This window comes from Lycorma delicatula, chromosome 1 (genome assembly GCF_047948215.1).
Source record: "Lycorma delicatula isolate Av1 chromosome 1, ASM4794821v1, whole genome shotgun sequence".
NCBI lineage: Eukaryota > Metazoa > Arthropoda > Insecta > Hemiptera > Fulgoridae > Lycorma > Lycorma delicatula.
This window is the reverse complement of record NC_134455.1, coordinates 353889209-355042641: the sequence shown is the minus strand read 5'-3', so window position 1 is coordinate 355042641 and position 1153433 is coordinate 353889209. Positions and strand designations below refer to the sequence as shown.

At 31.9% G+C, this 1153433-nt stretch overlaps 4 protein-coding genes across 10 annotated transcripts; 1 reads left to right on the top strand and 3 right to left on the bottom strand.

Annotated features, from left to right (window-relative positions):
• Positions 1-76845: 76845 nt before the first annotated feature.
• Alg10 (alpha-1,2-glucosyltransferase Alg10) lies at positions 76846-113133 on the bottom strand. 2 transcript variants are annotated; one of them, XM_075382533.1, is made up of 5 exons: positions 112614-113133; positions 107897-108079; positions 97878-98046; positions 88991-89139; positions 76846-81459 (listed from the first exon to the last, which is right to left on the bottom strand). In XM_075382533.1, the coding sequence occupies exons 1-5, from the start codon at positions 112788-112790 to the stop codon at positions 80737-80739; spliced, it is 1401 nt and encodes a 466-aa protein (XP_075238648.1). In that variant the 5' UTR covers positions 112791-113133; the 3' UTR covers positions 76846-80736. The 2 variants fall into 2 exon arrangements, with proteins under 2 accessions (XP_075238648.1, XP_075238649.1); XM_075382534.1 differs by lacking the exon at positions 112614-113133 and adding an exon at positions 111685-111823.
• A 14791-nt stretch (positions 113134-127924) lies between these two features.
• Positions 127925-278752, top strand: enok (histone acetyltransferase enoki mushroom). Of its 5 annotated transcripts, none has more exons than XM_075382531.1 (20): positions 127925-128185; positions 136008-136907; positions 151377-151598; positions 155046-155365; positions 180077-181242; positions 187119-187219; positions 188844-189067; positions 192842-192983; positions 205416-205547; positions 209391-209679; positions 213536-213756; positions 214267-214622; positions 216142-216391; positions 225754-225898; positions 232954-233107; positions 235822-236149; positions 242436-242879; positions 252620-254486; positions 270705-271033; positions 277403-278752. In XM_075382531.1, the coding sequence occupies exons 2-19, from the start codon at positions 136185-136187 to the stop codon at positions 270989-270991; spliced, it is 7371 nt and encodes a 2456-aa protein (XP_075238646.1). In that variant the 5' UTR covers positions 127925-128185; positions 136008-136184; the 3' UTR covers positions 270992-271033; positions 277403-278752. The 5 variants fall into 5 exon arrangements, with proteins under 5 accessions (XP_075238646.1, XP_075238645.1, XP_075238642.1 ...); XM_075382530.1 differs by lacking the exon at positions 277403-278752 and adding an exon at positions 276257-277268 and having other exon boundaries at positions 127925-128154; XM_075382527.1 differs by lacking the exon at positions 277403-278752 and adding an exon at positions 276257-277268.
• Positions 278753-290819: 12067 nt separating this feature from the next.
• LOC142334470 (uncharacterized) lies at positions 290820-1002999 on the bottom strand. Its single transcript, XM_075382526.1, has 113 exons — positions 1002866-1002999; positions 988365-988568; positions 979020-979190; positions 973697-973867; positions 968491-968676; positions 963884-964054; positions 950814-950984; positions 947872-948042; positions 943927-944100; positions 937495-937665; positions 935239-935412; positions 930110-930280; positions 925812-925985; positions 921702-921872; positions 912771-912944; positions 907876-908046; positions 899667-899837; positions 895962-896129; positions 883689-883859; positions 874325-874495; positions 872398-872568; positions 866427-866594; positions 864867-865043; positions 849261-849428; positions 835744-835914; positions 826767-826937; positions 819327-819497; positions 814149-814337; positions 807236-807406; positions 804416-804586; positions 803877-804050; positions 800033-800203; positions 793445-793618; positions 791657-791827; positions 790372-790542; positions 780478-780648; positions 769644-769820; positions 766544-766714; positions 760135-760305; positions 752688-752858; positions 746161-746331; positions 741790-741960; positions 738919-739089; positions 734604-734774; positions 729214-729381; positions 720582-720752; positions 717789-717968; positions 707636-707803; positions 703764-703934; positions 700036-700242; positions 696423-696596; positions 685878-686048; positions 676505-676672; positions 671696-671866; positions 665547-665723; positions 661228-661398; positions 654685-654855; positions 637594-637773; positions 633482-633652; positions 630933-631103; positions 627199-627369; positions 617775-617945; positions 615763-615939; positions 613035-613205; positions 604277-604444; positions 602671-602850; positions 587112-587288; positions 584246-584416; positions 572590-572778; positions 566954-567124; positions 561483-561650; positions 556454-556621; positions 555131-555301; positions 554090-554266; positions 548479-548565; positions 547050-547124; positions 538192-538374; positions 532440-532622; positions 529466-529633; positions 522328-522495; positions 518602-518772; positions 513397-513576; positions 510426-510593; positions 504465-504635; positions 497459-497629; positions 496006-496191; positions 491264-491434; positions 484365-484535; positions 478419-478589; positions 466964-467134; positions 456317-456490; positions 447800-447976; positions 436870-437037; positions 432631-432801; positions 427849-428019; positions 422642-422815; positions 420354-420524; positions 416994-417164; positions 414696-414869; positions 404097-404273; positions 399252-399419; positions 392605-392790; positions 390502-390681; positions 381947-382117; positions 374729-374896; positions 369905-370075; positions 359475-359642; positions 335270-335434; positions 317713-317883; positions 313035-313384; positions 306633-307332; positions 300866-301291; positions 290820-291550 (listed from the first exon to the last, which is right to left on the bottom strand). Exons 1-113 carry the CDS (start codon positions 1002881-1002883, stop codon positions 290927-290929), a joined length of 20649 nt encoding a protein of 6882 aa, XP_075238641.1. The 5' UTR covers positions 1002884-1002999; the 3' UTR covers positions 290820-290926.
• A 30162-nt stretch (positions 1003000-1033161) lies between these two features.
• Positions 1033162-1152161, bottom strand: p115 (General vesicular transport factor p115). 2 transcript variants are annotated; one of them, XM_075382525.1, is made up of 17 exons: positions 1151814-1152161; positions 1146990-1147218; positions 1143506-1143674; positions 1139371-1139467; positions 1130510-1130711; positions 1127484-1127590; positions 1124526-1124755; positions 1118496-1118650; positions 1102638-1102846; positions 1096172-1096294; positions 1094474-1094584; positions 1089518-1089698; positions 1071645-1071898; positions 1054720-1054836; positions 1046657-1046740; positions 1043793-1043981; positions 1033162-1035614 (listed from the first exon to the last, which is right to left on the bottom strand). In XM_075382525.1, exons 1-17 carry the CDS (start codon positions 1151889-1151891, stop codon positions 1035546-1035548), a joined length of 2604 nt encoding a protein of 867 aa, XP_075238640.1. In that variant the 5' UTR covers positions 1151892-1152161; the 3' UTR covers positions 1033162-1035545. The 2 variants fall into 2 exon arrangements, with proteins under 2 accessions (XP_075238640.1, XP_075238639.1); XM_075382524.1 differs by having other exon boundaries at positions 1033163-1035614; positions 1043793-1043984.
• Between the last annotated feature and the right edge of the window lie 1272 nt (positions 1152162-1153433).

The window sequence follows — 1153433 nt, the reverse complement described above, 5'->3', positions numbered from 1 at the left end:
GGGATCCAGAGAAAATTATTATTTTTCTTTCTCTAATAATATTTCTTATTGAAGTCGTGATAATTACAGATTGAGAGACTTTTTAGAAGAAGAAAATTTAGGATATCAGTTGGGGAGAGAAGTTGAAAGTAATAAGTTTTTTTTTACGTATAAAAAGAAGATAAATTTGAAAAATATCTCGTATTTAGAGAAAATGTTTGCAATTTTTATAGTATCCTCTAAGAATACTGAAACCAGCTCCATTTTCATACTAGATTAATTTTATTGTTTTAGGCCTAAGTATATTTTCACGAAGTAACATTACTTAATTTTATAAATTTTTTTTAACTTACAAAAATTTAATGTAGAGATCATAATTAAAATTATTTTTACTCTAAAATATTCCATCTGATTAATTTTTTTGAAATACAGATGTAACGGGATTAAGTAAATTCCTTATGTATTTTTACGTAGAATATATTCAGAAACGAACTACAAAATGTCTTTCCATAAATATTATTCAAGGAATCACAAAATATAATTATTAAAATAAAGATTTATATTAATATCCCTCCCACCTTTCAGTAAACGGCAATAATTAATAATTTATATTAATTTATGAAAAAGTATAGATTTATACTTATATTTGTATAGATATAAATTTAAAAAACTTTCATAGTAAAATTTTATAAAAAATGCTTTTTAACACACCACAGAGAGGACTTCCAATAGCACACTTCGGTTAACTTCTCAAAAATTACAGTAGATAGCACCATATTTCAACGATCACGGTATAACTGGAATTCCGCGAAATCATTCTTTTTTTTTTTAACAACCAATTTAAATTACAACAAAATTTAAATAAAATTTTACCCTTTACCAATAAATTTTAATCTATAATGTAGATCTATAAACTCAACATAAAAAATATAACATTTATAAATTGCAAATACTACATATTAATTAGTTCAGTCTATTAAATCCTCAACCTTCAAAAAATACATTGTCCTTAAAAAGGTACAATACAACAAAATAACAAAGTTCTTTCCAGAAATTTACTAAATATCTGGAAAAATCCCGACATAATGAATCTGATTTGATTGACTGAACAGCTTTCAGTATTTTTTCTAATTACAAAAAACTAAAAAGAAAAAAATGTAATTATTAAATAATATCAATCATTTTAGACTGTTGGTTAATTTGAATAAATTACATTTGATATTTCGGAATTTATAGTAGAATTTATCGAAACTTGTGCGCTTAAATACACCAGATAAAAGTTTTATACTCGGATGCAGATTAAGAAAATAAACTAACAAAACGTAATTCCATGATATATCTTTGTTAACTGGTTCAAATAAATGGATGGCCTGACACGAGATCACTCTCGAAAATTATAAAAACTTTCTCAAGAATAACAACATTCATGTTACGCTAACAAAGGAAAGTAAAGGTCAAGGTGATTTTGCATTATCTTCTACACTAAGCCATACAAACTGCCGCTTTTCAAAGCGCGACATACCCAAATTAATTAAGGTGATATTCAGCCCTACAAATGAAACCTTCCTCTGTTTAGAAATTTATTCATTGATTTATTATAAACATCATTACTTTCAGAGAAAAATAATGCGAATAATACCGCCTTTGTCCCGTTCTTTAAGTATTTCACAACCGTAAGAAGACTAGGAAAATCTACACCTATACTAGTCTTATACTTTAAGCAGAAATAAATGTAAAATGTAAATGGGAAATAATTCATTTATTGACAATAAATTCTCGTTCAGTAAGGGATAAAGATAACCCAAAGAAATTTAAAAATCTTATTGACGTGAAATTTTTTTAAAATCACACCGAAACATACGGGTACCAGAACAGAAATTTGTAGCTTAACAAAAAGATCTATATCGTCCTACCTTAATAACTCGCTAACTATTAGTCTCAAAGACGTAAATGCGGTGTCATTTTATAACTAAAATGATTTTAGTTATAAAATGACACTCGGCGATAAGACTTTGAGTTTGCGTCACTCTGGAGCGGGTTGGCGGGAGGAGATACAGCGCAGATCGCCCAAAACTGGCTCTCTCGCAAATTTCAATTCAGTGTAGATCACAACTTAGACGTGATAGCGCGTTGTTTTTGACCAGAATTTATTGAGATAAATCGATTTATGTAATAATAACTGTATTTTTGACAATATTTATGAGTAAAAAATGAAAATAAACGTGTAAAAAAGAATAAAAATTCAATATGTCAACCTCAGCCCGCGCAAAAGCCAACCGGGAAAATAAACTACGCATATCGTTGAAAAGGGGAGGTAATGAACCACGCACAAGTAACCCAATATCCGATGCCGAGCGAGCGAGACTGTTTCAGGAGCATCGCAAAGCTGGCACGGCGCGCTCAATGATCGACGCCGACGAAGTAAGCACCTCTACCGCTGCTTACTATGCCTTATGTCTTTTACGTCTCATATCACAGACCGATGTTGAACAAAATTGTCGTCGAATATTAGTCGAAGTAAATATCACGTACCATTTAGTATCTATTTTATGTTCAAATTAAATTTAGTACGCAGTCAATATCTCGTTTTTATTTCGATCCAGTACATTAAAAGTGACTCGCTGATATATAGATCGACCTGTTTACCTGTAGAGTTGGTCAAATGAAGGAACTAAAATTTTCCATTGGAGCCTTTTAGTTTTTTCAAAGAAAATATGATGGTGGCTCTCCCAGTTAACTCTAAAGGTCTGTCTGTAGCTCGGAGGAACTTTATCCAAGGTCTGTAACGTTTCACGTTAAACCAACGGCTGTGCGCCCCGACACAGCCCCACCCGATTTTTTAAATAACTTTTAATACGATTCGATATATTTTTAACCGACTTCAAGCAGGAGGAGGATTCTTTTTTTAGTCTGGGACTGGACAAAAAATTCCGGTCAAGAAATAAAATTTATTTACTGCTTTTCGAAAAGCTTCTGTATCAAATATTTGCCTAAGATTACTTTATACTTTACGTATTCTCTGTAAACGAGTATATCTTTCATCGGATCTTTCGTTTCGCAATTTTTCACATTGATGCTCTCTCAATCAGGCATTCCATTACAAATATGTTTATGAATCGGCAAAAAACTATGTGTTCTTATTTCTTGAGTCTTATTTGAAAAGCACATTATAATTAAATCATATAGGCGTTGCCTTTCAGACTGCTTTTTGACCCTTTCATTTCATGTAATACCGCATTTTAGACAGCCTCTACTCATGAACAATATCAGACTCTTGAGCGAAATCCTACGCATTCTTTCTCTTCAATCATTAAGAAGCTTGTTTTATTTCAAGACAGCATCCTTTTTTCTTACGAGCATTGCCTTTGTATACGTTTTATCATATTTCCGCTTCGATATATTTAGAAAACTAAAAATAAGAAAATATTTTTTTTTTAACTGAACCCGACTTCAAAAAGAAATATTAAAAATAACAGCAGCGATTTTTATTAAATTTTATAATTGTAAATATTATATTTTCATAAATTTTATAATTTTCTTTAAATATATTTTTATATTTATTATTTTTAAATATTAAAAATAATTATTTCATTGAAAAGAAAAAAGCTTTTTCCAAATTTAAAACTAACAAGTCTTAATTCAAATAAATTTTGGAATTAGTAAACTATTGCACACGTAATCAATTTAAAATTTGGTACCAACTTCAAAAAATATCTTTCAAAAGTTCTATGAGGTCGTAGTGGAAAAAGTTTTTTTCCTTTTCACTCTATTTTAGGTAGATTTCATAAGAAAGCTGCCTATTGGAATTGGTACCATGATTCGACTTCCGGAAAATTTCGACATATATTCGCGTTTCACATACCCCAGACCCCAAAACCACTGTCAACTCAAAAGTTCATATTTATATATATATATATATATATATATATATATATATATATATATATATATATATATTGCAATTTCTTGTGTACACGATAACTACCGTAATTTTCCGCCAATCAATATCAAATTGTTCATTAAAAAAACCCGTCCCATAATCTCGGTCGAGTTCGTTAACAGCCAAAATGGGATCATGGGGTTTGAAATGGGGGGCTTTTTTGAAAATACAAAGTATCGCTATAACTTTCTTATGAAATAAAATATTGAATTCCTTTAAAGCTCCTACTATCCTTTGGATAAGAACCTAAAGCTAAGTAAAGCTTTTATATAACACCAATCATTGGCCCAGGGTGTGGAAAAATGGGGTTTCGATGAAAAAAAAAATTATATCTCCCTTAATAGGCACAGTATCGAATCGGTTTAAAGTGGTTATTAGTCCTCTAAACATCACCTGTCTGAAACAATTTTTGATATGACCAACCGTTACGGCAAAGGATGACCAAAATTTTGCTGAAATTGTAAGAAGATGGGGCTTGTCGTATGCTAAGCATGTGAAACTTTATATCATATGCACCCATTGTCGTATTGAGTAAATTTAAAATTTTTCTTAATTTTAAGGCGGAAATGTTTTTTATCCTCTGCTTAGCACCGGTTAAATCTACCTCCGCCTTCCGGCGTGCCGAAAAGGATTTTTTTTTACGTTAAAAATTTAATTTTGAATGTTAATTACGGAATTGTAAATACGAATAATTTTTTATATAAGTAAAAAACTCTTTATAATTATCGTACTTACCACAATTATAAAGCAAAATAAGAAAGAAAGAGAATATCTGTAGAGAAATGGTAAGAAAATATACTGCATTGATTTACAATTGTACTTAAGAACAAAATTTTACTTTTATTTAGGTATCAAGAAAAGCTTTAATCGTCTGGCTTGATGGTTTTATTAGAAAAAAATCAAACACTAATTAACTTTGCCCGGTAGTTGTTGAAGTTAAATCTCTCATTATTTACAGCAATTTGATAGATTAGTATAATATTTCGGAAGTCTCCAAAAATCTAATGTGGCTATCTCAGCTCGGGAATCATAGGGACAGAGTCTCTTGTTCCTTGGATCGTTATGGCAGTGATCTATTGTTAATTAGAATCGAGCGATAAATTGGTAGCCGTGAAACATTTTTATTAAATTTTAACAGATTCCAATTTTCAGCAAAGGCAGACTAGCGCTAAATCTGCGCTACTCCAAATCACCAATTTGATCGAAGAAATGGTTGCCAGATAGAAACGGAAAGTTTCTGATGGTGTTTTTAACTCTATATTTTTCATATCATGTCGAATCCAAATTACGATCGCTTCTTTGACTAATTTTTTAAAACAAAATAATTATTATTTTTAATAATTTTACTCTTATTTCAAAGCTGTGACCTCGGTAAATTTTCTCTAGCAATGAATTTCTTCCCTTTCAAATTTATTCTACGAATTAATAATAGTAATAAGACGCAATCGTAAGTATACAACTGAATACTCATAAGATTATTTGTTGCTGAAAAAATATTTATTAAAAGCAAATAACATTAAAGAATTTTGGTCGTTTTTCTCTCATTAATATACCACCTTGTTTTAAATATATGAAATAATTTATTTACCAGATCGGTTCAATCGTAAAAATTATTATGAGAAAATGCTTTTAGAACTCCTAAAATAGAACTTTCATATGTATGTGGAAAATTATTAATACGCTGGAAAATTACCTTGTTTAAATGCTGCTTTCATGTAAAATAGAACTTTACTCCTTTTTTACTTATTTATTTTTTTTTGTTCATGAGAGTGTGTTAGTCAAAAACGTATTACATGAAAAAGAGGTTAGCCTTCAAAACTTATCTGAATAAAAATTTATTAAGCAGCCTATTTATACCTTAGCCAATTTTTCAGTTAAGAATCGTTAAAAAATAAAGAAAAACAAAAAAAAGTTGAAAACTGATATTGGAAAATATTACGCAATTATCTCGGTTATTGTACTCGTTAAAAATGCTAACTTGATTTTTCATCACAGCAAATGCTTGGATTTGGCGTCCTCTAAATTTAATCAAAAATATTTAAAATTTAAATTCTAATTAAATATATCTCAAATGTGGAAAAGTGTAATTGTTTTTGTATCTAGTAGGTATTTAGGTATAAATGTAATTATTATAAAAAATTTTTATTTTACACTAGCTTCTCCCGACGTGCCTACGGCATGCCCTCTGCAGCTAGGCTCTCCGGGCGGTTTGCCCTGGCGAGCGGCGTCTCGAAATGGGAGTATTAGATGTCCGAAATTGACTGCCTCCAAATGTTTATTCTATAAAAAAATTGAAGAAAACTAATAAAAAAAATCAAACTTTTGACTGATTATTATGCAGAGTTCAAATTTTTTCGTTCTCGATTAGCTTAAAGTATATTTCTATCTTCATCCCAAGAACTAAGATACACTTTACTGGTTTTTATTGCCTAGTGGACAATTTATATCATCGATTTTCGGTTATTGATCATTTTTCAAGCTACTGAATCTTCTGGTTAATTTCGGAGACAATAATAATTAGTATTTCTGATTTCATGCACTTAGTAAAAAAACCGTTCTGTAACTAAACCTGGCCTTTTTCTTGTTTATTTGTTATTGACGGTTATACTTATCTTTGATATGTACATCGAAGATGATATTTAACGATATTATAATAAAATTCCCTTAAAAGAAAAACTATACGTAGTTCAGTCACAGTACTCTGTGATAGGCCCTAAATAGAACTGTAAAAATATATTTAAAACTAGCTCTACCCGCCACGCTTCGCTGTGGCACATTGTGGTTGCGCGGATGAGAAATGAGAAACAAAACAAAGCATACGTTTCATAGAAGTTTAATTTTGCAATACTTTTGGATATACAATATTTTTTGTTTTTTCACTGTCTGCGTAGATAAAAGGCTATCTGGTTTGCCGACTCGGGAATACGCAACATACAGTTGCCCATGTGAGAAGCAATCCGCATCTAAATCTAAACCACACAATTCTAAAGATTGACCTTGAGCTTTATTGATTGTGATTGCAAATGCCAATCGAATTGGGAATTGCAATCTTTTAAATTAAAATGGTCTGTCGGTCGGGATTATGGGTATTCGAGGAATGAGGACATCTTCACCTTTGAAAGGCCCCCGTTAAAATCGTTGCTTCCACTACGTTATTCATCAATTCGTATAATATTAATATTAATATTCAATCTTAACTGCAAGTCGCGTGCCGTTGCAGAGTTTTGGCTAATTAATATTCCGTAACAGGATAATTGTCATTTTTTGATCGAACCGTTGCTAGAATCAATCTAATGAGGAATGTTTTCCCAGTTCCTCCTGGCGCATCCAAGAAGAAGGTCCCCCCAACTCCGTCATTTATCATTTGCATTATGCGATCATAAATGCCTTTCTGTTCACGCGTTAATTTGGAAATGTTTGATTGGACATATGACTGAAGATCACCGATGTTGTAACTCTGTTCACGGCGTAAATCCACATCAAATGAAGCAATCGCAGCTCGGGTGGGTGTTGGCATCCCAATTGACTAAGAACTTTATTTGCAATAGCTAAGCACTTGTCCTCAATATTTATCAATGCTTCGTTGTAAATGCCTTCTGTAAATTCCATGGTCATATTGGTATTTTCTAGGCGTACTCTATGCATAATATCCTCAGCCATATGCGATCGATATCTTTCCCATAACTCTGTGGGAGATGAAGGGAAGCAAGCGGTCAATATAATTGCGAATAATGCGCGAATTTGGTTTGGATGTGCAGTGTTGCACGCGTCATTAATACATATATCCCACTGTTGGTCGTTTTCTAATAAATTCAGAGCTTGGTGAAAGGCGCAGCTCAATCACGACACGATCGCACAAAAGTACCTCGATTAAAGTGAATATTTAATTCAGATTGTATAATAATCTGAATCAGATGCAAGTGGATATGTTTTGTTTTTTTTGTTAATATACAATGTAATTGGGAACAGGTATTGTTTCACATGTGACTGCGGTTGTCGTTAGCTAGTATGGCGAGTGTTCCCCTCGCTTCCGGCAGATGGCGCGGTCACTGGTACACAGCTGACCGTTAAAAAAACTGTTTTCTCGCGGTCGCGGGTATGTGACTGATACGAAAAATAGATAAAAACAATTTTTGATGCGGGTTATATATCGTGCTAAAATTTGAGCTCAATCGCTGCAGAACAATTTGAGTTTTTGAAGCGTACACAAACGAACTTAACATTTTTATATATAAAGATTTGTGGGCTGAAAAAAAAAGCTCTTAAGTCGTGCGAAAAAACACATCATTTTAAATGCTTACAAAAACAGAGTAATGCTTACAAATTATAGAATAATCAAACGGCGTTGATTTCAGATGTTAATAAACTGCTAACGTAAGTAGAAGTTGTGCTGCTTCAGTGTACAACGTGATTCTCGAGTATGAATCTACTAATGAATTACGGTCTCCAAAGAAAACAAAACCCAGCAGGTCAATTGAGAAAAAGGTGAGATTTTGATAAAAACGCGATTCGTAAAAAAATTACACGAATTTGAATTATTTAGAAATAGTTTAGCGGTGTATTATGTCCTTTGGAAGAGAATTCGGTTATTGTCTTCGACAACGCTTCTTAACATTAAACGAAAAGAATTCCAGCCGTTTTATAGAAAAACAATGATATCAAAATGTAGCTTAGTTCAAAAGGAATAATTTTTGAAGAGGTTTAAGTTAATGTTCAATCATTGCAAAGGGTTTCGCGTATTAAAAGTAATTATAGTCCGTAAAAAATTGGTTTGACACACAACGCCATATTGGTAAGTCGTGTTTTTATTCGGCTCCTAATGAATATATTTGCCGGCCTCCGTGGTGCGAGTGGTAACGTCTCGGACTATAATCCGGTGGTTCCGAGTTGGAATCTCGGTCAGGCATGGCATTTTCATACGCTATAAATCATTCATATCATCATCTGAAGCAATGCATAACGGTGGTTTCGGAGGTTAGAAAAACCAAAAAAAAAACGAATACTTAGTTGTGTGGTTTCAGTGTTACTATTTGTGAATTTTGTTCTTTGCTTTTACATAGCAAAGAACGCTAAATGACCAAAAAACGATTGTTTGGTCATATATATGTAAAAAAAATAACCTAACAAAGGCCATCTTGCATTAATCTGATTGGTTTTCCTTTGTTTACATTTCCATCTGATTTATTAGCCTCTTATTTATTAAAAACTGTACAAATTAAAAATAGATAGATAGATTTATTAAAAATAGATAAAAACAATCTTTGATGCGGGTTATATATCGTGCTAATTTTTTTTTATCGTGTTTTTTTTTAATAATAAAATACAGATGTTTTAGCTGTTAAATATAATTCAAAGAAATTTGGTCGTTGTGTTTGACAGCGGCCATCTTGCATTGATCTGATTGGTTTTCCTTTGTTTACATTTCCAAATTAAAAATAGATAGACAGATTTATTAAAAATAGATGAAAACAATCTTTGATGCGAGTTATATATCTTGCTAAAATTTGAGCTCAATCGGTGCAGAACATTGAGTTTTTGAAGCCGTACACAAACGAACTTAACATTTTTATATATATATAGATTAATAAAAATTCAGTATTAAATAATAATAAAAAACATGAATTTATAAAGTCAATTAAAACATCAGTATCAATAATAAAATAAGTGTTAACCGTTTCTTTTTTTAAATTAAAATGAATATTCAATGAAAAATGAATTGAAAATTAAATGAAATCAGAGAAGGATGATGAAGGATGGTCTGAAGAAAAAGTTTTGCGGTTGTATTATGGTTAATTTGAGTAATTACATTTTGGTTATAGTTCATTATTTTATGAAAAATAAACAATCACATAAATAAAAAAATATATTATTAATATATATATTTCCCATATATAAATATCGATTAAAGAAATAACTATATATTACAAATATAAATATTAACAAGTACAAGTAATAAATATATAATAATGACCACCACAAGAAATGTACTAACGAATCGGGATTTTCCGCTAGTGATCGGTACATTCCGGTGCCTGTTACCTAAGTGCTAAGGGGGATGGACATACACACAGACAATCAGACACACATACAAATATCTTTTAGTAAGATAGTATAAGTGTGTTAAATAAATACACTCATTAAAAAAGTGATTTAAAGCATTTAAAATTTATCCAATTTGAATAAAATGTCATCACATTGATAAGACGATCTGCACTTTAAAAAGATTTTGAACTTCTCAGCTTAACGAACTGAGAAGTGAAGTTTAAACTTCTAATTATTAACTTCTTTCTTCAGATTAACTTTGTTAACTTTGATTATCATCTTTTAGTACTTTCTGTACATTCAAGTCTAAATAGACTTTTTTTATTAGGTTTAACAATAAATTGATGGTTTATCTGATTGTAGGTATAAAAGTTTTCATATATAGACGAAAATTTCCCTAATTTCTTCTGGAAATTCCCTTTAAACAACTTTGTTTTTCCTTGAATTTTTTAAACGATAAAATGTATGTAGATTTACCAACAAAACCGGTTATTTTATGAATAATGTAGATTATCAGCTGCCATCTTAAGTTAAATTAACTGTATGCAAATTTTATATGTTGAGAAATTATAAAATTAAGTGAGGTAAAAATTAATTTATTCCGGTACATAATAATTATGTTCGAAAGCGGTTTGTTTTAAAATTTTGAGCAAAGTCATTTTCTGACCCAAGAATAAAATAAACTATTCTGAAAATCTTGGGATCCAAATTAAGGATAAAATTTCATACTTGATATGATTTTCACCCAATTGAATAAAACATGTTCCAGAACTACCGTATCTTTAATAATTTTTGAAACAATTGTTGTAAAGTATTGATAATTGGAGTCGATAAAAACAACTTTTTTTTGGATTACCGTAAATAAATTTGTTTCATTATCAATAAATAAATAAAAATTCCAATAATATTTTTTAAGAAATTATTTTAGAGAAAATTGATGTAAATCAAGTCAATGGTTACTAGTGAACTGTCCTTTACAAAAAATTAAATTCCCCGTTTTTGTAACACCCACACTTGGGCAAAGGAAAACCCCGCAAAAGACTCCTATAATATATTTTCTGCCAACTTAAAACTGGTTTTCTGACCAATTTAAAAACTTATTAAACCACCCAATTTTCCTCTTAATTTGGATCTCAAGAATTTTATTATGGTTTCATTTTACCCTTGAAGCAGAAGTCAGGAGAAACAAACATTTTGCTGCCAGAAAAAACAAATTTAATTTTTCGAATATATTGTTGTACAGAAACCTGTTTGCTTATACAGAACGCTCGAAAAATAACTATACACCTGTATAAACACAATTGTATGTTAAGAGATTCTATTTCCTAAATTGCGAGTAATCGTTTTTGCATAGTTTAATCCTGCGTCGTGTGCTTCCGCGAACCAGTCAGGTCGATGACCTTAAGACGATAAGGTCTATAGTTTTTTGTTGTGAATTTTGTGTTCGTCGCTTTTGAACGATTGAGCTCGTCTTCTTGCGTGGTCTGGGAATGGTGTTCATTTTAGAACAGCGTATATTTGTTGTTGAGTGCGTCTTCTGTGAGCATGATGAGTACACATAGACATTGAAAGATTAGTTTTCCATTCCAGGTACGTTAGATTTTAGGTTCACAAGTTCCTTAACGACATATTGTAAAAGCGCTAATTAAAAAATTTAGGGAGACAGGATCAGTAAAGGACTATGAGCAAAATGGTAGACCATCTGTACTCGATGAAGAAAGATTGTAAGACATAAACAGGTCCATGCGAACGTTGGCTCGACGGAAAAATATCGGTGTTGAATTGCACACAAAGCAGTTTGTAGTAAGCTTACTCTTAAGGATAAGACTAAAACATTTATAAGATTAAAAAGTGAAATCAGTTCAAAAGTTATTTTTTACAGACTCCGGAAAGCGAATTCAATAATGTGAATAATTTCAAAAGTTTCTAGCGGGCAATTCTAACGATATTTTGGATTATGTTTTCTATACCTTCAAGAAGTGGTTCCGTTTATCAGGTTATATAGAGCCACAGAACTCTCGTTTATGTTTTGCCAATAACCAACAAGCCGTACATGAAATTCCTCTATATGAAGAAAAAATTGGTGTGTGATTTGCAATATTCTGGAGTCGAATAATCGGCCCAATATTCTTCACAGAGACAATAAATTCAGATCGTCATTGTGAAATCATTCACCAGTTCATGAGAGGATGAAATTAATAATGCTTAGATTCAACAAGACGGCTTAACTAGTTGGACATACAGTTAGGCAGTTCATAAAGCTACTGAAAAATGTTTTCTTTATAGAATCATTTCTAATGGTTTGTGAACTTAAGTTCACCGGATTTTTAGTTCTGAGGATATGAAAATGCAAAAAGTAATGTTTATTGAGGAATCCCCGTATGTTCAGGAACTTCATACTGCTACTCATGATTTCACAAAGAACATTTCACATGAACAACTTGTGAGAGTTTCGAGAAAAAGAAAAGGCCCGTGGTGATTAATCCGGATATTCATGATGAACATTTTCAATAACTAATGTAAGGTAAGTTGATGTTACTTATTTTTGTATTAGTGCATAAGAGGTGTATAGTTACTTTTCGAAAGCACTGTATTAATTTCCCATGTGACTCCAAAGTATCATGCAATTTCTATTACCTGGAGGTATAAAATTTTATGTATAGGACATATTAGACAATATACATTCTATACATTCTTAATAATTCATAATAAAATTTTCCCTTGAAATCTTTTGAATTTCAATTTAGCACAATGATTTGAGGGTAAATCCTTTTACTTAAATGTTTTAAATGGCTAATACGACTGAAGCGTGTGGTAATTTTAAATCATCTCAACAAGTTAAAGACATCGACGCAAAGAATCTTTGTAATAATAATCTTGTCTGAAATGATGATCATTCATCCAAAAGGCCTACCAATGACGGTAGGCCTGTCAAGGGTCTCTCTTGAAAATGACATAGCAGCCTTTAAGAATAACAAACATCTCTGACATGCTTACTAGGAAAAATGATGAGTGAAGTGGTTTCACGTTGGCTTCTTCATTGAATAAAATATACGGCTGGATATCAGTATGCTAAGCCTACCGAAATTCGGGTGATATTCTGCTTTATAAGTGACATTACGTTATTTATTACAACTACTGGTTGTATACCGTATATCATTAAGACGCTTAGAGAAGCATCTCTGATTGATGCCACTCGTATGTCAACTACTTCACGTGTTTCTCAGTCGTAAAAAAATGGAATTGATATATAAAAAAGAAAAAATCAAATAATGTAAGCCTCTATGATATGGATGAATGCATTATATGTATAGGTTTCAATTCAACAAGGGAATTATTTCATTTAACAGTGTCTTAAAGACGATCAATGCTTACTCAGAATAAAAGGTTTAATCAGAATATGCTTACTCAGATCAATTCACGTTCAGAATAAAATATAAGCAAGCGTGAAGGTTAGAGATAAGATTTTGTTTTTAATCAAAGCTTAAATAACAAAGCTATTCTGATTGGTTAATATGTGCAGAGTGGCTGAAAAGTCTGGAAACGGCTTAATTATAGAAAACTAAGTGTGACTACGCTACCAGAATAAATTTAGTTGATTACTGTGTAAAAGAAACTACTCTGAGTTGTGTTTGAAATTATCGGCCATCTCGGATCCGTCATATTGAATTAAACTTTATTTTTTTAAACGGCATGATTGTCATATGACACATAATTTCAATGTAGGAACGGAAAAAACTTTAGCGAAAATCCTGCGTCGATAACTTCATCCGTGTTTTAGATACTAACCGTTAAAGTGTTCAGATCGGAGTAAAACGGCCGTTCCCAACCACCATTTAAGAAAAATATTTTCGGTAGAAAGGGGGTAATTACACATCATGTAACATTGTAATTTCATGATGGAAACGATTCTACAAACCGTTTTCCAAAATTTCTTTTCGTAATTTATTATCAAAATTTATCATTAGGATATTAGATAACAATGAGTCAGCTGTTTCTATTTTTGTTAAAAATCTCGTTTTAGCCAAACTTGGCATATCGATATGCCAGCCAAGCTCTTCAATATTAAGATCATATTCACAAAATGGTGAAACTGATAAATGACAATCATGATCGATTCATCGATCATTGAATTTTTTTGGATTTTACGTAGGAGGAGGCTAAAAAATCTACTCACAGATACAACGCACCCATATGTGGTTATATCGGGTTCCAGTCAAACGAACCCGGGTCGATCAAGCCAGGACCGACTAAAAACTCCTCCTATCAACGACATGCATGATACCAACCATTCGGCATCACTCGGAACATCCCGCGTCCTCAGACGCCAGGAGAAGGGAAGCCAAACCGCACAAAAGGGAAACTACAATGATCCCCAACCCCAGCGACTAGGCAACCCACTAGCCAGACGCAGCACAAGATAAGATAAGATGTGTAGATGCCTTAACAGCTAGATTTGAACAAACCTCTTCCTACACAGACAGAACTTAAGTAATCCAAAGCCACACTAGCTTACTATAGGCTTAAAAGCCTGTTTTCCAAAAGAGTAACGACCAGTAAGACTTAACCGTAGTTGAACCTTACTTGCTCCACTCACACTGGCACATCCGTACACTCATCCACATCGTGGTTGTCTTTTGTCTTCTGCCCCGAGTTCAGTGAAGTCCCGACAGCCTCTTCAACAGAGGCGACTCTAAAGGACCCCCCATGCTAAATTGCTGAGCCGCCCACTTCCCTCAAGCGGTCCGACGAATCCTCCTCGTGCAGAGATATGTCCATACCGGTCTTCTTCAGACATTTTCACTTTTAGAATATTGTAACACATCTTGGATACAGCATTCCAACCGGACTCTGAGAAGAGCATCCGCTCCACAATGCATCCCTCGTCGAGTGGTCCGGTGATGTTGCAGCAGAGCCGTCTTTCCTCCTCCCATCGGATGCAGTGAAATATCAGGCGTGTCTATTGCTCCGCAATATTGATATGCACCGCTATCAAATCTTCTAATTTTCGCCCGATAGGAATTAAACAACCCATGTCCGGTTAAGAACTGGGTTGTCCAAAAATCCACCTCACCGTGTTTCCTATTGATCCACTTCTTGATATCAGGAATCAATGTGTAGGTTCAGCGGCCACCTGCCGCTCGATTCTACCTTTCCTCCCACCTGTCCAACAAGTCGCACAGTGCAACCATCTTTGGAGTACCTCTACTTCTCTCCAAGAGTTCACCTATCTTTAAGCCTAAAGGAGGGATGCCGGATATCACAAATATGGCCTCAGACGACATAGTTCTGTAGCCTGCTGCTACACATGCAATGCGATATTCTACTGAACTTTATTGAATATCTACAGCCAGAGCATCACACCACACCGGGCATGAATAAGAAGTTATGTAGGTTATCACTCCCGCAAGCAGCACTCTTTTCTTTTGTCGAGGATTTACAGTATTCGCCATTACTCTAGAGAGGGTTATGGCGGTTCTTTCAGTTTTCTCACTGGTGTTCCTTATGTATAGACCGAAGCACATACTCTGATCCAACCAGACCTCTAAATAATTTATCATCTTATTAGACACCACATAATACTCTTCTCGACACGTATATTCATCGGGCTCAGTCTTATTCCGCCACTCGCTACCATAGTCTCAGTTTTTTCATCCGCCAGCTCCAGGACTTTGGTTGAAAGCCAGTCTTTAATCAGCAGTACAACATCTCTTGCTTTGGCGGACAGTCCATCTACTGTCCTGTCAAATAACCTATTGACGTCAAAACGAAAGCAGGAGATTGAAGACCGGGGCCTTGCGTCTTGGCAGGTCAGGTGGGACGAATCCCCGACAGGTCACTACACGCATGGTATATTTCCTATAGTGTCTGATTTAGATGCGATTAGATGGTTTTACCCCGACCGGTATATCACGCATTTTTTCTCCTGACATGGTGCCTTTCGGGCGAGTTTGGCTAGGTTTCGTTTGGTGAATTCAAGTCAATGCCGGGATTGTAGGACTGATTATACAGTGGACCATGTCCTCTACGTCTGTCTCCGATTTGAGGTCGAATTTTCACGATCTGTTAGGGAACTTTGGAGAATACATTCCTTTCTGGATCTTCGTATTAACTGGATGATCCGCGAGGAGTGGTCTATAGTGGCTAGTTTTCTTTGCCCCCTTGCGGAGTGTAGGTCTACAGAGAGAATTTAATGGAGGGACTTGATCGTGGTAGGATCCCGAGTGGCTAGGGTTCCGGCCTAGACATTGGATTGGTTAGAGGTTGGAGGCATTGGCATCGTGCCAGGTTATATTAGTATCGTTTGTGATTCGATTTTGGGCTCCCACTGGCGAGGCTGGCCACGCTGCCGGGGTGTGGTAGCCTGTGCCACCGAGGGTGTGCTCTCCGCCGATAGCGCCTCCCTGATTGTGACTTGGTAATGCCGCGGAAACTTCATGTCTCGGGACCGGGTGGGAGTGGAGTGCGGGGTTTGTCCGTGGCTCCTGCGCGGACGGAATGAGGTTACGTTCCCCTTGTTAGGTGACCTAATTTGTTCGACTTATTGGGTGTAGGTCTGAATTTCTATGTTGCGAAAAACATAATTTTGATTGGTATGAGTGTAGCACTGATTCAGTCCATCTACTGTCTTGTCAGTACTGCTCCCAAATCGTCCGATCATTGAATTGATAAATCACAAAGTTATATTCTACAAGTTACTTCTTCATTCACTCTACTCTCGAGATGGACTTGCGTAAATACTTTTAGTTTTAGAGCAAACAGTGATGGTTAGTGTCGCTTGTACAATCCGTCCCACAGGAAAGATGACTCATATTAAATAAAATACAAGAGTTGTTTATTTTTAGTTTATACGATTTTTTATTCAAAATAGGCTCCTCTTGAGTGAATACACAGCCGAAAACATTGGAAAAATTGTTCGAAACAATTCTGATTTTCTACCTTTCAAATGTCCTACAGTACTATGGTCGTAGCCCTTTGGATAGCTGAAATCATGTTGAAACGATGAAAACACTCGAAATACCACCTGAAATACACACCGCGAAATAAAACATTGGAAACACCATGTTTCATCACCTGTTACGATGCAAGACATGAAGTCTGGGTCCCTAGCGGCCGATCTTATTATGTCTCTGCAGTGTTCCACTCTGTAATCTTTTTGATCGTCAGCGAGTGAGTGGGGCACAAAGCGACAACAGACCCCAGACAACAGAAAATTTTTGCTCAAATTTTCTGCCAACTATGCGATGCATAGTTGTATTAGGAATTCCAGTGATGCCCTCAATTAACCTGGTAAATCCCCAACGATCATTTCGAAGAATTTCAGCCACTTTTCGAGCATTTTCTTTTACTTTAACTGTCGATGATGCTTCTGGACGTGAATCATCTTCAATGCTCTGTCTACCATCACGAAACCTTGCATACCACTTGAAAACGTTTTTACGACTCATTAACAGTAACAGACTCATAAACAGTTTGTATCATTTTAATAGTGTATGTGGCACTTTTACAAAATTTAAAACAAAAGTTTATGTTTGCACGTTGCTCCATTGCACTTTTCACGACCGAAGTTCAAAACATACTGTTAAAGTTTTGATTATTAAGAACAGTCTGTGATGCCAGCGCTGTTAACTCTAAAACGGAAGGTAGTAGGAATACCACGCTAGTTAATTCATGAATCGGTTAATTGATCGCATTAGTAGTTATGCGAATATAAAATCTTCAATCAGGATCCCGTCCCACAGTAAAAGTCACCTTTCCACAGGAAAGGTGACGAATTGTGTACATCGAATGTTTACATGTATCTCAACTTTAAGAAACATTAAGGTAGATAGCATTAAGTAACAAATTAACGTACTCTTTAGTGTGGAAAACAATACATTATTTTTTATGATACGTCATCTGAGTAGGAGAGTTATATTCACTTCAGCGATAAAATAATTTATTATTAATTTAAAATAAAATGTATAAATTCTATTGGAAATTTACGCATCACTTATCAAATGAAATGGATTTTTCATCTTTCTTGAAAAGTTAATTTTGAAATACAGAAGTTATCTTAAGAATTTAGTATCATGAAATATTCTTTGAAATTTTTTTTTTTGTCTTCCGTCATTTGACTGGTTTGATGCAGCTCTCCAAGATTCCTTATCTAGTGATAGTCGTTTCATTTCGGTATACCCCCTACATCCTACATCCCTAACAATTTGTTTTACATATTCCAAACGTGGCCTGCCTACACAAGTTTTTCCTACTACCTGTCCTTCCAATACTAAAGCGACTATTCCAGGATGCCTTACTATGTGGCCCATAAGTCTGTCTGTCTCTTCTTTTAGCTATATTTTTCCAAATACTTCTTTCTTCATCTATTTGCCGCAACACCTCTTCATTTGTCACTTTATCCACCCATCTGATTTTTAACATTCTCCTGTAGCACCACATTTCAAAAGGTTCTAATCTTTTCTTCTCAGATACTCCGATTGTCCAAGTTTCACTTCCATATAAAGCGACACTCCAAACATATACTTTCAAAAATCTTTTCCTAATATTTAAATTAATTTTTGATGTAAACAAATTATATTTCTGACTGAGGGTTCGTTTAGCTTGTGCTATTCAGTATTTTATATCGCTCCTGCTTCCTCCATCTTTAGTAATTCTACTTCCCAAATAACAAAATTCTTCTACCTCCATAATCTTTTCTTCTCCTATTTTCACATTCAGTGGTACATCTTTGTTATTTCTACTATATTTCATTACTTTTGTTTTGTTCTTGTTTATTTTCATGCGATAGTTCTTGCGTAGGACTTCATCTATGCCATTCATTGTTTCTTCTAAATCCTTTTTACTCTCAGCTAAAATTACTATTCAGCAAATCGTAGCATCTTTATCTTTTCACCTTGTACTGCTACTCCGAATCTAAATTGTTCTTTAACATCATTAACTGCTAGTTCCAAGTAAAGATTAAAAAGCAACGGGGATAGGGAACATCATCGTCGGACTCCCTTTCTTATTACGGCTTCTTTCTTATGTTCTTCAATTATTATTGTTGCTGTTTGGTTCCTGTAAATGTTAGCAATTGTTCTTCTATCTCTGTATTTAAACCCTAATTTTTTTAAATGTTGAACATTTTATTCCAGTCTACGTTATCGAATGCCTTTTCTAGATCTATAAATTCCAAGTATGTCGTTGTTTTTCTTTAATCTTCCTTCCACTATTAATCTGAGGCCTAAAATTGCTTCCCTTGTCCCTATACTTTTCCTGAAACCAAATTGGTCTTCTCCTAACACTTCTTCCACTCTCCTCTCAATTCTTCTGTATAGAATTCTAGTTAAGATTTTTGATGCATGACTAGTTAAACTAATTGTTCTGTATTCTTCACATTTATCTGCCCCTGCTTTCTTTGGTATCATGACTATAACAGTTTTTTTGAAGTCTGACGGAACTTCCCCTTTTTCATAAATATTACACACCTGTATAATCTATCAATCGCTTCCTCACCTGCACTGCGCAGAAATTCTACAGGTATTCCGTCTATTGCAGGAGCCTTTCTGCCATTCAAATCTTTTAATGCTCTCTTAAATTCAGATCTCAGTATTGTTTCTCCCATTTCATCCTCTTCAACTTCCTCTTCTTCCTTTATAACACCATTTTCTAATTAATGTATGTATAATATTTCAAAATTATACAATCTGTATAATATATCAAAAAAATTTGAAATATTATACAGATGATTTACGAAGAATATAACAAACGTTCAGGATTGTTCTAATGGTAAATTTTCTAATAAAACTTCTCCGTTTCATCGAGTGTTTAGCGGTCAACACGCAATGACTCCTTGTCCGTAAAGTTCCTCAACAATTTCATCCTCCGTGCACCGTGCAGTTAAGCAAATTTCTGCATATAACAACTCCTTTATAGATATTTAGAGTACCGTGTGATACACAGTATTATTTTTTTGAGGATGACAACGGTCTTGCGATTACAGTGACGTCGGCTCGTTACGTAGCCATGCTTGAAACCTTTGTTGTGGAACAACAAAAGAAATTTCCACCAATTCTTAACACAGCCTGATTTCAACAAGACGGAGCAACGTCACATACTGCACGAATATCGATGGCAGCTGTACGCCGATTGTTTGGACAACGTGTCATTTCACGAAATGGTGACATTAGATGGCCTCCCAGAACGCCTGATCTCTCAGCTTGCGATTACTTTTTGTGGGGTCACCTTAAAAGCAAAGTGTTCCACAGTAGACCTGCTACAACGGAAGAACTGAAGGCCAAGATCCGAGAAGTAATTGCGGAAATTCCAGTTGAGATGTTACATCAAACCACGAACAATTTAACGAAGAGACTTCGTGAGTGTTTACGTAGAAGAGGAGGTCACCTGGAAGATGTCATCTTTAAAAAATAAACTAAAATGTATGTATCCTAAAATGGCAACATTTGTACAATTACATGAAATAAAATTCGTTTTCTTAAAAAAATTTTTTCATAAAACGTTATTTAATTTTTAAAATTTGCCGTTTCTTTGAATCAGTCTGTATCTTTAACCGGTCCTCCAGCTGCTTCGGTGATACCACGAGCAATCACGAAGGGGCTGATCTCAGAAAAATTACCATCATCCTTTTTCTTTATTATTAAATACTTAGGAATGGATCCTCCATTCTTAAGTCGAAGTACGGTTCTATGCCTTCTTTCTAGTTCTATGAACTCTTCCTTATCACTAAACTCAACGATCTTCGTCCTCTTCACTACCGAAGAAAGAGGTTCTCCAGAACGAGGGTTTTTACGTGACCCTCTGCCACGGAATTTGTAGAAGCTGTTGTTTCCATAATCCTATAAGTCATCAGTCAATATGTCACAAGGTGCGGGCGGATAGACGGTTGGGCGTGCCCCGGATTAATGATCCTGCCTTGGTTCTCCCAGTCAGCCGCCTCCCACAAATTTAACCTGGACCGGGGAGTCAGGTATTGCCTGATCCACGACATCCCAGGGCACGACATCCACGATATCGACATCCCAGGGCTCGCACGTAGCAATAAGGGCTTCGACACCCTTACCCATGGGACAATCCCTGCCAAAGGCTGAAGTGACTGACTCACACTCGACGGCGCAAGACTTCGGCAGAGAAAGCTCACAGCAGCCCACCCTCAACCCCCGGCTCCACAACCGAGAAGAGGGGTGGATACTCTCCGTCCGCACTCCCCCCAGCGTCGGCGTCGGTAAACAGATCACGGTCATGCCTCCAACCCTCACTGCAAACAGCGAAACCGGGAAGCACAACAGCAACCAACTCGGGACCGCCAATCCCGTACTCTAAAAGGAGTTCCTGAGCAAGACCATCTCCCCGTTAGCCGACATAAGTAGAGGTACCGAAGTACCATGTCGTTGCCCGCTCCGGCGTGTGCATAGATGTTGTTGCACGGTCGTAGGGTTGGATTTATCCGGGGCATTATTATTATTATTATTATACATTGGCATGTCTTTTTCTTGATATCTCTAGTCTGGATACACCGATCTAGATGAAACTTGGCTCAATAATTGCTGTACATGTGATATTGATATCATTTAATTTTGTTTATAATCGGTCAAAAGAGTAAGAAAACCGGATCTTATGGGAAACGATCTCAAAATTTTGCTCAAAGGGTCGGTAGGTATATTATTTGTTCGTTTATTTTAAGCAGCTGAGATACTTCCTGTTGTTAAACATGTTGTAATTTTTTCTTTGCTTGCTACGTAGTAAATACACGTCTTAAAATATGGACGTAATGTCTTTAAATTTACAAGTTAGAGGTCTTTTCTTTATAGGTTTTTCATATACGATTTAAACAATATATTATTGTACTAATAGTTATTTTAATTATGATAATTCGCTTAAAAACGAGTTTATTAAAATCAAACCAATGACATTAAGTTCAGATGGGGAAATACTTCCTGATAATGTTTGATGTTATTCAAACTTCATAACATGGAGGAAGGTAAAAATCCTATTTTTATCGTTTTTGAACTCAAAGTCATATTCTTGTAGATGATTTAATTTCATTAATATATCATTCTGGTTATGTATCTGAACAATTTCATTCACGGATGCAGGATAATAAACAGAATTATTTTGCTTTTTTCAGCAGTTTTAATTTTGCTTGATACCTATAGGTTGGATCAACCGAATTTTATGAATTTTTTTAGAATAACTTCTGATCACGGGTCATTAATGCCATTTTTTACAATTCATCAAGGTGGTGGGGATGATAGACCACCATTGATGCCTTATCTCAACATTATATTCAAAAAGTAAAATAATTTTTTTTTTACATAATTCTTTACTTGCATACTTACACACTTAAATTTTCAATTTAATTTATTTCTCAAGTTTCCCTCTCTGCAACACAAAGTTTAGCAGCTCTTTGTCCGATTTTAAAAATATTTTGTAATTTTTTTACATTTTTTTGATTGCTAATAAATACACGTCTTAAAATACGGACGTAATCAATTTACTTTTACAAGTTTTAGAGGTTTTTTTCTTTTACAAGTTTTTCATACACATTTTTAAACAAAATATTATTGTATTAATTGTTATTTTAATTATGATAATTCGTTTAAAAACGAGTTTATTACAATAACATTAATTCAGACAATATACGAGTAATACAATTTATCTTAAATAATTAGAGTCGGTTTTAAGTCTTTTGAAGATTACAAAGTAGTATTCAAGTAACTGATTTCTTATATAGTACGTAACGTGAATAACAATTTTTATTGCTAAAACAACATTGTAAAAACGAGATTCTGGATTGGATGCCTAGTTTTTAGGCTCATTTTACATTAATTTATACGTTATGCTTTGCGCAAATACATTGAAATTTACATTTAAATTTGCAATTATTGCACAGTAAAAATTATGTCGGTTTATGAACAAGATTGAGTTTAAAATAAAAAGTGATTGTTCGATTATAAAACTCGATTTTAAAAAGAAATCGACTGGTTGTTGGAGATATCCTTTTTCATTCACTACAGGTATATATGTTTTATACGTTTAATAAAAAAACGTTTTATCCTTTACAGCAATTTAATTCAACAAATCATCGACGTATAGAAAAATGTTGTATTAAAAATATAATGAAATTTCAATAAATATTAATGTTTCATTTATGAATTAATTAATTTTTTTCATTTACTGCAGTGTACCTCATTGTTTTATATAAAATAAAGTCAATTGGTATAATATTTTTAGGGTAAATAAAACAACTAATACATTTTGTTTATGAATTATTCTATTTTAAAAATTTTCTTAAAAAATCCATTTATAGTTAGTGATTATTATGTTTTCAAGCGGCTTTCTTTGTATTTAAAAAGAAAAAATTATTTGAATTAAACATACGATAAGCTGTATATATATATATATATATATATATATATATATATATATATATATATATATACACACACACACACACACACACACACATAATATATATTCAAACAACGATTTTTTTTTAACAAAAAATAAATTTTACTCATTATTAATTCTGAGAAATGTAAAAATTTCAAACAATATACATTGCGTATTTATATGTGTATAGATTACTGCATACTTGTATAATATTATCTTACACAGAATCCGATTAGCGGTTGGACTTCGGTCGCAACCACTTTTAATGGTGGACACTGCTTCGTCCAAAAACATTACTAAAAATATTCAACACCATTGTTTATTAATAGAGAAATACTATACGAAAAAATCATTTGCTCATCCTTTACAAACATGAAACCATATTCTTTCAAAAAAAAAAGCTGACAACACAGCTGTAGGAATTTCCCATCAAGCAGCTTTTTTCTGATGCATGGGGCTTTTTTTTCTTAATCTCCGGGACCACCGTTAGGTTTACCGTTAGGATGGGATGAATGACAAGTAGCGTGTGAAAATGCCATGTGTGACCGGGATTCGAATCCGTGACTCCGGATGATAGGCCGAGACCCTACCACTCGCACCACGGAAGCCGGCTCTGCTGCATGGCTTACACACACATACAAACACAACTTAATTTAAAATACTTATAATTTTATTTAAATACTAACTACAGAGGTTTGCCGTAGGCACGCCCTCCGTATGTAGGCCTTCCGGGCGGGTTGCCCTGGCGGTCGGCGTCTCTGAATGGAATTATTAGGTTTACAAAACAAAATTGATTACCTCTTGTGTAAAAATATTTTTTTTTTTGAATGATGGAAATTGATATAACGAAAGTTAAATTAGAAATTTAACTCTAAAAAATGATACTAACGAATCGATATTTTCCGCTACTGATCGGTGCATTCCGGCGCCTACTTTTTGGTTATAGTTCATTATTTTATGAAGAAAAACAATCATATAAATAAAAAAATATATTATTATTATTTCACATATATATCTATATATAATAATATAACAAGTATACACCTGACCTGTACTACTGAATCGGGATTACATTCCGGTGCTAAGTTAAAGGGGACGGACCCACACACAGACAGACACACATATGCCCTTTAGTAGGGTAGGACAATATTTTTTTATTTATTTAATTCAATGATTCTAAGTAAAGAGCGCGCGCACTTACCAAATTTCATTTGCGTAGGTGTGGCGGTACTAGCGACCACTTTAAATACTTTTTTTACACTTCAGATATTATTAATTTATTTAATTCTACCTCTCACCTCTGATGTTACAACATACTAGATGAAACAAAAGGCAGTTACTTTTATATGGATTTGAATACTAGATCGTGGATACCGGCGTTCTTTGGCGGTTGAGTTTCAATTAACCACACATCTCAGGAATGGTCGACCTGAGACTGTATAAGACTAAACTTCATTTTCATTCATACATATCATCCTCATTCATTCTTTGAAGCCTCCGGAACCACCGGTTCCAGAGGCTTCAAAGAGTCTAAACAGAAAAAAGAGATGCACAGTTGTACATCAGTGTTACACTAGCGCTCCTTGTGGTGAGAGGGACTATTAATGACGCATTATACTCTTTTAGCCACTAGTTTATTTAGAGAATTTTTTGAGGTTGGTGTGCAATTTAACAAAAATGATTTTTTTTAGATATTGTTATTTTTTAATTGTTAACAAATGTGCCTAAGAAAAATATGACCTTAATTAGGCGGAATCTCCAGACGTTACAGGTAACGTTTTTCAACAGCCTCTCCCTTTTAAGTTGAAAATTTAATGCCATCAACACCCCATATATAGAAGTTATTTGACCAAGTAAGGTCAAAATCGGTTCAGTAGTGCTGGATATATAAGCTGTGAAGCACCAAACACACACATGAACATGCAAACATTTCCATCCAGCTTTGTGTTTTTTGTTCCTTAGGTGTCAAAACCTAAAGATCCGATGAAAACTGCATATGTTCAAATTGGACCGATTACAATACTTTCCTTTCTAAAGCTCTGGTCTTCTATAGTGTGCTAGGAAGGAAAGTCAAAAGAGAGAGTTTGTAAATTCAAAAGTAATAGAGAAATAATGTAGATAAATATTGTTACAATTTTAGGGTATCAAGAAATAGCCTTATATATTAAAATAAATCTTTTATTCTGAATAGACAAAATACATTGTATAGATCACATCAACAATGGTGTAAGATAATATTTCATAGGTAGAAAAAGGAGCTGTCCCAGCATTGTTTATTGATTAACAGAAACTGTGATTAAATACTGATCAGAGCAGAATCCCAAAACAAAAAAATATATGTGTAATTAAAGTCCATATCAACTTAAAAAATTAACACATGAAAGAGTATTAATGAGTTTCATGTGTAAAGGAAGGTACTAAAATATATAAAATAATTACAAAATAAATCACTAAAACATTAATTAAATTTATTTAAAGAGACATATTTTTTATCCAAATAAAAATTGTAAGGGATGCAGAAAATACTAGCTTTTAAAGTTGTATTATTTAAAAACAATAGAGTGGTATTGTCTATGTGAAAGAAAATCTGTAAAATTTAATGTCATATAAATTAGTGGTTTTTATTAACAAATGTCATATAAATAAATAGTGTCATATAAATATTTTATATGACAATTTTTTTTATTAAAAATTTTTATTAAAAATGTAAAGAGAACCCCTAATACAGACTTTTCTAGTAAACCAAAGTATAGTGTTGAGTTACATGTAAACTGTTTGGAAAAATAGAGGACGATGTTATCACTTTTTAAGAATAAGTGAATATTCTTTTCAGTAAAGTATGCAGATTCATTAATATAATATAGCAAATTGATGAATTAGCATCTTAACCCACAAGGTTGGTCTAGTAGTGAATTCATAATCGTAAATCAGCTGATTTCAAAGTTGAGATTGCTAATGTTCAAATCTTAGTAGTTGCTTTGCTTTTAGATTAATTTCAATACTAGATTGTGGATACCAATGTTCTTTGGTGATTGAGTTTTAATTAACCACACATCTCAGGAATGGCGGCCAGAGTCTCTTCAAAACCAAACATTTACTGATACATTCACACAAATATTGATGAATTGCTTATGACTGAAATTGTAGATACGAATATAAATAAAAATATTTTAAAAAATCATTAATTTATTTAACAAATATATAATGTATTATAAAAACAAACCTTTTTTTGCGGTTTAGAGGTACAGAAAATATCCTGTAAAATGGCAAATATAAACAATGAGTTTAATAACATTAAAATCAATTAGTTATTCGACTATAAAGAATTAATTCGTATTTATTTTTAGAAAGACTTTTAGTTTTTAAGAAAAGAATGATGAATGATTAAAAAAGGATTAATCATACCTTTTTATAAACTGTTCAGCAGTTAAGTCGCCCATCAGAAAGGTCATGTAATCTGTTTTGGTTTCTTCTGTTTGAGTTATCCCTTCAATAGAATTTCTTTAGGAACCTTATAAAATTGAAATTTCATATCGATGCATATTTTCCACTATTTTACTGTAAGGCTTCATAGAAACTGAGTTTCTTGAGAAAAATATTTGTATCTACATAACTGATATTTCATCTATTATGTAGGCACCCTTTACACTTTATGTTGTGGTACGTTGTTCCATCTACATCAATTTTCATGTTAGGTCAATCAAATGGTGTGCAAAAGGTTAAAATTATTTAAAACAGTTTCAATTTAAAAATTGATTAAAATGGTAAAAATTGTAAAAAACTGTTTAAAGGAAAATTGTTTAAAAATTGATATCGCTAAGCAATATCTTTTACATAACCTCATACACAAAGGTAGTAGTCATAAACCAGTTAGTTATGTATTATTTTCCTCACTGAAAATACAAGTACCATTGCGATACAAGAACACAAAAAATACAATTGCTAGTAGCACTGCAAATTAGATTTGACTACTATTAGTGTGTATGAACAGGCTACAAATGTAAAATTTGTCCAGGAGGTGGAAATACATCCCTGCTTATACAATTATGAGTAATGAGTTACATCTAGTAGTATGTAGATTACTAGATAAAGGAAAAGTATAACAGAAGTTATTTGGAATTAAGTTGGGAAAATAATAAATATGATATACTAATCGTTCCTTAACGTTCAAACATTCCCTCTTATTTGTATTATTTTCTATGGATCTCTGACTTTATAATTGCCACAAGTTCAAGATAACTCTCCTTATGCATTTGATAGAACATTGTTCATTTCTCAAAGTTTAGGCTGTGGCGACAAATTCTACCCTCAATATATTCTTCTATTACTTGAAGATACTATTCTTCTTTTGCTTCAATTCCTTCAATCTGATAATAATAGTAAAAAATAACCACGTCCTTCCCATTGTTTGAGGCCTTTTAAACCTATGAACAAAGAAGCAATGGTATTCATTTATATTCACTTTCTGGTAGCTTTGGGTATAAGAATGCCGTTTCTAACTAGTTAGTATTATATGTTATAGGGGATGGATGGATTCCTGGACCAGCAGAGAGGCATGAGGAGTATCGACATAAATATATGCATGAATACCTTACCTTGTGAATAATAGTTTAAAACAATTGTGCTATAATCAAGAAAAAATTATAGGCCAACTGCCTAAGAAATTTCTGAAGAAGTAAAAATTTCAAAACTCTCCCCGACCGGATATCCAATTAAGTATACTCAGTCGGGGAGAGTGTCCTTTTACTCTCAAAGGAGGCGTCCCCCACCCGCCGGCTATACGTCCGGCACGGCAGGTTGGCCTCCCCGGTCTCGGATCTTTTGTTTTATATTGCCTGCCTCTAATCCCCCGCTTTAGAGCCAAGGTCCGGCTATGCCGTCCCCCAGCGCCTCAGCAGGGAACCGGGACTCGGTCTTTACGCCTTTGGCCTCTAATCGACAGCGCCGACCCCACAAAGAGCCTAGGCTCCCGCAGGGACGACCCCGCCGACCGGGACTTGGTCTTTTATTTTAACCCAAACTCAAACTCCCCTGGAGTTCACCCCCTTCTCAGGTACCCGCACACCAAGCCGTACAGGCCCTCCATGGAGTGACTGTCCGCCCTACCCTACTGTTCATACTCCCATTCTTCTGTCTTCATCCTCTTTGGCCCGCAGGACCTCCCCGGCGAACCTGCGGAACCATTCCCAGTTCTCATTGTTGTACCCCAACCAGTTTATGAGATTTTCTGGTGTAAGACCATTAATTACTATTTGACCTCTGTTAACGGCTCATCTTGGACATATGAACAACGTATGTTCGGCATCGTCGTTCTCTGGACAATAGATGCACTGCGGGGTGGCTCTCTTCCCGATCCTATACAGATACTGACCGAAAGAGCCGTGCCCCGACAGTAATTGTGTCATGTAAAAATTGACATCTCCGAGTCTATTGTTATTCCAGGTTTTAATATTAGGGATTAGGCATCTGGTCCATTCTCCCACTCTGGACTCTGCCCACTCTTCTTGCCATTCTTGTTCTATAATCCCTTCCATCTCTTCTTTCGACATACCGCTGTGTCTGAGGGTTCTGGCTTTTATCTGAAGGTCTATGGGTAGGACCCCGGTCAGTACGCACAGCGCGTAATACGATACCGTACAGTAACTAGCAGCTACACGCAGCAATGCCAGTCTATGGACACTTCTTAACTTCTTTTTATTTCGCTGTATGTTCATTGTCTCCCCCATATGGGAGCCGCATACAGTACCGCCGAAGTGATAGCCGCGGTTATCAATCTTCGAATAACCATTTTAGGTGTGCCGTGGTTTTGAAATAATCCCTTTACAGCAGGAGTAACTCTCCCACAAATCATATCAATATGCTTGCTGAACCTTAAACTTTTGTCCAGAAGTACCCCCAAGTATTTTGTTTCTTTTACTTCATCAATTCTCTGTCCTCTGATATTTAGATTTTCACTTCTTAATGGTATTCTACCCGAGAGGACCAGGCAACAGGATTTATTAGGAGCTATTTCTAATTTGTTATCCTCCATCCATTCATCTATTGTTCTAAGCGCTTGGTTTGCCTTGTTCTCCAGTTCATTAATATCTCTGTCTTCTACTAATATTGCGATATCATCCGCGTATCCTACTATCGATACCCCTTCGGGGTAGTTCAGCCTGAAGATTTTATCATTGAAAACATTCCATAAGGTTGGGCCAAGGACAGATCCCTGCGGCACCCCTCCGAATACCTGAAATATGGCTTTCCTTTCTAGGGTTTTGACCTCTATGAACCTATTTTGCAGATATTGATCTATCTGATTTACTAAGTATTTACTTATTTGCATGGCTTGAAGCGCTTCAATGATGGCTGTCCAGGGGTCCGTACCAAATGCGTTTCTAACATCAAGCATTATGATCATGGGGATTTTTCTAGTCCTCCATGTACCGCTTCTGCAATTTAATGCCCAGTTTTTTACCTTCTCGACTGCGGTCACCGTGGACCGTCCCTTTCTAAATCCGTATTATTCCGGATGTAGACATTGTTTTTCCTCTATTTCCTCTCTAAGTCTATTTTCTAACAACCTTTCAACTACTTTTCCCATATTATTTATGAGCGTAATCGGTCTATATGCTGTGTTCTCTTGAATTTGTCCTGCCTTTGGGAGGAAGACTGTTCTTGCTTCCTTCCAGCATTCAGGGAAGCTTCTATTTTGTAGGCCGTAGCTGGCTACATCGACTATTTCCCAAGGTACGATCCTAGCTATTATCTTAATGATGGCCGCTGGGATGCCATCTGGGCCGGGGCTTTTCTTATTTTTTAATTTATTTATAGCTTCCATGACCTCTTTTTGTGTAAATCTTCCTCCCTGGCATTCTATCACCTCTCTATTATATTGCTCCTCCGTTCTGGGGAATAACTTTCTGATCTGCAACGCAGCCGTTTCTTCATTCAGTGTCGGAGCTTGTCTCCCAAGCCGTTTGGTTACTATTTTGAAAGCCTTTCCCCACGGATCGGCATTCAACTCCTCGCATAGTTCTAACCATTTCCTTCTTTTGGCCTGCTTTATGAGGAAGTTAAGCGTCTTTCTCGCTTGCCTATATTGCTCTGTCGCAATGTTACATCCTATTTCCGAACCAACTCTAGAATCAACCTCTGGGCCGTCCTCTTGTGTCTTTGCATAATTCTACGCTGTTCCTCTATCTCCCTGGACCACCAGTAGACCATATTATGTTTAATATTATTTCTCCTCGGTATGTTCGCCATCTCTTCTTTAACTATATTTTGGAATATTTCAGGTGTTATCTGAGTACTATTTCTAATTCTATTTGCCGCATTATTAGCCACTCTATATATCTGTTGATCAGACAGTCTGATATTGTTATTTATCTGTCTTATTTCTGGCCGTTGCTCTCTGAAGTTAACAAAGATGACTCTGTGATCGCTGGCTGTTTCGTCATTAAGAACCATGAAATCAGCTGCATCAGTGCGCATCCTTCCATCAATTATAACTAAATCCAGGACCGATTGATGCCCTCTTGCTTGGTAGGTGGCTGTCCGGTCATTAATACATGTCATTCCTGTTGCTGCCAGCAATTTCTCCAGGAGTTTTCCTCTAGCGTTCGAGGAGACCGCTCCAGCTAGAACAGTCCTGCAGTTAAAGTCTCCAAGGACTACTATTCTCTTCCGAGCTCGTATAATGACTTGTTGGAGGTCAAGGAGTGTGTTCTTAAGAGATTCCCTGCTGCAGTTAGGGCTGATATATACACCTATTATAATCTTATTGCTTACCTCAACAGCAATGAGTCCGTCACCTCTACCATACAGATCATAATCCACATTTCCAACGATCTTTCTAATTGCCACATCACCATTCCCATCGGTCAGCCACTGTTCTCTGGCCGCCGAATACACATTAGGTTCGGTGGCCACCAGGAAGTCCGCTTCGTATCTACGAAGCGGACTAGCAGCGGAATAGCAGCTAGATAGCTGCTATTTCTATGCTCAAATCACTAGAGAGTAGGCTCTTGTTATTATTAACTAGTATTACTTTAGTCATGACCTTTGTTACAGCACGGGTTCCCGGTCCTATGTGAAGTGGCTCCACAGTCCAGGCATATGGTCGCCTCCTTGCAATCTTTAATTGCATGGCCGGGTTTACCACAGTTGAAGCAGAGGTTTGAACGGTCCTGGCCTCTGGACTCTCTTCTGCTGTGACCGACATCCCAACATTGATAACATTTCTCTATATCCGTCCGGATGTAGGCCCTGCAACTCACCCACCCTACTCTCAGCCTTGCTGCAATTAATTTCGTTGCATTCCTTTGACTTGTGACCACCGTGGCATTTTTTGTGTTTCCAAATGCCTCCCTTAGTGATGTGACCTGAAAGTTTTCTCCTTGTTCTAGTACCTTCTCTACCGCTTCCCTGACCTCTCGCTCAGTAGTGTCGCCCAGCATGTCTTTTACATGAACGCCTGTTCTGCGGTCTCCTCTTGTTCTTATATCCACCTGGAGATCCTCTGCTCTGTTCTTCAGCAGGGAGGAAAACTCTCCCGCCTTCTGCGCCCCACTAATTCGGACCTCTAGTTGTTGATCCCTTCCCTGTTTAATTGACAGTATTTCGCCGGCCTCCTCAACCTTAACCTTTTCTTTCATGGTTTTCAACAAATCAGCATAAAAACATTCAAAACTTTGCATCACTTGATGTTAACCTTAACTTAAGATGTATCATATTATCCCAAAATTTATGCTACTGCTTCTAAAAAAAAGCAAAAACACAAATCCCGTGTCAGGAAATCTGGATAAGTAAAGTAAGAACAAAAATCTTTTCTGATTATCATAATAGGTATTGAGATGGCTGTATATTTACGATGTAGAAATTAGAACACAATGACTGCAGAAATGGTGGAAATAATCTTGATTAAAAAAATATTGCACCTAAGTCATTTCAAAGCCAAAGTTATATTGCCTTCATATTCCTGTTGTTCATCAATTCAAGAAGAAAATAAAGAATCTTATTTGACAGAAATGCAAAGTTTGTGATAGGCAATGAGCTGGAGATGACCAGCAATTGGTAGATGCTTTACTTACTTGTGTGCTGTTCCTTATTAATGAGTTTTTGGTAAAAATAATCCACAACTATCACTGATGAATAAGAGTTAAGAATCTCTTTTATTTTCCAAAAATTACTTCTGCAGATTTTTTTTTTAAATAAAAATCAACCTTCAATAGCTGACAATTTAAAAATAAAGAGATTAAAGAAAATTATTACGAGACCTATACTCTGTAGCACAAAGAGATTCTGGGAAGCTGAACAACAGTAAAAAAAAAAAATGCTGGGAGAAGTTGGTTAATAGTGTAGGGAAATAACTTAAGGGAGCTAAGCCAGAAAAACAAATTGCCAAATAATTTTTTTTTAAATAAAAATTGTTTTTTTTTATGGGTAGTCTGCTTGAAAAACAATAAAGATAAACAAAGACTAAAATATGTGTAAGGGAGAAAACAGAAAACATGTTGTGTATTTATATATGTTGAGATTAAATAATTAGTACAGAACAGAGAGGCTAATAGTATTAAAAAACATTAAATGATAGGTCACCTAAAGATGTTAAATGTTGCTGAAAAAATCTTGTGAATTAATGAAACAAAATAAATAATTTTATATAAATTCACTTGTTTTATATCTAAAAACAATATATTATTAACACTGTAAATAAGGTAAAGAATATAACAGAACCATAAAGCATCTCAACTTACAGTTTATTTTTCTTAAGCAATTTTTCAGCTAGTACCGGATCTGGTGTGTTTGTACAGATTAGCCCTCTGTAATCACTGCTACCTGCTTGCCAGGCCTGAAGTAGCTGCAGTTGTAGTGTACTGTACCAGTAAATGTGACGTTTTGAACAGACTCAGGTTGACCATTCCTAAGATGTGTGGCTAATTAAAACTCAACCACCAAAGGATACTGTTATCCACATTCTAGCATTTAAATCCATGTAAAAGCCTTTACAAGGACTTGAACTTTTGAAATTTTGACTCAGAAAATCAGCTAATTTTATGGGAGGTGCTTAACCCTGATTTTAAGTAAATTCAATCATGTACTTACAGTGCACCTTTTCAAAAATAAATTCAATCATGTACTTACAGTGCATGAAAATAAAACAATAACATTAATGGGTAAACAATAACAATAAAATATATTAAGAGCATATGCTGCATGCTGCACAGTTTAGAATTAGTGAGCTCTTTTTTTTTTTAATTAGATAAGAGTACCTATCCGGGATGACTATCCCAAATAATTTTACAAGGAATTGGACATTTAAATCAACAGAGATTAATCAGATAGACGTTTTTATGGCATTAGATACTGCAGTGTATGCCATTAAAAATGACTAGAATTTGTTTATTTAAAAAAAAAAAAATTGAGTCTTTTTGTTTTTCCTACACATTGGTTTTTTTTAGAAATGAGATACTAATATGTATTAGTATTAGAATTTCATTTCTAAATGTCAAGTAATGTAATCCTAAAGCTCTGAGGCACAAATTATTGGATAATTTTTCAGTAACTGGCAGCCACTTTTTTCAATTTTTTCTTCCAAATCAGTGGGTATTTGGAGCTATTTGCAGAGAAATTATAAATATAATCTTTTTTTTTCTTTTTTTCTGTATAGCCTTCGGAAATCACTGTCAGGTATTACTTCAGGGGGATGAATGAGGATGATATGTATGAGTGTAAGTGAAGTTTAGTCTTGTACAGACTCAGGTCAACTATTTCTGAAATGTGTGGTTAATTGAAACCCAACCGCCAAAGACCACCGATATCGACGATGTAGTATTCAAATCCATGATAAAATAACTAACTTTACTAGGACTTGAACGCTGGATCTCTCGACTTCCAAATCAGCTGTTTTGGGAAGATGCAAGGCTGAATCACCTGGTACTGGATTGTATCACCTTGTATCGAAAACCTTCGAAATGCTCGAAAGGCATTTTAATCGCTCCAGGCCAATTTCTCGTAATCTATGCACAATACAAAAAAATTACCTAAAGAAATGTTACTCAGATTGGAGAGGAACATCTCACGGTGACCTTGAACTTGATCTTGACAGTTATTTCACGGTTAACACGATTTTTTTAAATGGAATAACCTATTTCTGACCCCACCAATGAAAAGTCCAGTAAATTTTATATTGAAATAACTGGACACACAAATGATCCTGGTCTTTTTTTAAGGTCATACAGCTAATCATCAGAGATATAGTTGATATAGAGATCAGAGATATAGCTAATATAGAGATATAGTTGATTGTGTTATAAGAGTTACACATTTTTGAAGGTCATACAATATTCCTGGAATATTTATTTATATACTAGGCCATTTATCTCGCAAACTATGGAAAATTTCATAAAAATGAATTTACACTATCGTTTAACACTGTATCAGATGGTTATCCTATGACGTTCAAGAAAGACCCAAGGTTATATGTGTGACCACACATTTCAATGTAAAATTTTCTGCTCTTTTCATAGGTGGGAGTCAAAAATAGGTCATTCCATTTGAAAAAATCGTGTTAACCTTTAAATAAGGTCAAGTTTAAGATCAAATCTAAGATCACCATAAGATGTTCCTCTCCAATCTAAATAACTTTTTTTAGGTATTTTTTTGTATTGTGCGTAGTTTATGAGAAAATCACCTGCGGCAATTAAAATGAAATACCCTATAAATACATATATTTCCGATCTCCGTGGCGGAGTGACAGAGTTTTGGCCTTTCATCCATTTATACAACATATATATACTAACTAGCCTTCCCTTTTCGCGGCTTCATCCACAACTTTTTTTTTTTTAATAGTAAACCTATTTGTTTATAAATAAAAATTATTTAATCAAGAATATTGTTTTTAGATTTTCATTAAATGTTAATAAAACGGTAAATAAACATTTTTATTAAAAATATAGTACGAATATACGATAAAGAATGAAAACTGTTGCCCAACGCTTAAATAAAGAAAAACAAAAAAAGAAAATAAGAAAATTGCCCAATAAAAATAAATAAAATATGTATTACAACCCCCCCCCCCCCCAATCTAGCACTCCCTTCGCGGCTTCGCCCGTGCTATATGGTTATTTGCGTTTTCCGTTGTGATTAGTGATATTTAGCCGGTCATGACTCGTTTCGCTCGCCCTTCTCGTTTAGCCAGAGCGCTCTGCTCCTTGGATCCCCCTGTCTTCATTAAACGAAAATATTAAAAAAAAATTACAAAAATGTATTTGATTACATATAAAAAATTATTTTTTTAAAAAAGCTTTTATTTAACTAACATTAATATTAACATTAATAAAAAAGGAAACAAATTAGAAAACCCCTCTAAAAACTAAAAAAATTCTTATTTTTTAAGATAATTTTTTATATGTAATCAAATATATTTTTATAATTTTTTTTAAGACTAAAAAAAAGTTAAAATAATTATTTTTACACATCGTAGTTACATACGTGTACCAAATTTCAATCATTTTCATACGATAGTTCATGAGAAATGAAAATTTTCAACTAAATGCATGAATTTAGCGTAGGGGTAGTGCGTGGGAGCATGGGGGTGGGTCATATCAAATTCCGACACCGTAGTGCTGAATTTTCATCGAAGTTACATACGTGTACCAAATTTCATTGATTTTCATACGATAGATCAAAAGATATAGCAGTTGCAAGATTTGATTATTCCTAAAGCGAGTTAAATAAAAGCTTTTAATAATAATAATGATAAATAAAGATTAAAGCCTGTTCAGTTTATAAAAAATATCACTTTATTTTAATTTCTGCAGAGCAACAATTTGGTCAGTACAGAACTTGAAACTTTGAGTAATCTAAGAATATGAGTTTTAAAACAGTCGGCCTTCATCTTAAAAATATCATTTATAACTTGCTACCCGTATTTCGTACGTGTAAAAATGTAATTTGCTCGGTTCTTAGCGTCAAACAACAATAGGAAGGGACTGTATTTCATTTCTCTTTTTTTTAATTTTTTAATTATGTTTATGTTTATTAGTCATGTAACCAGAGGCAGGTGCAACCAACAAAAATCAAGTTCATATCTTAATTTGGTATCAAGAAATTGGAAAAAATAACCGGGTTTCCAAAAAAAATTCAAAATCTATTTTAACTTTTTAAAGTAAGAATTTCAAAGAATCTAGCAACTAGTTTTTAGATATATTCACATGAAAATTATACACCCCAAAAACTATATATTTCTGTATGACTCATAAAAATAATGGAAAAAGTTTATATAAACATATAAAATGCTTCGTTTGCGAGTTACGGCTAGTGAAATATTTCGTTCAGATTTCAACTACTCCGGTGAAATGAGGTGGTACTGAAATTTTTAGGACATTCTATACTACTTTTGTTGCTCTTTTTAGTAATATTACTTGGCTAGCTTACTTCTCTTCACATCTTGCACTGGCGACTGCGGGTTTATTTATTGTTAGTTACCCGAGGGGATAGGGTTCGCCTGGACAGTTTAATTGGCCGGAGCTAGGCGTGCTTGGCACCAAGCCACGGTTAGAGTAGTTCAAGTATCAATGAGGGTCGTGCTCGAGAGCGTGATCTTCACTCTCCCGGGTACAATTTACTAACTTTAGCATGGCGATTTGTTGAATTGGAGTGCACACTTATTAAGAGGCAAATAAGTAAATGTTAGTTGCGATCAACCTAGTTGTAAATCGAAACAGTCCTGAAAGTTGGAACTGAAGTGGGAGACTAAAGGTTATACTCAGCTCCGGAACGGACCAGACCTGATGTCCTCTGGGAAATTATTCTCGCTGGTTAGCAGTTCTAAATCTATTTATGCTGTCGTGGCATGTTTGACTGAATTTATTAATATGCTGTCGTGGCATGAAATTACTGAAATAATCGTTTTGTAATGCGGGTACATACGGTTTAGGTGGTGGTAGAATTTAATAGAGTTAGACGCCCGGGGTCTTTGATCTTCCGCAGGTAGGCTGTTAGTTTAGCAGTTCCTGAGGGCTACGTGATAGAGTTAGGTGTCTGATGTCTTCTTAGAAGGCAAAACTTTACTAGGGCGGAATTTACTAATGTGAATGTCTTTCGAGGCATTTGCATCGATGGCATCACATGAGGCCGACTGATGACTGTAGAATATGATCAGTTGAGGGCAAGAAAATATTCTTCGATTAAGCCACTATGGCTGAGAATGGAGGGAGTTTTGTAGCGACCAGACACGTCACGAAACGGGTGTTCTTCTCCCTCGGGAGGGAATTGAGATGCTCTTTTTAGTTCTTCAGGGCGGTAATTAAATTTCTCAGCCGCATCCTTATGAGGACAATTAATTTATCACGAGAATGTAGTTTTGTTTTGTATACAATATTTTTCATCCATTCCCAGACATAAAAATCTAAAGGTGTAACCAATACTTTGCGTCTTAGCGCTAAAGGAACATTTTCAAGCAGCTGCGGCAATTCTTCTTGAAAGAAAGTACAACTAGACCTCAGTATTTAAGCGGCCAGGTAATATGAACGGTCTAAACAGCTGTGAAAAACATCGCACCATACATTGACGCTAAATCAGTATTGAAAACTACCTTCCACCGTTTCATGAGAATTTACTTCTACCCATATGTGCTCATTGCGATGAAAATTGTTGACGACATCTCGAGTGAAATTTGCCTGGTCGGTAAATAAAATATATTTTTAGAGTTGTCAGTTGTATTCCATCAGTTTCAGATTTCTAAGCGAAGCGAACCGTCTGCTGGATATAGATGTTGAACCAGCTGTTTTTAAGGACAAAACTTGTTTTGTTTAAGTATCATCCAAACCATCGAATGCGTAACTACAAGCCGCTTAGAAAGACGACGTGTGCTAATGCGTGGACTGCACTGAACTTCATCAATAATAATTTCAATTGTTTGAATTTGGGCCTAATTTCACTTTTTTGTAAGTACAACGTCTTATACTTCCGTGTAATTTATTGAAACGTCGAAATCTGTAAAACAACACAATGCCCAAAATTTTGATCGATCACCATATTTTCCCTTATTATTACAGCTGCTAAAGCAACCAAGTAGCTTATGCAAGAATATAAAAATATATAAATAATCCCAGAAATGTAATACTTCTAAATACTCTATGAATTACACTAATTCGCCGTGTCTAATTTGAAAATATTTATTTATAACTATAAAAAGACTTGTTAAACAGAAAATTCACTATTAATAGCAATATAACCTTAAATATATACGTACTAGTTGTCGATCTTTATAAACAATAATATATATAATAACGTTTAATTTAATTCTTTTATCTTATTGATTAATATACGTATTATTTTAAATAATCAGAGTTAAGTGTACTTGACCTAATTTTATTTAAAAATAACGTTATGAATTTATTTTTATATTAGAACAGTAGCTTTTAATTAACTTTACAGTACAATCAACAAACATCAAACTATCAACTGAAATTACCGTTCCAATTTACTATTATTATAAAGAAATATTATTGTTTTCAATTTACTGAAGAGATTACAAAAATAAGTTATTCTCACTGAATCACATAAAACAACGAATCAATGATTGCGATAATTTTTGTCTGTTAATATTTTATTATATGATTATAAAAAAAGCCGGCAATGAATTTCTTCATGGCAACTTCGAAAAATCAATAGCCTGGCTCAAAATTCGACTTTTTAAAAATTTGGGGCTCATACATCAGTGGGTTTTTTTTAATGATTAAAATATTCACTAAAGTTGATTTTAAATAAATTAAAATCGAAATTTTAAAACCTATTTTGATCTTTTTACTTCCTTGTACGAAGTAAAGGAAATAATACTGTGATCGTGAAAAATTTCGGTTTTCAGATTTGAACGAAAATATCAATTTTTGACAATCCCTAAGTCCATTTTGACAATTTTCGGCGTGACGTCTATACGTACGTAAAATAATTAACCAAATATTGAAATTTTGGATTTAGGACTGTTGTACATCTAGTTGTGCATCTTCCCTTTTAACTGCAATTGACATGACCAATACTGTCCAAAAAAGCCCAAAATCCAAAAACATTTGGTTTTTGAACTTTTTCTTAATTGCAGTCAGTAATAATCCCTCAACTTTTTCAAGCTTTTCAACTATGGTGGTACTTATTTTCGTTGGTTCTAGAGTTATAGCCAAATAAAATTTTAATTAATGAAATATTTGGATCAAGAGGAAGGCACATCGGTTGAACTTCATCCGATCAGACTTCACCTCCTTTTTTTTAACTTTTTTTTTAATTTAAATATATTGATTTATTAATAATTTCGGTAACATCTGAACCCTCCTCTATGAATCATGAGACCTTGCCGTTGGTGAGGGGGCTTGAGTGCTCAGGGATACAGAGTAGCTGGACCAAAGGTGCAACCATATCGGAGAGGTATCTATTGAGAGCCAGACTAAGGAATGATTCCTGAAAGAGGGCAGCAGCTCTTTCAGTAGTTGTTAGGGGCGTGAGTCAGGACGACTTAAACGGCCGTATCAACATCACTCAGTCCTCTGAGTACTACGCAGCTGAAAGCAATGGAAAACTACAGCTGCTTTTTTTTTCCAAGAAAATGTGGCTCTGCATTTTCACATAACAATAATGGAGGCGCCTTCCTTGGTAAAATATTCCGGAGGTAAAATAGTCCCCCGTTCGGATCTCCGGGTGGGGACTACTAAGGAAGGGGTCACCAGAAAATTAAAAAATAACATTCTACGAGTCGGAGCGTGGAATGTTAGAAGCTTAAAAAAGGTTGGTAGGCTAGAAAATTTAAAAAGGGAAATGGATAGGGTGAATGTGGATATAGTAGGAATTAGTGAGGTTCGGTGGGAAGAGGAAGGCGACTTTTGGTCAGGTGATTTTAGAGTAATTAACTCAGCGTCAAATAATGGGCAGGCAGGAGTAGGTTTCGTGATGAACAAGAAGATAGGGAGGAGAGTGGAGTATTTCAAAACGCATAGCGATAGAATCATTGTAATAAGGATAAAATCAAAACCTAAACCGACAACGATTGTTAACGTCTATATGCCTACAAGCGCCCATGATGATGATGAGGTAGAGTGTGTATACGAAGAGATTGATGAAGCAATTAAACACGTAAAAGGAGATGAAAATTTAATAATAGTTGGAGATTGGAATGCAAGCATTGGAAAAGGCAAGGAAGGAAATATAGTGGGTGAATACGGGCTGGGCAAAAGGAATGAAAGAGGGGACCGACTTATAGAATTTTGCACGAAGTATAATTTAGTAATTGCCAACACCCAATTTAAAAATCATAATAGAAGAATATACACTTGGAAAAAGCCAGGCGATACTGGAAGGTATCAGATAGATTATATCATGGTTAAGTAAAGATTTAGAAATCAACTCGTTGACTGCAAAACTTACCCTGGAGCAGACATTGATAGCGACCATAATTTGGTGATAATGAAATGTAGATTGGGGTTTAAAAACCTGAAGAAAAGGTGTCAGATGAATCGGTGGAATTTAGAGAAGCTTGAGGAAGAGGAGGTAAAGAAGATTTTTGAGGAGGACATCGCAAGAGGTCTGAGTAAAAAAGATAAGGTAGAAAATGTAGAAGAAGAATGGGAGAATGTTAAAAAGGAAATTCTTAAATCAGCAGAAGCAAACTTAGGTGGAATAAAGAGAACTGGTAGAAAACCTTGGGTTTCAGACGATATATTGCAGCTGATGGATGAACGTAGAAAATATAAGAATGCTAGTGATGAAGAAAGTAAAAGGAACTATCGGCAATTAAGAAATGCTATAAACAGGAAGTCCAAACTGGTGAAAGAAGAGTGGATTAAAGAAAAGTGTTCAGAAGTGGAAAGAGAAATGAACATTGGTAAAATAGACGGAGCATACAGGAAAGTTAAGGAAAATTTTGGGGTACATAAATTAAAATCTAATAATGTGTTAAACAAAGATGGTACATCAATATATAATACGAAAGGTAAAGTCGATAGATGGGTGGAATATATTGAAGAGTTATATGGAGGAAATGCATTAGAAAATGGTGTTATAGAGGAAGAAGAGGAAGTTGAGGAGGATGAAATGGGAGAAACAATACTGAGATCTGAATTTAAGAGAGCATTAAAAGATTTAAATGGCAGAAAGGCTCCTGGAATAGACGGAATACCTGTAGAATTACTGCGCAGTGCAGGTGAGGAAGCGATTGATAGATTATACAAACTGGTGTGTAATATTTATGAAAATGGGGAATTTCCATCAGACTTCAAAAAAAGTGTTATAGTTATGATACCAAAGAAAGCAGGGGCAGATAAATGTGAAGAATACAGAACAATTTGTTTAACTAGTCATGCATAAAAAATCTTAACTAGAATTTTATACAGAAGAATTGAGAGGAGAGTGGAAGAAGTGTTAGGAGAAGACCAATTTGGGTTCAGGAAAAGTATAGGGACAAGGGAAGCAATTTTAGGCCTCAGATTAATAGTAGAAGGAAGATTAAAGAAAAACAAACCAACATACTTGGCGTTTATAGACCTAGAAAAGGCTTTCGATAACGTAGACTGGAATAAAATGTTCAGCATTTTAAAAAAATTAGGGTTCAAATACAGAGATAGAAGAACAATTGCTAACATGTACAGGAACCAAACAGCAACAATAACAATTGAAGAACATAAGAAAGAAGCCCTAATAAGAAAGGGAGTCCGACAAGGATGTTCCCTATCGCCGTTACTTTTTAATCTTTACATGGAACTAGCAGTTAATGATGTTAAAGAACAACTTAGATTCGGAGTAACAGTACAAGGTGAAAAGATAAAGATGCTACGATTTGCTGATGATATAGTAATTCTAGCCGAGAGTAAAAAGGATTTAGAAGAAACAATGAACGGCATAGATGAAGTCCTACGCAAAAACTATCGCATGAAAATAAACAAGAACAAAACAAAAGTAATGAAATGTAGTAGAAATAACAAAGATGGACCACTGAATGTGAAAATAGGAGGAGAAAAGATTATGGAGGTAGAAGAATTTTGTTATTTGGGAAGTAAAATTACTAGCAGGAGCGATATAAAATGCCGAATAGCACAAGCTAAACGAGCCTTCAGTAAGAAATATAATTTGTTTACATCAAAAATGAATTTAAATGTCAGGAAAAGATTTTTGAAAGTGTATGTTTGGAGTGTCGCTTTATATGGAAGTGAAACTTGGACAATCGGAGTATCTGAGAAGAAAAGGTTAGAAGCTTTTGAAATGTGGTGCTATAGGAGAATGTTAAAAATCAGATGGGTGGATAAAGTGACAAATGAAGAGGTATTGCGGCAAATAGATGAAGAAAGTAGCATTTGGAAAAATATAGTTAAAAGAAGAAACAGACTTATAGGCCACATACTAAGGCATCGTGGAATAGTCGCTTTAATATTGGAAGGACAGGTAGAAGGGAAAAATTGTGTAGGCAGGCCACGTTTGGAGTATGTAAAACAAATTGTTGGGGATGTAGGATGTAGAGGCTATACTGAAATGAAACGACTAGCACTAGATAGGGAATCTTGGAGAGCTGCATCAAACCAGTCAAATGACTGAAGACAAAAAAAAAAAAAACATCTGAACATCTGATTGTAAGAAAAGTTTTACGATAAATAATAATCCAATAAAAACAATAAAAAATAAAATATGAAAAAAAATCAGAAGTTATTAATGAAATAAAATGTTCTGTACTTTTCATATAAAAAAAAAATGTGTATATGTAATTTAATAGGCGTAAAGGCAGTGATGTGGTGCACACTCCATTTTTTTTTATTAATTTAGGAGCTATTAATAATGCCAATAACCTTTATTCCACAAAATATAAACAGATTACAAGTGAAAAGAAAATTATTAACAGTTATAAATTATTAAAACATAAGCTTAATAGACATATAACCAAACAGTAATAGAAAATAGAAGTAATTAACAAAAATAAACATTTATTAAATAATCTTGTGGAACTAGGTACCCCCTATAGTGATAACTCTATTGGAGATTACCAACCATAATATCTCAATGAGTAAATAATAATAAACTAATCATTTATTGAAAAATTGTCAAGTGTAGATTTTCAAGTGAATAATTTCAAAATTAATTACAAGATGAAATTAATCCTAGATAAAATTGAAAGAAAAATAATGATAATAAAAATTAATAAAAATATGAAACTTTCAGTCATAGATTCCAAAAGTCAAGGTTCAGGCTTTATATTAAAAAATAACTCTTTACATCTTCCATTAACAACAACCAACCATAGATTAATAGTGAAAACCTTTTACGAGGTCTAAAAAATAAAGTAATGCGACTGGTTCAAAACGTTTTATTTACAATCCAATTATACATGGACTCTGTCACCTTCAAAATAGTTCCCTTTGGAAGCCGTGAAACGCTTCAAACGGTTTTTCCACTCTTCATAGCAGTGCTGGAACTCAGAAACCGGAATATCCTTCAGATGGTCGGTTATATATAAATATATATATATTTTTTTTAAATATTTTCTACCGATCCGAAATAGTATCCTTAGAGTTGTTTTTTAAAGTCGGAAACAAGAAAAAAATCGCAGGGACTTAAATCATATGAATAAGGTAGTTGAAGAACTACAGGAATGGTTTTCTTTGTCAAAAACTTATAAATTGCGAGTGCAGTATGACAAGGTGCATTGTCATGATTCAGCTTCCAGTTATGTTTGGTGACTGGTCTCACGCGGGTAAATCCTTTCCACAGTCTTTCAAGAATTTCTCGGTAAATATGTTAATTTACAGGCTGTCCTGTAGGCAAAAACTCCTTATGGACAATACCATTACTACCGAAAAAACAAATTAGTATAGTTTTGATTTTTCATTTGCACCTGTTTGTTTTTTTTTTTTTTTGGACGTGGTGAGTTTGAAGTGTGCCACTCCTTGCTCTGGCGTTTTTCTTTCTGGGTCGTACTCAAATATCCAAGATTCATCACCAATAATAAAATGTTTTTAGAAAATTAGGATCACTTTCAATTCATTCTAGAAGATCGCGGCACACTTCCACCCTGTTGTTTTTCTGTTCAGCAGTGAGGTTTGTTAGGACCAATTTTACACAAATTCTTTCATGTCCAATTCATTTGATGGACTGTGAACGGTTCAAATTCAATTGTTCTGCAATCATTCTGACAGTTAATCGCCGGTCATACCGTATCAAGTCTCTGATTCGCTCAACATTGTCTTCACGTTTTGTCGTTAACGGTCTTCCAGAGCGTGGATCGTCCGCAACTAATTCCCGGCCATCTGAAAATGCTTTAAACCATCTTGGGCTCCTGACAGAGCGTCATCTCCATACGCCCTTTTTAATTCTGAAAAATGTTTAGTAACATTCTCACCGAGTTTAACGCAAAACTTGATTGAACAATGTTGCTCATAATTAGTATCACTCATTTTTGTAACGCACAAAAAAAATTCTTTTCACGAAAAGTTTGTTTACGTTTCACATGGTAACAATATATTAAAAATATTAATACCAACTATAAATCAGCTGTTCATATAACCATATGTTTACTAGTAACTTTGCAGTGTTGCCACTTTGGCTGCCAAAAAAAAACTAGTCTCATTACTTTACTTTCAGACCTCGTAGAGTCTTCTATGAATTTAGATTCCCTCGGTAAACGATTAAATATTTTTGGACCTAAATATGAATAAAAACGTTTAAATAACTCAATTCTTGGCCTAGGAGAAAATTACTGTATCCGCTTTCCGCAAATTAATTAAAGGGGAAAATCAGAGGAGGGGTATTACGTTATTTTAGTGACTATTTTTTTTTTAAAAATCCGTTTTGAGAATTAAAAATTTTAAATTGCAAAAAAATTTGTTTTCATTTTGGGACTCCTATTCTCAAAGGGAAACATTTGGGTATAATTAATCTTTAAGAAAATAATCCTTAAGTAAAGATAGTAAATTTAAAGAAACATTTTTTTTAAATTGTTTAAAAAATATAAATATATAACTATTAATATAAATAAACAAAATTAAACATCCATAATTCTGAATAAACGAAGTTGTAATTTTCTACTAATAGTATAGTAAAAAGGTACAAGTACCAGTGGTGTCCCATATAAAACGCAACCCAACCTTATATTGGTAGGTATTGAAATAATAAAAAGGCATGTGTAATGTAAATGTAATTTTTATTATTACCATCCATTACCTTACATTTAAAGTAAATGTTGGAAGTGGCCGCCATCTTCTTGAATACAAGCCTCAATTCTTTTTACAGCGTTTCTTGCAACTTTTTTCAAAGTTTGTGGCTGGATATTTAATACAGCTTGTTCAATATTGACTTTCAATTGTTCAAGTGTTCGTGGTTTGTTGCTATAGGCTTTTTCTTTGAGGTAACCCCGTAGAAAAAAATCCGCCGCAGCCAAATCTGGAGATCTTGGTGGCCACAAGCCTCGACCGATAACACGATTACCAAAGAATTTCTCGACGAAATCAAAAGTTGAACCTGCGTAGTGTGATGTCGCACCGTCATATTGTAGCCAGCAGTGTCTGTCTTCCTCTTCCAAGAGTGCAATGAACTGAAATAAAATATCCTGATATCGTTCTGCATTAATGGTGTACTCGAAAAAAATAGAACCGATTATTTTCTTCCGCGATATCGCGCACCATACGCCCAACTTCTGCGGGTGTAATTGTTTTTCGTGATAAACGTGTGAATTTTCAGCACTCCAAATTTTACTGTTTTGGCTGCTTACGTAGCCATCCAAATGAAACCGTGCTTCATCTGTGAAAAATAACGAATCCATAACATTAATTCCCTCACGCAGAACTCGACGGAACCGTTGACAATATTGTAGCCATTTTTCTTTGTCAGGCTCAAGAAGTAGATGAACCGTTTGAATGCGATAAGGTCGTAATTGTAATCGTTTGGTCGCCCGATGATCAGTCGATTTAAACAAATTAATTTCAGCAGACAAACGTCTGATCGATTTATTTGGCAAGGCGAGTAATCGGTCTTTGATTTCAGTGACTGTATCTGTATTCAACACTGACGCAGATCTTTTGTGTTCCTTGTTATTAACAGAACCGGTCTCTCTAAATTTTGCAACTAACCTTAATACTGATGTTTTGTTAGGAGCTAGTTTATCTGGGTACTTATGGCGAAACAAATGTTGCACTGCAACCACTGATTTCGTACTGAAGTACGACTCGACAATGAAAACACGTTCATCTAGCGAAAACACCATTTTGTCTCTAGCAATACACTGAACGTTATGATTGCATTGTTGTTACTATCGGTAGTGTTCTACTGCGTCGCCGCGATGTTCAGATGTTGGACGAGTCCATTTCAGTAACGAATAGGGGAGTAAGCTTGACTTTTGAAATTTCATGGATGAGTGATTGATGGGTTGCGTTTTATATGGAACACCCTGCGTATAATACTAAATAGTAAGGGCTATTAGAAAATTATGGTTTTACATTTTAAATGCAATGGGTAACTTATGAAATGGATTTTAATTTAAAATAATTTTTTTTTTTAATTACAAAAAAAATGTTTTTCTTTATCCTTTAATTTTCTTTTAGTCCCATGAAAAGACCCTATTTGCAAAAATCCCGATATCCAAAATTTTGGACATCATCGTATTAATGATGATCATAGTGTGATTCAGAATATTCAGTGTAGCCCATGCTCTAGTACATACGAATTTCATGTTGTCGCACTGATTTGTCAAAAACCAAATTATGGCGCATCCTATGGAACGAAGATCTTTACCCTTTCCACCTGCAGAAGATTCAAAATTTGCGGCCAACAGATTATCCCCAGTGGTTAAACATGTGTCATTGCCTTCTAGACAACGCTGAAAAGCTAAATTCAATTTTATTTACTGATTTTTCCGTTTCTCATTTTTATGAGAAATGGAGTCTTCAATTCTAAAAATAGTCATTTATGGAACGAAAACAATCCACATGGTACTGTGGAAACTAGTCTCCAACATATATTTCACATTAATGTTTGGTATGGCATTATTTATGACAAAATTCTGAGACATTTGTTTTCAATGAAAACCTTACGGTAAATGTTCATTTCTTGAAAAATAATTTGTCGGCTATTTTAGAGCATTTATAAACTAGATTGCAAATGATTTTCCAACATGATGATGGAACGCCACATATTTCTTTAGTAGCTAGAAATCACTTGAATGCTAATTTCTTAAACTGGATTGGACATGTTGGACAAATCGATTGTCCACCACGATCGCCTGACTTAACGCCACTAGATTACTTCATATGGGGCTATATGAAAACGATAGTTTACCGACAAAAGGTCAATACTGAAGAAGAGTGTTCATTAAAATACAAAGGACTATTGAATTTATACGAAATGATCCTGAGATGATACGGAAAGTCACCGGAAATATAGTGCGGTGTACATTCTGAAGGAGGAAAATTCGAACAATTACTGTAACTGAGATTTGTTATTCTCTTACTATTTATTATTTCATGTATTTTATTTTGTTATATTAAGAATTATTTTTATTAGGTACAGAAGGAATGACACGATATTCTCTCTATTTTTCGTCTGTTTTACTTTAGTAAAAAACTAATTTTTAAAAGTTTTTATTTAATTTTTATTGGCTGTATTTTCATTAATTTTCTCATAATTAAATTCTCTGCAAGTTTTGTCACTAAATCTTTCACATTTATTAGTCATTTAGCAAAACTACTGCTAACCAAAAAAAACTTGTTTTTCGTCACCGAATTTTGTGTTTTAAGTCTGAGTTCTTAAAAACTACTGGAGTTACAGTTCTGGAACCTATATTATCCTATTTCATTTCTGTTTCATATCTCTATTTCTGTTGTATCTTATTTCCCAGCTAAGAAACTACCAACTTAATTTGGGTCCCAAAAATTTCAGTAAGGCTTCTTTTTATTAGGTTGACTGAAATCCGGGCGAAATCTTTCGCTACCCGTAACTCAAAAACAAAGCATTTCCAGACCTATATTTATGTGATCTTTTTTCATTACTTTTATTGGTAGAACGTGTCCTGAAAGTTTCTCCGTTTCTTCGTGGAACACTTTGTGTTTCTAAAATGGTGGGCTGGTTGGATTCTACTTGTAAAACAAAACAAAAAATATCTTTAGAAAAAATGACAATTTCTCCTTCGTTCTCTCCCTGTCCACCATTTTATTATTTTTATATAAAAATTTATATCTCAAGTTCGAAGAGAGGAATCACATTAATATTTAGTAAGCGTCTTGGTAATAAATTTTTAAAATTAGCAAAAGATCAGGCCGTAATACCTTCGAAAATAAAAAAATGGCGGCCATATTTATTTTATATCCATTATATCTCCATAAATTTAAGTTTTATCAAAATGAATGTTTTGCTAAAATATTTAGGCCTTTTATTTTGAACAAAGTGACATTTTATTATTTTAAATCGGTTAAGAAATAGCCGAGTTATGGCAGAAAATTGATGAATTTTGTGTCAGTTTTCATGTCCTCTACTTTACGTTCAATTCCATAAAATATTAATTGTTTTTATTTATTGTTAATTATGAATTGTAAATTAGTATCAAATTAAGTAATAATTTTCTCACAATAATAGACCTAATAAATGAATCAGACATCTTTCGTATGCATCTGCAACATAGCGATTAATTTTTAAAATATTAGAACCACAAAAATCAACTATATTGTAACAAGACCGGTATAACGGACCTAAGTAACGGATTCCTATCAATTAAGAAGAAAATAGTAGAAAATATAATAATGGGAGAAATTCAGAAAGAAGCTAAAATAAATCCTTTCAGTAAAGGTAACAGGTCCGTTTAACAATCGTCCTTTGTAATACTGCCCACTGATACACCTAAACAGATGTTGTTCCGTGAGAAGAGTTATCGGACCAGGATAGGAATTTCATGGGAAAATTGAGGGCGAACGATCATTCTCACGCTTCGAGTTGGGTCCGATCCTACAGCTAAAGAGGATAGGAGTATAAATACTCCGCGGAAGACCAGTTGACAATCAGTTTGCGAGATCAGTCTGCGAGGAGAGTTCTAAGCGAGGATTGTTATGCGAGTTTGAAGCGAGAGTATTCTTCAAGGAGGTCAGTGAAGGAACGAATTTCTAGTACGTACGACGCGATTAAGGTGACGTCACAAGTAATTCCAATGTGGACAGTACATGAAAATAAGAAATAGTTCAGTGAGTAGGTATGTAATCACTGTTTTTTTATTATTATTATTATTATTATTGACATTTATTATTATTATTGTGGTTGTGATTACTCTGATTATTATTCTTACTATTATTGTAATTATTGATTTGTCTTATTTTATTTATGTTCTTAAACTAATAAATTTTAATTATATAAACATTTTCAATTGTCAATCTCTCAATATCCTGATCGAGCCGCGAACACGTGACAATATATTCCAAAAAATAAATCATTTATCGTCTTATAACAAACGTTATAGAGACACTACTTTCTGTCTGTCTCTGTCACTCTCTCTCACTCTCATTCACTCACTCACTCTCTCTCTCTCTCTCTCTCTCTCGCTCTCTCTCTCGCTCTCTCTCTCTTCCATTCTTTCTTTCTTTTTTTCTTTCTCTCTCTTTCTATTTAATTGAAGAATTAAATTTAGCCTTTTCTCCTTTTCTAATTATTTATTTTCACCAGGTTAGAATATAAGTAATAACTGAATGAAGACTGACCTTGATTAAATTGTATCCTGTTTTAATTGATTACAGATTACAGATGACTACTTTATTGAATTCATTATAGAAAATAAGACTACAGCCCCAGATTTAATTATAATATTACTATGATAATCCTGTGATATTACACTAGATATACAAATATGTAACCTATTTCAATGAAATTGTGTATCTATATACATTCATAAACGCAGTTGAACTGAGTTTAAAAATAAAACTCATAAATCAAAATTATTTAAAAATTAAATTCCTAGTAAATAAATTTCATTCAAAGTATTGATAAAACGACAGCCTCATTCATAAAGTAACTATTAATAATTCAGTTATGACGTAGTTCATTTAAATACAATGATAGAAAAAAAAGTTTATTTTTTGTATTAATTTACCGCAAACTCTTCTTTTATGACGTATGTTTTAAATAACATTCATTCAGTAAATTCAATTAAAATTTATTTTTGTAGTCGATGAAAATAACTGAAATAGCCTTAATTAACGCATAATACTAGCAGTTCATATGTCATTGAAGAGTACGGGAGAATGGGTTACCCAGAAACATATTCACTTAATAATGTAAATAGATATGAGAATTATGATTCGCCAATAACCGATTACAAAATCAGAAGTATTATTATTATTATTATTATTATTATTATTATTATTATTATTATTATTATTATTATTATTATTATTATTATTATTATTATTATTATCATTGTGTTATATAATTTTAACTCTTTCACAAATTTTTTTTACTTCATATATATTTATTACGAACAAAATAGAATTGAAACAATGACGTGTTTAATTATTCATTTTTTGCATTTTATGGAAATCGATTTCCAAGGTAATTACCAAGCTATCGTCACGTTGTTAAAAAAAAAAAAAATTAGATCACCAGAAGGATTGTCAGATCTAAGGGTGTACAGGCCCTTACATTTTAATAAATCACAAAAATAAACGTAATGAGACATTTAAACAAAACGCACACATATAACACTTACAGGGTGTAAAGGGCTCTGATACTTATAAAATACAAAAATAAAACTAAAAGATTAAATACACTGAAAAATAGAATACACAAAAAATGTTATACAAGATCATGAAAATTTGAAAACTCCATGTTCGAATGTAAGTTGCTTTCACATAGAGGATTCTCGTCGAATATTACTCACACTGTCTTCGTCGAGAGCTTGCTATAAACTCGTTAGTAATCCGCAGGCGTGTAAGAAAACTACTATTTTATTTTATTTGCCATTTTCTGTAACAGTAGTAATTATTTCTTAGTCCGTAACCTCTTTCTGAGCTTTTCATATATTGTCCACTCTCAGTAGGTGCTTAACAGTAAGTGGTTTATCACATACACTGCACATTGGTCTTTCGTCGTCGGCTAATAAATATGAATTTGTTATTCGCGTGTAACTAATTCTAAGTATGGTCATCGCCACTTGTTCCCAGTATATCAATTTCGCTTTGCTCTTCCATTTGAATGGAGTAATTTAACTGCGCTTAGTTTCGTATTTAGTCTCCATTCATTACTCCACCTGATTGTTATAGTCACTTTTAAACGGTTTTTAACGTCTGCCACTTGAAGAGGAATCATGTACATATTCTCACAAACTGTTACCAGTCTGGCAGTTTCGTTTACGTTTCCATTTCCTGAGTTACTAGCGTACCCTAGAGTCCATATAAATACACACTGTTGTCCCATTCGGTTTAATACATATAAAATGGACAGGATATTTGTTATGACATCCTCAATGTTCTTGTTCAGAATAGCATTTTTGCGCTTAAAGAATCGGAACATAAAAGCATTCACACTTCGCAGAAATGACCTGTGTAGTGAAGAGCTTGCTGTATAGCAATGAGTTTTGTCATGTAAACACTTGTCATATCTGGTAGTGTCCACGAATTAGCTTCTCCTTTCAACACCGAGTTCAGTTTTAGAACCGTTAGTTAAACTTTTCATGTACGGATCCCTCATAGTTACTGATAATTATCGTAAATTCCTGCTGGATGATCACTGCTGATTTCCATGTGTTTATTTTTCCATATGAGAGATCTATCTTACTCTTATAAATGACAAAAGCCAACGTAGTATTTCTCTCGTAGAAATTGCTAATGTATTTAGTAAAATTTTGTGTTTAATTGCTAACTCGCGGTACCGTATACTGGCCGGTCTGGAATAGGAAGAATAAGTTTTCATGTAAAATAGCCAAAGGATTATTATTAAAACTTTTAAAATTTATAGGATAGAAAAGGCCCATATATTTGTTTCTTATCTTACTAGTAATCTAATAATCTAGGAGAAAAGATTATGGAAGTAGAAGAATTTTGTTATTTGGGAAGTAGAATTACTAAAGATGGACGAAGCAGGAGCAATATAAAATGCCGAATAGCACAAGCTAAACGAGCCTTCAGTAAGAAATATAATTTGTTTACATCAAAAATTAATTTAAATGTCAGGAAAAGATTTTTGAAAGTGTATGTTTGGAGTGTCGCTTTATATGGAAGTGAAACTTGAACGATCGGAGTATCTGAGAAGAAAAGATTAGAAGCTTTTGAAATGTGGTGCTATAGGAGAATGTTAAAAATCAGATGGGTGGATGAAGTGACAAATGAAGAGGTATTGCGGCAAATAGAAGAAGAAAGAAGCATTTGGAAAAATATAGTTAAAAGAAGAGACAGACTTATAGGCCACATACTAAGGCATCCTGCAATAGTCGCTTTAATATTGGAAGGACAGGTAGAAGGAAAAAATTGTGTAGGCAGGCCACGTTTGGAATATGTAAAACAAATTGTTAGGGATGTAGGATGTAGAGGGTATACTGAAATGAAACGACTAGCACTAGATAGGGAATCTTGGAGAGCTGCATCAAACCAGTCAAATGACTGAAGACAAAAAAAAATCTTAATAGTGAGATCTCTCTTCTATAATGTAATGGCATTATGCCGGTTTCAGATATTAAATTATTCACTGGATTTGTACGGAAAGCGCATGTAGCATTTCTGATCCCGTTGTTACGTATAACGTCTAACTTTCTTAGATGCGACCTTCTACCCGGATGAATATATATAATAAACCCGTAAACGAGCTTCGATTGAACCAATTCAATAATGTATAATCGCAATAATGTCTTTTTACGAGCCCCAATTGTTGTTCGAAAACATTAAATAATGTTTAGGGATTCCTTTCATCAAACACTCAAATCCTACGTATATGTGTAGTCTCCAAGTAAGGGATTTATCTAATAATAGACCTAAAAAGCGTACATTATCTTTGTATTAAAAAGGATGGTCATCGATGGTCAAACCAGGATTACGGTGAGGAGTTCTCTTCCTACAGAATTGTACAGGCACGTTTTCTCTGGAGAAACTTCGACTCCGTTATTCGTTGTACATTAGTTCATAGCATTTATCGCTAGCTGTACTTTATACTTCACCATAACTGTATTATTATTGGCATATACGATTGCCAGATCATCGACGTAGACGCTTCTGCTAAGTTCTCCTGGAATTTTTAATATCAGTTTATTGGTGGCGATCGTAAACAATTTACCGCTCTATTTTTCTGTATTAAAGAGTTAATGCATATAATAATTGTTTCCCACAGAAAGGTATTCATTAATTTGTTACTTTACACCACCTTTCCAATTTATTTGGCAGTAAAGCAAATAAAGCACCAATAAGGTATAAGCGAATCCAATTAGAATGCTACTTTCTATCAGATAATACAATTCATTATAAATTTTACTTTTTTTAATTTATTCTTTTTTAGGTAGAAGGCTTACGCCCAATTAAAGTTTTTTCTTCTGCAAAAAAGGTTAACTTAGAACCACGCAAATATTACTTCTTTTCTGTCTAGCTTCTTTTCTCTTTTCTAAATGGACAGATAACCCAAAACGAAGCTTCGTTTTTTGGTTAACTGTCCATTTTCTTTCTGCCCTTTTTTTCTGCCACAAGAAATTTTATATTATAAATTATTCTTTACTTTTGAAGTTATCTCTATCGCATAGTTCTCTTCTTTTAAGCCTATCCTTTGGAGATTCTCTTCCATCTTTTCAGGTAATTTTATTTGCTTTTCATGTTCCACAACTTGCCACAGTTAATAATCTTTTTGCCAGAGTTATAATCTTTTTGGGTTTATCCTCATCATATGCCCCAAGAAATTTAACATTTTTTTCCTTATGGTTGTTTCTAGGTCTTCTTGATCTTGGTAGATCTCCTTGTTAGATTTCAGTCTGTATCCTTCCTCTGTTACATTTTTACCATGGAAGCCTTAGTAAGCTTCTTTCGATCTGGAGCAATTTTTCGAGGTCGGTTAGATGCAATGTTTCAGTGCCATATAAGATTACCGGTCTTGTAACAGTTGTTTAATGTCTTAATGTCATCATCTCGGAGATATTCTTCTTATTGTACGAGGTGTGTGAGAACAGTAATGAGATTGGTAACACTGCGAGCAATCTGGTAACGCTGTGTCTACCGGTTTGTGCTAGACCGGTTCATCCCTTCCACATGCTCAGTACGAGTTACAACTCCGTTCAGGCAACACATTATTTTTGACAGCGCCATCAGTGAAGTTGTGTTTTTGTTGTGTGTTACGAAAATGGAGCATCGGAATTTAGAGCAACATTGTGCAATTAAGTTTTATGTTAACCTTGGTGAATCCGCGAATATGACCTTTGAAAAGTTGAAACAGGCCTATGGGGAACATTGCTTATCGAGAGCACAAGTTTTCCGCTGGCACAAATCATTTTTGGAAGGCCGAGAACATGTTAAAGATCAACCTCGCTCAGGGAGACCTTCAACTTCAAAATCTGACGAAAACGTTGGGCGTGTGAGGGTTCTTGTGAGATCAGACCGCCGTTTAACAATAAGGATGATGAGTGAACAGTTAAATTTAAACACTTTCACCGTACATCAAATTTTGACAGACGATTTGGACATGCGAAAACTTTGTGCGAAATTGGTGCCGAAAAATCTCACAAAGGAACAGAAGGGCAATCGAAGAAACCTCTGCATTGATCTTCTTGAGAGGATTGACAATGACCAAGAATTCTTCAATCGTGTGACCACGTGTGATGAATACTGGATATTTGAGTACGATCCTGAAACAAAGCGGCAAAGCGAAGAGTGGTACACTCCGTCATCTTCTCGACCGAAAAAATGTCGAATGAGCAAATCAAAGATCAAAACCATGCTGATTAGCAGTAATAATATCGTGCATAAAGAATTTGTTCCTCCAGGACAAACTGTCATCCAAGTGTTTTACAAAGGTGTCCTTGAAAGGCTCAAGAAAATAGTGATTCGCGTGAGACCAGACATTGCAGACAAGTGGATGCTTCATCTTCACAATGGCCCGTGTCACACGGCCATTTCCAACAGAGAATTTTTGACCTCAAAACGCATTCCTACCGTTCCTCAACCCCACTATTCACCTGATTTGAGTCCTTGTGACTTTTTCCTTTTCCAAAATTGAAACATGTCTTAAAAGGACGTCATTTTGGAACTCTGGAGAACATTCAAAAGACTGTGACCGACCAGTTAAAAGCCCTACAAGTTGAAGCCTTCCAGCGCTGCTAACAGGAGTGGGAACAACGACTCCGCCGGTGTATAGCTGCCCAAGGGAACTACTTTGATGGGGATAATATTGTTGTTTGAAAGAAATAAAAACTTTGGTAAGTAAAAAGTCAGTCTCATTACTTTTTTCACACACCTAGTAGATGTCTAATGATAAATCTAAGCTTTTCCAGTTATAGTAATCTATTTTTAATTAATACTTTACCTACTACTACTGTTCTGCTTATAATTTCTCCTATGTACTTATAGTAGTTGGTGATATTTATCTTTCTGCAGTTCCTGTTGACTTTTGTGTAAATGATTTGATGTTCATCATGATTTCCGTCTAGGCAGATGATACCTATTAGTCTGCTCTTTGGGCTACTCCTGTTAACCCTTCTATTTGTGCTACTATGTCTCCCTTCAGTTCAGCTAAAAAAGTAAGGTCGCCAGCAAAGTATAAGCAACTTATTTTGACGTTCTGGGTTTAGATCCGACCTTCGCAACAGTAACATTCGTGTGGTAAAGGGTTTTTTTATTATTATTATTTATTATTATTATTATTATTATTATTATTATTATTATTATTATTATTATTATTATTATTATTACTAGTGGACCAGATAATACATTGTCGGGTTCACTCTATAGTTAAATTTCCGTCTAGGTAGATGATACCTATTAGTCTGCTCTTTGGGCTACTCCTGTTAACCCTTCTATTTGTGCTACTATGTCTCCCTTCAGTTCAGCTAAAAAAGTAAGGTCGCCAGCAAAGTATAAGCAACTTATTTTGACGTTCTGGGTTTAGATCCGACCTTCGCAACAGTAACATTCGTGTGGTAAAGGGTTTTTTTATTATTATTATTATTATTATTATTATTATTATTATTATTATTATTATTATTATTATTATTATTATTACTAGTGGACCAGATAATACATTGTCGGGTTCACTCTATAGTTAAATTTCCGTCTAGGTAGATGATACCTATTAGTCTGCTCTTTGGGCTACTCCTGTTAACCCTTCTATTTGTGCTACTATGTCTCCCTTCAGTTCAGCTAAAAAAGTAAGGTCGCCAGCAAAGTATAAGCAACTTATTTTGACGTTCTGGGTTTAGATCCGACCTTCGCAACAGTAACATTCGTGTGGTAAAGGGTTTTTATTATTATTATTATTATTATTATTATTATTATTATTATTATTATTATTATTATTATTATTATTATTATTATTATTATTACTAGTGGACCAGATAATACATTGTCGGGTTCACTCTATAGTTAAATTTCCGTCTAGGTAGATGATACCTATTAGTCTGCTCTTTGGGCTACTCCTGTTAACCCTTCTATTTGTGCTACTATGTCTCCCTTCAGTTCAGCTAAAAAAGTAAGGTCGCCAGCAAAGTATAAGCAACTTATTTTGACGTTCTGGGTTTAGATCCGACCTTCGCAACAGTAACATTCGTGTGGTAAAGGGTTTTTTTATTATTATTATTATTATTATTATTACTAGTGGACCAGATAATACATTGTCGGGTTCACTCTATAGTTAAATTTGACTTTATGAATTAAATAGATTTTGTATTTGACAGATTATATTACGAAAATAATAAAATGTACGATATTAATTGAATTTCAGTTAAATAAATCAAAATCATTGCAATGCTCTGGAATATACTATGTTTTTGGTGATTCAGTTTGACACATATAAGCAAATCGCTAGGTTTTTCTACACGGGAGGATGCAGCGTATAATTGACCAAGAGAAAAACATGGATTTTCCAAATTCAGTCCACATACTAGCAATGATTGATGTTGTGATTTGTTTATTGTTATTGCAAAAACCAGTTTAACTGGAGATTGTTTTGTGCCGTTTCATTTCTTCCTCAGAGAAATATATTTATTTTATTTTTATACAAAAAAGATCTTTTGTAAAAATTTTGTAGGAAATTTGTTTTCACAAAAGAAGTATGGTTAGTAATAAATATTATTAATAATAAATTTTTTCAATCGATTTATTGTTAAACTTGTAAACAAGAATCGATGGCACTAATAGAAAAAAACTAATCAAAAAAATTAATAAGGAATAAAAAATGAAATTTTAAAAACTCACCTCAATGAAACCTTAATAAACGTGTAATAATTAAATAACTGTATTTTTACCTTATAGAAATACAGTTATTTAATTATTTCACGTTTTTTAAATGTGAAATAATTAACCCGTGGGTTTTTTAAATTTTTAATTATATTTTTTTTATTTATTACTTTTTAAAGATTAGTAGGCCGGCGCCCAACACTGGACGTTTATAGACTGATGTAGAAATTTTTGACAAGCGCAAATTATTTAATAATCCACACAATAATGTAGCCTTGCTGAAGTTAAAAACATTCAAACACCGTTTTGAAGAAACACATCTACTGCAACGCCTCCTAGTGGCCTATAACCGTAAAACATGTTTAAGGACCTGGTCTGAATTGATACCTATGTAATGCAAAAAGCCGCATCGAATTCGGTCCAGTAGTTTTTGAGGAAAATCGTAACAGACATACACACACAACCTCTTACCCCAAACGCATGAACCGTCTCCGTTCCGTCGTGAACAAAAATAGACACATATCGGGAAAAAACATGAAAAAAATAATTTGTTTTACTTAATTTAAATTTTCAACTTTTGGGAGATATTTGTAATACCAAAAATGACGTGCCAGACTACTGACTACATTAGATCAACTATCACGTTATTTTTTATTGCATTTCGACATATTATCTCTGATTAGAGAAAGATTAATGTTGGAAACAGTAACCAGTTTTAAATTAAATAGGTCTATCTACAAAAATAAACGAGAAATTAATTAGATGAATGCCTAAAATATAAAGATTTGTTCATAGATGAAAATATTGCTTTCTAAAACCAGGGAAAACAATGTCGGAAAATTTTCTCCTCCTAATTTACAAAAGCTGGCAATTTTATAAATATATACTTTAACAAAATATAAAGATAAAATTTTATAGTGCAAACCAAAACCCAAGAGTGAATTTAAAAAATAAATAAGCAAGGTATATGGACCCGCATTAAATTTAAAGGTGAACTTTTTTTCAACTGCACTTTTTAGTAAAATATGACTGTCGCTCCCCCATCTTGAAAGTACAGGACCTTCATTTTAATAGTGAAGTTTGATGCTCCGTTAATCTTGAAAACTAGGTTGGATGTACTTAACTATTAGTAGAACCTCTAAAATAGTACAAAATTAGAAGATAAACATAGAAGTGTCTGTTCTTTATGTAAAGAAAGACTTGTAAACAGCGTCTGTTCCCTACATTATGGAAGACTTATTTATAGGTAAAAGTTGACTTTATATTTGGACTGTACTTCTTTGTAGACGTGAAACTTGAAAACTAAGAAAAAGGAAAAGAATATGTGCATGAAAAGAATATGTAGGCATTGAGGAAGTTAGAGAATATTAAATAGAAGACAAAATAAAACAGTAACAAGAATAGAAGCTTAATCAGAACAGTTGAGAATAAGACAGCTAACTTGTTGGAACGTACCATGAGAGGAGAAGAATTGATTAAATTAGTGCTAGTAAAATCTGTAGCGGGTGCAAAGAGAAGGAGGCGTAGGAGGTGCTTCTACGGATTGAAAAATAGAAAAAATTGTAGATGATCTAAAAGGAAATGGTAGCTCTCAGGATATAGAGATTTAGCTGAGAATAGAGAAGAATGGAACGGACATGGTGCAAGGGACTTCCCTAAGGGCAGGCAGCAATATAATGACGAATACTGTAAACGGACTGATCAGCCTGACTAATCACAAAAAATTGTGATTAAACTTTGTTTCGTGTCAACAGTATAGCAATTCTCCACATCGAGATAATCTACAGGCCTAACTGATGTTCCTTAGCTATTTTTCAGGGTACTTACACGGTTATTATATTTTTTTCGTTTTTATTTACACGTTCAATTTTTTATCATTAATTGTATTTTATGTTTACATTATTACAGAATTAATCAAGTTTTTGAAAATACCCAACAATATCATAAATGTTGTCACTTTTTACTCAAAACCAGATGAATGCGTATTTGTCTCAAACATTGCTGTTTTATTTTTGTTGTGCATAACAGTTACAATCACATCTTCCCCTAATAAACTTTTCTCCTTAATTTTTTCTACTAGAACATTTAACATTAATATTCATACATGATAATATCGCCATAAGCTTGAAGCTTGTGCGTTGGATTAGGAAATGGAATTTTGTAGCTTTGAAAAATGCCACGCCTGACCGATATTCGAACCCGGGACCTCCGGATGAAAGGTCGAGTCGCTACCACTCTGCCCCGGAGATCGGCATTTATGCTAATATTTCGAATATAAAAATAATATTTAAAAAATCGAGGTCGACTTAAACTGAAGAAAATAACAAGTACATAATTCAAAATTTTGACAGATAAAGAAATAAATTTATGCGCATTATTCTTTCTTGATATTATTAAAAAGAATTAAACAAATGTTCGGTTTTATAATTTAATGTTCTTTAAACGTGATCTTTTGCAAACGAATATTTCATTAAAATTGAATGCGAGGTTGGAGCATTGCCAAATACAGATAAATTCATGACACGTCTTAATTACAATTTCAAATGGACTGTCCTTCTTTTTTTTACAGTTAGTTTAATTTTGCACATACTTAAGTTTGAAATCAGAATATTTAAAGTTAGAATAGAAGGTAAGTGATCAATATTTTAGTACACAGCAAAATTAAAATCGATTTATATAAATTTAATTTTTCAACCATATTTTTCATAATCGTTAAACATATTATCCTCTTTTAATAATAATTTTATTACGTTATAGATTACCTTTATTATTATTAATATTACTTTTTTTTTTTTTGTCTTCAGTCATTTGACTGGTTTGATGCAGCTCTCCAAGATTCCCTATCCAGTGCTAGTCGATTCATTTCAGTATACCCTCTACATCCTACATCCCTAACAATTTGATTTACATATTCCAAACGTGGCCTGCCTACACAATTTTTTCCATCTACCTGTCCTTCCAATAATAAAGCTATCAAATATTAAACCGTCCAAGTTTCACTTCCATATTAAGCGATACTCCAAACATATACTTTCAAAAATCTTTTCCTGACATTTAAATTAATTTTTGATGTAAACAAATTATATTTCTTACTGAAGGCTCGTTTCGCTTGTGCTATTCGGCATTTTATATCGCTCCTGCTTCGTCCATCTTTAGTAATTCTACTTCCCAAATAACAAAATTCTTCTACCTCCATAATCTTTTCTCTTCCTATTTTTACATTCAGTGGTCCATCTTTGTTATTTCTACTACATTTCATTACTTTTGTTTTGTTATTGTTTATTTTCATGCGATAGTTCTTGCGTAGGACTTCATCTATGCCGTTCATCGTTTCTTCTAAATCCTTTTTACTCTCGGCTAGAATTACTATATCATCAGAATATCGTAGCCTTTATCTTTTCACCTTGTACTGTTACTCCGAATCTAAATTTTTCTTTAACATCATTAACTGCTAGTTCCATGTAAAGATTAAAAAGTAACGGAGATAGGGAGTATCCTTGTCGGACTCCCTTTCTTATTACGGCTTCTTTCTTATGTTCTTCAATTATTACTGTTGTTGTTTGGTTCCTGTACATGTTAGCAATTGTTCTATCTCTGTATTTGAACCCTAATTTTTTTAAAATGCTGAACATTTTATTCCAGTCTACGTTATCGAATGCCTTTTCTAGGTCTATAAACACCAAGTATGTTGGTTTTTGTTTCTTTAATCTTCCTTCTACTATTAATCTGAGGCCTAAAATTGCTTCCCTTGTCCCTATACTTTCCCTGAAACCAAATTGGTCTTCTCCTAACACTTCTTCCTCTCTCCTCTCAATTCTTCTGTACAGAATTCTAGTTAAGATTTTTTATGCATGACTAGTTAAACAAATTGTTCTGTATTCTTCACATTTATCTGCCCCTGCTTTCTTTGGTATCATGACTATAACACTTTTTTTGAAGTCTGACGGAAATTCCCCTTTTTCATAAATATTACACACCAGTTTGTATAATCTATCAATCGCTTCCTCACCTGCACTGCGCAGTAATTCTACAGGTATTCCGTCTATTCCAGGAGCCTTTCTGCCATTTAAATCTTTTAATGATCTCTTAAATTCAGATCTCAGTATTGTTTCTCCCCTTTCATTCTCTTTGACATCCTCTTCTTCCTCTATAATACTATTTTCTAATTCATTTCCTCCGTATAACTCTTCAATATATTCCACCCATCTATCAACTTTACCTTTCGTATATTGGTGTACCATCTTTGTGTAACACATTATTAGATTTTAATTTATATACCCCAAAATTTTCCTTAACTTTCCTGTATGCTCCGTCTATTTTACCAATATTTATTTCTCTTTCCACTTCTGAACACTTTTCTTTAATCCACTCTTCTTTCGCCAGTTTGCACTTCCTGTTTATAGCATTTCTTAATTGCCTATAGTTCCTTTTACTTTCTTCATGACTAGCATTCTTATATTTTCTACGTTCTTCCATCAGCTGCAATATATCGTCTGAAACCCAAGGTTTTCTGCCAGTTCTCTTTATTCCGCCTAAGTTTGCTTCTGCTGATTTAAGAATTTCCTTTTTAACATTCTCCCATTTTTCTTCTACATTTTTTACCTTATCTTTTTTACTCATACCTCCTGCGATGATCTCCTCAAAAATCTTCTTTACCTCCTCTTCCTCAAGCTTCTCTAAATTCCACCGATTCATCTGACACCTTTTCTTCAGGCTTTTAAACCCCAATCTACATTTCATTATCACCAAATTATGGTCGCTATCAATGTCTGCTCCAGGGTAAGTTTTGCAGTCAACGAGTTGATTTCTAAATCTTTGCTTAACCATGATATAATCTATCTGATACCTTGCAGTATCGCCTGGCTTTTTCCAAGTGTATATTCTTCTTCTTTTTTTTTTGTTATTTTATGTATTTCACTAGAGTATCCCGTCGCGACTTCGCCCACAATATAGATGAAGCTTCACTCGCAATGCTTTTTTAATAGCAAACTTATTTTTTTAGGAATAAAAAATATTTAATCAACAATATTATATTTAGATTTTCATTAAATCCTGATAAAACAGTAAATAAAAATGTTTATGAAAAATACTGAAGAAATATACGATAAACAATGAATTGCTGACCAAAACTTAAATAAAGGAAAACAAAAAAAAGGAAAATAAGAAAACTGAACAATATTTGTTAGACCGATCCATTTTATGAATGAATTAAAATAGTTCAATATAAAAATCCAATAAAGATAAACAAAAAATTTATTACAATCCCAAATCTAGCATCCCTTGCCGTAAGGGTTGATCATATCAAAAATTGTTCAGACAGAAGTTTTAGATAATGTTTAGAGGACTAACGACCACTTTAAACCGATTCAGTACTATGCCTATTAAAGGAGGTATGATTTTATTTGTCTTTGAAACCCCATTTTTTCCATCCCCTGGGCCAACGATTGGTGATATCAAATCTTTACTTGCATAATTTTTAGGCCCTTATCTAAAGAATAGTAGGAACTTTAAACAAATTCGATATTTTATTTAATAAGAAAGTTATAGTCAGCGTCCGTGGCGCGAGTGGTAGCGTCTCGGCCTCTCATCCTGAGGTCTAGGATTCGAATCCCGGTCAGGCATGGTATTTTCATACTTGCTACAAATTATTCATCTCATCCTCTGAAGAATGACTAACGGTGGAAACGGAGGTTAAAGAAATTTTTTTTAAAATAAGACAGTTAAAGCGATATTTTGGTTTTTCGCCCCCCCCCCCCCATTTCCACCCCCATGTCCGATTTTTGTCGTTTTCGAACTCGACCGAGATTTTGGGCCGAGTAATTTTTAAGGGCCAATTTGAAAGTGATTGGCGCAAAATTACGGCAGTTATATCGTGTCCACAAGAAAGTAAAATATATATCTAAATTTTTGAGCTGACGGTGGTTTTGGGGTCTGAGGGATGTGAAACGCAAAGATAAGTTGAAATTTTTTGGAAGTTGAATCATGGTATCCATTACAATAGATAGCTTTCTTATGAAATCTACCTAAAAGTGTGAATGAATGTTAGAAAGAAGTGAAATATTTTACAAAATTTTTCGGTTGGAAGACTTCGAAATGAGATAATCCTTTTTTAAATATCTGAATTCCTATCATTTTAATCTGAACATATTAGGCTTATTGGTACATCATGTAGAAATTATACAACGAGATCAATTGCAAACATTAGTGGGTTTACTACTCGAATAAGTGATCACATGAACAATTCAGATTCTGTATTGTAAAGTGAATTATTATATATTTTTACTTCCTTGAACGAAGTAAAGGAAGTGTTGTGATCGCGAAAAATTTCAGTTTTAAAATTTCAACGAAAATATGCATTTTGACAATTCCTGAAACTATTTTGACAAGTTTCGGCGTGACGTCTGAACGAACGTACGTATGTGCCTATGTATCTCGCATAACTAAAAAACGTTTAACCGCAGAATGTTGAAATTTTGAACTTAGAATTGTTGCAACATCTAGTTATACACCTTATTTTGACTGCAAAAGTGTCCAAATAAGCCCAAAATCAAAAACTAAATTAAATGTTGGGCTTATTCTTAACTGCAATAATAAGCCCTCATTGAGAGCTTTTCAACTATATATCATAAGTGGTACTTATTTTCATTGGTTCCAGAGTTATAGCCAAATAAACTTTTAATTAATGAAATATTTGGATCTTACGAGAAGTTATATCCGACTTTATCTGTTTTTTTTAATTTTTTATTTAAATATAATGATTTTGTAATAATTATTAACCACTGATTGTACAAAAATGTTTACGATAAATAATATTTCAATTATAATAATAAAAAAACAAACTTAGAAAAAATGTCAGTCATTAATGAAATAAAATTTTATGTACTTTTCATTTAAAAAAAATGTGTATGTGTAATTTATAAGTCGTACAAGGAAGTCGTTTGATCTCCATATCAGATTTTTTTGTTTCAAATGTTCACGTCGGACAAATTAACTTTTCAATGTAGGATCCGATATCAGTTTGGCGCCTCTTTAATATATCCTTTTTTATTTCTGTTCACACACAAGAGTATTTTAATTTTATCTTATAACAAATCCTATTTATATACAGCTAATCCTATTTATATATATCCTATTTATCTCTATTTACTCGTGGTTTGTTAAGAATACGCTAGAAATAAATTTGTATAGCTATTCCTCCAAAAGTGTACGCCGAATTCTTTTTTTGTTTCGACCCATCAGTATATATCACCGCGTTAGGGTTCGTCTTGATGAGAATATACTTAAACATTTGCCGGAAAACAGTAGGTGGTGTTGATTGTTTATCGTCATGTTGTAAGGTCAAATGTAAAATTTACGAGGTTTATTCTCCACGGATGATATGAGCACGGTCATGATGGAAAGAACGAGCGAGTGTCAACATTTATATGCTGCAGCAGGCGTCTGGTACGGACAACCACAGGCGCAGTACAGCGTGGACGGTCCTCGTACTTCCTTAAATTAGGATTCCTAAGAACTGAGTCAAAAGCCTGGTGATTTGGCTGTCATTTGAGACGGGCAAAATAAGATAACAAAAGCTGGTCTCGTCTATCCCAAAGTGATGGCTCACCACAGTCTACAAGTAAGCTTGCGATAGGGCTTGATCTAAACGTACCTGTGGCAAGCCGAAGAAAATAAAGCATTTTAAGCACGGTTTGACGAGCCGAAGAGTAGGCCACACAACCATAATCTAAACGGGAACGAACAAGAGAATAGTAAAAACTTAACATACATGACCGATAGGCTCCCCAATTGGTGTTACTAAGGACCCGCATCATATCTAAAAGTTTGGAACATTTTGTCCTTAATTCCTTTATAGGTTTGACCCAAGTAAGACAGCTATCAAAAAGCAACATAGAAACTTGACGCAAGGAGAGATAGCAATAAGCTCTCTGTTCAGAAATACCCGCGGAATAGAAGGGTTTCGTAGCTAAGAAAAGACTACACATTTCGTTTTGTCGGATGAAAATCTGAAACCAGTAATTCTGGTTTCATTCAAATTAAATGGTACATGTACCAATAAACATGTATAGTCATTCATAGATGTCAATAAAGTGTAAAGCAATCAAAAATAAAAATTAGAACACTATTCTGACAGAAATAAATAACACAGCTATTATTTTTCATTCCAAAAGTTTATGAAGGTAAAAGGTAAGAAAAAAGTTAATCAATACATATTTAATAATTTAAAAATGTTTATTAAAACAATATTTAAATGAACACTCCAACAATGAACACTAAAAAATTCCTGAATTAAATTATTACATTATGAATGCACAATTGAATCAAACAAAATATAATTCATACCCAATTTCATTATTATAATACTTAATTTTAGACAATTAAAACTAAACTATATTTTAAAACAAAACTTAATATTATTAGGAAAGATAAAAATGAGAATTAATAACTGTTAAAATACCCACAGTTTTAGATGAATGTACTACTTATTATACCTTCAGACATTCATGCCTGAAGGTATATGTGTAAAGTGTAATTTTTTTAGCAACAAAACAGAATTGTATTTTAAAAAAATTCAGCTACAACACTGGAAGGTACAAAAACATGATAATGTATAACATGTAGTTATAACAATTATAATAGCCTAATGGTCATTATAATTTTAGACAACTGATCAAATTATTACAGCAATAGGAGAAATAACAGTTACAGGCAAGTTAGATTTGTGTAATAAGAAATTTTCTAAATTATTAATAATATTTAAAGTACGCTAAACAAGTAGACATTGTTTTTTTGAGATGAACACGGCTCCATAACAGTCTATACAAGATCATTAAATATTAACAATAATTATAACCTGCCTGCATTAATCGATAATAATTATATCAAATCATACCTTCAGATATGAGTTATTTTAGTAAGTAAAGATTGTTTGAAAACTATTAGTTCTGCAGATACAATATTCGCATATCTCAACTATGATATGCAACTCAATAAGTCACATATCTTAAATATATCTGTGTACATTATGTTATTAAAATTAACACTATTCACACAAGATCCCACTGACTATGAAATATACGTTAATCAATTCTTAAATGTTCATAAAGTACCAATTAAGTAGGTATAGTGGGGTACAATAATAAGCAGAATATGAAAAATTGGTGTGAAATTTTAACAAGTACATTTTGTTGTAGACAATTTGACTACAACAAAAATCCACCACGACACCCATCACTTGTTATGGAAGTGAGCAGTTCAATAATCAAGTCGCACATTTTTTCCCATGTCTCCCATTCTTTGCTTAGTGAAATTGTATCATATGCGGGTATAATAAAATTTATACATGATGAGTTACATGACAGCCGACTTGCCAATACAAATTCTGCAGAGGATCACCAGCATAATATCACACAAATAGAAATGATTTTCTCTATCAAATATGTACTGTAATGAGACCTAGTTACCTCGTTTAAATTCACGATGCAAATGTCAGTCACTTTTTTTTAATTTTTATTTTATTTCAACCCTGCTTCTAAGAGTCAGACCCCGAATTAAGCATGAACACGGTTCCAGGAGGTGCCTTCACCTCAGCCACCAGATGAGAGAAACACCAGGCCCGGCTATGCTGTTCCCAGCCTCCATCAACCAGGACTCGGTCCTTTGTACTTCACCTCTAACAGGAACATCCCCTGAAGGGATGGCCCCACCAGGACTAGTCTTTTATTACAAAAACTTTTAATTGTTATATGACAAAGAAAAAATGACATCTTATTTATTCAAATTTGTTGATAAATAATAAAGTTATGGCAAAAATTCTTGGCAATATTTTATTTTATTGTATTATGTTCAATATTATTAAATTATAATTTTTTACATAACATTAATAAAATTGTTCCAGTTGAGTTCATGTCAAGTTATTGAATTTTATTCAGGAGAAAATGAAAACTGGTTTTTAAATCTAGTGATGCCTTAAAGAATTTTTGCTATAACAAGTTGAATAAATAAGATGTAAATTTCTTTGTCATAGAATGCTTATGAACATTTTTTGTAACAACATAACATTTAAATAAGCAGTGGTTGCAAAGATTAGTTTACGACAAATTTACTTGTTCACCATTTTGAACGATTTCAAAATTTAAATCAGGTTCATTATTTTTATACAAGTAAACTTCTAGGTACCCTGGCAGTATATGAAATGTCAGCTTTATATGATTAATAATGCCTGAGAAATAAAGTTTTATGTTAAACATTTAAAATGATGATATCTGGTAAACTAAATTTTTCAGGGCATATGTTGATTTTTAAGTTTTTTCTTCATTTCAATGAGGGGGATCAACCCCTGAATTCTTGAAATGGTTTTTATAAATACCTTATACATATATTTCCCTGAAAATAATCATTTTACGATTGATATTATTACTTTTTACTGTAAAATTATATTTAAATTCTATTAAATAAACCATCTGCACAGAATATTAAGATAAGACATATCTTACCTCAACTTTTCAAGAAAATACTTTGTGGGATCTCACATTCTTAGTCATGATTGAAATAACTCCATTACTGTTTAACAGAAATTTTAAAATAAAAATGCTCATGATAAAGCTTCAGATTTGAAGTGAAGCATCATATTGTTTGTTGTGTTTTTTATTTTATGTAATGTTTGTAATGTCGTAAAAAAGGTTTTTATAATGGTTGGTTTACACGAAGATTTATGAAAATAGAATGTTTGTTATCTAAAAATTCTATCTCTACATTTGTATTTATTATTTTCATCATCTACAAATCGATTTATTTCTGATCTGAATATTTTGTGTTCCTGTTTTTTTACACACAGGCGTGCGCACATGAGCACACACTTCTAAAAGTGAATAATGCTTAAAAAGTAGTTATTTAATACTAAATTCATTTTTTATCTCCATTTTTCTCTTTTCTTCAATTGAAAAATCATATAATCAGAAAACAGATTATTCATTACCTTTATTTTAATAAAGTTATGAAAAATGAGTCTTAGCAAAGTATTATTTAACTATAACTTACCAGGACAATCGTGTTGTCAATCTACACAAAACAATTTCTTAAATTCTTTTTTTATCATAAAAGAATATATAAGTAGAATCTAAATTCTCATAAGATATGACACTATGTAAAATTTAAAAAAGTATTTTACATCTTATAACTAATTCACTAATTGTATATTTATAAAAAGTAAATCGTTAAGAAGGGAATACTAATTTTACTACAGGTGAATAGTATTACTTCTGATTACAATCTATAACTACAGTCCATCACAAACAACAATCCAACAAAAAATATACTTAATAGTGATTACAAAACTTGCTACATTCAAATGTAACAAATAAATATAAATAAAACACGGTTTTTCTAGAAAATAACAATTAAAAAATTGCATCTGCGCTAAATCATAACTTAAATAATACACTAGCATATATTATTCTGAAACGTTTTTATTCCAAAAGGCAGGCCCACTAGTTTGGCTAAAATACAAAGGGATCAGTATCTTTTCTATAATTTTATTAAAAACAACCTGCTGCAATTCATCCACAATACAATTCCAATTAAATATAAATCTAGTATACATGATGCCACGAACAAATGAAATCCAGATGTTCCTTTCCACCTGAAGAGGAGGAAAGAGAATTCTGAACACTCAACAGCCAATATCACAAAAGAAAAAAATATTTTTTATTTTACAGATAAAAACATTAACGATGATTACGTATCAGATAGTTGAATAAATGTAGCAACCGGTTTTACTGATTCCTCAATAAATAGAAAGTATTTCCTTATACATAAAATGTAGACATTATTATCACTTTTAAATTCATGGCAACCCATAATAAATGAGCATGGAAAAACATATTAGAAATTATATTATCACTTTGTATAAACACATGATACATCATAGTATAGATGCCAATTTCCTTTTCAAAAAAAAACTTCAAACCGATGTTAAGAATTACTAAAACAAAAAATTCCTTAAATTATAATTAAAACTGTCTATAATTTAAAATGAATAAATTTAACTTTTTTTAAAGATTTTCATTCAATATATTACATTATATGTTTAAATTCTTCAAAATCGGTGACCCTATTTACAATATAAAAGATAATAAATTCTAACAATAAGACAATTAAATCATATACTTCCTGAGAAAAAAAAGTATCAGTATATCCTAAATCATTAACATACCCGATATAAGATATCTTAAAGACAGTAGTAGTTAATGAAAATAAATTTAATTAGAAACTAGCACTACAATATCTGCTGTGGCGAGAGGGGGGCAGGCAACCATTGACGACATATCTAGGAGTTAGAAGCTTTCAATTTAAAAAATATTTGGAGAAATCAGTCCAGTGGTTGGGGCTAGGAGCCTCTGTCAATGTTTTATATTGAAATGTACAGTGAAGTTATGTTTTTATGATATCTCTCAAAATTGGGAGGGCAGGCAACTATTGATGATATACCTAGGGTGGTCATAAGCTTTAATTTAAAAAATATTTGGCAAAACAGATCCAGTGGTTGGAGCTAGAGACTGTGAAAAGGTTTTTGTCAATTAGTTTAAATAAGACAGACTTATAGGCCACATCGTAAGGCAAACTGGAATAGTCGTTTTGATATTGGAGAGACAGGTAGATGGGAAAAATTGTGCAGGCAGGCATTTGGAATAAGTAAGAAAAATTGTTAAGAATATAGGATGTAGGGGGTATACCAAAATAAAACGACTGGCACTAGATAGGAAATCTTGGACAGCTGCATCGAAACCAATCAAATTACTGAAGACAAAAACAAACAAACAACATTTTAAATATAAAAGATAAATCTTATTCCACAACTGTAAAACAATAAAAGATTTAATTGATCGTAGAATTAAAGAACTTGGTACAATATCTTATGCCACACTTTTAAAGAAAATGAAATTTCTGAATTTTGTACGATTTAATGCTCAAGCTATTTATGGAATTTTTTTACTAATATTCAGATAGATGACAGTGAAATATATCTTATCATGTTATTACCCCCACGTTAAAATAATGTTTGGTCAAGAATATAATACAAGACAAGCCATTTACAAAAATAATGTACATGAATAGCAGCTTTTTGTTTTCAAGGAAAATCTATTTAATTTTAATACTTCATTTACAGTTCAAGTGATACTTCCAGTTCAGATATTAGAATACTGATGAAGGGATTATTAAGCTTTCAACTGATATATCTTTTACATACCAAGCAACCCGAATGTAATAAAAAGCTATACAATAATTACACCTTGTAACATTTTCATTACTATTACAGTTCTTCAGGGGCAAAACTATTTACATAAAATGATATTGTTTAATAATAATCAGTAAATGCAAACTGGTAATGTTGCTAGAAGTAAAGGCTAACCTTAAAATTTTTAAATCTTACAATTCAAAAATTAGAATTTAACATTAATTTTAATGGGGTATACCATATTATAAATATGACAAATTTATATTTGTTATTTCTTGCGTAACATTTTTTCTTTATTTTATTTAAAAAATAAAGATTTTTAAATATTAAACTATAACTTACAATAAGCATCATACCATTAGAATTATATAATTATCCATCACAATGAAGAACAATTACTACTTTTTTCCTTTTTCAGGTCTCACAAATTTTTTTGTAATCAATTGAGCGCGAGTATCTCTATAAAAATTTTAATAATTGATTAATTTTATATTAGTTCACCTGATGAAGTAGTGTATACTGCGAAAAGATTTGTGAAACTTAAAAAAGAAAAAAAGCAGTAAATGTTCTTGGAGAGGACATGAAGCATGCAATCAATCGAATTGCAAAGAAAAACATTTCAGAAGAGTAGGCCAACAAGCTGATATCACTGGACAAATTTAAGAGTATCTGAACCCTCTGAAGATCAGTAGAAAGAAACTAAAATATGTGTAACTCTCTTCTCAAGGGCCCATCAATTATAAATTACTATCATCTATCAACAAAAAGATTATCAACCTACCTACTAGACTTTTGGCATATGACATTAAATAAAAACATTACCCCCTTCACTACTACCCACTGATAAACAAACAAAATCACAAAGAATCTCTTTATAAGCAAAATGATTTGTATAACATAATAGCTTTACAAGAAAATGTAATTTATACACTACAGTAAAATTAAAATAATATAGCAAATTATATAAAAAGTTTTCATCACAGCATAATTGTTTTAGTACTATTGCCATAACTATAAGTATTTGTAACATTATTATGCTTGAACAGTAAGTACAATTCCAACATGATGACTTATTTAAAAAAAAAATATATATATATATATATATATATATATATATTCTGGGAAAGAATTGCACGACACTCCCAGCTAGGCCAGTCAAGTCATGAAAAATAATATTTAATCATCAAAATCCCCAAATTTCTAATAATCTTTTTTTTTATTTTGGGGGCTTACTTATACTGTGGGGAAAATTTAGCCATCACTTATTTATAAAGAAGTGATCCCTCACAGAAATTTAAACTAAAGGAGAATTAATTAAAAATATTGAAAACGTGAAGCATAACTTTTATAAAAGTAATGAAAAAGTTTGCTTCTCATTTGGTTCCAGGGTATATTTTAGGGCCAAAACTACTTGAATTTTAATTGCCTTTTATGTGGTAAACAAAAATAAAACAATTTTTTTATAATAAAAATTAAGAATTAAGAGTCAAAAAACAGAATATTATATTTTTTAGAGAAAATATTCATACAAATATTCATAAGCTTAACACATTTGCTTCAGTAAAGTTTTCTCTAAATCTAACACCCCCTCCAATAAAGGCTAAATCAAAATAACCAAGTAAAAATTTTCAAAATAAATTTTCGATATTTAAAGTATGGGAGTTTATAATTTTGGAAAATTGTAGAAATTTTGTATAGTCTTATACAAAATACCAAAAAAATGTTAATATTAAAACCAAAGTAAAATAGAGCAAAAATACAAAAATTTCAGTTTTAGGAGGTGGAGGTTCAATTTTTAAAAAAACATTTTTTGGTATATTTATTTATGCATAATTTGTAACAAATCTGCCCCAGAAGAACATGCTATCTCTCTTTATCAAGCTATCTCCCCATCCCTTAAAGAATTTTGAAAAAAATTTTGATCAATGCTTAATATATAAAAATATTTTAGCCAAATTTGAAAAAAATTTGGTCAATCTTGGAAAATAAGGCCAAAATCACTGCAAACATGCTCATATGACTACATATGATAGTTATGTGTAACTAGATAACCCTAAAAAGTAGACATTTGCAAATAAAATACCCAATACCCCATTTTTGACATGATCACTAAAAACTTTTCCCTTTAATAGAGCAATTCAAGCTGTATTCACCAGGAAACTTACTTACGGTCAAGCCTCTCTAATTCAAATCTCAAGGGACCAATATTTTCTTTTTAATTTAGGGAGTTTTCTATTTAGAGAAGTAAAATAATGAAGCTCAAATATTGTACGGGAAAATTTCATAATTTAATAAAAATTTATGTTAATCTATAATAATGTACTACAGTACTAAATTACATTATAAAAGACAAAATTTGTATAGTATTATGTAAAAATTAAAAAAAAAAAGAATGAAATACAGTAAAATACCTTGAATTACTTCTTAAAAAAAAAAAGTCTAATTTCTTTTTTTGTTTTCTTCTGGCAAATTTGAAAATCAACGCCATTATTAATCTTCATTAATGCACAAAAAAATGACTTCACTTGTACTTTTGAAGAATGTTCAAAGGTTATTATTGCCAATTTCACTTCTTTTGCTGTAATTGTAATTTCTACTTGTTCCATTTCATCTTCTTCATCGAAATCCTTATCAGTGGTTGAATGTGACACAGATGTGATGATATCATCATCAGTTGGAGTGGCACTAACTGCAATATCATCATCAAAATGTGAGAACAAGTCAAATGAAATTTCATCATATTAATGTTAAAGATTTTACAAATTACACTCCAATATTCTTTTGAAAGGATCGAATTTTCATTTTTTTTAAATTGTCGATAAGTGCTTGACGAAATTCCAAATTCGTGAGCAATGTCTTTCTTTTTTTTGTTACTTTTTTTACCTCTTTTATAATTTTTATTTTATCACTGATAGATAATCCTTTGTTTCCATTATACTCAAAACACAACTATTAAAAATGTACAGTAGGCCTACACAACAAAGTTTAAACAGAAAGGAGCAAGAAGACACAGAAATGTACATAATGAAATCATAAATTTTAAAATGAAATAAAACTTGGATTCCGCAAAAAAACTAGTGTGTAAATGCAAATTGTAAAACACAATTAGTAACGACAATTTTAATGTTAATTACATAAAATTAAAACGCATACTGTAGTAATATCTGACTCTTTATGTTATGCATAGCCTGCTATCAGGAATAAGACGGAATTATTACTCATCAAACAGTGGCACCATGCATGTAGTTATGTTATGGACTACTCTGGTGACCGGCGATGGAAATAAACAACTCTGAAATTGATTAACATTAGGCAGTACCAGATAAAATTCACAGTCCACACTAACGATCACTGTACACTATTAAACTGAATTTACTGCTATCTATGACTCTTTGGAAATCATGTACAATATGTAAATCCTTTATTGAAAACATTTAAAAAACGTTTTTCATCAAAAAAATAATATGTAAACCAAATCCTCAAAATTTTTGAATAAAGGAGGTGATTTAATTCGATTAAGAGGATAAAGTAAATATTCGCTTTAGGGAGTTACTCAAATTAAAGAGGCTCGATTTGGGGAGGTTTGACTGTATAATAATTTTAAAAATAATTAATTTTGGAAAAACTACTGTACTTTTTTTAACAGTCTGATTCTCTCACTTATGAAAAACAAAACATAGCAATCTGGAGATTGCTATTACATTTATTTATTACAAATACCAAGCCCATTTGTTAAATTTATATTAATTATTTTCATAAAATATACATTGATGTGATAGATGACATATGTGAATCAACTGAAATTTTTTTTATTTTAGACCATATTACATTTCTATTAAAATTATTCAAAAATATACAATAATTACATAAAATCAATAGCAGAATTTCTATTCTAAACATTATAAAATACTGTATACAGGTATTTTGATAGAAAGCAAATGGGAAATTGCATTTTTCACACACGCTAAAAAACACTCATCCTCTGCAGAAAGAATTGCTTGACTGCGGACCCGGAGATTAAACAAACAAAAAAAAAAAAAGGTAAATAATCTTACACTTGGGTTCAAAAAATATTTTTAAGACATGGTTTTCTCTACTACAGCAAAACTATAGAAAATTATAACCAACATTTAGTAATTATAAAAGATTCTTAATAGAAAGAGAAACAGTGAAAGTGCAACATCAGTAACTCTACATTTCATTCCTCGCTACATATTTCCATAGCTTGTAAAAACTATTAACTCTTACAGTAGTTCCAGTACTTTATTAATTAACAAACTCTGCTGATCTCTATGGCAGAGCGGTAGTATCTCAGCCTTTCACCAAAGTCCGGGGTCCAGAGCTCATGTCCCAGTCAAGACATGGATGGCATTATTTTTACTTTATTTTTTTTTTACTTTTTATTTTTCTTTCTTTCTTTAATTATGATAAATTGTGTAATGTACTTGTTAAGTTACATGTTAACTGTGTATGTTAATTAGTTCATGTAAATTGTGTAAAAACCATGTTAAAGTTGCATTTCAATTTAATGGATGAATTTATTAATTGCACTGTACTGATCAAACAAAATTTTAAGTATACTGAATTTTGTCAAAAATAGTAATATTTCAAAATAAAAATTCAGAAATTAAACAGAAAAGTGTTTGCTGATATTATTTGAAACATCAGCAAGCTATATGTTTTCCTCATAAACAAATATACAACGCTTCTACTATAATCAACGTAAGCATTCCATTATTTTTTTGTTTAATATTAAGCATTAACAAAGTTTAGAAACTTAATCTAATGAATATGGAATAACATAACAAATACATTCATAACCTCAATACTCTCTAGTCAAATTTTTTATAAAGTTTCTCTCACTACTAATCATGCTAGTGGACTCATAGAAACTTAGGGTTATTTTATAACAAGCCACTTTTAATCAATTATAAATTACAAATACTGAGGTGATACAATACAATAATTCAGTAATTAAGAACCAATTATCTTCCCGTGGATAATAATAAACAGTATTTCCATTACACATTAATTTTTTTCTCATACAGAACTTAAACTAATTCTTACAATACATAAGTAACTTAATACAATTTTTTTTTATTGAAAATGAATCAGGTAACCATAAAATGCAGATAATACTAGCAATCTAAAGAAATAATAATAATAAAATTGCTAATGAATCTTTTACTTTAATTTCAGGCATTATAGTTTTCTAATTAACAACTTATATAACTTAGTTCACACAGGTACTAAATTTGTAAAAAGAATATTTGAGATTTATCAATAAGTAATATCAGCAAATAGGAGATCCAGAAATAAATAACATTTTATTTACACAACCAGCTTTAGCAACATAGTAGTGCAACATACACTATACTATTTTTAAACAATTCAAAGATATCTGAAGTAATATCTGAAAGTATAAACTAAACTAGGGTACACACAAAATATTAAAATAATAATAAATTGCCAAATATGAATGAACATTCAAAAAAGCTTCCATAATAAATAAACAAAAAATTTATATATACAAACTAAGAATGAAATATATAATATTAAACACATCGCATTAAATAATGGTTACAATGCAAACTTAATATATAAATTATATACCAAAATAAAAAATAAAATACAAATAAGGAAAAATAAAATGAACAAATAATAATACTATAGAAAAATACACTAAAATAAAATATAATATTAAACCACGTTAATAATAATTAAGTTATTATTAATATTATAAGTTTAAATATTAAACTTATAATTTAAGTTTAATAAAATATTTAAAACATTTAAATTAAAAACAGCATATACAATTAATAATAAATTACATAAATAATAAAGATCTTTCTAAAACAATAAAATATCATAAAATCAAATATGATCCAAAAAAACAAGGAGTATATTGGTATGACAAATTGTTCACTATCAATTAGATTTAAAGAACATATCAATTGCATAAATAAAAATAATAAAGATCAATCTAACTTTATTAAACACATTATAGAAAATGGACAAAAATATATATATATATATTTTTTTTTCTAAATATATATATATATATATATATGAATAATAATAACCTTATAAATGAACAAATCATATTTGATAATGATATTTTATTCAAGTAAATCATACAATAATTATTAATTATTAGGTTGGCTAACTGATTTAATTTATACTGCATAACAGTTGTAAACATTATACAGACAAGACGTTTTTCTTTTAACGTTAACTTATTTTAACTACTGACAATCATCAGTAATTCCTGATGATGGAGGAACAATCTGAAAGCACTTCACAATTAATACACACTTATATTGGTAAGTGGATACTCTATAAAAATATATATATATATATAATATATATACATTATATAAATTAAATATCATTGTACCAAAGGATAAATAACATTACATAGGCACACTGTAAATATCTGCACAATAATATATAAATATAAAAGAGGTCTGGAGCTGAAACCAGTTTTGATGTTTACAAGATTATTCTGTTTCTACTTAAATTTTGTAGAAAAATGTAAGAAAAAGTCAAATGCAGATTTAATAAATAAAATATAAAGAATGATTTTATTTATCTATTTGTTATTCTCCCTGAAAAGTTGGATTAAAAACGGTACTATTTACACTAGCATTCCACAAAATGAGGATAACAAACATATGTAGCCAAACCAAAAGGGTAATTTTATTTATTTCTCAGTTCTTTTCCCTGAAAATCCAAAATAAATAATATTGACATGTTTAATGGTGGGACCACCAATTTGTGTCCTTTTGAATTCTCCTGGGTGACTTTAGACACCCCAATTCTCCTACCTTATTTCAATAGATTTTACCAAGATTCAACCAATTCAGATATGTATTGTTGTACTATGCAGTAATTGTAACTCATAAACATTTTTCCAACCTAGTGGTGAAGGTTGTTCTTAAACAAGATTTTTTTTAATTTTTTAAAGTTAGATTTTGATGCAATTTTTTTTAATGTGTTTTTAAATAACAGTTAATAATTTTACCAAAAATTGAATTTTAATAATTGTTTGTATTTCTGGGACTTCATTTTTATTATAGAACTAATACATTACTTTAAATATGTTTGATTATATTGAGTAAATATGGTTCTTAGTAATAATCAAAAAGTGGTTTTCTGTTGTATTTTTTTACAACAAAAAAATAATATATAAATAGAGTACACATTTTTTCTGTAAAAAACGTAAACAGCTCACGAGATTTAGTAATCTAGTCTAAAAATTAAATTTCAAGCTTTCATAAAATACAAATAAATAACAGTTAAAATAACATTTAAACACAATTAACATTAACATTTAAAATTACATTCTTCATAAATGTAAAATTTATGAACAACCATAAAATATTAAGTACTTAACATTTATAGATAAAATTAAATTGAGATAACTCAAATTTAATTATATATATAGGTTTTTTAAACAAATATCTTCATTAGATTTGCAATACAATCTGTAGTCCCTAAGAAATCATTTGGTTAAAACCGGAGGCAATGTTAGATACAATGAAGAGATAAGTGGAATAGAACATTTTGATTAGACATTGGTTTACTACTGTATAAAAAGTTGGCAATCCATATTTCCCATCTTTCACTTGTAAACAAATATTTCTTATACCAAAAGAATTAATCCAAATTCAAATTTTATTATAAAATTTCTGTTTAATCATATAAAATCAGCAATTCTCCAATAGAAAGACAAAAATAAAGACTGGAAAACATTGTCAGATGTATGCTGAACAAGAAAAATATATATATTTTATTGTCCAGTGTTTTCAGATCAGTTTATTCTGCGCTTAATCCCATGCTTTAATAAATTCAAAAAGGTTTGAGTGGCTTTTGAAATTATTATGAACTAGCATTCTGCTGTTATTACTTTTAATAAAATGATACTTCTACTTCTAATTAAACAGTACTGGTAATTTTTCAAAACAATTTTATTTTTAAATTACATTTTACTATTATTTTTTTTTTTATTGGATTAATGCAAAAATGCCAACAAACATTTTTTTCAACATAAAACAATTTACAATTTAAAAAATTTATTTAAGCAGCTAAAGAAAAAATACTAATATCAGAGTTTATTCTCTATGACTGTGGATGCCAATTGACATTAAATTTAAGCCATTTAAATCATTAAATTTAAGCCTGCAACAAAATGGCTAAATATGCAAGGTTTTAAGTACTGTAAATACTTCCACTCTCATAAGGCAAGGATGAAAAATATAGCCAAAGCAAAGGGTAAGTTTATTTATTCCACTTCATTGTTTTCTTTTCCCTGAAAGTTGGAACGACAACATATTTTACATACTAGCATTATAAGGTGACATACTATTATGCGACACAGTAAAATCTGTAAAGAATACATCTGAAATAGCGATAAATTATCATATAATTTATCATATGAATTTTTTCCACCCTCTTATCACACATAAAAGATTGAATTTATAACACCACTTCACTCACAGAAATGGTATTATCAATAATACAATTCTTTAAATACCACTCAAAATAAAGGAGGGAAATTGAAGATTTCCATACCAGGAGTAATGACCATGTAAGTACACAAAATTAGATTAAAACAAGCTAACTGTTAAATACCATCCAAACACAGGTTAAGCATTCTTCATAAACAATGGAATTCTAATACAAGATTGGATTATCACTTGAAATGTCAAATAAAAACAAATTATTATATACTGAATTGAAAATAGTTATTTCTTTTAGATAATAAATTATATATACATAGCAAATTCAAAATACAATAACACATACAATTCCACTAAATTAACATTTTATTCACAAATCAAAAAGTGAACTTAATTCACAGTTGGTAAAAAAAAAAAGGTGTCTACTACATGAGATCATTCGTGTTGTACTTAAGATTCTATTGAAATATAAATATTTCAATAACTTATTACTTAAACTGTAATTAGTAAACTATCAATTAAGAAAGATTTATAAAAGAGGTAAACATATTCCATAAAATTAAAAAAGTATGACTTACTTCCTTCCTTCTTATTTGTCATTGACCATGCAAAAATATTTAAAAAATAATTATATTTCAATAACTCATAATTGTTTGAAGTTAGCTAACAATGGCACATCCGGTAGTAAAATTACAACACATAAAATGGCAGTACATGAAAGTTCTGTCTATATATCTAAATGTTGAAATTATAGATCCATTTCTCGTAAGACTATTCACTAACATTACTACCATTCATTATTATATAAAAAAGATTCAACAGTAAGCTTGAGCGCATGTGCCCCCCCCCACACACACACACACACACACACACACACACACAACGAGAGGGGGGTGAAGAGAGTTTTCCCACAGCTACAATTACCTTAAAAAAAGTTTATAAAAATCCAATCAAAATATTCTGATGTAGGCTGAGAAAAAACCACCTATGTTTTTTCTGGTTTTCTTTTTTTTAAATAATAGCTACTTAAAATCAAGGTTTTAACATAGTTAAGATCAGTTTGTAAATGTTACATATATGCAACAATATTTGCAATAACAATTATTGCTGTCTTATTTAAAATCTTATTTCTTATTTCTTATTTGACCTCTCCTTGAATGGCAATAAAGATTTTCAAAACAATTTAAAATTACCATCCATTTTTTTTTTTTTAATATGAAAGGCCACTGTGGTGACAAAATTTAGTTGCCAACTAATACAGATACTTTAATGCTAATAACAAAATTAATAAGCTACCTGCCAGTCATTTTCACCCAAAAATTATCAGAATTATTAAACCTTTTATTCTTACCACATTATTCTTTGTGGTTCATTAAAATCAGACCAATAAAATGTTTTTGTAATAAAAATGTATATCGTTAAAATATTTATAAAAATATTAAGGAAAAATTCAATTAATAATTGCCACCAATGGCTATGTTTAATCTGTAACCTCAGCAACAAATAAGGAAAAATAAAATAACGCACATCAACTAATTTTTGAGGGACCAAACACATGGCAGCACTGATAAAAAATCCTAATTGGTTAACAAAATTCAAATGATTGATATTATCATAAATACAAAATAAACCGTAAATGTAAACTGGAATAAAAATATATCGTGCCACTTCATACTTTCCGTACACTCTATTCCATATATAAAATGTGTAGTGTCTATTATCTGCCAGTAGGTACGGATGAACAAGTGTATTGAAATAAACAATTACACTACATAAAAGCAGGCTAAAAATAGTTAGTTTCCAATTCTTTTTTAAAAATTTATAAAATGGATACAATTTTACAACACTGAATGATGAGGTAAAGAAAAGATAATATAGTGTAAAGTAAAAAAATTGTGGAAAGTGAATGGCAGCTACATGTTGTTGTTTATCTCCAATAACAATCCCTTTGTTGATAATAAGAAATGCACAAAATGTAGCAAGTACAAACGCATATCCAGCAACAACCTTTAAAACATCGATGAATAATCGTAACTTGTTCTTTTCATTATAAACCATAAGGAAGACTGCCTGAAACAACAAAATATCAATAAACAAAAAAAAATAAAATATTTTTTGTTAAATTTAAATTTATAACTGACAAATATTTTTAAACACCTTCCAAGACAACATTTTTGGTTTGTGCAACTAACGATTAAAAAAAGACTACACTGTTAAACAAAAATATATTTTTTATAAATTATCTTATACCTTAACGTAATAACACTACAAAATAAAAACACCATAAAAAATTGTTCGAGAAATCTTTAATACAACATATTCAAACACTTATATCAAAGGGCTATATCATTAATTTTTACTTTCACAAGAAAAATTACTTTTACATTAACAAATACACAAAAACTGGATTAGTGAGTGTAACATACAGACAATTATTAAATATATATTTATAGAATTAAAAAAATTACAGATTGAGAGAGCAAAAACTTCAGTAACAAAACTCATGGAAAACAAAACCATCCCCACAACTCATGGAAAGTAGTCCCCAGGAAACAGCAATGGAAGGGAGACAGCTTTGTAACTAAAAACATATTCGCCAACATTTTGTAATATCTTCTGAACAGAGTAATATATTTACATAGTATTAATTGCAATTTGTTGACGTAACAAAGAGCAGCAGTCCTACAATTATAATGTATACTGTTAACACTTCTACAGTGGCTTGTGTACAATAGAAAATGACCTACTGAATACAGAACATTACGAGAAGCAATGTAGTAAATGAGAGTTTGAATCAATCTTGTCATTTTAGCAGTTCATATCCAAAAATCTTGAAAAAAATATAGTGCATTTATAAAGATCTATAACCATTATATTGTGTACACAATTTTTGAGTGAACAGTTATGTATTCAGTCTAAATAGATTAATCAAAACAGTAAAGGAATTTATCATATATTGTAATGTAATGTAAACAATACCCTTTGATTTATTTTTTAAATACTTAAGTACCAAACTAATGATCACATTTCAGTGAATAAATCAATGAGACTGAAACATAATTTTGATGTATATTAGCAAAGTTATAAGAAGAAACTAAACAATAAACAGCATATAATTTGATTTTCTGCTTAAACGACATGTGCATTTAGCATTAATGGATTACTATTATTGCTACTATTCAATTTAAAACAACTACTCTACTTTACTCTGTTTTTAATCCTCTAAAAGTAATATTGGTAATAAAATATATATATATATATAGGAATCTAATTTCATAGCCGATGATAATTCTTTAATATTCTCAGGTAGTACCTGGACTGCTTAATCTAGCTAATGATCCTCATCTTCTAAAGAGTACACATGGCTAAATAATAACATTTTCAGTTAATTAACATAAGCAATGTTAATAACATAAAACACTTCAGAAAGCTTTATAATCAGATTTCCAGTCACAACCTCCACTAAAAATATTTACATTGCCTTACAACTAAATTTAATCATTTAACAATAATCAATGTCTCAGTGCAAAATTTTTTTAAAATCTACATTAAATATTTCAGTTATTGTGAATAATACATTAAACTGGGCTGCCCTGCACAATATATCACTAATATATTAAATAAATATTTACAGGCTGAAATTTATATTATAAGTTATAAATACATTAAAGATTTTTGACTCCTAATTCAGCGTTTAATAATATAGCAACGGTAGGATGGAATGGATTTTTTTTGTATAAAAAACTTAAACCGGCTCAAAAACACACCCTGAACATTATTCTTAAAAAATAAACCCACAGATAATCTACACACTTAACTTAAAAGACTTATAGTGAACAGAGTGAAGGAGGGCTGAGAGTGTGAGAGCTGAATATATTATCTGCATTGCAGAGGAGTTGGCATAGTGAATTACTATAGCAGTTCATCTTAGAGAAAAAAACAACTTTAGTACAAGCTATTCCTAATAAGACAATTCTTGAAAAAGGTTAGGCCACATTCTGGAATGATTTGTATAGGTAAGCCAATTAGAATAATTTGGTTTAAGTACCTAAGACAATATTATTTTTAACTTGGATTTGTTATAAAATTTTCCAATAGCTCAAATTTATGGAGTTCTTTAATCACACAAAGTACAATCAGTTACGTAATTTGTATTTTTTACTCGTCTGTTTTAAATTGTAACCACCCTAGCCCCATAAGGGAAGACACCAGCCTTGGTGACGATCCTGGCCACCAAGCCATACTCTCCAATCCTAGCCCTAATGAGCTTTACTGAAGGTCATTTTTTACACCCACTAAACCTGATAACATATTACAGTCATCAGTTTGGCCTCTCCTCAGAAGCTACGATGCAAATGTCTCAACAAACATTTCTATCAGTGTATTTATTTACACAACTTATTACCACTTTCGTACGGCTTCTTCAAACTACAACTACCTACCATAACTTACAACCCTCAACCATCAATTAACAGATTCGTGAAAGTCCCCTTACCTTCCACTATCACCGAAGGTTTCACACAAAATCTCTTCCTGTATCTAACTTCAATTAGACTATATACTCAGATCATTACTTGACCCTGAATAAACACCAAAAATACTAGTCTCAAATCAGCAAAACAAGTGTTGATTGCAACGAAAAGTTTGCCCTACAATTCAGTTTACTCTTGATTTACTCAAAAATCAAGAAACAAATTCACAAATTTAATAAGCTTCTAATGAAATCATACCCTATCTCTCTCTGCTCTAGTCCGCTTTTGGGAGTGACGTCAATGCCTACACCCTCCCACACCAAAGCTGCATCACAGAATTCTCAAAACACCCATTCTCATCTTAATAGCAAATATCTAAGCTAACTGGGGCTTGATGCCAAAACACCTATATTGGCGAAAAAAGCACTCAGGTGGGTCCCTAACCACCCAGGCTGCTATTCTATTAATACATCCATAACAGCATCAGATCCCCTGAGCCATCTTCAGCAGGGCTAAGAATTTCAGGAAGCCAGCAATTAAGTTACATTCCCTTTAAAAAATAACTTGCCAATCAAAACCAGAATTCAAACTTTTGAATTACTTTGGTACGTTCAGCTTCGTACTTGGGACAGACATATAAAACATGGCACACATCATCAATGACCCTACACTCTGGACACAAACCTGAATTAATCAAACCAAATTTGGTCAACCTATCTTGAAAAGCACCATGTTCAGAAAGAAACTGTGTAATATGCCGATTGGGGAAGATCCACCTAACAACCTGCACTTCTCACATCAGGAAAAATACCATGCGTGTAACAACCATCAGATGATTCAGTCCACCTTACCTGCCATAAATGGAAACCTTGACCCAAAGAAAAGTTGCCCTACTTTCTTGGCATCATTGGTGCTCAGCTGCAAGGATATCAATGGCTTTAATACCTGAAATAACAAGGACCACCTCTCGAAAAACAGTCCTACAGGCATCAATCACATATAACAATAGGAGACGACACTGGGCTCTCAAAAAAATATTCCTATAAAATTTGTACCTCATTTAATGAGCCCAGACAGATACACCGTACAGCATTATAGTTTCACAAACCCTTATACAGAACATGTATGGTTCTGAAATTAAGCCCCCAATCAGGGTGAACTACTCTCTGAACATTCAAGAAAGCATTAGCATTACAAGCCTTTTTGGCAGTGTATTGAATGTGCTTCTTGAACTGGAGATTCTTATCAAAGATAACATCTAGATACTTCTGCAACGGGACATAACTAATTTGAAGACTTGCCATTGACACATGAGGTTGTCATGTAAGAGTCAGTCTGCCCTTAAGCAACATTATCATTGTTTTCTCTGGGCATACACAATTTTATGTTGCTAACTTTTCTCTTTTTTATTTTTGGGTGTAGAGAGCAATTAAGGAAAAATTTTAAGTGAATTATAATGTACTGGTGATGATATTAAATTTGCATTACAGGCATAATTATTGTTTTTCTGTGAAAAATTTCAAAATATCTAGAAATTTTCAGTTTCAAAAGTGAGGTTAGATGAAACTTTTACAATAAAGTGGATTAGATTTCTACTGAAACTGATGAAATTTCACTTAAATTAAATAAACCTGCTACTCTTGAAAGTAAGTAAGAAATATAATAATATAATAAAAAATAAAATGGCAATTAACATTAACAAATTACAAAAACAGACAGACTATTATTATTTGTTACTATTAACAATTACAATGAAGCAGACAGGAGTTATTAATGATCCGAATACAAAAATAATATAAAAAATTATTATAATAGATTTAGTTTGTGCTAAAAAAGAAAAACTAAAAGGAAAAATTAGTTGATTTAATAACATCAAAATTAGGAGTGGATTTTTCCACAGAAGATAGTTAACTAGTATTAAGGCAGGCTAGTAGTCATTTGAGCTACAGCTTTGATATCTTAAAAGAAAAAAAGAAAAAATAATGTTAAATACAAAGAAATTGATAAGCTGTACCAATAAAAGGTATAAATAATGTTAGGAATAAATAATGGTCCTTCCATACCCAACTCATAAAGCATAAAAACATAAGCATAGGTTTATTTCTGTTTTCTGCTAAGAAGTTGGTTCTGAAGAATTAAGGTAATATAAGAAAGACCCTTTCATCAGGTGATAGCCCTACTATAATTCTGAAGCAGACAAAAACAAATATCATTCATGAAATTAAATTCAATAAGAGTAGTGTAGTTGAAAATGAAAACCAATCAGCAAATTAATAAATTTTAAAAAAAACAAAGCAATTACCAATTTTAAAAGACTAGATAGCTCTTCATCAACATCTTCAATCCGAAATGTAAGGTTTGTAATAAATTTAGTACCAATAAATATTTACGTTTTAGAACTCTGAATACACATTACATTATGAATACATTATTACGTAAAAGCAGATTTATTGAATTAGACCATGGTTTGCAAGATGACTAATGAGATTATAAGTGGCTGAGATATATCTAGGTAAAAAAAAATAAGCCTCTTATTTATTATTCATTCAAAATCAGAGCACGAATTATTTGGTTTAGGATTTTTAATTAAATAGAAACATAAAAATAATATTTTAGAATTTAAAAATCAAATACAGGTCCAAAACTGAGGATCTAGAATTTATTTTTCTTCATAGTTCAAGTACATTTCCAAACAAGGGATAACGATGAGTAAATTTTATAAACAACTAAAAGTATTTATAAGAAACAGCAAACACGATACCAATTTCAGTTGAATTAATAGTGATTCTAATCCAAGCATTGATCTGGTCAGAGGAAAACGACATCTTGATGGGCACAAAATGTATAGTTTTAGTAAAGAGAAATGATCCTGAGAAAGTGTTTTTAATATGAGATTAATAATACTCAGTCAAAATTATATAGGGGAAAATTGTTTGAAATCTTTATCAATCCTACACAAGATATAATCCTATACATATATAATATATAATTATATCCTATATAATTATATCTGATATATATATATATATATATATATATCCTATATAATCCTGGTGTATGGCTTATAGTCCGATTTCATTAGCAATACGCTTCCATGCATGGTGATCCATGGCTATTGTCCTGACTACATTAAGGTTTAGCCTGTGATTTTTTATACCATCATCAATCTGCTTGATACATGTTTACTTTGGAGCTGTTCATTGGATGACTTTCATGAAAACTTTTTCAACAATTGATAGAAGACTTATGCCGCAGTAGTTCTTGCAGCCTCGATTATCACCCTTCTTGTGAATTGGAATGATGACAGCCTTTTCCCAGGCAGCTGGTACCTTTTCCATGCACCAGATGGTTTGAAGGAGCACATGAAGTCACGGAAGCAGAATAGCACCTCCAGGCTTGATGGACTCAGTCCCATCAGTGGTGATCTCGTCTCCTTCAGAGGCACTTTCCATTTTTCACGGCATGGATGGCTGTTTTCACCATTTCAATAGTTTGTTCAGCATCAGACATTTGGAACTAAGGTGGTTCAACACACACTGACTTTACTGATGGTCATTGTGATAGGCTGCGATTATCCTTTCAAAAAACTGCCTCCAGCACTGAAGGCGTTCAGTTGTTGATCTTACAAAAGTTCCATCATCCTCTCAGATTTTGTTATTTGTTAACTTGACCTTTCCAGTCAATTTTCAGAGAGTTTGGTAGAATGTGTGATACTCATGTTTCAAGGCTGCTTCTTCCAAGTCAGTCGCCACTTGGTTCCAGTATGTCTCCTATTCTTGTTTCAGGTGACAGCAGATTTCCTTATTGAGTTGATATTGTTCAAAGTTTACCAGCTTAACTCATTTCCGTTCATCTTCCATATTGAGACACTGTGGATAACTATCCACAGTTGCACTTGATGTCTGATGGTTGGGTACACAGCTTTTGTACACAACATGAGAGTACTGAGATTTTCCTTTCTTCAATGTCATCTTCAGTTTGGGCCAATGCTGAACTGGATGCTAGAACTGGCTGTTTCCAACAACCAGGTTATTGGTGTTAGCAAAGAACAGGAGAGGCAGTCCATTGTCATCACTCCAATCCAAAGTGACCCATTGTTCATTCCCAACCAGTTCAATCAGCACCAGTATGGCCATTGATTCACCAGCCAGGAGGATCACATCAGTCTGTGGGATGGAACCCAATAAACGTTGGAGCTGAGCATAGAAATCATCCTTGGCCAAGTCCGAGCTGGACTAAATATAGTTCAGTCTTGTTGAATGAAAATACTAATAAAAATAAATTCTTTATTTTATTTTACTAAATGCTTTTAAGTAGGAAAATCTTTAATTAAAATGTATACTTTGATTAAGTTATTACAAGTTAATAATGATGATCATTGTGTTTTATATTTTATAAAAGATAAGATCAATACTTTAATATAAATTACAATTAACTAATCAGTGTTAATTACAATTCGTTATTGTTATAAATGTAACTATTATAAGAGATATTGTTTTCTGTTTAATCTGAAGCTAAAATAATCATTAATTTTATAATAGTCATTAATTTGTGATTTATGCTAATAAATTGTGTACTATTATTATTATTTCTATTACGATTCTATTATTCCAATTATTATTATTATTAATTTACAAGATAATAGAATGTTATTAAATTTATATTATATTGTATTATATAAATGTAGTATTTATATGTTTATTTGTAAAGATGTATTGCTATAAAGAGAACAATTTTTACATAGTGTTATTTTTGATTAACATATTTTCAGCCTGCATTTACTTGCTTTGTAATATCACTTCTTCAACATACACTATTAATTAATTACATATGAAATTTTGTGTATTTTATTTAGTTTTTGTTTAGTGTTTGTAATATGAGTCAAGATTTATGCTTTAATTCCTTGTGCATAACATCTATGAAAATATTACACACAAATGCTTCTGTGTCTCTCTCTTTTTATATGAACCCACTGAAGGTAGCAGTGAAATTAGAGAAAAATGAGAGTCAAGTGGTGGGGTGGATAAATCTATACCTTATCTGACAGAAATATTAGCTTTCTAGCATTAAAAGCAATAAACATAAATTAAATGAATTCCTTTATAATTCAGCTAAATTAACAAACTTACTTTAATATATTTTGGAGCAGACTGTGTTCGAAGGACATTCTTATTTCCTCGAAGTCTAGCATGATAATTTAAGACATAAATCACACCATCCAGTCCGAGTAAGGAAACCCATACAATATTAGTCTGACGTGTAATAACACTTACTAAACCTGGAATCAAAAACTTTATAATAAAAAACTGAAAAATAAATGTAAAAACAAAATGAATAAATGATACTTTAAGTTCAATACATATTACCAGTCACACTTACACAGAATTCCACAATTTCACAATTGTTCAATCTTAATTGCTAACTGTAATGAAAAACTGATAACTCCCCGCTGATTAAAAATAGAATATTGGTAATTCTCAAAAAGTGAAGGGATGTGGTACCTTATCCCTTTACTTTCTGAGTTTACATAGTTAGTACAAAAGTTACAGTACAAAAAGTACAAAAGTTAGTACAAAACAAACATGCAATCAATTCCATACTGTAATCTGACTGGAATGTTTTTTTAAAAAGGTATAATATGTATTTAGTGAACAATTTCTTCAGATCTCGACACATTTATTTTTTATTCTTTCTATCAATCTTGTTTTGAACTTTTATGAAAATTATTATGTATTACATACTCATTTTGTTGTGATTATTTCAAAGTGTATCAAGAGTACTGTTTGTTTTCTAATTTTACAAATACGTTCTGAAATATAGTACATTTTAAAACAAAATTTTTAACATAAATGTATTGTTTTTCAGTCAAGATTTAAGAATTTTTAAATATTTTTTTTTATACAGACAAACTTATTTGGTGAAATATTTATTATAATATACTTTCATTTAGAAAAAGTATTTCTGTTACAGTGATTCTGAGTTGTGTTGAATAATGTAACATTATTACTCTACACTTTTACAATACATTAAATACATCTTACTAACTTTTGTCAAATAAATTAATGTCATAATTAGGAAAATGAATAATTCCTTTTCGGCATACAAGTCACTAATAATAACAGTAAAAAGAAATCAAACATTTTTTTTTTAAAATTCACTTCATAAAAAAATAAAATTTTTAAATTAAAAACTTGACGTCTGATAATAAACATAATTACTATCACATCATAGTGAAGCTGTTTATGAAATCAGCAAGTAGGCTAGAAATTGTTTGACCCTTCTTTGGTTTTTATATTATTACGTTCACATTCATCTCATGTTATACTTAATGATCATTCACAGAAAAAATGTATTGACTTTTTTTTTATTTACAGTGGTAAGGTATTCTTAACATAGTGGCTAGTTCAAATTTCACTTTTTAATAAAATGCTTCAACACCTTCATTTACATAACATCAGTACCTGTGTAATATCGCTCTTGATACAGTTTGTCCACATCACTTACAGCTACTCTAGAATGACACAGATTGATACAAGAGCTCAATGCTAACAAAAACATCATAAATAATATAGAAATGGATAAAAACAAAACACAAGCGTACAACTTGAAAAGTATATATGATTTACCTCAGATTACATTAAAAAAAATTTCAGTAAATAAAATTATAATATGCGTGTTTTAATAAATAAGAATAATATTCTCATTGTTTGACTATATAAAGTGAATGCAATTTTGAAATAATTTAAAGAAAGCAGTTCCTTTTCAGCTCAAAGGAAAGGCAAATGTAGCCATAAAAGAAAAACTACTCCAACACAGGTTTGGTTATTAGTGAGAAAAAGTAAATTTAACCCAAAATTATCTGCTGTGAACTTAAATCTATAATTAGCAGCCAGTGGAACAGATTTACATGTGATAACTATTAGTCACAGACTTCTTGCAGCTGGATGGAAAGTTGTCAGCCGCAAACCACCTAAAAAGTAGATTTTGATACCTGCAATAAGTGTGAAGAAAAAAGGCTCTTGCAGGCCAAAATACATAAATTATGCTAACTGGACCAAATACTGGAAAAATGTTATTTTTTCCGACAAGTTACATTCTTATGGTCAGTGGGAAAGGGTTCTATGCGTTAGAAAAGTTTCAGATGAAAATACATCACTGGCTCATACATAACAATCAGCTAAACAACCCCAGAAAAAAAAGTTTTGTTTCACATTTGTAGGTTCTTGTTCATTAGCCCACCGGGTTGGTCTAGTGGTGAACGCCTCTTCCCAAATCAGCAGTCGAGAGTTCCAGCTGGCTAGTAAAGCCAGTTATTTTTACACGGATTTGAATACTAGATCGTGGATACCGGTGTTCTTTGGTGGTTGGGTTTCAATTAACCACACATCTCAGGAATGGTCGAACTGAGAATGTACAAGACTACACTTCATTTACACTCATACATATCATCCTCATTCATCCTCTGAAGAATTATCTAAACGGTAGTTACCGGAGAAACAGGAAAAAGAAAGAAAGGTTCTTGTTCATTAGATGGTATATTGAAATGTGATGTAATCAAGATTCTGAAGGAAAGGATTGTAATACTACTTCAAAACACATTCCCACAAGGCACGAAGTGTTCCAACAAGATTTAGCGCCATGCCATACTGCCAAAAAAATGGAAAAATTTTTCAAAGAACAAAACATTACAGAGCTCCCTTAGTCAGGCATCTGAATAAATGAACTATTTACTTATTTTCAGTTTTAAGACTTAAAAATAAATATTATATAGAACTATGTGAAATATAATACTGCAAAGAAGTATTCTGTGCACAGGAATGAATTACTGTACATTTAATTACATATACAAGGGATATCTCTAAGTAAAGACTGCTGGGAAATTTCTCTCCTTAAGGTTGGTGAACCTGTGTATTCATGGCCACAATAGTAATGTACATACTGCGTTGATGTCTGTAAGTTATCACGTTGTAGTATCTTTGATTATGTGTGAGTTATTACGTTATAAAATGAATGGGAAAATCGATGTTGTCGCTGAATATGAAATACGTATTCACAAATTTTTAAGCCATGAAAACGTTAAGCCGACTGAAATTCATAGGCAGTTGGTTGCTGTGTTTGGGTGAATGTAATGAATGAAAGAAACATTCAAAAATGGTGTGAGGTTCAGAAATAATAGAGTTGTTGCACATGATGAAGAACGTTCAGGGAGGCCCTTGATAATCACTGAGGACTTGTTGAAATGCGTCAATGATAAAATCAGAAAAAATCCCACTCAAAAATTACCGACCCAGCCCTTCTTTTTCCTGATGTTTGAAGAGCTGTTATTGGTCGCACTGTTCATGACCATTTAGGCTTCAGAAAGATTTCTGCACATTTGGTGCCGCACGTCTTAATGGAACGTCACAAAAAATCCAAATGGGATCTGCTTTGGAATTTTTGATGTGCTACACAGAAAAAGGTGATGAGTTCCTTAATTTAATTGTTACAACAATGAAACATGGACTTCATATAACACACGAGAGAGAAAACAGCAGTCACGTGAACGGTGTCATCCTCAATCAACAACCTTACAACAAAGGTCAAGCCACTGCCATTTGGACGCAAACTGATGGGCACAGTCTTTTGGAATCGGTTTGGCATACTGCTGATTGATTTCATGCCACTAGGAACGACTATAAATGCAGAAGCCTACTGCGAAACTCTACGTCAGTTACAGTGGGCCATTCAAAATCGATGACGTGGGCAGCTGACCGATGGCCTCGTCCTGCTGCACAATAATGATGTCCACATGTTGCGGGTCTGACACATGATTTACTGAGAACATTTGGATAGGAAATTTATGATCACCCACCATATAGTCTGGACTTAGCTCCTTCTGATTAACATTTGTTTGGGAAATTGAAAAAATGTTTGAGTGGTAAGCAATTCGGGGCTGACGATAAACTTAAAAATTGGAAGTCCCAACATCAATAATCTCCATTACGCAGATTACACAATGCTTCTAGCTAAATCAGAACATGATCAGAAGACACTGATAGAAAGATTGAAGGATGAAAGTGAAAAAATGGGCTTACACCTCAATGTCAAAAAGAACAAAATCATGACAACTCTTGGCAAAAACATCAAAGTCACGATTAATAATGAAGACATCAAGTGCATTAATGATTTCAACTTTCTTGGATCCATGGTCACTTGAAATGGTGGGTACAGCCAAGAAATCAGACAGCGAATAACACTGGGCTGGAAGGTAATGTTAAGCATTAACTGAATGTGGAAAAATAAAGTCTTGGCAAAGTGCCGGCTAGTCCATGCCATCACCTTCCTCATAACATTCGATGGATGTGAAAGTTGGACCCTGAAGAGGGACGATAGAAGAATTGATGCTTTCGAACTATGGTGCTGGAGAAGAATGCTCTGTAGCATGGTACAGTCAGCAGTAAAAGGAGACCTGGCCATCAAAGGGCCAGTTGGCTGGATACATCAAAGCTGACACAGGCATGGCCATGAAACAGCTGAAAGAAGCAGTCAATGGCAGAAACGAATGAAGAAAACTTGTCCACAAAATCGCAAAGGGTCGGACACAACTGAACAGATAACAACAAATACAGCATTGTGTATTGTTGATCAGCTGTTGTTATTTAATTGCCAACTTTAAACAATAATTTTCAAATAATTTATTGTATTTTTGTCATTAATAAAAAAATTATTGTCAAAGTAATTTTTATTTTACAATTTTCAGTTTAATTTTCTGTTAATGAATTTTGTTAATGAATTTTCACAATTCATTGGTTTTCATCCCAGATTTCTCAAAAACCACTGAAGATACAGATCTGCAGTATTTTATTTGATTGTTCAGGTCACATTTATATGAACTTTTTCCATTATTTTCATGATTGGAATAAGTTATGAAAGTCCCAGGAGAAATACATGATGCAACCTGTATATCAACCTGCCTGAAGATTCTGCACTCACTTCCTCTGCTAAGGATTAGTACACATTCTGTATCAATTTTCTCAATATTTCAAAGTTAATTTTCTTTGCAATTTTATTCATTTCCTGATTATACTAAGCATATCAATGTTTGAAGTATTTCAATAGAACTCAAAATTTAAACATACTTTGTTTTGAAGTGCTCTATCACCTGCTGAATCCCCAGCACAAGAAAGTTGAAAATTTGTCAGTTTCCACTATGACCTTAATTACAATCCTTACAAATTACCAAGAATAAGTAAATTTATTGATATTTGGCAACACTCCATTGAAATTTATATTTCGATTTGCTGCATTGACGAAACTAGAATCGATACCTCTCTATTGTTCTTCGTCTTACATCCAATTTATTGGACATTCTTGTGGCTTCACGAGAAGTTCCAATTAGTTTTGAACATTCTGGAACACCTGCACGACCGTCTAAGCAAACCTGTATAAATGCTGCACTTCGTTCAATTCCAGCCAGTCTCAATCGAGTCAATCCTTCTATCGCTATCGAACTATTGTGAAACAACATATGATTTAATTTGCGTGTTAACTGCAATTCATGGTATTAAATATTCATGGCAGTAGATTTATATAGAATCATGAAACTTTTAAGTGGGCATAAGCAAGCGTTAAACAATAGTGAAGCATCAAGTGCACAGACGAGCATGGGTCCAAAAATAAAATCAAGAAAATATTCTCAAGAATACTTATTTTGGGTTTACCATACTGAAGTAAATGAAGAAGAAAGGCTCCTGTGTGTCACTTGCTCAAAAATTTTGGCAGCAGACAGCATGAAATCTAATAAACTAACGACATTTGGAAATGCTTCACAGTGAGTACCTTAAAAATTCTTCAAATTAAAATTAAAATCATATGAAAAGCAAATATATTTTTAAAAAAAACTTTGTGAATGAAAAAGCTTTACTTGCCTCTTGCAAAGTTCAATATAAAATAACCAGATGTAAAAAGCCTCACACCATTTGTGAAGAGCTTATTTTGTCAGCTGCAACTGAGATTGTAGGAACTATGTTTGGAGATAATTTTGCCAAATAATTGCAGTCCATAGCTCTATCAAATGATACTGCTGCCCGTGGAATTGGTGATATAGCTGAAGATGTACGGCATCAGCTTTTCAGGAAGTTGTGTGGCAAATTGTTAATTGTTAATTCAACTTGATGAGGCAACAGATAGCAATAAAGATGCTCATTTCATTGCCTATGTTTGATTTTGTGGAACTCAAAGCACTAGCATTATTTTATATCTTAAATGATTTTATAAACGAGGCAAACACAGAGTAGAAAATTGCATCAGAATATGCAACGATGGTGCTCGTTCAATGTCTACAAGATTCCAAAGTATAAAAGTACTTGTGAAACAAAAATCTTCAGTGTGTCTGGACACATTCCATGATCCACACAGAAGGGAACAAATACACATATGTTGGATACAAGTAATAAAGTTGTTGTAGAAAATTGGAATTGTGGAGAAGAAATTTAAAATAAAAAAAAAAACCTAGAAATGTCTAAAATGTGGATGAATATGTTAAAAATTACAAGGCTGAAGAACAACATGGGAAAGTTGTTTTTGTAACCATTGTAAATCATTTAGCCATGCTGGCAAAGAATTTTAAAAAGTATTTTCTTGCTGACAACTTTGTAGCAAGTTACGAGTTGGTTAGGGATCCATTTCAAAATACTCCCGAAGGGCTCTCAACTCCCGAAGAATAAATCTTCATAGACTTCATGGCAAGTGGTGAAATCAAAAGACAATTTAGTAATAAATCATGCTTTGAATTTTGGGTAGGGATGGATGAGTTTTCTGCACTGAAAACATGAGCATTTTGTATACTATTACCATTTTCAATATCCTACCTTTGCGAAACCGGATTTTCTGCAGTGGCTGCTTTGAAGATAAAATATAGAGATCTCAGCTAAATATAGAAAAAGAATTCAGTGTCTATTTCTAATATTAAACCTTCCTTCAAAAAACTGCTTCACAAGACAAGCCCAAGGGAGTTGCTAATAATTATTAAACTTGTTTTTAATTTAGTATTGGTAAGTTAATTATTAAATCCAAAAAAATTACAATGAAATTGTAAACCACACAGTAACAGTAGTCTCACAGATAACAAAATGATACTGATCAAAAAAGGTAAGAGACTACCACTTCAATTAAAATCTATTAATTTAGAATTTTGTTTAAAAAAAAATACATGTTAAATGTATAAACAATAGATATAAAATAATAGATAATAAAAAACATTTATGTATTCCATATAATAAGCAAAAAATATAAAAATTCTTACAAAACTCTTATCAGCCCGATTTCATTTAGTAAACAAACTCATATAATTAGCAGAGATATTATACTATCCCTGCAGAATTGTGGTAATGACTTTATGTCGTTACCACAATTCGGTGGTAATTATTGTTTACCACAATTATGAATTTGCTATTTATCATCTATTAGCATTTATATTGCACGTTGACTTAGTGATTCAACATCTTTTCTTCAATTACATATTTGTTTTGAAAGTAATATTCACCTCATATTTCACTGTGACTCGTATTGTCTTTATTTTAAATATTCAATATTATTTCAGGTTTTTAACTTTTAAACATGATAAAAATTCAGTTTTTTCACTGAATGTATGTTTTAACACAATATTTTTATTAAAGGATATAAAAGAAAAAAAATCAAGTAAATGAGTTTTGCATTACTTTCTTTCATATTCTAACCTGTTTTTTAACAATAGATGTATTGAATATCTATTTACCTAGTCTTCCTTCGTTAATTGCCGTATTTTTTATATATAAAAATATAATTTAGTGTAGTTCTTTGATATGCTGAATGTGTTATGTGATATGTAATACATATCACATTTACAGAAATAATACAATTCTTATGATTATTTGTTGTTTAATATATGAAATCGGGCTGGTAAGAGTTTTGTAACAAATATTTCTATTTTTGCATGTTATATGGAATGCTTTTTTATATACATTTTTAATTATCATCTATTATTGTATATCTATTGTCTATATATTTTAATGTATTTTTTTTTAATAAAATTCTAAATTAATAACAAATTTTAATAACAGAAATCTAGTCTCTCACATTTTTTTAAAATCAGTATCAATTTTTTTATCTCCAAGACTCTTACTGTACGGTTTACATTTCATTGTAATTTTTTGGATGTGACTGCGTTTTGATAGATTATTCTTTTATTTTTTTTATGAATTACCGATTGTTATCTTATGGATTTATTAATAAAATTTATTGCCTTTCTAGAAAAAACAAATATACATTTTTTTAATTTCTCAACCAACTGTTTTTGATGATAGTCCTATCATTCACTTCATACCATATTTTCCTTTTTCAATAAAACTACTTTGTAAATATAACCCTAGATTTTTATTGTATCCATGGACATACTTTTTATATTATTATTAAATGAACTTTTTTTTATTTCTCCATCAATTAGTTCAAATAGTTTTAATTGTAGAGTAAACATTTTTTGTACACTACTTAGTATTATCAAGTACTGCTACCTTGTGACATGATTCATACCAAATTTTTGCAACACTTTTCTACATTTTGTGTTTTTTTGTTTTATTAGTAAATTTAGTGGCTATAACCTCTTGTAAATTAATACATTTATTCTTTTTTAATGAAGTGATTGGAATTAAAAAAATTGCTTCATCTTAGTACTTTCATTCACATAAGATTTACTATTAAAACAAGCTGTAGTATATTTTCTTTTAAATTTTATTATTTCAATAATGAATATTATTATTCAAGTTTTTGTATGCTACCTAGTACTATCAAGTACTGCTATCTAGAGGTGCACTTCATAAAGCCACCTTTTTGAGGAAAAAGTGATATATTCGAGTCCCGCAGTTCATTAAATGGAAAAAAAAAGTCTAACAAAATCTGAGGTATTTTTTGAAAGTATTTTTATTACAAACCTAACTATACTGAAATATAATGTTTTCATGCTTATTTTTTAATTCTTTTTCCAATTTTCAATTCACTTACCAATAAGAGAAGAAATAATGAAATAATCTTGAAGATGTAAAAGAATTGCAAGTAAAAGTAGCATTGTAGATACTGGTTCTGTGTAGTAAAAAAATGAAAAGAAGTACAATGGAGGAAATATTGCCATATTCAATGCAGAAAACAAAATTTTTTGTTCTGTAAACTGTACCTAGATAGAAACAAATTAATATCATTGATGATTAAAAATAGTACAGATATACAGTAATACACAAAACAAAAATATTCTATTACACGTTATAATGTTTATAATTAATTACATTTAAACAGGAACTTCTTATAGCTTGATAACCAAGAATTTCTTCCATGAAATAAGTGTTTTCATACTTTTTTTAACCCTTTGCAGGCAGATACCCATATACGGGCTACCTGTACTGGAGGACAGAAATGCATATGAGTCTCTGAATGTGACCAGCTATTTGTCTTCAGATAGTTACATATAAATTCCAAGAGATGGCAGGAGGTGTTCTTACAATCACTTTGAGGCGGAATTCCTGATACTACGTGATTGGGAACCATTTTACTTCAGTTAGCAGATGAGTTCAATGACCGTGCATTTGTAACACGATGCGTGCATTATTTTTTCATGTTTTTCACTCTTTTCAAATAATTTGTTTACAAACTGTTACTCCCAAAACTTCAACACTTACTTCCAAAACTTATCTTGTTTCGTTTGAATTCAAACAAAATTTTCAAGACAAATTCAGAAGAAAACTAATAAAAATATTTATATTATTATTATAATAAAACCATATTATATTATTCCCTGCCTAGGTGCACTACTTCTTCAAAATTGCTCTGTTATTATATTACCATCAATGTTACTATTATTATTCAGTGTCTTTTACTTGAAAAGAACTCAATGTAAAACATAACCAAAATCATCACCTATAGTTTGCAAATTCTTATGGGCTCAGTAAGACTTGTGCCATTTTCACGTAAGCTTTGTCTCGCGATATAATTAAACAGTGTTCCTTAACCAGATTAGTGACAGAATTCATCAAAAACACAAGTTATATGTTGTTTTTATGAGTGAATGCATTTTTAAGTTATTTTAAATGGTTTTTTCATTAACCATTTTTTTTTGTGTAAAAGTCTTCTGTCCACAGCCATAAAACATTGCCGCCCACTAAGGGTTAATATCAAAAGCTTAACATGTTTTCAAAGTTAGAAACAGATGTACAAAACTTCCTCCATCAACTAATCTACAGTAACTATGATCGCTAACTGTTCAATAATAGATGAGATAAAAAACTATGCAATATTTCTCACAAACATAAAAAACGTATATGACGTCAAACAAATTCTGCATTTCTGACTATGTGGAGTTATAACTACTTACAATCTAATAACAAAAAAATTATTATGATAAACTGACACAAAATTCAACTGGTTGAAAATAAATTCACAACAATGGAAAAGTTCAATGCTGCATATAGTAATGAACTCATATTAATATGTTGTATCTTAATATTAAAATGAGTTACAGTAACTGATAAACAAAGACACACTAAAATAGAATTTTCTATATAAAATTTAAAAGAGAATAAAGTAAACATGCTGAGTGGGTAATAAGCAGAACTGTTTGACTAGCAACTCCTGCAATAACAAACAATAAATATGTTAATCCCAGAAAATCAATTTATTACCTAAATATAAATAACAATATTACTCGTATTTATTCATCTTAAAGATGATTAAAGATTATCTTAGGCTTGTCAAAATTGTCATTAGATTCAAATAAAAACTCAAGGAAATACACGACACAAATGTAATATAATAATATTTAAAATTCATTTGGATTTTTTCCATCAACAGACACCATTTTCCATCTCTGAGAATGTAATCACGTTTAGTAAGAATTCTTGGAATTAGTGTCATATAAAGTTAAACACTGAATCAACAGTTGAGTTCCTAATCTTTCTTTTTAATTTCATTTATCACTTTTTTTTAATTTACTAAAATTAATTTTTTTTTTAATTTTATTAACTTCCATGTTATTTCATTAGCATTAATTTCAGATTTATTTAAATCATCTTTAGTTTTATCTTTTTAATTTAAAAAATGTTTTATGCCTAATTTAAAAATATAAACTTCACATTACTGAATAATAATCAATTAAAAAACAAACTGAATAAAATATTATCAAAAAACGTTTTTTTAAAAATGCAATTCAAAATATTTCCAATTTTTACCAACCATAACTGAGACTTTTATAATTCTCACACTGGGAGCAGCTGATGTTATTGCTGTGAATTATTACTTTTTTTTTTTTAATTAGCCAGACATGTACATAGAATGCAGTCAAAGTTTCATAGAATGCAGTTCTAGTGAGTTTCTGTCTGTTTATATATTTTATATGTTCAGTTGTGAAATGTGTCCTCTTTCTTTATGTGTCTAGAATAGGTTGTCAGGTTCTTTATGTGTCAAGGTTGTTGTCAGTGTTGGTGGATATGTGATTTGTGTCTAAGAGGTTGGCAAATGTTGACTATATCGATGTCAAGGGTTTTTGTCTTCAGGTGACATGAGTATATTAAATAAATAGTATGTAGATAATTTTTTTAGAAGCAAATAGTTTACATAGTCAGTAGTTTGAGATGACGTAAATGAGACTGTCTGTCAGCGTTGGTTTTCCATAATTTCAATTTAATGTTTTTATTGGTTGTTTTAGGTAATAGTGAAGTTAAAAAAATGTGTCTACTGTATTCATATTTGGCTTTAAAGTTTAATTTGTGATGTATTTTGTTTATGTACTATATATTAATGTACAAGGTTTACATTATCTTGTGGTGCCTTGATATAAAAAGATAGCGTCATCATGCATCAGTCCAGGTACATTATTTTGAGAACATCTTTATTGTTGGTAAATGGAGAGTAATGTATGTGTATCTGTTCTAAATATTTAATAAAGATTTCAGTTAGGATGCCGAAAACAGGGGTAGCCAAAGGAAGGCCATCAGGTTGCGTGCAACATTCATTTAGGAACATGAAATAATTTTTTTTACTAATGTTTAGTATGTTTGTGATTTCTGAGACATACTTTTAATGAAGAATTCTTTAAAATAAAAAATATCACTTAAGATGGGCTTAAGCCCGAAAACATTTTGATGAACATAAAAAAGTAAAAGTAAGAATGTTCTCTAATTCTATACCTTATACGATACAGTATACAGTATTCTATTCTATACCATACAGTATGGAGTAACAGAAAAAATGTCTGACCACACAACATCAGGAAAACTATGATTATAAGAGTTTGAGTACCAATCACCTAGAAGAAACACTTTTTCAGTATTTCCAACAATAATGAAATTCACACTTTCCTGTAAATAATTTGATTTTGAAAAGTAAAGTGGAATTTTTTGCTAAAAAGCTGGCTATAATACAAAAACCTACCTAAAATATCTAAGAATTATAACAAAGAAAAAGGGACTATTTTTAATGCTGATGAATTAGGTCTTCATTCTTTAAAATGCTCCTTTCAACTTTAGTTTCTTAACTAAAGTTGAAAGGTGAAAAGTGTATAAGTGGAAAATTGTGAAAAGAAAGAATTATTGGTCTAGTTTCTGCCAATATGATTGGAACTGAGAGAGCAGTTATTAACATAAGCCAAATATAGAAAGACTAATTTTTTAATAATCTTATGTCATTACCTGTGAAGTATCAAAATAATAAAACATGGTAAGCGTATCCAATTTTTGAAAAAAGATATATGAGAATAGGATAATGAATTTAAAAAATTCTTTCATTGGTGGATAAATAAACAGCACATTCCAGACATCCAAGGACTTGCAGAAAGTAAAATTGTCTTTTAACTTGTCAACACAACAAATGTACTGCAACCGGTGGACCAGAGTTATCAAATCTCTTAAGGGCCATTGCAGAAGAAAAATATTGCTTTTTCTTACTAAAGAAAAAGAAATTATGCAGCCTGGGACCTGATTACAGGTGAAACATTTAACTTCATGAAAGCTTTTATAATTTCACTGAAAAACCTGGATGTGAAATATATGAAACTAATTATGAAATCTGGCCCTCTGCTACTTTTTTTTTGAGATTTATTTTAAATTATTACATTATTACTTCATTTTTGTAGTTTATTACTATCAAACACCGGCCTGATGTATGAAAAAATGTACTAAATTTGTTAATGAAACTTTTAGTATCCAAATATTATTTAAAGTGAAAAAAGATGATTTATAGCAATCAGATATTTTTACAATTTCTATCATTTTTTTATAAGAATTTCAACTTTAAAACATATCACCATGTTGGAATTATTTCAAACCAAATACGAAGGTCTATTATAAACCCACCACCGTAACATTAAGCATATTAAAATGTTTATTCACACCATTACATCTTAAGTAGTAATAATACAATAAGTAATAATACAAAATGGCATGCAGCCAATCTAATTATAATTTTTACCCTTAGTTTTTTTGCATACTAAGAAATTACATTCAGAAAAATTATCAACAAGAAGAACAAATATGTGCAAGAAGAGATAATGTATCAGAAAAATCATTATCAAAAAATTGTTCTACGACTGTACTTTTTCGAAACATGTTTTTCTTACAAATCCTCAATAAAGGAAAACAGCTGTAATTTTGATACATGCTGAGAGATTAACTGCTGATGTATATATAGATTTACAGATCTTTCTTGAATAATTCATATAATTTTCACCCTATATATTTTTTAAACAAACAATCACAGGGTTTTCAAGAATATGGAAGAAACACAATCAGTAATCAATAATTTTTAATCGATCATCTTCATATTTTATCTTTAACTTATTAAACTAAATATCAATTTGTAAATAGTATTAAAAAAAAATTAAAAAATATATTTATGAATATTTTAAAGAACAGATCTAACATCAAGTATCATGACAATAACGTTCCAGGATGAACACCATTACAGCCATATTATTTATATCTAGTGGAAATCAATAGCATCCACTCAATTTTTATTTTATATTTAGACGTAATATAGTATAGAGGCACTTTAATTGATAAAACAAAAAATAAAAAATTAAGAAAGAAAATTAAGAAAAGAATTTGTTTCAAATATGTTGATAATTTTACCCAGATATAAAATAAATGTTTTCCTTGCATAACTAAAATAAAATTTAATATAATTTTTAATAAAATCTGAATTTCCTATTTGTACGGTCTCCAAATATGAATAGATGTGGCCTACAGAATCATGGGATAACAAATAATTGCTTTCAGATTATTAAAATCTTAATTGTAATTGTGTCAAACAAGAGAATTTCAGTGAAAATAACTTATTATGCAACCGATCAATTTTTATCCAAAGTTGATTTCTTCAATAAAACCCAAAATAAGGTCACAAAACTTATTTCCATAAGATTTCTGACATTTCTTACAGTACTGTGAATAGTTGAAATAAAATTACAATTTAAATTTGCACAGTTCAGTGTAATAAGTTCATCTTCAAGGATTTTGTAACTAATGCAAAATTAGATCTTACTTCAAATTTCTCAAAACATTAACAGTACATAGTCCCTGAAATTTAGTTGTTTTTTTTTTTGGAGAGAAGATAATTTTTTTTTTACCAACAACAATCTAAGTTGTGAGAATTTCAGGAGGATGTGGATTAACAGAAACTTTTTTTATGATTATTCAGTACTGGATTGGAAAACACAGAATACTGAGTTCACAGGGTGTTACCTCTAAGAATGTCAAAAATACCAAACAGATATTCTACCACATATTTATCCAAATCATAACTCCCCATGGCATCAATAAAATTTAATATTGCATAATTGGCAACTGAAATTTGGAGTAAAATATTTATCTCCATCTTCTAAGTGGGGTATTTATTTAACAGTTGTTTATTTTATAAAATATTCAAATTTAAACACATTAATACTTTATTCCAAAAATTTTAGGTAACAAGACAATACTACTGGTTGACTATTATTGTATCATAACAGAAATTCATTAGTCAAAATGTTTTCAACTTGTGTTAGGGGTTTACAAAAAGAGGAGAAAATAAAACTTCTGAACATCAGATGCTGGGATGTATTTTTGAGTTAAAATAATAATACATTTGTAATATTAATATTTTGTCAGTGTTCAGCAAAACATCAGTAACTGCATTGTCAGTTATAATTGAGTTAAATCATTATGTAGCTGTAAATAGGTAATATTTTTCCAGGAAAAATTCATTATATGCATTAAATGTACTATATCATACAAATAGAATTCCAAGTCATTAACTTTAATTTGTTTAGGGTAAGGTGGCAGGAATTTACTATGTTACTTAATAAGTTTTTGAATAACAGCAGTCATGATTCATTAGCTGCACAATACAACGCATATGATTTAGACTAGTATTTATATAATTTAATACTTGCAATGCGTTTGTAACTTTAAGTTTTAATAATAATATAACCAAATATCTAACAAAGAGTTTAGTGTTGTTAAAAATAGTGATTTAGCTGATATTGTCTATACTTTTTGATAAAAATTACTCTGTTTTATCTTTTTCTGACAACATAAGGTTTACTGTTTTCTATGAAATGAACTGCAGGGAAGAAAGGGAAGCTTGGAAATTTTGCCAAAAGTATTGACATGGACATCTACTGTAAGTTACTGAAGAAATCACATAAATCTTTATGCTTTCTGACACATGTGTTGGCCAAGACAGGACCAGAAATTTGGCTGCTGCATTACTATATGCATTCCAACAAACAAAATTTTCAGTTATTGAACAAAAATTTCTGAAATCCAAACATAATTTCATGGAATATGATTCAATGATTCTGCCATTGAGCATGAGAGTAAAAATAGAATGTATCTGGAATAGGATGCTGGGTTGACATTTGCAAGAAGAATACTCAACATTTCACTGCTAAAAAAAGGGGTAGAACCATACAGTCTTCCAGCTAAATATTTTCAGGCTTTTACGATTAACAGGCACTTTCTGATAAAACTAATTAAAAACAAAACCAAAATTAAGGAAGGAAAATCTATTTATTGGTTAAAAATTAAATGTTTATGTTTTCTGAGAGAATCTCCAAACTCCATACTTTAAATATTGCACTAGTACATATAATAAAATACTTGTTAACAAAGCTCAAGGGAGATCCCCAATAAAATATATAGTTGACACAAGATTACAAATCATTGCTATCTACAGCAACTTTGAAGAAAAAGGACTTGTTAAAGTTATGTTAAAAGAAATCATTCCAGAAGATTGTTGGTACTCTAAATGGCCTACGGGTAAGCACAACTACGATGCTTACTTTTTAAATTAGTGAAAAATGAATAATTGTAAGTACAGTATCTGGCTAGTACAGTGCAATAAAATATTACAGTAGAATCAGAATGGAATGTATACCAGCTACAAGTAACAAGTTAAAATTAGAAATAACACATTAACAATTATATGAATATCTTAATAATATACGAATATCACATGGTTCAAATTGTGCTTCCACAATTCATTAATAAGATAAGAGAATTAAAAGATTACTTATATATAGTGCAAATATAAAAGAAGTCAGAGACAGTTACAACTGCGTGGGAAACATATTTTATGAATAACTGTAAATAAACAATGGTTGACAGATATCTGTACTTTTGAACTTGTAAAAATGTATTAAGTACCAGAGCCACACACGTGTCCAGATGATAAGGATGAAGAAAGATCAGATGAGTATAATGAATATTTTTGGACAATTCAGTTATTTGCCCGCCACATATAAGCGTTGTTTACTCAATCTACCGCTAGTCAACTACTATAATCCATTGAAACTTACCTCACATGTTTTTTGCAGGCAACCAAGTGTCCTTAATCGCCTCAATTTTAGCATCAAACACATCTTTTTCGCGAACTTCTTGCCACAACATGACCTTATCCTATTTATAAAATAAAATTGTAAATATAATCTAACCAAACTTAACCTACGCTCACTAACCCTGACTAGCAAACAAAGTGGGCATAGGTTAAGTTTGGTTAGATTATAATTATAATTTTATTTATTTTCTTATTTCAATATAGCATTTCAGTGGTGCCATCTAAGAACCAACTAACAGTTTGAACCCGCTGGAAAGGAAAAATTTGTGGTGGGCAGATAACCGATAAGTACCAATTTTTGTTTATGCAATTAACTGGCATGTTTTTCCTTTACTTATGTTAAGTGAAAAAAATAAAAAGCATTAAGACAATTTAGTATATGATTTATGAAGTTCGTTTTAAAACTAAATAACCTTTTTTTATAAATAAGTACATTAAACCATCAAATTTGTAATGCTAGTGACAGTAAAGGGAATAATTTTGCAAATTTTTAGGCTTATTAATTTTTAGTTAGATAGTTCTTAAAAAGTAGTCAGCTTTTACTGTGGTAATTTTTTTTAAATAAAAAAAAATTAAGTTTATAAGGAATCATCACATTGGTTTTCTGTTTCTGTTTTTTTTTCTATTTTATTAATAGTCCTTAGTAAAAGTAATCAAAAAAATTGGTCTGAGTAACAAAATACCATTACTGAAATATTTCCTCGCCCACATTTCATCACAGGTAACGATTCGACTCAAAAATGCATCACGTTCTTTTGCAAACCTTGCTATAAGACTCCAAATGTCTCAACTTCTGATCTGCGGTCAAAAGGTGAGGGACCCATCTGGCATACATTTTACAGAACTGTAGGTTGTTTGTGATAATCGCTTGACAGCTCCCATAAGTTATTCCGACCTCTTCTGCAATTATGGATACTCTCACCCGTCGATCGTCTTCAAGAATGACTCAAACTGCACGAATGTTTTCATCTGTAATGCTGGTCTGAGGACAGCGATCATGTTCCTTATTTTCCACTCGTTCTCATCCTTCCTTGAACTCTTTATGCCAGGCAAACACACGAGTCCTTGACAATGTTTGGCCCCCTTACCGTGCAGTCAATCTCCACAAAATTTCCATTGCTTGAACTCCTTTAAGACCAAGAAATTTTATAATTATGTGTGGCACAGCAGAGGGGTGCACCTGTTGCTCTGACATCGTAAGAATTACTGATGAATTGATTGGGAGTCTCCCCACTCCTAATGACCTCACCCAAGCATACTAAAAGCGCGGGCCCAGTCCTACTAACTGTAGATGCTAAGGAACAAAAAATCCCGTTTATATTTCATTTTCCCTTGTATTATTATTTATTTTTTTTATTTAACTTTGTAGTTTAATTACAATAACAAAACACTACAGCATAAACAATGATATTTATAAAGTTCCAAGTTAAAATTATAAATAATGCATAAACAATAGAATATATGAATATCTTACATTAATGTCACATGGTTCAAATGTGCTTCCAAAATTCAATAATAATATGGTAAGAGAATTGAAAAATTACTTTTATGCAATACAAATATAAAACTAGTTTGAGGCAGTTAAACTTGAGTGGGAAACATATTTTATGAATAACTGTAAATAAACAATGGCTGACAAAAGAAAGGTACAAATCGCACAGTAGTTTAAAGGTTTGTATACTTCCAAAAAGATCCAGATATCAAACTCTCCCCCCCAGATAGTCAACATTAGTTGTATAACTAACATGAGTAAACTGAATTCAGCACAACCCTGGTATCCACACATTAATTAACACAGAGAATTTCTAAATGGGAAATTTTGGTAACTTGATGAATATTTATTGTTAAAATTATTTTAAAAAATTTAATTGCCAAATGATCTCACTCTCTCTCTCTCTCTCTCTCTCTCTCTCTCTCTCTCTCTCTCTCCATCTCTATCTTTTTTTTTATCAATTATCACTTACTTTTTATCACTGTTTATTAGTTATAATTTATTTATAACTGTTAATTTGATCACTTAAAGTGGAATTTCTTTCTTGTATTTCTATTTGAGACTTCATACAATCTACCTAACTCAGTTACACAGAAATAAGCCTAATGAGAATTTTTAATAAGATCAGCTACTTATTACATTCTAACTAATAATTAAAATAAACAATAACACTTACTTTTGAATATATTTTTTTGAGCAAAAGGTAAAATAGAAGAAAATTAAATGCATTAGCGACAAGATTTGTAACACGCAAAGCATATGTTGAGCATAAATTGAGATCAAGCACAAACGCTAGAGGTTTTATGACTCCAACTGATAGCAAATACACTCCAGGTAATGTTGTAATCTTTGGATCCCACTAAAAACAAACAATAAGGTATTTAATTTTAAATTATAATTCAGTTTATATTTAACAAGATATCAGAGACCAAAAATACCTTTTATTTGCTGGAATGAGCTAAAGCCTATGAGAATGAGATAAAAAGAATACCTCATAATTACCTATAAAGCAAACAAACCACCTGTTTTAACCAATATGCATTTTATAAACTAACTTTTTAAGAAATACAGGTCATAACAGAAAATATCTATTAATTTAATAAGCACCAACTTAAACAATAACAATACTGAATGTATTTCTAGAATAAATCTAATTTTTTACATTTTTCCTTGTTTTATGCAATTTTCAAAAGTCCACAAATTTGATAGTATACACAAGCATATTAATCTTCACTGAAATAATGGAAAAAAGTACCTCTATAAAACTACAAAATTAAATGCTGTCAGAAAAACCATGTATTCCGTTGATTCATTACAGAAAACTTACTTCACCCACCCGCAATTGATTAAAGTAATATTTTAGTTTAAATAACATTATAAAGATACCTCTTTTATTTTTGTTTTAATAATAAAATTAGGTTACACAATACATCAGAAGATTTATTTATTAATGAATAGATGCAAACACCTCAAAATCCCTCTAAAGTATTCATTAAATTCCAGATCATTTCAAACATTATTTCAGTGATTATTTCACTGACAAAAACTGAAAGCACCCATTTTTTTTTTGTATTTTTTTTTTAAATTATAACAGTTCCAATCAAGATTTTCTTTCAAATAAAAAAAAGTTATGTGAAAAAAATAGACTGATAGTTATTACTATTTAACCGTACCAGTTACAACTTCTTTGTAAACAAAAGTATGGTGAAACAGAAAACAAGCATAACATAAGATATATGATCAATCCTCCTTGAGGAGAATCAATCATATGTTTTATGTTACGTTTACACACATTATCATGTGTTAATTCACAACTCTTCAAGTTGTGAATTAACTCTTCAAACTCACCAACTGCGGGTTATTAACACTTCATGGCTCATCATTAAAATTTTTAAGTATACTTTAAAAATAAGCATAGAGTTAAAAACAACATAAAAACATGTAATTCGTGAATACAAATTGAAGATCAAGATACAGTGATCATTAACAGAAAACAATATATTTGTGCTGATCAAACTGTCAAGTAATATCCCAAATTTTATTTTCCATTATTATTGAACTTCTGGGTTATGGCTAAGATGTAGTAGAATGCATTTCAGTTATATGTGTAACTAATCAATACTTTATAGAAGAATGTTCATAGGCAAACCATATTTTGTTTATTTCACATTAATAACAACAAAACAAAATGTATATTTATCAGAATAAGAGTAATAGCTTTTCAGTATAAGAGTTTCCTTTATCTAACTGCTAAAATTCTAAATCTTACATTTATACAAAAAAAAAAAACACAACTAATTATGTTTAAAAACTGATAAATTAAGTTCCAAAACTTTTATGGGAAAAATATTTCCTCAAAGAAAAAAAACCTGTGGCTGCAATGAGTTTGATGGAGATGGAGCATTTTCCCTCCAGAAATAAATAATATAAGAAACATAAAAAGTTAAGTATTTTTGTATAATGTAACACTTTGTCAAAAAACAAAAACCAAACGCTACTTAACAAACACAAGTGTTTTATAAATTACATAAATTTTCTACGATTAGTTTTCGTCAATATCAAATACCATTATACATAAACATTATTAATGTTTATTAGTTAAGTAACCATGCTGGTACCAAATGACATCACCCTACACAGACTGAAATAAGAGGTAACCCAAATTAGACAACCTTTCAGTCTGAATAATCTTGGCTAACAATAAATCATACAATCCTCATATTCATTAACTTTCATACAACTGTTGGTAGTTTTCAGAAACACACCCGCAGCCGATCTGTAGTTAGTCAGTTGTCGTTGAAGTTAGTCAGTTAGTTATTAGATGGCGCCACTGAAAGGAAAATATAAATAAATAAGTAGTACATTTTTTTTTCTTTTTAAATACATACACTGTACTGTAATATCATTAAAATAATACAATGATACTGTAATAATAAAATAGTAAAATAAATTACAGTATTTTTTTGAGTATCGTAATTTACTGTATAACTTAAAAGAACCTAACCTATATTTCTGCATTAAAATAATACAATAAATATCATTAAAAATAATACAATGATACTGTAGTAATAAGATAGTAAAATAAAGTACAGTATTTTTTTGAGTAAAGTAATTTACATACATCATTTAATGTACAACTTAACAAGAACCTAACCTGTATTTTTTCATTAAATGCGAGACTCAATTTATGCATTTTCATTATATGCGAAAATTTTCCAGAACATAATACTTGTGTAAATTGACGGTGCACTCTATAGTAAATATATATATATATATATATATATACATATAATAAATAAATCAAAAAGTATAAATATAATTGAACCAAACTTAACCTATGTTCACTAGTCAAGGTTAGCGAGCGAAGCAAGCATAGGTTAAGTTTGGTTAGTTATATTTATTTATTATATAAAGTTAGATAATAATTTTAATTTACTTATTTTCTCCTTTCAGTGATGCCATCTAACAACTAACTAACTACTACAACAACAACTGAGTAACTACAGATCGTCTGCAGCCGTCTTCTTGAAAAGTACCACAACTGTTTACTGCGAAAATAAAAAACAAACAAAAATCAATACTTTATACACTTTCCTATGTATAAAGTAAACCAAAGGAACGCTTAAGAAATGTAGAAAACCCATAACTGACAGACTTTCTCTAACACATAACAAATCACTTAAAAGGACACAAACATTGATGTAACTTCACTTATGCTGTATCACTCATCACAAATGATGTTAATAAATGAATATTTTATTCAGACTGGTGTGTAATAATACATCACATCAGATATGGGTAGATATGCTACTCTAAATATAAAAAAGGTACTACCCCAGCATTGCCTGAATGGATCAAGAGAAACCATGGTAAAACCTTGATCACAGCAGTGTAAATAAAAACTTATTACAACATACATATACCTGGTTTAAGTTCAAATTAATAATTTAAAATATAAATACATGAAATAGCATACACTATTTATTTATATTTTAAATAAATTAGTAGAAAGATTTATTTAGATGGTAAATAGTTTATTATAAATGACAACACAGAAAAATAGCAAGGTTCTTTCTTATGAAGTCAAAATATTGTTTGACAAGAAAACAGTTCTGTTCGATAGTTTAGTTTAATAAAAGTACATACTGTAATATTTTAAGAATAAGCAACTACTTTTTGGGAATGGTTGCACATTTATAAGTGTAAGCACATGTATAAATTTTGTTAGTAAATACTGGTGTACAATACTAATATTTATGGACACCAAAAAATGATCTAAAAAGCATATTTTTGTTTCTTGAAAACCAATTCTGACTTTTTGTGGGAGTCCCAAGAGATGATATTTTTATACTTCAGATGGGAAATCAGTAGAGGTCAATACATTCAAACACATAGCAAGTGTTAATGGCTAAATATCAACACAAAAATATTTTACAGAATCAACACTATATCTAGAAAAATTACATAAATTAACATAACCAATCAACATTCATGTAAAACTGCAGAAATTTTCAGAAGAAATTATTTATTTAACTATAAACAAGACATACAATATCACAATTATAAGAAACCTTCCATATCTACACTGATAACACAAACTAAGCATAAATAAACTAAAATGCAATGACACGATGCATATGATTATTTTTGTTACACTGTAACAAAGACAATGGGAGGACTGACACACATACACACACACACATATGTGTATATATATATATATATATATACCCAACACCCATTCACAAAAACTAGCATTACGTAACTAAGCCATTATTTACAAATCTTTGATAGAAACAGAGAACAAACATTAATACCACAAGGAAACGGAACTGCAAATTAGCTTAAAAATAGCTAATGTAACATATGAAACTGGCCGAATTGTTTTTTTAACACTTTTTATGAAATTGATCAACAAAACGCTTTCTACAGAATAATATCCCTAAGCCTTCAATTATAGTAGATATTTGTTGATCAGCAGGTGAATAAATGAGAAAAAATATTCAGACTGACAAAGATATACAATGTCAAATTATGCTACATCCTATAAGACACCTCGAACACAATCAAATAATATCTTTTTATTGGGTATAAATTTACATTACAGCACAAAAAATAAATGCCTTAACATAAGTGACAAAACTAAAAAAAGTGGAAATACTATTTTCTGTACCATACGCGACTGGTAGAAAACCTTTGCAATAAAAAATGAACCATTCATTAAAATTTCTGAAATTATTAAGGAACCAAGACCATAATAATTGTTTAACAGATATAAATTTAATTAAAACTATTTATAAAATTGCTTTTAATCTGCAAAATAGTACAATTTGCATTACTATAATTCTGTAACAAGAAAACAGATATTTGAATTTTAACTTAATATAGCGTACCTCGTCAAAAGTTCCATTACAGAATTTTTTAGCTTGTGGGATGTGAAACAATTCGTCAATAAAAGGGGTTGGTTGCACGTAATAGATAGTATTAAATAAGTAATATGTAATGCTTGTGTAGAGTCCAAATATTAACAAAAAAACGGACCAATTCGCCAAATCGTTTTTCTGCCCCATAACGAAATCCTCAAACGTTATATCATAAACACATAACCTGACTAAAAGTACAGCGTAGTCTAATCCCAACTTAATCTTTTTTTTTAAAACTCAACTCTCGAATGAGAAAGATTGGATTAGATATTACAACAAACTTTCACAGAAATACCGAAACACCATTCCTAACTACCACATGGTTAAGTTCGTACCCACGCAGGACGCTATAACATTGAACAACAATCGACTGAATCGCCAAACTTATCGATAGAAAAATCCCCAAATGTACTGAACTGCCTAACGACGAACCGGGGATTGAGGTTTCCCTTAAAATTGGATATTTGAACTTATCATTATTATCAAATTAATAATTAAATCACTAGCATAGATAATTCAAAAATAGAGGTTATTTTTCTCTAATTCATTTTTTTGTCTATCAGTATGTTCTTAAGTAACGCACACCACAAATATCTATTTTAGAAAATGTAGGTCGTTGACCTCGTAAGATATTCAAAAACGTATTACTAATTTTATCAACGACATTCATGAATACAATCCATTCATAATAGTTCAGTGTAATCTAACATAAAAATTGTTATTTACAGACACACTTTTGGGTAATGCACTATCAGAATTTTTGCCCCATTTTACCTTGTAACATCAGCAGAATCTTGGCTTCATTGTACACAATTTTGATTTTTAGGCCGTAAAAATAAGACCACATTAATTTAATTCAGCTTTCTTGCAAGTTTTAATGTAAAAAAACCAAAAAATTATTTTTAATTATTAACTTAAAGAAATATTCATTAATTTATTATCTAAAATCTTCTCAAAACTACAGTTTTCAAATACATATTCTGAAACTGGTGTTAATTTTTAACTATGCCACTACATATTATACACAAAACCTTTTGTGATCAATATCTATTAATGATGTAATTGTTTATTCTTTATAAACCAATATCCCAGAATCATACCATTTTATATAACTCGCCACCAAAAGTTTAAGTGAACATTAGTTGTACATCAATAGCTTTAGTGTTCAGTAGGAATCAACTAAATTAATTGTGTTCCACTTTTATATTGGTGAGTGTAATTTTTATAAAAAATCATGTTTAATTTGAAAGGGTGATTTTTTTTTTTTTTGTCTTCAGTCATTTGACTGGTTTGATGCAGCTCTCCAAGATTCCCTATCTAGTGCTAGTCGTTTCATTTCAGTATACCCTCTACATCCTACATCCCCAACAATTTGTTTTACATACTCCAAACGTGGCCTGCCTACACAATTTTTCCCTTCTACCTGTCCTTCCAATATTAAAGCGACTATTCCAGGATGCCTTAGTATGTGGCCTATAAGTCTGTCTCTTCTTTTAACTATATTCTTCCAAATGCTTCTTTCTTCATCTATTTGCCGCAATACCTCTTCATTTGTCACTTTATCCACCCATCTGATTTTTAACATTCTCCTATAGCACCACATTTCAAAAGCTTCTAATCTTTTCTTCTCAGATACTCCGATTGTCCAAGTTTCACTTCCATATAAAGCGACACTCCAAACATACACTTTCAAAAATCTTTTCCTGAGATTTAAATTAATTTTTGATGTAAACAAATTATATTTCTTACTGAAGGCTCGTTTAGCTTGTGCTATTCGGCATTTTATATCGCTCCTGCTTCGTCCATCTTTAGTAATTTTACTTCCCAAATAACAAAATTCTTCTACCTCCATAATCTTTTCTCCTCCTATTTTCACATTCAGTGGTCCATCTTTGTTATTTCTACTACATTTCATTACTTTTGTTTTGTTCTTGTTTATTTTCATGCGATAGTTCTTGCGTAGGACTTCATCTATGCCGTTCATTGTTTCTTCTAAATCCTTTTTACTCTCGGCTAGAATTACTATATCATCAGCAAATCGTAGCATCTTTATCTTTTCACCTTGTACTGTTACTCCGAATCTAAATTGTTCTTTAACATCATTAACTGCTAGTTCCATGTAAAGATTAAAAAGTAACGGAGATAGGGAACATCCTTGTCGGACTCCCTTTCTTATTAGGGCTTCTTTCTTATGTTCTTCAATTGTTATTGTTGCTGTTTGGTTCCTGTACATGTTAGCAATTGTTCTTCTATCTCTGTATTTGAACCCTAATTTTTTTAAAATGCTGAACATTTTATTCCAATCTACGTTATCGAAAGCCTTTTCTAGGTCTATAAACGCCAAGTATGTTGGTTTGTTTTTCTTTAATCTACCTTCTACTATTAATCTGAGGCCTAAAATTGCTTCCCTTGTCCCTATACTTTTCCTGAAACCAAATTGGTCTTCTCCTAACACTTCTTCCACTCTCCTCTCAATTCTTCTGTATAAAATTCTAGTTAAGATTTTTGATGCATGACTAGTTAAACTAATTGTTCTGTATTCTTCACATTTATCTGCCCCTGCTTTCTTTGGTATCATAACTATAACACTTTTTTTGAAGTCTGACGGAAATTCCCCTTTTTCATAAATATTACACACCAGTTTGTATAATCTATCAATCGCTTCCTCACCTGCACTGCGCAGTAATTCTACAGGTATTCCGTCTATTCCAGGAGCCTTTCTGCCATTTAAATCTTTTAATGCTCTCTTAAATTCAGATCTCAGTATTGTTTTTCCCATTTCATCCTCCTCAACTTCCTCTTCTTCCTCTATAACACCATTTTCTAATTCATTTCCTCCGTATAACTCTTCAATATATTCCACCCATCTATCGACTTTACCTTTCGTATTATATATTGGTGTACCATCTTTGTTTAACACATTATTAGATTTTAATTTATTTACCCCAAAATTTTCCTTAACTTTCCTGTATGCTCCGTCAATTTTACCAATGTTCATTTCTCTTTCCACTTCTGAACACTTTTCTTTAATCCACTCTTCTTTCGCCAGTTTGCATTTCCTATTTATAGCATTTCTTAATTGCCGATAGTTCCTTTTACTTTCTTCATCATTAGCATTCTTATATTTTCTACGTTCATCCATCAGCTGCAATATATCGTCTGAAACCCAAGGTTTTCTACCAGTTCTCTTTATTCCGCCTAAGTTTGCTTCTGCTGATTTAAGAATTTCCTTTTTAACATTCTCCCATTCTTCTTCTACATTTTCTACCATATCTTTTTTACTCAGACCTCTTGCGATGTCCTCCTCAAAAATCTTCTTTACCTCCTCTTCCTCAAGCTTCTCTAAATTCCACCGATTCATCTGACAACTTTTCTTCAGGTTTTTAAACCCCAATCTACATTTCATTATCACCAAATTATGGTCGCTATCAATGTCTGCTCCAGGGTAAGTTTTGCAGTCAACGAGTTGATTTCTAAATCTTTGCTTAACCATGATATAATCTATCTGATACCGTCCAGTATCGCCTGGCTTTTTCCAAGTGTATATTCTTCTATTATGATTTTTAAATTGGGTGTTGGCAATTACTAAATTATACTTCGTGCAAAACTCTATAAGTCGGTCCCCTCTTTCATTCCTTTTGCCCAGCCCGTATTCACCCACTATATTTCCTTCCTTGCCTTTTCCAATGCTTGCATTCCAATCTCCAACTATTATTAAATTTTCATCTCCCTTTACGTGTTTAATTGCTTCATCAATCTCTTCGTATACACACTCTACCTCATCATCATCATGGGCGCTTGTAGGCATATAAACGTTAACAATCGTTGTCGGTTTAGGTTTTGATTTTATCCTTATTACAATGATTCTATCGCTATGCGTTTTGAAATACTCCACTCTCCTCCCTATCTTCTTGTTCATCACGAAACCTACTCCTGCCTGCCCATTATTTGACGCTGAGTTAATTACTCTAAAATCACCTGACCAAAAGTCGCCTTCCTCTTCCCACCGAACCTCACTAATTCCTACTATATCCACATTCACCCTATCCATTTCCCTTTTTAAATTTTCTAGCCTACCAACCTTTTTTAAGCTTCTAACATTCCACGCTCCGACTCGTAGAATGTTATTTTTTAATTTTCTGAAAGGGTGATTAACTGTGAGAAACTACTTGTTCACAAAATGCAATAGAGAGGTAGACTGAGAAAGCAGTAAAAAAATAGAATCAACAACTTATTGATGTTCATGTATTTTGTACTGCATTAATGTGTTCTTACATTATACTAATTGCAGAGAAAAAGTCTTGACATGAATTGATATGAAAGAATTATGAACTGTTACTCTTTCACATAGTAGTACTGGTAATGGCCACTTAAATTATTACCATGTAAATATCTTGAAAACACCCATATTCAAAAACAGAGACAAACTAACACCTCCAACAACATCAGTTACAGAACTTATCTTGTATGGTGAATGAAAATTGTTTTTTTTGGGCTGTATAGAGTAGCAGTAAAGTTAATCCAAAAATGAGTAATTTTAACATATATGTTTTTATTTAACTTAAGTAATATAAAAATACAATAAGATACTTTTAACACTGAATACATCCTACTTTTTTATGTGTTCATTCTCTCATTTTGCTATGGATTGAATCAATGGACTTTTAATTTCTTTATGAAACCAAGACTTGGTAGTGTAGCAATCTACACTACCAATCTTTATTTTACTATTACTCACAAATTCAATATTGGGTCTATATCAAGGGAGTTACTCAGTCACTGAAGCACGTTTTTAAGAATGCCATAAATTTTCAAATTGACATAAGGAACAAAGTGTTGTCAAAAAATTAGATTTTAATAATTTTGTATTTATGAAAATAATGCCTTAACATCTGCAAATAATTATTACTTTTCAATGTTCCTTTAACATATATCAGATGATTCCTTCATATGTGAAACTACCCCAAAACACTTTCTTGGCTGGAAAGTAAGGGATTGGTACACAACCAATCCAGGGGATTGGTAAGTAATCCAATTCCCTGGCTTGTTCTTAACTATTATGAACAGGAAATAATTTTCATACATAATGAATTCTGGATCACTATACAGAAGATTGGCTCTCATCTGAAAAATGATCACCCTCTTCAACTTATTTACAGTCCAATTCATGTACTTTTTTGTCCTTTTTTTCATCATGGCTGGTAATAAATTTACTTGTCTGCTAGTCAGTGTCACCTTATTCTAGCTTTTAGCAGTCTGTTTAGAGCTGTCTGATATGAACATTAACAAAATTGACCTATAAGTCATATTTCAAATTTATATCCTTGAATTTATTATACTTTTAGAATCAATAAAAATTCAGTGGTAAACATTTATTTACAATAAAAAATAATTTTATAAAGTCGCCTTTGTTGAGATTTTCTTTTTTGATTAGAAGAAAATGATCTTGTCAATCCAAATTCTGTAAAACTATTTTAACAGTATCAAACCCTACATCACATTCTTCACTGATTGTCTTTTAGTCACATTTGTACACCGTAACAAACATTTGTAAAGTAACAATCTTAAGACTGTTTTCTTAGAGTTATACTCAGTTTTATTGCAATAAAAAAACAAAAAAATAAGAAGTTACTTAGAATATTTTCAACCAACAGGAGGTTCACTAACAACAGTTCACTGTTTCAGTCGCACATGATAGAAACAATAAACTGTATCTAATAACCATTAATATTTATATAAAGTAAGTTTCAGTAAGATGGAGAAGAAAAAAATACCTCTCTGTTGGAATGATTCTTTCTATATCTCACTACTTAATAAGCTTTGAATTTTTAAGATACATATAAAAATACATATCCTAGCATATTAAACAAACAGATAAAATTTAAATCCAGTACACTTTTGACCGCTTTCTATATATGTCTCTGTCCAGTTCAGGAAAAGTTGCTAGCTATAACACAACTGAGATCAGGGTGAGAACATCACACGAGTAACTGAATACATAAAATAAGTTTTACAAATCTCTTTATTAAAAAAAATTGGTAATTAAATTAAAGAAATTTAGATTTTCTGCTATTAAACTAATTTAATGACAGATTTCATTGGGGGTCTTAAAACACTCATTATATCAGGACACAGATAATCAGCATGCACCGACTATCCTCACTCAATTATGAGAGGAGTTTTAAGAGAACATAGCTTTTCTCTTATTCAAAGCCTTACCTCAATGGCATTCAAATCAAGATATCTCAGCAGTTAATTAAGATACAGAATTTGTTTGGGTCTTAATACAGTCACCACATCAAGTGCCATCAAATGAGACTGATAGTCAGAAAATTGTATGACAACAGTTTAGACATGGAAATAATAAAGGTGTGAATCTTGGACAATGGTTCTTCTGCCTTGGATTGATTTAATGCTGTCTGACACTACTGTCCCATTTTCTTTTAAACAAAGACAATTTCCCGTGCAGTTAGCATTTTACACGACCATGAACAAGGCGCAAGAAAAAATTGTGGGCCGAGTAGGAATCTACGTACCTGAACCAGTTTTTAGCTATGGACAATTGTACATTGCCTTACCATGCGCAAAAGTTTTTAAAAATGTGAAATTGAAGATGAAAACTAAGGGTAAATGTACAGCTAATGTTGCCTGAAGGAAGTGTTATGAACCACAAAGTAAATTATCTGTTATAACTTAATTTAATTATTGATGCTGATAAGCAGCATGGGTTCCCTAGTGGATTATTAATTAAATTTGGTTATGTGCTTAATGCCAAAATACAAACAAACCAAAAACCACATACAAACAAAAATCATAATTCTTTGACTCCCCCTCAAAAGTGTTTGGTGTCAACATTAATGAACTTTTATAAAATTTGTGTAGTGGTTTAAGCCCTCATAATATAAACTCAAAACTTTATGACCTTACATATTTATTTACTTATATAATTATCTATAAAATATAATTGTAAAATTTCTAGGTTAATTAGTTATTAAAAAAAAATAGGTTAAATATTACAAAAAAAATCTGCTTAACACAAAACCTTGTGGTAAGTCACTTTGTTGTAAAATTTTGATAAAATCAGTAAATATGACATGTTTTTAAAAATTTGTCAAAAAATATGCTTGAAAAAGACATTTAACAATTTATTTTTATCTTCTATAATAATGTTAAAAACACTACAAATAATTTATTTTGAAAAAACTGATGAAAGTTTTAAAAAATAAGTTCGCAAAATTTGTAGAACTCCTGTGGTTAGCAATGAATTACTTTAATAACTGCTACTTTTGTAATAAAGATTAAAATCTGTTCTCAGCAGATAGTGCCCATCTAGAAAAAAATAAATTTTTCATATTAATAGGTTAAAATATAAAAAAATTAGAAAAACTTAGAAAATTAAATTTTAAATTTACCATACATACAACTCTAGGGATGAGGAGGATTTTCCTTAAAGGATTTCTTAATATGCTCTTGGGTTCACTTTTATATCTGGAAGAAAATTTTTTTTTTCGGCTTGTACTTAAGGTGAATGCAAAATTATAGATCAGTTATCTGCTGTTCTAATCCTGGGTAAAGACACCTCCAGTCTATTGAGGATTTGTAGGTAGAATGTTCCTTAAATCACCCATTTAAATTAGTTTTTCTTAATTTTGTATTCCATCTGCGGGTAAATTTTTTCTTTTTCACATTGAATTCTTTCTATATTTTAGAGTCCTTCTTTCTCAGAATGCTCTGTGGATGCCTGCTGGATTCATACAAAGGATGTAGAGACCTGTTGAGATATTGCTTTCTTCATATTTGTTTTTGTGGGAAGGAGAACAACTTTGCCAATAAAATATTCAGAGACTGTTTCCTGTCTGGGGAAATGGAAGGAAATTCTAAGGTTTCTTGATAGTCGACTACACATCTACACAGAAAACCATTACAGTTTCATCAGAAAAGTTGACCATCATAAATTCTCTTTAACATAAATGTAAAATACAAAAATCAAAAGCACACAAAAAGAATACGCTACACTAACATACATCAATCAACATTCATACAAATTTTCCATCATTTTTAAGAAAAAAGGTTACTGTGATATTCTAAAAATCATAAACACAATACACAAGACTAGATGAATTTTAAGAGAATATTCTCTCATAAACACACTAGCTAAAGAGGGTATAAATAAAATTGCTGTGTTGCATCAAGTATGGCTAAGGACAGACCAAATCACATTCAACCACAGGTAAAAATAGTGTTTATAAGCAATAATATCAACAAAAGAATACTGCTTACAAATTACCTCATGGAACAGAGAGATAATAAAAAACCCGTAACTGAATTCAGATAATAGGAAAAATTTATAAACACCCTAAAATAGTATTAAATAAATAGAATAAAGATTAAATGTTTCACTATAGAACTTCTCCTCTACTTAAAGACAGTTGCTGAGTAACAGTCCGCCTGCAATTCCTACATGAATAACAAAATATTTTCCAAAACCATTTTATGAAAGTACATTTCTATATATAAGAAATTAAATGTTTTATAATTTTTTTTTTCATACATTTTATTATGAATTGTGCTTGTTTGATAAATTATGAGAAAATGTGAAAAATAAATTTATAGATTAGAAATTTACAGAAGTTCTTATAGATTATCTGAGCTTTGTTAATTCATATTTTTACTTCCTTGTACGAAGTAAAGGAATTTTGGTTTTTAGATTTCTACAGAAATATTCATTTTGACCATCACTGAATCCATTTTGACTAGTTTCAGCGTAATGTCTGTATGTACACATGTATCTCGCATAACTCAAAAACAATTAGCCGTAGGATGTTGAAATTTTGGATTTAGTTCTATTGTAACATCCAATTGTGCACCTCCCCTTTTGATTGCAATCGACTAAACCAAAAGTGTCCCAAAAATCCCAAAGTCCAAAGAATTTGGATTTTAGACTTTTTCTTAACTGCAGTAATAAGCCCCCACTGAAAGCTTTTCAACAATATATCATAAGTGGTACTTATTTTCATTGGTTTCAGAGTTATAGCCAAATAAAATTTTAATTAATGAAATATTTGAATCTTGCAAGGGGGTGGTGGAAGGCAGAAGGCACATCGGTTTGAATCTGATTTCATCTCCGTTTTTTTAATTATTTTTTAACTTAAATTATTGATTTATTAATAATTATTAACTTCTGATTGTAAAAAAATTACAATAAATAATAATTAAATAGTAACAAAAAAAATATGAAAAAATATCAGAAGTTATTAATGAAATAAAATTTTATGTATTTTTCATTTAAAAAAAAATGTGTATATGTAATTTAATAGGTGTACAAGGAAGTCATATGGTGTCCACATCAGATTTTTTTAAACATTGCTCAAGACAAACAACCACTTTCAACATTTATTGTTTTAAAAATATTTTTTATTTATTTTTGTAATGATGAAATGGCAAATATTTATTGCTGTAATTAGAAACAGTAGAAAGAATAATAAATATTACATTTTTAAGATGTTAAAAAAAAATTTGTTAATGCTGACTTTAACCAGGATTCACAGACTGTGTAACTTACATTTCCATAAAGTAATAGAAGTCTCCACTCATCTCCCAAATAAAAGGAACTATGTTTCCTTAGAGCTTTTAAGTAAAACCATGCAATATTTTCCTTACTAGTACTGTAGATAGTGCTCTTCTTAAATGAATCTATGTATTATTTTTTCTAAGTACTTTGTTTCAATCAAATTTAATGTGTTAGTAAATTTGTATTATTTGAATCTGTGGGTTCATGATGTATATTCATATACAAAAAAATTTCAGTTTGTCTTTGCATAGTTGACTCATTACTATGAGTGATTTGCAATGGTTGATCCTGGTGTGTGTGGTAGTCATTGTATCTGTATATTTGTGAATGGTTGTGGATCTGGTTTGTTCAATAAAATATTTTTAGTACAATCATTTTCATTTTTATTTTCTTGGGTTTCAGCTTTTTAACAATATACTTTGTTATTAGTCTGTGTTAAAAGGTAAATAATCATAATGTAAATTATTATTATTATTATGGGTATAATAATGTAAATTTTGTACATATTTAATATCATGAGTTAAACACACTCTAACAATATGAAATTTGCAGATTCTAAATTTGACAAAATATTCTGTTGCATTTGAAAAAAAAATAGAAAATCAAATCAAAATATGTATTTAACTATCCTGAGTCATGATACTTATTATTTTACAAAATTTTAACCAGAAATGAAATAGGTAAACATCTATTACTTTGAATAGTTTAAATTTTTAATATTTTAATATATTACCTACATTTTTTCTGAAAATTTCTGTTTATTAGTACATTTTTCTGGTTCTACTTTTAAAAACATAAACAAATATAAAAAGAGATGTGTTAAGCAGACATGTTGAAATAAATCATAAACAGAAAATTAAAATCATTAATAGAAAATCTTTTACAAAAAATAAAAATAAAAAAAATTAATCAATAAGTACAGAGGAATTAGAAAAGAAGATTACCATAAAAAATATATATAGATAACATTTTAAATAAAGAATATAAAAAATAATAAAAATCATAAATAGATAACCAATAATTAAACACCCTTAAAGGAGAATTTCTACCTGTGTTTACAAAATACAATACAATATTGTTTGACAGTCTCAGTCAGTAGCAGAAATTTATCTTAAAAGTAGTCTAAACCAATTAAAGTTCTCCTCAGACTGGTCCAATTGTATATAAAACAATTTTTTCTGAATATAGAACACATTTTGAAAATGAATGGTTCAATTACCACAATTATTCAATTTTTTTTTAATTGAGAATGGCTAGGAAGCTAGAGACCCTGGGAAGAAAGGAAGGACAAATTCTTTAAGACACCATTTTTTCTGGAGGTAAAACTAATTTAAAAAAAGTTCTGATATTGCAGTAGTTCGTTTCTGTTAATTAAGGAGTCTATAGAGGTAAGAAGACATGAATCTCTTCTGCTCCCGTTAGGTGTTTAAATGTTTCTTGAGTGAACAGATTTTTAAAATCACAATATGTAATCATAACAGGTTTGAATATCATAATACATACATTTTTTAGGGGGTTAGAGACCTGAAACTACCTTCTTCAACATGGTAATTTTTTTTCTAAAGGTAAAATGCATTTTGAAAAAGAAAAATTTGAATTTCACAACTTTTAAAAGTTTTTCAGATTCAGAGGGAGGGAAGGGTTTCAGAGTTTCCAAGAAAGTTTAAAATCTTTTCAGACCTAGCTATGGTGTGGTTCTTTTTGGTCCTGAAGATTACATTCCACAGTTTGGTGATTGTGTGATAAACGGTTTTCTCACAATCAAGATTTTAGTTTTTATCTATATATTATTAATCATGTTATCATGAAGAAGTACAAAAATAGTGAAAATGAGAAGGAGATATGGAGGTTATGCATTTATTGCATAGCCTATGAAAACCAGGAAGGAAAAAAAATGTAAGAATTGTTCATATTGGTTTTATAGTTTTTGGGATTACCCCAGATATATAATCAAACAGACAAAACAATATGTCTACAAATTATAATAGTACTGCATAGCACTTTATTAGTACTGCATCTACAGATGGTGATTTTTTTTTTCCGTTATGGTCTCTTTGGACCGCGTTGAACTTTTTGCACAACAGATGTCTTCCGTCTGTTTTTCCAGTACAATTTCATTTTGTCTCATTTAACTTGTTTTTGTTCATCAGATGGTGATTTATTAACAATTAAAATGCACTTTTATTTTAAAATTTTTATTTTATAAATTATTATTTTTTGTTTATATATTTTTATAAGTAAATATTTTGAGAATTTTCTGTTAAGTTTATATAACAAATATATTTTTATTTTTCATTTATTCTAAATAATAATTAATCATTTTTCTAGTCCATTTGTGATTTGTTGATTGCTGCCAAAATTTTGGATTGCTAGTCTCAGATCTGTCATGTTTTCTTAAATCCCCCGAATATAGAAGTAACTACTGGGCTGCCATTATAAATAAAGAATAATTGGTTTGCTTGGCATTTCTCCTGCCACCACCCCATTCGGTCACCCTAAAGCATAAGACTGAATGTCTGTGTGCCACAAACGGCTACTGAGCCATGAAACACTTTAGTGACCGGTGTCCTAACTAGCTCCTAGAACTAACCTAAAAGCGTGAGTGGAATAAGTGTGGAACCATACACCACTTGCTTGCGTGTCCCACCATCCACCTGTCATATATAACTAACATGGGTAGGCGCACCCTGTCAACTACTAAAACATACATGACTATCAATAATTAATTTATCTTGTCAAAGACAGCATTTTGCTGCCATGCCTAGGCCGCTGAATGCTAGCAAGTATCTGTCCACCATTAAAGCGCTTGGAGCCTTAATCTGGCTGATAGCAACCCATATCTCTCGGTTAGCTTCTTACAGCAGCGCGGTAGGAGTTTTTTCCCTTAGGTAAACTACTGATGTCAGTTGAACAAAGCAACCACATCAAGGAACTTCCATATGGTTTGACAATGCGGCTCTTGCCACATTGACTTGCCGCTTGCATGTAGCCAATTTACCCCTTGAACACTAAGTTCCAGGGTGGTCTGAGTTCTGACCACCTCAAGAGCTGGGCAATTGAACATCATGTGTTCGTTCGATTGGACCTCCCTGCAGATGCACAGCTCATCAGCTGCCAGGTGGAACCGAAACAAATATTGGTTTAAATTTACATGGTTGGAGAGCACTCGGACTCCTGTTTCACTTAAAAACGAAGGAGAGGCATACCATCCCCCCCAGATCCTGTATAAATTTATACAAGGACCTTCTCTTAGTCATGGCGTGACATTCTTGCTGCCATGCTTCCATCGCGAGGCTGTAAAGCCTTCTCTACAGGCGGGAGATGGGCAACTGTTCGAAATTTAGAACCGGTGCATTGAGATCACCGTTCTGCTCCGATATAGGCCCAGCTTCCAGCCTCTTCCTGCTAGGAAGAGGCTGACCCCTTCTAGGAATGTCAGTCCCAAAAAACCATCAAATACCAGGTTCCACAGCAAGGGACCGAGAATGGAGCCCTGCAGGCTTCCCCTGGCGACAGATTTTTCCAAAACTAGGTGCACATCCTTAAACAGAGCTATGCAATCCAATAAGTAGTCACATACTATGGCATACAGAGCTATGGGAACACTGCGGTATTCCAACTCATAGAGAATAAATAAAGAATGAGGAAAAGGGGAGAGAAAAGGGGAAAACAACTAACAAAGGAGCTATCTCCAATAGAAGTTTATTGTGTTGTTCAGATCCATAAAGGCAGCTAATATAATCTCTATAGATGTGGATTTTTCCTTGTAGAAAAATTTTCAGAACATAATTTATAGTAATACTTAGATGGTAGTAACTGGTATTATATATAAAAAATATTTTTTGACAAAATTCATAGGGTTAGTTGTTTTAAGAACGTGTTAAATACCTCTATTGTAAAAAATAATGTTTTACTTAACAGAATTTATAAAGTTATTCAATAAATTTTAATCTATTTTTGAAGCAGACTGAAAAATTTTCTATATACAGTATTTAGATGAACCTTTTTTCTGTTTAGGCTTCAGAACCACCATAAGATATTACTCTTCAGAGGATGAATGAGGATATGATATGTATGAATGTAAATGAAGTGTAGTCTAGTACAGTCTTAGGTCAACCATTCCTGAGATGTGTGGTTAATTGAAACTCAACCACCAAAGAACACTGGTATCCATGATCTAGAATTCAAATCTGTGTAACAGTAATTGTCTTTACTGGGATTTGAACCTTAGAACTCTTGACTTCAAAATCAGCTGATTTGTAATGACAAGTTCACCACTAGACCAACCCGGTGGGTTATTTTTAGATGAATCTAGAGTATATTTAAATAAAGATGTGTTACAGCAAATTAACTGAAATGCTAGTCTTGCCATATAAATTTAGTAAAGACATCAGGAACAGATTGTTAGCTAGGAATCAATATTGAATCCTTATTACGCCAACCTATTACTTTCTGAAAATATATCTTTATATAATTCCTTCAAAAATCAAAATAAATTTTCAGGATAAAAAAATGGGCTGTCAGATTGGTGCCCAATAAATATACATTTTGTAGACTGCTATTTGGTAAATTAAAATCTCTAACTTTCTGATTGTTAAATTCACAAATCAGCTACCTTAGCTAAAGAAAATTGTCATCGTTTATTCTTAACAAATATCCAACTATGAAGTCAGACAGCAGAACTATTTTAATGCAATGCAGTTCTATATTTTACTGTATAAGATAGAGCCTTATTTTAGTTTTATGGCCACTTTTAAAATACTATTAATTATTTAAAAAAATTTTACATTTTTTTACATTTATAAATAATAAGTACTCTTCAGTTCCATTTAATGTCTTCTAAATTTTTATTCTATTTTGTAATAATTTTATTTATTATGTTCTATAGAAAGTGAATTAATTATGGTCCAATTTCAATACAATATTTGTGTAACATGTAGTAATGATCCCAAAACTAAAAAAATTGTCTTTGTCATATTAATTACTTAAAAAAGGTCAATTGATTTAGTTCAATTTTTATTAGGTTTGAGTTAATTAATTAAGCCACTAATTAAACTTAAGTAGACAAAGATTCAGTATTATTAGATTTAATTATTTATTTATTACTGTATTGATTATTATGCTAAAGAAAAATAGCTTTTAATTTGAAAAACAAATTATAATAAAATAAGTGGAGGAAGTTCTTTTAAAATAACATATAACAGAAACTTTTGTTTGATATCCTTTGGCTGCAGGGCAGAGGTAAGTGGAAGACATTATTTGTATTTTACTAGTTAATTAATGCTTTATTATTTGGAAATTGAATGTTCTGCAAGAATTTTGTGGTTTATTTTATTCTAATAATTTTTAATTTTTAAAAGAATTTGTTTTAACACCAATGTAATTCATATTATATTACTATCTGTTTTCATATATTGGACAACAGAATAAAATTCAACATCAATAAGCTCTACGTAGTGAATACGCTAAATCATACGGTTGTGTTATTTGGAGATGTTTCAAAGAATAAACAATAAGATTAAATTGGTGAATTTTTTTGACGATTTAAACGGATGAAACAATTTCTTGTAGTATCAGGTTTAACGGCGGGAAATAGGGCATTTTTTTTAACCAATAACAACTGTCGGTTTCTAAAGAACCAATGATAAATTAAAGGATTGGTGTGCTTACCGTCAATTATGTTTTATTATATAATATTGATTTTGACACTGTAATTTTCTCATTTGCAGTGAGATTTTAAGTTTGTCGTATTCATTGTTGAGAATTTCTTTGAACAGAGGCTACTTCTGCACGAATTTCATTGTTTGTCCAAGGTGTGCGTAACCCTTTGTGATCAATTTGATATTCTCCTAAAGCAACATTACTGTCGGATGCGCGGCAGGCCTGTGATCGGCCATCTTGTCAATTGAATGTTTTGAAACAAAAGTGCTTATGAAAAAGGTGATTAAGAAAACAACTTGCTTACGAATATGTAAGTTAAGATTTTATGTTGAAAACAAAGTGTTATTTAGTGAAATGTGTACTTAGTTAAAACTCATGTTCTTTGTAGTAGTTGCGTTAGTCGGATGGTTGCAATGATTTATGCTTCTCTAATCGAACAGTAGCTAGTCCGTTAGATGAGAATTAACTAATTACTAATTTTGTGAATTCTTTGTTTCTTATTTGGAATACTTTCTACCGTATTCTTAAGTTGTGTGTTATCATTTAAATCGTATTGTTCTTGATAGATATTTATTTATAGCTTTATTATTGTGTTTCTTTGGGTTCGAGGAATAGTCTTAACAAAGAAAATGGCGACATTGAGAAGCTTCGTACACATTAAATCGGCCTGTTTTCTCCAACCTGCTTTAGTCAGTGATCGTCCTAGAACCCATTTATTGTGCTCACGATGCGTTTGCAGATCATCTGTTTCTTTTACTACCGTTTGAAGACAAGTATTTTTGTTCTATAAAATGTCAATTACGTCAGTTAGAGTAATGTTGGGGCGGATGCATGCTGTATGATGTATTTACAAAGCCTTAGATTCCCGGGCTTGTTGTAGATTTCTTGTTATAATTGTTTAGTGCGTTTTTGTGTTGATATATTACTTTATGATAATTTCAGTGTAAATTGTTGAATTTAGTGACAACAGTTTATTTTTCTTGTTTAGTGTTTTTATAAAACTCTAAAATATAACCTTAGTTGGCTGTTCAGAATTCTTTTCAAGGTATGTTACAAACAGATACGATAATTATTTGTATTGTAATGTTTTTATTCTTGAACATTTTGTTGTAAACCAGTACTTTTTTTATAGTTATGCATTAAAAAATGTTTTTTTCAGCTGTGATTTCATATTGATAATTAATTATCTGAATGTGAATTTCTTAAATTTGTTGTAGTTTAGTAAAATTACCAAGAAAGGGGCATTTTTATGGATTTTATTTAAACATTGCTATCAATATTTAGTAATTTGTACTTAAATTATCTACAGATGAGAAATAGCTCTACTACAAAGGAGTTTTATATATTGCAAGTGTGCTAACATCCATGTGTTAGAGCCTAATGTTTTAACTAGCCAGAAATCTATTACTGTGTAACTGAGAACATTTTTTGTTTAATCGTGAATATTTATAAAATTTACATTGTATAATTAACAAAGTAAAAGTTATTGAATTATTTAGCTTGTCTGTATTCACAATTTCATATTAACATTCTCAGTGTAACTTTTAATAGAAATAAGGTTAGAAAAGGTTCTATTTTAAAACAACTATTATGTATTTTTTAAAAGTAGTTGGTGATAAAGTAGATTGATTTTTGTGTCAAATTGATAAACCAAACTTAGTGGGATGTTCACTTGGGTAGTGTTTATTACCTTATCCTTAATTTTGCTTAAGGTGACTGATTATCCTACATATCTTTAGATCTAACATATTTTTAAGAAAGTACTTTTACTTATCTTTTCAAAGGATTTCCTAAAGGAAATAAGCAATTATTTTAAATATTGCAATTTAATTATCTCCTTGCTCTTTGATGATCTAGGAAATAGATAGTATTTGAATCAAGTGACTAATTAACGGTATCTCTTGGAATTTAACAACACTTCTCAGTTCTTCTAAGCATGATACTTTACAAGACTACCTCATTATTGTAGGGCTTGCAGCAGCAGCCTGTGTAAAGTTTTTTAATAATAATTGGTAACACTTTCCTTATGGGTTATTTATATTTGCTGAAGTTATTTCTAACAATTGTTATTCTAATTCTTATTCAGAATTTATAGTTGTAACTGATTCTGGTGTAGGTACTTGCATCTAATTAATTGTAATTGCCACATGTGGTTATTTATTTCCTAGGGGAAAATATTACCAGTTACTGAAGTTTTTATTTTGTATATACCTAATAGTAATTATTATAAATAAAAAGAGTAATGTAATGCTTGCTTCCAAGGGTATATAACCAGTACTAATGTAATAATACTGCAAGATAAATATAAATGTACTACTTTCAGAGCTGTTTGTGTTCAGTGCTGTTTGTTCTTGAGTCTGTGTAATTACATTATTTAGTGTAGTTTTATGTAATTGTATACAGAAAAAGTATTGTAATTTTTATAACAGATAAATAACATGTAACAGATAGTGAAGCCTTATTAAAATATATTTTATTTGAATTCCATACTACTAACAGATATTTATTTATTGAATAGATTAGTTACTAGAATTTTGCCACAAAGTTAGTTTGTTTCAATTTGTAGAACTACTGATAATATTTACAATTATTAACATCTTAAAGATAATGATGCTTCTAAGAGATAAGGTATTATTATTATCATCACCCGAAGAGATGTGGTTGAGGATTATTTTAATTCAGTTTAATTGTTGGATTTGATGGTCTAGTAATTCAAATTAGTAGCCAATGTGTAAATATTCAATTTTCTAATATTCAGATCAGAACTACATATGGCTTTAAATCACATGTAATTGATTAAAGGTATGAAGTTTAAAAAAACGTTATCTGAATGATTGAGGAGCATTTACATAGGCTCTCTTCCAATCTGGATACATAATTGAGGCACTTGACCATTATGTGCGGATTATGAGTTCTTGCCCCATTGTACACATTCCTAAACATTACTTTAAAACTGATGAGAGTACAATCTCAGAGCAGTTTTTTTTTAAAGTAGTTTTATTTCAGAGTAATTTTATTTTGTTTGTCAGTTTTGCGCCTGATTTTCCTCACGTTCATATAGAAAATTTATTTTAAGAGTACTTTTGTTACAAAATTTTAATAGGTCCATGAAGGTGAATTTTGGATTTTATTTGTTTATCTCATTCATAATAAACTGAATGATGTGTCTTATCATTAGAAAGAATTTTTATTGTAACTAAGTTACAAATTTCAAGTAAGCTTTATTTAAAGATCTTTAAATAGTGTTTTAGATTTTGTACTTTTTGAAGGTAATATATTGATACAAAATAAACTATATCTCCCAAACTAGCATTTTAGCAATCTTTTAAGTTCTCTTTATACCATCTGGTAATTATATACAGTTATTGGCTCAGCTGTAATGTTTCTCATGTTAAGATATGTTACTAAGAATAGTATTTTTATTTTAAATAATAAATAATTAACAATAAGAAATATGAAAAAAAAAACCATTTAATTTTTCTTCAAAAGAGTAGCCTTTGTAAGTGTCACTATCTTGGAGTTAAGGATCAGATGAAGAGGTTTTGGTCGTTTGTATAGTTCACGAATAATTTTAAATAAAGCACATGAATGTTAAATGTATATTCAGGATGCAACCTGCAAAAGATGAATTCAGTAATATGATCACTTGAATGGTGTTTTCTGTTACAATATTTTGGTATGATTCTGCATACCTTGTGTCATGTCCTTTCAGTAGTTTGTGTGTCCCTGAATTAGAGTCAATGAAGCTCATCAAATGGTTGATTGGTTAAATGATAATATCCTTTGTGCAGTAAACAATTATAGGATTTCCAACAATCACTAATTGTGTCAGGTAAAATGCACTTAACGGTCAGTGTTGTTTCATCACCTAAAAATGAAGTGGACCTCAATATAAAGTTATTAATATTTGAAAGCATAGTCTTAATATTGGGAACAAGATCAAATTCAATACTTTGAACTTGTATGTAGTAGATCTTAACTGAATCATAAAAAATATCTAAACATACAAACAATTCAAACTTAAGATGTAGAAAAATTTAATTATTACTGCTATATTAAATATGTTCTACTTTCACAACTGTGTTGTGAGGAGTGAAGAAAATGGTTCAGACAAGTACTAAACAGATTATCTTATACAATTCTTTGTTTGAAACTATAAATAATTAAGAATTGGCACGAAGATGTAGGAAATAAAATTTTATTTAAATCTTAAATTTTAAAAATCAAGCAGTTAACAGCATTTCTTAAAGTTGTATATCTCCAGATAAAGTATGCTGCAATATGTAAATTTCCTTATAAATAATTGTATATTTTTAAAATGTAAAGAATTTTATAAATGAACTGTAAATTTTGTTTGTGTAGAATACCTTTTTAAATTATATCTTTTAGTTCTGAAAAATTGAATTTGCATAGCTGATTATTTTAATTTTGGCTGTTTGTGGTATATCAAAAAAATGGCTAAACAAATGTCAACTAAATGTCAATTTCATCACTTTTGGTTGACTTTGGGTAGGTATTTTGTTGTATTTTTCATATTCTATTTTTCCCTATCAAAACATTTGTTTTATTGTGTACTACAAAAAATTCTAAATATAACAGATATAATACATTTGTATTTATTGTCTCCCTAAAATAATTCAAATCATATGCATAAATTCTTATTTACTTAAGTGCATGAGTATAATTAAATAAAATATTGTAAATTACACCAGAATCATATTAAGTAGTAGTGTGTATTAAAGAACATAACTTTCTGAATATTACTTGAATCATTTAATTACAGACATCTTCATATCTTAATGTCATCTATATTTAAGAATAATCAAAATATTCTTTTCATTGAAAACCTTGTAGATTGTATGACGAAAAATTGTTTTGATATAAAACTTATGGTGTAACTAAACTGTACCCTTTAAATTGAAATGTAGTAAAAGCGAATTAATAAAAAATGTTCTCAGATCCATATGATCTGTGAAGCAATGTTATTCATCACCTGTATGTTAATGCAATTCACATTGAAGTATTTGATTAAAGAAGGTATTAAATAGAACCTGAATAATTAACTTGATTATTAAGTTATAGAAGTTTATATTTTAGAACCTGAATAATTAACCTGATTATTAAGTTATAGAAGTTTATGTTTCTGTAAGTTTCCCTGTATAGATGTCATATCTGTGATGATATTGCTGCATGCATTACATTCACAAGATTTTTATAGAAATTTGAAGAATGAGTTTAATGAAATCCTATGGAAAACTGCACTTATTTACAATTTGATGGTTTCACAACACTTGGAACAACAAAGGTTGTTATGTAAGGACAAAATGTCAATGACAGAGTCAGTTTAACTATGTTTAAACCAGTTAAATTCATAGTGTCTCATATGTCAATGAATTATAACAATGCTGAGTGTATATCACTGTATGATATTGACAATCGTTATGACTTTTCTCCATAAAATTACTTAAGAAAATACTTTAAAAAAAGTTATACATTTTTATTTATTATTTTGAGATTACAATGTCTTAAAAATTCAGTAAGCACAGTTACAATTAACCAGTAGGCTTGTATGATTTGAAACAATTCCAGAATCAGTGAGCTTAACTGAATTCTAATTATCATTGTTTATCAGTAGTGCAGTGTAATGAAGACTGTATTGATGAAGTTGTTTCATAATTTATTTTTTTACATTTACATGTTTTTTTCTTTTTATATATAGCCGGCTCTAATATTTTACTATTTATTTACTGTTGTGGCTATGCACCCTTAGCCAATTCTTAGATTTTAGATGAGCCTTGCCCATGCTTGAGGTATATATGAGCTAACTGTTCTGGTTCTAAATAATTCAAGTTCTTGGATTATATGCATATCCTGATCTTGGTTTTTCCTAGTAGTGGTCTTCTCTTTTTTTATACTACTTCTTTCTCTTCTTTCATGACAGTAGTCTCTCTATTCCATATCGTACTGAATGTGGTCTTTCATTTACATGGTGGCAATAATATCTGGTTCTTTGTGAAATATTCTTACCCCTTTTTTTCTTATTTTTCAATTTCCTTCCAACCTTTCAGAATACATTCTGTAGGTTTTTATTCTTGAAAAACATTTCTCATACACTTTGTGATAAAACAGAGTTTTACTTGTGTTTACTTGATGAGATACTATATCATTTGCAAGTGCTAGAATATTTAAAAATACTGTTACATTGACTTTCTCTGACCTCCTTGCTTTCCATAACACTTCTTCTAATGCAATCTCTATTAAGGAGCAAAGATAAGATACCATCTTCCTGTCACACCCAATTGTTTGTCAAAATATTTGCAATTTCTCCCCTCTATTCTAAATTTTGCAAATTTTGCTGAAGACATTTTTGCTTAGTGCTGCCAGTTTATTAGTTTTCCTGGAATGCCATGTTTTTGTGTGATTTTTCATTATTTCTTTCTATTTTAAACTCATACTAATTATATTCTTAATAATTTGAAGTTGATACTTTCAGGATGCATATCAGCTGTTTGGTGGATCATTCCTTCATGAAACCTGCTTGGTATTCAGTAGAATCAAAATCCAGTCATTATATTATCAATATGGTCCAGTTATCTTTGATATTATTTTATTGAAGAGGGGATATGCTTCTAAAACTAGAATAATTTTCTTCCTCCTGCTTTTTTTTGTGCCTTGAGACAATAATGCTTCCTTCTATAATTCTGACATGTTTTCTTTGTCCCAAATTTCTAGTGTCAACATAAGTAGATACTTTCTCCTCTTCAGATTACTTCCACTGTGATATCAAGACCTTCAGGGTTACATTTTGTCTTTCATTGCTGAAATTATTATTTTCAGTGCCCAGGTTTGCATCAGCAGTTGCACTTTGTAACAGTTACTCTCTTTTATTTCATTCACTTTGCATCTCTCTGGTGTCTAATTATTCAGGATTCTTCCAAAATAACCTTTCCATACCTCTTTGTGATGCCTTTTTTGTTATTATGTTGCTATTCATATTGTACGTTATATATTATGGTTATAAATACTGTTCTGAAAAGTCTCATTCTGTATAAATCTGTGGAGTTAATTACCATTTGGTTTTACGCTTTTCTCATTTAATCTACTCCTTAGAATTGATTTTGTTGGTGATTGCTTCAATGTGTAATTCTATTATATATCTACTTGTCTACAGAGGTTGGTGAAGTGGTGTTACTATAGTGGATCTTCAATTTTCTCTCATTAAAATTTGTTGATTCTGGTCTTTTTAATGGGTTTTTTCTGCCTTGACTTCATTATCACTTGGTGGTGTTCCACAGTTTATACTTCTATTGGCAGGCAGATAGCATGCTTCCTATTTGTCAGAACATAGTTTGGTTTAAGTTATCTGGTATTCCTGTGTTTTTGTGCATTTATCTTTTCTGAGGAATACTACTATTATTTTAAAGTTCTCTGTGTTCACATTACGTAGCAATCTTAATCCATTATTTTTGGTATTCCATACAGACTTAGTTTTCTCTTCCATAATTTTTCTGTCAATTATCACATCCTGTAGTGACAACATTATTTTTATTTTATTTAGTGTTTCTTCCAACAGTATGAAGTTGCCAATTTCATTATTCTCTTTTTCATTGGGAACGTAGGATGTTCTTGAAAGTACCTCACAATCTGAAATTGTTCATTCTTGCATTTACTGCCTTGAAATTCTTTCGAGGATGTCTCAAACATTCTTGTTGGGATGTACTATCCCAGTATATTTCACATTATTGTTTACTGCGTAAACTTTTCTGTAATCTTCTGCTGCTATTTCCATTATATTTTGTGTTTAGTTAACTGTCATCTGGACATTTGGTTTCTTGCAATTGTTCAATGTCTATTCTGTGTCTCTAGTTAATTTATTATTTTAATAAAATGTTTTCAGTGGTCATTTCATAAATTTGCTTAACTGAACGTCCTTTTTTTCTTGGTTTAAACATCATTCCTCAAAATTTGATGATAAACATCTTTAATTTTAAAATTTATTTTCCTTAAATATTATAATTCATGTTCTTTACAGTATAATACTTAAAATATACTAATCTGGATTGAATTAACTTACAGTTTTAATAGTTTAAGGAGGATTTTGTAAATAACATTGTTTTTATTTTTTGTTCTAGGTATTTTGTGGAAATAACATCAGATGTTTATTAAAGCATACATAATGTAATTAGTACAATAAAGAAGGTACAGCAGGTGTTGGTAGCGATGCTGCCCCCTTGGACACATGTACTACAACTCCCATCCCTTTATTCTCTCTTTGTTACGTAGACAGTTTCCCAAATATTAAATACAAAATGAGAGAACAAGATTCAGTGAGTTCATCTGTGTGGCAGAAATGGATTTTAGATGCTATTAGAAAAATTCGTTCACAGAAACAGAGGCCATCTGTAGATAGAATTTGCCATGCAGTGCGTCAGCATCATACTTATTCTAATGAGGTGATAACAGAACATTTAGAGCGTCTTGTCTCTGAAGGTAGTGTTCTTAAAGTTTTTAACAAAGGTCAAAGCACTTATAAAGATCCTGGTGGTCTTTTAAGACGTCAGATTTTAATAAACAAGAAAAGTGATCTTTCAAAAGTAGTAATTAAAGCTATTAAAGAATTAGGTGAAAAGGATGGTTCAACTTTTAAAAATATTGAAAAATACATTCAACAATCTCATACATTAGAAATAGAATCTGATGTTTCAGATTGGAGCACTGTGTTAAGGTTATCTGTTAAAAGAGTTGTAGAAAAAGGACTTGTTAAACAAGAAGGCAAGTTGTATCGCATTCCGAATTCTTCTTCATCAGAAAAAAATTGTTCTGTTAAGACTGGTGCTGTTTCTTCGGTTATTACCACTACTACTGCTTCAACAATTATTACTTCAGCTACAGTAAGTGCTGGTGTTGAAGGTACTGCAGTTGAAAAAGCAGAAAAATCAGCTAGAACACCTAAAGTGAGCAGTGAATCTGGCTCTACACAGAAGAAAAGATCTCGTCTGAGTAGAAAAGAAAAGAAACATGAGTCACCGAAGGTAAGTTTCCTTTAATTTTTATTTTAGTCAAAAGTAGCTCTTCTGTTTATCTAATCTAATTATACAAATCTTTACTTAAAAGGAATCATGGTTGACAGTAGGGCTTCATAATTATGCCATTTACTATTGAGTTTTTAATTTTTGGGATTACTTATTTAATTTTTAGATTATTTTAAATTAAAAGTTATTATACTTTAGTATTTATTGTAACTATAGTATATGGTTTAACATTTATTGGAAAACTGTTACTTATTAAGACAAATTGAATCATGTTAATTGCAAATTGTATTCAATTAATGTTAGGATGTGTTAATTTTACAACCAAAAATTGCTTTGACACTAGATACATGTCACTCCAGTTATTTCAGAATGAGAATCATTTGTTCTTATCTGCTTTCCAGAATCATTAAGCTGTAACCTTCTCACTGGAAATACCAGTGAGCATTTGTAGTTTTGTCAAGTCTTAAAAACGTTAACTTTAATTTGCCCTAAAGGTAATATTAACTAACATAGCAACCATTTTAAAACCAAAATATTTTTCTTGGCTGTATTTATTAATGAAAATACAGTTTACATTTGCCAGATGAGATTATGATGAATTTTGTAGTGTATGAAAAATGCCAAGCCTGACCTGAATTTGAATTGAGAACCTTCTGCAAGAAGGCAGACACTGTAATTTTGCCATGGAAGTCGACTATACCTAAATCTATACTACTTCTGCTTATTTCTTCTTTTGATAAGATTGTTTACTGTTTATTAATATTGTATATTTGAATTATGGAACTAAATATCAGAAAAAGAGTGAATAAATGTTGCTCCACAAAATTTCACATTAACTTTACAAGTATAATATATATGTACTGTTTATTCATGAGTATGTAAATGTTTGCATAATTGTTTGTTATTTGTTATTTTATTAAAAAACAAAACATAAAGAAAAACTTTTGTTTTTAAAAAAAAAATGTTTAATTATACAAAAAAATATTGTTGCAACAGTTTTATCTTAATTGAACTTACACTAATTTACACTTACACTTAATTTAAACTTTAATTGAGCTTTAAAACTGATTAATTTATGTTATTACTTTTAATGTTTATACTGTCTGTTTATGTTATAAGTTATCATGCTTATTTTAATCAAAATAGCATAAAAAGAAACCTGGAGGTTTCTTTTTCATTGGCAAACCAGTTTCCTCAAAATTAGATATCCATGTTTTAATTGCATGTGCTGATGGAACACGGTCGTGCCGTCCCAGATTAAAATGATGGCGAAATTCTCTACGCGCTCCCTCCACACTGTCATTGTTTTTGTAAAACGCTTTGATAGCAAATGCACATTGTGCACCACTCCAAGGATCCATGACAACTAAATGGCAGGTTAGGTTAGAGAGGCTGGCGCCACTTACCATGTGGTACTAATTGCCCACGGCTACAAACACAACTTTCAAAATTTCCCGTTTCTTTGAATCATCCTGTATATATTTTGTATAATTAGGGTTTGACAAAAAACATTTTTGTAGTAGATCAGAATTGCTTTACTGAACATCAAAGCTGAAGCACCTGCAATTGGAGAATCTTTTGATTGTTATTATTATTAATGTTATAGTAATTGTGAGCTCAAATGTATGCATCTCTGTTATTAACATAAATTGGTTGGTGTGGTAATTGAGAAGCTTTCATTCATTTTAAAAGTGAAAAAATGGTTTTGCAATGACAAGTTAAAACATTACTTCTTGCCAATTTTTTCTCTTTTGTTGCAATATTTATTGTCATTGCCCTGTTGTCATTTTCTTTGAAATAGTGATTTCAAATATTATGTGATGGCATCAGTGAGCTGTTTGCTAAAAGGTTTTTTGTATTGGAAGAGAAGGTTGTAAAGACAAATGTTGCATATTAGGATTACTGATCCTTTTACTCCGCCTTCGTTTTGTATTGTCCAGCTCATTTTTGTGTAATTTAGGTTTTTTTTTTGTGGCAAATCATCTTGCATGGGTTGCTGGACTATTCCATATGTATATTTTTATCAAACTTTTTAGCATCCTTCAGAGACTGAAACCATAAAGAAAAGGATCTCTCTGTTACTATTTTGGATCTAGGTTGTATTTTTAAATACAGAAACAGATGAAAGTTAATGTTTACAAGGGTTTTTGGTAAATGTACCAGCTCTACTACAATGCTTAATATATTTAAATTAGGTTTATTTTTATTAAAAGAAGACATTTCAAGCTTTCAGTAAACATTTTAAAGTTAGAACAGTACAGTACACAGAGGCAAAATAGGCTTGAATTTAGCTATTTTAATTAAAAAAATTGCATTACCTTTAAGAGCTTAAAAGCACAAGCCAATTTTTTTTCCAGAAACTGGTTAGGAAACTTTCAAGAAGAAAAAAATCATTTCAACTCCTTCCCATTTATTGTCAATTTATTATCAATAAAGTTGATACGTATTCAGTAACAGTTGACTTCAAGGTCAAATAACAAAGATAAAATTTCAATTTTTTAAATAAATTTCAGCAAATTTTTATTTTATTAGTGTTTTAAGTTTCATTTTTTGGTTGGTAGTGGTTTAACAAATTAATAAAAATTGGATCTTTGTGAAAATTTTCCCCCAAAAAAATCATAGGTACTGATTAAAATAGTAAAAACCAATCTTTTTTTGTCATTATAAAGGCCTAATTTACATTAATCAGCGCCAAACAGTTAAAAAAAAATCAGTTTTAATATATAAAATTTAAAGTTATAAAGATTAATTATTATGTTGTTAGTCTAGGCTGTGAATTACCCAGTTTCTTGCAAAAGTTGTGACGGAATGAGAATAACACATTACAGTTATTACTCAACAATTAACCTAGTGGAAATTGCAACATGCAAGATTGATTGATTTTATATGTTGCTTTTATTGTGAAAGGATTGTTGTCAGAAAATCGTTTCCTTCTGGATTTTCAGCAAATCAGCATTTCTAACATGGATGTACACAGATTGCGCATGTCGGTTTGAAATGAAAATGCCAAGAATATTTGAGAACAGTTTCTGTATCATAACACTATTACATCCTTGCCGAATCCCCTTTCATTACCAGTAGTTTGTGAAAAACTATCATTGCCCCCATCCTCCTTATTCATGTTGGGGCAAATGCATCCAGTCATATGGAAAGTACTTTAAAGTAGCTGAATGTTTCAGTTAGTAAAGCTTAGTGAAGTCTATATTTACAGTTGTGGTTATTTTGGGATAGCCCTTATATGTGAATGTTAAGAAGTGATTTCTAAAACTATGTACAATATAGGGAAAGTTATATTTTGAAACTGTAAAAGTAATGTGGTACAAAAATCCTGAGAAATGAATTTATTTGAAAGGCCTGATTCTGGATTTCTTTCTACTTGTGATAAGTTTTTAATTGGTTCAAGAAGAATTTACCATTAAATTTACTATCAATTAAGATCATGTAATTTACAGATTAAAGTTTAAGAAATGAAGGTAGTTGGTTTGTTCCTACTCCCTAATGTGACAGCCCTTGAACAATTGATAGATCAATATTATTTAAGACATAAAATAAATAATTTTGTAGTGTATGCATCATCAATTGATGTTCAAATAGCAATAAAGAACATAAACTCTGATAAAAATGCTAAATATTATACAGGTACCAATATCATGAATTGTTTGATTGTATGATTAGGGAATTGATATCTAAAATTCAAGTAAATCCTTGGAATTCAATAAATGAAACTGATTTGTACCATGAAAATGTAACTTGCAGAAATTGTAATGGGATGTCAGATGAAAATAATAATACAGGCTAGTAAAGGCAAATTTAGTGGCTCACAATTCAGTGCAAAAATACAAGTGTTAAACCTGTGATCAAAGTGATCTTTCATTAGAGAATCTATTCCTTTATTGTTTAAGGTAAAGTAGTTTTGATTATTAGTGCTTGTAGTGTTATAGTATATAATAGAAAAGTATGTGATAAACATTTTTCATTATGATTGGTAAATTTTTGTATTTTATATAAATCAGAATAGCTTGATACTCAAATGTCAGCACATCTGACATTTTGCATATTTAAATTATTTCTAGATTGATTTAATACATTTAAATTATCCAGATTTATTTTAATCGAGTCTTACGTAATCTGAGTAAACAAGGTTTTATGATTAGGATCTATTGCATAAGTGTTTATTATCTATATAATATTTCTTACCTTTCTATTGTGATTTATTGTCTCGACTAAAAATTATATCTTTTCACCTTACATTACTCATTTCTGTTACTATGTTTTTATCCTTATAAATCTCTCTTTACATTATCTGATATGAAAATCATATGTGAAGTATATAGTATATTTTTGTCTTCATGGCCAGTATATGAACATTCGTGTTCTCACACCAAAGGTTACAAAAAAATATTGACAAGGGATATGTGGTGAGAGGATGGACAATCCAGCCACCTCAGTATTCTCATCTCTTGAGACGAATCATCATGTCAGCAAGAGTACCTTTGTCATTTGTTAACATACTATTATGAAGTTTCTCATGAATGAGAGTATCAAAACCTCAGAAATTTTGATTAGACTGTGTGCGCCATTTGGGATAAGTCTACAACTGGGCCAGCAAGTTTAAAGGAGAGCATGAAAGTGTATAAAATGAGTCTTACTAGGCTTTCAAGGGCAAGTGTGATGGATGACAACATTTGATCAATTTGTGACCTTGAAAATGATCAGTACCTGAAGGTTGATGAATTGCTTTGGAAGTGGGTAACAGTCATGTAAGTGATTGATCCATTATCTCAGATTCTACAAAGCCTACGCAAGGTGAATTTCAAGAATTTTGTTCCAAAATCAGAAACAGGTCCAAAAGAAAATTTGTCAAAGGCTTCTGAATCAATTTTGACAAGGGAAATTATGTTTTGTATCGAATAGTCACATGTGATGAAACATGGACTATCACTACACTCACGAGTTAAAATCTGTGAGTAAGGAGGGGTGTAGGAATGAGAGCCTTGCCCTGTAAATGTGAAAACATGTCCAACAGCTGGAAAAGTTCTCACAAGTGCCTTTTGGGACTGGAAAAGTGTATTGCTTGTTTTCTCCATGAACATTGTATTGTGAATATTACATACTACTACCAGCTTTTGGGCAAACTGAAAGCCGCCTACTGAAAGAAAAGGTGCCATCAACCAATCTGACATGTGATTCTCCATCACAACAATCCATCTCACACAGCTGTTAGCACTTGGGATAAACTGGATGAAATTTACTGGAAACCTTAGAACATCTCGCATATAGTTTCTAGATTTATCCTTCTGCTATTTCTTTTTGTTTGAACATGACACTGGGAGTACATTAATCCTAAATCGACAAAGAAGTAGAGGAGTCTATGCACAATTGGCTTGTGACATGTCTTTGAACCTTTTATGAAGAAGGGCTCCACAAACTCCTGTGTATGCCATTCCTGCCTCTTGAAAAAAATTACCAAAAGTGAAATTTCACAGTTTTTCATATTCAACTTTACTGGTATTTTTTCATAGAAAGAAGAGGGAGGCAAATAACCACTGGACCAATTTTTTACCTTCAGAGAATATAAATAAGAGAATAAATTTCTTTTTCTTTCATTCTTCCAGAACCAATAGTTTTTTATTTATGATTTTTTCCATAAAACTTACCATCATAAAAATAGGTTTATTCACCGTAACAAAAATGGCCGCCACAGGTAAACTCATTTAATAGAAAATTAAAACAAAAAAATAGTTTTAAGGTCCTGAGACATGCACAAAACACGTGGGTAAGTTTCTGTTTTTTTTGAATTGGTCAAGCAATCACCTGTGGGTCACTTAAAATGGATTGACCCAAAAATATTTCTCTTCACGTACTTAATATATTTTCTGAATATGAGCCAAGTCGGACCATAAATACAGTTTCTCAAAATATCTTCACCCCAGCACTACCTAGTGGGTCCAAACTAATTCAGAAACCTTTGCAGGCGTGCTCACACTACTCACCAAAGTTTCATCGCAGTTGGGTGAATGGTATAGGAACGCATAAGGGATAAACAGACAGACAAAACATTCATTTATATATATAAGATTACTTAAACAAAATGTTCAGCATTAGTCCCAAAACTGCTAAGATAATTTTTCACAACTGGGGTACCAATTTTGAAATTGGTATGTTCTCAAGTCTTTATGCAAATACTTTTTATTTGACCGATATTTGGATGCAAGGATGTTGATGGATTTTAATAGATACTTTACGTGACAACTCCATCTGTATCTATTTCATTAGTGTGATCAGCAGCAACAGCAGTAGACATACTCAAAATTTGTTCTTGATTTTGATTCTCAATCACATTTTGCTGTAAAACATTCATGTTAACTTGTATATTGTCGTATTTTCACAGCGGCATGTTGTCTAAGTAGTTTAACCATGCCTTTATTACTGATTTTCTCACAAAACCATGCAAGTAAACTGACTTGTGATTCAAATTCTTGTTCATTACGCTGAAACTAATATCATCATTCCATTGTCTCTGCAATTTATTTACAATGTGCATATCTATTGGGTTATTAATAACTTGACTAACTATATCATACTCCTATGATTTAGTCATCTTATTTCTATGATTGGCAATCCTGTGGTTATGGTGAATATTCAAATCATTTGTTTTGACCATTGTGGGATTTTCTTATAAATCTATGCCTGCAAGTTGATTATACTTTAAAATAGGTTACATCTTGATTTTAAAATACTTTTGCTAAAACCAGTGAAGATGAATTTGTTATTGGTTTTACATCTTTACGTGGCAAACCATCTCAAATATTGCATGCCTGACAGAGTTAACTTTTTAAGAACACATTTTGAAGTGTTCATTACTATGAGACCACTTAATATTAAATCACGTTCTTTTTTCAATTATTTTCCTGTGCCTGTTTCCCTGATTTTTGATTGTATATTGTATATTGACATTCTAGACTTTTTTTTTTTTTTTTACAAAACTAGACAAATCTTTCTAAATTTATTTTATTTGTCATTAATGTCGACTTTTATAGTATTTGCTAATCATTTGACACTAAACTTAGTGGTTATTGTACTATGACAAAAAGTTTATTTAAAAGTAGCTATAAAAAAACTGTGTGTAAAAAAAAAACAATGTGTTTGTGGATAACAAAAAGTTTCTTTAAAGGGCCCAAAAGACAACACTGTTGAAGAAACAAAACTTAATCAGATTATGCCAAAAGTAACAAACATGTAAAAAATTTTAGAACAACATTGTTTATCATGTATGATTGTAAATGGTAAAATATATAACTATGCAAGGATCCACAGCTATCATTACGACTTAACATACTCTCTCATCAACCTCCATGCTTCAAAAATTTGAAATTGAATGGCTACTTCAGTGGTAAAACCAAATACTTCTTTTTTTTTTGAGCGAGAATATGACCTCCAGAAAAGTACTCTTGAAAGTTGGGAGTGATAATCTTCCAACCTCCAAAACAACTGAAGGTTGTCATTTATCATCACAATTAAAAAAAAAAATCATTTTTTCACAGAGTAGTGTATTATGAGTATGTATTAGTAATAATAATTTCAGATCTATGAATTGTTATACACGCATAGTTATACACTTGTATACTAGTAGAAAATCTATTTAAACTTTACATTGAGAACTTGTCTAATAAATTATCTCAGACTTGTGTTTTAGGCAATTTATAACTTACTAATTGGGAAATCTGTAAAGCCAAGTGGTGTACAACTACATTCATGACCAATTATTTATAGGGCAAAAGAATTATTTGCATCTTTATTTTAATTTCTGTTTAAAGACAATGCTAATACTAAGGGGACATATACTGGATTTGTGTTTCTTCATCAAAAACTCAGACATCCCAAGTCTAAGATGCATGCATTTTTTAATTCTGGAAGCATTTGTTCCAATGCTTTCAAGAGTAATGAATTTGTGTTGATTCATTGACTTCTAAAGTTCGTATAAGAACCCCCTTAAATAATTTTTTTTTTTTTTTAATAAGTAAGATTTTGATTGAATCATTAGCCATTGGATCAGCACTTACTTATTAACATGTTAGCATCTAATGCATTAAATAGGTAGTGTGTGTTAATGTTGTATAACACTAAAATTAATAATTTATTTACTATACTTAACACGAATTAATAGGTAAACCAGATGAAATGAATGATTATTATTTATATCAGAATTATTAGTTATTAAATATATTAATATGAGTTATTAATTATGTGAAAATTAGATACAAACTTGCAACATTTATTGATACTTTTAATACAGTAGGCTTTATGCAGCTATCAATATGATTTTAAGATTGATATACGATTTCAATAGATCGTTTCTGAAAAGGAATGAAGAGTGAAATGTTTTGCTGTTGCGATGTAGCTGTAATATTGTCTTTTAACAATTTACAAATTATGAGTTAAATATTGCATTAGTTATTTTATGATGAAGATATCTTTTGATGAAACCGTTTAGATTTGTTACAAAAATGAATTTTTAAATTTCTCAGATTTCTTCAGAATTTGATTTCATCATTTTAATTTCATAAAATGTTACATTCTACAACACTAAATTTTACATTTAGTGTTAAAAAACAATATCACATAACCTCTTCCACATTGTGCAAAAGTGTCTAAAGTCTAATTCAAAAGTCTAAATCATATGAAACGAATAAATTTTATTAATCTTGTTGTGTGCCGAGGGTGTTGTATTGCTTCACCTGTTACAAGAACCTTTTTTTCAGGAATGAAAAAGCACTTTTTTTCTTATAATTTTTTTGTAGTTTTATAAAAATTTTTTTTTGTTTTCAGTCATTTGACTGGTTTGATGCAGCTCTCCAAGATTCCCCATCTAGTGCCAGTCATTTCATTTTGGTATACTCCCTACAACCCTAACAATTGTTTTATCTATTCCAAATGTTGTCTGCCTGCACAGTTTTTCCCATCTACCTGTCTCTTCTTTTAACTTTTAACTACATGTATTTTTTTTTTTTTTTTTTATAAAAATAGGAAATAAATTGACTTTTGAAATATTGTACGTACAATAATATTTAGTTATTATTGATCAGCAATGTTGTTTAACCTTAAACTAAATATGTGGATTTGTGGTTTGAGAAAAACCTTTACTTAATGCAGTTCATTTTGTACTTTATTCTACTTTTGCAAGGGAAGGAACAGGTTGTCTGTTTGGAAAGATTTTTTAGAAGTATTTTTGTGTGTATTTAGAATTGGAAATTTTTTTATTGGTTTTTTTTTTTTTTAGAGTATCATAAGTTTAGAACCTTTCTCCATTTAATGATTTATAAATATGATTTCCAGAGAATCATTGTTTAAGAGCATATTTAAAACAGTTTTTGAGCTAACATTACTTTTGACGAGGCATTTTTATATTTTATTGTAAAGTTTATTATTTAATTTCTTTACTTCTTGACTTGCCCATTTTACCTTTTCACTAGTTTGAACTAACTTATCAGCGACAGTAAAAGCATTTTATATCTGTTATATAAACTGTACATAAATTGCTGGTTAAGTTTTACATAGGAAACGCTTGTTGGTAGTTCGTTGTGTTGCAACAGGTGGAATTTTATTTACTCGGGATTTATATTTTAAGGGGTTTTACATTTCTGTATTGTTTTTTAAAAATAATTTTTTGTTGATAGATTGAAGTTTATAATAAAATTGTTTAGGTTAGATGAATGGATGGTTAATTATTAAATGCTTAACAAAACAAGGTTGTCATTTGCCCAGGTATATAAACCGGACGGTTGTACGGCTCAGTCAGACAAGTAAGTTGCACCTGTTGTCGGTGTGCTACACGCGCAGATAGATCGATTACTGTAGCTAGTTAGGGGAATGGTGTCGGTTTGGCTTGGTGGGAGTGTTATTGATTCTTGACTGTCCGCTCTTTACTGGCCGTTGTTCTCTTAGATGAACGAAGAAATCTGTTAATTTTATTGCCCTGTCTTTGTACAGGAAGCTTGTTATTCTGTGAACGGAGTAACAGGCAGTACTCTTTTTAAAGATGCTTTGTTACTGTTATTGTGATCTTTTTGTTTATTTATTTTTTGAAGATAATATAAATTTCTATTAGTTGACCTAAATCATGAAAAGTTGTAAATAATAAAGAACTCGTGCTTTGATAGAGACGTATCACGCAAGCGCGTCACTTGTCTGCCTAGCGCGATTGGATTGTCGCATTGGAACTTTCCCGCTTTTGTTGGAAAGCGGTCACGAGGGCAATCCGATGATGAACTTATTTAACCCATTCCTTATATTTTCCTCTATACCTTTTCGATCATTCTTTTTTCTCATTTCATTTGTCTTCCATTTTCTTTTCTGCAGTGATGTTTTCGTTTGGGCTTCTTATATTCGTTTTTGGCTTCTATTCATTTGCAGTTTTATAACTAGGAATCCTATTATCCAATTTTTTTTTATATAGAAATAGGTACTTAGTATTTGTATTTTTCCAGTTTTTGCATATGTGCAGTAAATTCCGTTGTAGTTTAATCTTGTTGAGTTTATTTCCTCTAGTTAATAATGACGGTCAAGTATTATGATTTAAGCAAGGGGTCAACCTAACAGGTTAACGTTAACCTAATTTAAGATTATAAATTCAGTAAAGTTGTTGCAAACAATAGACATCACAGTTGTATTTACCGTCACCGTAAACTTAGTTAATGGTAAACTTAGCGGGTGGCTAGGTTTATTTTCCGTAAGTTAACTAGGCTAAGAAGATGTCTAGACATTGAGTTTTTCCACTTCGGTTAAAGAAAAGGCTGTCTCTATTTTGCCCGGGTTACCGATTTTCTTTTCTCATTTTAATTCTATTACATCCGCGCACATTTCGCGTATGTAGTTGTACAAGTCGGTCGGTTTTTTCTAGTTCAGTTCCCGATTGTACCATGTTACAAGTACGGAAATCAGACGGCGTTTACAAATAGAATTCTCGTCGCAAAACCGTTTGCCAGTCCGTATTCCTTCATTACTGCAACACGTTCATTTCACACGTTGCATTTCGAAAAATATATGACATGTGAAGCGTCATTTCATAGCCGTTTGCGCATCATACACACGTTGGGATGAAATCGCGTCTGGAAGAATTAATAATTACTGCTTTCAGTTGCCGATTGGATCCAGATTCTCATTTCGAAAAATAATATTAAAAATACAGGGTACATGAACTTAGCAAACCAACAGACAAACAATAAATGCGTTTAAAAATCGAACCAATACAAACAAACAAATTACAACGATCATTGCATACCGATGAAATATAAAAAAATAAATATAATTAAATAAACATAATCGAAGTAGGCCGAGTTATGTTTTTATTGATTAAATTTATTGGTAATAAAAAATAAAATATAAAAATGACATCGGGTGGTATCTATATAAAGGAAAAATACTGTAAATAAATATATTTTATTTGAGTGGAGGAGTTTTGAAGTTCAAAATAATTTATATAGCTAAATGATCTGGAAAAATTAACTAAATTGTAATGGGAGATGTATCCACACTAAGTTTTTTTAATGATAAATATTTTTAAAACTGTTAGATTTTAAACATAATTAATTTTTCTTCTTTACAGTCTTTGTACTATTTGCAGGTTGGTATTTCGCTAGAGACGTTTAAGTGTTCAACTATATGTTGTTTTACCAAACAGTGCAGCATACCAAACAAATAGTGTGATGATTCTAATAATTTAATTTAGCACAATCCATCCCATGAAAACACTTCTCTTTACTTGTAACATAAAATGAAGTAAAAATAATTAGTAATATAAAGAATTAGAAAATTGTGATGAAATGATGATATATTTACCTTAAAAATAAAAATTTTAGGAAAGTATATTACCGCTATTTTAAAAATTCATAACTAAAACAGAAAAAAATATTTGTTACCTCAGTTCTTTAGTTCCCGATAAGCTGCTGTATTGAAATTTTATCATCGTTTCCCAAATTGATCACAATATCTTCAGTAATATTTTCCTACAAACAGTCTGCTTTTTTTCTTAATTACATGTTTCCTAATGTTGTGTTTATTATGTCTAATGTAGCCTTTAATTTGCACCCATATCAATTCTATCTGGTTAAAATAGCAATAGTATGGAGAAAGACACAATACAACACAGTTATTTGATTTGTGATTTCATCTATTTCATAATGAATATATTTTTGTGAAACTGATTTTATTATTTTTATAGGTAATATTTTTAACATGTCCAGTGTACGTGATTTTCTTCGATTTTAACCATTTGGCAATTTCCAACTCGGGTCAAAGCATTTATAAACTTCAGTTTTCAGGCAATGGTACGGTGTATTATTCAATACTATGACAGATCCTTCAACAAAATTTTTGACAATTTTTTTAAACAATTGCATAAAATTGTCATCATTCATTTCATCATGATACCGTTCGGGAAGATCAGGGTTCAAATACTAATAGACCATTGTTCAAAAATCAATTTTCACTTTCTATATATATGTTACTATTTATGTTTACCTTTCCTTTTTACCCCAGTTGACAAATCTTTCATAAAAGCATCTTTTGCTCCCTTTAATTCTTTAACAACCCATACCTTTTCCTGCACATGTCTTGTCTATATTCTTGGCATTTAATATTTTCTTCAAGTAAGAAACCTCATTATTGAAATAAAATGAACTTTTTTCTGATAGTGGTTTTATTAAAATCATCCAACTTTTCTGTAGTTTCATGCACTTTTGAGTCGTTTTTAGGCCAACTTGTTTACCATCAATTTTATGTTTCTTTACTGTATTAAAAATTGCTCTTTTACTAACGCCTGTTACACCACTTGCTTCCGAGCAATGTCTCTGACTTAAGTTTCAGGATTATCATACTTTAAGGTTATATACAGGTTGCTGATTTATTTTTATGTTTATTTTTCACATAAACGTAATTAGTTTATGTTTCATGACAGAATCACTCATTGTTAAAACCTGATTGGCACAAAAATACAGGATAAATTGTATTGAATGTAAATAACACAGAAAAAACGTATAAAAATGAACTATAAAACTGTATTGCACTGTACAGAGTAACACGATAACATAGACTGTTATACTTTCTTTCACTGAACTGAATAATGGTGCTAAGCATTACAAATGCTATTATCATTATTAAATATAAAAAACAGATTCAGCAAAATTTTTATTAGCTTATCATTGGCATGGCACAGCGATAGACATGTGATAGCTTAAGTACATTATTGTATACATAAAGGAATAATTGGATAACTCAGCTTATACTACTGAGATGTTACTTGTATATGCTGAATTCATATTTATATCTGCTGCACGGTTTCGTGAGACAAGATATAATAACAGTTAGTTCACTCATGTCTATGGTTTTTTAAATTTTGCCATAAAAATAGGCCTAGCTGTGTATAAACATTAAAAGGAATATTAAAACTGATAATCTTGATAAAATGTTCATAAGAAAATTAAGATTTGTTCTGAATTTACTTTTATTGATATTTTTTGTTTACTATTTATACATGAGGGCAAGTCAAAAAGTAAAGGGAAATTTTGATTTCCTTCCCAATCATGTATGGCAGCAATGATTGTTTGCTATATCTCATAACCTCTATCAGCTGTTCATTGAAAGTGTTGTTTCATTGTTAGCTATTTATGATTGTGTTTAAAAGTCTGTTTAAAATGAGTGCTCCTTTGTCTGATTGCACCAAGGAAGAAATGCGAGCAGTGATATGTTTCCTCAGTTCAGAAGGAGTGAAACCAGCAGAGATTATTTATCAAATGCAGCAGCAATATGGAGAGAGTTGTTTTAGTGGAAGCAAGATTTATGAATGGATTGATCGCTTTAAAAATGGTAGGATTTCTTTCTGTGAACAGCGGCAAGTTAGGCCTTCCACTTTAAACACTAATGGCAATATTGAAGTGGTTAAACAAATGATTCTCTGTAATCTATGAATTATAGTTGATGATGTTGCAAGTGAGTTGAATATAAGCCATGGCTCAGCATCCTTAATCATCCATTAGTCTTTAAACTTTCGAAAAATCTGTGCTTGTTGGGTTCCATGTCAGTTGACCAGCATCCATAAAGAGAATCTTTGAAAATTTCCCAGAAGCTTTTGAAACGTTAATTTTTTCAAAACTACTTTGTAATGGTTACAGAAACATATTTTTGTTTACACTAGTTAAGTTCAATGATCAAACACTTACTACAAAGAAAATATCCTTGTTTTATTTCTTCTTTTTTAAATTGAAGTTGATTTAAATTATTAGTTAATTTTGTAACTTTGTGGATAGAATAATCACATTGACATAATTAAGATTTTTAAGTTTGATTCAAGGCTTTGACTTACCTTGCTGTCATGAACTGTTTTTTCATTAATTTGTTTAAATGATGATCTCTTTTGTTAGCTTCATCCTTTAAGAGATTATCAGCAATTCAGCGCTTTTTTGTTTTTAACAGAAATCTGTTCTACCAATCTGCATCGAATGCTTGGGTACAGCTGAGAAAAACCAGCATGGGGAAGCAGAAGAGCTTAGTGCATGTGTTGGTTGTGGTACCTCTGTTCACCTATCGTGTGTCACCAATGCAGAGTTAGTGACACTTCTTAGATTAGGTAAAGGTGGGCGCTGGTTTTGTGAGGAGTGTCGCACTTGTGCTGGTTGCAATACTGCTAAAGACCAGGTAAATGATGCATCAGTCAGTATAGGCCAGTTGGGCATGTTTGAATGTATATTGTATAGTTTTTGTGTCTGTAATTTCATTTATTGTTTTGTTACAATTGTGTTAATGGTGTGTGTGTGTTTGTGTTTTTTTTTTTTTTTTTTACTTACGGTGCATTAGCATAAACAGCTATTTTAATATTCTTGGAGATTTTGTTGTAAACTTAAGATAGACTTATTGCTCTCAACTCGTATGTTTGCTACTCTAATTCAGAAAAGCAAACACATCAGTATATCAGTTATTTTTGTTAAGTAAATTAAAATAATCTTACAGTGTTAAATAAATAATAGTTTAAAACTAAATTTTCCTGTTACATTTCCTAAGTTAAAAATACAAAAAAGCAGAGTACCAAGTAAAGCCTGAAGAGTCTTAGGAACACATTAAAATTGTTGCATACAGTTTTTAAATTAAATTAAGGAAAATTTATTTTAAAAGATTCAAACTTTATTTTTAAAATAATAAAGGTTAATTTTCACATGATTTGAGAATTTTTTAAACAAAAAAGCTGAACGCTATGAAATCATTTTTTTTTTATGAGCTAATAAAAAAAATTAAAACATATCTACAGTTTACAACTAAACACAATAGCGTATAGGTTAGGCTGCGCAGTACTAAAGTGTATCTGTCTTATTAGATAAATATACAAATGTGTATTATTATTTTAAAATAATTAAATAAAATATCTTCATTGAAATCGGATGAACCCAATAATAAATACATACAAAACAATACATAAAAGGTGTTCAACATAGCAAATTTATAACCTTACCTTACATGATGCAGTTTTAAATACTGTGTTCATTACTTATTAGAATAGATATTAACATATCGATGATTGCGGTGTTACTGTGATCTTTATTGTTTTATTGTCAACAAGAAGTGTACATAAGTTGATTTTGTAGTTTAACAGCAGCAAATTGGGTCACTAAATGGGGACCGTATTTTGTTATCATGACAATCTGTGAAAACATGAGAGTAACAATTTATTGTTAACTTGAAATTCAAGGGGTTAAAAGGTATTGTAAAAAATTGTAATTGATTAATTATAACAGGAGAACCATCACTGTGAATAAATAATTAATTTTACTATGTCTATTGCATTATACTTATGTACTGAAGAAAGTAAAGTTAAATAAATTCAGATTTGTAGTACTGACCCACCGGGTTGGTCTAGTGGTGAACGCGTCTTCCCAAATCAGCTGATTTGGAAGTCGAGAGTTCCAGCGTTCAAGTCCTAGTAAAGCCAGCTATTTTTACACGGACTTTAATACTAGATTGTGGATACCGGTGTTCTTTGGTGGTTGGGTTTCAATTAACCACACATCTCAGGTATGGTCGAACTGAGAATGTACAAGACTACACTTCATTCACACTCATACATATCATCCTCATTCATCCTCTGAAGTATTATCTAAAATGGTAGTTACCGGAGGCTAAACAGGAAAAGAAAGAAAAGAAAGATTTGTAGTACTGTACGTAGTGATTTTCATATGTTAAATAAAAACATTTAGCAATGAATAAATTTTCAGAATCAAATGACAAGCCATGTTTTGGTTTGTTAATTGTGTGGGGAATCTTGGGTAAGATTATAAACAGCATCCTTTTATAAGGTGATTGTCCCACAACAGTTGGAAGACCTGAAATAGTAACTTTGTGAAATATTGATGAAAGGTATGAAGTTTAGATAAATACTACTGAATTCTATGTATCATGTAAGTTTGCTGGTTGTAGTTTTCATTTATTCTGTTGCTATATAGTCATGGTTAGCAACCATAGTAGCTATAGCAGTCAGTACCTCAGTGCCAGTTAAAACAATTTAGGACTATTTATTGTAAATTATAGTACGTATTTACTTTTAGGTGTAGTTTCTGATTTTCTTCTTTTTTTTGTTGACTGAAATAAAAAAATTCCTAATTTTAAATCTGCATTTTACTTGTGGTGGTTACCAGAAAATTATGTTTACTGACTTTTACCAATGTGATTGTCCTTTCAGTTAAAATGAGTGCTTTTCAAAAGTAAGAGCTGATTAGTTACAAATAGTGATTGTCAACACTGATTGGTTCACGCACGTGCAATAAATTTAAGTGCTCTGTTGGGCATGTAACTGCCACATTGCTATCAGTTCAGTGTTGTTTGCTTTTGCAAGACAGTTTGTTAAATTGCGTAAAGTAATAACAAATCCCACCAGTTGTGAAATTCTATCAGTGATTAGATTTTGAAAGATAAGAGGACATAATGCTGCTGAAATTCATTCACATTCAATTTTGTGAAACATATGGGCTTACTGCAGTGAGTGAAAGAAAAGTGAGGCAAGTGTTGTGAGTGATGAACAGAGAAGTGGCAGGCCTGGTGTCCAGACTGACAGTCTCGAGCAAAAGTAAAAGAATAGATTGCTTTACTATTGCTACCTTACTGTAGGATTTCCAGTAGTTTCAAATACAACATTGTTGAGAATCGTGACTTGACATTAGGCTTTCGTATAAATTGTGTGCATGATAAGTGCCAAAAATTTTACAAATATTCACAAAGATCACAAAATGACATGTGCATGTGGTTTTCTCGACTGCTTTAACCACAAGGAAGACAAATTTTTCCCCATATTGTGAGTGATGATGAAATTTGGATTTCATATGTTAATGCTGAATGATGAAACAACAATGTATGCAGTGGCATCATTCCGGCTCACATACACCGAAAAAATTCAAACAAGCTCAGTCTGAAAGGAAAATCAAAGCAGTTGTATTCTGGGACCAAAAGGGTGTGCTTTTGTTTGATTTCATGGAATCTGGAACATCCATCACATCACAAGTCTGTGGTAAAACACATTCTAAACTGCATTGTGCCATTGAAAACAGACAGGAAATGCTGAGGAATTGCTCATTTTTACAACAATAAACTTCCACACACAGGGTTGCATGCACAACAGAAACAATTAAAAGTTTGGATGGGAAATTTTTTATCATCCCTTTACAATCTTGATCTCACGTCCAGTAATTACAATCTCTTCCCATACCTCAAAAACTGGATTACTTCTCAATGATTTGAGGAAAGTGTAGAGCTGAATACCTCAGTATAAAAGTGGCTAAAATCCCATAAAGAATTTTATGTAGTGGGTTTGAAGAAGTTTGTTTCACAATATAAAAAGTGTTTGCAATGAAATGGTGATTATATGAAAAATAAAGGAAATATTTGAAACCATTAATTAATTTTTCATTTTTTCAACTGTTCTTGTTTTGTTATCAATCATCCATACTTTTGAATCACGGCTTGTAATATGTTAAGATAAGTTGAACTTGTCTCTTGGATTCTAAAATACATGAAAAATTAATTTTCTCAAAAGTCTGGTATGGTATTATAAACCTTTGGGCCTTAAATCTTTTAATCGTGTGGGGTTTTATGTTTTTCCAGACATGTCTTTTGAACTGTCATACATGTGATAGGGGTTATCATATCGGATGCTTGGAGCCTCCTGCAGACAGGCGTCCTAAGGCTCCTTGGCGTTGCTCACACTGTTTGGAACATCATGTTACAACCGCAACAGTGCCTCAGACACCAGGAGCTATATGTACAGCAACAACAACAATAACGACGATGACTGCTACTACAACAGTTGCTACTCCTGTTACTACTACTACAACAACTACTACTACAACTACTATCACTACTCCTGCTACCCTGAAACCTGTTAGCCTGCGGACATCCAACAGTAAGGAGCTCAAAAAGCAAAGGTAAAGGTATTATTTTACATCATTACTTTAATATTATTCATGATAACGAATTGTTTGTTGAATAGTTGTGCAGTTTTTGTTTTTGAAGTGTATGAATTACATTTTTAAATATTGGCTCTTGCTCATTAGTTAAAGAATATGATTATTACTACTCAGTAATGGTAAAAAGTTGTAAATATTCTTGTAAATTAAATGTTTTCATTAGCTATACTGCTGTGCCTTTAAAAAAATATATATATATTCCTTTTCATTGTGTATTTTTAATGATACTCAGAGTAAGCTTTATTGCATAATAACATTTCTACTGCCTAAATTATCTATTCTTGAAATATAACTTTCTAGTGCAGTGTTATTTATTTATTTTTGCTACAAGGTAGTAGATTAATATATGATGAGCTTTATGTTACTATATGAATGAATTTTATTGTGCTTTATTTTTAGTTTTTATTTTCATAACATGTTTGGTTTATACGAGGTCTGTAAATAAAGTAATGAGACTGGTTCAGAAAAACTTTTTATCACCTTTGAAATAGTTCCATTGGGAAGCCACGCAGCGCTTAAACGATTTTCCCACTCCTCATAGCAATGTTGGAACTCAGAAACTGGAATATCCTTCAGATGGTCGATTGCATTTTTTTATGTTTTCTATTGTTCCAAAATGGTATCCTTTGAGGTGTTTTTAAAGTTGGGAACAGGAAAAAGTTGCAGGGACTCAAGTCAGGTGAGTAAGGTGGTTGAGGAACTACAGGAATGTTTTTCTTTGCCAAAAACTCATTAATTGAGATTGCACTGTAACAAGGTGGTGCATTGTTATGAGTCAGCATCCAGTTGTCTTTGATGGCTGGTCTCATGTGGGCAACTTGTTTCCACAGTCTTTCAAGAATTTCTCGGTAAACATTGTAAGCAAAAACTCCTTATGGAAAATGCCATTACTATTGAAGAAACAAATTAGCATGGTTTTATTTTGCTCATTTTCGCTTTTTTGGGACACGATGAGTTTGAAGTATAGTACTCCTTGTTCTGGCATTTTGTTTCTGGTTCATACTCTCAAATATCCAAGATTCATCAGCAGTAATAACATTTTTTAGAAAATCAGGATCAGTTTCAATTCATCCTAGAAGATTGTAGCACACTTCCATCCTGTTGTTTTTCTCTTCAACAGTGAGGTTTTTTTGGGACCTATTTTATACAATCTTTTTTCATTTCCAGTTTGTTTGTCAAAATTTGATGTACTGTGGTATGGTTCAAATTCAATTGTTCTGCAAACATTCTGACAGCTAATGACCGGTCATACCGTATCAAGCCCTAGATTTGTTCAACATTGTCATCACTTTTTGATGTTAACGGTCTTCCAGAGCGTAGATTCTCCGCAACTGATACCTGGCCATCTTCTTTTTTTTTACCACCGTTATGTATTGCTTTAGAAGATGAGATGAATGACAAATGTCACGTGTGAAAATGCCATGCCTGACTGGGATTTAAACCCAGTACCTCCTGTTGGATTCCTGGCCATCTGAAAATGCTTTAAACCACCTGAAAGAGCTCGTGAGAGCGTCATCTCCATATGCCCTTTTCAATTTTGGAAAAGTTTCAGTAGCATTCTCACCGAGTTTAACATAAAACTTAACTGCACAACGTTGCTCATAATTAGCGTCGCTCATTTTTGTAATGCACAACAAAAACTCGTTTCATGAAAAGTTTGTATACTTCTCACCTGGCAACAATGGATTAAAAATATTAATACCTAATATAAATCAGTTATTTATATAACTATATGTTTGATAGTAACTTTACAGTGTTGTCACTTTGGCTGCCAAAAAAAAAAAACTAGTCTCATTACTTTATTTACAGACCTCGTATGTATCTCTTGATTACTTAGGTCAAAACTTTATCACCATTACTAGTGTTCTCTTTTGCTCTTACAGCCTGTATTTAGGCAGTTTAAAAGAATGTGTTATTTTAGTGATTTCAAGTAAATGAATCTACTCTGAAGGTTTAGTACCAAATAAAAAAAAATTGTAAGTTATATGAAATCACTATATTTTATAAGTTTTTTTCTATTTTACAAGTTTTTATGGTCGTATATTTTCTTTTAAGGGTATGTTGTTTACTCTGAAGGGATTAAAATTGTTTGTGGAAACTTTTAAATAAATTCAAAAAATTAAATATATGTTAAATACAGTACACTATCCTTTTTCATAGAAATTAACATCCAAGTGCTGATTCATCCATTTTTGTTATTAAAGTGTAGAGAATGCAGTTAATAAATGTGAAAGCAAAGCTGTTCAAATAATTTTATTTGATTCTTTAAATTAATTTTTTCTTCAACAATTAATATTTTTACAGTTGTCTTGAAAAGCTTGAGCTTCAATTATTGGTCTTGAAATAATAATTCCTTTCATCTGTTTACTTATGAACCGTATTGAATTTTATTATTATTATTACTCGCTAATTTTTACTATTTTTCCATTTAGTTATTAATTTATTGCAGTTTTATTTCTTACGCTCTGTTTATTCAAATGCTATCTTAAAGCTGAATAAGATTGAGTATATATTATAATCCTCTCTATTAGTTATTCAGTATTTTAATATGAAGTTTATGTTTTATATTTAACTCCAGGGATTTTATCAAATATGATAAACCAAATATTAATAAATATTATTTAAAACTTAAAAATAACAATTTAAACTCCTGTATTTGGTAAATTGCTTAAAATTTGTTTCATTAATCACAAGCAATGAAATGTTTAAGTAGAAAATACAGAGTATAGTAAAATATTGTCACAACATTTCTCATTATATCAATAAGCTCGTAATAGTAGAACTTATTAACACAAAACTATAGTACAGGAACAACTGGACAAAAGATGAACAGCAACATTACAATCAGTTTCACTATAATTTATTAAGAGTTATCTGCATCAAAGAATTCTACCACCTACCACATTATTTCCTTTCAAGACAACATTTCAGTATCAGATTAAAGGATAAAAAGAATTTATTTTATGTTGAATTGAGCAGACTCATGTTTTAGTAACATATTATTACTAGAAAAAATTTGAATCCCCACTAACATGACTGAAGTTTTATGTGTTTAAACTCCCCTCAATTCTGTGACAAAATATTTTTTATTTTTACATAAAACAGGGAAATGTTCCGAAAGGCATTCTGTTTTATAGTTTTCAATTTTATTAAGATACATAGTGAAGTACATAGTCATTTTAATACATAGTGAAGTAACAGAGAATTTTTTTCTGCTCTCATAGCTTTTCATTTTATCGAGAATCTACTTTAACCTTTTCAGATCATGTAGCCTTGGAACTGGTTATGTACGGCGTCATTTTTAAAACGCTGTTACAAAATCATTTTATATGGCATCTAAGTCGGTTATTTTTTTATATTCACAAAGGAATCAGTTTTATTACAAAATTTGAACGACGTTTATACAATGTTAAATGTTTTATTTTGACTAGAAAGAATATGACCATTTTTCTCAGAAGTGTGTGTGTGTGTGTGTGTGTGTGTGTGTGTGTGTGTGTGTGTGTGTGTGTGTGTGTGTGTGTGTGTGTGCGTGTGTGTGTGTGTGTGCGCGCGTGCGTGAGTGCGTGCATGCATATTATAATTGCTATGAGGATTACGGATTTATTTATTATTTACAAAATAGCTTTTCTTACTAGCAACATATCGATATATTGAAACGCATAATAAATTATGATATACGGCACACAAAAAAAAAGAGGAATTTGTAGTCATAAATACATCCTTTTTACTTGATGTCTATAAATATCTTTTCAGACAAATGATATCAGTAAACATGTAACACATATCGATTCGTAATGAATAACAGTATACAGTAAAAATGGTTTTTTGTCAATCTGAATAGCCTTTTGAGTGGTGGGGATTTTTATTAAATGTAGTTTTCTGAATCTATTTTCACTTATACTAACATTTGTTACTAATCTGTGATTTATGACACGGGTTTTTCATCATATTTTACCCAATTTTCAACCGATTTACTTGAAAGTATTATTTTTTTAATCAGCAAACTATGTTTCATAAACACAAATAAAAAAAAAAAAAAATTTCGCTAATAAAATGCGGTAGAAATGCGCAAAAAAAATTCTGCAATTAAATTATCGTAATTTTTGTACTGTTTCAATTTTTTTTTGTTACAGGCATAAAAAATATCCAATCGTAACGGTTTTTTTTGTCAGAATCTGTTAAACCTCTTTAATATACTGTAATTTTTTGAAATTTTTTCACAAGAGGGTAGCATAAGACTATGAAGGGAGGCAATCAGATACCTACATATTTTTGCGGAGCGCTAATCAACCGCGGATCATTGTGATAGGAAAAGGTTAAGAAGGGATTGTTGTATATTGGTGTAGGAAAATAAAAAACCTAAGTACAGTTGGAAAAGAAAAATTGTGTCAAACATTTGTATTCTAAAATTTCAGTGTATTAACTTTTTAAAAAGCTTTTGTTGAGAAAAATTATAACTTCTTTTATGCAAATATAGAAATATCATGTTGGAGATGTGTAGTTGAAAGTTTTCAGTTTGTCATTGAGTTTACATGTGATTGCAATAGTACTAGAAATTAAGTCTTAACTTCTTTTTTTTTTCCTGTTTAGCCTCCGGTAACTACCGTTTAGATAATTCTTCAGAGGATGAATGAGGATGATATGTATGAGTGTAAATGAAGTGTTAGTCTTGTACATTCTCAGTTCGACCACTCCTGAGATGTGTGGTTAATTGAAACCCAACCACCAAAGAACACCGGTATCCACGATCTAGTATTCAAATCCATGTAAAAATATCTGGCTTTACTAGGACTTGAACGCTGTAACTTTCGACTTCCAAATCAGCTGATTTGGGAAGACGCGTTAACCACTAGATCAACCCGGTGGGTTAAGTCTTAACTTATTTATTAAAACGCTAACCAAATTAACAACACAGGTCAAAAAAAAAAATTTGGAACTGAGAAGTAGATGTAGAACGTATTTTTTATGCTGAATCTTAAAATGAAATCACTTTTTTCTTTATCACCCTCAGATTTTTAGTTATGACCCTTTAAAATATTGAGAAACTTCTTAAATAATAGAACACAAAAATAATAATAATTATAATTAAAATTCCTACTTTTATTGTGCAGACGTTTACATTTATCCTAATTTTTTTTTCTTATTTTACTTTTGTATTCAGTGAGGTCTTTATTTTTATCATCCAGCAGTAGTCACTCACCGTAGATTCATCCCACCCGTCTTCCATCTGCAATATATCTAGGTGAAATTTTTCTCTTTGTTCATCACTCATGTCATCCAGGTATAAAGGGAAAAGTCCAAATGAAAATGTAAAAAAAAATTTTCATTGCCATTCTGCAGCTAAATTTTTGTAGTTCACTAAGAGTTCATTTATAAGCTGATCATGGTTATCAGCTTTTTTTGTTTCCAAGAAAACCAGTAACAACATCTTTGAATGACTTCGATGTTGCTAGTACTTAAGGATTCAGTTTGCTGTCAAATATATATTCACAAATTAATTTTCTTATTTGTTGCCCAGTGAATATTCTCTCTTTAATTTGGCATCATTTAATTGTGAATTTTTTAAACCTCAGCTAAATATTTAAAGCCGTCTCCATCTTTATCTAATGCTTTTACAAAATTCGTCATCTAGTTTTATCTGTAGAGGTGGTAAAATAATAGGATCTATTTTGACAAGGGTGTTTCCTCTCCTGGCGTAAACTGATTTCTTTTTGGCCAGTTTTTAACTGTGTAGTGTTAATGTGCAGCCCAACCATCCTACAAATGCAAGAAACACATATATTTTGTAAAACCACTCTGGAGGCCGAGAAGAAGCCCTATCACTTTCAGGTCAGTAATGATTTGCTATGTATATTCATCATACTTAATTTTTTTTTGTCTTGAGCCATTTGACTGGTTTGATGCAGCTCTTCAAGATTCCCCATCCAGTGGTAGTCATTTCATTTCAGTATACCCTCTACATCCTACATCTCTAACAATTTGTTTTACGTATTCCAAATGTTGCCTGCTTGCATAATTTTTTCCTTCTAACTGTCCCTCCAATATTAGAGCGACTATTTCAGGATGCCGTAATATGTGGCCTACAACTCTGTCTCTTCTGTTAGCTATATTTATCCAAATGTTTCTTTCTTAATCAATTTTCCATAACACCTCTTCATTTGTTATTTTATCCACCCATCTGATTTAACATTATCCTGTAGCACTGCATTTCCAAAGCTTCTTTCTTCTCAGGTACTTTTTCTTACTTCTCAGGTATCTTTTCTTCTCAGTTACTTCAATTGCCCAAGTTTCACTTCCATATAAAGCTATACTCCAAACATGTACTTCCAAACTTCTTTTCTTTATGTTTAAATTAATTTTTGATCTAAGCAAATTATGTTTTTGACTGCAAGCTCGTTTCACCTGTGCTTATTATATCACTCCTGCTTCGTCCATTTTTAGTAATTCTACTTCCCAAATAACAAAATTCTTCTATCTCCATAATCCTTTCTCTTCCTACTTTTATATTCAGTGGGCCATCTACATTATTTGTACTATATTTCATTACTTTTGGTGTTTGTTCTTGTTTATTTTCATGCAATAGTTCTTGCGTAGGACTTCTTCCATGCCATTCATTGTTTCTTCTAAATGTTTTTTACTCTCAGCTAGAATTACTATATCATCAGCAAATCATAGCATCTTTAACTTTTCACCTTGTACTGTTACTCCAGATCTAAATTGTTCTTAGCATCATTAACTGCTAGTTCTATGTAAAGATTAAAAAGTAACGGGGATAGTGAACATCCTTGTTGGACTCTCTTTTTTATTACGGCTTGTTTCCTATGTTCTTCAATTACTACTGTTGCTGTTTGGTTCCTGTAAATGTTAGCAATTTTTCTTCTATCTCTGTATTTGAACCCTAATTTTTTTAAAATTCTGAACATTTTATTCCAGTCTACATTATCGTAACGCCTTTTTCAGGCCTATAAATGCCAAGCATGTTGGTTTATTTTTTTTAATCTTCCTTCAAGTAATCTGAGGCCTAAAATTGCTTCCCTTGTCCCTGTATTTTTCTTGAAACTAAATTGGTCTTCTCCTAACAATTCTTCCACTCTTCTCTCAATTCTTCTGTACACAATTCTAGTTAAGATTTTTGATGCATGACTAGTTAAGCATTTGTTCCGTATTCTTCACATTTATCTGCTCCTGCTTTTTTTGGTATCATGACTATAACACTCTTTCTGAAGTCTGATCGAACTTCCCCTTTTTCGTAAATATTACACACCAGCTTGTATAATCTATCAATCGTTTCCTCATCTGCACTGAGCAGTAATTCTACAGGTTTTCCATCTATTCCAGGAGCCTTTCTGCCATTCAAGTCTTTTAATGCTCTCTTCAGTTCAGATGACAGTATTGTTTCTTCCTTTCATCCTCTTCGACTTCCTCTTCTTCCTCTATAACACCATTTTTTAATCAATTTCCTGTGTATAACTCTTCAGTATATTCCACCCATTTATCGACTTTTTTTTGTACTATAAATCGGTGTACCATCTTTGTTTAACACATTATCAGATTTTAATTTATGTAACCCAAAATTTTCCTTAACTTTCCTGTACTATTTTATGTCTTTACTTTTGTGTCTGTTTTACCAATTTTCATTTCTCTTTCCACTTCTGAATACTTTTCTTTAATCGACTCTTCTTTCGCTAGTTTGCACTTCCTGTTTATAGTATTTCTTAATTGTCTATAGTTCCTTTTACTTTCTTTATCACTAGCATTCTTATATTTTCTATGTTCATCCATCAGCTGCAATACATCGTCTGATATCCAAGGTTTTCTACCAGTTCTCCTTGTTCCGCCTATGTTTGCTTCTGCTGATTTAAGAATTTCCTTTTTAACATTCTCCCATTCTTCTATATTTTCTACCTTATCTTTTTTACTCAGACCTCTTGCAAAATCCTCCTCAAAAATTTTCTTTACCTCTTCCTCAAGCTTCTTAAATTCCACTGATTCATGTGACACCTTTTCTTCAGGATTTTAAACCCCACTCTACATTTCATTATCACTAAATTATGGTTGCTATCAGTGCCTGCTCCAGGGTAAGCTTTGCAGTTGACGAGTTGATTTCTGAATCTTTGCTTAACCATGATATAATTTATCTGAAACCTTGCAATATCACCTCTTTTTCCTTGTGTATATTCTTCTATTATGATTTTTAAACCGGGTGTTGGCAATTAATAACGTGCAAAACTATAAGTCGCTCCCCTCTTTCATTTCTCTTGCCCAGCCTGTATTCACCCACTATATTTTCTTCCTTGCCTTTTCCAATGTTTGCATTGCAATCTCCAATTATTATTAAATTTTCATCCCCTTTTATGTGTTAGTTTCATCAATGTTTTTGTATACACACTACCTTATCATCATCATCATGGGTGCTTGTAGGCATATGTATATTAATAATCGTTGTTGGTTTAAATTTTTATTTTATTCCTATTACAATGCTTTTTGAAATATTATACTCTCTTCCCTGTCTTGTTCATTATGAAACCTACTCCTGCCTGCCATTATTTGAAGCTGAGTTAATTATTCTAAAATCACCTGACCAAAAGTCGTTTTCCTCTTCCCACCAAACCTCGCTAATTCCTACCATATCTATATTTATCCTATCCATTTCCCTCTTTAAATTTTCTAACCTACCAACCTTTTTTAGACTTCTAACATTCCATGCTCCGACTCTTAGAATGTTATTTTTTAATTTTCTGGTGACCCTTCCTTAGTCCACCCGAAGATCTGAACAGGGGACTAGTTTACCCCTGGAATATTTTACCAAGGAAGGCGTCTCCATCTTTGCTTTATGAAAATGCAGAGCTTCATTTTCTTGGAAAAAAGCAGTTGTAGTTTTCCATTGCTTTCAGCTATGCAGTATTCAGAAGATTGAGTGATGTTGATATGGCTGTTTAAGTTGTTCAGACGTATGCACTTAACAACTACAGAAAGAGCTGCTGCCCTCTTTCAGGAATCATTCCTTAGTCTGGCTCTAAACAGATATCTGATATCTGTTTAGATACCATATCCCATATGGTGCATTATATTTAGTGCATATTTAGTGCAACCATATCCCTGCTATGGTTGCACCTTTGGTCCAGCTACTCTGTATCACTGAGAACTCAAGCCCCCCCCTCACATCGGCAAGGTCTCATGATTCATAGAGGGAGCATACTTATTAGCATTTAAAATTTTTGACACACTTTTATATGTTACTTTCATTCCTACAGCATGTGCTACTGGTATATAAGAAAACATATTCGAGTTTGGCAGCAACACTGCTTTTAAGCTTCTTTTTGATGAGTATAAATAAATGCTGATCGTGAATAACATATTCAGTGCTCAGTTCAGACATTAGTCCCTTAACATTATGGCAGGAACAAATTAAACCATCTCTTTTAAAGTATTTCAGTAAATTTTCGTTTCAATTTCTATATACTGAAATTTTAATATCCTTATTTAATAAATTCTGTTCTTTAGATGTGAACCTAGGAGTTCTGCCTGTTGTTTTGACAAATACAAGTCATGAATTAGGTCACTCATTTCTGCTCGAGTGATGAGGTGAGGTTCAATATTTGGTTCTTCTGGAATGTAATTAATATCTGTTGAAGTTGAGGATTTATCGGTTAAGCTTTCTGGGGAATCAGAAATTTCTTTCCAAGAAGGTGGAGCAGTCAGAATCGGTAAATCAACACCAAGAAGTACTGGTCTCAGCTGAACAAACATTTGGATATACAATACTGTTTTTAATGTTTGACTTGAAACCAGTAACATTTGTTAAGGAGAAATAGCAGTCATCATAATGGCTAGTAGGCTATCGCCAAATCATAGGTACTCCAAAACACCAGTTGCCCTTCCTTTCCTTTAAATCACTGGGTTAGTTTAACATAGCACTTGATGTGTGCTGCACGTGTAGTCTATGATTTATCTTGACTCCCAAGGGACAGTCAAAATAATTTGTAAGCAGTTTTCAGCAGATTCGATACTGGTTTTCGTTGACTTCGCTGTGATGAATTCAATCAAATCAACAAGATATTTTTAGAATTTTTACAAGTCTGATTTTTATTCATTGTAAAATTCAGAATGTTTTAATCAATGAAAGTAAACTTAAGTATTACAGAAATACTTAGTTACAAAAGTCTGATGTGGATATCACATGACTTCCTTGTATGCCTGTTAAATTACATATTTTTTTAAAATGAAAAGTACATAAAATTTTATTTCATAAATGACTGATATTTTTTCATATTTTTTTTTTAATTATTGAATTATTATTTATCATAAAGATTTTTTTACAATCAGAGGTCAATAATTATTAATAAATCAATATATTAAATTAAAAAAAGTTAAAAAAAAGCAGTGAAGTCCGATTTGAATTAATGTGTCTTTTCCTTGTGAGATCCAAATATTTCAGTAATTAAAATTTTATTTGACTATAACTTTGGAACCAATGAAAATAAGTACCACTTATGATATATTATTGAAAAGCTCTCAATGAGGGGTTATTACTGCATTAAAAAATAGTCCAAAATCAAAATTTTTATGGAGTATGTGTGTACATACATATGTACAGACATGTCGAGTAAAAATGGATATTTCTGTTGAAATCTAAAAATATAATATTTCCTTTACTTCGTTTAAGGAAGTAAAAATAATTAAATTTAATTTAATTACTTAAAATACTTCATAAAAATGTCTCACCATGTGGAGTGCAATAAAACAGTGTGAAACACACACACACACACTGAGAGTTAGTGAGTGAGAGAGGGTGTGAGAGAGAGAAAGTGTGAGAGAGACACCACCTTCACCTTCACTTAAAAAATCTTAATGTTGATTAAAATAATACCAAAAGTTGTTCTGTCATAAAATTTTTAGTAAAAATTTATGGGTTCACTTATGAAATGATCCTTATAATATGTGCATGATAAAACCTCTACTACAACTAAAGAAAACAGCAAGTCATACCAAGAGCTGAACTCGTACTGAAGAAAATTTAATGATGTTGAATTACTCATTTCTTGACCTACTGACATGTCTATACATGTCTGGGTTGACATGAAATGGCATCATTTGATTATTATGTATCAAGTACAGGTCTACAGCATGCATCACAATATAAATCAGATTTGAATAAGCAACCATACAGACTTACTAACTTCCTTATCCCTATAAATCAGATGTGAATAAGCAAACATATAGACGCACTAACTCCCTATTCAGTTACAAATTTTACGTTGATCAGTGCAATTACTCGGTTGTATCCCATAAAAAGTTATTATTTATATATCTTAAATACTAACCAAACTTATCAGTTACAAGTTTCTCTGTTAAAAAAAGTTAATATTTATGTATTTTATTTAAAAGAATAATTTTTTTTTTAAATGAATTTATTTATTTTATTTTTGATTGGTCACTTTTGAATTACTTTTATTTAAAAGAATTCATGCAACAAGAGTAACTTACAAAAAACAATAACTTTTACAATACACATTAACAAACAATAAACAGTAACTTACAATAAACGTAGTTTGGAAATGTATTAATTTAGATAATAACATAATGCACATATATTATTATTAATGATTATAACAAAAACTAGCTGTGTGAGTAAGATTTCATAATCAGATAATTTGTATTAACAAAATCACAAATTAGAAATATGGTTTTATTAAATATTGTTTATATTATATCTATAGCGGATGCGTCTGGGTGTGTGTATGTTCAATATATTAGACATAAAATATGCATTATATTTTCTCCTTTTTATGAATATTTTAATATATGAGCTCAGGTTATGCCTGAGAATATGGAGTGGTAATTTTGTAGCGCTTGAAAAATATCTCACTTGACTGTGATTTAAACCCCTTTAAGGCTGAAACAATTGCCACTCTGCCATGGAGATTGGTATATGTATTTTTTATGTAAATTTAAATATATGAATAAGTCACAAAGGTAGTGATACTATTCCTTTTCAGGCTTGCCAACAAAAATTTAAAAAAAAAAAACATTTTTCTTGTAGTATTTTAGTAATTTACTTTTCAACAGTTTTGAAATAGCCTTATGTAGTTGTGTAACATATGAAAATGTGAATAGAGCAAAATGATTGTAAAAATTCAGAAAGCAAACTCATTTTATGAAGTTTGAAGTTGTATTCAGCTTAGCCTTATTTGAAAAGAAAATACTGCAGTAGTGAGTGGTGCTAACAATTTAATTTTTTTATGCTGGAAAAAACTGAGACCCTATTTGAAAATAATTTATTTTAAATTTTATGAACGGTAAGTAAAACAATTTATAGAAAATATTGAAGTTTTTAATGAGTGATGGAACCTGTTTTTTAATATAGACTAACAGATTTATCTAAAAATAGCTGGTAAACTAAATTCCGGGTTATGAGAAAGCATTGATAGAAAATTACTAATTCATATAAGTAACTCAATTGAGAAAGCATAATTCTCTTCTTTGTTTGATTAAAAGGAAGAAAAACATGAATTATTTTTCCTGTAATTCATCTATACAAAAACAGAACAAATGCAAATCATGTAAACGAGATAGAATTTCATTTCCTTTGTTGTGCTCATATTTTGATATGTTTTACATTCCAATTTTATAATTTCTTTTTGTTTTGTTTTAAAAATATGTATAGGATAAAAAAATAAAATAATCTTAACTTAAATTATCAATTAGTATTAAGGTAGTGTAAAAGGACCAGTATAATAGACCAGGGTAATGGATTTCTTCCAATTAAGAAGAGAGAGAGAGAGAGAGAAAGTAGTAATGAAAAGAAGAATTAAAAAAAAGGAAGGAATAAAAGTGATATTTTTTCAGCGTAACAGGTTTGGTTAACAATTTTTTCTTTTTAATACAGACGGGCACCTCAAAATATTTTTTGACTACAAGGGTTACCAGACGAATGAGAATTTATAGAAAAGCATAATGGCATGGACAATGAAAATTATTGTTCTTTAAGAATTAAAGGGATCAGATGGGTGCTGGTTCTGCAGGGCAGAGGGTATAAATATAGTCAGGGACTAGTGGAGAGAGTCGGTAATTCAGTGAGGCTGTGTTTGGCACATTTGTGATAACAAATGGTAACAGTGACCAGTTTTGCAAGCCTGAGTTCAATGTGATATGGTGACAGCGATAACAGTAAGCATTTTTGGTAACAGCAAGTGAAGAGTAAATTGCAAGCATTCCTTTCTGGACAGTGGGTGAATGCAGGAAGTTGGTCGGTGAGTTATTGGTAAACAGTAGAGAAAGTGATGACAGTATTCTAATCATTCATTAGTGCATAGTAATTCTGTTGTAAACACTAAAAGTAATAATATTTGCAGAAAGTGAATTGTATTAACTTTAGACCGTTCTATTATCTTGTTAATGCAATTTTAGGTATTAATATTAGTGGTCACTATAACATTTTTAGATTTTTAGTAAATTAGAGCGTATTCTGGTTTTTAACTATCATTTAAACAAATCTTGTCTTGTTTTGTGTGTTATATATCTTTCCTTTTTTTTGTTGTTATTTATTTTATTTTCTATGTTTTTAAGGTAATAAATTGTATTCGTAAGAAATATTTACATTTGTTAGTCTCTTAGTGAACTGTAAACTGTTGAACTGCAAACACATGACAGTGTATAAATGTTTATTATAGACAGCCTGTTAATGTTATTATATGATAGATAGTCAAATACTTATTTTGTTATTATTATTAGGTGTTGAGTAACTGGACTCTCTAAAATTGCCCACTCTATGTTGATTGATTAGGGTTGTATTATAATTTTAGAATATAATCCTAATTTCTAGGGTTGGGATATAAAATATTAAGGAGAATATAAAATATTAATAGAATATTAAGGATTAATATAAAATATTAATCTTTTTTTAAAGATTTTTTAAATCGTTGAAAAAAGATTTATTGAACATTATAATGCATAGAGAAACAGAAAGAGAGGTGTGTCTAATATGGTCAACTGTTTGTTGCAGTTTAAGTATATTATTACAGATTATAAAAATAATTTAGAAATTTGTAACAATAAAAAATTGAGTTATTTGAAAAATATTATATTAATAAATTTGAACAAGTATGAAATGATAAATCAACAAATTGTTTTTGAAGATCCTGTGAAAGTTGACTTTTGGTGTTAGTTTTTTAAGGTTTTCTGTTACTGTGTTGGTGGTCAATTTGTTGTTTGATATTTATATATATATATATTTTTTTCTAAGTCAATTCTTATAAGACCATTCCTGTGTACCAATATATTGTATTTTTTTGTAATCAGAAAACCAACTTGAACAATCCAAGTACAGAACTACAAAGTAAACGAGATGACACGTACCTTGTTTTTTATTCCAAAAGCACTTTCACAGGATCTCACATCATCAGTTGTATATAATATACTTTTGTAAAATTACGTATTAAAATAAAATAAAATAAGATTAAAATAAAAACAAAAATTAAAATTAAAAGATTACAATTACAAAAAACATATGAAATCAATTAAATAAAATAACCACATATATACAAATACGACATCATAATAAACATTTAAAGATAAAATTAAATTTAAAAAATAAGTAAAGAACAAATTTTAAATTAAATTATTAAATTTATTTTATAAAATTATTTATTTGTTATTAAATTTATTTAAATTATTTATAATTAAATAAAATTAAAAAAAAAATTAAATTAATTAAATAGTTTAATTAAAAATTAATTACATTTCTTCTTTTCCGCTATTTCCAAATACTGTGTGTCCGAATATCAGATACAGTATGTTTTGTTAATAAGGTGGTCAGCAACATTAGATAAACCCAATTTACCATTTTTATAATGTCTAATGTGTTCTAAAAATCTAGTTTTAAAAAATCTATTAATATTGACATTTTTCTTTTTCCTGTTTAGCTTCTGGTAATTACCATTCAGATAATACTTCAGTGGATGATATGTATGAGTGTAAATGAAGTGTAGTCTTGTACAGTTTCAGTTTGACCATTCCTGAGATGTGTGGTTAATTAAAACCCAACCACCAAAGAACACCAGTATCCAAGATCTAGTATTGAAATTCGTGTAAAAATAACTGACTTTACTAGGATTTGAATAATGCTGGAACCCTCGACTTCCAGATCAGCTGATTTGGGAAGACGCATGGGAAGATTCATGACTAGACCAACCTGTGGGTTTATTAGTTTTACCTATATATATATATAGGTAAAACTATAAATATACATAAAACTCATGTGGAATTTATAAAATAAAATGTAATGATTGTGATCATATATATATTGATTGGTCACAATCATTACATTTAATTTATAAATTCCACATAAATTATATATATTTGATTATAATATCTGAAAATTTATTTTTCTATTTATGTCAATTTTAAACGTAAATTTCAAACTATTATAATGTGAATTAATTTTATTAAAAATTATTAAATGTTCAAATGGCATCATGTACGAAATTTTTTTTAAAGGATTTTGAAAGTAAACTTTACGACTACTCAAACTCATGATATCCTATTATGGACACTGTATGTTATAGATATTTTTGTGGTTTATAATCTCATTATACACTATGAACATTTAATAATTTTAAATAAAATTAATTCATATTATAATAGTTTGAAATTTACTCTTGAAATTGAATAAATAAAAAAATTAATTCTCTAGATGATTAATTTTCTAAACTAAATTAACAAAAATATTCAATTTATAATGTTAATATATATATATATATATATATAGGAAACACGTTACCAAACCAATAAAACTACAATACATAGAAATTCAAATCATCCGTGGTCACACAGAATTAATGCATATACAAATATGGTTAATAGAGAAATTAATTACTCATAATATAATAAAAGTAAGTTAAACTAAGAAATAGATATTATAAAACAAATTTCAAACAAAATTAATAATACAACTCTTCTACATACATATCAATGATGCTAAAATATTTATACACTGATAATGTTGAAAATAACTAATATTTATGATTATTTATGATTAAAGTAAATTTAAATTGGCTTACAAGACAGACAATCATATAATAAAATATTTAAAAATAACAATCACACTGATATATATATATATATATATATATATATATATTAGATCATGTGAAATTTATAAAATAAAATGTTAATGATTGTGACCATATATAGGTAAAGCTAATAGGTCTCTTAAAACTAGATTTTTAGAACACATTAGACATTATAAAAATGTAAATTGCGTTTATCTAAGATGACCACCTTATTAATTACAAACATTCTGTATCTGATGTTCGGACAAATTTGCAAATAGTGAAAATCAAGAAATTTAATTTAAATAATAATAAAAATTTGGACATTTTGAAAAGATTTTATATATATAAATACAAAAGAAACTCGAATTTGATCAACTTTTAGACAGAATATGAAGCTGACACTCTTATAAAAGCGGCAACAGATGTAAGCACGTTCTTAGATAAAAATAATGTATATAATAATGTATATAATAATGTAGAAATAAGTTAAATGTATATAAATAAATTCAAATCCACTCATTAATGTAACATTGGCTAGTCAGGTTACATAGTATAAAATTATATTAATTTTATTTTTTAAATATAATTTTAACTTTAGATTTTTAATTATGACATTATATTTATTTATATGTAGTTATTAATTGACTTAATATGGTATTGTACGAAGGCTGTTAAAAAAGTAATGATAATAGTGACCCTGAGGGAACATGCATTGTGAAGGGTGGTAATACTGCATACCAACATGCAGAGCCCATTCCTATAGCCATCTATAACGGTCAGTTTCAAGTCGATTGGTGCAGTGAGTGGACATATGTGATAATTCACGTAACGTGTGTTAGCCATTTGCCTACCATGTCCAGCATGGATAAAGAGTTAGAGCATGTTGTAATGTGAAACTTTTAGTGAAACTGGAAGAACTGAAAAGTTGCATATGCATTAACTACAGTGTATGGTGAAGATGTTATGAACCAGGTGACCTTCTTCGCTGGGCTCTGTGTCATGAGTAGTAGTATCTGGGCCTGGGCCTTTCATGTGGATGTCCTTGGTTCGAATCCCATCAGGCATGGCCTGATCGGGAAAAAAAAAAGGGTGACCTCCTAAGTGATATGATGCGTTTGAGGAGGGTAGATAGAGCATTGCCGATGAGCTGCACGAGGAGCGCCTTTCAACTTCTCACACTGCGGTTGTAAAGAATACAGCTGCCAATTGTCTAAACATTTCAGGTGGCAACGCATTTTCGATTTTGCACGTTGATTTGGCCATGTGACGTGAGTCTTGCGGTTGGGTGCCATGCCTGCTCACAGCAGAGCAAATATAATATTGTGTCTCCATGAATCAAGACCTATCACGGCTTGGTGGGGAAGCAAACGAAGAAATGTGATTGAATGATGACCGTAGATGAATATTGGATGTTTCACTATGATCCAGAACTGAACAAAGTTCTCAATGGAAAAGGGTGCAGTCGCCACCTCTGAAAAAGCAAAGAGAGTCGCAGTGCCAGTAAAGTTATGATGATAATCTTCTTCAATTCCGAGGAGTGTTTGTTCCAACATGCTGTTCCTCAAGGGCAGACGGTCATGGCAGATTATTACAAATTGTTTTTGATCACGATGTTGCATCATTTTAAGAAAAAAAGGCCGTACAAAAACATTAACAAAATTTTACTGCATCATGACAATGCGACAATGCATGCCCCATGTCGCTCACACTGTAGTTGATTTCTTGAATGCTTGCGGCATTGCAACTGTATCTCACCCACTGTGCAGTTCAGATTTGGACCTTTATGACTTTTGGTTGTTCCTCGAAGTCAAGTTTCTGTTCAGGGGATGGAAGTCAAGACCAATTACAAGGTCATCAAAGCTGTGGAGGCGCGCTCTAAAGAGTTCAAGAAAGATGGTCTGGCGTTCATGTTTAAAAAGTGGCAGGAACGTGGGAAAAGTGTATTAGAATTTAGCGAGGGTTACTTTGATTCAGAGCATGTAGATTTGGAAGACTGAATAAATATTTTTTTCTGTAGAGCGTTTTTATCATTACTTTTTGAACATTCTTTGTATACGTGATTGTAATTTTAATCTTTTAATTTTTGTTATGTTTGATTTACAATTTTATATGAATATATTGTATATATAACTGATGATGTCAAAAATAGTGGAATAAAAAAGTATTATTTCAGTTACTTTGTAATTCTGTTCTCGGGTTGTTCAAGTTGGTTTTCTGATTATAAAAATACAAAATAAATAAATATATATATATATATATATATATATATATATATATATATACACAGGGTGTCACATATAAAACGCAACTCATCAATCACTCATCCATGAAATTTCAAAAGTCAAGCTTACTCCCCTACTCATTACTGAAATGGACTTGTCCAACATCTGAACATCGCGGCGACGCAGTAGAACACTACTGATAGTAACAACAATGCAATCATAACGTTCAATGTATTGCTAGAGACAAGATAGTGTTTTCTCTAGATGAACATGTTTTCATTGTTGAATCGTACTTCAGTACGAAATCAGTGGTTGCAGTGCAAGATTTGTTTTGCCATAAGTACCCAGATAAACCAGCTCCTAACAAAACATCAGTATTAAGGTTAGTTGCAAAATTTAGAGAGACCGGTTCTGTTAATAACAAGGAACAGAAAAGATCTGCGTCAGTGTTGAATACAGATACACTCACTGAAATCAAAGACCGATTACTCGCCTCGCCAAATAAATCGATCAGACATTTGTCTGCTGAAATTAATTTGTCTAAATCGACTATTCATCGGGCGACCAAACGATTACAATTACGACCTTATCGCATTCAAACAGTTCATCAACTTCTTGAGCCCGACAAAGAAAACGGCTACAATATTGTCAATGGTTCCGTCGATTTCTGCGTGAGGGAATTAATGTTATGGATTCGTTATTGTTCACAGATGAAGCACGCTTTCATTTGGATGGCTACGTAAACAGCCAAAACAGTAGAATTTGGAGTGCTGAAAATCCCCACGTTTATCACTAACAACAATTACACCCACAGAAGTTGGGCGTGTGGTGCGCGATATCGCGGAAGAAAATAATCGGTCCTATTTTTTTTCGAATACACCATTAATGCAGATCAATAACAGGATATTTTATTTCAGTTCATTGCACTCTTGGAAGAGGAAGACAGACACTGCTGGCTACAACATGACGGTGCGACATCGCTCTACGCGGGTTCAACTTCTGATTTCGTTGAGGAATTCTTTGGTAATTGTGTTATCGGTCGAGCCTTGTGGCCACCAAGATCTCCAGATTTGACTGTGGTGGATTTTTTTCTATGGGGTTACCTCAAAGAAAAAGCCTACAGCAACAAACCACGAACACTTGCACAATTGAAAGTCAATATTGAACAAGCTGTATTAAATATCCAGCCACAAACTTTGAAAAAAGTTTCAAGAAACGCTGTAAAAAGAATTTGTAAAAAAGAATTTTTTGTAAAAAAAGCTTGTATTCAAGAAGATGGCGGCCACTTCCAACAACATTTACTCTAAATGTAAGGTAATGGATGGTAATAATAAAAATTACATTTACATTTACACATGCCTTTTTATTATTTCAATACCTACCAATATAAGGTTGGGTTGCATTTTATATGGGACACTCTGTATATATATATATATATATATATATATATATATATATATATATACACATACAAAGTGCTGTATATATAAAAACAGCACTGTATTGTATACAGGTGTGTATGTATATTTACATACACACCTGGTATGTATAAATATATATATACATACCAGGTGTGTAAATATGAAACCGCAATTTTTGTGAATAAACACGTTTATTGTATGAAAATTATTAAAAATATTTCATTCAAAATATTGTCCATCGCTAGCTATACATTTTCCCACCTCTCTGACAATTTATGATTGCCACGCCAAAAAACTGTTGCTGTTCTGAAGCAAACCAGTCATCGAGCCACTTTTGTACATTTTCATAAGAAGTGAAATACTGCTCAGCAAGTGCATATCCCATTAGTGCAAATAAATAGTAGTTGGACAGAGCCAAGCCTTGTGAGTAAGCTGGACGCGAAAGTATCTCCCAACTGAATGCCTCAGTCGTTTCCATGATCAGTTTTGCTATGTGTGATGGTGCATTATCATGAAGTAAAATCTTGAAGTCAATCTTTGTGTTGCCTTTTTTGATATTCTGGTAGTTTTTCATGCAATGGTTGATTCAAATTGACATTTGTTGTCGGTAGCGTTTAGTCAGTTTTTAGCAGCTCATAATAGATCACATCCTTCTGATACCACCAAACACAGCATTAACCCACCGGGTTGGTCTAGTGCTGAACACGTCTTCCCAAATCAGCTGATTTGGAAGTTGAGAGTTCCAGCGTTCAAGTCCTAGTAAAGCCAGTTACTTTTACTCGGATTTGAATACTAGATCATGGATACCGGTGTCCTTTGGTGGTTGGGTTTCAATTAATCACACATCTCAGGAATGGTCGAACTGAGAATGTACAAGACTCACTTCTTTTACACTCATACATATCATCCTCATTCATCCTCTGAAGTATTATCTAAACGGTAGTTATCGGAGGCTAAACAGGAAAAAATAAAACAAAAAAAAAACACAGCATTGTTGTTTTCCTTCCATAGCTATTTGGCCTCAGAATCGATGTTGATGGTTCGCAATCGATGTAGATGTTTCGCCTGGAGTTACCCATGATCTTTTAAACTTTGGATTCTCAAAATAGATCACTTTTCGTCACCTGTCTCAATTTGATGGAAAAATGACTTTCTTTTATGCAGGCGAGCAGCATTTCGCAAGTGGTTTTTCAGTTTTCTTGTTGTCTTTCATTCAGTTCATAAGGAACCCATTTTCCCAACATCTGGATCTTTCCCATGGCTTTAAAAAGTAAGAAGATAGATGGCTTCTTGTGTTACATTTAATTGATCTGCAAGTTGTTGCTTGTTGCATTTGAGCGTCATCCTCATCCAATAATGCTTGTAATTTCCTGTCTTCAAACCTTTTTGGTGGTCTTCCACGTTCTTCATTTCTCACGTCAGAATCACCACTTCTGAATTTTTTAAATCACTCAGAGCACTGTGATTTACCAAGAGCATGCTTAGTGTAAGCTTCAACAAACATTCAATGCGATTCTGCAGCAGTTTTATTTAAATCGTAACAGAAAAACAATGCTGTCGGCAAAAGCGTAGTTTGTAGGAACAAAACTCGACTTGTCCAACACTAATTAATACTATGGTGTTATATAAAACTTATATAGTTGTGAGTTGAAAATCCTTTTCAGCTATCAAAGAAAGAAAATGGCGCCAATGATGCTTTTTGATGGTAACTGCATTGACAGCTAGGGCCATCTATGGGCAAATGCTGGTTTCATATTTACACACTTCATATATATATAGAGTGTTTGTCTAGGTTCAGCATAGCATTGAGCCTATAGTGTTTCAAACTAATTTTTTCAAGAAAGGATTATAAAATAATATTTGCAAGAAAGGAATTTCTTACATGTGTAAGCAACAGTGTTGTCTGATTGTATGAGGCACGGATCAAAAGCAAGGGCTGATCGGTAACAAAGTGAGAACAGTTGAAAAATTTATTAATGGTTTCAAATATTCCTTTATTTTTTCATATAATCACCATTTTGTTCCAAACAATTTTGATATTGTGAAACAAACTTCTTCAAAGCCACTACATAAAATTTTACATGGGATTTTACCCACTTTTACACTGAGGTATTCAACTCTTCACTTTCCTCAAATTGTTGAGATGTAATCCAGTTTTTGAGGTATGGGAAGAGATGGTAGTCACTGGACGCGAGATCAAGACTGTAAAGGGATGATAAAAAATTTCCCTTCCAAATTTTTTAATGGTTTCTGTTGTGCATGCAACCCTGTGTGTGGAAGTGTGTTATTGTAAAAAAGAGCAGTTCATCAGCATTTCCTGTTTGTTTTGAATGACAGAGCAGTTTAGAATGTGTTTCACAATAGATTTGTGATGTGATGGATGTTCCATATTCCATGAAATCAATCAAAAGCACACCCTTTTGGTCCCAGAATTCAATTGCCTTCATTTTCCTTCGAGACTGGGCTTGTTTGAATTTTTCGGTGTATGTGAGCCGGAATGATGCCACTGCATCCATTGTTTCATCATTCAGCATTTACATACGAATCCAAGTTTCATCATCCCTGACAATATGGGGAAAAATTTGTCTTCCTTGTGGTTAGAGCAGTCTAGAAAAGCACATGCACATGTCATTGTGTGATCTCTTATCATGCACAGATAAATCTGATCACATCATTGTGATCTCTTATCACTTATCATGCATACAATTTACGAAAGCCTAATGTCAAGTGAAGCTGTGTTTCAAATACAACATTTTTGATTCTCAACAATGTTGTATTTGAAACTTCTGGAAATTCTAGAAAAGTTGCTAGTAGTAAAGCAATCTATTTTCTTTCACTTTTTGCATTCACACATTCAATGAGATCATCAGTCAGGACACTAGGCCTGCCACTTCTCTGTTTGTCATGAACATTTTAGCAGACTTTCCTAAACTCACAACACTTTTCCTTCACTCATTGCAGTAGGCCATTTCACACAATTGATTCTGAATTTCAGCAGGATTATGTCCTCTTACCTTTCAAAACCTTTCATAAATCACTGATTGTACTTCACTACTGGTTGGATTTGTTATTACTGGATGTATTTTAACACTAACAAAGACAAACAACAGTGAACTGACACTAATGTAGCAGTTACAAGCCCAACAGTCCACTTAAAGCTATTGCGCATGTATCAGCCCAATCAGATAATTTTGTTGCCACTTTCTATTTACAACTCATCGGCCCTTATTTTTTTCTATTAAAAGCCTTGTAAATTTGTTTTTTTGTTTATTTTCTTTTTTTACCCTGTTGTAGCATTTATTTATTATTTTTATTTTACTTGATGAATTAAATCACCACAGCAGCGTACAAAGAAGCTTGTACATGGAATGTGGGAATGGAATTTTGTAGCATATGAAAATGCCTTGCCTGATTGGGATTTGAACCCAGTACCCCTGGATGAAAGGGTGAGATGCTATCACTTCGCTGTAGAGTTCCGTATTTTTATCAATAAATATTTCTGTATTTATTTTTATATTAAACTGTTTTAATGACTGGATATATTCTTCCATTTTTCATTTGACTCCTTTAGTTATATTAGCGTTTCTTCTTTATTTCTTTTTATTACTGGTTTCAAATTATTCTGTCAATGTGGGCCTGATTTGATAAATTTGTATTTGTTCAGTATTTTTTTAGTATGTATTTATTTAGTACAATTTTTCTGGTTGCCAAAAAAAAAAGTTTGCTCAATTCATGCATTGAATAGTTTAACATTCTACAATAATGTTCAGTTTACTTAAATGATATTGTTAGTTTAAAGAAATAAATTATAAAATTTAGTTTAATAAATTAATTGTTCAATTAATTAAGTTTATTTAAATAATTTTGTTTACTTATATGTTTAGCTTCCTACTAAAATTAATATAAATTTATCAGTAAAATTAGTATTAGTTACTATGTTAGTTACCATTTTAGTAAAAGTAATGTTATTTACTGTGTTTAAGCATTATTTTTTTTTACATGAAATGTTACTGTACACATAACATATATTTCTTCATATTTTTATATTTACAATGTAGAGTTAGATAAGTACTAGATAGGAAACATGAAAATATTATTATCTGATTAAATATTTTGATTACCTGTTTGATGTTAAGTTCATTAGAAATACACTGTAAGGATTTTCATGGTAGACATAAAAATTTAGCTTGTTGAGTTTTGTTTTGTATTTGTGTTAATTTTTTTAAATGTTCGATATGAGAGATCCTGTTTTTTTTTTTTTTTGTAAATGTAAAAACCAAACTATTCTTTGAGTTATGATTCTGAATGCCTTTCTTTACCTCTTTGCCTTTTACCTATTTTGCCTTTCTTTAGATATTTTGAACAATAATCAGATTGTTTCAAATTTCAAAGTGTAATTTTTTTCTCTTAAATGCTAATGAATGTTAGATTATTATACTATTCCAGTGTTTATTTTATTGTGATATCTAGCAACTTAAACTTTTAAAGTAGTGGCTTTTTATATTACAAATGAAATATTAAATTGAAGTTAATGACAATATTTTTTATTTTAATTTTTTATAAATTTATATCATGTTGATGGGGGAGTGGTACAAGAGTGTCACATTTTCTTTGGTTGTAAAAATTTTATAAACTACGCTTTGTCTGCTAAAAACTTATTCATGTAAGAAAATTGCATTGTTACTGCGTTTTGTTTTTGTTTATTATCTGCTATGGATTATGAAGCTGTTCTGACTTTTCTTTAATTTTACGATTGTATTTGTTTCAACTACATAATCTAAATGTAAACTTTGCTTTTCCACTCGGTTTATAATGTATATATTGTTTTTTTTAGTGTTTAGGATTTTAATTTTCAGCTTCAGGATTTATTTTATATTTGGTGACTGCTTAAAATAATTTTTCTAACTTTTCAGGTAAAGTATCGGTTAGTTTTCCTGGTGTTATGAGTTTGTGTTTTATGTTCTTTTTTAGGTTGGCAGCAAGGGGCTTGACAGGACGCAAGGGAAAGCGAGTGAGCGTGGGTGTTGCAGAGAGCAGCTCAGAGGATGGTAATGACTCCCCCCCTGAAACCCCTCTCCCTTGTTCCGGTGGGGGTCCGGGCGCGGTTCGTGAAGAAACAAGTGATCGCATATCCAAAGAAAAACAAAAATTCTTTCGATACAGTGCATTCTATGCTCGTCACGGTGGGAGGGGATTACATAAAGCTAGTGCCAGTCCTAGTAGCAGCACAAGTAGTGATGAGGACCAAGTTAAGTCTGCGCTGACCAAAGATGGTGCTTCTTCATCCCATTCCTCTTCGACCTCTTCCTCTTCTTCATCAACATCCTCTTCCTCATCTTCATCTTCCTCTTCTTCTGCATCTTCTAGTGATCGGGAAGATTCTCATCAGGGTGATAGTTCATTTAAGCTAAAAGAAAATAAATTAGCATTTAGTTTTCTGACTCAAAATGAGCCAAAACCATTGGAAGTCTGTGATATTAAGTGTAGGAACTCAAAAGTAGATGTTAAGAAAATTGCTGAAATCGATAAAACTGGCTGCAGTCAAAAAGTTCCTAAGGACAATCAATTATCTCCAGTTATTTGTAAGCCCTGTAGTGCAATTTCTCAAACTTCAACTGTTATGAGTAAATCAAATTCTTTTTCTTTAGGGCAGTCATTTTTGAATTCATCTTCAGATGAAAAACCTTGGGGGTTTGCCGCAGCCGCTGCCCGCAAGGAGACTGAACCAATTACTAGTTTTGATAAGGCTGGCATTTTACCTGCTTACAAACGCACTAATGTCATAATTCCTAATGCATTTGAAAAGTTTCAACCCGGATTCGGTCAGTCAAAAGGCCTCTTCAATGGGCTGAGTCACCTGTTGTCTCCGCCTCGTTTGGTGGTTCCCCAGTCATCGGTAGAACCTAAATCTTTAAGTCCATCATTCCTTGTCAAGACTGCAGTCGGATCTAAAATTCATGAACAGGAGAGGCATAATTTCCTGTTAGAAAGCCCTTCTCTCTTTGGGTCTAATTTATGGAAGAATTTTGCGAAAGCGGAGACTGCAACCCAGACCCTCCACCACACTCTGTCTCCGTGCCATTCTCTGCCTTCTCATCCGCCCACCACCCACCACGTGCGGCCGACCGACCGATCTGGTAAGAGAATTTACCGGCCCCCACCTCTCCTGTCCACTTAACCCCATGTTCTGCTTTTATTAATATTTTGTTATATTCTTTTTACCATTTCATTTGTTCCGCATAATTGTTAGCACACATTGGGAGGTTTGGTACTTTTCAGTGGGTTGTTGTTGAGGTGCACTCATTTCGTAGATAATTATAAATTTTTTCTTAATTTTTTCTTTTTTTCATTTGCTTGATATGTCTTATGCTTGAACAATACTTTGTTAAGTAAAGGTAGTAGTTGCTAATAAAAAAGGTTTGTGAAGTTTGATAACTGTTAAGATTATTCTTTTCTGACAAGTGATATTAGTTTTTCCTTACTGCTCATATTATTTGCATTGTGTATCACTCAAGTTAATTTCTATTTTGTGTAAGAATAAATATCTTCAAAAGCGTATAGGTATTTATAATTGTTAGATTTGTCCAATCATAATGAACATTTGATTCGACAGTCTGATTGTACACATATTCTTGAAAGTTAAGCTTGCTTATAATTATTTATTATGAATGAGAGTTTAATAAGTTTGTTTGCTGTTTACCTAGATTCTTGAATAATTATACTGATACTAATCCTTTTGTTATATATTTAGCCATCGGTTAATTCATGTAGTATCTGATTTATAATTAAGTTAAGTCAGTGTCAGTTTTATAAATTCTTGTTATGAGTAATAGTATTTTAATTCATTTACCAGTAGAATCATAAGCTGTATATATATATATATATATATATATATATATATATATATATATATATAAAGAAAGATGTAATTGTTTTTTTTTTTATTTCTAATTTGTTCTTTTATTACTTATTTTAGAACCTTATATCTCATCCCAGAATTTCAAAAGTATCAAGTAAAATTCCCCCTCCAAAAAAAAAGTTAAAAAAGCATTACATGTGCTTTATCAGAAATGACTAATTAAATATTGGTGCATGATTGTATGTGCTTTTTAAATGAGACTTCAGTTTTTTTTTTGTAATCATTTGTAGTAATTAAAAAAATCTTTTAATATTTATTTTTTTTTAAATCGGCATGCTGTTTAATTTTAGATATCTACTATTTCCTGCATTTTCAAAGTATACTTAGTAAAAGTTAAATTTAAGGATGTAGTTAAAATTCACTTTTTTCTAATTAAGGTACATTATTGATTTTGATAGAAAATATTTATTTTGTTATAACTTAGTCTGCTGAACTTAAAAATTTTATTTCACAAACTACTAGGTGTTTCTGAATTTTGAAATTTGAATCTGAAATTATGTAACGTATTTTGATTCTATAATAAACAATAAAATTTTGATGTTAAGTGGATTATTTTTAATGTGTGAGAAGGAAATTGATGTTTTTCATCTATAATTTGGAAATGACTTTAGAGCTTTCAATATGTTAGCTTTTTCTTTTTTACCCTTTTCATCCTCAATTTTAGAATGATCGATAGAAAAAAGAATGCTTGTTAGAGATAAGAGAAATCCTATTATCTTGTACTAATGTTGAGTACTGTGAGTATAAGCTAATGTGATGATAGTGTAAATTTACATGTTTATGTAAATAGAAGTACTAAATTTCAGTAATCGCTTTTAAACACATGCCTTGTTAATAACTGTTTTTTCTTTTTGTGATTTTTTACTCAATTTTTTTTTAATAACGTATTTGTGCATAGTTATTTAGTTTTGTGATGTCACTAAATTTTTATGCATAATATATATATATATATATATTATAAACCAAATTGATCCACCTAAATACAGAAATATACATTAAATATGATGACACTTACCTTATTTCATATTTTACGAAAACGTTTTTGTAGAAACCCACATCTTCAGTTATGATTATTTTATTTTAAACTGTTTGTATCAAACTACATTCCACATTTAAATACATTCAAATTTATCAAAAATATAAAATTTTCTATTTAAAAAAATTAAAAACTTTTTCTTAAATATAAATATAGAAGTTAAAATATTAAAAAATTAAAAGTTAAAAATTAAAAACTACATATATAAAATATGACATCAAATTTAGTAAAAATTTAATAAATGAGTTAAAAGCAACATGTAACTTGGCCAGCCAGTGTTACAGTACAATGTGGATTTGAATTACATTAAATTGAACTAAACATTATCATTTGAAAAAGTGCTGCCATCTGTTGCAGTCTTTACAAGTGTGTCATCTTCATACTCGGTTTGTAGATTGATCAATTTGAATTTCCTTTTATATTTATTTGTATGGAATTTCTCCAATATATATATATATATATATGTGTGTGTGTGTGTGTGTGTGTGTGTGTGTGTGTGTGTGTGTATATATATATATATATATATAAACTTAGCAAAACAAATTATTGTTTTATTGTATTTGCCCATATTTCACTCTGTACACTAATTATGCCAAAGACAAAAGTATAAAAACAGTTTACCACCAAGAGTACAGAATTCAGTAATGCTTATCTTATGCTTATTCTTTTTTTGAAATAGCGCTTTTGTGGGTTTCTCCATCATCAGTTAAACTTTTTATTTTAAAAAATCACACATTAAGTTATAAAAATTTATTTAAAAAAAATAATAAGTATAAGGTAAGAAGTATTAATGAACTTTGTACTCTTGGTGGTGAACTGTTTTTATACTTTTGTAATTTATGCATATATTTATATAAATTTTAATCGGCCTTCATAATATGTTTGCTTTAACTTCCATATATCCTTAAGATCATTCCTAATTTATAAGTTGTCTACACAGATGCTTGAATATTTATAAAATATACAGGTTATGTAGACTATACAGGGTGAATTGATGGTATTAGTTCATTTTCTGTGAGATCAGGTACTGTTGCTCAGATTAAATTTATATGCCTATAAATATAAACCCGATGTTTAATTAACTGCTTTAAAAATTTTTAGTAAAGTTGGCCAGCAAAGTTATTTTAATGAGCTTTTGTAATGCAACTGTAAAGTATAGTTTGAACATGCTTTTGATTATGAACATGCTTTTATCTGCCTACCAGATACAATGGGATATTTGCAGTTAACACACTAACTGAACTGTGGTTGTTTGTTAATGATGTTCTTCATTTTGCATCTCATAAATGTGCATGCATACCACTTTCATTCATTTAACAGTTTTCACTTCAGTTGTAATCAGTAATTAGGTTATTTCCTCTGGCCATTTTTTCATTAAAAAATTCTGATATTGATAATTTGCTAGGTTTTGATCATTTGTAAGTTGTCTGTTAAATATTAGTTTTTAATATTCAATATTTAAAATGTTGAAATGTTTATTGATGAAGAAAATATAACATTTTTGGGTAAACTTATAAAAAAATCTCTTAACCTACTGTGCTGCTACTAATCCTGGGTTATAATGTATGTGTATATTTTCTACTTATAATATCATATTGGTGCTGCAGGTTTTATCATATAGATAATAAAATCTTTATAATATTAAATTGTTCTGATGGAACTGTGAGAATATGTTTCATTATTTTATAAAGAAAAATATGCTGTTTCTTACTGATAAAATTTTTAAAAGTTGCTTTTACTCTTAAAAATAACAGTTATTTCCAATCTAGCTCTGAAATCTGAACTGTGTCGATTATTTTATGCCTTAAAATAACATTTTTTTTGAGTCATAATTATTTCCAGTATTTCAGATATTGTAACTTTTGTATGATTAGATTCCAATAGTTTAGGCTTCAATATTTTTTTTTTTTGTTAAATCTGTTGCTAAAATTTTATTTGATTAAATAATATCTCTTGTTTGGTTAGGTTTTTATGTAAACAAAAGTGAAAAATGTTTACTTAAAATTGATAAATGTTTTCATAAAATTGATCGGGTGAGTAATTAATAATTGTTGATCAGCTATTAGTAAAATTACTATGTATTTCTGTATATCTACATTCAAATTCAGTTTTTAGGCATAGGAGAAAGTAGTTGGAAACCCCACATTAGTGTACTTTGGTTTTAATTAATAAGTTTGTGAACTGGTTTATCTGAGTTTAGACTGTACCAATCATTGATTCTTAATTGGGTTTTTAGATTTTTAAGACAATATTATGCTTTTTTTATAAAATAGAAAAACTATTTTTAACATGTTTTTTGGGAAACGTACACACCTTGTTGAGACTGAGGTCATTCTTCAAATGTTGCTTCATTTTCTGCGATTGTCTTTTTTCCTATCTTGTGAGGATTGGTTTTCACATGTAAAACCTAAATAAACTAAATAAAAATTATTTAGTTTATTTATTAAATAAACTAGATAAAGATTATTTAGTTTATTTAGGTTTTTAAAGACATATTTGATTCAGTATCTTTCTAAATTCAACAAAAACAGTTACAGAAATCACAATTCACTGTATTTTGTTGCTAATACAAAATGCTTATCAGTTTTAATGTCATTTGTCTCTGGTATAGAGTCTGTCTATAAATGTTTACAAATGCTTAGATTACATCAGAAGAAAAATATTATTTTACCGTAAATAGTTTTATTTTGTAATCTAATAAAAATCTAAAATGTTCAAAATTCCTGTAGATGTGGAATAATGTAAACTGAACCATGACTATATTCATTAATAATATATGACCCAATAACACTGAAACAGATTTATAGATTAGCATGTTTGCTCTGTTATTCCTAATTCATAGATTGTTAAAAATATTTAGATTGTTTTTTTTTGTAAATTTTTTTTGACACTCATTACTTGGTGAGTCTTTATAAAATTGAATTTGTTTTTAATGTTAATTCATTTTTTATTTATTTATAAATATGAAAAAGTCTAATTAAATTTTTAATCCCTATATACAGTATTTGTGTTCATTAAATTGTCTTCACTTCATTTTCATAGGATGGATAATATGTTTCACTTTTAATCTGTTTTCTTGCAATTTTTTATTTTCTCTTATTAAGCATGTTCATTTATAAAATATGTATTGCCAACTGTATTTGAATGCATGTTTTTTTATTATTGCTTATCTTATAATTATATTAATTTTTAATAATGGATTAATCTGGGGATATTAATTTTTAATTGATTGATTGGATATTATCCATTAGGATTTTTATGGGTAGTGCAGAAGAGTATTCTATGCTGATCAAATTTTGCATTTCTATTATTTTTTGTCATTATGTTGCTGTAATACAAGTGCTGCTCATACTATAGCACATATAATTATTTTCCGATGTAGAATAATAAAAAAAAAACTAAGAGGAGAAACTGCAGTGCCATACTGCATAAAGTAGTTTGCTGCTTGTAGCATTGCTGCAGCAATGATAGAATAATTTGTCAATACAATTTAATATAAGCATTGCTTGTTTAATGCAATTGAAAATTTTTTTATATGAAAGTTACATTTTTAATGTAGATGAACTTAGCTGAAAGTGCAAATTATTGAAATGAATTAATATTTTGTTGCTTTTTAATTTATTTTTTTTAAAGCTTTGAGCTTATAAATTATACAAAAAGTATGTGAAATGTTGAAGTAAAATATTTCTGTTTGTAAATTGGAACATTACTTAGCAGACTAAAATCTTATTTCAGTTAACATGGAGATTATTAGCAAAATTAAAACTTTATATCAAGCTCACAATTTTTTATTTTTATTAAAGTTAACTACAAAAAAACCACATTTCAGATTGTGCATTACTTTTATCTAAAAAAAGACTTTAGATACATTCTTAGTTGATAATTCTGTTTTTAATTATGTAAATTAATTTACATAATTTAAAATTGCCTATGAATTGGTTTCCATTCTGGTTACTGAAAAAAAATAAAAATGTTAAATAAAACTTTACATAATTTTATAGATTTAATTTGAAAAGAAATTTAGAATTTGGTTTATAATAGTTCTGTTTTTGTTGCAGTAATCCAACATATGAACAGTTTAATGGCCTCGGAGTTACCTCCTGGTGTGACCCAGAAAGATATTGAACTATTCAAGGAAACTCGTGAAAGATCAGTTTCGGTAAGAATTAATTTTGTTTAAATAATGCTAAAACAATTGGAAAAAAGTTCTGTTTCATTTTTGTGATTAGTTTAAAATTCAAATTTTCTTTACTTTTTTTCAACAAGTAAGAGAACAAGTGAATATTGCAAAAAAAATATTTTTTTTCTTGACCGAATAGTTGAGGAGTATTTTCATTATATTTTATGGTGACTGCAGAAGTCCTATTCTTTCCAACTAGTTAGCTGGTTAAAAATATTTAGAAGTAATTAAAAAAGGATTTGTAGAAGCAAGAACTGGTGAAATTACATGTTTGGGTAGCAGATAGTCAGCTATACTATTACTATGTTATGATTTTACAATTTATTGTAATTTTCGTGTATATAGAAATTTCAAATATGTGAGCTCCTAATTCATGATGAATTAACTGATCTAAATGGAAACATTTTTTTTTGTAATGAGAAATAAAATGTGATGTATACCTTTAAATTTAATAATATTCTACAGTAGTGTAGTGAATAATTCAATGTATATTATTATCTTTGAGTTATAGCTAACTAGGGTCTATTTGTAGTAGTCTGCAGCCATAAATGTTTTGCCTAGTTCTAAAAAAAAAAACCATCGTTGTACAATAGGCATAGTGTCTATGCCTAACTGCAAAACTGCCAATATTGAGTTAAGAATGTCTGTCCTTTCACCTTGAAGAGCTCAACACAAGAAACATACTGGTATATCTACATCTCTTACTGTTTTGTAGATATTGCATATTTGAGCTTGGTCGTAGCTAAAATTTTCCGTAGTATTAAAAGAAACTTAATGATTTATCTTTACTTACGTCACTATGTCTGTTAATATTTTAAGTTAGTTTTTTCTTGCAGTACAAGGGATATAGTGACATTCTGATAATGCAAACATTGTTGTTCATTATGTTCAATAATACAGAATTTTATAGCTGTGATTATTGTTTAAACTCATGAAATTACATGTTACCCAATTGCTTTAAACAGTTTGCACACTTATTATACCGATTGTACTTTGTATTATTTTTTGCCATATGTTGGCAAAATACCAACAGATGCTGAATGGAAAAGAGGTTAGCTGACAGATTTGGATTAGAAAATAAACAAACAACCTAACTTTGTTGTTGTGCTTGCAGTAGTACTGTTGTGACAGTTTATATTTTAAAAGTGTTTTGTTTTAAATAGAACAGTTTTAATTACTACTGGACTTGTGATAAAATATCGTAAATTAGTAGTTATAGGTAGGCAATTAGCCAGAGTATTTAACTCTCATGCATATGAGTTTTAATACAGACAGTGAAGATGATTTGTTCTTAGTTAATTTGATAACAAAAAAATAATATGAGGTAAATTATCCTTATATCTAATTTTTTTCTTAGGAACTGGTGTCTGCTTTCAGACAGTTGTTACTAAGTCATAAAATGATGTTTATACTTTAACAAAAAAAAAAAATTGTGTTACAACTTTATAAATACTTGTAATAAAAAAACTCGATCAAGTAATGCATGCTTAAATTTCTGCTTTATCATTATGTATTTTTTATATTTGTTGATGAACATGCTATTAGTTTTAATGTAAAATTCACTTGGAATGGCTGTATAATGATAACTGTTTTTGTTGTGCAGTCTGTACAGTTGCTGCCAGCTGTAGTGAGTGTTGAAAACGCATCACTTATGACATCGGGTTCAATAACATCTACTAGTTGTACAACTACAACGGTCACTACTTCAACAACTGCTACAGTAACAACATCTTTTCAAGTACAACCACGATGTCCGGCTGCAATAGAGTTCGGGAAGTATGAAATACAGACCTGGTACTCATCTCCCTTTCCACAGGAATATGCAAGGTAGTAAAATCTGAATATGCAAGGTCAATGAAGAGTTTTCTTTTCTTACATTAATAGAAAGTGTGTGTTTGTTCTACCCGGTAGTTGTGTTCATTAAAATATATATCTTTTTATATGATTTCATGTAAAATAAATTGTTAGCTGGTCATAATAAAATTTTCAATGGTCAATGCATTTCTTCATTGTAATCTCTGAATTCATTAGAATATGTGTAAATATTAAATTCTTACTTTTGCACTTAAAATGATTGTCACATACTTTAGCAGAAACGATAGGATAAATCAAATTATGTGCATACATTTCTGAAGAACTGAAACAGAGTTCACAGTTGAGTTTTTAAGTCGGTGCAGCCACCAGTTTGATATATTGATATTGTTTTGTTTTATCATTAATTCTTACCACTTGACTGTCTGCTGTCAGCAGACAATAATTGGGAAATGGTTGGCCATACCACAAGTAGGTCTGCCATCAGCAGACATCTTTTTTCCATTTCATATTTACTGGTTTTTTCTTGAATACAATGTGTCTAGCAACAGCTGCTATCTGTTGGTTTATTTTTGAAATATTACATACTTGTAGAGATAAATAAATTATTGTGATACTATCGTTTGTAATCGGCTTAAATATTTAATCCTATCCGATTCATTGTCAAACTGAGTCCGTCACGCTAAAAACAGTCCTATTTTTTTTTTTTTTACTGTAACTTGCTTTACTGGCCTGTTCATGCAGTTACAATGTTTGTCAATAGATTGCAACTCATTTACTTCTTTCCATTTATTAAGAATTTTTAGATTTTATATGGTGATGAAATACAATTGCCAATGTCATGACTGCAAACAAACATGGCTTCAACCTCACGTGTGTGTGGTGGCAAGAGATTTTAGTGATGAATCTGACTTTTTTGAAATTAAATATTGACTAAAGTGATACTGATAGTGTTATTAGTGATCATATCTATAGTGAATGAATGAAATTAAATTGTGGATGGAAATGATGAAACTTAAAGTAACATCTAGAGGTTATTTGAGGTAAATGATCCAGACCTAAAGCAGTTTCCTTTCATAGAAAATTCATTCGGTTTTTAAATACCTATTAACCAAACACTCGTTAATGAATTAGGGTATTTCCAGTTATATTTCACACGTGAATTACGCACGCAAATAGTTAACACTACTAATGAGTACACAAAAATAAAAATCCAAAAACAGACACCTCCTCCCCAGTATTCTATTTGAAATATATGGAATGGTATGTCTTAGATGAAATAAAAGCTTTGATTGGTTTTTTTTTTGAATATGGGGGCCTCAATCCAAAAGCAGAATTAGTCGAGTGTTTTTCTGAAGATTGGCTAAATCGGTTTCCATTTTTCAAAAACGTTTTTAGTAAAGTAAGATTTCTGCAATTATTTTGGAATCTTAACTGTTTCTCGCTCAGTTTCCTAAGGTATACAATCCAGACAAAATAAAATTAGAAATAAAAATATTTCTAATTAATTAATTAATTAGTTAAAATATTTAGAAAAAATAAAACAGGGAATTATATAAAGCACAGCATGAAATTTCAATTTATGAAAGCACTGTAGGTTTCAAAGGAAGGGTTTTTTGGAAATGTTATAACCCAAATAAGCCGACAAAATGGGGATTATTAGTTTATTCTTTGTGTGAAGCTGTTAATGGTTGGTTGTTGTCATTTGCCCATATTATGGTAAAACAACTGATAGTTTGATATGCCCAGAATTTCCATTTACAACCCGCATTGTCCTTCATTTGCTGCAAACATTGTTTCAAACTACCGAAAATACTGGCTACCACATTTTTATTGACAGATTTTATACTGGACCAGATGTTGCTATGGAGCTCAGGAAACTGAAATTGCGCACTATGAGAATAGTAATGACAAACACACAAGGCCTCCCATGTGAAATAAATAAACCAAAACTTCAGGTACACAGTACAATTTCTTTTCAAAAGAACAGAGAACTAATGACATTAGCTTTTCCCGTAAAAAGGATTGTCATAATGTTATCAACATTTTATGGTCCCCAAACTACAGAAGTTCAACAAATTGTGAAAGTAAGTATTGTAAGAAATTACAATATGCCTGATTTTATAATTATACTAAATCTATTGGTGGTGTTGATAGGGTTGACCAGTACTGTGGAACATACCCACCGGACTGGTCTAGTGGTTAAGTCATCAACACAAATCAGCTGATTTTGAAGTCGAGAGTTCTGGGGTTCAAAACCTAGTATAGGTAGTTACTTATATAGGGATTTGAATACTAGATCGTGGATACCGGTGTTCTTTGGTGGTTGGGTTTCAATTAACCACACTTCTCAGGAATAGTCAATCTGAGACTGTACAAGACTACACTTCATTCACATTCATACATATCATCCTCATTCATCCTCTGAAGTAATACCTTACAGTGGTTCCGGAGGCTAAACAGAAAAAGAGTACTGTAGAACAAGTCCTACAAATGGTGGCAGAAACGTTTTTTTTAGCTGTTGGAATTGGCAATAGTCAACAGCTTCATACTGTACAAACAAAACTTAATTGAAAATAACTTAAAAATAATTACAAATAAAACTAATAGAAAAAGAATAATAAGACATGAGTGGAGATTTACTCACCAGATTTCAAGGAAACAAGGTCGTCCCTCATCAGGTGATAGTGAGAAAAGATTACATGTTAAGCCCCACTTCATAATGCAAAATGGAAAAACGTTGACTAAAGATTGTACAATCTGCAGCAATAGAGCGAAGAAAGGAGGAAGGAAGGAGACAGTTTCTATTACAAAATGTGTGAAAGAAAACAAGGACTACATTCAGGACTGTGTTTCAAAAAGTATCACACAAAAAAAGTATAAGTAAATTTGTTGTATGATAATAAAAAACGACCTTTTAAATAGTGTAAATATAACATAAGTGAGAAACAGTGTTAAATAAGTTTTTAAGAGGAAGTAAGTGATAAGGTAAGTAGGTACAACTGTTATATGTGCAATATTATGCATAAAAATTAAGAGTTACTGTGAATGTATACGAATAACAATTAAATTGGAAAGGGTTAAGAAAAGATAAAAGTCTCATGCATGCAGAAAAAATTGAAATATTTCAAAAGTTAATTACAAGTAATGGGTTTTCTATTTAAAAAAAGATTGTTAGTGGAAAGGGTGAATAAAAAATTTGGCACGTGAAACTTCAGCCAGTAAACTTCTTGAAGCTTGTTTATTTAAATTTCACTTGCAAAACAATATTCTTCAACTTTATGAACTCATATGTTTGGGTGCAGGGAAAAAAAACGTTTACAATCTTCCTAAAATGAGGAGATTCTCAGTTTGACCTATATAAATTTTTGTTATGTCCGTATTTCAAAGTCTTATTCACTTTGATCCATTTTTTTATTTCATATAGAGAAGTTTCATATGGTGGTACTTCTGTGTTTTTTCATCTAATTTAAATTGAAATATCTGAATTATGTGCAATACTTGCAAATGTTTTAAAGATATTTTTTTTATATAATTTTGTATTGTTATAATATAAAACACAGTTTGATGTTATTCTGAAATTCAAACTATTTTTACCTGAAAATTAAAAAAAATTAGTTGGAAATTTCAGTGCTGAAAATTATGCATATTGTATTCCAGAGAGCCTTTTTTTTCATGTTTAGAGCAGTCTATATTATTTCTGTACGTTTTTTCTTATTTTTGTGAAGGCTAAGGCTGCTTGTCTTTGCCTTTGTTATAAACAGCTTTTTTTATTTATCTGTATTTCAGATTGCCAAAGCTGTTTTTATGTGAATTTTGTTTAAAATATACAAAAAGTAAGGCTGTGTTAGAACGACACCAAGAGAAATGCACTTGGAGACATCCACCAGCCACTGAAATCTATAGACATAATGATTTATCTGTATTCGAGGTAAGTAGGCTTAGTATTTGTTACTTTTTTCAACTGACTTTGAAAATAACTTTTTTAATTAGTAGAATGTTACAGTCACATTCACCATTACTGGCTGGCTTGAGCCAGAGGTCACTGCCACCAAATTTCCATGCCCTGACTTTGGTACAGGCTCATTGAATTCCTTTTGGTAGTTTTATGGTTCCTTTTTGAAAAATACTAAAGTTAAGGAAATTTTAAAAAAATGTTTGTTTTAAGTTGATTTTTTCATTTTGCAGTATAGATGTAGTTAAACATTGCCGTTTCCTTGATTACAAAATATATCACTAACCACATTTCTACCAGAAGTTGTTTTTTTATACTATAAGCTTAGAATGATTTTTGTATGAATTGGTTTTAATGCTTAAAAAATTCCCTAGTCACTTTATAAATCAGCTATTTCTTTCTGGCTATTTTTAATATATTTCCAACATCTATATTTTATTTAGAATGAAGGTAAAAGTGTATAGTAATATAAGAATAGTACTTTAATAAGTAAAATTTAAAAAAAAATTAAAATATTGACATTACTCTTTATTATCTAACCATTATGTCAACACCTTACGTTAAGGTTTTGACATATTGCCTAACTTTATAAAAAATTAATGAATATTTAAAAGAATTTATTTTGAAGTCTGGATAGTTTTTTTTACACAGGAAGCTGTTTATGTTTCACAGAAAAGCTTAGAATTTTGTTAATTTAATATGAACTGTTAATACATACTTTACAAAAAATAAAATTTATTACATCAAAGAAAATAACTCATTGCACTTGTGTAGGGATTGATATAGTATTTTCAATTTCATCAGATTTTCAGTTCGATTTTTGGCAATATTTAATATTTTTACTATTAGTAAAAATATATTTTCATTGTTAACCTCTTATCATGCTTTGCCGTACTGAGCATGTCATGCATAAACTATATGTCATATGCATTTTGCCGTACTCTGTTCATATTTTCATATGCTGCTCTCTTACAGCTTTTTTTTTTTTAATTTTCTGTATTCAGCTAAATGCAACAGGGAAAAATTTCTCCTTTATATTTAACATTTCTAAATGTAGAAACTCTCTTAAAATATCCCTTTTTTAGCATTTCCTAGTCAGTCAGCTGTTCCAATGTTTACTTTCTGTAAAATGGTTGTGCTAAAGAAATCTTTCTAATTGATTAAGAAAAATAAAATTATTTTTTGGAATTATTTTGCTTTTTATTTTTAGTTTTTGTATTCTTTCATGAGTTTAGTGATTGTAACCATTTTTAATTTATTCGACGTGTGGAACATTTTTGCGTAGAGGTTATGTTACTTGTAAGTAACATGTTGTTTATTGACATTATATAGGCCTAAGTTTTTGTGTACATTTTTTTATGTAGTTTCTAAAGAAATTTAATTTTTTAATTTAAATAAATTTAAAAAATTAATCTATAATATGGCAGGCCCTAGTGGAACTTTATGACAGGGAAGTAGAACAATTATTAGATGATTTATGATCATCTTTTTCATAAAGCTCAGATTTATTTCAGTTAGGTAGTGATCATGAGTAAGAATGTATTGAACCAGAGATTGATTTGGGTGGAGGTGATACAAATGCAGTTCAAGGGTTAGATGATAATTTTTATTTGGGGGAGAATGTGGATAATTATTTGGGTAATATTGAGGAGTTTGTGATCCTGGACCACAAATAAACTGAAACAGTGTTTCAGATACATTTAAATTCTTTATTGATGATTCCTTAGTTGATCTAATTGTGGAACAAACTAACATACGAGGTGTGTGAGAAAAGTAATGAGACTGACTTTTTACTTACCAAAGTTTTATTTTTTCAAACAACAATATTATCCCCTTCAAAGTAGTTCCCTTGTGCAGCTATACACCGGCAGAGTCATTCCCACTCCTGGTAGCAGCGCTGGAAGGCTTCAACTGGTAGGGCTTTTATCTGGTCGGTCACAGTCTTTTGAATGTTCTCCAGAGTTTCAAAGTGACGTCCTTTTAAGACATGTTTCAATTTCGGAAAAAGGAAAAAGTCACAAGGACTCAAATCAGGTGAATAGTGGGGTTGAGGCACCGTAGGAATGCGTTTTGAGGTAAAAAATTCTCTGATGGCAATGGCCATGTGACTCAGGACATTGTCATAATGAAGCATCCACTTGTCCGCAATGTCTTATCTCATGCGAGTCACTCCTTTCCTGAGCCTTTCAAGGACACCTTTGTAAAACACTTGGTTGACAGGTTGTCCTGGAGGAACAAATTCTTTATGCGCGATACCCCTACTGTCAAAAAAGCTTTTCGGTCGAGGTGATGACAGAGTGTGCCACTCTTCGCTTTGCCGCTTTGTTTCAGGATTGTACTCAAATATCCAGTATTCATCACATGTGGTCACATGATTGAAGAATTCTTGGTCATTGTCAATCCTCTCAAGAAGATCAACGCAGAGGTTTCTTCGATTGCCCTTCTGTTCCATTGTGAGGTTTTTCGGCACCAATTTCGCACAAACTATTCACATCTCCAAATCGTCTGTCAAAATTTGATGTAAGGTGAAAGTGTTTAAATTTAACTGTTACTCATCATCCTTATTGTTAAACGACAGTCTGTTCTCACAAGAACCCTCTCACGCTCAACGTTTTCATCAGATTTTGAAGTTCAAGGTCTCCCTGAGCGAGGTTGATCTTTAATGTGTTCTCGGCCTTCCAAAAATGATTTGTGCCAGCGGAAAACTTGTGCTCTTGATAAGCAATGTTCCCCATAGGTCTGTTTCAACTTTTCAAAGGTCACACTCGTGGTTTCTCCAAGATTAACACAAAACTTGATTGCACAACATTGCTCTAAATTCCAATGCTCCATTTCCGTAACAACAAAAACACAACTTCACTGATGGTGCTATAAAAAATAATGTGTTAGCTGAACGGAGTTGAAACTCATACTGAGCATGTGGAAGGGATGAACAAACCAGTCTAGCACAGACCGGTAGACACAGCGTTGCCAGATTGCTCGCAGTGTTACCCATCTCATTATTTTTCTCACACACCTCGTATATGCTTTTCAACAGATGTCAAAACAGAATAGTTTTTATAGTGCTTTCACGACAGTGGAAGCTGACTGATTTGTGTACTGATGATGTTTATTTATAAACATGCAGTGCTTGTCTTAAGGGGATATCTGTGAGGCCAACTACCCAATCCTACTTTTCAGAAATTCCTTTGTTGGAAAGTAAAATATTTTCTTTGATAATGTCTTGTAACAGGTTTGAGTTCCTCTCTAAATTTTTCATTTTATCAGATAACACCAAAGCAGATGTATTTACTGGACGTAAAAAACTTTTCAAAACAGCGTACACTTTGTTTAAAAATATTTCTATAGATGAATCTGTGCTTTTGTTGAAAGATATGTTATTTAGACAATACTTACCATTGAAAGCCGCATAGTTTGGCATAAAAGTTTTGACTTATATTAGTCTTCTTCAGGCTATACATGGTCTTTTATTGTTTATACTGGCAAAGGTATACAGTTTGATAGTAATCTTATAACGCCTAAATAAAACAAATTGCAATCGTTAGTTCTTTTTCTTCTTAAACCCCTGCTTGGGAAAGGTTTTACTTTCCCAAGCAGGGATGGATAATTGGATGGATAAGGTTTTACATGGATGGATAATTGGTATAATAGCTCTATGTTAGCTAAATTATTAAAATCCTATAAAACTGATTGTGTTGGGACACTGAAAGTCAACAGGAAACATGTTCCAAAACAATCCAGAAATACATAATTATCAAAAGTAGAAAAAAATACTGTCTTACATTCTGGGGATGTATCAATATTCAGGTGGCGACATAAGCACGTGATTTCTTTTATTTCTACTTATTACAATCTTCAGACGACTAAAAAAACTAATAAATATAATAAAACTGAAATAAAACCATCAATTTTGTTAGACTAAATAAATTTATGGGTGGTGTAGATGTTAGAGACCAGATGTTGCAAAGTTATGTAGTTGAACATAAATGCAAAAAAAAATGGTACATGAAACTGTCTAAAAGACTAATTAACGAAACAATTCTTAATTCATACATCATTTGGAAAAAATGTAATCCAAAAGCATACTTCCTTGCCTTTAATTTAACTCTAATTAGTGAATTGGTTCAACAACACTTGAAACAGGGAAACAAACCATTACCTGGTCGACCATCAATCAGTCCTTCTTCTGCAAGATTGGCTTATCACCATTGTATTGGTGTTCAAAAGTGAAAACAATGTTGATGCATTCTTCGCCTCAAAGGGCGTGATTCATCATGAAATTGTCCCAACTGGTCAAACCATGAAGAATTCTAAATTCTATTTAGAAGTAATGAAATGCCTAATGCATTGCATTCGTTGAATCCGGTTTGAGTACCGGGGTCCAGGCAGTTAGACTCTCTTGTACGACAATGCCCTCGCATGAATGGCAGCAGTTTTATACTGCAAATCAAATCAGCATCTTATCCTACCGCCCTATTCACCCTACTTGGCTCCAGCAGACTATTTTCTGTCCCCAAAACTCAAGTTGAAGATGAAAGGCCACTTTTTCAAAAACATTCTGGTCATCCAAAGGGCTTGCACCGAGCAGTTGAAGGCGATCCCACAAAGTGATTTCTCCAGAGCGTTTGACGGGCTCTACTGGTGCTGCAACAAGTGTATAACTAAAGAAGGGTTTTATGTAAGAGGGCTGATGTGAATAAATTCATTTATCTTTAAATCTGTATTTTTATTTAATTTAGTTTGGTAACTTTTCAGACATACTGTGTAGCAATTCATAAAAAAATCAAATCACCCTTGGTCTCATAAAATTAACACTTATACAAATATGATTAATAATGCAGTCAAATACACACATAATAACAAAGAAAATTTATAATGATATAGTTAAAACATATAGCAGTTGAAAATGGACACTACTTTAATTAATAATATTTGTAAAAACAACTATCAAACCAAAATAACTTCCTTAGAAATTAGTTCATAATAAAGTCACAAAAAATGAATAAATATATATAATTATTTATATATTAATAATAATATCATTTAAAACATTACTAAAACTTACAATAGGGAAATATTTAAACCAGCATACAAATGTAATAAAAAAGTAATAAAATGAACAATCTTAGTGGAATTCATAAAATTAGATGTAATGATTGTGATTGTATTTATATAGCAAAAACAAATAGATACTTGAGAACTAGATTTCTTGAACTTTATTAAAATTACAAAAAAATAATTAAATTTTTTTAATGTGGCAGACATCTAATAAACAATAAACATTCTATATCTGATTAATACAAATTTATAAATATTAGAAATTAATAAAGATGGCATAAAATTAAATATTTTAGAAGAATATTAAATATTAACAGGTAGACTTATAAAAACTGAAAGATAGCAGCACTTGTGTAAATTAATTCACAATTCTCATTATTTTATACTGTATTCAGTTAGCTTGTAGAGTGAAGAATAAATGTTGTATTTGTGTTTCACAATGTGGCCGTATCTATATACAACACTATAATCATTACTCATATATAGTTGCTGTATAATTAATTTATCATATAGCAATCAATGTAATCAAAACTTTACGTAATGTTATGTCTTCTCAGTTCTATTAAAATTCTTGATCTTTTCATATTATTACTCTTTTGTTTTCATGTTCCAATTTTTTTGTTTCTGTTACTTATTTATTTACTCTAATGTTATTTAAAGTTAATATAATGCAATGTCATTTAGTTTACTGGAATGTGAGTGTAGTGCATTCCTAGATTTGTGTCTGTATGACTTAAACCAACAAATTGTGACCTTAAATTTGTATCTGTATAAATTATACCATTATTTTGACACTGTCAAAATAATGGTAAAATAACTGATTCAACTGATTATGTATGATTACTGATATTCTCTCTGAAAAAAAGGCTGCGAAAAAAACCTTTAAGTCTTGCAGAAAAACACAAAAGCAAATTACGATGTAATCCAATGGCGTTGATTTCAGATGTTGTTAATAAACTGCTATCATAAGTGGAAGTGGTGCTGCTTCCGTGTACAATGTGATTTGCAAGTTGAATCATTTGATGAATTACGGTTTCCTAAAAAAACATAACCCCACAGATCAAAATTTAATTCATAAAAAGTACACAAATCTTAGTTATTGAGAAATGGTTTAGCGATGTATTATTTCCTCTGTAAGAGAATTCGGTTATTGACGTAGACAATGTTCGTTATCATTCATGTAAAGAGGAAAGAATTCCAGCCATGTCTTTGAAAAAGAATGATACCAAAATATGTAGCTTAGTTCAAAAGGAGTGATTTTTGAAGAGGATGAACTTAAGGTCCAATTACTGCAAAGGATTTTGAGTGTTAAAAGTAATTTTATTGTGTATAAAATTGATGAGGTAACAAGATCCAGTGGCAAAAGGCAAAATTGTGCTTCGGTTACATCCCTACTATTGTGTACTCAACCCAGTTGAGTTAATTTGGGGACAAATCAAAAATTACATATTGTAAGAAAATACTACTTTTAAAATATCTGATGTTAAAAATTTATGCTTAAAAGCTGTCAATGAAACAGGCCAGCATATGTAGAAAAACTGTATAAAACATAACGGATACTGTTAAACCTAATTATTGGGAATGGATAATATATTAGAAAACAAAATTGAGCCTCTTGTTTTATCTCTTAATACTGACAGCACTACGGATTTCTTGCAATCAGATGACGAAAACTATTAAATTTATTATTTGTTTATTATCATAGAAATTTAATCTAAGATATTAATGAAATTTTACTGTTGGTGGACAATTGACATTTTCATAACTATAAATTCCATAATTTATTTAAATTAAAAATATATATAATAATTTAAAATTAATTGCGTGTGGTTACTGAACATTAACGTCACATAGTTTTATTTTATATGCATCAGGATTTACAGGAGATGTTTGTGAATTGGCCACCTGAACACTTGTACCTGCAGTTTGTTTACTTGAACTCTATAAGCTAACTGAATAAGATACAGTATTGTTATTTTTAAATTTTTATTTTGCAATAACGGAATTATTTCATTCATACTATGGATTCTGTGAAAGTAATTTTGTGAAAAATTAAGGTAAGATATTTCTTATCTCAATATTTTGTACTAGGTTGTTTAATGGAATTTAAATGCACATGCGCACATACACACACACACACACACACACACACACACACACACACACACACACACACACACACACACACACACACACACACACACACACACACACACACATATATATATATATATATATATATATATATATATATATATATATATATATATATATATATATACACATACACACATACATACACAAATGCCCTTTAGTAGGATAGGATTTTGTTGTTTGAATACAGTAGTACAGTATTATTATTTTTATTCATATTTGAACATAAAGGAGGACAGTGTTTTATTTTCAGAAAAAACAATAAAAAAACTTGAAAATTTTTACAAACTTCATTTTAATTAGTTACCAATTTTTTTTTTTTTTTCAATTTTAATTTAAATGAAATAAATATGCATGCTGTTGTTCTTTTCAAAACTTTTTCCCTCCACAATAGCTGAACATAATACTGTTTTCTCATTTTTCTGAATAGCAGACACCTGTAAGTAATGGACAGATTGTTGTTCCTGAGCCATGTCTGATATAGGGAAATTTTACTATATATATAATTTAAAGAATTATAATGTTATAACCACCAGATACAGTCAAAATAAAAAAGTAAGAACACTTAATTAACTGTGGTGCTTGTGATGTGTCACCCCCTTCTTCAGCAGTTAAAAGTATAAATTTCACATTAATATGAATAACATTTTTTAAATAAATTTTATCTTATATATACTTGTGTCAATAAAATTAAAACCTATTATATCTGTCATGGTGGTAGTTTATGTTAAGTCACTTAGATATTATATCTGGCCAACCAATTTAAATGTTCTACCATATTCAGTTGGTTAAATTATAAGATTATAAAAAAACTTTTCCTTTCAGATAAAAACACTAGTGGCTTAGTCAGAAGACAGATCATTAGTCTTGTTAAACAGATCATCCAGAAAAAGACTTGTCAAAGAATATTGAAATTTCAGATGAAAACACAAGATTGTAACTGTTAAAGGCTCTTGCTTTTAAAAAAACAAACCATTTTTAATAAGGTGTTGTCAGAATTATCAAAACTGCTAAGATTCTCATTCTTATATTCTTATCACATAGGTTTATCCTTAGGCCATCCTTGCTTCTTTTTTTTTTTCATCTTTTGATCTCCACAATAAATATGGAGGATACCTTGCTACCTGCATTAGATACTGACTCCAATGTTGCAGTCACTAATGTATCAGAATTGAGACTACGCACCCCCACCAATACATGTAGGGCAGCTAAGTGGTTACCCTTTCATTTAAAGACTTATGTGCTTTTGGTGGCTCCATTGTTGACGTCCTAAATCTTCTTTTTCTAGTAGTTTTATGATAGTCTTCTCTGGTTGGAAGATTTCCAAGTTTCTAATTAACAATATGTTTAATTGTAATCACTAACGCCGATACCAGCTATGCAGTTTTATCTTTCACTTTGAATTAAGTTGCAGGATCTGAAGCAACCAGAGCATATGACATTACCTTAGACGATTATTACCTTTGACAATGTTCTTTGCTTTGAAGTAGCCCACCTTTTGAATTGTTTTAACATTTTAGATTGGCACTTCCTCTTAATATTTTAGACATAGTTTATCGATCCTGCAGAATGATTGGCGGATCCCTCTACTGTTCATCAGGATGCAATTGCTCACTATATACACAGATCTGTTTCCTTGTACAACGTGCTATTGTGTGTCTAAATCTGACATTCAAAGCTTCGTAATGGAGTCGAGATGAATGAATGGACGTCTATGAAATGTCTGTGTCCAGTCTTTATTGTTCTGGACACTTTGGCTTGTTGAATGTGCAACATGCAACGTGGAGGGTATAATTTCTCAGTTTTGTCAAGTGTTCAATCAACATTCTACAACTTTTTTTATTAATTTCCTTGAATTCCTTTTTTTGTGCAGTTCAGCAAATCTCTGCACACAACTACCCTGTTTGAGGTATTTAGATTACCATGTGGTAAAACCTCAATGTCTTAACAGTTCAATTTTCTTCGCTCTCAGCAACTGCAGTGGTTGTAAATTATTGACGTTTTCAATAAACAAACTGTTTACTGTCTAGCAACTGCTAGTCCTACAGCAGTTTACCTAACCTACTTCACCAGTCCTGCAACAGCATTTATACTTCATAACATTTATACTGTTATTGGCATATGTAATTGCCAGATTGTTAATGTAAGTGCTTTTGCTGATTTCTGCTGGAATTGCTAATATCAGTTTCTTGATGGCGATCCTAAATAAGGTACCACTCAATGGCGGCAAGCCTTGTGGTATGTCATTTTCCAGTCTTTTTTTTTTAGAGTACTCAAAAACACGAACTTGAAAAGTACAGTTGTTTATGTAGTTGCCAAGTAATATTGGTATATGATCACAAATGCTCCATTCATTTAGCTGAAGCATTATTCCATGATGCCAGGTAATATCAAAAGCCTTCTGCAGATCAACGACAGTGTTTCCTAGTGATGTAACTGATGTATATAATAGTTTTAGAATTGATCATTTGATCAGTAGTTGAATGGTGCTGTTGAAATCCTGTTTAATGTGAGGATAAAGACCTTCTCTTCCCAAAATCCAAATGAGTTTATTTATAATTTTTTTAATAGCTAGTGGAAAATGGGGACTATTTTAAGGAATAGAACAGTAAGCATTGGAATCGGTCAGATTTTTATCTTTTTTTTTAGGATTGGAACAATGCTTTTTTTCACTGCTTCAGGTACATTCCATACTGCCGTATTTGATAATATAATTCTGCAATTTAAGTTTGGGAGTGGTGTTTAGTTGTCTGATCATGGTTTAATGTATTTCATGTAGATCAAATTCTGTATTGCTGCTGGTTTTCTTCTAACGCTTTCACAAGTTTGTCTATTTTGAAAGGTACATTGTAAGAAAAATTCGTGTCTTATGATTTTTGAAGAAATCATCATAATTATCCAATTTACTGGCTTCTTCGAATTGATAGGCTAATATTTCAGCAATTTCTTTTGAAGTATCTATAAGTTAATCATCATATTGAAGGCAAGTTTTGGGTGTAAAGTTTATACACTCATGGACAGCCTTCACTTTCTTCCAAATATTTGATACAGTTGTACTTCTGCTAATAGATGACATGTATTGTTGCCAAGATTGTTTTTTAGAATCTGTCATCATTATTTTGGCATACGTGTCCTTTTTTTCAAAGAAATCAGATTTTTCAATGTAGGACATTTCTTGAAAGTGTTCTATGCTTTTTCTTCTTTTTTATTGCTTTACTTATTTCATTATTCCACGATGGAAAACAGGTGGCTTCTTGAGTATCTGTATGTTCCGGGAATATATCTTGATGCTAAATCAAATATAATATTGGTTATAGCATCAGTTTCACTTTCAATAACTCCAGTTGTTTTCGGAAGTATCATATTAGCAGTGAAGTTTTTTCCAACTGCCTTATCAAATCTTTTGGAGATCGGATATTATTTTCTTGTAGTATCAGTTGTAATTTCCAGTGGAAAATGATCACTTGATCTTGTAAAACTTTGAAAGAATATTTTGGTGCAATCAAAGTACTAATAAAAGTTAAATTTATACAGGATGTCAATCCATCTCTGGCATTAAAATAAGGCCATCATTTAAAATATTTAAGTTAGAATTTAAAAGGAACTTTTTCAATTCTCTTTCCCAGGGATCTACTCGACCCCAAATAGGGTTTGTGTAGAAGTCGCCCATTAGTAGTATAGGTGGGGAAAGCTGAGAAATTAACTTATTATGTCATCTTCCTTCCAATCAAATTTTGTTAAATATATGCTGCAGAAAGCAATCTGCAGCAGGTAGTTTATTCTGATTGCGACCATTTGCAGATTTGTGTTTGTTTCAGCTGCTTCAGTGGTAACTCTAGTCGACATTAATATTGCTACTCCATCTCTAACTCTTATATTTGGCAACTGGTCTCACCGATCAACCGCCAAATCTTGATTATATCTTATTAAGTTAAAATTTTCATCTTTGTAGAAATGGTGTTTCTTGCAGACATTTACAAATAGGGTCTAAATCATATGTGAAGCATTGGAGCTCAGTCGTGTTTGACAAACATCCATTGATGTTCCAACGCTGAATTGTCTCATTTATATTAGGCATTTAATCTGGGGTTTGCTGTATAGCCATCCCTTTTCGCTCTTCTTTTCCATTCTTCAGCCAGCTTCATGTTATTAATATGTCATCACCTATGCAGCTCACAGCCTTCGAGTCAGCGACCAAAGAAGCAGCGGGTGACAAAGGAGCAAGGCTGCTTGGTGCTTGGTTTTGGCATGATTGAGACATGGAAACCAGGAATCACCCATGAAAGGAGTTGCACCAGCTGCTGCCTTTGCCAGGAGTTGTTTTGGTGTGACCACTTCAGAAGTACATAGTAAAGTACATAGCAATCACTTTCTTCACAGGCTCACTTGACAGATTATATAGTTGAACTTGAACCTCAGGTTTATTATCTTTCTCAGATGCGCATTTGTTCTTACTCAATGTATTATCTAGTGGCTGTATCTTGTTCCTTTTGAGAGAGAGAGATTACATTTTGTTGTCATTTACTCTCTATCATTATAGCTAACACTAGAGTGAGGTTTCTGAGGAGTTGGTCTGAATAAAAAAAACCATCGGGTTGGTCTAGTGGTGAACGCATCTTCCCAAATCAGCTGATTTGGAAGTTGAGAGTTCCAGCGTTCAAGTCCTAGTAAAGTCAGTTATTTTTACACGGATTTGAATACTAGATCGTGCATACCGGGGTTCTTTGGTGGTTGGGTTTCAATTAACCACACATCTCAGGAGTGGTTGAACTGAGACTGTACAAGACTACACTTCATTGTAAAGTAAGTTTTAAAAATTTATTTTTTGTCCAATTGAGATTATAAATTTATTTTGAGGACATTACAGCTTCTTTGAGTAATGGTAGTACTGTGGTAATACTAATCACCACCACCTGGGTGTAAGCAGATACAACTACGTGTGTGTGTGCACGTACATGCGTGCGTGCGTTTATATTTCATTTACTAACCATTAAATATTGCAGATTTATTTAATTACAATCTTAATTTTAATACATTAGCTAATCTAACTTTTTTTGTACTTATAAGCTTGTATAACAAGTTTACAAGAATAAAAATATAAAATAAAACAAGCTTGTATAACAATTTCATTGATATCATCCAGAAAAACTAATTGTAGTTGCGCTGAAGTGTGAAGTTCATTACATAATGTTTCAGGTGGATGGAAATGTTAATAAAATTTACTGTCAAAACCTCTGTCTACTTGCAAAGTTGTTCCTCGATCACAAGACACTGTATTATGATGTTGAACCTTTTCTTTTTTATGTTCTAACAAAAAATGATATTAAGGTAAGTCATTCTGCTATTAAGTTTTTATGTACAGAAATATAAAATTATGAATAAAATAATCATAAAGTGTCATTATTTTGTAAAATTAATTCTATTTGTTCCTGTAATGGGAACACTTTTTCCCCCAGCTATTCTCAATCTTATAAAAAGTGTCTTTTTGGTCAGTGTTAGGTTTTTTGGTCAGAGCCAATATATACATTTTCCAGTAGCTTGTGCTACTCTGTAGGATCTTTTTGTCCTATAAATTTATCTTCTTTTTTTTTGTTTAATCACATAGTTAAGTGCATGGTATTGCTTCTACATCTATAATCATCCATTCTTCTCTCGTTATTTGTAGATTTCAGTGTGCAACTAATTGAGTTTGCTGAATAGTTACAAAGTTTTCTATACTAAGATTGAATGGCTTGTAGCATCTGACAGACAACTGAGGATGACATGTTAATGATAAAAATTAAGAGTAATCTAACCATTACACTATGGATCCACATACCTTACTTTTATTTGCATAGATAACCACTGCAAATAACGAACTTTACAAATTGTATGTTGAATTGTTTTCAGAAGTTACATTGCTAATTTTTAAAACAGTTGTCTGTTGGCAAAAACATATATTATATGTACAGAAGTAGTTTTTTTTTGTACTTAAATGGTAGGGTATCTAAAATCACTAGAATTTAAAAAAAAAATGGATATCCAAAATTTTGACCCATTGCTTTTTCTTTTTGATGTTTAATTTTTCCTGTAATGTAATTTCCTGTCTTTTAGTTAAGATCTGTTTTTTTAATATAAATAAAACTAGTAAAGATATTGTCAAAAACATTTCTTTTATTTCACTCTTATGCTGTTTTTTTGCATAGTTACCTTGTTTGTTTAAACATGTTTCTAACTATTTTACTAAATTGTTTTTGTCCATGTCATAGAAGTTGTGAAGGCAACCTGTCTTCAACCATTGTTTTTACTTCATCTGTGTTAAACTGCTAACTGCTGAGAAACTCCTTCCAGTAGCGGAACAAGTGGTAATTGCTTGGTGCAAGATCTGGGCTGTATGCTGGTGGTCCATTTGCTGTTATCCAAAAAATCTGATTAACTCTAGAGTTTGAGCAACAAAATGAGGTCTTGCATTGTTATGCAGCAACAAAACTCCAGATGATAGTAAGCCACATTGCTTATGTTGTGTGGCACACCGAAGCTTTGTCAAGGTCTCGCAGTACGCAGCTCAGTTTATTGTTATTTTTGGCATAAAATAAGTAACAGGTCATCATGTCTATCATATTTCTTAATCAGCAGACTACTCAGATATTTGAAACATTTCAACTGCACAGTATGAACTGTACTTAGTAACGCTATGACTGCAAATTGCGTCTGCATTTGTGCAAGCCATGCTGGGAGCCAGGGTGCATGCACATTTTGACAGCACGCAAAATTTACATAGATTGGAATTTACTTAAAAAAAATAGCCCTCATATTTGTTGTTTTTTATTTTATTTCTTTAAAACTGTATCCTGATTAAACAAAATGCTTAAAAAAAAATTATCAAAAAGTGATTGTGGGTATAACTGCTGTTAAACATTAAGATTATGAAAGAAGTACTGCAGTTCATGCAGTGTGTTTTACCCAGGCCATTAGTGGATGTGGCAGCAATTCTGTAGTGTACTCTAATTTACAATCACAGAATTGCTAACATTTTTGTGTCTCACTTCTGCATTAATACAAAAACCATGTAACATATTTACAACCGTCTTTAAATAACCCATACTGATGTTTTGAGATAACAGTTTCATTATCATTTTATCCATCAAGGCTTTCAATCAAGGTTTTCTATCTCCTTTGGTATTATTTGTGGTAATCATTGGGACACTGATGTTGAAGATGATCAGATTCACATAAAAAGAAAGTTGTTTTTATATAAATTTTGAATTGCAGTGGTCATATTCGTATCGTAAATCAAGCAATTTTAGTTTTCAGCATGAAATAATTTTAGGCAGTTTTTTTTACAGTGGTGAACAAATTAATCTGAACACTGTATTTTTAACAGAAAATTTTATTTTTAAAAGAAAAAATGTTTAATAGTCAAACTTACTCAAATTTAATAGTTCTTGTCCTCAATTGGTTTTGATTATCCTCTAATCCTATTAATCCTCTTTGGCATTGATTCCAATAAGGTACAAGAATGATTTTTGATTTCTTCACCTCGAAACCAAACCTGTATCACTGAAATAATGAGGTCAGTTTTTTTGTGCTGCAGTTTATTTTGTTTTTAGTATGGCCTATAAATTTTCAATAGGATTCAGGCAGGGGTAGTTCCATGGCCACAATAGCATTCAATTTTTTGGCTTTTGAAGGACTCCTTTGCTTTCGTTGACGTGTGACATGGTGCAAGGTCGTGTTGGAAAATGAATTTTGGGTTCTTCTGCATAAGCGGGGCTATTTTTCTTTGGCATATGTTAATGTATTGGTCCGATTTCATCACCCATGTACAGGCATCATCTACATGAAGGGCCATACTCCTGGCCCTTCATGTGTAAAACATCCCCAAAACATCTTTTTGGCTGAGTGTTTGGGAGCTTATTGCAGGTGTGCTGGTAAGTAGTCTTCTCATTTAATGACTTACGAATGTTGGCTACTCTTTCCTCTTGGACAAAGAAATGAGTCTTGTCTGAAAAAATAACTTATTTCCACATTTCAATAGTCCATTCTTTATGCTCCTTTTCCCATTGAAGTCTTTTTGACTTCATAACCTGGGTCAGTAACTGCTTTTTTTTAGGTTTCCAAGTAGTCCTTCCCACTGCCAACAATCTTCTATGAACTTTCATATCAGAAACATTAGTCCCACTGGCTCCCATGTCCTTATTAAGGTCAACAGTCAACAGCTGACAATCGTGGATTAATTTTGCTTTTTCTTATTAGTAATTGATCCTGTGTAGGCGTGATTTTATTTCTCCATCCACATTTTCTTCCTCTTTGGAGAGACAGAACCAATTTTCCTAAACTTTTTCAAGATTTCATTTATAGTACCTAACCCCACACTGCATTCACTAGCAATTTGTCTTTGAGTCATTTGTGTATGTTGGGACAGAGCAATCATTTTTTATTGCTTTGTGGGGTTTTATCCATTGTGCCAACTAGAAACTAATAACAAACTTATAACAGAAACTCACAAAAACTAATGGACAGTGAATTATAAAAGCACAAAAACCACTAATTCTGTTTGTATATGAACTAACAACATAACCTGAAACACTAAACAGCAAGCAGTCTGCCTCGGAATGAGAATTCCCTACAGCAGAACAAATATTCCCTTCGTTTGGATTAATTTGTTCAGTAATGTAATTTATTTTATCACATTTATTATACAATTCGTTTTGAGGATACAACTATATTTTTTATCATGATTTTTTCATGTATTATAATTTTTTTTTTTAATTTAATGAACTTAATGTGATTATCTTTAACTATCTAAATTGATTTTATTTATGTGAAAATCCCTCTTTCATTGCTACTTATGTAGCAGTGACTACCATGGACATCAGTTAAGGAGGACATTAGGTTTAAGCTACTGCATCACAACCAAGCACAAGTTAATAATTGTGATCTTTGAAAATGCTGATTTGATGCATGAAAATGTTGCAAGGAGATGTCAATTGTCACATGAAATGGGTAAAAGTAGATGAATGAATGATTCTGCCATTAGACGATGAATTATTTATTTAGCAGCAGCTCTATCGTGATGGTTGTCATTATATTTGTTACAAATATAAAATATTTTTATGAAAAAAAAAAATAGATTTGTATTTTGCATAATTAGGATTGGAATGGTTGACTATCATTTTTTTCCTGTTGCAGGGAAACCATCTTATTGGCTATTTTTCTAAAGAAAAGCACTGTCAACAAAAGTATAATGTTTCATGTATTATGACAATGCCTCAGTATCAACGCCACGGGTATGGTAGGTTTCTCATTCACTTCAGTTACTTATTATCCAAGAAGGAAGGCCAACCTGGTACGCCAGAAAAACCACTGTCAGACTTGGGAAGAGTATCATATCATGCATATTGGAAATCTATTATCTTGGAGTATCTTCACAATCACCGTGATGAGGAATTTTCAATTGAAGCTCTCAGTCATGAAACTGGTAAATATGTACATCAACGTTGTATAAAAATGGGTTTTATTGATTGTACAAAGATTATCTTTTTTGTAATTTTAAAATTATATTCATATAGCAATTTGATCTGAAGTCCAGTTTGGGATTTTTTTTTGTAACCCGGAGAATCTTAAAAAATATTTTCTTTTTATGTCATTTATTACTCCTACATTCCAGTTAAAAACAATTTCATTTTTTTCTTGTATTAAATTGTGATCATCTTAAAAGTTATAATAAAATTGTTAATACCATAAAAATGTTCATACCTAACAATGTACATTACCTCAGAATTGAGATAAAAGAAATAAAAAAAGGATTGGAATAAAAAACATGGTTCTCTATAAAACACGAACTAATGTTCTAGGATTAATTGCTAATTATACTTCTAAATAATGAAAGTAGATGTTTATAATTAAAAGATACAGTAGTTATGTTAGAAAAACAGCACATTAGGGTCAGAGTTCATTGTTTTCATAGAAGTACATACATACTAATGATTTGTTAATTGAAACAAACTTGAGTGTAAAATTTATGTCTTTTATTAAATTGTGCAACCCCTTTAATTCCTAATGAAAATTTTGTGGCAAAGTTGAAAAAATAATAAAATGCCCGATGTATACTGAGGCTTATTGTTTTAGGTTGACTTTGTTATAAAGCTACCTATTGTAATGGGTACCATGATTCGACTCCTGGAAAATTTTGACATGGAATTGTGGGAGCTTTTTCGAAAAAACAAATAACATTCATATTAAGTAAAATACCAAATTCATTTAAAGTTCCTACTATTCTTTGGATAAGGGTCTAAAACTTATCTAAATAAAGTTTTTGATATCACCAACCATTGGCTTAGGGGATGGAAAAAAATGGGGTTTCGAAGACAAAAAATTACTTCCCTTAATAGGCTTAGTATCAAATCGGTTTAATGTGGTCGTTAGTCCTGTAAACATTACCTAAAATTTTTGTCTATAACAATTTTTGATATGACCAGCCCTTATGCCTAGGGAGACCAAAATGTTGCTGAAATTGTAAGAAGATGGGGCTTGTCATATGCTAAACATGTAAAACTTTTTCCATATGCAACCATTGTTGTACTGAGTAAATTTGAAGTTTTTCTTAACTTTGAGGTGGAAATGGAAATCTTTTTTATCCCCTACTTAGCAGCGGTGAAATCTATCTCCGCCTTCCCGTGTGCTGAAAGGGATTTTTTTACTTTAGAAATTGAGTAAATTTTATTGATACAGCATTGATTTTTTCAGTTTGAAAATGATTATCCAGTTTAATTTTGTACAGGGTGATTCAAAGAAACGGGAAATTTTGAAAGTTGTGTTGGTAGCTGTAGGCGATCGGTACCACTTGATAAGTGGCGCCAGCCTCTCTAACCTAACCTGCCATTTAGTTGTCATGGATCCTTGGAGTGTTGCGCAATGTGGATTTGCTATCAAAGAAAATTACAAAAACAATGACAGTGTGGAGGGAGCGTGTAGAGAATTACACCGTCATTTTAATCTGGGACGGCACGACCGTGTTCCTTCAGCACATGCAGTTAAAACATGGATATCTAATTTTGAGGAAACTGGTTCAGCAATGAAAAAGAAACGTCCAGGCCGTGAGCGAACCGTACATACACCACACAATGTTCAAGCTTTACAAGATGCTTTCACACGAAGTCCACATCGGTCAATCCATTGTTTCTCAGCATCTTTACAATTGCATAGTTCAAGTGTTCGAAGAATGTTAGTGAAGGACTTGCAATACCATCCATACAAGTTGCAGATCGTCCAGGAACTGAAACCGAACAATGCAGTTGTGCGAGCACAATTCTGTAATGTAATGCTTCAGAACATAAATGATAAAGAAGAGTTTATTCACGAACTGTGGATGTCAGACGAATCGCATTTCCACATCAGTAGATCTGTTAACAAGCAAAATTTCAGATACTGGGCACAAGAAAATCCTACGCAGCTACACCAGAGTCCATTGCACAGCCAGAAAGTGACAGTGTGGTGTGCTATGTCATCTTACGGTGTTATAGGCCCTTATTTTTTTGAGGATGACAACGGTCTTGCAATTACAGTGACGTCGGCTCGTTACGTTGCCATGCGTGAAACCTTTGGAACAACAAAAGAGATTTCCACCAATTCTTAACACAACCTGGTTTCAACAAGATGGAGCAACGTCACATACTGCACGAATATCGATGGCAGCTGTACGCCGATTGTTTGGACAACGTGTCATTTCACGAAATGGTGACATTAGATGGCCTCCCAGATCGCCTGATCTTTCAGTTTGCGATTACTTTTTGTGTAGTCACCTTAAAAGCAAAGTGTTCCACAGTAGACCTGCTACAACGGAAGAACTGAAAGCAAAGATCCGAGAAGCAATTGCGGAAATTCCAGTTGAGATGTTACGTCAAACCATGAACAATTTAACAAAGAGACTTCGTGAGTGTTTACGTAGAAGAGGAGGTCACCTGCAACATGTCATCTTTACAAAATAAACTAAAATGTATGTATCCTAAAATGGCAACATTTGTACAATTACATGAATTAAAATTAATTTTCTAAAAAAATTTTTCATTAACGTTATTTAATTTTTTAAATTTCCCGTTTCTTTGACATGTTGAATGAAGAAAATAATTTTTCACACAAATTTAATTCAGATTGAACTTCCATTTTTACTAATTTAGAGTGAAGTTATGCTGTAAATACATGTGACAGATAAAAAGTAGCACACACACCCTTTTCAATTACTATGATTTTTATCGAAAGCCTCTACCACCTGTTAATCCTCAGACACTTATCAGCATCTAAGCCAAGTTGGTACATTATTTAATTTAAAGTTGTATGTCAGTTCAGCAAATTTACTGTTGTTAATAACTACTGGGAAAAAGAAATATTAATTTTTGAAGATTTTTACACAAGAAGAAAAGTTTTTCATGTTTCATGCATATGTGATGATTGCTTAAAGCCAGTAATAATAATATTAATAATTTTATAAATGTGAAGTACAAGTAGTTAAAACAAGCATGTTTTTCTTAATAAGTTAACAATAAAGATTAAATGTGCCAAATAGGTTTAAAAAAAAAATCAATGAATAATTTTACTAGCCAGTTTTAACAAATGGCATATTTAATAGAGTAACATACAAATTAATTTAACATTACAACTCTTGAGATTTTAGATTTAGGACTAAGTAAGAGAAAACAGTCTGTTGTGTTTTTTCTTTTATAATGTACCTAGCTTAACATATCTTTCTAGGTTGTTGTTTCGTAAAGAAAAAAAAAGCATTAAAGAGGATTTTGTATAAGTTCCTGGTATTTGTTAAAATTTCTCAGGAATTATTCCATTTATATTAATGACCTTAATTCATCAGGTTGGGTTACTACTTTAACCCAATAACAACCTTCTAAAATAAATAGATTTTCAGAGAAAAGTAATTTGCTAGTCAGTAATTATCAGTTATTGATGTTATTTATTTATCAAATATTATTAATAAAGTTTATCATGTGTTTTTTTTCTAAAATATATTAAAATATGAAGTAATTTATTCCAATTATTTATTACTATCATAATTTTGTATTAAATTTTTAAAGATTTTTTTGAGATGCTGATAAGAAAGAAATGACGAAGTTTTGAAATTTTCTGATGTTTTGTAATTTCTTAGGCTATTTTTTTACCCCTGGTCTAAGTTATTGCTTAATCAGGAGATTTTCAAAGCAAAAATCTTTTACTTAGAAGAGCATCTTTAATGATGAAGGGTTGCTAACAGAGTATTTTTAATCCATTACTATTTTACTCTCAGTATGAATAATCTGAAAAATGCTTGAAAAATATTTTTCTTGCAGGTTTGTTCAGTCACGATATATCATCAACACTAGAAATGCTTGGAATGGTTTGTGAGGGTCCTAATGGAGAAGTTCAGTTAACAGTAGATTGGGATGTTGTGGATGCTCATATGAAACGTATTGCCAAAAGTAAGACTCGCATTGAAATTGATCCAGAATGTCTACGGTGGACACCTCTCATTTCATCCATAGCTAATCCATTCCGCGAACAGTTAAACACAGTAAGAAAACTAGAAAATCATATTTCTTCATTTTACCTATAACTATTATTAACTAACTCTGAATTGTTAACTAGAAAATCATATTTCTTCATTTTACCTATAACTATTATTAACTAACTCTGAATTGTTAACTAGAAAATCATATTTCTTCATTTTTCCTATAACTATTATTAACTAACTCTGAATTATTGTCTTTATTCTTTTAAGTTTCATTTATTTGTAAACCTAGGAATAAGTTTGACCGAATTGTTGGGGAAAATAAAAGTATCTAAAATTCATTTACGTATAAATTGTATGTTTTTTACAGTATTACAGTTATGTCATATGAAATATGTTACAGTACACAAAGTTGAATATTCAGAATGTTATAAAGAAATGTTCATATTGCTAATCATAATTTAATTTATAACAAATTTCAATTATCGCTTTACTTTGAATTGAGAAAGTTATGTAATTTAAATATGAAACATTTTGTAACTTGCCTTTAATGTTTCTGTGGTTTTCGTTTAGAATGAAGAAGAATCGGAAGAAAAAGAAGATAATAAAGAAAATGAAATGGAAGGAAAGAAATTTATTGAAGATCATACAGAAATAAAATTTGATACAGTTTCTCAGAGAATTATTGGTAGACCTAATGCTATGGTCGATAATGTTCTATTAAACAAGAGGAAAGGTTTTGTTGGTGTAAAGAGAGGCAAACGAAGAGGTCGTGGTCGATGGCGTGGTACAGTCGGCAGACCACCTCGGTCAGATGTCTCTCGAATATCATCTGTTAATAATGTGCAGAAGGTCAGCATGGTAAATGAATTTGATTCTGATGATGCTTCAGTTCCTGCTGTTCAGAAAAAACGAACAGCCAAACAAAGGTAATTATTAAAGTTCACCCAGTCATTGTACTTATTATTTAATTTTAGTGGTTTAAACCTTTCGTTTTAATCAGATTGGTTATAACTTTATTCTTGTAACATATCCATGCACTGCTTGCAATAAAAATCCTGGTTTCCCCCTATAAATAAACATGATTTAAAGTTTTGAAGTGTATATTTTTGCCTTGAAAATCATTAAAAACTTTTTTTTAAAAACATACGTATTTCATTTAGCAGTTTGCCATTATTGATTATTTATTATTTGATGGAATTCTTTTTCTCAAGCAATGCTTTTTATTAGTAGGTGTATAATTATTAATAATCGTTTTCGTGATTTATGTTGAATAAACTGTACATATTTGATCTTTAAAGAAACTTTGCAACTATTAATAAGCATTTCCTATCATGATTAATAAAAATGCAAACAAAAGAAGTTAAAATGCTTTTTGTTTGGAACTTTTATTTGAAAACATTTTTAATATCTAATAATAATTAAAAAAATGTTTTGTATGATGTCTTCTTCATTTAAAAAAAAATATTGTTGATGGTCTGTAGTATTCAACAATACATGCTTTCTAAGCAAAAATTCAACCTTCTACTTTTAATTGAACTCAGTTTTCTTGTAACATTCCTTTTGAATTATTAACTATTCCATTTGAATTTTAATATTCCTTACAATTATATTTCAATCATATCAAACTATTCATCATGTTCTTTTCACACTTACATTAAAACCTTAAAAATAAATGAAAGTGAATTGCTTAAGCTGTAAGATATATTAAGTACTAATTGTGAATTATAATGTAAAGTAAAACTTCCAGTGTTTTGGTTAAGCGGTATTAATTTTAAAAAAAAGAAGAAAAAGTTATCTGTTCTCTGCAAATTGTTGCATAAATTGTAAGATCCTTGTACACACAATGCACGCAACATTTTTTGAGATGAAAACAGTTGGAGAGACATTGGTTGAACAATCTCATCTAAATCTATTGAGTAATGCTCAGGTGCTGGGTGGCATTTTCTGTTCCTGAAATGTGCCTGTTTCAAAAGTGTATGTGGAACAGCTAAATAATGCATTAATGAAAGAAAAAGAAGTTAGTAATGTAATATTTTTATTTTAGTGTAATGTAAGAAAGTTCATTATTTCTACAGAATGAGAATTTCATTTGCTGCTGATGTAATTGAATTGTGAATTTTGAGAAAATAATATTATTGACTACATATAATTGTTAATACTTTCTTTATTTTCAGTGTAATTGGTATTAAAAAATAATTTGGATATCTTCAGTAATTTTTAAATTATGTTTCAACAAATAACAGAGAACCATATATTTTTCTTCTGTGTTGATTTTAGACTTGTCTTAATTTAAATTCAGAAAGATCTTTTTGTTATTACTTATTTCATAATTTGCTATCCTATTGGTCACTCTGTTCCCTTCTTCAGTTAAATCTTTGATATCATATTGAAACTGCTACATTTGTGTCTTAATAATTTATTGAATTTTTTCCATTTTTTTTTCAGAATGTTATCCGAATTTTTTTGTAAGAGACGTGAAAATAAGTCGATTGGTGGTTTACAGTCTAAAGATGAAGTATCATGTGGTGTAGAGAGATTAGCCAAGAAAAGAAAAGGTGAACCAGTAACAGCTGTTGAATTAAAGAGAGCCAGAATGAGTAATATTAAGCGTAATAATCTCTTACTAAAGCCGAGTCGACTAACATCTGTGCTAACAGCCCCTCGAATTGGGAAGAATCAAATGGCTGTTAAAATGGTTAGTAAATACTTTATTGTTATTTTCTTGCTGAGAATAAATTAAAGATACCTTAAACACAGCTCTTTTTTAGAACAGCTAAAAATTGCCCTTGAATGAATAAAAAGTCAGTATTTTTGGTTTTATTCTTTAATAAATTAAATTTTGAAAAAGGTCGAAATTAAGTTATGGTTAAATTTTTATTTGAGATTCAGTGCTGGTTTAAGGACAGATTCGTCATCTGTGATATGTATAGTTTTTACCTAAAAACTATAGGTACATGGTGGTACTTGTGCATCTGCCCATTAGATTTTATTAGTGTTATGATTTTTAAACTGCGAATTTCTGTGTGGGTATTGCTGTAACTTATTGATTGAAAATATTTATTTTATTAAATAATTACACTGATAAACATAATTTTGTTTCCTAACATGCGATACGTGATTTTAATTTGTTTTGTGATGCTGAAAACTAATATGCACTCGGAATATTTCTATCACTCGCCATTTTTGAAAAATTTTTAATTTTAACGTAAGGATTTTTTCATTTTTCAATGTTAAGTTAACATTTTAGGTTCCTATATTGTATTTTGTTAGATCATTTTTTATTGTTTAACTTTGTTAACATAATTTGTAAGCTATAGATAAACAATTCTAGACAAATAATTAAATCATATCATAGTCACATATTATGACATCATATCTAATACTGAAGAGTGAGCCTTCATGGACAAGATTAATCATGTCTGGGCAGCTCAAAACATGTAGCTGAAAATATAGCTCTGTTGTTTGTATTAAGCACTGGATTTAGGAATGAATTAATTTTGTTCAGTCTTTGTTCAATCTTAAGTTTTTTAATAGTGCAGTATCATAATGCCTCAAAATTATATAAATGATGTGGGTGCCTTTTGTTATGTATGTGGTGAGTTTACCGTAAAATCAAATAGAAAAAACATTACACCTTTAATTAAAAAAGCATATCATTTGTAATTTCAGTATAAAATTTGTGATCAGGCTAAGACGTGGGCTCCTCATATAGTGTGTACAAATTGTTCTGTATATTTAAGAAAATGGCTGAAAGGTACACGGAAAGCATTGCCATTTGGTGTACCTATGGTTTGGCGTGAACCAAAGGATCATGTAACTGATTGCTACTTTTGTTTAATAAGTGTGTCTGGGATTTCTAAAAAATCTAAACATACTGTAAAATATCGTTCATTGCAATTTGCAATCTGGTCTGTACCTCACAGTGAAATTATTCCAGTTCCTGAGCCACTTGTGAATATATGTTTTGAAAGCAGTGATGAAGAATCAGGCAGTACTGAAGAAGACAACAGTGATTTTGATTTTGAATTATCTTTCAATAAGGCACACCTTATATCACAAGGTGAATTAAATGACTTGGTTAGGGATTTATATTTATCAAAGAATCAAGCAGAACTGTTAGGAGAAAGACTGCAAGGTTGGAATTTACTTCAAAAAATACAAAACTTTCGGGCTTTCGAAGCCGACAAAAAGAACTTTCTCAGCAATTTATTAATGAAAATAATTTGATTTATTGCATAAGTATTGATGAACTTATGTTGCACTTAGGACAAGTTTATAAACCTAAGGACTGGCCGTTTTATATATTCATCCAAGTATAGTTTAAAAGTGGTTCTACTACTCAACGGTAACAAATTTCCTTTGATACCAATCGCTTATGGTATTAATTTGAAAGAGACATATACAATGTGATGAAAGACGTTCTTGAAAAAATAAATTATAAAAAACGTAGCTGGAGCTTATGTGGTGATTTGAAAGTTATAACAATTTGTTAAGCATGCAGTTAGGCTATACTAAGTACATGTGTTTTCTTTGCGAATGGGACAGCCGAGCTAGGGATAAACATTCTGTTATCAAAGAGTGGAAAAACGAAACAATTTAACTTCAAATGGGAAAAATATTATTCATGACCCCTTAGTTAAACCTAAAAAAATATTTTTACCCCCTCTCAAAGTCTTAATAACGCCGCTTAATAAAAGTCTTTGTGTGGCCGGAGATGTTTGTTGTAAAAGCAGTGAAGAAGGATAGTTCCAGATTTTTGTTAGTTAGGCAGAAATTTCCAAATGTAAGTGAAGGAAAATTAAAGAAGGAATATTTGTTGGTCCTTAAATAAAAGAGTTGGTCAAAGATAATGTATTTAACTCGGTGTTAAATAATGTAGAAGTGCAGGCCGTGGGCTTCATTTAAAGACGTTTGCAAAACTTTTCTCAGAAAACAAAAATCCTACGATTACCTTGATATTGTTAATCAACTTCTTACTTCATACAGAGCTATGGGATGTCATATGTCTTTGAAAATCCATTTCCTCTAGTCACATCTGGATTTTTCCCCGTACAGCCTCGGAGATGTAAGTGATAAACACGGTGAACGTTTCCATCAAGACATTTCGGTAATGTATAGCCATTGTAAAGGGGAATGGAATACTAACATGCTAGCTGATTACTGATGGATATTATTTGGGATGTACCTGAGGCTATTTATAAAAGAAAATTCATGGAAAATTATTTTACAGATTTTAACTATATTTTCAAAAAAAATTTATTTACTGTAATGAATGCATAAAAGCAATTCAAGATATCGTATCACACTTAGAGAAACATTACTAAATTTTTTTGTCTATCAGTGTTGTGAATTTTTGTGACAGTGTTAAAAGATCTACGTGCATGTTATAATTCAGCTTTCCTTGAATTTTTTGTGACCAAATTATTAGCAACTAAGTTTTTATTTTATAATTTTCTCCCTTATATTTTTTGTTTCTTTTTCCAAACATTCATCTGATTTTTGTAGATAGTTGACATAATTACTTCACTATGTAATTAAACTTTATTTTGAATACTGTGCTAATAAATGCATTATGTTTTCGAGGTCTGTAAATAAAGTAATGAGACTGTTTCAGAAAAACTTTTTATTTACAATCCAGTTATACATGAACTGTCACTTTCAAAATAGTTCCCTTGGGAAGCCACGCAATGCTTCCAATGGTTTTCCCACTCTTCATAGCAGTGTTGGGAACTCAGAAACTGAAGTATCCTTCAGATGGTCGGTTACATTTTTAAAAATGTTTTCTACACTTCCAAAAGGGTGTCCGTTGAGGTTTTTTTTTTTAGTCTGGAATTAGAAAAAGTCGCAGGGATTCAAGTCAGATGAATAAGGTGTTTGAGGAACTACAGGAATGTTTTTCTTTGCCAAAAACTCATTGATAGTACAGTGTGACAAGGTGCATTGTCATGATGTGCAGCATCCAGTTGTGTTTGATGGCTGGTCTCACATGGGCAGCTCTTTTCCGTAGTCTTTCAAGAATTTCTTGGTAAACATATTGACTTACAGTCTGTCCTGTAGGCAAAAACTCCTTATGGACAATGCCAATACTATCGAAGAAAGAAATTTGCATAGTTATGATTTTTGATTTGCTCATTTTTGCTTTTTTGGGACAATGGTGAGTTTGAAGTGTGCCACTCCCTGTTGTGGCGTTTTGTTTCTGGGTCATACTCAAATATCCAAGATTCATCACCAGTAATAACATTTTTTTGAAATCAGGATCAGTTTCAATTCACCCTAGAAGATTGCGGCACACTTCCACCCTATTGTTTTTCTATTCAACAGTAAGGTTTCTTGGTACCAATTTTACTCAAACATTTTTCATGTCCAATTGTTTGTCATAATTTGATGGACTGTGGTATGGTTCAAATTCAATTCTGCAATCATTCTTACAGCTAATCACCAGTTGTACCATATCAAGTCTCTGATTCGCTCATTATTGTCATCACTTCCTGATGTTAACAGTCTTCCAGAGCATGGATCGTTCACAACTGATTCCCGGCCATCTGAAAATGCTTTAAACCGCCTAAAAACTTGGGCTTGTGACAGAGCATCATCTCTATATGCCCTTTTCAAGTTTGAAAAAGTTTCAGTCGTATTCTCACCGCGTTTAACACAAAACTTGATTGCACAATATTGTTCATAATTAGTATCGCTCATTTTTGTAACACACCCAACAAAAAACTCATTTCACAAAAAGTTTGTTTACGTCTCACAATTAGACTAAAAATATTAATACCTAATATAAATCAACTGTTCATATAACCATATGTTTACTAGTAACCTTACAGTGTTGCCACTTTGGCTGTTAAAAAAAAACTAGTCTCATTACTTTATTTACAGACCTCATATAATCAGGAAGCAATGTTTCCATCCATATCATTACTTTCTTTTGTAGTGATATTTAGTCTAAGAGTCACTAAATTTATATATACTTATAATAGGCTTATATTAAAAGTTCATCACAACTTCTTTAATTATTCCTCTTAGAGGTACTTCTCGTTTAGTTCTTTATTGCTTCATGGAATTCATCTATTAATGGGCTTAGTATTTATAGGAAGCTTTGCTTGATTTTCTCTGCGCTAGCTTATCTCTTATTAATGAAGAGATCATGTCAATTTCAATTTTGTCTGAAAATAGGAAAGATTTATAGTTTCCAGACCTAGTGAAATGAGGGGGGGGGGAGGTCAACCACTGTGATGACCAAAGATGCTGCAGTGTGGCCAGTGCTAATCCATGCTTTTGCAAAAGTAAAGTGATCACCTGCTGTCCCAATATTTCTCTGATCACTTGATTCCTCCATTTGGTTTGTATCTTAATTGTTGAAGTTTGTGCCTGATTGTCTGCCTTGACAGGAGCTAATTTCTCGTGGATGGATTTTGTGAACTTTGCTTTACTGTTACTTTTTTCTAATGTCTTCTTTAAACACAGTAAATTGATATTTTTTCTCTGAGTATTTGCTGCTTCTTTCTGGATCATACTTATATATAATTCTAGCTTTAAACGCTGATTGCAGTTGTTCTAAGGATATCCAATTCATTTTAGAGAGGATTGCAGGCATTCATTTCTTCTATCATTTTGATTGACCTAGGAAGTTGTGCTGATAAGCCCTTGTGTTGTTATGGGCATAACATGATGTACATATCTGTAGTCCAGAGATAAAGGGCACCATTTCCATTTTTGTTGAAAATGGGTTTATGAGTGAATCGAAGTATTTTTTGTGCTCTTTACAGTGGCATACAACACTATCTTCAATTGTGGATAATAAATAAGATAGCTCTTTTTAAAATGACTAAAAGTAACAATTTTTATTTAGGTAAACAACACCAAGTGCAGATAACATTGTATACCTCTTTAGAACAATTTGACTTGGAATATCATTTCCACATGGTGTTATATACCTGTAACTCGTATCTATAATTTTTTTTCTGACTCATGTGAGATGAGTCACAAGGTAACATAATATGTCAGAAGAATGAATTTCATAACATACAATATTATTGTATTTTAAGGTACTTTTAAGTCATATTAAGTAATAATTTTTAGTTAACTATAATTGTATTCATTTCGTATTGTGCCCACTCAAAGATTATGAAAATCCTAGTGCCATTTTATTTAGGGCAAAGAATTAGCTGCAAAAGAAATTAAGCCTCCTTGTATGTGTAAAATGAAGTGTTATCAAAAAAATGACTTAACACAGAATGAAATTTTTAAGGTTTACTGGTATTTAAGAAAGGGTTACAATTTAAAAAGACAGTTTGTTGCATCCTGTACTGAAGTAAGATGAAAAGAAAGATGTAGAGATATACATATGGTAGAAAATCAAAAGAAAATGCTTTTCATTATAGTTTAAAAGTAAATGATGTAAAAATAAGTGTGTGGAAAGTTTAAAAAACCCATTTAGTATAGTCTTAGTTAATGCAATTAAAAAACAAGAACCTGGAGGGACTTTAGAAATAAAAAGAAGAGGATGGCATATAAGTATCATGGAAACACCTTAAGAAATTATTCAGTGTTATTCAACACGTAAATGTTATATAAAATGTGAGAGCCTGTTAAGTTCTGATTTAAATTTAGAGAAATTGTATTCATCGTATCAAGAATTCTGTACTGAAAATAAAATATGTAAAGAAAAAGTAGCAAAAAAGTGGTTTTACATAGGTATATTCAACAGAAAATTCAACTTGTCATTTATGCAGCATAAACAGATACCTGTTATTCGTATCTAGCAAAATTAAAGGGTAATTAACATCAGATAGTAAAAAAAATCTATTCAAAATAATTATGAATTGTACTTTAAGAAATCACAGAAGCAATAAGAAACAAAAAGTAAAGATACTCAAGATGCAAAGAACAGTAAAAATGTTGACAGCTGATTCACAAAAATGTTTACAAACACCATTGTGAAACAAAGACTGAAAATTTCTACTGCAGGAAGTTGTGGACATTTAATTTCACACTATGATTCCAATGATATGACTTCATTCTGTATGATGTGGGATGAAACTAAGGCAGGACGTGGTGGGAATGAAGTAGTTTCGTGCAATTTAAAATGCGCTGAACAGAACAGTTCTGAAATGGAAGAACTAATATTATGGTCAGACAATTTCTATGGCCAGATCAAAATTTTGGCTATGTGTTTTTTTTCTATATTTTACACTGATATCCACAGATAATACATATTAGTCATAAATTGTTGTTAAAAGGCTTATTGCTCTTACCTGCTCTATTATGTTTGCAATATGGAATTACATGATTTTAAAAATTTTAAATCACTGTATCGTAAGAGATCTTTGTTTATTTATAGAAAAGTTTTTAATAGGCACCAAAAAACTTGTGACAATTTGTTCACATTAAAGTTCAGCAAGAAAATTTTGGTGAATTATTTTATAAATATGAAACTGATGTTGTTAAAGAATTTCTTTCATTTAATTTATGAAGAAATTTGAGAAAGAATAACGTTAAGTTTCCATTTGTACTGGATGACATTAGTCGATCCAAAACTGATATCTCTTAAAATATAAAGATCTGTTAACTCTATTTAATTATTTACCATTAGAGTATCATCTTTTTTATCATAACATGTAACTGTAGTGAGGTATATGATTTCCCTGAAGAAGAAAGTGATGAAGAGAAGTAAATAATTATTTTTAATTAAAGATTTAGTTTAGAAATCAGTTTTATTAATAAATTGTATTTGAATATGTTATAGATTTTCTGCTATTTAATCATTTTTTGTTATTAATTTTGAATATTTTTGTGAATTTTTATCATACAGTAGACAGTATTACTATGAAGGAATGATTGGTTTTTAATTCTTTGTAAACTTTTTTTTGAGTGTCCATAACAATATATTAATTTATATTACAGTTTTTTGTATGAGCAAAAATTTTTATAATAATTTAGTTTTTTAGTTCATTTTTTCTTTTCGTTGTAACAGTGTTACAATATTGTACAATCTTTATATTGCACAATTTTTTTGTTTCTTGGATGAGACAATCAGGAGCACTTATATTATCTTTTATGAATGGTATTTTTTATAAAATTTTTTTGCAAAATAAAATGTAATTTTCATCAGACTTACTGCTTTATTTCACAAATAAATGGACATGATGTCCATTTTCTTTAGATGTAAAACAAAAATTAACAAATATGCAATAGCATCTATTAAAGTAGACCTAAATAAGGTATTTTAGTAAAAAAAGTTATGATGGAAGGATGGTGATTGCAAAGGAAATGGGAAATAGTGAATTTCAAAACTTCAAACTGCTTTACTATAAAATTCTAAAAATGATTTTTACTTCCGGGCTACAGATATGTTATAAAGTGAAATGGTATTGTAAAATAATTCTCACAATATTTTGTATTTTACCTTTTATGTTTCAAAAGATTGCTTATTGAACTATGGATACATTTTCAAATGTCAAACAAGTTAAAACATGTATGAAACAGCTGATATGATGTTACTTTTAAGTTGCTTCAACATCGCAACAGTAAGAGCTACTTTAGATAAAATTCTAATGCGATCGGTTTGTTAGCATTCGCAAGCCCGTAACATATCGGACAGAAGTGAGCGATGGATGTTACATCTGGATATTAAGTTTCATCCATACAAGATGCAGTGATGCAAGAGTAAATCGCCCAGAGATCTAGAGGCAAGTCAAAATTTTGTTCTGGAGATGTTAAACTCGCTTCATAGCACAAACATTACTGTGGTGTGTGAATTGTCTTCAGAGTATTATTGGTTCCTATTTTTTTTTTTGAGAATGATGCAGGTTACATTGTCACAGTCACAGCAGATCGTTATGATGTTTTGTTGCCAGCAGTTTGTAACTGCAAATGTGCTATAAGAATATCAATATATAATCATGGTTCCGAAAGGATGGTCCAAACATTCACACAGCAAGAATGTCCGTGACAACCTTATGAAGAATGTTTTTTGAGCACCTGTTTTACAATTTGGTTATGTCAACTGGCCATTCCATTAGTCTAATTCATCGGTATGTGAATTTTTTTTTGGGGATTCTTGAAATCCAAAGTGTATGCTAACAGGCCAGTAAGTATACAGGAATTGACTAATAAAATTCACACCAAAATTGAAACCGTACAAGAGACGTTCTGCGTAAGGTGAATGTGTGTGCTCATGCTGAACATTGTATTCACAACAGTGGTGTCACCTGAAGGACATAATTTACAAAAAGAGACATGTGTAAAACAGTTATACTAATATGTAGTTCTAATTCTTCATGCTTAAATGCAGTATTTAAAATCGGTCACTGATTCTCCTGCATCGGGTGTATTCTGTAATCGGAACATACATTTTTCTTTATGTATCTAGCAGTGATATACTGTGGTCCATTTCTTCTAGTAATCTGATATTGTTCCGCTTCATATTGTACTTCAGCTGCTTTTCATTGTTTTATTAGTTTTGGACACATCATATCTTTCTGTGTCTCAGTGTCTACCTCTGTAAAGGTTATGATTTCCCCTTTCTGCTAACTAATTGTTACCGACATTCTTTAATTAGGAGATTATGCGAGATATTAGTCAAAGGATGATGAAGTGTGTGTTTAAGAAAATAACTTAGTGTGAACTTGAATTGTCTTCTTGGAATAAAACAGGAAGTAAATTTTAAATAAAATATTTGACTTGTTTTCTGCATAGTTACGTTATGTTTTGCAAAATGCTGTGCATTTTGAAAATTCAATTCTAGAGGGCAGTATTTAACAGAGCAGTTAAAATTATATTTTTAGTACATTTGACACTGTAATTGAATTATGCAGTAAAATGAAGGTTTATTTAAGAGCTTGGACAAAGGTTGAATTTTGTGTTCAAGCAATGAATGGACCCTTATCATGATATGAAGAATCATTTGAGAATCATTTAAAACCTGCAATTTTTTTTATTAAAAAAAAAATTGCAGGTTTTATTAAAAAAAAAATTCATTGGTTGCAGTACAATTAAAATTTATTAATATAATAAATTGCGAATTAAGATATTACTTAAATTTTGTTCATACAGAGTATAGCTAGAGGTGCTGGTCGAATTGGAAGGGGTCGTGGTAGAGGTCGTGGAAGATGGAGAGGTAGAGGAAGAGGGAGGCCCCCTGGTATACCTAGGAAACCTGCTCTTGAAATCTGTGAAGTTTTACCTGAAACTGTACCAGGTAATATATCTATATATAGTGATAACTTTTAAGTATATAGTGCATGTGGATTTCTGACACTAATTTCTGATGGATTTTTGGAATTCAAAGTGTGCTTTCATGTTAAACATTTACTGCTCATTTTCTATAATAATTTTATACAGCCGTGATGCACAATTTATATAGTGATGATTTCTGCTTACATTAGTAAAACTAATTTTTTGTTATGGTTATTTTAAAATTGCTTAAATTGGATTTAACAATTCTTTATTTATTTTTGTAAAATCTTTATTTTTTGAAACTTTATAATTAAAAATATTTATCAATGGATGCAGTAATAATCATCCTGAGCTGTAAAAAATTTAAGAATATATTTTAAGGTGGGTAAACATGTGCAAAAATAAGTTCAGTACGTGAGACTTTTTAAAAAACTTATGGTTATTTTTCAATCTCAAAAAAGATATGGCAACAACACTCATTTTTTCCAGAAGATAGCTGAACTGGTCAAATAAAATGGCCAGTGAGATCATCCAACTTGTCACCATCGGATTACTTTCTTTGAGGCCACTTAAAAAGTATTGTTTATCATAATAAGCCCCAAGATATTGATGATTTAGAAAATAGAATTCAAGAATCAGCACAAAATGTCATTAGGAAATCATTGAATAATGCAGTATCACAGTTTTACAACAGACTGACACATTGTCAGACGATGGGACATTTTGAACATTTATTAAAATGAAATATAAGTAAATAAGCAAATGTTTTGATTAATAAATAATTTTTTTTTTATAAATTTATTCAATAATATCCATTTAATCAAATTTTTGTAAATTTATTTATTTGTGATAATAGTTCCTTAAATTATCAATGTAACTTTTTTCAAAAATCAAATGTTTTTTGGATACAGACATCATACCAACTTTTTATGTACAATATTTGAGTTACAACCCGGGAGAAGTTACCCATCTAGGAGGGGCTACCTCCTAGAAGAGGTTGAAATTTTATTAATCGTCAAAAGGTAAAGTAGTTGACCGATTGTCCTGAAAGTTACAGTGTTCTTTCTGAAACTGTATTAACCCATTCATCATGAAAGACGGACATAGTTCATTTTCATGTTGTAATTATGAAAGACAGATCACCATCCCCCCAGCAGCATCCATCACTATATTTGAGTATGTATATCAAAATTCTACTGCAAGATAGAGTTATGGGTTTCATTTTATAAGGAAGTATGTACAGATGTTTTATATTGATAGTGATCGTTTTTGTAACTGTGATGAAGTTTTCGTTGAATTTAACAAGTTTAGAGAGTTTGTTCATTATATATGAAATCAGCATTTCTCAACCTTTTCAGTATTTGTGACCCAGTTTTCAGTCATAATTTTCATAAAATAACGGTTTATATAATAATAATGTATTTTAGTATTTGACGCTAAATCTACATTACGACCTTAATTACAAACCTTACAAATTACGAAGAATAAGTAAATTTATTGATATTTGGCATCACCAATCCGCTGCATTGACAAAACCAGAATCGATGCCTTTCTATTGCTCTCTGTCTTATGTCCATCATATCGAACATTCTCGCAGCTTCACAAGAAGTTCCGATTTGTCTTTAACATTCTGGAATGTCTGCGCAGACGTGTGTAAGTGCTGCACCTTGTTCAATTGCAGCGAGCCTCAGTCTAGTCAGTCCTTCTATTGCTATCATATCAATATCATAGATGTGTATGTTGTAATTTGCATGCTAATTGCAATTCATGGTATTAAATATACATGGCAGTAGATTTATACAGAATCATAGCTAAATTTTTAAGTGGATGTAAGCTAGCATTGGATGATAGTGAAGCATAATCAAATGCAGAGATGAGCGTGGTTCTGAAAATAAAATCAATAAGATATTCTCAAGAATATTTCAATTTGGGTTTACCAGTACTGAAATAAATGAAGAAGAAAGGCCAGGCCTATGTGTGTCATTTGCTCAAAAATTTTGGCAGCAGACACATGAAACCTAAATAAACTTATTTTGTGTACATTAACAAATCCTGAGAATTTTTTGATTTAAAATTAAAATCATGTGAAAAGCAAACATCATTTTTAAAAAATCTTTGTGAATGAAAATGCGATACTTTCTATTACAAAGTTTTATATAAAAAGCCTCACACCATTAATGAAGAGCCTATTTTGCAAGCTGCAATTGAGATTGTAGTAACTATTTTGTTAGAGATAATTTTTCCAAACAATTGCAGTCCATACTGCAAATGATACTGTTTGTCGAATTGGGGATATAGCTGAAGATTTCATCATCAGTTTTTCTGGAAGTTGTGTGACATTGTTTTCAATTCAGCTTGATGAGGTAACATATAGCAATAAAGATGCTCAGTTCATTGCCTATGTTCGATTTTGTGTGGTATATCAGCAGTAGAACTACTTTTCTGCAAACCAATAAAACTTAAAGCAAACAGCACTGGCATTATTTGCTATATTAAATGATTTTTTAAACAAGGCAAATGGAGTGGAAAAATTGTGTCCGAATATGCATCGATGGTGCTCATTCAATGTTTGGAAGATTTCAAAGTATACAAGCACTTGTGAAACAAAACTCTCCACAGTGTGTCTGGATAATTGCATGATCCACAGAGAAGCTCTGGCTTCCAAAGAAATGCGTCTTGGTCTGAATATTGTGCTAATGATGGTTGTAACCATAGTAAATTATAGAAAAATGAGACTCCTAAAATCCAAGAATTTTCTCTGAACTTTCTAAAGACATGGGTGCAGTATATTCAGCGTTTACTATTTTATTGTGAGGCTTGATGGTTATGATGTGGAAAATTTTTGCAACGTGTTTATTTATTAAGAAATGAAATCGTCATTTTTCTGGCAGAGGAAATCCGACTGGAAGCTGAGAAGTTTCAATATGGTTTAGCTACTATATCAAAACTTGTGATGGAATTGAGCTGAATTGACATGGTCGACATATTTGAGAAATTAAATACAGTAGAAGTCCATTAGTCTGGCATCCAACAGTCCGGAATGCCCGATAGTCCGGCATCGCTCCGGAAAATTGTAAAAATTTTGGTTTTCTCCAAAAGTGTGCCTTTAAAGCAAATAAAAATGCTCGAGAGCTATTCGGAAGTTTTCGGGGTAGTTCGGGATCATCCGGAAGCGCTCGGTATTGTTCGGAAACAATTAGCGGCCGGCTAGTCTCAGCTGTCACAACAAATTCAGGTGCAGTGCAGCTCTGTTAATCAATCACGAAGCGTCTTCGCCATTTTTTTGTGCGTTGTTTTGTGTCCTTTCACATCGCAGTAAACGTAACTTTTGAAACTGTTTATAAAAAAGTGATTTTCATTCTAACTGTACAGTGACCATGTTTTCAAAACCTAAGCCTTCGAGTTCAAAAGGAGAGAAATGAAAACACGTAACACTGACTCTCAATCAGAAACTAGAAAATCATCAAACGGCTAGAAAAAGGCGAGAATAGAAATGTGTTAATGAATGAGTTTAATATTGGCTCATCAACTATTTATGACATTAAAAAACAAAAAGATGAACTAATGAAGTTTGCTTCTCAATCGGTAACAACTGAAAAATTGGCTTTTAGACAAACATTAAAAAAACCAAAACTGGAACAGCTAGATAGTGTATTGTTCAAATGGTTTAGTGCAGTACGTTCTGAAGGAAAACCGGTAACAGGGCCAATGATTATTGAAAAGGCAAAGAAATTCGGCCAAGATTTAGGAGTTGCTGAAAGTGAATGTAATTATTCTGATGGTTGGCTCAGAAACTTTAAGTTTCGGCATGGAATTCGACTTGATGTAATTGGAGAAACACTTTCAGCAAACCAAAACTCTGCAGAAAAATACAAAGACGAGTTTGAGAAAATCGTGGCTGATAATGATTTAACACCTGAACAGATTTACAATGCTGATGAAACAGGGCTATTGTGGCGATGTTTACCAACATCTACACTAGCTGGGGGAGGAAAAAAAGCAGCCAAGGGTTTTAAAAAAAACAAAGACAGATTAACTGTTTTGCTATGTGCTAATGCGTCTGGAAACCACTGAGTGACCCCTTTTGTGATAGGTAAATCTGCAAAACCCAGGGCTTTTAAGAATGTGTTACACACTTGCCTGTCCAATACGATGCTCAATCAAATGCGTGGATGACTGCCGCCCTCTTTAAAGACTGGTTTTTTCACCACTTTGTGCCTGAGGTCAAGGAATCCTTCAAAAGCCTTGGTCTACCAGAAGATACTAAGCCATCCTTCTTTTGGACAATTGCAAAGCCCACCCGCCAGTAGATGAGTTAGTTTCTGGAAATATTGTTGCTACTCTGCTCCCACCTAACGTAACATCTTTGATTCAACCCATGGACCAAGGGGTTATTCAAAATTTTAAATGCTTTTATAGAAGGTCTTTTATTCAAGGCCTGTTAAATGCCGACTGTGATGTGACTGATTTTCAAAAAACGTTTACAGTAAAAGATGCCGTCTGTGCTATTGGACTGTCTTGGAACCAGGTAAAAAATACAACACTCCAAAAATGCTGGAGAAAACTTTGGCCAGCTGCAAACCCTGCATCTGACCTTACTCTACAGACTGATAAGGAAGAAAACCATCAAGACGCCCTGACAAAAGTTTTGGATGTCGTTAGAAGGGCTGACAATCCCTTGAAAAACCTGCCTGAAGATGAGATAGAGGAGTGGCTTCTAATCGATGAGAATGAGCCTGTTGAACAAGAACTAACCGATGAGGACATTATCAACATTGTAGTAAACCCTCAGCCTACTCAAAATCTTGAAGAAAGTGACTCAGATGCCGAAACGGAAGAAAAGGAAAAAATCAGCTGGGCAGAAGCTGCAGAATCACTAAATAATTTTATCTCTTTTGCTGAGGCTAGTACTAGCTACAGTGCTTCAGAAATTATTGATTTCCATATCATTAGAAATAAATTTTATACTGAACGCCAAAAGTCAAGAAAACAAAAAGACACTCGTGACTTTTTTAAATCTAAGTGAAATATGTTTTACAGTACGTGTACATACATTATATGAAATGTAAAATAAACTTTGTTGTATGTATTTGCATACTGTATTTGTAGTTTAATTATTAACCTAATTGTTCTTATAATTACCGCCCGATAGACCGGAATTTTCGGTAGTCCGGCACCGGTAGGTGCCGAACGTGCCGGATTATCAGACTTCCACTGTACCTTGAATCTTCAACTCCAAGGAGCAAATACACATATGTTGGATATGAGTGATAAAGTTAATGTTTTTGTAGAAAATTAGAATTGTGGAGCAGAAATTTAAAGCAATAAAAAACCTAGGAATGTGAAATTGAATGAATGTGTTAAAAATTAGAAGGCTGAAGAACAACTTGAGAAAGTTGTTTTTGTAACCATTGAAAATCATTTAGCCATGCTGGCAAAGAATTTAAAAAAAGTATTTTCTTGCTGACAACAATTTGGTAGCAGGTTTCAAGTGGGTTAGAGATCCATTTCAAAATACTTATGAAAGGCTCTCAACTGCCAAAGAAGAAATATGCATAGACTTTACTGAAAGTGGTGAAATTAAAAGACAATTTAATAATAATTCAATCTTTGAATTTTGGGCAGGGGTGGATGATGAGTTTTCTGTACTGAAAACAAGAGCATTTCATATACTACTACTACTTTCAACATCCTACCTTTGCAAAACTAAATTTTCTGAGGTGGCTGCTTTGAAGACAAAATATAGATCTCGGCTAAATATAGAAAAAGAACTAAGAGTGTCTATTCTAATATTAAACTTTCCTTTGAAAAACTTTGCTCCGCAAGACAGCCCCAAGGGAGTCACTAATAATTATTAAACTTGTTTTTAATTTAGTATTGATAAGTTAATACATAAGTTAAATACATTGTGCTGTACTGATATAATCCTACATATAAGTGTAAATGTGTATTTTATTATTTATTATGTCAGAATGTATTTCGTTTTGCTTTCCTTTCAGTAAATTAATACATTTTTTAACAATATTTTCTCTTTGGTATGCTTGCGCCCTCCATTTAGTGTTAGCACGCTTCCCTTGGGGAGTGTGCCCCATAGGTTTAGAAACACTGCTGTAAGTTACAATGTTAAACAGCTAAATCTGTGCTTTTGTGCTGAATTACTCATGAAGGGTACATCCAATGTTAGTTTTCCTCATCCAATTTTTGGATATTACTTAAACATTTCTGAACTCCCCTTTTAGTCCAAACCTCTATCCCCATATAATGTTAAAAATCATACAGTTAAACAATTAAATTCTGGAGCAATGTTTAATTTTACATGTACGTATGGCCTTAATTTTTAACAACTAGCATCGTAAGTATATGTATCAGTAAACCACTTACAGAATTGCTTACATTCAGAGTTTCTTCCCAGGTTGGAACCATTATATTATTCAAATTATAATTGTAATGGTTATGTGGTGTTGTGGCAGTCATTTTTATGCCTGGAAACATAAATTTAACTTTTTATTTGAAGAAATTAATTTGAAAACTAATTATTAATGTTAAAGCTTTATTATTAGTCCGAATATTAATTTTAGTCTTTGAACTGGAAAAGTGTTAATCCCCTTTCCTTCCCACCATTAATAATTATTAATTTTAGATTTTTTATTTCATGTAAAAAGTAGTAGCGCTAACAATTCTAGAACAGGTAGTGATTATATAAAAAAGAATTTTACATTTCTAAATTTTAGAAATATATCCATCTCGAAAGTAGTCTTTTTAGTTCTGTTATCGACACATTTTGGCTCTATTTATCAAAAATTTCCTTTTTTAACAATTTAACTAATGTTTAATTATTTTTATCTTCTTCTCATACATATTAATTTTATTTTTAAAATTCTGTGAAGTAAGCTTGATCTCTTTAATGTTGGGAATTTTTTAAATATTTTTATAGTTAAATGTTAGACCATTTATAGTAATTTTTACAGATGTGTAAAAGAATTACTAATTTCAAAAAATTTTTAATTTTAGTTCTGAGAAAATAGAACATATGTTGTTGGATTGTTTTAATTTTTATTTATTTGCAATTATTTTTAGACACCACTAATGTACCTGTAAAAGTTACAACTGCAGACACTACTACAGTAGTAACATCTCCAGTCAGGAGTAAGGCGTCTGAGGCAGCAAGAAAGCGATGGCAACAAAGAAAAGAAAAAGAACGTCTGCAGCAAATTGAACTTGAAAACTCAAAGTATGTACCTTTTTTCTATTAATTTTAATAACTAAAAAAACAGTGGTAACATTATTATTGTAGTTTATAAACAACTTAACCAAGCTGTATGAATATATATGCTTTTTTTTATACTTTTATGTAACCTTATTGGTTATCTTAGTTGAAGAAAACAAGTAGTTTGAAATTATACAGCTTATCAGTTCATTATTAGGTAGTAGGTTGCTCAACATTTTATAAACTTAATAAATGTTTTTTGATGGCAAATTGAAATTTTATTTTATATATTTTTTTAAATATTAGTTCAGTACAAGTTTTTTTAATCTAAATTAAGTTTTATTGTATTGTAGGTAATTGATTGCTTTTAATTGGCATCTAAAAAGACTTGTTTAATTACAAGTGGTTTGATTTAAACTACACCCAGAATTCAGTTGGTTGAGAAGAGGTAGAGATGTTAGTAAGTAATGATATGTATATCATGCTTTTTGTGTGCTGGGCAATGTGGGCTAAAAGGCAGTAACTTTGCACAATAAAGGAAAGCAGCATAATGGAATAATTAAGATAAGGGAGCCTCAGCCTTTACTGAAAACTTTTATTTTCCAGTACTTCAACTCAGCAGACTAAAACGATCAACGGTTATGAAATCAGTGGTTATGATACAACTGTGTGTTCGTTGTCTGGATCTTCTTGTCAGAGTAATAGCATTTTAGCAGCAGATGTTACATTTGAATCTTTAACTTCATTTATGCGAAATGGCAACACAACTACTTCGTTGTTTTATAAAGATGATTTTTCTTAGGTGGAGATTATGTGGATTCTCAATGTTGTACAAAATAAGTTATCCTTAAATTCATGTGAAGATATTGATGCAACTTTTAAAATTATGTTTCCTGACACTTGTACAATGTCAAAATTCCAGCTTGGAGCTACTAAATGTTCTTATATCATCAATAATAGCCTTACACCATACTTTGATGACACTGCAAAATCAGCAGCTACGTTCTTGTATAAATTATGAGATATGTTTTGATGAACCATTAAATAAAATTATACAGAGGGGTCAAATGGACTTATGTGATTTTTTGATACAGAAACAAATAAAGTACGAACAAGGTATTGTAGCAGTATATTTTTGGCAAAGTCCCCTGCTCAACATCTTCTCAGTGGTTTCATAGAAAGTATCTCCCCTCTAGATAAAAACAAAATATTACCAATATCTGTGGATGGACCAAATGTGTAAATTTAAGCTTTTTAAAAATGTTCATTGATCAGCTGATAGAGGAATGCCCTGAAGGAGAGCGTCAATTTTGAAAATAAGAGTGTCAATTAAAAAAAAAGAATTACATCTAGCATATCTAGCCATTTAGTAAAATACAAACATAGCATTACTGATTGCAAAAATAATTTAGAGATTTTAGAATTGTGTAAGTAATAATGATAAAAAGAGAAAATACTACATTTATAAATATAAACAAAAATATGAAATATAAACCACCAATCTACATTCAAAGATGAGGGTGGTTTAATTAAAAACATAATAGAAATACAATCTTAACGGTTGGCAATAATGACAATAGAATAAAGGAAAAGTTTTAAACATTGCATAATTCCAGTACTGGACAGTAGAATTTGCGTATTTGCCTGTAATAAATTTCAATATTTTTAAAAAAGAAATCAATTTTGACTAATTAACAAAATAATAAATAAATGTGTTTTAATATAATTGTAGAATTTAGTAGTAAAAACTGAAGATGCAAGATCATTTGAAAATTGATTCTTGGAATTAATATGGTAAGTTTAATGACATTTAATTTAATATTAAATTGTTATTAGCACAATGGTCAGTATGTTAATTAATATATATATATATCAAAGACAAAAGTATAAAAACCATTACCACCAAGTGTACAGAATTCAATAATAATTCTTACCTTATGTTTATTATTATTTTCTAATAGCGCTTTTGAGGTTTTCCCTCAATATCAGTTAAACCTTTTCTTCCAAATCACACATTAAATTCAAACCATTAAAATTATAACATATAAAAATATGTAGTCATAAATATTAAAAAATATAAAATTAGAAATTAAAAATTTGTTTATTATGTGGCTAGCCACACGTACAGTACTGTACTGAAGTTATTTGGATTTATTTAAATTATATAAATGTGGTCCTAGACAAAAGTTTAATTTGATTAATGTATAGACAGAATTAGATAATGACTTCCTTATCAAAGCTGTCTTAGATAGCAGCACATTTATATAATTTAAATAAATTCAAATAACTTCAGTACAGTACTGTATGTGGGCTAGCCACATAATAAAAAAATTTTTAATTTTATGTTTTCTAATATCTATGACTACATATTTTTATATGTTATAATTTAATTTTATTAATGGTTTGAATTTATTGTATGATTAGGTAGAAAAATTTTAACTGATGATGAGGGAAAACCTTAAAAGCGCTATTAGAAAAAATAAGAAGCATTATTGAATTCTGTACTGTTGGTAATAAACGGTTTTTATACTATTGTCTTTGAAATATTAGTACAGAGAGGAATATGGACAAATATAATAACAAAAGAATTGTTTTTTCTAAGTAAATAACATGCACGTGCGCACCCACACAGATACAAAGAGTACATCTAAGGATTTGTTTGCTGCTGAAACTCATTAATAAGTATTGTTGAATGGTAATTAAGTTTTCACTTATTGCTAATCATTTAATTTTTTTAGGTTAAAGTCAAAGGAGGATCATGAGCTTGATGATATGCCGTTGTTATCACCTGAGATACAGAGATCAATGGCAGAGGAACCACAAATAGCACCACCTCTCTCACCTCCATCATTACCACAACAAGTGAAACAACGGAGTGGTTTGCGTGGAAGACCACGAAGGAGTCATAATTTGCTAAGGAAGAAGGCACAAGTTGTTGAAGAGGCTGATGCTAATGTTTCCTCGCTGTCATGTTTACAACAGCAGCCTCAGTCACCAAATCAGGCACAGGAGGACCAACAAACATCATCACCTTCAAGTGCAGTGGTTGATAAACAAGAAAAATTAGTAAGTTAACTTCTAAATATCACTGAATTGCTAAAATAATAGACGTTTGATGGTGGTTGAAAAAAACGAGTCACATAGGTATACTATAGACACAGTGTCATAACTGCAAAATGGCAACTTTTCAGGAGTTATCTAAAGCAAAGCGTATATTTCAGGTTGTAACTTTATATATAAGCAACCTAATTTAATGAAAGTTTAGCCTAAGATAATTAAATGATATGATGAGTTATTGTAATTTGGTTCGAAGTTAAAATTATCTTTTTTCTTCTTCCTAGCATATTAAAGCAGATACATGTCTCAAAAAAGGAAATTAATCTGACAGTCGTTGAAGAATTTTATTAATTTTTACTGATGGCACAAGAATTTTTTTTCTAGAAATTTACATTTTCCTTCTCCCCGATACTGCACCTGTATAGAGTACCATCAAGTGATCATATTTTTCTTTGCTTAATTTAGGTCGGTTTTCTTTGTAAAGTCAATTTGGCTTCACACTGGGAGCGTGTCAGTTCTTGGAATGGTCAAACTTTTGTATTGGCCACTTAAAGGGCTTGATTTAAAAATAATTTTGTTAGAATTTTTTATTAAAATCATGTATTTTACCATGGTAGGCCAGTTAAGCTTCTCACCTTCGTCATCGTGCTTTTCTGGCTTGCCCCATAAAGTCGAAGAAATCTGTATTTTTCTTGTTTTGGACAGTAAATGGTTTTTTCTATGTGCAAGGCGAATAATTGATTAAGTTCAGATGAAACGAATATGGTACCAGCAGTACTCCATGCTGAATGAATAACACTGTGCTGAGTCTCCCTCATGCTGTCCATGGTATGGTTAAAAAAATTTTTAAAGATGTGAAAGTTATATTTTTAGATGTGCTTACAGCATGAAACAACATTGTGGCAATGGCTGAATTCTTGTTCTGACCCACAGCAACTGGCAGAGAACAAAAATACTTCCTTTACAATATTCCTACAATCTAGATGACAAAGGAACTTGTAAAGGCTTGTGGCAATCTCTGAAGATCCTTATTGGCCTAAACTCTCATGCTATACAAAACAAGCACAATATTTTGTCTAAGTGTCATAAACTGAAAGGTTGTAATTAGTAAGACTTCTGTGATAGAAAAGCTTTTGATTTAAAGCAATATAACTTGCTTTAAATCAAAAGTGGTGCATATGCAAGTTTCATCCTCCAGATTTTGTGTAATATAATTTTTCTGCAACATGGCCTTGATATTGATTTTCAAGCTCTTTTTTCCCATCGCCATGTGTATACACATTACAAAGTGTACACTGGTCCTTAGTGGTGGAATGCAAGGTTCATCTTCTCATTGAACTCATTACTGTAGGTATAGTAACTGGTAGTGATTCCTGTTGAATTACGTTCGCTGTTTAACTTATCCACCATTTATACAGACTTATATCTGGATGAAGTGGATGAAATATTCTTCTGAAATCAATGAACGTCATTAATGTGACTCCATGTGTGAAAATCTGTAGATATGCACTTTTATTGCTTCACGCAAAGCTTTGTCCTGTTTTTTTAACTCTGTTGGGCGACCACCCCTTTTTTTCCTGTTCTACAGTCCCAGGTTCTGTTATCTCCAGTGCAGTTCTGTCAGAAACATCCAATCTGTCTAAAAACAGTTTTTTACTTACAGAAATTTCATCGTTTTCTTTCGGCAAAAAATATGAATTATATCTTCATCTAGAATCTTCTTTATCACTTGTTTTTCTCTTTGTTTTTTTTTTATGTTTTGCATACTTTGCCATATATTCTCTTGGAAGCTGTAGGCTTCCAGTTCCAAAAAATGCCTCTACATTTTTTTTCCTTTCTTCATCAGATATCTTAAACACTTATGACCGGATTTTTCACAACACCATTGTACCTTTTAAGTTTATTTCTAGCAGGAACAGTTTTATTTGTAATAACTAACATATTCTTCACCTTTATTTTTCTGCTCTTTTGCTGCTTTTTTTTTATTGTCTCTCCTTTGTTAAGTTTCTGTAGTGTAATACTCTCAGTGGTGCCCTCCTTTCTGTTTCCATCAACTGTTTCTGTTTATTAGGCAGCATACCGACTTAATTATTGATTGGTCAAGGTCAGCATTTCTCAACCTGGGGGTTGCGAAATTAGCCTACAACTTCACTTGTAAACAATAATAAATTCATTTTATGAAAAAAAAATTAATTATAAACATCTTACATACATTTTAAGTACATGTGTAAAGAAAATAAATTAATGAAATGGTTGCGTTAGTTTTTCATTTAAAATTTTCTCCGTACATGAATCTATAATAGAATACCCAAAAATAGATTGTTTTTCAAGTAATAAAAGATGTCCTAAATTTAGTTTTTAGCAAAACTGTAGATGAAAAGCTTTTTCATAGAAGTAAGATGTGGCAAAAGGGATTAATATTTTCAATCCTTCTGTGACTAAATTTCCCTATTTATCCTTAGGACTGTTAGCATTATTGTTAGGCATAGAGGGAAGTTTTTTCAGTGTCGTTTTATATTTGTAGTTGAAATGTAACGTCTTTGATATATTTTTTAATTGCTATAACTTCTTCAGGGTTAGATTTAAAAAAAATCCAATTTATGGCATCTTCATAAGAATCTTTAGTTCTGTGATCTTTGCAAGGAACACAGCTGCAGATATCACAATGGGAGTAAACATCTTTCTTGCAAACACAATAACACAAGATGCATAAGAGTTAATTACTCTCGTGCATAAAGAGACATAGTGACGTAAGTGAAGATACATCAGTAAGTTTCTATTAATACTACAGAAAATGTTAGTTATGACCAAGCTCAAATATACAATATCTAGAAAACAGTAAGAGATACAGATTTGCCGGTTTGTTTCTGTGTAGAACTGTTCAAGGTGAGTGGACTGATGGTCTTAACTCAAAATTAGCAATTTTGCAGTTGTAAAAATATGCCTATTGAATGACGATGTCATTAGTTCTAACCATTCTCTGTCCTATAACTGCATGCATAATGTGATTAATAATAATTGTTTTTATGTAGATTTAAGTGTTAATAAACAAGATATGATTTGATATTTTTATTTGAAATTAATGGTAGTGTTTTAAATGTTATGTGAGACATGTCTTTAAAGTTAGTTCATTAAATAATTAGAATGAGTGAGCTTCCAGAATTATCAGAGCGACAACCATCGGAGAGAATTATTTTTTTTAATATCCAAAAAATAACAGCTTTTTAAAAAAAAATGTATATAGCCTTTTTCAAACTTTGCATTAATAAAATTTCCTTGAATTTGGTTGCTATTGAGAAAAATTGTGATTCGTTATAAAATTTCTACTTTCTGAAAAGTTTTTTGCAATTCACTGGAAAACATAAGTTTCATATCTATGAATTGATTATAAAAATTTTATTGAAAGTTTTGTTAATTGTTATAAGTATTTAAACTGATTAAGATGTATTTATTTTTGATATATTAGTTTTCACTTATTATCTTGCAAAATAAGTGAGTGGATGATAAAATGTTCAGTTAAATCATGTAAATGCTGGCATACTTTAATACTTAGGTATGCTAAGAACGCTTGATCGGATAGATTTTAATAAATAATCCATTTTTAAATTTAGAGTAATCAAAACGTCAAGTTGTAATTATCATTCTTACATAACTTAAGTTGTGAACTGACGCATTTCACTTATATTTATATTGTCAGTGTTTTTGACTTTTTCCCCAATATATGCGCATGCGTCATATTATTTTTTGTCGTTTCCTGACAGTAAAGTCATTATGAACATACATTATTTAACCAGATTCACCCGAGTTTTTTATACAGTATCTGTTGTGACTTGTGAACATTACAGCTGTTAGTTTCTGCCTGATTAAATCCAGATAGTTGCAGTAATAGCAGTAACCCCTATCTCTAATGTCTCGTGTCATAGCAGACATGTGCAGATTAACTTTGACATAAGCTCACCATTAGAAATCTATTGGTGTATTTATAAGCTTTATGTGCACTTTATAAAATATTCAACATATCTTCATAAGAGCTGTGATTAGGAAGTACATCTTAGCAGCTAAATAATTGTAATACATTTGATGGCATTAATCTTTTTGTGCTGGTTTTTATTTTTGTCACGAGTATTTTCATAGTGCACAGTGAAAAAGTTTATCTTAGATCCTTTTTAATATACGTGAACATTTTTAAGTATAATTATAACATTTTATATTTCAAAGACAATTTAAATGAGTATGTGACTGTTTTAAGTGTCTCAGTTATCTGTTATTTTGGTTATATTTGTTACACATAATTGTTATTCAAATTGACAAGCTAGATGGTTGATTTATTACATTATTTTGGTTCAGTTTTTTCTCTTTTTTATTTAATTTTCAGTGTGGTTGTGCATGTGTTTAATTTAGGCTATAATTGATAATTTACAGAACAATTTACAATTTACTATATATAGCTACAAAAGGGCAATATTATAATCAAGAGATAAAATCATGTGCCAAATGAAGTTTTGCATTATTTATTGTTTAAAATAACATGACGATCTGTGAGAAATTATCAGTACTGGTTGCCTGATGAATTGATTTGGTTTCTTCTACATGAAAGAAACTATGCAAATGTACCTGGAAGCAAATTATTAGTGTAGCCGCTACGATTTTGGAATTTGATTGTACTTGAAATATTGTTAATCGGTTTAATTCAGTATATTGTATTTGTTTAAAAATAAACCCAGCTTTATAGTAATAATTTTTTGACTAATCTGGAGATTAATCATAATTAGCTTTGTTTCTTTGGAATACATTTTTCTGTTTATGATACAGCTCTACCGATGTTTCTACAGTATCTCCAGTATTCTTTGAGTTAGTCTCCTTTATATGAAACATACTTTTAATATAGATTTGGATATTAAGAAGTCTAATAAGATGAGTCCCAGTGAAGCATTATCAAATAAAACCGAGTGATCAAGACATTTTTATGGTTAAAAACTGTTTCTTCTTGATTAATGCTGTGCTCATTATACATTCTATTGTTTCTGTAAAACTCTCTGACACATTGGCAGTTCATCCTTTGTAGGGAAAAAGCTCATAATTGTCAGTGCGTTCAACACCTTTACATTTGTATTGTTTTTAAAAGCTTGTACTATTAACAAATTTGAAATAAAAACTTTCCAACAAACTGCAGCACCATTCAGTGATTTTATAGATAATTGTTCAGCCGTTTTTTAAACTAAATGACAAGAATAAATAAGGATTATTTATATAATTATTTATATATCTTTGAACATGTTAATACTATAAAAATCGAGTACAAGTATTTATTTGTCTTGAAGTGTATTAGATAAAACTATAGTTCTCTGTGATATAGCAACGTAAGTAATAATTTGTCAAAAGGATTTTCTGTGTTATATTTTTCAGTTATTTTAGTTAAGTATCATGCACTTGGGGAAAAAATATCTTGCTCTCCACTAGACTTGCTTAACTTTCCTCTTGTATCAGGAGAAATTGTCTTAATTAAGAGTTTTGAGAAATAAGTTAAACATACTGCTTACTTTATCAGGAAATATTATTTCAGTTTCCATAAATGTAGTTTTATAATACTTACTTTTTTTTTTATCTTCAGCCATTTAACTAGTTTGATACAGCTCTCCAAGATTCCCTACCTAATGCGTCGTTTCATTTTGGTATACTCCCTACTCCCTACATCCTACATTCCTAACAATTTGTTTTACATATTCCAAACGGTGCCTGCCTGCATAATTTTTCCATCTATCTGTCCGTACAATATCAAAGCGACTATTCCAGGATGCCTTAATATGTAGCCTATAAGTCTGTCTCTTCTTTTAACTATATTTTTCTAAATGCTTCTTTTTTCGTTGGTTTGCCGCAACACCTCTTCATTGGTCACTTTATTCATCCATCTGATTTTTAACATTCTCCTATAGTACCACATTTCAAAAGCTTCTCATTTTGTCTTCTCACGTACTCTGTCCAAGTTTCACTTCCATATAAAGCTACACTCCAGACATATACTTTCAAAAACGTTTTCCTGATGTTTGAATTAATTTTTGATGTAAGCAAATTATATTTCTGACTGAAAGCTCTTTTCACCTGTGCTATTCGGCATTTTATATCGCTCCTGCTTCATCCGTCTTTAGTAATTCTACTTCCAAATAATAAAATTCATCTACCTCCATAGTCTTTACTCTTCCTATTTTTATATTCAGTGGTCCATCTACATTATTTCTATTACATTTCTACATGCAGTAGACATAATACTTTTATATTATTTTATTTTTTCATACAGATTAAAGATACTGAAGAACCAACTACACACATTGAGGAAAAAATTCAACCTGAGGAAATAAACCAACATTTTGAGAGTGATAAGAAAATCGATGATATTGATGTAGGAAAAAAAGATAATGATGACTATAATGAAATGGGGAAAGATGAAAATCTAGTTAGAAACAATGAAGTCACATCAAGATCTTCAACTCCGTCCCGACCACCGACTCCAGTTCTATTACATTCACCACAGCAAACTGATAAACCTGCTTCTTCACCTCAGCAAAAACAACCAACTCCATCACAATCACCAGCTGTACAGAAGGTACAAGAGCCGGAAAAAGAAACTGAGAAAATGGAAGTGGTAGAAGATGAAGAGGATGATGGTGATGACCACAACAAAGTAGAAAAACTACCTACAAAAGTTGAAGAAATGCAAGAAGAATCAGAAGACAGAGATGAGGTGAGCATGCGTAATATTTATATTGAGTGAATAAATTACCATAGAATTAGGAACCATCATGTAATTTTGTATTTAAATCTGTTATGTCTCCCCCGTATGTAATTAACTATAACAGTTTCAATGAACTTGATTGTTTTCCATGGTAGAATGGTCAAAATTATAAAAGAGGATCAGTTCTCTAGCTACAGCTAGATGTACTGAGTTAGTTTATGTATGCATATTTGAATTGCATTATTTTATTAAGAAACACCCTTCTGAGTTATTGTGAGGGAAGAGCGAGTTTCTTTAATGGTCTGGCCAAGGTAATAGTGAAATTGCCGGTTGTAAATTCATGGTTTTTTTCAGCATTTTTATTTTCTGTGCATTTAGAACAGTAGTGCACCTTGAACCTTTTCTAAGTAAGTAAGAATAACACTTATTTTTATCTTAGACAAGACAGTTTACCACTTTCTTGCAGCTTTCCAATGTAATAAAATTAAACGGGCCTTGGAGATAGAAACTTCTAATTTTTTTTTTTGCAGTCTTAAAGAAATTCTCTGTTATTCATTTTCTCTCTATGAATTAAAAGAATTGTATGTTCTATCCATTTTCATTATGTAGGTTATAAAATACAGATAATTTAGCCAAAATGATGGGATTTTTAAAATAATATAAAATTACTTCACCTCAAAATGTACATTTTATCAAAACATGGCATGAGTTCGAAAGCTTAGGAATAAAATCTTTAATTTCATTTTTCATAGTTGCTGTGAGATTGAAATTGACTTGGGTAATTACACCCGCTGGGCTGTGGTCTAGTGTTTAACTCGTCCAATTTTTTTTTTTTTTTGTTGTTTCAGAGAAATACTATTTATACCTCCCACAAGTGGGGGGTGTTGAACTCACATGGGTTTGAACTAGATGTTTTTTTATAAGAGCCTATGTGTACCCGCACCCTACTGACTAAAATTCCTAATTCACCATTCTTCCCCACCCAGGGTCGGATAAGCAGTTAAGCATAGCTCAGCCCTGGGTTGCCTTTGAACTCAGGGAGTCAAGAGGTCCCTGTGCTTCATCACCATCGCCCATACACTCAAGCGCAGATGAACGATGGTTCCACAGAGGGCTGTCTTTCTCCCTTTGCTCTCCGGCCAATTCTTCACAAATTGTCTCAGGTCTTTTGTTACATTAAATTGTGTCTTCTAGTAGTGCCTGTCTCGGGTCTCTTGTCTTTTACTTTATCACCGTTATCTTCTTTTATTTGCACTCAATGTGGTCTACTTTATTATTACCTTTCTTTATTATCTCTAATAATACCTGTCTCGTTCACAATCTTCTATTTTGACGCATATATACCGACCTAACAGACCCCTGTAGTCCCCAGCTGCTCATTGAAACCGGCACGCCTAAGCATGCCGGTCCTCATGACTGGGGCTATCCTCCCTACTCTATTCCTTTTATTTCAAAACCCCGGTAATGAATTTGGACACATCTGAAAATTTATACGCATCAGTTAACATTATCTGGATCAATCGGATCTGTCATTGCAGTACACTGTCTTCTCTCATTCTCTCATCTATAACATTCAAAGAAAACATGTTCTGCTGTTTTACACAATATAGACAAATTGGGCTATTTGCCCTATTCCTTCCAAACAAATATGCCTGGAATGAATCGTGGCCGGTCAGGAACTGGGTGAGCCAGAAACTGAGCTCACCAAATCCCCTCCCAAGCCATGGTCTGATCTCTCCTATAAGCCAACGAGTCCATTCCCCTTTCCTGGAGGTCCTCCACCTCTTTTGCCTTTCTTCTATAAGTTCTCAATTAGCTTCTTCTCTACTCATCCCCTTGGAAACTTTTATTCTTGCTCTTGCCATCTGTTGTACTGGGCTGGACCCCAGCAACCATTAGGAAAGCCTCGGTAGATGCCGAGGAGTATGCTGATCCTATCTTCAAGGCAATTTTCCATTCAACTCTTTCCAAATGCCACCAATTTCTATCAATTTTCAGTGCTCTATGCCATACTGTTATACCATTTAGTAATATTGAATTTGTTACATGTGAGTATAGTCGTCTGATTGATGCTGTCGGCCCCGTTGTTGCTTTTTAATAACACACTCAAGCTTTTGGTATTTTTTTTCCGCCTTTGTGCGAGTCTCCTTAACATGGTAAGTAAATGATCTTTGGTAGTCTAACCACATTCCAAGCTACTTAACATTTTTTACAGATTGAATGAGGTCTTCTTCACCTCTAATAGAAATTTCCTCGATTCTTCTCCTTCCTGTCATCATTATCATAACTGTTTTGCTATAAGATATACTAAGACCTTTTATTTTCATCCATTCGCATACCATATTCAGTGCCGCATTTGCAGCTGATGTCACATCCAACTCTTTCCTCGCAGTAACCACTAATGCCAGGTCGTTCGCAAATCCTATGAATTTTACCCCATTTGGATAAGCCAACCGTAGAACCTCGTCAAAGATGAGGTTCCAGAGATTCAGGACCAAAACCGAACCTTGAGGGACACCACTTGAGATTGTGAACTTCAGTTCACCACAGCCCATATAGTAAACCAATTCCCTCCCTTAGAGGTACCTGTGAATCATTCTTCTTATATAATGAGGTATTTTTTTCTCTTTCAATACTTCAAAAATAGCTCCCCAACCGAGGGAATTAATGCGCTTTTAACATCTATTAATATAACCACAGGAATGTTGCGCGTTCTCCAAGTACCTGCTGTGGTGGTATCTACGATACGCAACACCTCTTTGACTGTGTCTGTCGTAGACTTCCCAGGTGAAAAGCCATATTGGCTAGGGCTAAAGTGCTCTGTATCTTCGATATATCCTCATAACCTTGTCTCAAGTAACCTCTACAACAACTTGCACAGACTGTTTGTTAAACAAATCGGCCTTTATGAAAACGGCACATTCACAAACTCCTGTTTTTTTTTGTTTTTTTTATTAAAACTAACCGCGATAGTTTCCACGACTTTGGAGTACATTCACCTGTCAATATGTTCATAACTCCGAGGAAGGTAACTGGAGCTTTCTCCACCAATACTCTGACTATCTCTACAGGTATGTTTTCTGGTCCGGGACTCTTTTTAGCTTAATTTTTTTACCCACCACATGTAATTCAGACATTGTAAACAGGGGTGTATCCTCAGCAATAATCTCTTCTCTGATCGGATCTTTGTGCTTGGGGAATACCGTCTCCATAGATTCTCGTACTTGTTTTCAGTAATCACTGGTAGCTGTCATCCCAATTTGCTTGTTATCAATTGACAACCCTGACCCCATGGATCCTTGTCAGTATCCTGGATCAGATCTTTCCAACACTTTGGCTGGCTTTATCGTGGCATTATAGGCAGCTCTAGCTCTGACATATTTTTGTCTAGCATTGTCTTTAGTTACTTGGTAGTCTCTTCTGTTTGCCTGTTGTAGTGTTCTTTTTGCCAACAATGTTTTTTTAAGTAAAGTATCTAAACAAGGGTTTCACCAGTAAGCATGTCGCTTCTCTGGTAACTTTTGCCTTTTCACATACCTCAATTACGACTGCAACTAAATCTTCCAGGTCAGTAATATGCGCAATTCTTCTACCAGTAACTTCAGCGAAACGAGAACATCCCCTTCTGGAAGTCATTGTTCTCATAGTTCGAACTAAGCATGATTGTTCTATAATCTCGTAGGCGATAAGAAAATGCGTCAGAATGTTCTGATGGATGGTCTGTCTTTTATCCATCCTGGGCTTTTTATTACCGATATATTAGGTTCAGCAATTATAACAATTTCTACCTGCATTCGTATCTCACATGTGAGTATAGTCTCGTTCACAATCTTCAATCTTCTATTTTGACACATTATATATCCAACCTAACAGACTAAGCATGGTAGTTCTATAATCTCGTAGGTGATAAGAAAATGGTCAGATAAGCTTTCATCTTCATCTCCAGTTATTTAGTCCTGCAGCATGTTCTGATATAAAAGTTAGGTCTATTGCCGAGCATGCGTTAACTACGCCAGAAGGTTGGTTCGTCAGCATTCATACACGTAAGGCCCAGAGCATTGATTTTTTTTTCTTCTAAATATTGAACTTTAATATTACGGAAAGACCCTGCAAACTCAGAAGATTTGGCATTAAAATCTCCTGCGAGGAGTACCTTTTTTCTACCGAATTTAACAATCTCCATTCCCAATTCTTCAAGAAAAATCAAAAAATGTTCTACTTGTGTTTGGAGAGTGCTATACGGAAAAGATCACTATATCTCCTAGATCGGTCCATATGAAACCAGCACCTGTACCACATTTCCTGACCGGAGTCTCCATTGTTGGGAAGCCTATTGCAGTGACAGATGTTCTGTCTTTTATCCATCCTGGGCCTTTTTTATTACTGATATATTAGGTTCAGCAATTATAACCATTTCTTCTTGTATTCGTATCTCTATCTCCCATCATATATCATGCGCCTGTCTACTACAGTTAGTATTCAGTTGTAATATTCTAATTTTGGATGCCGTATTAGTCCAGTGGTCCTCCTCACTGCAAGTTGCCCACGCCCTAGTTCCTGTGCATTGGGCACTCTTATGATCAGGCTTAGCACAGTTGAAACACAGGTGACGCCTGTCCTCTCCCTTGCAGTTTGCAATCACATGGCTGACACTCCAACATCTATAACATTTATCCTCAGGCTCCTGAATATACGATCTGCAGTGCACCCACCCGATCCAGATGTGAGGCTCCAGTAGTTATCGCAGTGTGGTAACTGGTTATCACTGTTGTATTTTATGTCTCGCCGTATGCCGGTGTAATTGAAGAGATCTTAAAATCATCAGCATAACTATGGCATGTTTAATCTCCTGTTCATCAGTGTCATAGTCTATAACTTGTAGGTGAACTACCATCCTACATCCACCCCTTGCTCTCATGTCCACCTTCCTATCCGCAGTTTTGTTGTGTAGTATTGTAGTAAAATCTTCAGCCTTTGCATACCTTTCACACGGATACATAATTCATTATTAACTCCATTCCTCATGGAAAGGACCTCTCCTGCCTCCTCGCGAGATTTGAATGTGTTTCATATAAGCGTGTGGGTTTGCAGTTCCCCAAACTCGCACGTTATGACGGTTTACTTTGCCACTAATATGGAAAGTAGCTTCATTGCTGAAAATTATCTTGTTTAGAAAACCTTCATCTAACAACATATTTTCCTGTAACTGTAAACAAAAATTGAGCCTTCATGTTTTATCTCCATCATAAAGACGCTGGATTAATTGAAGATGGTACGTTTTGCATAATAAACGTTTACGGAGAACTCTCCACACTGTTGTTTTCGGAATTCGTAATTCTCTGCCTGCAGCCACAGTCGATTTTGACAGGCTGTGAATGAAACTTGCATGCAAACGTTCGACATTGACTTCTGAGGTTGATGGACGATCAGTTGATTTTCGCTTGCACAAGCAACCAGTTTCACTGAATTGTTTATACCAGGCACGAATTGAATTGTCACTTGGGTGGCTCCTTATGAAATTTCAACTGAAACGCATGTTGCACAGAAATTACTGAATTTGAGAAGTGAAATTCAAACACACAAAACGACATCTCGCTTCCCGTGGCAGCCATTTTCTCTACTATCAACGTCTAGCGAGCAAATGGTTTACTAACTGCCTAGTATATGTAGAAAAAAACTATTTGAGGTACTCTTTCGAACAGTACTTGTTTTATTCTTATGAGTGAAATAGTTTTTTGTTAATGAATTCTCAAAACTCTGAAGAACATTATGAAACGCCCTGTATTTACTTGTATAAATAGAAAGCTTTTAATAATAGAAATAACATTTAGGAAAAGAGCGATAAATAACTTCTGTTATTTATTAAGATTTACTTGCCAGATCTCAGGGGAGTTTAGTGAACAGAATCATTAAACTGAAGAATAAAATCATTATTCAGTATCACCAAAACATAAAAGAAACTGGAAGGAAAGGCTACCATTTCATGAAATATTGAATTTTTATAAGAAAAAGTAAGATATAACCTCAAAATAACATCTTTGAGCTTCTACAAAATGGTCTGGAGGTTGAGTCAAAATTTACGAGTCCATCAGGCTTGCAGACTAGTGAAAAAAAATTTTTATTATCTGCAGTGATGAAAAAATTACTTGATTGTGCTAGAAAATATAGTTTGGACTCAGAAGACCACAGAAAAGTTTTGTTTTCCAACAATTTTATGTTGAAGGAATAAGAGTGCAGCATGTAAAAGAAGATTATGAAAGGTTAACTATAAAACATTTCTATCAAACTTTTAAGGATCTTTTTAAAACCAAGTTTTTTGGTTTATATTTAATGGGTTATGAATACTTATGCCCTGTGAAGGTATTATGAATAGTAAAAAAAGTATTTATCATTACTGGAGTAATGAATGTTACTATAGTTAACAAAACTTCATTCTGATGATCTGCCATATTTCAGCAACCTTGTGCAGTCACATTTCAAAAAGTTAAATCAGATTTTTTTCAGTACAAAGGTATAAAAATACTTGACTGCCTAGGATTTCACCAGATATGAATGCCGTTGAAAACTGGTAGACCATCTATTTGTAAGGGCAAGCTCTGAAAATTGGATTGCACAACTAAAGAAAAGATGATTTCATCACTTACACTGGTGTGATTTCATGACACAGATTCGCAAAAAAGTTAAAACTTTTAAAAAGTTAAAGCTAAAGGAAGACATACTAACTTCTAAAAATCATTTTAAGAATGGTATTATATTTGTTTTGTCCCATTAAGAAATAAAATTGTTTATAACAAAAATAATTCAATTAATTTACACAAATATGTATTTGGGGATTTCATGTGTGTATTTCTCAGGAAATGTGTATTACAAATGTGGGTGCACTTTATGTAGATAAGCCAAATTAATCACCTTTAATTTGGTTCCTTGTATTATGAAAATTAATGGAATTATGACTAAAAACATTTAATTGTGAAACATAAATGTTGCTAAATAAAAATAGTAATTGAAACAAAATTACCAGGTGTGTAAATATGAAACCGGAATTGCCCATAGATGGCCCTAACTGTCAATGTAATTACCATCAAACCGCATTATTGGCGCCATTTTTTGTCTTTGACAGCTGACAAAACTTTTCAACTCACAACAATACAAGTTTTGTACCTACAAACTAAGATTTGCTGACAGCATTGATTTTCTGTTACCATTTGAAGAAAACTGTTGAAGAATCGCATCAAATGCTTTTTAAAGCTTACGGTAAGCATGCTGTTGGTAAATCACAGTCCTTTGAGTGGTTTAAAAAAAAATTCAAAAGTGGTGATTTTGACATGAGAAACTGAGAACGTGGAAGACCACAGAAAAAGTTTGAAGACAGCGAATTGTAAATGTTGCTGGATGAGGATGATGCTCAAGCGCAACAACTTGTGAATCAATTAAATGTAACACAAGAAGCTACCTCCATACGTTGAAAGCCATGGGAAAGATCCAGAAGATGGGAAAATGGGTTCCACATGAACTGAATAAAAGACGGCAAGAAAACCAAAAGATTCATTTACGAAATGCTGCTTGCTAGGTACAAAAGAAAGTCATTTCTCCATCGAATTGTGACAGGTGATGAAAAGTACTTATATTTCAAGAATCCCAGGCGTGAAAGATCATGGGTAACTCCAGGCAAACCATTGACATCGACTTCAAGGCCAAATCGCTATGGAAAGAAGACATTACTCTGTGTTTGGTGGGATCAGAAGGGTGTGATTTATTATAAGCTGCTAAAACCTGACAAAACCGTTAATACTGAATGCTACCAACAGCAAATGATCGATTTGAATTGAGCATTGTGTGAAAAACAACCAGAACATCAAAAACGGCAACACAAAGTTGCATGGAGCAAAGTGATTCTGCTTCATGATAATGCACCATCACGTTCAGCAAAACCCGTCAAGGAAACAATTGAGGTGTTCAGTTGGGAAATACGTTCGTATGTGGCTTACTCAACAGACTTGGCTCCATCCAACTACTATTTATTTACATCGATGGAATGTGCACTTACTGAACAGCGCTTCACTTCTTATGAAAATGGCTCGATGACTGGTCTACCTTAAAAGAGCAACAGTTTTTTGGCGTGGCATTCATAAATTGTCAGAGAGATGGGGAAAATGTATAACTAGCGATGGACAGTATTTCGAATAAAATACTTCTAATCATTTTCATACAATAAATGAGTATTTTCTATACAAAAATTCCAGTTTCATATTTACACACCTGGTAAATCTCACAAAACAATAATTAATAATTTGGTAATTCATTTTCCTGTTAATTAGCTTTTTACTCAGTTCATTGTGACCATTGTGTTTCTCACAGATGTTTTGATTTTACCCAATGTAAAATGATACAATTTTATGACTAGAAAATGACATTTTTTTTATTTTCCTGGTGTGTAAATTGCAATCTGTTCAACTAGTGAACAGTAAGAACCCTGTATGACCCAATGAGATGAGAATATACATGTCATATAATGAGGTGTTGTCTTGTACACACTCGGGCCGACCATTCTTGACATGTGTGGTTATTTGAATCCAAAGTGCACTGATATCCACTGTCTAGTTATTGAAATTTGTATAAAAGTAATTAATTTTTACTATGATTCGAACCTCAGAATCTTTGACTTTGAAAATTAATTAAATTAACTTTTTAGCTTTTCAAGCTGTTAGCTCGAAAAACAGCCGATTTGCCACAGGTTAACCACTAAACCAGCTCAGTGGGCTAAAATGACATTTGAAAAATAATTTTAATATGTGACTCAGAAAATTTGTAATGTGTTTCTTAAGTTATAGGAAATCGATCATTTTTCCTATAAAATGATGTTTTTTAAACCTTCCACATGGTTTCTTATAATTCTGTTGAAAGTTGACCTTTTTTCTTTAATAAACCAATATGTTGTAGTTTTTGTTCATTATTTCAGAAAATAAAATGTTAAGAAAACTTCCATATGACATCATCTATGTTATAGATGCATTTTCCAGTGATAATCTAATTTATTTTAAATTAGGATTTTAGAGTTACATGTTTCCAAAATTTATTTAAAAAGAATTGAGATATTTTTTATTTATTATTGCTATTAGAACAGTTTTAATTTTTGTTAAAAAGGTTTTTTGTGAATCTTGAACATAAATTTTCCTTAAAAAACCTTTAAGCCAGTTTAATTTTATATTATCTTAAAACTTGGTGAATACAATGAAATGGTATTCAATGTTATAAAAAGGTTTCACTCTTCATCAGGTAAAACATTTTTTTTTTAATGATTTACTGCCTGAGGATGCATTTTAGTGACAAGTATCAAATTAAATGAATTAATGGAAGTAGTTTTTGACTATTGTAGACTCTTGAATGAAGTATCTAGCAAAGTTTGTTTTACAGAAAGTTTTTTTTGATTTACATGTTGAGTATCCAATTTAGCAAAAGATTTCTGTAGGGGAGGGAAGAAATAAAATTGAAAACATTTTTATGCAAAAATGTTGAATTATGATCAAAAAGGTAAAAATCTAGATGTATATATTAAAAAAAAAAAAAAAAAAAATTAAGTGGTAATTTGCATTTCAGGTTTTATGCTATCAGTTTACACTGCCATTTGTTTGTACTTTTATGCAATTAAAAAATTACACTTAATACAATAAAAATATTAGTTGTGGATAACACTTTTTTATTTTATAACTGCTTTACTACTTGTTATTTCTGTGATTTTTTTTATTCAGACGCTGCCTGAGAAGAAAACAGGATTAGTTTTGGTTGAAAGTATGGAACTTGAATCTGAAATTAGGTCGCAGGAGTCTGAAAAGAGCAGTATTATGGAAAAAGTAGACTTGAAGCTGCCTTCCAATCAATCCTCTGAAATGCAAACTAAACATGATACGAAAACTGAAGAAAGTGGTCAGCAGACCTGTGTAGAAAAACAATTGGATGTAGCTGTCAATGGTTATAATGCTAATGAGGAAAATACAGAAGATAGAAAACATAAAGAGAGTATTATGCAGGATCAGTCTGTGTTAGACAAGAAAGAAAATGAAAAGGAGAAACCAGTAGAAATGGATTTGACAGCTGTAAGTGAAGATAGAACTACGCCCAAAGCATTTATAAAATTGAAACCAGGTGAACAAGGTTCAGAAAAAGGTGAAGAAAATATTCATATTGAAGAATCTGAGTCACCATTTAAAAAATTTGGTGATACTGAAAAAGACAAAGAAACTGACCAAAAAAAGACTGATTTAAAAACTTTAGATTCTAAACACAAAGAAGTAGGTCGAAAGAATGATAGTTGTAATAAAGAATGTGGCATGATAAAAAAGAGAGAAGCTGATGATAGCGGGGATGATAGCAGACCTCCTCAATCTCCTACTAGATTAAAACAAAAAGAACAGAAACATAGCTCTTCACCTCCTTTAGTTGTATTGGATGAAGGAGAAAAGGAGAAACAAACAGAAGCAGTCGATGCAGATCATAGTACTGACAGCACATCGGTAAAACAGACTCCTCCTCAACCAGAAATTCCAAGCATGGGTGTATATACTCCAGATTCTACCACCAATTCAGTGCATTCCATCCATGGATATGGACAGTGTGATCTGGATGTTAACCAGTTGGGCTTAGAATCACCAACATCAATATCTTCAAATGATATGACTCCTTCTGTCCCTGAACCTCCAAGACCTCCTTCTGTTTTGCCACCTTATCCAGACTGTGCCCAACAAACAAATATCCTTCCTCTGCATCACCATCACCACCATCATCATCACCTGAGTTCTTCTCCTTTGCACCAATATCAGCCTTCACCTGCACCAGTTCCCATACCTGTACCATTACCATCTGTTCCTGCACCGGTGTCTACAAAACATACAAGTAATAGCACCAATAGCCCTAGTAATGCTGGCTCAAACAGCAGCAGCACTAATAATAATGGAGGCAGCAGTAATAGTAGTAGTATAACTGGTGGCAGTAGTAATACAAGCAGTAGTAGCAGCGGTAATAGTGGTGGCAGTAGCAGTAGCAGCCGGAAGAGTCAAAGTAGTCAGCATCACTCAAGAAGTAGAGCCACACCTCCAGCCCCGACACCACCTCCTCCAGCCCCACAACCTTCAAGACATCTGCAGCAGTCTACATATTCTCACCATCATTCGCATCAGGGAAGTTACATTAGTATGCCACAGACTGGAACTTACGTCAGTGTACCGATGACTACAGTCATCCAGCATAGAATGGCTCAACAAGGTTCAAATAGGAACAGTTTGGGATCATCATCCTGTTCAGTTTCAACACCTACAAACTTCTACATTCACCCGCATTCACATACACCATCTGCTTCACCAGCAACATGTTCTCAGGCAACACAGCCTGGAACGCCTTCATGCAGTTTGGCCAAATTGCAGCAGTTGACGAATGGTTTGGATATGATCACTCCAGGACATTGTTCTGCCACCATGACTCCACCTCCTCCAATGAATCTGACACCGCCGCCACCCTCTAACATGACGCCACCGCCTCCAAACCTAGCCAATTATCACAAATTCTACCCTAGCAACATGCCACCCAGCAGAAGCTCATCACGTCCTCAGATGACCACTGCAGGTGAGAAAATAATTTTTTGTTTACTTATAGTTATCATTTGTTTGCTTCGTATTACTCTTTGTGTTTATAATTCTTTCAATGGTTGTCTTTTACACAACAATTAAAGATTTCTTTGAACTTGTAGAAATTTTAATTTTAAATGTTTGTTATTATTTAATTACATTTTAAATATGACCACTTGCATATATTTAATTAACAAGAAGCAATATATTGGAAGATGCACTTTGTATTTCAATGTATTTTTAAGGCATTTTGTTGCTTTTTTTTTTGTTTTGTTATTGTCATTTATTAATAATTACTTTTTTTGTAAGATAACAGTTATATTTAGAAAATTATTCAATAAAATTTTGCCTCCAATTGTTAAAAATTTTATCTTTACTTTTATCTGAAAATTATTTACAAAATTTTCAATATCTATTCCATGGATTATGAAGTATATTAGAGGACACATTCTATAAAAAGATTGTGACTGCTAGTAAATTTATTTCTGCAAATACTAATCATATTAAAATTTAGCATATACCTCTGATGTTATTTACATGTAGTATTTTGGCGTATCAATTTGTTAAATAATTAAAATACAGTATTTATTATATGATTGATTATCAGTATAAATAAATGAACCACCATACTCATCAACTGAATAGAATGTACTTGTTGTGGGGCATCTTTTGATCATCTTCAGTTTTCATATTTTATTAAATATTTAATTTATGTAATTGTGTACACATTTATTACCCCTCCAACTGAATACTGATAGTTTTTGTAATAAAATGTTTTCTATTATAATGGACTATATTAATTTCTTGTTCTATCTTGCCTGTTGTGGCCATTCTTATTTTACATGTAAACCACCTAAGGTACTGCTAGTTCAGAGTTGCTGTCTCTGAGAATGATATTTATAATACAGCTAGACTTGGCAGTTAATCAAGTGAAGTGCCACGTACAGGTTGATATCTCTTGCATTTTGGTGAGCTTGGGACACTTGTGTAACAGTATATTTGGCTCTGTGAAGAAGGCAGTGAGAAAGCACTTCTTAACTCCTTTTTTTAAAAAAAGAAAGCCTGGTATGAGATGCTTGTTATTCTTGTCTTTGTGGCATGCTTTGTTTTTGTCTTAAGCCTCTTGTCAGATCATCTGCAACTTTTAAATGTTATAGTGTCTTAACATAAATTATTGTTGTAATCATTATTACTTTTGAATTGCAATAAAAACTGATAAAATCACTTTCAGATGCAGAAGAGTTTAAATAAAAAAAAGCTTTTTTTCATGCTACAATAATGTATAAGATAAATATGTAATGAAAAATCGAGACTGAAGATGATCGTGAATTGAAGTGTGCCTGTTAATAGTTAATTGTGCATAATTAGTATTTTTTGGTTCATTTATTAAAATTGATCTTGACATAATTTTCATGTTAGCTTATTTAGAAATAATTATGTTGTTAGCATAGAATTATTGTATTCTTAGATGTTGATGACTATACAGTGAAATCTTTTGAAATTATTATTTAAGACTACCCAAAAAATTGGATGAAATTTTATATTTTGCAAGATATTTTGCCATACACAGAGACTCATAAGGTTTTGTTGATCAACAGGTATGTCTGGGAAGTATAATTATTATATTCAGTGTAATAAAAGCCTGAAAGAGCTTTCTTTATTGTGGTGAGACCCTGGACGATCAGCTTAAAGACTTAAGAGCATTTTTTGTGTACAAGTTGTAAATATTTAAAACATAAAATTATAACTTAGTAAATACTAAAATTTTATTTAAAAAAAAGTTACTGCTCTTTCTTTATCACTCAGTCAAGCTGGTTTGTTGCAGTACTGTTCTGTTAATTCCTTTCTACTTCTATTTTGTCTGATCTTCCAAGTAAGTAAGTGTGACCAAATTTAAAGAGGAAGTTTTGAATAGTCCACAAGAAGGAAATAAAAAAGCAGTCATTATTAGGATTTTAATTATTTCTTTCTAATACTTATTCAGTGATAATATTGAATTATACTGAATTTAACAGATACTATTTATACACCTCATTTTATGAGGGCAAGCCAGAAAGTGAAGTGAAATTCAAAAAATCAATATATTCATTTGTACTTAAATAAATCGTACATGCATTATTTTTTTACATAGTTTCCCACTACTTCCATTCACTTAGTCCATCTTTTAATGAGCTTTTGAATTCCTTTCTGGAAGAAAGTTATCAGACTGGTATGCAAAAACGTTTTTACTGCTTCTATGGTCTCTTCATTAGATCAATAATGATTCCCTTCAACTCTTCTTTAATGGGCTAAAAAGATGAAAATTGCTCTTGAACAAATCTTACGTATGAATGTTATTGGGTCAGAGATTAAAATGTTGCAATTATTGTTTATTGGAACAACATGAGGATTAGTGCATGTGGACAGTTCAAGACTAGGTCAAACTAGTTATAACTTTTAATAACAATGGCCTCTTGATACATTCTTTCAGCCAGCATTGTTTTGTTGAATTCTAATAATCAGTACACCCTGATGATCTGATTGAGAACTAACAATCTGCGGATAGATATAGACGTTATGAAAAATAGATGCAGTTGTTTATGGACCTAGAATCAACACTGAGCTTGTGGATATTATACAAAATAGTGAATCAATCATTTAATTATTGTACTTTAGTGCACAGTAGATGATTACTATAGAGTCCAGTTGACAGTACGCTGGACAGTGATAATTTATAAATAGGTGTATAGTTTGAAAATTCCTGAAGGAATATAACCTTCCATACTGAAGAATTTAGCATGATTTTCAAGAGGTTTCACTGTATATTAATTGGCTGGGGTTTGGTCAGTAAGTTTATGGTAATAATTATTTACATATACATGTTTATTATATGAACTTTGCGAGTCAAAAGTTATGCAACTCTTAATTTGAATATTGAATCCGTGAGAAATTTACTTAAGTTTGTGCATGTTGGCATCACTTGATGTTGTATTTATATAATATACAATGATAAAGTAATTCCTAGTATCTTCACTATCTTTAAAAAGTGAGCTGCAAGTTGGCCAACAAATATGGATTTTATGTTTGGCGTTTTTGGACTTAATGTGTGTTTAATTTTGAGAGTTATTTTAAATCGCAGTCATTCATGAAATATATGATAAACTTTCATATTTTTTTGTGAATTGTAAGTACCTGATAGCTTGACTTTCAAAAATTGGTAGTATGTACAAACAGAAACAACCCACAATTTAAAAGTCTAATCTACAATTTTAAATGATGAATCCTTAGAAAATTTTATTGTATTCTTAAAATATTCGCTACAAAAATGAACATTAAATTGTCAACAAGATTGTCATGTGAAGTCTCAGCAAAGTGACAAGGAAATTAAAAATTCTGTCAGTGTGATATTTATTTTGTGCACAAAATTTTAACAACTTGACAGGGAAAAGTTTAATTATGCCATCGATTCATTCGGGTTGTTCATAACACTGTTTAAGCCTTGGATTATATTTTCTTTCAAGATGAAGGATGATATTTTTACTCAAGTGGCTATGAAAACATATAGAACAATAACTATTGAAAAATATTAAGTCTTCTGTGAATAATTCCTTCAAACTTTTGTTCGAAGTGCATTTTCACAAAAGAGAATAGTGAAACCATCTTTTTCACTGAAACAATAACAGCTGAATGTTATTTGCAGATTATAATCTGTTCATACCATTTCTAGAAGATGAAAATGACTGCTGGCTACAAAAGATTGTGCAGCACCATGGATAATATTCATTACAGTTTTTTATTGCATGAATTCTATGGGAAGAAAATAATTTGCTATGGTTTATTTGTATCTACATTGCTAGGTTTATTTTCCCTTAATTTTCTCTTTAAGGTTACTTAGAAGAAAGTATATAGAAATAATCATCATAAATTATTCAAACAGAATGTGTAAGACTAAAAAATGTCTTGTTGGTGTGAGACCAATAATGTTTTGCAAACAATTTGTTAGGATTTAGTCAATAAAAAAGAAAAAAAAAGGTAATTATGTATATTTTATTAAAGATGAAATATTACTTAAAAAAACGATTATGGGTCGCATAACTTTTGGCTCTCCTGTATGTGCAAGAAGGAAATTAAAGTATTATTAAAATTATACCATGGAAGTATATGAAATAAATCATAAAATAAGATCACAGATAATCATAAAACTTTTTCGTAGTCTGTTAAAATTAATGTTAACTGAATTGTAAAATTTAATTTGACTGGAATAATATCACTTGTGGTGAAAGTTTCTGTGCTATGCTCAAGTAAATCAGATATTACTTATCCAAAAGTGAAAAACTACTTCTGGTATCTCAAGAATGATACTGTTATTTTTGCTGCTGTTGAAGCAGCAGGGTGAGATACTAGGATGTAGTTCATTGTAATGCTAGTAAAATACTTCTAAAAGCCACCTTCAAAATACTTTTAAAAATTACTAGTTTTTCATTTAGGAAGAAACAATTTTCTCATCTGTCTATGAGTTGGGTATATAATACTTAGACTTACTGTAAAATAAATAGCCTTTTTTGTTCTTTTAATGTAAAATGTTTTAAACTATTAATTTGAAAAGTTCAGTTTATAGCTGATTTTAGAAACATAAATCTCTGAGTGCATTGCTTTATCATGCATTCAGTTTTATAGGTGTTATTGTATGCAACAACAAATTTGTTAAAATGGTGGCCATAAAATAATAGTCATGTAATTTTTTTATGCTTTGCGTAGTGGCTTTGTTATTTAGTTTTAATGTTTAGTTTTCATGGTGGTCAGACTGTGCCCTTCAATTTTTTGGTTCTAATGGGTTCAGGTCTGGCCACTTCACTTTTACTGAGGAAGTACTGAACTACTCAACGTGAGCTAATGGACTTGTTAGGTAACTGTCCTGTTTTGTATCAACAAATTGAAAATTATTTTATTATTTTGTGCTGTATTGTCATTAAAATAGTTGAGTTATTCAATTTTTTAATGCAGTCTGATTTTTATAATAAATAAAAAGCTCTGAGAAATACAGGTATTTTATTTTTTTTATGCATGCAACGGAATAAATGATTTGAAACTATTGTATTTTTGGAATATATTGAGTGTTGCAATTTTTGTGAATTTTTTTTGTGTGGTTACTTAGAAAAGTGAATTGTATGATCAAATTTTGAAAATAGTTATGAAAAAATAAGCTATTTTATAATGTATATTCATTGCAGAAGTTGAACTGCTAATTTTGAATCTTAGTTATTTGATCAATTATCTAATAATTTTTTGTTAATGAAAGGACGTGTCATGGGGATTCGCATTAGTTCTACATAAATTTAATATAAGTCATAGAGGTTTGGGTACACTTTTGAGCATATCTATAGGTGAAGCCCATTTAAGAACTACTAACCTTGAAGAAATAACACTTTGTACAAGTGAATATTATATATTCACTTATTTTATATATATATATATACATTTTTTTTCTAACATCATAATTTCTATATTGAGTACAATTATCAAACTTTTAGCTTTATCATGTGTTGATGCATATGTAATACGGCTAGTTTTGAAAATTGAGTATATCAGAAATGTTTAAACATATCCATAAATAATTTAATTATGATGAAGCTAAGAAAGATAGATAAAATTGTACTCTATAAAAATTAGTCGATTTATAATTTATACTCATGTTTTCATAAATTTTTGGTTTTAAAAATTGCTATCCTTTTTATAGCATTTAAGTATGTAACTTTGTGAACATCTTTTGTGTAAAAATGTGACCTTTTGGAAATTGTGTATTTTCTATGAGGGTATTGTTGCAAAGTGACCATACATATGTAACGGGGAGAGTGGTATTCGTGTTTCAGTGTACTGTTTGAACTTCCACTTATTTGCATTATAGGCCAAGAGAGAGAGAGATTAATGTAAGTGGAGGTATTTTTAATTAATTTAGTATCATTATACATGCATTAAGCATACAGCTACATCTGTTTCGCATTAAAGTTCTCATTGAATACTTTTTCTGATAACTAAACCCATAACAATGTAAAGACTACAAAAATATATATACTTCCAATGGCACTAGGCTTGTTAGCAACCACTATAAGCAATTATTTAATACTAAGAAAAAAATATTTTTGACCCTGTAAAGCAGCAATAGGTATCAGATTTAAAACTTGATTCCTAACAATTAGTTAAACTCATGTTTTTGTGTTAAGTGAACAGTCTGTCTATTGTATAGCTCAGTTTTTCTGTTTTAATATTTTAAGTATTACATTAATAATCTAAAAATATAATTTCATAAAATTATTTTAATTTTATGCCATTTTGACACATCAGCTTACACAACAGATATTATACTTTATAATATTTTTATTACAAATTTTACATTTTTTTACTTTATCTTTATATTTTTGTTTATTCAAAGTTAATGGTTCAACCTTGCAATACCAAATTTAAAAAGGTTAACAAAATTAGTTGGTACGGCCCGGTCTATGTTGACATTAATGTAACATCATGTTGACATTTTATCTATTATATAACCAAATATCAAAATATATGTTAAATTTAAAATACTTTAAATAATAAATTGGAATACAATCTAAAAAACTATATAGTTAACAAACTTATTTGTTTATTGTTTGTATAATTTTATTAGTAGTGTTTATGAAAGTATCTTCCTCATATAAGTTAAAAAAGTCGATATTATGAGAGCAATTAATCAGATTACCATCTTACAATTTTGATATTGGGGAATTATTGTTCATGTTAGTTTTGTAGCTAGTATGGAAAAACAGGACATCTGAACATCCTACTAGCAACATAGAAGCAATATCACTTAGTTACAAGCACAAACAACTGTTTGAAAAGATTCAGTAAAAAACAACATAGAAAAATTTAGTAAAAACAAGCAAAATATAACACTTTTAAAAAAGAAGATTTTACAATTTTAATGTTTTTGTTAAAATAGTCCCTTTAATAGAATAGTAGGATTACTTATGAACATCCTAACTCCGTAGGGGAAAACAACCTACATGTGATAGTTATGGTCGCCATGCCATTTCCTCTGTACCTAGCCCTTATGGACTTCACCAGAGGTCATCTTCAATACCTCAGTTGACATCTTGCAGTCTTAACCTCAGTCAGGATGCCACCAGTGTGAATGCCACAAGCAACATTCACATCAGCGTATTACTAAGAACTCTTGATGAACAAAACACATCTCAATTCTTAAATGAGACTGAAAAACTAACGAGTGAAGGAACTGAAACTATGTATCCGGAATAGGTTAATTGAGTTCTACACACAACAGAAAAGAGATAACAATAAATAACGTAACACTAATGAAACAAGAATATAAAATAAATAACAATAAAATAAAGCAAAACAGTAAGATAACTAACACAAAAATAACAACTAACAACCAACAAACCAATCATAATAAAAACAAACAAAGCAGGAAAAACCCAGGCAGACCCCTAAATCCCTTCGGCAATTTTCTCTTTTGCCAAGTAAATGATAAAAGTTTGCCGATCCGATAATATTCCGCCGACAAATGGTCTCTGTGCACTTCAATTTGTACTTTGAGGACTGATAAAAGACGTGTACCCATCATCCAGTTGTCCACACTGTGGACACATGCTTGAGTCTGCCAGGCCAAACCTTTGAAGTCTGTCCCAAAAAGCACCATTGCCAGAAAGAAACTGTGGTGTTGCATGTTGATTAGGGTGTACCGAAGAGGCGTCCTGCAAACTAAAAAATTTGGAATAAGTTCATGTGTGTAGCGCCCATCCTCTGTTTCATCCCATCTGGCCTGTTATAAGGCGTTACCATGTTCTATCTGTTGTATTTTTTCAGAAGTTTGCTCTCCTGACTGGCAACATAACACTGCTGCCTCTTGGACACAGTCAGATCTGTCAGTTTCACGTCTGTGATCACCAAGCCGCCTCCTGTGAAATTGTATTGTAACCACCCATTCATTACTTACGAACACCATGTATAAATGTCACAACCCTAAAGCTTGTAGGGAACCTCACATGAGCGAAAACATGAATCGCATGCAAAACTGAAACAGCTCTCCTTAAGTAGCATTCCATGCCAGACTTAATAATGAAAGTGAGAAGGAATGTGATTTGTTTCCTTCTTCAATAAAACACATTGCATATCAGCATATTGAGATCACCGCTATGCAGGTGATATTCAGCCATAACAATTAACATCTAAGTAAGAATTAGCTGTCATCATTAGGCTACCAGTAGCTTTGGTCAGCATCCCCTCTACCTTAGGTGATTTATAAGCATCCATTTAATTTAATACTCAACCCTACAAGGAACATTTATTTTGCAACTTAATCAGTTTCACGTGTCATATAAAATATGAGTCGTAAAGTAAGATGGCTGAAAGTATGTTTTTAAAGTAAGATCCATTTTGAATATACTACTGTATTTGCGAAGTAAACAGATGGTATTTGCACAGCTCAGTTATTTTAATTAATAGTCAGCTGTTAACAACAATAGTTTTAATTATTTTGTTGTTTATGTTCATCCATTTATAGTGAATGCTACAGTTTGTAATTTTGAATTGTGAAGTACCTGAAGTAAACTGATTTTTTTATGGAAAAAACAATCCTGCAGCTGAAATTCTTAGACAAATTTGTAACGTTTATAGGCTGAATGTTGTGAATGATTCTAAAGACGGTAATGCTCTTCATTTCGAGAAAGGCAAATGAACATTCATGATGAAAAATGTAGTGTCCAACTGTCTGTAATAATAGATGATTGAAAAAATTGACATAAAAATTTCCAGTTAATATGTACAATTACGTATAATGTTTCACAATCATTGATGTATGAAGTTTGACTGAAAATTTGGTAATATGTTAATTGACACATAAAGAAAAATGTCTTGCTGCATTGTATGAATTTTGTGCGGCATTATGAAAATGAAGGTGATGGATGAATTGTTGATCACATTGATACTAAAGATGAAACCTGGATTTCTTTTTGGATGTCAAAACAAAGCAGCAGTTAATGCGATGGCGGCATTCATAATCTCCTAGACCGTAGAAGTTCACTCCAGTAAAGAAACTTGTGTTACTATTTTTTGGTACAAGAAGGTTTGTCTTGTTGAATTTAGTGATTGGAGATCTGTAGTGAATGTCAATACATATTGCAAAACATTAAAAAATCATAAAAGAGCTATAAAAAACAGTGTGGTATGCTATCCCAAAGGATTTTGCATCATAATGCCTGGCCACACTGGCAAATCAGAGTGGAATCAGAAAGCAGCTACGTAAAAAAAATTAGTAAATGTTTTTATACATAGGTAATAAAATTTCATATTTTCCAGTTTTATTTTTATTCCAAAATGTATTAAAACATACATAAAAAAAAATTGAAAAGATAAATTCTATTAACTATTGATTGCACTGTTCATTTACACTGTTTGAACACTTTTTCACATAATCACAGGAATTTAGATAATTCATGTTATGTGTTTCTATAATTATTTAATCTTTTCCACTTTATCTAAACGTGGGTATAATGTGAGCTACATTTTTTACTTCAAGTGATTCACTAGCAGTTTGACGGCAGAGCTTATTGCTAAATCAAGAGTGCAAAAAATATTTATCACTTATTAGACAAATAAATTTATATGGTTAATTCTGCTCCTTGGTTTGAAATCTAATAACTGTGCACACAACAACCAAGGGTATATGTTCATTGAAAGACTTTATACTGCAAAGAATGTTACATTCATTAAGTTCATGTACAACTTGTTTTCTGATTAGTAAATGGTTGTCTTGATTTCACACTATTTTTTTAAGTGTATACTCAGTAGTTTGTGCGTGAGAACAAATATCATATGCACTTGTACTGCGGACAAAATTATACATTTTATGATAGATTTAGCAGTTCAATGTTCACTCTATTGCATAGTGAATAAAAGCGATTGCTTTTGTTTCCATACTATCAAGCTTGTGCTATAAAATCAAGCTCGTATTCTCAGGTGTAATTTTATTTGACATTGTTATACATACTATAAAAGTTACTAAACACTGCGTTCATTTTGGCTCTGCTGGTTGAAAGATGAAACCACTTTTACACTGTTTGCTATGAGTATATTTTTAAAAAAATGAAAATTAAATATTTTCTAATTAAAAAAGGAAGGCTGTAACAGAAAATGGATGAAATTTGATCTGAACATATACTCACAAACACAGTTTTGTACTAGAATTTATGCTCATAAGTGTAGCCAAACTTTAGTACATACACCAAATTCTAGAGGGTAAATTGTAAGACTAATTTTATGATATATATCTGCTGTAATGTGATAAATGTTGCTTCATATTCTTTAATGTTTTTTAAATGTTTTTATTTGTTAACAAACATAATTCATTAGAAGATAAACTTATCTTCTTTAAGAAGAAATTTTGTTTTATAGTTAATTCTTAATATTTTTATATTACATCTAATTCAATAGTACTATTTTCAGAGCATTAAATACATTATTATTCTTAATACTGCATGATTGTCTAGAAACAATTTTTATAGGTTTCTTTTATTTTATTTTTTATATTATAGTTGTTTCAGTCGTATCTTTGTGAAGGTGCTATGGGAAAAATATGACAAAATTATAAATGTAGGAACAATTTTTTTAATGTTCTTTTAGTGTGGTTGACAACTTTGTTTTAAATTGGCTATATCGAAAAAAAAACTCATAATATATGTTGTTTTTAGAATTTAATTCATCTTTTATTTTATAAAAATTATATAAACACACATGAGAATATGGTAAAACATTGTGTAGAACAACAAAATTGAGAACAGACAAGCAAGTGGACATCATTATTGTCATAATCACAGTAGAACCTTACCTTACTCAGTATAATACCACACTCCAAGCTATGTAGTGTACATGTCCTAATTTTAATTTATACCATACAGCTGTATTCATTTTTTTAAAACTGTTTGGTTATTATTGTTAAATGAGGTGTTATTAATTTTATTTGCCTGAGTAGTTTATGAAATACACCTACATCCAGACTTTTTTGTCTAAACAAAATTTGTATATATTAGCTTACCCCGTTATGTTAGAAATGCATTTTCATAAATTATGAGTAAAAGTGTTTTTATATTTTTTAAATATTTCTTTTGTTTCATCTTTTGATTAAAATAAAAAAAAAATCTATGGTATCTTATTATTTTTTTTTTGTAGATGTAAAAAAAGTTAATAAAGCCATATTGTGTTACTGGAACTGTCACAGTTGGATATAGATTTATTGGGAAACAAAAGGAATGCCACTTATAATAGGCTGTGTAGGTTTTGTTTGTTGTATAATGTTAGCTGTTGTACAATGAAAAATTAGCAATAACAGTTATTGTTGTTCTGCTTGTCATGAAATAACATTAGCCTTTCTGGTCCCAGAGAACACTTGCAAACTTTTTAAGCGTGCTTCAGTGTGTTTTCGACTTAATTCAGTTTCAGATTTCCTAAAAGATAGTATACCATTATTTGCATTTAAGTTTTAATAGTTTTACAACAAATCCATGTTTCATCACCAGTAACAATATGATATGAGGAAATCATTCAATTTTATGGATTGAAAAATGGCAAGCCTGCGTTCATTTATTTTTTCCAGTGTTCTGCAGATTGTAGTAAAGGAACCTATCTGACAAATTTAATAATTTTGTGCCAGATAAATGTTAGAAGCTACTTTATTCATCAATAAAATCTTTGTGTTTTTCTTCAGATGCTATCTAGACCAATCTTTTTTATGAATGTTCAATTTTTCTTGCATTAAACACGATTGATATTTAATTTCTTCACACTCTACTCATTTATACTTCATCACCTTGCACTCACTTCCTTATCTGCCTGTAAATTTCTTCTTTTTTTTAATAGAAATTGGTAATATTTCTCTTTGGTTGGATTTTCTATTTTTCACATATTTCAAATGCTTAAGAAAACAGTTACAGCGTATATAAGTTCAAAAACTTGTTCAGGATTAGCAAATTCAATAGGGAACTGAATTATCCAATTGCAAACATTGACAGCTGTGTTATCGATTTCGCTGTGAAAGGCCGTGTCATTAGAAAGCAGACTTTTTTTCAGTTTTTTTTGCTTCTTCCATACATATTAAAACACTGACCATATCAATTGCAGCATGAGGTTTTCTGCGATTGTATGGCATTTGGACATCTTAGCTAGTATTAATACTATGAGATAAGATGCTTTAAGTGTATTTTTATCAGTATAGTTTGATCTACAAGTAGAAGCTTGTTGATTTCTCAAAGTAGATAATTTTCTTTCAAAAAATTCCAAATGTTTGCTTTTATGATCTGGATGTTTAGTTTCCAATAGAATTAATTTTGATGGCTTTATATTTTCATCAGAGAGGACTTGAAAGCAAACAAAGTACTATGGCTTTCCATGTAGTGAGGTAACACCATAATCCAAATAACTGGTCATTGTACAATCTTATCTCGTTTTACCAGTTGATTGGTTGGATGTAGGTGGCTCACTTTGCTTTTCCATAAATTTATCCACTTTGCATAAGAATTAAATTAAAGAAAAAAAACAGTTACACCATTTGACCGCACACTAAAAAATTAAATAAAGGCACCAGATGTACACTTCGCATTCAAAACTAGACTGACTTCTGCAATCCCTTATTCCTCTTTTATTCTGCTGAGAGCGTGACATGTTCAAATATATTTGCAAGTTCAAACATGATGCTCCTACAGCGAATATTATGCAATCCAACGAAATTACAAGGAACATGTAAACATCAAGTTGGAACCTGTAAATTGTTCATTTTTGTACACTTTATATATACATGTTCATACCCATCGCTAACAGTGCAGCTAAATAGTTTTAACTAGGTTTCATTGGGTTGGAGTTGAGTGGTCATGAAATATTCATTTATGTTTTTACTTTTTTGGATCATAGAGCCAAAAATGTTGAGAATCACTGTACTAGATGTCTTTTTGGTCACAGAACAGGGCTAGAATTTCCATTTTCAGTTGTTTTTTTGAATGGTTTTAACTTTGATGATATCACTGCGTGGATTGTTGTTTTGACTTAATAATCTATATGTGGGGGAAAAGCATCTCTCTTACCTGTACAGAAATAAAAATATACTTGCAGATACCATCCTTTGGTTTACATACATCAGTTAACATTTACAGAATCTACCTTGCACACTGTTGGAAAATTCTGTGATGTATTCCATGAAATATTTAATATTTCAGTTTGGTTTTTCAAAAACTTTTCCATTCACTGTTCAGCGAGCTCATTTGTCTAAACAATTGTCTCTTAAAATATTTTGATCACTCATCTCAATTCTCATGTCTTGATCTTAAACATTTCTGTGAATCTTGAATAAATTGATGATGGCACTCCCACTTTCCTTCAACCATTATTTGCAAGACTGAAAAATGTTAATTATTAGCAACTCATGAGAAAACAAGCATCAGACATAACTAAAAAGTTAGCATTAACTATCCAATAAACCAGTTTCACTTTTTACCAATATGTGATCTAATTCACCGTCTCCAATGACATTTCCATTTCTCCTAACAAGCCAACAAATAAGGTCATTCCACTACATCCAAGCAACAAGAAAAAAAAAATGGAATAGGGGTTATCAAACCGAAAAATTATTTTTGGGGTTTGTAGGAAATTTTGCTGATAGAATTCATTAAACCTGGGAGAATAATTTATCAGTTTATTATAATAATTAAGCTCAGTTCTTTAACTAAACAATACAGGATGCCTACTAAAGGTGTTCCTCTATACAACAACTTCATTCTGTTGGTCACATAGAGGTTTACTTGAACAATTAAAGTGGGAAATTTTCAACTATTTTTGACAGCCTGAACTCTGTGCTAGTGACTACCATCTCTTCACCAAAGTAAAGTTCATCTCTTCACCTGGTTGTCTACTCAGCATTTGAATGCAGTGAGGAGTTCACAAAGGTTATAAAAATGGAGTCATACAAAAGTCTGTAAAAGTTGAAGTTGCACTACAGTAAGTGCTTGAATTCACTTTTGTGTTTATGTGAAGAACTATCTCATTATTATATTTATCTCATAGGTAACTCATCTTGTAGTAAAATATTTTTTCTTAATTTTTATTTTATTTTTCTTAGCAGTGAATTGGAAATCAGTTTTAGAAACAATAGTCCTTTAAAATTTGTTATGATGAAGAAAGTTAATTCAAACTAAAAGTTTTTGATTGCTGTAATGAGAAACCATTATCTTTTTTATCAATTGTTGCCTGAACTTTACTCTTTATATTAAATACTTCACTTCTTTCCCAGTTCTAGTCAGCAAAAGTTGTTTTAGTAGTATTTTCTTTTTCTTTTAGCATTTTGTATATTATCCATTTTAAATATATTTATGAGTATTTTGAACATATTTCATTTTTTAATAGATAAAACAAGTTTACCATAATTTCATATTTTAAAGAACCTATCTTCTTATTTACTTGAGAAAGTCTAATTTTGTTCATCATACTATGATAATTTTGATATCATCAAATGATTTTTGACATTCACTAGATGGTAGAAACTAGTTATAGTTGTCTCCCAAACTTTGAGGATTCCTTTGTCTCCCACCTAATTTTTGAAAAAAATGTTTTTCCTGTGGCTTTTTAACAATCAATTTTAATGGAGTTTCATCCCAAACAATTTTCAACTGTAAAAATATGTTGTATTTCTTCTGTAAATATGTTAAGAGTGGTTACTGGTTTATTGCCATTTTAACTAAGTAAGTGAACAAAGTTGAACATGATATCTAGTTTAGGAAGGCAGTCAATTTAATTTAGGTTATTTATAATTTACTTTTTAAAATATGTTGGCGAAGTAATTGTTTAATTATTTACAAGATGACAGCAGATAATTGATTTTATTTTAATGACTAAGATAGTAAACAACTGTCTATAAGGTTTTAAAATTTGGCCAAGTTTTTATAGATTTGTCGTATTAAAAAAAATCTTTTTTGAAGAAAAGAGATTTGTGAAAGCCTTTGTTTGGAGGAAAAGAAAAAAGCAATAAGTGATTTTTTTAAAAAGAAATTAAGCTGTTGAAATTCAGTCTGTTAAATTATTTGTTAGTTGAGGCTTTTTATCTAAGGTATGTTTTTTCATCATTAAGATCTGTTTGTTGGCTTTTAGCAGCACTACAGTATACAATATATACAAATTGTTAAATGTTTACGTAATCCAAATGTTAAGCTGTAGGTCTACTACTTTTTTTTTAGCCTGTGGGACCACCGTTAGGTATTGCTTCAGAGAATGAGATGAAATGCAATTTTGCAGTGTGAAAATGCCATGCCTGATAGAGATTCAAACCTGGGATCTCTGGATGAAAGACTGAGATGCTACCACTCGCGCCATGAAGGCCAGCTGTAGGTCTACTTACAGACTCTGCTCTGTTCCTAGATCAAATGAATTATACAAAATTACTCTACTGTGGTTTTATTAAAAGAAAAAGAAGCTTTCTCTCGGTGATTTATCAACCTATTTAGGATTTCCCTCTTCCATTGCTTTCTTAATGTGTGACAAAAAATTATTGTGCATTATTTTATGTTATCCAACTGTACATGTACATATTTCTACTCTTGTCTGCATGTTATTGTTTATGGTCAATACATTCATATTCAGTAATTTAATTTGTGTTAAATTGTTTAACATTTTATGATCTGAAAACGTGTATCATTTTTCTTATCTACTTTTTATATATTTCCTGAACAGTTATTAATTTAAAAGGAAGCATACAACTTAAATTATTTAAAAAAAGTAAAATACACATTTCATCCCTTTTCAAAATCTTAAATTGAACATTTGGTTCTTTTTCTTTGAGAGTTCACAGAAAAGTTTATTATTTCTTTTGAAAGTTAATCAGTTAATTCATTGGCATTCCTGTAAAAATGAGTTAATAGGTAATCTTTTTCATATTTTAGCCGGATTAAAATTTAAATCAGACTGTATGTAATTGAAGTTTTATAAAGTGAATGATGTAGTTATAAAGTATAATTTTTATGCTGTTCATAGAACTTATGTGCTCTAGTTATTTTGCATGTGAGTATAGGTGTGTTTGTATTCGTGCGTGTGAGAGTGTGTGCATGCATGCCTATATATGTGAGCATTCATATGTAATATTAAACTGTGTTTGGTTCTTAAATAATGAGATTTGTTTATATTAAAGTTTCTTTTTTGTATTTTGTCACAGGTAGCCCACGCAATCCAAATGTCAGCATTAGCCCAAACATAATGGCACAGTACAGCAGTACATTCAATGGTTATCGTGGTGTTGGTGTTGTTGGTGCTGGTGTAGGTGTCGTTGGTCAACAAAGTGGTGCAACAGTCACTGGTTACATCACAAATACTGGTTTTATAAATCAGAGCCAAATACCTGTACAGAATCTTTACCAGGACCAACAAAACACTATGTACACTACATATGGTTATATCAACAGTATACCCATGCAACCTCTGAATTCAACTATGCGTCGGTAGATTAAAAAATTTTTTTTTCATCAAAACATTATTTATTTTCAGGTAACTTTTACTCTTACATTAATATATTGAATTAATTTTATTTTTTTTCTTATTAAAATTATTTGCTGTAAATTGTTTTATATGAAATTATAGTTAACACGGGTAGTAGCTGTACCTGAAGTGTTATTCATATAACAGAACCATCTAGTAGGATAGTAGAAGTGTAAAAATAAACTTATCCAAATTTCAAGAATAAGTGAACATTTGATTGTTATTTTATCTACCACTTACATACAGCCATTGCTCACTGATCACAGATTTTTACATGGATGCGCAGCCACAGGTTTTTCATTGGAAAAGTTAAATTGGTCTTTATTTTTCTGGTTTACAATAAAATATTACTAACATTACATTATATTGAAATCTGTCTTTAGTAAACAACATAGTTAATACTCGGAAGAACATTGAAAAGTGAAGTCTAGAAAATTGTTCAGTTTGAATGATTATTTACATACGCACACGCTTGTTTATTTCAGTACTTTAATGATACTATCTCGTATGCAGGACTGTTTGCACTACTGCAAGTTAGTCATGACAGTTAATACATGAGATAAAGGAATAGATTAGCTAATTATCAGGATATATGAAGTAATTAAAGTGCTGTTATTTAAGCTATGCAGCAAACTCATAATTCTAAAAACAAATAGAATAAATTGCTGTTTAATCTATTGATAGTTATGTTGGTTAGATCTTTGTCAAGATATGTACAATTTAATACGTTAAATTGGTAGTATTTCTTTTAAAAAATCCATTATCATTAGTATAAAAAAAAATATTTATATAAATTCATTTCATTTGAAGTAGTACCTAATGAGAGACTAGAAATGTATTTGTTGGATTTTAAACTCATTTTCTTGCCTGTGTTTCTTGGAATGTCTTTTTTCGAGATTATCTGTAAATGTTTCCAAGTATAAATTATTAACAAAGAATGCCATTATTATCACTGCATTGGATGAAGAATGACGTTTTGAGAGATTCCTGTTAAATGCTAATTTCATTTAAAATTGATTTTACTGTTTATTGACTGTAAGTCAACTAGTTAAACAAAAATTGTGAATAAAGAGATTTCAGTGAAAGGAAACAGTTATAAAAACCTATTTTCTGTAAATTTGCTTTATGTTTGCAAGACTGCCATTTTTAAAGAATTTTAAACTTTTAAAAAAATTTGTATTGTTTCATATTATTAGTGTTGCAGATAAATTGATTTTGTGAAATTGATTTAATATTGAAATTTTAACTGTTCCTTACCTCACACAAAGATCTATTTAAAAATCTTTAGTAGAATTATAGGATTTTTTTATGAGTCCATTTTTTCATGATTAAATATTGAGAAAAAAATGTTGCCTTTAAAATCAAGTATATAGAATTTGTTTATAACACAGTGCTATTACTGCATGAATTTATTTATTGATATTTCTTTTAATCCAAGAACTGTGAATCAATTAAGAATTTTCAAATATAAGAATAGCCTTTTTAATGGCCAAGGATTATTAATAAAACTAACAGTTTAAGTACAGAATTTAGTCTTCAAAAAAACAAGTGAAATTTTTTGTGTATTTAGGTGTAGTAAATCTATTCTATTAATTTAAAGTAATTAAAATTAAACATTTATCAGTTAAAATGTTGCACTTACGTATTTACTACTTTATCTGCTTAAATGGCTTTTATTTCCAAGCAATTTTCATTTTGTATTACATCACTTTGATCACAACTTAAAAAATCTGATTACAGTTGCAATGCTTCATCTTATATAAAATGGGATTTGTAGCTCTGGTAACTTTAACAGCAGTACTTACATTGTTGTATTAATTGCTAATTTCTATGATATGATCTTAATTGAATTTTTAATCTACCTGTCTATCAGAATATATATCATGATTATCTACCAATAAAATAGTGTAGTGTTTGATACACTTGTTAAATTCATTAACGTTTCTAGCTTTTACCCACTCTGATAATGGAATGCTATTTTTGATTTGCTTCAGTTTAAGTTAAAAGTGACAGTGTGTCCCCTTTTAAAGCAGTTTTGTATGGTGCCTGAGATTACCATGCCGCCATTATTAGACAGATTGTTTCAGTCATGTCAACCGACATGAATATTATGATTGAATGCTAATTTTTTTCAAAGGCTAATGAGTTACACTGTTAGCAAATTACAGAAATAAGATTTAATTGTTGATTACACCTTGTATTTGTTTGTAATATGGAAAACGTATTTGAAAAGAAACAACTTTTATGACTTAAGTTGTTGTTTATGAAATCTTTGTATCAATTATCAAATTATACCAATTTTATCCTGTGCTTATTAAATTGGTCTTCCAATAGGCAAAACAGTAAGCAGTTTAATTTTAATTAAGTTCTGACAGCCTTATATTCCTTTTTTCATTGTAATGTCTCTAAGTATTCAATGTGATTGTATATCAGTTACTACTAAATTACATTATACTGTATTGGGAATTTTCCTATATCTTAATGACAGTTTTTAAAGTAATAATGACTAATCGGTAAATTTTCCTGCAGACAGATATATTTATGTAACTCAATACAGAGCATGTAAATTTTTATAAGCAGTTTTGGAGCATTTATGAGTACATGATTTGGGACGTTGTAATAAATTATAAATTACATTAACAATTGTAAAAAGTTTATTTATTATAAATGCACCATTAAAACATTTTAAACTGTTGAAAACTAAGGTTTTTTTGTCATTAGGGTGGATTCTAATGGTTGCAACATTGTAACGCATCATAAATTATGCTTCAGAATATGGAATAATGCTTATTTTACATATTTAAATGATTTTGAGCTACAAAACACGTACATCTATAATTTTAACAATTTTTTCATAAGGGGTGAGTATTAAGGGTTGAAATGTTGCAATGAATCATAAATTTTATTATAAACAGTAAAGGGATTTAAATTCATTATAAATGTGCCATTAAAACATTTCAGATTGTTGAAAACGAATTTTTTTAAAATTTCATCATAAGGGGTGGTTTCTAAGGGATGAACTGTAGTAAAACTCATAGACTGTATTCCACAACATAAAAGAATGTTTATTCTATATATTTAAACATTATTTCAATCTATGAAATGTTTAAATCTATGATTTTTGAATTTTTTAATAAGGGGTAGTTTTCACCCCCAAAAAACAAAAAGCACACATCAGGAACATATAACTTTTGAACCAGTGTTCAGGTAAGCTTAATTAAAATTTTTTTATGAAAATGATGTCTGAAAGAATTCTGAGGAAATACTCTATTTTTACCGTCAAACACTGGACTAAGTTCTTTAACCCTGTTAAAGCTGATGTCAAGCTGTTGATGAAGGGCAATTTTTGTTGGTCTTCCTGCATGTTTCCAGATGTCTACAAAGATCTCATCTTCTCCCATTGTTTTGTAATTCTTCATCTTGCCCATTGCTTGGTAGATTTCTTTTATTATGGGAGGGTTGGTGTTTTCCAGTGGTGTTATTGGGATGCTGATGTTGGAAGTTTAGGAGTTATGGTTGGTTCTTCACAATTTAGTTGTTTGTTGAAATATTTAGCATGGATTTTTGTGATGTCATTATTGTTAATGGTCCAAATTACGGTTTTCATCCTTCATTAGTAGGGTTGGGGGTATATATTTTTGGAGTTGTTTTTTGAAGGTTTTGAGGTAGTCTTTCAACTGCATTTTGTTGAATTCTTCTATTGATTTCAGTGTGTCTTTTTATTTTCTGTAGGTTTTGGGTGGTTTCTTTTCTTTGTTTTACTAGATTTTGGAGGGATGTTTCTGATTTTTGGGGTTTGTATAATAGCCATGCTTGATGTTTCTTCACTGTTCTGTTGCATTTGTTGTTCCACCATTGATGCTTTTTATGGAGTTTCATTGGGGCCAATTCTTCAATTTGTTTAAGGTTTTTACTAGGTCTTTGAATTATCCGTGATTGTTAGTTTTTTTATGGCTTTTTGATAATTTTCATTTATGATTACTTGGCTATTTTTCTTTTAGTTTTAGGGAAATCCCTACAAACCACTTTTGGTTTTGTAGCTTTCTTTAGAGAGTGAATTTAAATTTAATTATGTAGTGATCTGAGCCTGCATCTACTCCTTGGAGGACTTTTGCATTGTAGATCTGTTTGTGGTGGTGTGTGATATGAAGACATATCTATTGTTGTTATCCTTTAGTGTAGTCAGGATGTTTCTAGGTTTTGAGTTTTTCTCTTGAAGTATGTGGATTTCAAAATTAGGTTTGGTTTTTGCAGGGATCAATGAGTCACCATCCATTTTCAATTATTCTCTTTTGGGTGAACATTTTCCGATGATGTTGCATATCGTCTCTCTCTGCCTAGTTGAGCATTGAAGTCTCCAATTTGTAATTAAACATGATTTTGTGGGATGTTATTTATGGTTTGGTTGAGTAGGTCTCAGAATGTTTGTTTCTTTACAGTCTTTTGGAGATTTGTTTTTCTTATTAGTAGGGGTGTGGGTGTTTATTATGGTATAGGTTTTATTATCTGCTTTTAGGATGAGTATTAAGATTTTTGGGGATTGTGATTTGAATTCTTGTATGGAGTTTATTATTTTGAGGCTAACAAAAAAGCCTGTTCTAAACTGTAGGACACTTTTCATTACTCTCTTCCCAGATATACCTTTGTAGATCCTATATCCTTGAGATTCCATGGCATCCTGGTCAGTGTTTATTATTTCCTGCAGACCTATGATAAGAATTTTATTTGATCCATTAGGTCAGTTAGTTTTAAGTTTACCGGTCTGGACGAGTGAGTTTACATTATGTGTGGAAATGTAGGTGATTTGCTTCAGTCTGATTTTGGATTTTGTGTTCTTGTTCATGTGTGCAATGTTAGGACATTCCAACCTATGCTTCCAATCACTTGTTATCTTCTAAGTAGCAGCCCATTATGTCTGAGTGCTGCGTTCTCTGATCTCCGGTGTTGATTGTTTCAGCTGGTAGAGTATTCCTTAAAAGACTTTTCATGGTTGACTATCAAGGGATCACCTGTGTTGGGACTAGGTCCCGAGTTCTTTAGATGTGATCTAGTGAGATGAGAATGGGGTATGATATTTATGTAAAAAAAGTTAAACAGTCCGATGCTAAACAGTACGCTCGTATGGGTATATTATGAGTAACAAACAAACACTAGATTCAAAATCATTTTCTTTTTTATAATTTTATGTAAAATTATCTTAAATTATCAATGTATTAAAACTTTTTTTTTCAGGTAGTTATCAATAATGTTTCTGCAAAGAGAGAGACCACACTTTTTTTATGTTATTCTGGAGACAACTCACAGAATATTACAATATCTGGTTCTATAAAAACCATCAGTATTTTTTTTTTTAAATGAGCCATCATAAATTAACTTTTACCATAAATGGTCAAGAAGTTTGCTTTGTTAAGCTCAGTTAATCATAATTATAATTTGTTAAAGAATATTCCATTTTAATACTGTTATTTAGAGTAAAAAAAAATTGCTTTACCAAAGAAATAAAATTCTTTCATCCATTTGATTATCATAGCATTTTAGAAGTCATCATCGATTAGTACAGATTTAGCACTTTCAAGTGGCAGATTTGTAGGAATAAAGTTCTAAAAATAAAACTTGTTGAACTACAAATGGGCTTTGTAAAATTATTTTACTATTGTAAAAATCATGATTGTGGGAATTTGAAAGAATATCAAGAGTTCAGAGCATGGAGATATGTTAGGATAAGTATGGAATTTTAGAAGAAAAATGAATCTAGTTATTTATTTTTCTGAGACAGAAAAAGTGCGGTTTCTTAGAACGCCAAAAGACATTTTGCTGTTGAACAATCATGAAGACCAAAAAACATCAAATAATGGTATTTATAATTTTATGCTACTCTGCCTTTTCTTTTATTTTGTTCAGTCAGCTTTAGTATAAATTAATGAACTTTTTAATGTATTGATTTCATTGCAATAGTTTTTCTGTTGTAATTCTTCTTAAGAGCTCTTTTTTTGTGGTAGGTGCCAACATATTTCTTAGTATTCTTGTTCGATAATGATTCACATAAGTTGTGTGAAAAGCGGACTAATTTTAATGAATAAAAAAGAATCTACTATGGTGCTGTTGTAAAAATGTTAAATATTGTACAGTTAATATGACAGTTCTATTATAAAATTTTGAGGTTTATTTTTTAATTATTTTTTAAACCTTAATCTCATACATCCACACACACACACACACACACACATTATATATATATATATATATATATATATATATATATATATATATATATATACACACACAACTCACACACACACATATTTGTGTATATGTGTGTGAAAGGAGCTATGCAATTGTTAGTCACTTTTTTGTATTTTTTATTTTGCTGTTTATCAGATCTGAATAGTGATACAAGAGGGTGCAGATTTATTTAACAAGTCTAGAAAGTTAATGAAGCAGTTTAATTTTTCAGCAAAGTTCTTTTTCATTAGGATGTAACATCACATATTGTAATGTTTATACATATTTGCATGCAATAACATCTTAGCAGTAGTTTAATTTAAAATGTGTACATATATATAAAATCACATTTTTGTACATGAATTGTAAAGTAAATGAATGTGTTGTAAAAAAAAGTGTATATTTTTGACACAATTGTTATTATTAAAAGGTAGTTGTAACTAACATTTAACTTTATGTATTTTATTAAACTTTATGTACATTTAAATTTGTTGTAAAATTAATAGGTCTTTAGGTATAATTTTTCATTGTTATTTTTACTATTATTTTTATTATTCTTTGATTAAATGTAATTACATGCATTTTGTTTGTTGCATATTAATTGTCAGTGAGAATTTACATCTGAAAGTATTAATGTAATAAACCTGATTCGTTTTTCTGAGATTTTGAGTTGCCGAATTTAACCGACAGATTATTTTATGAACTGTGTTTTCATGATTGTATTTTATTAATTCAGTTAATTATATTTTTAAAACAGAACAGGTATATATTCTATTTTTGTACAGAAGAAATTGTAGTAGTCTTTCTCATATTTAAAATTAAATATAAATTTTTTTTTACAGTTATTGGTTTTTGTATTTAATAAAGTTTTGTGCATTATTCACATATTCAACATTTTGTTGTTATATTATTGTTTGATAATTCAGGCTACAAGACAATATTTACTGTCACTTTATTCTGCAGTTTTTATATCTTTACTTTTTATTACTCAGCATTATGTATATTAATATTATTATTATTATTATTTTAGATGTGATTAATTTACACTTTTTTAATTGTTGAATCGGTTAAAAAATAAAATCTACAGAAACAGTGTTATATTAATATTTGTTTGTATAGTGATAAAAAAAGATTATTGTCAATATTATTTATTTATAAATTTTGTTGGCATTGTAAGAAATCAAATCTGTTATTAGTTTTAATTGCATGTAAAGTATATTATTAGTTAACTCTATTTGTTAATTTGATTTTTATATGAAGTATTATAATTTAGATATTTGTAATTAGTGATTAATTGTGCTAAATTTAGTATACACAATTTGCTGTAAATATACATTAGCTAAAATGTAACATGTTATATACTTAATACATTGGTTTGTTTATATACTGTCTTTTTTCATTTTACTTTGTTTATTGGTAGTTAAAGAAAAATACAAATAAATTTGCACAGTTATAAAAATTTATGTAAGACATTGTTTGTTAATAAAACACATTTAATATTTATTAATAACTTAGCTCCAATTCTTTTTTGAACTTATTAACTAACTATAAAAACACCTTTCCTTCAGATTTAACATTAAAAAAAAAATTGCCCCAAATATCCTGTTCCTGAATTGTGTAAGTTTGTTAATTGATTTATGTTGTAAAACTGAATTTAAGTTATAAAATATTTTCAGACAGTAATCCTGGATAAATAATAGGAGTATCCTGCTTGATTGTCCTGTTTTCATAAAAATTAACAGTGATGGCCCTTCTTCATATGCGTAAGTTATATGAAATTTCATGGTTATACGTTCACCTTGTTATAAGCAAGATAGATGCTAATGCAACACATTGATAATACACTAATTTTTTTTTTAATTTTTGACTGCAGATAACACAAAAAATGTAAAATACAAAGTGCCCAAACTTTTGACCCAATAAAATTGCTTTCCTTTATATAATTTCAGCTAGGAAAATAAATAAAAAAATATGAAATATATACTATGCTAGTATTTGAAGTTCTTTTATAACGTAAATTTTGTTATTAGTAAAATTTTGTCCGAAAATATTTAAACAGTAAGTTAACATTATTGGATTGAACAATAATTTTTCAATAACAAATAAAAATAAAAAAATTAATGAAAGTTTTGAAGAAAAACAAATGACTACAAAAACAAAGAGTTAAAAGAGCATGTTAACCGAATGAACAATGAGAGTAGATTCAATACAATGTGTATCAAAAACACTAGCCTCAGACTCAAAATAGCAACATTAATAATAGATTAGAACATGATCATTTATATCACTCACAAGTAAAAGGAACTGAAATGTCAACAGTGAAAAAGAAGATTGTAATGTGACAATTTGAATTTGTATTGCTCAAAAATAAGATTAGCAGAAACATCAGAACAATGCCAAGCTAGATTGGAATGCAGTTGTTTACATCATTTGAAATTAACTGAATGTTCTGTAAAATTCAACAAAAAAAGAGAACTTTTCATATGTTCTGAAATATGAACTATTAATATTTATACTTAATATTATACTATAATATTATTTATATTTCATATGTTTATTATTGGGGATTCATATGTTATTTATGGAAGCCTGCCAGAATCCGTTCTTTGTAGGTGACCATACCAATACAATTGTTCTTGTTCAATGGCTTCTATAATCCCTGAGTCGAGTTTCATTTCTTTTCGTATGGCCTCATTTCTTACTTTTTCTTTACAAGTCATTTTGCAGTAGTGCCTTCAAAAATTCATTTCTGTTGCCTGAAGAATTTGTTTTGTTGTGTCCTTTGGTTTGTCACCCATTCTTCAGCTTCGTATGCAACATAACTCTATCATACTTCTAAATAGCTGTTTCTTTGCTCTCTTTGAGAGTCCAAATTCCATAACAAGGAGTGCAACATTCTTGTTATAACTTTCCCCTTGTTTATTCTGCTCCTAAACCTTTTTTCATCTTGACCATCATTTACAAAAAGTACTCCCAAATAGTGGCATTCTTTAACTCTCTTATTTTTGAACCATCTGAATACAAATTATCTCAATCAGCTCCAACAATGAAGCACTGATTTTTTATTACTAACCTCTAAACCCCACTTCTTGTATTCCAGTAAGTTCCTGGTCATGTCTTCTTCATCTTCTGCTAGAAGTATCTGATCATCAGCTAAGAGCAGGGTATAAACATTTTTGTCGTGTACATTTACTCCCATGCATTTACACTTCCTTGACCACTCTCTCAATACTTCACTAATATATACCTTAATTAGTGTGGGAGATTGCAAAATCCTTGCTGCAGATCTTTGTTTACCAAAAACATTGATTACAAACAATTTCTTTGTTTTGTCCTGCTGCAGCTATTATTATGTAGTGTTTTTATTACATTTATAAGCACTGGGATTATCCCTTCTTTATTGAGCACTTCCCATACCTTGTTTACTGGCACACTATCATAGGCTTTTTTTATATCCAAAAAAGCAAATGTAGCTCTCGTCCTCTTTGTATTTTTTTTCCATCAGCTAAAGCTGATATAAAGCTGTAAAGTATTCTAACAACTCTGTTGGAGCAAATTTCAGGAACTCGATGGTTATACCTCTGGGACCAGTAGATTTGTTGGTCTTCATCTTTCTCAGAGCTTGTCTGACTTCCTCTGTTTTAATTTCTTTTATTGGATCCTCTTCCCATTTCCTGTCATATCTAACTTCTTTAAAATTTGTTTTTTTTTTGTCAGTAAATCATGATAGTAATAGTAGTTTTTCCACTCGCCACTCTTGTCAAATCAGTGTCACTGAATTAAACTCTTATCATTTTTATTTTCCTTTAGATTGTTTACCACTTTCCACGCCTCCCGAGATTTTGAGCTGCTTATCAGTGCATCTATTTCTCTATATTTCTTTCCCCAATACATGATTTTCACCTCATTTTATGCAATGTATTTTTGCCTAATATAGGCTCTCCTATCCATTTGTAGTTAGCCATTTCTGGTATAGGTCTTTCTTTTCTTTTACCGAAGCATATAATTTCTCATTCCATCAACACTTGCCTTTCTCTCACTTTACACTTTCCCTACTGCCTCCATATGTACCTGATGGAATACCATCTTTGCTGTTGAATACATACTGATTTGTCCTATTGAACAGGACCCGATTTCATATTACTGTTTGTTTTGCCGGTCTCTGCTTGTATAGGAATACAGTTGAGTCGCAAGTAAAACTGCCCAAATTATATTTTGGTGTGTCAACTTCCTCATCAGATTTTGCATCACTGCTGTTCCTCTTCTGCCAAGCTGCCATTACCTTTATTTGGGCTTTAACCAAAGAAATGGTCTGATCCACAAGTAACTCCCCTCTGAACTTGAACATCTTTAACCATCAAATGGTAAAAGATTATGACAATTATAATAGATCAGGAACTCAATGGTTATATTTCTCGGACCAGTAGCTTTGTTGGTCTTCATCTTTCTCAAAGCTATGACAATCTATTATAGATGTATCAAACCCTTTTTTGCATAAAACCATGTGTATTTATTAATATCCTTGTGCTTGAAGAAGCCATTCAAAATATTTTCTCCGTGGTGTCCCAACAATTTCATTTCCAAATTTATATACAACTTGTCCATTGAAATCTGGCATAATCACTTCCACTTCTGTCCCTTTTGTTTAGTTCTCCAACACTGAAGCCAAATCATTATAAAACTTTTCCTTTAAAACAGCATCTGTGTTATCATTTGGACCATACACACCAATTATCATATGTCTCCCAGCATATTTCATGTCAAGGGTAATTAGTCTCATTTACAGATTCATATATAATTATTTTTCCACATGCTTCTTAAGTATTGCAGTTGATACATCCGCTTTAGCTCTATGACTTATAGCCGCTGTGGAAATGAATATAATTTCCTTTTACTTCACTTCAACTTCCCTTCTTTTTTGTTTCCGCGAGGACAACCGCATCCATCTTCATTTTATTTGTAAAACTTTTTGCTTCCTTTAGATGTATTCCTTGAACATTCCAGCATCCAAAATTCATAAAACGTTTTTGTCCATTTTATGTGATTCTTTTTACCATTCGAACTCTGAGGCTGTTGTGTAGAATTTTTTGCACTTTACCTTTTTACAAAGAATGAGTTAGTAGCACATAGCTTCAATTCCCAACCCGTAGGACCAGGAAATTTTCTTTCAGGGTTTCCTTAGCTCAGCCAAATTAGTAATTTATTACTATTAATAGTTCATTGCCACTATGTAATTCATTACTAATTAATTCTAATTACCTCCATACATAGAATTAATCAAATATAATCCTGACATTTATTAGTACTCAATAAAAATGCAAAGTAAATTTACTACTTTTTACATAGTCTTCCTGAAATTTTACACATTTTCCCAACATTTGGGATGGTTGTGATTTTCTTCTTCATAAAAATGTTTGGGCATCATGAACCAATTGTGCATTTTATTTCATTGATGCTCTGGAATTGATGTCCTCTTAGTGCCTCCGGCAATGGCCCAAACAAAAAGAAATCATTGGGCAATAAATCTGGACTGTTCAGGGCTCTTCTAAGGTTTCCCAGTAAATTTTGTTCAGTTTATCCCAATTGCTAATGGATGTGTGAGGCCTGGCATTGTAGTGATGGAGAATATCTGATCAGCTGATGCGCCTTTTGTTCTTGCAGGCAGTTTTCATTTTGTCCATAAGTTTGGCAGTAGTATGCTTTCACAGAAAGACATTCATGGAGAAAATTGATTAGCAATATACCTTTCCAGTTTCAACAGATGGTTGCGAAGAATTTTCCAGTGAAGATCCATTTTTGCCTGTACAGGGCAAGGCTCCTCTAATCCTTTCCCACTATATACATGCAGATTTTGACTTGGGAGTGTAGTGATGGATCCATGTCTCATCACATATTATTTGGTGCAGAAAATTATGTCTCTTGTCTGAATCAATGCAGGAGCCTTTGATAATTTCCTGACAGACCTGTTTCTGATTTTGGGGTAGTAGTCTTAAAAACCACCTTGCATAGACTTTATAGAACCAAGCTAATTTGTAATATTGGAATGGGCTCTTCTGAAGCAATTTCATTAGACTTGAATCTATCCTGACTAATATAATTCTCATTGTACTGTTTGACCTGTTTTCTTATTAAATAATATTCTACTTCTGCATCATCCAACAGTTCCCTGACCAAAAATCTGTTTATATCTACTTCCCTCGCCAGTTCTTACTATATCTAGCTCTAACCTATCCATTTATTTTTTAATATTTAGCCTACCTCTCTTATTTAAATACCAGAAATTCCAAGTTCTATTCTTAAAATGCCTTAGTGTGGTATGGTTTTTATGCCTTGGTGTGGTTATTATTGTAATTCTTAAAAACCTGCTCTTCAACAGTCTCCCCTGTGACTATTGATAAGGAGGTGACTATCTTAACTTACTGAATATGTTATCCAAATGATAACATATAATGTAAAATACAGTTGTATTTTACATTAATTTAAGCCACACAGTAATTATATTTTATATTCAAGTGTGTAGTTCAGTCACATCAAACACCAATCAGTTGGTGTCCTCAACAGTAGCTAAAAGCTATGTCTGCCCTTTCCACAGGTATTTTGAATTTTATATTTTTTAAATTGGTAAATTGGTCATGGATCAAGAAAAGATCATTATTATGATGACATGAATACAGAGCAATCCAAATTGTAGGGACATACAAAAAGCAGCAGTGTCTGATATGAGTATTGCCTGAGGAGGGTAATAATTGGTAATCATGTAAGGAGGTGATGACAGCTAAAAAATTTGATAAGTACACTCTGCAATGATTGAGTACCAATTACTTATAAGTAATCCAATATATATCTTACATAGGAAAAACATGCCTTTAAGAAGCAGTCTTAAAATATCTGTGGAAAGGGCAGCATATCCATGACCCAGGGATGAGCACTGCTGTCAACAGTTAGCCTCTCAGTCCACCAGCAGAGATAAGCAGAAGGGATATATTTTTAAAGGATATATTTTCATATCAGAATAAATTTGTTGAAAATTATATTAACTTTTTGTTAATGGTAAATCATCTCCATTCAAACTACAATCTCTGCTTTGGGAGACCTAGTATTCTTCATCCTGTTGTAAAATTATAACTCTAATGTCCCATTTATCATAAAAGATGTGTTGTGGTCCTAATATATTGCTCTTTCTAGATATCTGTAAAGATTTGTATGTACACTAAGATACTAATTAATGTTTATGATTATAAAAATAGTTAGATATGGTTTCTTCTGGGATTCAAACCCAGGACCTCCGGGTGAAAGACCAAGACGCTACCACTTGCGCCATGGAGACCGGCATGTAGATACTACTTTAAGTTTTTTGATATTGTATGTTCATGTGTTAAAAGAGTAAAGAATTTAGATCTAAGACATATTATTAAGTTTAGAAAACTTTGGTTACTTCAGAGATTATAAAAGTACGATATTAGGTTATAGAAGCCTAATATCTGAAATTAGAAAAGTGAAAAAACTATTGTTTTTGAAGCTAATGCTGGTAATGGTAAAAAATCAAAGGTGTTTGATACTGACTGTATTAGGCCCGATGAATAACTTTATAAAACTGGTGATAATCAAAAAATTGCTAATAAAATCAAATCTGGACTCAGAAAGAATTCAGAATATAACAACGAATTCTGTAGGATTAAATTTCCTAAGAGAAAAACTGTTATGGTTAACAGAAAAACCTGTTTTATTTTTATGGTTAATAACTGTTCTGCAACCGACCGATAATATTGAAATAGGAAACATTATTAGATACATAAAGAAAAAAAAGATTCATCTGTGTTGGACTATCTAAGTGCTTTCCTTCTAAGAGAATATCTGACATAGGATTATACATTTTTGTTTATCTTTGAAATTTAAGTTTAAAGTTAGTAAATTTCCCGTAAAATTGAAACTAGCAATCGTGTGGTATCAGTATTTAATAAAGAGAACAGGGAGTATGAAGTATACAGACCTATAGCCTTATTTTTATAATTTATTTTTTTAATAGTAAAAATTGAGTACGAAGAAAGTAATGCTGATCTTTCTGTTTTGTTTGATGAGAGTTAATAACAATGGAAAAAAGGTATCTGCTCATTTTGTTGTGTACAAAAACCTTTTGATGTGATTGACCACACTGTCATGATGGATAAACTCTTGGCAGCAATCAGCAATAAGGGTATTAACCTTTAATTGTTTAAACCTTATTTAGAGGGATGTATTCAGAAAGCCAAGTATATGACATTTTAAATGAAGGTGGATTGTTGAGACTGGGGTTTCCACAAATTATGTAGTGGGGCCAATATTACTTTTAATAAAATAAACAATGTTCTGATAGATTATTGCACTATCGGTGTTTCAAAATGCATGTGTTGAGTCTAGATTTAAATACAGTATTATTGAATGTTCGGGTGGAGCTTATTTTAATAAAATTTGCCCAATTTCGTTGCCAACGCATTGAGGAATAAGGAAGGACAATTTAATTGTCAAGTTACCTCTAAAGCAGGACATTTCAACTCTTGGCGAATCCAAATCAGTAGCTCTTCAACACTTAGAAAATATTGAACGTTGACTTGCCTCAGAACGAATCTGAGTAATGAGTATCGTAGATTTCTTAACGAATATCTTAGACTGGGACATATGCAACTTGCTTCATCAACTAATCAACCACGTTGTTTTTTACCACATCATGCAGTCTTCAAATTGTGATAGTTCTACCACAAAAATGAGAATTGTCTTCGATGCATATTCTAAAACATTTAACATGTCCCTAAATAATATTTTAAGAGTTGGTGTACAACAAGATTTGTGTTTAGTTGTTTTACGTTTCCGCACTCGATAAATTGTATTTATTGCAGACCTTAACAAAATGTATCGACAGGTGAAAATTCATCCAGATGATTATGATTGCCAATGAATACTGTGGCGAAATTTCACCAAGTGAACCTGTACAAGAATATCAATTTATTACAGTAACTTATGGAACATCATCAGCTCCATACCTCGCTACTCAATGTTTACAGAAACTCGCAGATGATGAACAGGCTAATTACTCCAAGCAGGCCATCAAAGTGTTGAAAAACGATTTTTATGATGATAACTGCAGATCAACTGGATAAGGCAATTAAAATAGTCTCAGAACTACAATTACTTCTCAAAGGTGGTGGTTTTGAACTCCACAAATGGGTGTCAAACAATAGTCAGCTCTTAGAAACAATTCCTCACGAACTTCAAGAGACTCACCTCAGTCTTCAGCTAGATGGAATAGAAAAAGTCTTAGGACTAAGATGGCAACCATCACAAAATCATTTTCAAATCATTAGTGGAGCTAATTCAACAGATCAACAATTTCGCCCAATGACTTTTACGAAAAGAATGTTCTTTTTCATCCGCAATTGGTATGTTTTTTAGTAACCCACACGCTTCACCGCGAAGTGCAGATAATGGGTAATGGAATCTTTGAATGTCAGATGAACTTTCATTTTTTACAACTAATGATTCGAAGGTGTCTCTAAAATGAACCCAGTCTTTGAAATCACCTTGAAATGACAGAATGATTATAGTAGGTGATTTTATTGATCTAATTTTCCTGTCTGAACTGGATCTAGAACTAGAGGAATTAGAACAAGGACTGTTTTTTTTTAGCAATCCAACTTAATAGTTTTAACGGACGACTGATCAACTGTATTTTCAAATTCTTCTCAATAATCGAGCTCTATATCAGTGGGTTGAGAAACTACTTCTATTTTATTTTGAACTTCTTCAAATTCTTGGGAAATTGTGAGCAATCTATTTTGTAGCAAATCAACATTTGTTTCAGCTTCTAAAGCATCTACACTTTTATTAAGTTTAGTCAACCTTAATTTTAAAATTCCCCTTTGATGAATGAGAGTTCTTAATTCTAAATCTTTATCTTCCTTATCCTTATCTTCACCGGCCATTATAAATTAGGTAAATTCACTTGAATTTTAATTAAATAATAGGAGATGTACAGAATAAATGATATTTCACAATGATATGTATTTTACAATCTAGGTTATAGAATGAGGTACAAATAGTCAATGTAAACATTAATATAGGATATGGATATACCAATTAGGCATTGATAACAATAAAAATAAATAGAAAAATTATGAATAAACGAAAATATTGAATAATGAGAATAAAATATATTAATGGAATACTGAGAATAATATTGGTGATAAGGAATATTATTATGCGATAACAACACTGAGCCATAGCTGCTAATAAATGAGTATGAAATGTGTTTACATCGCAATCACAGATGTCTGAAGGTTATGTAATTATTGTGAAGCATTGGTAGATGATGATTCATGCTTTCTGCACCCTGCCCGCCACTATCGAAAGACTGTTGAATTGTAACAAGACGACGGTACGTAATTTGCGTACGCACATATATTAAACGAATGAAACTAAAAAAAAAATATTGTTTCATCAAAAAACAGTACTTAGAAACATCTCACACACATTTTATATTGTAGAAACACAATGAATATTCATGCATCCCGCATGCGAAAAGGACCAGAATGAACGGTCATAACAAAGTTCTAAATGGACAGTATAGGTAGTGGTAAAGAATCACTGGATGCATGAATCACTGTTTTATTTAAAACAAAAATACGCTATTAAACAGAAAACATACTAATGAAAACAGAGAACTAATTAATTATAAGAATGAATTATGTCTGTTTTCATATGACGTGTAACGGGAAAGGGGCTAAGCCATCTGTCTCTGTCCACACCACAAACACTACTGGTCTAGTAAATTAATACTAGTTGCCAAAACACCTGCTTGCGCCTACTGACAGTGACAATACCAAACATTTAGATGTGATTACCTGGCAATGATATTCAGCAACCAGTTGTTGAATATCAATAGGATGGTATACATAACATTTAGAAGTTATGTGTTAGTGCCCTAAAAACACTGTTGTCAAAATTAAAGGTCATGTGCTTAAAAGAGATGAAAAATGTAAATACTTTGGATCCATTTTTGGCTATAATTTTAGATGGAAAGAGCACATTTTATACTTAACTGGCAAAAACAAACACTTATTGTTTGTTCTATATAACTGGTTTTTTTTAATGAATGCAAATTAGCATGACAGACGGGGCTCTGCCCATTTGACACCCCATAGTATCGGACCCCTTGTTCTATATATCTGTCTATATTATGCCAACTATGACATTATTATTGAGCTATTATATTTCTTTAGAGTATTATAAAATATGGGATAATTGCTTGGGGCGGTGCTTTTAGAAATGATTTTGGTCTCCTACAAAGATTGCGGAATTGAATATTAAAAATAAATTTGAATTGATTATTATTTGGTGAATCTAGTAGAGCTGTTCAGTTTAAAAGCTTTATTTCATTGATCTCACAAGACATAAATAAAAAAGTTCTAATGGCATGACTAGAAGCAAGAATATGTCAGAGATTACTAAAACAATTAATTTCCACTAATAATTTTACTAAATATAAATAGTTTTATTGTGGCTCTTTAATAGTCTGCCAGATAATTTGAAAATACTGTCTAAAAAGTTGCTATCAAACAAAAATTGAAAACGTGGGTTAATATGAATATTCAGTAAAAATAATCCCTACAATAAATGTTTTTATATATGCACCATTGTTTTTCGGAAATGATGTAATTACTATGTTTTAAAAATTGTATTGTTATATTTACTCAGTAAGTTTTCTATTGTACAACTACCATGGGGTTACTTGTTAACCTCGGTGGATTACATGTAATATTTGGTTAAAATAAAAAAAATATTATTTATACATTGCACCTAAAATTTTCTATTACTTTCCAAAAATATGAAAGAGTGTAATAATTAAATTTCATTTTTAAAAAAAATTTAAATGATTGATTATTTCAGCATGAAGAACTGGAGAAATTTTTTTTTTAATATTGTTGGATTTAGTTTTTTGAGGATTAATATTGTTTTACCTATTTCACTGGTGTTTATTATTCAGTCCTTTTGTATTAAATTAAATTGTAAATAAATACTCTTTTTCTTGTATCTTTTAATGAAGCTGTAATAGTTTTTATTATATTTTTCTCTTGGATATAATATCTAAATTAAAAATTAACATTCGGTAAGCTTTTTTTCAGTTTGTAATATATATATATTAATTACAGCCACAACTTGTAAATTAATATTCTTATTCATATTATTTTTAATGTATAAGAAAAGTAAACCCTAAATACAGGTTTTCCTCAGGAATACTTATATTTTCCACAATTTTTGTTGTATATGTAAGTTTTAATTTCATTATAGTAGTGAATGTTTTTTTAAATTATACAAAACTTGAATTTGGAATATAAATATCTTTTTATTTTCTTTAAAATAATATCCAAAGTTACATATTTATCAAAATTTTGTCTTAGTTATTTTCTGTTAAAAGTTAACTATTTTTTTTATTGTTTATGACATGTTTTCTAGCATATATTTTGAATTTACTATTTATTAAAAAGAGAGTAATGAGCTTTTATCCATTATCTTGTTATATGATTACTGTTTCTAATCTAATGTGATTTATGTTCCAACAAATTATTAAAAATAAATACAATTTGCTACATCAAAGGTTGTTGACAGTATGAGAAAGTGTTAAAACTATCATGTGTTGCTAATTTAAAAATAATATAACAATAATTTTTTTTGTAATTTCACATTCACATTATATGAAATATTTCAAAAACAAATCTTTGTACCCAAAACCTGCTGTAAATAATATTTCTTTAAAAATGATCAGCACTTTTATTTTTGTAACATCAGGTATTTTAATCATACGTCTATAAATATGCAGTAATTTTTAGAAAATTTTTATGAGAGATGATTTAGAGTGGGTGAGAACAATAAACAACTGAAACAACTGAAAGTGCAGATTAACTTTAATTGCGTTCATATGTTATGGAATCTTTCTTGTTTTATACCTCCCACATGCTGGGAATTAATTTATTAAAAGATAAAAAGTGTTTGTAGGAAATTAACTAATAATTTAATGCAATTTCATTCATATAAATAATAAAACTGGGGTCTTTTCATTTATGATCTGACATTTCAAAAAGATTCCATATAGCTCTCATATTGTGAGAAATATAACAGAAAAGATCTGAAAATATCTTACATAAGTGAATGATGTATTGAATCATCAATTACCAATCTTTTTGTTTTTTGTAAAATTTCTCTGGATGACAGTATTGTTAATATCACCACATCCGTGGCTTCACCACGGATGTCGCCGTAATTATTTTCTTCTAAAAAAATTATTTTACTTTGATAGAGAGAATAAAATATATAAAATAATTTCAGAGTTATGATTAAAAATGAGTTCAGATTAAAAAAAAAAAAAAACATACAAAAAAACAAATATTAAAAAAAAAGTAATGTAAGTGATATGATGCTATATCATAGCATTTTTGAGAAAAATGAGTACAGATTTAATAAAAAAAAAAGTAATGCAAGTAATATGATGTATCACAGCATTTTTGAGAAAAAAAATCAAAGAAAAATTTAGATAAAAATCGAATATGATTAATTAATTTACTTTATTTGCAACAACTATAACAGAATATTACATAGCACCATTGTAAGGAGAAATAAAGTACATTGATATTTAACAATAAAAAATCTCTTTTATTTATAAATCTCTGGTACATATTTTCTTGAAAACTGCTGTTCCCAATTTGTAAAAGATGAGTCATTTATTTTTTCCTTGACTATATTTAATTTCATTGGTTTAAAGTTTTCAGAATCAAAATATTTTTTTCTCTCAGCAGGTGATGAGTTCATAAGTTCTTTAATTACAAGATTCAAAGGATATCCTTCCGATGAAGTCTGTGCAAGCAGTTGTTTACCCCAACCTTCAACATCATTTAACTTCATAATATATAACCAGTCAGCTACCTCTTCTGGGGTAGCTTTCTTATAATTTAATTGTGCGATAGCTAGATCTATTTGCGTCAACTTTTGAAAAGGTAATCCAAGTAATTCAAAATAGTTATTGCACTTAGAATGGTCATTACACTCAGGAAATTTTTTGATCCACTGCATGGTGGTATCTTTACTTTTTCTATCTCTGTAAATGATGTCCACACTTTGGAGAGGAATTCTTTTATTAAGACCCTCACTGACTAAAGATGACACTACATCTGTCGGGTTGCTTTCTTTTGATAGACAAACTGCTTCGATTAAAGAAAATAATCCTTCAAAGTTGTATGATTCAATTTCTTGTATTTTTTTTGCAGTCCTAATCTGAAACTGAACAAAAATATGTTTTTTAGCATTCTGATAACCAATTCAAGTCGTAAATTGGATTATAAGTAGCCCAAGTGGTACTTAGTTAACAGATAAGCGAGCTGGCTTTTCATTCAACTGTCCTAATTTTAATTTTCAAAAAAGGATATAATATTCATCCTTCATCAGAAAAGAAAGTAGATTTGTGTAACAGACTGCCTGTTGACTAAGTTACAGCAAATTTAAAAGTAATAAAAGTATTAAAAATAATAAAGGGATTAATACCACTAATTACTTTTCAGTTAAACAAAATCACTCCTGCACCACCAAAATAATACTTATAAGTGATTTTTATCAATGTTCTGATACTAGGCCAGAACTGCAAGTACTTAAAAGAAAATGTAATAAAGACAATCGACCTCATTTTTAATTCCAAATTTAAATTCATGTAAAAATTGTTTTTCATTTAAAGTATTAAATTGGACAAAATTAGCTGTGATACAATTACTATAATAGACATAATTTTATAAACAAATATACAATCACAACACAAATTCTTCCAAAAAAAAAAATTACAAATGAAGGTTTTTGAACAACAGTAGTGATATTGTATAATGAGCTATCTGTTAAACATTTTTCTTCCCAATTGACCAACTAAAGTTTTAAAATTTGAAATAATTATGTGAAAAACATAATTCTGATTAAGGGTTCCTTCTAGTTAATAGGTAAGAAATAGTACTTAGAGATATACTGCGTAATTAAACTACAGTATTCATTAACATTTTTTAAACAAAACCTGTAAGAATTAAATTATATTCTAAAACTACTCTTTTCTCCTGCTTTCACAGTAGAGGAACTTCAACACTCCATTAACACTCAACTGGTACAACACTCAGGATCAATGGACACTGATGCTAAGAGTTGTACTAGCGGCAATTTATTTTACTGGCAAGAGCCGAACAGTTGAAGGTTAAGAGCAAAACTATCATGTACTCTACAGAAACATTTGTTTTCAAAGTTAAGGGTGGTTTCAGAGGAGTATCTATTTTCTATGTTAATAGTGGATGAGAATGGTGTTTTTTCTCCACATTGGGGTCATCTCATGTGTAGTTGGATAACAATGAGTATCACCATCCAATGAATCTAGAATTTAGCATTATGGCACAATCTTCTGCTGTTAAATGTTTTGAAGATAGATTTGCATCCCAACTGGATCTCCAAAGTAAACAAAAGGAAAAGTTAAAGTGATCAGCTTGAAATAAGAAGTTACTGAAGATGAAAAGAAGATACATGGATGTAACTAGATAATGTGAAGTAAGGTGGGAAGTGATGGGTAACAGAGATTTTATATACACTGCTCTGGAAATAAAAAGGGAAGAAATGATGTGGGAATAAATATAAAAAGAAAAAACTTTTACTAATTCCAGTATAAGAGTTGTAACTATACGAGTCGTATTATTACTGTAGTATAACTAATATTACAATAGTATTATAATAATACTAATGTAATGCAAATATTATAATAGTATAATTATAATAGTAATAAACCCAAAAAAATTGTTCTTAATAGCAAGTGTACATATTAAAAGAAGGAAGATGTGACTGAAGTAATATTATTTAAAACGATAAAGGAGATATGGATGAGGGAAGCTGAACTGTTACTGTTGTATAATTATTCATTAGGGGATGGAATGCTATGGTAAGGCAAAAAAAGGAACATCAACTAATGGTAAAATATGAACTGGACATATGGAATGAAAGAGAAGAAGGGCATATTTAGTCTTTAAGAATAGTAAAATGTTTGTAAAGACTACTCTGTTTAAAAACTACAAAAGAATACTCTACCCAGAAATCAAGAGGAGAGATCACATATCAAACATACTAACTGATTTCTAATTCAAAAACATAATTAAATATTTATATAAATTGCCAGGAGTTGAAATAAATGGTCTATATGTCATAAACTTCTAGTAGTAGAAATAAAAGTTGTACTGAAAAGAGTAATTTAAGAACTAAATGGAATTTTGGAAAAAAATAATTGGAATATAGATTGCAGAGAGATGTTACCCAAATATTGAAGAAAAGAAATACAGAGGTCCAAATAAATCTTGGGCGAGTATAACAGAAGCTATAAAAAGCAATAGTATGTACAATAGAATTCATTAAGGAAAGAAGAATAATGAAGCCATGGGTTACCATACAGATGATGACTGAAAAAAATGAAGTCAAGAAAGTACAAGACGGATTAAGAAGGAATAGGTTTTACAGAAAATTGAAAACTAATTAAAAATAGTTACACAATAAGCAAAGTAGAAATAGCCTACAGATACTTGACTAAGAAGAAATGTCAAAGAGGAAGAATGCTTAAATGCAAGTAATATGTAAAATGGAAGAGCATGAAGTAGGAGCAACAATCATAAAGTGAGACATTTTACAACCAATAAAAAATGAGAAGAATGGAAAAACTATTGGGGTAGATGAGTTGCCAACATACATGATTAAGTTTTTTAATGATGAATTTCAAAAGGTGGTAAAATTGTGTAATGTGATTTTACAGTAATGGGTTATGGCTGGAGGTTTTTAAAAACAATCATTATTCCACTTTAATCTATTAAGTGTATTTAAAATGTTTTTATTATTGGCCACATTACAAAAATTGCTATCGCTCTTGGTAAAGATAGAATATTTATTTGTAGTAAATTCTTTATTTTAACATATTTGTTTTTGGTAAAGAAAGAGTAGCGTCATCATCAAAAAGGTAAATAGATTTGATATGCAAGTAAGTTATTGCTTAATTTTACACACATACTATTATTTAAAAATAAATTTATTATTACAAAAAAATAAAGTGAAGTTGCAAGGGGATTTAAGAAAAATATTTAATTATTTAATTAAATTATCAAAGTATAAGCATGCACAGAACACACATTTATCATTTGCCAACAACTCTCTTACCATAGATGAAATTCCATCTGCATGACCAGACGATTGGGGTGTAGTTTTGTAATATCCAGGAAAAGAATAGTAAGCCCAATATTCTTTGCAGAAACAATAAATTCAACTCATTATTATGAAATTAATCACCACTTTATGGGGCTAACTAAGAACAAAATTAATAATGCTTGGATTCAATAAGACTGCGCATACAGTCAGGCAGTTCATAAGTTACTGGATGAGGGTTTTATAGATCGAATCATTTCTAAGGGCTCCTTCATCAAAGAAATCCTCACAGCCTCTAGGAACTCCATCCACATGAACAACTTGTGAATGTTTGAGAAGATATGTGTGCAAATATGTCTGGATGTTTATGGAAACCATTTCCAAAAGCTACTGTAAGGTAAATTGATGTTACTTATTTTTGTACTAGTGCGTGACAGGTGTACAGTTTCTTTTCTAATGCACTGTACAAACATACAATGTGGAAAAACCACAAAAGGACTAGCAATTTATACCATAACTATAAAGTAGAATGTAACCAGCAAGTACACAAAGAATTATCATTTACATGAGATAATGAATGCTGATTAAACAAACAATGATTGACAAAAAATAGTTCATAGAAGACTAAATATGCCAATGTGCCTTAAATAAACAAATCTATTAATGATGCTCATACCATCACCAAGCACTACTCATGAGGTAGTAAGGTAATTTAAGTTGCTCCCTTGCAGAGATTTGTTTGTGTGATTAAAAAAGCAAATATTGAATTACATGCCAATTACATGATAAAATATCCAGGTGGTCTTTTGTGTCCAATTAGGAATCCATAGCTCAACAGAACCTGGCTATTCTGAACCTAGTTACAACAACTTTCTCACACCTATCAGTTCAGACTGATGATTGCTAGAGTAACATCAAATCTTTAATTAATAGTGTATTTTCCAACCATGGCCTACCACTCAACCTCCCAGATTTCATTGACAGGGGCTTTTACTTTAGATTCATGAAGTGATACAAAACACTTTAGGAAAGATGGTAAAACTAAGGCGACTAATTACTACTGAATCAGCCTGAATCTAGCAAAAAAAAAAAAAAAATCACACTTGAACATACATATCTTTACATTTTAAGAGTAAGTAAAAAATTTTGTGATTGAAATACAAACCAGGCAGAAACTTAAAGAGAAACCAAAGAGATATATCGATGCACAAACAACAGAATCTTCATATGTAGACTTATCATCAAGAATAATATCTTGTATAATGTTGCCATCAATTCATCGAAAAGTTGTTCACATAAGACAGGTGAAGGAGATTTTTTTATAAATAGAAAAAGTTAGGAATGAAACCCTTATTAGTTATCAATGAAAGGAGTTAAATACTAGATAAAAAGAATGAGTACAAGTAACTGAAGATCAATAGAATCCCAAACAAGGTAAGTGCTAACACTAGTTGTAGGTGATAATCGTTTTGTGGTCATGCTGTTCTAGCATGTTGACCAAAAACAGCATCAAGCATGTTCATTTTCAAAGCATTAGTATATATGAACCCAAACCAAATATTAAGAGGTTTATAAAGGTGGAAAGAAGTCAAGGACTTCTTTCCACCATTTATTGAGGAGAAAGAAGTCAATAAAAGTGGGTGTAAACTATGTATCGCTAAAATCATACAACAAAAAAAAAGCATAAAATAGAACATTAACTGAAAAATTCAAGGGAGTGTCAAAAGTATTCTCTTTATTAAAAAAAAAAAAAAAAAAAAAAAAAAAAATTATATAAGTAAGCTAAAATACTGTCAGGAGTCAAATGCCTTTACAAATTTAAAAGACTAGTTAGTTACTTAGCAACTAAGGTCACCTGGTTTAACAATAGATAACAAAGTGTTTATATGACGCTACCTATTGCATCATATATAACAAATTATTAATACAAGAGAAGAGTTGAGATGAGAATTGACAATACCACTAAAGCTACACAAAGTAAAAATAAACAACCTACAAAAACATATTAAATCTAGAAAATAATATCATTTACTATTTATTAGTACAATAATATTATTATTGTACTAGTTTTGTTTATTGTTTTAAAAGTATATTTAAATTATCTCTTAAAATAGTAGGTTCTAGTTTTACTTTGTAAGTTTGTTGTCGTTAGCTTGTTAAAAATGTAATTTTGTTTTTCAATAAAACAATTTTCCATTAATCTGTATTAGTATTATTGTCTTAATTCAATTATATGTCAATTTTATAGTTGGTTCTTTTATACTGTTTTTTTAAGAATTAAAAATTTTTTTTAACCTTGGAGGACAGCATTTTTTGAGTAGATGTAATTCTGGGTTCCACTTAGATATCTTTTTCTGGTAAAAAAATAAATAAAATCATTAATTAAGACAAATTTTCAGTTTAGGTTCATTTTAATATTTGAGCAAAGATCAGGGTGAAAAATTTTACTAATCATAACTCAAAAAGAAAGCATTTCTGGGTTTGTACTTATAAAAAAATCTCTATTTTCACCTGCAGCTTATTCATATATCCTGAAATTTTTTTCAGTTCCTTTATGAGATACTTTGTACATTGAAAGTACATGTGATCACAAACAACTACTCTTACTAAAATATTGCCAGTTACTAATAACACCTGTGTAGCAGAAAAAATTAATGATGCAATGCTACTTATTGTATAGCAAGCGGCATATTGTTATGCACTGGGCTGATGGCTGGTTTACCCACTATTAACTATCCTGAAAATAGTTGTAACAACTCTGACAATGTACTGCATACTATGTAAGTATATGGAACTATATAAGATGTTTTTCGTAAAGGAATGACTATATAACTATTCCACCCATCCTGTCTATTTATCTCTCTCACACGCAATGTGCACAGCTATATGCCGCCCGCTATACACAGTTGAGGAGCAAACCATTACGATCTGTTTTTATAATGTTTGAACAATCAAAAGATATAATCATCATTGTCTAATAATCAAACAGAAAAGGAGAAAAAAAATGATTACACAATTAAGAAATTTGTCTCTTCAAAAAAAATAAATAAAATGTAAGTCATCACTTAATTTTGATCATAAGTCATACTAATCATATGTTAATTAATTTAAAACCAAATCTGTTAGTAATGAAAATCAAAAATGAAGTGGATATTTGGGGATCTTATGAAAAGGGGAATAAGGAAGCTCATATGTGTAAAATAAAGATAGAAAATAAGTAATTAAGGTGGATGTGTACAGGGTTCCTAGCCAAATATAAGCGATTGATAAAGAATACAGAATAACATGAAGAATCCCATGTCCTGGGCAGTGTCCAGCGAACATTTTGTCTTAAGTGTAATTCTCATGATCCAGTATAAAATTCAGAGTACTTAATTATTTTTTAGTCAGTGTTATTTAATTTCATTGCATAATTTGTACCTCTGAAAGTCTGTATTTTAGATGTCTTATGATGCGCAGTTGTGAGAGATACAGTTACTGGCATGAAGATGAATCTTAGTTTTCTACACAAAAGGGGAAATCAGTGTAGTTCGAAGGAGATTTGACACTGTTCCTTCAAGAAAAACATTTTAATTCTCGGAATGTTCACCACAAACTGCTTTTACATTAAGGAAACGTGACTGCTTTGTGTAGCAGATGCTAATAATTGGATATAGAGAAAAATCTCTTCACAGAGACTGAATCAAACCGATATTGTCCATAGCCTAATCAGATATACCTTCCTTTGGAAGGCATAATTGGAGGTGATCATGATAGGTTTGTTGTCACTTACACCCAGACCTGTGTTTCTCAACCGCTGAAGGTATGGACTGCAATCTGAGATGTTAATATTAGTCTGTATATCAGAAAAAGAAATATAGACTGACCAACATCAAAAAGTCATAAACCCTACCTAAATTGTCAATAATATATTCCAGGGAGAACCCTCAAGGCATGAGGGCTGTTAAAATCACATTTATTATTCTAAATTTGGATATAGAACTTTAGAAGGAAATGAATCCCGAATAGTCAGGAAGTTATTGGAAATTTTAGTGGCAAATGAACAATTTTTTAAATGAAAAACTGAATGGTCTATAAGCCATATAAACAACAAAAAACCATACCAAACGAAAAACTTTAACAAACCTAATTTTATATAAAATTTCAAAAATATGTAGAAAAAGTTGATGTAGAATATTACAAATAATTTTATAAGTATGGCACAAAACAATGATAAATAATAATACTGGGTTGTAAAAGGACATCACAGCAAAAAAAAATAATAATAAATCCAACCAAGTTAGTAAGTGTTCCATCTGTAAGAAAAAATTAAAACTAAAACAGATAAATATACTGATCCAGACATATATATATATATATATATTTTTTTTTTTCTAAAGTTGATCTTTTCAAGACCCATATCATCTCTGTACTAATAATTATTGTATATATAAAACATATTCAACTTGATCCAGCCAAGTACAGAATTGAATAAAATAAAATGATACTCACCTTATTTATTCATACAATCTCTACAAATGCATTTTCACGGCAACCTGCATCTACAGTTGTAGACTTTTTTTTTGTAAAATATTATGTGTTAAATTGCATATTAAACTCAAAGTATAATAAAGTTAAAATTATTAAAACTAGAAATTAAAAATTATATATTAAAATATGACATAATAAAAATATGGCCAACTAATGGCGGCTGGCCAAACACACGTAGTATATTATATTTTATTTTATTTAATTTTATAATACTTGACGTCATATTTTTATATGTAATTTTTAATATTAATATTTTTTATTTATTTTATTTTTTTATTTTTTATATATCTTAAATTATTATACTTTAATTTTCAATTTTGAGTTTCGTATTAAGTTGAGTCTATTTTGTATATACAATATGTATATGTATACTGAATCTTCACTGATATATTAAAATGTACATGAAAGTATATATTACAAATGACCAAGAAAAGAGGTTTTTTTTGGGAGAAGCAAATAATTGGACAGGTCATTCATTACTGCTTGAACATAGAAATGTCGCACTACAGATCAACTGCGATCAAACTATAATAACAGATTTTGTGACAGTGTAAGGAACAAATAAATAACTTGAATTAAGACATCATCACCAAATACAGCTAATCCAGAGTGAGTGCTAGCTTACATCTTGAAACAATACTTCACAATGAACACAATCATATAAAATCAATCAACAGTTACTTGGTGGTTATTCATGAGGAACATTGGAAAATCATAACAGATGATATGAGGAATCCAAGTGTTAATTTGGTATACTCCAACTGCAAACACTTACAAGACAATAAAGCAACAAAGAACCATTTCTTCATGTCAACTTTCTCATATAGATCATACTTACTTACTTTGATGACAATACATTATTACCCTTAATGAGATTTATATTATTACCTACAACATTCAACCATTCATTCTGTTAAGCTACTTGTGAATACCTCAAGTGAATAAAAATGGAATGGAAACATGAATAGCTACTGAAAAGATATGAAAAATAATTGGTACTTAAGATAGTAGTATAGGTTATTTTTTTAAGAACAACTGAAAAAAAGCTGATTCAAATTTTTCTACCTTTTCTTTGTTTTATTCAACTTATCTTACATCATTTGGTTCAGAATTAAATTCTCTACAAGCTTTGTTTAAAAGTTTTATTTATTTATTACCCATTTAACACAGTTATTGTATGCCAAACATAAAAAACAGCATTTTCACCCCAATTTATTGGTTTTCACTTCAGATTTTTCTAAAACTACTGCAGATATGGTTCTGAGACCTATGTTTTTGATTTTTCAGGTCAAAATCCATAAGAAATCACTAATTCTGTCCCTTAATTAAAATGATAAAAATTTTAGTAAGACCTCATTTCACTGGGGTAATTGAAATCTGAGCAAAATCTTTCACTAGCTGCAACTTGCAAATGAAGCGTTTTAGGACATATGTTTACATAAATTTTTTCCATTATTTTCACAAGTAGAATAGGTTATGAAAGTTCAAGAGAACTTCATGATACACTCTGTATTATGTTTAACCAAAAAATTGAGAAAATAAAAATGACAATATTTAAAATAAATACGCGATACATGAAATAATAAACATAGAGTGGAATGGAGAAATTATTTTGCAAAGAGCTAAGGAGTTTTGAATTTTGTTATAGTCCTGACAAGTAGCTGGGATAGAAAGTTTAAGCTCAGTTAGTATTTTCAACAGCAATTTCTATTCTAAATATCGTGGACACTTTCAGTAGAGCAACCTATATCATTCAATAAATGTGTTAAAATATATATAACCCAATCAAAATTACAAAATAAGAATTTTGCACGATCATATGAATTTCTTCACAGAATATAGTAAAACATTTATGTAGACACAACATACCTCTGTATTGCATTGCCTTGTCCAAATTCCAGATTTATTGCGCTTCAAATGAATAGCCACATTCATAAAGCCTTCAGCTTTTACTACATCTAACGCATCAGTTAACATTTCAATGAAGTCTTTAAGAGCTAATTTTGATTCAAAAGCTGAATCACAAAGTGCATCTAAAAGTAACATAGAATGCTTTGCATGCAGCAATGAATTAAGTCGTACTGCTGTGACTGCCTCAATTGTTTTTATATCACAAAATCTATTATCAAGTGGTATTAAGTTAAAATATTCATTCAACACAGTTACTGTTGCTGGATTTGTTTTGGCAATTTCCATAAATCTTGTATGATTTAGGTTTCTAGAATTCATTATGTTTAACTTTTCCCAAATATTTTCAACATTAATTTCAATAAAGAACTTTGCCATTGGTAAAAACTGTAAAAAAAATACACATCTTATTTTAGAGATCATAAAAACTTTTTTCATACGCAACAAAATTTCCATTCCATATTATCACATTTTTTGTAACATTTGGTTTATAAACCATAAAAAGTGACTGCATATATGGAAAAGAATTCAAATGAAATAGTACAATTATGATCTTTTAAATTATTATGCCTAATAAAAAAAAAAAAATATATATATATATATATATATATAAGTAATGGAATTATTTAAATTATGACTGAAGAAGCGGGTTCCTGTGAAAGTACTTTCATGAAAAATTAAGGTAATATATGTCTTATCTTAATATTCTGTGCATTATTCTCAATATTATATATTATATATATATATATGAGTCATTCGAAACTGCAAGGGAATCTCTGGGGAGATTTCTATAACCAAAAATAAGAAAAAAGTTTATATAAGCATAAGTCAGAAAATGGTTCGTCAGCAAGTTTCAGCTCATGAAACATTTAGCCCTGCTTTTTATATCCTCTGTAAAATTATCCGTACTAAAATTCTTGGGGTACAAATTGAAAGGTAAATTTGTTGTTTCTTGATTTTTTTTATCTAAGAAATTGAATAAAGTGGTCCCAAACCTCTATCTTGCTTATTTGAAGAAAAGCAGGGGAAAATGTGAAAAAGTTTTGTCGGAAAATATAGTGTTTTAGATCTTAAATAAGATAATTTTGTTGATCTACCAATAAACAAATAAAAATTTTTAGTTAACTTTGTAGAGAATTTAATTCTGAGAAAATTGATGCAAATAACATTTATTAAAATTTAACACAAATTTGAGAAGTTCAACTTTATTCAGAGGCAAAATGCACAAACTTGTTCAGAAAATGATTCGATTTTAAGCAGAACACTTTTCAAACATAATGTAAATGAAAACAAATAGAAAAATTATCACTAACAGAAAACTTATCTGATCATTATCAGTAATAGATATAAAAGATATCAGAAAAGTATAAAAATAACATACTTTTGTCTTCTTCTGAAAATTATTAAATATCAAAATGGTTATTTAATAAAGCTGCAAACATTTCTTCAAAGCAGTTGCTCAATGAGGCTGCCATTGTGTTCAATGCTTAGTTGTACGTTCGCCAAAAACACTTGATTGCAAAACATCAAACCAATATGACAACCTTCTGGTGCTTGAGGTGGGAGATACTTTTACCATATTCAATATTGCTTCTTCAGTGCTGGCATTTCTCACAAAACGATCATAACCAGCATTGAATCATTGTGGTTAAGGTACACATCTTTCTTGAACTCGCCTTTCCAAAGCCTCAAATGCTTTACGATCTGATATGCTTCCATCTGGATAATTTTCCCGGTATTCACACACAGCAGCCAATCCATTTTTATTTACTTTATCATTAATTGACAACATGTCTGTCAGTTCTCCTAATGAAAACAAATTTGTGGTGTCACCCGCTGTGAATTACTGACCGAAGAATAACAGCACAAACACCAGTCAAATGAATATTCAAATGCTAGACACTAAAGTTAATTGTTGATCAGCTGTTATTGCCAACCTATGAAAAAATAACAATTTTTAATATGTTTTAGAAGGATGTCTTTCAAATTTATTTTATAATTTTTAGGATTTGTATGTAAATTTTTCCGTTTAAAATCGTATCACATTTCTGATGATCCTCTTTGTCTGTTTTGTTTCTAACTAAAGTTGAGCTTCTCAAATTTGTGTTTAATTTTAATAGACGTTATTTAAATCGATTTTCTCAGAATTAAATTCTCTACAAAGTTAACTAGAAATTTTTATTTGTTTATTGGTAAATTAACATTATTTTATTCCAAACCTAAAAAAGTGTATTTTCTGACATAACTTTTTTTGCGTTTTTCTTAAAATTTAAGTGAGATAGAGGTTTCAGACCACTTTTATTAAATTTCTTGGATCAAAATCATAGGGAAACAACAAATTTACCTCTTGATTTGTTTCCCAAAAATCTTTGTACGGATAAATTTCACAGAGGGAGCAGGAAGCAGGGCTAAATGTTTCAAGAGCCTTAACTCTCTAATGAACCGTTTTCTGATCTATGTTATATGAACTTCTTTTCTCATTTTTTACTTGGAAACTCCTGGGAGTTTCCAGTGCAATTTGGAATCATTCTGTATATAAAATTATATTACGTTATTAATAAATAATTAGTCTAGCAAATATTCTCACAAAACATAATTAATAAAAAATAATCATCATTTACTTGCTACTTAGTTTTTTATCTTTTCTTTATGTTAAGTGTTTATGCAGAGATTAGTGCTTCTTCTGAACCTATTAAAGTATAAATATTGTGTTATAAAGAAAAGAGAAGAAAAAATGTATCAAAGCAATAAATAAATAATTAATTTTTTAAAATAATTTATTACATGGTATTTCATTTTTTATATATATAATGTTATAAATCTACTTATACAGAGTGTACTAAAAAAGAGTACCAGGCTATTCACTTTTATATTCTATGTTTCAAAATAAACAAAAATATTTATATGGGAAAAAATGAGCGATTTCCCCTTAGTTTTCCTTCTATCAGTAATTTCGTGGTTTTTAAAGAAACATTTATACCTCAAGATCATATTGAGACCTCAAGATCATCCCTTACACCTAGGTGGGTTATAAGGTACGGGAAGTGTCTCAAACAGCCTCTCTCATACAAATGTCACCTCACCTTCACACATGGTAGTACGGATGGCTGTTCATTTGCGAAAACAAGGTGCACAACCTGTTTTCACAGATGAGGCTGTGGTGACCGTTAGAACACCGGTACAAGTGTTCAATCGGATCTCTGGGAGCAAGGTACTTAGGGTTTCATGCATATGAGGAAGTTCTAGGTTAGGAAGACAGACAAAGAAAATTTATAGAGGAAAGATAAAAACATCAAGAAGAAAAAACTTTAAGAACCGTAAAAATGAATTGTCAGATGTCTTAACAATGCTATAAAGTGGAAAACTTGAGAATGCAAAGAATGAGATAGTCAAAAGTAACTTAGACATACTCTGTATGAGTAAAGTGAGATGGAAAGAAAGTAAGGAGATATGAAGCAGGGATTTCTAGTTTTACTTTTCAGCAGAAAGGTGTGGTAGTAATGGAGTAGGTATACTGATAAATAACAAACTAGTAGGAAAAGTATTAAATGAGCGATGAAAAGGTAATAATGATGAGGATAATTGGAGAAGATAATTGTAATAATTCAAGTGTACATGCCAACCACTTAGCAAACAGATGAGGAAGTAGAACAGTGTTACGAAAGGATAAAAGCATTAAATGGGAAAGAAAAGAAGGAGGCATGTGCAGTCATACTAGGTGATTGGAATGCTGTGGATGGAGAAGGAAAGGAAAACAAGACAGAGGGAAAATATGGTCTATGAATTAGAAATGAAAAAGGAGAAAGACTGGTTAGATTCTGGATGGAGAAGGAATTAGTGTTGGGAAACACCATTTGAAAATCTAAAAGATGACATACTTATACTTGGGTTATCACAAATTAACAGAGAAAAATATTAAATTGATTATATTATGTTATCATGAAGATTTAGAAATTGTTTACAGAATGCAAAGGCTATCCAGGTATAAATTCAGATCACAATCTAGTTGTGCAGAAGTGAACATTATTAGGCTCAAGAAAATTGGGAGTGGCAAGAGAAGAGATTATTATGATTTGGAGAAGCCAAATCAAAAAAAAAAAAGGAACAGGAAATGGAAAGAGTGATGCTGAAAAAAATAAGAATGGGAGATAAACCAAGTAATGCAGTTGATAAGTGGATAAAAAGGTGAGTTTAAAGGGAACAGCAAAAGAGAAAGTAGGGTTTAAAAACAGGAACAGAATACAGAAAAGAGTGGGTTACAAGTGAAATGTTAGACAAGATGAATGAAAGGAGAAAGTGGAAAAATTTATAAACAGAAGGCAGAGGAAAATATAGAAGGTTGAATAATGAACTAAGAAGGGAAATTGAGAAAGCTAAAAATTACAATGTTAGAAAATTTGGAAAAAGAAGGGAGGGAATATATGAACTAATATAAGAGATATTCCCCTATTGTGGAATATAGTGTATGATGGGGTACTCAGGCTTGTGTTCCCTGAAGTAGTTGTTCCTGTTACCTTTGATAATGATTTGGTCCTGGATGTGTTGGCCAGGACCGAACAGTTTCTGAAGGACAGGGACTCAGTGTCTCTGTCCTTGATGGCTTCAGTAGCCAACAAGGTAGTCAGTTGTTGGCTACTCGATAAAGGGCTGAACTTGGCCCGCGAGAAGACCAAGCTGCTGGTAGTGGCCAGAAAACGGAGATTGTGGCTTATCGCCTTTCAAATGAAGGGTGTGTCAGTGCTTCCCGTTACTATGAGGTGAAGTACCTCATAGTGTTCCTTTCAGAGACATTGCCGAAGCCGCGATGACAACAGAGATGAATCTCTGTTGTCATCTCTGTTGTCTCGTGCTGTGCAGGTTCCTCAGCAATGTTCTTGGTCCTAGAACCTTCTGCAAAATGTTTTTTTTTGCAGATATTATTTTTTAATAGTTAACAAATGTGCCTAAGAAATATAAAATCTTAATTAGGTGAAATCTCAAGCTAGTGAGGGTGACCTTGCTGTACAGTCTCACCCCCTTGACCTTTTACATTGAACATTTAATGACATCAATGCCCTATTTTATATAGAAGTAATCTGACAAGTTTGGTCAAAATCAGTCCAGTAGTTCTGGAGATATAGGGAGTGCAAGACCAAACACACACACGTACATATGAAAATTAACAAGTGGAAAATTTCCATCTGGCTTTTTGGGTTCCTTAGGTGTGAAAATGTCAAGATCCGGTGAAAGCATTTGGGCGCATGTGCCCAAATTGGACTGATTACAATTTTTTCCTTTCTAAAGCTATGGCTCTGATGTAGCACTACATGGGAAAGTAATAAAGTGAATTAATAAATATTGGAAATATTAATTTAAACTGTCATCTTAATTCTCTAAGTGTAAATTAAATTGTTTTTTTAGTTTTATAATTTATGATTTCTTTTACTTAACAGCTTATATATATATATATATATATATATATATATATATATATATATATATATATAAATAAGGCTGTGTAATACATTTTCTCACAGTACATTGTATGCTTAAGTCTACAATCATTTTTTTAAATAATGGCATAATTTAACTCTTTCTAATGATTATTATTATGTGTTTTAACATGATTATTTTAGTCCTTAACATTGTCACAAATAGCACTTTGTTGAAAATAATTATTTATAAAATAAAAACTTTTAACTGATTTTAATTAATATACACTATTAGAAAGAATTAATGTTTATTTTACCTTTTCATAATCATTAGTAGCAGAGTTTACTCTTTCACGCATTGATAACAATGAATCCAGATTAGTTTGGAGATATACAGAAAATGTAACAAAGTCATCACAGTTTGAGGAAACTGACTCATCTATTTCAATAACAGGTTTAACATTACTTTTGAGCTCTTTAAGCTCAGTGTAATTAAACAATATCAGATAAAAAGAAAGAAATATTTCATGACTTTTCCAGCAACTTTTTAATTTCATATACTTAAAAGTGTAGTCAAGAAATGTTTTCACAAGCCACAATCTGTTTTTTCCAATAAATTTTTTGTCTAAAATTGGTTCTAATTGTTTTGGAGAATAAGGTGTTTTCACTGCAATATTGGCAGCTTCCAAAACTGAAATACTACATAAAAGAGGATCTGCCAAATTTGCATTTTCATCATCTGTAATAATTTCAACTGGTTGGTCATCATTACATAAATTCAGTAAATCAAATACATTTTTAAATCCCCATCCATTATTTTCTAAAGTATTTGTATAAAATAAATCTTTTAAATCATTAGAACCATATAAAAGAAACGTAAACAGGTTTTGGTTTTTTGAATTACTCTTTACAAATCCTTCTAACAAATCATTGAATTCTGATGGTTTCCATTTTTTGCTGCTAAAAAAAATTAAGCCAATCAAAGGTTTAAATTTTTCGGGGGTTATTGGATACTTCCTGAAAAAAAAAGTAAATAAAACAATTGTGTACATGGTTTATTTTAGTATATCTAATTTTTAACATTTTTAGTATCTTTATTTAATATGCAGTTTAATTAAATGAATTCAATCAAAATTAAGGTAAGATATGTCTTACCTCAATATTCTGTCATAGGTGGTTTATATTAATAGAATTTAAAATATATGATATATATATATATACACAAAAGTTCTGTTTAGAACTTTGTAGTGAACCTGCTTAAGAAATAATGCTGCTCTAGATGATCATATAACATAAGGTCGTGTGTGACGTAAATATTATTAATTTGGCAGGAACTCTGATGAGGCTCAGCTTTGATATACACTTTTTATATTCAGAAGAGTCAAAAGTATGGAAATTCCTCAACAACTTTAAAACCTTTCCAGATAGAATACTGTAACTTTCAGAATAAGGGTTTGTCAACTACCTTTTGATGAAAAGTAGAATTGCAACCCCTTTTTAGGGGGATGGCCCAGGCGTTATAACTTAAATATTTTACATGGAACACTCTTTGTGATATGTGATATATCATTTTAAAGGTGTATTTAAGAAATTAAAAATGGTATGCATAAAAAGTTGATATGATGTCTATCCAAAATGGCAGCAGGATATAGTGTGAATTTTGAAAATTACTAAATTTGGTAAGTTCAAGTAATAAGACTAAATAAAAAGAAATTAAACTGAATTAAATTAAAACTTAATTTAATTAAAATTTATGTTACAAGTTAAACATAAATTCAAAAAATTGAAAAGTCTTATTTTTTAATAAAGAATTTGTTTTTGTTCCACTTTAATGAGTAAATAAATAAAAATATTGTCACGCAATAATTCTGATCAGATTGTATTTGATGGTCTCTTACCATTGTTGCAAAGTTAAATTAATTTCATTATTGCATAATATTTCATTTAGTAGAATATTTCATCACTACACTGTTTCTTATGAGAATTTATTGTGATAAGTTGGCTAACTGATTTTGTCTACCTTTACTACACTTGTCAGCCATTTTTGTTATTTACCTTTTTTTTAACTGAATTAATTTTTCTGTGCTATCTGCTAACACTGTTAGTATCAAAATGCCACTTAGTGAACAGGAAAGGATCATCACACTTTTAATGACGAGGGGCTTTGGTGATAGTTAGGTCATATAATGAAGTTTGTTAACTGTTCAATGGAACTTTAATAACTGTAACCCTATTTCAAAACCATCTAAAGATTTGAAGGAACAGGCAGCATTAATAATAGGGGAAAATGTGGGAGAGGTCTAATTCTGCAACAAATAATAACAGATCATTAGAGATTATGTAAGAATTTATTAAGAATCTCATTCCTTGACTCGAACAACAGCATAAGAACATAACATTAGCCAAAGTTCAATGATATGAACATTAAAAAATGAAAATTACAAATCCTTCCAAATCCGTTCAGTGCTGTGCAAGATCTTAATGAAAATGATTACGATTGAAGACTGAGTTCTGTGAAATTATGATGAACAATATTTGTGCAGATCCTAATTTATTAAACATAGTTTTTAGTAAAGAAGCCACATTTTTTTAAAAATAGCAATGTAAATCACTATAATTGTCAATACTGGACTGATGTGCACAATGGTATTGTGATGCACATTCACAGTATCCAGTCAAAGTAAATGTATGGGCAGGTATTGTTGGTGGACGATTGATAGGGCCTATATTTAATAATGAAAATTTAAATGCAATGAAATATGAGGCTTTGAGTCGCGACCATATCTTTCCAAACATTCAAAACATTGTTGGCCTCAATTTCCAAAACATTTGGTTTCAACAAGATGGTGCCCACTTCATTCAGATCTTCAGGTACATGAAATCTTAAACGCATATTTTCCTGGAAGGAGGATTGGTCGGAGGAGTCAAATAGAATAGCCAGTGTGATTACCCAACTTATCTCCATCAGATTATTTTCTATGGGGCCGCTTCAAAAGAATTGTTTATGTCCCAAGATATCATTGATTTACAAAATAGAATTTGAGAATCAGCACAAAATATCACTAGGGAATCATTGAATAATGCAGTATCATCCTTTTACAACAACAAGTTGTTTGACTAGCAGACTGTCAAACAACAGCAGAACATTTTGAAGATTTATTAAAATGAAAGGTAAGTAAATAAGCAAACATTGTGCTTGATAAATAATCTTTTTTGTTAAATAAATTTATATGGTAACATCCACTTAATCAAATTTGTATAAATTTATTTATTTCAGATAGTTTCTTAAATTATCAAGGTATTTTTGTTAAAAATCCAAAATTTTTCTCACCACCATTTTGGGTAAAGACATTGCACTAACTTTTTATGAATACCATTTTTCTTGTCTTAAAGGTGCCTTTAAAATAAAGATCATACAAAGGGTGTTACCATTAAACATATTTGAGTTACAACCCTTGGGCCATCTTCCAAGAAGGGGTTGAAATTCTACTTCTCATCAAAAGGTAAAGCAGTTGACACTTTATCCTGAAAGTTACAGTATTCTATCTAAAACAATTTTAAAGTTGTTGGGGGCTTTTTGTACAACTCTACTGTTTCTAATTCTCACACTAATTTATTCACTTGTCGGAAGAGTCTGAAGTTAAGTACTAGTAGTTCATTTGTTCTTTATGTTCTATAGAAGTATTCTTTTTTATTTCTTATAATGTTATTTTACATTCACTCTAGCAAAACAATTCAGTTTAGTCAGTGTTTGAAAACTGTTGTCAGATACTAATAATTTGAACGACAAATGGCAGTAAACTGAAAAATAATTAATTAGCCAGAACATAAACTTAGTCATATTCATTATAAAATAATACTAATTATTATATTAATTTCAACTTTGCAATGACTAATTTTGTCACCTTGATGATTCAATTTGTAGAATCACTAACTAGTACATAAACATTTGCAAGTTCAAATATTAACAAGTATTTTCACCGTATTATTATAATTTCATATTTAAAATCAACAAGTATAAACTTATGGTTTGAATTATAATTTAAAATGAATAATGATTATGATAAAACCAAAATAAATATATTCTATCAGGTCAAATTTTGGATTTAATATTTTATTAGTGTAATTTTTGTAGCTGATTGAATTATTTCAGACTAATGTTCTGTAATATACTTGGAAAAAACCACTTTTTTCCTCTTACACCTATTCTGTATAATGTTATTTTTTCATACATGAAGTTGGCACCACAATATTCTTATTATACTGGTTTATAAGTTGAAACAATACACCTGAATATGTACAGAGGAATGTCTTTTTTACATTATTTGTGGGGATTTATTCTATCCTAGTAGTATAAAATATTTATTCTGTCCTAGAGTCAGAATATTAAACTAAAAAATTATTTTTGAGAGATTTAAGTTATCAAATTTTTATATTGGCTATCGTTTTTTACTATTACAATTAATATTATATTATTTTACTATTACTTTTTATTAAATTTTTTTACTATTATTATTAGCACAAAACATTATATTATATTCATATCAGTAAAAGAATCCCATTTTTTCCCTGGTAGGTAGTTATTAACACTTAATAGACAACTAAAATAAAGCATTTTTATTTCATTGATTGAAATTTTCTGATTTTTACAGTTTAAAAAGCATATCTTTTTGTTTCTGTAATAAATATTTTGACAAAACATTAACTAAAGAGTTCTGTAGAAAAAAAAATTAAAAACAAAAAATAATTGAAGGAAGAAAATTGTTTTGAGTGTTGTTAGAAATTTTTTAATCATACATAGTTTGCTGATGTAGACATGGTTTTCCATTTTTTTTGCAGTGTTTTCTCTTTCTACAATCTCTCGACTAGGAAAAAGGCAGGCCTACAGCCCCTTGTGAAAATGTAACATGGTTTATGTTTCATTACATATGTTTTTGCTAATTGCAGCTAAATAACGTTCATGAATTTAATATACTAACAACAAAAAATTTTACAATGAAAAGCTTCAAAATTCTGAACATTTTTAGCTGTTTCTTGAGTTGTGATTTTTTAACACAGCTCTAACTCTAATGGTTTTCTTTTGTATCCCCAAAACACAAATATAATTTTAGATTACATATCTGATAATTGTTCATATCAGGAAGTATAAATTGTTTGAGAAATATGAATTGTTTGTATGCTGCGTGCAGCCACCTGGTGCACCACCATTGGTCTGCTCTGTTCCAATTGCAGCTAAAATAACAATTTTAGCACATACAACAAACCCACGCACCATCCTTTTTTTATGGAAAGTGATAAGGAAGTAGTACTTTCAGGTAGGATAATAAATTGGCATTGACATCCATTCAGATTGTCTACTAACTCTTCACTACCATTAACACTCAGTACATTTACTTCTGGGAGTTCTCCTAAAAATATGTTGAAAATTATATTTCCTTCTTTATCTTCCTCTTTTAAAATGATAAGAAAATCTTTCATTGACAGTCCTATCTTCGAGATGTAAAACTGTAACATCAGAATTCTATGTTGTTAGTTGATATAAGAGTGTGATCAAATGGTTATATCAAGTAAAAGCTGTCAGAATAAATATAGTAAAGGAAGGTGATAAAGGTCATGACAAAGGGTAAATAAGGTAACATCTTAACTATTTGTGAAGTGTTTCTCTTCCAGACTTTCAGATGTGTAGTAAATGGACAATGTACCTTAAGCATTTAAATATTTTTAATCCTTTGTGGGTGACAGCAGATAAATTTGCATACAAAAATTTTTATTTAGGGTGGCTTGCAGATTTATCTGCATTTGATTCTAGATTTTACGGGTCTTTAGATTTTAGGTCTTACGTATTACTGAAGTTTTTATATCAGTTACTGTTACATATTTAGTAGTGTCACACCATTTTTGTCATTAATGCAATCATGTTTATTTTCAATTTTTTTTAGTTTATACTTGTAACTGTTTTCTACCATCTTATACATGTATCAACATTTTTTCTTGAACTCTTTTTATATTTAAAAAAAACTGTGTTTTAATTTTTTATTTTTCTTATAATAATGATAATTTTTAATGTTTTTATAATTTTATTTGTATTTTTTTTCTTCAACATTTTTATATCTTCTTGCTGTTTGTTTTTAACATCAGTTTATAACATTAACATGTATAAAAAACTCTATAAATGTATAATTACAAAAATATATTGTTCATACTAACCAAAATAAATTACACCATTAAGATCTCTTTTTTATTTCAAAGGCTAATTGCGGATAAATCCGCAATGCTGTGGTCTTATCTTGACCCATAAGAGCTTAATGCAGATATATTCAACTACATTTTTTACGTTACAAACTCAACAAAAAAATTATCACCAACTTCAAAATTGTCATAGTTTTTATTTATATGTTAAGCAAGAAAATATCACAAAAACAAAAAAATATTTTTGCACCAACTGCAAAAAAAATACGCTCCAGTGCAGCCGCATAGATATTGGCTGGAATATTAAGCCTGCCTGCGAAGGGTTAAATATTACTGACCCAAAAAAATTCATACTATAATATAGGTTGTTATAGACACACTAATTTATAATGGTTTTATTTCCATAATACTACTGTATCTTTAGATATCTGTTGGCAAATAAATTCATTATGTTTCTGGAATAAAGAAAGTTTATCTTAACTGTAATCAGTACAACTTAAAATAAATTGATTCAAAGAGAATTTTCTTACACCAATTCACAAGCAAATTTAAGAATAAGTCTCAGTACTTCATAATCTTCAGAAGATCTTATTACATTAAGAGAAATATTATAATCTATCGCTTCTAGTAAATGAGTTTTGTAACATGAACTAGTTTCTCCATTGAAATATTCCATGACAGTATTTACATTGAGACCTCTTCCATAGACTTTTTCCCAAAAATCTCCATCACCTCTTTTTAAAAGTTTATCTATTTTATCAGTAGTATTTAATTTGTAACTCTTTACTATATCAGTAAATAAATTTGATTTCCACTTATCCTTGGCCAGTGTGATTACTTGTTCAAGGTTAGCTCCATAATTAACACCTACTGACACCAGCTGAAAATATTAACAAAAAAGAATTATACATCAGTTTAAAATAAAAACAAAATACCAATTTTAGAAAGGTAAATACTTTCAACTGATAATATAAACACATGCAAATCAAAAATTTGTGGTAAATTAAAAACTGTTTGGTATAAATTAGTTGTTAGTTGAATATGAATCAGCTTTTTTAAAAGGTTTTTTGCAGTGATACTGACCACTATGATCAATACATGCGAGTAGTATGTAATTGACCAATGGAGAGAAATCTACAACTACTCGAACAACATCTACAACTACTTAAATTAAGTGATCTAAAAAAAATGTATTAAACAGATTTTTACTTTGGGCATTCTTCCATTAAACCACATCGTTTAATAATCTGAGATACTTGATTTGAGTGTTATTTTCTACCCTTCCTAGCATTGCCACTCTAACATTATAGTTGAAATGTTTCGGAGTATCTTCATTCTCAAAATTACTTTTAACATTCCTGATTTGGGATTGTTGAATAACTAGCAATGTTAAGCTCCTCCCACTCCCATCCCAACTGACATAGCCTCTTCTCCTCTCCCCCTTCCGCTCTAACAATTATACAATTTCTTGAAACTAATCTTTCTGATTCTTCAGTTTAACAATTTTAAATATTTTAGAATTATTTCAGATAGAGTGTTTATTTCTTCATTAATTATCTTTTGCCCTTTTAATTTTAGTTTGAATATTTCCATGTTTTCTAGAATATCCAAACATTTTCCCTTTTCTGCAAAATGTAATATTTTCTTGGATATATTTTTTGCCCTTCAAGAAGGACAGAAAATAACATTCAAATCAATTATGATAATCATAATAGAAATATGAACAATTGTGGAAATCTGAGATACTACTAAGCTTATAATACAATACTTAATTTTACGTAATCCTACCCTTTTATTTGGTAAAAAAGAAATCACAAAATAAACAATGAAACGATGTAATTAAAGTGTTTCCATCTTAAAATCTTCATTATTCACATGAACTATGAAAGAAATGGATTTAAAATAATTGTTAATAAAATAGTTATTTTTAAGAGATCTGTGAAAAATGAAAAATATAATGTTTCACTATTCACTGGTTAGGGTAATATGAAAAAACATATTATCAATTAATATTAATCTAAGTAGAGAGTGTTGTATTGATGTTTAATATGTATGGATATTATACATATACTTTACACATGTTAATTCTTCATTTTATAAAGTGTACATAAGCTATCTAAAAAATATTTATTATTTGTGTGTAGAAATTTTCTGACTCAGACAGTTGTGTCATTAAGAGTTATACTGCAGTGGCATAACATTTCTAGAGTAGAGAGAGCATACTCAACAGAGCTATAAGCCAACTTTTCTATTTGACAGTCCTAGTCTTCATCAGCATGTGAAGAAATTAAGTTAGAAGTTATAGTGTGGGACTAATTAAGTGAACAGTAATAATCATGGAAATTCCAATATCATCCTTAATTTTTTTTCTTGATTTTTCTGTAAAGGAAGTCCTTTACAATAACCAGAGAAGTTATTGTTGTTTGAGAAATATGAGTGACAATATCCAAAATTAAAAAAGGTTTTAAAGACACTAAAACCTTTAATAACATTATGAAAAAGAGCTATAAAATACTGTATAAAAAACACAGTATTTAAATTTATAATCAGAATGGATAAAATAGATTTAAAAATCATCATATAAATGGTCTGGATTGCAAGTTAGTAATGTAGGAGTTGTCAAGAGACTAATGACAAAATATTTGAAAGCTACATCAACATGAAATCCATACATTAAAAAAATAACCCATTTGTTAAGTTTACATAGTAGTATATAGTTGAAAAAAAATAAACTAAAGTGAAGATATCTCTATGAATCACCAATATAAATGGAGGAAATCCATAGGGCTCTACTAAAAATGAAAAAGAATGAAAAATAAGTTAAAATTCAATAAATGACTTTAAGAACTGGAAAGTTTTTTAATTCTGACCCCCTCATCACTCAAAATAATGACAATTCTGTGCACTAATTTAAACTGACAACACAGTGCCGCATAATGTACTATGTACGGACCAGACTCTCTGGTCCATAGTAACTAAGATATACAATGGAAAATTATCACATATCAGCTGATGCATGGATACCTTATGGATGTATGAATACCAAGCGTAACCAAAATATAGATAACAAAGACAGCTTCCTTGTGGCGACTGTCTGCAAGTAATAGTATAGAATTTATCATGACAAAAGTTTATTGTCAACAGGTGTTTATATCAAACTGTGAGACAATGTATACTGGAATATAATTTATTATAAGTATATTGGTTGGCATTGCCCTATAACATTCAGCATCTCCAGTGACCAGGCGGCAGGATCCCGCCATACCCGAGGGTGTGGAGGCCCACAATAAGGCAGACAAAGAGGATTGTTGAGGTGGTTGTTGCTGCTAAATTACTTTAGGGGAAGCAAGGCCCAAGGCCTTGAAGACACCCCTTAGTGAGGCATGTGCTCAGGGAAGACCGTATGGAGGGGCCACCAGGAGAAGTGTTTACTGGTGGTCGGCGAAGGGCAGAGGCGCTTGCAAGCAGGAGGAGACTCCAGAGGGCTGAAGGACGCGGAAATCGCAGATATACTGAGGAAGAAGGAAGAAGAAGCCAGGATCTGAGGCTCCGATTAGGAAGAGTTGGTGGGGGACTATCTGTGATTTCTTCACAGACAGTCCCCCACAAAAAGAAGGTACAGATGCTTGGTAAAAGACCTTTACAAAAGCTGAAGAACACGATTGGTAAGCAAGGGGGGAATGGACAGCCCTCTGCAGAGCCACTGTTCAACCTCACTTGCGTGGTTGGGTGACGGTGATGATGCACAGGAACTCTTGAACCTCTGAGTTCAAAGGCACCTCCCGAGGCTGTGAGATGCTTGATTGCTGGCCTGGCCCCAGGCAGGGAGGATTGGTGAGACATGAGGTTTAGTCGCTAGGGTGCAGGCACACATACGGTCTCTTAATAGACTGTATGTGTGCCTGTGGAACCTATCTAGTGGAACCTGTTAGCGAATCCAACACACTGCCTGGGGTTTCTAAGACCCATCAGTAAAAAAAATAAAATTAGCTCCATCGATATGAACAGCAATATCTAAAACTTAACTGATAAAGAAGGTGTTATAAAACTCCTGTCGATGTATCAGATGATTGATGTTTTCTTTCTTTAAAAAAGTTAATTATAGTTAAACATGCAATGGTGCAAATTTCACATTAGGAGTGCACACTGATTAACAGAATATATCCAGTAAGTGAAGAAAATATATGATGTAAATAAACACCACAGAAGATGTACAACAGAGACACTCAGTAAAATGTACTTGGCTATTGAGAGTGTGTCTTTGTACAACCTACACAACTATTATTATTTAATTCTGCCGCTGCAGAAAGTATATTATGCCAAAATGATTACCATAGGGCAAGATTGACAACAAACTATAGCAAATTGAAGAAATTATTTTGGAGTGCAACTGTTATTACTCAGAACTGTTCATTAGAGATAATATATAAACTAAATTCCAACAAAGATCTCAGCAAAGCTCTATAAGCAGACATGTTTGATCTTTTTTTTCCTCTACTTCTCTAGGTCAGTTCAGACTGTTTGGTATAACTCCACCCAGAGGAGTATCTGGTTACTCTAACAAGTCTTCCCACCAACTGGCTGTTTTGCCAGCATGGTAGGCCGGCTCGCCGGTCAGCTCTTTTGAGGAGTCTTTATTGTGCCCTTTCTTGATGCCTTGTTTGGACATATCTGCCCAAAACACAGCACCGGGTCTTTTCTCTTTTACTGTGTCTACCATCCCCTGGAGTTCTCAGAGGATCATAGGCACTGGCACACCTGGGCATGCCAGCCCTCACCTCTGGGATTGTCCTCCTGTTCCTATACTAATAGCCCTGGCACCGCTTCTCTTGATTTTTACTCCTGATTCCTGATTACCTCTGTGGTATATGTGTTGATTCTCCTCCAATGTTCCTCGCTTTGTAACATGCAGTTAACAAGGGTATCTGGTGTGCACTGTGCGATACCCGCCCTATTCCGTTGTATGTCCCACTTTCGGCATTTGAAGACTGTATGTTCAACAGTCATCTTCTTTGCAAAACATAAAACGTATTTGATCTGCACCTCAACTAGTGTAACTTATCATCAGTTACAGGTATATTATTGAGCCAGCATTTGATGATACCAGTAGTTTATGAGATACTTTAGATGAGAGAAAAAATATTTAACAGTTATTGTAAATATATTATATTTAGCCATAAGTAACCAAATTCAGTTCAGTGAACTTACCTCTTTTAATTTACTTTGGTCTTCAGGATTTTTGTTAATACAAATTAGATGCAGTGTTTTAAGGCAGTCACCATTATCAGCGGCTTTTAAGATTTCACAGCACACTTTAGCTACATCAGATGCAGTAAATATTTGTTTAGAAGCATCCCTCCAGTTATTTGATGCACTAGTCTGAAAAAATTAAAATAGCTGATAGCAAAACAACATATATGTAACTGTAATCCACAGTTTATTTGTAGTTGAAAATAAACAAATTAAATTAAAATGACCTCAGTTATTATGACAATTTAAACAACAATTATAAATTATTTTGAAAGAAATGTGTATATTGTATATGTGTATATTGTGATCTGTTTAATAATTGATTTATTTAAGACTTTTATTATTACAGACATTTTTTTTTCCTAATTTTTAAATCAAGTGAGAACACAAGTTGTATTAAGGTAGTTTTTATAATTTATAATTTTATTTTGGATATATTATGGCCAATTCTACATCCACTCCTTATATATAAATGTGTGTTTGTATATAATAGAATTGCATATGCATGATCATGATAATTTATTCATTTATTTATTCTTTTAATTCTATTACCAGTATTTATTTTATATCAAAGATTTGACTTGTTTTTGGTTTGTTATACTTTCTACTAATCTGAATGTAGTTTTCTCTAACATTATTTAGTTATTCTCTTATCACTCAAGGTATCATCTATCACAAATATTTGTCTGGTAATATAGCAATCATATCAAAAAAATATATTTATTTATATTAATTTTGAAGCAGACTTTTCCTTGTTAATGAATAACAAAAGCCAACTTATATTTCAATTCTAACAGACAAGTTTAGTTATGTACTTAGAATTTTGTTTATTTTGTCAACTTTAGCGATGCTGCTACAGCTATAATGAATGAGAAAGTACCCAGATCAGTAAAAAAAATCTAAAAAATTGATCCTTCTTTAAGTTTTGTGCCTTAAGGAGATATTTAAAAAAAAATAGATTTAAATAAATTGTACATAATCTGTGAAAAAAAATTTTATTCCAGTGTTCCCAAGTCCAAAAAATCTATTTTTGCCAGACAGACATTTGTGCATGTAAGTATATATGTTGGCTAGTAATGGTCTTATAACTTTGGACCCGGTGACCGATTTTCTTCAAACTTGGTAGACAAATACTACTTTTGGGGCAAAGAATGAATTAAATTTTTATAAAAATTGGAAAAATGCTGGGTTTGTTTTGGCCAAAATAAAATTTTAAATCTTTACTGGGGCACTGATTAAAACTTTTGAAAGAAACTTTTTTGCCCAAGGATTATTATTTAATATTCATCCACTGCCCTAAGGAGTAGTCAACGCTGACGAGAGCTATCTCTGCCATAATAAGAGGGCGCCTGGTAGCCAAAAGTCAAAAGTACTGGGCTCTCAGTTAAGGCTGTAGCTAAGCAGCGAAAGTGAATTCAGGGAAGTGCAGAGTTTTCTGCATTCCAAGGGAGTCGCCTTTCACTCCTTTCAGCTCCCAAAAGATAGGGAGATCAAAGTGTTCATCCGGGGCATCCCTTATGGGGCCACCCTGGGAGAGGTGAAAGAAGAGTTGACCTCGCTCGGATACGAGGCAGTTTTTTAGCCCCCAGCCACAGGTAGTTTTACCAGCGGCAACGGTGACGGTGGACAAAGGGGAATCACCTACCACCACACCACCCAAGCCCAAACCGGCGCTCGCTACAAAAAAGGTGGAGGCAATACAGCCAAACATGCCTGTGGTGAAGCCTGCTCCGCAAGAAAAGAAAGCAGCCGATCAATCGGCTAAGTCAAAGAGAGCTGGTGCTAAACCCACGACCTCGGGCAAATCAACCAAGGTCCAGGAAGCCCCACGCCCCATAAAAAAAGGGTCAACTACCCTTGGCACCTCCAGCGGCAAGAAAAATATGGCCGCACTCCCGAAGGAAAATTCCGGAACGGACTTATTGTCGCAAATGACAATTAATGATGTCCTACCGGAAATTCTTGCAACATTGTCCCGCCTGCTCCAAGCAAAATCTCTGAAGAACTTTATTCAGTCCATAACAGAGTGCCTTATGAACCTAATAACTAGGTATGATTAGGTAAACACTCAAGACTGCTACAGTGGAACGCCAATTCAGTAGTAGGCAAGACGGCAGAACTTTGCCGTTTGGCCGAGGATCTACTAATAGACATGATACTGTTGTCCAAGACGTGTTTGAACGCGAAAAAACCACTGACCATTCGAAACTACTTTACTATAGGACGGATAGGTCAATAAGACCCGGACGCCCTGCCACCGGCGGAAACGCAATTTTAGTCCACAGACGCCACATACACTCGCGGAACGACCTCTAAACTAACGTGATGGAGCAGACTTGTGTACATGTGGAGCATCTAGGCATGGTGTATCGGCTGGTTTCGGCTTGTAATAAACCAAACTCAGCGGTACCCGGCGCAGATCTAGATGCCGTGCTAGGAAATTGGGATGGGCCCATGATACTCATGGGCGACTTCAACGCCTAAGCACTCGTCTTGGAATAGCAATCTGACAAGTGCAAATGGCAGGTTACTATACGAAAGGGCACGAGCACGCCGTTTAGTCGTCATAGGCCCCGAGGTGCCCACCTTCGTTCATCGAACGGGCAGATCGAGACCTGATGTACTCGACATCGCAATCATGAAGGCGGTAACAACCCCGTTCATAATTGAAACGATAGAAGACTTAAGCTCGGACCATTCTCCTGGAGTTGGGCTTAACAGGGGGCGGCCGAGATCCTCCGACTATACCCCGAAGGTCAGTGAATTGGAAAAGGTTCTATGAAACTCTCCAACAGGATTACAGGCCAGTGGATCCTGAAATCCTAACTACACCGGAGGAAATCGACGACACGGTCGAATGCGTTACGTCCTCAATGACAGAAGCACTGTCAAACAACTCTACGGAAAAGACCACGAGGACTATCCGTAATAATCTCCCACCTCACATCTCTGACACTATCGCAGGGAAGCGCCGATTGAGGAGGAGATACCGAATCACCCTGTTCCCGACGATGAAAGGGCTTTTTATATTCAAACGGACAGATTGAAACAGCTGCTGGAAAAAGATCGAGAGGATTCATGGAACGAATACCTCGCGTCGGTCTCAGACAACCACTCCTCGGTGTTCAGGCTGAACAAAAAACTACAAGAAGGAAAGAAGCCCCGCCACCCGGTTGTGGGGCAACGAGGCGTTATGGCATATTCGGAGGCGGACAGGGCGGAGGTTTTCGCCGACACTCTGGAGAACCAATTTACTCCAAACACCCCTCCCGCCTCGAACGACGACCACACAACCGAGGTAGAGTCCTTCCTCGTAGACTATTTAGCACAGGTGGAATGGGCCCCACCAGAAATAGACCAAGTCACTGAGGCGGAAGTTTCCGCAGCAATCAAAGCCACAAGCCCCGACAAGGTTCCAGGTGTCGACGGGATCGGTGCCCGCGCATTCCAGAATATTCCACCTGCTCTTATAGCGAACATAACACAATATTAACGCAATTTTGTACGTTGGATATTTTCCAAATTCCTGGAAAATTGCAAAGGTGATATGCCTACCCAAACCTAGGAAAAGTTTACTCTTTCCCAGAATTACTGGCCGATTTCCTTATTACTAGCTATTCGAAAGGATCTTCCTGGTGAGAGTTAGTTGACACTTGGGTAAAGAGGTACGGGCTGAGCGAATTGGGTTCAGGGAGGGCCACTCGACGACCCTCCAACTGGTTAAAATAATCGACAGTCTGTCGGAGGCCTGAATAGAAAAGCGGTAACTGCAGCCGTTTTTATAGGTGTGGCTAAAGCCTTTGACAAAGTTTGGCTTAGCGGCTTGCTATATAAACTCGCGCATACAACGATTCCCTGTCGCTATGTCAAACTGGTAGCGGTCTTATTTACTAGACCGACAATTTGTTGTACGCGTAGGGGCTCCGAAGTACGGGTCGAGAGAGAATAGCTGGTTGGTGGTCTCGGGACTTGACTGCGGTAAAACAGGCCGTGGGCCGACTCAGGAGAGCCGCACAGCGTGGGCGTGATCCTGACCGGCGCGAGGCCTTGTTTGCGGAATACCGTCAGAAAAGGAACGAGTATTTTCATAGAATTAGGACTTCTAAACGAGATTCCTGGCGCTCTTTTGTCCAAGAGCAAGGGAATAAAGACCCTTGGGGAGTTGTTTATCGTGTTCTTGGTCATAAACGTAGAAAGGACAATCTTCTGTCGGCTCTCTCGACTCAGGACGGCGTTGTTGTTGAGAAAGATCGGGTTCTATCTCTTCTGATGGACGATCTGCTCCCCGATGATACCGAGGTTGGTGAGACCTCGTATCACCGGAGAGTTCGAGCGGCGGTTGTAAGTTTCACTACGGACTCTGTGTCTTTGGAGATTACTGAGGCGGAAGTCCGCCAGGTAATCTGTAGCCTTGCTAGGAACAAAGCCCCCGGATATGATGGTATCACGGTGGAGCTCCTTGTTCGTACCCTGCCCGTAATTCTTGGCCCGTTGACTAGGGTATTCAATAGGTGTTTGTTTGCCGGGTATTTCATTTCCCGGCTTGTTGGAAGCGAGGAATTCTGAAGCTGTTGTTTAAGGGTGGCGACAAGGACCCCACCGTTAGTTCTTCTTACCGTCCTCTGACGCTCTTACCAGTTGTTGGAAAACTTTTCGAAAAGGTTCTTTACCTCCGCATTAATAGTAGGCTCACTTTAAATCACATGCTGATGGACGACCAGTATGGCTTTAGACCCGGTAAGAGCACAGAGGATGCGATTATTAGGGTCCTGAATCTGGCTTCGGGCAGCGAGTGCAAGTATGTACTCGGTGTCTTTTTGGACATATCCGGGGCATTTAATAACTTGTGGTGGCCCTCTGCCTTGTTCCAATTGCAGAAGCGTGGTTGCACGCAGGAAGAAATTAGGACTCTCTCGAGTTATTTCAGCGACAGAACTGTCGTCCTTCGTGACGGCAGTTCGCAAGTAGGAAAGACCCTGTCTAAAGGATGTCCGCAGGGCAGTGTATTAGGTCCACTCGTCTGGACCAACGAGTTTGACTCTCTCATGCGGTTGCGCTTGCCTGGTGGCTGTCGCGTCGTGGCTTATGCCGACGATGGGCTGCTGCTGGTTGAGGGTAATTCGCGTGCTGAGATCGAGCTTAGAGCGGCACAGGCATGTAGGGTGTTGCGGTTGTGGAGTCTTCAGCATAAGATGGTTTTCAGTGCGGAGAAAACCACTATGATGTTTTTGAAGGGCCGTTTAGCTGCAACTCGCCATCTGCGGGTTGTGGATGGGTGGTCGGTCTATTAGGTATGTCACTTTTCAGAAATATCTGGGTGTTATCCTTGACGAGAGGCTTCTCTTCAAGGAGCACCTTCAGTATGTGGCGAAGAAGGCAATTGATGCTTTCTTCGGCGTCCGTAGAGTGGTCCATCCCGATTGGGGGTTGAATTTCCGTACCATGCGGATTCTTTATAAAGGCGTCTGTGAGGCCATTATGTTGTACGCTGCGCCCGTCTGGGCTCATCGTTTACAACACCAAAGCTATAGGGACATTATTTTACGAGCCCAGCGTCTTCTTCTGTTAGCGGTTGTCGGTGGTTACAGGACTGTCTCGCGAGAGGCAGTAACTGTGATTGCAGCCATCAAACCTGCGGATATTTCGGCTACGGAACGTAGCCAGCGGTATATTGCAAGGAAGGCTGGTCTTCTTACTACTGGGCGTATGCGTGAGATCGAAGACCAAGGTTTTGACTCTTGGCAAGATAGGTGGAACACTTCTTTGACAGGTCGTTATACGCATGGTATATTTCCCGATGTCAGAGAGTTGCGAGCGATTAGCTGGGTATCCCCCAATCGGCATACCACTCAGTTCCTTTCAGGACATGGTGCATTTAGGGACAAATTGGCTAAGTTTAGGTTGGTTGATTCCGGCTTCTGTCCGGACTGTAGGGTCGATGAAACTGTGGATCATGTCCTCTACATATATCCCCGGTACAAAGCTGAACGTACCAGAGTTACTAGGGAACTCGAGAGAGTAAACTCTGTTTTGGATCTACGAGTCAACTGGAGGACTCGTAGTGAGTGGAAAATAGTTGCTGGCTTCCTTCGCTTCCTCGCCCTGAGCAGGACCGCCGAAGGAATTTAGTAGGTGATAGGAACCTGGGTGGCTAGGGACCGCCTGGGCAGTTGACTGGCCGAAGGTAGGCGCTTAGGCAGCGTGCCTCGGTTGGATGTATTGGTGGTATGCATTGAATCAGGCTGTCGGCGGATTAGCGGCCGTTGTCGGCGGGCGGGATTATTCTTGCCCGGCGGGTGCGGTCGCGCTCCGACGAGGGCATTTTGAGCTAAAGTCACTGTCGGCGGGGTTTCTCTGGGTGCTGCTTAGGTGGTACGTAGGGGAGTCTCGGCGGCAATTGCGAAAGATGGTGAATGTCACGTGGGACTCCGCGATGGCGCTGTACGGGAGTAGGCGTTTATTCTCCTCTCCCGGGCAGACCGGAACGGAGTCAGATAGAAACTCATTAGAGTATTAAGCGGGGTTCTTAAGGGAACTAGGTCTAAATTTCGATGTTAAACTTTAGTGGGAAGTTTATTGTTGAGGTTGTTAGTGCGGATCTGAGAGATTCAGAAAGTGGCTCTTTATAGTAGGATCTAGGCGCGGGGTCTTCTTTCCGCGGTTAGGTTTCTAGCTTAGTTCTTGAGGGCGACGTGGTAGCTGCAGGTGTCCGTTGTCTTCATTCTGAAGGCATAAACATGTAAATCTATCTCGGGGTGAATTTTTACCGATGTAGATGTCCCTTGGGACATCTGCATCGGTGGCATCTCTGCGGGGCCTAAACTGTAAGCTGTGGTGTGCATCAGTTTGAGGGCGAGAAGAAGTCCTCCGTTAAAGCCACTGCTGGCTAGGAACGGAGGGGGTGGTGTAGCGACCGGACACGCTACGAGGTGGGTTCTTCTCCCCTCGGGGGGGGGGGGGGGATCGAGATGTACGCGTAGGGGGAACAATCTCTTCCACTAGAGACATAGCCGCTGGAGTACCCCAAGGAGAAGTTCTTTCGCCGTTCTTGTACACGGCCTACGTCAACGATATGCCGCTGTCGGTAGGAGTCAAAACAGCTCTATACGCAGATGACGCGGCGTATTATTATAAATCCAGAAGTGTAGATTTCGCGATCGAGAGACTCTAAAGACAAATGGATCTAGTGGAGCCGTGGCTCGAATCAAGTGGCTGGAGAATCAAGGTCAACGGTGAAAAATTGGTGGCCGTAATGTTCACATACAAGGACAAAGATCCGAGGACTTAACCAACTCAAAACTGAAGAAGGAACCCCGTCTCAAATCGGGCCCATTTTGTGGCCAGTGTGTAATCGCGTATATTTACTTACTTTTGTCCCATAAGTGACCCAAACAGCGGACGAACGCCGTTTCTGGCGTATTAAAACGCGTTTTTTTTTTAAAGCGATGCTCGGTGTTACAATCCCAGTAGGTACCCCAAAGAAAAAATAATTATATACACCGGGCTACATACAACTCCACTCAAAGGATAGTTTGTTGTAACCCCCAAGCCAAGGGAAACTATGGCCTTTTCCCTTCCTATCGTACCAAACAAAATGAAATAAAACCCTTTTTTTCTGTGTGTTTCTGTTTCTTATGTTTCTACAATCAACACAACATAGGCGGTCAATTGACGGCGGTCATGAGGTACTCCAAATTCCTTCCCGAACACACGTGTGTCTGGATGATTTATTAATTACGTTTAAGTAAGATGTCACTTCTTACTACTTCAAAAATCAAGGCGATCGCCGCTGCCAAATCGCGACCGCGAAATTGAACCCCATTGTAAGTTCCTTACTTCCTTTTACCTTTCAAGAAAGAAGAACGAGCAGAGGGAACGAGCCAAGCAGCCACCAGCCGTAGACCGAAGAAGAAACCTGCACTCTCCCCGTTCCGCCATTCCGGGCCATGGGACTTTCTACGGTTAGTGGCTTGTAATTCGATTGTTGCCAACTCTAGGAAAGTTCAGGCCAAAGAAGAAAGAAGACCCACAACGTGACTCACCACCACGGACTGGAGTCCGGTAGAACAGTCCAGCAGAGAAACAGCATGAAGGGAAGCCACAAAAGAAGAAGAAGAAGATCTACAATCCTCCTTTCTACCCACCATCCTCAAAACTTACAATTTAATTCAGTCAGCACATGCGACTCCCTTCGGAGAAGGGGGCGCATTTCTTCCCGCATAAATAACTAGGACCCCAATAGGCGTATTCCTGCTAGTCCGAAAGGGGTTAGCACCGAAAGGACTTCAGCAGATGGACAAGGGGAACCACGCCGGGAGTCAGGGGAGGAGTACGAGGCTCAAAAGCTGTCTCCCACGGTCAGACCCAATAATTAAATTTCACATTGGTCCATGCAGATAGGAACGCAAATCAACAAATCCGTCCATAAATAAAACATAAAATTAATAACCGCCACTAAATAATACCCAGTAATCCGCCCGATAATAGAAAGATACAGCAGCAAGAGACATTGAAATTCTTGAAATATTAAAAAGGATGGGAGGCATTTAGCATCCCTGACTAATTTCTCTTCCCACCTTCATTGTTTCTGTTTTTTCTCCTTCTATTCGAACCTATACCTTTTGCCCTATGTACAATTCCTTAATAAATCTTCTATCGCTCTGATCCAATCCTACTTGCCTCAAAATTTCATTAGTTTATCCCCATTTAACCATATTGAAAGTTTTCTCCCAGTCAATGAAACTTATGTACAAAACTTTATTTAAATCTATCATTCTTTTCATCAAAACTCTAAAACACCTTATTCCATCCTTAGTTCCCTTTCCTTTCATAAAGCCAAAATGCTTATCATCCAACATTCTCTCTATCTTTCCTTCTATCCTGTTCAGTATTATTCTTGTCAATGCTTTTGCAGTATATATTAGACTTATAACACTATAAACCTTGAAATATTTGGCATTGTTCTTCTTTGGTATGGGAATCTTTTAAGGAAATCTTCTGGCCATTAACCAGTCTTATAGATTTTATTTCCAAGTTTTGTTTATCTATTGCATCTACCCCTAAGACCTTTAACACCTCTGCTGGTAACTTGTCACAACCTGTAGCTTTCTTCTATCTTAACTTGTAGATTGATTTTTTAGTTTTCTTTTTTAAAATGATCAGGCCTTTCATTTCTTCATCACTGATGTGTAGGTTTTCATAGTTATTTGACAAATTATACAGTTCTCCTATTTAGTCCTTCCAAATAATTTACCTGACTTTTATGTTTGATACTATTTGTCTTTGCTCATTCATTATTCTTCTTACTTATTTTCTTTATCTCTACTTTTATCAATTCTCTTGCTCTATTACACATTTCTTCACCTTTTTCTTGTTTTTCCAAAATCTCTTCATATAGTCCATTTATCCATTATTCCTTGGCCTTTTGTGATTCTCTCCTTACTTCACTGTTTAATCTCTAGTACATTTTTCTTTCTTCATTGTTAGTAGCACTTTTAAATTCACTTCTTTCATCTATTTTGTCTAGAATTTTTTGTTATCCATTCTATCCTTTTCGGTTTACTTCTACATTTTCCTATTTCTTCATCAAGGCTTTCTTTTACACATTGTTTTATAGAATTCCATTCTTCATTGACTTCCTGTTTAGGTGGGGTTGAGAAGATATTTTCTTCTTTCTACGTTAGTTCTGAAGTCACATTTTTCATCTTTTAGTTTATCAGCATTCCACTTTGTGTTTATGTTCCGTATCTGTTTTATGTGTTTTAGTTTTGTTTGTAAGTCTGCAATCAGCAGATTATGATTTGTATATGTATAGATTCCAGGTAAGATTTTACAATTCTTCACAATATTTGCAAATCACAGATTTACTAAAATAAAGTCGATTTGGTATATCTTTTTAGATCTCCTGGACTTTTCCAAGTATAAAACCTTCTTTTATAATTTTCAAACCATCCAATATCTATTCCTATCTGATTCTCTTCAGAAAATTCAATCAGTTTCTCTCTTGTTTCATTCCTTGCCCCCCCCAGTCCATATTTGCCCATCGCATTTCCCCTACTTTCTTATCCCACTATGCTATTCCAGAATCTCATCATGCACTTGATTTATCTGGTTATACACACTAGCAAACTTTTCTTCATTAGCTTCTCATGTCAGTAAGTAAATCTGGATGATAATTGTGTCCACTATCTTTCCTCTAAGTCTTACAACTATTACTCTATCACTGATTGTTGAATCTTGAGATGTACTGTTCTATATTCCTTCATACAATTCTCATAGTATTTCTACTTTTCTCTCCTATGTTTATCATTTTATATTTAACTAAAGTGAACTCATCTCCTTCTCGTCTAACTTCATATAAACCGAGTATATCTGTATTGTTTCATTCCATTTTGTTCTTTATGTTTTCCAATTTGCTAGCAACATTCATCATTCTTACATTTCATGTACCTATCCATATCTTATGTTGGTTGATCTTGATCTTGTACAAACTCTTGAAACAGTCTCCACCCGGATATCTGATTGTAGAGATTTTAACTCTGGATTTTTCTTTTCAGGATTACCAATCTTGGTTTTGCAATATCTGGAACTAAGGATATCCAGTCTTGACCCTTAAATGGAGTGGTTTCCTGTTGCCTTCTCCATTCTATGCTGTTGACCCTATGGTTTGTCTGCCTTTAGGGACGATTTCTCACCCCCAAGGGCAAGAGAGTTGCCCTAAACCTATACCTGCTCTTCCGCCCTTCAAAGAGACCATTGGCATTTGACTGCCATTACATGAAGACAAAATTTGGTTCTCAGGAAATCTTCTGTTGAGGCCAGCACATTACAATATAAAGCTACTCCTTCAAATAATCAAAATACTATAATATAGTATTGTATGTATATAGGGCGCTATACATTCTATATAATACACCTACATTATACACCTATAAAATACACCTTCTGAAAATAAAAATTGAAGCAACATGCACGTAAAGAAAAAAGCACTTTACACAATTGTTTTGAGGCCAATTACATAAACAGTAGATTTGCCTTATTTAATTCTGTTTAAACACTTAAGCGTGTTTTCAAAATACCACACTGATCTGTGATTGGAAGGCTCTCAATTTGTTAGAGAGAGAGAGCCAACAATTGTCCAGTTGTTGGTAAGGTTGAATTTTAATTTATTTTATTTACACATAAATAATGTTATATACAAACGGTGCCATGATTGAAAAATTAAATATAATGCTATTGTCCAATCACTCTTGTAATGACAATTCAACAACCACAGTTGTTGAGGAATCTGTGATTAAATTCTAATACATTGTCATGCATATTGTTTTTTTTTAAAGTGTAGACCTCTTCAGCAAGCCATGTCAGTTTATATTGTGGCTTTGAGGGCAATTTTAGTTTTGATATTCTATTTTACAAGAATGTTTTATTTTTAATTTTTTGAAACATTCAAAGAACTTAAAAATTTTCTAATTGACACATGAATTAATTCATCAAGCAATCTGTATCTCTGAAATTTTGCATAACTTCATATTTTCATATAAACAGTTTTTCCAGTTTATTATTAGGAGTAGATTTCATAAGAAAGCTACCTATTGTAATGGGTACCATGATTCGACTTCCAGAAAATTCTGGAAAATCCAGAAAATCAGTTGAAAGGTTTTATATACATTTATGGCCAAAATCGAACCATGGGGGTGGAAATGGGATGGCTTTTTTGAAAAAAACAACAAAATACTGCTATAACTTTCTTATTAGGTAAAATATTGTATTCATTTAAAGTTCCTTTTATTCTTTGGAAAAGGGCCTAAAACTTATGTAAGTAAAGATTTTTGATATCGCCAACCATTGGTCCAGGGGTGAAAAAAATGGGGTTTCAAAGACAAAAAAAAATCATACTTATCTTAATAGGCACAGTATCGAATCAGTTTAAGGTGGTCGTTAGTCCTCTAAAAACTTATGTTTGAAACAATTTTTGATTTTTACTGGGTTATCCTTGCTTAATGAGAAAGTTGGAAAAAGTGGGAAAGAAGGACCTCTGTTTTCCAGAAATACCAATAAAAAACTATGGCATTGACTGAACTAGAAGAAAGATTCATATGCCCTCGAATATCATTCATGTTCATAAGGGCAGTAGTGAGTGAAGAGTACTTAATCAAGGGCCGACCAGTGAATGTGCCAATTGAGGTCCCCGGATCTGTAAATATTTTATCTAGAGCGATTAGTGAGACAAAAGTTGTATCCATTTGCTTTAAAAAAAAAAAGCTGCAAGGCCTGAAAACATTTGGCCACAAGTGATAAAAAAGGCAATGCTACTCCTTCAAAATTCACCAATTTACTAGTATTTCAACATATTTCTTGACATGCAGCACATAAGTGATGTCACCAAATTTCATGCAGCGACACCTCTCAGTGATGATTAGATCAGACGACAAGATAAAGAACAAGATTACGATGGTGATGTTAATGATAATGAAGAACCAATTAACATTGCTGATGTTGAAACAATGTTGATGGATGCTATAATATTTGCACCTGGTGAAGGGTGCAAGCCCGAGTCATTATTTGCAGAATATATGGAAGCCCAAAGTTTCATATAAAAATATATGGGGGCAAGCTTATCCAACAACCTAAAGGCATGAGCTTACAAAACTGGGTTAAGTCAGAAATAATGTGTGAGGATTGTCACTGAGCCTATGTTACTTAGCTCTTCTCTCATTGAAATTAAGAACCACAAAAATTTCTTCAAGTATTTCCTTTTGTCTAAGGAAAAAGAAATCAAAGAAGAATGACTTAACTGTAAAGTATATTTTCAATGAAGACATGATGAAGGACCTTGAAATACACCACAGTGAATTCCGCGTGTTCAGTGCAGACCGCGAAGCACCTCCCTATTGGGAGTTAAAGAAGAAAGAGCTTTACACCATGATGAGGCAGTTGGATCCACAAACAATCTTTCTAATGCTGTCCCTAGTTGAAACTTGATGGCCAGAGTAATGGTTATTTTAAAAATCATTTTGGGCAATGAAATCATAACAGGAGACACAGTCTCGTCATGAGCTACCAAGAGAAGGTGTGTCTTGTTAAAAATGATCCAGTTACAGTGGCATGCTACTTTGAATACTGAATGTGAAGACTCTTCAATGTCCTCAAGCAAGACTACAATATCTTCAGGGAACATAAAGTTATTGACTATTACATCAGGATAAAGTCTCAGCAGTGTGGTAGCCCTCATTTGCACTGCTTGCTATGGCTGAAGGATATGTTGATATATCTTGAGGACGCTCCAAACGAGAACTTTATCCAGTTCATCGACAAGTTAATCATGTGCTCCAGTTTGATTTCATTGGGTACTTTAGAAGTTCAGACACACAAGCACACATTCACCTGCAAGGTGGTAAAGAAAAAAAGCAGAAAGAGCCAATTTGATATCCCTTTCTTCCCAGTCTTGAAGACTGTCATTTTGTCCCTCCTATCTGAAGAGGTGAACAAGGAGAAGCAGGAGAAAATGAGAACATTAAAGAACGATATTGAGGAAAGGCTTTTGGAGCTGCTAAAACATCAAGTACCAAAGACAACAGATGAACTTATCAGTGATTTTGGTCTGACTTACAGTGAGGACATAACCATAATTCAAAGTGGATTAAAAGGCATAACTGTTTTGTTGAAATGTTCACCTCATGAGTGCACAATTAACTTCTATAACCTCAATCTGCTGCTACTTCATCAAGCCAACATGGACATCAAATTCATTACTGACATGTACTCCTGCACCACCTACATCCTAAATTACCTAAACAAAGCAAATAGTGGCATGTTGACACTACTGAGGGAGGCAGCAGGTGAAATCCGCAACGGTAACTGCTCCATGAAGGAACAGCTTAGGGCGCTAGCAAACTCTTTCTCAATGGAAGTGAGTTCAGTGCTCAGGAAGCTGTTTATTACATCTTAGCTTTACTATTATCATTCTGTTCACGGGAGTATATGTTCGTCAACACCAACTCTCGTGAAAAGAGGGTTGTAGTGGTCAAGAGAAAGAGCGATTTGGAGAATTTGCCACAGGATTCAAAGTACATCTTTACAAAGGACATCTTGGATCATTCTGATCAGTGCCCAACAGCTCTTGAAAATTATTGCTTAGCAGATTTTGTGGCATGGTATAATTTTTCAAACCAATCAAACAAGGATAATGGGCGCAATGTAAAGGATGTGGATTTTGAGGATACCACCAGAGAATGCTCAGTAGATGGCTCATGTTTTCCAATAAGAGACAAGTTTGACTACTTACAAAAAAGAGTATGGGCAAAAGTCATAAGATTTGTAAATTATAGTGAACACAACAAAGAATATCTTAGAAAAAATGTCATGTTGTTCTGGCTATGGAGATATGGGGAAGCAATAGTAAAAGGCGCTGCTAACATACATCAAACTCCCTCAAATAAAAGAAAAGCGACCAAAATATATTTTCAATGAGCACTTACTAAATACTCTTGAAAATGCTTAAAACATGTAAAATAATTTGGACTATTCGGACTGTGATGGTGGTGAGACTGAAACTCTACAATATTTGAGATTCTTGCATGCCAGTACTCAAATATTGGCTGAAATGGACAAAGACATTGACAAGGTGACACCAGTGGATGAGCAAGAATGTGGTCAAGATGTGTACTCCCGATTCCCTGCATGGTTTCTCTCAATGAGTATTCAGAAATAGTAAGCACCTTAAACTGCAAGCAGTGTGAGTTGCTTGTGCACATCTTGCATCTGTTCAAAGAAAGCAAGCTACTCCTGTATCATTGTGTGCTTGGAGAAGCAGTGGTGGGGAAATCATGCCTCATCAATGCCTTGCAACAGTATGTACTTTGATGGTTGAACAGAGAAGCAGAATTAGACACGCTGAAAGTGTTACTGTGCAGGGAAAGCAGCATTTGGCATCAAGGGTGCAACTCTACACATGGCGTTTGTTTTACCCCTCAGCCAATGTGCTGTAGATCTCATACCACTAAGTAGCACAAACCAGAATACTCTTTATTCAAAGCTGAGAGATGTCAGGTTTATCATCATAGATGATATCAGCATGGTGGGATCCAGAATGATCCATCAAGTGGATCATTCTGAATCCACTTCTGCCTCAAGGAAATTTTCAGTTCATTGCTGCCCTTTGCAAATACAACATTGGTGGTTTTCGACAACTTCAATCAATTGGCTCCTATTGGAGACAAACACATATTTGAAGCTCATCCATGCAACACTTTGGCATGATAACACAAAATTCTTTGTGGGACCTTTTCACCAGCTACACACTGACTGAAATAATGCGCCTATGAGATGACGCTCAATTCGCCGCCCTGGCATTAAACAGTTTGGCTCAGGGGAAACTTGATGAAGTCCAAGTAAAACTTTTGGAGAGCCGAATGTTAGACCCTACAGTTACCCAGAGAAGCCAGAAGAAAAAGATGGCAAGAACTACTACAGTTCTGAGGCAGAATGGATGGCTGTAGAAAGAACTGTGAAAACTATTAAGCCATGCAGAAGTCCACATTCAATACTCAGAAAGCAGTTCCCTCTAGTTCCTGGGGAAGTCATAACCATTTACAATTGTCAAGGAGGCACTTATGACCATGTTGCTGTACAACTTACTAGAGGACTGAGGCACAATGAGATTTACATTGCTCTCAGCAGGTGCACCAAGTTTGGCAGACTCTACCTGATGGTCCGCTTTACCGCTCCAGCAGCACCTACAGAAAACGACAAGGTAACATCTCACATGGAAAGGCTCTTTAACAAACTGCCAGTGATGTCATGCCTCTTTCCATTAATGTTCTGGACTGACTTGACAATTTTATACCACAATGCCATAAGCCTGAGAAACAAAACGCACTTTGCGAACTTCAAAAATTTCATGAAAACAAATCAGCCAACTGTTTTCATTGTGGCAGAGACATAGACCCTATCGGATGACGACATAAGCACTGATGGGTACACGGTCAAACTTCATTTTGATGGCAGGTGTTGTCGACATGCTTATGGTCTAATAGTCTACGTGAAAGAGGGTGCTGTTGCTAGTGTGGTGTACACACATGCCAGAAAAACAAAAGAAGAAACCTGCTGCTTAACTGGGTTCATCTGTGGTGGAGTGGCTGTATGCACAGGGTACAAGCCTCCCTCCACACCATTTGCCGATGTGCAGGACTTGTTTCAAGCGACCATGAATGCTGCAGTACTGAATCGTTGAAAGTTATGTTAGGGATTTCAAATCTGAATCTCAATAGTGAACCCACACTTTACTTCTACAGAGGATTGAGGATTTTAGGATTCAGCAGTCATATACAAAAGGGAACATCAACAACCAATGCACGCATGGCTGTAGATTGCATCTGGCTCAAATTTTCAACACGTCTCTGGAGTCATCGAAACCATCTACAGCCCCCAACAAAGCTTTAATTTGCATTCCGCACTGCATACTGTACCTCTGACAACACTTCCGGCACCCCCACCTACAAAGCCCTCGACTGTTGTGCCATCTGTGCTTATGATTTCTCTCCAGGAAGCTATCGTCAATGGGAAACATCTTTTTCAGACATCTCAAGACATTACAAAAATTAGAAATCTGCTCTCTCATGGGAAACAACCAAGAAACATAGTGCTACCTCCATACATTACTGGTTTTTTCATGCCCATGCAGACAACTGGATGGGCATGAAAATTCCATCGATTCCTGTGATCTCTTTGTTGGTGTGCAGAAAGATAAGTCTTGCGCCTGGTTTGAGAGCCATTGTAGCTCATCGCACATGGAGAACAACAATAAATTCATCAACAACTCACCACTGGACGTAGACATTTACACTTCTATACAAAATGTTTTAACAGACCATAACTTGAGACCAAACTTCACAAAATTTGTGAGTGTTGCTGAACCAGACAAAGACAAGTTGGCACCAATGGATGAGCAAGTATATAAGAACACTAACTTTGATATTTGCTCAGTTTAGGGAAATCATATTTGTGAATTAATTGAATTCTATTCTATAATTCAATTCATCTTCTCAACATCACTGTTGTTATATTTATACATATTTTTAAATAAAATATTTTGAAAACATTGTCATTTTTTTATCAATACAAAGACAAACCTAGCATCTCTCACTAATCCTCAAATATCTGTGTAGTTGAGGAAAAATCATAATGAGGTCTTAATTAATTTCATAACAGTTTGTAGTCTAATGACAAAATGTAATGTCTGTAAAACATGGAAACTAATGTTTAATACGAGCTTGTAAAATCAGAGTTCGCCTACCCTATTTTGCCCCGGTGAAATTTACTTCTGCCTTCTGGTATGCCGAAAGTGATTTTTGTTATATAGTATTTTTTTATATAGCATATTTATTATTTATTTTATACAATATCAAAAACTTGAAATTATACCTAGCCATGTGAAAGAAATATTAATAAAATATATATAATATTCTATAAAAATCATTAACAAGAAACATTTTATAGAAAATAATACAATCTTTACCTGTTTCAGTACATCATCATCCAAATTATATCTTATAATAACTTTTTGCATCTCTGTAATACATGAAGAATCATTCTTTGCATTACGATGTTCACAGAAGTTCTTAGCTTTTGAACGAGCTTTAGAAACAGTTTCATTAAATGTGGCTAAGTTTGAGGTATTAATCTAAAAACAAAGTACTATTAATTAAATCAGAAATAGCTGAGGTAAAAGGAAAACAAATAATTAAAAATCTGGTACCTACATTAATACAAATGCAGAACCTCTAAATTAAATAAAGGTAATCCTGTTAGTTGTGAACAACCTTAGATTGGTGAAATTTATAGTTTGAAATAATTAAAAGATTTGTTTAAAATTGTAACATTCCATGAAAAAATGCAATTAAAAATTCATGATAAACTTTTGATACTACATTAAATACTGATGGATACTTCTGAAAATATTTTCAATAAAAATAAAATAAAACAATTTTTACACAAAAAGCACTGTGAGCTGATAGAACAACAAAATTTTCATATTCATACAAATATATATAAAATAAATATATAAGTATAAATATAGTAAAAATATAAATATACAGTATAAATATAGTATAGTAAATATATAAGTATATATATATATATATATATATTAATATTCAAATAATTCATTAACATATTGACCACTGTGTTAATAAAATTTAATATTATATGAGATATAAACCACCAAAACACAGTACGTATTAAAGTTAACCTTACTATTAATTTCCAATAGCTATATAAAGATGTGGAATACCGCAAAAAGTAGTTATTGAAAATTAATATGATAAGTTTCATTTATCTAATTATTGTGTTTTGGTGGTTTATATTCCATATAATACACATACTTAAGTTCGATAAAAGTGAATTCTTCATTTTTATAGATAAACAACCAAAGAGGTTACTGCACCCTAAACTCAGTCAAGTAAAGCTGAATTTCACTTATTGTGAGAGAAAATTCCTAATTTTAAAGTGACTTAAATAGTGATTAGAACTTTCTTTATCATTTTTGTTACAAGGTAGATTATAAATAGCCAGATTAATTATAATATCAAAAGCAGCCTTTTAAGAAATCTCTCTAACCTAGCAACTCATCTTTCAAAATGTACATCTACTGAAACCTCACATGATTTTTTTTTAACTATTGACTTCATAGGAAAAAAACAATGACTGTTGTATACATGTACGAAGATTGAAATTCACCTTCAAACTTCTGTTCTGAGAATTGGATGTAAAATTATCAGATTAATTCAACAAATATTGATCAGATACATAAGCGAACTTTTCATTAGTTCTGTTCAATATGCCAGTCTTCTAGTCTTGAAATGAATTTATTATCCATTTCTGCCAATAATTCTACATGGTATCCCGAAAGTCTAGTCAAGGTGTCTAGTTGCAGGACTGAAAGATGTTGACCGCTGAAGAGCAGGCAGAGATTATCCTCCTTTGTGGAAGAGAAGGATTCTATCATACACAAATTGCAGATGAATTTAATGTAAGGCATCCTCAACGAGAGCCAGTTTCGTACACAATGGTTTGTAGATTGCTAGCAAAGTTCAAGGCTACAGGTAGTATTACCGATGCTAAAAGATGTGGATGTTTAAGCACTTCAGAATAGAGAGTAGAAGGGATTTTGGCAAAGGTATCTGCAAATCTGAAAAAATCAATTTGCTGAACAATCATGGAAGTGGACGTTTCTCAGTCAAGAGTATGGAGGATCTTGCAAAAAAACAAGTATCTTCCATACAAGTTACAAGTGTTACACCACATGTCAAATCACAATCCTGATAGCTGTTTGGAAATGTGCAATTGGTTTTTGACCCAGATGGAGGAGGACCCAGAGTTTTTGTCTAAAGTTCTGTTCTCAGACGAAGCCAACTTTAATGTAAATGGTGAGGTAACCATCATAGCTTATGGTATTGGTCCTACAGTAACCCTCACAGGTTTATTGACAGTAAGGAGCAGGAGCTGATCACGTCATGGTTTGGTGTAGTTTATGGAAAGACCAGATCATTGGTTCCTACTTCTTTGATGGAACAGTTAAGAGCTAAACTTACTTGGCAATATAAGGAAACGAATTACTGCCGGATTTAGATTTGCTGGGTTTTGGAAAACCAGAATGGTTCAAGCAGGACAGTGCACTCCCACGCTATGGTACACAAGTTCGTGATTGGCTAGATGAATAATTTCCCCAGTGGATTGGTTGTACGGACAACTGGAATGGGCTCCACGATCCCCAGAAATAGACCCAATGGATAGAACCGTGTGGGGTTATGTAAAATCCCAAGTTTACATAGTCTAGTTCAGGGACAAAAACCATCTGCGAGAGCGCATCACAACTGTGTGCCAATCTGTAATGCCTGACTTTGTGATCTACATTCTGCGGAACACAGGAGACTGTTTTCAATAATGTTTCAACTTATATGGAAAGCACATTGAACAGATATTGCAAATATATTGCATATATCCCTATGGTGAGGGATGTTTGAGACACTTGTACATTTTTATTAAAAAAAGTATATAAATAAAATAAAACTTTTCTGATGTGTACAAGTGAAGGGAGGTCTGGGCAATAATATCTTCAACTACTTGATGACAACTTACCTCTCAATAGATATGTTCAAAACAGTATACTTTGGTTTGAATGTAATTTGGAATACGGAATCAATATTGGAGGATCTGTCACTAAAATTTGCATGATTACTACTTGTGATGCAAAAATAAGCTATTAGATATATGCTTTAGTTGATAAGGTCGTCATGTAAAATTCATGTCAGATTACAGATTATGTTAATTTATTCTCTTTATGTTTATAAATCGGATATTAAAAAAAGTAGCTCAGGTGTCATGAACAATGTTATCAATCACAGTTCCATATTTGAAAGAGACATAATGTTTATTTTGATTACCATAGCTGCACCATAACTAAGAATTTTTTCAAGGTGTCAATATCAATAAATTAGCAAATGATAAACAGTAATTATAGTTCTTAAAACATAAAAAACTAATCAGTATCTTTTTTCCATTATTTTGTGAATATATTTTATGAGTTAATATGACATAAACTCTAATTTAATTGAAAAGTTATGATTTTTGTTTTATTAATGAGATATATATTTTGCAATTTTATAATTTAAGTATAAATATGTATTTAAGTATTTATGACAATCAGTATTTGTATTAAAAGAGTCAAATTTTCTAATATATATAGAAACTAATAAATATTAATGAAACTGATAATTTATTATTGTTTATTTATTATAACATATATATATATGTTATGGTATATATATATGTTATATATATGGTATATATGGTATATATATATATATGTTATGTTATGGTATATATATATGTTATAATAAGACTAAAGTAATTGGATGTAAATGCAGATATATTTATTTTAAACCATATTGCTTTTACCAATTCAAATTTGAAACACAAAACTAGATTAATAAATAAATACTACTGTTAACTACTGTTACATCATTTTTGGTTATGAAATTTCAAATATTTGAAAGCAAGCATAATTTTACTCTTCAATGTTTTCAAACTAGTTTTCTGACAGAAATATTTTTTTATTGTGAACAATGAATCTATCGGGTTTTTTAATTCCTTGTAGATTTAGAGCACTGAATTCTGAAAATATTTCAGATAAATATGTGGGTTTCCAAAAACATTTTTCAGCATGTAATGACTAAGCTTAGCAGTAGCTTTTCTTAAACTATGTTGTGAATGTTGCAAATGTAATTTTTAATAACATTTTTTATTTACTCTGTATGCATATATTTTTTAATTTGACAGTAGTATGAGAAAACCTCGGGTTCTAGCCCCACTTTGACCTTTGACCCTTGAGTACAAATTTGTGGCAGAACCTGAGCGTATGTTTCCAAGAGTTGAAAGAGTGGATTTGCTGCAAAATACATAGCAAAACAGCGGTTTGAGATGTCTCCAAAATTACAACAAAAAACCAACAGTCAAAGTGGGACTAGAACCTGAGGTCTCTTTTCACGGGTTTATTCGAATACATTAAAGAACGGCTACTTTCAATGATGAATGTATGTTCACGTTAAATTTACATGTTGAAACAGTTGATTTAGTGAAAAATTCATAGTAAAACATATGCTTGAGGTGCTCTATGAGGTTCTACCTTATTCATCTTAGTTCGTTATTAATTTATGTTATTATAAACATTTACTATAGACTGCTGATGACGTCATGGAGAATCCCGTCTTTTAAACATGACGGCAGCTATCAATCATTGCTTAAATGAAATAATAATTATTTGTTATAGTGGTTTAGATATTATAATAGCACTGTTCTTTGATCTCTACTTAATGTCAATCATTAGCTTTATATCATTAAAAGTTAAAAAAAATGAAATTATTATATATGAAATTATTATTATATTATTTATATGAAAAATAAAATAATCAGCAACCTTTAATCTATTACTGTTGCTTTATCACAGTGCCCGTCAAGAGAGGGTATATAATTATATTATCGTAAATTAATAAACAATACGAGACTGTATTAGGCTTAAAATTATCTTCTGCTTCAATTTTAATTTTTAAGTCAATTACATCCGTCTTTAAGGATTCATTTTGTCGCAAGCAATCAATTACATATAAACAATATTTACTTTTGTAATCGGAAAATGTATACGGTGAATTTATATTTTAATAATATGATTTTTGAAAATTAATAAACATCCTAAACATTAACGTTTGATTCCCTTGAAAATCTTCGTAGGGGTATTTATTTGAATTTATCATTACGTTCATATTTTTCACGAGAATGAAATTCTGACGCGTCCTTCATAGCGTTATCTTTCCTGTCGGTTTGAAACCCTACAATAACATAGCGCGGTTTATCTATTTGCGACAAAGTTGTCACATTCCACATAAAAGAATTCGCGGGTTTCATAAAAGAAACCACTGTGTTTTCATGAAGATCTCACGCTCTTAACGCCACACGCACATATTTATTTTGATCTCTCATCTTAGCTAATTCCAGTTCATATTCAGGCGTGACCTTTAAATAAGGAACAACCCACACAATGTCTGTTAATTCTGTTTTAGATTTATGGCCGGGAACCGTAGCGCGTATCGCGTTTACATCGCTATCAAAATGTCTCACCGATAAGTTCTTGTCTGTTGTTTACGATTATTTTTTTTATTATCTTCAGCGAAACCCAACAACTTCGATAATAGTATGCATAAATTAAAAGTACCATTTTCATCTAAATCGACTTTATTCTTCCCACTGATCCACCCGGCTGTTTCGGCCGATGGTAGTAGAAAGTTTGTCATTGAAAGAGGGTTTATGACAACCGTCGTTATGCCTACATTTCTTATCGCGGCTACTTCTTGCGCGTTGATAAGATATCATATATCCTGGAAGAAAAAGGCGACGGCAAAATTAACTAATTCCGAAGTAGCAGATTTTTCCCGTTTGCTCCGACGAGTTTTCCAAAAACAATCAAATAACTTTCACCCGAAACAGTATACATATCTGGTTGATTTATACGGATTTTAATCTCCTTTTAAATTTTATTGAATGAGTATTGAATATTACTCATATGAATAATGATTTTGGAGTAGATTATATGTTAGGGATTCATCTGAACGCGATACTTTATTGACTGTTAAATAATTCATCTTATACATTCTATAATACGGAAATTTAATTTTTCATTTCAATAACATATTGGTGCTTTTAAGTTTCTCACCAACGATTTTAAATCCTAGAGATTTTAATTTCTCTACGCTTTCTTTTGTCAATCTGAAACTTTTTTTTGGTGATGAAACCAGTTTAAATTTCTTCTTCACTTTCGAATTCGAGCGGCATATATATATTTAAAAAAATAAAAATTCAATTACAATAGTTTATTTAGATTCTTTCAATACCAACAACATAGTAGGTCGTTAGTTCCGCACTACTCAGTCGGGTTGTAAGATGTTCCTGTGTGTTTAGCTATTTTAGTCGTATTTCTTGTGATTTTTATTGTTAAGTATGTGGATTTGTTTGTTTCAGTGTGTACAATCGTATGAGTTCAAGTCGCGAGATTTTAAGTATAAGTTTAGTTATAGTGTTTTTGTGTTATTAGCCTAAGACCACGTGGTGGCAGCGAAACTGAGAGTACATTTAGGCAAGTAAATTTACAACTAACGGTGTTTTCAACTATATTTATATATTAACTATATACGGTGGTTTTATATTGATTTCAAGAACAAAAACTGTGTATGTCTTAGTATTTTAAGTGAAACTTTAAGTTTTATTAAATTTTGTTTGCAACGTGGTCTGAACGAAACCCGCCATTGCTGCGGTCTTCCAACCACTTGTTCAAAGAGGGTGTACATCTACTTTGCTTCTCTTGGCAGCGAGTCCAGTGACTCGTATCTTTTGAACGGTGTGGACTTAAAAAATATTTTCTAAGTCCCTAATTGTGCTTAGTGTGGGTCCGAAAGACTTATTTCCCGAAAAATATGAGGAAAGGACGTAAAACGAAGGCTGGGACCAGCTCCGAGGCGGAGGCTGATCCTCTCTGATAGAAGAACATGAAGTGGCCATGCAGAACGAGAACGTTGCCGGGACTACGCTGGATAAACTTCGGAATCGGAGGATACCAGTAGTAGTTCGAACGGGTAGACATCATGACGATTCTAGAAGACGTAGAGGACCTGGACGACTTTATTAATTCCATTAAAGGGTGACGACATGACTTGAAACACAAGATGTCGCGAGTACGCAGCTGGATGGAGGGAATGGCCCCTATACTGGAAATGAGAGAAAGAGGTCCTCTTTCTCTCACGCTCAACCGACGGTCCGTCGGTTGAGCGTGGTGCTCAGACAATCCCTCCGGGACAGGCGGAAATTAAGGGGATGCTGCAGTTAGACACGGTGGAGGAGCTTAAATCCATGGTAGAGCGGCGGTGGGCTGCTCAGAGTTTTGAAACAACTACTGTTCTGACGGATCTCCGGACGAGGAGGATAAGAGCAAGGTGTTTGTATACAACATTCATGACAAACCAGGTCATCGGTACGATGAAAAGGTGAAGACGGCGGCGCCTGCGGCTTTCACACGTCTGATAAAAGAACCGCGGACTCCGGGAAACGTAGCCAGAGTAATGAAAATGGCAGTCACTGTTCTAGGATATTTGGAGGACCTCCAACAAATAGAGGACAATTATGTGCTCCTGGTCAAAACTAAAGGAACGGAGGCGGTGGGGCACCTATTCCTAGGACTGGATCGGGTTCTCAAACATGCCGACGACCCGTTTATATTGGTGACCCCTGAGGGTACTCTAGGAGACATGATGAGAAAGATAGCCGAGTACTGGGCTAGACGGAACACGCAAACTTTTATGGAGACGGTCCGGCTCCAAGGCAAGTGCAACAACCCATGACCAAGACCAAGATGGTGGTGCTCAGCCAGCCAGGGGTCTCTTACGCGAGCCTCTTGAAAACTGTTAAAAACTCGGTAGGTGTCGAAATGGCTGCGGTCATTTTGTCCGTAAGACAAAGTCGTGGAGACAATATCGAGTTGAAGGTCAGAGGGATCAGAGGCTGTCCAAAACATCAAGCAGAAGGTGACAGTGACGGCACCGACGGTTGTTGTGGCTGAACCGGACTTGCAGAATAGAATGACGATAGTGCATGTTCGCGACCTGGACAGCGAGGCTACCAAGGAGGAAATTCTGTGTGATATCGTGGGGCTAGTTGGAGAGCAAACCCAGGTATGGGTGACCTCCCTACGCCCAGCATACGCGGCCACGCAGAAGGCGACAGTGGTCTTGCCGCAGAGCGAGTTAACAAAACTGACCTCTGCGGGAAGGTTGCTGGTCGGTTGACAGTCCTGTCGGGTCACGATAAGGTAGCCGGACACCACCTGCTACAGATGCTGGGGTAGCGTTCACGTTGCCTCGTCATGCACTGGGCTGGACGGTAGAAGGTGCTGCTATTACTGTAGCAAATCGGAACATTGGAGGGCGACCTGTAACTCTGAATTGAAATACCTCAACTGCAACAAACCTGGACATCGGACCGTAGGACGAGAATGTACCACTCGGAAATGAAATGCCTCCTGAATAACAGCAGGAGTGTAACCGCCCATGACCTTCTATGGGCGGCGGCACAGACTAATGATGTAGACCTTATTGTTACTGAGCCTAATCCTCGGATATTGGCTGCTGGCGGCTGGTACGAGGACGAGAGAGGAGGTACGGCAATCAAGGAAGTTGCTGGATGTCAAGCCGTCTTAAGGTCGGAGCAGGGGGACGGCTTCGTCATCGTGAAGTTCGCGGGCTTTGTGATTGTGGCGGCGTACATAGCCCCGAATCGCACCCAGGATCACTTCCTGAATGTTCTTCGGGGCTTGGAGCGTCGCATCCTGATGATCAGTAAACCGGTTTTTGTGGCAGGGGATCTGAACTCTGAATGTGTGGAGTTAGGGGGACTCAGATCCACTGCCAGGGGATATGTGCTAGCGAACATGTTTGCATCTTTGGATTTAGTGACAATGAACGAGCCAGGAGTCCCTACATTTGTGGGGAGAAGTAGTGGATCTATTATAGACATTACATCTGTAACGGACAACGCTTCCTCCAGAATCGTGAATTGGAGGGTGCTTGATGATGAGCTGGGAAGTGATCACCGAGCCATAACTTTTGATATACTTTTGGCTATAGGGAACGACAATCACACACCCAAAAGGTGGAAAACCACGGATAGGCAGGTGGTCAGGATAGTAGATGCCACTGCGACAGATGTGGCCCTAATAGGGCGTCAGAGTCCAAATAAGATGGAAGAAATCCTGAGTCATGTGTCGCATGTAAGCAGATGCGATACCTAGGAAGAGACGGCCAGTATACTGGTGGAACGATGGCATTACTGCAATGAAAAGAGAAGCCTGTCGACTCAGAGGAGCCTTTTACGACTCAGAAGGAGGCAACGGGATGGACAGGCAGAAGCTGAAGAGGCCTTTCGACAAGCGAAACGCCGGCTTCGGGACGAGATCAGGAAGACTAAACGGGAGGCCTGGGACCGCCTGACTGACGGACTTGAACAACTACCTGTGGGGGAGGGATTACCAGATCGAAATTAAGAGATTTGGTAAATAATTCCCTCTCCTGTCTAGAAATCAGACTATGAGGGCAGTGAGGAGTCTCTTCCCAACTATGGATCTGGATTGGGAGATTCCGGGCGCAGCACCTAGGCCTTTCACGGAAGATGAAGTTCGACGGGCAGCCCTGAGGATTAGTCTAGGACCAGACGCAGTCCCTGGATTTATTATTAAGAATCTTGTGAGCCATCATCCCTGGGACATTTCAGATGCGTTAAACGAGACCCTGGCGAAAAGTTTCCCACGATGTTTGAAAGAGGCTAGACTGGTTCCGATTCCGAAACCACGAAGAGACCAACCGGAAGCAAAGTACAAACCAGTCTGCCTCCTTAATGAGTTGGCCAAACTTTATGACCACTTGATTGTAGAACGACTGTGGACTGAAATTGGGGACGATGGAGGGCTCTCCTCGACCCAATTCGGTTTCGTAAAAGGGAAATCAACAGTTGACGCCATCAAGTATGTGGTAAACTGGGCCAGTGAACGGGCGGCCGGCACCTGGCGCCGAAGACAGATCCCCCTTGTACTCTTGGACGTGGAGAACGCGTTCAATAGTGTCCCATGGAGGGTTATCGTACAGGCACTGTGGGCACGGGGACTGAGCGATTACCTGGTTGCAACGATTAATCTTCATGATACAAGAGTCGTTGCAAATACGGAAGACGGCGACGTGAATTTTCATATGACGTGTGGAGTACCACAAGGATCGGTGCTAGGGCCGCTTTTATGGAATCTGGTGTACGACGGCCTCCTGAGGATGGAACTCCCGGAGAGAGCAGAAGTGGTTGCGTATACCAATGACCTGGGCTTACTTATTACCGGTGGCTCAGAAGGGAATGCGAAAGACATTGCCAATGTCGCAATAGCAAGGATTAGTGGCTGGATGCGGGAGAAGGAAATGAAGCTTGCTCCCACCAAAACGGCAGCGGTCGCTATTGTAGGGAGGCAACGGTTGAGGCCTTTGCGAATAGACGTCGACGGAGTTAGGGTGGTGGAACAGCACCGAGCAAAATACCTTGTTGTGTGGATTGATCGTTCGGGGCTATTTACCGCCCATTTGCAAGAGGCGACTAAGGGGTGTGAGCAGGTGATCGCGACATTGGGAAGGACGATAACGACGCAAAAAGGACCGAAGGCGAGCAAACGAAAGATGATCACGACCGCCGCGTTATCTTCCTTAATGTACGCGGTCCAAGTTTGAATTGAGGCCTTGAACAGGAAGCGGAATGTGGAACGGCTGTCCTTGAGACGGAGCGGCAATCAAGGTGATTGCTGCACATAGAACGGTGTCGGGAGTAGCGCTCGAGGTCATTGCGGGGATACCCCTGGTTAAACTTCGTGCTGAAGAACTCATTAAAATGCAGGAGAGAGCACCTAGAGGAGATGCACGCAGCTACTGGAAGAGGAGTGGCAGAGGATTTGGGATGCCTCTGATAAGGGTGAGTGGATCCGCCGTCTGATACCACGCTTCGCCCCGTGGCTACAGAGGAAGCATAGAGGTGACGTACTGTGTTACACAATTCCTCTCGGGTCACGGGGAGTTCGGCACATATCTTTACAAATTTAGGCGACGGGATACACCACATTGTGTTTACTGTAGCTCATTGGACACTCCGGTACACACTTTTTTTGAATGTGCCAGATGGGCAGGCCGTCTGAGGCTGTCAAGCCTGGAGTGGCTGACGCCGGACAACGCGGTAGAGCACATTCTACAGGGGCGGCTACAATGGGAAAAAGTATCTAACCTTGTCACAGGCATCCTGAAAATCAAGATGGAGGCGTATGCTGAATGGGGTCCCGAATGACAGGACTGGCGACATTGGCAACGTTACTCGCAAGCTTCGTTATTTGGCGAATGGCGTACAGTATAAAATTAGATGTTTTTCTATGGTTTCCTTACTTTTGATTGTTATGATGTATTTTATGAAAGGATGTATGTATGAAGGAAGCCTTGGGCTGGTTGCCCCGGTTTTTGGACAACGAAACGTGGGACCGTATAGGGTCAGGGGACAGCCCTATTGGTGAGGGCGTCTTGGCTTTAATCACACGCAGGAGTGGATAAAGTCGAGGTTTGATTAAGCATTAGGGACCTCAAGGTATGCGGGAAGGGTGCGTTGGACGGAGGGGGGTATGCGTGGGGAGCATACCCGGACCTTGTGAAGAAGTAGGATTGGAAGGGTAGTCCCTCTTACGGAGGAATTTTCCAGAAGCGGAAGGTCAGAACGTTCCGGTGATGCAAGGGAGACAGGCCCCCCGATGGGGGGCCTGCAAGGGCCCCAAGCTAGGGTGGGTTTTAGTCACCGCCATGACTCATAGAGCGGCTGAGGTAATGCCTTCCAGGCGAAAGCCGGCCGTCCCGTGAGTTTAAAAAAATACTAACATGTCTACTCGTTCGCCACGCAGATTTAATAAACTATCATTTTCATCGGTCAACGATATAACTAAATCGTTAATTTCTTTCATAGCTACCGGTAGAAATTCAATATAAAATGGATATTCTTTAATCATCTTACCGGGGTCTGCACTCAACGGAAACTCATGTAAAATACGGTCTTGATCTTTGCTTCTAAAATTACCCTTAATAATATTACATTTTACACGTATTACGTTTACAGGAGTTACATTCATCATTCGATTTAAAATATGTGTTATTTGGTTTGAGAATCTCGGACCATAACCCAACAGACGCCGATGCTGCAAACTGTATCCGGAAAATCTATCCACGCAGGGCTTTTCGTTTCGCTTGTAACGTATTGATATGTGATCGCAAGGAAATGATTTTTTTAAATTTTTTCATTCCATTCTATATATATATATATATATATATGTATTCACTGATATTGTCAATTTCATAACTAGCCATCGATATTGTTACATAATTTTTCTTTGTAAATACATTATTATTTTCATCTTTTTTAACATCCTTATCGAAGGCGTAACACAATTTATTTATTTTTTTCTCTTCCACATTCGGAATAGTGCTGGCGGTCATCAGCCATTTTAAGCCCAATTCGTATTGGCGGTCTTTTGAAAGGCTGATTGGCGGAAAAAACGATTTCTTAATAGTTGAACTGTTACCGTCAATCGATAATAGACACGACATTTCTATATAGAAAAAATAAAAATCAAAAACATATAATTTATTCACATAAAAACTCTAAATATAATCGACGGCAAATTACACCGTCGCCGCCTTGACGTCTACTGTAATTGTACGTTACATTAGATTTTCCGAAATAATTCATCAATTCTGGCGAGGAAGTGTATCACTTGGCTATCAAAATAATCTACATTTTTATTGATTTTCCGAAAACAAACCCAATGAGTACCGCGAAGTTTTTGGTAAACTGTCCAATAAAAACACCATGGAAGTGTGGAATTTTCAACTGTTTTGCGTACTCAATCAATTCGTGATCGTATAAAGCGCGTTTTGGTATTGAATCAATTTTTTTTTCTTAGCAGTACCGCTTCCACCTTTCTTTAATTTTAATCTATCGCCCCTTTTCAGTTTCAGTGTACCGCCAAATTTAGATTTAAGTTTCATCGCGTTAGTTACTGCATAGGCGGCTGCTTTTTCAGTTAAACTGCTATCTGGCGCGATTACACGTTCCCAAGCTCGTTCAGCAAGTGCTTTGTCGGCTTGATATCTGCTTTTGTCATCTGAATATTTCGAATAAGCTAATATCATGCAGTTTACACGCATCATCCAATTTATTAACGCCTTTATCACCAGATTTCAATCGCTTATCTAATTTCGTCCCCGGTCCGTAATAATTACAACCCGGCAAATGCACCTCAAATGGTAATAAATCTACAGCCTTATTCACCACAGAAACGATAATACGGCCTCCTTTCTTCGTATTTTTCTTTATCTTCATATCAATATAAAAAAAAAATTATTTTTATTCAAATACATTTTTGATATTAAAAAACAAATGATTCTTTAATGTATCCATTCCATTTCATCAGTCCGAATTCGGACCGATGGAATTATAAAAAAACGGATTATTTCGCGTTTATACTAAACCGATTGAACTATAAATACACTATGTTTTATAAAGTACTTTTAGTTTTATTTTTTTCATTTTAGTAAGTATAGATTTAATCTCATTTTCTAAACTTCTCTCGATGTTAGCGGTCACGAAATGTTCTGTAATGCGACCATTTAATTCAGGCATCTATATACTGATCAATTTTTCTTTTAAGCGGCTCGATCGCATCTGCCGCATTTAAAAATCTTTACATTTGCGTCTGCAAGCCTCTTTTCTTCATCCTTTATATACTTTTTAATCTTTTCATCATACTCTATTATCGCTTGCTTTATACTTTTTGTTGAGATTTCAAACATATGTTGAGCTTGTTTAAAATTAATCGCATCCCTACCATCAATCGGATCAGATACATTACACAATTTATGATTTTGCATATCATAAGCTCCTTTTTTGTTTGGGGGAAACCAATCCCTGGAAAACCAGGAATGCCTTTTCCACCGGTTTCCTCCTCGCATTTTACAATCTAATCTTATTCTTGTTTTTGACCTTTCTATATATAAAAAAATAATAATTAAAAACTAATAATCTATTAAAATTCAACATCTTTCAATTCTTTAATTAGGGGTATGATTTCATCGGAAACATTCTTGATTCCAGCATCATATTCACCCACAAGAGTGTACAATCTAGAGCTACCAATTCGTTTGAATCATCCCAATATAAATAAACTGGATTGTAATTAAATTATGCATGCAGTAGTTCGCTGCCTGAGAAAGACGTGGACGGTGTTTTATATGGGGATATTGATTTAACGGTTTTTTTTTAAGGGAAAAACTCTCTAATCACTTCAGTTTATTTAAAAGGTTTATTCACTTTTACTGTATCTGCATCATGTCGCATCATCAAGTGGGCACCAGTACGTTTCAACATTTCACCATAAGTTTGCATATCTGCTGTGTGAAATTTTTTTAGATCTGGATTTTTTAAAATTAACAATTCTAAAACGTCCGGTGTGGCTGAATAAATGAAATCTCCCATATGAGTTTTATCGTCCACAAATTCAATTTTATTATCACCTAATGTGGTCGTTCGCTTCGTTTTTACACCATATACACGAGCTAAATCAGATTTTGGACCTCTTTTTAACATTTATAAACATGGCTTTATAGTTTCACTTGTAGTTGTGTCAGAAGTTTGTGTAAAAGTAGTGTCTTCTAATATAGGTATATATCTTGTATAATAGGTTCTTCTCATTCATATACACTTTGAGTTTGTTCTGATGGTATAGTTGTTTCTTCAGATAACATGGTTGAATGACCTACACCTACTTCTTCATCATCATCATCTGAACGTTCTAAATCTTGCTCCAACAAACTGTGATATTCATACCTATCTTGATGTTTTAGTAAGTGACCTGTCAATCTATCACCCAATTCGCGTCCTACTCTATCTATATCAATTTTTCCAGCAATTGGAGGGGAAAGAGGTGGTTTTGGTATATGTAATTTAATTTCTTTATGGGATCTATTATCGTTCGGAAGCGTTTTTGAAATAAAGCATCTTCTTCGGCTAAACCCATCATGAAAGCCCCATGTTTATGTTTAAAATCGTTATTATCAATTTCAACCATTTGTTTCTCCTTCTTATAAATTGTCCTAGAATGAAAAAAATTCAAACTAATGGTCTATTCGCGAAAACGTCAACGCAGCGTTTGTTCAGCGTTCAATCGACAATTAAAAATTTATCGATACCGTTTCTACTGCGAACTTTATTTTTTATCACTCTCTATATCGATAATTAGAAAATCGTAACGGTTCGCCTTCCAAACATAATCGCATAATGATTTAAAATCATCAAACGACATGTCAACCTTTACGTGTTCATCGTAAATGTGTTGTAAATTTAAACCGTCTTGTAAGAATAATATTAGAAAATTACAATTGTCTAGTATCAGTTTTGGTGTTTTAGAATACGTTTGCGCTGAATAAAAATAATCAATTTTATTTTGACGACCTCTTGCAAAATAATCACCGATATTGCCTTTTTTTCTTTGAGTATATCATCGAAAATCATTATTGAATTGGGTTCAATCGCTTTCGGTTTTGGAACATGATAGTTTTCAGAATGTTCATAGCAACCGAGTTCTGGATTTAACGTCATCAAGTATGATAACATTCTATATAGAGGTTGGTGAAGGGATTTTGAAAAAATGTACAAGTTCTGAAAACGTACTCCGTTTGGTTGAACTAAACGATTAAAGACGATATTTGTTTTGCCACAATTTGTTGGGCCGTACACAATACATCTAATAGTGTTTGGTAAAGAGCCATGCTTACTTCGTTTTTTGAATCCATAACCCATCATTGCGTTCACGATGGGGAACTTTGTTTTCTGTTGTACTTCCTTCATCATACATCTTTTATGAAATTTTTCACATTGAAAATCAATAAAATATGTTTATAGATAAAAAAACACACTACTGATATATCTATTCTACAGGTATACTAATTACACAGGTAATACAAATTAGTGTGAAATAACATATTAATACAACTGAAACAATCAATTCACACTATGTGTGAATCTATATAGAAATAAATAAAGTGATTATCAATAAACTATTGATCTAATGTGGCTGATATGCTTAATTTAATTGAACCAATTGAAAGTAAATGATAAGGACATTTTGCCAAATCATTTCCAAATTCCTCATAAAAATCATTTTGATAATATTCATGTAATGCTATGTATTCAAGAGTACAGTCACTATGAAGAGTTTATTTTTATGCGTAATTCATCCCATTTATACAGAGCAGAAAACTCAATAAAATTATCAATAAATTCAGTTTTTATTGGTTTATTCATTACCTTAAAGGGATAATTAATATTAAATCTATGTGTGCTTGTGGACATGTTGTTATCTATTTTATAAATGATTAAAAATCTAAATCAATAAACTATTGATCTTTTCCCGATATGATATGATTACATCAACTTTACTAACTGTAAGTAAATGATAAGAATGTTTTGACAAATCAGCATAAAATTCATCAGGTTTAGTATAAAATTCATCTATGACAAGAAAATCGCAAAAACCATCACCATGAATAATAATTTTTATATGCATTGTATCACAATAAAAATATTTTTCAATATAATTCGCAAAGTTTTCAATACAATCTTTAATTTTCCGTTTCATTGGTTTGTTAGATGGGCAAAATTAATATTCATATTTCTTCGAGGCTTAAATTCAGTTTCTATACTGCTATCAAAAAGCTCCACATTATTATCATCTAGATATGTACAGAAAAGATGTATTATCAATAATGTATTTGTTTTCACAATAAAAAAATTGGTGTTAAATAATATCGCTCAAATCTATCCATGAATTGTAACTTTTATCAAATCCTAACCATTTTACATACGCCTTGTTGCCTTTTCGTTTGAGTATTTTCTCAATTTGATATATCTTTGTGTTATTAGATTTTTGTAGTTCGTGTTGATAAAATTGTCCTTTTATGAGTTCATTTCTACTATCAATCAGTTCATATGTAACCGGTCGAGATTCAGCGTGCACCGAATGTACAGAGTGTTCCATATAAAACGCAACCCATCAATCACTCATCCATGAAATTTAAAAAATCAAGCTTACTCCACTACTCGTTACTGAAATGGACTCGTCCAACATCTGAACATCGCGACGACGCAGTAGAACACTACCGATAGTAACAACAATGCAATCATAACGTTCAGTGTATTGCTAGAGACAAGATGGTGTTTTCGTGTTTTCATTGTTGAGTCGTACTTCAGTACGAAATCAGTGGTTGCAGTGCAAGATTTGTTTCGCCATAAGTACCCAAATAAACCAGCTCCTAACAAAACATCAGTATTAAGGTTAGTTGCAAAATTTAGAGAGACCGGTTCTGTTAATAACAAGGAACAGAAAAGATCTGCGTCAGTGTTGAATACAGATACAGTCACTGAAATCAAAGACCGATTACTCGCCTCGCCAAATAAATCGATCAGACGTTTGTCTGCTGAAATTAATTTGTCTAAATCAACTGATCATCGGGCGACCAAACGATTACAATTACGACCTTATCGCATTCAAACGGTTCATCAACTTCTTGAGCCTGACAAAGAAAAACGGCTACAATATTGTCAACGGTTCCGTCGAGTTCTGCGTGAGGGAATTAATGTTATGGATTCGTTATTTTTCACAGATGAAGCACGGTTTCATTTGGATGGCTACGTAAACAGCCAAAACAGTAGAATTTGGAGTGCTGAAAATCCCCACGTTTATCACGAAAAACAATTACACCCGCAGAAGTTGGGCGTGTGGTGCGCGATATCGCGGAAGAAAATAATCGGTCCTATTTTTTTCGAGTACACCATTAATGCAGAACGATATCAGGATATTTCATTTCAGTTCATTGCACTCTTGGAAGAGGAAGACTGCTGGCTACAACAAGACGGTGGGACATCGCATTACGCAGGTTCAACTTCTGATTTCGTTGAGGAATTCTTTGGTAATCGTGTAATCAGTCGAGGCTTGTGGCCACCAAGATCTCCAGATTTGACTGCGGCGGATTTTTTTCTACGGGGTTACCTCAAAGAAAAAGCCTACAGCAACAAACCACGAACACTTGAACAATTGAAAGTCAATATTGAACAAGCTGCATTAAATATCCAGCCACAAACTGTTAAAAAAGTTGCACGAAACGCTGTAAAAAGAATTGAAGCTTGTATTCAAGAAGATGGCGGCCACTTCCAACATTTACTCTAAATGTTGGAAGTGACCATGTGTAAATGGTAAATTACATTTACACATGCCTTTTTATTATTTCAATACCTACCAATATAAGGTTGGGTTGCGTTTTATATGGGAACTGTATTTTGAATATTTCATTCTTCCAATTCGGTAAATAACCCTTTTCGAACTTTTATATGTTTGCTTATGCGAACGTAATTTTTACACCACCATTTTTTTCCATCGTATTTTTTGTTTAGATTAGCAAGCACTTGCGATTCGTTCGTCTTATTTACATGTTTTGGTTTAAATTTTGTAACTGAATTCACGGTATTGTTGTACTCATCAACTAGGGCTTGCAGCATATCAATCCACTTGCAGCTTCCCTGTTCTGTAAATTTAGACCACATTTTCGTTTTTAGGGTTCTATTAAAGCGTTCAACTATGGCAGCTTTTTTATCTGAATATGCAAAATAATGATTTATGTTGAATTGTTTCAATAGGCCTTTCACTTTGGATTATAAATTCCTTTCCGTGATCCGTTTGAAAATGTTTCATCTTATGTTTTCCAAATATTGGTTGCAAAGCGGATTCGATCTCTTTACCCGTCTTATTCTTTAACGGTATAGCGTAGGCGAAGAAAACAATAAAACAATCAATAACAGTCAACAAATATTTATAACCCTTATTGATTCGAGAATAAGGAATCATTTCGACTATATCTGCTTGGACAAGGTCGTTTAGACCCTTTAATTCAGTCTTTTTAGTAGGAAAATTACGTCTAGCCGGTTTGGTTAATTCTTTCACTAAATCCGCTTTAATGGACATCTCCGTTCTATGGAAGTTAAAAAAAATAACATAAATAATAATGTTTTAAAAAAATAATATGTATTACATTAATCCGACTCGTCTTCACGCCTTCTTTTGCTGTTGCCGCGATTTGCAACTTATTAAAAAATTTTTTCATATAACATATCTAACTTTGGTATAAAATCATAAAATTTCATATCTATATTAAAATGATTACGTTTTCTTTTAAATTTAAGATCTTTAAAAGCAAGATTAAAAAGTCATACGCTATTCGGATCTTTTAATTTTTGATAAACAATTATAGAATTGGGATATCTTTTTTTAGTTTATTCAATGCATCATCTAAATTTCTATATTGAACGCGAATAACATAATATTTATATTCATTATCTTTATTTTTATCCAAAATTATAATGCCTTTATCACTTTCGTCGAGTGGAAAAGTGCAGATAAATATGGTGTGGCCATGGTTTAATTTTTTTTACATTACCGTTTAATTCGTTAATTTGTAACTTATGTTTTAAATTCTCATCTACAATTGTATTAATTTATTTTTGCAATTCTTCTTGCTTATTTTCTATACATCGCAACTTCGAATGCAGCTGAATATTATCGTTTTGATACGTCTTATAATCTTTGATGAAATATTATTTTATAATTTTATTACATTTATCGTAAAAATGTTTTGATATCCAACACGCTAAATTCAAAATTAACTCTTCTCTTAAATATGTACCAGAAATTAGTAAATCTAATTCATTTTTATTACCTTTTGGACTAACTACATATACAGTGTTTGGCTCATGGGAATTTTGAGTAGCCAAAGTTTCTGAATAATAATTGATTAATTCTTTAGATTGTTTATTTTCACGCCAATGAAAAAAAATGTTTCCAACCATCTTTAGATAATTTCTTCGCGTTAAAAAAACCCGTATTCGTATCGATAATCAGCTTAAAATTATCAAAGATACCACATGAATAGTCTGTTCATAACACACATTTATTAAACTCATTTATAAATCTATAATAAAACGATAATTTTGATCAACAATAAATTGTTATTTTAAATATTATTACTTTTATATATACAGAATCATAAAAATGTCTAATATCTTCGATAAATTGAATAGTTTAAATTATACAAATAATATTAGTGAAATGGTCCCCAATAGGCGAAATAGAATTGAAAAAGTGGAATTACAAAGACAAAAAATGGTGAATCAATTATTGCATCAATTGAAGGTTTCGTAAAAATATTTTGTCCACAAAGATTTAATGATCTTACTGAATCAGATTTGAATGAAATTAATCAATTAACAGATCTATATATAATTTATAAGGATTTGAAAAAACTGTCTAATGGACATAGTTATCATGATACAGAGTTTAAACATGGTATTGATGTTACATATTAAGTCCTATACACTTTAGAGATGTAATGTATTTGTCATTTTGTTATAAATACAGCTTATGAACTCCATCGGGTAATTACGTCGAAGTTGAAAAAAATAAAATACGATCTAGTTGTAGTATTTGTAAGAAAACTAAACTAAGCTATATAAAAAAACTAGTCTTATTAAAGAAATCGATCGCTTTAATAGAGTGGATGAAGAATATTATTGTCTTTTTTTCACCATATATTCACCGATTTCTTTATGACCATATGGAAGTGTATCAATGAAGTTTTCTAACGCGAATCTTATTACCATAAGGAGCTATCTTACATTCATCAATCGAGTAAATTTGATGATTAAAACTACGTAATGATTTTCATGTGAAATATGAAACGTTTCTATTGAAAAAAACAATCTTGATACATTTCGTGATTCAAAACATTCAAATTATAATCTTTATCAAATATACGAGAACCTTTTTTAATCCCCATGGCTATCTTTTTTTGTTCTAAACGATGTTTGCTGGCTCCCCAAACTAAAGAATACATTTTAGCTCTTAACCAACAAATTCATAGATTTTTTGACCCTTTATTTCATCTTTTAAACGACCTACATCGTATTTACTTCGTGAGTAAACATTTCGATTATTTACAATCAAAAATTTCATATTCATAACGATTGGGAATCACTGACACACCACCGCAAACGCCTTTTTCAAAAACAGCTACATATCCGGGTCTGTAACTAGTTCTAATTACACCTTCAAAGCCTCGAGGGCGGCGAACCATGATAAATGTGGGGCAGATATATAATGGCCACGGATCTAATGTGCTTACTTCAATAATTTTATAAGGAAAACTCTCAAATACATCAGCCAACACAGCATGACATCCAATTTCATATAGAAATCGTGGTATTAACCTAGCGTTTTAATTTTAAATCGACTCAAAACGTTTTGCGCGTGAGTATAATCCGATTCGGAGACGTGTAGTTGCTTTAAATCATCATAAAACGCTCCGATGGGCGGCAGTTATTTCATCGAAAACAGACGCCGATTTAATATATATATATATATATAAGGATAAATACCTTTACGTTGAATTAACAACTTTAACAAATCTATTTTTTTTATTTTGTTATCGCCATAATTATTTTTATATTGCTTTGAAACCGTGAATAAGTTGTTTTAAAGAATGCATATGCTATGTGACCGCCTGACAATTTACGACAGCTATGAAATAAACTTTGCACTAGTTCATCAAGGCTATAAAATAGAAATTGATATGAATCTATAAGTCGATACGATATTTTATTCTTGAGTGTTATAGATATAAGCTTTTCACTATTGTTTTCTAAACAAGAAATTTTTAATTTATCTTTCAACGCATCCATCGCCAATACGATGTGATGTGAATTGTAATCGCGTAAATTATGAAATACTACTGTAATTAATGTTATGAGTTTACAATCTAAATTGCCATTTTCATGAAAAAATAAATAAACCACCACTAAATATGAAATTTACCACTAGTATGAGAATGATGTCTTACACGATTCTCGTCACTATCAAACTCATCGCCACATATTAGTGGTTTTTTGAAATCTTTCATTGTCTTCTGCGGTCATAATTAAGGATATTCCGGCTAATAATTTCTTTGTAAAATACTCACATTTTTCACATAAATCATGGAAAAATCTTTCAATCACATTATCATTACTTGCTTGGACTCTATACAATGTTGTTTCAACAACACATCTATTTTAATCTATTATAACATAACAAATCCAGACGGTTTATGAGCGTCTGGTTTTTGTTGTATAACTAGCAGGTTCAGGATTCGTGATATGATTTGGAATGATAAACGATTTGAAAGCTGCATATATAACAAAAGGTGCGCATTAGGTTGAAGAATAATCTCTATATGATAAAATATTACCACGTCTACATTTCTCTCCCTTACCATTCATTTGGCATTCTAATTATCTAACCTTTCCTTGCTTACAATCTTCAATATGTATTTCAAGTCTTTTTTTCGCGTCCACTTCACTAGTCCATGATTTAAAACAGCACAAACAATAGGGACAATATTCACATTTTCTATCGCTTTTATTCAAACCACCCATCAGTCTTGATAAACTTCATTTCCCATATGTATTAGTGTATGACTTCAATTTAGTTCAACATCAGTTAATAACAACCAAATCACAATTTTTCGATTATTATTATTATTACTTGCACGCTTTAATACAAATTAGAATTAAATGATTCTTCATCGCGTTCAATATAATAACACAACACATTTACACCAATATCTGTGTTTTGAGCCACAAATATATCAATATTTTTCACGCAAACTGGATACTTTATTCCTTTTATGTTTAAATGATTTTCAAATTTTTTATAAAACGAAACTCGATAACGATATCCACTTTGAGGATGTAGATGGTGTAGAATACAAAAGAAACATTCTTATCGTCATTTTTTATATTTATTACAGGATGTTTCTTTCTCAAGGCTTTCGGTAATGGTAAATATGTACTGTTTCTACCGTAAAGTGGATTGAATTCTGATACATAAAGAACCAATCTCAATATTTTATTAATTACCTAACCGCTTCTCATTTGAATAAACCTTTCGAAAGATTCGTTATTTTTTCATAAGCTTCTAAATACTGTTCGTTTAAATTGGCTTGATTTTCACAAACATTTAACGCATATCGAGTACTACTATGTAAATTGACTTTACAGGAATTGTAATGATTATCTACACATTTCTTCACCTCAACAACAACAATATAATATTTAATATTGTTTCCTTTATATTTTTCTGCTTGGGATTTTATAGCACTAACTTCGCTTTTATAGACATTAAAAATTCATAAATATTAAATGATTTTTATCGCTAACATTCCACGATTGTTTTAATAAGAACCACCTAATGCTTGTTTTTCATTTGGAATTTCAATCCACATCAACAAATCAGAAACAGAAATATATTTTTTTAGTTTGTGTTTCAATTCAAAATACTGTTCAGTTAAATCATTAAAAGCACTATCAATACACGATATATTTTCAACAAAAATTGTATTTTTTCCGACTTGAAGTCTGTTAAAATCCCTGTTGGGGAAGAAATAAAAATAATTTTTTTTTTATATATTCTCAATTTAATATTAATTTCATTGGGAGGGTACTTCTTATGTAAACGTTCAATATCCTTTTGTATGTTATCTAAAAATGTAATTAAATCGTATTCGTTAAGATAAATTTTTATAATAGAATACTATATAAGGGGCAGATGGGTTAGAATCGTTTGATAACTTAACTCCTTCGAATTGCATGTTTTTTGCTGTCTGATTAATAATGTTTATTTTTGGAAATTAATACAGTATTGCTGTTACATTCACTATATATTTACATATAGATATCAGAGATCAACGATATAAAGAATGATTGACAGCTGACGTCATGTATACTGGACGGGTTCCCCATAATGTAATCAGCAGTCTATAGTAAGTTTTTATAATAAAATGCATTAATAACAAACTAAGAAGAATAAGTAATAGTAGCTAATGGAGCATCTCAAGCATGTGTTTTACTATGAATTTTTCACTAAATCAACTGTTTCAACATGTAAATTTAACGTGAACACGCATTCATCACTGAAAGTAGCCATTCTTTAATGTATTCGAATAAACCCGTAAAAAGAGACCCTCAGGTTCTAGCCCCACATTGATTGTTGGTTCTTCGTTGTAATTTTGGAGGCATTTCAAACCCGTGTTTTTCTATGTATTTTGCAGTAAATTCACTCTTTCAGCGTATAAATTTAACTACAAACAGGGGGTAATCTTGGAAAACTACCCTGAAGTTCTGCCTGAATCATGAATTCAAGGGTCAAAGGTCAAATTGGAGCTAGAACCCGAGATTTTTATACTACTTTTGATATAAATAAGCACATTAAAAATCTCTGCATACAATTTAAAGAAATATGCAAAAGTAACTGTACGAAAAAAATATTACAAATGCATCAAATACACAAATTATAATTTTCAAATTTGAAATCAATATGAATTTTAAATACATATACATGACATGAAGTAAATAATTATAGAAAATGTTACCTTGCGCACAATATCATCATCTATTTGATTAGTTAAAAGAAATTCCTCCAAATCAGAAACACATTTGTATTGATTTCCTCTTAACTTTTTACACCAATCACAAACTTTTGAATAATTACTTTTAACGTCTGATATTATGCTATCCCAAGGTTCATTCTTTTCTTCCAGCTATAGTAACAATAACAAAAAATAAAATAAAATAAATGCAGACCAATTATAAACAAAGAATAGGAAATATAATGTATGAGCAATAAGTCCTTACCAATTCTAAAAATATTTTGAATTTTATCAAATCCAAACAATCTCTGAAATTTCAACAAAGCATATATATATATATATATATATATATATATATATATATATATATATATACACATGAGTATACTTATATACTTAAGTATACTAAGTATATAATATATATATTTATACCCTTATAAATACACTTTGTTACCATATTTATGTCTAGCGTATATCAAAGATTTATTTTGTAGTCAATTCAATTTATATGTTTTGGTTTCAAATTTATTGAAAACATTTGGTATAACTGAACATACTTTTTTCTATTTTATGTTGGCAGTAAAATATTAATCATATTTAAAATTGTGCGCTGTTGTGTTACAATAATGTTGGTCCTGAAAACTAAATAGATATTTTATGAATTGAATGCTGAGAAATATAATTTTTCAGGAAATTTGTTATAATATTAGTCTAAACATAAAATCAATTGTTATGTCTTTGAAAATTCTCACTTACTTAGTGTACAATATGTATTTTTTGTAAGCATTTTATCATTGATAATAATACAACAAATTTTGCACAAAAAAATATTCACTTACTCTACTGAATAATATACAGAAATAGTTTGCTTGTAATTTCTCAATAGGAAAATTACTGCAAGGTTGCAGACTTATTTCATGAAAACCTCAGCCATTGGACCTCAGCCATTAAAAAGATCATGCAAAAATGCGATTGAAATTTCTTTGGAAGCGGGAATAGAACATTGTGGCACCAAGAAGTATCAGTAGTTAAAAAAATGAAGTGTTAAAATTATAGAAGTATATATTAAGTTATCTTAATATATATTTCTATATACGATATTCAAAGAGAAATCTCCAAAAGCAAAGCTTCACAGGACATTAATAAATGAAAAAGATTAGTATTCATAAATATAAGGCAAAATTTGTGGAGAAATTTCTCTCAAGAGATCTACAATATAAAGTGGAGTTTTACTGATGGGTCTGAGGCAGTTTATGGAAAAACCAGAATACTGGTAAAAAAATTAGAATTTTCTGATGAGTAAACTTTTTATGGTAACGAGTCAGAATTTGAATTTTTTATTATCATGATATGATAATAAAAAATGGTAAATAATTGAAAAATCTGAAAGACTAAAACAGAATTTTATTTTTTCAAACTATTATTCTATTATTTGTAGTAACAAATTTAAAACTAAAGTATAAATTAGTTAAAACTCATTTTTTTTCAAATAAAATTAAAAAAATTCTTAGGTATATTAGGTAGATTTCATAGAGAGAGTAAGTAGGTCTTGTTGCAGGAGGGCATAGTCTATATCGCTCTGTGTTTTCGTTTGTATTTTGGATTGGTTTTTCGGTTTTTTTTTGTACTGGACTGGACGTTTGGCAAGTGCGGTGATTTTTTATTGGTTGTGTTCTGTATATTTCAAGATTTTTGGACAACAGACAGCCTTTTATTTTATTTTTTTTTTTTTTTTAATTTTTATAGCTTTATTGCCGATAGGCAATAAGATTTGAATTTGCTTGTTGTTCGTATACAGGTCTGTGTGTGTTGCAGTGGACAGCTGGGGATCTACTTTTTATTGAGTGGTAAAGGATTAGACGTCGTTATCGTGTTGATAACATTAAGTATTTTAAAGGTAATTTAATTTCAGTTTAATTTTAGCTTTATTCGCTGATAAAGAAAGGACAGGTGGTTATATTAATTTGATAACGGAGATTATCATAGCTTTGTTTGTTAAGCTATTGTTATCGGGGATATTACTAATTGTAATTATATTGAAGTTGCCCATACTGAATTTATTCTGATTGTTTTATTTGCTATATATAGAATGTCGATCATATCGTGTGGAACCTCAAATTACGCGTTTTTTGGCTCCAAGCACGTCTATCGGGCTAGTCTCACGCTAAACCTTACCGTACAGCGGCATAGACCCCGGGAACCCTTTTAGGGCCTCCAAGGTTCTGAAACATTCTCCTGTATGGGCTTCAACCAGTGGGGAACCGATCCCAGCGACGACAGACAATGAGAAAGTCATGGAAGTTGAAGTTACGCTGGTCGGGGTGGTTAAAGGAGGTAAAGGAGAGACCAAGAAGAAGAATGACCGCAAACGAAAGCGGTTTTCCAGTGAAGACGAGCGGGAAATGGACCATGAACTGATTTCTCTTATTGGGAATCTTGTGTAGATTAGTGGGGTCTTCCAAAAAGTCATAGATAAGAATACCAAGCGAGAAATCAAACAGTTACAGGTGGATATAGCTCATTCGGTTGAGCAGATTTCTGTTTATAAAGATGTTCTCTCGAATAGGGCAGTGAGGGGTCCAACCCGGGAGTCGGCCACCCAGACCGTGGATGGTCTGGACCTGGAGAAGTTTCTCCTCCAACTTGAAAAAGGGGTGGAAAACAAGGAGATATTCGGTCTTATTATAAAGCGGTGGCCGAGGGAGGCTTTTAAACTCGTCAAGGACAGACGGAGTCCTGTTTCGCCGAAAAGGAGGCGGATGTGGCTGTATTGTTAGACTTGACCGCTGGCAGGAACCCATTAACCTCAGAGATTTACAAGAGGGCGCCTAATCTGAGGTGCATGGCGGAGAATAAGAAACTGAAGGTGGGACAATTATCTTGTAGTCTCTTCCGGCCAAAGTACTTATTGGTGAGGTGGCTTCGAAGAGATGTGACAGGTACCGGGGCCTGGATAGAAGCGAGGCTAAGCAGATGTTGAGGTGCTGGCAGAGAGGTGGGATGCCACCCGTAAAGGCCACTGGACCAGGCGGCTAAAACCAAATGTGGAAGGCTGGGTGGATAGGGGGATGGCAGAACTTGATTACTTCCTCATCGGTCACGATTGTTTCAACTCCTACCTGTTTGACAGGGGGAGGAGGACAACGCGTGAGTGTTTCTACTGTGAAGAGAAGGTGGAGTCGGTAGAACACGTAGTGTTCGAATGCCCCTGGTGGGAGCCAAGTAAGGCTGTTGTGCTGAGTAGTAATTATACCAATAGATGAGCCGAGATCTTGGCCGACCTGTTACTTTCAAAGGGATTGTACTGCGTTAATAATGCTACCCCTACCTATGTGGCCGGGTCACTCTTCGATGCTAGATCTAACGGTTGCTAGAATGCTAGATCGAACGTTTCCCGGAGGATAGCCAATGATGATAGACTTACCCCGAACTCGCTACAAGAGATCATTTGTCGGGAGGTAGCAACAATTCCGGAGTCTGGCAGGAGGTTTAGACCTGCATATTGATGGTCTACAAAAATCGCGGACTTCCGCCGTGTTCTTCAGGGTAGTAGAAGTAAGATACAAAGACTTAGACCAAATGGAGGGGCCGCATACTAGGAGGCTGCGCAGTGTTATCTAGTAAATCGAAGAGCATTGAACTACGAGATAAAGTAAGCTAAGAAGGAATGCTTGAGAAAGTAATCGAAGATTTGGATAATGATCCGTGGGGGCGGGCATTTCAAATAGTGACTAAACACTTGAGCAGGCATCTTCCCATCCTCACGGAGGAGCAGGCGATTGGGCAGATTAATAGGCTGTTTCCATATCCGGAACATGAGGTTCAGAAGATAATAGAATGTGAAAGAAAGCGATTTACAATTGATGAGGTTACGGCGTCAATTGATGTAGTTAAAAGATAAGAAAAGCCCAGGCCCGGATGGGATTTCTTAAGAGCTTGCTCGGAAAGGTACTTGGGAGATTACGGACGTTGTTAATTATGGCTTTGAGAACAGAACCTTTCCAAGGTGTTGGAAGGAAGCTCGCCTGGTTTTTCTTCCAAAAATCAGGAGCGAGAATGTGCTTCTGGAGTTTAGACCAATATGTCTTATTAATAACTTGGGCAAGGCAGTTAGGAGGATGCTCTCATCCCGACTGATGGAGGAATTGGAGGAAGGTGCCGGCATTTACGACAGCCATTTTGGGTTTTGGCAAGGCAGGTCTACAGTACAGTCAGTTATGAAGGTGGTTAATTGGGCATCGACAGTCCGTGGAGGAACATGCAGAACAACGTATTCCTGAATTTATACTTTCAGACGTAAAAAACGCATTTGGATCCCTATCATGGGACGTAGTGACGACGGCTCTACGGGATAAAGGGATTAGTCAGTATCTGCTGCGACAAATTCGAGAATACCTCTATGAAGGTGGATATCGGTTAAAACACAGACTGAGCAGTACAGGTTTCAAAGTTTTGGTGGCATACCGCAGGGGTCAGTTTTGGCGCTCTTGCTATGGGTGATAGCATTTGACGAGATATTACGGCTTCAGTTACCTGTAGGTTCCGAGACTATAGCATATGTGGATGACCTCGCAGTACTTGTTAATTACAAAACAGAAGAAGAGCTTGAAGAGAGGGGTAACGCCGCTTCAGATATGATAAATGACTGGATGATTAATCATGGTTTGCAGCTCGTGCCTGAGAAGTGTGAATTCTTGGTTTTGACAGGAAAACGGCATATAAGGCCTCTAAACTTTAAATTGAGCGGGCAGTTGCTACTAGGAAAGAATACTATCAAATATCTAGGTGTTCGAATAGATCAAGCCTGTCACTTTAGCGACCATGTTACAGACTGCAGCGAAAAGGTTGAAAAGACGTACAAGACTAAGTCTGTTAATGACTTCACAGACGGCTCCGAGGATGTCTAAAAGAAAACTGATAATGTCGGCTGTTATTTCGACAATACTGTATGCTGCACCTGTTTGGGCCCCAGCAATCAATGTCCAGAGATACCTCAATAGGCTTAGACAGGTGCACCGAATGACGTTGCTAGGAGTTATTCCTGCTTACAGAACAGTATCCTATAATTCTTCCTGTGTTATAGCAGCAATTCCACCAGTGGATTTACTTGTTTATGAACGTAGACATGTGTATGAGAGAATAAATAAAGCTGAGACTAAGCAGATAACTTCCGACAATTGGAGACGAAGATGGCGGAAAGGGGTCAGCTCGGTCTGGTCGAGAAGATTGATTTCAGACCTAGACCGTGGTACAATAGAGGGCACGGGGAGGTTAATCATCAATTAACACAAATGTTAACAGCGCATGGTAATTTTGAGGCGTATTTATACCATATTGGACGATGTGGTTCTCCCCAATGCATGTATTGCGAACTCGATGATACGGCAGAGCATACATTATTTTATTGTCCGGAGTGGAATGAACAGCACAGGTAGGCAGGCATTGTAGTGGTACTGCCGGAATATCTTTTGGAGTTCATGCTTTCCTTGACTGATAATTGCGAGACATGTGTGAGAATTCGCGGTTACCGTTCTACACAGTATTGGCACCGAGGGGAGGTACAGGGTTTTTAAATAGAGGGTCATCGGCGAGGTTCTTAGTGATCAGGGAAGGGTGGATAGTCCCGCTCGTGAGGGCCGGTATGCCTGTGTGTGTCGGTTCAAATGAGCGGCCAGGGACTCCATGGGTCTGTTACGAGACTGAGGCAGGTACTATCAAAGTCATAAACTGATGTAATTTAAAGTCTTGAGAACAGGTGAACAGCTGACCGGAGAGCGAAGGATTGATGATGGACAGCTCTCTGCGAAGCCATCGTCGTTCGTCTGCGCTCGTGTGGATGGTCGATGGTGATGAGGCACGGACTCTTTACCTCCTGAGCTCAAAGGCATCCTCGGGGTTGAGCTATACTTAATTGCTGACCCGACCTCGGATGGGGAGGAACGGTGAATTAGGAGTTTTAGTCGGTAGGGTGCCGGCACACATAGGCTCTTAATTATAACATTTAGCCGAACCCGTGCGTGTCTGACACTCCCCCACTTGTGCGGGAGTACGTAAATGGTATTTCTCCACATTACCAATACAAAGTGGGGGCCAAGTAGGAGGAGCCTGGTCTCAGAGGTTGGTCTGATTACGCCAGATAACCTCGTCCGTTTAATGACGAGCGGTGAACGGTCGTGGGGGCATATCTCATAATCTATTGGGAAGATAATAAAAGGAAAGCTTAAGGAAGAAGATCTTGTGTAGTGGTTGTGACCTAGTTTTTTTGTTTTTTGCGGCGTTAGTGTGTGTGTGTGTGGTCGGACTGTTGGTCAGGGTTGCTTGTTGCTTATCGCCTGTCCCCATCGTCTTCCCGTAATCGGGCCTCGGGTTGCGTCCGCACGGGGTGTGTTGCACGTTATGCGGCACGATGCCGTGCACTATACCATGGCGCGGGCATGCGATGCTCGTGGGGCGTGGCTGTGCGGCGGATGTTCGGTGCACTCTCCGTGTGAGTTGGTGTATTAGTTGTTTGTTGCGAGTATTATTTTGTTGAGTGAGTTTGTTCTGTCGTGTTTGGGCACTTGCACCTCTGATGTAACAAGCGCGGTGGAGGGGGGGGGGTTTAGTTGATATGAATCCGACACGTCTGGCCACATGGGTCTCCGGATGTCTTATGCAAGACATTACAGGCATTAACATAAATGCCTGTATATATATTTCAGTTATATAACCAGTTATAAACAATGATCATGAAGTTATTTTAATAAAAATTAAATTTGTATCATAAAATATTAAAATAAATAAAAACTATCAAATAATAACTGTAAATGAAATCATTTTAAACAAGAATTCTAATCATCCTTATTCCAAAAAAATTAATAGTTTTAAAAACATGATAAATAAAGCAATAAAATACATAAACGACAAACAGGAATTGTATAATGAAATAAATAATATAGTTATAAAAATGGACATCATGCGTCATTGATTGATAATATATATAAAAAATATAATCTAGAATTTTTCAGTAACACAAACATTACTACAATAATACCTATAAATAAAAATCGTGAAAATATTTATATAAAGTACTCGTATACAAATAAGTGCTGTAATTCTGCACCAATCACTTTCAAATTTATATATAAAATATAACTACCCAAAATCTCAGTCGAGTTTGTTAATGGGCAAAATCGAACGATGGGGGTGGAATGGGGGCTTTTTTGAAAAAAACAAAATATGCTATAACTTTCTTATTATGTAAAATATCAAATTCGTTTAAAGTTCCTACTATTCTTTGGATAAGGGCCTAAAACTTATATAAATAAAATTTTTTGATATTACCAAGCAATGGCCTAGGGAGTGAAAAAAATAGGGTTTTGAAGACAAAAAAAAAATATAACTTTCTTAATAGGCACAGTATCGAATCGGTTTAAAATTGTTGTTAGTTCTCTAAACATTAGCTAAACCCTTTGTCTGAAACAATTTTTGATATGACCAACCATTACGGCAAGGGATGACCAAAATATTGCTGGAATTATTAAGATGGGGCTTGTCATATGCTAAACATATGAAATGTTTTATTACATGCAATCATTGTCGTATTGAATAAATTTGAGGTTTTTCTTAACTTTAAGGTGGAAATCTTTTTTATCCCCTACTTAGCACTGGTGAAATCTACCTCTGCCTTCCGACATTCTGACAGGGATTTTTTTTCTACATATTATCATACATAGATCAATTTGGCAATTGTGTCTATTAAAAAAATTTTCATTTTTCTAAATCACATTTTTCTATTTATTTTTATACAGAGTACATAAAAATGAAAGGTTTAACATTTTCATAATATTACAATGTAAGGAAATTTGAAATGACTGTTGGTATTAACAATTAATAGAGTAATTATTATTTGCACATTAATATGAGTACTTAAGCTTTAACAAGGCAATTCATAAAAGTATAACTCACAAATAGTTTTATTTTAATGAGTCACCTCCTTTAAGGGGATAATGTCCCCTGCTTTCAATAGTATAAATATATGCCCCAACATTTATGACTGCTGTTGAAATTTAAAAAAAATTACAAAAATAATTTTTTTTAAAACTCTGCATTCATAGTTAAGATTTAACAATTTAAAAATATGGTAGGTAAACATATGAGTAAAAAAATAAAGAATACAAAAATGCAACAAATATACAAATTATGATTTTCAAATTTGAAATAAATATGAATTTTTTAAATCCATATTAAAATTCTTGTAGAATAATTTCAACTGAAATGTTTTCATTTCCAGAGCAGTTTCCTATCAGTGACTTTTAGCATATTATATTTATTTTGCTGTCATGACTGGAATAATCAAAGGACAATAATTGCTTAGTTTAATGCACAAATTGCATCTTTGAAATTCTGCACTGCGGGAATTAGAGTGGGAAAGTGAATAAAAATTTTCATACACTGTTGTTTGGTTATAACATATATATATATATATTGTTTAGCAGTTCTAAGATAGGTGCTGTAACATCTTAAGATGGGAAAGTTGGACCTTTATAAAACACACACAAATCATTATTAGTTGATTTCTCATAAATTTTGATTTCTCATAAATATTTAATCCATGTTGTGTGCTTAAAATGGAATCCTAAAAATGTAAAAAGTAACACTTAAATCTCTTAAAAGCAATTTAGAAGCATCATAAGTTCTTAAACATGAAAAACAGGCATACATAGCTTTTTCAACTAGAAATCTGAAACCTTAGGGTAGCCCAAACTTCTAAAGAAAAAACTAAATTTTGAAGTAACTGGTTGGTAGTTACTTATGGTGTAACGAAACATAAATTCCTAAATCATTGTCACTACAATCACATGATGGATTTAATGCAGTTTACAATTTGGTTAATTGCCACAGCAAATAATATTTTATATACGATGATTATTTTTATTCAAGGTCCGATCGGTCACGAAATTAAAACCACAGTGAAAAAAAAAAATTTTTATTTGTAACAAGTACTTATATAGTTACGCTATTTCTCTACATAGTTGCCACTCCAATTTAGACATTTGTCGTAGCATGGTCAACTTTCCAATACCCTCGTCATAGAATGGAGCCGCCTGTGTTTTCAGCCATGTTTCTACGCTGGTCTGCAGCTCTTGGTGGAATTCATGGAATGTGGCACGACCATCACTGCAGCCTCATATTGCGTGACTCTTCAACGTCTACGAAGGGCAATTCAGAATAAGCAGAGAGGAATGTTGTCATTAGGCATTGTCTTTTTCCATGACAATGCTCGGCTGCACACTGCAGCTGTAACAAAGAAGCTCCTGCAGCGTTTTCATTGGGAAGTGTTTGATCACCCACCATACAGCCCAGACTTGGCTCCATTGGATTTTCACCTCTTTGCTCAAACGAAACGCCAGCTAGGAGGACAATATTTTGGCACATTTTGACATCGAGCTGCAGACTAGTGCAGAAACATGGCTGAAAAGACAGGCGGCTCCGTTCTATGATGAGGGTATTGGAAAGTCGGTACCACACTACGACAAATGTCTAAATTGGAGTGGCGACTATGTAATTACTTGTTACAAATAAAAAGTTTTTTATTTTCACTGTGGTTTTAATTTTGTGACCGATCGGACCTTGAAAAAAAATAACCCTCATACTACCAGTAAGGTACACCATTTTCTAATCTCCTGGAAAATGCTATATTAACCAAGTAATAATTTATCTGCTTAGTAATCATTGAATAAAGCCCAACTAATCATCTACACCTCACTACAGATGTTGAGCATCTTCAAGATGTCTTCACTTAGACATGAGATGTGGCTTCTTTAAAATGAAGACAACAAGGCACTGGCATGTTTCTTATATACTAATATGTTTTAAAACATTAAACAAACTTACAGATTACAAGAACACCAAATTCTTATTACCCACACTAATAGGCAGAAAAATCTGCAAATGAGATACTGTCAGTAACAACATGAACGTCCATGCCATAAATGATTTTTTAGATAATATTAAACAGTGATCTGTACATACTTAAATTACATTTTTAGATTCTAAACATATACTGAATGTTTAACATTTAGATGAGGGCACCTCAAATAGATTTTTCTGTACTTTAATCCAGAATATTCAAATCAACTATGGATATATACACACCTGTATGTTTTGACAAAGACAGAAAGGTTTTTTCAATCAGCCTAAAAATGTTCAGTATCAGTATGTGACTTGGAAATTATTTTAAAGCATGAAAAACAGTAATGTATAACAAAATCTTTCAATAAGTTATTGCAGAGAAATATTCCCAAACTTCTATATGGAATAGTACCTTTACCTTTCCATTTAAAACCAATATTACATAATTATAAAAAAAAGAAAATGGAAAGGTATGAAATCTTTAAAATTTAATTAACTTCTTGGCACAAAAAACAAACAATAAAAACTTGATAACTTACATATGTAATAGTGCTGCTTTTTATAAGTCCAACCAATGAAAACTTTGTAAACTCTTTTATACAATTTTTGTTTTGCTCTTGTTTAAGTAATTGACACCAATTTTTAGCAATATGTTTAGCTTCTTTCAGCTCTGGCTTGATTTTATCCCATTTACATTCCCTTAATGCTAACTACAATCACAAATATAAAAGTAAAAATAAATTAACTAACATAAAATTAAAAGTAATAAAACATTAAGTATGGAAAGTCAATTCTGAAGTATAATTGTTACATGCTTATTAGATATCTTGCACATATGTTCAAAGGTATAGATAGAATAAATGACCATTGATTCGTCTCATACTAAAAATAATACGAATTAAAAAGTTAATGGTAATAGTTTGTAATTACTACCAATGAAATTAGTTCCTAAAAAACTACATAACCTAAAATAGATTTAATTTAAAAATGTACAATTTGTGTATATTTAGACTGAATTTTTCAAATTAAAAATAAGCATGCATAGAGAAAGTGGATAACAACAAAATTTTTTATGGAAAGTTCTTTGAAATATATGTAAAATATTGTAATTATTATCTTTAGTAAGAGTTAATGTTAAACTAGTATATCAAATTTTTGAGATCAACTAAATTATTTTTGGAGCATTTCCTCATTTTGTTTTTATTTCAATAACTGAAAAAATTTCACATTATTTGTACATAGAAGTTTAATACTTCTAACTTGAGACTGGATGTATGAACTACATTTTACATAACTGTCATTAATATTAAATTATCCACTCTCTCTCTCTGTTGTAAACTCCTTATCGATTTAAAGTAGTCAAGGAATGAATCCTCAACACTCGCATTCTTAGATCAGGAAAGATTTTTTAAGTGGGTATTTTACATTTTAAAACTTAAGAAAGTTATTTTTTCTTTCTGTTAGAATTCATAATCCAAGGTATGTTTGTAACATTCAAACTCATCAACGCTACCCGAGTGGTAGAATCTCGGCCTTTCATCCGGAAGTCCCAGGTTCAAATTCCGGTCAGCCATGGCATGTTCTCACACTACAAAATTATCAATTCATCTCATCCTCTGAAGCAATACTTAATGGTAGTCCTAGAAAAAATCAAACCAAAATCATTGAGAGAGAGAGAGAGAGAGAGAGAGAGAGAGAGAGAGAGAGAGATTGGTGGGGATATGGCTGTTCGACTAGTCACAAGAGTCTGATTAAGAAGACTTGGGATTGGTAATCACTTTTTTTCGGTGGTAATAAAAGAGCTGTCCTTCAGACACAGCACTAATCTTTGAAACCAGAATTAAGTGAATGATGAACTTTTCTTACTTTAGATTTAATTCAGAAAGATTGCATTCCCAACAATTGTAGAACCTCAAACTAAAAACTATTAACTATAAAGCCTTAAGCTTTTTTTTTTTTTTTTTTTGTTCTTAAACACCCCCAACATCCCCGGCCTCCGCCGTTAGGCTATACGCAGGAATGTCAGAGTGTCGTGGCAGTCAACTGCCCCCCTGTCTTGCCTTTTCTTTGGCGTCCCATCGGGGTCCTCTCAGTTTCATCAAGATGCAGCAGCCCTCCCTTCTGGACGACCACTACATCCCTCCACCTAGAGGCTACCCTTCCCGTCCCTACACTAGGTTGCTGGCTATGCATTGCGCGAAGCCGGCAAACCGCCGCGTCCCCCTCTCACACCTGAGGGTCCCAAATGCATCATCGGAGCACCCCAACTGACCTTCATTCTTGCATATGAAGGAGCCAAAGCGTCCTCTGCATCCAGGCTGCCTCCCTGGCCTTGCACCACGATTCGCCCCCTGTATTTTATTTTATTTATTTTTTTTTTTTCACCCATCTGCAGGACACAACACAAGTAATAAAACACACTCACACCACCACTTAGCCGCCATCAGGAAAACGCAGTTAAGCCTAGTAACACACCCATACAGAATACATAATTAATAAAAGTCTATTCTTCCCATCGGTCTCATTCTTCGGCTTCGTCACCGCTGGTCGTGGCCTTCCTACACACGGTCGCAGTGATCGTGTATGCCATCCCGCCAGCAATATAAACACAAAAACATAAACAAAAGAAATGAAATACACACTACAATAAAATAAAATTCAGTAAACACAGTAACTTCCCGCTGCTGCGGCAGCTCTCGTCGCAGTCAGCCACCACTATCACGTTGGCTGCGATTGCACTCCTCAAGCAGCAGCAAAACACAAAACAACTCAATAAAATGACATAAAATAAGATAAATAAAACACAATCAGGACAATAGCGAAGAACCCTCCCTTCAGTTGCAGCCCATCACGTTGGCATAAAGCCTTAAGCTAATTGCATCAAAAACAGCTGCTTCTGAGCGTTGTTGTCACAACTACCTCTATAAAGCTGATGAGTGGCTTTTCTGGAGAAAATACTTTCTTACAATCTTTGTGAGCATCCTGACCCCAGTAGGAGAAGACACTCACCTTGTGATGATTCTGGTCACCATACCACCCCTTCTATTCCAAGCCCTGATGGGCTTTATCAGAGGTCATCTTTTAGACCATCTAAACCTGATAACACATTGCAGTCATCAGTTTGGTCTCTGTCAGGATACCACCAATGCAAATGTCTCGGCAGACATTTCCATCAGTGTATTTACACAACTTACGATCACCTTCATATGACTTCTTCCAACCATGACCACCATAACTTACAACCCTCAACTATCAAATGAACTGATTCACAGAAGCACAATTCCTGTGCCTTCCTCTAACATCAAAAGTTTTATATAAAAACTTTTCTCACATGTAACATCAATTAGACAATGCACTCAGATCATTAGCTGGCTGAGTCTTTTAAAGACCAAAAATACTACTATCATACCAACAAAACAAGTGTTGATTGCAACAACAACAATATTGTCCTACACTTCAATTTACTCAAAAATCAAGAAATAAATTCACAAATTTAGTAAGCTTCTAATGAAAACAAACCCTATCTCTCTCTGCTGTGGCTTGCTTTCAGGAGCAAGGTCAATGCCTACACCCTCCCACACTGCAACTTCACAGTTCCCAACACATCCATTCTCACCCTAACAACGAATATCTTAGCTAATCAGGGCTTGATGTCAAGATCCTATCTTGGCGAAGTAAGTACCAGGCAGGCTCCTAGCCACCCGGGTTGTTATTCTATTTATATTCATCCATAACAGCATCAGACCTCCTCAGCCATCCTCTGCAGAGCTAAGAATCTCAGAAACCAACAAAATATGTTCCATTTCCTTTCAGTTTTCAATTAACTTGCAGGTCAAAACCAAAAATGATTTTTGAAAGCTCTGTAACTACTTTGGTACATTCAGCTTCGTACCAAGGGTAGATATATAAGACATGACACACATCATCAATGGCCCTATACTTTGGATACAAGCCTGAATTAATCAAACCAAATCTGGTCAACCTCTCTTGAAAAGCATCATGTCCAGAAAGAAACTGTGTAATATGTCGATTGGGGTAAATCCACCTAACAGACTGCATACTTCTCACCATTCTCACCAGGGACAATATCATGAATTAATGACCATCAGACGATTAAGTCCACCAGACCTGCCATAAATGGAGACCATGGCTATCTTTTTCTTTTATGTGTCCAAAGGTAAGTTGACCTACCTTCTTGGCACCATAATTTAATTGACGCTCAGTCGCAAGGATATCAATGGGCTTCTGATCAAAAGTAACAAGGACCAACTCTAAAGAGACAATACCAATCTCAGATAACAATAGGAGTTGCTGAGCTCTCAACAAAATATCGGTATAATATTTGTACTTCATTCGATGAGCCCAGGTAGGTGCAGCATACACATTATAGCTTCACATATACTCTTATATAGAATATGCATGGTTCTGAAATGTAGCTCCCAATTATGGTGAACTGCTTTCCAAACACCACAGAAAGTATTACAAGCCATTTTGGCAGCACACGGAAAGTGCTCCTTGAATCAAAGATTCTCAAGGGTAAAAACTAGATACTTCTGCAGTGGGACATACTTAATTTGTTGACCTGCCATTGATACATGAGGCCATTGTGTAACAACCAGTCTGCCTTGAGTAACATCATTGTTGTTTTCTCTGGGCTAAACACCATCTTATGTTGGAAAATCCACAACTGGAGTATCTTGCAAGCATGGGCTGTCCTGAACTCAATCTCATTTTTCGAATCTCCTTTAATTAGTAAAAGCCTATTATCTGCATAAGGAACAATATGGCATCCACTGTGTAACCTCAACTGCATCGAAGAATTGAATTCAACAACCCAGAGCAGGGATTCTAAAACACTACCCTTTGGATAACCTTTAGACAGCATCTTTCCAACTTCTGAGATTCTGTCTCAAAGAATTATATCTTGACTGCTGAAATAGCTATAAACACATTCAGCTTATTCTGTGTACAATCTCGCTTCCACAGCTGAAACAGGACAGAGGGCCACCACAAATTATTAAAAGTTCCTGATTTGTCCAAAAAGATAACTAAGACATACTCAGACTCACTAGAGGAAACAATATTCATAACCTTGAATGCAGACCAGACATGGAAATCTGTAGAATGAATACCTCTGAATCTAGAGAACTGTTTCAGAATCATGCCCCAATCTGCTGTGCTGTGTACATTACTTTCTCTTTCATGTGATTAATTTTGTTTGCTTACTCTACTACAACTGTAATATACAGTTGTAACAGAGCTCTTATTTGCTGATAACAAATTAAGAAGTTCTTTTTATTAACAAAAACGCAGAGTCACTATCCAAAGCATGAAAAAGTGAGTGGACTGCAATTTAAACTCACCCTTTCTATTGTAATATCATCAATTTCTTCACTAATGTGGAAGTCAATCAGTTCCAATGGACATTCTTCACTTCTGAAATTCAATTCAATGCACCAATCAAAAGCTTTTTGGAATGATTCCAAATATATTTTCATAATGTCTGACCATGGTACTTGTTTTCCAATTATCTATTGAAAAAAAAGGAATAAAATTGGTTTTTGTCACAAATGTAATTATTAGCAAACAAGTAAATAACAAATAAATTGTTAAAATTTGTTAAATGGTTAATAGTCTATTCTATTTTCACATCTACCACTCTGCTGTGGTGGAGTGGTAGTGTCTCTGCCTTTAATCAGGAAGTTTTTAAGTTTGAATCCCAGTTAACCTTGGCATTTTTTATACACTGTGAAATTAATTTTTCATAAGTAACTATAATTAATTTTAATCTGTTAAAAGTTAAAATTACTAAAATTATCAGTCATTTAATTCAATTTAAAAACTAAATAAATGTAAATTTTTTATTTTATTATGAGCATTAATGAAAATATATAAATATATTTACATATTTATTTATAAAATATAATTATATGCAATAGAAAATTTTTAAGTGTATACAAATTCACATCTCACAACTTTCTTAAAATTGATAATAGATAAAATAAATCTATCCAGTGGTGTTTGATTAACAATATTACAACATCTTCCTCTAATTATTGAAAAAAACTTATTGATCTCTCTAATTTAAATATATCAAAATTATCAAATATACATTTGTTGGAAATCTACTGAGCTAAGAATATCAATGACAATAGTCAGTATAGGAAATCTATTTTGAGATTTATTATGTTTACTTCTACTTACAGATACAGTTTATTTGTGTATTTGGATGAGATAATCTCAAGAATTATAATACCGATATGAAAAATTCCTATACTGTTTTAAAGGTTACTCCTTTCCTAATTTCATAGGCTATGTAGTAATTATATAACTCCCATGTATAAACCACAATTTTCTCCCTATGAAGGCATATGCTTCATGATAATTAGATTAATGGTATACATTCAAAATTGGATATCACAATATTTTAATTTTTTAAGAAGTGAATTGGGATGAGATCCAAGAGAATTTAAGACCTTTTGAATCCCCTTAAAAGTACACTTCAGGTCCAATAGAACTGGATTTTTAAGGTCGTTGGATCTATGATAAAAGGCTATCTTTACAATCAAATTTCTTTCCATCTACTATTATTAATCTCATCCTCATGAAGCCATATGAATGTGGCAAAATTATGGTTTATACATGGGAGTTGCATAATTACTATACAGACTATTAAACTTGATTTCCTTTTTCAAAATATATTTGTCCTACCAAAATGGTTATGCAAGTGAATGATCAAAGGGATTATTATAATCTAAGAAACATTATAAGTAGGATGTCAAACTATTTCAAAGTTATATTTATTAGACAGAAAACAGGAAAAACTTCTTATAATTTATATATGAAACAGCATATCAAAATAGAGCAAAATCGTTTAAGTACGGGGGTTGTCTGAAAAGTTTTGAGTCTCAACATGAAGATGGCAGCACTCGTCAACAAAAGTTAGGGAATGTATTCGCGCATGCGTTGAAAAGTACTGACTAAAATTTCTGCTATTTTGAATGCTCAGTTGCTGTTTGATAATCGTTTGAGTAAGTCAATGTGAGTGTTTTTGTGAAAATGTAAAAAATTGAATATCGTGCTGTAACTAAATACTTGCATTTGAAAGGCAATACGCTACACAAATTAAAACCGAGTTGGATGCTGTTTATGAGGACCCTGTCCCATCATTTGCCACTGTGAACAGATGGGCAGCAGAATTTAAACATGGTCATATCAGCTTGGTTGATGATGAGTGTTTGGGATGGCCAAAAACTGCAACTACCACCAACATCATCGTAAAAGAACACCAAGTGGTACTGGACAACTGATGAATTACGTTAGAGATATAGCAGAGGCTATGGGCATGTTGAAAGAATGTCTTTGTCATATATTAACTGAATAGTTGGATATAAGTTATCTGCATGTTGGGTGCTGCGTTTGCTCACTTTGGACCAAAAACACATTCGAATGAACATTTCCAAGGCCTGCTGGAGCAGTTATAACAAAATGAGTCAATTTTTTTGTGTTGATTCATAACTGCAGAAAAAATGTGGATCCATCCCTACACTCCTGAGATGAAACAATTTCAAAACAGTAGGCTGCAAAGGGTGAACCTGCTCTGAAAAAGGTGAAGATGGTTCCATTAGCCAGGAAGGAGATGGGTGACTGTTTTTTTTGGGATTGTAATGGAATTTTGTTTATCAATTATCTTCAAAAAGGTAAAACAATAACAGTACAGTATTATGCATCATTACTTGACAAGCTGAATGCAGAAATTGCAAAAAATGACCACATTTGAAGAAGAAGAAGAAGAAAGTGCTTTTCTATCAGCACAATGCACCTGCTCACACTTTGTTGGTTGCCATGGTTAAAATTCATGAATTGCACTTTGAATTAGTTGGCCACTCACCGTATTCACCAGATCTGGCCTCAAGTGACTGTTTCTTGTTTTCTAACCTTAAAGTTTCTCTTAGAGGAAAGAGATTTTCATCGGATGAGGAGATTATCGCATATGTAAACGCCCATTTTGCAGAGAAAGATGCCACCTACTATTTTGAAGAGTTAAAGAGGTTAGAGTATCGCTGGAAAAAGCGTATCGACTTGAAAGGAGCCTGTTGAAAAATAAAATTATATTTGACATAAAAAATATGTCATTCTACATTAGGCTCAAAAGTTTTCAGAGAACCTTTATACCTTTGTACACTGTAATTTAAGGACAAAACTGGAAATTAATAACATAATAAGTATGACCACTAATGAAAAAAGTTTGAAACCAATTTGAAAATTCATTCTACAGAAAAGAAATCCAGGTAGAACATAGCCAGAAAAAATTAAATCAATAAAAAAAAAAAGATAAACTGCGTATATTTATTGATATTACAAAAGGAAGAAATTAATGAGCTTCCTGCAGAAATGGAAAATAATAATAGATAATATATTAAAAATCAGACAAAAGTTCAATTAATTTTAAAGTTTTTCAATTCTGGCAACTTCACTCAATGCAATGTCAAGTCTATTTATTAGTTTAAACTGATTGTTTAATGTCCAATAATATACGCTATCAAGTAGAGTGTGATGCTTAGTTACAGAAAAATTATCCAAAGCTCATGCTGAAGCATTACCAGATGATATGAGGTAAATATGTATCAAATCCCCAAATCAGTGCACTAAATGCAAATGACACATTTCCTCACATCATCATGATTGCCTTGGACTGAAAACTATCAAGGAAATTAAAATTTTATGTTCAAACTTTCCTTTTAAAAAAATGTAATTTCAGAAGACAGAAGAAAATCAGACTTCTTGCCCATAATTCTTTTTTGGGATGATTAATCAAATATGTTTTCCTTCAAATAACAAGAACTATAAAATGCATGGAATTTGACTATTTGTTCAATCCCATTTGTTGGTTCATGCTAAACCATAGAATAACCAAAAAGCAAATTCTACTTTTCCCTTGTAAACCACTCCATGTGCTTAAAATAACACTAAAACATGTTATATATAGTTACCATTGTTTATTTTGATCCCCCAGCGGACAACTGATGTTAAGCCCATAAACAGTTTTCATCTGTTTTTGAAACTGGCTGATGCTGAATCTTTGTAGTGAACTTATCACAAATATAACAAAATACATATGGAGAATTTTCATATGAACATGTTTACTGGCTCATTATGTAAATATAAGATGACAAAAACACAAAAAAACCTATTTCGACACGTGATTACTTTATAAATATAAACTAAAATTGATTAACTGGAAAAACTAATGGACAATAACTAACTCAACTTGCATAATTTGACACGTACTACTGTACACAAGTTTAACCACTACTGGATTTAGCTGCACTGAGATACTGAGTGTTTTCAAAGACATATATTGCTCTAGGACACCTCATTAATTAAATTTTGGTTGGGGGATGATTCATATATTTGATGCAGCTTTTGTTTATTTTTCAGTTAGTCAAATTCTTCTTAGTCATATCAATCATGTTCATAACATAATGCACAAGACAACAGATAGCTTCTATTACACATAAAAAATTACATACAGGAATCTTTAAACTAAAGTAACTTAAAAAAATTACATTACATGAAATTATTGATTTCATTTTCTATTTCAGCATAAAAAATACTTTTTAATATATCTCTTCCAAAAATCATGTAGACCAGTGTTATCATTAACTGACATAATCAAAATATTATAAAAATAAAATTAACAACAAGTATTTATTACACAAACATCACTGCAGATGAATGAGGAAGTAGTATAAAGGCATTCCATTAAAAAAAAAAAAAAAAACAGATAGGAAACTTACTAAAACTTAAATACTATAGTATTGGAACTGTTCTTTAAAAAAGTGTTGTATTTTATCAAAAAATAAAAATTCAAAATGTTTTCAAAGAAATTCAGTGCTCAATGCTTTCCAAGGATATCCAAAATCAAGGATTAATTGAAAACCAAAAGCTGGGATATTCAATCCCTTTTCTTTAAAGTACCTCATTCTTGAAAGTCAATAGAACTTCATAATATAGAAACATTCAGCTGTGTTGCCTGATAAGGTAATCTTAAGTTCCTTAAATCCTTCATTTAAAAAAAGTAATTTTATAATATTCAAATTTTATTTTTAATTAATATATTTTCAAGGAAAAATTCTCAATGATGTCAAAGAGGTCAGACATCCGTATTAACCTAAGCCTTTAGTAAATTAAAATTGAAAATTTAATTAAATGAATTAATTTTGATTGAACATTTTCTATATTCAGCATGTGAAAATTATGCTGAAAGGATCCTACTTCTGAAGCAGAATCCTCTTCCCGTGAACCTTATTTAACAACTCAAGGAGAATTAAACAAACTTGTTCAATATTTGAACTCATCAAAGAAACAAACTTTTGGGATTCAGACTGAAAGCATAATGTTCATAGTGTCACAAAAGTGTTTCTTCTGTAATCATGAGGAACACTTTCAAGATTTATATTCTGAAGAAAACATTTAGTGTTATTTAACAATATTTATGATGTCATGGATGTACTTCATCATAATCATTGTATTTAATTTTTTATTATTTGTTCTTGCTGCTATTTTGCAGGATGAAAGTTATTTTTTAATTATACTGTATATAGTTTTACTATATGTTATAGGTATGTAGTGCGAATCATTTTTTGCTTATTCAATTTAGTAATTTTATCATTTATGTCTTTGTTTAAATGTAATTTTTTTAATCAGGTCATGATTACTTTTTAATTGCAGCCATTACTAAAAGCAATATATTTTAATATATTTTATTTTTAAAAGCAATATTTTTAAACTAAATTGTTTAAATACTTTAAAGCTCTGTGAATCATAACCGTATAAGGTGAAATTTTTTGGTGATGTGGATGTACGGATCTATTGGTTTTTATGGGCATGATGGTTTTTTTATATATTCCTTAATATGATTTATTTTTATTCTTTTTTATATTTACATCTAGAAAATTTATGGTGTTATTATTTTCTGTTTCTAGTGTATGTGTAATACTTCTATGGAACCCATTTAATTTTTTCAGAATTATATTGAATTTGTAATCAGTTTGATGTAGATTACTAAAATATCATCCACTCATCATATCCGTAATTTTATTTTGTGTGTTTTATGTTTTTAATTAGTATATCTTCCTTATTTTGAATAAATACTTCAGCCATTGCGCTAATTAATGTGAACTCATGTAGCGAAACCTTTTTCTTGTATATAGTAATTATTAAAAGAAAAGTAGTTTTGTTTTATTATAAGTTATAACAGAATAATTATTTGTTTAATAAGCATCTCATTTATTTTATTTTTATGCAATAATTTTGCTATTGTTTTTATAGTTTCTTTAATTAGAATATTATTGTACATATCTTTGATGTCATATGATCAACGTCATTGTTGTCAATATTTATTTGTTTTAATTTTTCAGCTGCCATTTACTTTGTTATACAAGGAATGCTTTTATTTTATTATTGTATTCATCTTTTTTTTATGTTGAAAAATACAATGATTAATAGGAAAATCAGTTACAAAAAACATTTATAATAAAGCAGGTATACATAAAATAAAATGTAGCTCTGATAATTGTGATAAATTTTACACAGGTATGACTGACTTATAGAACATTTAAAGTGATTTCCAGAACATATATAAGCATTTGGAAAACAAAAGTCTAATTATGCAGATCACATAGACATTTTCAAAATTAGAAGAATATCAATACTAAAAGTAAATAATAATAAATCAATAATCCAAACTTAAAATCAATAATCCAAAATCAATCAAAAATACATACAATAAAAATAATATTACACAGTAAATGAACAAGTAAATTTTGATAATGATGAATGGATCAGACATATTAAAATTTATTTATATATATATTTCATAATTTAAATGAAATATAAGATTACTATTATCAAACATAACCTGAATAATTTTGAAAATATTTGTTCTATATTTAACAAGCAGAGTAATATGTTTAAATTCTGTAAAATGGTTTCTTTAAAATTTAATCATCACTCATTTTATTTGCATCAATTGCATTAAAAATAATAAAACCCTTATACTTTTAGTACCCTTTAATTTATAACCAACAAATTTTTACTTATAGAATCTTCTTTGTTTTTGTTTCTGCTGGTCTTTGTTACTGTTGGTATTAATAATTTCTTGAAAATTTCCTAAGAAAACTGTAAATGTACTATATGTTGAGCACTTCTGTCTATAAGTGTTTTGATGTCATCCATTTGTTCTTGGAAAACTCATAAATTTTGGGTTCAATTTAATCCATAAAAATAACTTATTACTTAAATTATTTATCGTCTCAGGAAACTACTTTAAAGTGGAACATCAAGTCTTACATACCTGTAATTTTTTTAAAGCAGTAGCTATCATATATTCAGTGAGAACTGGAATTGTCTGCAGTTACCACGAACTGGTGGAAGTAGATCTCTATGAAGTTGACTTTCTAATAGCAAGGGAAATGCAAGAGATATTTTTTCTTAATAAATCTTAATGTTGTTTGGGAAAAATTTGATTGAACTGAATTTACACTTAAAAAATGAATTAAGTTGTTTAAAATTATTACCTTTTTCATAGTGGAATCTTTAATTTGCATAGTTAAAATAAACTTCTGTAAATTTAAAGTGCACTCATTGTTGTTAATGACGCTCAATTGTTTACACCAACTGTCTGCTTTATTGGCAGCTGCAGTAACTTGAGTTTGTAATTCATTCCAGGATCTTACTTTTGTTAAAAGCTTAAAAATAAATAAAAAGTGATACATACTTTTAATAAAAATGCATGTAAATGTGTCTCAAAACAAACTATTTATTAATAAAGTAACAAGTAAAAATACTAGGGTACTTATAGTTAAAAAATTATTTATAACCGTAAGGAACAAGTTAAATAATCATTTAGCAGTCCTTTATAAAACATTCAGTAACTAATATCTAAGTACTTTCCATCTTTGTTGAAAGAATGGAAGTAGTTTGTTCAAATGGAAAAAGTAAGCAGCTACCTGTTTCTCCCCTAACTTTTGTGATCTGATAGGAGTTCTTTACACAAGATATCATTCTCTGGTTCATCATTCTCTCAATTAGCTAGTATGGTAAGTATTGAATGGCAACAGGAAGTGTATGATTTTGTCTTTTTCAAACTTTAATTCAGGAATGACCTCATTGTATCAAGAGAGTGTACAATTCATAATATTACATTATATAAAAGTAACAGCTGTAATTTATAACACTGAAGACGTGGTAGTGTAGACAGAAGAATATTGTTGTTTCCAGGGACAGTGCATAAGAGTATTTTATTATGTATTGTTACCCTTTTAAAGAAAATGAAACTTTCAGCTTTTTATTAAGAGCTTCCCCAGCAGCAAAGTAATGTATTCATTACATAATTTATATCTCTGAAATTCTGAATTGTAGAAGATACTCTGAGAAACTAGACTAAAACTATTAGCCATCATGTTTTCAGAATCATCTGCACAAAGTACTGTTATCTGTTGGTATTAAAATAGAGTGTGTTGAAATGATTTGTACATACATCTTAATTTTCTCCAAATAATCAATGCTCTGTAGATAGACTCATCATAATGTTCCAAGATTCACATTTATAATTCTCGAAAATTAACCTGCTTTAGTGTTATATTAGATTTTGAGATATTGACAGATGAGTTTGTGATTAAGATCTGTAGAGCCTGATCATCTCAAAGTGCCTTCTTATAGTCATTATTTAACCAAAGCACATCTGGGAACTTAAATTTTATTTGAAATCAGAGTAGATCAGCAGTGTTTAGTATTAAAATAGTAATGTATATCATATGAGTTCCTATTTAACCATTCTCATTATTACACTTCTGGTGTTTCCGAAATTTTAAAATATACCCTTTCTGTATTTATACTAGCTCATTTTCCCGCATCCTTCACCATTTTTTATATTCCCTTTACATGACCTGTATGTGACTAACAAAGGTTTGTGATTACTTTAATACTAGTGAATACTAAAAAAAAACTATTGAGCATGGATAGAGAGTAGGACTGTAAAAGGAGATATAAATGTTTTTCTTCATACTGATAAAAGAGGAAAGAGACTGCATTATTACTGAGAAAACAGAGATTTAAATCTTGCTTTTATCTCACTCCTTCAATTTTATATCCTGAATATTACAGGATATGTGAACGCTATTAAAAGTCAATCGCTGTTGGACATATAGCTGGAAATTAGGTTAAAAAAGGACAAAGATCTAATTCTGAAATATCAGAATTTAGCAGAGAAATAAAAATTAAATATATATGCTTACATGAAGAAGATTATTTATTAATAAAAATAATAAAATTTAATTATTAATTTTATTAATAAAAAAAAAAAATATATATATATATATAAATATAATAAAAAGTTGTCTTTTATTTTGGGGGGATGGATGGGTAAAAATAACATCTGATAAATATTATACTACATATACTAAATATATACTACAGTAACAATCTTGTACAACATGGTACAGATTTCCAGAAAAAACCTAAAAGAGGAACTGAATAAATGCAGTGAAAGTGCATATAAATTTTTTAATATGACATGCAAAAAATGCAAATATTATTCAAGGTTTCAAAAGAGATCGCCAGAAATAAGAGTATTAATCAATCCGAGTGTTATCCATCATCACTAAGCATAAATAAATAAATAAAAAATAATATGAAAATATATGTAGTATTAAAAACAAGGAAAATAAAATTGATAATATATACTTCAGACAATATATATATATATATATATATATATATATATATATATATATATATATATATATATATATATATATATATATATTTAAATCAATTCTTTTAATAACCACACTCCTCTGAACCAATACAAATTAATTTATATTTAGATCAACCCAAGTACAGAATAACTGAAATAGGATGACTTACCTTATTTCATTACATAAGTAGAAGTGCTTTCGTGAACCTAATTCTCATCATCAGCTTTACTTTACTTAAGTTTTTGATTTTATTAAAAGTTTTAATTTTTTTAATTTATTTGTTTATATTGACGTCATATTGTTTACATATGTAAAAATTTTTACATTTTAATTTTTTAATTTAATTTTAATTAATTAATCTTTATAATTTTTAAACAATTTTTTTTAATTTTACATCTTGTTTTGATTATAATTTTAAATTTTAATTTAAATAAAGATTTTTTAAATTTTTGCACAAGATTTTAAAGTATGATAAAGTAAATTTAAACTTATTTAAATTTTTTTAATAAAATTTAATTAGTTAAAAAATGTTTAACATAAAATATAAATAAATAAGTGATATAGTATTATGTATTGTGAGTTTACGATATTTTTTGATATATATATATATATATATATAGCAGCTGATGATGCAAATTAAGTTCGCAAAAGTTCTTCTGCTTATATAATGAAATGAGGTAAAGTCATCCTGTTTCAACTATTCGGTACTTGGGTCAATCTATTAAATATAAATTAATATATATATATATATATGTGTGTGTGTGTGTGTGTTAGACAAAGTATTACAGATATTCCTACACATTCAAAGTACAGACCTAAAAACATATCCTAACACATTTGTGTAAATTACATCTGACTGAGATAGGAATATAAACTATTCACATCAAAATTAGAGATATATAGAGATAGTAAAATTCAGACAAAACTGTAAATATTTCAGGAATTTAAACTTTTTTAAACTTTTAGCTCATCATAATCTAAAATCTCATCAATTCTATGTGCTGGTTTAAATTTATAGCAAAAAGCTGCTATATATTTTGAGACTTTTATTTCTCTAATCATTTCTAAGTTAGCTTATTTTTATATAATTCATGCATTTTTTAATTAGCTTACCCAGGAGTTCAATATCATTAGTGAAATAATTTTGTTGTCAGGCTATTGTTTTATTTTATGTTGACTTGCATTGTCCAGAATTTTGTTTTTCATTTTTTTTTTACTATACTTTACTTTTATCTTCACACTTTGATTAGAAACATGAGGGATAACTTCCTTAATTTATCTTACAGGTCAGCTCTTGTAGTGGTTTTCATGAAGATTTACCACACTTATTAGTTTCTCTTCCTACTTCTTATTCCCTTTTATTTTCTGGACTATTTCCTAGGTTGAAGTTTTCTTTTGCATTCATTCCTCTCCTTTCTTCTTAGGTACTTCTATTCATTCTGTCATGAGCTCTTACTCAAAAAGTTTAAGTTGCATATTGTCAGAGAAAAAAATTTTTAATTGAAATCTTTTTGTACAAGTTGGTATCAGAATGTTTCTGAGCTGTATACTGTTACAATATTGTAAAGGACACTGAAGGTCATTACTCTCTACTCTATTCTATCGGTTTACAAAGTGGTGTTGTATTGTGTACAAGTACCCATTTTATTTTTGTACACTTATATTATAACGCATGGTGACTGATAAATTTGAAAAATAAGCCTTTACAAAATTTTGTGAGAAAATTGCTAAATTGGATAGTATGAATTTTGGAATGCTATGTGAGACTTATAAAGGATATTTGTATGATTGATCACAGGTTTTTGAATGGCATGCTAGTTTCAAGGCCCCAGGATGTCACTTGAAAACAATGATCATTCTTGGCTTGCTTTCTCAAGCAAAACACCAAAAAATGTGGAAAATATTCATGAACTCTTCCATGTGAATCACTAATGAACAATCCATGAACTGTATGGTGTAGATGGAATTTGATCTACATAGAAATTTTAACTGAAAATTTGAATATGCATTGTGATGCTGCAAAGTTCGGCCTTTGGTTCTTACCTCAGCAACATCATGATGATTAGTGTGAGCTTCATGACATATTTAACAATGATCCTACTTTCATCCCTAGGGTTATAATCAGAGATGAATGTTGGTGTAAATCTATGAACCAGACACAAAATAACAGTCATCACAATGAAGAGACTGAAAAAGGCATGGAAGGTCAGAAGTAGAACAAAATGCATGCTCATCATGTTCTTTGAAATCAAAGGTACTATACACTAAGAATTTGTCCTGCTGATGTCATGGTGAATTCTGGTTCATACTGTTGTTTTTAAACACTTTAGAAATGTATGCCAAAAAATATCAGAGCTGTTAGAAAAACAAAATAACTGCTGTTGACCATGACAATTTAACTGCTCACAATTTTAGCAAAATTTTGAAATTTTTTGATGAAGAACAACAAAGTATGGTCATCCCTCACCATCCATACTCTCTGGATCTAGTCTCCTATAACTTTGTTTTGTTTTCCAAACTAAAGTAGAAACCAAAAAATCACTTCCTTTTACTGTAGAAGACATCAAAAAAGGCAGTGCTGGATGACCACTAAGAAAGGAATTTCACTGATAACACTTTTGAGGATTAGGAGCGATGCTGGAATCTCCCAAAATGACTTTGAAGAGGATGGTGGGAATTTGTAAAAAAGGTAAATGAATTAATTTTTTTAAGCTTGGTCCAGGAATGTTTTGTCATCCCTGCACCTATTTATGAGGTCAATTTTTCTTATTACATTACTATATTATATTTATAAACTAAGTATCATGAGAATAATTAATAAGTTAAATTTCAGTATACTATTACTTGGTTTATAATTATATTTTCCCTAATTTCTTCCATGAATTAGTAACTGAAAGTCTAGATTTTAACTTCAGAATATCTAGCAATTATTATCTCTTGTTTATTAGTTTGCTATTTTTTTCTTTATAGCTTACTGGTGGTATTGAATCTATTTATCATCTTAATTAATCATGTCTTCTTTTCTTTCTTTTTTTGGTAAGTGGTTTCTAACTATTAAGGACTTCTTATTTAATTTTTTTATTTTGTACTGTAGGGAAAAATTTATTTCATTTTTTTTCTATAGCATAGAACTAATAATTTTTAATCTTGACTACAGGGACAGAAAATATTATTTTAAAAATGGAAATTGTATACTGGATTGAAATTAATTTGTTAACAAAAGTATCATGATGGTAAAATAATTTAAAATGATGAGCTCAAAAATAACTTCTTATCTAACATTAAATTTAACTTCTCTTCTTATCACTTCAAATATAACACTTCTTATCAAATTTAATTATTTGTTTAAATTATTATGTTTTCTGGAAGACTATGTCTTCTAAACATTTTTATTGTATTTTTTTGTAATGGGACCTTTCCACATAAAAAAATTTAAATCTCAAATTTTTGTCAGTTAAATTTGTAAAACCTGAGAGTCTATTTTTAAAATCAATAATTTTATTTGTTTTCTTAATTAAACTAATTTTGTGATATTAAAACTACGCACTCAGTTGAATTTATATATATATATATATATATATATATAAATTTTTTAAAATCTGACTTCAAAACCAATTATGTTAGCTAGGCTTAAATAATTGAATTTGTAACAACCTTTCATTTGCTTTATTATAAAGTCATAACAGATAGTACTTCAAGAGCATTTATTGGATAACAGTACTACTGAAAATGGTGGAAACCAAATGTGATGTGATGATTGGTAATAAGCATGATGTACAAATCAACAGTAAATGTACTGAATGGATGGACTGACTACATTTAGTTCTCCAGCAAACTACAAAGGAACATCTATCAATTTCACTCTGCTTAGAATTACCAGTGTTATCATTGTTGTTACATATTGTAATTAGTTGGTTTATTGTAGCTCTGAAGTTGATAATTAGTTGCTGAACCAAAGTTGTTGTTGCATTTTGACAGTTAAATGGGAAGTTCGTGAAATAGTCATTAAGCCTACTTTTGAAAATTATATTGTGAATATAACAATATGGAAAAGAAACAAACAGAATCTTTTTTTGTTGGTGAGGGGAGGGGGTGAAAAACGCTTTTGCACTATCATCGCCTGGGTTAAAATAATGACAAGAGGTTTCTTCTCGGATATTAAAATATTATAATAAAATAGCAAAAATAGATATTAAAACATCAAAATAGGGTTAAAAAAATGATGAAAACTAATATAATAATAGGAATAAAATTGAAAAAGAAATATAACAATTAGGATAATACATGAAACATGAATAACAAAATAATACAACAATTTTGACGGGTTAAATCTTATTAAGTACATTAATTCTTTTTGGAAGTAATAACACCTGGTTTAGTATATTCTTGTCATTTCCTAGGATGTGCCATATGTCTCTTGTCAATTTAAATTTGTGACACAAGGCCACATAGCATATGCAGTCCACAAGGATGTGGTGCACAGTCAAGCAGCATTTGCATCGGACGCACAGTGGTGTGCTCTCCGCTGACATCAGGTGTGTGTGTGTGTGTGTGTGTGTGAGTAGCTTTGGTATCTCCTAATCGCAATTGATACAAACCACTTCTTCCTGGTGAATTTTCCTGCATGAAGAGTCTCATGGTAATATATCCTTTTATGTGTTGGAGTTTATAATTAAAGTGTTTGTTTAATGGAATTAATGATATCAGTAGTTGTAACTAGAGTGGAGAAAGACAGATGACTACAAGCATCTTTAGCAGTGGAATCCCACATGGCTATGGGATCCAGTAGAAATTCACCTGTGTATTGTGACGATTTAATTCAGTGAGTAATATGTATTTTGGCGACCATAAGATATCTGGAATACAAATCCTCTAAAGCTTGGAGAGCATTATATGAATCGCTACAGATAAAGATGTGAAAATTTTGATCTAATGATATTCAAGGCCATTTTGATGGTGTACAGTTCAGTATTGTAGATACTTGTAATACCAGATAGACCAAACACATAAGTTCTGTCATTTACAACAAAAGTGCATCCTACAGTATCATTCTGCTTCGACCCATCTGCATATACTACTGCATCTGAGTTTGTCTCTAATAGAAAATGGTAAAATGTTTGTTGAAAGATGAGAGGAGTTGTTAATATTTTATTATATATGGTGAGGTCGCAATTAAAATTAATGGGGTCAAGTCTCCACGAAGGATATGTACAGGGGTTCAGGTTGGTTTGGGAAAACCTGTACAGGTTTTCCCAACCTGTACAGGTTGGGAAAATAGATAGTGGGTCAAATTGTAGAAGATACATTAATTGAGAGACACCTATTGGTGCTGTACTACGTTGATGGTTTTCATCCTGTTGGTAATGAGAGTTTACGAAGACTGCTGTAAGAACTGGGTGATCTGGTTGTCCTTTAATATGGGCAGAATAAGATGCTAATAACTGGTGCCACTTATCCCAAAGTGATGGCTCAGTGCAAACAAATATGTGACAGGGAATTCCATGAAATAGACATTAAGCCTACTTGTGCAAATTATATTGTGAATATAACAGTATGGAAAAGAAACAAACAGAATTATCTTAAAATAAGCAGGTATGAATATAGAAAACACTGACCGGCCATTAAAGAGGATGCTTGAATTTAGTACCATATTTAGACTAAGAGAGCAGAATGGCAAAATATTTCCATCATAGTCATTTCATGACCAGGTTTATTGAATTTCCAGATTTTGATTAAAATTCTTCAGAAAAATTAAATACAATAACAAGAAAAACTGTTCCCTTAATAAATAAGAAAAGAAAGAAAGAAAGGATACACATTAATCCAAAACTTTACACAGTCAAAATAATGCCCAAACATTTTCTGATATGGTTTTTTGTATTATAATGCCAATATGCTTTATATGCCAATGTGCAATTGCACTAGATTAGTCTGAGTAGAAGAAATTTGGTACGTTTGATAAGTAGGACTTATACATAGTACTGATGTCTGTTAGATGCCAAAACTAGACTACTTAGGTACCTGATTAAGTCACAAATCACAAACATTTAACAAATACCTTAATAATAATAAGCATTTAAGCATGGATTATTACAGAAACTGAGACGTAGAGTGGTTTACCATTGTATTCTTTGGTGGTCCAAGTATACTGTTGCACATCAATATTCCAAGCTGACCAAAATAATGCAAATGTGATACGCCTTCAATCTGTTCACTACAGTGGAATCATTTGTGCCTCAGATCCTTCACAACTATTACAAAGAATGGGACAAAAGTGGAAAGCAATAAATAAATGTACCTCTCTATAGAAAAAGAATACATTACTAACATTCATTACAGAAGACAAGTCAGACACAAAGTAATTGTTTATTTACCTTGTTAAATGTTTCATCATCAAGTTGGTCAGTTAAAATAAATTTTCCTAAAACTGCTGTACATTGATAAACATCAGACATGTCTTTTGTACGTAGTCGTTTACACATATCAGTAACTTTAAGTTGAACATTTTTTGTATTCTTTTCTATTGTTTGCCATTTGTTTCCTTTTCCTCTTAACTGTAAAAAGTACATAATCAAACATATTAAAAAATTTCTGTGTTTAAGATTGTAAAAAATCTGAATTCAATGGCAAATTTCAATTGGAGTTAGCACTAGGAAAAATAATACAAGACCTGAAAACATATAAATACAAAAACTTTAGAGGATAATGATTAAAAAGATTTAATCTTATACATATATATGTATATGTACCTTCCCACAAATACATCTTATCATTCAGATAAATAATTTTTGTTTATCTGATTAATAAGTAATTACAATTCTTTGCTCTGTAGTGTGTTTGCTTGCTTTGATTGTATAAAAATCGGATACACTGTAATGCTTCCATAATCAGAAACTGCACATTTACATTTATACTTACTGCTTCACATGTCATAATTACCCTATCATTAATTGAAGCAAACAGCTTAGAAAATGCAGCAGGGATTGAATTTCCTTCAAAATCAGTACCATTGTACCAAATTGTATCCTAAGAATGCTCAGTTGACTGCTTAGAGTTATGTAACTCCAAAAATCTTTAAGATTGCTTTTATTGTATATGACTATTTCGCTCTGAAGTAGTTTTTTATGGTGAATCTTATTTCCTTAAAACTTTTGTCATATCAAGAGAACTTATGCTTATGAACAAATTTAAATACTTATGAAGGTGAATCAAAAATTACTGACACTTTCACCATAACACACCTTCAAGGTTGTCATACTGCCTTCTGTGCAAGACTGCTTAGAGTTGATACAACTGTGGTCACGTGTGTGAAATTTGATCCCAATTGCATCATTTGCCTTTCAGTTGTTACAGTATAAACATGTTTGCTTCTCTAGCAGTTTACACCAAAGAACAATGAGCAGTGATCTGATTTTTCTAGTCGGAGGGTGTGAAAGGGGTTGAAGAAGCTTATCGTAGACTTTTATTACAACATGGGGATAGTGCTTTATCATGTAAAACGTTTTTTTTCAGGACTGAGAAGTTTAAAAGCGGCTGGATGATTATGATGCAAGAAGAGGGAGTAGAACACCCATCAACCTTCACCATGGATGACAAGATTTAGCAAGCTGGAGAGATGGTTCTGACAAATAGGCAATTTACTTCAATGAGGTAGTGTCTTCTTTGAACATCAGTTATGATTTGATTGCCCATCTAATCATCCACAATGAGCTGGGCTTCCATAAATGGTGTGCAATGAGTACCAAGATGCACACGGCTGACTATGTAGAAAAATGATGTACTTGTTGAACCCCTACCTTTGGGTAAATAAATTGTACAACGAAAAGTGTAAATAATTTTTAATTCACCTTCATATCTTTCCTCTTAATGTTGCAGATGATTTCATTAGTATACCAAAATAAAATTGCATTGCATCAATAGGCAATAAGCAGTAGGTTATGCAGTTTCAATCAAGCAAATGTGATTTGATGATTTAATGTTAGGATAGATGAAACAGATGCCTTTAAAGGGATTTTAATGAAATTTTCCCTGATCATGATGTTGCTGATTTTATTCTGGGGGTGACAGATCTTTCAATTTCAACTGATTGTTTATGTGGATTTAATTGGCCACAGGAGAATCTTATGTCAGAAATTTTGTAAGACATGCGATTTACATAGTGAGAGACTGAAGAATAGCCTTCCTTTCCTCATAGACCTGCATTCCTTGTCATTATTATTTTGTACAGGTATCCTTGTGACTGCTGGAGCAAAGAATATATAGGGTGATTTAATTCCTGGAAATAGATCTATTCATATTTAGATTTTATATTCCTGGCAAATAGCCAGGAATGACTAAAACAATCCAGGAATACAATCTGTTATGGGCTTTACCCATCATCTTTTTTTAGGTAAAATATTTGAATATAAACTGTTACTGAACTAATGAAATGGAAATTACTATGCTTGTAAAAATAATTCATTGAAATAATTTCTTACATAATTGAAAGTTTTAGTGTCTATCCGATCAGTAACAGACAACTTCTGCAAGGATAAAATACATTCACTGTATGTGTTAGATGAATCATTAGCTAAATTAAGTGAATCACAGAATGTCGTTGCAGTTATCCGAGCTCCTCTTGAATCAATTACAATATCACTCCAAGTAGTTGGTTTTGTCATCAACTAAAAATTAATAAATTAATTTGTAGAATATGTAATGATAACATAAGTATTTATTAAAATCAAATATTAATAGGACAAAATAATATTTACATTTTCATAAATAATAAAAATCATAAATCACTTTCTAAACAACAGGAAGGTTTCTTCAAAATATCTTTTCAAGATCTATTATCCAGCCCTCTATCTCAGTGGTATTGTATCTGATGCTGATGATAATATCATTCATTTCTTATATGGTCATCAAACCCACTTAAATGGAGTCAAATAGTCTACTTGATCAGTGTTTGATAACTCAAATTCAGTATTTAGTATCGTCCTGGAATAGTCGCTTTGGTATTGGAGTGACAGGTAGATGGGAAAAATTGTGCAGGTGGACAAGGTTTGGAATATGTAAAAAAAATTATTTGAGATGTAGGATGTAGGGGGTTTACTGAAATAAAATGACTGGCACTGAATAGGGAATCTTGGAGAGCTGCATCCAACCAGTCAAATGACTGAAGAAAAAAAGATTAGTATATTGTTGTTTTATAAAATTTATCTTTTTTTATAAATTTCATATTTTTTAAATGTGATGCTTTTTGCATGTTACAATTGTAAATTTTAACACTTATTCATTGTATATATCATGAAATTAACTCAATACAAAAACGCTACATTTCTTTTGAATTTATTGTTCAGGTAACCTTACAATTTAAGAACATATTCATTCTTTCTGATAAGAATTTATAGTAACCTAAAAACATTCCCATTGTAGATATACGGTGCATTAAATTATATATTCAAGTTTACTGTGCGGTAACCACACTTGTAAAATATGTGTGCTCCTATTCCAAATGTTAATTTCTTTTGTAAACACACACACATGCATGTGTGTGTGTTTACAAACACATACAGTTACCCCATATTTTTTTTGGAAGGCAAGAAATTAATTTTGTAGTATGTGAAAAAATATCATTCGAATCTAGAGCCTTCTAGACAATATGTAAAAACAAAAGTAACTCCTTTACATAGTAAAAAATATATTGGTTCATGATAGAAAAGGAGTATTTGCTTTTCAGGATAAAAAATTCAGATAAAACGTGTAAAAAATACACCAAGAACCCTCATTTTCACTAACACCAGAACCAATTTTAAAAACCAACGTTGAAGCTACATGTAATAGAAAACAAAAAGTTTAAGTTTTTATTGTAAACAATAGCATTGAAACATTGCAATAAGGTTTCAGTCTGGAGCATATCTATTTCATTATAAATAGATTACAACAATGTAAGAAGAAATGGAAAAAACTGCATCAAACATGAAGAAATAAAATATTGTATTAAGTTAAACTTACAATAAAAATTTAGTCACAAAAACCTCAAATGTACAATATTGTAATAAAAACTAAATTCTTCTAATTTCCCTGATAAAAAAAAAAAAAGATTGTACCTTGCTCCAACCCTCCATCAAAATACCCATATCAGATGGGAACTTTCCACCTTGCTTGCAGATCTATAGGCATTACAGTGAACATGTTAAAATATGGATGTTGTATACCCAATGTCATAAATTCATCACGTATCAACAGATAAATGATGAAAAATTCATAAGTATTAAAATTTGATTTGAGCATTATATAAACAACACTGCTTTCACAGCCCAATTTAGTTTTTATTTACTTTACAGAAGTTTCAAAGATAGCATAAATTAATTTGTCATCCTATTCATTAAATATTCTTTATTGAAAAAAATGAAATAAAAAATATTAAACATACTTCCCACATCTGTTTATAGTTAGTCATTTGGCTAAACCTACAGAGGACATAAAATGATCCAACATTTGTTTTGGCAATCATTGTTTAGGTTAATTAATGTGTTTTATGTTGGAAGAAGCAACACCACCTCATGAATATTAGTTTCTTCTCTTTCTGAGTGCGCTGTTTGTGTATCATTCCAAGATGGTTGATGAAGGAAGAACTGACGGTTAAACAGCACATAAAGACTGTGTTGTTTTTTAGTGAAATGGAAAGTGTGGTGCTAACACAAAAACGGTTTTGTGCACATTTTCAAACACAATGGTTGCCATCATTTAAAACAATACATAGCCTTTACAAAAAATTAATAGTGATGGTTCAGTATTTGACAGTAAACGCAAATGGCTTGCCGATGTTCATTCTTTGCAGAATGTCGAAGCTTACAGAGCAGCATTGCTGAGTAGCCTGGGCAAATCAACAAAAAAAACAGCAGCATAACTTGGGATTTATAAGCAATCTGTGCAGTGAATTTTAAATACTGATTTGAATTTGTATCCGTACAAAATAACAGTGTTGCCTAATTTAATGGTTGACAACAAACATCAAAGAATAGCATTCGCTGAACGGGCTGAGAACCAAGATGTGTTATTGAACAATATTTGATTTTCAAATGAGGCACATTTTCACCTAGACAGGGTTGTTATAAAACAAAATGTGCATATTTGGGCTTCTGAAAATCTACATGTACTTTATGAAAACATGCATCATACTCAAGAATTACAGTATGGGCCGCTATCTCAAGTTACAGGGTAACAGGGCCACTATTTTTTGAATAGACAGTGAGCAGTGAACATTATCTAAATATGCTGCATAATAATTTTCTTCCTCAGCTTCTTGCAAAAGGGTTTCATTTAGAAATCTAGTGGTTCATGTAGGGTGGAGCCAGACCACACACAACTAATGTTTTAGACTTTTTGCATGAAGTTTTTAATGTGAAAGTCATTTCAAACCAATTTCCTAATTGTTTTATGTGTGGACAGAACTGGTCCCCAAACAGTCCTAATTTGAATCCATTGGTTATTTTCTTTGGGGATTTCTACAGGAAAAGATTTTCCCTAAACATCCTCATACAGTGATGGAACTGTGAGAGCTGATCATCGAGGCGTACAATGAGATAACCAAAGATACGTGTCGTTGAGTAATAAACAACATAGGAGTTTATGTTGAAAAAGTTGCTAGACATGATGGTGGTCATATTAAAGATGTGATAAGCAGAACATAATCTCCAGGTATGTAGTAAACACATTGTATTTTACTTTTCTGTATTGCAATTCAAATAAATATTTTTTAACAAAACCAAGTGTTTGATCATTTGTTTTGTCACCACCTGTACATTTTAAATTAACTTTTGAAAGTTATTAAAGAATGAAAGTTATAAGAATTTTCTTCAGGTTTTCTTTTGTATAATTAGTCTTAAAAACATTTTCAAAGCTTATCAACCCACCTTATTTCAACATTTATTTGAAGCACTGTAATTATAATGTCTCTCTCTTTCTAACTTTTAAATTTTTGCAGATTTTACAAAAAAAATCACACTTTAAACAAATGCATGTTTCTTTTTATTCCTAAATCTACATTTACTCAAAACATTTCCAAGATTACATTTCCAAGAAACTCTCATTGTGCTGGTATGTTTGAAATGTCTTTCTTGTTCATTTGTCCTTTATTTACTGTATGTTAGTGGAAATTCTTCAAATTCTGATTTATGAAATCTTTCCATGAATGTTCTTTCATCCTTCACTAAACTGTTTACCATAATTTCCTACATTATTACAATCATTACAGTTTTTTATTAAATCTAATTTCAAATATTGTAATGAAAACTAAACACACATGCTTGGTTTATTTAGGAATTTTATTACTCACATAATTCACAATTACTGGGGAAAGCATTTGAGTTGAGTATGTTATTTGCAGATTTAGATAAGAATAGGACAAGGAAGAGAATCTCTGTTTAAGTATATCATCCTATAAGGCCTTTTGTTGATTTAATTATTTTCAGTCTACAAATTAGAACTACTAATTTAAGTAGACCCAAAATTTGACTTACAACTCAGATCCTAAAACTGGAGGAAAGGATATGCCAAAGATCAAGTTCATCTTTTGTTGAAGCTTCTCAGGTTCTATGAAAAAATGTTTCATTATGCTCTTGACATAATCTACAAATGTGATTTTCTTTGTAAAATCCCTTAGATGAGCCTTGAACATATCACATCCAGTTAGAAAACTAAATAACTCTCCCAAGACTTTGCCTTTTTGGTGTCAGTAGAGAATTAAAAGGTCTATTAAATTCCTGATATAACTTCATTAAAGTTGAATTTTTTCAGTTTCTCTTTATTCCTCAGAAACCCAGTAATCACCTGCTATTCTTTTTTTGGGTGAAAAACGCTTTCATGTCATTACGTGGGTTAAAATAATAAGAGATTTCTACTAGGATATTAAAATATTAGCAATATAAAAACTACGATGAAAACTAAGATAATAATACGAGTAAAATTGAAACGGTAAAAGAAACGCAACAATTAGGATAATACTTGAAATGTGAATAACAAAATAATATCAAAATTTTGACAAGTTAAATCTTATTAAGTATATTAATTTTTTCCAGAACCTGCTGTTCTGGTAGTTTCTTACGTTTGTGCCTGAATTTCTTAGCACACAACAAACAAGAGCTCTGAATATAGATACAAGGGTTATTTTTTTTCAAGGTCCAATCGATCACGAAATTAAAACCACAGTGAAAATAAAAATTTTTCTATTTGTAACAAGTACTTACATAGTTACGCTATTTCTCTACATAGTCACCACTCCGATTTAGACATTTGTCGTAGCGTGGTACCAACTTTCCAATACCCTCGTCATAAAACGGAGCCGCCTGTGTTTTCAGCCATGTTTTTATGCTGGTCTGCAGCTCGATGTCTGTGCCAAAATGTTGTCCTCCTAGCCAGCGTTTCATGTGAGCAAAGAGGTGAAAATCGGATGGAGCCAAGTCCAGGCTGTATGGTGAGTGATCACACACTTCCCAATAAAAATGCTGCAGGAGCTTCTCTGTTACAGCTGCAGTGTGCGGCCGAGGATTGTCATGGAGAAAGATAATGCATAATGACAACATTCCTCTCCGCTTATTCTGAATTGCCCTTCGTAGACGTTGAAGAATCATGCAGTATGAAGCTGCAGTGATGGTCGTGCCACGTTCCATGAATTCCACCAAGAGAACTCCATTCCGGTCCCAGAACACTGTAACTTTCTGTTGGATAAGGTTCACTTGAACTTCTTTGGTTTACTGGGAGAACAAGAAAGCATCCACTCTTTGGATTGCTCTTTTGTTTCTTCAGTTTCGAAATGGACCCATGTCTCGTCCCCTGTGACAATTTTGTTCAAAAAATCTTCTCCTTCATTGTGGTAGCGCTGGAAAAGCGTTAGGGAGGCGTCCATTCTCATTGTTTTGTGATAGTCAGACAGCATCTTGGGAACCCATCTCGCACACAGTTTGCAGTACTGAAGTCTCTCACTCACAATGGTATAGAGAGCTGACCTAGAAATTTCAGGAAACAAATCGCTCAATACAGAAATTGTGAACCGACAATTTTCTTGAATTGCCTCATCCACTTGCTCAATGAGATCATCGGTTGACTCTCGCTTCCTTCCCTGACCGCCTGCATCATGAACATCTGTACGTCCTGCTTTAAAGTTCCTGCACCATTGTCGCACTTTGCTGTTACTCAATGAAGTTTCACCATACACATTACTTATTTGTCGATGAATTTCAGCTGCATTACACCCCTCAGCCTGAAGAAATCGAATTACTGCACCCTTTTCACACTTGGCGGGAGATGCTATTGTTGTAGACATGTTTACGTGCTAGCTGCGTGTTCAGATCTAAACAAAGTGACGCGACGGGATTGAAGGCCATACTAGAGACACTGCGCAACACATATGCGCTAAGGTTCATCTGATTTTTGTGCGGGTTTTTATTTTGCGACCGATCGGACCTTGAAAAAAAAATAACCCTGGTATATAGATATCTGTATTTGGTAAGAGACCCATAAATAGCGTTTAGCTAAAATATCTGTTAGGATATTTTAGCTAAATGTGTAATCAATATTCGTTTGCTTTCATATGTAGATAAATCATAAATCTCTTCCTTCATAATTGTTAATATTAATATCATCTTTTAAAATAATAGTAGTTACAAAAAAATTATTTATTTACTTATTTTTCAGGCTAACTGCCCAATTACAGCTGCTGATGAGAGATGTATTTTTAATGTGAGAAAAATTCCAAGTCTTACTGAAGTATGAACCAAGAACCTACTGGATGAAAGGCAGACCTGCTACCATTTTGCCACAGAGGTTGGAAATAACGGTGGGAAATGGTATAAGGTTTTTTAATAAGTGCTACTTACACTGTTAAATATTCTTATATGTCATTTATGATAATCCCCAAATGGTTGTACTATAATTAATTGTTCTGTCATACAAAATTATTATTGTTAGCAAAGTGCAAAAATATTGAACAATTCATTGAATATTTTATTAGTTTGTAATATTATAGATTACATTTTTTGAGTAAAGTAAAATATTTGGATTTTTTAAATATACTAACATCATCTTTGTAATTTTTTTTTAATATCTGCTGCATAAATCACAAATAAAAGATAATATTTACCAATTTTACCGTATCGGCATCAATCTGTTCTTGCAAACTAAGCTTACGCAGTTCAAAAATGCACTGTTGATTTTCTTCCCTCAGTTGTTTACACCAGTCGACAGCTTTTGGGTAAGTTTCACGAACACTTTTTTGTATTTCATTCCATGATTTTAGTTTTGCTGCAAGCTGGAATAATATAAAAATAGTTAAATGTAACAATGAAGAAAAAATAATGCATTTAAAATAGGAAATATTGATGTACAGAAACAACATATTTATGAAAGAATGATATTATGAGTCTTATTCAGTAAGTAAACTGACAGAGGAGGACCTAGCTTGTCTTTTTTATTACGTGGAGCTCAACAAAATTAGTAAGAGCCCTGAGCTTTGCAGTTATTAGTTGACTGCAATCAACGTAAATATTGTTTTACACCTACCTCTGTAAGTATGGATGTGGTATTATCAGATTAAACCTTAGACGAACAGCATGAAGTTAATAATTTTTTTTTAGTTTGAAGGTGTAAAACCTGTTGATATTTTCTGCTCAATGAGTGCTCAGTATGGTGTGAATTGCATGAACAAGGCAAGTTTTTACATATGGGTAGAACATTTTATAACAGTTGAAGAAATGTATTGATGAAGTACATTGCAGTGGCCAGTAGAAGTATCAACATAAATTTTGAAAGTGTCTTTAACAAATAGTTCTCAATGAGTTACTGTAAAAAAATAATGCAGAAGTACAGAGTTAGTGTTGGTTCAGTGTAAAAGTTTATTATCCATGGCTTGAAATTTTATAAGAAATGTACTCTTGGGTACATTAAATCTCTTGAGTAAATTACACAAAACATCAAATCTCAAGTTTGCATATAACTGAAATTTTGATTTCATTTTAGGGTGAGACATTTAATATAGGTTATGATTTAGTATGACAGCTTACTGTCGAGCAGAAACCATCATAACTGAAAGATCTTTTGAACAGGTGAACAAACAAATTAGTTTTTAAAGTAAATAATTGAATGGGTTATCATTATCACAATCAACAAAAAAAAGCATTACAAAAACTGTTACCAACGATAATTTTATATAAAATTTCTGAAAATGTGTAATCAACTTGCCATAAATAGTCACAAATAAATTTTGTAAGCTTGGCAGATAGAAACAGAAACATTAACGAATTGTGAACAGCCCCCACAAACAAAGAATAAATCAAATCACAGTGGGTGAAAAAGTCCATTTATCAGAAAAATAAATACAGTATCAGTAGTAGTATGTATAGCACAGCCATTCTAGCAAGGCAATTTTTACTTCACTTATAGCCAAGAGTGGATATATATCTACTCCACTACACAAGTGCCTTGCTATAACTGCTTGGCTTTACATTCATAAACAGGGGAGGTGGTAATTTTTGGAATAAGATCACTCATGTATATTAACAACAAAACTGAATACTTTGGAACAAGGAATACATTTTGTCTATGAAGCTGTCAGTTAGCTTCAAGCTCTTGAGTGCATCATAATTTATTTTCCAGCAGCATTTCATTAACAATGTTGATCGATAATTTTGCTGATTTTAAGGGGAGATTAATGATTTGTTTTTTAAATGGAAAACTATTTATCAAATTCAATTCATCAATGGCAAAATTTATGGAGAAGGTGTAATGAATGAGGCAAATGTGTTAAAGTGGTATTGATTATTCAAAAAAGAAAGAACAAATGTGCATGATAAAGAAAAATCTGGATGCCCATTTGTCATCATGGAAGAATTGAAAATTGTTGTTTAGGATTGGGAAAAAGGCACACTGAAATCAATAGAGGAATTTACCAATAAACTCAAAGATTTAGTCAACCACCTTAAACAAATCAAAGAATTGGCTCCAATAAAACCCCTTAAAAAGCATCAATGGTGGAACGCGAATGCGATGAAACAGTGAAGAAAAGACATCAAGCATGGCTGTTACACCAATGTCAAAAATCAGAAACATCCTTCCAAAATCTAGTAAAACAAAGAAAAGAAACCACCCCAACCCTAAGGAAAATAAAAAGATAACATAAAGGTACACTGAAATCAATAGAGGAATTTACCACAACGCAGGCAAGACTACCACAAAACCTTCAAAAAACAACACAAAAAGTATGTACTCCCAACCCTACTAATGAAGGCTGAAAACCATAATCTGGCTCATAATAATAAAGACAATGCAGAAATCCTAGCTAAATATTTCAACAAACTCCTAAATTGTGAAAAACTGACAGAATTTCTAAACTTCGACACCAGAACCCCCAATAACAACACCACCAGAAAACATTAACCCTCCAACAATAAAAGAAGTCTACCAAGCACTTGTGAGATGAAGAATTACAAAACAGCAGGAGAAGATCAGATCTTTGTAGAGTTCTGGAATATTGCAGGAAAATTAGCAAAAAAATCACCTTTCATCAACAGCTTATCAGGATCTGGATCAAAAAACACCTATCAGAACACTGGACAACAGCCATCATCCACCCGCATAAAAAAAAAAAAAGCGGACAAAACTGACCCTAATAATTATACAGGAACCTCACAACATACAAAATTCTTTTAAGGATCATTCTGAACAGGATCGGTTTACAACTCAATAAAGAACTAGGAGAATAACAGAGAGGTTTCAGACCAAGGAGGTGCTGTCCAGAGCAGATTATAAGCCTCAAGCTAATAATGGATTACAACAGATAAATAAGCAGAGACATGGTGATAATATATTTACACTTCAAGAAAGCATATATCTGCATCCACTCAGAATCCCTACTAAAAATTCTATGATTCTTCAGACTAGAACCCAAATTAATAAACATTATAAAACTGACCCTCACTTATACTAAGTCAAAAGTGAAATTCAGAGGCTAACTCTCAGAAACCATTTGAGATCAAAAGACTGTGCCAAGATGATGGATTCTCACCACTACTATTCAGTTGCGCTCTGGGAGTGGCTCAAAAAATATAGCCATTTTGGCTCAAAAAAAATAAAAATAGGCCCAAAAATCAAAATAAACTGCTTTGGTTTTGCCGACGACTAGGCACTGCTGGAAAACAACATCGACAAAGCTAAAACACAGAACTTCAAAACATTGCAAATAAAATTGGCTTCAAAATATCATTCAAAAAGACAGAAATTATATACTCCAAAAACCAACAAAATTAAAAGAAGTAAACATAAATGGTAATGAAGTCAAAATAACAAATAAACAAATAACAACAAATAACAACCTAAACAAAAAAACCTCAATCCAAACAAGAACAAAAAACTTTTTATACCACAAAAATTAAGCTGGTACACCTTCAGTAAAAATTGTCTATCTATAAATGCAAAACTAAGACTACAACTCAGTTGTAAAACCCAAAGCCACGTATGCAGCAGAAACGCTCTTCTACCTGAAAGTACCAGAAAGAGGGACAGTGATGGATTGTGCCTAACAAAACTGTGTACAAAGAGTTAGAACCTATCATCACTGATACCATGCATAAGAGGAGACTAGGATTGCAAGATTTGAGACTTCTAAAACAGCTGGTACAGTACAATCTCTTGACTCAAAAAACACCAAGACAGAATACAGATGGATCAGAGAAATAAGAGAGGATCTGAAGAAAATTGGCCTATACTAGAAGTCACTACAGATAAGATAAAATTAAATGAAAAATCAAGGACAAAAACACTTGCTTCACACTTACAAGAAAGAAACTCACAACATAAACATTTTCAACACCAGAAAGGGTACAGAGATTGTAACATATAAAAAAGAGGATACTAGGCCTGAGTAGGTAGATCCTTAGTAGACAGAAAGTATATATCTCTTAATATTCTAAGATATCAGGAGAGGTGTGCTCTAAAAAATATTTAAATGCCTTAGAAGATTTTTCCAAAGATTTAGCTACCAATATTTTTTGAGGATTTTAGGATTTTTATTGTTCAATCCCAGACTTTCAAGGACTGGGTACAGAACTTGAATATTTTCGACCAATACTTTCAGGAACAACAGTTGGCCCACCCAAACTATCCACTAGAGAAGGCAGAAGTATTTTAGGCACAGAAGCAACTTTTTTTATTAGATGAAGTTCTATCAGCTTAACTCCTCACATGAGGAAAGCACTTTGCATTCTCTTATTTTCACAGAAGTGGAGTTACTGATACCTCTGGATTTTTAAAATAGTTTTTCCTTTTTATATAATAAGCAATCTCTGAAATGTGCGGAACAGTTGCTGTTGTAAGTGATAATGTAATCTTCCTCAGTGTAATCAGCTTTTTCATGTCTTGAATAACTATGTGTGTTTTGGGTATTTATGGGGCTTCTGACAGGTCATCTTCACATTCAAAAATCCCAAACAACTGAAAAACTATTTTGGATTTGGAACACACAGACAAGAATTCAGGCTCCACTTTTTTTGATAGAAAAAACACAACACAAAATTAAGAACTGGCATGGGAGGAGGCATTCAATCTCATCCTCATACCTCAAGGTTTCCCTCACCCTAGTCACATAATGTGATTTAAATTCTTCATAAATTTCTATCTCTGTCAAATCTAAAAGATAATGACAAAAAAAAATCTGTCTTTATTTAAAAAATTTGTGAGGTTCAATAATAATGGTAAGTAGTACACCTACATTGTTAAATTTTAACTGAAATAGTTTCTATCAAACTTAATTGAAAGAAGATAATTATCCCATAATAGTATGCAAACAGGTAAATTTACAATTACATACATATAAATATAAAAAATTAAATAAAGGTAATATTAACATATACACACTAACTAATATTTAAGATCACTTCTAACAAAATACTTAAACAAAAAAAAAGAGCAATTAAAAGCAGAGACTGAAACTTACATATTCTGCAGTTGGGAAATCAATTTCATTAAGGACAAACAGGTTCTGTAATGCTAATTCACAGTTATATTCATCAAGCGCTTGAAGTGAAGCACAAAGTTTTTGTGCTTTGACATAAGCTGTTCTAATGTTTGTTACTAATTCTTGCCATGACGGTTTTTCAGATTTTTCAGTTACCTAAAAAGAAGTATATATGTTACCAAAGAATAAAGGAAATTTATCTTTTTATGTTTCTCATGCTAAATTATTTACTAAGTGTGAAAAATAATAATAGATGAACAAAATGAGAAATGATAATGATTGCCTTTTTAAAATGAAACCCTTCTGCTTTCATCAGTACTATAATTATCAATTTCTATTCAGTTATCAAACTACAGGTTTTATAACACACACACACACACACACACACACACACACACACACACACACACACACACACACACACACACACACACACACACACACACACACACACATACATACATACATACATACACATACACATACACATACACATACACACACACACACACACACACACACACACACACACACACACACACACACACACACACACAAGAAAAAAATACCATATTTTAACTCACTTGATCATAATGATAATGCAAACATATAACCACACAGTGATATATTAAATGGACACAATTCAAATCCAACATAACCTTCAACCACATTCTAAGCATTGGTCAACTTGCACCATTGGAAGTGTGGATACATACAATGGGGTCTTATACCGCACAAAAAGTACATGCATTAGAAAAATATTGCAGCCAATATAATCACATTTGTAACAACAGTAGCCTCTATGACTTATGTTAAAATTGAGGAAAGAGTTCATCAATTATCAATGAATATTTAATTTTTATGTTCAAAATACTTGTTTAAACTTATTGAATATCATTGGAAAATAACTATTTTAATTTATCAGCAAAACTATTCAAATTAATGGCTTTGTTTGAAATGAATCATATTATTGCAGTTTAAAATGCCAGAAAAGAATTTATTAAATTCCTTTGCTACAATAATATAAGATGAGGTAACAAAAATAGAATCCTTTTGTATATTTGGTAAAGTTGTTTGATCAGTCATATTTTCAAATCTACTCTTATATTTATTAACTCCCAATTAATTTTCACTTTTTAGTTGAATTAGATGTTAAATTATCATTACATAATCTTTTTGCATTACATAATTTTATGTAATTATCATTACATAATCTTTTGTTAAATCTTCTTTATATAATCTTCAGATTACTGAAAACATAAACTAACAAATCATCAGCAGAGTTTTAACCATACACATAAAATAACTTATTTGTTATTGTATGACTAGTCATTTATGAAACAGATAGAATGTATTCTAAGGTTAATTCATTTAAAGTTATAGTTAATTGATGTGATTTTACACATTGTACCAATAAGCCTTTCTAAAGAATTTTTCACTTTTGTTTGGGTTGTTTCAAAAAATGAAGTACTGAATCTGCAAAGGCAGACTGTATTGTAACTAACTACATTTATGGCACAACTTCCTGATTTTTGCAAGAACAGAGGTGAGTTGGACCAGCAGCCTACAGATGTATTTGTACCAATGATGAAGAGGCTTTGTGGTTGTCAGGAATAAAACACTGAGCTACAGTCTCAGCCTCAAAGCATAGGACTTCTTGGTTCCACTGCTGAAATCATCTGGTAATCCAATCCTAATTGATGTTGCTTAAGTCCAGCCAGATCTCTTTCAAGGCTGTCAACAAACAAATGAACATTACAGAGTTTAGCAGCCCTTTATTATCTTTGACTCCTTGATGACAGTAAAGCTTAAATTTTACGCGTTTACATTTCCAATTTGAGTCAGAAATGATGGAAGGTATAGCCACAATCTAAATATTTGGATTTGCATTGATTTGACAACCAATTGAAGTTCTCACAGCTATGCTCCATTCCTTGGCACCTTTACGTAAACTACTAGGATTTTTTTTTAAGTCTACAGATTTCCAGAATTCTCCTAAAAGAATCCATTTCCTCTCTTGGCCTCAGAAGGTTGTAGGTAGCATCAGAGATTAATAAAATAAAATAAAAATAATAAATCACAAATCAAAAATTAATAATTAAATAATTCTACTTAAGATTAGATAAAAATAGATCACTAAAACATTAGAAATATAGCACTAAAATAACTGAAAAATGAGAATATTTAAAAATACAAATTAACAATCTATAATAATTTTAATATACAGACATCTTTAAACCCAAAATTATAATGTTAAGAGGATTTCCAAGAACAAAAGACCAGGAAAGAATACCCAAAAATAAAATGGTCAGAACACAGAGAACAACATGTAGAAAGAATGAAGAGGTACTGAGAAGAGAGAAAGCAATGAAGAAGTGAAGTAATGTTTAGGCTGGAACATGTCCTAAAATGATTAAAATCAAAAAGAAAAAGTAATAATATAAAAATTATAACAATTATAATGGTTCAATGTAAGTTTAGATTTTTTCTGGGCATACAATGAAGGTTTGTTATTAGTGCCAGGACAATATTATTATAGAAAACAATTAAGCTTAACAACACCAAACTTAAAAATTAAATAATAATAAAAAAAATAAAAAATCAACAATTAAAATGCTCAATATCATAACGAAAAATATTCCTCATACAGTACAGCATAGATGTAAAGTGCCTATGCTGAATGCTAAAGACAAAATAAAACCAAAATGAAATACAAAATTAAAATCTAACTTAAAGCAACAAAATTACCATCTGGCATTAGCCGAATGACATAAATATACAAAACACTATAGTGATGATTAAATATCAGAATATAGATGGATGGCCTTAAGAAATGGCTAGGCATTTGATAACAATATCATATTTTTTATTTTTTTTTTGGTGAAAATGCAATCATCTAATCTTTGGAACAAACATAAAAAAAAAAACCAACTAAAACTAGATGAAAACCTAACATATTAAACAAAAAAAAAACTAACAACTAATATCACAGCTAAAATATTGCTTAAAATTAATATCACTGTCATAATCTTAAAATAAGATATATGTTTTTTAAAAACAAATGCAAACAAAAACATAAAATTTAACTATACATAAATAAAATTTAATGAAGTTTGAGAGAGTATAAAGGATCCCTTCTCGGATAACAGAAAGATTAAAGAACTAACATAAAATCCATAACAATTATAAGAAAACAACTACACTAAAAAAAAAAAAATGTTCAACATCAGAACAAAATAAATACACGAATAAACAAAAATAGAATCAAAAATGACTATTTCACATAGCAAAACAATATTAAATTCTTTCTACTATAATGATATATCTTAGAAATAACACCTGGTCTAATACATTTTTGTCATTGCCTAGTATGCGACGAATGTTTGTGACATAAGACCACATAACATTTGAAATCCACAAGGATGTGGCACACCAGTCAAGTGGCAGTCGCATAGTAGTACGTTTTCTGCTCACATGATATCCATGAGTAGCTCTGGTTTGTCTTAACAGCAGTCAGTAGAGGAACACTTCCTCTCAGTGAATTTTCTGCATCAAGAGTCCCATGGCAACACAGCATCTTTGATGTGTTGCAGTGAATATTATCCACTGTAGCAGTCTAGTTGGACCTTGCCACTTTCATCGAAGAGTGTGTTTTACAGAATTAATAAAGTTGAAAGTAGTAACATTGTCATACTGTTCCCTAAAATAGTTTGGATTTGGTCCCTAATTTAAATTTCCGATGCAATGCTGCATAACAGACACAGTCCACAAGGATGTGGTGTACTGTTAGTTGGCAGTCGCAGTGAACACAAATGGGTGCGTGCATCAGTCTGAGTAATTAGATATCCATGAGTGAGAATAGAGTGCCCTATTTGCAAATGGCAAATAATAACCTCCTCTCTTGAATAATAACTTCCTCATAATTTTTATGAAAACATTTAAATTTGTGTCTTTACAAACTTCAATTGCTCAAGCAATTGCACAGAAAATAGAGTTGCTCATAAGAATTGGCTATTACCATGTTAAATCATTTAAAAATGGCAATACTAATAACCTCCTCTCAATGGTTAGTCCTACATGAAGAGCTCCACGGTGACACAGTGTTCTTAAATGGACAAAGTTTATTGTTGATGGTAGCATTCCATTTGCTCACTCATTACGAACCATCCTCTTCAGGAGAGAGACAAGATCAATGCAATCAGTGAAAGGAGGCTGCAAGCAAGCCTCTTTTGCTGCACTGTGTGTCCTCATTCCCAAATTAGCAATATGGGTGACGAAATTCCATTATTCATTGAAATGCCAATATGGGTGGGATCCAGCAGAAGCTCACAGTTGTGTTACTCTGAATAAGTTTATAATGTGATATAAGAGACCACCACTCCCATGAGCTAGTATTTGTGGTTAATATGAAAAGTTTAAGACCATGGGAAGAGTTCAACACAAAAAAGGCTATGGAGTGGCCAAGAGTATCTGACAAAAATATCAAAGTGTAACAGCCATACATTTACAGTACTTACAAGTCAACTCAACAAACAGCAAATGAATTAAACATTCCTTGTTCAACTGTTAATAATGTTTAAAAACATACATTTAAATATGAATCCTTCCAAACCTCAATTGCTCAAGCAATCGCACAGAAGATAGAATTGCTCATAAGAATTTGATATACCATGTTAGATTGTTTAAAAATGGCAATATTATTGAGGTTTATTTACTTTTCATTTACCAAGAAAAGATAATAAACAAACATCATAATCTGAAGTTTGGAAATGCTGCATTTCAATGCTAAATATGTTAGACAGAGTCTGAAAGTTAATATGTAGTGTTGTGTAACAAGTAACAAAGTGATCATTTTTTCTTATGTGTGATTGGTAACATTTATTGTGATATGCTGAAATATTTTTCCTACCGTCATCTACAACATTTATAATCTAACATAACTTCCTGCTAGATGATAACCCATCACACTGGGCTATATCTATTTGTGAATTTCTAGGGGCTAAGGGGCTGAATTGTAATTCTGTCAGTTATTCTAGAAATATGATTTCACATTAAAAATCAATCATTTTTGACATATTTGTAAAAACTTCTATTATGTTTAGTCAATGTATAATTTAAGGATTTTTGGTTGATCATAGTTTCATATATTTTTATTAAAATTCATCAAAAAAGAGCTGCTACAGGTGATTCAAAGAAACGGGAAATTAAAAAAATTAAATAACGTTAATGAAAATTTTAGAAAATAAATTTTATTTCATGTAATTGTACAAATGTTGCCATTTTAGGATACATACATTTTAGTTTATTTTTTAAAGATGACATCTTGCAGGTGACCTCCTCTTCTACGTAAACACTCACGAAGTCTCTTCATTAAATTGTTCATGGTTTGACGTTACATCTCAACTGGAATTTCCGCAATTGCTTCTTGGATCACCTTCAGTTCTTCCGTTGTAGCAGGTCTACTGTGGAACACTTTGCTTTTAAGATGACCCCACAAAAAGTAATCGCAAGCTGAGAGATCATGCGATCTGGGAGGCCATCTAATGTCACCATTTCATGAAATGACATGTCCAAACAATTGGCGTAAAGCTGCCATCGATATTCGAGCAGTATGTGACGTAGCTCCGTCTTGTTGAAACCAGGCTGTGTTAAAAATTGGTGGAAATATCTTTTGTTGTTCCACAACAAAGGATTCAAGCATGGCTACGTAATGAGCCGACGTCACTGTAATCGCAAGACCATTGTCATCCTCAAAAAAATAAGGGTCTCTAACACCGTAAGATGACATAGTACACCACACGGTCACTTTCTGGCTGTGCAACGGACGCTGGTGTAGCTGCGTAGGATTTTCTTGTGCCCAGTATCTGAAATTTTGCTTGTTAACAAATCCACTGAGGTGGAAATGCGCTTCGTCTGACATCCACAGTTTGTGAACAAACTCTTCGTTATCATTTATCTTCTGATGCATTACATTACAGAATTGTGCTCGCACAACTGCATCGTTCGGTTTCAGTTCCTGGACGATCTGCAACTTGTATGGATGGTATTGCAAGTCCTTCACTAATATTCTTCGAACACTTGAACTATGCAATTGTAAAGATGATGAGAGAACACGGATTGACCGATGTGGACTTCGTGTGACAGCATCTTGTAAAGCTTGAACATTCTGTGGTGTACGGACGGTTTGCTCACGGCCTTGTAGGTTTCTTTTTCATTGCCGAACCAGTTTCCTCAAAATTAGATATCCATGTTTTAATTGCATGTGCTGATGGAACACGGTCGTGCCATCCCAGATTAAAATGACGGTGAAATTCTCTACACGCTCCCTCCACACTGTCATTGTTTTTGTAAAACGCTTTGATACCAAATGCACGTTGCGCACCACTCCAAGGATCCATGACAAGTAAATGGCAGGTTAGGTTAGAGAGGCTGGCACCACTTATCAAGAGGTACCAATCGCCCACGGCTACCAACACAACTATCAAAATATCCCGTTTCTTTGAATCACTCTGTACCAAGTTAAATTAGTTAGTAAAATATCTCTTTTAAGGTTTTTTGAACGTATTCTAAAATATTCTACAGAATAAATAATTTTTTTGAAAACTTATGAAGTTGGGTTATTTCTTTTATTACAGAAATTTTTAACAAACTTATTTAACGTTTAGAGCTTAAATATAATAATACTTTCTGTTGCTCTGGTAAGCTGACGATTAATTCTTTGAAAAACCTATGATAAATGCTTTCATTTGCTTTTAATACAAAATACCTGAGACAGTTTTGGATGGCTACCAATTAATGATATAAATGATATAAATGATTAAAAATTGTTTATACTTCTGGTACCTCTCTGTAGTTATTGAGTTAATAATAAAGTAATAATCATTGATAAAAAGATAAATAAAGAAATATTGTAAAGTAAGGATATATTTTGTAAAAATGTAAAAAATAGCAAGTAGTAGATATTTTATATGTGTAGTTTATATTTTTACGAGTGTAATACAAGGGCAGAAAATTGGTAATTTTTATATTATTTGGCTTTAAGGAATAGAAATATCTGGCTTGTTGGTTTTGCTTCAGCTCATTGTTTAGGAATGACAGGTCCATGGATATCACAACTGACAATACTATTTTCTCAATATGGCTTTATTGCGGTAATTATGTATTTTCTTCTTTTAATATATAAACATAAATTATAAAAAAAAAAATAATGACCGACTTTAATATGGTAGACTGTCTCTTAATCAACGTACTCATAATTGGGACCAACAGGGTTGGCTTAGTAGGTAATCTTTTTTTAAATGTTGTATTAAGCAAATACATTACAAATCTGATGTTTACACTACATGACTTCGTTGTACACCTATTAAATTACATATACACATTTTTTGCTGTACTTCATTTAAACTTATTTCATTTGAAAGTGAAATACGATCCTCCAGTGCTTTAATAAAGTGGATAGTTACATAATTGCTAAAATATTAGTTACTAAAAACAAATATTTATGCAATTATTAATTCAACAATCTTACTTGAAATATTAGGATAGAGTAATAGTCCCTTTATTACTCTTTAAATAAATGTTTGTCATGTCTATCTAATACTACGTTTTTTTAAAATTATGTGATGCAGCCATCAACAAAATGAAAACAAAAACAAATAATCAGATGTTTCACCAAATCTGATGTGGACACCGCATGACTTACTTTTAAATCAATTAAATTATAAATACATATTTTTTTTAAAATGAAAGGTACATAAAATTTTATTTCATTAATAACTTCTGATATTATTTCACATTTTTTTTAATTTTATTGTATATCAGATGTTAATAATTTATTAATAAATCAATATATTTAAATTAAAAAAAAAAGGTTAAAAAGAAAAGAGACAAAGTCTGAATTTGAACCAATGTGCTTTCCCCTTACAAGATCCAAATATTTCATTAATTAAAATTTTATTTGGCTGTAACACTGGAACCAATGAAAATAAGTACCACTTATGATAATCATTGAAAAGCGCTCAATCAGAGCTTATTACTGCGTTAAGAAAAAGTCCAAAATCTAAGTTTGTTTGGATTTTAGAACATCAAAATTCAACAACATATTTCCTGATTGATGTGTTGGTTCAATGATCTAGCCACCAAAGTCACTAGACAACTTCCTGCAATTTCCTTACAAGGGATCCTGTCAAGGATTATAACTCTAAGGTTTCTGACATGGAAAATTTATAGGCGAGAATCATCATTGTATTTAGGTAACATTGATATTGATAGTCTATATTGTACTTGGCGCAAGTTGGATTAGAGTCCAGATATTATATACAGCACCATGGAACACAAATTGAATGCCTGTGAGTGATCTTTCTTTTTTATGGTGTAAGAATAATAACTGTAGGTAGTATATATTTAATTTTTTAAATCAGCCAGTCGTAAAGATCTTTTATTGACACAAATATTTTTATTCCTTAAATGCCTGATTTGATTTATTTCTTTTCATCTAAATAATGATCTAAAAATTTCCTCTGATTAAATCATTGATATTTCCTGCTAATTAAAAAAATGATCTAGGAATGGTAATGATTTCAAACAAAGTGCAAACAGTATTTTTTTTAAATTAAAATTTGAATTCATTGCTCAACCATCTAATGAATGAGTTTAATTTTCTTTTGAATAAAGTAGCAGTTATCAGAGTGTGATGACATTTTTTAAGGTCTTCATAAAGGTCCATCCTTCCATTTCTTTTCAAGTTATAGGGTGCATTAATAAGACAATAACACATCATTAAAGCATTCTGTATAACTGTTTCAAGAGATATTAATTTAAAAAAAATAGCAATAACAAAAAGGGCTGCTCACCAGATAGGCTAATCAAAAATGAAAGTAAAATAAACAAATAACCAAGAAATTCTATTACAATAAATGCATTAGCCCTAAAGCTGTCAAGAATTACACTCACTATTTATTTGCTCACAATGTAAAGCACATAGAAAGTAACAAGTCTTCCATAATATATACATAACTTAAAAATAAAAATTGTAGACATAATTATTAAAAATAAAGGAAAAATGTAATGAAATGAGAAGAAAAAATAAAGAGGATGAATTAAAGCAAAAATTGAAAAAAGTTAAAAAAAAGATAAACTTAAGCATAATAAAAATAAAATGAAGCAATTATAAATAACCTTAATAACAATAGTAATAAAATAAGAGAAAAAAGCTTTTTTAGTTGGACTAGTTATAATTTAAAAAAATATAGACCATTATGATATAAAAGTTGAAACAAACATAAGCATTTTGATAAGTGTGAACTATTGATATAGAATAAATCCAATTCATTCAGTATTATTATAAAGTTATCTTATTCAATAGAGAAATTGAGTACAATTGGTCTAAAACTAAAAAAAAAGGATTGTTTTCTTATAGTCAAAACAGGGATTAAGACATTTTATGCACTCAAAAGGTAGGGGTGTCGGTTAAATTAATAGATATATTATAAAATAAAATAAGTGAAGTTGCATCATTCCTTGCTTTAAAGATGGAATACTAGAACAGAATCATCGGATCCTTAGAAGTAAAATCTACAGGACAAGCTAGACCACATGTTTTATAGTGTACAAGGCACAGTAACTTATTCTACATTTATTCCAGTCAACACATTTGTTAAAATTTGAGTTTCAAACCGGTACTGCATATTCCAGCAGATTTTATGCCAACACCTTATATAAATTAAATTCTATGTCCACTGAATGAAACCATAAGCACATTCTCAGAATGAAGCCTAAAAATTGACAGGTTCTATTATAAATTACAAAATAATAAAAATAAATAATTTTAAAATATCAAAAATCAATATAGTCAGAAAAATATAACTCGGAACAAATATGATACTCAAATCCTTGGTGGTAGGGATGTGTTACAGGTTGTCAGTTAAAGAGAATGAATGTCATTTAATTAAAACAACACTATTTTACATCTCATCACATTAATTTTTAACTTATCTTTGCTATACCAATCAACAATCAATAAACCTTTCTATATAACTCACAGCCTACACAATCAGCACAGATCAAAGGGCTTTACATTGTCTGTAAAAGTTAATCACTTTATATGAGTTCTAAAGAGAATTGGATAGATCATTTATAAACAAGAAGAACATCAAGACAGAAATTTTGACTCTGTAAACATTTGGGTTACTTTCATAGCAAGGGGATTTGATCAGACACCTTATTGTACAGCCGTAACATGGCCGACAGGAAAACTCCTGAAAAACTGTACTGGAAACGCAAAATTCTCTTAACTTTTCAAATATAACATTACGATTCAGAGTCAAAGGTCTTGGAAAAGTCAGTATAAAGAACATCTCCTGCACCACTAACATCAAAGATTTATTGTTGAAAATGTCAGCTAGTTTATAACTAACAGTGTCACAGCAAAAAGAAAACATCACAAAATAATAAGTGTGATGTTTCTGGAATTATAAATTTTAGCAAAAACAAATTTGATTAATATAATTAAAAAAAAAAAAAAACAGTGTAAATTAATTAAAAATAAACCACTAATGTTATTAATAGGCTTTTTTATACCTTCTTTAAAGTATCATCATTAATTTGATTGGTTATCAGAAGTTTTGTCATGGCTGGTATACAGTGTTCACGTGTTTCACCTGCCTTCAAATCAGTACAATATTGTTTAGCTTTGTTCTGATTATTACTGATGGCTTTTGGTATATCATCCCATTTCATCTTCATTTTTTCACACTAAAAAATTAAAATTAATTAGTTTTGAAAAACAATTATATTAATTGTATATAATAAGCATTTAACATTTTTTAAAATGATTGTAAAATTTCTTCTAAACAAATCTAAGAAATATATTTTACTACAAACATGGAATCCCAATTATTTCAGTTATTATACAGTATCTTCATTGGTTGCACAGTAGGTGGTAGTTAATATTGATGCTCATTTTGTAGTTAGTAAAACTTAATTACCTCAAGATCCTAACTACGATTAATATGGAGGTGAACAGTATACCTTTATCTGTGTTGTGTCACTCTATTTACCTTTTTATTTTTTCAAGTGTTATAGTTCTGTTTCAGCATACTGATTTTGTGCCTTTTATGTGTCATGAATAAAATCAATAACTATGGTTAATACATTGTACATCATGATCGTAATTGGGAATGATTATAGAATTATCCTGCCAGTTCTTGTGAAGTAATGTGCAGACTGATAAAGTTGTTATATATACTGCTGTTTGTGTTCTAGTATCTGTAGATGAAACTACATATGTCCAGTTTGTTCAATACAGTATTTGGTGCAGTCACTGCAATTTAATTTGTTCATGTTATTGTGTTTATTTGTATATTCTTTATTCATTTTTTAAAAGATCTTGTGTATTTTTTACAGTTTTGAAAGAAACATACTAATGCTTTTTTTTAATGTAGAAATTCTCTACATTGGTTAATATGTTTTAGCATCATGTACCTTCTATCAATAAGTGGGATTTTGATTTTGGTCAGTTTCTTAAATTTAATGAGTTGTACGTAAGAATATATTTGTGGTTTTTTAAAAATATTTTTAGCACACATTAATGGTTAAAAATTAAAAGATAAAAATATTACATAAGATACGGAGCAAAATCAAAAACACAAATAGGGACAAAATATACTTCAAGCTAATACCATTAATCAATAATATTCACATAACATCGCCAACATCTTTTAAGAAAGAAGGTTTTTATGTTGCTTTTAAAATCATAAGATAATATAAACAAATATTTTATTCATATCAGTACATAATTATACAATATGCAGCTTGTTCAATAATGGATTAGTATACCATTTCATGGAATAAAACTTTCTTAGGTCTAAGGATCAAGATTGCTCCTTGAAGATCCTTAAAGAGTGTCTGCTCTAGATTTGAGCAAATGCAAAGTACAAGGCAAATTCATAAAGTAAGGGTTGTTTGGCAATTAAAAAAAATTTACTCACAAGAAAAGGGTTTTACTTACAGTTTTAGTTTACTACATATCTACTTCACTTTTCCGCCATTCAGTTCTAAGCAGTTTTAGTTATACTTGGATGAAATAAAGTTACTGTGAAAGGATTAAGGTGTTAAAAAAATTATGAACTGTTATAGACAGTCAATTGTATCTAATCTATTATTTAAAAATTTAATGAACAGTACTATTGAACTCGGGTATAAAGTTAAGTAAAAATGAATAAAAGTTTATTGAATGAAAACTAAAAATAGAATACAATAATTGGAGGGTTACATTTTGATAAGATTAAGACAATTTATGTATAATAATAGGATAAACTTCTGAAAAATTCAGGAATCCTTTAAGACATGAATTCTGCAATTGAGGAGGATGCTCAACCACCATGTACATGAATTATCTGAATTTAAATTTGGATTAATATTTATTAGTGATTAATTTGGAAAAATACAATTCAAAGAAGTAAATTTAATTATATGTGCAATTTGAAAGACATTTTTTTTATTTTACATAAAGATAACATAAATTTAAGTTGCATGTATCCAAATATATCTTTTTGAGATGAAATGTATCAAAAAACTTTCTCAGTTATGCCAAGAAACATGGGTAAAAATTTAGTAGTGACAGAGCGGGTAGTTTTTTCATTTATCCTGAATATAAAAAAACCCTCTTCCTCTTTAAATAATCTTATAGATATACAAAAAAAATATTTTATTAAGCCAACAATAATATTCTAAAACCCACTCACTTTTTCAATTATTAAAAACTGAAAATTTTACTTATAAATTTTCATGGGCTTGTCAAAATATCAGCACAAAAAGTGAAACGGCAAGTATTAAAAGAGTGTTATAAAAGGTTTAATAAATTTTAACTGTACCCACCATTTTTACTGTCTGTTCATCAAGGTTAATATAAATAGGAAGATTTTGGAATGTTTTAATGCATTCCTTATCGCCTTTGGCACCAAGAAGTTTACACCACAGTTTAATTTGATCTTCTTTAATTTGTGCGTCTTCCAAAATTTTCTCCAATGTTGTATTCTGTGAGACCAACTTTTAAACAAAATCATAACTATTATTACATAAATCATTACAATTTCTGGTTTGATAATGCCATAAAGGTTAACACTATTATACACAAATTAATGTTTTTAAATATACATATTTATTATTTAGTTATTTCCATCAGTCAACCAAATGTTAATTTTTAATAAAGTGGTGTTTTTGCATAATTTCAAGCACATTAAACACTGTAATTACTAAGAAAAAACTAGTTACAAAAAAAAAAAAAATAGTAAAATTTTTTAAGTACATCTTGTAGATTCATTATGAAAATTTAAAAAAGAAATACTGCATAAGGTGAAGAGCAAAAACATGAACTCTTGTTGAACTCACCACCTATCTCTACCAGGTAGAAATCATAGATTAAACAACAGAAGACATTTGTTAATAGTTTATGATAGATATATTAAAATTAAAATTATTTTTTTAAATACATTTAAAATTTACAAATTTCAAAACCCTCCTGATAAGATTTAAACATGATTAAATAATAACTAATTAGTATTTAAACTAAATTTAAGTTATGTTTTTATTTATAAGTGTAGATTGAAAAGTGATACTGATTTTTCCTTTTTTTAATCTTAATCTTATAATATGTCTATTGAAAAATTTGCTAACTCTTTTTATCATGCTAACATTTTTATCAAGCTATCATTAGAAACTGTTTAATAAATAATTCTTTAATTATTTTTATATAATATATAACACAAAAATTGGTGATCAGAGATATGTGTAACGTTAGAGATCACCAGCAAAAAATGGTGTTTTTATAAACAAAGTGACTAGGAATTGTTAAAAGGCAAACAGTTATGTTATTTTTTAGATTCATAATTTGTATTTGCTTTTTCTTTAATCAATTAATGAATGTATGGGTGAGGGTGGACTCAGAGCCAGTATGTTGTTGTGGGTGCTGCTGGAAAACGAGCATTGTGTATGATATTTTTCCATTGTTTCCAGATGGTAGTTGCAAGTTTTGCGTTAGCTACATTTAGTCTCTGGTGTTTTAGGTTGTCCTCAATTTGCTTGACCCATGTTTTCTTTGGCGCAGTTCATAGAATCTTCCACTGTGCAGGTCATTGTCTCCAAAGGAGACAGTATGGAAGTCGGTATTCGTGCATTTGGAATACTTGTCCAAACCACCACAGCCTACGCTTTTGTATTTCGAGTTCAATTGTAGGTTGTTTATTACATCTGGGCCTGGTTGTGTGATTTCGCAGACAATCACACAGTGATAGTCTGACCTAGTATTCACTGTCGCATTTGGAACACTTCTAATTTGTTTACGTTTTCTTTCAGTAGTGTCCATGTTTCTGATCCAAGACTGGTAATATGAACCAGTCTTGCTATACTGGTAAGACTGGTAATATGAATGCCCGGAAAAATTGGATCTTTGTCTTCAAGGTTACATTTTGTTTCCTCCATAGGCACCAGTCCAATGGTTGGAAGGCAATAGTTGCCTGGCCAATCCTGCCGTGGATGATGAAAAGTTTTTTTTTTTTATTAATGACCAAAGGTGTTTGAAATTGTCAACCTGGGCAGGGTTTTGAAATTTGTACTTGCTTATTTAGTGTAAAAGAAAATAATTTTGATTTGACAAGAGACATAGATAAATAAAGGAAAAATATAGAGACAATGATAAAGAATAATTCAAATCTATACCTTTCTTTTATACATGAGTTTTTTCTTATTACTCTGAAATAGTAGATTAAAAAAAATGCCAGATCTTTGCTGAGATTGAAGCTGAAATCACAGACTTAGAAACCAGTGTGCTACACAAATACAAAAACTTCAAAGCCAGTTACTAGAGGAAAATATTATTTTAAGAAAATTTATAGTTGGAAAATTTTTGTAACCATCTTACATTTATCCCAATGTTATGAATCTTTGGAACTTTTTTTGTTACAATATAAGTAATGTTTTTCTGATCATACTAAAATCATCTAAAGCACTTGCATTTAGAAATATTATTCTATTATATTACATTTTGATAAACACAGAATAAAACAGGATACTTAAACTGTACTTTTTTTCCTAAGGATACTTTTTTTTTAAAGAAATCTATAAAAGTTTACTATTTTTTCATATAGAATTTAAAAGATTTTCACAAAGGAAATTAATTAATGTTCATCTGTAGGATGCAACGATATGAGGAGACATTTTGGATTGTATTATCTGATCAAAACTATTTCTCCTGGCTGGATGTTGTAATTTTTCATGCAATCATTGCATCCATTGTTTAAATATAGGCTAGATAATTTTTTTAAATGTTTGCGAAATTAAAAACTAATTAATTCAAAGAGAAGCCTAAAGAGATTAAACAAATTTAATAAATTTGTTAATTCTGACCACATCCCCACCCAAAATAAGTAATTAAGTATAATTCCCACATGCACTGTAAATAATTGAGGTAGAAGTGGAAAGGAAAATGTAGCTATAAATAAGAAAAAATAACTACAAAGACGTTACTACAAGTCAAAAACCTTACAGATGTCCATATTTTTAATGCTTGTTAAAGAAGGGAGATTATCACTGTCCAAAAAAAGAACACAAGCAATAATTGAGCACCAATTTATCGTTTATAAAAAAACCTTATTGTAAGATTTTCCACGAAATTTGTAAAAACAACATCAATGTTTGTAAACTAAATATTTAAGCAGCAACATTCACAAAACAATAATTTGGGTTTGTGAAAGGATCCCACATTCATATTGTACCATCAAACTAAAATGTGTATGTTCTTCATTATGAATCATTTCTTAGAGTGTTTTTATTAAGTCTTGTTATTAAAAGAGGTAATTTACATGGTAGCTTTACTGATGTCATCCAAAGGATTATGTCAGAAATATGATCTCCATTATATTAAAGTAACTTATGTTTGTGTTAAAGTATTGATTTTATATTATAAATCATATTAATTTACACTGCTTACTTTATTAAAATAAATCAATATAATTACTCTATGGAGAAGTATATACACTCGCTTGATGAAATATGGTATTGAAAAGCTCTTTCCCTCTAACTGTTTCAAATGTTTGAAAGTGTTTATTTTTAAATATTTGAATTTTATAAGTTTAACAAGATGCATTTTTATATATGTGCTGAAATAAATAAATAAATAAACATGTTAAAAAATGCTCACAGCTAAGCGGTAACATTAAAAATCATATAATTTTTACTTACATTATTTATAGAAATATCATCAAGTTTACCAAGCAATATATTTTTATACAATGTTGAAATACATTTCATATCATTCGCATTTGATAACTTATTGCAATGCTTAACAGCCAAATCTCGAGCATTTTTTGTTGCACTTCGAATGTCACTCCATGTCTTATTGTTCATTGTAAACTAAAAACATTTAAAAGATTAAACAATTAAATAGCAGATAACACTTTTAAAAATGAGCAAATTTTTAAATGTTTTTGTTTCCAGAATTTCTAAAGTGATAAATGCATTATTTTACAGACTTAAGTCTTATCAGTAACACAGCATTGACTTTTTAGTAGCAAATGGCTATTTTGAGTTGTGGTCTTTGCTTGTGTACAGTTGAAATTTTTGACAAAATATGTTTCACACAATACTTTTATCCCTAAATATGGTTCTACTTTTTTATTTTTCATTATCTTATCTCTACAAGTTACTCTTCGGTTAATTTCATGGAAATAAGGGAATTGTTCCGCAGATTGTAGGAATAAAAATGAATGATTACCAAAGTAAGAAGTCAAATGAATTCAATCATTAAATAACTTAATCTTATGTAAATTTAATTCATTATCAATTCTGTATGTTGATTTTTAATTTTCAATGAACTGTGATATAGTGTTTAGTCAAGGAGAATGTGGCATGGTGTATATCTGTAGAGCAAATTGAGTTTTACCAGATGATCTGAGAAAACCATGAGTTAATTTGGGGCATCTCACATGCAACTGGCATTGGATAAACAGAACTTAATCATAATGCTTTTCATACGCTGATAGTTATCATTGCTATAATAGTATTTAACTTCATATCTTATTTCAATATCAGCCGACCACAATCTGCCATACAGATTGGATCACATAAAATGGATCATGCACACATAAAGATCGGTTAGTGATTGAATTGGCTGGGAATTTAGAAGAAACTAATATATGTACTGCAGTTGCTGAGAAAAGAGGCAAAAAGTTAAGATGGCAAAAATTATACAGATGTAAAAATATATTCATAGTGTTTGAAGTGTATACAAAAGTATCTATCATATATCCATCTGTGATTTGTAAGGCCACACAAATGGCACAAAGCTCAGTAGTTTATATTAAGGTGCGATACTCTGAGTCTGACCACAAGTAACACATCCAACTGAATCACTTTCTGCCAAAGTAAACTCCTAACATATGAAGATATCAAGCAAAGAAGTTTGGAAACTTGCTGAAATATTAATGATCAGTATTTGTTCTCTTTAACTGAATTAACTTAATATGACAATGTAATAGCACAGCAGAATTTCTCTATGAAACAAAAATATACTGATGAACAGCAGTGGCATATATAACAAATAGGTGGCAGAGATATAGTAAATAGTATATAGTACACAGATAGTAAAACTGACTGAAGAGCTTGAACATTCATAATATCCATAGAGTTGAAACATTCTGTAAAACTATCATAAATCCCCCACTCTTTAAACAAGATAATTCAGAGAATTCTAAGGTTTTGCCTTTATATGATGTGTTACCAACTACTATAAGCTGAACCTGATCTTATCAGAAAGATACTCTCCATTATCAACGAATGTATTAATTTCCATCTTTGTAATGAAAAAAAAAAAAAAAATGATAAAATAGAATAAATAAATATAAGATTAAAACATTAGCCAAGTGATATGTCAAGAATGGAAGGAAATTACATTCATCAATCTAAGATGACAATGTGAAGAAATTGGTAAATCAGGGATAAGGCAATCCTTTTTATCCATTGTTTCATAATAGTTGATGGAAGATTATCTGACTGCCCATTATGAAGTACTTTTTTAGTAGTTCAACATTTGTTTTTTTATGTACAACACTATAATTCTACAAGACAGCAACTTTACTTTTTCCTAAAATAATTACTTGATTACTTTATGCTGACATGATGAGTATAGTCCTTGTGTAGTTAAGGAATATAGGCATATTTAATCACATATTTTTGGGCAAACGTTTTCTAGTTCTTCTTTTCAGATCTCAGGTGATGAATTCACTGTCTTGTAGTTATATGCTCCTTTAAAAGAACAAAAACCGATTTCCTTTCATGGTTTATCACAAGACTAGACAGTTTAGACAACAGGTTTATGATGTAACTGATAACTGGAGATTAAATGTTTTTGAACACAATAGAAAAAGTTAAAATAAAAGCATACAATAATTAAAGCATAATGGCATTTCATTTAGAACACACAAAACTGTGGAATATTATAAAAACATTTAATAAATGATATTTATGCTTACATAATTTATTATATCGTTATCACACCAGCCAATCAAAGCGAGTTTTTGTAATGCTGATATACAGTTATGATCACCTACTGCATTAAATGATTCGCACCAATTAACTGCTGGTTGATGCGTTAAAAGACACATCTGCTCAATTTCTTTCCAAGTTTTAACTGACAATTTTAACAACTGGTAAAAAAGTAAGTAATTAGTAAATAATATATAAATAAAAAAATATAAATAAGATAAAAATAATTTAGTGATAAAATTCTGTAAACTCTTCCTTTAACTTTATGAAATTTGTAAATACCTATTTTAATTTTATACTAATCCTGGAGCTGCATACTTGTTATGTAAAATAGTCTATAACAAATCTTAATCATAATTAAGATTATACCAAAGCCTGGAGAATATTTCTATGTACTGAGACACACATGATGGTATCATAGAAATAATTCCCATTGTTTATTCCATGTTAGTAATACATACAAGAGTCATACATACATACAAGAGCTGAGCAATGCATACAAGAGCTCTCAATATCAAGGAATAACCAGCTTACAAAATGGAAATAAATACCACAAGAAATAAGAATCAGTCACTTGTTAATAGAGTAAATTAATAAGAAATGAATCAGGTAGTTAGGCTGTTCTACACAAGTTAGATGTCATGTAACAAGGGAGTCATTAATTCCAGACTCAGGGATAAAAAATCAGAGATGAAGAAATCAATTAACCAATAAAGAGCAAAAACAATGGAAGGATCATCTAAATTCACAAGTCCTGTTAGTATTGGAACAGGAAAGACTTCTATAGGAATCCTCTGTGGATTCTGTTCTTCTGAAGGAGATCCTGGGAAGTAGATCTCCAGGAGAGGATTATACATATAATCTCAGATGATGCCAGTAAATGTAACTTTTTAGTTAGGTCACAATACATAGAAATGAGTTTCATTCTGGATTTTTCATAACTAAACTATTAGAAAAGCATAACTTCAGCAAAATGAGACTCTAGAATCTGAAGTCAGAAAGAAAATAAGGTTGTCAAAATGGTTTACATTTCCTGTCTTAAAATTTATTTAACATATCGTTTAATGAAATATTAATGTTTGTTTGCTCACATTTATATGAACTATGCCTGGGAATAGGTAAACAAATCAAATACAAGTATGTATGCGCCTAAAAGGGGGAAAATTTTGTCCAGAACATGATCACAGTTTGTGACATTATATGAAATTTTATGAGAAGATACTAAACCAAATACATTGTAGTTGTGGGCTACCACTGTTTACGATGACTATTTCTAGTATTAGATCTGAACATGTCTTTAGAGTGTAGCTACAAAAATTTTCTCTCTGGTCAAAAACTTGATCTGCAACATCTGCTTGCAGATGAAAACTGAAGTTCGATCAAGACTTTCACAATTAACTTACTAAGCCAATAATATACGCAGAGGATTGCAGTGCTCATAACTCAATATGGGGTTCACATCATTTAGTTAACAGAAGGGGGAATCTTATTAAGAATTTCTTTTAAATATCAATCTCAATTTATTAAATAAACTAGCCATAAATAATTTAGAATTAAATAAAATCGAGGCAAAACTTTAATAGATTTAAGGAAATTAAAAATTTAGACAATTTCAGCCTTATCATTACTTAAAGTAATTCTAATCCTGCATACGAATTTAAATCTTGTAATGACTCACAACATACATAATCAAGGAGAATATGGAGTACTTACCAATTGGCATTTTAAAGCACTTGTATCTTAACCTGGTAAGCACCAAACAAATGAAAAAGATCTACAATTTCACAGAAGTTGTAGATGGTTTCCACTGGCAATGCATAAGCTTTAATGTTATACAGCTTTTGGTCAGCAGTACTGTACCGCTTATTTTGCCAAGCCTACTTCTACTAGTGTTACAAGAAGTATGGCCAATTAGAATGCGTAGTATGCTTGATGAAGGATGATTGAGTTTAAGAAACTTCAGCAGCTACATTAGTGCTTTTATTGCCTTAGACTCACAAGTGGCACACAACTTAGTAAAAACAGAGATATGTATTGAAGTTGTTAAGTATGGAGACATATGAATAAATGTTTGCAATTATTGGATGCTTAGCAAATATACTACTATATATTATAGTTTAAGAGCAGTTACTGAATTACACCGTACAGAATATGATGGAAACCATTTATGATGTAATAAAGGATCATTAATAAATTGAGTGCAATGAGTAGCATAGAATTCTGGATAATTACACTCTGTTAGTCAGGCAGCAAACACTTAAATTCTCTGATCAACCACAAAGGAACCTCCACCAGTGTCACAGTTTAGACTGTAATAAAATATTGAGATCTTACCAAAGGTTTGTAAGATTTTATAAGTATATGTGTCCAGTCTGCACCGAAAGCTGTACTAATCACATGTAAAAATATAAAATTCTTAAAGGGTTTTTTTCTAGTTCTTTTAAATTATTAACCTATGTCCTTTGTTCAACACAATAAAGACCTAATGATTTTACATCAAGCAATAGTGAGATTTTATATACTTAATAATAATTTGGGCATTTTGGTTGTTTGTAAACAAAAAAAAAATCATACACAAACTGAAAATTTGGATTCAGTTTTCTTCATTCAACTTTCTAATGAAAAGATAAAATTTTGAAGTAAATGCTTGGCACTCAGCAATAAGTATGATAATACACAGGTTGCAAAATAATATTACTCATTTTCTGAAAATTATATTATTAATTTTCTGAAATAGTCTGGAAACTTCTGTCCCTTTTCAGACACCTATATAAAAGAATTAAGACTGTCTGTATTCATGCTATAAAGATAAGCATATTGCTATCTACAACCCGCTCCTTTATGATACCTATTTTTCTGAGCCATGCCACATATTTTCTCCAAATTACAGGATAAAACAACAATGTGCTGGAGAATAGCAAAGCATTCTGGATAGCTGTTTTGACGGCTATTAGGTAACTGATGGAAGAACTGCTGTGGAATTTGCACTGCTCTGATGCAGTAAGAGAGTTCTTCTCAAATCTTAAAGAATGTATTATATTTATAGACACTACACAATTGAACTCTTAATATGATGGAAAATATAAATAACATATGTTCAGTAAAAGAGGATGGTTAGAAACAGAAGGAATGTAGGTAGGAATTTATATTTAGCAAGCTGTAACAACTGTTGTAAAGTAAATAGCAAAACAATAACAAGCTCTATCTACAACTAGTGAATCATACATTAAAATTAAAATTTTTAGTTATAACTTTATCTTCCCTTCTGAAATGAGTTTCCTTCAGACAAAGAATTGACGGTCCATAATTCCAAACATTTTTGTCTTCTACTCAGAACATATACCACAAACATTCCATTTTATGATATGGAATACTTGAAATACTTAGATTTAGGTAATGATATCTCACAAAATGATTATTGATATAACTATTATAATTTGTGTATTATTTGGAATAATATACAAAAGAGTCCTAGGGGTGTGAGAAATGTATAAATACACGCATATAACATATATATAGTGTCCATAACCAGTGTCCCCCATTTTAAAACAATAAAAATTATTTTTTCAAAAAACTGATGGCCCTATATTAATTAAATTGGGTACGCTCTATAGATTGCTTATAATATCAACTTCTGATTTCTACTAGAAGTGAGTTACTCTGACTGGAAGTTCAATTTTTGAAATAGAACATGCATATTCTGAAAATGGATTTGGATTCTATGTTGAAAAATACCTAAAGTTTTGTTTGAAATATTTTTTTATCAAAATGCAATTTTTGATCTTTAATGGAAAGCAGCATTTTTTATCTCTACTTGAAAATGGAAAGCAGTATAGAAGTAAACAAACAAAATAATTTATTCAAATACAATTGTCTTTTTTAATTTTTACCGTAGAATCAATTTTCAATCAGGTAAACTCACTTGCCGAAAATATTTTCGGAAAGAAAATATTTTCTTTCAAATAGCGAAAGCTATTTGAAAGAATGTATTCAATTTAAGGTTAGATATCGTTGCTGTTATCCTAAAGATTTATAATTGCCATATTTGCACTCTTAAATTAAAAATTACCATATGTTGCATATTAACAGCATATTTCAAAAAAAAATTTTATGTCAATAATTTTTCAAAAATGCAACAAATATCAATATTACGTGACAAATTAAAAAATGTCTGAGTCGAATAGTTTGGTCATAATTATTTGAATACTTAGGAGGATGGATGGATTAGCAAGATAAATGGCATACATAAGTAGCAAGATAAATACATTCATAATAGTAAGATAATACAAAATAATACATAGCAATAAGGTAATACATACATAATAGTAAGATAAATGACAAAGACTTCAATTACGCCCTGAAGATTGATCACAATAAAAAAAAAACAATTTTGACCTGAACTTAACGTAACTTTACACAGAAGTATTGTATAAGATTCTACTAAATCAAAAAATTATTTGTTCAAAGAATTTCATAGTTAAAAATTTATAACTTAAAATCATACACAGTAATTTATTTTTATAAAACAAAATTATAATGTGTTAATTTATGATCATACATGCTGGTAAATAAACAACAGTTGTAATATTGATTTCATTTGTTTTGTTTAGATAATTTTTCAAAAATAAAACAATCAACTACATAAAGAATCATGTGTATATAAATATACACATTTTTTGTATTAAATCTTTTTTGTTATTCCATGTATTGTTTATTTATATTAAAATATAAATAAATTATAGAAAAATAGTAACAAAGAGTAAATCTCTAACAAGCAATTAGAAATTAAATAATATAATAACAGATGGTAAATAATTAAAACAATGTAGCAAGAATATAATGAGTGAAATATGTTAACACAACTATACATGCAATATCTGCATGAAATCTGGTAGAAATCATGTGCACAGAGAGAGAGAGAGAGAGACCAGCAAGAAGGTGATAAATTCATGTACATAATTATACATTTTTTTAAGCTTTTAATCTAATATGATTTTTTTTCTGGGGTTGATTTGGTGGGAATTTTATGATAGACGTTCTTCCTGTCGCTGACCTACTAGTGGGAATGAAGTATAAAATTTTTAGTATGTTGAAAAATGCTGATTTTGAATCAAATCCATATCAAAGAATATGATGCTACTTTTCTATAACATGGAGATTAAAAAATAACTGCAATTGTAATATTCATTATTACCTCATCAAATGTTGAATCATCAATCTGTTCAGTCAGTGCTAGTAACTGTAGTCCCATAACACATTCTCTATCATTTGACTGTTTCAGTCTCATACACCAATTAAAAGCCTGCTGAAATGTTTTAGTGCTAGCTTCTACAATATCTTCCCAATGGGTATTACTGCCAAGGAACTAAATAACAAATATATTATAAAAATAATTATAATATATTGTAAGAATTTATCATATCAATAACATTTATTATTAATAAAGATACTACTACTAAGATCTACTAATTAAAAATGTTTCAATAAAAATAAGACTTCTTAAAATAAAAATGGTTTTGTCAAAAAAGACATGTTTTAACATCACCCTCTTCATGTTTTAGTAAATTTTCGCTTCAACTTTTGATGGAAAAGTAGAATTTTCTTTGCTTTTCCATCAAAATAGAAGTGAATTCCCTCTTCAATTCTCATTCACTGGAGGTGAAATGCTTCTTTACAATTTTATATCACTTACTTTTAGTTATTTTATAAATATATTCTTAAACAGGATAATTTATATATTTGTTTAAGTATTATATTTAAAGAAAATATAAAAACTTTCCAAACATATTAAAAACAGCTTAATGAATACCATAACATTTATCATAAAAAATGCATTACATATATCCTAAATATAGCTGAGAGTTATTTATTGAAAAGATCACTTTTGGAATGAAATATTTAAAATTGCTAAGGTGGTATGGAAAATACAGCATCTGAAAAACTTCTTGGTCGCTAGAGAAAATAATAATTATATAAGCTCTAAATAAAAAAAGGAATTAATGAAAATAAATTCTTCTTTGGGATAAAAATAATAAAGGTTTTTGCGAAAATCTACAAAATTTCAATGGTACAATCTTTAAAAACAAATAAGCTCATTGTTCACTGATTGGTTGGATAAAACAACTGATTTGTTGTAGTTTAATTACAATCATATTTTGGTTATATTGCTTTACAACATAGTTAATATAAAATTGTTTTAATGATGAATTAAAACATTCTTTTGTTTTATAAAATGCATTAATTTTTTGGGGGATGAATAACCAAGAAGATTATTAACATATGAAAAAAAAATTGTCATAAATGTTGTACATTGGGTGCTTCAATTACGTAAATTTTCTTAAAATATGGAACAAATAGATATAAAAATTCATAGACCAAATTTTGAAAGTAACAGTATACAAAAATAATAAAATAATTTTTATAATCATATTAAATGGTCTATTTTATTATTATTCTAATATTATTATTAATATTTGATCTATAATCAAACAATAAGGAATTACACGATGGACCCCACAACAAATGAAAGCAACCATCAGATTAAAACTTGTAAAATCTTATCTAAAAGAATAACAAAACAAAGATGAAAATAAAAATAAAGTAAAATTTTCAAACAAGGTCGTATTGAGGCTTATAATTTTATCATGTATATGAACCATAAACATTTGGAGCCACTGTTACCACAGACAAAGCTTATCATTCTCTGCTAAAATACTTATCACAGCATTAAATCATAATGCTATTAGAGCTGTTGTGAGGGGACCCAACATTCTTAATAGTTGTCATGCAAAGAAGTACAAAAGTGAATCTTAATCCAGCTGAGATCCCACCAAAATACTGTAGGAAAAACAATTAAAGAAAATTTAAGTATACAAATCTGATTTCCATCCCAACTGTTACTACTACTCACTAGTACAATTAAAGATTTTTAAAGATCAAATTTTGAGTTCTCTTAAATTTTTTAATATCATATTTCATCAAAATGTACACCTGAAAAATTTATATGGTGTGAAGTAGGATATTACACTTAATTCTATATCAATTTAACTTTTATAATCCAAATTAAATTAATTAAAAAATTTTAAATGAAATTAATTGGCTGAGAAATCTTAGAATAAAGAAAGTTCTACCATTCACACCCCGTTACTTCTAGATTTTTATTATCTTCTCTACCATGTTATATATTTTCTCTAAATGTAAACAGCACCATGCCTCTCTGATACTTAAAATCATTTTATATGCCTGTTCCAAGACAATTAGGTATGAGAAGATGAATTAGGTATGAGAAGTTGTCAGAACCAATATTGTTCTGTTGTAATTAGAGAGTCCTTTCACGAAATCATACCAGTCAATGGTTTATCACTCTCTCAATAAATTTACAAAAAATACTCATTAGATATGCAGAATGGCAATTCTGACAACTGGACTTATACAGCCAGAGAAAATGAAAGATTCCATGAATTTTTTGATCAAACCTTGTATTGTAATTTACTGAAAGTAAATGGGATGTTCTGTGAATATAAGATTTCTCCAGCAGAAATAGAAAATGATTGTGCAGTTTTATCTCTGAAATTATGGACAGTAAGAGCTATTGTGGGAAGTTAAAAGAAAATGTATCTACCAAAATATTATTAATACGATTATAAGACAAATGGATTATACCTTTGCCTAGCAAAGGAAGTGGAATAACCAGCTGACTGATAACTCTTACATTTCTTTACATGTTGTAAGGACATAGGGGAAGTTTTACAGAATGATTCATTATAACAACTCAAAACAAAATGCCTTGACAGTTAGTGTCTGTGATATTCATGATTTGGTGTACAAATAACAGACTCTATGAAAAAAGCTATTCAGAGTTCTTGATAAAGGATAGAATTAGGAGCTGTGTTAGGAATTGATTCTAATAGGTGATTAAATTGAGTATTTGATCATCATTTGCTATGCAACATTCCTTTTCAAAGAGTTTACAATATTTATTCCAAACAAGTTTTACATGATCAAATATCTCAAATGTTTAGTTCATATGAAAAATTTGTATATAATAGAAAGGGTTTATAATTACTACCGTACAGATGATTGGTTGTGAACCACTGAAGATATGAATAGACACTTAAGACTTTAGAAAGGTACACTGAAATTTGCCCAAATACCAGGTGATGAGAGAAGTAAGTTAACCACTATTGAGAATATTGAAGGCTGTTGAGAAGACTGAGTTTTTGTCTTATTATTTCTACATAATGACCCTGAGCACAACTGGAAATCGAACCAAAGGAAAACCTGTACTATTAAAGTGCTTTCCCAGAGTTAAGGATGTTATTGACATCTAAGATAATGGATTACACAGGTCTATTTCATCAGAATGTGAATGGAAATACAAAAAGGATATATTCAATTAAACAAGAATAGAGATTTAAGAGGTGCTACCCAAAAGTTCGGGGAATTTGAATTTCGCGTGCGAACCATTGCTGGTACAACCTGCTGCTGATAGATGTGGCTAACAGTACTCTTTGTGAATCAGTGTTCACAAAAACAGCTGTGACGGCTGTGAGAGGCTGCATTGTTGACTTTCATGCAGTTGTGTAATGTGTTTTACCACTTCGGCGAAGTTCTAAATGGCAGATTTTAAAGAGCAAAGAACCTGCATCAAACTTTGCTTCATGCTTAAAAAAACTGGTGCAGAAACCCATCGCATGCTTGTGGCAGCATTTGGTGACAATGCTATGAGTAAAAGTAAAATGTTTTTGAGGTACAAATGATTCAAAGATGGACGAACGACAGTCGATGAGCGTTCAGGAAGACCATCAACAAGCACAACACCGGTAAACATGGCGAAAGTGCAAGAGGCTATTGTTGCAGATCGTAGACAGACAATCCATGATATTTCTGCAATCGTACAAATGTCATATGGGTCCATGCAACGCATCTTGTCGGACAATTTGAACATGAGACGCATTGCTGCAAAATTCGTACAGAGACTGTTGAACAGCGACCAGAAACAAAATATCGTAGCTGTCTGTAGTGGATTGAAAAATTCAACCAAAACATTCCACCCACCCTATTCGCCTGACCTTGCCCCATGCGACTTTTTTCTCCTTCCGAAAATAAAATTTCAATTGAAAGCCCATCGTTTTAACACAATTGAGGAGATTCAGGAAGAAATGCAGAATGTGCTTCGAACACTTACACCTGTAAATTTCTAGGGATGCATGGAATCATGGGAAAAACGTTGGGATCACTGTATCAACGCTCAAGGGAATTACTTTGAAGGAGACAGTGGAAATTATAAGTTATGGTAAACTATTTTATTTTTATGGTAAAATTCCCCGAACTTTTGGGTAGCACCTCGTATATGTTGGCTGATGAGATATAAGTTTCAATTTGGATTTGATTCACCTCCAGATATTGCTTTAAACAGATCACTTCTTTACAGACTTTACCATATCCAGTGAATGTTGTCAAAAACACTGATCCTTTAAAAAATTAAATTAATCTTACCTTTGGAGATATGAGTAAATTTCCTATACACAAAAAATTAGGGATCATAATAATACAATTTTAATATTCTGTTCTTAGAACTGCATTTCATAAACCTTCCATTGTATTAAAGTTATTGTTTAAAAGAAATAGTTTGCTCTTTATTTTTTTCTGTACCCATTAGTTTAACATATTCAAGGAATGAATAATCAACATTTAAATTATGAATTGATTAGTTATCAGACTTTCACAAAAAAAATCATTCATTAGATTTAAGACTTAAATACAAACAAAACTTTCAAACTTTTTAATAAAAATAACATAGGAAAGTGTACAAGACAGATTAATTTATCTGATTTCAACCTTCACTACAGATAAAAAAAAATTACAAACCTATGTAGTATTAACTGAACTATTCAAAGAGAACCCTGAAGAGTGATTTCATCAGTTGTAATAATAAAAAAAAACCTATATTCTAAAATAAATTAACTGATCTCACATATGTTATTGCATCTGTCTTAATTTTCTCCATAAGAATAAGCTTCTGAAAAGCTGAAACACATTTTTGCACATCATCAGCATTCAGTTTTGTACACCAGTTCATAGCACTTATGTGGGCAGCTTCTGCATCATTTTCAATTTCTTTAGGAGTCATTGATTTTTTCAGCAGCTAAGGAAATGATAAAGATTAAAATAAGTAAATAAAACCAAATATGTAAAACTAAACTAAGTAACAAGTAAAAAGAAATATGATACTAGATGTATATTTTAAAAAGTTTGTTAATGTGTTATCAATCTGTTAATGCACTGAAAAGATTGTCCAGTTCCTAAAAAATCTGAAACAACATAAAAATTAAAATAATTATACACCCTATCTCAAATTGAAGAACTTCTTCAAGGAAGAAATTTTTCAAATAGTTAAAACTATTCTTTTTTAATTTCATTGTTTTGTAATGAAAGACTATAGGAGATAATATTAAAGAATGGAATATTAATTCTTTAAAAAATATTTTTAATTGAATGATTTAACAGAAATTAATGTTTTTATTATAAAATATAATTTCTGGGTAATGTTTCATTTCACTAAAAACATGACGGCAAAGCACCATCAAATATACTTTATTATAAGATTTAAACCACATAGTTTCACACAAATTTAAAAAAAAATCTGAAAATAAATATTTTAATTGAAAAAAATTCTTTCACAAGACTATCTTCTAAGTGATAGGCGATGGTCTCCTAATTTCTTTTATCAATGAATTATCTTCTTAGTAATCCCTAATACAATGTAAACAGTCAGGACTAATATAAATATGTCTGTTTGTTTGCCTGCAGCAACAGAATCACATGATGTGTTTTATGCTATGTATTTTTGCATTTTTATTCAATGAATATTTATTTATTGTACGACAGGATACTTACTTATTTATTGCTTGTCCAATATTTATTTTAATAAAAACAATATTTAGTACAATATTCTATACAAATCATTTTATTGCAATATTTATTTATTGTCTGAATGACCAAATGAATAAAGTAGGCTTGCCAAAAACTAAATTTAAAAAGGTGAAAAGGTTTAGTGCTTATTTTAATTTCTGATTGAATGAGAGGCCATATGTAACTATCACAATAATAAAATCTAGGTCATTTTCAAATTTTAAAATTTCTGCATTTTTAAACATTTCTCAAAGCAGATATATGAATTGGTAAAAATGTTTTTTTAATGATTCTTCTGGAGTATGCAATTGTAACCAGATAATACAAAATTATTTTATTTTCTTGTTTTAAGAAACTAGCTATCATGGTATAAATATAAATTAATGCTATTTCTTTTTTTGTATGACAATAGAATTTTTACAATCTGAAAACAGAATTTCTAATTTTTTATTTAAAAATTGATAATCGACTAATGAAATATATAACTGATAATGCTGTCATTTAAGAAAATAAACATAAGCCAAATTTTGAATAACTAAACCATGATCTATAATCAAAGTAATGAGTAATCGCTTTAAGGATTGGAATGCTGCCAAAAGATCTAGTAGTAGTTTAAGTGTATATGCCAACATCGGAGTATAAGTATGAAGATACTGAAACGATGCATAATAACATTGAAGAGTTATTAGAAAAAGAACAGCATTGTTGTAAAATAATTATGGGGGACTGAAACACAATACTAGGAGAAGGCAAAGATGGAAAGACAGCGGGCAAGTTTGGATTGGGAATATGAAATGAAAGAGGAGACTGGCTGGTTGAATTTTGCCAAGAGAAGGATTTGTTCATTACAAATATGTAATTTAAGAATCACAAATGAAAAAGATCTACTTGGAGAAGACCAAAAAGTGGATCTTGCTTTCAGACAGATCATTTTTTAGTTGAAAGGAATGCTGTTAAGAAGGCAATGTGCTTCCAGGAGTCGACATAGGAAGTGATCATATCTGTCAATGATGGAAATGAAGATAAGATTATAAAGAATTATAAAGAAACTGCAATAAAGGTGAAGGACTAGAATATAGAGGGGCTAGAGGGTATAGGGAGAGTAAAAGTGGGTGAAATGCTGACAAAGGCAATACTCAAGGTAAAAGGGAAAATGAACTGGTAGAGGAAACAGGATTAAGGATAAAATCATCTACGAGGGAAACTGCAGAGAAAGTAACTGGTTTCTAAGTAGGCACTTGGGCTAAGAAACCTTGGGTAACAAGAAATAATATTAAAGAAAATAAAATATTAAAAATAAAGAAAATATAAAAATAAAGGAGAAAGAACAGAGCAATCGATCAAAGATTGAATCATGAATTAAAGAGAGACCACATAAAGCTAGGAAAAGGTAGCCAAAAGAAAAATGTAAGGATGTAGAAGATTTAGAAAAGAAAAAGAAGTATGACATGTTGCATAAGAAGGTAAGAAAAAACATCACATGGGATAGAAGAAATCTTACTTATAAAATGAGAGAAATTGATAAAAAAAAAAAAAAAGGTAAAAGTGTTTATAAAGGAGGTGAGATAAAGAAATGGTGAAAGAGTATATAGAGAGAGGACCTGCATGTAGGGAGAAGGAAACGGGAAACATGGGAAGTTGAGATGGAAGAAGTTATGGAAGAGAAGAAAGGTTCACCAATTTTGAGATATGAAATTGTACAAGCTACTAAAGACATGAAGAACAGAAAATCAGCAGGAGTAAATAAATTTCCAATAGAATTCTTAAATATTTGGAAGATGAAAGAATAGATGAAATACTATCAATGTGCAATACAATTTATGATAGCTGGAGTATGACTACAAGATTTTGATACCTAAAAAGGTTGAAACCAAAAAAATGTGATAAACATAAAACTATCAGCTTAATATCACATGCAGCAAAAATAATGCTGGGAATTATGAATAGATTGATTATAAAAATGGAGGAGAATGCTAGGGAAGAACAGTTTGGTTTCAGAAAAGGAAAATGTATAAGAGAAGCTGTAGGACTGATCAGAATGATTGGAGAAAGATGTTTTGAAAGAGGAAGAGGATAGAACTCGTGTTTTATAAATTTGGAAAAGGTATATGTCAGAGTACAGTGGGAAAAGTTATTTGAGATTCTGAAAGAAAAGAGTTGATTGGAAGGATAGGAGATTGATCAGAGAATTGCGTATGAAACAAAAAGCAGCTGTGAAAATAAATGAGAATCTCATAAATTGGTTAGAATTAGGCAGAGGAGTGAGGCAAGGCTGCTGTTTATCAGCAACACTGTTCACCCTTTATGTCAAGGAAATATTGAAAGAAATATTGGATGGCCAAAAAGGAGTAAGTATAGGTAGAAGAAATATAAATTGTGCCAGATTTGCTGATGATCTGCTGATTGCAGCTAAGATACTCAGACATTACAAGAAATGATAAAAACATTGGACTAGGGATGAAAATAAATGTGAGGAAAACAAAAGTTATGAAGGTGAGTAAGAAGTAAGATAAGGATGTTATAACAGCCTTTTTTAGAAAGAAAAATCTAATCTGCAGCAACAACAATCTGAACCTGAGGAGGAGGTTGGTAAAATGCTATGTTTGGGGTGTATTTTTATGCGGTAGTGAAACATGGGCACTGGAGAAAAAGGAAAAGTTAGTATCAATGTTTTTGAGATGTGTTCTGGAGGAGAATGGAGTAGATAAAATGGATAGATGGAGTAAGTAAATTATAAGTATTAAGAAGAATAAATGAAGATAAAATTTTAAGAATAAATGAAGATATATTGGTGACTATCAGAAGGAGGAAAAGAGATTGAATTGGGCATATAATTAGGAGGAAAGGAATAATAATAAATACAGTCCTTGAAGGTTTTGCTGAAGGTGAAAAAAGAAGAGGAAGGGAGAGGCTGAAGTTAATAAATGACAAAGGGTAGCAAAAGTTATGATGAGATGGGAAGAGAAGTATAGACAGAAACAGATGGAGAAATCAATGATGCCAGCCAGGGACCTGTCAGTAGGCAGAATATCACATGATGATGAAAGGAAAAATATAACTTTTTTAAGGAGCAAAAACACTGAAAATTTGTAATTAATATGCTAACACTGAGTGCAAGGTACAAGAATACGGCAAGTAACGCTAAGATAACAGGAAGGCAGGATGTGTAACAAAGGAAGACTAACTCAGATAACTTTAGGCATATCTTTTCAAAAGAGAGAAGAAACCCCTACTAGTTTCCCTACCCAGTGAAACGGTCTAGAAACATAAATATATCTGCTGCTATTTCTAAATAACTTACCGAATCCATTATTTCATCATCAATATAATCTATCATTGCAAAATAATGTAACTTCTGTTTACATTCAGAGTTATTAGAGTTTAAACGAGTACACCATTTCTCTGATAATGTTAGATTTTTTTCAGTTTCTTCAACAATTTCTTGCCATGTCATTTTATTTTCAATACACTAAAATCAAGGTAAAAAAGACAAAAAACAACATAAATAAAACATGGTGCTTATAATACTTAATGATGTGACATCATAAATTAAATAACCCAGTCATCAGAACACAACCAAAAGGTGTAAACAGTTTTCATCACCATAAAATACATGAACAAAATGTTAGTCAAAAGAAAACTTTTGTGTGGTTATTAAATAGGCATGTAAGCCTTAAATAAATAAGGATTTTATTCACCAGAATTAATGTTTTCAACAATCAATCCACATAAAACAGTAGGCATGTTAAGTTGCTGCCTTACATAACAATAGTGCTTGAAGAAGATAAGCAACTGTCAACCAGGAAGATGACGGTAACATGACAGACAATGAAATGTTGTTAAGAGGACCATCAAGAATCCATAGGTCAAAATGTTGTATGCTATCCTGAGGCTAGTCATCAGTACTTCCTCACCATTATCATCTCAGATGGATGATTAATTGAACAGAAACTGTTTTTCCACCTGAGACACACTACTCAACCTGCCAATTTTCACTGATGAATTTTTTGGCAACATTCATGCAATGAAATATAATGACGCACATTTGGTGAAAGATGGTGTTTAAATATTCAGTCACAAATGAGTAGCACAACATACTTGAAATACACATGAGAAAACATTTGCAGGGTACTCAAGCATCTATATAAACCATTTTTCCTAGGTTAATGTTTCTTCACCATTGAGAATCTTCAAATAGAAAATTATTCTAAATAGTAAATACTATAATATGTCACAGGCAAACCAAATAGCAATATCCTGCTGTTTAACATTTAGATCTGTCAGTGTAAATGATATTCAAATGTATATCAGTTTTTCATTTAAGTACATCAGTTTCAGTCGTAAAACTAAATTAATTCATGAAAAGGTTGTTGGTATAAGACAGGTGAAGTAGAATTTTTAATTATAAGCAGACACAAGAAAGTTTTAATCAACCTATGATATGTATCAATGATCTAGATATGTATCAATTTTAAAAGTGTTGACAGGAAAATTAAGCTATCAGCATATATTAAACTGGGATCATTTTTATGCTATAACTCAGGTTGATGAGGCCTATAAATACTTTGTATTCACAATTATAAATATAATTAATAAAAATAAGATCAAAAAATCCAAAACACAAAGTTACAAAAAATGGCTTAATAAAATTACATTGACTAAAATAAAAAGAAAAAAAAATAGATGAAGACAGCTCATTTGACAAACAATATGAGGATTATAACATGTACAATACGCACTTAAAATCTTTTTTTTAGGGTGCACAATATGGTGTTATTATCAGTGCCCTGACAAAGTATTGCTATAGAAATGATTAAAATTTACCTTAAAAATTAAAACGATGTAAAATGTCTGTGGTATGGTAAGTGCAAAATAAAGCCAAAATAAAAACAAAATATTAAAAATCTAATGAAAAACAATAAAATTGGCGAGTGTCAAAAGACAAAAACATATTACAGCTTAGTCAAATACTTGAATCCAGATGCATGAACTTCAGAAATTGTAAGACATTAGGCAACATAAATACATTATTGCCCAAGATATTTTGTACATTAGCCCCTACTTTAAACTTCTGACACAATGGCGCAAAGCAGACACAGTTCCCAAGGATGTGGTGCACTGATAATTGCAGTTGCAAAATATACAGACAGGTACATTAGTGATTCATGAAGTATCCACGAGTAGGTTTAGTGTGCCTTATTTGGTAAATAATAACTTTTTCTTGATGCTTATTCCTACATGAGGATTCCCAAGGTGACAAAGTGTAATAAACTGGATGAAGTTTATTGTTGATGGAAGTATTCCATTCACTTTGCCACTTATCATGAATTACCTTCTTCAGAAAACAGATAACATTGTTCAAGAAAACGCAGTTAGTGAAAGGAGGCTGCAAATAGGCCTCTTTTGCCGCACAATCAGTGTGCTCATAGCCTGAAATTCCACTATGTCTAGGGATCCAGCAAAAGCTCATGGTTGTGATACACTGATCTATTTCAGAGATAACAGACTGCATAACAGACTACATAACAGACTGCAGAGATAACAGACAATATGGTGTTTGGAGTACATGTCACTAATCACCTGCAAGACACTCATGAAATCTGAACAGACAAATACAAGTTGGAATGTTGGGCTAAGTATAATTAGGCCTTGTTAATACATACAAGATAACTATGTTTATAATATGCTTTTGCCTTTTTTTAATACATACAAGGCCTTGTTAATAGCAAACACTTCAAAAACACTGGCGAAGCTGGGAAGGCCAAACATGTATGTTCTATTAGCAACCACAAAAGCACAACCAACACAATTATTGAGTCTAAAGTCATCTGTATAAACTATAGCATCAGGATTCATGCTATTTACAGTATTAAAAAATTTTTCTTATAAGATAACTGGATTCGTAACTTTTTTTTCTTTTGATATCAACTAAGACTAAAGCAATAATTCATGAAGGAAGGCTGCCAATAGAGGGTAATAATGTTATGTAACTGGCAGTCTCTGGAGATAATTGTATACTTAGAGATACAATAAGACAATGAGCTCTAATAGCTAGTGGAACAGTAAATCTTGGCTGTTCCTCATATTGATTAACATGCTAGTTGGAGAATATCACATCAAAGGTAGGATGATTTGGTTGAACTTTAATGCAGACCACATACCATATGTGGGTGCGGCGGTGAGCCACTCAAGCTTGTAGGATGCTTGAGCTGTGGGGTCATCAACACAAGGTGATGTTTAGCCTGGAAATGACCACGATGATGCTCCTCAAAGGCCATTTGGCAGTGAGTTGGCGAGTCTGTGTTTCAATGGCAAGCCAGGGTATAAAGTATGTTCAGGTTCAAACGTACTTTGGGCACCTTCAATATGTTACGGAGAAGGCCCGCAATGCCTTCTTCAGTATTTGACGTGTGGTCAATCCTGATTGGGGGGTCTTAATTTTAAGACCAAGAGCATTCTGTATAAAGGCGTGTGTGAGGCTATTATACTATATGCGGCGCCTGTTTGGGCAGATAGGCTAAAATATGAAAGTTATTGGGATATATTATTAAGGGCTCAGTGCCTAATATTGTTAACACTAACAGGTGGTTACCATACTATTTCATGGGAGGCAGTCTTGGTGATTGCAGGCATAAAACTGGTAGAGTTAATTGTGTTTGAGAAACAGCAGCGATATGTTGCTAAAAGTCCAGTGAGTTGACTTAGGATAAAGTTTGAGAAATTGAACAACATGGCAATGCCTTGTGGTAAGTCAGATGGGATGGGATAGAGGGTGGACTTATATGCATGATCTCTTTCTAAATGTTGTTGGTTTGTGGGACCCCTCTTGGCTACACCCTAATAAATATGTGATGCAATTTCTTTCTGGCCACGGTGCTTTTAGGGACAGTAAATTCAGCCTGGTAGATTCTGGAATGTGTCCTCAGCGTGGAAAATTATATGACACCTACCATGTTCTTTGTGGGTGCTCGAAGTATGAGAATGTGCACAGAGACCATCTGTTGGCTTGATCTTATTGGATCGGCATTGGATCTCCATGTAAAATGGAGGAGCTACGCTGAATGGGCACTTGTGGAGAGTTTTATAGTGTACTTGGCAAAGAAAAGGATTGCTGAGGGGATCTAGAGCCTGCTTGGATTTCTCTTGTATTCTGTTTTTATTGTTGTTTTTGTCCTTTGTTTTGTTTCAATGATACTGTGTTATTGTTCCATGTAATATTTTTATGCTTCGTTTTTATGTTTTGTGTTGTTGTTGAACTCACTTTTACCTTCTATAGGTAGGTAGTTCAGTTCCTTTATTTAGTTAAGTCCTTTCAGTTTTACTTAAGATCTCTGTAAGATGTATTTTGTTTTGAGTTCATTAAATAGTAGTGCAGCAATGGGAATGTCAGTTGAGGCATTCACATCACTGGCATCCTGGCCAAAGTGGACTGGAATATGTCAAAATCCGAGGTTTCGAAGATGACCTTGATAAAGCCCATAAGGGCTAAGATTAGAGGGGAGACGGGTGTGTTCTTCCCCTACAGAGGTCAGGATGCACTCTAATGCGAGTCACATAGGGCATATCATTTGGTTTTGTCTATTCCAAAGAGATGACCACTATCAAATAATAAAATTACCACAGGGCTTGAGTGAAACATGCCTGTAGCAAGATGGGTAAATGAATGATGGTCTGCATCAAGCATCTTTAGAGCAGTAGCCCATGCAGATAAATAAGCCACTCATCCACATTCTAAGAAAGAACAGATTCGAGCTTGGTAGAAGTGTAACATGCATACTAGATCAGCTCCCTGAGTGTTAGATAGAACTCCAACTCTCAGCATGTCTAGCAGTTTAACATTTTATCTTCAGCTCATTTAAATGTGTTACCCATGTTAGTCTTTGGTCAAACCACAATCCTAAAAATCTAACCTGTGTGATGCTTCAACTGAAGAAACAGTTGAGGGTCAACATGTTCCCCAAATGCAAACAGCAAATGAATTACAGTTTCTCTGCAGAAAACATGAATCCAGTCACTTTATACCACGATTCTAAATGGGTTATTGTTTTGGAGCAGCCTCTCACCAGTAGCTGACATTCTAGATGCAATGTAAATTGAAAAATCATCTACAAATAAAGAACACATAACAGGTTTTGGCATGTATCCTGTTGTAGTATTTATGACTACAGCAAACAAAGTAACACTTAGGACATTTCCCTAATAAAGGCAGTTACTTTTTACACGGATTTGAATACTAAGATTGTGGATACCGGTGTTCTTTGGTGGTTGGGTTTCAATTAACCACACATCTCAAGAATGGTCGAACTGAGACTGTACATGACTACATTCATTTACACTCATACATATCACCCTCTGAAGTAATACCTGAATGGTAATTCCTAGAGGCTAAACAGGAAAAAGACAGGATATTTCCCTGCGGTATTCAATTTTCTAGTGTAAAATTTTTGGATACTGTTGTTCCAACTTGAACTCAAAATGATCAACTACTGAGGAAACCCCTGAAGAAAATGCAAGGAGATTCCCTTGTATATACCCCATTCATACAGTTTATTTACGATTCCTCTCCTCCAAACTGTGTCACATGCCTTTTGCATATTAATAAATACAGCAACAAGGCATTGGTGAAGTAGGAAGGTGTTTTGAATGACAAATTTAGGAGCAACTACCTACCTTGGCAGAAACTGCATTGTTCAGGAGCAATTAGGGTGTTTCTCTCAAGTACCGCACTAGATGATGGTTTACCATTCATTCCATCAACCTGCACAATGTACTGGTTAAGGAGACAAGACAACTTAGAGGCATAATATATCTTTACCAGGTTTCAGTACAGGAATCACCAGTGCTTCTGACCAAGAATCTGGAAAAACCTGATCAGAAAATATTCTATTATAGATTCACAAAAGATGTTGTAATGTGGTACCCAGTAGCTGTGGTAGACTGATCCTGATATTTTCATTTCTGGGAGTTATCATGTGAATTATTCAAGGCACACCTTGACTCATTGAAAGAGAAAGATATGTTTAATCCATTTTGTGAGTCTTCTATCACAAATTGGATATTTTCTACTTCTAACTTATATCTCACAAACTCAGAACAGTACGATGATGTAAGTGAAACTAACTTCAAATGAGTTTACAAATGTGTTTGCCACATTAACTGGTGTATTGATGAAGTTGTCATTGCTTTCCACTTCAATTGGCTGCAGTGATTGTCTAGATCCACAAATGGCCTGAACTTTTCTCCACACAACCAATGGTGGATTTTTCTGAGAAATGGTCTTGACATAATTCAGTCATGAATTCCCTTTATCCCACCAAAATTCTCGATGGCAAACAGCCCTTGCATTGCGGAAGGTGCACAGCAATTTAGCCATAGGTCGAGAGAAATTACATAAGGTCTTGCGATCTTCCTTTAGTACACTCTTAATCTCACCAAGGAACAGCAGGCCACCTTGGTTTTCCAAATGTTAAAGGGATAAATTCATTTGCGCTACTGAATATCAAGTATGTAAACTTGGTAAGATAGTGGATCTCGCTACCACTCTTGTTGTATTAGCCAAAGGAATCCTTGTATTAAATCCAGTCCACTTTCCAAACCATCTATCTGCATGGATGACTCTATGGCAAATCAATATTACAGACTGAGATAACAACCGGTCTGTGATTGCTTTTAAAGAAGTTTTTGGAAATGCACCAGGTAAGAGTGGAAGTAGGGATGTTGAACACAAGAACAGTACTGAAAATGTACCTGATGAAGATGATACAAATGTGTACGACCCAACGTTCAATAAGCAAAGATCTAAGTTCTGCCTCAGTTGATCAACTATAGTGCCTCAGGAAAAACAAGATGAGCCCCATGAATAGTAATAGGAATTAAAATCACCAATTATTAAGCAGGGGAAAGGAATATGTGAAAACAGACTGGACAGATCATTCCCAAAATATCAAAATTTGATGGAAGATATAAGTTGTAAATATTCTTTTTAAATTGCACCAATATCTTTATTGAGACTACAGAGATGTTTGTCACTAGCAGAATATACGTGGCTAGTATAATTTCCTTCAAGAAATCTGCCACATCTTCACATCCTCTGCCCTCAGTTTGATGGTTGCATCTTTCACAGATGTAACCACGAAAGGACACATCATCCTGGGGATGGAGGTGAGTCTCCTGCAGTTACAGTATTAAAAGGATTTTCTTACTTTAGTAGGATTTCAATATCTTCACAGCAAGAATGGAGACTGTAAACCTTCCAGTGAATAAAATTGGTTCTCATAAAAACATTCTTTTCCTGTTATATACAAAAACTCTGCATGCAGATTATTTGTTAAATACAATTTGGTTTGCTTTCGACTGATAACTTTTAGGAAGTGCTTTCTTTGGGCACTACATCAACCTCCATATCTCCAAAGTAACCTTGAGATGGTGGTGGGGACTTGGAAGCCTGGGAGGCTGAAGATACTGTACCAGACGACGAGTTAGTAGATAGTTTAATAGATCCCTTCACAGGGAATTTGGTAGTTTGCTCTGTTGTTAGTGCAGTGGGAATTTTATTTAGTAGTGGATTGATTGAAGTGATCTTTGGTAAACCACTTTTGGACTTTCTAGCAGAAGTAACCTTCTTGCTTGTACTCAGTACTATAATAGCAGTTGTGAGGGGTTTTACTTGGTCTGACAAGATCTTATATTGATAATTGTTTTAATAATTATTACAGTGAGATACTTAAGTAAACATGGGATTATGAAAGTACTTAGATGGGAAAGATAAAAAAAGAAAGAAAATGTGTGATAAGGTTGATAATACAACTAAATTTTGATTTTTTGAAGCTGGCATAAAATTAAGGATTAGTAAATTTGATAGTTATTTGTTCTTAATTTGGCACAAACTTTTAAAAGTAGAAATTTATAGAATTTAAACATGATTTTTTTTATGTTTGTTGCAGTTTTTACTTTCCCGGCTACATAGTTGAACAATATAACATAACATATAATATAATATGGTTGAAAAGTAATCAGGTAAAATTTTGTACACTTGGGTTTTTGCAGATCTTGATGTTTCTAACAAAAAAATGCAATTTTAGCATTGAAAAATTCTGAAATGATGTATGTTGTGCACATATATGCGATATATCTGTATGTATGCTTATGTACGAGGTGTGTGAGAAAAGTAATGAGACTGACTATTTACTTACCAAAGCTTTTATTTTCTTCAAACAACAATATTATCCCCTTCAAAGTAGTTCCCTTGGGCAGCTATCCACCGGCGGAGTCATTGTTCCCACTCCTAGTAACAGGTGCTGGAATTTTTCAACTGGTAGGGCTTTTAACTGATCTGTGTCTTTTGAATGTTCTCCAGAGTTCCAAAATGACATCCTTTTAAGACATGTTTCAATTTCGGGAAAAGGATAAAATCACAAGGACTCAAATCAGATGAATAGGGAGGTTGAGGAGGAACTGTAGGATTGCGTTTTGAGGTAAAAAATTCCCTGATGGAAATGGCTGTGTGACACAGGGCATTGTCATGATGAAGCATCCACTTGTCTGCAATTGTCTGGTCTCACGCAAATCACTCTTTTCCTGAGCCTTTCAAGAACACCTTTGTAAAACACTTGGTTGACAGTTTGTCCTGGAGGAAAAAATTCTTTATGCACGATACCCCTACTGTGAAAAAAGCAAATCAGCATGGTTTTGATCTTTGATTTGCTCATTCTACATTTTTTCGGTCGAGAAGATAACAGAGTGTGCCACTCTTCGCTTTGCCGCTTTGTTTCAGGACTGTACTCAAATATCCAGGATTCATCACCTGTGATCACACGATTGAAGAATTCTTGGTCATTGTCAATCCTCTCAAGAAGATCAACGCACACATTTCTTCGATTGTTCTTCTGTTCTGTTGTGAGGTTTTTCGGCACCAATTTCGCACAAACCTTTCGCATGTCCAAATCATCTGTCAAAATTTGATGTAAGGTGAAAGTGTTTAAATTTAACTGTTCACTCATCATCCTTATTGTTAAACGACGGTCTGATATCACAAGAACTCTCACACTCAACGTTTTCGTCAGATTTTGAAGTTGAAGGTCTCCCTGAGCAAGGTTGATCTTCAACGTGTTCTCGGCCCTCCAAAAATGATTTGTGCCAGCGGAAAACTTGTGCTCTTGATAAGCAATGTTTCCCATAGGCCTGTTTCAACTTTTCAAAGGTCACACTCTCAGATTCCCCAAGTTTAACACAAAACTTGATTTCACAACATTGCTGTAAATTCCGATGCTCCATTTTTGTAACACATAACAAAAACACAACTTCACTGATGGCGCTGTCAAAAATAATGTGTTGACTGAACGGAATTGAAAGTCATACTGAGCATGTGGAAGGGATGAAAAATACCGGTCTAGCACAGACCGGTAGACACAGCGTTGTCAGATCGCTTTCAGTGTGACCAATCTCATTACTTTTCTCTCACACCTCGTATATTTGTATGGATTATGTATTTATTTAAATAGGTCTGCCTGTTTTCGGTTTGATATCTTTAGACTAGTTTGAATGATTTTGTTGAAATTTAAAAAAAAATGATTTCTGTATAGGAGAAATTGATTCAACTTAATTTTGGTCATAATTGTAGTCAAAGGGGTAGGGAGATATGCACCTTATGGATCCTGTACATCAAAATTTTACTCAAATGGTGTAAATTTTTTCACCTAATTTAAGGGCCATTGTATAACTAAGATAATTTCTGATAGTGTTTGATCTTACACAAATCCTTATAAATGGGAGGGGGAGTAAAGACCCCCTTTTTTTCTTTTTTGTTGTTTCTAGATTCAAATTCATATTCGTGTACTAATTAGATGATTCCATTACATTCGTATGTCACTTTGGTTATCTATTTGGGCTATTTATCAATTATTGGAGAAATAAAATAAGTCTAACTTTTGTTGATTTTGCTGATTTTCATTTTATTTGTTACTTTAAGACTTGTTTAACTGACTTCTATGAAATATTCTGAATTTTGATCATTGATGTCATTTAATTTTGGTTATCATCAATCAAAGTGGTGGGATAGGTCACCATTGGTTTCCGTATCTCAAAATTTTACTCAACGATAGAATAATTTTTTTACAAAATTCTTTATTTGTATACTTACATACTTTAATGTTTTGCTTAATTTTTCTCCTAAACAGTATCTGTCAAGGGGAAAGCACTCAGTAGTCAGTTGGGCATAACTTACCCAGCTTCATCAGAAAAAGTAATGAAACTTTTTTTTAAAATTAGTTTTATGTTTTTGCAAAGACTTGCTTTATTTATGATTTTAATGTATAGCAGAATGTTAACTGTTGCTCTTGGTTACAGAAATACAGAAACTACATCTGTAAATTTTCTTAAACTTACATAATTCTTCTTCAGATACCAAAGCAGAATAAACAGATAAAAAATACATAAACACACAAAACACAAGGAAATTTTCATAAAAAGAATTATCTAAAGGCATAAAGAGACTAAATTAAGGGGTTCTAAAGGGCGTTCACTGAAATGGAAAAAAATATCTTTTTGACCACTAAAAACAAAATCTGAAAATGAAAGCTCACGGAAATGAAAAATAAAATTCACTTTTGTTTTCTTTTAAATTATTGATCCTACAAATTATCTATTTATCTTTTTACTTTATAAGAAGTTATAATAAATAATGAGGAACTTATTCAAATGGAATCTCTAATACAAATAAATAGTAACTGTGGCAAGTACAATCTTATAAGTAATCTAAAGCAACTCATAAATACTGCTAACTTCTTTATTCAAGAAGATTCAACAGCACTTCAAATTTTTCTGGTACTATAATAGAAGAAATTTCAATAACTCGTAAAAAACAGATTTAACTGAAGAAAAAAAAGGTTAAATTGGTAACCTCCATAATTTTAAAGCCTGTTAAAAATACAAATATTTTCTGTTATAAAGAAGTTGAATCTTAAAAACTGAATTTAATTTTTCTTCTTTTTGTAATAACAATCAGGATTTCTTCTAAATGTTACTTGAACGAGGCAAGTAACATATAAGAGGATATGAATTAAAATAATTATATTTTCACTTCATTTAAGTTAGTAAATTAATACAACTTATATTTTTAAGTATAATAAAGCTCAAAGATTATTTCAGAGTTTCAGATCTTTTAATCTAAGAAAAACAGTTCCTCAAATTCACATCCACACAAATTTATCTATAAATGCATTAATCATACATACATAATCAAATATTGAATCCGTAATTTTATCAGCCAGTATTAGACTCCCAATGGCTAGACTGCAATCATAACATGCTATAACTGGACAAAGGTTCTGGCACTTTTGATCAGCTTTGCTAAGGGCTGACGTTATTATTCTTTCTATGTCCATGTATGTACTACCACTACCTTTCATTAACTGTATCAGAAAAAAGTAATTTAAATAAATAAAACATAGAAATACCAATAATTTTTTTAAAGAAAAAAATTAATAAAAATACAACTATTTAGGAAATTAAATCAAGGATTTAATGAATTTTTTAATGTATTATTCAGATTACATTTATACAGTATTTATTACATTTTATAGAGTATGTATTTAGTAAATCTATCAGCAACATTCTAACTTTAATTTATTTCCTGTTTATTTACATAAAAAAGTATAGCACTGTTATAATGATTTTTGTAAATTACAGTGTTAAGATGTTTATTACATAACATATTTGTGCTGTAAAAAGTTACTGATAAAGTTTAGGATAAAAATTCATAGATAATTGCCCGATATTGATTATACGATAAGAGAGACCAAGGAAGGCGAGTGTTTTGAAAAAACATAATCTGTTTTATTAAAAAGTAATGCAGTTAATAATAGTGTATGGTTCCCATCACTGGACATGTGAATAGACTTCAGGTTGATTTTACATGGGAAATGTTTAATCCATGAATATTATTTTACATTACATTGTTGTTTCTGTGTAATTTATCTACACTGTAGTAGATAATCCTTTTGCCCCATCTTCTCTAGTCTTCAGCAGTGCTCTAACATATCACTGAAAGTTACAATGTTGTTGAAATTGATTCTAGATATAAAAGTACGTTTTTTTTCTGTTAATTGAACATTTTTTTTTTAAGTGAACAACCAGAGAGGTTATTATTGCCTAAGAGACACTAAAAATGGAATATGAATTTAAAAATTTATTGTTTTATATAAAAATCAAAATTTTAAAAGTGTTATAAATGTGAACTATAAAAATAAATAAAAAATGAGGCAAATAAAATAAATACCTCAGTACAATATTTGATAAAGATTAGGCTAAAAGTAAACAATTTAATAATGCAGATATTGTAAAGGAATAGTCAGTAAAAAATACTATGAGAAAATTTTGAAAAGGTAAAAATGACATAAAACCCTTCTAATAGAAATATAAAATGTAAGGATTACAAATTAATAAATTATGTATGGAAATCAACTATACATAATTAAAACGTAAAGGTTTCTAATTAAAATTTTAAATAATAGAAAATAGATTAAAATTTAGCTAAAAGTTTAAACTGATCTAAAATATTTTAAAACATTTTCAATCACAGTCCCATTGTTATCTGATATAATATAAATTCTGTGGCATGAAGTTTGATTGCAAATGACATGAGATATCCATTTATCGACAAATGCAAATCATAATGGACAACTTGCTTAAACTGACCGTCTTGCTGTTGATTCAAGATCAAAATCTTGTATATTATCTTATTGTTGATAAGTGCCAACCAACTCAATGTCAATTTGCCTTCAGCCAACATTTCACAAAATATTTGTAATCAAAGTGAATAATAGTATTCTAGATAATTTACTGAAAACAATCTTCCTTAGCAGTTGCATTAACTCATTCATTACCTAAAATTTCTATGCAGCTAGAAACTGTCACACATATAGCAGTAACTGAGAAGATACATGAATTCTGGAATTATTGAACATATAGTGAATTCAGACAGTGCTTAAGAAGCATTTATTGAATCACAGAACAACAAAATATGACTGAATCTATGAAAGAAATTATATATGGCCAGCAGTATTCAGTAAAATGTTCAGCAATTAAAATGCTAGTTTGTGCAGGCAGACTGAACATGCACAGATCATAATTTTACTGCAAAGTAATCAATTTGATTAGATCAATCAGTATAAACAATATCATAGTTCACCTGTTAAAAAGGCTCTGAAAATTTATTGAAATATTAGTGATTTTTCATTGTTTAACAAAGTAAGTTTCAGATAAAGAAACAATGGCGTGTGTCCATGGAGAGAACTCATACTGCTTGAACAAGATTGTATCTGGTAATTCCAGCCAAGCCTAGAAAATTTAAACCTACAGACAATGTACAGGAAGGGAAATATATTTATTTTATGTATCATTAGTGTTAACTGAAAATACTGTTATGTTGTTCAAATGATTGTCTGTATGAAGCAATGTATAGAAATTAGGTAATACTGCTCTTATTATTGTTTAGAATACATATTTGTAAAATGTAATTTTTTTGTGTAGTTTGATTTTCCCTTAGTTTGCATCTATCGTAAAGTAAGGAAAAAAAAAATTTAATTAAACAATTAAGGAAAATAGGATAACAGATTTCATATCCCAAAACAGAATTTCTAACCAACGATAAGAGAACACCAACCCAAATGTGAACTGATAATTAAATTAAGAAGACAGAAGGTTTCAAGTATCTTGGTGAGTGGATCAAAATAAACAATAATGAGAGGGAAGCACTAAAGCGAAGAATGGAGAAAATGAGAAGGGCTATGGAAGTTTCCAAAAATATTTACAACAAGAAATCACTATTGCATGGTATTGAACTGAGACATTATCAGACAATAATAAGAACAGAGGTGCTGAATGGTGTAGAAATGTTGAAAATGTCAACTAAATTGGAACTGGAAAAAATAAAAATGTTAGACAAATCATAACAGACAACCTACGACCAAGGAAAGACAAAAAAGGAGAATTCAACACACCAAGGAAGAACGAAGAAATATACTCGAAGATGGAAAACATATTTCACATAATAAAGAAATGAAGAATTTTTTTTTGAAATCTAAATAAAATGAGTGACAGCAGAATTACTAGACAGATTTATAATTTATTATCAAAATACAAGGTGATCACAGACTTCAAAAAAATAAAAACTGAAAATGCTAGGCAAAAATAGAAAATGAAGAATTAAGGAAATTAAGATCAAAAACTCTGAAAAGGTGAGAGAATTTAAAAGGAAGAGAGAAAGGGTACTCCTAAATTGATCAACCATGTCCCTACAGTGGGCCAATAAAGAAAAGTAGAAGAATAGAGTGATCATAAGGCATTTAAGCAAGATTACCAGACTTTAGAGGATTATGCTTAATATGCATATTAAGCATAATATGAAGGGTGGTGTATCCAAAAAAAAATTGGAATTGTGTTGTGCAGGGCAGAGTTTCCATCTTTTGTTTTTTCTGCTAGGAGGTTGTCAAGTCATTTTTTCTGTTCAGTCTGCCAAGCAGCGTCACCTGGGAAGTTATGTCTGACATCTATAATTTTTACTGAGAAAGCTGTTTTGCCTACTTCTCTTCTTTGTCAGGGTGGACTTTAATGAACAGTGTGTGGCCATGAAGGCTTGCTTCCTACTCACGATAAATGCTGTAGAAACTATTGCGAAGTTGAAAAAAGCTATAAAGATACTGCTAAGGAAAAACTTAAGTACAAGTGGTTTTATGTTTCAAAAAAGATGAACTGTCGATTAATTACCAATCTCGTTCTGGACATTCTTCAACTTCCCAAACGGACGAAATAAATTTATGCAATTGTGCTTGAAGACTGACGATGTAACATTGAAGAAATTGAGATGTTGTCTGGAGTTACTTGGAGCTCAGTTTAGCAAATTTTATCAGAGGATTTGAGGATTAGAAGGGTTGCTAAAAGGTTTGTGCCTCGGCTCCTGACTGCTAAGCAAAAAAAGGAGCCACTTCAAAACATGCCATGCTTTGAAAGCACACATCAATTCCCCCCCTGAGGGAGATTAAAAAAACCCGCCTTGTGACATGTCTGGTCGCCATACCATGAGTGGTCGCCACCCACTGTTCGTAGCCATGAGTGGCTTAATCGCCGGACATCTTCTTGCACTCAAACTGATCACATTCCACAGTCATCAGATTGGCCTTGTGAGATGCCACTGATGCAAATGCCTTGAAAGACATTCACATCAGTAAATTCCACCCTAGTCAAGTTTACTCTAAGAAGACATCAGACACCTAACTCTACTATGTAGCCCTCAAGAACAGTTAAACTAACAGCCTACCCATGGAAGATCCAAGACCCTGGATGCCTAACTATGTCACCATTTACCACCATCTTAACTATATGTACCCACTTTACAATATGATTATTTCAGTAATTTATGCCACGACAGCATATTAATAAGTTCAATCAAAATCATGCCACAATGGCATATTAAATAGATTTAGTGATTGGAGTGCTTACCAGCAAGAAATAAATGTCCCAGAGAACCTCAGATCTGGTCCATTTGGGAGCTGAGTATAACCTCTAGTCTCCCAATTCAGCTCCAACTTTGAGGACTGCTTGGATTTACAGCTAGGTTGATCGCAACCAACATTTACTTATTTGCCACATGCTCTGAAAGCACATCTCAATTCCCCCCCGAGGGGAGAAGATCCCACCTCGTAGCGTGTCCGGTTGCTACACCACCCCCTCCGTTCCTAGCCAGTAGTGGCTTTAACGGAGGAAATCTTCTCACCCTCAAACTGATTGCGCACCACAGCTTTCAGTTCAGGCCCCACAGAGATGCCACCGATGCAGATGCCCCAAGGGACATCTACATCGGTAAAATTCACCCCGAGATAGTTTTTATGTTTATGCCTTCAGAAAGAAGACAATGGACACCTGCAGCTACCACGTCGCCCTCAGGAACTAAGCTAGAAGCCTAACCGCGGAATGAAGACCCCGCGCCTAGCTCTAACTATTAATGAGCAACTTATCGAATGTCTCAGATCCGAGAAACTACCACTATAACAAAACTTTCCCACTAAAAAGTTTAAACACAGCGAAATTTGGTCCTAGTTCCCTTAAAGAACCCCGCTTAATTACTCATAAGAGTACAACTAACTGACTCCGCTCCGGTCTGCCCGGGAGAGCAGAACGAACGCCTACTCCCACACAGCTCCATCACGGAGTCCGCGTGACATTCACCATCTTTCGTAAACCGCCGTCGAAACGCCACTGCCTACCACCGAAGCGGCACACAGCCACGTCCCGCTGACAGTGTTGTATGCTCACAAAACGCCCTCGTCGGAGTGCGACCGCAACCCCCGGGACAAGGAAAACCATGCCCGTTGGCAGCGGCCGCAACTCCGCCGACAGCTTTATCCCAAATCAAAATAACACCTCTTAGATCTAACCGAGGCACGCTGACTTAAGCGCCTACCTTCGGCCAGTCAACTGCCCAGGCGGTCCCTAGCCACCTAGGTTCCTATCAGCTACTAAATCCCTTCGGCAGTCCTGCTCAGGGCGAGGAAGCGAAGGAAGCCAACAATTGTCCACTCGCTACGAGTCCTCCAGTTGACTCGTAGATCCAAAACGGAGTTCACTCTCTCGAGTTCCCTAGTAACTCTGGTACGCCCAGCTTCGTACCTGGGACAAATGTGTAGGACATGGTCCACAGTGTCTTCGACCCTACAGTCCCGACAGAAGCCGGAATCAACCAACCTAAACCTAGCCAATTTCTCCCTAAAGGCACCATGTCCGGAGAGAAACTGCGTCGTGTGCCGATTGGGGGATACCCAGCTAACCGCTCGCAACTCTCTAACATTGGGAAATATACCATGCGTATAACGACCTGTTGAAGAATCGTTCCACCAAGAGTCAAAACCTTGGTCTTCGATCTCATGCATACGCCGCGAAGTAAGAAGGCCTCCCTTCTTTGGAACATACCGCTGGCTACGCTCTATAGCCAAAATATCCAAGGGTTTGATGCCTGCGATCACAGTTACTGCCTCTCGCGAGACAGTCCTATAACCGCCTACAACTGCTAATAAAAGAAGACGTTGGGCTCTTAATAGAATATCCCTATAACATTGGTACCGCATACGATGAGCCCAGACGGGCGCAGCGTACAACATAATGGCCTCGCAAACAACTTTGTAAAGAATCCGCATGGTACGGAAATTCAACCCCCAATCGGGATGGACAACTCTACGGACGCCGAAGAAAGCATCAATAGCCTTCTTCGCCACATACTGCAAGTGCTCCTTGAAAAGAAGCCTCTCATCAAGGATAACACCCAGATACTTTTGAAGAGTGACATACCTAATGGAACGACCGTCCATCACGACCTGCGGGTGGCGATTAGCAGCTAGACGGCCCTTAAAAAACATCATAGTGGTTTTCTCCGCACTGAAAACCATCTTATGCTGAAGACTCCACAACCGCAAAACCCTACATGCCTGTGCCGCTCAAAGCTCAATCTCAGCACGCGAACCGCCCTCGACCAGCAGCAGCCCATCGTCGGCATAAGCCACGATACGACAGCCACCGGGCAAACGCAGCCGCATGAGAGAGTCGAACTCGATGGTCAGACCAGTGGACCTAATACACTTCCCTGTGGACATCCTTTAGACAGGGTCTTTCCTACTTGCGAACTGCCGTCACGAAGGACAACAGTTCTATCGCTAAAGTAGCTCGAGAGATTACTAATCTCATCACGCGTGCAACCACGCTTTTGCAATTGGAACAAGGCAGAGGGCCACCACAAGTTATTAAATGCCCCGGATATGTCCATAAAGACACCGACTACATATTTGCACTCGCTGCCTGAAGCCAAATCAAGGACTCTAAGAATCGCGTCCTCTGTACTCTTGTCGGGTCTAAAGCCATACTGGTCGTCCATCAGCATGTGATTAGAAGTCAGCCTACTATTAATGCGGAGGTAAAGTACCTTCTCGAAAACCTTTCTAACAACTGGCAAGAGCGTCAGAGGACGGTAAGAAGAACTGACGGTGGGGTCCTTGTCGCCACCCTTGAATAACAGCTTTAAGATACCACGTTTCCAGCAAGCCGGGAAATACCCAGCGAAAAGACACCTATTGAACACCCTAGTCAATGGGCCAAGAACCACAGGCAGGGTGCGAACAAGGAGGTCCACCGTAATACCATCATATCCGGGGGCTTATTCCTAGCCAGGCTACAGATTACTAGACGGACTTCCGCCTCAGTAATCTCCGAAGACACAGAGTCTGTGTCGAAACCTATAACCTCCATTCGAACTCTCCGATGATACGAGGTCTCACCAACCTCGGTATCATCGGGGAGCAGATCGTCCATCAGAAGAGATAGCAAAAAATCTTTCTCAACTACAACGCCGTCTTGGGTCGAGAGAGCCGACAGAAGATTGTCCTTTTTCCGCTTGTGACCGAGTACTCGATAAACAACACCCCATGGGTCTTTATTCCCTTGCTCTTGAACAAAAGAGCGCCAGGAATCTTGCTTCGAAGTCCTAATACTATGAAAATACTCGTTTCTTTTCTGACGATACTCCGCAAACAGGACCGCACGCCGGTCAGGATCACGCGCACGCTGTGCGGCTCTCCTGAGTCGGCCCACGACCTGTTTTATCGCAGTCAAGTCCCGAGTCCACCAGCCAGCTATTCTCTCCCTACCCGTGCTCCTGGGAATTGAGAGTTCTGCGGCTTCGACCACCGCAGAAGAAAAATTCTCTGCCAGGTTATCTAAAGGGAGCTCTGAAAGCACAGTACCAAACCGACCCAGATTTTTTTTCCAAGATCATTACTGGTGATGAATTATGCTGCTATGGATACAATTCTGAAACCAAACAAGCCAGTGAAAGATTGCAACATCACTTCGCTCCAAAAATGCTGTGCAAATAAAGTCAAACATAAAGACAATGCTCATTTGCTTTTGGTGCATTTGGAATTCATTCTATTACGTCAGACTGTTAACCAGGGTTTCTAACAGGAGGTTCTGAGAAGATCGTGGAACAGTTAGTGGTGAAAAAGGCCCAATTTGTGACAGGCCACAAATGGCATCTGGTTTTTCCACAATGACAATGCACTACTCACACAGTTCTCTGTAGGTCAATTTTTAAAAAAAATTACTCCCTTGCTCCATTCCTTTATTCACTTGATTTAACTCTGTGCGATTTTTTTTTGTTCCGGTGAGTGAAGAAGGACTTGAAAACAAAGTGTTTTGCTGAGAAATATGAGAAAGGTGCTGCTGTCTGGCTTCACAACAGATGAATTTAAAAAAATGTTTTGAACAATTAAATATAGGAGTGGACAAATGTATTAGCTGTGATGGAGAGTATATTGAAGAGGATTGAAGGTTTTTTGTAGAAAAATAAAAATAAGTAAATTAAAAAAAGAGAATTACAGTAATTTTTGGGTACCCCCTTATATCTTCATTATTCATCTTTTAAAATGAGTTCTAACACAACTAAAACTTTATGAAATACATTTATAAAAATAATAATACTTAATTAAATAATATTTACTACTGTATAGAAATATGATATTATTTTATTGCAAAGAAAAAAGAAAAAAAAAATTAATATTTATAAAATCAATATTTCAGGCTGTTTTTGTTATTTGCAGAAACTAATCTCACTTTAAAAATTGAAATCATTATGATGACGCAAAAACTCAAAACACTACAACTATTCAAATTAATTATTTGCAATTACTAACATAAATATAACAACATACCTTCCTCATTGTGGCATCATCAATTACATTACGTATCAATAATTCCTGAAATACTTGAACACATTCTGAATCGTTGAATGCGTATAAATCATTACACCAGTTACTAGCTGCATTATAATAAGTGGACATTTTTTCCTCAAATTCATTCCAATTTGTATCTTTTGGTACTGCTACCTAAGGAGGAAGCAGAGCAAAACATTAACTCAAAGCAGCTCAACATTCTATACAAGCAACAGATATCCAAAGCAACAATAATCACATGGGGCATTAGGGCATTTTTACTCAGGAGAATAAAACATTACCGATCAATAATAATATTAACTGGTTTAATTCGTGTTAACCATATGTTACAGCAAAAACTGCATTTCTTTAAGAAAATACAGATTCATCTGATAACTGGAACAGGGTTTCTTAGGATAACCTTGTCAATCCCAAAATTGTGTGGTGTATGATTGCCCAAATAATCATAAATTGTTCAGACCATTAGAGGGCAATTCAAAATATAAAATAAAAAATAATGAGCAAACAGAATAATCTCACACCTTTAAAATTCAATAACAGAACAATAATATATTCTACATACTCTATTGTGTAACTTGATTCATATTTTGTTAGCAAAAGCAGCAAGTATGGGAATTATGATTTTTTTTTGTTTTCAGTCATTTGACTGGTTTGATGCTGGTCTCCATAATTCCCTATCTGGTGCCAGTCTTTCATTTTGGTATACCCCCAACATCCTACATCCCTAACAATTTTTATTACATATTCCAAAAATTGCCTGCCTGCCTTAAGATGTAGCCTATAAGTCTGTCTCTTCTTTTAGCTATATTTTTCTAAATGTTTCTTTCTTCATCAATTTGCCGCAACATGGTGACATTTGTCATACTTCTAATCTTCTAATCACTTCTAATCTTTGGCTTCTCAGGTACTTTAATGGACCAAGTTTCACTTCCATATATGGCTATACTACAAACATATACTTTCAAAAATTGTTTTCTGGATGTTTAAATTAATTTTTGATGTAAGCAAATTATATTTCTGACTAAAAGCTCGTTTCACCTGTGCTATTCAGCATTTTATATCGCTTCCACTTTATGCATCTTTAGTAATTGTACATTCCAAAAACAAAATTCTTCTACCTCCACAGTCTTTTCTCGTCCTATTTTTATATTTAGTGGTCCATCTACTTTATTTCTACTATATTTCATTACTTTCATATTGTTCTTGTTTAATTTCATGTGGTAGTTCTTACATAGGGCTTCATCCATGCCATTCATTGTTTCTTCTAAATCTTTTTTACTCTCAGCTAGAATTACTATATCATCAGCAAACATCTTTATCTTTTCACCTTGTACTGTTACTCCAAATCTAAACTGTTCTTTAACATCATTAACTGCTTAGTTTGACGTAAAAATTAAAAAGTAATAAGGATAGGGAACATCCTTGTCTGACTCCCTTTCTTATTACTGCTTCTTTCTTTGATTATTACTATTGCAGTTTGGTTCCTGTAAATGTTAGTAATTGTTTTTCTATCTCTATACTTGAATCCTAAGTTTCTTAATACGTTTAACATTTTATTCCAGTCTATGTTATCAAATGCCTTTTCTAAGTCTATAAATGCTATGCAAGTTGGTTTGTTTTTCTTTAATCTTCCTTCTGCTATTAATCTTAGCACTAAAATTGCTTCCCTTGACCCTATACGTTTCTTGAAACCAAACTGGTGTTCTCCTAACACTTCTTCCACTCTCCTCTCAATTCTTCTGTACAGAATTCTAGTTAAAATTTTTGATGCACGAGTAGTTAAGCTAATTGTTCTGTGTCCTTCACATTAATCTGCTCCTGCTTTCTTTAATATCATGACAATAACACTCTTTTTGAAGAACTTCCCCTTTTTCGTAAATATTACACAACAGTTTGCATAATCTATTGTTTCCTCAACTGCACTGTGCAGTAATTCTGCATTTAGCCTGCCCATGCCAGGAGCCTTTCTCCCATTCAAATCCTTTAATGCTCTATTAAGTTCAGATCTTAGTGTTGTTTCTCCCTTTTCATCCTCTTCGACTTCTTCTTCTTCCTCTATAACACCAGTTTCTACTTCATTTCCTCTATATAACAATATACTCTACCCATCTATCAACCTTTTCTTTCATATTAGAAATCGGTGTACCATCTTTATTTAACACATTATTAAATTTTAACTTATATACCACAAAATTCTTCTTAACTTTTCTGTATGCTTCATCTATTTTACCAATGATCATTTCTCTTTTCATTTCTGAACACTTTTCTTTAATCCACTCTTCTTTCTCTAATTTGCACTTCCTGTTTATAGTATTTGTTAATTATCTATACATTCTTTTACCTTCTTCATCACTTACATTCTTATACTTTCTACGCTCATCCATCAGCTTCAATATATCCTGTGATATCGAAGGTTTTCTACCAGTTCTCTTTCCACCTAAGTTCACTAATCCTGATTTAAGAATTTCCCTTTTTAACATTCTATCATTCTTCATCTATATTTTCTACCTTCTCTTTTACTCAGACCTCTTATAATGTCCTCCTCAAAAATCTTCTTTACCTTCTCTTCCTCAAGCTTCTATAAATTCCACCGATTCATCTGACACCGTTTCTTCAGGTTTTTAAAACCCAATCTACATTTCATTATCACTAAATTATGGTTGCTATCAATGTCTGCTGCTGGATGTGCTTTGCAGTCGAGGAGTTGATTCCTAAATCTTTGCTTAACCATGATGTAATCTTTCTGATACCTTGCAGTATCACCTGGCTTCTTCGATGTTAATATTCTTCTATAATGATTTTTTAAACAGGGTGTTCGCAATTACTAAATTACTCTTCATGTAAAACTCTATAAGTTGGTCCCCTCTTTCATTTCTTTTGCCCAGCCGGTTATCACCCACAATATTTTCTTCCTTGCCTTTTCCAATGCTTGTATTCAATCTCCAACTATTATTAAATTTTCATTTCCTTTTATGTGTTTAATTGCTTTGTCAATTTCTTCGTTTACATGCTCTGCATCATCATTATGGGCACTTGTAGACAAAGAGACATTACAACAATCATTGTCAGCTTAGGTTTTGATTTTATCCTGATTACAATGATTCTATGGCTAAGCTTTTTGAAATACTCTACTCTCTTCTCTATCTTCTTGTAAATTACAAAACCTGCACCTGCCTACCCTTTATCTGATGCTGAGTTAATTATTAACTAAAATGACCTGACCAAAAGTCATTTTCCTCTTCCCACCGAACCTCACTAATTCCTACTCTATCTACATTTAACCAACCCATTTCCGTCTTTAAATTTTCTAATTTACCAACCTCTTTTAGCCTTCTAACATTACACGTTCCAACTCGTAGAATGTTATTTTTTAATTTTCTGGTGACTCCTTCCTTAGCAGTCCTCACCCGGAGATCCAAACGGGGGACAGTTTATTTCTGGAGTATCTTACAAGGAAGGCGTCTCCATCTTTGTCACATGAAAATAGAGAAAGCTACATTTTCTTGGAAAAAAATTGTTGTAGTTTTCTATTGCTTTCAGATGCACAGTAGGCATGATTGAATGATATTGATATGGCCATTTATGTCTAGTCTGTATCACTACTAGTCTGTATCACTGAGCACTAAAGCCCCCTCACCATCAGCAAGGTTTCATGATTCATAGAGGGGGAATTATAATTGAACAGTATAAAAAATAAATTCAGGGGAAAATTTTTTACTAATTATACATTGTCATGATTAATTTGTTCTTTCTAATTTTCAAGCTGGCCCACAAAGTTAATGGCTAAACATATATTTTAAAATTAGAATTATACATTTAATAATATAAAATTATTTTGTATTCCTCATGCAGAATCTTATTCATATAAAACAAAAGTAATTTTATAATACTTCTATTTACTTCAGATCATTTGTAAAGATGCTTCCTTTTATGCTTTAATATTGAATGAACTGATTATAGCCAGTGAGTAGTTTTTTAATTACCAGTTAATCTTATATTTTAATTAAGTATTAACATTCTGGCTTCAAGTACTATGTACAAAAATGGGGAAGGTATAGCTATCAATAAAAGAAAAACTTCCCACTAGTGTTTTACATTTTTCAACATTTTGATGCTCCAGAGCCTACAAATACTCTTCTTTTTTATATATGTTTGTATGAATATGTTTTGAAGTCAGTTTAACCTCTCATCTCAGTATCACTTTAAGTTGCAAACTTAAAATTTGGTATAACAGATCACAAGCATTAACATAAATTATGTAGTTATCACCTGTTATATATACAGAGTGTTGAAAAAGTAATACTCACCTATCACACACTAATACAGCAATCTGTATGTAGCATTGACTTAACTTACAGTAGTTGGAAGTTGTACCCATGAACATTCTGCAGTGTTTCTTTTTGATCTCTTAAAGACTCACAAGCTCATGTGTTATGTTCTTGGTGAAATCATGAATTGCAGTTTGAAGTTCTTAACCCACCGGGTTGGTCTAGTGGTGAACGCGTCTTCCCAAATCAGCTGATTTGGAAGCTGAGAGTTCCAGCGTTCAAGTCCTAGTAAAGCCAGTTATTTTTACATGGATTTGAATGCTAGATCGTGGATACCGGTGTTCTTTGATGGTTGGGTTTCAATTAACCACACATCTTAGGATTGGTCGAACTGAGAATGTACAAGACTTACACTTCATTTACACTCATACATATCATCCTCATTCATCCTCTGAAGTATTATCTAAACGGTAGTTACCGGAGGCTAAACAGGAAAAAGAAAAAAAAGTTTGAAGTTCTTGAGGCTGTGGGGATTTCTTGGATAAACATTAGTTTCTGCAAAAATTGGACTTAAAATTGTCAGCAGGCTTAAGTCCAGAGCCAAGGTGATCACAAACCCTTAGAAATGATTTGATTTCTTAATATCTCTTGCAATAACTTTATTTACTGCCTAGCTGTGCACGGTTGCACAATTTTGTTGAATCAAAGCAATATTAACTTCATCCTCAGTTAGCTCTGTCATGAACTGATGTGTGATTTCATAATCACGAGCTGAATTTTAGTTTCTATGAAGAATACAGGGGCAACATTCTTCTTCTGAATATTACAATCCACACCCCAATTTTCTGGTCATGTAAAGGAATCTAACATATGGCATGTGGGTTGTTGGCAGACTATAAACATGAATTCTGTGCATGTACGCAAATAAATTGAATCGTACCTCATCAATATAGAAACACAGTCCAATGTATCATCAGAATTGCCCACAATGAATTTCATTGCCAGCAATGAATTTGCTTTGCAGTCAGTGGACAATAACTTTTGAAGCGCTTTGATTTTAAATGGCACGAAACTAAACTTCTTACAAACTACCTTGTGTACAGAGTAACACCAATTTTTTTCTATTGGTCGAACTTTCACAAGAACTTGTTGACACTACATAGCATAGCAGTTGATATATCCTGCAATTTATCCTGGCACCAAGGATTGCATCTTAAATGCTCTTGTCGAGGTGGAAAGCACTGACTGTAAATATGTTTTGGCAATTTTTATAAGACATAGATGCAGCGTTTTCTTCCTTGTGTTGGAGCTCTATCCTCTATGAGTTGGAACGCTGCAATGTTCCTGTAGCCCTGCAGGCTGTAGTGCCTGCACACATATTAAATATAAAGGCTGCGTAATCAGCTGAGTTAGAGTTCATAAGTTCCTAGGTGTTTTGTTTCCTGAAAAGTTGCTGTTAAGCAACTACATTAGGCAAGTAGCGGCAGACGCCGTCTCTGTAATGCACAAACTTAGGAGGATTGCTTGATAGGATTACGGGCTGTCAGGCTGTCATTTGTACATGGTGTACTGAAGTGTCTTCGAAAGTATGACCTCTTAAGCGGCATCCAACGCCACTCTCCGATCTGATGCGAGATGTCAATCCGTGTCCGAGGTGGGGGTGGCGCAGGCGCGCAGACTGTTCGGGAGCGCGGCTGTGTCCGAACACAGTCATCTTCGGGACATCTGCCGAGAGGACCCAACTCCGACAGTTGTAAGGAAGCGGCCTCACGCCGTACTGGACGAACCACCGTGATGGTGCGGTGCGGTAGCCGAAAATCGACAAACCAGGCTTAGGGGCCTCCATATCGCATGAGCCATAAACGGAATAGTGCGTCAGACGCGTTTTCGGGGTCGTGAGTGAATAGTTTTTCGCGAGTTATATAGTTTGAAGATTTCAAATACGGTAAGTCGCGCATAAAACAAAAACGCGGTCTAAATTAAAAAAATTTTTTTTTTTTCGCGTGTGTTTTTGTTCTGTTTCTCTTGTTTCAGAAACGGGAGAAACGTGGATGTGGAACGACTCGTCGTGCCGTCTCATCCTGCCAGTCGAAAGGAAAGTAAAAAAAAATTTTTTTTTTTCTTTTTTTTTTTTTCTCTCTCGTGTGTGTGTTCTGCTTCTTTTGTTGCAGATACCAACAGCCACCTCAAAAACAAATGGTTTCTTCACTGCGGCCACGCGGTCCCCCCAACCCCTTCTCAGACACACGTGTGTCTGAAGGTTAATAATTACGTGGAGTGAATAATTACTGTTTACTTCTTTCCACAAAAATCGCCGCCCCAAAACCGCGATCGCGAATAGGTATCACCATTTGTAAGTTCCCTATTACCTTCCTTTCCTTTCAAGAAAGAAGAAAGAGTGAACGAGCCCAGCAGTCACAAGCCCAGCAGCCACTGACAGCAAAGAAGAACGAAGAAACCTGCACTTTCCCCCGTTCAGCCCTTCGGGGCCTCGGGAATTTCAAGGTTAATGGTATGTAACTTCGGTTACTACCAATTCTTGGAAAGTGCAGGCCAAAGAAGAACGAAGAGGTCTTCTGAAGAAGAAGAGGGAGAAGAAGAAGGAAGACCAACCACTCGCCTCAACATCACGGACTGGAGTCCAGAACAGAGCCCAGCAGAGATGCGTCCTGAAGGGCAGCCATACCAGAAGCGGATGAAGAGCTTCTACACAACCTCTCCTATTTCAAAACTTACAGTAAGATAAAATAACCTAGCAATTGCGACTCCTCCGGAAAAGGAGACGCATTGCTCCCTCCTTACAGGTAGTGCCCCGTTGTGGCGTATTCCTGCTAGCCTATTAAAGAGTTAGCACCGAAAGGACTTCAGTGGACGGTCTGAAGGGGAATTACGTCGGGAGGACAGGCTTTATAAGCCTAGCCTTCCGCGGTCGGCCCATGAAATGGGTTCGATAACGCTGGTTTAACAACGGATTGGAATGCAATTAAATACGTCTTAAATTCACTAAAATAATAATAGACAAAACTTGAAAAATTAGATCCGAGATTAAAAAAATAACCTTTTTAAAAACAAGCCCGATTAGAATGATCCAGCAGCAAGGGACTCTGTCCAGGTTCTGCGATAAAGTAGGGAGTAATAGACTCCTGCCAACTTTGCATTCCATTCCATAAGCGGCATCCATTTGGGCACGTAGATTGGGAGCACTTTTCAAAATTTAAGGAGTACCCAGCACAAAGTCTTAATTGTATGCACTGGCATTTTTTTTAAAACAACCTCCTATGAGGCTACCACAGTCAAGCCTTTCCCAATGGAAAGGCTTTCCCAATCGATTTAGTGGTGAAAGTTCTGGCAGCCATGTGGAAGTTGCGAAGAGGTAGTGAGGCTGAGGCATTCGGGATGTAATTTTGAGCCGGGTCAGTACCTGAGCAGAACATTGATTGCAATACACCAGTTCTAAATTTTTAACAGTTGCCCATCTCCTACCTGCAGAGGAGGCTTTACAACCTCATGATGGATGCATGGCAGCAAGAAAGGCATGCCATGACTAAGGGTAGATCCTTGTACAGATTTATACAGGACTTGGGATGGTACACCTCTACTTCATTTTTAAGGGCAATGGGAGCTCAAGTGCTCTCCAACCATGTGAATTTAAACCAATATTTGTTTTGGTTCCGCCTGGCAGCTGATGAGCTGTGCATCTGTGGGGAGGTCTAGTTGAATGAGCACATATGTTCGACTAGCTAGCTCTTGGGGGGCTAGAACTCAGGTCACCCTGGAACTTAGAGGTCAAGGGGAAAAGTGGCCACTCACAAGTGGTAAGTCAATGTGCGAGAGCCGCACTATCGGACTGTGTGGGCATTCTTTGATGCTGTTGCTTTATTCAACTGGTATCAGTAGTTTGTCTAAGGGAGAAACTCTTACTTCGCTGCTGTGGGAAGCTAACCGAGAATTACAGTTGGCCACCAGCCAACTAAAGCTCCAAGCACTTTAAAATGGTGGACAGGTACTTGCTGGCATTCAGCAACCTAGGCGTTTCAGAAAATTGCCGTCTTGATGATATAAATTTATTTATTGAAGTCATATATATTTTTAATAACTGACAGGGTGCGCCTACCCATTTTAGTTATATATGATAAGTGAGCAGTTGGGACCCGTAAGCCCGATGGTGTATGGTGCCAGGCTAGTCCGCTTGTTAGGAAAACTCTAGGAACTATTAGGACACTGGTCGCTTAACTGTTTTGAGGCTCAGTAGCTGTTTGTGGCACCAAATGGGGTGGTGGCGGGAGAAAAGCTAAGAAACCAAATTTCTTGCAATTTTTCTTCAATGAATACTGATGATCTACCATTTTGCTCATAGTCCTTTACCGATTATATCTTCATAATTTCTCGATTACAATACTACTGCTCTTACAATAAGTTGATTAAGAACTAATGTATCTGGAATTCTAATTGAAAACTGGTTTTTCAGTCGATGTGTATCCAACATACTCAAAAATATATGCAATGAAATATTTATGCTGTTCTAAAGTTACCACCGTCCTAAGGACATATGAAAAGACATGATCTCAATCACTGAATACAACACAGGATTACCAACCTTTGCAGAAAACTTACTCACAGAGTTAAATCCCTCAACATATAATAATGTTTATATAGATGTATAATTACTTTTAAAATGAGGACTTTTATGTATATGTGTCTTTTAGTCAGTGATTAATAACTCAAGTATTAATAAAAGGTGCAATTGAAAAAAAACTTATAGAACTGTAAAGTTGAGGTTTTATACATCATTAAACTTTTATTATTTAAACCAATAGATTTCTAATTTTTATATTATTTTTTACCAGAAATGTTAGGGTGGGAACAGTTGCTACAGCGGTTGGAGATGTAACACACCTCTACTCTTAAAAAGGTTCTATGAAACCTGGTAATAGTTATACCTTAATCACAGGGATAGGAGAGAGAGGTTAATTTTTTTTTAAAAATGTATATATTTTTCATATGAGACTTTGATTTGTGACTATTCATCTGAAATTTTTATTAGATTTTGTGAAAGTATAATATAGAGTAACTTAATAAAGAATTGATTTTATGTGAATTTTGATTTTTTTAAAATTAATATTACAAAGATGATTATTATAAACATTATATACATATATATATTTTTTTTTGTAAGAATCCGTTGACTGGAATAATATTTTGAAAGTCTTCACAGCTTAAATGATTGTAAGGATTAACCTGTAGTTTTTTTTTAAATTTCTGATTCATTATTCTAGGATATGTTTGTTGTTAAACAGAACACAATAATAGAACAGCAGATAGATAGTATAAGGGTTGGCATTTATTAACTGGTTCAATGGGCCTCAAATAATACAGTTATGAAAAGAAGTAAGGTTCCTCATAAGTATAAAAATTATGTTTAACTTTATCACAAGGGAGGAGTCAAATTTAAATTTCAGGAAAGTTCAGTAACATTGTTTACCACTTCTTTGTATTATGAAAATATGTTTAAAATACCTGAATAAAACAAAATTTTGGATTACATTCTGCAAACAATTTATGAATTACAGAACAAAGAGAATGTTAACTGCATAAAAAATAAAAATCTAATTGAAGAAATGCCTTAACTGGATTGGAATTAAATGTTTTTGATATCAAAAGGAATGATGGTTTTCATACTATTTCTTTACTGGTAAAATAAAATGAACAAAACTGTACTAAAATAAACATTATTTTTATTTTAGTATTATGACTTTTTATGTGTTATGCATGTATTTTAAAATAAGTTGTGAAAAAAAATTAGACCCATCATTAGAAAGAATGAATGAATGATTAGAAGCCAGTGTTCCAACTAGTACACGAATAGTGCAAATCAAATCAAATAATCTTGCAAATCAAATATAAAATATAAAATTTGTCTTAATAATGTAAATTTTTTGTTATTTAGTAATATAACAGACATTATTTTAAAATGCATTATTCTCATTGCTTTTTTTTTGTTTAAAATTAAAAAAATTTCAATTAAAAAAATATTAGCTATACATTTTTTTATTTGATCAAAGTAAATGAGAATGCTAAGTGGTCTACTAAAAATCTGACAGGTAATATAGCCCTTGCAGCTGGGTAAAACATAAAAATTATGGTAAATATATTCTTAAAAATTCATAAAGAGATAATATAATTTTTTTAAAGTTTTATTTATCGAACAAGTTAAGTTACTTACCATCATCCATAAACTAAAGAGCAATTACAGGTTCTTAAAAACATTTGTAATTGGTGAAATCATAAAGGAATTTAAAGTTTTAAGTATTTTTTCTAATAGTTACTAAGAAATTAATTGATAAAAAAATTGACTCACTTCCTTCATTACAGCGGAATTAATTTTGCCAATAATGTAGAGATTTTCTAATGCTCTGATGCAATCACTGTTATGCGTTCCTATGAGAGTTTCACACCATTCTGTAGCAAACGAATTACTCTTATTCAAAGCATCAACAATAACTTCCCATGGCAATTCTTTATTTATATACTAAAAAAATAAAATAAAATAATTCATTATAAAAAAAATTGCACTATCATATTACAATAACAACATTTCATTTTACATGTGGGATTGATTGGAAATAGGTAGATGTCTCACGGTAAAAAGAAAGTTATCGGCCACTTACCAGATACATTTAATCCTAACATCAAAAATATTATGTCTGTTTTACAGTTTTAAGAATGGCAATTTTATTTTATACATTTTCTTCTAAAATATGATTCCAAAGAAAATATTTTCAACATACTACAGGGAACTGAATAGAATGATGAAATAAGTTAAGAAAACACAAGTATTGTAGATAAGCTTTCACAGAATTAAGGTGATTACAAATTTCATAAATTTGATAAGAGTTTGAATTATGTACTTTTGTTTGATATTAACCTTATTCTTGGCATATGTAAATATCAGAATAAATTTAGAAGTTAGAAAATAGCCCACATGAAACATATATGTAATTGATCAGAAACTAATTGTGATTTGATTCATTATGTACAAATACATAAAGTAATAAAAAAATAATAACAACTTATTTATTTTGTATATGATAGTAATGATGCGTAAGTAAACTTAATCCACATATTTTACTTGAAAAGTCCCAGAATCAGAGTTTTTTATACATTCAACCATAAAATATAATCTGCATATCTATAACACTAACAGAATTCATCACTTAATTTTATTTTATAATCACATTTTTAATTAATTTTCCTTTAATTTGTTTTACTATCGATAATGACATAACAAAGAAATACACAGTTTATGCCAATTCTGACACACCACACCAAATTTGAGAAACTATACTCTGCAGCTGTATAAGCTGCTCTACTTGAATTAATTCACACTATATGATGTGGTCTCTGTGTTGCTGACTATTACCCAAGTGTACCATACATTCACAAGGAATATTAAAAAAACGAGTTATTAAACACATTTTATTGGTGTAATTAATAACAGATTTTTAAGGTTTGTTTTTGTATTTTGATAATTTGTTCATTTTATGAAAATTTAAAAAAATCATAACTTTTATACTTTTAAAAGGCTGGCTTATTTTTCAGATAAAAAATTTAGGATTTTTTTCTTGTTGAAACTTTGCAGATATCTTTCAAAAGTGTTAATAAATTGAAAAAAAAAGTTTTTAAATTTTTAGATCAGTGGTGCATAAAAAAACTACAGGTAATGTATATCCTGGAACATTCATTATTATTTTTCTTCACTGAAAACAAATAATTAGAAAAACAAAAATTTTAAGACTAACAACATTTTCAAACTTGCTTCTGTAGCACAGCAAATTTCTTATAACTTCAAATGATATAATTAATGGGATTAACACCCAATACACTGAAATACAGTAATATACTTTAATATACTGAAATACAGTAACGTCTTTTTTGCTAGCACCAAAAAGACAGAAACAATTTTTTTTTTTAACTTTATGATTGGAATTAATACTGTTTAAAGAAAAAAAACAACACGATTAAAAAATACCAATTAATAATGTGGTATTAAAAATATTACAAACAGAAGAAATTAAAAACAAACTGAGTGTACATAAAATTTTAAAGAGCAATATATATAAAAAGTGAAAACTTTTTTAAAAGGATGAGCAAGATAAACAAGTGGTGAAATACATATATGCTTTAGACGATTCCATGTGAAATAACCACCATGCATTTATAACCAATATAAATAATAAGAAAAAAATTTGTCTGCTTTATAACCTAAATATTTAAAGGTAAAAATGAAATATAAAAAGGGCTGGATCATAGAATATTGGTCATATCTATTTTTAGACCTTTACTAAGCTATTGTTAAGTAATCAAAAGAAAAAAAACAGCATAATCAATTTAGTAAAAATAGCTTAATGTAATTCTAACAAGAGAGTAAAATTAATTGTATATTTACCCTACTTAAAAATTGGACATACTGTACATGATTTTATTGTGAAATAAATAACTTAAACTCAAAGTTTGGATTTTGAGATCCACTTACATTGTTTTAAAAATTGAAAACTTTTTAAAAATCAATTGCAGAACACTTTTTAAACAGCAAAAGTTGTAAAAAAGTTTATCTCTGCCTGAGCTTTTTGTTCTGTATTAAATTCTGAAAAAGCTTATCGTAAATTGAAAATTAGCACAGGCAGTTTTTACAACTTTCCTGTTTAAATATTATGCTGTATTTGATCTTTTAAAGTAGATTATTTAAAACGTAAGAAACCATTTATTTAAGCTATTAACCTTTAATTCAAGAGACAACCACTATTTGCCAGAATTTTGTGAAAAGTAAAAAAAAAATTATGGGTCTTCCAGACTGTTCATTGCAGATTAAAAACAATGAGGGAAACATAGGGGCACTATAAATGAACTACAAGTATAAAACTTACTTTTCAGAAAACTTATAAAAAACAAGACATGAAAAACAAAAGTATGGCATTCAGAGAAACAGATATAACACTATGAGGTTATAACCACCACACAAATGGAAGTGAAATTAAATGACAATAGCAAAAAAGGCTGCTGTTCAGAAAAAAAGAAGTAGTGGAAAACAAACGCAAAGGTAAAAACAATAAATTTTAGTAAGCTTGAGGAAATTAAGGTAAACTGTAAAAGACTGCCACCAAAAGCACACAGCAACTGAAGAATATATATAAATTCAAACAAAAGGCAATAAATTTAAGAATTTTCAGCATAACTGTCACTTTTAGTCATAAAACTGCATAAAAGGCAATTGTGCTTTTTATCTTCTAATACAATCACTTGGTGACAGTAATCAATACAGATTGAATCAGAAGTTACATGTTAATTAATTCTAAACCTACAACAACATAACGTACTTATGATTGGGGATGGAAAGGAATTCAATGGAATATAAACTGTTACCATGTATATACCTAATTTAATATCGGCAGACGACTTTGGAAGCAGCTCATGTGTCAGCAGGAGCACAGACTACATACGCGCTGGTAAGAGTCACTGCGGCCGTGCAGATGACCACGCAGTTCTCTCACCATAGCGGTCCTGCGGCCCCACCACTCTCAGGCTCCAATAAAAGAGCGTGCACGAGAATGAATTTTCAATTCATCGTTGACCAAAATCACAACCCCGAGGAGAAAGACACCCACCTTGTGATGTCACCGGTTGCCACACCACCTCCTCCGTTCCGAGCCCTGAGGGGCTTTACCGGAGGTCATCTTTAGGCTTTCTAACTGATTACATCTCACAGTCATCAGCCAGGCCTCGGTCGGGACTGTGAATGCCTCAGAAAATAAACGAGTTTAAAGTTAAATCAGTGCTACACTCATACCAATCAAAATTATGTGTTACGCAACATTCAGATTCAGATCTACACCCAATTAAGTCGACCAATTTAGATCTCCTAACAAGAGGAACGCAACCTCATTCCGGTTTGCAAACCCAGCACCCCCCCCCCCCCAGTCCTACCATGGTGTCTAGCGTGGCATTACCAAGTCACGATCACGACCACCACCGGCGGTGGGAAGCCACGCCCCCAGTCGCACCAGTTAACATACCCCAGCGGCGCGGCCACCAGCGCGCCCCAAAGCGAATCACAAACAATACCAATATAACAGTGGCATGATGCCAATTCGCCTACCTCCAACCATTCCAATGCCTACGCCATCCGGGATACTACCACGATCGAGTACCTCGATTATACTCCCTCTACCTTGGCCGCGCCGGCGAAAGACGACTGACGCCGACCACTGCGGGACTCTGGGGGCCACCACTGCCACACTTTAGTGGGGACCCAACTGCCGCTGAGGGGAAGCTCGGTCTGATTTCAATGGACGAGTCGCCAACTCTCCAACTTTGCCGGAGACCAGCTTCCAGACTAAACAACTCTTCTCAGAACTAATGCAAAAAACGGCCCTTATAACTAGGTTATAAGTTATGCGCCGTTGAAGCAATTCAACAACAGCCTTCTCAGAGGTACCATAAGGTTATTAGTTACAATGAGCCAACGAAGCCAATCGACGACAACAGCCCTTCTCAAGGCTACTACAAGGTTACAAATGCCACATGCCATTGAAACAATTCGGCGACAAAACATAATTTACAACTGCTTTAGCATTTCTTATAATACTTTTAACATCATTATAGGTACCGTTGTCATATAGTAATTACTTAATAACTTTGAGTCATTGAGTCATATTTATATATTTTAAATTCAAATACTTGCTCTACGACTAATATGTACATTCACAAACCTGCTTGTTTCATTTGTTTTTAAATCATGTGCCTAAATTTTTTTTTTAGCTGTCTACCTACAATTGATGATTCCCTTGTAAATAAAAAAAACTGACTTCAGCTGTAGATTTTTAAAAGGCCAGCAATCAAATGGTAGTTTAAATTTCTGCTACACTAAGAGTTAGTGCACACAATCAAGGAGAATATAATTTACTAGAACCAAGGGATATCTAGAACATCATCAGGTCCCATTACGTACACATCCATTAATCTGATGTACCCCCCTCCAAATACATATGACAAAGGAAAATTTCTCCACAATGACCATCTTACACAAACAACTTCTACAGGAATGTATAACTTTATTATGACACAGTATATTGCAGGTAAAAATTCATCTGAGCTACCTTCATCTGATATTCAGAGTACAAGCTACCCTAGCAGCTAATTCATTTGTCATCTGGGATTCCTACACAATTAGCAATCCAGCACTAACTGAAATCTGTGCCACGGTTACTGTGAACAGAGATAGATGCATTATTACTCTACTCTGTGGAAATCCACTGACTCTCAGCTCCTCACACGGTGAGTATCCCTTTTTCAATGGCTTACTTGAGACTACCTTCTCAAGGAAATGATAAGACTACACCAAATTTTGTCAATTTTAATTCCTTTTACATGCTTGATGAGACAAGTACACTGGAAACAGCAGTTTTTGCTTGTGTCAGACTTATAGAAATAAATGACAGAAATTCAGTAGTAAAGATGAATACTGATAATAATTTAATTATGATGTAATGTAGATTAAAGTTCAAGAAATTGGGAATAAAAAAAGGGAGACAGTCGTATTAAAAGGTAACCATCAAAAGGCAAAGTATAAACTCACATTTGGAATAGGCCGGACATCACAAAAAAAGCTGGTAATGTAGAAATCTAAAGAATGAATTTTAAAAAAAACACAGAAGAGAATCAGTACACAATAATGGCAGACTGTAACAGAAAACTGGATAATGAAAGATATGTTATTATTGATGTATGAACATTGATAGTGTAAACTTCAAAAGATGGCAGTGGAAAGAAAACGTATTGGCTTTTTAAAAAATAAAATAGACAGCAAAAAATAACGATAGAATTCTGGCTGAACAAGAATTAGTTTGATACAGAATGATAATACTTACAATGAAGATAAAAAAATCAAATAATTTTGGGGAAATTAAATTTAAATGCATAAATATCATAAGTGTAGACAAAACCAGTACAGAAAATAAAGAATGAGCTAATAGATAACCAAAATATATAGAATATGCATTAGAGAAAACTAACTGATAATATCGTCACCATCATCGTTAAGTGACAAATGTGTGTTAGTAATCACATTTCTCAGATTTGTCAGTTTACTACTAATCTGAATGTTCTGTATCTTGTGGTAAATTATCCATTGCATATCTCTTTTAAGAAGACTACGTTTAAACCTTTTCACTTTTACGAATATGCATTCCTATTTAAAATTTAATATTGAAAATTTTTGCTTAGCTCTCCTGAAAAGCTGAGTTTTCACATTCGTTACTTTAGCATGGTGGGGACAATATGTTGAACAGAAGGAAACTGATAATAGGAAACTCTACACTAAAATTAGAATATGATAAATTAAAGTAAGAATAAAGGATGATCAAAATCAGAATTTCTGAACAGCTAGGTGAAATAGGATTGATTAGATTGTGCCAGTAATTATAAGTAAAAATAAAGAATTGCACATGTATTATAAAATATGCAGTCAATGTTAAAATTAACTATTAAAATTTACTATGCATGTCTGTGGCCAGCCAAGTCATACAGTACTGTACTTTTTATAAATTTTACTTAATATTTACAAAAGTGCTGCTATCTATAGTAGCTTTGATAAGAAAATCATTATCAAACTCTGCCTGCAGATTAATCAAGCTGAATTTTTGTATATGTAATATTTTTCTAAAATGTCAAGTTTTTTATCATTATTATCATTTTCTTTTGTAATTTCAATCATTTTTTATTTTTTCTAAATTGGTAATGTAATGTTTGTTAACTATTAAATGGTCGGCAACATTGGAAAATCCTAACTTATTGTTTTTATAATGTCCAAAATGTTATAAGAAGACAAGTAAGTTTTGGGGAAAATGGTTTAAGTGGATGGATGAATTAAAAATTGCCTTATAATTTGTGATTAAAATTTTTGTAATCTTTGAAAATTTGTTAGTTGAGTCTTTCATTTGTCAAATATTATTATCAATTATATATTTTTTCATTAAATTATTATATTCATCAATGAACATAATAACTGGTGTATTGGTTTTATCTGATGTGTATTTGTTTTATCTGATTTTAGTAAAATACATTTATTTTCTTTTAACTTTAAATTATAAATTGCTTTCTTATTAAAACGTGGTTTCTTATTTATATATATATATATATATATATGTTTCTAATTTTACAAATGTTATTACCAATAATACCGCAAAATCTTTAAATATCGTAAAAAGTTATCATAATTATGACAACATGAGGTATTACACTAGATTGTATAATTATAAAATACAAAAACAAGGTAACCCAATGCGTTTGTTAATTAACTTTAAATCAGGACTTTGTTATTTCATTACCAAAGTAACTGATAAAATATTCAGATCTAAAATTGTTTTACTGAACAAGTCTAATGTAAAAAATGGGTATGACTTTGTTAACAAATTAAAAAATTTAACAATAAATGAAAACACTAGAATGATAAGTTATGACATAATCAACATGTACCTTACTTTAAATTATACCTTACCTTTATTTTTTATTATACAAATAGTTTGATCTATAAGAATACTAAACTGAAATAGATAACAATGAGGACCCAATATTTATCAATAATATTATTACCGCCATTAGGAACATAAGTCAACAGAATTATTTAGAATTTAATAATGTATATTACATACAAGAGTTTACCGATGGGATTTCCTTTATCAGCTATTATGTTCAAAACTTATTAACAGGAATCCAAAAGTAAAATAGTTATGGTATAATTCATATACACAAATTTTAATTATGGGTTTGATATGTTGATGAGTCTCTGAGCCTGTTAATAAATTATGAACATTTTACAATTTTGAAAAAACTCATACACATCATGATAATTTAAAATTTACATTTGAAACAGATAAGTGCAGAAAAATAAGTTTTTTAGATGTTGACATGGAAATTAATAAAAATGAAAAAATTATAACGTCTGCATATAGAAAGCCAACAGCAAGTAAAACAACTTAACAGAAGATCAAATCATCCTTCGTCACACAAAATTAATATATTTACAAACATGTTGAATAGAACAATACATTACACACAGAACAACAAGGAAAAATTAGATTTAGAAATAAATATCATAAAAAGTATTGCAGTAAAAAATGGATGTAGCACATCGTTAATTGATAATATCTATAGAAAACAGAGATTAAAATCTAAAAATACAACATTGAAACCTATAAATAATAAACATGGCAGTGACAACATCTGTACAAAACACTCTATACTAATAATGTCATTGAAAATTTGATTAATGTTTATAATAAAAAATGTAAACTAGAATATAGGCCAAACAACCATATAATAAGAATTTAAAATTCTATAATGATAAGAATGATTCTAATAATTTATTTAGTATTTATAAAATTACATGTAATGATTGTAATAAAATCTATACTGGAAAAACTAATAGATCATTTAGGACAAGATTTGAGGAACATTTTAGACATTATAAAAACAATACATTAAGATTTTGTAATGTTGCCGACCATTTGATAGTTAACAAACATTCCATTACCAATTTAGAAACAAATTAAAAGTAACTGAAATTACAAAAAATAATGATAATGATAGAAAACTGGACATTTTAGAAAAATATTACAAATACAAATGTTGACAAAAATTCAGCTTGATTAATCTGCAGGCGCAGTTTGATAATGATTTTCTTTTCAAAGCTGCTAGAGATAGCAGCACTTTTGTAAATATTAAGTAAAATTTATAAAATATTAGTACGGTACAGTATGTAGTGGCTGGCCATAGACATTTATAGTAAATTTTTAATATTGACTGCATATTTTATATATATATATATATATATATATATATATATATATACACAATAATTTTATTTTTGATCAACTGATGAAGAGGAAAAATCCTTGAAACCAGTTTTTGTAATCTCTTAAATGTAGACTCAATCAACAGGAAATATCTTCAAGATTTCTTTTGTATACTGTAATGGTCAGTAGAATATGCATGCACAGGCAAGTCAACTAGCAATTCAAATGTAGTCAGTCGAGATGTGGATCCCACAATAAAAGGTTCAATGTACGTTTTGGTTAGCAGAGTTTAGCAGAGTTACATGTGTTAAACGGCATGTATTAACTGAATGGAATATCGATCCTTCTACATCCAAGTCTGTTCATCAACGGGATACGACTTTAAGAGATTGGAAGCTTGGTTTCACAAACTGGAAATCATCCAAAAGTTTCAGTTAGTGACGAGAAGTGATGCATTCACTGCCAATTCTTCTTTTCACAACATTTTTCATAAGCGACTCTGCTTGCAAGCATTCAAGTTACAATTCCTTCATCACATTATTAAACCAAATGATTGTTGTCTACTACATCAGTTGCTGCAAAAGTAATGTACCCTGTCAAAAAAAATCCTAATTATCTTGATACACTGTTATTTAGTAATGAGGCAACTTTTCATATGTGTGGGAAAGTTAACAGATATAATTGCTGAATTTGGAGGACTGAAAACCTCCATACAGTAATTGAAAATGAAAGGGACACACTGAAAGTCAATGTATGGTTAGGACTAAACAAAAATGGCATCATCAGTTCGTTTTTTTTCATGGAGCCACTGTGACAGGACACATGTACCACAACATACTTGAGAACCTTTCTGTTCCTCAGATTCCTGCAGGCTTCAGTTTCCAACAAGATGATGCTCCACCGTACTTTCATTGAGATGTTACAATGTTCTTGAACAACACTTGCCCGGATATTGGATCAGACAAGGAGGTTCAATTGCACGGCCACCTAGATCTTCAGATATCACTCCTTTGCACTTTTTTGCTTGGGGATTTATTACAAGTTGCGTGAACTAACAAAAGTTTGAAATTTGGATGATTTAAAACAGAGAATAAGTCTGTCTGTCTGTCCATCTGTCGAGGTATTATATTAAAACTTAGTGAGTTGCTGTGTTTATTAAAAGAAAGAATTATTAAACTACATTAACTATATTATCTCTTAATATAAGCTGTTACTTATAGATGCCTTAAGCCCAGACACCTGTACATAAACTTATATATATAGTTAATATTATATGAAATATAAGCCACCAAAACCCAGTAATTAGATAAGTTTAAATTACCTTTTTTTTTAATTCCCAATAATCAGTTTTCACAGGATATTTAATTATGATAAATTAAATTACCCTTCAAGATTATATCCGTACATACAACCACCCCCCCAAATCTCATTGGACTTTTAAAATGACATAAAATAAATAATCCTGTAAGACTTTTAAAAAATTTTTTAATAGCACCTACATATTTCATTGCTAAAATAATAGATCTAACCCATAAAATAATGTAAAAAATGGTTACGAAGAAATAAATATATTATATTGTATTAAAGTTAATTACAACAAAAAAATGGTAAATTACGATATCTCTAACATGTATCCTAATATACTAATTGACAAGACAATAGAAATAATAAAAAATTATTAATGAACCTTCAGAGTACACCAATGCATTAATCACTACTATTATAAGAAATATACTTCATACTTTGTATACTTCCTTCATACTTTGAATATATACTGCCTTCATACTTTGAATATGGGAATTATTGTTATTTACACACAAAAGGCTAATGAATGGGACACCTATATTTGCCATACTGTCTGAGATATTTATAAAAGATTTTGAAAATAAGAGAGTTTATAGCATTTTAAAAACACACCAAATATTATTCTGATAAGATATGTAGATGATATTTTAATCATACCCAAATATAAATAACAAACATTTCATCACTTTAAATAAGCTTAACAATGATAATGAGAAATAAAAATTTACATATGAAATATAACACAACAGAAAAAAATATTTTTTATCAAAATAAACATAAATGATATAATAGAAACATCAGTTTATAGAAAACCCACAACAAATAATATTACAATAAATTAAAATTCTAACCACCCATGATCACAAAAAATTAATAAAAATAAACTCAAAAATGGAATATACATTATAAAATAAATAACAGTATTTAATGGTTTCAATGGTGAAATTAAAAAAAAAATTTTTATGCAAAATAAAAACAAAGACAATTATACCAAATACAATTACACAAAGAAAAACTTATTAACGTGTATTATAAAATTAATACAAAAATCCATATAAACCAATAATCACATTATAAAATATTTAAAAAATAACAATAAAAAGAATTGGGAGGAATATACTAAATTAAATGCAATAAATATAATAATAATATTTATATCGGTAAAAACAATCGATCATTTAAAAAATAATCTACTGAATTTTATACAGCATACAAAAACAGAAAAGAGCTGACCATCTTTTAGAATGAAAACATAGTATTATAGGTTGCAAAAACAACTAAGAGATTTTGGAGATTTATGATAATGATAAAAAAAATGAATATAATCAAGAAATATTCATAAATATAAAAAATATAAAATGATGAGAATCACCAGATCACATTCTAGGGTTATGATTTAATGAACATTTATCTCTGGAGAAATCATTTTCAAAAAAACAAGTTTTAATGTAATAAATATAGAATTCAATAGCAACTGATGATGCAGGTTAGTGCGATTAGTAAGGTAAGTTTAACTTATCTAATTACTGTGTTTTGGTGGTTTATATTTCATGTAATATTAAATTTTATTAGTATAGTGGTCAAAATGTTACTGAATCATTTGAATATCAAAAAATTATAAATATATATATCTACCATCGCAAAAGCATTTGAACTTACATTAGCAACTACATCATCATTTATTTTATTACTTAGAGATAGATTTTGTAATTTGTTGAAGCATTTAAGATTATCATCAGCATTTAGAGAAGAACACCACGCTTTGGCTTTTATGTACGTTTCTTTAATCTTGTTTACAAGTTCTTCCACTGATTGTTTTGTTTCCAATAGCTAAAATGAAAAAAAAAAACATGTAAAAATTACACATAATTAGTTGAGATAAATTTACACTTTTCTCAAATTACATCACAAATTATACTTATTCTCAAATAAATCTGTTGATTATTCATTTGATGATCTTTCATTGTTTTTGAAATGGTTTATCAATTCACAAAAAAATACTTTTTAGATTTACTTAAAAGTAAGATAAAATAAGGCATGTTTTTAAGTTTAAGTCAGTCCCCACCCTGCAAAAGGTCACCCCCTCTGTAACAAACATGAGCAAACATGCAGGGGGATGAACAGGTAACAGACAACCTCTACTGATCCTCGTCTGCCTTCCTATCACGAACATTGACCTCCACCATGGCAGCTACGGCTTTCCACTCAGCTTCCGAGTCTAGCATCATGGTAAACACGCTTTCAGCCACCAACTCCCAAACTCCTCGACTACTAGTCGCAGTACATCATACCAGCACCCACACCAGAACACCACGTGTTCCAGGGAGTCGACGACTGCACAATACCTACATATGGGGGAAGCTCTTTTTCCAATTCTATGCAGGTAAGCACCAAAACGACTGTGGCCACTCAGAAACTGAGTGAGTTCGTACGACAGGTTTCTGGACTTCTTCCCTATCCAGGTCTTGATGTCTGGGATGAGGAATCTCATCTATCCACCTGTCTGCGACACCTGCCATCTCTCTTGCTACTGTCCGATAAGCCAATTGCGAGCGACATTTGGCAAAGCACCCCGTTGTTTCATCGCCCTCATCGTTTATCATCGACGATGACAAACACGGTCTCGCTGGAAACCGTCCTATAGGCACATGCGATCCGCAAAGCCAGCACCCGCTGCAAGCCGTACAGGAGTTCCCTGGTCCGCCTAATACTAAGAGCCCTAGCCCAAACCAGTACCCTGTACAGGCAGACTGACCTTGCTACTGAAGCAAGAAGTCTCCTTCTTCCGGTGGATGGGCCACCCGGATTCTGCATAAGCTTGGCTAGGGCATCAGCTGTTCTCCTAGCTTTGCTTACTGCTTCTCGGACATACTCCTGGAACGACCTTCAGTGGTCTAGCCACACTCTAAGGTATTTTACCTTACATGAGGTCAGGACTTCGGTCGTACCGGTACGTAAGGTGATGGGGTCAAGTTTACATTTCCCGGCCATGACCAGCACCTCCTTCTTCCACTCTGCGAGCTTCAGTCTCCTCGTAGCGAGCCAGTCGCTCACCATACAGATCTCCGTAGTGCCCTATTCTCCACGACTTCCAGCTCTGTTTTGCCGACAACAACCAGTGCCAGATCATCAGTAAAACAGACTGCAATGATCCCTTCCGGCTACTCGATCCTCAGCACACAATCATAAGCAATATTCCAGAACAAAGGACCGAGTACCGACCCCTGTGGGACACCATACACCACCTCATATATAACTGACAGCCCTCCGTACTTCTTTATTACTATCTTGTAACCGCTCTCCCACACGTCCGCATCCACCTCATTGAGCAGGTCAGTCCACTCCTTGTCCTTAGCGCGACTGATTCCTGCTCTGTAAGCCCGCCTAGCATCTCCCTAGCGTGAAGGATGCTCATTCTATCGTTGCTTCTGAGTAGCCTCTGCAGTCTCCGTCTTGCTCTGAGGCATTCTTTTTTAAGCTCCCCTACTTCCTCGAACAACCAGTAAGTACTCCTATTGCTGGCAGCGCATTTCGGTCAAAGCTCGTCAAGCGCCTCCTGCACAATGGAGGTCACCTCATCAGGCATTAACGCGTGCCTTAGCCTGTCAGCTATAATACGACGGAAAACCTCCATCGCACACTCGCTTACTTTCCGTATTCCGGGAGTGCCGCTAGCCACATTACCAGCAGCTTTATAGACGAATGAGATGATTTTATGGTCACTAAGGTTCTCCTCGTCCAACACACACCAATCGCTGACTCTTTGGCACGCCCTCTCACTTGTGAAAGTGACATTGATGAACGATGCCGACTTGCCTCTCTCAAATGTAGGACATAAACCATCAACCAGAGAGGAAAGTCCAGCGCCGCTTGCAGCCTCCTCAAGGATTTGGCCCCTTCGATCGGTGACCACACCGCCCCATGACACACACTTGGTGTTGAAGTCACCGGCGATTATCACCCTAGGCCATCTCCCCGCCTCAGCCATAACTTCATCGATGAATCTTTCGTATATCTCCAAACCCGAATTTGGAGAAATGTAGCCAACTATCAATGTGACCTCCCTGAGCTCCACAACGACGAAGCCCCTCCTAAGAGCTGACGACTCGAAAGACTCGGGACACTTCCACATGCACAACATCTACGTCCGCGTCCCTAATCCAACCTTTCTCCTCAGCCAACTTCTTGTTCGGCTCACTTAGCAGGACAAAGTCCGCTTGGCTTCTTACCGCCAGGTCCCATGCAGCAGTATGTGCGAACCTACTCCTATTTGCATTAAATTGGTAGAATCTAGCCATTTCTCTTTTTACAGCCACCAAGTTTATCCCCCTTATCTCTGTACTTGAGACATTTCAGGCCTCCTTGCATTCACGGCTAATATGCCTCTCTTTGCCGCAGTTATAACACTGATTCCTCTACTCTCTCCCCAAGAATCACCACAGGTCTGGAACACTCAGCAACAACAAGACCTTCCTTCAGCTTGTCCTTGTTCTCAGCTTCCAGCTGCCCGAGCACCTTAAACGCCCCAAAGACGGATCTCACAGCTCCACTCTTTGTCTGCGGCCAATAGAATATGCAATATGAATAGATCCACCACCCGCCGTTGGGTCAGATGATATGGCCACACGGTTGAACCGCTCTTCCCGCCAATACTTATTGCATATTACCATCACTTCATCCTCGTTACCATCATCATTATCGAGAAGATTTTTCACCTCAATTCCCTTGTTGGATGTAGTCTAGGTGGTCGCATTGATGGCCATCACACGTTCACCTGTTTGTCTGGCCGCACTTTTCAGGTCTTCCATCATCTCCTCTAGTTCATCAAGGCCGGACTTTAATTCTTTTTTGGTACTGCAGTCAACATGCTGTAGCATGTTGATCACTTTACAGGCCACCTTGTTCACTGTATCAGCAAACGGATCAGCCTCTCCATCGTTCTCCCCATCCAATCCCTTCCGGTCAAAGGAGCCCATCCTCTTAGGCAACTTAACCAACAATCTTATCGCCCTCGGCTTAGTTATGTGGGAGCTTTCTTTCTCATCCATAGCCACCGACTCCGTAATTTTTATAATTTCCGACTCCAAATTTTTCAGGGTTTTTTAAATCTTAAACCCTTTCCGGATTCTGAAGAGCCAACCTGCCAGTTCTTAGGCGCTTCGTTATTTCCCCACCGTTTCCGGTGGTGGGAAACCTCGAAATACTCTTACGAGGCTTAAAGGCTACCTCTTCTGTCATTACTGTTCAGCTGCAAACCGAAAATTTTTCTCGTAAACAAGATTCCTGAACAATCTGTATTTGTGTCGTTCAAAGTCACCAGAAGCATAACACTGGCCTCGAAGACCCTTTTCGACCCGAATGGACAAATAGAAAAATTTGTTGTTGCAGGAGCGACAGAAACCCACTACTTGCCAATTTAGTATTAACTGACAAACGACGTCAACAGAGAAGCTGGCGCCAACAACAAAGAACAAAAATATTGTGATAAAAACTTTTAAAAATACATAAAGCTAGAACTACCACCCACGTAGTGCGTACCAGACCAATACCCGACCTACTGAGCTATTCGTCTCGCTCTAGGCAGACGCTAACCTGTATTCCGTATGTCAACGTAGTCGACAGATACAGCCCCGTGATAAGTACTTATTTTCTCTGGAAAATCGTACCTGGGGGGTTAGATCCCAAAATCGGGAGGTATTAAGCAAAACTGTAAGCGCCTTTAAGAATTCCTTCAAATTAGTCAAGCTTGCAATGTATGGGGTAATTTATTGAAAATGCTTGATGTGGTGTATGAAAAAATCTTTTATAAGCCTCAAAATTTGCTTGTGACAACTACTATATTCCTTGATCGCAAACTGGCCAAATAAACAAGGGAATTTGTCTGTCCTCCCCTAATGAAGAAAATACAGATAACGTGGAAAATGAAAGATGCCTAAATGGAAGTATACCCAGGTCTTTAAGCAATAGAAAAGTATGTGATTTAAATAAAGTTTTTTTGAGATCAAACAGGAAAAAGATAAAAACTAGTTCTTAAATGCAGGACACAATGTGGTCATTTCTTTACTGCACTGAGATTTTGAGCTTTATAAAACTTTAAAATTATGTTTTTTGAGCTTTATAAAAAATTCAGACCTTTATAATAGTTATTGCTACCCTAATATACACTGGTTCTATTGTTGTCTTCACGCTCCCCCAGCCGCAATCCTGCGACATTCAGTACACATTTGTAGTGTTGTTGTCCTCTAGAGGTTTCATCCAGCATAGAATTGTGCTCAATAGTCCAATTTTTGTAGGCAAAAAATTACAATTGTTGTGAAATTCATTGTCAGATTGTTGAGGTATAAGGTGAGAATGCACTGTCATGCCCCATTATTACAAAATGGTGCCAAATGTTCAGAAATGGAAGAACAAATGTGAGTGACGAACTGTGTGCTGGATGACCTTCAACTGGAAACACAACGAGTAACGCGAAACGCATGAATGAAATGATCTTGAGTAATCCGTGCATTAAAATTAGAGAGATTGCAAATGAACTTAACATCAGTTATGGTAGTGTGTTTGCAATTATTCATGATAAGCTATGTTCCCATAAAATGTGTCCACAATGGATGCCACATCTGTTGTCCAACAACCACAAACATCAATGTTTTGTGTCTGCTCTTTCTTTTCTTCAATGTTATTCCAGGGCTGGTCCACAGTTTTTGAAACAAATCATCACATGGGATGATAGCTGGGTGTTTTATTACACTTCTGAGACTAAATGAGCATCACATGAATGGAGACAAAAATTTGCCACAGCAAAAAAAAGTAGGTTATGCTGACATTTTTTTTTTTATTCTGAGGGAGTTGTTTACAGTGAATTTATGCCCCGAGGAACAACAATCAATATCGAATCTTACTGTGAGACTTGAAAAACATTATGTAAAGCCATTAAACATTGAAGACCTCGAAGATTGAGCGATGGGATCATTTTTCTTCATGACAACATTACTCCTCATTCAGCTCATGTGATAAGGGAGTTACTGCAAAAATTCAAGTGGGAAGTGTGGTCTCATCCGCTTTACAGCCCCTGACTTTGTGACTACCACCTATTTGGTCCTTTCAAGGGAGACCTGGGATGGGAGTGTTTGCTAATGATGATGAACTGAAGCAAGCAGTTCTTAATTGGTTGAAGCAAATTGGACAAAATTTGTATTTGAGTAGAATTGAAAAATTTGACACAAGTTATGAAAAGTATTTAGAAAAACTTGGTGATTATGTCAAAAAATAGATAAAAATATGTAGTTTTTATTCAATAAAAAAAAAATTGTTTTATAAATATATGTTTGTTTCATAAAGGGGGTGTAACTTACTTTCGGATTATTTCTTGTAAACGGACTAGATCTGAGGTCACTGTATATATAATACTGGGATGCAACTGTGTGGTTTCAGGAGACAAAATTGACAAAGGAGGAAGTTTTGCTTTATTAAATTCCAGATTAAATGGCTTTTATTTATTTATTTTTAGCGATAAACTTAACCATAACTACGTATAAGCAATTTTTCAAAACTTTAGTCAAAAAAAAAAAAAAAAATCTATAAACTGGAAATACAAATCTCACTTACCAGATTCATTGTGTCATCATCAATTTGATCTAAAATTATAAGTTTATTTAACTCAGCAGAACAATATAAAACATCATTGGCCTCCAGACTAGTACACCATTTTTTAACTTTATCCATAGAATTTTCTACTTTATCCAGAATTATTTCCCAAGTCATTTCAAGTCCAGAGCACTAAATAACAAATAAAAACACACACATACACACATATTATATATATATATATATATATATATATATATACAGATTTAACTTTCTAAACCCTTAAAGTAATAAAGTAATTTTTCAAAAGATAATAAATATTATTATTAATAATAATAATCCCATAACTAGCCTTCAATATGAAAATTACATTACAGATACTCTAAATGAAATTGCAGAGTTACTAGTCAATCACTTCAAAAAAGCCAGCAAAACGGCTAACTACAATGCAGATTTTAAGATGAAAAAATAGAACTTTAAGGTCTACTAAATTTCAGAACTGAAATAAATAAAATGTATCTTTATACATATAATGTATTCTTTAAAATAGAAGAATTTATGAAACTGTTGGAGTAAGCCAGCAACAAAGCTGCTGGTCTGGATGAAATTCATTATAACATGATCAGGCAGCTAAATACTACTGCAAAACGTAGATTGTTAGAACTACATAATCAGATATGGCGGGATGGTATATACCCACAACAGGAAATAAGCACATATGGTTCCAATACCAAAGAAAGATAAAAATTTGACAGATCTCAATAGTTACTGTCCTACTTCTTTGATGTGTGTTATGAGAAAAATATTTGAAAAAATTATAAATAATCGATTTGTTTGGATTTTAGAAAAAGATAATCTCTTATCCTCACATCAAGCAGGTTTTCGGCAATACCACTCTACTACTGATCAAATGATCAACTTAGAGAACATCATATATAACAGATTTATTATAAGAAAACATTGTGTCGGAGTCTTCTTTGATCTGCAGAAGGCATTCGATATGACCACCTGGTGACATGGAATAATGCTCCAAATAAATGAATGGGGTATTTGTGGCACTCTACCAGTTTAACTCAACAACTATATGAACAACTGTACTTAACAAGTACCCGTCAACAATGAATATTCATCAGAAAAACGTGTGGAAAATGGCACAAGGTTTGCCGTTGAGCAGTATCTTGTTTATGATTGCCATCAAAAAAACTAATATTATCCATTCCAGTACAAATCAGCAAAAGTGTCTATGTTGATGATCTAGCAATTATGTATGGCAGCAAGAAGACAGCTATAGTAAAGTACAAATTACAACGAGCGATTAATGCCCTTAATGAAGTTACAAGGAATAATGGATTTCAATTTTCGCCAAAAAAAAACATGTTGTGTACACTTCTGTAGGAATCGAATTCCTCACCAAAATCCTGCCTTGACTATCAACAACAATCCAATTAAATATAAGGATAATGCAAGATTTTTAGGTCTGTTACTGGATAAATCCCTTACATGGGGATATTACATATACAGGACTTGAGTGATAAATGTAAAAAAGCCCTAAACATTATTATATGTTTATCCAACATCAATTGGGGCTCAGATAAAGAAATACTATTGAGGCTGTATAAAGCACTGGTTCAATCAAAACTCGATTACAGATGTATTGTATATGCATCGACTAGGAAAGCATTTAAGAAAGTTAAACATAATAAATAACAGCGGAATAAGATATGTGACAGGCGCATTCAGTACAAGTTTGGTGACTGGTCTAACGTCCAAAGCTGGAATAATGCCACTACAATATAGAAGACAGTTTTTACTGCTAAGATATGCAGCAAATATATGGGCCTTTCCTATCCATATAAATAACAAACTTTTTAACAATCATCTTTTGGCTGCATTATATGAACATCGTGCTACCTATTCCAGACAAGCCGGAACAAGGTATCACGAATTGACAAGAAAATATGAAAATGCTTTACCAGAGACATTAGCAATTTCTATGAGAGAAATATCATCACGGCTTTTAGCAGTAAACACAAGACTCTCTTGGGAAGAAATAAAAAAGAAGCCAGCAGTAATCATCCAGCAGGAACTTTTATCAACCGTCAGAAGTTAAAAAGAACACACTAAAATTTATACTGGCAGTTCTAAAACTGAACATGGTGTTGGATGCTCCATATATGTAAATGGAGTAGCCCATTTTTTGAAACTGTCAGATTCAGCCAGTGTTTATATGGCAGAACTTACTGCCATACAGCAAGCTCTTTGCTACTCGGAACACTACAGTGAAGAGAGAGTGCTAATATGTTCCAACTCTATAAGTGCACTTACTGCAATTCGGAACAAGAACATTAAGGAGATCATAAATGTAAAAATATCCTGTCCAGTCTGTAAGTAAATTCAAGCTGTGTTAAAGAATCTCTAGGGGAGTAGTTTCTACGTATACATCAGGAGTCTTGAAGCGTGGCACGTATATGGACGAGGGGTTCTTTGGCCATCCTGAACAGCTTTTGGTTTGCTTGACATTTCTTCTGCCACCACCCCATTTGATCACCCTAAAGCATAACACCGAATATCTGTGCCGCAACCGGGTACTGAGCCTTGTAACAGTTTAGTCCTAAATAGCTCCTAGAGCTTACCTAAAAGCGTGAGAGGAGTAAGTGTGGTAGCATATACCACTCGCTTGCGTGTCCTACCGCCCACTTGTCATATATTACTAAAATGGGTAGGTGCACCCTGTCAACTACTAAAGCATATATATGACTATCAATAATTAAAATTAAGATTTTGATGCATTAAGATCACCGTTCTGCTCCGGTACAGGCCCGGCTCTAAACCACAATCCAAATATCTCCAGCTTCCCTGCCTCTTTGCAATTTCCTCACGGCCGCCCGGACTTTCACCACTAAATCGATTGGGAGAGCCTTTCCCAATACAGTGGTAGCCTTGTAAGAGGTTGTTTTAAAAACACCAGTGCATACAATTAAAGCTCTGTACTGGGCACCCCTTTAATTATGAATAAGCGCTCAATTTCTTTCTAACCTATGCACCTAAACGGATGCCGCTTAAGAGGTCATACTTCTGAAGACTCCTTGGTACACTTGGTATACCATATACAAATGATGGCCCAACAGCCCGTATTCCTTTTGGGCAATCCTCCTAAGTTTGTGCATCACAGAGATGGCGTCTGCCGCTACTTGCCTAATGTGGTTACTAAACAGCAACTTCTTATCAAACAGAACACCTAGGTACTTATGAACTCGAACTCGGCTGATTACACTGCCTTCATACTTAACATGGGGGTTATGACTGTATGGTAATTTGTCTGCACTCTTGAGAAGAATATACTTCGTCTTGGGCATAGAAATCTTTAAATCTTGAATGTCCATCCAGCCCTCTGCGATTGACAAAGCTGCCTGCGCTCATGAGTTACCACGAACTAACAGAAGACAGTCATCGGCGACAGCCTGGGCTGTGACGCCTTCTGGGAATGTCAATCCCAAAAATCCAATTCCAGGTTTCCACAGCAAGGGATTAAGAACAGAGCCCTGCAGGCTTCCCCTGGTGATGGACTTTTCCACAAATAGGTGCGTATCCTTAAACAGAGCCATGCAATCAGACAAGCAGTCACGTACTAGCTTAAATTCCTTTACAAAAAAAATAATTGATCTGCAGGGCTACGAGAGCATTGCTGCATTCCAACTCATAGAGGACAGAACTCCAACACAAGGAAGGAAATGCTGCTTCTATATCAATAAAAATTGCCAAAAATATTTACAGTGGGCACTTTCCATCTCAGCAAGAGCATTTAAAATGCAATCCTCGGTGCCAACCCCTTTCAAGAAGCCAAACTGGCCTTGATTTAGAAGTGAGTTCATATTGATGCTTTCCCAGAGCCATTCCACAACCAGTCTTTCAAGAAACTTGCCGATTACCGGCAAGAGGCTGATGGGTTGATAACTGCTGACCTCACTTGGATCCTTTCCTGATTTTAAGAACACCTCACCAAAGCCACCTTCCAACAAGTCGGAAAGCAACCCCAGCTTAGGCAGCCCAAGAACAGACTACCAAGCGGCTCTCTTATGATAGGCAGCAGATGATAGAAAATATCCAGGTCAAGTTGGTCAATCCTCAGTGCCTTTCTCAGTGCCATTCGAGAAACCACTCGGTCTAAATCTAAGGGTTCCACAGTCCGTACGCCAGGGAATGGTGTCACACCCACTATAACGCCAATTTCTGCTTCACCCTCCAGAGCATCTGGAAACAGAGTATCCAGGAAGCCTGGTAAGTCGCCACAGATGTTAAAGTGTGGTCACAACCACCAAACCTGCATTGAACACTGGACAGCACGTGCAATGGCTTTGACCGGTAACGTGACTTTGTGAGCTGCCAGGGGTTGCGCTGCAACTTGCGCATGGAGTTTTGCCAAAACTTGAATTTGGCTTCCTTGATGAAAAATATAGGGACAAGGGAAACAATTTTAGTGCTCAGATTAATAGTAGAAGGAGGATTAAAGAAAAACAAACCAACACAAACCTAGAAAAGGCATTCGGTAACTTAGATTGGAATAAACTTTAAAAAATTAGGGTTGAAGTATAGAAATAGAAGAACAACTGCTAACATTTACAGAGACCAAACAGCAACAGTAATAATTGAAGAGCATAAGAAAGAAGCCGTAATAAAAATGGATGTCTGACAAGGATGTTCCCTATACCTTTACTTTTTAATCTTTACATAGAACAAGTCAATGATGTTAAAGAAAAATTTAGATCTGGAGTAACAGTACAAGGTGAAAAGATAAAGAAGCTATAATTTGCTGATGATATAGTAATTCTAGCTGAGAGTAAAAAAGATTTAGAAGAAACAATGAGTGGCATGGATGAAGTCCTACGCAACTACTATCGCATGAAAATAAACAAGAACAAAAAAAGTAATGAAATGTAAAAGAAATAATGTACATGGACTAGTGAATATAAAAATAGTTAGAGAAAATATTACGGAGAAGCTTAAATTCCTTTACAAAAAAAATTATTGGAAAAGTGGAAAGAAAAATACTAAGAAAATTCATGGTCCAATTCTAAAGGAAGGAATCTATATACTTAGGGGAAAAAAGATTTTTACAAAAACTGGGATAGAATTATCATATTTTAAGGAAATGGAGATTAAAATTTTACAGAAATCTGTATCAAATGGAAAACAGTAGATTAAAAAAGTAATATTTAATTTTTTTGAAAACAGGAAAACTACAACTAAATGGTTTCAAGAAGTCAAGAAGGATCTTAAACTGTTTAAGATATCAAAAGAACATATCCAGAGAATCCAGTGGAAATAAAATCTTAAAAAGCCTAGTGGAAAAGAACATCTTTAAGCCTTAAGCCTAGTATGGACAGTAGAAATTAGAAAGAATCACAAAGAAAGAATTATTAAATACTGGAAGAACAGGAAACTGAATGCTATTCATCATTATTCTTAGGTGATTCAACAAAAAAAAAGAAGGTTATCTTCAGATATAGATACAGTCATGATCTGCAAAAAGAGTTACAATGACTCAAGATTTTGAGTCAGGTAAGATAAAGGAACCAAAATGTCTAACTGAATCAAATGCTTTACTGAGATGAAAAAAAATTTAAAATGTAATCTTTTTGTTGTCTATGGAATTTAAAATATTTGCCAAAACTGGGAAATGACTGTGTCAATAGACAATTTTTCCATAAAACCATACTGAAAGCACATCAATAATTTCAAGAAATGTTAAAAGAGTATTTTTCATATATTTTTCTAACACTAGAAAATATGGACAATAACAAAATTAACCTATAATTCGGTAGTCTTAAACCTTTCTTAAGGAGGAGAATAACAATGGAAGTATCAAGACAGCTGGGAAATACTCTGTTGAGAGATTTATTAATTAAATTTGTAAGAGGGGTAAAATAATATTTACTACTTCATTTAAATATTGGCAGGAATTTATTTTATCAATTTTCATTTAATAATTTACTCTTTATATTTAAGATAAATGTTTTAACTTTCTGGGGATCAAGAGCAAATAAAGGTACTTATTTATCAACAAAACCATTCAAGGTAAAGCATCAATGTTTGTCATAGATAATTTATAATAATTAATTAATTATTAATTAATAAATAATTAAGTATTTATTCTTTGTTACAAAATTAATTAACATTTATAAAATTATATAAGATGTATTAAATATTAGTTTTTCTTTGTGATAAAACTTGCTGTACAAATTCTATTTATTTTTTCATTTTCTAATATACAGCACGATCAGAATATTATGAGAAAGATACTTTTCAACCCAATAAAGAAAAATACGCAATTTAATTTTAATTAAACATAATGAAGGGTGATTTGAATTTCATAAAATTCCGTGAAACGAATAAATAATTATGATTTTAAATAATTATTTAACATAAAAATAAATAATTTTATTATTTGTAGTAATAAATAATTGTATTACTTATTTTTAAATAATTAAGATTTTAATGGTAAACATTTGAACAACATGGACCTTTGCAAAATTTAAACTCAATACAATTAACATTAGATGAGATTTCACTAGGAGATGATCTATTCCTATGGGAACCTATCAGATTCTTTAGCCCATCAGTATATAATTTGTAGAATTTGGAACACAAATTAGCATCTGTTGCCAGAAAGAGGAATGCCCCAAGATTATGTTTTTTTGACATAGAACACTTCCCATTCCAGGAGGAAATGCCAACTAATATCATTTATACTGTTTTTTTAACTACAAATTTTTAATTCATTTCCATATTGTTATTAAATGATACTGTTTTTTTTTTTAATTTTCTATTAATTATTTTTGTTTTTAAAACTGGTGTTATGTTTTAATTTATTTTTAAATTTACAAATACACAAAAAGTAGTACAAAGAAATTGATACATACAATGTTTATTGTTTCTTTATCTATGTTTTTCGTAAGATATAATTTTTCCAAACCAGTAATACAACCCTCTTCACCTTCAGAGTTCAGCAACTTGCACCAACCTTCAGCTAGTTTCCGAGCTGCTGCAGCATCTGCAGTTATTTCATCTATTTGTTTCTCTGTCGATATATACTTAAAAAAAAGAGAGAAGTTTTAAAACACAATAGTTCAACTCATCACAAAAAGTTATTTACTTAATTATTATTAGCTCATGTTTTTTTTTTTAAAGTCTTAGCCTCGTACATTTTTTTTGCAAAATCCTCCAATGATCCATCTACTCCACCCTTTCAGGTCTTGCTTCACATAAGAAAATATATTAAAATAATATTAATAACATATTCATATTTCAGAAATTATATTCTAATTGTGTGAGCTTTAGCTAAGACTATTTTGTGTTCAGAAGGTCCCAATGGTTAACTGAGAACATTATTTAACCTGTGCATTGAAAAAAATGCAATAAGTAAAATAAAAAGCAATAATAAACAATACAAAAGCAATAGAAAGAGTCCTTATAGAATTAGTAAGGGAGTTGAATCAAATAAATCACAGAATATAGAAAAATGTGCAGATCTTGAAGGAAAATTAGAAGCTACATGAGGTAGTTATACATAGGGATTAATATCATATATATAAATATTAATTTCTATAATCCATTGAAATTTATCCGAATATAACAAGAATTTATTTAAACTAGTAAAATAAATAAATGGAAATAAGGAGTATTTCTGAAGACTCTGTTGATATTAAATAAAAATTAATGAATTGTATAAATTTAAAAAAGAGACAAGGCAAAGTACAGATGAGTTTATTAAATAGCTTTCTATTAAATTTTGGTTTAAATATACAGAGTGAGTCACAGGAACCTGATAATTTTAAAAATGAAGCAAAAAATAAAAAAACAATTACAAGTATGTTTTAACATGTAATTACAGAAAATATAATCCCCACTCATTGCTGTAACTTCATTTTTTAAATAACAAGTCAGATAAATGTCCTCCAGCATTTTCTGCACTCTGTTATACAGAGTGTCCCATATAAAACGCAACCCATCAATCACTCATCCATGAAATTTCAAAAGTCAAGCTTACTCCCCTACTCGTTACTAAAATGGACTCGTCTAACATCTGAACATCGCGGCGACGCAGTAGAACACTACCGATAGTAGCAACAATGCAATCATAACGTTCAGTGTATTGCTAGAGACAAGATGGTGTTTTCGCTAGATGAACGTGTTTTCATTGCCGAGTCGTACTTCAGTACAAAATCAGTGGTTGCAGTGCAAGATTTGTTTCGCCATAAGTACCCAGATAAACCAGCTCCTAACAAAACATCAGTATTAAGGTTAGTTGCAAAATTTAGAAAGACCGGTTCGGTTAATAACAAGGAATACAAAAGATCTGCGTCAGTGTTGAATACAGATACAGTCACTGAAATCAAAGACCGACTACTCGCCTCGCCAAATAAATCGATCAGACGTTTGTCAGCTGAAATTAATTTGTCTAAATCAACTGTTCATTGGGCGACCAAACAATTACAATTACGACCTTATCGCATTCAAACGGTTCATCAACTTCTTGAGCCGGACAAAGAAAAACGGCTACAATATTGTCAATGGTTCCTTCGATTTCTGCATGAGGGAATTAATGTTATGGATTCGTTATTTTACACACATGAAGCACGGTTTCATTTGGATGGCTACGTAAACAGCCAAAACAGTAGAATTTGGAGTGCTGAAAATCCCCACGTTTATCACGAAAAACAATTACACCCGCAGAAGTTGGGCGTGTGGTGTGGGATATCGCAGAAGAAAATAATCGGCCCTATTTTTTTCGAGTTCACCATTAATGCAGAATCATATCAGGATATTTCATTTCAGTTCATTGCACTCTTGGAAGAGGAAGACAGACACTGCTGGCTACAACATGACGGTGCGACATCGCAGTACGCAGGTTAAACTTCTGATTTCGTTGAGGAATTCTTTGGTAATCGTGTTATCGGTCGAGGCTTGTGGCCACCAGGATCTCCAGATTTGACTGCGGCGAATTTTTTTCTATGGGGTTACCTCAAAGAAAAAGCCTACAGAAATAAATCACGAACACTTGAACAATTGAAGTCAATATTGGACAAGCTGTATTAAATATCTAGCCACAAACTTTGAAAAAAGTTGCAAGAAACGCTGTTAAAAGAATTGAAGCTTGTATTCAAGAAGATGGCGGCCACTTCCAACATTTACTCTAAATGTAAGGTAATGGATGGTAATAATAAAAATTACATTTACATTTACACATGCCTTTTAATTATTTCAATACCTACCAATATAAAGTTGGGTTGCGTTTTATATGGGACACTCTGTAGTCTGTCCTACAGTTTTTACATCGACATTTGTTACTACGTTATCTGGGATTGCTCTGATTTCTTTTTGCATAGAAGCTTTGAGTTTGATAATATTATTAGGTCTACTAATGAATGCTCTAGATTTTAGATATCCCTAGAGATAATAGTCGCACCTGAACAGGTTGGAGAATGTGCCAGCCATAAGACAACTCCTCCTTTGGCAATCATGTGGGCTTAAAAACATCTACTGAACCATCCTAAGATACTCTGGTAGTATGTGAGCTGTTGCTCAATCCTGCCAGAACTGCACTGCATTCAAGTTGATCCTTCCGACAAAACGATCCAGGCGCGAGAAAATTTGGTAACATTATTGTGTACCCGTCAGAATTGACTGTGACCACAAGCCCCTCCTCTTTGAAAAAATAAGGGTCTATATGATTTTAAAACTTGCCAAAGAACAACAGACAGTTACATGGAATGTAAAGAGGATGCTTATGAAGTTGCTTAGGATTTGTATCAGGCCAGTAGAAGGAACTTTTATTTATTCATGTGCCTGATTAATGAAAATGCACTTTCTCACTCATCAACAGTACCGCTTATCAGCAAACAAATTAATAAAATTTACACAAAACTATACCAGATTTGCTTTGTCATGCTTACTTAGTTCTTGTACCACCATTATTTTATGCAGATGAAAATTCAAATCTTTTGACACTACAGTGAAAAAAAATGAAAGGTTGCAGTAAACTTTCTGTTTGAGTGTAGTGGGCTCTTCATCATTGCCTTCCTGACTCTATCTATGTTTGAAGAAGTTCTCATAGAGCACTAAGGACGTGATGGATTGTTTTCATTGCAGAAGCAACAATTTTAAATTTGTTATCTGCAAGTTTATTGCATTGAAACACCTTGATGTGTTATATTGGAATGCCAAAGTAACAAACGCTCTGTAATCACAACCAAATCACTATTTTTAAAATATGTTTCCATTATTATTTGGTGGACGTACAACCATTTCAATACCCACCTGCAAGTCACAGATGCCAACTTATTTTAATTTAAAAATCATCAGATTCTTTTGATTCATCCTGTAAGAAGATCTGTTAAAATAATTTGCAATTTGGAGAATACAAAATGTTGTAAGGTAAGATAAGACATGATCAATTTTATAATAAATCAAATAAAAATGAAGATGAATTTGGTAATATGTATAGAATAATAATAATAATAATCAATTTCAATTAGGAAGAAAATATGAAAGGAAAAATTATAGTAGGAATAAAGGATTTAATGACAATTAAAAGCTTGTGGAAGAAAAAATACTAATCATAGAAACAGCATTGCACATTTTATAAAAGTATCCCAATCTTTTAATAGTGGATGTAAAAAAAGAATTTGAGGATTTTAACTTGTTATAATATCTTGTGGATAAGGTGTACAGTGTAAGATAGAGTATTGGAGATAAAAAAGGACAGTTTTAGTAGCATGCATGTCCATAGATTGATTCCTTATCTTTCTGGTATACAGAACCACTAGCGAAGATGGTGATCCTTGAAAAGAAAGCCTTCTGTGTTTTGCAGTTTGTTAAATGTAAATCTATAGTTACAGTTCAATGTGCGTTCTATAGAAAGCTTAATTGTGATTCTCCAAGTGACAATAACATTCACTGATGGCATAATCAGTTTGAAATGAATGGTGGCACAACATTGAAGCAGCTGTCATTTCCATTACTCCAGAATGCTAATTAAAGTACGGGATGAACTCTCCGATTGGTAGGATGTGTACTGCATGATGAAAGATGCTCACATTGAACACCTGTACAGAAAAAATGTAAGTTACTCTTTCATTTTTTTGTGATCCATTATCGTAAGTCAAAGTTAAGAGAAGATACTAAATGGCTTCAATCTCAATTTTTTCAAATTATGACTTAATATTTCACGATTTCACTTTCAGATATTACTGGAAATAGATTTCCAACAATACTGAATTAATTTTTAAAGGACTCTATTGATAAATTTCTTTCATTGTTATTCAAAAAGCTAAACAGCTGATATTTTTTTTAGATTTTAAAATAACAGTGTTCTGTGGAACATGTTTAGCAAAAATCGATTTCGAGAAACAGCTTAAGAAGTCTGAGCATCATACATGGCCAGCATGATAAAATTATGCAAGCTGGACTCATGCTCAGCTTACGTTGTTAGATTCCAAACACACATATATCTAAAGAAGTATTTGAATTATTTACTTGTCTGAAGAATTAGTTTGAAAATCACATATAATATTAATTCTAGATTTAATAAATATTTACAACTATATGGAAAGTAGCTTGAATCAGATTTTTGTAGTATTAAATAAATAAATTGTAAAATTACCATTTTTGATACATTTTCATCCCACTGGTCAGTCAAAGCTAGTTTTTCTAAAATTAAACAATTCTTGTAGTCACCATCGAGATGAAGATCCTTACACCATTGTAGAGATTTTTTCAAATTTTCATATGCATCATTAACTATATTTTCCCATTCATATTCATAATTCTCACTTCGTTTTTTTACTAACTAAAATAAAAAAACATGTTTATCAGAATAAGTATAACATGTATACAACTGAAGTAAAATTGAGCAAACACAAAGCAAGTAGACCTTCATAGTGGTAATCATTAAAATGCAGTTATCTTTAATAAAATTGTATATAAGATATAAACACAAATTATAAATATTTTAGTGTTACTACAAATATTGTCCTGTTGTGGGACAAAGAAAATTTTTAACATCAAAACTCCTGAAAATAATTAAAAGAAAAAAGTTTAAACTCAGAATTAATAAATTATACAACAATAATATTTATGATTATCAATATGTGCAAAATTAAATTTTTTTTTTATGTTTGGGGTGAAAAACGCCTGAGCATTATCATCGCCTGGAATTTTTATTAATAAAAGGGTAAAATAACTCCAAAATAATAAAACTTATGAGGTGTAAAATTAATATTAATCATATAATAAAAATTTATTAAAACAAAAGTCAAAAAAGTGAAATAAAACTCAAAACTAATAACGCAGACAAAGTCTTTAAAATATAAAAGTTAAAATAATAGAATAAAGAAATTATATAGAAAACTACAAGTGATCAAAAATGTGAAAAACAAATCCAGATCTAATGCTTGCCTGCCCCAATGGTGCGAGCGATAGTGTTTCAGCCTTTCATCTGAAGATTGAAAGGCTGGGTTTGAATCCCAGTCAGGCATGACATTTTCACATGCTACAAAAATTGTCATTCATCTCATCCTTTGAAGTAATACCTAACGGTGGTCCTGAAGGTTAAAAAGCCTAATGCTTGACTGAATGTGGAATTCAAAACATTCAATTAACCTTTATTTGAAAATAAAATTATCGCATGTAATAAATCATTGGAAAAATTTTAGTTAAGATAGTAATTTAATTCTGTGTACATTTTATAATGAGTTTTCATGATTAAAAGTCTGTTTTCACCAGTATTAAAAAATAATATTTAGTTGAAAAAAAATACATATATAAAACTATGAATAAAAATTATTTAGTATGCAAATTATATTATAAAGTACATAGTAATGTAAAAATGTTGAATAAATATTATCAGCATTATATATAAATAACAGATAGGAAAAATTGTGCAGGCAGGCAATATTTCGAATATGTATAACAAATTGTTAGGGATGTAGGTAGTATACCAAAATGAAACAACTGGTACTAGATAGGGACTCTTGGAGAGCTGCATCAAACCAGCCAAATAACTGAAGACAAAAAAATACATAAATAAATAATTAGAGTAACTTATATGTACTTACGTAATCCATTGTATCATCATCAATTAGACCTTTTAATTCAAGTTCTTGAAGTTTTAATATACAATCATTATTAGAATCTGCATCTAAATTCGCACACCATGTTTTACCATGCTCATAGGCTGTATCTACTTTACTTCCGAAATCATTCCAATTTGCAGGTTTATCTGGCAGCTTTAAAAAATGGAAAGGAAAATATAAATAATTAATAAAAAAAGTCCTTTTTCCATCAGAGTTTAAAAAATAAATACAATACTGACAACAGGGGCTGAAATAACTCTTTGTTCGGTATACTCATCAATTTTTAACAAGCCCTTCTGTATTTAATATTTTTTGAAAAATTTAATTTGATTGCTTTGTGCAATTCATTTATTTTTTTATTAGGATGTAAAAATTCAAATCCCAATCAACAAATTTTCTGAAACTCCTTGATGGTTACATTGATTTATTTCTCATGCTAATGTTGGCAGGAATTTCTGGATTAGATCCAATGAAAATCAAGGATGGTGGAATAAAAATTTGTAAAACTTCTGTCTACTGGGACTGTTTTCTGTAACAGATAGTAGTCACACAATAGTTGGTTAATAATCAACCAATTTTGTTCACTTTAGAATTACTGTCTTGTAAATCTGTAAGGAGGCTAACTAAGGTAATAGGAGTAAAAAAATTTAAGTAAGACAAAGATTAGAATAATATATTAATTTATTTAAATTATATGTTTTGTAGTCCATATATCCTCTATACGTAAATTTTGGCTAATCATATGATAAAAAATTTTTTCAGCCACTCCTCAAAGTACAGATTTAAAGAACTTTCTTATGGTCATTATTTCACTTTCAGGCATAAGTCCATGTTCAGTAATGTTTTTTTAAATTTACACATTAAAATCTATAAAACAAATATTTGTTCAGTCAATATTTTTTTTTTTTTAATTTAAAAAATTAATATTTAAATATTTTATTATAACATGTTACCTGTATTTTAATACAGTACTTTACTGTTGACAGTATATTAATAACGTTTTACATTAAAAAAAAAAAAATTATTGGCTCAGCAAATATTTGTTGTATAGTTATTAATGTATTTTATTTATTTATATACAATTTATTTTAATACGTAATGTAAAAAAAAAATTAAACACACACACACACACACAGAGAGAGAGAGAGAGAGAGAGAGTGTTTCTAAAATGGTGGGCTGGCTATACTTTTTTGGATTCTACTTATAAAACTAAACAAAAAATATCCTTAGGAGAAATGGCAATTTCTCCTTTGTTCTCCCGCTCTCCGCCATTTTGTTATTTTTATATAAAAATTTATATCTCAAGTTCAGATAGACGAATCACATTAATATTTGGCAAGTGTCTTGGTAATAAAGTTTTAAAATTAGCAAAAAATCAGGACTTCATAAATTACAAAATGGTGGCCATGTTTATTTTTCAGTTCGTTATACCTCCGTAAATATTACTTTTATCGAAATTAATGTTATTGCTAAAATATTAAGCCTTTTATTTTTAACAAAATGATATTTTATTTTTTAAAATCAGTTAACAAAAAGCGGAGTTAGGGCAGAAAATTGATGTTATAATTTTGTGTCTGTTTTCATGTCCTCCACTTTACGTTAAATTCAATTAAATAATGTTCTTATTAGTTCTAGTGTTTAAATTAGTGTCAAATTAAGTAATAATTTTTACACAATAATAGACCTAATAATTAAAAAAATAAAATGACTACCTGTGATAATCTTACGTTAATTATTGTAGAACATTAGGTGTACTTAAACAGTTAACAATTGTTAAAAGTTATAAGAGATGTTCAAAGTGTCCACCATTAGAAATTATACAAGTCTCCAGTCTTTTTCTGAGAAATTGTCTTGATATGATTATTTGGCTTATATGGATTTTTATATTTATTTTTATCATATTCATTAGTCATTTTTTCTATTATTTTATTTATGTAATTGCATTTTAAATTATAAACTACTATTATTAATCTTTGTGTTATTTTTTGTTTTTGTATTTTGGTATATTTACCCTGGTAATTTTATTCTGTTTTAAACAAGATTTTCTGTAATTTCACAATTAAAACTATTAATAAATATTATTTATTTTATATATTTCTTTTTTGAATTTATTTTTTGGATAATGAAATTCTGCTCTAAATATAATGTTTTTATTTATATAAATTTTTTGTGACCGTGGGTGGTTAGAATTTAAATGTAGTGTAATATTTGTTGTGAGTTTTCTATAAACTGATATTTCTATCATATTGTTTATGTTTATTTCAATATCTAAAAAAAGGTTTTTCTGTTATTTTCTATTTCATATGTAGATTTAAAATTTTTATTATAATTGTTAATTTTATTTAAAATCATCAAATATTTGTTATTTATAGTCAGGTATGACTAAAATGTGATCTACATATCTTTTCCGCAACAATATTTGGTGTGTATTTAATGAGCTATGAACTATTTTATTTTCAAAATCTTTTTATAAAAATCTCTGATATAATGGCAGATATAGATGTTCCCATTGATAAGCCTTCTATATGTAAATAACAATTATTTTCATACAATTAATTTTAAGATAAATATTTCTTATAATAGTGATTAAATTCAATAAATTTCAATTAAAATTCTAGACTTAATACACAAAATTAAATCTAATAAAACATGTTAAAATACAAAACAACAACACCTAAATATACATGATTATAAATATAAAAATCTGATGTGGACACCACATGACTTACTTGTACGTCTATTAAATTACAAATACACATTTTTACTGCACTTCATTTAGATTTATTTCATTTGAAAGTGAGGTACAATACAAACTCAAATTCTTTAATAAAAGTGGACAGTTATAAAACTGCTAAAATATTAGTTTTTATTACCATCAAATATTTATACAATTATTAATTCAACAATCTTTGAAATATTGAAATATTAGGTTAGAGTAAAAGTCTCTTGATTACTCTTTAAATAAATTATATACCAAATAATCCAATAATAAAAACTGATTATTCTACACCGTAAGGCCAAAATTTATACTTATAACCAGTATACAGGAGTTCACCAAATGGAATAGTTTAATTATTATTAACTTTTATTTATTCGACACACCAGAAATCTTGTGCATATTATGCACGTGAAAAAAATTTTCTAAGGTCACTAAATTGAATACAATTCAAAAATGTATTTTATATTTCTGTCAATTAAATAAAATGATTTTTTTAAAAATAAATAAACAATTTTTATAAGAATTTGCTAAGAAAATTCAAAAATAATATGATTCTAAATTATAATTTTCAATTAATATTAAATAACCAGATGTTTCACCAAATATATTACATATACACATATGTAATGCCTATTAAATTTCATTTAGACATTTTTAATGGTACATAAAATTTTATTTCACTAATAATTATTTTTTATTTTTTTTTATCATTGAATTATTATTATTGTAAATTTTTTTTACGATCATGGGTTAATAATCTTAAATCAATATATTTAAATAAAAGTTGAAAAAAAAATTAAAAAGTAAAAAAAAACAAGAGGAGATGAAGTCTCCTTTTGTTCGAACTGATGTGCCTTCCTTTTAAGATCCAAATATTTCATTAATAAAAGTTTTAATTTTAATTTTGATTGTAATCAAAAAGGGAGGTGCACAATTAGATGTTACAACAGTGCTAAATACAAAATTTAACATCATTGTTTTTGAGTTATGCGTGATACATACATTCGTATCCATCTCAAATTATACGAGATACATACATTTGTATAGACGTCATGCCGAAACTAGTCAAAATGGATATTTCCATTGAAATATGAAAACCGAAATGTTTCGCGATCACAATACTTCCTTCACTTCGTACAAGGAAGTAAAAAAAAAAGTTAAAAAAAGGAAAAACAGATGAAATCTGAAGACTGAAATTTTTCACGAATATATACATACAAATATAACCTATATATATATATATATATATAGGTTATATCTGTTATTATATCTGTTATAGGTTATAGGTTATAGGTTATATATATATATATATACATACATACAGTGTGTCTGTCCCAGGAGGATTCTGCTATACTTCATAGGTGTATTTCTCTCATTACATATTTAAAAAATTTCATATAAATATAAGTCTGAAAATGATTAGCTCTAAGATAAGATACTGTTTTAGATAAGATCAAAAATGGTAAGCGATTTACGTCTAGTGAAAGTTTTGCTCAGATTTCTCCTCCTGTGCTGAAATGTAGCCTTAACGAAATTTTAAAAAGGTAAATTACAGGGTGAATTTAGTAGTGGTTTCTTAACGTTTTTGACCGGAAAAATTAAAAAAAAAAATATGGATTCCAGAACTGAATCATTATTATTTTCTATGAAATAGGGTGTAATAAACAAAAAGTTGGGTTGTAAAAGATAGTTTTTTATCTTTGCCTTGAAATAACTTTGTAAAATTGACAGTAAACAAATAAAACCTATTGGTTAATTGATAAAGAATTTAATTCTGAGAAAATTGATGTAAATTATCTACTAACAATATCCCACAACAGCAATTTAGTTGTACCTTAATGTGAAACAATAACAGAAAAATTATGTTAATATGTATATATGTATTTATCTGCCTGCAGCATTATGATGTTATATCTTAATTATTAGTGCATTTATTCCCCACTTTTTCTATTATTGTTTCACATTAAAGTACAACTAAATTGCTGTTGTGGGATATTGTTAGTAGATAATTTACATCAATTTTCTCAGAATTAAATTCTTTATCAATTAACCAATAGGTTTTATTTGTTTACTGTCAATTTTACAAAGTTATTTCAAGGCAAAGCTAAAAAACTATCTTTTACAACTCTTAGAAACAAAAGTTTTAAACATTGTTGTGGTTATGATTCAGAATCTTGCTTCAGTGTGATATATTTGTTAATTTTCAGTATAAAATTTTATTTAACTTGTGAAGTGTGCATTTGTGATTTATATGTATTTAAGTAGTTCATTTGCACTGTTTTTAAAAGCTATTGATGATAATTAGTAAGTGATTTGTTCTATAATAAAACAGAAATAACATATAAATTTACAAATCAGAAATATGCAAACATTCATTTTATCTATGGATTTTGTAATAGCAGTGCTACATGAGCCGTTGAAGAATATTGTTGGAGATCTCCCAGTTGGAAGCATTTCTAACCAGCAAATATTTACAGAAACTCACTGGCACCTAAGGAAAAGCAGAACATTTAATGTAATATCTGAACAGGAAACAAATGTGATTGAGCAGATTTTACTTATGACAGGGCGAAGTCAACTACTAGTACTCGTAGATTATCTGCAAGTTTGGGGATTCCATGTGACAGTATATATGGCAGACATTATACAATGAAAGTCATTGAAACCAGTTCAATGTCTTGAAGGTGATTACAATTGCAGCTGAATTGTGTCAATGGTTATTACAAAACAAGGGTTTTCAAAGCTGATATTTATTACAGATAAAGCAGCATTTATGTGAGATGGGATGAACAGTAGATGAAACAAAGATTTTTGGAAACATGAAAATCCTCATGAAATAATTGAATTTAATTATATCATTGAATTTAATTTCCAGCACTGTTTTTCATTAAATGTCTGGTGAGAGATAATATGCAATGTTCTTATTCGACCTCACATTTTCAACAGTAGACTCGCAGGTAATGGTTATCTGAACTTTCTTCAAAATGAGCTGTCAATATTTTTAGAGGATGTTCCACTTAATAGAAGAACCAATATGTACTTCCAACACAATGGCGCACGAGCCCATTTTTATGTCTTGTTATACATTATCTGACTGAACAATTTTCTAACAGCTGGAATGTCTAAAATTTAGCCTCAATTATGGCCAGCTAGATCACCTGATATGAATCCCTTGGAATTATTTTTGTGGGGTTACATGAAATTGTTAGTGTATGCACAAAAATCAAAAAAATGCAAATGAAGTTTTACAAAGAATCACGTGGGCCACTGAAGAGATTAAAAACAACTGTAGAATGCTACAAAATGCTACATCATCAGTAACTTGCCATGCTGATATGTGTTTTCAGGATTTTTTTGGTGGACATTTTGAACAGTTAATGAATAACTTATGCTATTCCATTAGGTTTTAGAAGTTGTATGTTTTTACAGTTTTATACAATAATAGAAGGCTGTTCGTTTTAGTCTAAAATTGTCAATTCAGTATTTTCCATACTGGTACGAATTTTTTCTGCATTAAAGAATTTTTATTGATTTTATTTACATCAATTTCATCAGAATTAAATTCTCTATCGATTTAACCAGTTAAGTTTTATTTGTTTATGGACTATTTAACAAAAGTTATTTTATGCCAAAGTTAAAAAAACTGTTTTTCAACTAATTTTTGTTTGTTTATTACACCCTATTTCATAGAAAATAATAGAAATACAGTTGTGGGACCCATTTTTAAAAATCTTTCAGCACAAGAACCATAAGAAACAACTAAATTTTCGCCTTAACTTACCTTTCCAGAATTTCCAGGACAGCTTCATTTCAGTGGATGAACAGAAATTGGGGCAAAATCTTTCACTAGCTGTAACTGGCTAACGATGCGTTTTCAGACCCATGTTTATGAAAAACATTTTTCATTATTTTAATGAGAGAAATACACCTATAAAGTTTGGCAGAATCCTCCTGGGACACCCTCTCTCTATGTGTGTGTGTGTGTTTATATATATATATCTCTATATATACATTTGTTATAAATGTTGAGGTTAAAAGTTTAGCATTGTACTTAAAGAAACAGTGAATAAAATCAAAACACTCAAATGACATGTTAAAAAAATAAAAATTACTATGCAGTAACTTACCACAATTTGGGCTAAGAAAATCTATCTGTGGCATTCTTAAATTATAAATTGAGAGAAAGATGATAATACATTCAACATTTGATTTCTAAAATGAAATATTCAGTTAATATTTTAGTAAAAAATGTTTAAGCAAAATTTTTACCTTTTTCATAATATCATCATTAAGCTGTTTGATGAATGCATAAAATAGAAATATATCCTTACATTCATCACTTTTTTCTTCATTGAAAAATTTGCACCATTCAATTACAAGTGGGTAAAGTGAATTGGATTTCTCTACAGCTTCTTTCCAAGTCATGGATGAAAATACACACTGTAAAAAAAGAAAAGTTATTAGACACTACTTAATTTTTTTTAAATTTATTTTTGCTCATAGCATGTTATCTTTGCTGCTCACTAAATATTTTAGACTTTGTTATGAAGAAAAAAATACAATCAAGTTCAAGGATCAATTATGAAAATGTTCAATACTTTAAAACCTATAAAAACTTAGTTTGCAAGAAAGTTTTTTAACTAAAATCATAACAAGAATCTTCACACTTTTAGTAATACAAATCACAACTATAACCAGACAACTTAGAGTTTTAAGTTGGCTGCAACTGAAAATGACAATAAACTGTATGAATATTATAAGTGGTGAGCTTTTTATGTTATTTACTTATCAAATTGTGTTTTTTTTTTGTCATCAATAATAAATCTGAAAACCCATTATACAATTAAAAATGATTTTTATTTTAACTTTAATGGAAAACAGACCGTAGATGAACTATGAAAGTATTTAAGTAATTTACCAGAAAAATGTGAAGGAATAAAAATTAAAGAAGATAAAACAAATTTTTTTAATTATATATGCATAGCAAACTGAAACAACAATAAAGGGTTGTAAAAATACTGTTTAAACAGAAGAAAAAATAACATCATTACTCATATATATATATATATATATACTAATCATAATCATTACCCATAACTCATTACTAATATATATAAATCTTCATTATATATATAAATTGTGAAGATTTATATATATTAGTAATGAGTGATCATTGTTTATCATAATAGAAAAACAACAGGTTTTAATAAGTTCTGCAAAATAAATTTTAACCGAATTTAAAAAAATATAAACACTCTTTTGACATAAATAATTGTTTTAAAATTTAAGAAAAAAAAATCAATTTTACTGTCACTTTTACTTTCCCTAAAGTAAATGTTTGAATTGGCTCCAATCATGGCAACACATTGTAATAGCCAATCATTAAATAAATTTCTCACTTTCAAAAAAACTTTGATCATTTCCCGGTACAAATTGTAACTGATGTTACAAGAAAAACATACCCCATCTCTAAAAGATGGTTGTCTGATAAGGCAAATTGGACGAGCTTCACAGCTATGACGATATTCCCCGAAACAACTGGAGTTATCAAAGCCGATATTGACGCTATAACCAAAGTGATACTTGACTCGGCATCGAGATATCCTCAAAACATCTGGAAAACTTACTAAGCGACCCGTTCCGTGGTGGAACGATGAAATAAGTGAAGCTATAAAAAGGAAGAAAAGGGCGTATAATGCCCTAACGTCCTACAATAAATAATCTTATTGCCTTTCAAAAATACAGTGCTTATGCAAAACGACTCATGACAGATTCAAAGAAACAATCCTGGCAGCAATACGTGTCATCCATTGACAGAACTACTACTGCATCAGACGTTTGGAGGAAAGTGAAGGCGATTTGTGGGCGTAGAAACCTTGCCCCGTAACTAGCCTTCAAGACAAAGATGAAATTAAGGACACTCCAAACGAAATTGCAGAGTTATTATCCAATCACTTCAAGAAGGCCAACAAATGGCTAACTATGAGGAAGATTATTGGATGAAAAAAGCAGAACTTGAAGGTCTACTAAATTTCAGAACTGAGTATAATTACTCATATAATGCACCCTTTAAAATGGAAGAATTCGTGATAGCGTTGGAGAAAGCAGGTAACACAGCTGCTGGTCTGGATATAAATCATTATAACATGATCAGGCAGCTGAATACAACTGCAAAACGAAGATTACTAGAACTGTATAATCAAATATGGCGGGATGGAGTGTACCCGCAGCAGTGGAAAAAAGCACATGTTGTTCCAGTACCAAAGAAAAATAAAAATTTAACAGATCCCAATAGCTACCGTCCTATTTCTTTGACGTGCGCTATGGGAAAAATACTTGAAAAAATGATTAATAATCGACTCGTTTGGCTTTTAGAAAAAGAAAATCTAATATCACCATATCAAGCAGGTTCTCGACAATACCATTCTACCACCGATCAAATGATCAACTTAGAGAACATTATATACAAAAGCTTTATTACAAGGAAACATTGTGTCGGAGTCTTCTTTGATCTACAGAAGGCTTTCGATATGCCCTGGCGACATGGAGTAATGCTCCAGATACATGAATGGGGCATTCGTGGCAATCTGCCAGTCTTACTCAGCAACTATATGAACGACCGTACTTTCCAAGTACGCGTCAACAATGAATATTCATCTGAAGAAAGCTTGGAAAATGGCTTACCACAAGGTTCGCCGTTGAGCGGTACCTTGTTTACGATCGCCATTAATAAATTGATATTAGCCATTCCAGTACAAATCAGCAAAAGTGTTTATGTTTATGATTTGGCATTGTGTATGTAAGCAACAAGACTCCTCTTGTGAAATACAAATTACAATGAGCGATTAACGCTCTAAATGAAGTTACAAGGAATAATGGATTCCAATTTTCACCAGAAAAAAACGTGCTGTGTACACTTCTGTAGGAAGAGAATTCCTCACCAAAGTCCTATTTTGACAATTGGCAACAATCCAATACAATATAAGGACAACATGAGTTCTTTAGGTCTGGTATGGGATAAATCCCTTAAGTGGGGATTACATATACAGGACTTCAGTGGTAGATGTAAAAAAGCCCTAAACATTATAAAATGTTTATCGAACATCAATTGGGGCTCAGATAAAGAAATATTATTGAGATTATATAAAGCATTGGTACAATCGGAACTAGGCTACGGATGTATTGTATATTCATTCGCTAGGAAGTCGCATTTAAGAAAGTTAGACGTAATTCATAATAGCGGAATAAGATATGCGACAGGCGCTCTCCGCAGAAGTCCGGCGACTAGTCTAATGTCCGAAGTTGGAATAATGCCAATACATTATAGAAGAGAGATCCTTTTGCTAAGATATGCAGCAAATATATGGGCTTTTCCTGCCCATATAAATAACAAATGTTTTGGCAACTATCATTTGGCTGCATTATACGAACATCGTGCTACCTACTCCAGATACATTAGCAATTTCTGTGAGAGAAATACCGCCATGGCTCTTGCCAGTGGTAAATACAGGATTATCATAAAAGAATGGTGCGGTTTTGAACATGGTTTAAATTAAAACAGAATTACTTACAGTTTATGTTTTTTATTTTTCAAATTTGTCGTCTCTAACATTATTTTTACATAATTAATAAATTTCAATATGTGCGTCCTTAGTCGCTTGACAAATATCCAAACGATACTCAACTTCTCTCCAAACATTAGTTAACATTTCTTCGTTAATGGTTGTCATTGCTTCATTAATCCTATTTAAGTGGTTTAGGTCGCGAATTTTTTGTGTATAAACAAAGCTTTTGATGTACCCCCACAAGAAAAAGTCGCAAGGTGTCAGGTCTGGACTCCTTGGAGGCCAAAGTATGGGTCCTTGCCGGCCTATCCATCGATCTCCAAATTTTTCGTTCAAAGCGTCCGTGACCAATGCATTGAAGTGCGGGGGAGCACCATCTTGTTGGAAATGAAGTTGATGAATGTTTTCGAGTTCATCCAGCTGAGGAAAGCAATAATTGGGTAACATGTCAAGATACACAACTCCATTAATTGTTTTTTCAGCAAAGAAGAAAGGCCCTATTGCACGATTTTTCATCACACCACACCAAACATTAACTTTACGCGAATCGCGTTGTTTCTCGATAATTGCGTGTGGGTTTTCGAGCCCCATATTCTTGAATTGTGTCTGTTAACACATCCATTCACATGGAATGTAGCTTCGTCTGTAAAAATTATATCATCTAAAATGATTCGTTTTCACTTATTCTGTCCGACATTTCAACCGCGAAATTATAAAGTTTTACACCATCATCGGGTTTCAATTGCTGCAGTATCTGGATTTTATAAGCGTGTAATTTCAGTTTTTTATGTAAAACTTTGTGAACTGTTGATTTTGGAATACCTAATTCGACGCTTCGACGGGGGATGGACTTCCCAGGATTTCTAATTGCCGATCGTCTAATTAGTTCAACCGTTTCGTCTGGTACACTTGGTCTGCCGGTTGATTTCTGTTTCTTAACTGATCCAGTTTCTTCGAATTGTTTGAACCAACGAGTTATGTTATTTTTGTGTGGTGGATCTCTTCCGAATTCACGTCGAAACGCACGTTGAACTAAATTTACGAATTTTAATTCAACCATCAATAAAACACACTTTGCTTTGTCTTTATCCGAGAACATAGTAACTCACTAAACTCACCGCAACAACAATACAAGAACTGACGTTGTGGTTACAACTGCTGAAATCAAAGTTTTGGGTTGGAGGCTTTCAGGGATACCAATATAACATCTAGAAATTTCCCTACAATCTTCTTATGAATTACTGAAACCACACTATTCTTTTATGATAACCCTGTACAAGGTTGAATCTCTCTCAGGAAGAAATAAAAAAGAACCCAGCAATGATCATCCAGCAGGAATTTTTAGCAACCGTCAGTAACTACGAAGAATATATTAGAATTTATACTGACGGTTCTAAAACCGAACATGGTGTTGGATGCTTCATATATGTAAATGGAGAAGCCCACTTTTGGAAACTGCCAGATATGGTCAGTGTCTATACGACAGAACTTACTGCCATTCAGCAAGCTCTTCGGTACACAGAATACTATTGCGAAGAGAGAGTGCTAATATGCTCCGATTCCCTAAGTGCAATTGTTACAATTCGGAACAAGAACATTATGGATGTCCTAATTGCAAACATCCTGTCCATTTTATACTCCAAAGGCATTTGTAAGTGTGAACAATTTATCTTATTTCATCCTGCAGCACTATACATTCTTATACAATAACAACAAATACTTTTTTCCTTTTTAGGATTACTTATTTTGTTTAATTATTTTCCTTGATGTTTTCATTAATATCATCCTCATCATCAGAGTATCAATTTTAATTTGAAGTATGTGTACAAATATATATCATTAAATAATTTTACTTGAAGAAATCAGATACAATAAGTCAATACAATTTGTTATTTCAATGTTACTGACAGGGCATATACATGTTTCACCATTTCATATACACTGTTCATCAATTAATATTTTTTATCATCATCTTTTTTTCTTATTTATTATTATTATCATCATTATTAACAGTGTTATTTGTATTACATATTTTCTGCAGTATCTGCTGATGACAGTTCAACAATCACAATGGCTATTTGGATTTAGATGTTAAACAATTTTTGTAAATAGTTTTTTTGAGTTTAATCTATCTTTCAATTCATAGTTTAAGGGTGAGGAGCCAAACTATATAAATGGTAAAATAGCAATGTTTGCCAATAAAGTTGTAACTGATAATATGCAGTCATTCTGCCTTTAGTAAGATTGAGAATCACATGATTATTGTATTCAATGGTAAATAACTTTTTATTCACTTCAAAATTGATTAACTACTGGTAACTGACTCAGGTTCATAATAAAGCATTATCACTGATTCTTTCATAATAATATATTACATCATCAAGTAAAGTCTTATTATAAGAAATGGCCATAACTCTAATATAGAGTTGGCTAGAGACTATCTCATCTTATGTGCATTTAAGTAAAAATGATGCAAATAATGGAAACTATGTTTCGTTGCACAATTTATTAAAAAAAAAATCATTCTGATAAATTTTAAAGATTCTACTGTTAAGTGGTAAGATTTAGAAATAAATTGATAAGTATTTTTTCTAATATAGTTAATTTGAATTTAAAATATTTTCATTATTAAAATGTAACAAAAATTTGAGTTTGTGAAACTTACGTAATCAATTACATCGCCAGTAAGAGCACCAATTAAGGCCAGTTTTTTTAAATTTAAAATACAATGTTCAGTATCACCAGAAAGCCTGTCACACCAATTAGTAGCATTTCTCACTGCCTTCTCTCCTTTGTCAATGACTTGTTCACAAGATAGATTTTTTGCAGCCAACTGTGTTTACAAAAAATAAAAACATTCCATAGTACAATTAAAAAATAATAATAAATAAAAATTATACACAAAAAATTTATAGCTAATTTGTTTTACAAGATAAAAACTTTGATATTTAGAAATCTAAATACAGAATTGAATGGAACACATTTAAAAAACATGGTATCAGTTCAGGGTAAAAAATCTACCTAACAGAGTTTCTGCTACTTACAAATAAAAGTGATTGCTTTAATCAACTGGACAGATAAAATGAATAGAAATTACTTCCTAAACACACATAAATTTTCCCACAGAAGAATTAATATTTCACTGTTAGCATCATCATAAATGCTGATCACCTTGTTCTTTTAGAAAGTTCATGTTGTATTACCTGCTCTATTACTAACAACTACATAATTCTTTTGTACAAAAATTTTCCTTCTTAATAAAAAAATTAATTTCTTTAAGATTAAATCTGTTTTAAAATGAAAAATTTCAACTTTTTTTTTTTTTTGTAAAACATATTTCTAAACTTGAAAAACTAAACACAAGAAAGTGTTGATATGTGAGGGCTGTTTTTTTTTTCAACCATGCATCTAAGTAAACAAGAGATAGGTCGGGGCCAGTCTGCAAATCGTGTGATTGGACCACCATCCCACCACAACCTCTGCCATTGCCGGTTCCATTAAATCAGTCTGAGGTGAGCTATGGGCAATTGAACATGGCCGCTACGAACGATGCTCCCATCAAAGTGTGATTAGTGAAGTGTGATATGTTTTCTGCAAGCAGAAGGATGAAGTGCTGCTGAACTCCATCGCAGAATGACCCTAGTTTATGGTGAATACTTTATGACTCATGGTAGTGTACAAAATGGTGTAGGAAATTTAAAGAAGGGCGAACAGACGTCCATGACAAAGGTGGGCAACGACGCAAGTATGTCACTACTTGTTGGTTGAGCATGTTGATGATTGTGTTTGTGACAAACAGAGGTTTTTTTTCATATCTTTCTTTTACTCTGCCTCCCAGAGCCAGAACTGCATTTAAACATAAACACAGCCCCAGGAGGTGCCGTCAGCTCAAGCCACCCAGGCAGGAATGCTGGGCCTGGCAAAGTCATTCCCAACATCCTCACCCAGGGATAATTATGCAATATGTAAATTAACCAAAAGAGGTTATATTACTGTTATTAAAGTGGGAAATAACTTTTGCTACTTTAAAAATAATGATTAAAATATGTATTTTATTAGACCATTACTGTATTCAAATAGCCATTTTCATACGTTAACAGTAGCTACAAATGACTTTTAATCTTAGTTACTATTTTAAATGTATGATATAAATTTTTATAAAGTTATTTTACTCAAAAAAATATTATTTTACATCTTTTCTTTTTACTTGTATACTTGCGAAATAGAATTCCTTCTGCCGTTCTCATGCATCTCCTACATCAACAGAGTATGGACAATAGAATTATAACACTACTTAGTATAACTAAGTGATAAAGAATTAACTAGCTTTTTAGTCTGAACCTCTGAAATATTTTTCTGTGAAAGTAACAAAGTAACACCTTAAAAAACTAAAAACCTATATGATGGATACAAAGAATTCATTGCAAAAAAAAACACGAGATAGTAAATAAAAAAGAAAAATGTTATCATTAAACACTAGTGAATATGTAAAAAAGCTGAAACTAGACTAGGTATAGAATCTGAAATACCAATTAAAGATTGAAAAACAAATGTAATGGGTCTTTCAAATTGAGTGCAAAAAATTGGCACATTGTGGAGGCAATGTTGATTTTTTTTTTAATTTTTCAGGCATCATTTGTTTTCAATAGTTTATGACAAATCATCATGGAGAGCTACATGCTCCAACAACATTTACAAATCATAATGATTTATTATCAAAATATGGAATCAGTTACAGCTATGTATCATGCACTTTGCGATATTAATCATGTGCATAATCGGCCAAACAAAAGCATAATTCATCATTTGATTAAAAAATCTCCAGAGAATTTTCTTTACTTGATATTGAAACACCAATTCTCAAAAGAAATTCAAGGAGTCAAGAAAGTACTGCTGCTGTAAGTGCAAGTGCTTTTTGTGCTGAAAATGAAAGAGCCTATATTAAAGGTTTTATAACATAAAATCAGGCAGATTATCAATTTAATTAACAAATGATCAATGTAATTAACAGGGTTATTTGATCATGAAAAATTCATAAATTAAATTAATTTTGTGATTGTGTACCCCAAACACAACTGACAAAGAAAAACTTTTTCAGAGATTGTTTTGCATAGATTATTTCCATATCAATTCTGTATCTATTACACATTTGATCTTATAGATAACAATAGTAAAATATCCTTCTATCACCCGAGCTTCAAATAGTGTTCCAAGTTTGTATAATCACACCAAATCATATGCTTTTTGAAGATTAGCTGAGTGCAAACTAGATTAGCTGATTTGTTTATTGCCTGTAACCCTTACATAGGAAAGGATCAAGCAACAACTGATAGTGGATTTTTCATGATTCAAGCAGTTCTGTTAATATTCTAGTGTGCTTCTTAGATAACATTTATGTGATGATTCATCACATTCAGCAGTTGCTGAGATTAGAAATGTTGTCCCTAACAAGTGTATTTCAGTAGAATACAGTGAAGTGTAGCCAATTCAAATTTTACAGAAAGCTGATTGATAGGTTTCATTTTGTATGGGACACTCTATATATCTAATATTACTGGAAATGCATTAGCATGTTACAGAAAATAAAAATATGCACATAAGGAATATAAATAAATGTTTTAATAAAAAAAGTTTACCTTTTTGATGATATCATCATTAATTAAATCTACCATTCCCATTTTCTGCAGAGCATAAATGCAATCTTCCTTCATTTCATCAACTGAGGTTGGTAGTTCAGTAGACCATCGTCGCACTTTCTCCCATGTATCTCTGGCTAATTTTACAACATCTTCTAGAGATAAATGATGATCTAAAATCTGAAATAAAAATATAAAGAAATAGCTTGGTTTTATTAGTATTGGATACAAAAATGCATTCTAAAAAAGTAGATTTTAATACTTAAAAAAAAAATAAAAAAGCCTTGCCTATGTAAATTGTAGCCTATCGAGCAAGTTCTGTTGTTGATAAATGGAATATATTTTATAAGATTTTCATAACACATAAATGCCACTTGTCCTTTTGTTATCAGAAATTATAATTTGCATAATCCACGTAAAGCTGTTTTAAAATTAAAATATGCTATGGAAGATTAATGCAACTTCTATAAAAGAATTAAGTTAGGAAGTTATTTAAAAAAAGTTAGAGATGAATTTATTAGGAAGTTTAAGTTATTAGGCATTAAATACAGGAAAGCACTTGGAATAGATTTAAGTTAATTTAAAATTAGTAACAATTATCTAAATATTATAAATTTAACAAAATATTTTGATATATTAATTTAAAATCAGATAGTAATAAAGGTAATAGTTACTTCAATAGTGGGTGAAAAATTTGCAGAATTCTTTAGTAATGCTGGTCTTACTAACAAACATATGAGTAATTTTACAACATGAGTAATATTGTAATACAATATTACTCATAATATTGTATAACAATATTACTCAAATTGTAATACAATATGATGTAATTATATTTTAATATAATTACAATATGAGTTATTGTAATAGATAATTGTAATTGTAATTTATTATATTATTATGGTTAAAAAATAAATAAGTGCATTTTACTAATCCATATTTATAATTAGCACAGACAAAGAAGCAGTTATTAATCAATTTAGTAGAAAAGTACTTGTGACTGGAATGAAGCATGAGGAAACAGCTCCTGTACAAGGAATGAAAATTGCAATTGGTTCTTCTTCATTTAATTTAGAATCATTAATCTACAGTATATTTCCTGGCATCTTCTCAAGATCAAGTGACAGATCGCTTCATAGAAAAAGATATATTAACAAGGTTAATACCTATTGGCCAATATCAAAAAAAATTATTACAGCTAGTTTATTTTTTTAAACATATAAAGCTATTTAGATTATCAACATGGATTCAGAAAGGAAAATCAACCACAACCACATTGGTTGACCTTAATTTTTAAATAATGCATGTACAGCACAAAAAGAGGTGATAGATTTATTAAAAGCATTTGATTCTATGTAACTGAATTCTGTTTTACTGGGTAAATTTGAAAGTTATAGAATAAATTGGTTAACACTGATATTATCGGTATTTTTTTTAAATAACAGAAAGCAGAACACTGAAATAGACTTTAGGACTTGATCTGAAATAACTATGTTAAATATCCAAAAAATTTTACTTATGGGTTTCTCAGAAGCCTTTGGTCACTTTTTCTAGTACTATAGTGTAAAGTAGTTAATGATTTTCCACAATCTCAAAGCATTAAATTGATAAATTATATAATTTATGATGGTATAACATAGATTATTTAAGAGGCTATAACAAGGGATCTAATAAATAACTCTAATTGAGGTTTTAATAATTATTGTATAATAAATACAATAAAATTTTAAGTATTGAAGGAGATACTAAGTCTTTTGAGTTTTTAATTAATAATAATAATCATCATTTCAATCATACATACTTAGAACAAATCAGTCAATAACTAACTATTGTCTATTTTGTTTATCGAGGCATTTTCAATTTAGTCAGCTCCAGCAAGTTAGCAGCAATAGTAAATTATACAATCCTTGGATAGAATTATGTAATTTATCATTTATCAGTCAGTAATACAGAAATCCATGGAAATTACACAAACAATAAATATTACTTTTATAATTTTTTAATTTACGACAGATCACCTGATTGCAGTTCGTCTATTACAAGTACAATATTTTACAGTAAACTTCAGTTATCAAACGGTAGACACATTAGATTTAATAATGAACAATTATTTTAATTAAAAAAGTATTCATTCAGTATATTTCTCAAAAAAAAGTGTAGATAATTGCAATAAGTATACACAAATATTGTGTGTATAACATGTATTATGTATATTAATGAACTAAGGTATATTTATGATATGTTGGTGTAGGGTTTATTAGATATGTTGGCTTTGGTTTATCTCAGATGTAATAAAAAATCATTTATAAAAATCACTCAAGTGTCTATTTCAGTGTTTAAGTAGATCAAATAATTTTATTAATCTATACCTACCTAATAATATTTAATAATTCTTTTTTTTTGCGGAGGGAGATGGAAATGCATTTACGCATGGAGTGTCGGATTTCCACTGATGGTATTATCCAATCACTATCAGCAGACTACCAACTGAAACCACCTCCCTTTCTACCAGGACTTGACCTGGAACCGCTTAACACATTACTTCAGGTCGAGTCCTCCTATACAAGCCTGATTAGGTGCTACCTAATTTTCAGGACTATCCAGGTCAACCGTTTTGGTCCTGAGAATGTTGCCAACGAATCGGGCTACACTTTTCCAGCTACTCAGATTACGGAGCATCATCGCAACCACATTGTGGGGGCTCAGTGCTCCAAGATCCGCCTCTAGTGTCCCCTCATGTTCTCACTTTTAACCGGCCAACTTTGCCGTAGAAGATAAGAGCGGGAATTCATCGATTGGATGTGTGGGCATTTGTCCCACAGCCAATGAGATGTTTCAAATGCCAATTCTTTGGCCACACTGCTGTTAGGTGTGAAAGACCGCAAATATGCGTGTGCGGTGATGAGGTACATGAAGGAGAGCCATGTAAGGAGCCTCCTACATGTATTAATTGCAGAGAACAGCATTCTTGTAGATCCAGGAACAGTCCTGTCTACAAAGATGAGGTAGCTGTGCAGGAAGTAAAAACCCTACAAAAAGTCAGCTACTTCAAAGTAAAGAAGATAGTAAATGCCCGCAAACTTAGAGCAACAACAACCTATACTCAGGCTGGGGTTGCTGTTCCTGCTCCTGCTCCAGTTGCTGTTGATGAGACTCAAATTATTAACAAACTTGTGCCCACTTTGGCTGGCTTAATTGAAAGGATCATCGAAAACAAAATGAAGTCTTTCAGCAGTAACGAAGCAGTTAAGCCAAAGATAGTAGTACAGCCTCCTGAAGATAAATCTCCAAAACAGAAAGCTGCAGATATGCCAGATACGGCAGAACTTACTGCCGTACAGCAAGCTCTTCGGTACACAGAACACTATTGCGAAGAAAAAGTGCTAATATGTTCCGATTCCCTAAGAGCAATTGTTACAATTCAGAACAAGAACATTATGGATGTCCTAATTGCAAACATCCTGTCCATTTTATATGATCTAAATCAACGAGGACAGCGATGTGTATTTGTATGGACTCCAGGGCATCCTGGTATTGAAGGTAATGAAAGCGCAGACGAAGCTCCCAGAAAAGCAACAGTCTGCGACGTTTTGGATACAATTCCTGTAAGGGTGGCAGATGTTAAAAACTGTCTGACTAACATAATAAGAAACAAGTGGAATTCTGATTGGAGAAGTTTAAATACAAAATTAAACTCAATAAAAACTACTTCGTATAAATGGAAAAGCGACATGAAGTTGACTCGCTGAGAACAAGTGGCGTGACCAGACTTAGAATCAGTCACACGTGAATAACAAATTCATATTTGTTAACCGTCGAAGAGAGACCAATGTGCAGTGTTTGTAATAAAACACTTACAATTAAGCATCTAATAGAAGAATGTACCATATATGAGGACCTCAGAAAGAGGTTCCTACTAAGAAATGCTGTTGATTTAGGTAATGGAAATGAAGAAAAGATAGTTGCTTATTTACACGCCAGTGCTTGAAGTCTATAAAAGTGGAAAATTTAAAGTTGTGTTAAACAAACTCTAAGAGGTAGTTTTATATATATAAGGGAGTCTCGAAGCGTGGCATATATAGTGACAGGAGGTAGCCCTCTTGTCTAGGCCACCCTGGCTCGTCTGCATTCAAGAGCAGTGAGTCGGGGTGTGTCCAATGATGGCATGGGGGACCCTTAAGGGTAGACTGAGGGCACGAGGCTATGGGTAAGCGCAATGCATGCCTGTATCCAAGTAGGTCTGGAGCAGGAAGGGTAGCCTCCCCACTGAGGGGCTGTTTGGCCTTCCTGAACAAGTGGTCAGATTGCTCTTATGACGCTGGGAGGACCCCGATGGGTTACGTCCTATGAGACGGTTTATAGGGGGAAGTCAACTGCCACGGCATCCTGGGGTGACTGCTTAACAGTGGTTCTGGTCACCCCAAAGGGTGCTAAATTAATAAATAAATGAGACAGGTAGAAGGAGATAATGGTATTGTATAGACTTATATTTTTACTTTCATGTTCTTTGAGAATTTTATCTCAAATTTTAAGATCGGGGCCCTTTACACCCCATAAGTGTTGTTTTTTGTTGTTGTGTCTTAATGTTTTTGTGTAGTTTGTGCTTTTAAATAAAATGTAAGGGCCCTTTACACCCTTACATATGACGACCCTGATGGTGATACTAACCTCTTTTTAAGAATGTGACGAGGGTGAATGACCTTAGCAGTCCATGCCCGTAAAATACAAAAAAAAATAATAATTTTTTTTCATCTGTGTTAAATTTAAACTTATTTTGACTTTGAATATATCAAAAAGTTACATTGTTAAATGAACAATAATTTTTTTTTATTATTAAGATGTATAGGCATTGACCTTAGAAGTCAATGCTCATACATCTTGTCCAATTTGCATCTTGTAATATACAATATCATTAAGTAGAATTTTTTTTACAGAATCCTTGCTTTTTTTGACACAACTGCCATAGTAGCAATATGTCAGCATGTGTAGTGTCTTCTCTCTACTCAAGATACAGTAGTGCAGTTTAGCTCTTCTTACATTTAAATCTAAGGAAAATGACTGATAGGATCATCAGAAGTGAAAATGTATAGAGCCCTTACATTTAAATAAAACATAAAGTAAACATTAAAAAAAAATATTATTATTATAGGTCGTTTAAGTATAGAAATTAATTAAATATAAAGACATTAAAACACAAGTTCTTACATGTTTACCGATCTGTTCGTCAAAACTGTGAATATAGAAGAGTTTCTGTATACTTGGTATACATTCTGATTTTGAATATTCAAGGGTTTCTTCACACCAATCTACAGCACGTTTACGTTTACGATAAGCAGAGCGTTCAATTTTTTTGTAGATACCTGGTTTGACCAGAATCTAAAAAAAGAATGTCAAAATCATGTAAAAAAAAACAAATATTTATTAATAAAATAAAATTTTTAATATAAATTATTTAAAAATCTTTTAGCGTTAACTGTCAGAAAATGTTAATTTTTTGTTGTTTAAATATTTTACAACTAAATGTATGTACCCCAAAAAAATATGAATTTTTATTAGAACTCAGTTAATAATTTTTAAATAGGTTAGATGCATAAAACTTTTTGTTCTTTTATAAGAATATGTTTTATTCTTTTAAATTATATAAAATTTATATGAGCAATGTACACCAACATATAATATATACAGGAAATTTATTTTTACAGAATATGTTAAGAAACTTAAATTGAAAATAGTACATCTTTATACATTTTTTGTGAAGCATTAATTTATAAACTTAAAACTTATAAAATAAAATTTTTCACACTGAAATTACAAAAAAAAGTTACAGAAAGCAAATTACCTTGTAATGTACAATATCATAAAGTAACATTTTTTTTTGTTATAGAATCCTTGCTTTTTTTGACACAATTATCATAGTAGCAATATGTCAGCATGTGTAGTGTCTTCTCTCTACCCGAGATACAGTAGTGCAGTTTAACTTGTTCAAACTGCTTTAAATCAAGAGCTTTTAACTATCTGCATAACAAGTTTAATGTTAACATCTTGATTCCTGAACATAATTTGAGGATGGGGTGAAAAGTTTCAGATCTCACAAATAGATGGTGTTCACACTTAATTTGTCTAATGAATACTTTAATAATGTATTTTAAAGTCTACTGGGTCGCAGATTTTAAAATGGGTCAAGCACGAACTAGTGATGAACCATGCAGTGGATGCTGTTCTGAAGTGACTACGCCAGAAACGTCAGAAAAAGTGCATAAGATCATTTTGACAGATCGATGAGTGACAGTTAACAAGTTAGCAGAGTCTCTACTTGATGTAGGCACAATATTTTGCATGAACAAGCTGTGTGCTATGTACTGTGATGCCATGTTTCCTCTCACCCGACCAAAAACACCGCTGAAAAAAACATTTCAAGTGATTGTCTCAAGCTCTTTCAGTGCAATCCAGAGGAATCTTAACATCAATTTGTGATGGTTGACGAGACTGATCTGGCTCCAAGTTACTACTATTTAGGTCATGAAACAAATTTGTTTCATAACCTAAAAAAATGGGTTTGAGAGAAGAGATTTTGACCAATAATGAAGTTATTGCCACCGTACATGGTTATTTTAGGGAGTTTGATAAATCAATGTACCAAACTGACATAAGCACTCTTGTGGAATACTGGGCTAAGTGAATAGATCTTAATGGTGACTATGTTAAAAAACAAATCAAAATGCATCCAGAAAAATGTTCTTTTCTTATCCAGGCCCTGAACTTTTCACCCCACCCTTGTGTTATGTATATAGCTTACAAAAAAATATATATATACATCAAATCCCTTGGTTTCCATAGTTTTGGCTCTGACGTTAGAATTTTCAATGATGATTAATTACAGTGAATAAGTTTTAATTTAAGTAGAAAACAGTACTTATTTGACAAGAATCAACATTTTACAATTTATAAAGTGTATCAATAAATTAATTACTGTAAATAATGAAATGCACTGAAGGAATGACCTTTAACTGCCTGCACACCCATATTAATTTTCCTCTTAAAACAGGTTAAATAATTGCTAAAAAAAATTCTTCTTTACTAACTTTTATGCTACTTTAAACATAAACATTTAATGACTCCTTAATTATCCTTAATTTTTAAAGAAAAGTTCTGTAGTGTGTGTTACAGTTACATATTCTCATCAGATAATTTTTTTTTTTCAGTTCTTACATTACCTCACTTAATCAGTACTTAGATAATCAAAAAGGGTTTCACTGCATATATTTTCTATTCTTGGAAAAAATTGTAAAATTCTTCTAACCAAGCAACTAATAAGCAATTTATACTAAATTTCTTTCAAGTTTACTAGTAATATTAGCAAGAAGTATGGGCAAAAGCCATCATTTGTCATAAATATATACATTTAAAAAAAAAAATCAATCTATTAATTTTTTCAACTTATTGTCATTAATAAAAAGTTTTCACTATAACTACACGATGGCAGCTCCCTTAAAGAATAGTGTATATAAATTAGCTTTTAATCTGAATATTAGATCTTAGTAGGATTTTGTATTAGTCTGTAAATTTGTTATTTTATAAAAAATATATATATATAAATACAATATTTATTTTTTATGGGCAGATTGCTATCAACGTGTAAACTTAATAACATGTGAATATTATACTTTTACACTTTATACTCATTAATTATGATGTCAATATGACTCCTGCAATAACATTATTTTCATTTTAATATCAATTAGGTCACCATATTGTTGTTGCCAGCTCTCTAAGTGATATGCATATCAGTGAATGAGGACATTTTTTAAATATGTTCTCTGTACATTTTTTTAATCATCATATGTAACGATGTAAAATATTTAATCACATCTAGTTTATAATAGAACAAGTCAATAATTGGAAATGGTTGTTTTTCGTTAGCATAAAATCTTTTTTCTTTCAGCTTAAAAAATCCAACCAACCCTTTTTTTTAGTTTGAATTAATCTTTACTGAAATAGCAATTAAAAAAATAGTCAAAAACCAGAAAAATTTGGCATGGACATGAGAAAACGTTGAATATTAGAAAATAATTGGTAGATATATTTTAATGATTTTTTTCTGTTGATTCAAATAAATATAATATTGGACTTAAGAAGCAGTCAATGAAGCATAACTTTTTTTTTCTTTCTTCAATTCAGCAAATATATGAATAATGGAATGAAATTCAAAGGCTAATAGAAAAGATACAGGGGTATAAATATTTTTTTTTTAATAATAATTATCAAGTTATTAAACTACTCATTGGTAGAAATATAGTACTACTAATGCTGCCAAAATCTGTTTCATTGCTTCCGGTTGCATTATTACATCGCTTACAGAAGTAATGCATCTTACTATAAAGTTAAACTGAAATAAAGTTACTATCGGCAGATACAAATTTAGAACAAGAAATCTAGAACTGGCAGGACACACTAAAGTTGATGTAATCTATCTATCTGTTTGTAAAGACAAAATACACAGTTGTCATTTTGCTCGGTGTAATAGAGTAAGAAGGCTTATTAGAAAACAGTACTAACCAAAATTAGTAAATTGCTGACACAGGTGCATACCTCTATGAACATACATATATTTTATGTTGTTGCAGTATATATGACTGAAAGCAGAAAGCTGTGTCACCAGGATAAAATATACACAGTGACAAATACAAATCAGTCTTTTCCTCGTAAAATGTATTTATTCACAAAGTCAATCATTTTTTTCTATTGAATAAATACAGTTAAGCCTAAATTTAATAGTTGTTGAATTAACTACCTACAGTTTAGTTAAACACTTACTACAAAGTTTGGTAATCTAATTACACTGATTCAGTCTATGAGTAATCATAATAAAATATTAAATTTAAAAATATTATTTATAACAGATTCATTAAAGAAAAGAGAATTAAAATTTACCCTAGATATAGTATCATCATCGATCTGATTACTAATGGCCAATTTTTCTAAGGCTGGTACACATTCATTATTGTTTTCATTCATATTTTTGCACCATTTCTCAGCATTTTTACGAGCATCCACAGCCACCTCTATAATTTTCTCCCATGACATTTTGTTATCAGCACACTAAAAATTAAACAACAATTAAAACACACTGTCCATACAGGTATTGATTGTAATTTAAAATTTAGATTATCACTGATTCTAAGGAGGTCACACTCAGCTACATTTTCAAAACGTCAACACTTATTACTAAAAAAAGCTTTCAGAAAATGAATTTAGAAGTTAAATTTTTGTTGGGATGGGAATAACAGAAATATTATTATCGTACTAATACCAAAAAACAAATAAATGCTGTAGTACAGTTGAAGAAATTAGGTAAATTAAAAATATGTTCATCTGAACCAAACTTACCTGTATATCTGGAATAAATGAGTTGTTTATGTGAGCAACAACCTTATAATTAATTTAAGAGAAAAATTAAAAATAACACTGATACATACAATTTGTTTCCTAACATGTGATTCATGATTTTAATCTGTTTTTTTGATGCTAAAAACAAATAAGAACTCAGAAAATTTCTATCAACCACCATTTTTGAAAAATTTTTAAATTTCAATTAAAGGATTTTTTTCAAGTACAGTTAGCATTTTAAGTTCCTATATTGTATCTTGTTAGCTCATTTTTTGTTGTTTAATTTTGTTAACACAATTTATAAGCTATAAATAAACAATACTAGACAAAGAATTAAATCATATCATAGTTACATATTATGACATCATATCTGATACTGAAAAGTGAGACTGAAAAGTGAGCCTTCATGGACAAGATTAATCATGTCTGTGCAGGTCAAAACTCAAAACATGTAGCTGAAAACACAGCTGTGTTGTTTGTATTGAGCACTGGATTTAGGAATGAATTAATTTTATTCAGTCTTAAGTTTGTTAACAGTGCAGTGTTATAATGCCGCAAAATTGTGTAAATGATGTAAATGCCTTTTGTTATCTGTGGTGAGTTTACTGTAAAATCAAATAGAAAAAAACAATACACCTTTAATTAAAAAAGCATATCATTTATACTTTCAGTGTAAAATTGGTGATCAGGATAAGATGTGGGCTCCTCATATGGTATGCACTAATTGTTCTGTATATTTAAGAGGATGGCTGAAAGGTACATAGAAGGCTTTGCCATTTGGTGTACCTATGATTTGGCGTGAACCAAAGGATCATCTAACCGATTGTTACTTTTGTTTAACATGTGTGTCTGGAATTTCTAAAAAATCTAAACATACTGCAATTTGTAATCACGCCTGTACCTCACAGTGAAATTATTCCAGTTCCTGAGCCACCTGTGAATGTAAGTTTCGAAAGCAGCATTGAAGAATCAGACAGTACTGAAGAAGACAACAATGATTTTGATTTTGAATTATCTTCCAATAAGCCACATCTTATATCACAAGGTGATTTAAATAACTTGGTTAGTGATTTAAATTTATTAAAAAATCAAGTTGAACTGTTAGGATCAAGAGTGCACAGCTGGAATTTACTTTAAAAAAAATACAAAAATTTCAGGCATTTGAAGCCGATAAAAAGAACTTTCTCAGTACTTTATTGATGAAAATAATTTGGTTTATTACAAAAATACTGATGCGCTTATGTTGCATTTAGGACAAGTTCATACACCTGACGACTGGTGCCTTTTCATAGATTTGTGCAAGTATAGTTTAAAAGTCGTTCTATTACACAACAGTAACAAATATCCTCTGACACCAATCGCTTATGGTATTAATTTGAAAGAGACATCAAGCTAGGACTAATGAAAAATTTTGTAAAAGCAATGAAGAAGGATAGTTCCGATTTTTGTACATCACGCAGAAATTTCTGAATGTAAGTGAAGGAAAACTAAAGAAGGAATATTTGTTGGTTCTCAAATAAGAGAGTTGGTCAAAGATGATGTATTTAACTCAATATTAAATAATGTAAAAAGTGCAGTTTGGGCTTCACTTAAAGACATTTGCAAAAATTTTCTCGGCAAACAAAAATCCTACAATTACCACAATATGTATTTGAAAAAACATTTCCTCCACTCACATCAACGGATAACCTCAAAGACGTAAATGACAAACATAGTGAACGTTTCCACCAAGACATTTTGGTGATGTATAGCCGTTATAAAGGGAAATGGAATATTAACATGTTAGCCGATTACTCTTGGATATTATTCGGGAAGTGCCTGAGGCTATTTATAAAAGAAAAACATCAGCGAAATCATTCTAACACAGGTATGGCCATGGAAAATTATTTTATGGATTTACGTATATTTTCCCTTAATTTTTTTTGAAACATAGTTTATTTAAAACTAAGGGTGATAGAAAAATTGTACTTACAAATCTGTACTGTATGTAAAAAGGCAATTCAAGAAATGGTGTCACAATTACAGAAATATTAAAAAAAAACTTTTTTATCTATCAGTGTAATTGAATTAAATCTTCACAAATATTAGTTTGGTCGTCTTTTTTTTTTATATTACGAGCAATGGTCATAATAATAAAAAAAACTATCTGATTATTTTTACACATGGTATAACTGTTCTGCACTAGCAGTTAACAGGGAAAATGTTTTTGTAATTATACTAACATGAAATAAATGTTTTCTTTGAGTATAAACCACAGTTTTCTCTTTGGATTAGTCATAATGCTTCTTCAATTTAATTTTGCATTCTTACTGATGAAAAAATTTAATGTCTTTGGTGTTAGAAGAATTATTTACTGCTGAAGTTTAATTTTTTATTAGAATACCAAAATAAAATGTAAGATGCCAATTAAAGATGTAGAAAGTGGAGTGCCATACAAAGAACACTAGGAAATTTTGCAAATAACAGAAGAAGAGAATGGTGGCTGCATTATTTTAATTTAAGAGTAGTTTTAGAAGGAGTTGTGTTGAAAACTTAGAAGACAGTTACAGGAAAGTGGTATACCAAGAAATGCCTGCCTGATGTTGAAGATATCAAGAAGCTGCGCCCAAACTCAAGGATGGACACATGGTTTCTTCACCACGATATAGCTCCAGTGCACCCCTCCAAAGTTTGTTGCAAGTAATTAGCTATCACTGGAATAAAACTGTTAGAACATCCTCTCTACAGTTCTGACCTCACTCTAAGTGACTTTGCGCTGTTCCCCCAGATGAAGAACAGACTGTAAAGGAGGCATTTTACAAGCAATCATGACCTCCTAAGGGCTTGGAATGATGAGTGTGCCAAGATCTGATGAAACATGGCAGGATCTCTTTGAGACTGGTTTCAAAAGATGGAGAAGTGTATAATATAGGTGGAACAAATTTTGAAAAATTATAAAAAAATAGAATTGTATTGTATAATTTTTTAGTGGCCTTTGTAGAGGGAAGTGGGCCTTGGGGCTTTGTTCTTATTATTACTTATTAATGATCAGCCATAAAATATCAATCCATTTATTGTTACTCTTCCTGCAGATGATGCAACTGTCTCTATTTATGAAGAGAATTACTTAAAAAGTCTACAAAATTCTACATTAGCAGTCCATCCAAAATCATTGGATGGACTGTAACTGTCTAACTTTAATGGATACTTTATTTAATTTAATGAACACTTATTTAATGGATACTTTATTTATTAATACCATTAGATAACCTTAAATACATTAAAACATAATTTTTATAAACTTTTTTACTTTTCTAATGTAACTTTAAATAATTTAAATTTAAATAAAACCATACCATCTTCTTCTCAGGTAGATGTAACTCTTAACTGTGTGGACCAAACCACACTGTTTTCCCCTAAACTGTCCCAATTAAATATTGTCATTATTATTAAACATTTGTTTAGTCTACATGTATTCCCATCTGAAATATGTTATCTGAAACTATAATTTTTTTTTATTCATCATATTTGTAAGTTCATTACAAGAAATATATGATAAATGGCAAGCCTGATCAGGGTTTGAAATAAATTAAACCAAAGTTTTTAAAACATTAAATTATTAATAACTTCAAAATAAAAGAATATAAAAAAGATTTTCTTAGACTTTGGAGCATTGGAATAAACGTTTTTTTGCAGATTATTTACAATTTATTTACATCTATATCACTAAGCTAAGAAAGTAAAAAAAAATAAATCACAATTCAGAAGGTATTATTGAAAATTATTTGATGGGGTGCAGAAAATCCAAGATTTTCTAATTTTTTTATTAGAATTATTTTAAAATTCAGGGCAGAGTAATATTGTTTCTCTCTAGAATAATATTGATATATTAAGATATTATAATATCTTATAATAATATTATAAGAGTAATATTGTTTTGCAAAGAAAATTTTTGGTTGCATTTTTAATAGATTGGTGGGATGATTTTTTAAATGGTTTGGTTATTTATTAAGAATGACATGGGAAGCATAATAAGGTCCTTTCTTGTAAGCTGAAGTACAAGTACTTCTTGTGTTAAGTTATACAAAAATAGTTCCACTATCTGGTTTCATAGAAGTGGATTATTGTTAGTTTTTAAGAGTAAGTGAAGAATTGTTAGAATTATTTTTAGAACACTTTGAATACTCATAAATAAAAACCTAGGATAAAAGTCTACACAATTCATAGTTATGGATGCCAAACAATGATCTGACAGATCATTTTTGTATTTTGAAAATTCGTACTGACTTCTTGAAGGAACCCCAGATGTTTATACTTTTAGATGGGAATATATATAAGCATAATAATTATTTAATAATAATGAAAAGCTTGCTGTTTTATTAAGGCACTTTAGAGCAAAACAGTACAGGTTTATTTTGTTGAAAATGAAATCAATTTGACTATCCCAAAAGAACTTGCCACCTAATAAAACAATCACAAATTTTGTTTGTGGCCAGCAGAATACTATCATTATTATTAATGGGAACTCTATCCTTAAGACCAGAAATGTTATGTCTACCTGAAAAGAGGACATTGGATCAAGAACTGCTATCATAGAATTTTTGATTCCTTTTAAATAGTTAGATTCAGATATTCAGAGTGGCGCACAAAATGATCCAACATTTGTTTTGGTAATAATTATTTAGGTTAATGTGTGTTATGTTGACAGAAGTGACAGCAATTCATGAATATTAGTTTCTTCTCTTTCCGAGTGTGCTGTTTGTGTATCATTCCAAGATTGCTGAAAAAGGAAGACTGACTGTTGAACAGCACATAAAGACGTTGTTTTATAATGAAATGAAAAGTGTGGTGTATACACAAAGATGGTTTTGTGCACATTTTCAAACTTGGTGGACGCCCTCATTCAAAACAATACGTAGCCATTATAAAAAATTTAATAGTGATGGTTCAGTGTTTGAGAGTAAGCGTGAATGAATGACCTCCTGATGTTTGTTCTACACAGAATATCAAAGCTGTCAGATCAGTGTTGCTGAAAAGCGTGGACAAATCAACAAGAAAAACAACAGCATAACTTGAGATTTCTAAGTGATCTGTGCAGCGGATTTTAAAAACCGATTTGCATTTATATCCGTACAAAATAACAGTGTTGCCTAAATTAACAATTGACAACAAGCATCAAAGAATGGCATTCGCTGAATGGGCTGTGAACCAAGATATGTTGAGCAATATTTGATTTTCAGATTAGGCACATTTTCACCTAAACAGGGTTATTAATAAACAAAATGTGCATTTTTGGGCTTCTGAAAATCTACACATGCTTTGTGAAAAGGTGCATCTCGCTCCATGAATTATGGTACAGGCTGCTATCTCAAGTCATGGGGTAATAGGGCCATTGTTTTTTCAATAGACAGTGAACAGTGAATGTTGTCTAAACATGCTGCATAATAATTTTATGAGCAAACTTCTTGCAAAAGGATTTCAATTAGGAAACGAGTGGTTCATGCAGGATGGAGCCAGACCACACACAGCTAATGTTGTTTTAGACTTTCTGCATGAAACTTTTAACTCAAATGTTATTTCAAATCGATTTCCTAATCGTTTTGCGTGTGGATAGAATTGGTCCCTGAACAGTCCTCATTTGAATCCATGTGATTATTTTCTTTGGGGATTTCTAAAGGAAAAAATTTTCCCTAAATATCCTCGTACAGTGCTGATCACTGAGGCGTAGGATGAGATAACCGAAGGTACTTGTCGTAGAGTTATTAACAATAAAGGAGTTCGTGTTGAGGAAGTTGCTAGATGTGATGGTGGTCATACTGAACATGTGATAAGCAGAACATAATCTCCAGGTATACAGTAAATGCGTATTTTACTTTTCTGTATTGCTATTCAAATAAATACTTTTTAACAAAACCAAATGTTGGATCATTTCATGCTGCACCTTGTAGATACAGTTGTGATGCCTGCAAAAAGGACCTACAACGGTTCAACATTTTAAAACAGGTCATTAATAAACGATAAAAAAGCAAGGGACTGAGAAACTTTCTGAGACACTCTGTATTCTGCACCTTGAAATGAGGACTAAAATTTTACATGTGTAATCTTATTAAAAGATGAAATTTCAATTGGTTGTTTACGGATGGTAAGGTAATTTTTTTCATTAATAAAAAATGTGGAACTAAATTGAATGCTTTATTGAGATTGTAAAAAGTTGAAACTGGATTTTTTTTCTTATTGACAGAATTTTAAATATTTTTCAAAAATTAGGGAATGACTGTGCCAATTGATTTTTTCTAAAACCATGCTGAAAGTTTGTTAATATAGTATACTTTACAAGAAATTTTAAAAGTCTGTTTTGCATAATTTTACAACTGTTGTGTTACAACAGCATGGAGAAAAGAGTAGTTATAAAAAAGCTTTTGAAAGTTTTCTACTTTTAGCCTTTGTATTTCAAAAAAAGCTACCTTTGAAAAATGAAAAAAAAATGTTTGAATACATTCTTGTCACAAAAAAAAACAAAAATTAATTATTTCAATTTCTTCTCTTTTGGAAACAAGTTTTTATTGCACTTGGAACTGATCTGAATATTAAAAAAATAAATAAAACAATATTTGTAGGATGTAAAGGGATTATATTGTAATCTATGAAACCGTCATAATCCTACTACAAACTTTTTAAATTATAACTTTTCATTAATACTTACTATATTTATAGTTTCTTCATCAATTTCATCAGTCATTGCTAGCTTTTGCAACCCATTTCTACAGTTTTTGTCAGATGTATTAAGAATAGTACAGAAAGGTGTAACTAATCCATTTATATCAACAGCTTTTCGTTCAATTTCTTCCCAAGTGTAGGAATAAGAAAGTAGCTAAAATAAAATATTAATAATTATCAGATTAGATTATTAATGTATTATAATAATTTTAACCTTACATTATTTTTTTTTAAGTTTTCAATTTTTTTTTCGGCAAAAAACACTTTTGCATCATTATTGCCCAAGTTAAAATAATAAGAGGCTTCTTCTCGGATATTAAAATATTAGCAAAATATGGTTAAAATTATAATGAAAACTAAAATAATAATAGGAATAAAATTGAAACAGTAAAAGAAACACAACAATTAGCATGAATAAAAAAATATAATAAAAGTTTTGACGGTTTAAATCTAAAAAGTATTAATTCTTTTTAGAAGTAATAATAACCGGTTTTAAATTTGATGTAACCCATCTAAATGGTAATCATTCTAAACTTCACATATTTTACCAAGCAAAATGGTACTCTGCAAGATTTTGCAATAAAATATTTATTTACCATAAAGTTAAATATACCTTGGCTTTGTCAAATAACATAAATCAGAATGATTTGTTTTTTTTTACAATAAGAAAAAAAAACATAACTAATTACTGAAATCATCTCTAGAACTAAATAAAATTAGTTCTTATCTATCTTATCTAGATAGAAAACTAAAAAACAAAGTATAGGTGTAAAATTATAGTAGTAACTGAAAAACAAGATAAGATAAAAAATTAAAATATATTAATAATAAAAAAAAAATACATATAAACAAAAGAATTACAGCTATTTTTAGAACAGCACGAATACAATAACAGTTTAAAAGTTATTAAATGATTCACTTTCAAAATACTCAAACTTTTTACTTCTAAAAGATTTTCACAGTTTATAAAAAATCTTAGTTTAAGAACATATTAGTTTTTACTGATATATTTGTTTGCATTTATTACAACTTTATCTTTAAATGCCTCTACAGTTAAATCTATATTGTGATGTTCTATTATGATTTAAATGATACTATATGGGTAAAACAAATACTACATGGTATGGTTGGGTAAAACAAATTGTTAGGGATGTAGGGAGTATACTGAAATGAAACGACTAGAATTAACTAGGGAATCTTGGAGAAATGCATCAAACCAGTCAAATGACTGAAGACAAAAAAAAATATTTATTAACAAATTTTAAAGAAATAATTTAATTTTTATTATTTCTAGAAACTAACTATTTTAATTTTTTAAATTCATCTCTTTGTTAACACAATTATGATTATATATCTCCTACGCTTATGTTTCTTGTTTTTTCCATATTAAATTAATTTAGTTCATAGATACGAGTATATATATAAAATTTCATGTTACATGAAAGTTATATATATATATATATATATATATATATATATATATATATATAAAAGTAATAATTTTAGTGAAATTAATCCTTTAAGATTCATATTATTTTTCTGTACTGTAAAATTCTGTTTAAATTCTATTAAATACACTACCTAATACAGAATACTGAGATAAGACATATTAGCTTATTTAATATTTTTTATTTACATGGGATCCCGCATGGCTGAGGATGTGGGATCCTGCATCTATGTAAAATCTCATCCATATAGATTTTACAAATTTAGTAAGTTCATTTTAACTGCTTGTACATACAAAATACTACCATTTTTAATTTGCTACTCTAAATTTGTGACCTTGTGCTGTACAGCATAAACAATCAAGAAGGCAACGAATTGTTAGATGAGAGTTAATAAGAGGAACTGTTGGTACATTGTCAGATGAGATGAAAAAGTTACATGTTAACCTAGTATGCCCTAAGTACAACTTGAGAAGATTCCTCATTGTGACTGCCTCGCACTGACAATTTCCATAGTGACACAATGTCCTTTATGTTTTGCAACTTACAGTTGGTAATGAACCAACCACTTAAAACGTTATATTGACTTCAATTGATATTCACAAGGCATTTACAATCACAAGATTTATGATATAGGAAGGTTGGCTGAATGCAAGCTATGCAAGTTTGTTCAATGCTTAAGAATCTGTGGGTAGAAATTGAGCAGAGACTGTTCCTTAAGAAAATTCTACAACAGAATCTTTTTAAAAAAAAAGTTAGTGGGCCATAAGTTACAACATCCAGGATTAAAATTTTTAGTAATGGAAAAGAATGTAGAGATAAAAATTCTACAAAGGACAATGATAGAAATACATAAAGCAAATACATGAGAATTTTAGATATAGCTTATAAAGCAGAAATTAAATGATTAGTGCAGAACAGAAAGTGAGAAAAGAAGTAGGTTGTACCAGTTAATGACTAATGATACAGATTTTAATGGAGGAATAACTAACTGGTAACTAAAAATTTAGGGAAAATACTGAAGAAATATAGTAGTAATAATAATAAAAAATTAAATATATATATATATATTATATATATATATATGTAAAACTAATGAGAGAATGAGTTAGAATTTTAGAATTTTGTAAATGTAAGAACTTATGATTGAATTTGAGACTCACTGTAACTCAACCAGTATTGAACAATAAACTAAAGCTTGATATTACTGGAAGAAAATTCATGTACTGGTTTCATCAAATCATTCAAAACTTAAATAAAATATAATCATTTCCTCCTTCCTCCAAAAAGAAATTTATGTGGTAAGGAAAATGGACTTTCATATTTTCATAAAAAATAACTTTATTGTCTGTTAGCGCAAAAATGAACACACATAAACACAAATATTTTTGTGTTACAAACATTAGTATTGAAAGATTATCATGACCAGTCCTGATATAAACAGGTTCACTAAAAAATAATATGCCTACCAGTTATAATAAATATATTAATATAAAAAGATAAGAAAATTCATACCTTGTTTACAGTAGGATCATCTATCAGACCTAACAATGCAAGTTTTTGTAGTGTCACAAAACAAACATTGTCACTTTTTGAATTCAGTTTAGTACACCAAGTTTTTGCTGAACTAAGAGCTTTTTTGAATGATGTCTCAATATAATCCACAGAAAGGGGCTGTTCTGATGAATTTTCTAATAACTTAAAAAGAAAAATATGAAAAAAAAAATCATAATTGTTTTATTATGATATAAACAATTTTTCATCTTATGTTGTAGAAATTAAACAGATAACTCTCTACCTCAGCAATAATGCAGTAGTTATATTAATTTTGTGCTTATTTTTTATATAATTTGATGGTAGGTTGATTCTGATAACTGTATCATTTTCCTTTACAAAGTTATTATGTGAAAAAAGTTGATAAAGCCAAACATATTGTACTTTAAACAAAGTGTATTCTGTAAAAAAATTATTAAGATTATAAAGCCAGATTTAATGATTTTACTCTGAAGAAGTGTCACATTCATTACCTCTCTCATAACATATTTTCCATTCAGTAATTCAGAGTTAATGATAAATTTTGATTTTCTATTGACATTAACAGTCAAGAAGACTGCCTTTCAAATATTTTAAAGACAGTATATTTGGCCCAGCACTAAATATAGATTAAATTGTAAATTTTTTTATCCTTGTCTTACAAAGCTTAAAAAATTTCATAATAGGAATATAATATTAAATGAGACAGGTGTGTGCACATGCTTCAATGAATCTGAAGTATCATATTTGTGATTGAATCCTCTTTTATTTCTCTAATTTAATAACGTACTGCCTTCTGAAAATGAATAAGCTGTTTATTTTGTATTTGCAGATAAAGTGACTTTATACGAAGAAATGAAAAAACATATCAAAATGACTAACTTACTACTCTTCATTTAAATTGACAAATTTACAAATACTGCAAAATGCAGATGATTGATCATTTTTCTTCAGTTAGATTTTATTCCGCATTTGATAAGTTCACTTGAAAAGTCTCATACACTTTGCTCGGAGTTAGGACTGATTATTAAGATAAGTTCATCCATACACGTAGTCAATTGTATTTAAAACATTATTGTTGTGTTTATTATTTTTATATTTAGATTAAGTGCACGTGGATTATCTTTTGTTTCTGTTTAACCTATAATTTGTTTTTATTTTATTTTATTATTTTTTTGTTAATTATATTAATTACTTTTGCACAAGTTTTGGTTTTGTACAAGTAGGTGTTTTCAGTACCAGTGCTGACTGAGCAAGAATTTGAATACAAATATTTATATTTTTAAGTATGATTTAAAATAATTACATTAACAAGTCAATTAATTCAGACAACAAATTAAAAAAATGCACATGATCAATTTATCTAGAATTTGTGTGGGCTTGTATGTGTATGTGTGTGAAAATACTAAACACATTTTTAAAGAAAGAAGGTAAAAATTTTGCAGGAGAGAAATTATTAAGATGTCATCATTCCATACAATGAAATTATATTAAATATAATATTTTTATACATTATATTTGATTGAATAAACCTAGGCCAGTTTTCAATTTAATTAATCTAAAAATGTATTTTCTCATGAATACGTAAATGTTAATTATGTTTTAACTGCCTTTTTATGATTGGGCATGGCTGATAATGATTTAAATACTAAATGAGTCTTCAGATGGCTCAGTCACATCTGTTTCACAAAGTACAATTGAACAACAAAAATTACCACAGCTCAAGAGTCAAGTTGTTTGGTCATATGAAAGTAAATATTCACTCCATTTTCACCTTCAGAAAGCAAAAATGGATCACTGTACAATGTTCAATTAATTCACAAACTTCAAGAGGACTTGTCATTGTAAAAAGAGATTTTATGGTTATAAAACAAAGCAATTTTTTCTCAAGCAGTTTATCAAAAATCATCTCAGGGTTGTTACTAAATTACTGTTCTGAAAGTCATAGCCCTTTTACCAACTTTTGCCTCCACAGCTATTTGTGTCTTTAATTACTAAATGAACCTTGAACCTGAAAAGCATTACATATACTATAGAGCGAGAGAGGGGCGGCGAGAGAGGGGGGAGAGGGAGAGAGAGATAAACAGATATTATTGTTATGCATATTAAAAAACTGATGTGTATAAATAATGAGTATTTTTTAAATTTGTTTCTTTAACTAGGTCCCCTATCATCACAATGAAAAATTTATACAATTCAGACATATTATTCACTTGTTGGTCCCAAGGAAGATGGCAAAATAAACTCCATCTACTCTGATGAATAAATTATCCTTTTTTAGCATCTGTTCCTTTCCCTTATTCTTGACTCCTTCTTCCCTGCTCTGTGGGTGGTGGTCTATTCTATTAAGATTCATCATGCTGAAGATGCCAGGAGCTGAAGAACCGATAGATTATTGGTAGGATGACCATCCTACCAATATATTGGATTGATCATCCAATAATTATTATTGATAATAATTATAATTATTATTGATTATTGGTCTGTGAGATGACCTTGGGACTGTATTTTCTGTTTGATAGCTGCAAAACAATCTAATGGCTGAAGTACTTAATAATGCCCAGAACTTAATTGTCCCTTTCTTTGTAAAACTGAAAATCTAAATTCAGTAGAATTTATTAACCTTAAATGAAAAAAGTTACAAAACATTTGAAAAGATGTATGTAAGAAATGACATTAATAGGAAAGCTATTCATAAACTCAAAAATAGGGAATTTTTGGTCCGGAAGGGATGTATGCAGAGTTGCTGAAAAATGGCGCAGACAAACTTATTAAAACACTAACATGTTTATTAAATGGATATCTCAGTGGTTAAGTGATTTGAAAAAATAGAAGGTTGTATATATTTCATTGATATATATAAGGGGGACAACAAAAAAATTACTGGCAATTTTAGGTGGATTTCAATAAACGTTCAGTTAGTAGGTAATATAGGTGAATATTGAAAGGCTTAATATAGATCAAAACACACAGGGGAAAACAGAATGACATTAGAAGTGGAAGATCTTGTAATGACAATATATTTACCATGGAACGGATAACAAAAAATAAATAAACAGTGAATCTGGAGGCACACAAATTGATTATGGATCTTATCAAAGCATATGATATATTATTCCCTCTTGTAACATATGGGAAACAATACAATATACAAATCAAACTTTAACAACAGCAGTTAAAACCATTTAAGAAAATATTGCCTCAAGACTCAAAGTTGAAAACAAATTATCATAGGTGACAAAGAGCTTCAGACAAGACTGTTGTATATCCCCAACTTTATTTAAAATGTATATTACAGTAGCATTCACAAAATATAAAGGAAAATGCCCGAAGATGGGATACCACATTATACAAAACCGTTTACATTTTACAATTTGTGGATGATAAGCCAGTTCTAGCAAGAGATAGAGAAGTTGAATATATGACTTTCAACTTAAAAGAAACCTATGAGGAATGGGCTCTTAAAATGAACATCTAAATAACTAAAATATTTGGGCATCGAATCTGATATCCAAAATTTACAAGTAGAAATTAAAAAAAAAAATAGAGGCTTGTGAAGACAATAAATACTTAGAAATAATATTCAACAAGATGGGATACTGACAAACAGGAGATAAAAGCAAGAATATAGGTAAAATGAGTGACAGAATATCAGAATGGGATTTTATGAAGTAAACACATAATCAGATCCCAGAAATAAAACATACATAATATGAGGGTAAGTCAATTATTATCCGCAATTTAGTTATATGTTTTTGTTTATGTTGGTATTACTGTCGTGTTTAATTGCATACATGGTTTAATTGTTGTTATGTATGTGCAGGTTTGATGCTGCTAGGTTAGTTCCATTATCGCTGCCCTGCCGTTAACCATGGCTGCTCCGCTTTCTGTTTGCACCAAAGAAGAGCAACGTTCAGTGATCTGTTTTTTGTGGTTGGAAAGTGTATTAGGGGCCGAAATTCATCAAAGACTTTCAGTACAGTATGGGAATAGTGTGATGCTGCAAAGGAGTGTCTACGAATGGATTAAAAAATGGTAGTACAAGTGTTAGGCATGACAAAGGAGCTTGATGACCGTTTACCGCCTCAAATGAGGAAAATATTGAGTGTGCATGTGACATGGTTTTCTTAGACAGATGAGTAACTATTGATGAAGTGACACATTGTCTGCAAATTAGTCACGGTTCTGCAGATGAAATCATCCACAACAGACTTGGGTTTCATAAAGTCTGTACAAGATGGGTCCCAAAACAACTCGCACAGATGCATAAACAAACGCGCTTGGACATCTGCCAAAAATCTTTGGATCACTATGGTATCGAACAGGACATCTTCTTAGACAGAATCATTACTGGTGACGAAACATGGATCCATCATTACGAGCCGGAGAGTAAATGGCAGAGTATGGAATGGAAACATCCAAATTTGCCCTGCAAAAAATAATTCAGGACCCAACCATCTGCAGGAAAACTGATGCTTATGGTTTTTGGGACTTACAAGGCCCAGTACTGGAACATTATAAGGAAAAAGGAAAGGGGAGCGATAATAAACAGTATGCATTACAGTGAGATGCTTACTCCCAAGCTGAAGCCTGCAATTTGAAGCAAACGCCGAGGACTGCTGTTGAAAGGTGTTGTGTTGTTGCACAACAATGCCCGTCCACATACTGCTGCCCACACTTTTGAAACGCTCCAGAAACTCAACTTTGAAGTACTGGCTCATCCTCTGTATAGTCCTGATCTTGCCCCATCTGACAACCACTTGTTTGGTCCACTCAAAAAAAGAGGCAAAAAGAGGCATTAAAGGGCTGTCGATTTACCTCAGACGTAACAGTGAAAGAAGCGATGCATTCCTGGCTTGCAGCTCAACCGAAAACCTTCTTTTATGAGTGCATCGGAAAGCTTGTGCAATGATGGACCAAGTGCGTTGAAATGCAAGGGGACTATGTTGAAAAATGATGTACATGTAAGTTTCCTATTTGTATTGCAATAGAATTTATAACTACATTGCGGATAATAATTGACTTACCCTTGTACAATAATCAAAAGTGGTCTAATCTATGGATTACAGACTTACAACAGACATAAGAAAATGTTAGAAGTCACCAAAACGGATGCATTTAGGTGATCAATAAGAAATTCATGAGTGAACAGAGTCAGGAATGAAGACGGCAGATGGGACTGGAAGGTACAATTACGGAAGACATCAAGAGAAGACAACTGACTTGGAATGGGCACGTACCAACATATGCTCGACTTCAGATTACTTAAACAAGTAATGCATTGGATTCCACGTCACTAAAGACAATGGTGTGTAAATATAGGACAACATCTAAACATATTTTGAACCGATTATGTAAAATTCTGATACATTATTTTGTACCAAGAATAATATGAATTTACAAATGAGATTTAGATTGTAAGAGGGCTTGCTGTCACATTGGCTAATAAATAATACTAGCCAGCATGGCACAGAGTATATGAAACCAGCGTAGCAGTTGACCGACCCAGTTCCAAATAAATATATACAGGGAAAAAGAGATCAAGAATAATTAAAGATGATGAGCAGAGTTATGAGAACTAACAAAAGGGAGTTGCATGATTATGTTGAGATATCACAATTATCTTTTACAGGAACTTTTTTTATTATTTAAATTGTATGAAATTTAAAAATAAAGACTAATAAAATTCTTAAACATATATAGCACAAGTAATAAAATTAAGAATTAAATATACCAGAAATATTAAGTTATCATCTAGTTGGTCCAGTAAAGCTAGTTGTTGTAGCTTCAAAATGCATGGTATTACTACACCATTCGAATTAGCTATATATTTGCACCATTTCCTTGCTTGATCTTGGGTAAGATTAAGATATTTTTCTAATTCTTTCCATGTAGCAGGCTTTTGCAAAATATATTCCTAAAATATTTCAAATTTCAAAATTAATGTAATGGTCTTATAAATCAGTAAAAATATTTTTTTTTCAGTTACGCTAATTTTTAACTTTGTAGAAACAATTACCTTAATTTAAGAATTACACTGTAAATAAATGTCATATTAATATTATAAAATAATTTCCATCTACAAGATCCTGTTTCGGTAATTATAAATTAACAAACCACAATATAAAAAAAATATAAAGATTAGTAAAACAATATTTAATTATCCAAGTAAAATTAAAATAAGATCTTTTTACAGTCAAATTCAATGTTATTTTTTAATTACATCAACATTAAAAAAAGCAAAAGAAGCAAGGAGGGAAAAATAAAATCTTTAGTGTAGGAAATACTATACTGTGAAAAATTATAATCAAATATTTATATTCCAATAACTCTATGAAAATGTTTGAAACAGGTTCAAAATTTTTTTTTTTTTTAATATAAAAATGATTTTCAGGAAAAAATCTAATGAATAAAATTGTTTAGTGTCATAATGATAATATTTTTAGCATTTTATTTAACTAATTTAAACTTCTCTTATAATTTATTTATTCTTGGTGATATAATGCTCTTACTTTTAGTATAGAATTATACATTAATAATTAATAAAGTTTTGTTCAACCTTATGTAATCTAATATGAACAGTGGGTGTAACAAATACAAATATAATACTCACAGAGACGGAGGTTCCAGAGGCTGAACAGAAAAAAAAATACTCATAGGGTTTACTCCTAGAGTGTAATATGTATGTACAGGTTAGCTGATGTTATTTAATGGTGAAACCCTTTTGAAAGGCAAAACACATTTTTTTTTTATAGTTAAACAAATAATTTTATGTAGATTAAAAATGTTATATATTTCTAGAAGATCTGTTTAAAGCAATTATTTATATTTTGCCGATCAGGTACAAACATTGCTGCAATACCAATAATCTACACGTATAACAACGTAACTCAAACACTTGGAATACTTGATCAGACAGTGATATGAAATGATTTGCCAGTCACTCTGGCTCATCACCAATTGTCTCAATCACCAGGGAGTCTGAAAACTGGATGTCCTTTTAAATGGCAATGCTGTACGGAATCTTCTAATATTAAGCCTTGTTATAATATAGCTTCTTTGAATATTGGATATGTGTCCCTTTATATATATTTAAAACTTGAAAAACTTTCACTCAAAAAAACATGCGAGAAAAGTAAATGGTACCTTACAATCTCAGATGAGGACATACTATACATTCTGCCAACAGTTTTTCCAAATTTCTTATGTTTATTCCATATAAATTTTCCTTTATCTTATAAATAAAATAAAGGAATGTCTGGAAATTAAGTAGATTAATTGAATTGTATTTCTGAATTCTGATTAGGAGAAACCAACCATGAAAGCTGAGTTTTGAGTTGGGTATGAACTAATGCTCTGTCTGTCTTTAAAATAAACCAACCTTTTCAAGATGCACTGGAAGATGGACTACCATAAGAAATTGTTCATGTATGTTGAATGAGAAATTGCAGTATTTAGCTTCAGCAGAACTAACATACTAGTTATTTAAAATGTATTTATCTCATCATAATTGTTTAAACTGTTATCTTCTGGTAATATTTCAATAATCACACAATTATGCCCTTTAGAGATCTATGAATGTACATTATATTTTTCATAGATTTCAAATAGATTTCAACTTGCACAGATTGCAACTCTTATATAAACTTGAAAATATACTCAAGCACACTACAATAAACAGATGTATAGTACAATTAACTATTATTAATTTCAATGTTTTTCCTTTCATTTTTTTGAAAACTGTAGTACCAATCACCGTTCATTGCTAATCACTACCAAGATAGTGAGTCCTGTAAAATCTTTGCACAGTCAACAGCTTTTTAAGAACATTTTCTGTAGTAACAGTCTTTTAAGCCCATCAACTGTAGTTGTTTCACATTCTATGTTATACTATGCTCATGTGAATAAAAACCTAAATGCCCTGTTGCTGTGAGCTACTCAAGAATTTCTCCATTTAAGATAAAAACAGCCTCTACACAAAAAAAAATAGAGTAAGAGAAGCACAATTATTTAATTTACAGAAACAGAAAAAACTGTTGAAACACCCATTCATATTTTTCAGAATACAATAAAATACAAAAAAGTGGTAGGAGAATTAATCTATTAGCACTCAGTCACAACAGTACATGGATCAAGTAAACAACCTTTTAGCACACAAAATGCATATGGTATCAAGCTTTGTTGATTTTTCATAGTTTTGTATAACAAAATATTTACAGTGGTGGTTTTCATTTAGAACTATAATTATGGAATATTTTTATTTCCTTTCTTTTAGTATGTTTATGCAGTCACTTATGAAGTAAAATAACCTTACTTGAATGCCAGAATTTGGAGCTTTTATTTAGTTTATAATTTCCAAGAATATGAGCAATATTCCAAGGGAAATTTGCAGGACAAAAATTTGATTTAAATGTGAAAATTTAAAAAAATTTCATCTTTATGTTAACTTTATGGGAAAAATTACTATGAAGCTGAATCTTAAGGTAAATCAAATTTTAGTAAAATCTGAATTCTGGGTTTAGAGTAAAACTAAAATTCTTACAATATATTATGAAATTGTGTAATTTTCACACATTTTATATAAGGATCACAAGGTATACACAATTGCAAAGAAATATTTTTCTATTTAAAACAAAAGGAGTTTTTTGCATTTATTTTTATTATATAAATGTAAAGATCAAAGACAATTAAAAGTAAGGTGTCAACCGAGGTTCCCAGTTTAGAATATTAAATTATGTGAACACTGATTAAGTTACAAATCAACAGATTTGCACACCGATTCCTAGTTACCGACTAGGTGGTTTACTTTAATTACCTCTTAATAAAATACAAAAGCTGTACAATTTTGTGATCTGTGTTTGTCATTAGTGAAAATGACACAATTTAACAATTTTTTAACAGACCTTTTTAGTTACATCAAAGAATTTACAATGACTGCATTTAAATCAATTAAAAATCTAATAATGAGGTTCAAATCTAGTATTCTTACATTAGATAACCTCAGCAATGAACCACAAAAAACAACACCACCATGACACTGAAGAAGGGGAATGTAAGAGTAATCATGAAATGATTTTGAAATAAGTAAAAGATTGCATTAAATCCAATGTTAGTCTAGTTTATCACTAAAAAAACACAGTTTTTCATAAAATTAGACCATTTTTTACCACTCATATTAACTTGCTCTTGGACTATGTATGTGATTTCATGGTATGGAATCTTTCGAATTTTGAACCACTTCTTTTATCCATTTGCTCTGAAATTTTGCATGCAGGTTCGATCCTGATGACAACACATTTTAGCAATATTTTCAAGTCACTAAGATGCATTAATTAACTTACATAAAATTTTCATATGGGATGGGGAGTCAATAGCGTCACGTACTAGCTGATGACACAGTTCATTCAAGAATTGTGTACAAATAATAATACTGTTACTCTTTTGTGAACGGTTTTTGATTATGCTCATATTTAGATATTTAAATATTTCAGTCACAGACTGAAATAAATACTTGAAAAATAGTCCTTTTATAATTCCAATACCGTAACAGTAAAAATCTGCTATTCTTTCTTATATAAATGTTTACTTTTGAAAATAATATGGCACATTAATAACACGTTTTTAGATTTTCCAGGTCATAATTTATTTCATTATTACACAAAGGGTTAATGAACATTTTGAAAATGAAAATTTCTTAACCAAATTAAATTACAGTTATAGAAATTTGCACTACATTATTTTTCTTTTCTGATAAAATTTAAGAATGATTTATTATAAGTAGACTTTTGGAAAAAAAAAACTGTGTTTAATCTCTACTTCAGAATAATGCTACTTTTTCACCTTTGATCGATTTCAATATATTTTAGAAAATTTAGAAATAAATTAATCTATTAATAATTGTCTAACTCTTGCACATTATAGAGGATTCAAGACAATTTCTCAAAAAAAGAGGATTTTGTATATACTATACCTATAATTACAAATTAATATTATTGAAGTGTGCATTTTCCCCGTGTAGATTACAAATTCAGATCAAAATACCTTAAAATTGGAAAAAAAATCAAAAAAGTAATTTTGCTGCCGACAGAACTTGCGTGAACGCACACAGTGAAAAAAAAATTGCTTGAAACACACTGGCTGGACAAGAAAAAATTTATATGAATTCAGAATATGAAAGTGCCGTGTGTGAGCAGGATGTGCTGAATCCAAAAACAAATTGCTGCGTGCACATCTAGATTATGCCAAGAATCAAATGCAAAAAGCATGATTTCTCCATTTTGCTCCAGTCAAGTGTATATGAGTATATACAGTAATATTTTATGCAATATTGGAAATTGGTGGTATGAAAACTTCAAAAGATTGCTCAAACCTGTGTGCTAGTGCAGCTGTAAAGTATAAACTTATAGACTAAATAGTAGAAAATAAAAAATACATAAAAATCTTTTTAAAAACCACTCTTATAATAAATGTACTAAAAAATAGAAAATATGTAAAAAAAATTTAAAATACCACTCTTAAATTAAACCCACTAAAAGGAAAAAATAATTTTAGGACGTTATCTCAGAATAGATTTAACAAGCTTTGGTGGTGATATATAAGATTATGTGAAAGTCATAGCTTCAAATTAAAAATTTGATATTTTTGCCAATTTTATCATATGCATGATGAATGGCCTAGTGGGATGCAAAGATTTGTACTTTGACATGAGAACCCCCCCCCCCCCCCCAATCTTTAGGCCATTCATCATGCATATGAAAAAATTGGCAAAAACATCAAATTTTTAATTTGAAGCTATGACTTTTACATAATATTACATATCACCATGAAAGTTGTTGTCAAATCCATTCTGAGATACCGTCCTAAAATTATTTTTACCTTTTAGTGTGTTTAAATTAAGAGTGGTGTTTTAAAACTTTTTTTTGACATATTTTTTATTTCTACTTTTTAGTACTTTTAACATAAGAGTAGTTTTTAAAATGTCTTTTTTATATATTTTTTATTCCTCATTTTGTTCAGTACCAGACCAATCAGCTGCTTTATTCTGATTAAATCATTAAAGAGAACATATCTATTGTTTATATCTATAATATATCTATAGTTTACGAGAACATTATGTTATACTATTGTTTTATCAAGACATTGCATTTTTAATATTACACTGACACTATAATTATTCCTTTATTCTGATTTTCTTCATATACTATTTTATTATGGTTTGTGCTCAACTTTTGAGCACTTGAATTTACTAACTCAAATGGTTTAGTTCTCTAAGGTCTTCTAACCAAGTCTGGAATATTGTGAACTAGACTGGCCTCAATGTTGTCAAGCTAGCATTCTGTATTTGTTATTAGTCACTTTTTGTGTAGATTTAAGTGGCTTATTTAGTAGTCCTCTCTGGCCTATAAAATAGTATCGATTTTTAGTGGTCTCACAATGCATTACCTCAATCAGTCGGGTTTTGTCCTGAAAAAGGTACTGAGGATGCCATGTTTCGTGTGGTAACAACAGTGAGGTCTGACATTTCTGGGGCATTTAATAATCTGTGGTGGTCCTCTGCCATTTACCAACTCCAAAAGAAAGAATGTACTGTGGTGAATTAAAGGTTATGCAAAGTTACTTCAATCATTGGGAGGGAGCTTTCCGAGGACAGCCATGAAGTTGGCAAGATGCTGTCCAAGGGATGTTCCCAGGCAGTGTGTTAGGTTCTTTCTCGTAGGTGGTGAAGTTTGATTCTCTTCTACAACTGAGGTTGCCCAGCAGGTGTCATATTGTGGCTTATGTTGACAATGGGCTCCTGTTGGTAGAAGGATGCTCACGGAGGGAGGATGAACTCCGAGACACTCAAGTTTACAGGATACTTGAGCTGTAGGGTCATCAATATAAGATGACATTCAGTCCGGAGAAGACCATGATGATGCTACTCAAAGGTTGTGAGTTGGCAAGTATGTGTTTCTATGTCAGGCCAATATATCAAGTATGTTCAGGTTCAAAAGTACCTTGGGGTGTTTCTTGATTACAAATTGCAATTTAAGAAGCACCTTCAATACATTGCAGAGATGCCCTGTAGTGCCTTCTTTGGAATATGATATATGGTCAATCCTGATTGGGGTCTTAACTTCAAGACCATGAACATCCTTTACAAAGGCGTGTGGCAGACTATTATGCTATATGGAGCACCTGTTTGGGCAAATAGGCTAAAATTAAAAAGCTGTAAGGATATATTACTGAGGGCTCAAAACCATATATTGTTAACAGTAACAAGTGGTTACTGTACAATTTCACAAGAGGCAATCTGGATGGTTGTTGGCGTGAAAAAGATAGATTTAATTGCGTTTGAGAAGCAATAGTATTATGTTGCTAAGAAGTCCGATGAGTTGACATTAGAAAAAGTGCAGGAAATTGAACACGGCAATGCTTTGAGGCAGGTCAGATGAGATGAGACAGAGAGTGGGCATAATGTGCATGATCTCTTTCCAGATGTCCATGGTTAACAGGAAGCCTCTTGGGTACACCCTAACAAGTATCTGATGCAATTTTTTTCTGGGCATGGTGCTTTCAGGGACAAATTGCAAAGACTTGGTCTGGTGGACTCTGGGATATGTGTACACAATGTGGGCAGTTGAATGATGCCTATCATGTTCTTTATGTATGCCCTAAGTACGAGCTAATGCGAATAGAGACTATTTGTTGGCTCGATGTTAGATCTTCATGTAAATTCGAGGGACCAGATCGAGTGGACGAATATTGAGAACTGATCATTTACATGGCAAGGGAAAGGATTGTCGAAGGAGTTTAGGGTTCCACTTGGACTTACTTTATCCTATGTTTTGTTTCGTCTTATGCCTTAAAACATACACCATAAGACAAAACAAGTATTTTTTTCTTGTTGTTTTTGGTTTTATATTTTTATGTTTTGTGACTGATTCTTGTTTTTGTGTTTTGTACTAACGTTGCATGCTGAACTCAACTTCTTCCTACTTCGGATAGGTAGTTGTGAGTTCAGTTCCTTCCAGTTGTCTTTTTCAGTCTTGTTTAAGACTTGGACCTGTGTTTTTTTTTGTTTTTTTTTAAAGAGTTATCTAGTAGGTAGTAATAAACTGGTAGGAATGCCACATGTAACATTCCCATTGGTGGCATCCTGGCTGAGGCAAGAACAAGGCTGACAGATGCCTTTTGCTGAGGTTTTGAAGATGACCTCCAGTAAAGCCCATCAGGGCTAGGTACGGAGGGGCTGGCATGGAGACTGAAATTGTCACATGAAGGATGTCATCCCTTACGAATCAGGACGGTCTATATAATATTGTTTTCTACTAAAAGTAGGTTGTCTCAATTTGAAAATTAAGTACAATATTTGCCACAGTATGGGTTTTCAACAAAAAAATCCTTGTTGAGTTGATTACTTCAAAAATGTTAATTGGTAAGGTATGATTTCAATAGTATATTTACTGTAGACATGATGGTTGATCCACCTAATGAAAATTAGGCCTTCACGCAAACTTTATTGGATGTTTGTGCCAAATCCAAAAACATGGTGTAGCAGACCTTCTTTTCTTCTAGTCAGCAATTTTGTATTCTTCAAGATAAACTACTCCACGATTCTTTTTTTTTGTAGAATGTTTACTTTAAAATTCAAATTCATGTGATTTTCTCTAAAAATAGCTTCATTCTATTAAGGGATACTGCTTTGAATAGTCTTAAAAGACTGGTGGTAGCAGTACTGATTAGTGGGAAGTAGGTTTATTTGATAGATTTCTTAGCTTCAAAAACACAATACTTAGGAACCATCTACAGTCTTGGCATATCAAAATATTTTAAAAGGAATGAACATCATACAGCTGAGTCACCTTGATAATGTAACATTTGATAGAAGTTGTCCCAGTATTTTACCTGTTGAAACTTGGGGTTTTTGTTTCAAAGTCTTAATTTTACTTTTCTTAAAGTGAGGAATGTAGGAAATTTATCTGATGAAGATTCATCAGTTCTTTTCTACATACCTTTTTTATATTGCGGCTAATTATTTTAGCAGATAATCTATCTATCAACAGAGTCTTCTATTCAACATAATCTTTTTCCTATAATAACTACAGTTAATGCTCACAAAAAAATAATTAGCAGAATATTCAAAATAAAACTTCATTAACAAATTAGTGTACAAGAAAAATTACATGTGGTAGAAAAATAAAAACAATGATAATAAGCCTTAAAATGGAAAATTTTAAGGATATTTCTACATTATGAAGCAACAAATCCCACCCTGCTTGGTGTAAATATTATAAAGAAAAAAACTATTTGTACAATATCATGCTGCTTCATACTACATGTACATAATTCTACTTTAGCATAAAATGTTTAAGAACAACTTTGTCAACAAACATTTAATATAATTTCTACCTCAACATGTAGAATATATTTCCTTATAGGAATGATATAATTATAGTAGATTATCACAGCAGCTCATAAAACCTCTAAACAATGTATATATCTATGCATGAGAAAAGTCACACATGCATGCATACACTACTATTTCATTGTATAGATAAAGAATGGATTTCAAATGTTCAAAATATAAGGTTTACAATTTATCTACATTACCTGTTTAAAATCTAGCATCCTAATGATAGAAACTTGTTGTAATTCAGTGCTGGATGATTTTTTAGGAGAAATCAACTGTTAACAAAAAAAAAAAAAAATCACGTATCAGGTAATAAAATAAAGCCAAATAAGATAACAAAGGAAGAATAAAGATATTGATTAAATATTAGCTTCTCTTTTTATTACAAATTGCCATTTTATTTTACTTCCTAATTTAAGAAGTGTAGTGGTAGCTTTTTTCGTATGTACTGTACATTAAGTGCCATTATCTCAAGCTTTACATAAGATACATCACTCCTAAAACTGGCATAGCTATGCTCTAGATAACAAGTACCCACACTACTTACTGAGAAAAATGAAGTCATTGATCAAAACATGCTGTTGCATACTACATTACAAGCCCACTGAAATGCAGGATATATTCAATTCTACAAGTAACACTTTCCTCCCCTCATCACAGAGAGTGACTGAGTACCAAATACTAGGTCACTCAATATCAGAAAGAAGTTCTGACTAGTACCTCATGTTCCTCAGATGCTTTACATGTAAAAACAACTGATACAGTGTAAAGTAACAGATTAATGTGTATACCCCTTCTGTCAAGAAATATTAAAAAATTGCTTTTACTCATTAGGGGATCACATATAGATATCATTTTAGCTAATCATGTAATATTTTTTCAGCCACTCCACAACGTATAGAATTTGAAGAACATTCTTACCTTTACTTTTTTTTTGTTCATTACAGCGCTTACAGGCATAAGCCCAACTTCAGTAATACTTTCTTAAAATTTTTTTTCTTGTTTACATTTACACATTAAAAATAAGATATAATAAATTAAATTTATAGAACAAATATTTTCCCAGTCAATAATTTTTTTTTAAATTTAAAATTTTGTTAATTAAAAAAATTTTTTTTAATATGTTATTTGTATGTTAATACAATAATGTACTGATTAGTTGATTTATTAATATTCTTATCAATGAATATTCTTCTTCATGACTCATCCTGTCAAACTGCCCTCTACTGACATTTCACAGCATATTTCTGATTGGAATGGGTCATAGATGAGTTCTACAACTCAACTGAGTGTGCAAACCTACTAGCAGCATTGACACATTCATTTCATACAATTTGTACATAGAAGTTTAAGAAAATAAAATGCAATCTCTCAAGTTAATATTTTATAATTTTATAATATAAAACTTAACTATAATTTTTACATTTCATTTTGTTTATAAGAAATCAAACTTAATTAAAACTTTTAACTATTTTTATCAAAAAACTAGTGAAAATGCAGTTGGAACTAGTCAAAGTAAGGCATCAATAAATGCGTGTGCGTGTTTGTACATATATGCATTTCATTGTGTGCAAAAATAATGTATTTTAAATTTTCAAAATGTATAGTATACAAATTTTTCAAAATTACCTCTTTAGAAGCTTGTGTATCAGGGCTAGAGCTGGTTGGCTGCAATTCAGTGTTGGATAATGTTTTAGGATCAGTCTTTGACATCAACTATTACAAAAACAAATTAAAATAAAATAAGAATATCAATATTGATTACACATTATGCTCTTTATATAGCAGTTTTTTTTTTATTTATAGAGAAGCTTACAGTGTGCAAGTGTACAAGAAAGAATTTTGTGGTTTTAAAGCTATTTAATATGCCTTAACTTTGATTTACAGTAATGAATCACAAATAAGATTAATGAGTATCTCTTACAGTTTTTCTCTACAATAGTTCACTGTGAGCTCCTCTTGTCATGCAGCACGAAAGTAATCAATAGGAGACTTCATCCCATACTTTAACCTGCATATCTGGACTAATAGAAGTGACAGATGCTTTAATACTGTGCCTCAAATCAGTTAGATCAGTCAGCATAGGCACATACAGACTAGATCCTTCATAAAAACTTTAAGGGAAAAATCACATGGGGTGACTCTGAAAGCCATTACAAACAAGCTCTGTCATTGGGTCCACCCAACTGACCCAGTGGTCAGGGAAAACATCATTCAACTGAACCCATATAATTATGCCAGCAAAGAGATGCACCATTTTATTGCCAAATAAAATTCTCCGGTCAATCTTGCAGTTGAGGAAAGAGCCATGTATGCAGCATGTCTGAATAAGCAAGATTGTTGTGTTTGCTTCAGCGAAAAATAATGGTCTGTAAACTTGTCCTTGACGGCTAGTGCCTGTTCTTTTTCCCAATCCTCGTTTTTTGTGCAAAATTCTGATATTATTCAAAAGACATTTAATTTTAGGGAGTCCCTTGAATAACATTACAGTTCATAGGGATTCTCTACCCTCGGATTTGCACATTATGCATCTTAACTTTTCCTCTAAGATGAAATGCTGACTCATCACGAAACACTATAAAATCAAGAAATTCATCATCTTCATGCAACAACATTTTGATTACGAAGTCAGCTCATACAATGTAGCTGGTAGGCTTCAAAAGTCTGTAATAGCTATAGATGGTATGTATGCAAATGTAAGTGTTTCCTTCAACATTCCTTACTGTCATCATCAGGATCGTTATTTTGTGGCTGGCCCTTCTTAACATATTTTTTTGGGCTACACAGGAAAGTCTACCTGACGTTCAACATTTTCTTCAGACACCCTTGGTCGTTCTGTATTTTGCCATTTACACAGACATCCGGTCGTTTCAAACTGATTATATCATCGATGAATGTTATCATCATTTGGAGGGTCACAATTAAACTCTCTATAGAACGCATTTTTAACTATAACTACAAATTCACATTTAGCAAACTACAGCATAAGTGGCACTGTCAAGTGGAAAAAAAAGGAAATCAATTCATGGCCATATGTACAACTAAAACTACCTTTTTTGTTCTTTGATTTTAGCCTTAAATCAACACTTGTGTATCTCATCCAAGAGATACTATAACAAATTATGACCTCAATTTTTTTTTGTACACGCAATTATTGTATTTTGCCTTTTATTTTAATTTTCTAATACAAGATAAATGTCTAAAATAATTTTCTTTTTCACATTTTATTTTAAGTTAAAAGCCATAACCAAAAAGGTTGTAGGTCACCTGACATGAGTAATGTCATTCTCAAAATCTTCAAAGATAACAAACAAAATTTCCAAGATGAGGCACCTTGGCATTATTACTTCTCTGTTAAAGAAATTTTTAATATTCAAATTTAAAAGGGAGATGGACAAGTAGATGGCTTGTTTTTTTTTTACTCATCTTCTTAGATTTATTCCTTTGGGGTGTATAAAGACACCCCCAAAGGAATGTCCAGACTTAAATTTGTAAAATTTACGTCTGGACATCTTGAATTACTGAAACAGAGGATTGTAACTAAATGTTGCACAATTAGTGTAATGTTAGATCATTTTCAAAAACACTTCTATCATTATCAGGAAAATATGAGTGCACAATTTGAACAATTACTCTTAGAGCAATAACATTATATGTAATATATTTTTATACTACAATTTTTTACAGACTTCAGAAAAAAAGTATATCTTTTGGTTGCATGGTAGGAGTTGGGAATAAAAATGAATTTTTTCTACATTTTAAGGTATGAAAATACCATTCACTTAAATTGGGGTTTACTTATGTATATATAAAACAGGTAGTCTAAAAATTAGTAAGCCTTTTGTGCACAAGATAAAGTTAGCATCCCAAATTGCAAGGTAAATGATTTCATTCTGTAAATTTTGATATCCAAGAAGCTCCTCACTGTGGGTGACTAATCACAGAAAAACTGAATGATATTCTGGTAAAAGTTGAGGAAGACCAGCCCGTAAGTAGTTGTGAGGTCTCCAGTGACCTAAATATCAATCACTAAACAGTATTAAACCATTTGGAGAAAGCTGGTTACAAAAAGCTTGACATTTAAGTGCCACATGATCTAACTCAGAAAAATTTACTCTCGAATTTCTATCAGCAAATCTCTGCTGAAACGTAATGACATCAGAGCCATTTCTGAAGCGGTTGATCATAAATGAAAGGTTATCCTTTCATCAACAATGACAAAAACTATGACAACAATGTGCAAAAATGATTGTGGTCAAAGTGAGGAGAAGCTCCACAGTCTGTGACAAAGTCCACACTGATACCTAGGAAGGTTATGCTGTGCATTTAGTGGGATTGGAAGGGCACTGTGCATCACAAGCTGCTGCTGCCAGGCAGAATGATAGACCTGTACTGTCAACAATTAGTGTGATTGCACCAAGCAATTCAAAGAAACCTTGGCCTGAACTGCTGAATAGAAAGGGTGTCATACACCACGCTGACAATGTCAAATTGTGTACAACTTTAACAACCTGCCAGAAATTGATAGAACTTGACTGGGAGGTTTTAATGCATCCACCAGGTAGCCTGAACCTGGAACTGTCAGACTATCATTTGTTTTGGTCTCTGCAGAACCTCTTAAATGGTGTTAAGTAGTTTCAAAAGAGGCCTGTGAAAACCATGTGTCACAATTTTATGACCAGAAACCAACAGAAGTTGGTTCCTCTTGGCATAGCAACAGGATTGCGGTGTTGCCAGAAAAATGGTGAAAGTTCATTGAAGAAAATGGTGCACATGTAGTCCCACAGTGTTATTTTCCAATAACAATAAATATATTCTCAATTTTGGCCTGCAAAGGCTCACTTACTTTGACATCTTGATATATATATATATATATACAAAATATTCATTCCTAATTATATATAAAGGAAACAGGGACTTTGTAGCGATATACCGTCCACTAAATGTCACAATTCTGGTTCAACCAATGGATCAGGGTGTAATGGAGACAATGAAATGATTATACAGAAAAAATCTGATAATGGACTTAGTCACACAAGAAAGTAGAAATGCACTACAACTTTGGAAATCAATATCAATCAAAGACACTATATATAATATCTGCCGTCTGGGGTCAGGTTGGAAATAGCGCAGTAAGTCATTTGAAAAATTAATGCCTTATTTAAAAAATGACAACACTGAAGAAGAAGTGAACTCTGAGAGCAATGAAATTATCATTCCTGAAGTGTTACAGTTGCTAAAAAATATAGAAGGATGTGAAAATATTGATGAAGAAAATATTTTCTTATGTGTTTCAGGCTATGAGAAAATAAGTGATGACAATTTAATTGATAGCATTAAAGAGTTGATGCCTGAGCCCAACACATCTCACGATCACAACAATATTGATGATGATGATGGTGATGACTATCATAATCTGGAGCCAATTTGTGATGTCAGCAGCAACGAAGCATTAATTGGAGCTGAAAAATTACTTACTTACATGGAATAACAAGGTGACACAGATTATATCAACATTTTAAAAATTTGAGGATACATCAGAAAAATAAAAGAAAAAATCATTTCATAAATAAAAACAAAAAAAAAAAATCACAATTTTTTTTAAAAGATTTTTTTTTAGTAAGAGGGTTATTTTTTTTTCAAGGTCCGATCGGTCACAAAATTTAAACCACAGAGAAAATAAAAAATTTTTTATTTGTAACAAGTACTTAAATAGTTACGCTATTTCTCTACATAGTCGCCACTCCCATTTAGACATTTGTCGTAGCGTGGTACCAACTTTCCAATACCCTCGTCAGAAAATGGAGCCGCCTGTGTTTTCAGCCATGCTTCTACGCTGGTCTGCAGTTCGATGTCTGTGCCAAAATGTTGTCCTCCTAGCCAGCGTTTCATGTGAGCAAAGAGGTGAAAATCGGATGGAGCCAAGTCAGGGCTGTATGGTGGTGATCAAAACCGTGCTGGAGCTTCTTTGTTACAGCTGCAGTGTGCAGCCAAGCATTGTCATGGAGAAAGACAATGCCTGATGACAACATTCCGCTCCGCTTATTCTGAATTGCCCTTCGTAGACGTTGAACAGTCACGCAGTATGAGGCTGCAGTGATGGTCATGCCACACACGTTCCATGAATTCCACCAAGAGAACTCCATTCCGGTCCCAGAACACAGTAGCCATATACTTTCTGTTGGAGAAGGTTTGCTTGAACTTCTTTGGTTTACTGGGAGAATGAGAACGCATCCACTGTTTGGATTGTTCTTTTGTTTCTTCAGTTTCGAAATGGACCCATGTCTTGTCCCCTGTGACAATTTTGTTCAAAAAATCTTCTCCTTCATTGTGGTAGCACTGGAGAAACGTCAGGGAGGCGTCCATTCTCACTGTTTTGTGATGGTCAGACACCATCTTGGGAACCCATCTCGCATACAGTTTGTGGTACTGAAGTCTCTCACTCACAATGGTGTAGAGAGCTGACTTTGAAATTTCAGAAAACGAATCGCTCAATACAGAAATTGTGAACCGACGATTTTCTTGAATTGCCACATCCACTCGCTCAACGAGATCTTCGGTTGACACTCGCTTCCTTCCCTGACTGCCTGCATCATGAACATCTGTACGTCCTGCTTTAAAATTCCTGCACCATTGTCGCACTTTGCTGTCACTCATTGAAGTTTCACTGTACAAATTACTTATTCGTCGATGAATTTCAGTTGCATTACTCCCCTCAGCCTGAAGAAATCGAATTACCGGACGCACTTCACACTTGGCAGGAGATGCTATTGTTGTAGACATGTTTACGTGCTAGCTGCGTGTTCAGAACTAAACGAAGTGACGTGGCGTGATTGAAGGCCATACTAGAAAATACTACGCAACACATATGCGCAAAGGTTCATCCGATTTTGCGTGGGCTTTTATTTTGCGACTGATTGGACCTTGAAAAAAATATAACCCTCGTAGTATTTTGCAGTACTTGGAAGTAATAGTTGCTGTAAATAGTAAATAAAATTATATAATATAATAAAATAAAATAATATTTATTATGTAATAAATATTACATAAAATTATATAATAGTGAAATAAATTTACTTTTTACATAACATACTTGTTATTTATGTAGTTTTCATGCGGTTAAATGTATGCTACATTATCTGTAATTTCAATTATCCAAGACATGTTTGTCTCCAATTACCATTGATAATTGATGCTGTACTGTAATTAATTTACATAATATTTAATATAGATAACTTACATGATCCATTATCTCATCATTTAGCTGTTCTGTCATTCCATATTTCATTAGTGCTGATATACAATATTCATCACTTGCATTGTTAAAGGTAGTGCACCACTTTATAGCCTTTTTGCGCATATCATACACATCAGCTATAACTTTTTGTGGTTTTATTCCTGGCTGTCTCCAGTTTAACTGAAAAGTAAAAGTAAATTGTAATAAGAAAAGAAACCACCAGTACAAGTATTGGCAGACAGCTTAAAACATTATAATAAACATTCCTTTTAATACCTGTTTTAAACACAGGTGTTGAATATTAATAATATTTTCTTTTAAGAGAATGGTTGTTTGCTACTTATCTGTAAATTAACTACCATAGAAGGCATTATTAACTCAAAAACCAAAAAGTAACTCATTAACGTATTATACTACTGAGCCTATTTATTTATTCATTCACTAGGAAAGAAAAACAGGCCTATGGCCCACTGTAAAATGTTAAATAAATCATGTAAAATGAGTTTGTTACATTTTTTTGCCAACTGTAATTAAATAACATTCACGAGTCTAGCATACTAACAACAGAAACTTTTACAATGAAAAGCTTCAAAATCCTGTACATTTTTAGCTATTTCTTGAGTCTGATTTTTTAACACAGCTCTAACTCCAATGTTTCCTTTTTATTCCCAAAACACAAATATAATATTAGGTAAATCGTTTGAACAAATGAATCATTCCAAAAATATAAATCATTCGAACGAATGAATTGTTTGAGCATTGCGCACAGCCGCCCGGCGCATTACCATTGGTCTGCTCTGTGCCAATAGCAGGTAAAATAAAAATGTGAGCACATACATCAAGCAAACAACCCATGCATCATCCTTTTTTATGGGAAAGAAGAAATAATTTCTTGTTTTAAGTAATGTTAAATTGTCATTTCCAAAATTTTTTCAAACTATATTATTTAAAACAATAAATTTGTATTATTAGAATATAAAAAAATGCCATTTTTATTAAAAGACTATTTTAAAGTTAAACTGAACTGATGACTGAAGTACTTACATGTCTTATTGTGTTATCATCAATTTCTTCAGTTATAGCTAATTTTAATAGTGGTGTAACACATTCAGAGTATTCTGTTTTATCTAGTACAAAGCACCAGTTATTAACAACATCAAGATTTTTACTAACAGATGTCTCAATTTCTTGCCACGTTTTCTGTTTAGCAATCATCTACAAAAAAAATTAGTTTACACATCACATTTTTGAGGTCGATTCTAAACAGAAATAGAAGAAAAAGTTTAACAAGAACTGGAACTCCCTTTTGAAGAATAAAGTCAAAGCAAAGACATGCACTGTTTTTGCAAAACAAATAAGCTTTTACTTATCGCAGTCCTTAAATAGTGAGAAAATTACACTTTTTCTACCAAAATTTTATTATGTTGTAAATGCACAATTAAAAATCTATTTAAAATTAAAAATATTATTACCATAATATTTTACATAAAAATTTTCAGAAAATATTTTATGTTATACTAAAACTTGATTTCATTTAATACAAATGTTGACAAGAACACCTAAATAAGAAGTAAACAAAATTTTCAAACTTTTATAGGACTTATAAACTATTCTATAGGGTGCATCAGGTTCTTTCTGTATGTTTGTGTAATACATCTGACAAATTTTTCTCTTATTAACAATACTACTAAAAATGTTTAATCCATCTTCCTTTTCAAAATAAAACCTTGAACACTAGGTTTTAAAGAGATATTGCTTCAATTTTGCAACTTTAAATCCTCAAATTCTTTTATCCAGTGTTGTCAAAATGTGAGGTCTTGTTATTTTTTTTTATATATATAATATGGTGTAGAGATTCAATAAAAAATAAAATTGATTTCATTATATATAATGGTAAAATTGAAAAGATTAATGGACAAATACCTGAAAGATTCTTAATACGTGAAAATATACAAAAGAGCAGTGTAAAAAGGAAGTTTTTTCTAGCAGCATTTTCAGTTTCGCATTCACATGTTTATAAATTAGGAGGCCAATTTTGAAGCATCTGTGAGCAGTGATCATCTTTTGGATAATCTTTACCTCAATTACCAACTTCATTTTGAGCTTGGACTTCTCAATCCAGTTTTTGTAAGCCCCAGATATTGAAAATAAAAAACAAAGAAGATTCTACTTGAAACCTAATTCCACTATTTCAATTAAATTATGTATGTAAATATTTTTGTCTTTTCTGAAAGAAACAAAGTTTATAGTTTAATGGAATACAAATAAAAGAATATTATAGCTCAAGAATATTAAATCATCAGCTATTGAATGATTTTACAGAATTAAGGCAGAATAATATTTAAATATAATACTTCTGTTCTTTACCTTTGAAATTACATTTTTATCAATCCTATTAAGAAGTGATAGTTTCTGCAGTACTTTAAAACATTGACTACCATTTTTATCACCCAGCTGAGGGCACCATTCGTTAACCAGATCAGCAGAATTATTAGCTGCAGATATTATATCATTAGTTTTTTTCTTATCACTCATCTAAAACATACAAAAATTATTATTAAAAATAAGAGAGTACTCTAAAATAAAATGTGTAATCATAAAATTTATGTAGGATAATAAGAGATTTCACAAATTTAAATTACCTAGCTTTTACTACATTTACAAGTATAACTAATACAATCAGTGGGATCAAATTTAATCAGAATTTAGAAAATATTTATTATTCTCTACTTAGACATTTACAATAGATTGATCTTGATACAGTGTTCATCTTAGTATTAGATAATATCCATGTTGTAGTAGCACAACAGTTACTTTAATAGTATTTAAACTGTTACAATTCTCTTTTCAGTAAATTAGAAGAAATAAAAGGATTACAGGCAGAATTTGAAAGAACTATTTCTTTAAGATAATAAATAATTTATTAATAAATTTTTAATAAAGCAGTTTTTTTTATTTTGCACAAATTTAATACATTTATATATACATATTTTTTTTTATATGTTCTTAGTGAAAACTATATATAAAAAATATGACAAAATTAAAGTAAAGAAATATACAAATGGAAACTACAAGAAAGTCAGTGTAAAGGCTGTAAATCCATGGTACATTTTCTATTTTTACAAATAGCACAGCATATCATTTGCCATGAAGTTGTTGTTTACAAATCCATAATTCTTTTTTACTTTTCATCTTAATTCATAGTAGAAAGCATATTTGTGGTTTCAAAAGAACTCTGTTTCTTGAAAAAATAAAATGAGAATTAAAAGCAATGGTTGATAAGTTGTAGAAGCTGAAATAATATGTATATTTACATTAATTTATATATAACTGGATCAGAAGTATTTGAATTATACCATACATACATTTTTAAATTCATTTATAAACTTGCTATGTATATCTTTATTATATATACTGTTTAAGGTTAAAAATCAGTCTAAATGTCTTATTAGTTAAATATGGGAAAATTGGCTTACAGTTTTTTTTAATCATTAACTTGTATAATTAATCCAATTCAATTCATTTCTTTGGTTACTACATCATTAATATTATCTAAAAGATAAGTGCTACATAAAATACTTATTAACGTATTTTACAACAGCCAAATTTGTGGTGTAGTTTAAATATTAATACTGGTAAGTGTTTAAATACTATTGTTTACTAATCTTAAACACTGAGATGATGAATTGTCATAAAACTTTGCATTCATATAAAAATTGATTGTGGTTAAAATTATTTTAAATGGTGTGCAAATTTATAAATATTGTAATCATAATAGTAAAAAGTAGCCATATAATTATGTAATCACAGAGTGTTATAAAAATAAATTTCTCATAATTTTTTAACAATGACGTGATACAAAGAGGATGAAAACAATGCAATTTGAACGATGAAAATTAATATAAAATTGCAATCATGTGAAGGATAATGTTTCCTGCCCTACCAGCCATATATAAATTGTTAACACAAGTAAAGAGAATTGAAATGAAAATAAGAAATCGGCTAATACTGAATACACTGAAGATCTAAGAATGATTTTTCAAAATATCCATATACAGTGTAAGATATCAAAGCTGTAAAACATGAATTAAAAGCCCTGTAAGTAAAAAAAATTAATCATTTTAAAATTTGTATTTTTTAAAATGAATTATGAAAACAAAGACTAAAACATATCAAACATATATAATCTACTGAACATTTATCATACAGTTAAAATTTTTATATAAGAAAAAGAGCACAAAATAGTGGGGAATGTAGTTTACTGGTTGATATAACTGTAATGGTTGTAGACAATTTGAGTAATAAATCTCTTCCAAGAATGGTTTAACTATTTTTTAAAGACTAACAAATATTCCATTCCAGGCTTACTTGAAAAAATAGGGAATGTTAAGGGTTTTCTGATGGTTTCTTCACCAAGATAAATACAATTTTGTACATCTAACAACTTAAGCCACTGAAATGCAGTTGATATTTATCCCATTTAAGTGATAAAGTGGCATCTGCACCTGTATTCTATGGACTGGGTACATCATATAGTGTTCCTCACTTACAGAAATATAATTTATTATTTTACACTGTCTGTCCCAGTCTTTGTTATGGGTATGATGCATTTAAAAAGTACAAGGTACAAATGGAACAAGATGGTGCTGGATTTTTTTAATACTGATGCGTACTAAAAGCCAATTCCTGAAGTAAACAGAGTGAAGATATCGCTCATCCAGCTGATTATACCATCCATTTTGATGGAATTAGCAAACCGATGTTCTGCATTATATTCAATTCAGTGAAGAAGGAAACAAAAATCACTTCACTCTTCCTTTTTCCCAGTTAACAGTGGGATATTTGATATTGCTCAGAATGCTATGTCAGTTTTAGGAGTGTATGGTATCTTATTGTTGGGTTACCCTCCAGTCATTAGATTCTAGCAACTGACACAAAATGGAAAATAAAATGAAAATCTGAAGACTACTGTGTGATGAAGAGGAAAGAATTTATGTATATTACCAGTATCATTTAAGCAGTTCACTGGGTTATAACAAACCCATTTCATGACTTTCTTGTCTCCTATTACCAATCCCCATGTCACATATGCAATCTTCACTCTTTTTACCAATTCCCATTCTCTCTAATAATACAGATTTTATGTCTCAAATGTTTTCAGCAGTATGCTGAACTTCTGAGTTGCATGCTCTTACAGTCTCTGACTCAGCACCCTACTGTGTCTGGTGATGCAATTAAAATTTTTAGGAATTTTTTTTATTTTCTTCATTTAAAAAAAAAACTCCATTTTACACACAGAAAAGATCAATAACAATTAATCATAATTTTGATTTGTCCATAATGAGATTTGACTATCACAAAATAGATTTTTTATACTTCAATTTTTTTGGGTCAAGTTTTGCAAGGAGATTGAGTACAATCATATTTCTGTTCAACTACCTGAAGACGATATTCAAAGAAGATAATAAGTGATTTCTCTAAAGTAGATGAAGTCACTGAGTAGTCAAATCATTAAAAGTGGACCTGGACAAGAAGGGGATGAAAATTTCGACCTAGATACTGATAACATCAGTGAATTTTATTTCAGATGAGAAAAAATAAAATTGCTAAAACCAGATTTTTGTATAAAACACAATCACAATTGAAAAACCAAAATACTGTAATCAGCTCCAGAATCGAAAGAAATGGCAAACAGGATCATAAAGAGTTTATGGCATTTAATGAAATCTTATTAACTGAAATAAATGACCAAATTTTGCAAAAAAAGAATTTGGACATAAAAAAGGAAAATGAAATAAATTACAGCAGAGTGCAGAATAATATATTAAATATACTAAATGTTCAGAAATGTTTGTTTTGATTGGTATCTTTTCTTCCTGCTGTGAAAGTGGAAAATCAAATTAGTAAGTTAGAGTTATGGACAACCAGTTGATTAGGTATGATTGTGAGTGGGTCATATAAGAGATAGGATTGTATAATTTAAATACGATTTTATTAATTTTTCATTTAACAGTTTATTTATGTGTTAATATATTAACTGTTTAATAGAAAATAAATAATTAGTTATTATAAAAAAAGTATTTAAAAAAAAATAAGTAAAATGTAAGTACCAAATAAAAAAATAAAAAAAAAACCATGAAGGTAAAGGATTTAATAGAAAATCAATTTAATAAAAAATTCAAAATTCATGTTTGGGATTCTACATCCCAACAACTACTTGGGTTTTTTTTTAGTGTAGTGTTTTAAACATGTTTTTTTAATTTGGTCAGAACTATCTGTGGAACTATTAGAGCTAAAAAAAACATTAAATAGGAAATTTTCCCTATTTTTAGTACTAAAAGTACAATACTGACAAGTATGAAGTCAATTATAATTCTTCAGAAGTGTAAAACTTCATTTTTTTTACAGTAATCATTAATTTCTATTGCACCTTAAGAAAAAACATAATATTGCATTTTGAGTTTTTATTGGTAACTATTATTATTATCTGGAAATTAATGTCAAGACAAACAATCTATTGATTTCAAAAGGAAGCACAAAAGTTTGTGAGGAAATACTCTAAAACATTTTGAATCATCTTTGTTTTGGTTTGAAATGAAAAAGATATTCATCATAAAAAGAAATTATATATAATAGACATTGTAGATAATAATAACTGAAGCTGCAGCTCTGTTAGATTTAACATTTTTCAGAATCAACAAAATTCATATGTCATCATAGGTAACTGGGTTTAATATCTGCAATAATCTTAAATGAACAAATAAAAAACATACTCAATTAATCTTCTTAATAATATATATTTGACTTCTAGTATTCTTACTTTCATTTCAGTCAGTTAGGGCTAATAACAAAGACAGCGAAATAAGTTAGAATTTGGGGGAGCGCAGAATAAATACACTGAAACTAATTAAATATATTTATACAGGTGCATCGACATGTTTTGTATGTGTAGTAATTGGTACTGTTATGGAAGACAGTTGTAAGCTGCAGAAATTAAAAAAAATATATAGTTTTATTTTGTTTCAAGCAGTGAAAAAAAGTATAGTATTAATATGTGTACAACCACTTTTGGACAAGTTATATATTAACTATGCTTGTCCGAAACGCACACAGAGATGAAACTGGGTTTATTGAGATGATTTTTATAATTTTTATATTTTATTTTAGAATTAATTCTAACAATAATAAAAAAAAAAAATGGGTTTCAGAATTATTTTTATTACGCAAAAGTGTAAGCAGCAGTTTTTTGAAGCTGAGAAGTTAAGTTATTTTTGATACAGAATACAACTACCATATTTATACAGTACACTATCACAATTCGGAATTCTCTAACATTTGTAAAACACACCAACTTATTCAAAGAATTATAAATAACTACAATGATAAAAGTACTTACATAGGCAATTATGTCATCATCAACTTTATCTTTTAGTGCAAGCTTTTGCAAATCTGGTCTGCATGTCAGTGTTGTATCTTTCAATACAGTACACCATTTTTGTGCTAAAAGGTAAATGACTACTGCCTCACCTCTAACTTCTCTCCAGTATTTCCTACATTGAACCATCTGAAAAAAATAAAATAAAATATATACTTGATGTTATAAATTGTATCATGAATGTGCTTTAAATGAAGTTCAAAAGATTAATAAGGATAACTTACTTAAAATAAACTAAATGATTATGAATGATGACAAAAAAAATCTTGTAATCACAGCTCAACATAACTTTAGATCTGAAGAGGGAAAGAGTAGCAAACTCATATAGTTAAGAGATTGAGATTTTAGTAGGTCAGAAAAAAATGATGATTCAACCAAATAGTTTTAGATAGCTGGTTGAGGATGACTGTGTACAACCGAATGGTTATTAGCATTGTTCAAAAGCCAAACAAGAGAAAGAAAACATCAAAAATTATTAAACAATTATATAATCAGGAAGATTTATGTTATAAACAAATGTATCTAAATTATAATTCTATATATAGAATTTAATTTAAAATACATCTGTTACTACCGAAAAATAAAAATAAAGAGGAGTTGCAAGTGGGTGGGTTACAAAGTAACTAAAACAAATCATATATATATATATAGAAATATATAATAGAAGTAGGATATAAGAAACCACAGTGGGGGTTAAATATATAAATGAATTAAAAATATTAATTCATCAGCCTGAAAAAAAAATGAATACATAGTAGATTTCCAGCTTAACATTTAAATAAAGGATGTAAATAAACAAAATAGCATAGACAAAGTTATATAAAAACATGCAAAAATACAAAAATTTAATGACAAAACTATCCATTATGCCAGTGTCATCAATAAGCAGTACATGAAAGAAGGAGAAGTTAATCTGATGTCTTACACAAACATAATGTTTAAAAATGAGAAGCAAATGTCTGTAAGTAAGATGGCAGTAACAGAATAAACTATCAGGTTGTCTTCCGCAAATAATTAAAAATACACAAGTCGAAAGAATGAGCCTCATTCTGAGGACAGCTACAACTACTTCATTATGTCTATCACCTTAGATTGACAAGTCACCAGATAACAGAAACCAGTAAAATAAATATAAAAATATGTTATTACATTATTGAAAGAATGTATTTCATTTAATTTAGTTCTTTAATAGAGCACTTAGTACATACACAGATAGTATATGATCCTCTACATAGTATTTAATTGAAAAAAATTAATAATTAGTCTAATGCTCACTGGAGTAATGTAACTACTATGTGCCTTTCATGTAGGCTGCTTGGAAGTGGTACTTCATTAATATTTTAAACTAATATTAAAAAAAAAATTAAAGTTTATGTAGCAATAGCATTCTTGGAAACTCAAAAATGAAAAAAAAATAACAAAATTAAAAGAAGATAAATAATTATAACCTATCATGCATTGGAAAATCATTTTGTAAAGTTAATGTATAGTTAGAAATATACACTTAAGTAATGCAATTAATTAGCCTCTCACTGAAGTTACTAGAAGAAAAGAAAACACAAATTTCTGTATTTCAATTTAGCGTTTATAAAAATTAATGTTAACAAATATTTAAAATTAAAATAATAAAAAAAATTGTAGCAATTAAAAAACCTGACTGCCAAAAAAAAAAAAAATAAATAAATTGAGCTAAAAATATGACAACAAATTCAAATAAAGATTAAACATCATTACGCAGTATTTAAATAAAATAATGGATGACCATTCAACTTTCAGGTAGTTTTAATTTGTTTAAATATATTTCTCATGTTGTAGAAATAGAGTCATTTAAGATTGTCTAATGATAAGTTCTAACCAGGTCTTACGTCGATAAAAAATTTTATCCTTCAACGAAAATATTTAAAAGCAGTCAGGGGTCTCTGAAAAGTAATTATCCTATATTAAAGAACTCTCAATAGTAATTATTCTATATTAAAGAACTCTCAATAGTACTTATTCTATATTAAAGATTCTATTATACTATTATAATATATATTAATATATTATATTGTATTTATATTATATTATATTTATATTATATTACAAGAGGCATTTTATGATATTTTACAACCTAAGGACTTAACGTTATTACTTATTGAAGTAGACTGTTTTATAATATTTTTTCTGATTTGGATGAGTGATAGTGAGTGGGTGGATAGTGAGCATTAGAAAAGTGGATGGGGGCGAATTTTGGGTGGAAAATGGTTGGAAGCCCTGAACAAATTTAAGATAATATTTATTGTACACATTGTTTATGAAGAGAATAAAAAGCTCCTCAGTCAAGTTCATGAAATAGTTAGAATAGTTAGTAATTTATATGATTTTATGAAGAAAGAAGCTTAAAGTTAGGAAAATTAGAAGATAACAAACATTTAATGCGCATTCAAAAATGTGAAGAAAGAACCGCTGCGGCTTGTGGGATTTCAAGATCACAAGTTCAAAAATTCTGAAAAGAAAAGCGTCTTCTTCAAAGTCTTCTTAAATATAAATTGTTGTCATGCTTATCAGCACATCAAAAAAAGTATAAACAAGATTTAAAACCCTTTAGTGCGTTAGACAATATTAATCAAGGAGTTGTAAGAAGAAGTACAGTTAACAAGTTTTATGCAAAATATAATGAAGTGACTACATTAAATAAATTACCTAAAGAACTTCAAAAGAGTATTCAGTTTACAGGTCTTAGAACTAGACTAACAGCTAACATGAAAGAGTTAGGGTTTAAGTGGTGTAAAACTGATAATAGGAAACTTTTGATCGAAAAAAAGACATCCAGTGGAAGATATTAGAATATTTTAGAAAAATGACCAATTGAGGAAAAAAAATTCTTTGATTGTTTATTTGGATGAATCTTATTACAGTGGTCAGTTAAACATAATCCACGCTGGAGGAGAAATGGGATTCATTCCAAATATGATGTTAACTTGGAAAATGAGTTCAAAAAGGGTGACTATCATGACAGCACTAACAACAACAATTAAATGAAGTGGGCATCTGAAAAATTAATTCCTAGTCTTCTGCCCACCCCTGGTCAGTGGTTGTTATTGATAATGCGCTATACCACAATTTACTTCTAGAGAAGCCTCCAATTCAAATGATGATAGGAAAAATGGCATGATTAATTGGTTAGAAACAAACAATATTCTGTTTAATAAAACAATGTCAAAACCACAATTGTATGACATAATTAAATCATATAGAAATTCAAAACTACAATACCATTTTGATGGACTATTAAAAAAACATGGGCATCAGTTCTACAACTTCCACCTTACCATCCACATTTTCGATATAGATAGTACGATTGGCTCTGAAAAGATATGTTGGTAATAATAATATAACATGAATTGTAACTAATAAAACATGAAAACGGTAATAAATTAAATGTGCCTAAATAAAAGTATAATGATTATTATTGTTCTATTAGATGGGTGTAAATATTTTCAGGTATGGTGGTAGTAATGCAGTCTTGACCTTCTCTAACACAAGGTTTTATTTTCATTATACACACTATCTTTATGGTAAAAAGTAATATACTTTTTATTAATTAACTTTATTTATTATAATTATTATTTTATTAAGAAATAAAATGACTTGCATTTAAAATAATAGATTTGTTTTTTAATTTTTTTATTAAATTTATATGGCTAAACAACCAATAAGAATATTATCGCTGAATAAAAACCAGAATACTAATGGATAAAAACCATTCATCAGAAAGTGAAAATATTATGAAGTAAGATGAAGTTAGATTTAAAGAAACATCTTATAAAATGTTATGTTTGAGGTATAATCTTGTAAAGATGTAAAATATTGACTATATAAAAAAAACAAAAAAGCCTAATTGCATTTGAAACATAGATACAAAAGAGAATGGGAAAGATTAAATGGACAAAGTGAAAAATTAAAAATACAAGATTAATCAGCTAGTTGACTGGGACATTCATAAAGGTTGGCAGGACAAAACAAATGCAGTTTACTGTTCATATGAAGACATTACTTAGAGACTATTGCTGATCATGATGACTAAAAATTGTAAAATAGTCTGGAGATGTGGATAGATGTGATACAAGTAGTGGCTGGCAATAAACTGATCAGCTTAGAAGCTTTTGAATAAAAGGAATATTATAGATTATAGAAAGAAGGAATGGTGAATATGGCAAGAGAGAGAAAGAGTGAGAGAAGTTAAGATGGTAGCACTTAGAGAATGGCAAAGATAGTGGGGACAACATTGAGAAAGGAACTTCCACTTTTTTCAATGTGGAAGATCAGATAAATTAAACAAATGTAGATTATGTAATGAAGAAAGAAGAGAGACAAAAAGTGAAGGTAATTAACGAGTTTATGAACAAGGTACTAAAAACCTGTTGTTAAAGGAAATGGAATGGAGATTGGTTAATGGTTATGAAGCAGTGGAAAGGGAACAAAAAATAGAGAAGTAAATAAAATAGAAGAGATGTAAGAATATGTATAAAAGTAGTAACTTTAAAAATACTAAAAAAAAAAAAATTGGGCCAATGAGGAAGGATAATAAAGCTAAATTGTAGAAGAAAAAGAAACATACTAGAAATTAGGACACTCCTGATAATAACAGAGGCTTTAGGCCAGGGATGGTTGAAGAGGCAACTAATGCTTGGCCAGGAACAAATTAGCATAAAGAAAAGAATCAAGAGACTGCTGACAAATGTTTATAGCACAGAAATGGCAGGGGTGTTAGGTTACTAGAATAGATGAGATTCTCATTACATCACTTTATGCATGGCAGGACCTCACGCAAAAACTTTATCAGATAACCTTATTAACCACTCATCTAATGAGAGGGGAAAAAACCTTAAAAAACTGACGTAGCCTTAAAAATTTAAACTGATGTGGTCTTGGAATAATATAAAAACTGTTCATTATTATTATTCTAAAGTTTTAAGAAATTTCCCATTTTTAAATAAATGCAAAATAATATTGGTTTTCCAGAAAACAGAGGTTCTTTCCCTATGGAAAATGTTGGTAAAAGTTTCATTACTTGAAAACTCCAACATTTAGACTTTAGATACTATTTTTTTTCTATGAAGGAGCAGGAATCAACAGCTTTGGTCATTAGCCCATTTAGATAGTTTGGTCAGCAATGTTAACATGTGCATATGTAACCAGGAAAAACAAATTAATAACATTAAAACTAATGTGATAATTCACAAAACTATCTGCTTAATCAGTTTAATAATTTTATTATTCTTTTCTTTTATGATTAATTCACAAAAGAAGTTTGAAGGTATTTTTCGTTTTAACGTAATTTACATAAAATTATGTCAAAGTTTTTAATCTGCTTTTATAAACACAGAACTTCTGGCTGCTATGACATTTAACTAAGGTAACTAAGTGCAAAAAGAAAATTTTTATAATACCCTTTTTAATACTTCATCATCAATTTGATCAGTAAGTAATAAATGTTGTAGAGCATTGATACAAAGCTGGTCATCTAATGCACCTAAATTCTCACACCAGTTACTAGCCTTAGTGAAAGTTTCCTTGGCACTATTCACAATATCTTTCCAGTCTTGATATTTTTTTAACAACTGTTGAAAAAAAAAAATATAAACATGAAGTATTGATTAGAAAGTCATTTTATAAAAGAGAAAAACTTCTTTATCATATCATAACCAGTTAACAACTAGAGCATAGATGAATTTTAAATGCAAATTTATTAAAACTTTAACCATACTTTTATTAAATCTTTCTTATTTATGTATTATGTCCATTATAAACTCATAACCATCTGGTCAATTACAACTTAACAGATAACTGAAATAAAAACCTGGTGACTTGGAAAACAACTCCCTTAATTCAACAATCATAAAATTCTCCATCGATCTGGGCTCGGATTCCATGGTTTTTCCTTGTAATATGAGATGTCTCACTTTATGTGAAAAATAGTCCAGCTTTTTCTTCTTAATTACACCTGTGCTACGTTCCAGTCTATTGATTAGTCTCATTACAAATCGTATCTCTCCAATTAAATAATTTTATCTCTCCTTAAGTAACTGTCAACAAGCCCGCATTTCAAAGTCTCAATTCTCTTCAATATGTTTTTGGTAAAGTTAAAAACTTAACACCTTGGACCACCACACAGAAAGTAAGTTGATATCAATACATAATAATGCATTAAAATATTGCTGGGATGGAGTGTGTTGTTTACACTTAAATTTTATAATTCAATATTTTCTAATTCTTATCTATCTGGTTAATTTAACTCAGTGCATACTGAATTATATCTGAAATACATAAAAAGATTAAAATATCATGGTTTTTGATGTCACTAGAATGAATCTGTTAAAACTTATTAATAATAGATAATTTATAAGTTACTGTTATAAAGAGTAAAAATAAAAATTAATTTTAAACTATTTTTAACCAATACTAATTATAACTGTCTTTTTTGTTTAAGACGTTTCAGCATTTTACATTTCTAATGAATGAACAGAATTTATTGAATTCAATAGGCATGTGTGTGAACACTTTTACTTTAGATTTGGATTAGCATCATTAGAGGATTACAAAAATACATGAATGGCCGCAATCAGTCACCAGGTTCACTTCAAAATGGGTGCCAAAATTAAAATTTTGGCACCCATTATGCATTATTTTTAGTCATTATGCAGTAACAGTGTAAGCTATCAAGTTGTTCAAATACACTAATGTAAGGTATTTTACTAAAATGCATAAAATATAAATATAATAATTTTGTAAATCAAGTGTAAGACCCTAAAATAGCGCAAAAAATGTTTAATAACTGGAAAAAAATATGCCATTAAACTGCCAAAACACAAGATAAATAAATTATATTAATAGCATATGTAAGACCACAAAAGATATTTATTAAAACCTTAACAACTCATTTGCACCATTTGCCGATTTAAAAAAAAACAAAAAATTTAAATTAAAATTAGAAAAATGTGTAACTTTTAATTGCAACAGATACTGAAAACAAATGTCAAATAAGACTATAAATTATGATTAACATAATATGTGAAATTAAACAATAATATTCAAATATATTGTACATAGTTTAATATGTAATAATCTGAGTTAAATTGAAATTAGAAATAATAACTTTGTTAGAAATGAATTAATAATTGAGAGAAAATAATAATAAGAATGTTTATTTGGGAAAGTCTTACTAGACTTTTTATTAATAACTGGTTTCATTTTGTGTTTTTGTTTTAATAATGTTTAATCAGTTGTTCAGGAATAATCCATATTTAACTCTAAATTCAAAAGTTATACAGTTTTATTCATTTACAAAATTTGGTATATCTAGCGTAGAATTTTTTTCATGAAAAAGAACAAATGGAAAATTAAAACTAAGCAAATGATATTAAACAAAGACTGGTTCAGAGACTAAATATTCAGAAGAATCGGCTACGCGAAATATAATAAAAACCAATTAGAAAAAATAATCAAGAGTCATTTACTAAAAATAAATATCTAGAACTAAGTCCATATCTCAATTTTTAAGTAATTGTCAATTATCATAGGTATGGAAGGATTAGAAAAAAATGAAGAATTAAAAACATTAAAAAGAATTAAGAAGTCAAATGGTGATAAACAAAGGGTGCTTTGTAAATTCATATCTCATAAAAAAGGTAGTTTCTACTTTATATATCTAACTTTTTTTTTTTATTGCCACTGTAGATATTATCAGTCTCAAATTATTTTTCCTTAATAAAAAATAAAAATATTTATATTTTATATATTATTTATTTTATATTTTAAAATATTTTTATTAAAAGGATTTTTTATTTTTAAAAAGTTTTTTTAACTACCTTACCAGCAAAAATGTTGTATATTCTCAAGGTCTTTTTGTTTTTCAAATCATCATCAGGAGATTAAAAATATAAGTCAAAAATTAAAATGAGAATACAGTCATGACTGTTTGAATGTCAACAGTTTTATAAATTTTTCCATGCATTCATATTAGCCTTTATTATAAGCTTTTACTATTTTAATTGTTTTACCAATTACATTATATTCACGTCCTGTGTTGAAAATATGATGTGCATAATCTGACCTTCTGGCTGATTCAATCTATATACAGAGTGAATCACAAAGTTCTCCCAGAACTTACATAACCTATTTTACTCGTGAAAATAATGGAAGAAGTTCACATAAACATATGTTATAAAATGCTTCATTTGTGAGTTACAGTAAGTGAAAGATTTCACTTGGATTTCAGCTACCCTGGTGAAATGAGGTCGTACTAAGATTTTTAGGATGTTCATTAAGGAACATAATGAATGATTTCCTATGGATTTTGATGTGAAATATTGAATAAAAAAGATTCCAAAACCCTATCTGCTATAGTTTCTGAAAAATCTGGGGTAGAAACCAATAAATTGAGGTAAAAAACTGTTTTTTATGTTTGATATACAATGACTTTGTTAAATTGGTAATGAACACATAAAAGTTTTAAACAAAACTTGTAGACAATTTAATTCTGAACAAAATGGTGTAAGATAATTTGAATAAAACAAAGAAAGATTAGAAAATTCCAAATTTTAAGTAGAAACAATACATTAATACATTTGTAAGAAAAGGATTTACTTACTGTAAAGAAAAGACAAATTCTTTTTTTGTGATGTGAAAAATATGTATAAACAAAATTTATACAACAATTATTAAATAAAAATAAATTGAAAAAATTATTTAATTAATATTTTTATTAATGACAAAAACACAATAAATTATCTGAAAAATTATTATTTCAAAGTTGGCAATAAAATAACTATCAACAATGCTCAATAATGTGTTAATGTTTAAATCATTCTGTAAGGTACATAAAGCATATTGGGTACTGTTTACTGTGATGTTGTTAGCAAGGGTTTTCTTGAATATTAGTTTGAACGTGATCGGTTTGGCATTGAAATAATGCCATACTAATTTACACCAGAGGAATATGCTAATATGATATTCATTTTGGATGTGTAATGGTTATGCTACAGCTGCTGTATTAGAATATGAAATACATTTTCTGAATCACAGTATTCCACATCCCAAAACAATTAGTGCAACGTTTTGTGATCTTCAGGAAAAAGGTTCTCTACCTAATATTCATACCAGCTACAAACAATCTGTCCAACATGACGTTGTTATTAATGAAATTATTATCAATGCAGTTCAGCACAGTCCAGAGATCAGTATACGACGTCTTTCTAAGCGGATTGGAGTTTTGCATTCGATGGTTTGGAGGACACTTAAAACAAATTTTATCCTATCATAAACAGCTAGTTCAACATCTACACCCAGGAGACAGTTCTCTTTGCTTGGGGTTCTATGACTGGTGAAATACAAATCGACAACTCTACAAGTATGTTTTGTTTACCAATGAGGGAAATTTCACTCAATATGGAATCAGCAACTTACGCAATGAGCATACGTGGGCCGAAGTAAAGCCTCATAAAACAGTGGAAGGCAATTTTCAATATCGATTTAGTGTTAATTTATAATGCAGCCACAATGGTCCAAAGCTGTTTGGACCATTCATATTACCTGGCTGCTTAAATGCTAAGGTCTACTTGCACATTCTTTAAGAAGAGTTGCCACAGCTGCTTGAAGATGTTTCTCTGGCACCGAGATACAAATTATACTTCCAGCACGACGGCATGCCTCCCCACTTTTCTTGTGTCGTTTCCACTCATTTAAATCATAATTTCCCTGAGAAATAATTGGTCGTGGAGGTCCACATTCCTGCTCACCAAAATCGCCTGATCTAATACCTTTAGATTTTTACATCTGAGAATGGATGCAAAATATTGTATACAAAACAAAAATACATTTTTGTTAGGAATTAACTGTCTGCATTATGGATGCAGTAGAGCAGCTTAAGAAACCTGAAGAACTAAAAAGAGCAACAAAAGCGGTACAGAAGTGTACCAACAAATGTGTGGAAAATGAGGTCAATTTTTGAACATTTATTATAAAGGTGTATGTATATTGCACTCTGGTCTAGTGTACTGTTTCTAAATAAATTTCAATTATTTTTAACTTTTCTTTGTTTTATTCAACTTATCTTACATCATTTTGTTCAGAATTAAATTCTCTACATGCTTTTTTTAAAGTTTTACGAATCTGGGGCATATTTTATTCAATTTTTTAGGTCAAAATTCATAACATCACTAATTATGTGCCTTAAAATTAATGTCCTAAAATTCTAAGTATAACCTCACTTCACTAGGGTAGCTGAAATCTGAGTGAAATATTTCACTAGCTGCAACTCGCAACGAAGCATTTTAGGTTATATATTTGTATGAACTTTTTCTATTATTTAGGAGAGTAGAATAATGAAAGTCCTGGGAGAATTTCGTGATACACTGTGTATAATGGCTAAAAGAATTAAGTGTAATTATTTTTTCACTAAACTAAAAAAGAATGTAGGAAACAGATATTTTTATTTATATTAAAAAAAGTACAAATAACCTTTTTTTATGTAGTTCATTACCACTGTTTTTATGTTTTATTTATTAATAATTTTATTCTAACTAATTTAAAGTTTTGTTTTCATAGTTACATTTATTTTTAATCACTTCCTTTACATTTGAAGATGATTATTGATTAAAAAGTAAAAGATTCCCCTAACTTTTGCAATTTTATCTTTTGTAAATTTTTTAGAATGTTTTACCTTTGCTAATGGAGTAAATATTGATAAAAGAAGAACATCATAAAGGATGAATATGATATTCTAGGACAGGATATATTTGGTAAAAATTAAGAGAAAAAAGAAAACATAAAAGAATACATTAAAAAAAGACGTAGAAAAGAAAATTATTATTTTAAGATAGTTTATAAAAGAAGATGCAATTAGGGATAGAGGAAAACAGAGTGAATGTAGTTAATAAACAAAATAAAAAAATCTTAAATGTAACTATAAAAGAGGGTGAAGATTACAGAAAGGCAGAAAGTTACTAAAGATAAGCATCAGAAAACTCAGTTTTCTCTATTAAAGACAAAAAAGAGCATATTAAGGTAAATAATTGAAATTACTTACATATTCCATGATGTTTATGTTGATTTGTTCTTCTAGTGAAAGTTTTCGTAAATTTGGGGTACACTCTAGATCTACAACATTGCTATTTGGGTCAACTGCTTTAAGGCTGGTGCACCACCCTTTTGCCAATCTATGATCTGGAGCTGGATCATTCTTAACTTCATTCCAAGTTAATCGTTTATTAATCATCTTAAAAAAAATAAAATTAAAAGTATTATTTATTAATATTATAATTAAACTTAAAAGTAATATTTAAAATTAAAAAAGAAAGTTTTATTAACTTTAAAGAAAAAAATAAATAATACAATTTTCTTTTTTTCCCTAATGCTAAAAAAAAGCTGTAAAACCACTAATTAAATACAACATTCAGAAGTTAAAATTATTTAGGGAAGAAAATTATTAATGAATCTGAAAAACTTAAAAGCTAATGACTGGAATGAAATAACACGTCAAATACAAGAGAAAACTTTAGAAATAATTCGCAAAATGAAAAATAAAAAGCTTTTATATTTATTTTTTTTGAAGGACAAGCTCCTTCAACAGAATTAACATAAGCGTAATATAAAAATAAATATATAAAATTCAACTAAAAATTAAAACTTAACAAAATATGAGGGGGTGTAAAGAGCCTCTTCTCGGATAACAGAAAGAACTAACATAAAATTTATAACTAAACTAAAAACTATACCTAACATAAAACTAAAATATTAAAATGAAATAAAACCTAAAACTAATATCACTAAAAATATATAACTAATATCACAGTCTGAATCTTAAAATATGATAAAACTTATTTAAAAGAAACATAAAAATCAAATACAAAAAACAATATAAAATTGACATAAACATAGAATTTCACAATACCTGATAGGGGTGTAAAGGGCCCCTTCTCAGGAAACAGAATTAAAAACCAACATAAAAATTAAAGAAAAAATAGACACATTAAAAACTTTTCCAAAACAAATACTATACGCTACAATATAAAATTTTAGAATAAGACCAACACGATTCAAAAACAGAAACATCTGGTCTAAAAATTCATTATCAGTGCCCAAAAATTAACGAATATTTCTGGGCAGTTTAAATTTATGATGCAACACCACATAACATATGCAATCCACAGATGACAACACAAAATCTTTAATATGCCGAAGTTTGTTATCAACAGTGGCCGTTCAGTCACCTTGCCACTTTGCTTGAAGAGACTGTTTTATATAACAAAACAACAAGATTGGTGAAGGGAGGTTGATTACATGCCTCTTTAGCAGCGGAATTTGCATTTTCATTACCTGAAATTCCCACATGACTAGGAATCCAACAGAAACTCACTTGTATGTTGTGATGATTCAACTCAGTGACTGCATTATAGATTTCAGTGACCAACCAATGTCTAGAGTAAAAATTTTCTAAAGCTTGGAGTGCACTACACGAGTTGTTACAAGTAAGGATATGGTGGTATTTTGCGTTAATGATATTCAATGCCTTATTAATAGCACACAGTTCAGTAGTAAATATACCTATAATAATTAGGCAGACCAAACATGTAGATTCTGCTATTAAGAATAAATGTGCTTCCAATGGTATCATTCTGTTTCAATCCATCTGTGTAAACTATTCGTCTGCGTTTATTTTGGAGAGAATATGGCAAAAAATTTTTTGAAAGACGATAGAGTTGATTGTTTATTGTATGTGGTAAGATCAAAAATAAAATTCATGTTGATTCTCCACGGAGGATATGAACTGTGATACATTGGAAAAATAAAAGCTATGTCAATGTTTAAAAGCTGTAGTAACTGCTGGGTACATACACCCATAGGTACAGTATCATGTGGATGATTTTCATATCTTTATAAACTAGGATTTGCAAGAACTACGGTAAAAGCCACGTGATTCGGTTTCCCTTTGAGATGGCAAAGTAAGATGCTAGAAGTTGGTCACGTCTTTCCCAAAGAGATGGTTCACTGCAGTCAACAAGTGTGCTAGTGATAGGGCTTGATCTAAAAGCACCTGTTGGAAGGCAGCGAAAAGCATGATATACAGCATCTAATATCTTCAGTGTGGTATTATGTGCTGCAGAGTAGGTGATATAACCATAATCTAAGCAGGAATGAACTAATGAATAATAAAATCGCAATATACATGACCTGTCGGCTCCCCAACTGGTGTTGCTAAGAACTCACAGAATACCTAGCAGTTTGGAACATTTTGTTTTTAATTGTTTGATGTGATTGACCCATGTAAGACGGTTGTAAAAAACAAACCTAACAACTTAATATCACGAGAGATAGCAATTTACTCTTCATTCAGAAAGATTTGTGGTATAAAAGGGTCCCGCAAGCGAGAAAAGACTACAAATTTTGTTTTCTCAGGTGAAAATGTGAAACCGGTAACCTTGGACCAAGCTTCAAGGCGAGATATAGTGTTCTGTAGTAGTCTCTCTGCTGTGGCTGTTGAGTGGAACATAATATATACGGCTATATCATCAACAAATAACAAACATGAAACAGATGGGTGCACACAATCAGTAATACTGTTGATGGCTATAGCAAATAAGGTGACACTTAATATACTTCCTTGAGGGACTCCAGTTTCTAAAGTGATGCTACCCGGTAAGGAATCTCCAACATGAACATGGAAAGTTTGGTCATTTAGGAAATTCCTGATAAATGCAAGCATACAGCCCTTGACTCCCCACACTTTAAGGGTGTTAAGAGTACCACGTTGCCAGGCCATGTTGTAAGCCTTCTTAATATCAAAGAAGATAGTGATGAGGCACTGGCGGAATAGGAAAGTGTTTTCGATAGCTGCTTCCAGTGACACTAAATAGTCAATGGAAGAACGTCGTTGTCAGAAACTGCAATATTCTAGACATAGAAGGCCATGCCTCTCTAAATCATGTGTGCCTGTGGTTCACTGTTCTTTCCATCATTTTACATAAAATGTTTGTTAAAGACATAGGGCGGTAGCTTGAGGGGTTTGCTTTGTCTTTACTGGGTTTAAGTATTGGTACCACAGTAAGTACTGGTTTAAATATTGGCTTCTGACCAGACCGAAGGGAAAACTTGTGAGGAGAATAGTCTATTATAAATAGACAATAGGTGTTGTAGTGCCGAATTGGGAAGGTGTGAGGCAATACTGAGACAAATGTTGTCAGGTCCAGCAGAGGTGTCATTTGAGGTTTTAAGTGCATGTAACAACTCGTTGAATGAAAATGGATTGTTTAATTCCCTGACTGAATCACTAATGTTTAACGATAGTACTTCCGTCTGAAATTTGTACCTCTGAAATTGATTTCTGTATTTGTGGTATAAAGATACCACTAATATAGAAATATTTGTGGTACTAAAATATGAGGTGAGGGACACCAAACAGAAATAATCTGCCAAAATACTTGCCACTGTAATAGGGGATGTAAGGAGTTCTCCTTTATGAATGACTCCGAGAATGGATTGTTTTGGTGATTCGCAGATTGTACGGATCTTTATCAACACAGTAGATGTGGGAGTAATGCATGAGATAGTGTTCACATATTTCATCAAAGACTTAGTGTTCACATATTTCATCAAAGACTTTCTCTTAGTGTCCAAGAATACTCGACAACATACTGCTCTAGCCCTACAATATTAATTTAGAAGTTAAATTGTAGGCCTACAGTTAAATTTGTGTAAACCCACCAGGATGGTCTAGTGGTGAACGCGTCTTCCCAAATCAGCTGATTTGGAAGCCGAGAGTTCCAGCGTTCAAGTCCTAGTAAAGCCAGTTATTTTTACATGGATTTGAATGTTAGATCGTGGATATCGGTGTTCTTTGGTGGTTGGGTTTCAATTAACCACACATCTCAGGATTGGTCGAACTGAGAATGTAGAAGACTCACTTCATTTACACTCATACATATCATCCTCTAAAGTATTATCTAAACGGAAGTTACCGGAGGCTAAACAGGAAAAAGAAAAAACAAAAAAAAGTTAAATTTTCGTAGTGCCTGTCATCGGCTGCTAATAGCATTTTGGTAATTATCATTCCACCATGGAACGGAAAGACGTCTAGGTTTACCCGATGTTTGTGGGATATATCTGTTAGCATTCTCAAGTATCGTGGATGTAAAAGAGGAAAGTTGACCAAGGATGTCTGCGTCATCATCATACTGTGATGGGAAGGCTTTATGATAACCATTCCAATCCGCCTTTTCAACAATCCATCTCTGAGGCCTTTCTTCCACCTCGCGGTTGACTCCAAAAGCAATAACAATTGGTCTGCGATTACTGCCGTAAAAGTCATCACAGACCAAATAAGATGAGAGAGTAAAAACTCAGTAAGCATACGAAGAGGTAGATGTTGGACAATGTACCAGATGATAAGGACATGAATGTGTGCAATCCATCATTCAGCAGACAAAGGTCCAAGTCTTCTCACTCTGTTTATCATATTTCCTTGAGAGGTGCAGAAAGGTGAGCCACAAGAAATATGGTGGGCATTGAAGTCTCCTATTATTAATGATGGCGATGGGATTTATGTGAGGAGATTTGAGATGTCTAAGGCACTGAACTCAGGCACTGAGTTCAGTGAGAGGAACATACATACACACACCTTAAATACATTACATTCCTTTTTGGACAGTCGTGAAAATTACTAATAAACATAAGATCTAAAATTAAATTATGCAAAGAATTGTAAGAAGCACTTAGTAAAATTAAAAGTACATCTATTGGCAGAAAAAAAAATAGGTTTAAAAATGTCCTATGAAAAAACAGAATTCATAACCAATGAATTTATACTATTAATAACCAATGGTGGAAGAAAGTTTTTGAAAATGGACAAAAATACACAAAGTAAGCAAACTTAAGTATCTTGGGGAGATAATAACACCAAATGTACTCGAGTAAAAGTAGTTTATAAAATGGAAACAATTTATACACTGACAGCAGATGTTTACAATAAGAAATCTTAAGCTACAAAACTAAACTATGACACTACAAAACAATAATTTGTCCGGAAATCTTATATGCAAGCGATTATTTAGGAAAGTTTAATGTAAGACATCTTTTAAAAGAAGAAAGAAAATTAAGGAATGTCTTTGAACTCAAAAGAGTAGTAGAAGGTAATAAGCTAAAATCTAACAAAGAAATTCACCAAGAAATAAAAGTTTTAGTAACGAAAATGCAAAACGAAAAATGAGATTTTTTGACCTTTTTTATAGAATGAATGACAATAAACTTAAAAACAATTATTTAACATTTTCAAAGATAAAAAAAAATAGGTTCGCACTGGGAACTGAAATAAGATCTAGAAAGAGTAGATAAAAACTGGAAAAGATAACAACAGATAGAATATATAGTCTTGAAAAACAATTGAGGATTTCAAAATAGATGTAAAGGAAAAACTCAAGAATAGCTTCAGAAAATTTACTGAAGAGCAAAAACAAGCACTCTTGTAAAGAATGATAATGTACTGGAAACAACGGAAAGAAGATGAAGAAAGTAAATGCAACTAGATCTAAGAAGATCTAATCAAAAGAGGAAGAAAAAATTATTAAATATGCAATTAATTTTTTTTTTTGTTTATTTATGAATATAATAATTTAGAAATAACGATAATAATATTAATTGCAGATACAAGAAATAAACGAAATGTACACTTAAAATTAATCATTCCTGTTCAGACGGTGTTATTATTTTATTTCATGATTGAGTTGAAAACATGTTAATTCCTTAACTTTAAAAAAAATAAATAAAGAGTAAAAAGATTTTAGATACGTAATTAAAAAATAAAAAATCTGCATTTTGATACATGCCCTATATGCTCCAGGAAGGATATCAATTACAAGTCAAAAGGCAGGCAATCCGAAATTGTAATACTAATGATATTCATAGAAGAATCCAGAAAAAAATAAATATATATACGAGAATGTTTTTTTTAAGTAAGGGCCGTTTTCAATTTTCCGCCATTAAGTGGGGTGGAAATTTATAGCGCTAGTGTAGCATCTTTATTTATATCAACGATCATTGTTTGCAACAATAAGTTAGTGTTATTCGCGTTAGTTAACATGATGGCTAAAATGCGTGCTACAATAAATAATACTAAAAATTAAGTGCGATCAGTAATTCGTTATCTATAGGCAAAAAACAAATCTGCTGCTGATATTCATGGAGAGACTGTCAATATTTACGGACCAATAGTGTCCTTTGTTGTCGCCCGACTGTCATCACAGATGAATTGACTGAAAACGCTAATAACAAAAATCCGTGAAAACAGAAGGCTTATCGTTTCTCAATTATCGATTGAATTTCCTTTTTTCACGGTCAGTAATTTACGTCATTTTAACTGAAAAACTGGGTTACAGAAAGTCGTGTTCCAGATGGGTACCAAAACTGGTACCAAAACGGCAGAAACACACAAAGAAAACGTCTTGCTGCAGCTCAAACATTTTTGAGACGCTACGAAAATGAAGGTGTTGATTTATGGAAACACGTTGTGATCAGTGATGAAACACGGATATCTTATTCAATTGTTGAGACAAAGAAGAAATTAATGCAATGGTGGCATTCATCATTCCCGAAGCATAAAATGTCTCAAAATGAGTTTTTGGAATGCCGAAGGGATATTGCTGATTTAATTTCTTGAACGTGGAAAAACTGTTAATGCCAGTACGTACTGTGAAACGCTTACAAAACTTAGACGTTCAACTCAAAACAAAGGTCGCGGGAAGCTAACCAACGGGATTTTGTTTCTTTAAGACAACGTACGACCTCCCACGGTAAACAAAACCACTGAACAATTGTGACAATTTCGTTGGGAAATCTTCGAAAATCCGCCTTACAGTCCTGATTCTTGCAGCGAGTGATTATTACTTTTTTCTTCATTTAAAATAATGACTTGCATTGCAGAAGTTTGATGATGATGAGGAACTGAAAACAAATTGATGATGAGGAATTAATTAAATTCACAGGCGGAAGAATTCCTCAGAAACGGAATAATGAAGCCGATTTCAAAATGTTTGCAGTGAATGGCGAATATGTAGAAAAATAGTATATATATATATATATTAATAAAACGGCCCTTACTTAAAAACATGCCTTGTACATGTATAGTCTTTTTCTCGTATCCGGTCAACAAGCTCCTTTCTTACTCCAATATTCAAGGAATTTGATCACCTCTTCGTGTATGGTACTACACAGTATGCCAATATCACATTTGCCGGAAAGTTCGCAGTCGAGTAGATACTTGTCATTCCGTATCTTGCCGCATTCACACAGGTCGCTATCCATTGGTCGCCATTTCCGAAGGATGTGCTTTGAGTGGCCAAAGCCGCTTCTAAATATATTCAGTGTTTTCCATTGCCTGCAGTTGAGATGGTTACAAGGAAGCGAATCCAGCCTATCTCCGATGTTTAAGATAAATTTTGTGTCGTTCGGTTTCCGCTGGTCTGCGTAATTCTTCAACTGATCTCATGAAGCTGTGCCTGGATTTTAGTCGATATTCTGCTAGCTCTTTGTAACCAAAGAGTAGGTGCAACGCGTCATGCGTCGCGTTTGCTTTCTCCTTCTTAGATGATACCTCGGGTTGAACTGCTGGTGGGGCGATTCTGCTTAGTTTGTAGTATTTCTATAGGCGTCGGACGTAGGGATCCTGCTGCCAGTCGGCACACTTCATTCAGAGGCACATTCACTTTATTAGCATGCTCTGAGCAGTTCCAGACAAGGCATGCATACTTTCCTGCAGACTAACATAGGGCGTCCAGACATTCTCAGGACATTTTGGTCGCTTCACACTGCCACTTATAAATGAATGATCTGTGGGGATTACCCCAAATACTTATGGTGTTTGAGGGTTTTAGTTCTGTGTTGCCCCAGTTTGTGCTGATTCTTAGCTGTCATTTTGCGTTGCGGTTTCGGGATGGAATGAATATGTCTCTGATTTTGATGGATTTGGCTTCAGATGGTTAGCTTAGTAGTAGGTTCGAGTTCCTCTATTGTTCGGTTTAGTGTTTTCCACTTCTTCAAAGGTTTCGTGTTGGGCAGTTAGAGCGAGATCATCTGGATAAGGAAGTGACGAGTGTGTTATTATATTGGTTTATAGTTGGTGTAGATGATAAAAAGAGTTGATGATGACAGTAAACTGCCCTGCGGTAATCCGTTCTTTTACAGTCTCTAATTGTTATTCTTGCCATCTAGAGTTACATAGAATCACCAATCTCTCAGAAACACGGTTACTATTTTGTAAATTTGTTATCCTTTGTCAGCTCGTACACTTTATATGCAGTGTACATGACACGTTTCTTGAGGTCTACAAATACGGCTCCGGTAACTTAGTGCTTTTCAGATCTGTCTTCAAAGTGCTGCGTCAAGTTCAAGATTTCACTCGTGCAGGACTTTCCTGGTCTAAAACCAATATAAACATGCATCGATCCTATCACTCATGCACTTACAATTATTATTATTATTTGTTTGAAGATCTTGTAAAGATGACACAGCAAGAAGATTGGAAGGTAGTTTTTTTTGGGTCGTTTGGATCTTTGCCTGGCTTTTGCAAAGCTATGACATAAGCTTTTCGCCACAGTCTGGTTATCTTCAATGTTTCAATACAGGCGTTGTACCTTGCATGCATCCAAGTTATTGTCTTTGGGGCCAAATTTTTGATCTGCTCTACGTACATGTTATGTATGCCACAGTCTTTCCTGTTTTTGGCTGTTCGGAATCTGCAGTTATCTCGTAGTTAGTGATTGGAGTGGCGAAGTTTTAGTCTTCAGAAACATGACATCTGGTAATTTCTTCAGCTTCCCTCGGCTTTTCGTCTTTCCATTCAAGAGTAATTAGTGGACAAACTGGCTGGTTGTTACTTGTGTGAAGTCGCCTTGTTGACTTTTTCACAGTGTTTTTTCTTCAATAGCAGCCACGCCCTGCAACACTCTTTACAGAAGTTGGTTTTCCACCACTTCCTGCCAACCCTTCTGCCTCGATTCAGCTACCTCGAGTGAGAGATAATTGCCCAATTCTGTAGTATCTTCGTCGAAGGGATTGTCGTTAAATTTATCGATTATTTCCTAGTATTGCGCCTGCAGGTGTGACTTCATTCCAGCGATATACGCATACCTTTTCCCTGCTCCTCATAATATGCGTTCTTCGGAAATCCTCTTGAGTGCTGCGTTAAACAGGTCATAATTCTTTCGCGTAGGAAGTATTTTGGCGGCTTTTTCGTTGGTCGCTTGTTTAAACCTTTTCCAATCGACGTTTTTGAAATTGAATCTCAGTGGTGAATTTTTATTTAAGATTGGGTTGATGGCCGCTATGACTTTGCAGACTATTGGATGGTGCTGAGTATGAGGAATAGGGTCTGCTACCCGCTTGTGGCATAGTTGAAAAATGCGTTTTGAAACGAATATGTCGGTGTTGTAACTGTGATTCTAGAATCCACTGTTAAAGTATGGGTAATTTAGCAGCAAAGACCGGATTCAGTTCGTATTCTTTAGCCCATTCTTCCATCTGGTGGCCGTTTGCGTCATACACGACGTAACCCTATTTAAGGGCCAATGGACTTACCAAATAATAGGACATTTGAGATGTTGGTGTGGAAGGTCACATGGCTTGCTGGAATATAGCCTTACTCAATTCCTGGAGGGTCATGGTGGCTTCAGATCTTACCCTAATAGGTTTGGACTGGACTCTTTGGATTTGTGTCCTGAGTGTGAGGTGGCAGAGAATCCAGAGCACATCTGTTTTTGCTGCCAGCGCTTCGAGGAAGAATGAAGGGAAATGCTAGACAAACTGGGCCGCTGGTGCATGTTTAGATTGGATGAAACTCACCAGATCCTAATGAAGGATGAGGAAGACTGGAAAGCTATTGAGGACTTTGCTATAAAAGTTATAGGAAATCTACATGCAGCTGAGGAGTCCCGCACAAGAAGAAGATGCCAGAGGGTGCCAGGACGGGCAGGCCTGCAGCTGAGTGCCTATGGGTTTCCCAAACATGTGGGGATTTAATAATTCTTATAATATGTATTATTTATTTATATATATAAAGGTGACAGGTACTTTTTTGTTACTTAATGTGTATACATATCAATTAAAGTGAAATAATTACTTAAGTTCTAATATAATACACTAATAAGGGCAGATGGTCAGCGTATAAAGGAGTTTAATGATGGCCTTTTGCATGTTGGTAGAAGGAATCCCTACTTCAAATTCAAAATGGCAACTTCCATCTTGGGTACATTTTGGAGTAAACTTTAAAGATTTTCATGTGGTTCATATTTGTGTGTATATATATATATATATATATACCAGCAGCAGTAGCTGAATATTGAGCATTCAATTCTCATAACACTACTTTATTTTAATACATGAAAAAATTAAAAAAGCTGCAAATATGAATTCTGAACAGTGATCTGGTTTTTAAATTTAAGAAAATTTGTACTATCTAAATTTACTGGAAGATGAGAAAAATACAAGCTGAGGTTATGAATTAACCAACTTTGAGAAAATGTTCCATTGTAATGAATGACAGAAGGCTGGCTGAGAGTTCATGATGGTTATTCCAAATGATTCTATCTCATGACCTGAAGAATCCTATCCAAGACAAGAAGAACAAAAGCAGAAAACTGAAAATGAAATTGCCACTAAGGATAGTTTGCTATTCCAGTATTAACTGAGCCTGTGTTAGTTGCATATTGTAGATTTCTCAGATTTCAGACTGTCTCCTCACAAACATTTCAGTGAATACTTCAGACACAAAAAAATTTATTTCAAATGGGTTATTCTAATATCTAAAGCACACTAATATCTAAACTAGACATGAGAATTGAATACAACATACTTAAAATCTTTGGAATAACAAAATGAACAGGAGATAAATTTCTTAATCATACTGCAACTCATGATGAACATGGTTCTGTCGTAAAGCTGCTGGTAATAAATACCAATCAAGTGAGTGTCATAATTCATCCAGGTATTCCTTTAACAAGAAAGTTAAGCCAACTCTGAGCATATATAAAGTGATAATAGCATTTTCTGGTATAGGGAAAAGGTCTCTCAAATTGATGATTTCATGTTAAGTGAGACAATAATAAATTTTCAAGTCTTAATGTAAAGAATTTCGCCAGCTTCCCTACGCAGTATAAAACAAATTATTCACAAAAATGCTCCCCTACAACTATGCAGAGAGTGCTTAAAAAATGGAGCTGTAAAATATTCAAAAACCTACCACACCACTCAGTTCTGTCCCATTTGATTTTCATTTGTTTTTACACTTGATTTTCATTTGTTTCTAAACGTAAATGAACTTTTATACAACAGTATTTTAGAAGTATGATAAGATAAAAAAAAGTCATTATTGGGTAGCTGACAAAAAATAAAGATGAATTCCTAAAATTATAGAATAGACAACTATTAATGTAGTGTGTTGTGTTTAAATTTAAATGGTTGACAAATAAAGAAAATAAACACCTAGTAAATTTTTTAAATGTTTACTGCTTCTAAATTTATTACAACCCAAGATTTTTTAATTTCTGGTTGAATGACTCTCGTATATTAAAAATCAATTTAATAAATTCAAATCTTACAAGAATGCAAGCTCCATCATTATCAAAATGGATTAATGAATTCAAGAGAGAACAGAATTGAACTATAACTAATGACTTATAAATGTTATTGTAAAACTTTACCTTTTTTATACTTAATTCATTCACATGATCAAGTATTGCCAATTTTTCGAGCGTAGTGATACAGAAAAAATCATCTACTGCACTAAAACTAGAACACCATTCTATAGCATCTATTAGTGCTTTATGAGCTTTATGCATTAAATCTTCCAATTTCATTTTGCTCTGAGCTACCTAAAATTCAGAAACAATAAAAAAAAAATTATATATATATATATATACAGAGTGTATCACAAAGTTCTCCTGGGACTTTCATAACCTATTCTACTCGTGAAAATAACAGAAAATGTTCATATAAACATATGTCCTAAAATGCTTCGTTTGCATGTTACAGCTAGTGAAAGATTTTGCTCGAATTTGAGCTACCCAGTTGAAATGAGATCATACTGAAATTTTTAAGACGTTAATTAAGGAGCAGAATTAGTGATCTATTATAGTTCTTGACCTGAAAAATTATATTAAAAAAAAAGTGAGATCCGTGCATATGCAGTAATTTTTTTAGATATCTGGGGTGAAAACCAATAAATTGGGGGAAAAAACCCTGTTTTTATGTTTGATGTAAGATAACTTAGTTAAATGGGTAATAAACACATAAAACCTTTAAAACAAGTAATAACATTCAAATTATGTGACACCATTTTGTTCAGAATTAAGTTCTCTACAAGTTTTGCTTCTGCAAGTATGTTTAGCAACAGTGCATACTTTACCAATTCTAATAAGATCGAAAATTATCACGCAAAGTAATATAATGAAAATGTATAAAACGTTAATTTGACCAATCATCACCTGTGGATGTGAAGCATGGACCTTAAATATGGGAGACATTAAGGCTTTGAAGGTATTCAAACAGAAAATAAGGAGAATATATGGGTATGTTTTTGAAGAAGGAACATGGAGAATGAGAAGGAATGAGGAAGTAGAGGGAACATTGCAAAGACAAAATATAGTAAGGGTAATAAAGTCAGAAAGAATTGATTGGCTGGGTCACGTGGAAATAATGACAGAACAGAGATTGTAACAAAGGATAATGCATGAAGGAATAGGCAGGACTAGGAGAAGAGGCAGGCCAAGAATGCTCTAGGTCCAGGATGTAACAGCGATGGAGGTGAAAAGATAAAGAGAGGCAGCAAGAAATAGGAAAGATTGGAAACGAGTTGTAGAGGAGGCCAAAACCCAGATCAGGCTGTTGTGCCAGGATAAGAAGAAGAATTCTATTTATAAAAAAATGAAAAGTACATAAAATTTTATTTCATTTATAACTTATTGAATTCTAATTTATTGTAAAAAGTTTATTACAATCAGAGGTTAAAAAAAATTATTAATAAATCAAACATGAACTTTATTTATTGGTATACATTAACTGTAAATAATTAACTTTTAACAGCATTTTGTGTATATGTTAATGATGAATTAAATAGGACGATGAAGTGCATCAATAGTACTGCAAGAGTACTGCAATATAACTTTACTCAACAAGAGAAGAAGACCAAGAAAAGAATAAAAAGAGAGAACATTGTCCGACAATATCAAATGAGCAATGAAATAAAAGATAAGAATTTATTGCATTTTGTTAAAGATCGGGCATGTATGCTTCAGTGAATATGTTATTCTTGTGAGGATCTATTTTTCGGTCATTCTGTAGTTAATTTTACTGTAGATAAAATTAAACAGAAATTCCAGTACAATTAAATAAAATTAAACTAGAAAATCCAAAAATAATATGAGTCTAAATTATAATTTTCAATTAATATTAAATAATCAGATTTTTCACCAACTCTATTACATATACATGTATTAGTAATGTAATGTAACATATATTTATATAATAATGCCTATTAAATTACATATACACATTTTTAAAAGTTCATAAAATTTTATTTCACTAATAACTTCTATTTTTTTATATATTTCTTTTTTTATTGTTATTCCTGAATTATTATTTATTGTAAAAGTTTTTTTTTAGAATCACAGGTTAATAATTATTAATGAATCAATATATTTAATTCTAAAAAAAATAATTAAAAAAAAGTTAGAAGTCTGATTTGAACCGACATGCCTTCCCTTGAAAGAACCAAATATTTCATCTATTAAAATTTTATTTGGCTATAACTCTGTAACCATTAAAAATAGGTACCAGTTATGATATATCCTTGAAATGCTATCAGTTGGGGCTTGTTACTGCAGTTATCCAAACGTTTTTGGATTTTGGGCTTTTTTGGACACTTTTGGTTCAGTCGATTGCAATCAAAAGGGGAAGTGCACAGCTAGATGTTACAACAATCCTAAATCCAAAATTTCAATATACTATGGGTAATTGTTTTTGGGTTATGTGAGATATTTACATACGTACAGACGTCACAACAAAACTAGTCAAAATGGATTCAGGAATGGTCTTAATGGATATTTCTGAAATCTGAAAACCGAAATTTTTCACCATCACAATACTTTCTTTACTTCATACAAGGAAGTAAAAAAACAAATAAGAACTGCACATTTCACTTTTAATAATTTTCTTTTTCACTTAAAAGGAAGCTTTCGTGGACTATCAGAATGGTTAAAAAACATTATTTTATTGCTGTTGAATTGAGTTGAAAATACATTGCTTATTTTAGTAATTGGGTTTTCATTTATTATTATTATCTTTATTTAAACCATTCTGGTATGAATAAAGGATGACTGTTTTTTATAATATGACTAACAGCATAATTCAAATATTTTGTAGTCTCTAGTTTATATGTATTAAACCACAAAATAATTGTTAATGTTCATATAATAACATATAATGTAGATTATATGTTCATAATTTTTTTTATATATATATGAATACTATATGTAAAAAACAACTATATTACATATTTCTCAAACTTACATAAGACACGACTTCATCATTAATCTGGTCTGATAATCCCAATTTTTGCAGTTGTGTAACACAATTATTGCCTTCACTTTTGGAAAATAATTTACACCAGTCTGAGCTTGCTTTTTTATGAATAAGAACAGCATCATTTTCAATATCTTTACACTTATAAGATGGCTTTGCAAGCAACTGTAAAAAATGATACATCAGTTTTTTAAAATCTATTTTCAGTGATAAAGGATCTGTTTCATTACTTACATAAATTTAGTTAAATATAAGTATGCTGGTATTCACATACAATGTTTATATGAGAGGAATTTCAGGAGATTATAGTAAGACAAACCATAACAGACAAGTATTATTTTTCAAATAAATCAACAACTACTTACTGACAGAATGTAAAAAATATATATATATATATATTACGATTCTGTGGTTAGTTTTCCAATATAGAGTATATCCATAAATAAAAAAAGTAATTCCCTATTCAATAATGAGAGCGTATTTGAAAATATATAAAATATGAATGTGAATGGTTATATTTTCAGGTAAAAGAGACATCTTGGGACATAATATATGTGAGATGTTTAAGGCTAAAATGCAAATTTTTACATCTGATTGTAAAAACAGAACAACACCTCCATCTTCTTTCAGCTTTGCAAAGAATTTTTTTAATGACCTAAACAAACACCAACACTTTTTCTTATTATTATGGATTATTTTAATTTTAAGGTTATTTAATTTAATCTATAATCTATTGTTATTTTACGTTTTATTTTTTTTACATGATGAATTAATTTATTACAGAATTTTTTGAAGCTTGTACGTGGGAATATGAAAAATGCCTAACCAGAATTCGAACCCAGGATCACCAGATAAACCAATCTCCATGGCGTGAGTGGTAGCATCTTAACCTTTCATCCGGAGGTCCCGGGTTTAAATCCTGATCAGGCATGGTATTTCTACACACACTACAAATCATTCATCTTTCCTTTAAAGCAATACCTAACGGTGGTCCGGGAGGTTTAAAAAAAGGATCCCCAGATGAAAGGCTGAGATGCTACCACTCCAACATTGAGATCAGGATATTTCACTTGCTTATTATGAACTTAATGAACTGTGTGATGCTAACCAAGATTTTCTTTTCTTTCATTCCTCAAGCAAGAACCAGAACAATTCCTTTGTATAAAACAGCTATCCTTTATCCTTTATAGCCTTTCTAACAGTTAATATTTTTTGCATCAATTGCAAAAAAAAATAATGCAGTAAGCTGACATTATTCATCAAGTTTAAGTATACAGAATTAGTCTTGGTTCTAAATTTTTTTCTCTTTTTTTGTGAATAATTTTTATTTTAAAATGAATATCAGTTTTCTCTGGAGTTAAATGATACCTTATATGTAATCACTTCACACTGAAATCCATTGCAGAACTTTCCAAAATGAAAATACGTGGCATATTCATAAAGGAACTTTAGGTCATTAAAACTCATGAGAAAAGGTTTTACTTACAATTTTAGTTAACTATATATCTACTTCACTTTTCCACATATTGTCATTAAGTTTTAAGCACTTTTCGTAACACTGTACCAATTTCTTCAACCCATCTGCATAGAAGTTTGCTGCCTGGGAATTGAACCAGTTGACAATGACAGTCTTGAGTTCCTTGTTGTTTTCAAACTGTTGCCCACCAAGCCATTTTTTCAAATGCAAGAAGAGGAAGTGTTGCTAGGTGCAAGGTCAGGACTACATGGAGGGTGGTCAAAAAGTTTCCATTGAAAATCTTAAATCTTCTTCTTGGTTAAGGCAGCGGTGTGAGGACGCACATTGTCATGAAGGAGGATTACGCTGGACAACAGTATCCTGTGTCGTCAATTTTGGATTGCACATCTCAATTTGGTGAGCATTTTGCAGTACATATCAGCTGTAATTGTTGATCCATGTTCCATAAAATCAACCAAAATGACACCCTTTTCCTCCCAAAAAAAGGTAGCCAACATTTTTTGAGTAGAGTATGGAGATTGCTTAAACTTTTTCGGTTTTGGGGAACTTGAATGGCACCACTGCATTGACTGTTTTTTTCAATTCTGGGTTGGTGTAGGATATCCACTTTTCATCACCTATAACAAAGTGAGAAAACAAATCATCTCCATCTTGTCAATAGCGGTCCAAAAACGCTTGTCCACTGCACATTCTTTGCTCTTTGTGTGGGTCAGTGAGCATTTTCGGTACCCACCTTGCACACAGTTTGTGATATCTGGGCTTTTCTGTGACAATCATCTAGATAGAGGTGCATCCAACATGTAGAAATTCATCAGCCAGAGCACTAATCGTCAATCGCCGATCACATTGCAGTTTTCGGTTCACTTGTTCAATGATTTCATTGGTCCGAATACTGGGCCTGCCACTCCGCTCATCGTCATGCACATTTGTGCAGCCATTTTTAAAGTTTTGACACCATTGTCTAACCTTTCCTTCACTCATTACTGTAGGTCCACACATTAGACCCAATTCCTGATGAATTTCAGCAGCTTAAGATCCTTTTGCACACAAAAATCGAATTGCATTGTGCAATTCACAAGTGGAGGGAGAAACAATTGTTGCGGACGTTGCAATGTGCATTCACCAGCAGGCAAACGACTACACAATCAAAACAACAACTGCAGTGGCTTCAGAAATAGCCAATAGATGGCCCTGCATGTGTGAAACTGTGTATTAGATTCACTAATATTTAAATATAAGCCGAAGGCCAGAATACTTTATGAATATGCCTTGTATTTCTTTAAAATTCCATTTTTATTAATTCACTAGACTTAAGAAAATTTGGGCTTCCTGCCATCTGTATGGTGACATACTGACAAAAATAAAATGTTAGATGTTTTTTCTTAGTTATAATACAATTTAACATTTTAACATAAGGGTAAACTTTTCTTCCTATTATATTAATAGATTATTTATTGAGAGTATTTTTTACAGTAAACTTAATTGTAGCTCATTGCTAATACAAAATTGAAGAAAACATAATAGAGCAGAAAATTGTGACAGTTGTTTCACATGCTAGTCAACTCATCATGTAATTTAAAGCTTAAGCGTGAAATTACAGTATGGATGTTTGAAGCATAAGAATGACAAAGCAGACAGGACTTGAACACACGATCTCTAGATAAAAAGCACTGATGTTTCCACTTCCGAGGAGAGGAATATTAAAGTTTGACCTTATAATACTAAAAAAATTCAATTTTAAAAATAGTTTTGGATTGCTATTATCTTAATTGTCTAACATGAGCTTAAATAGATATTAAATGTTTTCCAATTATTGCTTTCAAATTTATTATAATATTCTTTACAGACTTTATTTATTCAATACCTTCACATTTCTATGTAAAGATAATAAATATTCTTACTCTTGAAATTTAAATCTTCTCCTTTATTCTAGGCTATCTTCCTTTATTCTCTTACAATGCTCATGGATTGACCCAAATCAATCGAACTCACATTTTAGAACATTTTCCAAGTGTTTACCATAAATCTGTTCCCTTTAGTGTGCATTGGTAATTCCATTCTTTTAATTATTCTATTAAAATCCAGGCCAATTTTTTCTGCAATACCTACCATAGGTTGCTGCAGACTTAAGAAAATATTAACTGTTTTTGCTTAACTTTCCCTTGTGTTTCAGTACTTAAACAATTATACAAGGTATCTTATGAGATTTTTTTGACCCTAATTTAATAATCAGCTCATGTAGAAATGACAGTCAAATTTGGTTGTGATTGTTGAGCATATGTAAAGAAGAATTCTGCAGGGTTGATTTATATTGTAAAAAAAAAATTGTTCAAAGTGTCATAGCAAGTTATTTTAATTTTTTCCTCAATAAGGATGCAACTAGGATGAAAAAAATTAACAAATCTAATAAAATAAATAGTTAAAAAAGAAAGTAATATTATAAACTAGTTTTTCAATAATGCACTATAACATGTATTTCATGACTCAATAAAAAGAAATTCTAAAACTATTAATCTTGCAACTAAGTTAAACAGTTTTTTTACATTTTACTTAATTATTTATAACAGAGATTTTGGATCCACAAATTTCAATTTCAAATCAAATCAAATACCTTCGTATTTTTATGATAATAATTATGCATAAAATTTTTTTCATCAGACATTCTGGATGACTTATCTTGAATTTTATAATTATAATGCCAAAACAATGATCAGTGATCCCAAAACTGACCTAAGCACTTTTATTTTGTACATAATTTATAATTTTGTATGATTGCAATACTCATTGGTCACTTTGTCAGAAATCTTAAATTTTTAAATTCTAATGTGGAAATTGCATTCAGTAACTAGAAAATTTTTAAACTTCTAATGAGTTCTTGACTTAATTTTCTCACTTGACTTATTTATTAATAACATTTTATAATTTATTTCAGATAAAAAAATGTTTCGTTTTAGTTGCGCCAAGAATAAACTACTGATCATAACAGGCATTCATAAATGTTTAGTTATCAAGCATGAATGTATGTGAAGATAAGCAAATAACCTTGAGTCATATATGAATTAATGTCCTCATAGTGCTTCACAAATTTTTATATCACCAGCAAAAAGTAGCAATACTGCCATCCACACTCTAAACTAGAGTTCATGCTCAAAATAAAACAAGTTGTTTTTTGTGGGCCACAGAAGTCCAAGAAGAGAATCTTCTACCATTAAAATAGTCTTTCTGAAGGTTATTTTTATTGTTTTCCATGATGAGGATTTTGAGGAAGTCTGCAAAAGTACAATCTCCAAACTCTCTATTAGAATTAAATACTTAAATATGTCTGCATTTAGATAGCAATACAAACACAATAATAGACACACACAAACTCAAATTAAGAATTCAGAATTCCAGAAACAAATTTTTTTAAGGCAACAGGTAATAAATGCTTTCTACATCAACTGGTGCTCCTATCTTGCACACTAATTGAGAGAGGCATTATATCCAATTCAGTTGTAACTCTGTAGTGTATGTTCAAATGTAAAGGTGTTTAATAGGTGATGAAGCATGACCACTTAACATAAGTTTTTTGTTATTACTGTAAATATCTACATGTTCGTTAAAGATTATTGTAATAAATTGAATACCAATACCTAGCACACTGCTTATAAATTAATTCAAATCAGTCAAAATGGGTGATTAGATTTCAAATAAAGATCTGCTTTACTGGAATCTGGACTGCTTAATGTAGAAGAAAGTTATTCAGTAGATAAAATACTATTCTGCAGTTCACTATTCTCTCCATTAGTTTATAAAGCATTTGAAAGAGATATAGTTCATTAATTGGAAGCCTTTCACTTATAATTTCTGGGCTTTAGAATAAGAAATACTTAATCCCCACACCATAAATGAGGAAAATTATGCTGGTAAAAAATTGTGTTGAACAAATTTATTAAAGAATGAATTACTGCAGAATTTGGAAGATTTAACAGAATGGTTACTAACACTACCTTGGCAATATTACATGATGTTTAATTGAATGCAACAAAACTGAGGTTTCAAAGCAAGAATTCTTTCCATTCCTGACTAGAACTCTAGATCATTTTCTTATATAATATTTTCATAGTATTATTGATAAGTAGTATTAGTATGACCAATTATTATTATTAGTGTAATTTTTAACAGAAGTATGATAATAATGGTTAATACAAGAGTATTCAAATGTATAGGACTCTGCATGTTATAGTTGGTAACATATTTGAGACTGAGACTTTAGATTTTATCTAGACCTACTACTAATCTAGGGATGGGTTTTTACCCAGACTAATTTATTTATATAAATTATCATTAGATCTTATGAAACAATTTTGAAGTCATGAAGCCTGAAGATTTAAACTGGCTAGTTTAAATCTTTAACTAGTTACTTCCAAGTGCCAATTTATTACAGTGTGGTCAGTTTATAAATGTTGTTATATTACAGCCTAAAATTTTTGTCAAGTAATATATAATCTAACAGATTCAAATTTTTATTTTATTTTTGTTTTATTTTTTATTATGTTACTAAGTTATTATTATTCTTGCCTCTACCAACTGATTTGCTCATTCCCCTCGTAAAACCTAATATGAATTTATCATTGAGAACTTAGGACAAATCCTTTGACAGTTATGAAATTACAGTAGAATGTATAAAAAAATTGAAGTAAGTATTTTTATTTGGTGTGGAATAATTTTATTTGATCAGTACTGATGCAACTTTTCTGCATTAGAGTGCTAGTGCAATAGTGATTCTGCTTTTCAACTGGAAGGTTCTGGGTTTGAAATTGTATCAGGTTTGAAATTATCAGGATTGGGATTCTTTATACCTTAGATTATTCATTTTAATCATAAAAAAGGGAAGAAAATAGCTGTAATTGTGTTTAAGTTCACTGTTTCCAAAATGAATAAATAAATAATTCATTATTTCAAACATTAAAAAAAATACAAGTTTAACACATAAATCGTGATTTCCCTCTACACAGTAACAAAGTACCGTTTACAACTAATTAGGCGCATTTTTTAAGATCTTTGAATAAATGATAATTCTTGACCTCAGTGTCATGAGTTGGTGTTTCAACTTGTGAGGTGGAATGTTTTTCAAGTATTAAATGGAGCAAGGGTTGGATATTTATTATTTCCTATTCTTCAGCTGCAATCTAATAGCAAAGAAAAAATTATTACTTATTTCTTGAAAAAAAAAGTTTATACGCTGTGTAAAGATCCGCTTTTTTACAATGAAGTAATTACTTTACAGCGGTTCTGATCTCACGAGTCAATAAGATTTACATGCTTGTGGCGTCAATAGCTGTTGTTACAAGATGAAGTGTTGTTTCACAGTGATACAGTGATTCTTATCTCGCTGTGTAGTATAGTCTATCTATGGTGTTTGTATGAGCCTGTACTGTTCTTCATTTACCTAATTGTTGCGAGGTCAGCAATTGATAGATTTATCTTTAGCTCAAGGTATTCAGGAGAGTACTAGTAGTAGTGAGAGTGAATCAATTAGTATTGATGATTCTGATAGAAAGATTATGCACCATCAGATGAAAGAAATTGAGTTGAGTGGGAGAACTCTTACTGTTAAGACGTGCTATTTTTCGCTCCGCTGTTTTTTGCTTTTTCATTGGGTTTTTTCGGCTTTTTATATCAGGAAAGTACTGTTTAACATTGTGATGGGTTTATTGGACAAGTCTAAAGAAAAAATAGAATTTTTGGTTAATGGACTAAGAAGTTTTTTTAATTTTTTGAAAAAACTTTTTTGTTTTTTGTTTTTTTTTTTAACGGAAATTTTGGATTCATATCGAGGACGGGCATACAAACAAGTGTATAAAATTTCGTGAAATTTGGACAACGGACAACTGCGTTATTACGGTTTTTTATAGTGAAATTCTCCTGCAAGTTGATACTGGTGAATGACGTCATTCTTTGCAATAAACGTAAACAAGGACTTTGAAAATTTTTCACTAATTTAACAGTATGTATACTGAATTTTTTCAAAAGTGCTTATAGTCTTCTGTAGGGGTAACTTTAAGCTTTCATATCTTGTTACCCGTTGGTCGTAGACCAAAACCGTTCAGGATCTATACGAATTGGGTTATTCCCCATTGATTGACCCCCCTTATTTTTTTCGATTTTGGGGGACCGTTGACCCCCCTTATTTTTTACTACCCCACGTGTGGGGTATTAAATTAAAGGGAATTACGAGGAGAACACAACTGCTATATAGCTGTTGAGATTATTTATTATCCATGGCGGACAGAACAGACCAAAATCCTGTTTGTGGACAGGGATCATCCGGCCTTCCGCCGCAGAAACCGATCTATCCCAAAGGCAAAAAAAGAATTAGACAATCCTCCTCTGAAGAAGAGGTCTTTACTGGTGGCTTAAAGGAGATTACTATTCGTCTAGGGCAATCGATGATGCGTTTTAAACAACATCTGGGAAAAAGCATGTTAAATCATATGTATGACCATAGTAAATAATTAAAAGATATATACGCTGCATTAAAACATCTGCAAAAGACGACGACTACTCCAGAGACCAGTTCGCAATATACCCAGACTGAGATGCCCCCCTGGTCCGGATCAGGAAGACATCTTAAGTCTTGACTTAACTGACGAGGAACTGTTGGATATGACCGCTAAGAGATGGTCGGCCTGGACAATGTCTAAAGCTAAATTAATTACCCTGCCTGCTGAGGGCGTTACAGACACTTGTCAATTCATTGATATCAACAAGTCCAAAAGGGCAAGAAGACCGGAATGATTGCCGTAGACACTTCTACGATACACAGACGAATAAGTATACTGTTTTTTAAGACTCGCGAGAGGGCGACAGGGCTTCGGCTGGGTGTATACTAGGCGCGGTCAGGAAGATATTATTAAGGGCCCCTAATGTGGCATCTGTTCTGCCAGGTGGTCCTTTTGGTGCTGTGGTCAAGAAGATAATTATTTATTTGTTCAGGACTAATGAGACGCCTGCATTGATGGTAGCGCCGAAAAAGACTGAAGAGGGTAGGACGCGTTCTAAGTCCGCTTCTGCTTGGCGATCAACACCTCCTGTGGAGGGCAGCAAAGTGGTGGTTGTCAAGTCACAGGACAAGACGTATGCAGACCTACTCCGGACCGTAGAGTACAAGATATTTAAAGACGAGGCAGGGGAAGTCCTATCCCTTCGTAAATATAGAAATGAAGACTTAGAAGTCAGAATTAAAGGGGCTGAAGATGCAGCTCAGTTTACTGCAATATTGAGAGACAGGGCTTCTGACCTTCAAGTGGATATTCGAACTAGGGGCGACCGACGTGCAGTGGTGCATGTTAAGACACGGAAGAGGGCACCACAGCGCAAGAATTAAGCGAGGCTATTACGGCTGTTATTGGTGTCACTGAATCCTTCAGAATTACCTCATTGCGGCAGGCATATGAAAATACTCGAAATGCGACAGTAATAACTAATCATAGGGCTGCAACTAAATTAATTTCTAGTAGAATTAAGGTCGGCTGGGTCCATTGCCGGGCTTTTATTAGGACTGATAATGTGAGATGTCAAAGATGTTGGGCCTCTGATCATATGAGTACGGTATGTAAGGATCCGGATAGGTCAACCCTTTGTTACAATTGTGGTCAGAAAGGCCATGTGATAAGAGACTGCAAAGAGGCTACCAAATGCCTAGACTGCAACGGCACAGATCATCGCACCGGAGGAGTGCAGTGTTGCCTAACTAAATAATGGTTAAAATAATTTTATCAAATGCCAATAGGAGCATACTATTACACGATTTGGTGGGAGAGATTGCAAAAGACCTCGAGGCCGATCTGATTGTCACCACAGAGCCTAATCTGAGAACGGCGGCAAGAAATGACTGGTGGGCTGATGCGGTTGGGGATGTTGCCATTAATAATATATCCGGTCGTTTTGGCTGGCACCTGCTACATAGAAGTGAGGGGATCCTAGCGGTTGCTCTTCCGGAATTTGTTCTTATTGCTGGTTATGTCAGTCCAAATATAACTATCCGCGACCTTGAACAATACATTAGTGACTTACTACAAGTTATTCAGCGGGTACCTGGAAGACCAATACTAATGGGCGATTTTAATTGCAAATCCACCATAACTGGTAGTTCGTATACTAACGCTAGGGGACAGATTTTCGTTGATATGATGATGGCTATAGGGCTGATTTGCCTTAATGATGGCACCTTCACTTATGAGGAGAGAGGACATCGTAAGTGTTGGATCTTACACTGGTAGACGATAGATGAGTTCTTCCCTTTTTTGTTGGAGTGTCCTTGAATCTGAAACTGGAAGTGATCATTCAGCTACGTTATTATCCTTTGACGATGGCCGATCGGTGAACAGGAGTATACCGGCACTGCCGAGACTATCCAAAAGGCAAGTGGAAATTGTGGCGGATAGAGTAGCCCGCAAGTTGTCGGATGGCAGGAAGGTCACGCCGTTCGTATTGCAGGATCTTATAGCTGCGGAGATGACGAGGATACCCCACAACAACTGGGGGCATCAGCCGGCATACTGGTGGACTGCTGACATCGCTGATCAGAGACGGACTTTACAGTATTGGCGTAGAAAAAAGTACAGACTACACATCGTTGGAGGTGTCGCTTTTAACCATGCCACGAGTATGTTCACAGATGCTAGGCGGACATTAAATCACCTAATTAAGACCAGCAAGAGAAAGTGCTGGAAAGTGATATGCGGGGAGCTTGATTCGGACCCGTGGGGGATGGCATATCGGATAGTTACTGGTAAGCTAGGAAGACGATTGCCCCTCCTTACGGCGGAGACCGCTGTGGAACAGCTAAAAAGGCTCTTTCCGGTACCTGAATCGGACCCTCTGGAATTGGTGAACTGCGAAGCTGGTCGCTTCACTCAGCAAGAAGTCGCCTTGGCTGTGTCAAGATTTAAGGAAAAAAAGAGCCCAGTTCCGGATGGCATTCCTGCCGCGATTCTCAAGGGACGTTTTAAAAGAGTCCCTTGGGAGATAACCGATGTGGCCAATTTTGGTGCACAGAATAAGACTTATCCTAAGTGCTGGAAAGCCTCGCGGACGGTTTTTCTACCAAAGAATACTGCTGGTTCTTCTGAGATCGGATACCCTCCGTTCTGCCTCATTAATGGAATGGGCAAAGTGGCGGAACAACTTATCGCAAATAGGTTAATTAAAATACAAGAATTGAAAAACAGCGATGGGCTGCATAAGAATCAGTATGGTTTTATTAAAGGAAAATCCGCCCTGGATGTCATGAACAAAATAATTAAATGGGCTATTACAGTCAGAAGCGGTACATGGCGGACCAGAGAGATCCCGCTCTTGATAACTATAGACGTTAAGAATGCCTTCGGATCTGTCAGATGGGATGTAATTACGACAGCACTCAGTCGAAGAAGTGTTAGTTCAGGTCTTCGGAGGTAGATTGCTGAGTACCTTTCCGACAGATGGACCAGGGTAAATACGCTGGAGGGAACATTAGATTATCAAATTCACGGAGGAGTACCCCAAAGATCGGTCCTGGGGCCACTGTTGTGGCTTATTGCTTTCGACGGTGTACTAGGATTGCAATTGCCTGCCGGGGTCGAGGTTGTCGCATATGCGGACGACTTAGCGATTATGGTTAGCGCCAAAACTGAGTCAGAACTTGAGACCTCTGGGAATAGAGCACTTCAAATGGTCAGTGAATGGCTAACAGAACAGGGACTGATGTTATCTTTGATTAAGTGTGAGTATATAATGATCGCGGGCAGAAGACAACTACGAGACCTCGAACTGAAAATTGGAGATCATAGATTGAGAAGGGTAGTACAAACTAAATATCTTGGCATGATTGTAGATAAGTCCTTAAATTTTGGTCTCCACATCGTTGAAAGATGCAAAACTGATGAAAAAACACTCAAGGCCATTTTATTGTTAATGAATAGACGTGAAGCCTCACGTTCGTCCAAACGCAAGGTTTTAGTCTCCGCTTGCACTTCGGCCTTACTGTATGCTGCGCCGGTTTGGCATAGAGCAGTATTTACTGAGAGAAACGCCAGACGAATGAGAAGTCTACATATACATGCTTTGGTTGGGGTGACGTCCGGTTACCGTACGATATCTTATGAAACTGCATGTGTCCTGGCGTCGTCAATGCCCATAGAACTCCAAGTATTGGAGCAATGGCTTCGATTCCAGGGCACCATGGAACGGTGTGATGCTTCTGACGTGGTCAAGCAGTCATGGCAGCGGAGATGGAGTCAACACGACGGGTCTGTGTGGACAAAAAAGCTGATACCAGACATTAGACAGTAGGTCAATCGAAAACACGGCGAGGTCAGTTACTATGTATCTCAGATGCTTTCTGGACATGGAAATTTTGAACAATATCTGTTTCGTTTTGGCAAAAGGAGCTCTCCACGTTGTGGGTTTTGTGAAAGCGACGACACAGCTGAGCATACAATTTTTGAATGCCACAAATGGACAATATCTAGGTTCCGGATGGGAATACAAAATCTCACACCCGAGGATCTAATCGGTTTCATATTGGGCTCTGAAAAAACTGGAGTATATTTGAAAAGTTCTCTTTTCAAAGAGAAGTTCTCTTTTAAGATTAAAAGAGAAGGACGACATCGAAAGACGTATGGGGTACTAATAAACGATGGTAGTATTTGTAGTACAAAGATATTCATGTATATTGTCTCCTTATGAAAGTCATGACTGTGAGTAGGCGTTATGTGATCGGATTACTGGGTAATATAAAGACTGAGACCCGGCCTCGCTGCGAGGATCGCCGTCCTGGTGCCTCATGGCGGGGTTTGAGGCAGGCAATCTATAAAGACCGAGTCCCGGTTCCTGGAGCGGGGCTAGGGACGGCGAAGCCGGACCTGGTTTTCCTGTCTCGGGGATTAGAGGCAGGTAACAACAAAAGATCCGACCGGGGAGGCTGACTTGCCGTGCCGGAATTTTAGCCGGTGAGCGGAAAGGCCTCCTTAGAGTAAATGGACACTTCCCCGGGTTGAGAATACTTAAATGGATAACCGACCTGGGGGAGAATAGATAAAAAAAAAAAAGATAAAAGAAATTACAGTTGTAGTGATACCAGTAATTCTTAAGATAATGATTTACAACCTGAAAATAATGTTTTCCGAGTCAGATATTATATTATCAAGTACTTTGTAGCAAACAGAAGCAGCTAATGAGGTAATTCAATAGAATAATACTTCAGAAACAATAACTTTGGCAGCAGATTACTTTGAGATCCTAAATTTTCTGATTTTCCTCATTGATAAAAAATTAATTTGAAATCTACTGTTGAAAATCCTCATGATATTTATCAATCATTTGTAAATGATCGTACTCTTCAGACAATAGTTGAAGAAACAAATAGATATGCCGCAATGAGACTTAATAGCAAAAATAGTAATAGAATATCACATGTAAAAATGTCTGCAACTGATGTAGCTGAAATAAAATTTTTTTCTGTTCTTTTGGTAACGGGATTAGTTCATGTCCCTTATATTGAATTGTACTGGAGTAAAGATAAAATGTTTCGAAACAAGTTTATTGCACAAGCCATGCCCAGGTATCGGTTTTTACAACTTCTTAGGTTCATTAATTTCTCCAATAATGAAGAGCAATTTAGTAACAGAGACTGAGAAATATACAGACAGTATTAGACTTGTTGCTAAAAAAGTTTAAAATAAATTCTTGAACCTGGAAGAGACCTGGTCATGACGTAACTATGGTTCCATTCAAAGGTAAATTAATAATCAGGAATACTTGCTAAATAAATCTCACAGATTCAGGATTAAAGTGTACAAACTCTGTACGGTGGTATACATGTAATGCAATGGTTTATTCTGGTAGAGGACAACTTCTGGCAAGAGACATACCAAAGCAGCAGTAAAAAAAACTGCTTGATTGTGTGCAGGGAAAAAAGGGAAAGCATTTGTATGCTAATAATTTTGAATCAGACATCAAGTTAGCTGTTCACTTGTATGCTGAGAAAATTATTTATTGTGGAACACTAAATAGGGACAGAAAAGGTATCGCTAACCCACCGGGTTGGTCTAGTGGTGAATTTATCATCTCAAATCAGCTGATTTCGAAATTGAGAGTTCTAAGGTTCAAATTCTAGTAAAGGCAGTTACTTTAATACGGATTTGAATGCTAGATACTGAATGCATGGATGCTGGTGTTCTTTGGTGGTTGGGTTTCAATTAAGCACACATCTCAGGAATGGTCAACCTGAGACTACAAGACTATGCTTCATTTACATTCATACTCACCATCCTCATTCATCCTCTGAAGTAATACCTTAGGGTAGTTCCAGAGGCTAAACAGAAAAAGAAAAAAAAAGAAAAGGCATCCCTGAAAATTGCAAATATAATAAATTGAAAAAGGATGAAATTTTAGGAGTTCAGCAAGGTAAAATTAAAATTATAAACTGGATGGATAAACATTCAGTATAAATAATTACAAAATAAAAAAAATGAAGAGATCAAAAGACAGACAGGTCTTGGATTAAAACCATGCAAAAAAAGGTGTTGATCTGAGTGATCAGATATCTGATTATTACTCAGTTTTGAAAAAATCAAATAAATGGTACCAGAAGGTAATGTCTGAACTGCTACTAGGAACTGCTGTGGTCGATTTGTGGTACATCTATAACAGAATAGCTATGTCCAAGCACTGTTGAATAACAGACTTTTGCCAATTATTGGCTAAACTGCTTTCTGGACAACAAGCTGAAATCACTCTGAACCTAACCCCAAGATGTATTCATACATTTGTTTGTCCAGGAGGTACTGGAAGAAAGAAGCGTAAAATGTGCATCGAATGCTACTCAAAGTTGCGTAAAAGTTTGAGCAGAAAAGAGGCTGTTAAAAAAGTTAAACGGGTCATCAGTTACTGTAATGATTGTGAGAAGAAACCTGGTCTTTGCTAAGACTGTTTTAATGATTACCATAAAAATTTGAAGTAGTTTTTTATGATTTTTGTTTTGTGAAGCATTTTTTTATTATGTTTTAACTTCAACTATGATTGTAATTCATATTTTCTTTTTTATTTAACAACACAGGTTTAAAAATGTCATATATCTTAAGTTTAAAAACTATTAATTGGCGTTAAAAATTCATAACATTTGTAATAAATTTTCATGTACTTTCATTCATGTTGCTATTATTTTTATTTTTTTCACTAATGTTTTTAGATATATCAATATTAAAAAAACAGTTATTCATTTGTAATGTTGTTTTAATTTATATCTTTATTACTGTATATATAATATATATATATATATTTTTTTTTTTTTTGCATGTATTTCTGTTTAAATTACTTATTTACGTTTTATTTAGGCCTTAATGTAATAATTTAAAAATAATTTTAATGTATTTGTTTACATTGATTTTATAATCATTCATTTTTTAGTTAATAATTTAAAAAATATTAAAATAAAATTTGTTGTTATAAAGGTACCTACTAATGTAGGTTTTATTTTAATTAATCATATTAATATTGATAATAAATTTTCATACATTTCTTTTTAAAATGTTAATGCTTTCATTTTGATGAATTTATTACAGATTAGTAAAAATGAATAAAAAGATTTATAATAATTCTTTAAAAGCGGTTCTTATCTCCGGTGTAAAAATGGCTGGTCATAATGAATACTTTAATTAATTTTTAGTAACTTACTTAGTTAACTCACTTAAAGTTCATCTAGCAACCTAAACATGGATGTATCATAGAATGCCTAGTTGACCGAGGAGACAAGTACCGACTGGAAAGCCAGTACTGATTCTGTACCTTGAGGATAAGAACCGCTGAAATTTAATTCCAATAAAAATTTCGCCTGTGGTGTAAAAAACAGCATCTCGTGATGACAGAAGCAACAGTCGCAAATTACAAAAGTCATGAAAATTCAGATACTTTGGCCTGGTGGCAACAACCACAGTTTACATGTTAATACATCTGCACAATGATGTGCAGCTGTTTGGTCTAATTTCTGTTAATAACATGTCATTTTACTGTTAAATTAATAAATATAAATTTAAGAAATCTTACCAAATTCATGGTGGTTTTACTAATTTGTTTAGATAATTTCAGTTTTTGAAGAACTAAAATACAATTATCATTTGTTTCACTCCATCCTTCGGCCCAATTTTTTGCAAGCTTAAGAGATTGTTTCACTGCATCAACAGCGTTTTCCCAAGAACTAGAACCATTCTTCATTCCAGACATTAACTGCAGAATTAAAAATTTAGTGAGTATTTAAGTAGATTATGTAAGTAAATTAAAAATAACATCAATGTAATTTGCAAAAACAGCTATTTTAACCTGAAAACTGCCACTGAAACTTCAGTAAAACAGAAATGCAGTTCAATATTCATGTGCTGAAATTTAAGCAAATTATTCTAGAGTATTTTTGGAAAGAACATTCTAAAGATCATGTTATTTTAAGTGTTAGTTTAACACAATATTATAGATGTACCTGCTGTGCATGTATTGATACTTTGAAAAAATGCTGTTATGGCTGTTGTAAAACTGATTTCCATTTTTGTATGGTATTATCTTCATATTCTCACTTCTAAGTGCATTTTGTTGTGAATATTTCCTTTTATTGAAAAATAAAAATAATAATAACAAATATGATACATTTTTAAAAGAAAATGACATTACCTTTTTTATAAATAAATTTAGTTTTAGTGAAAATAATAAATAATACATATTTCCCAGATGATAGCAAAGATAGAGATGATGACTGCAATAGGTCAATTATGAATTGGATGTTACTTTTAAATGTAAATTAAAACCTGCAACACAGTATGCATATCTTACTTTTTAAATTTCTGTTATAACTTCTCAATTTTATTCTTGATAACATATAATGTTGCAAATTTTTAATTTTCTCACTTTTAACATGTATAAATTTTAGAAACATAGTTAATATTTGAAAATAAATCAGAAGTTGGCTTGTAGGATTTAAAATTATATTGAGTGTAATATAAATAATTCATTTATTTTTATCCAAAATTAGCATAGCAAGTTAAAAACCTCTGCATTGCTCAATAAAGAATGGCAGAATTTTATAACTATTGCTTCTAGAATTAATCTGAGAAAAATCTAGTACACGTGCTCATTGCGTTACGCCTTCATTAAATTAGTTCTTCTAACAACAGTAGTGAACAGAGGCACTCTCATTTTTTTTTGCCTCTATTCTATTAATCAGCTCTTTGGTAAAACAATGGGATCTCATAGAAAACATTGATAAGTATATTTCTAAATTAGAAGAGTTATGAGTTAAATTACAAGATAAAATTTGAAAGAAAGATAAACAGTTTGAATTTCAATCAACAGATTTGATGTTTGTCTTAAACAATAGTAGATTGTAATAATTGCCAAAATAATCCTTTTACATTTCCCTAAACAACTTTTTGTATTATTATTTTGCCAGGTGTCTTTTTTAAAGAGATTCACTAATTACAGTGGAAAAAAAATTGTAAACTTAGTTTTTATCTTTAAATAATTTCAATTTTAAATAAATGTTCTGAAGAAAATATAATAGTCTATCAAATTATAAAAGTGTGTAGCTTGAATAAATTCATAGCCAAAATATTAGAAATATTAATCCCTGATTAAATGATTTTAAGAGTTCCACAATCATACTTACAATTTTCATAATATCATCATTGATCTGTTCAGTTGCAATAAGTTTCTGTAATGTTACCCTACAGTTAATATCAGTTGCTCCATTCAGATTTGAACACCAATTATTAGCAGTTGTATAAGCCTTTGACAATAAGTTGTCAACCTCTTTCCATGGTTTATTAGAGAAAAACTGTAAAAAATAAAGACAATTATTACGGTAATAAAATTTTAAGATATTAATAATTCTCAAAAAAAGTGTGTTATTAATAAAATTTAGCTTGGTTTATAATTTCAAAAGTTAATAATTTAAAAAAATAATTTTTGTAAAAAGTGAAATTGATTTTATAGTACATAATGTTAAAACACTCATTTTCTGAAAAATAGGGGAAGCCCAGGAAAATGACTTTTTAAAAATGCTAAAATATCAAAGGTCAATATCAAAACAAAACAAACCAAAACTTGCTTGCTAGTTCCTGATAAATATATTATACGGAGTGTTCAACTTAAAAGAGGCTGCATCACTCAACAGTTTATATTAAATGTATATTTTTATTAAAATGCATACATAAGTGTAAGATGGGTAAAATAATGTAGAAGATGTTGGTACGATTGGAAATGGGGTGGAAAGGGCTGTCTATTACCATCACATTTCAGTATTGTCAGTCTGTGTTGAACATTGGCTTTTGAACAAGGGTGCATAATTGTGTGTTATTGCTTGTTAAAACAATTATAGAACGTGTATTCGTGGTGGTAACTTATTTAGAGACAAAATCTCATATTGTGCGTCAACAAACGTTCAGGAAGAAATCTGAAAAGGAAGCATCACTGAAAAGTGTTATTCAGAAATAAGTTAAATAATTGTGTGAAACAGGTTCAGCGTTATACCGGCAATGTGCCAAACACAGGTCAGTTTTAATGACACAGACTATACAGGACATTAAAGCAGCAATTACAAGATATTCTCATAAATTTTTGCACAGATACTAAGCAGGAGAAAGAACATTTCACTACATACAGCACACACTACAATTAGGAGAATGCTGAATTTATCCACATTGAATGTAAGTTTTCCATGAGCTAATTAATGCTGATTATGCTAAAAGAGTTCACTAGTGTCAATAGTTCAAGAACTTCATTAGAAACACATTGGCATTTTAGATCAAGTGTTTTTCACAGATAAAGTGTGGTTTCAACTTGGTGGATATGATAATAATAAGAATAACTGGACCTAAGGTACTGAAAATCATCTTCTTTGAATCTCTCTACACCCATAGAAAATAAGCATATGGTGTGCAGTTTCAAGGCAACAAGTAATAGTATCCTTATTTTTTGAAAAAACTGTGAATGCTGCCATCTAGAAATTATCCAACTTAAATTTAAAAAAATTATCCAAAATTAACTTATCCAAATTATCCAACAGTTCATAGTCTTGCTGCAAGAGGTTCAGAATGACTGCTGGTTGTAACAGGACAGTGTCCCTTACCATACAGCTCATTACTATGGAGATGCTACAGGATTATTTGCTGGAAGAGTAATTTATAAAGGATTGTGTCCACCAAGATCCCCTGATCTGACTAATCCTGACTTCGCACCCCCTTCTAAGAGGTTATTTAAAAGGAATGTTTATAGGAGCAATCCACACGCCCTGCAGAAATTGAAGACAAACATTACCAATGCCACCCAGGAAATAGACAGGGTAAGTCTAACAAGAGTAACCAGGGACATGGTTAAACATGTTGACAATTGCACAGAAGAGGATGGACATCATTTTCAACACCTTCTGCAAAATAGAGGGTGATTACAAATGAAATATACACTTTAGATAGCTTATTAAAAATTTATTTTAAGAGTTAAGATGATTACTTATATGATTATGTAGAAGAATTCTTAAAGTTTTTACTAATAAATGTTCAATGAGTGCACCATTTGTAACATGACAGATATCAAAACAATAGTCGAATTCATCCCAAACACGTGCAAGCATATGCCGGTGAATGTTAGCAACAGCATTTGTAATGAATTGCTTTAAGTTGTCGATATCAACAGGAAGGGGCTGTACAAAAACTTTGTCTTTTACATAACCTCATAAAAATTCGTTGCAAGGTGTTAAGTCTGGACTATATGGTGGCTAACGTTTAGACACCATGTTTACCTCACTTGCACAACCAATCCATCGTCTTGGGAGGCGTTCATCCAAATAATTTCTGACCTGTAAGTGAAATTACAAAAATGAAAAGTACAAAAATGAAATTGCCATTACCTTCCTCAAATTGTGGCATTAGCCATTCACTTAACATGTCCAGATAAATTACTCCAGTTAATGTCACTTCATGAAAAAAAAAATGGCCCATACACCATTTCACAAGATACAGCTCAAAACACATTCACTTTAAGGGAATCGCGTTATGTTTAAACTTTTTCAGGTTTTATGTACCTCACATTCTTACATTATGTCTATTATCTTTTCCACTAATGTGGAACATAGATTTTTTACCGAAAATTAGGCGATGAAAAACACCATTGTCATTTTCAACACATTCCTGCAACTCCACATAAAAATGTTTTCATAAGACTTTATCATCGAATTTAAACTTTGAACTAACTGTAATTTATAAGGCATCATTTTCAAATGTTACCGCAAAACTTTCCACATGAACTTGCTTCCCGCAAGACTGTTCTATAACCGCCTATAACAACCAGCAAGAGGAATTGCTGGTCCCACAGCAAAATGTCCATGTAACACCTAAAAGCCAAGCGGAGAGCTCAGACAGGTGAGCATATAGCATAATAGCTTCGCTATTTACCTTTGTAAATGATATGCACGGTATGGTAATTCAACCCCCAGTCGGGATGAATGACTCCACGGATTCCATAAAAGGTGTCACCGGCCTTTGCTACATACTGTAGATACTCCTTGAATCGAAAATTCTCATCAAGGATAACACCCAAATACTTTTGAGTTGTAACGTACCGAATGGGGAGACCAGCCATCCGAACCCGGATTCGTCGGGAAGCAGCCAATCGGTCCTTAAGCAACATTACTGTGGTTTTCTCTGGGGCTGAAAATCATCTTATGTTTGAGACTCCACAGCTGAAGTGTCTCACAAGCATGAGCAGCTCGGAACTCTACCTCGTTACGCGAATCCCCTTCAATCTATAGCAACGCATCGTCAGCATAAGCGGCGACACGACAACCATACGGCAACCTCAAACGCAACATGGAATCGAATCCCATGATCCAAAGAAGGCGACTAAGAACACTGACCTGAGGGCATCTTTTAGTTAAGGTTTTGCAAACCTCCACGCATGGCCACTATATATTCTAGTTAGAGAACTAAGAACTACTGGAAGTGCTCAGACGAGGAGCTCCACTGTGATACAATCATATCCAGGGGCCTTGTACCGTACCCTACTGCAGATCACCTGACGCACCTCCGCCTTGGTGATCTCAGAAGATTGTAAATCGGTCTCGAAAATTGCAACTTCCCACTTGATATCTGGTGGTATGAAACCTCACCCACCATAGTGTCATCCGGAAGCAAATCATTCAGCAAAATATCAAGGACACGGTCCTTATCAATTACCACACCTTCGCAGGTCGATAAAGCTGACAAGAGGACTTTTTTTTTCGCTTATGTTCAAGGCTCTATACACAACGCCCAAGGGTCTCTATTCCCTTACTCCTGAACGAAGGAACGCCAGGAATTATGCTTGAAGGACCTAATGCTATGAAAGTACCCAGTCCTCCTTCTGCGGTAATCCACAGTTAGGGCGATAGACCGATTGAGATCACCCTCTCATTGCGCAGCCCTTTTGAGTCGATTCAAAGACTGCTTCATTGCTATCAGATTCCGAGACCACCAACCAGATATACGTTCCCGGCCAGTGCCCCTAGGAATGGTGCTTCTGCCGCCACAACCACCGCAGAAGTGAAATTTTCTGCCAGGACATTTAATGGCAGGTCGTCAAGGTTTCAAGAAAAAAACTCCAGTCTTGACTCCAAGAAAGAGGAGAATTTTGGCCAGTTCACCTTCCTAGCAGAAGCGCTCCCGGTAAAAAGGAAAATGTCCCTCATGACCATCGCGCAGCTCATTCGCTATTTCAAAAAGTATCAACTGATGATCGCTAGAACAGTTGTCGACTACAGACCAGTCAAGGATCCTGCCAAGGATGTCCCTACCAATGGTGATGTACCTGAAAAGGCCCTTCGTCTGTCAACCATACTTATGTAAGTGGCCAACTGGTCTGCAATATTAAAGACCTCAAAATTATGCTGCGCAATGAAATTATCCATTAAGTCACCACCATGATCAGGGATCCCACAGTGCCAGAGAAGCGACTTCGCATTAACATCGGCACCAATAAGGATTGGACCATTACCCACATTACAAAAGATCCTATCTCATCTTGCTAGATGTTCCTCAGTGGGATCCCTGTATTGGAAATATGAACTAATAACTGTAAGGTTCTGTCAGCAAATGGCAAATCTGACCACAACATGATACACGTCAGAAACCTGACATATAAAGAGACTATCAAGCGACTTCCTGCACAGAATAGCAGACATACAGGTATGCCTATACAAAACCTTTTTTAGCTGTGAAAGCCTGGTAGATCATCCCTAATTACATAAGGGTGTTGGAGAAGGACAACATTGAGGCTCCGCCTCTCTACAATTTCACCTAACTCAACCTGGACTACATAAGCACCCTGGGCATGAAGTTGACCAAACCTAACCATCTAAGGAAAGCAACATACACAGCAAAATCATCAACAAACAAAGAACATGAAACAGGTGTCTGCACACATTTAGTAATACTGTTGATGGCTATAGCACTTAATACACTTCCTTGAGGCACTTTATTCTTCTAGACAATGGTACCCAAGAAAGAATTTCCAACATGAACACGGAAAGTTTGGTCATTTAAGATACCCTTAAGAAAAGCCAGCATATTCTGCTGGACTCCCCATTCTTCGAGGGTGCGTACTGCCAGATCGTGTCAAACGCCTTGCAGATATCAAAGAAGATAGTAATAAGGCACTGGCGTAGTAGGAAAGCGTGTTGAATAGCCGTCTCCAATGATACTAAATGGTCAGTGGAGGATCATCCATGTCGGAAACCACAATGTTCTGAAGACAAAAGGCCATGTCTCTCAAAGTAAAGTTTGCTGTTCACAATTCTCTCCATTACTTTGCATAAGAAGTTAGTCAAGGAGATAGGGTGGTGGTAGCTTGAGGGGCTTGCTTTGTCCTTACCACGTTTAAGTACTGGTATGACAATGGCTTCAAACCAGATGGGTGGAAAGACTTGTGCAGAGAACAAACCATTATAAATGCTCAATAGGCGTTGTAACGCTGAATGAGGAAGGTATGGCAGCACACAGAGACGAATGTTGTCAAGTCCAGGGGAGGTGTCATGTTAGTTTTTAAGTGTGTGTGATAATTCACACACAGTGAATGAGAATGGAGCATTTAATTCACCAATCGAATCACCAATGCTGAATGATAACACTTCCTTATGTATCTTGTACCTCTGAATTCATTACTATATGATGAAGTGAGGGACACTGAACGGAAAGAATTTGCTAAGGTATTAGCCACCGCAGTAGATGATGTGAGGAGTTCTCTGTCATGAAGAAGCTCGAGAATAGATTGTGATAGTGATCCGCAAATTGCACAGATCTTTTTCCATACAGTAGACGTGGGTAGTGCATGAGATGGTGTCTACATATTTCCTCCATGATTTCCTCCTAGCATCCAAGAATACCCGACAAAATACCGCTCTAGCTTTACGGTACAAATCTAGATTTTCATTCGTGGGTCTGCAGTTAAATTTACACAACGCTGCCGTCGTCTGATAATAACGATTTTACAATCATCAGTCCACCAAGGAATGAAAGGACACCTAGGGTTTCCCGATGTTTGTGGGATATACCTATTAGCAGCCTCAAGCATCATGGACGTAAAACAGGAAGGCTGATTAAGGATGCCCGCACCACCGTACATACTGTGATGGGAAGGCTTCATGGTAATCCAATCCACCTTTTTAACAATCCATCTCCGTGGCCTTCTCATCCTCGCACTCACATTTAAAGCAATAATAATTGGCCTGTAATCACTTCCATGAAAGTCATCACAAACAGACCAATTAAGACGAAGGAATAAACTCGGCGAGCACATGGAAATGTTGATGTTGGATAATGTACCAGATTTATGGTACATTATTTGTTTTATAGTTTCCTAAACTGTTGCTGTTTTTGTTTCTGTTTGGTTATAGATCTGTTTTTTGTCAGTTATATTTTATGTTACTGTTATGTTACATTATTTATTGTTATGTTTTGCTAGTGTTTTTGTGTTGCATTTTATGATTTGTTGTATGTCAAACTCATTTTTACCTTTCAGGTAGGTAGAATTCAGTTCCTTCATTCTTAGAAAGTCATTCAGTCTTGTTTGAGACGTAGCTAGGTTTGTTTTGTTTGGAGTTTATGTTAATAGTACTCCGATGGAAATGTTGCTTGTGGCATTTACATCGATGGCATCCTGGCTGAGGCTAGACTGAAAGATATCATTGCCAAGGTACTGAAGATGATCTCTGTTAAAGCCCAAAGGCTATGGTATGGATGGGGTGGGGTGGTGACCGAAATCGTCACATGGGGGGGTGTCTTCCCCTATGGGGGTCAGGATGATAAAAATACTTGTCTCATACCTTTATGATATGAAGCACTTTTTTTTTAATCTTATAACAAGTAATCCTTAAATAAAATATAATTAACCCTTCATTCAACATTTCACCTGATCTTAGTTTCAGTATAAATAGATTTACAAATGAATGTAGGTGGTTTAGATTTTATTTGAACCTGTCTCCAAGAATTGATTCTCTTGTACTTTTTCTGAAATAAAACTGGTTTTTATCTTGATGAGGTCTGATGCAAAATAAATCCTATTGACAGAGCCACACTGAAAGTGAAAGGGTTGATACATACAATCCTCAGGCAAGCATATTGAATGAACTGGTTTTGATTGGCAGCTGGAATGTTGATAATAATGGCATTAAATACTGTTTTATGGCCCACAATGAAAAATGGATAAAAGTTGATTAACCTGTAGTCATCCAAAGATACAGCTGACAATGCATTTTTTTAGGTTTTGGTACAATGAATGTTTGTAGATTATATAAAATGGTAGGCATATGAATACAAATATGCATTCACAACTGAATGGGTGTAGATGGTGTGATAAAGGTCTACAGGGTTAGACACAGGCTGAATTGCTTGGGAAATCCACAAATTTACTCATCCTGATTTTTATCTACCTCAGACCAACCCTGTCCTATGTAATGATTAAATGAAGGGAGTATACTGCCAGATGATGGTTGTTCCTTGTGCAAGATACAGCCAGATGTTTTCCTGATCTGACAAGATCCACTGCAATATGGCTTTTAGTCCAACTGCTATCTTGAATAGTCACTATTCATCTAACTGAGGATTGGATTTATGAGGGTAACAGTTTCTTTATTGCTTATAAAAATCTTTACCTTTATTTCTTATAAAAGAAGGAAGAGTACAGTTTTTATCCTGGAACAGAAATATATTGAGATAGGAGATAATCAGTCACTTTCTACCTTGATCTAACTTGAAGGTGGCTTCTGCTTTGCTGCCATCAGGCTCTACCTGATCTCCCACAAATGTGTATAATCATCTGACTTTCCAGATCACTTTGACATGTCGGTAATTTTGCTCAGATGATTAAGGTTCTTATCTGACCTGACCCAAATTAGCTGCTTGAAGTTGTTGGGTTTCATGTTTTAAACAGGCTGGATAACAATTAAAGACAGGGCTGGCAGTCCTGAAACGTGTGGTGAGCACTGGACCGAGTCAGCTCTCAACAAAAGTTAAAAAATGCTATTGAGAATTTTTTTTATACAAGACTTCCTGATGCAGGGTTTGTGGGGTTTTTGGAGTGGGCATATGAAATGGTGTTTGATATAAGGCTGGCAATCTGAAAGTAAGCAACCCTTAATCTTGTTATGTAGCTGACGTAGGTAGCCAGATGTCAGCCTGTGTCCCATCAAGGGGAAACTGATGCTAGATACTATGTGTAAGTAAACATAGTTAACCTGATAGACAAGTGAATTTAACTCTTTGTGAAAGAAAGTCTTTAATTATGTATTGAAGAGAACAAATTAATTTTTAAATTGATTTCTCCAATTTTTCACAAACTTTTATATGTACATATAATATATATTTATTTATTTATTTGCATTTAAGAGAGAAATAGGTTTTCTGACTCCATTATATAAATTTTTAACCAAAAATTATTATTCCTTAATGTATATAACAGTGTTAAATTAAAAATTAAGCAGTTGTTTAAGATAATCAAAAGTTTTCTTTCATATTTTGGAGAAAGACATTTCTACAAGATTTAAAAGAGAAAAATTAAAAACATAATATGACACTAGTTTTATAAATACTGCAATTATAGAGAACTCGTATTATACTATCAATCATAACAACCCATTTAGCTAATATTAAAATCATGTGTGGATTAGTACAAACACAAACCTTAAGGACATAGAAATACATAATACATTAATTAAATCTATATTTAATACATTACTAATTTATTTCTGAGGGTAAGTAAACATTTAAATTGATATTTTCTACCTCACAGAAAAAAGTTTCAAAAAATAAGATTAATAAATGTTTCAATAAGTATTAAATAAATACATATATTTTTTATAAAAATCTACTTAGTTACAAAAACAATATTATAACAATTACCTTATCTAATACAGGAATACTGATTTCTTCAGTTAACAAACGCTTCTGTAAAGCTAAACTACAATCTTTAATGTCTGCAACGTTTAATTTGGTACACCAATTTATTGATTCTAGAAGTGCTGTTTTGCTCAATTTCATGATGTCATTAAGTGATCTGCGTCTTCCCAGCAACTATTCATGAAATTATTAGTAAAAAGAAATATATTAATATTAAAATAATTTAAAAAAAATACACATACATAGAACTACTTTATGGATAGGCCAGTACAACCCAGACGCCCGTTTTTCTAGATGTGGCTAAAGCCTTTGACAAAGTTTGGCATAGCGGCTTGCTGTGTAAACTCGCACATACGACGATTCCTTGTCGCTATGTCAGATTGATACGGTCTTATTTACTAGACCGACAATTTGTTGTACGCATAGGGGGAACAATCTCCTCCACCAGAGACGTAACCGCTGGAGTCCCCCAAGGAGCAGTGCTTTCGCCGTTCTTGTACACGGTCTACGTCAACGATATGCCGCTGTCGGAAAGAGCCAAAACAGCTCTATACGCAGACGACACGGCATATTATTATGTATCCGGAAGTGTAGATTATGCGATCGAGAGACTCCAACGGCAATTGGATCTAGTACAGCCGTGGCTCGATATGTGGAGAATCAAGGTCAACGGAGAAAAATCGGTAGCCGTGATGTTCACGTAAAAGACACGTGCTCCAGCCAAGCAGCTGGAAATCTCAGGAGAAAAAATCTTCTTTGGGAAAACAGTCAAGTACCTGGGAGTAGTCCTGGATAAACGGCTTATCTTAGGAGAACATGTTAAATATGTGACCCAAAGAGCAAAAGCCGTCAGGGCCTCATTATACCCAGTACTGAACAGTGCCAGCTCATATCCACTGCCAACCAAACTGCTCATTTTTCCCGCTATTCGTTCTGCCGATTCTAAGATATACTTACCCGGTATGGGATGCTTTGTTGAACTCCACGCTTCAAAAGAAATTAGAAGCCGTCCAAAACATAGCGTTGCGGACGATGTTTGGAGCACCGTGGTTAGTCAGAAACGCCACTCTCTTCGCCATGATGAGAGACTGCAAACCGTATCTGTGGTGGGGGAGGCGCAGGCTGTTCAGGATAGCGGCCGTGTAAGGACCCTACTTCATAGCGTGTAAGAAAACGGCCTCATGCCGTATTTGACGAACCACCATGAAGAGGGAGTACGGGGTTCGAAAAAATGACAAACCAGGCTTAGAAGCCTATATAACGCGTAACCTATGAATGGAAACAGCGCGAAAATTCTGGCCGCGAAATTGACCGTTTTCACAATTAAATTTTGTCAAAATTATAAAAACTAATGCAATACCCCACACTGTCCCACGAAGAGACCACAATTTAATTCAGTCAGCACATGTGACTCCCTCCAAATAACTAGGGCCTTGGTAGGCGTATTCCTACTAGCCCATAAGGTGCTAGTACTGAAAGGACTTCATGCGGATGGAATGAAGGGTAAATCACACCGGGAGTACGAGGCTCAAAAGCTTAGTCTCCCACAGTCAGACCCAGTAAATAAATTTCATGCTGGTCCATAAGGATAGGAATGCAAATTACCAAATCCGTCCATAAATAAAACTTAAAATTTATAACCGCCACTAAATAACCCATGAAACCTGCCCAATAATAAATTCTTTCATCTAAAAATCAAACGACTGCCTTAATTTCACAACCAACAATTCTCGATTGACTTGAACATTTTACACGATATTTAATCAATTTTAAACAAATGTTGTTGTATTTGTAACTGTCAAAAGCCAACAAATGAGAGAATGTGGCGCACATGCTCACAGATGTGTATTATACACAAGCAGTATTTATAAACAAGTAGTCTTGAGAAATATGTATGAAGAGGATAAGATTATTTTTTTAACACTTCATATTAAAAAGATCTTTATTATACTACCTGAGAGCTTAGAAAATTCTACATTCTGGATTAAAACTCAACATTTTTTTTTTTTATATCAAAAGTCTCAACTGTCAGACAGTTAAACTGTCTGACTTCAAATATATTTTTATGACTACTTTGGGAATGATTTTAGTCTTGTATAATCAAAACCCTTTGTATACTATAGTTTCCTCTTATACCTTCTTGTTTTCAGTAAAAAGTGCAGCTCTAACTTATATAATTTAATATAATGAAAGTACAAGAAATAGAAATTACATAATATTTTTATTCAATTTAAACAATTCTTTGATAAAAAATGAATTATATTAAATAAATTAGTTCACTAACAGTACTTATTTATTATTTAACACAAAATAATTATAACTCAAATGGGTGGATAAAGTGACAAATGAAGAGGTGTTGCAGCAAATAGATGAAGAAAGAAGCATTTGGAAAAATGTAGCTAAAAAAAGAGACTGACTTATAGGCTACATATTAAGGCATCCTGGAATAGTCGCTTTAATATTAGAGGGACAGGTAGAAGGAAAAAATTGTGTAGGCAGGCAACGTTTGGAATATGTAGAACAAATTGTTATGGATGTAGGATGTAGGGAGTATACCGAAATGAAACGACTAGCACTAGATAGGGAATTTTGGAGAGCTGCATCAATCCCAGTCAAATGACTGAAGACAAAAAAAAATTATACCTCCATTAAACACATAACATAAAACTCTGAAATGACAATTAAATGTGCATACAAGATACTTATTAATATTTTAAATATATTTACATACATGATTAGCTATTTTATCATCAATTTGCCTAGCCATTGCCAATTTTTGGAGATTTGATAAACAAACTGGGTCATTTGTTAATTTAAGAGCTTCTGAGCCGCACCATTCTTTGGCAGAATCTAGAGATGCCGTTACTTTGCGTAGAATATCTTCAAAGCTGGAAGACTGTTCTATTAACTGTAAAAGTAACAAAACTGAATTTATGAAACAATAAAAATTTGTAAATTATGTTCATAAAAATTGATAGTGTTCTAAATGAAGAGATCTTTTAAGCTAGTCAGAAAATAAAAAGCTTGAGACCAATTCTAATTCTTAGTATTAGCCTGGTGAAACATAAACTTAGTCAATCGTATAAGTCAATACGACAGGCAATTACATAGTAGTAATAGAGGCCATATTGGATCATCACCAGTCGTTTGAGTAATCTGTGATTTAGTATGGTCTAGTCAAGCAGAAAGAGTAAACAACAATTCCACTTATTAACTACCTGGTACTGATAAGAATTCCCATGGAAAGTCTGCTTCATTAATGCATCAAGAGATTATTAAAAAAAATGGCCAACCATTCAATTTTTCAGACTGCTTTCAAATTACATTTTACTTCACAAGTATAATCAGAATTAATCTCATGTCCTCCAAAGTTTGGTTGCATGCATGGATTCTTTGCTTTAATATAAGCTTATACTGATTGGGTTTTCTAAATACTTAGAAACCCAGCAGAAACTGACATACATTGACTCCCAAGAAATGAGGTCAACTACATTTTTTAAAATTTAATAGATGACTAGTAATAAAAATGACAGGTGTCAAGTTGTGTTTTGTTTATAAAATCATACAACAAAAACCCTGGTTCTTCCAATATAAAAAATTTATTCAAAATATAACAAAAACTATCCTGACACAGAGTCTATTTAACGGTAATATTGCTTAACAAATAGGGATTATGATGCCAGTTAGGCCATAACAGTGCCAACAGATACTGTAACACCATCAAATTTCACATCTTTCCAATGACATTTACCCTGGAGATGCGCTAAGCCTGATTTACTAAAAAGTAGTATCCTGCTTATATATAAATATATAACCCTTTTTCAATGCACAAAGTAATACAATTTGGTAATTCAGTTAATTCTGTTGGTGAATTAAAGATTCACAAAAAGACAGTGAGAATTATAACTTAATAAGATCAAATATGCATAAAGAAGATTAGATTTTAACACTAACTTCTACATTAATTCTTGAATTATTTATCTATTTTAAGCCCAATTTTTTTCTAAAATCAGACTCTTCATTGTTATACTATTTACAGGATCCTTAACTCCCTCAACAATCCAGCATTCTTTGAGAGAGGACTACATTAAATGGGTCTTATATTATTTTAAAATACTACAAAATAATTGTAAAAAAATTATAAAAAGTTGTTTTTTTAATAACTTTCATAAAGTGGTATTAATTAATCTTTTTACTTTAAGCCACTATTTACAAGACTGAAAAACGGAAAATACTAATAAATTATAATTTCTGCAGCACAAGGTGAAACTAATGAGCCATACTATAAAAAAAAATAATTGCAAGCTATCAAATATCTAGCAGTCTATGACTAAATTATTCTCTCTTCTTAATGGTCCACTGACAAGCTTAAATTATCATTGTAAATATATCTGAACCATACTTGCAAAGCTGAAAAAGAAGTTTGCAAACCTCTGATGGAACATCAGATTTTCTTATTATTGGTTTCATTTTCACAGTTAACATACTGAGATAACATTTTAACGTTTTTCATAACAAATTAATTGATATAATACTATTGATAAAGTACTGTAATATAGTACTATCAAATCAAATATATAATATCACCCTTCACTAATATCACAAGAAACAACTATAGAAATTTTTTTACATTGCAATAAATGAGAGATGAGATTATAAAAGTGTAAAAACATACATTAAATAGTTATAAAAAGCAATTTATGAAATAAAAAATGCACAGAAACCAAGTCAGTTGGTTGATACCTCTCTTATTGTTCCTTCCTCACTCTGGTCAGTCAACAGTATTTTCTGAAATTTTGGTATGCAGTTCTTTGGTTTGGTTTTATTCAAATTTTTACACCATTCAGTTGCTACGGTTAATGTTTCACTTGCTCTGTCATTAACAGTATTCCATTTTAAATATTTGAATCTTAACTAAAATAAAAGGTTTACAGAAAATTATTATGCTTGATAAAAACAAAAGAAATAAAAGAAATCAACAATATCATAATAAATTTTGTAATTAATTTGATCAACTTTGTTTGGTTATTTATTTTCCACGATGATTTTTACAACTGTTAATTCATCCATGCATAATATTCTAAAAATGCTATTAAAACAACAAATTAGTTTCAAATTTTAACCATTCTATTTATAGTATATATCATCATTATAATGATAATTAGTGCTTCACAATGATGTTTATTCTAACATTTTATAAAATTATAACTTTTTACAAAACACAGCAAAAATTACAACAAATCTGATAATGCAGTTCTGATATTTTATTCAAAAATTATTAATACAAATAGAAAATAAATATTCAAATGCCAGGGCATAATTTTTTAATACCTTACATCAAACCAATGGTGGATTTGTACTTTACTAAATAGATTTAATCTTCATAGCAAGAGGATAAAAATATATTCTACTCTACAAATAACTCCAATAAAGAATTATTACATATAATGAAACATGTTAAAATAATTACTGTTTATAAGCTTCCAAAGTACTCTTTTTTTTTAAACTGGATTTCATTGAACAAAAGGGAAAAGTAAAATTCAAAGTATGATTATCAAGAATAAAGGAAAAGTGATTTTTAACACTAAGACATCAATGATTGGTAAGAAAAACATTAAATTTGGTCTCATCTCCTTAGAAGTGCTCTCTCCTTCAGATTCACCATCATATTCTGATCAGTTGGGATCACTCTACTAAACTTCAAAATGGCAAATTTTTTTCTTTTGTTTAGAAAGAGCAAGCATCAACAGTTATGGTAATTACTTCAGTGCAAATTGGTAGCATATGAAAAGTGCAATTTTTCAGAATTACTTTCGAACCTGGGACTCCACACAAAATGCAGAAACATTACCTACTCACGTCACGGAAAACAGCAAAATGGCAATCAATAGGAAAATATGACTATCACAAATACACTGACATTGGCACATAACTATGGCATTTAATACCAAACTTACTTTTTTTTACAATAAAGACAAAGTAAACAAGAATTTTTAATTGACTTACTTTATAAAATTTATAAAAAGCTTACGCCTAGATGCAACATACAAAATTTTTCTAAGAATCACCCTCAACAGGATTGGTTTACAATACAAGAAAGAACTAGAAGAATACCAAGGAGGTTTCAGATCCTGAAGGAGCTGTCAAGACCAGATCATGAATCTCAAGCTGATAATGGATTACAACAGAAAAAGAAGTAGAGACTTGGTGATAATGTGACTTCAAGAAAGCATAAGATTGCATCTACAGAGAATCTCTACTAAAAATTCTATGACACCTCAGATTATATCTCAAATTAATAAAAATGATAAAACTGACCCTTACAAACACTAAGTCAATAGTGAAATTCAGAGGTGAACTCTTGGAACCATTTGACATTGAAACAGGACTGTGCCAAGGTTGAAACAAGGACTCTCACTGGTACTGTTCAACTGTGCTCTGGAAATGGTAATGAGGGAATGGCTCAAAAAATGCCCCAAAAATAAAAAAAAGGCCAAAAATTTCTATCCATAAATGGAAAAGTAAAACACTAAAACGTAGTTATAAAATCAGAAGTCACATATGCAGCAGAAATACTCTTCTATCTTAACAAACAATCTAAGATTGACAGACTTCAGAAAATTGAAAGAAGAACTGGAAGAACGTACTTTAACAAAAAGTACCAGATAGATTATTTACCAGTAGATCTTCAACAATGGAATGGAATCTTCCTATACCATGCGTAAGATGAGACTTCTCTTTGAGACAAAACTTCTTTGTACACATCATGAGGATGCAAGATTCGAGACTTCTGAAACATTTGATACAGTACAATCTTGACTCGAAAAACACCTAGACACAATGCAGGTGGATAAGACTAGTAAGAGAGAATCTGAAGGAAATGGCTTTACACCACAAGATATGGCCTTACTTAGACAAGATAAAATTAAACGAAAAAATCAAAGACAAAAACACTCACTTCAGTCACAAGAAAGAAATCACAACATGAACATTTTCAACACCAGAAAGGGCACGGAGATTGAAACATATGAAAAAGTACTGGGAGGACTGCAAAGCCCGAACAGTCCCTTTGAAGAGACTTGGTTAATGGACTGACTAAAATGATCCTATGTGGTCATAGAAGATGTGAAAAAAAAACTTTAACAATAAAGTATCTGTGAAAATTGTGACAAAATTAAATTAAATTGTTATCAGAATAGAAATAATTTTCAGGCTCCAAGTAACAGTTAAAATAATTCATCAAAACATATAATCTGTCACTCACAGTAAATATGAACAGCTAGGAATATTAATAAAAGTTTAGTATTTACCCAAATTTTTAACTTGAGAAATTTTCATTACCAAATTATTGTACAAAAAGATGTCTTCAATCAAAAAACGTTTACAAGCAGGTGGAGTTATTTGCCACTTATTAAAAAAATACCTCAAACTAAAGACTTTTACGAATGCTACACATTGAAAGATTTTGAATTCTTGGTTTCATAATTTTCTCCAGATTTTGACCATCTTCCAGGAACATCTCTGAATTATTTGATAAATTAATACTGCTACTAGACTCCTTTCCTGTTTAATTTTGCAGAAGTATATTAATACAATTAAATGGGGAAATTTCAATTATTAACAGACATTACAAGTGAATGTGATCTAGAGTTGCTTATTGAAAATAAACATCCTAAATGTATAGAGAAAACATATGACCATTTGGGGATAATATATTAAAAATAAAAATTTACAACTTTGGTACCATGTGTTTCAAAATGAAAATTGGGGTTTTGAAGTTATGTAATATTTATTCATTTTTACTTACATTGATAAGTTTTTCATGAAAGAGCAACACTTTTTTCATAAGTGTTTAATGTGAGTACCATTTGTCAAACGGCACACATCCAGAGGTGATAGGAGATTTCATCCAATACTTTAATCAGTAAGTCTGGGGTAATTGATGCAACAGCTGCTTCAATCCTGTGTCTCAAGTCGGGTAGGTCTGCTGGTAACAGTAACACTACACTTGGTCCTGTATAAACCTCCAAAAAAAAAAATTCCACATGGCTCAGATCGGATGAAAGTGGAGGCTACAGCAAATAAGCCCTATCATCTGGTCTCTGGAGACCGGCCCAGTGATCAGGGAAGATTTCATTCAACCAATCACATACAGAATTATACCAGTGAGGAGGCGCACTGCCTTGTTGCCAAATAAAGTTCTGTAGTTTGTATTGCAGTTGAGGAAATAACCATAGCTATAGCATATAAAGATTGTTCATTCCACACACCAGCTTCCACGAATAAAAACAGCCCATAAACTTGCCTTTGGGATATGGCAAAAAATCATTCAGTTTTGGGGAATCTTGTTCTTCTCAGGTACTCTGATCGTCCAAGTTTCACTTCAATATAAAGCTATGCTCCAAACATATTTAAAAAAATCTTTTCCTGATGTTTAAATTAATTTTTGATGTAAACAAATTATATATTTCTAACTGAAGGCTTGTTTTGCATGTGCTACTTGGCATTTTATATTGCTCTTGCTTCATCCATCTTTAGTAATTCTACTTCATAATAACAAAATTCTTCTACCTCCGTAATCTTTTCTCTTCCTATTTCTATATTCAGTCGTCCATCTACATTATTTCTACTACATTTCATTACTTTCATTTTGTTCTTGTTTACTTTCATGCGGTAGTTCTTGCGTAGGACTTCATCCATGACATTCATTGTTTCTTCTAAATCCTTTTTACTCTCGGCTAGAATTACTATATCATCAGCAAATCATAGCATCTTTATCTTTTCACCTTGTACTGTTACTCCGAATCTAAATTGTTCTGTAACATCATTAACTGCTAGTTCCATGTAAAGATTAAAAAGTAACAGAGATAGGGAACATTCTTGTCGGACTCCCTTTCTTAATATGGCTTCTTTCTTATGTTCTTCAATTATTACTGTTGCTGTTTGGTTCCTGTACATGTTAGCAATTGTTCTTCTATCTCTGTATTTGAACCCTAATTTTTTTAAAATGCTGAACATTTTATTCCAGTCTACATTATCGAATGCCTTTTCTAGGTCTATAAACGCCAAGTATGTTGGTTTGTTTTTCTTTAATCTTCCTTCTACTATTAATCTGAGGCCTAAAATTGCTTTCCTTGTCCCTATACTTTTCCTGAAACCAAATTGGTCTTCTCCTAACACTTCTTCCACTCTCCTCTCAATTCTTCTGTAAAGAATTCTAGTTAAGATTTTTGATGCATGACTAGTTAAACTAATTGTTCTGTATTCTTCACATATATCTGCCCCTGGTTTCTTTGGTATCATGACTATAACATTTTTTTTGAAGTCTGACGGAACTTCCCCTTTTTCATAAATATTACACACCAGTTTGTATAATCTATCAATCGCTTCCTCACCTGCACTGCGCAGTAAATCTACAGGTATTCCGTCTATTCCAGGAGCCTTTCTGCCATTCAAATCTTTTAATGCTCTCTTAGATTCAGATCTCAGTATTGTTTCTGCCCTTTCATCCTCTTCTTCCTCTATAACACCATTTTCTATTTCATTTCCTCTGTATAACACTTCAATATATTCCACCCACCTATCGACTTTGCCTTTTGTATTATATATCAGTGTACCATCTTTGTTTTACACATTATTAGATTTTAATTTATGTACCCCAAAATTTTCCTTAACTTTTCTGTATGCTCCATCTATTTTACCAATGTTAATTTCTCTTTCCACTTCTGAACACTTTTCTTTAATCCACTCTTCTTTTGCTAATTTGCACTTCCTGTTTATAGTATTTCTTAATTGTGGATAGTTCCTTTTACTTTTTTCATCACTAGAATTCTCATATTTTCTACATTCATCCATCAGCTGCAATATATCGTCTGAAATTCAAGGTTTTCTACCAGTTCTTATTCTGCCTAAGTTCGCTTCTGCTTATTTCAGAATTTCCTTTTTAACATTTATTGCACACAGCAAAAACTGTTTGAGTTGCTTGTTCATTTCACGTATAATTAATCAGTGTACATGAAACTTGAGAAATAAATTTAAAACCCCAATATTCATTTTGAAACACACAGTATATAAGTGATCATCTGGGAGAGTCAATAAAGTATAAATTTGCTAATAATGATCCCAGGAAATATATAGATAGCAAAGATGTTGCACTTTTCTACTTTTTTACATCTTCTACATTTTCTACCTATCTTTTACTCAGACCTCCTGCAATGTCCTCCTCAAAAATCTTATTTACCTCCTCTTCCTCAAGCTTCTCTAAATTTCACAGATTCATCTGACACCTTTTCTTCAGGCTTTTAAACCCTTATCTACGTTTCATTAACACTAATTTATGGTCTCTATCAATGTCTTCTCCAGGGTAAATTTTGCAGTCGACAAGTTAATTTCTAAATCTTTGATTAACTATGATATAATCTACCTGATACCTGCAGTATCACCTGGCTTTTCCCATGTGTATATTCTTCTATTATGATTTTTAAACTGGGTATTGGCAATTACTAAATTATACTTTGTGCAAAACTCTGTAAGTCGATCCCCTCTTTCATTCCTTTTGCCCAGCCTCTATTCACCCACTACATTTCCATTCTTGCCTTTCCCAATGCTTGCATTCCAATCTCCAACTATTATTAAATTTTCATCCCCTTTTATGAGTTTAACTACTTTGTCAATTTCTTCATATACACACTCTCCCATCATCATCATGGGCACTTGCAGGCATATAGACATTAACAATCATTGTCAGTTTAGGTTTCGATTTTATTCTTATTACAATGATTCTATCGCTATGCATTTTGAAATACTCTACTATCTTCCGTATCTACTTGTTCATTATGAAACCTACTCCTGCCTGCCCCCTATTTGAAGCTGAATTAATTATTCTATAATCAGCTGACGAAAAGTCGTTTTTTCTCCCCACCAAACCTCGCTAATTCCAACTACATCTACATTTATGCTATCCATTCCCTCTTTAAATTTTCTAACCTATAAACCTTTTTTAGACTTCTAACATTCTACACTCCGACTTGTACAATGTTATTTTTTAATTTTCTGGTGACCCCTTCCTTAGTAGTTATTAGTAGTTACCCCACCCGGAGATCTGAATGAGAAACTAGTTTACCTCCGGAATATTTTACCAAGGAAGGCGCCTTCTCCATCATTGTTATATGAAAATGCAGAGAGCTACATTTTCTTGGAAAAAAAGCAGCTGTCGTCTTTTATTTCTTTCAGTACTCAGAGGATTGCATGATGTTGATATGGCCGTTTAAGTCATCCTGACCTACGTCCTTAATAACTACTGAAAGAGCTGCTGCCCTCTTTCAGGAATCGTTCCTTAGTCTGGCTCTGAACAGATACCTCTCCGATATGGTTAAACCTTCAGTCCAGCTATTCTGTATCACTGAGCACTCAAGCCCCCCTCATCAACGGCAAGGTCTCATGATTCATAGAGGGAGTATTGTGTCTATACACTAATAATGACACTTCATTGTGCATCCAGGAAAAAAATTGATGTGTCTGATAAGTTTTTAAATTAAATCTTATTATGATGTAGCCTGTCCAGATCAGAAAAGTATAAAGTACACAGTTAATGATAAACAAGGTCTACTTACAATAAATGGATTAAAAAAAGAAATTCAAAAGAAAACCTATAACTCCATTTTTAACGTATTACACCATTTTTAACAACAAATGAAGAAAATTTAGTGAATTTTTAGAGAAAATATAGGTCTTAGAAAAAATAAATAAGGTTACTTAAGTCAAGTAAAGTTAAGAGAAAATATAGGGAGAAAAAATTATCTCTAAAACACTCAGGAAAATAATAAATGGTAAAAGAGGGATATATTCAGTAAAAAACATCATCAATTTAAAAAAAATTAACATTAAAAATGAGAGCAAATTGTTACAGAAACAGAGAAAATAGTAATAATATATCCTTTACAGTAAGAGAATTTTTAGTAATGGAATGCCAGAATAAACGAGAGAATAAGAGAGAGAAAATAAAGAATGTAATTCGACAAATTAAAAATAAAAATCTAGAATTAACAACAAAGAAGAAAAATTTCTAAAAAGGAGAAAAGAATCTTTTAAATAGAGTAGAAGGTTTGGAAAATAGAAACCATTACTCTTGAATAAACAAAATGATGGATTGGCTGCTGTTGACAAATCATACTGCTGAGGGCCAGCAAACATTGGAACATTGTGTGATAATATTTAAAGTGAGCATGCAGTAACAATTGAGTGTACAAGTGAACTGTGTGTTATGAGAATATACTGTTTTGGGACAAAGCTTATTTTTATATATCTACACAGTACGTTATTCTAGAGTAAATAAATTGTATTTAAAAAAATTTTAACATGGGTTATCTCTCAATAATCTTGTCTAATTGATAACTAGTGACAATGTATTTATTAATACAAAAATAATCTGAAAATCATTTCTGATAAAGGTAGTAAGTTAATATTCAAAGAAAAAAAAATAAAGTGCAAATTCAATAGCTTTCGGTTTATGTTCAGCAACATAAAATGGAAAAAGTAATTAATGAACTAAATCATGGTGAATCATCTGGTTTTGACTTTCAGTAAATAATAAAGAAAAATATAATGTGCATATATTGAAAATATGTTGAGTTTTTTTTTATTACTTATTTAATCAGTCAATAGTTACAAACCAGTCTCTTTCTTATAAGTTTAAAACTAAAAATCCCATCTACTTTTAAAAAAGATGATAGTAAACCCACTGAAAATGACCAGTCAGTAACATTAACTATTTTCTCTGAGAATTTGAAAAAGATAAAGCAGATAATAAACTATTAATAAATTATATATAAATTACCAGAGTAAAATTCCAAATCAAGGGCAGCAATAAAAAGAGGAAAAGATTCTATACAATTTGTGCAATGAAAAATTTATTAAATATATTACTGATAATCTAGATTAAAAAAAAAAAAATAGTTACTGGGATCTTTCAGATCACAGTAAGATCATTAATTGCATAAATAAAGTGACTTTAAGTAGAATAATGGAAAAAATAGATACGGGGAAATGTACTGATCTGTTTTAAAATATTTTTAATGGTATATACTATTTTTATCATACATCAGTAACAGGATGTCTTATACCTATATTAAGTTTTATAAGTATAGTAAGTGTTCTACAAACATATTCTTATTCTAACCAAGATAAAATGGATGGAAGAATAGGTAAAAAATATCATCATATCCATGTAAAGAATAATATTGGTTCTAGCTACTGGCAAACTGAATGCAACATTGATAACAATATTTCAAATGTTTCATCCAGCACAAAGTGTTTTTAATGATAAGGATTAATAAAAAAAAAGTCTCCAAAACCCAGCAAACAGTTACTTTTTTATTATATTGTACTGCATTATCTCTCATCACTTAAACTGATGCACTTTCTATTTCTCTGTATTCTGTGCTAATCTTCTTTTAATCTCAAAATATTTTCAAAATCCAACCGTTTCAGTTTTTAGCTCTTAGTATTCTAATATTTGTTTTATTTTTTTTGGCAGTTTTAACCAACTATACTTATTTATATTCTAAGTTATTTAACTCAAAGCACTTTCTTTTATTCTAAAATTCATTTTACAATTTTGTTATTTCAAATAACATTGATAATAGTAACAAAACTATACTTTGACAAATTACAACTAATTTCCTAATTACCTCTTTTGTTTCTTGTTTTATCTTTACATTTTGTGTCTTACTGTTAGATATCTAACCAGTTATCAACTACACCTAACAAATTTCTTTTCCAGAAACTTTGTAGGAATTAAAAAGTCTCACAATAGAAACATTTACTTAGATACTAAAAGATTGATACAATTTTTTGCCATCAATTCAGTCCATCTAATAATTTTTTGTATATTTTCTATTTTTATATATAAACATCAGATGATGGGTTGACTTACAAATCAAAACGAGCAGACTACCAGTAAATGAAAAAAATATAATTTTTACTCACATGAATAAATAATATCTTTAAAATTGTTGATACTGAAGTGTTGATAGTGTGATAGAAGGTAAATAAGTTTCTCCTTAAGTTCTTATTAACATAGTTAGAATTTTGCTCAAAGTAACAAATAACAGTAAAATAGACAAAAAAAAAATGGAAAATTATTAGTAATACTATTAACATTACTCACATATTCCATTACTTCAGTGTCAATCTGATCTGTCAAAGCTAATCTCTGAAAATTACAAATGCAATCCACATCATCCATTGCATCAAAATAAGCACACCATTGCTTAGCAGATGTATTAAAGCCAGTAACCTTTTCAACAATGTTTTGCCATGTTCTCAAAACTTCCATGTACTACATTAAACACATAATTTATTATCCATATTATTATTATTATTATTATTATTATTATTATTAATCAATTGAAAACCTGATAAAATAATATAATAATCCAAAATGAGTAAATAAACCATAAACCAGTTTAAAGGAATTGCATCTTCATTAGTATAATCAACTGACTCTGGATGACTTTCGCAATCCCAAATTTTTAAGTCTATATCCCATGTATTGGGCAAGACTTCCACAGTAAACATTTTTTTGCATCTTGTGGGGCTCATAATGTACTAGTTTTGACTCTTAAGGAAAAATATCAGGAATTGAACATTTGAAACAGTACTGTCATCTCTTATTAATGGTACAGACTGCAGGATATATTTTAATGATAGGATTTTAAACTGATGGATTTTATATTCTAATGGATATTGATTGGAGAAACTAAAAAATATCAAATAAATCAAGTTTTGTTTCTGGATAGATACCCTCATGAGAGTTATCTAAGCTTCTCAATTTGGGCCAATCAACTTAGCATAAATTTTAGTGTTTGTACCTCCTTCTTCTTCATCACATTTCTAAGTAAACATTTTTTGTCTTCAGTTTTTTTAAATTTTTTCTTTTCTTTTCCAATTATTCAAGTACAAATTCCTGTCTCAATTCTCCCAACTCATCCTTCCATTTTTCTCCCAGTTGTAGCATTTTTATTTTTATTTTCCTTGTCTCCATATCATAAATTGTTTCATTCCAAATAGACCTTAACCAGTTTTCAAGACTGTCCAAAAATCCACACAACAACATTCTATTTCTCTAGAAAGAGTTCCTTTGTTGTTGCTAATCTAATTTTTCCAGTGAATATCATATGTATTCAGTAATGATGTTCCTTATGCATGTGAAACTTTCTGTCTGATCAGTATCCACTTTGTAGTTTGATATTATTATTCATCTTTTCTCTATTTGATTCTAGTACTCTGCTCTTTATCTTTTAACTTTTATCCTTTTTCATGTTTCATAATGTGAAGTCTCAGACTTCTGTTTAATTTAAGTTTAGTTTTCTTGATATATCTTTTATACTTTTATTAATTTGATTCACTCCACATTTTTTACACTTACCTTTTTCTCAATCAAAATATTTCCAAGTTATTCCTCTAAATCATCTGGCCAACCTGCGGCATGTGTGTCACTTGTGACATGCAGAGTCAAGGTGAGTGGCACGAGGAGGATGTAGTAATAAAAACTTTTTTTGGAATATCAAATTTGGACAAAAAAATAAAATCTGTTAATTTGAAAACATAACCAAAACATTAACTAATACTCAATGTCTACTCTATAATAATTACTTCATTTTCAATAGAATACATGAGTATTCAGATAACATTTAATGTAAACATTCTTTAGTTGTGAATGATTGTGAAGTTAACACTTATGAGTCACCAGTATCTGTAATTTTTATTTGCTTTGAACTGTTATATTTGCATTGCTTTACAGTGGTGCCAGGCACCGTCTGGTAGACGGTGCCACTAATACAGGTGCCCAATAATTTTGACAGCTCACTGTTGTCTTGTCTTAGGTAAATTACATGTAGTCACAGTAGTCATTTGAAAGTAGTTGATTGAAGTCGATCTTGGATAGATTTACATGAATTTTACTTCAATTTTTGTGCGTGACATTTATATCTTTCTCATACTGTGTCTTTAAGTAAGTCATCTACTTCAAAAACAAAAAATGAAGAAGATATTACTCTTCATGAATTCAATAATGCATGGGAGGAATTCATTATTTTTACTAATCAAAATATAACAAAACCAGTTTGTTTGATTTGTGGTGCTAGAGTTGTAGTGCCAAAAAAAATTTAACTTGAAGCGACATTTCAAACGAAACCATGACAATTTTAACAGAATATATCCTCTTGGTTGATCGTTGAGGACGGAATTCATTAAAAAAAGATATCCTTAATACACCAAGAAAAGGTTTTTTGGTCTTCAGTCATTTGACAGGTTTGATGCAGCACTCAAAAGATGATTCCCTATCTAGGGCTAGTCGTTTCATTTCAGTATACTCCCTACATCGAACATCCCTAACAATTTGTTTTACATATTCCAAACATTGCCTGCCTGCACAATTTTTCCCTTCTACCTGTACCTTCAATATTAAAGCGACTATTCCAGGATGACTTAATATGTGGCCTATAAGTCTGTCTCTTCTTATAACTGTATTTTTCCAAATGCTTCTTTATTCATTTATTTGCCGCAACAACTCTTCATTTGTCACTTTATCCACACATCTGATTTTTAACATTCTCTTATAGCACCGGATTTCAAAAGCTTCTAATCTTCTCAGGTACTCTGATCGTCCAAGTTTCACTTCCATATAAAGCTACGCTTCAAACATATACTTTCAAAAATCTTTTCCTGACGTTCAAATTAAATTTTTGATATAAACAAATTATATTTCTAACTGAAGGCTCGTTTTGCATATCCTATTCAGCATTTTATATCACTCCTGCTTCGTCCATCTTTAGTAATTCTACTTTCCAAATAACAAAATTCTTCTACCTCCGTAATCTTTTCGGGAGAAGAGAAGAGATTATGGTCTTCTCTTCCTATTTTTACATTCAGTGGTTCAGTGACACATCTTCGTTATTTCTTCTAAATTTCATTACTTTCATTTAGTTCTTATTTATTTTCATGCAGTAGTTCTTGCGTAGGACTTCATCCATGCCGTTCATTGTTCCTTTTAAATCCTTTGTACTCAGCTAGAATTATTATGTCATCAGCAAATCATAGCATCTTTATCTTTTCACCTTATACTGTTACTCCGGATCTAAATTGCTATTTAACATCATCAACTGCTAGTTCTATGTACAGATTAAAAAGTAATGGGAAAGATTAAAAACAATAGGGAACATCCTTGTCGGACTCCCTTTCTTATTATGACTTCTTTCTTATGTTCTTCAATTATTACTGTTTCCATTTGGTTCCTGTAAATGTTAACAATCGTTCTTCTATTTCTGTATTTGAACACTAATTTTTTTTAAATGCTGAACATTTTATTCCAGTCTACGTTATCGAATGCCTTTTCTAGGTCTATAAATGCCAAGTATGTAGGTTTGTTTTTCTTTAATCTTCCTTCTACTACTAATCTGAGCAACAAAATTGCTTCTCTTGTCCCTATACTTTTTCTGAAACCAAATTGGTCTTCTAACATTTCTTCCACTCTCTTCTTAATTCTTCTGTATAGAATTTTATTTATGATTTTTTATGCATGGTTAGTTAAGCTAATTGTTCTGTATTCTTCACATTTATCCGCTCCTGCTTTCTTTTTATTTATATATATTCCTGAAATGGTATAGAGATATTATAATTTTTGTACTGATCTTATAAAATTGTTACTGATACTACAATGTTCTTTTTTTAAAAAATAAACAAAAACTATTTCTTTAAAAATGAAGGAAATGGATAAATTACATTAAGAATCACACAATTAAACTTTTAGAAAGTCACCTAAACTTTACAAGTAATAACAAAACAATAATTTTAATAACAAATAATCTTAAATATTTTTGTAAATTACTTTTTAGTAGTTACCTTCAATACTATATTTTCATCAATTTGGTTTGTTAACACTAATTTGCTAAGAGCAGAAACACACCTAAAATCGTCTGCTGCACTTAATTTAGAACACCAATCATTGGCTTTTATTAGAGCATTGGTTACTGAAGTGATAATATTATCTAAAGATTTTAATTTTTCTATTGCCTAAAAAAAAATTAAAAATCAAATAATTAGATATTTAATTAAATAAATACAATTTTAATATAATAGGATACAGCAAACAACGATTAAACTTAAATAAATTAATGTACGATTAGCCTAATTCCAGGAATTTAATATAAAAATACAAAACTTTTTAAAATTACTTATTTGTTTATATTATTACTTAATTACTACATATATATTTTATTTAATATATTATACATTACTTAAGTAATATGTATATGGAATGTTCAATAATTAACGAGACAAATTGATGTAGAGAAAAACAATTCATTCAATCACAATGAAACTTTTCGAGGGTCACACTGGCAACTTTAGGAACACATTTAATTAGCTGTTTGATCATAATTAATCTAAACATAACCTCTTTTGTTGATTTCAGAATGTCAGCTCACTTGAAACGTGTATGCTGGAAGAGCAATGTTCAGTGACAAGATTTTTGCTATCAGAAGGTGTGAAACCAACAGAAATTTACTCAAGAATGTTAAAAACAGTTTGGTGAAAAGAATTTAAGCCATAGTATCTTGTATAAGTGGGTGGAACAATTTAATTCAGGCAGAACAAGTATGACTGATCTCCATTGCTCTGAAAGACCAGAAGTTTTGACTACTGCACTGCAAAATCGCATAAATGATATCCACGAAGACAGACAAACCAAAATTTCCCAAATTGCTAGTTTGTGTAATTTTGTGTCGGAAGCATGCAATTAATCATTCATGATGTGCTGAATTATTGCAAAATGTGTTCGAGATGGGTTCCAAGACAATTGACTCAAGCCCATAAAGATACCCAGATCCGCATTTATTCTAGCTCAAAGAACGGTTTGAAGAGGAAGGTAACAACCTGTGATGAAATGTAGATACACCATTTCGGGCGCAAATGCAAATGGCAAAGTCTTGAGTGGAAACATCCGGATTCGCCCACAAAAAAATTCAAAACTCAAGCGTCAACTGGTAAAGTGATGTTGATAGTCTTCTGGGACTCGTAAGGCCCAATTTTTGGTGAAAAATCAGAAAGAACAACGTATTACTACGAGTATAAGAACAATGCAGGAAGTGAGACCTGCGATAAGGTGAAAATGTCAGTGTGCTCTCTCAAAAGGTATGATTCTCTGCATGATAAATTGTGCCCCCACATCGCTCAGTGAATGGGAGAAACACTTGAGAAGTTGGATTGGAAGGTGTTGCCACATCCTTTTTTTTTATTAACAAATAAAATGCGCTGAATAATTTATGATATCCAGTGTATAAGTTTAAATTGTTTTCTTTTGTAACATATAGAAAAAAGAAACAAATTTATACACAGGCACTATTAGTTAAATTAACAATAATTTGTGAAAAATGGTTAAATGATAGCTATAAAAGATCTATACATGTACTCTGTAATGCAACATGAAATTATATATTTATATTTTTTATTAACAACAAAACAAGCCATTTTACTTTCATACAGTATGAAGTTTTTTTTTTCAGACGAGTAATGAGTAAACAATTTTTTCACTGATGCTGTTCTTAAGCTTCTTAAAATTATTCTATAGTAGGCTGTAGGCCTTTATAAGACCTCTGATACTTTTCAAGACAGCAAGATTTGAACATGATGTATCCGCTTTGTGCCTAAATGCACAATGTTTTATGTACTCAGTTGAAAGCTAAACTAATCCATAAGCTTTGTCTAACTTAAGTAGAACAACATTGCTTTTTTCATATATTTTATATTTTAAAACAGTATCCAGTTTTATACTAATAGATAATAAAGATAGTTTTGAAAAAGTCAGATGAGAAGTATAACATTATTAATTATAACATTATTAATAATGTTATAACGTTAATGTATAACATTATTTTTACCAAAAGAATTAACAACTGCTAGATAATATGCAATTTGAATATTCAAATTAAATTATTGTCAAGTAGCACCAACATTCTCAAAAATTATCAGTTCTTCAAACATATTTAAATAAAATACATATTTTTTTATTAACACAGCTCATCCATTATAAAATGTGCATTTGCATAATTTTATTATATTTACCAATGAAGAGTTACGGTAAACAGTTATGAAAGTGAATATGAAGACAAGATATTACACTCAAAAAATGGTTCACATATTTTAGATTTACAAAAGTTACATTTTTTACCATTGAATGTTTTTTACCAATAAAAAAGTAAAAGTTTTTTACGTAAAAAATGTAAATGGTTTTTTGAGAATGATTTGTTTTCATACTCTTTCAATAACCATTTCATTACATTTGTTAAAAAAAAAATGAAGACTAAGTGATTGAAATAACTAACCTGAAAATAAAGTAAAAACAAATGTTAGAAACAATTTATTTTGAAAACTAACTACTCAGATCTACTTACATATTTCATACTATCTTCATCTATACGATTACTAACTGAAAACTTTTGAAGCTTTAGAACACAGTCTTTCTTATTATCTGTAGTAATGGAATTACACCATTTCTGAGCTAGATCATTAGATGCAGAAGCAGTATTATCAATATCAGTCCAAGTTGGCGACTTCTTAAAAACCTGAAACAATACAAATCTTTTGTCATCTTTTAAAGTTAATGAAATTTTAAATAAAAATGATAAAACTTGAAAAGTGAGGCCAGTGGAACCTTTTATTATCAACCTCTCTATATTTAAACAGAAAAAATTAATGGGATAAGTATTATACAGACCTGCATAGATATTTACTATATAAGTAGTGTTAAAATGCAGTAAATGAAATATTTTTTTTAAATGGATATTTATCAGAGAGGAATGGATAACATTAAAGCTTAGTATTTAAATTGATCATTTATAGGTAGTTTATTTAGATAGCTAGATTGATGGTTACTTTAAATATGATCTTTTGCTAAAGTTTCGATTTACATACTTTCTTAATAAATGTTGGCAGAAAGCTTGCATACCTAATAATGCTTAGTTTCAATGGTTCAATCCATATTCTAAAAAGGCGACCGAAGTAGGAATGAAAATCACTGTGTAATTTCTTTTCTGTTGCCAGTTAAAGATTTATTAACAAATTTAATGGCTCAGGTGCAGGCTATATCTGAAGTTTTACTAAAAGAAATGGAGGTACAGTGAAGTTTTTGGAAAGATATCTTAAACAGGTAACGTCTTCATTCTGCCACAGATCATTTAAAAAAGAATAGATATGGACTTGAAACATATACTGCACTTCTTGATTTAGAGAAAAGTTATCTGTAAATTTTAAGTTATCTGTAAATAAATAAAAAGTGATGGCATTTAAAAACAAGGATCCTGTAAGGAAAAAAATTGATTCAGATAATAAAGTCATTGAACAAGTGAGCTCTTTTAAATGCTTAGGTTGCAGTCTTTCTTACAGTATAGATAAAAACATCAAAATAAAAACAAACAGCTTCAGAGCAGTGTGTGGTACCTGTCAGGTGGAACCTATGGAACAAAGCCAGAACTGACAGCAATTTAAAATTTTATAAAACAGAAGCTGTTCCAGTACTTTCACATGCCTGCGAGAACTGGGATCTTGAAATTTAAAGAAATAAGCTATCTTTCATGCAAAGTGTTACAAAAACAGTCAAAACAGTTTACCCTTCCAAAAGGGTCAAAACAGTCAGAAATGAAGTCCACTGGAGTTTGAACATAATCTCTATTTACAATGAAAGCCACTTATACAGAAAAAGAGGTCGAATATACTACAGAGATTGTATGATGAGAGGATAGCTAAGAACACTTATTATTGTTCACCAATGGGAAGAGGAGAAAGAGAATGTTTAAGGAAGTTCTGGTAGCATAGAACAGGTTTATGATCTAAACTAAAAAGAAATTATGATGATGATAACATAAACCATGTATGTATTTGTATGGTAAAATTAACACCCACCCAAACCCACTACCCACATTTAATATAATTTTGATATTTGTATTAATAATATAAATATCAAAAATGTTAACTCAATCCATGCTTTAAAAAGATGTTTTGCAGCTGCTGTTAATAATTTTGTTTGACTTTATTGCGCTGACTTTGTCTTCATTTTTGATTTGTTGTCATTTATTTACTGATATTTTTAATTGTTTTATTGATGTATACTCATTTATTTATATACTCTTGTTGTCTTTAGTCATTTGACTGGTTTGATGCAGCTCTCAAAGATTCCTTATCTAGTGCCAGTCATTCATTTCAGTATACCCCTTAAATCCTACAGCCCTAATAATTTGTTTTACATATTTCAAACGTTGCCTGCCTACACAATTTTTCCCTTCTACCTGTCCCTCCAATATTAAAGCGACTATTCCAGGATGCCTTAATATGTGGCCTATAAGTCTGTTTCTTCTTTAAATACATTTTTCCAAATGCTTCTTTGTTCATCGATTTGCCGCAACACCTCTTCATTTGTCACTTTATCCACCCATCTGATTTTTAACATTTTTCTATAGCACTGGATTTCAAAAGCTTGTGTTTCTTTTCTTCTCAGGTGTTCCGATTGTCCAGGTTTCACTTCCATATACAGCGATGCTCCAAACACATACTTTCAAAAATCTTTTTCTGACTTTTAAATTAATTTTTGATGTAAACAAATTATATATTTCTAACTGAAGGCTTGTTTCGCATGTGCTACTTGGCATTTTATATCGCTCCTGCTTGCTTTGTCCATCTTTAGTAATTCTACTTCCCAAATAACAAAATTTTTCTACCTCCGTAATCTTTTCTGTTCCTATTTCTATATTCAGTGGTCCATCTACATAATTTCTACTACATTTCATTACTTTCGTTTTGTTCTTGTTTACTTTCATGCGGCAGTTCTTGCATAGGACTTCATCTATGCCATTCATTGTTTCTTCTAAATCTTTTTTACTCTCAGCTATAATTACTATATCATCAGCAAATTATAGCATCTTTATTTTTCACCTTGTACTGTTACTCCGGATCTAAATTGTTCTTTAACATCATTAACTGCTAGTTCTACATAAAGATTAAAAAGTAACGGAAATAGGGAACATCATTGTCGGACTCCTTTTTTTATTACAACTTCTTTGTTATGTTCTTCAATTATTTCTGTTGCTGCTTGGTTCCTGTGAATGTTAGCAATAGTTCTTCTATCTCTGTAGTTAAACCCTAATTTTTTAAAATACTGAATATTTTATTCCAGTCTACGTTATCGAATGCCTTTTCTAGGTCTATAAATGCCTAGTATGTTGGTTTGTTTTTCTTTAATCTTCCTTCTACTATTAATCTGAGGCCTGAAATTGCTTCCCTTGTCCCTATACTTTTTCTGAAACCAAATTGGTCTTCTTCTAACACTTCTTCCATTCTCCTCTCAATTCTTCTGTATAGAATTTTAGTTATGATTTTTTATGCATGATTAGTTAAGCTAATTGTTCTGTATTCTTCACATTTATCTGCTCCTGCTTTCTTTTTATTTATATATATTCCTGAAATGGTATAAAGATATTATTTGTGTTTTTGAATCACATTTGTTAACTGGCTACCACTAACCAGTACAAGATGAATGACTTAGGTATATTTTCTCTACATCATATTTTCATGTTTTATATTATTTTTGTAATCAATTACGTAGAATAAATGAATAAATATATAGATATATAAATTTGATTGGCAAGTAAATATGAAATAACTAGAATGAATAAAATATGTTTGAAAGTATAAATATAAGGTTCCTAATATAAAATTCAAAAAAATAAAATATAACTTTACCCTGGGGGGGGGAATCCAGTACTTTACTCCCAACGAAAAAGTCAAGAATACACAAAATGAGCATGTCAATGTTATATGAAAATGCTACCAAAGCACTGAAACAAAATTTGAACTAATCCATGAGATAAGATAATGTTAGAGGTTACTTGTTGAATTACAGCCATTAGATATTGATAGTAGAAATAATTTGTGGCATGTATTGTTTAGTATACACAACTTTACAGCGTACAGTTTATAGGGTTTGTATAATATGGAATGTGTGAAGGTAAAGAATTAAAATGAGGGGGCACATGTGCGGTATTCCATGTCCAATAATACCCAATCTAAAATAAATTTAAAAAAATTAATACCCAATCTAAAATAAAGAAAATACATTATCATTATTTTCAAAAGGATAAATGGCATATAATGAGAAACAGTACACTTTTTTCAAAATCATAGATTTTATTTATTACAGTTATTTTCTAATTAATTAAACTGAAGAGCCAAGAGTTTTTAAAAATTTTGTTTGAATTTAAAAAAAGGACCCATTTTATATCGATTTCAATAATCATAATGGCTTTAGTAGTACTTGTAAAATGTAATGCAAGCATATTAAAATATGTGACAATACTACAATTCAATAAACTTGAATTGAATATTATTATTCATCATATTGTTTAATCCAACTAGAATTATTGCGTAAAATGGTTTTTGTTTTATCAGTTAATAGAATAGGTCTCTGTTCCACTAGAAGGAGGTATTACCAATAAGTAAAATTTAATGCACTTACTTCATTCATAGTATCATCATCAATTTCATCATTCAATAAACGTTTCTGAAATTTTAATGTGCACTGAAGTAGAGATTTCTCATCAGCTTTCAATCTAGTACACCACTGTTCAGCTTTTTTGTATGCTTCTTTGGTTATTTCACTGAGCTTTTTCCAAGTCATTCCTTTCTTTGCGGATAACTGAAATCAGAAAAATTAATCAAATTTATGTAAAACTACAGAAAAAACTGAACTGTGCAATTAAACCTCCAATTTTATTTTCTACTTTCCTTCAATCCTTAAATCTATGTGATCATTTTTACAATATGCCTCTCAGACACACCAAAATGTAAAATTCATTTCATCTGCCTTCAAGTTTCATGCCTCCTTTCTTACTCTTTCTATTTCATAACACACGTATTGCTACCTGATAAGTTATTTTTAAATCAGGTTTTCCAGTATTTGATTTGAATTGTATTCATTTTATGCTCGCAAGTACCAAAACTGATAGTATTATTTTTGAAGTGGCACAGAGCATGACTATAGGTTGCTGTGTTCCACTTCTGCAGCATATATATTGAGATCATAAAACAGTGCTCTGCATGACAAATAAGTTATTAATTCTTACTGCACATTTTTGGATAAATTTATGAGTTATTTTGTTATTTAATAACTGAACAATAATAAACATGCAAGCATTTTAATTATTAGTATTTATTAAAAAAATAAACTAACGTATGTATATAGATAGATCTGCAGAGTTAGGAAAAATTTATGATGAAATAACTGTAAATTATTTTCTCAGTAATAAAAGTAATAATATTAATGTGCACTAAAATAAAAATACTGTATTTCTTTAATAATACTTTATTTCCGAAGAAAATTCTTTATGATTGATAGATGATTATGTTTAATCTAAATCTCAAACTCAGTACTAACATTTGCAAACTTAATAATTATAGTATAGACTTATCTATCAAATCCGTCTTTTTTTCTGAAAAATTAATCAGCCACAGTGTTTTAATATGTAATTTAATCTTGTTTCCTGTCTTTTATCAGTATATTGTTATTTTATCATTCAGATGGAGATAACAGTTTTATAAAATTATTTATAACTTTTTTCTTATCAACCAATTCATAGATTGGTTGGCAGTAGCTGAACATATGCCTCTTTGGCCAGTTATCCTCTTGAGCTCAGAATAGGTCTGCAGCCTATGGGATTTTGTGGGTAATTTTCTCTAATCCCATTCTTACTAAAACCTGAACGTTTGTAACTTTTTCAACATCTTGCGGTAGCACTGTAGTTTAAAGGCTTCGATCATCTACTTTTTCTACAACCCACAAAAACACCACTAGTTTTTTGTGAGTGTCATATTGACATTCCTTGGAGTGGAAAGTTTGCACTTTTTGTTGAATGTTGTCTTTGTTTGGTTGATATGGCTGCCCAAGTAGGTAAAGTAGTCTATGCTCTGAAGTTGTTCACCACCAAAGATACAGTTTTCATGAATTCTAGGTCTACTTGCTACTATAAATTTGGTCTTTCCTTTACTTATTTTTTAATTTTACCTCAAGGCAAGTGTCAGTTCTAACTCCTCCAGCATGGTTATTAAATCAAGCTCATTTTCTGCAAACTGTATCATATCGACCTTTACTCCATACATATTTCCACCTCTAATGTTTCCCATCTTTTCTGTCACTTCTTGAAGGCCTCTCTGGATGTAACCATTGATAAGAAATATATCCTTGCATACCCCTTCACTGATGCTTGCCTACTCTTGGTACTCACCATCGACAGCTCACTCACCATAAAGATTTATTATTTATCCATTACTTATTCATTATTATATAACTATAATTTCAGTGCAAGTATATATCAATTTTCAAAAATTATACTCATCTGTAATTTTACAATTTATTGTTCAATGATCTGTGTTTTGTGCATGACAGTTTATAGGAAATTATCTACAAAAAGTTTGGATGTTCTCAGACAGTAATCTGCTTTTATTTACTGACACTAAATATCCACAGAAATAGTTATAAATAAATCTAATGCAAGTCTTAAAAAAGTGTTTCTTACAATACATGAAGTGACAGAAAGTACACTAAGAGAAGAATAACTAAGATTAATTGAATATATATTTTTCTATACATTATATGTAACGTTCAGAGTGGCCAGGAAGTCATTGTACCCTTAAAGTTAATGAAAAATATTAGTTAGGATGAGTGTTTAGAGCATACGGTATTTTCACTGGAGTCGATTGGCAACAGTTTTTTACAACGTCACACATTGCAAGTAAAACACAGTTTTGCTAAAATGGCTGACGTGAGTAGTTACAGGCAGAGGAGCGGTTAGTGAAAAGTATATAGGTTCATGAACGACAACATACGAATCAAACAATGAAGCTAATTAGTGATATGTTTCAGCAACACTTTAATAAGCAACAATGTTGGCTTGGAAAAAATGTGTGTTTGAATGAGGCAGTGTTAAAGATAGGCTGCAGAGTGGACAAAAGTTAACGAGGTTAGAAACATATGCTGCTGTTGCAGTTTCCACTGAACAATCCTAAATGAAATCAACTTGTAAAAGGTCAGCTGAATTTCATATACTACGGACGACAATGCAAAACCATATGAAAAAGATTTGAAAGTTAGGCCATTTCATCTGATGTTCATCAATGAACTGTCAGATGTAGACATGGAATGTTGCGCTGCATCCTGCCAGATCTTACTAGAATATTCCTCGCTGCAGTGTACTATGGAATGGTGGTTTTTACTGACAAATGTGCAATCTATTGCAGTTCATGGGTCAGGAAGGGTGAAAGAAAATCCTTATTACATGACAGCATTGGAAAGAAATCCACCACATGTCATGATATAGGGTGGAATGACAGCTCATCATTTGTTTGGTCCTTATTTTTTTTAATGGGCCAGTGAATGCACAAACTTATTTAGAGATGCTGCAGACATGGTTAATACCACAGATTCAAGAGAAGGATCTCATGAAACGAGTATGATTGCAGCAGAATGGAGTACCTGCACATTTTGCTCTATCAGTCTGTGCGTTTCTGAATGAAAAATTTCCAGGACGCTGGATTGGCTGCGTTACTCCAGTATCACCAGCTCCATTATCATGGCCACCACAAAGTTCCGACTTCACCACATCAGACAATTCATTATGGGGAATTATCAAGGCACATGTATCTGCACATAGCTACAACACAAATGAAGAATTGTGTGATGCTATAAGGGACGCCTTCCGTAATGTAACACCAGAAATGCTTTGTTGCATGTCACAGAGGATGTGGTGACATATAAAATTGAGTGTGCAACATGAGGACAAACACACAGACCAAGAGGAGTATTAAAATTACTACTATGTATCAAGCGAGTAAATAATATAATTCATTATTATATCGCATTTTTCATTTATAACACATTACAAACTTTTATTTCTAACTTTAAGGGGTACAGTGATTTCCTGGTCACTCTGTTTATATGAGGGCAAGACAAAAAGTAAAGTGAAATTCAAAAAATAATATATTTATTTGTACTTCCATAAATAATACATGCATTATATCTCAACATAATTCTCTCCTACTTCTATGCACTTAGTTCATCTTTTAACGAGCTTTTGAATTCTTTCCAAGAAGAAAGTTTTCGCTCTGGTGTGCAGAAAAGTTTTCACCGCTTCTATGGCCTCTTCATCAGATTGATAATGATTCCCTCACAACTTTTCTTTTAATGGGCTAAAAAAATGAAAATTGCTTGGAGCCAGGTTTGGAATGTGTGGAGGGTGGTTCAACAGCTTGAAACTGAGATCTTGAAGGCAAAGGACTGTTTTTTTGGCCGTATGAGATCGAGCGTTATCCTGAAGCAAAGTCATGCCTTTAGAAAGTTTACCACATCCTTTGGATTTGATTTTTTGCTTCAGTAAATGCAGTAGCTAACAGTAGTTGTTACTGTTTACTGATTGACCTTTAGGTGTGAAGTAAACCAAAAGTGAACCTTCCATATGCCAATATCCCAGAATATCATCATCATCACCTTTCCTGCAGACATCTGAGTTTTGAATGTTTTTGTTGAGGGTTAAAAGGATGTTTCCACACTAAACTTTGTTGCATACTCTCGAGTTCAAAGTGATGGATCCATGTCTCATCAATGGTTATTATTCGCTTAAGAAATGAGTATCCTTCATCTTCGTGATGTTTCAAAAGCTTCCAAGAAATTTTTAAATGATTTTTTTGTATATGCTGGTCAATTGACATGGAACCCAGCCAGCACAGACTCTTTAAAAGTTTAAAGAATCATGGATGATTGAAAATGCTTAGGAATGGATTATGTTCAACTCACTTGCAATGTCAACTGTAATTTGTCAATTACTGAGAATCGTTTGTTTAACCGCTCCAATATTATTGTTAGTCTTTGAAATGGAAGGCCTACCTTGCCGCTGTTCATCAGACAGAAATCCTACCACTTTTAAAGCAATTAATCCATCTAGCTTCCACTCAAACAACTCTCTCCATATTGCTGTTGCATTTGACAAATAGTCTCTGCTGGTTTCACCCCTTCTGAATTAAGGAAACATATCACTGCTAGCATGTCTTCCTTGGTACAATCAGACACTCTTATAAACAAACTCTTAAACACAATTACAAATAGCTAACAATGAAGCAATACTTTCAATGAACAACTGATGGAAGTTATGAGTTATAGCAGAACAATCATTGCTGCCATACATGTGATTGGGAGGGAAATCAAAATTTCACTTTACTTAATGACTTACCCTAGTGCATATGTATGTATGTATATGTATATGTATATATATATATATATATATATATATATATATATATATATATATAAAATGTATGGCAAGTATGGCAAATGCATTTGAAACATTAACATGCAAATATTTAAATAATTTTATATTAAATCTTCATTTATTTAATATTAAATAGAGATATCATTTTTTTTTTGTCCCTACTCCCCTGGGCTGGAACTACAATCAAGTATAACTCAGCCCAGAGAAATGTCCAAATCTCTAATGGGCCATCCTGCCTACAGGCATTACATCTGGCAAAACAGGTCAGCTGGTTGGATCTTATGTTCTTGCCTGCCTCAAGCCACCGGAGTGGAGTAACCAGGCCCAACTATGTCATTCTTGGGCCCCACCCCAGAAGCTGGGACTCAGTCTTTTTCCACATGGGGGTCCGAGAGTCCCTGTACCTCATCACTACTGCCCATCAGTGCAAGTATACGCCAGGAGCTGTTCCTCACCCCTATGTCCCCCCGCAGGGACCTGAGTCTGTCCCCCAATCACAGTAGTCGACCTCCTTCTGCTTCAAGATGTAAGCCACAAGCCCTCCATCTCCCTCCACTTGTCCATGCAACGCAACATATAGCTAAATGTAGTATGAGGCATGATCCACCCCAAGTGAGACACCTCCTTCAACTCTGCCTATCTAAGGCAGCAGTAAAATGTATGGTCGGAGGTATCCAAGAGGCTGCAGTAGATACAATTTGGAATCGCATGCCTTCCAAATCTGTGAAGATCGCCCCAAATTCTCCACGGCCCAAGAGAAGCTGGGAGATGTAGTAACTGACGTCCCTATGCCTCCTCACTAGTCACGATTCCAGACGAGGAATTAATCACAGAGTCCAATCACCTGTATATGACGCATCTTAGCTCTCTTGCCACTCTTGGATGAGAAGGGATGCAGAGTCAGACTTCTGCATCCCCTCATATATGCTCTTTAACTGCAGGGCTCGGAGACGGATCGGCGGGACACCCAACCCCGTAGGGAAAGCCTTATGACACTTCCAATCACCACACCCCCGTTCATGGTTTTGATGATTTTTAACGGGAGTCGTCTTTCGCACTCTAAACTTTTACATCTCACAGTAATAATGGCCTCGTTGGGAAGCCACGGATGTGATTTCCAAACTCAGTTTTGCCTTTACTGTAGGCCTCGTCCGAACATCTTGAATGTTCTACGTTCTACATCGATGCCCTCTGAACTAGCTAACCCAGTTCGCGGAAGCACGAACCCCGCGCCTAGTTCTACTCTTATTGAGCCAGTTTCTTGTAAATGCTGATAGATTTTGAGGCAAATTGAAAAACAACTTACCACCAAAAATGTTATTCGCCACAACAAAATTTAGTCCTAGTTCCCTTAGTGAACTCAAACTTTAGTTCATACCCCAGAATTGACTAATTCACAGACTCCGGTCTGGTCCTCAAGAGAGAGGCAGACAGACCTCCTACTCTCACTCAGCTCCATCGCACAGTCCCGCGTGACATTTACTTGCTTTCTACCATCGTTGAGATGCCGCTACACCTTACGGCTGCATGGGATCCATGCCCTCGGTAATGCAGCCGCTATCCCGCCGAAAGTGATTTTTCCTCATTCAAAACTGTCCTCGTCAAAACAGCGCTACTCCTCACGGCAGTGTGCTAATCCATATCCTTGGCAGTGCAGTCGCCGTTCCGCTGACAGCTAACATTCAAAATAATCACCACAATTTCTATCTAACCGTGGCTCGATGCCAAACGCCTACCTTCAGCCAATCAACAGCCCAGGCAGTTCCTAGCCACCCGGGTGCTACTCTACTATACCCCTTCAACCGTCCTGCTCAGGGCAAGGAAACAGAGGAAGCCAGCCACAATAGTCCATTTTCTGCGAGTCTTCCAATTGACTCCCAGATCAAAGAAGGAATCCACTCTCTCGAGTTCCCTAACAACTCTGGTACGTTCAATCTCGTACCAGGGACAAACATAAAGGACATGGCTCACAGTGTCATTGACCCTACAATCCGAGCACAAGCCAAAGTCAACGAAACCAAACCTAGCCAAATTATTCCTAAAGGCATCACGTCCTGAAAGGAATTGAGTTATATACCGATTGGGGGAGACCCATATAATTGCTCGCAGCTTCCTAACATTTGGAAAAATACCATGTGTGTATCGACCAGTGGAAGAATCGTTCCACCTAACTTTCCAATAGTCAAAACCTTTGTCTTCGATTTCTAGCATACGCCCAAAAGGAAGAAGCCTCCCTTTTTGGAAACATACCGCTTGTTACGTTCCGTAGCTAGAATATCAATGAGTTTAATGCCGGCGATAACAGAAACTGCCTCTCTCGAGACAGTCTTGTAGCCACCGATAACAACTAACAATAGAAGAAGCTGGGCTCGCAATAGAATGTCCGTATATCATTGGAATTGCAAAAGATGAGCCCAGACAGACGAAGCGTGCAACATTATGGCCTCACAGATACCTCTGTAAAGAATACGCCTGATACGATAATTCAACCCCCAGTCGGGATGGATGACTCTACGAACACCAAAGGTGTTCGTAGAGCCATCGATGGCATTCCTTGCGACAAACTTAAGGTGCTCCTTGAATTGAAACCTCTCATCAAGGATGACACCCAGATAAAGAGTGATTCAAAGAAACGGGAAATTTTGAAAGTTGTGTTGGTAGCCGTGGACGATTAGTACCACTTGATAAGTGGCAGCAGCTTCTCTAACCTAACCTGCCATTTAGTTGTCATAGATCCTTGGAGTGGTGCGCAACGTGCATTTACTATCAAAGCGTTTTACAAAATCAATGACACTGTGGAGGGAGCGCGTAGAGAATTTCGCCGTCATTTTAATCTGGGACGGTACGACCGTGTTCCATCAGCACTTGCAATTAAAACATGGATATCTAATTTTGGGGAAACTGGTTCGGCAATGAAAAAGAAACCTCCAGGCCGTGAGCGAACTGTCCATACCCACAGAATGTTCAAGCTTTACAAGATGCTGTCATACGAAGTCCACATCGATCAATCCGTCGTCTCTCAGCATCTTTTACAATTGCATAATTCAAGTGTTCGAAGAATGTTAGTGAAGGATTTGCAATTCCATCCATACAAGTTGCAGATCGTCCAGGAACTGAAACCGAACGATGCAGTTGTGCGAACACAATTCTGTAATGTAATGCTTCAGAAGATAAATGATAACGAAGAGTTTGTTCAGAAACTGTGGATGTCAGACGAAGCGCATTTCCACCTCAGTGGATTTGTTAACAAGCAAAATTTCAGATACTGGGCACAAGAAAATCCTACGCAGCTACACCAGCGTCCGTTGCACAGCCAGAAAGTGACCGTGGGTGTGCTATGTCATCTTACGGTGTTATAGGCCCTTATTTTTTTGAGGATGACAACGGTCTTGCGATTACAGTGACGTCGGCTCGTTATGTAGCCATGCTTGAAACCTTTGTTGTGGAACAACAAAAGAGATTTCCACCAATTCTTAACACAGCCTGGTTTCAACAAGTAGATCGTTCATTAGAAGTGTGAATACACGATCTTTGTCTAAAACAACTCCATTCTAGGTCGAGAGAGCCGACAGAAGAATGTTTTTTTCTTCTTATGACAAGTACTCTATAGACAACATCTCATGGCTCTTTATTTTCCTGCTCTTGTACAAAAGAGCGCCGGGAATCACGCTTAGAATACCTAACCTTATGAAAGTAATCGGTCCTTTTCCGACGATAGTCTGCAAGCAAGAGTGCACGCCGATCAGGATCACCCTCACGCTGTGCGGTTCTCCTGAGCCGGCCCACAATCTGCTTCATCGCGGTCAAGTTCCGAGTTCACCATCCTGCTACTCTCTCTTGACCCGTGCCTCTGGGAATCGACTGATCAGTGCCTTCAACTACCGCAGAAGAAAACCTCTTTGCCATGTCATCAAATGGAAGATTGTCCAGACTACGAGCAAAAACCCAAAACCTGGCCGCAAGAATATTAGAAAATCTAGGCCAATCCGCCTTTCTGTGCAGGAAGCGCCCCTGCAGAACAGGGACCTTCCCCGTATAGATATCTTGCTGCTCGCCTACTAATTCAAAAACTATTAGTCAATGATCAGTTGCGCAGTTATCGACTACTGACCAGTTTTGAATTCTACCAGGGATATCCTTGCCAACGGTAACATCAATGTTGGTACCATGGAAGGTCATCCGCAATTCAACTGCGAAAGTGGGAAATTCGCCGGCTAGATTAAAGACATCATAATGATGCTGCGCGATGAAACCTTCGATTAACTTGCCGCCATCGACCATGATCCCACTGTGCCAAAAAGGCGATTTGGCATCAACACCTATAAGAATTGGACAATCTGCTACCAGCTTAACAATTCTATTTCATCTTTCCAAATGCTGTTCGTGGGATTTCTGTACTGAAAGTACGAACTAACAACAACTAGGTCCAGACCATCCATGGCAAGCTTGACAACGACGTGATGCGTGTCAACAGGCCTTGCCGAATGAAGACACTATCTAAAGACTTCCTGCAGAGTACGGCGGACTTGCTGTCAGCAACAAAAAACTTCCTCCAACCGAGGAAACCTGGCAGATCACCCTTGACAAAGTACAGGTATTGTAGAAGAACATCGAGGCTCCGTTTTCCGACAACTTCACCTAACTCCACTTGAACTACATAGACACCCTAGGTATTAAGTTGACCGAACCTAACCATCAAGAGAGTTGAAGTACATCTCAAAGTTCTTAAGTAACAACCGTACTTCTTACTATTATCCGAGTGCCTATAATTTTTGGGCAACCTTTTGCTGTTAACGCAAGACGAAGCCTCTTTCTTTTGCGGACAGTCGTCACGCTTGTGGCCCTCCTCACCACAATGTACGCAGACCGACGCATACTTGCAGAACTTAACCTATGGCCGAAACGACAACATTTGAAGCAACGCTGCACGTCAAGGTATTCCTTGACGCAACAGGATGCGAAATCCACAAGGATGCGTCCTCAGACACGAACTTCTGGTGGAGACCTAACTCAAAAACTCCGTGATACCTTGAGGCATCACGCTTGCAAGTTTTGAGGATTAGCCTACACTGTTCCTTGAACAATCTAAGTCAGTGTTCTGCTCTCGAATGAGAGATAGAACTTCCTCGTCGGAGGAGTTCCGATCGATGTCATATACTATGACTAGAGGTCTACGCATACGCTTGGGGTCAACTTTGACCTCAAGCTGCTGGACAGCGGGAGACTCCGTGATGACGCGGACCGTCTCCTTATTTTCAGCGACAACTACCAGCCCCTTCCTGGTCTCCTTTATGTCCCTGATCTTCACTGCTTCCGGTTGTCACAAAGGGCAACCTGGAAGTCTCGCTTCAAGTCCATTCTTGTAGTCTTCGATCCCTCTGCCTTATTTACGAAAATCACCTCCGGCTTCTTAGCCGTCTTGCTGACTTCCCGCTTGTTTTTGAGAACATCAGTGTAGCGCTTGGGATGCGCTAGGGCCTGAACCACCTTTAGAAGAGCTAAGCTCCTTGGGCTGGGAGGCTAGGGTCTCATAGCCTTCTGTCACTGCAGAAAAGGACTCTCTCAATTTGGCTAGTCGGGAAAGAATAGTCTTCCTCGCGCCTGCGTTGACGCCGCCGGGAAGAACTAAGAATTCAAATAAGTTGTCAGGTCGTTCTGAACTACCTTAGCCAGCGAGCCAGAACTGCCAGGTCTGCCCTTCGCCTTCTTCAACGCCTTGATCACAGGGACCGGTTTAACCCGGGTGGGTGTCCCTGCCTCCATTTCGGATACCTCGTCCTCGGAGGAAGTGGAAGTCACTGGCTCCGGCTTCCTCTTCCGCCTGGGCTTACTAGCAACTACCTGGAAACCTTCCATGGCCGAAGACTCCCTAACCTGCTTGTTGGACATTACAGAGTTCTCACTGTCTTCCCCTACTAGACACTTGGGACAAGCCCACGTGCGTGACAACTGCCCACAGTGAGAACGGGCAGCTGAAGACCTTAAATATTCTCCTGTCACTCAATGCACCTCTACGCCACTACTGGATCGATAGAGTGCAGTACGTGAACTACGTACAGCACAAAATCACTGATTACAGCTCTCGTTTTTATAAGAACGCGAGTAGGATTAAGGGAGATCCTTTTACTCGTCACAGGGACTTACATCAGTAGTCGTTGCCACCTTATCGCCACGCTAAGGCGGTTGCCCGAACAAAACTGCGCCTTGTACCACAGGAATAAGCTAGATTGATAAGTCTCAGGTGGAAATGATGCTACCGTTGCTAAAACACTCAATTCACAATCGCTCAGAACTGCAGAAGGTACAAACTCGACTACAGATAAAACACAGAAAGAAGGCTCCACCGCACCGTAACTTTATCCGCATCAAAGGGCCAAAGTGGATCGGCGGGACACCCGCCAACATCTCCACCGCCACTATAGACACAGTCCTATAAGCAGCCGCAATCTTCTACGCTGGAGCGAGGCCAGCCGCCTCACATTCCTCTTCCTGTTCAATGTCTCGAACCATGCTGGAACAGCATGTAAAAATATTGATGTCGCGGCCGATACAAGAAACTTTCGCTTCACCGCCCGTGGCTCCCACCTGAGCCCCATTAGCCAGCCAAGAATGTTAATGGATCTCTGCTTTGCTAGATATCTCAGCAATATATTTGCTGAACAGGCCGGTTTGTTCAAACCATTCACCCAAGTACTTCACGTGTTGTGCCATAACCACTCGGAAACCATCAACCAGAACGGTGATGTCCCTGATTCTGCGGTGACCCACCACTGCAAGCAGCTGTGTGTTCCGGGTTGCCAGCTCCAAGTCCCTGGCCTAAAGCCAAACGCTCATCTGTCGCACTTCTGAATTCGCCAACCGTTCTACGTCATCTTCCAAACGGCCGGCCACCAGCAACGCCAAATCATCATCGTAAGCAACCACGGACACCTTCCCCCGAAACCCCATCAGAGACTAGGTCCCAGAGAAGAGAACCTAACACCACTCCTGGTGTACACCTCTTGCATTTGGAATGAGATATCTACCTTCTCCATTGCCGTCAGCAGATCTCGTTCATGGAGAAAGTCATTGAGTGCTGCCATCAAATAAGAACTGATATTCTACTCCCTGCGCTCTTCCATCACTGTCAAACAGGGTACGCTATTAAAAGCATTGGGTACATCGAGCAGGACCATCAAGAGTGCCTTTCTGGTCCTCCAGGTGCCTGCCCTCTAGATCCATTGATGCGCTCCTTAGAGGAGCGCATCAACGGTCGATCTTCCCCTGACAAAACTGTACTGGACTTGTAAAAAACTGCAGAGTTCTCTAACTCAGCCGAATCCTCTCTGCTTATAATCGCTCGTATAACTTGCCTAAGGAAGACAACAAACATATCAGCCGGTAACTCACGGTATGGCCGGCAGGCACCGGTTTTGGAATCAGAAGGAGCCTAACTTTCTTCCAGGATCTAGGAAAGCTGCCCGCTTTGGTGTACCAAACTTCTTCATTAACATTCGATACGCCCACCCCCACACGTTGTCATCCAGTTCGTCAACCAGCCTCCTTCAAGCCTCTCTCTTGGCTATTTTAATTGCTGTACAAATCTCATTACGAGCAACACGCTATGAAGATTCCGCCTCCACGACCTGGTCAGGACGGTCCCTCCGCATGGGCCGCAGATCGTAGAGCGGCGATGGCCCTAGACCACCAATAGACTGCTGCCACCTCTGATCAAGCCACGGTCGCAGTTTATCACACTCTTCTTTCAATACCAGTGCGAAATCTTCAGGGTTCCAGACCAAGAGGCTCTGCATCCTGGTGGCCACCGAGGTAGAAAACAACAAAGCCTGCACCGCCGACGGTCTCCATCTATGATATTTAACCTGATTCACCAGGCACTCAAACTGAACGTGGAATGGAATCGACCAGTGGTCGCTCAAGAACTCATCATCAAGCTCTTCCCAAGAAGCCAGCCGTGGAAGAAGTCTGTCCGGGACCGCTGATATATCGATCATGGAGACCGACCCCCTACTAACAAATGTCCCGACCTCCGGGGGTGTTCAGGACCACCATGCCGAGTGTACCCAGCATATTATCCCAACCCCGTATGGGGAAGACACCACCCACCTTGTGACGTTACCGGTCACCACACCACCCCTTCCGTTCTGAGCTCTGAGGGCCTTTACCGGAGGTCGTCTTTAGACCCTCTAACTGATTACATCTCACAGTCATCAGCCAGGCCTCAGTCGGAAGGTCACCGATGTAAATGCCTCGGCAGACATTTGCATCAGTAAAATACAAATCAAATTTTGCCTTCACATAGGCCTCAAACGGACATCTTCACATCCAACCTAGCATGATTTACTCCAGCTAACTAACTGACACCGCGGAAGCGCGGGATCCGCGCCAAAACCAAAATTGACAACACCGTTTGTGATTGTGAATGCCTCAGAAAACGAACGAGTTGTAAGTTAAATCAGTGCTACACTCATACCAATCAAAATTATGTTTTACACAACATAGAAATTCAGACCTTCACCCAAATAAGTCGACCAAGTTAGGTCTCCTAACAAGGGGAAAGTAACCTCATTCCGGTCCGCGCAGGAGCCGGAGACAAACCCCGCACTCCCACCCGGTCTTATCATGGAGTTTCGCGCGGCATTACCAAATAACAATCAGGAACCGCCAACGGTAGAACGAAGCCACGGCTCTGGTCGCACGGGATAGCATACCTCGGCAGCCCCAAATCGAATTTGAATTTAGGGAGCCCCAAATCGAATCACAAACAATACCAATAAAACCGTGGCACGATGCCTATGCGGCTACCTTCAACTAATCCAATGTCTAGGCCGGAACGCTAGACACTCGGGATCCTACCACGATCAAATACCTCAATTAAACTTCCTCTGCAGACTTACACACCGCAAGGGCGCAAAGAAAACCAGTCACTATAGACCACTCCTAGCGAATCATACAGTAAGTACGAAGATACAGAAAGGAATGCATTCTTTCAAGTTCCCTAACAGCTCGTGAATGTTCGACCTCATATCGGGGACAGACGTAGAGGACGTGGTTCACTGTATCATCAGTGCATTGACTCAAATCCAGCAAGCGAAACCTAGCCAAACTCGCCCGAAAGGCACCATGCCTGGAGGGAAACTATGTGATATACTGTTTGAGGGAAACCCATCTAATCGCACCTAAATCAGACACTACAGGAAATATACCATGCGTGTAGCGACCTGTGGGGGATTCATCCCACCTGACCAGCCAAGTCGCTAAGCCCCAGTCTTCAATCTCCTGTTTTCATTCTGACGTCAACAGGTTATTTCCCTTTGAAATGTAGCGTTCCTTACGCTCATTAGCCAAGATATCTATTGGTTTGACTCTGTCTATAACACAGATTGCCTCCCCCAAAACTGTTCTATAACCGCCTATAACAGCCGGCAAGAGGAGTCGCTGGGCCTGAAGCAAAATGTCCGCCTAACACCTAAAGGGCAGCCGATGAGCCCAGACAGGTGCAGAATACAGCATAATAGCCTCACTGACACCTTTGTAAAGGATACGCATGGTACGATAATTCAACCCCCAGTCGGGATGAATGACAGATTCCATAAAAAGCATCACCGGCTTTTTTTGCTACATACTGTAGATGTTCCTTGAACCGAAAATTCTCCTCAAAGATAACACCCAGGTCCTTTTGAGCCGCATCGTACCAAATGGGGAAACCAACCATCCGAACCCGGATTCATCGGGAAGCAGCCAATCGGCCCTTAAGCAACATCATTGTGGTTTTCTCTGGGCAGAAAAACATTTTATGCTTAAGACTCTACAGTCGGATTGTCTCACAAGCATGAGCAGCTCAGAACTCTACTTCGTTACGCGAATCCCTTTCAACCAGCAGCTGCGCGTCGTCAGCATAAGTGATGACACAACAACATGGCAAGTTGCGTTTGAGGTTAACTTCTATAATCCAAAGAAGGGGACTCAGAACACTGCCTTGAGGGCATATTTAGTTAGGGTCATACGAACCTCCGAGCTGCCATCACGAAGGGAAACATTGTGATGGCTGAAATAACTTGAGAGCACTTCTAATTCATCTTGTGTACATTTTTGCTTCTCCATCAGAAACAGGGCAGAGGGCAGAGGGCAGAGGGGTTATTAAATGCCCCGGCCATGTCCAGAAAGATCCTAATACATACTTGCATGAACTAGAGGAAGCTATATCCATCACCATTAGTATGACATCCTCAATGCTCTTGCTGGTTAGAAACCATACTGGTTGTCCATTAGCAAATGATCAGTAACCAATCTAACATTAATATGCAAATGTAGGACCTTCTCAAAAACCTTACCAATCACAGGCAAAAACATTAGTGGGCAATAAGATGAATTAACAGTAGGATCTTTGTCACCACCTTTAAATAACAACACCAAGTCTCCACACTTCCAGCATGCCGGAAAGTGGCCGGTGAAGAGCAACCTATTATAAATTCTAGAGAACCAAGAATTACTGGAAGCACTCAGACGAGGAGCTCCACTGTGATAAAATCATATTACATATCATACGTAGTGTGATACAATCATACACTGACCACATCCCTGGTTCTGCCTTTGAGCGTCGTACTCAGGTCTCTTACCAAGTTCGTGTAATAATTGCCCCAACACAATTATCCATGGTTATCAGGCATCCTTCAGCCTCTGAGCTGGACCCCGCCTCTCATGGGGAGGCTAATAATTATAGGAGGCACATTGGTCTCCTCTGGCTCCACTGCAGGTGCTGGAAAAATAGCTCTCTTGGCTGAAGCCTCAATCAGTCCATCCTTTCCTGCAACAGGCACTCAGGTTGGTCATATTATGATCCACCTTGCTGGTACTCACCTCTAGGCCCGACGAATGATTACACCTGGCTCCCCAAGATAAGGCATCAAATGTTCCCAATGTGTTATCCTTCTTCTTAGACATGTTCTTAGAAAAGGAAGTCCAATCCAAAACTGAAGATAATTAAATATTATAATACCTCTTTCAAAGTTAGTGTAAACAAACTTGTTTACATATATAAATAGATCTTACTAACACTAGGTTACTAGTAAGAATAACTTCTTACAAGAATTGCCAAAAAAAAACAATACATTCCTGCCAAGAATGTACTTATAAGTCTAAAAAAAATACGGCAAGACACCAGAACACATCCAAAAATTCACAAGTTTAAAACAGTTTCCTAAAGCCTAGAACAAGATGGCTGCCAACTAGGAACTATAGAAGAAAAAGTAAATAAGTGAAATAAAAATAAAACTAAAAACTTCAAAAGAATACAACAAAACAGTAAAAAAATTAATAAACTAACAACAAAACCAAAAAGACTGAACAAGAAACTCAAGAAAGTTTGAAAAAAAGAGTGAAAATAAATGCAACCATGTGGTACTCGATCATCAAGTAAAAGCACATAACAAATACACAATTATTTAATTTAACTAATTCCCATTACATTATGTAATACAAGTACTTGGAATATCTTTAAAAAAATCAATCAAAAAGAAAAGTGAATAAAATGAGAAGAGGAGAAGCGGCAACTGTAACTGAGCATCACCTTATAATTGTTGGATTGAACAATTATAAAATCTCAATATATATCATAATCATGGTTCTAATAATTCAAAAAAGGAACTGTAAAGCTTGTATTATTCAGAATACTAAAAGCAAGTAAATTGTATTTCAAAGATTTCTTTTGTAAACTACATATGTATTACTCAAAAAACTTCTTAACTACAAAAAACACATAGAATAATTAGCTATATTAAAAACAATTGAAGAGAATACATCTGACCTTCAGCAAATGGATTATTATAGAAAATACTTTATTTCAGCCATACATAAAAAGATATTTATAACCAATTGAAATTCAGGGAGAGTAATCATTTCTATCACTGCTCAGGTCTGCAAAAGCATATTAAGTTTAGTTTTTAATTTAGTGTTATAAAAATGTAATTCAAAGTTCTTCTGATCGATCTGCTATAAGGTACTGTTGAGGCAATTTTAGAGTAGCAAGGTTGTGATTGAGATATTTTAAAGAAATAAAATACATTTGCATGAAAAATTATATTAGATATAACTGCTAATAAACAAAATCAATTTTCATTACAGAGAATCTCCAAATCACAATGTTAACTCACATTGTATAATATGTTAACACGTTCCTCTCATAACCTTTCATAAATACAATACACACATACATGCGCATGCGCACATACATTTTAAGAACAAACAATCATAACTTTCTTTATGTCTGACTTCTACTTATCTGTACATACACTTTTTACAATATTTTCATCCAGCTGATTCATTAAACCAAGTTTTTGCATTGTTGTATAACATTCTTCATCATCAACTACATTAAGTAAAACACACCATTTTTTAGCATTATTTCTTTTTTCAATAGAATCTTTCTCAATTTTTTTCCAAGTTGTTGGATAGGCTAAAATCTGTAACAGAATTGAAATATGACTAAACATAAGAATCCTTGAATAAAAATGAAAATCATTTATAAGTTGAAAATAAATGTGTTAAAGAAGAGTATTGACGATACTGTTGATTCATAAAATATTAATTTGTATAGATCTATTTCCAGAATAGTAATAATTTACACTATTATCAGTTGATTCTAGTAATAAATATAAATGATTATAAATCTACTGTTCATGGTACAAATTAAGAGAATATCATTTCATTACAAAATAAAATATAGAAATATTTTACGAGAACATATCATATTTTAAATGTTTACTTAATATCTGATGTAGCAAACAAAGAATGCATTGCAATCATCCAAGGAACATTCTACAAGCAGAAGTTAAATGGTGTATAACCTAATAAACTTTATTTTTAAAAGCAGTATGGAAATTGTCATGTACGCAAGTAGTCTAACCTGTAATTCAAAGCTTTCAACAAACATTTATTGTTATGCAAATTACTACACTGTTGCTTTTGCATAATACTATTTTATTCAGATTCCCCAAACTTTCAATAAATTATCTATCCAACAAATAGCTAAAATGATTACTTTCTCCAATACAATTGAACTAACAACAGTGAATGAAGAATAGTGTGTCTCTTCTTCTTTCATAAATTTTATAATTTTCCTGATAGTAAAAGCCAAACATCAAAACATACCCATAAAAGAAAATAAATGCACACTTATATTATTCAATTTTCTTCATATACTGTTAATTAACCCAGTGGAAGATAAACTCATACTTGTTGAAGTTATATAATTGGGTTTCAAGTATGCCACAGACTATACATCTTACATTCCAACAGATTAAGATACTTTTACCTTTTAATCCTTTATACCTTCTGTATTTCATGTTTGATAATTATTATAAATAATTAATCTTTTAAAAAAGGTGTGATTGAAACAAATTAATATATATATATATATATATTACATATAATAATTATTATTTAAATTAAATTTTTTGTAGTCCATATTTCCTCTGTACATAAATTCTAGCTAATTACAAAATATAAACTTATTCAGCCACTCCACAAGTACAAAAATAAAGGACACTCTTACTTTACTTTTCCCTTTCCATCAAAGCACTTTCGGGCCTAACCCCTTCTTCAGTAACTTTAAAAAAATTTTTTTTACCTTTTGATATTTACATTTTTGATAAGTTAAAATTTGTAGAACAAACTCAATTTTTTTTTTCAGTCAATAAATTTTTTTTTAAATTTTAAAACGTTAATACTTAAGATTTCCTTAACATTTTATCTAATATTAATATAATACTGTACTGATTATCTGATTTATTTATTTAAAATTTGTCATTGTATTTATTACCAACTTACATAGTGTTTATAAGAATGTACCCATCAATTTTTTTTCTGCAGATTCATTAGGCTGAATTTACATATATAAGTAGGTATGTAAAATCTTTCTAAAATTTCTAATTTTTTATTATTTCTTTGTGTTCAATGTTTACTTTTTCAATTATTTCTAAATTATTTTCCAAACTAGTTATAATATGTTTGTTAATTATTAAATGGTCTGCAACATTTAGAAACCTATTTTTTTATTTTTAAACGACCTGAAATGTTCATTAAATCTATCTTTCTATTTCTTTTTCCAATATATATTTTTTCACAATTATTGCATCTTATTTTATAAATACCAGAATAATTATATTTATTTTTTACTAATTTATTATTATAATATTTTAAATGTTTTATTATATGATTGTATTCCTTACATATTTATATTCCTATATTCCTTATATATTTATTTCATTATACCAATATTGTTTATAGTTTGCGTATTTTATTGCTCTATTTATCATGTTCTTAAAAACATTAATTTTTTGAGACCAAGGATAGTTTAGAATGTTCATTTATAATAATTTCGTTTGAGGCAGGTTTTTTATATACTCCAGTTATTTGATTATTTCCATTTATTTTAATATTTACATATAAATATTTCATTTTTCTGTTATTCTATCTCACATGTAAATTTCAATGTTTCATGAAAAAAATGTAATTTATTTAAAATTATTAAGTGAAAATTAAGGTAAGAGTGTTCTTTATCTCTGTACTTGTAGAGTGGCTGAAAAAGTTTATATTTTGTAATTATCAATAATTATATATATATATTAATTTATTTAGGTTAAACTTTCTATAATCAATTTTTTTCTTTGTACGTAAATATCTATATACACAATATAATATTCTTTCAGCCTTGCAAAGCACAGAATTAGAGACCCTCTTATCTTTAATTTTTTTTCTTCATTAAAATGCTTTCGGGCCTAAGACCATCCTCAGAGGTATTTTCTATAAATTTTTAAACTGTTTACAATTTAAACAGTACAAACTGTTCTGTTCTTAAACTGTTTTCAAACTGTACTACACAATAACGCTATTAGAACTTTACATTTTGTAAAATTTGTTTGTTTAAAATAAAATAAATTTAAAAAATCTTTAAAAAAATTTAGAACTTTGTTCAGTTAAGAATGAAAATGTATTACAATAAGTATTAATTTTTCATATCTTATCTTTGTATACCAACTTAAATAATTTTAATAAGAATGTCCTGTCAAATTTTGTTTGCAGATTTGTAAGGCTGAATTCATATTTATGGAACGGAGCGGAACGCAAGAATGGCGGGAGTTTCAATATTTCTCCCTACAGATCACAGAGCCTGGACAGTGTCCCTTGCTGCTGTATCTTTCTATTATCAGGCGGATTTCATCGGTTATTTAGTGGCGGTTATAAATTTTAAGTTTAATTTATGGACGGATTTGGTAATTTGCGTTCCTATCCGTATGTACCAGCGTGCAAATTTATTTACTGGTTCTGACTGTGCGAGACTAAGCTTTTGAACCTAGTAATCCCGGTGTGATTCCCCTTCATCCCATCCGCTGAAGTCCTTTCGGTACCAGCACCTATGGACTAGACGGAGTGCCCGTAACGGAGCCCTAGTTCTTTGAAGGGAGAAATGCGCGCCGTTCTCCGGAGGGAGTCGCATATGCTGACTAAATGAAATTGCGGTCTCTTCGTGAGACGGTGTGGGGTGTTGTCTAGCTTTTTATAGTTTTAACAAAATTTAATTGCGAAAACGGTCACTTTCGGTCGAATTTTCGCGTAGTTTCCATTTATAGGTTACGCGATATAGAGGCTCCTAAGCCTGATTTGTCACTTTTTGACTCTCGAACCGCTTCTTCACGAAGGTTCGTTTAATATGGCATTAGGCCGTTTTCTTAAACTCTGTAGAGTACAGTCCTCTCGGCAGATGACTCGGAGATGGCTGTGTTCGGACACAGCCGCTCTCCCGATCAGTCTGCGTGCCTGCGCCACCCCCACCTTGGATACGGTGTGTAGTCCCGCATCGTATCGAAGAGTGACGTTTCTGACGAACCACGGTGCTCCAAATATCGTCCGCAACGCAATGTTTTGGACGGCTTCTAATTTCTTTTGAAGCGTGGAATTCGACAAAGCTCCCCATGCCGGGTAAGCATGTGTTGAAATCGGCAGGACGTATAGCAGAAAAATGAGCAATTTGGTCGCCAGTGGATATGGGCTGGCACTGTTCGGTACTGGGTATAGCGAGGCCCTGACGGCCTTTGCTGTTTGGGTCACATATTTATCATGTTCTCCTAAGGTAAGCCGTTTATCCAGGCTACTCCCAGGTACTTGACTGTTTTCCTAAAGGGGATTTTCTCTCCTGAGATTTCCAGCTGCCTGGCTGGAGCACGTATCTTGTATGTGAACATCACTGCCACCGATTTTTCACCGTTTACCTTGATTCTCCACATATCGAGCCACGGCTCTACTAGATCCAATTGCCGTTGGAGTCTCTCGATCGCAAAATCTACACTTCCGGATACATAATAATATGCCGTGTCGTCTGCGTATAGAGCTGTTTTGACTCTTTCCGACAGCGGCATATCGTTGACGTAGACCGTATACAAGAACGGCGAAAGCACTGCTCCTTGGGGGACTCCAGCGGTTACGTCTCTGGTGGAGGAGATTGTTCCCCCTACGCGTACAACAAATTGTCGGTCTAGTAAATAAGACCGTATCAATCTGACATAGCGACAAGGAATCGTCGTATGTGCGAGTTTATACAGCAAGCCGCTATGCCAAACTTTGTCAAAGGCTTTAGCCACATCTAGAAAAACGGTTGCAGTTACCACTTTTCTATTTAGGCCTCCAACAAGACTGTCGATTATTTTAACCAGCTGGAGGATCATCGAGTGGCCCTCCCTGAACCCAAATTGCTCAGGCCGTACTCCTTTTCCCAAATGTCGCCTAAGTATCTCCAGGAAAATCCTTTCGAATAGCTTTGACAACACTGCTAATAAGGAAATCGACATGTAATTCTGGGGAAAGAGCAGACTTTTCCCAGGTTTGGGTAGGCATACCAACTTTGCAGTTTTCCAGCAATTCGGAAAATATCCAACGTACAAAATTGACGTGAATATTGTGGTTATGGTCGCTTTAAGAGCGGGTGGAACATTCCCGAATGCGCGGGCACCGAACCCGTGAACACCCGGAGCCTTGTCGGGGCTTGTGGCTTTGATTGCAGCGAAAACCTCCGCCTCAGTGACTTACATAGTTATATGTATACAGTTTTTCTAAAATTTCCAATTTTTTATTACCATTTTCATATTCAATAAATATTGAATCATCTTTTAGAAGATAATTTGGAAATAGCCAAAAAAGTAAATACTTTTTCGACTATTTCCAAATTATCTAATAAAAATGAAGTAAATAATTAATATTACTCTTCCAGTATTTATAACATTAAATGCAACGATTGCAAAAAGGTATGTATTGGTGAAATGAATAGATCATTTAAAGATAGATTTAATGAACATTTTAGATCATTTAACAATCGAAAGATGGGTTTCTCAAATGTTGTTGACCATTTGATAAATAATAATCATAATATAACCAGTTTAGAAAATAATTTGGAAATAGTCGAAGAATTAAATATTGAAATGAAAAGAGTAATAAAAAATTGGAAATTTTAGAAAAATGGTATATGTGTAAACGTGAATTCAGCCTTATAGATCTGCAAGCAGAACTTGATGGGGGCATTCTTATTAAAATTATTTAAGTTGGTATACAAAGATAAGAAATGATAAATTAATAGTTATTGTAATACTTTTTCATTCTTGACTGAATAAATATTTGTTCTAAATTTATTTTAAATGTTTATATATATATATATACAGTGTTCTGGAAAGTAATTATTTAATTTTGGCTCTAAAGAACAATGGTTAATAGACTGAACACAAGAATTGTAACAATTAAGTTAATTACTTAAAACTGTCATCCTAAAAGGAGGATTTAATTTTTAAAATAGATTTGTAACTAATTCTACAGAATGATCAGGAAGATATTTTTAAAAAAAATATGTTCAATAATTTTTATTAAAATATGTACTTGTACGCTCTTTAAATATCTTTAATAGATGTCTCAGATATCTTTATTAGATGACTAATATGACATCTAAGAAGCAATTTTATAAGTTAGTTGATATACCAATTAATAATATAATTGTACTGAAATCAATTATGCAGAGCAGCTGTGAATAAGATACAATTACTCATGATAGTCATCAACCTTCATCTGAGGATGGTACAATAAAAAGAAGTGGTTTTATTTCAATTAATCAGTTTAAATATGATTTTTTTTATATATGATTATTACAGCTATGATGGAATTTATCTTGAATTGTTAAAAATATTTATTTAGTGATCGAGATGAAATATAAACACAAACTTATTGTATTTAAAAGAATTTGTACACAATAATGCATGATAATGCTTCTATACACGATAATGTAACTTAATTTATTTTTTAATTAAATCGAACAGTCAGTCAATTACCTCTAAAGTTTTTTTGTAATCTTTTATATGTGTATGCTTCAAGATTTTTAATGTACATTACAAAGCTTATGTAATGGGGCTTCCCATGTAACCATACAAATCTTGCATACTGTTACTACATAAAATACATGTGTTACTTTTTTTTACAATTTAAATTATTATTGCTTTGACCCATTGCAGAGTGGTAGTATCTTTATTTTTCATCCAGAAGGTTCTAGGTTAGATTACTGATTGGACTTATGATAACTTTCACATGCTATAAATATATATTATATATATATATATCATATTCCCAACCACAAGAAGCTTTGAGCTTATCTGGTAAAATGATCATCTTCAAAATAGATAATATTTAAATCTTCATCTTTCCTGAAGTATTTAGAATCAAATTCAACAAAGCTATTGTACTAAACAATGATAATGCATCAATAATTAATCTTAGAACTAAATTAAATGATTCAGTGGTACCTTTTCCATTGTCTCCTTATCAATCTCATTATTTAGAAGAAGTTTTTGCAGAAGTGAATTGCAATCAGGGGAGTTTTCTGAACCTAATACAGTGCACCAATCATTTGCCTGAATTTTTGTCTCTTCAGCTTTTTTACTGATTTCTTGCCACCCTGCCTTTTTAGCAGCAAACTGAAAGAAAACAAAATGATAAGAATCAGTGAATAAAATTTTGTCATTAGAAATATTTTATTTAGTAGTACCAGATAATCTTGGTATATTGTTCATTAAGTGTTCATGTAAATGTTTTAAGTAAATTAACACTAATTAATTATTAATTAGAAATGGGAATTTGAAGATTTGATACTTTAAACTAAGCTTTATTTTGACCACCATAAAGAATTAATAGAATTATTAGTGTAAAAATATAGCACAATTTATTACTTTAAAATCTGGTCTACAGTAGTTTAATACGTAATTTTTACTCAGAATTTGTTTAAAAATAAATCCATAAGAACAAAATTTATGAATGTTTTTACATTATCCTGAAAACTATGTTCTACTAAAACATACTTTATAAAAAATAGATTTAACATTTAATCTAAGAGCCATTCACATCTCACTTCATTACAAATGTAATAATATCTTGTGTTGCAAGCACAATGTTATATTGAAATAAATATCATTACCTCCATTTGATTTTAACTACTATAAGATATTTTTGTTCAGAAATTAGGATTTGTAAGTTACATAACTTATTACAACTATTATAACTGGAAATAAAACAATACATTTAAAAAATTTGCCAATATAAACTGTCCTTGACATTATAAAAAGGTGGAATTATATATAAAATGTAGATAATCTGAAGAATTGTTTAAATTTTATTTTAAACATTTATTTGCAATCTCTAAACATATTTACAGTAAAAGTAGGTGGTTAATTCACCTGAGAACTGTAATCTTGCATATTTATATGTTTTGTGTTGTTATAAAATTGTTAAGAATTATAAAATAATGTTGTGAATTTTTCAACAATCTTTGATCATACGCAACTGAAAAACTTTCATATAATAAGAAGTTAGAATTTACAAATTAAGATATGATGTTATTAAACGACAAACAGAAAACTATTATAAATTTATTTTTAATTAATCATAATACACAAGGACAAAAAAGATAAATTTCATTTTTACAACTTTATCCTTTGGCACAATCAAAGGTTTAAAACAGCATAAAATGGATACATAAACAGGTTCATATTGTAGAACAACTAGGGGTTATTTCTAAAATTTTAGGAAACGAATCAGTCCCTCTTCCCAAAACCAAAAAGTATTGTCTTTGTTATCATACGGATTACAATTATTCAGATTCAAAAAAAAAGTTATGAATATTTATGAACATAACAATAAAAAAGTTTACTAAACAAATGAATTTGGGAGGACCCCAAATGATTTAAAGAATTATTTTTAAATCATCTTTGTATTGACAAAGATGAAGCATATTTTGTTTATTACAAATAATTATAATACTAAAAGTGCAGATGCTTGAACTACAATATTTATCACCTATTTTGGAAGTAATTTAACAATCATTTTTATACCTTCTCTATACTCAAAATTCTGTTTTTTCCTTACTCTCAACATCTACCATATTCAGACATAATAGAAGAATACAAGTCCATGAATCTAAATAGATGAAGAGGGGTTCTGTTAATTTTCATAAATAAAAATTCAGGCCATCTTATTTTTCACAGACATTCAAAGTGGTGTGACAATTAAGTTTATTTGACTAGCACAATGGCTGAGTGTTAATGATATTATTCAATTTATGATCTTTCCTTAAGCTATATATGATTTTTCCAACAATCTTTTACTGCCACTCCATGACTTATTAAACTGGTTAGTTAAAAGTTAAAAAGTGAGACTCTTATTCAGTAAAAATGATATTTATAACAGAACAAAACACAACCCTGGCAGTAACAATGTGAAGCTTAATCAGTCTAAAAGTAAATTAATTTTTAGCAACCTTATTTGTGGATCCTCAAAAACTTTATTATATTTTCCTTAACAACTTTTATGCAGTATGAAATTACATTTTGCATTATCTTACTCATGAGAATAATATTTCAATAAAGTGTTCTATGATCTTTTATAAAGTGTGTTTTTTTTATGGTCAAACATTTTCTTTATTAGAAGGTTTCCTGTTTTTATTTTGTTTTCCTACAACTGTTTACTTTATAATAATTTTTTCTCACCATTCAAAACTACAACTTTTCAGAATACTTAACCTAGTGTTCAGTTGTAGAAATTGAAATCTATTTAAATCTGAGAATATTGTCAATCATATTTTTTACATTGTTTTATTGCAACAATTTAGTCACTTGTTTTGGATGTTTTCATTAGAAAATTCACATTGTTCTTCATCTACATTGTTAAATGATTATCTAAGAAATATGGCATTATGTTCGAAGTTGAAGGCAATGTATCATAATGATGTACTGCAAGATTGAGGATGTGCTAAAATGACTTTATTATTAGATTCACACACAAGTAAAAATTTTCTTCACTTACATCTTCGCTAAATCTAAAAGACCACAGTATTTTACCATTTTATGAAAATCAAACAGGGTTTTTTCTTCATCTTTTAAGTATTTATTTTCTTGGGCACATCATAAAGAAAGATTATATATCACTGAATAATCTTCCTCTTCTAAGACTAATACCTTGCCATTCTTTGAAAAAATTATATTGTGTATAATAAAGCACTTCATAGTCAATCCTTAAACTTGTCTGATAATTAATGAACTTAAAAATTAAGATACATTTGTTAAGTACACCCTATGACTTAAAACACTTGATATCGTAATGATATCATAATGTGTTTCATTTATTCAGCAGATCCAGCAGTGCCAGTTCAATGTGAGGCAAATTTAAAACTTTTGTAACTATAACTGTATGAAGCCAAACTGGTTTAATGCAAAATTATGTAAATTACTCTCATGTAAAGACTACAAATTGAAATGGAAATCCTAGAACACTGTTCTGGCTCCTCTAGCTAGTTAAATTTTATCAGTCTAAGCAGCAAATAAGTTTTTAAAACAGCAGCAAATAAATTTTAGATTATATGCTGCTTGGAGCGCACAATTTAAAATTAATTAGTTAAAACAAATCACTTCACACATGAAAAAGTTTTTAAAATTTTTCATTAGATCGCCAAGATTGGTGTACCAATTTTAAAAATAAACAGGAATCTGGCCAAAAAATGAGTCCTACAGTAGACAAATAATTCTATTGGAAAATATTGATTCATTAAAAAAGAAACAACATTTATAAAATATAAACATGAATCTATTATCGTGTTTCATGTTTGGAATGAAGTTATAATAATAAAATAAAAATTAAATATTTTATTAGGACATGATACAACTTTAGTAAAGCTGAAACCATTGTTCTTCTGTGTCCACCAGAGATTGCAAATTGTGAATCAAATTTAATTTTAATCTGTTTTTTTTTTTTTATTTTTGGAAGTTTTCACACATTACTGGTGATTTAAACTTCTTTCTACTGAGTTCTTAATAGGCTAGTTTTTTATTATAAATAATATCTATGTTCGTAAAAAAAATGAAGAAAAAACTGTTCTACATTATTTCACCCATATTTCAAATAATTACATTTTAGCCATAGTATCTGTTGAAATTTCACATAATGTCTTCATTACTTGACACTACTTTCTTTTTCCTGTTTAGCCTCCAGTAATTACCTTTCAGATAATACTTCAGAGGATAAATGGGGATGATATGTATGAGTGTAAATGAAGTGTAGTCTTGTACAGTCTCAGTTCGACCATTCCTGAGATGTGTGGTTAATTGAAACCCAACCACCAAAGAACACCACCAGTATCCACAATCTAACATTCAAATCTGTGTAAAAATAACTGACTTTACTAGGACTTGAACGCTGAAACTCTTGATTTCTAAATCACCTGATTTGGGAAGACACATTCACCACTAGACCAAGCCAGTGGGTTACTTGACACTTTAATGTTTCAGAACAATTACACTTTTAGCTTAATTACACTATGTAGTTGGTCTTTTTGTCCATCAGGCAGACTGCTATCAAGCAATGAATGCTAACTGACCAAGGATTTTGTTTCTGACAGTCAGCAGTTAAAATTTGGTAAAAATACTAATTTTCAACAAAAAAATTGATTTGGTGACATTGAACCACATTTTTTTTTATCAAACTCAATTAAAATTAGAGTATTAACATTACTATAATAGAAATAACACACACACACACACACAAACATATTTGATGAGAAAAATAACATTAAAATTACCCTGTTTATGATATCTGCATTAATTTGGTTGGTTAGGATAAGCTTCTGAAATCTTGTTATACAGTCAAGGTTGTTAGCAGCTTGGAGCAATGCACACAATAACTTAGATTCATTTTCTGAAATTTCTTCTTTTTTATCAGAATTAATATCTTCCCACTTCTTTCGCTCATTCATGAACTGAGTAAGAAAAAAAAATTAGTTGTAAATAATACACTTCTTTAACATTAAAATAACTATATGTTTATAAATTATCCCAACTAAAAATGGAAATAGCATAACTTAAGTGGTACAACTGTATGAAAATAACAATTGAATGAAAAATTGTGAATTAACAGTTAAACAGTGGCTGTAGTGTAAAGTTAAGTTCAATCAAAAAATATTTTTGAGTTATGATGTTCCATAATAGGCTGCATGTCCAATTAAAATTATATTTTTCAGTTATATAATATGAAAATTATATCACTTCAAAGAATATACAGAGTTCCAAGAAGAGGTAAACCTGAAGGCTTTGGTCCTTTTGATACGTCCGATCAAAGTTGTTACTGTGAGTTGAGTCTTGTAATAAGCATCCTGTAAGTATCCTTGCTTGCTTGCTTTAAGTATCCTGTAATAAGAAAGGGTTCACCCAAGTAGGGCTCACCTTAGTCTAGCTTGTGCTTTTTTCAAAGTGGGAGCCGTAATCAGTGTTTTTGTGATTGCTCGCACTTGCATAAATGATCCAGTAGAGGCTAAGAGGTGTGAAGACTGACAGGAGGGCAATCAGGTCTCCAGCTGCCCATATCTCACAGCAGACAGTTGTCACATTTATGGTAAAATAACACAGCAGATATCAACATATGTCTTTGGTTGCTTGCCAAACAACATAGCAGATTAGAGAGGAATTTCAGACTGCCCTTCAGGGCAAGAGGTCTAATTTGAAAATTAGCAATATAAAGGATACTAGGAAAGGTTTGGTTGTCATAGCAGACAAAGAAACAGCTAGAATCATTTCAGAGTCTGTCTTTACTAAAACGCTGGGCATCAAGGTGGATCAGAAACGTAAATGTGCTGGAGTCAATGTCTGTGATACAGATGATTGCCTGTTCGAGGAGGAGATTGTGTCTCTCATACAGGAGCAAAACATTAACTTGGATGAGGCAACATTCAAATCTGAGTGCTGGTTTTTGTTAAAAACTGGTAGACATGATGGCTAAAGATATTACAGTATATTCAAAGTTGGGCCTATTTTGTTTAACAAGTTTATTGCTGAGGTTGTTTGTAGATTTCTCTTCTTGTAGAGTCTAGGAATGCACTGATGTTTAGAGATATTTTAAGTGTTGTAGATTTGGTCATAAGGCTAAATTCTGTCAATATGCTTCACTCTGTGCATATTATGGTAACAAGGGTCTCAAGTATGTAGAATGAAATTGTTAATTCATTGCATGGTAAATTGCAGATAAATTCTCGAGCTGCTTACATTTCTCAGACTGGTGAAGTTGTTAAAAGAAGATCCCTTGATATAATTTCTCTGCAACATCAATATATGGACAGGGAGAGTTGTCAGGTCAGATTTTATGGAGTGGCAGAAATTTTACACCTGAAGTAATAATATGTCCGCAGTGCTGTATAGAAGGACATTGGATTGTGACATTCTGAGGATAGTTTCTGATATTCATCATGTTACTGTCAAACTTGATTACTGTGTTAGTTCATATTTTCAATATAGCGACCCCACTGAGGAACATTTAGAAAGGTGGAAAAGAATTCTTAGTCTTGTTGGTAACTGTCCTATAGTGCTAGGTGCTGATGTAAATGCGAGGTCGATTCTTTGGCATAGTAGAGTCACAGATGAATTAACTGAAGGTTTTGTTGTTCAGTATGAATTAGATGTCTTTAATGTTTTCGATGAGTTACCAACAGATGGTGTAATGGTAGATGGAAGGAGATGGTTTGCTGGAATGAATAGATATTAATGTTGGTAGGAATATTTCTGGTAGGGTTGATGCTTGGTCTGTTGTTGATGATTGTCCTAATGATCATTGACTAATTATCTTTGAGCTGGTTAGGGAGTTGCAATATGCTTATAGATGCTATGTTCCTGTTTATCAGAGATGCTTCCTGCACTGGTAGGCGGACTAGTCTAAATTTGTTAATATTCTCTCTGCTGGACTTTGTGTCTTAGACCAAAGTCTGAATGATATTCCATTGGAAGACCTGGCAGAAAGAGGTTCTTTGGCTTTCATCAGTGCCAATGAGAATTGAAATTCCTGTAGTTCGGGTCAAGAGAGAATTACCCCTTGGTGTACTAAACAGTTGTCTCTGTTGAAACAATCCATGAACCATCTCAGGAGAGCTGCGCAGTGGGAGAATGATTCTAAACAATGAGCGGTTTTGGTAAATGATTATCGAAAGCAGAGGTCTGAATATTTTAATTTGGTCAGGACATCAAAAAGGCACTCTTAGTGTTTTTTGTTACAGAGCAAGGAAATAAGGATCTTTGGGGTGTTGTGCACAGCCCTAGGGCATAAGCAGGGTTCTTTTGTTGGCTCTCTTGACCCAGCAGGTTGTAGTTTCTAATAAAGCTGAGATTTTAAATATTCTGTTGAATGTTTTATTGCTGGATGATGTGATTAATCAAACCTTGTATAATCTGCAAGTCTGAGAAGAATTTGCTGCTTTTTGCTCTCATGTTTTATCTGTGGAAATTACAGAGGCAGAGGTACACCAGGTAATTGCAGTTCTCGTAGGAATAAAGCCTCAAGCCTCTACTTTGAATGGAATCATGGTGGAGCTCCTGTTTGTTCTGCTGAAATTTGTGTTGGTAATTTAACTAGAATTTTTAATAGGATGCTCTTTGCGGGCTACTTCCCTGTTTGCTGGGGAAAAAAGGTGTTTAAAAATTATTGTTTAAAAGTAGTGACAAGGACCCCACTGTGAGCTCCTCTTATAGGCCTTTAATACTCCTGCCAATTATTGGAAAAATTTTTGAGAAGGTATTGCATCTTTGTATTACTAATTGATTGAATTCTAGAAAGTTATTGATAGATGATCAGTATGGTTTTGACTCAGGCAGGGACATGGAAGATGCTATTCTTAAGGTTATGAACACTGTTTGTTCTAGTGCGTCTGAAGATATCAAGGGCTTTTAATAATTTGTGGTATCCTCTGTTCTGTTTCAGCTACAGAAGTGTGATTGTACACCGAATGAGCTGAATGTGTATTATAGTTATTTTAGCAATCAAGACGTTCTTCGAGATGGTGTCTCAGAAGCAGGAAAAACGCTACCTCAAGGTTGTCCACAGGGTAGTATTTTAGGACCTCCTGCTCTGGGTTGTTGAATTTAATTGTTTGATGCGGTTGAGGTTACCCAGTGGATGCCGTATCATTATGTATGCGAATGATGGGCTTTTGTTGGTTAAATGAGATTGAATTCAGGGTAACCCAAGCTTGCAAGATACTCCATTTGTAGAGTTTACAACATAAGATGGTGTTTAGCCAAAAGAAAACAAACATGTGCTCAAGGGCAGACCAGCTGCTGTTACACGGTAACCTCTTGTATCAATGGCAGGTCATCAAATTAGGTACATGCCCTGCTGCAGACATATCTAGGTGTTATCCTTGATAAGAATCTTGGATTCAAGAAGCACTTTCAATATGCTGCCAAAAAGGCTTGTTCTGCTTTCTTTGGTGTTCAGAGAGCAGTTCACTCCAGCTGGAGACTTAATTTTAGAACCATGTGTGTTCTACATAAGGTTGTATGCAAAGTCATAATGCTGTACACTCCATCTGTCTAGATCACATAGTTACATAGTTGCTGGCTTCGTTAGATTATTAGCCCTGCGGAGGATGGCTGAGGGGGTCTGATGGTGTTTTAGATGTATAGGTAGATAGCAACCCAGATGGTTAGGGGCCTGCTGGGTGCTTACTTCAAGGTAGGCGTTTTGGCTTCAAGCCCTGGTTAGCTGAGATATTCGCTGTTAGGATGATATGGATGTGTGGAGAACTCTTTGCTGCGGTGTAGGAGGGTATAGGCATTAATCTCTCTTCCAAAAGCGGACCAGAACAGAGAGAGATGGGGTATGTTTTCAAAAGAGACTCTTTAAATTTGTGAATCTGTATCTTGATTTTTAAGTAAATCAAGAGGACTTTGAGTAAATTGAATTCTAAGGCAAAATTGTCATTTTTGTGATCAGCACTTGTTTTGTTGGTATCGGGATGTTATTTTTGGTGTTTAAAGACTCAATTAATTAATGACCTGAGCGTAAATGTGAAATCTTTGGAGTGTGATTTGAATGTATAGTCTAACTGATGTTGGATATAGGAAGAGTTTTTGTATGAGACCTTTGGTGTTAGAGAAAGCTGCAGGGATTGCCCTTCCATGAATAATTTAATTTGATAGTTGAGGATTGTAAGTTATAGTTGGCAGGTGTTCATGGTTGGAAAAAGACATACAAAGGTGATAGTAGGTTGTGTAAATACATTGATGGAAATGTCTGCCATTTGCATTAGTAGGATCTTCATAGAGGCCAAACTGATGATTGTGATGTGTTATCAGATTTAGACAGTCTAAAAGATGACCTCCGATAAGACCATCAAGGCTAGGAGTGGAAGGTGTGGTGTGGCGACCGGGATCATCACAAGGCAGGTCTTTCCCTACAGGAGTAGGATCTTAAATAAATAAAAAAATTCATATAAACATAGATGCAGAAATGTTTTGTTTTCAAAATATGGTTGCTAAAAAATTTCAACTATAAATGCTTAATAATGTAAATATTTCGGTGAGTTCCAACTGCAGAGCAAGTATTGTGATTTTACGCACGAGGAGTGACTGAAATGTAATGCACATACTGTAATAACTCATGAATTAAATTAAATAATCAAATAAAACAAATATGGGGTAGACGTATACATTATATTTGTTACAAAAAAGTTTATTTTTTCACAAAGTCGCCATTTATAAGTACACATTTCTCCAAACCGTGAACCAGTTTTTTCATTCCATCAATGAAGAATTTTGGCAGTCTTTTCTTGATCTACAACCTCACTGCCTCTTTCAGTTCATCATCGATGGTGAAATGAATATCCTAAGTATCTTTCTTTAATTGTAAAAAGAGGCGAAAATTGGTGGGCACCAAATCTGATGAGAATGGAGGGTGTGAAGTAGGTTCAAATTTCAACTTCACAAGAAACTCAGCAGTTGCAAGCAAAGTGTGCAGCCAAGCATTATACTGTTGCAGCAAAATCATTTTTCCCACGGATTGTTAAACACTACACATATGTCTCCTCAAGTTGTTATGTTTCTATGTATTGTACAATATTTAGAGTCAACCGTGCTTCCAAGGTAGTCCTTAATGTACTTATATTTTAAATCCTAGAATACTGTCAAGAGATTTTATTTTGCAGAGGGATGTGTTTTGAATTATTTTATAGTGGCAAACCATAACACCAGCATTGCATGTTCTTCCATTTTTCTTCTGGTTCATAATGATGCATCCACGTTCTCTTGCCACAGTACTGCAAAGGAAGTGTCATCTTCCTTATCACATAAACACACTTTAGATGCATTATTGATAGGCTGGGCGTACTCAATTCTATAACAATTGGGAATGACAGAAAATGAGAAGGCAAGGTTCAATAACTTATAGAATGTTAGTAGTCAGGGAATGAAACTATAAGATAGAATCAGCTACCACTTAGTGCAACATTTGTTCTCCAGTTACTTACCAATGTGTATTACATTTCAGCCGCCCCTCATATATTTGGGTTTAAAAAGTTGGGTTTCAGTCATATCTCTATTTACAGCTGACAAATTTTTAATAAAACCTAAAAACTTTCAAAAAGATGCCTTTTTTTGGTTGAAGTAAATATATTGTGTTAAAACTGCCAAAAAACCTGACAATAACTTTTTAGAAAATTTAACTCTTGGCAAATTTATGTCAACAAAAAGAGGTGTGTTCTATTAGAATACAAGAAAGAACCTGCTTAAGGAACTTCTAACTTGTCGTAAATAAATTTACGACAGAGGAAGTTGAATGTGACGCTTCTTAGAATGTTGAACTAGAATTTTAACTCAATAAATGCACATGAATAATTTCTGTTCAAAAAAGTACTGAAATCATATTAAATTACATAAATAATTAATAAACAAGTAACAGAAAAATATTTCTTACATGTTCTATTACTTCATCATCGATTTTTCTAGACAAAGCAAGATTCTGTAATGAGGATATGCATTCAAGATTATTGGCAGCACTTAGTAAACCACACCACTTTTTGGCCTGCAAAAGAGTACTTTTTGCTTTCTCATCAATAGTCTGCCATTTAGTTGGTTTCTTAAACACCTGAAATAAAAAACTGGCTGAAATGAGCTCTCAGCTTTGACACTACAATGTCAAATTTTTTCAATGACTCAGCATCTAGTATAAAATTATTTATTTCTTACTACATAAAACAACATACATAACATTTACTGTTACACAATGTAATCTACTCAATTTACATGATATTCAGAAAAAATTAATCTGAAACACTTTCTTTAACATTATTTTCAATTAAACAATTTCAATTTTTGGGGGGTTTTTGACTTTGAAATTTTTTTGTTTTAGTTTTTAATTTGCTGATATTAATAAATATTAATAATTCAGGAGTGTACAATTTTTTATTACTATAAAACTAGGGTCACATCAAAGGCTAGGAGGAAACTTGGACTTTTATTATAGGATGTAGAATCTATTTTACGAGTCTGAAAGACAACGGTTAGGCCAGCATGTCCTTGTGGTTCAAAGTAGGGTAAGTGTTGCACTACCTACTCAAGATATGTTTGTTCAGACTTTTTTTTTTAAAAGCATTAAGGATTTGGAGTTACATCTTCTGATTATGAAACTATTGCAATCTTTTGGCTTCATTTTACTAAAGAATAAGTCCTTAATTCCAAACAAATTGTTTGGTAAATATTTAAAGGCTCTCTACAAAGGATCTACCTTTCTACCTTTTCTAGAGCCAGGGAACATAGGTTATTTTGCTGGACACAGCAGCCTTACTTTTTTAATATTTTGGCAAAATTTTACTACAAATATTGAAGTGATAAATAAAAATATTTTTCTGTTAAGACAACAGTGGATGTACAGAAAATATCCCTGACCTTCTTTGTAACTTGATATCAATTCTAAATATGTTATTGTAATTTAACTAATTAAGGGTGGAGGGGGTCTTATTATTTGCAGGTTTTATTATATATTTTTTGCTACATATTAAGGTATGGTTAAATGATTCTGTTGTAATCTCTCCCTCTTAGATCATTCCAGTTTGCCATCTGGAATGTGATCACCACTGATTATGTAAAGGTCAAAGAAAAACCTACTTATCAAACTACGTTAGGTTTTAAACTTCATAGGACTGATTTTAAAATTGGCATTATAGATTTAACTTGTACATCCTTTATCAAGTTTAGGACTCCTTGTATGGCATTGTATGCAGATGACATTAAATTTGTTAATAGTCTGATATTAATAAGATCATTTCCAGGTGCACAACATTGTAAAGTAAAAAGTTAACTCTAAAAATTTAGAGAACCTAACTATGAATATAATTACACAGCATTTTAATGAAGTTATGTTTAATTTACTATTAAGAAAGTGAATGTATTAGTTATGAACTAGAATGTACTTATGTTAACTAGTGACTTATTTTATTTGCAATAAGACAGTAGTTAAAATATAATTTTAAGACAACACTTAATTTTTAACTTAGTTTTCACAGAAACTGAAAAAATAAAAGGTTGTGAAACAAATTTGTTAGGACTACAATGCAAAAAATTTTAATTGAGATTTGCAAGTTTAAAAAAATGTTAATCTACTCTAAAGTTATATTTGTAATAGAAGATAAAAAAATTATTATGGCACTGAATTTCTACTAACAGTGTAACTTTCATTATTTGAATCTGTTCTAAATTATAAAATTCAATTTTGGGAAATAATTTCCAGGGAAAAAAATTGTTACAAATTTTAATTTAACAGTAAATAATAATAATATTATTATATATATTAAATATATTATTATTATTATTGCTGAACATTTTAACAGTAAGAAATATGTATGTTTATTTTATGTATATATTTTATTTGTAGTTGTATACCAATAAAGCAAAAAATAATGAAGAATTAATGAAATTAAAAAAAATTATTAAAAATTAGTTTCATTAATTAATAAAACCAAAAATAAAGTAAAATGCATACACCATTCCATAAGACTCCAAAAATATGCTACTTAAAAGCCCCCCACCCAAGATTCATGCAGGTAAAAAATTAGTTAGCAGCACCTCTTTAAAGTATATTATTTAGCTCTAGACCAGTTTATAAAGATTTAAAGAACAGCTTCCTACAGAACCAATTCACAGAATAAAAAATTATCATGAAATCAAAACGTAAAACCTTTGAAAACTTTTTAAAAATTTTTTTCCATGTAAAGTAATTAGAGCTGACTGAAAATAAATTTAAGAGTTACCTATGTAAAATCTCTTCTTAAATAAATACATAAATTGTATATCTGCATTATAAAAGTTATTTGACAAAGTAGAATACCAATTGTGCAGTGCATTATATATTTACATTATTACTCTTGTTATATTTACATAATTATATAATACAGTTCAATATATTAACAGCTCATTATTTTTATTAAGTTCTACCTGTGCGTAACATAACATTGTGATTCTATTTTCAGCACTATGGGTCATTGAAGATAATTGCACTTAATCTATAAGATATTTATTTAACCTTCAACTGTTAAAAGTCCACTTAATTACAAATGTAACAAGTTTAGTAATGGTATGATACATCAGTAAAAATACATTTTCAAATGAAATTTATAATTATGTTGCATTGCATGTTTATTTATGTATAGTTTTGAGAGCATTATCCAACATGTAATGCCATCAATGAAAAACAACAGAAACTATTTGAAACTGTTTCAATCAGATATATTTATTTATAAATAAAACTTTTTTCTTTTATTAAATTTGTTTAGTGTTGTGATCCAGTAGTGATATTTTTGATGTAATAACACTGCAAATAAGTGGTCTTACAAGTATTATATTCATAATTTATCATAGTTTTCATGAATTATGAAAACCATGTGAGCATGGTTTTCAAATGCAAGAGCCTTGTTTGACTTGTGATTAAGTCAGTCTGATAGACAATAAAGCAAGAAAATTAAAAAAATTATTTTTTCTGTAATTGGGTCAGGTGATGATTGAGATTTAAGATCAATTTAAGCTATTTAGTAAATGTACTATATGGAAAGATGTTTTGTGGTAGTTTATCTTAGTACATAGCAGAATATTTGCTATCCAATAGTTGTCATAAAAAAAATAAGTTGCACAGCATTAGTGTAGATCAAATAAAAACACTCATGTGACAAATTACATAACAACCGTCTCTGGATAAACTAGAATACATGAAATCATTTTCTCTAGTAATTGTTATCTATTGAAGAGGCAGTATGACTAAATTAATAAAATTATTCATTGGGTAAATAAAATACATGTGCTGTGAGATCATAATAAAAAATATGACTTTTGAGAAAAAACATAAAAGTGGGGGTTTGAAAAAGTTGAAAGTGACTTCTTACTTTTAACTTGTAGATAATTAGAATATTATGTAGAAAATAATTAGGGTATTGATAGGAGAGTTTCAAAGGGGCTTCAGAGCCTAAAGAAATGGAATCAGAGTAGATGAGGATAAGCACTGAAGGTGGTTTGTATGTGTGTTTTGAAAGATAAAAATAAAGTAATTCACAGGAGTGAGTTTTGAAGAGATTAATTCAAAATTTCTTTGTTAATGGGTTATCATCTTCACAAAGACCTTTCTAACAAGTTACTTCTATTTGTAGCATTCTTTAGTTTATAGGAATGGCCTCACCCAAAATCGGCATTCAAGTTTTTTCATCAGAATTATGTAAGCTGCATTTGTGGGATTACATCATTTACACTTGACATCTTGGATTGTAGTAAATTAAAAATGAGGTACTTAAATGTAAAATGCAATTCAAAAAATGAGTTTTCTCACTGCTACATAGTACTGTGATGCAATACTGCTATACAAAATTGCTACAAGAAATAATATACAAATCCCTTTATATAAAAATAGTAAATAAACTAAGCAATATATAATGTAAAATCCTTTAAATATTAAAAATTCTGATTCCTCTGATCAAGAAGAAACTGCTGTTCCTCTAAGACAATTTATTACCTACTAAGAAAAAAATCTAACTAAATGAGATGTAAATGTTCATATAAAAAAATCATGATTTTACAAACGATATTTCTCAGTTTTTGTCCCAGAAAATTAAATAACTTTGGAATCAAATGTATTGGATTACTTTAAATGGGGGTTTACAGAGCAAATCATGGCTAGGATAGCCTTTGAAACAAACAATTATTTTAACTTTGTAAAATAAATAAAATCTGCATTACTGAAGTCAGAACTAAACAAAATGAGCTGAAACAGCTATAGATGAAATTTATCTGTTTATATTTACAATTATTTTCAACTCTAGACATAAAATATTTAACTAACTGTTCTACTATTGGATCAATGTCCAACATAATATGTTATGTCACTTTAATATGTATTTCTTTTTATATTAACAACTGATAACACTAAAGGATCATTCTTCCATGACAAGAAAACAAAAAAATTAAAAATATTAACACACTATTAGGAATTAAGGAAATGTAAAAATGTAGTTTTAATGGCAATGTAAAGATGTAAATATTAAAAAAATTAATTTGAGTAGTCCTTATTAATGTCATCACTCTGTCTTTTCTGGTCTAATGTCTCAAATCTTAGAATATAATTCTTATAATACCTATACATCTCAATACTATAAATTAAAATACACAATATATTTTCATGGTTGTAGTAACATTTTAAAAATAGCAGCATAGTCTAAATACACAAAAATAAAAATTTTATACATACCTGTTTCAAGTTATCTTTAATCTGATCAGTTAGAATCAGCCTTTCTAATGTTACAAAACAGTCATAATCATGTTCAATTCCTAGTTCAGAACACCAGCAACCAGCTTGACTGCTAGCCAAAGGGATATCTTTTTTTATATCATCTAATGTCTTTTTCTTTTCCTTTAACTAAAAAGAAAAACATAAATGGTCACTTCTGCTTTAATTCAAGTAGACAAATTATAAAGTAATGAAAACTTGCATTATATAATTTGTTATATCATAGTTATTTTTTATTTTTTTAAATAATATGGTAACCATTCCGGTTAAGTTTTGCTCACTTAAAACTTCAAAATATGTACTAAAAAATAAAAATCATCTAAAACATTAAAACCACCATTAGTGCAAAAGTTGGTCTAGTGGTAAACTTGTTATCACAAATCACTTGTTTAACACCTGATTTTTGAAGTCAAAGGTTCTGAGGTTCAAATGCTAGTTAAAGTTAGTTACTTTTATAAGGATTTGATTACTAGACAGTGGACACTGATGTACTTTGGTGGTTGGAGTCATTTAACCACACACCTCAGGAATGAGTTGGCCGGAGTCTATACAAGACTATACCTCATTTACATGTCATGAATATCACCCTCATCTCATTGAGCAATGGGGGTTTATTGTTCACTAGTTGAACAAATTGCAATGTACACATTAGTAATAAATAAAACATTAAAACATTATAACTATGCCATCAAGATCAGATCTATAAAAGTATGTTTTTAATGTGTCCACCAATTAGGAATCAATCAAACAAAATGCTACCGTATGATTAGACACCAGATATACTAACATAGCAAAGAAATGGAAATATTTACCCCTAGTTTTAACAGTATTTTGTCAGAATCACTCATCATGACCAAATGACATACAAAGCAATTGATACCACTGGTGTTGCTAACACCTTGACTTGTAGTCAAAAATCTTCAATTAAGTTCAACAGTACAACCTAACTCATAAAGAATTGTACATTACATATTGGAAATTAAATCTTCATAAACAAACGTTACTAAAAACTTTACTTTTTAAATTAAATTTTGTAGCTGATTCTTAATATATACAAATAATTTACAAACATTATTTTGCTATGAACATCTAAATAGTGCTGAACTTTTCAAATAAGAAAAGTACATTTAAACTGCTGACAATATAATTAAAAAGGAATTCAAGAACATGTTGTACTGGAAGTTTTGAGAGTAAAATTGGAATTCTACACATAGGTTTAATTTATCTCAGATTAAGGATGATGGTAAACTCTGAATATATTTCTTATCAGTTATAATTGAATTAAAAAGATAAGCAACTATTTACAGAAGATCACCCACACACAGCGCTATGTAGGTCCAAGATAGGTTATTATTTACTCTACTGCATCTTACAGATAATAAATGAAAGCACTGGTTTCCAGTTATTCATACTATGATATAAATCAATGGTATCAATAAGGTGGCATCTTGCAGACCATAATGCACAGCCAACAGTTTTACAGATTCAAGATTTTATGATTGCTATACAAAATTAAGTAGAAACATACTACTTAACTTAGAAGGTACTTTAGTAACTTCACTTATGTCGTCCAATGGGGCAATGGTTATGCTCAGGATTTCCCTATGGAATATGAGATTGGTGATCCCAAGCTGGTTGCGGTTGTGCTTCTGGGTCTTGCTGTTTGCAGTAGTGGCAGGAGACATGACCATGATCTGGTTTTGCCAACACTGGGAGAAGTGTAGATGGGGAGTGTTAATCCCTCTTCGCATATCCACTGGGTTGGTCTAGTGGTGAATGCATCTTCCCAAATCAGCTGATTTGGCAATCAAAAGTTCCAGCGTTCAAGTCCTAGTAAAGGCAGTTACTTTTATGCCGATTTTAATAGTAGATCGTGGATACCAGTCTTCTTTGGTGGTTGGGTTTCAATTAACCATAATACACCTCACCAATGGTCGAACTGAGACTGTACAAGACTAAACTTCATTTGCACTCATACATATCATCCTCATTCATCCTCTTTAGTAATACCTGAATGGTAATTCCAAGAGGTTAAACAGGAAAAAATCCCTCTTCTCAGTTGTGGAGCCGAGTTGAGGTTGGGCTATTGGAGCTTAGTTCTGCCAAAGCCTTGCGTTGCATAGTGTGAGTCAGTCACTTTGGCTCTTGGCAGGGATTGTCCTATGGGTAAGAGTGTTGGAGCCCTTACTATTACATGTGAGCCCTGGGATGTCGGTATTGTGGGTCAGGTAGTACCTGATTCCCTGGCCCAGGTTAAATTTGTGGGAGGCAGCTGACTAGGGTAACCCAGACAAGATCAATGATCCAGGGCATGCCCAACCATCTCTCTGCTCACATCTTATGAAATATTGACTGATGAGATTATAGGCTATTGAAACTTCAAATTCTAGAACTTCCATGGCAACTGGTCTGTGTAAAAATCCTCCAACTTTGCAAGCGAAGAGGAGGAACATTGTCAAGTTCAGCGATAAGGAAGGGTGCACAGTTCGGGAAAAGGATAGAACCAAGTTTTAACCGAAGAACATTGAATCAATTCGAAAGTATTTAGTGATAGAAATAAAAGAAGGAGACTTCTTAAAGATTAGTCCTTTCGTGAAACACCTTAAAAGAACTGGTTGTGTGCAGGGATTTACTAAACTGCACGGAGGAAGAAATCATCGAGGAACTTCATAAACAAGTAGTAGCATGTCAGAGGCTAAACATGAGTGTTTGAAATTACATGTTGCAACGGAGAAGTTACACCCTCCATGTCGCTTGTGTTAACGTTGAACAGACTGAAGTGTCCAGAGTAAATAATGACTGGATTACATAGACTGGATGTTCATTCATTTATCCTAACTCAATTGAATTGCTTTGGATGTCAGAGATTCAGACACTCAATGGCAAGATGTACTAAGAAGCAAATTTCTTTGTGTGATTGATCATCTTTTACACTCTGATGATCCATTCTTTATCAATTGTCATGGACACTATTTGGCAAGATCACGAAATTGCCCAATATATAAGCAAGAAGTAGCTATTCAAGAAGTCAAGACAGTACAAAAAGTCAGCTATTATGAAGCTAAAAAATTGTAATCTGCAGAACACCAAGGACTGTGTTCTATGCACAAGTTGTTGCAGCTCCTGCAACTCCCTTTTAACTAGAAGATGTAGTTTTGCAACTGGCACCAACTCTGTCTAATATGATCGATTATATCATTAATGAAAAATTGAAGAGTCAACCCTCTAGTGAAACCAATGCAAAAGAAACAAAATATCTCCAAATCAAAGATTGTAACACAAACTAGGAATGAGCCTTTGACTAATCAAAAGGTAAAAGATACAGAAGATAAACCGCCAAAGAAATCTAAATAAAATGTATCAACATAAAAGCTGAAATACAGAAAATCCCCACAAAGGGAATTAAGAAGCCCAAAGTAAAGTTACTGGAGAAAGATGACTGAACAACCATCAATGGAACCTCCAAAACCTTGGAGGCCTTCAAATGAGAGCAAGCACTTCACCCGCCCTGCAAGCTATAGAGGCAAGTGCATTGAGTCTCGACTCTGATGCATTGCTGACCTCACCATCAGAACTAGTAGCATCTGATGCTGGCAGCAGGAGATCCTCTGTGATTTACTGCAGAGGGTCAGAAGAATCAATCTCTGAGGCCTCTGACACCCTGGATTTTAACATCGAGGCGTTCAGGAAGATAGAAAAAAGAAGAAAGAAACGATTGCCTAAGGATAAACCTAGGCAATAGATTATAAGAAGTTAGTTCTTTTATGTTTTTAACCTAATTATTGATTTAATATTTTAATTTAGTTTTCATATTTTGTGAAAACATTTCGTTAAGAATGGCTTTTGTGCTTTTTAATGTTAGTTTTAGTGTTTGTAAGTGACAAGATCTGACCCTTTACATCCTTGTAATCTTGTGTTTGTTTACAGTTTTTATATCTTTTGACCAATCTTTTTTAGATGATTTGTTTTGACAAGACTAGTCTTCCATGTCACTATTATATTTTGTCTGGGTGTGAAAGAAATATTTTCTTTTTTCTTTTTTTTTGATGCAGGAAAAAATAGTTACAATGTAGAATAAAAAAATTATTCCACAAATGCATGGGAATTGAAAAGTGTATCTACATTCATAATAAATAAGAGTTCGCAGAAGACTACAAATTTCTACCTTATCTCTTCTAACACAGAAAAATAACAATGTTATAGTATGATGTAATAACCTTCTACAATCTAGAAATTGAAGTTCCATTTTCCTTTCTTTCTTTTGTTAATTTCTTAAACTTTGTACAAAGATATGTTGTACATAATTAACTCTGTTTAATTTTAATTGAAATCAACAGCAACTGTTGATTTATCTATAGGCACAATTGTTCAAAATGCCAATATAAAAAAAAACCTTCATCATTTTTGTAATATGTCTACTGCTAGAAATTGCAAAGAACATTAATTACTAGATATAATCATTATTTTTAGTCTCAATTGAACATACTAATATTGATATATATATATATATATATATATATATAAAAGACAAAAGTATAAACAGTTTACAAGGGTAAATCAAATATAAATGGAATTTTATTTTCAAAAAAAGTTTATTTATTGAAAAATAAAAGGCAAATATAATTTATTTTTCTACTTAGTTTCCTGCTTTAGAATGCATTTTTCCCAGCAAGAAGAAAGGTTTTTTATTGCATAATCATAGAATGAAACTGGTTGCTTCAGGAACCAATTGGTCACGAATCCCTCCACACCCTCATCATCTTCAAATCGTTGCCCTCCTAGAGCTTCTTCTAGCGGCCCAAACAAATGAAAATCGCAGGGCGATAGGTCAGGGTTGTAGGGAGGATGACCAAGTTGAGTGCAGTGCATTTCTTCTAGTTTTGAGACTGTTAGAGCTGCAGTATGGGGCCTGGCATTGCCGTGGAGGAGGATGGCTTCTTGAATCAGTTGGTCTCGTCTTTTGCAACGTTATGCAGCCCTCATCTCATTCAACAGCTCGTAGTAGTAAGCAGCATTGATGATTGTGCATCACTCATGCATAAAATCATGAGCAAAACACCTCGCCGGTCGAAAAAAATGGTTGAAAGAACTTTGCCAGCTGACAGTCGAGTCTTGGCTTTCAATGGGGCTGCCACCCCTTTCCTCTGCCACTTCATACTGCCTTGTTTCGACTGGGAAGTGTAATCGTGGACCCATGTTTCGTCGCAGGCGACCATCCGACTCAAAAATGCATCACCTTCTTTCTCAAACCTTGCTGTAAGCCTCTGACAGACCTCCAAACGTCTCAACTTCTGATCTCCGGTCAAAAGGTGAGGCACCCATCTTGCACACGCTTTAGGGAACTGTAGGTTGTTTGTAATGATCGCTTGACAACTCCCATAACTTAAACCGATCTGTTCTGCAATTTCGGATATTTTCACCCGTCGATCGTCTTCAAGAATGTTTCGAACCGTGCGATTGTTTTCGTTTGTAATGCTGATCTGAGGACGGCGAAGGTGTTCGTGATTTTCCACAGGTTCTCGTCCTTCTTTGAACTTTTTATGCCAGGCAAACTCAAGAGTCCTTGACAATGTTTGATCCCCAAACTGTGCAATCAATCTCCGGAAAATTTCCGTTGCTTGAACTCCTTCACGAACAAGAAATTTTATACTTATGCATTGCGCAGTGAAGTGGTGCACCTGATGAATTGTGAGCATTACTGATGAATTGGTAGGGAGTGTGAAATGGCCGGCTCTTCTCACTCTTAATGACCCCACCCAAACATACTAGAATCGCGGGCCAGTCCTACCAACCATAGATCCTCAGGAACAAAAATCCCATTTATATTTGATTTACCCTCGTATATATACATAAACAGAGGTTAACTCTAAAGTAAAGACCGTTTCATTGTAAAAAAAATTATTCTAAAAACTTAATAAATATTTTTCATTTCTCTTAAACTGCATACCTTGTACACTTCTCTAACTAACCGCCATATGAACTAAGACATTGATCGTACCAATACACCAGCTTCAATACGCTCTCGTCATATTCTTCTACCGCCAGTTCATTTAGTCACTGATTAACAACATTTTTAAATTCATCGTCGTGACCCGCGAATTGCTTACCGCACAAAAATTCTTTCATTTCCCAAACAAATGGTAATCAGAAGGAGCTAATTCCGGACTACATGGTGGTTGATCGTAAATTTCCCATCCATCCCAACCCCGTAGGAGGAAGACATTCACCTTATGACGTTACCGGTCACCACACCACCCCATCCGTTCCAAGCCTTGAGGGGCTTTACCGGAGGTCGTCTTTAGACCCTCTAACTGATTACATCTCACAGTCATCAGCCAGGCCTCTGTCAGGATGCCACCAATGTAAATGCCTCGGCAGACATTTGCATCAGTAAAATACAAATCAAATTTCGCCTTCACGTAGGCCTCAAACGGACATCTTCACATCCAACCTAACATGATTCCCTCAAACTAACCGATCGAAATCGCGAACCCCGCGCCTAGTCCAAATTTGATAATACCGTTCGTGTTGTCAATTTCTCACCCAAATGTTCTCAGTAGATCAAATGACGGACCCGCAAAATGTGGACTTGCATATCGTGCAGCAGGACAATGCCATCGGTCAGCCGCCTACATCGCCGATTTTGAATGGCGCGCCATAACTTGCGTAGAGTTTCGCAGTAGGCTTCCGTATTTATAGTCGTTCCATGTGGCATGATATCAATCAGCAGTATGCCAAACCAATCCCAAAAGATTGTGGCCATCAGTTTGTGTCCAAATGGCTGTGGCGTGAACTTCGTTGGTCTGGTTGGTGATTGAGGATGACGCCATTCACTTGACTGCCGTTTTCTCTCTGTCATGTCAGTAAGAAATCCATGTTTTATCGCCGGTAACAATTGAATTAAGGAACTCTCACCTTTTTCTCTGTAGCACATCAAAAATTCCAAAGCAGTTACAATTAGAATTTTTTTGTGACGTTCCGTTAAGACGTGAGGCATCCAACGTGCAGCAACCTTTCTGAAGCTAAAATGGTCATGAACTATGCGATCAATAACAGCTCTTGAAACATCAGGAAAAAGAAGGGCCAGGTCGGAAATCGCTGAGCGATGATCTTTTCTGATTTCATCATCGACGCGTTTCAACAAGCCCTCTGTGATTATCTAGGACTTCCCTGAACGTTGTTCACCGTGCACATTAATTCTGTTATTTCAGCAGCAGCTGTTAATTCTGTTATTACAGCAACCAACTGCTTATGAATTTCAGCCGGCTTAATGTTTTGATGGTTTAAAAAACGTACGACTCGGCGTACGAGTATGAGTCGGCGTAAACATCGATTTTCCTATTTATTTTATAACGCAATAACTCACACGTAATCAAAGATGCGACAACTTACAGACAAAAATGCAGTGTGTACATTACTAGTGTGGCCATGAACGACACGGTTTGCCAACCTTAAGGAGAGAAATTTCCCAGTGGTCTTTATTTTCGATATCCATCGTATATGCATTACTTTGTGTATGTTAATGGTTTTGCTTGCAGTTTATTAGGTTTTTTTATGTTTTTACATTAAATAAATATATAATAGATATTTAAAGTAAATCGACAATCCACTGAGTTAACATGAATTTAGTAGTAATGAAAGTGATTCAAATTGTTTGGATTAATAAGGTACAATAATTCAAGTATTGATTTAGATTTTACTTCTGATTGAATTTTAGGCGTTTAATTGACAACAGTAAGAATTTACATTCAGATAATACTAACTGCCCAATAAAAATGAAATGCAGAACAGGGTAATCCCTTCGAAAAATTAAAATAAATTTAGATTTCAGCACAAAAGGTGTTGGTCCTACAAACATACAAACGCAAAACTTTCCTCCTAATATTTACTGTAATTTATTTTTTTTAGAAATTAAGATATTTTGAAATTTAAATGTAAATCTATTAAAACGTGGTCTATAAAATATACACTTCACTTACATTTTTTGTATTAGTTCCCAAAAACAGATGTTTGTTTTTGCTTACTTATTTTTTAACTTTTAACATTATCAATTCTAACTGAATTTATGTTAAATTTACTTAGTTACAGATAAATTAATTCATTAAATTAGTTTTAAAATTATACTCTACTAACTTATGTTTACATCTAAAATAACCAAAACCAGTTAAAAAAAAAAATCAAAAAATAAACTTGCCAATACACAAACTTTTTACTGACTGATTAAATTTGAGTACTGTTGTTGGCGGATGCTTTTTCAAGATTCTTTTAATATAATTACTTCACTGAGAAATTATTGTTTCTGGTGAGTTGCCTAATCAGACTGCATTCCAAATACTAGACAGAATATCATATGAAAATGAAGTGTTTACAATTACAACATTTTTTACTAAGCCAGAGTGTTCAAGAATTGAATAAAATTGTAATGACTACAGAATGTTTAAAACTTTATGTACAGTTTTTTTTTTTTTTTAGGCGATTAATTTACCAATAAGGCTGTATGTGGGAGTATGAGAGAAATCTTTTTTTTTTATGAAAAATGGTGAGTCTAATCAGGATTCAAATCTGTGGTCTTCTGGATGAAAAACTCTGCTACCACTCTGTTGCAGAGATCAGAAATTACAACTAATAACTAATGTTTCTGAAAAATATTAGAATTTTTACAACTTTGGACAAAACAGTTAAGAAAATTATAGTAAATGACCAATTATTTTCTCTTGCTCTTAGTAGTTTGATCAGAGAATCGCAGACAAAATAATACTCACTCTCCTTTTGAATGTAAAAGTATCTTATCACTGAACCCTTAAAAAATCAAAATGTCAGATTTTTTAACAAAATTATAAAAATTTTAAAAAGCATTCTATTTAATACTGGTGAATTCCTTTTCTTGTAAAGATTCAGTAATATTTGTTTATTTTCCAAGCTATTATATGTAGTATAACAAGGTATAAATAATATTTGCATAATTGAATAATTTGCGGTTTTTATTTTTCTTAAATATCCAGGATTTTTGTTTCAAAATACATACATATTTCAATACAGTTAAGAGAATACTGTGCACTGGCACAAGCCAATTTTTAAACTTGCTGTTGTACTCTTATGTTTCTTTTATATATAGTGGGTCCTTTACGACTCCATAATTTTGATTTATAATAACTGTTCACAATGTGAAGTTCTAAATTTATTTAAAATAATTTTAGAGAGAACAAATGAAAAAATGAATTGATATTTTAAATATTCAGCATTATGAACAAGACTACTTTTAAGATGCATTTTTAACAGTATTCAGTGAACTAGCACAGTAATGAATTAATAGTAGTTCAGAATGAGAACTTACATAAATCATAACATTTTCATCGATTAGCTCCATTAAATTATATTGTAGAATTGGTTCTATACACTCCAAATAACTATTGCTATTAAATTCTGAACACCATTTACTTGCAAATTTTAAACTATCTTCCACTTCGTTTGGTATAGTTTTCCACGATATTTCTTTTAAAATATACTGAAATAGAATACATAAAAGCAAACAATTATTTTCAATAATCTTCAAAATGCTCTAAAATTACATATCAAAGATGGCATGATGATGACTAAATTTAATTATTAAAAATATTTCTCAAAATACCTTAAAATGAGCTGGCTGCCAATGCGGCGGTGAGGAGGATGAGTGCATGGCTCAGGAGGAAGGGTTTGCAGCTGGCCCTACAGAAGATGACTATGGTGGCCTTGATGGGTCATTGGCAGCTACACAAGATGTCAGTGAGGATTGACGGCTATACGGTGGAGGAGGTTACTCAAACGAAGTATCTAAGAGTGTGGCTGCATAGGTCTGGCTGCTTTTCCTTCCATATTCAGGAGGTCACTAAGAAGGTGGAGCGGGTCCTGGTGAACTTTGGTAGGCGCCTGTTAACAAAGGGAGGAACCATGGGCGAGCATAAGGAGGGTGCTCTTGTCCATGGTGACCTCGGTCTTGTTATATGCGGTTCCAGCTTCGTTCGCAGTGCTGGGGGTGAGGAGGAATGTTGCATGGTTCTCCAGTGTTGGGCCAATATTGGGGTGATTGCTGCCTACAGGACTATCAGGGTGGCGGCATGCGTGATAGTCAGAGTTCCATTTATTCATCTCCGCTCACTTGAGTTACAGACAGTATGGGTGGGAACCCCGAAGGCAGAAGCCAGGAGGAGGCATGACAAGGAGTGGCAGGCAAAGTGGGCTGCATCAGAGAACAGTGGCTGGACAAGGAGGCTCAAACCGCAATTGGAGCCGTGGATCCAGAGGGGGTTTTGGGAGATGAACCAATTTCTCATCCAACTGCTCTCCGGACATGTAGAATTCGGCATATACCTTTTCTGATTTGATAGGTGAGATACTCTAAACTGGATCTATTGTGACCAGGAAGACACCATAAGCACGTAATCTTCCAGTGACGGTGGTGAGAAGGAATTAAACAGCTGTCAAGCCTTGGTTGGATCACCATAGACCCATTGGTTGGAGGGAAAAGCCAATGGCAAGAAGTTGCAAGGCAGGCCTCGCAGATCTTGGTGACCAAAGGACGAGAGGCGGCGCTATAGGGTGCAGATTAGGATGGCTGCAGTTGACATTCTTGGGAGTGGAGTTCTTTGTTCACTCATGTTTTTGGATGATTGCCTATATTCACCTGTTCTCCTGATGACTTATTTTGCTTGATTTTGTGGCTGACTTCTTGGACGCTATATATGCAGGGATTGTCCCCGGGTCCTGCGCAGACCCCTTGGTTACATTCCCCTTGTTAGGTAACCTAAATTGGTCGACCTAATTGGGTATAAGACTGAATTTCTATGTAACATAAAACATAATTTTGATTGGTATGAGTGTAGCACTGATTTATCTTTCAACTCTTTCGTTTTCCGAGGCATTCATAGTCACGGAACGTTGCTGTCAAATCTGGACTAGGGGTCCGCGCTTCCGCTATTTCGGTCAGTTAGTTTGAGGGAATCATATTAGGTTGGATGTGAAGATGTCCGTTTGAGGCCAATGTGAAGGTAAAATTTGATTTGTAGTTTACTGATGCAAATGTATGACGAGGCATTTACATCGGTGACATCCCGACCAAGGTCTGGCTGATGACTGTGAGATGTAATCAGTTAGAGGGTCTAAAGATGACCTCCGATAAACACCCTCATAGCTCAAAACGGTGTGGGTGGTGTGACGACCGGTAACGTCAAAAGGTGGTGTCTTCCTCCTGTGGTGTTGGGATGTCCAGAAGTGGTGAGTCGGGTCGTTCCTGTGTTTTGGGGGAGGGGGAACCCCGATGAGGGCCTGAGAGAAGGCCGAGTCAGGGAGGGGAATCTGCTGCAACGTCACTCGGGGGTGGTCGAGGTTAAAGCTTCACAGCTATATCGAGTGCCCCCAGGTGGTCAAAAATTGTACAAAAAAAAACTATGAAACCATTTAACATGAAACATTAATAAAGGGTAAAACATTAATATTAAGAAAAACCACTTTTATAAGAAGCGGTTTTCATATATAATTGTTCCATATTTATAAAAGAATACAATAAAGCTAAGGGCAACTTTTAAGTCTGTCAAATTCTGTAAATAAAGAATAAGACGCTCGACTGATAAATTTTGTACACTAGTGTGCTACACGAAGACAAAAGGTACTACCGAGTTGGGCGAGGCAGCACGTGATAGCTAAAATCCCTCTCTACAAACCGACGATAATGTGTTGAAATCCGTTTACCAGTTTGTTTTAATAGCAGTTAAAATGGAGTTGAGTACGGTCAATATGTCAACACGGTTAAAACGCAGTGATCGAATTTTTAACAGCTGAAAATTTGAGTCCTACAAATATTTTTCATCGTTTAAAAGGGATTTACAGTAGTGAAACTGTCGACAGGAGAACTGTAAATAGGTGGGCGTTGAAATTTCGCAAATGTGAATCTAGTAAAGCGAAAATTGTGGACGCACCTCGCAGTGGACGACCAGTTTCTGTGACTGACGAGAAACATCAAAAGGAGGTGGACGATTTGCTTCAAAGTGACAAGTTGCTGAGTGACAAAATCACTCAGCAACGCATCGATATTCAATTACGCATATCTAAAGAACAAGTAGGCTATATTATTGAGCAATTGGGTTACCATAAAATCTGTGCATGATGGGTACCACGCAAACTGACAGACCAACACAAACAGCGTTGTTCGAATGTTTGCGAAGAACTTTTACAGCACTATCGTGCAAAAGGAAACGACTTCCTTTTCAAAATTGTAGCCAGAGATGAGAGTTGGGCACATCAGTATGACCCCAAAGAAAAATGGCAAAGCATTAAATACAGACACTACGAACCGCCAAAAATTCAAAACTAAATCCTCTGCGAAGAAACTCCTTTTGACCACATTTTGGGATGCCAAACATGTTTATGTGACTGAGTATCTGGAACATGGGACGAATGTGAACTCCGAATGGTACATTGAGACATCTCAGACGACGAGTATGTCTCGTTCGAAAGACCACCATACCTATAATTTTGCAACATGACAATGCGCGACCTTACATATCGCATGCCTCTGCAGAGGCTCTCTGCCAAGTTTGAGCCTATTCCGCATCCGCCATACTCATCGAATTTGACTCTGTGCGACTTCCACTTCTTCTCTCATCTAAAGAGGGATCTCAAAAGTAATCGTTACACCACCGACGATGAGGTGAAGGAAGCTATGGCCACTTGGATTCGAGAAAGACCGCCAGAATTTTTCAGTGACAGAGTTTCATTGTAAACGGGGATTACATTGAAAAATAAATACTGCATTTTGTAGCTAAGGTATTGAACTTTTATTCATTTTTTATTTCATTCCAATATTTCTTTTTATTCCCATGATTTGCATATATGTGCAAAATTTATCAGCCGAGCATATTAATCATGATTTTTTTTCATTGTTAAACTACACTTGCAGTTATTTAATTATAATGAACTACCAAATCTGCATTATTAAAATATTGTTTAAAATGATAATATATATTCTTACTTCATGTATTTTTATTCTCTAGATGCTATTCCCTAATATATTTTCCAGGTGTTCTGCAATATTGTTCAGGTCATGTCTTTCCCATATTTATATGTTTAAAAAGTGGAACAAGCAATATTAATTAAAATGCAAAAATTTTATATTGATCCTGCCTAGCTAGTTTTTTTTTTTTTATGTTTTATTGTAAAATTATTTAACTGATATATGTAAGAATGATCATCTGAAATATCTGTTCTTCCTCTTCTTAATATAAGCTACTATTTATACATAAAAAAAAATAGGGTAACAAAAAAATGTCATCAATAAAAGAAATTGAAAATAAATATTTTGCACAATAAAGAAGATATCACTACCTTAACCGTAGTACATCTAGGAAATTAGTCTATCTTTGAAAACATTAAAGACAAATTCAAATCTATCAAAGGAGAATGCATAGCTAAATAAAGCATTTAGTATCGTAAACTGAAATTATGCTATACAGGAATTATATATCTCTAAGACAAACTTAAATAAAAAAGATTGACTATAAAAATAAAATTATAAAACCAGAACAGCAGAGAAATTGGCTGTAACCCAAAACTGCTTATTACATGAACCTAGACATGTCAAAATCATTTTATACAAAACTAAAATTTAAAAATAATTCACAACAAACAGGAATCAAATAGTTGGGAAAAATTACTGTGTATCAAAGATGCAGACTTCTGTTTAATAATGGTAACAACCAATATCTAATATATTTAGGAGATATATATATATATATATATATATATACATATATATATATATGTATATATATATATATATTTAGTATATTAGGCCTACATTGCACAATAAAATTTTGTTTTTTTTTGTTTCAATAATGTCTGTAACTGAATCTTAAGCATTTTGATGGTGATTTCAAATACGTAAGGGGTCCCTTTCTATGAAGCATAGCTTTTTTTGTAATTATTATTTTTTGTTGAAAGAAAAAAGTATTGTGATGGTAGTATAATAATCTTATATACACAATTTCTACCTGTGTAAAATCTACCTCTTTTGGGTTTTGTGGTGTAGTTTGCTGTTGGTACATGAGTCTTGAGATTTCCAGAGTACTCTGTCAGCATTCTTTGGTTCCATTTTCACTAGCAGCATGTTTACATGGTGGATATTTTCTGATGAAAGTGTTTTCCATATTTATAATTCACAGCTCCATTACAGTAGGTAAAAATTCTGATTAGAATCTAAGAACTGGATTTTTAATGACTTAATACATTCAGGTGCTTCATAGTTTTTGAGAAAATCAGTAATACGTTCTTTGAAATCATCTGTCTTATGATTCCCAAGGAATATTTAGAACTTTTTAAAAAGATTTCCTAATTTGTGGTCCAAAAAATGTAACTTTCTTTATCTTAGCATCACTTAGAGTACTTGTTTTCTAGAAAGTGAAAGCCACATTCACATAATGAATCATAACCAACACAAGTTTCGTAAGACTCCAGGTGAGCTACATGAACTAAAGAGAATGATGGGATGTTATTTTCAACATGAGGAAAGGCTCCTTTAAAACTTTGCTTTGAGGAGTCTACAAAAAGATGCCATTCATCAGGATGGTGCAAATGTCCCAAAGCTTCTAGTAAAGATTTCATTCATTAAAGTAAATTAAGTTCTTGTAGTGGAAGAATAAACGTTCAAATTCACACTGCCTGACATGAAAAGCACTCATTTTTCTTTTCTTTTGTTTTTGTATGATTAATTCATCGTGTAAGCTTGAAGCTTGTACTTGGGAATATGAAATGGAAATTTTGTAGTGTATGAAAAATGCCATCTCTGGCCAGGATTCAAACTGGAACTCAGATAAATTGAGATCATTTAATTCTGACTAATTAATTACATGTGGTAAGTATTTGTATTCTAAAAAGTTTGCTTCTCTCCTTTGTTCATTATCTGATAAATTTATACAACCTTTGTTTACGCCGTTTGCGTAAAGTCGTTTTATTCCAATGAATTCAAGGTTATGGTCGAATCTTGTAGTTTACAGGCTTGGTAATTTTATTTTGCATTTTTGTAAGGCTTATCTACGTGTATTTTTAAATAGGTTGTTTGGGTTTGTTTTCGATATCATTTCTCTCAGTCTCCAGTTTGACTTGCTGATTGCATCATCGTATTGGTGTCAACGTATTTCATATCTCGCATTATTTATTGCTGTTTAGTCATAATATATATATATTATTCTTAAATGTTTATTATTCTCAACCAATTTCAATATTGCCATAGTTCCTAGAAGTCTATTTCTCTTTGTTTACCCTGATGTCATTTCTTCAATTTGCGAATTCAGAAATTTATTTTAACACTCTTACGTAATTCTTTAGTGGTCTACTTGCTTGTAAATTATTTTTGTTATGTCTTCGTTCCCGAATTGCACACGTTTTCTCTAATCGTTCTCATACTAACACTTAGACACTACTCTTGTTGTCAACACACACACACACACACTCTTCTGTCCATTGCTTTGTACTCTTCCCCTACCTCTCACCACGACAGCTTTGGTCATTCTAGTCCTGACTATCATGTTGTGCGGATCCTGGTCCTCCCGCCTTGGAGGATCAGGCTTCAATGTTCTCTCTCTCTCGTATAATGTTAACTTTCATCCTCTTCATACTCTTATAAATGTTGCGGTATTTCTCTGTCGAAATTTTCTCTAGTTCTACTCGTCAGTGTTTCACCTATCTGTATGTTTTGTTTTACTCGTTTCTTCGTTAAGTTATTCTTAAAATTCTACATTACGTTTCTATGGAAAGTTTTCAATCACTACAAGCTGCCAATTCTATCGACGCCGAATCTTCTCGAGCTGCTGATTACATTTTATCGATGCAGAATCTCCAAACTCGTTGCTACATATCTGAGATGCTACGTATTAGTCTACCTCTAAACCACGTCTCACCCCTGTATTCCTGATACACTACTGCGGACTACGCCCAGGATTACTGTATGTATTCATTTACCTTCATTCACGAGTTCGTCTCTTGCTAATATTTGTGTGCTACAGGCAAGTTCAGTTTTCACTATTTATTACGTTAAACAGTTATTTTATCATTAAAATTTGTGGAACATTCTGTTCATCATACCTTATGCCTTTCGATTTCAAGTTTAGTTTAAAAAACCATTTATTCACTTAAGTGCAATCATGATAGGTGACTTACCTATTTTACGTGTTTAATTATTACTTTTTGTTATTGTAATTAACTTTATAATTTATTCTTGTAACTTGTTAATCGCCGTGATTAATCCTTTTCTACTCATGAGCTGTATTCATAACACTGCCCTAAAATTAACCTAAAGCAAGTTACTCCTGGTGTGGCAGTTATGTTTTAGGACTTTGTAATTTTATATTTTCAAGAATGCTTATTTAATAAAATGAACTCTATTTATATTATTACTTATTTCAATTTGATTATTGTAATTAACTCTTTTTGTACTAGAATATTATTGTGGCCTTTTTCTACACTAAACTAGAATTTGATGTATTAATTATTTAATGTTAAGTATGATGATGTTCATAATTCAGAAATGACCAGTGCTAATAATAAGATTTACTGTAGTTTATTTGTCTAAGTTAATGACGTTTGTTCATTGCCAATTTTTCAATATTAAAACATATGTCAGTAATGCAATAGTTTTCCAGTCATACTATGTTTATTGATGTTATGTTTTTCTAAGTATCTAATTGAAAATAAGTTTTTTTATGTTCTCTTGTTTTCAGGCTTTGTTAATTGTAGTTTTCAAAATGTGTATTTGAAAAATGTTTATTCATGTATTTTCTCATTTAATATCATTGTTCATATGTTGATTCAGCTGATATTTATTAAGTACCATTAAGTTATGTTAATTTCATAATTTCTTTTAATTTTTTAAGGTTATGATTTTAACATAAGTTCATTTGTTTTCTTTCTAATTAAAGTCCAATTTCTTTTGGCAAATACGAGCTGTGTGTTCTTTTATTTTTGTTAGCTTTACCCAACAACCATCAATATCAACAGCTTCATCTTCATCTAATTCCTGTATTTTTGGTGATACTTGACTGGAAACAGTGGACTGTGAAGTACAAGTCTTACAGCAGAAGGAATATCAGGATATTTAACTGTATATTTTTTTGCTATGCAAAAATACCAGTTCATGAAGTAATCCTTTGGTTCTTTCCAAACCATTAGTATTGCAAATGTCACGTGACGAGATCAATTAAAAAAAATAAACTACCCAGACAACAGCATCACACATGCATTGCAGAAAATATTAGCCCAGGACCTGACCTGATCATCTACTTTGTAAAAAAATATAGTTTAAATGATTTTTTTACCACTGGAGATATATCACTCTAGTGATGCAGGAGTAGCTGCACCGCTAAATGTTTCACGCATCAGAGTTTACAATTAACTGATGTAGTTGAGATTTTTATTAGCCAGCATGAAATATTGTTTATTGCTTACAGCATTACATCCAGCACTGAGTCACCAAAACAAAATTCATATGAGGACAAGTCAGAAATTATCTACACTTTCACCATAACACACCTTCAAGATTGTCATACTGCCTTCTGTAAAATGCATGCTTAGAGTTGGTACAACTGTAGTCATGAGTGTGGAATTTTATCCTGATTGTATGATTTGCCTTCTAGTTGTTACATGCAAACATGTTCACTCCACTAACAGTTTGCGCTAATGAGGAACAACAAGCAGTAATTTCTCTAGTCAGAGGGTGTGAAAAGGGATGAAATTCATTATTTTATCACAGTACAGGGAAATTGCTTATCAAATAAAAATGTGGACTAAGAAGTTTAAAAGTAGCCCAACCAGCGTGATGCACAAAGAGTGAGCAAGACACCTCTCAACCACCATCCCAGATGACAAGATTCAGCAAGCTTGAGAGACGGTTCTGACAAATTGGCAAGTTACTATTGATGAGGTAGATCTTCTTTGAATATCAGTCCTGGTTCTATCCTCAAATTATCCACAACAAGCTCAGCTTCCATAAAGCCTATTGTAGAAGAAAGTGGTTTTGTTACACGACAATGCCTGCCTGCACAGGCTCACCACACCATTCAGACCCTCCACAAGTTGAATTTTGAGGTACTGGAACACACTACCTACAGCCCAAATTTTGCTCCCTGTGATTTTCATCTGTTTGAGCCGCTCAAGGATACTTTGCGAGGTCGTCGATTTTCCACAGACTAAGACATGTAGGAAGAGATGTAAAAGTGGCTTCGTGACCAACCAAAAATCTTCTTCTTGGAAGGAATATGCAGCTTGTGGACCACTGGACCAAGTGCATTGACAAGGGAGGTGACTATGTAAAAAAAGGATGTACATGCAGAACCCCTACCTTTATATAAATATATTGTAGAACAAAAATTATAGATAATTTTTTAGTCATACATGCTGCACAATGTATGACTAATGAGTGAAATAATTTCATTTAGAAAAAAATATGACATGAATCATTTTATTACTGTGTAAATAATGACAATAATAATACTTATTTTTCATGTTTTCAAACTGAAATAAATTATAGTTTATTTAGCAACTCAACTGTTAAAATAAATAAATAATATATTGTACTTGCATTGTTCATGCTCATGTACTAGCTGGAAAATACAAAGACAATTATACGGAAATAAACAAAATTATAGGGAAATTTGAGGCTTATAGAGAAATTCTGAATTTACGCTCAAAAATACATAAGATTCTGCAAATATTGACCATGTAACGAAATCATTGTTAACCAGTGTTATTATTACATATTATTTATTGTATATTATATTAAAATAATATAAATATTACATTATTTTTATATATTATTTAATATATTACAATATATATAAAAACATTTGATGTTTTGACACATAAATTTGACTAAAAATTGTTATTTCCTATCTTATGTTTTGTTTAAGTGAGGTAATAATTGCTTGACTGATTTTAAGATCACGTAATCTTTATCTTTCTTGAGACACAGTTTTATCTTATCCAACATTATGTATCAGGTCATTGTGGACAATACAGATTGAAGTTTCAGTGGCTTAGACAGTTTTTTCTAATTTTATGCTTTTGATTGTTATTTTTAATAAAATCTTTAATTTTTATCAAAGTTATTTTTGTTTTGTGACACAGGTAAAAATAATCATTTTGTAGCATTCAATATATATTTTTTTAGTTTAGTTATTACTGCTATCGATATTGGTATCAATATCACTGTCACTGTTATTATTATTGTTGTTATCCTTCATTATAATTTATCTTTTCTTTTTTAAGTATTTAGTCTTATATAATATTTTAATTCCTCATTATCTACTGATTACTACTGTTTCAAAGTAGCCATCTAGTTCTAGATTTTAAATAATGAATTATAAGTAGTTTCCGAGTGTTTTCTATGTTTTTTAAATTACATCATTGCTCTCAAACAAAGCAATTTTCACTAGTGTCACTTAAATATAGAATAGTTAATATATCCGCACACGTATGTGGATACATACATATGTATCATATAACATATGTGGATGTATCCATCTACATATGGTATATCCACAAAAAGGAACACTCAGATGTAACAATGTGTAACTACAAATTTTTCAGTGAAAAAATTACTAAATTAAGAAATAATTTTAAGAATGCTGTTGCTGATCAACTAATTCATTTAAAACCTTAATATACTTCACTCAAAAATATTCAAATTTTATTGATTTACACACTCAAAACTAAAATATATAATAATTAATATTAATAAATTTATGGAAAACTTTTGAATCTATCTGACAAAGACAAATGCTGGAAAGTAATTTATAAAAATATGGAAACAGCAAGAAACATTATTATAAACAAACAGGTTAGATTACTTAGTACTTGCCTTTTGTAAGGAAACTGAATTTAATTGGTTGATCATGCCTAGTTTTTGAAGTTTATTGTTGCAGTCTGAATGATATCCAAATTTTAAGTGTGTACACCAATCTGTAGCAAAAGGAAGATATGCTTCTGATGCTCTCACAAGTTCAGTCCAATGACATTGATGATAATTATTATTCTAAAAAAAAAGTAGAAACTAAAAAGAATACTTACTTGTAACAAAGTTGTAACAAAATATTTCCTAAAAATTACAAGAGATACATAGTAGGCTTGAATTATGTAGAAACTTTAAAAAACAATACAGTTGTATCATGTAATTTGTTGTTAATTAATGAGTTTTATTCCAAAAACTGCAGCACAGAAAACTTTGATCGGTGAAACACCTAACACACATATATATTGCAACACAGGCTGCAGATTGGGGAAATGTTTGTTTATGTGCTAACATATGCAGATGATATTTAATAGTTGTGTACAAGCCTTATACTTTCGTAGATATTTATTAATGTTTCAAAAAATAGTTATTGTAGAAGTCAGGGTATAGGTCAATCTAGAGAAATTGAAAATTATGGTTTTTAGAAGGAAAACTTGCAAAGGCTGAAAAATATTTTTTTGAGGATAAAAATATAAAGATGGAAAATTTAAATAAATATCTGGGAGTTAGTTTAATGCTGATGTTATCTTCCATTGTCATTTAAAAAATTTATTGAGTATCAATAAATTTAAGCTGTACTTGGGAAGGGTCATTATCTAATTCCAGTAATTCACCACGTTCAAAATATAAGATATTTAATACAAAATGTAGAGACATCATGTGTTATGCAGCCAAGTGTGGGAATTTAAGGAGTATGAGTATACTGAAAAAAGGGAAACATTTTTTTTTTATTAAAGAACTTTTTGCCCTCCCAAAAATCATCCCAAATTATTCTCAGCATATAGAAATTGGTATTAATAGTACGTATGTTTACTATAAGGTTACATTTAGAATATTTATTGAAATTGCTTGAACTACTAGACTGTAGTCCCAAGGTAATTGGCACAGAAGTGAATGCCAAAATAATGTATAGGTGGAAATGTTTGCAAAACTGCTTTAAATATCAAATATCTATTGTATCTATTGTTGAACTTAAGATGAATTTCTAAAAATTTAGAAATCAAATCTGTTTCTATTATTGGGTAAAATAAAATTAGTTGAAAGAAATCAATACAAAATTAAAGTAAAGGCTCAAAAGTTATCAACAGGTAGAATTAATTTTATCGTTAAAGTTGTAATTTTCTGTTGACAATTGTAAGAGGAGCTTTATGTATTATCATTTCTTATAGCATGATTTCAAATAACCAAAATGGAAACTATTTGTCTACATTCAGATTCTGAAGATATATTTTTCGGGTAGTTTTAAATTAATTATTGCTATCCAAAAGAAATTTAATTTAATTGGGTTTAGTTAAGTTTAATTTATTATGAATTTTGGCATAACTTTTGTAAGCTGGCCCCCAGAAAAATACTTTTTTGTTTCTTTTAACTACTACACAGGATCATCACAAGAGAATGGTGGGGTTTCAGTAGCTCATATGGAAGTATTAGGGAGATTTTTAGAAATTACATTAGCAGCAGTGAAAGCCTCAACCTAAAAATTTTGTGTAAGTCATTTTAACCTCTGCATCCGTCTCTGTGTTGTTACTGAGGGGTATTACTTTGTTTACTGTGTTCTCTGTTTAAGAAAAAGAAGTATGTTTTGCAGCAGGCTGAACTGATGTCAATACTTTTAATTCAATGTCCATTTCATATATATATAAGAAAAGTAGCCACTAAATGGAAACAACTTTTGATGCTGGATCAGTTAGTTGAAAGAAACAGGATCTGTTCTCAAACAGAAATTGCCTCAAAGATCACCAGTATACAGAATGAATTAGACGATCTAGAATCAAAAGTCCTACTAAATCGCTTGTCAAAGACTTGAGTTACAAATTCATAAAATTCTACTTGAAAGGTTGTACTTACGTGCAAACAAAATTCAGTTACTGCAAGAAATAAAACCATCTGATACAGAAAATATCCAAAAAAATGGAATTTTAGATAAAATTAGCAAAAACTAATAATCTTTAAATGATGTATTTTTATGGATGAAGATACTTTTTACCCAAATTGATATGTAAGCAAACAAAATTCATAAAAAGGAGTTCTGAAAATCAACATTTAATTTTTAAAAAACACACAATACACCTAAAGTTAATGGTTGGTATAATATAATGAAAAATTGTGTGTCTGGGTTTTTATCAGCTGAAAAGACTATTAATGGAAATTTTTATCTTAATATGTTAAACAGCTATTGCTTTCCTCAAATAGATGAACTCAAAAATATACATCAAATTTATTTCTAACAAGATGGTGTACCTGACACTTTAATGCATTTCTAGGCAATACCTTGAATGAAAAATTTAGATTGGTAGATAAATCAATCAAGAAGAATCTACAGGCCTCCAAGAAATTGAAATCCAATTTGAAAATGAAGGCCTCCAAGAAATTGGAGGTAAGAAACCTTACCTCTTGTGAATTTTTTTCCAGTGATAAATTAAAAACATTGTATATTTGCAAATATTAAGTAACTTGAATCAATTAAATAATGAATTAAAAAGCAGTTTATTATCATTAAAAAAATGTTACATCATGTACAGGAAGAAAATGAATATCGACTGGGGATAATGAAATCGACTGAGCATATTGAAATTTATTTACTACATAACAACTACTTGAGATGGAAATACAACAATATAATTGTAATTAGTTTTGTTTTTATTTAATTCATGCCTTAAATCCTACCATTCTTTTGTGATTACTGTATTTCAATTGGCCTAAGCTAATAAACACAAAGTATGTATTCACAGCACTGTGTTTTGACAAACTATTATATGGTAAACAATTCTTTTTTTCAGACTTTTTTAAAGTCTGTAATCAATTTAATGATATAATGCTACTCTATAGGTGGACTAACCATGATTCATTTCCTGTTGCACTGAGAAAGTTAAAATTCAGAAAAGGTTTGTCTCACTTTTTGCTGGGACAATAATTTTTTTTTTTATAGATTCATGCAAGCCACTGTTCAGAAGCCACAGTGTACAATACACTGTATAAAGGTACTTAAGTACCTTTATACAGTGTCTTCTGAATTGTTCCTGTTTGGTAAAGCTTTAATTTAAAAAATCTAAAAGATGTACATTTAGTATATGAAATTACATCTGTTAATTTTTTTGTTTAACACGTACAGATAATAATAATTAAAAAGAATAAAACTGCTTCCATACACATAAATAATTGTAAGAAAAATAATTTATTTGTTCAATATTAAATACTAATTACTTATATTAATCGGTTATTTAAAATGGTCAGTCTCTATAGTAAAACTAGTATGGTGGTAGAGGTTGGCTTATATGTTAAATCATCGTCAAATTGTTTTGCAAATTCAAGGGGATTCGCAACAATGAAAATAAATAAATAAATACATTAATTTTACTGCACTTATAATATAAAATAAAAATAATATAGGATTACAATAATGGTAAGCAGAAACATAATTAGAAATACTCTACACAATTTTAATTAAATCAATAGTACTTACAGAGTTACAAATAATTAAAAATTTTTCAACCACATAATTATCTATCTGGTCCGTCATCTTTAGGAACATAAATTTTAAATAGCAGGATACAAATTCTACCTTATCAGCAGGTACATTAAACATTGTACACCATATGGTACTCTCTACAAAGGCCACAGAAGCAGCATCTTTAATCGCAATCCAACCTTCTCTTTTTTCTACAACCCACTGAAATTGAAGTAACATTATTAGCACAGAAGGAATAAAAATTCTAAGAAAAATTGAATAGTGCAAAATCTCTTTCGTAGTGGATTTGTTAAAAGTAAAAGTAAGGAATTGATGACCATTAAAAGCTATGTTCTCTTTTTATGGAAGAAGGGTGAAAGATCAAAATTGGATTTTTTCTAAATAGGTTTTTGGATGATAAATTGGAACCAAATAATAGATTAAAATCCAAAACTAAAGTAAGTAAAAGATAAAAATGTAATAGGTGAAGGCAGAAAGCTGTCAAATAAAAAAATTAAAGCATCAAAGAAGTACTGGTTGAAGAAAAAAGGTAGTGAGAGTAGAATGGTGAATCAGAAAGGCAAAAAATTACGCTGGATCAAAAGGTAAATAATAATGATTAAGTGTTTCATGATGTGATAAGGATTATTTAGATACATTGCACTCATTTTTATGGAATGTTATGAAAATGTCTCATTTTGACTGCATTCAAATAAACCAATCTCAGGAAATAATGTACAGAAAATAAGAAAGTCCATCATGTTATTTTTGTCAGATGAATGTTCTTCGAAAATTCTGTAGAAATCCATTCAGTCTTCAAAAAAATTTTATATTTATATACTAGCCACAAAAACAAAGGAATTAATGACACTATAGAAAGAACTAAATACTTTAAAAAAAAGAATAGTAATAATAATAGACAAAGATCAAATAATGAATATTATATATGATTTTAAAACAGCTTATCAAATTCCAATTTGATTTCCTCAAGCACTTTCAGCTATTCTGCCATCTTCAAGAGAATAATTATGACTAACATATATAAAACAATAAATCTTACATAATAAAATTATATATATATTTTGCAACTGATAGTCATTTTGTTAAAATTCAACAAAAGTTAAAGTTTTAAGTCTAAGTGACTACGTTCATATTGTAATAGTTTCTCAATTGTTGTGAGCTCTATAAATTGTGGATTCAGTTTAGCCAACTTTATTATTTTTTATTATTTGTTTATATAAAATATCATCATTGAACTTAGCCTGTTCATTTATTAATTTGTCATTGTTATTGTATGTATGGAATTTTTCAAGATTAAAAGTGCTATAATAATTACTTGACTAATCTAATACTTCCATAAATTTATTTATATCATAATTATGCTTATTTTCCAATATATGTTTTGAAAAATTTGAGCGGTCTTTATATTTCTTTGTTATATAGTTAATAAGATCCTTAGTTCTAATTAAAAATGATCAATTAGTCATACCAATATATTGTATTCACAATCTTCACATTTCAGGCTGTCCATGTCAGACTGTTCGTTTAAATTATATTTATTATCATTTATTTGAGTTTTAGTTGGATCTCTATTATTAACATAATTTATGATTTTATTATTAGTTGTATATGCTGTTTTTAGATTAAATGATTTATATAGTTTATTAAATTTTCTACAATTATTTAACTCAAATAAATGATAATGAAAATAATTTGAACGGACAGGAAGTATACAGCCTGAAATGTGAAGAATGTGAATTACGATATATTGGTATGACCAATCGATCATTTTTAATTAGAACTGAGGAACATATTAACTGTAAAAATTTTGCTAAACATATATTGGAAAATAAGCATAATTATGATCCAAATAAATTTATTTAAGTATTGGATTACTGTAATAATTATCATAACACTTTTAATCTCGAAAAATTCCATATATACAAAAAATAATGACAAATTAATGAATGAACAGGTTAAGTTCGATGATGATATTTTGTATAAACAAATAATAAACAATAATAATTAAGTTGGCTAAACTGATTCCACAATTTACAAGGCTCATAACAATTGAGAAACTATTACAATAAAGACATAGTCACTTAGACTTAAAACTTTAACTTCTGATGAAATTTAACAAAATGACAATCAACTGTTGTATGTATAAAGTTTTATTATGCAAGATTATATAGTTTTATATATGTTAGTCATAATTATCCTCTTGAAGATGGCAGAATAGCCAAAAGTGCTTGAGGAATTCAAATTGGAAGTTAGTAAGCTGTTTTAAAATCATATATATTAGTTATACCAAATGGTGCCATGTTCAAAAAACTAAATTTGAAAAATCAAACAATGAAAGTGAGCTAATCAAAACTTGTATTGTCATTTTTAATTTAGTAACATTTTTCAAGCAAAAATTTGTGGCAAATTACCAGTATTTTTTGGCAGTTAATACTACAAACAGATTCAAAAGAAGATAAAAACCAAAATGAGATTAGTAAAGAAAAAGTGCTCAAAAGCAAGAAGCTTCTAAGATTACTATTAATAAAATAATTAAAGTTTAAATAAAGTGATATTTTTATAAAACTATGAAGATGAGTGGATAGAGGATAAGAATAAAAATAAAATTTAGATTCAACCAGTATACAGAAAGGTTACTCTAGAAAATTAAAATTATGGAACTTAAGTAATACAGATTGACTGGGATACAAACTTAATGGGAAAAAAAGTCTTGTCTACACATATGAAAACTTCAAAACGATACAATCAAAGAATAAATAAGTGTCTGCTAAAAAAAATTCAAATATACAAATAATTATTACTAAACTAAATTGGGAGTTCTTTTTGAAAATAAAGATGAATTAGAGTTTATTGAATTCTGGCCACGCAATATCACTGTAATAGATTTTTTTATTTTCAAGAACAGTATCAAAACTAACTAAATTTTAACATAAATGGACCTATATATTGTAAATAAAGTGTTAAAATATCCAATCCTAAACTTCATATAAAGTAATCAAACAAATATCCAGAGATAAGCTTTATGAGTTAAATGATGTCATCATTAACATAATAATAACGTTTTATCAGTAAACAAATTTAATTTTGTTTAATTGTATGGTTTTTATGTAGTTTCTAAATAATCAGAAAGTATGATAAAAATAAATGATTTATAATTTATATAAAATGATTCAAATTTAAAAATATTTTATGTAATAAATGGTTTTAGGTCTTTGAAATTAAGCTATTGAAGTCACTGAATTGAATAATTTAGTAACACATGTCTAAAAAACTGCAGGAAAACTATAGAATATAAAATCCAAGAATTGCCAGAAAAATACATTAATGAAGTGATTGACCACATTCTTTCATTCCCAGTAACAGTTAGAAATTATCCTTATAGTTTATGTTTTTTTTTCTTGTTAGAGCGAACTATGAAAAATATATAATTTCTTCAAAAATTTCTAATTATATTTTCATCTTTCAAGTGGATCTCTGCAGTCTGAGGTTGTATCAAATAAACAAAAATACAATACTCTGTTATGATACAATAAGAAGTAAACAAAAACTCTTAGGTATGCTCTCAAAAATATGCACTTAAGAACTTATTAAAAGCAATTTCTCTTAAAAGTAGATTAAATTAAACCAACTTCTCCTAGTAATACGGTTATAATAACTTAATTGAATATAATTTTTCTTATCAGATTCCATGCCGAAAATTAAAAACATTAAAAGATTTTTACCTTATTCAGTACAAAACCGTTTATATGTTCAAGTTCAATAAGTTTTTGCAATATATAGACACATTCTGGATTATTCTCTTCTTTTGCTTTTTTACACCAGTCTTTAGCAGCATTATGAGCTGTAACTATGTCTGTCCGGCAATCCTCCAGAATCTTATTCTTACGAATCAACTACACAAAAGAAAAACAACATTAATATTAAAAAGCCTAAATAAATATTAAAAACTTAAACCTAATTAAAATACTAAAGTTCATCTCATTTTAAACTAGTTATTAAAGAATTAGCTTTTTTTTTAAAACAGTAAAGAAAAATCGATGAGTGAAGAATAAATATTTTCATGGAAATAATTAATGCTGTGGTTGAATCGTTCGATCATAGACATTTTTACAATATAGTAAAAAATGAAATAAAATAACTATAAAGCAATAATAACTATTAACTAGATATTTCAGAAGTAATGCTTAACTGCAGTTTTATTTTAATATATTAGTAATATAATAACAGTGATTCTTTGGACTTTTGAACAACTGTTAAATACGAATTACACAACACATGTCTGATTATTCATATAGCTTAAAAAGGAAATGGTTTTAAAATATATCCAAAATATGTGCCGCTGTAAAACTAAAGTAAGTTAATTTTTGGTAAATTTATGTGATACAACACAAATGTTCAATCTATTCTATATAAAACTGAAAATGAAAATGGTAATCCCACTTGTAAAAATGACAAGGAAACGGTGGTGGATTTATTTGTATACTCTAATGGTAAAATATATGTAGCCATGCTATTAATTTGTGTATGATTTCATTATAATCTTTGTTATATTTGTAATCATAATAGTTTATCTGTTATAAGGAGGAATAAATCAGGATAGAAGAACAATATTTTCAAGGTTTTTCTTGCCTCATTATTTACACCAGGAAACTCTTGTGTGGTAAAAAATGTCCCTTTGTATTTGAAGTGGACTAAAGTCATGATTTACCCATTAAGCATGAGCTTGGTTTTTTGGCCTATACCTGTTCAGAAAGCACAAGTTAGCAAGTAATATATAGGCAGAATTGCCACTCCTCAGAGGTCTGCAGATGGAGCCAGAGCAACATCTAATATATTACCTTCAGCACTTATTCAAGGAAGAAGGGATCTAGGACAAGGAAGAAGTTTATAAGGGGATGACAAATTTATAGATTGACAGTATCTTTGATCAGGGTAAATAAGTAATCTACCACTACAAAAAAAATTTTGACCATCACTATAACTGTGTCCACTGAAGCAGGTACAACACATATCCCAGAAAGTGTTGGCCAAACTTAAGGGACTAATTCAGGAAATAAAAAAAAAAAATTTCACGTGGACAAATGCCTTATTTCACTCATTTTCCCCCTCTATCCACCATTTTATGTTTTTTCAATAAAAATGTACATGTTAAGAATGGAATGCGATATTTTAATTAGACTTTTGGTGTAAATGCACCCAACATCTCCAAAATAATAAAGTTTGAAAATTTTACCTTTGACAGTTCTAAAATGGCGTTTTCAAGATATGGAGTAAAAGCTGTTTACAAATAATGCTGAATATCCCCCACTGCTAAACCAGATTAAACTTTTAGATTTTTTAAATCAGACTTACAAGATTAGAATTTTAAATAACTTAATTAGTATTTTCGTTATTTTAAATCTAAACTTTTTATTACTGCTATACAAAAACTCAAAAATTTAAAATTGTATTAACTTTCTCCTTTTTTATTTTTCAAAAAATTTAATGCCATCAATATATAAAAATCTTTTGAGCCACTTTCAAAGTATTTAAGTTGAGTCAATCCATAGATATTAATCAAAATATAGGCCAACACACATATATGTACACTTATACATCTTTCAGAAATTTATAAAACTTTTTTGTGTGTTTTGAACTTAGGGGGGCTCTTGAAATATTAACTTCTGCAATATTTCTGGTATCCAAAATCTTTGCCAACCATTATACTTTCTTTTATAGCTATTCTGCTGCAGCAGAAAAATGAGCTTAGAAAGATGAGCATTAGCTACACCATGGAAAATAAAAACACATAAAACCCTGATCAACAATGACTTTGTTAAATTAGAGTGAATAACTGATACTTAAAGTATTTTTTATACTGATTTTAAATATGAAATCAGAATTCTATCAGACTTAGTTCGTTTGTAACTATCATCCTTTCTTTCAGGTAGCATCAAGCATGAAATCCATAAGCATAGCATTTTGTGAATGTATTTTATTATATTATTTATCAACTAAATAGATTTTGTAATTTATTACAGTAAAATTGATTAATTGTTGTCACCACATTGATTTGTTAGACATTAGTCATCATGTCTATTATTTACGCACTAGTTAAAATGAATAAGAATGTGACACAAGAATGTTAATATCATAAATATATAAATGTATTTATGTATATAAATACATGTATATATATAAATGTATTTTGTTATATTTGATTTATACTTTCATATTGAGACAACAATAAATTATAAGCTATTATATTTGCATTAGAAGTGATTTTACCAATATTGATTAAAATGACCTTTGATAATTCATAACTTTACATTTATTTTTGTATTTCTGTAAATAATATGTGATAGAAAAATTCATTTGTTATTTAATTTAAAAATATGAATACTATTTTCCAGCTACATTATTAGCGTTTTATCTGTATTTTTGAATAATCTGTACTGTACTCTAAAACTAATGCTGAATTATTATTTGTTTTACCTTTTATTTTATTGTTTTACTTATTTTATTGCAAATATCATATTAATCCAACATATAACAATGTAGTTCAGGAACCGTGCAGTACTTTTAATCAATCAAACCAACAACCAGATACTCAGAAATTCATAACTAAGACATCAGTTGTAAGGAGACTAGTTTATAAAAATTTACGATTTCTTTAATAGATTACAGTTCTATTAAATTATTTACTTTTGTTAGCAGTTTGCTACACTGTTAATGAAATATAATATTTTTATTATTCAGTTACAAACCCATTGTTAGCAAGACATTTTTTTGAAAGTATTCCTAGTTCTGTAATTTCTGTCAATTTATTGAGCACATTTATCATTATACCTGAGAAATGAATGTTTTTACCAGCAAAATAATAAAAATGCTTTAGCTTTTTTTTTCTTAATTTTATCACTGAGAATGTGTATTAACTGTGAAGAGTGTAAAAAAAAGTATCTTACATGTAATTACAAGTGTGTAAAATGCATACTTTAAAGAAGATAAAATACTGTGCGTGTCAAAATGAATATTGGGGTTTTAAAGCTATGTAAAATATTTCTCAAGTTTCACATACATTGATTAATTTATCAAATTATTTATTATACATTTATTAAGTAACACTTAATAAATACTCGTAACTTAAAAACCCCAATATTCATTTTGAAACACACAGTAGTTTATGGTAAAGTACACTAAAATTCAAATATTAAACAGATATGAATAATTTTAAATGTTTATTTAGATCCTATCAATGCCTAGAAAATTGCCAAAAACTACATTAAAGATAAAATTTGCATTGCAAATTTAAAACATATGATCAAAGAGAAGTGACCATACAACAGTCATGTAGGGTGCACATTGCAACATTGCCAATAACAAGGGAAACAATTTGTTGACTTCATCTGCTACAAAAAAAAAACACACCAAAGGGAATGACTGCTACACAGTGACTACAACACACTTATGATACCTTTTGGCAATAATTATATTATTATAATTTATGATTTATATTATGGCAATACAATGTTTGATACATTTTCAAAAGTTGTACATGAGATTTATTTCACAGGTGTATAAAATGTAATATGATTTGACAATAATCTTAACTTACATGAAGCATAACATGATCGTCAACTTGTTCCGTTAATGCATAACTTTGCAATTCTGATATACATTCCATATTATTTGATAATCTTAACATTCCACACCACTTCCTTGCCAATGGCAAAGTTTCAGCACAGTCCTTTTCAATTTTCTTCCAGCCACCAGAATTAATGTACTAACAAATAAACATTCATAATAGTAATAATACAAATAACAATAATAATAATAATAATACTGCTAAAAAATCTTACAATAATTTTATTTATTAGTGAAGACAGCCAAGAGATTCTGCAAAAACAATGAAGGAAGACAAGCTGGATAAAATAGTATCCAAAACAATTTCACTTTTACATCCAAAAAACACAAATAAACAAAAATATAAGAATAAACTTAGAATTGAATAAGCATTAAAAGGGTATTAAATAAACATTGCTTGAAAAACGATTGTGAAATTGCATTATTCATTACCAAAACCTAAATTAAGATTTCTTTAGTAAATAAAATAAAGTAACAAAACACTTTACAAAAACTTTAAAACATGAAACAAAATGAGATGGGTTGTAAAGCGATAAAACTCAAACTTGTGAGATGACAAAAATTAACAATACCCCAATAACAAAAAAATGCAAATTATTATTAGTCAGTTTACCACATCAGTATTACTTTAAAAGGCACAAAGTAACTTTGCTTTTCTGGGTAATCTCAGAAACCAAAATGAAAATTCATACCTTGTAGAAATTCCCCTCTCCAATTTCATCCTCTTTGATACACTTTTGTTATAACAAAATTAATAAATATATATGGATAAAAAATAAGGTTGATTATATACCCTTCAACCAAATGTTGAAATCTGATTCCACTTATAGTGAAGAATACCATCATTAGGGCTGAAAAACCTTAATAGCTATAATTTTCCATAAACCATGATAAAACTTTATGACTATAAAAAATTAAAAAAATACAATTCAAATTTTTAACCTTCAATATGCACCATAGCTTAAAAAAATTAAAATGACTCATAGGAAATGAAGATGTTAATTTTTTTTACACCCAACCAATTAACAAAATTTGAAATATATTTTATCCTAAAAAAAAATACATAGTGGTACTCAAGAGTTTCAGGTTCTCTTGCCTCTTAACTCCCTCCTAAAGCCTCCTAAAATCAAAAAATATTGTGAAGTATTGTAACACATTCAAACTTTTACTTTTTCAAAAAACTTCATTTAAAAAACTTAAGTCATAAGAAAAGAAAAAGTTACGGCATTCTACTTTCAAGAATTATCAAACCTAGCCCTCCTCAATCAACAAAATTGAAATATTGTGATACCAGAACCGTTTATTTTTCTGAATGTCTTCTTCCTTCAGTTAACTAATTAAGAAATAATGGTGCTGAAGAGGTTCTGACCCCCTTGACTACAACAGCCTCTAGCCTCCTAGTTCCTCTCAATTAATAAAAAATTGTGTTGATACTCAAAATATTATTTTAAAGTGTATATCAGAAAAAATGAAATATTCAATCTCTTTGAAGCGCACCACGTTTCTGGTACGCTCTAAAAACTTTACAACATTGTGATTTTAAGCATTGTTTCTCATCCAGGTATGTTCCATTTCACTTACAAAAAAAAAAAAATTTTTGGAATGACATACCTCATTTTCAACTGACATAATGTATCAAGAAAACAAAAATCTCAATATCAAAGAAATCGGGGACTGCTTGCCAATACAATTTAAAGTAACTAAAAATTTATATTACTGAAATTCAAATTACGAGAATCAAAATATTTGAGTCCTAATTAATATTTTCTGAAACTTTTTGGAGTAAGTTAAAAAAAATAAAATATGCCGATCATATCTGAATCATTCTTTGCTCTCCACTAAAATCCTTCCATTATAAAAATCTTATGGGCCTTGCAAAATAAATAATTAAAAGAAAAACAATAATTTTTTCAACATAAATAAAAATTACATTTTTATATTTCATACTCATACTCGTATAAATATGGTCATTTTAATAACCTATGTTTTAAGTCTTGGTATTAAAAAAAACCTCTATAAATCAGTTTGTTAGTAACTTATGTTTTATTATTTTTATCAGTTTTTTCTTATCACATAACAGTATTGACTTGAAAATAATTTGCACAGGAAGTTGTTTTAAACCACTATAGAATATATTCCATCTTTAAAATGAAAAAAATTATGGGTTGGCATTCACCAACCCAATAATTTTTAAATACCCCTCCTGGAAAAAATTAAATTAAATTATGTTTTGAATTTATTTGATATTGTAAATTTTTTCAGAAAATAATATTTTTTTCTTCAATGAGTAATTTTAGTAAATAACAGTCACCCAGGTGAAATCATCAGGTACTTCTGCTAGTAAAAAAAACTAGTATTATGCAGAGTATTCAGAAGGTTTCTACTAAAATATATATTGCTTGAATAAAAGTAATGAAAAAATTATATTACATGAGTCTTTAACTCTTTTTTTTTTTTTTAGTTATTTCAATCAAAATTTTTCTTCTTATTGGCCTAAAGGTAAATAACGTGAAATAAAAAGTAAAGTGAAGATAAATAAAGTGAAGGGTTGGCAAAGGTAAATAAAGCGAAGAACTGCATTTACATGAACTCAGTTTATAAACCTAAATTAGTGAATTTACATAAAAATTCAAAATAAATTGGACCTGACATCATGTATGAATATGTTTAAGAAATCCCTTGAAATATCGTAAAAAATAACAAAAAAATATCACTTTTTAATATATTTGAGAAACAATATACTTAAATTGTAGAAAAAAGACATGAGTACAAATCTTGTAAAATAATTAATTCTGAACAAATCTGTGAAAAAAAACAGTTACAAACTACCATAAGAGTAAATAGTTGTACTTTCAATATAAAAAATAAAGAAAAATGACGTGGAATAAGTTTCTGTCTACAGAAATTTGATTTTATTACTGAATTGCTAATCCATTACTTTGTTGCAAGAGACACGTACTCTATTTTCGATTCATCGTTGACTACCACCTGGAGAAGACCAAGAGGAAGATGGAAGAAGACAGAAGTTCTTCAGCTGCCTCAGCGTGGGACCTTCCGGAGGATGCCAACATCCCTGCTGGAGCAGTAAACCAGGCCGGCTCGCCGAGGGAGCTGCTGGACGCGGAGGCTACCTTCCCGCTCCAGCTCGCTGGGTTTCAATCGCCCTGACCGGCGGACTCAGCAGCAGGATCGGTCCACTGTGGGATCGCTCAGGGAGAAACGTCTCGGCCACACCGGCGAAAGACGACCGATGCCGACCCGACACTGCGGGGCTCTGGGGGCCACCACTGCCACGCTGTAGTGGGGCCCAACTGCCGCTGAAAGGAAGCCCAGTCTGATTTCAATGGACGAGCCGCAACTCCCCAACTTTGCTAGAAACCACCTTCCGGACCCAACAGCTCTTCTCAGAGCTAATGTAAAAAACGGCCCTTTTTAGGGCTACCACAAGTTTATAAATTACAACGTGCCGTCTAATCCATTCGGCAACAAAATATAGTTCCTTATAAATCCCGTCACAGTTCATCATATAGAAATATAAAAAATATCAAGCTAACAAGAAACAACAATTGTGTTGAAAACAATACTTCTAAATGTTTAAGTTTTATATATATATATATATATATATATATATATATATATATATATATTTATTTATTTATTTTTTTATATAAAAATAGACTATCCACTTACCGACAATTGTGAATATTGACTATCCAAGCGCTTTCGGATTATTCCCCCATCATCAGGGATTACAGATTAATTATAAATTTTATAGTTGTGCATATAAATTTTTATAAATGGGAATTAAAATGATAATGTTCATAACAGTTATTTATAACTATTAAGCAGTATAAATTGAATCAGTTAGCCAACCTAATAATTAATAATTATTGTATAATTTGCTTGAATAAAATATCGTTATCAAATCCGATCTGTTCATTTATAAGTTATTATTATTCATATATACAGTATATATGAAATTTCTCCAATAATATTAGTGTATTCCAATACTTCAAAAATTTTGTTTGTATTGTAATTATGTCCATTTTGTACGTGTTTAGCAAAGTTGGATCGATCTTTACTATTTTTATTTAAGCAATTGATGTGTTATTTAAATTTAATTGAGAATGAACAATTTGTCATACCAATATATTTCAAATCGCAATTTTCTCTTTTAAGACTATATATACTCCTTGTTTTTATAGATCATATTAATTATGATATTTTATTGTTTTAGAAGAATCCTTACTATTTATGTAATTTATTATTTTATTATTAGTTGTATACACTGTTTTTAATTCAAATATTTTAAATATTTTATTAAACTTATTATAATTTATATTGTATTCTATTTTAGCGTATTCTTCAATAGCATTATTATTTGTTAAGTTGTTAAGTCCATTATGTGTTTGATTTTTTATTTTGATATATAATTTATCTATTAAGTTTGCATCATAACGGTTATTTAATGCGATTTGTTTAATGTTAATTTTATATTATTGTGTTTTAAGTATTTTGTTGCTTTGTAAATCAATGAATTAATAAATGCTATTTGCTGATTCCATGGATTAAAATAGTTAAAATATATTACAATCTTGTTTGGTAGTTTTTCTATATACAGAGTGATTCAAAGAAACGGGAAATTTTGAAAATTGTGTTGGTAGCCGTGGGCGATTGGTACCACTAACCTGCCATTTAGTTGTCATGGATCCTTGGAGTGGTGCGCAACGTGCAATTGCTATCATAGCGTTTTACAAAAACAATGACAGTGTGGAGGGAGCAATTACAGAATTTCCCCGTCATTTTAATCTGGGACGACACGACCGTGTTCCATCAGCACACGCAATTAAAACATGGATATCTAATTTTGAGGAAACCGGTTCGGCAATGAAAAAGAAACCTCCAGGCCGTGAGCGAACCGTCCATACACCACAAAACATTCAAGCTTTACAAGATGATGTCACACGAAGTCCACATCGGTCAATCCGTCGTCTCTCACCATCTTTACAATTGCACAGTTCAAGTGTTCGAAGAATGTTAGTGAAGGACTTGCAATACCATCCGTACAAGTTGCAGATCGTCCAGGAACTGAAACCGAACGATGCAGTTGTGCGAGCACAATTCTGTAATGTAATGCTTCAGAAGATAAACGATAACGAAGAGTTTGTTCACGAACTGTGGATGTCAGACAAAGCGCATTTCCACCTCAGTGGATTTGTTAACAAGCAAAATTTCCGATACTGGGCGCAAGAAAATCCTACGCAGCTACACCAGCGTCCGTTGCACAGCCAGAAAGTGACCGTGTGGTGTGCTATGTCATCTTACGGTATTATAGGCCCTTATTTTTTTGAGGATGACAATGGTCTTGCGATTACAGTGACGTTGGCTCGTTACGTAGCCGTGCTTGAAACCTTTGTTGTGGAACAACAAAAGAAATTTCCACCGATTCTTAACACAGTCTGGTTTCAACAAGACGGAGCAACATCACATACTGCACGAATATAGATGGCAGCTGTACGCCGATTGTTTGGACAACGTGTCATTTCACGAAATGGTGACATTAGATGGCCTCCCAGATCGCCTGATCTCTCAGCTTGCGATTACTTTTTGTGGGGTCACCTTAAAAGCAAAGTGTTTCACAGTAGACCTGCTACAACGGAAGAACTGAAGGCACAGATCCGAGAAGCAATTGCGGAAATTCCAGTTGAGATGTTACGTCAAACCATGAACAATTTAACGAAGAGACTTCGTGAGTGTTTACGTAGAAGAGATGGTTACCTGGAAGATGTCATCTTTAAAAAATAAACTAAAATGTATGTATCATAAAATGACAACATTTGTACAATTACAAGAAATAAAATTCATTTTCTAAAAAAAATTTTTCATTAACGTCATTTAATTTTTTAATTTTCCCGTTTCTTTGAATCATTCTGTATATCAACATCGATTTTATTATTATTAAAATTTTTATTAAATTTTATATCCAAATAAGTGCTATTATTATTTTCCCTGCTTAAAGTAAATTGAATATCATTGGTTAATGAGTTTATTTCTCAATTATTATGTCCTCTTCATTATTATACTGTTGATCATATATTATTAAAATATCATCTACATATCTATGTACAAGATAATTTGATGTTTATTAATTATATCGGATAAAAGGATATTTTCCAATTCATCCAAAAATATGTTGGCCATAATAGCAGAAAGTGGAGATCCCATACTTGACCTTATTCCTGCTGATAATATTTATTATTGAATTTAAAATAATTATATTTAACACATAAATTTATTACATTATTATCTATTTTTAATTTAGCTTTTTTTGTCATCAGTCATTTGATTGGTTTAATGCAGCTCTCAAAGACTCCCTATATAGTGCCAGTTGTTTCATTTCGGTATACCACTTACAATCTACATCCCTAACAATTTGTTTTATATATTCCAAACATTGCCTGCCTACACAATTTTTCCCTTCTACCTGCCCCACCCCCCCCCCGCCCAGCCACAGTATAACAGCGACTATTCCAGGATACCTTAATATGTGGCCTATAAGTCTGTCTCTTCTTTTAAGTACATTTTTCCAAATGGTTCTTTCTTCATCAATTTGCCACAACACCTCTTCATTTGTCACTTTATCTACCCATCTGATTTTTAACATAGCACCGCATTTCAAACACTTCTAATCTTTTCTTCTCAGATACTCTGATCGTCAAAATTTCACGTCCATATAAAGCTACACTCCAAACATATACTTTCAAAAATGTTTTCCTGACTTTTAAATTAATTTTTGATGTAAACAAATTATATATTTCTAACTGAGGCTAGTTTTGCATGTGCTACTTGGCATTTTATATCGCTCCTGCTTCGTCCATCTTTAGTAATTCTACTTCCCAATAACAAAATTCTTCTACCTCCGTAATCTTTTCTCTTCCTATTTCTATATTCAGTAGTCCATCTACATTATTTCTACTACATTTCATTACTTTCGTTTTGTTCATGTTTACTTTCATGGGGTAGTTCTTGCATAGGACTTCATCCATGTGGTTCATTGTTTCTTCTAAATCTTTATTACTCTCAGCTAGAATTACTCTATTATCAGCAAATAGTCGCTTCTTTATCTTTTCATTTTGTACTGTTACTCCAGATCTAAGTTGTTCTTTGTCATTAATTGTTAGTTCTATGTAAAGATTAAAAAGTAAGGAGGATAGAAAACATCCTTTTCGGACTCCCTTTTTTATTACAGCTTCTTTCTTATGTTCTTCAATTATTACTGCTGCTGTTTGGTTCCTGTAAATGTTAGCAATTGTTCTTATATCTCTGTACTTGAACCCTAATTTTTTTTAAATGCAGAACAATTTATTCCAGTTTACATTATTTAATTCCTTTTCTAGGTCTATAAATGACAAGTATATTGGTTTGTTTTTCTTTAATCTTTCTTCTACTGTTAATCTGAACACTAAAATTGCTTCCCTTGTCACTAAACTTTTCCTGAAACCAAATTGGTCTTCTCCTAACACTTCTTCCACTATTCTCTCAATTCTTCTGTGCAGAATTATATAACTCTTCAATACCTTTCCTTTCATATTATAAATCGATATACCATTTTTGTTCAACACATTATTGGATTTTAACTTATGTACCACAAACTTTTTGTGTATTCTCAGTCTATTTTACCATGATCATTTCTCTTTCTACTTCTGAACAGTTTTCTTTAATCAACTCTGCTTTCGCTAGTTTGCACTTCCTGTTTAGTATTTCTTAATTGTCTATAGTTCCTTTTACTTTTTTCATCACTAGCATTCTTATATTTTCTACATTCATCCATTAGCTGCAATATATCCTCTGACATCTAAGGTTTTCTATCAGTTCTCTTTGTTCACCTAAGTTCACTTCTGCTGATTTAAGAATGTCCTTTTTAACATTCTCCCATTCTTCTACATTTTCTATCTTATCTGTTTTACTCAGACCTCTTGCGATGTCCTCCTCAAAAATCTTCTTTACCTCCTCTTCCTCAAGCTTCTCTAAATTCCACAGATTCATCTGATACCTTTTCTTCAGGTTTTTAAATCCCAATCTACATTTTATTATCACTGAATAATGGTCGCTATCAATGTCTACTCCAGGGTAAGCTTTGCAGTTGACGAGTTGATTTCTAAATCTTTGCTTAACCATAATATAATCTATCTCTTACCTTGCCGTATCACCTGGCTTTTTCCATGCGTATATTCTTCTATTATGATTTTTAAACTAGGTGTTGGCAATTACTAAATTACACTTTGTGCAAAACTCTATAAGTCAGTCCCTCTTTCATTCCTTTTGCCCATCCCATATTCACGTACAATATTTCCTTTCTTGTCTTTCCCAATGCTTGAATTCTACCTCCAGCTATTATTAAATTTTCATTCTCTTTTATGTGTTTAATTGCTTCGTCAATTTCTTCGTATGCACACTTTACCTCATCATCATCACCTGACCAAAAGTCGTTTTCTTCTTCCTATCTAACCTCGCTAATTCCTACTACATCTACATTTAATCTATCCATTTCCCTCTTTAAAGTTTCTAACCTACCAACCTTTTTTAGACTTATAACATTCCATGCTCCAACTCAAAGAATTTAGATAGAGTATTATTAATTATGTTTATCGTTTTATTGGTGTCAATGTTTGTATACATATTTTTTTATATCTAGAGTTATAAATTTGGTTATATTACTAATATTTATATCACCAATCATATATACTAGATTGTAACCATTTTTTTTATTATATATTTTCTCAAAATTTATGTATTCTTTTAATTTATTAGATAAAAATTTACTTAAATTATACGTTGGTATTTTTGTAATTTATATGAGGTCTTATAGGCATATTATCATATTTTAGGTAATGCTTTTAGTATTGGTGCAGTGCTATTAGTATTAGTGCTTTTAGTATTAGTTAGTTTAAAATATTGTTTAGTGTATTCACCCTAGAATATATGTTTGCATTTTTTAATACTAGCAGAGATTTCTTTTTTAATTGTATTAGTAGAATCTTTTATTTCTTTAAATTTATTATTTTCTATAGATTTGTTTGTTTTTTCTATAAATACATTATTTCTAACGACAACTAGAGTATCGGTTTTATCTGATTTATCAATAAATGCATTATTTTTTAATTTACTTTTATATTTTTGTATATGTTATGATTTTTATTGGAATATTTATATCATTTAAATTTTTATTATTTTTAATGTTATCAATTATATTAACAAAATTATAGTTAATACTCACAATTGTTGGTAAGTGGATACTATATTTTTATATAAATTGTATAATACCAGTGGTTCCAGATGTTAAGAAAATTGAACCTAATAAATTTACTTGATTGACTGAATAATAATTATAACTTTATTGATATATTAATAATAAAAGAGAAAAATATCCAAACATGACCAACATAAAGCATCCAGTTAAAATTTAAAATATTTTAAAGTTTGAGAATCAAATTAAAGAATTTTTTGTAAACTTTTTGGATTTTACAAACGTTTCAATAAAAGTAGCCATAGTTTTGGAAGTGAGATTTATCCTACATGTACAACAGTTGCAAAACTGTAAATATACAATAAAATGTGTTTTACATTTATATGATTCATTCTCAGAATTTCTCTACAAATATTCCATGAGAATATTTTAGTAGAAAAATTATTCCAAAAAAAATCTACTTTCTTTCCCAGAGGAAGTGTCAAATCACTTTTTAAAAATAGAGTATATAGTTTATAAAATAAAAATAAAAAGGTTTTTTTTTATTTCAAACAACACTGAAACAAATCAAACACACAATGTTACAAATTGAAAGCATTATGCGCCATTGTTGCTTAAAACAAAAAATATTTTAAGTAAAGTAGCAGCTCACCTAAATTGTAAGAGTTATCCTGCTGGTTATTTAACATCTCTACTACATAGTGTAATTAGATATTATATTATCTATTATTTAAAGATAAAACCTTAATATAAATCACAGGTTAATAATTAACATCATTACACACCATAATATAAGATGTATTTTAAAACTAACACATGTAAATTTTCGCTTAACTTATTTACACCACAGCACCAACTGCATTAAAAATATGTATACCTTTGGTACTAAAGAGTCGGTCAGTTGATCAGTTAAAGCTAATTTTTGTAATGTGGATATACAGTCTAATGTTTCAGAATCCTGCGCAGCTAATGTCTGACACCACTTTCTGGCGAGACCCAGCTTATTTTTGGCTTCATCATTTATTTTAATCCATCCCAGCTTCTTCTCATCTATCAGCTAAATAAAAAGTACCAAAAGACAATTAAATTGATATTTAATTATTTTGATTGATTAATAATTACAATTAAAATAGTTTTTAAATTTCTAAATTCTGAAATCGGTAAACAATAACTTACAAAACTTAAAAAAATATAGGAATACTGAAAAATATACATTTAGTCATCAGTGGTTTGATTAGTGTGCACTCCAACCCATTCATCTACACAATTAAAATTCAATCTCAAGATACCTTCCACATTCTATAATCTTGATTAACTATTTTACACATTACTGACTTTCTTGATGAAATTTAGATTCTATTCATCCTTTTACAGTCAACTTATTTACACTAAACTCTTAGCACATGACACACCAGTGTAACTCATTTTAAACTCAATCTTGTAACAACCTTCTAAAAACTTTTATCTTTAAGTTGGTTATCATTTCGTACTTTATTACTCTTCAAAAGTTTCCTGTTGTTCACATTTTACTCTCACGAAAATATTAACAATTAATAAGGACCATTTAATTAGTTAGTCAATAATAATAACTGCATGAAAGTATTATTAATTCTTCAAGTCAAATGATTCTTAAGACAACAAAATTAATTTATACTCGCAAAAGAAATTTGAAAAGTTTTCTGCTTCCAAGTTTAAAATAAATTTTTATTTTGATCTGTACATTACTAAGGTATATCAGTTTCCTCACGGAACCCCCCACTCTATTAAGACCAAGATTTCAACATGCTTTAACAATATTAAATTTACAAATAAAATAAACTTAAGAAGAATAATATATCAAACGGTCAAATAACAATGATCAACAGAATGAACTATTTGACTAAGTACTAATAGGGTTTCCTAAGCATAAAATTGCATCATTAATTAAAATACTACTGGTAACTCCACTCACTAAGTGTCTGGATAATTAGCTCCAAAAAAATTTGGAAGAAAATTTTCCACATAATTCAGGAATTGTCATTAATTCGCAATATTTTAAAATGCTACAATGTTTCAAGTTGATCAATGAATTAAGACAAGTTCATTCAGAATTCACTACTGTAATTTAAGTTCCCAGTAAAATCAGGTATATTTTAATGTTCCAGGTGGAGCCAACTAAACTATACTGCTTTATTTCTCTGACAAGTAATGAAAATAGATGGTATAAACATGGGTCTGTAAAAACTTTGTTCCACATTATGACCAAAAATGTTCCCTGTTTGTAGCCTCATAACTAGAATTTCTACCTAAAATTATTTTTTTATTTTTTTGTTTAGTCTTCAGAGCCATAAGGTTATGGGTTATCAGAGGATAACCCATAAGGTTATCAGAGGATAAATGAGAATGACATGTATAAATGTAAATGAAATGTAGTCTTGTACAGTCTCAAGTCGACCATTCCTGAGATGTGTGAATAATTGAAACCCAGTGACCAAAGAACACTGGTATCCACAATCTAGCATTAAAATCCCCATAAAAGTAACTGCCTTTGCTAGGATTTGAATCTCAGAACTTGACTTCAAAATCAGCTGATTTGTGATGAGTTCACCACTACACCATTCCAGTGGGTGGGTCCACCTAAAATAATATTCTGTTTTAATTGAATGATCTTCAATGTTCTACTATAGTTATACAAACAAATTTAGTATAAGGTTAAATTTTTGATTCTAATGAAATTTTATGTGAAGAATCAAATAAAAATTGATTCCCAATAGTTGGGTAATGAATTCCTTTGAGAAAATTTTGTGAAATATCATAAAAAATGGTGAAACCTAAAATAGTGGCAGTGAAAGTATTAATGAATTTCACTACATTAATTACCTCTGTTATTAATATCACTATTCTACATTTTAATTTTAACTTATTCAAACCCCAATCAAGAAAAAGAAGACCCTTTACTCGACCCGATGTCACGGACAGGAGTCCGGAAAAGAGCCCAGCAGAGAGAATGCACCGTGAAGGGCAGCCATCAAAGAAGTGGATGAAGAGCTTCTCCTAACTATCCTATAAAACTTACAATTAACTTAAATCAAATCAGCAATTGCGACTCCCTTCAGAGAAGGGAGTCCCTCCCTCCAAACAGTTAGTGCCCAGTTGTGGCATATTCCTGCTAGCCTAAGAAGCGTTAGCACCGAAAGGACTTCAGTGGACGGTCTGAAGGGGAATTATGTCGGGAGGACAGGTTTTAAAAGCCTAGCCTCCCACGGTCGGACCACAAAATGGGATCGATAATGCTGGTAAACAACGGATTTGAATGCTATTAAATCCGTCCTTAAAATCTAAAATATAAAATAACAGAAAACTTCAAATTTAGACCCGTCATTAATAAAGATAAACCCTTAAAATACGCCCGATTCTAGAATCATCCAGCAGCAAGGGACACTGTCCAGGTTCTGTGATTTGTAGGGAGAAATTGTAAAACTCCCGTCAACTTTGCATTCCATTCCATTCCAATAAAAAAAAAAAATTAAATTTTGAAGATAAACAAAATTCATAATTAATTTATTAGTTACTACGTTTTGTATTATCAATATTAATGCTACCTAGTAATAATGTTTTTCTTTTTTAAATGAATGTATAAAAGTAAAATAATAATTATTTTTTTTTAGAATTATTAGAGTGAATAACTTACATATCTTATTGTTTTCTCATCTAATTGATCAGTTAATTCAAGTATTTCAAATGATGAAATACAACGCAAGTCCATCTCAGCATGTACTTCACTGCACCATGTTTTTACTCGTGTGTTAGAAACAGCTGCAGCTTTTTCAATTTCTTTCCATGTTTGATTCTTTGAACGGAACTTTAAAACAGTTAAATAAAACATTATTACAAATTAAGATTTACATAAAAATGTAAGGGATCAACATACACTGATCGACAGAGTATAAAGTAAAAATTTCATGGAAACAATAAAAATAATTTAAATGCTTAAGAAATATAGTCAAAAAAGAAAAACTTTGAAGAAGTAAAGATTTACTACTAAGTGAACAATTTTCCTTCAAAGTCTAATTCATAAGAATTTTTCTCAAATGAAGTTCAGCAAAGTAACTTAACGCCTAAACAAAGAGATCAAAACTCTGTAAGTCTTGAGTATCAAGTACTCTTATATTAGAGAAAAAATGTTTTAGTAGAGAATTTAGAAAACCATTAGACCAAGCGTAACATAAAGAAGCTGGTTATGAGAGATTTGAGAAAATGAGGAAAGTGCTACCAATATCATACTATGGACATTGATTGCAGAAAAGGAAACAAAAATTTTTAAAAACTATTTCAGTCTTCTAATTAATTTATTAAAAAAAGCATAAAAATTTATTAAACCCATAGCACTGAAAGGCAAGAATAGAATTCAGGAATGGTAAAATAGTAAAGCTGCAAAAAATGAAGGTACCCTTACTGCAGATTAACCAAAATTTTACAAACATAATTTCAATTGCAATTAAAAGTTGTTTTTAAAAAGTAAGAAACCTGCCTTTATCCAGTGGTTTTAACCATAGATTACGGCATATAATAACCCAGAATGTAGCCGTTAAGAGGATTTCAAACGCAGGTAGGTATCTAATTTTTTAACATCAAAATAATATTACCAGAATGTGTAGTTTGCTTGTAATCCTGCTACTGTTCCAAAAACACAATCTATCGACAGAGATTTGGCATAAGTAATCTCTTATGCCAAATCTATCTTATCTACAACTAACATCACTAGAAATAGTCAGGTTAGTGACTCCCTCAGCCAACTCTCTGGGTGTACTGAGTGACTTTTTTATGGCTTTCCTAAATTCTGTAGTTACACAGTTTTTCTCTAAACATTCTGAGTACTTCATGGAGATTGGACCTCTGCATATTAGTTTTACATTACTTAAATTCTTAATCGCTGATACATCCAATTAAGCACTCCAATAAGAGAGTTGAACCTCATATCTTCTATATATGGTAGTATAAGTATCAACAAAAATGTGAAATGTCTGTTATCACATATTCTAAAAAGCCTCACTAGATGAATTCTATTAGAACAGATTGAAGAAAAGGCTATGAAAACTTTTAAGTTCATTTACTGGGTTCCTAAAGTTAAGAATATGTAAAGAGAATATAGAGGTCCTAAAAGAAGAGGTGAAGTTATTATCAACAAAGACAGATGACTGGGTAATGTCTATCAGTGAGAGAGATGTGGATGATAAAAAGAGTCCTCTCAAGAATAGAACTGCAAAGATTATTAGTGGGTGAAATGGGATGCTAAGGGCAGCAAACTCTATCATTTTAGAAAGTAACTGAAAACACCTCAACTATATATCCATAGTAAAAGCAGCTACCAAACAAAGAATGAAACAAATTACAGGGGTATGATTATGAAGGACCTTATGGGAAGTAAGTAATCAACAGATTACTTATAATTTCACAGGTAAATAAGCAATTACTGTTAGTGGTCTAGTGTAAAACCCACTTTTTTCTGAAGCCTAATGATGCTAGGGGGAAGGGTAAAGAATAAAACAAGGCAAACCACTTATTGTTCCATTTCCTAGACAATATATTATTGTTCTTGGGAGTCCTTTTCTTTAGGAAAGAAGTATAAATTGTTTTTCATGTTAAATAACTAGAAATGGTCTTTACTCAGAAAACAACTGAATCAACATACTGACTACACTTTTACCCAGGACTCTTAATGGCTTGGATTCTTCAACAACAAATTAATGATAAGTTCACTACATATATAGAGTGATGACAATAAGCAGAACAAAAGTGACAACTGACTAATTGCAGAACTTTGAAAAATAATGAAAACTTATCTAACAATGAGACAGTTAGCTTCTACCCAGCAACAGCAATGTAGGCAATATGTAACAAACTGTTTCTGAATTTTAAAATAAGAAGAGGTAGCTATCCCCTAACGTTATAGGCAAAGAAATCAAAATTATTATTAACTTATGGGTTAACTATATATGCATATGTGAATTTCCTGATGGTAACATGGCTTTTACTTCTGTGATATGTTAAAAGTTTATAATTTCAATCATTTCTTCAAGGTTGTAGTTGTGAACCAAGGACTCCACAATAGAAGCAGAATTTCTTAGAAGAATGTCTCTCATCTGTTATGCTGATATCCATAAAAGACCAATAACACTGAAATGGTAATCTAAAGATCAGATATATCCAACAAATATTATTAAATAAAAACCATTTCCATGTAAGGATCTACATTTTACCAGACGCTTTTGAAGGTTCTAGAAGGTTATTATTGTAAATCTAAATTGCTGTGAAAATGTGTTCCACTTCACCTAAAGTGACCAATAGCAATGAATTACACTTTAGTAAGAATGTAAGGGCTTAATTGTATGCCACAGATCAATAAATTAGCTCAAGACTGGCAAAAATAATGAATCTTTCCAGATTAGTTCAAGCATATAGAATATTCTTAAGACACTGGAAGGAGTGTTCATATCATATGTTCACTGCTGCTGACAGTTCAAAGCCCTTATTCTTACTGCCTGAATCTATCATGTTTACTCTCTACAACAGTAAAAAATAGGATAAAAGTTGTACAGAAGTTTACAAAAACATTGCGGAGGAGAGATTTTTTTATACTGATGTAAACCTTCTAGAAACAGACAACCTTTTTTTAGCCTTTTAGAACCTTTCCTAAACAAGGTGAACTGCATCCCTACTGAAGTTTGGAAGACTAATTATTGTTAGGTTTTAGTAAATGCAAGCAACTGAGCTGTGAAGTTTATGCACAAGGAGGTCGATCCCTTTTGCTTTGATCATAAAGGAATTAGATGCTTGGTTTCCAGCTACATATTAGTAAAAAATCTAATTACATGATATTTTTAAAATTCTCATTTATAATTAGCATTGATACCACAAAATATACTGATGCATACATTACTTTCTATTACCAATATCATTACTTTTTGATACATCAAACAGTTCTTTTAATGTTTTAAAATGCATTAAAAATAATTAGTAAATTCAGTAACATCTGTTTGATGTGAAATAAGAATAAAAATTTATGCAAATAATTCTGAATTAATAGTAAAATCTAATTAACATAAAATGGTAATAAAAATAATTAGGATTAGGGATGTTCTGTTAATGATGCTCTAATAATAAAGATTTTCTGCTGCATGGATGTGCAAGGTATTACCTTGTGCCATTACACAATGGGCTACACAGTGAAAAGTTATAACAATACTGATGTTCACTTTTTTTCTATTGTGTTCTGCTTTTTTAATAAACATATAAAAACACCAATTCTGTATCAGATTTGATACAATCTCAAAAATAAGTGCAACAGATGTTCGCAAGTATTTTATGAGCAGTCCTTTCTTCATAAAACAAATGTGCTCCAGAGGTGTTCAATTCAAGGCCAGTTGATGATGAAGAAACACACAAAGAAACAAGCAACTAAGCAAAAATTAATTAGTTATAGAGTATTAATTTTGCAACAATCATGAACTTGTGAGTGGTCAAACAAATTTTTTTTAAAGTTTTTTGTTCAGAATGTAAAATAAAAAAAAACAATTACTCATGACAAAAATTAATTAAGGATAGTATACAATGCCTACCAAGATCCAAAATTAAGATTCTATTAATTGCAATTAGTCAACTAATTAACTAACATAGATATTAATAGGTAAATATTTTAATAGATAAGGCAGATAATGATTTTAAAGTTAATCAGTCATAATACCAAAATATTCTATCACACAGCTGATAAACAAACAATTTTACAAATCATTGATTAAGAGAGCCATTTAATAAAATGTTAGGGTATATAACAAACAGTGTCCTGTGAATCTATTTTATTATTCTTTTTAATCGGTTCAGTGAAAAATCAGAGAAAAAATTGTTTCATTCTTCTAATTAGTTTGTTAAATGGATCATACCTCACAGTGAATAAATAAATATTACACTTACAAACACCAGCTTACAGTGATTACAGATATTTTTCTTGTGCATGGAATGATGCGATACATAATTTCTCTCAAATGAGGTAAAGAAGAATGGAATGTTTTAGCATTAAAGATCACAGAGGTCACATACATCCATACAGCATTCTGGTTTTACGAATAAATGTTTGCATATAAGCATTTAATACAGTTACTGAAAAAATTAATTACAGCTGCATTTAATTCTTTCTGGAAGGAATTAAATACAGTGATTATTGAATGACATTGTTTTTATGAATCTACTAAAAATCACTGTAAAACAAATTTCTTATGAACTGTCACAAAATTAACAAACATATGCAAGTACAACTTGAGCCAACAATTAATACTGAAAACCCTGCACATAATGTTTTGGGTTAATTTTTCAAAATGAAACTGGAATATAGAGTAATCTAGTCTGAGAAAATGTTATATATTATTATGCAATAAAGAAGCAAAAACTATGAGCTGTGAGAATAATTTATAAAAATAAATGTACTGCAGAAACGATGATTTTAATATTACTAAGTTCAGAGCATTGTAATGATTTTTCTCCTACATTCAAAAGTAACCAAGACAGTTTTGATTCTATATTTGCGGCTGGCAAGTGTAAACTGAATAATTTTGTTGACTTAATTTTTGTTTGAAATGTATGTATCATCAAAATGTTACCTTTACAATAATAATAATTAAAAATAATATTAATTTTATACTAACTTCATTTTCCACTTTTTTTATTATATGCGCATTGAAACAATCAAGGTGAAGGTTCAAGAACGTGTGTCAGCTGTATTCTAAGCCACTGTAGAGAGAAAATAATTACACAACTTATTGTCTGCTGAAAGGGGTAAACAAGCCAAAGGTGATGATTTGGTTAGAACCATATGATTAGAAAAGTGGTTAAAATGTACAGCACATTAAATGATGAAATGAATGATGTTGAATGAATGTTTAGGAATTTCTTCCGATTGGTAGATTGGCAAAGATTAAGAGATAGTCCTCCTAGAAGAAGATTCTAAATATTTATTGTTTTAAGCATTATCTTTTTGAGTACTTCAGTTCATCTTACAGGTTGAGCTAAACTAACAGTCTATCAACAAATAAACCACCTTATTAATCTCTAGATTTCTCTCTGATGGGCAGAAAAAATAAAATATTGATTTTGAACTAATCTGAAAAAATTGCCCAAAGATTAACAAAAATTCTTTTCTAACACCGTGTTTGATAAAGGATATTTTATGGGTATGACTGGCAATAGAACAACAATCTTTCCAGTGAAATCACCTTAAGAAACAAAATTATTCAATACTTATTTTTGTGCCTTAAGGAGGCACAATAGACAATGAGTAATAAGAAATCACTGTTAATCATGTTTTATCAACAGCACCATCTAAAAGGAATTCATTTGTTGGTGCCAAATGGTTAATAAAAACTTTTGCATTAATCTGAAGTGGGATAAAGAGAAGCAGAAATGATCAGATATTGTACAATTACAACATTCTGTATCAAGTCAAACTACAGATGCACACTACTCTTACTTTTGGACTTAACAGCACAATAGTGTTTGTTTGACCTCCAAAAATATTGGTATTTCATCTCTCACATTCACTGGATTTTGATTCCAGTGACTATCTCCTATTCTGGAAGAGTAATGTAGAGATCCAAAAAAAAAAAACAGTAGAAAATATTAAATGCAGTAAACAAAAAATTTAGAAAGTGGTAGATGAATGCTGATATGAATGTTTAGATATGCAAGAACACTGTATGTGTGTCTGTAGTGAATAGATTGTACCCAAAGCCTGATTTGTTTGTTATTTTTTAAATGAGGGTAATTCAGGAAGAAAGGGAAATAATTTGAGAACTGATTCACAGCTTGAAATAAGAAAAAGGTTCATACAGGCATATGTCCAAAAATGCTTTGTTATCGACTTAAGGTAGTGAAAAATTTGGCCCAGATTTCAGTTTCCACAGTGAAATGAGGTCATATTGAAATTTTTAAGGCACTATATAAAGGGTAAACTTGATGGTTTCTTATTCTTTTTGACCTAAAAAATCAAATAACGCAGGTCCAAGACTGAATATCCATTAGTTTTCATTATATCCAATGTAAAACTGAAAAAATTTGGTGATGAAAAACACTTTTTTTAGGTTTGGCATATAACTTTTTTAAACGAGTAATAAATGGATAAATTTATTTTCAAAACTTGTTGTGAATTTAATTATGGGGAAATTAATGTAATAAGGTCTATGAAAAACAAAAAAAAATTCATTTTTTACTAAAAACACAAAACTTACATAAAAATGATATGAGTTTGCAAAAATTAAAAAGCTGTTTTTAAAACAAGATTTAGATCTTTGAAAAATTAAAATATTTTTAATTTATTCAAAAAAGAATGCTCACTGTGTTTTATATTGTATTAATTTATAATAAATGTTCAAAAACTCCACCACTGACATCGATGCGCTTTTTAATTTGTTTCCTTATATTTTCTGTCGCCAATCTAATGATATCTTCATGTTCTTTGATGAGGGCAGCAGCACTGAGAATGCAAACAATCTATTCATCATGTATGTCTACTTTTTGCTTGTACAACTTACATTTCAACCATCCTCATAAACAGTAATCTAAGGGAGTAAGATCCGATGATCTAGGTGGCCAATTTACCGGCCTTCTATGTACAATCCATTTACCAGTATATTTCTCGCCTAAGATTTGCCTTACTTCATTGGTGCTCCATAAAGTTGATAATATATTTCAATTTGCCAATGAGAAATTTTCAAGCACTGTAAAAAATTCATTGTCTAGAATCCACTATGGGTAAAAGTGATAATTATTGTTAACTTGTTGACAAACTGCAGCCATCTGGCATGTTCACCAAGCTGAAGGTGTTGAACTTTCTGAACATGATAAGGATGCAGTCAGTAGACATGTATGTCCTCCATACCATATTTTCTGGAATGTTGAGTTGTGTTTTTTGCATGCTCATTGTAGGACTAAGCTGTAAAGCTGTACCACCTGAAAAATGTCTCCCCTTTCATTACTGTGTACCAGTTATTGTTCAAATAAAACATAAGCGCTGGGAAGTGCACCATTCTCACGAATGTCAGTATATTCTGCATGAGTGAAGAGACACAGCACTTAAAAAAAAAGAATTCAAAGCAGAATTTTACTTTTTTAAAATCAAATTCAACTTAAAAAAATATGGATTCAATTTACAGTACAACAAATACAAAAACACTACATAACTTGATTTTCAAAAATAAATTTGATTAATATAAATTAAAATTAATGATTAATATAATATGATTAATATGATTATATATGATTATAATATGATTAATATAATTAAAATTTGATTTTCAAAAATAAATAACTTGATTTTCAAAAACAACTAAACCGCCTAATGTTTATTATTAAAAGCAACCACATTTTATGACAATGAGTAGTATTCAAATTAATTTCAAAGCAAACAGTTAGTATTGGCAACCTAATATTTCAAAAATTCTAAATTTATTGTTTTTAATTTTTACAAATTCATAACATTTTTCTGTTTGTTCTGTTTTATTTTTAATAATAAAAGTTGATTTTTTCATTTGTTTTTCAGAAACTTCATTAAATCATTTTCTTCAGAATTAAATTCTCTACAAGTTTGGTTAATAAAATTTATGCATTATTAGTCATTTAAAAATGTTATTGAACTTCAAACTTAAAAAAAACATTTTTTTGTCACTGAAGTTTTCTGTTTTATGTTGTATATCTTGAAAAAACTACAGGAGATACAATTGTGGGACCTGTTTTATTCAATTTTTCAGGTAAAAAAACACAAGAAACCAACATATTTACCCCTTAAATAACACCTTAAAAATTTCAGTATGACTTCATTTAACCAGGGAAACTGAAATCCAGGCCAAATGTTTTGCTAGATGTAACTTGATAAGTATTTTCAAACATATGTTTGTATGAACTTTTTTCCTTATTTTAAATTCTGGAATCAGTTCTCAAATTATTTCCTCCCAAATCAAGTATAACAGTTCACAATCTTTGAGCAACTGATTAATTACAAAAATTTTAAAACAAAAAGAATATTTTTGTAAGCTAATTTAAAATTCTAAAAATACGCATTTTAATAATGTAGGATAATTTCATAGTTTCTACACATTTTTTTAATTTAATATATTCAAGTAAGTACATACTTTATATTTAAAGAAGCTAATTAACCATAAATATACTAAATACTGTTTATTGTATTCTGCTTTAATATTACGTTTATATTTAAAGAAGCTAACTAACCATAAATATACTAAATACTGTTTATTGTATTCTGCTTTAATATTACGTACTCTATTTATAACATTTCCATCTATCTGGCCAGTTATTGCCAATTTCTGTAAATCTAATTTACAATCTTTATCAGAGGTTTTTAATGAAGTACACCAATCATCAGTTACAGAACGAGTCTCGTCGCAAATCTTTACAATTGCTTTATAATCAGCCTTCAATTTTAATAACTGAAACAAAAAAAATAATAATAGTTAAATTAAGAAATACTAGAAAGTAATTCAAATAATATCTTGTTTAAATTATGGGAGAGATAAGCATTGTTAAATTATAATTTTTAATAGCAGTTATAAAATAACCTATCACAATAACAATGTGTATATAAAACACACAGAGTTCCAACATATTTCCCTGGACTAAAATATGCATATTATTTAAATATAAATAATAAACTTTGGGCACCATTACAGGATATTTATTATTATTAAAATACACATAGCAGAAGAATAAAATGGTCTACAAAAAAGGTTTTTTTCTAAATCAATTGAATTATCTATTTATAATTGATATTCGCAGCAGAAAAGTCAAAAAATATTTGCAAAAAGCCGTTACATGTAGCTATAGTTTATTTAGATAGCTACTTATTAAGAAGGCTGCACCACACTGATATTTTTATTAACGATGATAATTCTTAATAACACAAATCAATCAATATTAGTGAAGTCTCTTTGATGCAATTCACTTAGTTACATGTCTTGCTGGCAGCCAGTACTCTTTCTTTCCAAATGAAATCCCTTTACACGTATACCCATCATGCCACTGTTCTATCATCTGTATATGTACCTTGCTACTCTATACTATATATACCAGGTCTGTAAATATGAAACCAGAATTTGCCCATAAATGGCCCTAGCTGTCAATGTAGTTATCACCAAACCGCATCATTGGTGCAATTTTCTTTCTTTAACAGCTGACAAAGATTTTCAACTCACAACAATTTCATACAACAGCATAATTTTAATTAGCATTGAAAATGTCGAGTTTTGTGCCTACAAACTGCAATTTGCAGACAGCATTGATTTTCTGTTTAAAGAAAACTGTTTAAAGAAATTTAAAGAAAACAGCATTGATTTAAAGAAAACTGCTGCAGAATTGCATCAAATGCTTGTTGAAGCTTATGGTGAGCATGCTCTTGGTAAATCACAGTGCTCTGAGTGGTTTAAAAAATTCAAAAGTGGTGATTTTGACATGAGAAACGAAGAACATGGAAGATCACCAAAAACGTTTGAAGACAGCAAATTGCAAGCATTGTTGGATGAGGATGATGCTCAAATGCAACAACTTGTGGATCAATTGAATGTAACACAAATCGCTGCCTCCATACGTTTGAAAGCCATGGGAAAGATCCAGAAGATGGGAAAATGGGTTCCTCATGAACTGAATGAAAGACAGCAAGAAAACCAAAAAACCACTTGCAAAATGCATTACAAAAGAAAGCATTACCAATTACAAAAAAAAAGTCATTTCTCCATTGAATTGTGACAGGTGATGAAAAGTGGATATATTTTGAGAATCCTAAATGTAGATCATGGGTAACACCAGTAGAACCATCCAAATCGATTTCAAGGACAAATTGCTATGGAAAGAAGACAATGCTCTGTGTTTGGTGGGATTAGAAGGGTGGGATCTATTATGAGCTGCTAAAACCTGGCAAAACTGTTAATACTGAATTTTACTGACAACAAATGATCAATTTGAATCATGTATTGCATGAAAAACAACCAGAACCAGAATATCAAAAAAGGCAACACTAAGTGATTTTGCTTCATGATAATGCACCATTATATACAGCAAAACTAGTCAAAGAAACGACTGAGACGTTCAGTTGGAAAATAATTTCACATGCGGCTTACTCACCAGACTTGGTTCCATCTGGCTAATATTTATTTGCATCGATGGGACATGCACTTTCCAAGCAGCGCTTCAGTTCTTATGAAAATACCTCGATGACTGGTTTGCCTCAAAGAAGCAACAGTTTTTTTGGCGTGGCATTGATAAATTGTCAGATAGATGGGAAAAATGTATAGCTAGTGATGGAAAATATTTTGAATATAATATTTTTTATCATTCTCATACAATTAACGTATATTTTCTATACAAAAATTCTGGTTTAATATTTACACATCTGGTATACACTTTACTGAAATTAATATTTTTAAGATTCATATTATTCCTCTGTACTATTAAATTATATCTAAATTCTATTAAATAAACCACCTAGTAGAGAATATTGAGATTAACATATCTTACCTTAATTTTTTTCATATATATATATATAATGTAATATTTTTCTAATACATTTAATTTTATGTCATCTTTACTTATTTCTAAATTTGTATTAATATCAGAAATAGAATTTTTATTGTTTATTAGATAGTCTGTCATATTAGATAAACCTAACTTATTATTTTTGTAATTTCTATAATATTTGAGAAATTTAATTTTAAAGTTTCTATTTGTTTTTCCTGTTTAAATAACATAACAATAATTACATTTAATTTTATAAATTCCACATAGATTGTTTATTTTATTATTATTAATTTTTGTTTTGTTTTTTAAATATTTTATTATATGTTTATTAGATATGTTTGCTGGCTTAAATAATTCTTTATTTTAAGTTTTAGTAATGCCTTCTATGATATTATTAGTATATAAACAGTTATTAATTTATTTAATTAAATTTTTTGTAATCTATATCTCCTCTGTACATAAAATCTAGCTAATTACATAATATAAAACTTATTTAGCCACTCCACAAAGTACAGAATTAAAGCACATTCTTACCTTACTTTTTTCAAATTAAAACACTTTCAAGCATAAGCCGATCTTCAGTACTGTTTTTTTTTATTAAAATTTTACTTTTTTATATTTACAAATTACATAACATGATACATTAAAATTTATATAACAAATTTGATCAGTCAATAGAAATTTTTTTTTTTTTAATTTAAAATGTTATATATTAAAATTTCCTTTAACATGCTATATATATGTTAATACAGTACATTACTGAGGAAGGACTTATGCCCAAAAGTGCTTTAATGTGAAAAAAAATAAGGTAAGAATGTTCTTTAATTCTGTACTTTGTGGAGTGTCTGAATAAATATTATATAATTAGTTGCATAAATACTTAAAGTATGTTTTTCACTTTTTTGTCTCTTATTATGTATTCTTTGTAAGGTAGTTATTTCATTAATGTGTTTTAATAGTTGTTCTTTATAATATTTCTAATTAAAGTAGTATCACATCTAATTTCAACTGCTGTATGTTTTATGATGTTTATCTCATTTAACTTTTCTTTGCTATTATGTGTGTATTTGATTGCTCTGTTAATCATATCTGTGTAAGTGTTAGTTTTATGAGACCAAAGTGATTTGATATTTTATTTATTATTGTATTATTAGATGTAGGTTTCAATTTGGTTCTATTGTTTCAATTTCTTTATCCTTAATTTCAATGTTGACATCTAAATAATGTAACGTTCTATTATTATCTATTTCAAATGTGAATTTTAGATTTTCATTAAATCAACTTCAATTATTACCAGGTTAATATATATACACTAGTAATAAACAATGAACATTCAATAATATTATTAAACAAATTACATTCTTATAATGAAAATCTAAAATTCACATTTGCACATTTAACAAATTAACAAAATAACTACCTTAAAAACAATACATAATAAGACACTAAAGAGTGAAAAATGTACATAAAGTATTTATACACTAATAATAGCATTGAAAACATTACTAAAACGTACAGTAAAGAAATATTTAAACCAGTATACAATCTTAATAACCGGATAATAAAATATTTAAAAAAATAAAAAAAGAATAACAAAATAACAAAATAAACAATCTGTGAGGAATTTATAAGACTAAATGTAATGATTGTGATTCTATTTATATAGGATAAACACAAATTTAGAAGTATTATATATTAACAATGATGACAAAATGAAATATATTATAAAAATATTACATATATAAATATAAACAAAATTCAAATTTGATAAACCATCAGACAGTGTTTGAGGGAGACATTCTTATAAAAACTGCAACAGATACCAGCACTCATAATAAATTTATACGTAATTATCATTATTTTAGAATTTTTATACAATAATGGAATTATTTCAATCATGACTGAGGATGCAGGATCCTGCAAAAGAACATTCATGAAAAATTAAGGTTGATATGAATTACCTCAATATTTATACCAGGTGGTTTATTTAATACAATTTAAATATATATGTATACAACCATATACACATACACATGCAGCACACACATGTGTGCACATGCACACACACACACACACACACACACACAAAATCTTTATTTACATAGTACAAATCAGTTGATTATAGTTGCTTCTAACTTTCACAAAACAAATCAGCTGGAGGATCACAATTAAACTTTCTACAGAATGCTCATTGTACTGTAACTAATCATTCACCTTTAGGAAACTTTTGTTTTCTGTTTAGCCTCCAGAACCACTGTAAGTTATTACTTCAGAGCATGAACGAGTGTGATATGACAAATGTAATTGAACTGTAGTCTTATACAGTCTCAATACAACCATTCCTGAGACATGTGGTTAATAGAGACCCAACCACCAAAGAACACCGATATCAACAATCTAGTATTCAAATCCGTACAAAAGTAACTGCCGTTACCAGAATTTGAACCTTATAACTCTCAACTTCAAAATCAGCTGATTTGTGATGATGAATTCACCACCAGACACCTTTAGGATAACTACAAAATCCAAAAAGCTTTCTGTGTAGAGTTTACCATCTTTGCTAGTGCCACTGCCAAGCGGAAAGAAAAGGAATCAATTACAGCCATTCACACAACTAAAATTTTTCTTTTTGCTCTTTGATTCTAGTTTTAAATCATCACTATTCACCACATCAAAGAGATATTACAATAAATTAAAATCACAATATTCTTTTTTGTATACCTATTAGACAGAAGCACTTGAATATTTTCACAATCTTTTAACTGCACCAGTCAAAAGAGAGTTAACTGGACATCAGAAACTTTACTTACAGGTAATCTTAAATTATTATGACTGTAGAAAGAAGTTATGTGCAATATATCTTACAATCCCAATGTACAGGACCATGTCTGGTTTAAATCTGCTTCGGCATGGCAAATAATACTCTACTTGATACATAAAATATCAGTTAGTTGTCAGATCTAAATTTTCTTAATTACAAGTAAGGTTCTCAATTTTTTGTTTGTTTCTTTTGTTAAGCTGACTCAGCAGATGATGAATTGTCATTAACAAACAATTAACAAGAGCATAAAATCTATTTAGTTAAGTTTACAGACAATTTAAATTTGGAAAAAGGAAACATAATAAACAAATACATTCTTACATAGTTCATAGTATCATCATCAAGTTGATTAGTCATGAAGAGCTTTTGTATATTGACTTGACAAGTTGCATCATCCTTTAAATTCAACTTAACACAATACTTGTTTGCTTTTTCTTGTGCAGAAGCAGCTTCTTTATCCACAACTTTCCATGTAGCATCTTCTAGTATCATCTAAAAAAAAAAAAAAAATTAACAGAATCAGTGCAAGTTAAGCATATGGTATACTAGCAATCTGTAGTTCAATAAACTATATATTGTAAAAATAATCTGCAATATGCATTCTTATAATACCCCCACAGAACATTTTCCAAGAGAAAAAGATATGATAAAATATTCAAGCAATGAAATAACCAACACATTTTTTTTTATAAATGTAATTTAATAATGATGCAATTACATTTCAGTCATAAAAATTATAGATTATGATAACTTATATTCATGGGATATATAAATAAAATAACTCATATATAGTTGCTTAAGTATTTTTTGTTTGACAATATTAGATTTTTTTTCATTATCCTGGTAAATAGATTCACAGACATTTAAATATTTGATAATGCATTAGCAGATATTAAACAAAATGAATTTAACTACTTCTTTTCACTGTTAATTTTATTGCAAATTGGGCTATATAAGCTTAATTCATGTGTAACCACAAAATAATTTACCACTAATCACCAGAAAGATGAATAAAACATACTTTAAAACCAGCATTTTCAAATTGTTCCATTCACCTTTCCAGAGAAAACATACATAAAAAGAACATAGGCTTAAGGAACTTAATTAAATAAACTTCTACAATATGACAACTAAACAGTACAATCAACAAAAATATTTTAAATATGTTTGGAGATTCTGAATATTAATAGTTATCAGATTTCACATTTATTAACTGAATGAGTTTTTATTTTATGAAATATTAGGACCTACATAAGTAATCATAGTAGATTGCAGTATGTTATAGTAGTATTAGTTTATCTTGCAAACAAAATTATTTTTGAACAATAATACGCAAGGAATGGTTTGTAAATTTTAAGCACTAACAACTGTTATATCAAATAAGTAAACACATATAACCATCAACAGATTTACTTGTCCAATCAATCACTAATCCAGGTTAATTCAACTCAGCTATTTTAATCGATATTTGGGTTAAATAAACCCAAACTTCAGTGATTTATTGAAGCTGGTTTATCAAATGGCTTTTATCCTTCTTTCATATTCTTCTATTTAGAAGATATTTTAATGTCTTACAAAGTTAATTGGGCATATTTATTAACAGTAGATAAAGCATCCAAATAAAAATAGAAGCAATTTACACCTTTTTTTTTACCTAATTATAATGAACAAAATACCTAAATAAATTTTTTTCAAAATTGTTGTAGGATTAACACTCATAGTCTGTTAAGTTACATGTTACAGTGCACAAAGTACAGCACATTATTTTTAGCATTGCAATTGGCTAAAGGAATTAGGTACTGCTTTGTTCTGAAATAACTGAAGTTTAACCGAAACTAGACCATCATCAATACTAATCTTTATAATCTGAATTTCTTTTGTTAACATTATTTTAATTAATAAAGCTTCTATAGGCTTATGTTAGGACACAGGATACAGACTTTGTAAAATTCATGATAAAAAAATATCAGTTCACTAGTAGTGAATTAGGCAAATAAATTTCACATACGTGAAATTTATTCTATGAATAATTCAAAAGATATATTTTTTTAAGTTTATGAATTTTTAAGTTGTAAATATTCACTAGGTCCAAGGTGGTATAATAATAAAGGTGTAACTAAAAAATAAATGACTAGAGACGTGGAGAAGAGTATGCCAAGGGGCTTGGATAGTGGAGAATGGTGGTGGGTTGTAGTTTATCAGTTCGATTAAGCTGGAGTTCTCAACGGAAACCTTGTTATGGTCTGTTGTGCCATATAAGTGAGAGCTAAAATTTATTACAAAATAATGCACATGTTTATTAATATGAATCTGTATGAATATTTTTGTATTTGTGCATGCGCATGTGTGTATTCACTAAATATTCATATATATTTTGCATGTGAAATATTTATTTCTAGGAATTTGTGTTTACTTTTAATCACCTCTCTCCATAAATCATTTATATCCTCAGTCAGGAATTTTAGGTAGAAAGGGGAAAAATGATTCCTTAGTCTTCAATTTCATTTAAGATTCTAGCTCAATTCTCAGTGATCTTACTGTTATTTTATGATTAGTAAAGTGGTGAGATTGCAGTGACTTAATAACAGTAAACTTTTTCAGTGTTTCAGGACAATCCAGAAGATCAGTATGAGTCCTAAGATAATGGCATCCTTGAGACAGCTGCAGTAAACAACAATCAAAATTTAGAGACTCATGAGGTTACATCATCAAATAAGAGTGATGAATATTATTGGACTGTCCTTCCTCAGATATATTTAGTAGGATCTAAGAAAGCCAAACACAGTTACCTGAGAACCTTTTATCATAGAAAACCATCTGATATAGAAAGATTGAACAGTGTGTCAGACTTCTAATAAAAATAAAACATTTGCTGGCAGACTCCCTATTCAAATCATTCTTTGAGGATATTTTAGAAAAAGGCAGACAAAGGAAGGAAGTAATATCTGACTGGTAACTGATGATAAATGACATTAAGCAAACTGAATAATGTACTGCTGCGGAAGCTACTACCATAATAATAGTGTGTGCAGTATTTCCACATATAAGAATTGAATTATTCATTTCATATAGTTAAGTTACTTAGATCTTGATCTGTTCTTGTTGGATATTCAAGAATCAGCCCTATTTCATTCTGTGATATCAAGAAATAGATTCTCTGAAATGAGATATTTGAGGTTAATGTGGGAGAAATCAATGAGAACAGAACAGCTACCAGACAATAAATTCATTCTGATTTCAAAGATTTGGAGTAAATTCTTTGAAAATTGCATAATTTGATTACGCCATCTGAAAGTCTGAAGCTAATGAACAATTATATCCCATGAAAATTCTATTTATTAAAATTAAAAAAAATAATAATTATCGTTTCAATAATCATATTTATGACTTTAAATCTTTTTTCATTGTCAGAGCATTTCTATTTACTGTTGTATATAGAAAATAGCATTTTTCAAATAAAGCAGCCTCAATTTTGTAATATTTCTCATTTACTACAGGCCTGCTTGAATTTCTTTAATTTACTTTTAAATATATAAAGCAGTAATATTTTATACTTTAATTTACTTTTATATTACTTTATTTGAGTAATTTTAATTTGTATCGGCTTATGAATATATTATAGGTAATACTATTTCACACGTATTACTTTAAAAATGTTGTAGAATAGGATTGTATAACCCCTATATTAGTTAATATTTCTTTTTTATGCCATTAATAACCTATTAAAAATAACGACTACTAAGAAATGACAGAGATACAAAAAGCATTAGGCAAAAAGGTAAGTTCCTGTGGCTTAATATTATAGTATTTAATTTTATAGAAATGTATTTTAACTAAGATGTAAAATATGTTAAAAGCAAAGTTGTTTGTATGACTACTACTATTACTATTTTATATAGTAAAATAATGTTGATAAATTATTAGTCGTATAGTAAAACTCAAAAATTATTCTGTAAAATTAATCTAGGTGTTTTTGATGGAAAAAAATAAAATCAGTAGTTATGGTTACTGTCGGTCAGCTATAACCACAAATAAACAACTTTGAAACCATCCATAAAATAATTATTTATTTATTATCATCATTAACCTTATTCAAAATACATTATCTAGAATGTAATTGTGTGATACATAAAAGTGGTAATCAAGACAAAATTATACATGGCAACATGAGTTACTCCCACAAATAGTATAATCTTGGTTTGCTTATCATATGAAGTTTAAACAATTATAAGATTTTTGGATTTATTTATTTATTTATTTATTTACTCTTTGTTAAGCAAATACAGGCTAACCAACCAATTACTGCAGTTGATGGGAGACTATTTTTTCAATGAATTTATATTTTAGTAAAAGCTGATAGTTCCATAAAAAAAATATATATAAATAAAATAAAGATTTTTAATAAAAAAATTATTTTTGAAGACTATAAAAAATAAAAAATGTTATAAAATAACAATTTTGAAAAATGTAAATAAGTTGTTGGTAAATTTCATTTTTGTAAAAAAAAACGCATTAATGTTTACCATTGCACATCAAAAAAAAAAAAAAAAAAAAAAATAGCCAACAATGATTTAAAATGAACTGTGAAAATTTTTTATTATAAGAACAAAAGGTTAACAATTTTATTCATACCAACCTTATCAATTACAAACTGATCGATCTGATCAAGCAAATAAAGCTTCTTCAAAGTAGAGATGCAAATTGCACTATCGGGACTTTTCAATGAAGAACACCATTTTAAGATCAACTGATGAGATAAATCAATTCTTTCTAAAATACTTTTCCAATTCAAGCCTTTTGCCTTCAACTAAAAAGCAAAAAAGAAAATTAGTAAATATAAATATTGGTTTGAAAATTATTAGCATAATTCCTTTAGATCACAAATACGATCTTAAATATTAAGTATAAACAACTAAGCAAAAATTAAACATATTAACAATTTTTTGAATGGTTGAGTTCAAAATTTGTAAACAGCAGTGATTTCATAAGGAAATTATAAAATCTAATGACAAAATTAGACTGTATACCCAATTATATTCAGACTACTCTTATAGCAGTAGTCTTGACTGAATACCAATTATATAGCACTCGGTCAGAAACATACGAGTAGTTATTGAAAACTAGTTAAAAGTTAATAATTTCTGTTACTAATTTGAATCAGGGTGCTGCAGCATCAAAGATGAGCTGGTAGGCATTAATTGCAAAGTTTTACTGTTGTCGTATGTAACCAGATAATTTCATTCTAAAATAGTTTTTTATATCTTAAAACAATATAAGCAATACAACATTAGCAAATTTTTAAGATGCCAAATACTTAAAATTGTTGTTATTTAAATAATAATTACTATTATCTTTTCTGATAAGATCACTATAGTTTCTATGTTTGGTACTGCTTTTTTTATGTTTTGGAACCACTCCATTGCAAAACTTAACTGATGAAATGATGAACAAAAAAAGTAATTTATTTTAAACAAAAGATGTTAGAAATAAAACAATTATTTGGATTTTTACCTTTTTTTCATAAAATGGTGGTTTATAAGAAATATTTCTATGAAGTAGAAGATTTTTTGTATGTCTACTATCTCTGCTGCTGCATTTGGGCTGCCAGTACTGATAGTTCAAAACACTAAAATATTCCCTACTGTCCAGTTATCAAGGAATTTCTCACACAGTGAGAGATTTCCTGATAACTTCCCTGAATGCTTTACATATTTATTAGATGTCCATACCTTTTCAGATCAATTTTTCTCAGAAACTAGGGCTTGCAATAGTCTTTTTTGAAGTAAAGCACACATTCTAACAACTTTATCTAGATTATTAGTTAAATTTACGATCATAACTCAATTAAAAAATTTGGACAGATTATTTTCATGTACAGATTTTTTGAAGCTCACAAAAAAATGTTTAATTTAGTGACTCTTTCAAAAAATACTTATATGATTAATTTATTTATACATACAAAGTATGCATAAAATGTCATACAGTATTTTGGTTGTGAGTTCCAAACATCAGAAAAAAGGGAAAAACATTCCTATAAGAATAAGTCCAAAGACAATTTTTTCCCTTCCATCTGCCATTTTGTATATTTAAGTAAAAATTTCTATCATTTATATTTCCAGAATTGACAGAGTTATTTTAATGAACTTTAGCATAATTTTTCAACTAATATTCTCTTAAAAAACAGATAAATTTCAAAATGGTACCCATCTTAATTTTTCACTCCACAATAACGAATGAACAAGTGTTAGTAATCATTCATCATTAGCTAAACTTTTAAGAATCTCATTGTGACAATATTTTGAAATATTTTGACACCATATCTGAGATGTCCATTATTTTCAAATTTATAAACATAATATTTCCATATTTATTTTTTTTTTTTGAGAACTTTACTTTAGAAACATCTGCCACATTTTATTAAATGACTCAATTGATTTTTTTAAATACCTCAATCTGAACTGGCAATAAGTTTCTATTTAATAAATATGAATACAAAAGGCAGAGAGTCTGGTAAAAAGATGTTTTTGGACCTGTATTATATTTTTTGGATCAATATTAGAAACAGATTAACAAAAGATTGGAAGATTTTTTTTGTACTATCTGTTTACAAATTTTAATTGGCATCAACTGCTATGTTTGTTAGCCACTAATAAATCTCAATAACATACAATCAAATACACCCAGCATTATTTTATTTTGTTGACGTGCAAGAACTGGTTTATTAAATGTACTAGCTACTCTCATTTTTGTTTAGCCTCTTGAATCACCATAAGGTATTACTTCAGAGGATGAGTGAGGATGGTATGAATGTAAATGAAGTGTAGTCTTGTATAGTCTCAGGTTGATCATTCCTAAGATGTGTGGTTAATTGAAACCCAACCACCAAAGAACACTGGTATCCACGATCTAGTATTCAAATCCAAATAAAAGTAACTGCCTTTACTAGGATTTGAACCTTAGAACTCTCGACTTTGAAATCAGTTGATTTGCGATGACGAGTTTAACCATTAGACCAACCCCGTGGTTTTTTTTACTTGTTACCACCACTTGTTATTTTTACAAATTTATACTAATAAAGAAATTTTAATTAGGATATTTTGTTGTTTTTTTTTTTATGTACTGTAATCACAACCAACAAAATATTCTAATTTAAAAAATATCAAATTTTATTAATGTTAGCTAACTGAATAGTAAGAAAATTATGAATTTACAGTATGTTAAAAAATGACTTTAATTGGCAAATATTAAATAGTTTTTGTTATCATCTTGCAAACAGATGTATCTCCAGGTACACAATATATCATAAATTATATTACTCTCAACCTATGAGTGATGACTCTCAAACTGATATAGATACTATATGTTAATTAATTTCTCAGCCTTTAACAAAACATATCCCCCTGATTAGAACATCAATATTAAAATATTTGGGTAATAGGATTTTTGTTAGCTCTGAGACAAATTGTTTTGGTAAGTTATCAGAAATTCTACATAACAAAAAACTTACAAAATCTACTATACTGTTATCAACATAACGAGTAAACGCATGTTTTTGAAACTGTTCGATACAATCTATATTATTTTCTGCTTTAAGATCTTTACACCAGCGTTTTCCGTCTTCTTGATGAACAGCTAACTCTTGCACAATCTCTTTATATTTTAGCGATCTTGAAAAACCCTATATGAAAAAAAAAATAAAAGAAAAATTAACAATGGAATTACAATCTTCCTTAGATTAGTAAATACAATTATGAAACGTAAGAAAATTACTAAATAAAAATGACATCAACGTTTAATTACTTCCTTGTATGAAGTAGAGAAAGTATTGTGATCACGAAAAATTTCAGTTTTCAGATTTCAATGGAAATATCCATTTTGACTAGTTTCAGTGTGACATCTGTACGTACGTATGTGCATACATATATATCTCTCATAACTCAAATACAATTAGCCATAGGATGTTGACATTTTGGATTTAGAATGTTGTAACATCTAGTTGCATGCACCTCCTCTTTTGATTGCAATCAACTTGACCAAAAATGTACAAAATCCAAATTTTTTGGATTTTGAACTTTTTCTTAACTACAATAATAACTCAATGAGAGCTTTTCAATGATATATCATAATTGGTACTTATTTTCATTGGTTCCAGAGTTATAACCAAAGTAAAGTATTTAGAAGTAGAAAGAGAAATGATCTTGGTAAAATAGAAGGAGCATACAGGAAAGTTAAGGAAAATTTTGTGGTACATAAATTAAAATCTAATAAGGTGTTAAACAAAGAAGGTACATCGATTTATAATACAAAAGTAAAGGTTCATAGGTGGGTGGAATATACTGAAGAGTTATATGGAGGAAATGAATTAGAAAATGGTGTTATAGAAGAAGAAGAAGAAGTCAAAGAGGATGAAAGGGGAGAAACAATACTTAGATTTGAATTTAAGAGAGCATTAGAAGATTTGAATGGCAGAAAGGCTCCTGGAATAGACGGAATACCTGCAGAATTACTGTGCAATGCAGGTGAGGAAATGATAGATTGATTACACGAACTGGTGTGCAATATTTACAAAAAAGGGGAAGTTCTGTCAGAATTCAAAAAGAGAGTTATTGTCATGATACCAAAGAAAGCAAGAGCAGATAAATGTGAAGAATACAGAACAATTAGCTAAACAACAATTACCTTAACTAAGTTATACATCAAAAATCTTTACTAGAATTCTGTACAGAAGAATTGATAAATGAGTGAAAGAACTGTTAGGGGAAGACTAATTTGGTTTCAGGAAAAGTATAGTGACAAGGGAAGCAATTTTAGTGCTCAGATTAATAGTAAAAGGAAGATTAAAGAAAAACAGACCAACATGCTTGGCTTTTGTAGACTTAGAAAAGGCATTTAATAATGTAGACTGGAATAAAATGTTCAGCATTTTAAAAATTTTAGGGTTTAAGGATAGAGATAGAAGAACAATTGCTAACATTTACAGGAACCAAACTGCAACAGTTATAATTGAAGAACATAAGAAAGAAGCCAAAATAAAAAAGGGAGTCTGACAAGGGCATTCCCTATTCCTGTTACTTTTTAACGTTTACATAGAATTAGCAGTTAATGATGTTAAAGAACAATTTAGATCTGGAGTAACAGTACAAGGTAATAAGATAAAGATGTTACGATTTGCCGATGATATAGTAATTCTTGCTTAGAGTAAAAAGATTTAAAAGAAACAGTGAATGGCATGGATGAAATCCTATGCAAGAACTACCGCAAGTAAGTAAACAAGAACAAAACGAAAGTAATAAAATGTAGTAGAAATAATGTAGATGGACCACTGAATATAGAAATAGGAACAGAAAAGATTATGAAGGTAGATGAATTTTGTTATTTGGGAAGTGGAATTACTGAAGATGGACGAAGATGGGATCAATATAAAATAGCACAGGCAAAATGAGCTTTCATCAGAAATATAATTTGCTTACATCAAAAATTAATTTAAACATCAGCAAAACAATTTTGAAAGTGTATGTTTGGATGTAGCTTTATATGGAAGTCAAACTTGGACCTGGCCTGAGAAGAAAAGATTAGAAGCTTTTGAAATGTGGTGCTAAAGGAGAATGTTAAAAACCAGATGGGTGGATAAAGAAGAATATGGGTATTCTTATACAGAATAAGAATTATTCTATATAGATTAATTATTATTCTTACACAGATATAAGAATATGGGTAGATAGAATATAGAAGATAAGAAGAATGTGGGTGGTGACAAATGAATAGATGTTTCGAAAAATTGATATAGAGAGAAGCATTTGGAAAAATATAGTTAAAAGAAGAGACAGACTTATAGGCCACATATTAAGGCATCCAGGAATAGCTGCTTTAATATTGGAGGGACAAGTAGATGGAAAAAATTGTACAGGTAGACAAGGTTTGGAATATGTAAAACAAATTGTTAGGGGTGTAGGCTGTAACGAGTATACTGAAATGAAACAACTGGCACTAGATAGGGAATCTTGGAGAGCTGCATCAAACCAGTTAAATAATTGAAGTAAAAAAAAATAATAATAATTATTATTAACCTCTGATTATAAAAAAAAGTTTTGCAATAAATAATAATTCAGTAATAACAATAAACAACAAATTTGGAAAAAATCAGAAGTTATTAGTGAAATACGATTTTATGTGCTTTTAAAAATGGTATATGTAATTTAACAGGCATACAACGAAGCCGTATGGTGTCCACATTAGATTTTTTTAATTAAGTTTGGTTTCCTGTTATATTTTATTTTAAAGTTAGTTTATTACAGTGTATTTCACTGCAGCAATAAATAATATTTTTTTATTGCATTTATTTTCAATATTAATTTTTAATTAAATTTTTAAATTGATATTCCGTTGTTATTAAAGAGATTTTGCTTCCCTTGTTTTCTTCTCAATTCTGGCCTCTCTAGACCACGTAAAATACTTTTCATGATCTCATTTCCTTTCTTGTTTTCCAGTATTCTTTCATTCTCTTACTGGGCAATCCCTTTTGTTCCTCAGTCCATACTAGATGTTTTCTTTTTCTCTGGAAATCCTTAAACATTTAACATTATTTTTAAATTTATTTCTACCTTTTATTAGATCTTTTCTAATTTATCTTCTTCATATGCTTCTTGACATCTTGTAACCAGTTGTTACTTGTCTTTACATTGTTAATGAAATCTTCAAATATTCTCTTTGTTAGTCTGTTACTGTTCATGAACACCAGGTGTCCATAGAACATCAGTTGTTTCTTTTGAATTGTATCTGTTAGTTTTTCCATGTTTAAATATAACTGTTGTTTATGTCTTTTTCTACATTCATTTTCTCCCTTCATAGGGTCCAATATTTTTCTTAAAATGTTCTGTTCTTTCTTTCTCATTTCTTCTAATTACCCTTTTTGGTTCAATGTTAAACACTCAGATGCAAACAGAACTGCTGGCTTTATTTAAGTATTGCAATGTCTGATTTTAGCATCAACCATTACTGATCTTTTGTTATATACATCTTTTGTCATTTGATAAGCTCTCTCCATTTTATTCAATCTTATTCTGTTTGCTTTTTTGTTTAAACCATTGGGCTGCATATTTTTAAAAATTTTTTAATAGTATTTTTTTTTTTTTATTAATTTATTTTAATTCAGTTTTCAAATTGATATTCCATTATCAATTGGAAGGTTCCCTTTTACATATTGCCTAATGTAATTTTGGGTAAATTAGTTGATGAAATAATCAAACTAAAAGTGTCTGATGCAGGGTTGTCAACATAAGGGTTGTGTTTTAGCATTATTTCATTCATTTATGAGCTTGATATGATGTTTGTGGCTGATCACAAAAAATTATTACAAACAGCACAAAGCAAAACTGCACCTAGCATTATTTAACTTCAAAGATTATAAATTACAGAAACCAATTTATTATGTACAAATGCAGCTGTTAGTATTTTATTCTTAACCACAACTTAAAATTTCCAGAATACTGCTCCCTGAGATACTTAAGTTTTTAAAAAGTAATCAAGGGAATCCTTTGACTGTCTTTCCTAGGGCCTTAAAGTAAAGAACGTTTTTACTAATACTGATACACGGATCAACTCTTACACTGCAGTAGTCAAGAGTGAATACAGTTTTAAATGCAGTTTAAAAGTGCAGTTTTAAATGGCCTTAAAGTAAAGAACATTTTTACTAATACTGATACACGGATCAACTCTTACACTGCAGTAGTCAAGAGTGAATACAGTTTTAAATGCAACTCTTTAATACTGGTGATTAAAATCTTGACCCTCATATTATAGTGGTTTACTGTTTAAATTTTAAATAGACATCATTACTAGTATGACTGACAGTTAAATGATTGAAAGATAGACTTCTTACCTCGTCTACTACTGGTTGATTAATCTGATTAGTTAGTAAGAGTTTTTCCAACGATGTCCAACACTGATGTGTCATTGATTCACCCAATGAAGTACACCATCGTTTTGATTCAGCTAATGCATCTTTCGCCTCATTAATAATCTTACTGAAATTAAATTTCTTAGCAGCAAGCTGAAATTATAATGAATAAAAATTATTAACTCATTATTTTTTATATCTAGCACTCTATTTACAAAAATGCATTAAAAAACAAAATACTACATAATGAGAGTTTTCAAAGTGTCTGCAAGAGTATACTGCACTCATATTTCTAAAGAAAATTTTACTTACACTGTAAATTATGCTCCTACAGTAATGTAAATGAATCATCAGATACTGTCAATAGAGCTCAACAGTTAAGATGAGGCTCAGTTAAGACTTGCCTATCAATCCTTTAATCACCTTCAACCTTTCTTAATTTGCAAATTCAATTTTTTATTTACATATGTAAATAAAAGAGTTATTAAAAAATAATAATTTGTATTTCTCTCTTAATGGTTTGAGAATTGAAAACTAACTAATATGAATTAAATGACTAAATGAATTAATAGTTTAAATTTTCTCTTAATTTCAGTTGCGGTATGATTAAATACAAAATTGTAAGTAAAATATTTTTCTAAATGTCCTAATCTAATATCATTTTGTATGTTTCTTATTTTGTGCATGTAACTAATTAGATATTCTGTTACATTATATTATACTGAATTTATATTTTTGTATATATAATTTTGTTACAAAAACATCATTTCTGAATGTGTTGTGTTTGTTTTACCCCCTTGTATAAAAACTACTAAAATAATCACACTTTATATTGTATAACAGATGTAAATCATAATTTTTATATGATTAAAACAATAACAATGTGCAATCTATAATATTATTAATTTTATAAGTTATCATATTTCAGAAATTACTGCAATATAAGTTTTTTGTTCTCACAAAGAGATTTAATAACAAATATTATAAATTACCTTTCACAATAAGTGATTAAAAAATTAAAATAAATTCAATTTATAGCAAATCAAACTGGACATGGCAAAGATTTTGTGGGTAATAGTCACTTTACAAGCTAGGATGCTTCTTCCACCAGACTATGTGATCCTTATGGGCTTTATTTTTGTTTGTATTTCTTTAAAATATCTTAAACTAAATTTTTTTAGTTGGCAGAAAATTATAGAAGGCATTGACAACAGTATTAATATGGTAGGTTATTTATTTCATGTGTTAGACAAGAGAGGCCCAGAGAAATGGAAATTAGTAAATATGACACCTATTTACAAAAAAAAAGGAATTATTAAAACAGACTGCAGAAATTACAGAAGTTATGTGTAATATATTTTTTTGTGTAGACTGCACATACATCTTGAAACAACTTAATTAAAGAAGACAAGATGCAGAACTTCAAAGAACAAACTGGTTTTAGACCAGGTCATTCATGTAACTTTTATGTAAAGCGACTCATGGAAAAGACCTTAGCTTCAAAATAGGAGGGCCCAAATGACATTTCTTGACTTTTATAAAGTTTATAACAGAGTACAATTAAAATTTTTGGGAAGCAATGGAAGGTTATGGAATAGAAGATATTTATATAAATTTTGTTAAAAATTCCTAACAGGTTCCAGATAAGGGTTAAAGTTGGAAAGCTACTATCAGGAGACTTTGATGATACTAAGGATTTAAGGTAAAGTTTTGATGGGGCATAAAAATGTTTAAAATTTATTTTAAAAACTTTATTTACATGAGAAGACCGTCAGACTCAATCCAAATAAATGCAGTCAAATGGAAATTTTGATTTAAAAAGATTTTTCTTTTAATGTTTGCATGCAATAAAGCTATTGTGGTTGAGGGAGAAGAGATTGTTATTTTTTATACAATTATGAACACTAAATATGAATTATATCAAAACATTAATTCAGAAAACTATAACTGATAAATTAATTTAAATAAAACTTAAAGAAAATTCGAAAGAATTAATGATAAAAAATTAATATGAATAATACGCAAATCAACTGAAAAAAACCACGCCAGAACAAAAGAAAAAATATTATCAACAAAATACTTAAAATAATTACATTAATTGGTAACAATTATTTTCCAAATAATTGCTTTAAGTTCCATATAATTATAACTTTAATGACATTCAACTGCAAAGAATAAGATATATTACTAATAAAAGCTGACAACACAGTTATAGGACTTTCCCGCCCTTTTTTCAGATGCATGGTTTACACACAACAACTTAATTTATTATTTTATTTAAATATAATATTTTTTGTTTATTTAATTCAGTGATTATAACTAAAGCGCGTACGCATACCGTATTTCATTTGCACGGGTATGGCGGTACTAACGACCACTTTAAATACTTTTTTTACAGTTTTAATATTATTCATTTATTTAATTATACCACTCACATGTGATATCACAACATAGTAGACGACTACAGCAGCTGTATGTCAGTGCTATATTAGTGTTCCTTATGGTGAGAGGGGGTACTAATGTTGCAGTATACCCACTTAGCCACTAGTTTATTTAGAGAATTTTTTGTGGTGGGGGTGCAATCTTGCAAAAATATTTTTTTTTAAATATTGTTTATTTTACTGTTAACAAATGCACTTACAAAAAATGACCTTAATTAGGCAAAATCTCAAGATACTGAGGGTGAACTTGCTTTGCAGCCTCACCCCCTTGACCTTTTAAGTTAAAAATTTAATGCCATAAATGCCCTTTGTATAGAAGTAATCTGATGAAGTGTTTTCAAAATTGGTTGAGTAGTTCTGGAGATATAAGATGGGAAACACTGAACATACATATGTACATGCGAACATTTCCGTTTGGGTTTTGTGTTTTTTGGGTACCTTAGCTATCAAAACATAAAGATTCAGTGAAAATTGCATATGCCCAAATTGAACCAATCACAATACTTTCCCTTCTAAAGCTATAGCTGTGCTACAGCCCTAAACAGGAAAGTAAAACTTGGAGGTTAAATAGTCAAAATATCTTTGTCTGGAAGTTAATTTTTTTTTTTCAATAGTATGTTCTGCATCTACTTTTCTTGCAGATTGTGCCAATGGTGACAAATGTAATAGTTTGCTTTTTATTATGTAACTATTGTTAGACAATTAAGTAAATTTATCTCTTTAAAAATAAATATTTGAGACATCATTTTTATAATGATATAATATATTTAATGTACTGATATAATGCAATAGACAAAACTTTTGAGAGCTAAATAAATAGGGGATCAAAATTATAAATGATCCCATACATCAAAAGATTAAGAATGACAAAACTCAGAAACAATTAAAAAGATTATTGCTGGTAGTTTATAGAATAGGTGCAAGGTAATTTGTTGCACATATATACAAACAAATAAGGGAAGTTTTGGAACTGGATTTAAAGTAAAGAATGATATTACTGACTACAAGCTGTTGTTGGATGGAGTAGGTGTTTTAAATCTGAGAATTAATAATATTAATTTTAATTATAACTCAGGTTCATGTATCCACTTCAGGATTTCAGAAGAGAAGATAGAATAATTTTTTTCTTTTGCTAGAAGAAATAGTTATTTTCAACAGCGAGTTCAAAATTGACTATATAGAGATTTCAACTATAAAATGGGTATAATAAAGTCAAGAAAGTAAATGGTCAGGCTTATACAGATTAGCAGTTAATACAAGAGAAGATGTAATGATAAATTTTGTTGACAGAAATAAATTTGTAATTTTCAATTCATTTAGTGAAGCACCCGCAGATAATAAATATAATTGGGAATTTCCTAGAAGCAATAGACTTGGACTGAATTTTATGCTCTTAAAAGTAAATATTGCTGTTTATGAACAGGAGTAGATCATAATTTTCATTCCAATCACAAGACTAGTACTGAACAAATGAAAGATAGCAAAAAGAGAATTTTACTTTAGACTAGAAAGACTTAAATGAGAGAGGGGAAATGTGTTTATCATGTTAGTATTTATACTTGGTTTACGAATGAATATTTCAATAAAGAAACTGTAGAATTATTGCAAGGAACTTATTTATAATAATTTTAATCCATTAAAGTCAGCCTTGTTCTGAGCAGTAGGTTCAGCAGAGAACCACATCAGGAGAAGTAAAACGCTGTTCTTAGAAACAACAGTTAATATAAAAGAGAGAAGTTCTTAATAGAATTAGGGATAAGACCTTTGTGCAGAAGGTAGTTCATGTTGAATTATGTATATCGGTTATATGGAAAAAAGAGAGGATCTCAGAATATAAAAAGGCTCTAAGGATATAAAGTATATATCTAAGGATATACTAAGGTTCCTTCTGTTAAAGCAATTATGAAGGAGATAGTGAAGAGAAAGAAGGTTTGGAAATAAAAAACGATTAATGAGAAGGTCAAACTTTGAGAGTTAGATTTGAAATTATGGAGTTTTTATTGAGGTTCTGTTAAGATTTATGCAAAGAAAAGGGAGTTGTAAATAGTAGCAAACAGAATACAAACAGGAGGTACAAAGATATTTATATTAAGTAGATAATGAACGCTGAAGCGAAGGCAGTAATTTAAACAAATATTAACTGGGATAAAGTACTGGAGTCAAATAGTTTAAGTAATATACTAACCACAATTGTGGTTAGTATATAATATTGAGGTTAGTATATTATATTTATGATGGAAGCCTGTTTTACTAAGTTCACTAGTGTGATGTTTAATACAAAGAAGAAATAAAAATCTCAGAACAGTAGAATAGAAATATAATCATCTCATAAAGCAAGAAAAGAATTGATACCTACAGGACCGTTACTCTAATGGCATGTAAAAGTGAATATAAATTATTTTGTAAATATTATTAAAGGAAGGGTTATTTTTATAATACATTAAAATCATCCCCCAACAGGCAGGTTTTGTGTGGGGTGCTTTACAGTTAACTCATTCAAATGCTGAACCAAATTATGAAAAAAGGCTTTAAGTTAAACTTAAATATTTATTTTTTAAAAATGCCTACAACTCGGTGAACCATTAAAGACTGTGCGTGGCAATTCAAGAGCAGGGAATGAAAAGAAAGACAGTTCTGCGATAAAATGACTGGAATAATTTAAGAACAATTTTGTATTGGTTAAGATAAGATATATTTTTTGATTGTTTAAGTTCTAAATATGTTTGTTATTATTTGTTAAATCTTTGTAAATATTAACCAATAGTTTTAAGGGGAAAGGTTACATTTGCTAACTCTTATTCTTCTTTAAAGAGAGGTACAATACCTAATTAATGAGTATATTGTTGATGTGAAAGCACACCTACAACTAATCCATACTGGATAAACTATTTAAATAATGAAAAATATACAGCCATCAACAAACAGTCCCAAAGTCTAACAAAAATATAAATTAAAGATTGAGTTCTTTTTATTAGGTTTGATAATCCCACATATAATGCTGATCAATTATAGTTACCAAATATTTTTAACTTTATTGACGATGTAACAAGATTCACTTGTTTCCTTGACAACCCTCCATACAAAGTAATAATTCTTAAAATAAATCAAATTTTTAAGATAGTTCATATTCTTATTTACATTTCATAACATCAAAAAAGGAACAAAATAAACTTTGGCCCTTAACATTCATAGTAGTAGTAACCCACCAAACCAAAAGAGGGTCATCAAAAGACTTAAAAAGTTTTTTCAAACCATAATAAATAAAGGTATATAGGAAGTCATCACTGAAGGGTTTAAAGGAACACTCAATTAACAGGTTCTGACAAAGCACTAAAATCCAATACGAATTTAGTACAGAGAAACATAAGTAATCATTACGGAATGAGAATAATTTTTATAATAATGAGAACGATTCTTGCCTCTAGATTTCATCAAAAAGATCTGTACAATGCATTCAAGTGGGTTAAAACAAAAACGTACTATGTAAATACATAAGCAAATGCTATCTTTTACAGGGCTTCAGTACTGTAACTACAATTTTTAAAAGACTTAAAAAATTAGGACAACATTTTCTGATTACAAGCCAATTAAACCAGTTTTCACTTGAAAATGCATTCTTAATAATGGTCTGTGAATCAGAATATGAGAAAAATTAAATTATTTATTTTATCAAAGGGTGTAGTCACCTCCCTTTGGTTTATTTTGGCAACACAGTTCTTACACAAAGACATCAACATGGCATCAGCACTATGCCATTGGTACCTTCAAATTAATGATGTTATTTTCCTTTCAGTTTTTTAAAAGACACTCACTAAGAGATGAAAAGGAACTTTCTCAGCAGTTCCACTGAGAAGTAAGAACTAACACTTTTAAAACAAATGGTTACCTTTTTTCTTGTTTGTCTTCATTAAACGGAAGCTCAGTAAGTTAGAGATCAATAAAATTTTAAACATTTAGAACAAACTAATCAACAAATATTATGTCACGTCACCAGTACAACACCCCTAAATTTTTATAAATCCTTAGTAATATAACACTATTTACGCAGTGATAAAAATTTTTACTCACATATTTAATGGTTTCATTATCGACCTGGTCGGTTATTTTCAGGTTCTGAAGTTTTCTAATACACTGAATATCATCTGGAGAACCAAGGATTTTACACCAGTTAGTAGCTTCTTCCTCAGCTTCTACAGCATTTTTTTCAATTTGTATTACACTTGACCACCTCATTAATACCTAAAATTAAAAGAAAATCACTGTTATAAAAAAAAAATTTAATCGACCACAAAATTGTACTGTGGAAGGTTATTATGGGAGCCGAGTAATTAGGTCATTAGTATTGTGAGTGTAATTTATTTTGTTTAATAATAATGAAGCAATGGATTTGTATTAAAAATTAAATTTGCACTAAAATTGATATAAAGTGTAATGAAGTGGTAAAGATTAGAGAAGGCGTTTGATGAGGATGTTATATCAATATGAAGGGTCCACGAGTGGCAGGAACAGTTTCAAGAACAATTTCTATCATGAAAACATTGAAAACAACAAAACGCAAAACAACAAAAGGGTTGGGCATAATAACATACCAATAAACAATAAAAATATATAAAAAATAAAGAACAATGTGATCAGTAATCACTATTAAAGAAGTTGGTGAAAAGATAGGATCTGTTATAGCTTATATGAAACAATTGTGACTGACACTTCTGGATATGAAACTAATAACAGCAAAATTTGTTCTGAAACTGTTGAATTTTAAACAAAAGCAACATCATAAAACATTCTATAATAATTGTTAGCTGACACTATGAGTTATTCAGACATATCATAATTGGTGACAAAACATGGATGTATAGTTATGATATTGAAATGAAAGTCATATAATTCCAATGATTCCTACAGAATCAATACCATAAAAAGCAAGTTCGACTGAATGTTAAATTCTCCACACTTTTTTATTTTATTTATTTATTTTTTATTATAATGGCATTATCCATTATGAATTTTTTTCATAAGATTGTATGGTCAATAAACAATTATTTAGCAGTTTTATGCAGTTTACATGAGGCAATTGTTGGAAAATGACCACAAATTTGGGCAAGGAATTCTTGGATTTGCACCATGATAACGCTCAACATTACACTTCATTATTAATTGTGATTATTTAGCAAAAAATAATACCATAGTGTTGCCACAGCTTTTTATTCTCCAGATATGCCACCCTACAACTTTTTATTATTCACACTGGCTAAGAGAACATTAAAAAGACAACTGTTGTAATGATAGATGACAGAAAAAAAATCACTTGCTGATTTCAGGCTAAACCAAATATGTTTTCCATAAATGTTTTAAAGATTGGAAGAAATGCTGGCCTGAATGTGTTGCACCTCTAGGGGGGACTACTTTGAAGGAAACAATATCAATGCAGAATAAGTAAATTCTTTTTAGTAAAAATTAAATTTCACATTATATCATTTATTACATCTTGTATGTTATATAATAAATCACGTTAGTCTTGTCTATATGTTACTGATAGACTTTACTTAGTTCATTTACATCATCATTCTAGGACATAAAAAAATCAGGCAGGCAGTTGGACACAACAACAAAGGACTGGAAAAGTTTTAAAGAAATAAGAAATTAAATTACTTGGAAACTGGAAGGGGCCATTGAATGATGGGTCTTTTACAAGACAAGTGAATCTGGGTCAAGAAAGATTCTAATTCATACAGAATAATTATAAATGTAGGTAATTAATATAAAATAATTGCTTGTGGTTTTTACGGATGAGAAAGTGAAAAATTAAAACTTCTAGTTTCATGTTTAGATTCAAACCAGGAATTCTTTTGAATAATTTGTTAACTTATCAAGGCGCTTATACTGCTGATCATAAAGAATATCAAAGAAATGTAGTGATAGTAAAAACAAATAAAAATATGCAAATCATTAAGATTAGTACCCAAAAATAATACTGCCCAAGTTCAATGAGAAAAGAAATTCATTAATGAATCAAATGTGTTACTAAGTACAAACTTCTTTGATCAATTTAAAATAATTTTTGCAATCATCTGTGCTATATATAAGTTTCTCTATTATTCTGTCTCAATATATGAAGTTACACATTTTCCAAGAGGGCACATTTTCTACCGTTTCATTACAGTGCAGCTTTTGCAAATTTGGTCACTCATACCTAAGAAAAACAGGAATAGTTATTGAAAAATGGTATTCACCTTTGTTTTCACCAATTTCAGATTTTAAATATAAATTATGTTCTACATGTTCTTACTGTTTAAAATATTAGAATTAAAAAGTTAAACCTTTTATTTAAAAATATTAATAATATTAATATAAGTAATAAAATGTAGTAGAAATAATGTAGATGGACCACTGAATATAGAAATAGGAACAGAAAAGATTATGAAGGTAGATGAATTTTGTTATTTGGGAAGTGGAATTACTGAAGATGGACGAAGATGGGATCAATATAAAATGCCGAATAGCACAGGCAAAATGAGCTTTCATCAGAAATATAATTTGCTTACATCAAAAATTAATTTAAACATCAGCAAAACAATTTTGAAAGTGTATGTTTGGATGTAGCTTTATATGGAAGTCAAACTTGGACCTGGCCTGAGAAGAAAAGATTAGAAGCTTTTGAAATGTGGTGCTAAAGGAGAATGTTAAAAACCAGATGGGTGGATAAAGAAGAATATGGGTATTCTTATACAGAATAAGAATTATTCTATATAGATTAATTATTATTCTTACACAGATATAAGAATATGGGTAGATAGAATATAGAAGATAAGAAGAATGTGGGTGGTGACAAATGAATAGATGTTTCGAAAAATTGATAAAGAGAGAAGCATTTGGAAAAATATAGTTAAAAGAAGAGACAGACTTATAGGCCACATATTAAGGCATCCAGGAATAGCTGCTTTAATATTGGAGGGACAAGTAGATGGAAAAAATTGTACAGGTAGACAAGGTTTGGAATATGTAAAACAAATTGTTAGGGGTGTAGGCTGTAACGGGTATACTGAAATGAAACAACTGGCACTAGATAGGGAATCTTGGAGAGCTGCATCAAACCAGTTAAATAATTGAAGTAAAAAAAAATAATAAAAATTTTGCAAATTTGGTCACTGATACCTAAGAAAAACAGGAATAGTTATTGAAAAATGGTATTCACCTTTGTTTTCACCAATTTCAGATTTTAAATATAAATTATGTTCTACATGTTCTTACTGTTTAAAATATTAGAATTAAAAAGTTAAACCTTTTATTTAAAAATATTTACTTCAATAAGGTGAGTTTTATAACTATTTACATCTGCATCTATATTTGTCGTCTAGTCAAACTCGGTTTTATAAAGTTCAGTCATTTCCAGAACTTTTAAATTACTTTCCGTATGTAAGAATATAAATGAATGTAAGACATTTTACGTCCATCAAACCTTATGAAATAAATAAGGTATTCATAAACATTATAGATAATACTATTAAACAAAGTTTTTGGCACATGAAAATTTTATTATGTTCCTAATGTAACTTTTTATGCTGAATTCAAAAATTCAATCAGAACTATGTCATCACACAATTTTTTGTGATAACATTTTTGAAGTATTGCTTCTGCATAATTCTACATATTTTTTAAGGATGAACATAAAAATATACTTTAAATTATTTCTAGCAGAAGACAAGATACAAATATAACTTATGAGGGCAATAGCTGTATATGCATGATGATTCATTTACTGCAGCTTCTAACATGTCAGCACACAGCAATCTTCTGAGTCATTCAATTAACACACCAGTACTGTTTAAATATGCTGTATATGCACATACTGTGGTTTCAATCTGTTTTATGATTTACAGTTATTGAGTCAAATATATTGTGTTATTAAACACATATGCCTAAGAGTGCGTAAATCATCTGGATATTTCTATTATCTGAGTGGGGATTTGATGTTAATAGAATGGCAAAGTTTGACTCAAAGTCAAAGACAAAGTTTGAGAAAGTTGAAGTGAAAATATGAACTGAGCTCCTTACATCTCCTGTTTGATCTGTCTGAAAAGTTTGACAAACTGGGCTAGGAGTAATTGCTATGTGAGTTTTGCAATACCGATGGTGTGGTGTGAACCATAAGACTGTTTGTCAGACTGTTATTTCTATATTATAAACTTAAAAAGATTAAGTAATAAATCCAAACACAGTGCAGTACATGAATTTACCACATGCTATAAGGCCAGTACTTAATGGTGATGACTTATCTGTACCTCATCTTCCAATACATCTAATTTCATCCTCCACATCTAACTTTTAGAACGAATCAGATTTACATACACATATTTAGAAGATGAATCAGAATATGAGATAACCACTGAAGTTTGATGTAGCAAGCAAGATGATACTACTTTTGAATCAGAATCCACTACCTGCGAACCTCATCTAATAACTGAAGGAGAATTAAATGAATTTGTTCGGGATTTGAATTTGTCAAAAAAAAAAGCTGAGTTTTTAGGATGTAAGCTGAAAGGCTGGAATCTTTTTCTTACTGACACTAAAGTGAGTTTCTTTCATAATTGTCAGGAAGAGTTTCAAGATTAATTTTCTAAAAAAAATAGTTTTGTGCACTGTAATGAATGTAATTCATCATGAACATAATTCTGCAGAATAGAGACTTCATTGGTTATTTGAAAACTAGTTTAGAGGCGTCCTTTTGCACAATGACAAATTCCCTTCTGTGTCATCTGCTTATTGAACTTGAATAAAACATATGGCAATACGAAAATCCTGTTGGAAAAAATTCAGTACAAGTATTGTTAGACTATGTTGCGATTTAAAAGTCACTGCATTATTAATGGGTTTGAAGTTCAGCTCAGCTACACTAAATTTTGTTGGTTTTTGTGCAAATGGGACAGCTGGAGCAAGACTATCAGGAAGGAATGGCCAAAACATGAAGCACTTAAAAAAGCCAATTTTGTAAATAGAAACAATTTTGCTTAAAGTTCATATTAATAATTTATAATAAAAACGCATGAACATTTGATAATATACAAAGGTTGTTCACAAGAACAACCTACGTAAGAACTGTTTGCGCATCCATGCGTGCAGATTCACTCACAATGGGTTAAGACCAGCTGATTTCAGTTGTTCTGCTAGTGATGTACAAAAGTTTGTAGCTGTACTGTGACAGGGAGTGATTTGCATATGTTTATAATGAATAAAAGAATTGAAAATCCTGCCAACTATGAAGTACAATTGATCATATGTTTTTTAAATGCACAAGTCCTATGGAAATTCATTATGATCATAGTCCTACGATTCATTATGAGTAGTAGTATGTGACTACTACTACTGTATCAGACTACTATTGTACTGTAGTATCAGACTACTACTATTGTATGTGGTAATGTAATGAATGAAGAAAATGTAAGGAAATAGTGTTGTTTATTTAGAGAGAGAACATCTGTTCATGACAAGCAATGCTGAAGATGAAAAGATGAACACTCTAATTAGTCAACAGCTGAAAGAGGAGATTGACAGACATGTAAAAGAGAACCAGCATTTCACATTTAACGAACTTAAGTGATCAATTTTCTGTACGTTCACAGTGTCTGTGAACAGGAAAGTGACAATGATGTCAAAGCAGTTGTTCATGAGAGGTTTAATAATTAATGATCTGGCAACAAACTTCTTTGACGACGGCATACAAAAACTAGAGCCATGATTTGACCGATTCTTGAACTATGAAGGCAATTATGAGGAAAAATAGTTTAAAAAATGTAGATTGTGAAGCATATATTAAAGTTAAAATAAATATAATAAATTTGTTATACAAGAAAAGTTTTTACTTTCTGAACAACCCTTGTACAATGCAATATTACATGGAAAAACGTTCTAAAACACTAGATAAGTATTTCATATTAAATTACAATTAATTACCAAATTTTCTAAATATATTACTTATAGTTACTGTCATTATAATTACAGATTTGCATTTTTATGCAAAATAGGGTTGACAGTACAGTCATTGACACTCTAAGGATCGCTGTGAATAATTAGAGTACAAATAATATTCGAATAAATTTTTATGTATGTTTTGTAGAACTGAAAATAATCTTAAAGATCAATTTTGTAATTTTTCATAATTTATCAAGTGGTCCAATAACAGCAGTCATTGACACACATGTAAATAGTCACCGACATTGTAATTTTAATGATTTGCAAAAAGAACATGTAATAATTATTTGTATTATGTAATTGTATTAATAATTTATTTATACTGATGATAAAGATAAAATATTTTTATTTTGACATAAATAACATGAGCATACCAATATTGATACAAGGGTAATTTTGTAAAATTGTTATTTATGAATATATGGTATGACTAAGTATAAGATCATGCTTGTCTTCTTCAAATTACCAGCTCTAATTTGTTATATTAACAAAGTTGAACAAAGCTGTACAGGTTCCCAGGGTATGTACCACTTTATTTAGTCATAAACCAAATACTGTGCAGTACAAAGTACAAGGGCTCTATGCCTGTTTTATGCTTTCAAGATAATAATTAAACCTAAAAACTACATTAAGTATATGTACTAAATCTATAGCCTGGAAATACACATGCTAAATCACAAAAGAACTTCATTCTCCAAGGTGACACTACCCGATGAAGAATTTCCAATACAAACACAGAAAGATTGGCTATTTAAGAAATCCCTAATAAAAGGAAGCATATTGCCCTTGATTCCCCATTCTTTAAGAAACTAGAACAAAAGAACTTAGGATGAAACATCCAGCACTACAAAAGTATTGGTGCAAGACCCCAGGGACCAGCACAATATATGTTGTCAATATGTTAAAATAAATTTCATATGTATAGATACTAAATATATAAAATAACTACAAAACTAAACCCCAATTCAGAAAGCATTAATGAAAATTATTAGAGCTCATATATATAATTATATGAAAATATATATTTATATATATTTTCATATGCAGAAAATTTGAAATGCAGAAAATTCAGAGTACTTTTTTAAAAATAGTGTTACTTAAAAAACTCATTGAAAGAGTAACATTTTTTTTTTTGTAAAAGGAAAGTGTTTAAATTATTTTAAATTCAATGCTCTAAAGATCTTTTAATTAGTTTGGATATTTATTAAAAATTGTAACAAGCGTAATCAGGCTCTTTCTTGTAGGCCAAAATATAGAACTGAGCTACATGAAAACAGTTCTGTAGTCTGGTTTGATAGAGGTGGATGACGTTATTTTTTAAGAAAAAAATCACTATTATTTCAACAAAGATTGCATATTCTTAAAAGCACTTATAAGCACATAAGTTAACAGTTTTTACTTACAAAATATCAATCAGCAGGATTCATATTTATGGGCACCAAACAATCGTGCCCACATACATGAAGACCTAACTAGGGGCAAAACTACTATTGACTGAGTGAACTATCTACACAACATAATGCAGTCACATACTTCAATAACTTACCATTTCAAATGAGGATATTTCTATTTGATCAGTTACTACCAGCTTTAGAATAGGAGATTCACAATTAAAATCACCTAGTCTGTTCAACAAACCACAAAATTTAGTTACTTCTATTTTCACACTGTTAATTTTGTTTGCAACATCGCTGAGTTTTTTCAATTGTTTCATCATCTAATAAACAAAAAATAAATAAACAAAAATTATTTATAAAAACTCCTATTTCTGAAATAAATGAAAAATTATTTTTACTCTGTTGACACAAATTGAAAAAAGTGCTTTTTAAATAATGCATTATAATCATTTTATTTTTACTCGCATTCATTGGGCAGTTGGTGAATGTTTTCACCAACTTCTGGTGAACTTCTCTTCACAATAAAGATGTCAGAATAATAACTACATTTTACTATGATTAAAAATGAAACACAATCTGAATATTAAAATAAAATACGATCACAGAAACTTACTTAATGAATGGCATATCTTGAAGATCAACACCCAATCATCTTCACTAAGATAAAATTAGATATTGGTTTAGTCTTATTGGTAACATATGAAAGAAGGAAACTTCACATATTAAAACTATTTAATTTTTTAGACTCCCTCTATGAATCATGAGACCAGGATGACTTAAACGGCCATATCAACATCACTCAGTCCTCTGAGTACTGCGCAGCTGAAAGCAATGGAAAACTACAACTACTTTTTTCCAAGAAAATGTAGCTCTACATTTTCATACAGCAATGATGGAGGCGCCTTCCTTGGTAAAATATTCCAGAGATAAACTAGTCCCCTGTTCAGATCTCCGGGTGGAGACTACTAAGGAAGGGGTCACGAGAAAATTAAAAAATAGCATTCTACGAGTCGGAGCGTGGAATGTTAGAAGTTTAAAAAAGGTTGGTAGGTTAGAAAATTTAAAGAGGGAAATGGATAGGATAAATGTAGATGTAGTAGGAATTAGTGAGGTTTGGTAGGAAGAGGAAAACGACTTTTGGTCAGGTGATTTTAGAATTAACTCAGGCTTCAAATAATGGGCAGGCAGGAGTAGGTTTCGTATTGAACAAGAAGATAGGTAAGAGAGTAGAGTATTTCAAAATGCATAGCAATAGAATCATTGTAATAAGGATAAAATCAAAACCTAAACCAACAACGATTGTTAACATCTATGTGCCTACAAGCGCTCATGATGATGATGAGGTAGAGTGTGTATACGAAGAAATTGATGAAGCAATTAAACACATAAAGGGAGATGAAAATTTAATAATAGTTGGAGATTGGAATGCAAGCATTGGAAAAGGCAAGGAAGAAAATATAGTGGGTGAATAAAACATAAAGCTGGGCAAAAGGAATGAAAGAGAGGACCGACTTATAGAGTTTTGCACGAAGTATAATTAAGTAATTGCCAACACCCAGTTTAAAAATCATAATAGAAGAATATACACTTGGAAAAAGCCAGGCGATACTGCAAGGTATCAGATAGATTATATCATCATGGTTAAGCAAAGATTTAGAAATCAACTCGTTGACTGGAAAACTTACCCTGGAGCAGACATTGATAGCGACCATAATTTAGTGATAATGAAATGTAGATTGGGTTTTATAAACCAGAAGAAAAGGTGTCAGATGAATCGGTGGAATTTAGATAAGCTTGAGGAAGAGGAGGTAAAGCAGATTTTTGAGGAGGACATCGCAAGAGGTCTGAGTAAAAAACATAAGGTAGAAAATGTAGAAGAAGAATGGGAGAATGTTAAAAAGGAAATTCTTAAATCAGCAGAATCGAACTTAGGTGGAACAAAGAGAACTGGTAGAAAACCTTGGGTTTCAGACGATGTATTGTAGCTGATGGATGAATGTAGAAAATATAAGAATGCTAGTGATGAAGAAAGAAGGAACTATCGACAATTAAGAAATATTATAAACAGGAAGTGCAAACTAGTGAAAGAATTGGATTAAAGAAAAGTGTTCAGAAATGGAAAGAGAAATGAACATTGGTAAAATAGACGGAGCATACAGGAAAGTTAAGGAAAATTTTGGAGTACATAAATTAAAATCTAATAAGGTGTTAAAGATGGCACATAGATTTATAATACAAATGTAAAGGTTCATAGGTAGGTGGAATATATAGAAGAGTTATACGGAGGAAATGAATTAGAAAATGGTGTTATAGACAAAAAAGAGGAACTTGCAGAGGATGAAATGGGAGAAACAATACTTAGATCTGAATTTAAGAGAGCATTAAAAGATTTGAATGGCAGAAAGGCTCCTGGAATAGATGGATTACCTGTAGAATTACTGCGCAGTGCAGGTGAGGAAGCGATTGATAGATTATACAAACTGGTGTGTAATATTTATGAAAAAGGGGAGTTCCGTCAGACTTAAAAAAAAAAGTGTTATAGTCATGATACCAAAGAAAGCAGGAGCAGATAAATGTGAAGAATGCAGAACAATTAGTTTAACTAGTCATGCATCAAAAATCTTAACTACAATTCTATACAGAAGAATTGAAAGGAGAGTGGAAGAAGTGTTAGGAGGAGACCAATTTGGTTTCAGGAAAAGTATAGGGACAAGGGAAGCAATTTTAGGCCTCAGATTAATATTAGAAGGAAGATTAAAGAAAAACAAACCAACATACTTGACATTTATAGACCTAGAAAAGACATTCGACAACATAGACTGGAATAAAATGTTCAGCATTTTAAAAAATTAGGGTTCAAATACAGAGATAGAAGAACAAGTGCTAACATTTACAGGAACCAAACAGCAACAGTAATAATTGAACGTAAGAAAGAAGCCGTAATAAGAAAGGGAGTTCGACAAGGATGTACCCTTCCCCGTTCCTTTTTTATCTTTACATGGAACTAGCAGTTAATCATGTTAAAGAACAATTTAGATTTGGAGTAACAGTACAAGGTGAAAAGTTAAAGATGCTACGATTTTCTGATGATATAGTAATTCTAGCAGAGAGTAAAAAGGATTTAGAAGAAACAATGAATGGCATGGATGAAGTCCTACGCAAGAACTACCGCATGAAAATAAACAAGAACAAAATGAAAGTAATGAAATGTAGTAGAAATAACAAAGAAGGACCACTGAATGTAAAAATAGGAGGAGAAAAGATTATGGAGGTAGAAGAATTTTGTTATTTGGGAAGTAGAATTACTAAAGTTGGATGATGCAGGAGCGATATAAAATGCCGAATAGCACAGGTGAAACAAGCCTTCAGTCAGAGATATAATTTGTTTACATCAAAAATTAATTTAAATGTCAGGAAACGATTTTTGAAAGTATATGTTTGGATTGTAGCTTTATATGGATGTGAAACTTGGATGATCGGAGTACCTGAGAAGAAAAGATTAGAAGCATTTGAAATATGGTGCTATAGGAGAATGTTAAAAATCAGATGGGTGGATAAAGTGACAAATGAAGAGGTGTTGCGGCAAATAAATGAAGAAAGAAGTATTTGGAAAAATATAGCTAAAAGAAGAGACGGACTTATAGGCGACATATTAAGGTATCCTGGGATAGTCGCTTTAATATTGGAGGGACTGGTAGAAGGAAAAAATTGTGTAGGCAGGCAACGTTTGGAATATGTAAAACAAATTGTTAGGGATGTAGGATGTAGGGAGTATACCGAAATGAAATGACTAGCACTAGATAGGGAATCTTGGAGAGCTGCATCAAACCAGTCAAATGACTGAAGACAAAAAAAAAACTTTTTTTAGAACAATGCACAAATGAGTGATGGACCACACGGGTTTCATAGGTAATATACCACAATGGATTTAATCTATGTTTTAACTTATGACTGCCATATCATAACTCAAAAAAAAAATTTAATTTATGTCATAACTACACTGAACATGTTTGATAATATTTTCTGAAGTTAGAAGAGTATTTCTGCCTTTATCATAATTCTTAAAAAAACAAATTTCATTGGTAGTGTATTTTGGTTATGTATATTACTCATTACATTATGGAATAATGTTTTAGGACACATCTACAGGAAGATGTAGGTGTAAAGCATACAAAAAATCAACATAAAAATTATTTATTTAACTGACCAGTCATAACATTTGTGCAGACAATTTTAAAATGTTTAAACTTACTGATAATTTTTCATATATTTTCTTATGACAGATAACTGTATTTTTTTAAAAAAAATCATGAATGTTATACTCTCCATACAGAATTACCATTATTTCGAAATCATAGAATTACTGCTTTTGAAAAACTGGCCTCTTATGCAAACATAAATGTTATAGAATACTACTTGATTATATTTAAACATAAATTACATTAATAATAGATTTTTAAGTTTGCTATTTTTTTGGAAGAAAGATTTTGTTACAGATTACAGTTTTCATTACAGTTTGCATCACAAACATTTTTTGTTACATAAAAAATAACATGTAATAGTGTTTGCCATTATTTAAAAACATCATCATACATACCTTATAACACATGAATATTACCTTCTAAAATAGCATAAACACACACCTTATTTTCTCTACTCTCATTGATTGGTGGAAATAATTTTTAAAAAAGTATGGGAATAAGAAAAAAAGGAGGTCTTTGATCAGCATATCTGATGAAAATAATTGCACCTTCTTAAAGATCACTTATAAAGATTTGGTAAAAAGTTGAAAATGATAGTTGGAAGGTAAATTTTCCAGCCAGGTTTGCAATTATACTATTCTTTAAATGGTGGATAGTTATTATTATAAAAAGGTTTTTTAAAATTATTGTAAACATAATCTATATATATATATATATATATATACACACGCGTGCGCACACATATCTTTCTTATTTAATCTATAATCTAATAATCTTTATTATTATTAAAATTAAGGCAGTAACAAAAACAACAGAATTGATATGATACAACATATGTTACACTCATTTATCTTACAACATATTAAATGAATTCCTTTCCTTTATTCTTCTAAATTTTACTGGTTTTTATATATAAAACATAGGTAAGAATTTTGACATTTGACAAAAAAATTCACATTATCAGGTGAGATCAAAAAGTATCAGATCTTGACTTATAAAAAAAAAAAATAAAAAAAATCCTTAACTTGTTTATTTCAATGATTAGTCATTTTCAAAGTAAGCCCCTTTTTCGTTAACACACTTATTCCAGCTATATTTTTGCTGTTGGAAGCAGTTTTCAAAGTCATTTTTAGTGAACATCATAAATCATCTTGCATCTTTTTTTATCTTTTCTCTGTTTTCAAATCTCTTTCCTTTAAACAGAATCTTAAGTTTGGGAAAGAGTAAAAAATTGCAGGGAGCCATGTCTGGTGAGTAAAGAGCCATCTGAAATTATTTTAATCTGTGTTTTAACGAGAATCTCTGGATAAGGTTAGTGATGATGCATGGGAAGCAGGAACATTGTGATAGATTTTTTCAATCACCATTTTTCCAAAGCTGTGGTCTCTTGTGTTGAACAGTTCTTAGCCAATGAACAACAGTTATATAATGACAATGTCCTTGAGAAGGATACTCATGATGAACCATGACTCGATAATCAGAAATGATTGTCACCATAACCTTACACTGCTTCATGATTGCCTGGCTTTCTTTTGCCATGAAGAACTTGGAGTTTTCCAATTGGATGGCTTGTCTTTGTCTGAGGGTCATTGCCACAGACCCATGTTTCATCTTTGATTATTTTTTTTTTTTTTATAAAATCCAGCATGTCTATGCAAACAGCACCTGGTTTTCCTTTAGTTCATGAGAAAAGTTTTGGAATAGCTTTTGCTTCTACATACTACATTCTGAAATCTTCCATTAAAACTCCGATTGAACAGTTGCACAGAACCAAATGAAATTCTTACTTTATCTTCAAACTTTCTAACTGTTATTTGACAATTATTCATCAGTATCTGTTAACTTGTTTAGTTATTTCAGGATTTTTGCTGGTGGGAGGTCTTCCACAGCATTCATCACTTTCAACAGATGTTCAGCCATCTTGAAAACGGCAGTACCACTTTTTAATTTATGTAACACTCATAGCTTGATCATCAAAACCTGTTTAAATCTTCCTTATAGTCCTTATTTGCATGTCACCAAGTTCCTGGAAAAATTTCTCTTCTCATTCTGACGAAAACGTGACAAACACTAATTGCACATTTTACTTTCGCAACTGCTTAGCAACAGTTGGATCCAGCAATGGTAGCAAAGCACTGAATCATATACAATCAATACAAGTTAAGTTCACACTCCACAATGGTCTCCTTCCAAGCTGCAACTGGTTATCACTATAAAAAATAAAGCCGGATACTTTCTAACCAGTCCTCATATATCTGCAATATTAACTTGGGCTCAAAAAAGTGACAAAATAATAACATTATATATCATAATAACTATGAATTGGGTAATATTTATTTAAATAAATCTTAATTACTTTTTCTAAAGTTATATGATTTATTAAATCCACAGTGAATAACTTCTGTATTAAGGTAAGGCAATAATTTCCGTTTATATCGTCATATATTTTACACCAATCTTTAGCTTTTTCTAAACTTGAAATCACAGTTTTCTCAACTTCTTTCCATTTTAAACCTTTCTGAATCATCTGCAACAATAAACTGATCATTTGTAAAAATCAATAGGTATTAAATAGAACATTTTAAAAAGTACAGTAATGTAACAGATTTGAACATTCTTGAATAACTGAAAATAGATTAGAATTTACAATAAGAGGTCATGTTTTTTTCATTTTTTATATTAACACTGTTAATTGTTATAAAACAGAGTGTCTGTATAATCTGATTATAGAGTGTCTTGCTGTATGGATCTGATTATTTACAACAAACCTATACTGTGTACATCATCCTGGGCATCAAAAATTTGGTCCATATATGTGTCACATACCTTGAATATGTAGGACTTCGAAGGATATCCTGAGATAAGTGAGATGTTCACCTGATATACTAAATTCTCCCAAATAGAATATTCTCATAACATTCTAAAAATTCTGAAAATCATGGAGTTCCTGGTAGACATTTATTTATGTAAAGTAACAAAAATAATATGAATGTTAAAAAACATACTGCTATGCCTGGGTGATTTCTGGATCGACACCTTTAAATAGGAGGTTCAGTGCACACACATAAGAATAAAAAGGAACCATAGAAATAAATTACGTAGGACTGTGTTTAACCAGCCCTACCACTTTAAAAAAAGTTGTTTCTTCGATAACATTTTTTTAAAAATAAGCACAGAAAAAGAAACATGTCAGTTACTTGATGTGTTTCTGCTGAATGAATAGACATAATACTTAACTAGTAAATTACACAAGATGAAGAGACTTAGGTGGATTCAAGGTGTTCTCGAGGAGAAGTTAAGCAGATGTTCTTGTACAATAGACAAATGTATATAATCAGAGTGAAATAAACTAATTCCCCAGGACATCAATATCAATATTTTTCCTACTAATTTCAGACATGGATAGGATATTTTTAACATGTCGTTCTCTATGTTATCATGATCTATTGATTGCATTAATATGAGGGTTATTTTTTTTTTTTTTTAATCTCTGATGGGCTATAAAGAAAAGACACCCTGACATAACAAAATAATATTATTACTAAAAGTTAAGTAGTATCAACTTATTTTTTTACATAATTGTCAAAATAATTGTTGTATTGTGACACCAGCTTTCTGATGCCCTCTTCAAAGAAGTTTGACACCAGTGAGGTAAATTACTTCTTGACAACCTCCTGAAGTTCTTCGTTGGTGGCAAAGTTCTGTCCACCCAACCATGCCTTCAATTCTCGAAAGAGGTGAAAATCGCTAGTTGCTAGGTGGACTATATGGTGGATAGTTGAAAAGTTCCCACTTAAATTGTTTGAGAAGGTCTAGTATCATGTTGGCACAGGGTGATTGTGCATTGTCATGGATCAAAACCATGCCGAACAAGAGCATGCCTCTTCATTTGTTCTGGATTGCTCTGCAGAGGCAAAAAAAGATTCACAATAAACTTCCTTTGTTATTGTTGTCTTCTGTTCCAATTGTCCATTAACAAGGCACCTTATCTGCCCACCAACAAGGCACCTCTACGGTCCCAGTAAACTGTTGCCATTGTTTTCCTGTTGCTCATATCTGTTTGAACTTCTTCGGTTTGTTTGGAGAAGTGCGGATCCACTGCTTAGATTGCTTTTTGGTTTCTGGATTATCATACTGGCTCCATGTCTCATCGCCAGTGATAATAAACTTTAAAAACTCTTCTTCCTTATTATCGTAATGCGTGGGAAACATTAAGGCTGATGCCATTTTCTGCATTTTGTGATCATCACTCAACATTTTTGGGATCTAACATGCACACAGTTTTCGGTATCCTAGGTCTTTAGTCAAAATTGTGTACAGAGACCTTGAAATTCCTGGGAATTCTGCAAAAAGTTCACTTATTGTAAATCTCCATTTGTTGTGGACAAAATCAACACACTCAACCAGGCATACATACTGGTAGACTTACGTCCTTGCCCACCTTCGTCATGGACATCTGTTCACCTTCTTTAAATTTCTTACACCATTCCCATACACTACCACCACTCATAAAGTTTTTACCATACACTAGGCTCATTCTGTGATGGATTTCAGCAGTGCTACATCCTTCTGCTTGCAGAAAACGTATCACACTTCGCAACTCACAGTTGGCAGGAGCATCGACCATAGCAGCCATGTTCAATTGTCTGTAGCTTGGCTCAGACTGATACAATGAAGCCAGCTATGGAAGAGGTTGTGGTGGGGGGATGGTACAATCACACAACACGCAGACCTGGCAACTACCTAACTCTTGTTTAGTTAGATGCACGATCAGAGGTTAAAAAAAAAACAGCCCTTGTAGTAACCCTACAAATGGAAAGTTATTTATTTTCATTAATTACCAGTTTATAAATTTCTTTTTTTTTATTTTCATTTTACACCAGTAATTTATTATTCTTAATTTTTTTTTCTTCATCCACTTTTAGACAACAAATAGAATGCTTGTAAATGTGCTACAGTTTTTTTATTTTTTTTAAAAAGTTAAATGAGAAAAACAGTCTGGTGCTATTACCTTTAGAAGTTATTGATAAAACCATGAATCTTTTCCTACAATGACTTCAATTTTTATTTCTCTTGAGACATCATCAAAAAATTACTTCAGTCATATTAAATTATTCACTAAAATTCCTTTTTATACCCACATAAATATTTTATAATAGCATTTTATACTAAAAAATTATTTAATAAAATAACTTATCAGATTTTTCATTAAAAACTTTCTGAAAATTCCGCTACTCTTTTTTCGGGTTAATCGTCAGTCATTCCAGTTTTCCGCATAGAAAATTAATAAGCCTTTATATATCCAAAGTACATATATTTTTTTTAATTCATAAGAGTACACTATAGAAAGCAATACCATCAATTTCATTCCACACGGAATATAGCTGTGGTCAATGTCATTTAATCTAACTATTAAAACTCAAAAGTATAATTTAGAGTTTCTTCTTTCAACTCACCACTAGAATTACATCATCATCTATCCACAAAGAAACAGCAAGTTTTTCTAATGTCGTGAGACATTCATCTTCAATAATTGATCCTGAGGTTAGTTGAGCACACCAAGCAGAAGATTTTTTATAATACTCATTAACTAAATTTACAGTAGATTCCCAAGTCAAATTAATCTTCATTACCTGAAAAAAACATTAATACTGAAGCTAATTGCTAGATTCACACAACTAATTAATGTACAAAGTATGATGGATAATTTTTGTATTGTAGTAATTGGTACATAATTGACTAAAAAGTAAAATTTGTATTTGTATGTGAAATAGTGTGCACACGTACTTTCTACCTAGTTCCAACATACCAGAACTAAAATGATTGCTGAGAAGAACTTAATGAGATAAACAATTTAGTGCAATGGACTGTTGTGGGGCTGACAATCATCAGGCACATAACTTGTTATATACAGAATGGCATACATTGAACTTGTAACCTAACAGTAATATCTAAACAACATTGCTGATAATTATTATCTCATGGCAAGTGTATCAACCTAGCTCATATACCCCAACATTTTGATCAATAATAATAAACAATTTAAATGAAAAGTAGCATCAAAATGTAGATTGCTATAAAACTAATTCAATAAATTTTATGAATAATTGGTAAAAATATAAAATACACTCTATTAATATTGTATTATTGCTAGATTTTCTAGAAACAAACTAACTACCATTTTTATTTAAAAAATAGATATGAATAATATAAAATTTGCAATAAGATTATGAAAATTATGATTGTTTTTAAATATTAAAATATGCAAATATATTTTTTCATTTTTTTGAAAATTCAAATAATTCATTAACATATTGACCACTATGCTAATAATATGTAATATCAAATGAAATATAAACCACCAAAACACAATAAATAGTTAAGTTAAACTTACCAAATTAATTTCAAGAATCAATTTTTGCAAGATCCTGCAGCTTCAATTGTTATTAAATTCCATAATTATATTAAAACATATTTATTTACTATTATTTGTTAATTTGTTGAAATAGTTTTTTGAAAATTTTGATATTTTCCAGTACTGGACAGCAAAACTTGCATTTTTGTCCAGATAAATATCAAAATTTTCAAAAAATAATTAAACAAATTAACAAATCATAAATAAATATGTTATAATATAATTACAGAATTTAATAACAACCGAAGATGCGGGATCCCGTGAAAATAGATTCTTGAAATTAATATGGTAATTTTAAATTACCTCTTTACGTCTTTTGGTGGTCTATATTTCATTTAATATTAAATATATATTAAATTAAACTATCCAGTTAACATTGTGCAAATAATACAGACCAAATTATCATTTTTATCAAGGAACTGCAAGCACATTTTTGTGTTACCATATCATTAATTTCCACCCTGTATCATAATTTACTTTTTATCCTACAGCACAGCAATAGTAGTATTGGAATGTTGTTTAGGCCTGTGTTTAAATCCAGTCATGGTGGGAGGAATTCAGATGAGTTCTAAATCAGTCTCTATTTGTATATGATGCCTTACAAACACGGCAGAAGTTGGTGAACTGCTGCTCTAAATAAAATGTACTATTTGTTGTTATAATGATGTTAGGATAAACCTGTTATCATGGTATTCATTTATTTAAAAGCAGTAGGAATAATTTTTTGGACTGGTTTGGGCATATTTTGTGATAAAGTGTGCCATTAAGGTCAACTGTTCTTAATTTTTGACGTTTTTCTTTAAATTATGATCTTCCTTTTGAAATTAAAATACATTGACCTCTACTGTTTTTTTGTTGTACAAACTCCTCTAGAAAGACTAAAGTTATAGATATAAAATATTTTGGCTTTCCAAAAAAGGGCAATTTAGCCAAACAATGCATTATTGCTTGCTGGCAAAGCGACAAGTTTAATTTAAAAGTTGGTACAATACGATTCATTCATTTTGATTCTTTGAGTTCTGTTGTAACATTTCAACATTATCTACTGAATTACATCATAAAAAAATGTCATAACCTAAAAGCATGCAATATCAACAAAATATTTGCTTTCTTAACTGATTAAGAGATCCTTATTGTCAAAATAAAGAACCGTATGAATAGAATGTAACCGTGGCATTAAGAGCAGTACGGATAGAAAAAAGAAATCATTTTAAAGTTCTAAATGTTTTAAATTTTCATAAACCTATATATATTATCAATATACCTATATTTAATTTAGTATTAAATAATTAATAACAATATTAATAATAAATAACATTTAAGCATTTATAACAATATTAATAATTAATAGCAACTAGATCATCATTTGAAGTGTCTGCAAAGTCTTGGCTCTTAAAATAAATTGTGAAAGGATGAATTGTAGCTTGTTGATTGTTCCAGTGAAACCCTTGGGCTTTAAAGTCACATAATATGATAGAGATTCTGGGTTCAATTACAGTTTTTTAATTTTTTAAGAAGGTTGACTACTGAGAAGCAATGAATGAATGGCGAACAAGAATTGATAATTTTTCAATAAACACCTCAATAAAATCTTCTGTGTCCTTCTCTACTATTTCTAAACTTGAATGATCAGTTGATATCCATAACTTTTAACAAATATTGATTCTAAAATATCTTTAAAATTGTCAGAATCTGAGTAAATGCTGTTTTAAAACAATTTAAAGAAACTGGTTCTTTATCATCTCAAAGGAAAGGCAAATGTAGTTGTAAAAGAAAAACTACTCTGACACAGGATCGGTTGTCAGTGAAAAAAAGTAAAATTGATCCAAAAATTATCTGCTGTAGACTTAAATCAAGAATTAGCTGCTAGTGGGACAGACAGATTTATATGCGACAACAGTTAGACCCCGACTTCTTGCAGCTGTACAGAAAATTTGTCGGTCAGCACTGTGCTAAAAAGAGCTCTTGTGGGCCAAAGCACACGCTAACTGGACCAAAGAAAACTGGAAAATTGTTATTTTTTCTGACAAGTCATATTTTTATGTTCAAGAGCAAAGGGTTACACACATTAGAAGGAATCAAATGAAAATACATCACCAGCTCATACCCAACCATCAGTTAAACATCCCCCAAAAAATGTTTTGAGGGCATTTAACATTTGAAGGTCATTGTTTATTACTTCCAATAGATGGTTTGTTGAAAATTGATGGATACATCAAGATTCAGATGGAAAGGGTAATTTCAGAAGGAAAAGGCCTTTACCCTTTTCCACAAGCAATGAAGCATTCCAACAAGATTTGGCATTATGCCATACTGCCAAAAATGTGGAAAAGGTTTTTGAAGAACAAAATATTAGTGCTCCCATGACCGGACAACTATCCAGATTTAAACCAGATTGAAAATGTTTGGGTAATAGTCAAAAAACGACTCAAAAATGAATCATACCACAAAAATTGACCTCATTAAAGCAATAACATCAGTCTGGTTTCATGATAAAGAAATCAAAAAATGAGTAGTACACTTGTTGAATCAATGCCATCTAATGACATCTTGTGTATGTGAAGTGATGAAGAACAAAGGAGGCCGTATTAATTACTAGATATTCCCAAATTCTACAGATATGATCTTCTTTCTAAATAAAGTTACTTTATATTAAATAGCATTTGTAATTGGATTAATTTGCACTATACATAATATTGATAAACAACTGCCCAGTATGAGTAATTCTGATGTAAATCCTTTGCCGATTACTGAATGATGTACTCAAATTTTCAACTATATAGCATATTATCAAAAGTAACATTTTGATAGCTACAAAGTTTTTCCTTCTTTACTTTAAGCCTCAGTTTCAGCTTACAATCCAATCATTAACCAGCTGATATGTGAATAATTTTTGAGTTTGAGTTATCCAAGAATCACAACATTATTTCAGTATAATTATCAATGTTTTTATACTTAATAAGATAACTTACAATAATAATCAGTAAAGAAATTTAATATTATTAATTATTAAATAACTGGTATTTTTGGGTTCATTAATTCATTCCATTTTCTTTTCTAATCTATTCTTTTAAATGTCAAAACAAACTGTAAAAATACTGTACTGCCAAATTTGTGAAATTTTGGAAAATAAGTTTGACTAACAAAGCTGAAATCAACAGTCTAAAAAAAAAATAAAAAGACAGCTGCAGCTTCAAACATGTCAGAATATTAAAAAGAAGAAGAAAAAATTAATCAGTGGAGATAAATTAGTACTAAAAAAAAAAACCATAAGGCAAAACCTGTCACTGGATTAGATGATTTTAATAAATTTACAGTTGCTGCATAATTAACCATTTTCACATGACAGAAAAACTAAAGAATTTTTACATTCTTTTGTAAAAAAAACTAAAGAGCAGGCTTGAAGATGACAGAATTTTTAAAGCTGGGAAACAAGCCTAAAACCAATCAATATCTGTATGTTTCTGTTGGGTTTTTGGTGGAAAATAAATAAAAATATGGTTGATTTTGATAAACCAGGCATGAATTCAGTACAAGAAATCTGTAGCAAAAAGTTGGAATGAGAATAGGGAAATGTATACATCTTTGGATAACACATAGTTTTTCACTCGCAAACCAAGCAGTGGGTGTCCTAAGATGAAGCCACAACAGGACTAAGTGTATCGATTTTGAAAGGGTTCAAATTTAATTACATTACATGTAGTGGGTAACTGTGATATGTTTCAAGCACTTTAACTGATTGAAAATCTAACTGATCGACTGAGAATTATCACGAGATGAAGATGAATGTTAATGTTTTCTAAAAGGCTTAACAAGAAGTTAATATCAAATCTTCTTCCAAGTATTATGGTTATACCTACGGTCCTAATAATAATAAGGATCATTTCAAATCCCCTACTTTTTAAACCATCCAAAGAAAGAAATATAGTGGTTGAGAAAGAAAAAAATATTCCTAACTGACAAACATTAAATCGTTTAATCTATCTAAATTGGATAATGATAAAGAAAAAAGCAGTATCGTAGATACAATGTTTGAAGGACAATATTTAATTCAAGAAAAGATTGAAACTTGTACTTCCATCAGGACCTGTACCACATGAAATTTGTATGGGTAGCTATGAAGATCTGGGTTGCTAATGTTAATATTACAGAGAGATTTTTTAGTCCTGTTACCCAATTTTAAATGTAATTTAAGAAAGGGAAATATAGGTGGAATAAAAAAATGTATTTGTTACTTACAAAAGAGATTTAATAAAAAGCTATTACTTACATAATTGTTAAAGAATATTCTCAAAATGCCCACCTCTTGCAGTTATACACGCACGGACTCTTTTCAGCATATTTGCAGAAACCTTTTTAAGAGTTGCATTGGAAATATTCGTGATTAAGTCTGTAATATTGACTAAGTTCATCAATAGTGTGAGGATTGTTTTTGAAGGCCTCGGGACTTAATATAGCCGCACAAAAAGTATTCACGAGATGTGAGGTCTGGGGACCTTGGAGGCCATAAGCCCTTGCTTATTATTCAATCATCAAAGAACTCTTGCAGAAAATCCATGGTTTCTCGAGACGTGTGGCATGTAGCGCTGTCTTGCTGAAACCAGCAATACCGTTCTTGAGGTTCCAGGAGGGACACAAATTGGCGAACAATATTCCTGTATACTTCACCATTTACTGTTTGTTCGAAGAATATGGGTCCGACTATACGATGACAAGATATCGCACACCACACACCAATTTTTTCAGGATGCAAAGATTTGTCTTGTAAAGCATTAGGATTTTCAACCGCCCTAATTCAAGTTTTGACTGTCCACATAACCATCGAGATGGATCCAAGCTTCATCACTAAAAAACACTGTGTTTTCGATTCCATTATCATTTACGAGAGACCTAAACCAACGGCAATATTGCAATCGCTTGTTTAAATCTGGAGGCTGAAGCTCTTGACTAATTGTACGCGATACGGATACAATATCAATTTTTTAGCAGCTTTCTGAACACTCAAATATGACAAACCGACATGCGTGGAAAGTTTTCGTAAACTTTTTCATATAGAATTGAGCAGTCTTGTTTTCACATTCTCTAAAACGTAATCTGTCAAGCGAGTTTGTGGACCACTACATTTTCTGTCGCAAACACTACCTGTCTTTTGAAATAATCGGTTTGCTAGCCTAGAAATTGACATTTTTTCTGGTGGAGGAACACCAACAAATTAATTTGAAATGATTCTTTTACACTCGCGTACGATTTTGTAGCAAAATATTGTTCAAGAATGAAAACTCATTGTTCTATGGTAATTCTGTTCGTAACACAGCCAGAAACGGCACAAAAGTTTACACAGCTCAAGGAGAATCAACTCACACTGCCATGCCTATACTGGTTGAGTAGCGCTACCAACTTCGTGTCACAAAACAAAATTCCCTTTCTTAGAAAAAAATTACCAGACATTAACAACTGGGTAACAGGGCTAAAAAAATCACTCTGTATATTCAACATTCGTGCTAGGAAAAATGTTTGCCTGTCAAAGAAAGACTTGAATAAAATATGATCATGCGGAAAAAATCAGAAAATGTGATAAGAAAGCTTAAGGATCATTGATTACATTATAGATTCATTCATCATAAGTTTGGAAAGCGGTTCTTAAATTTGGAAAGAAGAAAATTCTTCAGAGAATGTCTTTCACAAAGATAGACATTTTGAAATAGATGGACCACTTCATGGGAATCAATAAAGGTAAGAATTAAAAAATTACAATATTTCAGAATAAAAATAAATAATAATACAATAAAATATAAATTTTCAGTGTAGGAAATAAGTATAGAAATAAAAAATGAACTTTCCTTACATTAAATTTAATTTAATGAAATTTCCTTTCAATTGTAAACAGCTGAGAAACAGACGATTATGTTATTTTTAATTTAATTTACTAATTGAGTTCAATTGTAAATTATCACTGGCACATTTAAAAGCCAGAGCCTATAAGAAGTTGTGGGATTTAGGCTTTGCTTTTGAAAACATAATAACTTATTGTTTCATTCTTAACTTAAAAACAAAAATATTAAGACTACATCTAATCTAATGCTGTATAGATGCTGGTTATAAAAATGGTTAAATGGACTGTATAATAAAATGATATTGATTGACACTATTGTATTAGATTGACACGCCATGTCTACTTCATGAGCCCAACTGAGCAAGCAACACACATGAACAAGGGAGAGGGAGAACTCCCCACTACCCCATACACAAAAACATGCACTGCACACACCCACATACAGAAAAATATCCAACACAGTAATATATGATTTGTAATGCCAAGAACTAAAATAAATATTAGAAAATTAAATGTACTTTTAAGCACTAATGAAAGTTACATTTACTCTATAATTTGCAATATGGCTGGCTCTCTACTAGAATAGAATAAAACATTCTAATTTCTAAACACTACATTCTGAAGGTGGCGGTTGTTTAGAGGAGGCAACAAGGATACCATTGTTACTTCGTTGTATAGGCCCTTGCCATTGCTGCCAGTTATTGGTAAAGGTCTTTGAAAAGGTTCTGTACCTGCATATAAATGAGGCTGATCAAAGCTTAGTGATGGAAAATCAGTATGGGTTTCATCCTACAAAAGGTAGGATGCCATACTTCATGTGATGCGTGTGGTAAGAGCTAGCGAGGAGGAATATGTCCTGGGAATTTTCCTGGACATCTCCATTGCATTTAATAACCTGTGGTGGCCTTCTACTGTTTATCAATTACAAAATAGAAAATGCACTGATAGTGTACTGCGAGTAATGCAAAGTTTCTTCAGGCATTGGGATGTTTTCAAGCCAGATATTTTTACATGGATTTGAATACTAGATCGTGGATACCGGTGTTCTTTGGTGGTTGGGTTTCAATTAACCACACATCTCAGGAATGGTCGAACTGAGAATGTACAAGACTACACTTCATTTACACTCATACATATCATCCTCAATCATCCTCTGAAGAATTATCTAAACGGTAGTTACCGGAGGCTAAACAGGAAAAAGAAAGAAAGAAAGGCATTGGGATGTGCTGCTCCACATGAGTGGGCATGAGGTAGGCAAGACGCTGTCCAAGGGTTGTCCTCAGGGCAGCATGTTGGGTCCATTGTTGTGGATGGTGGAGTTTAATTACCTTCTGCAGCTGAGATTGACTGGCAGGTGTCTCATTGCGGTTTATGCCATTGATGGGCTCCTACTGGTCAAACAAAGCTCGCAGAGGGAGGTTGAGTTCCGAGTCACCCAAGCATGCAGGATACTTGAGTTGTGAGGTCATCAACATAAGATGATGTTCAGCCCAGAGAAGATCATGATGATCCTCCTTTAAGGCCGTTTGGCAGTCAGGCGTCAGGTCTTCATATTAAATACGTTCAAGTTCAAAAGTACCTAGGGGTGTTTCTTGACGAGAAATTGCAGTTCAAGAAGCATCTTAATTACATCATGGAGAAGGCTTGTCATGCCTTCTTTGGTATTCGATGAGTGACCAATCCTGATTGCAGTCTTAATTTTAAGAATATGAGTATCCTGTATAAGGGCGTGTGTTGGAGGCAATAATGCTATATGCGGCACCTGTTTGGGCAGATAGGCTAAAATTTAAAAGCTACCAGGATATATTATTAAGAGCTCAACGCCTTATATTATTAATGGTAACGGGTGATTACTGTACCATTTCACAGGAGGCAATCTTAGTGATTGCAAGCATGAAACCGATAGATTTAATTGTGTCAGAAAAGCAGCAGCGTTATGCTTCTAATAAGTCAAGTGAATTGACTTCAGAAAAAAATTTGCAAGATAGGATGGCACGGTAATGCTTTATGGCAGGCCAGATGGGATGAGGTAGCAGGTGAGTGTTATATGCATGATCTCTTCCCAGACATAGTAGGTTTGCAGGACATCCCTTGGATCCACCCTAACAAGTATGTGACGCAATTTCTTTCTGGTCATGGTGCCTTCCAAGACAGACTCCAGTGATCTGGCCTGGTGGATTCAGGTGTCTGTCCAGATTGTGGACAACTAGATGATGTATACCATGTAATTTGCGAATGCGTGAAATACAAACTTTTGCGTATAGAGAATATTTGTTGGCTCAACATTAGATCTGTGTGAGAATTGGAAAAACCTAGCCAAATGGATAACAGTTGAAATTTTATCAGGTACCTGGCAAGAAAACGTATTGACGAGGGTATTTATTGTTCTGCCTTGTCTTTCCTGTGTTTTGGTTTTCTGTTCTGGTGTTATGAGGTTTGATGTTTTTGTAGTGTTTTGTTTATTTAGTTTTATTTTTGAGTTCATTTTTATTTTTTATTTTGTGTTATGTTATGGTTGCATGTTAAACTCAACTTCTAACTTATCAGGAAGGTAGTTATGTTTTTAATTTCAGTTCCTTAATGTCACTCAGTCTTGTAAAAGGTTTGACATAGATGTGTTTTGTTTTAATGAGTTCATTTCCTAGTAGTACACTGATGGGAATATCACATGTGGTATTTGCATTGGTGGCATACTGACTGAGGCAAGAACAAGGCTGAGAGATGCTTTTTTGTTAACCCTTGGGGTTAACAGAAATTAACTTGAAAAGGTAATAAAACAAACCTAAATTAGTATAGTATGGTTGTAATAAAATTGGCTTTTAAGAACAGCAGTAATAATTACTATGTAATTTAGTAATTAAGAAATGCGTAACTAAATAAATAATTAAATATTTCAACATGCAATCGCATATATAACAGCATTTTCTATTATTCAAATGTTTATTCAAATGCACAATATTATATACTAAATATCCATTTATGTATTAATTAAATAGTTATTAAGTAGTAATGGATTGCTCTATTTTTAAAACTATCAATAAGTCCTTATTTTTAACTTTTTTATCGGGTTTTATTTTGATCTTTTATTAACTTAATAATTTATTATTTTTTTTAATATGTCTAAGATAATTAGAAAACTAATGCAATCCATTTTCTTTTAATTTTACAATTACACATGTGTACAAAAGAACTGTCGCTACATAAATTATTTGTCTTGGCAAGATAAAAAAAAATGATTTTAAATATATATTTTTCTCTCAAGCCATATCACAACAGAATTTAGACTGCATAATTTATTTGATGTAATATTTCCTTTGGTTTAAATATTTCACACAAATAAATTTATGCAGTAAATATCATTACTTTGTTATAAAATCTGTTCTGTTAATTCAGTTCATCAGATTTCAGGCTTGAATACAGATAACACTTTTGGAAATTTTCATTAAACGAAAGGAAATTTTCAAAAATCTATAGTTAGTTATATTTCAAAATTCTGAATGACAGAATTTTCAGGCTGTCTGAATGCCAGAGAAGGCAGTTTTATTAATTCACAGTAAAAATAATTAAACAAAAATCATATGTAAAAGTTAGTTAATTATCTTTTTAATATGTCCAATGATGAATATAATCTTCATGTAATCTGCCATTTTAAGTATAATACTTATATGTAAAATCAAGTTTTCAGTATAACTCATTAAAAGAAAAAAGTCATTACACAAATAGATAATTCATTAAAGAACTTCAAGGGTTCACAAAAATGGTAAATCACCTGAAACTACCTTCTTTTTTAAAGTATTATTTTCAATACAATTTCACATTTTGTGATCCCAAGCCACTATTATATAGTTGTGTAAAAAATATGCTGAAAGTTATTAACTCTTAAAGCATATAACAAAACAATAAAATAATGGATTAAAAATAAACACACCTTCATACATATTCACACATTGGAGCATACAAAAATAAGATTACAGAACATAAACTCACAAAAGTATATTTTTTATATATGTAATGTTAATAAAAACATTTTTAAAAAACTTGCCTCTTCTATAACAGTTCCATTTAATTTATCTTCAACAGCCAAGATCTGAAGTGACTCAATGCAATTTAAATCATCAGCAACTTTATATAACTTGCACCACTTAACAGCGTTTGCATTAGCAGTTGTTGCTAAGCTTTCAACTTCCTTCCATGTTTTGTTATGCTTCTTCATCTAGAAATATTTTTAAAAATTTACAAAGTTACTAAAATAGAATATAAAATATATAAAAATTTATTTAAAACAGGATCTTTATGATTATTTTATGTTCATCGTGACAGTTAGAACTACTGGAAGAAATAAAAAAAATGTCTTTATTGCTTTTTGTGATAGTGTTTTCCAAGTTATTTTTAATATAATTGAGAAAGTAATCTTTTTTCATTTCTCATAGTACTGAATTATTGAGAAATATAACCATTATGGTAACTATATTCTTAATTATTTATCATTTTAACAAATTTCAAGAAAAATAGGTCTTTAATGTATTTACATATATAGTAAGAGAGTACCCATACTTAGCTATAAGAAAAATAAAGGAGAACAAACTAATTTTTTTTTTTTGAATTTAGGACATTAAGAAATTTTAAAACTTTAAATATTTTTTAACATTTTAACTACATCACATGTTTGTTTAACCGGCTGCAAAATTACCAGATTAAATACAGAGTTAATTTAAAAATAGACCACATAAATCTGGCCATGGGAGAAACAACCTTCCCTTAAGTCCACACATGCCATCTCTGAGGGACTAATCCTAAGCTTTGTGGATAGTCATAGCAAAGCATACTCTGACTGAGAACTGTAATGACTTGAATGGCTCTCATTGAGAGCTTTTCAATAATTTACAATAAGTGGTACTTATTTTCGTTGGTTCCAGAGTTATAGACAAATAAGATTTTAATTTATGAAATATTTAGATCTTAAGGGAAGGCACATCAGTTCAAATCAGACTTCATATCCTTTTTTTTTAACTTTTTTTTTTATTTAAATATATTGATTTATAAATAATTCTGAACCTCTCATTGTAAAAAAAAATTTACGATAAATAATAATTTAATAATAACAATTAAAAAAATATCAGAATTTATTAATGAAATAAAATTTTATGTAGTTTTCATTTTAAAAAAATGTGTATATGTAATTTAATAGGCATACAAGGAAGTCATGTAGTGTCCGCATCAGATTTTTTATGTTAAAGTTGATCTCCTGTTAACCATAATATTTTCTGAGTAGAGTTTTTCATGTACGAGGAAATTTATTCAATAAAACTTTACATAAACCCTACTGAAACAATATTTTGCCATCTACCTGTTCACTTCCTATCTCTAAAAGCAACTTGAAGATCCTTTGCTTCAGCAACATTGTATAGACATATTTTCATATTGGTTTTGAGATAAAATGTTGATTTCCAATCAGAGGTAATGTTTTCGGACAAGCCACACAATTCATTGATTCAAGTCCCCCTCAACATCATTGAAAGAGTTTGTCTATAAAGGCAAGCTAAGAGAACAGTTAGCCTGTTCAAGAGCATCTTATTGTTTTCGATGTCTTTTAATGTTGTGTTAAGAGCTTTAATTGCTTATTTATGTGTCATGGTGATTATCTCAAATGATTTCAGAATTTGAGTTGTAAACTCTACTTTAAAATGTTCATGTTATTGGCATTTTTCAGTAATTTAAGTTGAAAAGAAGAGTAAAGGCTGAGTAAGCAGCCTTTCCTCCTCCATCCAGTAGTGCAGACACTATGCAAGACAAAGCAACAACCAAGCCAATGCTTTTCGATTACACTGATTTTATAAGAATTTTGTTACACATTCTTATGTGTTGTTGACGCTGAATCCAGATATAACCTCAAAATTTATTCTAAGTTCTTCATTTTTTTGTAATTGTCACTCGTAAAAAATAAAAGTTGTTAAAAACTATTTATTTATTTTTATTAAGATTAAACAATTGTAATTATTTGTTGTGAATCAATGTTTTTATTAATAATGAAACATGAATGTCTCGAAGATATTTGTAAATCATTCATAGTGGAATAATTTGGACAAGTGACTAGTGTGACTAAAATGGTATTATATAATCAAATAACATCAATACTAACTGCATAACTCTACATCAATACTAACTATGACTCATTCCTTTAAGGAAAAATAATTTATCTCTGTAATAAATATGATTTAATTAGTAATCTTTATAAATGACATAATAATTGATTTAGTCATTTCAATCACTACTTTACTATAGAATAGCCCAATTAGAAAATCAGTTTCACTGTGACTTTTATGTGAATACTATGGCAAATTTGATGTTCTGTTTTATTACTACTTTTCTGATGCAGATGTGTATTTTTTGTTGTGCTTTTTACATATGGTTTTTTTTTATGTATTCCTAGAAATTTATATAAAACTGCACTGTAGTTGTGCATCCTAACAATTTTTCTATGTGTGTGAGTGAATTAACATTTAAATCTCAAAGAAAAAATATTATTCTTTCAGTTAAAAATTCATACAAATTCTCTTTTTTAGAAAGTAATGAAGAAGGAAACGATCCAGATATTGTGAGGGCACTGAACCTCACAAAATTATAGAACTTAATGTTTTGGTTTGTGATCTTAATTTATCTAAAGTGATATCAGTTACTGGCTTTAAGGGTAAAAGGCTGGAACCTCATTGAAAGAGGCGGTAAAATATGATTTTTCCATGTTTAGGAGGAAGAATTTCAGCACCTGCTCTCCTTATAAAAAGTATAGTGCATTGCAGTGATGTAAATTCCCTACTGAATTTATTAGGTCAGCATCACAATTTCACAGATTGGAAATTGTTTATAGATTCTCCTAAAACAAGAGTGAAAGGAGTGTCCTTCCCAATGAAAATGAGAAACCATCAATTCTTCTTATTTACACTGCACAGATGAAGAACAGGCATGATAATAAGTAAATTTTAATTAAGATGTTACAATATGAAAAGAATTCTTGGCACATATGTAGCAATGTAAGGAGATATCCACTTTATTAGAATTGCGAATTGATTATAAGTACTGTTATTTCTTATGCAAAGAAAACTCTACACTAAAAAATCTTGAAATAACTAAATATAACTTCCAGAATATTTTGAAAATTATAACAAAATTTATGTTAAAGTTATTCATAACACTACTCAGACTATGTTATGAGTTATAACTTATTACTTAATTCAAACAATAAATTTAAAACTATGAGGGTAGTTAATGAAAGTGAAAGAGGATTTATAAATAGTACAGGTAAAATCTTCACCAAAAACACAAACGGACTCAACTTCCATTATCTCATTTCCTGTTCAGGTAGCACAGGATTACAATACCTCTTTTCCAATATTTCAAATTACAATAATACTGGTCGATTTCAAAGAAAGTCAGAAATCAGTACTTTTATTTCTTGATCCCCAAGAAGTTAAAACTTACATCGGAAGAATAAAGAATAAATACTCAATGAGTATTGATGAGATTCCAGCCAGTATTATAAAATAAGTCATACAGTGTAATGTTTAGAATAAACTTTTCTCCAAAATAACAACTTTAACAAAAGTCAGATAGAGCATCCACAAGGTGTTCCTGGATATATCAGAAACAAATAGGAGAATTTTTTTGGTGAACTGAATCTAAACAAACTACCACCTAACATCAAACATACCCCACTATCATCTCACTAGATCACATCTGCAGTTACAATTTGGGACCAAGTCCCACCACAGGTGATCCCTTGACAGTCAACCATGAAAGGTTTTTCAAAGAATACTCCACCGGCGGAATCAAGCAACACCAAAGTTCAGAGAAAGCAGCACTCTGATATGGTGGGCTGCCACTTACAAAATAACATACAATCAGAAGCACTGGAATACCTTAACACTGCACACATGAAGAACAATCCAAAATGAAACTGAAGCAAATCACCCATATTTCCACACACAATGTCAACTCACTCATGCAGACTGGTAAACTAAAAGTGATAACAAACCTAATGGACCAACACAGAATTCTCATCATGGGACTGCAGGAAATAAACACCAACCAGGATGCTATGGAATCTCGAGGATATAGGCTGTACAAGGTACACCTTGGAAGAAAAGTGTCACACAATTTGGAACAGGCTTTTTGTTGGAACACCCTCAATATAATAAACTCTGTACAATAATTCAAGACACAATCCCCTAAAAGCCTCACCCTAAAAACAACTAATAAAATCTACACCATAATAAATACCCATACCTACACTAACAACAAAAATAAATCTCTAAAAGAGCGTAAAGAAATAGAAAAGTTCTAGGACCTACTTGACCAGACCATACATAATATCCCCAAAAATCATGTTAAACAAATAATCTGAGACTTCAATGCTCAACTAGGCAGAGAAAGATACCATGGCATCATAAGAAAATGGCCTGCCCAAAACAGAACAAATGAAAACAGGCAGAGACTTGCCGATTCTGCAGAAACCACAACCTAATCTTGAAATCCACACGCTTCAAGAGGAAACCTCAAAACCTCAAAACTTGGAAACACCCAGACTACATTAAAGGAGAATGACAACTAGATCATGTCTTTACGAACAAACACTGACACAAAGAGATCTACAATGTAAAACCCCTCTGAGAAGTAGATACAAACTCAGGTCATTATATAGTCAAAATTAAAATTACATTCTCTTTCCCCCAAAGGAAGCAATTAAAGAAAGCCTCTAAAACTAAAAGAAAAATAGACCCAAATAATCAAGAATATTAATTACCAAAATGCAACTGAAAAAATAACTATCACAGATTAACTCAATGACCTAATGTACAACCTTAAACAAATTGCAGACGAATTGGCCCCAATAAATCCTGTAAAAAGCAAAAAAAAAAGTGTGACAAAAAGTGAAAAAGAAACTCAAGCATGGCTTTTAACACCAATCCCAAAAATCAGAAACTTCCTTCCAAAATCTAGTTAAATAAAGAAAAGAAACTGCTCGAACCCTAAGGAGAATAAAAAGACAACACCATAAAGATGTACTGAAATCAACAGAAGAAGAATTTACCAAGATGCAGTCAAGAGACTACCACAAGACCTTCAAAAAACAACTCTAAAAATATGAACTCCAGCCCTACTAATGAAGGATGAAAATCATAATTTGGCTCTTAACAATAAAAACAACATGGAAATCCTAGCTAAATATTTCAACAAACTCCTAAATTGAGAAGAACGAACAGAACTCCTAAACTTTGGCACCAGTACCCCCAATAACAACATCTCCGGTAAACATCAACCCTACAACAATAAAAGAAATCTACCGAGTACTGGGTGAGGTGAAGAATTACAAAGTGACAGGAGAAGATGAGACCTTTGTAGAGATTTTGAAATATGCAGGAAAAACAGCAAACATCACCCTTGATCAACAGCTTGTCAACATCTGGATCAAAGAACTATCAGAACACTGGACGACAGCTCTCATCCCCCTGCTACAAAAAAGTGCAGACAAAATTGACCTTAGCAAAGCTACATGGGAATCTTATTCCTAGACATAAACATACAAAATTTTAGGACAAATGATTTTAAGAATCATCCTCAACAAGATCACTTTACATTTCGAGAAAGAACTAGGGGAATATCAGGGAAGTTTCAGACCCTGGAGGAGCTGTTAAGACCAGATCATGAGTATATAATGGATTACAACACAAAAAGAAGCGAGATATGGTGATAATATTTGTAGCAATTGGCTTTACAACAGAAGACACCACAGACAAGATAAAATTAAACGAAAAAGTCAAGTACAAAAACACTTGTTTCACACTCATAAGAAAGAAACTGACAAAACTGATGTTTTCAGTACCAGAAAGGGCATGGAGATTGGAATGTATGAAAAAGTATGATCTACAAGATAGGATCGCAAGGTAACACTCCCTTTGAAAAGACTTATATAATGGACTGAATAAAGTGATCCTACTTAGTCATAAAAGATAAAAAAAAGAAGTCATAGATCCTACTTTATCTCTTGTATAAATCTAATTATGACTAAAAAACAGAGTATTTCACTGTCTAAACATTCTCGTTGTTATTCCCCTCCTAAAAAAAGGTTTAGCACACTAATTTACAAAATTATAAGCCAATTTCATTATTGGCTGTACTTCCTAAAATATTTGAGAAAATTAAAAAAAAAAAAAATAGAATTTATGCTTTTTTGCAAAACATAACATATTAACAAAATTAAGAATGATTTTGGGAAGAAATCTCTAGAGCTATTTCCCTATTTTTGAAAAATACTTTAAATTGCTTAGATTATAAAATGTCCTTTTTATTTATTTATTTTTGTCATTTACCCTTGTTTTTAAATAAACCATTTCATTACGATCCAGATTTTTTACTGATGAAAATTCTTGGCAACTATGGTAGGTATCAAAAGAACTGCTGATAATTGGTCAGAGCCAATCTTACTAACCATCAACAGATAGTTGAAATTTCATCACTTTATAAGAACACACATGGAAAATTTAGGTCCTCACTTTAAAATACAGAATGTGGAGTAGTTCAGAAAGTGTCTTTGGTCCTTTGCTTTTCTAATTATTTATTAATCATCTGTTAATCTTGAACCACTAATGCTACCATCTAATTAATGCTTCAAAATCTTGAACCATTCATTGTTACCATCTTCATAAATAAACAATGAATAAAAATGCCTGAAGATAATTATCTAAAAACACTTTCAATGACAACAGTTCAAAAAAATTATTCACTGGATGGATTGTATCCATCCAACTTTTAATTTAGATAAAACCACTGCATTGTGCTTCTTAGGTAGACAACATTATTGATTGTGTATATAAAATTACCATTAATGATAGTATTTCTGCTGACTACAAAGCAAAATTTTTGCATGTTTTATTAGTTTACAGATTCTTGAAAAAATAAAAGTGATTTTGTTTGTATCTAAATCAAACTGTAGTCCAATTAAAGTAAATAATTTATTTAACTGAAATAATTATGTGAAAATATCTATCTACAGAAAAATTAAAGAAATAAATGATTTAATAAGAGAATGAATAAACTGATATAAAATAAAATAATTGCTTATATATTAGATATGGATTAAATAGTATTAAACCAAATAATAACATTTTATTTTATTAGATGGAAGATAAGGTATTTAAAAAAAGTACCTGGAAGAACTCTAACTGAAAGGAATTCATTGAAAATGAATAAATGATTAAGCGAATAAAAATATTTAGTTATGCAGAGTAAAAATGGAGCAATTAGAATAAACAATATATTTATGTAAACGGAAAGAAAAAAAATTAAGTATAAAATTAATTGTAGAATGCTTAACAGTGCATTTCTGTTTAAGGGCAAAGAGGTGATGTTCAATGTAATGCAAATGGCAGTGAGAAAATGTATGATCCAAGACAGAACAAGAATTGAAGAGTGTCCAATTTAGGTGGCCAGTAAAGATAAGACTACATTTGTAAAGAAAATTGAGAGGAAGATTCAAAGGAAAACATCATTTAAAAATTAACTAAAATATGAATCTTTGCCTTCGATAAACTCTAGTCCTTAACCAGTTGAATTTATGAAAAAATGAGATAATAAAAATAAAATTATGTGTTCTGTCTGCAAACACTGATGCTATAATGCAAAGCTTTGATTAGCTGTCATAATAGTGCCATGAAATTTAAGAATTTACACCCCTTTAAATTTTTCAAATTGACAAATTTCAAGTTAAAGTGTTAAAACCTGTATAGTATGGGGTATTCTTTTTATAATAATAATAATAACAATAATAATAGTATAACTTTTTTTATAATCTCATCTAATTACAGAATATTTAAATCATAAATTCATGTTTTAGGAGTTAAACCCTCATTTTACCCCTTAGAAGTGAAATTCTTTGGAATCATTTTTTTAACAAGCATTAAGGTTCTAAGATGAATGAATGTTTGTACTAAATCTCATAATTTTGGATGAGGAAGTTTTAGAGATATCACAATAAATGAGTGGTATTTGGACTTTATTAATATAGTTTTTTTCTCAGATACGATTTAGTAAACATTCACCAGTTTCAATGAAAGTTTTAATAAAAATATTCAGGTATTTTCTACAAAACACATGTTTTTATGTGTGTGTGTGTGTGTGTGTGTGTGTGTGTGTGTGTGTGTGTGTGTGTGTGTCTAAACAAGCATGCATTATAATATTTGAACATCTTTAATAAATCTTTTAATATGTATAGGTAATTTAAAATAAACTTAATCAATGAAAATCTTTTAGAAAATTATTTGAAACTGGTATGGACAAAAAAATAAATGGAAAAAACTCGGAATATGGATTAATATAAAATATGTTTTAGTATTGATTTAATCTGGACATTTTTAATTTATTGAAGAAGGTTTTCAATAACATTACTTCATAAATTTTTTTCATGTTCTCATATCACATATCCTAATACCACTAATGATTTAAAATGTAATTTAGTTCTGCAAACTCACTACAAGCATTTGCAGCCTACAGAGAATCATATCTTCTTCATCCTCTTTTAAAATAAGAAAAATCCATTTACTCATTAAATTGATGTGATGACATAGTCTGATCAATTATAATGTTTACACTTTTCAGTTGCAACATATATTTTTTTTTTTTTAAATTGTTCTTGTTTAATACATTTTGTATGTTTAATCCACTATTTATTTCAATTATATAACATATTTGTAGTAAACTATCATAGAAACTAATTGTAATAAACTAATTTCTAACTATCATAGAAAGTACTTTTTTCCAAAATAGAATTAAGAGAATTCTTCAAGTTATGCCACTTTCAAATTGACAATAAATTTGTTCTTTAAAATTTTCAAAATATAAATAATCCTCAAAATAATAATAACAATTTTCAAAATAATAAATAAAATATAAATCCTATCCTGGGATTATTCTTCTGGAATTAACCTCAAAGAGGATCCAATCTAGTAGGTAAAAGAAGACACAAAGACTAGTTTTCTTAAAAAAAATCCCTGATTTATTGCTATTTTTTTTCTTTGTTTCCACAGAAAACTAAATTTTTTAGATAACTGTTTCTATCAGTTTTTGCAGTTTCTAGCTACCTATAAATCACACAAGGCAAGATATACTGGTTATAACAAAAATTTTAAAAAAAACCCAAAGAACTCTAAATTAACTGTTAACAACAATAACTTAAAATTTCAAATAGAGCTTCCACTCTTCTGATTTATCTTTCCTTTTTTATGATCTATTATATCGAAGTATAAAAGTTTGAAACAGCTTTTTAGGGAAGATTTTTCAGAAGTCTAATTGGAATTTTCTTAACAAATTTCTCAGCCTAAACTGTTTCCTGATATTTATCTGATCACTAGCTTTGGCCTTTCTTTTTCATTTTCAAAAGTTGTTATTCATAATGAAATTTATTCTACAATCCCTAGAAAAAAATCAAATTGATTCTTTTAAATTTACTTTTATTTCAGAAATAGTTATAGTTAAGAAGAATAACAGGTAATGTTGAATGAATTAGGTAAGAAACATCAGAGAATTTTCTTTGTATCTAATTGTTTCAAAGCTTCTTTGTACCCAAATGTTTCAATAAACATGGAAAAATTACCAGGTGGAAACAGTAGAGTTCAAGGCCTAATGGACCAACCAAATTCTGAATAAATAGTATTGCGTAATTTGTAAGACAGCAATCCATTTTTTCTTCTTATTATATAAACTCTTCTAGATTTTCCTCCAACTGCATCCCTTCAAATTTATTCCTGGCTGAATTATTTTCCTTAATCCACGAGTCACACTGTGATATTGTTTTTTTAAAACTGAAGAATCAATACTTATTTCTACATAAGTACATTTATGTATTACAAGTTTACACTGAAACAGTAACAAAAGATAATTTAATAACCTTCATTATTATGTCACGATTAATTTCTTTAAGTAGGGAAAGCTTCTGAAAAGTTTTAATGCAGTTGGCATCCTTATTTGAATCCAAGATAGTACACCAACTACTGGCATCTGAAGTAGCTGATGAAGCCATGACGTAAATATCTTCCCAAGAAAGTTTTTTCTTTATCATCTGGAAAAGAATAACACATTAAAAACACTAATTAAATTTGAAGCACAAATTAAAGTTTTTTAATATAAATTTCAAAATTTTAAATTTTATCACTCACTACAGTTACTCATATCACTCATAATGATTTTACCAGGGTTTGTTAAAGTTTAATGTCAATTTACATCTTAAAATTTCAAATAAACAATCTGTTTTAAGTATTCTGGATAATTTTTTTATTACCTACCATAATAATTGCTAGAAGATATTTCAAAGCAAGGCAAATTCTAAATTACTGTTTTCAAAAATTGTTATAAAATATATTCCCTTTATATATGAATTATTTAAAAATATACTTAATTGTCTATTGAATTCTTTTCTAATATTTAACCCAGAAAGAATAATATTATTCAACACATGAAAATTTGGTAACTTCCCGTTTGACAGAGTAAAAATTAAATAGATGGTTTTACATAAACCATTGTTCAGTTACAACATAGTTAAAACAACATAATAGTTTTTGTCTGTATTTGTAAAGATACCTAAAGCAAGTAATTATAGGGGAAGTTTAATTAAATTTATAGAATAAGCTAATGATAGAAATAAAAACTTATATATTTGAGTATATGATCTATTTCTTTTTACATGCTTCTATTTTTTCATCTTCTGCTGAATATGATTGCTCATAAATTTACACCATTAAATTAGGTTTGAGGTTTGAACCTAACCTGACTAAAATAATTCTTTTGCTGTGTTGCTTACGATAACACACTCTTTGCCCAATTTTCTTATTTATAATTACTTGTACTTCTGTTTTCATTATTTGATTTGCATTAATCATGCAATTTCCTAACAAAATATTTTAATTATCTTTTTATTTAACCTTACTAATTCCTATTACAGCTAGCTTATAAGCTACCCATTCTTTTTCTTTATATTATCCAGCCAGCCATTCCATTTAAACTTTCACTTTTTTTTAAAGCCATCTTGTTGATTTAATAAAGAAAAGGGGAAAATATCTCCCAGAAAATGCAGTTTAGTTTATCAGTACTTTCTACTAAAAATAATTCAAGTAAACAACAACTACAAAATTATATAACGTATATACATATAAAAAATATTTAATTTAACTTCTCACATATTCAACTGAATTGTCATCAAGCTGATCAGTTAATGCCAGTTTCTGTAATGATAGTGTACATCTCAGAACATCTGCAGCTTCAAGTTTAATACACCATTTACTTGCCTTAGCATTAGTTACAGTAGTTTCTTTATCAATTTCTTTGTAAGTCATTGACTTCTCAATCAACTGTAAACAAATGTAAATTAACAATGTCAAATATTTATTCACTTTGTTTAATAAATGTGCAATTCATAATGAAGATTTATACTAACAGCCATCAGAAATCAGTTAAATCTTTTTTATTTTAGCAAGTAAACAACTGAAAAGACACTTAACCAAAGAGATTGTCATTCAGGCAGAAAAAAGAATAATTTTCTAAAAGATGGCTTAATTTTTACTTTATAAAAAAAAATATAGATGGAAAACTACATAAAAACATTTTTGTACATATTGGAGTATAAAAGTAAATGAATTAAGGAGAACAGGACACCTGATATGAAAACAATCCACAAAACTGGGTGTAAATACCCATTATAAGAAAAAAATAATTATGAAATAAAAATGCATACTTTTATGATGTAATGTGATGAGAATTGCATTAAAATAATTAAAAGAAAAAGTTCATCATGTCAAAAAATCAATTTTATAAATACTCTAAAATTAAAGACTAAAACATACAGTAAAAATTAAATCTCTCTCTGTATATGTGTGTGTGTGTGTGTGTGTGTGTGTGTGTGCGTGCACTCACGTGCGCGCGGATGTGTGTTAACAAAACAAAATAATGTAATTATAGGAAGTGCATAAATAAAGGGGTCCTCCAGACTTAAGAATAAAAAACAATATGAAATCATATAAAAATTTAGATAATTATCAAACAAATTCAAAAAATTAAAAATTGTTATCTGTCTTGGTCACATAATCACTTAAAAACTGCCAATTTTCTGTGCTTGATTGCTTATGTACCACAGTACAGGATACACAATCAAGGAAAATGTAGCAACAGTTGCCTGTTGAGCATATAAAAGTACATATCCATATTGGCATGCCCCAAGCACAAACGGATGACTTTCACCTGTTTTGCTCAAACAGTTTATAAGAGCATACAGTATTATAACACAAAGAACAACTGTGTGTTAAGATTTCTTAGATTCTTAGAAACAGCTTCTTTAAAAGCTCATTCATAGTCTGATATTCCTACACGCCTTGATTCATAAAAAAATGACACTTTATTGCATTCAAACAGCGATAACAATTATATGTCTGAAATTATTGGATATGTTGTAAAGGTTTCAAATATACTTGAAATGCACTCACTGAATGCTATCTTGATGAAGCAGATCGATGTTCCCTGATCAATCTCAAAATGCACACCCAACTTAACCACTCTCTTTAAATGTATGGTTTATATTACAATATCTTGACTGTTCTGCCTTTGCACCTCAGCCTTTAACGGGAAATTTCCAGGTTCAAGTCTTTTCCAGGCATAGTATTTTTCACTACAAGTGATTATAAAATTTCTATTCCATGTACAATCTTGTGTGGTGGATTGATCATCTAACAAAAGCACGAAAAATTTTACTCGAGTTTTAAGTGGTATTTATTTTGTTGAAGAAATTATGAAGATACCATGATAGAGAGTTATCAAAACCTTTATAAACAGAATAAATGTCAAAATTTGAATCCTACGAAACAAACTGTACTGTGAGCTTCAAAATCCACTAGCCATTCACCAAAGTATTCCCTAAAATGGTTGTGAAACTCATAATAAAACAGATTATATTGACACAACTGTCAAATACTCACCTTCATTGCAGTTTCATTGCCAATTTGTTCAAGCATATCAAGTTTCTGTAAGATTGTGATGCAATCATGGTTTTCTTCCATTTGCAATAATTTACACCATTTACTAGCGTGTTTAATAGCTCTACCAGCTGCACTGCAAATGTCATTCCATGACATATGTTTCTCCATTATTAACTGTAAAAAAATGTTTTTATAATTAAACATCATTATCTCCAATTCAATGAACTTTGGGCATGCTGCACATGCACATGATCACACATGCAGATACACAAACACACACAAAACTTATCCTGTATGACTTCTGAACCGCTGAACTAGTGAAGCCATATTTTGCTTCTCAGGTGACACTTTTTCCCGATAACGCTACATTAATTTCATTATGATTTTGTTTTATAAAACTAAATGAACAATCAGTCAAATGAGATAATAACTTTTTTTTATTTATTGCAAATTTATCATAATGGTATAAATCTTATATGTAACATTTTCACATTTCAGTTCAGAATTTTCTAAATAAAAAGTAATTATGTATAGGTTAACTCTCTTATTGTCTCTGTTATTGGCCAAACAGGTCTGCATAATTTGCTGTATGTGCTAATTTTACTTTAACGGATGAATCATGAAAGTCTGATTGTAATCTTTCAAAACAGATGGGGAGAGGAGGCTTGCAAACTAGATCCCAACTTATTTAGCAAGCGTCTGCCTCATGCTACTTAGGCAAAATATTTATAACAAATAATATTTAATACACTTCATATTATCTGCTTATTGTTTGATGGGACTCAGTTAATAACAATTTTATTCAGTTTAACTTCAAATTTATAACAGTTTTGATAATTTTGTTTACCACGACAGTCGATAAAAATTAAATAAAATGATCATTTTCATTTATGGCATACCAGATGGTTACAAAACGTTTTATACTGAATAACTACAGGTGAATGATTACTTTTAGCTTTGATTTTAGTATTACTTTTTACATTTAGTAACTTTTTGTTCACTATTTTTATAACACTTGGCTTCTGTCACCGATGTTTATCAGTGTCAGGTATTATAGATTCAGCACCTATGCAGCAGGTAATAAACAAAAATAATTGAGGTAATAAACAATTGAAACAAATAATTAAAATAATAATAAAGAAAATAGTCACATTCTAACACTTAATTATTAGTAGTCAATTCATCTTAAAATTAACTTACTTATGATATGTTAGTCAATAAAGAAAGATTGATCTCACACCACTAACAGGAAAATATTTCAAACCATATATATATATATTATAAAAATAAAATAGGCAAACAAAGCATTTCTTATTTAAAGAAGTTTATTTATTCATTTACCAGTTTTAAAAATATATGTTATACAATATACCCCAGTAGCTTACACTGGGTGCTAAAAAGTATCTGTGTGAAGGTGTACTATTAATGGTTTTTATTGATAAATTTTTTTTAACAATTCTTTTAAAACATTATTACTTTATAGAAGTTCATTTTTTTTTCTGTACTGTCAATTGTTATGCATAATTAAATAACTATCATCAGTGAGTTGTTTATAATAATACATGATTTGGCAAAAACGTTTTCACATAGTAATTTTTTAAATTGAATAACTGGTTATAATCTTGTCTACAATTCTTTCAAAAGATTATTTATTTTTTTTTATAAATAATTTAAAGACCAACATTTGGGGGTTAAAATAGCTTCACAATTCAATAAAGCAGGAAAAGATGGAAATACTATGACATATACTGAACAAGTATTATAAGATCAATCGCAAAAAAAAATCAGAATCAGGACCCAATACCTTATTCCTTACTGTCCATGTAAAGCAAATATGAATTAGTTGATCCATATTTCTTCCTAAAACCTGTTATTACTTCTCATAGGTTCAACAAACTTGAATAAACCACTCTAAGAGTGATACTCTTTGTTAATCAGTTAAGTAGATCTTTTGAGGTTTCATAAAAATCTGAACTCTCTTTAGATAGCATTCAGAAGTTAGTAAATGTGAAATAAATTAAAATAAAATGACAATGCCAAAAGTCATTAAAACTGATAAGCTGTTTTTTAATAAACCAGTTTACTGGATTATATTGGGAAAGTGAAAATTATGGGGAAAAAGATATTTTCAAAAAAAATAATTATTTTATAGGTTAAAAATGTCTTTCTTAATTGAATTGTAGTTGAACTAGATATCTAAAATTTTACAAAGAATGCTCCATTGATTTCTTTTTATTTTAACAAAATTAGTCAAGAATATTGATTTATAAAGAGGAAACAGATTTTTACACTTTTATGGTCATAAATTTGATAATTTATGAAGTAAAGAGATTTCATAGATCTCAAAATCAGCTTTCATCTTTGTAGGAAACTTTTATTAATGACACTTGGTTTCAAATAAATTACAAGAAGTGAAGGCTTCCACAAAAGGAGAATACGTTTTTTAAAATTATTCTTCTTGGTTAATTTTTGAGCAAATTGAATGTGACATCAAAAAATAATGGAATTTTATGAATTTTGAGTTATTAGTTTATTTGTGTGGATAATAGTGTTTATTTGCCTGGAGAATTCTGTTTTATTAATGGAAAACTGTTGATTTCTCCAAATCAATCATTTTCAAGATATTTGAGGGAGTGATTGCAATTCACCATTTGTAACCCATTCCAACAATAAGACCTTAAGTTTAGTGAAATTTTCATTCTTGACTTCAAAATTTATTTAAAATATATTATTACTAAACCATAAATTTGTTCAATATAGTTTATCGTAAATATACCAAAACTCATTTTATTTTTTGTGAGAAAATTGTTATTTAGTTCCAATTCCACACAAGTAATGTTTATAAAATTAACTTTTGTTTTGTTTACTTAAATGGTGATGTCTTGTTTGGCATTGCGATAATATATAGGACAATGTTTTTATTTACTACTCTTTAATTGCTTTTTATTAACCCCTAATTTTTCTTGCAATTAAACTATAAATCATGGGGGTAATCTGAATAAATCATTCATACTTACTCATTTTCAGAAAATCTTATGCATTTATCAGCATATTTCATAGCATTCTAAGCATTCCTACAATTTTTTATAGATTTATACATTTGTAACTGTATACACGCAAATGGTAGCGAAGTTCTGTCAACCACACAAAAATTATGGTGTGTGAGGCAGAAACCCAGCAGCATCAATCGTACATTTAAAACTTTTACAAATTTCTTTACGTATAACATAACAAATTTTAATTTGAAATTAAAAATATTTGTAATGACAAACTGAATCGCTGTATTATAAAACATTTTAAAAAAATTATTTCAAAAAATTTTCAGTCATTTTTTATTATCTTCAGCGACTAGCAGTGATGCTTTCACACTGGCATTGGCATGTTACTGCTAGTGATTTTTTTTTTTTTTTTTACTAGGTGAGCATCAATTAAGAATGTTATTGAGAAAGAAATGTAAATGTTTTGTTTATTTAGCAAACTACCCCAAATTAATGATAAATAATTGTTGTGTTTTTCACTGTTTTTAAACCTCATAATGATCAAGTTTGTTGGATGAGTTTTTTTCTGTATCTACAGAAAAAACCACAAGGTGGTTTACTAATGTTGACTCTATATTACACTCATATTGACTTGTACTCCATGAGTTTGTTTGGTGAGTGTGATCTTTGTGTAATAAAAAAAAATTCATTTGTTTTTCTAAAAAAAAAAACAAAAAATGGTTGAAGATGTTTTTAACTTTTGTATTAGGAGGATATAGGGTGCTGGGTATGGTATGGGTATTCAGGGGATCTTCCGAATATTATATACATTAAATCTTAATGCTTCACAAAAAACCATGCTTCAAAAAGAATTATAGTATAAGTACAGTAATTTTAATTTTAGTTAATTAAAGGAATCCAGGCCAGGGAAGACCATGCCCAAAGACATGGGAGGCCCAAACTTTACAATATCACCAAGTCTCTTTTTGGTCCTTGGAAATAAAACAATTTTTTTTTTTAAAACAAAAGGAATATCATCACAACCTTTCAAGTTTTGTTAATTGAACAGAATTAACTATAAGAATCTTTTATTTCTTATTTATTCTTTTATTTAATAATAGTATTAACACAAGGGGCTTCAAAGAGTAAATTTAGGGAATATAGAAAGAGGTGATAAAATTCCTTTTAGCCTCTGTCACTCTGAAAGAAGTAAGGCCAAAAACTAAGAGGGGATTTATTGCAGTTTAATTTATTTGCAGTTTGTTATTTAGATTCACTTAAAAAACTATGTGTTTTCATAAAAAGTAAAGATCTTTGTACTAAAATGGAAAATTAATTGAAATGAATTAAGCTGAATAGAATTTAATTACCCTGATATGCAAAAGATTTTTTAATGTTTCTCTGTGATACCTTTCACTGCATTTTTCTGTAAATTACAGAAACATTGTAGAGTCCCATAACACGTTGGTGTCCATACACCAATGTTATGGGATTTCATGTACTTACATTATAACTTCTTAGTAGATGCTCTCCTTTTTTAGATAGCTTTAGTTACATCCCGAATTAAATTTCAATAATAATCAGCTAGCATATTATTACTCTATTTGGTTTTTAATAGTTTTTGAACACCGGGCCATCTTGGTGGAAATGTTCACCTTGTTCATCACTTACTGCCCCAAGATTTTGCAGAATGAAATCCAGATGTGAATGAAGGAAATGGACTGATAGTGACATATTACATTCCATAGCTCTCAAAGAATTTATCAGTTTATCTACAATATCCTGATAATTTTGTGATTTATGGACACCAAAATAATTTTGTGGCAAGTGTCTTATATCACTGTCCGGGCAGTGAGTTCTACATCGGTCATCTCTCACCAGTTATCTTATTCATGGGCCAAAAATATCCCTCTTTAATTTTTACTTCACTTACTTTTGGGAAATTTCTGCCTTATGCACAAGAATCCTTGAACATCCTTCTTCATAGCTTTTACAAAATTTTTTTATTAATCCCAATTAGATATAAAGGAGCAGTAAAAATATTTTTTCTGGATTAACTAAAGGCTCACGAATGTTTTTTTCTCACCAAGAGGTCTCATGTTTTTTCCACTGTTTTATCTTATAATGCTGATCCCTAGCTTGGCTGACCAATTCACAAATAAAACAATATTATTTTGTAAATCCTAACTGCAAGCCTAGCAAAAGAGCTATTAATTTAAACCTGCACAATCATTCCAACTGTGCTTTTTTTAATTTAGTTTTTCTATAACAATTTCATAACACCATAGGTTTCTTTCATACTAATTTCATTAGGGATCAGTACAGAAGGATAGTTATTGTGAAGCAGGACTACTTTTAAGCTGTACTAGATGAATCAATGAAAAGGTGCCATTCCTCAGGTTCATGAACTCGCCCTAGTTGTAACATAAGATTATCAATACAGTAACTAAGTAATTTTCTTCAATGAAGTATTTTGAAAAATATTTTTCACAGCTTCAATTACCCAAAGTTTTGTATTTTTTTAAACTAAATTCCAATCTCGCAATCTTAAGCCTAAAAGTTCAGCTTGATTTTTTGATAACTTTAGATCTCTTACAAAGTCATTTAGCTTACCGTATGATGTAAGATGTGGGTTGTTGGATTGTAATTCAAATTCTGAATCATTATTATCTTCATAATGTCCATCACAATTTTCATAAAAATGTGATGAATCATAATTCATCACTATTTTCACAAACCAAGTTTTCAGGAACCTTGGGAAGTTGTATGGATTCACTGTGAGGTATAGGTCTGAATGCAGATGGCACGGATAGAGTATACTGTGTTTAGACTTTTTAGAAATTCTGGACATTAATAAAACAGATATAACAATCAATTAAGTGATCTTATGTTTATGCCACACCAAAGGGACATCAAATGGTAAGGTCTTTCATGAGCCTTTTAGCCATCTTAAGTTGGCCGCATAGTTACTACTATTATAAGAGGAGCCTAAGTATTTACAATTTAAGTGTTTTTAATTAAAGGTGTAATGTTTTTCCCATGTAATTTTACAGTGAACTCACCAAACACGTAACAAAAACTGTCTGAATTATTTACATATTTATGAGGCATTATAAGTCTTCACTGTTCACTCACTTTATACAGTTATCAAAGTAACTGAAGACACTATACTATTAAAGCAATAGGCTAACAAAGCCAACAAGCTTTGTGTTATTTTGAATCGTACAGACATTTTGATTCTTGTTCATGTACGCTTCAATAAAATGTTGCGTCATGATATGTGATGTTTGTGTTATGACAAGTTATTGTTTCATAGTTAACAACTGATTAATAAAAGTTAAAAATATATACTGAACATATAAATATAAACATATAAAATAAAAAACATACGTGTACAAAAATGTATCATATAACATCTACAATTTTCAAAACTAAATTTGAAATTATTAAAAAATGTAGGTTGATGGAAAAATCTGATTTCAGTATTTTCAACATTAAAAAATAAACTGGTTTCATGTATCACATATTAAAAACAAAAATGGTGTTTATCAGTGTAATTCATAACAGATATAAAAATTCAATTATACAAAAAAAAGCTAAGAAAACTTACATGCATTATTGTGGTTTTATCTACGTGCTCTGTCATATCAAGTTTTTGTAAAGTAACTAAACAAGACAGATTATCTTTCTCATTCAGCTGATTACACCATTGTTCGGCTTGTCCATAACTAGCAGCAGCAGTTTTTTCAATTACAAGTAAGCTAGGTGATTTTTTAAACATCTATTAACAGAGAAAAATAAATAAATTAAACAATAAGAAACATTCAAAAATTAATTAAAAAGAGCACAAAATATGACTTCCAGCACAATTCATAAAATGTTTACGTTTAACAGTCCCAATAAAAAATAAAGAAGCATTAAATCATATTTAATCATTACACAAAAATAAATGGAAATTTGTTATTTTTTTTACAAAAAAAAAATTAATTTATCTATTTAGATAAAATATTTATTTTCAATTTAATAATACGCAAAACAGTAGTCTCCTTCAACATGTGGGTAACAATATGATTTATTTATGACCAAATAATTTTCATCTTAAATCAGACCAGAACTAAATCAAATAAGTTCATTGAACAGTATCATCAAATGGACCTAGGTATGCAACAAAGAGTCAACCGTCATTCTACACTTACCAAGAAAATAGCTTTTAATGTTTGTCAACTTTTCATATTCATATGTTAGTAAAAATTAACAATAAATAAAAAAGTTAAAAGTTTAAATTTAAATAAATTTAGTTTATTTGTTTTATATTAATGGAAAATTGAAAACACTGAAATTTTTTTAAAAGAATGTTGGTTAAATGCTTTTAAAAAATTTACAGCTATACAAACATAATACAGAGGTACAGTTTAATAAAATTAGTCAAACCAAATAAATGACTCAAACTACAATTTTCTTGATAGAAGAAACATGTTACAATATGATATTTAGAAACTGTTATAAAATGAAAAAAAATATGTATTAAAAGAATATGAAAATAAGAAAATTAATTTATTTATAAAATTTATCAAATATATTTTATCTAAATCTACAAATATTCAGAAATAATTGTCAATTTTTTTTAATACAAATGGAGTGAAATTACACTCAATTTTTTATTATATTTGAGTAATAACAATCTTAAAAATTTAATAAGTGAAAAATTGTTAAATTTAAAAGTTGAAAAAATTTAAATAAACAGATTACAGAAAAAAAACGTTAGTTAAACCACTAAAATTGAAACTAAACAGTATTAAAATACTTTTTATAACAAATACTACAATTATAAAATATTTTTTTTTTTGTTTGAATAAAATAATGATAATAAAATTGTCAACATTTTTTTAAAGATAAAAAAAACAATATTTATAAAAACTAAAATTATTTTGGAAGACAGTGTTAAGCAAATAATATTAATTTGCTTATAATGTACTGAGAAATTTCACTCTTTTTATTAACAAGAGTAAAATATATTCATTCAATTTTTGGCTTGATTCTTTTTTGAATCTCACTAACTATATTATTATTCTATTGTTAAAAGTAGTCATGCAGATGAATCATTTTTGCAAAACATGAACAGGTTTTTTAAAAACAAAATGGTTAATAACTGTTTGACTACTATTTGCGTAACACTAACACTGTAAATGAACAAATTTTTAAAAGGAATTTTATAGTATATTTTTTGTTAATACAAATATAGTTATTTAGGCTGAATCACTATTGGAAAATGTTCAGAATTCTAATTAAACAAATAATAATTTAATTAAAAATTTAAAACTTTTTGAGGGTTAACTACTACTTATTGCATATCTATGTCAAAATGTGATTAATATTGTGAAATCATTAAGAATTATATGTGACTAGCTTTCAATCACAGGACTCGCTCTAAATGTCCTGTGTTGGACCTAATAATGGATTTTTTCTCAGTAGAGTTAAGGATGTCACTGTTGTTAATGTGCCCGTTCTAAAGGATTGACTAGTTAGTATGCAGCTGAATAATACTGATGTACATGGAGTTTCTTCTCAATGTACTTTGTCATGTTGATTGTGTTCATACAATTTTTATTAAAGTGGGACGAATTCTTGGCTGTTGTAGGCTATATATAAAATTTGTATTTATTTGTCATCATCATGTCCAGTTATTATGTGGCATTCTTTATTGTATGATCATTTTTATTGGTTTTTGATGTTTTATAATATCTAACCTATTTGTTGCATTCCCACTCTTCTTTCAATGCAGCCAAAACATAGAATAAAGAAGAGCTTGGTCAAAAAGACAAAAAACAATTAAAAAACTGTCTTTACTTTTTGGTCACATTTTTTATATTAAATTTATTGAATTTGAGGCAATTCTTGGAAATTTTGTTAGAGCAATGTTTGTTCAACATAAAAAGAAAATTAGAAGAAACGTAAATTACTGGACAGGATTGGATATGAATATTTAGTTTACTCATGATAATACTAGCTCCAAATATATCTCTTGAAACCATGGATATTAATATTTTTATTGTTCTATGAATCAGTTAATTAAAAAACTAAATTTCCATGCTGAATGTTATCATTTTAGAAAATGAAAACAAAAGGTTAGGAAATCTGTTCCAAGGTTTTACATAGAGTTAAAGAATATTTTAATAATATAATCTGTAAATCTGATAAATTTTAAATTAAATGAAAGATGAATTTTCTAATGTATGAAATATACCAAGCTTGACTAGGATTTGAACTCAGAACCTTCCTATCTAGTTAGCAATAATGCAACCTGCTTCAAAACAAGTGAAATTCAAAGTTTTCTAAAGAACTTTATCAAGCACAGTATGACAGCATCATATTACCAACTAACTACCAGTGTCCTCTTTGAACATTTTGCATTAACATTTAAGAAACACATTAAAGCAGAAGCACGAATTGGGAAGGTAAAGAATTGAAGATTGACAACTCTTGCTATGATACAAGAACAATTATCGTACAGAGACTGGAGTTGAACTAGCTAAATTGATGAACAGAACACTCATTGTTTGTAATAACCGCAAAGATTAAAACTGCTTCAGATGAGTTTAGATCCTTTTCTAGATGAAAAAACGACATAGATAAAGAAAGAGTAAAAGTTTTTTGTTGATGATGACATTTGGGTATGAAATTATGAGAAAGGGATGGAAATGGATAAAAAAAGTTTAAGGTTTAAATTTGTAAACAGTTTACAAATTAGTAGTATTAGAAAATGTTGCTTATTAGATTATATGACTGAAGTTACTAGATGAGACAAGATTACAACAGAAGAGCCAAGTAAACCAACTGAAAAATTAAGTGAATAAGAAGCTTGATTGTTGTCTCCAACCAGTTTTTTCAGCTGTTGCTGGGTCTGGGTGTGCGTGTGTGTTTAGATTAGCAACTGCAGTCACTGCTACCATGACTGATGAAGCTGCAGATGTAATGCAGTGGATTACATGCAGATGTAATGCAGTGGACCAGTAAACATGCAGTCTTGACAGACTCAGGTTGGCCACTCCTGAGACGTGTGGTTAATTGAAACCCAACTGAAACCCAACCACCAAGGAACACCAATATTCACAGTCTAGCATTCAAATCCTTATAAAAGCCACTGCCTTTACAAGAACTCAATCCTTAGAATTCTTGATTTCAAAAATCAGCTGATTTTATGATAAGTTTAACCGCTAGACCAACCCAGCAGGTATAGAGAAAGCTTGACTATATTTTGTAATTACTTGTCAATCTATATAAGTTGTTATTTCACTACCAACATCACGCTTTATACATTATTCTGTTACTATGTTTATTAATTAACCAAAAATATAAGTTTCTGCTGGGAAACTGCAAGATGCATTTATTTTTAATATTAAGAGAGCCAATTATTATGATTTAATTCTTGTTTTGATTCTCATATTAATATTTACCTGCTCCATTACATAGTCATCAATTTGATCGGTCAGAGTTAGTTTTTGTAATTTTATAATACAATCATTCAGTGATGTAGGGTACTTAATATTTTGACACCATTTTTGTGCTTTTTGTAAAGTTTCACTTGCATCTGATACAATATCTTCATAAGTAAAATTTTTTTTCATCATCTGAAAAACACATTACGTTTAAACTAACATAAATTTTCTTTAAACAGAATACACACACACACACACACACACACACACACACACACACACACACACACACACACACACACACACACACACACACACACACACACACACGCACACACACACACACACACACACACACACACACACACACACACACACACACACACACACACACACACACACACACACACACACACACACACACACACACACACACACACACACACACACACACACACACACACACACACACACACACACACACATACATACACACAAAAGTTATTCTGGAATCCCAATAATGGGAAAACAAGATAATAATATTCTATAATAATTACATGTTTCACAGTAGTTTCATCAATTTGTTTTAAAGCTGCAAGTTTATGTAGTTCTAGTTTGCACTGTAAAATTCGTTTAGTTCCAACCACTTGACACCACTTGCTGACCTCAATGTTTATTTCATCAATCTCTTTTGCTAAATCATTCCAGTTCTTTTTTTCTTTTTTTGCCTAAAAATATTTATAATTAATTAATTTTATTCTCTAACAGCAAACAAATGATCAACTAGAGATACTTAATACCAAAAACATATTTTGTAATACCTGAAAATTATAACCCTGATAGGCATTTTAACTTGGCACTTTCTACAATCTTTTCTGAAGGTAGAATCATTACTGCTCACCCCAGGGTTAAGTAAGAAATTAAGATTTTATTTTTAAAAGAAAAAATCATTAAAATATTTTTCTTTATTTAAAATTAATACATTTTTTTTACAAAACCAATATCTCTCTGTTGTTTTACAGAATAATCTAAAATAAAATATGAACTTCATTAATCCTCATTTAATAAATACAATTAACATATATTCAACTAAGTGCCTTTTTAATGAATATTTTATTTTCTTTAGTACTGATTCTATTTATTTGTTATTATTTATTACTCTCTGGTTTAATTTCTGCTAAGGTTTAGCATTTCTTCACCTATCACTTCATCCATCAAGTCTATCTTATTAAAGAATATGCAGAAGCATAATATTCAAGAAAATAATAATAACAATAATAATAAGTAAATTTATTGTCAATAAATATATATAGATTTCCTTTTTGTATTATTAATTCTTTATTTTGTAATTTAGGTTTTTCTGTTTTTTTTTGGTTTTTTTTAGGAATTTAGTCCTACAAGGATTAAATAATAAAAGTAATGCTGGACATTTATTTTTATTATTCTTGGAGAAGCACAACTACCCATACCTGACATGATCTACATAAATGTATAATTATGAACAAAACTAAATAAAATATTTATTCTGGGTTTAATTATTTTATTTTCCTGCTGACTTAAATCACTTAGCAAGCAAAGGGAGCCTTACCTTAATACTGACACCTTACTAAAGCAAGAGACTACTGCTACTAAACTAAGAAGTTTCTTTCATGTTGACAAAACCTGATTTTCATTAATGAAGAAGTTAGTCTAAAGGTGGCTGTGCATGTTGCTAGCTGTACGACATCCTGAGTAATATCACACTTAGCTAAGTATGAAATCAAACATCTCAATTTCATTTATACACATAAACTATCCATTACAGTTTAAGAAATAACCATAACCTTATACAATTGAATTAAATATGTATTTGTCAGTGGTTTATTCTTATGATTCTTTACATATTTGAACCGTACATTAAATTAAACTGCGTTCATTTCTTTATACAACTATTCATCTAATTTTTTTTTAATTTACTTCAAAAAAAGAGGAGCTTCTAATTTGTTCTTTGATGTTTATAAGTAGTAGAATATATAAATGAGAGCTGTCCAAAAAGTATCTAAAAATTTTTTTTTCACAAAAAGTAGCTGAATGTAATCAGTAAAACTTGATAGAGTGCAGTACTAGTACCTAATGTAAACATATTTTTTTGTAACCTTGTAGGGTATGTCAATTATTGTCAGGCAGCCACTATATGAATTAAGTGTGTCAGATGTTTGTTGCATTTCTAATTTGTGCATAATGATGGAATGTACTGAACATCATCATTGCATTAAGTTCTACCAAAAAGCATGGTGGTAAACTAAGCAAAACAATCTGAAGTTCAAGCAGTCTTTTAGGTTGCACAGCACACTTAACTAAAGTAGGTCGTCAACAAATATCATTAACATGCACGTTCTAATAATACAGAAAATCAACTGACATCCAAGAAAGTGTAAATAACAGTGATATTAGTAGAGGTTTTGTATATCATGATTTTAATGATTTGTGCATGCACAGAAGGGTTGCAAAATTTATGCCAAAGTTTTTATTGGTTGAACTGAAAAAAATTTGCTTTGGCATTGCTCAGGACAAAGTGGAGTATACTGATGGTAATTCTAATTTCCTTATGACCATGATAACTGGTGATGAATCTTGGGAACATGGGGATGATCCAGAAACCAAAGCCCACTCATCAGAGTGGAATTCACCGTCACCACAAAAGAATAAGACAGCAAGACAAATGAGGAGCAAACACTATAGGGTTTTTGAATAGTGTGGAGTTGTACGCAGAAAATGTCGACAAGCAATACTATCTGATTGGGTGTATCTTCGTGATGTAGTTTTATAAGACCTTTAAAACAAGGTATCATAGGACCATGTGTCCCATTTAAAATTTTTGAGCTGCCCCTCCTCCACCTACTCCCTGAAAGCTGAATACTCTAAATTGGGGCTTATTGAGTTAACTTCTCATATCAGAGAAGATTTCCAAAGAAAGAATTAGGGAACTTCAAACAAAAAAATTAAAGGGGAGCATCCAATCATAGTTCCAGCTATCTGAAACAAATACACTATTGGCTGCCATTTGGATTGGGTGATCAGAATTTAGTTCTAATTGTATCATTTTCATTCTCATCAAGCTCTTTAAAATGATATACCAAATGACCATTGGTCCCATTTTTTAATTTTTGAGTTGCCCCCCCCCCGCCGCCACTGGCTAAAAAAATCAAAAAGAGTGAAATATACATTCATTGAAGTAGCCCCTCAGTACAAGGAAGAATGCCATAATCCACATCCAGTTATTTCAATTATAAAAAAAGTTAGGAGGGTTACTTTTCAGTCACCTGGTATAATAATTAATCATTCTAACTTCTTTCATCGTACATTTTATATTACAAAATTACCAAAACTGGAATTACCATGAACATCACTTCATCTTCAAGCCGATCCAATAAGGCAAGCTTCTGTAAAGTGGTTATACAATAGTGATCTCCTTCAAAGTTTAAACTAATACACCACACCTCACCTTGTTTATGTGATTTCCTGACGGCATCATTGATATTCTTGAATGACAGTTTCTTGTCAAATAACTGAACAAATACAAAAGTGATTAATATTCTATAGAAAAGAAAAAAATTAAATTCATAAAGATTATAAAGGGTAAAAAAATTAATCTAAACTTGCCCTATAAATACGATTACCTGGCAATGTAATGGATAACTTTAAATTTTAACTCTAATTTTTAAATTCTACTTACTTTCTGTGCAGGAACTATTGATAAACAAAATTTACATTGGCAGTATTTTTTATCTATGACACAAAGCAGATGGGTTTCACCCTTCAGAGAAAAAGCATTATTTTCATAAATTAGAATAATGATTCTGAAGTATCAAACTTAATAAATTTAATGTAGTCTTTATTTAAAAACAAAAATTTTCCAGTGCTTGAATAACTGCTTTATTTTTATATCTATGTTTCTACCCTCTGCAAATTCCAAAAAAGGATGGTGTAATTGTACAAAAGATTACTATAAATTATAAAATAAAATAATATAATTATAAATTATATTACTCTTCATTATCTAAATAATGAAGAGTATTATACTAGGCTGGTAAATATCCATAAACATAATGAATAGTCTCAAAAAATGATCATTTATTTCAAGAATTACAGGCATAGTCACCATTCGCAATTAAACTTAAGCATTCACAGGATACCAGAGTATAATCACTAAAGAGCATCAAAACCTGTAAAACCTGTAGCCAGTAAGATGCACAGAAATTTGGATAGTAGTATTTTTTATGTACTTACACAAAATTTCAACACCTTTTTTCTATTCATAAGTTTCTAGCTAAATGAATAAATTAATAATTTAAAAATTAAGTTGATATAAGTTGAAATGTTAGAATCCACTGGACATCTCTATGTCTTGTTTATTAAAAGAGCTATCAAAAAAAAAGAAAAGACATCATCATAGAAAAAGGCTTTTCAATGAAAAGAATGAGAATGTGTAAACCTACATTTAAATTCTAGGTTTATGCTTGCATTTCAATGATAAAATAATATGGAAAAATACTGATTATTTTTCTGCTGTTATCAGAAATTCAGCACAGGTTTATTAGTAATTGCTAAACATATTTTCTATGCAACAGTGCAATGCTCAATAACATTGTACTGTTGATAAGTAACTCCTTTTGAATTATGTAATTTTTTTTATAAAAATGAAAACTGCTGAAAAAGAAATTGAACTTTTAATAAGTATTATTATTTACACCCATAAATTGAACTATCACTTTAAAAATAATTCCTTTTTTTTAAGAGTGCTCAGTCAGCAGTTATCGGTCCATCAGCCTCTTGCCAGTAAATGGCAAGTTGCTTGAAAGGCTGGTTGTGGAACAGCTCTGGAAAAACATCAATATGAACTCACTTCTAAATCGAGATCAGTATGGCTTCATGAAAGCGGTTAGACCGGAGGGCTGCATCTTAAATGCTCTTGCCGAGGTGGAAGGCATCGACTGTAAATACATTTTGGCAATTTTTATTGACATAGAGGCAGCATTTCCTTCCTTGTTTTGGAGTTCTGTCCTCTATGAGTTGGAACACTGCAATATTCCCATAGTCCTGCAGACCGTAGTACGTGACTACGTGTCTGATCATACGGCTTTGTTTAAGGATGTGCACCTAGTTGTGGAAAAGTCCATCACCAGGGGAAGCCTGCAGGGCTCCATGCTCAGTCCCTTGCTGTAGACCCTGGTATTCGATGGATTTTTGGGACTGACATTCCCGGAAGGGGTGACAGCCTAGGATTTCGCCAATGACTGTCTCCTGTTAGTTCATGATAACTCATAACTGCAGCTAGAAGACTGAGAGCAAGCGGCTTTGTAAACCGCAGAGGGCTGGATGGACATTCAAAATTTAAATATTTTTGTGCCCAAGATGAAGTTTATGCTTCTCAAGGGTGCAGACAAACTATCATACAGTCGTTACTCCGTATTAAATATAAAGGCTGTATAATCAGCCAAGTTCGAGCTCATAAGTACTTAGGTGTTTTGTTTGATGAGAAGTTGCTGTTTAGCAACCACATTAGGCCAGTAGCAGCAAATGCCGTCTCTATGATGCACAAGCTTGGAGGAGTGCTCAAAAGGATTACAAGCTGTCTGGCCGTCATTTATACGTAGTGTACTGAGATGTCTTCAAAAGTATCTTGCATGGCGTCTGTTTGGGCACCTCTACTTCATTTTTAAGGGCAACGAGAGCCCAAGTGCTCTCCAACCATATAAATTTAAACCAATATTTGTTTTGGTTCCACCTGGCAGCTGATGAGCTGTGCGTCTGTGAGGAAGTCTAGTCAAAAGAACACACGATATTTGACTGCCCAGCTCTTGGGAGGGAGATTCAGGTCAATCTGGAACTTAGAGGGTCAAGAGGAAAACTGGCCACTAACAAGCAGTAAGTCAATGTGGCAAGAGCCGCATTGTCGGACTCTGTGGGAATTCCTTGATGTAGTTGCTTTGTTCAACCGACATCAGTAGTTTACCTAAGGGAAAAGACTCCTACCGCGCTGCTGTAGGAAGCTAATCGAGAGATATGGCTAGCTACCAGCCAGATTAAGGCTCCAAGAGCTTTAATGGTGGACAAGTACTTGCTGGCATTCAGCGGCCTAGGCGTGGCAACGAATTGCTGTCTTTGACAAGATAAATTTAATTATTGATAGTCACATATGTTTTAGTAGTTGACATGGTGCACCTAACCATTTTAGCGATATATGACGAGTGGGCGGTGGGACACGCAAGCGAGTGGTGTTTGGTACCACGCTTTTTTCGCTCATGCTCTTAGGTTAGCTGTAGGAGCTAGTTGTTAAACACTGGTTGCTAAACTCTTTGGCTCAGTAGCCATTTGTGGCACAGATATTTGGTCTTATGCTTTAGGGTGACCGAATGGGGTGGTTGCAGGAGAAATGCCAAGTAAACCAAATTTTGCTCAATAGTTTTTCCAATTTGGAGTGCATTCACTTATACCATTTCTGGAACAGCATTAATTCCTATAGAAGAATCTGTTTATCTATTGGTTTGCTATTCCAAACATTTGGTTTCCATTTGGATAGACTTCACATGTAAGATCAAAATCTAATAAATGTAGAATGAAAACTGGTAGTTCTCAATCACCATAAAACTGGGTATATGGTAAAACACAATACTTATACAATACCTGTGCAAATAGCAAAGAAGAAATGAGAACTGGCATTGTATCAGGAAACTTAGACTCAAGAGTCCTTAACAGAACTGACAGGTACATAACAGATTATAAGTGGTTTATTCAATCAAGTTGTTTCGTAATCTGCTTATGAACAGTCAACTGATGGTTGGAACCAATAGACACAAGAAGATTCTACCCCTCCACAATTTTGGTAAAGATACAAAAGGTGTAATTATCTACTTAAAATCACTACTTTGTTTGGTATTTTGTTTTGAAGTGGTGAAATTTCAAGAATTTTTTTATTATTTGGAAATTTTTATCATAAGTTTCAAAAAAGGAAGTTTTTACATAAGTTAGCAATCTTACCAACTGGACAAGATGACACTCATCACATTTAGTATAGGAATAAAAATAAATAAATAAATTTAACTGACTTTTAATGTTATGCTTTCATTCATTAAAATCAGCCAACAGTACACAGATACGAGGTGTGGTCAAAAAATACGGTGAATGAATTTTTATAACAGCAACTGCCGACGCTACATCTATTTGCTGTAATTTGTCCAATAGCGTGATCAACTGAGACAGGCAGGGGCAAGTTGTAACACGTTCGAGCTTGCCAGTCAGCTGCCAGAACCGCTAGAGTGAGGTTGTGTTTAACATGTCTGTAGCGCAACATGGATTTTGAACAACGCATTAACATTAAGTTTTGTTTTAAGTTGCAAAAGAGTTCCAAAGAAGCTCATGAAATGTTAGAATCGGTGTACGGCGATAATGTGGTAACTTTGAAGATTGTGTACAAGTGGTATGACCGATTTAAAAACGGAAATGAGTCTGTTGAAGACGAGCAGCGTGCGGGACGTCCAGTAACCTCAAAGACAGTTGAAAATGTGCAAAAAGTGGAAACAATGGTTCGTTCAAACAGGCGAATGACTATTTGAGAGTTATCGGAAGACCTTAACATCTCGTATGGATCCGTTCAAAGCATTTTAACTAATGAATTCCAAATGAGACGAGTGAGTGCAAAATTTGTTCCCAGACATTTGAGTGATGAACAGAAGGAAAATCGTGTGTCAATTTGCACGTTGTTGAAGGGTCGTCTTCATGCAGATCCGGACTTCATGCCAAAATTGTAACTGGAGATGAAAGTTGGGTCTATGGCTATTACCCTGAGACCAAAATGCAGAGTTCCCACTGGAAAACCAGTTCATCTCCTCCTCCTAAAAAGGCACGTCAGTCAAAATCCAACATCAAGGTCATGCTCGTTGTTTTTTTCGATAGTGAGGGCATAGTGCGATCAGAGTTCGTTCCAAGGGGAACAACTGTAAACTCTGAATTTTATAAGGGTGTACTGCAACGTTTGTGAAACCGCATACGAAGAAAGCGACCAGAAAAATGGACCAATGGCTGGCTTCCTTCTTCACCATGACAACGCGCCGTGTCACACCTCGCTTCTCATTCGCGAGTTTTTGGCCGAAAAAAGTGTTCCAGTCTGTCCACATCCGTATTTACTACCATGCGACTTTTGGCTCTTCCCAAAAATTAAAACTGTGCTTAAAGGAAAACGTTTTGACACCATTGCTAACATTGAGAGGGCCACGACCAAGCAGCTGAAAGCCCTTCCGAAAGACGCCTTCCAGAAATGCCTCCAGTCATGGCATCAACATTGGGATAAGTGCATTGCTAGCCAAGGACAGTACTTTGAAGGAGATTAAACCGAATTCTATGTAACCTTATTACTTTTTTTAATAAAAAATTATTCACCGTATTTTTTTATCACACCTCGTAACTGCAAACCATGTTCTGACAAAAGTGATATATGGAAACCAGCCCTTTAACGATTTTGCCTTATGTTTTACCTATAAGAGGGCAAGTCAAAAATTATCTACACTTTTGCCATAACACATCTTCAAGGTTGTCATACTGCCTCTGTGCATGTGAGCATAAGAGTTGTTACAACTGCGGTTACGAGTGCAAAATTTTGCCCAGATTGCATCACTTGTCTTCCGGCTATTAGACAATGTAACATGTCTGCTCCACTAGCAGTTTGCACCAACAATGAGCAGGGATCTGATTTCGCTGGTTGGAGAGTGTGAGAAAGGGGCTGAAATTCATCATATTTTATCACAATATGGTGACAGTGCTTTATCAAGTAAAAATGTTTTTTCATGGATCAAGAAGTTTAAAAGTGGCTGGACAAGTGGGACAGACAAAGAAGGAGCAGGGTGTCCGTCAACCTCCCAGTGGATCAGGCAATTCAGAACAACAACATCTGCTTCAAACAAGAAGCTACCTAGTATGCCATGTATGGTTTGTACCCTGGACAACATTACAACAATAAGAGCTGCTTTACAGCAAAGTCCAATGCAACCAGTTTGTCAAATGTTACATATGGATATTAAGTTCTGGATGCAACTGGTGCAAGAATTTTTCCTAGAGATCTAGAGGCATATCAAAATTTCAGTACAACCACGTTTTCTCAGTAACTTGATGATGTCTTTCGAGAATCATTTCCCTTTATCTGGCTATGTAAAGAAACAAAACTTTAGGTACTGAACGCCTCACAATCCTTATCAGGTTCATAAACAATCACTTCATAGCGCAGTTATTGAATGGCAAAAATGTCTTTTCAGGATATTATTGATCCCAGTTATTTTGAGAATGATGTAGGCGACACTGTTACAGCCATAAAAGATCGTTATTTTGTAACTGTTCGTAACACTGCAAATTAATAATTAATTAATTTAATTGCACCATAAGAATATCAATATGTAGTCATTTTGGCTCCAACAGGATGATGTGATCGCTCTCATAGCAAACATTCCCATGACAAACTTACGAAGAAAGTTTCCAGAGCACCTTTTTCCCAATTTGGTCATATCAATTGGCCATCCCTTTTGAATTTATTGGCATGTTATTTGTCTGTGGGGATATCTAAAATCTTAAGTGTATATTAATAGACCAGCAAGTATTCAGGAATTGAAAAATAACATTAACACCAAAATTGGGGTCATAACAGGAGAACTCTGGATGAGATTATGGCGAGTGTTCATGCCGAAGACTGCAATGCCAACAATGGTGTTCACCTGAAGGACATAATTTACAAAAAAAAGTGTGTAAAAAATGGTATGAAGTTCTTTCAAACAGTGTACTGAAGGAAATAATTTACAAAAAAGTGTAAAGAAATGGTATGAAGTTATTTCAAACAGTGCACCCTAATAATATGTAGCTCTAATTCTCCATGCTTAAAAATAATGTTTAAAATGGGTTAGTCTTCTGCTGCATCTGGTATAATTAACCAAACTAATTTAAATTTATTAAATCATTAAGCCATTGAAAATTAGTTAAATTTAAAAGGTTCACTAATTCTTTTTAACATAAAATTCTGTTTTATGATATCAAAGTTATTTCAGGAGATAAAAATAGTTTTACATAATTTTTTTTTTTCATTTAAAACATTGTTATTATTAATTCTAATACATCTTATCATGAAGCATGTTTTGAAATAACTATTAAAGAAACTCATCAGTCATGTGGGATGATAAAATGTTACCAGTACAGAAAAAAAGTTTATATTTTCTTCAACAAAACCCACTAAATTTTATGTTCAGTAATTTCAGTACATGAATAACTTACATGTTTAACAACATCTTCATTGATTTGATCTGTCAGTGAACATTTTTCCAAATATAATACACAAGCAGTAACGCTTGAAGAAACACTGGGGTCAATTAATTGAAGTGATTTACACCATTCATTTGCACTTTGATTGGCAGTCTTTACCATTTCCTGAATGCGAATCCATGTTACATTTTTTTTAAGCATCTTGGAACATAAAAAAAATAAAAATTTATTTAAATGTAAGAAATTGAATTATATATAAATTAGTAACTACGAACAAAACAGTTATTCCTTATGTAATAATATTATATTAATCTTATAAAAATACTCTTCTCTTTTTTTTTAAATAAAAATAATGAGACTTCTGCTCCTTTGAGAAATAACATTACAGGTGGCACTGCAGAAAAATAAACTAAGGAATAACTCCTGAAAGAGAGAAAAAAGAAGCCCTGTTAATTAACTGTCAATTACACAACTATTATGTGCTTATGACGGACGTATCGTGCTGACATCTCATTATATTATTGTTTTCCAAAACATTATTTTTGCGCATAATTATTATTTTTATTTCAGTTTTTGACTTATAAACAATAAGGGCACCCAGACAATATATTTATATTGTTGTGTGTTGAATTCTTTCTACTTGAGTTGATTACATGTATAAAAATGCTTAATGACTCAATTTTATAAACAATAACAATTCCTTAACCAACGAATAATGCTCTGATAGGCATTATGTACAGGCCTATAACAATTTATACATGCAGTCAGAAATGTCTTTCGTCACGATTATATTTAAATTCGTCATTCATAGTACAAAATGTGTGCATAAAGAAGTAAATGAAGTAAAAGAAGTAATTTTAGTCCAGTTTATATCATGTTCAGTGAATGTATTCAGATAGCGTTTTTGTGTGGTTATATTATTTTATAGTTATTCATTGTTTTTCACAAATTTTTTGTAATATATTATTTTGTGTTTTATTCTTTCTTGTGTTAGTGCAGTTTGTTATGGCAGAATTTAAATTCGTAGTTAAGAAAAAAAAACTTGGGAGTCAAACATGTGAAATTACCAATAATATTTATGATTTTATGAAAAAAGAAGTTCTGAAAGTAGGTAAATTAACTAACAACAAGCATGTAACTGACATTCAAAAATGCGAAGAAGGAACTGCTGCTTGCGGGATGTCAAGAACACAGGTTCAAAAACTCAGAAGAGAAAACAATACATGATTCTTCAATCAACATCCCAATTCTGTTCTTTCAGATGCCAAAAAAGTATAAAAGACATTATAAACATGTCCGTGGACTGGACAGTTTTGATTTGGGTGTAGTTAAAATAACATTAATGAATTTCATTAAAAGAAGAATGAATTACCTACTTTAAAAAAAAATAATAAGGCAAGAACTTCAGTCACCTATTGATTTTGAAGTCAGTGAATCAACTATAGCTGTTATTTTGAAAGAGGTAGGTTTCAGATGGCGTAAAACCGAAATTAACAGAAAATTTTTATCTGAGAAATCCAATACCAGGTGGAAGAGAATTGAATATTTGCAGGCAATGGCTAAGTACAGACAAAGCAATGCTACAACAATTGTTTATTTGGATGAAACGTACGTTTTGAATTCGGATTGTTTGACAAAGTCGTGGTCTGATGGTATTTTTGAGGGACTTCATGTGCCGATTAATAAAGATGACTGTTTAATAATAATTGATGCTGGAGGAAAAATTGGTTTTATTCTGAATACATTATTAACTTGGAAAGCCAGTTCGAAAAGTGGCGATTACCATGACAACATGAATACAGACAATTTCATGAAATCGGCACATTAAAAATTGATTCCAAATCTTCTACCAGTGTAAGTAGTAGTTGTTGATAATGCCCCTTATCACAATACACATATTGATAAAGTGCCAAATTCTAACTCCAGAAGAAAAGATATGACCGATTGGCTGGAGAAAACTCATTCTGTAAAGTGAAAAAATGCTGAAACCACACTTATATGAATAGTAAAGTTACATAAAACTAAAGTACAAAAATATCACTTGGATGAACTTTTGAAAAAAACATGGGCATCATGTTCCTCGACTCCCACCGTAACATCCTGATTTGAATTCAATCAAGATGGTATGGTCAGCGGTAAAAAGACGTGTGGCGAGTCATAATACAACACTTTCTTTCACAAATGTTGAAAAATTATCTACGGAGAAAATTAATTCCATGAATGAAGAATTGGAACCACTGATAAATGAAATGAAAGAACATTATATTATGCATGTAGACTCTGATAGTGAAAGTAAAAATGAAAGTGAGTGATAGTGATTCATTTAGTGAAGATGGTGAACTTCCTAGAAGTTTGAATTAAATGCATGAAGAAAATTCAAGTAAGCTTTTGTTTATTATTAAAAATTAATAATTTAGTACAAATAAAGGTTATAAAAGAATTAATTATGTACTATTTATAATTAGTAAATGTAAATATGACAGTTATTACCGCGTACAATATGATAAGTAAAACTTTGATTTGATATGCAGAGTTTTCAGGTCAAACAGTAATATGCTGTTTGCTCATGACATCATAAGCTCATACATTGGCTGGGCCTAGTATACAATACTTTTAGTCATTAATTAAAATCTGCATATAATTAAAATCAATGGAAAAGTACTCCTATATTCTTTCTATTTTTTAAAGTTATTTTCATTGCTCTTTCCATTCAATACAATGTCATCATCTTGGGTAAAATATTCCAAAGGTAAAATAATTTCCCAGTCAGACTTATTGATAAGAAGGCTACTAAACAAGGTCTTAGAAAATATAAGAATCATGCTATTTTTGTGTTGGAAAATGCAATATCAGACATTAAAATGGCTAAATAGCAAGAAACCAGTGGATTAAGATAATTTTTTTTTACTTTTATTAAATCGATGTTCAATAATAATAAAAACTATTGCAATAAGTTTTAAAGATCATGAACAATTAATAAAAATATTATTTAAGTTATAATTAAATACTTAATCAAAGTAATTAATACAATCTAAGTAAAGTTATAGGAATTAATGAGGTAAGCTGGGAAAAAAAGTATGACTTTTGGTCATGGTACTATTGGATACCTGAAATCACATAACAGAAGTACAGGAGAAAAATTTGAGGCAACTTATGAAAGAAAATGTATGACATAATTTTCTGTCAGATCTCATTTCCTCCTCTATCCATATGAAATTGGTGTCAAAGAAAGACTGTTGAAAAACCCTTCTTCTCTAACAGCATTCTACTCACAGATAAAGCTTGTTTCCTCCTACTGAAGCTTACTACTCACTACCTCATGTACATTCTGCATATATATACGAGTGTGTTTAACAATACATAACCGAATTACTAATTCACCATATTTCCATTCACTAATTTTTAAAAATATTATTAATTATACATTATTTATTTTCCTCTAGCACAATATATAATATTTAACACAAATAAACAGAATTACTTGAGAATTGATACACAATATTAAAATAAGCATAGCAAACTATAACCACTTTGTTTTTTGTCAGTCTGCTGTTTTATTTTTTAAATAGATGCTCATAACTTTCCTTATTTCAGTAGAATGAGAGTGAGTGACAGTATATATCTATTTGAAAGGTTTTTAATATTATTCAATATTGAATTTGAAAGGGGAGAAACAACACTGAGAACTGAATTTAAGAGAGCATTAAACGATTTGAATGGCAGAAAGGCTCCTGGAATAGACGTAATACCTGCAGAATTACTGCACAGTGCAGGTGAGGAAGTGATAGATTTTACAAACTGGTGTGCAATATTTACAAAAAAGGGGAAATTCCATCAGACTTTAAAAAAAGTGTTCTAGTTGTGATATTAAAAAGCAGAAGCAGATGAATATCAAGGATACAGAACAATTAGCTTAACTAGTCATGGATCAAAAATCTTAACTAGAATTCTGTACAGAAGAATTGAGAAGAGAGTGGAAGAAGTGTTAGGAGAAGACCAATTTGGTTTCAGGAAGAGAACAGAAACAATGGAAGCAATTTTAGCGCTCAGATTAATAATAGAAGGAATATTAAAGAAAAACAAACTAACATAAATGGCATTTATAGACTTAGAAAAGGCATTTGATAACGTAGACTGGAATAAAATGTTCAGTATTTTAAAAAACTTAGGTTTCAAGTATAGAATTAAAAGAACAATTGCTAACATTTACAGGAACCAAACTGCAACAGTAATAATTGAAGAACATAGGAAAGAAGTAATAATAAAAAAAGGAGTCAGACAAGAATATTTCCTATCCCTATTACTTTTTAATCTTTATAGATAAGTAGCAGTTAACTAGGTTAAAGAACAATTTACATCCAGAGTAACTGTGCAAGGTAAAAAGATTAAGATGCTACGATTTGCTGATGATATAATAATTCTAGCTGAGAGTAAAAAAGACTTAGAAGAAACAATGAATGGCATGCATGAAGTTCTATGCAAGAAATACCATGTGAAAATAAACAAGAACAAAACGAAAGTAATGAAATGTATTAGAAGTAAAGCAGATGGACCACTGAATGTAAAAATAGGAAGAGAAAAGATTATGGAGGTAGAAAAGTTTTGTTGTATGGTAATTAGAATTATTGAAGATGGACAAAGCAGTAGCAATATAAAATGCTAAATAACAAAGGTAAAACGAGCCTTCAGTCAGAAATACAATTTGTTTACATCAAAAATTAATTTATATGTAAGAAAAACATTTTTGAGAGTATATGTTTGGAGCGTAGCTTTATATGGAAGTGAAACTTGGACAATCAAAGTACCTGAAAAGAAAAGATTAAAAGCTTTTGAAATGTAGTTGCTATAGGAGAATGTTAAAAATCAGATGGCTGGATAAAGTGGGATAAAGTGTTAGGGATGTAGGATGTAGAGGGTATACTGAAATGAAACAACTACCACTAGATAGGGAATCTTGGAGAGCTGCATCAATCCAGTCAAATGACTGAAGACAAAAAAAAAAATTATTCATACATGTCAACCAAAATTCTTCATAATTTTTCCTGCCTTAGATGATTCAATAAAGAATTAATCTTAAAATTTAAAACTAAATTCACAGATTTTTAATTGTATGAAATCTGTTATGACAATGGTAAACATTAAAATATAGCATAGAAGTAGTTACTGATAATAGTAATAATTAATACTTACCACAACTATAATTTCATTATCAAGTTGGTCCAAAAGAATTAAATTCTCAAGTGCTGTGATGCAATGATGACCATTATCAATATTTAATTTTTTACACCAAGTAGAAGCCAATTTTAAAGCTTCATTTGCAGCATTCACTATGCCATCCCAATTTAATTGTTTATCTTTAAGCTACAATCAAAACAATACAGAAATTTTTAACAATTCAGGTATAAGGTCAATCTGTTCAAAAAGATTCACTGACTTTTATTTTACTGGTACGAGATGAATTTTGTAGGGTATGAAAAATACCATGGCATCTAAACCCAAAACTTTCCAGGTGAAAAATACAGATTTTCCACCACACCATTGCTATTAATACACAGTACTCATCATAAATAATGTCAGAAAATCATTAACATATCTTAATTAAAGTCTCTTTTTTAGTAAAAAAAATATGAATCAAATAATGTAAACATAAAAATCATTGTAAGAAAAATGTTAAAAACTGACTATACAATACAAATTTGCTTTTGATGGAATGCTTAATTCTGACTGCACAAATTTTCATAATAAATAGTATCAAACAGATAAAGTACAATCTCCTACCAGTACAGCAATCAAAATTAGGCCCAGAGCTCATAAAGCCAAACAGTAACAGAAGCTGTCACTGCAAGTACACACTAGTAGTAGTATCAGAGTGGCAGTTGGTATTATGTACTACCAATGCCAATTTAAACAATTAATAATAGATTTAATTTTTATATATATATATATATTAATTTATTTAGATAAAAATTTTTATGGTCCATTTTCCCCCTCTGTATGTTAATTAACTCTATATATAACGATAAAAAAAATTATTGTTATATATAGTTATTTAACATAGAGGGGAAAAAATTACCATAAAAAATTTTATCTAAATAAATTTATATATAATATTTAAAAAAGGACCATCAGAAAGTTCTGAATTTTTTTAAATTTTTATCACCTTTGCAATTTGATAGATACAATCAAATCTTCTGGTACGTTTACTTTCAGACTTTTTAATACTGTCATAATACAATTTATCCAATTGTACAGAATAAGCAGCTATATCAGCTTTGACCTCATTATTTGAAGTGAATCTTTGTTCAACAAGCCAGTTCTTTAGCTTTAGGAAAAGAAATCACTACAAGCCAAATACAGCACATTATGTGGAAACACTACAAACAAAGTGTGTAGGTCTTGGAGTTTTACAGCAACAATGTGAGATATGCATGCAGGCTCATTATCAATGTAAAAGAACACTTTTTTTTTGGACAGATGTGGACTTTTAGCCTGAATGGCACCTTTTGATTGATGCAGTAGTGATGCGTAATACTCCCTATCTGATAATTGCCCTATCTTTTCCAGGTAGTCTATGAGCACCACACTACGAAAAATCTTAAAAACCGTAGCCATAACTTTTCCTGCAGTTAGAATTGTTTTCTTTGGAGCTCTTTGCCTGCTCCGACCCACTGTTTAGTCTCTGGTATGAAATGGTGAATTTATATTTCATCTAACATTATAAAATGTCAAAAAAACAAAATGGAAAATTATAAATGGGAAGAAACTCAACAGAATTACATTTAACACCCTTGAGGTGTGTTCAGTCAAATACAATTTTGGAAACTGTTAATAAATGCAGCATCCATTAAGCAGAACGTTTTTTCACCCAAAACATCATGTAAAATATAGCAGACATGTCTACTGAGATGTTTGTAATATCAGCAAGGTTGTGTACCTTCAGTCAATGATCATTTATAATAGCTATATTAAAGGGGAAAGTATGATGATCATGTAAAAATGGGGTATCGGATTTTTTTACAAATCTTTATGTTTTAGAGTCCAGCTTGTTCATCTAGACCAAACAACCTATATATGTATGAATGTTTGTATTTATGAATGTATGTATGTATATGTGTTGCATTGCTTCTGACCTTACATCACAGGATTGACCAAACCAATTTTCCTCAGATTTAATTCAAATATTTCTTCTATACATTGGGCGTTGATGACAATCATTTTTTTAAATGTATTAAGAGTGAGAGGGAAAAACCAATTTTGATTTTCTTAGAAGAATTTAGGGAAAACTTTATTTAAAGCAAATCTGTTACCTATATGTATAAATAATTCAAAATGTTTAAAAAAAATAATCAACCCTTTTATTCTCTTGTACTATCTCTTTTTGGTTACCTGTTTTTTTTTTATTTTAGTGTTTTATTCTCTATTTAGTGTTTTTTATTCTTTGCAATATCTTATTATTCTTTGCAATATCTTTGGTTTAAATATTTTTCAATTTTTTTTTTTAAATTACAGACCCCAGACCTAAACTGCAGAAAAATTTCTTGAAAACTTTCTTTTTTTATTTTAAGCTTTATTGAAGAGAGTGTTAGATTTAAAGGAGGATTTATTTAAGCAAATTTGTTAACCTTTACCTATATATAAATATTTTTTAAAAATCCTTTTTTAAAATTGATTCCCCACCTATAAAAAATATATATTCTTTTTTTCCTGTTTGGCTGTAACTCATTTAATTTTTATTATTTTTATCCAGGAAAGTCATGCAATACTTTGCCAGCTTCTTCAAATTCATTTTAGAAACTAAAAAAAAATTACTAGAATCATTTTAGTGTAACAGATCAAATTTTTTGACTTAAATAAGCTCATGAAGTTTATCTAGAATATACATCAGTTCCATGAGGTTAAACCTTCACTAAGTATTTTTGAAAATTGGTCAGCTACATGTTTTCAGTTTATTATAATTTTTAAAATTCAAAAATTATTATTGTTTTATTTATTCATAATTTTTTCTAAAATCTTTTTTTCCTTTTTTTATGCATATGTATACTTTGCATTCAAAATTTCAGTTATTATTTTTAAACAACTGATAGACTGCTGAGTCAATTTTTATGAAAACGTTCTAAATTTTTTTAATAACTTATTTTCCAAGTTGAAGATCCTAAGGTTCAAATCCTAATAATGGTAAGTTATTTTTACAGATCTGAAAACTAGACTGTGGATACAAATGAACTTTGTGGTTGGGCAAATACTCTTAAGATAAATTATATCTGCATTTTTGGGTTTTTATGAATCTCAAGTTTTTAAGAGGTACGACGATGTACAGTGTGACAGCTCAACCAACACAGCCACTGCCACTGTTATTGTATGTGCAACACAGCTGCCTACACCTACCTACAGTTATTTGACTAAAAAAAAAATAAAATTAAAAAAAATTTTTTAAAATGAGAAACAAAGAACGGTAGTGGTGTTTCTACTATATGGTATGGTGTCATAGACGGTAACGCTAAGAACCAGGTGAAATACATTTTTACCTGTAAGAAGGATGGGTAACCAGCTATAATTACTGTTTTTTAGATGGCGGTTGACTTGAAACCCGCATTCTTCACATCTGTCAGTTTCAGGGTCCTGTACTAACCAAATTGTTGCTCTGAAGAAATTATAATATAATGATAATTTTTATAAATTGAACAGGCTTTAAATTTTATTTTTCATTATTATTCTCACAGGCATGAGTTTAATGAACATAGGGGTCCTGCTAGACAGAAGAACAAGCAAACCAAGTCCTGACCAACTAGTGTTATAATAAAATGTAATAGAATTTAATCATTAAATAATTTAAAAATTAAGTTTTCATTAATTAATTTTGAGCCCAATAATTAACTGTTAGTAACTTTACAAATTGTTAATGTTTTATGGCTATTAATTAATAACTGAGAATATTTATGTAATTTGCATTATCTTAAAAAGAAAAAAATCATCTTCAAATCATAATAGATAATATTTGGCATCTTGTCCATTTAGAAACAAATATTGCCAAGTGAGAGCTGCACAATTCATGGCAGCTGGTACTTTGTAAAACAAAGATACATACATAAATATCATTATCGAGTTATTTATTTTTTAGAGAATAAATATCAGTTAAAATATTTTCCTTTACCCAACCAAATATTACAACTTCAATCTAAATAAAAAGCCAATATCTAGACTATTGTTGAATTTGAAAGTGATTTTTGAAATAATACAATAAGAAAAACAAAAACAAAACTTTTAAGATTTTTAAGCCTTTATGTTCAGTTGAGAGAGTATCATAATAAACTTCAGAAAGCAACCATTAAAGTTATAGGAGTTTTTTATTAAAATCTTATGTAAATATAAACATTTTTTTATTAAAAGTGAAAAAAAAATTGTTACTGAAGGAAGATTATTATTCTAAAATATATTCTGTCACTTTAGTTGTCCTTTTTTTATTGTGGTGAATATGATAAAATTATATTCCATTAATACTTCTTGTATTAGCATTAGCATAAAATTTATATCATCTACATCAAGGCAGGTGATACCATACTAAAAATTTCCTATAATGCAAATTTTTTCCTAATTGGATCAGGCTGTGCCTCACTCTAAATAAAAGAGTTTTACTGTACTAGTATACAGATGAGATATAAAAATCTATTAGTATGTAAATATGAGTAATGATAATGGTAGCATTTTAAATTGTTTGTTAAATTTAGCTATTTCAAAATATATCTCTTGACATTATTATTTAACTAACATAATCATTTACTGCCATATTTAACTGACCTAGGGAATCTATCAACTATTATTCCAATCATCTCACTTTTTAAACTAATAAGATGTTGATGATGATTGATATATTTAAATTAATATTTTTGTGTGTGTATTTTAAAACTTATCAATTTCTTTTATTTCATCGCTATTTTTTACTCTATGTAACCCAATATCCATTTCCTCCAGATTCCTTCAAACATTTATCATTTACATGTTAACATTTACCCAAACTTAAATTACTTTATTTACTAGCAGAAGGAAACTCAATTTGAAAAAGGTCAATCCTAAGTTGACTGTGATTTTTTAACAGAGGAGTTATCTAGAATCACTGAAAATAAACTTTCATGAAATTTGTGTTCAGAAAAGACAAAACAAAGCCGCTGCTATCAACACAGAAAATATGTGCACTTGAGTTGGAGGATATATTTTTATATATCCTCCAACTCAAAGCCATTCAGAAAACAATTGCATCATTGTTTAGATTATTTTATTCTGTTTGATGATATTAAACTTTTATTTTTTACTCATCTTTTAGTATATATCATCATGGTGAAAACAAAAATGGCGTTTTTTGTTTTTTTTTAGCTATCTTTTGTATACCTTGATTTTGATGGCTTGTTACTAAAAAACCACCACCAAATTTGAACCGATCACTTCAAATTTTTACTAAAGCTAGAAATTCTATTGAATTACCACATACAAAATTTCAGATTAATAACCTCAACCCTTTTTGAGTAATTATTCAATTTTTAAAAACATATTATCTTTAGATCTATATGATGTAAAAATTCAAGATAAGGTTTATTACCTACATCATAATTTTAAATTGATGAATATGATTTTGATAAAACATATTGCTAAATATACATTTCTTAAGGGTTCTTTATTTGTTATTCATTGCTTTAGTGAGGTGACTAAAAGAGGGAGAAATCACTCTTCAGAAAGTTAGTTCTTTCATTTTCTGACAGCCAGTTTTTCCTATCTTGCTCAAACTGTACATATTATGATACAATAGCAGTATAAATCTGTACCTAACAGATCCCAAAAAGAATTTTGGATTTGAATTGCATATCATTGTTTTGTTGTTGGATTAGCAGCACTGTTCTTATAAGTTCTTGTTTGGTTTTGTTACAGTCGGTTGTGATGTAATGTTCTAGAGTGGAACAATGAGTTTTGATCGTTAAAACTCGCTGCAAGATCATAAGTGTTATGCAGAAACTGTTTGAAAGCTTTGTGCAATCCTTAGTCATCACAATGCACCTAATTAATCGGCCAAGATCATAGGCCGATCAAGAAATTCTAAGAAATAGGTTCAGTTGCATATATTTAACCACCTGAGATCTCTTGTTTTAGCTGGCAGTATCACCATTGCTTGTGAATGAGTTAAGGTGGGTTTAACAAGAAAATTCATTGTTATTCAGAAAAACTGGGCATTACAAGAATCTCCTTGTAGTGAATTCTTGTGAAATATCTCCATGTGCATGAATACAAAATTCAAATAACTCAATAATTAAAACCAACTGATCATTTGCAATGTAGAAGTTTGTTGAATGGTTTTTGGAGAGGCAAAAATGAAAATAATAATTATTTTAACAAAATAATCTTTAGTGATGAAGCATATTTTCATTTCAGCAGCTTCGTTAACAAACAAATTGCCTTATTTGAAGAATAGAAAATCATTAAGAAATCCATGACAAGAGAATGTGTACCCACAACAAGTCACTGTTTGGTGTGAATTTTATTTAAACTCACTAAACCGATGAATAAAAAATCAAAAAAAAAATCTAACAAATAAATATTTAGAAATACATATTTTGAAGTATCATATACATCAATTTCCCAACGATGAAGGTAACAAACCTTGTCTTCTATTTCTATGTCATTTGGATCCAAAGGTAATATGTTTTTATAAATCATTACTCAAAAACTGTTTAAGATACTAATCTGAAATTTTATAATAACAGACAAAAAGAATAGGCTAGCTTGATTAAAAATTTTAATGTTATTGGTTCAGTGTTCTATATTAACAAGCTACTGAAGTGTTGAAAATATCACGTAACAAAACTGAGTATAAGCTAGTTTTGGAGGTGTCAGTGCACATTTCATCAGCTAAATAGAATGTGTTTATTAATTAATTATAGTTTTTGATGTGGATACCAAAAACATAGAAATAGAAGAAAATGAGAAAGCAAATTTCTTCAGCCATTTCTAGTATTTTCTTTGGCCCTGAACACTTGTATGATATTAGTCATTTAAAAAAATGACTGGTTAATAGAATTGCCAGAGATCTAATAGTTTACTGCACTGAAGTGTCAGAGGTATGGTGTTGGACAGGTTCAAAAAGGTATGCTAAGAAATTCCTGATTTTGACAAGGACCTAAAAATCTTAATAGGTCTTTTGTAAGACCACTGCTCATTAATAATTACCTCTAACCAATAAATTCAGGTGCTTTCCCACCTGAAGAAGGCTGGTGTATCAGAAATGGGATAATCTGGTTCTCTAAGTAGTAAATAAATCAGCAAAACGTATTCTAACCGCATCTTCTTTTTTATGCATTCAGATGCTTACACTATTGGAAAATTGTTATCATCATCTAATGAAATAACAAATATAGCTTCTGTCTGCACTTTAATGTTTGTTAAAAGTTTTTTAATTAATTTTTAACTTAATCAGAAAAGATCCCACAACAGTTGTTTTTGAATCACAGTATCAGTATCAAATACTGTTCTAAAACTATTTTCGTAATGATATACAATACTCAAAATTAAACTACGAATAAAAATCAGAAAAAGATTTACATTCAAATATAAAATGTAAACATTTACAAGTATAGTTATCATACTTACGAATTTTAGAATATCTGAAGTTAAAGCATCAATTATTGCCAGTTTTTCTAATTGATTTAGACAATCCAAGTTAGAGGGGTTATTAAACACCTGACACCATTGTACAGCAAATTTATTGCTCCTTTCACTTGCTTTAGTAACTCCTTGCCAAGTAAATTTATTTCCAATTAGCTGAGCATAAAAAAAGGAATAATTATCAGTAAATTATAAAATTTTTCAAACAATTATAAACATCATTCTGTTTGGATAAGTGCTACTATATTTTACTCATACTAATTAATTAGTTAATTGCATACTAGCCTTCAAATTAATTTTTTTTTAAAAAAACATTATACTCTTTGAATATAATACATTTGACAATGATTAGCAGTTTTCAAGTATTCATTACTAATGACAATAGCAGTCAATGCTACTTTAATTAAAGGCGCAATTGACTAAAACGAAAATAAAAAATTGTTTCCTTTCAACCTTCATTTCAGATTTCCTGGCTTTCATATCTCCAAATTTCAATAATGTTCCAATCTTAGAATCATAGATGATCTCAAAGAAACTAAAATAATTTTGTTATCAATTTGTTTTGTTTTTTTTTAATGTTAATGGTTAACACTGAAAGGATTTAAAAATTCCAAAATAAATAAATTAAAATGTTACTACTAAATGATTGCAGAGAAATCAAATTTAAAACAACCTTTGTTTCAGTTTGACTAAAAAAATGCTAAAATAATCTATGAAAGATAAAACTGTGATTTACAAAATTAGCTGAAAGGCTAATTTTTTTGTCATAAAGTCTTATGACAGAATTTTTTTCTATCACAACATATTATGTTAACAAAAATTAATAACATACATTCAGATTAATGTAACTTAATTTTTTAGGGAATGTTTGCAGCTTCCTCAATGTTTGCCTTCCTCAATGGACTTACCAATACTTATTGTTAATGGTGCTCATCTTAGAAAGATTGGAAAATCCTTTTAGTATGCAACTGAATATTATATTCAACTATAATGTAATTGATGATTTAATATGCATTATGTTTAATATGATAATTTAACATTTTATTGCTTAAAAAACTGAAATATTGTGATATTGAAATTTTTCTTTCATCAAAATACATGTTACTTGCAAAAATAAATGAAAATACCATAGGAGTAAGAAAATTCAGATCCCTTGCCTCTACTGAGGCCCCAAATTATCAACAATTGTAGTACTGATTAAATTTTTTTCTCAAAATAGAGTTATCCTCCAAAAAAAAATGGAAAACCATGTTGGATAAAAACTGGTTCATGCATTCTTACCCACTTTCCACTCTAAATTAATCTCTTAATGATATTGCATATATGAGAGTAAATCAAATTTAAATGGTAATCTTGCTATTCTACGCAACAAGCAGTTTCAAGCTGAATGGCGGTGTGGAGGAGGGGTTAATGTTTAGAGAGGGGAAACCAGCTTGATTAGCTCCTCTGCTCTGTTCTGTTGTCAATACAGCCATGAGTGAACAATGGGTTCCATTGTCTGTTGCACAGTATTTAAAGTTTTTAACTAATGAAGGCATTAAACACATGGAAATTTTAACTCAATTAAAGGTACAGTTTGGGGTTGCTACACTGTCCCAGAACTGAGTGTATATGTGGGCTAGACAATTTAAGGCCGGTGAGAAAGTGTAGAAAATGAAAGTCGTGATTGACACCCAAGGTCAAGTCTCATATCTGATAACATCCGTGCCGTTCAAGAGCTTATCAAAGGTGATCACTGGTTCACTGTTGAAGAAAATCGAGTCATAGCTAATACCTAAAAGGTGTTAGCTATAGGAGTGCTTAATCCATTATCACTAATCATCTTGGCTAACCTCTGGTCTCCTTGAGTGTGTCCAGAGGACTGTGGATTTTGTCTATTGTCAGTAATTTTTTGGCTGCTGGTCGAGTGTGTACCTTCTAGCAGTATCAAGGCTTTTCTGATTCTCAGACTATGACTACAGTTAGCACTTTTCATTATAGACTCATTACTTGTGGATTTTTGCGGTGTTATAAGGTATGGATTTCTGACAAGTGTACCTGCCTCATCGTGGCTGAAAGGTAGCAACAACGACCCTGTGACAAGCAAGGAAATACTCCCTAGTTCTGCTTACGTTCTTTTTGAATCGAGAGCCGTAATCTGTGGTTTTTGAACTTGATCCAGTAGCAACCAACAGATACAAAGAGTGACAGGGGAATAGAGAAGATCCCCAGCTGCCCATACTCCTGCAAGCAGTAGTCACATCTGTGGGCTTGCCCATTGAAGAAAGTAGGAGGAAAACAGTGAGAATCTCATTAGGTCTAGTAAGTAGGGAATCTTCAGCCATGGAAGGTTTCCAGGAGGTAGCGAAGAAGCCCAGGCAGAAGAGGAAGCTGGATACTGTACCTTCGACTTCCTCAGGGGATGAGATGAGTGAGATGGACACAGGGACACCCACCCAGGTTAAGCAAACCCCTGTGGTCAAGGCCTTCAAAAAAGCGAAGGGCAGACCTGGCAGTTCTGCCCCACTGGCTAAAGCAGTCCCAAGCCCAAGGAGGCTAAGGCCCTTTCCAAGGTGGTACAGGCCCCAGCGCAGCCCAGGCGCTACGCTGATGTCCTTAAATCCAAGCAGGAGGCCAGCAAGACGGCTAAGAAGCCGGAGTTTTATTTGTCAATAAGGCGGAGGGATCAGACCACGAGTAAAGACCTCAAGCGTAACTTCCAGGTTGTCCTTCATGACAACCGGAAGCAGCTAAACATCAGGGATATAAAGGACACCAGCAAAGGGCTGGTAGATCTATCTGAAAATAAGGAGACAGTCCGTGTCATTAAGTAGTCTCCAGCCGTCCAGAAGTTTGCGGTGAAGGTCGACCCCAAGCGACTACGTAAGCCCTGTGTCATAGTTTATGACATTGAGGGAAGCCTCTCCGACGATGAGGTTCTGTCTCTCATCCGACAGCAGAACACTGACTTGGACGAGGCCTTGTTCAAAGATCAGCGCAGGATTGTTTTTAAGACTGGCAAGTGTGATGCCCCACGGTATCACAGTGTTTTTGAGTTAGGGGCTGGTTTCCACCAGAAGACGTTGTTGGAGGGTCGAATCTTCATGGATTTTTCATCCTGTCGCATCAAGGAATACTTTGACATGCAGCGTTGCTTTAACTGTTGTAGGTTCGGCCACAGAGCCAAGTTCTGTAAGTATGCATCTGTCTGCATGCATTGTAGTGAGGAGGGCCACAAGTATGATGATTGTACGCAAAAGAAAGAGGCTCTGCCTTGCCTTAACTATAAAAGGTTGCGCAAAAGTCATAGGCACTCGGTTAATAGTAAGGAGTGCGGTTGTTACTTAGGAGCTGTTGAGATGTATTTCAACTCTCTTGATGGTTAGGTTCGGTCAACTAAATGCCCAGGGTGCCTATGCAGTCCAAGTTGAGTTTGGTGAAGTTGTCGAAAAACGGAGCGTTGATGTTCTTCTTCTACAACATCCATACGTGGTTAAGGGTGTTATGCCAGGTTTTTCAAGTCGGAATAAGTTTTTCGTTGGACAGTAAGCCGCCGAACTGTGCAGGAAATCTTTGGATAGCATCTTCGTACGGCAGACCTCTGACACCTATCACGTCGTTCTTAAGCTTGCCGTGGATGGTTTGGCCTTGGTTGTTGTTAGTTCGTACTTTCAGTACAGGAATCCCACTCTGCACAGCATTTGAAAAGATGGATTGTTAGGTTGGTAGCGAATCGTACTATTCTTATAGGAATAGATGCGAATGCCAAATCGCTTCTTTGGCACAATGGGATCACGGATGATGGCGTTGAATTGATCGAAGGTTTCATCGCGCAGCATCATTTTGATGTTTTTAATGTAACCGGTGAATTGTTTACTTTTGCCGATGCAGTCGGTTTGCGGAAGGCCTTCCATGGTATCAACATTGATGTTACTATTGGCAAGGATATCCCTGGTAGGATTCTTAACTGGTCGGTAGTCGATGATTGCAAAAGTGATCACCGGTTAATAGTTTTTGATTTTAGGCTGCGCGCTATCTTTAGGGGTGACGTTTCTGTTTAGTAGGGGCGCTTCCTGTACAGGCGTGCGGATTGGCCTAGGTTTTCAAATATTCTCGCGGCCGGGCTTCGAGTTTCTGCTCGAAGTCTGGACGAGGTCCCTTTAGATGACCTGGCAGAGAATTTTTCTTCTGGGGTAGTCGGGAGAGAGTAGCTGGATGGTGGACTCGGGACTTGACCGCGATAAAACGGGCTATGGGCCGACTCAGGAGAGCCGCACAGCGTGAGGGTGATCCTGATCGGCGTGCAGTTTTGATTGCGGATTACTGTCGGAAGAGGACCGAGCATTTTCACAAACTTAGGTCTTCTAAACATGATTGCTGGAGCTCTTTGTGTAAGAGCAGGGAAATGGGGTGTTGTCTATAGAGTACTTGGTCATAAGAGGAAGAAAGACATTCTTCTGTCTGCTCTCTCGACCTAGGATGGATTTGTTATAGATAAAGATCGTGTCCTCACTCAACTTGTAGATTTTGACTATGAGAATTTGTTTTCTGAAATTACTGAGGCGGAAGTCCGCCAAGTAATATTAAACTTGGCTAGGAATAAAGCCCGGGTATGATGGTATCCCAGTGGAGCTCCTTGTTCGCACGTTGCCGGTGATTCTTGTTCCTTTGACTATGGTTTTTAATAGGATGCTCTTTGCTGGGTATTTCCCAGCGTGTTGGAAACGGGGAATGTTTTATATTGCTCTTCAAAGTTGCCGATAAGGGTCCCACTGTACGTTCTTCTTACCGTCCTCTGACGCTCTTGCCTGTAGTAGGTAAAGTTTTGAGAAGGTCTTGTATCTCCGCATTAATTGTAGGTTGACTTCTAACCATATGCTGTTGGACGACCAGTATGATGTTTGCCCCGGCAAGGGCACAGAGGATGCAATTCTTAGGGTAATGGATCTGGCTTCGTTCAGCGAGTAGAAATATGTAGTTGGCGTCCTTTTGGACATACCCGGGGCCTTCAATAACTTGTGGTGGTCCTCTGCCTTGTTTCAACTTCAGCAGCGTGGGTGCTCGCTAAATGAGATTAGAACTCTCTCAAGCTAGTTCAGCAACAGAACCGTCATCCTTCGCGACGGCGGCTCGGAAGTAGGAAAGACCCTGACGAAAGGTTGTTCACAGGGCAGTGTTTTAGGTCCACTCGTCTGGGTTGTTCAGTTTGACTCTCTCATGCGGTTGCGGATGCCCAGTAGCTGCCGCATCGTGGCTTATGCCACATCGTGGGCTGCTGCTGGTCGAGGGCAACTCGCGTGCCGAGATAGAGCTCAGAGCGACACAGGCATGCAAGGTTCTCAAGTTGTGAAATCTTCAACATAAGATGGTTTTTAGTGCGGAGAAAACCACTATGATGTTTCTGAAGGGTCGTCTATTTGCAACTCGTCATCCGCGAGTAGTGATCGACGGCTTTCCGATTAGGAATGTTACCGTTCAGAAGTATCTGGGTGTTATCCTTGATGAAAGGCTTCAATTCAAGGAGCACTTCCAGTTTGTGCAAAGAAGGCCATCGATGCCTTTTTTGGTGTCGATAAAGTCATCCATCCCGATTGGGGGTGAATTATCGTACCATGCATATTCTTTACAAAGGTGTCTGTGAGGCCATAATGTTGTACGCTGGACTCGTCTGATCTCATTGTTTATAATTCCAATTTTATAGGGATATTCTTTTGCGAGCCCAGCATCTTCTGCTGTTAGCTGTTGTTGGTGGCTACAGAACTGTCTCGAGAAAGGCGACTGCCTTTCTTGAGACACTGGCATGAAACTCTTTGACATTTTAGCTACGGAACGTAGCAAGCGGAACATTTCTAAGAAGGCCTTCTTACTTCAGGGCGTATGCGAGAAATTGAAGACCAAAGTTTTGAATCTTGGTAAGCTAGGTGCAACGATTCTTGTACTGGTCGATACACGCATGGTATTTTTCCAAATGTTAGGGAGCTGCTCACAGCTCCCTAACATTTGGACGACCGGACCGGTCACAAGGCGAGTGTTTTCTCCTACGGGGATGGAATGATCATCTTGGCTTTTGAGAAACTAGTGCTTGATGGGTTCCAAGGTTGTTGAATGAAAATCAAAAACCACGACAGGTTAGAGATCTGAGAGAGATCTCCCAGTAAAAAATTTATGATCCTGAAATTCTATGTTATGTTAGTCATTCAGGTACTCTTAAGTTCTTTATCAACTTTCAAGGAGATATTAAACCTCAATGACATCAGAACAATTAAGCACTTCTTAACAACCCAAGAATTCATTTAATTAACATTAAAATTAATTACTTCCCACATAAATTATGAAGAAATAAATACTTTCTTTTTCAAGTGTTCTATTTTTCAGATGAGTGAAAACCTCAATTACATCAGTTACTGATCTTTTAATTTTAAACACCTGATAACCTTCGTGATTATAATCATTGAACAACCCTCATATTCTCACAAACATGAGGATAAGAATGCATCAAGGCCAAATAGTCAGGCGAGCAAAGCGAACCCTGACCAGCTAGTATTAAATATTTATAAGAAGGCATTCTTGCAACAGTTTTCAAATTATTCTTTTAATTATATTTCCTACAATGAAAGTTACAAAAGATTAAATTTTCTGCACCTGTGAAACCAGTTGGATGAAACTAGGAACTGCTGGTTATTAAGAAATCATTCTAGTGGAAAATAACCTAATCATATCATTATGTTTTTTTCTCATTTTCATTTCAAATAAAAACTGATTTTTCTGTTTAATACTTATTTCATTCACACTACATAATTAGTTTTCTCCATTAACAGTTTTTTTAGTTTTTTTTTAGAAATTTTTCAGTTACTCAATTTTAAGCAATGACCTTTTAAAAAGAATTATAATATTAATATTATTAACTATAAAATTAACATAACAACTATATGAGGCACATTCAACACAATCAAATTCTTAAGTTACCAGTCTTAAAATGACAAAAACTGCTTTACAATTATTTCCCATATTAAAGGATACTGCATCGGTTTGTTTGATTGTTGTATGTGCTCACATTTATATTTTAGCTGCTATTGGTGCAGAGTGGGCTAATGGTGGTGCACTGGGTGATTGTACTCAGCGCACAAACGATTCATTCATTCGAATGGTTTACACTTCTCTAACGATTCATTCTTCCTGATAAGAATGATTTATTTAAAATTACATTTATGTTCTGAGGATAAAAAATGAAAACAATGGGGTTAGAGCTGTATTAAAAAATGACAACTCAAGAAACAGCTAAAAATGTTGAGGATTTTGAAGCTTTCATAACAAAATTTTTTGTTGTTGTTAGTATGTTAAATTCATGAAGTTATTAGTTACAACTGGGAAAAGCATTTTAACAAAATCAAGAGTAATGAATCATATAACATTTTTGTTATATACAACATTTTTGGGCCATAGGCCCACCTTTTTTCTAGTAATAATTATAATTTCTTTATAATTCACAATTATAAATGTTTTTTATCTTTTGTTAGGTATATTTTTGTTAAATTAATAAAAAATTGTTTTTTGATACCTCAGTTGCAATATAAATTAGAAGCAAAGCTCCAGTAATGTATTATAAATTAAAACAAACACATAAACAATCTTTGATCTGTGTTTTGTAGTTCATTTAGAATGTTGCTTTTATTATTTTTTTAGTTTTACTGTTTAAGTCAATTTCTATGTTGAGTAAATGATTTAAACACATTACAGGTTATACCAGCCATGCAACCTATTCAGGTTATACATTTTCTTAATTTTTTTATGTATATCCAATTTCTTTCAAGTGATTTACAGAGATGTTTATGATTATTATATGTGTAACTCTGGTATATATTCTTTGTATCTTCTATGTGTAAATGTGTTTCTGGATGAACGTAGTGTACCAATTGATTTGTATACTACTACTAGGTTGCTATGTTTATCAGTATGCTTTGTTTGTATATTGTCCAGTCTAATATATTATGTCTTAGTTTTTAAAGCAATAGAATAATCTTTCAGTAATACAAAAGTGTTGCTTATTTTGTATTGGTTTTTCATTGGTTAATGAATTTAAGCATTATTTACTTTTTGTAAACAGATATGGTTTTTATTATTTTTATTATGTAGTAAGTTCTCTATTAAGTGAAGATGAGCTCCATGATATTTTATGGTACTGAGTTCTTCAATGTAATTGACAGCCATAAATTGTGTGAATTAGGTAATACAATATTTATTATAATACTAAATATTAGTAGTGTGTAGAGTTATTAGACCTGTTACAGATAAATGTTTCAACTAAAGTGAAATTTTTTGTTTATTTTGAAATTTGATCACTGTCTTCTTCAGGTATGGTGAACAAAATTAGGATGTAATCTTTTTGCACATAATGAATGTATTATGAATAAATGTCTCAAAAAGACACGCTGTGTAACGGATGATGTAGAGTAAAATAGCCCTGCTTGCTAGTCCAAAAAGGAACAGATTAATTTATATTGAAGCCTTCCTGCTAAATGTAAGTAAAATTTCTCAAGTACTCATCATGATGAAACATGCTTTTAACATTTTTTTTTAAACATATTTTTTATTTTATGAAAGAACTGCATAATAGTTCCAAAATATGATTCAAAAGCCTATTTCTGTGAATTCAGCTAGTAATTAATTTAAAAGCAATAAAATTGCACAACTTCATCACTATAAAGTCATTTATTATTGTAGTGCAATTTTGGACTGCTTCTCCAAACTTTAAATGTTAAATCTTAAATCATACACCCAGATAGGTAATATTGATAGTCAATACCTGATTAGTAAAGTAATATTAGCATGTATTAATTAACATTTAGTTATTGATTATGAATAAAACATGCAAGAAAAATCAGTGCTATGCCATAATTTCCTAAACCTAAACAAAAGAATTAATTTAATCTAATTTTCCCCAAAAATATAATGAAATCAAGCTGTGAAGCAATAAAAATCTTACTATATTCATTGTTATTTCATCTATTTCACCATTTAATGCCAAGTATTGTAAACCTGAAATGCAGCTATAATCGCCACTTGCATTCATTTTTGTACACCAGTGTTTGGCCTCTTCTTTTGTTTTTTCTAATTCATTTACAAGCACATCCACTGTTCTCTTTCTGTCCATAAACTGAAATCATACAAAAATGTCTATTCTTATGAAAAGAAAAAATATATATATAAATATATATAATTATACACACACAAGATGTTTTAGTCAGTCTTAGCCTTATTAAACTATATCAGTTACACAAGTGTTCCTGAAAAATACTAAGGAATACAATACCAAATCCTTCCCATAAAAAAAATTCTTATAACCCAAAAGCGCTTAGTTTTCTATTTCTCAGCCATTTCATACTTTATTCAAAATAAATTCATTTATCAAGATCAGATTGAGATGCTTTAATTATAATAAAATCCAGTATCCATTTTTAAACTGATGTCTTCAACAAAAAAAATATAAAAAACTTCTTTTGGAAAATTTCAGAATATTGACCATATTAATTAATCATTAAAATAATGAATGCACAAAAATATACAGTACTGGATTTCACACAGTTCTCATGCACATATCCGTTCATCAGCATATTGTTGTATCAGTATTATGAGTTGTTAGTAGTACAAAAAACATTGTACTGTAAGGTTGGAGTTGAAAATGGGTCTCACAATGGAAGAAAAAGTTTTCATTGTGGAGTATTACTTTTGCACATATGAAAATGACAATCAAGGCAGGCCAAGTTTGAAGTTAGTGGCAGAACAATATTGCGAACAACTTAATAAGGCGGCACTGAGTAACACAGTTATGCTGTCTATCATTAAGAAATTTAGTTGCACTGGTAGTGTATTGTGTCAATGAAAGGGAAGGACTGGTAGGCCAGTAACTATGTCCACAAATGAGAATTATGGATGTGTCCTCAATCAAGTTTTGAGTCACCTAAACGAAATCTTCAACAAACCTCCTTGAAAATGAACATTAGCAATAAATCACTTCTGCAATTTTGTGTGGATTTCTGTACCAAATTCAGGTTGGACAACGATTGACGAACCAAGATATGGATGTCAGGGTTGTGTATAGTGGAAGATTTTTGACCATGGTGTACGAGGATCCAGATTTCTTGCTCAATGTGGTGTGTTCTCCAACGAAAATCACATTCAGTTGTACGGTTTCATCAGTCACCAAACACTCGCTTCCTTGGTTTCAAGAGGTCAAACATTATCATCGAGAAACCGTTACATAGTGAGCGTGTGTAGTGTCAGCACACTGTGCTTGGTTTGCATTTAAGAGGTATCTTACTGTTACTCAATAACACGTTGATCCAGTCATTTGTTCATGATATAAGAAGGTTTTGTCATGGCAGAAACCTTCAAATGGGTAGACAGTGGTTTCACCAGAACGGTGCAACCAGCACATCACTCAACAGTCTTTAGCAATGCTGCAGGAAACACTTTCCAGGACGAATCATTTCCTGAGGGACTGAGTTCAACTACCCATCACATTCCCCTGATCTTACACCACCTGATGCCTACATCTGGTACATGTTAGAAGAGAAAGTGTTCAGCTGAGCAGATTCCCCCAGAACTGTACCTGCATTATATGAGAACTTCATCTCAGTTTTCAAGAATCTGCATCAACCTGTGTTCCAGAAAATTTGCATGACCGTTATGAATAGTGCCTACATTTTGAACATTTATACCACATAAATAAAAATAATACAGAATAACAGCTCCAGTACTGTATATTTTGGAGCATACTGTATCTGTATCTTTAGTTACACACAACGTCGAAGCAATAGGTTTGTTTTGTGTGAGCTTCAGAATATGGAATTTTAGAATTGGTATTATTTCATACCAATATTTTTGTTTGTTGGATAGATTGTATAAGTGTTTGTTGTTTGCTTTTTCGTTCTGTTTACTGGGTATATTTTCATTTCATTATTTATAAATTTTGAGGCTTGGTTAGCCAATAGGCTATCTAGGCCATATTTTCAGGTGGGTAGTTTATTTATTTTGACTCCCCTCCTGGGTTGGTAATTATCAGGAATGCCTTCCTGGTTCTTGTTCATTGTTTACAACATAATTAATTTAATTATTCTAGTTTATTTTTGTAATAGCTGTTTGTTTAAAACAGCTGTTAATTTACCAACATTTTGTTTGTTTATTTTTATAGAGGTCTGCCATTGGTCAGATCTTGTTAGTAAACAAACATCATTTTGTTAAATGAAACAAACATCAATTTGTTTACTGGTGTTTGTATTTTTGGTATCTGTTTCTGTTTTAGTGTTTTTATTAGTGTTTTGGAGTTTTTGTTTTTTATGTTAATATCCTTTCCAAGCAGGAAGGCAAATGACAGGGTAGGCCCAGGTGGGATAAATGTAGTGAGGTCATTGCTGAGGTGCAGTTCAACAATTCATCCTCTTCTTCTGGAGTAGGAGAGCTGCAGGCTGGGGCGTCAGGAACGTCTGTACTGGCTGGCAAGAGTGTTTACATCCAAAATTTTGAGAGAATGGCTGGGGTGTTCAAATGTGCTCACTAGGCCATTTAATGAACGCTTTATGAGTTGTTAAAGATTATAGAAGACTCTAGAACTGCTCAAGGAAAAATCATTCCTAAATTAAAGGAGCTTAAGCCAATCATGACTGCTCTGGCAGAGGGATAAGAGCAGTTAGCTGCTAAGCTAGTTGAGACTCGGAATGTTGTGGTGAGGGAAACTGTTCGTTTTTCGGTCCTGGCTCAACAGCCAGTAACAGTTCCTCAACATAAATGATATGCAGATATTTTAAAAGTGCAAGGCAAGTCTGTCCCTAAAACAACCACAGGTGGTCTTCATTAATTTAAGGGATGGGGCAACTACTAAATCCAGCAAGGAGATGAAGGACAAATTTCAGGTGGTCCTCAAACAAACGAGATTCATAATATTAAGGAAACAAAAACGGGGTTAGTTGTCATTGTTGACAAGGAAACCATTAAGGTTATTTCTGACTCTCTAAAGGTAAGTCCGATATGAAAGTCGACCCTAAGAACAAGAGGCGCCCAAGAATCATAGTTTATGATATAGATTGGCAACTATCTAAGGATGATTTGATGACTCTCATTAGAGAGTAGAATACTCAAATGGACAAGGCTTCTTTCAAGTCTGAATGTCAGTTATTGTTGAAATCAGGTAGGCGTGAGGCAGAGCACTACCACAGTATATTCGAGGTAAGTAACTCTTTATTTAACAGCTTCCATAAGCAAGGCAAGTTGTTTATAAACTTCTCTTCTAGTTGAGTTAAGAAATATTAGATGTCCAGCGTTGTTTAAGTGCTGCAGGTACAGTTACAGGGCTAAGTTCTGTAATCATCCTGCAGTATGGGCTCACTGTTCTGTTACAGCATCCATACATTGTATCTGGTGAACTGCCAGGTTTTTCAAATTGAAAGAGAGGTTGATTGCATCTTCAATTGACAGATCTCAAACAATCATCACTTGTGGTTTGTGTGGATGTTCTGAATTTGCATCTGTTTGTTGCAAGTTCATATTTCAGTATAGAAATCTTGCTGATTGTCATCTTGAGGTCTGGGATAACATCCTTCGATTCTCTGGTACCAGTCAAATCCTTATTGGTGCAGATTTGAAGGCTGTCATATTTGTGACAGCGGTTTCACCGATGATGGCGGTGAAAAAGTAGAGAGCTTCTTAGCCCAGCATGATCTTCAGGTATTTAATGTACCTGGGGAGTTGCCAACCTATGTAGCTAATGTAGATGGGTGATGGTTGTTTGGAGGAACAAACATCAACATTACAATTGGTAGATATATCCCTACAATGTTTCTAACTGGAAGGTAATTGATGATTGTTCAAGCGAATATCAATTGATTCTTTATGAGATTGCTGGTGGTTTGGGTTTGCGCTACCAATGTAACGTGCCAGTTCAGCAACGTTGTTTTCTGCAAAGGCATGCGGACTGGAAAAAATTTGTTGATGTTCTTTTGACCAGGCTTCAAGTTTTACATTGGTGTCTGGAGGTTCTAGATTTGGAAGACCTGGCAGTCAGTCTGTCGGCAGCCTTTATTGACGCTGCTGAAAATTCAATTCCCTGCAGCTGTGGTTGAGAGAGGCCTGCTGCATGGTGGTGCAGGGAATTATCAGCTTTGAAACAGGCTGTCAGTCATTTGTAGGGAGCTTCTCAATGTAAGGAAGATCTAGAAAGTTGGGCAGTTCTTGTTACTGAATACAGAGATTGTAGATCTCAATATTTTGAAGTTCAGATGCCGAAAAGGGATTCCTGGCGTTCCTTTCTGCATGAGCAGGGGAACAATTATTCGTGGGAAATCGTAAGAACATTTCTTCTGTCTGCCCTCTCGACCTGGTTTGGCGTAATTTCAGACATGTATGAGATCTTAACACGAATTACTTGACGATTTATTGCCTGATGATAGTGAAGCTGGAGAAACCGCATACTATCTGTGAGTGCAGCATGAGGTTGTTCAGTTTCACAGGGCTGCACTGTCTTTGGAGATTACTGATACTGAAGTGTGTCAAGTTATCTCTAGTTTATGTAGGGGCAAGGCCCCAGGCTTCAATGGAATAATGGCAGAGCTCCTTGTTCGCTCGATTGGGGTTAGTGAGAAAACAATCACACACGTGTTTAACAAATAACTAATGTTTAACAAATTACTGTTTGGAGGGTACTTCCCAGTATGTTGGAAGAAGGGTGTTGTTAAACTGTTGTTTAAAGGAGGCAACAAGGATACCGTTGTTACTTCATAGTATTGACATTGGTAAGGTCTTCAAAAAAATTCTGTACCTGTGTATAAATGAGAGGCTGATATCACAAAGTTTATTGAAGAAAAATCAGTATGGGTTTCATCCTGGAAAGGGTACCGAGGACACCCCATACTTCACCTGATGAGTGTGATACAAGCTAGTAAGGAGGAATATGTCCTGGGAATTTTCAAAAGTAACTCCAGTGCGTTTAATAAACTGTGCTGGCTTTCTGTTTTTTATCAATTACAAAAGAGACAATGCACCGATAGTGAACTGCGAGTAATGCAAAGTTACTTCAGGCATTAGGATGCGCTGTTCTATGAAGGCGGGCATAAGGTAAGCAAGACGCTGTACAAGGGTTGTACAATGGGCCCATTATTGTGAGTAGTGGTGTTTGATTCCCTTCTGTGGCTGAGATTGCCTGGTGGGTGTCACATCTTGGCTTATGCCGATGATAGGCTCCTGCTGGTCGAATGAAGCTCATGGAGGGAGTTTGACTTCCGACCCACCTAGGCAAGATGGAGTTGTGGGGGTCATCAACCCGGAGAAGAGTACGATGATGCTTATACCGTTTGGCAGTGAGATGTCAGGTTCGTGTTTTGATGTCAGGCCTTCGTATTAAATATTTTTTTTTTTTTTTTTGTCTTCAGTCATTTGACTGGTTTGATGCAGCTCTCCAAGATTCCCTATCTAGTGCTAGTCGTTTCATTTCAGTATACCCTCTACATCCTACATCCCCAACAATTTGTTTTACATACTCCAAACGTGGCCTGCCTACACAATTTTTCCCTTCTACCTGTCCTTCCAATATTAAAGCGACTATTCCAGGATGCCTTAGTATGTGGCCTATAAGTCTGTCTCTTCTTTTAACTATATTTTTCCAAATGCTTCTTTCTTCATCTATTTGCCGCAATACCTCTTCATTTGTCACTTTATCCACCCATCTGATTTTTAACATTCTCCTATAGCACCACATTTCAAAAGCTTCTAATCTTTTCTTCTCAGATACTCCGATTGTCCAAGTTTCACTTCCATATAAAGCGACACTCCAAACATACACTTTCAAAAATCTTTTCCTGACATTTAAATTCATTTTTGATGTAAACAAATTATATTTCTTACTGAAGGCTCGTTTAGCTTGTGCTATTCGGCATTTTATATCGCTCCTGCTTCGTCCATCTTTAGTAATTTTACTTCCCAAATAACAAAATTCTTCTACCTCCATAATCTTTTCTCCTCCTATTTTCACATTCAGTGGTCCATCTTTGTTATTTCTACTACATTTCATTACTTTTGTTTTGTTCTTGTTTATTTTCATGCGATAGTTCTTGCGTAGGACTTCATCTATGCCATTCATTGTTTCTTCTAAATCCTTTTTACTCTCGGCTAGAATTACTATATCATCAGCAAATCGTAGCATCTTTATCTTTTCACCTTGTACTGTTACTCCGAATCTAAATTGTTCTTTAATATCATTAACTGCTAGTTCCATGTAAAGATTAAAAAGTAACGGAGATAGGGAACATCCTTGTCGGACTCCCTTTCTTATTAGGGCTTCTTTCTTATGTTCTTCAATTGTTATTGTTGCTGTTTGGTTCCTGTACATGTTAGCAATTGTTCTTCTATCTCTGTATTTGAACCCTAATTTTTTTAAAATGCTGAACATTTTATTCCAATCTACGTTATCGAAAGCCTTTTCTAGGTCTATAAACGCCAAGTATGTTGGTTTGTTTTTCTTTAATCTTCCTTCTACTATTAATCTGAGGCATAAATTGCTTCCCTTGTCCCTATACTTTTCCTGAAACCAAATTGGTCTTCTCCTAACACTTCTTCCACTCTCCTCTCAATTCTTCTGTATAAAATTCTAGTTAAGATTTTTGATGCATGACTAGTTAAACTAATTGTTCTGTATTCTTCACATTTATCTGCCCCTGCTTTCTTTGGTATCATAACTATAACACTTTTTTTGAAGTCTGACGGAAATTCCCCTTTTTCATAAATATTACACACCAGTTTGTATAATCTATCAATCGCTTCCTCACCTGCACTGCGCAGTAATTCTACAGGTATTCCGTCTATTCCAGGAGCCTTTCTGCCATTTAAATCTTTTAATGCTCTCTTAAATTCAGATCTCAGTATTGTTTCTCCCATTTCATCCTCCTCAACTTCCTCTTCTTCCTCTATAACACCATTTTCTAATTCATTTCCTCCGTATAACTCTTCAATATATTCCACCCATCTATCGACTTTACCTTTCGTATTATATATTGGTGTACCATCTTTGTTTAACACATTATTAGATTTTAATTTATGTACCCCAAAATTTTCCTTAACTTTCCTGTATGCTCCGTCAATTTTACCAATGTTCATTTCTCTTTCCACTTCTGAACACTTTTCTTTAATCCACTCTTCTTTCGCCAGTTTGCATTTCCTATTTATAGCATTTCTTAATTGCCGATAGTTCCTTTTACTTTCTTCATCATTAGCATTCTTATATTTTCTACGTTCATCCATCAGCTGCAATATATCGTCTGAAACCCAAGGTTTTCTACCAGTTCTCTTTATTCCGCCTAAGTTTGCTTCAGCTGATTTAAGAATTTCCTTTTTAACATTCTCCCATTCTTCTTCTACATTTTCTACCATATCTTTTTTACTCAGACCTCTTGCGATGTCCTCCTCAAAAATCTTCTTTACCTCCTCTTCCTCAAGCTTCTCTAAATTCCACCGATTCATCTGACAACTTTTCTTCAGGTTTTTAAACCCCAATCTACATTTCATTATCACCAAATTATGGTCGCTATCAATGTCTGCTCCAGGGTAAGTTTTGCAGTCAACGAGTTGATTTCTAAATCTTTGCTTAACCATGATATAATCTATCTGATACCTTCCAGTATCGCCTGGCTTTTTCCAAGTGTATATTCTTCTATTATGATTTTTAAATTGGGTGTTGGCAATTACTAAATTATACTTCGTGCAAAATTCTATAAGTCGGTCCCCTCTTTCATTCCTTTTGCCCAGCCCATATTCACCCACTATATTTCCTTCCTTGCCTTTTCCAATGCTTGCATTCCAATCTCCAACTATTATTAAATTTTCATCTCCCTTTACGTGTTTAATTGCTTCATCAATCTCTTCGTATACACACTCTACCTCATCATCATCATGGGCGCTTGTAGGCATATAAACGTTAACAATCGTTGTCGGTTTAGGTTTTGATTTTATCCTTATTACAATGATTCTATCGCTATGCGTTTTGAAATACTCCACTCTCCTCCCTATCTTCTTGTTCATCACGAAACCTACTCCTGCCTGCCCATTATTTGACGCTGAGTTAATTACTCTAAAATCACCTGACCAAAAGTCGCCTTCCTCTTCCCACCGAACCTCACTAATTCCTACTATATCCACATTCACCCTATCCATTTCCCTTTTTAAATTTTCTAGCCTACCAACCTTTTTTAAGCTTCTAACATTCCACGCTCCGACTCGTAGAATGTTATTTTTTAATTTTCTGGTATTAAATATGTTCAAGTTCAAATGTACCTCGGGGTGTTTCTTGACAAGAAATTGTAGTTCCAGAAGTACTTTAATTACGTCGCAGAGAAGGCATGACAGGCCTTCTCTGCGCCTTGCGCAGAGAACCCCAAATACCTTGGGGGTCAGGATTGACCCCAAATCAATCCTAATTGGGGTCTTAATTTTAAAAGTATGCGAGCCAATTATGCTATATTCGACACCTGTATGGGTGGATAGGCTAAAATTTAAAAGCTATCGGATGTATCATTAAGAAGAGCTCAATAGCTTATAATTTTAATGGTAATAATAAGTTACCATACTATTTCACGGGAGGCAATCTTGATGATTGCGGGCATGGAACCGATAGATTCAATTGTGTCAGAAAAACAGCAGTGTTATGTTGCTAACAAGTCAGGTGAATTGACTTCAGAAAAAATTTACGAGATAGAACAGCATGGCAATGCTTTATGGCAGGCTAGATAGGATGAGGCAGAAGGTAGACGTTATATGCATGATCTCTTCCTAGACATTGTGGTTTGGGGGGTTCCCCTTGGGTTCACCCTAACAAGCATATGATGCAATTTTTTTTTGGTCATGGTGCCTTCCTAGACAGACTCCAGTGATTTGGCTGGGTGGATTCAAATTGTAGACAACTAGATGACGCATACCATGTAATTTACAAATGCGCAAAATACAAACTTATGCACTCGAAGACTATTTGTCGGCTCAACATTAAATCTCCATAAAAATTGGAAAAACCTGGCCGAATGGGTAACAGTTGAAAATTTCATACGGTACCTGGCAAGAGAACAGATTGCTGAGGGAATTTAGGAATCCACCTGGTCTTTCTTGTGTTTTGATTTTGTTATTCTTGTGTTATAAAGTTTGATGTTTTTTGTAGTATTTTGTTTATTCAGTTTTATTTTTATGTCTTGTTTCGTGTTATGTTATGGTTGCGTGTTGAACTCAACTTCTATCAGGTAGGAATTTGCATTTTTAATTTCAGTTCCTTCATGTCAATCAGTCTTAATAAAGACTCGACATAGATCTGTTTTGTATTAAAGAGTTCATTTCCAGGTAGTATACCAATGGGAATATCACATGTGATATTAATATCGATGACATCCTGACTGAGGAAAGAAGAAGGCTGAGAGATGCCTTTTACCGGGGTTGTGAAGATGACCTCCAATAAAGCCCATAAGAGCTAGGTATGGAGGGGGTGGCATGGCAATCGAAACTCCATCATGGCGAGTGTCTTCCCCTGCAGGATAATGATGTATCTGTAACTTTGTTTCTTTGAATTTTATTTTATTAAGAAAAAATTATGAGTATTCTATTATCAAAAAAATGATATCTCAGTCTTTAAATGCTCAGTTTTGGTAATAATCTTTTATTTAAATCAGTCTGAATTACACGTCATTTCTTTCATTTGCACTATTAAGAAGCAGAATAGGAAAGAGAAAGTTACAATTACCAAATGTTAGGAAAGAAAAATTATAATTTTATTATTTAAAAATAATTTTATTAACTTACACATATTATTTTTAATAATACTTTTTATATGCATGTGATTATTTAATAACTGAATTGAACATATAGTTACAATAACAGTTATTCAAAATATCCAAGATTACAGGCAATGCAAACACAAACACTTGTTTTCATAGAATGCTGAATTTTTCAAATATTCCCAGTTGATTTTGAATTCATTGGCGTCAAAAATACAAATGAATTTTTTTCTAAGATCAACTATAAGCACTGATGTTTTCATTCAACACCATAAATAAAAATCACTGAATTCAGAATTGTAAGAATGAGCAGCCATGATACCTGTATCATGGCCAGTCTCCTCTCCTATTGATCTCTCAATGTATACATCTAAGGTAAAATGTACTGGAGCTCCACTATACATGAACCATATCTTACTCTAATTGCTGAGATACATTTTTTAAGAAATATGAAGAATATTTGACAAGTAATCACTGCATTCACCATTGTTAAATCTAATGGATAGAATATGAAGACCTATGACACATTGTCTTTTATCTCGTCCACACATTAACTATTAACTTATGCTGGTTTCTACTTTATAGTGAAGAATCCTCATGATTCTTCATTCTTATCTCCTAACTGATATTGGTTGTGGAAATTATTTATCCCATCTCTGTTAAACTGAACTCATATTGGGAAGTCAGCAAGTATAAAGCATTACACATACTGAAAATTGTACAGAAAGAGTAATTGTTCATGGAATAATCTCCAAAAATATCATATGAACAACTAGTAACATTAATGCTTGTTGCTTTGTACTTGCACTACGATCTTGAATGACAAATTCTAAGATATTTTCTCTGCTTTGATATTCAAAAAAGCACCTTAAGGTGTTTAGTAAACTTAAACACCTTATTATGTTAATAACACCTTATAATATTATGAACTTTAACACCTTAGGATGTAGTAATTTTTTTCATATAAAGAATATATTACAAGTAAATGTTTCACAATGTCAAGACATGCTGTATAATGGATGAAACAGGGTAAATAACCCTGCTTGCTAATTCGAAAATGAGGAGATAAATTTATACTGAAGCCTTCTTGTTAAATGCAAGTTTAATTTCTCTAAGTACTAATAATCTATCATTATGATGAAATGTGTTTTTAACTTTTTCTAAATATATTTTTTATCCTACGAAGAACTGCATAACAGTTCCAAAAAATGATTCAATAGCTTATTTTTGTCATTCAATCAATAAGTTATTTTAAAAAAATAAAATTACACAACTTCACAACTACACTTTCTGCTTTCCTCAATAACCAACTAATGATTTAATATCCCTGTTCCTCTTAGTCAACAAATTAGTTCAGCTACGATTTTATGATTTAATTATTTGTATCTTGAAATGATTCCTAACAGAATCATGTAGCTTCATAACAATTACCATTTGCTTTACTAAGCATAAAAATGATGTATGTCTCTTCACAAATTCAGTATAACTGATAAGAATTGTCACCTGCACAATGATTACTCGCTACTGCAAACTTAAAGAGTTTGCAGTTTATCTATGCCATCATTAACATATATTAAAAATTATATGGTTTTTACTAAAAATTAATCTAAATTAGTAATAAATTTAAATTTTATAATTTTTATTGCTTATGTAAAACAATAACATAGATTAAAATATCAACTTATGCGTGAAAACATTTTCAAATTTTATGGCAAAAGTTTTTATTCGCTTAATTAATTTATAAAATTTCTACATGCACATGATATTTCAATTAAAAATAATTTTAGTGCCATTAAAGTGGAGAAGTAAAATTATAAAAAGAGTCTTTTCTTATTTATAAATAAAATTTTCAAGGTGACAGATATAAATTTTTAATTTTTACATTGAACTTACATTAACTTTGAATTCTCTGGATTATAAAATAAACTTCACAGGAGATGGGTATCTACTGTGTTTATCACATTCAGTTCTTTTGGACTGAGTCTTTCATTCAATCCTTGGAATTTATTACACAATTCTACTGGCATTCAATATGCAATTCAATTGGCATTCAATAAGTATTTAGACACAAAACATTTTTATACAATAATTTTTATAAATCTTTTTCTCTACCATTAATCCGTTTGAGAAACTCTCAAAAGATGATGAAAAACTTGATCAAAAAAATGATTTTAAAAAACAAAATCACAAATTGATGGTTATTGTAACAGAACTTTTATAAAAAGAGATTTAATATTTTTTTTACTCAAATCTAGCTAAAGAATAAAAACTCACATCATATAACTTTCAGTTCTCTCTTCTGCTTCTCTGCAGATAACTTTGGGGTGAATACTCTCAAGATTCATATCTGGTATTATACTGTACAATGATACAGCCAACACTATCTATTAATCTTGGTAGAGGAAGAAAAAACAGATCACACAAATACACGAAACTAAGTGTAAGCTGCTACACCTACACAGCAAAGATGATTTAAATGGACAAAGTTAGCTAGTTGCAAGGAGAAAAAGTAAGCCAAGAATTGACATACTATAATTGTTACTAGTACAAAGTGGCTTCAGAAATACCTGATAATAAATTGTTTTATCTCAAAATGTTAGAATTAGTCTAGGTCTCGCTTAAATTTCTGATTACAAACACAGCCTATTCTCGGTCTCGGTTGAATTAGTGGTTATAAACTCACACTAACATCTAAGACCACAACATGTATCAGAACATAATCTGGTTTTTTTCACATTCTTTAGTATAAATGAGCAAAGTGAAAGTAATTTATTTATTTAGCGTATGGCACCAAAACACAACACCAATTACAATCAAAAATTACAAACAAAGATTAAACAAATTAATATATGCTACTGATTCTGGTCGCCATCAGGAAATCTTCAGGATTCCCTTCATAAGCTGTTCAGGACAAACTTCTGTGACGTGCTTAACAGTTTGATTTTCACTACACTCACAAAGGGGCATCGGGGTTTTACCCCATTTATACAGGAAATAGGCGCACCTACCATGCTGAGTTCGTATTCTGTTTAGCGTTGATCATGTCTTACATGGCAAGTCAAAACCCAGCGGCCTTTGAGTAATACATGGGATTTGGTTATTCTGCTTTGTGGTCCATTCTTGATGCCAGATGTCAGTTAGGTTAAATCCGTCCTCTGTGGCAGCAATAGCTGTTTTGATAGGTGGCTTTCTAGATCGAAGGCAGCTACGATTGGCATCCTCAATGTCCTCATGTATTGGTAGGTTTTGATTGTCCATAATCTTCTTGGACTCTCTTACAAGAGCGTTCATACGACGCAGGTTTGGGGGTGGTATGTGGCTCAATACCGGGAGCCATTCCACGGGAGTAGACCTGATAACCCCAGCAATCATTCTCATAGTGTTATTAAGTTGAGCAATAAGGGCTGTTAATTCTATGAACATAAGGGCTGTTAAGCCACACTGGCGCACAATATTCAGCAGCTGAGAAGACCAGGTTCAGAGCCAATGTGCACAAAGTGGAAGCCGATGCCCCCCACGTTGTTCCACAGAGCTTATGTATAATGTTGTTTCACGCTTTCAATTTCTCTACAGTTTTCATTAGGTGCTCCTTAAATGAAAGTGTTCTATCAAATGTCACGCCTAGGTATTTAAGTGTCTTATTGTGAAAGAGCCATGTATTCTCGAATAGAATTAGTAAAGTTATAAATATGAATAATAAACTTACGTATTTGACAACTTTACTGTTAACTTGCTCAGTAATTGTAAACTTCTGCAATTTTTCAAAGCATCTTGGTGGTTTTCCCAATAAGTCACAATAAAAATTGGTTTTAAGTGTTGAATATAATGCATACTGAATTACCTTTTTCCAGTCTACATTCTTCCTTTCTTTCAACTTAAATAAATTAAGAAAAACAGAATTAATCAACAATGAATAAACAGTTGAATAAATGGTTACAAACTACATAAAAAATGAATCATTACAAAAAAAACAGATTCCTAAAATAAGTAAAATTTGTCTACAGAGATCTACCAATTTATGCACAAAAATAATATGACCAATCCTCCAACCTTTTAATAAAATGTTTAAGGAGTAGATAATATATATAATGCTATAAAGATTTTAACCACAGAAACGTTTGCAACATGCAATATCATTAATTAGTATGTTAATTTCTTTATTAATATTAAATAATTCTCTTTCTTTTCGCATAAAATATTAAAAAATTTGCATAAGTAATCATAAAAATATATCTTGCACTTTTATGGCATTATGTAAATGTTGTTTTCTAGATTTTCTTTTAATGTTTACAATAGCTTTGTTATAAAATACTTTCTCTTATGGGAAATTTTGTACTACAGATTTATTTATTTTATAATATATGATTTTAATACTACTATGATACTACTGATCTATAAATGCTTTCTTTCATGATTTTATAGTAACTCAAAATATTTAAATTTAAAGAAGCTGAAAATTTAATGTAATAATGCTATTAATAGAAAATAATGTAGGTATTGTTTATATCTTTTAAATATTTATTTAAAAAAATTTTAAAAACCCAATGTACATGTATGTGTTCTTGGATTTCTCTTATAAGGTAAATTACTAACTATTAATGAATAAAATTAAATCTCATAATGCCAAGACATATTAGTAAATATCCTCATAATGCTTGTACAATTTTTGTAGAAATTTTTTTTTTTTCAAATAAATCTGTAATGCATCAAAGCTACAAATTTAGGTTTAATTTATAAATTTATTTTAAAAGAAAAACTTTTTCTAGCTCATTAGGTCATGTCAGTAAAAAAAAAGATTGCCTTGCCATGGCAGCACAGTTAAGACCAGATTATATTAATCATTAATTTTAGACTGGGGGGTCTACAAGATAACAAAAGAAAAACAACATGTCAACAAACGGTTAAAATGATGATTCAATCCCATTTTTAAACTGCAAACAGGTGTGTGTGCTATTAAAGTTGTTGTAGAAAAGTGTCCTGTTTTAAATGCTCCCCAATTTTAAAAATTATTTATCATTTATTTTATTTATTATCTATAAATAGTTCAATTTAAGCAGTATTAATAAGGTACAGGAACCCTTAAATCACTTTTCAACCATTAAACATAGAAAAATTACATTTAGCAAATGCCTTTATCTTACTATTATCTCTATTCTTCAGGATGATACATTCATCCCTCACCTGTAGGGGAATTTAGAAATTGTTAATTTAAAATAGAAAATTCTAATTATAGAGAGGGTGACATACTTCAAAGCCATTGAAAAACAAAATATTTGACCATAAACCAATGGGCTATGGTAGCTTTGGACTATGATAACTCCAACCTAAATTGCGGTCATTTATGTTTTTCATAATTACCTTCAAAAAAGCTCTACAATATACCCAACCAAGCATTAGCTCAAATAAAAAATAAATTGCTTTGAGGTGGGAGCATTTGCTAAAGTTTCATTTTTTTAGCACTTTACTGTTGAACAGTTATTTAAGTAAGTACTGCTGTAGATCACTGTTAAAACTATTTGAAAAAAAATTAAGTGACAGCCATTTTGGTTAAGATAGTTGTAGCTCAACGTTTTTAACATCAAATTTTTTTTCAATGCCCTTAAAATTATGTATCACACTCCTACCTTTTCATTTACAATTTGTGACTTCTCCCCCATGCTGACCCTTGGTTGCTTCAGGGTCTGATAACAAAAAATAAATTGTTATGGAGTATAAGCATTTGCAAAATCTAATTAAAAAAATGTTTTTTACAGTTTCATTGTTGAGTAGAAATTGAGAAATACTGAAGGCCACTTTTAAGACTAGTTGTGAAAAAATTGAGCTGTGCTAAAATTATTCTAGCCCAATGGTTTTACATCAAAATTTTTGTTTTTCAATGCCTTTTAAAATTATGTGTCACAATTCTACCATTTCTACTGAAAAGTTTTGAGTTGTATCCCTGGAAAGGCCCCCCTGGAAGCTTGGGATGAGGTTGTTTCATACTTAAAGTAGATCCATTTCAAGATAGATAGAAGCATTTGCTAATTTTATTTATTTTTTTTTTTGTTTAATGGGTGAAAAGTATTTAAGGATTCGTTCAGATACATTAGTTATACTGTATACAGTACATATAATAATTTTTTTAATATTATTGTTATAATCTTTATCCGATAAACATATCTTTTTTATCTACTATTGTTAATTTTTATTTGTTCCAGTTTATTTTTTGTTCTTGTTTTTTTTAAATATATTTCATACAGAGTTTTTTAACTTATTTATTTAATTTATTATTATCTTACAATTATTTCTACTGCTATTACTATTTTATTTTATTATTATCTCTCTACTATATAACGAGGAAATGTTTGTTTCCTCTTTAGTAAAAATCTCAAGAACCATTAAACTAATAGTTACCAAATTTTAACAGTAGCATCATTATGCTATCCGCAGAGTAATAGACTATATTAGGATGAAAAATGATTTATTGATTTATGGTTTATGATTTATGGTTTATGGTTTATGATACATTGATTTATGGTGCTGCAATTCTAATTTGGGCCGCTAGGTGGCAAGCCATTAAATTCTCAAGCTTCTTTCTTATGGCGAGCTGCCCCCAAGGTATTAGGTAGATTTCATAAGAAAGCTATCTATTGTAATGGGTACCATGATCAACTTCTGGAAAATTTTGACATATCTTTGCATTTCACATCTCCCAGACTCCAAAACCACTGTCAGTCCAAACGTTTATATATAATATATATTTTTCACTTTCTTGTGGACACAATAACTGCCGTAATTTTTCGTCAATCACTTTCAAATTGATACATAAAATATAACGACCAAACATCTCAGTCGAGTTCGTTAATGGGCAAAACCGGATCATGGGAGTGGAAATGGGGGGGCATTTTCAAAAAAACAGAATATTGTTATAGCTATAACTTTATTGTTAAGTAAAATATCAAATTTGGTTAAAGAAGTTCCTATTATTCTTTAGATAAGGGCCAAAAACTTATCTAAGTAAAGTTTTTTGATATCGCCAACCAATGGCCCAGGGGGTGGAAAAAATGGGGTTTTGAAGATAAAAAACATCATACCTCCCTTAATAGGCACAGTATTGAATTGGTTTAAAGTGCTTGTTAGTCGTGTAAACATTACCTAAAAATTTTGTCTGAAACAATTTTTGATATTATCAACCCTTACAGCAAGGGATGTCTAAAACCAAAAAAAAAGAGTAACAACGAAATATCACTATAACTTTCTTATTAAGTAAAATATCAAATTCATTTAAAGTTCTTACTATTCTTTGGATAAGGCCCAAGAGGTGGAAAAATGGGGTTTCAAAGGAAAAAAGAATCATAGCTCTCTTAATAGGCACTGGATCGAATTCATTTAAAGTGGTCATTAGTCCTGTAAATATTACCTAAACATTTTGTCTGAAACGATTTTTGATATGACTAACCCTTACAGCAAGGGATGACCAAAGTATTGTTGGAATTATAAGAAGAAGAGGCTTCCCATATCCTAAACATGTGAAACTTGTTTACATATGAAACCATTGTCGTATTGACTGAATTTGAAGTGAATGCATTTAAACTGCTGTAACTTAGTACTGTGTATATTTTAATTTTTGCAAGTGAAAATATTTTATTACCAAGAAGTGTGATTTTTCTGTGTTATCCTTGCTTAACGTGAAAGTGTGTAAATATGCCTAGACTAAAGAAGAAAAGTTACCAACAGCGAAAAAACTCCAAACAGGTGAGTCAAATTTGGCAAGGGAATGTGAGGACGTTGATAAAGACAATTCCAGCCCCAGTCATCATAGGGAGGCTCATCTTCAGCAGATCCAGGAAAACCAGCAGAAATACCTTAGGACATGGGCAAAGTGTGCTATTCAACATGAGCGTGAAAAGTCATCTCAACAGAAGTGTCTTCTTTCTGCCACTAATCCTCAAATAGGTGTATGTTGTCAAGCACTTCAGGAAAAATCATAGGAAGTCTTGATAAATTTAGCAATAGCTTGTGATCTAATGAGAAAACGTATTGTTCTTAAAACATGGAAAGTAATATTTGATACAAGTTCATACAATCTGAGTTCCCCTAGCCCTACTTTGCCTTGGTGAAATCTACCTCTGCCTTCCAGCGTGCCGAAAGGAATTTTTTTTCAATATAGATATATTGATATTTTCAATATAGAGATATTTTCAATATAGGTCTTATTGAAATTGAAAACAAGATTATAAGTTTTGGTAAAAAGTACTTATATGGTTTAAGTTTACAGACACAAATTTGTGATGAACAAGATAATGAAAACCCCTGTGATAAAATGTTCCAAAATTCTTTTAATATCAACAAACTTCAAGAGTACGTAAATATTAACCTTTCTAAATTAGTACCAGATCAGCACCAAGCATATGAGTCCATCACTTACAACACCCATAGTGACAGAAAAAAGTATTTTTTTTAGATGCTCCTGGAGGCACTGGGAAACCCTTTTTGATTAATTTACTTCTCACACATCTCCAATCGACAAGCAGCTTGGCTCTAAGTGTAGCATCATCATGCATAACTGCAACACTCCTTTCTGGTGGTAGGACTGCTCATTCAACTTTTAAATTGTCTTTAAATGTATCATATGGACAGAAGTCAGTTTGCTCTATATATAAAAATGGTTTGCTTGGTAAAATTTTCCAAGATAAAAAACTTATTGTATGGAATGAATGCACAATGATTCATCAAGCTCATGTTAAAGCAATTGACTGTACTCTCAGAGATCCTCAAGTTACATGATAAGTTGATAGGAGGCATAACTTTTGTCTTTGCTAGAGATTTTCGACAAACTTTGCCAGTTGTGGATGAAACTGCAAAGGGGATGCTAGTTATTTTATATGTTGATTCACAAGTGTTCTTTTAGATTTTAGAAATGTAGCTCTTGCTCTCTCACAGAAGTAACATGCATGAACGCTTTTGACATCACAATCATAATAATAACACAGTCTAATAGTACAGCCAATTAGACTGTGATAATAGTATCAGTCATCCTGAACATAGTATCATGGATGTGCAAAACCAAACCTATCCAAAAAGATGACAGTAATAAAAAAAAACTCACAGTTATATGTTTACACATTTTATATACTTTAGAATATATTTCAAATAGTTTATTTTAATTGTCATTAGAATAATGAATAATTATAAGAATCCTAAACAATATAAACTTTATAACAATTAAGAAGTATAAATATTCTTGTAAGAGATCAATAGCAATCACTCTGATTTCCTCTTTTTTTATTTCACAGATATATAATATTTATTTTTATAAAACCCAAAAAAAGAGCAATTTGACTGTCACCTGAAAGTTTTGATGACAAAAATATTTGAAACACTATACTATATTAATTTGCAAAATTGTATTTTATACTATTTTCTTCTGCTTGTACAAATAAAGAAATAAACATATGTTTCTTGTTAAACTGAGTTTGTTCAGATTCTATTAACTGATTTTAATTTGCAAACTTTCATTTAATTATCTTTATATTTGATTTTAATATGTTTTTTGTTACTAATTTAATTATTTATATGTTTAAAAGTATTTTTAATTAATTTTTTAAATATATATAGTATAACAAGACTGGTATAATGAACCTGAGTAATGGATTTCTGCCAATTAAGAAGAAATTAATAAAAATTATAATAATGGGAAGAATCCAAAAAGGGAATAAAAGAAGCCCTTTCAGTAAAGCAAACAGGTCCGTTTAACAATCATCCTTTGTAATACTGACTGCTGACACACCTAAATAGATGTTTTCCATGAGAAGAGTTAACAAACCCAGATGAGGAATGTGTGGAAAACTTAAAGGACTCAGTTGATTGTTCTCATGCTCAACTGGGGTCTGGTCCTTCAGGTCAAGAGGATAGGAGTATAAATACTCTGGGGAAGACCAGTTGACAGTCAGTCTGCGAGGGGATTCTGTGAGTGAGTCTAAGCGGGACTTTATGATGTGACTTCTGTGAGAGAGTTCTAAGTGAGGGGCAATTATGAAGTCTGAAGCAAGAGTATTCTATGAGGAGGTCAGTGAAGGAGCAAATTTCTAATGCATACAAGTTCGACATGATTAAGGTGACGTCACAAGTAATTCCAACACATGAAAACATGAAGTGATTTGGTGAGTTACTGCTAGACTATAAGTGAAAGAGATAATATACTAAATTTCATTCATAAATTGTTAGGGTAATTTTATTTATGAACAGCAAAGGTATTTTCAATGAAAGTACTTTATACTTCTTATCTATTGAACTATTGTTGTTAATACAAAATTAGTGATTAAAAATATTAGTATTAGCGGTTTTGCTAATGTCTTTTGTCAGTGGGACTGAATTCTGGTTTTCAATATTTAACTACCAGCAAATAAATCCTGACAATTAGTTTAAATTATGTTTTGTATAAAATCCATTTATTATTATTGTTCCGATTGTGATTACTATTATTATTCTTATTATCGTAGTTATTATTGTTTTGTGTTATTTTATATGTACTTAAATTAATAAATTGTAATTAAACATTTTCAATTGTCAATCTCAATATCCTGATCGAGCCGCGAACATGCGACAATATATATATATAATATTAGTCAACCAAATCCACCTAAGAACAGAAATAAGAATACTCTTACCTTATTTTTCTTTTCTTTATAATTTTTACGATAGTACTTTCACGGGATCCTGCATCATCAGTCGTACACAAAATTTGTATACAATTACATATTAAACACCAAATATTAAAATACAAAAATTATATATACAAATACGAAGGAATATGAAGCCATCAAGTAAAATAAAATAATAACCTATATGTTGCTAGCCAAATACTAATACTGTGCTATTTAAGTAAATGAAAATTTCATGTATTATCAAGAAAGGTGCTGCTATCTATTGCAGCTTTTCCTTCAAAACTGTAGCTGATTAAGTTTAATTTTTTCTTATATTTATAAATATAATGATTTTCTAAATAATCAAAATTTTTATTTACATTTCCGTTTTTAATTTACAATGTTTCTAAATTAGTATTAATATCAGAAATAGAATGTTTATTATTTATAAGGTGATCCGCAACATTAGAAAAGCCCAATTTTTTATTTTTATAATACCTAAAATATTCATAAAATTTGGTTTTAAACAATCTATTGGTTGTACCTACATAAATATTCTCACAATCATGGCATTTTATCTTATAAACCCCACATAAATTGTAAAAATCAGTATTATTGTTTTTTAAATATTTTATTATGTGGTTGTTAGTTTTATATGCAGATTTAAATTTATCCTTGTCATAAACTTGGTTATATTTTCAACAATATTATTGGTGTATGAATATTTTAAGTAAACATTATCAACCTCTGTGTGTTATATATTGGTTTTAAAGTTATTGCACTATTAAGTTTTAATGTTTATGTTTTATATATATTATCAATTAAGAAAGCACTATATCCATTTTGAATTACAATTCCTTTTATTGTATTTATCTCTGTTTAATTTCTCTTTATTATTTTGTGTATAATGGATAGCTCTATTAATCATATTTGTATATATGTTAATTCTATATGTTATATATTTGTATATATGTTATTTCTATGTTAATTCTATTTCAAAGATTTGATTTGATTTTCTATGAATTTTGTTTTATTGGCTATAGGGTTTCCTGTATACCGAAGTTATAATTTGACTATTTTTGTTAATCACGATATTAACATCTAGAAAAATTTTTTTTTTTTGTGTATATCTATTTCAAAAGTAAATTTTAAATCATTACAGTATGAATTAAGTTTATTCAAAATTATGAGGTGTTCATTATTTATAACCAGATCATAAACGACAAAACCATCATCAACATAACAAGTCCACAATAAAAGAACCTTGTGTGTGAATTATGCCATAATCAATTTTACTCTCAAAATTATGTAAGTATATCTCTGGCATTAGCAGAAGAGAAAAAAATTATATACATAAATACAAGAAAAGATTCAAATTAATCAACCTACAGACCGATTTTGAAGGAGACATACTCATAAAAACTAAAATAGATAGAATAGCAGCACCTTCGTAGATAATACATGAAGTTTGTATTTATTTAAATAGCACAATATTAGTATTTGGCGAAGCCACATACAGGTAATTTTATGTCTTTATTTTATTTTTTTTTACTTAATGACTTCATATGCCTTTGCACATATATATATATGTCGGAGAATAAAGTACAGTGGAGTATCTTCCGACAAAACGATGAGAATATTCTTTAGAATATCTGTATTTTTAGTAGTTTTAAGAAATGTACTATTACTTGTAATATTTTGTAAAATAAGGTTTAAATTGTTTTATTGCGGTAGGCTTAGGCCTAGGTAGGCACATGGTTGTCAACGTAGTCGGGATCCCAGGACGATAGGGGTATCATAAAATTAATAAGGAAAAGGAAATATGCAGTAGGCATATTATTTGAGAATATTGAGAAAAGGTAGTCTTGCTTTGGAACCCAGATCGAACAGACGTCCTGGTGATCGCGAATTCGTTATTTCCCTGAGCCTCGGTCTATCGCAAGTTGTTTTAATATTATTTGAATTCTAAATTGAATTAATCTTATATTATAATTCGTGTACTACTGAGTTATTGATAAGTGATAATTATCATTTGTAATTATTTCATTGTACGAGTTATCTACTCATTTTTATTAATTGAACTTTATTATAATCTTATATATTCTCCACTTGTAATAATAAAAATGAGTGAAACACAAAACGTTGAATCCCTGACAAATCTCGTCGCCTCTCCGACATCAGAAGTGGGATCGTCTCCATCTGGTCCATCACCTGATCAGTGGAATACATTGTTTGAGTTTATGAAGTGTTGTATGCAAAAGCCATTATCGACAAAGAAAAGTGTTGCGTTACCACGATTTAATCCTGAGAGTGCGGGATCGGATTCTGTTGCTTGGTGCTCTGCAGCAGAACTGTGTCTATTAGAAAATCCTCTTCAAGGCAGTGAATTGATATCTGCGCTTAGCAAAGCTTTGGAAGGTTCAGCAGCTCAGTGGCTATCCCAAGTGGCAATTCCGGGTATACAGTGGCCTCAATTAAAAGAACTTTTTGTGTCACGCTTCGGGGGACAAGAAACTGCGACAGCGGTTGTGCTGAAAATTCATCAGGAGGCACCAACCAAGAATGAAAGTGTCGGCGCCTTTGGCATTCGACTTCGATCATCGCTAAAGGCCCGCTGGAGGTCTTTAACAGTTGACGAAATAGTTAATGCGGTTGTGCTTGCGCGATTGACCCATATTGATAATCGAGTGGAGCGCGTAGCATTAACTAGCGACATCAAAACGGAAGCCGAATTTTTGAGCGAAATGCGAGGCTTTTCCTACACCCGAAAAAGACCAATATCAGCTTCAGATAACTCATCTACATCCGATTTGAAGCGTTTTAAGCCAGCAGCTTCAGGGAAGTGCCATTTCTGTGGGGAAATAGGTCACAAAAAGTTTGAGTGTCCTAAACTTAAGAAGAAGCAAGCGGAGCAAAGCAGTAACCATCGTGGCTCCAAAGAATCATCCTCTTCATCGCGCAATGTGACGTGTTTCAAATGTGGGGTAGCTGGTCATATTGCGCCAAACTGTACGGCTCCAGGTAGCAGCCGTAGCGGTCCAGGGAACAACAAGGAGAATGGTAGCGTCGAACGCCGTGTGAATCTTTGCACAGTTGCAGCTTCTACTGGTATTCTAAACCATCTTGGTGAGTCGTTTCCATATTGTTTTGATTCAGGAGTGGAATGCTCATTAATAAAGGAATCGATAGCGATTAAGTTTTCTGGACGTAGAATTAATGAATTAATAATTTTGAAAGGCATCGGAAATGTTGTAGTAAATTGTAGCATGCAAATTTTATCTATTGTAATTATGGATTTGTTTACATTAGAGATTCTTTTTCACGTTGTCCCAGATGAATATTTGAGTTATAATGTTTTAATTGGTCGAGAAATTTTGAGCTTGGGTATGAGATTCAAGAAGGACAAGTTCGTCCAAACCCTCGTAAAATATACTCTTTAACAATGTTACCCGCTCCAAGGACCGTTACTCAGCTTAGACAGTTTATTGGCCTTGCATCTTATTTCCGAAGGTTTGTCCCTAAGTTTTCACAAATCATGAAACTATTATATGCTCTTACCTCAGGTAAAAAATATATTGAGTGGACTGAGACACATGAAAACGCCCGACAAAAAGTAATTCATACTTTGACCAACGAACCCGTCTTAATTATCTTTGACCCGGATTATCCTATAGAACTGCATACCGATGCTAGTTCCGATGGGTACGGAGCAATACTCATGCATAAAGTAGACGGTAACAATAAAGTTATTGAATACTTTAGTAAAAGGACAAGCCCAGCCGAGTCCAGGTATCATTCTTACGAACTCGAAACTATGGCCGTTGTTAAATCTATTAAACATTTTCGACATTACTTGCATGGACGACAATTTACTGTTGTAACTGATTGTAATTCATTGAAATCTTCTCAAAATAAGATTGATCTTAATGATAGAGTCCATAGGTGGTGGGCTTATTTACAGGCTTTTCAGTTCGATATAGTTTATAGAGAAGGCAAACGTATGTCGCACGCGGATTTCTTCTCTCGAAACCCTTTGTCCGATTTACCAAAACAGGTTAATAAAATTGAAGAGAAACGCGTTAACCTCGCGGAAATATCGGTTGATTGGCTTCTTGCTGAACAACAGCGTGACTCGGAAATTTCGGAAATAGTCACCAAATTGCAAAGCGATGAGCTATCGGAAGATCTCTTAAAATCTTATGAAATTAAAGCCGGTACGCTATACCGGAAAATACAGAGAAAAGGCGAAACCCTTTGTTTGCCGATTGTACCCAGAGCATTTCGGTGGTCCGTCATTAACCATGTACATGAGTCTGTTATGCACTTAGGTTGGGATAAAACACTCGATAAGGTTTATGAGTATTACTGGTTTGAAGGTATGTCTAAATACGTACGTAAATTTGTTGACAATTGTATTACTTGTAAACTCTCTAAAGCTCAGTCAGGTAAAATTCAAGCTGAATTACATCCCATCCCTAAGACCCGCATACCTTGGCATACTGTGCATATAGATATTACAGGTAAATTGAGCGGTAAAAATAATACTAAAGAATACATTATTGTTATTATAGATGGTTTTACCAAATATGTTTATTTACATCACACCAGAAAAATTGACTGTAATAGTGTTATTAAAGCTTTAAAGGCTTCAATATTTATATTGGGAGTTCCCGCTCGTGTGATTGCCGATCAAGGTAGATGTTTTACTGGAAAAGATTTTAAAGACTTTTGTAAATCTTTAAATATTAATTTACATTTAATAGCTACAGGTACTAGTAGGGCAAATGGTCAAGTAGAGCGTGTAATGAGTACGTTAAAAAATATGTTCACTGCTGTTGAGTCTAATAATCGTCCATGGCAAGACGCCATTGGTGAAGTTCAGCTAGCTTTAAACTCAACCGCGAATCGTATTACCAAATCTAGTGCGTTAGAATTATTAATTGGTAAGAAGGCAAGACCTTACGGGTTGTTAGTTGATGGCAACGAAAATGAAATTGATATCTCTAATGTAAGACAACGAGCGATTGAAAGTATAGAGGAAAATGCTAATTATGAGAAGATTAGATTTGATAAAAATAAAGCGAAGGTTAATAAGTTTAAAATAGGAGATCACGTTTTGATTAAGAACGAAGAACGTAATCAAACGAAACTCGATAGGAAATTTAGAGGTCCATTCATAGTAACAGAATTACTTGATAACGACAGGTACACACTAAAATCTTTAAGTAGTAGTAGAAGTTATAAGTATAGTCATGATAAGTTGAGAGAAATGCCTGAGAATTATATTCCTAATGAGTTGGATGTTTCCTCGGACAATGAAAGTTGTGCCGAGGAGACTGTTGATGTTGGTCCTGAAACAGGGACTATGGTTTAAAAAGAGACCACCAATGACGCAATGCACTAATGGCTGGCAGCAGGTCGTGGACCTGGCATTTTTATTTTTCGCACATGCATCAGTGTGTAGTCGTAACTGCAAACTAAATTAGTGGCTAATGTTAGTTTGATCAGGGCGCGATGGGCACCTGATGATGTGTCGGGCAGGTAGTTGTGGCAACTACAGAATATGTATGATACTGTATGTGGCATACAGGGTAGCCTAGAGATAGTGCAGAGGTCTATTGGTGGAGGAAATAAAATCTTATTTGACAGTTAAATGATAAGGAATAATGATTGATGGCTTTTCGATCTCTTGAGTACTGTACGATGACTATTTAGGATAATGAATAATTAATGGATTTCTGTTACTCGAGAGGACTTCTGAATCTATCTTTTGTACTTTAACTATCGTAAAATGCTTTATAATGACCGAGGTCAGTTGAAAACAAAAATTAAAATACCACTGTAACTCAATGTTTTAGATACACCCGAGGGCGTGTGATTGTCAGAATGGCCGTGTCGGAGAATAAAGTACAGTGGAGTATCTTCCGACAAAACGATGAGAATATTCTTTAGAATATCTGTATTTTTAGTAGTTTTAAGAAATGTACTATTACTTGTAATATTTTGTAAAATAAGGTTTAAATTGTTTTATTGCGGTAGGCTTAGGCCTAGGTAGGCACATGGTTGTCAACGTAGTCGGGATCCCAGGACGATAGGGGTATCATAAAATTAATAAGGAAAAGGAAATATGCAGTAGGCATATTATTTGAGAATATTGAGAAAAGGTAGTCTTGCTTTGGAACCCAGATCGAACAGACGTCCTGGTGATCGCGAATTCGTTATTTCCCTGAGCCTCGGTCTATCGCAAGTTGTTTTAATATTATTTGAATTCTAAATTGAATTAATCTTATATTATAATTCGTGTACTACTGAGTTATTGAAAAGTGATAATTATCATTTGTAATTATTTCATTGTACGAGTTATCTACTCATTTTTATTAATTGAACTTTATTGTAATCTTATATATTCTCCACTTGTAATAATAAAAATGAGTGAAACACAAAACGTTGAATCCCTGACAAATCTCGTCGCCTCTCCGACATATATATATATAATTTTAATCTTTATATTTTGCATTTAATTTGTAATTGCATACAAATTTTATGTACAACTGATGATGCAGGATCCTGTGAAAAGTACTATTGTAAAAATTATAAAGGAAAGAAAAATAAGGTGAGAATTTTCTTATTTTTTTTACTTTGGTGGATTAGGTTGATTTATATTATATATTTAAATTATTAGTGCAGAGATGATATGGATCTTGAAAGGATTGATTTTAGAAAAATAATAAATATATATAATAGAATTCATCTTAACTAAAAAAAATTTACTTATTTTGTCACAGTCAGTATTAATTCTAACTCACTGTCATTTATTTTTAGCCCAATAATTGTATTCATTTTTTTCTTCTTTGAGACTATGTTATCGTACAAAATAAAAAAATAAAACACATAACAATGTCATTGAAAACTGCATGAAATATGAGTATTTCTATCTCCTTCAATTCTTTCCTAATTTGCAATTCAAAAAATGTAAACTTGCCAATTCCAACTTCATTTTTCTAAGTAATTTTCACAGATTTATTAAATAAAATTCATCTACTTCTACTACATTTTACATTTTATCTAACACATTGAAATCAAATTGTGAATATAAGTGGTAGAAAAAATATGGTTATACAATTTTGAAATATTAAATAAATAAAAAAATTAATAAAGATATTAAACACAATCTAAATTGTTCACTATAATACATCACATCATACTGTTAAAACTGATACTATCTTCAACTAACTATCCAAAGCTTTTTGTATTGAAACTGAAGGTATTCCAATACACTGAGTGACTATCATCAAGATAGAATTTGCAGCATGAGATGACAAAAATGGATTGTTCATACATTTTTGGAACTAAGATATTCCATATTTATAAACTATATCGATGAGTAATATTGAATAGTATGTACGATTCATTTTAATTCAATTTGATGTTTTTTTAATCAATCGCTAAATAACTATTATGTCTATTTTCATGTATTAAAATGTAAATAATCAATATAGAGTAAAAATCTGTGTTTCTAAATAAACAGCAAATAGATTTCAAATTTAAAAGCTTTCAGATTAAACAAATCATTTCTGATTAAAAATCACTCAAACAGATGTGATTTATATTGTACTGGTCGTGCAATAAAAATGTATTAAGTTTTATTGGCTTATACCAGCAACTAGCATATAAATGAATGAATTTGGATTATTTATTTTTGACCCTAAACATACATATATATATATATATATATATATATATTGATGATGATGATGGGCTGGAAGAGGACACAGGTTCTTTGTAATAAATGAGAATGTGTTTCCAATGTTCTCAGCATTTTAATCTACGATTGATATCACAGGTGCTCTTATTAATGATTTCATTTTTATTTTATTAACATAAAAACTATTTGAAAAATAGCTTTGGCTTTGAATTACAAAGGCCAGAGAACATTTTTTTAAGAATTTGAAATGGCGTTGAAAGATTTTTCTTATTTGTAACCATGAACTTCAGATGCATTTGATAAGAAGTTCAAAATTCAATTCTAAGGAAGATTCTGGATTTTCAACAAAATATTTCTAGCTCACCCTATTAATAGTTGAAGTTAGTCACCCTATTAATTAATTGAAGTTGATCAATATCAGTTGGCTAACAATAAACAATTTTTCTTTAGCTTTTTTAGATGATTTCATTAATGGCAATGGAGTTTTGAACTGCTTATCTCATTACGAATATCACTTATTATTGCTTTAAAATATTTCCTGTACTTTAAATGATATATATCTCATCATAAATGTAACCAAGTTGGCAAAGAATATCAGTAGCAAATTTAACTTTCTCAGAAAATAAATGAATAATAAAAAGTAAATAGGATTTTCTCATTTCCTCTTTATAATTCATTAATTCCTAAGCCCACCTAAATCATTAAAATTCTCTTTCTGTAATTCAGTATAATTACTTTCTAGTAAACTCTAAACATCATGGAGACCCTGAAGGCATGGCAATATTGCCAACTATGGAAAAATAGATATCCTTACATTTCTATCTTGCCTTGAATCCTTACTTTCTAATTATCAACTGTAGATGAAAAAGAAAATGATTACAGATGTACGATATTAATTAAATGTACAATGTATTACAGTAATATTACAGTAATATTAACTTAATTATCAATATTAACAATTCAAATATTTATGATAACTCACAAATTTTATTGAATAATTATTTATCTTATCAGAAAGCGATAATGCTGTCAACTGTGATAAGCACTCCTTTTTTTGATTTGGTGGTACAGTAAATTCTTCACACCACTGACTGGCTGAATTATAACTAACTTTAGCACTTCCTTTAATATTTTGCCATGGTACTGCTTTTGATTTTAACTGAAAAATACAAGCATACCGTGAGAAAACTGTAATAAAAATGAAAAAAACTGAAAACTGCAATAATTTGTGTTTTTTGTTTATTAAATGGTCTGCCATATGGGGGACCATTTAAAAACAGAAAACATTCTATTTCTGATATTAACACAAATTTAGAAATATTATACATTAATAAAGATGATATAAAATTAAATATATTAAAAAATATTACATATATAAATAAATATAAACAAAATTTCAATTTGATAAACCATCAAACAATATTTGAGGGAGACCTTCTTTTAAAAACTGCAACAGATAGCAGCACTTGTTTTAATTAATATAGAATTATTATTATTTTTGTACTTTTATTTGTATTATGCAATAGCAGAATTATTTCAATCATGACAGGATATGGGATCTTGCGAAAGTACTTTCATGAAAAATTAAGGTGATATGTCTTATCTCAATATTCTGTACAAGGTGATTTATTTAATATAATTTAACAATACAGAGGAATAATATGAATCTTAAAAAGATTAATTTCAGGTAAATAATATGTAAATATATATTTTTTTAACCCATATTTTTAACAAGAATGGATGATTTCAGACCTAATGCTTTGGGTCAGTAACACACTGATCCCAACATAACTTAAAAAAACCACATTTTTAATCATAACTTCAATACCAGAAAAACAATTTTTATTTTATTTATACCAAATTACTTGTCATTCAAAGGGCCTTCCAATGAGGTGTCACAAGCTACATCATCTTGTTAAAAAAAATAAGTTTTGCAACCCTTGAAAATTTAAAAAAAACATTTAAGGGCAAAATTTTGTGTTGGTAATTAAAAAAAATAATTTCCACATTTTTAATCCACAGATTATGATTATATCAAATTGTTTAAGAAGTAATATAACATAATTTTATAATTATTTTTATGGGATTTTACATCTACCAAGCAAAGGAGAGGGCAGATTTTAATTTTCTTTTCACCAAAATTCATTATCTTTTTCTGGTTGTCAATTAATGTAATTAAATGTTACCTTTGCCATTTAAGATTTTTGAGTTGGGGTAGGTGTAGCGGAGAGGGTGGATTCCACCCCTCTGAAAATAACTTTAAAAAGGTTCTTCCTGAGAATGGTATACATGCCTGAACACAAAAATACAATGGGACTGATAGCTGTTGAATAATAAATGTGGTAACTTTTCAAATGATCACCCGGTATACTTCCTGACAAATAGTATCAACCAATAGCTAAAAGCTTGAACCTATTAGAAATCCTTAACATATATTTTGACTAGAACTTAAATTAATTACCAATAATATGCTAAAACAATAAAAAAAATTAAAAAAACCACAAGACTTAACAAAAATTGTTATTTTACTTGAGATACTTACATATTCCACAGTTGGCAAGTCAATCTGACGAGACATGGCTAGTTTTTGGAAATCCTCAATACATTGAGGAATTTCAGCTGCATTAAATAGTTTGCACCATTCCTTAACATGAGTTATGTTGTAACCAGCAAATTTTTTAACTTCTTGCCAAGAATTTTCTTTTACTAACTAAAATTAAAAAAAATTAATGTTATTTCTTTTCATGTCCAGCTAAGAGAGAGAAAAAGAAAGAGATATTTTTAAACTATCAAGGAAGAAGAATTTTCATAAGTTAGTATTTTATTTATTGGTAAATCAATTGTAAATGATTTTTAATTAAAATTTAATGGAATAGGTAGTATATTAAGTTTCTCAGAAATGCTTAACTTAATAATGAAAAAATATAAACGTTTAGAATAAAAAAGTAAGTAACTGGATACGTAGGATGTTGTAAATAAATCAAGATTACAAAAGTTATCACACAATAAGGTGTTCAGAGTTGTGGGCAATCAATCAGATGACTGAAGTCAAAAATAATATTAACTTGATTGGATTGAAATTTCTTCTATTTACATAAAAGCTAGTTAGCTATTTATTCAATGACAATTAACAAAGTAAATTATATCTGAAACTAAATTAATTATTATTTTTATTTATTTTTTCAAAAGTTTATGGTATTTTGACAAAAGTAGTTATTTTACGCTCCTCAGGATATAAAATGCCTTCTTTAAATCTTCTTCTTCTTTAAGAAGATCATCATGCCTTTTTTTGTAAACATGTTGATGGATCAGATTTGAGAAAGATATTCTTCTACAACTGGTTAAAAAATAATAAAAAAAAAAAACATATGTTAAGTTTGTACAAAGGGCTTCCAGAGATAATTCCAGGCAAAAAATTTTAGAATATTTCATCTAGATAATTTCACAATTTCTTCAATTTTCACTTATCATATATAACAAAAATGTTGTAACTACTACTCTAGTATTCATTTCTTGCATATTATGTGAATTACATTAAAAAATGCATGTCTTATCAAAAACCTTTATTATATTAAAAAAGTAAAGTATGTCATGATATATTAAATTATAAAATCGATAAAATTAAATGACCATCATCAAAATATTCTTTTTTCTGCCTTTTTCATTGTGTTCTTACATAACTGTGTTACTGCAATGAAGAAATGAGTAGAGACAAGTATTTTGTTTCTGAATCATTCTAATCTAGTGACAGTAATGAAATAGGCCTAAGAACAGAAGTTCTACGTCTCTGTTTTTTTTAGAAAAACTGGCTATCTGGATTTATAGGTCATTGAAAATTGAATGATTTGTTGTTTTCAATGTTATTCTTTGCTTATAACATGAATAGGAGAAATTAAAAATTTGTAGCAGAATCTCTGTAGAAAACCTAAGGTAGCAGGACATATACGAGGTCTGTATATAAAGTAATGAGACTGGTTCAAAAAAAATTTTTATTTACAATCCAATTATACATGGACTCCATCACCTTTGAAATAGTTACTTTCGGAAGCCACACAATGCTTCAAACGGTTTTCCCACTCTTCATAGCAGTGTTGGAACTCAGAAACCGAAGTATCCTTCAGATGGTCGGTTACATTTTTTTTTAATGTTTTCTACTGCTCCAAAATGGTATCCATGGTATAATGGTATAATGTTTTTTAAAATCAGGAACAGGAAAAAGTTGCAGGGACTCAAGTCAGGTGAAAAAGGTGGTTGAGGAACTACAGGAATGTTTTTCTTTGCCAAAACTCATTAATTGAGAGTGCAGTGTGATAAAGTGCATTGTCATGATGCAGCATCTAGTTGTCTTTGATAGCTTTGATGGTCTCACGTGGCAACTCTTTTTCGCAGTCTTTCAGGAATTTCTCAGTAAACATATTGATTTACAGTCTGTCCTGTAGGCAAAAACTCCTTATGGACAATGCCATTATTATCGAAGAAACAAATTAGCATGGTTCTGATTTTTTATTTGCTCATTTTTGCTTTTTTGGGACATGATGAGTTTGAAGTGTGCCATTTCTTGCTCTAGCTCTTTGTTTCTGAATCATACTCAAGATTCATCATTAGTGATAACATTTTTTTAGAAAACCAGTGTCAGTAACACAAAATTTGATTACACAACGTTGCTCATAATTAGTATCACTGATTTTTGTAACGCACAACAAAAACTAGTTCACAAAAAGTTTGTTTACATCTCACGAGGCAACAGTAGATTAAAAATATTAATACCTAGTATAAATCAGCTGTTCATACAACCATATGTTTACTAGTAAATTTACAGTGTTGCCACTTTGGTTGCCAAAAAAAAAAAAACTAGTCTCATTACTTTATTTACAGACCTCTTACATTAAAATCATTAAATTCAATTGAATCAACATGTCCTTAGAAGATGAAGCTGCAGAGGGAAACAAACTTTAGAATTTTTAGAAAGATAACTGAGGTTGTAGGATGTAGTACTGAGCTGTTAATTGAGCTAAAGTTAACTGACATAAAAGGAAAGCAGTAAAAGAACACCAAAACATATAACACAATTATGATGAATTAGAAAAGAGTGAAAAATTGAAACACCAGTCTTCCTTTCCAGTTAGGGAAATATGATAAACCTGTTCAGATGCTAACACAAGTAATTTTTTCTATTATTATCATAGATGTGGAGTTTATAATCAAATATACACTTTTCTATTATACAACAATCTATCATGGCAAATGATCAACAGATCATTTTCTAACCGAAGCACAGAAATTAATCTGGTTCACCTACAGTAAAAAATGTCTATCCATAAATACAAAATAAGACATTACAACACAGTAATAAAACTGGGAAAGCCACGTATATGTGAAACAATCTTCCACCTATATGAAAAATCAAAGACTTCAGAAAATCAAAAGAAGAATTGGAAGAACCTGCATCAACAAAAAGTACCAAAAAGACAAGCAGTGGTGGATCGTGCTCAACAAAGTCAGGTTCAAAGAGTTAGAACCCAATTCTGATACCATGCATAAGAGGAGACTAGGATTCTTTAGACATATCATGAGGATGCAAGAAACAGAGACTTCGAGACTTCTGAAACAGCTGGTACAGTACAATCTTGACTTGAAAGACACCAAGACCGGATGCAGATAGAGCTGAGAAATAAGAGAGGATCTGAAGGAAATTGGCCTTACACCAGAAAACACCGCAGACAAGATAAAATTAAATGAAAAATTCAAGGACAAAATCACGGGCAGAAAAAACAGTCCCATCAGACTTGGATGATGGACTGACTACAATCATCCTATATAGTCATAAAATATGAAAAAAAAAAGAGAAAAATTCAGTTTTCTCAACAAAAAAAAACTATGATGAATTGAAATTGCCAAAGCAAGACCATAAAGTTTCTATGTATTTTATTTTCACAAACAAGTTTGCTTGATTTTAATTGACCACAAGCACTTTAACTTGTTTTATTAAAATAAAGCAATACTGAGTGAGTGGAACTAACAAAAAAATTTACTTAAAAATTAATGTTACAGGATGAAAATAATTTTTATTTTCTGTATATAGAAAGTAAAACTTAGAGAATTCAACCGAAATGCTCTAATCAAATTGGGTTCATTGACAGTACAATAGATTGATATTCAATTACTCACTCATACATTTCAGAACCTTACAAACTCTTCTAACAAAATGAATGGATTTGTGGCAATCTTATGTAATATGATAAGATGTAACATTTATTTATCAAATAAAGAATTGTTTGAGATCTTATGATTCTCAATGAAAAGAATTTATTCTACAAAAAAATCGTTTATTAAATGTTAAATTGCTATAAAAGAGTACTCAACATTTCAAGAATTGACGTTAAATACTTATTGATTTTTTTCCCTTTCATAAGTATGTAAAACTGATTTTTACCTTAATCATTATTAAAACAAAATATTAAATAAAACAAACTGGGTATAAATAAAGACTATTTACATCTACATTCAAGAGAAATAATACAATACCAGAGTGCATTTTATAGATATAGATTTATTTGATTTTCTGATCTTTTACTACATTTAAATGGCATTGTATTTTTATCCCACCAGTTCTAGCAATTATCAGATAGTAATGTGGTTTGTCATCAGTGTTCATGGGCGGTAGTCTGATGAGCTTGTGTTCTGCCTAATGTTTTGATTGCTACTGACCTCAAGGATTCACATTCTATTGCCAAATGGTTCTACTTCTTCATTCTTCATTTGTTCCTCCAAGGGGAAATTCCCTTTAAAAAATCTGATTGCTTATCCGACCAAATGACAACGAAGCCTTTGGCATGTGGCTCCCCAGAGGCTGGTAGGATGGAAGATACCTTGATGTATCTGTGCTATTTGACAGTAAACTCTGTTTGAACCCTCCCAGATCCCTACAGCACTGGAGATGGTGTCATTCTGGAATGATGTGATTTCTAAGGCATCAAAATCTCTCTAAATTGGTGATGCTTTTATGGAGGCTTTTGCTGAATTTCAGCAAAAGCTGTCAGTTGCTGCCACCTATGAGGGGATAATTGCTCTCAGCTCCTCCCATAGACAGAGTGAGTTAGTCCACATGTTTGGTGAGCTGTTCCTCTTTCAATTATGACCTATCTTTTCACTATACTATTTTTTTCTTAATAACTACAGAGATTATATCAGACAATTCAATTATTTTTATCCACAAACAGATGTGATCATTCACCATGGTTTGCATGTTAAGCTGATTTTCAAATCAAGCTTTATTTTCTTACATCTAAAGATTAGCCCTATAAGGCATCAGTAGTAGGTATATGTAGGCATTAGAACCTACATTTACTTGATCTGGTTTGTCAAGTACCCTCATAACTTTATTGTTGTAAAAATACAAAAAAAGTTTATTTTCTGTAATCAGAGAATTATTGACCATGAACAGAACTATGTTCAATTTTTAAACGGTATTGAAAATTGCCCGCACTTCCGGGAATCTGTCTGACAATCTGGAAGAGCTTTACCATTATAGTACTGAAGGTGCCTGGCAATGGTATTAGCCATTATATCTTGCCTAGTGAGAAAAGTAAATGTATGTTTGGTAATAAATGTACGTACTGTGCTGATTTTTTTTATTGAGATTCATTATTTAGTCACTTTTGAAATATTAAGGGATAGTTTATTTGAAACAAATCAAAATACATTTGCTTTTCATTTTAACCACATTGGCTAGGCAACATAATATAGCATTGCACACAAATATTTTGTGGTTTACGCACAGTTTTTGTTGATTCCCAGTCATTTAATTCTGAACCTTTCAGCTAAGCACACACATGGAATATATTCATAATATATATTATGTTATATATTATATTAATATATATATATAATATAATATATATATATATTCATAATATCCACCTCCAGTAAGCTAAAAATTTTCATTACAACAAATTAAAGAACCATAGTTAGCTTGTAGAATGCATTTCCTTAACTAGATTCACCATCACTTAAAAAAAAAATTGATTGATAATTTTGACTTCCCAATACAAGTAAATGGGAAGTCATCTATTTAGAAGAAAAATTTCAGACTTTAAGTCTTTCAACAAACATTATTCTACACTTTCTGTTATTACTATGTTTTATTTCAAATAGTTGTATGCTTCCAGTCAAGAAAACCCTTTCTTTATTTTTCCTGTTTAGCCTCTAGTAATTACCTTTCAGATAATACTTCAGAGGGTGAATGAGGATGATATGTATGAGTGTAAATGAAGTGTACGGTCTCAGTTTGACCATTCCTGAGATTGTGGTTAAGTCAAGAAAAACCTTCTTAAACTAAAGCTAAATCTGTTAACTGATTTTATTAGTAACAAATCCTAAAAAATAATTACAGTATATATTCACCTAATCAAGAGTACTTAAAAATGTTAACATTTTCAAAAAATCAAATAAAGATGTGTTTATTGAAGTGTTACGTTAATTTTACCTTCTTAAATAGTAGATGATTGACTTACCATATTTATCACATCATCGTCAATCTGATTAATCAGTGCCAAAATCCCCAGCGCAGAAATACAGTAGATATCATTATTTCCATTTAGTTTTGAACACCATTCCTTGGCATTTACTAAAACTTTATCAGCTGCTTTTACAAGGTCTGTCCATTGCTTCTTCAGATTTATGAACTAAATGAAAGGAGACAATTTAGTTGTCTATTTTTAATAAAAGAAGCAATTTAAAAAAAAATTCACTAATTCACATACATTCCTTAAATGAACAAACACATTCAAATTGAACTCTTTCAAATTAATAATGGATTGAAAATACATGGTGGTGACTACAATTTTTTATTATATTGTAATATATGTTTTTTTATTGTCTATGGCAAACTTTGTAAAACTAACTTTTCACATTACACAAATTTTTCATATTACGATGAAAACTAAGTCCAAGTAGTTAAGTTAGTTTTCCTAATTTTGGAAAAATGAGGCCAATCAGTAAATTTTCATTTACAGTACTACAAAATGAGCTACACTGATCAGTAATTAAAATAAAATCAAAAAGAGAAAATACTCAAGAAATGTTTACAAAAATTAAAAGAGGCTATCTCAATTTTATAACTCTTTCTTTTGACTGCACAGTCAAAAGGAGAAAAACAATAAGGATTGTAGAGGGACCCCCAACTTTAATTAAATCTATTTAATAAGTTAAGAAACAAAAGGTGCAAAATTATTAATTGTTAGCCAATTAGTAATATAATCAGAGAAATTAATACATACACCATACTTAATTTACATGTGTATAAACAATGGATAAAAGAAAACAAAATAATATAAATAATAAAATTATATAGATATACTATAAAATGAACAGCATTTTATAATATAAACAAAAGGATAAGATTTCTAAACCTTTGAACTTAAAAAAAGAATATTAAATAAGTGCATTTAAAAAAGATAAATAGGAATAAGTGAATTTAAGGCAATTACAGAAAGCTGTAACAAGTATGATGACAATTGTTAATTTACACTGATTCAATAAGGGACACTTACCAATGGGTTTTTTGCTGGGTTTCTTCAATGGATTCTTGCTTTGCCCAGTGAGGAAAGGAGAAGTTAGTCTATATTTTCAGTGATTGTAGACCACTAACAGTCTTGATACAGTCTGGTTTAAAAGCATCACAAAATCCTAAGAAAGGAAGTTTTTGCACAGAACCCAAGATCCTCTCAAAATTGATGGTTGAGCACTTTTCATGTATTTTAACTTAATATATATTTAATATATTTCATAGATTAATTTTCTATCAATACACACAGAATCATGACAAAATGAATTTTTGTGAAGTATATTACAAGCGGCACATTTTTCTAGCTCTATAAAAAGACATATTCTTTGTTTTCATAGGTAAGAATAAAGACTTACTTCAGCTCCAAGCTTCCCGTCAAAACAGATATTTGTAACTGATGTTCAGCGAATGATAGAATATGTGAAACAATACAGATTGAAAAATCAATGTAAATGGTAAAAAAATGCAACTTATAATTCAGAGGAATCATAAAATGATTCAATCCCTTTAGAGCATATAATTTTTTAGGAAATATGCAAGGTGATTTGAAGCAGAATCTTATCTTAAAAGATCTATTGTTGAGGAAAGAAGATACATATATCAATATTTTCCTACTCCTATGGATATCTTAGTCATGTAAAATCCCAATGGAAGATACACTCTCTTTGACAAGGAGAAAGTGTTTCTCCAAGAAGATTAAAAAAACAACTAAATTGGTATTACATAACATTAAAAAGTTAAAAGTTTTATGTTTTTCCAATAAAATTATCTCACCAAATATTAGACAGTAAGTTGAATGCTGTTGTTGAAAAAAACAGCATTTCATTTAAAAAAAAATAATAAACATTTTTTAACATGAATTATTATTTACTTACATAAATCACAACAGATTCGTCAATCTCTATCATTAATGCATGCTTTTGTAATAGTGAAATACACTCAAGATTTCCTGGTGCTTGAAATAATTTACACCAGTTCTTTGCATCAGCAAGAGTTGACCCAGCTTTAACTTCTATTTCTTTCCATGTCAGTTGCTTTTTAAACAGCTTAAAAAAAATAATTAAAAATGAGATATTTTGCTCACATTTCATTATTAGATTAGAAAGTGATAAAAGTTTTTTATAACTTTAAGAAAAAAATTACTTTTTGGATGTACTACATTTTGTGTTAGGATTTAGCAAAGAATGTGGTCTACTCCTAGGCAAGTTTCTAAATTATAAAATTTAGAGATCATTAATATTTACATATTGTTCAGAAACTTAGAATGAATAATGAGTAAATCTTTACACAATGTTATGACAATTTTTGTTACCTTCTCATTTTCAAATTATTTGAAATTTGAAAAATGACTTTTAAATTTACAAATAAAATTCCTTTCATTAATCAAATTTTATCAAATTTGAAAGTTACTTTCAAATTTTCAAATGAAAACAAACAAATTTGTTTGATTTTTTTTATTAAAAATAGATTAACAGTATTTACTTTTTTGTAAATCTACATGTTTTTCGATTTTTGTAGATCTGCATGACAAAATGAGGTAAAGGTTTTTATAAAATAATCAATTTAATGTATTTCCCTGATAAATTGAAAAATTCTCAGGTTATTGATCTTTTTAGAACTGTGGTGCAGCTACTTCTTAGTAGTATTACAGATGGTGATAACACTTAAATGTTTAAGAAACCTGTTTACCATATGGTCAAATTATTGTTTGACGTAGTATAATAAAGTATTTTTGGTCTGTTGTGTTTGATTAGAATGTTGTATTTTTGTTAAATTTAATAAGTTTGTAAATTTTATATTGTTCAAGCATACTGAATTTGTATAAATTTTACATGCTTTAAAATTGATATGTGAATAGTTAAAAATGTTAATAATTTTATGTTTTAAGTATATAATTTTTTATGTAAATAAGTTTAAACATTTTAAGTAATTAGAAATATCTGTATATGTGATCTAATATAGTGGGTGTCCAAAAATTAAATCTGTGATTTTAAATTAAATTTATTACATTTAGAATTACAAATGTGTGTTTTATTACATGAGAGTACAAAGTCTAAATATTTTTAACTTTTAATGTAGCTCAATATGATTTCTTCTTTTATTCTAGAAGAAGAAATCCATATGAACTGGTGAAATGTTTCCACAATTGTCAAAAGTGAATATCTGGTGTAATATCTTACAAGGGTGAATCAAATACAAATGATAATTTATTTTTATAAATTTATTGATTAATAATATACAAAACTCATACTTTCATCATTTCTCTATATAGTCTCTTGCACAATCTACACACTTTTGCCAATGATTTGGAAGCTTGAATATTCCTTGTTCATAAAAAGTTTGAGGACAAGTCGTCAACCAATTGCACACATGCTTCTCGATGTCTTCATTGCTTTCAAATCGTTCCCCTCCAAACAATTCCTTCAAGGATGCAAACAAAAAATAGTCACAGGAGGACAAATTTGGACTAAAGGGAGGGTGTGGTTGGGTGTTTCCCAGTGCATTTTTTCCAATTTATCCCTTGTCAAAATCGTAGTGTGCGGCCTGGTGTTGTCATGGAGAAGGATGACATCTCTGGTGAGCACAACCTATCTTTTGTTTCAATAGGGGGCTTTTGTTGACTGCAGCAGCTGGCAATAGTAAGCCACATTCACCTTTCATTGATTGTGGAGAAACTCAATCAGTGAAATTCCCTTGAGTCAAAAAAAATCCTCGCAAGAACTTTTTCGGCTGACAGACAGGTCAGGACAGGTTCGACCTTCACTGGACAGCCCACATTTTTCCTTTGCCACTCCTTACTCACCATTTTTGACTCTGGAGTGTAATGTTAGGAGTGTGACGTTGTTTTTGTGTTAGGATTTAGCAAAGAATGTGTTCTAAAGATAGGCAAGTATCTAGATTATAAAATTTAGAGATTATTAATATTTACATATTGTTCAGAAACTTAGAATGAAAACTGGGTGAATGTTTTAACAATATTATGAAGATTTTTTTCACCATTTTTGTTTGTATGACCCATGTCTCATTACATGTGATGATGTCCCTCAAAAAATTGTCCCTTCTTGCCGAAATCAATTCAGAAGTCTCTCACAGATCTCCAATCTGACCTGGTTTTATTTTCAGTCAACAATCTTGGAACCTACTGAGCACTAATTTTTCTAAAGCAAAGATGATCAGTGATAATGGATTGAGCACTCCCATATCTGATACTCACTTCTCACACGATTTTTTCAACAGTAAACTGGTTATCACCTTTAATAAGCTTTCGAACAGCACGGATGTTGTCAGCTGTGAGAGTTGACCTTGGGCATTAATCATGACTTTCGTTTTCTACACTTTTTCACTGCTCTTAAATTGCCTGGCCCACATATAAACTCTGTTCTGGGACCTTGTAGCGTCCCCAAACAGTACCTTTAAACAAGTTAAAATTTTCATGGGTTTAATGCCTTCATTAGTTAAAAACTTCATGATTTTACATTGTGCAACAGATGACAGAATCTCTTGGTTATGTCACTCATGGTGTGGTCAACTCATTCATGGCTGTGCTAACGACAGAACAGAGTGTAGGAGCTAACCAAGCTGGTTTCCCCTCTCTAACACACCGAACATTAAGCCTCCCTCCTTCTCCATCCAGCTCAGAACTGCTTGCTGCATAGAATAGCAAAATTACTGTTTAAATCTGATTCACCCTCGTACATAAGCAAATTTTTAAGTCTTTTTTTTCCATGAGTCAACTGTTTTAAGCATAGAATACTGAGATATATTTGAGACATTAGTGTATATGCAGATTTAAAATATGAAGGGCCTAATTTTCCAACAGGATCCTCTGAAGTAATATCTTACGGTGATTCTGGAGGTTAAACAGAAAAAGAAAAATAATTTTCCAACAGGATGGAGCCCCTCCACATCATGCAGATGTTGTGTGGACTATGCTCTACAACAGGACTCAGAAGGCCAGTTAGCAGAGAGCTCCCATTTAGCCACCATACAAGTCCCGATTTGATGCTGATGGATTTCTTCTTTTGGGGCTACGTAAAAGACATTGTACACCAAGATAATTCTGGTGATTAAAAAAACTTTTCTTTTTTTTTTCTAAAAATGGTAAAATGTCTACACTCTTAGCAACTTTAAGTTCATCAGGAAGAAATATTCCTTAAATAGTGTTTGAGGTGAGGGATAATCAGTATTACAGATATAAACTTTAAGAATATCATTTGAAAATCATCTTCCATGAACTGAAATTTCCCCATTGGTCTAAAATAAATACTATAAATTACTATCAATAATTAATACTAATTATTACCAAAAAAAAAATTGTAATTTTTAGAATAATTGTAAAAACTGTAGTTGACACAACACAATGGACATAAATATTATGTTCAGTGACATAAACTTCTTTACTAAAAATTGGTTAATCAATTTTGTTAATAAAAACTGAATAATTTTTTTATTTTTTAAATTTTTTTAAATATTTTTTAATAGTAATGATAACAATATTAAAAAATTATGAAAATATGACTAAAAAAAGGTAGAATTGCTCAACTTAGTTTTATACACTTAAATGTGTTAACACAACCATAATATTAAGGTTACTGCACATGTAATTTGTAATGCACTCCACTACGATTTGCACAGACAATCAGATCTTAAAAGAGAATCAATTATAATTTTAGTAATTTTAGTTTAGCAGTGTTAATTTCATTTAGAGCATTTTCAGATGTTTTGAATTGAAACTCAAAAGTTAAATTAAAAAAAAAAAAAGATAAGTAAATTTATTTTATGAGTTTATTTCTTTTCAACTGGCTTTATTATATCAACTTTTTCAGAGTTAAATTTTTCATAACCTTTACTTCAAGGTTTTATTAGTTTATTAATAATTCAGCAAAGTTTATGGTGAACCTACAAATTTGTATTCTTTAACTGTAACTTTTTAAGCTTAATAATAATTTTCTGGAAAACTACTATAATACAGTTGATGATCTCATAATTTTTAACTCCTAAATCAAACTTCTAATAATTTGGCCCTAAAATTTGTAACCCAAGTAGTTTAATGTATTATTATTTCACCTTTGAGGTACGGATTGGAACTAAAGTTTTGCTATGCATTGTTGAAAAAAAAAAGAATTACTCATATTTGTGTGATTATTTTTGTTTCAAATGACTAAGGAAACATTTGAAGCAAAAAATTTATGGTTAAGCTTAATAAATCTGGAGTTAAAAAGATATTTTTAGTTAGTGCTCCAAAATTGGCAATAAAACTTTATGAATCATCCTACATAAAAATCTAATGTTGGCTATTTTTAACTGTTCAGAGACTACCCAATTAGATTAAACATTAAATCTACTTATAGAACTAATATTCATCTGTAGTTGTAATTCGGAACTATGTATAACATTTCGTCTACATCTCATGATCTGTAATTCTTCAGAGACCTTGTTAATGATTCTGTTACTTTATGATTAAGAACATTGCAGAATAATTTGAGGAACTAACATAATAAAGGATTTGAATCTTTTTTGTATGGCCTTATAGTGATGTATTGGAAGCCTGGTATTGTACTGGACATCCATTACAAAACCAGATATTGAATGATTGAAAATCCTCACCAGATGTTTGAGTGCCCACTTCATAATGTGAAAATTGGTGTGTATGGTTTGCTGTTATACAGTGGGGGTCAATATTTTTTGATCAGACTGTTGGTACAGAAGTGTATCACAAAATTTTTGAAGAATTCTATGCTCAATTAATAGATCATGAAAAAGAGTACGGCTTCTTCCAACAAGACAGAGCAATTTGTTACACATCAAACAATTCATTAGCACACATACACACAGCTTTTACAGAAGCATAAACTGTCAGCAAAGGCCAGTGCCAACCACGTTACCCAGATTTATCTGTTATGGCTTTTTCCTTAGGGCTTTTCAAAAAGAACAGGTTATAAATCAAATCCCCACACAATAAATGAGCTGAAGGTGAATATTCAATCAGAAATTGATGACATTGACAACAATATTTTGCATTTTGCATCAGGTGATTCTGAATGATCACTCAAGCATTGCTGCGCAGGGCACTCATTTTGAACATCTGTTTTAAAATGTATGTATACATATACATATATATATATATGTATATATGTACACATCTGCAATGTATACAGCATTTAATTTAATTTATGTTTCATTTTTTCATTCATAAATGTTATATACTGCAACTATGTTCAGTCTGTAGCAGTTCAGTTTTAACTAGCTCTTCTAGTACATTTTCATCACAAACACACAACTTTTGATAAGTCATCTGTAACTTTTGTATCATGAACCATAATTTTATCATAATGACTTCATTATCAGAAAACTTTAAAATTATAATCTTCAACACTATTAAAAAAATTTGTACAAAAGTAACTGGAGTTCATTCTCAGATTCACCCAACAGTATAAGATTATCAGAAAATAACATACATATATATATATATATATATATATATATATATATACATATATATATTTATGCTGTGAAACCTGTGTTGAAAGCAGACCCTGAACAAGAAAGAAACCTTCCAATTTCAGAAAAATAATATTGGTCCCATTAAAAAGTAGAAAACTTAATTTATATCATCATATATAATATGGAACTTCGACAACTCAGAAACAGAAAGTAAGGCACCCTGAATAATATGGAAAATATACTAAATTAACTATGGAGATTAAGGAAGAAAATTATTTTATCAGAATTTTTAGAAGGTGATTAAAAATGACAGAAGCCTATAAGGAAGCTGTGACGGATGTACGAGGGTTATGTTTTTCAAGGTCCGATTGGTCACGAAATTAAAGCCACAGTGAAAATAAAAAATTTTTTATTTGTAACAAGTACTAACATAGTTACGCTATTTCTCTAAATAGTCGCCACTCCGATTTAGACATTTCTCGTAGCGTGTTACCAACTTTACAATACCCTCGTCAAAGAACGGAGCCGCCTGTGTTCTCAGCCATGTTTCTACGCTGGTCTGCAGCTCGATGTCTGTGCCAAAATGTTGTTGTCCTAGCCAGCGTTTCTGAGCAATGAGGTGAAAATCGGATGGAGCCATCGTATGGTGGGTGATCAAACACTTCCCAATGAAAACACTGCAGGAGCTTCTTTGTTACAGCTGCAGTGTGCGGCCGAGCATTTTCATGGAAAAAGACAATGCCTGATGGCAATATTCCTCTCCACTTAATCTGAATTGCCCTTCGTAGATGTTGAAGAGTCACGTAGTATGAGGCTGCAGTGGTGGTCGTGCCACGTTCATGAATTCCACCAAGAGAACTCCATTCTGGTCCCAGAACACAGTAGCCATACACTTTCTGTTGGGGAAGGTTTGCTTGAACTTCTTTGGTTTACTGGGAGAATGAGAATGCATCCACTGTTTGGATTGTTCTTTTGTTTCTTCAGTTTCGAAATGGACCCATGTCTCGTCCCCTGTGACAATTTTGTTCAAAAAATCTTCTCCTTCATTGTGGTAGCGCTGGAGAAATGTTAGGGAGGCGTCCATTCTCATTGTTTTGTGATGGTCGTACAGCATCTTGGGAACCCATCTCGCACACAGTTTGCGGTACTGAAGTCTCTCACTCACAATGGTGTAGAGAGCTGACCTTGAAATTTCAGGAAACAAATCACTCAATATAGAAATTGTGAACCGACGATTTTCTCGAACTGCCTCATCCACTCGCTCAATGAGATCATTGGTTGACACTCGCTTCCTTCCCTGACCACCTGCATCATTAACATCTGTACGTTCTGCTTTAAAGTTCCATTGTCGCACTTTGCTGTCACTCATTGAAGTTTCACCGCACGCATTACTTATTCGTCGATGAATTTCACCTGCATTACACCCCTTAGCCTGAAGAAATCGAATTACTGCACGCAATTCACACTTGGCGGGAGATGCTATTGTTGTAGATATGTTTACGTGCTAGCTGCATGTTCAGAACTAAACGAAGTGACGCGGCGTGATTGAAGGCCATACTAGAGACGCTGTGCAACACATATGCGCAAAGGTTCATCCGATTTTTTCACGTGTTTTTATTTCGAGACCAATCAGGCCTTGAAAAAAAAATAACCCTCGTATGTAAATTAGCAGTTGAGCACGCAAGCAGAGAACAGCTATAGTGTGCCATACACATTCCATAAAAATTATGGCATTGTTTACTTACAATTTGTGGGAATGGTTTGTTAGCAGTTAGCAGTAGATCTAAATATATTCCAACTTCTGGCCCTATTTTACAAAGCCAAGCTTTATTGCTAGTTAAAATATTAAACAAACCTGATTTTAAAGCTTCTAATGAGTGACTTAAAAGTTTTAAAAATGGACATATCATTTGGAATAAATTTTGTGGAGAACCAAGTGATGTTGACGAGTCTGTAGTTAAAGAACGGGAGACAAAACTTTATCGTTCTGGCTGGCTACAATCAAACAGACATTTTTAACTGTGATGAACCAGCAATATTTTTTAGAACTTTGCAGACTAAAACACTAGCTAAAAGAAGAACAGACTAAAAGAAGAAAAATGTGTCTGTGGAAAGATGTCAAAAGATGCCTCGCTATTCTTCTTTGTGCAAACATGATTGGGAAACTTCTAAAAGTGCTCATCATCAGTAAATTCACATGACTGATTTACCAGTAAATCTGATGAGTTTTTGTAAATTACATACTAATGTGTTTTTATCACATTAATGTTAATAAACTCCCTATGACTTAGCAATTTAACAAAAAAACACTTTGATGACTTCTTCTATAATGGAGGTGTAACTGAACAATTTTAATTCTAAAATGAAAATTCAAAATCGTCGTGTTTTTCCCTTGATAATGTAACCTGTCATCCTCATACCAATTTATCTATAATTAAATTACTCTGATTTCCACCTAACACTACAACCACTGGATCAGAGTGTGATTTACACCATGACAATATTCTACAGAAGAATAGTGTTCCAATCAATTATTATGAAAATGGATGTGTGAAGAGTGCAAACGAGCTGATGAAATCAATTTCAGTAGTTGATGGTGTCTGCTGGATTCATAGGGCAGTAAAGAAGTAAAAAAGGAAACCAAAAAATGTTTTAAAAAACTAAATTCTTGATGATGCAACAACTGTTATCTTAGATAAAGAGGAGGAAAATATAAGAATTTTAAAAGATCTGGGCAGTACTTATGAATTTGAAATAGACTCTGATACATATGTAAACTCTGACAGTGATTTGGCTACCATTATTATGGCTAATAATGTAAATGAGGTAGTTTTGTCAGTTCCACGGTAAGATAAATGATGACAATGAACTGCCTACTGATGAAGAAGAAGAAGACCATACCAAACGTGGTGATTCAACAAGCAACACTGAAGATCCCATCAAAATAAATTTGTATTTTGATGCACTTTGAAGCTTAAGTGACTTACAGAAGTTCGCCAGAAGAAAAAATTGTGCTGAACTTTTGGAGTATTTGTGTAAAGAGCAAGCATATTTCTTTAGAATAGCATGCTGTTAAAGAAAAGACAAAGCAGATAACATTAGTTGTCATGTGGAAATCACACAAATAATCATGATTAAACTGTAAATCAATCATACATACTGTATTTTTGAAAAATTGTGTATTTTATAGGTTTTTGTAGTTAATTAGTGTAACATTAATTGTCTAATAAAAATCTCCAGTAAGCCTACAAATTGAATTATTTAAAAAGATTATATACTATATTATTCCAGTGGATTACAACATTCTATGTAAGTTGCTGTGTATTCTTAGAATGACACATTATTACTCAACACAAACAATACACAGTGTGTTCATCATTACTGTCATAATTGTATAAAACAGAAGAGACCTGTCCAAAACGGAAAAGAAATTCCATCCTGTTGATCTCCATTTTGAACAGGTTTCACTGTTTGTATATATATATTGCATTAACCACTTTTACCTGCATTTCTAAATACTACATTATAACTACAAATATTATGTGATGCAGTCCTTATATGTGTATGATTTGTTCCCAGTACATGCATAATTTATCAGAATTAATGTAATGCATTAATGAAAGAATTAATGTAGGCCCTAGAAAGATTAATGGATTAGAAAACCTGTGAAAGCCATTACTGTTGTATACTAGTTCACTATACAATTAATAACAATTATTTTTAACAATCACAGATGACTGATATACTAATCAAGTAATTAATATTAAAAATAAATAATTTTTAACAATTACATACCCAATCCATACTTATATCAACAATTTGTTCTGTCAAAGCAATTTTCTGTAATACTGAAATGCATTTATGATCGTTAGCTGATTTCAAATTAGAACACCAATCTGTGGCTTGATCAAGAAACAGTTTAGTTTCTAATACAATCCTTTCCCAAGTCTTTTTTTTTGCTGCTAGCTTTAAAAATAAAAAAGTATTATAAAGTTAATCACTGAAACAACAGTCATTTTCTACAACTAACAATGAAATTTAAAGCAAATTACACTGATCAACAATGATTTTGTTAAATGAGAGCGAATAATTGATTCTTATAGTATTTTTCATGCTTGTTTCAAATATGAAATCAGAATTCTTCTACCAGCCTTAGTTTTTTTGTAACTACCATTCTTATTTTCAGGTAGTTCATGCATGAACTCCACAAGCATAGCATTTTGTGAACTTATTTTATTATATTATTTATAAACTAAATAGCTCTTGTTTATTTATTACAGTCCCTTAATTGTTGTCACATTGATTTGTTAGGCATTAATTATCATTTTTATTATTTACACGCTAATTAAAATGAACAAGAATGTGACTCATTCTTGTATTTTCATCTTACTATAAATATATCATTCATTTATTAGTTATTTCTGTCATTATTTTACTTATAAACTGCCATGCAAACTAGAGAAATTTTTTTAATTCTCATTCAAGTGCAAGTTCTCGTGTGCATAACATTCAGTTTTGTAGCTAGCTTTCATATTTGCAGGTATATGTTGTTCAGTAAAGTAAGTGTATTTTTATAAAATTAGTATATTTATAAACTGCTTCTTTTTAAACAATATCAGTTATTGCGATGTTTTTAATGCCTTGCAGTTGCATTAATCATCCAAACAATTTCTGCTACATCTGTGGTGAGGTAAAATTGAAGTCTCAGAAAAGAAGTAACTCCACCGATAAAAAATGTTTATGAACTGTATTTTGGATGTAAATTACTATGATTGGATATAAATTAGGTAATCAGGATAAATCTTGGGCTCCTCATGTTTGCTGTGCTTCTAGTGTAACATTGTTGACTGGTTGGCTAAATGGATTTTGTCACATACCATTTGCAATTTCACTGGTTTGGAGAGAACCAAAGGATCACACCACGACTGTTATTTTTGTGTTTGTAAAGATATCTGGGATAACAGCTAAAACTAGACATAGTGTTAAATACCCTGATATTCCCTCTGTCATGAGACCAGTTCCACATAGCCAAGAACTTCCAATTCCAGTACCACCAGAAACATGGAACTTGATGAAGAAGATGATAATGTCAAATCTTGTGCTAACTTATCAGGCAATGAAGAAAGAGATCCAAACTTTTTGAAAATAGATAGAACCCCATTTAATTAATTAGTCAGAATTAAATGATCTGGTTTTTGATCTAAATTTATCAAAGAATCAAGCATAAATACTGACATCAAGACCGAAAGGATGGCCTCTTTTACAACTAAACATTAAAATAAGTGCTTTCTATAACAGACAGTCAGAATTTAAACCTTTCTTCTCTCAATACAGAAATCTTAGTATACTGTAATGATGTTTTTCTCTTTACTAGAAGCTTTGGGACATATACATCATCCTAACGAATGGCGACGTTTTACTGACTCATTAAAGCTTAGTTTACTTCACATTGGAAATAAATACCCAATACCAAGAGCATACGCTGTTCACATGAAAGTCTTATGAAAATATGGAACTTGTGTTAAGCAGGATTCAGTATGAGAAATATTTATGGCATATTTGTGGAGATCTAAAAGTAATAGCGCTTTTACTTGGAAACACTAAGTTCTGTTGCTTTTTGTGCGAGTGGGACAGCAGAGATAGGAAAAACCATTACATAAAAGAGCAGTGGCCAGAGAGGTACTGACTATGGGAGAGAAGAGTGTTGTTAGTCAGGCATTAGTAAAACCAGAAACAGTTTATCTTCAGCCACTACACATTAAGCTAGCTTTATTCAAAAATTTTGTTAAACCAATATAAAATCTCAGCGCTATCAGTGATAAACATGTAGAATGCTTTCACCAGGAGGTATCTATAATGGAAACACAATACAAGGGAAAATGTAACCCAAAAATGTCAGCTGACTACTGTTGGAATCTAAACAGGAAAATTACAGCAGAAAATCCAAAAGAAATAGATTTTAGGTGAGTACAAATTGCGTATAATGTATTGTCATATTACATTTACCATACATTTTTTGTTTCAAAAGAAATTTCAATTTTAAACATGCATGAAATTAGCATAAAAAATACTATAAGAATCAGCTATTCATTCTCATTTAACAGACAAAAAATTAAATACTGTTGACCAGTGATATCAGCCCAAAGAAAGTTTATAATCAAAGAAAAAATTCTTCAAAACATATATAATTAAAATAAACATAATACTTTAAAAATAAACAATGCAATCGCAACAAAATAAAAATATCAAACATTTATTCAGTAATGACAATTCAGTCATTCATATAGTTCAGTATTCATAATTTATAAGCATATGTGAGTTTAATAAGTTTTATTCATTATGTACTCATAAAACCATGTAAGAATTTAAATGATATAAACAAATTTTGAAAAGTTATAATATCACTGACATGTACCCTAATATATCACCACTTGACAAGGCAATAACTATATTTCTTTATATTTCACTAATATTTTATGTTATGAAATATAACATAAATACATCATTTACCGCAAACAATACAATCAAGAATAAATTTAGAAATAATATAGAAAATAAAAGACAACTACATCAAAAATATAGTATACAAAATAAAATGAGATTGTAAGGAGATGTATACAGGACAAAAAGGGTGAACATTTAAAACAATGAACATATATCATATAAATATGGAAAAAAGATTCATATTGTGATAGATTCACATAAAGGGCATATTCCCAATGAAGTGATAAAATCTATGAAAATATTACTTTTTGCAGAAAAAGGAAAACATTTAAATACTCTAGAAAATATGGAAATATTTAAGTTAAAATTAAAAGGGCAGGAGATAATTAATGAACAAATAAACACTCAACCCAGTATAAAATTTAAAGATTTTAAATTGTTAAAATGAAAACTCAAAAAGATTAGTTTCAAGAAATTGTAAAACAATTAGAGCAAGAGGGACAAAGCAGAAGAGACCATGACAGTATAGACGGTGGGTAGGGGAAACTTAACATCACTAGTTATTTGGCAATCCCAAATCAGTAAGATTGTGTTAGAAGTAGTTTTGAGAATGAAGGTACTTCAAAATATGTCAATAACAAATGTTAGAGTGGCAATGCTAGGAAGGGCAGAAAATAACATTCAAATCAATTATGACAATCCTAGCAGAAATATGAAACATTGTAAAAAATTATATAATACATTTAAATTTGAACCAACCTTAGTCACAGAAAATTAATATATATAAAAACCGTATGATCTAAAATAAGATACTTATAGCAATTAATTGTACAAAAAAAGAAATTCAAAAAAGAAATCTACAAAATAAAACAAATAGCAAAATATAATGGTTTGGATGGTAAAATTACAGAAAAAATCTATTAAAAAAAATGAATAAAAAATATCAAGAAAATTATAACAAAATACAACAGCCAAAAAATAATACAAAGATTAATAATAGTTTATACCTAACATACAATTACACAAATAAAATAATAGAAAAAATTATTAATGTATATGATAAAAATAAATAAATAAATCAGTATTGATTCATAGTTCGAGGAGTAAACATCGTGAGCGATTAGCATGTTGGTGTTTGATAAGTGGTGAAATGCGGAGTCTTATTTTCACAATAGTGATTGATGGTAATTGTATAATGAAATGGAACAGTATTTTTAGGGAAATTTAACTTTGCATTCGATGTGAATACATATCAACAGAGGATCTCTATACACCATCTATTATTCAAAATTTATTATTGGTTTATTATTCTTCATTCATTACTGTTTACGCCAACATCATGCCTAAATGTTGAGTTTGTAATAAAAATATAACCACTAAACATAGTAAAATACCTTGCACTGATTGCAAGACATTATTTCATACAAGCTGTAAAAATATGAGCAAAGATGACATTGAATTGTTAATATTTAATAATGAAATTTGGAGATGTGAACATTGCGCCTTAAACAAATGAAAAGATCTTTAACTATAAACTGCTGTACAAGGAAACAACTTTACACTTGATGACATGATGTCCGCTACAAATGAATTAAAGAGAGCCCAGAAACGTATGATAAGTGATATGAATGAATCGCCAGACCTCCTACACAAAAAGATTGATGATAACTCAAAAGTCATTGCTGACCAGACACTAAAATTAGAAGAGTACGTTTAAAAAACTGAGAATTTGACAGCTGAAAACCATAATCTCCGTCAACAAGTTAAACAGCTTGAGTTCAGACTTGAGGATGCGGAGTAATATAGTCAAAGTATGATAGAAATTCATGGTATCCCCAAAAAAGATGATGAAGATGTTGTTGATACAATTAAAAAATTGGGAGACATAATTGGTTTCCCAATTACAGATGAGATGATTGATGCTTGTCACAGATTTCCAGAGAAAAATAATACATCCGATGGAATCATTGTCAAGTTCGTCAGAAGGCAGGATAAGGAAAATTTCATGAAGAAGAAAAGAGATAAAAAATTTATCATCACGTTAAACATGGGATTTACAACTGATACTCCTCCGGTGTACATAAATGAGTTACTCTGTCCACCAAGGAGATGGCTATATGCAATCGCTCGGCAGGCAAAAAAGTCTAAAGGTTACAAGTACGGTGGCTACGAGATGGAAAAATACTTATGCGGAAGAATGAAAAAGACAAAGTTGTACAGATTAGGAATGAAGAGGACTTAAACAAATTACCGTAAGCACACTTATTTATGTTAAAATAAATTCTTATTATTTCTAATGAACTCTACCAGTTTTAATAAATCAATGAACTGTGAATTTAAAATTCTGCACCAAAACATTAGTAGTCTGCGAGAGAACTTTGATGAATTATTAGTTTATTTATCTAAATTTAAAAACATGCCAGATTTAATTGTTTTATCGGAAATTTGGATAATGTCAAATGAAGTATCTTTATACAAAATAAAAAATTATGATATAATAGCTAATTGCAATGAAGGTTATAGATCAGGTGGAATAATAGTTTATATCAATTCTAAATTGAACTACCGAAGGGTTTCTTTATCTCTGTCTGCATCTGATGCGATTCTTATTGACCTAGTGCACTTGAATATTGAATATAAATACTTGCGCAATATAGCTTACATAGTAAGGATAAGAGGCACTTCTTAAATGAATTTAATGGTGCGCTGTCTAAAATTAATTCTAATAACTGCATAATAATTGGTGACTTAACTTAAACCTACTTTCCTAATCCCACTTAATAGATGAGTATAAAACTACTTATAACTGCCATGGATTTGAATCATTAGTCAATGAACCCACACGACTTACAAGTTAGTTTATAATTATAAACTATTTTATAATTTTAAAATAGTTTCAACTGTGAGTCATTTGCAGATAACAGATCATAGTCGTATAGGCGTTGGGATATCGCATATCTCTAATGTGACGCATTCCAATACTATTAAAAATGAGAATAATATGAATGCTATTAAAATTGTTATCATAAATTCACTTCCCTTATCACTAAAGTAGACTGGCGGGATGTTTATATGCATAACGATGCGTCGGCAGCTTTTGATATTTTCATAAAAAAATTTACTGAAATTATAAGCGGATCTAAAACACAATTAGTCATTCAGGGTAAGCAATTCAAAAAATTAAAACCATGGATAACAGATAAACTGTGTGAAATGATATCAATACGCAAATACATTATACAAAAAAATAATAGCACACCCTAATAACTTACATTTAATTAAACATCATAAAAAATATAGGAATATACTTAAAATTAAGATTACATCGGCTAAACAAAAATACTATAATAAGATGTTTGACAGATGTAAATTCTAAAAAGGAGTGGGAAGTAAATTAGTTACTTAACCGGTCAAAAAGGAAAAGATTAAGTTATTGAACTAAATAATGGAAATAATAAAAATATCTCTGAACCATTTCAAGTAGCTAACATATTTAACGATTATTTCATAAATGTTGTAAGTGACTTACATAAACAATTAAATGAAGGTTGTAATGATACAAATAATGACCTACCAAATATAAAATGTGAAGTATCATCAATGTTCGTTGAGCCTGTCCTTAATGCTGAGATTGAAAATATTATAAAAAATCTCAAAAACAATAAATCCCCTAGTATTGATGAAATAAGCTCAAAAATTGTTAAATTAGCGGTAGACCATATATCACATGTCTTAACCTTTCTTGTAACTATAAGCCTCCAATCTAGGAAATTCCTGGACGCTTTAAAAAAAGTAGTAGTAATACCTGTCTTTAAAAACGGAGATAAAAACTCAACAGAATTTTTATCTCCTTTTTGAGGGTAGGGATATTGGTCTATATTGAGTACAACTCAATATAGACCAATATCCCTACTCTCTATCTTCTCTAAAATCTATGAGAAATGTATGAAGAACAGATTAATATCATACCTCGATAAAACTTCTTTTTTTTTAGTAAAAACCAATATGGATTCATAGCTGGGAGCAATACTGAAAAGGCACTCTTAAATTTTACTACCCAAGTATTTCAGGGCATAAATGATAAGAAATGTGTGAGTGGCCTATTTTTAGACCTAACAAAAGCTTTTGATCATGAAGACCACAATGTCCTTCTATGCATTCTGTGGATGAGTGGTATTAGAGGTGTTTCATTTGATCGGTTTGAGAGCTATCCGATCAACAGGAAACAGTGCATGAGAATAAAAGGATGTTTAAGTAATTTTTCTGGGATACAATATGGAGTCCCACAAGGATCCGTATTGGTAGCCATACTATTCATAATATATGTAAATACTGTCTGTTCGGCCCCGCTTAAAGGTAATGCATATGCATTTGCAGATGATACTGCCTTGTGTTATCCTGGATAGAAGCCTTGTGTTATCCGCAACACCTGGGTAGAAGTGGCTGAGGACATGCAATCAGATTTGGATGCACTGCGGTTATGGTTTTCAAATCATTATATGATCTTGAGTGTTGAAAAAACTTTGTATATCAACTTCTACTTAAGGGGGAAAATAAAATTGCCACTTACAATAAAATATAAATGTAAAAAATTTGTGATAAATAAATCTGATTGTTTAGAATGTAGTGAGATTAAACAACGTGATATCTGTAAATACTTGGGCATTGTGTTAGATAGTGGTCTAACCTGGAAGAATCATATTGTGCTAGTAAAGCAAAAACTATTAAGCTATCATAGGATATTTTATTTTTTAAACAAACTATTCCCAAAAATAACCATGAGAAAACTTTATTTTGCTATTGTGCATAGTCGACTAGACTACAACATCAGCTGTTGGGGAGGAACTTATATTACAAATTTAGATTCCATAATCAAAATCCAAAAAAGATTCGTTAGAATAAGTAAAAAAAGAACTACGGATCATTCTTTGCCAATATTTAGGGAATTGTCTATATTACTGCTACGTTATTTATATGTTTATAAAGTAATGAAAATTTTCTTTATCAGAAGTGGTCATAGAGATAGTATGATAACCGAGTATGAACTTAGAAGTAAAAGGAATGTATATGTCCCTCCCCAGAGCAAATAAGATGAGTTATATGAAGTTCTTTTCAGGTACTGCTCCTAGATTGTATAACATACTTCTAGGAGTATGTTATACAATCATACTTCCTAATGATATAAAGACGAGTAGGAACCTAATCACTTTCTTAAAGCTATTAAGACGATAGCTAATTAATATTGATGACGCTGAAATTATGTACCATGTAATTACATGATTTATGATTATATATATAATTAATTATAATGCTTTATATTATTGGTCTTAACATAGTAATAGATTTTTTACATTTATAGCTGAATGGGTAGCTCTGGATGAAAGTTTTATTAGTATACATAAATATTTGACGATTGATCTTCTCCATACTTAACTGCAGAAAATTTAAGTTTCCACCAGAGTAAATCATGAATTGAACCAAAACTAATTCTCCTATATAAGATAAAACTGTTTCCTTTTTGTCCCCTTACTCTAACTAAATATATTAATATAAAAGAGATGGTGCCACAAAATGGGCAAGACCCTTGTGGACACCTAATCTTTCATCTTTTACAAATCTCACTTCCGATTATAAATCATATAAATTAACTCTAATTAAGTCAAGTTAAGTAATAAATATTTAATTGTACAAGGTCATTCACGGAAACCGGATGTTTTTAAAATAATCATAAAAAATTGAATACTTACTTTAAAAAAGTTTTATTGGTACTGAAACACTTGTTAAATCAAAGCATTTGTTACTTACTCATGAACGAAAAATTATGTCAGGCAAGTTATGTCCATTTTGGGCAATACATTGTTGTAGCCTTTCACGGTAACTGGCCTCAATTCTTTGTAGCATATCTACATCAGTCTGGGTGACGTGATGACGAATTGCGATCTTTAGGTCCTCCAATGTACGCGGTTTATTGCCGTACTCACGCGATTTCAGAAACCCCCACAGAAAAAAATCACAACTACTCAAGTCGGGGGACCGAGGGGGCCAAGGAATGTCGCCGAATCTGGAATCGATCCGTCCCAGAAACAAGTTACGGAGAACAGCCATCGTTGCCCTTGCTGTGTGCGCTGTAGCTCCATCCTGCTGGAATAACACATTTTGAAAATCGATTCCCCGGTTTCGTAACTCAGGGTTGAAAAACGTATTCAACATCGCAATGTAACGATCAGCTGTTAGTTACGGCAGCGTCATTTTCTTTAAAAAAAATATATGGTCCAATAACACCGACCTTTCCTATTGCACACCAGTCACCTTTGGGCTATGAAGTGGTCTCTCGTAAAGCTGATGTGGGTTTCTTTCTGCCCAATACCGGCAATTCTGTTTGTTGACGAAGCCATTCAGATAAAAATGGGCTTCGTCACTCATTAACAATAACAAATTTTCATTTTCTTCAAAAATGGTAAGCATTTGTCGACAAAATTGTAATCGCTGCGTGAAATCTTGTTCGTTTAACTGCTGCACGACGGCTATCTTGTAAGGATGGAAATGCAGGTCTGTATGAAGAATTCATCTTTCCGTACTTGTGCTCATTTGAAGCGCTGCTGAATGCCTCTGAATAGAGCGGCGTGGGCTTCTGACAATGGCTTCCCTTACTCGTTCGATGTTCTCCGCAGTGCTAGCAGTTCGTCGGGGACCCGGTGGTTTTTTCTTCAATATTGAACCGCTTGTTCGAAGGTTGTTTACCCATCGCAATATTGTGTTACGAGAAGGGACACTTGCATTACGAGGGATATTAAACTGACGGCGGAAATCTCGCTGAACAGCAGTTACGGATTCGTCATTTCGCACAAAACTGTCATACGCGTACAGGCGTTGGTCTAGCGTCCATGGCTCCATCTCAACGACTAAAATGTAAATGCTATTAACAAAGGAAACGTCAGAGACCAGCCACGTGCCCCTCCCACCACGAACGCCCGAGTACAACCCACTTCAAAAACATCCGGTTCCCGTGAATGACTCTGTATTATAAAACAATGTTAAATTAATTATGATTAAGTTAAGTTAAGTAATGAATATTAAATTGAATTATAAAACAATGTTAATATTGGTTCTAGACTATGAGTAGATAACTTTAGAGTAGAATTATAATTAGTATTAGGATTACTCCATTAATTATTAATTTTGTAAAAGTGAAAGAAATAAAAGAATTTGAATTTGAGATATAAAAAAAGGCATATAAACCAAATAATCACATTATAAAATATTTAAAAAATAACAATAATAAAAACAATGAGTAGAATTAGAGGAATATACAAAATTAAATGCAACAAATATAACAATATTTATATAGTAAAAGCAACAGATCATTTAAGAAAAAGATTTGCAGGACATTACACAGCGTACAAAAACAAAAAAAAAGTATATCTAATGTAGCTGATTATTTGTTAAAATGCAAACACAGTATACTGATAACAGAAATAATTTTAAAATTTTGGACATTTGTAATAATGATAAAAAAATGAATATACTCGAGAAATGTTACATCTAAAATATAAACAAACATACAAAACGATGAAGCATGAGATCAAATTCAAAGGTGATGCATTAAACACATAATAAAATAAGTCTCACAGTTGGCAATAATGGCAAAAGAACCAGATCATAAATGACAAAAATATCATCAATATAACTGATTGATTATAAATAATGAACACCTCATAATTTTGAAAAACTTAATTCATATTATAATATTTAAAATTTACTTTTGAAGTAGATATAAACAGAACAATAGATTTTGTAGATGTTAGTATTGAAATTAACAAAAATAATCAAATTGTAACTTCAGTATATAGGAAACCTACAGCCAATAAAACAACAATTCACAGAAAATCAAATCATCCTTGGTCTCATAAAATTAACATACACACAAATATGATTAATAGAGCTATCCATTATACACAAAATAATAAAGAGAAATTAAACACAAAAATAAATACTATAAAACAAATTGTAATTCAAAGTAGATATAGTGCTTTCTTAATTGATAATATATATAAAAAAATTAATATTAAACCTTAATAGAGCAATAACTTTAAAATCAATACATAACACACAGAAGGTTGATAATGTTTACTTAAAATATTCATACTACAATAGTATTGTTGAAAATATAACCACAGTTTATGACAAGGATAAATTTAAACCTGCATGTAAGACTAAGAACCACATAATAAAATATTTAAAAAACAATAATAATACTGATTTATACAATTTATGTGGGGTTTATAAGATAAAATGTCATGATTGTGAGGATATTTATATAGGTAAAACCAATAGGTCGTCTAAAGCCAGATTTTATGAACATTTTAGGTATTATAAAAATAAAAAATTGGGCTTTTCTTATGATGTGGATCACCTTATAAATAATAAATATTCTACTTCTGATGTTAATACTAATTAAGAAATATTGGAAATTAAAAAAGTAAATATAAATAAAAATTTAAATATTTTAGAAAAAATATTATATATATATATATATATATATATATATATATATATAAATAAACAAACAATATTGATTGAATCAACTTAATCAACTTACAGACAGATTTTGAAGGAGATATACTTATAAAAGCTGCAATAGATAGCAGCACCTTTCTAGATAATACATGAAATTTTCATTTATTTAAATAGTACAGTGTAAGTAGGCTAGCCACACTATTTATTTATAACAATAAATAAATTGTTATAAATAATAATGTGGGCATATTATTACTATGTAGGCTAGCCATATACAGGTTATTATATGCTTTTAATTTACTTTATTTTATTTTATTTTACTCATTGAGTTCATATTCCTTTGCATATGTATAATAATTTTAATCTTTTATGTTTAATATGTAATTGTATACAAATTTTATATAAGACTGATGATGCAGATCCTGCGAAAGTACTGTCATACAAATTATAGAGAAAAGAAAAATAACAAATAATAAATTAAAAAATAAGGTAAGAGTTTTCTTATTTCTGTACGTGGGTGGATTAAGTTGATTTATTTTATATATTTAAATTATTAGAGCAGAAGTGATATGGGTCTTGAAAGGATTGATTTCAGAAAAATTATATATATATATATATATATATATATATATATATATAGAGAGAGAGAGAGAGAGAGAGAGAGAGGAAGAGAGAGAGAGAGAAAGATATTCATTTTTTAACCATTAGTATCTCTGAGATATAATATTATTTAACAAAATAATCTAATCATTTCATACAAACCGTAAAGGATTCTTCAGAAATTTTTTTTCCTCAGTAATCATTCTATTGGATGGATAGTCTTCATGACAAAGACAGGTGTGGTAATTTAATTCTTTATCACTTCCTTTGGAAATTTTCCAATTTGTAAAGCTAAGAAGAGCTTGAAGTTATAGCAGAAATCTTTTTGCCAAATATCAGAAAATTGTTTATATCGCAGCCGCATATTGGCAAATTTTGATGAGCAATAACAAGCAATTAATTGTTAGTAAAAATGTGTAAATTGAACAGCTAATAAATACATAAACTATTACCAATAAACATAAGCAGCAGTGAAATGCTAAAAAAAAATAAAATATTATTACTTACATGATTTACCACAGCCTCATTAATCTGATCAGTTAATTCAAGTTTCTGCAATGATCTAATGCACTTATAAAAGGCAGCATTAAATGATTCACACCATTTCTTAGCATGTCCTTCAGTTAGAGTTGCCTTTCTCTCTATTTCTTTCCAATTTTCAGCAATTATAGTTAACTAAAATGAAATACATAATTATAACAGTGCAAACAATAATGCAAAGGCAGATATTATTTTATTAGCAAATGCCTTAAGTATGTTAAATGATTAATAACCAACCAAGCCTCATATCCACACATCAAGCAGGTTTTTGGCAATACCACTCTACCACTGATAAAATGATCAACTTAGAGAACATCATATATAACAGCTTTATTACAAGAAAACTTTGTGTTGAAGTCTTTTTTAATCTTCAGAAGGCATTCGATATGACCTGGCGACATGGAATAATGCTCCAGATACATGAATGGGGCACTGTGGCAATCTGCCAGTTTTACACAACAACTATATGAATGACCGTACTTTCCAAGTACGCATCAACAATGAATATTCGCCTGAAACAATTGCCATCAATAAACTAATATTAGCTATTCTAGTAGAAATCAACAAAGTGTCTATATTGATGATTTGGCAGTTGTGTATGCCAGCAACAAGACAGCTATGGTGAAGTACAAATTACGAGTGATTAATGCTCTTACTGAAGTTGCAAGGAATAATGGATTACAATTTTCACCAGAAAAAACATGCTGTGTACACTTCTGTAGGAAGGATATTCCTGTTTCGATCATAAACAACAATCCGATAGAATATAAGGATAATGTGAGATTTTTAGGTTTGTTATTGGATAAATCCCTTACATGGGGATTACGTATACAGGTCTTGAGCGATAAATGCAAAAAAAGCCCTAAACATTATTAAATGTTTATCCAACATCAATTGGGGGCTCAGATAAAGAAATACTATTGAGACTGTATAAAGCACTGGTTCAATCGAAACTTGACCTCAGATGTATTGTATATTAATCTGCTAGGAAGTCGCATTTAAGAAACTTAGACGTAATTCATAACAGAGGAATAAGATATGTGACAGGCGCATTCCGCACAAATTTGGCGACTAGTCTAATGTCCGAAGCCACAATAATGTCACTACATTATAGAAGAGAGATCCTACTACTAATAAATGCAGCAAATAAATGGGCTTTTCCTACCCATATAAATAACAAACTTTTTAACAATCATCCTTTGGCTGCATTATATGAACATTGTGCTACCTATTCCAGACCAGCCGGAATAAGGTATCACGAATTGATAAGAAATCATGAAATTGCTTTACCAGAGACATTAGCAATTTCTATGAGAGAAATACCACCATGGCTTTTGCCAGTGGTAAATACAAGGCTCGATCTCTCTTGGGAAGAAATAAAAAAGAAGCCAGTAATAATCATCCAACAGGAATTTTTATTAACCGTCAGTAGTTACGAAGAACACATTAAAATTTATACTGACGGTTCTAAAACCAAACATGGTGTTGGAAGCTCCATATATGTAAACGGAGAAGCCCATTTTTGGAAACTGCCAGATATGGCCAATGTTTATACGGCAGAACTTACTGCCATACAGCAACGTCTTCACTACACAGAACACTATTGAAAAGAGAGAGTGCTAATATGTTCCGACTCTCTGAGTACACTTGTTGCAATTCGGAACAAGAACATTAAGGATGTCCTAATTGCAACATCCTCTCCATTTTGTACATTTTAAATAAACGAGGACAGCAATGTGTATTTGTATGGACTCCAGGGCATGCTGGTATTGGAGGAAATGAAGCGCAGACAAAGCTGCCAGAAAGGCGACAGTCTGTGATAACTTGAATGTAATTCCTATACGGGTGGAAGATGTTAAAAATTGTGTAACACAATAAGAAACAGGTGGAATACTGATTGGAGAAGATTAAATACAAAATTTAAACTCAGTTAAACTTCTCTGTGTAAATGGAAGAGTGACGTGAAGTTGACGTGCCGAGAACAAGTGGCTGTGACCAGACTTAGAATCAGTCACATGCGAATAACAAATTCATATTTGTTAACCGGCAAAGAAATACCAATGTGCGGCGTTTGTAATAAAACACTTACAGTCAAGCATCTAATGGAAAAGGGTTCCATATATGAGGACCTCAGAAAAAGGTTCCGACTAAGAAATAATATTGCTGCTGATATGGAAAATGGAAATGAAGAAAAAATAGTTGCTTATCAACACATCAGTGGACTTCTTAAAATCCTGTAAAAAAAAAAAAAAAAAAATTTAAGCTGTGTTAAAGAATCTCTAAGGGAGTAGCTTCTACGAGAGTTATTTTTTTTCAAAGTCCGATTGGTCACGAAATTAAAACCACAGTGAAAATAAAAAATTTTTATTTGTAACAAGTACTTAAATAGTTACGCTATTTCTCTACATAGTCGCCACTCCGATTTAGACATTTGTCGTAGTGTGGTACCAACTTTCCAATACCCTATCATAGAACAGAGCCGCCTGTGCTTTCAGCCATGTTTCTACGCTGGTCTGCAGCTCAATGTCTATGCCAAAATGTTGTCCTCCTAGGCAGCGTTTGATGTGAGCAATGAGGTGAAAATCGGATGGAGCCAAGTCCGGGCTGTATGGTGGGTGATCAAACACTTCCCAACGAAAACACTGTAGGAGCTTCTTTGTTACAGCTGCAGTGTGCGGCCGAGCATTTTCATGGAAAAAGACAATGCCTGATGACAATATTCCTCTCCGCTTATTCTGAATTGCCCTTCGTAGATGTTGAAGAGTCACGTAGTATGAGGCTGCAGTAGTGGTCGTGCCACGTTCCATGAATTCCACCAAGAGAACACCATTCCGGTCCCAGAACACAGTAGCCATACACTTTCTGTTGGAGAAGGTTTGCTTGAATTTCTTTGGTTTACTGTGAGAATGAGAATGCATCCACTGTTTGCATTGTACTTCTGTTTGTTCAGTTTCGAAATGGACCCATGTCTCGCCCCCTGTGACAATTTTGTTCAAAAAATCTTCTCCTTCATTGTGGTAGCGCTGGAGAAATGTTAGGGAGGCGTCCATTCTCATTGTTTTGTGATGGTCAGACAGCATCTTGGGAACCCATCTCGCACATAGTTTGGGGTACCGAAGTCTCTCACTCACAACGGTGTAGAGAGCTGACCTTGAAATTACAGGAAACGAATCACGCCTCCCTGTCGAGGGATTCTTTGGCTGTCCTGAAAAGGTGGTCAGACTGCTCTTATGGACCCCGAAGGGTTATGTCCTATGGGACTATTTATAAGGGGAATCAACTGCTACGGCATTCTAGGGCGACTGATGTGCTGCTTAACAGTAGTTCTGGTTGCCCGGGGCTGCTTAAATAAAATAAGGGAGACACAAAAAAAACAGAAGTTACTGGTGTTGCGTAGATATTCTTTTCCTGTATATACTTGAATTTTATTTCTCTTTTATTTTAAAGATCGGGGCCCTTTACACCCCGTAAGTGTTGTTTTAGTGTTTTGTTGTTAAATGTTGTGTATATTTTTGTGCTTTTAAATAAAATGTAAGGGCCCTTTACACCCTTATATAAGACGACCCTGATGATGATATAAACCTCTTTTAAGAATGTGACAAAGGCTAATGACCTTAGAAGTCGATGCCTGTAAAAAAAAAATTATAATTTAAGTGTTAAAATTCCATTTACCTTTTCTCCTGTTTCTTCATCAAGCTGGTCTGTCATAGCAAGTTTCTGAAATACTTCTATACACTCTGAATTATAACCAGTGTTCATGTTATGACACCATTTTTTTGCTTGTTCAAGTGTTGTATATGCTTTGTCAACTATTTGCTCCCATTTAGACTTTTCATTCTTAAGCTGAAAGTGTGAAATATAAATAAATCATCTTAACAAAATTAGTTTATGCTACACACAAATTATAATACTGTTAACCTATAGTCATTCTTGTATAAAGCAAAAGTTTCTTAGGAAATATTTTTAATATTTAATATGAAATAGTTCTAAATCTAAAGAAAATTTTGTAAAATTAAATTGTTTTTGATGAGGAAAAGAAATTAATTATTTAAGGAAATTTATAATATATAATGATTAACTTGCGGTTCACTTCCTTTTTTAGTACTATTAAAATAATAAATCTAAAGAACACTGACTAATCTGAAACAGATTAACACACATCAAGCTGAAACGTCAGATTATTTTATAAGCATGAATATGTTAAATTCTAAAGTCACTGTGTACCAAAAGTGCCCAAAAAAATAAATTGAAATGCGTTGTCTCTTGATTTCACAATCCCTAGGAAAATTATGAAAAAAAGGACTCATTTTCTGTGTACATGAGGTTGTGCTTCTTGAAGGTTTTTTCATAACTTCACATAAAATTATAACATATAATTATTTAGCATTGAAATTATATTGATCACAATAAAATATAATTCAATACAATATGGAATAAATATTGCACATTTTAAAATATTTTAACCAGAAAAAATTTGTATAAACAGATGTATTAGATAAAATCAGAGTGAAACAGTTATAACATAATCAAAATAACAGCTATTTATACAAATATTGCATATTAATTATGGTTAAGAAAATCTATACAGTTTTGAATATAAACATACATATTTATCTTTCTTATGTACTTACATATTTTGAAACAAAATAGATATAAAAATTACAAAAAAAGAATAAAAATAAATATTAATAAACTAAAGTAAAAATTAACTATTATTTTAAATTAAACACTACTTTGGGAATGTAAAGAGATAATGTCAAAAACAGTCAATAATATTTAAAACATACAAAAGAAGAAATGAAAGAATGCAGAATTTACTGCTTATCAACATTAAAGCATTCATATAAAATGAAACAAGGATTAATTTTGTGTTTTTAATATTAATATAAACATACATTTAAGATTTCTGTTACACATATTTTTCACAGAATGATGAGGAAACAATGAAATTTTTTTCAAAATAACAAAAATATTATTCAGATGGCAACTCTGGGAGTTTTATCTTATAGGGAGTTATCTTATACCTAAACATGATTCTTAAAGAAGATTCAGTTTTTAATAAACTGTACTGTACATGATACAAGAAGTACTTTTAAGATTTTTTTCAAATAATTGTCTTTAAAAATGATGAAATAGAGTTTAATTACTAATGTTAAAAATTTACTTCTGCATTTTGAATACATCACTGATGTCAACAGAATTTCCCCAGAGTATAATTATTATACTCTAGGAAAATGTAATTATAACATAAATTAAACAACCAATTATATTTCTAAGCTATCAGTTTGTAAAGATTATGTAGGTTAAAAACGTTTATTTATTAAATATTTTTTGGACCTTTATCAGTTTGTAATATAATATCCCAATCTCATGAAATCTACTATCTGATAAACTAACTTTTTTCTTCCAGGCAATTGAGGACCATGTGAAACATTTTGCATACATTAGTCTTTCTTCCCCTCTCTATGAATCATGAGACCTTGCCGATGGAGAGGAGGTTAGAGTGCTCAGTGATACAAAGTAGTTGGACCAAAGATGCAACCATATCGGAGAGGTATCTGTTGACAGCCAGACTAAGGAATGATTCCTGAAAGAGGGCAGCAGCTCTTTCAGTAGTTGTTAAGGGCATCATAGGTCAGGAGGACTTAAACGGCCATATCAACATCACTCAATCTTCTAAGTGCTGTGCAGCTGAATGCAATAGAAAATTACAGCTGTTTTTTTCCAAGAAAATGTAGCTCTGCATTTTTGTGCAACAAAGATGGAGGCGCCTTCCTTGGTAAAATGTTCTGAAGGTAATCTAATCCCACATTCAGATCGCTGGGTGAGGACTACTAAGAATGAGATCATCAGCAAATTAAAACACATTCTACAAGTCGAGTGTGGAATGTTAGAAGTTTGAAAAAGGTTGGTAGGTTAGAAAATTTAAAGAGGGAAATAGGAAGATTAAATGTAGATGTAGTAGGAATTAGTGAGGTTTAGTGGAAAGGGAAAACAATTTTTGATCAGGTGATTATAGAATAATTGACTCTGTGGTTAATAAAGGGCAGGCAGTAATAGGTTTCATGATGAACAAGAAGATAGGGCAGAGAATAGACTATCTCAAAAAGCTTAGTGATAAAATCATTGTAACCAGGATAAAATCAGAACCTAAGCCTAAAACAATTGTTAATATTTATATGCCTTCAAGTGCTCATGATGATGATGATGAGATAGAGTATGTATATGAGGAAATTGACAAAGCAATTAAACACATAAAAGGGGATGAAAATTTAATGGTTGCAGATTGGAATGCAAGCATCAGAAAAGACAAGGAAGGAAATATTGTGGGTGAATATGGGCTGGAAAAGGAATGAAAGAGGGGACTGATTAATTGTGTTTTGCACGAAGTATAACTTAGCAATTATCAACACCCAGTTTAAAAATCACAATAGAAGAATATAGACATGGAAAAAGCTAGGTGGTACAGCAAGGTATCAGATAGATTATATCATGGTTAAACAAAGGTTTAGAAATCAACTCATCGACTGCAAAGCTTATCCTGGAGCAGACATTGATAGCGACCATGATTTAGTGATAATAAAATGTAGACTGGGGTTTAAAAACCTGAAGAAAAGGGTCACATGAATTGGTGGAATTAAGAGAAGCTTGAGAAAGAGGAGGTAAAGAAGATTTTTGAGGAAATCGCAAGAGGTGTGAGTAAAAAAGGTAAGGTAGAAAATGTAGAAGAAGAATGGGAGAATGCTAAAAAGGAAATTCTTAAATCAACAGAAGTGAACTTAGGCAGAACAAAGAGGATTAGTAGAAAACATTGGATATCAAAGGATATATTGCAGCTGATGGATGAATGTAGAAAGTATAAGAATGCTAGTGATGAAGAAGGTAAAAGGAACTATCAGCAATAAAGAAATACTACAAACAGGAAGTCCAAATTAGCGAAAGAAGAGTAGATTAAAGAAACGTGTTCAGACGTGGAAAGAGAAATAATCATTGGTAAAATAGACAGAGCATACAAGAAAGTTAAGGAGAATATTATGGTACATAAGTTAAAAATCTAATAATGTATTAAATAAAGATGGTACACCAATTTATAACTCAAAAGAAAAGGTTGATAGATGAGTGGAATATATTTAAGAGTTACAGGGAGGAAATGATTTAGAAACTAATGTTATAGAGGAAGGCGAAGAGAATGAAAAGGGAGATACAATACTGAAAATTGAATTTAATAGAGCATTAAAAGATTTGAATGGCAGAAAGTTTCCTGGGATAGACGGGATACCTGCAGAATTACTGTGCAGTACAGGTGAGGATGTGATAGGTTGTACAAACTGTTGTGTAATATTTCCAAAAAAAGGGGAAGTTCCATCAGACTTCAAAAAGAGTGTTATTGTCATGATACCAAAGAAAGAAAGAACAGATAAATGTGAAGAATACAAAACAATTAGCTTAACTACTCATGCATAAAAAATCTTAACTAGAATTCTTTACAGAAGAATTGAGAGCAGAGTGGAAGGAATGTTAGGAGAAGACCAATTTGGTTTCAAGAAAAGTATAGGGAGAAGGGAAGCAATTTTGTTGCTCAGATTAATAGTAGAAGGAAGATTAAAGAAAAACAAACCAACATACTTGGTATTTATAGACTTAGAAAAGGCATTTGATAACGCAGAGTGGAATAAATTTTTCAGCATTTTAAAAACTTTAGGGTTCAAGAATAGAGATAAAAGAACAATTGCTAACACTTATACGAACCAAACTACAAATAATCGAAGAACATAAGAAAGATGTAGTAATAAAAAAGGGATGTACAAGGATGTTCTCTATCCCAGTTTCTTTTTAATCTTTACATTGAACAAGCAGTTAATGATGTTAAAGAACAATTTAGATCTTGAGTAACAGTGCAAAGTGAAAAGATAAAGATGCCATGATTTGCTGATGATATAGTAATTCTTGCTGAGAGTAAAAAAGATTTAGAAGAAACAATGAATGGCATGGATGAAGTTCTACACAAGAACTACCGCATGAAAATAAACAAGAACAAAATGAAAGTAATGAAATGTAGAAGAAATAATATAGATGGACCACTAAATATAAAAATAGGAAGAGTAAAGATTATGGAGGTAGAAGCATTTTCTTATTTGGAAAGTAGAATTATTAAAGATAGACGAATCAGGAGCGATATAAAATGCCGAACAGCATAGGCGAAACAAGCTTTCAATCAGAAATATAATTTGCTTACATCAAAAATGAATTTAAACGTCAGGAAAACACTTTTGAAAGTATATGTTTGGAGTGTAGCTTTATATGGAAATGAAATTTGGATGATTGGTGTACCTGGGAAGAAAAGATTAGAAGCTTTTGAAATATGGTGCTATAAGATAATGTTAAAAATCAGGTGCGTGGATAAAGTGACAAATAAATAGGTGTTGCGGCAAACTGATGAAGAAAGAAGCATTTGGAAAAATATAGAAAAAGAAGAGACAGACTGACAGGCCATATAGTAAGGAATCTTGGAATAGTCATTTTAATATTGGAGGGACATGTTGATGCGAAAAATTTTGCAGGCAGGCAACATTTGGAATATGTAAAACAAATTGTTAGGGATGCAGGATGTAGAACATATACCAAAATGAAACAACTGGCACTAGAGAGGGAATCTTGGAGAGCTGCATCAAACCAATCAAATAACTGAAGACAAAAAAAGTCTTTCTTCTATGAGTTTTCTTTTCTGGTCTTCAACAGTTCTTCATTCTTTCATTTTGTTTTCCATTCTCTTTTCTGAACAGATATTATTGGTTTTTTTCTCTCTTTCTTCTGGGAGTTTTCTTTCCTGGTCTTCCAACCGTTCTTTATTCTTTTGTTTTGTTTTCCCTTCACTCTTCTGAACAGATGTTATTAGCTTCTTTTCTCTTTCTCTTGGAAACCCTTGAAATTTTGTACTACTTTTCTGAACATTTTTCCATCTTGCACTAATTCTTCAGATATTTTCATTCTTTCCTTTTTGAGCCACTGAGATCCACTGATTTTAACTAAACTTATTAATAATTAAATTTTTTCCCTACATTGATATCTTTCAACCAACTGAGAATTAAAATTTGTTACATGAACCCATTTCTAGCTTTATTACATGAACTCTTTTATGTAATCATGATTAAATTTGTTTATCAAATACACAATCTTAAAGAAAGTAAGCAGTGTCATTGGCATAATACACAATCTTCCCCTTTATAAAATTATAAAAGAGGTAACTACATAAATTAAAAATAGCAATGAGACTATTATGCAAGCATCTGAGGAACTTAGTTTTGTTTTTAAAAAAACTACCTCTTGTTTTTGTGAGCAAGTTTGACAAGTCTCTTAACTGCCAGATCCATATATAGTTAAGCCAAAAGAAATGTGTCATCCACAGAGTCAAAAGCGTTTGTTAAATTATAAATGGTAACCACAGACTGTTTTAATTTATAAATTTAATATAAATAGAAACTATAATATATCTTTACCAATAAGTTTGTAGTTTCATATTACATTAAAGATCTCATTTTATTCTTCTAGTCAGTCAATTTTCTAATCTTATATAAAACCAACATAAGATATCAAAACCAACATGAAAGTAATATATTCATTCCTTTGCAAATACTTTATAACACTTCACTGCTCCTGTGTAATCCCTCAAAAAACTGCATGAGAAGTATTTTCTGTTACCCACTTGCTAGCTTTTCCTTTCCTGCAGTTGAAAAGGAAATACATCTGTTTGGACCATGGAGTTCCAATTATTGACTATTTTCTCAGCAAATAACTATTTCAGTGTGTAGAAATTATATATTTGACACTAGCATTCTCTTATAGAAGGTTAATAGTTTGAGTCCCTGTCAAACCAACTGATTTGACATTTGATATTGATATAAATGATAATAACTCCTCAATTTTGTCCTTGACAATCTTTCTATTATTAGGGTTGTAATTAACAACAAATTCTCCTAACAACTACAGGCTTGTGAATCAAGAAGGCTGCACCAGATAGGTGGAGGCTTCCAAGAATGTCATACAAATTAGTAAATCGAAAAATGTTTCAGCAACAAATAGTTACTTTAATTACTTTTGTAACTTTTTTTAATTCATAAGATTGTTACTGAAGAAAGCTAATGAAAACCACTTCACCGTTCATTTCCTTAATAAACCATGCACAGATAAATAAAATGCATATCACATGCATAATAACTAAGAGCAATGAAACTTAGTAAAAAGAGAATTTTTGGGAATCACACTCTTAACCAGTTTTATTATTTCTATTAATGAAATGAAGTGTAATAAGATAAAAACTATTTTGAATAAAACTTTAAAAAATTAAAAATAATTAAAAAAACAAAAAATATAAGAAAAATTATTAATAAAATAAAATTCCTAATAAAAAATAATAAAATAAATACAAATTTCGATAAAAGTAAAAATTCCTCCAAAATTTCATTAAGAACTATTAGCAAGTCAACTTTAATATGGCAATATAAAGTTCTATCAGTACAGAGATGAATGTAGTCTTTCAACTAAAAACTGTTGTACATTTCTTATTACTGGCAATGTAACTGAATCATTTTATCAAGATGGGAATTTATTTAATTCATTCTAATTGTTATTCATTATTTTATTATTAGCTATTTGAAATTCATACAAATCAATTTCTGTGCCTATAATACTGAAATTGTCTTTTAATAATATATTTTGCTACATCTGATGCTTTTGAAGTTTATTTTTGATATTTTATGAATTATTCTAAAAATCTTTTTCAAAAACTGTTTTTTCCATTACAAAATTACTTGAAATTATTACATTACTTTTAGGTAACAGCTAAATAAAATTTAAGAGACTTTAAATTTTTAATTTAAAGAGGCTTATTTTTAAATAAAAAAGATAGGCTACTATTTTTTTAATTTAAGAGAATAAATTAGTTTACAAGAAAGAAGGTATTTATTTTGTATACAACATACTGTTTATATACTAACAGTGTATATATATATTAGCATTTATATTTTATTATGTTAGTTTAAAAGAACACTTGGAGATATGAAATAAACGGAATTTATTAGCTAAATAATGCAGGTTACATTTTTAAATTCATAAATTACATTTATATTAAAATTATTTAATATAAATTTTACAGGCATCTACTGGTACGGTCAATAAATCTGAACTTCTAAAAACTTAAAATAAAAATCAACAACACGCTGCGAAACTGCACCCAATATTGCTCAACTTTGGTGATTCAGTGGAACCAGTTTATTAGAAATGTTTTTGGGCTTTAGCAGTTTATTCATACTTGAAACCATTTAATTTTCAGCATGATACTTTCTGAAAAATTGCAATTGTTGTAAAACCATCTGGTTATCAGAATGCAATTTATCATCTTATCCAGGAACTTTAATTCCAAAAAATTTATTGTATAAATTCATTATTATATCCATTTTTTCTAGGAGGGTTTTAATAATATTTTCTTTAGGAATTCTAATTATTTTAGTTTTAGTTTTTCTGGTATCATAAGTGTTCATTTTAGTGAACATTAATGATTATAATAATTATTATAATGGAATTACTGTTTGCTAGTTTTCCAAGTAAACTGTTTCATTTCCATTATTATTTTTTATTTAAGTAACATCAAATAATAAGATCATTATTGATTATTGTGAATTTCTAATGGTGGGGCTGACTTGTAACAAATTTACCGGATCTAGCCAGATCAAAAACAAAATCATAGTTTTTTTAACTGACAAGAATATGCTACTTTCTATACCAGTTAAACAATCAGTTTTATTACTGTACGCATAAATATTTATATTTATTTTATCATAATGACAGTATGAACAAAGAAAGAAATTTTGTATAAGAGACTTACATAGTTTATGACTTTATCATCGATTAGATTTTTCAACGCAAGTTTTTGCAAAAGTGTATAACAATTCATATTATCACTTGCTTCAAGTGAGTCACACCAGCTCTTTGCTTTAGCATTAGTTGCAAAACATTCGACTTCAATCTTTTTCCATGTTGTAGGTTTAGAAGTCAACTTTAATACAAACAATGAAAACCAAAAATATTAACTTTTTTATACTGATTAGATTAACTCATAACTTAAACCACAAGTTATTTTGTAAATACTTTTTGTAAACATACATTTTACAACTACACTTCTAAAAATGTACTTTTCATAAGTCCTTCTTGTTTTTAATGTTAATGACCACATGAAAATTATAAAAAGTTAAAACCATGTGCACAATATCTATATAGAACAATCTCATTGAGAGTATAAATCTTCTTACAATGAGATAGTCAGCTAACTAGTTTACTTTTAATATATTGTTAGTTACATGTTTTTTTGCAAAGTCTCTATGAAATCGCCTGATGATTGTTTAAAAAAACTGTCTTGTAAATATGTTGACACATAAATCAGAGAGAGATTGTAAAAGTTTTATTTACTGTAAATTTTGTGTAAAATAGATTGTTTGACAGAGAACTATGACAAACAATCAATGAATTATACTTTAATATTTAGATACTTTTTAAGATTTTTTGAGGAATTCTATGTCATGAGAGGATTCTTTTTTCAACTTAAAATAGTACAAACAGTGACATTACAGATCTCAAAAGAAAACATGGATGTGTATTAAATGCAAAAATGAAACAGAAAGAAAACACATGCTCAAAAGCAAAAGTTTATGCCTAGCAAAAAAAAAAGTATTAAAACTTAATAGACAGCATTAAGGAGTTATAAAGAATCCCATGAAAATACCAAAAAATAAAAAGTGTAAAATTCATCATTCAGAGAACATATGAAAATTAATGAAGGGTATCCATACAGAAATAGCAAAATAAAATTAATTTAATTAATTACTATACATATATATAATTTTTTGCAAATTCAGATAATTCATCAAAATACTGACCGCTGTGCTAATAAAACTTAATATTTAAATATAAACCACCAAAACACATTAGAGATAAATTTCTTTTAACATATTAATTTCAAGAATTGATTTTCACAGGATCCCACAGCTTCAGTTTAATTATTAAATTCTATAATTATATAAAAACATATTTATGATTTGTTAATTTGTTGAAATTTTTTTTTGAAGATTTTGAAATTTATTGTGGATGAATAAGCAAATTCTGTGGTCCAGTTCTGGAATGATGTAATATTTAAAACTTATTTTCCTTTGCCCTATTATTATTATTGCTAACCATTAAATTGTATTATTATTACGTTTTAAATTATATCATCTTTGAATGTGATTTGGTGGTTCATTATTTTACATTTTTGTATATAAGTGTAATATTTCGTGAGTATATTAATTTTTTTTTATCATTGTTACAAACTTTCAAAATCTCTAAATTATTTTTGCATTAATACTATGTTTGCATTAACAAATGATCAGCTATGTTAAATATACCTCTCTTTTGTTTTTGTAAGTTCCGATTTGTTCAGTATAGTATTTTTTAAATGATCTGTTGTTGGTTTTACCAATATAAATATTATTACACCCATTACATTTAATTTTGAATATTGCTCTTAAATCCTCTGTATTATTTTTACTATTCTTATTTTTTATGTATTTTATAATGTGATTATTTGATTCATAGGCTTTTTTATATTTATTTTTATCATGTAGTCATGTAGTATCATGTAGTCGTATTTTAGGTATAAACTATTATTAATTTTGCATTATTTTTTGTTGTTGTATTTTTGTATAATTATCATGGTATTTTTTATTTTGTTTTTTATACATTTTTTGTATAATTTTATCATCAAATCCATTAAATATTTTAATTTGTTTTATTTTATCTATTTTTTTTTTGAGTTCATTTTTATTGTTTTTGTAAAACAAACAACAATATTTAATGGTTTTAATAATAAAATAATGACAAAAAATTATAAAAAACAGAATAAAAAATATTATGATAATTATACAAAAATACAACTGCAGGAAAATAACACAAAGATTAATATAATAACACTTTTTACCAAAAATACAATTAAACAACAAAATAACAGAAAAATTACTATTGTATATAATAAAAATTAATATAAAAAAGTATATAAACCAAATTATCACATAATAAAAAACTGAAAAAATAAAAATAAAAATAATAGAGTGGATTTAAGAGGAATACACAAAATTAAGTGCAATGGATGAAATAATACATAAATATATTGTTAACACCAATAGATCATTTTAAAAAAGATTTACAGGAAATTGCACAGCTTACAAAAACAAAAAAAGAGGTATATCTAATGTAGCTGATTATTTGTTAGAATGCAAACGTAGCATTAGTGATTACAGAAATAATTTAGAAATTTTGGAAGTTTGTAATATGATAAAAAAATGAATAAACTCGAAAAATATTACATTTACAAATATAAACAAAGGTATAAAATAATGAACCACCAGATCACATTCAAAGATGATTTAACTAAAAACAAATTAAAAGTACAATTTAACAATTGTACAATCTAACAGTTGGCAATAATGACAATAGAACAAAGGAAAATACATGTTAAATATTACATTTTGAACAGAATTTGCTTATTTTTTTACAATAAATTACAAAATTGTCAACAAAAAAAATTTTGGCAAATTAACAAATCATAAATAAATATGTTTTAATATAATTATAGAATTTAATATAACCGAAGATACGGGATCCTGCAAAAACTATTCTTAGAATTAATATGGTAAGTTTAACTTATCTATTTACTATGTTTTGATGGTTTATATTTCATATAATATATATACGAGGGTAAGTCAATTATTATCTTCAATGTAGTTATAAATTTTATTGCAATACAAATAGGAAACTTACATGTATATCATTTTTCAACATAGTCCCCTTACATTTCAATGCACTTGGTCCATCGTTTCATAAGCTTCCTGATGTCCTCATAAAAGAAGGTTTTCGGTTGAGCTGCGAGCAAGGAATGCACCGCTTCTTTCACAGTTTCATCTGAGGTAAACAAACGGCCCCTTAATACCTCTTTGAGTGGACCAAACAAGTGGTAGTGAGAAGGGGCAAGATCAGGACTATACGGAGGAGAGCCAGTACTTCAAAGTTGAGTTTCTGGAGCGTTTCAGCGGTGTGAGCAGCAGTATGTGGACGGGCATTGTCGTGCAATAACACAACACCTTTCGACAGCAGTCAGAGAAAAGTGTTGTGCTTCCGAAGGCGTTTGCTTCAAATTGCAGGCTTCAGCTTGGCAGTAAGCATCTCACTGTATATTGTCGTGCCCTTTTCCTCATAATGTTCCAATATTGGGCCTTGTGAGTCCCAAAAAAACTGTAAGCATCAGTTTTCCCGCGGATGGTTGGGTCTTGAACATTTTTTTGCAGGGCGAATTTGGATGTTTCCATTCCATACTCGGCCCTTTACTCTCCGGCTCGTAATGATGGATCCGTGTTTCGTCACCAGTGATGATTCTGTCTAAGAAGATGTCCTGTTCGTTACCATGGCGATCCATATGTGTTTGGCAGATGTCCAAGCGCATTTGTTTATACGACTGTGTGAGTTATTTTGGGACCCATCTTACACAGACTTTATGAAACCCAAGTCTGTTGTGGATGATTTCGTAGGCAGAACCGTGACTAATTTGCAGACGATGTGCCACTTTATCGATAGCTACTTGTCTGTCTAAGAAAACCATGTTACGTGCACGCTCAATATTTTCCTCATTTGTGGCGGTAAACGGTCGTCCGGCTCCTTCGTCGTGCGTAACACTTGTGCGACCCTTTACGAATCAATCATTCGCGACCCTTTTTGAATTTTTCAATCCATTCGCAGACACTCCATTGCGGCAACACACTGTTCCCGTACTGTACCGAAAGTCTTCAATGAATTTCGGTCCCTGATACACCTCCCGACCACAAAAAACGGATCACTGAACGTTGCGCTATTTTGGTTCATACAGAGGGCGTAGCAGCCATGGTTAACGGCAGGGCAGCGATAATGGAACTAACCTAGCGGCATCAAACCTGCACAGACGTAACAACAATTGAACCACGCATGCGTCATCTACGCAACACGACAGTACTACCAACATAAACAAAAATATAACTAACTTGCGGATAGTAATTGACTCACCATCGTATTTATTATAAAAATATATATTTAATATTAAAAATATTTTATATAGATTTAACACATTAACAAAAATAAATAATATAAATAAAGAATTTGGAAAAATAATTTAAAATCAAAAAATAACTGGAAGCACATATTCTTCAGAATAATAAATTAAATAAATCATTACTGAAAAAAAAATGCTCAATACCCTCACAATTTGTCTTGACACACATGCACATTTCATAATAAATAAACCATCAAAAACACACAACAATGACATATAAAATGAAGGTACAATTACATCAGTCACTCTTCAACCACATTCTTAATCAGTGATTCTCCAATTACCACTAGTAAAAATACCACTAGTTTTTCCTTTAGTTCAAATTTGTGCTACAAAATTCCTAATATTATGGTCAGTTGTCAACCCTCAGTTAATAAATAAATAAAACAATTAACTAATAAATTTTTAAATTGGTAACTTTATTTAATAATGCTATAAATTTATTAAAATTGGTATTTGGTCTTTATTATAATTGACAGTATTTTTATATATATATATATTAATGTTATTGATTTTTTTACACTTAAAATTTACACAATTAAATCTTTAACAAGTTTAACTAAAATTAGTAGATTATTCCTCTGTATATTCAATTAATATTAAGAAATCATTACCTTATTAACAGTGTCATCATCTAATTGTTCAGTCAGGGCCAGTTTTTGTAAATATGAAGTGCATAAACGCTGGTTATCAATTGAAATTTCTGGTTTACACCAGTCAGAAGCTTGCTGAAACGTTTTATTGCATTCATCAACAACATCTTTCCACGATCTTCTCCTTTTCTTTAACTATGATCAACAAATTAATAAAAAAAAATAATAAAAACATACATTCAAGAAATGGTAGCTACAGACAATCTCATACACAGGCTGTACAAAAATGAATACAGCAGTATAAAGCTATTTAATATCTCTTAACTTCAGTTGATAGTGAAGGTATATGCACATTATCCTTTATAAAAACCGCCAAAAAAATTAAATGGTTCAGATCAAATAACTTTGGAGGAAACCGCAAACAAGCTCTTTCATTAGGTCTATACTGACCAATCCAGCAGTCGAAAATAACATCATTGAACCGACCCCTATATGAGTTATGCCAGTGCATCTTGCTAAGTTATTTGGTATCTTATTGCCAAATGAAATTCTCTGGTCCATCTTATAACTGAGAAAAGTGGAATGTATGCAACATATCCAAATAAACAACTTCAGTTACACTTGCTTCAGCAAAAACAAATAGCCCATAAACCTGCCTTTGAGATATTGCACAAAAACAGTCAATCTAGAGTCCCTTTAAACATTGTGAGTTCATAGGTATTTTCTGATCCCAGATACAGACATAGTGTGTTAATTTTTGTACTAAGATGAAATGTTGACTCATCACTAAACATAATACAGTCACACACATCACACTTGTAGTCAGTAAGCTTCAAAGTATGTAATAGTTGTAAACAGTATGACCCATATGTAAGAGTTTCCTTAAAACATTCCATACAGTTATCATCAGCTGGCCATCCTAATAGTATTTTTAGGACTGTATAGAATAGGCTCCCTGAAACATTAAACATTTTCTTCAGATACCCTTGTTCGTCCCATACACTCCCCTTTACACACACCTATTTGCAAACCTTTTTTGGAATGCAAGTTAAACTGTAATTACAGATTCACATTTAGTAAACTGCACAATACAGAGGGCATTCTGTTCAGGAGTCCCATTTTTGCTAGTATGTTGTCAACCTGAAAGATATGAAATCAATATACAACCATGCCCTCAACTGAATTTTGCTTTTTGATTCTAGCCTTGAATCACAGTATACACCAGATACAAGAGATATTATAATAAATTAAAGCCCCGATATTCTTCTTTGTACTCCTGGTATTTTTTATTTTTCACTCTGTATGGATCTAATATGCAAGAGTTGTTCAATAATAATTAAAGACAGATGACTGTCAAAAAATTATTATTATTCAATTTCAATGATACTAACGTGACTTTTCAACTAATCCCTGGCTATATTTAGGATTTTGTTCCATCTTTCTGTAATTTAGTAGTAAAAACTGCTCACTTTTTTGACCAAGCCATTCTTGTATCACATTCTTGACCTGCTCATTGGTGTCAAACTTGGGGCCACGTACAAACTCTCTAAGTGGACTAAAAAATAAAAAATTGATAATGCAGAGATCGAGTCTGTAAAGTGGTACGGCAACTACTCTCAATCCAACTTTTGAGTGGAATGGTGGTGGGCAATATTATGCAGAAGAATTAACGCCCTTTGAGAGAGAATCAGGATGTTTCCTCCTTATCGCAAGTTTTACTTCTTTTTTTACTGATATCCACACCTTGGGAGTGGACCTGTTTTATATTAACACAACCCCAAGGGAGAATCAGGAGCAATTATTCGCCCCTGCATTTCCTTCACCATCCCCATGTGGATGATCTTGACAAAAATTGTGAACTTCATGTGCCAAGCCCATTCAGTCTGCATTTTTTTTTTTTTTTTTTTTGGGGTGGGGGGGACGTAAAACGCCTTCGCGTTATCATCGCCCGGAATTTTTTTTTTTTTTAAATAAAAGAAAATAAAGTTAATCTAAAAGATGAATGAAACTTACAACTAGGGTGATTCAAAGAAACGGGAAAGTAAAAAAATTAAATAACGTTAATGAAAAATTTTTTTTAGAAAATGAATTTTATTTCATGTAATTGTACAAATGTTGCCATTTTAGGATACATACATTTTAGTTTATTTTTTAAAGATGACATCTTGCAGGTGACCTCCTCTTCTACCTAAACACTCACGAAGTCTCTTCGTTAAATTGTTCATGGTTTGACGTAACATCTCAACTGGAATTTCCGAAATTGCTTCTCGGATCTTTGCCTTCAGTTCTTCCGTTGTAGCAGGTCTACTGTGGAACACTTTGCTTTTAAGGTGACCCCACAAAAAGTAATCGCAAGCTCAGAGATCAGGCGATCTGGGAGGCCATCTAATGTCACCATTTCGTGAAATGACACGTTGTCCAAACAATCGGCGTACAGCTGCCATCGATATTCGTGCAGTATGTGACGTTGCTCCGTCTTGTTGAAACCAGGCTGTGTTTAGAATTGGTGGAAATCTCTTTTGTTGTTCCACAACAAAGGTTTCAAGCATGGCTACGTAACGAGCCGATGTCACTGTAATCGCAAGACTGTTGTCATCCTCAAAAAAATAAGGGCCTATAACACCGTAAGATGACATAGCACACCACACGGTCACTTTCTGGCTGTGCAACGGACGCTGGTGTAACTGCGTAGGATTTTCTTGTGCCCAATATCTGAAATTTTGCTTGTTAACAAATCCACTGAGGTGGAAATGCGCTTCGTCTGACATCCACAGTTCGTGAACAAACTCTTCGTTATCATTTATCTTCTGAAGCATTACATTACAGAATTGTGCTCGCACAACTGCATTGTTCGGTTTCACTTCCTGGTCGATCTGCAACTTGTATGGATGGAATTGCAAGTCCTTCACTAACATTCTTCGAACACTTGAACTATGCAATTGTAAAGATGTTGAGAGACGACGGATTGACCGATGTGGACTTGGTGTGACAGCATCTTGTAAAGCTTGAACATTCTGTGGTGTACGGACGGTTCACTCACGGCCTGGAGGTTTCTTTTTCATTGCCGAACCAGTTTCCTCAAAATTAGATATCCATGTTTTAATTGCATGTGCTGATGGGACACGGTGGTGCCGTCCTAGATTAAAATGACGGGGAAATTCTCTACGCGCTCCTCCACACTGTCATTGTTTTTGTAAAACGCTTTGATAGCAAATGCACGTTGCGCACCACTCCAAGGATCCATGACAACTAAATGGCAGGTTAGGTTAGAGAGGCTAGATTGGTACCACTTATCAAGTGGTACCAATCGCCCACGGCTACCAACACAACTTTCAAAATTTCCCGTTTCTTTGAATAACTCTGTATCACAGATAAAATCTAAAATAAAACCAAAAGTGAATAGAGAAGACCAAAAAGAAAAATAAAAACCATAAATGATCTAACATAAAAAATGTACACGACAATATTAAAATTTTGGTATTAACCCAGTACTACGTAGAAATAGAAACATCCGATTTAAAATTTTATTATCATTGTACAAGACACCATGAATATTTCTGGGTAGATTAAATTTACGACGCAACGCCGCATAACGTATGCAATCTGTATGTGGTGCACAGTCATGCGGCAGTTACATCGTGCTAATAGGGGTGCGTCTCTCCCTGACATCAGGTACTCGTGTATGACCCTCGTATGTCCTATTCGCAATCGACAGAGGACTACTTCCTCACGCCGAGTTTTTCTGCATGAGGAGTCCCATGGGAACACAGAATCTTTAATCTGCCGGAGTTTATTATCAACGGTAGCCGTCCAGTCACCTTGCCACCCTGCTCTTAGTGATTGTTTTATATAATTAATAAAATCAGAAGTAGCAACTCGGGTGGTGAAAGGAGGCTGAGTGCATGCTTCTTTGGCAGCGGAATCTGCATTTTCATTACCTGGAATCCCTACGTGGCTAGGAACCCAGCAAAAACTTACTTCTGTGTTGTGATTGTTCAACTCTGCGATTGCGTTGTAAATTTCAATGACGATAGGATGCTTGGAATAAAAGTTTTTTAAGGCTTGGAGAGCACTACACGAGTCACTGCAAATAAGAATGTTTTTATATTTAGGGTTAATGATATATAAAGCCTTATTTATAGCGCATAGTTCAGCGGTAAACACACTCGTAATACCGGGTAGACCAAATATGTAAGTTCTTTCATTGACAACAAACGCACAACCAACGGTATCGTTTTGTTTCGATCCATCAATGTATACCACCGCGTCTGGGTTCATATTGGAGAGAACACACAGAAATATTTGTTGGAAGACAGTAGGTAGTGTTGATTGTTTATTGTGTCGTAAGGTCAAAAATAAGATTTATAAGGTTTATTCCGCACGAAGGATATGAGCACGGATACGATGGAAAGAATGACTGTGTGTCAACATTTATGTGCTGCAGCAGACGTCGGGTACAGATACCTACAGGTGCAGTACAACGTGGACGGTCCTCATACTTTCCTAAATTAGGATTTCTAAGGACTGAGTCAAAAGCCGGGTGATTTGGCTGTCCTTTGAGACGAGCAAAATAAGATAATAAAAGCTGGTCTCGTCTATCCCAAAGGGATGGTTCACCACAGTATACAAGTAAGCTCGCGACAGGGCTTGACTTAAACGCGCCTGTGGCAAGCCGAAGGAAAGCAAGATGTACACCATCCAGCATTTTAAGCACGGTTTGACGAGCTGAAGAATAGGCGATACAACCATAATCTAAACGCGAACGAACAAAGGAATAGTAAAAACGTATCATACATGACCGATCGGCTCCCCAATTGGTGTTACTAAGTACTCGCATCATATCTAAAAATTTGGAACATTTTGTTTTTAATTCTTTTATATGTTTGACCCAGGTAAAACGGCTATAAAAAAAACCTAAATACTTGACGTAAGGAGAGATAGCAATAAGCTCTCTGTTCAGAAAAACTTAAGGAATAGTAGGGTTTCGTAGTCGAGAAAAGACTACACATTTTGTTTTGTCGGATGAAAATGTGAAACCAGTAATCCTGGACCAAGCTTCAAGGTGAAATATAGTGTCAACAAATAGAGAACATGAGACAGAAGCCTGCACACAATCGGTAATACCGTTTATGGCTATAGAAAATAAGGTGTCACTTAATACACTACCTTGACGCACTCCATTCTCCAAGATGACACTACTTGAGAGCGAATCGTCCACACGAACACGAAACGTTCGGTGATTTAAGAGTCCTCGGATAAAGGCAAGCATATTGCCCTTGATTCTCCATTCTTTGAGGGTGTAAAGAATACCACGTCGCCAGGCCGTGTCGTACGCCTTTTGTATATCAAAGAAGATAGCAAAGAGGTGCTGGTGGTTTAGGAAAGCGTTTTGTATGGCTGTTTCCATTGACACTAAATGGTCAATGGAAGATCATCCTTGTCAGAAACCACACCGTTCTGAAGATAGAAAGCCATGTCTCTCCAAGTACAACGTAAGCCTGCGGTTTACCATTCTCTCCATTATTTTACACAAAACGCTTGGTAAAGAAATAGGGCGGTAGCTTGAGGGAGCTTTGGTTCTGTCTTTACCAGGTTTGAGTACTGGTATAATAAGTGCTTCTTACCAGCCGGGTGGGAAGACTTGTTCGGAGAATAAACCATTGTAGACATTCAAAAGATGTTGTAGTGCCGAATTAGGAAGGTGTGAAAGCATACCAAGGCGAATGTTGTCCGGTCCAGGGCAAGCGTCACGTGAGTTTTTAAGCGCCTGTAACAATTCCTTAAATAAGAATGGGGTGTTTAATTCACCAACCGAATCACCAATATTCAACGATAATACTTCTATTTGTATCTTGTACCTTTGAAAGTCGTTATTATACGATGAAGTGAGAGACACCGAGCGGAAAGATTTCGCTAAAGTATTTACCACAGCCGAAGATGATGGAAGTTCTCCTTCATCAATAAGACCGAGAATAGATTGTTTCGGTGACCCGAAAATTGCACGGATTTTTTTCCACACAGTAGATGTGGGAGTAGTGCGTGAGATAGTGATCACGTAATTCGTCCATGAACTCCTCTTAGCGTTCAAGAATACTCGACGGCATACCGCTCTAGCCCTGCGGTATAAATTTAGATGTTCATCTGTAGGCCTACGATTAAATTTACGTAGTGCCTGCCGTCGATTCCTAATAGCATACTTGCAATCATCATTCCACCATGCAACGGAGGGACGTCCAGGATTACCCGATGTTTGCGGGATATATCTATTGGCATTCTCAAGTATCATGGATGTAAAAGAGGAACATTGGTCAAGGATGTTCGCACCATCGTCATACTGTGATTGGAAGGCTTTATGATATCCATTCCAATCGGCCTTTTCAACAATCCATCTCCATGGCCTTCTTTTAACCTCGCGGTCTACAACGAAACCAATAATAATTGGTCTGTAATCACTGCCGTGAAAGTCATCACAAACAGACCGATTAAGATGAGGGAGTAAATTCGGTGATCATATGGAGAGATCGATGTTAGATACAGTACCAGATGATAAAGACATGAATGTGTGTGATCTATTATTCAGTAGACAAAGGTCCAAGTCTTGTCTCACTCCGTTTATCATATTTCCTCGAGTGGAGCAGAAGGTTGAGCTCCAGGAAATATGGTGGGCATTGAAGTCTCCTACTATTAACGATGGAGATGGTATTTGCGTGAGGAGATTTGAGACATCTAGAGCACTGAACTTCAGTGTTCGGTGAGAGATACAGATTGCAGATATGTAATTTGAAGGGGATAGAGACCTTTACTGCAACAGCAGGAATGAGAGTGGTTAGTTGAATCCTTGTAGCCGACACCCCATTCTTCTTGAAAATAGCCACTCCACCACTCTCCCTATTGTCTACTAGACAGTCGTATCTCTCGCAGAAGTATCCTCTGAGTGTTATTGGGTCATGTTGTAGAAGATGAGTTTCTTGGAAACACATGATTACTGGATCATGTACGTGCGCCAGTACTCTAATATCTTCAATGCGGGACCATTGAATGATCGTACCCGAACCGAGAGATAACCCATTTTAATTTTCTCTGGTGGAACAGGGAGATTGAATGTCAGTATAAGAGACGGTGTCGGTTCTTCTTTTCCGCTCTGTCATTTCATTATACGCTTCACTTCTGTAGTGAAGCGTATAATTCAAGTTCATCAGCAATTTCGTTTATGTCCATTTCCAGAAGGTCGCGGCAAAAAATTATTCCCCGGCTGGTATTTAGAGTCTTGTGGCATGTCGTATTTATGGTTTTGCCGCCCATATTGCTGAGAAGTAACAGGAAGCGACTCTGCTCATCATTAAATGTTTCTATCAGAATTGTTCCGTCTCGTAATTTTCTGATGTTCTTCGGAGAACCAATACAACCGGTGACAAATTTGTTAATCAGGAACGGTGAGACCTTTTGAAGGAAGCCACCCTCCTGATTATTCCGAAAAACAACAAAATGAATATTCTTATATTTGACATTAACCTTGTCTTCTGTAGTAACATTATCCTCGTCAGACGACTCTGACCGAGGCCTTTTCACTATAATAAAATTGGTGGTTTTTTCAGATGGACCACCAACCATCATAGAATTTATTGTTGGAACTGAAATTTTGGTCCCACGAGTACCGGCGATATAACGGACCACTCCAGCAGAGTGCACGCGTATTGGCGCTAGAGCTAAATACAACTGGGTTTGCCCTGGTACCCAGAGGACATCGTTCGAGACTCAATACGTAGAGCCATTCACCTATCGGCACGATAGTTCCCACCTTAGGTTACAGTTGCGTTTCATAAGATGTTGCAACACCACCGAGTGTAAATGTAAGAGAAAATTGTGTTGGATGTTGTTGTGTAGTTGAGTAAATTTATATGTTGTAATTTGTGTACTGTTCTTGGTGTAGTAAACGTGTATAGCATAAAGTATTCTGAAGCTCAGTGTGTAGTGGGAAGAAAGTCTGCAGAGGCTAGGCCCGTGGGGACGCCAACATGTTTGCCTAAGCATGCCCAATTCTCTCTAGCGTACTTCCCTATGCTGCGAAACCAAATGCCCTCAAACACTGTGTTGTTTGGAGTGTTTTCATCTCTGTAATAGACACATTCTGTAGAAGTTCTCAACGCCCAAGCGCATAGATGCACTTGAAAACAACCATGACTGGTAAGGAGCTGGTTCAACTAGTTCCCATGTTTGTGGTCCAACCATCTCTCAGTTACGAAATCAGTCTGCAGGTCTACTTACCCTTCGTTGACTGATCCCAAAGGTTTCACTTCTAGCATATCATAATACTACCAGTGTTGATTGTACATTATTCTCCAAATAGTTGCAATAAATTGAACTATTTCTGATGGTGATGTTTTGGGCCTTTATAGTTACATCTGATTTTATTCTTTCCTGTATGTATGCAATGATCTGAAATCCTAACATCATAATACACAATGGTATTCAACAGGCTAGGAGTCTGTTTTATTTAAGACATTGTAACACATTAAATAACACAGTAAAATGATTAAAACTGAACGCATTTGTGAATGAAATGAAAATGAAGACAAAAATGTTTCAGGACAATATGTTGGTGCTTTCAAACAATGTGGAAAAATAAGAAGGTCTGCATGCTTTATGTCAACATGTATAACAGAGGGTTAATTTAGCTGAATATGGGAAATATTAATTATAGAGTTCAGGTGAGGATGAGAAATAGATAAAAACTGGAAATAGATTCATACAATATATAAACATAAAAATGAATTACTGAAAATTAAAAATATTTTTGCTATTGCATCAGATAATAATGAATTAAATCAATGAATAAATCACTAATTTTATTCAAATAAATGTTTCAAATCTTTTTAACCATTAAAATAGCTATTGTCAATAAAATTAAAAAGGAATCAGGTAAAATAAATTATGTTAGAAATAACTACTCACATGTTTGATAACACTATCATTAATTTGTCCTGTGAGTTCTAGTTTTTGTAAGTTTTCTATGCACTTTATATCATTTTCTGAACGCAGTTCAGTACACCATTTCTTGCCATTTTCATAAGATTCTTTGATCTGATCTTCAAAAAGTTTCCATGTAGCAGCCCTGGCAACTAACTGCAGAAAAATTGCAAGTAAGAAGATATTAAATGCAAACAATGTTAAAAATGTGTCATTTCAGTTACATTCATAAATATAATTTTATAATGCAGGTAGCATTGTAGCACCTGTTCTTTTGATTGTAACTCTTACAACAGATAGATTTAACTATACTTCAGGTATTCATTCTACTATTTTGAAAAAATTTACTCCAACTTTGTTTTACAGTTAGAAAATTATGTTACAAAAAAATAAATAATAATTATAAAACTAATTCTTGCCTATCCAGGAAAATGGTTACTTTTCTCAAACAAATTCTGCTATAGAATTTACTCAAATTATCTAAAATCTACTTTAACAAGAGTCTCTAAATTTTTTTTTAATGGAACTGAAATCTTAATAATAAATTGAAGTTCAACTTTACTATCTGGAATCTATTATTTATTTTTATTTTATTATTATGACTTTTGGACGTGCTTCTTATTTGTACTTTAAAATGAAGATAACAACTGAGAAATAGATGAAATGACAACTGAGAAAATGCCAGACGCTGACCAAAAATTAAACTAAAACCAGCAGATCTAAAAGCCAGATGCTAATCATTACATCAACTGGTCAGCCAACTAAATCTGGAATTGGTTAAACATATAATCTGCAGATCCTACTGTAAGCCTACAGTAGAACACTGAATTCAGTTCCTTCAAAGAAAATAATAGTATGATAATTTTTCTGAATAATCATGATGTGAATAATGTAAATAAGTAAATAATGGAAGGCATCTAAATCACATGAAAAAGTAATGAGATGTGTTTAGAACTAATAATAAAGAAGAAAGTGAATAAAATGTGGTTGATTGTATTAACAAAACTTAGTGGTAATTTTAAAGGCAGTTCATACAAAAGTTTGCAAAAGGCATTGCAATCAATACAAGATGATACATGTAGAGATCAGATAATGAATGGTGTGGATGATGAACTCAAGAGGTGAATTATGAACTATGATCCTGCTTAAGCCTGGAAGAAATGAGCAAAAAGGGAGTCAATGGACTTAGTGGCTATTTATTAGTCACTTATAGTAAGAGAAAGAAAGTATGAGCTCTTCTAATCAACCATTTTACCCACAGGATCTTCCCTTACAGAACTAGATGAATTTGAAACTTATGGCTTCTGAAAAGGTTAGAACCATTGGTGGGTTACAATGCAATTCCTAATGAACTGTAGTGGTAATCAGCATTAAGCATTCCTTGATTTTCTGATGAGTAATAATTTTTTGATATTTAATGTAGGAAACTAATCTACTTCCAGGATACTAATTTCCTGAATAAATGTTAAATTGAGATCTTTGACATCCCTTTTTTGACACCTCTGTTTAGAAATTTTTTTATCAGGATGATGACCTTGAAAAGAACCAACTAATTTTGACTGAAGTTGGTAAATATACTGGAAATGAAGATTCCAAATAGTAAAGATAGAATCTACTGAAGATACCAAAGAACTTTCCAGATTAAGCAGAACTGGAAAAGATTTTTGAACAAGATCCTAGGAGGACAGATTAGAACTCCATTCATTGAGGTGTACCTTTAAGTTGTAGCGTTTAGGCTGGAGGTTCAATAACTTGCTGATACCTACAATCACCTTCTTTTTCAGAAGATACCATTGATTCTTAGTGCTTTTGTCATGTCACATCTTCTCACTCCAAATAACAGTGGAGCAATCTTGAGAAGAGCAGGAGTGTTTGAAAAATATTTTGTAGAACTAAACATTCTGCGATTGGGGAGGATGACTTGAATCTCTTTTAAACTAAAATAGAAAGGTGTACAGAACATAATAGAAGTTCTGGTAGTTTTCTGTGTGGATTTTGATGCTCTTCATACAATATAAATGTCCACAAAGTCATTTTGAGATTTTCTTATAATAATATTAGAGGGTTGTGAAATCAACTAAATCACAGAAAGAAATAGTAATTTCTCCAGGTTACTCACGTCCCTGGTTCAAACTATGGATCCTGAGGGCTTGAGAGAGTGTAGCCATGCCCATTGCTTCCCAGATGAACTGGTAGTTGATATCTGAGTAGTATTGAAATACTAGTCTCTCTAACTCTCTCACCATACAACAAAGTAGAGTTACATTTGGTACCAGGACATCATACCACAGAAGCAATGAGAAGTTGGTGCTTACAAAATCTTTCTTTTACCTCTTCCACTCATAAGTCCTGATAACCATTCCTAATCCTGATAATCAATCCTAATTATAAAATGACATATCAGAATAATCCTGTCATAAGCCAATAATAATCTGTGACTAATAATTTCTGCAACAATAGTTCTTAGTTGTATCTGATATGCACACTATTTATTGGCATAAATACCCCAGTTAAAGTCTAGGAAAGATTCAAATTCATAAAAATTAATTCTCCCAGACTTCTTGATCTGGTTAGGTAGGGCTGCTAAATTATATTCTATTTTCACCCGTCTATTTTCACAGTCTCCAGAAACTGCTTATCATCTCATTCTTCAATTTCAGTCTTTGAGTAGAAACATTTACATTTTTGGGGCTTGGCTTTTAGTTGCTGTTTCTGAACTACCTGGAAAAATTCTGGTACTCATTACAGATACAGATGTACACACTCAGTTTCTCAGGAGTTAGTTTTAATTTACATTTCAAAACTATATGTCCTTTGATGTTTGTTCCACCAGTAACATAATAAATAATTACTAAAAAGAGTAGCATGTCAAAACATAATTTTTGATATGGGAGAGTGATTTTTTTTTTAAACAGAATAGAATACAAAATACACAATATTTCTTTATTTTTATGTTAATTACATTTTTTTGTATTGTCATTTTGTAAATTTTACATATTTAGAAAAATAATTATAACAACCAATAAATTGATATTATGTTATTTGAGAAGTAGAATTAATAAAGATGGATGAAGCAGGAGCTATATAAGATGCCAAACAGTACAGACGAAACAAGCTTTCAATCAGAAATATAATTTGCTTACATCAAGAATTAATTTAAACTTCAGGAAAACATTTTTGAAAGCATATGTTTGGAGCATAGCTTTATACGGAAGTGAAACTTGGACGATCAGAGTACCTGAGAAGAAAAGATTAGAAGCTTTTTAAATATGGAGTTATAAGAGAATGTTAAAAATCAGATGGGTGGATAAAGTGACAAATTAAGAGGTTTTCCAACAAATTGATGAAGATAGAAGCATTTAAAAAAATCTACCTAAAAAGAGACAGACTGATTGGCCACATCTTACAGCATCCTGGAATAGTCGGTTTGTAAGGGCAGGTAGATGGGAAAAATTGTGCAGGCAGGCAATGTTTGGAATATGGAAATCAAACTGTTACGGATGTAGGATGTAGGGGTATACCAAAATGAAACAACTAACATTAGATGGGGAAGATTGGAGAGCTGCATCAAAGCAATCAAGTGACGGAAGTCAAAAAAAAAATGTTAAAAATTTAATTCTACTGACTTAGATTTAACTGAGATTAATCTCCTTAAGGTAAGTTAATCAGATTGTGAAAGACAAATTTGCAAACACATAAACATTATTCATGATTATTATCAATACTTATTTAATTTCATATAAAAATTGTTATAAATATTGAATAACCATTTTTGTTCAATTATTAAATATCTGAATGTATTATCATTCAACTATAGTGCCAGGAGAAATGGCACTTGTTTTTAAAAAGCAATGAATTAATAAATGAAATGTCAACTTCAATTCCAGTTTCTGCTGTAAAAGATATAAACCATTATGAACTAAGCGAAACATACAATGTAATAATTGCTGTAATAAAACATACTTAAAATTATTAAAAATTACAGTTCAGTTCAAAGATAAACCGATTTAATTTAGTCAGATATGGAAAAAAATTTCATTAATTTGAAAGTAAGTAATAAAAAGTAAAGTAAAGTAGACTAACAAAACATATTACCATTTTCATTACATTATCATCGATTTGGTCAAGTAAAGCATATTTTTCTAATGACTGCATACATTTATAATTTTTTCTTGCATTAAATAAAATACACCATTCAGAAGCTTGTTTGTGAATTATTTCCTCTGCTTTTTTAAAATCTGGCCATTTCATTTTTTTATTCTGTACACACTAAAAATAAGAAAATAAACATGTAATATTAATTAATGATAAACAGATTTCTTTTAATTGATGAACTTTAAATTAATTCCACTAAGCAATATAAAATGAAACTAGAACTGTATTAAAGTGTTTCACACCAGGTGTACAATAGTGAACATTTTTGCAATTTGTGAGGAGCAAATTATTTATGACTACAAAAGGGAAGTATTTTGATAATTTACTAAGTTATTCCAACAGTATGATTAATTTTATAAGTTAATCAAACATTAAATTTAATTGAATGCATTGATTTACTTATTTGAATATTTACTACATATGTCTTTTATACCTTTCAAAAGTGGATAAATTTGTTAGTTAAATGAATCTAATATTCAGAATATTTTTACAGATTTAGTTTACGCCCAATTTTTATTAGAAAGTACTGAAGGTAAAACAAACTTTTTATATAAGAAATATATATTTTAATAATCCAATTCTAGACTAAAAAAGATTTGAAATATGTTTCTTCTGTTCTGAAAACAACAGGAGACTAACTCCTTTTCATAACTACTGAAAAGTATATATCTGTAAATTATATGGTTAATGCTATGAGTTAAAACAAATATGATTTCAAAATCGATAGATATTTGATTATTCAAAATTTTATTTAATTTATTTTGTTAATTTTACAGTTATACGTTAAAACATTTTATCTTCCTTTTTTTTATTACAAATTCACCAATTTTTCCTTCTTCAGTCTTCTGCTGTCAAGCATGTCTTATTTAATAAGCTTTTCTTTATTGTCTTATAAACATATGCAATGAAAAATTTGTTTATTTACCAGAAGGGAAAGTACCACCAAAACTTACTACTAAATTATCAATCATTATTCTTTCGATAAAAAAAAAATGAATGCTATTATCCACCAGGATTATTTACATTTTTAATACTAATGCAATTTCAAAACATATTTTTATACATTTTGAAATTTTTTTTGTCCTCTCTAATGATACTGTAGGTTTTATATCATCATATGTAAAAAATGAGAATAAATGTTCTGTTACCTTACTTCTGTAATTCACCACTGTGAAGAAAGTCTTTTTTACAATTAATTTGCCTGTAGAGAACTTTTATTTAATACTTCGCTGTTCAATAATAATTCAGAAACTATTATAGAACATTCATTATTAATATAATTTTCACTTAATCAAAACTAAGCAATTTTTTTTAGAATTCTTTTATAAATTTTATTCCAAAATTTTAAGTGGCGTGAGCTGCTATGGTCATTAGTTAGTAATATACTGGTGGCATAGAATGAAACTGTAATCGATATTGTTTAACTTCACTGATACAGGTACTGGTTTATTAAACATGGTTTTGGTTAGTAGCATTTTATCTCTACCTCACACCCCTCAGTTTCCAGAAGTTATTCACTGAAACATTCTGTGAGTTGTTAAATCAGTGTATTGTAAGGAAAACTCACAGTATTATCTTAATCTACCAAAGTTTTAATGTTAACAGCATTTGATCATACTTTCAATAACAGTTTCTTCAGTTTTGAAAATGCTAATTTTTATTCAGTGGTATGTCAAATTTTTGCAAATTTTTTGTTTTGTAATTTTACATAAAGTTGAAACAAAATTTTTATCTATAAATGCTTGATAATTATTGAGAATTTATTACAGTATTTAAAAAATTAAAATTTTTCATTAATAGTTAAATTGATAACTTTTAGAGTTTATAAGTTAAGTGAAAAAGATATTTAAAAAACAGAAATTTTGTAAAGATAAATTACAAAAACATTTCTGAATTATAAGTATAATATGTAATCTAACATATGCCACTTCAGCGACAGAATGGCATTATTTCTGCATTTCCCCCAGAAGATTATGGATTTGAATTGCAATTAAAGTTTACATTTTTCACATGCTACAAAATTAATTTCTCATTCACAATAAAAAAAAAGTAACTACGATTGAGCATTAGCCAGCTGTTACGAATGAATAATAAAAATGTAAACTTCATAACAGTAAGTAAAATATCATAGAACTTTGTAATCTAATTCAGATCTATCTGACCATTCAGTGTATCAAATAGGCAACAGAAACTGAACAATAATCAGAAAAAATTAAAATTAGAGATAGTAATTCATGAAGTCAGTGAATACAAGATAATCCTCTATTATGATTCTTTTCTTTTTAATACAAAGGCAATTTAAATATAAACTGGAATTTTTCCACGCAGACTAAGAGAAGTGAATATGGTGGGGCACTATGGGTAGTTAGTTGGATATGTGCAGAAGGGAACAACCAACAAGCCATGTCCATAGGACCCATTCAAAAACTCAAGTGCTTGATTGAGCAAAAAAATTTTGAAGTGATCGTGACACAGTGGAATGAAAGTCATGAACATCGTCTGCAGACCAGCATCAGTGATGACAAAATTCAGGCCATTGGTGACTTTGTGGAAGGTGATCAAAACTGAAATTGAAAATCAGAGGTGAGCATAAGTGTTGCGAATGTGCATAATACAATGTTGTCAGATACTCTTGGATGCAGCAAAGTGTCAGCAAGGTGAGTTCTACATCTTCTCAGTGAGGCATATAGAATGTCCACAAAAACATCTGTTAGCAGCTTCTGAATAGCTCTGAGTAAGAAGGAGAGGCATTTTTGGGTCGTATTGTGACCTGCAATGAAACGTGGGTCCACCACTACACCCCAGAAAGTAAGTGAACACGTATGTTGTGGTGGAAAAGGGGATAGGGAACACGATTAACCGCTTACCAGTCTTTGACACAATATTCTGACATAGCTGATATGCACAATTAGGGCCTGTGTTGGAATATTCTGACAACAACTTTTTGTCCGGTTTTAATTCATTCTGTCATAATATTCCCTGTTGTTTTACACAGTTTTCTTTTTTGTAGTATTCTGCAATGATAGATAATGCTAGTTGTTAGTTTAATTATAGAGTAAAGTGAGGGATTTTCATCTGTACTTGATTATAATCAGCTGACTTGCTGTAATGACAAGTTGTTTATTTACAGTGTTCTGTGTAGTCAGACTGTGAGCACTATATTTCTTATTATATCATGAAATTCTATATATATTTATATATATAGAATTTATATATATAAAAATTTATATATAAATATATATATATATATATATATATATATCAGAACATAAATTTGTAATTATGTAAATATTTTGTGTTTAGGTAAAATAATAAAGTTAATTGCGTAAATATTTTGTATATATGTGTGACAGAAATTCTGCAAATATTGCATATGTGTGTATGTTGGTGTAATAAAATACATTTTGCATGAAAAAAAATTGTTTTTAAATTACATATTAGGTCATTATTAGTCAAGATACATACATTGAACCAAAAAAGAAACAAGAAAAAAAAATAACATTCATTTCTGTGAAAAGAAGAAACCAGTAAGGTGTTAAGAACAAGAAGCACCTGTTAGCTGGAAAGGTTCTGGCAACTGTGTTTTGGGACTCAAAAGGTGTGCTGCTGATTGATTTCCAGCTTAAATGAAAGACAGTAAATTCACATACTATTGCCAGTTGTTGAATGTTGTCAGGGGTGCTTATTGCAACAAACAACACTGGCAACTGATTTGCAACCTCCTCCTTCTTCACAACAACACATAGTCGCATGTAGCAGCTCAGACTTGTGATTAACTCATTAAAATTCATTGGACACCTGCTGAACAACCCCTATACAGCCCAGACTTGTCACCGTGTGATTTCCACTTCTTTGGTTTGGTGAAAGAAGCTTTAGGAGGGGAAAGATTTGAAGACAATGCTGCCATCAAGCATTATGTGCACAATTGTTTATTAGGGCAACCATCTATTTTTTTGATGATAGGATCAGGAAACCATGTATCTGGCGGAGAAAATGTATTTCTGTAGAAGGAAACTATGTATAAAAAATTTCATACAATACTTAAGTGAATAAAATGCTACTTACAATATACAACAATGCTTTTTATTACAAAAAAAAAATAATAATAATTAAGGGATAATAAAAGAGATATTTTCCTTTCCTTCTTACTATTTTAAAAACTAATAATAACTTTGCAAGTTTAATAATATTAAATGTTCAATTTAAGTGTGGACATAATTTGCAGTATAAATACATACATGATTTATGACAAGATCATTAACTTGCTCAGATAAACCCAGTTTCTGAAGTGCTGACAAACATTCGTGACTCTGACCAGCACTAAGCTTTTCACACCATATCTGAGAGTTTTGTTGCTGTTCAGCAGCATTTTTCATAATATCTTGCAGTGTTAACTGATTATCCAATAACTTTAACAAAAAGAATATATATATTATGATAATACATCAATGCACTATCAATAAATAAGATTCATGTATTATTTAAATATAGTTTTAAAAAATAATTTAATCTAAACTATCAAAATATTTTAAAATGTCAGCATGGTAGAATTTAAAAATTATCATACTTTAATAGTTAAAATGTATGAGGTAAGGTTTACTATAATGCAGATATTGTATGAAATCTAAATGCCTCAATTTTAAAATGGAAATATATAACTGTAATTTAAGGAAAAAGATAGACGGATGCAGACTGTTAGCTTGGATTTCAATTAACCACACATTTCAGGAATGGTTGACATGAGACTGCATAAGACTACACTTCATTTACATTCATACATATCATCCTCATTCATCCTCTGAAGTAATACCTTATGGTGGTTCCAGAGGCTAAACAGAAAAAGAAAAAAATGTTAGCTTTCAGTTGCATGAAAATGTTTTTATGCAACCCTCCAAATAAAAATGTATGCCTTCAAAAATTGCTTTAAATAGATAAATAATGAATGAGGAAAAAAATCTTTTAGTCCTGAGATAAAGCAAATTGATTATAGTATAAATGATTTATAAGTACATTAAATGAAATTCAGTAAATTTTTTTATCCATTTAAAATTGCTCAATGGATGTATAAAATAACATGCATTTCTCAAATATGTGATTACAAACAAACAGTATTATCAACAATAAAATTAATTTATTAATTAAACAGCCTATCACTTAATAAAAAGATATTGATCTCTTCAACCTATTTCATGTTTATTATGTTTTTATTTTAATAAAGAAAAATTTGAAGTTAATGAAATATAATGAGAAATAGAATTTTTCATACTCAAATGATGTGCAGTAGAAGCAACATTAATTATTTATAGTACTACATAGAGAAAGGCATGACAGTGAACAATAGAAGGTATTTATCTGGTTCAGAGATAAACATTAGGGTTTATAAATGAGTAAATTAAAAATAATAATCTAGTCAGTGAGAGACAGACTGGAAGTGATGTGTAATGTGAAAAGCCAGCATCATTAGGAATGTAAAGAAAACCACATGGTGGGGGCAAAAGTAAGTAATAATAACAAATAATCTTCAGAAAAGAATTATGCCAGTATTTTTTAAGAAAAAATGCTTTATTTTAATGTTGTAAGTTTACAAGATATTACAACAAAATTATGTTATAATTATGTTCATAAATGATGGTGATGATGATGATGATGCTGAAAATATAAAACTATAACACTAGCTACAAGATGCAAATAACAAACTTGGAAAAGATGCTGGTCATCAATTGCTTGATGATTAGGTTTGGTTAGCGTGATGAAAATAAAATAAATCCATTTTACACTGACTATACATGGATATTTCCAGGCAAATGGCAAATAAAAATTCAATAAAGAAACAACTATATATATTTTTTTAATATTATTTCTTCTTACAAATAATCTAAACAAAATATTTCTACTGAATAATGTCCTTTAATCTTTTAAATTCTTAAATTTAATCAAAATAACCAAACTTAAAACAGACTGACACAAACATAAACTTGAAATGAAATTTAGCTCAGAATGCTCTTTTTGAATTATGCTACCCATAATTTTACTTTTATTTTCTTTATAATCATTTGCAATGCATATGTTACCATTTATATTAGACCATCAACAATAGAATAATGTTAAAAATAATGTAAAATGCCAAATTATTATAAGAATAAAGATAATTAAATAATACAGAGATATAAAATAATAATATGATATCTTATATACAGCTAAATAATAAAATTGCCAGAAGAATTACTCTAAAATTACATTAGAAACAATATAATATTATTTAATTATTTATTTATTATTATTATATTTATTATTTTTAAAAAATAAATCAATACATAATCACTCTTAGATGATTAAAAATCTGGCTTAACTTCATAGGTGCCCCTCCAGTTTCAAACTTACAAAAAAGCACTTAAAACATTAAAAATTGCTAGAAAAAGCACTAAAAAATTTTTAAAAAAATGTTAGGTTAGGTTACCATTCACTTACCTTCAGAACTTTGGCTTGTATAGTTTCGCTACTTCCAGGAGGAAATAATGCACAAGCTGATGATGTGGCCTCCTCTCTTTAAACAAATATTCTGCCAAATAACCTTTGAAGGGTTTAGATTTTTTTCCCATCACAGATATGCAATACCATATATTTTGCCAATAGCTCTTAATTTCCTGGGTGTGAACGGACAGCTGTTTCTCTCGTCTACTTCTCCACTAGCTTCTGTGCATACAAATTCTACACTGTGGTTCACTCGAAGGTACCTGAAATCTACATCATTGTAAAACAGTCTGAGATGATTGTTGTTCCTGGTAATATTCAATCCCTTATTATGTTAAGTAACTTTTCTTTGTCTCTTCTCGATACTGACAACATAAAAAATTTTCCCTCCAGACCACATTCCACACCACCAGATACCAAATGACCATACACTCGTCAGCCTCTGTTGAACTTCTTTTTCCCAAATTTAGCTTCCATCTATTTCAACAATATTTCCAGGACCACTGATGTTCGTTGACTTTCTTATCACCCAGTCAACACACTCTTCCCTATAATAATTACTCTAGTCAACCACTGTTGATGAGGACAACTTCAGTTCATGCTCCATAAATGTATGTTTGTCTTGTTTAAGAAAACACCATAACATAACAAACAACACTTTCACCACAGGTAATAGACATTTCAAAAAATGTTCCCTTCGTTGCCACCTTTTCCCACATACATTTTGCACCTCGTACTCTTGCATTACAACGGAAACAATAAGTTCCTCTACACTTGTTGATTTTTACTTCCTTCCTGCATTTTCTGTATTGTGTTCTCGAATTCAGTAATCCGTGCACCTCACAGAAATTCAATAGATTCTCTTCATTACTCTTATATAATTCGGTATATCTCAACAAAGAAATATCAAATCCAATACACCGATTCGCCATGCTATATGACAACCATGCTCCTCAAGCATCAAAACCTTCTGCATCTTGCAAATAGTATCAAAGTTTTGAAGGTAAGTGACAGGTAACCTAAACTAACAATTTTTTAATGTTTTAAGGGCTTCTTTGTAGGTTTGACACTGGAGGAGCACCTCTAAAGTTTAGCCAAAAAGGTAGAAGATAACAACTTGCTTGAAGAAAATATATCAAAATTTTCACTTAAAAAAAATTGTAAAATACTGTACAAAAGAAAAAGACTAATAATAATAAGCTATTCAGAAATAGTGTTAACAGTTCTGAATATTATATTTTACAAACCAAGTATTCCTAACTTCATTGACTATCATTAATAAGTAGAAATATACTAGGCCATATAAGTGCTGTTGGATCACAACCAGTGTATCCTTCCCATTTGAATATATGCAATGATAGCAAGGGATGTTTATATGATATTATACGAGGGTAAGTCAATTATTATCCAAAATATATTTATAAATTTTATTGCAATACAAATACGAAACTTACATGTAAATCATTTTTCAACATAGTCCCCTTGCATTTCAATGCACTTGGGCCACAGTTGCATAAGCTTCCTGATGTCCTCATAAAAGCAGGTTTTCGATGTAGCTGCGAGCCTGGAATGCACCGCTTCTTTCACTGTTTCGTCCGGGGTAAAACGACGGCCCCTTAATACCTCTTTGAGTGGACCAAACAAGTGGTAGTCAGAAGGGGCAAGATCAGGACTATACGGAGGATGAGCCAGTACTTCAAAATTTAGTTTCTGCAGCGTTTCAGCGGTGTGAGCAGCAGTTTGTGGACGGGCATTGTCGTGCAATAACACAACACCTTTCGACAGCAGTCCTCGGCGTTTCTTTCGAATTGCAGGCTTCAGCTTGGCAATAAGCATCTCACTATAACGCGCACTGTTTTTTGTCGTGCCCCTTCCGTCATAATGTTCCAGTATTGGGCCTTGTGAGTCCCAAAAAACTGTAAGCATCAGTTTTCCCGCGGATGGTTGGGTCTTGAACATTTTTTTGCAGGGCGAATTTGGATGTTTTTATTCCATACTCTGCCGTTTACTCTCCGGCTCGTAATGATGTATCCGTGTTTCGTCACCAGTGATGATTCTGTCTAAGATATCCTGTTCATTACCATAGCGATCCAAATATTTTTGGCAGATGTCCAAGCGCGTTTGGGTGAATTGTTTTGGGACGCATCTTGCACAGACTTTATGAAACCCAAGTCTTTTGTGGATGATTTGGAGGCAGATCCGGGACTAATTTGCAGGCGGTGTGCCACTTTATCGATAGTTACTCGTCTGTCTAAGAAAACCATGTCACGTGCACGCTCAATTTTTTCCTCATTTGTGGCGGTAAACGGTCGTCCGGCTCCTTCGTCGTGCGTAATACTTGTGCGACCCTTTTTGAATTTTTCAATCCATTCGCTGACACTCCGTTGCGGCAACACACTGTTCCCGTAATGTACCGAAAGTCTTCATTGAATTTCGGTCCCTGATACACCTTCCGACCACAAAAAACGGATCACTGAACGTTGCTCTTCTTTGGTCCAAACAGAAAGCGGAGCAGTCATGGTTAACGGCAGGGCAGCGATAATGGAACTAACCTAGAGGCATCAAACCTGCACAGACGTAACAACAATTGAACCACGCATGCGTCATCTACGCAACACGACAGTACTACCAACATAAACAAAAATATAACTAAATTGCGGATAAATGACTTACCCTTGTACATTATTGACAAGTAATATTGTTGACTTTACATGATATAGTTGTTTCAATATATCAACTGCTTTATATTTAGTTAATTTTCAAATTCTCAGATTCAGATATTTTATTTATGTTGGCCTATTTATGTTGTGTTTTAGATATATTATATATAAATTATGTTGTGTTAATATAACAAAATTTATATAAAACTTGAAAAAATTTCAGAATAAATTAATACCTTATCAAAAGTTATTTCATTAAGGCGATCCATCATCACAAGCTGATATAAATTTTGCATACAAGTAAGAATGTTTTCCACTTTAAGCTGAGTACACCATGTTTTAACCAGTTCAGGATAAGTTGCACTAACCTTTTTAAGAATGTTCTCACATTTCATGCCCTTTTTTACACTCTATGAAAGAAAAGAGAAAATTAAAAAAAGATATATTACATATTCCTTGCAATTTTAATCAATAATTTCAACTGCATTTTAATCACGAATGTTAAAAAACCATCATCGGTACTTCCATTTCATAAATGTGACTTCTATTAATAATATATTTATATCTTCATCATTTCAAGAGGTTACCATAAATTAAAGAATTAAATATAAATAAATAATCTGCACAATGCATTGTAAGTAAATTTAAGGTTTTTAACTGAACCTAGGATCCAAGGAACCAGTTCACTGGTTGTGTAATGTAATGAAGTATGTTGTGTGTGCCCTTGGAATAGTTTTGGAATGTAATTGCAACCTTTGCAGTTTACTTACATTATATTTAACTGTTTTATGTGTGTTTGGTAACCTTGTTTTACAACACTGAATTTTGTGTTTTCACCACGGCAATGTGCCCACGCACTCAGATTTGTGCCAAAAATCAGATGACTCCTCCCTCGGCCTTTCTACTCACCAGACTTGACTCCTTGCAATTTTTTCTTATTTCCGAAATTAAAATCAGTAATGAAAGGACGGCATTTTGAGACTACGTTTTGACATTAAAGCAAATTCGTCATTGATCTTAGAGGTAATTTCAAATGAAGCTATTGAGGACTGCTTCGTGAAGTGGAAACACCTCTGGGAAAAGTGTGTGAATATGGGAAGGGAGTACTTTGAAGGGGACAAGGGCCAGTAATCTGTAAAATTAAAAAAAATAAAGTTGGTTATTTTCTGTACAGACCTTGTATATGACATACCTACATGTATAATTAATAAAAAAATCACTTGTTAAAAACCAAAATAGCAGTGTGTGTGATGAGTAAATGAATAATGGTGATTACGTATTAACGCCACCGCAGCTACAGCTGCTGTTTAGGTTATGTTGACTTCGTGTATTGACAAATCGTACGTATATCAAAATAATTTAACTAAATATAACCTTCGATCGCTAACCTCTTATAATTAACATTAAATATGCATAATATATACAACTTATTAATAATATAACCTTAACGTTATAGCACCGAAATCCAATTACTGTTAATCCACCGAAATCCGATTGACTACTTTATTAAATAAAGCTGTAGCTGCGGTGGCGTTAATACGCAAGAGGTTAGTGAGCGTAGGTTATATTTAGTTAGGTTATTTTGATATACGTACGATTTGTCAGTACACGAACACAACATAACCTAAACAGCAGCTGCAGCTGCGGTGGCGTTAATACGTGAGTACCTGATTAATATTTGAAAATCTTTTTTCTTTTATTTTTGCATGTTGTTAAAAGTTAAACACATAAAATTATTTAAAGGATCGGGTTACTTTTGTCTAACATATTTGTTTATAATCATTTTATTTCATTAATTATGTAATGCGACTACCATTAAATTTATATTGTGATGTATTTTTATTATGTTTCTTTAAAATTACATACTGGTTTAAAAGAAATGGAACAGTTTTCCCTTTAGTAGCTGTTGATTATTTTTACCATAATTATAATTTAACTCCTACATAAATATGTATTTGTTTTTTAAATTAATTAATGAAGTGTATATTTCTTTTACATTGTTTTTAATTTGCATTTTGTGTATGAAACTGTTATATCCATTTTGGTTTCCAACCGATTTAAATAAATTTAATTCTTTACCTTATCTAACTTCATCATTGTATTTTATTTGGATGTTTGTTATATTATTCAAAATAATGATAATAATAACAATAAGTAATTATAAACAATAATAATAAAAATAAATGAATTTTAGTCAATTACAGTTTGTTTGATACTTTACCATTGGTAGTAGTAATTTGTGCTGTTTTCCAAAAATTCCAATAACTACTGTATGTTTTTCTTATCTGAGCAGTGAATTTTAATAGTAAAATAGGTAATGCAATTGTGAAAAGAAATGTAGAAATTTTTTAGACAACTAATATACTTGTATGTAGTAATAGAAGTTTCATATACATACTAAATAATAATAATAATACATTATCACACCACAGGATTATTTGATAATCTACATAATATTAATCAGAAAAAATAGGTTTTTTTTTTAAACATACCACATCAATCATCTTATTATCAAGCAAATCTAATAAGTGAAATTCAAGGAGGGATCTAGAACATTCTATGTTGTTTTCTTCCTTAAGGATCTCTAACCATTTTTCAACTGTCTCTGCACCAATAAGAACTGAATCACGAATACTCCTCCAGTGTTGTGCTTTGCCCTTCAACTGAAAAAAATATAAATATAACAAAATTATTTGTTTGTTCCAACAAAATTACAAAATTGTTTATGGAAATCATATATAAAACTAGCCCGTAAAAAAAAGGTATTTAAATTAATACTGCAATTCCATGACATAAAAATTATCTAGGAAATTTTATTATCACAGTTATCAAGATTTAGAAACAGTTATTATATGATTGTGTACTTTCAAAAACAACAACAATTTATTGTCAAGCTAGTAAAAGAGTAAGTGACTTACATACCAAACGTCTTGCTTACTTTAAATATTCATTAACAATAATGATTGAAATAAACTACAATTAATGAGAGCAAAGTTATTAGCAAAACTCTTGACTGGTATCTACGTTTATACCAAAGAGTTAATTTAATCGGTCAAAAACAGAGAAATATGATTTTCACCTCTTGAATTAAAAAAAAAATCACTGGGTAATAAAAGGAACTGACAAATCAAAATAGATCATAATTAAAGTAAAGAAAAGGAAAAAATCATTAATAATCTGTACCAAAATTACTTATGCAGCACAAAATAAAAAAAATAATAATTTATATGAAATATTTTACTTATAAAAGGTATAGAAAAAATAAATGTACATATTTCACTTCGAATTTAAAAAAACAAATATGTAAAATTTATCATTCTACTTCTGTAAAAGTTAAACGAGGAGTGGACTAACAGTGGAAAGCTATTTAAAGGTAAGAAGGATGGGTAAACTTTTTTTTTTGTATTTCTTGTTTGATAAAATAAAGTAAGGGAAAATAACCATTCAAGTCATTGAAGAAAGAATTATGCAGAAGGTGAGAAATTTGCAAGGCACCCCAGAGTATTGATAGATGTCTCTCCTTGTACAGAAAAGATGCCCTAAGGATAAAACCTATTATATCAAAGAAGTATGTCAGAGAATAAAGAGACTGAATGACTGCAATGAGACTAGACAGAAGTATGTATAAAGAAATAAACCGACAAGATACTTTACACACCTTATTTCACAGGTATGTAGGTGCACTGGAGATAAATGGTCAAGAGCATTGCCTTCTAGGTTGCTAATTTTCAACACTGAAAGAAGGATCTAACAATGATTTTCTAATAAAATAATGTGTACAATTGTTTAAATGTTCATGAAGGATGACTATATTGCGTGTTCAGTTTCATGTTGATGTATGGTGTTGAATGGGTTGTCTTTATGTAAGAGAAGAGTCTATAACAAACTAATTTTAAGATTGATAAATAGAATAAGATGATAATTAAATTTCTTTACCGTTCACTTGGAATTTCCACACCTGTTTTAGAAGTTTTGTTGTACTCTTTTATAATTCAACACCAATGTTCTTATATCCTCTTGTTTGTATTTCACATTGCTCAACTGCTTGTCAAAACCTGGTTCATTTTTTATCTAGTCTACCTAGTTATTTTTATCAACTAATAATTCCAATGTCAACCTTTTTCTCTGTTTCCCACTTCCACATCTGAATTTTGGTATCTTTCATTATTATTTTCATTGCATACCTCTTCTTCATACTCAGTCTAACATCATTTTGTTTCTCCTTCCTATCTAATTCCTGTAAATCCCTTTATTTTCCCTTCCTATACTTCCACTTCTTTTTAGTTCTATTTATATTTATAACAATTTGCCTCACCTTCTCTTTTTTCATAGACCTTTTTTTCTAATGTCTAAATTTACTTTCCTGCACTGTCATCCAATTTTCCTATCTGCTTTACAGTATTCATTTAAAAGCAGGTTGTTACTTTACAAAAATGAAAGCATAATGTGTTCATTCTATAAGTTCAATTGTAGGAAATATTTTAAAAAGAAAACTACATTTAAATAAGACGAAAGAATTTTTTTTTAACCACTGGGTCCACTGTTAGGTAATGCTTCAGAGGATGAGATGAATGATTTGTAGCGTGTGTGAACTGGGATTCAAACGAGATTTGGGTTTGTAAGAACAATTGGAAATATTCTGAAAGAAACAATGAAAAATCAGAATAATCTGATTTGATTTAAAAAATTGCAAGATATATAGCAATTTTATTCCTAGGTTATACCACAAAGAAAGAAAGAAAACAGAGCTAGAGCTCTGAATTAGAATGAGAAATTCCATTATATAAAAATTTTGACACATTCAGTTTGCATGTGTTTGGTGGGAGAAACATGAGATTATCTGAGTTAACATATCACAATCATTGTTTTATTTTTACTTGATGCAAGTAAAATCTACCTTCTATTTTATTTATTTATTATGTTTTATTACATTACATCAATTTTAAAACTAGATCTTTACACTAAAATTAAATACATGATAAATGTTAAAAGTTTCTAGGTATTTTGAATTTCCTTTATTATAATTCATCATTAACTTCATCATAAAATTATCACACAGTTATACGTATTGTACTATTTTTACCACATAATTAAGCATGTTTATATGCAAGCAGATATAATTATTATTATTATGTACATTAAAGATTACATTGGTCTACAAAAAAAAAAGTTTATTCTGTTACATGCACTCCATAAGACATATTTAATAGTATTTTGTTGTGCCGATTTCTGCAAACCTATAAAAAATTTTATTTGAATAGTGGGCAGGGTTTTTCAGTAACACAGATTTAAAGAAAAGCTAAATTTTTTTAAGAAATTATATACCCTATGGTATAATATTACCTTGCCTAATATCAGTTTTTCTTTAGTTTTCTCTGTTTCAGCCACTGAAATATTTCTTTTGAGTCTCTAGTAGTAATCAGCAAACACATTTGGGATACATTTTTCCTGGAGGCAAGTTTCCATCATCGTTATATCCTGGTGAAAGCATTCACTACGCTCATCACTTACATCACCAAGGTTTACTCCAACTGAGAAGGCAATGTGTTATTTTTAGTGACACACGGCATCCCAGTTTTTATAGTTTTCAAGAAGTTCACTCACCAATTCCATATAGTTCTCAGCCTTTTTTTAACCTGGAATGACTTGATAATATTTGAATGAAATCCATGCTGCTTTTTCAGATTCATTTGAAACTCCTCTCAAACTTTGAATCCTTCATTAGTTTACACATTTTATTTGTAGTCCAAAAAAATTCCTTGATTTTTGCCTGGCTGAACTTGGAAAACTTGCTCTTAAGGTACAAGAAGCCTTGGTCATTACAAGCCATTGACTTGTCAAATTTCATCAACAAACCAAGTTTCATGTGCAATGGTGGAAGACACACATCCTTTGTATTCCTTGTCCTGAGCCCCTATTTTACACTCAAAATTAAGTTTATATAATTTTTTAACTGAGGGACTAATATTCCTTCTTTAGATTTAAAAGTTAATTCATCACACCATAGCAAAAATTGTTGATGATTTATACAACTTTTTATAAGTTACTAACAAAATACAAAAAACAATATGCATGAAGCATGACAAAAACAGCACACATCTGTATTAGAAAAAGTAAAATAAAACAAAAGACCAATTTCATGAAAGTCAGAACAAAACTGATAATCTGGTCTGGGTTATTCTACAATAAAGAGTGACTAAAATGACTATCAATTATAATGCCATTAATAAAGGTAATATGATTTAATAAATTAAATCATATTACCTTGATAAATTTATTTTTCCTAGAAGGAATGAGATGTATTTAATGTGATTTTATGATGTAATACAATATTAATTACACTGGTTACTCCTTCAGATTATTCCACTCAGAGCCATTTATATAGATCTTTTCGACATTGATATTTCATTATAAGAATAAACATTGACTCAACATATCTGTACAAGTGTTTAGTCATAATAAAGAAGATAAATCATTTTAAAAATTTTTATTTTTTTGGTAACAATTACAAAAAAAATTTAGCCCTTAGGTCAAATTTTTTGAGGTCATATTTAGATTTAGCATCAAAAAATACATAAGAATTATTTGTGTTACAAAACTCTTGAAGACCAGCATTATTACACACATACTAAGGGAAGTGTGCCCAGTAATTTACCTATTCTATTGAAGTTAAAAATTGATAAAATAAAATTAATAAAATTTTTCTGATTAACCATTTTTTATAACAGTATATTTTCATCCAGTAGAAATGTAAACTGTATCTAATTTCTATTAGAAGATGGAAAAATGTATTTCTGATAATAATTGCTTATTAATATAAAGATTCAATTAGCTGCACTGTTACAAATTATAAGTAGTTCTTTGTTTTCATGTACTTACAATATACTCACTTATTTAGAGAATTCTGATTCAGACTACATGAAAAATTTCATTCATGTTACTCTAAAATTCATTTTGCTGCATAACTAATAAATTTTCCCAGAAAACTGGAAATTTTATGAAATAAAGATTTAATTAATTAATAAGTAGAATTAAAATAATGGTTAACCAGAATACACATCACAGCAGATAGTTTTATCAGCGAGTGTATTTTGTTAATACAATTATGTACAGTTAAAGACTGAGTGCATAACAAATTTCTTCACTTCTCTTTGTCAATGCAGTTTTGATTTCTGGAGAAACTGCATATATTATTATATAGAAAATAGGACAGAGATTTCCGAAAAAAAAAAAATGTGATGAATGCATCAAAAACTAATGATAAAACATCTTATAATCCATAGAGCCTATTGTTGAGTTACTAAATTGAAATGTAGTAATACAAAAAAATAATAGATATGTATATACCGGATGGGCAGGAATAACCTCTCAATTGAAAATTGTTTATAATGTTTTTAATATTTAACCAATTTTGAAACAAAAGGCATTTTGTTCCTTACAATGGTAGGATATATTACATGATTACATTTATGTCATAGCAGGTACCAGTGGCAGACCATAAGGGAATATCTAACCTTGCATGAGCAGGCTCAGCTGGCACTCTGGTATGAATATGGCAGTCCATGGAAAAAGAACAAAGATGGTGGCAAAGTCTGAAAGGACCTTGTGCCTCGTAGATGCAAAGACCATAAGGAATTGCCACTTGAAGCTATTTGACATAGGTTCTGTATCAGATGTTAGGAGACGAGGCGCCCCTCAACATCCAGGATGGAGGAAAATGTGCAAGTGGTTCAGGAAATGTTCACTTGAAGTCCTCAGAAATCACAAAGGCAGGCATCTCGTGAAAGTGATTTAACCCAATACACAATCCGAACTGTTCTGAAGAAAGAGTTAAATTTTCATCCATTACTGCCACATTACTCCCAGGTAAAGGAATACAGCCAGGAGCTATCATGGAAGACTGTGATCATTGGTTGGAATATGGGGAGATGATGCTTACTTGGTATGAAGACTGGTCCAATATTTTTAGGAATATCCTGTGGTCAGATCAAGTCATATTTCCTGTTGGGGGATTTTTTAACTGGCACACTTATTATTATTGGGGAACAGAGGATCTGAAAAAAGCCAACATCACCCAAAGGTCACAGTGTGGTGTGGTATGACACCCACAAAAGTTGTGGATCCATATCTCATTCAGGTCACAATAAATGCAGAATGGTAACTTGATAAGCTTGAAGATTATGCTCACGGTTTTATATCCACATGGGACAATTACACGAACCTAATCTTTATGCAAGACATTGAGGTGGGGTCCCACCTCACTTCACAAGTCCTGTCATGAGTGGCTAGACACCCATTTTCCAGGATGTTGGTTGGGATGTTATGACCCCCTTGAATGGCCAGTAAGGAGTCCTCACTTAATGCCCTACGACTTCTTACTCTGGGGATGAGTGAAAGAGGAAGTTTATCGCACAAAATCAAACACTCTTGATGAATTGGAGGAGTGAATTTACCAAGTTCTTGAAAACATACCACTGGATTATCAGCAGAAGTCTGTTGGAAATATCCTCATCCATTTACAGATACTGTTGGACAATGGTGGTGCTTACGTGGAATTTTAGTAATGGATAAAAATTCTACCACTGTAAGGAACAAAATGTTTTTTGTTTCATGAAAAGTAGTTAAGTATTAAAAAAGTTATAACCAATTTCAACAGGGAGTTAATTCCCACCCATACTGTGTATCATCATAACTCCAATAAATGAACTTGAAAATGCATGTGTGCCTTTACATGCATATCCTTGTATATGCACACATATGGGCAGGCATGAATACACAAAGACACACACACACACACACACACACACACACACACACACATACATGCACTCACACAAAATATATACAGGCACATGTTCTTTATAAAGTATTATTACTGTCACTTTTTATTGTATTCTTTTATAACAAAGAAATAAATAACTTACATAATTAAAAGACTTTTCAGTGAGCTTCTTAACACTAATCAGAGTATTAAACATAATATAACAAAAATTATCAGCTTCAGTCTTAAGTAAACACCATTTTTCAGCAGTATTCCAGGTTTTTTTAACTTCTTCTAGAATATTTTTCCAATTTCTTATTTCAGGTCTCTTAAACATCTGTGAAAATAGAAAAACCATTAAACAGAGAAATATAAATTAAAACACAAGAGACTACTTAAGCACAAATGTGCTAACCGAATATTTGTCTAGGAAAATTATTGTTATGCAATTAAAATGTTCCAATTCTCTTATTTTTACACTTTTGATCAGATTATTAATAATTTTTTTTTCACAAAGTTCTCACCGCATACCTTCCAGTTTTACACTTTTTCCTATTAAAATATTAAAATGAACAATAAGTATTAGTTCATAATAAGAATAATCATTACTGAAACAACAAATTAACTGCTGCATAAATAAATGAAATAAAGATACTTAGCAGAGTTTATTACAATATGCAGAAAAAGAAACAAAAATTTGTAAATTTTCTTCTAATAACTTCACAGTTTATGCTGTATATTGTGTAACATTTACATTTGAGATATTTATAATAAATATTTTAGAAATTAAAGGATATAAACCCTTTGCTTACAGCATTTGAAATTTCTCTATCAGTTGGCCAATAATTAATACAAAATATCTAAATCAATAAGATCCTTTCATAAAAGACACTTTTAGTATTGTTTTCTGTGTTTAGATCATTTAAATTTCCCTTACAGGTACAGCTAGCTACCTCTTTTAATCCACTCAACCTTATTAACACACAGTATGCCTCATTATAGCTATGGCAGTTAACATCCAAAATGACTTTCTGGAAGGTTTCAAGAATCATTACTTTTGAAAATCCAGCTTCTAGAAATCCTTTTCTCCATCATATCATTTCTTTTTTGCCATTCCCAAAGTAATCCTTACTTTTAAAGCCATTGATTTGTTCATTCTGTTAAAGTGTTCCTAGTTTTGCATTTGTCATGTTATAGCCTTCTTCCTATTTATACATGAACACATGGCCTCTTGTATTCACTGTTTGGTCACCTTTCTTCAAGGGGAGTTCATCACTACATCATATTCAGTCCTTAATTAGTGATGTAGTACATTCTTTTTTGTAGCAAAACAAAAAAAAATTAAATAAAAGAAATGATAAATGGTAACAGAATAACAAACCTCAGTTACAGTAATTATTTGAAATTCCCGCCTTCATAATGTACACAGCACGCAGCCCCACGCTGAATATTTCCGGTGGCTTTTTGTATCATCTCAGGATCGTTTTGTATAAATTCAATAACATTTTATATTTTAATGAGTAACTCTTCTTCAGTATCAATTTTTTGTTGGTGTACTATCAGTTTTATATGGCCCCAAATGAAGAAATCTAGTAGTGTTAAGGCAGGTGATCATAGTGACCAGTCGATTGGTCTATCATGTCCAATCCAGTTTAAGAGATTAGCATTCATGAGATTGCTAGCTACTAAAGAAAAATGTGGTGTTTTACCATCTTCCCGGAAAATTATTTGCAATCTAGTTTGTAAAGGTACATTCTCCAAAAGAGCCAACAAATTACTTTTCAAGAAATGAATGTATCCATCTCCCATAAGATTTTCATTGAACACAAATGGTCCCAGAATTTTGTCATAAATAATGCCACACCAAAGATTAATGTGAAATCTACGTTGGAAACTAGTTTTCACAGTACCATGTGGATTGTCTTCGCTCGATAAATGACTATTTTTAGAACTTAAGACTCTGAAACTGCTTTGTTAAACTACTTAGGTGCACTAATCTATTATATTGAAAACGTATTATTTAAAAATTATAAAATTTGTATTTTATAATTATGATTTTATAAAAATTATAAAATCTTGATTTTATAATTTTATGCAATGCAAACAATGAAATGCCTAGTCTTATTTCACTTGATTATTTCTCTTTGATCTAGATCCTATCCTGACTCATGAATTTCCTTTCCTAAAATATTTTCATGAAAATTAAGCTGTCTTACCTCAATATTCTGTACTAGGTGGTTTATTTAACAGAATTTAAATATAATTTAGCAGTACAGAGAAATAATATGAATCTTAAAAAGATTAGTTTCAGTAAAATATATATAGAGTGAGTCAAAAGTATGGAAATTCCTTCACAACTTTAAACCTGTTCTAGACAAAATACTGTAACTTTCAGGATAAGTTATTGGTCAACTATTTTACCTTTTGATGAGAAATAGAATTTCAACCCCTTCTTGGAGGGTGACCCAGGGGTTGTAACTCAAATATTTAAAACGGTAACACCCTTATGTGAGAAATTATTTTAAATGTCTTTTAAGACAAGAAAAATTATATAAATAAAAAGTTGATATGATATCTATACCCAAAATGCCGCAAGAATAAAGTTTGAATTTTGAAAATTGCTATATTTAGTAAGATCAAATAACAGATTTAAATAAAAATAAATTAAAATTTAATTAGATTTATTTTAAAGGTAAAATTTTTATTTTAAAAATTAAAAAATTGTATTTTTCAACACAAAAAATTGTTTTTGTTCCAATTTAATGAGTAAATAAATAAATATATTGTAATACTGTAACCTAATCTTGATGATAAGCTCACTGATGGTCTCTTATCATTTTGCAAAAATGACACATACACAGTATACAGTCGGAGTAAATATATGGCCACGTATTGTTGATGGACGATTGATAGGGCCTATATTATTGACAGAAATTTAAACGCAGTGAAATCTGAGGATTTCCTTCCCAACCATATCACTCCAAACTACAACCATACTACAGTCATACATAACATATTAATACTATATAACATATTACAGTCTTCCGGTACATGAAATTTTAAATGAATTTTTTCCTGGAAGATGGATTTGCCAAAAAGGTCCAACAGAATCGCCAGCGAGATCATCCGACTTGTCACCACTGGATTATTTTTTATAGGGCCATTTAAAAACTACTGTTATCATAATAAACCCCAAGATATTGATAATTTACAAAATAGAATTCAAGAATCGGCACAAACTATCACTAGGGAATTACTCAATAATGCAATATCATCCTTGAACAACCAACCGGCACACTGTCAAACAACAGAAGGCTGTTTTGAACATTTATTAAAATGAAATGTAAGTAAATATAAGCAAATGTTATGTTTAATAAATTATTATATTTTAAATAAATTTATTCGATAATATCGATTTAATCAAATTTTTATAAATTTTATTTATTTGCGATAAAAGTTCCTTAAATTACCATGTAATTTTTTCAAAATCAAAATTTTATCCTGCCACCATTTTGGGTACAGACATTGTACAACTTTTTTATTTACCCCATTTTTGTTGTCTTAAATAGACCTTTAAAATGATGTATCACTCAAAGGGTGTTACCGTTTAAAATATTTGAGCAACCACTGGGGCCACCCCCCAAGAACGGGTTGAAATTTTATTTCTCATCAAAAGTAGTTGAATGATAGTTTATCTGAAAGTTACAGTATTCTATCTGGAACAGTTTTAAAGTTGTTGAGGGGTTTCCATATTTTTGACTTACTCTGTATGTATATATATATATATGTCATTTATAGAAAAAATACATATGAAGTTCCTAGACTCATTTCATAAAGAAAACTAGACATTTTTTTAAGTGGCGGATGTAGAAAATACTATACATCATGTATATTTCAAATCTTGTACATTTTATAAATACAATCTCCTGTGTGTAGTTCAATATAGAAGCAATCTACTGAAACTGAAGCCAATTTTCATCAATGGAGACATTAGGTTGAGAAGTCTAATTATTCTCTTATTAATATTTGAAATTAAGATTGCAAAATTCCATTTAAAAAGTTAGTAAAAATAAAAAAATATATTTTGTTAATAAAATTGCATACTTACCGATTCAAAGATTTCGTCATTAAGACGATCAGTCAATAAGAGTTTTTTTAAGTTTGCAATACAGACAGAATCTTCTGTTGAGCTCAATTTTCCACACCACAATTTGGATTTAATCTCCGATACATTTACCTTATTTTGAATTTCTGACCAACTTTTTGTAACAGATGACATCTATAAAATATTTAATCAAAACAATCCCATATTAATGTTACTGTTAATTTATCATTTAAGTTAACTCAACCCTATGAGTAAATTATATAGACATAGACTAGCATAAAAAAGGTTTTGTTTTGTCTTTTTACATAGATTTTTCTAAACTATTCTGAGATTTTGTAGAATATAAAATTCAGAAAAAAACATCGCCTGTAATACCACAAATTCACAGTAAAAGTCTCAGGTCCAAAGTACTGTAACCATCATAACGTGTTTTGTTAAAACATGTCTCGATAGCAAGAAATTTTCCACTCAATTACATGTTTAAATTTTATGTTTACAGACATTAATTAATTTCTTAATTTATCCAACCATTTAATTTACTCTATTCATTCTCAAACCTTTAACTTTACCCTTGAATTATTCTTCCAAATGCCTTTGTTAATTATTATTTATATTTTTACCTTTCCTTTTCACGTCTTCATTATGTTAATGATTTTTTCTTACACAATAAAGAGTATGCTCCAAATTGCAATTAACATTAGCAGTTGCATTAAAATTGCTGATAAAGTAAATCTTTTAGTGATATTTTAGCAAAATTTTCAGCAATTGCATTAAAATTAAGGTAATTCTAGAAATGCATGGATTATTTCTATTAATACCTTGAATTAATTTACAGTATTAACTATAAATTTTATTTATTAATTTAAAATTATATCTTTATTTAAACAACACACCAAGCCAAATCTTATAAATATAGCATTTCATAACTTATATAATAGAGTAACATTTTCAATCACTCTTGAAACTTTGATTAGTGACTTTAGCTGTTCTCACTCTGACTTTAGCTGATGTTACTAATGGTGACTTTTTAATTATCAGACTGGTGTTTGAAATTGGTGGAAAATTCCTTTAAGTTTAATATTTTATCAAACAATTATAGAGAAGAAAATACACAAACATAATGTTTAAAGGATTTTTAACATACAAAAAAAAGATTCATTGTTGAAGAATATGTGTAATTTACTTGTTAACTGCATGAAGTGTAAATTTTGACTAAACAATATTAGAATTGTAAGACGCACTAATGATTCTTCGAATGATGGTCAGAGAGAGACTGTGATCAGAGACAGACTGAGAGAGACTACGAGAGAACAAACACACACACACACTCTCTGGTCTGGTTCTAGTGGGGAGCCGGCTTATATAGTATAGATGGAGCCAAGTGATGTCGATAGAAGCCAAGTGCATCCGAAAGGAGTCGAGTGATTGCAACATGTTTACGTTTTGTTGTTGTTCTTCTTTTTACATATATTTTTTTTTAAACATTATAAACATGAGATAATACAGAGATAAATCTTAATAAATAATCAATACAAAAAACATAAATAAAATATGCTGAGCATATATATATGCATATATGCATATATGAGCATATATATGTACGTTGAATGGAAAGCATAAATTTCAATGTATGAAAAATTTCTTATTTATAATTACAATATTCATTACATCGAAATACTATTAAATTTTAGATGAAAATAAGTCAAATACCAAACCAGTTGAATTAACTTAAAACTGCTTTACGCATTGGCGTATACAACTAGTAAGGGGTTATATATACTCGTATATTTCCCACATCAAATTCTCCTCACAATTGTCTGAAAGGAAAAAGAAATAAATCGAAAATTTTCGACAATTACTATGTCACCAAATCCTTCGGCAACTTTTATGGTACATCATTTTTATCTAATTTGCTATCCTGTAAGTCCTTTTTGGATTTAGCTATCACTCAATGTAACATAAGAGGCAGGTAGATATGATGTTGGTTTCAACATTTTTATAACACATCTATTTGGTGCTGTAAATATTTTCTTGTAATATTACCAAGCAAAACCAGTGTAGCAGATCCTTCATACTTTTCAATTTTTCATTTTTAACAAATGAATAATACTACTTCAGACTAAATTTTTGGAGTGGACAATCTTTGCCTGCACACTAAATAATGTTTTTTTTTCTATTGTTCATAAAAGATATAATAATTTTCCCAGTATTAGAACAAATATTAATCATCGTAAATTTATGATTCTTTACTACAATATATTTATGTTATCACAAAAAAGTACTCAATTTTTTGTAAACAACTATCTTTACTACGAAAATTGTTCTGTAAAACAACCTTTATTATCATAACAGACTCACAAAATCAATAAACTTATTCACAGTTATCTTACACTAAGCACTGCATCATCAAAGATGCTTTATCTTCATCTTGTGAGAGATTCTAAGTCAAAATGAATCTGACAAATATTACTTGGGTCTTCAAATGTACATTAGAAGATAACTTTATAGTGACATGATGAAAAGGTTGTTAACATGTTGAAAAGAATTATAAGAAATTTCATTCTTATTGAATTCATTTCAAAAGAGACTAATAAAAGAACTTGAGTGTTTCCAGAGAAAGTGATGCCACAGAAGAGGTGTAAAAAAATTCAAAACCCTGATTAAAGCGAAGACTTTTTTGTCTCTGTTTCATGAAAACTGGTTTAGTATCCCCAAGTACAATTATTAAGACATTTTTTGTTTTAATGTGTTTTATGGAAGAAATTTTGATAAATTCATAAAGTAAAGTAAATTTTTTCAATAAGCATTGTTCATTTGAACACTTGTTTTGTTCAGAATGAAAGTCATACTATTAATAAGACTTATGATACAACAATGTGAACCGTTTAATAAAATTCTATTTATTTACATAAAAATCAAAGTGTACGTTAACAAATTTATTTTACCCATTCAACTACTTCTTCAGATAATTGATTAAATATGTATTCTTTCTGGAGAAACATTTCACATTTAACATCATTAGTATGAAAATATGTTCCACACCATTTCTTGGCAATTGAAAAACTATCTTTGATTATGAGATTAATGCTCGTCAGAGATTTATTAGTTTTAATTAACTGCAAACAAAATAAATATAAATAAATTATTAGTTTTAATCAAATTATAGGTGATTAATGAATTTACATTAAAGTAAAAAAAAAAAAACATGGATATACTTCATGCAAGGACTCATAACATATGCCCTCTATTTGAAAGATCTAAAAATTCTCAATTTTTTCTTTGTTTTTACTAGATGATATTGCCACAAGCTTGAAGCTTGTGCATGGGATTTGGAAATGGAATTTTGTAGCGTATGAAAAATACCATGCCTAACTAGGATTGTAAACTTATTATTTCTGAGTAGTACTAGTTTTGTTATTAATGAATAACACAACAAACTTGATGAAACAAACAATGTTTGTTTCACTTGAAACAATTCCTTTGTCAAAATGACAGCAACAATTTTTCGTTTACTTTTTCTTCAGTCGCAAATTGAGAACTAACTTCTTTCCTCTGTTATAACAATATTTTATTTACCTCTACTACCAAAACCATTGGTTGATTTAACAGCCCCAAAATTGTTAATTCTAAAGACTGCAGTTCTTTATCAATATACGGATTAGAAGTTTTATTTTTGGCCAGTGCTCTAATAGTTTTTGATGAAGTGTATTTAAAAATTTATCTTCACACTGGCATCATATTTACATGAATAAATAATTAATATCAATCATATTGTTAATGCCATGCATACACTGTGGCCACAAAGTCCTTTTCCAATTAAAGAAATAATCATGAACTGTTTATCAAGAGTTTATTTAATATTTTTATACATAAACCTTACTTTACATCTGTATGTGCTCCTCCAATATCTGCACACAGTTGTATCTATCATCAAGTGCATTCAGACATTCTCTTTCATGCTGAAAGATCAATGTCGTAAAAACAGTCTCAGACATCAGTTTTCAGATCATCAACATTACTTAGTCACAAATAATTGATTTTTTCTTTGATTATGCCTCAAAGGCAAATTGTTAGTTTGTTAAAGCTGGACTTAACAATGCATTTCGAATCCCCTACCAATCCATTGCCGTTCAAAGTGTTTATTTAAAAAGTCCCTTACTGACAGAGCAAATGAGCTCAGACTACATCTCACTTTAAAATTGCACTTATTTTCATACCTTTTAATCAAAGCCAAGCAATAAAAGAATTCTCAATCCTGTTAAGTTTTGAAATGCTGTTAACACTTTTTTCAAAAAGTTTGGTTTTACCAGATATCACTGTTCTTGTAATAGCATGTGATGGTGGTCTGTGATTTCCTCATAACAGTGAGGATTTTTCTTTACACCAAAAACAAACTGTTTAAGATCTACTACTCAGGTAAGTGGCATACTCATCAGAGAAAAAAACAGATTCCTGTATTTCATCACTTGAGAACACCTGAAAAGAGCTTTGCAACAATCTCATATTAATGAAGTCAGAAACTTCATTAATATGAGAAGATTTAAAAAGTTTAAACTCAAGATATTTTTCATTACTTTTTGAAGTCCTGAATGGGGAATATTTAGCTCTGAATATCTTTTCTTGGTTAACTTAGCAGGAAATAGTAAACAGGATTTTTCAACAATATCGAAGCTACTTAAATGTCTGAAAGGAAATCCAATTCATTTCAAATCAAGAACTAATCTGTAGTAAAAGAATTTTTCCCACTTTTGGAGTTTTACTAGATACAGCTTCCTAATCAAAATGTTGAACAAATCTGTCTCATGTTTTCGTGGTTTTCAAACACGATCAATGAGGCCTCCTAGTGAATACTCACTTACATCTGGCATATTAACATAAGACTGCACAAACTAAAATTCTCACTGAACACATTAGAATAACATCAACTTTTACCAAATCTGTCCCTTTTTTTTCAGTAAATGAAAGCAGCTGATGACATACAGTGTTACCAGCTTTTATGTTATGTCACAAAAAGGGACTTTGTGGCCACTTTGTACATAACTTAAACCAATGTTTAGCCAAGTGTGAATTGTAACTCCTAGGGGGGGGGGGGTCTCAAGAGGTTTACAAAATTAACAAAAAACACCTTATAGTATACATTTGTTTTATAATATGAGCAAAATACAAATCTGTATGTGCATTATGTGTTTATTGCATATTTAGGATATTAAAATCCTATTTTAAATATTTAAAATTTAAAAATTTAGGATATTAAAATACTTTTTATTTTTATAAACAATGTTGAAATCAAAAAAACTACTTCAGCATTTATATGTAAAAAAATTTAATGGGAAAAGCGTGTTTCTTTTCCAAATACTTGTCAAACATAGGCTCCGTATTTAATAGGTTTACACAGTTATTTTCCAATTTAATGCAATTGTTCTCTTTTGTACTGATACCAGTCTTAGACAAGATATTTATTTTCATAATTTTTTTAAAAATGGTATCAAAAATTTAACAGTTTCTTTTACAAGCTTAAAGTATTCTTATATTATTTTAATTCAGAACTGACTCATGATTTAGGAAAAACATTTAGCACCATTCCCTCATGTTAATGCTTCTCATTACAAAAAACAGTACATCCACAAAGCATTTGATTTCTATTATAAGATAATGAGACCTTTTCAATCTCCTGTTATTGCCTTGTGCTTGATCCACATAGCACTGCATTTCTTGCAATCAATATCATACTATACTAAAAAGTGTCAAATAAAAGTTTCTATTAGTTTTGGCTTCTAATGGTTTACAAAATAAAATATCTTCACTGCTAGAAGTTTTAATGGATTCCCCATCTACAATGAAATACGGATATATATATATATATATATATATAGTGATGTGTATATATATATATATATATACTGATGTATAGTATGTATAGTGAACATACCTTATAGTGATGTTCATATATATATATATATATATATATATATATATATATATATATATATGAACATCATAATATTTTCAAGAATTCTATTAAAATATTTTTTTCCTAAGGTCTTTTTTAAATTGTATTACTGAAGAAGGCATTTGCTTAAAGTTGTCAGCCTCTTCCTTCACCAACCATTAATTACACCATATCCAGAGTTATTGATAAATTCAGATTTTCAACAATATTATACAACTTACTGGCTTTGCTAAGGCAAAGTCAAAGTGTAAACAGCATATTGAAAGAGCATACCATCACTACAAAATTTATTAAATTTTCTAGAATCACTCAAGATTTATTAACGTTTTAGTAATGCTTTTTCAGCAGTGTTGGTTGCCAAAGTAAAAAATGCAGTTCCTAATGGAACATTCCTTCAAAAGATCATAGTCTCTTAAGTCTTGATTTTAGATATTAAATCTGAAAGTAAGAAGGAGCACTTCACATTCTCTAGTGGCATTACTTCTCAACAAATTACAGTTTACTGGAAATAATGTTAAAATCATGTTTGAGAAATTTGTCATCAAAAAATTTATTTTATTTTTTATTCTTGCCAAGTGTTACGTGTAGAAGGTTCCAATGATAGTTTTAAAAATCAACCATCTTTAAAAAAATATGCCTATAGCTTTTATTAATTGTTCAATATTTAATATTACATTTGAAACTTATAAGTCTCATTACACTTAGACATTAATATGTTCAGAGAAATATATTTAAATATATTTCTCAAACATGTCCAGAAAACAAAGATAAAAAAATGTTTCTTGTATCAGAAAAATCTAAGAGTAGGAGATGAGGAATTATGTAAGAGCATGTAATTGAATGGAGAAACATTTTTTTAGTTAAGTTGATATGGAATTTTTGTCTTTCAACAGAAGCGCAGTATACGTAGTGTTTAATATGAAGTATCACTGGTTATTAAGAACATCACATGAACTGAAATCACTTGTTGTACCAGTATATATTTTTGGTATGTGTGACATAGAAATCGAAAAGGGATCAGATGTCATAAAAATCACAAAACTTGTTTTTTTAATTTTTAGAAAGACAATAAAATTCTGAGAATTTTTATATCAAATTCAGCTAGGTAGCTTAAAAAATAAGTTACTGATTTTTAAATTCAGCATTCTTGAAAATGTTGTTTTGCGAAAAATGCATGCAGAGTTAATGAAATTTACTCTTACCTTCAAACATTTCTCTACAGGCTTCTTTCATACAATTTTAGTTATTAATATTACTGCTGTTAATTTTTATAATCCTTTTTTAACAATAATATCATTTGTCACTTTTCACAATTATTTTTTAGTTTTTATTACTAAAAATTAAAGATTAAGCTAATAAACAAGCACTTGTAGTTATTATTGACTAAATTAAGCTGTGAATGACACTTCACTTAATCACTCTCACAGTTACTTTTACTCCATTCTAGTAACCTAATCTTACTAATTATGAATAAGTCATAAAACTACTAACATTATATTTAATCAAGAACTCTTTATGTCATCCTTCTCCATTTCAGACAGCTCAAAGTTTTCTCTACAAATTCATTTTTTCACCATTCACCTATCACTCTACAGCAGAGCATAATACATCTTTAAATTCTTCTTTACAGAATTGTCTTACACGTTCATGTAAATATTTTCTGCACTCCAAACTCAACCCTGTTGTAACCATGTCTTTTGGCATGGCAGTGTGTGGAATTGTATGCAGAATTTCTATACAATTGATAGATTCTTACAAGATGCTTTGCCTTTCCACTGATTATTAAATTCAAAATGAAAATATTTGGTCATATTTGGCTCTTTATGTTGTTTATTTTTGCTAAAAAATCCTTGCCAGTAAAAATTTTCAACAAATATAGCTCCTTTTTCATTCTTCACAGATACACCACAATTAACCTTTAATATTGGTGTTGACTTATCAATAACATCCAATAATTCATTTACAGATGGTACAAGATAATTTGAATGTCCTCTTGGGCAATCCAAATCCCCAGTCACCTGAAATGATACTTTGGTATTCCCACAGGCATAAAGGAGAAAACTTACTTTCATTCTGATTGGTCATATTCTCCAAGTAAGGTATGCTAACAGTATATTATTTTTATTTTGACTAACACAATTGTCATTTACATACATTACCTTTTCACCCATACTGTAATATTTAAGGTACACATTAAAAAAATAACCAAATTAGACCCTTTGTTAACACTAACAGTTTCTGGAACAAAAAATTCCACTGCCTGCCTCTGCTATCATTCATAAAACCAATTATTCCAAATCTTAAAGTACTATAATGTATACACATCCTAGCTATAGAGGATTTGAGAGGATATGCATTTGTCAAAAGCTGAAGTGTAAGCATTAATCCATTAGATATGAATTTGGAGCAGAAACCAACTCCGGATGAAAGGTATTCCTTGTACTTTTTATAATATCTCCATAGTTCTCTTTTTCTTTTGTAACTAAATCAAAGTATGCGCCATTACAAAATAAATACTGTGCGACATGAATAAAATCATTTGTTCAGAACCAACCAGTGGGAGTTCTGTAAGAGTCCGCAAACACTAGCTGAGCAACAATGCCAGGATTTGGCAGCTCCTTCCAACACAGATGTTTTAGATTACTGGACTCCAATCTGGTCAAGCTCGTTACGGCATCGTGGGGGGAAGAATGAATCCGTGATTAGAAAAAAAGAGTGAACCCGATACCATCTATTGTTGACCATATTGTGGCTCTTGCTGGTGTAATCCGGTCTGTTGCAGAAAGGCATCCGGGATCAACAGAGTGCAGAACTTTTGGTTCAAGCGCTTTTCAGCTGTACATGGGTGACTTGCTGAGTTTTACTTGATGAAATTACAGGATGCGAGTCGTATGCCAAACTTTTCACCCAGGGAGTGGCCTGCCTGATCCGCAAGACTGTTCCAGCTGCGGCTGACCCTGCAAAATATTGACTTATTACCTGCCTCCAAACAATCTATAAGATTTTTACATCTATCATGTGCTCCTAAATTTCTGACAATCTAGAATGGTGCCAGATTATCCTGGAAGTGCAGAAGGGCTGTCGGAAGAGCAGCAGGGATTGCAAGGAACAAATGAGTGGGGGACGACAGTGTTCTCTCTGTCTCGACTAAAAAGAGCCAAGGTGATCTATATGCAGCTTATATAGACTATAGAAAAGCCTTCAACTCTATCGTGCATCCTGGCTCGTGGAGGTGTTTTACATAAGGTTGATCCCATAGTAGTGGAGTTCCTGCTACACGCAGTGGACAAATGGTGCGCCCGTCTTTTGCTGACCGTCCCTAATAAAGAACCAGCGTCCATCAGGGAGGTGGTGATTCACCAGGGCATATTTCAGGGTGATGCTCTGAATGCGCTCTGATTCTGTATGGCACTGAACCCTTTGTCCAACATCCTCTTATAGCCACCTCATGTACATGGACGATATAAAACTTCTTTCTAACACTGAAAAAGATATCCGATAATCTGTTAAGCTGATTGATAGCTTGTTAAGTTGGATAGATTCGGTGTCAACGTGTGTATGATGTTTGGCTTAAATAAATTTAGGTTAATGCCATGAGGAAGGGGGTTTGGTGACATTTATGTGACTGTACTGCACCGTTTATGATCCCCTGCAATCATGACAGCTATGCTGCGTGGAAAACCTACCGATATCTTAATTCCTTCAAGATATGGGTATTAGCCACAACCACGCAAAGGAGACCCTAACATCTGGCCTCAAGGCTCGTGTGCGTGCTGTCATGAAGTCCAGTTAAGTAGGAACAAGAAATCGAAGAGCATCAACACCTACCAGGTGTCGTTCCTTACCTAGATTTTTGATTAAGCCCCTCAAGTTGTAACTTGAGGGGCTTAATCAACATTTTAGGCATGAGTTCACCAAGCCCCAGTGCATCAGCCACGAAGTTCCACAGATCGCTTCCATTTGTCCCGAGGCAAGGGAGGAAAAGGTGTCACAGATTTCCATGAGGTTCACACAAAAGAATTGCAGAACCTCAGGGACTGTAAAAGCGAAGTGAATTCAGTGTCCTCACCATCTTCCGATGGTGAGGAAAGATGAAGGTCCAACCCTACTTTGTATTAGAGAAATTGAGTATGCTTCCCTGAACGAGGTCCCCAATGAGAGACAGAAAGTGGTCGCAAGGCGAGTGAATGAGCTGCACGGGAGAGTTGCTACCTCCGTTTCTGGACAGAAATTGACTAAGCTGTTTCCTTTGCATGGCTGAAGGACACCAAATTGTTCGCTGAAGCTGAGGGATTTGTGTTCGCAATTCAGGATTCTGTAATCAGCACGCTCAATTACCGGAAGCACATAGTCAAGGACCCTACCGTGCTCGGTTAACTGCCGATTATGAGTGAGTCCATGGAACTCGTGATTAACAGCTGCTAGATCCTAGCCCCAAAAGATAACACGTCCCTTCTCAATAATGTGGCTCGCGTCCTCCACCAAAGGCCGGCTTTGAACCTGGAACTTCTTGTGTGTCCGTTCCTTATTAGAATGTTCTCTGTACATTGTTCCTCACGGATAAGCAAGTGGCCCACAATCATTCATATATCGTAGTGACTAATAAAAAAAAAGAAAACATCACTTGATTCAGTGTCCTCTAACATCCAGAAGAAACATGCCGAGAAATTGCCAAAATACAGGAAACTGGCGGATCAGGTCAGGGACAATTGGGATTGATTGGTGGAGTTTTAACGGAAGTGTCTTGTGAATTTTTTGATTATCGATTAACAGACTTACTTTTTATTCTGCCTTTTACGAGATCGGCATTATTACCTCTGGCAATAGATGCTATTTTCGCTGTTTCTGCTATTTTCATTGAGGACTGAAGGTTTTGTTATCTATCGATATCATTGTCTTTTTTATTAGTTAATGGACAATACTTAATAATATTATGTTATCTTATCTCGTGAGATAATATTAAATAGAATATTATTTCATAGTACAGATTATAATTTTATATTATTTACTGGTGTTATTGGTTTAAGCGATAGCTTGGTATGTAGCTTGAGTAGTCAAGCAACCAATGGGAGCTCTGGGACCTCTCTGGGACTGCCAGAGAGGCAGTCCTCCACCGAGGAGGATGACATACCTTTTGACATGGAGATGATGGTCCGACGGCTTAAAAAGCTAGCCAAAGAACTCAGGAAAAGCGTGGATAAAAATTTTAAGGGAGTTTAATCGAGGTATTTGATCGTGGTAGGATTCGGGGTGGCTAGGTTCCGGCCTAGACATTGGATAGGTTGGAGGAAGGCGCGTTGGCGTCGTGCCACGGTTATATTGGTATTGTTTATGATTCGATTTGGAGCTCCCGCTGGTGGGGATAGCCGCGCTGACGGGGTATGGTAACCCGTGTGAGCGGGGGCGTGGCTTCGTTCCGCCTGTGGTAGTTCTGCTTGTGACTTGGTAATGCCGCACAAGACTCCATGAGGGAACCGGGTGGGGGTACGGGGTTTTTCCCCGGCTCCTGCGGAATGAGGTTACGTTCCCCTTGTTAGGCGACATAAATTGGTCGACTTATTTGGGTTTAGATCTGAATTTCTATGTTCCGTAAAACATAATTTTTATTGGTATGAGTGTAGCACTGATTTAACTTTAAGCTCGTTCGTTTCCTGAGACATTCACAGTCACGAACGGTGCTGTCAAATCTGACTAGGCGCGGGGTTCGCGCTTCCGCGGTTTCGGTTAGTTAATTTGAGGAAATCATGTTAGGTTGGATGTGAAGATCCCCGATTTTATGACCCGAGTCATAAAATTCCCTCTGATGAAGTGAACCACTGGCGGAACAAACGTATAGGACGGAGACATTATTCTAAATTCTAATACGTCATACGCGGAATACTAAAAACCGTGAGATCGGATGTTGGCGTTGCAGGCACAACAGAAATACTATCCATACGTAAATCCGGACAATGTATGGAGATTACAGTTAAAGAGGAGGTTAAACCAAACATTTAAGCAGGCAGTGACGACTACCATCAAGGATGGCTCCGTATAGGCAAGGACCAGAACTGTTGCTCTCCGCATACGCGATCTAGAGGGCGATATGCAGGTAGAGGATGTAGTAAAGGGGCTTGGGCTTGGGTGACCGGGCCTAAGCTACTTTATGATTTACGGATTACTATGCGACCCGGTTACGGAGAGACGAAGATTGCAACCTGCAGACTGTCGGCCTCCTTGGCTGCGCACATAGTACAGAAGAGTCACATAAGGATCGGCATGGTGTCATGTGCAAGGTTGATACCGTGGAGCAGCCCCTGGGGTGTTTCAAGTGCTTCGAGTCGGGCCATACGGCCAGAGGATGCCGAGGGGAAGGCAGGTCGGGCTCTTTCTTCAATTGCGGAACCGAGGGTCATAGAGCCATAATTGTAAGGCGGCAGCAAGATGCTTGACCTGCGGAATCGAGGGGCACAGAACGGGTGCTTTCTTATGCCCTAGAGGATCCGGGAAAGAGACAGTTGAGGAAAGTCGGGGAAGGACCGGCTGCACAGCCGCACGAAAATGAAGGTCATCCAAATTAATCTGAATCACGCTAGGCTGGCAAATGACCTGCTTGGCTAGATACTCACCGGAGATGGGCGCGGATGTTCATCTCCGAGCAGTATGACACTCCCCTCGACCTGGGTGGCTGCTACCCGAGAACGGGTCGGTTTTGTGGCTAAGTGGTAGCGTATCCGTATTTGATGTGCACCTCGATAGAAGCTTCGTTCGGCCGAGAGTTGGCGGCATCTTACATTCGTGTTATATGTCGCCGAATATTACGATCGAAAGATTTGAGGAGGCACTGACTGCTTTGGTCAGAGACATTCTTACACACCGTTCAGCTCTTCTGGCGGGAGACTTCAACTCCTGGTTTACGGTTTGGGGCTCTGCCAGGGCGGACATCAGGGGAAGTATCCTTGCGGATACAGCTGCTACTTTGGATTTGGTTTGCCTGAACGTGGGCGGCATCCATAACTTTAGGAGGTGCACAATTAGATCTTACGTTTGTAAGTTCTAAACTGGCCTCGCGATTGGAGGGTGTAGGAAGGCCTATCTGGAAGTGATCGCCAGCCTATTTTCACTGTGATCTCGGAGGAGGGAAACGGCGGGGATGGCCTTCCCATATTAGTTGGGTGGAGTACTCGGGACCTAGACCCGGTTGCCTTCGTAGAGGAACTTGACTTTTAAGTGAAGTCTGTGCCCCTGGCTCAGCAGAAGAGAAGGTCACCAGACTAGTGGTCTCGTTAGAGATGGCCTGCGGCGGACTCCCTAGGAGACATATTAGAAAGGGGCGACCTCTCGACGTCCCTTTCTAATATGAAGGAAAATGACTAGGACTCGTTTTCCTGTCATGAGGGATATATGTATTGGCGAAATGGCTTATATGAGGCGAAATGGATAGCATGAAATGAGCTAATAACGGAGGTAGAGGCAGACCCTTGCGGTAGACCGAACATTATATTGGTGAAAAGGAGGATGAGACCCAGGGTCCCTGCTATGCAGGACGCTCAAGAAGTACGGAGCATAATCAATGGCTTTTTCCGGACAGAGAAGAGGTAATGACTGACGACAGGGACGTTGGAGAGATTCCACCCCGTTTTACACAAGACGAGTTATTGGATGCAACGTTACGCATGCTTCCAAGGGAGGCGCCGGGCCCAGACCGGTTGCCGAATTTGGTGATAAGGGTGGCGATCCGGGCCGTTCAGGATGTATTTCTTGAGGTATATAATGCTTGCCTTGCAGAGGGGGTATTCCCCCACAGGTGGAGATGCCAGCGGCTGGTGTTAGTTCTCAAACCGGGGAGGAATCCGGCGTTACCCTTCTCGTACCGGCCGCTGGCCATGATAGACGCCCTAGGGAAAGTGTTGGAGCGTATGCTCCATCACAGAATATCTGGTGATGGAGAGGGTGGGCGGACTCTCCACCAGCCAGTACGGCTTCCGGAAGGGGAGGTCCGCCATTGATGCTGTAGGCGCTGTGTGCCAGGTTGCGGAGAGAGCTGCGGGGAGGATCCGAAGGGGATGTGCGTGCTCGTCACCCTTGACGTGAGAACTGTATTCAACTGCATTTCTCACGTTTCAATAATGAGGTCGCTAATGGAGTGCGAAATTCCGCTGTACCTCCGACAGATGATCAAGTCATATCTAAGGGGGCGCAGGCTTGTTTGCTGCCTGGAAGATGGAACAACAATTGAGCATAATCTATATAGAGGAGTACCGCAGGGGTCGGTCCTCGGACCGACTCTCTGGGTGTTGTTTTATAACTGGTCTTCCGCGTCCCCCTTTCGCCGGGGATGGCGGGGTGGGCCTCACGCTTGCTCCTTATAAAACAAAGACATTGTCAATTTCTTTCGCCAAGAGACGCCCGAAGCTGAGATTCACCTTTGAGGGAAGACGGATCGAAGCCAGACTTGCGATTAAATACCTCGTGGTCTGGGTCGACACGAGACTCTGGTTTGGAACACAGGCCATCGAGGCAGCTGCCAAAGAGAGAGACGATGAGGTTGGTTGTCGGTCTCATACCCAACTGCGCTGGTTCAACCCAGTTGCGGAGAAAACTGCTGGCGGGAGTTGCATACGCCACGATGTTGTACGGGGCTGAATTGTGGGAGAGCGTCACTAAGTACGCAAAATATTTAGGTCGGCTTCCCACAGGAAATGCTGTTTACGGATAATCTGCGCTTATCGTACAGTTTCTAAGGAGGCGGTCAAGGTTTTGGTGGTTTTTTATCTACAGACCTGCTAATTGAGCAAAGGAAAAGACTCCGGGCATTGGAACCTGCATCTCCTGCTGATAAGAGGAGAATTTCTGCTGCTATTGAAGAGGAGTTGTTAGGAATCTGGCAAAGCAGGTGGTACGAGGGGACGAAAGAGTTGTAGTCGCACCTCATTGTCGGAAATATAGAAGTTGGTACAGAAGGACTCTTGGCTTGCTGAGACTCTTTAATGCAGTTCCTGGCGGACCATAATCTGTAGACCTTACTTGTAGAGATTCTGTTTGGACCACTCGGACCTTTGTCACACTTGTGCTGAGGAGGAGACTCCTCTATATGTTTATTTTAGTTGTACACGATTTGAGAATGAACGCCAAGAGATACTGGAAGCCTTGGGCGCAGAGGTCATGTTTAATCCGGAAGACACTCGGAGAATTATGATGAGAGGACCCCTGGAATGGAAGGCTGTAGAGGACTATGTTAAGAAAGTGAATGGCATATTGCATGCCTCGAAGGAAGTTCGACAGGGAATTCGACGCCGGAGGGTACCGGGCCGGACAGGCCCGCGTCTGAGCGCTTAGACGGCCTCCCAACTGTGTGGGGGTCGTCTTTGCGCAATGAGGTCGCGGGCACTCCGCATACCGACATCTGATGGCTGTATACTTCCCCGGTCAGATATAATGCTCCAAGAACGGTTCCAGAAAGGGAAAAAAGTCAGGGAGGTCTGCACCCAGGAACAGGTTGTAATAGTATCCATCGTCATCGGCGCACTAGGAGAGATTCCGCACTCGCTACAGTCAAATGACTATATTTCTTACAGAATTTATTATTTATTGTATTTCTGAAAGTTCAACATCTACATCTTCCGTGGCAGAGGTCCACATAAAAACCCTCGTCCTGGAAAGCCTTTGTCTTCGCAAGCGAAGAAGAGGAAGTGCGTTGAGTTCAGTGACGTAGAGAAGAAATATTGAACTACGTTTCGAACAAGGTTAATGAAGCGATGTTATTGCACAGAAGATGAAATTGCTGAAGAACTCTATGGACAGGGAGTTTCTGCATGTCGACGATGAATACACGACGAAACAGAGAAGTGAAACCCTCCCCATGGCATGTCTTGACGTTTAATAAACCTAAATGGCCTGAAAAAATCCCATATATGTTTTGTCCCTTGATATGTTTTGACAAGCCTAATCTTCTGACTATGTCGCTACTGTTTTTATTGGGAGTGGAAAGAAATAAATATCTCTTTTTTTATGTGGTAAGGAGCTATTCAGTACAGTAGTCGATGTCCCTAAAACCTCAAAAAAAATAAAAAAAACAATACTTACATAGTTAAATGTATCTTGATTAAGAAAGTAACTATATATATTTTCCATCATACTTGATTTACAATTCTGATTGGCCATAACAATGACTGCTAAACACCAATCTTTTGCGATTTCGTACGAAGCAATCACTTCTTTTTCTATTTCTTGATAGCCTGAATATTTTTGTGCAATCTGTTAAAAAAAAATTGCATTGACTGAAATTTTCTATAAAATGACAGGATATGTATCGCTAATCAACTACATAAGTTTGAGAAAACAGTGAAAAAGAGTATAATTATGTATTGTTGTTTATTTTTATTTTTTTGTTTTTTAGAAACGTCTGGTTTAAAATGCTAATTAAGAAGTGACAGAAATTTTATTATTTTCATATTTAAGAATCTTATCATTTCAGCTAACATGAACTGCAAGAAAAACGTTAAGAGAATAGTTTTTCTGTATAAGACAGAAACGTTCTATTAATACTGTTAAATTTTTGCAAAATATTTTCAGTCAGATGTGTTTTATTTAAAAGAAAAACCATAAAAAGATAAGATTACTTTTTATTGTCTTTTTTTTACTTCCTTGTACGTAGTAAAGAAAGTATTGTAATCGTGAAAAATTTCGTTTTTCAGATTTCAACGGAAATGTCCATTTTGACCATCCATGAATCCACTGTGACTACTTTCGGCGTGACGTCTGTACGTACGTATATATATCGCGTAACTCAATAACGAGTAAACGTAGAATGTTGAAATTTTGGATTTAGGACTGCTGTAACATCTAGTTGTGCACACTTCCCTTTCGATTGCAGTCAACTTGACCAAAAATGTCCAAAATCCAAATTTTTTGGATTTTTTAACTGGAGTAATAAGCCCTCATTGAGAGCTTTTCAATGATATATCATAAGTGGTACTTATTTTCATTGGTTCCAGAGTTAGAGTCAGATGAAATTTTAATTAATGATTTGATCTTAAAAGGGGAAGACACATCGGTTCGAATCCGACATCATGCACATATATATATATATATATATATATATATATATATATATATATATTTAAAATTGTTCTTTTTTTAATTTAAATATATTGATTTATTAATAATTATTTACCTCTGATTGTAAAAAAAAAATATAATAAATAGTAATTCAGTAATAACAATAAAAAAATATGAAAAATCAGAAGTTATTAATGAAATAAAAGTTTATGTATTTTTAAAAATGTGTATATGTAATTTAATAGGCGTACAAAGAAGTTATGTGGTGTCCGCATCAGATTTTTTTTGAAGCTACTCACGAAAATTAATTAATTATCACGAAAATTATTAATTAATTACCGTTAGTTATTATCACATTCCAGAAAGTATCATAGCAAACTTTTTAAGTTACTAATTTTTACTATAATCAAAAGGTAAGTGTGAATACAACTGTTATCTTAAATGAAAGAAAAATACTGTAAGTGCTAGACTAGAGATTGTCATTTTAAAGGAATAAATGTTGCTGCATGAATGTAATTTAAAATTTAAAAACTATCTATTAAGTTGCTTCAAAATCTAACAAAAGACAGGATTTGTAGTATTTTACATGAAACTGTTAAAAGTGTTCTTGTTGAATTTATTGAAAATAAACATTACTCATTCCATTTATTAATTATGTTAACAAAATGCTTAACTATATGGCAGATAATTACTTAAAATTTTTTTTTGTTTATCTTCCCAGAAAGTCAAAATGTAAGAAAAATCCTATTTCTGTTTTTATAATTTTTCAGAATTTATAATTAAATAAAATTAGAATCCTAAATAATACTTCTAGATGTTAAGTTTGCAAAATGGACATCACTAATATTTATTGTGAAAAGATATTTATTCTACATTTACAAAAGAGTTTATAAGATACCGATAAACACAGGCACAGACTTTTGACTACTTTCGATAAATATGAGTCATAAATCATCATTGAAACTACAACTATTTTGAACTAAATTTATCACTGCAGTCCGACAGCTGCACAAACAGCGTAATTGCACAGTCAACCCCGTCGAATGACTCAGACGATATCCAAAGAAGAAGATGGTGTAATAGATGCTCCACATAGAGGAAATCGGGCACTTTGTCGCTCGCCACCTGTTTGTAAGTGCAATTATTATTTTCAAAACCATTTTGAAGTTGAAGTCTTTCCTATCAGGCTTCCGACTCTGGCCGCTTGATGGCAAGTTAAAGTGGTTCTTTTTGCTGACCACTCTGTAGCCACTGTATAAATAATCCATTTTACGCACCAATTTTCACGCTACACCTTGTTTGGCGAATAGCGTACGACTGTCCTCGACTATTTGCATCTAATCTGAAGTGACCTTCAAACTCACTGGCAGAAATAAATTATTATTGGTAAAAAAAGACTAATATAATTAGAATTTTAATTTTTAATACATTACTGAGTAGACAAAGAAATAAAAACTAAACAGAATGCTGTGTATATACTTCTATTCACACAAAAAATAATATACAATTTAATCAGAACTAATCTGTTTCATCCATTCAATCCAGAGATTCTGTCATTATCAGTAATGAATATTCATTTATTTAAGTTCTTTATGAAATGATGCAAGACGAAGGTAAAAAATCAAAAATAACAAACAAAATGTGATTACAGGTTAGAGAAAAATAAAAGAACTTTGTAACCAAGAAAATTATTATTTTAAATTATATTTAATATTATATTGTATTTTAGTTATATTTTCTGTGTAAGTACATTGAAACCATCCTTAACTACCTGATCTTCATAAATTAATTTTATCCATATGGAATCAATGTAACTGAGCATGGCTAAATTAGAAATTAATAAATAATGAGCAAGTTAATTTTAACAAATTTTTTTATGTAAAAACCACTTCTTTACAATTAAATTTCCTTCGTATTCAATTAATATAACTGTCACAAGATAATTTCTCTGATAATAGACATTACTATTATTAAATGTAAATCTCACAAAGAAATAGGTGGTAGTTTATCAATTTTGTAATTTAAGTATGAGTATGTAAACTCTGTTTTAAAAAGTAGTGTACCAGATTAAAATGTGTTTTTTCATTAATTATTTTATTTGTATTAAATTAATCTCTGCTTTTAATAAGTTAAGTAATTACAAGAATACAATAAATAATTTTAAGGGAAAATGGGCAGGTAATAGACCTACAGCCTATTTAAAAACCTCCCTACTATGTATAAAATAATAACATCTATTCTTTGTGCAAAGATGAATGAACACCTTGTGAAACACCAATCAAAACCAGAGGAGCAATGGGTTCTCATCATTGTAGTAGGGACTGCAAAGAGCAGCTGTAGATAGATAGCTTTATTATGGGAATAATGCCAAGGAGAAAAGAGGCAGTTGCACACTGCTTATGGTAACAACCTCTGCACTACTTTTGATGCTGTGCCGTATTTGAAGCTCATGAAAATACATTACTTTACAAGGATGATCAAGTCATTGTGGAGTTTCTGCAAATAGCATATTAAAGTGATACACTCACCTTATGGTTAGTAATTCAGAAAAAACACCATTTGATGTATGTAGATGAAATAAAGATCTGTAGAGGAATTTTTCAGGGAGATGTTTAAGCTTGCTTTGTATTTGTATGGCTTGAACCTGTATCAACATTATTAACATTGACTAATATGGAGTTTATTTTGAGCCAATTTAGTTCCACCACCTCATGTATATACGAGATGACATCAAATGTATATCTGCCACTGAGAGGGACATAATACAATTAATTCAATTTGTGGTAAAGTTTGGTGTCAATGTACACTTATAATTTGACTTAGACAGGTATCAGGTAAATCCCATTAAACAAGACTTATCTATGTCCTATTTTGGCACAATTGGATGAGTGTGCTGTTTCAAAGATGTATTTCTATGATCAGGAGTTATAAACTGAGGCAAAACCTACCAACCAGTTTCTGGTTTAAAAAATGTGGATTTAAACCACTGACATGTTAAGAGAGGCCCAAATCACGTTTGAAGCGTGTAAATACTGTCATCAACAGTTGATCACAACTAACAAAGTTAAAGCCATTAATATTTTTGCTGTGCCATTTATTAGATACGTTAGGAGTATTCAAATGGATGAGGCTGAATGTTGAGTTAAATAGATCACTACGCATCTTTTTCACAAACTACCAATTCCATCATCCGAGGAACTCTGTTAAGATATTTCATCTGTTGAGGAAATGTGGATTTTCTGGAAGTACATTCAAGCAACTGCAGAACCTCAAAAGAATTTTTTGAAGAAGTATTTTCAGTGTGCTTCATAGGAAAACTGTAGGATACAGGAATGGTTAATCCCATTGCATCTCTGTGATAATTTCAGGTCACTAGATGAAATCCCCACAGAGAAAAATAAAGTGGATGGTTGGAAGGGAAAGGAACATCTTGAAAGATACACATCATATGTCAAAGATGATTTTATTGATGTGAGTCTTCTTCTGCACAGTTGCAGTTTGTAATTTGTTTGCTGATGTATGTTTGAAAATTAGCACATCTGTTTTGCTTAAAGCATATTTTTTGATAAGAATTCTTCTTTAAGTAACAAATAAAAAAAAGAAACTGTATGCTATTAACACTAAGCACTGACCTCCATTAATAATTTAGCTTCCACTTCATAAATCAGTGTAACTGATTGTAGTTTCATGTAACACCTCTTTTCTTCCCATTTTTTAAATTTACAAATTTCTTTTGCTTCAGCTAAAATTTTAAGAATTATTGACTTTAGCTCATCCGCATTGAAAGAAATATTTTTCTGTTCTGTAAATCTAATTGACTGTAATCACAAACAAAAATACCAAAACATCAAATGAAAGACATTCATATGTAAAATAATCCATTTTTGGGCTACTTTCAACCTCTTCTATTAACTTTAGTGACACAATGATACATCTCTTCCTCTAGAGGATTATTATGAACCTCTGAATTTATAGGTATATACCTTTCAAGAATATGAAACTGCATTAAGCCTTTAAATTCTGGCCTAAGTCATTTTTTTAAATCCAAATTTTTCATTGCATTTTCTTTTTCCTATGACGATAAGGTTTTTTTTTGTTATAATTTTAGAATAATTTGTAACATATTTTTAAGAAATGGACTTGTGAGTCCCATCAGGGTTAAAGGAGTTGATTATACATAAAAGGTTAAAATTAATTAATACTATCTACTATACAGAACATAGTATTATATTTATTACAATAAGCATTATATTTACTACTATGCTTATTATAGATTATACTATTTCTACGTATATTTATTTACCTATGAAATTATCTAAATTATTATAAGTTGTTCAGAAGCTATTCAGTAATATGTATAATGAATGTATTTTTGTAGGCTCAGATATACATACCGTTTTACATTGTATTGTGCCACCACTTTCTAGAGTTTCTGTTGCCACCGTACAAAACTCTGTACCAATCAGCTAACTTTACACCTCCCATGATTTTATTGTAGTCAGCTACAACTATGAAGGATTTAATTTCTTTTCTTACCATCCTTTCAAGTTCTCTTGAATTCAGTGTCTTCAATTTCATGATAATTTGAAATTAAAATTTATCGCTTAATTTTCACACTTAAATTTAATATTAAACAAGTTTATCAGTCGTTAAAAGTTAATAAAAATTTGAAAAGAGACTACGATTATTGAATCTCTGATATGGATATTTCTTTTTTAAATTGTGGGAGAAGAAAGCCATAAATTTCATTCAAATTATCATGAAATTGAGTAACTGTAGTCAAAAGAACTTGAAAGGATGGTACCTGAAAAGAAATTAAAATCTGAAAAATGTAACTTATAAAATTCTAACAGTCATAATATTTGGTTAGCCTCTGTGATTAGTTCTTATGTGATTATATTCCACATGTCAATAATTTTAAGCTTTTAATTTCTCCATCAGCCTCACAGAGCTGAAATAATTAACAAAATAGATAACCTATTTTTCACCCCGAATGTTTTCTGTGAGGTTCAAGAAATCTTGTTCTTCTAACTCAAAATTGTCAAATTCTGATTTAATGCCTCATCCTTCCTTTAATATATTAAATTCATAATATATCCCTTCAAATCTGCTCTACATTAAAGCTTATAATCCCTCTTTACGGGTATAAAACAATCTGTAAAGCCTGCAGAACATGACCCTGGAGTGTTTTCATTCAGCATTTCAAAAAACACAAAATTAAAAGTTGAGTAATATTTTATTTAAAATTTAATAACATAATTAAAATATCTAAAGTATAGTTACACAAATTCTGATAAAAAAATTAGATTTAAAAAAATTTCAATAGTGTAGGTGTACAGTTTGTTGTTAAAAACTTTGTTCCAAAAAGTACCAATATCTATTGATAAATGAGAAAATTAACACTTATGCTGCATTATAATGAGTATAACGGACTAAGAAGTTCTGTTAAACGTACCTACAGATTTCCATTACATTTATATTAGATTTTGAAAAACCTGGATTTGTTTATGTCCTGCCAGCCTACAAAAGGTTAAATGCATAAATAATTTTTATAATAAAATGTGTATTTAAGTAATTTATTCAATTTTTCTTATTTTTTCAAACTGCTCAACCTTTTCCTCACTAGCTAATCCATTATTTATGAATATCCTTCAATCAAACAGATTTTTTTAACCTTTATCCATAAAAATTACAAATGCTAGTAAAATATTAATTAATAGTAAAATTCGTATCACAAAACATTATTTTATTAATTTCATTGTTATAATATAATTTTAAAATATATTATAATGTGAAGCCTACAATTGTTCAAATTACTTGAAATTGTTCAAATTGTTGAAATTGTTGAAATTGTTCAAAATTGTTCAAATTTGTTGAAATAAAAGTACAAAACAGAAATATAAATTATTCTATATTTAAATTCTGCAGTAAAATATAATCCCTGTTTAAAACTTAATGTTCACCCATAAATTATTTGTTATAACTGAAATTATTTAATACTTAAAAAAACTAAAAATCAATTGAACTGCTGGTGAAGTTGAGCAGTCATACTTTATTTATACCAGTTTAGTTTTATATTAAACCTCAGAAACAATAACAATGAGTGGTTCATCTACCTTGCCAGTAAGATTACCTAACCCACTTTGAATAAAAATTTAACCTTTTTTCTCAAAGTATCATGATTCTTAAGGTTATAAAAAACTTCATGGCATCAAATGTTTAAGCTCCATTTTCTTGTATATTTCTTTAGACCCCGTCATTAATAAAATCTCAAATTTTGTAATTTTCAAGCTTAATTCAGAACACCTTATCTTTCAAAGAAACAAAATCTTCAGTGATGTCAAAGATATTACAAACTGCTTGCCACTCCAAGTTGTCATTAATTAAAACTGAAATTAGTAATTTACTCCCTCATTTGATGAAAGTTCATTTTGCATTATTATATTGCTTCTTAATTTTTTTGTTAAATTAGCTATGTTATTTTTTTAGAATTTTATAAAAAATTACTCAAATATGTTTGTTACACTCTCAGTGCCATTATTTTCTTCTTTTTCAGAATTAGCCTCAGTAATTGTTTGTCCATTTAAATTTAAAATAAAAAATTGATCAATTTATGTTATAAACATTCTTTTCCAAATGTTTATTTTTAAAGGTTAATAAAATCTTAATGGAATAGATTAGATATGCACCTCCGTGGTTTCCCTATGACTGTAAAGTAGGAAAACCAAATTCATAAGTAAAGCTTTACTGAATGAATTTTAAATTGCTTTAATAAAATTATAATAAAAGACTTAGCAAGTTCAATCAGTAACTGGTTAACTGATTTCATATGACATACTGAATGTAAGAAAATGTGTAAAAATAAAGCAAGAAGTAGAAATAATAAAAGTTTTGGTCCTAATTTATCTTAAAGATTTGTTACAGTAATAAACTTCAGTGCTTGGCTCAGCTCATTTTTTAATATGCCAGTAAGCTACCATCAGTCAGATTGAAGTTCTGCTGTATGCACTGTGTTGGTTAGTTTTACACTTATAGTAGCAAAATATTTTTTTCTTGATTTCTGCTCCAATGATAATATGAGACCTTGATTTCTGGTGCAGTGATATGAGGCTACACTGAAACGTTCGAAATAAATCATGCGGCAAAATTGATGGTATATTATGTGTTTCCTGATCTAAAAAGTTTTTAAATGTATATTCCAAATATTCCAGGAAAGATTGTATAGCTCAAATAATCTAAACTGAATAGCATACTACTTTTTTTTAAGTTTGACATAAATTTACTTTGTTAAATTTCCAATATACAAATGAAATCTATTTTAAAAATTTGTAGAAAATTCAATTATGAAAAATATTTTAAAGTAAATTCACATGGAAACAAATAAAAATTTAAGAAATTATATTTTTATTTAAAACAAGACAATCCAAAACATGGCAGAAAATAATCAAAATTCCCTTTTATATTCAAAAAATATTTTTGAAATAAGATAAAGGATTGAAAAAATAAAAGTGTTTTAGCAATCTTTAGGTTAATTAAATTATGGGGAAAAATTATGAAACATATATTAAAAATTTAATGGAAAAACTTTTTGTTGTATAAGTTGCCAATATTACATGATCATACTTAAGTTTTTTGAAATAAATTTGAATAATTACAAATTGTTATGTATTGACCTATATATTATGTATTGTGTACAAATTTGAATAACTTTGTAGATTATTTTCCGAGCCTGAACACTACACACAGAACATAATCATGTAAGACAAAAGACTGGTGACCTACAAAAACTAATGATGTTAGTATTACTGTTGGAGGTTTTACATTTAATTCATGTAAAGGAGGCCTGATTTTGATGATAATACTTATGAGCTTATTAAGATATAAAATTGGTGATAAAGTTGAATAAGATGCTGGAACCAAGCCTCTGTTATTCTAGAAATAATTTTTTTTTTGATGAACTGTTATTCATTCTTCAAATGGAAATGATACTTTTCTTTCTTTTTCCTGATTAGCTTCTGGTAATTACCTTTCAAATAATACTTCAGAGGATGAATGAGGATGATATGTATGAGTGTAGTTTTGTACATTCTCAGTTTAACCATTCCTGAGATGTGTGGTTAATTGAAACCCAACCACCAAAGAACACTGGTATCCACAATCTAGTATTCAAATCTGTGTAAAAATAACTGACTTTATTAGGACTTGAATGCTGGAACTCACAACTTCCAAATCAGATGATTTGGGAAGATACATTCACCACTAGACCAACCCAGTGGGTTAACTGTTATTCTACAGGAATTCTTAAAACTACCCTACATAGGTAAAATAATATGGGTGAGGAAGTCTAAAGAGATGGTGACAGTTTTTTTTTGAAAAGACATTAAATTTCAAATAATTAATAAACTTTAATAGTCATTAAATAGCAAGAAGTTCTACATTAATTCCATGATGCTGTTCATACAGCAAAATACCAGTATTTAATTAAAAATCTAAAAAATTGAAATAAGGTGCATCCATTTTTATTGTAAATCAATCACATGCAATATACATAGAAATATGTACTAATTCATAAATTAATTGGAATTAATTTTAATATGAAATTGGAACGAAAATTCTTCATAGGTTAATTTTTAGGGCCTGCTAATTTTATTTTATTTATTTAGTATTTTATTTTATTTAGTATTATTTATTTGCAAATAATACTCTATTTTGATTTTCTTATTACTAATAATAAGCTGTAATTAAACTAAAACTGAGCGATATACATTTATTTAATGTGCACTATTGGTTAAAAAAATTAAAATGAACTGATGCAAAACTAAAACTATTTATTCTTACCAATGCTGTCATAGCTTCATATTCAATATTGTCCATTAAAAGTAGGTTTAAAAAGTTGAGATAACATTTATAATGATCTGATTTAATTAGCTCACAAGCTCTTTGTACTTTCAAAGTAGATTCGGTAATTTTTCTATCGATATCCACCCAGTTGCTAGTACCTGGAAATATCTGTGGTTAAAAAAAAAAACAAAAAAAAATTACAGTACATCAACTTGTAAAATAGAAAATAGATTAAAATAATAGATGACTAAATAGAATATATCTTAAAGAGTAATCTTGCGTACTTAAAATATGTTGTATGTTTATGAACTCATGGTTGATGCATGACACATGCGCGCACACACACACACACACACACACACAAATATGTATCACATCTGCTCAGAAACATAAACACACTGTGATTAAATAAACACAAATCTTTCAAAAAATACTCATTTGAAGCTAATCAGGAGAATTTTTAAATTAAGTATTTGATTGAGCAAACTAAAATGTTCTATAAATGAAAAAGAAAATTGTGTAAAATATTTTCTACACTAACACTTTTAAAACCCACCATAAACATAAAAACTAACACAATAATTCAGTTATGACTACAGTAATAGAACGATTTATTATTTCTTCATTGATATTTCATGTCCCAACTTTTGACATATTGAATAGGTTGGATAAATGATTAGCATCATTGAAATAAGAAGCTACAAGTAGCAGACCCAATTTGACTACCATATTCAAATCAGGTATTTAGTAACTTGGTGAATTTCAAGCCCATACAAACACTGTAATTTGATCATGGATTTTAAGTTATTAACAATACCTGTAGTGTCTAAGCTGATACATTGAAGGACAGACAACACTAAAGTGTTCTAATTATTTATTTATTGAATCAAATTATTCAAACGACCAATTTTTATGAACTTCTGCTGAGGCAATTTGATCTTATTAACTCTTCTTCTATTGTGAAAATTCATTTTAGTAGGCATTATTTAATTTATTACTTACACCACTTTCCAAGCATTAGATTGTTATGCACTTATCTGTTATTAAGATGTTTCTATTTTTTGTTTTTTCCTTAAGAATTTTTGCTGCTCTTGAGGACATCCAGTATCATTTCCATCACTCAATTTCCTGTTCCATATGATGATGTCATTTTCTCTCTTTCTTTCTAGAACTACTAATAAGCACTAACACAAATTTTATAGAAAAGTAAATCATTATACAATTAAATCACTTATTGAGTATTATATTCACATCCAAACTCCTTGGGTGAATAATTAGCATCATTATCAATTAGCTGTATGATGGATGTTCTCAGAAGCTACAGAAATTACATTAATAATCCAATGAAGAGTACAGTTACTTTTAAATGGATTTGATGCCACGTTTTTGGTGTACTGTGGTCAATGGGGTTTCTCTTAATAGAACTATTTGGCCGGAATCTAGATCGACTACAAACTGAATCTGGGCCCAGTTTTTGTGAAACAGTGAGTTCTCAAAATAAAATAAATATCACAATGTCACTTACAGTGTAATGCAACCTAGTTGTGGTCATTTACCTACACTTCAATAAATTTATGGAACATTTCTTGAGCTCGTAACACAAGGATAGCAGGAGAATTTATATCTCCCCACTACTAATAGCAGAACCTTTTTCCAAAGATCCTTACTCCTGTATCATATTTTAATCTGTACCCTGAAGACCTTTTGGTGCTACATCCTTCCATCCTAGCAGGAATACTCCTTTCGGGGGGCCTAGTGTTTGGAGGATGCAATCCACTCCCCTTTCTAGGAGGAGCGATCGCATGTGCTGGCGGTGACGTTGTAAAATTTAGGAAGGAGGGTGAGTGGTTGGTGAGACAAAGTTAGGAAATTTTCTTCACTTGGGCTGTCTTTATTACTACAACTCGGGTGGATTCATGTCGGGTCAGATTGCAGCCCGTAATAGCGGGTCGATCATCGTTGTTCTTTCTTCTTGTCTTCTTTAGCCTGCCTTTCCGTAAAACCGGCTATAAATAAGTTACAAACCGTAAACTTTGAATTGTACCATGGCCCTGAAAAGGGCGACACAGAGGAAAGTGCAGGTTTCTTCTCTCGTCGAGCGACGCTGGGCTTTTTCTTTCTCATTCGTTGCTGTCCGTCTGCGATCTTCACCTTCTTGAGATGAGAAAGGAGTTTGGATCTTACAATGATTTAAAAAAAAATCGCTTTCGCGGCTGGGGTGACGTCGATCGGCTTATTTTATTTATTCTATGCAGTAAGAAGCATCTGTATATTTTTGAAGAAAAAAAAAATTTAATTTAAATCATCTAAACATGCGTGCATCTAGGAATTGGTTTGGGGGGACTGCGAGACTGAAAGAGGTGTCCTGAGCTAAATCGCAGATATCGATCTGCATCATCTGTAACAGATTTAAAACAAAAACAAGAAACACGTCCTTATATTAAAGGGGAGATACAAACATATCATTTCGTAAAATCATAGTGCGGTAAAAATACGACCGCCAAGCGTCAACGTCCCTGAGCTAATATTCTCCATGACTGGCATTCAACTAAAGCATACAAAAATTTTATTGCCACAGTCATTTTGAAAGATTATTATTTGGGTCTCATTTTAATATATATATTTGATATAATTTAGGTAGTAATTCAGTTGCCGGCTTCCGTGGCGTAAGTGGTAGCGTCTCTGACTTTCATCCGGAGGTCTCGGGTTCGAATCTCGGTCAGGCATACCATTTTCTTCACACACGCCAAAAATCATTCATCTCATTCTATGAATCAATTCCGGAGGTTGAAAAAAAGTTAGTAATTCGGTTAAGAATTGTTGTTTTCTTTTCTTTAAAATTTTCATTTGCGTAATACTACTCTAATGATGAACTTTTTTTGTAATCTTAATAAAAAAGCCAACAATCCGATCAAAAAATGCTATTAAACTTTCACCTTCTTAAGTAATATTTAATAATTACATAAAAATATGTAATTTTTTAGCTTTCAGTTACCTTCTTTTGTAACGATATATTTAAAAACTGTTAAAATAAATTATAGAATACGTTCTATTTTTTTTAAATTAATTTAAATAAATTTTTTTTTAAACCATACAATAATAGCATTTGAAATAGATTAAAATAGAAGTAAGTCTTCGCTTATACAGTAACATTATGAAAAAGTATGAAGTTAAACATTTAATAAAAACACTCATCTTAAGCGATAAAACAACTTTTCATGCGTGTGGACTGTGAATCGCCATAATGTGAGATTGTTCAGGATAAAAATTCACACACAGTTATTGAAAATGTAAGAGAAGCAGGAAAGGTGAATGCACTTGGTGCTGTTTCAAAAGTCAAGGTACAATGACCATTCTTTTTTAATTTTTGGAGAAAGAAGTACCATCTAAAAGATAATCTACTTGCATTGATTAAAAAATTGATTAGATTTTTTTTTAAAATACACATACAGAAAACAAAACAAATCAATAATATTAGTCATTATATAAAGTCATATTATAAAGTCATTAGTTTGTAGCATACTTATGTTTCACATATACGAGGTCTGTACACAAAATACGTAGACTAACGTCATAAAACAAAATGTACTTTATTTAGAAGTTACTTGTCTGGGTCCCCTTCAAAGTACTCTCCTCCCCGACGCACACACTTATCCCAACGGTGTTTCCACATTTGGAAACAGTCCTGGAACGCTTCTTTTGTGATGTTCTTCAGTTCCTTCGTCGCATTTGTCTCAATCTCGGGAACGGTCTCAAATCTTCTTCCTTTCAAAGGTCTTTTGAGTTTGGGGAACAAGAAGAAGTTACAAGGAGCGACGTCAGGTGAGTAGGGTGGGTGGGGAAGAACAGTGATCGAGTGTTTGGCCAAAAACTCACGAGTTCTGAGGGCTGAATGGGCTGGAGCGTTGCGTAATGAAAAAACTAGTCATCACTGTTCCACATTTCTGGACTTTTGCGCCGGATAGCGTCCCGCAGATGTTTGAGAACTTCAGTAAACTTCTCTGATAGTCAGACGTCGATTTTCCCGAACCAGGGTGTTGATTTTGTCTACGTTTGAGTCGTCAGTTGACGTGGAAGGACGTCCAGGACGCTCAATAAAGCGTCATGGATGTTTGCAAGTAGATTATCTTTTAGATGGTACTTCTTTTTCCAAAAATTAAAAAAGAATGGTCATTGTACCTTGACTTTTGAAACAGCACCAAGTGCATTCACCTTTCCTGCTTCTCTTACATTTTCAATAACTGTGTGTGAATTTTTATCCTGAACAATCTTGCATTATGGTGATTCAAACATCATTGAAACCCCATGCCACTTAAAACATGTCGCACGCTTCATAGCAACGTCGCCTAAAGACGTCTTGAGCATATCAGAAGTTTCACTCGCAGATTTTCCGAGTTTAACACAAAATTTCATAGCAACGCTTTGCTAATTCAAGTCACTCATTCTAAAATCCACCAAACGAAAAAACACACTTCACAACAACCGCGTAGCTAAGCAACCAATAATATTTGCAATAAAAAAACTGCGTTCTAATATGCTGATCTGTACGAACATGATGACGCCAAGCGGATTTGACCCGCGCAATTCAAACAGTCTACGTATTTTTTTAACAGGCCGCGTAGATGTACATATGAATTGAATGATTTGGCTCTTCTCCATATAATCAAGTAATAATTTAAAGTTGCTGCATATAGTCATTTTTATTTTTTTATGAAAAATAATTTATGTATAAAATCAATATACCAATAATTATACAAACAAAACAAAAAGATATTGTCAGCACTTACAAGCGACATTCACACTTTCATAACTTTTGTTGAGAAGAACATTCTTTTGTCGTACAGACAATATCTGATGAGGAAACAAAAAACTAATCTAACACCCGGTTCGCAGTGAGATGAGTATATTCATAGTGCCAGATTTCAAATTGTTTGATATAATAAATGCACATTTATAATGTTTAACAATGATTTTGTGGTTATCTTCATAGACAACACAATGTTTATTTTCATGCTAACCCATAACCCAGTGTAACCGTTCTCATGATCAGACTTCATATTATGTAATTTATCTTTTAAAACATAAATAGAAAAAATCTTTACTCCAGTAACAGTAAACAGTAAAAATGAAGAAACGGTAAAAATGGAGATGCATAAATATTTTTTGTAACAAAAATAAAAATAAAAAAAAACATAAATTTCACTAAATATTATAAATATTTTTGGAAGATTCAGATTTCATGTATATATCTGTATACACCTAAAATGAACTGAAAAGTGAAATAGTATTTAATAGTATTAGCAGGTATGTATATACTTACATTTGTAAGCTCATCAAAAGAAATTATACTCATTAAAAGTAATCTTTTAATCTTTTCATTGCATTTAGAATTCATTTCTGAAATCCTATTTGAACAAAATATATCAGCGTTTTGTGTTTTGACTTTTATTTCAGTTTCTAATGTACTCCAATTACTAAATGAAGAAGTTAGCTGCAAATTATATTAAAAATTTTGTAATTTTCCAAATAATATTTCATTAAAAAACAGTACAAATAAAAATTATTGATAGATTTACAGAAAATATATTTTTGAGATAAAAACACTAAAAAAATCCATTTTTCATCATAAAATCATAATAAAATCAGAGGACATCAGCCTCTTCTTATTGTGAATAAAATAAACATCAATAAGGTTATTCACACTGAATTTTGATATTTTGTAATTAGATTTTATGTTAGATTTTTAGCCGGTCACTTCAGAAACCCTTTAAAGTAATTACTCATCTTCCTTTTCTTCTTGATGGTTCCGTTTTGCGACAGTTTTCAACCAGACCGGTTTTCCACTTTTTTCGATCTTGAGCATCTCTTTTCATTTGCCAATAACTTGTTTCCTTATGTTCATTGTCATTCCTATCTTTCTTCTACCCTTTCCTCATAAAAAAACACTGTTAATTTGCAAAGAATACGCGACCTTCGTCACTTAAAGAAAAGGATTAATGAAGTTATTGTAACCGTAACAGAAAATATTTTAATTCGGGTTCGGGAAATTTCTCCTTAAGAATTTACGTAACGGGAAATTTATGTAAGTATAAAAAGTAATTAATGATGTTATAAGCTTAGCGTTTTATTAAGACGCTTCAAAGCAAACTAGAACGGTTTCATTTCGTCGCAAATGAAATCAGTCTGATCATCTCGATTAAATTTGTTTTCTAAGATCTAGAAATTTCGTACTACGAGCAACAGAAATATTATACGTATTCATTAATGGAATTCTTTCAACACGATTAGTCATATAACCTCTATATTAGGAGCACAACGCTGCAGTTTTCTCGATACTTAAAATAAGATTGTTACTATCCACGCAGAAAATAATCTTTTGAACTCGCGAACCTAGAATTTTCAAGTGCATTTAGATAATAACATTCAAATATAAAATATATAGTACAATATAAGTAAGTAAGTATAACATATATAGTTGTGTCATATGCGAAGAACTTAATTATCCAAGATTTTGAGACAGATCATTAATAAAAAATAAGAAGAACAACGGTCCGAGAACACTTCCTTGTGTTGCAGTGAGGGCCTACAGTTTATTCGTATATTTTTATCGAAAGATGGAACTTCAACCGCCTGTCTACGGTCGGTCAGAAGAAGGCGACTCCAGCAGTAAGCAACTCCTCGTATAACGTAGTTACTAATATTTTCATTAATAAGAAATGTGGAAGTAAATAGAATACATTACTGAGCCTGCAAAATATCGAAAATGGAATCTTTTTTTTATCAGTGCTATTTAAAATATTTTCTAATAGCTCCGTCAGTAGAGAGTTTTTTGTAGTCATAAATACGTTATGTTTTTCAAGAAATTTTTGAAGTTTTTTAAAAACATTTTGAAAATACGGTCAGAACCAAAATCGGTCTATATTTTGTAAATTAAGAGCAAAACCTTTCTGAAGTTGGGTGGAGGGATAACAACGGTAGACTTAAAGAAGTAAGGAAATACTCCATTCTTGAGATATTTATAAGAGGCGCTAACTTTATAACACGTACGCCTAAATAAAATACCGGTAGGAACTTCATCGACAACATTAGCGGCTGTTGATTAACATCAGTTAATAAGTGGATATTAAAAATAAAATGGCAGCTTTTAATGTTGCGGTTTTTCGAGCGAAACGAGTGTCAATTTGTTTAGAGCTTATAGCAAAGAATGACAACTGAATTCGACTGTTTTGCTAGAAGGATATTGACAGCATGCAGAAAACGATCGGTAAAAATTTATCAATCGCATAAAATCAATAGAGAAGGATCGGAGAAAGTATGGATAAAAGCCGCATGATTCCCTCCGATAGATAAAGAAAACTTAAAAAAACTTAACTTTACGTGGGCTACATCTAGAAATTGGCCTCTATTCTACAATTGCTAAAAAGAAAAATAAACCCTTAGAAAGGGCGGCCATTCCAAAACTGATTTATAAAGTCAATTGCAGTTAACATACTTAGGATAAACTAAAAAAATACTGAAAGCCGAATAAAGGAGCAATCGACTCATTATAAGTATAAAAGACGTGAGAAATCGGTTTTAGCCCAGCACTGCCTGGAAGCCGGTCAAAAAACTCATTTCTTAGAAAGTACAAATTTTAAGACATGAAACGTAATAAATTTAAATCGGACAACGGGGAGAATTACTTAATCGATAGTTAAGTAGAAACTGCATTGTTCAACAGCGATAGCGGACTAATACCAGTAGTCTGTTTGATATTTAAATTTGTTAAAAATCGTTTCGTGAAAACTTTTCAACCGTCAGAAAATAATTGTTATCCCCATACTTAAAATTTTGTTCACAAACACTTATGTCTCAGTTCTGTTATGATCAGTTTAAGATTGATATTATTTTTCATCTTTCTGGAAATAGATTTTATTTACTAGACCTGTAAAAGAGATTTGAACTAAGATGGCTGATCTGAATTGACGGTTTAGATATTTTAACATTTTTTATTAAACATTAGATATTTTAAGCTATTTATCGGAATCGCTTTTCTACTGAGTTTGATTGAGACTACTGGATGATATTTTTGCTGATTTCTTATCATTCTGAAATTTTTTTTAAAAATTAAAGGAAATTCATAAAAATAAAACTTATTTATCAAACTTGAACTGCAAATAATCAAATGTTACCATTATAAGATAATAAAATTTTGTTTGATATTTTCCTAAAATATACGCGCAGAGATGAGTATAATTATTATCAAGAATTCTTTTTCATTATACGAGGTGTGTGAGAAAACCTTTTGTGTAATGAGACTGACCTTTTACTTACCAAACTTTTAATTTTTTTCAAACAACAATATTTTCCCCTTCAAAGTAGTTCCCTTGGGCAGCTATACACCGGCGGAGTAGTAGTTTCCACCCTGGTAGCATTGCTGGAAGGCTTCAATTGGTAGGGCTTTTAACTGGTCGATCACAGTCTATTGAATGTTCTCCAGAGTTCCAAAATGACGTCCTTTTACGACATGCTTCATTTTCGGGAAAAGGGAAAAGTCACAAGGACTCAAATCAGGTGAATAGGAGGGTTGAGGAACCGTAGGAATGCGTTTTGAGGTCAAAAATTCCCTGATGGAAATGGCCTTGTGACACGGGGCATTATCATGATGAAGCATCCACTTGTCTGCAATGTCTGGTCTCACGCGAATCACTCTTTTCCTGAGCCTTTCAAGGACACCTTTGTAAAACACTTGGTTGACAGTTTGTCCTGAAGGAACAAATTCTTTATGCATGATACCCCTACTGTCAAAAAAGCAAATCAGCATTGTTTTTATCTTTGATTTCCTCATTCGACATTTTTTCGGTCGAGGAGATGACGGAGTGTACCACTATTCGCTTTGCCGCTTTGTTTCAGGATCGTACTCAAATATCCAGGATTCATCACCAGTGATCACACGATTGAAGAATTCTTGGTCATTGTCAATCCTCTCAGAAGATCAACGCACACGTTTCTTCGATTATCCTTCTGTTACGTTGTGAGGTTTTTCGGCATCAATTTCGCATGTCCAAATCGTCTGTCAAAATTTTTTGTACGGTGAAAGTTTTTAACTTCAACTGTTTACCTATCATCCTTATTGTTAAACGACGGTTTTATCTCACAAGAATCCTCACACCTCAACGTTTTCGTCAGATTTTGAAGTTGAAGATCTCCCTGAGCGAGGTTGATCTTCAACGTGTTCTCGGCCTTCCAAAAATGATTTGCATCAGTGGAAAACTTGTGCTCTTGATAAGCAATGTTCCCCATAGGCCTGTTTCAACTTTTCAAAGTTCACACTCGCGGATTCCCCAAGTTTAACGCAAAACTTGATTGCACAACGTTGCTCTAAATTCCGATGCTCCATTTTCGTAACACACAACAAAAACACAACTTCACTGATGGCGCTGTCAAAAATAATGTGTTAGCTGAACCTGAGTTGAAACTCGTACTGAGCATGTGGGTGGGATGAACAAACCGGTCAAGCACAGACCGGTAGACACAGCGTTGCCAGATCGCTCGCAGTGTTACCAATCTCATTACTTTTCTCACACACCTGGTATGAACAAGTTACATCTTTTAATGTTACGGTTAATAATATATCTACAATAGTTGGATAAATCAAAATTTATTTGTGGTACTAATGTAGTTGGTTGTCCAATATATTATTTGTATTAGTGTTTCCAAATCATTCATTCGTAATCGGTATAAAAAAAAAAATTACAGTGAATGCAAACTTAAGTTATCTACACTTATCTTAAATGTACTAAATTATGCGATTAACACAAAACTAACAATAACTATAGACTCTATTCCAACCTTGGATTAAAAATACCATAAAAATTGTAGATACCTATATAAATATTTATTATAATTTTTATTATTTTTTCACACACAATTACAAACAATAACACAATTACATATTTTATTTTTAATAATAATAATAGTAATAAAAAGAGAATTCAATAAAACAATTTCTGCAATTGTTTACGCCAATGCGTAAAGTAGCTTTAATTCAACTTATAAGAGAGTGTCTCATTATACTTTTTTTGTCTTTTTTAATAAATTAGTGAACCGTTTTCTCACCAATTTATCTAAAATAAAATCTTCTTTTAGAAACTGTATTAAATTCTAGATTTCTGGCGAGTCATGGGGAATTCAGGTCTTATTTGTATAGATTCGGGCTCGATCAATCTGAAAATTTTCCAGAGTGCGAGGTGGAAGAGAGCCCCCAACATGTTTTTTTTTTGTGTCCGCGATTTGCCATAGAGTGTAGAGAGATGCTCGGAAACCTGAGCACATGTTTCGCCCTGAAGATACCCTACGAGTCCTATTACAAGGTGAGGCACAGTGGAAGACTGTGGAAAAATTCGTCAGGACGGTTATGAGGAAGTTCCAATTATATGAGTAGTCCCGCAGAGCAGAATGGCGCGGGGGAGGGGACAGGTCCAAGGCTGAGTAACTAGGAGGCCCTCCATACGTGTGGGGGTTGCCTGGGTGCAATGAAGCCGGGACATTCTGCTCGTTCGTCTGATGGTGGCTACTGGTAACTGGTGTGACTAAGATTTCTGTCTTGACGGCTGTGTGGATGTGTAACGCGTGGATGTTGTGGATGTTAGTAGCGTGTCCTGTTTTCTGCAGGTTCTTGTGTGGTGTTGTCGGCGTATGTATTTGACGTGCTGTATCATGTGTTGCTTTCAGTAGTGTTGTTTGGGTGGTGTGTGAGATTTTTGGATTGTTATGACTGTGTGTGAGCGGTTCCCCGTTCTTCTGATGAAATCCGTTTTTATAAGCAGTCCCAGGAGAGGGAAGCCAGGGGTGGAGGTTTAGTCGGTAGTGCGCAGGTATACATACGCCCTTGGTTATAACTGGCGGAACCTGTTAGCGAGCCCGACACTGTTTAGGCGCCCGTAAATAGGGTTCCTCCAACTCCTTAAAAAAAAAAAATCGTACTTAACATTACTTTGAGAACGCATTTCTTGTCCTAATTTGACCTGTTGACATCTTCCTCAATTACAACGTCGAACGTTGTTGAAATATTAATCATTTTACTACCTTACAAATTAATTTTAAAAGTTATTAAAAATTATAAACAATTCGTTTTTAAACTGATGGAAAGTTTTTTAAGAAGAAAGAAACTTTTTCCTTCCGTAGGAGGAAAAGACATAAATTTAAAGAGAATCGTTAACAAATTTTATTAAAATTTTTTGCTCCTTGTCTATCCGTTGGCTTTTTTAATATTCTCTCGTCCTGGCTAATCCTTCTCCTAGTGTTCATCTTTTCATTGTCCACAACCCCGACTGGTTTCATATTCTTTAGAATATCTATTTTTCAAATGTTACCAGCATTATCACTTTAACCTTTCCTCGACTCAAAGTCCAATTCTTCCGTTTTGAGCTCAGAATATTTGATATTTTTGTTTTTCTTTACTTTTCTCTCCTCATTAAATGTAAGCTTCCTACCCGACTGGAACTTTCATTAATATTTATCGTTTAGCAGACCCTTTCTGGCAATCCAATATTACAACGGTAACCTTATTTTTATCTCTGTGTCGACTTCCGTAATATTTCTCTAAACTTTTATTGATTATTATTATTATTAATTTTTTTTTTGAGGTTTTTAGGGGCATCGACTACTTTGTTCATTAGCCCCATCCCACTTCAAAAAAAAGAAAAAAAAAAGTGTTCAATATTTCACATTTTCATGTGTCAAAAAATGATCAAAATTTTACATTTTCTTATAACTTCTGATCCAACAAATTACTTTGGCATCGTCTTCTCTTTCTGATGCCAATGACGTTCGCCGGCTTACATCAGGTGATGAAAGCTTCATTGGTGCTGTTAACATCGTTGCAATTGAATCTAGACTAGCAAGCGATGCACTTTCCGCGGCTGATGAGCTGGATTCTATCTCTACAGTAGTGCTGGGTCCAGCTGAAATAGATGCTCTCGCTGAAGCTGTTCTTTGAGCTTTTGGAGGCCCCATTGTTACAGTTTGTATATCGTCTACGTCTGGTGCTTTCTCAATAACGACTTGTACCTCCATTTCGGTAGACTCGGATTTTCTTGTCACTATTTCCTTAGGTTTGTAACTACACGACGAAGTGATCTTTTCCTCTTTTCTAGACAAATCAAGATTTTTATTTACTACTTCAAGTGATGGTGTTATGATCACAGGTTTAGCTAGTTTTTTATGCTGCGCTGGTACGTTTCTTTTATCAACGATGTCAATGCGGGATTGAGCCTTCTCATGTTTAGGTCACGGGTACTTCCGCGCTTACCTCCATGTCATAGGGAAAGCGCCGTCCCCCGACTGCCTGTATTGTCCCGGTGTACGGGACGACGCTGAGCACACCTTTTGCAAATGTGCTCGGTGGGCGGCAGATCGAGGGACACTGGAGGCGGATCATGGAGCACTGAGTCCCCACAACGTAGTTGCGATGATGCTCCGTGACCTGAGCAGCTGGGAAAGTGTAGCCCGATTCATCGGCAACATACTCAGGGCCAAAAAGGTTGACCTGGATAGTCCTGAAAATTAGGTAGCACCTAACAGGCTAGTATAGGAGGACTCGACCGGAAGTAATGTGTTAAACGGTTCCGGGTCGAGCCCTGGTAGAAAGGTGGGTGGTTTTAGTCGGTAGTCTGTTGATAGTGATTGGATAATACCATCAGCGAGAGCCCGACACTCCGTGCGTAAATGCATTTCCACCTCCCTCCTCAAAAAAAAAAATTAATATTAATATTATTAATTAATATTTATTAATATAAATATTAATATTATGTAAGATCATCGATCTTAAAGTAGCGATAGTTCACACATTTAAAATATTTTCCACATTCCATCTCTGTATTTTCTACTTGTTTCGTATACTCTTACGCTCGGTTTTACTTTTCCGTTTAGCCCTATAACAAAGCTTTAGCTTTAGAAGGGAAAGTATTGTAATCGGTCCAGTTCGGGCATATGCGGCTATCACCGGATCTTGACGTTTTGACACCTAAAACCATAAAAAATGGAAATTTTCGCATCTGCGTGTGTGTGTGTGTGTGTGTGTGTGTGTGTGTGTTCGGTGTTTCACATCTTATATCTCCAGAACTACTCGACCGATTTTGACCAAACTTGGTCAGATTACTTCTATATATGGAGCATTGATGCCATTTTCAACTTAAAAGATCCAAGGGGTGAAGCTGTACAGTAGGGCCACCCTAGGTATCTCAAGAGTTTGCCTAATTAAGGTCTTATTTTTCTTAGGCGCATTTATTAACGATTAAAAATAATACTTAAAAAAAAAATTTCAAAAGCCCCACCCCAAAAAATACTCTAAACAAATTATTAGTGGCTAAGTAAGTATAGTGCGTCATCAGTACCCCCTCTCACCACAAGAAGCGCTAGTGTGTACTGACGTACAGCTGTTGTAGTCTGCTATATTGTGACGTCACAGGTGAGAGGTAGAATTAAATAATATTTAAAGTGTAAAAAAGTATTTAAAGTGGCCGCTAGTACCGCCACACCCGCGCAAATGAAATACGATATACGCGCGCGCTTTAGTTAGAATCATTTAATTAAATAAACAAAAAAAAACATTATATTTTAATAAAATGATAAATAATTTAATTTAAGTTGTGTATTTACGTGTGTAAGCCGTGCATCAGAGGCAAACCGTGTGACGGGAAAATCCTACAACTGTATTGTAACAGAAATAAGCGATAAGCGATTCTATTAAAGTTGAGAACATCAATGATATTACCGTTTCTATTTTATAATTTTCTTTCCAGACCACATTATTTCTTCTTCTGACAAAGCAAGATTTACTATTCCTGTTCGCTAAAATTAAAATTTTATTTCAAATTTATGTAATCGCAAACATCTTTATCTGTGTTCCATCAAACGAATTTCATCATTCTATGTAATATTTTTTAGCTTAACGGAATTTTACAGCCTACTGTATTTTTGGAATTTGTCTCACGATTGCAGTAATTAATTTTTTGTCGCAAAATACGAACAAATTTATAAAATTATGAATATAAAAGCAAAAATAGATGTAAACCGATTAAAAACCCTAGTGAAAATACCCAACACGAATGACTGTAACGTTATGAAAGACCGTTAAAACGAAAGGCCGCCCGCAGAAATCTGGTCGGTTTAGTTGTAATTCATTACCGGCACTTTATAATAAATAATTCGTAAATATACACGCTATGAAGAGAATTTGGAAGGACGTATAACATCGCAGTAAAGTGCATTACTTTGCAATGTGCGACACTTTTAATGCATATAATTAAATATTTTTATGAGTTCAATTACTATTTTTTTTTTTTTTTTTGTAACATCAAAATAAACGATGAAAATTAAAGAAGTCCTTTTTATTTGTGTGGACGATACACCGCACACATTCGTATGCACATTCGCTCGCTCATATCACATACACTCTTACACGCGCGCAAACAGAAAATTAAGAAAACATAACGCGTTTTTTTTGTAAAATTTTATTCTTTTGCAGCCTAAAAGAAAAAACACAAGGAATTAAATAAATATATAAGTAAAGTATTATTCTTACACTAATAATGTCACGTATTTATTACGTAAAAGTTTTTATTATGATTTGTTAAAAGTATTCACAATAAATATTTATTAAAAAAAAAATTTGTTGGCTTACCTGTTTTAGTTCATCTTCATTTAGTATATTGTCAGTTAAAAGTTTATTAAGTGTGTCTCTGCAGTTTTTTGCCTTTTGGGATTTTAATTTTAGCTTAAGATGACAGTAATTTTCAACCGCTGTTAAAGGTTTATTCCCCTCACATAAGTTGATAAAAATCGCAATTGTAACAACAAATATAATGGGTGAAAAACACCCCATTTTCTGAAAATATAAAACTAATTTAATTCATACTTATCTTCCAGTTTTAAATTTGCTAATACTAGCAACAAATAATACACAGCAACAATACACGCATATTTGTTCATTGGTGGCGGATAGAAATCCTACCTTCCTTATCATCGCAGCAATAGTTTGTGGTGGGGGTAAACAACTTGTCACTTGAGATCAGAACTCCAAGCGTAAAAAGTCGTGTTTACTTACTTTTCTAAAAACATTGTACACTTTTTTTGTATCCGATAACTGGATTTAATATTTTCATAATTGACGTGTCGATATAGAAAAGCTATTTTTTAATTAACTTTAAGTGAATTACTCGTAAATTTAATTTATTGTAATATAAGAATAAGCATATAACGTCGGCAAAAACCGGTAAAATCGGGAGAAGGAGAATTATACAAGTTTAATCAATATTTATAATTTATTATGAAATTAATAATAAGTTATTCTTAATATTTATAATTTTATGAAAAAAGAAACCGTAAAAGAACAAGCAAAAAATTTAAAACAAGTTCAGACTTGTTTCCAAAGCGACCGATGTATCCGTTAGATCCCTTCAGCGCAGTTTAAAGCAACAAGAACAATACGAAACTAGCGGAAGCTAATTCAGTACTCCTCGTAAAAAATGTTCCAAGGTAAAAGTTGAAAACTGATTTGGACGATTTCAACAAAGATGTTATTCGGAGGACGGTGAATGAGTTTCACTTTCGGCATGGAGAACACTCCTCTTTGGGAATCTTTGCTATTTGTAAGACGCAAATAACGTTTGAAGGGACAATTTGAGCTCTTCAAGTAGTCATGAAAAGTTTAGGCTTCAAAACAACAGAAAACCTTTGATCGAAAATGATGATGGAAGAGATAAAAGGTTGCATTATCTGCGCTCCATAACGCAATACAGAGAGGAAACTCGTCCAGTTATATATTCTTAATACGAAGGGTCAAATAGACCGATGGTTCTTTAGAAGGGCTGAAAGTTCCCGTTTCTAGAGTCGCAATGCGGGAGGAGAAGATGGTAAATCGAAAATGCTTCCTAATATTTAAGACTGATAAAAAAACGGGCGATTACCATGACGACTTGAATTTAAAAATAATTTTCAAAAATTGGTTGCGTTCTCAGCCCCAAATTCGAATTACAAAAAAAAATTATCTACTGGCTTATAAAAAAATAAGATGCCTTTTTCAATGAAATGTTCGAACCTCAATTTTATACGCTGATAAAACTACAAAAACTGCGATTTAAAACCTACAAAGTAGTTTCTTTGTTTGGTGAAAAAGGACATACTGTTGTCGAATTATCACTTTATCATCCTGACTTAAATGCTATTAAGAATGTCATGTATTAAAAAGTATATTGCCTAAAAGAATGTAACATTCAGTTTAGAAGACACAATAGAAATGGCAAAAGAAACATTTAGAGAAATAAATGTAAACTTCTGGATTGCAGTTTTTAAAACTTGTGAAAAATTGTGCCAAATTACTTGAACTTGAACCGAATTAGACGAAATTTCCGAGCGTTTTATTGTAAAATTACATGAAACTGGTTTCCTTTCCGACAGTTCCATGTTCGAGAAGGATGACGAAAAGGAGGACATACTGAGTGAAGTTCTAGCGTAACTTGGAAAGACATTAAATATCGTTTTCTGTTAGGTAAAGTGTTAATTTAATGAGCCTAGTAAATATTATTTATGGAACCAATTTGGAAATGGTGTAATATTATCATGTGATTCATTTCGGAATTACGGTAAGTCGTTGGTTTTTTAATAAGTTAATTTTTTACATTACTATTAGCATAATGATCATAATATTTTGTAATGATTTTTTTTTTATTCCGCTGACAAATTAGATTCTATTGACAACAAATGAGTTAAGATGTTTGAGATTATTTATTGCGTATGTTTTGTGTAATATGTTTGATTTGCATATAGTGTCGCTAATTGTGTACTTGATTCTGAAAAAAAATCATGAATTATTGTCACCATTCACGATCATATAGCTAAATATAGAACTAAAACTATGCATAGTCAAGACAAGCTTTTTTACTGAAGTAAATTTATAATTAGCTACTGAAGCGTAATATATTAGGGTCATAAGGAACTTTGGCGAAGGCAAAATTATGGAGCCGAGTGTTTTTAACATTCGGCTTTAAGATTGTAGATGAAGGTTTGCTCTCTGTATTTCTCTCTGCAAACTGAAACTCTCTTTGTTACTGGATGAGACAACTAAGAGTTCGCGCAGCTCATACACCACCACTCGCCACACAAACTGCACTAAACTAAAAGAATTGTTTTATATAGATGGAGGATTATCACATCTTGTATGTACGAGGTATGTTCGGAAAGTAAGGTTACATCGCGTCTGTAGCTCCAAGGGAAATTTTACTTTTTAAAGTTACTATTCCTGCGTGAAAGGGAGGTCCAAGTGAAGAGGCCAAGCCTACGTGGGGCTCAGTAGCTTTATTGGTTACGTCAGAATCGTCGTAACATGTTCAACATGAACCCGGAAATTCCTGATCCCGCCGAGTGTGAAGTGCGAGCCCTCATCCGATATCTCGCTAGTAATGAAAAGCACATCAAGATCTATCGCGAAATTGTTTTTGTTTACGCCAATGCGATTCACGTGACAAAGTAACAAAGCTGTGTAGCTTGATACTGATTGTAGAACAAACAATCATGATGAACAGAGGATTAGAAGACGATTTTGAGATATGACTTTGTTAAGAAACTCGAAGACTGATTCGCGAAGTTTTTTTGACTGTGAACAAACTTCATGAAATGTGTCCAGAAATCGGTCAAACTGTGTTGTATGAAACGGTAATCAACAACTTGAATTTTTGCAAACTGTGTCACGCGGTTGGTAATTTATGGAGATATAAGATTCTTTACAAAAGATTATATATGGAATGGAATGCAAAGTTGGCGGGAGTTTATTACTCCCTACTTATCGCAGAACCTGGACAGAGTCCCTTGCTGTTGGATGATTCTAATCGGGCTTGTTTTTTTTTAAAAGGGTTATTTTATATCGCGGGTCTAATTTTTCAAGTTTTGTGTATTATTATTTTAGTGAATTTAAGACGGATTTAGTTGCATTCCAAAAGATTATATACCACGCGTAAGGATGATGAACAAGAGTGGTGAGCTGATGACGAGGGAGGGACTTAACTTATGGAGAAATTACTTCTAAGATCTGGTTAGTCCTGTGGAAGAAGAGGAAGAGGACAAGAGAATGATTTTTGAGGAACCTCAACCTCTGGTGGAAGAATCAATTAGAAAAGACAGTAGTGGTTGCAGTTAAAAGGATTCAAAATAAGAAGACACCAGGAACCGACAACATAAGAGTAGAATTACTAAAATATGGCTGTGAGACATTTGTAGATGCTGTATATAGGAAGATTATCTCAAGGTGTGGTGGGAGGAGAAGCTGCACAAGGAGTGGAGAGAATCCATAATGTACTCAACTCATGTCCAATATTCAAGAAAGGAAGTCGGAAAACAGGAATTATTAGCAGTTGTTGCATTGAGAATTCAGTGTGTAAAGGAGGGTGGATGGAAAGAAAACAGACTGTTTTGAGATGGAAACTGGTATCGGCAGTAATATATTTCCCCAACCATCTTTAATCTGGCACTGGAAAAGGTAATAAAGAAGATTGCAGCAATGGATAATAGTATGTACTGGCACAATGGTGAAAATTCTGGCGTTTGCGAATGATGTGGTGATGGTGGGAAAAGATGTGGTGGATTAAGGATTAAAGAGTTGGTTAGGATCCTAGGGAGGAAGGCAATGAGGGTTAGACTGCAGTTCTGATAGGAATAAAATCCAGGGTTTCGATGGAATCACGGTGAAACTCGTTGTCCATTCTGTCGGAATTTGGGTCGGTACTTTGACTAGAATTTCTAATATGATGCTCTTTGCTGGCTATTTCCGTTTGCTGGAAAAAGTGTTCTAAAATGACTGTTTAAATGTGTGACAAGGACCCCACTGTGAGCTCCTCTTATAGGCCTTTAACGGTCCTACTAATTACTGGAAAAGTTTGAGAAGGTATGTTCGTATTACTGATAGATTCAATTCTAGAAAGTTGTTGGATGATTAGTGTGGTTTCCATCCAGGCAGGGGCACGGAAGATGCTATTCTTAAGGTTATGAACATTGTTTCTTCAAATGAGTCTAAGTATATCTTAGGCACCTTTTTCGAGTTATCAGGGACTTTTAATAATTTGTGGTAGCTCTGTCCTATTTCAGTTCCAGAAGTGAGATTGTACGCAGAATGAGCTGAATGTATTACATAATTATTTTAGCAATCGAGACGGCATCTCAGAAGTAGGAAACACGCTATCTAAAGATTATCCGCTGGGTGGGTTGTTGAATTCGATTCTTTGATGCGGTTGAGGTTATCCAGGGGATGCCGCGTCATCGCGTATACGGATTATGGATTTTTCTGGTTAAAAGAGATTCGAGAAATGAGATCGAATTTAAGGCAGCCCAGGCTTGCAAGATATTCCAGTTGAGAAGTTTGCAACATAAGATGGTGTTTAGCCCAGAGAAAACAAGAATGATGTTACTCAAAATCAGACTAGTTGTTACACGACGACCTCGTGTATCAATGGCAGGTCATTGAATGGCTAGGTCGCCCAGGTCGACGCCGGCGTCCAGTATGATGGATTTAACAGTAAACACTGACGATACAGTGGTGAGGGTCTCCAACAGGAAGGTGGAAGTCATTGAAACTAGCAGTGAAAGGGATCTCACAGAAGGAACGGATATGAATCACATTCTGAAGACCACTATCAGATGGTAGTACTTTGTCACCGATACACAAACACCAAAAAAGAAATTGAGTCAGTGAGAGAGCGAGGGATGTGGAAATTGTGATGAAACAGCTGTACGCATTATCGCATCCCAGTTTTATAGGGGTATGCAGTAGTGGTGATCTGTTGTCACAGATAGAGGAGGGTGTACCAGAAGAGGAAGTCCCGAATCTCGTTATCAGAAGGTAATCAGGAGTGTGCTTTAAAAATTGTGAGGAGGTAAAAGGGGGGTCCATCTTTGCAGCAAGTGGTGATATTTTAGCCACATATGACTTAGCGGAGGATGACAGGACAATCCATGGTAGAAAACTGCTGGACGGGGTCGCCCATGCTAGGCTGGTGGCAATCTAAGCTGAAGAGGGGTCAGCTGGTAGTGGAACAAGGCCTACCAGAAATGTTGATAGGGGATATCGAAGAAGATATCCAGGGCAGGGTGTACACGGTGGTAGTGGAGACTAGGGTTGGGGAGAGAATAGTTGCAGAAGACTTACACAGAGCTATAAAGAAAATGCAGAAGATTAATGTCGAGTTTAGATATATGGCTCAGTGGCAAACAAGGTAGGTGTACTTCTTGAGAAAATGCTAGAATACCATGGTAGAAGGAGTGGTGGTAAGAGAGTTGTGTGTCTGGACGAAGGGATAGCGTACGGGGTGGCGAGTAAAAGGCTGCAGCAGCCGACGGAGCCCACCAGTACACTTGTGATTAAGGCAGAGAGGGCTACGTATGCGGACCTCCTCAAAAAAGTCAAAAATGGTATGACCAAGGAAGAGATATGGGACATACTCTCCATTACGAGAGGTGGTGTTGAATTCTTGCATATGAAAGTGAGGGCCAACAAAGAAGCAGCTGTAGAGGTTCAGAAGGAGGTGTCGAGTAAACTAGAGGATGTGAATATCACAAGTGGGTCGCGTAGGAGAGGTCTCATTATCGTTAAGGAAGTGACAGAAGTGGTGCTTCTAAACTCTATCAATGAGGCCATTAGCAATAATGGAAAAATGGAGGATATGAGGATGACTTCCTTATACTCGGCCTTTGGTGTCACGAAGAGAGCCACAGTTGCGATGTCAACAGTGTCAGCGACGGCATTAGCGGTCAGGAGAAGAATTCGCGTGGGATGGACTCACTGCAGGGTGTTCCTGAGTACAGAGGAGTCATGGTGCTACAGGTGCTTCGAGATTGGGCACATGGCGGCCAGATGCAGTTGCCCTGACATGTCAGCATTTTGTCGTAACTGTGGGGGGGAAGGGCATCAGGACAAAGGGTGCAAGGTTATGGCGAAATGTTTGAGGTGTGGTGAAACTGGTCATCGGTAGCGCCTTTTGCGGTAAAAGAAATGCCTAGAGTTCTGCAGTTAAACACGAATAGGAATGCGGCATCACATGATGCGCTCCTGGAATTAGGAAGGCAGAAGGGAGCAGACCTTCTGTTAGTGTTAGTGTCTAAGCATAATTTGAGGAAGGTGGAGGAAGACGGCTGGACAGTCGATGGCCTGAGGAGTGCGGCGGTTTATGGGAGCGGTGTGCCGATCCTAACCACCGGTGAGATAAATGAATTCGTATGGATTGAGCTTCCAGACGTTGTGGTCTTTTCTGTTTACATTTTGCCGAACTCTGGTCTGGATGATCATGAACAATGCTTGGAGGATCTGGCCGGTCTGATTCACTCTCTTCGAAAGGATGTGTACTACATCCTTTCGAATCTTAACGCAAAGAACGTGATATGGGGAGTACATGTCACGGACCATAGAAGACAGATTCTGGTGGAGTATATAGCCGAGTTGGGTTTGGTCAATAATGAGATAGTGCCTACCCTGGTGAGAGTAAATGGATACTCGTTTGTGAATGCTACGTTTGTCTCGCAGAAGTTGGCAGAAGGGTCGTGGATGTGGGAGGTGCTCACTGAAGAGGAGTCGTTGAGCGACCATTTCTTTGTGTGGTTTGAGATTGGGGACTGTGGGTCTTATAGCGTGGCGGCTGACAACAAGAGATTATGTTCGAAAGAGAGCCTAGCTAGGCTTAAGAAGTTGGTGAAAGAGTGCCTTGGTCATCTGGAAAACATCTCCCCCAGCTACCTGACAAAGGTGGCATCAAAGGTAACAGAAGAATCTCTGGACCATAGAGGTCTGCAAAGAAAGAATATATATTGGTAGACTGCTCGGGTGGTGGAGGCGAGAAGATGCTGCATTGGGGCCAGGAGACAGCTACAGCGGGCCAGGAGAAGGGGTTATCCTCTCATAAGATAGGAGCTGGCCGTAAAAAGGAGCGCTTACAGGAGTGAAATACTAGACAGTAAGAAGAGAAAGTGGAGACAGCTCCTGGACAGGTTGGAGGATATACATACGGGGTGACGTCTTCAAAATCATAACTGGTAGAAGAAGGGCGTTACCCGTTCTTGCCGAGGAGGTTCTTAGGAACCAAATTGATGTTTTGTTCCCTAGAGGTGACCGGCCCATCTATAGAGAGATAGCTGCAGTGGATATTCCTGTATTTACAATGGGCGAGCCGCGATAGGCGGCAGGAAGACTGAAAGGTAAAAAGAGTCCCGGCTTCTACCGGGTTACTAACAAGGTTATGGCTGCAATGTTGGAAGTTGCTGCGGACCAAGTGCTGACGGCCTTAACTGAATACTCCTGTATGGTTGTTTGCCACTAGAATGGAAGGAGGCCAGGGTGGTTCTACTGAGGAAAGGTGGAGGAAAGGTAGGAGGGCCAGTTGGATACCGATCTCTTTGCCTGCTAAGTTGCCTAAGCAAACTCTTCAAGAAGCTGTCTCCGAGATAAAGTAGAACGGAAGGAAGGCCTTAGTGGATGTCAATATGGATTCAGAAGAGGGTGGACAACGGGCTAGGGCGATGAGGATTGTTGATGGGGCCGCAGCGGGGTTTTGGAGGACGAGATGCATCCCGGCGGTGGTGATGTTGGATGTCAAGAATGCATTCAACTCACTGCCGTTCGGGTGCATCATGGATGAGTTGATTCAGAGAGATATCAGCCCTTGCGCGAGTCCTTCAGGACTATTTAATTGGCAGAAGGATAGTTGGTGGTGCATAGGGTAAGGAGGTTACGACCAGTACGGAGCGCGGTGTCCTTCAGAGTTCGGTAATTGGACCGATCCTGTGGAACCTAGCAAATGATGGCATCCTCAGGTTATGGTATTCTGAGGGAGTTTCGGCTACCAGTTTTGCCGATGACGTCTCCATGGTATTAGTCGCCAGAACAGAAGAGGAGATAATCAGAAAAGGTGAACGGGCCATTCTATTGTTCGATAGATGGTTAGCGGGACACGGCCTTAGCCTCGCTGCAGAGAAAACGAAGCTGCTGATGATGGCCGGGAAAAGGCGACTCTTCCCCATCAGACTACAGGTAAGGGGGATCGTTATCGAGCCGGTCATAGAGCAAAATACCTGAGGATTTGACTTAAAAGCCTTGAGAGCCTTTCAAGATCTTGTGAGGGAGGCAGTCGACAAGGCAGGTAGAACAGTAACGGCTGTCTCAAGGCTCATGAGCAAGGTTGGCGGGCGAGCACATCAAAGAGGAGGATGGCGGCGATGGATCGATCCGTTGCCTTGTATGCCGTGCCAGTGTGGAAGAGGGCGTTGGGCACGAAAGTGGCCGTTCGGAGGCTTGCGGAGCTGCAGCGTCGACTGGCAATCGGCGTTGGTCTGGCTTACCAAATGGTCTCTATAGAGGCAGATCTGGTGATTGCTTCGCTCCCCCTATGGAGCTCTTGCCGGAAGAACAGGTGTGAAGAAGAGAAGGGATGACAAAGAGCACGGCCAGGAAGGTGACCACAGAGCGCTGACAGAAGAAATGGACTGGATCAGAGGTGGGTCTCTGAACGAAGAAGCTAATACCAGATATCAGGCCTTGGCTCAGACGTGAGCTTATCCAATTTTTATCGGAGCATGATACCTTTAATAGCTACCTATGCGGCAGGAGGAGAAAGCTGCCAGTATTGTGGAGAGCGGGATACGGCATAACATACTGTCATCCAGTGCTCAAGGTGGGAGGAAGACAGGATGATGATGCGAACGCGGTTGGAAGAGGTTACCGCACATAATATAGTGGAGGTAATGCTTCATGCTGAGCCCAACTGGTCAATAATCAGTAAGATAATAGGGAACATCATCCGAAAGAAGACCCTGGAGGAAGTGGAAGATGGGTGATGGGTGATGGGTGATGGGTGTTAGCGTTACGGCAGGGAGAACAGCCCCATTCAGGAGAGGTGAGATGCTACGGCGTCCCACCTTCAGTGATTGAACGGGAACTCCTGGGGTCCTTAGATGAGGAAAAGAAAGACCGAGACCCGGTCTGAGGCCCCGGTAGGGGACCCCGGATTAGAGGCAGGCTCTTATTAAAAAAACAGAGACCCAGCCAATGGGGGATGCTGTCAGGAACGGCATAGCAGGGTCTGAGCCAGGGCCTCCGAGGGGAGTAGAGGCAACTGGCACCCTCAAGGCCGTGTTATACGGGATCGTGGATCGGGCTTTGAGGGGAGGGTCATCAAATTAAGTATATCTCGCTGCAGAAGTATGTAGGTGTTTTCCTTGATGAGAATTTTCGATTCAACCAGCACTTTCATGTGCTGCCAAAAAGGTTTGTTCTGCTTTATTCGGTGTTCGGAGAACATTCCACGCCAACTGGGGGCTTAATTTCAAAAACCGTACGTGTTTTATATAAGGATCTATGAGAAGCTATAATTCTGCATATCTGCGCTTATTGAATGAGATACAAATTTTACAGGAATATTTTGTTGAGAGCCCAGCGTCTCATCAATTGGTGCCTATAGGACTGTATCTAGAGAGGCGGTCCATGTTACGTCTAGTATTAAACTCATTGATATCCTTGCGACTGAGTGCCAATTACGTTATGATACCAAGAAGGTAGGCCAACTTATCTCTGGGCACATAAAAGAAATAGACGACCAAGGTTTCCATTTATGGCAGGTCAAGTTGACTGAATTGTTCGATGGCCGTTACATGCATATTTTTCCTGGTGTGAGAAGTATGCCGGTAGTTAGGTGGATTTCCTCTAATTGACATATTTCGTAGTTTCTTTCAAGACATAATTTATTTCGAGATAAATCGGCGAAATTTGGTTTGATTAATTGAGGCTTGTATCCGGAGTGTAGGACCATTGATGATGTCCACCATGTCTTATATGTCTGCCCCAGGTACAAAGCTGAACGTACGAAAGTAACTAAAGAGCTCGCAAGGATCAATTTTAATTTTGATCTGCAAGTTAATTGGAAAACCGAAAGGGAATGGATCATAGTTACTGGCTTTCTCAGATTCTTAGCCCTGCGGAGGACGGCTGAGAAGATTTGATGCTGTTATAAATGTATAAATAGAATAGAATCCTGGGACGCTAAGTCCCTGTCGCCTGTATGCTTACTTTGCCAAGATAGGCGTTTTGGAAACGAGCCGCGGTTAGCTGAGATATTCGCTGTTAGGATGAGAATGGAAGTGTGGAGAACTCTATGTGGATCTGCGGTGTGGGGGGTGTAGGCACTGACCTCACTCCCGAAAGCGTACTAGAGCAGAGAGAGATAGGGTTTGTCTTCATTAAACGCTTATTAAATTTGTGAATCTCTTTCTCAATTTTTGAGTAAATCAGGAGGACTCTGAGTAAATTGAATTGTAGGACAAAATTGACATTGTTGCGATCAACAATATTTTGTTGGTATAAGGATAGTATTTCTGATGTTTAAATGATTTCAGTGTGTAGTCTGATTTAAGTTAAATATGAACGAAGGAGGTGGTGTGGCGACCGGGATCGTCACAAGGCGGGTGTCCTCCCCTACGGGGGTCAGGATGCGAGTAATCCGGAGAACACGGAGTTTATGGTGATATCAATGGAAGAGGAGGGAGGTACTGATAATTCTGTTAATTTTGAGGATATGACAATAAAAAGGTAGGATCTTTCAAATATTTGGGAAGCACAGTGAATTGATATGGGTGCGTACTTAGAGTATCAATAAAATGGAGAGAAAACTAATAGTCTTCGAAAATACAGTCCTAAGGAAGACTTTTGGAGTGTAGAAAGATGGTAACTTCAAGAAAATATTGAGATAAGGGAACTGTATAGTGAAGTAGATATTGTGGCAATCATAAAGATCAGAAGAATACAATGGCTTGGAGATTTACTCTGACGTAGAAGAGACATCATTAGTGAAGTTTATGAAAAAGAACCCCAGGGTACATGTTCTCTGGGAAGACCTAAACTTAGAGATGTTTTAATGTTGGCTGTAGATATTAGTGTGGCTAATGACAGTGAGGCAATGAACCGACTTCGGTTCCAATAGCCGGCACGGTAAGACAAGGTGCGCGCCGTGGGTAAATGTTAAGAAAGATTAAAATATTAAGAGAAGAACACAAAACAGATCGATTCATTGTGCTCAGGAGTTTCTCGACCTTGGCTATGTTGTGACTGGAGATGAAATCTGGGCGGCTCACTACTCATCTGAATCCAAAAAACAATTTATGCAATGCAGCATACTGGTTCCCGTCTCCAAAAAAATATCAAACTGCAACAGTCTGAGAAAAAAATCTTGATGACATTTTTCTGAGATCAGAATGGGATTTTGCTTATCGATTTTTGACCCTAAGTCAATCTATAAATTCCTAAAGATAGTGCGATACCTCCGAAAGCTTTGTCGGGCTACTCAAAATAAAATAAGAAGGCAGCTGACAAAGGAATGTGTCTGTTGCACGATAACGCTCGTCCCCACATCCCACGCAAAACTGTCGATCTTCTGAACAGTTTTGTTCGGAATATTCTGAACCATTCTGTCCATAGTCCTGACCTGGCACCAAGTGACTTTTTTCTTTTTGCCCATTACGAAGATCATATGGGTGGAAAACGCTTTTCAACTGACGAAGAAGTGAAGAGGTGATTGGCGGCAGGGACGTTATGACACAGGAATACGAAAGTTAATATCTCGGCTGACCAAACACTTGGAACTAAATAGCGGTTACGTAGAAAATTAATGTATACGTGTGTAATACGTTATGTAAATTTAATTAAGGAATACGCATTTTTTTTTTTTTTTTGTAAAATGTTGTAACCTTACTTTCCGAACATATCTCGTAATATGAATTTACAGTCGTGCATGAATATGAACTGCAGTCCTGCAGATCAGCAGACACGGGATATTATTAGTTCAAAACAACGAATTCTTGAACTGTTGAACCAAGTATTTTTTTACTTTTATTATTATTTACTACTAGTAGCTGTAATATCTAACGGTTTTTATTATTTTCTAGTTATTTTATTATCTTTATTAGTTTCTATTATTCGGAAGGGGGCGACCAAGATCAAAATTCCAAAAATGTTTCATACGAAAATCGTCTCAAATTTCATTTGATTTCAATACGTTATAAAAGATTTCCCAGTGATTAAAATGTATTTTACAACAATGCATTCACAAAAAAAATCAGACAAAATATACCGTCAAAAAGGAAATGGACCCTACTTGAAATTTTGAAAAGTTTTCTAATGACAGTTTTTAAAATACTATTTTTTTAAATTTCTTACTTTCTTGGCATCATAGTTCTACTAAGAGCTATGCTGCAAGAAGAAAGTTTGGTAATCAGTCAAAGAATGAGATATGGGTTTTTTGCATTCTCGATGTCTCTGACCCCCCAAAAAAAATTGGGGTAATGTTCATATGTGTATTGGCTTAATAACTTTTTACTGGATAAATAGATTTTATAGAATTTTGCACAGAGACTCCTGTATGTGTGGGACAATTTTTTGGCAAACGTTTGGAGTCAATATCTTCAGGAGGTGGGGTAGATGTTTTTTCGGGGTCAATTTTCTCAAAATTTTGCAAATATATCCCACATTCCACTTTATGTTAAGCTCTATATATGCATACATGACCGGCAAAGTGAAACACATAAAGTAAGAAAATTATGAATCCAGAAAAACTGAAAATTGTTTTTAAGCATAAAAGTTAGAAACATTACAAAAATAAGTAAATTATTTTAAATGTGTAACTTAATAGTAGCAATTTACAATTTTAATTGAGAGAAGTATAATTTTTATAACGTAAGTATTTTAATTTCATTCTGAAGATGGTGCTGCCAAAATTCATAACTACTGTTTCTAATAAATTCAAACTCAAAATTCGTTTATAAAAATAAATAAATTAATGAAATCCTAAAACTAGACGAACATTTGTATTGTTTAACAATTACTGAATTACATTTTTGTAATCATTCATTTATACTGAATTTATTTTGTAATAGACAAAATAAATAACCTTCAAAATAAACATTATTTTTAGATTTCTAATTGTTGTTGTTATATTATTACTGAGTGTTTTACAAAATCATTGTGCTCTAGTTAAAATAAAAAAAGTTAAAATAATTATAGCTCTAGTTTCTTTATATTATTTTTTTTTAAAAGATAAACAATGAACAATGTGTGTGTATGTGTATATATGTATATATATATATATATATATATATATATATTACTTATTTTATTACATCAGCCAAAGTACAGAATAAATGAAGTGTAGGATGAATTACCTTACTTATTCCACTATGTATTCAGGAGCGCTTTTGCGATTTACTCGCATCATCAGCTGCATGATATATTCATCTCAAATTACATTACAAACTTCGTAAAATATAATAACTTATCATGCATTTATTTTTTTTATTTAAAGTTTTTTAATCTTCTATTTTAAACTTTTATCTGTTAATTTAAAAATTAAACAAAATTAAAAAATTAATTAAAATTAACATTAAAAATTAAATTGTAAAAGTTTTTTTTTTACATATTTAAAAATATGATGTCAAGGCATAAAATCAAATTAAATTCAAATAAAAATAATTTTAAGTAGAGCACTTAAGTATGTTGTACATTTAACTGAACTTATTTTATTATACTGCAGTACAGTAAACTTTCTTACTTTGCAGTATAAAGTAAGTTCAGTTAAATAGACAACATGCATAGTTACTTTATTTAAAATTATCTTTATTTGATTTTGATTTAATTTTTTTATTTTAATTTGATTTTATGCCTTGATGTCATATTTTTACATATGTAAAAAAAAAACTTTTACAACTTAATATTTAACTTTAATTAATTTTTCATATTTTTAAATTTTATTTAATTTTTAATTTAACTGAATAAAAGTTTAAAATAATAAAAAGATTAAAGGTTTTAAATTTTAAATAAAATAAATAAATGTATGATATGTTATTATATTTTACGAAGTTTGTAATGTAATTTGAGATGAACGTATAATGTAGCTGATGATGCGAGTAAATCACAAAAATGCTCCTGCATATATAGTGGAATAAGGTAATTCATCCTACTTTATTTATTCTGTACTTTGATTGACCTAATAAAATAAATATATTTATATGTATTATAGACGAATATGGTTCTTAAAAGAATTGATTTAAAAATATATATATATGTGTGTGTATGTGTATGTATGTAAAAATGCAGTATATTCTACTCACAAAAAAGTATAACTTCATCCACCAGTTGCAAGATTATTCTATAAAGAAATATTAACTAGGAAACATATACAAATGCAATCAATCGCAACTGTTTAACACAGAATGAATAATATTTTGCAACAGCAGTTTATATAGGTGCTCTCATATGGTAGTAATGTAAACACATATTGCAGGAGCATATATAATGACGCACAATTTATCAGTTGTTCATGCACCAATGACAGTGTAATTTTTTTTTCACATTATACCTGATTTCCAAAAAAAGATTCTTAATACCATGATACATAATTAATTGTTGACTACAACTAAATGCAATTCAAAAATGTAAATTTTTGGAATTACCAAACCTTAAAAAGAGAAAAACAACATACTACTAAATTTTTTATGATCATGATATGTTTTTAATTATAACCAAGAATAGAATAATAGCCAGGAGAGTATCAAGAAGCCATCTGTGTTAAAATATAACTGGAATGGCTAGACCTCAAGCTACGTGCTTCAAGTATGGCAAATTAATTTCTAACCCTCACTACCATCCTGATATAATTAAATGCTTAAAAAATGGAAAATTTCTGCTGCTGATGGCATACATTTATTCATAGTCTACATATTTAAGTGATTTGATTCATATTCAACGTATTTAATTACATTACCTTAATTGGAAAATTTTTCCATCCTGTTCAAGTTAGGTTACATTTGAATATTAGATTATGTGTTCTGGTGTTCTTTGGTGGTTGGGTTTCAATTAACCACACATCTCGGGAATGGTCAACCTGAGACTGTACAAGACTACAGTTCATTTACATTCATACATCATCCTAATTCATCCTCTGAAGTAATACCTTGCAGTGGTTCTGGAGGCTAAACAGAAAAAGAGAGGGGTTTTGATTTATTGTGAATGAGAATGTTATCATAACTGTTTTTTCTGTATGTTTTGGAAGTATGTTTTTCTTGATTGATTTTGTTAATTTTGAGGTTAAGAAAATTTATTTGTATTTAGCTTAAGTATAAAATGTAGTATTCTTCGTTTACAGATATTAATAGTTGTTCACATTGTCAAAATTCCCTCAGAGCTAGGTAGTTGTATAATAGAGATAACTGCTAATATTGTTTTGTAGGTATCTATTAATCTGTGAGCGTGTTTGCTGCCGTTAAAAATATGTGTTATAAAATATTTATATAAGGATAAATATTAACAGGAAAACATACAGGAAAGCCATCGCCTTTATGTAAAATATTCATTTTTATGTAATTTTGTTTTGGAGTAATGTTTTGTATGTTTGTCACTTTTTTGTGCTTGAGTTTGTTTTTAAGAATGAAAATATTTCTGCAACCAGGATGTTAGTTTATATATTTGTTACATTGAATGATACAAATGTTGAATTCTGGAGTAAACTTTTCAACTTCTGTATGAGTCTGTGCTGTTTTTTGATTTTTAGTATTTATGTTTATGTATTTTCTTTTTTTTCTAAACAGTTTATGAGGAGGTAAATAATTTTGGTCATTTATGATGGATATACAGGATGCTGGATTTGGGAATTTCTGAAATGTCTTGAAATTTTGACATCTGAACTTCATATGGTTAGTTCCAAGTTGAGAGTGTTTTGGGAAAACGGTGATTTAGCAATTGTAAAAAAATCAAAATTGTTTTTGCTTGTTGTTTGTTATTGTCATTTAATAGTTTCTGAACATCATGTTTGTAACCTCTTAAAAAATGTATATGCAGAAAACATATATTGTATGTGATATGTTTGTTTTTTGCTGCTTCAATAGGTTACTAATTTGTGTGTGTGTGTGTGTGTGTGTGGGTGGGTGGGTGGATGTGTGGGTGTGTTTGTTTTTGTGTGTGTGTATGTGTGTGTGTATGGGTGTGTTTGTGTGTTTGCACGTGTGCATGTAGATATATTTTTTGAATTTTGTTTCCACCAACTGTTTATGTTTTTGATGAGATTTATGATAAGATTGTATAATTTGTATTCACAGTTGAGAGTTTCATATTTAATTAATGTACTTATATCAGCTGTTGTTAATATCAAACAGGAAATTCAATTCCAGCTTTCATTCTCTTAACAGTAGTGAATCCTATGACATGATTTTCTACATTTTTGCTGCTAGTTGTGCTGAACCCTTTTGTTCTATTTAATATTTTCTTGAGAATTAGGACAACCATACTTATGTTTATAATATTGTCTCAAATTATGCTTTAAAAGATCTCTCACAGATGCCTACTATTTGTTCATGCTCTATTCTTTTATCTCATTTCCTAGTTGGCTTCCTTTACCTATCTGTTCTTTAAGGTTATTGTGTTTAAGACACAAAATTAATGTAACAAGCTACCCCTAGAATTATTGTATGATTCTACACATAATTTACACTTAATTAACATAATTAATATGTTACACACTTATTCTACACTTAATTTACATTTGAATACAAAAATTATATAATGCTATAAATATAAACAAGTTTGTTATTATGTTGCTGGCTTGGTTACCAGCTGTTTATATTCAGCTATGTTTAATATGTATTATTGTATTCAGTTACAGTAACACCTACAAATATTACACATAAAACATGTAATCGTTAATAAAGAATATACTCGAAATATGACTGTGTTCTTAATTAATATCTGCGAATCAGTGTTATGATGTAAAAAGAAGATGATGTAAAAGAAGTTACGTGATTCGACGATAGAATAGTCATGAAAAATGTTAGTATATAGCACTTACATAGTGTGAAATATTAGTGATTGAGAATTGTTTCTACAGATTATAAGAAGAAAGGATAGAGAAGGTTTAGGTAAAAGAAACAAAAAACTGTTGATAGATCAGCTTTTTCTCAACACATGATGAAAACTCTGGTCGATGGGAATAGAGGCCGAGAAGTGATAATAATAATAATTATTATTTTGTCACCTCCTCCACCCCCTTACAGTGGCCCAATACCTGACCTTAGGGAGAGGAGATATCATGCAGCTAGCGTATAGGTATAGAGGAGAAACAGCACAGTAGAACAGTAAATGCCACGGTATTCTGTGAGACTTAAAAGAAAGAGAATTAAGAAAAAATATTTATAAATACTATATGTAATTTAATTATGTTTTTTTTAAATTTACTATTCCGAAAATGGTTTGACAATCAAGGTGTGTCAGACTAAAAACCTACAAGAAACTTCAGAAAAAAAATAAATAAAAGAGTAAGATTAAGAGTAAAACATGGACTTAAATTTACGTTTGAAGTCTCAGAGAGACAAGAAAAAACCAACATCATTCAACTACTTTGAAGCAGTAACGGAAGATCTAGAAAATGGAGAAATAGAAGAGTACCGAGGAATAACGAGGCACCTATTTTTACCTTTCTCTCTAGGAACTCTCAAGGAAAGAAGGGCAAGGAATGGGTTAACACCGAGAAGGTGGTTGAAATCAAAGTGAACGTTGAAGAAATTTTATCTTGCTGACAGCAACAACAGATGAAAATGTCACTGAAAATCATCATTATTATAATTTTAAAATCTGAACTTATGATGAAACCAGCATAGATAATTACTCTGCAAATATTCTATTTTATCGATTGTATAATTCCGCTCCCTGCTCCATATCACAGAGCAGTATTCAAGAACGCTTTGCACCAGGGTGTTGAAGAGTACAATACAAGTTACAGAGATCACAGGGTCTTGAAATGCCTTTGAAAGCCATTTAATTAGACCAAGTTTTCTTTTTGCCTAACTTGTAATTACTTGAACATGGTCAGTTAAATGCAATTAGCATCCAATAAAAAAAATCCAGATCTTTAACGGAATTCTGCCAACGTATAACTGCACCACCACTAATGCTAATGCTGTGTGATATGACACATTAGTTTTCCTAAAGAAAGATACCAGTTAGACCTTATCAGTGTTCAGAGGCATAAAATTTATTATTTCTGACCAATGAAAAATTGCATCAAAGTAACTCTGTAGTGTGATGATCATTAAGAAACTCAATTTTGTGAAAGATATTTATGTTGTCAGTATATAATAAAAGGTTAACAGAAATACATTCGGAAATGTCGTAATGAATAGATTGAAGAGCAAGGGACCCAAATTGGAACTCTGTGACACAACAGATGTTATACAAAATCCTTTCCTAGATGTCACACACCAAATCAGACAACTAAACTTCTATTGCTTAAGTATAAAGATAATCAGATTCTTGAGTTGTCACTGACGCCATATCTCTGAAGCTTTTGATACAGAATCTTATCTAAAGGTGGTGTTGATTCGGCCTTGCTCTTCAACAATACTACCAGCTGTGTGAAGGAAAGAACAAACTTTGAAAAGAGTGGACGATCACTCATAAACCCATGCTGAGGGATGAAAATCTGGTAATATATATGATTATAAATGTGGATGGAAATAATTTTTTTCTGTGATTTTCTAGAAAGAACTAAGTACAGATATAAGTCGGAAATTGCTGATTGTAGGATTACCAGACTTAAAAATTGCCCTCCTTAGAGCATCATTTTAAACATAGTGCCATACATTCATACAGCCTAGACTCAAAAAAATACCAGATCAGTCAGCATCATAAATAATCCTACATAAAAGCATGTAATTGTCCCTTCTAAAAGTAAGCTTAGCAGAAGAATTGTAATGCAGGTTTTTGAAATTTTTAATAACACTAAACAGTGGATGAAATTTGACAGCTTGAACGTCTTTTTCTCTTTTTGTTTATGAGGTGGAGGAACCCCATTTATGGGTGCCTAAGCAGTGTCAGGCTCACTAACATACCGACTAAACCTCCACCCTCCCTGGCACAGCTTAAAAAGCATTACTTCAGGAAAGGGGAGATCATCCACACAGTCATACTCCATGATTGCTATGATACAATAAAATACAATACATCATAATACACACCTAAGTTCATACAACTAGAAACATACTTACAGCAAGCAGCAGCGATGAACTACAGCATCAATACACACTAAATCAAACAATCAAATCAATAGGAAAATAACATCAATCATTATAATACAAAACATCAAAATAATAAACACCATAGCTCATACCACAAATATATATTTACAACGGGAAGCAGCAAAGACCTGCAGCATCGATAAACACAAAATCATACAGTCATGATCAGGTACCCTCATGCACAATCAATATCTAACAAGTGAACATAATGATACAATCAGATATAGTAGCAAAACTTAATACAAATCAATACAATACTACAAGTACATTGAAATAAACAGTAATAACATAATACACATGAATCATAAAGCAGGAAAAAACCAATGGTACAGTACATCCACAATACATCATACTTACATGATCAATGCACCATACTTATTGGGAGGCAACCATCAGACAAGAAGGCAGAGTGACGTCTAGGCGACCCCCTCATACGCGAAGGACCCCTAGTCACCAACCATGAACCTATTCATCCTCATCCCTATGACACCCCATCCTAGCACGACGGCCTAGCACAACGGCCTTCCAATGTCTCTCCGAGTAGAAGAGAATATCCACAATATCTTCAGATGCAAACATGTTCACCCTGAGTAGTACATCCAGTAGATGCCTCCTTTCCATGTTGTACCTGATGCACCTGAAGAACATATGGTGGGCAGTTTCTTCCTTGAGGCACACTGGGCCTGCATCAGGCCCAGTGCCGGCAAGTTGCTTGAAAGGCTGGTTATGTCTCTGGGAAAGTATTGAACTGTTTTCTAAACCGAATCCAGTATGGCATCACGAAAGGGTGACGACAACATAGGTTGGCACCTATGTTTTGGCAATTTTTATAGACATAGAGGCCCTTCCTTGTGTTGGAGTTCTGTCCTCTGTAAGTTGGAACGCCGCAATGTTCCCGTAGCCCTGCAAGCCGTGGTACGTGACTATTTGTCTAACCGTACGGCTCTGTTTAAGGTTGCGCACCTAGTTGTGAAAAAATCTGTTACCTGTTACCAGGGGAAGCTCGCAAGATCCCGTTCTTGGTCCCCTGCTGCGAAAACTGGTATTCAACGGATTTTTGGGATTGACATTTTTAGAAGGGCTCACAACCCAGGCGTTTGCCGATGACAGTCACCTTTTAGTTCGTGGTAATTCACGACCACAGCTAGAAAACCGGGCGCAGGCGGCCTTGTCAACCGCGGAGGGCTGGATGGACATTCAAAATTTAATGATTTTTGTGCCCAAGACGAAGTTTATGCTTCTCATGGGTGCAGACAAATTATCGTACAATGCAACCCCAGTATTAAATATAAAGGCTGTGTAATCAGCCGAGTTAGAGTTCATAAATACCTACCTAGGTACTTGTTTACTTTTTGTTTCATGAAAAGTTGCTGTTTAGCAACTACATTAGGTAAGCAGTGGCGTACGCCGACTCAGTCATGCACAAACTTAGGAGGACTGCTCCAAAAGACTACGGGTTGTCGGGCCGTCAAATGTACATGGTGTACCGAGGTGTCTTCGAAAGCATGACCTCATACGCGGTGCCCGTTTGGGCGCATAGGTTAGATATGAATAGAGCACTTATTCAAAATTTAAGGAGTGCCCAGCGCAGAGCCTTAATAGTATGCACTGGTGTTTTTAAAACAAACTCCTACGAGGCTACCACCGTATTGGTAAAGGCTTTCCCAATCGATTTAGTGGTGAAAGTTCGGGCAGCCATGTGGAGATTGCGAAGAGGCCGGGAGGCCGAGGTATTTGGGGGATGCGGTTTCAAGCCAGGCCAGTACCCGAACGTAACTGTGATCACAATGCACCGGATCTATATTTCGTTCAGTTGTTCATCTCCCGCCTGCGGAAGAGGCTGCAGAGCCTCGCGATGAAAGCATGGCAGTTGGAGTTGGACACCACGACAAAGGGAAGATCCTTGTATACGTTTATACAGGATTTGTTCAACCGGCATCCGTAGTTTGCTTAAGGGAAATATTCTTACCGCATTGCCGTGAGAAGCTAACCCTAAGAATGGCTGACCACCAGCCAATTATTATGTCTCCAAGCACTATAAAATGGTGGTCAGGTACTGGCTGGCAGCAAATTGCTACCTAGACAAAATAGATTTTATTATGGATGTCATATATATTTTTAGTAGTTGACGGGGTGCGCCTACCCATTTTAGAAAATATATGACAAGTGAACGGTTGGGACACGTAAGTCAATGGTTTTTTGCACCACGCTTAACCCGCTCACGCTGTTAGGTAACCTCTAGGAGCTATGTTAGGATACCGGTCGCTAAACTGTTCGAGGCTCAGTACCCGTTTGTGGCACAGACATTCGGTCTTATGCTTTAGGATGACTGAATGGGGTGGTGGCGGGAGAAATGCCAAGTAAACCGATGTATGGCTTGTTTTATTTCCTCATCCCATATTCTAAGATATTTTTACGCCTGTTTACTTTCTTACCTAGCACTTCATACGCTTCTTTCACCAGAAGATTCCATATTATTCCATTCCTCTTCTATATCATCACTTGTGGGGACAGAGTTTACATATTCTGTTAATCTTACCTGGAACATGTATCGAATACTTTCTTCTTGTGGAAAGTACAAAATTTGATTAAACTTAGATGGCTAAAATTATATAATCAGATATGTCGGGATGGAATATAATCGCGGCATTGAAAGAAATCATATATTCTTCCAATTCCAAAAAAAAAGATAAAAATCTAACCGATCCTAACGTGCCGTTTTATTACCGTTCTATTTCCTTGATGTGTGCTTTTGTTTTGGAAAAATCTTCGAAAAAATTATAAATAATGAGTCGTGTGATTTTAGGTCTTTTATCCTCGTAATAAGCAGGATTTCGACAGTACCATTCAATTACTGACTAAATGATCAATTTAGAAAATACTATATGCACATACTCCATACCACACAGGATCGCCGTTGAGAATGCATTTTTCACAAGTGTCATCAATAAACTGATGTTAGACAAACCAGCAGAAATCAGCAAAAGCGGTTTACGTCGAAGATCTGTCAGTTGCATATGCCAATAACACTACAGTTTAGATAAGTATAAATTGTAACAAGCGATAAATTCCCTTAGCAAGGTTCAAGGAAAAATAGTCAAATTTTCACCAGAAAATATGCTCTGTACACTTCTGTAGCAAGAGAACTCCTCATTGTAGTCCTGTTTTGATCATGGATGTCTTGAAAACTCAATACAAAAATAGACGGTCTAAGTACTACACAAAGACGGTTTTTAGGTCTACTATTAGATAAATTCCTTACTTGGAAACTACATATGTAGGATTTGTGTCAGATGCAAGAAAGCCCTAAACATTATTAAATGTTTATTAAACAACAATTGGGGCTCAGATAAAGAAATATTACTGAGATAATATAAGCATTGGTTCAATCAAAGACAGATTTTGGGTGTTTAGCATATTCACCCGATAGAAAGTCGCAAATACGAAAGGTTAGATGTAACGAAATCAAATATGCCACAGGCACTTTCCGTACAAGCCCGGTGACTTGTTTAATGCCTGAAGCCGGCGTAATGCCATATTATAGAAGAGAGATATTACTGTTAAGATATGCAGCAAATATTTTAACATAGGTAGGACTTTCCACCATTTCAGAAACAGCCCGCCCACTCACACCACAACATCCATTTCATCTTTCTTAAATAGACAGCAACTGTCTCCAACCACTACTTACATCTCTCCCTGCACCACAAAAAATTGAGATCCACCAGGCGCATTCTATTCTACAATTCAGGTTCTATAACCAAAACAACTTTCAGAAGATGGATTGAGAGAGAATAGCGCCAGAAGAGTGATGCAAATGTCTAACCAACAAGCAGAATACCCATCATTAAATAATATAACTGCTACACAATAAGAATCATTCAGCAACAACATGTCTCCAGATTCTGCAATACATATGTGGAGGGGTAATACAACTTTCCACAGCTCACTTCCATTCCAGTCATATTAGATATTTAAGCCATCCAGCAACGTTCCGATCTAGTAGATGGTTGAAGGATTATTCTCCTGATTTGTGCATCATACCTAAATTTTGACCTAATGACATGACACAACGAAAGGTTATCAGGTCATTCCCACGCAGCCAGCATAGGCCAGTCATAATTCATTATGGTACTGAAATTCCATGAGTCACCTCTCTCCCTCAACCTCGATGGAATTTTCAGCTTGGGAACTGGGAACGCTTTGGAAGGGAGTCTTGATAATATGTTCAGTAGATTCCCTCAATTCCATCCAATTTTGAGCGATTAAAGCCGTGGGTACGATTAAAGCTAATGCCAGGAGATGTATTTCACGTGGTTTGCAGAAGGAGTACATCCCCAGATGGTCGCGATAGTGCGGTGAGTTATATGCTTAGTATCAGGGATCTCACAATGACACAACAGTTGATGGCCTCTTGAGAGCTCTCAATAAGAACAGGAGAGAGAAATGGCATAGAACAACGGCAGGACTCAACTTTACGCATTCTAGTCGGAAGACCAGGGACCTTATAAGAAAGCTTTGTACAGATCCCAAGGTTTTCAAGTACAGTCACACGTGTGAATGCCAATGACGTTGCATCCAGACTAATGAAGATTTTGAAAACTGAAGTAGACAAGGCGTACACACAAACCGTGAAAAATGAATTGTACTTGAAGAGGTCCCATCTGAAACCGCATCCAGACTGCTCACATGACTTCTACATTGAGGAGCTTGATACAACCTCGAATATGCTGAAGGTAAATAAAACTATTGACTTTGATAGCGTATATCCGAAATTTCTTAAGACCATCGGACCTAAAACTAGATTGTGACTCATTGAAATTCAATGAGCTTCTGACAACTGGAAAATTTCCGAACAGCAATAACTGTTTTTCAAACAGGCTAAGGTAATTACCATCCTGAAACCCGGCAAAGACAGGTTTCAAATCAAATCATCCTCGCCAGGCAAGGTGGCTTTAGGAAGCATCGTAACTGCAACTCTAATGGAGGCTGGATTTCAGCGAGGTCTGAAATCAGCTGTAGTTTTTGTGAATATTACAACAGCTTATGACACTGTGGGGGAGGGAATATATTGAAGAGTTGTATGTGAAGGAAATGAATTAGAAACTGGTGTTATAGAAGAAGAAACGGAGGTCAAAGAGGAGGAAAAGGAGATACAATACTGAGATCTGAATTTAAGAGAGCATTAAAGATTTGATTGGGAGATAGATTCCCGTGATAGACAGGATACCTGCAGAATTACTGGAAAGTATAGATGAGGAAGCTATAGATAGATTATACAAACTAGTGTGCAATATTTACAAAAAAAGGGAAGTTCCATCAGACTTCCAAAAGAGTGCTATTGTCATAATACCAAAGAAAGCAGGAGCAGATAAATGTGAAGAATGCAGAAAAATTAGCTCAACTACTCACGCATTAAAAACCTTAACTAGAATTCTGTACAGAAGAATTGAGAGGAGAGTGAACGAAGTGTTAGGAGAAGACCAATTTGGTTAGTATAGGGACAAGGGAAGCAATTTTAGCACTTAGTAATAGTAGAAGGAAGATTAAAGAAAAACAAACTAACAAACTTGGTATTTATAGACTTAGAAAAGGCATTTGATAATGTAGACTGGAATAAAATGTTCAGCATTTGTAACTTAGGGTTCAAGTATAGAGATAGAAGAACAATTGTTATCATTTACAGGAACCAAACTCCAACAGTAATAATTGAAGAACATAAGAAAGAAGCAGTAACAAATAAGGGAGTCCAACAAGGATGTTCCCTAAACCCGTTACTTTTTCATCTTTACATAGAAATAGCTGTTAATGATGTTAAAGAACAATTTAGATCCAGAGTAACAGAGCAAGGTGAAAAGATAAAGATGTTATGATTAAGAGTAAAAAAGATTTAGAATGAAATGTTGTAGAAATAATGTAGATGGACTACTGAATATAAAAATAGCAAGAGAAAAGATTACGGAGGAAGAAGAATTTTGTTATTTGGGTAATAGAATTAGTAAAGATTGACGAAGATAGATATAGATACTATTAGATAGATGTATATATTACTAAAGATGCACGTATATAAAATACCCCATAGCACAGACAAAATGAGCTTTCAGTCAAAAATATAATTTTCTTACATAAAAATTTAATTTTAATGTCAGGAAAACATTTTTGAAAGTATATGTTTGAGTGTAGCTTTATATGGAAGGGGAACTAGGATGATTGGAGTACCTTAAAAAAAAAGATTAAAATTTTTTGAAATGTGGGGCTATAGAAGATTGTTAAAAATCAGACGGGTGGATGAAGTGACAAATGAAGAGGTGTGCGGCAAATTAATGAAGAAAGAAGTATTTAGAAAAATATAGTTTAAAGAAGAGACAGATTTATAGGTCACATATTAGGGAATCCTTGAATAGTCACTTTAATATTAGAGGGACATGCAGATGGAAAAAATTGTGCAGGTAGACATTTGGAATATGTAAAACAAATTGTTAGGGATGTAGGGGGTATACCGAAATGAAACGACTGGCACTAGATACGGAATCTTGGAGAGCTGCATCAAACCAGTCAAGTGACAGAAGACAAAAAAAATTTAAGATCCGTGCAAAGTGAAAATTTGGCACATATGATTCCTTTTTTTTTCCTCAGCTCCCCTGGGTTGGTCCTGCAATCAAGCATGTCGATGATAACTTAACCCAGCGAAGTATCCTGTGACTCCCCCCGCCGGTAGCACGTTCGGCACGGCAGGTCGGCCCACCGGTTCCGGATCTTTTACTTGTCTTGCCTGCCTCTAACTGGCAGGGCAGGGGTAAACTTGTGCTAAACAAATGGTTCACATTGCTGTATTGAGTTGCTATAATATATAGCAATATATTTCAATCAAAAATGTCCTAGAACGCACCGTTTTAGAGATTTTGGAAATTTTTACAGTTTTTTAGAGATTTTTTTTACAGTTTTTGGAAATTTTTATTTTTTTCAGGTCACGTGACTAAATGCTGCGCTCTAATTGGCTAGTGGCGCACTGCGCCCTACATTAATCTAGCCTCGGAAGGGGTGCTCGCTTAATACAGTAGTATAGCCTCACACGGGGTGCTCGCCTTGCCTCGCAGGAGGGTTCACACATACCGCACTTCACCCAGCGGCGTCGGATGACCTTGAGTTTGTGCCAGGAGTGGGTTTTATCACTATTATGCATAATCATACATCAATATTGGTTTGGAATGATGTGAGATTATCCAAGTTTTCTCGAGTCAATATGATGTGATAAAATGGAATATCTGTTAGGCGCCCTTTCGTTTTCATTGCTTTTAAATGATATGGATGGATTCTTGGAACAAGATATTAATACTAGGTACTGATCTTAAAGCTTATGAAAGTGATGTAATTTTATCGACTTACACTACAGAAAATAATTAGTAGCTTTAAGGAATATTGTTTTAAATTGATTTTTAAAGTTATTTTGTGCAAATCCATAAATTTAGAAACAATGAGAGGCTTGCCAGACATGTCAGTAGTGGTTCAGTAAAGAACAGATTGACGTAAATAACTTACAACTTTCTGTGTTAATATCAATGGAAAATCATATAAAGATAAATCAAATTGTAAATAGGCGATTCCACTACATTTATGTATATTTATGTATATTCCACACAGTTTATGTAATAATGGGACATTTACTCATCCATATCAATGGGGGACATTATTTACACTAAAGCTATAAGTTTTTAATGTAATTCTAAGATCAATTCTGTGTTGTTAGAAGGAAATACGGAAATTAAATGTAAGAAGTAACAAAGGTTGTTTGGTTTACAGAATAACACCCAGAAATTAGTTTTATCAAGAAATGCTTTCTTTTTTTGTAGGGCGAAAAACGCTTTTAAGTTATCATTACCTTGGTCAAAAAGTATTCAAAAAGCTCCTTCTCGTATATTAAAATATAAATAAAAGAAGATTAAAACTAAGATAGTAAATAAGATTAAAACTAAAATATAGGAAATATAACCATTAAGATAAAATATTTAAGAACTACAAAATAAAATTTATGGTTGATTATCATTAAATCTTATCAAGTGTATTGACTCTCTTTAAAATTAATAATAACCGGTCCAGTGCATTCTTATCGCTTCTTAAGATCTACCGTATGTTCCTCGGCAATTTAAATTTGCGACGTAAGACCGCGTAACATATGCAATCCACTAGGATGTGGTGCACAGTCGCATCGCACGCACAGTGGTGCGCTACCACCTAAATCAGGTATCCGTGAGTAAATCCACCGGGTTGGTTTACTGGTGAACGCGTCTTCCCAAATCAGCTGATTTGGAAATCGAGAGTTCCAGCGTTCAAATGCGTTTACTGCCTAGTAAAGGCAGTTATTTTTACAGGGATTTGAATACTAGATCGTGGATACCGGTGTTCTTTGGTGGTTGGTTTCAATTAATCTCAGGAATGGTCGAGTTGAGACTGTACAAGACTACAATTCATTTACACTCATACATATCATCCTCTGAAGTATTATCTGAAAGGTAATTACCGGAGGCTAAACAGAAAAAAGAAAGAAAAGGTCCGCGAGTAGTTCTGGTATGTCCTTAACGCAATCGGAACAGGACCACTCCCTCTCGTCGAATTTTTCTGCATGAAGAGTTCCATAGTAACACCATAGCTTAGATGTGTAGGAGTTAATTACTCGTTGTAGCAGTCCAGTCACCTTGCCACCTTCTTCGAATTGTATATTTAATGGAATTAATAAAATCGGTAGTTGTAACTCGAGTGGGGAAAGACGGTTGGCTACATGCATCTTTAGCTGCGGATTGCGCACGTTTTTTATTTGGGATTCCCATATGTCTAGGGATCCAGTAGAAATTCACCTGTGTGCTGTGACGATTTAATTCTGCGATCATATTATCATCTATTTCGGTGACAATAGGATGTCTGAAATACAAATCCTCTAAACCTTGGAGAGCACTATACGAATCACTACAGATAAGGATGTGATGATATTTTGATTTAATGATATTCAAGGCCATTTTGATGGTGTACATTTCGACACTAGAGACTTGTAATACCAAGTAGACCAAACACATAAGTTCTGTCATTTACAATAAATACGCATCCAACAATATCATTCTGCTTCGATCCATTTATGTATGCTACTGCATCTTGGTTGTCTATGATAGAAAATGGTAAAATGTTTGCTAAAAGACAGAAGCGTTGTTAATTTTTTTTTATATACGACGGGGTTGTAATTATAATTTCTGCGGTCGAGTCATCACGGAGGTTATGAACAAGGATAAGTTTGCAAAATAGAATATCAAAATGTAAAAGGTTCATTAAACGCCGGGTACGGCGGACACCCATTGGTGCTGTATTACATGAATGATTTTCATATCATTGGAAATGAGGACTTGCAAGGACTGCTTTATGAACCGGGTAATTTTGTTGTCTTTTAGACTTTTAGACAGGCAGAGTAAGATGCTAGCTGTTGGACCCGCCTATCTCAAAGTGATGGCTCACCGCAATTAACAAGTATGCTTGCGACAAGGCTTGATCTAAACGCACCAGAGACAAGATGAAGAAAAATAATGATATTCAACATCCAGCATCTTAAGCACGAAATGACGCACTGAACTGTAGACGATACACCCATAATCTAAACGGGATTGGACTAAAGAATAATAAAAACGTAACGTACATGACAGATCAGCTCTCCACTTGGTGTTGCAAAGGACTCGTTGCATATCTAGAATTTTTAAACATTTCGCCTTTAATCGTTTAAAGTATTTGGCCCACGTAAGACGACTGTCGAAAAGTAAACCTAGAAATTTAACGTCAGGAGAGCTAGCAGTTGAGTTTCCAATGAGAATGAAAGAGTCTCGTAGAAGAGAAAAGACTACACATTTTGTTTTCTCAGGTGAGAACTTGACGAGATATAGTATTCTGTAGTAGTCTCAAATCTGTGACTGTTGAACGAGTCGAGAACAAAATCATCAACAAATACAGAATATGAAATAAGTAGTTGTACACAATTAGTAAACCGTTGATGGCTGTAGTCATATAATCATTGAACGGTCATTTAGGAAACTGCTATTAAAGATAAGCACATTGCCCACGACTCTTTAAGGATATTTAGAATACTTGGTCGCCAGGTTCTGTCGTACGTCCTTCTGATGTTAAAGAAAATAGCGACGAGTTGCTGGCGGGACAAAAAGGAATTTTGGATAGCTGTTTCTAGTAATACTAAATGATCAATAGAATATCGTCCTTGGTAGAAACCACATTTTCCTCAAGATATCAGAATGTGTTTCTCTAAATACCAGGTGTCTTTGGTTCACCATCCTCTCCATCACTTTGCACAAAACGCTCGTCAAGGAGATAGGTCGGTAGTCTGAGGAACGTGCTTTGTTTCTACCAGGTTTAAGTAAGGGTACGACAATGGCTTCCGACCAGATGGGTGTGAAGACTTGCACGGAGAACAAACCATTATATGTACGCAGTAGTGATGAAGTGCCGAATTGGGAAGGTTTGAGAGCATACCGAGACGAATGTTATTCGGTCCAGGAGAGGTGTCACATGAGCTTTTTATTGGGTGTGACAACTCGTTGAATGTAAACAGAGCATTTAATTAGCCAACCGAATCAGCAGTTTTTAACGGTAATATTTGCATTCGTATCTTATATATCTGGAGATGACTTAAAAAAATTATTCTTCATGAATAAAGCCGAGGATAGACTGAGGGATCTGCAAAAAGTATGAAGTTTTCTCCACAATGTAGAGCTGGAAGTATTGCAAGAGATGGTGTCTACGTAATTCTTCCATGACTTTTTCTTAGTATGTATAAATATATACGACGACATACAGTCTAGCCTTGAGATACAAATTCAGATGTCCCTTTGTAGGTCTACGATTAAATTTACGCAATGCTTTCCGTCGTTTCCTAATCACGTTTAGACAATCATCATTCCATCAGGGAATAGAGGGATGTCTTGAATTTCCTAATTTTTGTAAAATGTATCTAATAGCATTCTCGAGAATCAGGTAGATAAAAGAGGTAAGTTGATGTAGGGCATCAGCACTATCATTATACTGTGATGGGAAGGCTTTATGTTACCTGTTCCAATTTGCTCTTTCAACAATCCATCCCCGCAGGGTTTTGTTCACCAAGCAGTTGGCACCAAAAGCACTGATAATTGGTTTGTGGTCGCTGCCGTGAAAGTCGTCACAAACGGACCAATTACAGTGAGGGGTGGTAAGCATAGGAAGAGGACAAAGTATGAGTCGATGACAACAAACGTGTATGATCCGTCATTCAGCAGACAGAGGTCCAAGTCCCCTATCACTCTGTTTATTATATTTCTTCAAGGAGAGCGGATTGCTGAGTTCCATTAAATTTAGTGGGCATTAAAGTCTTCTAATATTAACGATGGAGTTGAATTTGCACGAGGATATTTTGTATATCTAATGCATCAAACTCAGAGATCCATAAGAAGTATATTGCAGATGTGCAATTTGAATGGGACAGAGGTCTCTATGGCGACTGCAGGGATTTAGGTAGCTAGTGGGTATCTTTGTAGCTGATACCCTGTCCTGCATGTAGATAGCAACCCCACCACTTTCTCTACTGTCTACGAAGCAGTCGTATCTCTCACATAAATAGCCTCCAAGAGTTACTGTATCTTGTTGTACAAGGTGTGTTTCCTAGAAGGGCATTATTAAAGATTCATGTGCACATATCAATACCTTAACATCTTCAATCCAGGAAAGGAACACTCAAACATTTCACTGAATAGTGTTCATAAATTGAGGTAACTGTAGGTATATGTAGATACAGAATCACAGGTATATAAAAATTACTTAAAGGTAATTCTAATTTTCTGTTGTAAATAACACTGTACACATTATTTGTCGAATATTATATGGTTTTTCTTTCTTGTGTTTATAACTTTCATGAAGTGCTTTGCTCCTTTGGACACTATATCCCCTGCCATATCCTTGAAGAGACCTCAAGATGGTGGTGGGGATTTGGAAGCCTGGGAAGCCGGAGATACCGTACCACCAGGCGTCGATTTTTTGAGAGCTCTTTAAAGGGATCTTGCTGCGTAGGTAGTGCAATGGGGATTTTTATTTGGTGGTTAACAATTAAAGTGGTTTTCAGTAAACCAATGTTGGTCCATTAATTATAACCTTGTCTGTACATACACTTAGCTCTGGAATAGTTACTGTGAGCAAGGCAACTTGACCAGATAAAATCTAAACAAGTTGTTTTAATTCACTGCAGGTTAAACATTGTTTATTATCTGAATTTACAGTAGCTTGGCTTGTCAAAACAGCAGCAAAAGAAACAACTAAGTTCCAGATCAGTGTCTTTTTGTATGGCCGGGAAAGATAGTTTCTGCTTGGTACAAATTTTGAATATTGCGTTTTCTTCTTTCAAAGTTGGGCAATCTCACAAGTGAGCAGAATGTGATCACAATTAATACATTTTTCTTCTGCCTGACAGTCAGTATCTTTGTGGCCTTCTTTTGTACATCTAGCACATAATGTAGAGTTCACGTAAGAAGTTGTGGTATGGTCATACCTTTGACACTGGAAGTATCGCCATGGGTTAGGGATGAATGGTTGTACTATAACTAACAGGTATCCTACTTTCTCCAGTGGTATGGGAAGGTTGAATGTTAAAATAAAGGAGGTAATAGGATCTTCCATCCCACTCTGATGTTTTGTTATTCTCTTCACCTCTATAACATCTAGGGGATGAAGCTCTTTGGCAATTTTGCTAACGTACGTTGTGAAGGGAGCCACACCTTCCTGATTATTCCATAGAACTTCAAATCTGACATTTGTATCTTTCAGGTGTGATTTGTCACCATTTAAATTATTATTTACCTTGGGAAAATTATTGTCATCAGACAAAGCTGATTTTCACAAGACTAATATTCGTGGTTTTATCAGATGGACCACCAATAACATCATAGGATTTTTCTGTGGAGTACTAATTTTGGTTCCACGACTTACGGGGAAATACAGGACCACCTCTGCAAAGCCCACAGCTCTGCAACTGGGTTGCTCTAATACAACTGGGTTTGCTCAGGTGCCCAGAGGATATCGTTCAAGACTCACTATGTAGAGCCATCCACCCATCAGCATGATTGTTTCCACTTTGGGTTACGGTTGCATTTCATAAGATGTCACAACACCACCAAGTGTAAATATAAGAAGAAACGGTGTAGGATGTTGTGTAAAAATGCTTCTTGGTAGCTTAAGAATATTTCCAAAAACTATGTTAAAATGAAATAGTAAGTAAAAATGTTTTTATTTAACAGTTTCTAGTTTGAAAGATGGAATTGTTTTAGCTGTGAAATATTTTATCTATGGACAGGTTTCAGAGAATCCATTATAACTTGAATGATACGTTAAGTTAAATCAGTTTCTCTTTACAGAAACATATCACTCCAAATTAATAAACTGTCTTAGAATTATAAAAGATTACAATCTAATATATATAGTATATATACAGAAAATAATTTTCCTTTGCAGAATTAATTTTTAAAGCAACAACAGATTGATAAATTTCAATAAATAGTCATTCAAGGTTAGTAAAAATGTGCTCTTTGTAAACTGAGACACAGATTGACAACATAATTTATTTTATTTGTGTATACCTTACTAGGTATTAAAAGTGAAAGTTTTACTTATTCAAAAAGTTGGTAAACTATTTAAATATCTGAAGCAGGGGGTCCAACTGATTAAACACTACAAATATAGATAGAAATATTGGGGTACCTCATGTAAAAATGTAATTATAATTAAAGCTTAAGTAATATTAGTAAATAATTATTAAATATATTCTTTAAAAATGTGAACTATGTAAAAGTATCCAAAAATGAAAGGGATAAAACAATATTTTTGTTTTCAATCTTTTTTTTCAACTTTTAAATTTATTTCTGTTGTAAGTTTTTTGTATCAAGATCAATTCCACAGATGACAGATGTGCCATGAACATTGTTCACATTTTAATTACTATTTGAATATTTAGGTTTTTGTTGAGAATGGTAGATGGTAAAATACTTATTAATACACATAAACTAATAAACAATTCAATCAAACCTCAAACACTCCACATATAAGGTTAACAATAGGACATTATACTAATGGGTTATCTAAAATTTGGTTCTGGCTGTTAAAGTATTGTTCTCTCTCTCTTAATTTAATGGTGGAAGGGTATTGGTTCTGGTCATAGCAACACATTTATACATCATTCCGTTGTTGTCAGATAGAAATGCCACGCTCTCGGCAGCCAAAGTCATTGACTATCTACTGTGTGGAGAGAGTCTGTGTTATATTTAACTCTTCTACTTTTGCAAAGAATTTTTCACCAATAATATAAAACAATACTTTTAAGTACTACTACTGCCAGAAATTACACTAGTCTGTACATACAATTAGTATTTTTATATATTGTTGAACATAAATAATAGTTTTCAACAATCATTAGTTAACTGTTGGTTTTAGCAATTTTTGTTGTGCAACGACTTTGTTGTGTAACAGGAGGAGACCTGTTACTCACCATGTTTATGACAGGGCAGTTTTTGATTGGGGTGTAACAGTTCATAGTCAAGTGCGGGAAATGGTCTGCAGTGGGAGAGAGTTTTTTAAGAATGAATCAAAAAGTATTTTAGAAAAGAATGAACCCCTTAAATTTCTTTTCAAAATGTTGGAGAACATACTGCTGCTGCTCTTAAAATTAGTAACACTACAGTTTCCAATATTATTAAAGAGAAGTCTTTAACTGCGCAGAAAGGTTCATCCAAATTATCAATATGGGCAAACATCAACAGAGAGATTCTCCAGGAACTAACTGATTTAGATACTTTGCAGCTGATTCCATTCACCGACACATTTATTCTCAAAGAAAAAATATCCAACAACTAAGAAGATATTAGTTTCTCTTCGGGAGACCAAGTTATTTTACAGTAAATACTTGCCTTTATTAAAAGTACTGCGTAATATTGGCTTCGAGTATAAAAAAATTAATAGCAAGAAAATTTTATTTGGAAGAGGGGATATTGTCACTCATCGTAGATTTTTCTGAAGTAAATGAAGAATGTTAATTTTAATGAAATTATTTGGTTAGATGAAACTTGGGTTAATGTTAAACAAACCCAAAAGCATAGACTGATGAAACTCTTGATGGTACTATGCCTGTGCCTGATGGTCAAGATGCAAGATTAATTGTCTGTCATGCCAGAACAGTTGACAGGTTGTGAATGAGGTGCTATTAATGTTCAAATTAAAGAAAACAGATGACTACCATGAGGAAATGAATAATGAAACATTCACAAAATGGTTAAAAGAAATGCTTTTGAAAAAAGTAAAATCGAGTAGCATCATGGTAATAGATAATGTTTCATATCATTCGGTGCAATCGGATAAAGCACCAACTAACGCTAATTGGAAACATGAGTTGATTGACTGGCTAGTTTCCCATGGGTCAAAGCAGACCATTCAATGATCAAAGAATAACTTTTGAAAATTGTTCAGGAAAAAATCTTTAACACATCTATGAAATACAAAAGAAGCAGTCTATACAGTTATGCAAGTGTCTCCTTATCATTGTCACTTCAATGCTAATGAAATTGTGTGAAGTCACACATCAAACGATATGTAAAAAATAATATCATCCGTCATTGTAAAAGTTTTCAATGACGGAAACAGAAGAAATTAGTATAACGAATAAATAGTGTGCAAGACTGGAGAAAAGTGGTAACACATATTAAAGGAATTATACATGAAGCCATAGAATGAGAAACTCCCTTGGATGTCGACAATTTAATTATAAATTTAGAAGAATCATCTGGTTCATCTTCCAGTTCCGTTACCGGTTTTGAAGATGACGAAATGGACAGGATCAACCACTTTTTGATGAACAGCGCCATATTATTTGTAATAATTATTTTTCTTGTATGGTAGTTGTTTTCGCCAGTTTAAATAATATATAAAATAAATAAATTGTAGCCTAGTGTAAATAATTTCAAAAAATAAAAAATTACAATGAAATACAACAGGCCTACAATAAAAAAATAAAAAATACCAAAAAAGTTAAATTAAAAATGATATTTCAGGAAACAGCTAAACACTTACTTTTCAGAGAAACAGAAGGTCAGATAAGTTTGGCAACATTCAACACCTCACTTTCCTTGTGAGAGCCGCATGTGGTTATGATACATTAACCGCCAGAACTCTCAATAACATCAGTATATCTAAAATAAGTAGAGAATTTTTAGGCTTAATTCCTGATAAGAAGTTGAAGTAGAATTTGCATGCTGATTATCATTCAACAAGGGCAAGTTTCATGGAATTTAGTACAATTACTCTTAAATCTGTGTGACAACGCTAATCTGAAAACAGGTTTATTTTGCTTAAAATACATCCACTTATTAACTAAAAGATAACTTTTGTGGGGACAACAATCAAAATGTTGAAACAATACTGAAATTACAAAATAGGGCTGTTAGAATAATTGGTAAGTTAAGGGAAAAATTGATTGTAACGAACAATTCAAAGAATAAAAATCATGACTTACATCTTGTGTTATACAAGATGTAAAATTCATTACAAAATTAATTTGTAAATATTAAAATGTAGTCTATGGAAAGTTTTAATTGACAAAGCATTTTATACTACTAATGAATATGATTTTGAGTAGTAAAAAAATTAAATTTTAAGTGAAGTTTAGATCTTACAAGCTTTCAAGTCCTGAAAATAAATTAGATATCATAATATGAATGAAATACCTGCACCTGTGTTTATGTTTCATCTGTAACAGATAAACATGTGTAGCTTAAATGGTATACTTAACGATGAAACCTGAACAATTTCCATGTTCTGCAATATGGTATTAATATTGCCACATTATGTATTACATTATTAAAGTAAATTTTTAAAAGATTTTATATTATTAACATTTATTAATTATATATATAAATTTAATATATAGTAACACCATGTTATGGTAATCTATAATAATTTTTACAAATATAGAACCTTTTTTTATTAATTAATAAAGTAGCATAATACGTATAAATTAAGAGTATACTAAAACAAATTTCTTGTTTGATAATACTTTGTAAACTAAAGAAATGATTATTTTGATTTAAAAAAAATAAATGAAAAGGTATTGACATAATATTAAAAAAAAGACAAAAATGAATTTGGCATTATTAATATACATTTTCCTTTTATGACCCAAAAAGAGTTGAAAGATAATAACTCAATAAGAAATGAATAAAAGTATTTTCAGCATATTTAAAAAAATAATATTAGAATTAATGTACTTAAACATACATAACTAAGATATATTAGAATTAATGAACGAGCATAAAAATATGTCAAAGTTTAAATATGATAAATACCAGGAAATTTACAGACAGTTAGTTAATAAAATTAAGAAAAGGTGCAAAAAACAAAGGAAAATTGCTGATACAGAAAAAAAAAGATTATTGGGAAGGTAGATGGAGGTTACAGAAAAAACAACAGGAAAAACTTTAAAAGTTAATGAAGCAGAAAAAAAAAGTTAATGAAGCCAAAATATAAAGTGGGAATACTATTTTTCACCAGAATTTAACAAAGCTTTTAAAGACTTAAGAAATAAGATAGTAAAGGTAGATGGTATATTATCAGAAGCACTGTCTAGCTTAAGAGAAGTAGCTCTTAATAAACTAGACAAATTGCATGTAGAGTTTATATGAATGAAGAAGTTTCCATAGATTTAAAAAAAATGTCACCACAATAAAGAATGCAAAAATTCCACACTTCAAAAATAATCACTAGGATAATTTACTGGTGAATAAAATTTGTAGTGGAAGATATTGAGAAGATTCACATATTAAGACAAGCACATTAGGTTAGTTAATTTGATAACATACAGAAGCGTAGAAGATATGAATTTATGAAATAGAGAGATGAGGATGTAAGATTAGTTAAAATTAAAGATAGCTTAGGTTAATAATTAAAGATAGATTAGGTTAAAGCTAAAAGATTGGCAAAAAAACAAAAAGGAATTAAGAGTAGTATAAACTAGGCAAATGATAGATTAAATTAAACTACTTATAAAATTAAATAAAATGATTCTCATTAAACTAATTTTGCTTCAAAAATATAAAACATATTCAAAATAGATAATATTTACTTTGACAATAAAACGTAAATACTGAACACCAAAAATATATAAGAATATTATTTTTTTTTAAAACTGTAATAATGTGAACTGAAATTTATATAGCTAATTTTATTTATATAGTTGAAAAATTTCATAAAAAATGTAGATTAAAAAAAAATAATAACACAAACAGTTAATTTATTTTCATTTTCAAATATTCATTTTACCAGGACAATAAATTAATAATAATTATTCATTACATAAATTTAATCATTATTTATTTATTAAATATAGTAAATAGGTATACATATATACTACAAATGAACTATGTAAAATGTTAATTGAACACAATATTATCATATTTGGTGTATTATTACGTTAAATAATATTCTTTTATTGTTAAAATATTTTCCTAAAAGTTTTAACTCATTTATCATATTTTCCAAAGCATTTGAAGAACTACATTAGAAATTGAACATATTGTGTTTCATTTGAACTTCTTTTTTTATAACTATTACATCATGTTTTATATATGTATATATTTTTTATGGAAGTATAATCAATAAAAAAAATAATAAAACCAACTTATATAGAAATTTTTTAAATTAAAAGATATATATATATGTATATATATTTTCTATGTATATATATATATATATATATATATTTATACATAGAAAATCTTGTGATTGGAGCACTTTTTTAAATCATAATATATAAATTAAAACCGAAATAAAAAAGGTGTGACATGGTTTCATTAACTGTATTATTTGCATTTTTTTCTACATTATATAAACTGAATGTAAGAAGAAGTAAATTCTCAGTTTAAAATTGACAAAAATGATTCAGTTTTTTAAATATAAGTCAGTATTTTCTCCTACTGTTAAATATCCAAACATTGTACAGTGATGTGCACATACAAGCATTTATAGCTCAACTGTTTAGCTTTTAGAGCATTATAAAGATGATTTTTATAAATTTATTTAGACACCAGGTAATAACACATTCACATCAATGACTATATGCTGTTGTCGTACCAGTAACAAGAAATTGAATCAAACTATGTGAAAGACATAAAAAAATAATAAATAACTAATGAACTTCAATACTTGGGCATGCATGTATACCTTTACCAAACAATTTTTAAATATACAAATAATAATCAACAAATCAAACACCAAAAACATCAATTAAGTCATGAAAATGAAACACATTACAACAAAAAAAGAAAACTCTTCACTTTATATTATTTATTACTTAAATTAATGCTATAATGTATTTAATACAAGTAATATTCAAACTACCATCACAACCATAAGCATTAAGCAACAATAGAATTAGAAAATATGCTTTTACGTGCTAATTTTCTTTGTTGCTGTTTTTCATGTATTTTATAAATTCTTTAACATATAATTTTCTAAAATTTTCTTAAAATGGTAATTAATTATAATAAATGTTCTTAATTAAAAGAATAACCAACAAAGTAATATCCATTTATTAATAGTTCTATCATTAAAATAATACCTAATAAACATCATATTTATATATATGTTTAGTGGCAGAAAAGTAGATATACAGTTGTTCCTTGTATGTTACTCTTTATCAGTTGATATAAAATCATTGTGAATATTTTCTATAACACACACAGATATGCATTTCTAATCATTGTTTATTTCTCTATTGTTTATGTCATTATGTTTCCTAAGATATCATGGCTGGTAATTTAACCAAATCATGGAATGAAAATGGATTTTGTAACTGTACTGGAAGACAAAGAATTGAGGTTTGAGTGAAATGGCATGAAAACTTTTATAAACCTCCATCATTTAGACTAACCATTTACAAAATGTATCACCTTCTGATGATCTTGATCATCATTCACAATTATGGATGATACAAAATGTCCCTTCAAATGGAAGATACAAATATACTAAATAAATTACAAGGATGGCATTATGCAAAAGATTGCTTGGTACGATGAAGCAAACTTGTCAGGCATCATTAATATACATTAACATATTTATATCAATGACTATATGCACAAGGTACAATTGTATCCTCAGTTTTTACAATGACAACATGATAATGAGAAGTTGAACAAACAACACCACAACAGGTTTGAGGCAGGAACCTCAAGCCTGTTTGAAGCTCCTGTCCTCTATGCCTGAACTATATGCAATTTACTTGATTACCAACAGGAAAATAGGTCGACAAGGGACACTGAAATCTCCACATCTTATCCCTACAAATTTTTTTTTGGGTTGTTATTAAAGACAGAGTACTTTGAAAATCCCTTTGCTGTTTAATACATGATTCAATTCATATGAGAAGCATAGCAAGGTGTGCCAGGATGAAAAATGTAGATTTAGGATTAAGTTAATGCTCAAGGTAAACAATTTGAATATTCAAGAGCATGTTCTTAATTTCAATTTGTATGAAATTTGCTACTTAATAAAACTGTAATGTATAACAAGCCACGTTTTACTTGAAGTTTCCACAACTGTATATGTTTGCATCCTCTATACACATACTATATATAAGCTAAAACATGTGCATAAACTAAGACTGTCCTTAGTTTTGGGTGTATTAACAAACAAGTGGGAAAAGTGTTACAAGTTAAGCAATCTTTACTATTTTCATTATCTAGAAAGGTGCAGCAGTATATTACTCGTCAGTTATCACAAATATAATCAATATCATGATTCAGAACCACCTTCCAATAAAAATGTACCTTATATTTCAGCTTATCCAAGAAATTTTATCCTTTTATTATTACAATGACAGTAATACATGTAAATAATGTACTTCCAAATAAATAAAAAAATAATTAATACACTGACTGCACAATAAAAAAATATAGGGCTTTCTTGAAATAGAATTTCCAATTACAAGCACTGAAACTTTTAAAAATAAACACACATCAATCTGTAAGAGATCCTCCCTCATACATATGTATAACTACAATGTTGTATTTAGAATGAGGCATTTATAAAATAGTTTCATGTATTTAAAGTTCAGAAAAACATTTCCTTAATACAGTAGCAACATTTAATAAAAATTCTAACATCTATTTCTGTAATATAGGAAAATTATATATAAATATATGTTCCATTCCACGTCGAGCTGTCCGTGCTGCGATCTAGTGGGTGCTAGCGCTAACCGGAAAATCAAGCTCATACTAATATTCTACGTTAGAATCCTGCCCAGTGCAGTCGCATTTTTCATTTCGCCCAGATAGACAATTACTGTTACTTATATTCTACATTGGGATCCCGTACAGTATGGTCGTGTTTACATTTCAGTCCAAGGGGACTCATAGTTTCTTGATAATGTTCAAGTTCAATTATGACTAAAGTGTCATACATTCTTAAGTTTAATGTAACTATTGTAATTCAATTAAAATATCAAGGGTGACAATAAATTAAATATAAAGATTCAAGAATATAATACTATAAGATTCAAGAACATGCTATAAATATAAGAATATATATACATGCTATAAAAATGAACGGTCACAAAATAATATGCCACATAATTCAAATTTTCCAAAAGTATTTCATAAAAAGTTTAGGGTAAGCTTTTTTGTCTCTAAAAATCACAGTTTGCTGCTTAAGAATAAAAATTTGCCAATAATGAAAAATAAGATTGTCATATAAAACAGAGAATAAAATATTTTATGTAAGTAAAAATAGATTGAATTAAATAAAAAAAAGAACACTGTGCATGTATAACAGCTACTTTTTGATTTACAAGCCATCTTTACCCACAGCCCATGGAAATGCTTTTGTGTTCTACTGTGAGAAGTGATTTTCTATATAAAATATTTTGATTTATGATATAGAGAATTCAATAATACAATGTTATATTTAGAGTGAGGTGTTTGCAAATAGGTTTCAATGAAATAGATTCATGTACTTTTTAATTTTAGAATGCTTCCAGACAATTCCTTAATGTAGTAGCTTTCCTAACATCCAGTTTAAAACAGCAGTAAAATTTAATGAAAATTCTATAATGCACAAGTTCTTACCAAAGAGACAAAACACAAAACTGTCATGATCTCTCCCTTAATCAAAAAAAATATATATATAAAATATACATTCCAATTTTTTTAAACTATTTCATTCAAATTTATCACAAAAATTTGTATGTTTAAAATAAAATTAAAGTATGGCCACCAGGACTTGAGTTGGAATTGATATAGAACCACCCCAGATTTGATATGTTAATTCGAACATGAATCTTGAACATGATTTATTAACATGAACTTGATTTTCTTATGTACCACTAAAAAAGATATGTAGTGTCTATTTATGAGGCACAATTGAAAAATAAACAATACCAAAGTTTACACAATATCATTCCATTAAAAAAAGGACCACTAATCATAATAATAACTGTTAAATAGATGGCACACAATCATTTATTGGTTGTTATAAACATAGAAAGATATAGGACACTACTCAAGTGGTAAAATAGATTACAAATAAACTTGATTTAATAAATTTTTTTAAATCTTTATAAATTTTGCATTTTTCATTTTTTTTTTTTTTGTTAAACTATTAGAAAGAAAACTGCCACTTAAATTATCTATAAAATACCTTAAGTTTTATGATGACTCCAAAATAATTTAAACAGTTAAACACACTACATTTTTTTGGAAAACTGTGTGAACAAAAGTTTATTTATCATTTGTTTAAATTTTTATTTTTACTGAATTTTTAAATCAGTACAGTTTAAGAAATTATTCTGTGCTTAAACAAACACGAACAAAAAAGTACTCTTGTTAAAGTTTAAATATTAAAATGTTATAAAGAATTTTTTTTCTATGTGTGTACATACGTATATTTTCTTTAATTCGCTTAACTCTTATGATTGTAGATGATATGATACAAAACAGTCATTAACAAAAACGGCACATTCCCATAAATAATAACAATCTCATATAAAACTAGGTAAAGACAATATGGAATGGAGTTGTTTTCTATTGCTTTCTTCACGAAGCCAAACACATATACTATTTCAACATGTCAAGACCACTGAAATATATGTGACATTCAGCCCTAAAAGTGACACCCACACTCTTTTCACCATAGGAACTGTCTGTATAATAAATGCTACTACTCTCAGAGAAAGCAACCTTATTATACCTTATAAAATGCTACTTATACCTCCAATATTTTACATACATTAGTCAAAAGTAAAACTACGGCAGATAGTGTGAAGAAACAAATTAATGTAGTCCTATTCTTTGGGAAATAATGCTTTACACAAGCCATCACCACTCAGTAGGGGATATATATATATATATAATAAACTTGTTACTTTGGATACTACTGATTTTGTTGTAAGTCAGCTAAAAAAACACAGCTCCTAAGTAGGTGCAATATGCTCAATTTAAATATTAAAAAAAAAACAGTGATATGGCATAATGGAATGCATGTAAGAGTTAATAATACATTTACTTCTCCATAAATGTTCAGCCTTGATTGCTGTGTTGAAGGAAGAACATTTATTTGGAGTGAGCATATGCAAATCATAATTTTAAATAGTTTTTAGTAGAACTGTAAATAAAAAGAGATACATTAAAGGTAACTTTTTATTAATCCATTAATTTTAAATTATTGTTGAAGTTTTGTAAATAGAAAAAAAGATAAATATGATGAAATCGGTATGAATAGAGTAGGCTGTTATATGAAAAAAACCACATTTTATAACATATTTTTCTGACATCAGCACTTGTTTATTGTATTCATGACAATGTAACATGTTTTTCAGTTTATACATCTATGTTTTTTTTATTGTATTTAATATAACCTTTAATTAATAAAATTTCCTTTTATTATTATTATTAAAATAAATTATAGTTTATTATTTTTAGTTATGAAGTAAATTATTACATAAATGATGCAATATCTTGGAACAAGGAATTGTTCTAAAATTTGGTGTCGAGCTGCTAAAATTTTAAATGTTAACCACTAAAAAGTCATTATGTAATTAGATGATATGGAAGGGGAACAAATATGGTAGAATATTATAAAAAGAGGTAGTTAAAAGGAGATAATTTTGGTGATATCCCCTGATAGACTGTAATCTCTTCAATATTTTCAGTTTGTTTGAACCTATAAATCAATGAAATTAATAATACATAATTTATTATAAAGATATCTTTATTAAATATCCAACCAAATAGACCTGATATGATGTAGATCACGCTCCAAAAAACACCATTCTCAACAACAATAAGCATATCATGCTAAGCTTACTAGGAAAAGTTCCTTGAAATTTTCTAATTCAAAAATTTCCATAGTCTGTATCTACCAGTAATCTCCAGTCCATACCATCAGCAGGCCAAGCTACCAAAATAAAGGTGACATTTATCTTTACATGTGACCCTTTCACTCTGTTCACCACAGGGACTGGTGTTATAGTGAGAATCATTAATTTAGAAACAATTCAGATGGCTCTTAATAACTTGCATATTTTATATTCTTTTAATACAATTTCTTGTCAAACTATTATAAATAAAAATGCAGCTACATTAAAAAATTTGGGAAATTCAAAATTCAATTCAGTAGGGTGACAGTAATCAGAAAATCTATCAAATGGATGTTAAGTAATTACTCTTACCTCAATGAGAAAAAGTTTTTCCTAGAAATAAAATAATTTGAAGTTAAAAATCAAAATATGTTTTTTAAAAGTTCAGTTAAAGTACGTAAGGTCAAAATTATTTTGTTCATAATTTCATACATTTTAAAATATGTTCTTTATTAGGAAATATTTAGACTGATGATGTAATTTATTTCATCATTGTACCTATTTCATTTCATTGTACCTATTTCCTTTTATTTTATCAATGTATTTACTGTCAACAACCACATACTGAAAATAACAATTATAATGTCAAATAACAACTGGATACATCATTGAAATAATATTAGTAGACCAGTTAAAGATTGTGACAAACAATGTTGGTGACTAGCAGAACACTGAAGAACAATATGTCCAAAAGAAAACTGTAATCCAACTTTAAAAGAAAACTGTAATATTCTGGCAGCAGTCAGAACATTAAAAATCCATACACATAATCAGGAATGTAACCATGTTGGAAATAGGGTGAACTAGGCTGAACAGTAAAAGGAATGCAAGACAAAAATATAGCTATAATATATATATATATATATATATATATATATTATATATATAATTAGTAGTAATTAGTACAATATATAAGTAGTCCCACAGAACAACCAACCTGTATATAGTTAAGTTTTAGTGTTTTTTACTCTAAAAAAAAAACTTTTTTTAATTTATTTAATTTAGTTACATGCTTATTTTGAAAGAATAGTGGATTTTAATAATTTCCCATTTTTCCACGTTTCCAATTGAAGGGTTTTTGGAAAACAACCAATGTCAAAAATTTTCAATTTTTAGGTAGTTGCACTGCTTGCACCTATACATATACATAAACAAACATTTAGGAAAAAGTACCGTTATCAGTGTTTTTTATGTTGAGAATACGATGATTTAGCAAAAACAACCAAGGTTCATGAAAACTTTAGTAAAAGCAGCTATTGTCAATGACAAGGTAATTCTTTTGTTTTCATATTATTATTTTTTTCATTTTATTTTATTTCTCTATGTATTAATAAAATTTATTAATTACATAAAATTTATTTAATATAGATCTAGTGGGCTGAATTTTGGTTTCCTAGTAATTAATTAAATTTAAACCAATGCGTAAATAAAAACAAATACTGGGCGAAAATTTTGTTTTTTGTTTAATGACTGCCATTTTTATGAGCAAAGACAGCCTTTGTAAAACATAAAACTGAAATTTCAAGAACGTTAGTAACTTTCTTATTATTGCACTGTAGTAGAAAAATAGCAAAAAAATTTTTAATTTCAACAATCAAAACAATTTATGTGATTTTGGGAGTTTATTTTGGGAAGTTTTTTTGCTTTGTCAACAATCAATTTTTGACAAAAATGGTTTTTCCGAACCATTTTTGATTAATGGTTTTTCCAAAACCCATTAATCGTTCTGATTCCTTAATTGAACAGGAAAGATCCTTAATGGAAACTATAATAATTCACAACACAAAAAAAACTTGATTATACATCCCTTTGAATCGTATTTGAATAATGTAATTTTTTGTTATCAAGAAGGAAATAATGAGATTACGTAACTACTTTCCTTTTCCTCCTCACTTATAAAAGAGTTTCTCATTTTCTCAGTTCGGTAGCACCACTACAATTGGAAATCTGATAAAAGTATTGTGAAAATGCATACACAAAAAGAGAAATGATACTTTTGAACTTTTTTTGAAAAACTTAGAAATGCTTTTATAATAAGATCAAGCAGCTACTACAGCAAGAATTATGAAAATAAGCCAAAAATAAGTAATACATACTTAGATTAATAATTACTTTTAGTCAAAAGATAAGCTTGATAAAAATATTAACAATAATGTGCGCAGTAAATGCTAGTTAATAGAGATATTATGGATTTGGTGCAGAAGAAATAGTTATCGTATTATCATATGAGCAGGATGACTTTGAAAATGACTACTAAATAAAGCTTTTACTACCTGAAAAGCAACCCCTACAGGACAACCACAATATGACTGGAATGAAAAAATTAAAATAACAAGCTCAAACATACACATTGAAGACTATGCGAACAGGAAAAAATGGAAGATGGGGACTGATAAGTAATGGCAACTATAAAATTCCACTAAAAGTAAAAATATGTAATTATTTATTAATTCACAATTATCAGTTTTGTAGCTTTATATCTGCTATAATTATAATTTATAGCTATATGAAAATGAAACATGATAAGATGGAATCAAAACTGTCTCAAACAAAAGATTTCAAAATAAAGGTTTAATTTCATGAATAATGATTAACAGAACTAATGTTTGTTGACTACTGAGTCTATTTCTCATTCGTATATGATAAAAATAATTATGTAAAAATTAAAATTGAAAATGGTATGAAGTAAACTCGGAGCATTATCCATATTTTTTACAGTAATTCATCAGAAGTATCCACACTGAAAGATTTCACTAGAGCAGAACAAATAAATGATATGAATAAATCCAAGAATAATAAATTGGTTCTGTAAATGGATGAAAGTAAAAAATCCTAGCCATTATCTGAATCATATTAAAACTAGTAAGAAATGCAAGATATCCTTAATTTACATTAAGATGCAAAGAAAATACTAAATAGAACACACCTATTAAAATATTTCAATTTAACTGTCAATTGAACATATCATTACAACATTATCCTGCAGATTATACAAGACTACCTTCTTTTTAATTATCTGAATCGTCAAATTTATTTATGGAATAAAGACATATAAGAACTTTTAAAATTATTTTCTATTTACAAATGAATACTATATATATAAAACCATACAAAGAAATTAAAATATTTTTACAATTTAAATGTATACCATTTTAATATAAAATAAAACTGATAATATTATAAGCACAAATTATAATACATATATTTTATGATGTCCAAAGGGTACTGAAGCCAACAAATATTCAATTAATGATACAAAACAAAACTTTAATCTTAACTCTTAGTTGGAATTGTTTCACTTGGAATGTTAACAGAATCTTCAACTTCTTCATCTTCATCCACCTAACAATAAAACAATAAGTATATGAATAACAATCAGAATAAACAGACCAAAATCATTATAAATTTATGAATGAGCTGGACTTGCTTCACTCACCCTACAGTCGATGCGTTCATATCAAGGGTCCAGGGGCAGAGCACATTTGTGAGAATATTAAGTATTTTACAGTAATATTTTAAGAAAAGAAATATTACTGCGTACATAATATTTTTCTGAACATTTTGGTGTTTTTATATTTAAAACAGGCTTAAGGAATAAGTAGATCTTGAATTTAATAGTTTTTAATAGAAATATAATGTTTATTGCTAGCCATACTGATAGTAAGAAAATGGCTTATTTGTTTAGTATTGTGTGTGTGTTCATATTAGGTTGTGTCAGTCGTCAGTCCAGCTGTTGTTATTGGCACAGAATGGACCAGATGATGCGCCAGCTGGATGTGCGCCAGTCAACGGCTCTCTCCCACTAAATAAAGAATCTTTTTTTTTACTGCTAAATATTAACTAATAATCCCTTTATTTTATTAATAAAATTAACAGTTAAAAATACAAATATAAAATATACAAATATATTTTATAGCCAGAGGATTTGATTGCTCTGATCACAGTACACGGACAGAGGAGACTTAAATAATTTCAGTACAAAATGCACATCTTTGTTAAAACTTCTATAATACAGCCAAAAAATGTGGAATTTTTACTAAATTTTCACCATGATGTACAAAAAAGTACACAGACTGTTAATATCATCATTAAATAGGTATTATTCTGTTATATTATTTGTTTTTTGCTATTATACGATAAAAACTATTCGAAATCACCATGTAAATGACTAATTTTACTCCTAACACTAATTATATAACACAAGAACAATTCTACATACAATCAACTATTTTATTCGATTCTACAATACAAAAAAATTATTGCAGCCTTATGCTATCATTATTTTCATGTAGAAAAGAAAATACAATACGTGTTTTTCATCATGTCATAAATAAACACACACATCTAATTGAAGATCAAAATTTTCAAATAAATTTATTTCTGGCAAGCTCTGTTAGTATCATGCAGATTTTACAAGAAAATATGTGCATCCTTTAAAAAGACTGCCTCTTGCATTCATAAAATGTTCAGCGTACCTGTTTGTTTCTACAATGGTATTTACTAATTCTTCCATAAAAAACAGAAAGAATACAGACACAATTGAATTTATATTTACAGAAGCATTTTGTGATCTAGAATTACCAACAAATAACTCCCGTTGCCCCCAATAATTTCCCATGTCCTCCCAAGTAAATGGACGATTGAAATCGTCCTGTACACTCACTTCACCATCACTATTTTCCTCATCAGCAGCAACATCAACAACTGCAATGTCATTTTCATGATTTTCACTAATTTCACTATCAGTGTCACTAACAGAAATAAACGTTCATAGTAATAATTCAAAATCACCTCAAGATCAGCTTCAGTCAAAGATTTACTTGAGGAAGCCATGGTATCGACTGGAAGACTGAATGTGTGACCTATCCCAGATTCAGAAGCAAGTTATATCTGGCTATACAGCAGAACAAAAAAATATCTGTATGCCCTATAAAGTACCGTGTAATTTTTGATCATGCTGCTATGTTTACTGATCATAAATTTTCTACAATTACTTAACATATAATGATAAATGGTATCTGGAATTTTATATCTTAGATTATGCTAACAATAATGATGTAATACTGTAAATAAAAATGATGTTAATGGGATCACTGACTTATGAAATCAAAGTTCATTACTTCAGCTGCAATGCTACGCAGTCAGATTCTCTCTAACTTCAACCTTGAGGACACATGTATTTTATTTTTGTACTTTTCTTTACATTTAATTTTACTTATTTTATTAAATTTTATTATTTAACTTCTACTAGATTTTGATAAAATTACAAATAAATGTTTAGATTACACTGATAAACATAATTTTTGTCTCCTAAACTGCAAATCATGATTTTAATCTGTTTTTTGATGCTGAAAATGAATATGAACTCAAAATCTTTCTATCACCCACCATTTTTTTTTTAAATTTAATTTTAATTAAAGGATTTTTTTCATTTTTCAATGTATAGTTAGCATTTTAAGCTCCTATATTGTATTTTTTAGCTCATTTTTTATTGTTTAACTTTGTTAACATAATTTGTAAGCTATAAATAAACAATAGAAGACAAAGAATTAAATCATATCATAGTCACATATTATGACATCATATCTAATACTGAAGAGTGAGGCTTCATGGACAAGATTAATCATGTCTGTGCAGGTAAAAACAAGTAGCTGAAAACACAGCTGTGTTGTTTGTATTAAGCACCGGATTTAGGAGTGAGTTAATTTTGTTCAGTCTTATTCCTGTCTTAAGTTTTTTAACAGTGCAGTGTCATAATGCCTTGAAATTGTGTAAATGATGTGGATGTCTTTTATTATGTATGTGGTGAATTTACTTTAAAATTAAACAAAAAAAAAAAACATTACACCTTTAATTAAAAAATCATATCATTTGTACTTTCAGTGTAAAATTGGTGATCAGGATAAGTTGTGGCCTCCTCATATAATATGCACTAATTGTTCTGTATGTTTAAGAAGGTGGCTGAAAGGTACACAGAAGGCTTTGCCATTTGGTATTTGGTGTACCTATGGTTTGGTGTGAACCAAAGGAACATGTAACTGACTGTTACTTTTGTTTTTTACCACTTGAATATTCTGAGTGACACTAAAGTAAGACTGATATCCTCAACCAAAAACCAATAAAAATACAGGAATTAATCTACATTCAAAAAAATAAAAGAAATAAACAAAAATCTAAAATTAAAAAAATAATAAAAAATGAAAACAAAAAATATAAAAAGTAGACAAAAATCAAAATAATTATTAAAATAAAATAATAAATAATCAGCACACTGATTATTAATAATTAGTGGTGCTGTTCATTTTTAGAAGGCCAAACAAATGTTCATAATGAAAAATGTAACAGCCAGCTGTCGGTAATAACAAATGATTTGATTGAAAATATTGACAAAACAATTTGAAAAAACCAGCATTTCACTGTGTTGTAATTGTCTTTGATGTTTCATGATCTTTTATTCAAGTTTTGGACTAAAAAAAAACAAATTGAACTGAAAAAAAATTGGGTGCCAGGAGGGTCCTGAAAAATATGGAATATTGAATATCCAATATAAAAAAATTTGGTCAAAGCAGCAGAAAAATAAAAAAAATGTAAGATACAAAAATTGTGTTGCTTGACAAAGAAAATTTATATACATCTACGCTAGTAAAAGAAACTATTAAAATTTTGGAAAGAAAATTAAGTAAGGCAATGATAAATAATAATCTGAAAATAGAAATTATCAATGTTTTAGAAACAATTCGTTAATACAATCAATTTAGATGTAATAATAAAATATTCAAAATTGACAGCTGATTACACATACCGTGTAATATGTGTAACTGACTGTTACTTTTGTTTTTTCAGCTGTCAGTGTTACTAAGTGAAGTATTCATACAGAATATGGAAGAAGAAAATAGATAAGACATTATGAAAATATATAATTGTTTAGAACATATTATTTGTGTGGATAACAAATTATTAATTAAAAAAGGGGTAAATGATACTGAAGAAAAGATTTTAGAAGAAATTAACAAATTACATCATAACACCATAACATCAAACATACTATGGGAAAAGAAGGAGAAAAGACTACGAACTTTCTAGATTTAACAATAAAAAGAAATAACAGTAGTTTAGATTTTGAAGTAGACAGAAAAGAAACTTATATGAATAACATCATAGCTTATGACTCAAATCATCCAATGGAGCATAAATTAGTGACTTTCAGATATATGATAAATAAATTACATGATTTACTACTAAAGAAAATAGCCTACAAAAAAGAGCTGAGCACTATTTTTCATACAGCAGAAAGTAACAGATATAAAAACATAACAATTAGAAGAATGATCGAAAATAAAAGAACCACAATTAGAAAAACAATAAACAATAAAGAAAACTATAAATGGTCTAGATTAACATTTACAGAAAAGAATTTTACCTGATCAAACAAATTTTCAATAAATATAATATAAAAATGTCTGTAAATATAAATAATACACTACGATTTTTAATAACAACATAGAAGAAAAGGATATTTATAATAGTAATGGTAAATACAAAATACAATGTAAATGCAACACAACATATTGTTGCCGAATGATTTCAACGGCACATGGCACTTACTAACCTTATGGTGGCCCTTTTCAGGGCGGTCTTTGTTGTTGAATGGCTTCGACAGCTCGTTGTAACTGCTAACCTTAAGGTAGCCCTGAGAAGGGCTGTTGTCATCGAATGGCTTCGATGGTTTGTAATCGATAACCTTGTGGAGGCCCTGAAAAGGGGCGTTTTTTGCGTTAGCTCTGAGAAGAGCTGTTGGGTCTGGAAGTTGGTCTCCGGTGAAGTCGAGAAGTTGCGGCTCGTCCATTGAAGTTAGACCGGGCTTTTCCTCAGCGGCAGTTGGGTTCCCACTACAGCGTGGCAGTGGTGGCCCCTTGAGCCCCTCAGTGTCGGATCGGCGTCAGTTGTTCTTCGCCGGTGTGGCCGAGGCGGTTCTCCACGAGCAATCCTACGCTGGGCCGGCTACTGCTGCCGAGTCCGCCGGCCAGGGCGATTGAAGCCCGGCGAGCTGGAGCGGACAAGTAGCGTCTGCGTCCAGGGACTCCCTCAGCGGGCCGGCCAGGCCTGCTTCTCCGGCAGGGATGTTGGCATCCGCCGGAGGTCCCACGTTGAGCCAGCCAGGGAACTTCTGTCTTCTTCCATCTTCTTCTTCTTGGTCTTCTCCAGATGGTGGTCGACGATGAATTGCGTTTCACTCTTGTGGTGAACGCTCGAGAGTGATGGGGCTGCAGCGCCGCTATGGTGGGAGAACTATGCTGTCATCAGCGCAGCAATATGCTGCGCTATGATACAAGCAATATGCTTGTATCGGCACGTCCGTATACTGTGCGTCAGTTCGCATCTGAGTTTGTACACCGTGTTCGGCCACCAATATTAAATTAGGCATATATGCGGTAACAATATTTTGAGCAAATAGGAAGAACATGTGAGATCTCTTAAATACGAAAAACAACAATTTTAACTATGCAACACATTTAGTAAAAGATGAACATATCCCATTGAAAATGGAGAACTCTATGAAACTGAGTCACAATTGTGTAAAAGGAAGAAGATTGAATATTTTTAAAGATCTAGAAATTTTTAAATCAAAAAATAATGGAAAAACAATCATAAATGAACGAATTAATAATCAATCAATTATTTATCTTAATAAATAATTAAGTATTTATTAAGATAAATACTTAATTTGCTCAGAACAAAAACTAGATAATTATAAACTAAATAAACCAAGTTTAACCAACAGATAAAAGAAAGACTAGCTAAATAATGTACATGATTTTGAGTGGGGGTAAGAGGTATGACCTAATTCTAAATAAAGCCTTACAAAATGGTAGAAGAGTCAGTACAGTAAGTTTTGAAAATGGAGTATATCCAAAATGCGTCAGCATATGATTTAATTATGATGAAGCTAAGAAAGGTAGACAACTGTACTCGAAAACTGAAAAGTAAAATAGCTTGTTCACCTTTTTCAGCTTTGTTTTTATTTCAAAATGGACCTTACCATAAAAAAACACGCCTTGTACGTAGAACTGTAATATGAATTTTATCTTTCTAGTAACTTCTATTTTTCATATAATACACATTACATTAAGAATACACTGACAAAAGTATTTATTAGTGTAAATATCAGAAAATATTTCCAACAAAAGGAATTTTTAATTCTATTGTTGTTAAAAAAATACACATTAAATACTGGCAAGCAAAAAGTTTTCTTAGATTAAGTTAAACTTCCTTTTCCTGATTGTTTACTATTTGCGACACTAGACAAACAGCAATCTAAGAATCTATTTAATATAACATTTATTTAACAGAGTGCATAAACAAAGAAGGTAAAGAGCAAAGCAATAGAATACTGGGACCTTTAAATTTTTTGCTCTGTATTTTTTTTTTTTTTTTACTTTAGTATACACAAGAGGTAGAAAGAAGCCAAGCCCTTTCTTTATTTAATATGTTCCAACTGATAAATGAAACTTTCAAATATATATTAAAAATAATAGAATGCAATGGAAAGTAATTTTTTTCTTTTAATTGGTAAAGTAAATCTCCTGTAACCATTATCCCATATACAAGGCATGTTTTTTAAGTAAATACAGTTTTGAAATTTAAAAAAAACAAGTACACTATTCTTAACAATTTTATTTTTATTTTTACATGAAAGCCTGTACTTCAATCTACTTTTCTACGTAATTGCCACTAATATTAAGATAATTGTCTTATCATGCAACCAGCTTTTGAACACAGTCGTCATAGAAGTCTGCCGCCTGACTTAATAGTCAGGCGGCCGACCTGACTTGCAGTGGTTATTAAACCACTGCAACAAGGTCACAATTTTTGATAATTTAAGCATTCTGTTACAATTTCATAGACAACACTTCTTGAAACTTGAGGCAACTCTTCAGATAGTGAAGAAATCGTAAAGCGTCTGTTCTCTTTCACTTTTTCATCAACTTTCTGCACCAAATCTTTAGTAATGACAGAAGGTCGTCCATTCTGTTTGCTTTATCGTGAACATTCTGGTGGCCATCATTAAAAGCTTTAACCCATTTTCATATCATTCCATCACTCTGGGATGTTTTTGCCATACACTTCACTGATCTGATGATGAATTTCAGCCACACTCACACCTTTAGCACTAAGAAAATGAATCACACCACGTAATTCACAGTCGGCGGGATTCTCGATCGGCAGAGGCATTTTAAATACTCACAAACAAATGTAAACACAGTCGAATATTTCCGTAATGGCGTCTATGGCTTGCCAACAGATGCAAGTACACAGTGCGCATGTGTGGAATGCCGACCGCAGCATAGCAGGGGTGGAATTTCAAAACAGTACTTACTTTAAAAACATGCCTTGTATGTGTTTTTTTCTTAAGTGTAACTATTACTTTTATGCAGAAGAAAAATATTTATGCACATTCTTTGTTTACATTTAGTTCATTACTTAAAACCTCTTAATATTTTCCTTCGTGATTGGCTGTTTGAAGATAGCGTGCAAAAGAAGACTAACATTCTGCCTTTGAATGCTGCAACTTTATGTTATTTTATTTAATAATAGTTATTAGATAATTAATTCTGCACCTCTTGACTCTCTCCAGTACATCTTTCATTTTTACAAAGGTAATCAATCACAATCACTAGTTGATAAATGTAACTTAATTCTGAAAGTCTACTCCTTTAATCCCTTGTTTTATTCTAAAATCACCAATGATTTTACATTCAAGTTCCTTCCAATCTATCACATTTTAGACCCCAATTAATACATTTTCATCATATTTCCAATATTTGAATAAATAATTTATTGCTTCTCACAGCTTTTACCTCTCTTATTCTAGGTTTCTTTATCTTCAATGGGAAAAGCTGGTATATTAATCTGGACATTACTGTTTAGAATTTGAATCAATCCTAATTAAAATAATTTTCTTTAGTATAGCATATAAGAGCAGAATATTTTTAATACCTTCTTATTTATTATTTTTGCTCTAATATTTATCTTGTTTCATTTAGTATTAATTATTCTGCAATCTATAGACCAAAATTTTGCTCCTTTTTGTATCTCCTTAATACTTCTTGATGAAGAGTTTTTAAAAAAAAATGAACAAACATATAATATTTCATTAGATTTAAAACAGAATTAAGTTTTCAAAATAAAATTCAGCCGTTCAGGTGATGACAGTAAATGCATCTGGACCTTACAAACTAGTTTAACCACTAATCTAAAAGTTTAGTTTTACTTGGAACGTTACGTCTGTTCTGTGAAACTAGAAATCCTAATCTCTTTCATAAAACACTTTGAAAAAGAGGACAATAACCTCTCACTCTACAACCTGTAACTAACTGTACATGATGGTTAGTTGACAAGTGCAATACATGGCATATCAGGAGCACACATGGATTAATAAAACTGTCAGGAAAGGGATTTTTATACTAATGTAACTTTGTAGAGTAATAAAGAAATAAAAGTTGAAATTTATAATATTACCTTTTCACCCAGCAATTTTAATCTTTCTTTGAGCGATGCAATTTTAAATTCCTGATAAGCAAGCAATTCCAATAAATCATCTTGGTCTTTTTTAAGCTGTTCAAGTTGAGCTCCAGTTGATAATGCTTGCTCAAGTTTTGCCTCTGTTTCAATTAATTTAGATCTAAGTTGCTCAAGGTCTGACTGCGCCTGCTTCAAAAAAAGTAATAGAAGTTAAAAAACAAGAACCATGATACTCTCATGAACCTGAATATTTATAAGCTGTTTCTGTAACTTAGATGAACCATTCAACGTTTCTTCAGTCATTAGCATAATCTCTGATTAAGTAATTATATACATATCCCATGATCATTACTATGCTAATCCATATAGCACAATTAACAATTTATATAATATAATAAAATGGAATATGAAAACTATAAATCATTTTTTTTTACAAAAAATTATTTTTAGAAACAAATTATGATGGGACTTACATATAACGATAAAACAAAAAATTCAAACAAAAAAAAAATAATTACAAAAATATATTTGATTACATATAAAAAATATTTTTTTTAAAAAAGCTTTTATTTAACTAATATTAATATTAACATTAATAAAAAAGGAAACAAATTAGAAAAACCCTCTAAAAAGTAAAAAATAAGAATTTTTTTTTGTATTTTTTTTAAAAAAAATGTAAAAATATTTATTTTTACACATCGAAGTTACATACGTGTACCAAATTTCAATCATTTTTATACGATAATTCATGAGAAATGAAAATTTTCATCTTAATGCATGAATTTAGCGTAGGGGTAATGCGTGGGGGCGTGACATATCAAATTCCAACACCACAGTGCTGTATTATCATTGAAGTTACATACATGTACCAAATTTCATTGATTTTCATACGATAGATCAAAAGATATAGCAGTTGCAAGATTTTATTATTCCTAAAGCGAGTTAAATAAAAGCTTTTAATAATAAACATTTATTTTTTATAAAAATAAAAATGCAGTGAATTATGAGTGATTTTAGTTGGAAAGAAATTATAATTTAAAATATTTTGTACTCAATGAATAAAAATTCAGGAGTAGGATATAAAATAATGAAATAAAATTTATATATTAGTATCTACTTGTAAAGAGTTCTCACTGATTAGAAGACATTTAAAATTATTTTAAATTGATTTTAGTAATATTTTTTAAAAATAAATTTTTTCCAAAGCGTTTTATTTTTACATTGTAATTTAAGTTTTGTTTGTAATAATTATCTATTTTTCATCCTGTAATCAGTAATGTAATAACATTATAATAATAAAATGCTGATAAAAGCCACAACAAATAGGTTGCTTGCAAAAGATGTAGCACCAGTTTGCTATTTCTTGAACTCAAGCCAATATTTTCCATTTGCTGTCCAAAATGTTTTCAGTAACAAGAAAAAAAAAAAAAGTTAATAAAGTCTGAAAGACACTATCTTATAAGGGTATGGTGATAAGTTCCAGCTTCATATAGAGGTGGTGTTAGTACGGTTAATTTCTCGATGACATCGCATGATTCCATTCTTCATTAGTTTACTGTAAGAGTTTCAAGTTGCTGGATCATTTACTAAAGGGTCAATCCATTTGAATTAATCCAAGTTGCTTGACCAATTCAAAAAAACTGAAACTTACCCACTTGTTTCCTACATGTCTCTGACCTTAAAAGTATTTTTTATTTAAGCAGTTTACCTGTGGCAGCCATTTTTGTTACAGTGTGCACACCTATTTTTGTGATTATAAGGGTTTATGGAAAACTCATAACTAAAAAACTATTAATCCTAGAAGGATAAAACAAAAAGCAATTTATTCATATTTTCTCAAAATAAAAGATTGGTCCTGTAGTTTATTTACCTATCTCTCTTCTTTCTATAAGAAAATGGCCAATAAAGTGGAACATTAAAAATGGGTGAAATTTCACTTTTGGTAATTTTTTTTCAAGAAGCAGGGATGGCATACACAGTTTTGAATTAATTTTTTATATGTAGGTAAATGTTAGTAGTTATACCAAAAATAATATTAATGTTGTTATACTTACCCCAAAATTTTTATGAAGTTTTGAAAACTAATTTTTTTTTAAAAATTCAAATTTTGGCTTCAAATAACTCTGACGATAAAAATCTCAAATTTGCACAGCTTACTATGATTTTGCAAATGTTTATGGCAAATAACAAAGTTTCTTGTGTATTGTACTAAGAAAAAAATTATAACCTGTCTAAAATCATGAATAATCTGTTAAAAGCAATACCATTTTGGCTCGCTAAATAAGTGCTCCAACACGGTTTCTTGTCTAAGAGTCATTCTAACAATCTAAGAGTCAATAGGTAATAGTGATAGGATCAAGACTCAATAGGTAATAGCAAAGATATGGTAAATATCAGGTGCAAAATATTACAACATGGCATCATAGCACAATACTGTCTTTACACTCCTCTTTGTATAAGCATTGTTTCAGCAGACAGAACTGTTAAAAAAGTAGAGTAGTTAGTGCCTATTTCATGTTGCCAACAACTTACAAACAAAAAAATATTAAATGCTATTCAATTGATTCTAATTTTATTCCAGCATCTACATAACTAGTTTATCTTTATTAAAATGAGGCCTAAGCAATGGTGTATATGTAGTGATAATACCTAAACTTATTATATCCATGATCACCAAGTCAGGATGGGTTATTAATTAGCGTCAAACAGTAATAGGATACGATAATGAAGAGGACTGATACCATTAACAGATTTCATCAGGGCTTTAATCATCAACTTCAGAGAGACAAGATAATCTAACCTCTATACAATTCCAACAGAATTAAATACTTATTATTACTACTTTTTAAACTCCATCTTACCTCATTGCTTTTATCAGCTTCATTAATGGAAGTATTTTGTAGCTGACTGGTAACTGTTTCTGTTTGAAGTTTTTTAACTTCTTCCTGCAAAAATAATAATTTAATAATACAACAGAAAACAAAATGGTGTTTAATTATTATCAGAACAATAAGAAAAACAGTTTTTTTGTTTCAACCAAACACTCATAAAATCAGAACTGAACCTGTAACTAAGCATTTACACTTTGCACTTACAAAAGCAAAGTGAATATGAATAAAAGCTTTGTGGTAAAAATCTGTATTTAAATCTCATTATAATTTCTTAGACAAAATGATGGTTATTTTATGATTTTCCACTTTTTTTTTAAACATATACAATAAAAGATGAATTCACAAAATGTAGTTGCACACAACACCAATTCTTTTATTTATTCTTATAATTTTTGGCTAATTAAATTTTGTTACATTTAAATAAAAAATGTTTATATATATATATATATAACTACAACTGAACGAAGGCGATGAGTGTAACAGAATTGAGTTTAGAGATAAAATTAATAACACATTTTCCGGAAACTTACAGATAAGACAAGATCTGGGAGGCAGTGGACTGATGAACAAAAACAAGTTAAACGAGACGAAATGAAATTGTACTGTGGAAACAGACGGAAGACATCTGTTGTGCAAAAAGTTCAATGCGGTCCAAAGAGACCATAACGAAAAAAAAAAATGTATATATATACATAATTTTTTTCTTGAGAATTTTTACTATAAAAACAATAAAGTTCTCTTAATATATTTTCTTCTTGTCTATTTTTACTCTACTAAACAAGAAACTACTGGTGAGTGATTGAGATAAGATATGATATATATATATATATATATATATATATATACTCATGTGTATATGTATGTGTGTATGTGTGTATGTGTATATGTGTGTTTGTGTGTTTGTGTGTATGTGTGTATGTGTGTATGTGTGTATGTGTGTATGTGTGTATGTGTGTTTGTGTGTTTGTGTGTATGTGTGTATGTGTGTATGTGTATATGTGTGTTTGTGTGTTTGTGTGTATGTGTGTTTGTGTGTATGTGTGTATGTATGTATGTGTGTTTGTGTGTGTGTGTGTGTGTGTGTGTGTGTGTGTGTGTGTGTGTGTATGTGTGTGTGTGTGTGTGTGTGTGTGTGTGTGTGTGTGTGTGTGTGTGTGTAAATATATGATAACAATCCAGAGCTTATCAAAAAGAGATATTCCAACACATGTAAGAGATCCCTTCAAAATATACCTGACCATATATTTTTTTTCAAACATTATTTGAATATGAGCAATAAAATTTGGTACAACACAGCAATAGTACTAGTGGTTTTAGTACCATGGTAAGAGTTAGTGTAACAGGTGCTTGTCACATTTTCATTTTGTGCATAATAATAAAACGTGTTGAACAACGTTACTGTGTCAAGTCCAGAAAACAACTTGGTGATACCCAACACAAAACAATTCATAATTTTAATCAGGCTTTCAGAAATGAAGTTATGGGGAATTAACAAATTAAACAGGGATGTAGATGTTTTCAAAATGGCTGAACTTCAGTTGAGAATGATCAGTATAGCAGAAGGCTAGTAACATTAATAACAAACAATGTGCTCAGTTTAATAACAGAAAATTGATAGCTGATATCTAAGAAATTAAAAATAAAATTCGGATAAGTGTTGGTCTCATAAATGATTTTATACAGATATGCACAGATGGCTGTAAAAGTTTTGCCAAAGCTCCTTGTATAGGAAGAAATTTTTTTTATATGTTATCCAAGAGAAATATGATAGTGCACCACTGGTAATTCTAACTGCCATAAGATTGTGATTTTGGATAACTAAATCTTGGATGTACGATCCCAGAAACCAAAGTACATACATCAAAGTGAAAGTCACCTAAGGCCAAAGAAAACAACACAAGTGAACAATTTAACAGCACAGTTAACAGCCACTCAAAAAAAAAAAATATTAAAAATGTTTCCAGTAATAGAAAAACTGCTCAGATAAATGTATAGAGCTAAAGACTTATCTCACACTTCTTTTGAGTTAAAGACTTATCTGATCCTGTACAGGTTACACCATTTATTATAGTAATAACTATAGTAAACTTTAATTTTTTTTATAATAAATTTTTTCTGAAAAACAGTTATTTTTTTATACATAATAAAAACTGTTTATATTAATCTAGATAATTTAAATTCCAGATTTTCCTTAGAATGAAAAAACTTTTAATAACTCAATTCACAATGCTTTGCATCTTTGAAGTGTAATCCTATGATGGGTTAAAATGTATTCTTTAACATCAGCATATTTCTTCTCCCTGATCTGATGGAAACTTGAAATTCCCCATATAAAACAAACGTTCCTTGAAAACATATCTCAGATTTTCCCTTTTAACGACCTCAAAAATGGTGAAGTTGTATTAAGGGTATATTATTTCAAAGTTTTAGAACATTTTGTAACTCAATAATGATAGTAAGTCAGAAATGATAAAAACTGCAACAGAATCTGAAAAAATAATCAGGCTTCCTTTTTTAATCTTGTTGGTTAAAAGGATTATTATAATCAATCCACTGCCAAGACACAAAAATTGCCCTTGGAGGTATGTCCAAAAGATAGGGTTACTCTACTTATCAACTTATAACTCTCCATTGTATAGGTTTGTTTGTTGTATTTGCTCGCATTCTTATTTTAGTTGCTATTGATGCACAGGAGACTAATAGTGGTGGGCCAGGTGGCTGCACGCAGCGCATGAAGATTCATTCGTCTGAACTATCTATACTTCTCTAATGATTCATTTGTTTGAACAATTTATACTTCTTGATATGAATGATTTATCTAAAATTATATCTGAATTTTGGAGATAAAAAAGGAAAACACAGGAGTTAGAGCTATGTCAAAAAATCACAACTCAAGAAACAGCTAAAAAAGTTCATAATTTTGAAGCTTTTTGATGTAAAAGGTTTTGTTGTCGTAAGTTCGCTAAATTCATGAATGTTATTTAGTTACAATTGACAAAAACATTTAACAAAATCATGTGTAATGAAACATAAACTATGTAAAATTTTCATGGTGAGTTGTAGGCTCGCCATTTTTCTAGTTATACTAATAATAAGTTCATTAATTTCGATAAGACTGGACCGACTAAATTATTAAGATACTGAGATCCTAATAAAAATTAAATGAAATAGTTGTATTAGATTAAATCATTGAGTTAAAGCACAAAACCTTTATAAGTCTGCTTGCAAAGATACAGAGTTGTAAAATACATTCAACAGATAGTCAAGGTCCTTTTAAAAAATTTAAATGGAACTGTAAAGTAAACAAACATTTACATATTTAAACACAAAACATATTCAAACACAGAAAACAAGGTAATGGTGAGTAAATTATTTTTCTGATTAATTTAGTATGTGAGGTTAAGAGTAGAGAATAACAGGTGAAAAATAATGCCAGAAGTGGATAAAAGGATGCATCATAAACTTGTAATAAAATTATTAGATAATATATGTAATGTTAAGTCGGAGGCTTCTTTAATTTGACAACCACAAAGAAAAGACGTATGATAAGAAAGGAGGTGAAGGAGTAGTATTAAATGCATTATAATTCTTCATGTCAATGCAGTAATATGGCACACTTTTTAATCACTCAGCACATTAAGAGAAACAAGAGTGAAAGTGAATAAGCACAAACTCTTTAATTCCCAAGGATATTTTTACTCACAGGAGAGGAAAATAATAATAATAATTTCCATTTTTGCTAACTATGAAACGTGTGATTTCAATCAACATTTGCACAATGATTTGCAGGTACAAAATAATTGCTTTAACTTGACAAGACAAAAAAAAAACAGGAGTAAATCTGGCTATGCAAAGAATGAATACTTTAAGCTAGATATGTGATATACAGAGCATTTTTTGTACATATATTTTCATTAATGTACATTATTACAACTTTTATTCCAACCAATTTTATGTATTAATTTTTTATTTTCTTCATTATTTATCAACGCTTAAGGTAACAAAACTCCTTAGGGGCCCATTAATAGGAATTTTCCTACAGATATTAAATAAATATGAACGATACAATGTAATGAAAACATAAACACATGATGAATGTTTGAAAAGGTGCTATGCACTTACATTTCACAATAAAATGGAGTTTGATTTATATTAAATTATCAACATTTTACTGAAAAAAACAACTTAAAAAATATTCAAAGAGACAAATGGAAAATTACAATTGTACTGCAACCTGGTATTTATTTATTTAGTTGGTCTTTGTATCTTTACATACTTGCATCATTATATTTTCATAATATTAAAACTGTTATTATTTTCATGCAGCTTTCAACTACTTCTTTAATTATTAATCTTGACTTAAAACGTCTCTTTATAGTTCAATAATTTTTTCATTTGAAATCCTTCACTGATTAAGGTTTACCCATAGTTTCCCTTAAATCTTCCTAGGAAAATTCTGTAACAGCTCTTCTTAATCACCTGAGGAATAGGATATTTATGTATAATATAGCCTGTATAATATGTAATTCCATTCTGATTTTATAGAAGTAAATTATTAATTTATAGTTTTTCTCTTCAGTTTTTAATATAGTTTCTGGAAGAGTCTAGTTATAGTAATATATAGAGAAATCTGCAGTAATAACCTTTTTTTTGGGAGGATGAAAAACACTTTCACGTTATCTGGAACAAACATTCTAACAAAAAAAACCAACTATAAACAAAACAAAAACTATATTAAAAAACAAAAATTTTCAGCAAATATCACAGATAAGATATATCAGATAAACTTTCAGATATCAAATAAGATATATTATTTTTAAAAAAAACAAAAAATATAAAATTTAGAAACTCAAATAAAATTTAACTAAGTCCAAAAGAAGCGTAACGATCCCTTTCAGATAAGAAAACAATTAAAAAACTAAGAGAAAACCATAACAAATATAAGATTACAACTACACTATAAAAAGGGGTCTCAGACACATAAACAACATTTGAATTAAAAATTATTGTTGGTTTCAAATGGCAAAACAATATTAAATTGTATGAAGTATATTGATACTTCTTAGAAACACAACAACACCCTATCTAAAGCCTTATCATTGCCCAGGATAGGGCGAAAGTTTTTTAGTAATCTCTGTCATTACACCTGAGGTACAAAAGACACCAGTAGATGGTTTCTTTGAAAGGTTGTCAGTTAAAGTTACTAGTTGTCAGTTATCTCTATGAATAGAGGTGACAATTCTCGAGCTGCACATCATCCACATATTAGCGAACTTGACATGCTGATGTGCAAAGAGGAACATTAACTTTCCCTAAAAACACTTTTGATTTTCCAAGTAAGCCTGATGAAATAATCATGACTCTTGAAAGCATTTTAAGCAGCAACTTTCATTCATGTCAAAAGTTACTGCTTTTTAAATAAAATCATACTGCCTATAATGTTACAGTTGTGGAACTTAACAAACAAAAAAATAAATAGAAATCTTACCAAGTCACTTAGAGATGACATACTTAGAGGTGGTCGGCAACCACGTGTTTTACCCTAGTAAAAGTGGTAGTTGCCTGCATAACAAGCATAAACATTACCTCAGTAGTATGAACTTTTGTTTTAATAGAACATCTTTAAGCCTAAAATTGAAACCACTTTATTCAGAGGTATGTGGATGGTGTGGTATGTTTAGTTAATGTACAGCTTTTGCTACAAAGATCTCTATAAAACCTGTGGTTTTGTACAGATCTTCATATAAACTTTCATAAAAATTGTATAGATTTTCATTGATAAGTCAGTTACAGAGAGGGCAGCAGTAAATTGGATGATTAAAAATTTACCATACATAAGTAAAAAATTATTACTTCATCATTGTTTATATATGAAATGAAAATACATTATTTATAAATTGTTATTTATAACATCTCAAATACGGGCAACATTTTGTTTCACATATTTCAATAGTCTTGTGCATAGATTACCTTTTACATTTATAGATTACATTTTGAAGTGTGGTGACAAATTCAAGCCACCTCTAAAAATTATTTTTTAAAGTCTTGGAGGTGGAAAGTCATCCAGGGGCTTTCCCCTGGGAGGAAGGCTTTCACTTGTAGGTTTCCCAACCTCCAGTTTGTAAAGCGAGTGACATCACGTAGCCTCAAAGGAAAAAAATCACAATCACACAGATTTTGCCATGTAATGTCATCTCTATTCTTCCAAGATGACAAGATTAGAAACAATTTCCTTGAAGTATGACTTGTAGCACTATATTGTTGAAATAAAAAGTTTTAATTAATAGGATGACAAGTTAATTTGTGTGAAAAAGAGTTTTCTAATACGCTAACATAGCATTAAGAATTTACTGAAACTGCAAGCCTGTTGTCATTCTCAAAAACATATGGCCCTATAATTCTACATGATGAAATAGCATACAAAACATTAATCTTTGAGGATTTACACTTCAACCAGTACCAAAAGGTGGCTTAATATAATAACAAAGCCCAAAATGTGGAAATGAGATCCATCACTCATCAAAGGATTATTTAGAAGATCTGAATTAATATTTATCATGTTAAATAACTGATGAGAAAAAGCAAGTCGGTTTGAGTGATCGACACCATTCAGTGCATGCATGAACTGAATCTTATATGAGTGGTACTGGAGATCTTTATGTAAATTCATCCATACACTTTGATCAAAAATGCTAAGTGATACTACGTGCCATTGTACTGACTGGTAGAACTTTTTGTTGTTCAGCAACTTCCACTCTCAAACATTTTTTGGCAAGAGTATCTCTTGCCAAATCCCCTCTTTTTTTTGCCAAATCCGCTCTTTTAGTTTTTCTTGTCAATCTGGAGCCCATTTCATAAAATCTTTTTAACCCATGATTTTATTGAATGGCCAGAAGGCAATGGATAAGGAATATTAAAATGAACCCAAAACACTTGCTCCATAGTCACATAATCGTCATTGTTTTTATAATATGATTTAATAGCAAAAGAAGCATGGTGTGTACCACTCCAAAACTCCATCATAAAGGAATAATAAAACAAGAACTATAGATAACAATAATTTCATTCTCCCTGCTCGTCAATGATAGACTGTGTCCGAAGTTGGCAAACCACTCAATTCATTGCTGCACCCAATAAAAAGGAAAGCATTAGAGCTCTAACACAAATTAATCCACTGAATCAGACCAAGATTACAGAACTTACATTAGCCTCGATAAAATCATGCAAGTACCAGTAACACAGTCATTTCAAAGGTTTACATATTCCTAACGTTGTTCCAAAGGGATTTAGCTGAATCAACAAAACACAACCATGATGGAATGATCAAGAATAAGGAAAAAGAGCTTGTATAATGTGAACTACACAACACACTCACAGACAGACCACAAAACGAAACAACCAACCTTACTCAAAACTAAGCATCAATTCAGCCAAATACCCTTAGCATTTCAGGTTATATTTACACAAGATGGGAGTAACACAATTCTGATCAATGCTCTGAATTCAAGAGCTTAAACATGCTGTAACAAACTGCTTTTTTTCCACATACTAGAGAACTACTTGAGAACAAACTCCAACTTCCTTAATGAAAAATCTCCTATTCTTTAAAATTGAATGACATGAATATACCATTCAGCCATATCCTTAATAGTGGCTTTACCTAAAACCCAGATAACCTCTTAATTTTAATTTCCAATTCTGTACTATTTACATCTTAAGTCTGTATCGTATTTAAGGGCTCCATGCTCCTAATGATTTTAACTATTATATATATTTTTAAGATCATCAGTGTACAAAAATATTTTAGAGAATATATTCTAACTGTAAATTGCTCAACAAAAATTAGTTATAAAAAAATATCAAATAATGAAAAAAAAAATTGATTAAGTTTTACAGTATAAATATTTTCTATGATGTTCATAATTAATCATGAATCAAAACCAATTTATACACTTATCAGAAAAAAACTTGAAAGTTATAACTTATGTATCAATAAATCTGTTAATTTTATTAAATATTTGCCGTATACATACCAGTTTTTTAATTATAATGTCTTTTTTCCTACATTCATTCTGCATTCGTTCTACTTCAGCCAATATATTTGAATTTTCTTGAGATGGTGTAGTAAAGATTGCATGTCCTGAGTTTACCTGAAGAAAACAAAATTATGTTTACGCAAATATACCAAAAATTATTTTATAGCATAATGCATATACTCTTTTATATTTATTTATACAATATAGCAGAAGTCCTGAAATGGAAGTTGCTTGTTGGAAAAACCAAAACTATCTTGAAGAAATTCATGCATATGCATAGACACATACATTCATTTACATTTTCAGCTCAGTACTTCTAAAACTAAATAATTTATTTAAAATTCATAAACAGAATATTCCAATGCAATCAGTAATATTTTTATAACTATACTATTTTATTTTATTAAAAAAAAAAGAGAAAAAATTAAAGAGTAAAAATAAACCTCATAAGGCAAACCAACTCCTACCAGGTTATTTGTCAGATAATTCTAAGATCGGGCAAAATACATTTTTATTTGTATGAAGGACAAGTAACCAGCTATAACTACTATATTTAAGATGGAGGCCGACTATTTTGAAACCTGCATTCTTCAGATCACTCAACGTTTCAAGTCCTGTACTGACCAAACTGTTGCTCTGAAAAAATTACAATAAGGTTTTTCAAACATGGCACTGTTGGTAAAATAACTATTATATATAATTTTAAAAACAGCTTACCAAAATTCCATTTGACTTCCTCAAGCACTTTCGGCTATTCTGCCATCTTCAGGAGGAAATTATAATTAAAATAAATAAAAATATAAAATTCACAGAATAAAATTAAATACACAACTGATCATCAATTTGTAATGTTAAAGTCATAAGTTAAAGTAACTACATCCGTTTTATATAAAGCATCACTATTTTTATGAAATCTATAGACTGTGGAATCAGTTTAGTCAACTTAATAATTGTTGTTTATTATTTGGTTATATAAAATGTCATCATCGAATTTAATCTGTTCATTTATTAATTTGATATTTTTATTATATATGTGGTATTTTTCAAGATCAAAGGTAATATAAAAGTTATTAGAGTAATCTAAGTTATTAAACTCTAAGTTTTTAACTGTAAGTTATTAGAGTATACTAATCATACCAATATATTGTTTAATTTATGATTTTATTATAAATTTTTATTATATAAATAATAGATATCAACTGAAACCTTAATAACTGGAAATAAATATAATACAAACAGACAGACATACAGTACATTAAAAATGTACAGACAAACAGTATATTGTCAAAAATGTGAAGATTGCAAATTACGATATATTGGTATTATCAATCGTATCTTTATATTAACAGCTAAAGCACATGTCAATTATACAAAGACCGTTCAAATTTTGCAAAACACATTTTGGATACTAAACATAAATACAATCTGAAAAAATTCATGGAAGAATTGGATTACTCTAATAACTATTATAATACCGTTAATCTCGAAAAATACAACATATATAATAACAATAACAAATTAATAAACCAACAGATTAATTTTGATGATGAAATTTTATATAAGAAAATAATAAACAACAATTATTAAGTTGGCGAAACTGATTCCACAATCTATAGATTTCATAACAATTGTGAGACTCTTATAAATAAAACGAACATAGTTACTTACTTCAACCTATGACTTTAACATTACAAAATGATGATCAATTGTTATGTATTTAATTTGATTATGTGAATTTTACATTTTTATATATTTTAATTATAAATTCTCCTGAAGATGGCAGAACAGCCGAAAGCGCTTGAAGAAGTCAAATGGAATTTTGGTTAGCTGTTCTTAAAATTATATATAAAAATTGCAATACACTGATAGTTTTTATAAGTTGAACAGCTTTATGGGAAGGACAAGTGAAGCAAGCCCTGATCGACTAGAATATATAAAAAACTTTTAACTAATAAATTAATCTTAGAATCAATAAAAATGTAAAATATTTTTTGTATATTTTTTGATTATGTAACTGATATACCAGAAACAGATAAAATAAACAATGTAAAAATTCTAACATAATAAATACTATTATAACATATTACATTAATATGTAATTTATATTTTCAAAACTATTTTGTATTTGAAGAAAGTGTATCTAAATTACACAGTTGCAATGGGCTCTTTTCTCTCAATAATTTTATTAAATGTATATTCATACACATTTGAAAACATAATATTCATAACATTTTTCAGCTCACCAGGCTGGTTTAGTGGTAAACTTGTCACAAATCACTTGTTTTACAGCTGATTTTCTAAGTCGAAGTTCTGAGGTTCAAATCCTATTAAAGGTTAGTGGCTTTTATATGGATCTGAATACTACTCAGTGGATACCTATGTATTTTGTTCATTAGTTGAACAGATTGCAATCTATACATTAGGAATAAAAATAATAATTTTTCATCACATCACATCTTGCATGGATAAATTATATAAAAGATACGACTTAATAATGAAGCCTTTAACATTAATATATAATAAAAATATAAAATGTTTGACCAAACAGAAATTAACATTTACATGTAAATGAAATAAATTAAACTACTAAACATTACCAAGAAATAAAAATTTAAATAGTAAACAATAATAAAATTAAAACAGCTGTACAACAAAAACCTATTATCAATAAATGCAGTTCCCACAGCATTTTGATTCATTCACTCTTGGATACACAAAAAAAATGGTTAAAAAAACATGATACATAGAGGAGCTTCCCCATATACCAATAAAAATAAAAATAGACTAGACAAATAAACAGAATACAATTTAAAAATTGCAAATAAGAATGCATAAAATAATAGTTTACCATAAAGCTATATAAAAAAGAAATAAAAATATCAATGAGAGATAACTTACACCAATAATAAGAAATAATCTGAAAAAATTACTCTTCAGAATATAAACTCTAAATCTGAATCCAATTACAACAAAAAATACTGTATATTTAAATATCAAAACTATATATATATTTTTTTTTTAAATTGATAGAGTTTTTAATCAAGGAATATCTTGATTAAAATTTCACATGAAAAATGTAAATGTATAAAAACAACTACAGACTAACCAAGTTAACATTAAATTTGATTTTTAATATTAAACTTGGTCAAATCTAATGTAAAATTGGATCACTTCCCTAGATTCACATAGCACTGATGTCAGGTAATGTAATATGATAATAAAAAAGGTATATATCATCTACCAATGGTTTAGATATCATTTTAGCACCCAAATCAATGCAACTTACATTTAATTTAATGTCTGAGCATAATTCACCAACTGGAATATACTCACTGAATTACAATCATTAATAAAAAAAATTTTTTTTCAAATTTTAAATATTACACTCACTGAGTAAATAATAAGCAAAATCTTCCAACAAAAGTAGAAAAGAAAAAATATGATTCTACAAAAATAATATCAGAATACAGGTTTATTTAAAATTGAGGGATACTAAATGATCACATGATGAAAAAAATATTCCTTTTCAGGAGAAGTTCAAGGAACTTAATAAGATATGTCACCATCAATTTACATATCAGGTTGTCAAAAAGTATCGAGCCTTTGGAGACCAAAATTGAGAATACATTTTTTTATTGGAAAATAACATTATGGGACTATAACATAACATTATGAAACAAAAATATTATAAATAACATTATGAAACATATGCACCATTTTTTTTTTTGTTTTTTATGCCCTACTATCATTTTTCCGATAACACCACAATCCTGTTGCTATAGAGCATCTGTGGTTCCTGGTCAAACAATTGAGACTCGGTTTTCACAGGTCTCTTTTGAAACTAACTTAACACCATTCAGGGAATTCTTTAGATAGTGAAACAAATGATAATCTCATACTACCAAATCCAGGCTACATGGTAGATGAATTAAAACCTCCCAGTCAAGTTTTCTCAATCTCTGACGGGTCATTAAGATGTAGTCTGGTGTTGTCAGCATGGTATACAACACCCTTTCTGTTAACCAGTTCAGGCCATTTCTTTTGAATTGCTAGGTGCAAACACACTAACTGTAGACAGTACAGGTCTGAGTCTATTGTTCCGCCTGACAGCAGCAGCTTCTGATGCAGGATTCCTTTCCAATCCCACCAAACCCACAGCATAACGTTCCTGGGCACCAGTGTGGGCTTTGCCACAGACAGTGGAGCTTCTCCTCACTTTGACAATGATCTTTTTTCACACAGTGTTGTCATAAGTTAAATAATTTTCATCACTCGTGATCAACCATTTTAGAAATGGCTCAATTTTGTTATGTTTAGGTAGAGATTCGCAGATAGGAATTTGAGTAAATTTTTCTGAGTCAAATCATGTGGCACCCAAACCATCAAGCTTCTTTTTGTAGTCAGTTTTCTCCAAATAGTTTAACACTGTTTGGTAATGAATATTTAGGTCATTTGCAATGTTAAGACTGCATACATGATTTTTGCCAGAATATTATTCACTTTTTCTGTGATTAGTCACCCACTGCGAGGAACAACTTGGATATCAAAATTTCCAGAATTTAAGCAACTGAACCACATATTTAGGCTGTTGCTTTTCATAACAAATTTTGTCCTTCAACAGCACAAATTTCTTAACAGGCCTGTGCAGCATTTGCGCCTTTAACACAAAATTGAAATGTAGCGCAGTTTTGCAGAAAGTTCACTCATCTTCAAGGCGCAATATCTTATGTCTGAGTGAAAGAATTTCAACACTTTTTGCACATCTACTAGCTTCAACTGCCAGCTGTCAAATGACATTTGACCTAACCCACTGCAACTCATGAATTCTGAGATTGGGAGTGCTAACAGTATCGCATGCACAAAAAGCTCACTACCTTTTAGACTACCTGTTATATTTTTCCACATATACATCTTATCAAAAGATTACTAATCTAACATTCATCTTTTAGCATCACTGTGTGATCATGAAATTGTTTCATTCCAATATCTGATAATGACAACTAGGTTTCAAAGCTTGTAGTCTGACACTCAAAATGTGTCTGTCCTTTGCAAGGCATTACAATAAAACCAAAGTATTAATTCTCATTAAGCTAAAGATCTCACACATTTTTGAAAACTAACGCATAATACACATGTATGCATGTTTTTAACTAACTGTTGGCAGAAAATAACAGTTTTATTAAAGAAAAAAAGTTATTTTATATGAATAAAAGTATTTTTACAACGTTAATTCTGAATTTACAACAGTGGATTTTAAAGAATAAAATTCTACAGGATACTGTTTTAAAACACTTTTGATGCACAATATTACCCATCGCAAAAAAAAATTATTAGCAAAAGTGTTATGGTGGAAGTTTAACATCAAAGAAACATTTATATATTAATAATGTGCTTATAAATATATTTGATATATCTTCTTCTTCTTCTTCATCTTCCATCACGGTATAGGCGATTCACCTGTTCTGGTTTCAAAGGGTTACTTGGACTTTCTTGGCCATCCCACACTTCTTTTGCCTTTCAGTCAATAGTGTATTATTTCCTTGGGGAACCTTCCATCTACGATTCTTCCAACCGTTCTCTACTATTGTGTCACACAAGGGTAAAACATTTAAATCTCTTCTGATATCGACATTCCTAAAACGATCTTGTCTAGTGTACTCCTTTACCGAATGCAGGTATCTCATATCCGCTGCCTGAATTTTACTTAGCTGTCTCTTTGATAAAAAAACCAACCCTCAGAGCCATACAGCAAAGTAGGAACAGCCATCACTTTATAAAACTTCATTTGAGTCTCATTCAGCACCTTCCTGTGCAGTGCTTATTGTTCCACAAATGGCTTGAAATCTAGAGATCTTCTTATCGCAATCTTTATCATTCTCATAAGTAATATCCCAGCCTAGGTAATTAAAATGAGACTCCTGTTCAAGAATCTTATCTCCTAGAATGATTTTTGATCTAACAGGAAACTTTCCCCAGAAATTCCATGACTTTTGTCTTTGTCAGATATATCTTCATATACTGAGAATAAAAAGACAACACCACAAAGACAGATTGAAGTCAATAGAAGACAAATTCAATAAAATAGTCATGAGGCTAATACAAAACCTTCAAAAATCAGGTCAAGAAATACGAACCTGCAACCCTACTAATAAAGAATTTAGATGGTAAATGAGCCCATAACAATAAAGAAAATGCAGAAATCCTACGTAAAATATTAATAAAAAGTACTAAATTGCAAAGAACTGACAGAACTTCTAAACTTCAACACCAACACCCCCAATAACAACACCATCAGAAAATATCAGCCCTCCCACAATAAAAATATTCTACCAAGAACTGGGTGAGATGAAGAATTACAAAGCAGGCGGGAGAAGATCAGACTTTTGTAGACATCTGAAAATATGCAGGAAGATCAACAAAAATTGCCCTTCATCAATAGCTTGTCAATATTTGGATCAAAGAAGTTCACCAGAATACTGGATGACAGTCCTCATCCAACCGCTACACCAACAAGGGGACAAAACAGAGCCTAACAATAACAACGGTTTTTCTCACTACTTGATACAACATACAAAATATCTTTCAAGAATCATGCTCAATAGGATCAGTTCACAACTTGAGAAAGTACTAGGAGAATACCAGGGAGGTATCAGACTCTGAAGAAGCTATCCAAACCAGATCATACATCTCAAGCTAATAATGGATTACAACAGGAAAAAAAACAGACATGGTAATAACATTTGTAGATTTCAAGAAAGCTTATGACAGCATCCACAGAGAATCCCTACTACAAACTCTAAGACTAGATACCAAATTAATAAACATAATAGAACTGGCCCTCACAGTCATTAAGTCAAAGGTAAAATTCAGAGGCGAGCTCTTGAAACCATTTGAGAAACAGGACTGCGCCAAGGTGATGGATATTATTCAACTATGCTCTAGAAATAGTAATGAGGAAATGGCTCAAAAATTTCCCCCGAAAGTAAAAATAGAATAATAAAACTGTTTTGGTTTCGCTGATGACTTGGCACTGCTAGCAAACGACATCAACAAAGCTAAATGAAAATTATTAGAACTTCAAAACATTGAAAATAAAACTGATCTCAAAATATCATTTGAAAATACAGAATTTATGCTCCAAAAACTAACATGATAAAAAGAAGTAAACATAAACAATATTAAAATCAACCCAATTTAAATACCTCGGAGAAATAATACAACCTAAATGAAAAAATCTTGATCCAAATAAAAACAAACAAACTAGGTGAAGCTCAAAAATTAACCTGGTACACTTACAATAAAAAATGCCTGTCAAGAAACACAAAAATAATACTACAACACAGTTATAGAACCAGAAGCCACTTATGCAGCAGAAACACCCTTCACTTGAATGAACAATCAAAGATAGACAGAGTCCAGAAAATCAAAAAAAGAATTGGAAGAACCTGCATCAATAAAAAGTACCAGAAAGATGGGCAGTGGTAGATTGTGCCCAACAAAGTTATGTACAAAGAATTAGAACCCATCACTGATAACGTGCGTACGAAGAGACTAGGATTCTTTAGACATATAATGAGAATGCAAGATTTAAGACTTCAGAAATAGCTAGTACAGTATAATCTCAGCTCAAAAAACACCAAGGAAGGATGCAGATGGATCAGAGAAATAAGTGAGGATCTAAAGGAAATTTACCTTACACCAGAAGACACCACAGATAAGATAAAATTAAACAAGAAAATCAGGAACAAAAACACTCACACTCACAAGAAAAAACTCACAACACCAACACATTTTCAACATCAGAAAGGGCAAAAAAATTGGAACATACAGAAAGATTCTCAGAGGACCGCAAGGCCTGAACAGACTTGGATAACGGACTGACTAAAGTGATCCTATGTGGTCATAGAAGATAATAATAATAAATATTTATATACATAATGAACAATATAATATATATATATATAAACAAGTAAAGCAATTTATTTCTAAACATGCCATGTTTGTTACCTTACCATAAGTAAGATATTTTAGGTAGATTTCATAAGGAAGCTACCTGTTGTAATGTACCATGATTCGACTTCTGGAAAATTTTGACATATCTTCGCATTTCATAAAATTTTATGTATACACACATATATATATATTTCACTTTCTTGTGGATACGATAACTACTGTAATTTTGTGCCAATCACTTTCAAATTGTTCCTTAAAAATAAATTGGCCCAAAATCTCAGTTAAGTTTGTTAATGGCCAAAATCAGACCGTAGTGGTGGAAATAGAGGCTTTTTTAAAAAAAAAAAAAAATATCATATAACTTTCTTATTAAGCAAAGTATCAAATTCATTTAACATTCCTATTATTCTTTGGATAAGGGCCTAAAATTTATTTAAGTAAAGTTTTTTGATATCACTAACCACTGGCCCAGAGGGCGGAAAAAATGGGGTTTTGAAGACAAAAAAATCATATCTCCCTTAATAAGCACATTATCGAATCGGTTTAAAGTGGTTGTTAGTCCTTGAAATATTACCTAAAACTTTTGTTTGAAACAATTATTGATATGACCAACCCTTATGGCAAGGAATGACCAAAATGTTACTGAATTGAAAGAAGATGAGGCTTGTCGTATGCTAAACATGTGAAACTTTTTTCAAATGCAACCATTGTCGAATTGAGTAAATTTGAAGTTTTTCTTAACTTTAACATGGAAATCTTTTTTATCCCCTACTTAGCACCGGTGAAATCTACCTCCGCCTTCCAGCATGCTGAAAGGGATTTTTTTAATATATAATATTTCTTATTACACACAAAAAAATAATCTACCAGCAATTATGTCAAAAATATATTTACAGGATTTTGAGAGTAAATTAGTACAATGGCATCATTCGTACACATAAAGTTTTAATATGGAAAAGATATGTTGATATTCTCATTATATATAACCCGGTCAGTAATAATCAATGAAAATCTAATAATATTAAAAAAATGAAAATTTAACATTCACATTTAAAATAGATAATAATTGAATGTTAAATTATTCAGATGTCAACACTGAAATAAACAATGACAACAGAATTGGAAGATCAGTATACAGAAAACCTACATTTAAAAATATAACAATTTGTAAAAAATCAAATCACCCCTGGTCGCATTAAACACTTATACAAATATGATTAATAGAACAATCAAATTCACACATAATAGCAAAGAAAAGTCAAATAATGAAATAAACATCAAAAAACATATAGCAGTTAAAAATGGATATGATACTTCTTTAATTAATAATATTTATAAAAATTCTAATGTGGACAACACATGACTTTCCTTGTACGCCTATTAAATTACATTTATACATTTTTTTAAAATTAAAAGTACATAAAAAATTTTTTTTTCATTAAAAACTTCTGATATTTTTTTCTTTTTTTTTTTGTTACTGAATTATTATTCATCATAAATTGTGTTTTTTCAATGAAAGATTAATAATTATTAATAAATCAATATATTTAAATTAAAAAAAAAAAAAGTTAAAAAAAGGAGATGAAGTCTGATTTGAACTGATGTGCCTTTCCCATGTAACATCCCAATATCTCATTAATTAAAATTTTATTTGGCTATAACTCTGGAACCAACGAAAATAAGTACCACCTATGACATATCGTTGAAAAGCTCTTAATAAAAGCTTATTACTACAGTTAAGGAAAAAGTCCAAAGTTTTTGTGATTTTGGCCTTTTTTTGACACTTTTGGTTCAGTTGATTGCATTCAAAAGGAGAGGTGCACAACTAGATGTTATAACTGTCCTAAATCCAAAATTTCAACATCCGATAGCTAATCATTTTTGAGTTATGCAAGATACATACATACGTACATACAGACGTCATGCCGAAACTAATCAAAATGGATTCAAGGATGGTCAAAATAGATATTCCTGTTGAAATCTCAAAACCGAAATTTTTCATTTTCGTGATCACTTCATACAAGGAAGTAAAAAACAACTATCAAAACACAATAACAAAATAACTACCTTACAACCAGTACACAATAAAAAACAAAAGAGTAAAAAAGTATGATAAAGTTTATACATTAATAATACTATTGAAAAAATTACTAAAGGTTACAATAAAGAAATATTCAAACCAGTATACAAATCTAATAAACACATAACAATATATTTAAAAAACATAAATAATAATAAAATATACAATCTGTGTGGAAAGTATAAAATTACGGATGTGTTGGTATTTATATAGGAAAAACAAATACATCCTTTAACACTAGATTTCTTGAACATTACATAAATTACAAAAATAATATTTACATTTATCTAATATGACAGACCATCCTTCTTTCCTATTTTTTTTTCTGTTTTTAGTCTCCAGAACCACCATAAGGAATTACTTCAATGGATGAATGAGGATGATATGTATTAATGTAAATGAAGTGTAGTCTTGTACAGTCTCAGGTCAACCATTCCTGACGTGTGTGGTTAACTGAAACCCAATCACCAAAGAACACCGGTATCCACAATCTAGTATTCAAATCCACATAAAAAAAACTGCCTTTACTAGGATTTGAACCTTAGAACTCTCAACTTTGAAATCAGCTGATTTGCAATGAGCTCACCACTACACCAACCCGATGGGTAAAACAATAAACATTATATGGGTAAATTAATAAACATTATATTTATGATATTACCACAAATTTATAAATATTATAAATTAATAAAGATGACATAAAATTAAATATATTAGAAACATATTACATATATAAATACAAGTAAAATTTCAATTTGATAACCATAGTCTTATAAAAACTGCAAAATATAACACAGCACTCGTATAAATTAATATGTTGTTTTCATTATTTAATTTTTTTATTTTTGGATTTTTATTATGCAGTAAAGAAATTCAATCATACTGAGGATATAGGATCCCACTAAAGTACTTTCATGTTTTATAAGGTAAGATATGTCTTATCTCAATATTCTGTACTAGGTGGTTTATTTAATAAATTTTAAAAAAATTTATATACACACATCCATGCATGCACACACACACACACACACACACACACACACACACACACACACACACACACACACACACACACACACACACACACATATATATATATATTTTTTTTTGGAGATGATAAAAAAATAATGACTATGCGAATAAATTATTTTAAAGAAAAATGTTTTTTTTAAAAAATGAAGTCAGTTGGAGCACTTATATTATTTACTGGTCTTTGCATGCAAAATTACTTTTCCAACAATAAAAAATATACTGTAATAACTTACATGCAATGTAATTTTAACAATTATTGTTAAGTTGATTTTTCAACTGGTACTATTAAATGATAACCGCCATCAATTCAGCAAAATACCTAAATTTTCATGAAAAAATATTTTGTGGACAAGTTAGTACATCTTGCCATGCCCAAACAAACAGATTTGATAAACTAGATAACTAGATATAATCATATAAAAGAGAATAACGCTAATATGTAGGTAAGAGTAACATAGAAAATCTGCTAATTAAATTGATAAGAATTAAAGTTAAAAATTTCTATTAATATGGAAAGTAGTTTAAAAGATCCTTGGAATGACATTAACTGCACTCTATCAGGGTTGATCAGCCTTAGTGTGTAAAAGTATCACCTCTGGTTATCCTCATACCATGGAATAGTTAAAATACCTTTAAATAGGATCCATCTCTCAAAGTAAAAAAAAAAATCAATAAAAAAGTAAAGAATATAAATCATCTACATTAATGCACTTCCTTTTTTGCTTTGTTGAGACAAAAATTAACAACTGACCTTAAAATTAAGTTACTGAAATGCACTGTAACAAGCTTGTGACATCTGCTAATTTGAAGCAGTTTAAAAACTTGTTAGCTGTAGTCACACCTCAGATGCAATTCTACAGCAGGCAGAAGGTTAATTTGCATATGTAACTCATTAAGGTAAATCTGACAAATCTGAATAAAACTATTCACAACTAACAACTACAATACATTTCTAAAAATCTTAAAACTATTTTTAGATAAGTTTGTAATTAGAATTAAAAGTGGGTTTAAAGATTTAATTAAACGAAAAGCATTTAGAAATAAAAATACATTACTACTTAAATTTCTTCAAGAAATTTAAGATTTTATTTGCATTATATTTTCTATTTCTTCACAACATGTGAGTAAATTCTTTAGTCATAAAAATAATTTTGCCTAGATAGATAGATAGATAAATTCAGTTTTGCATACCTAGAGAATTAATTTAATAAGCCTGCAGTTGACATATCAGAAACCAAAGATAGAGTTATTAGAAACTTAACTCTTTGCGCTCAGTAACCATTACTATAGGTTGGACGCACAGATCGGGTAGCCAGCACTGCTGGCTGCAGTCATTTATGCCGCAACTCAGAATTATTTTTCATGCATAGGCGCTCATAGCTCAGATGGCCAACAGGGCTGGCCAACATTAAATTACTCGAACGCTCAGGAGGCCACCGGTGCTGGCCACGAAAATAAACAGCATTTATAAATATGTTTTTAAATTTCAGCTGTTATAAATCTACTTGGTACAATGTCTGGTATGTGCTGCAACCTATGGAGTAGAAAGTGATCTAAATAACCATATGATTGTAAAACGAGCGCCAAATAAAGATTACGTGTTTCTGGTTGAGCATCATTATTGTATATACATTGGTGAAGAATTTAAATCGTTTTATTTTTGTTTTTTTTACATAAGTGTATATATATTTAAGTGATTTTTTACTGTAAATATTTTAACCTAAGAATGAATAGCGATTTTGATCTACTATCTGATACTGTGAGAGAGTTATCGTGTGCATCAGACAGTGATGAAGATTTTCTAGTCAATTCTGATCATGAAAGTGATATACAATCAGATGCATGTGAGGAATTGACAATAAAGCCGAAGGCGATATATTGGACAATAATATAGACATTATTGACAACAGTGTGGATACTTTTGAAGATGAAGTGGAGGAAGAAGAGACAAACAGCGATAACACAAATGATTCTGGTTCTGATTGGAAAGAATAGGAGGAAGGCGATCAAGATTCCAAAAGTATAAATGGTCACAGGTTAGTCAATTTAAGCCACCAATTGGTGAAATTCTACAAACCCCTTTACAATTCTTTCAACTATTCTTCACAGATACTTTATTTACTGAAATAACCAATGAAACCAATAGGTATGCCCATGAAAAAATACACCCCTCCAAAAAAAATTGATGTGGTGGTCTTGGGAAGATATCAGTATTGAAGAGATGAAAGCATTTATGGGAATAATTATAAACATGGGGATGAACGAAAAACCTGAAATAGACGACTACTTCTCAACAAACTGGTCGATGAACAACCTTTTTATAAGGACATTTTCAGTAAAGAGAGGTTTTCCCAAATATTTTGGAACCTTCATGTTGGTCCACCTCCTTCTGGACCAGTAGACGGCATACTGACTGTCTGGAAAGGTTCGTAATGTTGTCCTCTATCTCGACAATAAATTCAGGGAATATTATATTCCTAACAATCACGTAAGTGTAGATGAGAGCACAGTTAGATTTAAGGGAAAAATCCAGTTCAAAGTCGACAACAAAGACAAGCCAATAAGATGGGGCATAAAAATCTTTGTATTGAGTAAAGCAAAATCTGGATGTATTTGTGCGATTGAACCCTATTTTGGTAAACTGACCATTGACCGTATGGCCAGATCTGATATAGGCTCCACTAGTCGAATTGTACTTCATCTTTTTGGAAAAAGATGCCTTTGGAGATATTAACCTTTTCAGATCATGTAGCCTTGGAACTGGTTACCTATGGCGTCAGCTTTAAAACACTGTTACAAAATCATTTTATATGGCATCTAAGTCGGTTATTTTTTTTATATTCACAAAGGAATCAGTTTTATTACACAATTTGAACAACGTTTATACGATGTAAAATGTTTTATTTAGAACAGAAAGAATATGACCATTTTTTCTCAGAAATGTGCTTGTGTGTGTGTGTGTGTGTGTGACTTTTGTATTATAATTGTTATGAGTGTTACGAATTTATTTATTATTTACAAAAATAGCTTATCTTACTAGCAACATATCGATGTATTGAAACACATAATAAATTATGATATACGGCACACAAAAAAAAAGAAGGAATTTGTGGTCATAAATACGTCACTTTTACTTGAGGTCTATAAATATCTTTTCAGACAAATGATATCGGTAAACATGTAACACATATCGATTCGTAATGAATAACAGTAAACAGTAAAAATGGTTTTTTGTCAATCTGAATAGCCTTTTGAGTGATGGGGATTTTTATAAAACGTAGTTTTCTGAATCTACTTTCACTTATACTACCATATGTTACTAATCTGTGATTTATGACACGGGTTTTTCATCATATTTTGCCCAATTTTCAACCGATTTGCTTGAAAGTATTATTTTTTAAATCAGCAAACTATGTTTCATAAACACAAAGCAACAAAATTTCGTTAATAAAAACGCAGTAGAAATGCGCAAAAAAATTCTGCAATTAAATTATCATAATTTTTGTACTTTTTTTGTTGTTACAGGCATAAAAAATATCCAATCGTAATGGTTTTTTTGTCAGAATCTGTTAAATCTCTTTAACATACTGTAATTTTTTGAAATTTTTTTCACAAGAGGGTAGCATAACACTATGAAGGGAGGCAATCAGATACCAACATATTTTAGCAGAGCGCTAATCAACCGCTGACCATTGTGATGGGAAAAGGTTAAAGGTCTCCATGTGTTTACTGACAGGTTTTACACAAACTTGGACCTGGGGGCAGCACTCCTAAAATGGCAAGTTCATATAACTGGGACCATAATGGTAAACAGGCAAGGGCTTCCTGACCATGTAAGACCACAAAGAAAAAACTCAAAAAAAAAAGATTAAAAGACTTAAGTTGAAAAAAGGAGATATTAAATCGCATAAAAAAAAATGATGAGGTATCCTTGTTGTTGTGGAAAGACACCAACTTAATAGCAATATTAAGAGTACTTACTCTATATGCTGATGGATCGACAAAGACAATCAGGAGTAAATGAAAGAGGATAATGAAGAAGAGGTAAAAAAGCCTAAGGTGGTCTGCAAGTATAATAAATTCATGGGTGGTGTGGATGTGGCAGATCAATATATAGGTTAGCTATTCTTTACAAGAAAATCCATCAAATGGTGGAGAAAAGTCTTTTTTTGGCTCCTAGAAACTGCCATAGTGAATGCATTTATATTGTACAATATTGTTAACAACAAAAAAAAATTATGTCAAAGACAATTCAGAAAGGTTTTAGTGAAGCAACTTGTTGGAAATATACGAAATTCCAGAAAAAGAGGAAGATCTTCAGATGTAGCAGATGAAGAGAGACTGAATGACAAATTACATCTTCCGTACCCTCTTGAAGAAAGAAAAACCAAAGATTGTGCAGTGTGCAGCGATCGCAGACCTGGACAGCAAAGAAAACGAAGCAATTTTTTTTATAAAACCTGTTCTGCCAATCCAGGACTACATATTGGTATGTGGTCAATGCTGGTTTGGTCAATGTGGTCAATTCAATGCTTTGAATTATATCACTCACAAAAAAATAAAACAAATATAAATGTTTGTCACTCACATTGCAGCAATTTTTGTTTTTATAATAAAAGTAAGTTATGTTGACAATTTTTTGTAACTATAAAAATATATTTCTGTTTATCTATTTCAACTATAAAGTATTGTAAAAATAAAATATGATTAATTAAGATATAATTTTTATTTGTTATTCTTTCATCCTATGTACAAATATCAGTGAATGCTCAAAAAATTAATTCCCAGCTGGTGCGACAGACTGGTCAATATGACCGCCGACCTAGCACAGAAAGTTATGCGGCCAGCCCTGCTGGCCACCCGAGCTGCATGCTCGACGTCATCATAAATAATTCCGAGTAGACTCAGAGAAGTACATGGCCAGCAGTGCTGGCCTGACGGGCGCAAAGGGCTAAGCTTTAAATAGGAAATCTCTAATCTTTTTAATTATATTACAAATATGAAATCTGAATTTCTGATGTTCAATCCATTTTACCAAAATAGATGAACATAAGTTACTGAAATTCGTATTTCATGTCTTTATTTTACTCTAAAAATTATATTTTTAATTTTAAAATCCCATGAAAATATAAGTTGATAATTTTCATTTCTTTAAAATTTAATTATTAATCTTACCTCAGTTAAATGAGTAGCATACACAAAAATTAACCAAAATTAAAACAAAAAGAAGGTAAATTAAAACTGATATAAATTAGATAGAGAATAAAAACAAACAATTACATTTTGATTATATGGGAATGTGGTTCAATGATAATTGAGGAGTGTAAGTCAGAATTAGTATCAATAACATGCTAAAATTTTATTATAATTCTAATATGAATCATTAAACAGAAAATTAAAACACAAGGTTGTAGAATTTCTCCAGAAATATCCTGTTCCTCAAAGACCACTCTTTCCATGCTCTATCAAGCAGCTTGATAGAGCTTGGAAAAGCTTCCTCTACCAAAATTTTATGTTTTGCAACATTTTCTGTTATATACAAAACCAAACTGTAGAAAATTGCATAACTGAGGATTGTACTGAAATAAAGTTTCATAATATTTCTCAATGAGGTTCTAATATATTTCTACTTAATTCACAGTAATAACAAATAATGATAATAATATGAACTTGAAGGCATTTATAGCTTTCTGTTAATTACATAATTATCTTTCTACATATAAAACTGATAGTTTAAATTATATATTTTTTTTTTTCTAAACTAAAAAATGTGAATAACAACATTGTTAAAACAACTATTAAGACCCTATCGACACTACAAACCTTAAAAAGGAAAAAATATCTTAAGATTACATACATGAGCTTTTAAGACCATGTTCTGATCTCTTAGTTGTGCTACTGTATTATTTAATTCTTCAATTTGTTTATTTGCTAATTTATTCTCTTGTTTAAGCGCTTCATTTGCTTGTTCCAGTTCATAAAATCTACGATCTTGATCTCTAATCAAATCTTTATATTGCATAAGAAGTGTATTATCTGTTTGTGACAATTCTACACTTCCATTCAGTAATCCTCCAGAAACATTAGCTGTTACTGCTTTTATGATCATACCTGCAACAAGGAGTTTTTAAATGACGTAATGTAATACAATTTTTTTTTTTGGGCGAAAAACATTCTTATATTATCATCACCTGGAAAACAAAAACATGAAATAGAAAATCTAATATAACAACAAAATTAAAACCAAATAAAAACCTAAAGTAGAAATTTAAAATCAAAACAAACTAAAATATTAAAACAAAGATAAAATAAAAAACGTAAACTAAAATGTTAAACGCAAAAACACACAACTACTGCAAAAAAATTTAGAAACACTATGAAAAAGTATGTAATATATTAATACTTCATAGAAACAAAACAACCTGGTCCAAAACTTCTTTATTATCCCCCAGGATTTGATAAAAATTCCTGGGAAATTTAAATTTACAACACAAGGTCGCATAACGTATACATTCCACAAGGATGTGGCGCACAGTCAAGGGGCAGTTGCGTCATACGCATAGTGGTGCAGTTTCTGCTGACAACAAGTACCCATGAGTAGCCTTTGAATATCCTATTCGCAATCAGCAGAGGACACTTCCTCTCTGTAAATCTTCCTGTGAGAACACAGTATCTTTGACACGTCGAAGTTTGTTAACTACTGCAGCAATCCAGTCATCCTGCCACCTTGTGCGAAGTGTGAATTTCACATAGTTAATAAAGTCAGATGTAGTAACACTGGTAGTGAAGGATGGTAGACTACATGCATCTTTAGCAGCGGAATCTGCACATTCATTACGTGCCAAGGGATCCAGCACAAACTCATTTGTATGTTGTGATGATTCAACTCAGCGCATTGAAATTTAGGTGACGTTAGGATGTGTGGAATAAAAGTTTTCAAAGGCTTGTAAAGCATTACATGAGTCGCTAAAAATATGGATATGATGGTATTTAGCGATAATGCCTCCTCTATGAATCATGAGACCTTGCCGTTGGTGAGGGGGCTTGAGTGCTCAGGGATACAGAGTAGCTGGACCGAAGGTGCAACCATATCGGAGAGGTATCTGTTGAGAGCCAGACTAAGGAATGATTCCTGAAAGAAGGCAGCAGCTCTTTCAGTAGTTGTTAGGGGCGTGAGTCAGAATGACTTAAACAGCCATATCAACATCACTCAGTCCTCTGAGTACTGCGCAGCTGAAAGCAATGGAAAACTACAGCTGCTTTTTTTCCAAGAAAATGTGGCTCTCTGCATTTTCATATAGCAATGATGGAGGCGCCTTCCTTGGTAAAATATTCCGGAGATAAACTAGTCCCCCGTTTGGATATCCGGGTGTGGACTACTAAGGAAGGGGTCACCAGAAAATTAAAAAATAACATTCTACGAGTCGGAGCGTGGAATGTTAGAAGTTTATAAAAGGTAGGTAGGCTAGAAAATTTAAAAAGGGAAATGGATAGGATAAATGTGGATGTAGTAGGAATTAGTGAGGTTCGGTGGGAAGAGGAAGGCGACTTTTGGTCAGGTGATTTTAAAATAATTAACTCAGCTTCAAATAATGGGCAGGCAGGAGTAGGTTGCATAATGAACAAGAAGATAGGGAACAGAGTAGAGTATTTCAAAACGCATAGCGATAGAATCATTGTAATAAGGATAAAATCAAAACCTAAACCGACAACGTTTGTTAACGTCTATATGCCTACAAGCGCCCATGATGATGATGAGGTAGAGTGTGTATACGAAGAGATTGATGAAGCAATTAAACACGTAAAAGGAGATGAAAATTTAATAATAGTTGGAGATTGGAATGCAAGCATTGGAAAGGGCAAGGAAGGAAATATAGTAGGTGAATACGGGCTGGGCAAAAGGAATGAAAGAGGGGACAGACTTATAGAGTTTTGCACAAAGTATAATTTAGTAATTGCCAACACCCAATTTAAAAATCATAATAGAAGAATATACACTTGGAAAAAGCCAGGCGATACTGCAAGGTATCAAGATAAATTATATCCTGGTTAAGCAAAGATTTAGAAATCAACTCGTTGACTGCAAATCTTACCCTGGAGCAGACATTGATAGCGACCATAATTTGGTGACAATGAAATGTAGATTGGGGTTTAAAAACCTGAAGAAAAGGTATCAGATGAATCGGTGGAATTTAGAGAAGCTTGAGGAAGAGGAGGTAAAGAAGATTTTTGAGGAGGATATCGCAAGAGGTCTGAGTAAAAAAGATAAGATAGAACATGTAGAAGAAGAATGGAAGAATGTTAAAAAGGAAATTCTTAAATCAGCAGAAGCAAACTTAGGCGGAATAAAGAGAACTGGTAAAAAACCTTGGGTTTCAGACGATATCTTGCAGCTGATGGATGAACGTAGAAAATATAAGAATGCTAGTGATGAAGAAAGTAAAAGGAACTATCGGCAATTAAGAAATGCTATAAACAGGAAGTGCAAACTGGCGAAAGAAGAGTGGATTAAAGAAAAGTGTTCAGAAGTGGAAAGAGAGATGAACATTGGTAAAATAGACGGAGCATACAGGAAAGTTAAGGAAAATTTTGGGGTACATAAATTAAAATCTAATAATGTGTTAAACAAAGATGGTACACCAATATATAATACGAAAGGTAAAGTCGATAGATGGGTGGAATATATTGAAGAGTTATACGGAGGAAATGAATTTGAAAATGGTGTTATAGAGGAAGAAGAGGAAGTTGAGGAGGATGAAATGGGACAAACAATACTGAGATCTGAATTTAAGAGAGCATTAAAAGATTTAAATGACGGAAAGGCTCCTGGAATAGACAGAATACCTGTAGAATTACTGCGCAGTGCAGGTGAGGAAGCGATTGATAGATTATACAAACTGGTGCATAATATTTATGAAAAAGGGGAATTTCCGTCAGACTTCAAAAAGTGTTATAGTCATGATACCAAAGAAAGCAGGGGCAGATAAATGTGAAGAATACAGAACAATTAGTTTAACTAGTCATGCATCAAAAAACTTAACTAGAATTCTATACAGAAGAATTGAGAGGAGAGTGGAAGAAGTGTTAGGAGAAGATCAATTGGTTTCAGGAAAAGTATAGGGACAAGGGAAGCAATTTTAAGCCTCAGATTAATAGTAAAAGGAAGATTAAAGAAAAACAAACCAACATACTTGGCGTTTATAGACCTAGAAAAGGCATTCGATAACGTAGACTGGAATAAAATGTTCAGCATTTTAAATAAATTAGGGTTCAAATACAGAGATAGAAGAACAATTGCTAACATGTTCAGGAACCAAACAGCAACAGTAGTAATTGAAGAACATATGAAAGAAGCCGTAATAAGAAAGGAAGTCCGACAAGGATGTTCCCTATCTCCGTTACTTTTTAATCTTTACATGGAACTAGCAGTTAATGATGTTAAAGAACAATTTAGATTCGGAGTAACAGTACAAGGTGAAAAGATAAAGATGCTACGATTTGCTGATGATATAGTAATTCTAGCCGAGAGTAAAAAGGATTTAGAAGAAACAATGAACGGCATAGATGAAGTCCTACGCAATAACTATCGCATGAAAATAAACAAGTACAAAACAAAAGTAACAAAATGTAGTAGAACTAATAAAGATGGACCACTGAATGTGAAAATAGGAGGAGAAAAGATTATGGAGGTAGAAGAATTTTGTTATTTGGGAAGTAGAATTACTAAGATGGACGAAGCAGGATCGATATAAAATGCCGAATAGCACAAGCGAAACGAGCCTTCAGTAAGAAATATAATTTGTTTACATCAAAAATTAATTTAAATGTCAGGAAAAATTTTTGAAAGTATATGTTTGGAGTGTCGCTTTATATGGAAGTGAAACTTGGACAATCGGAGTATCTGAGAAGAAAAGATTAGAAGCTTTTGAAATGTGGTGCTATAGGAGAATGTTAAAAATCAGATGGGTGGATAAAGTGACAAATGAAGAGGTATTGTGGCAAATAGATGAAGAAACAAGCATTTGGAAAAATATAGTTAAAAGAAGAGACAGACTTATAGGCCTCATACTAAGGCATCCTGGAATAGTCACTTTAATATTGGAAGGACAGGTAGGAGGAAAAAATTGTGTAGGCAGGCCACGTTTGGAATATGTAAAACAAATTGTTAGGGATGTAGGATGTAGAGGGTATACTGAAATGAAACGACTAGCAATAGATAGGGAATCTTGGAGAGCTGCATCAAATCAGTCAAATGACTGAAGACAAAAAAAAAAGGGTTAATGATCTTCAAAGCCTTATTTATAGCATGTAGTTCAGCAATAAAGACACTCATAATACAAGGTAGACCAAACATACAGGTTCGGTCATTAATAATAAATGCGCATCCAACGGTTTCGTTCTGTTTTGATCCATCCATGTATACTATTGAGTCTGGAGATGTCTTGAAGGGAATATTGTGAAACATTTGCCAAAAGAAAATATGTGGTGTTGATTCTTTATTGTATACCACAAGGCCAAACATAAAATTTATAAGGTTGATTCTCCAAGAGGTTATGAACATGGATAAATTGAAATAACAGAAGGGGCAATAAGACTTATAAAGTGTAGTAAACGTCGGGCATGAATTCCCACAGGAGCAGTATAACATTGGTCTTCATATCTTCAAAATTAAGAATTTCCAAAAACTGTGTCAAAGGCTGGGTGATTTGGCTGCCCCTTAGGAGGTAAGGTAAAATAAGATGCCAAAAGCTGGTTTCGTCTATCCCAAAATGATGGCTCACCACAGTCAATAAGGATGCTTATGACAGGGTTTGATCTAAAGGCACCTGTAGCAAGCTGAAGGAAAGCATGAGATACATCCAGCATTTTAAACATAGTATTACGAGCTGAAGAGCAGGCAACACAACCATAATCTAACAGGAATGAACTAAGGAATAGTAAAAACGCAACATAAATTGGCACCTCAATTGGCACTGCTAAGGACTCGCAGCATATCGAAAAGTTTGGATTATCTCGTATTTAATTCTTTGATGTGTTTGACCTATGTAAGGTGGCTATCAAAAATAAGCCTAAAAATCTGACATCAGGAGAGTTAGCAATTAGCTCTCTACTGAGAAGACTTATGGAATAAAGGGGTTCTGCAGGCAAGAAAAGACTACACATTTTGCTTTCTCAGGCGAAAATGTGGTCCAGTAACCTTGGACCAAGCTTGAAGGCAAGATACAGTGTTCTGTAGTAGTATCTTCGCTGTTGCTGTTGAACGGGACACAATATATACAGTAAAATCATCAAAATATAAATAACATGAAACAGGCATCTGCACACACTAAGTAATACCATTGACGGCTACAGAAAATAAGATGGCACTTAATACACTTTCTTGAGGTACTCCATTCTCCAAGTTGATGCTACCCGAGAGAGGATCTCCAACACGAACAGGAAAATACGGCCATTTAAGAAACCCCCTAACAAAAGCAAGCATATTGCCCTTGACTCCCCAATCTTTTGAGGGTGTTTAGAATACCACGTCACCAGGCCGTGTTGAACGACTTGCTGATACCAAAGAAGTAGCAACAAGGCGCTATCAAGCGCCTTGTTGCTACTTCTTTGTAGGAAAGCATAGGAAATCATAGTAGGAAAGCATTATGAATAGCTGTTTCCAATGACACTAAATGTTCAATGAGGATCGTCCTTATTGGAAACCAAACTCTTCTGGAGATAAAAGGCCATGTCTCTCCAAGTACCACGTAAGTCTGCAGTTCACCATCCTCTCCATTACCTTGTATAGAATGCTTGTCAAGGAGATAGGGCAGTAACTTGAGGGGCTTGCTTGTCATTACCAGGTTTAAGTACTGTTATGACAACGGCTTCCGACCAGACGGATGGGAAGACTTGTGCAGAGAACAGATCATTATAAATGCTCAATAGATGTTATAATGCTGAATGAAGAAGGTATGATAGCATACCGAGACAAACGTTGTCAGGCCCAGGGGATGTGACACATGAGTTTTTAAGTGCACGTGACAACTCACTGAATGCGAAAGGAGCATTTAATTCACAGACTGAATCACCAATATTCAATGATAACATTTCCATCTGTATCTTGTACCTCTGAAATTCGTTATTATATGATGAAGTGAGAGACACCAAGCGGAAAGTATTTGTTAAGGTAGTTTTGCCACCACAGAAAATGATAAAGGAGTTCTCCTTCATGAATAAGCCGAGAATAGAGTGTCTTGTGGACCCAGAAATCACACAATCTTTTTCCACACAATAGATGTGGGAGTAATCCGTGAGGTGGTATCTATGTATTTCCTCCATCACTTCCTCCCAGTGTCAAGAATACCTGATGACATACCACTCTAGCCTTATGGTAAAAATTTAATGTTCATCTGTAGGCCTGCAGTTAAATTTATGCAGTGCCTGCCGTCATTTGCTAATAGTGTTTTGACAATTAGTGGCTATAAGTGAAGCAACTTGATCAGACAACATCTACAAGTTTTTTTACCTCACTACAGGAGCCACACTATTGGTTGTCTGCATTTACAGGAGTTTCACTTGATGTCGAAGCGGCAAAAAAGACATCAGGTTTAACGAGAATTCGAGAGCTAAGTGTCTTTTTATATTCTCTTCGGGCGACTGGGAAAGAAATCCTTTGTTTGATACAGGTTTTTAGGATTGCCTTCTCTTCATTAAAAGTTGGGCAATCTCAACATCGAGCTGAATGTGTTCCCCCACAGTTAGCACATTTTTCTTCTTCCTGGCAGTTGGTGTCATTGTAACCTTCTTTGGTACACTGAGTGAAAATTGCAGTTTTTGTACAAGACGTTGTGGTATGGCCATACTCTTGGTATAGGAAACATCATCATGAGTTGGGGATGAAAGGTCGCACCTGAACCAACAGGTAACCCACTTTAATCTTCTCTGGTGGTACTTAAAGATTAAAAGTTAATACGAGGTGCTACCCAAAGGTTTCAGGAATTTGAATTTCACACGCGAACCATTACTGGTATGACCTGCTGCCGCTAGATGTGGCTAACAGTACTCTTTGTGAATCACTGTTCCAACAGCTGTGACGGTGAGAGGCTGCATTGTTGACTTCCGTGCGGTTGTGTAACGTTGTGTTTTACTGCTTCGGCGAAGTTCTAAATGGCAGATTTAAAGAGCAAAGAACCTGCATCAAATTTTGCTTCATACTTAAAAAAACCTGGTGCATAAACCCATCGCATGCTTGTGGAAGCATTTGGTGACAATGCTATGAGTAAAAGTAAAATTTTTTGTGGTACATACAATTCAACGATGGACGAACGACAGTCGATGACGATGAGCGTTCAGGAAGACCATCAACAAGCGCAACACCAGAAAACATTGCAAAAGTGCAAGAGGCTATTGTTGCAGATCGTAGACAAACAATCCATGATGTTTGTGCAATCGTAAAAATGTCATATGGGTCCGTGCAATCCATCTTGTTGGACAATTTGAACATGAGACGCATTGCTGCAAAATTCATACCAAGACTGTTGAACAGCAACTAGAAACAAAATCGCGTAGCTGTCTGTAGTGAATTGAAAAATTCAGCAAGAGATGACCGTAACTTCATCTCCAACATCATAACCGGTTGAGACATGGGTGTACGGGTATGACCCTGAAACTAAGCAGCAGTCATCGCAGTGGAAGTCGCCAAGTTCACCATGGCCAAAAAAAGCACGCAAAGTTTGCAGCAATGTGAAGTCCATGATGATTGTTTTTTCGACATCAAAGGCATTATCCATAATGCCAAGAGGAAGTTTGTTCCTCTTGGTCAAACTGTCAATGGGATGTTCTATTGTGAAGTTTTGAAGTGGTTACATGAAAGCATTAGGCGCAAAACTTCAGATCTGTGGGGTAACAACAGCTGGGTTCTGCACCATGACAATGCACCCACACACACATCGCTAGCCGTTCGGAATTTCTTAGCTTCCAAAAAAGACGGAAGTGATTCCCCACCCACCCTATTCGCCTGACCTTGCCCCATGCAACTTTTTCTCTTTCCGAAAATAAAATTTCAATTGAAAGGCTGTCGTTTAACACAATTGAGGAGATTCAGGAAGAAACACAGAACGTGCTTTGAACACTTACACCTGCAGACATCCAGAGATGCATGGACTCATGGGAAAAACGCTGAGATCACTGTATCAATGCCTAAGGGGATTACTTTGAAGGAGACAGTGGAAATTATAAGTTATGGTAAGCTATTTTACTTTTATGGTAAAATTCCCCGAACTTAGCACCTTGAACAAGGGAAGGTGTTGGTTCTTACACTCTGTTCTGCCGTTTTGTTATTCATTTCACCAACACAACTTCCTGGTGACGAAGTTCATCAACTATTTCAATAATATCCATCTCCAGAAGGATGTGACAAAAAATTAATTCCCGGCTGGTATTTAGTGTCTTGTGGCATATCACACTTACGTTTATGCTGCCCATATTGCTGAGACACAATAGGGAGTGACTCTGCTCATCATTAAAAGTTTCTGATAAAATCGTTCAGTCTCGCAACTTTCTTATGTTCTTCAGAGAACCAATTGAACCGGTTACGCATTTGTTAATCAAAAAAGGCGAGACCTTATGGAGGAGCCACCCTCCTGATTATTCCAAACAACTAAACGAATATTTTTATATTTTAGACTTAATGCTGTAGAATTTGGTATATACTATAATAGAAATGGAGAATTTTCAAGGAAGTATAATATATAAACAAGATTATTGTTAAAGTTAAGCAAGTATACAATACTAAAAAAATTAGAACACACATAGTTTAAAATGTATTTTTACACGCAGAAACAAAACTTTAAATTACCCTCCTCTTTTAAATAGCTCACAATTGTTTAGGTTGAGGTAAAACATAAGAAAATAATAAAAAAACATTTAATTGAAACATCATTTAGACTTTCCTTGAAACTGTTTTGAATTTACAGAAAGTATAATTTAATGTAGATAAAAATAAAGTTAATAAAGTTTGTATTAGCTACCATATAATACCTAAATTATATCACGAAGGAAAAGATATTTCATTAATTAAGCTAAAGGATAAAACTAATTAAGTTTTGAGCACACACTTTACAGCAATGTCTGTTGTTTTAAACATTTTAAAATGTTTGGAATTCATTCATAAAAGTGATTTTGAATGTCCTATTTCTTCTACATGGCATATCATATATCAGTTTTTGTTCTACTAGGTAAATGGCGTATCACCAAATAATAATTTTTTTAAATGTTTTAAAAAGAAAATAATTTGAATATACTTTTGTAAATGAAATAACACATTCACTATAATATTCTATATACTACACAATTCTGACGCTGGATATTTGGAAAAACAGCAGACATCTTAATTCATTTAAGGAATGATATTAATGATATTAAGGAAGGATGAGCGATAGTTGAGGACTAAAAATATACAGTGAGACATTAGTTCATTCTCAGTATTCTCTTCAATACCTTTCTCATTTTTCAATATATTTTTGTTTCTCTCCTTTTATGTTACTTGTGAATAAAAGGGTAGTCTTTTTTTCATTTAAAATATTAGCTTTTTATTATGTAAAAATAATTTTTTTTTTTGACTACCCATATTAAAGCCTTTTGATATGAATCATAACTGAAAGTCTGAGAGTAAACAGTTATGTCTGATTTATATCTAAATTTGTTTTAGAGAATATAGCTAATTTTTTTACTAAACAGATTTGGAAAGAAACAGCTAACTAGATATATTATACTTTAAAAAACATTCTTTACAACCTAAGGTTGATTATCATAATATGAAATGTATTTTAAATGATAAAACAATATATCTGTATTTAATATAAAAAATATTCATTATAACAAAAATTTAATTGCTAAAAGAGAAGATACATTAATTATAATAATATATTTTCTTTTAGTAAACATCTATGAAGTAAATTATCTTCTGTCTTAATTTCAAGTACATAAAAAAAGGCCATAGTTTAAGTAAACTTTAATATTACTTTCCTGCCTAGCGCTAAAGCAGAGCTACAGCTTTAAAAGGGAAAGTATTGTTATCGATCCACTTTGGGGGTATGCAGTTTTCACCAGATCTTTACGTTTTGATACCTTTTCTTTTTCCTATTTAACCTCCAGTAACTACCGTTTAGATAATTCTTCAGAGGATGAATAAGGCTGATGATATGTATGAGTGTAAATGAAGTGTAGTCTTGTACATTCTCAGTTCGACCATTCTTGAGATGTGTGGTTAATTGAAACCCAACCACCAAAGAACACCGGTATCCACGATCTAGTATTCAAATCCGTGTAAAAATAACTGGCTTTACTAGGACTTGAATGCTGGAACTCTCGACTTCCAAATCAGCTGATTTGGGAAGACGCGTTTACCACTAAACCTGGTGGGTTTACATTTTGATACCTAAGGAACTCAAAAGACACAAAAACTGGATGGAAATGTTCACATGTAAGTATGTGTATGTGTGTTTGGTGTTTCACACCTTATATTTCCAGAACTACTGAACGATTTCCAGAACGACTTTGGCCAAATTTGGTCAGATTACTTCTGTATATGGGGTATTGATGCCATTAAATGTTCAACTTAAAAGATCTAAAAGGTGAGACTGTAGAGCAAGGTACCCTCAATATCTTGAAATTTTGTCTAATCAAGGTCTTATTTTTTTTAGACACATTTAATAACAATTAAAAAATAATATTTCAAAAAAAAAATGTTTACAAAATCCCATCCCTACCCCAAAAAATGCTCTACATAAACTACTGGCTAAGTGGGTACAGTGTATCATTAATACCCTTTCTTGCCACAAGGAGTTCTAGTGTAGCACTGACGTACAGCTATCATAATTGTCTGCTGTGTTTTAATGTCACAGGTGAACGGTAGAATTAAATAAATGAATAACATTTAAAGCGAAAAAATTATTTAAAGTGGCCACTAGTACCGCCACACCCATGTGAATGAAATACAGTATACATGTGCGCTTTAGTTAGAATCATTGAATTAAATAAACAAAAAAATATTATATTTAAATAAGATGATAAATATAAATATAAAATTAAGTTGTGTGGGTATGTGTGTAAGCCATGCCTCAGAAAAAAAGCCACATAGCGCGAAAGTCCTACAAATGTGTTGTCAGCTTATTTTTAACTCCAGCAGTGGCTCAAGGTCTATCATAAATTACCCCTCCTTAATAAATTAAAAATAAATGTATAATAAAAGAAATAACCAACTGCAACCTGAACTGCTTAAATGCACCAAATTCTCTTTTAATTACAAATTTTGAAATAAAGTAAAAAATCTGCATCAAAAAATTTACTTTGTCGCTTTCTGTTTCAGTAGCTAATCCAGTGTGATTGATCTTGTGGTACAATCATCAGAAGATTTTGTTTAATATATTTGCCTAGTCCACAGGATATTCATGTCTTTCAATTGTGTTTTTAAATTTCTTTCAAATATTAAAATATCTTTTTTTAATTCTTCTTCCATTAACCTTCCTGTTATAATAGTTTAAATGTAGAGTTTCTTGACTCTAGTATTAGAGACAACAATGAACATAACAGAATGTTTTTCTTTTAATAATAAACATCTGGATAAAATTAGGCTAATTTGTAATGATTTCCCTGATATGCTTACCATGAATGTGGGGTTCATTTAATTGAACATGAAGTAAAATTCCAATTAAATTTCATCCTTACATTTTAGCTCCAACCCTATAATAAACTTTTAATAAACATTTACAAGCATGTTGAATAACCAATTACAAGCCAGCAAAATAGAATCTTTGTATATTTGTCTGGTATTTTAATCACTTGCCAAGGATATTAACTTGATATAAACTTGAATGATGACAGATTCTAAGACACTTAGTAAGCACATCAAAATCCAAAGTATCCTTTCCCAACATTAATAATTGTTTTGACAGACTTAAAAAGTCAAACACTTAACTGTATTCAATTTGGAATCTGCTTATCACCACACAACCCAAACAGCTCAGCTCATCATCTTTTGCATTCTTCAGATACAGAACCAATACACCTGTACTCCCTTGGTGTACTGGTGCTCAACTACTTATAACCATATTAGATAAAAATTGTTCATTACAGGCTATTAAATTTTATTTCATTTTTATTAATTTGAATGATTTTGTTTTTATTTGCTCAGAAACTTGTGAGAGATACAGACTGATACAGAGATACAGTTAAATATACAGATTGATTACATTAGAGAGGTTTTGTCTCACCTACCTGCCTGCCGGTAATTTGGCTATAAAACTAGAATGTTCAGTTTATGTGAGGTAAGCCTTCTACGGTATTTAATTTCTGCTCAGGGAATGAGAACAGATCCAAACCACATTTATATAAATTCTTTATTTTACACTTACGTAAGTTCATGTGCATTGAGCCCATTGACTGCATAGTCCACAACAAGACACCACCTGGGCAATATCAGCCGCAGAAGAGAGTCAAACTCCACTACCCATAAGAGAGGATCTAACACACTCCTTGGGGACAACCCTTAGACAGCATTTTCCCTACTTCATGGCTGCCCTCGCAAAGCAACACATCCCGATGACTGAAATAACTTTTCAACACCTGCAGTCCATTATCAGTGCACTCTTGCCTCTGTAATTGGAAAATGGCAGAGGACCACCACAGACTGTTAAACACCTGGAAATGTCTAGGAAGATCTCCAAGACATATTCTGCCTCACTGACCAGCACCACACTCATCATATGAAATATGGCATCCTCTGTGCCTTTTTCAGGGTGAAACCCGTACTGGTTTTCCATCAGCAACCCACGCGAGGCCAAACTCTCATTTATACAAAGATACAACACCTTCTCAAAGACCTTGCCAATAACTAGTAGCAACATTAGGGGTCAATATGATGAACTAACAGCCGGATCCTTGTCGCCCCGCTTAAACAACAATTTTGTAATCCCTTTCTTCCAGCACACTGGGAAGAACCTGTTAAACAATAATTTATTAAATACACATGTAATAATTCTCACGTTAACTCCAACGAAGCAAACGAGGAGCTCAGCCATCAGTCCATCAAAGCCAAGCACCTTACCTATACCAAGAATACAGATAGCCTGATGCAACTTGGCTTCAACGATCTCTGCAGATAATGCATCCCCGCAAAACAGAGTGACCTCACACCGTAACCGAAGATGGTGCGCGGTCTCTCCAGCTTTGCTATCACCAGACAAAAGATCGTCAAGTAGTCTGTGTAAAATTTCAGAGATATCCAGAACCACCCCTGCCAGGTTGAGAGAGTGGGAAGAAAAATGTACTTTCTACATTTAGTTCTAGAACTCTATATATGACTCCCCAGGGATCCTTGTTTCCCTGGTTATTCACAAAGGAACCCTATGAACCCTATGGCCCTCTTGGCCGTCCAGACTTTATGAAAATAGTTGGATGTCTGATCCCTGTATTCGCCAATAAGAACTGCCCACCACTCAGGTTAATCTTCACATTGAGAGGCTCTCCATAAATGACAGACAACTTTCTTCTGTATTCCAACAAGGGGCCAACCTCGCTCGACCAGAACTGTGGGGAATCGAGTACTCAGCGGAATCCATAAAGCCTAACCTCTCCACCAGGTCCTCTACGCCATTCTAACCCCATCCCATAGGGAAAGAAACCCTCCATGTGGCAGTTTCAGTCGCCAAGTTACCCCTCCATACCTAGCCCTTATGGGCTTTACCAGAGGTCATCTTCAGAACCCCAGCAAAAGGCATCTCTCAGTCTTGTTCTTGCCTCAGTCAATTCAAAAGTATGACTGAGAAAAGATCAACAAATTTCTTCCAATCTGCATGCCTGTGTGATACCAACCCCACTCAACCAGAACATTACTGGTAACAATTACACAAACCACCAACGATCTCATAAACAATTAACTGATGATCACTTGAGTAGTCATCAACCACTCTCCAGTGCAAATATTTACAGGAATGTACCAATGGTAACATCAATGATCATTCCATCAAAAACAACTGAAGCCCATCCACCATACCCGCATAGGTAGCCAACTCTATAGGTTCATTAAAACCTGCATACCATGTTGGGCTACAAAGCCCTCAAACACGTCTCCACTAATATTGGTGAGACCACTATGCCACAAATGTAACTTAGCGTTCACATCCACAACAATGAAGATTGGACTTGGACCAGAGAATTGGAGGATACTATCCCAGACCTCAAGATGACAATCAGGAGAATCATGGTACTGAAAATATGAACTTGCAACATAAAGACGTAAGTTCAGAATATCCAAAGAACAACAACATGATGCTCATTAGAGAACTGTCGAAGAAAAACACTATCTAACTCTCTTCTGCACAGAACGGTGAATATACTATCAGAACCATGTTAAAACATTTTCCTATGAGAGAAACCTGGCAAATCTCCAGAAAGAATGTAGACATGTTGCAATAAAACAGCATCCAAATTCCTACAAAGAGCAACCTCACCAATTTGCACCTCACAATATATGAACCTGTGCATTCAACTGACCAAAATTAACCATGTAAACCTATCGAATTACAGTACAATATAACAGCTCTTTGACAACATAGACACTCGTTGCTGTTCACAGAGTGCTTATGGTCCTTCAAAAACGCTTGCAAATAAGGACCCTCATATGTCTTAGGGCACCTCTCAAGCCTACACTGACAATGAATAACATCATGCAAGCAATTCTCAGATAATATTTGTTGATAAAGATATCACTATTGATCTTACCCATTCAAAATTTTATCCACCTGCACTACCAGTAAGCCTGGGTGGAAAGGAGAACTGAAATTCTTATCCTTTTCGCACAGCTAACTGCTCCATCCATCATATTCTACTAATAGATCAGATTAGAAAATTGCCTAAAATTAAAAATGTCAATACCATGATACTGACTGTAGTTGATACTTTTTCCAAATAAGATTAATGTGTTGTAGCAATTCAGTTCTATCCCACTCCAGACAGAGGACTTGTACACTGTCTGATTCATAATTTAAGCTCTGCAATTGAGAAACAAACAGCTGAACTAATGCCATGATGGTCCCATCCTTTCCTTATTTTCAATTTACATCAGCTTTGCGATCTCCAATGGTGATTCTGTTCTTCCTTTATCAAGAAGTGTCACATACTTCAACTGAAACTTCGCTTGTTCAAAATTCTGAAATCAAACAGCAATGTTCAACTTGGTCCTTTTTGGATAGTAAAAAGGCCTTTTTTCTGATTTGATGATGTTAATATATATGTTAATATATATATATATGATGTTAATATATATATATATTAATATATATTAATATGTCTAGTTAACTCTGAAATAGCAAGCTGTTATCTATGCACACAGATATGCACATTATTGTTAGCTTTAGGTAAACATAACAAGTTACTGATTAATATATGTAGACAGTGTGTCATTTTAGATGGACATAGTGAGTCCTTGTTAGTTTTAAGTACATACAATGAGCTTTTCTAACCCTAAAATAGAGAATAAAATAAAATTAGGTGTAGTCTTACAGAATGTTGGGTAAATATGCCTTTACTCTAGTTAGGTTACAGTCTGAATTGCAATCTTGGATTAGTCCAGCTGCCCTTAGTTAGGTGTTTGCTACTAACCCTCGATAATTTTGATGGTTTCATTTTTTATGCGTCCATTTTAATGTAATCATAAATTGCCATTTTGCAAGGGATACAACATTAAATAACACTTCTTCTCAAACATTTTTTTTACATGCTCAAGGTCCTCAATGGAATGAAGGTTGTAGCAATTTTCTACGTATGAATCAGAATGACTACTGTGGAATTGTGTCTTAGTGTCCCCTTCCATCCCCCTTAAAAATATACATAATAGATAAAACATTATTATGTTTTAATACAAAAAAGCACTATGAAATATAAGTAAAAACATGCAAAAACTTTTGAGATAAAACAAAATTACAGATTTATAATTTTTCTCTATTATTGTGTCTGCATATGTTACCTTTGTAACCCATGAAAGAAGTCAAAATCACCCATAGATCTGTATTCATAAGTCTAATTTTGAACAAGAATAATTTTCCTAGTATCTTTTAAGTATACCCAGAAATTGGATTCATTAATTTTTTACAGATTAATCTTATTCTACCCAACCTTTTCATTCTATGTTTTCATTTTATTTAATTCTATTCTTATTCTCTTAACAAATAATTTTTTTTATAAAATTTGTAAAATACTTAATTTGCAAAGCTGACTGTGACAAGATTTAATGTAGAAATTAAATCAGAGTAAACAAATCTGTATAGGTTATTGTATATAATAAAAATAAGCAAGACATCAAGCAATTGCTCTGAACATTCATTATGCCATGCTTTTTGATGCAGCTTATAACGTCAGGGAATGGTAAAGGAAGAAATAGGAAGAGGATAATCAAGAACAGGTTACCTGAATTATATCAAAGAACTACATAAATATTATCAAATAGAACAATTAAATTGACTTTGGACAAGGAAATTCTTGAAGAATGATCACTTCATCCACTAACACTTGAATTGAGGAGAGGTGCTAGTAATGCTTATTTATTTTAAATATATATTTGTTTTTAAACTAAATCTGTATTGTAATTTTTTTCATAAATAATTTTTCTCAGTGACAAATATTACATCAATATTAATTTTTTTTATTTTTAATTTGGTCATTTTGAATGAATTATCAGATGGAGACATGGAACAGTATGTTCCAGCCTGCCGTGCTTAATTGCATGATTTCCAAATACAAGATTGCCGCACAAAAGATGTTGGTTTGTTGATGAATATACAATTGATTGCAGTTCATGAATATGAAATGTAGTTTTCTGAGTTGAGCAGAATCCTCGTTTTTTGTGTGAGTCAGGAAGGAATTCACATTAAGTCCAGGATATGGACCAAGATCATATCACAATACTTGTTCGAACCATATTTTTTAAAGATTATTTGAATGGTGATTATTATTATTATTATTATTATTTGCAAATGTTGGAAAGACATTAGAAATAACATTAAGACATTAGACATTAGAAATAACATTAAGACATTAAACATTAGAAATAACTTCAAAAGAAATAATTTCAAGAGAAACTCCAAGGATATCATCAAAAACATCTAGAACAGCAAAACAAGGCTACATAGCTCGATTTGTTCTATGAATACACAATTTTCTAAATGAAAAATTTCCAGACTGCTGGATTAGCCGTAGTTCACAATTATCACCAACACTAACAATGGCCACCACAAAGTCTCAACCTTATCACAACTCACTATAATAATCAAAGCCTATAGCTTGATTGTTGCTTATCAATGTCAATACATGACACATGTTTCAGTCAAAAATTATGAGATGCTACCAAATTTGTCAAAGAGATTCAGAATTCTGTGCATTCAGTGCAATTGTGCACACTCAGATTCATTGGATAAGTTATTTCTAAGTACAAATGTAGGTAAAAGTTCAAAATATGTACTAAGTTCACAACATGTAAAATATCAAGTGATGTGGGGATTTCTCAGACATACTGCACATCTAGAATGTAACAGTTGCCAAAAATACAGCATGCTAACCAATTTCACATACATGATATTAAAAATGACTTTAAAACCCAATCACTCCAAATCAATATAAATAAAAAAATCTCCAAAATTTAAAATACTTTTAAAGCACTCTTTTCATCAAGATAAATATCAATCAGAACATTACCTTCAAGGGCTTTAAATAGTCTACAGAATTCATGATCCAACAATAAATCAGAAGGTGTACGAGGACGAAGCTGAGGTTGTTTAAATGCTGTGCTATACATTTCATGCCGAGAAACTTCTCCAAGTTTATCAAGAAAATTTTCAAGTCCCACTCTCTTAGCTATTAAGTGTCTTAAATCCTCCTAAACAAAGAAAAAAAGAATGAACAGCGAGATCAGTTTTAATATCTCTATTTCCTTGTAAATGAATTACTCATGGTACCAAGACCCAGATAAGTTTTAATCATTAATACTTGATTATTTCAGAAGATACCCACATGAACTGTTTTTCTCTCTTCCATTCAAATCTGATTGGTAATCCATTACCACAAACTTTTGGATCTTGACTACAGTAATAACTCTGACATTTTTAATAGGATAATCTAATCTGCAATCCTTTATAGTTAGAATTACTAATTAAACAAATTTCAATAGCTATACTCCTAAAATCATTTGTACCAAACTTGTATTGGTTTATTAGGTAACAGTTTCCTTGTGATATCTTGTATATCAGTATCTGTAGCTTCTACTTCTTATAAATAAAGTAATTATAAAAAATTATAAAATTTACAGATACTAATGAAAATAACAGTCAACAATATACTATAAAATAATAAAAGCAATAAAAAATCGGCTTTTCATTCAGTTGAGTGTTTGAAAAATATCATAGTTCAAAAATTAGTTATTAAGAAGCTACATAATTTCAAAATAATATAAAATAAAGTTTTAACATAATGTATGGATGATCAGAATTTCAAATACAAGTATGGAAACAGAGCATGAGAAAAAATTAGACAGCTATGGATTAATTAAAATTATTAAATACTATAATAAAAGTATCGTAACAAGGTGTATAATAAATAACAGCCAATATTTGAACACCTACATTGGACCAACAATTTTGATTTCTTCATGCCATCATTAAAGTAGTGACCCATTTGTTTATGTGAGAAATGAAATGTTTGGTACATTTATATATAACTCTCATTTTGCATGTTTACAAGATTGCTAAATTTTGTTTTTCAATAATAGTTTTTATGAAAAATCACTAGTTTAGTAACAGTGTTACTAGTTTAGTAGTTAATATTGATCAATGTTAACAATTTGATAGATATTGATTAATATTAACACATACTGGTGGTGGTGATAAAAACCGGCTGTAATTTTGAGCATAGAATCAGATTAATTTTTCATAACTTTATTGCCTAAAGCCCCATTTGACAAAATAAAAAGTCATTTTGTTCACTACGAAACACTTCAAGTTTTAGCAATAAAAAATTTATTTGTAAAAAATGGTTCTTCAGCTATGGAATGAAAAATTACGATGACTGCCATTTTCAAATTTACAAACATAAAATTATCATATTTATTTACTTTGTAGAGAATATTAACTTAAAAAGAGTTGCCAAATTTCATTTAAAAACAGCTCGATCTGTTCAAGAGATGTAAACTTCTATTTGAAAAAAATTTGGTGGTCAGACAGATAAAAAAAATGTTTTCAGATTTCTTTATGGAAACTTAAAAATAATGAACAAGCATCCTTTTATTTTACATACTACCTCAAAGCAGTCAACCTAATCACAGATAGGATGATTAGACTGATCATTTAATACAGTACCACTGACTAAATAACCCCAACATTGCAGCCAAATGTTATTCATTGTGTAGAATTTTTATTTGGCTATGAATCTAACAAAATTTAACATATATATTTAGTATCTAAACTCTGAGATAAATGTAGTAACCTAAAAAATTATTGTAGTATTAGAATTATGTTAGTGCTCAAATTACCCTCTTAAGTGTTTCTGTTTATTTTGTTTTTTTTTACGCACAACAAAGTGTTGTTATCAGCGCCTGAACATAATATTACAACAATAAATGATTTAAGTGAACAATATTAAAATTAAAAATTAAATAACAGTAAACAAATAACATTAATAATGAAAAATATTTCTCACACAGCATAGCATGCAAGTAAAGTGTCTAAGCTGTACACTAAAGACGAAATAAAACCTCAATGAAATAACAATAGTAAAAATCTAAATTACATTAAAATTACCATGGCATACACCATATACTGTTAAGAAACAAAACAAAACACATAAAATTAACATTCCATATGTACAATATCATACACAAAATAGTAAAACACTAAAAAACGCATTACAATAATTATAACATATTCAAATTTTGATGCACAGCCTTAAGAAATAACAAGACATTTGATAACATCATTACATTGTTCTCTAACATATTTTGCATATTAGCCTCTAGTTTGGACTTGCAACACAATGTTGCATAACAACACAATCCTTAAGGATGCGGTGTACAGTTAGTTGGTAGTCGCAGCAAACATGAACGAGTGCATCGGTCCATTTAATAATGTAGTATTCAATTCAATTATGAACCTCTCCAGAAAACAGACAAGATTGTCTGAAATGTGACTACGGAAAGAAGGCTGCAAAAAAGTCTCTTTTGCCACAAAATCAGCACACTCATTGCCTGAAATTCCAATATGGCTAGGGGTCCACCAGAGCATCCATTGTGAGCAGAACCTCAGTTGTGTTATGCTGAGTCATTTCAAAAATAACAAGATTGTATATCACAGACAACAGGGTGTCTGGAGTTATAATCAACAACAGGGTGTCTGGAGGATTTCACTAATCGCCTGTAAGGCACTCGTGAAATCTGAACAGTCAAGTATACGTTGAAATGTTTGATTATTATATTTAAGGCCTTATTAATAGCATATAGCTCCATGACAAAACACTGATGACGCTGAGAAGGCCAAACATGTATGTTCTATTGCCAATCACAAAAGCACAACCGATAGAATTACCGTTTTCAGAGATGTCTGTATAAACCATAGCATCAGGATTTACGCCATTTAGAATATTATACAATTTTTCTCGTAAAATAACTGGATTCTTCTACTTTTTTTGATGTCAACAAAGATTAAAGTAATAATTTATGAGAAAAGCCTACCAAAGGATTAATAACATTGAGTAACAGTAAGAACTGGAGGTATTTGTATACTTATAGATAAGAAAAGACAATCAGCCCTGATCCCCAGCAAGGCAGTAGATCTTGGCTGTTCCTGATTAAAATTGATTAAAATGCAGGATGGCAAACATCGCAACATAGGTCAGATGATCTGGTAGCACTTTAAAGCAAGCTACATAAGAGCAGATAAATTAGTTTCATCAATTACCAAAGAGATGGCTCAGCTTCGTCCAGTAGACTTAATACGGGATTTCAGTGAAACACAACTGTAGCAAAATGGATAAATGAATGATGATAATCTCATGCATCCTAAGAGTGGTGGCTCATGTGGATAAATAAACCCTGCAGCCATAGTCCAAGCGGGAACGAACCAGAGCTCGGTAGAAGCACAACATGCATACTCAATCAACTCCCAGCGAGTATTAGGTAGATCTGTCAGCATGTCTAGCATTTTTAAACATTTAACCTTCAGCTCCTTCAAATGTGTTAATTAATCAGCCATAGATTAAACCACAATCCTAAAAATTTAACCAGGTTCAACTAATTCACCATGTAAATACAGCTGAAGGTTAACATGTTCCCGCAGTTGGGAGAAGAAAATACAATCCATTGTTTATGGAGGAAGACATGAATTCAGTCGTGTCATACCATGATTCTAATAGGTTATTGTGCTTTGGACCAACCTCTCGGCAGTAGCTACAGTTCTACATGCAATGTAAATTGAAAAGTCATCTACAAAGAATGAACACACAACAATTTTCACACAGAGTTAGTTATGGTATTTATGTTACAGCAAATTCAATAGGACTGACTATTGAGGAAACCTCTGATAAATGTAAGGAGATTCCCTTGTATACCCCACTCATGCAGTGTATTTAGTTTTCCTCTCCTCCAAGCCGCATCATATACCTTTCACATATCAAAAAATACAGCAATGAGGAATTGGTGAAGTAGAGAAAGGCAATTTGAATAACAGATTCCAAGGAAACTACATGATTGATAGATGATCTACCTTGGTGAAAACCACATTGTTTGGAGGCAATTAGGACAGTTCTCTCAAGGTACCACACTAGATGAGAGTTTAAAATTATCGTTCCATCTACTTGCACAAGGTACTGTTCAAGGAGATAGTATGATAACTTGAAGGGCACGACTTATCTTTACCAGGTTTCATTATGGGAATTACCAATAATTCTGATCAAGAAACTGGAAATACCTTGTCACAGAATATTTTTTTACAGATAGACAAAAGATGTTATAATGCAGTATCCAGGAGATGAGGTAACATACTGAGCCTGTTACTATAATTTCTTGGGGAACTGTCACAGGAATTATTCCAGGCATACTTTAGCTCATCAAAAGACAGGAATGATGACTGAAACAAGCTCTGTGGGAAGGCCAAGCGAAGCAAGACCCAACTGGCTAGTGTATACATATACAAAGAACCCATTTTAAGAGAATGGTATTTTCGTACTACTGATTCCTCAAAACATAAAGAAAATACATTTTCTCCCACCACGGGACCAAAAGCAATACTGTACTTTCCTTTGAAAAGTTGGTATATCTTAAGCACTCACACATTATTAATTTAAAGAGATTAACAATAAACTAAATGAATAGAATTAATCCAAATTTAAATATAATTTTGGACACATCCTAAATATGTTTCTTAATTGGAAAAACTGCTAGCAAAAATATCAACTAATGTAACAGTGGAAAAACAACAGTGCTAACGTCATTCAAGTTGATCAGAAAATCAACTGAAAGCATCATGATAAAAGTTTAAAAAAAGTTAGTTGAAATAAATTTGGTACAATTTGTCAAAAATAGTTTTTCTAAAACATTTTCTAAAGCAAATACACAAAAATAAAAAGTGCAACATTTTTAACTAGATAAAATCTACTGATAAAAGTTACCTGAGTAAAGTTAGGAACAGAACCATCATTAAAGTATACACAAATTCCCATTAGGAAAGCACAAAGACCTTGAACTAACTCTTCATTATCATCACGTTCAGTGGACACTGCCTAAAAATAATTTTAAATTGAAAATCATTAAAAAAACTACATAATTAAAATTTATAGAAAATTGAACTACAATTTTGATAATCTCTTTGAAGATAAGGATGTTTGATAAAAAAAATAAACTGATATTCACTACTTCCTAAAGAATTTTTTTAAAGAGTAATAATTCAGCTGATTCTTTGTACAGATAGCCACTCACAACAGCACATTATACTGTTATATCTTCTCTGTTACGTGGCAGAATGAACAATTTCTAATTATATATTAATAAAGAAATTTTTTTACTACCTCAGAACTAGTATTAAAAATAATGAGAAATCTTCAGTGAAATAATGAAATACAATTTACGAGTAAAATTTATTTTTCCAAAAATGCCTAAAAAAATTATTTATAATTCTTTATGAAAACCTTTAAAACCTACTGAATTTATCCAATTTTCTTTTCTTTTTTTTATTAACCATCTGATCTGCTTTTAATGCAAACCAGAAAGATAAAATCACTTCTAATAAAATTAAAAACTTTTTTTGGAAGCTACTTACTTTATTGGCATAAAAATTATTCTTGAGGTTAACCAATTTTTTCTCAAACTGAGGAGCAAAAAAACTCTTTTTTTAACTTTGATGCCACTGTTCAAATTGAAATAATAAGTTAAATAATCAATCAATGTTAAATAAAATTAACCGAATAATATGTGTAATGATTAAAATGTTTATTGTTAGAAAACCTCAGTAAAATTAGAAATGTTAATACAGAAAAAATATATTCAGATAGAATTTCTAATAATTTAAAATTACATGATATAAAACATTGTTTTATAGCATAACTGCTCCAATCTGTCATTTCAAGGTATTAATCAACAATAAAATATTGTAAATATATATATATATATTATTTAATTTAGAGATATATAGATGAAATATATCAACAAAGCAGTAACTGGTTCAAGCACTGCATTAAACATAATGCAAATGCCCTAATCCCAATAGTAGGAAGTAGCAAAGTGAAATGGCTACAGGTTTTGTACCAAATACAAATTGCATAATTTATGAACTGTAGAATTTATGTCAATATCATATACTACTCCTCCAGTATCACACATATATATATATCAGCGCACTACTCATAAGATATTTTCTATAAAAATACAGCTAACCATTGAAGAGTAAGTAATTCATTCCTATTATGGCCATCTTCTCCAATCTTGTGGCTCTAAACCACAATCTATTACAATCCCACTTAAATTATTCAGCTTATTCTATAACACTGATTTTTACGAATAATAAATAGCTTAATTATAATAAAATGAATTTGTATAACGTACTAATCAAGTGTACAATGATATCTCATAAAGGATGCAGATTACAGCATAATACAAAAAAATTACAAAATTCTTATAAATACTCATAAATGTACATAACATGTAATAAATTAAGAAAAATTATAATAATTTGCTTAATATTTTGTTTAACAATAAAAACAAATCTAAAAAACAATATACTTAACATTAGATAAATTAGAGCTACTCATCAAGCAATTCAAAAGAAACAATTAAAAACAGAATATCTCCAAAAACAAAATTCAACAACTTACTTGACCAGTAAGATAAGGAATACTAGCAGGAATTGAAAGAAACTGTTTGACTGCAAGTGGACAATGAGAAAGCCAGGTACTAAGCAATATAAGTAAACCAAGTTTACTCTGTACTTTTCCATGCTGTAAACAAAACAAAAATAATAAACAAAATTTTCTGAGTAAAACATTCAGTTAATACTTTTAATGAATTTATTTTTGAACTCAAAGCTACATTAATCTTAAAAAATTAACCAACAAAAATCAATTTTAAGTACATAATAAACAATTAAAATTCAAAACATAATTCTACTGATTTTTTTCTCATACACTCACATATTTCAGTTAATATTACTTTTAATGAAAATACTGGCTGCTAAAAAAAAATTAATAAATTCTGTACAATATTTAGGTCCTATGAATATAAAACCCATTTTTAATAAAGCTGATAACACAGTTGTAGGATTTTCCTGTCACACGTTTTTTTATGCATGGCTTACACACACATACACACATCACAACTTAATTTAAAATATTTATCATTTTATTGAATATAGTATTTTTCTACAATAGCTGTAAATCAGTGCTACACTAGCACTCCTTGTGGTGACAGGGAGTACTATTAACACAATATACCCACTTAGCCACTAGTTTAGAACATTTTTGGGGGTGAGGGTGAAACATTTTTTTTCAAATATTATTTTTAAATTGTCAACACATGTGCCTAAGAAAAATAAGACCTTAACTAGACAAAATCTCGAGAAACTGAGAGTGACCTTGCTCTACAGCCTCACCCCCTTCACCTTTTAAGCTGAAAATTTATTTGAATCAGTGCCCAATAAATAGAAGTAATCTGACTAAGTTTAGTCAAAATCGATCCAGTAGTTCTAGAGATATAAGGTATGAGACACCAAACACACGTACACATACTTACAAACAACTGGAAAATATCCATCCGGTTTTTTGATTTTTTGGATTCCTTAGGTGTTAAAATGTCAAGATCGAGTTAAAACAGCAAAAATTGACCAAATTGGACCCATATGCCGAAATTTGACTATAATACTTTCCCTTCTATAACTATAGTTCTGTTATACTGTTAGACAAAAGTATAAACTAATTAAAAAAGCCTCAATAAAAAAAGATAACAACATAGAGTAAAATGAGCTTTTCGTACTTTAAAAGATTTAAATAAAAATGCTGCTGAATTTTTCTGTCATTTGCAGTGCTAAAAATTTAATCTCTTCACCAGGTGAAATAAGTTAGAAAAATATTTTTATCCTTATGACTTTTTATATTCTCATATGCAATAAAAAACAACAAAAAAGTTCTAAACTGATCTGTTAAACTGGTGAAAGGGTCACAAATTGCAATACTATGTACTCTTCTCAGAAAGTATAAAGTATAGTGGGTTAATATTTTTTTTTTTAATATTTACTTTAAAACATCAGCTTAAAGTGGAATGTTGAAATCATTACTTTTTTATCTTTACATAGAACTAGCAGTTAATGATGTTAAAGAACAATTTAGATCTGGAGTAACAGTGCAAGGTGAAAAGATAAAGATGGTACGATTTGCTGATGATATAGTAATTCTAGCCAAGAGTAAAAAAGTAAATTCTAGCTGAGAAAAAACAATGAATGGCATCATGGATGAAGTCTTACGCAAGAACTATCACGTGAAAATAAGCAAGAACAAAACGAAAGTAATGAAATATAGTAGAAATAGCAAAGATGGACCACTGAATGTAAAAATAGGAATTTTGTTACTTGGGAAGTAGAATTACTAAAGATGGATGAAGCAAGCAATATAAAATGTCTGTCATGAAATTCTTCATGACAGATTTTGGTACTTCATGACTCAAAAGATCTCAAAATACTAAAATACAAAAATTTAGGTAGGTCATTATTTAAAGAAAAGCAATAGTTTTCCTCAAATATACAGGCAGGGTTTTACAGCAAAGTCCATTTTAAAATAAAAGCAAAACTAAAAAATATAAACAAACTTCATTATTTAAAAATAACATAAAAATAATACTACTTTTCTATATAGCTGCCTTCAACTTCCAACAAATTTCTCATAGAATTTCACTAGCTTCTTCATTTCCTTTTCAACAAATTGCATCACCATTGTCTTAAACCAAGCTGTAACACCATCTTTCAATTCATTGTTATCATCAAATCTTTGTGATGCAAGCCACTGTTTAAGGTGAAGGAACAGAAAATAATTGCTGGGAGCTAAGTCAGGCCTACAAGGTAGATGATTAAACAATTTCTAATGAAATTTTTTCAACAGCCTTATTGTCTGATTTGCCATATACGGCCAGGCGTTGTCATCCAAAAACAAAATCCCACAGAGAATAGTATTCCAAGTAATTTGTCTATAACTTTTTAACATTTCTTAACAAATATTGGCATTCACAGTACTTCCATGATAATTAAATTCGACAAGCAAAATACCACTTTTGCCCCGAAAAAAAAAACAGTAGCCATTAGCTTCTTAAACCAATATTCTTGTTTGAACTTCGTCGGTCAAGATGATGAATGCCACCACTGCACTGACTGCTACTTTATCTCGACGCTCAAGTAAGAAATTCAGGATCATTTCTGGTAGCATTGTGATCAAACAATTCATCACCTTCATTTTTGTAATGCCAGAAAAATTCATGCACTGTAGCAAGACATTTTTCTGTGCACACACGAACGTATGTGTATGTTTGTGCGTGCAGTTAACAAATTTGCAGTAAAAAAAAGCTGGAATGCTCAATGTATTCTTGTTAGGCAGGACTGCTATAGCAATTACAAACTTTACCAGGCTGGTATATTATATAGGATCACGACTGTTCTATCAGTCAACATTTATTTCATTTTAAAAATCATGAATATGGTAGCAGTTCTTTCATACCGGATTATCATGTGCAGTATTCTTTTGTGATGCCCTAGAAACAGTAGAAAATTTGATGTTGGTAGCACCGCTTCAAAAAGAATTTCTTGTCAACAGCTGATCATAACCTTACATTGCCTTCTGAGATAGGCTGAGTTGTTATTAAAACTTTCAGTCATTTTGCGTTCATATTTTTATTTAGAAACTGTGTATTATATAGTATTCAGTAAATTATACATGTGTTATGTGAACAATAATACAAAATAGATTCAAAATATTTGGAAGAACTGGTAGCTAATGTATTGAATGAATCTCTCAATACTGACTGTGAAAGTGATAAAGAGAACGGAATCATGGTTAGGTCTGAAGATAGTAATTTTAGTTATACTTCTTGTGTGATATATATAAGAGGTAAGAAAATGCAAATAATCTAGATGATTAAGTGGCTGCTGAGTTAGAAAGTGGAATTGAAGAAGCTGAAATAATTTCATATAAGTATAACATTAATGACAAATTCTTGTGTAAGCAAAGTTGGATCAATTAATAGTAGCAATAATAATAATAATGATGATGACTGTGATGATATTTCAAGTGGTTCAGAAGAAGATAATACTGATGATGAGTCAGATTACATTGATAAAATGAAAGTGTTGATGGAGCTGAAGAGAGCATTGGTAATCATGATTATGTTAATAATAATAAAGAGGAGAATTTGCGGAGAAATAAAGCAGTTCCAATTACAGAATTCAATTTTGAACCAACAACATGTGGTTTAAAAATATGTAGATGAAAATGCAACTTCTTTTGATGTTTTCTGCAAACTTTGGAATGAAGATATAATGTAACTGATTTTTTAATGACTGTTTGTAACTGATTTTACAATTATCGAGATAAATAATTGAATTCAAGCAATCCTCAAACAAAATCCACTGGCTTAGTAAAAGCAAACAAGTGTTATTAGAAGAGCTAAATAAATTTTTAGGGCTCTGCTTATTAGGTACTCAACTAAAATTGATGATCGTTTTTCTACAGATCTTCTGTACCACCCTATTTTTAGCCACACAATGTCAGGTAGACGATTTGAACAAGTTGTAAGATTTTTCAGTTGTTCATATATTCCAAATGTTGATGAAACTGAGGGAGACTATAAAATTTCACCATTATTGAATAAATTTTTACTAATTTTAAAAATTCTTTCCAACCAGAAGAGCCACTTTCTCTCAATGTTTTTGTTTATAGGGCGATTAATATTAGACAGTATTTGAAGAATAAAAAGTCAAAATATGGAATAAAATTTATGAATTATGCAATCCATCGGGATGTCTTAAATATTGAAATATATCAGAGAAAATGTGTAATAAAAGAAACAGGCAGTAAAGTTAATGATATTGTTCTTCAGCTTTTCGAACCATATTTTAATGAAGGACACCACATTTACAGATAATATTTATAATAGTATTGGTCTGTAAGAACAATTATTACAGAAAAAAGGGTCAAATAGAAAACACAATCCATAAGAAGTTATAAAATGAAAGTTAAAAAAAAGCGAGCAGGTCTGGTTGAGAAACAAAGAAAAAAGCACTTATATTTCTAACTGGAAAGATAAGAGAGATTTTTATCCATAACAACAGGCCACTATCCATACATAATTACCACTCAAAATCATCAGAAAGAGAACAAAGAAAAACCATAACAGATTGCGGCTTATAATAAAAATATGTTTGGCACTAACAGGTGTGATCAGACGGTAGCCTACTATTCCAATCCTAGAAAGCTATTCGCTGGAAAAAGAAAGTAATATTTCACTTATTAGATGTAACTTTATACAATTCTTATTGCCTGTATAAAGAAAGGTTTAAAGAAAAGTATAAACCAATTGCAAAAACTGGAATACCTTTCCTCAAATTTTATAATGAAATTATAAAAGTAATGATTACATTGCCTACACAAATAAAACATGGCAGTCAACTAGTTATGGAAAAACAGCTAATTACTGATCGCAAGAAGACAACAACTATAATAACTGTTTACTTTCAAGAACTTATTCCTGCACTAGAAGAATGGAAGTGTTGATCAGCCTATTATCTTAAATATTGCCAATGTTACACAGAATTGAGTCCAGGATATTGTTTTGAGAAATGGCATGAGGCCCTTACATTAAAAATCTGAAAAAGAAATTATTCTCTTTACCAGTTGGTGTATTTTTTTCTTTAGTTGTACTAAAAAAATGAATAAACTTTATTGAAGGATTAAAACTTAACTTAATTTAGTATTTTTTCCTTATTTGTTTTGACACTTAGCTGTAAATTTGGTTTATATTTTAAAGTATACGGGTTATTTGATTTTGTGATCTAATGATTAGTAGCCCTAGAGATAAATACTCAGATCTATAAACTGCTACTGCAGTCATGTCCCAGTTAACACAAAGATATGTTCAGTGAGATATAACTCCTATATCAGTTTATAAGAAAAAAGGCATTTTCTAATATTTGCATAATATAAAAATGACTTTCTTTCTTTTCTGATTAGCCTCTGAAACTACTGTAAGATATTATTTCAGAGGATTAATGAAGATGATATTTATAAATGTAAATGAAGTCTAGTCTTGTACAGTCTCAGGTCGACCATTCCTGAGATGTGTGGTTAACTGAAATGAAACCACCAAAGAAAACCACTGTTCACAATCTAGTATTCAAGTAATTCCGTATAAAAGTAATTACCTTTACTGAGATTTGAACCTAAGAACTCTCAATTTCATAATCAGTTGATTTGCAATGGCAAGTTCACCACTAGACCAACCCAATGGCTTAATATAAGAATAATTGAAAAAATTTGACAATTTTAAGTGTCCACCTAGTTCAAAAGATAAGAAAGTACTTCTGGCATAAACGAATCTTATCAGTAAGCTCATTGTAAGTATAAGACTCATTATACTTTTTGCTGATGTCGGCCCAGTAATTTTGTGACTACTATATCATTCATGACTGGGAATATGTTACCATATTTGGCACACATCTGGCATACAATTTTTTATAACCCAATTTTTCAGTCAAAATTTCATAAATCAAAGATCATGAAACATCAAACACAATTGTGGCATTGTGAAGTGCTGGTTTTCTTGAATTTTTTCATCAACTTTTTTAATCAAATCATCCATTACACCAATAGCTGGCCACTAAGTTCTCATGAACATTTATAAGCCCTTCTTGAAATGAACGACACCACCACTTACTTTAGCATCTCTCATAATATTCGACCCGTGAATATAACAAAGTTGCCTGTGAATTTCAGCCACAGAATTGTTTTTTGGCATAAAAAATTGGATTACTTCTCATACTTCACACTTGACTGGGATCACAAATTGTAGCACTCATTATAAATGGATGAATAAAAACAACTAACAACAAAATTATTAAACTTTTATTGCTAACAGTTGACTATTGATTGAAATAACTAAGCTATCATAAGTGCCTTCAGTTAACATAACATTTATAAGCAGCAAATTCAAAATGGATCTTACTTTAAAAACACACATATGAACAAACAGTTTCAGAAAGAAGTACATTAAAATAAAATTAAAATTTTAATATACGTCAAAAGTAATTACCTGCTGTAAAAGCAACATAGCTTGATGTAACAATGAGATAGGCGAACTACCAGGTGTAGATGCTGCCAACAACACCCTTAAAAGTTGTTCTCTCTGAGCCGGATTCTCTATCAAGCTATGAGATAAGCCAACAGCTGAGAACCAATTTGATAAAGGATCATGACTGAATAATCCTCCACACAGCAACTGACCAGAAGTTAATGCTACCACTAATTACAAAACAAAGTTTTAAGTTGATTACTATAATGGCTAACAAGGCATAAAAAATAAATCTAACGTTTATAACAGAAAAGTAACTTGTTAGAAACAGTATAATTAGTAATTTTAACAGTGTTTTAATATCAATCATAAATAGATCCCTGGACAAGTAGTTTTAAATAATATAATGAATATATTTTAATCTTTGATTGTATGTTTTACATTAACTGCCATAAGTATAATGACCTTAGGCAACCTGAAATGAGTCACAATTCACTCACAAAAATGAAATAGTAATACTTAAGAATAAAAAACATTCCACTATGCCAAGCTTACTAAACGAAGTAAGGAGTGAAGTAGTTTCTTTTGCACTCTTCACAGAGAGAAATATATGGTTGCACATCAGCACGGGCAAACTTACCAGAATGCAGTTGATATTTTCATACCTACAAGTAACACTTCATCCCATTCACCATAGGGACTGCCTGCATAGTGAAATCATTACTCAGAAAAAAATCTCTAAACAATACCTCTTGTGAATCAGGTGCTTTACATATACGGAAAGACTGCGGCAGTCTTTGTACCATAACAAAGACTGGCGCAGATAGTGTAAATCAATAGATTATTGTACCCCCTTTCTGTAGAGAAACAATACATTATACAGATTACATAATAAAAATGGAAATGACTTCATATTCCAAAAACTAAGAGATACTAGGAAGTAGAAAAAAGTGCAGATCAATATAATTACAAAATTACTACTTTATGATGTTTAAAATTTTTGTCTGCTGTCTTGGATCCAGCACATTGAATCAGCTTTACTTTTTTGTGATATATGATTTTAATGTAAAATTTATGAGAAAAACCAAAGTGAAAACCAATTCTCAATAAATGCCTTCATTTTCGAGTTATAAGAAAAATTGCAAAAATGAAAAAAGAAAAACAGTTTTAATGAAACAAGGTAAAAAAAAAGCTCTGCAGTAACTTTTTTATTCTGTATTACCTTCAGAATTACATTCAATAAGAAATTTTAAAATAGTTAACATTGGAATGCCCCAAACACTAATAATAATAACCTTCACAATACTAAATAATTATTTATCTAATTATCACAATATTTAATTTTAAAATTCAGTTAAATGTTTTTGATCCTAAATTACTTGTTAATAGATTTTTAAAAATTGAAAAAAAAATTGAAATTAAAAAATGAATTATTAATTTAGAGAAGTAAATCAGCTGTTATTTTACAAAAGTGCAATATGTATTAATTACAAATACAACCATGCAAGTTATTAACTCCTCATTTTGGCTTCTTACTCCAACATACAAATACAGTATTTCATTGTCTCTAAATTAATTATGTGTATTGGAGACTTAAGTTGTAGCAGTTCAGATTCTTTAGTGCAGATTCTATATTATTATTATCATCATTTATCATTTAGTTTTATCAAATAATGATGGAATAACTTGATGATATATGGGTACGCTGATAGATTACAAGTTTTACAAGAGGTATGTGATTTATTAATAATAGATTTCAAAACAGAGAAACAATAAGTAAATGAAATGTAACTAATACTTCCATACTTTAATATCACTGTGTACATATATTGCTTCAAATCAGTAGGAGAAAATTTTGGATTACTCTTTAAAGGATGCACTATTTAATAATGGTGTATCATAAAACCCTCCCATATAGCAGCTGTGTACAGAGTTATACAGAGGAACAATATTTTTGCAACAGAAATCATAATTTTTTTACAGGTAAATTGGTAATTCCATGATGATGCTTTACTAACTTTTAACATGAACAAAAAAGCTGGATCTGAGCAAGTGTCAATCAACACATGAGCCAATCAATTGACAATAACTAAATAGACTAAATATTTATACATGGGTTTGAACCCAAAATCTTCTGATGATATGACAAAAATAATCATAAAAGAGATTTGAGAGTTCTTTGAATTTCGGGAAATAATCAGAAAATGCTGGAAAACTTACTGGTTTTAAAAGATATTTGCTTGAAACACTGTAGAATTAGATATAATCCTAAAATAGCCTTTGAAGTTATTTTTTGGCTATCAGCTTTTTATTTCTTGCATATAATTAAAGATGAAAACTTTTTGTCAGAAATTTTTTATGAAAAATTTCATTTTCTATCACCTTCTCCCCCATAAACTATTCTAATCTCTATCTATTCAGTAAAGGGATATATAAGGAGAATTTTAAATATTGTTGTTAGAGCTTTGAGATGATAGTCATGAGTACATCTTATTACAGCAGCTTGTTATTTAAGCTGAGTTCATGTAGTGCAATGACTCCTGAAAGAGAGCTTCTTCAGAAATAGAAAGGAACTTAATAACAGAAAGTGAAATACAAGCATATTTCTACACCTTGGACCTATGGAATGTTTGCAAGAGATCATCAGAAAATATAACAATTATAAAATTCTTTAAGCTGGAGCAAGGTAAATTAAAATTAAATTGGTATGCATATATTTACATTAAACTACAAATGGGCATTTTAGTGTTGGTAGGTAAGGAAATATTAACACTCAAAGAAGTGCAATTTAGACTGAAGAGTTAAAAAATAACAGACATAAAATCATAATAAATAAATCACTAAAATTATTGATAAAAATACAGGAAAATGTTTAATCTACCACACACAAGCCAATAAAAGAAATTGCTTTTATCAGGATTCTTTCAAAGCCTACACTGATCATAATACTACAGGCTTAATCATTCATTAATTCCCACATGACACAACATGTCTTCATAAGCTAATTTTTTAATAACATGGTGATGACTGAAATAACAGCAATGTAATAAAAAACTCAACCTCTCTTACATATTTGATCCAAAAAACCTACTGACTGAGAAGCCACTACTGATTACCAGCTGCCCAATTGACGTATTACACCCTTTTGCAGAAAGGTATAGTTTTGAATATTCCAAGGCCAAGATACAGAAACGTTGTGGCTGACAATTTAAAAATCTGATCATGCTCTACAGTTTAATAAAACAAAAGTAGTATTTTATAGCAGACAACTGAGACGGTCAACAGTATTAACTGAAATTCTTCTTTCCCACACAACCCTTTTTCCACCCTGTTGTTAATTAAACTATTTATATATAATTACAGTATTGCTATAACAAAAGTTTCAAAACAAATAGAGCTTGAATAAATGTTTTTTTTTTTTTTAATGGTATATTGAAACAACTAACATACTGAATTCAAATCACAAAAATAGTTAAATAATAGATAAAATTTTGTTATATAAATATAAAAGGACAAAATATACAAACTGACCTTGAATATTGAGAAGGGAGAAGCACTAGAAAGGAGGACAACTAGAAAGAAATGCAGTTGATATAAAGCCAACCCCACCAGTGCACACACAAATATGTCACTGACAAAAAATGCCAGAATATTTATCATCACAGAACATTACACACAGGGCAGATCAATCAAAGAAATGCATGAAAAATTCTGCAGAATTCAACAGTCATCCACACGCGAGCTTATAAAGAAGTTTGAGTGAACTAGATATATGCTTGATAGAAAGCATCAATATCCACCCGTGAAAAAGACCAAGATGCAAAAAGAAAATATTTGCCAGTGAATAACACACCAGCACATCCTAAAGGACTTGAACGTGAAGCCATACAAGATCATGGCTTTACAAGAGTTAAAGCCTACAGACCATGACAAACATATAAACACGTATTGCATATGGCTATTGCAGGAACTCAAACATTGTTTACTTGATCCAAACCTCTGTTTCATGATGGACAAGGCATAGTTTCACCTAAGTGGCTATATTAATTCACAAAATTCCTGATAATGGTATATCAAAAATCCAGAACAAATATTCAAGATACTGCTGCATGATGTAAAGATTTGAGAGTGGTGCACTATGTTAGGGACAAGAATTATTGGACCCATTTTCTTCAGACACAGTGAAATCAGTGTGTTACATTGCCAACATCTTCCAACCCTTTGTAGAGCAACTGATACTAGATGAATGTTTTGCGTATTACCAGCAGGACAGTGCAACAGCACTGTGCACTGTGCACAGTGCACAGAAAACCGACACTTCACAGCTGACAAGACTGTCTTGAATGATCTATGGTCTCCACAGTCACCTGATCTATCCAGTTGTGATTTTTATTCATGAGGCAACCTGAAGGACAAGGTTTACCAGAATCATTGATTAACTCTTGACACACTGTAACAGAATATATGGAATGCCATTATCAACATTAAACAGAACGAATTACATCAATTTGCACTGAACACCATTCATCAGGCCAAACTGTGCCTGGACCATGGCGGTCAACATTTCCAACAGTACATGTAGAGAGACAGAGGAACTCCACATAAGTAGGTATTGTCTTAAATTTACTTGTACATCGCCTTACAGTTCATGTGCTCTTCGCTTGCTTTGGGTTCGATTTATCTTGGGCCATCTTGTATATTATATTATATGAAATATAAACCACCAAAACACAGTAATTAAGCAAGTTAAACGTAAATAATTATAAATATATATATATATATATACTTTTTTTAAAAAGTATACTTTTTAAAATAAAAATAAATCACAACAAACAGCAAGTTTTAATACATTGCACAATCTAATTTTTTCAATCAGTTGGATTTAAAATACATAACTTATCAAAGATAATACTTTCTTTTGTGATTTGTGTTATAGTATACTGAGCATGTGCTTTTGCGGGGTCTAATTAAGGAAATCTATTTTCAAATAAGAATAAACGATGTAACAATTTTATCTGACTCTTTATTTTATTTTTTTTAATATATTGAAATTTTCAATACCCAGGGACCTACCTGATGGATCTTCCCAAGGAATATGTTTCCATGTTTACAACATTAAGAAAGCTCAACCTAAATTGACATTAAGAAAGTTCATTAGTGAAAGCCAGAATTATTTCTACAACTAAAGATTATGTTTTTTGGGTGAATACTAGTAAGGAATACTGCTCAGGCAACTAGTATTTAAAATAATCATAACTATCATTCAAATAAAATAGTAATAATTAATAAGAAAACTACTAAAGAAAACTGCTTAAAATGATTTTTTTTTTATCAATATGAAATAAAATAGCAAAAACTAACTTGAATATCTAAAACTAAATAGTACTGCAAATTATACTTGAAGGCAAGTGCTGCACATCTACAGTGACAAATAATTTATAAAAACATATTTCTGTTTAAAATAAAAATATATAAATTATAATTCTACTTATCAACCAATGTAATTATTATGTTCTAGCACTTTTGGAAGACATTTTTCCATCTACAGGAACATCTGATCAACTTGTATATAACATCTGATCAACTTGTATATAAGTATTCACTTCACATATTAATTTGATAAAGATTAAAATTAAAATAAAATAAGATTTCCATAAATATAACAAGTTATAAAGTAAGTCATACATTTGTACGTCTAGTCGATAAAAGCATCTCAATTGTTATGTCTATGGTATAAAAGCAGTTTGGTCAACATACGAATCAATAATTATTGTTTAAAATTTGTTTGAATAAAATATCGTTTTCAAAATTTGTTTGTTCATTTATAAGTTTGTTGTTATTTAAGTAGATCTGGAATTTTTCTAAGATATTCATTTTATTATAAAATTCATATGAGTATTCAAGGATATTAATAAAATTATTTGTATCATAATCATGACCATGTTCCATGATATGTTTGGCAAAATTAGATCGTTCTTTGTTTTCTTTAATTATACAATTGGTGTTATTTAATTCTAATAAAAAAAGATAGATCAGTCATACCGATGTATTCTAAATTACATTTAGCCCATTCCAAGCTACATACTACCTGTTTATATAAATTGAATTTATTATTACATTTTAATGTTTTAGAAGGATCTTCATTATTTATTCAGTTTATTATTTTGTTGTTCGTTGTATAAGCTGCTTTTTTTAATTCAAATGATTTAAAGATTTTATTGAATTTCATGTAATTTATATTATACTCAATTTTAACATATTCATTTCCATTATAATTATTTGTTAGATCTATATTAATTTATATATATATATATATATATATATTATTTTTTATTCTAGTTTATAATTTATTTATTAGGTTTTCAGGTTGTAACGGCCGTATCAACATCACTCAGTCCTCTGAGTACTGCGCAGCTGAAAGCAATGGAAAACTACAGCTGCTTTTTTTCCAAGAAAATGTGGCTCTCTGCATTTTCACATAGCAACAATGGAGGCGCCTTCCTTGGTAAAATATTCCGGAGGTAAAATAGTCCCCCGTTCGGATCTCCGGGTGGGGACTACTAAGGAAGGGGTCACCAGAAAATTAAAAAATAACATTCTACGAGTCGGAGCGTGGAATGTTAGAAGCTTAAAAAAGGTTGGTAGGCTAGAAAATTTAAAAAGGGAAATGGATAGGGTGAATGTGGATATAGTAGGAATTAGTGAGGTTCGGTGGGAAGAGGAAGGCGACTTTTGGTCAGGTGATTTTAGAGTAATTAACTCAGCGTCAAATAATGGGCAGGCAGGAGTAGGTTTCGTGATGAACAAGAAGATAGGGAGGAGAGTGGAGTATTTCAAAACACATAGCGATAGAATCATTGTAATAAGGATAAAATCAAAACCTAAACCGACAACGATTGTTAACGTTTATATGCCTACAAGCGCCCATGATGATGATGAGGTAGAGTGTGTATACGAAGAGATTGATGAAGCAATTAAACACGTAAAGGGAGATGAAAATTTAATAATAGTTGGAGATTGGAATGCAAGCATTGGAAAAGGCAAGGAAGGAAATATAGTGGGTGAATACGGGCTGGGCAAAAGGAATGAAAGAGGGGACCGACTTATAGAGTTTTGCACGAAGTATAATTTAGTAATTGCCAACACCCAATTTAAAAATCATAATAGAAGAATATACACTTGGAAAAAGCCAGGCGATACTGGAAGGTATCAGATAGATTATATCATGGTTAAGCAAAGATTTAGAAATCAACTCGTTGACTGCAAAACTTACCCTGGAGCAGACATTGATAGCGACCATAATTTGGTGATAATGAAATGTAGATTGGGGTTTAAAAACCTGAAGAAAAGTTGTCAGATGAATCGGTGGAATTTAGAGAAGCTTGAGGAAGAGGAGGTAAAGAAGATTTTTGAGGAGGACATCGCAAGAGGTCTGAGTAAAAAAGATATGGTAGAAAATGTAGAAGAAGAATGGGAGAATGTTAAAAAGGAAATTCTTAAATCAGCAGAAGCAAACTTAGGCGGAATAAAGAGAACTGGTAGAAAACCTTGGGTTTCAGACGATATATTGCAGCTGATGGATGAACGTAGAAAATATAAGAATGCTAATGATGAAGAAAGTAAAAGGAACTATCGGCAATTAAGAAATGCTATAAATAGGAAATGCAAACTGGCGAAAGAAGAGTGGATTAAAGAAAAGTGTTCAGAAGTGGAAAGAGAAATGAACATTGGTAAAATTGACGGAGCATACAGGAAAGTTAAGGAAAATTTTGGGGTACATAAATTAAAATCTAATAATGTGTTAAACAAAGATGGTACACCAATATATAATACGAAAGGTAAAGTCGATAGATGGGTGGAATATATTGAAGAGTTATACGGAGGAAATGAATTAGAAAATGGTGTTATAGAGGAAGAAGAGGAAGTTGAGGAGGATGAAATGGGAGAAACAATACTGAGATCTGAATTTAAGAGAGCATTAAAAGATTTAAATGGCAGAAAGGCTCCTGGAATAGACGGAATACCTGTAGAATTACTGCGCAGTGCAGGTGAGGAAGCGATTGATAGATTATACAAACTGGTGTGTAATATTTATGAAAAAGGGGAATTTCCGTCAGACTTCAAAAAAAGTGTTATAGTTATGATACCAAAGAAAGCAGGGGCAGATAAATGTGAAGAATACAGAACAATTAGTTTAACTAGTCATGCATCAAAAATCTTAACTAGAATTTTATACAGAAGAATTGAGAGGAGAGTGGAAGAAGTGTTAGGAGAAGACCAATTTGGTTTCAGGAAAAGTATAGGGACAAGGGAAGCAATTTTAGGCCTCAGATTAATAGTAGAAGGAAGATTAAAGAAAAACAAACCAACATACTTGGCGTTTATAGACCTAGAAAAGGCTTTCGATAACGTAGATTGGAATAAAATGTTCAGCATTTTAAAAAAATTAGGGTTCAAATACAGAGATAGAAGAACAATTGCTAACATGTACAGGAACCAAACAGCAACAATAACAATTGAAGAACATAAGAAAGAAGCCCTAATAAGAAAGGGAGTCCGACAAGGATGTTCCCTATCTCCGTTACTTTTTAATCTTTACATGGAACTAGCAGTTAATGATGTTAAAGAACAATTTAGATTCGGAGTAACAGTACAAGGTGAAAAGATAAAGATGCTACGATTTGCTGATGATATAGTAATTCTAGCCGAGAGTAAAAAGGATTTAGAAGAAACAATGAACGGCATAGATGAAGTCCTACGCAAGAACTATCGCATGAAAATAAACAAGAACAAAACAAAAGTAATGAAATGTAGTAGAAATAACAAAGATGGACCACTGAATGTGAAAATAGGAGGAGAAAAGATTATGGAGGTAGAAGAATTTTGTTATTTGGGAAGTAAAATTACTAAAGATGGACGAAGCAGGAGCGATATAAAATGCCGAATAGCACAAGCTAAACGAGCCTTCAGTAAGAAATATAATTTGTTTACATCAAAAATTAATTTAAATCTCAGGAAAAGATTTTTGAAAGTGTATGTTTGGAGTGTCGCTTTATATGGAAGTGAAACTTGGACAATCGGAGTATCTGAGAAGAAAAGATTAGAAGCTTTTGAAATGTGGTGCTATAGGAGAATGTTAAAAATCAGATGGGTGGATAAAGTGACAAATGAAGAGGTATTGCGGCAAATAGATGAAGAAAGAAGCATTTGGAAGAATATAGTTAAAAGAAGAGACAGACTTATAGGCCACATACTAAGGCATCCTGGAATAGTCGCTTTAATATTGGAAGGACAGGTAGAAGGGAAAAATTGTGTAGGCAGGCCACGTTTGGAGTATGTAAAACAAATTGTTGGGGATGTAGGATGTAGAGGGTATACTGAAATGAAACGACTAGCACTAGATAGGGAATCTTGGAGAGCTGCATCAAACCAGTCAAATGACTGAAGACAAAAAAAAAAACAGGTTGTATCCATTATTTACAGCAATATATTTAATACTATTTAATTCATTGTTTAATTTTGTGTTATTATGTGTTAAGTACTTTATCGCTCTATAGATTAATGCGTTAAATGTTGTAATTTTACAATTCCAAGGATGAATTATAATGTCTTTTTTGGTAAGTTTCTTGTATGTGTCGATATCAAAACTATTATTATTAAAATTTTTATTCATTTTCATATCCAAAAAATTAATGCTAATTATTTTCTCGACTTTACATTAATGTTATTATTTAAAGAGTTTATTTCTTCGATTAATTTATCATCTTCATCATTAAATTTTTGATTACGTATAATTAATATATCGTCGACATATCTCTTTTATAATATTTGGTGTTGATTAAATATGTCATGTAAAGTACTGTTTTCTAATTCATTCATGAAGATGTTGGGCCAGAATAGCTGAAAGGGTGATCTCATAATGAGACCTTAAAATTTGGAAGTTATTATTATTAAGGTCCAACTGGATTGTCTTGTAGGTAATATTTGTTATTAAATTCTAAATAATTAGGTTTAATACGTAATTTTAATAAATTTATTATTTTGTGTATTATGTTATTGTCTATTTTTAATTTATTCAAAGTATTATTAATTATATTAATAGTCTTGTTTATATCAGTATTAGTATACATGTCTTTTACATCCACAGTTACGAGTTTAGTTGTCTTATTTATATTTATATTGCTAATTATATCTACTAATTCATAGCTATTTTTCAAATTGTATTTATTTTTAATTTTAATATATTCTTTTAAAATATTAGACAGAAACTTATTTACTAGGTAGGTGAGTGAGTTAATACAATTTATTAGATGTCTAATAGGCATATCAGTTTTGTGCATTTTAAAGTAATGCCTCCAATGTGGGGACTTTGTATTAGTTAATCTAAATTTTTTTTATGTATTCATCCTTAAGGGGATATATTTACATTTTTAATATTGGAAATAATGCATTTTTTAATCTCATTTGTTGGATCCTTAATATCTTTGAACTTATTACCTTCTATGAATTTGTTAGTTTTTCAATATTTAAGTGATTATTAATAACAGGGATATTAGTTTTGTTGGATTTGACAATAAATGAATTAAGAGAAAATAATAAAAGCATTAATTTTTTGTATATGAAAATTAATAAAAATTTTAATAATAATAGTTTTGATATCGACACATACAAGAAACTTACCAAAAAAGACATTATAATTCATCCTTGGAATTGTAAAATTACAACATTTAACTCATTAATCTATAGAGCGATAAAATATTTAATACATAATAACACAAAATTAAACAATGAATTAAATAGTATTAAATATATTGCTGTAAATAATGGATAACCTGAAAACCTAATAAAGAAATTATATACTATAATAAAAAATAATATAGTTATTAAATATATGTTATATATATATAAAAGATACAATAACGCTAACAAATAATTATAATGGAAATTAATATGTATAATTGAGTATAATATAAATTACAGGAAATTCAATTAAATCTTTAAATTATTTGAATTAAAAACAGCATATACAACAAATAACAAAATAATAAACTACATAAATAACAAAGATCCTTCTGAAACATTAAAACATAATAATAAATTCAATTTAAAATTAACAGGGAGTACGTAGTTTGAAATGGGCTATATGCAATTTAGAATGCATAGGTATGACTAATCGATTCTTTTCGATTAGAATTAAATAACACACCAACAATGTAATTAAGGGAAACAAAGAATGATCTAGTTTTGCCAAACATATCATGGAACACGGTTATGATTATAATCCAAATAATTTTATTAATATCCTTGAATACTCATATGAATTTTATAATAAAATGAATATCTTAGAAAAATTCCAGATCTACTTAAATAACAACAAACTGATAAATGAACAAACAAATTTTGAGAACAATATTTTATTCAAACAAATTTTAAACAATAATTATTGATTCGTATGTTGGCCAAACTGCTTTTATACCATACACATAACAATTGAGATGCTTTTATCGACTACGCGTACAAATGTATGATTTATTTTATAGCTTGACAATCGATTGTTATATTTATGGAAATTTTATTTTATTTTTATTTTAATCTTTACAAAATTAAATGTGAAGTGAATTATTATAAACAAGTTTATCAGATGTTCCTGGAGATGGAAAAATAACTTCCGAAAGCACTAGAACATAATAATTAATTAGATTGGTTAGTAAGTGGAATTATTTATATATTTTTATATTACGTATACCAACCGAGCCATGCTAAATAAAGTTATTCTGTTTGTACTGAAAATGCAAAGAGTAAAGCATGCATGTTTTTTGCACAATAAAAACAACTCACACACAACCTTCTTAGAAATGTACTACCTCAGTGAAACTATTCATAATGTAAACTGCAGATTTAAAAATTAATTAAGTATTATATAAAAAAATATATAAATTTGGCTTCTTTCAAACGGTTTATAAAAATGTTTAAAAAATAAATTTTTAAAGAATAAATTACCAACATGTATAAATTTGGATTTTTTTCAAATATTTTGGTTTATCTTTGATTATGTTGTAATCAGCTACTCAGATCATTAACTGCTGTCAAATGATTGCAGTTGAGAAAGGCACAAGTGCAGGTGACAACTTCATGCATTATCATGAATGCGCCTTGTGACCTTACAGAAAATCTGTCTATTTCTTACATATCCATTCATAACTTATATTTATTTTCTACATTTGATGTCTCTCTTTTAAGCATCTAAAATTAGTTACAAAATGCATCCACACTAAGAAAGTAACTTTACTTAGGATGTCTCAATCTTCAATTCTCAACTTTTTCAATTACTTCTGAAATGCTTCTTCTCAATTTACCTTTCATCCATCCTTTCTTCCTTTTTTCCTTTTTAATTCTTTTTAAAAATTTGTGTCTATCTATGAAGAAGTTGAGCCATTTGTTTAGCTTCATCATAAAAAGAAACACATCTACGGACTTCCACTTTAGGTTTATTCCTTTTCTAGAAATGTTTCTTTATGTCTGCTTACTTATCTGAACAAGACACACTTTTGGAAGAATTAATTTATGGAATGGTGGAAGGATCCATTAATGTTCCTTGAAAATCTCCGTTTTTTTATCAGTTCAACAGCTTTAGAGGTCAGAGCAAAATGACTTGAATAGTGTTTTTCTACAACACCTTTGATGGAATCCAAAGAAGTTCTTTTCTTTACTAGTAGGGACTAGTTGATTGGTCACCTTTCTCTTGGAGTGGTACTTTCTTTAGCTTTATAGATAAAAACCTATTCAGTACAGCTAACAGTGCTGGAATATTCTGAAAAGTAGTTTCTACAACTTGCAAGAAGAAACTTTTCTCAAGTACTAGCACGTGGACTACCTTCCTTCCTAACTTTTAACATCTTCAACTGTTGAATTGCAACCGCCTTTTTTTATAAATAAGGTAATTCCTGGATTTAGATGAATGATGCCCACCATAATTTATACATGAAGGAATGTTCTTGCAGGGTTCATTGTTATGAATCTTATTGTTAAACAAAAAAAGCCTCCCTAATGCAGTGTTACTTGGCTAATAAATTTAATGCCACTGTTTTGACCATATGGTCAAAATACTGGTATTTAAAACATCACATTGGCTGTGGGATGAACTGATATCAATTATTATGTAAAACCGCAGTAACACAATTTTTTTTAACACAATGCATAATTATACTGATAAACTTGTGACCTTTTAGAAACACAACAATAACTTTATGTAAAAATTAAATAGTAGTAGAACAAAAAAGAAAAACTGTATGAAATTTATCAGAATGTGAATATTTAAAATACCCAATCTATAAGTAAAAAAAATCTTTTCAAACCAAATTGACAAAAAACCCTAAAGAATTAAATTCGGTAATAATGAAATAAGAAAAAAATCAGTCTTGTTTTAAAAATAGTCAATCTTCTCAAATTTCAAACACAAAAAAAAATGAACCTGTAGTCAAATAAGCCTTCGGTATTGTAGAACCAATATTTTCATAGAATAATTAGTTACAGAAAAAAATTATGTAAAATTATATCAAAATAAAACAAAGTAAAAAATTCGGATAATCTTAAAAATCCTTTATCACTGTCAATCTCAACATAAAAGGACAAAAAACAATTGACTGAGATTATTAAAAATTGAATTTGCTTTCATCTTTATGCGACCTACGAGGGCAAATCAAAAATTACATATATTTTTTCCATAATACACTTTCAAGGTTGTCATACTGCCTTCAGCAAATGCGTGCTTAGAGTTGATATGATTGAGATCATATGTACAAAATTTGATACCGATTACGTCATTTGCCTTCCAGCTATTACACTGTAAACATATCTGCTCCATTAGCAGTTTGCACCAAGGAGGAACAATCAGCAGTGATCAGATTTCTCTCACTGAACGGTGTTAAAGGGGCTGAAATTTATTGTAGACATTTATCACAATAGAAGGACAGTGTTTTATCATGTAAAAGTGTTTTTCGTGGATCAAGAAGTTTAAAATTGTGATGCAGAGCGAGAAAGCAAGATGCTCATCAAACTCCACCATGGACAAGATTCAGAAAAACTCAAGAGATAATAATGGTGAATAGGCGAGTTACCATCAATATAGGAGTATCTTCTTTGAACATCATTCACGGTCTTCCATCAGCTCGGATTCCTTAAAGTCTATTGTCAAAGGAAATATTATTGTTGCAAGATATTATTGTCGCCCACCTGCTCATGGTTGCACCATCAGCAAGTTGAATTCTGAGGTACTGGTACACCCTCCCCACAACCCAGATCTTGCTCCATCCGACTTTCATCTGTTCGGGCAGCTCAAGGATGCTTTGTGTTGTCAATTTTCGACAGACTTAGACATGCAGAAAGCAGTGCAAAAATGCCTTTCTGAATAACTGAAAACCTTCTTCTTGGAAAGAATATGCAAACTTGTGGATCACTGGACCAAGTGCATTGACAAGGGCGATGGCTCGACAGAAAAATGATGTACATGTTGAACCCCTTCCTTTTGTGTAAATAAATTGTACAATGAAAAGTGTATATAATTTCTGTCTTGCTCTTATATTTTTCTACTTACAACCTACAGGTTTTATAGAAACCTACACAGGTTTCATAGAAAATCCAACACATGTGCATGGTAAAAAACATATATGAAAAACAATAAAAGTTACCAAAGCTAAAATCTCTGTCAGTTTTTAACAGCCATTGATGAAAAAATAAGTACATTTGCAAATTTCATTGACAAAATTAGCAGAATAAGTTTAAAATTTAAAAAAAAATTATCTCAAACATATAATTCCGGTTGATGGGATTTTTTGTTGTAAATAGCTAGAGGTAAAAGAAACACTAGATAATACTTACACATTTTTCAAATCAATTGCAAAAGTTGCAAAGGATCTATTTTCTTATTTATGGTAACTAATTTTTTTTTGCCAACTAGTAAAAACCAATAGGCTTTCAAACCACATTTTATGTTTTTAATTTTGTATTTATCTTTTGCTTTATTTTTAAAACTAATTTCAAATTACTTTTCTCAAAGTGTATAATTTTTTTTTAATAATTATTTTAAATAATATTATGGAACCTTGCAATAAAGATTTCTTTTCTGTAATATGGATACTTAACTGTCAACCAGAAAGTTTCATTTTCAGTATACTGCTTGATACGTTTCAACAATTTTTATTTTTTTGTATACTCACCACATGTCTGTTCTGACCACTAGCACAATTCAGACGAGTTGTTTGACTTTTTCATGAAAATTAAGGCACACTCTGAAGTTAAAGAATTGTATGCTAATTATGGCTCTATATTTAAACAGAGTTTTAAGTAGCAAATATTTACTTAAAGCATTATTAAAACATATTACCCATTTCTCAACGGATAAAAAATGGGTCCTTATTACCTAAACAGGACACGGGTCCAGGAAGCTACAGATACAGCACTTCATGAATATCTGAACGTTAATGTAGGATAAATATTTGTCTTTGACAAAAAAAAGAAGAAAAATATTGATAATGAATGTTTCATCAGTAACCAAATATATTATCTGTTTCATTCATAGACATTACATATGAACAACATATCTGATCTAGGAAGTTGTTACAAGAAAACTATTATGACTTGGGTATACAGCAAGCAAATAAAAACATCTGATATTTTTAATTATATTACTACATATAATTAAAAAATAATTAAATTATTATTTAAGTCATTAAATTATAGGCAAGTAAAAATGTACAATGATAAATAAGCAAAGCTACTGATTTTCACACTTTAAAATAATCATAAAAAAAAAAAATAAAAACTATTTCTTAAAAAAAAATCTTAACCTACATTTTTAATAAAGAAATAATGCAAACACACCTTCAGTCGATGATGGTAGTAGTGTCTGTACAAGTTGGCTTTGTCCAACTTCATTTTTGAATAAAAAACACTGGAAACAATATAATATTGCACATCGCAAAGAAAACGGCTGTTTTTCATTGACCATAGACATCAATAGAACAACTATAGCTTCCCTGAAAGCAAGCATACACATAATTAAACTAATGAATACGTTGATTTCTGTAAAGTCACAAGAGAATGTTTTTTCTTCTTCAAACATGTAAAAAATAAAATTATTTTTGCTGTTATGTATGAATCAAGAAATATGTATTACATCAAGAATCCAAACAAAAATGCAAGTATCTTGTCATGTAATGGGCAGTATGTTCCAAGCAGGAATAAGAAGTAAACTGTAAATATGATAGCTATTACAATAAACGCACAAGGATGAACAAAAATGACTAAATATAAATTGAAATAAAATATAATACATTATTATACTAATCTTATTTACTAACTAGTGCTCTACTCTTGTTAAATGCACAGTATAGTCATAGCAGCATATGTTATAGGTACACTGTCCCATCACTGGAAGTGTCACACTAAAAGTCTGCTAGTAAAACTACCAAGTTAGAAGAAAATTTGAAATCCCCAACATACTCGCAATGAAACATACTCGCAACAACTTTGACCAACGAAACCAAGGATGTTGGCAAATTCGCTGTAGCTGCTGACATCTGGAAGGCTTGTTTATTTTTAAATCAGACAGATTATGTTCAAGAAACTGGATTACTGGATTACCACCGAGTAAATGCCAGTGATAGACAGGATGAATCATTAGGATCTATGACAAGGCTGAAATAGGTCTTGAATTTAGAATAATTTCTGTTTCAGTAAAAGGGTACTAAATTCTTAAATGTCAACTGGGTTTTCCTACAACTTTTTTAAGGTGATATTTCATGGACTTTATCGCTGCCTCCCAGAGACCACTACATTGTGTGAATCAGGAGGTATGCAATGTCACATTTGAATTTGTTTGAATAGCCTCAGTTGTAAGACATAAGGACTGCAACATACTATTTGCATGAAATCTTGCTTCTAGAGTTATGATACTAAATTAAGAATGGCCCTGCATAATCAGATTTCGTATTTATAAAAGGATAATTAATTCCAAACTCTATGTCACAGTAGTTGACCAAAAACCATTCCTGTTTAAATTGAAACATGTTAGGCAGTTACAAAAAATACTCGTGTAATAATCTTGATTCCACAGCTTTTATAACTACAAAAGTTAGTTTGTGATTGGTGGCAGAATAATCTAATTTTTAATATTACAGAAATGTTAGCATTACCTACACTTCCTACAACGGATAGAATGCTGTGCTCACAAGAAACGGTTCAAAGCTCAAGCAAGTGGCTTTTCTTCAACACAGCTGAATATGAATGTAGCATTAGATTCATTATTTCTTTATAACATACATTTTGTACACCATCCAAATGCAAGTTTGTAATGCTTCATAGACTTCTGATGAATAAAGGATATCTGAATCTTTCTTACCATGACAACTGTTAATGAACCTTTTGCAGTATGAAATTACCCTTGTAAGATTATGAATTGTAGAAAATTGATTGAGCAGTTCCTCCATGAGAAGAGTGAAACAGATACTTTTTGTTTGGGTTGCTTCTGGAACAACCTTGTTATTATGAATCTTGCAATATGGCCGTGAAATGGGTGACAGAGATCACTACATCTCCAGTTGCTCTTTAATAACCTTTTAGGAGATGTACCTCAGGTTAAAAGGTCAGCAAGACCGTCTGAGAAAGCGACATGTTTCCAGTCTTTAATATTTGTTAAGTTCTTGATCTCACGGCAATGAATGAAATCCAATTTGATGAGGGATTCATACTAGACACATTAATGAATTAGTCTGAAGATGAAGCCTCCCAAAGGTTAAATTTAGAATACGAACAGATTTCTGCAAAAGTTTAGAAAATAGCATTGTACCACACAACTAAATATATTAAAATTACTGTGTTCACAAGTGCAATTCAGGATTTAGAACAAAGAAGTTGTACCAAAAAATTTCCTTCTGCATTTATTGAGAACCGGTGTGTTCAACATGGTACGGCCGTTGACTTCTGCATTTATTGACTGGAAGTACACTACACTCGTAAGCTATTTTGAGAAGAATCATAAAAACCGTGTATTTCAACATTAGTAAAATTGTCAACAAGAATCTTTCTGTTTATTTTAATTTCTTGAACAACAGTAATTTATTCAGTAGAGAATGGCATTTTTCAAAGAATGATAACAGTATATTTTCATCCCAACTAATATCACTAAGCTGCAGTTCTTGAAGAAATATTTTCTAAGAGAATACAACAGGACTGATAACACCAATTGGATCGTAGATGCTACCACTAGATGCTAATTCTCTTTTTGTTATTTTAATTTCAACTGGTGGAACTTTAATTGAAATTGTAAAATCATCTGTTTTGAAGACCACTTGACACCTAAAGTTTGTATATTATCCCATTTCTTTCACTAACTGTGTTGAACTAGATTATCTTGATCTCAATGTAATTTAGCAGGAACTGATGACTGAAATACCATTTTCTTAATTAATATCCACCTGGTTTAATAATTCCATTAACTCTGACTGAATTTTTAGAGCTGTATCAATGTTAGTAGCACCAGAAATTAGACCATCTACATAGAAGTCATGACGTAAAGTTTCTGCAGCTCTGAGATATTTGTAACCTTCTTCTGCCAACTGCTGCAGAGACTTAGTAGCCAAAGAGGAAGTAGAAGGAGAATAATTTCCTACAGTGATGAATCCCTCCAAAGAATCCATTGATAACCACAATCATCAGGATCGATTCTGATCTGTCTATACATTTTCTTGATAGCTGCTGTAAACACCATGGTATGTATTTTATACCTAATTAATTAACGGTGTAAAATACCCTTAATTAATTAGGTAAATTAGGTAATTTTTATTACCGTTAATTAATTAATGTTCAATGAATCAGCCTGAAGGCTGATCTGTTGAACATTAATTAGGTATGAACAATATTGTAGTGCTGTTATGGTGATATTTTCCTTGAAGATAGCATGGTATGGTAGATAATATTTCTGGGTATTATCAGACTGTAAAGAAATTGGTCTCATGTGCCACAGGTTCTCATATTCTTGCAAAGATTTTGAAATATTATAATTGAAGAGTTGGGTTTCTTAGTAATTTTCTTTCTAAAGTTACAAAACATTAATTTGTGTGTTCAGTCAATTATTTTCATAAGTATTTTCAAGCAATTTCCAAGCAACAGGGTCACTGAATTGTTACTGAACGTAACAATTACGTTCAGTAATTGTCATACAGGGCGTTTCATAATGTTCTTAGGAGTTACAAAAATTCAGAACAAAATGTATTTCACTTACCTAAATGAAAGTTGTACAAGGTGATGCAGGGACTCAAACAGTTTTTGTTAAAATCTATAACTGTTCAATATGTGCTCCTCTGGTGACACGGCACACATCAATATGAAAGTCTAGCTCTTGCCAAACTCGTTCTAACATGTCATTTTCGATAGAGTTGATTGCATTGACTTTAGCTCAGCAATATCGTGCAGCATTGGTGGGATAAACACCTTATCTTTCACGTATCCCCAGAGAAAGAAATCACATGGCATGAGGTCTGGTGATCTTGGTGGCCACAGCATAATGTGTTGGTCTTCTTCAGACACATGACCTATCCAGCGTCGAGGTAATGTTGTGTTAAGGTACTGACGAACCTCTTTACGAAAATGGGCAGGACAACCATCTTGCTGGAAAATGAAGTCATTGAGTAACTGAGGCGTAAGCCATAATTGTAACATATCCAGATATATCATGCCGGTTACTGTCGTTTCCATAAAAAAAGAACGACCCATATACTGCCTCACGAGAGATCGCACAAAAAACGTTTACTTTTGGAGAATCCCGAATGTGTTCCACATAAGTGTGTAGGTTTTCAGTTCCCCAAACTCGCACATTATGACGTTTTACTTTGCCGCTAATATGGAAAGTAGCTTTTTCCCTAAAAATTATCTTGTTTAGAAAACCTTCATCTAACAACATCTTATCCTGTAACTGTAAATAAAAATCGAGCCTACATGTTTTATCTCCATCAGAAAGACGCTAGATTAATTGAAGATGGTACGGTTTGTATAATAAACGTTAACGGAGAACTCTCCACACTGTTGTTTTTGGAATTCCTAATTCTCTGCCTCAGCCACAGTCGATTTTGACGGGCTGCGAATGAAATTTGCACGCTCACGTTCGACATTGACTTCTGAGGTTGATGGACAACCAGTTGATTTTCGCTTGCACAAGCAACCAGTTTCACTGAATTGTTTAAACCATGCACAAACTGAATTGTCACTTGGTGGTTCCTTATGAAATTTCAACCGAAACGCTCATTGCACAGAAATTACTGACTTCAACAAGTGAAATTCTAACACACAAAACAACTTCTTGCTTCCCGTGGCAGCCATTTTCTCTACTGTCGACGCCTAGCGAGCAAATGGTTTACTAACTACCTAGTATATGTGGAAAAAACTATTTAAAGTACTCTTTCGTACAATAATTGTTTTATTCTTATGAATGAAATAGTTTTTTGTTAATGAATTTTCCAAACTCCAAAGAACATTATGAAACGCCCTGTATTTTTTATTAATTGTGTAGCTTTATGCATCAGGGTAGAGTTTAAATAATAAAATGTTTGAATTTTACTTATATCTGTATTGTTGTACATTAATATCTTGAATGCATCATCAAAAGGCATCAAATCTCATATTTGTCATTAAAACAAGGTAATTTTGGAGTATCTCCATTCTCAAAACTAAGTTTAACACTGATTCTTCCTGATTTGAGATCATCAAATAACTAGTGATGTTAAGCTCCTCCCACTACCCATTCCTACTGTCATGGCCTCTTGTGAATTGTCCCTCCTGCTACAACAGTTGTACATTTCTCGAACCTAATTTTTCTGACTTTTCATTTTAACAATTAAAAATGTTTCAATATTACATCAGATTATGTGTTTATTTTTTTAATTAATCATCTCCTGCCCTTTAAATTTTAGTCTGAATATTTCCATGTTTTCTAGAACATTTAAAAGCGTTCCTTTTTCTGAAAAATTAAATATTTTCATGGATTTTATCATTTCATTGGGAATTTTCAATCAAATGTGTTACAATTATGTGTTGCATAATTTGAATCTTTTTTCTTGTATTGTATGATTTAAATTTTCACACCATTTGTCCTATATGTCTTGTTACAATTATATTTTATTTTATATATTTCATTTTTGTTTTGATTGTCTTTTTCTTCTATATCATTTCTAAATTTATTCCTGATGGTATTATTTGTGCTAAATGCTATGCTTATATTATATTTCTTTTAAAATATCCTTTAGTTTATATATTTCTTTTCCTGTGAACATAAATTTTTACCTTTTTCATTTTTCTTCTTTTGGCAAATTTATGTTCCTTTTTTGCTTTTTTATCTTTCAAAAGTATTTCCTTTTTCATAATCATTATATCCCACAGCGACTTCTTTCAGTTTCAAAAGGTGAAACTGAATTTTAAGGCATGATTTTTCAAGACTATTAGACATCCAGGCCAAATCACAGAAAATAATGAATACTCTGCCAAGAAGTAGGTTCCAGAAATGTTTCCAATCAAGGAAAAAATGGAGGGATCACGCTATTATCTATAAAGAAGGTGACAACAGTAAAGAGAATGGAGCCCACAATTTTTCAGATAAATATTTCTATATGCTAATTTCAAGAGTTTTTAGGAAGCACATTGTTTTATAATTCACCACTTCTTTAAAAATCAGTCTTGTACAGCGTTTATGTCATATACACAAACTATGTATTCAACCCCACTGACAAATCTTATACCATAAAGTTAAAATTATTTTCCTATAATGTTGTTAAGTTGTTATTAAATGTCGGTAAAATGATTAAAGTACTTATTTTAACAAAATTGACAAATATAATTTTTACAGCTACATAAAATACCTACCTTGGAGGAGTAGAAGGAGCCAAAACTGATGAAAAATACTCTTGATTACTGGGGTTTCCTCTTATTGATTCAGCAACAGCACAAATTGTTTCCGTTAAAATATCAACTGGCACTCCACTGGCCATTAGAATTCCACACATTGATTCTAAGATTCCACTGGCTCGCAATGCTTTTTGGCATGAAGCTGTGACCTGAGCTGGATTACTAGGTGAAACAAGCGTTCGAACTACCTACACAACAAAAAATTAAATTCATTAGATTAATCAGGAATGTTATAATGATAGTGATTTTAACAAATTAAAAAGATAAAATCATTCATCAGAAAATAAATTGTTATTTATCATTTTTTATAAATCTTTGGGTATGCAGCTAACTAAGATAATGTCATTTGCACACATCAATAATTTTACATTAAGCTGAATCAACCACACCTCCTCCCTGATGCAATCAAGGATAACATCAATAAATAAAACGAACAAAAGAGGAGAAAAAAGGTAGCCTTACTTATGGTCACAGCTATTTTTTCAAAAGATTTTGTTATTCCTGTATTACACAATAGCCCCATACTAGTATTTACATAGTTCCACTCACACTAGCACAAAATCACTTGACAGACCCAACCCATAATTTATAAAAAAAAGTGCATTTCTACCAACTTCATCAAAGAGCCATTAAAAACCAAATAAATTTTATACCTATCCCTTAACTTCAATTTAACAATATTAAACAAATTAAAAATATTTTTAATGATTCAGCAGCCTCTTTTAAAACCACTTTTCTAATTTCTCTAACACCCCTAAGAACAACTTCCTCATTATATTACAAAACTAATTTCATGATAATTATTAACATCTGAAATATTGCCTTTTTTTTATGGATAAGGAAAATAACATATTTTTTGAAGTTATGAAACACAGTAGCACACCTGCAAACATAGTCAAAGAAAGCAATAATAAGTCTAAAAATTGTCCCAGACTGTTCTAATAAAATTCAACTGAAATACCATCAAATCCAGAAGCCTCATTATCTTTAGCTTTTCTCAAACACTCAGCTCATTCGCACATAAATCCCAATCTATTTCATTTTCCCTGTAAGACATTACATGCATAATATGCACAACCAGTTTATTAGGCCCAAACAAAGTACAAAGATGCCTTTGGTTTTATACCAGCATCTACCTTAAGACATTTTTTCTTAAAAATTTACAGGAATCCTAAATGGTCTTAGCATCAAACATAACAGTAAATTCTCTCTACTATTTTCCCATAGAACAATCTCTTCTTCTCCCTACATAATTTATTTGCCACCAAGTATGCTGCTCTGGCTTGTTATGTTTACAAAATAAATTCAAACTATTAAAATTCCTCACATGCGTCGTCTTTTCACACATGCAATCATAACAGGTTTTGACTAATTTCCTTTCTGTGAACATTGATTTTATCCACTTTATCAATTCCCAGTTTAATCAAATTTAATAACACAGCTTCATCTACATCCTCTAGCAATGCTGTATCACACAAATTCTATCACACTTTCGTTATATATCTGACCCTTCAAACCAAAAATACCTAGATAAACATGCTAACTCAGCTATTGTATATTCAACTATACTGGATATAAGAGGAACCACAATATTAAGTGATCAGTATAATTCAATGGTACAGCCCTAAGATCCCAAATTAAATTTAAAATATCCTTAGATAAATAACACTCATACTTCCAATAAAAATAAATTAACCCTTACAATCCCATTCATTCAGCCATTCAACACCACCAAATTCAATCCTTGCACACTTCTAATAATTTCCTATCCTCTATTTGATTTCATATCTTTTGATCACCTAATCTCGTTAAAAAACATCCAAGCCCTACAATTCAACAGGTAACACTTGCTCTTCTGCCACTGCAATTAACATCCTCTAACAAATTTAAGTTTTCATCAGTCAATTAATGCATAGTAACTCCATTCTATTCAACACATCATAACAGAGCTATGCTTCAAATCCTACTCATTTTGGGATTAAATTAGCTTTTAGATTTTGAAAATAGCTTTTAACAGTCTTCAGTCTTTGCAAACAATTGTATATTTCTACCACTATACAATGTTAAAATTTTATTATGTCATTAGATACACTCAAAAATTTCAAAATTTACTCAAATAGGAATATAATTACATTAAACAGAATTAAATGCAATAACATAATAAGCCATAAGCAGTAACAAGAAAAAAATGAGTTTTCATTCCCATCATCGATTGTAACTATAACTGGGTAATATATCCAGCTAGAAAGGTGAATAAAAAATATTTTATAGTTTTTGATTTTTTTCATGGACGAACAATTATGTTTGCAGAACGCTTCCAATGGAAAAGTGCAATGCTATTCTGACCAATGGCAACATGACTGAAGGCAACTCCTTTACTCGCTATATGAATATGTATTTCCCCCCACACCACCTTCAAAGATGTCACCTTGGTGCGACTTTTGCATCGTCTAATTATTTTTTCTCTACTCAGTAGTATACAAATAAACAGTAGGAAATTTTAATACGCTTAAATGTTGAAAGCTGGGCTTGCATCATGGATGGACACAATTCATAAATGACAAGAACAATCTTTTTCTTTATATTCTGAATACTTTCTGACTGGAATGGATGAATCACAGAAAATTACTTCATAAGTCATTAGTGACTGACTATAACTACAATACACCATTAATAAGGAGCTAATACTTTAAAAAATGGTGCAAAGATAATAAGATTACAAAATAAGTTCACCACTATGATTTAAATGAAAATTTATGTAACTTGTTTTAAGTTTTGTATATAGGTTCCTTATATATATATATATATATATATATATATATATATATATATATACATAAGGAACGTGAAAGATATACAGTCAGAGTTAACAAACTATTAAGAAAGTATTGTAGTTATGATGGTTTAAACATTTACCTGCAATGCAAAATGAATGGTAGATGCTTTATTACGAGCCCAGAGACCATCATCACCTCCCTCAGCAGGTAATTCAAACATTGGAGAAAGCCTCTGAATGTAACTCCCTACACAACAAAAATTAGATTAAGACTCTAGTTGCATAAAACATTAACTATATTAAAGGTATCAAATACTTCGTAATTCTAATAATTATAGCATAAAATTTAAAACCTATGATTTATTTTGTAACTCCAAGATTACAGTTTTGCCATCAAAGCTTTTAAGGAGTTTTTATGAAATTCAGTGTACAATTTATTTTATTTGAACTCATTATTTTTTATTTTAGTTTATACAATATTAACAAATGGTATTAGCTGTAACTTGCATAATATTTTTATGGTACTATATATCGTAATTTATATATTATGTACATTATAAAAAAATCTCATTTTAAACTTGGCTCTGGTTTGGATGTTATCGTTTTTTACCTCTGTTGAGTTTACAATACTTATACATTTAGTTTATGTAAGATGTTGATTTTTTTCTGTACATGTCTGCCTAAAACAGCCAGAAAACAGATGAGAAACATGACTGAAAAGGGACATGGATTGCCAACAGCCAAAATAAATAGTTATCATATACATTTTGTAATAGAAATATGAGTATTACTGAAGGGAGTTAAAAGAGCAATAGAATCAGGATAAATAATAAAAATTGGAAAATGAATTTTGGGTAAATATGAAGATTAAATAAAAACAATAGCAAAACAGCAATGATTGGCTTCATTAAGTAAAAAAATAATAATAAAGAAGTCACGGGTTACCAAAGAAATGATTAGCAAAATGGAAAACAGAAGAGAAGTAAGAAAGAAGAATGAATAAGGAAGGAAGCACTACAGAAAATTAAATAATGAATTATAACAGATGCCATAAAAAGCAAAGAAGAAATGGCTTGCAGACAAATGCTTAAACAACGAAGATTTAAAAGAAAGGATGGTATGAACTAATGTATAATGTTAACACATAATACTAATCTACAAACAATAAATGGGATAAATTTATAGACATTTATCCCATAGAAAAAGTCAAATGTCACAAAAAAAGAATTTAATACTTAAAAAGTGGAAGAAATATGTGGATGAACTAAAAAAATCCACATAAAGTCAAATAACCTCCTTATGGATCAGAATGAAATGGAAAAGCTGGAATGGCAGAAAAAATCCTAAAAATCCAAGAGAAAATAACCATGAATCATTGTATTTGAATAGAGAACTAAGCAAAAAAATTAAGCAAATTGATACAGGAAAAAATTTGTATTAAGAAAAGGAAGAGGCTCTAGGAATGTAATCGGGCTACCAATTATTAATGGTAGATATGTAGAAAGAAGTAAAGGTAAAAATACATTTAAAAAACCAAGCATCAGAATGTGTCAAATATAAAACACTAATGGAAACATTAAAAAGCAAAAAAGTAAACTAGAAAGGTAGAAGATTAATTAAAGAATTTGACCTGAATCAAAAAGGAGTTATGAAAATAGTAGATGCTCGAAGTGAATAGTTTGACAGAGGAAGAAAGAGTTGTAAAGCAAAAGCGCTACTTATCCTCAAATTTGTTTAACATGTTAGCTGAAAATAATCAAAAGTGCTCCATGAGAATACAAAAAATGTATTAAGTCCATTTGGGTTGCACACAATGAATGTTCCATCATTTGGACTTATGTTCTTTATTGTGTCTTTCTGTAGGTTGTATACATGGATATCACCAAATAACACTAAATACCTATTATAAGAATATTATTATTATAACAACAGGAAGTTTTTATAATTAATCTTATATGGGCCAACAAAACATTTTGAAATGGTTTTCTATCTGTTAATACATGCACTACAATCAATACTGGATCAAATTATGTATTTTGCAGGTAAACTTTAAATAAATTTTAAAAGATGTCAACAGCTACTGACAATAACAAGAAATAAAGCTCATATATTAAAAAACATTTTAAGAGACAAACATAAAAAAGTTCTTAGTCAATTTTTTTTGAGATTCAAGTACGAGACAGAAGAAATTAAATATACTGAAATTTCATGTAAAGACATCTCAAATCTGCAACTCGGTAATAAAAGAAAAAGGAATGGATAACTCATAAAATTCTTCACATGATGAAAAGAAAATGAAGGATTAAAAGAATATTAATTCGGTTTATCAAACACTGACAAAGAAATAAGAACAGAAATTAGGAAAGCAAAGCAGGACGATGCACTAAAAAAAGAAAAATAATTTCACTTTCATATTAAATCAATAATAAATGTTTAATAAAATTTTTCATTAAATTCAAATAACATCTTATATTAATGATAAACTACAAATCTATTTTCTATTCACAGTAGTGAATATACTTTTATGTGAATATTTATCTATTACATCTCTCGGCTATATTTAACTGCAATACTGAATATTGAATGAATTTATTAACAACATTCCTTTACATTTTACACCACAAATAATAAAAGCATGGGGCTTGCTTCATTGTATTCCATTATATTTTATAATCATTTCATTGATAATTTGCCATGTGTGTCACAATTAGACAAAAAGTATTATTATGAAACTTTTCAGACACCATCACAGGGAAATCTGTTAATTCATCACTTTTAAACGTATTGTATAAATAATTATGTAACTCTACACAATTGTAAACAATTGCAGATGGATTTCTTCTGAAATATAATGATGTAAGAAAATGAATAGCTGATTCAATTCAAACACATTTGTGAATAAATCTGATTCACCGACTTATCATTGGCTTCATCCAATCACCAATTGGCCAATAAAAAATCACATGAGCAAGGAGACAGGAATAATTAGTTGTTGGGGGATAAGAGATTGTATCACACCATCCATCTGATCCATTTTTCAAAGATACTGTTACGGAATTCTTTATATCAACAACCTGTAATGTAAAGAAGCACCATCCTAAGCCTGGTAAATAAAAAAAATTATCTGCACTAAATGTAAATGTGCAATTGCAAAAAACGTTCTTACCTTCCTTAAAAAAGTTTTGATTAGAAGTGTTGTTTCGAAGAAGATTTAACATTAAAAGAAGACAATCTTCTACTACAACACCCCCATCTGCATAACCTTCTTCACTTATTACACCAAACAGTCGGTCAAATGCATTTTCAAATGCAACAATTTTTTGAATATTGGCATTACCCTTTGACAATTGAATCAACAGCAAAAGTGCCTATGAAAAAATTAAAAAAAAAAGTCTATAAATTTTGGTGTATGACATCAACTAAAATGTTCACTGTAAATCCCTACCACAGAATTTTAGAAAAAATGTGTTAAAAAATTACAATAAATTTTAAAAATGGCAAAAAATTCAATCATGTTTGCAAATGTAATCGAAAGTCTGAATAAAACAACTTTATCTACCTTATTTCAAAATCAACAAAAAATAAATAATTATAATAATACCATCTTGAAGTCTAATCATTCATTATAACCAAAACAGATATGACAAATAACACCTATTTAAAAAAAAACACAGATAAGTAATCAAAAATGTAAAACTAGCATTAAAATCTGTTTTATAGAACTAAAACATAGTTACTATAAAATACAGCATTTCAAGTCTATAGTATTATGACAGTTCTGCTTAGTTCTAGTGTATACAACACATTCTGTCTTGGTTTTTTTTCTAATTTTGGGGACAGACTAAATTTGTACAAAAAAAAGTGGGCAGTGTTCACACAATTAATAATTTTAAAAAGTCGGTAATGAATTCTATCATTTTAAGCTTTAATGTAACTTAATAAAATAAAATAATTCTTTTTTATTGAAAAAAATTACCCAAAATTATGAATTTTTTTTAATTTTTATGTAAAAATATTTATTTACAATTTTATGTTACATAGTTATAAATACAAAAAAAGGCTATTTCCATACTTGTGGAGAACTTAATGAAAGTAGAATGGTAGGACTATTGTTCTTTGTTCTTTTTTTTCAAACATATACAATAACTAAAAGTACAGCAAGTGAACACGAATGATTTTTGTTGATATTTCAAGCAGTTGTGCTCTATATTTGTATCAACTCTTGCTGTAATTCAGCAAAGTATTTTCCACAGATATGTAGTTTCTTCAAAGTGACATTTATTTTTTATTCATCCATGTGCAATTCAAGTTTTCTAATAGTTTAAGCTGTTACATTTATATTTATTTCAAGCAAAGGAGAACCTATTCTGCTTTTTAAATTCGTAGTAGTTTCCCCTTTTGATGTTATTTTAACTTCTGAGGTTAACAATTTTTGGAGGTGAAAATTTTTGGCTAATTCCTTTTTCAAGAAATACCAAAAACATAAAGGCTATCAAAAAATTACATTTTTAATGCAATGATAACTTGCGACATGGATTTAGATTTCAAATTATCTTTTTTTTAATTAAAAAATATTTTTTGTTACCATAGACCATAGGAGTGGGATAGGCAAAAAAGATTTTACAGTGATTTGAAGGCCTATTGATGCAGAAAATACAGATGTAAAAGATTCCCATCAAATCCTTTTCTGAACCAAGCTATAGCTAAAAAAAAAAATTAATATATATATATATATATACACGAGGGTTATTTTTTTTCAAGGTTCGATTGGTCACGAAATTAAAACCACAGTGAAAATAAAAATTTTTTTATTTATAACAAGTACTTGCACAGTTAAGCTATTTCTCTACATAGTTGCCACTCCAATTTAGACATTAAGTTGTAGCGTGGTACCAACTTTCCAATACCCTCATCATAGAATGGAGCCGCCTGTGTTTTCAGCCATGTTTCTACACTGGTCTGAAGCTCGATGTCTGTGCCAAAATGTTGTCCTCCTACCCAGCGTTTCATGTAAGCAAAGAGGTGAAAATAAGATGGAGCCAAGTCCGGGCTGTATGGTGGGTGATCAAACACTTCCCAATGAAAACGCTGCAGATCTTTGTTACAGCTGCAGTGTGCGGCCGAGCATTGTCATGGAGAAAAACAATGTCTGATGACAATATTCCTCTCCGCTTATTCTGAATTGCCCTTCGTAGACGTTGAAGAGTCACACAGTATGAGGCTGCAGTAATGGTCATGCCACGTTCCATCAAATCCACCAAGAGAACTCCATTCCGGTCCCAGAACAAAGTAGCCATACACTTTCTGCTGGAGAAGGTTCACTTGAACTTCTTTGGTTTACTGGGAGAATGAGAATACATCCACTGTTTTGATTGTTTTCTTGTTTTTTCAGTTTCGAAATGGACCCGTGTCTCGTCCCCTGTGACAATTTTGTTCAAAAAATCTTCTCCTTCATTGTGGTAGCGCTGGAGAAATATTATGGAGGCGTCTATTCTCATTGTTTTGTGATGGTCGGACAGCATCTTGGGAACCCATCTCGCACACAGTTTGCAGTACTGAAGTCTCTCACTCACAATGGTGTAGGGAGCTGACCTAGAAATTTCAGGAAACGAATCGGTCAATACAGTTATGGTGAACCGACGATTTTCTCGAATTGCCACATCCATCGGCTCAATGAGATCATCGGTTGACACTCGCTTCCTTCCCTGACCGCTTGCATCATGAACATCTGCATGTCCTGCTTTAAAGTTCCTGTACCATTGTCGCATTTTGCTGTCATTCATTGAAGTTTCACCGTACACATTACTTATTCATCTATGAATTTCAGCTGCATTACACCCCTCAGCCTGAAGAAATCGAATTACCGCACGCACTTAACACTTGGCGGGAGATGCTATTGTTTAGACATGTTTACGTGCTACCTGCGTGTTCAGAACTAAACGAAGTGACGCGTGTGATTGATGGCCATACTAGAGATGCTGCGCAGCACATATGGACAAAGGTTCATCCGATTTTTGCATGGGTTTTTGTTTCGTGACCGATCGGATCTTAAATAAAATAACCCTCGTATATATATATATATATATATATATATATATATATATACAAGGGTCATATATACGAGGTTATAGTTAAAAATAACTATATAAATATATAGTTAAAATATATATTATATAAATATAATATATATATATATGTATAAATATATATATAGTTATTTTTTGAGGATGGTGTGAATATTAAACAAAAATTTTTGGTAATTTTTGATCTTGATAAAAAACTTAAGGAAATGTTTTGGTAAAGTGCCACAATAAAGATTTGAAATTTTATTTCAACCAAAACACCCCATTACTTTTTCCAATTTTTGTTAAAAATTTAATACAATATTCGCCTTCCACAAAGGTAGTAGCATCAGTAGTATCAAGTTTGAAGAAAATTGGTCAATGAGGTCCAGAGTTATAAGACTAAATGTAAACAAACATAGATACGCCCAAATGGGCTAACATCCATCCAATATTCCAATATTCCCATGTTCAGAAATAGATTTTTTTTGAACTTGGGAATATTGGAATGAAACATTTTTTTGCACATTATTTACAATCTATTTTTTATTAAAATCTTTTTTTTTAAATGTCTCCTTAAGGCACTATACTTAAAACAAAATAATTTTTTTTTATCAACATCAGGGTTTCCACTAATTTTTTAGATTTCTGTTTCCCGACTTTTACTGACTTCTCGTGACCAATTCAGTAAAACTTTCCTGACTCATAATATGATGCTATTGCCATTTACTCTGCAAAACATATAGATACTTTTTTTTGCAGCCTTCATCATCCTCATAGCTGCCCAACTCACGCCTTTTTTTTATTATTTATTACTACATTCATTTTTTAATGTTTTTATTTGCAATATACATTTAAAATAAGGCTATTTTTGGGATAAACTGTTTTTGTAAAATACATTGCACAGTAACAACAACAAAAATATTTAATAACGTTTTTGCATAAAAATGAACATCATATCAAGTAAACATAAGACAAATAAGAAATAAAAACTAACTAAGAATAAACTAACTAGCAATTTCTAAAAATAATTGGTTTCCACCTGAGATTGCTAAAAATTTTTCACCAAAACAAGCCTACATTATTTTGCAAAGTAAACAAAAAAACAATATTTAATAACTTTGTCTGCATAAAAATGCATATGATCACTGCTTAAAGGAAAACTAAAATCACTGTGACTAAAAGTGATACAGATAAGAAAACTAGAACAGAACACCTTGTTTTGTACAGAAACAAATGTTATTAACATTTACTTGAAAAATATTTTGTCATTATTATTCTAACATATTTGCCAAGTATAGTGCGAGGTCATGATTAATGACGCAAAAGCATTTTGTAGTTCCAAGCTGGAATTTTGACGTTATACAACTATCAAAAAAATCATTTTCAAAGCTGCACTAACATCTTCACATGAACTTTGAGTTAGTTTATTTTGTACAACATTGAGAACCCACATTATCTCCACCTGAGAAACATCGCCTTTATAACAGAAAGAAGTAACTGTGTTGTCATTTTACATAAATGAAGTCGAATATTCAAATGTCTCATTTGCTGCTGAAATACTATTACTCTGGCCAGAAGATTCAGGCAAAGAACATAATATGTATCATACAACCACCGTTCTCACAACTGTTGATTAAAGTATTCGCTAGGCAGAGGTTCCACTGGAATATAAAATATTTTTCAGTGAGGCTGAGAGTTTCTTAATTATTTCATTCCTTTACTGTGCAAAGTCACTGCCTTTCAGCCGATACTGCCCAGTCAAAATTTTTTTATAATACACATTTCTACCTCTTATCAACCAACTTAATTCTGGGTGTAAGTTTATATCTAACCACTGATGATTAAACAGTCTTTTTAGATGGCATTTAAAAGTAATTAATTACCTAAAATACAAAAAAAATCACGGTGGTTTGAAGGAAATTCCAAGAAAACAGTTAACAATATTTAAATTTTTCAATGGTAAAATTTTTAATAAAATTTCACCAGTGAAAAAATTAACTGCAATTTGGAATATTCCTCCGTTAAAACAAAATAATAATTAGGGAATGTAAGTAAGAACAGGACATGTTAATGCCTGCTTGATGCACATAGTTGCAATCTGCTGAGCGATGGGATTGTCCCTTCCCAATGCCGAGAACGTATATCAAATATACTTTGGCATTACATAAAAAATACTTTATTAATAACATAATCTCTAATTCAGTAACAAAAATGCAATTCTCTGAAAGTTTTTGCAATTTTTCCTGAATAAGCTTATATTTCCTGACTTTTTCTGCCTGTAAGACCTATGGATATATTTTCCTATTATAGCTACAGCTGCTAGAGCAGCATATATTGCTATATCCTGGAAAATAAAAAATCGTACAAACTTCTGTATAAAGTACTAGGAGCTTTTTGAAATATTACTTAGGTAGGCTAAATGTCAAAAACATTAAATGAATTCGACGCCCTTTATGAATGAATTTAAGTAAAATATTGATATACAGATCCATAGTTTTTTAACAAAAAATTATATAAATACAGGTGCTGGTCACAGTAACTGTGAAATTTTTGCATTGGCTAATAAAAGAAGATATCCAGGTTTGAGCTGTTATAATTTTTAAAATTGTATTAAAAACTTAACATGCACTAAATTAAACTCCATTTTAAATTATTTTATTACACGTTTATTTAACAGCAAAAAAAAACCATGATAGACATTTAAAAAATACTGTTTTTGCCTTTTTTGTTGGTATAAGCTATTTCTAAGCTCTATAACTGACAAAACAAGTTGGTAAAATGAACAGTTAACATACATTGAAATACAACTTTTATCTTTACTCTCATCAAACTTCAGCTTGTTCAAATAATAGTGGGCCTTTAAAATAAAAGATTATATCTCTGATTATGATATTGAAATCAAACTACATAATATTTATAAACAACAGTATATGCAGTAAAAATGTATTTGATTTCCTCTTATGTGAAAAGAAAAATTTTAGTATATTCAGAAAATATCTAAAAACCGTTTATAAATATATTTTTTTAATTTTCTGCCACAAACTATTCTAATTTCATTGAAAAACACATTTTTAATTTGTTATAGAACGTTTTATTACTGTTAAAAACTAATTCTGATAACTAATACATATGAATTTTTAAAAGCCTGCTATCAAAAAAATATTAACTGAAATGACCTCAAATCTGATAATGATAAACAACCATGAATATATTTTACACATTAGTTTCATCAAAATAAAACAGTTTGGAAATTGCACAAAATAGCAAAAGGGAGAAAAATGACGTAAGAGCATTCTGTAGTTCCCAGCTGGAATTTTGACGTTATACAACTATCAAAAAAATCATTTTCAAAGCTGCACCAACATCTCTTCACATGAACTTTGAGTTAGTTTATTTTGTACAAAATTGAGAACCCACATTATCTCCACCTGAGAAATATCGCCTTTATAACAAAAAGAAGTAACTGTGTTGTCATTTTACATAAATAAAAAATGTTAGTATCAATGTTAGTAAAAATGTTAGTAATTGTTAGTATCCGTTTCTGTACTTTCCTTTACATATAAATAAATTACGTGTTTCTTATGCTTGAATAAGTTTTCAATAAAAAAAACTTTAATATATAATATTAAAAAACCTAACATGCATCAAATTAAACTCTGTTTTAAATTCTTTTATCATACGTTTATTGAACAGCAAATAAAAAAACAAATCAAAACATTTTATACTTCTTGGTTACAAAATTACAATAGTCAAAGGTGGCTACTTCCACTAGCCACACTAATTAACTAAAACAAAAGCATTTTCTTTTATTAGCCACAATATAGAATTTATTGCTTCACCTCCCATTATAATTTAACTCTTTTAGAAAGCATATTGTACATTTAGTAGCAAAAGCCTCATTTTCCTTTCACTGTGGTTTTGTTTGTTAGGCTAGTGTTCAATTTAATGAGGAAACTCAATGGGAAACCACGTCCTTACTTTCCTAGTAAGCTTAGAATTCTAGTTATTGCATCATATTATTGTAATTACATCACATTTGTGTTGAACATTACATTTATAAGATTTAACACACATACATTGTCTAACAACAATGTGATAATAATCATACAAGATAACTTCTACGATAAGAACTGAGAATAATTGATAATAAAGAATAAATCAATTCTTTGATAAGTTTCTTCTATATAATTGATTAATAATATTCTGCTTTCTTTATCTAATAGCTTAAATATAATGTTAAGAAAATATGGTATTTTTTATTGTTGGTATTACCCTAATAAAAATTCATCTCAGACAGAAATTTTTTTAACAATAGACAGCACAACTAATGACTCAACATTTCCACCACAAATCTCTCAGCATTAAAAATAGTAGATCACTTTTTAACTTCTATTTTACCTTTGAAAATGTTTTTCCTGGTCGCACAACCACATGTTGTCAACAGTGCCCCAACATGATATTAATGTAATAAACAAATGAATATTAAAAATTAAATTAAGATCTAGACAATACAAAAACACAGCATCGATGGAAAATGCCTATGATATATGCAAAAAGCAAAATAAAACCGAAAAAATATAACATTAAAAATGTATCTTAAAGGAACAAAATTATCATCTGCCATATGCCAAATGGTATAAATAGACAAGAAAGATATGAATAATTAAATTTTTGAATCCAGATGCAAGACCTTAGGAAATCATAAAACACTGATACATTGTTACCTAAGATATTTCAGATGTTAGGCACAACTTTAAACTTCCGATGCAGTGCCGCATAACAGACACAGTCCACAAGGATTTGGTGTACCAACAGTCAGCAGTCACAACAAGCATAGAAAGGTGCATTGGTCTGATTCATAAGGTGTCTGTGAGTAACTTTAATGTGCCCTATTTGCAAACAGCAAATAATAACTTCCTCTCGATGGTTATTCCTGCATAAGGAGTTACACGGGGACACATTTTGTTTACTGAATGAAGTTTATTGTTGATGGTACTTTTATTCACTTTTCCACTTATCACAAACCAGATTTCCAGATGATGTATATATGTATGTACAAACGTGTGTTAGCCTGTATTTTGATTAATAATTCCAGAATGGTTCAACATAAATTCTTTGAAAATATATCAAAAAATTTTACATGTAAGACACTGATGGCATTAAATTTTGGACAAAATTATAAAAGGGGCAATTTTGAATTTTTTACTTTTTGTAATTACATACATGCACACATTGTTCAGGTCACATGGAACCAAATTTTTTTACTAAAAATAATTTTTTTTTGCAATTATTCTCTATGTACAGTATAATTTTAGTTACAAAAATATAGTTTGGTCAAGGGGGGTCCAACTGTGACCTGAAATATTTTACTAAGAATTACATTTTTTCTCAGTTATATTTTTTATATGCATAACTTTCATGGCAAAAACATCATTTGATCAAGGGAATTAAATTAGACCCAAATGTTTTCTTAATATTTTGATATTTTTCATGATTGTAGGTCTTTTACTGGTCAGCCAAATCAATAAAAATACTATTTTCATTATTATTATTAATAATGATTATAACCATTAATAACTTATTTTGAAATAATATTAACAATTTTTATTTTCACTTGCTTTACTTTATAATATTATCAACTTTATAACACCAAACATTATTTGATTTAATTTTGCTTTTGTAAAATTAAATAGTTAATAATGACAATAATAACAATAATAATTATTTTTTCCAGTTTTTATTTAAAATTAAATAAATTTTAATTAACAACTTTATTTTATTGTGTTACTCCCATTTTAAAATTAAGTTAAACATAAGGGAATATGCCAGGAAAGTTTTGCAATCTTTCGATGACTAATTTTTTTCTTATTTTATCCTAATTAAACCAATACATAATACAACTATTATTGTATTGTGTAAAAATTATTGTATTATTGTTATGAAACAATACATAATTACTTACATCATTTCGAATAACTTCACGACTGTCAGCCAATAAATCCATTAACTTAGATACACCCATAGGACTGACTAGGATTATTTCTTGAATATCCTTTGGCCTGAAAAAAATATGTAATAAAAAATTAATACATTAAGATTACATTCATTAATTAAGGATTATTAATCATAAAAACTATTTTGAATTAGAAGTTAAAAAAATTAAAAAAGTTTCTAATTTATCAGTTTTAATCAAATTAAACACTAATTTTAAAAAAACAAACATATTTGGATGTTCAATACATATTCCTACACACAAGTTTGAAGTTTACATGATGAATTAATTAATCATCTAAAAAAAAAGAAAAAATACATTTTAAATATAAAATTTAATAAAAATATTATTCAGTTTCTAAAGAAAAGGCATATTGGATGCCATAAAGCAGCAAATATGTTTTAATATACTGCTTTTTAGTAAAAATGAGACCACGGCAGAAGTTACAGCTACTGTTGTTAAACAGGATCACAGTTCATGTCTACCCAAAGTTAGAGCCATTGTATACTTTTCTAGCAACAGCTAACAAATGCTTACAAATTGCCCTCCAGATCAGCAAGAATATTTAATTCACCTTGAAAGATTTTGTTAACAAATCAGTATTTTTATTTTTTACTAGCAGACTCAGCAATGCTTCGCCATTGCTAGAGTATATATATAGATTAAATGAACACAATTGAAAGTTTGATAAAACATTAACAAAATGAACAATATGGAACTTCACAAAATTTAACCATACCCACCCTTTTCCCCTTTCCTTAAGTAAATAAATATTCAATGAGTAGTGATGAAATTCCGGCTAGTATTTTAAGAGAAGTCATAGATTACAATATTGCACTGCTTACAAATTTAATTAACAAATCTTTTAAAAACAGAACATTTTCCAGCTACCTTAGTCATGGATTTGAATACTAGAACATGGATACCGGTGTGCTTTGGCGATTGAGTTTCTATTAACCATATATCTCAGGAATGGCTGACATGAGATGGTACAAGACTACACTTCATTTACATTCATACATATCATCCTCATTCATCCTCTGAGGTAATACCTTATGGTGGTTCCGAAGACTAAACAGAAAATAAAGCTGCCTCAGACTTCATCTGGTATTTCCCTTCTTAAGAAAGGTTTCGCACTAAAATACAAAACAGGCTAGATGATAAAGGGAAAACCTGATAGAATTTTGTTTCCACAAATGGACTTAATCAAAAAATATTGAAAATGGACCTAATTTATTTAAGATTATTTAATATTTTCAAGAAATAAATAAGTAAAACTAAGGCACCAATCAGAGCGCATGACATCATGTCTAGCAAAATGCCAGATTCTAGTTTACAGCAGTCTATGTGGTTTGTTGATTTTATGCTCAAAAACACATTTTTTCACGTGTTATATGATTTTCTGTAATAGTATGACAACTACAAGTCCTTGCAATGGAAGCAGGGTTCGCAAAAGCCAACAGCAGTAACTTGCCCAAAATTAATGTGGTTAAGCTGGGAATGTTCAAATAATGATGTCTGCTCATTGGAATTCCAAAATATCAAAACTTCTATGCAAGTACACAACTATAAACATTCCCATATTTTAGTTTTTCGTAATATTAAGTAATTATTACCTCATATTATGGTCTGCTACATAAGTATTGTTGATCAAAATCCATTAAATGCCCACAACGCTTAATTGATCAGTCACAGTCGATCATGTAGTTAGTTAGTTCTTAGATGGCGCCACTGAAACGCTATATTGAAATAAGAAAATAAATAAACAAAATTACAAATATAATCTTGACTAACCTTGACTAAAGAGTGTAGGTTAAGTTTGGTTAGATTATGTTTATAATTCTATTTATTTATTTTCTTATTTCAATATAGCAGTTCAGTGACGCCATCTAAGAACTAACTAATTATTGGTCAATGGGCTATTAAGTGGGCATATAGCGGATTCTGACCATATTGTTACTTACCTCATAATTAAATAGTTATAATAATGGCTAAATGTGATTTGAGGTCCTCAGGAGCATCCTATGGAGATGATGCTGTAAGCTACATGCAGCTAAAGCATGATGGCAAAATATGTTTGGTCAAATGTAAAATATGCCTGGAATATAAAGTTCATGAAATTGTATACAATTTGTTTGGAATTTTAATGGTAGTACTTTCACACTGAGGCACTTCACAGAACTTGTAAAACTTGGAATTCATTTTAATTTAGTAATTTTCGAAACACCCAAGACACTCGACTAAACATCTGATTGCTTTGTAAGGTATGACATCATATAGAGGCCATGACAATTTGAAGCATTTTGGCAGGAAATTGGTTTATAAAAATGCAATATACATCGTGTAAATAATCATTTATTAATGTTTATATTTTAATAAAATAGACCACGAGGCATAATACACACTGGTTTCTCAAAAAAACAGTAAATTAACCTACTATAGAGTAATTTTCAAAACTGTCCTATAATTTTCTATTTGTGGTTTTATGAGAAAAAAATTACTTACTGACAAGCCATTTCCCAATTTTTAAAAAATGTTTTAAATAGTGCAGATGACAAAAAAGTTCTTATCAATTTAAATAGTTTTAATACATATTCTCTAGTTAAATATTTTCTATTTAAATATCTGTTTATTTTCAATTTAAATAAACCATATTTAGTTCCACACTTCATATTGATGAAAAAATTTAATCATTATGGATCAGAGAAGCTGTTTGCAACTGGTTAGTTGAGCCTTATCAACTATAGGTAAGCAGTTGAAATTCCATCTTTGGATAAGAATACAGATTTAAAATGTAGGTCCTCAATTAAACAAATATAACCTGGAATACATTACAGAATATCTTTGGTATCTTAATTCTCTTATCGTTAATTAATCAGCTACCTCAAAATCTTGAATTATTCAATCCTACCCTCTACACAGATGATACAATTGTTTTTATATCTGGCAATAATTATTTAAAAGGGGTACAATTGTTTTTATATCTGGCAATAATTATTTAAAAGGATTTGAAAATTTCATGTTAAAAGTTCAAAAATTATTCACCAAATGAACAGTAACCATCTAATTTTAAACATGGATAGAACCATTGCACTGGACTATTCAGATAAAAGTAACATTGCTAACTGCGACAACAAAATATCCATAAATGATGATAGTATTTTGCTGACACTAGAGCAAAATTTCTAGTATTATGTGGGAAATTCTATTGAATGATCAAATTGACTCAGTTTGTGACACAATCAAACTGTAAGTTTTGCTTTGAGGCATCTTAACAAAACAGTAACTTGTAATATAATACTCATCATATAATACTTAGCATATAATACTCATTGTAACTAACTCACTACTAACCAGAATGTGATTACTATATATGCTTCAGAATGTGTTGCCAATCCTATGGAAAAAATGAAACGCAATTTAAATATTGCATTAATTCTGAGACACCTTAGTTTCAATTCATTAACATAAACTTCAAATTCGTTATTTCTGTTTTTAATTTGGAATTTTCATCCAATCACAACAAATTGTTTTCTTTCACTTCAACAGTAGCCTTTAATTCCTATTTTCCTTTCAAATTTTTAATAGTGCTATTCTCTATTAAACTCTGTATCGTGTTTTGTTTTTTATATCTGGTTATTTTTGTTTCCACTTCATTGTTTTAATAAATATGTGAGAGTTGAGCAATTATAATGTTTTACGAATTACATTATTAGTGTTTTAGTATATAATGTTTTAGCAATAAGGCTGAAATCTAACATCATTATGGAGTTAATTTCAAAATAATTAATAAACTGTATTGTATCCTACTCTTTCATTCCAAAGAGATAACGCCTACCTTCTGACAATTTAATAGCAAAGTCTTCTCTTTTGACAGGTTGTAAAGTCATCAAGTACATTTTTCACTTATTTCTACCATAGTAAGGAATTAATTTATAGCGGGAACAACCCACATTTAAAACAAACCATTAAAACTTAAAATTACAGCTAAAATACTCACAAAAAATCTTGCATTTATTTTGAATGTCAACTCTAAAAATAAAATTTAATAATCATACTAGAAACTGTAGCAAATTACATTATAATAGTTCCTAAAACCACTTACTTGTTGGCAAGTAAATTAGTTAGGAGCTTTACAGCTGGCCATCGTACTCGAAAATCATACTCTTCTAAAAATCCAAGTATCAAACCAACATTGTCAGTATGTTTAATGAATATTTCAGTAAACTGTTCACCCACATGTAAAAGTGACTCGTGGCTCAATTCAGGTCTCTCTGATAAAACAAAATAATCAATTTTTCGATATTTATAATACAATTAAAGGTACATATTTAACAAGAATCAGTGTAGACTGAAGGAGAAAGTATTTTAATATTTTTTTTTTTTTTTTAATAGAACCAACATCAAGATCGAGTAATGTGATGCACGTATATAGAATTCAAGATTCACACTGTCCCTACTGATGCTGTATATTAAATATAATGCATATTGGGTCTGAAAGGTTTAAGATGAGGTATCTTGATTTTTTTATGCTTTTATTAGCATTGCTACATATCTTGTGCAGAAACTCACAATACCTGCTCTAAAGAAGTCCGTATAACATCATCTAACACAACGCATACGTACAGAATATCAGAATTCCCACTGACCCGACCTATCTGCTGGATGATGAAAACATTTTTCTCTGCAATTTTCAGATTGATTTTTTGGTATAAAAAATTTTTTCAACATCATGGTACCACCATGAAAAGCAGCTGCATCGATTAAAACAAAATTTATTTCAATTGGATTAATAGGAATCCTATTAAATGAAAAGAATGGTTAAATGTCAAGAAATAAAAATAACTGTAAAAGAAATAAATTGTTAAAAAAAAATTAAATTCCAGATCACTAAAATGATTAGAAATTCTAAAGCATCACTGCATTTTAGTCAGAATAAAGAAAGTTTCCCCTACTGAATAGAGCAATCAAAATAAATAAAAAAATAATGTTAACGTTTAAAAAACATTGAAAATAACATTTAAAAAATTTATACATGCACAAACATAAAAAAATATACAGGTTGAACAATTAAATTCCTTTTTTGAAATTTGTTAAAAATATACACCTACCAATTAAAAATAAAATAAAAATATCAAAAAAGTAAAACATAATCTACTATTATTAAACGCATCAACAGAATACACATTAAAAAAGTATATATTATATTACATTTTAGTTGACTACAAGATGTACAGAAATGTGAGTACTATTAACAATAACAGCTGCATCAGACACAGAGTATACTATTTGTTTATGTAAATGTCTGTCACCTGTGAATGTGCTAGCATTTAAAGAAAATTCTGATTATTTAATAACAGGATGTCTGTATTATGTACAGGACGTCATTGATTGTTCATATGTGGAGAATAATGAATGGGAGCCTATTAAAATTTTAATGCATCGTGTTTACAATTCTAAACATACAAATACAATACAATTAATTATAAGCTTATAAATTCAGACTGAAAAGTTTAGTCATTGTTATTATACAATATTTTTGTTTGATATTTATGATTTCTGCCTGGCTTCTTTATTATCACATTTTCAGTAGCAGAAACGGTTAAATGGCAAGAAAAAAACTATTACGAAAAATTAAATTCTAGATCACTAACATGATTACAACTTGTAAGACATCATCACTACATTTTAGTCAGAATAAAGAAAGTTTCTCCTACTGAATAGAGCAATCAAAATAAATAAAAACATAATAATGTAAACGCTTAAAAAACAAAAATTAACATTTAAACAAATTATTATATGAACATTATTTCACAAAGTAAGATGCATTAATCTGTTGTTTAATTCTTTCTGTTCCACTTTACATCCAAGACAAGTTTATATCATTTAAACTACAAAGGCAACGTCAGAATTGCTGTATTTGACAGTAATGATATTCTCTATACAGCCATCCATCCTGTAAATAGTGAAGTTTTTACTTAAACAACTGAAAATATCAGCATTTAAGTAGGCTTCAAATACAGATATGCAACTATATTAAGTTCAGTATATAAAGGTAAGAGAAAATCACTTCTCACTTTATTTAACAAGCCTCCTTAGGATACTTGATAAAGGAGGCATAATTGCTTAATAGTTAATAAAACATAATTAAATTTTTTTTCTACACAAATCAGCAAACATTTCTCAGTTAAATGAGTAAATGGTTATTACATAACTTAGTTTTTCATAATTTGATTCTTACACATATTAAGCACATCTAATAACAATTTTGTTTACGATAATTAAAAAGTAGGAGATGCATTCTCTGTTAGCCCTTTCTTATACAATATTGCTGAATGCATTGTCTGTTGATACATTTTCATAATGGTAAATCAACATGTTTTATAATTTTATTGCGTTAATAATAGTTCTATACAGATAGTTTACTTAAATTGCAATGTTACATTTAATGTGCGATTGTCGACCTTAATTCACTCAGTACCCCGCAAAAGGGGTTTTCCTTCTGCAGTTGGACCGGTACTCCCAAGGACACTGACAGTCGTATTATTATAGTTAAAGTATATTTGATCTATTATCAGTTGATATCACTCTAATAAGCCACATTAGCTCTGAACTTCTGCATCTGTTAATGGCCCTAAGTAATCTGTGGAGCATTTCAGCTATCACTTATAGAAAAATAGCAATACATTGTTTGAATACCCATTAACGTCTTTGATTTATTGATCCGTGGATTGTATTCTAATAAATTCAGTACTATAGTTTTGAGAATGAATATCATGCCTTGAGAATGATCAACAATTTCTTACACAATTATATTTCCTCACTTACTTTTCAAGTTCCACAAAATCAGACAGCATAATAACAAAGCATAGAATAATAAGTGTAGCAAGCAAGAAGTAGACAAATTAACCTGCAGCAAACTCTACATTAAATAAACCAGGCAAATTGGATACTTTGGGTAAAAAATGGTGACATTCTCATCCAGTTATAAAAAGAATACATACAAGCATTACACACATCAGAATCTACTTTATAAATCAAACCACAAAAATTGGAACACATGAACAAAAACATTAATCCTGATATGAAAATTATACACAGCATACAAAAGTTATATTTATTAAAACACACTAAAGTCAATTGGATTGAGTTATTTAATAGATATGAGTTAAAGTCAAGTCACGGCACATAAGTTATTCCAACTTAGTTGAACAATTAATATTTAACAGTCAACATACTTACTCTATTGACAAACCAAACATATTATTTGACTAGGCAGGTTTCCTAACTACTTTACGATGATTGTTATTAAAAATATTGTCATCTGTAGTAAACAAGGGACTGAATTAAATAGTTTCAAAATATTTTATTATTTTGTAATCCACGGATTACTAATAATGAATTTATTAAAAATAAAGCCTGACTAAAGCAGTCATAAATAAATGAAAACATACCCAGTCAATTTTTTAGTTACATATAATAATTTAATGTTAATATAAAAGAAATTATGTCAATTAAGAGTTTTAATATAAGCGTATACAACTGTACAAACCTAAATACAATAACATATTAACTCAAACATTACAAACCTTCTTCTTCAAAAGCTTCTGGTGCAGTGATATTACACAAAGTATCTAAGGCATAACCGACAATTTCACAGTCCAACTGATCCATTTCCAAAACTTGCTTGAGAGTATCCATACCTTGAGCTCCCACTTCGATTCGATACTTACGCGATAGAGCTTTAAGTGCTCTACAAGCGTCTCTTCGGTCATCTAATAATGTAGAAGACTGAACTCTTTCAACAAGACGTTCAACCTATTAACAGAAAAATACAAATACAATAGTACAACTCTCGAAACTTTATATAAAATTATGTAATTTTTTAATTCTTTATGATGTTAACTGAAAAATTATAAAAATAAAAAGCTAACACAGTTGTACGAGCTTCCCGTCATGTGCCACAAAGCCACGTTCAGGGAAAATCCTACAATTGTGGGTTGTTTACATACTCACAAAACTTCATTTATAATTTAATTTAAATATATCTTTTTGTTTTTTTAATTCAATGATTCTAACTAAAGCACATGCACATACCGTATTTAATTCGCATGGATCTGGTGGTATTAGCGGTAACAGTCGGCACTAACTTAACTAATGTAATTTCACAACTTGCATAGAACAGATTTTGCCTGTACGGTCGGCAGACCGGTGTAGCCGCAAGGCTTAATGCACCAGGTACTGAAACCACTAGGCGATTGAATTCCAGACCCAGCCAGACTGAGTTACTTTTTTACACTTTAAGTATTATTCATTTATTTAATTCTACCACTAACCTATGATGTCACAACATAGCAAGAGGATTACAACAGCGTTTTTTTGGTTGGATGTGCAGTTTTGCAAAAATGTTTTTTGCAAGTACTGCTAGTTTTTAATTGTTAACAAATGTGCCTAAAAAAGATATAAACTTAATTAGGAGACATCTCAAAATACTGAGGGCGACCTTGCTCTACAGCCTCATCCCCTTGACCTTTTAAGTTGAAAATGTAATGGTATCAATGCCCCATATATAGAAGTAATCTGACCAAGGTCGGTCAAAATCGGTTCAGTAGTTCTGTAGATATAAGGAGATTTAGAGGTCAATACTGAACACGCATATGTTCATACAAACATTTAACATTCTGAAAATTTCAATCCAGTTTTTTTGGGTTCCTTAGGTCTCAAAACATCAAGATCTGGTGAAAACTGCATATACCCAAATTGGACCGATTACAATACTTACCCTTCTAGAGCTATAGCGCTATCTAGACGGAAAAGTAAGAAGGATACAATGATAAAACAGATTAATTATAAAATGAATAAGTCCATATCCAATCATCACCCATACATACTAAAATTAAGTTCAAAAGTTAAACACTAATACAAAATGATATATGAAAATAGAAAGTTGTTGGACCAAAGCCCCTGAATTTTAAAACATTTTGGTTGCTTGATTAATGGCCAGTAAGTTTCTACAATGACTAAATTTTCAAACCTTTTCTTTTTGTACATCACACATTGGACTGAGCAGTGTGACCACAATACATATATATAAAAAATTACAATTAAGTTAGGAGTAAAAGTTCCCACCAAAAAATAAAAAAATAAAAAATATAGAGCTGACTGCTAAGACTGAATTTGACAGATGTCAGAAATTTAACAAGGTTTTCAATTTCAGCCACATCACCATACAAAATATCAACAATTTTATCTCCTACTTATCTCTTAACCAATGCTGCATAACAGCAATCACTTTAAACTGTCAGAATACCAAAAAATATTCTGCTATTAAAAAAGATATTCCTTATTTTCTTATTTTTTTTATAACAGTTTTTTGTGTAGTATTTTACAAGTACAATTTCTCTTCCCTTTGAAATTAAAATAGGTCTACAATAGTTAACATCAGTGGTTTGCTAAATAGTCAAAGTGATGTTTACATTCTTTTTTAAGTAAATTACCCAACATTTATATTAAGTATAATTTTGATGAATGACATTCAACAAATAAAGATTTTAACGCAGTGTTTTAATATAAACACGTTATCAAACTAATTTACAATATGACTTTTATAATACTAGAAGATAAATTTGATCAGAATTCAAATCAAACTGGTTTTCATCATTGAATGAAACTCAACACTATATATGTTCTGTGTTTACCAACTGGTCTGTATTTTTTCAGAGCACTAAATTTACTAGAAAGTGATTCTTTCAGAACCATCATTATAAAGGTAAATTCTACTAAATGAAGTTTACACTAAAAGGAGAGATGGTCCATTAAATAAGATACTCTAAACTGATGTAAGAGTATGTCAAAAAATAACAAGACAACTGTAATTCATAACAAAAATCTGAAATCATTTTGATGTTTGTAAAATTATTGTGACTTTCACCTAACCACTAACAAACACCTCATTTAGTGAAACAATTGAGCTACTTTTCTGATACATCAAATATTACCCACAATTTCACTGTCAACTCATTTAAGACAGCTTGAGGGATACAAAATGGCTTTGAAAACTTCAGTCCCACACAGGAAACCTCAGCTTTTCAGTGCAGTTTTCTTTTAACTCAAGCATATTACATATCTCACTTTTAAAAGGTGAGATCTTTTTAACATCTACCTTTACAAAACTTGTGGTCACTGGGATTCATCTTCACACTGACATCTAGCAAATGCCAAAAATTTAGCACAAGGTAAAAAGTAACACTAACCTTGTTTAATAATTTAGTTTTGTTTTATGACTGATTCTATACTTATGTTTTATATTTTTATACTTAATATTTTATATTTTTTATACAATACAAAGATTAAGACTGATTAAAGTTTTTTGCTGTTGCTGATTCATTACATTTTATTAGAGTAAGTAATTTATTTTGTCTTCTCAAATAAATTTGCTGCTATGAAATTTGAGTAGAATGTAATAAATGTGAATGATGGACAATATTGATGTTAATTTGTTTTTCATTACACTTCAGTACCTGGAACTACTCATATAACTACTAACTTTGAATAATATTTTTAATTTCAAACTGTGATGCCAATTTCATTGATACAACATTTTATAACTAGAATAGATAATTTCAGTTGTACTGATGAGTGGTTAAAATGTAATTTTACTATATGTTACATTGCGCGCAAAAACCTTTGGGTGTGTTTTTGTGTCAGTTTTGTTTGTCTTCTTTTATGGTGACTTTAGGCTACAAAATATCTGGCCAGTCAGCTCAGTGTCAATCTAGTACATGCATGTAATTCAGTTCATTTACCTCAATTATTCAAATCATTTTGTTTCTGGTATTTAATATTAGTCATTTGACTGAAATAATGCCCTTCTTCAAACACTTTATCCTACTTTGACCAACTTCTTAAAGCTCAACATGCCTCTAGCATTCTACATCCTAAATTATTTATTTCATATATTCCAATCTTTGTTTACCTTCACTGTTTACATCATTTACACATCCCTCCAGAAAAAAATTCACTAGCATGATTCCCTTAAAGTATGACAATCTAACCTTTCCTTTCTTACACAAGATTCCGCTAAAATCCTCTATTCTCCAAATGTTCTAAACACTTTCATTTCGTATATGCACTATCAATCTACCCAATTTTGAACATTCTCAAGTTACATTATACCTCAAAAGCTCACATTCTTTATGATCTTCTGGCTTCCTAACTGCCAACTATTCTAAAGAATTTATTCATATTTCCTAAATCTATGTTTTACGGAAACAGAATTATTTTCTGGATAAATATTTAACAAGTTTTACAAAGAAAAGTATTTTCACTTTTTATGAAAATCTGCGTTAATTTTTTTATTTATTTCGCCCAACTTTGAAATTTTATTACTTAAACAAAATATACTCTGTGATTAAAACATTAAATGTATTAAAAAACAGAATAGCAAAAATGTAGCAATTTGAATGATTATTTAAATAGACTTATCTTAATTTTATGTAGTGTGTACTATGCAGAAACTACACTTCACTTTAAAGTAAGACAAGAACATCTCTCATAAACATATGTCAATTATTATAATTTTTACTTTTCCAAATTACTACATACTGAACGTATGCTTTGTTTTGAACTTAATTCTTCACAAAATTTAAGCCATATTTCTGATTAATCTCAACATCTAGGGCCAGGTTTCAAATATAAATTTTATTAAGGAAGTAATGTTATCTAAAATTACTTTTAGTGAAAATATTAACAACATAATAGAATCTACAATAATATATGTTTTCTGACAGTACAAAAGAATTATAAATTATGGCCCAGAAAAAGTAGTTTCTACTTTAGTTTCAAGAGAATTCATTACTCACTGCTGAAGATTTTTTTTCTCTGTTCTCTTTAAGTGCTTTCACAGATGTACATATAATATACTTCAACAAAACATATTAATATTGTCATTATAATATTTCAAAAATTAATGTCTATGGTATAAAATATAGTTAAATATACCTCTCTATATTTTCATTTTTCAATATATTTTAATGCATTCTGATGCAAAGATCTCTGCGAAAATGCTCATAACAATTTTTTTTCTGGATGTAATTTGTGTACCATTTATTAAGATTAAAAATAAATTATACGTTACAACCAACAACATTTATTTATAAGGAATTTGGTGAATTGTATTACAAATACGTTTATAATAAAATTTACTTTGCAGTTATAATACCATAATATTCTAGTGTCATACAACATAATGTTATTAAAATAAATAATATAATGTTTTATTACTTTATAATTTACATAATTCGTTAAATAGTATCAGAATGAACGTGATTTTAACTAGAATCAAAGTGGCAAAAGCTACTCAACCCCGATACATAGATAACCTATAAAAATATATTTAATTAAGACTTTCTTACCGTTTCAGCACCTGACGGTTGAGCTCCAGGTTGTTGTGCACCTAAAACTGACTTCAGACCACTTTTAAAATATTCCATTTCTGATTTAATCTTCTCCTGACTTACCAGATGTTTATTTTTTTAATTACACGTCAACCCAAAATGTGTAGAGAAGGAAGAAATAACAGTTACTCCCAGTAATAACCATATAGATTTAATGAGTACGACACCATAGCGTATGTTAAATTTTAAAGCATATTTTCATTAGCACAATATTTTACGATGAAAAACTCGCAAATTATCAGTACACGAAACTGCTACATCCCGCTACAGCTGATATTTTAAAGGGTAAGTTTGTGGTTCGATATTAACTCAGGTAGTCGAAACAAGATTCAAAGAACGCGTCACTCCAAACACGCATTCACTGAACTACCGATCGTCTCAAGGCACAAGTATAGTTCAAGTAAATATAGTCATTTCATGCCCAAACAACCACTATTTTTAAGACCATTGCTAATTTATTTATATAGTTTATGATTAAATGCAGATATTTACCATTAAATAAAGTAATTTTATATCTCTCAAAAAATAATGATACCGTAATATGAACCAGATCTTAGTTTGAAGGTTGATTGTACTTTAACATGCGAAAACTGTTTATTCCCATTACTAATCTTCCTTTCGTACCTTCAAAAGTAAGAGAAGAGTTTTTATTTTATCTGTAAACATTTTTTAATTATGTAAGAAAATGTACGAATTCGATGACTTTTCTTTAGTTTGTAGAATTTCGTTTAATAGTTCTGTTGTAAGTTTCCGGATAAATGGAAGATCTTTTTTTAACAAAAAATTGTATTAAACGAAATAAAAATTATAAAATAAGACAAATGGAAATTTTTTTCTCTGTTTAAATTGGAAATTTTTGTTCCAATCAGATATTCATTTTTTGTTACAGAATTTTATTGTATACAAGTTTATGTTCGAAAATAAAAACAAAAAATCTGTTCAAAGTGGTAAAAAATTTGTTCAACCACGCCATCAAAGGGATAACCTAAAAAAATAAATTTGATTAAATTTTCTGTTTCAGTACTGAATAGTTGATTCCAGGCTATCGTCACATAAAATTGACTTCAGCTTTTTTAAAATAATATTCCATTTCTTATTTAATCTTCTATGTAGGAAATTCGAGAATCTTTTCTTCTCATATCCTTACTTAAAATTAGCCATCAGGTTTCTATTGATTAACTAAATTGTATACACATTAATCTGATAATCAAAGATTTTTTTAAAATCTGTTTGCACATAATAAGACATGATCTTAACAAATAATAAGCTACCATACTAGACTTAAGTTCCTCAGTCTAGAAAGATAACAAATTTCTTCAGTCCATGAGGACAATCCATAGCCTCCTTACTCAGTATCAGCCACCTCTTTGGCTGTATCCTCACATTGCTAACCAAATTCTATCTATGACACAAGAACACTGTACTTTTCAAGCAAGTTTTTGTGTGAGTGGTGTTGTATTTCCTCAAATTGTAGTACACTTAAGACAGTTCAGCATTCAGGTAAACTTTATCTTAAAATATCTGGATAAATAATCCAAGTACTGTAATGGAATGCTGCACAAGAACTTTATGATAATT

Bases quoted from the DNA above. Each gene is read 5' to 3' on its own strand.
- Alg10 (XM_075382533.1), bottom strand. From the start codon at position 112,790: ATGGGGCAGAAAAACGATTTGGCGAATTGGTCCGTTTTTTTGTTAATA. The intron at 98,047-107,896 runs GTAAGTGTTATT...GTTTCTATCTAG, and splicing joins TCAAAAAAATATATTCAAAA to GTACAGTTTACAGAACAAAA. The intron at 89,140-97,877 runs GTAAGTGAATTG...TTTTGATTCCAG, and splicing joins CATTATTTCTTCTCTTATTG to GTTTAGTAAGTGTTATTACA.
- enok (XM_075382531.1), top strand. From the start codon at position 136,185: ATGAGAGAACAAGATTCAGTGAGTTCATCTGTGTGGCAGAAATGGATT. The intron at 155,366-180,076 runs GTAAAGGTATTA...GTTCTTTTTTAG, and splicing joins AAGGAGCTCAAAAAGCAAAG to GTTGGCAGCAAGGGGCTTGA. The intron at 225,899-232,953 runs GTAATATATCTA...AATTATTTTTAG, and splicing joins TTTACCTGAAACTGTACCAG to ACACCACTAATGTACCTGTA.
- LOC142334470 (XM_075382526.1), bottom strand. The intron at 707,804-717,788 runs GTATACATATTT...TTTATTTGTTAG, and splicing joins CCGACTCTTTAGTACCAAAG to TACATTAATTCTGGTGGCTG. The intron at 491,435-496,005 runs GTAATTTTACAA...CTTTTTTTTAAG, and splicing joins ATGAAAATGTATCAAAAATG to TATATATCGACAGAGAAACA.
- p115 (XM_075382524.1), bottom strand. From the start codon at position 1,151,891: ATGGAATATTTTAAAAGTGGTCTGAAGTCAGTTTTAGGTGCACAACAA. The intron at 1,147,219-1,151,813 runs GTAAGAAAGTCT...TTCTGTTAATAG, and splicing joins AACCGTCAGGTGCTGAAACG to GTTGAACGTCTTGTTGAAAG. The intron at 1,139,468-1,143,505 runs GTAAGTGGTTTT...TATTTTTTTCAG, and splicing joins ACTAATTTACTTGCCAACAA to GCCAAAGGATATTCAAGAAA.